Source organism: Aythya ferina (assembly GCF_964211825.1).
Source record: "Aythya ferina genome assembly, chromosome: 16".
In the NCBI taxonomy this organism is placed as follows: Eukaryota; Metazoa; Chordata; class Aves; order Anseriformes; family Anatidae; genus Aythya; species Aythya ferina.
This window is the reverse complement of record NC_140315.1, coordinates 7,740,445-8,795,245: the sequence shown is the minus strand read 5'-3', so window position 1 is coordinate 8,795,245 and position 1,054,801 is coordinate 7,740,445. Positions and strand designations below refer to the sequence as shown.

At 43.5% G+C, this 1,054,801-nt stretch overlaps 17 protein-coding genes and 9 long non-coding RNA genes across 105 annotated transcripts; 12 read left to right on the top strand and 14 right to left on the bottom strand.

Annotated features, from left to right (window-relative positions):
* Positions 1 to 39,338: 39,338 nt before the first annotated feature.
* On the bottom strand, positions 39,339 to 45,585 carry AAR2 (AAR2 splicing factor). The gene is made up of 3 exons (XM_084537901.1): positions 44,743 to 45,585; positions 43,114 to 43,343; positions 39,339 to 40,598 (listed from the first exon to the last, which is right to left on the bottom strand). The coding sequence occupies exons 1-3, from the start codon at positions 45,497 to 45,499 to the stop codon at positions 40,431 to 40,433; spliced, it is 1,155 nt and encodes a 384-aa protein (XP_084394027.1). The 5' UTR covers positions 45,500 to 45,585; the 3' UTR covers positions 39,339 to 40,430.
* A 720-nt stretch (positions 45,586 to 46,305) lies between these two features.
* On the bottom strand, positions 46,306 to 119,595 carry EPB41L1 (erythrocyte membrane protein band 4.1 like 1). Of its 13 annotated transcripts, none has more exons than XM_084537887.1 (26): positions 119,471 to 119,588; positions 110,429 to 110,478; positions 81,731 to 81,923; positions 80,828 to 80,992; positions 76,610 to 76,714; positions 76,485 to 76,527; positions 75,322 to 75,397; positions 74,763 to 74,981; positions 74,569 to 74,656; positions 73,751 to 73,903; positions 72,897 to 72,994; positions 72,219 to 72,394; positions 71,602 to 71,750; positions 70,784 to 70,819; positions 68,519 to 68,710; positions 67,077 to 67,175; positions 59,385 to 62,075; positions 58,694 to 58,801; positions 57,100 to 57,498; positions 55,608 to 55,715; positions 55,080 to 55,160; positions 54,785 to 54,847; positions 53,782 to 53,877; positions 52,043 to 52,123; positions 50,936 to 51,052; positions 46,306 to 49,551 (listed from the first exon to the last, which is right to left on the bottom strand). In XM_084537887.1, exons 3-26 carry the CDS (start codon positions 81,896 to 81,898, stop codon positions 49,543 to 49,545), a joined length of 5,520 nt encoding a protein of 1,839 aa, XP_084394013.1. In that variant the 5' UTR covers positions 81,899 to 81,923; positions 110,429 to 110,478; positions 119,471 to 119,588; the 3' UTR covers positions 46,306 to 49,542. The 13 variants fall into 13 exon arrangements, with proteins under 13 accessions (XP_084394013.1, XP_084394019.1, XP_084394018.1 ...); XM_084537893.1 differs by having other exon boundaries at positions 59,388 to 62,075; XM_084537892.1 differs by lacking the exon at positions 110,429 to 110,478 and having other exon boundaries at positions 119,471 to 119,595.
* Positions 119,596 to 165,360: 45,765 nt separating this feature from the next.
* PEDS1 (plasmanylethanolamine desaturase 1) lies at positions 165,361 to 185,928 on the bottom strand. 2 transcript variants are annotated; one of them, XM_084537611.1, is made up of 6 exons: positions 185,682 to 185,928; positions 182,678 to 182,797; positions 171,756 to 171,847; positions 170,479 to 170,623; positions 169,602 to 169,814; positions 165,361 to 166,536 (listed from the first exon to the last, which is right to left on the bottom strand). In XM_084537611.1, exons 1-6 carry the CDS (start codon positions 185,911 to 185,913, stop codon positions 166,415 to 166,417), a joined length of 924 nt encoding a protein of 307 aa, XP_084393737.1. In that variant the 5' UTR covers positions 185,914 to 185,928; the 3' UTR covers positions 165,361 to 166,414. The 2 variants fall into 2 exon arrangements, with proteins under 2 accessions (XP_084393737.1, XP_084393738.1); XM_084537612.1 differs by lacking the exon at positions 182,678 to 182,797.
* A 2,467-nt stretch (positions 185,929 to 188,395) lies between these two features.
* LOC311445662 (uncharacterized protein) lies at positions 188,396 to 358,273 on the bottom strand. The gene is made up of 9 exons (XM_084538011.1): positions 358,046 to 358,273; positions 357,664 to 357,801; positions 349,981 to 350,039; positions 246,762 to 246,895; positions 214,815 to 215,028; positions 210,204 to 210,377; positions 209,584 to 209,794; positions 207,619 to 207,699; positions 188,396 to 188,776 (listed from the first exon to the last, which is right to left on the bottom strand). The coding sequence occupies exons 2-5, from the start codon at positions 357,764 to 357,766 to the stop codon at positions 214,884 to 214,886; spliced, it is 441 nt and encodes a 146-aa protein (XP_084394137.1). The 5' UTR covers positions 357,767 to 357,801; positions 358,046 to 358,273; the 3' UTR covers positions 188,396 to 188,776; positions 207,619 to 207,699; positions 209,584 to 209,794; positions 210,204 to 210,377; positions 214,815 to 214,883.
* Positions 195,129 to 201,433, top strand: CEBPB (CCAAT enhancer binding protein beta). Of its 3 annotated transcripts, XM_084538006.1 has the most exons (3): positions 195,129 to 197,327; positions 197,419 to 197,506; positions 201,214 to 201,433. In XM_084538006.1, exon 1 carries the CDS (start codon positions 195,394 to 195,396, stop codon positions 196,375 to 196,377), a length of 984 nt encoding a protein of 327 aa, XP_084394132.1. In that variant the 5' UTR covers positions 195,129 to 195,393; the 3' UTR covers positions 196,378 to 197,327; positions 197,419 to 197,506; positions 201,214 to 201,433. The 3 variants fall into 3 exon arrangements, with proteins under 3 accessions (XP_084394132.1, XP_084394131.1, XP_084394130.1); XM_084538005.1 differs by having other exon boundaries at positions 197,419 to 201,433; XM_084538004.1 differs by having other exon boundaries at positions 195,129 to 197,506.
* On the top strand, positions 330,560 to 341,003 carry LOC311445663 (uncharacterized protein). 7 transcript variants are annotated; one of them, XR_014698569.1, is made up of 6 exons: positions 330,567 to 330,640; positions 330,927 to 330,992; positions 331,693 to 331,763; positions 332,034 to 332,177; positions 334,886 to 334,996; positions 335,690 to 336,425. XR_014698569.1 is itself a non-coding variant. In XM_084538015.1 (5 exons), the coding sequence occupies exons 1-4, from the start codon at positions 330,591 to 330,593 to the stop codon at positions 334,976 to 334,978; spliced, it is 267 nt and encodes an 88-aa protein (XP_084394141.1). In that variant the 5' UTR covers positions 330,560 to 330,590; the 3' UTR covers positions 334,979 to 334,996; positions 335,690 to 336,425. The 7 variants fall into 7 exon arrangements, 6 of the variants coding, with proteins under 6 accessions (XP_084394141.1, XP_084394143.1, XP_084394140.1 ...); XM_084538015.1 differs by lacking the exon at positions 332,034 to 332,177 and having other exon boundaries at positions 330,560 to 330,640; positions 334,899 to 334,996; XM_084538017.1 differs by lacking the exons at positions 332,034 to 332,177; positions 335,690 to 336,425 and adding an exon at positions 340,792 to 341,003 and having other exon boundaries at positions 334,899 to 334,996.
* A 55-nt stretch (positions 358,274 to 358,328) lies between the features above and the next one.
* PTPN1 (protein tyrosine phosphatase non-receptor type 1) lies at positions 358,329 to 403,167 on the top strand. 4 transcript variants are annotated; one of them, XM_084538002.1, is made up of 9 exons: positions 358,329 to 358,522; positions 386,589 to 386,679; positions 388,444 to 388,544; positions 390,534 to 390,632; positions 393,332 to 393,469; positions 394,810 to 395,019; positions 395,771 to 395,932; positions 396,554 to 396,789; positions 399,593 to 403,167. In XM_084538002.1, the coding sequence occupies exons 1-9, from the start codon at positions 358,460 to 358,462 to the stop codon at positions 399,798 to 399,800; spliced, it is 1,308 nt and encodes a 435-aa protein (XP_084394128.1). In that variant the 5' UTR covers positions 358,329 to 358,459; the 3' UTR covers positions 399,801 to 403,167. The 4 variants fall into 4 exon arrangements, with proteins under 4 accessions (XP_084394128.1, XP_084394127.1, XP_084394126.1 ...); XM_084538001.1 differs by lacking the exon at positions 358,329 to 358,522 and adding an exon at positions 359,922 to 359,940; XM_084538000.1 differs by lacking the exon at positions 358,329 to 358,522 and adding an exon at positions 363,040 to 363,281.
* A 642-nt stretch (positions 403,168 to 403,809) lies between these two features.
* Positions 403,810 to 458,874, bottom strand: RIPOR3 (RIPOR family member 3). 29 transcript variants are annotated; one of them, XM_084537994.1, is made up of 24 exons: positions 458,832 to 458,874; positions 456,758 to 456,828; positions 434,195 to 434,323; positions 432,288 to 432,361; positions 429,749 to 429,895; positions 426,238 to 426,316; positions 425,472 to 425,495; positions 425,280 to 425,333; positions 424,354 to 424,503; positions 423,326 to 423,389; positions 422,878 to 422,921; positions 422,071 to 422,196; positions 419,747 to 419,892; positions 412,848 to 412,977; positions 411,605 to 412,186; positions 410,772 to 410,911; positions 410,439 to 410,571; positions 409,623 to 409,731; positions 408,869 to 409,030; positions 408,566 to 408,724; positions 407,240 to 407,442; positions 406,890 to 406,973; positions 405,865 to 405,955; positions 403,810 to 404,868 (listed from the first exon to the last, which is right to left on the bottom strand). In XM_084537994.1, exons 1-24 carry the CDS (start codon positions 458,857 to 458,859, stop codon positions 404,768 to 404,770), a joined length of 3,030 nt encoding a protein of 1,009 aa, XP_084394120.1. In that variant the 5' UTR covers positions 458,860 to 458,874; the 3' UTR covers positions 403,810 to 404,767. The 29 variants fall into 29 exon arrangements, with proteins under 29 accessions (XP_084394120.1, XP_084394112.1, XP_084394097.1 ...); XM_084537986.1 differs by lacking the exons at positions 432,288 to 432,361; positions 456,758 to 456,828; positions 458,832 to 458,874 and adding exons at positions 432,640 to 432,739; positions 433,629 to 433,845; positions 447,619 to 447,711; XM_084537971.1 differs by lacking the exons at positions 432,288 to 432,361; positions 458,832 to 458,874 and adding an exon at positions 455,932 to 456,011 and having other exon boundaries at positions 456,758 to 456,884.
* LOC311445665 lies at positions 453,110 to 458,675 on the top strand. The gene is made up of 2 exons (XR_014698570.1): positions 453,110 to 453,225; positions 456,250 to 458,675. It is a non-coding gene; the product is annotated as an uncharacterized lncRNA (long non-coding RNA).
* Positions 458,875 to 463,396: 4,522 nt separating the features above from the next.
* PARD6B (par-6 family cell polarity regulator beta) lies at positions 463,397 to 480,555 on the top strand. The gene is made up of 3 exons (XM_084538003.1): positions 463,397 to 463,641; positions 467,675 to 467,897; positions 475,916 to 480,555. The coding sequence occupies exons 1-3, from the start codon at positions 463,576 to 463,578 to the stop codon at positions 476,740 to 476,742; spliced, it is 1,116 nt and encodes a 371-aa protein (XP_084394129.1). The 5' UTR covers positions 463,397 to 463,575; the 3' UTR covers positions 476,743 to 480,555.
* A 4,119-nt stretch (positions 480,556 to 484,674) lies between these two features.
* BCAS4 (breast carcinoma amplified sequence 4) lies at positions 484,675 to 548,652 on the top strand. Of its 5 annotated transcripts, XR_014698568.1 has the most exons (8): positions 487,244 to 487,349; positions 487,761 to 487,821; positions 494,443 to 494,514; positions 499,898 to 499,999; positions 502,227 to 502,361; positions 526,703 to 526,780; positions 538,622 to 538,720; positions 547,968 to 548,652. XR_014698568.1 is itself a non-coding variant. In XM_084538008.1 (7 exons), the coding sequence occupies exons 2-7, from the start codon at positions 487,765 to 487,767 to the stop codon at positions 548,007 to 548,009; spliced, it is 441 nt and encodes a 146-aa protein (XP_084394134.1). In that variant the 5' UTR covers positions 487,236 to 487,349; positions 487,761 to 487,764; the 3' UTR covers positions 548,010 to 548,652. The 5 variants fall into 5 exon arrangements, 4 of the variants coding, with proteins under 4 accessions (XP_084394135.1, XP_084394134.1, XP_084394136.1 ...); XM_084538008.1 differs by lacking the exon at positions 538,622 to 538,720 and having other exon boundaries at positions 487,236 to 487,349; positions 499,898 to 499,954; XM_084538007.1 differs by lacking the exon at positions 538,622 to 538,720 and having other exon boundaries at positions 487,243 to 487,349.
* ADNP (activity dependent neuroprotector homeobox) lies at positions 531,205 to 562,201 on the bottom strand. Of its 5 annotated transcripts, none has more exons than XM_084537964.1 (8): positions 562,049 to 562,201; positions 557,096 to 557,217; positions 551,999 to 552,157; positions 550,629 to 550,674; positions 549,139 to 549,445; positions 538,894 to 539,006; positions 537,310 to 537,402; positions 531,205 to 535,411 (listed from the first exon to the last, which is right to left on the bottom strand). In XM_084537964.1, exons 4-8 carry the CDS (start codon positions 550,665 to 550,667, stop codon positions 532,277 to 532,279), a joined length of 3,687 nt encoding a protein of 1,228 aa, XP_084394090.1. In that variant the 5' UTR covers positions 550,668 to 550,674; positions 551,999 to 552,157; positions 557,096 to 557,217; positions 562,049 to 562,201; the 3' UTR covers positions 531,205 to 532,276. The 5 variants fall into 5 exon arrangements, with proteins under 5 accessions (XP_084394090.1, XP_084394092.1, XP_084394089.1 ...); XM_084537966.1 differs by having other exon boundaries at positions 551,999 to 552,154; XM_084537963.1 differs by lacking the exon at positions 557,096 to 557,217.
* An 855-nt stretch (positions 562,202 to 563,056) lies between these two features.
* LOC311445653 lies at positions 563,057 to 602,858 on the top strand. Its single transcript, XR_014698566.1, has 3 exons — positions 563,057 to 563,195; positions 568,992 to 569,112; positions 602,732 to 602,858. It is a non-coding gene; the product is annotated as an uncharacterized lncRNA (long non-coding RNA).
* On the bottom strand, positions 574,249 to 584,574 carry DPM1 (dolichyl-phosphate mannosyltransferase subunit 1, catalytic). Its single transcript, XM_084537962.1, has 9 exons — positions 584,416 to 584,574; positions 584,151 to 584,250; positions 582,589 to 582,622; positions 580,385 to 580,461; positions 580,258 to 580,283; positions 579,187 to 579,282; positions 577,586 to 577,654; positions 577,182 to 577,296; positions 574,249 to 575,169 (listed from the first exon to the last, which is right to left on the bottom strand). The coding sequence occupies exons 1-9, from the start codon at positions 584,520 to 584,522 to the stop codon at positions 575,065 to 575,067; spliced, it is 729 nt and encodes a 242-aa protein (XP_084394088.1). The 5' UTR covers positions 584,523 to 584,574; the 3' UTR covers positions 574,249 to 575,064.
* Positions 584,604 to 586,282, top strand: MOCS3 (molybdenum cofactor synthesis 3). Its single transcript, XM_084537961.1, has one exon. The coding sequence runs from the start codon at positions 584,619 to 584,621 to the stop codon at positions 586,026 to 586,028; it is 1,410 nt and encodes a 469-aa protein (XP_084394087.1). The 5' UTR covers positions 584,604 to 584,618; the 3' UTR covers positions 586,029 to 586,282.
* Positions 600,334 to 610,952, bottom strand: KCNG1 (potassium voltage-gated channel modifier subfamily G member 1). 3 transcript variants are annotated; one of them, XM_084537959.1, is made up of 3 exons: positions 610,825 to 610,952; positions 603,862 to 604,663; positions 600,334 to 603,364 (listed from the first exon to the last, which is right to left on the bottom strand). In XM_084537959.1, the coding sequence occupies exons 2-3, from the start codon at positions 604,615 to 604,617 to the stop codon at positions 602,594 to 602,596; spliced, it is 1,527 nt and encodes a 508-aa protein (XP_084394085.1). In that variant the 5' UTR covers positions 604,618 to 604,663; positions 610,825 to 610,952; the 3' UTR covers positions 600,334 to 602,593. The 3 variants fall into 3 exon arrangements, with proteins under 3 accessions (XP_084394085.1, XP_084394086.1, XP_084394084.1); XM_084537960.1 differs by lacking the exon at positions 610,825 to 610,952 and adding an exon at positions 609,453 to 609,585; XM_084537958.1 differs by lacking the exon at positions 610,825 to 610,952 and adding an exon at positions 606,010 to 609,390.
* Positions 606,014 to 748,899, top strand: LOC311445652. 4 transcript variants are annotated; one of them, XR_014698563.1, is made up of 4 exons: positions 738,977 to 739,117; positions 746,254 to 746,651; positions 747,516 to 747,654; positions 748,715 to 748,899. It is a non-coding gene; the product is annotated as an uncharacterized lncRNA (long non-coding RNA). The 4 variants fall into 4 exon arrangements; XR_014698564.1 differs by having other exon boundaries at positions 747,925 to 748,899; XR_014698562.1 differs by lacking the exon at positions 738,977 to 739,117 and adding an exon at positions 606,014 to 606,129 and having other exon boundaries at positions 747,516 to 748,899.
* LOC311445685 lies at positions 697,654 to 701,649 on the top strand. The gene is made up of 2 exons (XR_014698579.1): positions 697,654 to 697,878; positions 700,642 to 701,649. It is a non-coding gene; the product is annotated as an uncharacterized lncRNA (long non-coding RNA).
* A 6,388-nt stretch (positions 748,900 to 755,287) lies between the features above and the next one.
* NFATC2 (nuclear factor of activated T cells 2) lies at positions 755,288 to 845,740 on the bottom strand. 7 transcript variants are annotated; one of them, XM_084537954.1, is made up of 11 exons: positions 845,391 to 845,736; positions 836,037 to 837,063; positions 834,485 to 834,653; positions 818,177 to 818,379; positions 816,641 to 816,813; positions 806,529 to 806,669; positions 792,256 to 792,311; positions 791,078 to 791,204; positions 788,843 to 789,538; positions 765,489 to 765,576; positions 755,288 to 761,023 (listed from the first exon to the last, which is right to left on the bottom strand). In XM_084537954.1, the coding sequence occupies exons 1-10, from the start codon at positions 845,533 to 845,535 to the stop codon at positions 765,533 to 765,535; spliced, it is 2,781 nt and encodes a 926-aa protein (XP_084394080.1). In that variant the 5' UTR covers positions 845,536 to 845,736; the 3' UTR covers positions 755,288 to 761,023; positions 765,489 to 765,532. The 7 variants fall into 7 exon arrangements, with proteins under 7 accessions (XP_084394080.1, XP_084394079.1, XP_084394081.1 ...); XM_084537953.1 differs by lacking the exon at positions 765,489 to 765,576; XM_084537955.1 differs by lacking the exons at positions 755,288 to 761,023; positions 765,489 to 765,576 and adding an exon at positions 782,555 to 782,889 and having other exon boundaries at positions 845,391 to 845,738.
* Positions 845,741 to 859,803: 14,063 nt separating this feature from the next.
* LOC311445654 lies at positions 859,804 to 862,257 on the top strand. Its single transcript, XR_014698567.1, has 2 exons — positions 859,804 to 860,189; positions 862,022 to 862,257. It is a non-coding gene; the product is annotated as an uncharacterized lncRNA (long non-coding RNA).
* Positions 862,258 to 866,505: 4,248 nt separating this feature from the next.
* Positions 866,506 to 927,712, bottom strand: ATP9A (ATPase phospholipid transporting 9A (putative)). The gene is made up of 28 exons (XM_084537948.1): positions 927,573 to 927,712; positions 918,669 to 918,813; positions 917,776 to 917,889; positions 914,271 to 914,379; positions 908,063 to 908,121; positions 907,156 to 907,207; positions 906,484 to 906,578; positions 905,125 to 905,205; positions 903,707 to 903,782; positions 900,680 to 900,756; positions 899,916 to 900,076; positions 899,022 to 899,164; positions 898,126 to 898,238; positions 895,020 to 895,232; positions 889,780 to 889,941; positions 884,573 to 884,665; positions 883,645 to 883,728; positions 882,622 to 882,792; positions 880,566 to 880,664; positions 880,219 to 880,308; positions 879,954 to 880,098; positions 879,064 to 879,128; positions 878,142 to 878,297; positions 876,730 to 876,794; positions 875,776 to 875,884; positions 874,438 to 874,495; positions 872,301 to 872,504; positions 866,506 to 871,162 (listed from the first exon to the last, which is right to left on the bottom strand). Exons 1-28 carry the CDS (start codon positions 927,638 to 927,640, stop codon positions 871,026 to 871,028), a joined length of 3,144 nt encoding a protein of 1,047 aa, XP_084394074.1. The 5' UTR covers positions 927,641 to 927,712; the 3' UTR covers positions 866,506 to 871,025.
* An 11,421-nt stretch (positions 927,713 to 939,133) lies between these two features.
* On the bottom strand, positions 939,134 to 953,783 carry SALL4 (spalt like transcription factor 4). Of its 4 annotated transcripts, none has more exons than XM_084537536.1 (4): positions 953,620 to 953,783; positions 943,187 to 945,718; positions 942,253 to 942,560; positions 939,134 to 941,284 (listed from the first exon to the last, which is right to left on the bottom strand). In XM_084537536.1, the coding sequence occupies exons 1-4, from the start codon at positions 953,687 to 953,689 to the stop codon at positions 940,862 to 940,864; spliced, it is 3,333 nt and encodes a 1,110-aa protein (XP_084393662.1). In that variant the 5' UTR covers positions 953,690 to 953,783; the 3' UTR covers positions 939,134 to 940,861. The 4 variants fall into 4 exon arrangements, with proteins under 4 accessions (XP_084393662.1, XP_084393664.1, XP_084393665.1 ...); XM_084537538.1 differs by lacking the exon at positions 953,620 to 953,783 and adding an exon at positions 953,134 to 953,181; XM_084537539.1 differs by lacking the exon at positions 953,620 to 953,783 and adding an exon at positions 950,908 to 950,986.
* A 195-nt stretch (positions 953,784 to 953,978) lies between these two features.
* Positions 953,979 to 968,925, top strand: LOC311445984. Of its 2 annotated transcripts, none has more exons than XR_014698700.1 (4): positions 953,979 to 954,727; positions 957,018 to 957,139; positions 959,444 to 959,532; positions 968,252 to 968,925. It is a non-coding gene; the product is annotated as an uncharacterized lncRNA (long non-coding RNA). The 2 variants fall into 2 exon arrangements; XR_014698701.1 differs by lacking the exon at positions 968,252 to 968,925 and adding an exon at positions 960,799 to 961,509.
* Positions 957,033 to 967,098, bottom strand: LOC311445985. 2 transcript variants are annotated; one of them, XR_014698703.1, is made up of 3 exons: positions 966,902 to 967,088; positions 965,962 to 966,063; positions 957,033 to 957,617 (listed from the first exon to the last, which is right to left on the bottom strand). It is a non-coding gene; the product is annotated as an uncharacterized lncRNA (long non-coding RNA). The 2 variants fall into 2 exon arrangements; XR_014698702.1 differs by lacking the exon at positions 957,033 to 957,617 and adding an exon at positions 964,193 to 965,446 and having other exon boundaries at positions 966,902 to 967,098.
* Positions 968,926 to 972,728: 3,803 nt separating the features above from the next.
* Positions 972,729 to 1,054,553, bottom strand: LOC311445561. Of its 4 annotated transcripts, XR_014698509.1 has the most exons (7): positions 1,054,455 to 1,054,539; positions 1,004,207 to 1,004,271; positions 1,003,090 to 1,003,218; positions 1,002,019 to 1,002,141; positions 976,680 to 976,852; positions 974,265 to 974,399; positions 972,729 to 973,675 (listed from the first exon to the last, which is right to left on the bottom strand). It is a non-coding gene; the product is annotated as an uncharacterized lncRNA (long non-coding RNA). The 4 variants fall into 4 exon arrangements; XR_014698508.1 differs by lacking the exon at positions 1,004,207 to 1,004,271 and having other exon boundaries at positions 1,054,455 to 1,054,553; XR_014698510.1 differs by lacking the exons at positions 1,002,019 to 1,002,141; positions 1,003,090 to 1,003,218; positions 1,004,207 to 1,004,271; positions 1,054,455 to 1,054,539 and adding an exon at positions 983,057 to 983,193.
* On the bottom strand, positions 985,546 to 991,798 carry LOC311445563. The gene is made up of 4 exons (XR_014698512.1): positions 991,604 to 991,798; positions 990,831 to 990,885; positions 989,289 to 989,346; positions 985,546 to 987,272 (listed from the first exon to the last, which is right to left on the bottom strand). It is a non-coding gene; the product is annotated as an uncharacterized lncRNA (long non-coding RNA).
* Positions 1,054,554 to 1,054,801: the final 248 nt, after the last annotated feature.

Here is a 1,054,801-nt window from a genome sequence, read left to right as displayed (position 1 = left end):
GGCAGCTGGGGAGAGAGTGCAAAGAGATTTATCTGGAAAACAGCCCCAGATCTCACTTCTCAGGTGTACAGGAATCAAGAAGGGACACGGACACTAATAGGAAAGCTGCAGCTGGCTGTAGAGGCTTTTCCATGTAAAGACATATGGATCACATTCCTGGTGGTAAAGGAAAGTATCAAGGGGGCATAGGAAGATATGTTATAGAGTCAAGGCAAAGGTGAAAAGATCTATACAGGAACCAGTGTAGTTCATTAAAAAGGCTGCTGTTGTCCGGCCAGACGGAAGAATTTGGTGGTAATCAAACTGCAGTGTGCTCAAGCCCAGACAAGAATTCTAGCAGGATGAATTAATATGAAAGGCTTTATCTGGAAGCACGTTATGGAGAGAACCTGTGGGACTCAGGCATAGCTGGGGCCACAGGTGCGTGAGGGAGCAAAACTGAAGGTGGTGCCGGGCAGGGCAGCACCAAGGTCTTGTCTGCTCAGCAGAGACAAGGAAAGGCTGCCGTGAGGGATGGTGAACTTTGCTTTCACTGGGCTGAATTGGGCTGATGGGCTAGACCACAAGGAAACATCAGCCAGGCTGGCTGATTTTTATTTTTTTTTTTTTTTGAAAGAAAGAGACAAGTCTGGCACAGCACGGTAGATCTGAGAGTCACCATAGAGATAGCAGTTGGAGTTGGTGGGTGGTGGAGATTACCCAGAGATAATGTGTGAAAGGAGAACAGAAAGGGCTGAAGGACAGGATGCTGTGGGCATCCAGCAGGAGAGGCGGGCGTAAGGAAGAGGCAGAGAAGTGGAGATGAGAAAGGCAGGCAGAAAACCAGGGAAGGACATCGGCGAACCCCAGAAGGATCAGACTTCTAAGCAGCATGGCTGAATGTGCAGAGACTAGGAGAAAGATCAAAGATGAAGAATGAGCATAGCTTTGAAACCACCACGGGAAACCTGGACTCTGTGCTGAGCAGGTGGGACAGAACAGAGATGGTGTGGCTATAGAGGTGAGGAGGAGAAGGCCTGAGGGAGAAGAACAACAGGCTGAGGGGATTTCTCAAGGCACAGAAATGTTTGCACTGTAAGCATAAGGGCTTGTAGCACAGCAGGATGTTAGGGAGTGAGCAGAACAGAGGAGAGGAAGGGTGTGAGGGTGCTGTCCCTCTGGGACAGAGGGGACAGGGTGGCCAGGGGAAGCAGGGGGGTCTATAAGAATCCCACTGAGTTGCCAGGGGGGATTTGTTCCACAGAGGAGCAGAAGAAGACAGCACTGGCCAAGTCAGAATCTCTTACACCCCTTAAGAAGGTAGTAGCAGGAGGCTGTGTGGGAGGTCAATTTGATGAGAGAAACAGAGTCATTTAGGGAGGAACCAAAGCCAAAGAAAACTGATTTAGTTCTCACTGAGATCTCAATGAGACTTGCACTATAGCACTGTATGAGGCAGTGTAGAGTCATAGACGTAGTGGTGATCGTGCACAAAGCAGTGCTGGAGCTGTTGAGTCTATAGGACTCTGAGAATAACAACAGTAACTGCTGTGGAGCTGGAGTGGGCAAGGGAGAGGCACATAGTGCGCCCGAAGAGGGGCACTGCAGTTCAGGCTCAGGCCCAGGTGCCCGTGCTCTCAGACACAGGAGGACAGAAAAGGGGAGATGCACTGAACACGAGACAAATTGGCATTTCCTATGAAGAGTGATGTGGCTCTTCCTCTGAGAACCTACAGTCCCCTGCATGTTCAGGATGTTGCAGACACCTCAGGAGACTACTGAGGGGTGAAAGGACTGGGTTGTAATTGTTCAGAGCCATGTGCACAGCTCAGAAAGGCTCAGTGCAGGCCTCCTAGGTGTCCCAGCTAGGCAGAGCACAGGCCTGGTTTGCTTTGATTCTTGAAATACTTAGAAATAAACTTTTCTCCTTTCTGATCCTTGCTGAAAGCAAACACTGTTGAGTAACAGCCTGGCTGCAATACCCCTAAAAGAAAAAAAGAAAAAATATCGCTAAAGGTGAAAGCCAGAATCAGACCAGATGTCACAAAAACTAGCACTGACCCATAAAGGTCCCCCTTACTGCTCAGCTTCAGTGCAGTCTCACTTTGAGGAGTCTCCAGGCAAAACCAAAGGCTTGTCTTTTAGGAGACAGAAAACAAAACTCAGAGTATGAAACTAGTGCCTACCAGTGCTGCCTGCCTGATGAGGGAAAGTCCAACACAGCTGATCTTTTGGCTTAACCACCAAGAAATCAAGACAACACTATTCAGAGCATGCACACATGCCCAAACCTTGGTCCCAGACTCCCTGTGCTCTCTGTATCCTTCTCACAGAAGATAACTCCCTGTCCCCCTGCACTCGTTTTTGGTGGCAGCTGTTATTAAAGTCTGTTCCCTCCAAAGAGGAATGGTCCATCACACCAGCCTCTTCTACCCCTTGTCATAAAATTTCTCCTAACCAGGTAGGTAATGTCTCATTCCTCCAGACAATGTGGCTTCACTGGAGGCTTGAAGCTCACCTTCTTTCTGAGGCTTGAAGCTCACCTTCTTTAGTTGTCCCTTGGGCAACTAAAACCAGATTATGGATCTCTTACCCTACCTGAATGAGACAGACCACTGGCACACCTGAAGAGAAGCAGGTTCCACGCAAACTACAGTCATCACATGTAGCTGATGGTAAACAGCACTACTTCAGAGAGTGTGCAGGAGAGAGCACACCAAGAACTAAGGACTTGGGAAGGTGAAATAATTAACTGGACAAAACCCAGCCACACTCTAGTATTTGTAAGGCACCAAAGTCAATTCAATGCATAAGATGAGCAACGAGTGCAGGAGAGCTAAGAGTGTAAGGCCATATCTTGTTACATGCAGGGATGTCTGGAAGGAAGGCTGAGGAGTAATGGGATAAAACTGAATCAAAGAGCTCAGGCACTTCAGAAAAAAAGCTTAGGCACTTAGAGAGAAGAGGAGCATCTGCAGCCACACTAGGTCAGATAGGGAAGTGAATGAGGGACAGCTGACCTCCTGCTACAGAACAGAAGCTGCCGGCAAGCTGGATCAGGGGAATCTCCCCAACAAGAGGGACTGCAGAGTTAAGCACATTATCCACACTTCATGACTTCCTTGGGAGCATTTGCCACGAGCCACTGTTGGACATAAAGTGCCACACCAGACAGGCCATCAGTCTGCTCCAGTGAGACTGCACATTCTAGTGCAAGAAATCATGTCCTGGGGACTAGGAAACAGTTCACAATACTGCCCAGCTCTTCCTTGAGAGATACTTAATCCCTGCAAAGCTCTGGGTAATTGTGTAACAGCCATCAGGGCCAGGGCCACGCGGGGCAGCACACTGCCCTCACCCACACTTCCCCACCAGCCAGCAGGTGCCCAGGTGCCAGTGTCTGCACTTTGCTTTGCAGCGCTCAGCTCCTGGAGGCTGTCCCTCGCTGCTCTCCTCTGCTGCCAGCCCAGCTGCAGAGCTCCAGGGGAGGTGCTGTGAGCCAGGGAGGACAAAACAGTTTGCGAAGAGTGCAGTGAGTCAGTCGGCTAATGTGAGGCAAGAATCCCTTCCAGAAAGGAAGGAAGGATGAGGAAGAAGCTGCTTGTTCTGTAGGGACGAGGCTGGGGAGGCTAGATGGCAGTGCCAGCACTGCTGTGCAAGTGTCTCTCTGTGCTCCCTGCCTCCTGCTCCATTTTGTCTGTATGGGCTCTGGGCTGCGGCTGCATTCTCACGGTCACCCTCCAAATACAGGGATGAATTCCCAGGCTGCTATGTGGAAAGCCCTGGGCTTGACCCACAGAGCATCCAGGGCCCGTTCAGCCAGGGCTTAGACTCCATGTTTAGAGCATCCTGCTGCCTCTGGTACCAAATTTAATTCCCACCTCATTTCATGTTCATGCTCTGCTACTCCAGCAGTGCTGGGGGGGGGGTGATGGCATCCCAAGTCAGCCACTGTGCTGTGGTTCTTTTCCAGTTTAATTGCCAACAACCACTGACGAATGCCTGTGCAAAGAATGGTGAGGTGGCCCTGTCTGAGGCTTTAAATGCAGCAATGAATACTGGATGGACTCTGGGTACCTACATATCACAACTGAGATAATTTTCTAGATGCTTGTTGCTTGGCAGCCAAAGGCTTAGAAATGTCAATTTCTAATTAAAACCATGCACCCAAAATCTACGCACCCTCCCCAAAACTCAGTATTTTTATACACTGCTCTCAGCTGCAGTGGGCACAGTAATAGCTCTCAGCATGCAAACGACCAGGAGCAAGCTGTGTTTCTGCCAGGGAGGATGCAGGTGAAATATGTGCACAGAAAAGCCAGTGTTCTAACCACAAAAAGATGGCAGTGTAATGGTGTAATGTCACTTGGCCACACGAGATGTCCATGACAGGGGCTGGACCTGGGAACAGGCTGCACAGAGAAGCTGACAGCCTGGCTTTCCCAGTGCAGCATCCCTCTGGGTACCCGTGTCTTCCCCTGGCACTAGGATCCTACACTGGCAACTGGTCAGTGATTGATGAGAATTGGGTTCCTTATAGAAACTGGTGTGTAGAATGCCAGGAAGCTGAGTCTAAAGGCAAGCCATAATACCCAAGGCAGCCCAGCTCTCACACAGCCCAGTTCCTGGTTTTGCTCAGTCAGCAGACACAATAAACCCAGGCTGCTGTGGCACCAGTTCTCTGGTAGGAGCAAGGGGTAACTCCATGGTGAAGTCCAAGCATGAAAAAAACAGCCTCGCTGAAAAGTACAATAGGATAAATTGCTGTTTCTTAAATCCATGTGATCGGACTACAGATTTGGAGAGGATAAAAATAATAATTTTTGGTAGCTGTATTTGCTTTCTGGTATATAAACCTTTACACTTTGTACTTTTCCAATTCCTCTACATGAGCGTGCCCCCAGCATGGAGAGTATCTGGGACACCTGCCTGCATGTGAGCCAGCACTGTCGCAGGTTGCACTTTCAATGAAGTTCCTGGTGAAACCTGGAGCTGATGGGTGTGCTCACCCCGCTGTCAGAGGTGTATGATAATGGGTGCAGTGATGCTGGAAAGATCCCAGAGCAGATGCACAGACCAGACTCTTCTAGGGGCAGCCGGGCTGAGGGAACACGGGAGCTAGTGGAGCACTTTGCCTTGGTAGAAAATTTTATTTTTGGACAGAAGTTTTGAAGAACCTCTTTTTAGCATTTTTCTCACAGAATAATTCTGGGTTTCTGCTTCTAAATGACATTTGATTTCAACATCTGAGCTAGTGATAAAATGAATATTTTTACAACCTCACTGAATTCAAACCAAAACGCTTAGAAATGATGAAACTGTCATCTACAGAGCAAAGCAGAGGTGGGCAGACATCCACCACCACGTTGATGGCTGCAGGATTGTACTTGCTTGGCTCAGGCTGGGGAAACCTTTCCAAACCTGTTTGCCAGTACCTCTGACCCAAACCACACTAGGGTTTGCCCAGGGAGGACTTGGTTTGGAAACCAGGTATGCACAGACCTGCTGGGCAGTAGCTCTTGCTATTTTGGGGATGTTTTACCATGATGAATAGGCCTCGGTACCAGACTAATCTTTTTCATCATCTTCCCTGCCTTTCTTCATGCTATATTCAGCTGATCTCATAAGACGTTTGATTGGCAGGTCATACCTAACACATTTTCTTTTAGCTTTTCCAGTTACCTTGTAAAAGGCTTTCTCAAAAGGACTTTGATACCTTACTTTATTTGCTTCGGATATAGTAAGCAATTCTGAAATTGTGCCCAGTGTGAGATATTTCTTCTCAAAGATATGTCTCAAATAACACTTCTGTTTTCCTGAGGGGGCTAAGGGTCTGACATCATGTATGCCATAAAATCATCCTTTCTAGTTAGTGAGGCAAAAATGTGCAATGGTGAACAGAGGGACTCCTTTTTTTTTTTTTTCTTTTTTCTTTTCTTTTTTTTCTCTCATACTTAATGATCAAGCCCATCAAGTTACCACAAAAGGAATCAAATCTCCTTTTCTTGGTTCACATCCACTACTGCTTTATAAAAAACGCAGCAGTTGCATATCAGCAAAAATCTCCTTCACTTGCTCCATCTCATTAGCAAGTGGTGGCCGCAGAGGTGAGGGTATGGCAGGTGGTGGTGACCAGGAGCTTCCATCTCCAGGTACCATCTCCAAATACCATTCCTGGCCAAAACAAAAACCCAACTGTCAGGTGTCACTTCCCATTTTGCAGGGTGCTTCTTTAGAAAAACTCAGCTGAGGAAAGGACCAGCTTTTATTTGGAGACAAGAGAAATGCAGCTTACAGATAAAGATCAGGTCTGAGTTACCTCATAAAAGGCAAGATTTCCAAGGGCTGAGGATTGGCAAACTCAATGAGTGGCATCGCTGAGCTATCACAGAGCAATTAGCTTAACACCTGCATGGAGGAAAGTCAAGAAACACAAGGAGGTATTTTGTTCAATGGATTGAGAGGCATCCACAGACTAGGGGTTCTTGGTGCAGGGTGGCAGAGTATGGCAGGTTTGAAGGTGCAGCATCAGCATCCCATAGGATAGGGCCAACAGTTAATTATCTAAAAAAGCCAACTATAAGCTTCATGAAAGCCTATAAAAGCTTTACAAAAGCCTAATAGAAATAGAAATAGCTGTGCTTTGTTTTTAAAATCACTTACAACACAGATCATTATTAGTCTTAATTACCTCCCTGCAGTGTGGAGATAGCACATTCATTTTTTTTTTTCTTCTATTTTTCAGACACAGAAAGCACACAAGGCACATTTTAGAGATGAAATAAAAAGGCCATTGTAAAGTGCAGGGAATGCTGTGGTGCCTCAGGAGTGGAAGGGCTCCCTGATCCTTCAGAGGACGTATGGCCTGGGCACGTGGGGCAAGGGGGCTGCATGGGACCCCAGGAGCTGCCCAGCACCATGATGCTGTCTGGCCCTGCAGCGGTCAGGCTGAGAAGGAAGGAGATGGCAAGCAGAAAACCACGATTTTGCCCTCTCCTGAACACCAGCTGCAGTTCTGCTCTCCCAAGCACGCAAAGAAATTGGAACTAGAGAAAGTTCACAGCATATTACTTCATCAGTTTCACTAAACCGATGGCAGCAAGGCTTGAGCCAAATGGGAGTGTTGGGATGCAGCAGGGGTAGGCCTGTGGTATTCCTTGCCATGGGATGTTGCAGGTGCCAAGAGAGTATGGGAATAGAAGGAGACCAGGTAAATGCTTGAAAGAGAAATGCATGAGGGTTCACCTATAGCAAGCAAGAAAATAAATTAATAAATGGAAATAAGTGAAATCCACAGGGAGGTTATTAAATATCCACAAACCAGATCTGGCTTGTGTAGTCCCTGAGCTGAAAATATTGGGTAATACTAGGAGAAAAGTTGATGTGAACTTGTCCTCTTCCTCCTCCTTCCTTGACATCTGCTCCTGCTGGCATGGGTGGAGCCCAGAGCCAGGGCCAGCTGGCCCCACAGCTGGGCATACATTAATTATTGTCACCGGGTTTTGAGATTTTTTTTTTTCCCCTGGACCACCACAGCAGTGATTCCAGTCTGAGAGGGGAGCTACACCCCTTATTGGGGAGGACAGATTAATTTGGGAAGAATTTTAATAGTCCTTGTAAATAGCACATCTGGTTTGGTACATCTGGCACTGCTGTGAGCAGATCAGAAGCACAGATCTCCTTGAGGCCTGTTTTTAATGGACATCTCTAAAACCCATGAACAGCCTTGACAATATTGTCGGTAGAGGAAGGGTCCTTTGGTAAGAGCAAGCAGAGCTGCAGGAGAAGGCTAGGGCTGAACTCAACACACCCAGCCAAGCAGTGCACACTTGCTTTCCACTCAGGTCTCACTTAAGGAGATGGAGCAGATGCAGCCTTAGAGGCCTTCATGAAGGCACCACCTAGAACAACTTGTCAGCCATTGTATGGCTAAGATGTACACTGGGTCTCCCAGGCTTTGGGCAGCAGAAGGCATGGAGAGAACCACCAAAAGCCAGGCAGAGCAGGGAAGCAGCTATTTCCAGGTTGCGTGGATTTGTGCCAGGCAGGAAGGGAAGCCTTGGCTGTGAGTAGGGCTCTCCAGGGTTACACAGAGCCTGTCCCTGTGTTTGGGAGATGAGGAGATCCTCCTGCCCTTCACGAAGTAGGATCGGATCACATCTGTGCTGGGGATGGAGGTTCACCGCGGGACTTGACTCAGATGGCTGACTCCCTGGACCAGTTTTGGAAGGAAAAATTACCAAGTCCCCACCATGTCTGTCCCCAAGACAGGTGGGAGCCCACCTGGTCAGCAGCAATCACCTGCATGGGAGCGGCTCCCAGCTGTGCCTGGGCCACAACCAGGGTGGTTCAGGCACATCACCTGCTTCAAAATGCAGAGGAAGAACCCTGCCTGTGGCCAGGGACAACTGGGACAGACCAACAGCATGGACAGACCACACCAGGCATGCACCATGAGAGCAGCCCTCCCCTTTATACCAAATCCATGATTTTGAACCTTTGAAACAAGCAGCAGCCCTTACATCCACATTTGTTCAAGGCATTGACACCACTGAGAGACTGAAGCTGCAGGGAAGAAAAGCAGACTTTTCTGAATTATCCTGTCATTCTTAGTGACATACACATATATATTTTTTTTCATGGAGAGCCATTTTTGTCTCCTTTACTGACAATCTGTACATTTCCCGATGGCTGCTACTACCTGTGTGGGACTGGGGCATTAAAAGTAGCAGCTCTGGCACAGCCCAGCATCCCAGCTCCTCCCCGGAGCCTCTCATGGAGCAGCAGCACCTGGTCCAAGGCCACGCAAGTTTTCAGAGATGCCACTGGGGTGTGGGGTCTGGGGGGGGGGCAAGGGGGGGGAGCTGATGAGCCCTGGACACATGCGTTCAGGCTTGCTTTTTCTTGTGGCAGCTGGAGGTGGCTGCGAGGAGCCTCTCTGCTCCACCTCATCCCTCCGGGCCCCAGGGTGCCCAGTGCCACAGCAGTGGGCAGCAGAGGCTGGGTGCTCCGGTCAGACGCCCCCACAGGGTGGTCGTCTGCATGCCTGCGGGACCTGCATGAGGGAGGGTTGTTGTCCATCTGTTTGTCTGCCCCACTGAAGCTGTGAGAGGTGAATGGGACTGGCTGTGCACATGCCTGAGAGCTGCACTACCTGTGTGCCTAACAAGGAATTTGGGCAGTGCCCCTGACAGATTTGTAGCATCTCGGCACTTCCCCAGCTGCTGGTACTGCCAGTGAGTTCTGGCACTACCCTGCAAAGCATGAGAAAGAAATGTATGGATCTCAAGCCAAGGTAAGATGAATGGGTTATGTCTTCCAGCCAGGATTACCTGCTTAGCATATATATGAAACACCCAGCTGAAGGGAAGACATGAGGCTTGCCGCCTGACCAGGGAGGCTGAGCAATGGGATGTCCTGGCTGCCGCGTGCAGCTCTTGGGGCAGGCTGGCACACGCGCTGTGGAAATTTGAATGGGGGCCAGAGAACTGCTCAGAGTGAGAAAAGAAACAGGGTCATGGCTTGGGGACAGGAGGAAAATGCTGCATGGTGCTGCAGGGACACTGCTGTGTGGCTCCTTGGACCTGCTTGAGCCACGAGTGCAACCAGGAGTGGGTGAACAACGTGCAGCTCACCCCAGGCTGCCCCCTCACAGTACGTGGGATGGGGAACAGGTCCTCTGTCTGACACAGTGACAGTGCTAGCAGTGACAGACCACACAGGTCGGATATGCTCCTGGGAAGCTCAGGATGTACTCAAAGTGACACCATAGCCCCACGAGGGAGCTGGGCCTCACCTGTGCAAACAAGGAACAGAATTGGAGCCCAGAGGGAAATCTGGAGGCTGACAGTGACTCCCTTAGATGCTGTCTTCTCCAACGATGCTGTAGGTCCATGGTGGATCCCAGCACTCCCAGCAGAGTAGTTGTCCCTCAGCACTGCCCTGCTCTGTGCCGGCGGGAGCCTGGCGAGGAACCAGCAGTGTCGGCTCCATCCTTGTGTGCCTGAAACCTTTGCAAAGAGTGTCAGCATCACAGGAGAGTAGGGAGACCCACTTCTGGCCCTGCTGCAGCAGTCTGGGCCATGGTCATTGCAGTCACTGGGCTCCGTGACTGCAACACGGGCGCTGCAGCCCACAGGGAGCCTGGCACTCGCTGCCACTTGGCGCAGGCAGGCGGTGCTTGGCCTGCACCATCCATGGGCAGGCAAGAGATATCCAAAGGAGGGACAATGAGCTGCTGTTACCACTCACCAAAACCTGGAAACTGCTTTTAATATGAAATTGGCACATTTGAGGACCTGCTTTAATTTCATCTCAGGAGAAAATTGTCCTATAAAATAAGCAATTCTGGAACAAATATAGTTTGGAAAACAAAAGAACAAATTGTGTTTCAAAATAAAATGTTCATTTCATACAATTTTATTTTATTTTATTTTATTTTATTTTATTTTATTTTATTTTATTTTATTTTATTTTATTTTTTTCTTTCCCTCATGGATACAAATTGCATTTCTTTACATTTCTGTCATTCAAGATGTGTCAACAGCAGTAATGTGTAACATGCATCAGACTCACACTGGGGTAGAGGATTCTTGCTCTTCCATTATTTTACTCAAATTACTGTATTTGTTTTATATCATTCTGAATATACTTAGCATAGACCGAAACATCTTATTTTCTAGATCAAAGTGTTTCGTTGTGTTTTAATGAAATATTTTGACACAATAGCTCTGTGTTAGTTTAAAATCATTATTTAATATATTGAAAACTTCTGGTCCTCTAATTAGTATGCAGTGTGCTTGTCTTACTATCTTGTGTGAATTGTCAAAACATTTCACTACAAAACAATTGTATTAGGATATATCAGTAATGATTGTACACACCGTGATGTGTCTTTTGATGAGGTGATATGTACACTGGACCACCATATAAAAATAATAAGTGATACAAAACAGAGAACTAGAGTAATGATCTTGAAAACAAAATTAGTTTTGCGAGTAAATATTGTTTCCCAAGTGAAATTTGAAAAAAATTAAAAAATGTTAGGACTTGACGGGATTTGAAGGTAGGTGGATCTGAAAGCTGTCTGTCTCCTGTCCATCTCTAAACTTAGATGAAGAGTAGTCTAGGTAAAGTGTTTGCACAGCTGCAGTGCCCTGGGACAGGGGGCTGAGCTTTCCTGGTGCTCTGCAGCACCCTGCAGACAAATGATCTGGTGCTTGTGAGGCTTTTACATGCAGTCCTGCAAAGTATCCAGCCCAGTAGTCCAGGGCTGGTGTTTCAGCATTGGGTCAGCTGCTGCTGCATTCGGTGATCTTTGTTGAGCACAATCTACTGGGTGAGCGCTATGGCCAGCTCTGCTGGGCAGCTGATTCCCTGTGCAGGGCAGAAGGTTCTCCTCACTCTCTGTGGAGTAACTCCTGCAATATGCAGTCTGTTGCTTCTCATAGAGTGCTCACTTTCCCATTCCCGCTTGTATTCTTTTATCCAGGTTTAATATCTATTTACCTACATGTTGCCCAAATTCCATCCTATTCCTCCCATTTTCTGTCCCTCATCTGAATGGACATTCACAAAATGCTCTTTTCCTACGGATTTCTTTCTCTTACTGCCTGTGCATCTGTATATCTCTCTTTTTTGTTTGTTTGTTTTTCCACTCATCAAGTGATTAATACATGTAATGAAATAGAGAAATGCTCTCTGCCAGTCTCCTCATCCTTCATTACAAATGCAAGTCATCCTCTCTTCACAACAGATTTCAAAAATATTGCAAATTTTTACATTAAAATGACCTATTCTTTATTTACTCAGTAAAGTATAAATAAATAAATAAATAAACAAGTGTGATTTGGGTTGTTCTCAGCATATCCATTTTGTGAGTTTCAGGGAAAAGTCTCAATTTTTAAGAAAGAAAATCTCAGAAATTGAAAAACTTTGTACCCGAAACCTAAAATTTTGTCTCTGCAGAGTTGAGATTTTCCTTTCTTTTGCACATCTCAGATCACAGTTCAGTATGACCAGATTTGGAAGATTAGGAGCCAAAAGTCATTGGCTTTATTAACCAGGGACCACATCTGCTCTCAGTGTAGACCATGCCAAATGTACATCACTCGTGCTCCTGCGGACTGCAGAGAGATGTACTGGCTGTTCTAGATGAATCTTATTTACTGCACTGTAGATGAACCATGAAAGGATCTTTAATGCTTTTCCACCTACTGATCAGCTACTGTACCTATTCCCTTCTCTGTCTACCTAGGTTTGTGCTCATATGGCAGTTGTCTGCCTGAATCTGTCTAGATAGTGATTCACCTTCTTGTCAACACACCCAGAGATCTGGTAGCATTGCAGCCTCTTGCCTATCAAGTAATTTGAGATTGCTGTACTGTGTATGTGAACATGTGCCTGAAAGACACAATTAATGTATAAAACCACTGAATTTTATTATTTGTCATTGTTTTGGCTACTGCTGTATTCCTGGACAAGAAGACTGCAGCAGGAAGACATCTGTAAATGGCTCTGACAATCTAGAAATTAACTGCAGGGGAGGGACAGAGCCATTTCATGCCCAGTCCAGGCTCCTTGTCTCACATACAGCTTGCTTAATTTCTGCTAATTCAGATGGGTTTTGTCTAGCCAGTTGCTATACAATCCAGGGCTGGACTTCCTGCTGAAGCAGGATCAGATCAGAAGAGAAGCAGTTGGCTGGCATGGGCAGGTAGGCAGGGAAACACAGGTTGCCTCCTGTTGTTGGCTCTACCAAGGCCCCAGGGACCCAGGCAGAAAAAGCCATGGAAATCCAGTTTGCTGCTTGCCTGTTGTGAGCATTAGCCAGACTATAAACTTGTCCTGCACCTTATTTCAGAATTTCAGGAAGACAAAAGACTTTGTTCTGAGAAAAATAAATAAACAAACAAATAAGTAAGTAAATAAATAAATAATAAAAATGAAGGGAAGCATTCCATCAGAAATGTCAAACATTGCCCAGTGGCTGGGTACCGCTCCTGCAGGGTCTGCAGGATATAGGTGATGAGACAAGGAGGATGGGAACACAAGTCAGAGAGAGTTATTCACTCTTTCTCACTATACAGGAGCTGAGCCAGCAAGGAAGCTGTTAGGCTTAAAACTTGGAAATGGAAGGGTCTGTCCATACAAATGTACGAGGAAATTGTGGACCTCCACAGGGCATCAGATTGGCAAAGAGAATAAAGGGACTCAAGATGGAATAGGTCTAGAACAATGATCTGAGATGATGATCTGCACAGAACCTCAGAAGCTTCTGAACACCATGACACCATGATGAGATGGCCAGGAAGGGCAGCTGGGGCCTGTTCTGCTTCTTAAGCTTTTCCTCGCAAACATCCTCTACTGGCCACAGCCTGTTCTGGCAGCAGAGCTTTGAGCTCCTCTCCTCAAAATCCTCCCCTGTATGGTAACTGCTCTTCTCGTGTGCAAATGTACAGCAAGTGTATGGCTTCTAGTGCCTAGCCTGTGGTCTGGGAAGGAGCTGGGTATCGGGCAGCAGAGGCAATTTGTCCTCCTGGTCCCTGATCCTTGATAATGCTCTGCAAGAGACAGTATGCTGCTCTCTGTGGCTCCCCTGGCTGCATGAAACATCCAGAAGCACTGCAGGAATTCCTAGCCAGATGCATAAACCATGTTTATTCACATGGCATATTATATAAAGCAAGATTTCTGCTCGTTCTGTATTCCTTCACCACAGTTTAAAGGATACTAACCCTTTCAGCCTTGCTCTGGTGGCAGTAATGGGGGCTGGACACAAGCAGCAACCACCCAGCAAGGCCAGAGCAGTGCTGAATGCCGGGGCTGATGCCACCAAGTTGACCCATGGGCTCAGCAGAGCCAGGGCCCAGCCGGTTGCAGGCTGGGCTGTGGCAAGGGCTGGCCACCACGGAGCCTCCTGGAGCTACCCTTGGCCATGCTGTGCCTGGCCTGGAGCCCTGCCGGCCTTGCCCTCATGGGTGGATGCATCCAGGAGCTCTGCAGCGTCCCACCGGTGCAGATGCTGGGATGGCAAAATGTGGCTTGCACGCCTAACAGGGAAGGTGACAATGGCACTTTCAGATGCTTCTGGGTGTGACAGGTACCCAGAAAGCAATGTCACTTTGTGTAGGATGCAGACAACTGCTGTTGGCAGGCTTGGTGTGGTGAGGCGAAGCTGTCCACCCCCATGTGCCAGCACATGTACACAAATCAAGAAATACTCCTCCAAGGAGCCAGTTGTCCTTGTGTGAGAGACCAAGAAACATCATGCTGGTCAGCATGACAGTGTTGCACAGGCAATCCCCAGCAGCTGGTGTGTAACAAGCCTCTGGCAGGGAACCGGCTGAAGGCAGGGGGAACTCCCCCTTTCTCACTCCATCCTGCCAGTTCGAGGCTCTTCTGGACTCTCATATGGCAGAGATAGGACCCTGCAGCCCACCCAGGCTTAGCAGCCAGCAGCAGCCTAAGGACAAGACCACACAGGGTCGTTTAACTCCTACAGAAGATAAATATTACCTGGTAGCCTACAAAAGAGAAGGCTCTGAGGAGACCTTAAAGCAGCCTTCCAATACTTCCTACAAGTCCTACAAGAAAGATAGAGAGGAACTCTTTACCAGGGTGTATAGTGATAGGACAAGGGGTAATGGTTTTAAGCTGAAAGAGGGGAGATTTAGATTTGATGTAAGAAAGAAATTCGTTACTGTGAGAGTGGTGAGGCACCGGAACAGGCTGCCCAGAGAAGCTGTGGATGCCCTAACCCTGGAAGTGTTTAAGGCCAGGTTGGATGGAGCCTTGAGCAGTCTGGTCTGGTGGGAGTTGTCCCTGTCCACGGCAGGGGTGGTGGAACTGGGAGGTCTTTGGGGTCGCTTCCAACCCAGGAGAGGTGTTCCAGCCCCTTGATCCTTTTCAAGGTCCTTCTCTGGACTCATTCTAATACTTCCATATCATTCTTGTGCTGGAGGTCCCAGAGCTGAACACAGGACTCCAGGTGGAGTCTCATGAGAGCAGAGTACAGAGGGAGAATCACCTCCCTCAACCTGCTGGCCATGCTTCTTTTGATGCAGCCCAGGATACGGATGACTTTCTGGGCTGCAAGTGCACATTGCCTGCTCATGTTGAACTTCTCGTCCACCAACACCCCCAGGTCCTTCTCATCAGAGCTGCTCTCAATCCATTCATCCTGCACCCAGCCTGTATTTGTGCTTGGGATTGCCCTGACCTAGGTGTGCGACCTTGCACTTAGCCTTGTTGACCCTCATGAGGTTCGTACAGGCCCACCTCTCAGGCCTGTCCAGGTCCCTGTGGATGGCATCCCTTCCCTCCAGCTTGTTGACTGCACCACACAGCCTGGCGTCATTCACAAACTTGCTGAGGTTGCACTCCATCCCATTGTCCACGTCACCAACAAAGGTGTTAAACAGCACCAGTCCCAATACTGACCCCTTAAGGACACCACTTGTTACTGATCTCCACCTGGACATTGAGCCATTGACCGTAACTTTTTGAGTGTGACCATCCAGACAATTCCTCACCCACTGAGATGTCCATCCATCAAATCCATGTCTCTCCAATTTAGAGACAAGGATATCGTATGGGACAGTATCAAGTGCTTTGCACAAGTCCACGTAATAATGTCAGTTTCTCTTCCCCTATCCTCCAGTGCTTTAACCCCATTGTAGAAGGCCACCAGATTTGACCGGAAACATCTGCCCTGAGTGATGCCATGTTGGTTGTCACCAATTATCTCCTTATTTTCCATGTGCCTTTGCACAGTTTCCAGGAGGATCTGCTCCATGATCTTGCCAGGCACAGGGGTGAGACTGACTGGCCTGTAGTGTCCCAGCTCTTCCTTTCTTCCCTTTTTAAAAATGGGGGTTATGTTTCTCTTCTTCCAGTCAGTGGGAACTTCACCAGACTGCCACAACTTCCCAAATATGATGGACAGTGGCTTTGCAACTTTATCCACCAGTTCCCTCAGGACCCGGGGATACATCTCCTCAGGCCCCATGGACTTGTGCACCTTCGGGTTCCTTATCTGGTCTTGAACCTGATCTTCCCCTACAGTGAGGGAAGGAAGGTGGAGGATGCTGCCAGTGCAGGGGAAGCAATAGGGATGGGGGTTCCTCAGCATTAAGGCCTGGCTGCAGCCATGCAGATGGGGAAGGTGGGCACTGCAAAGATCCTTCATCCTCCAGTTGAGCTACCAAAATGTGCTGCTGCCTATGTCACCCCAAGCCTCGCCATTCCCCCTCTCTTGCCCAGTTTGTTTCTGATGTCGTTACATTTCCCATTCTCCCCTTTCTGATAACAGCAGCTTCTGGCACAGCACACTGTCACCCTCCTGCCAGACAGCCTCGGAAGCTGACAGATCTTTTGTGTGAAGCTGTCTCAGCAAACTGACAGCCCTTTGTAACCACAGGGACTAATCTCAGCTCCAGTACTGGGACAGGAAAATCCCCAAATGGGTGTTTGTAAGAAACCTCGTGGCACAGACCAGCACCTCAGGCAATGGATGTCACGTGCGGACAACGTCCACATCCAAGGGGCAGTGGCCCCAGCTCCTTCATGGCCTCTCTGAGTCCTTCCTTCAGTGACAGCAGCACAGAGCACAGCCCCTGCAGCTCAGTGAGACTTGGGGATCCTGGGTGTCCGGATGACATTAGGCAACTTCCCACAGCTGCTAATTGGGCCAGATGTCCCTCCTGCTGCTATAATTGGCGTTTTCCAGTGATCTCCCAGAGCCAAGTCTGGCACCTCATGTTGTTCATCACTGTCCCAGACGTTATTTACTGAGGATATCCTTTTCATGAATTTAGTTCATTAGACCTGACTCTTCACAAAACTTCTCACAGGTCTGGTCATGTTCTTTGATCGTTTCTCTTAGATCAAAAAAACATCAGTGGCAAACCTGGGCCTGCCATACTTTCCAAAATGGACCGTTTTCTGGGAAGTACTTCAATGCTGAAGACAACGGACAAAGATGAAAACACCTCTTGTTGTAGATGCTGAATCCTCAAAAAAATGTGCTCGCTTTCTCTAAGGGCATCACCCTTAGATTAATCACTGTGGATTCACCTGAGGCAGGAATTTATTTGTGGGGGGAGCTGGTTGAGACAGCAGAACATGCAGAACATGCAGAACATGCTTACTTGCATAGAGATGCATTGTATTCCTTCAGCTCTCCTTCTACTCATCAAGGACCAGGGAAGGGATATGGGCTTTTTTTCATCCCTCTGTTTGCACCATGCTGCACAGGACACTGAACCAAAAATGGTTCTCATGTTCCCCTGTTGCTACCTGCTGTGTATCATTCCTCCAGAGCACCCCTCCAGCATGAATGAACCAGCTGCTTCTTTCCCCATCCTGAGCAACACCTTGCAGAGGGAGGGCGGCTGTCCCCCTTCACCACTGTTCCCCACGGATCACTTTACTCGAGTGCCCGTGTGCTGCAGCTTGTAAACTTTGAGCCAGGGTGTTCCCTCTGCAATGACCTCTAACAGGTCAACAGCAACAGGACTACTCGTGCTCCAGGAGCCAGCTTGGATATCTTCCTTTGGTGAGCAAATCCTACCTGGTTTGAGGTTAATTCTGTGTCTTTCTGTTGACTTTCTGTGTTTTTTCCCCCTATATTTGAATTGCTAAGAGATCTTACCTCTTATCAGGGATCCAGTAGCCCTGGTGATTTTGCCTTTCTAGATTTGTAAGAGCCACAAACTCTTCTGTGCTCTGTGTTGATTTCTGCACTTTATTCAAAGCCACCTCTCAGCTGCTCAGGTTTTGTGCAGAGTGCGGAACTCCTCAATTTTCTGTAATACCCTGTGATAGTTAGCTTCCTCTGCCTGCCTTAATTGAAAGTATTAAAAACGTCATGTGCTTCAGAGCAGGTGTAAGAAATGAAGCTGTCTTCTGATAGTCTTCCTTCTCCAGCTCATCCACTGCTTGAAGAGAAACAAGAAAGCACAGTTTAATTTTTCCCTCCCACCCTGCCACTTTTGCAAGAAGTCGTGCCTTGTGCAGGGCTTTTCGTAGGTCTGTGCTTGCCCCTGGGGTGCTGATCACCTTGCTCTTGTGGTTGATGAAGTCTGTCCTAAAGCCATCACATCCTGCACCAGCCTAGGGCTAGGAGACTCAGAGAGGCCAGTTATGCGTCTGAAGGAGATGATTTGAGACCTCTGAAAAGTTGGGTGACCATCTTACATCCTCACATGGTGCTCTGGTGAGAGGAGCCAAAGTGGGCTGAAGCCAGGGTGGGCAGGGCCCACAGCAGTGGTTGTGCTCAGACAACAATTGTAGACTGGTGAAGAAACATTTAGAGCCACCATCACTGGAACCATTATGGATCTACAGCATTGCCTGGCACTGGCTTTCCCAGTCCTGCCTGCAGCGAGGACAACACAGCACGAGAGCTGACACCAGCTCCAAACCACCATGGGTGAGGCTGAACACGGCAAACCTCCTCTGCCCTTGGTTTGCTCACAGAGGGATTAAATCCTCCCAGTTTGCACCAAGAGGCCTTTGCTGCCTGTTGTTCATACAAGGTGATAATGGCTGGCATCAGGGCTCTATCCCAAGAGTCACGAGAAGTGGTGAAGTGAGATTGGTTGTCCCATGACATACCGGATGCTCAGGTGTCACTGCCAACATACCACAAGCTCCTCTCCACTCCTCTTTGCTCCCAGGGACAAAACACAACCAGGAGTGTTTGTCTGCCTCGTTTTCCTCATCTTCCTGTCAGCACTGCTGAGGGAGGAGGGTGAGGTCTTGCCAAGGCACAGCACTTACCTTGTTCTGCCATCAAAAATCAAGTCAGCCCAGTGACTAGCTGTTATTAGTGCTGAAAGCTGGCATGCTGGGACATTGCGAAAGAGAACTTACAGCACAGGGCACTGCGTGTGCATCCGCACAAAGGAGGTAAGACATGAGGGAAAGCACAGCAACCTGGAAGAGGTGTAAAGGTCCCAGGTGGCCTGGGGTTTTGGAGGTGTGTGTCTTTTCCCTACCTTGTTTGCTGTAGAAGAGAATCGTGGTTTCCAGTTCTGTCAGCCTCATTTTCAGGCTTCACTGGAGAGAGATGGGAGCACCATAAGTAGAAGGATCACTGCCATTGCTCAGGCAGAGTAGAGGGGAGAGGTGGTCTCAGAGGGGCGGCGGGTCTAGATCTGAATGGCCATCTCAAAGCATAAAACATCACACCAGCCTCTCTCTCAATGTGTTTTAGTGCCAAAAAGCCAATCTAACGTTCATCTCTGCTGCATCCCTGTTTGCAAATGATGCTTAGTAGCAGCTGAGCATAAGGTGCTACACTTGCAGCTGGGACTGGATGGGAGCTGTGTCGGGTGTACATCTGGGAGGAGAAGAGCTCTCTGGACATGTCCAGAAATTATTCCCTTTCTGTCCTTTACCTTCACAATATGAATAAGCTGAACTAAATTGGAGCCTTGAGGAGATGAGTGACCTTTAACCTGTCTCTGAAAGCTTTGGTGGTTATATTTTTCTTTAAAGAAACAAACAAACAAACACAGAAACAAACAAAGAAACCCAAGACAGTGGCTATCCTGGTAGAACACATATCCAATCTCAATTGATTCCAACTGGCAATTTGCTCTTGCCTAGCAAGCAGCTTGGCAAATTAAAAAGCCAGCACCAGCCATAAACAAGAAATGATAGCAACAAGCCCAGTAATCAGAAAGGCCAGGGAGCCATAAAGATGGTTGCAAAAGGCCAAGCACATCTCTGGTGTAATGTGGCTCCAGCAGGAATTGCACATCTTGCAGTGCTGTTGGTTGGAGACAGCCTGTCCTTGGCAAGCAGCAGGGAGAAAATTAAGTCTGCTCATTTCTGCTAAGGCCACCTCTTGCTCTCTGATGAAAGGATGATGGGGTTAAGGTGGGCTTCAGGGGCTAAAATGCCTTTCATCCCCATTTTTCTTGGGGAGCAGAATGCTTTGGGCTGTACTTTTTTGTTTGTTTGTTTGTTTGTTTCCTTTTTTTTTTTTTTTTTTTTTTTTTTTTTTTTTTTTCCTTATTTCTTTCTATAAGTAGGGGCTTTTAGTCCAGGATATTTTGTCTCAGTCTTGGCTTTGGGACAGTGTTGCTCCTGCCCTGTGCCTGGAGTTGTGGAAGCAGGGATGCTCTGTTTTCACAGGGCTCTGCAGATGTGACCTGATGGCTTGGGGGACATCACACCACCCTGAGCTTAGATGATGCCCCTGGAGGGCATCAAATGGATGCCTAAATGGAGCCTTTGACCACCTGCTCTTCACCTCGGCTTTCTTGACCTGGGAGAAGAAGGCAAGCAATGCTATGTCCTGGCAGGGCTGTATGATTTTGCTCCAGGGCTGTAAGGTGCTGTCTCCGGTGCAAGAAGGCAGAGAATTGCACATAGGCTGTGAGCATTGTGCTGTATCGCTGGCCCAGTAGCCTGAAGGGTTCAAGAGGCAGGAGCAGTCCTGCCAAAGTCAAAGGAAGGACAGGAACTTCCAATAGCCTTGACCCTGCTTATCCCTTCATCTTCCCCTGTCCCTCCTACTGTGCCAGAGCCTTTGCCAGCACAGTAATAAACAGGAAAGCTGCCCCAGCAGGACTCCCAGCTGCTGCCTTCAAAGTCTTCTCAGTGTGGACAGGGCTGCTGATAAGGGAATGAATGAATCGGTGCAGGGATGGAACCTGCTGCTTCCCTTGCTGCAACAGCCAAAGGGAGCTGGGAGGTGACCTGGGTCTGCACAGGACACAGAGGAGATGGGGTAGGGGGCATTTACTGTGCCCAATAGCTCAGGAGTAGGCACAGCTGTGGATGGCATTAGGCAGCTGGAGCCAGCCAGCTCCGGGACTATGCTGAGCCACCAAGGCAGCCTGACAGTACAAATTTCCTGAATGATTCAGGGACAGACTTGTACACCATGCGAAAAAAACAGACAGATCTAATTCACAGATTGGGTTAGTGGAGAAGAGATAAGAATCAATCCACTTAGTGTTTTTGTTGAGCTGTATTTGGCTAAACCAGATCAGGGGCAGATGCTCAGCTAGTGTAAAGTGGCACGGTGCTTTGGGAGCCCATGACAAAGCACCAGTGTGCTTCCTTCTCAGCAATCTCTAGTCTCTAGGGGCAGCGCAACACTAGTGCAAGAGCTGTAAAGTGACATTAATACCCAGAGATGGATTAAATGGGAGACTTGGAGGCAGCAATATGCATGAATTTCTGAATTCACTGGGCATCTCATGCTAGCCCTTCTGCAGAGAAAGATGATGCACAAATGGCTCATTCCCTTTTACAAATGTTGCCTCACGCTTTGCTAACTCCCTTTGGTCATGGTGTTTGCCTGGGGCTGTTCAGATCCCCCAAACCACACACCTGTATGCCATTTTAGTGCTGCAGGTGTGTGGGGTTCTTGCTCTGCACACCAAGGGGAGAAGGGGAAAGGGTGGAACCCTGATATTTTGTAGATTCCTGAGACCTTACAAACATATATATATCCTCTCGCTCCTTCTCTACACCTACCCCATGTCTTTACAGCAAATTCAGCCTTTTTTTAAAAAAAAAAAAAAAAAAAAAAAACTGGTCCATGCAGTTCCAACCCCTCTGCCTCAGGCAGGGACACCTCCTACCAGACCAGCCTGCCCAAAGCCTCATCCAGGGATGGAGCATCCACAGCTTCTCTGGGCAACCTGTGCCAGTGCCTCACCACCCTCTGAATAAAAAATTTCTTCCTTACATCAAATCTAAACTCACCCACTTTTAGTTTAAAACCATTATCCTTGTCCTATCACTACATACCCTTGCACATAGTTTCTCCCCAGCTTTCCCGTAGCCCCCTTTAGATCCTGGAAGTCTGCTGTAAGGACTTTCTGGAACCTTTTCTCTTCTCTTCTCTTCTCTTCTCTTCTCTTCTCTTCTCTTCTCTTCTCTTCTCTTCTCTTCTCTTCTCTTCTCTTCTCTTCTCTTCTCTTCTCTTCTCTTCTCTTCTCTTCTCTTCTCTTCTCTTCTCTTCTCTTCTCTTCTCTTCTCTTCTCTTCTCTTCTCTTCTCTTCTCTTCTCTTCTCTAGTTTGAACATCCTCAACTCCATCAACCTGTTTTTATAGGAAAGGTAGTCTAGTCTCCTCATCATCTTTGTGGCCTTCCCACATGGACTCCCTCCAACAGGTCCATGTCCTTCTTATGTTGGGAGCCGCAGATCTGGATGCAGCATTGCAGGTGGGGTCTCATGAGAGTGGAGCAGAGGGGAAGAATCACCTCCCTGTGCATTCACACACTGCCAAGAGGATAAAACCCTCTGGATAAACACGGGGCCAACTGGATCACGAGGAGGGGCTTGGGAGATCCTGTCTGTGCACAAATCCCAAACAGGCATGGAGGGAAGTAGAATTGTCCTCAACCACCTCCAAGCCCTACTGGTGGCCCTGACAAAGATATACACCCCATCCACCTCTTAATCTCCTGTGATTCTCCCTCTGGGCACGGCAGCTTCCTTTCCCCTTGCTTCAGACAGATCCAAAATCAATGGTACCAGCAGCCCTGTGATCATGGCCCTGCACCACGCTGTGCTGCACTGCAGCATGCCACCAAGGAGCCTGTGCCGAGGCCGGCTGTTCCCGGTGAGTCAGCCAGCGTGGTGCAAGGCTCCCGGTGTGCCAGCACCGCCAGCCAGCGAGCACACAGCTCGCCTTCACACTAGCACCAGCGGCAGGCTGCAGGGGACGTGTCTGCAGCAGATAATGGGAAGAGGAAAGGCCGCGCCCTGAGCAAATGTCCCACTTGCCAGCATACCACGGAGGCTGCTGCGGACACAGCCGCCTGCTTTGAGCAGGGTTTGCTTCAGTGAATGAATGAGGCAGCTGATGAATATTCAAAATTGGCAAAGCAGATCACTTTCAGCTAAATTTGATCACAATATGGGATAAATTAAGCCACTGGATGAATGCATTTGAAATGAAGTTTAAAAGAACACACTGTACAAAGTCAGGAAAGTAGGTTTAGCCAAAATCTGACAATGTACACAAACAGACGAAAATAAAGTTCCTTTCACTGAGCAAATAATGAGGTCGGGATATCAGCCTCTCACCAAGTTCCTATGGAAACATTTTTTTTTCTTTTTAATTTAAAAATAAAGGAGGGTGGGGGAGGGGAGGAAGGGAATAATGGATGAGAAACGTAAGATGCTCAGAAGGTCCAAGAACAGATGGAGGTGTCCAACACGGGCATTATCTGGTGAGAAAAACAGTCTTATGTCCAGTGAGGCCCAAGGAGAAAAGGCAGGCTTGTGCAGTGGGCTGCATTTGGGCTTGATGCAGGGCAGTGGGCAGCACAGACCCCTGCAAGGATGGAAGAGCTTGCAGGAGACACAGAGGTGACAAATGGAGGTTCATGCTCACCCTTCTGAAAGAAAGAGATTAGTGAGGGCCCCTAAAGCAAAGTGAGGGACAGTATGAGAACTGCCTTGGCTTGAGGATCCGTGGAACTGAAAGCAGAGGGAACAGTGCAAGCAGGCAGGCAGAGAGCTTGGGGATGGTTTCATCCACTTGGAGATGGTTTCAGCCCTTCTGGCAGGCCTGGGGACAGGAGCAGGAAAGGTCCTGCGGGTAGCAGTGTGCAGGAGAGCTGAAGGACCTTGCTGAGCTCTGTGCCTGGCCCTCCCTGCCCGTGCCAAGGCACTGTTCCACTGTCAGGTGGCCCCAGATAGCCGGCCCTGGGCCAGCCCTGGGCCCCCCTGCCTGCAGGGACTGGCACTGAGCGGTGTGGCAGTGGCTGAGGGCCAGTCAACATGGGCCATGTCCTACCTTTCCCCGCTGCAGACCCAGAAGACTGTGAGACAGGCTGCAAACACACCAAATGTTGGTGAAGACCAGCGTCCTGCCATCCCCAGCTACACACCAGGAACAAATGGGGCATGACAACATGGAGCAAGGGCCTTGTCCCAAACCAGATGTCAGCTCCCACCTTTCAGGGACCCAAGTGGTTGGGAACCTGCTGGCCTATGAGGCTTCTTATGGCAGATGGCCTCCTTCTCCTGGAGCCACGCAGTTTGCAGGAGGAGAAAATTAAAGGGCTGTCTATCACGCTGACATGAACAAGTCTATTAGCAGCCCCTGGCAGGTGAGAGGAAAGCATTAGCATATGGAAAACGGGGGAGGAAAGGCAGCGTGTCTGGGACTGTTATGACTGAGCAGACAGGTGAAACCAGAGAGCTTATAAATAAATCCCCTGCACACACCCCCAGACGTTCTTTGCGAAGTCTCTGGCGGGCTCAGCAGCACAGGGCTGGGCCCAGTGCAGGCAGGGCTGGCTGGCAGGCTGTGCGCTGCGCACAAGGAGCTGCTGGCACCGGCCGCACAGCAGCAGCAGAGCAGGCAGCAGCTCCAGCTGAGGAGGGGAGCAGGAGCCCAGGCTGCCAGGGTTGGGCTCAGACTGGGACCAGCTGTGGCAGAAAGATGTGGGGGAATGGCTTTCCTCAGCCATTCTTTCTGTCCAAGGAGCTTGATGACTGGGTCAATGTAATGCCCTCTCTGCCATGCACCCAGGAGGGTGTTTATTGCAACATCACTGCCCTGGATAAGCACTCTCAGTGAATGAGAGGAGAAAGCCATCAGCATTGGAGCTGGCATTGGAGCTGCATCAGGAGTGACCCCAGGCCAGCACTTAGGAGTAGGGCAGAGACAGGCAAAGGCCCATACCTTCAGGCTGTGATTTTGATAAAATGATATACAAAAGGAGATGGACACTTGCATGCCAAGGAGTGTACAGGCTCTGCAGCACAGCCCCTCAGGAAGGCGTGTGGACAGTTATATGCCCCTCTAACAGTGGCAGAAGAGGCTTCTCAGGTTTTCCTGTAAATCTGACCCTGCAGCAAGGGGTGATATGACAGAGCAGTGGGATCTGTGCAGCCCCCTTGCCCCTCCTCAAAGTCTCAGTTAGGCAAATGGCAGTTTATAGAAATGTCTAGTTTTAGGCCTTGAAGAAACAGTGATCTGAAGCCTGGGACTGCAGCCAGCTCAGGCAAGTAAAACTGCCCTAGGGTTCAGTCCCTGAGTGTAAGATACAGCAGCAGGGTCTGGTAGGTGTGCAGAGCTGTGGGACACTCACTGCACTATTATCCCCATGCAAACCCATGAGCTGCAGCAAGTATGGGTTAATTTTATACAAAATAATAGCCAAGGTCACCAACAAATACAAGCCCTGTTCCCCTCCCCAGCTACAAGAGAGTTGACCAGCTTTCTAAATGCACAGAGATGCACAGCTCTGCACACATGAGTTGCTGATGCCTTTAAGCATGCCTGGGTTTGCATGCATCATTTGGGTGGCAAGGCTGGCAGCCTGGGCTGGTTAGAAGTGAAACCTGCATACAGACATCCTTAGAAGACTCCAGGATGGCTTCTTGCCCTCCACACATCCCTATCTCTCCCCATGGCAAGTCCTAGAGAGTCATGTTGCTGCCTTTGCTGAAAAACACTGCTGTACCAGGGATGTTAATTTTTTTATTTATGGCTCAGGTTTGGAAAACAAAATCCTGGTGAATACGCCTTTTTGGGAGCTTCCTATAAGCAAGAAGAGAAAGGTCAGAAACAATGAAAGGAAGAACCAGCTGCAGGAAACCCTCCTGCCCACCCTGTGACCCTGTCTCTTACCTGTTTCTCCAACTTCCAGGCTCCTATCTCAGGTCCTGGTGATCATACTGTGCTCAGTAGGTCTCACCCCCTTGCTTCACATGCCCTTAAGGAGAACTTGTCTTTGCACGTAAAGTGCCAAATATATGTCAGAGGCAACCCATAAGAGTGCATTTGTTTCACAGCCCAGGATTTCAGCCCAGTGTCCTGAGTGGGAGAGCAGCTCAGTGTGGTGGGAGACTTAAAATAATGTCAGGGCCAGTGACAGGCTATGGGTAAGGGACGGTGCAAGTTCATAGGGTCCAGAGGTCAGTTGTGCTTTAAGAGATTGCCACCAGGCTGTCTTCCACAAGTGAAGCCAGCCTACAGCATGGAAGTACCTTCCTGTGGCATCCCAAGAGCTGGATCAGAGAGAAGCCTGGTCATGCCAAGTGCTGCTGTCCTTCCATTGCAATGGGGGTGTGACCTGTAGGAGAGAGCCTTTATATAACCACTGGCTGTTACAGGGGAACATGACCTGATGTGTCCTTGGGAGCAGGGTTGGAAGACAGGTGTCCTGCTCCCTCTCCTCACCCCTGGAAATGAGGAGGATCTGGAAATGATGTGGAAATTATCATCTGCAAGGCTGTAGTGCCATGCATGTGCTGAGTTATCTGCTGTTACAATTCATGGCAGCCATTATAATAAGTGCTACAGTAATTATTTCTGTGTTGCAGCTCAACTTCCATGTCTGTAATTTGGCTAATCTCAGACTTCAGCTGAGTCCCACTTCTGGGAACTTCCCAAAGCCCTTGTGTTCAGCTGGGAACATGCTGGCAGCAAGGACACCAACCCCTGCTTGGGGTATGGCCATAAGAGTGCAAAGCAGTCCCTGGAGGAGGACCAAAAGCAAACCCCTGGCCTGGGGTGATGTCTGCTGCCACTTGGGTCATTTAGCACAGCCAACTGCACACCCAGACAGCTTCTTTTCTCCAGGTGCTTCTGCCCTGCCCCATCTATAACACCGAAGTTCTGACAAGTTCTGAAATACAGCCCAGCACATCACAGCTCTGATAGGAAACAAGACCAAAAAGTACAAATGGGGGTGGGTTGACCCCACAGATATCCCATGGGGCTCAGGACCAGCATTACCGTAGCAAACACCAACACAGCACACTGCAGTGATCTGGGAGGCCTTAGAGGCAGGCACTGCTGGTGAGATGGTGGCAGGAGTGCAAGTCTCCTTTAAACTCTTACCATTCATTCCCCACCCTCACAGGTAGAGGAATAAAAGGGTCAGAGTTTCTAAAATCTTCTGCAACAAGCAACTACTTCCCAAATCCCTGCCCCCAAATCATGTAGATGCTTAACAGCAAAACAAACAAACAAAAACAAAACAAAACAAACAAACAAAAAAGCACCATTAAACACATTGTTTTGGTAGAGTAATAGGATATCCCCCACAGGTCACCACCAGCCTGAAATCATTCTGGTCTAGTTTCAATGTACTTCTTGACTGCCTGGCCTGGCCCAGATTTCTTCCTTCATCCTTCTCAAGATCTAGTTTTTTTTACATGCTCTGCCCAGTGTTACTAAAATACAATAAGCCACATGAAATTTTCATGTTGCCAGTCTGTTAGGACAAGTTTAATGATGTTTAATGGTCCCTGAACTTCACTGCAGAGCTCTTTTGCAGAGTCCCTGGTGGAGGCAGTGTGGAATAGCTCATCCCTTCTGTGTCTACTTGACCTGACTTGTAAGGACCAAGAAGAAGCTCTGGTGAGCCATGTGGCATTTATGCTTATGAGAGAGCAGAGTAAACATCACACAGTTGTGAATGTTTTGTGTAAATGAGTCAGCATGGTCAAAATACACTTCGTAGGTACTAAACCTACATGGGCTGCCCAGGGAAGTGGTTGAGTCACCATCCCTGGAGGTGTTTAAAAGATGTTTAAATGTGGAGCTTAGTGATATGGTTTAGTAGAGGATTTGTTAGTGTTAGGTCATAGGTTGGACTAGGTAATCTTGGAGGTCTCTTCCAACCTAGATGATTCTGTGATTCTGTAAACCTGAATACTATTGGGTTTTATTGGAACAAATATAGGGTTAGAGACTTGATCCAGTGAAATGCTCTTGTGATCACTCAAAGAAGACAGGCTCTGCTCAGAGGGCCTTTCTCCCAGTCTCAGCAAGAGACAGGCACAGGAGGTTCCTGCTGAAGAAAGACCAACCCTTTGGATGCTTCACCTGGTGCCACTCAGAGGGCTAGGTCCACGAATGGGACAGACACACTGGATGTGCAGAGCCAGTATTTTTGTTACAGCAAATCTGATTTGCACGTGCAGGAAGGAACCTGACCGCACAAGAGATGGGTGCTGTCATCGGCATGTACAACCTCCAGCACCAGAAGAGCTAGATCCCACCTCCTCCTTTGCCCTGAGCTCTGGGATGTGCAGACATGGCACCAGGGTCTGCTGCACTAGCAACTCCATCTCTCAGGAATCAGGCTAGGAACAATATTAGCAACAAAACCATAGTTTGACAACAAAACCATAGTCTGTCATGCTATTGTGACAAAAAGAGCTTTTTGAGCTTGGCCAGAAGGCCAAGTACACCCCTGTAGCAGCTCTATCCTGCCTCCAGCACTGCACCCATGAGGTGACCGTGGATCTACTCAGCTCTTGTGGTGCTTTGGATCCACCAAGCCAGTCCTGCCCTGGGTGAGGAGCTGGCATAAAATGTCTGAGCCTTGCACGAACAGTCAGAGAGTCGAAAGGAGGCCTTCAGACACAACTCAGTTCAAGAACACTGGGAGCTATAGGTCCACCTTGTCCTACATTCAGAGGCACAACACCATCTGGTTATTTTGGGTTGACAACCGGCCACCTCTCTCCAGCAATAGCATCTCTTTGCCAAGAGATTGCTATGGAAAATCTGCAGGTAGAAGGCACCCAGCCAACAGCTCAGTGTAAAAGTGTGCTCACAGCACCCATGCCAGTGCCCTTGACCTCCCGTTCTTCCACCTCTGGATCACTCCCCCCTGCACACTGCAGCACCGTGGGGAACAGGAGGGTCCCAGGCCCAGGGTAGCAGCTTGCCTTCTTCTGGGGGCCTCAGGCACTCCAATCAGAGAGCTAGATCCTGGCAGAATGCAGCTGCACAAGGAAACAGAACAGCCATCAGTAGCTTGCACAGCCCTGGGCACTGCGCAGACACAGTGCCGGCCAGGACATTGGGTTTTTCATTCTCCATTAATTAAAAGCACTATGGGAGTACTGGCATCCACCTGGAAAGTCATCAAGGACAGGCATGAGGAAACTTCACATCAAGACAGGCTGCCACTGCTCTGCATTTGCTTCTGGGAGTCCTTGAGTCCTATTTCCCCTTGAGATAACAAGCCTGTTTATATTCAACCTCTTTATGCTTGGAGGGAGGGCAAATGACTTCCAGGCTTGGACTGCTCCCAAGGAAGTTCATTTGCACGTGGTTGCACATGCACATGCACATTCAGCTTGGGTCAAGCAGGCTGGAGTACTGACTGTCCAGACCACAGAGGGCTTAGGGACTCAGAGGACAATGTCTGGTAGCAGTGAGCAGAAAGGTGCAATGAAGTGGGCTCAAGACAGCCGGACACTGATGAGCCCTCCCAGACAGCACCCATGGGTCCCATTCTGACACTGTTCATGACTGGTCACAACATGCCCACCTGACTCTGGTAACATCTCTGTGTCTGCAAGGCATCAGCTCTGTAAACACTCATTGGACTGCTGGCGTGCTGTTTCCTCCACCAAGATGCACCTTGAGCAAATAGAGCTGTCAGTAGCACTGGCAGTGCCAGGAGGAGCAAGCAAGCAACATTTCCTGCTCATGAGGCAACAAACTTCCACCTGCAGTAGCTCACACTGGCCCAGGAGCAATCATGAATCCATCCCAGAGTCCCAGTGCTGTGCAGACACCCGGGCAGGACTGGGCATCTTCACTGTGAGGTGGCCAGCAGGGCTTTAGCATGGCATGAAGCTGATGGCACGTGCTGAAGCACGGCTGGTGGCGGGGGTGTAGGGGATGTGCAATGCAAAGAAGCCTGCTCTGAAACAGCGGCGGCATGGCTGGATGCCAGCCCCAGCCCTCTGGCCAGCAGCACAATGCTGCCCTGGATGGGCTTAGTGGTGGGATGGGAGCAGGGCACCCCAGCAGCACTGGCTCTTGCCCTTGCTGATGGCTGCGTGTCACCACTGGCTCTGCGTCCCCACAGGCACTTGGCACCTGCAGGCAGTGCCTCTGCAAAACTGCTGTTACTGAGCACCACAGCACAGCTGCACAGAACTGCTATTGCTGTGTGAGAAGGGAAGGGTGACCTTGTCCTATATTTTAAAGGCCGCTTTTCATCTAGAAAAAGCAGCCAAATGACAGCAGCAGCAGGGAGGAGAAGAGATGAGCAAAGCAATGTGGCCACTGGGCAGAGAGGCAATGCCTTCCAGCTCAGCATTGCTCTTCCCTCATCGGCACAGGGGTAGTGAGAAAGGGGGTGCCCCGCTGGCCCCATCTCTGCTCCCCTCCTCTCCTGCCCTGCTCCACAGCAGTGAGGGCATTTGTGGGGAGCTGGAGCTGTGGGTTAGGGAACAGGGCAGCACACCCCAAAGGCAGGAAGGAGCAGGAGTATTTGAGCCTCCCACTCGGATCCAGTGCTGGTCTGCCATCCTTGTGCAGTGTCTCCAGCACCTAGTGAGTTTAATCACCACCAGACACCAGGTGTGGGAACTGGGACCCTGCACATCCCAGTGATGTCCCGTTGTGTGAGGCATATAGTAGTCCTCATTTTTTCAATGAAAGGTAAAACATCTCGGCAAGATCACCAGGTTGGACCATCCCAGTCCAAATGTGCCCGCTACCGTGTCTCAGAACTTCAGGAGGCAAATGGAGATACCCGATCCCTGGAGGTCTTTAAAAGACGTTTAGATGTAGAGCTTAGGGATATGGTTTAGTGGGGACTGCTAGCGTTAGGTCAGAAGTTGGACTCGATGATCTTGAGGTCTCTTCCAACCTAGAAATTCTGTGATTCTGTGATTCTGTGATTGCACGGTCAGTTTTGCCAGGGAAACACAAGCCAGACTGAACCACACAGCCACCTGCCCACAGCTCCAGGGACACCACCTGCCCCTGTGAGCAGAGCAGGCCCCCAGCCTGATCCCCAGGCTGGCCAGGCCCGGAGAGAGGCGCACAGGCTCTCGACCCACATGCAGAGAACAGAAGAGCTCCTCCAAGCACCTGGTGGGATTCAGCCTTGTGCTGTAGCTGTGAGATTTCCCTCCAGGCTCTGGAAGGCACTTCAAAAATATGCCTAAGCATTTTCCTGCTTCAGAGCTTTAATGACAGTGCATCACTTGGTTGGCAGGAGCTGAGAGCCTGTGCTTCCCCCCTCACTAGTGACTGAGCATTAGCAGGAGAAGGAAAGCTGCATTACGGGTTGATGCTCTCCATTCAGTCTCCCATTTTCTAGGAAGAAAGATTGCTTAAGTGCAGCCATTAAAGAAGAAGGCATTTCCTGCACCCCAGCCCCACAAACCGGAAGGCCTGCTCGACATTGTACCATTCAAGAATTTCAAAAAAAAATGAAAAAAAAAGGCCATGCTATCTGCAGAAAGGAAAAGACAGGGAAGGTCAGAGCAGGAGTGCTGAGAGGCCATGGGTTCTTCACCTTTAGGCCTTCTGACAGAGGAACAACGTTGTCATGAGCACAGGGAGACGCCAACACCCTGCTTTTGTACAGCAGAGCTCTCTGCAGGCCCTTCTAGCAGTTTGTGTACAGACACACAAATATGCTGCAAGGGGCGTGTGAGTCACAGCCTGGGCTGGCTGCCTGCCTCCTTTGGGGTATGAAGGCAGGCTGAAAAGCAGATGGCGTGTTATCCTTTCCTCAGCCTCCTCCCCTCCAACCATATCCTTCCACACTGTCAACCTCCCCTAAACTTTGATAGTGCCACAACTTGAGAAATCGTCTCCATGTCTGAAAGGAAAGGTTGGGCAAGGAATCCTTGGGACTGTGCTCCTCTTCAGAGATAGAGGACAAGCTCCTTGATGGCCCTGGAGAGCAGCGTGGAGCTTTTAAAAGTTGTCTTTTTCCTTTTCCTGCTCCAAGGGAAAAAAAAAGGGGCAAAACGGAGCAGAGGAGGAAAAGCCCCACTGCTGCCTTTGGAAGAACAAGACATCTACACAGCTGCAGAGGCAGTTTTGTTGCTAATTGTTTTTACAAGGGGTTAGGCTATGTTGATCATTAATATTAAAGTCCCAGTAAATTATGCATATTATGCATTTGCATGAGGCATCCCCCAGTGAAGCTTCATGCAGTTCCCTGCATTGTTAGCCAGCTTCCCCTGAGCATGCCAGTCTCCTCAGCAGCCTGCTCACAGAATTTGTGGCTGCATGTCAAAATGCTTCATCCAATTAAGAAAACAAAACCCGAAGCAAAAATGAAAACATGCTCCCAGGCATGGGGAGCTGATCCCCTCCTGCCAACGGAGCACAGACTCCAGACAAGAGGGGCAAACAAACACCATCATTGCCACCCCCCAGCAAAGGTGACAGCGTAACCAAACTCAGGATCCCTCTACCAGGTGGAGGGGAAAGGAAAAGGCCATTTTTTGCCCACCCATCCTCCCCCAGGAATGGACAGATCCATAGCCCTAAGCTAGAAACAACTATCCTGTCGCAGGATGGATCTACTCTTCCCTATCTCCTTCCCACAGCTCTCTCCCAGTTGTGGTGCTTGGCTCCTTGAATTCTGCTCCTGTCTCTTGTTGCTGCTCACACGAACCAAAATGGTATCATATCGTATCATTATCAGTGATATAACATATCATTATCAGTGATATAACCCCAGTGCCCTCTGCTGCTCCTAGAGCAGCTGAGGATCCACATCTCAGGACATCCAGGGCCTTGGGTCACTTTCACTGTACTCATGGAGTGTTTCACACCTGTTTTGCACAGGTGCTCACCAGTGTGTTCAGTGTGTGTTCAGAGAACAGAGGGCTGGCTGTGGATGCTGAGCTCTTGCAGACCCACAGGTCTCATCCCAGGTATGCCTCTCCATAGCACCTCCATCCTTCACTGCAAGAGCTGAAACAACGCAAGTTTGAGCCCACCCACCATGCAACAAGAGGGAGACAGAAGGTTTTGAGAGGCATCTGCAGTAGCCAGAGCAAGGTTCAGAGGTAACTTGGGCTGGCAGCTGTGCTCTGCAAGCATCTGCACCTCCAGAACTGTGTGCTGCACATGCTGCTCAGTCAGCTCCTGGGGAACCTGTGCAGTGAGCTCAGATGGACATGGGAAAAAAAAAAAAAAAAAAAAAAGGTTATAGCCTGTTGAAGACAAAAACTGCAGTTTCCTTTCAGTACTGCAGCACAGCGGAGGCAGAAGGCGTCAGTCATGCTAGAAGTGGACTGGGACCCCTGACATGGCAAGAGAAGTTGGCTGGTGTTTTGAAGCACAGATGAGTGCTTTGTCACTGAAGAAGCAAAGGAAGAGGTGAAAAAAAATGTAAATTAAAGATAACATTTTCTTTGTGAGTGTAAAAGAATCTTTGCATGGAATGGTGGATAAAAAGGAAGGCAGAACATCTTGCTAACGTGGAGAACTCTTGACCTGTCTGCTTCTGCTGAGGAATAAAGGGAATGAGAGCCCCCAAAACAAACATTAGATCACTCTGGTTATTGGTCTCATTAAGAAAGTAAGCCCGTTAAACGAATACACTTAGGCAGTGTGAACTTCTGGCAATGCTACACATGCACAGCCCTCCCTGGTGATCCCCTGCTAATGAAATGAAGCCACAAGAGGCCCCAAGGGGTCACACACCACCGCTGGATGATGTGCTTAACAGGTCCCTGCTGGATTGCAAACAGAAGGTCTCTCACCAGTTTGTAAGGCTCACAGTAATGATCAGCAGAATCTCAAGTGATGTTTTTTTTAAATTCTAAAGTGGCTGTTTTTTTAAAAACACCAACAACAACAAAAAAAAAAAAACAACAAACAGGACATCAAACAAGAGACCACACTTAGTGAAAACAGGACGTGTTTTGCAGGGCACCCAGCCCTGCATCGCCTCCCCTCCCCAGTGATACGATGACCACCAGGCCGTCCCTGCTGCTCGCAGGCCCGTGGGCATCAAAGGGCAGTGGGACCAGGGCCCTCCTTGCCCCCTTGGTGTGCCCCTGGGCTCAGGTCCCTTGCCAGCTGAGTCCCCCCGATGTCAGCAAGGTCTTGGGACTCCCCTCCGATCAGCTGAACCCCAAAGTGTGGGGTGTCCCAGAACAGCCTGGTGCAAAGTCTTTTTTGTTGCTCCTGCGAGCAGGCTCCAAGAGCAGCCAGTCCCTTCCCAGATGAGCATGTGAATGCAAGGCTCAGCACCAGCACGAGTGTTGCCTTTGTGGCAGGAAGCCCAGCACAAACACAGAATACGTCACCAGCACCCAGTGATAGGGAGCACCCCGTGGAAGAACTGCCAGTACAACCAATGCCTTGGACTGGCTGGAGTAGGATGGTCTCTAGCTCGCCACATGAGCACCCAGAGCTGCTGAGTACCTAAACCACAAGAACGGACTGGCTAAATAAAATTGTTCATACAGCATGCATGCAGGAATTGCAGTATCCAGTGCCAAACCTGTGAAGATGGAGACATTCAAAGGTCCTTCACCTTCACTGAAAATTGTTTTTCTGTAAGCTTGGGATGCCCAACACAGACTCCCAAAAACGATTAACAGAACTCCATCTAAACAAAGATAGCATCTTTAAAAACAACCACCACCACCAACCAACCAATGAAAAGCCTGCTGCCCCCCAAAAATAGCAAAATCAAAAGAGGATTAAACTGGTCGGATTCTCAAGGAAATCCATTCTCCTTGGAGATCCTTTCTGAACAAACACGGTCATCTCTGCTTGCTCAAGTGCACTTGTTCCGTGTTTCTTGAAGAATAGTAAATTCTGCTTTCAGTCAGAAGCAGCAGCTCTTTTATCACAGGATTTCATACAACATGCAATACCTCCAAAACAAGGACAAAACAGTGCCTGCACTTCAATGCTGAGAGGGAATATCTTCTCCAAACTTAGCTTTTTTGATAGCAACATCCTCTATGTCCCTCATTTCCAGACCTCAGCAGCCTCCTGTGAAACTGCAGCTCCTCCCGGATTCCCAGATGAAGCCTTTCTGTATTTCACCTGCTCTTCCTCACCCATAAAGCTGCTCCTCAGGTAGCCAGAAACCAGGGAGTCTTGAATCTAAAAACAAAAGACCAGTTCTTTTTCTTTTCTTTTTTTTTTTTTTTTTAATAATGAATACCTTTAAATATGAAGTTTGTCATCTGTATTAGGGTTTAAACTTGCTTTATAAAAATCATGGTAATTACTTTTATGCTGTCTGCTCATCCTAATGAATTCAGCCATAGTGACAAGGGCTGGGAAGGAAAAGCAACTTTTGCTTTTAAAATAAACCTCAGCTTCCTAAATAAATTCAACGTTGCTAGATTGAGTTTTGAGAGTAAGTGATGAAAACTGCAGCCCAGGATAACACCACCCCCCATTCTAGCAAGTCCCGCACATGCCCCAGGTAAAGGCTATCCTTCGCCTCCGACCCAGCACAGAGGCTTTCAGTATCTCCAGCTGCAGCCAAGAGCTCCTCTCCCTCTGCTCCCAAGGAGGCCTGGGGCACCCCACCTCACCCCCCCCCCACTCACTGCTGACTGCCCCCATTTTTCACCACCCATCCTTTGCAAGTCCTGCTAGATATATGGAATTACTTTTAATGGCTATGGTGGAAAGAGACGGGACTTTTACAAGATGAGGAACCCTGGCAAGAGGTGAATGAACAAAGGGACACTGATGGTGTAGGGCAGAGTGCCCCTGCTAACTAGCACCTCTCTCTAGGCAGGGTACTGTTCCAGGGCACCCACACCATTGTGACTGAGCTGCAGGCTCACAAGCAGATGGGGAAAAAATTCAAGCGTTAAGGCTCTGGAGATGTGAAATTTGGGAAGTTTCTCTGCACTTCAGATCCACATCCCATTTGCTGGAGGAGGTGCAGGACATGGGAATGGCCAGCTGGGCCACCAGCACAGCTGTCACATCCCTACAAATGGGCTTGAGACAAACAATTAACCCTTGTGTGATTCTTTCTCCACCTCACTTCTTGCCTGCCCAAAGTTGAGGCATGGCAGGGGCTTACCAACGTGCCATGAGTCTAGCACAGCCTTCTCGCTTAAATTCTTGGGGCCCTCCAAACTGCAGCTGACCAGCACTGCTGGGAGCGTAAGCCAAGCTCTGCTGGAGGCTCACAAGGTCCAGACCTTGCCCCACTGCTACAGCTGCATGACCCATTTCTGCACCAACTGCTGCGCCCTGACAGCAGCATGCTCCTTCTGAAAGTGCAAAGCCCTCAGAGCCGGCTGAAGCACACCCAATGAATCCAAAACAGTGGCTCTGAAAGTCTGTGTATATGGATTTTTCCTCCTATTGATTAACCCATTTAGACTTAGTTTATTTATTTGTAGTAAGGCTGCCTGGCAGCTCATTTATGCTCTCTTAAAGTGGCCCCTGCAGAGTCAATGACTCCTCTGTATTAATTACAGGCTCCAGCTCGGCCATGCTGGTTGGAGCATCCTCCCAGCTGTACTTCAGCTCCACTCTGTGGCCTGTACAACACTTACCTCAGTGGGACAGGCTCCCAGTCTGCTCAGCAGCCTGCACGCAGTGAAGATGGGAGGTGTACATTCTCTGAGGGGGAGCAGAAATAGCTGTGAAGTAGCTGACCACATCACGAAGGAATGGCCATTCACAGCACATCCCTTTTATAGTAACAGGGCTGCAGAATAAACCACTGCCATAGCTTTGCTGGACAAAGCACAGCAGTATCAGGGGAAGGTTATTTCCTTTTTCAGAGGAAGGGATCAAGACATTCTGTTTCGTTTCTGTCCATATTCCAGAAGCTCAGTGCCAACAGCTCCATCAACAACAGCTGACATTTTCTTTGTCCAGCTGTCAAAGGTGCACCTGAGCAGTAGCGGAAATAAACATTGCTCCAAACAAAGGTGATGTATGTCAAGATACTTAAAAATCTCTCTCTCCTGCTAATTGCTAGAGGCACAAATGACAAATAGGTCTCTATCGTTTCTTATTTTTGGATTAGAAAAATAAGGGTACAACACTAACAAACAATAAAATAGCCTAATAAAAACATAGAAGATTTTAACTGAAATAAGACATACACAGAAAAGCTTGAGTTAGCATTAGAGACCATTCAGCAAATAACTACAAATTCAACTCACCATTAAGCAGCGTAAAAAGGACTGAGGAAGAGTTGCTGTTTCAAATAATAAACAACCCTAAGCTCACTTCAGATTGTTAAAAACACAGTACTAACAAGCTATGCAGTGTCAGTGATTGTTTTCTACAGCTTCAGCATCTGCTCGGTTTCATCTTCAGTTTGCACTGCAGACAAAAATACCTCTACCTGTCTGCACAGCGTTAACACTGCATGGCCTTGGTGCTGTGCGAGGTTTGCAAGCATTGCTGTCACAGGAGCTAAAACACTGGTGAGATAGTTCCCACGTGAAAACAAACTGCAAAACTACACTGTAGATGTTCATTGGTGACACAATGAAGCCATCAGCAGCAGTCCACCTGAAAACCAATGGAAATGGTCCATCTGTCTTTCTGACAGTGGGAAAGATGGAGGTCGAATGGCAAAGGAAGCAGCATTAACTGGCAGGCCATTTCTTTTCCCAACAAAATAAGGGTGTGCCACAGCACTGGGACGGGAGGGCAGCTTTCTCCAACCCCAGCTAGATGGTTTCACATCTTTGAACTTGCAGGGTCAATGAAACAGGAGCAACTCTCTTCAGTCTGGTGCAGGAGAACAGAAGCCATCACAAACAGAATAAATATCACTGAGTCTCAAAACTCTGGTTTGGCTAATGTTACTGAGCCTAGGAGTAAAGGGAAAAAAATGGAATGGTGGCTCTCAGGGTTGAATATAACCACAATGAGCTTTGCATCGTAGACGTGGTTTCCAGTGCATCTTCAGGGTATCCAGTGGTCAGCTCATGCCATTGTAGATCTCTAAGTGATTAGCCTCACCCAGTACTGAGCAGAGTCCAAGCTTCAAGACAATTTGCAGTGCAAGCACAAGTCACAGGACAGAAACAATACCAGTTTGCCTCATTTGCACAACTCTGGCAGCTGGACAACTCTCTACATAATCAGAAAGCCAACATACCTCACACATCAGTGCTACTTCACAATGCACCAGAAGCTGCTCAGCCTGACCCTAATTCATTGCTGACATCACCTCTTACACTTCATTAACTTGCAGTAATGTATATTTACACACACACACAAATCTCTCTTTTGCTTCCAGATTATTATACCTGTCTTAGCTGGAAAGAAGGGGTAGTGTTATTATAGCAACAGATCACCTTAGGCTATATAAAGGCAAGAAAATATTTCTTCCATTACACGTTACAACTTTCCTTTTATATCCTCCTTCCTGCAGACTTCAGCAAGAATAACAGCCTTCCTCTTTCCCCTCCCAGATTTACGACCCCCCTCCCCTTGCCAACAACCAACATATGTTGCTTTGTATGTGCCAGCTTCCCTCTTCCCCTCAAGTATGCAATTGATTCACGTAACAGAGGTGAATTCTGAGCACCTGACCTCAACCTGTATTTAGCCACTTCTAGAACAGAAGTTCACCACTTCTGTTCCACATCTAACAACAGTTTCCCCAAAGGCCTATTTCTTCCCCACCTGTTTTGTGGGTCTAATTAAAGATATTACCTCTTGCTATTACAACCTTGCAAAAAGGAAAAAAAAAAGCACAATGGAAGGACAATTACATTTTCTGTTCTTGGTTGCTAACAGTGTAGTTCATTATAGGAATCTGGCTCTTACACGCTTTGTTAAATCTCAAAAACAAAAACCAATAATTAATTTCCAAAGACACATTCAAACTAACCTATCCATCAAACAAGTGCGAGCACTGCCAGGACAGTCTGCTGAGAGTCACAGAGGCTGCTGGGACAGGCTGGTTTTGAGCCAGGAAAAGCAGAGCACTAATCCTCCTCTTTCCCTTCCACACAGGAAGGCCCCCAGGCTCCATGCTACCTTTGCTGCTTACTTACTGTAACCCTTTTTCTGCTCCAAAGCAACAGAACCAGTCACCAGGTTGGTGCAAAGAGCCAACAAACCGAAAGGCATCTTTCATCAAACCTGGAAACACTCCGTACAAATTATTTGTCCAAATAGCAACTGCAAAAACAGTACCCCCTGTGGATATAAGCAAACAAAGAGCAAGGCAGGAGAAGAGCACAGTCAAACAGTATACAAGATCTCAAGGACAAAAAAGCATGTAAAGAAAGATTTAAGAACAAAACACTCACCGAGTTGGAGTAACCTCCCCTAGGAGCACTTGGCCAATACTGAGTATTTAAAATGGACAAATCAAGACAACAGAGTAATGGAGTTTGAATCCCGTAGGGAAAGTGAGGAAATGGTAATGAAGCAGCACACAAGGGCTTGTGACAGCTGATTCCTGTGGTAAGTTCCTGATTATATCACCACATCACCACATACCTTCTTCCTAGAACATCTCTGCATCATGCCATGTACCATTGTACTATGAGTTGTCCTTTGATACCACAGATACCATTGTGACACTGGACATCCCAAAGTGAGGGACACAGCAGTGTCATAATACCAAAAGCTTAGGCTAAATAATTCATAAAAAATTTGTACAGACATTTTCTGTAGGCAAGGCCAGGAGAGTAAGATTTATTTTAAACTTTACAGACTAACAAGCATGTAATTTTGTTACACATGCATACAAACAAATACCTGAAGGAGTCTAACAGCTAAGAAAGTAACAAGCAAGTTACAGGACTAAATCCTTGTGCAGCTCTGAATGAGCCCCACAGAATTTTCTTACAGCCTGCCTTGGGGGGATGAGGAGAAAGAAAAGACCATCACCTGTGAAAGCACTTGAGATTTCTGTTTACAACAAAGTGGAACTGTCCAGTTCATGTGAAAGTCTGACCTTTTATCTTAAACTGGCTCTCCTCTGTTAAAACCTGTGTGACTACTGTCCAGTCACTATATTTCTCATTATCAAACTTTTAACATTTGTTTACATCATGCTAAACAGAGCATCTGCAGTAAATACAAAAGCTTCAACAGAATTAGAAGAAAAGCTATCTCAGTATTTGCGATATAAAATCTCAGTATTAGCGGTATAAAAGTGGTATAAAATAGGCCTGAATTCTGCTGTGGCTTTGAGTCCTCCATCACAACATGGGAATAAATCACAGTAAGCAGCATAAGTCTCCAACAGTTTTGAAACAGTTCTGGTTATATTCCTGTAATTCAAGCCTAGAAAAGCAGAGGTTCCCCATTCACAGTTTGGGCTCAGGTTGCAAAAAGCTGTGATGACCTACTGTGGGCTTACACTCCTCACTCCTGAGACAGCAAACACGATCAGTAAAGGCTCCAAGCGTTAAATGCAGTTTCTGTCTGAACTGGGTGCAACCTCCAGTCCAGGAGGACAGAAGAGACCAAGGGTCTAGTAGTTGGTTCAGTATAGAATGAGAAGTTGCTGCAGAAGAGCTAGAAAACAGAAACGAAGTGTCCAAAGCATCCATACAACTGTATTCAAACAGCTCCAGTAACTCTGATCTTCTCATGAGGTGACGAATCCTTCCTCCTTCCATGTTTTCTACATTTGTTCCTACAGCACAAAGAGGAATTAGGTGCAGAAACAGACTTTAGGAAGCTGGAAAAGTTAAAGAGGGTGTAGAGACAAAGTTCTTTAAAAAGGTGTTTTTAAGTGGGTGATTTGCTTAGTCCACCTGCACACCCTCAGGAAGTTCTACCACTACAGGAGCACAGTCATCAGGCTCTGCCTCAAAGTCCCACTTGAATTTCTTCGTTAGATGAGCCTTGAATTTTTCAGCCTTGTTCCTTAGGGTCCTTTCAACGGCAGCATTGCATGTGTAGGAAAAAAACACCTAAAAGAACAGAGCAAATGTCAGTAAGAACTCAGCTGTGGCACAAACTGTGTATCACCAACAGCGTGTACCACATAAAGTTTAAAGTTAGGATTAGATATCCTGGAAAACAGCTTTGGGGCAACCTAAGTGCAAAGCCTGCATTTTGTTTCTCATCCCATAGCCAAGACAGACAGACATTCTGCTTGTATTCCACTGAGTTAGCCTTAGAAATATTTGCACTAAGGTAATAACTGTTTCAAGCAGAAGTAAATATGTTATTAAATAAGCATATTTCAGAATTCTGCAATACATAAGTGTGAGCAAGAAAAACCCTCTAGCAGAGCAGGAGGGAAAAAAAAGAGACTGTGAATTTTTATCTGCCACATATCCAATTTTACAGCATGAATCAACAAGGCCAACAGGTAATTATACCATTTTTTTTCCACGGTTGGATGGACCATGAGATCTCCCAGAGTGTTTTTGTAATATCGTATAATCAACACCTTAGGAAACACAGAGGAAATGCAATAAAATGTCTTGAAGGTAAGAAAGGAATGGGAGCTCTCTTGAAAAAGTCCAGTTATTCCGAGCACAGCTATTCATTTCAGCACAGGGCACTGAAATCTGGAATAACCATTGAGGCTGGCTCCTCCCCACCATTCAAACGCACAAATCTGTAAACTTTTCATAAATTCACAGCCTTCTGTTGGCATTTTAAGAGTTAAAGTACCTGTGTATGATTAAACAGGTCATTTATCCTGAAATCCCATCTTTTATCAGCCCACTTCTGATCCTATACCAAACTTGTGGTCCAGAATTCATTTCCATAGGAAGAAATTTATAATTCAGAAGTCAAAGAAAAATTTCATTGCACAATGGAATTGAAGGAAAAACTGCTTGGGGTAAAAAACTAATTCTTACTTGGAAGAGACCCACTGACAGCTGCATAAAACACTGACAATGAACAGCAAAGTTTGTTGCTTTGCTTATGATCATTTGCCCATTCCTTGATCGTTGTAGTGTAAAACTAACTCTTGGTAACACAGCTCCCTTACACAGAAAGACCGCTATGACAAAAAAGATTAAAAGATTATACCTCCCACTTCTCCTCAATGAATTGCACATTAAATTTCATAACTTATTTCATCAATCTTTCTTTCTTTAAACATTGTCAAGGTTGCATACTCAATGGAGGTTATGCCTCACTGTTCCTGCTTTAGATCAAACTCCAAAGATAAAATTGCTGCGCTCAAAGCTGAACACACAGATAACACCCCCCAGCCTCTCCCATTTGGCACTTCCATCCACCTGTCCACATCCAAGTAAGACTGTTAACTCTGCTGACTGTGCACATGAAGAGACTGGGTAACACAACTCCCTAGCACTGCTTCAGCCCCCCCTCCCCTCTCCAAAATGTACAGCAGGATCTTGGAGTTACAACTAGAGAAAAGAAACCATTCCCTAAGAAAGGAGAATGCAATACCAATTTGCCACAAGCATCTCTAACATAACTTACTACTGGTTCCTGCTGTGATTAAATTTCTATTGCTGAGTTTTACCAGTGTATTTGGTTATGGCTTTTTTTTTAATCTAAGTTTTCCTTAGATATGAAATTTCTGTCTATTTGCTGATCTGTTCGCATGGTTAAAGTGAGTGGAAGTAAGTGGCTTTACTGCTGCTGGTTTATAGATTTGCTCAGGCCCACCTCAGTATAAGCAGAGCATTTCTACATTTTGGACTAACCATAGATTTCCTGTGAGTGAGAATTTAATTCTAGGAAACCTTTACCTTTGTATAAAACGAGCAGGAATGGCAATAAAATTTAAATACTATCAATGCCCTAAAATTTAAATACTATTTAAACAAAAATAAATACTATTTAAATACTAAAATTTAAATACTATCAATGCCCTAAACTAAATAATTTTATCTTCAACTTTTCTGCATGCTAATCATACCATTCAAGCTGACCAAAAATTATCATCATCAGTATTTTATGCTACACTTTTTTTCCCTTTATTTTTTTTTTTTTTTTTTTTAATGAATGGTATTTGAGGGAAGAAAATCTAAAAAATAAATACTTTAAAAAATATCAACAGACATCATCTTGCACTTGCTCAGCCTCTCTCACAGCTGTTCAGCTTAATGCAGCTAAAAGCATGAATCATTTTTAGAAAAAGTATGCTGGTACAATCCAGTCACATTAGATGAGCTGCTCCAGAACTCTAAAACTGTGCTAATGTTACCAGACTACTTCCAGCATTATTTGCAAGGAAAACAACAAAACAGACACAGTCCCCATTCTGTGTTGTAGCTATCTTCATTTGTCTTTTATCTCACTGCCTCACTTTGCTGGCCTCTGTGCATGTGGACTAACTCAAATTGATAATACGTCAAACTCTTCTAGGCAGAAGATCAATAAAACTCATCATTAAACACATCATCAGATCAAGCTTGGGGATGACAAGCAAGTGGCATTTCTGTAAGTCCTCTCCTCCCACTCCCATTTTTCAAGGGATAGTCACAGACGTACCTGTAAGGTGCTGGTTAAAAAGTTATCCTGGGAGACAATGTCCACAAAAAAATCAGATGGGATTTCATTGAGCTGGTGATACAGCACAAAGATGAGATTGGTGTAAAGGTCTTGATACTTTCCAACAGCAACTTCAGAACGGCACAGAATATTTAAGAGTCTTTTCCAGTGTTCAAATGCATCATATACATTCCCAATCAGGAAGCAGATAAAAGCAAACTGCAACTCAGCTGCACATATTGAACAAAACAAAATAAAAGCTACATAAGTTAAACAATATCCAAAGTACACGTCCTCTTAAAATCTCTGTAAATGACTGCATAGCTGCTTTGTTTAACTTTTGCATATAAACAAAATTCTGCCTTCCAAGTGATTCTGCTAACAGCAGTTGATACTCCAAATACTATTTCCTAATGCTCTGTTCTTCAGCTTTAGCATAACTGGGCAGAGCTCGCTGTAACTCTAATGATCATCTTTGGAGAGTGACTGTGCTGGAAATCAAAGTACAGAGCTACCTTAGGACAGTGTCGTCCATCTTCTTAAAAACACTCAGGATACACCATTATAAAAACAGACACAGCTGGTACTCTGCAAGCATTTGTTCCTCCTGTACCTGGGTTTCTGAAGCCATACAGGAGTGCAAATGCCTTTGAGCAGAAGGGTGCTGGAACACTGGAAGAGGTGAGCATTGGATTAATGGATGTTTTTCCATCATTGAATTAAGAGCCAGGACATGTCCTCACTGGATGCTTAGCATCAGCCAGAAAAATGGTGTCACCATTTCCCAGGGCTCTGGGAAACTTAACATATGACGATGTAATCAGCTCTTTGTGTATTCTAGAATTGTCTACAACAATTTTGATAAAGAATGAACTATATAACATTAATATAGAAAAGATGGATGAAGGGAAAAACAAAGGCTTACTCCAAAGCTCAGCAATCCTGACGCTCTGGCTCATGTCCTTTGTCCATGCTGTCACTGAACACACCCCCCAGGACTGCCACAGATTTGATATTTATTTGTATCACAAGCTGTCAGAGAAGGCTAGCAAGTAATTACAGCACTGTGACCAGGAGGCGCAGCTCCAGTACAGGATCTCCATGTGCCTCCCTGCTGGTGCCTGCTGGTGAACTGATACCAGCACACCACCAGGAAGGGGAGAAGAATCTGAGAACTGCAATGTTCACCCCTGTTCAATGCTCCCAGGACTCTACTGGCTCTGTCCTCAAATCATTTCATAGCCAAATTGCCAGGCTGGCACCTGCACACCAGCAGCAGCATGCTGTGCCTGCTGGCCAGGGGGGGATCTGCAGTGCCCCCCAACCACAGCCAGCTGCAGTGGATGCTTTTGACTTAATGTGAGGCAATCCAGGCTCTAAATGTATTAGTGCAGCACCCAGGAGCAAGAGAAGCAACAGACACTACGAACGTTAGCACTCGCACCCTGGTACCACTAATAATACAGGCCCTGCAGACTGCAGCCCCAAAAACTTCCTCCGTCCCGTGCAGTCACGTAGTTAAAAGGCCACACGTGGACAAGGTCCAAAGGCTTCGCGCTGGGGCTCTCATTTTTACGGTGAAACGACTTCATTTTTCCTAAGCACCCAAGTGGGACACTCCGTACTCACCAAGCAAATCCTGAGGCTGGCTGGCGTATCGCTGGTTGATCACTTTTTCTAGCGCGTAGCTCAGGTCCATGCTGTGCCTGGTTATCTCCTCCGGAGTAGCCCCGTCGGGGTACATCTGCTTTGGCAGCTCTGTGAATCGGATCTCAGTGCCAGCCCTCGGCTTCATCTCGGGGAGCCGTGCCATGCCCTCGGCGTAGCTCCTGCACCCTGCATCGTACGGGGGCAGCTTCTGCCCTGCACGGTCCTCGCTGTGCTTCCCTGACGCAACTGGGAGCACCTCGGAGAAGGCGCTGATCTGCCCACTCTCCGGCTGCAGCTTCCTCACCACCGGCTCGCTGATGAAGCTGCTGAGGGAAATCCACTTCTTCAAGCTCTCGTACGGGTAGGGCCCGAGGAACTTGTCCATCTCCTGCAGGTTCTCCCTGAAGGCCTCAGCCTCCCCTGGAGCCGGGGCCGCCAGGTCTACCGCCTCGCTGCCGGCGTCCCAGCGCAGCACCCGCACCTCGCGGCGCTGCAGGCTGAGGAAGAAGCCCGCCCGCGGCCCCGTCTCCCGGCTGCCGGCTCCCCTGGCAGCGCTGTAGTGAAGGAAATGGACGCCGGGGGGAATCATCTTGACGCCGCGGAAGCGGGGCCCCACGGCCCAGCTGTTGTAGTCGATGCCGAACTCGGTGCCCTCGGGCACGCCCAGCACCACCACGGTGGCGCCCTCGAAGAAGAGGCGCTTGGCCAGCTCGGGGTCCAGCTGCGGCCCCGACATGGCTCAGCTCGGCTGAGCTCGGCTCGGCTCGCTGCGACCGCCAGCGCCGGGCGGCCCCGCAGAGAGAGGCGGCCCTGCCCCGCTCCGCCCCGCCCGCTCCTTCCCCGAAAGCGCCCGGGCAGCCCCACGCCTCAGCGCCGCCGTTCCGGGCCCGCTCGGGCCACAAAGGCTCTCCGGGGCTCCCCGCAGCTCGCAAGGTGCCTCCAGGGATCCTCTCCCTGCCCACAGTCCCACGCTGCCGCAGGTCTCCCCGCCTGGCAGCCGGAGCCCTTCTCCTGTGCCCCCCCCCTCCTTGCTCCTAGAGAGCTGCCTCCCGCTCCAAGGCCAGCAGTTGCCTCGTTTCAACCCAAAATCGCGTCCCTCCTCCCCCCAAGGAAGGACTGTCGCTTATCCAGCCCCCGAAGCTGGCAGTCAGCCCCTAGCTGCACACCCAGAGCCCCGTGGTGGGACAGACAGACTGAGAGCCCGGGACAGACACCCGGACAGCAGCATCACCTCCCAGGGCAGGGGAAGCTCCTCAAAGACAAGCGCAGCCCCCTCCTCCCTGTGTTTTGAACATCTTCATGACTATAGCCTTCCTAACTGCATCATACAAACACGCCACACAGCACAGCTGAGGGATAAGCCATAAAGAACACCTGACTTTCTTTCACCTCCCCGTTAGACAGCAATACCCAAACTGGCGTCTTTGCTATATGCAAGGGAGAGGCCAGTGTTTTAATGTGCAGAAAACCTGGTTGGACATGCCCCCCACCCCCCAGTTTGTCCATCCTCTTGGTGGGAAAGAGTCCAATGAGGCCACAAGCTGGTTTAGCATCAAACACATTTATTTCACTTTTATTGAATACAAGAACAGTGAGCACACACGCATACACCACCGAGCACTGAAAAGGAGTATGACCGAAGGGGGGAGAAGGAGAACAAGGGAAGAGAAAACGGGAGTTAGTGAAGGAACAACAGAGCACTGCAGCTGATTGGTAAGGTGCTTTTCAAATAAAAATAAATATTTATTGTTATTGTTACTGTTAATATTACTCATGCAATTGCAGGCCAGGTTTGGAATGGATTTATGGGATCAGGTAAAAACAGGCACTCATGTCTCTCATTCCTTTCAACAGAAAGGCCCCTGGAAGAAAACAAATGGTAATCAGCTATCCAAAACGGCAGCAACACAAGGGGCAGGCTGCAAGAGCCAAGCCTGCAGGGGCATCAGTTGTTGCTGAGCAGCAGAAACCCACACCTCACCAGGTGAACAAGCAGTGAACTTTTTTCCTTTTTTTTTTTTTTTTTTTTTTTTTCTTTCCTTTTTTCTTCTTGTTCTTTTCTTTTTTTTTTTTTTTTTTCTTTTCTTTTTTTTTTTTTTTTTTTTTTTTGAACATCGTCACCCCCATTAAACAAGTTACGGAAGCCAGGGAACTGGATCCATTCACTCCACACATAACTAGTCTGAGTCCAAACTCACATCAATTCTAACTGTGTAAGGCCCCTAATTTAAAGAGTAACCTTCATTTTTATAATGGTACACATGATGAAAAATGCAGGTATCTATCTTCAGAGTAGCCTGTGGTTGGTTGTAAGGGTAGCAAAGCCACATGGTCTCCTCTGAGTACGAACTACAGTGTGCTGAAGAACAACCAGCACGGTGTGCAGGTCATTGCTAATAGGCAAGAAGGGCTAGATGCCCTGTGCAGGCACTGAGAACTGGTCCTCTGTCACCCGGTGTGTCCCTCTGAAAGTGTGACTGCTATTGACAGCTGGCTTGGATGTATATAAAAAGGAAAGAGAGAAAATTAGCCTCTCTGCAACTGGCTTAATTCTTTCTGTTTTGGGGCCCGGTCTCTAAAAGCAGCAGGTCACAAGCAGATGAACACACTCAGACAGAAGCTGAGGGAGACCCCACAACCAACTTCTTCAGGAACATGACTGCACTGGCATCAGCCATCAGCTCTGTCCACTGTCCAAGTAGCCTGTGCTCAAGTCTTCAATGCTTGCGGGGGAAACCTATACACCAGAAGGAGAACAGACTTCATGAGGACATAATAGCAAGCAGCTGATGATCCAAGGCTGCCAGAGACCAGGACAGAAGATTTGGTAAGGCAGGTCTGCCCACAACATCCTAATGGTTCAGGCTCTCCCTGCTCACTGTCATCCTCAGATCCATTGCAGAAACTGGTTAAATGCACCTATTTCTGGGCAGTCTATGTGAAGGATGGGATACTAAAGGCAAAATGGTGCAGAATTGTGGGCCCTTCTGTTTACGCAGGAGATAGAGATAATCCCAAAACGGAAATGTGTTAATTTCCTTTCCTTTCTGATTTTTGTTCCAAGTCTACTTTAACTGCCTGGTTCACAGTGTACAAGACCCTGGGCTTGGCCCATAATCCCCTTCCAAAGGCAGCCATAGAGAAGGTCTGTCTCTAAAGGCAGAGTCATCGTGAGTTGTGGGGCAGGCAGCTTCACTGGTATCTCCTTGACACATGCCTCCTTACATAGAAGAACCAGGCTCTGTCATCCAGCCTCGTACATTTGGGACACTGAAGTGATGAAGACAACGTGGTCTCTCTACTGCCTGCCCTTGGGCAGCACCTGGAGGCAAGGACAGGGAAGGACTGCCATTGCTCTGCCATCACCATCACTAACCATCGCAGCCGGGGCGGAAGGAAAGCAGGGCAGAAACAACTATTCTGCCTCCAACCCTTCCTACTACAAATCTTAAGTAATTGCATTACTGGGGTCCAGAAACAATGCAAATCAATCCAAAACAACCCAAAAGTCTTCACAGCTCAATGAGCTGAAGAGAAGTGATGAACATGGTCCTGCAGCTGCAACCTTGATCCCAGCTGATGCTGATGCCTTTGGGTGGGAGCCAGGGAGAGGATCTAGGGCTGCAGGAGCAGCCTGAACCTCCTTCCTTGCCCTGCCAACTCACCACTGAGCAACCTTTTCCAAACACCACATACTGCAACAGGAAACCCAGCCCTCCTCTGTCATGTGGATCAGTCAGCAGGACTTCTCCCACCTCTCTCTCTCCCCTTCCTCCCTCCAAACAGCAGCGGCTGACACCTTCCCTGTTCTCTTCTTGCAGGACTAAAAGTCCCAATGTGATCTAAGAGTCTTAAAATACACCAACCACAGTCAATCAAATAAGTAATAATTTAAAAATGTCATCATGTTTACCAGTGCTGTTGAATTATTTCAGTATTGTTCCCCCCCTCCCCCCTTGTTATATATAATAATATACATAACTTAAATGCACATCCATATGAAACCCCTACAGGCTGCATTTTTATAAATGAGAAACCATATACATATAATTTGTTTTGTTTGAAATGAAATCAATTCTTAAATACCTTCAGAGAACAAGAGGTTGGACAAGTGCACAGAGAAGGGGAAGAGTTAACAGAACCCCAAAAGATGCAAAAGAACCAGCATGGAATGAGGAGAAGGGCGAAATCAAACTTCCAAATCGGAAAATAACTCTAAAGTAATAAACTCAATGTTTTTCTCTCTTCTTTCCAGAGGTGGGGAATGGTTTTGCTTCTGCTTGTGTTTGTTTTATTTCAGTTTGCTTATTTCTTGCTTTGTTGCAAAGCAGTTTTCCTTTCCATTTAATGTGCAACAAATGAACTCATGATTGTGTATCCTTTAATGTAACATGCAGGATGGTGGCTTATTGTATTATTGTTATAATTATGTTTTTATAATCTTACTTTATCACCAATCCAGTAAATTCTTCAATTTATCTGCAAAGAGGGTGGTTTTGTTTGTTGTTGGTGTTGTTTGCTATTCATTTCCAGCATATAGCAGCAGTGCAAGGATGCATTTTGTTTCCTGTTTTTATATATATATATATATGTGTGTGTGTGTGTGTATGTATATATATATATATAATATATTTGCTATTCCTTTTTTAAAAATTTTGTCTCTCGCCATAAACATTGCAGCCAGGATGTCTATGTCTTGCTGACAAATCCAGCATGAAGGCTCCTTCTTCACTGTTCTCCAGGTTTGAATACAGATGTTGACTTCCAAGAACATGTTGGTCAAGATTCCTGTACAAGGCAGATGAAAATGACTGGTCACGGGGTGTTCCTTTTCTGACTTATTCGACTATAACAGGTTTCCTGTTTGTATGAGGGCAATGGACAGTAAATTTGCAAACATTTAGGGACACTGTTTTCACTTCTTTACCAGGATGTCGGTCATTAGAAGGACCTTTTAGTTCTCACTCAGCTGGTGTTGGTGTATGGGGGAGATATCAGTGGATCACTGATTACTTTAGGCCATTAAATTATAACTGAGTGGATCCCTAAGAGATGCAAAAATGTCTAGGCTTATTTGTGCTGTGTTAAAGGAAGTAAAAGTAGACAGATGCAACAGCCTTTTCTGACCTTCCAAACTGAAAATCTTCATATAATAAAGAAACATGAAATCCCATTTCCAAGAGGCCTCTTGAAACGTACTGTCTAGCTCGCAACTGAGCTCCTCAAACATTTTTCAGTAGTGAAGCTGCCTTCAAAAGTTCCCCTTCCCTTTTTCAACATGCTCCTCTGCCCCTTAGCTGCTCTAGTACAGATGTTTGTTGAGAGGTGCCATGGCCTTGCTGTACAGATGGCTACAAAATAGCTGTAGCAATCTGATCGGGGAGCAAAGGGGTCAGAATAAGGGGGTAAGAGTAGAGCAGGACTCCTCAAGCCAGTTTTGCCCTGGAGAAAAATGTGTGCGGAGCTGTATCTGCTTTGAGGTACCTGCAGGGAGATGCAAACCTTGTGTGCTGCTGCCTGCACCTGCATGGTTCTAAAAGGACAACCTGGGGAACAGGGATTATAAAAACCTCTTTTGCCAATACTGGTCTGATACTTGGGAATGACTACAAAACCTGTTGCCAAGTTTCTCAGGCTATCCATATGGGTATCACCTCTCCCACTCCCTGCCCCAGGGAGATGAGCAGGTCCTTCCTCTTTACATGCAAATGGTTCTGAACCCTCTGCTGAGCGGGAGAGCAAGGTGACATATACAACATTGCTTCTGGTGATGTGGCACTGGCTTTATAACCACAGCCATGTGGCCATGCCTGCAATCACCATCATACTGGAACTGCTGGCCGAGAGCTGCCACTCCTGTGTCACAAAGCAGCAGCAATTGCTACCAGCACCTGCAGCTGGTGGGGTCAGTCCCAAATACCGACCATGACTAGCTGTGGAAATGTGCCCGGGCTGTTTGAGCAGAAGGTGAGCAAAGCCCATGCACTGTGGAAATGCATGCTCTGCCTATGCAATCGCATGGAGACCTAAGCAAGCATCAGTGAAGAATCAAAGCAAAGGACTTCACTGCGTTATTCCACATGATATGGTGTAAGGGATATGCAGACACGCTTTATTACATACATCTCTTACACAGGAGGTATAAGCTGTACCTGATAACTTCTCCACCTACCTGAGGTTTCTTGTCTCTTTCCTCTGGAGAAGGTTCTGTTTCTCTGTATACCACAGCTTTGGTTACCAGCATGTCAGGATGCTGTAGTTTTGCCTCTTTGATTGCTAAAGCCAGTGCCTAAAATCAGAATGATGAAAGTATTCATTAACATTTCCATCAAGTCTGGTACTAGCATTGCTCTCAACCAGCAGACAAAAAGCAGCTGGAGCTGAATGGGATTCCAGGCAGACACAGATGCAGAAATTCCTACACATAATGGCCTGGCAGAAAAGGCTGGAACCTATCACCGACCAGGTGTTTGTACAGCACTGGGGGGCCTTGTGCACTGCCCTTCATTTGCTGTCTTTTCTGTAGAGATGCACAATGTCCCAGGCTCCCTTCAGAAACCCAAGCAAAGGAAGAGCAGCAATTCTCTGCAGAAATACCCTAGAAAAAAACTAAAATAGTGTTTTTACTAAATTTATTATAATTCTAAAAAATCTAAAATTAATTTTAGAGCCTGCTGAAGATCACTTTAAAGTACTTTAAAACTTCAATTTCATTTTTTAAGCAACAAATCCCAAAGGATTAGCGCACAGGGAAATTACCCAGCAGCCTGAGGGATTTATGTCAGTAAGAAGTTTTTCACTTTTCGTTCCTATGTCATGGAGGCAGATGCAAAACAAAGTCACCTGGAGGGAGTCAGCCCATAGTAAGACTGAAAGAAAGGGAGAACTTGTCTCACTGCAGGGTATTGCAACAGAGAAAAGGCAACTGGAAACATAATCTGTACTGCTGCTTCACTTCTGCAACAGGTGCTGATGGGAGCTGGGCTGGGAACTCTTGCTCAGTATAAACCAAATGATCCTGTCCTTTTGCAGGCCAAGTGGGTGATGACTGATGTTACTCCTTCCGAGATGGAGCTGGGGTTTCCCGTGAGTACCACTGTACCTCCTGGAGGTACACAACTGCCCCCTTCTATGGTCTGTGCAGTGTTGGTAGGTTTGGGGCCTCAGGGCTCTGTTTTCAGAGTGAAGGACCAAACATGTACAAGCCAGAACCAGAAGCACTGAGTGACATAGCCAGGGGCAGCCACAGCTGGGCAAAGCCAGGGTATTGTGCTCCTACCTGGTCCTGGTCCACATCTTCATCTCCTGTGATAATGATGCGTTTCTCTATCCTGGTCTCTGAAAATCCTCCTTTCACAGTCTGCACAAGAAGAAGACACAGCACTCACTTGCAGCCCTCCAGGACCGGTGCCCTGCCTCAGCCCCACACCTTGCAGCCCACAGGCTTTTGGGGAAAAAAGACTAACACAAGGCCTTGCCTGCAGCCACTTGGTCACAGGACAGATAGTAAGATTCAGAAGCCAAGAGTCATCATGCTGCCTCTGTCTGCGTGTGAAGGAGAGGAGTTGGAGAGCACCCAACAAACCAGTTCCTGGCAGGTGTAACTGCCCACCAGAGGAGGGACAAGGCCAGCATCATCTTAGGAACTCCCTGGTTGTTTCATGCATCTCCCCCTAAGCTTGACTCAGTGCATGGTTGGAGCTAGCACGACACAGCTAATCACAGGGAGGGTAGGAGTAACAGCAAAGGAAAAGGGCCAGTGGCAGGCAGGTAGTGGAGCACCACTCTTGCCGGGTTTCTACTTTCATTTATGTGTACTTACTTTGGGAATGAAGTGGCTATGGGTGAGGTCCTCTGATGCAGCTACACCTCCTTAATTTTCTAACATCTCTCCCCCTTGCCTGAGCCAATCTCTAATAAATCCAATATACTAACACGAACATGGCTCCCATAGATGAGATGAGGTGAGGTGCTCTGGCACTGGTGTGAGGTGCCTGGCAGCTGTGCTATGGATTTTCTGGACAAGGGATCTGACTTGAGGTATGCCTGGATTAACACACACCAGTTACAAGGACAGGGAGTTGCACACACGCTGGTGGCAGCCTAATGCATTCTCTTCCATCCCCGCTGCTGCATTGAGGACCAATATTTCAGCAATGCCAAGCTCTGCTTTTCCTTCTTGATCCAGTGACTCCCTTCCCTCCCAATATACCAAGGCACAGAGGTGGGCATGGCACTTGGGCACAGTCCATGGGGGTGATTAACACCCAAAGTCAGTCTAACACAGTTTATCCTTGTCTGAAATCCCCTGGAGTCATGCCTAGCTGCACTGAATGGGTAGCACAGCAGGGCTGAACTGGGCCAGGGGCTCTTGGAGTGCAGCAAAGGGCCAGATGATGATCTCCCACAGGCAAGCAGCCACTTTTTTAGGTTGTAAGGAGGGGAAAGGCATCTTCTTAGAGACAGGTCATTGTCATTGGAGACTCCCTTCTGAAGGGAACAGAAGGCCCAATATGCAGACCAGACCCACTTCACATGGAGGTCTTCTGCCTCCCTGGGGCCTGGATTAGGGATGTGAAGAGAAAACCTCCTGCCTTGTTTCAGCCTTCAGACTATTACCTGTTACTATTTTTTCAAGTAGGCAGTGATGAAGTTTCAAGACAAAGTCCGAAGGCAATCAGAAGAGACTTTATGGCCTTGGGGAAACAAGTTAAGGAGTCAGGAGCACAGGTTTGTTCTCTATCCCTCCAGTTGTAGGGACTGATGAGGTGAGGAGAGGAAGAGCCACCAAATCAGTGTCTGGCTCCGAGCCTGGTGTCACCTGCAGAACTTTGGGTTCTTTGATCACGAGTCTTTTTACAAGACACCAGCAATGTATGGGGTTCACCTGCCTCTAAGGGGAAAAAGGATCTTTGCTCAGGAGTTAGCAGTGCTCACTGATAGGACTTTAAATTACTAGAGCCACGTGGTACCAAAGGCACAAGGGACATTGACTGCCCCTTTTGGAGATGCTCTTACCTTGGTAACGTGGGTAGTGGTGGAAGTGGAGAGGGTTTCTGCAGTGGCACTGAATATGCTGGTGAGCACTTCCTTCCCAGCGGAGCTGCCGGTGATCTGCAGGACAGAGCAGCAGTGTCAGCAGGGGCTGCCACGGGGGAGCCTTTATTTAGGACTGGCTCCCTTGGCGCTTCCAAAGGTCTGGGACCTTCCCACTGGGACAATGTTGCTGAGGTGAGCGTGTCTGCCCTGCTGAGGGGAGAGCACGGCAAGGGAAAAGATGACATGCTGTGCTTCTGACTGGATGGGTGTTTTCATGCGGTGCAGAACAGCTACCCCAAGCCTAGACCAACAAAAAAGTCTCTGCAGCAAGGACATGATTTGATCACAGCATCTCACTCTTGCCCATCAGTGCCTTAGAGCCACTGTAAAGGCAGGGCTCTCAGGCTTCCTCTGTCCCTAAACGCAGCACTTTGCTTTTCATGGAAGCATCTGGAAAGCCTGAGCCAAGCACTGCCTCCCTGGGCTCCAGGCTCACCGGGTGACCAGCATAGGGTGGCACATGGCATTTGGCCACGCTTGATTCCATTTCAAAGGAATAATCAAAGCAGGAAGATGCTTTATACAGGAAGGGCTGCTGCTGGGCAGGGTTGTTGACGGCTGTCACCTCCAGGGAGTTAGGAGTCATTAAGCATGACCCCGGGTAGTCTGGCAGCACCCTCAGAGCTAAAGATATCTCAGCCCACTTGAGACTTCACCAGGAACTCGGCTACTTTATTTTGGGGAATTATCCTCCTTCAGCTGATGCTCAGGGCGTACATGCACCACAGGAGAAACACCACAGGCATGGTTCCCCAGCCTTCTTGCCCCCCAGTACCCACGCACCCTTCTGCTCTCGCCCAGTACCACGGGATCAGCCACGGTCACTGCGCTGCAAAGGCAGGAGGCCAGCGGGATGGCCAGCACAGCCCCAAGGGACTGCCTACCCCTCTCCTTCCCTCCCTCCCTCCCGTACCCCACTCACCGGTGACACAGAGCGAAGTTCTGTCACGGGGCCAGCCCCTTTCCCAGGCTTGGTGGTGTTATCCTGAAAGAAGAGCACACGGGCAGGTGAGCTCGGGCACAACGCGCAGGCCAGCGCGGCGAGCTCCAGAGGGCAGCTTTGGAGCAGGGCAGCTTGCCCCAGAGCCTTCGCTGGCGAGGCGAGGTCTTCCTCTCCCCACCCCAGCAGCATGGCCTGTTCCAGCCTCCCTCCCCAAAACAGGGGGATGGCACGGGACGTCCGCAACCCCAGCACCATGAGGGCCAGCCCCGCTTACTGAGGTTGTTGGCACAGTCTCTGCGGTGACTGCCTGAGCAGCAGCTGTCGTGTCTTTGTGGCCAAGGGCGCTTCCTTCCACCTGCCAAAGGCAAAGGCAGCCTCGTGAGCCTGGAGGTGCCTGTGAAGGGGCTACGTCTACAGAGATGGAGCTTTACTTCCCTGCTGCCAGGGAAGCAATGCCTGTGGGCCCAGCAGCACAGTGCGGAGCACACGGTGACCGTCCCCCTCTGCAGACATCGCCACATCCAGCACTGCAGCAGCACGGCAGGCTGGGCAAGGGAAGCACGTGTAGGGGAAGGGTTCAAGGGTGCCTGCATGGAAAAGTAAATGCAGAGTAACTTTGGACAGGCTTTGAATTGATGTTCTGGGGAGTACAGCAAGACAAGAGAAAGCAGAGAACCCCAACGGTCTTAGCTTAGCTACTGGCCCTCACAGCACTGGTGTCTGGGGCCAGTTTTTGCTGGATTGAGGCTCTGCAGAGCCACCTGAGAGCAGGTCCACAAGAGGACAGACCCAGCCATGTCACCTGGGCTGCTTCTGGGGTGCTGATCTGGTGAGGAGCAGAGGCGTCTTCAGGATTCTTTGTGCCCAACCCCAGGCCAAAAGTCACAGCATCCATTTTCAGGGCTTGTGACTGCAGAAGAAACATGGCAAGTCAGCCACTGCTCCCACAGAACCTGCTTCCCTGGGCACACCAAGGCAGCCCTGCCTGGAGGACACTTAAGTGCTCCTCCTGCACCAGTGTGCCTGATCAGAGCCCCACTGTAATCTTCTGCAAGTGCCACTGTGTGTGACAACCTGCACGTGTCATGCTGGCCCTCACCAGACCAAGAGCAGAGCCCAGCTGCTACACTGGGCTAATAGCTACCATGCAAAGAGCCCTACAGGACTGACATACCTCAAATCAGACCCGATGCTCCATCCCAAGGTTGCCAGGGATTTTTTTTGACAGATTTACAGATACCGCAGGGCTGGGCAAATTGGTCTTCACCCACCAATTCTATTTCTCTTGTGACCTTTGGCATTTCTATGATCTGCTTCAGTTCCTGACAGCTGCAGTGACACTTGGCTGCCAGATAGAGGCTAACTTGGGGAAACTTGGGTTTCCAGCATATGCCCAGCATTTCTGAGACAACTGCCCCTGCTGAGAGCTGGAGTTGACAATCCAAGCCCACAGCCCAGCAGCACATGATGCTCCAAACAAGGGCTGTCTCAGAGGAAACTTGCTTTCTTCTGTAGCTTCTTCCTGGCTCCAGGTCTGGACTCATGCTGCAAGCAGCTCCAGAGAGCAATTGGGGAATTCACTTGGCTGGGGCTAGGGAGCTGTGGCCAGCGCTGACTGGCCCAAGCAGAAGATGCTCTGGTCCCGTGCAGAGATCATGCTATATTTCATCCAAGGTGGGGCTGGCTCTACTGTCCTCTCAGCAGCATACACTCAGCTTCCCCTCAGACACACATGTGCCACATGCAGCTTTCTTAGCCCTGCTATAAGCACTCCCAGCGTATAGCTGGTCCCCCACAACCTTCAGAGCTGCTCTCACAGGCTACTCTGCAAACCTCTCCTGCCCAGGCATGAGCAGACAGGATAGTTGGCAGCACATTTCTCTTCGCTGTACAAACTGGGCACTGACTTCATGCAAAATACAGAGACAGAGCCATCAGTTAGCAAAACATGCCCTTCCAGCTGCTGACATGCTGTAGTGGTGTGAGGGACAGGGTAGGCAGCCAGACACAGTGTATTAAGAGACAGTGATGACTTCTTCTGGTTAGCAGATGCACAAAGCATGCGACAGAGCCATGCCCCTGCCCAAACAGAAAGAACCATGCAAGACAGACAAGAGCATGCATCAGGGTAAAATATTTACACCAGACAGGAACCCAGGCAGTCTGAAAGCTAGCATGCTCTTCCAAATTGATGTGGGACTGCACACCATGAAGGCAATACCAAGCACCAGGACAGAGAACATGGAGAGATGACAGCACCGAAGCAATCTTGGTGGAACGGCTTCCCTGTGTACCTCTAGCTGGGAGACATCTGTGCTGGGCTGGGAGACTTTCTCCCTGTCTTTGACATCCTCTTCCAGTCCAGGAACTACTTTGTCAGTGTGCTGGAAGGAAACCAGGGCTTCATCTTCCATCTCGCTCTTGTCCTTGTCCAGCTCGGGCAGGCTCCGGGAGATGTCCTCAAAGGCTGTTCCGTGGAAGTCACCAATCACTGTGAAGTCCACCTCTGCTTCCAGGCTGGAGGTTGAACTGACCGTGATGCTGGAGCACTTGCGCTCGATGGCCAGGTGGCTGTCCTTCAGAAACACCGCGTCCTTCTCCTGGTCCTGCTCCTCATCACCAGTGTCACTCTCGGGAGCCCTGTGTCGAGGTGGCTTAGCTTTCTCCTCGGTGCCCTCCCTCAAGCCCGCTCTCTGAATGAGACACAATGATGGAGAGAGATGCAGACAGTGAGCACGGCATGGCATGGCAACGCGGGCTGCGCTGACGGAGGAGGGGGGGAGGAAGAGGAGGAGAAAAGGCTGCAGCGAACATCACAGAGTAGAGTTCAACACAACTCAAGCATGGAAACTGAAACCTTTCTGACAGCAGCAACTTTGCAGGGGTGGCGGGAGAAGGGTTATTTAATCTGACTTTGCCAAAAGCCTACTGGTAATTAATCGCTGGAAAAAAGGGTCAGTCACACAGAAAAGCTTGGCCAGCTTAGAGGCACATCAGTGCACCTGGTGAAAGCAGATGTATGCAAAACAACAGCTCTGTCAAGAGACATTCAGAAACAGCTCAAACACCAATGCTATCATACACCGGTAAAACTGGGAATTAAAAAAAAAAAAAAAAAAAAAAGACATAGGGAAAAAAGAAGAGTTTTAAAGAAAAGGGCCCCATCAGCAAGGTACGGTGAAGGAGAAGCAGAGGAGCGTGCCAACTGCACTGAGCTCAGCCCAAGTGGAGCACCCATGTGGGACTGGGGGACATTGCCCCAGAGGGAGGAGGGCTAGACACACCAGAGCTGCCCACCAGCCCACCTCCAAAGGCCTCGCGCAACCAGGGGTGACTCTTAAGGCATCAGATCATGTGTTGGGTCAGTGTAATTGACAGCACGATCAGAGCCCAGGGACCACCTCCCTCCACTAGCTGCTCCCCAAACACAGACATACCTCTCAACTCTGCCATCAGAGGGTACATCTCTTCTTGCCATATTTTGTCATGAAGTGATGGGAAATCTAGACCCATGCGTTTGCTTTATTTTGCATCTTGCTCTAGGCATTTCTCCCTTAGAAATCATCCCACTAATGCCACAGCAAGCCCACCTCCTGGACTCTGGTCCAAGCATTTGTTGCCAGAGCCATCCCCTGCAATGTGCCAGGCTCTGCTGGCAAAGGCACTTTTTGTTTGCACTGCTGGGAGGTTGAGAGGTATGAGAAACAGGGTGTCAAACAAATGCAAGAGGAACACAGCCGCATATGTGTTTGTGTGTGTGTGTGTGTGTATAAATACATTCACAACAGCTCTACCAGGGGGAGAGGAGCTGGAAGCATACAGTCCTCAGCTGCTTAAGGTGAGCTATCATACTATGGCAAAAAGCAGTTAGTAAAACAGCAGTGAGACCTGTAAGACCACTGGAACAGCAGTCTTTAAATTCTCTTCTTTCATGCTGGATTTTACAGACGGGTCAGATAAATCCTTTTCTTCCCCACTTGGTTCCTGAGATTTGCTCTGGATTAGAGAAAATGGTTAGTTTTAAGGAAATTAACTCTATAGGAGCTGATCTAATGCTTACAAGAGTGAAGAAAGCTATTTCATCATCCAGCCACCAGCTTGCCGAAGACAGGGGAGGATGGGTGAGGCTGGTGCGCTAAGCAAGAAGGGTTATCAACGTAAGAAATGCAGGGGTGAAGCTGGAAGCGTGGATATGTTGCTGATCGGTGTATGTACACCTGTGGCAGAGCCACACCTCCTGAATCCAACCCCCCATCTCCCTTTCTTGCTCCTGGACATGAGGCTTGGGTGCCCATTTTCAGGTTTAGCAAGTGGTGTTCTCCAGGTTGCCAAAAAGTCAGGCGGGGGGGGGGGGCGGGGGGGGGGACGTATCACAAAACAAAAAGCCAATGAACCAACTGGCCAGCAGGTCTGCATTCAGCAAATAAGCCTGACCGCACACACATACATAAAAGGACAGGGGATGCAAAGCGACTGTTCTCAGTCAATGGATGTGTGAGGTGCCACTGAACATGGTAAATAAAGAGCCACACAACATGCGCATGAACTTTCCATCCGGACAGTTCATTGGAAGAGTTACCACGGCTTCTGCCAGTGTGAGTTCACAGCCGGAGTCAGGGGAAGCCAGGTCAGCACTGTCTTCTCCATGCTCCAGATCAACAGACACATCTTCCTTCAGAGACAGGGGCTGAGAGGAGTTTCCTGAACTAGCCCCTTGCCCCTTGAGGGCAAATGAGCCCACACTGGATGCCAGTTCCACCGGAGTACCTGTCAGCGACAGAGGTGAGATGAGGCCTGTGCTCAAAAGCACATCCTGTGTCAGATTCATCTTCCCCTTTGCTTTTGGTGGCGTCTCAGTTTCAGGCAAATGCTCTTGTTCCTCCTGGGCTGCCCTTCGCTCAGCTTCACTTTGCTCAAACATCTTAATCTTAGAGGCCACTGAGGTCTTCTTGTAGCTCTCACTGTCCTGCCAGCTGCCCAGGAGTGGGACCTTGGTGACACCTCTGTGCTCCTGGGACACAGTTTCTGTCCTACCATCAGTACACATCGATGGCCCAGACTCTCTTTTCTGTATCCCACTGCTCACTTGCAGCTCTTCACTGAAGGTTGAAGGCTGGAACATTGTGCTTTCTTGACGTATTCCCGTTACAGTGGAGTGGGAGTGCAGGACATCAGCTTCTTCTTCGGGAGGCTGCACTGGCTGCCCCAGAGCAAGGTCACCGTCCCTAGCAAGTTCTCCTACCACAGAGCTCCTGCCTTGCAGAGCTTGTCCCACATTGAACTCCAAGTCCCAGGGCGGTTCTTGTGCTTTGGTATGTGCAGTGTGGAGTGGCCCTCCAGACTCGGGACCCTTTTGGGGCAGGTGTCCTATAATGGTCTCAGTCTTTTGTTCTGGTTCTTCTGCCTTGGGAGGCTGCTGTTTCATGTAAAGGCTTTTGTCATGGGATAATTCTTGCACTCCACAGCCTTCATCTCCCATCAGCTTTCCTGATCTGGGCCCTGTGTTCTGGGAGAGCTCTTTTATCACAAGCTTTTCTTCCTGGAGTGGCTTTTCTGTGATTCTCTGGACTCCTTTTGTAGTGACAAGATTTGAGTCTTGGACATCCTCCCCTGTGGCCAGATCTCTGACCAGGACTGGCTCTGCTGCACTGTCTATGTTTTGGTGTAGTCCTCCTGCAACAGGACTTGCATCTTGGTGTATTTTCCTTGTAGCAAAGCCCACATCTTGTGGTCTTTCTTCAGGTTCAGGACTCACATCCCTGGGTGTTTCATACTCTGTCACAGGGCTCATGTCCTTGAGAGTCCCTTTACCTACTGCAGAACTTGCCTCCCTGCATGTCACCTCTTTTGAGGGGTTCACATCCTCCAGTGTGCCCACACCTCTCACAAGGCTGGTGCCCCGGGACAGGTCTTGGCCTTCGGATTCTGCGTCCTGGGCTGGCTCTGCAGGGACAGGGCCTGGTTGCTGGGGAAAGGGCCCAGGGGTGGGAGTGCTGGGTTCATCTTCCTCCAGCCCTGCAGAGGTATGAGGGCAGCCCTGCTGAGGCACAGCTGAAGAGGATGATTTAGTCTCTATCTCTTCCATCTGCAGAACCATTCTGGAGCTTTCCTCCTCATTCCCATCAGGTATGGTTCTTTCTGAGAGCCTCCACTCTGTCACAGAGATGTCTGTGCCCCACTGCTCTCCTGCAGCTGGGCTCTGTTTAGGGTCCTCAGCCCTACTGCCTTCCCCTTCCAGGGCGCTCAGCTTCAATCCTCCTTCTGGGCTTTGCAGATCCTTTTCATCTGAGCCCACCTCCTGGGAACACAATGTGGTTTCATCTTTCTCCTGTGTTTCATAGCCCCTAAGACTCGCTGTTACTTCTTGCTTCATTGACAAACAGTGCTCCTGCTCCAAGGGAGGATGTCCTGCAGGGCTTGTCTCATCACAGCCTGTCTCAGGCTGCTCTGGCACTATGGCAGGTTTTTCTGATACTGCTCTCTGCTGCTCATACATTGAGGAAGTGGACTGGGACCTTTCTTCTATGGGTGCTGTGGGCTCTGATCCCTCTCCTAGCTCATTCACTGTAGTTTCTGGCCTCTCCACCAAGTCAAGCTGTCCTCCCGCCTCTGAAAGCAGATGTGTTTTGTTGTCCTTCTCATTTCCCTCTAGGTCTCCTAAGTAGATGATCCTCTGTGTAGCAGAAGTCTCTGTGTTGTCATCACTAGACTTCACTTTAATTTTAATGAACTCTGTGGTTGCAGTTAGCACTCTGGAATCCTGTTTCCTGGAGGCTGCAGAAACATACTCCTCAAAGATCATCTTGCTTTCTCCCTGGGGCAGATCTGGCCCTGAAGTCTTGGTCCTTTGCTTCTCTTCAGGCTTCTGGCTTGGCCTGGACAGACCTGGTTCACTTGCAGTTACCCCCTCGCCTCTCTCTTTGGGCTCCTCCTCTGCTCTCTCAGGTGGCAAGCACTTTGCCTCCATGCTGGGCTCCTCCCTGGTTTCTTTCTCATAGATCTCATCCTCCCAGACAGACTCAAAATCTTCGGGACTAGCAATCATTTTTGCTCTCTTCCAGGTCTCCAGATCTGCATCTGTTGTCTCTTCCTGGCCTGCCATTTCCTTGGCTTTCCCTACTGCCATCTCCACTTTCGACATGCTCACACTCATTTCCACCTCTGAAGTACCTGCACGTGCTTCTTCTTTCTTGACTCCCAGAGCTTTCTTTAGAGCTACCTCTTCCAGCCTAGAAGTTTCTCTCTCTATAAATACCCAATGCTCCGAGCCCTGCATTGCAATTGGAGCAAGAAGAGTTAGCATCAAACATACTTTACCTAACAGCTGATGACTGCTTTCATGAATAACAGAAAGCTGATGTGCCTTAGATGGGGTTGACTAAATTAATATTATTGTTCATGCAAGAGTTGAGGCAGGGTATATATGAAGAGCCTGACAATTGATGGCATTGATGGAGAGAAGGTACTTAAAATAAGGGGGCTGATGCTGTGAAAGTGGCTGAGCCCCTCTATACTCTCCAGGGCCTTGGACCACCTTCTGTTATGGGCAACGGCCTACCAACATACCTGCAAAATCCGTCACTTTTTTGGAAATAAAGAAGTGGGAGCAATGCTCTCAGCAGGCACATTAACAGAGCTCCCCATGAGGCTGGGGAATACAGCAGATTAAACCAAACTGGGACTCTCCATTTCACTCCGGTTTTTAGCTGGCCCTAACAGTTTCTATGAGAGCTAAGCGTGAGATTTTGTTGTAAGCAGTGGTTGTTTTGTCTAGCTTTACTCTCAGTTTCATCCACATGCCCTAAAACCAAGTTGGACTGAGCAAGAAGTAGCATGAGCAAGAAGAGAAGCCACCTTAGGCATCAGCAAGGCCCTTTCCCCTTCCTACCAGACGCTGCCACTTGGATTCACTCCAAGGTCCATCCTTCCTTTCCAGATCTCCTGGGAAATATCATCAAAACCAATTATTTAGCAGAGGTTTCTAGCAATGCTGAAACCATGCAGTTCAGAAAAGTAACCTGTAAACAGTTAACTGTAAAATTAAAAAACAGGCTCAGCAGCAGAGATATCTGCAGGGACTGCAGCAAGGACCAAGTGAAGGCTGCAGCATCCTGCAGCAAAGACACAGTGAGTATTTGATATAGCACACAGTGAAGCTATATGCTGCTGTGCAGGGGTGGATGCTAGATTACTTTTAGTACATACACTTGGTACATTCATGTGTTTGTCCCACAAGACCCCTGAAGACCTCACAAGCTCCAAGGACAAAACACGGATAAAATTTTTCCACTTCTGGAACTGAAGGCTGAAAATAACCCATGAGAACGCAGCAAGCAGGAAAACAGCAATGGGCATTTGTACTGATGAGGAAGCCCAGCAGCCTCCTCAGCCAGGTATATACTGCACACACACAAAGGGCAGGGCTGCAGGTCCTGTAGAGCTCACCACGGGGCTCCAATGGCCACTCTGGGCTATCTCTGCCCACACCATGGGATGTCCAGGACACTGGCCAGTAGGACAGAGCCAGCGTTGCTTTTGCACAGTGAGAGAAACTGACCTGCTGCAGCACCTTCCTGCATGGCAGCCGCAGGGAGCTGGGGCTGGCTGCACTCTCCCTACTCAGACGAGGAAAACAAAGTAATGCAAAGTAGAGGTGGACTGTCAGTACCCTACACAGAGGGGCCAGGGTGAATGTTGGGAGTGGTTACACCCAGAACAGAAACCTAATTGAGACCGAATAAAGAGAAACAGAGGACAGAAGGAAGCACAGAGAGAGAAGGGAAAATGAGATCAGAGGAGAGAGAGAAAGGAGGAAAAACAATTGATAATGGAAAGGCCTCCACAAGGAGGGGAATCAGAAATCACAGAATTACAGAATGGTTTGGGTTGAAAGGGACCTTTAAGAACGCCCAATTCCAAACCCCTGCCATGGGCAGGGATACCTCCCACCAGCCCAGGCTGCCCCCAGCCCCATCCAGCCTGGCCTTGAACACCTCCAGGGATGGGGCATCCACAGCTCCTCTGGGCAACCTGTTCCAGTGCCTCACCACCCTCAGAGTAAAAGAAGTCTTCCTTTATCTAATCTAAATCTACCCTCTTTCAGTTCAAAACGTTAGTTTAAAAATTGGTGAGAGCCCTCAACAAAAAAGATGCCACCCCCTAGTTCCTGCCTTCTTTACCAGGTGCCAAAGAAAGGTCTATGGCTGCTGGCACTCAGCATCCCAGGCTGTGGTGCTAGCACCACCTGGGCAGTCACCATACCTAGTGCTGGCTCCTTTCCCTGCCACGCTCTGGTGAGAGCAAGTGGCTGTTGCACTGCAGCAGGAGGCTACGGAGCAAGCCTGCACCATGAAAACTGGCTGTGAGCACCGAGGAGCCTAGACCTTCAGTAGAGCCGTCCTCTGCCAGCTTCCCACAGCACCCCTTGCACAAGCCTCCTGGTATCAATTCTCAGTGTACCTGCGTTCCCCAAAAATGTCTGTTCTGCAGGCCACTTTCTCCACATCTTCCTCCCCCAGTGGTCTCCCCACGTGGTTTTGTTTCTTGTTTGTCCACAGAAGCCACAGCAGAGGTACTCAGTGACTCCCAGGCACATCTGTGTCTTTCGTGGGTGAGTTTGACCCAGGAAGCACCACTACCATGAGCTAAATGGGTACTACCAGGACGCCCAGGTCAGTTTCCAGCCTTTTCTGAACACTAGGAATGCTCACGGTTGATTCAAACAGAGGACTACTTACTTCCCTGAGGGTACAGCTCTTCTGGTCCTGCAACACAGCCTCACTGATTGACCCTTTCTGCAGCAAATGCACTGATAGACAGGGCACGAGCACAGGTACAGATCTCTTCAGCTTTTTCTTCCCTTTTCTCTGTCTGTAAGACAGAGTCCTTTGGAGGAGATCTTCCCCAGCCAAAGATGATGAGCCTGGTCAGGATCCTGCTCTGAAGTAAGGCTCTAGACAAATGTTGTTGTACATTAAAGAGCGTTAGGTTAAGTCTTCTGAAGCCTGGAACAATGTGTTGATCCACAGCAGTACCTCACAACCAGTAAGGAAAAAACGAAATCTCCAGATTTATCTCTAAAACAGCTACTCCTCAAACTTTGTTGGGATGAGCATAGCCCATGCCAGGGAAACAGCCACCTACCCTGTGGAATGTTCTGAACTCTCTGCTGCAGATGGCTCAAGGCTAGCTCTGGCCACAGCTCTGGTTCCACAGCTCTTGGCAGCCCCCCAGAGCCTGAGGACTCCTGGGAATGTTCAGTGACAACAGCTGGATACCTCCAGGAAAGCAGAGAACTTCTGGAGCTTTGGAGGTTGGTTTGTTTTGTTTTTTCCCTAACATGCCTTCTCCAGAGAACAGGAGCAGCTGGGAAGGACATTCTCACCACAGCCTTCATGTCACAAGAAAGGACAAACACGGAGATGGGAAAGAAGTGCAATGACAATGTGGAACAGAGACAGCCTTCTGCACCTGATGGCTGCAGGCAAAGCTCACAACCACAGAGGAGCCCAGAGCAGTCAGGAGGTTTTCCTTTTGGCACTGTTCAAGGTACCTGCCATTTTTCTTTGCTTCCATGCAAAGAAAAGACCCAGCTCACCTGAAAGGAATGCACAAGCCTCACAATAAGGAGGGAAGAATTAATGAATCCAAGATCAAGACGACACTGTTGTCACCTGAAGCTGAGGAGACTCCATCCAACCCCCAGTCCGGCACTCTTCCCCCAGCAAGAGTGAGAACCAAGGAGGGGAAGGTGGAGAAGTGACCTCACATAGGCAGGGGTGGCAGATAACCCAACCTCAGCAACCCCATGGGCACCAAGGGACTTTCCACCTGAGCATGATGCAAGCTCTGCAGATGCGCCGGTCTTCGTGCAATCATCCTCATGGGATCCTGACTTCCTCACGGAGAGCACCAGCCACATACGGGCAAGACTGCATGCATCGGATGCTGAATCTCAGCTGCCGATGTGTGGAGAGAAACCTCAGGTGAGACCAGCTGGCTGTCAGCACCTCAGCACAGCCCTGGCACCCCGGGGGCCTCTGGAAGGCAGAAGAGAGGAAGGCGTGCATTAAGTGCTGCATGCACACCTCGTTGCTGCTGTTTCTGTGCAAAGGCTGCCGCATTCTGCTCTGGCAGAGATTGCATCTCACTTCTGCAGACTAGTGCAGTACTGACACCTAGAAGTATTTCACAGCAACCCCCAAGTACTGGCACATAGAGGGCCGCAGAACAAAACAGGAGTTGCTGCCACAGAGCCCAAGCCTCACTGAAGGTGCATATATCCTTGCTGAAGCCCGAGGCTGTGCTCAAACCCTCACTCATATCCAGCCCCCCTCTCGGGGACACGAGCTTCAGCCCAGGTTCACACTCCAGCTGTCCTGGTGGAGCAGAGCCTGCCCCTGCCAGCGCTGGGATCTCTACACCTGGGGACATCAGGGAGCATCAGGGTGGAACCAGCCTCACCCTTGTCCCCTCCACCTCTACCCTTTCCACCTGCCCCAGGCTGCTGCTGCTCCCCTGCTGCCTTTTCTGGGGCCACTCAGGGAGGACACGCACCCCAGCACCGCTGTGCACTACATTTCAGCACGATTGGACCCAAACACATCAGAACCAAGTCTCGAAGACCACTTTTCTTCTTCTCAGTTGTAACTTTTTCACCTGTCCCAGGAAACCATCGCTATCACACGACAAAGATCCCTGAATGCAAGGAGTGCTGTGCCCATGTCCCTTGCAGGCAGGGAGCACACAAGGCCTCGGAAGGCAGGGTGATCCTGCTTTGTACAGGTGCCAAAACAACATTTTTAATGCATCCAGAGAAGCCCTACTTCTGGGTGCCAGGGCCTCAGCAACTCTAACTGCAGCTGAAGGGAGGGGAAAGCACAAGGGATTGCTGAAAACAGCCTGTAGCTGGGCGCCTGTCTGCTCCTGGAGGAGACACCTGCAGAGAACCTGTGCTGTGGGGCTCAGCACTTGCCTCCTGGGACCTCTGGCACCAGCTGCAGCACAGACCCTCACCCAGAGCACAGCCAGCCCTGGGGGATGCCCTGCCACCACTGGCCGGTGGGGCTTCACTGGAAGGTCTCTCAGGACTGTCTCACAGATTCAAAGCAATAGGAACAGGAGCAGCCCTGCCCCAGAGACCCATCCAGGGGTGCCAGCAAACAGCTTGGGCTCTGCTTAGAGGGCAGGAATGCCTCACACTGCCTGAGGGGCACCATGAGAGGGCAAAATGTGAAGCCGAGGGTGGAAAGAGAAAGGGGATGATGATAACCTCAGGAGAGGAGACAAGGCTTTTCTGCGTGAAAGACTCCATGCACAGGGCAGCTCCGTGCTCAGATGCAAAATCGTCTAAGGTGTCCTCTTCCATCCTCTGTGTCAGCACAGAAACCCCAGCACCCATGGAGAAAGAGAGAGAGAGAGAGAAAGAGAGAGAGGGAGGGAAAGAGACAGACAGACAGACACAGAAAGAGAGAGAGCACATGAGAAGGAATGAAGGAACAAGTGGGTGGATGATGGATGGATGGATGAACAGAGATCACCAGCTATGCCAGGTCTAGATGTTATGTTTAGGTCTTTCTTTGTACACTATACATATGCTTCTAGAACAGATGTGAGGTTAAAAACCTTCCTCCTCTTTCCAGCTTGACACTTTTGAGGTTGTTACCTCCTGTAACTCACCTCTGCCTGGGTTGCTCTGCAGCCAGCCGAGCCAGCCCCGTATCTCCAGGGGACCAGCAAGCACATGTGCACACCACAAATTCCCCATGGAGAGGCCTCAGACAAGCCTCTCCCCAAAGCCCCTCCTCGTACCGCAGTGCCATGACCTCACTTGCTCAGTGAAACAGTTCCAGGACAGAGCTGGGGCAGGGAGTGCCCCACATGCAGAGTGTACGAGGCCTGAAGCTCACGGCTGCTGGCTCCACAGCTCTTGCAGGGGAGAGGACGCTGAGGTGGGGAGAGCAAGCATGGAGGGTCCAGTGCTCTCAGCCCACATGGGAGGGAGGGTGTCCGAGCTGCGGAATACCCTCACCACTGAGACCTGGGCCACTGCCTGGGCTGAGCCAAGCATGAGCCCAACCCCATGCAGCCCAGCTGCACCGCATCCACTCCCCTTGGGCAGTGAGGGTGTGTGCTCTGCACAGCCCAGATGTCCTGCTCCAGCAACCCAAGCATCTTTCTTTCTCTCCTAGGGCAGATGTCCCACTGCAAAGCCAGCAGATAAAATGCCAGGAGGAGAGGACACGAATGCAGAATGCACAGCACCACTCAACCCAGCACCCCTCCTCCCGCTCCCACCAGCCAGGTCGTGGCAGGTCAGCATGCCACCGAACACCTCTGTGCAGGAGCCCAGCCCCGCGCTCCTGGGGACACCCACTGGACGAGACTTGCACAGGGTGCTGACATCCAGGAGCCCCGATAGGATAAAGGGTGAAGAAGGCCCCATCTCACAGCCAACAAACACATCCCTCTGAAGAGGACAAGTTTGACCCCATGCAGCGCCTGGGCATAAAGGGAGATCACTACCAGCAGAGAGGAAACACTTAGCTCGTTACAAAACTTAGAGACAACAGCCTGGCCAGAGGCTCCCTTGCTTTACCCGCTGTGCCCAACACATAGTTCCCACCGTGCTCTCAACATGACTGTGCTAGAGGCAGAGACCAGGCAACTAATGAACAGCTTGATCTCATCCGTAAGACAAGCAGCAGAACAAACCTCGCTGGCCTTTTCTGGGGTTCCCTTTGGTGTTTCATCCTCATGCTTGGGCGAGGAAGAGGCTGGTGAGGAAGGCAGCCTCCTGTCCCGGTCCCTGTGAACCAGCTTGCTGTTGGGCTCCTTCAGGGTCCGTTTCAGCTCATTGATGCTGGCCTGGTGCTTTAGCAGAACATCTTCTGGCTTGTCTAAAAACTTGGGGAAGGAGAGAGGAAGGTAACCATGGTTAAAGCACTAGCCAAGGCAAAAGAGACAATCAGGGACACTGGGGAGAGGTTGCTTTACACTGGGATTGAATTCAGGGTCTCGAGAGCCAAATGAATCGCATATAAGAGCACCATAGGCTGCAGTTCTCACTACGACTGTTGCAGGGAACTGCAAGTGGTGGAACACCCACAGTGGCCCTCCTCCTGTGCAGGGCAAAATATGCCCCTTTGGCATCTCCAGCATGGGCTGCTGAGGATGAGCTGAGCCATCTACGGAAGAGAGAGGGCTCTCCTTAGGGATCAGGCAAGGGATAGGGGCCCACTGGAAATATCAGCAACCTCATCTCTGCTGCTCTCACATGCAAGGCACAAAGGGACCAAGAGCCTCTGTCCCAGCAGGGCAGGAAACTGGCCAGTCCTCCGAGCAAGAGCTTCAGGGAGTCGCCCATTGGCATTTCCAAAGGAGTGGCTTCAAAGGGGGATTTCTGCTGAAGGGCAAGAGGTCAAGGGCTGGTCAAAGATGACCAACACAGATCCAAACCTGCATCAACATGGACCAGCTTGGGCCCAACGGCAGTCTGGGGTGGGGTTGGGTCTTGCCTACTGTAGAAAGAGGACAGCTCAGAGAGCTCAAGCGCGAGGTTACGTTTAGGTGTTAAAGAATCCTTTGGTGATGTTACAGGCACCAGGGTGGCTCCCCTTGTTCTGCCGCAGAGGTGGGCAAACTAGCTCCGAACAAGAACCCGGCTTCTGCTTCAAACTCAAACCTGGTTTGAGGTTCGAAATGAGTCGACTGAAGTATCTCCCCTCCCCCATATCTCTGCTCAGTGAAATCCCAGAGATCCAAAGGAGTCCCATGAAAAGCCCAGACAAATTATACAGATCCTGAAGGCTCAGCAGAATTAATGAAGAAACTCTCCTGTCCACTTGCATGTGCTTCATGGTTTGCCCACCTCTAGGCTCAGGGTGGTGCCAGGGGCACAGGGCTGCGGGAGCAGCACATGCACATGCAGCAGGGGTAAGCAATGAAGCAGACAGTGGAGGGACCGTGACCAGCACTGGGCTGGGGGGCGAGATGTCAGCCTGCAGGAGCCATGGTGCCCACTGCACCAGCAGGGTTTGCCCTGCTGTGCTGAGCAGGATGCCAAGGGCTGCGTAGTGGAAGTACAGCAAGCCCCATCTCAAGGCCACTTGGCTAGCACTGCTAGGGCTGCACTGGCCTCTGTTGACTGGTTCAGCGATGATCTGAACCCCACTGTGAGTAGAAGAGAAACCTGGAGAGCAACCGTGAATTTTAGGCTGGGATGAATCAGCAGACCCAGGCCGGAGGGATCTCTGCTGCCCATTTCTGCTGGAGGTAGCACTGCAGACAGGTAATTTGTGTGAGGGGAGAGCACAGCCTCCCTCCTGCCTGTGATAGCTCACCCTGGCCAGGCTAGCCACAGTTGGTTGGGAAGCCCCTCCGCTGCATGGGGGTGGACGTCAGTGTCTGCCTCTGACGGATCAGTGCCAAAGGATGCTCAGGGACTCGTTTGCTCCCGGCAGGGTAGAAAGGCAGCAAGGGGCTTCATGAAAAGCGAGCCTCTGTGCAGGGCATGTGATGCAGAGCCCAAGTCAGGAAAGCCAAAAGCAAAGCATAGGCCAGGAGGTGGGAATGATGGGGCCAGCCTGTGCCAGTGCTGTCTCTTCAGTGGGAGAGATAGGGCCACAGGGTTGGACAGAAAGGAGACATGAGGAGAGGACATGGAGGAGTCAGTAACATGAGCAGAAGCCAAGTCTTCCCAGTGGGCCAAGGACTCGGCATGGTGGCCTGGCCATTGAGCCTTGGGAGGGCTCTTGCTCACACATACAGTTAGGACTACCTTACTTAGTGGGATAGAAGATGCTCTGTGTGCTCTGGGGCAGATCCCCAGCTGTCTGCTCATCGGGTGTCTCTAGCAGGCCAACCCCCGCCTCGGTGCATCTTGTATTCCAGTAAATAGGGTGACACACAGTGGTGCTTTGAAAAGGATGGACAATATGATGCACCGATGAGAACTAAGATACTCCAGAGAGAGAATACCTCCTGCTTGTGCCTGGGGGTTGTTTCGTGCTCCGGCTGGCAGCAAAGAGAGGGTTAAAAGTAACCAGCAGGGTCAGTCGAGGAAACTTCTCAAGAGCATCACAATTAAGTTGAATTCAGGTGCCTGCACAGGGCCTGGCTGTGCCCCCCTGCCCCCAGTCAGAACTGGCTACCAGCACAGAAGGACCGAACCCCCGCTCAGTACAGGGCCGAGATGGGCTGGGCTGTGCCCTGAGCCGACCCAGTGCCAGAGCAGAGGGCCATAGCTGCACACGAATGGGGCTGTGGGCATGGCCATGGGGTGCCCAAGCAGGGCTGTGTAGAGCTACAGGGTGCCAAGGGAGCAGGGGCCCAGCATGCTTCCCATGGCTAGGGAACTCCTTGCTTGCACAGTGGTGACCGCTGGCACGCCTGGCCCTTCCCCATCCTGAACACCAGCACGGGACTGCCCCGTGATCAGCCCTGCTTGGGGACCAGTCCTGCCTAGAGCCTGGGCTCTGCTGGGGGACCAGCCCTGAGGAAAGCTGGAGGGTGCTGGGGAAATTGGAGCTGCTGGTAGGGTATGACAGCTCTGTGTCCAGCAGTGAGGCCAAGAGCCATGCCCCCAAGCAGGATGGGTCACACCAAGCACTGGGCTTGCCTGGTAGAGAAAGGGCTCCAGATGACTCTTCCCTGATGTGATCCTTCCCACCTGCAGAATGGCCCTGAGACAGGGAGACGGAGCCCTGATGCCCACGTCCCAGCCTGCTGCATGTCTGCTGTGGGCGTGGGCCAGCCCACCCATCTAACTCACAGTCCTCTGCCCACGGGGTCTGTACCTTCAGCTCCTTGATCTTTGTTGGGGTAGTCACCTCCTCATCCTCCGTCTCGGACCGTCTCCCACTGCCAAACTCACCATCCTCATCCTGCTTCTCACCCTCTGCTCCAGCATCGTGGTTCTCACTGACAGAGGCTGGGCGTGAGAACTCTGTGTGTGCAGGGAGAGCCCAGGTCACAGGCAGCAAGCATTTTTTCCCAGCCCTACCTGCCCCAGCCTTTCACCCCAGTCTGGCTAGGAGATGGTGGCTGTGGAGCCCCAAGAGCATCTGTAGCAGAAAATATGTGTCCTAGGGCTTCTTGGTTGTGTTGATGACCCAAAGTTCAGCCCATTTCTCCCTCCCTCCACCACCCTGGCCTCCACGCCTGCTTTGTGTACAAGAAGTTGGGGACAGCCCCAACCCCAGGCTGCCCAGACCCCTGCCCTGGCTCAGCGGAGCCAGCTGTGCTGTTGCTCACAGGGTTTGAACCACCACTTGGTGTGGGGACAGGCCAGGGGCACCTAGTCGGGGACAGCCTCCAGAAGCGACCCTGGATGCACCCCTCTGAACCTTCCTCCTTGCCTCCTTGCTCCCGCCAGCGGACCAATCTCCCTCCCCCTCCCCAATTTGGGGCATACCTCCGTCAAGGCTGCGAGACATGGTGTACCGTTTGCTGGAGGAGCGCTCGAAGAAGGGAGCTGGGCGGTCAATGAGGGCGCTGGCCTGCCGGGTCTGCGCCTGCGTCCGCCCGCTGTAGCGAAACTTGGAGCCCATCACCAGAAAGCCCTTCGGGGGTGGCTCTGGGGACACCAGCCTGGGGATGGGAGAGGTGGGGTCGCATCGGTGAGTCCCAGCCCTGCTCCCCAACACCAGTGTGCAAAGCAGAGCTGAGACCGTGGTGAAGGAGAGGGGCCAGCCACAGCACAGGGCTAAAGGAAAGATGGGGGGAATTTAAGGCCGTAAGACGAGGACTGAACCAGCAAGTGGTCCTGGGCAGTGGTGGCACAGGGCAGCAAACAGAGCAGAGATGGCTCCACACATGAGGAGGACAAACCAGAGCCTCGGCACCCGGGGCATAGCAGGTCTGTGGCTGACAGAGGGGCAGAGCTGCTCCCTCCCAGCACACGAAAGGCAGAGTGGCCAGACCCAGGGGGTTAAAAGGCAGGGGACAGCCCACCCACACCAAGTGGGAGGATGGCCAGCTCCTGCCTGGAAAGGGCACAGGCAGCTGGGGGCAAGGCAGGAGCTACCCTTCCCCACACAAATATGCTGGAATGGGCCAGAGGCAGGAGCATGCCTGGAGAAGGGCTCCTCACCTGAAGAAGGTGTGATGCTCTATGCAGACCTTCCAGAGACGCTTGGCAGAGCGGTGGTTGGGCAGCTTGAAGCCAATGGTGCTCTCAAACTGCTCGTACTTGGGGGAGATAGAGACATGCTGTTACAGGCAGATCCTGCCCTAGAGGATACAGTGGGATGGGACCTGCCTTGCCAAGGCCCTCAGTTTGCCTTGGCAGGAGCCATGACACAGAAAACATCTTCAAAACAATGCTGGAAAGTTCCATGCCCAGCCCCACTGGGTGGTAGGATCATACCTCCTAAATTTTTGGCCTAAGCACTTTCCTCAACTGTAAATGGATTTTCAGTGTGAGAGAAACTCCCTCAAGAAACATAAAACTTTTACGGCTTGTTTTGGCTAGAGTCTCTCTCTCCATCTCAGATGCACTGTCCTCTGGGAAATGTGTGGGTGGAAATGCATTTTCCCATCAATGCAAGTAAAAGAGAGTGAAAGTAAAGTCAGAAAACAATGACAGAAAATGAAAGAAAAGCCTCTTTAAAAAAAAGTATGGAAGACAAATATCAAAAACGGTCCTGAAATTCCCTTCCTGGGACACCTTCTTTTACCAGCAGGGTCACAGTATCTGGCTTATGGGGAAAGGAGTGTAGGGTGTCCTGAACCTTCTGAATTGCTGTGGCCAAAGACATTATGTCAGTGAGAAAATGAGAGTGCAAACAAGAAAGCACTTGCTGAAAGCCTCCATTCACCACAGGAGCTTTCCTCTCTTGGCCAGCTGAAGCCATTAGCTTGGGACTCCTGGGGCAGAAGACGAGGCTAGGAAAGGACCACCCCGCACAGCTCCACTTCAGGCTGCACTGGACCCATTGCACTCACCTCACCAGGGCGGATTTTGATGTAGAAGTTGCTCCTCTTGTAGGAAATTTTAAGGATCTTGGGCCAGGCAAAACGGTTGATCCTCAGCCGGTCCCTGTAGATGAGGAGGCCGTTGGCACAGACGCCCAGCATGATGTCGATACCCTCTGAGTCCTGGAGGAGGCAAGAGGGACAGAAGGAGACGGTTCAGCAGCCCAGTAAGGACCAGTCCATTCCAGAGTGCCATGCTCCCTCCTGCCTAGCACTCTGCTAAGTGGGACCAGCTGGCAGAGGTCACAGAATCACGGGATGGTTGAGGTTGGAAGGGACCATGTGTTTCAATCTCCCTGATCAGAGAAGGCCACCCAGGGCTCCAGGTGTGACCTCACTAGTGCTGAGCAGCGGGGAAGAACCTCCTCCCTTTACTTGCTGGTAACGGTCTGCCTAATGCAGCCTACTATTGACATACTCTGCTGGAAGAGCACAGTGTTGATCGATGTTTAATTTGCTGTCCCCCAGGACCCTCAGAGTCTTCCCTGCCCAGATGCTTTCCAGCCAGCTGCCCCAGCATGTCCTGGAGCCTGGGCTTGTTCCTCCCCCTGAGGCACAACTTGGCACTTTCCCTTGCTAAAATAACAGTTCCAGCCCTGTTCAGCTCTTGTGCTCAACAGGCACCCAAAGCAGCTTGCACATTTAAACTCTCTCTCTTGTCACTGCACCAACTGTAGGAAACAGGAGCTGGAGCTACTGTAAGCCCCGATGTGCCAGGGGTGTGCTGGCACCAGGATATAATGGGGCTTGGCGTTGGCCATCGCTCCCACAGCTCCACAGCCTAGTACCTTGGCATGGTGCAGGTCCACCCCGTACATGGAAAGCTTCTTTGCGTTCTCCAGGAAGTGGATTTCTGCTTCCCCAGGAGTCATGCCCCTGCAGAGAGACAGAGACGGGGACACATGGCCAGACACCCCACGGGGCACAGGCCAGCTCCCCAGTGCCTTCCCTCACCAATAGCCTGTTCCCTGCCGCAGCTCACCGGTAGGTCTTGTGCAGTTCCATGATGCGCTCTTCCAGCTCCCGTGTCTGGTTGGGGGCGAAGCGAAGCTCGCTGACATAGTTGCCCACATGCTCCTCGGCATCGTAGTCGCCCATTTCAGCCTGCACGGCATATGAGCCCAGCAGGGCGTGCGTGACGAAGGAGCAGGGGAGGCGCCCTGTGATGATGTCCGCACGCAGCTGCAGGCACAAGTAGTATCTGCAGAAGGGGACAGAGGGTTAAGAGCAAGGCAGAGGCGCGTGCCCTGGAAGCAGGCTGGGGCTCCCTGTGGAGGTTCTGCATGTAAAGAACACCCACTCTGCACCATTCACCGTGCGACTGCCACCTCCGATAGATGCCTTCCCAGCCCCATTCTGTGTGATTTAGAGATGCCACGCACAGAGGAAAGACAACGAACCTCTGACAACTCCCCTGGCTACCCCTGCTGCTGTCCTGAGTGCTGCCCCTCCTCATGCTTCCCACCTGGCCCTCTGGAAGCTGTTCCAGCAGCTGTGCCCGAGGGCACACCACACTGTAGGTTCCTAAGGGCAGTCCTCACCTTGTGATGTCCTCCGTGAGCTGGGCAGGGTCAGGAGGGTAAAACTTCACAGTGAAGGCGAAGTTCCAGAGTCCACCTAGCAAAGGTAGGGAGCAGTAAGGGCAGGGGCTACACTGGCTGCCTGCAGAAATCTCCCTCACTCCTGCACAGGGTGTGCACACAGCATCCAGGCATTTATTAAAGGGTCCCAGGACTCCACCCAAGCCTGGCACAGGGTCAGAAAGCTCCAAAGGCTGCCATGAGGCAGATGAACCCCTGTTGTGCAGCTCCCAGCTGCTCTAGCCACTCAGCTGTCAGGACAACAGTGCAATTTGGGTAAACGTCCCCAAACAGCTGGGGAGAGAAAAGCATCACATCTTGGGACCCATCGGCTCAGCTCACTCCATGCAGAGACTAACACTGTCACAGCAAAAGCCTCACATGTCCCAGTGAGGTGACATCACAGGCAACAGCCCTTCTGGCTCCCCAGTGCATGGTGCAGCAAGGCAACATCTTGGACAATAGCACTCCTGCATCCCAGTACCCATCCCAGTAAGCTCACCCCGCCTCCACCCAATCTCCATCCTCCCTGCTCTGGGCAAGAAGAGATGGTACCCAGGGTGGGGACCAGGTCTCAGATGCTCTCCAGAAGCACAGACAAGGTCTGTGATGCCCACACCTGTCACGAACAGGATGGGAGGTGGGCAGGGCTAACAGGCACCTGAATAAGCTGGGCTGTTCCTGGCCCTGACCATGCCTCAGTGCTTGAGTTTGTTGGAGTGCCCCATCACTTGATTTGACTTACTAACCTGACAGAAAAGGACGATCATTTCTGCCACACTACTAAAATGAGCTGATGGAGGGCACAGCAAGGACTGAGCAGCCAGGGACAGTGTGCTAGGGAGGGGGCAATGAGCAGGGAGGCTCCCTGCCACAGCGGCTGAACCTGCATGGGGCCTGGTTTCCAGCTACTACCTCCCAGGTTTCTCATGTGTGACCCCGTGGCACACCAGACTCCCGGCCACATCCCTGCCCTGTCCTGTGATCAGCCGGGGACCTGAAACCCACCAAGGGCACAGAGTTACAAGTTGAGGTGAGGGCTCAGCCCAACCACAAGCAGTGGCTGGGGCCAAACTGTCTGGGAGCCCAGCGCTGGGGAGGAATGGCCCTCCCCAACCACTTACTGCGGATCTGCTTCTTGATCTCCTTGGAGGGGTCCAGCCAGTTCTGAAAGGAGAAGACAACATGTCAGGGGGCTGGGGACCCCGCTCAGCAGTGGGGTGGCCGTAGAGGGGTCCCACATGCTCACCTTCTGGCTGTCGGAGTCGCAGAAGGTGAGGCCAAAGTAATCCTTCTCCAGGAGGTTAAGGTGCTCACACACCATGTCAAAGAGGACCTGGCCTCGGGCATGCTTCTGCAGGAGATACAGAGAGGCTCACAGTAAACCAGCTCCCTCGTGTTTCCAGAGAGCCAGCAGGAGAAGGCAGCGCCTGCTGGACACAGGACACCTTCGTCCCCACCTGCATCGGTGTTGGCTGGGAGCAGCCCCAGGATCAGGGCAGCCCTGGCCCCCTCAGGCCACCACACAAAACTGCTGGGGGCTGCCTTTAAGAGCAGCCCCCTCGTCTGGCAGTGCTTGGCCTGGGCCCACAGACCCCATATCAGGGCACCATGTGCTCCCCAGGCCACACAGCCCACGGTGCAGCCCGTGGCAGGTCCCACAGACTGGTGGAGACCCAGCGGCCACCTGGCTCATCCCCCATCACACCAGGGGACAGCGGTGCCAAATCAGAGCAGGGTGCAGCCAGACCAGGCACCTCTGCTCCAGAGCAAAGGGTTGGGACAAACGTGTCCCAGACCTCATGGTGGATGCTGCTGCCTGTAGGCCAAGCTCCTTCCCAACGCCCTCCTCACAGCACAGCAGGATGGAAGAGAAGCACGAAGAGCCTAAGACACATGCTACGATGGAGGGTGCCCTCATTACTGGTCCTCTGAACACACTCGTATATTTTCTCTTCACTACCGGTGGCAGTGAGGCCCACGATTGCTCACGCAGAGGCTCATGTGTTTCTCACGCATTTACAGACTTCTCCGACCAGGAGCTCCTGATTTACCCTCTCTGAGGGGTACCCATTTCTTTGAGTACCTCTACCAAGCACTGCAGCACTGGAGCCACTCTCACAGAAACCAGCACAACTTACAATGTCTCACTGCTGCCAGACCCCAGCCCTGAGCTCCTCCTGACATCCAGATTTCCTCCAGACCCCAGCATTTCCTGCCATACCCTTTCTGTATCCTCCCCTTCCAGCTAACCCAGATTTCCACGGCAGGGGTTCAGCACACAGCACACAGAGGGGTGTAACACCAGGGGTGTAACACCAAATGGTTTGGTTTCCCTTTTTGATTTTTACAGAATTAAGCATTAACATCCTCTGTGTGCAGACAAGGCAAAACTATTTCCAGGGGGCCCAACAGAGAGAAAGAAGAAATTCAGCACAAGCCTTTCTGTGCTAAATAATTCCTCCTCCTCTCCCCTACACCCCAAATTACACTTTTAGAGAGCAGAAGCTCCGTGTTTGCTGAGTCAACTCTGTCCTCTGCACTGCAACAACAGAGAACTTGACCTCACTGTGAATAAAGCCCTGCATGCCCCAGCTCACTGCCAACATCAAGCACCGGGAACAAAATGAGAAACAAAGCCTAGGGGGGCTGGGACTGTAATGCTCTGCTTTTCCTAAGCTTGTTGAGAATCATTGTTCTGCTAACAAAGCAGCCAGCCATTGTACATCCCAGACTTGTGTTTGCATGCAGGTTTTGCTTGGCAAATGTGAATGGGGATCTGGGGAAGGATGACACCACCACATGCTGCTTCAGGGCTGACCGAAGTCACTCCTTTGCCCCATGAGCCCACTGGAGTCACAGGACCACTCAGCTCTGGTTATATTGTTGGGAGAGACTTTCATCTTCATGACAATCCATCTTTCCACAGCCACTAAAGCTCTCTGTGACAGACTTTACCACTAAAGTGACAGTAAGGGCTGCTGGAGCACAGAGATCAAAGGCACCACTGCTGGCGCTGGAACCCAGAGGCCAGACCTCCCCCGCCAGCTGCCTTGGGGCATTCACTATTCCTGTGCAGCCACAGAGAGCAGGAGCGTTCCTTATGTTCATTAATCCTGTGCAGCTGAGACCTCGTGGAGCCAGGACCTGCATACAGATGCAGGTCTGCTGTGCACAGCCTGAGCTGTTGCCACCCTGCTGAGAACAAAACCCCCTCCACCCACTCACCAGCAGCAAGTGCAAAGGTCTCCCTGACAAAGGCTCCAGGATCTCTGCTTCTGAACAGTTTCAACTTCTGCATTTTTAAGTAAAGTTTCTCAGAAATGTCCCTCTGACCAGGAAGATGCTGCAGGTCAGAGATGTGCTGCCTTCTTGAATGCAGGCAGGAGACAGAAGCAAGTGCAGAAATGGGCACGCCCGGCTCACAACCCTTCTCAGAGCTGCCTCTTCCCCAGAGTGGGTTCATAGAGCCCCTATCCCAGCCCAAACTCTGGGCTTGATGGTGCCTCCTAACACCGTGCTTCCAGCAGTTCAAGCAGGCCTGCAATATATCCCAGTGTAAAGGTGGCCACTGGCGGGCGCCAGTCCCTTCTGTCCCTTCCTGCAGCAACAGCCACTACCAGGGAAGCACACACTCGCCCACACTCGCGTTGCACGCTTGCGACACTGCACAAATAGCAAGCAGCCCACACACCCGCAGCAGGGTGCCCAGGCCTGCTGCTCTGCCAACGCACATGAGGGTGCATTGACAAATACATGCATGTGTATCACCTCTATTTACTCACACACGCACTCCTGCCAGGCTTCAGCACACATCCCAGACGGTCCCTGGCCTGCCAGTTTTATGGGGAAGGACACAACGGATGAAAACAGGGAAACTGGGGTGAGGTGCGGTTTGTAATGCTGCCAAAACCCATGTGGGTCTGTGTGCACACATGCAAACCCATCTCAGGGAGCCATGTGTATCTGCACATGTTAGCCGGGCCCAAAGAGTCGTGGTGAATGGAGCCAAGTCCAGTTGGAGGCCAGTCACTAGTGGCATCCCCCAGGGCTCGGTGCTGGGGCCGGTCCTCTTTAATATCTTCATCGATGATCTGGACGAGGGCATCGAGTGCACCCTCAGTAAGTTCGCAGATGACACCAAGTTAGGTGCGTGTGTCGATCTGCTTGAGGGTAGGAAAGCTCTGCAGGAGGATCTGGATAGGCTGGACCGATGGGCTGAGGTCAACTGCATGAAGTTTAACAAGGCCAAGTGCCGGGTCCTGCACCTGGGGCGCAATAACCCCAAGCAGAGCTACAGGCTGGGAGAGGAATGGTTGGAAAGCTGCCAGGCAGAGAAGGACCTGGGAGTGATGGTGGACAGTCGGCTGAATATGAGCCAGCAGTGTGCTCAGGTGGCCAAGAAGGCCAACGGCATCCTGGCTTGTATTAGGAACAGCGTGACCAGCAGGGCTAGGGAGGTGATCGTCCCCCTGTACTCAGCTCTGGTGAGGCCGCACCTCGAGTACTGTGTTCAGTTTTGGGCCCCTCGCTACAAGAAGGACATCGAGGTGCTTGAGCGGGTGCAGAGAAGGGCGACGAAGCTGGTGAGGGGCCTGGAGAACAAGTCCTACGAGGAGCGGCTGAGGGAGCTGGGCTTGTTCAGCCTGGAGAAGAGGAGGCTCAGGGGTGACCTTATTGCTCTTTACAGATACCTTAAAGGAGGCTGTAGAGAGGTGGGGGTTGGCCTGTTCTCCCACGTGCCTGGTGACAGGACGAGGGGGAATGGGCTTAAGTTGAGCCAGGGGAGTTTTAGGTTAGATGTTAGGAAGAACTTCTTTACAGAAAGGGTTGTGAGGCATTGGAACAGGCTGCCCAGGGAAGTGGTGGAGTCACCATCCCTGGAAGTCTTCAAAAGACGCTTAGATGTACAGCTTAGGGATATGGTTTAGTGGAGGGCTGTTAGCGTTAGGTTGGAGGTTGGACTCGATGACCTTGAGGTCTCTTCCAACCTAGAAAATTCTGTGATTCTGTGATTCTGTGATATGTTGGCCTCTTTGCACAAACACATGCACACACATCCTGTGCCTTAGCAAGTGGGACAGCAAACATGCTGTGCTCTTGAGGTGTCAACAGAAACACTGGCATACATATGTGTCATGCACATATTTTCATGCAGAGCTTTATCTCCATCTATTAAGCTTCTGCTTTCTACACACTGTTTTCCATAATGAGTAGCTAACAAATTTGGACTCTCTAAGCTGAAATTTCCTGCTAAGGTCTATCTTTCCAGATTTTTTGTTTGTTTTGAAATTCTGACTTAAACAGTCATTTCTGTGGATCATTTTGTCTGTATGACAAGTACTCCAAAGCTGTCCTTGGAACAGCCCTGACATCAAGGACTTGCTGGAGGCCAGCTGTGGGCTGGGCAGGGTTCCTAGGCTGAGACATGTCCCCTGCTCAGCGCCAGTGCACTCCTCTGACTCACCTCCACTTCACATTCATACTCAGAGGCATCAAGCAGGGTCACTCTGCAGAGGGCACTCTTGATTTTCTTGTTAATTTTCTGGGGCGACTTCTGGGTCTTGCTAGGTGTTGTTTTATCAGAGAGCCCATCGGTCTCGCTGTAGTCCTTTTCCTCCATGTCTGTGCCCTGGAAGGTGAGAGACGCACAGAGTTACTTGGCACTGGCCAGCAGAGGAGGCCAGCACTTCCTCTGCCCCTTAGCAATGCAGGATCCCACAGCCAGGAGCTCACCCCTGACCCCCACTCCCCGCTGTTGCCACAGTCACGGTTGGAAGAGTGACCCTGCAAAAAGAATGTCTGTGAGCCTGGTGTTGGTTCAGCAGCTGAGACCTCCCTATCTGGCTGCCTCCTGCAGCAGGCAGGGCTGAGGCAGCTCCGTGGCTGCTGGAAGCACTGGCAGCAGCACGGAGCTGGGGCTCCCCTGCTTAGTGGCAGCTCTTAGGGTACCACAGTTGCTCCCAGCCCTGCCAGGGGCAGCTCAGCTGCTGGGATGCTTGGCCACCCGCTTCCTTCTCCTGCCCAGATCTGCATGAAGCAGCAGTGCCATTCCTAGCCACTATTAGCACTTTGGACCTTTTTTTTTTTTTTTTTTTTTTTTTGGCAAAGCCACAGTGCAGCAAACGGCCCTGCAGAAAGCAGTGCTTACATACGTAGGGTCTGTCACAGAGCAGCTGGGGCCACCTCCTCTCTGTGGCTGCAGGCTTGGGGGCTGGACAAACTGAGTGCCAGGCTCTGCCCTGCTCCGAAGTATGGGTCTGATGCCAGGAGCTGCTGGCAATAGCTGAAGGCCTGATGCTCATCCAGACCCGCAGTCTTTCCCTTGTTGTCCCACCTGGGCCACAGCTCCTGTCCCTTGCCTACTCACCGGCTCCATGTTTCGGGCGTCGGGCTGCGCCCCAGGCTTCTCGTTGGCTTCAGCTTCCCGGCTGGCGGGCACGGCAGTGGGGCCGTGGGTGGCTGCCTCCAGCTGCTGCTGTGGGGCCTCCTCCTGTGCGTTCTTCACCTCCGAATCAGGACCTGTCTCTGTTGTCATGGCTGCTCGTCACCCTGCCCTGGCACTGAGACAGAGACAGAAAGCGTCACACCAGCAGCCCCGCTCCCATGTGGACCCAAAGTCCCTAGCATCGAGCTGCCCTGACGCAGACTGCTGTGTGCATTCTGCCCTGCCAACCACGGACGAGAGAGTGCTCAGCCTCCAACCCTGTGGCAGCCTGAGGCTGAGGCATGGAGAGCGATGGCAGCACCTCAACCCCACGGCAACTGCAGCCTGCCGGGGAGCTGGGGGCAGCAGGGCAGGCAGGGTGCGTGGGGGCAGGCAGGAAGCCAGGCTCCCTCCCCAGCACTGTACTCAGGGATCTGGGGCTGTATCCCAGCTCTAGAGCTTTTGGTAACTGCAGCAGAACGTATGTATATATATAAATCTCCTACATAAATATGTATAAATATTTATACACAAAATATACATATATAAAACCAATGAAATATTTTATTCAGGGAAGAAAAAAATCAGGCTTTGAGTCAGGTTACAATGCTGCATTAACACAGGAATTTGCAAACACGGACAACTCTCCATACTGCATCCGGAATGGCTGTTGTCTCCCCTCTGTATTCCCACTAGCACAGCACGCTGGGTTCCCACAGCCAGCAAGGCTGAACCCTGCATGGTAGGCGGGACAAAACCTGCCTCCAGCTCCAGCTGTCCATCCTGTGTAAGATGCAAAAACAAAACTAGGGCCAGGAACACAGGGGGAAGGCAACTTCAGTGCTTACTGTCCCTTACTGGGGTGCTGAGTAACATATTTTTGAAATGGTGCCCTTGACATTGTCCTTTCTGCACATTATGCTTGCAGCACACTATCTCCTTCCCCCAGAAAAGCTGTACTAAAGGCAGGAAAGTGCAAACTAAGAGAGTAGATCTGCTGGCATGGGCACCTCTAGCCAGACCTTGCTGTTCAGAGTATGAAGTGGAGAAACCGAGGCACAGAGCCCCGCTTTTGGTTTCTGCCAGTGCCCCCGACAAGCCCTCACCAGGGCAGCACAAGGCACAGCAGCAATAGACGAGGCAGCCCTTATGCTCACCTCCTGCATGGGCAGTCTGAGCACGTGGCTCGAGGCTGCAGGGCAGGTGTGGGCAGCCACGGGGCTGGTGGGGGCTCCTGGGGACAGCCCCCGCTTCCACAGGGCATGGAGCACCCTTTGTACCCATCACCCTTCTGCCACCTGGGCTGCTCATCCCCTAGCAGTGCTTGCCTGTGCTAACGCAGGGATGAGCTCGCAGCACGGCTCCAAGCCTGCCCAGGAGAGGAGCAGGAGAAGGAGAAGGGGGGGCTCTGGGGCTCTCCTTGTGAAAGCGTCTGTCCTCCTGAGCCACCGCCACACGTGCTGAGGCCCTGCTGCCCGAGGCGTGGCTGCGTAGCACTTGCTGAGGGGAATTGGAGGATAATTGTTTTCTCTATTTGCTTCTGTGTGGCCTTTACTGTTTTTTATCCTTTTCCTTTTAACTGTGCCTATCTCAATCCTTGAGCCCCTTTTTTTTTTCTGCATCATATTTTCTCCCCCCCCCCCCCCGTTCTTTTGAGGAGGGGGAACAAGAGCACAGCATGGTGGAGTTCAGCTAGCCATCAGCAAGGAACCCCCGCAGCATCTCACATTGCATCTTTCAGGTGTCCTCAGCAGAGAGGGGAGTTGTGAAACTTCATCCAGAAGTACTGCTACACCTGGCTTCCCCAGGTGGTAGGGGAGAGGCAGAAAAGGAGCAGCATGCCTGCCCAGCCAACCGCTGTGGCAGCCCAGTCCTGAGGTCACCACAGAGAGACTCAGCTGACACCAAAAGAGCTGGAATTTCTCCCTTGCCCTTGTCCCAAGAGGAACAGAGTGGCCAGCCCCACGTGGACATGGCCAGGGACAGGCAGGACGACCTGCCTCTGCCTCCTGAGAAACACCCGCTCGCCTGACAACCCCAAGCACTCAGCTAAGGGCATGAGAATAGTCTGAAGGTCACCACTGGTTTATTTTTTCCATGGAGGAAATGGGATGGAGGGCTGCTGCTTTTCAACTTCAGATAAATGTTACAAGCTCCCACTTCAAATGGGTGCGTGAAACACTTCAAAACACTTCTTGATGTGTGATTTTTTAAGTTAATGTGGAGTCTCTAAATAGCAATAGTCACTTTGGGCCAAAACCACCCTGAATTTTTCACTTAAAGTTTCTAAACTTTCTTACAAATGAAGTATGTGTGTCCCCACCCCAAAATGTTGATCCCCACGGAAACACCTCAGCTATGACTGGATCAGTTTCACCCAAAGCTGGCAGGCTGGGGCTTCATCACTACTCTCATCACCTGCACGAGTGCATGCGGTGCCCACCTGGAGCATGAGCTCCAGGGGCCCTGTGTGTCAGCCTATAAGGCACGGGGACCTGCTGCAGCAGGCGAGAGCACAACGCAAAAGCTTCAGGGCGGCTGAGCCAATGTGTAATGTTGCCAGAAGAAGCACCAAGCCATAAGGAAGGGGCCTGATGTGGCCCCAAAGACATTTCATCTCCTCACTCACATCCTACCCCACCTTTTCCTGCCTTCTGCCACCCCCCTTGGCCCCCTCTCACCAGTCCCAGCATGGCTCACCCCCCCCGGCCATTCCCCCTTCTGGATTCAGGTGCCACCCGGCTCCTTGGAGCACCAGCAGCTGCATCCCTGGGCCACAGCAGGAAGCTAAGGCTTAGCATGGATGCAGAGCAATCCAAGCACCAACACCCAGCAGGGGCACGGCAAGGGCCCATCAAGCCCATCCCCATGAGCGTCCAGGAGGCCACGCGGGGCCCCTCAGTGCTCTCAGGTCAGGGCTCAGAACCAGCTCAGGGAGTAAAAGGCTGAGCTGCTATTTGGAAGGGCATCACGGCTGGCAAGTTCATAACTCATAGTTCATAATTAACAAGCTTTCTGGAGCTTTTCTTGGGCAGGACCAGCAGCAGCCACGGCCCAAGTTGAGACCCCATCTCTGCAGCCCAGGCTGTGCCCTGTTTCACCAGCCCAGCTGAACACATCCCCAGGGGCACCCCAAGGCAAAAGGGGCACGGGGAAGGCAGAAACAGGGGCCAGGGATGCTCAAGGCTGGCTGGGCACTGGGGGTCAGCCTCAGCCTGGCTTCTTCCTGTCCCCATGTAGGATGCTGCCACCCTCTAGCACTGCCAGAGCTCCATCAAACAGCGTGGCCCATGGCTGCTGGAGGCCCAGCCACAGGAGAAGGCTTCTGAGGAAGGCAGGAACACCAGTGCACAGACCATCCCCACAGTGCTCGGGGACACAGCCTGGCTTCCCACCACTGCACCATGTCTCCCAGCCATCCTCCATACAGACAAACATGGCCCACACTCCCAGCTCGTTGTTAACAAGCAATTCCAGCCCCTTCTCCCCCCCCCAGGGAGCCTGGGCAGCTTATTTCCCCCAAGGATTTTGCTGCATCACTCAAGAGCTCTGAAACCAGAGGATGTTTATTACCAGAGCATCTATATGACTTGAGCAGGAATTATCTGAGCTTCAAAGATGGAAAGCACACTTCCAGGCAGCAAGAAGCTGGTTATGCAGTGCTTGCCATCTCACACTGCTTTTCGGATGCAAAACTCAGCTCCTGCCACCTCCCCTTGCAGACAAAAGTTCAGCACCTCTGCACAGGAAACCCCTGATGTGGAGAGCCATGGGTGCAATAGGAAAAGGAAATAAACCATCCTTTTGGCAGCTTGCTACAACCTAACATACATTTGGCACCACAAACTGACAGGAGAGGTTTAGATCAGAAGTGCAGCTAAACTGTTTGAGACTAGTGGAAATGCTGTCCCAAACAGTTCATTTTTTTTTTTTCCTAAACATTGCCTAAAGCAGGAGCAGGACAGGACCCAAACCTCCAGGGTAAGCAGCCTGCCCATGCTGTCCCATCGCTGTCCTTGGCTCCTGGTGTCACTCCTCGTGCATCCCCCTGGAGCAAAGCCGTGCCCAGCACAGCCCCTCTGGTGTGTGGGCTGAGCTGCCTGTGCCAGAGGCTGCCACCCTGCACCTCCTCAGCACTCCTGTCCCACCACCTGGCAGCCTCACGATTTCCATTTCAAAGCCAATCTGCACAGGCAAGATTAACTCCACTATTCCTTTCCAGTTCTGCTGACAAAACCACAGCACCCCTGGAGCCAGCAGCAAGCAGGTTCTGACTTCATGGGGCCGCTGCTGCACCACTGAGACTTGAGGCCAGGGCATTACCAGGGCCGGTGGCATGCCATGGTGCAGGCTGGCACTCAGTGGTGGCTTTGCCAGTGGCTTCCAGCTCTGCTGGAGCTGCAGATCCCACTCCAGCGCAGGGACGCGTTGCCCCAGAGCCCTCATCCTACACCCCCAACCTGCCACCTCACCCCTGCCCTTCTCACACAGCCCAGCTGCCTTTTACTCCCAGAGCCCCCCTTCTGCCCTGTCGCAGCCCATTGCAGGCTCTGCCCACCCACGCCTTGCTCCAGACACTGCTGCTGCTCCCCTGCTCCCCAGCTCTTGTGACGAGGCCAGCAGCAGTCAAGGCAGGATGGGCAGGAGGGGGTGGGCACCACCCTCCCAACCCCGTGTCTGGCAGCAGGGATGGGGCACTTGGAGGACTCCTCCGCACCTGCAGGCCACAGGACTGCATGCCACGCACAGCTGGGTTCCCCAAACCCAGTTTGTGGCAACAGCTGGCTCACTCATGCTGAAACTTGATGCAAAATCAGCTGGAGGATATTCACAGCATGGCGAACTTGAGGTCACACAGCTGGAGCTGGTCAGAGCTCCACGCTGCAGAGACAGGCACACCAGAATAGCAAAAAAAAAAACCAAAAAAACTTAATGGGATCACAGGTGGACCTGCCTGCAATGCCTATGATCTCCCATAATCTCCTCCCTCTTCTCTTTTCCTTGGTGTTTTCCTCCTCACCCCCCTTCAAGCTGGCATGTGGATTCATGGATTACCCAGAAGCTCTGCCCCCACACTTCCCCAGCACATCACAGCTTGAGCCTCCGCAGTGCTTCCCTTCCCAGAGCTTCCCCTTCCCTGCTGCCTCCAAACAAACCGGGTTTTGCCTGAGCCTTCCCATTCACTCTGTGCTGCTGGGTTAGCTTTAAAGGCTGAGCATCACGCTTTGCTCCCGGACTTAGCCATCCTCTCCTTTCTCTTCCCTGAGGATACTGCCTATGCAGAAGCTGGGGATGGAGGTTTCTGTTTCTGCAGCATGTATTCCTACAGCACACGTGTATTCCTGCAAAGCCACCTGTGCAGGACAAAATGCCTGCACGCACATCCCAAACCTCAGAGTAACCAGGGTGCTCGGAGCTGGACAACAACCAGGCGGTGCCCTTCTCCCTCACCACTGCGTACAGCAGCTGCCAAGGGCCCCACAGGGCTGCTCCAGGCAGCAAAACCCGCTGCCACACCACAGGACAGACCACGGCCCCTGGGACTGCTGGAGATGGGGTGCTCCCAGCAAAACAGCAGCAGTGTGGGGAGCGCCACGAGGGAGGTGGCAGCCTCGCGACTCCACACGTGGGGGCCCAGCTACATCACCGATCGCTCAGACGCAGGCAGCAGCTTTCCAGAGCTGATTCTAGCCCTCGGAGGGGCTGAGGAGCTTGCCAGGCCCCCAGCAGCCATGCAGGTATACTGGCAGGCCTCAGGTGTGGTAAGGAGCGCAGGCAGCACCTTTCAGTCATCCTGGAAAAAACAGAGAGGAGCCCAAGGGAACGTGTGCCCAGCCATCCCAGCAAGGATCACAAACCCCAGACCATGGCTAGCCCCCTGCACTGCGGGAGCAGCCCAGAGCACCGTGTGAGAGGGCTCTCTGCCTGCAAACACACAGCTCTGCCACAGGCCTCACAACAGGGCCAAAAAATCCTACCAGCTGCCCTGGTGACAGCAGGGTGAGGAGGTCAGGAACATGGGGTGCTCCCGGCTCCTGGAGCACCAACACCACTCCTCCTCCTGCAGGGCTGGAAGGGATGGAGACCTGCAGGGCCGCACCCTGCTCCCCAGCTGGAAAACTGTCCACCCCCTCTCCCCTTGCATGGTCTCTAGGACCCACAGACCACCCAGACTGCTGCTCTGCTGGGCAGGTGCTGCTGCTGAAAGCCCAGATGCTGCAGCTGCCTGCAGGGAAGCAGCCAGGTCCGGATGGCCCTGGGCAGCATGCAGTGCCACAGAGCATCCTGCACGGTTGCCTTCTGCATAGCAGGGCAGTTCCTACCTTGGCGCGATCTCCCAGTCCCCATGCTGCCAGCACAGCTCCTCTCTGCTGGGCTGATGCCGTGCACAAGGCAGCGCTTTCTGCAGAGCAGGCGCTTCCTCAACTCCAACACCCCCGTGCATTGATTGATGCGTACTGCAGCCGCAGCGGCGCTGGGAACTGGGCTGCCTTCCTGCCCCGCCAGCCGGGGATCTCCCTGCTCTCCCCCCCGCAGCACTCAGGCTCCCACCTCACCAGGAGCTCTGCACCCACACTGCAGTCCTCGGGCACAGCGCAGACCCCGCAGGGAAGATTATGCCAGCCCTGTCCACCTCCCTCCCACTGCTCAGCCTCTCTCACCTGCAAATATCTGACTCATCCCAGGCCAAGTACCGGAGGACAGGCTGCAATCATTCTGATGCCATGACGAGGTCTCTTTAATGGGTTGTAGGGCAGAAAATACCATGCTAGCTCTGAAATAGGATATCCAGGTACCCCACTTGCACTAGTTCAGCAGTCAGATCGAAGATGTACTGACAGCAAAAGCTGAACAGCAGCTCTTTCATCAGCCCTGTCCACACCAAAGAGCTGAGTGTGACATCCAGCATCTCTCTGCTTATGGGACGTGTGGCTCCTTGTCCCACTCTGCCCCCCAGGGAGGAAAAACACCACAGAGCACACACTGGGGCCAGTTACTGCATCACATGTGTATTGCACTCCCATGGTACCCAACAGCACAGAGTGCTTGAGTATCCATTAAAGCACAGCGCTCACATCACTGCAGCAGAGGATCCTGCTTTCAGTTAGTGGCAGGAAACCCCAAAACACAAGCGGGTGCACCGTCAGAGCTGCTGTGGGACAGCCCAGGTAGCACCCAGCACCCCTGACCTGAGCAGCCCATGGGGAGCAGGCAGCATGGGGGCTGCACCCCCTGCCCTTGTGCCACATTCACTCTTGCAGGGAAGCAGAGGCTGCAGGGCCACGCTGCAGCAGGCTGGGGGCTTGTGGAGAGCACCCAGTTTGCACAGTTCAGAGAGGGGCAGCTTTCAGTGTTAGGCCTCTGGCTGCTCTCACGTAGCAAAGAGTGGGATGACGAGCAGAGTTGCTCAGCAGGAGGACCAGGGAGGACACGACTGCAGAATCGCACGCAGCCCATGTACCCAGCACCCCTAAAACAATGCAGCACTCTGCTCCTGCCCTGCCACGAAGCATGGCCACACAGCAGCACCCCATAGACAGGTCCCACCCTAGTGGTGATCACCTCTCAGCCATGACTTCTTGAAGCTTGGCCTTCTTGCTCCTGTGTCTGGCAGCCAGGGCTGTCCATGGCTGTCCAGGCAGCTGGGGCAGGCAGGCAGCCTGACAGCAGGGGAGCATCCACCTTAGGGGGAAACAAGAGGCTGCAGCCCTGAGGGTAAGCCAGTTGGGTGTTGGCAGCATATCAGAGAAACAGGCTTTAAGGTGAAGATTTCCCCACCATCACCAGCATGGATCCTGCAAAATATGCTGGAACTTCAGTGCCCTGGAGGTGGCAAGAGCATGGTTACAGCCGGGGACATGCTGGAGAAAGGCTCAGGCTGCTCCCCAACCAGCAAGAGGTAGCAGGACAGAGCAAGGTCAAAGGCTTCATCCCACACTTCTCTGAACAGCCCCTCATGCTCAGTACATTTTGACCCTAATTTGGATGATTTGGACCCTTAATTAACTCCCTGACCCCAGGAGAGCAGACATGGACAAGCCAAGCCCACAGCTCCCAGTGGGACACACCAGATGAGCTTCTTCCTTGCGCCCTTTGGAAATGTGGGCACATGTCAGACCCAAAACCCTGTGGACAGCCCTCTGCACAATCCAGCACGGCTCCTGAGGGCTGACCTGGCCTTTCCCCAGCAGCATTGGAACCCTGCCCCTGCTAGGAGCCCTCCCTGCCTCCCAGCACAGCAGCTGGCCTGGCAGGCACCTCTCCCACCCCAGCTCGATCTGGTGTCACTCATCTCTAAGCGCCCGCAGCTGTGAAACCACCAGAACCACTGCAGCACCTGGCCACAGCTCACAGGGCCAGGTGGTGAGATGTGGTGCTGCTCCATGGAGATCCCCGTCCACTGCCATGGGGCTACAGCCACCTTGCAGTGTCCAAACAAGGGGAAAACCTGGAGGGCACAGAGACACAGAGCCAAAATCCTCTTCCACGGCATGCCGCAGCCACAGAGCCCCAGCAGCTGAGAAGCAACCACAAACAGGGAAGCGATGAGCAGAAAGCAGAGGGATGGGGTCAGGCCAGGGCTGAGAGGAGACTGAGAGGAGGAGGAGATAGAAAGGGAGCGATGGAGCAGTCAGAGAGAGACCTTGAGCCCATAACCATGGCTCCAATTGGACTTGACACATGATGGGAAGGACCTAATTTATCATGTCATGCACACCCCAGCACAACAACAGCTCAGCCAAACGCCCCAGCCCCTAGCAGCGTGGCCCACAGCAGGAGGGAGGCAGCAGCAGCACTGCCACCTAACACCTTGCCGCTCACCCCAGGGCAGCTAGTGGGCCTTCAGCAGGCCTGGCAATAACCACAGGACACCCCCACCATCCGATCAGCCCTTAAGCACATGAAACGCCCCTGCACCAGCTCTTCAGGGAAGTGTGTGGAAAACAGGAGAAGAAATGGTGATACGGCAGCCCCTGGCAAGAAGCAGTGCACCCAGCCAGAGGCAGGAAGGCGCTCAAGCCCCTGGGTGCCAGGCTGAGAGGGACCTGCAGCACCCACACCTCCAGCCCAGGAACATCAATGGGGATGGGGACACAGGCAAGGAGGCAGCTGCCCCTCATTGCCCCCATGGCAGGTATCTGCATCGGGCTGGACACGTTGGCCAGCATTAAGGCACACCAAACATCACAGAGGAGATGCACAGATCTCAAACGCCTTCACCGGTGGGGAGCACCCAGGGAAGGGCCAGCTGGCTGCAGCCTGAGGCTCTGCAGAATGTGAAGCCCCTGGCAACCTGCCTTCGGGGGAAGGCTTTTCTCTCACTCCAAAACCCACAGGCAGCTCAGCCCATGGGAATCGCAAGGCACCTGAGACCTTACCAGCAGCGGAGCCCTGCTGGGCAACCCACGGCATGAGCCTGCGCTGACTCCCAGCTGGGGGGTTCAGGCTGCATCACTCCTGGCTGCCAGCACCCAGAAGCACCCAGCCCTTCACAGGGTGCCCTGCCACCCCCAGACCCCATGACAAGGAGACACAGCCCTGGTGGCAAGGCATGGGCAGCTCCAGGAGTAGGAAGAGAGCAAAATAAAAGGTGGGGGCGGCAGCATCCGTCCTACTGCACGAGCAGCTGGGCCAGCAGACAGATGGACTGAGGTTTAACACCTTTCAGCCTCAAACAGCTAAACATCTGTGTAAAATCCCAGGTCAGGGAAGGCGGTGAAGATCTGGAGTAGAAACGAGACACCAAAATAGCAATTGAGCACAGGCAGAGAGGGCTGGAGGCCATGCTGGGCCGTCGGGGCAGGACAGGGCTCAACTGCAAGACCCAGCATACGTGGGCCACAGTGGGACAACGTGGAGCCCCTTCCTAAGGCGGCTGCATGCTGCCAGAACAGCAAGAGTGACTTTTACAAAAACCTGGTAGAAAAGAAAACTGCCATGCTCTCTGTGGCAACACATTACGGCACATCAGCACCACAGAGCCAGTCCTGACAGTCACGGCACACCCGCTGCCGGGACAATTAGCTCAGTTTTGTCTTGGGCTGTCTTTGTTTTTGGAAAGCCATCTGTTTAACCACCCCAAAAAAAATGAGTCAGGAGCAATGCAGCCATCATCACTGCATTCAGAGGTGAGGGACACTTGTTGCAGGACCAGCACAGAGACCGTCCTCAGTGGTTAAAGAGCTGAATGTAGCCCTGACGCCTTATTCAACTTCTTGCAAGCAACTGCAACAATCCCAAATACAGACAGAGGGATATTCCCTGGAGGACAATCCCCACCAAGCCCCACTTGTCCCTGCAAGGACACTGGGCAGCCCCAGACTTCCAGGAATGCTTGGAGGCCCTCACTGCATGCCCAGTGGCACTTCAGCTCAGGCACTGCAGGAGGAGAGGGGTGCTTGGAAGCCACAGGAAGGCACCCCAGGAGGGGAGGAAGCCACAGTGGTGGCAGAGCACAGCATGCACTGCCTGGAGAACAGCTGCCCCCATGGACAAGCTCCCCTGGTTTTAGCTTTTAACTCTAGGGAGAGGCAAATGAGCCCCACAGGGAAGCACAGGTCCAGGCAGCATGCCACTGTTTTCTGGCAGGGTCTCGGAGACCTCCGTGCATTTTAGTGCAGAGTTAGGGCCAGAAGAAAGAAGACATCAGCAGTGGTGCCATCCCTAACTCTGCTATGGTGTGACTGGGCTTAGTGAAAAGCCAGCTAAAGCCTGGGCTGTCCCAGGTCACTCACCTTCACCCCAAAATCCACTGCAGGCCTCCCAGGGGAGAAGCAGTCTAGAGACCAGCCCCAGGGCTGCGATGCTTCCCCCAGAGCAAGCACTGACCTACGCATGCCAGCTGCAAGGTCCTGCAAACACAGTGGCTTGCTGACTCGTCTGCCCTTGCTTTTCACCACCTCTGCTCACCCTGCTGAACTGCAGCACCATTCTCTCTCATCCTTGCAATCACAGCTGACATAGGAGGCAAACGTTTGTATTCCCTGCAGCAATTCAAAATGCTGCTCAGTGACTCAGATGCTGAAGGACTGCCAGCTCCCTCTGACCAGTGTGGGATGCGTCTCAATTCTTAGAAGGGGTCACAGCTAAATTGGGGTTAGGTTTTAGTTCAACAACACAGTAAGCCCTTAGATCCCAGCAGAGGCAAGAGAAGCCTGGTTTGCAGCAGCACTCTGCTGGGGCAGAGAGGTACTGCTCTCAGTTCCCCCTACGCCAGCCTGGTGAAACTGTCTGTCAACCATTATTTTGGAGACATTCACAAACCAGGAGGAAGAGATACTCTCTCCTGTACGGCGCAGTTTTATCTACAAGCCTGATTCAAGGTTTCCTTCAACCCCAAATAAGCCTCTGATTTTGAGTGCTCTCCTGCTCACAAAAGCTGCTTAAGGGGACAAGGCTCTTCAAGGCCGGACGCGACCTAAGGACGGTTCAAAAGTCAGGAGTAGCTAGCGGGGGCTGGCAGGGACAAAGAGACAGGGATCTTTTCACTCTCGTCCTCTTCTACACCGGTCCCCAAGCTGCCAGTCCTGCAGAGCAGATGTTTAAAGATAAAGAGAAGAGGAATCTAGAATCAAAATCCCATCCCAACAGCAAGGAAACATAAAGGCCCTTCCCTTTGCCTCTCTGACACCCGGCTGTGGACCAGCTCAGGCCACCACAAGGGTACCCACATACCTGGGGCATGCCCAGGGACACCCATACCCACACACCTGCTGCCCCACAGCAGCACCGGAGGTCTGGGGAACAGAGGTCTCTGAGAAACAGCCATGGACAGATTGAGAGCCTGGGGGTAAAAGTTAAGGAGCAGACCAATAAGGGACAGTTCGTGGTTGGGGTCTGCTACAGGCCACCTAATTAAGGAGAGCCGGCTGATGAGACCTTCAACTACAAGAAGCATTGTATTCACAGGCCTTCATCCCGATGAATCCTGTCATCCTGATGATCCTTTCAACCACCTGGATGTCTGCTGGAAAAGCCACACAGCAGGCTGTAAACAAGGAGACTCCTGGAGTGTGCTGAGAATAAATTCCTGGTCCAGGTATTAGACACCAATCAGAGGAGAAGTATTACTGGGCCTGGTGCCTACCAAAGTAGATCAACTCATTAAAGAAGTTACAGCTGGGGGCAGTCGCTGTCCATCCGTGGCCTGAGCAGAAGGGCTGCAGGAGCATTGCACAGGCTGCAGGAGCATAATGCCTGGTCCCTGCCCAAAATGGTCTTTCCCTGAAATACCAGACTTGAACTACCTGTCCCTGTTTAAGATCTCCTGTTTAACATCTCACATTACAAGCACCAAAGGCACCATGAACCACATTCCCACTACTGAGAACAGATCAAAGCAAGGCTGGGACTCTAGGAAATTCCAGAGCAAATAATTCCAAATAAGCCTAAATGATGAGAGAGGAACTTGCAAAGCAAGGGCCCCCTGCATATCGCAGCACTTGGCAAGCCACTGGCGAGTCCAGCACAGGGCACTGACCTCCCAACACGGTCAGAGCAGCCGCTGCAGCACCAGCAGCAAGGCGAAGGGCTGGGCAGGTAGGGCAGGATCAAGCTAGCAAGCAGCACAGCCACTGGTGAAGACCCACAGCTCAAATGCAGAGTGGACATGCAAAAAGGAGGATCTCTGGCCGAACGGAGAAATATCCCTGTCTTCCCAGGCTGCTGCAGAGAAGGGGCCTCACACTCCCTGAATATGCCCAGGAACGGAAGAAATGACCTTTTTAGCCAGAGAGTTGGCCTCTTTCCAAAGCAAAGACGTCTCTTAGGCCTTGGAGACGTTCAAGCCTCACAGGCAATTATCAAAGATAAGAGGCAAATGTTATAAAGCACAGAACAGACGGAAGAAAGGATAACAGAGTGCAGGGAGAAGAAAGGGAAAGTCATCCTGGAGCTGCTGCAGGGTGGGGAGCAGAGCAGCATGCGTCAGCTCAGCAGCTGACCTGCACAGGGGATGCAAGGGAACCCTGCAGGGACTCAGGACATACGAGCAGATCTGGGGCTGCTGAGAAAAACAACTGCTGCTGACAAGAAGGTATCTCCTGCCCTGGGACCACAGCTGCCCCGCTGCGCTGTGGGCGGCCCCTCAACCCACAGCACCCTCTGCAAGCACTGTCACCAAGCTCTGCCTGCCTCCACTCAAAGCACTGGGACAGTCCAGCACACGGGCCCCAGTACAGCGATCCTTAGTGCCTGGTCTGTGCACTAAGCCTCTCCCAGGCAGCCTCCAGCCTCGCAGCTCTGCTCCTTGGCAAAGCCCATGGTCCCCGTTGGCCTGGGAAACCTCCCAGTGCCTCCCGCATCTGCCGGGCGCACTCACTTCCACTTTGTCTCAGATGGTGTCTCAGTACCTGGGGTTCCCACAGACCATGCCTCGCACCAGACCCAAAACAAAGCTCTCCGGGAGATTTGTTGGCTGAATCCAAGGTGCTTGCCAAGGGGAAGCATCCATGGAGCCAACTGCTGCTTGCCCACTTTACTAGATCAAAGCTCAGCTAGGCTGAGACACTGGAGAGCCTGGGCACTGGGTGAGCCCCAGGGCAGGGTCCAAGCACAGGAGCAGGATGCGAGCAGCAGTTACCCCTGCCCGCAGCCAGGAGGCCACTCTGCTCTCCCATCTGCTCCCCTCCCAGGCATTTCCCCAGGGGCCAAGGTATTGCCTCTGGGGGGTGGAGGGTGGTGAGCCCAGCCCTGCCCTGGGCTGGCTCTGCCACACAAAGCATTCATACACAAAACAACTGACTTTCTGGAACAGATTTACCCTCGTCCTCTCCCACTTTACACTTTTTATACATCCCATTTGTCTATCGGCAGCAATTAGCTCTGCCTGTGCTGCTTTCTGTCCTTGCTTTATATTCAGGACAGAAAACAAAACCACATTAACGCAGTGCTGTATCCTCACAGTGACACACCGACCACCAGGAATTCAGGTCCAGTTCCCAAAGCCACCCCAACGCTGGCCTCCAACACGCCCACGGTGCCCAGCGCTGCAGTGCTCACTCATACACTGGAGTCCCAAAATATACCTGCAGCAGAGATGAATTATGTCTGCTGTGTGAACATCTGTGACTTGGAAATTTTCATGCTCTAAACCATTTAACAGATACGTCAAAGTAGGACCAATGAGGTGTCGAAGCAACTCGAAGTCAAAGGGCTGAGCAGGAGCCAGAAACGGTGACCAGGAGCCCAGGCAATGCATGTGGAAAGGGATGTGGTGTATATGGCCAGCCAGACAGACACCTCCCCATCGAGCTGAGCAGCAGAGAGACAAAATTCAGCTAGTTGCCTCAGAGAGGGAAGACAAGAGTCTCATGGATTTACACAACCTTCCTTATGTTGCTGCAGGTCTCCACGCTAGCAACACGCTTCACTGGTCTCCCAAAGAGAGAGGGGGAATCTGCCACAGAGCTGGGGAAAATCTGCCCTTTGGCTTTTCGGAGTGGCCAGACACCACAAAAAACAAAAAGCACAAATGGAAAATCCTACGATGACTTGCAAAATAAAAGCAAAAAACGTACTGCTGTCAGGCTTCAGCTTGCTGCAGGGCTTCTGCACCTCGTCTGCAAAAATCCTTCAAGTGTCAATAAAGAAATCACAAGCTTGGTAATGACTGAGCTGGACACACATGCACTGAGGACCCATTACTTGAGCCTCTGACCTCGCCACACTCCGAGCTGAGCTACAGCATTGAGGATGGGGCCAGGCCTTCTGAGAAGAACACGTCTGTGGTAGTTATGACAATTTAAACCTCATGTTGAGGTTAACTGAGCCCAGAAAGAATTCAGAAAAACCCTGACTAATTTTCCTGAAGCATAAAAACGGTACTTGTTACTCAGCCTCGAGCTGGTTCAGAACAGCTCAAGGGATTTTCAGGGGTGTCCACGTGTGCTCCAAGGTCACCAGCGTACTGCAGACAAATATGGGAGACTCCTACTAGGAGAGGCTGCTTCTTGAAGTGTCTGCCTGAAAGCAGAGGTGTGGTGCCTCCTTTTTCACCCCACTTGAGCACATGGCACACGATAGGATCATCTCCACTCCTGCATCTCAGTCTTCACTTTTAATTTGAATCCTAAAAACACATGCACTGAACAAGGAGCCTGGCACTGGGTTTGGAGATCAGAGGTGTCTCCTGGCACATGCACCCACAGAGGAGGGAGATTATCCCCTTCTCTGCCCTGGAGATTCAGAATGGTAGGGGATGCATATGACTGAAACAATGTCCTAAAAGGCACAGCCAAGCAGGGGGCTGTGCTCTGCAGCCTCAGGACGGTGACAACCAGACATCAGCCGCCTGCTCACCAAAGTGCCACGGCAACAGGAGGCAGGGCAGGGGGCTGAAAGGTGAAGCATGCTTTGCAGGCTGAGCACATCTCAGTGCTGGCATAACTCACAGCCCTGCTTGGTAAACACTGAAAAGCTGAGGGAAAACAGCTTGTCTCCCTCCTCTCGAGCTGCCCTCCTTCCAGACAATTAATTTCAGCCCTGCATCAGCCCGTGGCTGTCTTGCAGTATGGCTGTGAATCATCAGTGCCCAAAACGCTGACTCACAGAGGTGAGGCTCCAGATGCTGCTGAAGTGGAAGCCTTCGTCCCCACAGCCGCCTGCGCTCACATCCCGCAGGCCTCCAGTGCCTGCGCTGCCTCCCCTGCAAACCCCCAGGAGGTCACCGCATCCTTTCATCAGCAAGGCAAGCACTGCAGCAGAGATGCTTGGAGAGTTCATTTAATCCCCTTCAGCCCAACACACAGAGCTGGTCCACCAGCCTGACAAGCCTTTAATAGTTTCTGCAGCAGAAACTCCTCTCCCTCCACAGCCTGCTTCTCCTCTCATCAGAGACGTTCCCCGGTGTCTCATCCAAATCTCAGCCCTGCAGTCCTGGGCTGTGGCTGTCCCTGTCCCCTGGGCACCAGGGGAGAGCTGCTCCCACCTTTCCACAATATCAGATCTGCATCTCCTCACCTTTCCCAGGCCACGGAGCACTGCTGTGTCCAAACCAGGCAGCACTGGTTCCTTCTCCTCCTGCCATTGGGGTCTCAGCCATGCAGCGAGGGTCTGTTCCTGGTAACCCTGCTGCCCACAGCTGGACAGACACCATGGTTCAGCCCTCCTCTCTGCCTGGCTCCTGCAGATCTCTGCTAGCCAGGATAACAAAGCTTTGCTATTGCAGCACCAAGATTTACCTGCTGGTATGTAACCACAGATGCAGCACAGCAATGCTAGATTTCTAAGACCCTTCACCCCCACGTTTGCCTCAAGTTCTCTACATCCCCTCCTCATGTCCCACTTTTTCTTCAAATCACTCACAGAGAAGGATGTTCTAGCATCCAAGTCTCTCCAGGCAATCACAAGCTCTTTTGATGTTCTCCCTTTATGGTAAAGCATTTCCCTCTTTGTTTAGCACCCAAGGCATCTTCCAGTTCTCAGTGACCCAACTCCTCTGCCCAGCAAGAACTTCAATGTGCACGCAACAGGCAGGATGAACACATGCCTCTGCAGCCCACAGCCACCACGCGCAGCAGTTACCACAGCAATGGCACGGCGCTGGAGAGCCTGAAGGCTCACCCACCCACCCATCCCCTGCCACTACTATCCAGGCCTCCGTGGAACCACGAGGTTCTTGCAGACACCTTTCCTCCACCCACCCACAAGCCTTGAGGTCCATCCACACTACTGAATAAACATATCTGACAGCCACAGTCCCTGTAATCCACTCTTTCTCCATCACCTTCAAACCCGCTCCCTCCCATCCCTTTGCCAGAAGGATTTTGGAAATGAGATGTCAGACCAACATAGCATGATGTCCTGCTCAACGTGTTGTCTGAGCAGGTCATGCTAGAAACGTACTGAATAGTGAGTGTATTCCCTCTTCACTTCAGACACTTTTTCCACCAGCCTGTGGGCAGACCTTGCCCTGCCCAGACAGAGCTCTGCTGCCTCGTTCTGCTCATCAGAGCAAGCCTGGCCCACCACACAACAGCACAGTGTCAGCAGGACCTGGCCCTACACAGCTCCTATCTTCAGGCAGCTGAGAACAATAAAGCACGATCCTGGCACTAGAGAAGATCACCACTAACTAACCGCAAGGGAATGCTCCCAGTGAAACCACAGAGACACATCAGCCCCTGTCCCTCCAGCAGATGCCAGCTCTATCCCAAAGCCCAGCTGGTAACGGAGGGCAGGAAGGTCTCATCGAGGCAGGCTGGAACAGTCTCCTCCAGTCTCAAATCAATATATGCCTTTACCAGCCGTATCTTATAATATTAAATCAAACCAAACCAAACAGAGACATGTTTGGCAGGATAGGCGATTGCTTTCCAGCCCTGAGCAGGGCCTGGCAAGCTTGGGCTGTTTAGCTGGTGTGCTCTGCAATTACTGACCAGATCCTGAGTTCCTGGGAGCAACCAGGGCGCTGGGCTGGGGAAAAGGAGTCAAACCCAGGGCTGAAGAAGCTGCTGAGCACTATGGTGAGAAGCAGATGGTGGATCATCATCCACAGGGCACATAAAGGCCAGGGCTGGAGCTGCTGAGCTACGAGTTGGGCCAAGTAGGAAAAAATTCAAGGGTAAAATGGGAGGAGGAAATCACCCTGAAGTAAAATGTTTACACAAGGACAGGGATCATATGCAACACTTCCACAAGCTTTGGGGTCCACCTCACAAAGATCCCCACAGTACTATCCATGCAGCCCAGACACGGTGAGGACAGCCTGCTCGCAGCCCCTCTGAGAGACTGGCAAAGCTGCTCTCATGCAGTGAGATCAGACTTCATTGACACATGTTGAATCTGTGTTTGGGCAATTATGTCTTTGTATTATGTCAGCAGTTGCCAAGAGCCTGGACATCTGCTTACTCATCATGTGTTAGCCCAGCAGCACGGAGACATCTGACCCTGGAGCATGAAGCCGTACTTTTCCAACATGCCTGACAGCCAGAAAAGTGCCTCCCCTGCAACAAACCACACCACTCCTCCAGTGGCATTGCCCTCTGGAGATGGGCAGCAATCTCCTGTAACAATAGCCCCCAGCTTGGTGTCAATAAGACGGTCCATACAGATCTCACCAAGCTCTCCTCAGAAAGCCTGGCCAGCCCCTCTGTGGCTCCAAAGTCAACAGCATCGTGCCACACAGGACTCCAGTAAAAACATGAACCATGAGAAAGTTCACAGATCCTGGCAGACTCTGCCTTGCTTTAGAAAACACACACACAGCCCTTCTGGCACGAGAAAAGCAGGAAAGAGGACTTTGACCTCTGTCCCATTCCCCACACTCCAGAAGGGCCCTGCCCAGTGGCACCAAGGTGCATCCATGCTGGTGGGATTGGGCTGCTCCATGCCCAAGCCTGTCCAGATGCAAAAGCAACACTTCGTGCTCCCCGCTGTCCAGCTCCCATCACACACATCAGCAAACAGCTGTTTGTCAAGACCAGGGACATTTTAACAGGGTTTCAGCCACCAAGCTCCTACCATTTCAAGTGACACCTCCCAGCTGAAATTCAGGAATAAATGGCTCTGACCCTTCCCAGGGGACAGCTCAGGAAGCCAAGAAATATCTTTCACCCTACTTCATTAGCATTCAAATGAAGATCTCTCAACTGGTGGGTCAGATGAGAGCATGATTCAGCCCTGCAAAAACACCATACATTTCTCCAGATTCAAGTGCTGCCGAGACGTTAGTAGTGAGACAAAAAAGCAGGCACAGATAGCAACTTGCGATGCCTCATCCACATCTCACATCGCAGTTTGCTTTCCTCCCTGCTCTTGTAGGGCCATGTAAGGCCAGGACAGGGCCGTCCTCCACACCAGCACCCAGCCCTGCGATGTGGGACAGGGCAAGCACCCAGCTGATGCCCTGCCCATTGCTGGACACGTGCCCCTGCAGCTGCTGGGTAGCTCCTTACTTCCACGCTCTTCCTGCAGCGCAGGAGGCTTTTGCCTCCAGAAAAGTAGAGGCTAAAACACTGAAGGCACCTGCCCTCTCCTGTCCTGAGTACAAGCTGGGCTGGTGGTGACAAGCAGCAGTGTCCCCACAGCTGGCCCTGTGGTGACTGCTGGCACAGGACACTTGGCACTGCCAGCACAGGAGCAGCTGCTGGGCTCGGGCACCCAGGAGCACAGGGCAGGGCACGGCACAGACAGAGCTTGGCAGGGCAGAGCCCTGCACACAGCAGAGCCTGCAGCAGCCCCGGCAGCCACACACCACAAGCCGTGCCACTGTCAGCAAACCTTGCAAATTGTCCCCCTGCACTGGCTGCCTGAAATCTGCCCTCCGCTCCAGGAACGAGCGTAGGGGGCACAAAGTTCATTAAGGCTTCTTGCAAAACGCAGCATTGCACAGCTTGCCTCCTCCACCAAGTCAAGCAGCTCTGTGAAGCCAGGAATGTGCCTCTACCAGGCAAACACATACCTTTAAAAAGGGATATCTGCACTGTCAGCAGAGTATAGGGGAGAAGCTAGAAGCAGGGAGACAGGAGCTTTATGATACCGTGATATGATAAGACCCCGGGCATTCAAAAAGTTTCAGCAAAGGTCCTGGACATGGACAGGGACCTCCCAAGTATTAAGGAAAAGGGCAAGGGAGAAAGCAGTTCACTTAACATTCAACATAAAAATCCTCTGATACGTGTCACACAGGCAGCACCCCTGTGTGATGCACCCTCTGGATGCTCTGCGCTATAGGGTTTAAGCCACCACCCACAGCAACCTCCCTTTCCTCCAGCCTACAGAAGCTACAAACAGATCTTTCTCACACCAGAGGATCTCATTTGATCCAAAGCATTTTACTGTTTCTAAGAAAGGATTCTCCAAGTGCCTTACAAACACCTGGGACTGGGAATGGTCTGTTAAGAAAACAGACCCAAGGCAATAACTTCCCCAGACAGGCTTGCAATTGCTCTGAGGGACAGCCTGGAGTTCTGACACCTGAGCAGCACAGCCACTGATGCCTTCACAGGTCATCCAAACCCTTTTGAAGCACCTGGATATTCTTCTGCCCAACCCTGTCTCGACACAGCCACCACATAATGAAGACTAAAGGCCCCCATGCTTCACCTACATAACCTGTCACTGTCTGGAGGGAAGACGTGCTCACCCACCTTGCCCAGTATCTCCCAGCCCCCTGCCCTGACCGAGGGACTGCATCTGGTGCTGGGGCCTTGCAGGAGCCTTGTGGCTCCTGGCTCTTCTCCCTGTTTTGGTGCAAGCCAGCAGAACCAGGCAGAACCAACCTCCCACTGCATGGCCCCCAGCTTCGCTTTGTACCCAAGGCCTAGAGAAATGCTTTTAGACAAGGCAGACCTTCCACTCCGAGTCCAGTTGCTGCTTCTGGAAGCTGACAAATGATGGATACAAAGAGGAAAAGAACAAATCTAAACCACTCCACTCCATCTCAGGCGGCCAGCCCAGCCTGCTTGGGAAGCAGCACTTCCATAACACCACACAACCTGCTTTCCCAAGGACAGCAATGCTTTTGTGCTCCTCCTGTGCTCTCACCGGCATAACCCTTTCCAGCTTGGCTCTCCTCCCCCAAGGCCCTGAGCTCCAAGTGCTGAGGACACAGCCAGGCTCAGCAAAGCCTTACAAACCCAGAAGCACCTGCCCAAACAACCTGCTCCCTGCATGCTGTGAGCTGGCAATCAGCCACGCCAGCAGAGCAGGATTCCCAACCTGCCACACTGCCTCCATCCTCCACCACACCATGCTCACATTTGCTGCTCGACAGATCACTGGTTGTAACCAGCGACGAGCCCAGGACAGCACTTTTCCACCTCCGTAACATGCCAACCCACAGGACATCGCCTTTGGGGGCATAAGAAGGGAGTGCTCTGCACCAAGGGCAAATCACAACCCTCAACATTGCTGCTGCTTCCCAACTGATACAGACCAACATGCTGGAGAAATTCTTCCAAACATCGCAAAATTTTTTTTGTAAGGAAGAAAGTGATGCAAGTCCACAGGAAGAAAAGAATCATATCAGTAAGTGAAACCAATCAGGAGCTGCAGCTCAGTGAAGGAACTGTTCCTGCAAACATCTTTTTGGACAGTGCCTGCAAGGTATGCTGTTGTTCAGCTCGTTTCTGAGTGAGGACAGATTAGCAGCTGGCTAGCACAAAGAGCTCCTCTGCTGATGCCCACACCACGCTCCCTCGTGCACCTTGAAGCTGCTACGCACAGCAGACTGCTCCTGCTAGAGGCTGAGCTGCTGACACCTCCCCAGGCGCTGGTTTAAACTTGTCCCAAGACTGCAAACAATGCCACCAATTCATCTCGTTTGCTTTGTATTATTTGCAAATATAAAGATCAAAATTCATTTTTTTCTCTCTCTTCAGCAGAAAGTCAAAGTCCCCATGCCCAGGCAGGTTTCAAACACAGCAGTCACTGCCTGCAGCCTGGGGCCATGCAGCCAGCCAGTGGGTGCCCCTCTGCTGCCCAGGGCAGTGCGCGCCTTGCCCAGTACCCCTGCAGAGCCCAGGAAAGAACCCAGCCCAGGTATGGCGCCAAGTCTGCTGCTTAATTTTAACCCTTTTCATTCTTGGCACCTCTCTTCCACTTTCCACACACAATCAGATTTCCAAGAACCCTGTTAAGCAAATGTTCCCCCATTGCAGGGGAGCTGCAGAGGGAAAGCTTGCACAGGAACAGATGAGCACCCGCTTTTTCCAGAGGAAGGAGCAGAGACTCCCTGAGTAGATGGGGATATCACAGTCAGTTATACAGATGATGCACAAATACAGTTCTGACAAACAGATGCACAAACCCATGCCAATACCAAAATGGGAGAGACACACTGAGAGCCCCAGTTCCCACTGTAAACCAGCTCCAGCCTTACTGTCCCCCCTCAACATCCAGCCAGGTCTTCCCTGGGGAACCCAACATCCCAGCAGGCCTCCCAGGGATGAGGGGGGCAACTGCTGGTGAGCAAATATTGCTAGTTTTCTGTTGCTCTCCCCCAGCCCTTCCATTTACCTCTTGGACAATCCTCAGCAGGTGTTGTTTTCCAAATTCTCCCCCCACCCCCAGCAGGTGACAGGCACTCAGGGAACTTGGACAATTAAATGACATGAAAAGAAAAGGCTGGAGAGGTTAAAAACAAACAAATGAAGCAAGAAAAAAAAAAAAAAACCTACAACTGAATTAAGCCTCTCCTTTCCACCACACCCAAGGGCAGAGCCCTCAGCGAGAACCAGTGAAAGGCCTACCAGAGCTTCCTGCTGTCACACAGGGCTGGTAGGAAAGTTCCACTAAATAACACAGGCATGTAGGGGCACAAAGCCCTGCCCAGGAGGTTGCTGCAGACAGACCTAAACTGGGAGATCAGGATCCAGCTGGCTGTGCCTGGGGTCGCAGCTAAGCTCACCCTGCAGTGGGGAAGCACCATTCAGCAGTCACAGCACAAAGAAAGAAATTAATGTTTTACCACTGAAGCAATCAGCAAAGAGATTAGAGTTTACATGATGCGCGAAGTTCCTGATCATAACTTTTTCCCCTGATCTGGCAGGTAGAGAAACATTTTCAAAATATCATCATGGCTTAGCCGACACCTGCCAGGTCTGGATGTGAGCTCTGCAGAACTAGAGGAGAGCTCTCAGCCCCACCATGGTGCTGCAGGACAGCCCCACCACACAACGCACTTTTGACCATCTGGGCACAGCCTCGCTGCCAGAAGCAGCAGCACCTCCCCAGCACCGTGGCGGGCACCGTGAGGGTGTTTGTGCCAAGCAGAGCTGGGCACAGGATGGCATGGTTCCTGTCCTTGCAGCAAAACTGGGGACCACACCACAGCCAGGACAAAGGGAACAGAGGCAGCGACAGCTCCTACGTTGATCTGCACTGCCCTGGGCTACAGACAAGGAGTCTCAGCCGTGTCCATCCCAGCCCACTCCTTCTATCCCACGTGTCCCAGTCTGTCTGGCAGGAGGCCACTGTGGCCACGAGGCACAGATAGGCCCTGGCAGAGGGGTGACAGGTCGCACCCACCTCTGGGCCTACAGGAGAAGACCCACAGAAGGCACAGCTCCAAAGGCCATGGGCTGGCTGGTCCGTGGTCGCTCCTCAGCTGAAGGTGGCCCATGACAGGTGCCTTCCAGCAGAGGGTACAAGTCTGTACTCCCCAGGAGGGGGGGGTCTGCATGCCTCATTTACAGGATGGAGGAGCTGAGCAGCAGAGGGAAGACCTCCCTTCCAACCCATCACCTGCGACAAACCAGGCAGCACCCACCAGCACCAGACCCTCTGGCAAGAGTGGAGCCCTTGAGGCCAGCACAAGGGAACTGTGTGGAGGTGGCTCAAACACCTGCAGCGCTTGCATTTGTCTCACCTCCGCAAGCCTCTCCCTCGTCTGCCCCAGCTTCAGGGGACCCCCTCAGGGAGCCCTGGGTCCAGACCACCAGGGAAACACCCTCATGGACCTACTGTCACCAGCACCTCGGGAACTGCTGCAGGAAGATGCAGGCATGGATGCCATCTGATGTGTCCTCTGCAACAAAGCCTGGGGACAGCCACCAGGCTGCCGCCGGTGGCAGCAGAGGGGTGGCCTCTGGCTCAGAGCCACAACGCTGGCTCCAGCCCCGTCTCCATCTCCCCAGCCACCACGAGCCTCCGTTTCCTTGGCAACACAGATACCGGCACCTCGGTGCTCGCAGCCGTGCTGCCTTGTGAAGAAGGCATCACACAGAATCCTAACAGAATTACAGCAAGCCTTTTCTTTCCCCCGTCCTCCTGCCCTTTTCATCCAAAACACAGCACTGAATTATCGCCTCGGGGTCAGGAAGGAGCATGGTCACAGCTGTGCCCCCGGGAGCAGCAGCCCCCTGCCAGCCTGCCCATGTGGCCTGGGCCAGTTCGGCTCGAGGCAGGTGGGGCCTGTGCTGCAGTCGCCTGACGGATGCGACTCCAGGGCAGGAAAACAGTGCAGGCTCCACCCGAACAGCCTTTGGGCTGCTATGTGCACGTGGCAGCAGGACATCTTCCCCCACGTGACACCACAGGGCTCCAACTCTCCAACCCACACGTTCAGCTGCCTCTCAGGCTCCGAAAGTTGCTCACCACAGCACAAAGCTCCCTCCAGAGCCCCATCCACCACCCCATCGCTATACCAGGCATCCTGCAGCCTTTGTAGGGGTGTGAAGGACATTAGCTGAGACCTGAACACCTGCGCAGCACATGGCCTGATGGAGAACTGGCCATTTCCAGGCAACCTCATGCAATCCCACAATATAAAAGATAACAGCCACGACAAAGACCCTCCCAGCAGCCCAAGAAGCTATACACAGAGGCACAAAAAGCACCCTGCCACTGTGGCAGACACAGCCCCTGGACTGGCACCAGACGGGCAGTGGGAGGCAGGTGAGCCATGGCATCCCTGAGCTGCACCCAGGAGAGAGCTGAGCCCTGTAAGCTCAGATGAACAAGCACAGCAGCCCCACACAACACCTTCAGAGACGTACAACCACGAGAGCAGCAAAGCTCTATCTTCAAAGGAAAGCCACAGCTCCTGCCAGCCAACCAGCCGGCACTGAATGCACACCTACAGGTGGGGCAAGATTACAGCCCCAGCATGGATCTTGGCAGAGAAACCTTCAACAGCTGGGCAGGGAGACAGGGGTGTGTCAGCAGTGGGCCCACATCCCAGCGGTAGGGCAAGCTGGGGGAAAGCAGGCTCCTAACTAAGGCGATACAGAAGAGGTTAAAAGTAGCAGCCAAAGCAAGCAGGATGTTTGGCCAGAAGCCAGCCTTTCCCAATACGAGTTTGAGGGAGCTGGCAGCATTCTCACCAGCCTTCAAGGCACACATTGCCACATACCACAAACCAATTTGCTTAGACAACGCCAAAGCAGCTGATATGGCGCAGAGCAAGCTTCATTGACCAAGACACATACCCAGTGAGGACAGGCCCTGGATGAAGAGCAAAGTGCCCCTGAGCCAGGGCAGTGGAGCAGGCACGGTTCCGCAGCACCCACCCTGGGCAGTACCGCCACTGAGCAGACACCTGCCCACACTGTGGGTGCCAGCTCCCGCGGGCTGTGCCCAGGCCATCCTGGGGGGACAGGGATGGCAGCACCACCCCGGTCAAAGTCTTATCAGCATGCAAGGTAAAGTCCAAAGAAGAAAGAGCACCTTCATCTTCCCAGCTACTCTGTGAAATGGACCAAAAGCAATTCTCAGGCAAAATGTGATTAGTGCAACTTCTTGAGCCAATTCTTGCAATAAGGAGCTAATCCTGCCTGGGGCACTGGGGTGGGACCTCAGCAGCTGCTCTGTGCTCATCTGTGCTTTGCTGCTCTTAGAAACTGCCTGCAAGCAGAGTTATAGGGCTAAATCATCTCAGTGCTATGTGCACGTCCTGACAGCACAGGGGTCTCTGCACTGGCGACAGAACTGCCATGTGAAGAGCTGGCCATGTCCAGCAGGCCTCCACACTCTGCTGCACTTTTTTGGGGAGTGGCAGGGAAGGGGCTGCTCGGGAGATGCCATGGCCACACACTCCAGAGCCGTCAGCCTGGCTCGGACCACGACAAGCTCAGCCCTGGAGCACCGCAGCCATTCCTCCCCTCCTGCTCTCACAGCCATGCAGGGAAGGTACTGCAGTAGACACTGGGGCTGTTTTGTGGCAGCATATTTAGCAGAGGAAGGGAAGCTGACGAAAGGCTGGTAACTGTGACCAGCTTCAAAAAGCAAAATTAGTGCATTAAGAAGGAGAAGCAAGAAGTTCTAATTCACCCATGTGCAGATATGCCCTGTGGACACATCATTCAGACATTCAGACCTATGTCAGAAGCGGGCAGGGGTGTTAGGACATCTGGACCATGCATCACCAAGGAACACTCCTCCTCCACCAGTGACTGCAGAAAGCAGCTCCTATCCATACTCCAAGTCACCTGCTGCCTCTGTGGCAATCTGCTCACAGGCAAAACCAAGAAGAAGAAGGCACTATCTATGGGGTTTGTTGTCTTGCACTGGCACATAGCAGCCAGGGAGATCAGCTGCAAGAAGGACACAGAAGCAGACAGCCGGGAAACCACAAGCCCAGCCTCCAAGCAGAGCACTGGGAAAGAAGAGTGTGAGCAGCTGCAGGTGAAGAGTACCCAGAGCAAGAGGAGCCAATACAGGGAACCCAGCTTAGTCAAACACTCAGCCCTGCCTTCTCCCAACCTCTTTCCCCTGCTAAAGGCAAGCACGAGCTCTCAGGCAAGCTGACCAGGAAATACTGTACAGTCTTAGTCCTCCTTTTTACTGTAGAGGGGAGGAAAGCGCTGGCACAGGTTGCCCAGAGGTTGTGGAGTCTCCCTCCTCCTCAAGAGTTCTTCAAAATCCATCTGAATATGATCCTGGGCAGCCTGCTCTGGGTGTTCCTGACTGAGCAGAGGGATTGGACCAGGTGTTCTCCTTCCAACCCTAACCACTCTGTGATCTTCAGCCCCAAAAGAGCCCTGTTCAGGGCTGAAAGCAGTGGATTCAAAGTGCCATTTCCTCCAGTCACGTCTTGTGCATCACTTTCCAGGAGGAAGGCCACCTCTTTAGAGCAAGATCCCAAGGAGAGTTCTTCCTCTTCACCTCTGCCTGCCAAAATTCAGCAGCAAGCCCTTCATGGTATTGATGAGGTACAGTCAGCTGTGGGGAAGATGCAGAAATGTAGAATGAAAGGCTGACAGTTGTGCCAAGACTGGGAGCATCACAAGCCCCCACCAAAGGGCAGGGACACGCTCCTCAGCACAGCACAGCACAGCAGCGGGTCAGGCCACACATGCTGCCCCAGCGATGCTCTGCTTGCCAGGACCTGCCAGGCAACTGGGCCCACAGGCTCCGTGCTGTCACCCCAGCGCATGGCTCAGCAAACTTCCCCGAACTGCACAGGAACAAATCAGTTCTGCTTCAATGTGCAAGTGTTTTCTCCAAGTTGCTGGTGCATCTGTGCCTCGCACAGCTAACAAGGACACCTGTTAAACAAAGTACAAGCAAGCAAGAGACACGAAAAACCCAACACACCCAGAGCTGCGCCACTGACATCCTGCTGCACCCAGGGCACCAAGGCTGCCAGCAAAGCCAAGGGCATGGCGGGGTGCCAGGAGTTGCAGCAGGGCTCACTCAAAGCTTCTGGTGTGGCACCCAGCACAGGGGAGACTCCATCCCCATCGCCACACACCTCACCCTGTCCACCTGCCCCAGCCCCCTCAAGCACAGCCAAGCTCACGTTCAGTGAGAAGGGAGCAAGGAGCCTTGGGGGCTCCCCAGCGTTTCTCAGGGATAGTCTTAAACGCCAGACCAGAGGGAGCCGTGCAGGGCAGGCAGGAGCTGCCCCGGATGGGAAGGGACACTCCTCTCCCCAGAGAGGGAAGAAAAAGGAGCTTGTAGCAAGAAGGGAACAGCTCTGCAGGGGAACCTCAACAGCCCTGTTTGTAAAGACAGGGACTCACCCCTCCAGCACAGGGGCAAAGCTTCCCGGCAGGCATCACACAGCAGCCAAACACTGCCATGCCAGGCAGCCTTCCTCACTCAGAACCCCAGAGCAGCAGCACTCAGACCCCATGCTAGAGGGAAACTGAGGCACGTGGTGACGCAGGGTCATGTGCAAACCAACACTCAAGTTAGAACTGCACTTCTACCTCTCTAATTCCAAAACTGGTATTCCAACACCCAAATGTCTATGCAGAGAGAAGGGACAGGAAACTGTGCCCCTTGTTTTCCCTCTGAACATGGGCAGAACTGGACCTGCAAAGAAGCCCTCTGGAGGGCCAGTCTCCTAGCTCTCTGCTGGTGAGGAACTGCCCCTAAGAACTAACGAGCTGTTATGTTCAGATCCAAGGACACCTCCAGCCCCAAGGAGCACATCTGCAGCTCTCAGCGAGGATGTGGAGTCCCTGCCCATAACCTGAGCACTGCCTGCCTCAGACAGGAAGGAGCCATACCCTCAAGTGCATGGTGTTGTAACCAGCAACAGCCAGGACAGCAGGGTGCTGGAGGAGGTACAGAGGTGACAGTGTAATGCACCAAGGCAGTGGAGCAGAGCAGACCAGCCACCTGGAGGGACCCAAGGTGTTAACAGCCCTCTCCAAAAAGGGCTGGGCCACAAGGCCTTCACTCTTTCCGGTTCCCCAAAAATTTAAATCTGCAGCTCAGACCTCTGTCCTCGCTTGTCTTCCACTCCAAGTTGCAAACCTGGGACACACTTCATGCCAGCCGTGCCCAATGACATCTGAAATCCTGGGACCTCCTCACAAAACACAGTGGCACATTTTGCTGGTTTGCAAATGCACTGCCTTCCCTAAAAGGCTGCACATGGAAACTTAATGTAAGTGTGACCCAAACCAGCTTTGTCAATAAGCAAAGATTCAGACAGCCGGTAGGAGCCTTCCTGTTGGCAAATGGGCTATTGCCTAACTCCTAAAATAGGAAAAATCCCAAAGCATTAGAAAAGCCATAAGAATCCCAGTTCCAAGAGTTCTGCACTTCAGCAGTAGCAGGCCAGGTTTCCTGTAATCCTATGTAGGTTTCTAGCAAAGAACCAGCCACCACACAAAACTCTGTCATACTGCAGCACCATCTCCAATCTCCTGCCACCAGCCAGCACAAGCCCTTCTACCCTACAAAACCCAGTTGGTCTGACATGAGATCTAGAAAGGAGAATAAAGGCTTTCAAGATAAACTCACACTGCTTCCAGGGGCTTATCTCAGCACTCTGCTCAGGCACAATTCAGAACCTGCAAAGAAGAAATCGGATTTGGTTAAAAGGAAAAAAAAAATATCATCCCAGGGATGATGACAGGCACATGGACAGGCAGTAGCCAGGGGTTTCATCACAAGATGGTGCCCAAACCGCTCAAGCACCACAGTTAGACACCATACAAATTCGCTTGCTGAAGAATTTCCGCTACAGATTTCTTTAAATGCAGCTTTACTCTCAAAGAGAGTTACGTGAAAACAGCACCTTCTAAAGCAGCATATCTGCTCGCTGCATCTGTTCAGAGCCAGCCCTGCTAATCTGACTGGTAAAAGCAAGTATTTACTACAGGCAGCACTGCAGAACCAAGACACCTCTGAGAAGTGAAACAGATACATTCTTGGCTTGCACAGCCAATTGCTACCCAAGTTCTCATTTCAGGGCCATCTGTGCCATGTCATTGTCTTCTGTCCCTCTGTCTCACCTGCACAGCCCCTCTGACAATGATAGCCCAGGCAAGGGGCAGTGAGGGCAACATCTGGTCTGCAGGACTCTCCTCCTGGGCAATGACGCACGATACATGGGGAAACAGTCTGGCTCACCCATCCACAGAGAGACAGGCAGGTTTGGCATACCAGTAGTAAAATGAGCAGCTTTAAAAGGAAACGCTCCAAGAACCGGATCCTGCAACAGCGTTTTCAGAGCCATGTGTTGGATGACAGCTATGTCTAATGGAACAAGGAAAAAATAAAGGAGACCCTTGCAGGCACAGAGAAGAGCTGCAGTCCAGTGGTCTCTACAGTTACATAAAGGAATTAGCAACGTCCAACAGCACAGCAAGGACACCTCCTCCTTTTTTACAAAGGTTAATTTTCAAATATAAGTTCAACATGCACAGGCAATCCTCTCATAAGCACAAATGCAAAGGCAGAATAACTTGGTTATGCAAAATTCAATCACCTCAGAAACATCATAAGCAAACAAACAAAAACAAACCAAAAGCCCTTTGAGCACTCAGCATCAAGGACTCAGAGCTCACTTGTTCCACATTTCACACAGATGCAGTAAAACCCTTTCACTCCCTGTCAACAAAAGTCAGCCACATGCAGCCCTACGCAGCTTGCACTGTATGAAAGTGCCAAGAGCAGGCTTTGGCTCCACAGGAGCAACACAGATCCACAGCAACTTTCTCAAAAGCTTGCTCAGGGCACAAAAGCTGTTCCACTTCCATTTGGACAGAGTCCCCAAGCAGCACAAGGTGACACGCAGCATCCAAGCACTTACACTGTCAGCCTTCAGCAGCTAGCTCAGATATTACAGCTGGCTCCAGTCCACATCATTGCGAACAAGGACAGGACGTTACATTGTCCATCAGACCTGATGCACCTCCAGGGAAACAAAATCACCTTTGAGCAGGGAGAATTTACTGCCCAGGCCATCCCAAGGGACACGGCTGCCAGCACTGCCCTGGCCAGCGTCCCTTCACTGCACGGGGTAAAGTCCAGGAAGAAAGAGCAGCGTCACCTTCCTGACTCTTCACACCCCTCGATCCCACAGCAGACTTCTTTCCTGCTTCTGCCTCCTTCTCTCAGGCAGGTGCTGCCCCGGCTGAGGACGCAGGTGGAGAAGCCCCACCAGCAGCCCAGCTCTTGCAGCTCCACTGCCAGCAGCTGACACACAGGTGCCCAGTAGGCCAGGCTGACCAGGCTCAAAGACCTGCCCTGAGACAGCTGCACAACACCCCCAGGGATCTGCAGGGATCACTCCCAGCCACTCTCCTCATTGGTGTGACAACAAACCCCCACAGCCCTGCTCCTACTCTACCAAGCCCAGGGATTCCTGGGGGGTCCCCATGCTGGTCCCAAACTCATGCACTCGGCGTCCTCTGTCCCAGCTCGAGGGCAAGTCGAGATGTGGAGGGGAGCAAGCAGGCACGCAGCAGCCTATCGGTCCACCCAGGAGCAGGAGCCCAGCTCCCATCTGTCAGCAGCCCGGCACCCCGGGGCTGCAACTCGTTCCCCCAGAGCAGGAAGACAGAGGGGGCAGACACCAAGGGCAGGGCAGAGGCACCCAGCATCCCCCATCTGCATGTGCTCTAGCACCAGCACCTGTGTGCTGCCAAACAAAGCCCTGTGCTCCCAATCAGCCACGGAGCATCCGTCCCTCCTGTTTGCTGCTGCTGCTGAAGCGGGTTTCACCGGGGCTGTCTGCATTTCAGCAGGGAGACACTCTGGGATCTGAGCTACTGCATCAATTAATATCATATTAATGAAGTGCTCTGAGAAGGCAGGCATCTGAGAGCCAACCCTCCCCCATCCCTGCTAGCTTCTGACTCCCTGTAACACTCCCGCTAGCAAAAATGCCTGCTAGATTGTATCGCGATCTCTGCCATGCAGCTCTCCCAGCACAAGGCTGCCGTACGCCATTTCAGCCACAGACAAGTGCCTCCGGCTTGGAAACATCCCGTGATGACCCACATTGTCACAAACTCACAGCAATTATCCAGCCTGACCCTGACAGGGCAAGCGTGAGTGCTGGCTGTCAAAGCAGGCACTGGGACATTGACCACAGGCAGGAGGCTGAATCAGCCCGACAAATGCTGCAGTCCTTTCAAGGGGCAGAGCCCAGCCAGCAATGCTGGCAGGCTTAGCTCCTTGCGGGGGTTAGGAGGAAGCCGTATGGCATGCCCAGCTTGCTCAAATCTAGGCCAGAGCATTGCAAAAATGTTCATCAGTCCTTCCTCAAGAGAGGGAACGGAGGAGCAGGCACTGATCTCCTCTCTGGTGACCAGCGATAGGACCAGAGGGAACGGCTTGAAGCTGCGACAGGGGTGGTCACGGCACCAAGCCTGCTGAGTTCAAGAAACGTTTGGATAACACTCTCAGACAGATGGTCTGATTTTTTGGGTGGTCCTCTAGGGACCTAGGACTTGGACTAGATGATCTTTTGGTCCCTTCCAACTTGGGATATTCTGTGAACAGAGGGCAAGGGAGGGGATTCATACTGTCCCCTCCACTTGTTCACCAGAATGAGACCACGAATAGGGCAGAGCAGCACGGCAGCCCCAGGGCAGCTTAGTGGAACGTGAAGCACATGAAGCGCTCCTGGGTAGAGATCCAGCTGTGCACAGCTCCACCCCACACTGCAATCACATCAGCTCCAGTGACCTAAGCACACACAGCCCAGCCAGCACTCAGCAGATGACCGTGGACAACACCACCATGGGTAATGCTGGCCTTGCAGGTTGTCCTGCCCACATGTGGTGGGACTGAGCTTCAAAGCAACAGCATGGAAATGGCCAGGCAGGCTTATAGCTACAGTGAAAATTGCCACCAAAACACAGCAGGAGCAGCTGTGTTTTCTCTACCTGTACCCCCTTTATTACTTTCAACAGTCATCCTAAAGTCATCTGTATTTCTTACAGATGTATTACACACTAGACCAAGGTAACCAGCAAGGATGTACTCATGCCATACTATCAGAAAGCATTTTTTTGGTTCCCCAAGGAAGAGCCCCAATGAATTTGCACAGGTAATGGTCCTTGCTTCATGTAGGCATGCATGTACTCTGGCCCAGACCAGACCTCAAAGGGTATTTTTGTTTCTGCAGAGTAGTGGTAGAACAACATCACCTATCAGGAGTTGTAATAAATCTCTCCTAAAAGGCAATGCTACTGAGAATTCAGGCTGGAAGTTTCCTGACCCAAAGGTGAGCATCACTGTTGGGTTTGTGTTTTTGGCAAAAATTCCACCTTCCCTTGGAAAGCAGTAGACCTCACTGTCTGGCAAGGGGTGCCTCGCACCTTTGCACAGCATCACTCCCCCGCTTTGTGACTTTTGCCACCTCCCTCTGGTCACTGGCAAAGATGAGACTCAACATTTTGTCAGGTGCCATGCCATACTGTGCTCAGCAGGAGCAGACACTGCCAGATCAATAGTGCATCTAACGAGAACATTTAATTGCTTCTCTCGTATGCAGGGGTACTGTTCCCCAACGGGATAATTAGACAGGAAAACCTGCAGGACTGCTCCCAGTGCTGCAGCCCTTCATGTTGGGCCACCTGGATGATGGCTCCGAAGGGCCAGGGAAGGGTGTGAAGGAGCTGCCCGTCCCCCCTGCAGCCCATCACCCCTGCAGCAGGCTGCCAGGGTGCACACCTAGCTGCCTCCGGATGAGCCAGGACAGCTTTCTGCTGGCAGTCACCACAGCAAGCACAATTTGCTGATTACAAAGGGGATATGTCATTTAAAATGAACATTCAGATTCCCGTCTCTTCTACCCGTAACAAAATGCCTCGTGAAATGGCTTATTCTGCTCTGCCATAGAAATCTGTTTCCATTCAAAAGCCTGATACGGGCAGAAAGAGGGAGCGGGGGAGCAAAGCTAAAAATACCTTCTGAAGGATACCACGGCAGCAACAGATTCACAGGAAAATGAAGTGGGAAGGGGGCTGTGAATGTGTTAAGATCCTGTTTAACCTCTCCCCAGCCACCTAAAAATCCACCCAAGTCAGAAACGATACTTCAGCATTTCCTTTGTGCAAAAGATGACTCCACCCTGTGTTTTCCTCTTCATCTGATACTCCATGAAGTATACCAGCACACATCTCTGCTCCGCCACCAGTCAGTAAGTAGGGCCAAGGCAGTGGGTTAGTAGGAACAGAAGAGGAAAGAGTCAGGTGGGTGGAACCTGGCAGAAAAATTCTACTGTAAATCCTCATTCAGCATCAGCTCAAACGCGGGATGCATTTTACACTAGCACAGCACCTGGAGCCAGATTTGACCACGTCTCCAATACCCTGGAAAGGAGCATCAGTCTTTTGGACTGGGAAACAGAAGAGATAAGGCAAAACAAAGCCCAACAAGACTACCATGGGGTCTGATTACAGCTGATGGGGAGAGAGCTGGCTTCTGAAAGGGAAATGGATCAGATATTAAAGTGATACCACATTTCATCTCTACAAAAAGGCCAAGTACACAAATAAAACTGCTGATCTGCTGGGAACAGCAGATCTGCAGCTTCAACCTCATTTGTCTCGTGGTTTGAGCACAATGGGGCCAGCCCAGTCTCCTCTCCGCTCTGTGATCACACCAGACCCAGCCAGGATGCTCCTCGCCCAGACCCAGCTGCTCCCACACAGGGCAGACTCGTCCTGAGACACCATCAAGCCCACAGGACAGCTAGCATTGGAGGAGGTTTTTTGTTTTGTTTTGTTTGCCCCCTATGGAGGGGACCATCAGCATAAGATGGAAGGAAATTCCCTCCCCTTCCAGACCATTATTTTCTGTGTTTCAGGCTCTGTCCATTACTCCCTCCCTCCCAGACAGTAAACCTGTGATGTGTGCATGACTATGCACATGTACATGCATGCACTATAAGCAGGGCACTACATAATTCTCAGCTTCAATTCAAAGCACCCTCAGCTGTGTACTGAGACAAACAGACATGAAGCATTTGTACCAAATCACCAAACAGAGTTCTAAGATGGCCCTCCCTTTCCATATAGTCCTACATTCCCCTGTCCAGCACAAGGAAAACAAACCTCGGCTTCTGCCCCAGCTGTAGAAAAGCTCAACCAAAACACCTCCTGTTTCGGATGCCCCTATACACCCCCAAACAGTTCACCTCCTTGGAGAAAGGAAGGGTGGATGGAGCAACTATCATCCCAGATGAGGGACATCCACGGGCCTGGGCTGAACATCCTGCTTTGCACCAAAGACACACCATGGGGACAGAAGAGCTGCTGCAGAAAGCAGCTGCTGCTTCCACGGCAGCAGACACAGACACCCAAATCTCTTCCCTTTCACACTCACTGAGGCCTTGGACAAACCACAAGCTTCCACTCAAGGGCTGAGAGGAAAGATGGGTCTGGAACCACAAGGAAGTACTGTGCCACGTCCCCACCAAGGACAGTCTCTTCCCACCACTGTTCCCATCTCCTGTAATCCAGACAAGGCGATGAGCAGGAGAAAACCCGCTCGCTCGCAGGCTGCCACCCTGAGTAACAGGGAGAACCAAGGCAGGCAAATCCATCCAGCCAGGAAGGAGGTACCAAGGCAGACAGCTCTCAGACTCCCACCACCACCACAACTTCTTCCATGCTCAGAGGAGAGCAAAAGCCAACAGTGAGCCCCAATCCAGGCTCAAACCCCCACCCGCCCAGGTGGAGGAAGAGCCCACACTGTTCATAGCTGCCGAACCTCCCAGGTCTTCTGGCACAATCGCCACGGTTGTGACAAACCCAAACCTGCTGACTCACAGCCACCTGACTGCTCTAATGAGAACAATAAGCCACGCAGCCGTCACTGTCACAGCCTCAGCACAAGCACGTTTTTAGATGCTGTGTGAGAGTAACTTATCTGTAACCGTACAAGTCTTCCTGCGCAGGAGCTTCCAGCCACCAGGCCTGGGAATCTCCACCATTCTGTGTTGTTTTTTTTATCTATGCTCAAAACAGAGCTTCAGATTTCAGAATAGGCTCAGACCTTCAAGTGACAGGCACCACATGAAAGTCTACGATATAGCTAAACACAGGCCTTCCAGACACCCACACAGATCTGCCACCAAGCCTGAGCCCATGCTCAACCCATCTCCTCACACACGCTTCCCCATCAGCATCCCAGCTGTCGCTCAGGCAGCATATCACTGTGCCCAAGGCAGCAGGGAATTGTCATCATTTCATAGCTGAATAAAATTAAGGCAAAGGACACTCAAGCAAAGCCTGTGAGACCAGGCAGGAAACCCAGAGCGAGCCTGGGAACAGCCAAGCCCACCTCCTGTTCTTTAACCAACAGGCCATTCTCCACAACTTCCTAATTTAGAAATCCTAATTATCTTCAGGAAATATTTTTCTAGGAACAAAATTAGCCAGGCACCTGACCTGTCTTTCTGTCCATGCAACCCCCTTTTAGTTATGCAAAACTCTTCGGCAGTGCTAGAGCAAGGAGTGTAGGCAACACAGAGACACTTCAGTTATATACAGGACAAGGGCTTGGTGCTGCAAGCAGAAAGCAGGAGAGGTTATTCTGTAAATCAAGGAGAGATTCACCTCCTCACCAGGACCAAGGTCATCAACCAGAGCTTAAAAGGGAACTCAGCTGCCTTGGGGAAGAAAATTGATTTTGAAAAATTTCCACCAAGGTTGCCTTCTTCAGCCAACCTGGCCACCTCTCCTGGCTTCCCATGAACAGCATGCCAGAAGACACTTGCCCTGCAAGGCTGTCATATGTCGTGGTGACGATGGCAGCGGCCCAGCAAACAGGACTCACTAAGCTCTTTGCCTGCACTAGACAGGAAAGGTACCAAAACCTTGTGCACCAGGAGTGCAGGCTCTTTTCTACAGTCATGCTTTTTGCACAGAAATATAACCCCAGACATTTATTTTTTTTTAGAAGCTTTGTACAAAACAAAACATCTCTCCTGAGAGTTTTGGAAAAGGCTGATGTCTCAAAAATCAGTAAAAATAAAAATGCTGGATAGTTCTAGCTACAACATCAACGCTTAACCAAAACGGTGGGAAAAAACCTTCATGCAGAGCCAGCCTACCATCAGTGCAAACATGCAGGCTCTGCAGCTAACCCAGAGCAGCATCACACCCTCCCAAGACACCCTGAACCCCTGCGGTCACAACCAGGGCTCTGCTATTTACAGCAGTGTCTGGTTGAATGACTCCATCACCATCTGAAGCTGCTGTTAAAGCAATAAACATGGCACAATGATTGTGAAGAGATGTGAATGCTCTGCTCACAGCAGTGGCTGCAAGCAGGGGAGGCAGCTCACGCCCCCAGGGGATGGCTACAAGCTGATGATTCACCAAATCTGGGGATTGCCCTTGCATAAGAAGGGAATGATTTGGACGAAAGAGGGTAATTGTATACCTGCCATATGCTACAATAACAAGGGTCTGACACAGCTCAAAGAACACACCCTGCCTCTCCTGCCAGGCTGGGGGTCCTCAGGGAGAGCATGGCTCTGAGCACCCTGGGGAGACCTGCACAGGCTCCATGCCTGCCAAACCAAATGCCAAAAACAAACAATTAAAGAGCAATTGACTTGTCAGGATCACTACCCAAATCCAGCCTTCCCTCAGCTCCAAATGTGCTTGAAGACAACATGGGCACACTGCTGAAGGCCACAAGGACAGTTCCACAGCCTGCGTAGCTGTGGCAGCTCAAGTCAAAAGGACAAGAGGCAGGGACAGAGGGCTGCAAAGGAGCCAGAGGGCTGCCAGGCAGCAGAGGTCTGCCAGAAGCAGACCTCGGTAACAAAAGGCTTCCCGCACCTCAAGCCGTTTGGATGCAAAAGCCACTTTCAACAAGCCCGGTGTGAGAATATGAGGGAAAATGACAGCTAAGTGCAGGCAGAGGCTGATGCCTCCCTAGGTAGCTGGAAAAGCCACACCTCTCAGGGCATTTCAGCGGGGGGTGGCAGATCAGGAGTCACCTCACACCACCGACAGCTACATCAAACGCGGCTTTTCCATCGCCTGCTCCTGCAGCATTGCTGCAAATATCCAGCTGCACATACCCAGACCTTTGTTTGTCCACAGAAGGGTCCCTACCACAACACGCTGCGAGAGAAGGGCTGGGCGTGCAGGAGGGAAACAATACCACTGCAGAAGCAGCAATGGAAACGGCATTTTCAACAGAAAGCACTGACAGAGAAGAGGGCCACACGGATCCCCTAAGACGATCTCCCGGGTAACCAGCCTATGGAGAAAATGCTGAGCTCAAGGATACCTCCAGAGCCCACCTCCTGCCATATGACGATACTCCAAAAATAACCGCAGAAATATGCGCGGACCCATTCCAAGTTGTTCCTGGCTCTCCGCGCATTCTCCCTCAAACCGTAAATCGCCTCCCCGAAACCAAAGCCCCGCGGCTCTTACAGCAACCCGCAGCTCCGGGCGGCTCCCTGCTGCAGGGCCGGGACCCGACCCGCGCCGCCGCCGCCGCCTCCTCCCCGCACCCCGGGCGGGCAGCGCGGCCCCAGCCCCTACCCCGATCCCCAGCTCCTCGCTCCCGGGCGCTCACCTGGGCCCGCTCCGCCGCCTCCTCCTCCTCCTCCTCCTCCTCCGGGGCGCGGCCCCACGCCGCAGCGGCCGCCGCCTGCCGCCTGCCCGCCGTGCGGCGGGAGCGCAGCGCGGGGCGGCGCTGCGGGAAGGGACCGGCCCCGAGCCCGAGCCCGAGCCCGAGCCGCGCCGCCTGCCCGCCCACAGACACAGCCCCGCCTGCCGGGAGCCGCCCCTGCCTCGGCCCGGCTCGGCTCGGCTCGGCCCCGCACGGAGCAGCCGCTGGCACGGGTGAGGGTGGGGGGGCTGCTGCTGCTGCTGCTGCTGCTGCTGCTGCTGCTGCTGCTGCTGCTGCTGTTCCTAGGCTCGTCCCCGGTGAGCCCCGCCTGGCTCAGCCTCACCAGCCCCGCCGCCCCAGCCGGCTGTCGCTGAGCTCGGTGTGGTTGTCTGGCTTCGATATTTTCTGGCTGCCCCTCTCCGGGGGGTGCGGTTGCTCTCCACCCACGCGTGCACCCCCCCAGCACCAGGCTCCGCTGTAGCCATCCACGAAACCTTTGTGGAGGACAAAGCTGAAGCGGCCCTCTCTGCCCGGCAGATGCTGAGGGTGGAGGAGAGAAGTGGTGTGTCAGGCACAGGTTAACGTGTGGCTGGGCTTCCCCCTTCCTGGCTATTCTTGTCCTGATGCCCAGGGCCAGTAAGCATGTGCTGTGCTGGGCTCCAGCTGGGGCACGCAGGGCTCCAAGCACTGTGTGGTGTCCCTGGATTTCCCTGTTCTGCCAGCAACCCCAGGAAATGTAGGTCTGACTGGTCTGACCCAGCCCTCAGCATCCTCACCGGGACAAGGAACTGGAACGAGTCTGGCTTCTTCTACTGCTTTATGAAGTGTCCCTTTATTAGCCACATCGAGGCTTTTTCCTGACAAGCCACACAGCAGCAGAGAGCACCAGTCACAAAACGAGGCTGCATGGTCCAGTGGTTAGAGCCAAGGCAGCACTGCCAGCAGGATTGTGGGCTCTAATCCCCCGCTGAGCTGTTGACTCACTGTGCAAACCCAGGCAGGTCCTGCCTCTTTGTGCCGCAGCGAAGCCCAGCTGGAAAGTTGGGTAAATAGCAGGAACCTCTTGGAGGAAAAAAAAAAAAAAAAAGCACTGTGTCAGGGCCAAGCTTGCCAAGCTTGAGGGAGGGCTTTCATTTACAAATAAATGTCATTTCATCTGACTGCTCAGATTCCCCTTGCAGACATAGTTTTCGCCTTCAAGCCTCTACCACAGTGCTGTGCTACCAGGTGCTGCTGAATGGGTGCCACCCCTTGCTGCTGCAGCAGCTGCACTGCAGTCACAAGGGGCATCACTTGCCTGTCGTGCTGTGCTGGTTTTGTAGGGAACTTTTACAGGATAAAGGTTGAACAATAGTGTTGCTAAAATAGGCACTGTTGTAGATCTGTGCACAGTCTTGAAGACTATTACTGCCTGTTTTCATCTTTCGGTTCATCCAATTGGAAAAATAACAGTTTCTGTCTGATGGGTCAGATTCTGTCATCCTCTGAAAAGAAATTTAAATGTTAAAAGTGAATTGGGGTCAAAAACGAACAGTGGTTGACCACATCCATAAGGTATTCTTGATAGTTTTCTAATACCTAGCATGGCAGTATTCCCTCTGTGAAGCCAAGGAGCCAGAACAGGAACATGCAAAACAAATTCCTCCAGTGAGGAATCCCTTCTAGCATTGGTACAAATGGCCTAGCCTGAGCTGTCTTCCACTTACTAGGAAGTTAAAACTCCTCAGTTTAAGCTAAAATAACAGTTTCAGCTAAAACCGAATGCCCTCAGCAGTGCCGAAGACATGGAAAATGTAATTTATGTGCATTCTTGGCCATACAGCCCTCTGCCCACTGAAATGAGGAAGAGCTTAATTTGCTAAATATTGATCACCCCATCTTATGATGGATCCTCTTCTGGTTATTCAATAACAGACAAATAAGCTTTTGTACATCCTCATCATATTCCTGCTCAGTGATGGGAACAATAGAGATACCTGCTCAGGCCACACATTACAAATGGGGTGGTGGGAAGGGAACAGGTTTTTTTTGTTGTTGTTGTTTGTTTGCTTGTTTGTTTCCCAGAAAGCACTGAGGAAGTGAGAACTTTACAAGGTTTTTGGGAGCTTAACTGAAACAACAATAATCCCACAGAAATTCAAAGCAGCCCATACTTACTCAGTTGTTTCTTCAGAAAAATCAAATAAATTTCTCAGTAAGTTAGCTTTTCATTAGAAAAGTTGTTTCAAATATCCAATTATTTTAAATATCAATTTTAAAATATATTATTTAATATATATATATTTTTAAATATCCATTTAAATATCCATGACCCACTAGCAGCCCTAGGGAACTGTCTGTCCACCTGCACCATGTTGGACATGGAGACCTTTGTTGCTCAGCTGTGCACAAGGGAAATCCCTGAGCCTCCTGTAGTGGCGAGGTGATGGAGGAGCCTGCAAGCACTGCTCACTGCTTGGACCACCTGGGACCCACGCTTTCGCAGCTGAAGTGAGATCTCCTGGCCACACTCCCATTGTCTGGCAGAATCAGCCTGAAAAAACAACATAAGAAAATACTAATACCAGTACAAATAAATGAGGACTGGCATAAAAGGAAAGGTCTTGCAGATGTTTGATGTTTCAATGGTAAGACAGATTTGGTCACTGGGCTCTTACTAGATCTCCTCAAGAACTTGTATTTTTATAGTTTTTTAAATTTTTCCGGCAAGTTTTCCCATTACAGCTAATATCTGCAGTGAGTCTGCCCTGGATTTATGGATGGAAACCAAAAAAGGTCAGGACATACTTCAGTAGTGACCCTTGACTGCATTTCTACATTCCTTGCTGTTACATGGTTTCTATTAACTCCTGTCTCATCATGACCGCTTTCCCTGTTGGAAGCAGTGTTAGCACTCCTTCCAGGCACAGAGCAAACTATTAATTAGTCCTTGCAATAACAGTGTCAAGGAAGCACACCTCTGGTTATTAATAATCATTGCAAAGTGTTCGTCATCAGATCTGCAAATACAAGGATGTAGCAAAAGTCAGTGTGATCATGTTCCTGCCCACTTGCAACAGGAGGTGAACACATCCCCATGTGCATACACGTGCACACGCACAAGCACACACAAGCACGATCTGGTTCCCTGCCAGATCTGCCTTGCAGTTGTCAAGCCCTGCCTGTGACCAGCTTTTGGGCTGTGGGGGACAGTGGAGGAACTGAGCACACCGAAAGCTTTTAATCCATAAAACCCAGCAGCATGGAAAGAAGAGCATGTGGTTTTGGGAAGAGATTATTCTGAGAATCCTTGCCTGAGCTGCTGCTAGAAGTAATGCTCTGCGGTGACAACCTTTCTTGCCTCTCTTGTTTATGCAGGCCATGAAAAGGCCCTTTGTGGCTCTCAGGGAGCCAGCTGCCAGCTGGGAGCAGTGAGATACTCCATGTGCTCCTCATCTCCTTCCCACTTGGCAAAGTTGTGCCTGCTGTGAGGTACAGCGTGCCTGAGGGCTGAGGGGGGCTTGCAGAAGCAGTCAGCCCTGCTGGAGAGGGAGCATGACTCCTGGCACTGCACTCCTGGGCACTTTCTGCCCTGCATGCCTTTTGGATGTGGGGAACCCACTGGTGAGCTTCCAGGAGCTTCAGGCCAATGTTTCCATCCAAAGAAAACACATGCAGCTCTTGGTACTCATGCAGGGCCATCTGTGCCATCTTCCTCCAGGTTGTTTGAGTGGGACCCAAAGCCTGAAGAAGTCTCTGAGACTTCTTCACCAGATAACTTAGATCAAACGTAGTATCCTTATGTGTCTGGAGCCCTGGAGTCTTTGGGGATACGCAGCCCTCCCACTGCCTTCATCCTGCTTCCCAAGTAACAAGATCTAGCGGCAAAATGTAGTCAAGGCCTGCCGATCTTCAGATAGTTGAGCACAACTTTGGGTAGTTACGCATGTCCTTGACAACTAAGAACACAAGGGACAGGAAATTTTTAAAATTTAATCAAAAGAGATTCATAACCTGCCTAATAGTTGTAACACATTCCAGCTTGGAGGGGTAACAGGATTTCAGTGGGAAGAACTGCAGCATCTCTGGGGCGCAGGGAGGAAGGCATATTTGCCCACTTTCTAGGCAGGGAACCTGAGGACCAGGGCAGGATGTGGGTTGCCTCTTGCCACGAGTTATAAACTGCAAAGTAACCAGGAAAGCACTTTCACTGTGTCCATCTCAGCAGACCCACGGCACAGATGGGGTCCAAAGTAAGTCAGTGATAGGCTTAGGAGACACCAGTGAAAAGAGTGACAACATTGACAACCGATTACTTCTTTTCCATGGGCTGTAAGGGGAAGGAGGAAGGGCTGGACAGGTTCTGTTCCCAGTTGCAGCCTTTGCCTTCTTTGCATGTGCTTCCCCATGCTGGCAAGAGCCTTGTGGAAGACTCTCATTCCTTTGATGGGCTTTCAGCAAAGACCAGCCAGATGCAGTCCTGGGTCATGAGTCCCCGGAGAGCATCAGTTCCATCCTGATAAGAGACCAGTGAGGCTGAGGATTTACCCTGAACGTCATAAGATCAGCAGAACGATGGGATATCCTGTGTCTTTCCATTCTGATGCTGCCAGGAAATTATCAGTTCTCCTGAGGGGAGACCCTGGCATGTGTCTGACATATTCTGATTAAATGGATGGTTCTGACAGCTTAATTAACTGCCAGCTTGAGAATGGCAGGGGTTGACCAAAATGAGTCTGACACTAGACTACCCACTGAGAGCCAAGCCGAGACCCACCCAGCAGAAACCCTAGGCATCAAGGAGAGAAAAAGCAGAAAAAGATGAAGAACAAAGCAGAAACTGTGGAGCACAAACATGCTAGTGTTTACTCCCTTAACACAAACACCATTCTGCCAACATCAGTGCTCTGAGGCAGGAAAGATTCAGTTGATGTGGCAGCACCCGCTTACAAAGCATCTTCTTCTCTCACATTAGTGACAAAGTGATACGCTTGGTGGATGAGGGAAAGGCTGTGGATGTGGTCTACCTTGACTTCAGTAAGGCTTTTGACACCGTTTCCCACAGCATTCTCCTCAAGAAACTGGCTGCTCATGGCTTGGACCGGTGTATGCTTTGTTGGGCTAAAAACTGGCTGGATAGCCAGGCCCAAAGCGTCGTGGTGAATGGAGTCAAATCCATGATTAAAGAGCTGTCTCACGCACAGCCTTCCCCCCTCCTTCCCCTCCCCCTCCCCCCCATGATGCCTAACAGCCCCCACTTGCATTTCTGAGCATTCTTCTGAAGAAACTCAACACAAGTTCTTCAGACTCCCACTGCCAGGCAGGTTCTTATGACCCAAGTGGGCTTACAGCCCTTTTTTGAACCTCTTTCAACATTAAACATAATGTCAGTGAACGCTTGTGATTTTAAGGTGCATTTGGGACTCAACTTCATACACGAAGTCTTCAGGATGGGTGAAGAAAGAAAAACACTTTATCAGGGGTTCCCAGGTGTCTGCTCCATGCTTGGGCTGAAGTTGGCTGGGAGGTGGGCACAACCCCCTTGCCTGCTGATGCAGGGGAGTTCTTGCAGGGACGTGGGTCACAAGGAGCAGAAGGTTCCTCCAGTGCCTTCAAGGCAATTAGCACACCCATGGTTACTTACAGTATCTTCCAGGAAAGTCTTCTAAATGAAAGGAGCCCTTGAAAACTTTTCCCCAAAATGTAATGATATAAAACCGCCAGGGCTGAGTGACATTGCTGTGGGAGCTATGCTGCAAGGACTTGCCAGGAAGAGTAAAAAAGGACCCTAGACCTGGGATCAGCACGTGGGGAGTGATGAACAGCTTGCAAAACCTCTGCTGAAGCCGCATTTTTTCCTAAACAGTCTGGATGGAGGTCTGGATGTTGGCGAGGTGTTCATGGGTTTGAATGCATGATTCATGTTTCCCATCTCCTGCCAAATATGCCAACATACATGCCAGAAATTCACCCAGAGGCAGTTCACTGGATGGAAACAGATCCCAGGTGCTCCAAATGTAGCTGGAGAGTGCTCCAACCCTCCCTGAATGAGACAGGTCTCACACATCTTCCCAAAAGACACAATCACACTACAGAGCACCCATGAGGAGATACCAACCATTTTGGGGGAGAAGGAAGGGGATTTATTTCTAATTAATCTACCCTTGATCTGGCTGCTTCAGCAATATCTCAGCTAAGGACCACCTCAGCCTCTTCATCCTGAATCTGGCATACAGGGGGGGCAGGGTGTATGCTGCCAGGTCCTGCCCACAGCCAGTGGGAAGCTGTGTAGGAGGCACGCGTGGGCAGCCAAGAAGATGACAACTAAAAAGGTACTTTCCCTTTGAACAATACCAGGCTCTCCATGCTGACTTCAAGGAGCCCTGGAAGATCTGCCTGTCACTGTGTTTTGCCTTCTCCCGCCAGACAGGCAGCAAGCAGCTGTGCCCTGCACACTGCTGTCCTGCAGGTGGGTGCCTGCAAATGTGCATGCATCCTCCTGAGGAGGTGAGGCTCAAAGCCCACGTTCATGGCTCACACTCAGTGAAGGACCAAAGATGAGGGGGCTGCAGAAGGACCACGCATCAGAGCTGTTTGTCAGCCCCTGCCATGTCCCACTACTGCACATGTCCCACAGCCAGCACACCAGGGCCTCAGCAAGGACAGACCCTGTTGGACCACTCATGTGGACCATCTCTAAGAGGGCAAGGGCATGGAGAACACATATCTTAGGGAAAGCACAAACTATCTGGCAGTCTGGCAGTGCCATGGTGTCAGAAGCCATGGCCCTCTCCAGCCTCCCGCAACTAGGAAGGCCCTGCTTGTTGCTCTCTCCAAGTGCCTCTTTCTCATACTGCTCCTGTTCTGGAGCACATGGCTACTCCCAAATGGTCTAAGCCCCTGGGGGAACTTCTTTAATTGAGCCCCAGCACTGACCAACCGATCCAAAACCTACCTGGAGCTGTGCGGTTCACCCCACACCCCTGCTCTGAACCCCCATGAAGGCACAGACGGACAGTCCTCACTGCTGGATACAGTAGTCAGGTGCTTTTCTGGTAAAAGCACCTTGCAGACATCCTCAAAAATACCACTGAAAATGTCAGACCTCAAGCCCAAACCCACGCTGGCATTGGAGTAAGGCCAGGTCCTGCCTCCTTGGTCTTACAAGGCCAAAAGTCAGATGTTTTAGGGGACTGGCAAGACACCCATGTGTCAGGCAGATATGGGGACAGCCTGTCCATGGGGTAGCAGGACAATTTCTAAAAGTTAGGTGCTGGTTTAACATAAGCTGGTTCACATTATCCATGTAAATATCTCTTTCAGCTGCAGAATGTGGCTGTCCTCTAACCATGTGAGCTCTTCGCAGCTGTAATTGCTGGGGTAAATATGAGTCGATCATTTCTATTATGGAAAGATTTTAGGACCAGAATTAGTATTATGATCTCTTATCAAATGCTGATAACAATGTTTCCCAGGTCAGCTTTATTCCACAACAAGACTCTGAGCAGCAATTGAGCGGCTCCCTGTTGTCGCATTTGCAGCCCTGGCCCTGTAGCTAAGGAGCAATGCAGAGGAACTGAAATTAGCTGGAAAATGACTTTCAATCAGCCTTGCTAAGTTGCCATGAAAATTTAACAATTCAAGTGCAAAGTCTCTATGTCTGTTTGCTTTTTCCATCGTGGCAGAGAGAACGTAAATCCAGTGATATTTTAAGACACCTGTCAAAAAATGCTATTCCCCACCTTGGGTGAAGTGACAAGGCGTTATGCCATGCTGCTGTCTGCCAGGGAGCAACCTCAATTACTCACCTCTGTGGCATGAGGGTCACCATGTGCTGAAGGTTTGTGAGTGGCCATCAGTAAGACAAAAACAAGGTTGTGAAATATTCTACCCCTTTGAACTGTTAATAGCAGACCCTCTTTTTCTTTGAAATACACAAACTGCTGGGGAACAGCACAACTAGTAGATAGAATAAGCAGTAACCCGTGCATTCTTTTTTTTTTCTTTTCCTGCCATTAGAAGAGAGCTGAAGGTCACAGTTGTTGGGGAGCTCCCAGCACCTGATGCCTTAGCACCAACTTCTGTGAATGTATTGTGCATTTACTGCTGGGTGCTCACCTTCCTGAGGCACCTATGTGACAGAGGGCTATGGAGTCCCAGCCCCTCTTGCCCATAGTCCTGCCTGGTGCAGGCTCTTTTTCTGGTGGGAAAAAGCCAGGTAGCTTCTGTGCCCACCTCCCCCAGATCCTCAGCTGCACCTGTAGCCTGCCATCAGACCAGTCTTCTACATCCTCTAAGTGAAATCAAACCTTCCCCAGACCCTCACCTGTATCCTGCTGCTGGCACCTGTAGGTGGCTGCCTGCAGCTCATGCTGACCTGGCAGTGTTGTCATTGCCTGCTTCCTGCTGCAGCAGCGTGGAGGCATCTTCAACAGCAGTTCCACCCTGCATGGAGAGAAGTTCACCACATACCAACTGGCTCTTGGGTTTTCTTTAACCAAGGGGTTAAAAAAAATGTTGAAAAGCTCCCGCTTGACAGGAGAAAAACTTCTGAAAGTTAACTATTAACCAGCACCTAATAGGGAAGGAAATAAATGTCCCATGAGGCTGGAAACTATTTGCCCATGTGTCCACCTGGTGCTGGGAGGATAATCAATCTTAATTAGCCTGGGTGAACTGCAAGGTCACAAAGGAGAGAGGTAGAGCTCTGAGAAGTGGAACAACCAAATGAGTCTTAGAAAAGAGAAGGAGGTGGTGAGGGTGTGCAGCCATGTGCCCACAGGCTCCCACACAAAATCTGCCTTCCAGCCCAAGGGACCTCAAGGGGCATGGGCTTGGGAACAGAACTCTGTCCTGGTCTTGGGCTTTTCACAACAGGGCCTCTCATATCTGAGGAGAAGTAACCTACAGGATGGCATTTCCTGGATCTCCATCGTCCAGGAGAAGGGGAAGCCCCTTCAGGAGAAACTGCCAGGGGAGGCAGAAGAGCCTCCATGGCGAGTTCCAGGCCCAGTTCAATGGACTCTGCATGAGTTGGTGCCTGACTTGGCTGGGGGGTTCTCAGGCTAGCCAACAAGGACTGACAGACAGAGGCAGTACAGGTATGTGTGTCTTGTACCTTCAGAAAAGCACCCTGTAAACCCAGCAGATCCCCTCCAAGTGGCTGCAGGGCTGCCCTCTTATTTTTGCTGGGATGAGAATGGGGAGCAGTCAACCTGTCGCCAGGCAAGGTTCGCCATGGCTCTCTCCACACAGTGACTCAAGCACCATGCATTCTGTAATCCATGCTTGGCTGATGCTAACCAGGCAGAAAGGAGGGCATGGGGAGCATGCTGCCATGAATACAGAGCGGGCTTGTTGGTGACAGACAGCACTGTCCACGTGACACTAATGAATATGAGGCTAGGACAGGATGCAGCACCCTGGCTCAGCTCCTGTCCTGGATAGAGTCAGGAAAGCAATTCAAATGGAAATGTCTTGCTACTGAATTAAATAGCTGCTGTGAGAAGGAATAAGAATAAATAGGAAGAACTAGAAAGAAGAAGCGCAGCTGCAGGGATGGGAAAGGTGGAGAGCAGTAGGGGTACAGCAGCAGAAAGATGATGGAGAAGATGCAAAACAGAGGCAGACTTAGGGGAGGGGAGAGGGCAGTGGGGCAGAGGAGCAGATCAGAATGGGAAGAACTGAAGATGTAGTTATGGAGCTGGCTTTCACATTCACTGGTGCAGCTCACCAAAACTGCTTCTACCCCTTAACCCTGGGTAATGGTCCCCTACAGGACCTTTGCAGGAGGATGAGCAGCTTCTTAGCAAGAGCCCCACCTGCCCCACCTGGTCCCACTTCACTGGGGAAGCCTGCTGGAGGACATGTGCCGGCACCACTGTGGGTGCCAGAGAGCCCCAGAGGGCAAAGGAGGCCACAAGAAGCTGCTCCTCTCTGCATGCTGTTCTGGAGCAGCTAGATCCCAGCCAGCCTTTGACACTTCATGACATGGGCCAAGGAAAACCTTCCTGCAATCTTAATACCTTCCCTAAATCTCTCTGTAGGCAAGTCAAGCCAATTACTACACAAAATATCATTGGTAGACCTGAGAAAAGTGATCTCCTTCAATTGATTTTTAGCATTTCAGAAGGCTGTTGTCATACCCCTGCTCAGGTGCTCATTGTTCTCAGGTTTCAGAGCTAGACAGAGTCAGTTTGTTCCTCTTGCATCTCATGTTTTCCAAACTTCTGACTAATCTTGTAGCATCTTCTGTGTACTTTCTCATGTATATTAACTCCTCCTTTTAATGACCAGCACAAAATCCAGCATGATGCTCGTCTGGCTGAGCTTGCCCCAAGGGAGAGCAGAACAGTGTTGTGTCCTTGCCTTAGGAGAGACACCCAGCTTACACCACCATTCATGTACTCACAGCAGCAGCAGGCTGCTCAGCCTGATCTACAGGGATTCACAAAAACTCCCCAGCAGCAAGATTGCTCTCCAGTCAGTGAGTATCTGCTTGGTATTTGTGCATTCCAGTTTTCCTGCTTTGCACTTGTTCTCACTGAATTGCATTTTATAAATTGCAAGCAATTACTGAGTGATCAAGATTTAAATAAAAAAAAATAAAATCTGATCATGTCCCTCTAAACTGTTGCAGCCCTTTGCTATTTTCTATTATTTCAGCATTTTATAAGCATAATCACTATTCCATCAACCTCTTGGCTAAATGAAAATAGCAAACAGGACGTATCCACAAAGTGACCTCACTTAACATGTCTTCCCACTCTGAGAGCATCTAAGCAGTCCCTGCTTGCAGCAGTTTTTAACCAGTTGTACATCCAGCTCAGAGATGTTTCAAATGCACTCCATCACTTCAGTTTTCTGCAGAGCACATCCCATGGGACAGCACCAAAACACGATGAAAGTCAAGACATATATTTTCTGTTGCCTGTTATCAGCAGTGCCACCTCCCCTGTCAATAATGGAAATTAGATTGGTTTAACATGTTGTATTATTAGCAAATGCTCGTTGGCTGTTCCTTGTCACATATTATCCTTGAGATGCTTGACAAGCGATTGTGTAATAATTTCATTCTGTATCTTTTCAGACACCAAAGTAACTAATGTATAATTTCCTTTTCTCCCTTTTCAATGCAGTGTACTAAGTTTTGCCCTCCTGCTGTCCTCAGGGACCTCATACATGCTCCATCTGTTTCCTGAGATAATTGCTAATGGTCAGAGATTACTATGGCTAGTTCCTTATGTACTCCAGGGTAAATTTTATCATACCTTGTCAATTTCAAATTGTCCATGCTACATCTTCCAAACTTGTTGTTCTGTTTTTGTTCCTAGTCTCCTGTTGCTAGAAGTACTCTGGTCATAGTTAACCCTTCTGTAAATATTTAAAGCTTAAAAGGTGTTGAACTATTTAGCCTTCTCACATATCATCTAGAATTTGCTTAATTATCTCACTTAGAAGTGGACATGGACTTTCGTGCACAGATTTTCTTCTTCTAGTCTTATTACATCTAGGCAGAACTAATTTTCTGTCTTAGTCTGTTTGATTTAATCTCTCCACGCTTGTACTTACCTTTATATTCATCTTTATATATACATCTCTGATGTATAACAGTGTTGCCCTACTCCCTTGTCCCATCCTGAATGGGTTCTGCCTTCTATACTGATGTACCCAGCCTGTGTTGTCCCACCGAGTCCCTGTTATGTTCAGTGGCTAGGTGATGTTCCCAGCAATTCCATTTTGTCCCCTTTCTCCTGGCATTTATGTTTGTCCCACTCAGATCTCAGGAGTCTGCACTGTGATCTCTCCTTCAGTCCTGTTCAGCCTCCACAGCACCTTCTCACCCATCCTGGGGATCCAGGCTTTTGTCCAGCTTTCTTGTGTCCACCCCTTGTTTCTTGTCACTCATCTTTTCAGACAGGGAATAAATCTCTGCTCACAGGACAGGTCCATCGCGGCCCTTGGATATTCATTCATCCTTCAGCAGGTAGGGTGTCCAGCTCTGGCCAGCCATATTATTAAGGGAGCCAAGCCCTTTCTGCACCACATGCACAAGCTGATGACTTTTACCCTGCTGGGGACGTCCTATGAGCTCAGAGGACTGCCAGGACCACTCAGCCTCACCAGAGCCCTACGGTCACAGCTGGCCTGCGCAGGCACACCATGGAGGGATCAGTCCCTGCACAGGAGACACAGCCTGGTGTGGCATCAGCTGAGGAGGAGCATGGTGGTCCTACCACAGCCCAGAACAGAGCTCTTCTTTGCTGTGTGAAGCTGTGGTGAAGCCGTGTTGGTTGTCCCAAATCACCCCCCTGTGTTCCATGTGCCTTAACATAGCTTCAAGGAGGATCTGTTCCATGATTTTTTCAGGCATGTAGAACCAGGGAGCTAGTGCAGTGCTCTTGGTGGGGCAGTGGAGGAGATCCTGAGCTGCTCTGTCACTTGAGAAGGGTTCAGCTAGATCCAGGGCTTGGAGACTTGGTTGTACAGAGCGCAGTGACCTGAGAAATGAGCCCTCTGCCTGTCGCTAGTAGGGCTGACATTGTGTGTGGGAGCTCCAAGGCTGTCAGTGATAGCCCCTGCTCTTTTTGCAGGTGGTGATGCTTTTTTTTTTTTTTTTTTTTTTTTTAAGATTTCTCTAGCATAACAACACTGACGAGGGTTTTTTGACAGTGCTTCCTGCTTGTGCTTAAGGCTCTACACCCCCTCACTGCAGATGGGTTTAGGCTTCAAAGGAATAAGCATGATGCTCAGGAGGAATTCCTGACAGTGCTGCAGTCTGCCTGTCAGTTTCAGCCCTAAATGCCCTGAGGCATTGCCCAGGTGGTCTCCAGCAACTGGAGACAAAGAAGGTTGAGAGGCACCAGGGCAGATTTGCTGTTTATTAGGTGGGCAACCAAAGGCTGCTTTGCCCATGGCACTGGCAATATAGCACTGAGGGTTGATCTCCTATGGACAATGGATCTCCTATGGATCTTCTGGCACCTGGACATGATGGGGAGGCTGCTCCGATGGAGCTGGACATATTTCCTGCTCCCCAGGAAATGAATGGGGGAAATATGGGGCAGCAGCAAACCCTACTGCATCACCCATTAATTGGGCTCCTGCAGGCTGCAAAATGGGGACCCCATTCCTTGCTGCCCTCAGAAGGACAAAGCTTTGCTGCTTACCATGTGTGTCTGCTAGCTGGTGAGACAGCCGGGAAGCCACTGACAGAAGGAGTGGGGAGATCTCCCCTGGGAACTGGGAAAGGGCGCTGTCCCCAGCAGGTCCTCTAGGAGGTTATGCCAGAAAACTACTCGTGGGTCCTGCCTGGCCCAGACATCCTAAGGTCTTAGCCTTGAAGTTCTGGGGTACTCGAGGCTGGATGTGCACCTGAGCTGCATGGCCACAGCCTGCTTCCCAGCCGTGCGAGTTAGGAGGGGAAGCAATTAGCTCCGTGGCTGGATGTCCAATGAGTCCTTTCCTCCACAGGCACCTCCTGACCCACTGCAGGCAGCTGTAATGTTCAGGGCACAGAGAGCAGGGACCAGCTTTGGGGTAGCTGAGCCATCTGGAGGGAGGTGGCATTGCAAATACGTCTGGAACAACAGATGTTAGGAGGTGCGTCAGGCCTCCCAAAACTCACCCACTTGCTGCCACCCCTCATCCTTCACTTCCCCACTTTGCTGCCAGCTCTTGGGATGTAGAGGCCATGTTCCTGTGCTGACACTGCAAATCTCACCTGGGTGGATGTGGCTACCTGGTCAGGCTGGTGATGCATTGTCTGCTACCCATCATGTCTGGCTCAATAGGATCTGGAACAGGATATATGTCACCACAGATCTTTGTTATGGGGTTGCGCTATCAACTGGGCTGAGAAGTTGAGAAGTGGTAAAGATGGCAGAATCTGGACAAAAGATTGCCTGCTGAAAAGCTCAGATGCTCAGGTGGAGACATCTTGGTTTGAACTTTTTAAAGAGTCATGTCCAATAGATCAGTGCCTGTAAGAGTGACCAGATTTTCCAGAATGCACCACTTGTACCAGGATGAGCCTCTGCAAAGCCAACGGCAGCCTATAGCCCCACAAAACCCATCCCAGCAGCCAGTTCCTGTACCTGTCATAGAGGTTTCTCTAACCTTCAGGATGATGACTGCCTGGATATCTTTCAAGCAGTGATGATTCCCCACCTGGCAAAATGAGTCCATGGTACAAAAACAGATTTCATATGTTCCCAAAGGCATAAGGAAATGCAAAGGGAGCTTGCTGTGTAGTAAAATGCTAAATGCTTCGGATTCCGCTCAGAAGGCATTAAATCACAAAAACAAACTGATATTTTAAGGCTAGAAAAAAACAGAAAGCTATTCCTAGACTGAAACAAAAAGTGTAAATGTGGTGCAAAATCAGATTTCAGGTTATGTGAGTGCTGGCAAGTCAGTGTTTCTCTGGTGACATGGGATTCCGCCTATATAAATCTGAATCTGATTTTCTTATGAGTTTTGTACCTACACAACACTCAGCTTCTTATCTTCCTTCTTCCTAGGTTCTTCTTGATTTCTGCTGATTCCTCTCCCACTACTATCTCCAATCAGCTCTGAAACTCTTGGAGTTGATATAGAAATAATAAAATGTAGTATTTGCTTGTGATTTTCATGGATTTAAGCATTTGTTCTCATGTAATGTCTCTTAGTTTGGGTTGTATCTAACAGTCTTGGTGATAAGTTAAAAATTCTTGATGTGGGAATTTTCTAGGTTTGGAGAAACTTAAAACACTACAATCCATGAAAGGCTGGCTGAGAGGACTGCTGAGTAATATGACTGGTGGCCTCCATGTTCAGTTCTTATTCTGCTTTCATTCTTTACTATTCTTCATTGCATCTCTCCTCATGTCCCACTCTCTTGCTCCTGCCTCAGTGTTCTACTCACTCCTTTCTTCCTTGGTTTCCTGGTTTCCCTATCACCAATTTTGGCCTGAGCTGATAGCTGAAGACTGAGAAAAAAAGGTAAATATTAGCCTTGTTCTTGAATCAAAGCACATTTTCCCAAAACTCTGAGAGCAAAGAAAGGCAGTTTCCTTAGAAGTCTGGATCCTTTCTCTTCACTGCAGTTAGTCCCAGGAAGTGCTCTCTCCAGCATCCTTCCAGAGCTACAGCCACCAAGGTCCCCTGCCCACTGCTGACTCCACTGTTGTAAGCATCAAGCCTCCCAGGCCCTGTGAATTTCAGTCTGTGAGGCAGAGCTCAGCACCCAATGTGCTGCTGAGGCTGGGGACCTGTAAAGGGGCAGCCACATCCTCCCCCTGGACCACACTGGCTGGGAACTGTGGATATTCAGAAATATTTGCATTTCAAGAGCACTCTGCTTCTCACACTGCATATCACATTCTTGTCCCCAAGTCATGTCCCAAGCCTAGAAGATTCTCTCTCGTCGTTTCTTCCTGTTTTCCTCCACCTCCTCCTTCCCACTGTCACCTTCCCTTCTAACCCTGTTCCCTTCTGTCAGCACTAAGTCAGCCTGCTTTTAGGAAATTAAAGCTTTCATGAGTCATACAGTTCATGATGTGACGGTAGAAATGTGCAAAAGCCCTTTTGAAGTCCATCAAAAGCTAGTCTAAAAAGAGCAAGACAAGTTCTGCAGAGTGTGACTGTTCTGGAGTGCTTAAGAAATTGTTTGAGATACATCGAGCAGTAAGAAGGTGCAAGAAATTTGTTGGGATAGCTGATACCCAAGAAAACACCCCAAATCAGCTTGTCTGACATCACTATGAGATTGCATGGGAAATTAAGTTCTTTCTCCTTTTGAGTTGGTCTGATTCTGCGGTGTCTGGGATGGACCCTCTACCTCAATGGCAGGCTGAGACAGGAGGAAGACAGTAGATAGTACAGTGGTGCCAAGGAAAATCGTGGTTCGTCTAGGAACTCCAGAGCTCTATCACCATGCTGCACTGTCACCAGGCCCATCAACGCTGACAACACGCAGGGAATGGAGCACTGGGAAGGAAACACCCAAAGCTCTGGATGGTGTCTCCCAGCCCTGTGGTGGTTTTACTCAGCTGGATATCTGAGCTCCACCACAGCCGTTCTCTCAGTCTCCCTCCTCAAAGGGAGAGGGGGAGAAAATGCAATGAAAAGTATTCAAGGGTTGAGATAAGGACAGGGAGATCACTTACCAACTATCATCATGGGCAAAACAGACTCTGATGTTTATGGAGATCAACGAATTTTGTTACCTATTACTAACAAGCTAGAACAATGAGAACCTAAAAAACAACTAAACAAACAAACAAAAACACCAAACCAACCAACCAACCATAAACTAAAAACACCTTTCCCCCATCCACACTCTTTTATGTCCTACCCCTGAGTGGCACAGAGGAATCAGGAATGGGGGCTGTGGTCAGATATCAATCAACACTTCATCATCTGCTGCTCCTTCACAATCATTCCCTTCCCCTACTCCATGTGATGTCAGGGAGAAATGAGAAGGTGCTAGCAGTCATGCAGAGAGCCATGGGGATGCAGGAGCCAAGGCTCAAGGGCTGCCCAGCCTGAGGAGCAGATGACACATCACTGTAAGGGTCTCACCTGTGGTCCCAGGTGTGTTGTAGCAGCACTGGGTAGGTGAATCATCTTGAATATGGCTTGACCCTGGAGGCTACTAATTAATTTGGACCAGGTACCTGCAGCCTCTCAGTTTGAGGACTGTGACATTTGCCATGAGGGACAGCCCAGAGTGCAGCTCCTGGGAGCCTCAGCTAGCCTCAGCATGGCTCTCTCTTTCCCTGCCTGGGGTTTCAGTGTCCTTCTTCATACTCCAGAGCTGGGTGCTGACATGGGAGAAGGAGGTTCTGCTTTTACCTTCAGAGCTGATTTTCTCACCCTACCCTGCCAGCAAAATGTAAGAGACTTTCTATGGCCTGGGGCATCCCCTGCCCCTGGCTAAAGGCAAGCCCCACTGACCACCCTGCTCTTGCCATCAGGCCCTCACACCAGCAGCAGAATGCAAACCTCTAATAAACTGCAGGAAACAGCAGCCTGTAATTGTTATTTGTCATGTGTGGCCTCAGTTCACCTCACACGTCAGCAGAACAGCCAGCATCTAGACTGTGTGGCTGTACCTCATATAATCCATAAGCAAGCTGCTTTGCAGAGCATTTCATAGACAAGTTCAGGAAGTGCAGCCTAGATGAGTGAACAGTGAGGTGGACTGAGAACTGGCTGGATGGCAGAGCTCAGAGGGTTGTGCTTGGAGTCTAGTTGGAGGTCTGTAAACGATACAAAGAGCTCAAGGTTTGAGATCAGGATGATTTAATTAAAGGGAAAGTAAGAGGGGGGAAAAAAAAGAAAAGAAAAAAAAAAAGGCCGCTTGGAAGCACAGAGAAAGGGAGAAAAAAAAAGGTTATTCTCTACTTCCCATCTACAAGTGATGTTTGGCCACATCCTAGGAAGCAGGGCCCCAAAATGCGTAATGGTTGTTTGGGCGGACAGCCCCCTCTCCCACAAGAGCCCCCTCCCCTTTTTGTTGCTGACTGTGACATCAGGTGTTATGGAATATCCCTTTGGTTGGTTTAGGTCAGCTGCCCTGGTGATGTCCCCTCCCCAACACTTCCCCACTCCCAGCCTGCTGGCTCTTGTGGTCTTGGAGGGAATCCTGATGTGGTGCCAGCACCATGCAGCAATAGACACAACACTGGAGTGACACCAGTGCTGTTCTAGCTACGAGTGCAGAGCACAGCACTGTGTGGGCTGCTGCAGGGAAAGTTAACTCCATCCCAGACAGACCCAGCACAGTGGATATTGCTTGTCTTGACTTTAGCAAGGCTTTCAACACTGTGTCCCATATCATCCTCATAGACAAACTAATGAACTATTGAACTGATCTACTAGTGGACAGTGGCATGGACTGAAAACTAGCTGAACTGCTGGGCTCAAAGCGTTGTGATCGGTGGCACAAACTCCAGGTGGAGGCCAGTGGTGTCCTCCAGGGCTCAGTACCAGGGCAAAGACTGTTTAACATTTTCATTAATGACCCAGTCAGGGTCCTGGTGGACAAGTTGAACATGAGAAGGCAATGTGCCCTTGCAAAAATCTCCAACAACGTTCCGGGCAGCATTACAAAGAGTATTGCCAGCAGGGTAAGGGAGGAAATCCTTCTGGGTAAGACTGCACCTGGAGCACTGTATCCAGTTCTTGGTTCCCCCCTGTGAGAAGAGATGTGGGCATATTGGAGAGAGAAAGAGCCCAGCAAAGTGTCACAAGGATAATTATGTGCTCAGAGTATGCATTATACAAGCAAAGGATGAGAGAGCTGGAACTATATAGTCTGGAGAAGGCTGAGGACAATCTTATCAATGTGGCTAATGAGCCCAGCTCAGCTATGCCATACAAGCAACTTGCATTAAATTAAAACAGCGGAAGTGCTCAACTGAATTAAGAGTGCAGCTGCTCCAGCACCACAGGAAAATGTTTTGCTTTCAGAAAGGCAAGTTAGCTGAGAAAAAGTGGCGAGTGCTGGCAGAAAGGGGAGGTGGCTCAGATGCTTCCATATGCATGCACTGAGGTACAGGGTCTGTCAGAATAAAGCATAGGTGAGCCCTGAGGAGCTGCTCTGCTCTCCAGGGAGAGGTTCAGGAAGCAGCACTAACCCTTGCCAGGGAGGTGGGCTGACTGATGCTCTGGCTGACGCAGCAAAGCCATTGTGGATAGAAACGGGAAAAAAAAAAAAAAAAAAATGACAGAGACAAGCCTGCTCAGACGTGCCAGACCTCCAGTCTGGGAGAACAGGAAATGTATTGGTAATTAAGGCCTGTAAAAGAACATCCAACATGCCAGATCTGTCTTAAGTGAGGGCAAAGAAGGTTAACTGCAGTCATTAACGGGAATACTGATGAGAAAAACAGACAACTTTGCTGTTTTGATCTCCCTTCTGCTGATACAGTTTTATTCATTATGTGTAAATGAGATCTGCTTACCCTCCATCCCTGAGCACAACAACAGTGTATACCAACAACAGGGCACTGATATGGCAATCTGTTTTACACACTGGGAAACTGAGGCACAGCAAGAGGTTGTGCACACTTTGCAATGGTAGCATTACAAACATGGGTGGCTCTGTACCTCCTACCAACAAGCTTGTCTGCAAGGTTATCAAGCTCCATAGTTCAGAAGAAGCACCTGTGTTATGCGGGATGTCTTCCTCCCTCATTGAGGTACTTGGCCAGATATTAAACGTGGTGACTGGAGCTGTCTAGACACTGCATGATGACATCAGAGATGGAGGGCAGAGAGTGCCTATCCCCTCCCAGTCCCCTGGGATGTTTCAGGATGATTCTTGTCTGCAGAGCCCCGCATGCTGGCACAGCAAGATGGTGGTTAATGGCCTTCATGAGCGGGTAGTGCAGGCAGGCTTTGTGCTGAAGATGAGACAGTGCTAATGTGTTCAGTGAGCCCAGGTCACCAGAGACAAAATGTCAAATGTCTGAAAGCCCTAACATGCTAAAATTGAGGCTGTTGTAGATGAGACCTGAACCAGGCAGAAGTCTCAACACAGAAATGCCAGTGATTTTCCCTTTGCATAAGCCTAGGGAAGCAGTAGTGAATTCATCCTGCCCCCTTGGCTGTGGTGGATTGCTCACAGAATCATAGAATCACAGACTAACCCAAGTCAAAAGGGACCCCAAAGACCATCTAGTTCCAGCCCCCCTGCCATGGGCAGGCATAATGTCCACCAGATCAGGTTGTCCAGGGCCTTGCCTAACCTGGCTTTGAACACCTACAGGGATGGGGCATCCACAATCTCTGTGGGCAACCTGTTCCAGTGCCTCAGCACCTTCTGATCAAAGAATTTTATCCTAACCTCTAATCTAAATTTACCCTCTTTTAGTTTAAAACTATTCCCCCTTGTCTTGTCATCGTCTGCCTGAAAAAAAAAAAAAAAAAAAAAAGTCACTCTCCATCTTTTTTATAAGCTCCCCACCCCCCTTAAGTAATGAAAAGCTATATTGAGGTCTTCCTGGAGACTTCTCTACTTCAGGCTGAACAGCCCCAGCTTTCTCAGCCCTTCTGCATAAGAGATGTGCTCCAGCACCAGGTCCTCTAGCCAACTTCTTGGACCTCCTCTGGACTCGCTTTAACAGTCTCACCTCATTAGTGTGCTGAGAGCCCCAGACCTAGATGCAGGACTCCAGATGAGGCCTTACAAGGGCAGAGCAGAGGGGCGCAGTCACCTCCTTCCACCTGCTGCCCACTCCATCCTAGTAGGCCACCAGATCGGTCAGGCATAATTTGCCCTTGGTGAAGCCATGCTGGCTGTCTCAAATCACCTCCTGGTCTTGCATGTGCCTTGACATTGGTTCCTGGAGGAGGACCTTTACCATGATCTTCACAGGCACAGAGGTGAAGCTCACCAGTCTGTAGTTCCCCACATCCTGTTTTTGACCCTTTTCTGAAATGGTTGTGATGTTTCCCTTTTTCCAGTCACCAGGGACTTCACCTGACTGTCAGAACTTTTCAAATATGATGGAGGGAAGCTTGGCAACTCCATCAGCCAGTTCCCCCAGGACCCTGGGATGCATGGCATTGGGCCCCATAGACTTGTACTCGTTCGGTTTTATCGGGTGGTCTTGAACCTGTTCTTCGCTTACAGTGGTCAGGACTTTTCTCCCCCAGCCTTCGTCTACAGGGAAAGTCCTCTAGCAATTGATTTCTATGATGTTCATAACTCAAGACGAGACCTGAGGCTGGATCCATATTTCCACCATAGCTAATTTAGGGTGTCCACATTTTCTCTAGAGCACCTAATGATGGCCATCAAGCTTCTGGGCTCTCCAGACCCAGTTTCTTGGGAAACTGAATTTGTACTTGGATATCAAGGAACTCCCTCCTTACAGCAAAACCCATGCCTGCCCAAAACCCACTGTCCTGCCCTTGTGGTGCTAAGAGCCTGAGGAGCAGTGCACAGCGCTGCTGCCTGCGGGTGGCTTTCCTCCTCCTTGCCCCTGACACCATGCCAGCACTCACTCACGTTCCTCGGGAGAAGGGGACTTGTCTGTGTATTCAGCTGAGATTGATGGATGTTGGCAGGGAGAAGTGTATTTCTCATTTGAAGGGCCTTCTGCAAAAGGCAGGGGGTTAAAACAATGCTCCATTTTCATGTCCCCAGGCTGCTCTTCAGTACATTTCTGTACCCCCTGCCTGGGTGTCTGGCAGGCAATTTTCACCACAGATGCCATAATAGGCAGATACTTACTCACACTGCACAGACTTGCTGGCATTTTGCATTGAAAAAGCACCTTGGGAAAAACAAGGTGGGGCGATGGCATCTATCAGCCTTCCCTCATTCCCACAAGGGCAGTGATGAGTGCAAGGCTGTGGGCAGGATGCCAGGGTTGTCCCGTGCTCTGGGCTCACCCTTCATCATCTCTGAGGCCCCCAGGCCAGTGCCTGACTGGCGACTCCATGACCTGCTGGGTCCTGAGCGTGGCACCTGGGGAGCACTGGCAGCCACACACAGCAGCACTTTCAGACTTCTTTGTCCCCATCCACCCCATCCTACACCAGCTCTGCCACACTCGGTGGTGGCTCCTTGCTTTCTGCTCCCACAGCAGGAGGGGGAAATGGGGAGGAGGGATCCTCTCTGCTCCCAAGCCACCACCTGTGGATGGACGTGTCAGGATGAGGGCACTGGGCAGACCACCAAAGCCAGAGGAGAATGCATCTGACCAGCTGCTGAAAAAAAGCTGGTGTGAACTCCATGCCATTCACAAAGCTGCAGAGGCCACAGCTGTGTTTCTACAGCCACTGATGAGCTAAAATCAGAAGCCAGAATTATTCTGACACCAAAGGCTGCAGTCACAGCAGACTAGGTCTGGGATGAGCAGATGAGACAGTGCTTCACAGGGCCTTCAGACAAGCTGGAGGTTACACACATTTCCTGGGCAGAGAGGTGACTGAAGGCAGACAGGAAACTGAGGCAGATGTTCAGGTGAGACAGGAGGTAGGAGATGCCTTGAGCCTCACATTGGGTTTTCCCAAATTGATTGTTTCTTCCTTTCTGACACAGCTCTCTGCCACAGCATGTCCGGCTGGCCATCAGCCACACTTTGCAGCAAAGCAGGCAGCACAGGCAAGTGTGGCTCTGTCTGCTCGGGCACTGTGCTAGCACTGTCTGTCCTGATGAGTGATGGGGAAAAAAATCAGTGGGAAACCCAGGCAAATGATAAGCAAATCCCAGACATTAGGATATGAGGTTTGCTTCATTTTCTCTCTCTCAATCTGGAGGGACTGGCACCAGCCACGTAAGAGAACTGCCAAGGCACTTCCAGCATCCTTGCTAAGCCTGGCCTTGAGCTGACCTCCAGCCAAGATGTTTTCTGAAAGCCTGGACAGCTCTCTGCAGCAGCCTCTGAAAAGAAGAGCCGAAGGAGGGTCAGAAAGGAAGCTGCACTGGGACCCTTTTTTTGCATGAAGAATGGCTTCCCATCAGCAATGCCTCTGGGCCCTGACACCCATTTCCATGTCTTACCCGGGAGTGCTGCCAGCGTGTTGACATTTATACAGTTCTTCAAAGTACACCAGGCTTTCACAGAGCAAAGAGAATGGCCCAGCGTGGGTCCTGCCCAGGCACCATGCTCGCAGCATGACACGGCCAGGCTCCTGCAGGGCAGGCAGTGCCAGGGGCACGGGGCTCAGCAGGCACTGCCGGTCCTCTGGCCTAGGATGTGCACAAGGCAGCCAGGCTGTCCTGGAGGTGCAGATATGAAGATGGAAGATATGCAACCCTGAACACAGAACATGCTGTTTGGGCTCTGAAAACATTAATAGTTTGTTCTGCTAGCTAAGGAGGCTCTTTTCCCAGTGACACTGCGCTTGGCTTGCTGGGCTCTCATCAGATTTCTAGCCTGCTTATGCCATGGTGAAGGGGAGGAACATTTTGCTTCTGGGTGAAAGTTGAACTTTTAACATGTGTGACATTTTATGTGACCATTTTTCTTCTAACTTGCTTTCCCAAAGCCAAGGACAGTGGCAGGGTACATAGGCTGCCCACGCAGAGGACATGGCTGCTTTGAGCACGTCCAAAGCACGAGATGTCCCATCTCTGCAAGGCACCAGTTGCAGGACACAGTCACCACCCAGAAACCCAGACAGCAGCAAAGTAAGCAGGGCACTTGAAAGGAAAACAATGGCACATCCATGACCCACCATGGAGTAAGAAAGTATGTCAAGCTGGGTGCGGAGTTCCCAATGGGGAGCATGAAGGATAAACAAAACCAGGGGAAACAGGGATGTTCCACGGGGAAAAAAAAAAACATATGTAGTTTTTCTCTGCTGTTCAGTCTGCTCTACCTCTGTTCCCTTTCTGCTAGCTGTTGTATCACTTTCTGTGCCTCAGTTTTCCCATTTAGAGAATGGAAATATTAATCCCTGCTTCCCCGAGGAGCCAGGGGCTAACTCCTTTTCTGTTGCTGCTTTTACTTGTTTTATGTCCTGACCACAGGGAACACAGCAGGGAATCCTACAAGACAAAAACAACATGCCCTGCATGTCCCTGTGCCACAGGTGACCTGCTCCCACCCAGACATCAGTCACTGAAGCTGGACCACCTGGCCTCATTGTGTGTGGATGGCATGAAGGCAGCAGCAGCCTGGTGGCAATCTCCTTTTACACCTCTTATTTGATGTCAGAAAAAACTGACACATGCAGAACAGCAGGGAGATGGAATTGTACCTGAACAAAGCAAAGCAGGGGCTGCTGCCAGGTGAGGCAAATGTTCAGAGCCCATCCCCAGCAGCTGCTGGCCTCGCTAAATGCTGAGGGCTGAGAAGACAGTGCAGGCAGGATGGAAATCAATAGACTGTAATATTAAAAGCAAGTGTCAATGGGAGAAGCAGCCTGAAAAAAGCAGTTGTAGATGGCTTGCATAATCTGCAGTGGAGTTTGATTTTGCTGTGGGCTACTATGCCTTTGTGGCAGTGCCAGCTTGCACGGATGTGGCTGGGAATGCATGCTTACGATCAGCTTGCCTGAAAACAAGAAAGTGTGTCAATTCTTTTTGCATGCAGAAAGGAGGTTATGTTGGATGTGATAGTTATTCACAGCTGATTGGCCTGCCAAGGACACCGAATGCCCAGCAGCAATGGCTTTGAGGATGGAGGCTTTGTCTCTGCCCAGGAAGGAAAAGATTAATTTCACCTGTAAAGCAGGGTGAATAACTCTGATTTAAGAACCTGAATAAATCTTTATATTGCATGTGTGCTGGGTAAAGGTGTAATAAAAAATATTGTGCAAAGTGAACCTGTCACATCTGCTTGTCAAAGGGATGGTTATTTTATTTTGTTGTTATGTTTTTGTTTTGTTTTTCCATGCTTGCTATAGATGAGATGATCCTAGAGTTTTAAATGCCTGATGGTGGTCTGTCTCCAAAGAGCAGCGCAGATCCTCTTCCTCTTCTTTCTTTGTCCTGGGCTCTTGTCCAGGTGAGCAGGGATTGTAATACCAAAACACTGTTCCTCATATCAAAGTTCATATGTGTAACTGAAGGAGATGACATCCTGGAGGACAGAAACTAGCTAATCAAAATAAAGTAGCTAATAAATTCTCATGTCTAGCAAGAGAGGAAGAGAAGTAATTACCCACGTCTCTCATGCAAAGCCCCTGGCAACACCATGAGTGTCAGGGGAGCTTGAGCTCCCTTTGATGTGGTAATGTCGCTACATATGAGAGACAGAAACACAAACTCAAAGGGCCCCAGGAGCACCAGACAGGCACATGAATGACTAGCAGACCAGGATCACACTTTCTCAGCAGGAGGGAGGCAGCAATGTCTGTGGGACAGAGCCCCAGCTTCTGCCAGGCTGCTTGGCTGCTTCTTCCCAGGAGCAGCAGACTGACCCTGGGTTCCAGGGTGTGCAACTTCAGCTCTCACCAGCTCTGCCCTCTTTTTGCCACCTTTGGAAATGACCAATGTTGGAGAGAGCACTTCATTTATGCATATCTGCTTACCAGGACTGCAAGCTGCGGAGAGCAATTGTGAAGAAACTTGTTGACTGTTGTTGAAATACCCAAAGGAAAAGATTTGTCAACAGCAGCAACAATCTTATGTCATCTCCAACTGAACACTCTGACACACAACCTGTGCACAGGGAGCCCATAATCAGCCTTTGAAGCCTGGCAGCTGCTTTCAACACCTGGAGAACATACACCACGCTCTGCACAAAGCAGCTCAGAATTTTCCCACTCAAAGTCAGAGGAGAGAGGGCAGCAGGATCACTATTATTCACAAAATTCTGACATTTTGAAATTCCTTCTGAAGCAGTTATGTAAAAATTGTCATGTTCGTATGTTCATGCCAAAAGTCATTTTGGAAGTGTTATATTTCAACAAAGTTTATACATTTCATTATGATAATTTAAAGAGTTTTATATTATAAATTTACAATAAAAATATACTTTCAGAATGTGCTTTAAAGGAAGGGTTTTTAAGAACTTTTTAAAGAAACATAAGTCACTAAGCATTGACAGTTCATACAGAAAGTCTGATTGCAGTAAAATGGCTTCCAGAAAAATACCCTGGAGTAAATTATTCATCCAGCTCTTGTGTGAGCTGGGTTATCTCAGGCTATTAGCTTGTCTCCTGGCCCCTGAGGGAGAGGTTAGGTGGGAGGGGGTCTGTACCTTGCTTTTTGCAGATGTGGCATGTGAATGTGAGTAAGCAAAGGATGGTACAGCTGCAGGGAGGGTAGTGCTGGCTCAGAGCCTCACCCATGCTCACTGGGATAAGTGTAGGACAATCTGCAGTGAAAGGCACCTGTCAGTGCTCTGTCCTTTGGCTGAGGTGGTATACCCAGCAATCAGCACCTGAAGACTTCACATGACTTCTCTGACTATTTGTTAATTTTTTCTACTACTCATATTCTTCCAGAAACAAACATTTCTCTCTCTGCACAGCATCTAGCATACGAAGGGCTTTTCAGTCTTATTGAAATAAAATGAACAATAATCGCCAGGGGAAAAGGTCTCCTTTTAAAAGGGGGTGTACTCAGAAGGGGTGGGGAGATGGATGGAATCAGAGTCATGGCAAAGTCTGGGCTGCCTGGCCAGCAGCATGACAGCACAGCCGCAGGAGGCAATGTGTGAGGCACAGCAGCAGAGGATGAATGATGGAGCACATATTTGGAGGCTATCAGTATGCTCATATAATAAAAGCCAATTAGACGCATATGACAGACTGTAAACCTCTTGTGTGTTGTTTAAAAAAAAACATGTTTTCAGCTTGTCTGCCTTTAAAGAGCTTCTCAATAACACAGCTTTACTCTGGCTGAAAAATTACAGGCATCCCACCCACACCACACAAAGCCTGACATTTCCAATTACATTATCTTCTCTTTCATTTTTAACAGAAAAAAAAAAATACATAAAACACTTCAGCATGACATATCATTTGCAAATGGAGCCAGATGTGATTTCATCCACAACTGCTGGAGCTGATCAAATGCATTGCTAGTACAGCCAGAGATAAGCAGACTCAGAGGCTGCCATATATGAGATTCAATGGTAAGTCTGGCAGACCAGCTACTAAAAAGGACACTGAGATTATGATTTTTGCTTCATCTTCATACAAATAAACAGGTGTTATATTTCCTGAAGTCCAAAAAGACACTGATTGAGGCAGAAATTTCTTTTTTATTTTTTTTCCTTTGACATCTGGACACAGAACCACAGGGACCCCCCGGCTGCATGCAGCCGGAGGTCAGCATCCGAGGCTGCTGGCAGCCCGTGCCCAGGCGGCTGCCTGCCAGTGACGAGCAGCAGGTGGAGCCCCGGAGGATTTCCTCTCTCCCTGTGCCTGCACTGGACTGCTTACAAGCCTTCAGCAGATCTGCTCTTGGATGTGTGATAGATGTTGCTGCACATGATCATATGGACATGCACCAATGTGGGAACAGCTTCCACCATACAGGAGACCCGTCGTTGCACAGCTGCTCTACCTCCCACTCACAAATAAGTGTGACAAAATGGTGCTTGTGCTTTTTCCATTTTTATAAAAAGGCAGGGATTCAACACTTTGAGTCACCTGCCAGCCCTGTTTTTCCTGGATCAGGTTCAGAAATCCATTGTATACTATATGCTAACAAACAGCTACACTTTGGCTGAGAGCAGTGTCCTACAGCATGACCTGTGTAACTGCTATGCCTGGGAACAAAAGTGCTCAGCATTTTGTCAAAGTGTGTGTGATGCCAGATGAGGCAGCAGTGTGGAACCTCTCTTCCTTTCACTCCCTCTGTTGTGCTAGAAACCAGGAAAAGACACCAGTCCAAAGTGTTCTGGCTCTGATGAGATTCGCACTGATTTTGGTAAAGGTTGTATTAGGTCGCAAAGCAGAGTGATATTTAAGAAGACAATTGGCCTAAGAAAGGTTATTGACCTACGTTATTTACAGTACTGGCCTAAGAAAGGTTAAGATGGAAATTGTGTGCTGAGCAAAGAGAAACTTTCTTCTGTGTATTTGCAAGAACACAGAATCACAGAATGAGGTTGGAAGGGACCTCTGAAGATCATCCAGTCCAACCCCCCTGCCAGGCAGGATCACCTAGAGCATGTTGCACAGGATGACATCCAGGTGGGGTTTGAGTATCTCCAGAGAAGGAGACTCCACAACCTCTCTGGACAACCTGTCCCAGTGCTCTGTCACCCTCCCAGTCAAGAATTGCCCCCTCATATTGAGCTGGAACCTCCTGTCCTTCAGTTTGTGCCCGCTGCCTCTTGTCCTGTCACTGGGCACAACTGAAAAGAGACCGGATCCATCCTCTCAACACCCTCCCCTCAGACATTTATACACATTGATGAGGTCTCCCCTCAGTCTTCTCTTTTCCAGACTAAACAGTCCCAACTCTCTCAACCTCTCCTCATACAACAGGTGCTGCCATCCCCTGATCATCTTCACAGCCTGAACTCCTCTGAACTTGCTCCAGGAGCTCCATGTCCCTCCTGTACTGGGGAGCCCAGATCTGGACACAGTGCTCCAGGTGTGGCCTCACCAGGGCTGAGCAGAGGGACAGGATCACCTCCCTTGCCCTCCCTGCAGCACTCTTCCAAATGCACCCCAGGAGACCGCTGGGGCAGGAACGAGGAGGCAGTCCAAGGCAGCTTCCACACTGGCCAGTTTGCACAAGTGCTTTGCAAGGTGGGAACAACACAGAGAAGCAAGCAGACAGAGATGATGAATGTGAGGAGCCAGATCTACTGCAGGAGAGGAGAGCAGATGAAGTGGCCCTGGTTATGGGCAGGGGTTTCAGGAGGAAGCTGGGAAAGGCAGCACCTCTCTACGACATCTGTATCCCCACCTCAAACCCAGCGGTGCCCACTGCCCTGGCACCCAGCAAGCTTTTGGACAAGAGGCTGCTTCCCAGAGTAGGCAAAAGCCTGCAGAAGGTCTCCAGAAAGAATGGATGACTGGGCACCACGCGATGGTCATTGCTCAGGGCTACAGCTGCTTTTCACAGCTATGCTTACAGAGAGAGCTTCCAAGGCAGTAGTTACAGGGGCCTAGATAGCAAGGGCCAGTGAGGCCAGCCCACGGGCACAGTTCCTTGTCCAGGGCACTACTGTAGTGGGTCTATTGGCTAAGCTTGGAGAGAAGTCCACATCCACAGCCCCTGTGCCCTGCTGCAAACAGACAAGCTGGTAAGAGAAACTCCTGCCCTGTACAAATGCAGGTGCTTCTTTGGCCAATGCAAGTGTCGGTGGAAGAGAAGGAATGGAGAGGGTTTTTTCTCTTCATTTTACATTCAGCTGTTAGTTATAATATTAAGGGCTCCTGTCTCTTAGAGATGCTACACTTGGTCATTGGCAAAAAATACCTTAGGAAATGGAGAATGAAAGGGTTCACATACGAGCCCCTGGCCTGACAGTGTGGAAACATGAGTGCTTTGCTGGTGAGAGATGACTGTAGAGACCAAAGCAGGTAAGCACTGGCCTTAAAAATAAATAAATAAATACATAAATAAATAAATAAGAAACAGGAAATTTCTATAGTTCCTTGCAAGTCCCCAAGTCCCACACCCCGAAAAACCATGGTACCAGCGTCTTAAAGGCTTAGTTAGAAACAGGAGAAAGAAGAAAAACATCTTGGCACTCTGATCCTTTTTTAAATTTTATGGTATTTGAGCCAATTACATTTTTACTCTATTTCTTGACGTCTGACTCAGACTTTTAGAAAATTTACTGCTGTCATTACTGGAGGAGAAATGCAACGTGAAGATAATTTTAGTTTCCAAAAAGCTTGCTTCAAATGGCTATGATTTTTCTTTCAGCTAGTGCAAAAAGCTGGACTGACACCTTTTGTTGAATAATGTATCTGGGATAACATCCTCCTCTGCAAGGAGAGGTCTGGCACACAGCCCTCACCCTGCTTATGCACCATTCAAGTGCTATTTAGTGGCTTCCAGGGGATTACAAATGGGGAGTGGGCTTTGTCCTGGCTCTCTGCACAGCAGAAGATGTCGTTGTGCTCCAGGAGAGCTGTTCTATGGATGAATTTTTGTGTTATTATATGCAAATAATCTCCATCCAAAAGTACCTGCCATTCATAACATTGAAACCAATGTTCAGCTAACAATTGCAGCCATTATCTGACAAGCATTAAAAAAGAAAAAAAAAAAAAAAAAAGGAAATCCAGAGGGCCAGGGAACGGTGTGTCATCAAAGCATCTGTGCCTTGCCCTGCTGTGGTGCCCTAGCATGGTTCTGCAGGCAGCACCGCAAGGCTGAGACCCTGCCCAGGTGTCAGCTCAGACCCCTGGACCTCCTCTGCAAGTGCACTTGCTGGTGCCATCCTCGTGCTGTGTCACAGCTTGTCAGCGCCTGGTACCGGCACTCAGGGGGACGGGCGCTGTCTGGCCTGCTTCCCTACCCACCGTGACAGCTGCCTGGTGCCAAGCTCCCTTGAAAGGATTTTAAACATGTAATTATCTTGCATCTTCCAACAGAATCAGCCTCAAAAGTGCCTGACTTTGCATTCAATATATGCATGACATCTCATATTTTTGGCCTACGTAACAGCACTGAAAGCGCTCCTTAAAGGAAAATATCCATTTAATCCCAGCACTCACACGGGAAGGGTTAGCTTAGCAGGAGGGTCATGGTGATGCTGCTGGGTGTGACAGCGCCTGTCACCCATCTACCTTGTGAAAATCCAGAACTGGCCCTCACCATCAGACACACTGCTGATGGTCTGGGGGCAGGGAGTGGTGTGCATCTGTGTGCAGATTTGGGTGCCACAAGAGAATAAGGACACAAAACTATGAGAGAGTATCCAAAGGAGGGCTACAAGTATGGTGAAGGGTCTGGAGAGCAAGAAGTATGAGGAGTGGCTGAGGTTCCTCAGTTTGTTCATCCCAGAGAGGAGGAGGCTGAGGGGAGGCCGCATGGCGACTCCGAGGGGAGCGGAGGGGCAGGCGCTGAGCTCTGCTCCCTGGGGACAGTGACAGGACCCGAGGGAATGGCATGGAGCTGGGACAGGGGAGGGTCAGGCTGGGTGGTAGGAAAAGGTTCTTCACTGAGAGGGCAGTTGGGCACTGGCTCCCCAGGGAAATGATCACAGCACCAAGCCTGCCAGAGTTTGAGAAGCATTTGGACAACGCTCTCAGACACAGAGAGTGAGTTGAGAGGGGGGATACTGATTTCCTTTGCATATATGAAGAATGAACCAAACTTGCACTCTACAAATATGATTTTTGCCAGCAAGAAGCAAAGCCCAGCTGTCATGTCAGCTGAGACCAGTTTCAGGAGCAGTCAGCAGAGCACGGCAAGCACTGGAACGCAAGTAACAAGCTGACAGGACACAGATGCTTTGGGCCTGGAAAACTCCCAGGCTCTCCTGAGAAACATTTCTGCTCGGCAACCTTCAGGTGAGAGCTGACTAGGAGTTCTGTGCAGGTGAGGACAGGAGGTGTAGAGAAGCAGCACATGGGACACCCGCTCCTCTTTCAGCCCAGGGCGCAGCCACCAAACAGTCCCATGAGGATTCCTCCTCTTGCAAACTGAACTGTCTCAAGACTACCTCCTTCTGGGGACACATGGCTGCTTGTAGCCCTGACACAGCCATGCCTCACCACCTTCCTGCACTGAGATGATGGGGACCATGTGTATGGCAGCAAACCAGAACAGCCTACCACGTGAGTACACATGCAGGATGGAGCTGTTGCACTGCCTTGATCCCAGCCAACACACTGCCATCAACCACCTGCACCTACGACTTGCAGGCACATGCCGTGCCAGTACTTCCATCACACTCCAGCCCCACCAGTGCCTTCCTAGCCACTTGCTCAGGAGTTCAGCTCCAGGTTTGTCCCCTTGTGTGTGGATCAAATATGTGGATCAGAGTCCACATATGCTGAACAAAAAGGTAAATGCAAGCAAAATCATGGACTTAAAAATACCTACAACATGCCTTCCAGAGAGGTGCCTCTCAGAACAACCAACTTGTCCCACTCCTCTGCATCAACCCCTCCTGGAAAGTGAACAGAGAGGAGCCTGACTGGCATGGAGCACTGCTCTGCCATGGTGTCTGAGCCTGCTTTTTGAAGCTCGTGATTTCCTCTCCAGTTTACCAGCCCACCTGCATTATCCCAGCCCTCATTGGGGATCCTTTTACTATTCCTCATTTGAAACATATCCTTCATATGAAGATGTTCCTTTACAGGATACAGAGAACTTTCCAGCCTGAAATGCAAAGGGCAGGGCAACTCCACATATTTTGGTCTGAGGAATTTAAGTGTTCATTTCCTACTCAGCCCCATGTGTGTATTGCTATTGCTTACACAGTAACCAGCAGCTCTGGAAGCAAATTGATTTCAGAGCATATCTTCAGTCCTCAGAAACTGATTAATATCAGTGAACACCCCTACACAGGTCTCCATCCTCAGCCATGCTGGTGTCACGTACACATCACTCTAGGACAGGTGCTTGATAACCGGGGTATGCTGATGACAGCTATGAGGAAGGGACAGGGCTTGTCTAGTGATGGTGTAGGTGCCTCATTCTGGTAGAAAAGTGCCAAGGAATACTTACAGACCTGAACAAGGAAAAGTGGGCAAAACCCCACTTATATAGAGCCTTTTCCAGTTACCTTAATGCTGAGGGCAGATGAAATGCCCCTGATTACAATGGGCAGAGGATGTGAATATGGTGGGGAACATCTGTGCAAACAGGAACATCTGTGGCCACCTCTGTGGATTCTGCCAGGCCAGGCAGCGCCCCTCTCAGCCCTGGGCAGTACAGCTGCATCCAATATATGCTCTAGCCCTTACTTTCTTCCAAGGACAAAAGACATCAACGAAGTCCTAATTAAAAAACAACCATGAAGCAAAAAGCATAGTTAATTACTTTTTAACTACGAGAACAAAGGTCATTCCTCTTCCTAATTGCTCTGTGAAAATGAGAAGAATTTAAACAAGAATTGTAAGTAATCGCACAAGCAAAGAAATGGGATTGAATGCCTATAGAAACCTGAATACGTGCCTGAGCAAAAAGACACAGGCAACAGCTATAAGAGGGAGATGACAAGGAAGTATTCAAGACTCATTATATTGAGCTAATCAGTTGCTCCTCAAGTGCTACTCAGGCACTCGTTGTGCATGCTGGTGAATTGAAGTTCTGCAATACTCTAGAGAAGCCCTAGGGATCAAAATCATGTTTGTTTGTTTGTTTTTCTCAGGCAGACTGGGGGAAATGCCTTGATAAGCAGTAGAACCATTCACCCACTGAGCTCAGCAACCCTAGAGTGTAGCCCCAACTCAGGAAAAATGTCACTTCCTCTGCCTCTTCTTTGTCTTTGAACCACAGCCTACATACTCAGCAGGACTAGAGCCCATACAAAGTCTCCTGAGAGCAGACCTTCCTGGCAGATAAGTGCTACAGGAGCTCTGGAAGATGGCCCAAGATCAGGTTCTTTTGTAGGTAAACGGGTATGAAGGGATGGAGAAAACAAATGCAAACCCAAGCCCTGCAGCTTGTCTCATCCAAACACTAAGACTATTTGGTGGCCCATGCAAGGTGATCCTGTCTGTAAAATAGGTAGTCAGCCTGGAGCACAGATGGGGAAAAAGAAAAATGTTCCTAGCAGGGGATAAAAGATGTGGAGAAACAGGACGAAGACAACAGGTTACATGGAAAATGTCATGGTTTGTGTGGAAAGAGTGAATCCTGTGATCCTAGAGACAAACGTCAGAAAAGATGGAAAAAGTCAAATTAACATTTCTGCACCTGTAGACAATTAACCTGCAGAGCTTCCTGTGCTAGGAGGTCCTTGCGTCAAGTACAAGGTGTCAGGCCATGGGGAAAGGGGCATGGCGCATGCAAAGTCTGGATTGTCACTGAGGCATTGTGCAACACCTGACCTGACACCGCTGAAGAGAACAAGAAGACTCACTATTGTCCAAAGGCCCTGAGTTCTCTTTGGACAGCCATCTATCAGGAGAGCAATGAGACAGTGGAGATTCTTGTGAAAGAGGTGGTATTTTGTAGTGCTTAAAGCACAGCCCTGTGCCACTGCGTTTCACCACAGCCTTTGCACGTGCCACTTTGGCACTGCACCCATGGATGTGGTTCCCACAGTCCTGGAGCAGCAGGCAGAGCCCACGGGGGGAGCTGAATGCAGGAAGGCTTCACACTGCTAGGTAGCTATGAGCTGTACTGCTGGGAACCTACCCTGTGCCCAAGTCCAAACTAGTCCTAGATATAGCCATAAAGTTTAAATGGGATTATTCCCACTTTAGTAAAGGGTTGGAGAGACCTCTCCTGAAACGCTGAGTTCTGGATGTAAATCAATTGTACATTTATTTCTCTTATCAGATGGGACAGAGGAAGGAGAGACAATCAATATGAGGAAATTAAGGAAAATGGAAGTGATGTGGCAATAAGCTGATGTCTTAGTGAGCACTAGGTTATCAGCTTGAGGTTGCTCACATTTAGACTTAAGCTTGCTTCATGAAGAGTGCTAAGTGACTGCCAGCTCACTATCAAATCCAGAGGCACTGAGAGATATTAAAACCAAAAGCCTTTTTTCACCAGGTTTTGAAAACACAGATTTGTGCTCCAGTTGACCAAGAGAGGAGGAGCTCTGGTTTGGCCCCACACCAAAGGCACAACCTGAGGCTGCCCAGGTGGCAGGAAGAAGACTCTGCCCAGGGGCCGTGGCACAGCCCCGGTCCCCTGCATCCATGGCAGAGGAATGACATGACTTGTGCCCAGTGCCACATGTGGCTCCTGGGCATGGCCTGTGGTGATGGGGTACCAGGTCATGCTTCAGGGCAAATCCAGCAGGCCCCTGGGAAGACGGCTGCTTTGAGAGGACCAAACTCAGGCAACAACCTGTTACAGGGCTGGGAAGTGAACTGCCTAGACACTGGCCTCCTGGCAACACGGTGCTGCTGATGGTGGCTTACAGGGAGACGTGTCCTTGTGCAAGAAAGTACATACCATGATCACACCATGCCATACCATACCCTGCCCATTCCATAGCTCCAGCACCAAAGCCCCACATAGAGCCCAGACATGTGGCTGCAGTACTACCAAAATGCACCTTGGTCCAAGGCAGTCCTTTCCTCTGCAGCAATGAGCTCACCTTTCATAAAGCCCCCACAATTTTGTAAAATAAAGTAATTGCCTGAAAATGTCCTACTCCCTAGAAACAGTGAGGGGAAATTTGATAGGAGGTGATTAAAGATTTTCTATAGTAAAAGCAGCAGCACAAGATCTGGGATGATGGCATCACTCAACCTTGAAGTCTTCAATATGGTGGCAAGCAAAGCCTTTAACCAGAGGTACAAAGTTACCAAAGACTTCACCTCTCTTATGAAGCAGCTTGGAAAGTTAGGATTTAACTTTGGCTGGAGTTAACACTGGTTCATCTGCCTTGCGATGATGACATTGCCCTGTTGCTGCCACCTGATGGTCAGAACTGGAGACCAAGGACTGAGGCTCTACCTACAGCCCCTGCCAGCAATGGCAGGCTCATGGAGATGTGCGCTGGTGTGCCCTGGCTACAGCACCACTGACCCCCAGTGCCGGTCTCCAGCACCCCCAGAAGCGGCTGCCAGACCAGCACCTGTCTGGCAGCAGAATCCCACCTCGCTGCATTGGCTTCAGTCACCCACACAAGCAAATTTATCCAGGGCACTGGAGCTCATTCAGAAGCAGAGGTGCAGTGCTGCTTTCATCCCATCAACTCCATTTCAGAGCAGTAATAACCTGCAGAGGGGACAGGGGAGCATACAGGACACTGACACCTCCAGCTGAGGGACCTTGGGTCAGAGTCTGGGAGCAACCACTCGGCTCAGGTTTTCTGAGGGGAGGCATTTCACATCCTGCTGAGTCTCACAGGTGTCATCTCATAGCAGATCACTGAAATGTCCGTGTACCTGGCATCAGTGGCTGCTTCTGAAAATCCTGGCCTATCTGCTCTGTGCCCAGATACCTCCGAGGTGGCCAAAGGTGAAAAAAACTCTGAGGACAATCATGCCTGAACCATTTGTCTTCCCCAAAATCATGCGCTGTGCTGTTTGCCCTCGGTGGGAGGCAGATGTTCTGCATGATGGCCTAGAGAGGGAAGACAAAGCTAGGCTCATGAGCTCTCCCTGCAGCCAGCCAGGCTGCAGTCATTACTCTCGGAGTCCCTCTAACACTCCAGACACAGCTCAGCACTTTGCCTGGTGGTTTACTGTCGGTTGCAGTACTCCGGCTGGAAGATGGCTGAAGGAAAGGTGCTGTCTCTCTTGCTACTTTGCCCTGGTATCTCTGCCAAGATGCTCTTCAACGATAACCATCAGCTGGGGAGCACTGCAGGCCTCTGGCTTCCGTGAGACCGTGCACCAAGCTCACCTCTAGAGCTGGACACAACCAGGGTGACATCTCAGCCACTTCGGTGCCATCTGCTCTCACACAAACCCCAGTGTGGCCAGCAGATGTGGGTCGAGGAACATTGGCCTGATCCTTCCATGTGCAACCACAGTCCTCCCCCTGGGCAGAAGGAGCCGGAACTCAGCAGGTACAGAACCATGAAGGCAGCAAGGGGAAAATTGGAAGGACTGTAGACAAAGGGCTGAGAATAGCAGAGCCAGATGGTGGCAGAGGAGCCACCAGAGGTGCCAGAACTTGCAGAGCCATTTCCCAAGCAGAAAAATAGCATTGACAGCCACAGGCAAGCTTCTTCTATCCTCTCTGGATTCACTTTGGCATAAAAAGCCACAGACAACAGCACTGGATCTTTAGCTGCTTGTTAACACTATGGGAGATCCCCAGCAGTCTCAGCCAGCAAGGAGTTCCCAGAGCCCCCAGCCCACTGCATTGCCCTCCAGTCTCCATCTCAGAGATGGTGGGTCTCCTGCCTCCGCATCAGCCCCATGCTGGAGGGTGCTGTGAGGGGCACCAAATGCCTGGAGATGGGACAAATGCAGCTGGAGGCCAGGTGGGGGTGTCTGCATGGTGTCTGAAGCCCACAGACACAAACAACCAGCCAAATCCTCCTACCTGCCTCAAGGAGGGAAGTACCTCTTGGGGACCATCTTGTGTTCAGAGGTGAGTCACAGCCTCTGCTGAGCTATTTACAGGGCCCCTCCTCACAACGAATGATGCTCTGGTGGGGTGATGGTCCCTTTGGGACCATGTGGAGCCTGTCATTGGCTTTACATGAAAGCTGCTGTAGTGCTTTGTGGATTGAAAAGGGCAGAACTCTGGTTTGTGTTGGAAAATAGCATCTTAATTTGTCCCTCTTTCATCTTCCTGACCTAAAAGCTGAGATTTGGGTTTACCTCAGGAAGGAGCAATGCTGTTTCTTGTATTTCTTGCAAATGTTCTTCTGTCTCAGCAAACCATCACTTACTTATGTAAAAGACCTCAGGGGATATTTGCAATAGGCAAAAGCATTTGAGCATGCAGGAAGTGTGCATGTGTGTGGTTTTCGTTTTGTTTTTTTTTTTTTTTAAATAGCATATGCCTAGGTGTGCTGGAAATGCAGAAAGGGAACTGCTGGAAGGAAGGAAGGAAGGAAGGAAGGAAGGAAGGAAGGAAGGAAGGAAGGAAGGAAGGAAGGAAGGAAGGAAGGAACAGAGAGAAAGGGAAAGGGAAAAACTGCAGACCCTGAGTCGTGATGGCACTTTTAGGCCTTTTTTCCTGGAGAATGAAGAACAGGGGTGACATCCTCCTTGCTAGCTTGTACTTACAGTCTGCTTCTGAAAAGAGAAAGACTGCAAGAGAGATTTCAGAAGGCTGTCACAGCCTTTGAAGTCTCAGGGTCTGTTGCCTTGCAGGACCTTTTGTCCACAGCTCACAGTGCTCAGGGTCCAGAGCCAGAAGGGAACTGTCAGTCTTAACTGTCCTCCTTTGCTCGTTTAGATTTAGCACAGTGCCTCCTTCCTTATCTCTTCCCTAAGCAACCCCTGCCATCAAACTGCCCACACACTTCAGACAGCACATTGGCCACAGGGTTTGAGACACTCCAAAACACACAGTGGTTTTCCTAACCAAAAGTGCATGGCTGTAGGTCTTCAGGGAAACAATTATCTGACTTGTCTGGTTTACTAACCAACCAGTATAAAATCTTTCCTGTGCTCTTCTTGACTCTGGTACAGAAAGCCTGGAAGAACCTGTGGCTTCAGCAGATGGTGGGGCAGGAGTATTTGATGGGCATAGAACTAGTTATATTGGTTATAGGATACTTGTAGTTCTCCAGCACTTAGGTCATTTGAGATGAGTCTTGGTTTCATGTGTGCAGGCCTCATCTGACCCTAGTCCAGCCAAACCAGCAGGGATTCCCATGCATGTTGACATCCGGCGGAACCAGGATTCTTACAAGGGAAGAGCAGAGTGATGCTGGGAGATTTGGAAAACCAGCCTGCAATCCTTCTATGCCTTGTTCTGCATTTGTACCAAGGGGTGGCAAACATGCCTGCCCAGTTCTCATTTTGTTTGTCTCCTTCCATGGTGACAGTCTAGTGCTGGGACTAAGTCTGGCACAGCACTCTAGGCTCCTGCTGAGCTGAGACTTTAGGCTTGTGCATTTCAGGCAAAAGCTGACAACTAAGACCTTTTGTTGGACTGCTGCATGAGTAAATCTTCTTCCCTGACTAGCAGGTTACTCTTCTAACCACAAAGACAGAAATGTAGTGCAGAAAACAAGGACTTCTCCTTGGGCAGTGGCAGTATAACAGGCTGTTACTGGAATGTGGACTCCTTAGAAGTCAGTGTCCCGCCCATGCACTGAGAAAGGATGACAATATCCAGGCCTGCCTTCATGGCTGCTCATTCAACCTGTTCTTTAGACTCTTGCATTTAATAACCTCCAAAAGGCTCTTTGGCAGGCTGAGATATAAAAGCTATTTTCAACCTGCAGTAATGCCCAAGGGTGATAAGCTGGGGTCTGTAGGTTAGAGCCAGGATGCTCATGGACACATTCTTCTGCAGCCCCTGTAATTCAGCAAACAACTCAGAGGGTGATGCTGCCAGGTTGAGGCAGTTTTCTCTTGCTTATGGGATCACTGCATTTCAGGGCTACAGAAACAGGATTTACAGCCAGAATAAGGCACACAGCTGGTGAATCACTTATCCAGATAAAGTCAGGTGTGGCCCAACAGCAGAGGTGAAGGTAAGATTTAATTCCTTTGTGTCTTCTATATGCATTGCTGATTTTATATGCACTGACCTAGCTTTAAGATTGCCATGCTTTTAGGGGGAGCTGTGGCAGTTTCTCACCAAGAAATTCTGCAGTAACAAGCACCTGAACACATTGGAAGATATTATGGCCCTTGCTCCAAGTCACACAGCCTGCTATCCTGCCAGTCCTTTGCCCTCGCCAATTTCTTCCCTATACCCCTCTGCTTGTGGCAACCCCATTATGCCATCTTGTATAGTGTCAGAGGAAGCACATACTGAAACCTTCCCAGTGCATTGCACTGTGGTTTATTATGTTTGTATATGCCTCTTAGTGTTAGAGCTTTGGGCTTTGTCTTTGTTATTTGTGTCTCCAGTTCTTCCCTTCCTAAGTACATTAGTTGCTATGGAAACCATTATTTCATTGGTATGAATAATCTTCATGACAGCCACAAAAGCAGTAAAAAGTCAGTTCACACATTGCACCTACTATTTAATTCAGTTACTTACTAACTAGGTCTTCCCTTGAAAGTGATCAAAAACTCTGCCACCAATAATCCATAGGGGAAAATAAAGAGTTTTGACTGTCTGCTTTGATCATTTTTGCTAACGTCTCATGAATCAAAGAAAACCAATAGGTAAATGCTGGAGCACTAACTACCATCCAGTCCCTCAGTGTATGAAGACCAGAGGACGTTGGCTGGATGTAGGAAGCATCCAGCAGCTTGTAGCATCAGCACCTGAACTGCTGAGCAAAGCAGAATGGCCCAGCAGAGTCCCAACATTACGGAAATCACCAAAACAGCACTGGGGTCAGAGCTTCCTCTTTCTTCTCCACCCTCATCCACAAGATCTACTGTAACCCAGGATTGGGAAGGTGCTGCATCCTGGCACAGTGATACAGGGACTCCCTGTGGAACCGTGCTTAGGACCCACCAGACCTAGTCCATGTCCCACTCCACACTGAGCAACCCTCACCTAGCAAGTCTGAAAACCCTCCTCTTTTTTGCTAGGCAGGAAGCAAAAACATCACTTCCTTCTGTGTTCCAAGATAATGGATGCTCATGTGATGAGAGAAAAAGAAGATAGTAACAGGGGGCCTCCGTGAACACCTGTCTGCTGGGCACCACAACTGGCATTTACCATCTGCAGCAATGATAACTCTGGGTCCTCTGGGCCAGATTCCATTTTGTCCCATGTCAGACATGCTCTATGCCTCAGCAAGCTCTGAGCAGTAGGTCTTCAAAAAACTAACAGTAATTTGTAATATAATGGAGTTTATCTGAGGCTTTACATAAAGAGACGAATGAACTTCTGAATCAGGCTCTCACAAGAAGACTGGTGGAATGCTTTCAGCTGGCCCCACAGCTCCAGGACACCAGCAGAGCCACCCAAAATACAGTGAGTACCACTTGGCTGCTCCCAGCTTCACTTACACCTCACCTGAGACTCAGGTCTGATGCGCAGAACAGTTGAGCTGCCCTTGGCTAGAGAGAGGTTGGTGGAAACAGTACCTTGAATGAAGTCCTACACAGATTTGAAGTAGGTTTAGATGGATCCAGGAATGAGAAGCAAAGATGACTCTGAGCAGGCCCTCTTGTCTCAGCCCAATGAGAAATGGCTCAACAAAAAATAAAATACAATTAAATTAAATAAAATTAAATAATTAAATGGCATACTAGTGGCCAGAAGCGCTGCAAACAGGAGAAGCGTGGTGTGGCAGTGTGTATTGGAGGGTGCTCAAAGAGGGCACATCTTCAGAGAAGGCCATCCCACTGACTGAGTGGGCGACTCCAAGAACACATAGCCAAGCATCCAGCACCATTCTGTGACCATCTGCACTGGTCAAGGACATTACTCCTGCCTGACCCTTAATAGGGAATAGAAAGCACCTGCTTAAGAGCAAAGGCTGCAGCTCTGGCTGGGGGTCTGTACCATCTACCCCAGCTGTGGCTGATACCCACACCCAGACAGAGCTGCTGAAGGTGGGGGCTGAAGTGAAGGCTTCAGACTGCTGGACATGCCTAGACCTTTCCCCTTGGGCAGGGACGGGCAGCAGATCTGCCTGCTGTAGTGGCTTTATGTGGCAAGGTTTTTGTAGTGCTGCCCAGCGCCAAGCCAATAAGCGATGTTGTTTGTGCTTCTGTGAGAGCAGATTTATGAAATGTGGAGAGAGAAAAAAAAAAAAAAAAAAAAAACCTGCTGGAGAACAGCAGCTGGGAGAAAGAGGAGTGAGAAACAAACAGCCCTGCAGACCCCTTGGTCAGTGCAGCAGGAGGTGCTCCAGGCACGCAGCAGCAGTTCCTCTACGGCCTGTGGAGAGGCCCCTGGTGGAGCAGGCTGTCCCCCTGCACCCATGGGTCCCACATGGAGCAGATCTCCACGCTGCAGCCCGTGGAGGAGCCCCCGGTGGAGCAGGTGGATGTGGCCTGGAGGAGGCTGTGGCCCATGGAGAGCCCCCGCAGGAGCAGGGGTCTGGGAGGAGCTGCCGTCCATGGGGGACCCTTGCTGGAGCAGTTTGCTCCTGGGGGATGGACCCCGTGGGACGGAGCCGTGTGGGAGCAGTTCCTGAAGAGCTGCTGCCTGTGGGCAGCCCCCGCAGGCTCAGTTGGGGAAGGACGGCATCCCGTGGGAGGGACTCCATGAGGAGCAGGGGCAGGGAGGGACCGACAAGCAGCGGCAGAGTCAAAGCGCTATGGACTGACCGCAGCCCTCATTCCCCATTCCCCTACACCACTCAGGGGGAGGAAGTGGAAGAGGGTGGATGAGGGAAGGTGTTTTTAGTTTGTTTTCTTTGTTTCTCACTTCTCTAGCTTGTTAGTAATAGGTAATAAATTTATTTAATCTTCCTACTCTGAGCCTGTTTTGCCCATGACAATAATTGCTGAGCGATCTCCCCATCATTATTTCAGCCCTTGAGCCCTTGTCGTCGTATTTCCTCCCCCTTTCCCTTTGAGGAGGAGGAGTGAGACAGCGGCTGTGGTGGAGCTTGGCTGCCCACTTCAGTAAAACCACCGCAGCTGCAAAAGGTCTGCCCAGGAGAGGATCTCTTGCAGCAGGTGGCTGAGCTGCAGGCGGCAGTGGGAAAGCTGTGCAGGATCAGAAAGGCTGAGAACAAGTTAGCTGGTTCCAAGTGCAGCCCGCAGTGGCCCTACAGCCCACGGCCAAACAGCCAAAAACTCCCCCACGAGTACACACAGAAGGGAGGGGAGCCAATAATGCAGAATGATGGAAGCTTGTAATAACAGGCACCAGCAGGAAGAGGAGACTTTCCCTACAGCATGAAGTGCCCTTACAGAACCCCTTCACTGCTCTGCAGAGTGAAAAGGAAAGGCCTGTCAAATTAGGAGAGACGCTGGAGCTGAGTAAGGCAGCCAATCTGCTCCCCATGTAATAGCCAGCACAACTAAGAAAGGCTGGCAGGTGATAGTATTAGATGGCTCTCTTCAGAGGTACAGAGGCATCCATTTGCTGAATTGATGCACTCTCTAAAGAGAGGTGTTGCTTACTGGAGGCTTGTATCGGGGGATGACACCGAGACTACCAAGTCTAGTACAGTCCACTGACTGTCCTGCTGCTGATGTCCACCGACATCTGCTGCTGTTGTTTCACGTGGGCACCAATGATGCAGCCAGAAATAGCCTGAGGAGTATCAAGAAGGATTACAGAGCCCTGGGAGCAGCAGTTAGGGACTGTGGAGTGCAGATATCTTTTCATCAGTCCTCACAGTCAAAGGAAAGGGGATTGAAAGGACCAGTTGAATCTGGTGAAACAGATGGTCACAGGACTGGTGGCACAGGCAGGGTTTCGGCTACCATGCCACTTACTTTGAGAAACCTGGTCTGCTGGGAGCTGAGGGAGTCCATCTGTCAGAAGAGAGGAAGAGCATCTTTGGTCACAGGCTTGCCAAACTGGTGAGAGAGGGCTAAAGTTGCTGGGCAAGAGGAACCTCAATCCATCCCACTCCTCCCAGTTTGATGCCAGTGGCAGCAGTAGATGCCCAGAGCCTGGAAAAGGACCACAGGTACAGAGAAGAGCACCTGAAAAACAGCACAAAGGAATTCCAGCCAGAAAGCCTCATTGAAGGCCCAACTTAAATGACTCTATGCAAATGCACGCAGCATGAGAAATAAACAAGAGGAATTAGAGGCGTACACACACCTGCAGGGCTACAACCTCATTGGCATTATGGAGATGTGGTGGGATGGCTCTTATGACTGAAGTGTTGGAATAGGAGTATACAAGCTCTTTAGAAAGGACAGACAGGGGTGATGATTGATGGGGTGTTGTCCTCTATGCTGATGAGCAGATGGAGTGCATGGAGCTCCACCTGGGGATGGATGAGGAGCTTATTGAGAGCTTATAGGTCAGGAATAAAGGCAGGGCAGGGACAGGGGACACTATAGTGGGAGTCTACCACAGATCAAGCAGATGGGGCCCTCTATAGATAGAAGCAGCCTCATGTTCACAACCCCTGGTCCTTATGGAGGACCACCCCAATATCTGTTGGAAGGACAGCACAGCAGGGCATAGCAATCCAGGAGGTTCCTGCAATGCATTGATAACTTCCTTCTCCAAGTGGCAGAGGAGCCAACAAGGAGAGGTGCTGGGTGGGCTTTAAAGGCCCTTCCAACCCAAACCGTTCTATGAGTCTATGATTTTATGACCTGAGGATGCTCTGACATGATAGTCTCCAGTCCACAGCCACTTCTCCTGATGCCCATGACTTACCAAAGATGATGGAGAGTGGCCTAGCAATGACTTCTGCCAGCTTCCTCAGCACCTGCGGGTGCATTCCACCAGGACCCATCGATTTATGGATGTCCAGTTTGCTTAATTGGTCCTTAACCCAATCCTCATCAACCAACTCCTCCTTTATCCTGATATATCTTATCAGGGATATTTTATCCAAATATATCTTTCCCAGATATACCTCAACCCTTATATATCTTATCAGGGATATCTTATCCCAGAGAGGGCATGGGATATGCAAGGTCTGGGCCAGTTTCTGACTCGCCTTCACAGCGCTCCCTGTCCAAGTGTTTGAGTGCAGGGCTGAAATACAACCATTTCACTCCAGTTCCTACACTGCCTAATCAGCATCTCTCTCCCACAGTACCTGCAAATGGCTTAACAGGTTTTCAGCTCTAATACCAGAACTTCTCACCATAACCTGTGCAGTCTCCTTTTCCACTTACAGCCCTGTACCTGCCTATGTAGCTGTTACATATAGAGACTATAAGCTAGGGCTGTGTAAAGGCATGACTAAGGCAAATTTAAATGCATCCTGGGAGGTTGGATTTGCTGCAAGAACTTAAACACTCCTAAAGATTTGTCTGACCAAATTGCACCTAAATCTCTTATGAGCTGGCTCATGGATTCATTTCCAAGGACAACGAGCAAAGACCAGAAGTTTTCAGAAGTGGGTGGTGGTTCAGGAAATAACTAAAAATACCTACCTTTCCAAAATGTTGAGCATCTGACCCCGGTGTTCAGGCCTTTCCTGGGGCTCTCACTTTGACAATCATCGCAATACCCTGACTGAGATGACTGTGGGACATCTTTCTCTAGGGCTCATCCCACCTTATGACAGCTCTGTGTTGGAGCAGGACCAGATGCCGGAGACAGTGCAGAATTCTCTGCACATCACTACAGATATGGTGGCACGACCACCATGGTGACAACAACAGCCTTTCAAGATCCTCTGTGCCATCTCATGAAAGATCTCAGGCCCACACCTGATTTCAGCTGAAACCCACAGATCTGCTGCTAATGACCTTGAGGAGGTTGGTTAAGCTCTCTGTGGCTGTAGGCAGGTACCAGGAGAGCAGCCAACTCCAACGTCTTCATACCATGTGGCAAATGCTTACAGGCATGGTTGATAATTCATATTTTACTTTTCTGGAACAATGGATGCATTCCAGTTTTTACTGGAAAATAAACAAACCAAACAATAAAAAAACAGCAAACCACACACCCAAATCCAACCAAACAAGAAAAACTCTATTAAAAGATTTACTGTATTAAATGACTCCCAAGTAATATTTTACCTAGGTTTGTACTCAGAGAAAACTAAACCTTTCTTATAAAAAAGTTTGTTAGCAGGTCCAAAACCTAAGGTAAAATTAAGTCCAAAATGAAGATTGCTTCCTTTTTTTTATACAAAAATTTTGAATGTTTTCAAAACAGAAGTAAACAAAGAAACCATCTACTCAGTAACATCTGTGGCAAGGCAAATTAACAAACTACTGTTACAAAGATTTTTTTTTCTTAAAAAAAAAAATTAAAAAAAAATTATCATCAGCCCAGGTCCCATGTATGGGGATGCCTCCATTGGCCCACTAGCCCTGTACTAGAAGGGTGGCATAACCTCATTCACCACCACTTCATTTTTTGTCTGCTCCTCCCCAAAATCTCTGTTTTGCTCACTAGATGGGCTCCTCCATACTTCTTCAATGCCTCTGAGAGCAGAGCACCACTCTCCTGCTTGGCCTCATAATGGTACAGGTGTACAGCTAAATGCTTACTAAAGTAGAAGCATTCTTTACTGTCCAATGTAGGTGGATGCACAATATTGACTATGGTAACTGGAGACATTTTCATGGAATGGTAAAAAGTTCTCCCTAAGGGTCTGAATCATTAAACATATTAAACACTTGGTAACCACGGTGCCAACTGCAATTTTAATTTGTAGAAGCCAGCTCAGGCCCATCAGTATTGAGCAGACTCAACTGAAGGAGAGGTGCCAAGTCCCAACCCTTTAAAACGTGATCCATCATTGGAAACAGATATTTAAAAACTGAGAACAAGGTTATTCTGAACCTAGAACTTAAACCCTTCTATACCAGGCACTTCAAGGAAGTACAGTTTGAATGTAATAGTTTACAACTAGTCTTAGGCTTGACCTTCATTACGCTTTCATTTAGAAAGGAAACAAGATGCAAATTACATCCACTTAAGTGTCTATTGGATGTTTGGATGTAAACGCTTCAGAATTTCCTAAGGGAACATTTCCCCCCCCCAATGCAGCAGAGCTCTTCCTTGTCATCCAATGCTGTTGCAGTTAGTTGCACTTCTGGAAAGGTGCTGAAGTCTGGAGAAGCATAGGGTCAAGGTCCTACTGAACTGAAGAAATAACCACGTCAACCTAAACAAGACCTAGCAGGCTGAAAAATATTCAGCTGCCTGGAATAGCAACAAGATTTTGTATTAAACATCGAGAATATATGAATGAAGAGCAACAAGACAGACATGATTAGTATTATCCAACTGCTTTGTTATAAATATATTATATACATTCAAACATCACATTAAAATATTATTCCATTACACCAGAAGAGATTAAGGCTTTATATTATTTACAGAAACAAGCAAGCACCTTAAAAAAAAAAAAAAAAAAAAGAACAAAACACCAGTCATTGACATTTCCCTTCTAACATTACAAGTTTGATACCTTGAGCTCTTGAATACAGCTATTTGCAATGTGCCCAATGCTATAACTATTTTAAACATTTATTGTCAGGGTAGGAAACACTTAATAGAAAGCTCATCAGTGAGCACTCCACACAAACAAATGCGAGCAAGTGTTGTACTGGGTGCCCTCCCCCTCTGCAGAGGCTTCTTAAGGTACAGTTGAAGGCTTATGCAGAAACGGTTTGCTCAATTCCACGTAGAGAGTAGAATAATTTTACATTAAGGGAAACTGAAGACACTTGAGGATTCGTGGCCCACTGGTGGAATGGGATTCTCAAAGTCTGTTCCACATTACATCAGTTAGTTTTACTTACTAGTGAAGATGAAACTATAAGGTTGCCAAACACTAAGTGCATTGAACAGTGATGGTTTTATAGGCTTCCAGTACTGACACACTGTTTTCATGCAGTGTATTTGGACTCAAACGTGAAGTGACAAACTGTTGTCACCATTCTCCCATAGGTCTTAGGCAACAAGCTATTTCTGAAGTGTTAAATAATGTTGATACAACACGTTTACAATGCCACCACGTACCAATGGAGTGACTGTCTTGCCTTCTGGCTTGCCTGACAGCTTTATGAAATACAGTGATGAAGTATTTTCTAAGATGTAAGCGACATGGCTAAACAAAGGTGCTCAGTAAGAGTAATCATCTTCATTTCAAGTATTGTTTTAAGAATTAGTTCTTTTAATTACAGTCTGTTAGCACTTTTTAGTTTGTGCTTTAGAGTCTTATTTCTTTGCAGGTCTTGAGTTTGGCTGATGGCTTTTTAAAAAAAAACAAAAAACAAAAAACATTGGCAACAAAGATAAGGACTGCAGAAGGCTGGCAAAAGTTATTTAATTTTCTGAGCCCATTTCATGTCATCTGCTCTTGGCTTCTCCCCCGTAAGTCCTTGGATAATGTTCTCCAAACATCTCCAGAATCCTATCTTCTCTAACGGATAGTTCAGCCAACCTAAATGATATCAAAGGGAAAAAAAGATTAGTTCATCATAGCATCCAAAGTTCAATGTATTGCAATATTTAATATTCTTTATTTTAAACACAACAGAAATGTGACTAGTTAAGGGGACTACTCTACAGCCATTGAACAGCTGTCAGAGAAGAAACCAAGTTGAAGGGATGTGTTACAAACAAGACAGTTATATCAGTAGCACCTTAGATTTAGTGTTGAAATTCAAACAAAAGAACAACTCAACAATTTTAGCTATTCCTCCCCCCAATCACCAAAGTCAGCTTGGCTTTTCCCCATGTTTCTCATTAACTAGTACAGCAGGAAAAAAAGTGCACAACATAGTACTGAAGTACATTATCAATGCTACACTTCCTAGAAAAACTGAGGTTGCAGTTTGCAACCTAAACAATAAGGCTCAGTGAAGTAAACCAACTTCTTCCTTAAATAAAACCTCAAGTTTTGACAGTTCCAATATCAGTTTTCTATTTTAAAATTTTCATACTTTAGTTTTACCAAGAGAGGGCACAGTACTTTTTAAGTCTGCGTAAGTGATTGCTAATGAAGCCTGTGATGGGGAGGTCTTGCTGTAGTACCATGCTGCACTTAATGACACTGAAGGTGGTTGTTTCCTGGATTAAGAGGGCAGCCCTGCTAGCAGCACACACCTGAAAGCGTGCAGCTCAGCTACCACTTCTGCTTCCCTGTAACAGCCTCTGTTAACAGTTGATACGGGACCAGTTTCTACCATTTTATGTAAAAATAACAGTAAACATCATCCTCCATTCCATGCAGCAAGAGTTTAAATGTACCTCTCCTAGCCTACAAATTTAGCATATTTTGAATGCTCTGTAGAAGTGTTTTGTTATACAGACTGGAAGCCTGGAAGTCATACAGGCTTAATAGGCCTCATGCTGAATTCAGAAGGGCTTTACATCTCACTTTTGGGATATTAATTAGTACATTAGCTAACTCACTTTTCTGATACTGTGTTTTGAAGCCAACCTAACCACAAATAATTGGCTGCAGAGTGCACAAAGAAGCAACTTCACAGGGTTTTATTACAATGTATTATTATAGTAACTTTAGGCCTCTTATTAAATATTGCAATGGCTACAAAAAAAAAATCAGCACTGGGAAGTATTATTCTCCTGTAGACATTTCTCTACAGCCAGGAAGAAATGGATATGCATTGGGTTCTGTTATCCCACCCTTACAGAGCTGCTCTGTAAATACACACATTATACTTTATTTCATATACGGTCCTGGAAAAAAGAAAAAAGCAAAGGCAAGGCAGGAATGAAGGAGCTTTTGTTACCACAATGGAAACAGTAAGCTAGCAGTGGCAGTTCACGCTAGAGGATAGATAGCTCAAGTGCAGGGTACTATGAGCCAGTTTGGGACACAGAAAAGCTGCTGCAGAACCAGCTCTGCCAGACCCAAGCAGCACTCGTGCAGCAGGGACAAGGGCAGCAGAAGGAATGCGCGTCTTGCTGAAGCCTTGGGCTACGCACTTATCTGATAAACACTAAAATGAAAGAACATTCAGGATATCCACTGCTGAAAAGCAACCTATTTCTATACAGCTATCCTTCCCAACCAGACATAATTATAGCCTTAACGATCCATCGGAACGGGTGCTGTTTTCAGCCACCTCCTGTAGCTGGATATGACTTTTCCTTGTGCACGTGTTACTGCAGCCCCGCTCAACTCACTCTATGCTGATGCCTTTTAGGAAGTCGTTTCATGTAATTCTCATTAGCACAGGCACAGACCCTCAAGGTGCAGGCTCCTTCTTCCCAGTGTCTAAAAATGGGAGGCAGTCCAAAGGCTTTAGCAGTCGGATCACCAAAGAGTTCTGTTACCTGACCCCTTCCCTGGCAGTGGCGCAGTGGCAGACCTTTACATGCACAGGTCAGCTCTGACACTCGTTGGGCTTGGCAGTCTTTTCTTATATGTGCTCTGCACTTAGCCACTAACAGGTGCATTACAGTTAATGGCCATGTTTTATGAAGCAAAGACACGATTTTAAATAGCACATGCTTGCATATTTGTCCTCTCCCTCGCTTCTGCCCTAGAAGAACTAGGGCTGCAGACACACTGCTCCACTGGAAGACTGCAAGCATACAACCTGTCGTGCCATCTTATGGCAGATCAGCATGGTATGAACACTTGCAGAAAGCACTGACTGAACAGAAGAACTTTTTGTAGGTAAGAACACAAAAGCAACTAAAGAATAACACTAAATGGTCAAGCATCAACTTGCAGTGTTCTACCTGGACCACTTCAAAACAGGAGAACTGAATAAAAGCTCTTACAGTGACAAGATTTTTGCCATGATCTGTCAAGTCAGACTTAATTGTACAATGCTTTTACATGACATTCTGGCCGTAAGAACTAGATTGGTTTCTTGGTAGAGATTTCAGAACTGACAAACTCTTTGCCAAAGCCAATGATAGAATCTAGAACCAGAGCAGCTTATATCGAGTCATTCAATTAACTTGATAACTTATTCAGGATTGTGCAACACTGGTGACTGAGTACCCCAGCCTGTACAGTGGGTGTAAAATGGAGTATAGACATAAGAAGAACCTAAAGCCGGTTTCCTCCAAGTCTGTCTTATCCTCTTCAAGTCTATCTTCTCCTCTGCCCCAAATCACAATGAATGAATGCTAGAAGTCCAGAAGCTTTGCCTCAGAAGCAAGCATTCAAGGTAAGCCACACTTGCAGGTGCTACGATGCTCCTTGTGTAAGAAGGCCCACCACCTGCTTTAACACTTTTATGAGCAAAATGCATCGCTAGCATAAGATTCCCAAGATAGTAAGCAATTAGACCTCAGTACCACTGCCTACCCCACTGAAAGTTACCCTGTGCCTAATTATGAATTTTCCTCACACGTTTTTAATGCAAAAACTACAGCTTTATATAACTTTAGCAAAACTTAAGAGTACAGTTAACTTCACAATGTCTCAATGTCTTTCTGTATTTAATAGACTGTCACTAAATTACATCTTGCCAGGTGAATGGTACTAGACTATAAGAGCAGCTATGAACCTGATGACAGTACCAGTTGTAATGCAGAAGTACGTCTCATGAGGCGACACATGGTGGATCCTGTGGTGTTTCCGTGGCAGGATAATATGCCAGTCCTGTAGAAATATGACCCAGCGTGGAAGACCAAAGTATGTGTGAGACCACTTGTGAATCTGGTTCGTCATGGTGATGAAGATGATGAGGGCAAAGACATAACACTCCCAAGGACATGTTTCATATAATGCTTCTGCAAAACAAGGTTTATATCTTTAAGTACTTCTTACAAAAATGTGAATTTCTACTAAAAAAAAACAAAAACAAAAAAAAAAACAACAACAACAACAAAAAAAATACATTTTGCCAAGACCTGGCTGCTGCTACAGGAACTAACAAGGGCCTCAACGAAGTTGCTTTAGCACTAGTGTCACAAGAGCAGTGCACCATAAGCAACTTCAGAATGTCACAAGACAGACCAGGATGCGCCAACATCTGCCAACTCACCATAAACAGGAACCTAAAGTCTGAATTTCCTATCCATACATTTAAATTCACCCTTTAATTCTTGCCCTTCTAGTGTGCAAATAAAGTTATTTATGCACAGATGAAGCATTTTTATAATGTTTAGAACAATGAATTTCCTTGTGTGCAGTTTGATTCCTTTTGTAGAAAGTACATTTACTTCTAATGCTTCCTTAAAAGATTCCTCAGCCAGACTCACTGCTGGGCTGGAAGAAACAGTTTGCTCCCCTTTCAAGAAAAAATTTCCCTTCCCTCCACCAGGGAGCATCACGCTTCCAAGAGCTAGTACTAGTCATTTCCCATACATTGGCTTCTTTTATCCTCATATTAAGAACTGCTCATTTATATATCAAAAAATCCTAAATTCACAGAAGTTATGAGTAACAGCTTACCTGGGGAAAAAGAAACAAATTTGTATGCCATGTTTGCCAATGGGACTAGCGTCATAAAGCAGTTGTCTCCGTTAGTCTCTATGAAATCATGCCTGGTAATTGCTGTAGGGTCAATATGATGTTCTCTGAAGGGTCTAATGAAAGCCTGAGAAAACAAATTGATAAACATGACACTGTAACTCAGGAGTTATCATTGGAAAGAAAAATAGAAAAACTAGAAATAGCACCGGAATTATACAATCTCAGAGAGGAAAGAGCAAATCTGTTAAGTAGGCAAGGGACAGTGAAGTATGCGTAGTTATTTGCCTTCAACACATGCATCATGTACAGTCTACGCAAAGGTATCCTGAGCGGGCTGAACTCTGTTGTTTATTTAGTGCATAGCTTCCTGTAGTGCCTTTTTTTTTCCCCCTTGAACTATGGTCCACAGATACAGACATTCAAGGACTACCAAATCTACTGAAGGTAAATAAAAATAAACCTAAACCCAACAGGCTTAATTTTGCTGAGCTGGTTCATTCATTTCTGGATAATTACAAGAAATATCCCACATATTTTTTGAAAACAGAGATCCTTCTAATATTGCACTGTGAGGAGTAATTAATAGTAGCTATAAAGAAATTTATTAAAAAAAAAAACAAACAGATTGCAGCTTATTATAGAAGTCAGTGCAATCTCATCTAAGCATCCAGCATTTGTAGCCACAGATGTATAATACACCTCAAATCTCAATATTCAGTCATCACCATTCTAACACTATTACATTCACAACAAGGTGCAGGTGCACACAGAACTAGAAAGTTTCTTGCTAAAGCTTCTTTGTATTTTCAGAGGTTTTAGAGAATTTAGCTCCAGGAATAGACTCCCGATGAAGCAGGCCAGGTAAATTCCACACTTCTTGGCATTTATTAGCCTTTCGGAAGCTCTACACAAGTCTTGTCTCTAGTGAGGTTTCTACGCTGGTGTGTAACTGGCTGTGCCCACCGTCTGTCGGGAAGGCCTGTGAACACTGGTATTGCAAAACTGTGTGCAAACCCTAATCGGGGCGATAAACAGAACAGTGTCACCTTGCACATGTCACCTAGGTCAAGTGTAAACACAGCCCTGGGAGCACTGTACCAAGTGCCACTTAAGAGGAGGAGGGTACTGGGTGGAAGAGCTGGTTACACTGGCAAGACTACAAGAAAAGTACCTGTCTAACAGCTGAGTACACTAGAAGAGTTTCAGAAAAGCATGTCATTAATTTTTTTTCAAGCTTAAGGATAAGAATCTCAAACCTTTCCGACTATTGGTAGCTCCACAGATCCCCAGGTATCTGCTCCCCAGTGAAATAATCCTGATAGGAAGTCAGCAGTAATAACTCCTGCAACTTGAATGAAGAAACACATACAGTTAGATACACAAAAGCATTTTTCACTAGCATTCACATTTTCTATTCATTTTAGAAGTTTATTTGCTTACCTACCTCTAACTTTGGGCAGATCTCATGTGGCTGTAAACTTTTATCTGACTAGGATCAGCCAGCTAGCAGTAATGGTTAACGAGACACTATTTGGACACTATCTTCACTATAGCTACACCAAGACTTTGTATTTGACCACTCCTCTACGGAACAGCTCGGAAATCTTTGCAATTGCTGGTACACAAAATACTAAAAATTAAATTGAGTCACTTAGATCTTATTTTAGACGCACCTTCTCCCTGGACATGCCCATCTTCTTTCATGGTGTTTAACGGATTACTTGGCCACAGAACATCTGTTAAAGCTACCCCAAGAGATATTTCTATCTGCAGACCCTTCCTCTCCCTGGGTCCCTTACGTCTGTAAGCAAGGAACACTGAACTCCAGTAATTCTACATAAGCACCAATTAAGAAACCACTCCTTGGTACAGCAAGACTGTTGACTAAATAAGACTGCAATGTCATACAACACTGTGATCGTATCACTCGCAATGCTACAGGCAGAGACCCTGGAATCCAAACTGACGATTCTGTGCAAGGGCAGCCTACACTTGTGATGTGTCCATACGAACTCAGATACACCATCCAACAGAGGTTGCTGCAACAAGGTTTTTCTAGATGCCAACCACGAGAACTTTAGAACTGTGGTCAAGTAAAGGAGATTTTCAGTTCTGGCAAACAAAGTCACATTTTTGCCTTCCTGTTCTGGATAATCTCTCACCCAAGTGTCTGAGTAACACTGACCTTTAGGAGTAAGGATAGTAGATGCTATTTGATCAGAACAGCAGTACATTTCCTGGTCAGTCACCGATCTGCTGGATGGTGTTTAACAGGCACCCTATCATTCTTCATCTGTAGAAGAAACCCTACCATCAGGTTCCCAAGACCTGGAGCTACAAAGCCTCCAGCACAGTTTGAGATGCCCTCCTGCATCAGCCCTCCTGCCAGGCTCACTGCACTTTTGAGGAAGAATATTCAGAGAAGATGCCCTTACTTTTAATGGGGAGGCTGGGGGAACAAGGCAACACAGCACAGAGAGTGACACTGCCCTGGGACCTCCATGCCTGGGGGACTGAAGATGATCAGATGCTGCCCTCTAAAGAACACAGGCATCCAGAGGCAGCACCGTGAGCCTGCACGTCTTGCTCCGAGAAGGTTTGGATAGAGATTAACTGCCTGAATGGGGCCCACATTTGCAGAACAACCAGATTACGAATCAGGATCCTTTTTCACTGCAGTGCTGTCCTTTCAGGTTAGCACATGAACAGCAAGAGCTGGCTGTTCACTGCCCACCTGGTGATTCCCTGTGGGGTCAGCACTAACACTCTCAGAGGGCGAGGCAGCACACACCTCTTACCTGCAGCTCTGGTTACAAAAAGCAAACAGCAGAAACACTACCCAGATTTCAGCACAGCTACTGGTTAGAAGTCAAATCCTTTATATACACACCTGGGAATTGATACTGTCTGACCCCAGTGCAAATTCCCCAGATATCAAACAAACCTCATGCCAATTCAAGTGCTACACACAGAACTTGCAGTCATTTGTTAAATGAGTCACAGCAACAGAACCACAACGATGGTGTGTTCAAAGCAGCTTAGCTAGCAATGCCCTACTGCCTTTGACTCAGAGCACAAGGCACATTCATTTACAGTTGGCACGCCTCGCAGTTCACTTCCCAGAAGCCTGATAACTGCCCACAGCCATCCACATAAACCAAGGTAGTCACAGGGCCACCTCAGAAGGGCTGGAATGCCGTTCTGCAGTTCCCCCCAGTGATGTTTACAAGAGCCAGGGTGTTTCGGGAGGTCACCCATTGTAGCAGCCTTTGCAGCAGCAGCAGCAGGGAGCTGCAAGGCCAGGTGCCATGCAGGAGGCTTGTTTTGCTCCCACTGCATTACCAACTCTTCTTCAGAGGGCTGTGAAGCTAGCAGAGCTCCTGGCTTTCTCCTCCACCGGCCAGCATTTGGTTCTCTGCAGACTTTTCCCAGCACAGCTTCTCAATTACAGGACTGAGGCTTTCTGCAATGGGCAGGTACACCTCTGCCTGCTATGCAGGTGGCAGAGCACTTCCAACTCACTTGTAATCCAAATCAGGAGTTGGCATACCGGCTCACCTTGCTCTGACTGCAGGGCATCCTGTTACTCCCCCCCCTCTCACCAACTCAAAACAATCTGAGAAAAACCCACTGATGTGCATCTTTCCCTGAAGCCCCACAGCTTATTTACATTGGCCACAGTCTGGGCTTCACCTGACCCTCCTGCTCCATCAGGGCACTGAGGTCAGCTGCCTCCAGAGCCCAGCTTGGTGAGGTTCTTTAACATCAGCAGGATTGCTAAAGAGCAGGCATTTTTTCAGAGCACAGATGAGGACCAGGCTGTTCTGTTACTATTGATCAAGTGCTCTTAAGCTTCAGGACACAGCAGTTTCCTACAGTGCATGCAGTACAGATGTACCCCTCCTCGTGGTTACCTTTTGCTTAGCTAATTCCTCGCTTCTACATGCCTTTTGCCACCCCTGTCATTTTTTTAAAAATGAAGAAAAACATCAGGATCAACTGTTGTGGCACCTGCTACACCCAAACGATTTCCTTCCATGTTGAAATTAGATCCTCACTGCTGAATCCATCCGGATTCAATCCCATTGGCCCAAACTCTTCAATACAGTAGGAGACACTTTCTGTATACAGAAGGTATTTTTCTGTCTCACCTTACTGTGGTGCACACAGCTTAGTTTTCTGAACCAGCACATTCTGTATGCTTGGTTTATTTCAGACCACACAGGTAGGCTACAGCGAGACAGGGTGGAGCACAATAGCTTTTGGATCTGCATCTAGCAGCTGAAAGAGCAAATAGCCTTGATTCAGGGGGAAGATATCTAAGCAGCACTCTGCTTTACAACAACTCAAATACCATTCTTGCTGAGCTAATCACCCGGTTAACCCACAGCGCCTCCAGCACACGTTATCCTCAGAGTCTGCAATAACAGCAGGAGGAACAACAAGAGTGGAGACAAAATACTGACAGTTCAATAGACATTTCATCTTACTTTGTTGTGAACTGCTAAAAGCTCAGAGGAAAGAATGAAGGGTGCCTGCAGCAGTGCATTACACTATGGCAGCCTGGAAAAGCTAACCACCACAAGCCGTATTGCAGCCGTACCGTGGAGGGGCTTGCTGCTTCTTCAGCAGTCATGTGTGAAGAGATGTAAAAAGGGAGCAGAGACTATACCACAGGTTATACATGGCAAGCACTGTAACACTGCATCCTGTCTGCAAGGAATTAGTCTCAATATTCTCATCACCCAGCACTGTCCCCAAGTTAAAAATGAGGGGAAAAAAATCAAGGTTCAGGTGTCCAGTTACTTCTCTAGTGTGGTACAGATCTTGATGCTCTGCCATCAGGTTCGGGAGGGTGAGGTACAATAGCCTGACAACCCTGAACATGAGTTATAAATTAATCATAAGGTCAGGAAGAGAGGCTATTGACAGTGTACGTATATGAACTGCAGCCAGTGGATTCACACGCTCCTAGAAGCAGGATCTGTGACAGAACTGCTCTGTGCACACCGCTTCCTTTACTCCCACCTGCTGGGCAGGGGCGCGGAGGAGCAGCCCAGCTCTGGTTTCTTGCTGAAGCAGCAGCTATGCTGAAAACACAGAAGGCACTGCACTTAAGTGGGCTGCAGGACACGCTGAGAACACCAGGATTTCTTGGCTGTGCAAGCAGACTGCTGAATCAGTAGAACAGAGAGAGGCCTACACTGAGAGAGAGCAAAGGCATACAAGTAAGCTTGTGTCAGCTGCAGACATTTTGGGAGTGATGCACGCAGGTACTAGGATGGCCGCTCTCCTCCAGCCATGCTGTACCTGTGACCCTTGGCACAGGCACAGCAGCACCCTCGGGGCTCTGCTGAGGATCCCAGCCCCACACCTGACCCCCACGGGGACCTGCCAGAAGCTGCAGAAGCACTCAGACAGCAGCCCCAGCACCTGCTGGCACAGCGTGGCAGGGCTGAAGTGCAGCTGACCCAGGTGTGGAATTGAGAGCAGGAGTTTTCGCTGCTGCTTGCGGTTGGTTCAGAAACCACACAACGTGCAGGAGCTCACGTCACAGAAGAGCTCCTGCTCCTCCTCTTCCTGGAGCACCAACCTAACGGCTGAGAGCTTCCACCTCAACAGGGGCATCTCTTCTGAGCAGCCCACGTCCTGCAGCCTGGCTGCTCGCAGGGTAGAAGGAAGCCCAGTGAGAGCTGCATGTTTCAGGCACCAGGTGTCAGCAGATCAGCCATTCTGCACGTTTGCAACAAAGAGTTATACAGTAGTGTCACATAAAACATCAGTAAGCACAGTCATTTGGAATCAGTGACTAGGAAGTAGTTGAACAGTACAGCGCTTGAGCCAGGGCAGAGCGGCCAACTCCACAGAGAAATCTTGGGATTTCTGGACACCAAGATGCTGCAGTATCAGCCACTTGTTACATGTATGCTTATAAAAATAAAACTGCTATCATGTGCACCCACTGTCAGTGCTTTACTGCAGTGCAGTCACTGCTATCACAGAGCAGGCAGGGGTTTGATCCCATGGCAAGTTAGGGCACTAAGAAAATCCCTGACATGTGGGCAAGCACAGAGCACGGCAGCCCAGAGGAGAAGAGGTAATTGCTTTGGTTAAGTCATAGGAGAACCATTCCGTTAGACGCACAGCTATCGGTGTGAGGGAGCAGAGAACAGCTCAACTATGAAATAAAGGAAGGGTCTAAAGACCCACCTACAGATAACAGTTGTGTTACATTTTAGCTGGATTTTCAAATAACGCTGTCTGTGATATGCACACTGCAGGGACTAGGAAAAGCCCAGCCTGTCACACAACCTTACTGTGCAAGGATGTTAACACAAAAAACATTTCTCCCAGGTACTGCCTGCTCAGTGAGCTCACTGCCCCCAGCATCACTGCTGGGAGCACAGGCACATCCCTCACCTCACCTCCAGCCGACAGGGACCCAAACGTGAGCCTCAGGGGCAGGACCCGCACAGCCTGTGGTGCTGCCAGAAGCTACCTGCAAAAGGAGAGCCCCAAGGAACCCGGGTACTGCCCGTCCTGAAGGCAAGCATCAGCAGATCCTGGAGCAAATGCTCATCCACCAGAGGCACGACTTGGCTACAGTCACTATCCGATAAACTCAATAGCAGGAACGGCCCGGTTTTATTTTTGTCTTTACCCTCAGCCTGTTAGTGCTCAGCAAGCTATTCCTACTGTTTCTCCAGCTGACAAAGAGTTTGCAGAACAGCTGGCACATTTAAACAAAATCCTGCCAACTTTACCTGAGTGCTAGGTTTTTAAACAAGTACCTCCATTGTGGGTGACACATGCTCAGAAAAAAAAAAAGAAAAAAGCAATTACGCCATTCCAGAAGAAAATGAAGAGAACAGAATAAATGGCTACTAAATGAAAATCAAGAGCAAAATTTCCTCTCGCTAAAAAAAACCCAAACAATACTTTCATTAGTATGAATGACCAAGCCAATTCTCTGCTTTCCCCCACTTAACAGTCCCCCAGGAACCACCTGGGTGCGCTCAGCTCTCAGGAGCACCAGGCAGCTCTGTGTACAGGAGCCCGCACCCCCGGGAGACCCAACACCTACACGTTGGCCTGGCTGGGGACGTGAGCAGTGATAACGCCGCTTGTGTTCGAGGTCTGCACTCACCGAGCTGGCCACTCCTGGCAGCATTCCCTACAGCCCACTCCTTCATGAGGGCAGCCCTCCGGCACTGCCAGCGTTTTGAGCTGAAAGAGGCACTATCTGGAGCAAACCAGGGCCGCTGAGACCTGTTGTTAAATCCTCCAGCCGAAGTCCCTGCAACTTTAAGAGAGCCCCTGACAACACAGCGAGCAAACACAGCTTCCTTTGTCTCTCAGCCCCCGTGGCTGACAGAAAGAGCAGTAACACGTCCTGTGCACACAAGCAGGGAAGCACAGATGGGGCCACGTCCCCAGCACCCAGCAGGGGAACAGCTCACCTCCCCCCCGAGGTTACCTCCTCCATCCGTCCTGCTGAGAACGGCTGCTAGCACGCTGGGGGAGTCCATCCCTCACCAAACTACACGGAGAATAGGTAGCTGGTGCCAAATCATCGGCCAAGTATGCCCCGTAACCCCACTTCTGAGACCGACAGCCCCCAGGATCCTTCGGAGCAGGAAGGCCCTGGAGCTCCTCAGTTCCTCCATTGCATTGTGTGTTAACAGGAGATGGTACGGTACAAACAGGCGGTGTCAGTGCAGGGGAAACGCAACAAGTGGTTGAATCGAAGATTTACCTCTTCAGTGACAACTTGTGGGGTCTGTCTTCACACGGTGATACAGTTTAGAACATACAAGTACAGTTACTGAGATGGGACAAGACAGCAGGTGCCTAGGGGACTTCTCTTGCTCAGGCCAGCACCTAACAGAGAATTTTCCTTCATTAGCTGTGGTTTCCCTGCTGTAATTTCAAAGACCTTTTAAATCAAAATTTCAAATGGAAACTCATCTTAACATCAGATTGTACCAGAAGGTTCTGCCTCCTGCTGTAGGGCAGCAGGAATCAAAGCAGCTGATACTTATGCAAAGCAGCTCACTTCATGAAGTGCCTGTGCCTAGGAGTGCTTTTCCTCCACCCTGTGCCAGAGCTTTCACACATTACATGGTCATCACTCGGCTCTGCAATGCAGCTGAGCAAGGTACAGCTTTGCAGCAGAGCTGCTCAAGCTTGAGACAAAGGTTTCTGTTTTGAAAACGAAACAAGTGATTTCTTTCTGCAAGTGCCCTCTGGCCAGCCCACAACTTCTGCAATAATGAAACGCGATAAAAGCCTTACAGGAATTAGTTTACTGTCCCTCAAGTCAGCAATGACTCATTTTACCTTGTGCTGTGTCACAGGATGTCCCTAAATGTATCAGCATATGTGGGGGACTTTTATGCATATGAACAGGTAACACAAGCCTAGTAACTAATTTTCATAGGGCTGCAATTAAACAAGATCCATTAAGAACATAAGATGTCTGGAGATAAAATGCAAGTCAACCAATGTGGCAAAAAAAAAAAAAAAAAAAAAACAAAAAGGCTTTAAAACCCTACAGGAAGTCATGAGGATGAGAAAGAAGGGAAGGGAATCCATGCGGCAACTTCCCACCTTTCTCTAGCTGCTATCAGCACAGCACGTATCGCGTGCCTTGTGTGTGCTGAGTAATATGCTCGACACCACAAACATGCCTGGAGGTGTAAGAGCTTTCAAGTGTAATCTCATTTGTTTTGGTGCTTACACACAAAGACCACCTACACCAGCCTTCCTGGCACTGCTGAGCTTCTATCGAAGCGGCTGAGGCTGCTGCAGTTCGGCCGTAGCGCTGGGATGCAGTCCTGCTGCAGGGACAGTCGGGTTACAGCTGAAAACGGGGGGCTCTAGCATCCACCACAGCCAGCCGACCCAGCCAGGCCCACCCTGGTGTTAACCACACACATCTGCACAGCCAGAGCACCAGGCTCCAGTCTGCACAGCCGCCAGATTGCACACAGAGGGGAATTTTCACTGCTCGGCAGCTGGAGGCATTCAGAATAGGGCGGGACTGGATTGAACACGGAGGAGAAAAGTCATCCATCCTCTGCCTACACTTCTGTGACCACGCGAAGGGAAAGGAACTGCCTCCCGCCTGCTGAAGCGGCAGGAGATGAGAGAACCACGTGGGTTCCTCTTCCTCTCCCCCACGAGAGCTTTTATCAGCACAGACAGCCGCTCCCAGAGCTGGGCAGCAGCACCCCAGCGCTGGCGCCTGCCTGCTGCACCGGGCACCTGCAGCTGGATCAGCACGGGAGTCCCAGCACGTCGCCTGAGCTTCTGAGCAAGCCACGCTCATCACACAAGGAAGTGGGTGCCTGTAGGCAGGCAGCAGGAGGAGGAGCAGACCACCTTTGTCCCAGCAATCTCCAGATTAAGTTAGTTACAGCGTAACCACGTTACAGCTGTGTGCTTGTAAAGGCATTGGGACCAAGGATACCAGCCTCTAGTTAGGGACACGGGACGTCCACACTGCTCCCTGCTTCTGAATGGGAAGGAGGCATTTACACAGGAGCACACGGGCCTCCGAAAGTCCATCCAAACAGCCAGGGTAGCAGATCAGAGCCAGCCTCGGATCAGGGATCACCCAGGATTTCTCACATCACTGTAATCTCCAGAGACAGAGACCTGATGTGAACTCAAGACAGAGCTGGTTCAAGCTCCTTTATTAGCAGGAGGTTTAGTCTGTGATCCCAACTCAAAGGTCAATATCCTAACGTAAGCATCAGGAAAGCTTTCAGCAGAAAGCCACCTGACAGCGTCCGTGGCAATATTCCTTTATATTACCCGTGGCACAGAGAAGTCTCACAAAACTTCATAAAAGCTAATCATCGCTGTGAGTGAGACATCAGCCGTGCTTCGCCTGACGAAGTAATACATTGACAGCAAAACCAACAGTGTGCACGGTCCTTATTTTATTGCACTCATTTTTGTACATATTATCAGTTATTTCCACACTGCTTTATTTGCACAGAATCCAGATTCTGCTGCTTTAATCATTCACTACTGCTTAAATAACATTATCAGTGAATTGGCTGCTTTATCAGTTACACCGGTAAACAGGATATCAGAGAACTTGAGCTTTTATCAATATTAATTTTGAGATGAAAGCCAGTTGCAAACAGATTGCACGCACTCCAGGCTGGCAATCGTTACTGATTCTCCCACATCTGCCCCCATCAGCACGGAGCAGTTCTCATGCCATGCTCACCTCTGTTCCTCTCAGCACCTCCACCTGATCAGTCAGAGCAGGCAAGACTAAGCTATGCAAGAGGGCTGGTGTAATCCATAGTGGGAGGACACTGCTGCTCCTTACAACCGAGTAAAAGCCAGCAACCTTGAGCAGACAGCAGGTGTTAGCAGTTCTCAGCTTTGACAAAAACTCACAGCACCTTTCAATATTTGAATCTGCTGTGTTTTTTAATCATTAGTAATACACAACAGTGATAGTGAACAACTATCACTTCTGAAACATGCAACGCCTCACACAGTCCATAGAAAAATTGCTTTCATTGTAAAGCTCAGAAGCTGAACACCTGTAGGCAGTTTATATGGTGCCCTAATGGATTTATTCTCCTTCCAGTTAAGGACACATTTCATATAAAAACATGTAAGCAGCATACATCCAAAGGTAGACGTTAATATAGCCATCAGTATGCACCACAGGTATACGGGAAGTCCAGTGAAGTGCTAAGTTACTGTTCTCTTCTTCCCCTCACACCAAACCAGACAATAACAAAGGGTATGTGCTGCAGAGCTGACTCCCAACTTAATTCTTTTCTGATGTTCCCTCCCATACATACGTAGCCAACAGACGCAGTTTGTAGAGCTTCTCTCACAGTTTATCTCCCTGTATCTTTTCCAAGGAAATCCCTAAAGCCTTCCAGTACTTAGAAAAAAATACACATGGCACAGACAGCAGATGAGTAGGGTTACATTACAGACGGCGACAGTTCTGCCCCCAGAGCACTGTCACCTAGAGGAGGCTGACCCAGCTACCCGGAGCTGGCCGGACATCCCCAACAGACCAAGTCAGCCACAGATAACCACAGCTGCAGCTCAGCCCCTTCCCCTGCCCTCTCTTCTGCTCACTCTCCAGGAAGTTTCTGTGCAAAAGCATTTAATTACTATGCTAATTACAGGAAGCTCATAGAAACACCAGTACTTTTTGCTTCAAGTGTTAGAGAGCATTCAAGTTCTGCGCATGTTTAGACTTTGGTTGATGTAATGAACTTTGTAGAGACCCATTTAATAGCCACCTAATTCTAAGCTAAGCATTTCCTTTAGTAAGGCAGAAAAGCCAATACTGCTTTCCTAATAACTTCTGAAAGTCCGTGGTTGGATGCAGAAACAAGTTCTTCCTTCCCCTTCCCCACCCCAACCAACACCCAGAAAGAGGGAAGTTGATTTAAATCAAAGTATCAGTCCTGGTAAGAACAACTTGGTTACCAAACTCCAAATTCAAAGAAAAGCAATCACAGATCCACGAGCAGAGAGCCAAAGAACAGTGATGTTTCTGTCATCCCACATGAAGATATAACCTCTGTCGCTGCAAGGAAGCAGCAGAACATTTGCAACTTACACTATACTTGAAGGGTCATTCAAGAAGAACCAGCACTGTGCTGCCAAGATTCAGGCAATTTAAACAGCTCCACACATCTGAGGCAAAGATATGAGACTGAGCTTGCTTGGCTCCACTTCCAATCAAAGTAACGAGACCCCCAGAGTCACATTTAATACACGAGAGCTGCACCTGGAATTTCCAGCTACCTTGCTGGAAAGACGTCAGCATTCAGGATAAAGGCCAAAATTCACATCCTGATGTGAAAACATAATGCTACAAATACCTATTTCTCTATTTCTAAATCAAGCCTGTTTGATGCCTGAGACACCTTTTGTAAGATTTCTCTTGAACTTTTGCTTTCCAAGAAGTTCTTCTAATTTTGTGGATTAGATTGTTGTTTCCAACAGCCTTGACAGCTATTTTCCCTCTGAAGAGCCCTTACACTTGCAGGAACTATTGCGTGTGCATATCTGTCTCCCTCCTGTTCCAGTAGGAAGTGAAGCATAAGAGATGAGATGTTTGTTTCCAGCATTACAAGAGAGAATATTGCCTTGTTGACAAAAGCGAGCACTTTTTACTTACATATCCCAACAATAATGGAGGGCGTGTGTTCCAGTCGCAAGTAGAAGAGAAGATTGTAAAAATTGAAACAGATCAGAGAGAAGCATAAAATGACAGAGATCCATTCTTGTAGCCTCTTCCCTGTTGGAAAAGAAGGAAAAGAGCATGTTTTACTTTTATCTGTGAGGACATTTTGAAGTTTGAAATAATACAGACAGCTGTTCTACTGCCTGGATGACCTGCTCCATTGGTCTGACAGGGAAGTGAAACAGAGGCTTATTATTCATCAGAGGTGTGAGTAGTTTGTCAAGTGACATTCCTCTTCCCTGAGCCACTGCTAACCCCTTCCCCTCTGCCCTTGCCCAAAATAACAGTGACAAACCAGACATCAACTCATATTGTCCTAGTTTGCTTTCCCTGCGGTTGCTGGCATAAAGCTCCTCTGCATCACATCTTTCAAATTCGCGTGGTGCTCAATATCAGCGCTGCTGGTACAGCTGAATCTGGGAACAAGGGCTTCTGGCCTCAGAAGCCCTGCAGTTAAATCACCTTATGGGACATGATGTTCAAAACCTCAGACCTTGTTGTACTAACAGCAAAAAGCATCACCCTGTATCTTGGTGGCCGTAGAATTGCTTTCCTAACACTGCAAGCACACTTCTGGAGCTTACTTAATTTAACCCTCAACTCCTGCGGTCTTGCCTTTGCCTTCCTGCTCTCAGACAGCAAACTACAACCTCTCAGCTGTCCTGTCATGACAAGACACTGAACACATAGAGAGAAATAACTGGCACGAATCCTCCATACTACTTAGCACCTCTACAATAACCTAATTTAATGCCGATTAAAAAAAGAACAGACACCAGGATGTGGTAGCGTTTTGAATATTCAGACGGAGAGGCAGCTTTCTGCTGCTAATCACCACTAGATCCTCACAAGGCACTGATGTTAAGATTAAGAGACCAGTCAACGTGAGACCCACGTGGATTAAGGCACCAGAAACAGAAGGTGAACAGCTAAATCCCAGGGTGAGATCTGTGCTGCCACCTCGGCCCAGCCAGGTCAGGCTCTGCCTTCTGCCGGGGCCAGCCAGTGCAGCCGCCTCTCGCCCGTGGCTGCCCCGAGCAGCTGCTCCTGCAGCCTCCTGCTGCTGCTGCCCCTGCAGCACCGCACGCACTGCGCCACTTGGGCGTGAGGCGAGCCGCCGGCACGGGCTGAGAGCACACCCTGAGAGCACGCCCTGGCACGGCCGCACCTCGTGTTCAGGAGCTGAGCTCCCAACCCATTGCTCTGCTACGCTGACCTACTGCCTGCTCGCAGTTCTCCTTCCAAACGCCACACCACAGAACAAAAGGGAGGCTGGGAATATCCAAGAGGACCGGTATCATCCCCGCTGCGCCTACAGCAGCGGCTTTTAAAGAAGCCTGAACAAAGACTCCTACTGTTCAGAGATCTGCTCTAGAAAGGGCACGAATACCGAACCTCATGTCCTCTGGAGCGGCAGAGGAGAGAATCCTAACAGTAAGACACAAGAACAAGTGTATTTCAGTACAGCATCAGGTCACAATGCGTGAGATTCTATAAAGAGATCCCTGGGGTAATGAAAGGAAGAATTAATTAACACTCACTTCCAGCCTAAGAAAACCACACCCTGATTAGAGGAGTTAAATGGGTAGGTCCTCACGGAACAATTAGCTAACTGCAAGGAAGCGCTGGGCTCCTTACCAGCAAGTCCCACGAGTTCAGTCTGTTCAAACACCGCCCGTATTCTGAACGTGGGGATCCCAAGACCACCCATCCGAGGACATCCGAGTCCAGAAAAACAGCTCAGGCTCTGGACAGACCGGGAGATGAAGCAGTCAAAGGCCTGAAGGCCAGAAGACCAGTAATTCATGTTTAAAAAGTACTCAAACTTAAATGTTTGGCCCACAGGAAGGGATAAGGTGCCAAACTCAGGAAGTACACACACAGAGAGGCTGTGGAAGTACTCCAGAGCCACATTCGCTCTGCGTGGTTGTATGTAATCTGTGTTATCAAGAATTCAGTAGTTCACCATCACATGCTTCCGCCATAACGTGTCCTGACACTGTTTACATAAGTTATTTATGTAATGACAGGAGAAATACACACATCTAAAAGCTTACCACAAGTCACTTCTGCTAGACACCCCTACACTCACTGCTCCACAGATTTCCCAGGAACTTCGGTCTGCGGGTAAACGTGAGGGCAGCAGGTTGCTTGGGGAGGGAAGTCTTTTCCTTATGAGCAGGAGCACAGTGAGCAGGTTACATTGGTGACTGATTCCTGGGCTTTACAGAGAAGCGATCACTACCAACGGCTGGAAAAGGTCACCCTGCTCCTTCTCTCAAGGCACGGATGATGTAACCAACACAAGCCGGAATGGGCACAGACTTGCCCTGAAGAGCCTAGAGAACTGACGAATTAACGAACGCGTGTTTGCTTATCGTTACTTGGCTCTGTGCAAGCCAGAGCTCCTGCTGCCCCATTGACCACTCTGAACACATGAGCTGGGCCGACCTGCCGGGAACCGCAGGCACACGGCACCGAGCAATGCGACATCTCCCTGTGCCTGAGCCTGCACACGTGAAGCAGCTCACGGCCAACCTCACACCCTGCTCCTCACAAACGGGCTGAGAGAATTACCTGCTGGGCTGGGCTCTGTCAGACCACGACCAAAACCCCAACGCCCCTCCTGCGGGCACCCCAAGGCCCCTAGGGAATATCCTGAAGGGAAGGCTCCGGTTGTTCCCTTGCTTTGCGACCGACCCCCTTCACCTGGCTTTGTAGCAGCAATAACGCCGATAATACAGCGATAATAATGAGGACGTGACAGGCAGACCCCAGCTGGAGCCCCCTCCCCGGCCTCCCGTGAGGCAGCTCCCGGCAGGGCAGCACCCCGGGCACCCACCCCGGCACCCCCCAAACCCCGACAACCCCAAAATCCCCTCACAGCCCCCCAAACCCCCTCACAGCCCCCCCCCAAGCCCCCTCAGCGCCCCCTCACCCGGCGAGTAGAGCTCGGCCAGCTCCCGGGCCCCGGCGTGCTGCGCTCCCCACCGCCGGCTGCCGCCCTCGGGCTCGGCCTCCTGCTCGCGCTCCCCGTGCTGGAGGCTCTGCGGGGCGGTGCCGGTGCTGGTGCCGGTGCCGGCCACCATGTCCCGGCCGCGGGGCCGCTCCCCGGGGGCGGCGGGCGGCGCGGGGCGGCCAGGCCCCGCCGAGGCGCCCGGCGGCAGCATCGGGAAATGGGGCCGGGAGGGGGAAGGAGAAGTGGGGGGGGGGGAAGGAGGAGGGGTTGGCCCCGCCCCAGCCACTGCCTCCCGCCTATCGGCGGCGCCGCCGCGCGAGCCGAGAGCCAATGGGGAGCGCGGCTCGCAGAGGGGCAGCCAATGGGGTGGCGGCAGGGGAGGGGCTGCCCTGAGGGAGCGGCTGGAGGAGGGAGGGCGGCGGGAGGGCGGCAGGGCGGGGCGCTGCTCGCTGCCCCCCTGTCCCCCTGTCTGTCTGTCCGTCCCTCAGCCCCTTGTCCCTCTGTCCCCCTGTCCCCCTGTCCCTCTGTCCCGTCCCCACAGGCCCGCCCGCCCCCTGGCGGCGCCGCTGCCCGCCGAGGTGCCGCCACCCAGCGCCAGGCGGGGCGGGGAGGCGTGCGGTCATCGGCGGGTGCAGCCCTGAGCGCCTCCCTGGGCGCCCTTCTGCTCCTTGGGGCGCCCAGGCTGCGGTCCTGCCAATCATGTTGTTTGTTTGTTTGTTTGTTTGTTTTTTTCCGTGCCAGTACCATTAATTTCGGTCCCTTTATTTGGTAATCAGGCCTGTGTTCCTTAACAGACACTCACTGAGGTACGCTGGGCCCCAACAAACACATTCCAGCACAGAACACGAAGACAGATAAACAAGCCCCAAGTGATGTTTAAGCACTGCGTCATGCCTGTTAATTTTTTTAAACATATTTATTTGATGATCAAATAAAACGGCTTCAAAAAATAGAAGTCTTTCAAATAATTAAGCAGGCTCCGTTTAAATAATTAAGAACAGATTCATTTAGAGAGGGCAAAATGCTGAGCCAGATGTCTGTCTAACTCGAAGGTTGTGTGTCCACAGGTGATGCACCATGAGGGATGAGACACATCACGCTTGGACAGCGAGGCACACGTGGTGGGAAAGCACAACCTGGGCTGGTGCTGGCTGGGCCTGGGGCTCACCTCCCACCCTGACAGCTGCACTCCAGCAAATCACACCCACCAGGGGAAATGTGGTTCCTGTTCCCTCAGGGGGGACATGTGGGCTCCCCTCCAGACAGCAGGAGAGAAACACTGCTTGTGACCAGGCTGTTCTGTCCTGGAACTTCACAGAACCCAGCAAACCTAACCATCAAGGAACTGCTCCACATTGTCACTTAGCAGTGTGCCAAAATTACCATGTCTCTGGAGCAGGTTAAGAGCCTCACTCTGCCATGCTGTTTGAAAGATCACAAGCTGATTATTAGGTGGAAACATATGCTCAAATTATCAGTTCTTAATGAAAAGCTGGTTCAGGAATTCAATGAGTCCATTTACTGTATCAAAAGTTCTGTAAACTATAAGTGATGATTTGCTGCTGACAAAAGAAGGTATTTGTCTGAGGGAGGATTTCTCTGTGTTTTCTATTAATTGGGTAATAAACCAATTAAAAGGCATTAGCTTGGGGTGCCTCAATTTGTTGGACTGGGCTCTGTTTAGACTGAGTGATGGGAACAGTCTGGCATCAAGGGATACTGATGTTTTCATTAGACATTTACAAGGTTACGCTGCTCTGATGCTAAGGAGTTTTCTACGATACTGCTACGGTCACAGTGACCTCGACAGTGTTAGTGTGGAAGTGGTATAAATGTGAAGGAATTAATGTTGTTTCAGTAGGATATGGCACCTTTAAATGTGTTTTGAGATATGTGAGCATATGCCTCCATTACAAACATGTAAGCTAGATGTAATATATAAACAGTTTTATATGAGGTACGGTTCTTGGAGGGTTTGCCAAGATACCTTCAACATCTGTTAATCTTCTTGTTTTGTCAAGGCAATAGGGCTGTCAGCATGAAAAAAGCAGCAAATTGCTAGCAAGCTTTGGCTTTGAATGCATAATAATGTTCTCCTGGAAAACGGTTTTTAGTTTTGTCTTGGTATCTGCCAGAGTAAAGCTGCATAATAATGTCAGTGTAACTGCTTAGAGTGAAACCTAGCCTAAGAAAAAAGGTGCTGTTGCAGCCCATTTTAATCTCAGTTCATTGTGACAAGGCAGAAGACCGTTGGGGAAAGGGTTTGGTCCTTTCCTAGTGACAGACCAATGCTCAGGACACATTTGAAGAACATTCTTTCCTCTAACATTAATTGAGGAGGTAGGAGAAATTGCAGGTTAGTTCATAGACTCAGGTGAACCTCCTAGACTTGGTACAGTTATTATGACTGTGTCCCACGACAGGGGGGTAAGCCATGAGGATTCAGCATTGCATGAGTCCAACGCCTTTTTGAAATATAGAAAAATAAAATAAAGCGAATTAAAGTGATGCATCAGACAACATACTGGTGACATAGTACAGTGTCAGTATAGTTAGGACAACATTGTTGAGATTCTGAACAGAAATCCGTATTAAAAAGGTAATTATGCAGTAAAATCTTGATGCTATTTGGAGAAGATGAAGACTGTATTGGCAGCACATCATAGACCATATTACCATAAAGAGGCCTATAACAGAGCTAAATCCCTGGCTGCTTTATTTAAGGGTAGCCTATAGCCAAGCCCCCGCAGTGCTGGTTGTATTCAGCTCCCTGCTCTGTACTGTGAAAGGCCCTGCTGTGTGCAGGTACCCTGGGCAAGGGCAACCTGCCAGCTCCTGGTGGTGCTGGGGACGCACAGGGAACAGGCAGCAGGGACAAGTTCTCTCCAGCTTTGTAAAGTCTGTCAAGACACAGCTCCAGACGACAAAGAGCAGTGTGTGCCCAGCCACGGCAGGGCTCGAAACCCAGGGGGTTCAACTCACCGCACTGACAAACCACGTGCAGGGAGTCTGGCGAAGAAGTTCTGAGAGCAAATAGAGTCCAGCTCCACTCTTCTCTTGCCTTGTGGCTGTATCTGAAAGAACAAAGAGACTTAGAGGGTTGTTCTGAAAGAATAGAGACTTAAAGGGTTGTTTTGTGTTGTTTATTTTTGAAAGGAGACCAGCAACACAGACACGAGCCACGTCGTGACGGGTCGCCTCTCAGAGCACCAAGCCGTGAGAAGGCTTTGCAGGGACTTTATGTCCGCTGCCCTGAGGGGCCAGACACTCTGCCGGCTTCTCTCCCCGCCTCGCCCCGGCCCAGGACACGGCCACGGCCGGGCTGAGGGCGCTGTGGCCCCGCTAGGTGGCGGTACGAGCCCGGCCCTTGGGGCTGGGCCTTGCGCCGTGCCCGGGCTCGTACCGCCACCTCGCGGCCGGGCCGGGCCGCTGGCTTCACGGGTACAGGTGAGGCCTGGGCCGTCGGCCCTCGGTTCCAGGCTTCCCCTGTTTGGAAAAGCAACGGAACTTGTAAATAAATAAAGAATAAAACCCACAAAGCACAGCCCTACCCCGGTGACGGGTCCTCCTCAGAGCCAAAGGGGAGCGTGGGGCAGATGTCCCCTTCCAGCTTCTGTGCCTGTCTGCCAATTCGGCTATATACAGGCGTCACCTAAACAAGGTTTCACGTGTTCTTCATGAAAGTAATTATCTGGTCTTTCATCTGCCTCCTGTTATCACCAGTTGCAGGCTCAACAGCGTGCTGGAGAGGAGCAGAGTGCAGCCCTCACAACCAAGGCTGAGTGGTGGCAATGATTTCGATTTATAGGGCACCAGAGGTCCTGGCGGCTGTGTCACCCTGCGAATTCACAGCAGCCACCTCGCCTCATTTCTGTATTTCCCCTTACCCACCTGTGCCCAAGAGCCGCCCGCCACAAAGATCTGGGAGCCGTGTTTGAACACAGACCCCCTGCTCACACAGCACTGAACGGGGCTGGCTGCAGTGCACAGCAGCCAGAGTTCAGACTAATTTCTCTTGCCTCTTACCCTCACTTATGCAATTCTTCCTAATCCGTGAGGCACGAAGGGAGCAGAAACTGGCTGCAGCTCCCTTGCTGGACTCTCTGGCATGGGAAAGTGTCAGTGGGTGGGAGAGCTGGAATAGCCACTCCTACGGCTCCCTTCCAAAGCCATAAATGCAAAGATAGGGAGATGACTGGCACCCAGAAACGAAGCGCGTGGAGGACGAACACGGCAGCTATCCTCACCTGGTGCCCAGGCCATCGAGGCCAGCCGCCAGCTGACACAGACCAGCCCGGGGGCTGCTCTTCTACGCCAGCGTTCACCACCACCAAGTCCTAACTGATCCCCTGGCAGCCCCACTTATCCCATGGTGCTCAACACGAGAGCAGCTGAATAAAAAGTATTTGTAAAGGCTGTGGAGTGGAGCTTTAATGCTTTTAATCAAAAATCTGATAATTCTTCACTGAGGCTCACTCTCCTGTCAACCTAAGACTTCCTTCGGTTTACCTTACCCCCACCAATACACACCCTGAGGTTCCAGTTACCTGGCCCCAGCTTCAGGTCCTCTGAATCGTTCCCCTCTTTTAAAAATTTCCTTAATGTATTACCGATATCTATTCCTGGGAACTCCTGACACTTGTCAGGGTGCCCTAAAAGGGTTAGATTCCTGTTCCCTTGACGGATTTTTTGAAAGTCTGAGTACTCTAGAAGAAGAAAAAAAAAAGGATTAACACATGCTCTGCAACAAATTCATCAAACTCAGAGATTATGATTACCTAGGAAATGTGAGACAACCATGGAGAACCTCTGGAAAGTTAGTGGACAGCAACTTCTCTACTTTTTTAATTTATTTGGGGTGGAGCGGAGGGTGGTGAGGGTGCAAGGAGACAGGCTACTCATAAAACACAGAGTCACCTCTTACTGTCCCTGCTCAGAAAGAAAACCCACATCTTGCCAGCCAAATGACTTCAGTACAGACTTTGCAACACAGCACTGGCGCCTAGGGCTTCTGCTTTGTCACTGCTCCCTTCCATGGGCATTTGTGTGCATTCAGACACCCCCTATTTTTCTTTCCTCCACAGAGCTGCAGAGTGGGTGCTCTGACCTCCAATTTGCTCTGGAAATTTTTCAGAGTCTGGTAGGGGAAGGTATTTTGCTCATGTTGTCCCACTGGCTGGAGGCAGTGGTGCCAATCTCCAGGTGTCGTCTCTGCAGCACTCGGTAGGGCAAAGAGCAACATGTAGATAAAGAGGGGATTGAGCAACCCAGCACTGCAAAGGCCAAGCATGCTAGGTCAGAGGTGAGCAGAAAATCAGCAGAAGACCAACAAACACCCGAGCATCCCCAAGTCACATGGGAACGAGGGGTGAGGGAGCCCTCGGGGAGGGGGAGGACTCTGGTCTGTAACAAAAGAACCGAAGGAGGCCAGGAGACACAGCCTGCAACCCGCCTGGGGAGCTCCCTGCCACTGGAGACTGCAAGGCAGAGTACCACAGCTGCGGTTTAAGAAGAGAGGAAGGCATGTGGCAATAGTTTTTTATGTTAAAATGAGGCAAAGTCTCCAGCCTGGTCTAAGAGCTGGGGGAGATGGAAGGAGAGCCAACCTCCCTCAGTTGAGACATTGTCTCTGCCAACCTCTCTCTGAGTTGAGACATTGTCCCTGCCTGACATTTCATAAATGCTGGCTTTTTTGTTGTTTGTTTGTTTGTTTTTTAACAGTGGAGAAGAGCAAGTTGAAAGCAATAGATTGAAATCTGGCGTCTGCCAGGTACAACTTATGAGTCGTTGCTGGCAGAAGGTGTGCGGCTGTATAAAGAGGGACCTGGGGCTAGGAAGAAGTTAAAAACAGAGCACACAACATGCTCAGAAATAAATTTCAATTTTACTTCTCTATTTTGCAGCTTTTATTGCAACATTGCTCAAGCCGGGCTTTCAGGCAAGGTCACATCCTACCCCCTGAGACCTTCCCACACCACTCCTGTGCTCTCCCCCAGTGTGCTCACACATGGGGACACCACTCTGCTCTGAAACCCTTCACGTTCTCCTCTGTGCTCACCTTGAGCATACCACCTACAGCACCTTGTTCACTGCTGTCAGCTTCTAGCACTACCCTCTTGCCTCTTTGCTCCTCTTCTGCTCCTCCACATCGCATTTCACATTTCAGACTGCAGGTCTGTGGGTGAGCAGCTGTGCTCACACTGGGTTTTTAGCATGATGGAGCCTTGATCTTATCGATCTGCTATGAGCTGCTGCAAGGCAAATAATACATGAGACGGGTCTATAGCAAGAAGCATAAGAAATTATAGACAGCCTCTATCTAGAGTACGAACCCCAGCCCACAGACCTTCTTAGAAATGCTTCAGTGTTTGATCTGTGACCATTAAACTAATAACACCTCCCCAAAGTGAGTGTCCTTCTAGGGACAGCTGCTATAGACCTGGAGTGTGGGAACTGGAAAATTTGCAAGAAATCCTAGAAAAGGAGACAATTTCCAGGAAAAAAAAAAAAAAAAAAAAAAAAAAAAAAGAGTCTCTGCAATGCTTTATTGTAGGTCTGAGCCTGCAGCTGGAAATGTGTGGCTTCTACAGCACAAAAGGGAAACTGGAGAGCAGAATTTAATTCATGACAGCACTGAGCAGTGACAATGAAATTCTTTCCTCCACTTTGCCTCTTTTCATATCCTTGTCTTACCCTTCCAGTATCTATATTGTTTCACACGCAAATAAAGAGGAATCTGGATTTTATTGCATCAGAAAAACATCTTTTGCTGCTCAAAAATGTTGATGTTCTCACTAAGTAATTTGTGACTAATGCCATCTCCTTCCCCAACTGACTAGTTCTGAAAAACTAAGTCATTAAATCAGTAAAAAGAGGGTGCTTTTCATAGAAATGCTGCCTTTCTGCTGCGATCTGCTCTGTCGGGAGACCTGTTACGGAGAGTGAGGCCAGTGCCCAGATCCCTTCACCAGGAAGGTCTGCATCTCTCTTCCTATCCAGGCACCTCTGTGCGGAGAAGGCTTTCCAGGACCATTAGCAGCCTCCTCACACCTGGCCAGGCCAAGCCGTGGCACTTGCAGGGACGGAGCTCGGTGTGCCAAGACCTCCACCCAACCCTCTGTGGTGCGAGCTTCGCCCTACACCTGTTCCCATTTCAAAAACCCCATTTCTGGCCATGCATTTGTTATGACAAGTGCAGAAACAATTTAAAAGAGACCGGAGTTAGCTCAAAACCTGCTTGCCGAACGTTAGGGTTTTGGATGAGTGGTTAGTCCCGCCAACAAGGTTCCCATGAGAAGCTGAGAATGGACGTTGGCTCCGTGAGAGTGGATGTTGGGATTTGAGGTGAGCTGGAGGAAGTTTAAAGAGATCTCGGTGCAGCAGGGAGGTGAGGGGGGAGAAGGGAAGGAGGGGACAAGCTGGGCATCCAACCTCAATTACCACTCCGGCTGACGTGTGATCTCAGTGACTACGGGATTACTCAGCACTGGCCTGGAAAAGGAGGTGTGGGCCACACCATCCCTGATATAATCTATTTCACATGACAGTTGCACAGACGTTTTATTTTGTTAGGGAAGATCAGCCTGGGCGGGAGTACGGCTTTCTGCCGCTGAGCTGCAGGGAACAGGGCAGAAATTTGGAGAGGGCAAACTCAGATCTCCACGAGTGTCTTGAAAAAATGCCCACCAAACTTATCGATCGGTTTTAGCATTCAATTTTAGCCAGTGGCCGTGGCAACCCGTCGGGGTAATGCCAGGAAAAACCAAACAGGCGTTTCAGCAGGAGATCTTCTGCTTGTGGGTTCCCGAGCTGTTTTGGAGGTAGGAAGCGCATGAGACTGATTTTCAAGAGTTCAGTTGCAAGGGCCAGTTAGGGCAGCCGCTGGATGTAACTGCCAGATCAGAAGGCAGGATAAAGACACAGAACGAGAGGGTAAACAGCCAGGAGAACAAGCCCCGGCTCCCTGCGACTTGCCAGTATTTGCACCCAATACAGATGTTTGTATTTAGGAAGGTATGGGCTCCAGCTACAACCTCCAGACCCAGATCTCTGGCCAGGCCCAGCTCCAATTTAATCTCTGGTGCATTCACCAAAGATTAACTTGGTAGATAAAGATGGAACTAGAAATATTTGAAGCCTGAAAACCAGTTAGGGTACTTTTGTTATGGAAAGAAAAATCCCTTTAGAACGCGAGAAGAAAAGGCAAAGAAAACTAAAAAAAATGCAAGAAAGACAAAGTGTGATGGTCCACTGACTGTTTTCTGAATTCTTCCTCTTTTCAAAGTTCTGAGGTTTGAACATTATGAACAGTTGACTGTTTGAATCGTATAATGCAATACCTGTTCCTCTGGCTTAACGTTACAATATTTCCCACACCGCAGGATTGCTTCACATTATTCTAAGAGGCAGTGTCATTTTCCCTGCAGTGCTAGGTCTTCTTTACTGAGGCGAAGGACACTCCTACTTCCTTTAATTATATGTTTTGTTTTAAATTAATGTCCTTTATTCTGGCGATGAATCACCGGCTTGTAGACAGGTAAATGTGGGAGTAAGAGAGTGAAAATATAAGTTTGATTCCCAAGGTGGGTGTCTTTAATTAAAACGGACATCAAGATTCAGTCTTCCTTCCCAAACTTACCCTGCCATTCTGCAGGCTCTGGGCTCCCATGTAGCCGCGCACGTACCGGCCTGCTTCAGAACCGCCTGGGTCCCCTTTGGGTCCAGGGCACAGATCCCCTATCGCTTGTGTACCCTGACAGTTGCACCACATCGTGCAAAGTAAATACGCCGAGACAAACTTTAAGGCCACCATCCCGGCACGAAGGGCTGGGGAGGGGAGCTGTGGCTTTGCTGTGACTGCTCCAGCGGCGAGCAGGGAGCCCGGAGCCGCTTCTCCCCGCTCCCTGCCGGCCCCTGGACAACGCCGCTGCGCTCCCCTGCCCGCGGAGCTGCCGCCGGCTGTTCCTCCCCCGAGCACCGCACGGCGAGCACCGCGCTCTGCCCTCCGTTCGCAGCGCTCCCCCGCCTTGCCAAAAGCGCTTGGAAAAAGCCAAACCAGCCAGCTGAATAACCCCTCGCTGCCTGCATTTCCCCGGGGGCAAACCGGGCCCGGCGGGGCGGGGAGCGCTGCACCCCTGCGTCCCCAAACGCGCGCACCTCGCAGGGTGCGGGGCTGCTCCGCACCCCCCCGGGGCTCATCGCTGCCCCCTCCCCGGGGCCGGGCAGGGAGCGGGGGGCACCTGCGGTCCCAGCCCCGTCCCGGGCGGTCCCGGCGGCGGTGCCGGCCCCCGCAGCCGCTCCGCACCCGCTCCGCACCCGCGGGCCGGGGCCGGCGGCAGCTCGGCGTGGCAGGCGGCCAGGCGGTGACGCGCCTGTTGCTATGGGATCGGCCGCCCCTATAAATAACCGAGCGGAGGAACTTTCCTAAGGCAGAGGCTTTTAGGACGCGGGCCCCGCAACCAGATGGTCCGCAGGAGAAGCGCCAGCTCCAGCCGCAGCACCCGGAGCGGCAGAGCCCCGCCGAGCCGCAGGGACTGAGCCGGCGCCGGGGGGGGCAGCGCAGCAGCCGCGGTGCCCAGCGCCGGAGCCCGAGGCAGGGTCCGGAGCCCCCCACCCCGACGGCGGCAGCTCGATCCTCTGCCGGGGGGGCCCCCTGCGCCGTCTTCTCCTCCCCGCATCCCCCTTTGCTTTCATGCAACGCCTGGTGGCCTGGGACGCAGCATGCCTCCCCATCCAGCCGCCCGCCTTTAAATCCATGGAAGTGGCGAATTTCTATTACGAGGCGGACTGTCTGGCTGCTCTCAACAAGCTGCACCCGCGGGCGGCCGGGGGCCGCTCCATGACCGAGCTGACCGTAGGGGACCACGAGCGAGCCATCGACTTCAGCCCCTACCTGGACCCCTTAGCATCCCAGCAGCCGGCGCAGCCGCCTCCTCCCGCAGCAGCAGCAGGGGGCAACTTTGAGCCTCCGTGCAGCAGCGGCGGCGGCCAAGATTTCCTTTCCGATCTCTTCGCCGAGGACTATAAAGGCAGCGGCGGCAAGAAGCCCGACTACACCTACATCAGCCTCGGCCGGCACGGCCACCCGTGCGGCAGCCAGAGCCACAAGCCGGGGGGGCTGCCGGGCTGCTTCCCGCCCCAGATCGTGGAGACCAAAGCCGAGCCGGTCTTCGAGACCCTGGACTCTTGCAAAGGGCCCCGTAAGGAAGAAGGGGGGGCCGGGCCGGGACCGGGGGGCATGTCCTCGCCCTACGGCAGCACCGTGCGCTCCTACCTGGGCTACCAGTCGGTGCCGAGCGGCAGCAGCGGGAACCTGTCCACCTCGTCCTCCTCCAGCCCCCCCGGCACCCCCAACCCCTCCGAGTCCTCCAAGTCGGCCGCGGCCGGCGGGGGCTACTCGGCCCCCCCCGCGGGCAAGAACAAGCCCAAGAAGTGCGTGGACAAGCACAGCGACGAGTACAAGCTGCGCCGGGAGAGGAACAACATCGCGGTGCGCAAGAGCCGCGACAAAGCCAAAATGCGCAACCTGGAGACGCAGCACAAAGTCTTGGAACTGACGGCCGAGAACGAGCGGCTGCAGAAGAAGGTGGAGCAGCTCTCCCGGGAGCTCAGCACCCTCAGGAACTTGTTCAAACAGCTGCCCGAGCCCCTGCTCGCCTCCTCGCCGCGCTGCTGACCCCCTTTCCCCGGGGCCGGCCGGAGGGGAGCGCCGGTGGCCGGCTCCCCGCTGCGCCCCCCCCCCCCCCATATGCCGGGGGAGCCCAGAGCTGGGGGCCCGCAGCGTGCCCCCGGGGCTCCCCCCGGGCTCGGCGGGGTTTTCTGCTCGGTTTGCTCTTTATTTACGCGTCGGCGGAGGGGCCCGGCGAGGCCGCCTGGGCGCGGGGTTCGCGCCGGGGGTCGGGGGTCGGGGGCCGGCGGCCGCGGGGCTCTGCGGGCTGCTGGGCGCTGGGGGTATTTAACACAGCGAGAGGAGAGCAGGGCGAAGTGATGCAATCCTTGAAGCATGGCTGGGAATGCTGCGTACATGATGCAATCTCGTGTAACTGTCAGTCATGGATTGAGTAATCTGTTAAAGATGTTCCTACGTTTGTTTTTTTTTTTTTATTATAAAGAATAATCTATTTCTATAAGAAAATACATATGTATATTTTGGGATCTATGCATTCTTGCTACGTTTGAAGCATTAATGAACAATTTTAATAAACTTTATGACTAGGTTAAAAAAAGTAGCTTGTTTTATTTGGAAGGCACGTTTGAAGCTAGCTTAAAGGCAGCGCTGAAACTCTAGCTGCATCTGGCTCGGTGCTGTGATCAGGGAGCAGGATTTCTGTTGGTCTTTTCACTTTCTCTGTGACTCAGAGAAAAACAAAAACAAAAACCCCAAGAGAAAGCCAGCAAAGAGCAGGGCTGGAAGCTTCAGCCAGTTCTCGTTGCCTCATTTTATTTCCTCTAATCACTTGCTTTAGCTGCCGCTTGGGTATTGTGTGGGGAGGAGGTGGTTGTTTGGCGTTTTCGGGTTTTGCACTTCTTGCTGTTCCCAACGTGTAGAGCGAGGTGTGCTGTCCAAACCGGGGCCGGTCCTTGGCAAAGTAACTCCGACTCTGAAGTGGGAGGGAGGAAGAAAAAGTAAGGGAGGAAGCTTTAATTAATTTATTTATTTTTTCCTTAAGGAGTTTCTGTTCTCTAAGCTATGATTCAGCCTTTCTTATGTTTGTAGTTTACAGGAACAAACATCAGAAAGTAGCATGTCTGTTGGATGCTGGTAACTCGGTCACTGCTCAGGAAGCTCTCCTGCAGCCGGCCAGGTGAGAGGCACACGAACAGCTCCCTTATCCTTTCTCTTGAGGCATTTTCCGAAAAACTTGTAGATGGAGTTTCTCTGTTGAGAGGTGTTTGTTTCTGTGCTTCTGTGCTTGGGGAACAGTGGCAGATAAGCTGGGGGGCAGAGAAGGAGGATGCTGGTGCTGGGCTACACCTCTGTTCCCAGGGGAGCTGGGGCTCTGCCTCTGATGGAAGGAGCCAGGCTCAGCACGGCTCCTGAGCCCCCACTGCTCGCTGCCTCACGCAGCTCTGCGAGCAGCTAACAGTCCCGAGCTGGTTACGCGCAGGGAGTTGAGAAAATGATCAGCTCTTACTCAGCATTTTCCATTTTCCTGTCAGGCCAAATTTAAGCACTAAGTTTTTAAGTCGAGTGCCTCCGAACAGAAACTTCTTAACTGTCTGTGCTGTTGGACAGCTGAATACAGAAGGGCTTTTCTGGATCGAGCCAATGCATTGGAATTGGCTGCTATACATTCCAATGCAAAAAGCAGCAGATTTCAGGACAAATATTGAGTTTGTTGTTTATTTCTAATGTTTCTCAAAGCAAAGCATGTTTTCTACTGAAAGAACTGTTGTGCATTTTTGACACTTAAGATCATATCTTCCTCTGGCGGGGCAAACTCCCGGCGCTCTTCCTGAAATTTGTTGTGCGTCCCCTGCTCCCGCAGTGCCTCTGCAGCTCCTGCTAGGAGTTGGGCACTGTAAGCACAAAGTGTTAGACCTGTTACAGATTTCTGCTGTTTTAATTTGTACAGCACAGTTCAGCTGGTTTTATGAGACCCTAAGAATAGATTTTCTCGGGTGAGCTAGCTCCTGCACCGGCTTGACTCAAGTTCTTGCAGGCAGGATAGACGTTAGATCTTGTCTTGACTGTCCCTCGTGACGCTGATTTCTCCAGCCTCCTGTGGCTGTTTATTCTACTATTCTTCTAGTTACGAAACTTATCCACATCGTTAGATCCTATTTTCTTGTTGTGCTGTAGGCCATGTAATGTTACCCAAACTCACAAGCTGCGTTCCCAGTCGGAGCTGAGTGCTGCTGAGGGCAGAATTGCTGCAGGACTGAAGATGTCCTCAGATACATTTCTTTCTTTCTTTATAAATGACAAAGCTTCCAACAAAAGTTCAGTTTATGAGGGCTGGGAGGCAGGGTAGATTGAAAGATAAGATGTACTAAAGGTATTTATATTTGTTTAAATAATAGTCCAGTTTTGGAGATAGAGCTCTGTCAGGCACGAATGAGCTAATCCCCGTCCTTAAACTCTGCCTGCTCCAGGAGAGTCAGGGCAGCGCTGCTGCAATTTAAAGAATGTTTAAATTCCTGCTGTATTGCCATGTATCTCTTCATTTGTATTAAAGATCTCTCATTCAGGAGGAAACTTGTGCAGCGATGAGTTTTTGTCAAAAGGACGCAGTTACAGAGAGGAAAACTGAGAGCACAAATGCATTGATTTTACACTAGTCTCAGAAGGAACCTGGAAGAGTCAGAGAATTCCTGACTCCTTCTTAATCTTCTGTCAGCTACAGAACTTACATTTTAGGAGCTTTCTAGCATGATTAAATGCATAGAGGTCATGAAATACCCTACTTTATAAACAAGCATATGAAAAAGCCCCTGGAATTAAAACATTTCCTAGGGAAAAAAAAAAAAAGTTTGGAAACAGTTTGGGAAAAAGTAGCTTGGAAATGAATCTGAGCACTAATTCTAGTACTAAAGCAGACAAAAGAGTCCAAATATTTTTTCTAATTACAGGGGTGGGGGTGGGGACATTGGAAAATCCCTGTCTGAACAGGGGCTCGGCTCCAAATATTGATATAGCTTCCCATTACAAGCAAGATTTGGTTGACTGAAAGCAGTACGTGGTGCATCTCAGTTGTCTTCTCACAAGGTTTCTTTAGCTTCTCTTCCTAAAGTGACTCAGGGCAATTTGCGGTAGGACTTTGCAGGCTACCTGCAGGTAAACCACGCCGAGGAGTTATGGCCTTTACGCCATGAGTCTGTTTTGAATTTTATGGAAGTTTATAAACATCATTTGGTTCGGGGTTGTTTTTCCCCTTTCAAATTGAATGCTACACCGGCTGATTCGTACAGATCTTTCTTGTTACTACCAAAATAACAGAGTTTCTTCCTATTTAGAAATAAGTCTGTAAGACCACATCCCTAGCACTGGTGTCCAAAGCACCTAGCACCATTTCATCATTTGCTAACGTTCAAATTCAGTTGTGCTTAGTTCTGCAAAAGGAATCATATGTACAATTTTAAGCCAAAATATTTAAAAAACATAAGTATTATTTTGTTAGCGGGTTTTCCGTCTATTAATAGCAATTGCTAGCCTCTGCTTATCTGTCCAAAGCATGTATAGCCCCATACAGCTCTGGCATTGTGTGGTGTTGCTCTGACACTTTGCCCGCTGCCTTCCCTTATTGACTCTTGGAAGATGCAGGAAAATTTACACTTGTTTCTATACTAATTGTTTATCTTCTATCCAATACAATCACCCAAATTGCACCAACGGGTTACTGGGCTGGGAGACTCGATCACATTTTGTTTTTTTCCTCATTCTTGCCATAGCCTTCTTCTATCAAAATTACAACCTGAAAAAAATCTTTGTGGATTTGTGTTTACCTTTACAATTTCCTCACTAGACCAACTGTTATTAATGTGGATGTGTATGAAAATATGAAGTTACTCTCGTACTAGGTAGTTTTCAAGCAATGTTTCCTTAGCTGTGACAAGAATAAAAGTCAATGCAACTTAGTATCTGCTTTAATAAAGACAAAAATGTATATGAGGCCAAATTACACATCTTCTTTTGTCATTTATAATGGTATAACTTAAGATACAATAAGTATTGTCTTGCATTTTCCTGTTATTCTGAGCAACACAAACTAAACCACCACCGAACTAGACCAGCAGGGTTTTGCATTCGGTTTGTTCTGGTTAGAGATGATCATGTGGTGGATGGGGTAATGATGAATCCACTTCTCTTTTTCCTACTAAGAACTAAGGAAAAAAAAAAAAAAAAAAAAAAAAAAAAGCTCTCCTCCAGGTTAGCTTTTTTTTTTTTTTTTGGCATGTTTATCTCTGTGCACATGCTTAGTAGTCAGAATTTTAGGGCAAAACTCATATGTTAATGTGAAGTGTTAAGAAAAATGTAAACCTATGCATGTATGTTGCAAGGATCGTAGTACAATCAAGAAATCTAAACGAAACTAGGCATATAATGAACTACTCCCACGGAAACAATTCTGTTCTGTTTTTAACTACTCAGTAAAGTAAAAGTAGAACCAAGTGGTACTATCTATACATTAAATACATGAGGGAATTGGCTCTTCTTTTGGGCAATGCACCCTGAACAGACTAGTGAAATGATTAAAAGAATGGAGTTCTACTTAACTATTTGCTGGGACCCAAAACATATTCTGAAAGTTCAATCCTTTCAGCAGAAAGCTAAACTTTGTACAAGCTGTAAACTTGGGTAATATCCCGTGATTTTCGGAGGTTTCTGATTCTATCATGTGAATTGAGGCCTGCTTTGACCCAGCCTGGGCAGCTGAGCAGCCCAAACCATGTGGAATATGTAAGCACCTGGAAATAGCCGCGCACTGACATCAGGACCATGTGAGATGAATGATGCAGTGTAAGCCTGATGCAAAACTACGTGAAATCCCAAGACAGTTTCTCTTTGCAGTGATACCAGACCCTGCAGCTCAGCAGCCGGGAGCACAACCGCTGTGGGATTTGAGTCCTGAGCCTCAGTAAAGAAGAGCTTTCAAGTTCAGCACAGCTCCGATTCTGATTTGGGTAGTTCTATCTACTGGGAACTAAAATCCCTTTGTGATTGTTTTCGTACCTGCTAAATTGTTTGACTGTTCTGTTTTGAATAAAGGGCTTTCTACCCCTCCTACAAATGTTGGTGGTTAGATCTGGATGGGTGTGAAAAACAATAGGGCTGGAATTCCCAACTCGGATAAATGGGTTAATAGTTGCTGAAACTAACTGATTTGTGTTTACCAGAGGGACACATTTGGTTCCAAACCTTCTGACTGGTTGTCACAGTTTCCACAGAGCAGAGCCAAATTTAACCCTCATTTGTTTTGAAGCCACCACAAATTTGGGGTATTTAATTCCAATAATATTTTCTAGCTAATTACAGTCTAAGGAAGGCTTTGATCTACATCATTTTTTTGCCTTTCCCTGTCCCATCTGCTCCTGCCTCTGTATCACACATTACGTAGCTATCAAAGCACTTTCTCAGAGTCCAGGGTACTTAAATCACAGGCTTTAGTTAGGGCTCACAATTTCATAAAATTTGCAGAATAATAAATCATCTCAGAACTCACGCATTCCCTCCCTACAGCACACAACAGAAGCACTGGCTTTGTCAGCAGACCTCGTTTTGATGGGCTTGAACAGCATGCCAGGCAGAGTAAGGAGCTGAGTTTTTGATAGAGGCTACGAAAGCTTATGGTCCCTATCCCCACATAAAAGAAGTGCAACAGCTGGTTTGTTTTCTATAAATACCTTGCCTTTGCTAGTCCATTGCAACAGCACTTCATTAAGCCTGTGGTAGGTAGCTCATTGATGTTGTCTAGAAATTACAGTAACAGGAATCAGTCTCCTTCAAACAATGCAAAAATCCCTCTAATGCCTCATCCACTGACTGCGTTCCCCTCCTACATTAGCTCACCTGTGATCCAGGTCCACAAAAGTTTTGTGAGCTTGATTTATATTTTGTGTAAGTGAGCAGAGAGGCTTTGCTTTTAGAAATGAATGTCACGGTGACACGATGGGAAAATATTTCTGTGCAACATGATGAAACAATTACTTGGCTGAAGTAATTCAGGAAGGGAATCACAAGAACAAGAGAAAGTGCCTGGAGCCGGTTTGAGAAGCAGAAGGAGAGAGCACTGGTGGCTAGCTAGCAGAAACATTGTTTTGCTAATTTCCCCAGCCTCTGTCATCTAGACAATAACTCGGGGGTGGATGTTTCTGACTGTGATTCGCCACATTTCTCCGAGTCTAGGTGTCTTCCAGGGAACAGGGAGGACATGGATTCTGCCTCTATTGTTTTCTGAAATACAAAAGGACAGAAAGGGAACCTAGAATGTAATTCATCGAGATACTTAAGTGTGTCTAATGTTTAAACGTACAAGAAGCAGAACAAAATCTGTGGGATAACTTGACACAATGAGATGAGTAGAATTACACACACAAAAAAAAAAAAAAAAAAAAAAAAGGAGTAATCATCAAGGAGTTTGATTGCTTACAGGAATGTAAGCTGGACCATAGCCACTTATGCCTAACTTCTGCATGCAAGCTGGCTTTTACACCAGCTCAATGAAGACAGATAACTTCCAAGCAGCACTGTGGTTTCGCTGATGTGTTCCTGATGCCCACTCATGGTGGCAGAAAACATTGTTCTGCTCCAAGTTAAGAACAGCTCCGACTGCTGTGTTGAGTCCCCAGATCTGAAGGATGAGGAGGGGAGGCAGAAGGCCTTCATGCAGGACTTTAGCTATGGGGTTCGCGGTGTCCTTAAACACTTTCAAAGCAAATTATATAGCTGCAGAGTTAATGAGTGCAGAACTCTGACAGAAATGAAGCAGCAAGGCATAAATACCGAGCTTTAGCGAAAGTATGAGAATGGAAGGACACAGTTTCTGGTCCTGGTCCTCTCACCAGTTTATCATATATCTTTAGATAGTTAGCCCCTAAATGTACTAGGAACTGTGTGCACATATGTGCATCTCTAACGTGCAGTTGCCATAGCTGCAGGTATATTTGCCTATTATATATTTAGATCCTGATCTTACATATGTGCTTCATTTTATACATGTAGCTGCAGTGATTTCAGTGGAACTGTTATTACTCCCATGAGTAATGATAAATGCACAGATCGGTATTTACATGGATGCATTTACATGGATCTGTATATACATGGATCTGAGATCACTGTGTCTCTGGGAAGATTTTTGTGCCATCCTCTGTTTTGCACTACATGCCCTAGGAAATTTTCTACAGAGCTACCCAGGCACATGGTCTGATCTGGCTGTCCCCTCCCATACAAAAGGTGATGATGGTGGCTTCAGCATTTTTGTACTCCTCAGGACAGAAGGAAAATCTGACTAGTGTGACACTGCCTGTGCTCTAACAGCTACCAGTGGGTCCAGTGTAACAAAGCACTTGAGCAGAAGCAAAACAAAGCTGAACACCAGCTTGCAAGTTCTGGATGTGCTAAGTGCTCTGCTGAAACACACCATTCCAGTCCGAGGCACGGATAGCTACCTGGCCTCTGGATCACTGCTGTGATGCAGCTGTGCCGCTGGCACAGAAAATATGGCAGAAACTCTGGGTGTTCAAAAGATGCTGCATGAGATGCACCCAGATGGGCCAAAATGAATCCTGGTTTCCTCCTCCTGTGCTGAAGGAGCCCATTCAGTGTGTCTGCTGGCCGGGGCTGGCAAGCCACTGCTCCAACGCATGGTGTTAGTACCTGGCTGGTGATCAAAGCACTCTTAGGCAACAACCCACTCCACATCAGCAGGAGCCGCTGCCAAGAACCAGGGACTTCTACGGGCTGGAAGGCAACTGATAAAGCAGACGCTGAGAAAAGCAATGATTCCTGCATTGGGCAATCTGAGTGCCACTAATGGCTACTGGAAAATGTTATTTTTATTTTAGTTCTGCAATTGCATAAGACGGGTCTGCTGAAGGCTCAGAGCGACACGGTGGTTGCACTGGGCTTTGCTGTTTGTTTTTTCTTTTCATAGCATTTTATTTAGATGAACAGATACTCCCACGTTACAGGGGAAAACCACTACTCCTTGGTACTTCTCTTCCTCTTTCTGTACCAAATATGGGTCAGCTGTGCCTTTCTCCAGAATTAGCTCCTGTGGATTTTGGCTTGCGGAGGATGAGGCACCTGGAATGGGTGAGCATGATGCAAACAAACCTGTTGCAATACAATCCTGTGCCTGGTTGCAGGGGATACAGTTCACAAGTGAGGCTGGCAGATTAGAAAGGGTTTGGCAAAAAGGACTAAAAGGCAGATCTCCATGGGGCAAAGAGGCTTTAAAAGAAGGAAGTGAGACCAACCAGCGCCTGGTTCTGGGAAGGCTATTGCAGGCTGTGGCAGTGATGGGAACTGTTTCCAACAGACACACTAGGGGCACTGAACTATTTTCTCACTGACCTCACGGTAACATGAAGTGAAAATTCTCCTCTGCTGGGTTTTGCCAAGTTTTTGAAGGCAAAGACTTATCCAATGGCTCCTGCTTTTGCATTAATTCACTAGCAGGTGCTCTTCTGCACGAGCCCTGCCAGAGCTTTATTACCAGAGGTACACTAACTATTAAACAGCCATAAGCTTACCCTGGTATTTACTGTAGGACTGTGCCTTTTTATTGCGCGCAGGGAGGGAACTCCCTTCTCAGCCCTCCAGGTGGTCCCTTCAGGGCAGGGTTGAGGCACTTTGGTGAGAAGGGGTGGGGTTGGGTGGGAGAGGCTTTCTTTGCTGCCCTACCTGTTCTGGGCATAAATTGAAATGATCAGTCTCTAAATCCTGCCAATTAGGCGTGCTTTACTGGCATTAGAGCCAGTTTACTGTGACAGGTAAAACTACAAGGTTTCTCTTAAAAAAAAAAAGAGAGAGAAAAAAAAAAGGCAAAATCCTGCTTTAACCAGGGGTAGCAGAGGGCAGCAGCAAGTTGGTACCCAGCCATCCCAAGACAGGCAGGAGCAGGGCAGCATTCTCCAGCACAGGGCAGCTCAGGGACAAACGCCCCGTAACGTGTCTGTGTCCCCTCCTCCAGCAGCGACTGCATCTCAGGGAGCCCACGGAGCAGGGGGACGCAGCTGGCAGCCCTCGGCAGCACCCCTCCTCTGCAATAGCTCCTCTTAGGCATTCAGTGCAGGATTAGAGGTGGGAAAAAAAATACTGGCAATCCTTTCCTATGCTCCACCTGCCAACAAAGCTCCACCTACATGGGAGAGCAAAACGAGGTGCCTTTTACGAGACTGTGAAACTGCTAATCAAGGTAGTAGCTGCGCTCTCAGGGTAGTGCCTTCCTAATCTCCTGATCAACAGATTCCTATAAGGAAGATGGCAATATAGACCTCTTGGGCTTATTAATTCCTGGTTTCTGCACACCGAGGCAAACACTGTTCTGTTCTTTGCAGGCTGCTCCCATTTGGAGGGTTATTTTGCTTACTCCAATGTCCAGAAATTACAGGGTTGGTTTTCTTCCTCAAGGAAAAGATATCTTTGCAGGAAGTGCTTCTGCCTGTGGATCTGTGGCAGAAGCTGGCTTCATCCTCATGTGCAGTCAGAGAAGAGGAGGGTGAGGACCACCTCCCAGCAGCCCCATATTCCTTCCTTATTCTCACCATTTAGCACTTAGGCTCTGCTGGTGTAAAACAAGGATTTCAGACACCAGCGTTTCAGGCGTTTCAGGCCGTTGCATCCCTTGCTTCAAAACAGGCTTTATGCTGAGAAGGGTTTCTCATTGGTACTTGGGTAGGAAGTGGAAAAATGGCAAAATTAATTATCCACGTCAAATACATTTAATACTGCATAAAACTCGCCTGGGAGGAATGCTGCCTTTTACTCTCATGTCCTGGTAACTCTGACTGACTCTGCCTCCTGCATCCACAGCTCGTCAACATCCACAGTTGTTTGTAACCAAATCACTTGTGCACAAATTTAGGACAGAAAAGCCCATTGCTACCAGCATTATAAATGCAGTGTGAGGTTCTTCCCTCTGAGAGTTGCCACAATGTCTTGAGGGGAGGAAAGGGGTAAAAGTGAGCTCCAAATAAGCACTTCACAGAACTTACACTCTGAGCTAATTTGAGTCCTCGTCCAGCCTCCCCGCAGGGACTGAGCATTAGCTTGGGATCTCCGGAGGGTTTTGGTCTCACTACACAGCCAAGCAAGCTGGGGGACCCTGGTGTGGTACAGGGGCACGCTGCACTGCTCCTGTGCTTCATGTTATACCCAGGTAGCTGCTTTTCAGCCTCCGCTGCTCTGCCCCATATAACTAGGCAGGAATGATGGCCTACTGAGTCTGGAAAAAAGAAAGTATAGTCCTGTCTCTGGCATTGTTTCAAACTTGCTTTTTTGGACAAGCTACCTCACCCTTCAACACTTCACTTCTTTATTCCGCAGAAAGAAAGACACTTCCTGGATGTGAGAGAACAGAGGTGGATGTTTCAGGTGTTATTTGTTTAAAGAAGTGTGAAATACGAGATAAGAGACATCAATAACGCCACGTATCAATTACTTAGTCTGTATTAAATGCTAAAAATGAAAATGAGTTCACCAGGGAAAGCCTTCAGTTATTTTTATAGTGTACACTCTTTAGGACAGTCTTCTGGTGAAAATGACTGGAAGCACAATTGTCCCTGACTCCAAACACTCTCCAGGCAGCAGCATGACCACACCGAATTTGGCTCATTATGTATGTAAAATAGGCAGATGCTATTAGAAAGTAATTTTTCTGACTCGTAGAGTACAGAAGCCTATCCCTCATGATGAAATCCTCTGCAGGGGCCATATTTTCATCATGCCTCATGCTTTTTAAGGTATTTGAAATGATCCTAAAGTTGGGTACTATCTTCCTTTTCCTCTCCTGGAACCCGAGCTCTGTGTTCACAGAATTTCTCTGACTCCTCAGCATTTTCCTTTCAAACTCCCTTCCCCTTGACAGTATGTAATTCCTGATATTGGTGGGTATGTCTGCAGTTTTACTAAGTATGTAATAACATGCTACTCAGGGACAACATGTCATGATAATAAATTGTTGATGTAATTAGGTCTGACTCATCAATCAACATGGAAAAGGACAGAATGGACTTCATAAAAGCACCTTTAAGAGACTGATGGAAATGTTTAAAGAATGAAGAAATTACCAGTGTTTTGTATTGTTAAGTATTTTGCAGAGCAGAAAATTAATCAGCACTGAGGAGAACACACTCCTCTGGAATGCCCATGTGTGGCCCATTCCATCCCGTTTTGCCCTCTGAGTCATCCCTTCAGAGCTTCCTTTCCGTGCAAACAGGAGCAGTCACAGTGGGATCAAGTTTAGTGACTTACCCGTGTGAGCAAGCAGCTGTGCAGGGAAGACAGGCCCATCTTGAGCCGGGTCCAACAGCAAAAGCTGACGAAATAACTTTTCTGTGCAAAAAAAAATCACCTTGTTGCATATTATTATTTTTACATTATTTACTTTTCGCTTTAGGAATGTTCTTATTTTAGATGAAATGCTAAAAATGTGTCTCCAGCAAGCTTTATAAATCCAAATTCCATGTATATCCCAGACTGATGACCTGAGAAATCTGGCATTTATACCTGGGGCCTTCCTGCGTGAAGTGAACATGCATTTCCAAGATGTATGTGAAACAGAAATAACAAAATAGTGCTTGGCATGCTCAAAGCCTAAAACTGCACAAGCAAGTTACCAAGGCTAAACCCAGCTCTGTCCAAGTCTAGGCGAAAGGTCACCCACGAATTAGGAAGCAAACTATTGAGTTAACAGCGTTGCAGCAACAGAATAAACTCTCACCGATTGACTAAGACAGTGGGATATCACCCCTAGCTATTGGCAACCGTCTTCTCATAATTAACCTTTATTAAGGTGGTCATCTCCAAACTAAACAAATGCAAAGTTTGGTTACTAATATAAAAGACATCAATTAGATTTATATAAGGGTATTGCAAAATATTAAATAATAAAAGCTGCTACCAAACAACAGCAGGAAAATTCATAACCCCACAGCACGTTTGCTTCTCAAATAGACTGGGCCTGACTATTTTCAGGAAATTACCTTTTGAGTGGTGACAATACTTGCCCTGTGCACTTGATGTGGGAGATAGGGGGTACTGCTGGCACACTGTCTACCTAAACCTGACAGCAAGACTAAGGTTGGCACTTAAATGCATGAATCACCAACTACTGAAATTTAAAAGCTTGCATATGCAAATCACTAATTAAACACATTAACATAGTCAGTTACCCAAACTGTAATCTTAAATCGTATCTCTGAGTTAGGCATGCAATCACACACCCATTCTGCAGATTTGCATTCGTGAGCATGGTTTCCTGAGAGCTAGGTCCAGAAACCAGTCTAATAACCAATTTTTACCTCCTGTAGTTCCAGGAAGGAAAAAGAAGAGTAAAAGCATGCTGAGTGGCTTCTTCTCCTAAAAAGTAATGGGGAATTGTACATAATCAGGAACTGATGTGGACAGACTACGAGGGCTAGATGGCGAGTTGTGTGTGCGCGTATTTAATCTAATGCCCATCTTTGTGACTCCTTCAACCCGGGCAGCGTGGCATTTCCCTCTATTAGCAAATACTCAGACACAGGAAAAGCCTATCTGCCAGATTTTGACTTTATTTACATTGAATTACCTGAGATTAGAATCTGAAACTAGAAACTTTCTTTATACAGTTACAAATAGCTATATTATGCAGTTTTAAGGGGTTAAGAAAAGGAGGAAATCATAACCACAGAAGTCATAAAGGCAACTTATCCCAAGCCAAATAGTTTTGTTTCTAACGCAGGGCTTTAATTATAACATGTCATATAATGATGACATAGTGCTATAATAGGCAAATATAATGCATTAATCTGATATTATATTTTGGCTTTAACAATAGGTGCAGCGAACCAGCCTTAGTGGATAACTCATTCAGAACCTATCTGCACACTCCACCTAGATACTTATCTGCCTCTTTAATTAAGTGGAGGGAAACTTCTTGAGGCCATACCCATAAAGCCAGTCTCTGATGATAGCAGAGTTACTGGAAGCCTTTGGTAATCGCTTACACCCACGTATTGTGGTTAGCTTCCAACTTTGGCTCTTTCCTTCTTGCTTTGGAACCACCTATTTATCCCCTAGTGTAAATCCCCATGTTTTTGTACCAAAAGCGGTACAAAGGACCCCCAGAGGGTTTTTTTTGAGTGTATCAGCATACTGCTATTGGCCTCCTCAGGACTGAACCGGCTTCCTAGTTGCAGCAGTGAAATAAAGAGCTTTGGCCATTTTTTCACTTACCAGTGTATTTCTTGAAACGGTAGCAACAAACTGCATCAGTGAACACACACAGTAGAGCCAGTGTCACCCTTCCAAAATGCAAGTGCCCCAGACTGTCCTCAGTGTGCGCCCATGGCAATCAGAGAGCCTACAGCAGGTGACTTCAGTGAAAGCAAGACTGGGTCTTATGGGACAAAATTATCTCTCCTGAGTCCATGGGTCCTGTGTAACTCTGTGGACATTAAAAAACACCTTTTTTCCTTCTCCAAGTTCAAGCTGTATGTAGGATCCACATGCTAAGCTAAAAATAAAACCTTAGCTAATATATTAGTTTGGAGAAGGTGGTTCTCTGAGATGCAGTGCTTGCTCTCTACTAGGAATTTTTGAGAGCCGTATCCTGCTCTGAGGCAGTAATATACGGAAATCATGAAGACCAAGCAGGTAAACAGCATCTGAAGAAAGCACAGGGACAGCAATCTGGAGGCCGTGTGAGATAATTTTCTGATGTAACAGCAGTGTAACAACAAGTACTATAGTCCTCATATCAAAATAAAGACAGCTGACATGAGGTTCTTACATTTCAGTACTAGCTAAGCAAGCCACACAGGATGAGCACAACTAAAATGGCTCCAACTGCTTACCGCCTCTTTTCCTTTTTCTCTCCTTCTGCTGCGCACTTCCTTGCTCTCCTCCGATCCTTGCCAGTATGAAAGGCTCTGCTAATGACCTCTGAGCAGATCATGTTGAGAATGTCACTACAGAGCTTCTTAATCTTATGGTGGCGCCTAGATAATATGGTGATGGGTACTGAAATGCTGAAAAACAGACAGACAGATAGCTAGATAAGATTAGATATATAAGTAATTTAGTCAGTCATCATACAGAGCAGCTGACATAAGTTCATTTGTAAAGCCAACTGCTAAAATTGCTTTAGAAGTCCGTACATTTTAATTCTGTTGAAAGACAGACCTTTGATCTGAATTGTTTTGGTGGCATGTACATTATTTGAATGGAACCTCACCTGACCAGGTAATACCAGACCGGTCATTCCTGGCATACTATTGTCATAGGACAACAGTGTACATGCAAATCCATACCTACCGATAGCTCAGGGGCAGACAGATAACCGAGCATCATGGAACAGATACAGACTGAAAGCATGATCACCACCTTGTGCTGATATGCAGAATGAATCATGGCTAATAAAAGGCTCAAACAGCCATATATATGACTAAAGGTAACCCCAACACACTTTTAAATTAAGCATGTCCAGAAAATAAAAGGAGAGAAATTAATAGATAAGTCTTATTGCTTCTCTTTCTCATCAATATTTATTAATTTGTACTGGGGGAGATGGAGAAGAGAGAGAAATAAAACAGAGCTGCCAGACAGATTCACTGTTGTTTACAGGCAGTTTTATATCCCAGCTCTCAGGTACTACCAAAACACTCGGAAGTTTGTGCTGCATTCTTTGCAGGAAGAGTTATTTGCATTCACGTGTTTTTATTTTTATATTTAATTCAACATTAAAAAGCTCAAAGATACTTCCTAGGGCAGTTTATTTTTGAAGTGGATTATTTGTTTTAGCTCCACATCTGAAGCCACACTAGTATTCCCGAGTACGGAAGGGGTAAGACGGTTAATAAAAAAGTGCAGAGTTCATTAGTCCATGTGTTCCTCTGAGTGGCATTTAGCCCAGCGCAGACACTTTGCACTGCTAAGTCCCACTAAAGCACAAACTGCTAAGTGCACGGATGAACCACAGATAAATGGTTGCATGTCTTAATTAGTGATGGATGAAGCTCTCAGAAGATTCTGTGGTTTAATTAGAATAAGCATTCAAAAAGTTCAAATGCTAATCCGAGCCTCTTTAGTTTATAATGATGGAAGTCACTCTCTAGAGCAGCTTACTCATTCCATTTTTAATATATCCTGACTGCAGTTGGGTTTGAACCGCTGCACAAACAGCAGCTGTCACGAAAAGTAGATCCCCTCCAACAATCCCACTTGAAATCAGTAATTGCAGATGTGCAGAAAAATCAAACGACTGAATAGCAGTCTCCAGACAGCGCTTGCCACAGTCTTATGTCCTTCTGTGACACTTCACTTTTGCATGTTCTTGGCTCTAAGGCTTGGATTAATCGTGCTTAACTGTTAGAATCCCTGTTTCCTTAATGTCTCAGAAACTCAATCTCTTTTTAAAGCTATATGGCTCTTGACAGTGACTGCAGTGAAGGAGCTAGACTCCTAATTTGAGCATCTCATTTATTTGCCTGAACTTTGGAAGGATCAAGGTCCAGCTCTGTTGTGAAATGCCTGATGTTACAGTATCTCCTGACCGGTACCCTGCCCCATGGCTAGTCCATTATGGGTCATTTCAAGTCAGCTCTGCTGCACGCTGGTGCTTTATAGTGGACTGAAATGCAGGAGACTTGATTTTCTAGAAGGTTGATTTTCTAAATAGAAGTGTTCTCATACAATATCCTAGAGCCCGATTCCCCACCGCCTTACAGCTGTGTCCAAACCCATGGGACTCAGAACAAGTCCACAGGGTGTGTAAAACCCTGTCTAGCACATCTGGAAGTGCCAGGCTCCCAGTCTGCATAATTTAAAAGCAATGGAAGATTGGGCCAGCAGTTACAATTGTACTTATATAATGTCTGCATAAGCAAATATTGGACTTGTTACGCATATGCAAAGAGTTGCCCAGCCAGCACATAAGTGGAGAAGGTATGTATTTCCTTTGCACACTACATGCCAAATGTGTGCAAATCAAACACAAAAGTATCCCACCCATTGAGGCAAATACTTAAAAATAGGTATCTAAAAGTATTACACAGTAAAGCACTAAAGAACATAGTTTAATTTTCAAAATTGCTGAGCAACAAGCAATTCTTGTTTTTTGAGAATCAGACCCCTTACACACTTCCGTTTGGTTTTAGAACGTGATTTTATATACCTATTTTTTGAGAAATACTGGCCAAATTGCTAGCTGTCAGCTGGAGTCTTTATCGGGAAATCTGTAACTGAACATTCCAGGCCAAGATGCATAGAAAACAAAAAACTGTGTAGAAACTTACACAGTATGCTGTTGGTTATACTGGAAACAGTAAAAAGAATTAAAAAAAAAAAAAGTGCTATTAGAAAGCTCAGTTCAGGAAAAGGGAAAGAAATGTACTTTTGTGTTTGTACTGATAACAGTAGTCCTTCTTACAACATTCTGCACTTTTAAAACTTTGAATGAATAACTGTAGCTAATGAATAATTGTACCTTTAAATAAAATCTTAATTGCAAAACAAAAGAATAATAAAGAAAAGTGAATACTTTTTTTTTTTTCTTTTCAAAGCTTAGAAAAGTTTAGGTCGGAGTTTTGGGTGAAGGTTTGGTTGCTGCTTTTTCCCCTTTTATCTGAAACAGCTTACTCAGACCTAATCTTCATCATCTAAACCACATGATTAACACACAAAATAACTTTGGAGCAAGCCAGGTCCAAGCAGGAAGCTGCAAGTACTATCATGTCTTCGTGATATTAGCCAGCAAAATAACTGTGGTTTCTTCAGGTTTTTTTTTGTTATTATTATTATTTTTAATTCTCTACATTTATGTTTTCCTTGAAAGGGGCATGTGTGTGTGTGTGTGTGTGTGTGTGTTTTCCTTTCTTCTTTGTGGTGGAAACTTTCAGATTTCCAATCTCATTCCCAAAGGGAATGTTTATTCTCCTAGACAATGCCCACAAGACCGGGGCAGGCCTGGACCCTTACACAAAATAGCTAAGAACGTCTCTGACTTTGCTTGTGTTTGTCAGTCAAAAGCACTGTTCAGCCAGATATCACCACTCCCCTCTGGTCAAATTTAAAAGAAAGTAGTTATGACTGTACCATACAAGGGGACTGGTCCTGCTGGTGTGTATGAGGCTTGTTCAGAACATTCCATTTGATTTGGCTGGCCTGAGAAAATGGAGGCTCCTTTACTTCTTTCAGGATCCCAACAGGTTTTAGGTGGGAACTATGTACTAAGCTGCTCAGATCACAGCAGTTCTGGGCATGTCTAGACATAAAATTGCTGGTACTGGAAGAAATGTTATCCTGAGCAGGGAGGAACCTACCGAGTTGTAGGTGCTTAAGTCTTCTTTTGCATCTGGCCCTAACTTGCAAGAGAGGAAGAGCCAAATGCTCAAAGGCAGCTTCCATTTTACAGCTTTAAATTATGCAAAAAAATACAGTCTTGATAATTTTGCACCTGCATTTGTATTGGAGGTGAGGGAGAGCCTGACCAGGCAGGGACAGGCTCTAATTCTCTGCCCTTTCTCTGCGCTGTGAATTCAGACAGGCCTTATCCCAGCAGAAATCACAGTCCCCATGTGTGTCGTGTCATACACTCCTATGCTAAGCTCCGCGGTTGGTACGCTGGATGCTTGTTGGGCAACGGCATGGAGAAGGCTGGTTTCCTTGGAACATTTTCTGTTCATTGTAATGTCCCTTCCCAGCATTTCACAAACCACCACAAAGACAACGACAAAATAGGGGAGGAAAACCTTCTTAAAATGAATTGTGTGTCTCTTCCCTCGCTATCCCAACAGCCTTGGCAGGCTCATAGGAGCCAGGCAGAGCTGGTCTCTACTGGATGTTGCTCTTTGCACAATTTTATGATAATCTGGGGGAGTTTGTGTGATCAAATGGTGAAAGCACACGGAGGGAAGTGAGGACTCTGAGACTGCTTTCCCGGTTCCGCCACCAAGATCCCGTTTCTCTTGGGATGGCATACATAAACTCTCCTGGTTGTTCCATTGGCATGAACCTGGCTTTATGTATGTGCTATTTCTGCTATTTCTAGGACTATCTGAGGTTCAAATCAAAACAATGGCAAAATGTTCCAATTTATCTGCAAAACGAATTACAAACCTAACTATGACCTCTCTGTTCTGATTCAGAGCCTATTAAAGACAGTGCAAAGACATCTACTGACTCCAGTGTACTTTGGATTACTATGTAGGCTCTTGATCAGATGGAAAAGAGACAGAAGGACACCAGAACTCAAGGAAGGGATGGGAGAACTATGATATATATTACTGGGAAGTAAAAATACCCTCAAGGGATGCTGGAAGCAAGACTTCTGCCAAGGCTTGGCTAGAATACACAAGTTTAGAGACCCAGCTATTGCAGCTTCTTGGCTCATCCTAGAAAGAAAGCAGCTTCCTGTCTTAACCTCTTAATGTGAGCTCAATATTTGTAATTTACAGTGCATTTCATACCTGAAAGAACAACTCCGTTCTGTTCTCATGGCAAAATTCCTAATGATTCCACTGTGAGCATAGCATAGCTCACATCTTCTTATTTGCTGCTGTTGGATCTTTTTCATGTCCTTCCACCCTGCGATGGCTGCAGGTATTCTCTGCTCTTACACTCACTTTTAGTCTCTGTTTCTTTGACACAGGTAACAGTTGTAAACTCCAAAGATCACTGTTTCTGTAGCAACAAAGAGAGAAAAAGAGGAAATTAATTCAGTCTTCTGCATTCATTCAAAACATCTGCTTATAATGACGAGGTGTTTTCTCCTTGCTTTTCATCATATGCCCCACAAGTTCAGCTGTTCTCAGACGGGACTACTGGAGGAGAACAGAGCAGCTGGACAGTCCCAGCAGCCACACTTGCAGAAGTATCCTGTAGAAGTAGCATGTGATCATCCCAAAATACAAATTAAAAAAGGAAGAAAAAAAAGAACTAAAAATATATTACTGTTTTTGAAAATGAAATCTCATGATTTCACCATTACTATTTCAGTACTACAGTTTCAAAGTAGCATTAGCTTTGTCATCCTTCTTTAAGAATCTGTTTATCTGAGACTGGTGCTCCAAACTGCTCTCTATGCCTTTGAAAATCCTCTTTCAAATTTACAAAGTTGTTCCAAAGAAGTGGCATGCTATACATAACACCAGGAAAGTTTCTCTAAGAACAGATTTTTCCTAGATTATTTCAAAGTCTTTTATTGAAATGAAAAGTGTAAAGATGAATAACTATGATCCACAAATGACCAGGTGAACCCAAGTCCATCTGCTCTCATGGTGCAAAATAAGGGAGGTGAACAAAATGAGCACTGATTATATAAGGAGATGCTTTGGGTTGTGATCAGAGACGGCTCTTTCTTCTAAAAACATATTAAATTTGATTCACTCGCAGCACTGACAAAAAAGATGTTTTGGTTCATACGGAAATGGTTTGATTCAAATATTTAATTTTGCTTTAAGGGTTTCCAAAAATATAATTAAGCACTAAACTAAAATGGAAACTTTGAATCCCAAAGCTAAAATGTTTTACTTTTTAGAAAATGCTAAAATTATATAATTTGATTTGTTTGGAATCTGAGGGTGATATAACTAAAACAATCAGTTGAAACTGGCTTTAGTTCGCAAAGCATTTCAATTTTCCTGTATTTTAACATTTTGGCTAAGATTATCAGATGACAATTTATAGGAGGATGTTATTGTGAAGAAATAACATGCTGTCAGGATCAGCAGTTTAGTATTACCTAATACAGATCTACAATGGCGGTTTACTGGATAATTTTATTAATGATATTTACAGACCTCTCAGCTGAAAGGCAGAGTGGTTACAGTAAGGAGTAAGTCATGGTTAGCTTTTAGGATATTATTAGCTATGGCAATACTACACCTCAACAAATCTGTGAGTGCCACTTGACACACCATGCACATTTGTAATGGCACAGAAAATAAGTACAATAATTAAAACAATGGTTCTTTTCCCTCAACGTTTTCTTTTGACCCGTGTCTTCCTCAAAATGAATCCAAGGCAGGTTAACTGACTGCTTATCCACATAACATTTAAGCAACATATTTAATACAGTTGCAGTTCATACTTTAAATTCAAACATAACATCGATCCAACAATTTTTGGCAAATAAAAGGTAGCAATGGAGTGTCAAGAATCCAAGGACACTCCAATCTAATTTAAATGGTGTTGCTCTCCAAAGCTGGCAGCAAGGAGTGCATCTTTTTAAAATGTTTCTAGTAGAAGCTGATGTTTATGATTGCTCTCAGCTTGGCAAGAAAAACACTCTTCTAAACATTTACATTTCGCATTCTTTGGGACTGTTGAAAAATGTTGGCTTGCAGTTCTCCACACTGCAGAGAGCTTGTGAGGAATGTTATAGTAGAACATTAATAGCCATGTACTTTTCTTTTTCTTTGATTTACTGTGTGGCAGCTTTTATTCTAGTTGTGTTCTTAATGTTGTCTCTCCCAGTTTTAGTTTCACTCCAACAATATGAGCCTAGGTTTATTTATTTAGCTAATAAAAACAAAGTCAATTCATTTATTAATAATACTTCGTACTAATGTCCCAGTCACCATTTGGAGACTTTCCCATTTGGACATATTCACTCCATACTGTTGCAAAACCCCACAGCCGAGTCAGAAAGCCTTTTCCAGGAGAAGCAGCCCGTGAAGAAGGGGCCGGCATTGTTCCGTCCGTCTGCCCAGACAATCAGGCCACGCTGTGGTTTGCCCACCACCGTGGCTGCAGTGTACAGACACCAACAAGAAAAGAAATAACATAACGCAGAACCCCTGCTCAGTTACTTTGGCTTCAAGGTATCTCCTCGAGGAACTGTTTTCTTTGTGTGGGACATTGGTGCCCAGGCCCCAGCGCAGGGCCCTGCTGAGCTCTCGCCAACAAGGCCTCGAAGCCAGCCGGCCTGGCGGCCTCTGCCTGCCTGCACACGTGTTTCCCAATCTGACCCAACCTAATAGCATGAGGAAAAAAACATTAGCATTGGCTTTATTTTTCACAGAGAGCGCAGTTTTCAAAGCAGTGTTTTGAAAGTACAATTAAATCACTGATTAGAGGCGCGTAAAGGCACTCAACGTGTTCCCCATTCCGTAAATCGCATACAGATCTGCATGAGTCTTACTGGAGCAGTTCAGTGAGTCGCTGAATTAGGACAGATGCACGGGATACGATGCAGCCCTAAATGCCGCCAACTCCCAGAAAGGTCACTGGAAGTTGATGGTACCTAGGAACTACAGGACTGATAAATACAAGAACATATCCACACGCACAAATTCATGTATGCAAATAATCTCACTGCAGTGTTGCAATCAGTGGGAGTCCTTGGGTTGGACTGCTCCTGTGGGCAAGCTCACTCATGGTCTGACCATCTGCAGAATCAGCCTCGGTGGTATGTGCTGCATGCCTGTGTACTACCAGTTTAATTCAGTTTCCTAAGATGTTGTGGAGTCTGTCAAGGTACATGTGAGCCACAATCACAGCAGCATCAAGCCAGCTGCTTCAGGTCTGGGCCATTTTGCTGTCAGCTGAAGATGTGAGGCTTGATGACGTGGCTTGGTCTATGGAACTTGGATAAATAATAAAATGTGCAGTATGCCTTACTACTACTACTACTACTACACTACTAGTAGTAATAGAGAAGTCAAGGCAAGGGAATTTTGCAAAATGTGAATAATTACAAACTACGTGTGTGAAAGTCTTAGTTGCTGTTCATAATTAGGCAATGAAACCGACTGAACACATAAAATGTCCTTCATCAGAGGAATTTGGGAAACTTAGTTTTACTAAAGTCTCATCAAAACGTGATGCCATGCCAGTACTATATGGAGCCCCCCTGCTGCAGCCATAATTTCCCTTGTCCACGTCGCTGTGGTAGCCTGGCTGTAGCAGCACTGAGCTCGCACGAGCTACACTGTTCTGCCTGGGCAGAAGGACACTGCTGCACAGCCAGCTGCCATTGCCTGGGAGAGCCAACCTAGCAGTGCTCCAGATGTCTACATTACACTCGCAGCAAGATGCAACAGTGACCTCAGTGTGTGTCTGCTTTGAACTTTTTGCAGTAGCCTGGAGCATCAAAGGCCAGATTCATAATATATCTATCTGCTTAGGCTGCTGGGAATGCAAACAGAAATTTTGGAAAATGGTGCCAAGTACCTGAATATCTATTTTCTGCTCCATTTTTTTCAGGGTACCTTAAATTTACAAGACGTAAATAATTTAAGAAGCAAAGTCCAACTTTCATAAGCGACCAAGAGTTTGTTTACATGGGGAGGAGCTCCTGGTGCACTGAGACAGGAATTATTTTGCCACATACATTGTATAATCTTCTAGCTGCTGTTACAGCAGTGCTGTTCCTGGTTGCTTTGGGCACACAGCAATGCACGCCTGCTCAGGCAGAGGCTGTCTCAGCACCGTGTCAGTGCCATGGCAAAAGGCTTGGGCCTTATGGCTGCTGGCAGCGTGAGATCAGCAGCACCCTCCCTCCGGCAGCCACCGGAGCTCAAAGTTAGCTGAGGGTCTATGTTGTTCAGGAAGGTCTTTTATTTGGGAGGATAAAAGCTGGGTCTTGCTGGCTTACATCACATTTGCTTGGGAATATTTGCAAACTCATGGAAACAAAAGACAATGTCTCTTGACAATTTTTTTAGTGTAATTCTGTGCAAGAATACGCTCATTGCAGAGTAAAAATGACCACACAAAGACTGACTCAAAACTAATTCCCTGTCAGCCTTTAGAAATTGGAAGTCCCATTTTAATGTTGAAGGCTCTTCAAAAAAAAAAAAAAAAAAAAAAAAAAATGTTTTTGTTTAGCTTGTTTCTAGTGTGTACAGGCACCCAAAAGCCAAAGTCAGGGAAAGTTGGAGGTGCCCAATGCCAGTGGCCTCATTTCAAGACCAGCACCTCAAATCCAAATGAAGTTAACAGAAGCTTGAGGTGCTCAGTGACTCACCTGAAGGTAGATATTAAAAATTAAGCATGTTATTGTTGGAGGGTTTTGAAAATTATAGCCTAAGTGACAGTGTCAGAGCATAAAGCTGAGAAGTTCCTGTTCTCATAGATGAGTCCCCCCTGAGCAACTTGTTATCAATAACTAACCTATATGCACAATGTAGCACGTATAGGTCTCTATAGGAAACCACTAACACAGATCATAAGCTTAATAGAATCTGTGTATAACCAATGTTTGAATAACACTAATAACTCTGTACAAGGAAACCAAGGGAGCAGCTCAGAGTGGGTGGGAAGCAGTAGCCAGCAGGCTGGATAGGAGGAAAGGAGAAATAATAAGGCACCTCGCTCCCAGGAAAGGCCAGCAGGTGTATTTATAGAGGTCACACACCTTCTGGTCAATTAGGTCTAAACCCAGAGGAACCACTGGTAAAATATCCATTGCTGCTGGCTTTGGTAAAAGCCAATTAGAGATGCATTTATATTATAAAACTTAATTTCTAGGGAACAAAAGTGTGGAGAACTTCAAAGAGTTGCTCCAAGAAGGATGGAGCATGATGTATATTCAGGACTGGGGCTAATGGATCCCAGTGCCTGAGCATGTGGACATTCTTTGAGATTCTGGGGAGGAGAGCCTAAAACACTAGCCTCTGGTTGCAAAATTTCAGCTAGAATTGGAATAATTTTCATTTTACTTGATTACTTCCTCCCAGTTTAATATCTAAATGTCTAATTTTAATTGTTACTAAATAAACTCCTGTTTTACTAAGAGGCTTAGCTGATGTTGGGGATAAGGTAAATGAGCAAAGCTCCGGCGTTACAATTCCATGGATATCACAGACTGTGGGTACCCCGAGAACATGAACCTCAGCATGGTACAGGTGGGAGTACTTTCTGCCAGGCGGCAAAGAAGCAGTGAAGGAGCTGGTACTGCCGAGTGCAAGGCTAGGGAAAGCGGTCACTTCAGTAGGCACACACAGGATCCTTTCCGCGAGGCACAGAGACTCCCCATAGCTTCCCTAAGCCGTGGCGCTTTACAATGAGTAGACCAAAGTCATACCACGGTTTAGTGACAAAGCTGAAAAGAATCCAGATTGCCAGCTCCCTGTCCTAAATACCAAATGCAGGCCTGCCTTCTTCTCTAGGATAAAAGCATAAGGAAAAATATTCTAAAAGCTTTCAAGAAGCAGTGCGGATTGTGCTGTTAAAAGGAGGAAACATTATCAAAGGGTCAGAGAATTCCACAAAGTAGCACAACAGTTACTATTGCAAAACTCTGGGGGATCTCTTCTGTGGTATAGAGTTATTCAGCAACTCAGACTCACGGCAGTATTTCTTCGTCCTCCACAGTCATAAATTCTTTTGCCTGTTATGGCTAAGTTCAGTAAGCTCATCTGATTTGGCTTCAGAGAGAGCCAGACCTTGCCTAAAATTTAATATTTTTATTGTCCTTGCCGTAGAACATTTATGCTGTGTTTATCAGGTTCATTTCTTTCTTCATTAGAAGTTAATCACAGTGCCATTAGCACTGCTTTAATGTCATGAGAATCACACTCTGTAGGGTGCATCCTATGACTGCCTCAAAAATCTCTCCCTGTGGATATTTTGTCTCTGAAATAGTCTGGTTCCAACTATTCATCTTTGCCAAGAAGAACAATGTTACCAATTATTCCTACAGTGGAAAATAAATCAGAACAATCATTTGTTTTCTTGCAGTTGGTTGTACATATCCTTCACCAGGAGAAATTCAGCTGCGAGTTAGAAAAATGTCCTTTCAGCTTCCCAGCCTCTTCAGTCTGTGCAGGATTCACAGTATGCCTATGCATCCGGTGAGTTATTTTACCTGGGAGGTAGGAATTGTTCCAAGTTCATACCTGCTCAAGATGTAATTCAGTTTTATGCAGGAGACTGGCATAAAGCCTATCTGCAAAAAATCTCCAGCACAGAAGAGCTAACAGTGACCCAGTAAAAGAAATCAAGAATTTGAAGGTGGTTTTGCAGAGAGAAAAGATCTGTCATTAGTGAAAAGAAATGAGGTGAAATTACTGAAAGAGCATTTCTGATCATGCAATCAAGGAACCGTGGAACAAAACTCCAGGGCACGGTGGGATCTGGGAGTGCTACCTTAGGGAGAAGGCACCACAGATACTTCCTCAGATAAGGGCATATCAAAACTCAGTGCCTGATCTCAGAAACCCAAACATTCATATTAAAAATACAATCAGTTCATATTCATGGATTGGGACATGAGTAGCTTTAGGACTTGGCTCTCATTTATTGCTTAAGCATGCAATTCATAAGAATAATTCAGATGTGCCATCCACAAAGTATCAGAGATCTCAGCAGATGCGTGCTGAGGTTATACAAACAGTTACCTTTCTGTGCGCACAGTTGCGAAAATCTGGTCCTAAACATTTATTATTATTTTTTGCATTTATTTTTGCTTTGCAGACTAATTGCAGAGGTGTTGTCCGAGGTGCTGAGTCCTCCTCGGGTCATTGTGGAGCCACAGCTGGAGGTGCTCCATGGCACTGAAAATAACATCCCTGGCTTAATCATCAACAAAGGCTTAGCACCAAGATTTTGCAGCTGGCATCCAATGAGCTCTGAGATAGCACTTGGAGTCCTAAGCAACCAGTAATACCTGTTTTTCTACAAAATTAATAAATGCAAGTGTTAACTGTTCTAAATTCACTTAAGAAACAATTCACCCGGAAAGATTTGTGGTTTTCATTAAAACAGAGAACATAAATAGAAGAGGAAATGGAAGGCCTGATGCTTGGCGTCCATTAAACCCCACAATTTGGCCAAGCTTTTGCAGGGCTCTCTGAGTATGCAATAAGGCAGTCAGCACACTGTCCTTGTAGCCTTTCAATCATTATAAAACACATTTAGGTACTTTCTTAGTGTGCAGCACGTTAGTGGTTAATGAAGCAACTGCAGCCCACCAGCTGGATCCCACACTGAACAAGGCAGAGCAGAGCAGATAAGCAGCGCTGGGCTGCAAGGTGGGCATGAAGAGCAAAGGAAGCAACTCTGTTCTCAGCTAAGGCATTGACTTCAGTGTAACAAACCATGTTTTGCACTGAGTCTTGGTATTATTGCTGTTGTCTTATCCCAAATACAATAGCTGTCTGTCCTGTACTAGGTAGATCAGACCCTAAGCAGGACTGTTGTCTGACTGCTCGCTGCTGAACAATCCATTGCTCCTTCTGAAGTCCTGGCTGTAGGAGACAAAGGTGGATTCCCCTGGAAATTTGCCCAGATCTAAATGTGAGTATGGAAAAGTGTGTCACTGCCTGTACTCGGGTTTGTGTTTAAACCCTCCCTCGTGTGCAGCTGCAAGATTTTTCACATTGAAACTGATGTGAGATTATTACATTAAAAGGATCTATTAAATGCCTTGGCATCATCTGGATACTGAATTATGGACTGACAAGTCTCAGAGACTGAAAAGCCTGGAAAATCATGCACTTGCCTCCAAAAAAAATAAAGGAAATCCAGAAAGGACCAATAAGGGGAATGCAACTATTATGGTGTATAATATCTAGCAAAAATAACTCAGGGGGTAGATTGCATTCTGAACCTGGACCATGAGTAAGATTTCTCCAGACCTCTCTGGTGGCCGAGACGTGTCACCCTCTCCATCCCTCACCAGTCTGTTGGGAAGCAGTTCCCGCTGGGAGGACACCACCTGCTGCCCACCGAGGCTGGCAGAGTCGAAGCGATGACACCGCTTTGTGCTGCTGTGGGACTGCAGGAAGCATCACCCAGCTGACCTCCATAAAAACTAATCGAGCGGCCCTGCTCAAAGCAGCGTGCGTCTTCCTGGAGCTGTGCATTGGGAAGGACTCCCTGAGTCACCCTCCTCCTTTGCATATCCCTTTGCATCTGAGCATTAACAGTCAGAAGCCATTGGAGCCAGCTAGAAAAGCCTCATGTTTGTGCTCTCCCATGCAAATATCTCTTCTCCCTATATATTAGTTACTGTGTGTGGGTTTTCTCTCTCACTCTCTCTTGCCATGTGTGTGGGAGTTGATGGCATCAGCTTTATGAAATCTCAACACATGCCAAGAACAGCTGGAGAAGTTGAAACAAGTTCTGGGTGAGGTGAGTTTCATGGGCTGGGCAGGGACTGAAATTAGCAAAGGTGCTGTGGCTGCTTGCCATCCGGGGAGCATCACATGGAGCATGTGGGCTCTGCCTGCTCCACGAGCAGATTCCCCGTGGAAAAAAGGATTTGATTTGATTTAGATAATGAAGATGGCAGAGATAGTTGAATTAGAAGAATTTGTTCACCAGGACAGACCATCTCTGCAGCTCTTCCGTGCCTGGTTCATTATGTAAATATAACAATTTCATCATGAGTCTGAGGTAATTAATATCTTTAGCCAGCATGTAGCACTCTTCATCTTCAGAATGCTTTACTAACATTAATAATTAATCACCACAGCACTCTGGGAAGGTTATCACCTCAATCAATGGGTAAACTGAGGCACGGGGTATCACAGCCTGCCAGTGGCAGTACTCTTTACTTCTTGTGTCCCAGCCTGGTGCTCTGTGTGTTACAGAACGTGGCCAGGCTGCCTGATAAGCTTTATGATAAGAAGGAACGAGCCAAAAGGGCACTCCAGAATGGATGAAAGAAAGCTCCCTGCACAGAGCAGAGCTTGTTCATTGCTGGCTGCTCCCATGAGGTCTCTGTGTCCCCAAAGCCAAGACGTCTGTCCTCCCCTCAATAGCTACAAGATATTTCTGTTCATCTCTTTTCATGTTCCCTTCAGCAGCCCAACATTATTCCTGGCATAATAGATAAGGTCTGCTTAGCTATGACTCAGGTATTTACATCTTCTTTTCTAGATAATTTTAGAATATAAAGACCCAATGAAATGTCTGATGAATTTCAGTGTTATAAATCAGTCCACTGAATAACCAGCATTTGCTTTTGAAGCACTTTATATATCCATCTCAGAAGAATTTGCAGGTTTTGCCTCAATCTCTTATAGAGGGACATTTGAATCTGCTTCAATGTTTGGTCTTAAGCTGTTGATTTTCTTTAATCAAGTCTTGCTTAAGCTAGTAAACACAGCTTTTACCTTATCAGTTTCTGCCATTAGTTCCATCTGGACATCTGCACCAGGTCAGACGTTATTGCTTAGGTATGTTATTCCCTGACAAACCTGGGGAGAATTGTGAAAGAAGTGACCTTCCCACCCAATTCAGAAAATGGAACTTCAGTGCATCTTACTAAGGACAGAAACACGCACAGCAACCCTGAAAGAAGAGTCTGCCTGTCTTGAAGCTTCGCAAGAAGGATCTGTCAAATGTGGCAGGCTGTCATTAAAAACAATTAAACTAATCAAAAATCCCTTTTCTCTTATTTCTGCCTAGTCAGGTGAATATTAAATACTAGATTTTCCAGGGGCACTGGGAAGAAGAGGAAATCGCATCTGTGTTTCCATTCAAACATGTATATGAAGGAGCAAGTACAGATTTGCCTTTGTCTACCTAAAGTATGCATGTAATTAGTATGACTGCACAGGTAGTCATGGGACTTCGTACATGTCATCCACCTGCATGTCAGCGGGGTGCTTGTCTTAACAGTGACAGTGCTCGTGCATGCAACCCTGGCATTTCAGCACACAAACATGCATTTTCCTGGTACACTGGGCTCAGGGGAGCTGCCGCCCTGCTCAGACCATTTCTGGGACCTGTCAGGACAACGCTGCTCGTTGAACACACAGATTTTGTACCTGTGAGTGAACTGGTTGCTTGTGATGTCTCCTAGCATCACTACCATGGGCACGATCCTCTCCTCATCACTCCCAAAGCTCCTTTGTGCTTTGCAGAAGTGGAGGAGGCAAAGAAAAACCTGAGCTCCTTTGAGGTGGGAGCTTACCCCAAGGGGGAGGAGAGGGAAGCTGACCTGCAGTGCATTTACTGATCGTATTTATTTTTAAAGGCACTTAGCCATCAGTCTCAGCCTAGTGCTCTGCTTCCTGCAGGCACGCCCTGCTTGTGGCTGTGAAGGTACTCACTAAGCACTAGTAACACCCAGCATTTATATAGGGCTTTTCATCTTCAAAGCACTTCCCGAACATCGTTTAATTAATGAATCCTCACAGCCCTCTGTGAGGTATGCACAGTTATTACCCCCACATTTTACAAGTGAGGAAAACTGAGGCAGCGATTAGCTGAGGCAACACTGTGGGAATTGGGATTAGAGCTGAGGAGAGCTCGGCGGGGCCGGGACCCCCATCCCACGCTCCCATTGCTGGGCGGCCTCGCTGGGAAAGGAGAGCGGTGCCTCAGTTCTGCAGTGACCTGAACGCCATCAGTGCAGCCCCTCTGGTGCACCAGCAACCTCGTCTCCTTCCAGGTCCATTAAGTGTGGAGAGCTAGGAAAAAATCTGTTTTCTTCTTTCAGTATCAGCTCCAGATCCTGCTGCCGCCCAGACAGAATAGCCAATGAAAGACACCAGGATGGAGGTTTCACAGGAGGCTTCCATCATCTATAACACTTCCTACCAAAGACTCACTTTTAGTGCCTTCACAGTGTTTTTAAAATTGCATGAAAGGGGGACTTTCACCCAGAGATCTCGGAGGGCAAAGGCCAGTGTTGCAATGCCAAACCAGCGCGGCGCTGCGCAGACTGTCAGACCCACTCGGGCTTGGCCTGGGCTGAAGATCTGATGATTCACGACCCTCAGCCCACATCCACGAAAGTTCAGTGAGTTTCACTCACATCCTCCCCAGTGACTGCGGGATCCTCCCTCGAGAAGCCCCAGGGTATCCTGGTTCCCGGCTGACACGCAGAGGGCAGAGGCAGACTTCCTGCTCCCGATGGTAGCCGGTAGGGTGAGAGAGGGCACCGGTGCTGGGGGTTAAACCTGGATGGTTCGAGCTCGTCAGACTTGAACATCTGAGAGAACCTGCAGGGCTTGGTTCCTTTCCAGCCCTTTAGGGCTCTCACAGCCCTAATTATTATTGTTGTTGTTGTTATTATAACAAAACAGTCATATACTGCCATAAAATACAAACTAGATAATACACGTTCCTCGCCCGGAGAGCTCAGCCTTTCAGCAGGCTGGACATGTGAACTGGATCCCTCAGGAGAGACAGAGGAGGCGCAGTGCTTTCAGAGCAATTTCCCTTCTCAATTCCTTCTATGTGCAGCTGGACGCTGTGTAAGGACTCGGGACACGGCACCAAACAGCTGAGCAGGCAGCATCAGCCACACAGCGTGCTCCTGAAGCAGTGGGACAACCCGTGCTCTGCTAGGCCCCGGCTGAAGGAGTTTGGGCTGCTAGCCACACATGCAAGCTGGTAGCCACATGTGCAAGCTGGTAGCCACACGTGCAAGCAGAGGATTTGGGGGTACAGGGAGGCATTGCTGGTGCCCTTCTGAAATGAGCTATGGTTTGAAGGTGGTACCTGCTGCTTGGAAAGCAGCGCCCAGCCAGTGTCCTGGTGGGGTGGCAGCTCCCGGGGGGCCAGCAGGGAGCTGCTGGCACGCAGCCCATCAGCAACGCTGCCTGCCGGGCCCAGGCGGTGCGTGAGCACCCGCAGAAATGCAGCCGGGGCTGCTCCATCCTGCTCCTGCACGGCACAGCCATTCCCACAGGCGCTGCTTCAAACACCCCACTCAGCTAAACCGGGGTGGTGGAACTGTAAAATCGAGAGAAAATGGGAGCATGGAAATTCATCCAGTGGTGATGCCTTTGTACAGCCGACTGCTGGGGGATCTGTGGCTCGTAAATGTTCTTCTGACTGAGACCGAAGCCTTTTCATGCTTCTGAGGTCCCTTCTGTTCCCTTGTGACAGCGTTTCCCAGTCTAATCTGAAATGCTTTGAGATATTGAGCCAAGGGAGAAGTGGAAAATGTTGCAATTCCTAAGCTGTACTTTGAAATGAAATAGTAATAGTTGTAATTAATAATAATCTCTAATGAAAACAAAAAATCCCTGCTTATTCCAATATAGACACTTTAGGTAGTACTAGGGCGTCAGGCAGGCTTATTCAGCCTCTGGACAGACTCACCCACAAGGCCCAGCACCAACACGCCCTGTGTACACCTAGCATCATTTTCAACAACAACTGCACCAAAACAAAACAGACGAGGAGCATTTTATGTCCTTTTTGTGTCTAGGCACAAGGGAAGGATCCGTGGCCAGTTTTTACCAACTGAAGACTCTAATCCAGAAATTGTCCCTGCGACTATATTCATAACTCATAAAAACAAACAAACAAAACCAGACAAAAAATAACAACAAAAAACAATGAACAAAACAAAACCAAAATCCATTTACAATGAAGGAAGCATTACTCAGAAGAGCAGCTATTTACGTTCCCTCCAGTGCTCCGTGCCCCAATATTCCTCTGTTCTCTCACCATTGGGTCACAAAGACACTGAGCAGACACTGCTACAGTTTTGAATGCTTGATCTGACCGATCCTAGACCTGGCTTAAACCCAAGAAAACAGCATGAATTGAGGCACACCTCGGGTATTATTCAGGGATGCGATGTTCACGTTCTGATTGCCGTTATTGAACCGGAGCGATTCCCATCGCAGCACCCAGCAGGCAATGGGGACACCTCACTGAACAGCCAGTGTAAGGGCTCACGGCCCGCTCTGCCCACCCCTCAGCCCCGGCAGCCTCTCGCTGCCAGCCGTGAGAACCCCTCTGCGAGGCAGACGCTGCTCTCAGTCCCGCTGCACACCCCGCTAGGAGCCAGCAGGCCGGTGAAGCGCTTGGCTTCTCCCACCTGCAGTGCACAGGGAAGGTGCTCCAGACAAAATGGCTCATTTATAGGCTGGCTCCTCCTGGGTCACGCTTCCTGCCGCAGCGAGAGCTGTCAGTCAGGCACAGCTTCGTCTTAACTCAGGCATTGACTTGAACACAATTAATTCTTGGCAGCAGAGGTAACGTGCTAGGAGCCCCATCTCTCCGGATGGTGATAAGGCTGGCTGTCGGGACAGGCTTCCCATTCACTCCTTGACTTTAGCAAGAGTTAGATCAAGCCCATGCAGACTAATAAAACAAACGACACCGCTGGCATGAGCAAGTGCAGCTCCTAGCATCAATGGAGCTGTGTCTCACTACGCCAACCAGGACGGTGCCCCTCTTCAGAGAGGTGGCCGGGATTTTACTATTAGTTTCCTTTACTTCAGGATATTAACTCAACCTACAGCTGTGTGAGAATAAAGGGGACAAATCTGAGGCACATGGCCTAGCCCTCAGTAGGCTGCAGTGTCAGGAAGAGCCGTGTGGCCAGGCACATGCCAGGCACACAAGCCCTGCTGCCGTTCGGGTCAGCGTGCCTGGCCCAGCCTTCCCCTGCCTTCCCCTTCTTTCTGTCACCTCCCTGCCCTGCCACGTGGCGATGGCAGCCCTGTTTTATCTCACTGCACTCACGGAGCCGACTCCTGCGGCTCCAACAAAACCCTGTTAAACCTCACAGGGGTTCACAATGATTCAGGTGATGTGCTGAGACGGCCTGGGACAGACTGTCGCAGTTCAAGTCCAACCCAGGCTATCTTCATCTTGATGGCCAGCTGGGCCATCAGTCTTGCACCACTCACGAGCCTGACGCTCACTCCCCCACTTCCCTTCCCTCGTTTTTCTGGCTATCTATTTTTCTGTTGTTACCCTTATCAAGAGAACAACGTAACCACCCTGGCATACCAGCCCGACATACCTAGCAGATTGCAGCGTGACTCAGTACAGAACTCGTCCCCTGTTTTCACGCACAAACACACTCTGTGGACGAGACGACAGTGAAAAGAGCACAGGATGCACCATGGAGGTTGCAAAACCCCGAGGAAGACTGGCAGGTCCCCCACAGAACAGGCTCCAGTCCCCACTATTCCTTTTTTTATTTGAACAAGTGTTTAGTTTGCAAAACATCCAAGACTATCTGGGCTATGCACAGAAATGTCCCGACTTACTAGAGCTCCTGCAGAGCTGTATTCTGTTAGCTAGACTTGGGCAGCCACCCTGAAGTTTCTTAGGAATTCCCCATTCACAAGGCGATGCATTTGGTGACTGGTGTTAATTACCCCACTAATGAAGCTGGGGCAAATATTTTGAAAGTGATCCATAGGCAGAAACATATTCACATTCATCTTTCGTTGAGGAGTATTATACACAGACACAGCTCACCCAGCTGCTAAAACTATCATATTTAAGATTGATTGCTGTATTTCACCAGAATTAGAGCTTTTAGCAGACTGCTTGGTCACAAGGACATCTCTTTCCACAGAAAAACAGGAAGAATTCTGTGGTATCATACAATGAACAAAATCTTTACCTAAAATTTTGTCCTGCAAATGCGCCTCAAACATTTGCATCATTTAATGGTGCCTTTTGGATATCCTGGGAGCTACAGTGGTCAGTGCATTGCACGCTGCATTGTGTAAGATGTTGCCTACTTACAGTTTGCAGACTATTACAAATATGCTTCCCAACTGACCGGAAAAAAAAAAATCATTGTTAGAGTCTTCCTGGTAAAAATGCTTGAGAATGCACATCGAGAAAAATGTCTTACGATTTTACTGAAAATAGTCTTGAATACGTTTATTTTTAAAATCTCTGTCTTGCTAAGATTCGCACAGCCAACTCACATTCACTTTCTGAACTAATTTTGACAAGGTCAAATGCAATATGTGCTTGCAATGAAACCGTCAAGTGCTTGGCTCACAGGAAGTACCATTCTGCATGGGGCAGCCTGGCTATTTCAGCCAGTTACTTCACTTCTGCTGACATAACTGACATGAACATTCACTTACCAAAAAGGTGTTTGGATCAGTTTTTTTTCCCCTTTGGCAAAGCTGTGAAGGATTGGCTTAAAAATTTTGCTTGTTTGTGAAATTTCAAATATGTGCAAATAAGTCATTTATCTTATTGAAGAATTCACTTATGAACTCTTACATGACCATAAAGATTCTGGGGAGACAGTTAATCCTTGAAAGAAGTCTTTATACCTAACACATACATTATTTCAGTACACGAGCTAGGTGTATGCAATGCATCCTATTAAATAGCTCCTGTGAATAAAGAAACACCAAAGGATCTGAGGAGATCCCAGACTCATTTCTCTAAGAGCTACTTCCACAGCTCCTCCATGCTGAAATAGTATCACAAAACTGTTTTGATATTCAAACACAGGTTTATGCATTTGCTTGAACAAATCAGACCTGCCCTCCTTTGTCTGCAATGCTGTTCAGCGGAATACCAGCCCTGCTCCCTCTTCTGTGAGCCCTCGACCCGAGGTCAGGCATGCAGAGGGCTGCCCGGGGTTTAAAGCTGAAGAATTCAGCTAGGGGTGGTGGCATCCCAGGTCTCAGTGGAATGGGCTGAGCCCTGTCCCCACACCACAAGATGATGGGGGCAAGCTCCGCATTGTGCTGTGTGACAGGCACAGGCCTCAGGCACCGCTCTGCAGCCAGGAGGATCCCATGCTTCTCGCCCTGCACAGTGCCACGGGCTCCCTCCAGCCCCCGTATCTGGAGTGGGACCAAAGGACTGGAGAGACCCTGAAGTGCTGGGTTTTGTGGTCCAGTCCAAGGCTGTGGAAAAAACTCCCCGGGAACTAAAAATCCTCACAGTTCTCACCATGTTCCATTCTCCTCCACTTTGATGTCGCTGCCTCGTACACCAATGTTATTATGTATTGCATGTGTATTAAAAACAAACCCGAAAACAAGACCCTGCTGCACACAGCTTTCCCTATTAGAAGGGAGTGAGAACAAATCCCTACAAGGCACACTAGTCACACTGCTTAGGCAATTAACTCTCCGATAGCTAGGGTACATCCATTAGTTCAGCTAGAAATGAGCAGGAGAGATAAGCATGTTGTATTTTCTGTTCTGCAGCATTATCTCCAGCAAAGTCACTGCCAGGAACACAGACATGGCCTAACAGACTAAAGTCTTCACACGTCTATTACCCTTCCACAGACAAAGCAATGTTTAAATGCAGTTTTCCAGTATTATAGAATATATATGTCCAAGAACGTATTCTAAACTAGCATCTATAAAGTGTTTTGTCAAGGGCTTGGTACAGCCAGCAGTAATTGTCCCCCTGAGCTGAGCTCAAGGTGCTGGGACAGCCGTACTCGAGCTTCCCTCTGCTGAGGGACGTCCCCCTGTACCACTCTATCTGCATTGCTGAGCTTTTATCATCTCCTTAAGAAGTGAGTTGTGGAGTAGCACAAGGAACTGGCGTGCTGAGATCTCATGTACCATGCCTGCCCCTGGAAATTACCAGGTGCATGTTCATAAAGAGCTGGTGCAGCAGAGCAGCCCAGCGTGGTCTTGCTTTTGCTACTGAATTGCTCCGAGATCTTGTTCATCTTTCAGTATCTCCTTTGGTCCTTCTCTCTGGGGAATAACACTTATCTGCTCCACTGAAGCACTGAGGTCTGTAACAATAACTATGAACTGTTTGATAATAGATGCTACTGAAAGACAAAGGTGTATTATTGCAAAATTTTGTGGGTTGGCAACTTAGCTAGTGGCACTGTATTGCATCCAGGGCCCATTTGGCTCCTCGCAATGATATGAGAGTGGGGGGAGAGGAAATCAGGTCAGAGTTTTTGGCAGACCTGTTCAAGGTAAGCATAATCCAGCTGATTCATTATGTGCTGCAATCCTTGCTGGCAAAGGCTCCGAAGCGAAGTAGCCTCCAGCCCTCTTGCAACTCATCCTCCGTGTGTGGGTGTTGATGCTGCACATTAGGGAAGGGTGTCGCTGGTGGATAAACTTAAGGGGGTGAAGCTGGATAAAGGGTGCGAGGGACCTCACACAAGTGTGCAATATCAGCCCAGTGCTCCCTGCTGAGCCGTCCACTCGAAGAACATTCCCACCTCCCACAGGACGAGGAGGAAAGCTTTGAGAGGACCCTTGCGATGATTAACGCAATCTCTGTTCCATGAATCACTGGCATTGGGATGTCCTTGTGGCATAATCAGAGCGCGGGTTATTATACTCATTGATGATAAAACAAGTAAATCTTAATGAGTTGTGGGAAAGGAGACAATAGGGCCCTCTGCCAGGTCTCATTTACCTTGACAACACGCCTACAGCCCAAGTACAAAGATCGCTATTGTTTATCCTTGGTATTTGTGAAGGGGCCAGACAGTTCTTCTCATTTCACCCGATCTGATGGTACTCCCTTTATCTCTGCCTTAGCATTTCTAAGGTGCCTATCACTGCGGTATCTAAGCATCTCAGCTTTAGTCCAAGGTTAGATTTATGGTAAATAAACCACTTGGACAGCCTTTGAAGGAGAGAACCTGATATATAGTCAAATATTGTTAAATCATTCCATTTACATAGTACCTCTTCTTTGGCTAAAAGGACAAGCAAAGCCACCTCGTTGTTTATATGGTAAACAAATGCACCGTGTATGATTCAGGCACTCAGTAACTGGGTCTGTTACTTCACTAGTACAGCTAAGTCAATCTACCATGCCAGCAACATGCCCAGCATGAACTCAGCTTCTGTCCCAGCTGGACTGTATTTGTACTGGGGCCTCCTGGCAGCACAGATGTCTTTGTCACAGTTACAACTCCTCACACTCTTTAGCAAATAAACCTACAGCATTGGAATTATCGAGTATGAACACAGAGGTGAGAAAAATGGACCTGTTCCTCCCAGCAATCTGTCCCCTGTGGGTACTAGTCAGAGCTACTGACCTTGTTGTAGCTCCTGCTACTGGCTCTTCGTGCAAAGCCAAAAACCTGCTGAGAAGGACCCAGGAAAGCTTTCACCTGGTGCTTGCTTTAACTACAGCTTTGTCATCTGCAGCTGCTTGGGAATTTTCAATGAAAAGTAGTTTTGAACAGAAGAGAGATCTCTATCAGGCTACAGTTTTGTACATATTTGTTAGGAAAGTGTTTGTTAAGAAAGCCTTGACAGATCCCAACTGGATTAGGAAGAGCAGCGTGTGAATAGCCTGCATTCCTGCAGTCAGGCACTTGCTAGGGCTAGGGGAGAGCTGGGACCAGCACCTGGCACCTCCTTATCCCAAATGGCTGCCAGAACCATCGGGCTGCCACTTACACTGGCACCAGCGTCGACTCTGGGTTCTGTGCAGAAAGCATAAAAAGATGTTTGTTCAAACTAAGTTTGAACACAGCAGCTCTCTGGAAAGCCTGAGAAGTTTGTTAGGATGACAAAAGACTTCCCATTCAGACCTGGGAATACGTGCAGATTTCACGCAAGAAACAAAATACAGACCTTGACATTTGGGTCTCAGAGGGAATTCCTCAGGACAGCAACAGGAGAAAAACATCCTTCTGCCTGTGCTACCACTAAATCAAACCGGTGTCCGATTTATAATGCTGAGCAGGGAGAGCATTTAAGAAGTGTCTTTTTTTTTTCCCTACAAATTCCTGGCCAGAGGCCGTGCAGCTAAGGTAAGGATTGCCCACTGTGTGCCTCTTTTAAACAACTTGTTCTGTTCTCATGTTCTCACCCTGTTGGCTTCCTCTGCTCCCTGACTCATCACGCAGAGCAGCAAATGACAAACCTTCCCCCTGGGACAGGGACGGTGTCACCTCCACGGCACACTGTGTCTGCTGGGTTTGGGCCCTGAGTCTCGCACTGGCCCCCTACAGCGACCTGAGGCGATCTGATGTGAGGGTTCTGCATTTCTGGGGTACAGAGACAAGGGGCTAACGCAGAAGAATGACGAAGGATGGTGTTAGCAATATGGCCCTGGCCATAATCACATAGAAAAGGTCTCAGCAGGGTATATATAATCGTGCTCTGGTAGGGAGGGTTGCATAATCAACCAGATGCTCTTCCACCACATGGGAACTGAGGTCTAACGAGGGAGGGGGGCTACGGCCTTGTAATTTCCTTCCTCTTTCCCTTAAGAAGTCCATCACTAGGCCTGGCTGCCTAAGATCATTTCACAGATGGGAAGACTTGCTTCCCACCATATCCCTGTGCGAAGAATCATTTCAATCATGTTCTTTTCACAAATCAAAGATAATTACTTACTGAGAGAAGATGCCCAAGAAGTAACACCTTAACAATAAAAGATCTTAGTGAAAGGAAGAAGGCCAACATGGAGACAAATGCATACTGCTCCTGTTTGCCCAATTCTATAGAAGTGATATCTTGATTTCTCTTTTCACTTGCACTGAAGTAAATCAAGCAGCTCAGCTAAGGTTACTTGTCTACAAAGCTTCGCTACATGACAGGAGAATCAGATCCTTTGCATAAGCCAGAAAAATAATTTCAGTGATCTCCCACGGAGCAAAGTAACTTTCTGGCTCCCCTCTAGCTCCTTCCAGCCACAGCAGAAAATGAAGACACGCAATTTAACCCATAGCAAACTTTCAGCCCTCTGCAAGCTTCCTTACTCACTCATTACTTACACAGCTGGCTTCCCTTTGAGATCAGTCACCAGCAGTCAGTGAGTTCACCTCAGCAAGAGATGGGGAGTCAGTAACCATGAATCCTCCTCGCCTCATCTCCTTCAATATGCTGCAGGGATAAAAGCAGTTTCCACAGGAATTCCCTCCAGGTTACTGATTTGCTACAGATCTTTGGTTTGACCCACAGGGTGCGGGAAATCTGCAGCTTCATTCATAACCCGGTCTGCTCCCTGCTCACTTGTGCCAGGGAGATTTAATAAATAGTTTTGTGGACACTCATGTTGATCTACTGTATTGCCTGCTGGACTCAAAGATCTGTATAATTTTGATTCAAGACGCAGATTCAGCTTGAAATTGAGATAAGATAGCAGTGGCTCCCATTCTTGATTATAGAATTGTGTTGGGTTACAGGAGCAGTCTCAGCTGCATCTGGCTTTATCTGTGCCTATCAGGATTAGTACAAATAGCAGTACCAGTAACACAAACATATAGACAAGGAAAACAGAACTAGGAAAATAAACTTTCTTTTGTGCCAAACTGAAACTGCAGGTAGAATTTTAAGTAGGCAGAAAGTTTACCTGAGCTGTCATTTCATCACCGAGTCTAAAATCTCTGGAAAATCCATGTTAGAGGAACGTTTGGTGATTACAGGAGTGTGGGACCTGGATTTAATTCCTAGCAGCCACCAGACTAAGGTTTACCTGGGGTCAAGGAAGCAGAGAAGTGACCACTAAAAGCCACCAAAAATCTTGATGAATCCATGAGAAAGAGAAAAGAGTGTCTGAAAATCCGTCTTGTCTTCAGTGTTACTGAGACATAGGCACACACTGGTATATTGCAAAACATTTCATTCATGAAAAATAAAAGGAAAAATCTCCAGGGATGATAATGAGCTATGTAAACCTGTGGACAGACAGTATAAACAATGCAAGAGGCATTTTCCTGAGGTGAAAGCCTGAAAGAACTAATGGAATCTGTCTAGACAGGAGATACTCCACAGTCTGCGGATCCTGCGTAGTGCAGGAATATACACTAAGTAATTATTGCCACTGCCTCGCTGTGCTTGGTAAGAAAACAGTGTCTTTACCTTCTGGAATACAAGTAGCGTGCATTCAAATATTTTGAGGAACTCAAAAGTGATGACCTTTCCAGGAAGTTGCCACATCCTTTGAAAAATGCAGCATCTCAGAGAGACCTGCGAGGCACCGGCCATTCTGACGCTCAGTTACAACTACAGGCGTTTTGGGATGAGATGTGGGCTGCTTTGAAAATATGGTCTTGATTTGCAAGTGCTGAACACTGGAAACATGGATCCGACCTGTTTTGATGTGTGGAGTATGGGTACTTACCTACACCTGTCAGCTGGGCAAGAGCTACGGATTGTTGACGAGGAGGCTTTTGGGGCAAGGGAAGAATGTCCTGACTAAGCCAAAGGAAAAGACAAGCAAAGAAAAGAAGGGCCCTGGATGAAAACAAACAAACAAAAACAAGCAAACAAACACCCCCTGAGCTACTGAACCATGCAAACATCTTAAATAACACTCCCAGGCCATATACCAAAGATCAGAACAGATACAGGTCGTTTCTGCTGGTGCAGGGCACAGCCTTCAGCAGAGAACTCAAATCCTGTCACAGGTAATCAGATCACTTAGACTGAGGTGCTGCTTGCTCCACTGGGACAGATGGACGTATCACAAAGTTCAGAAATCTTCAGTGCTTTCCAGGGAAAAGGTTAATGTCTGACCAGGCAATGGATATTGAATTCAGCTCCCACTTCTGGAGGAAGCTAGGATGGAGGCATACCCTACAGAAAGGTCTGCTTGTTGCATTCACAGACTGACACCATTTTTGAAGTCTTCTCGTGCCAAATAAATTGACAAGGCTACGTCAAAATCCCGAGCTGAATAGCACTTGCCAATTTGTGCATGCGACTGTAGAAACATCATGTGTAATTGCATTTGCCACCAGGGTAATTGTGCGTGCAAATTGTGCAGTAAGCTACATATACATTTTGTACACATGGTCATGCTTTCAAATTACCAAATTACCTTTTTTTTTTTTTTTTTTCCTAGAATCAGGTGCTGTTTGAGCAAATGCTCAGGTAAAATAGCTAAAATTATCAAGCGTTATTTTGACTTGCTTTACGAACCAAGTCACATGTGAACCACAATACTATGCACTTCAATAGCACAAAGGAGAGACACACCACATCACTGCCATGCCATTAGGATCTGTTTGCAGTTTTTAATTTGCCTGCAGAAAGATGAATTCCTTAGACTGAAGCTAATTTGTTACACATTTGCTGGAATCTAAAGCCAATTAAACACTGATCATAGTTACTACACAGTCCTTGGCAATGAACTTGCTATTTTTGAAGATTCATTTAATCTTATAGTTGGGGAAAACAATGAAAAAAATAAAGCCTTCTGACAGAGAAATCACAGCTATTTCATGGGAAGCCCAAAACTATAAAGGACTGACACTCAGATACAAAGTGGCACTGGATGCTCATGGACAGGCTAGCACAAACTCAGCAGACCAAAAAGAGGTTCAATGCTGAATTTCTCAAATAGAAAAATTCCCAGCTCCCATAAGAAACTGGAAGACTACACAGGCTATCATTACATGGCAAACCTGGGCTCACAACATATAATATTCCATAAACCGATGCCACAAGCGTAACTACAAAGCAGCCGGGCTAAACATTGCAAACTGTGTGGACTGCTACCTGCACTGGCTCTGGATGGTACCACCACTGAAAGCAAACATCGCCAGGAAACAATACACCATGGCACCGCATCTGTGAACAGAAGATACCACTGAGTGCCCACAACAAGGCAATGTCATCCTACAAGAGCAACCAACCCCACAAAAGGCAGCTCTGCTGAGTACAGCACCTATTAGATGTGGCCAGGACATAATAACCAGCTACTGCGATTCACAGCACGGTGCAGATAGTATCAGAGTATTATTTCACAAATAAATACAGAGTATTGTCTGAAGGGAAAAACAGCTTTGGTAGGCACAGAGAAGTGTTTTTCTTTAAAAAAATAATATGTTGTAACATAAGATTATTAGAGATGTTAAAACAACAGGATACAGGGAAATGTTGTCTACAACAAGAGGTGGAAATAAATCAAAGCATCTCAGGCAAACAGTTCTGTCCTTAAGATGGGTTAGGTGAATTATTGGCCTGTTTAAAATCAGGCCAGTCCCTACCCATCTGATGTCCCTACCCACCTTCTTCAGAGCTCAATCATGTCGTGTAACTGCCTATGGAGTCTGGGAACTTTCCATATACATGTCCCATGTGTCACCAACTAAGTTAAGAGGCACTCCAACCAAACATTCTCTTGCCCAGTTTCAGTGAGCTCCCAGTTGCTTTCAGCTGTTACTGGACCTCTATGTTTAAGCCAACATGAAATAATAAACTGATCATACTGATGCAGACAGAAAAGATACAGCCTTATCTTAACTTCTGAGGTACAACCGTATCCAAAGGACATGATGTTCATAGAGCAGATTAAAGAATCCTAATGTGGGTGGAATCCAAACTGACACCTTCCACTTCTGCAAAGAGTTTGATGTAAATACAGGTAAGGCTTCTACAAAGGGAGCAAGGCAAAACCGCACTGCTGCATTAGATGCCCAGTAGTTATCCTGCTCCGATCAGCCGCTCAGATTTGCCTGTGCTTTTGGAAAGCTGGAAAAGCCCCATCCCCAGATGGCTAAGCACACAGGAAGCACAGACACAAAACCAGCTTCGCATGTATCATGCACAGCTTCCACCGAACACTAACCTACAAAGTCAGACAGAAATGCAGAGATATATCCATGTTTACTCAGAGTGCAGCACACAAACACATGCATCACACGTGTTAATGCACGCGCCCGCACAGACACAGCTGCATGCAAGTGCAGACACGCAACGTGCTCAGAAACGCACATGGGGACGCACATGCGTGTGCTCACACGGATACAAGCACACACCCATGACTTGCTCAAGGCAGCACCATGAGCCTATGGCAGAGCCAAAAGAAATAAATTTACAAGGCCAGGAGCTGTCCCCAGGGCTGCAGTGGCAGGGCCTGCCCTCCCGTCCTTCCCTTCTGAAGGGTGGGTATCAGCGTGCGGGCAGTCACACTCAGTTAAACACTCGTACAATGCGCACTGCCATGCACACAGACTCCCTTACCCCACCGTGCACCTTTCAGCAGCAATATGTGCCTGCCCTGCCGCCACTCCTCCCTCCTCTTAATCCTTTATTTGCACACCGCTCTTCATATCAATGTTTCATTTTCCAAAGAATACACGTTCACTTTTTACAGCCAGGACAGTCTGACTGAGCCTCCCTAGCCATCCCGGCAAAGCCAGTCCCGTCTTGTTTGTTTGTTTTTGCAGTGACTGAGTGTGTACGGAGGATGGAGGGTGTAGGCGGCTCTACATGTCCCTTCACCTCTTGTGGGTTTTTAGAGCATTCTTTTCATAAATACTCTCTTTCAAATGCAGGGGGCAGGATGCTTTGTTTATATAACCATTGCTTTTTGCTGAGGTTCAAACCACCCCAACACATCTCTCTCCAGGAGGCTCTTTTGAGGAGGTCCGTGCTTCTAATTTGCCTATGACATGGACTGGGTAACAGCAGAGCTTGTAGAGTTTCTGGAAAAGGACCCAACCTCAGGCTGAGCTAACTTCAGAAAGATCTACTTAAAGCTGGTATGTGACGGTTTAGCACCTAATTTTCTCTCCACTTTCTCTTCACCTCAGCTGGCCCTGAGCCCCAGTGGCTGCGTTAGGAAATGGAAGCTTCCCAGGACCAGCTCTGCCTCTGTTGATGCTTGCGACCAGCAGACAGTTTCTGTGAAACTGGGCTGTACTGACTGAAGAGAGCATGTCCAAGCTGTAAGGAGCAAGAAGATGTGTTACCCACAGCCTACTGCATTCGTCAGAAAGGCTTTATTTACAAAGAAGTTGAAATGCTTCAGCTAACCCCAGCAGTAATTACCCTTTTCCTCCTCTTCTCTTCCTCCTCCAAGGTACATACATCATCCTACCCCTCATTCCAAAACGCTGCTCCTGACACCATCAGTTAGGAGTTATTTCAGCACAGCCATTTATTTCACTGTGCACTTTCACACCTGTACAGCTATCTCCATGTGAAGACCCGTACCCAAACCCATAAACCCTGCTGAATGAGAGCAGGTGCTCTGCAAGGACCAGGCCTAATGAACTTGTGAGCTGCACTGGTAAAGGCACCTTGCACAAACATGGTGAGCGTTATTCTTGCTTTAGCCGTGTAACTTTAAGATGATATAAACAAGGTTTTGAATTCCCTTTCTCTGTCTTCAAGTCTTCAAGGTGTTGCTTTAGCTCAAGTAGTGGCTGAACAAGGAAAAACAAGAGCAGTAAATGCACCAGAACATGGTGCCAGAGCTGACTGCCACCCGTGTCACCTACAGCAGGCAGCTGTTACCCACCCCTGTTACAGACCTTTCCTGCTATAGGAAGCACAGATCAGCAGTGCAGCCACGATCACAGCACAGGATTTGCTCACATTCTGTAATTTATCATCAATGTTTTGCAATATCGAGTAGGAAGAAAAAAACAAGAAATAGTTCTAGGGATTTTTCTAGTACCACACTGCTAGGAAGATCTGTTTCCCATAGCCAAATTATAGACACAAAACAACCACTAACCTAACCACTTGAAGGGAAGTGAGTACACAGCTCATCAGACCAAGGAGATGACACCACTAACACAGGTTGAATGTTGCCTGTCAGAACAGCAATAGGCAAAGAAGACAATTTTCTTAGGTTTCAGTGACTGCAAAACCTAAATCCACCTAGCATAGACTCCAGCCATTTCTGCAACCAGGCTGTGGACGTTTTGATTTTAAAAGAGAAAAAAAGAGAAATGGGAAAAAAATTATTCAATTTAAGAAATGGTAAGACCAAAAGGCCAGAATTCTAGAAAGACACATGTATTTCAAGCAAAAAGTTAGCCTTTTTATTCAATAAGCATTGCTCTAATATCCATTCTGGGATTATATACATCACACACACACATACCACATGTCTATACTCTTTTAACTGCAGAGGTTAGAGAACTTCTCAAAGATTCATCATCTACATTTGCAGTCAGAAACAAGGACACAAAAAAAAAAAAAAAAAAAAAATCTGAATTCTTTGTTCAAGTTCAAACAGCAGTGATCAAGCAGCAGGAATGCCTCTTGAAATCCCTCAAGTGTCAGCTCCATTCACTGCATGTGAAAAAGCAGCACATTTCCTTGCTGCATCTTGTAAGATACAACACATTTCATTTTCATTCCCCAGCTCAGTAACAAGCTGGAATTCCACTCACGCTCTAATACAGCCAAGTATCCAACCACAGTTCCCTGGCTGGTGCCTACTATACCCAAGAGTCCCAGATGGTCTCCTATCCAAATAATGTACGGACCGCCTAAGGTCCATCATCAGATGAGTTCAGCTCAAAGACTTGAACTAAGAATAAAAGGCACCAATACTCTGAGTACAGATCTTCATTGAGAACAGTAGACAAACTAAACAAGAAGCAATTTCCACTGTGTATTCATACTGTGACTGTGATATTGGCAGAGTTGAAAGCAGCAGCACCACAGTGATGGAGAGTGCAGCATCTTCTGATCTCTGCACCAGACCAATCCTTAAGGTTTAACATCTCTCCTTTGTCTAAAACAGGTGTCAGTGGCATATTTTGCTCCTTACAAACAGCATACTAAGAAGTGCCTCAATCAGATTAGATTTATTTTTTTTTAATTTTCCATGCAGAAGAAAGAAAGGAGGGTTAAAGTTCTTCAGCGTGTGATTGCTGCTTTCACAATTACAGATTTTCATAGTGAGGTCTGCTAAACTCCTAGACCAATTAAGGACATTTTTCCAATTATTACTATTCCTGAACAAACCTTTCCAGTAGTTTATGCACTTAAAACCTACTCCCATTTTTGTTACTCATACTGTAAATGTGGCAGGATTCTGCACATGGCCAAACTGAGTCACATAGGGCTTTAGCCTCTTCTGCTAAGAGGATATCCCTACCAATTCCAAGAAAAGGGTCCCGGAACCAGGAATGAGTTAAGTCCATAATCTATAAGAGAAAGTGCTACGAATGTGTTGATTCTAAACTCTCATTCTCGATCTTTCCACTTTGCCTGCTACTCACTCTCCTCCTAAGCAGATTGTTGACATGCACCCATGTCCACTTTCATTAAAGCATCTAATTTGCAGCCTCACGCATATTCCAGCTAACCATACCTGTAGAGTCCTTAAAATAATACGCTTAGCGCAATAATACAATCAGATTAAAACCAGTAATCGGATCGCGGAGGGTTTAGGCAACACGGGGGTCATGGGAAGGGATGACAAGATTGTTAGGCCATCTGTTTCAGCTGGTCAGGAGGCGTGTGGTATTCTTTTGCTCTTATTGCACCTCTTTCTGGAGGGCAGGAGAGGGAGATGATCTGCTCTATGAGTTTTCCCTGTTGCCAGGGCTGCATATGATGTAAGGGCCACGTTTCAGCTGTTTCAGCTGGTGTTCAGTCTCTGGTGAGCACAATCCCACCTAAAAAGAAGCACCAGAGGTAGTCTGAATCTTTTCTAATCAAAACAGCTTCATAGCATTTTGCAGGTGCTGACAGCAGTCTAACTGTAATTACAAACATTAGCAATTCAGCACTGTAAACCTCTGTATAATTTTCATTCTCTTTTAGAGCTTTTAGCTAGGTCTTGTATCACCATACAACTGTAACAACTAAACCCCTCAGGAACACTGACTTTAGCATTCTGAAAAAGTCTACTCTCCACATGAAATCACTTTTTTTCTGAATGTGCAAACTACAGGTACACAGTTTAAGACAAAACCCTATGTCCATCCTTCTGTGCATCTTTCTTTCCTCTCTTGTCACATCTTTGATGCAGTGGCAAACATTCCAACCAGTAAGAAAGCAAGGAGCTATAACCACAAGAAACTGATTTGCTGATTTGCACAGTGAGATATTTTGATTACTAAGCAGCTTTAAAAATCTGCTTTAACTTTGGATTCTTTTAGTCCCAACTGGTTATTTGTACTGTTGTCCCCGGCCTGTATTCTTTGACCTTCTGACATACAGTTACTGCAGTCTGTTGGATGTGTCCCCAAGCAGAAAGCAGATTGGATAGAGATTAGATAACATCATGGTGTAGGGGTTGGGTACTTCTTTTTTTTCTTACCAGTTTCCTGTTGATAGAATCACACTGATAAGGAGTTTAGTTGGTAGTTGAAGTATGAAACTGCAAAAAGCTGCCTTTTAAAAGACATGTTCCAACTGGGATATGAAAGCGGCCAAAAGATTGTCTGATGCAGAGCGGTGCTCTGGTGCTTAGGCCCATCCATCTAAATATTCCACAGGAGCAACAAGGAGCTAAGGAGGACCACGGTGGATGCACAGCACAAGGTTAAGCATTTTCAAAGCTGTTTATGAACACAGTTAGAGAAACACTGCAGAAACAGAGGAAGCTATCTGAGATATTACTTCACTCTGGCTGCATCTTACCACGCTGTTTCTGAAAGCTATTGCTCCACAGTGCTTGAAGGGAAGATGAGTTAACAGAACAGTGTGCTTATGTCTCCTCTGCCTCGGTACAAAGTCACCCAGGTTGCCTCCAACTATCACAAACACCTAAAAGTAAGAGACCCTAGTGAGAGCTGGGTTGGAATGAACCTTGAAACAAACCAGCTGGTCACCTACGCTTCAGTTTGGAGGCTTTTTTATTTTAAATATCTGGATGTACTGGTTTGAAGAGCTACTGGCTCTGCAGAACCTGAAGGCACAGCTTTATCTTCCACTACCTGCAAGGAAAATGAAGAACTAGCCAATGCCTGTGCCGTTAGTGGTTTGTCAGCATCGCAGCATTTTTCAGTTGTAACCATAGAGGCTGTGGTTTCACACTCAGTGGCACAGACAACCCCCACTCTCCACACTCACCACTCTGCTGGCACAGCTGTTTTTGCAGCTGTGCAGTGGACCAGAACAGCTGAAAAATTCCTTTCAGCTGACAGTTCAGTTTACCCCACAACCATGGAAAAAGGTGTGCTGATTCAAAACAGGAGCGGTGCAAGAACGGGGACAATCAGCTGAGGGGAGAGAAGTGGTCACTGAAAAAGCTGACATGAATTCCCAACCTGAGAAACAGAGGCTGCCCTGGAAGGTCTCGGCAGCAAAGCTCAGCAGAGAAAGGGTCAGGCTACACATGCAGCAGCTCCCTCTAAGGCAGAAGGGAGTCACAGATAGGAACTGGGGGCTGTGCAAGCAGCAGTACAATGTAAAGCAGATTTTCTTTGATTAGCCGTGGCCTCTAATCTCTCCTGTGCCCCCCTGCAGCGAATTCCAGAGTTCAACAGCCCCCACTGGACTTTCCTGTTAAGGCTCAAATCATTAAAAGTATTTGTTTAGTAAAGGCTAAAGCACTCAGGTTCCAGTCCCTGAGAGCTCTGTGACGCTAAATGTTGTCAACCTTTTGACTACAAGCCATATTCCATAGGCTCTCGGTGATTCACCAGGAGGGTTCTATGGAAATTTTATCTCCAGACTTCACCTTTCACCCCAGCCCATTTCAGTAGCTAATGAAAACTGTTCGGACAAAGTGAGCTAGCGTGGTCCCAGACACAATCCTGAGCATGTGGCAAAGCCTCTGCCAAACCTTGCATGGTCGGTGGAGATGTCATAAGCTGGCCTTCTCTGACATCCAAAGAGGGAGCTTCAGCATGAGGAAAGTTGACGAGCCTGATGACAAGGTACTGTGGAATTCTGTTGGCCAAAAAAAGACGTATCAAAGACAGGAAGAAACCCTGACCTACTGGGCTCTCCATCAGATAACTTTCCCAAATTTAAAATTTTACATGTCTGAAATCAAGGATTTATACTGCCCTAGGACCAGGTTTCTCTATCAGAGCATTTTTTCCTGATGATGCTGTATTGCACATGAACCAGCAAACATGGTCTGAATAATGTGAGCCTGACCCACATCAGGCTTGACTCAATGCTGTTGCTTAGGGCAGAAGGTGTTCAAAGATGGGAAGGGTCTGTTCCCAGGGTGATCCAGGATTCACTTCTTCTACAACTTCCAAAAGGATTAATATTTCTCACAAAACACTCCTCGTTATACCCTAGAGAATATTCCTCAATTGGCATAATTTCAATACAAGCTACTTCCATGAAATCACCGTGAATTACTGGACAAATTCACATTCCTCAAAAAATTACATTACTTGGAATGAAAGCTGAACTGGATGGATTGGCTTTCTTGTCAGGAAAGAAATTCTGGATTTTAGCTTGCTATTTTCACTCTGTAGTGGAATAAAACCAAACCAAACCATACCAAAAAGGCTGAATACTTTTTGATGGAGCAGCTGGAGAGTCTGCATACCTGCCCTCTAGGGGAACGGCCGCCTGACCCTCAGAGGAGACAACCAGTGGAAACCAGCAATCCTGAGCTCCCAGCCCTCGGGGAGAGGTAGAATTGCCGAGGGGCTGGGGCACCCATGGGTTAATATTGCTAAAGAGACCAAGCTGCCCAGGAGCCAGATATCCTGAAGACCCCAGCAGGCTGTGGGAGATCCATTAGTCTGGATGACCTGGCTTGAAATAGTCCAGTGATGGGCTGCACAGAGGTACGGCAGTCACCCCACCAGACCTCCAGTAGAGGGCTGGTGGCAGCCCAGAGGTTGGAAGAGCTGCAGAGATGGGGTTCTGGCTCTCAGCTTTCCGTCCATCTGTCAGCAGGCTCCTGAGGAGCTGGGCGGGTGAGTTGGAAGGAAATCAAGCAAGTTTTCAAACCTGCCTGGCAGGCAGTGAAAATCCTACCTGTTTTCTGTCAATTTTGTAGAAAATGTCATACTCCCCCAAGGATCCAAGCTGAGATCAGCAAGAATTGCTTCTCCTTTCCTGTGAATATTTTTGAGATTTCCAAAACTTCCCTGGTACCTACTTGAAAAAAATGTTGACTTCCACAAACTGAACATTGAGAAGAAAAAAAAGGGATGGGTCAATTAGAAGTTTTCTTTAAAAACCATTTTTTAAATTATCTTTTTCCAAGACAAGATGTTCACTGAAACCAATTCTGCACCTCTGAATATGTCTACTTAAATTTTACTCTGTTTTGGATGTCTGTTTGCATCATTTAGCCATCACTGAGCATGCAGAAATCTGGGGTCTTTGTTCTTAAGCCTATTTGTATTGTTATTTATCTATACAATGTCTATAATATTTGCAAGTACACACCCTTGAAAGCACAGGCCTCATGGAAGTATCAGGCTCTGCACAACACTTCACTGGCACCTAGATTTAGTTGCCTGTACCAAGCAATCCCTCAGTAAGAATTTCTCCCTGGCTGTCACCATACAGATCAGTTACGAGTAACCTAGTGAAAGTCTCCCTCACCCCAGTGAAGCAGGAAGGATTTGTTATTCATGACCAGTTTCTTCTTCTGTCATTTTGTCGGATACCTGAAGAGAGGTTGCTTGAATCAGAATGTGCACTGCAACTCTGGTTAACCTCCCAGTGTCCTGCATGCCAAATCCTCCTGCCTGCCTCTCTCACATCCCGGATAAGGCTGGGGGCAGTTATTGGGAAGTGCTTACTACAAAACACCCCTCTCTGAAGTCCACAGCAATTCAGTACTCCTGAAAAATCAGGTCAGAAACAGTAATTTTGATTAAACACAACTACAGGTGGTTGCATTTACACAGGCAGAACTGGAAAACATGGGATTAATGGGAGGCCTCACAGGGAGAAACAATCAACTTCCACTTTGAGTATGTATTTGATGAGGAAATGACCAAAAGACCTTGAAGGCTCCTTCCAACCCAAGCCGTTCTATGACTCTATGTGACGGACATCCCGTCTGACCTTCTGCACAGCACAAGGCTATGGAATTTCACCCAGTTTTCACCGCAATAAGCTCATTTTCACACAGCAGCAACACGATGGCTGCTGCATAAGGTTAAACAAAACATGTTTATGAACGCAGAGCTAAGGTCCCACTTGCCTGAGAAGGAATGGGGCTGTACCGAAGCAAGCAATGCCCACGGGTGGTATTTACGATGATCAAGGACGACCCAGCTTAGAGCCAGCACAGAGTCCTGTCCAACGCCCACTGCACTCCTCGGAAGTAGACCCTGGAATGGGATCAGAATAACCTTAACATTGGTGGTCTTGGAGAAGCATGAAAAGATCCTCTCAAGTCAACGGGAACACGCATACAGCACTGGCAGAGGCGCCCCGATCCCACTATCCAGACCATGATAACTGTACAAACAGAAAACAAGGAAGCCTTCCAGAACAAGCAGAGCCCCAGGCGTACAGGAACACCTGGTGGTTTGGCATACCACTAGAGAGCTTAGATAAACAGTTCTAAAAGTATTCTGGGACCATGGAGAGGATTCCCAGAATCTCATTTGGCATTTAAAACGGGATCTTGTGCCATACATTTGTATGGTAAAAGTCCTGCTTTCCGAGGGAGAGACGGGTACACTCTTCATGGCAAGAGTGGCGCGTGGTCATCCCAGCAGCTGGTCGGCTTCGCCTACAGGGGGAAGAGGTCTTGGCTGGAAGTCAGCTAAAAGGGAGAGGTATTACATATAGAAAGGTGAAGAACCATTTTAATTTAGAAAACAAACAAACAAACAAACAAACACCAAAACGTCCAAAAAATAAAATCAGAGTGTCCAAACCAAGGTAATCTGTAGTTTATTCGATGGTGCAGTTATGATTGCACTGATTATTTGACAGTTGTAGTGCACCCGCAGTGACGAACACGTCTAAAAAGGCACCGTGCAAGCTATGCACTGTGCAAACACGGTGACACAGCCAGGATGTCTCTGCAGTCATATTTACTGGTACGCACTCCTGGATTGCAAGAGATGGTAAAAAAACAGACCAGGTCAAAATTACATCTGGAAACATTCCTTCAAGATGCGTGTTAATGTCAGTGGTCTTTCCAGGACCTGTGGTGCAATCAGGTAACAGAGAGTAGCTGGATTTTGGATCAGTCAGCTTTTCAAAGAGGACAAAGTGCTCACCCATCAGCAAACAAAATAAATAAGCAAAAGCTAAGGCCAACCTTAGACCATCCATGCCATCTGCCAGCTCGCAGGGCTGAGCTGATTTCAGGGTGGTGGAACTTTGCCAGGCTGAAACAAAGAAACCACAGAGTGTAGGGCTGACACAGCAAGGAGGCGGGGGCTGTTCAGGAGGTGCTGAGCTTACTCCCCCTTCCCGGGATCGCAGGCTGCCTGCTCCCACAAGGCCCCGAGTGTGAGCCACGTACTGCAAACGAAAGTGCAGGGAGACGAGTTACAAGAAATCAGAGCACTGTGAATAAAGGTAACAAGAACCAAGAAGGCTGGGGCAGCTGATAGATGCCTCTAGTGCATGGCGTTGGTTCATGCAAGACTAAATCTAGGGATTTTGGAGAAGAAGAAAGGTGGAAAAGGAAGACAGAGTTAGGTTCCATTAATATTCTTGCTGCACTTAAGCTAGACTTTATAAACTGGAGAGGGATGAAAAGAAGGAGCTAGAAGGAACTTCCTTGCCCAACTTAAAAAAAAACAAAAACAAAAACAAAAACAAAAAACAAAAACAAACCAAAACAAAACAAACAAACAAACAAACAAAAAAAAAAAACACTTTTGCCTCTTCCTAAGATCTCGAAATTCAATAATATTCCAGAAGGGAATACATTTCGTTTTGATCCATGTTATCTAGCAATTCTCACATGAGATTGAACTCTGGTTCCTATTCCCAGAAGCCAATGACACTGGACAAATAATCCAGCAGAACTGTGCCTTAGTTTCTCCTTCCATGAAACCAGCTTTTATTTTTTTACCTCTGTTTGGACGAAGTATAAACCCAGAATGTAAGTTTGAAACACAGTTGCTCATATTACTCAATACATTTATTACACTGGCCTGTATGTTGCTATTTTCTCCCCACCCCAGGTCATAGAGGAACATTCAGAAAAACTCATTCTGAACAGCAAATAATCAAGTTACTCGTGAAGTCTGTATTTCACAAAAGATCACTCAGCCTACAGCTGGTTGGAGAGGGAAATCAGAGTCTGTCAGGGAAGAAGATGTTGAAAAATAAGTTTTTCCTCCCCTGTACAAAATTCAGGGCTCCCTGAATTCTGTAGCTGGGAAGTGGCTGGTCACAGACAGTGTCCCTTTGGGGCTGCAAGCAAGACACCCACCCAAACCTAGATGCTGATGGCAGAAGAGTAAGAGCCTTCTCCAGAAGGACCCTCGCATCGTCTTAGCACGTGGAAGGAATTTAGAAACCACAAAGCATGAAGAACATGAATAGAAAAGCCACTGTATTTTGCATTGTCCCTTCTCCTTCCCTGCAGGTACCTGGACAAATGCATGTTTTAAACAGTTGGTCTGCACTGGAGAAACTCTGGCAAAAGCGTAACCATGCATCTGGTTCTGAAAGCCAACATACTGGGATCACAGTGTAGCCAGAAAGATTAGGCAGGGTTTTCTTACAGAAGCTGGTATCTGACCTCTTCTGCTTACAAGAGGGAAAAATGTACCCTCAGAGGGAAAGCAGGCACAGCCATTTACGCGGGGTGCCTCACAGGTACCACGGATCCTCAAACAGTAACGATGGTGAAACACCCTCCCATCTGCAGAAGCTGGCTCCATGTTTCTGAGCAGAGCTGAGAAATTCTCCTAACACAAATCTTGTCCTAAAGGGACCGTGTCACAGAGCCACGGGTCGGTGTTGTGGCAGTGGGGGGACATCACCTTCATGCCCTCTGTGTTGCCAGATCAGCCTAGCAAGGTCTGCTGCCCTTTTCTATGTGCAGCTGTGATGGGGATGGGGATGCCCTGATGCTGTTGCCTTCTCATTCTGATCCCGTACACTTGTAGTAGCCAGCCGTGCACGCTGGGATAAAAGCCCAGCCTTCACCAGTGCTGCTCAGTATGTACCACAGTGCTCATCTCTGAGCAGTATTCATTTCGTGACCAAGACTCCCGACTTCTTTACACGCTAAAAAAGATTAGAGTGAAACAGTAGGTGAGTTCTGTCCCCTCTGCACTGCATGTAAACCAGCAGTGCCCACAGCTACGTGCCCAGGGTGGGCTGTTATCAATGGCATGCCCTCGATAAGGCTTTGGGGGGCTGCTTCAGTAAGGAAAAATGAGCTCTAATTCTGCTGCTGTGGTCCACCTCCCCTGGTCTGCTGGATGTGAACCAGAAAACAGCCTCACCAAAAATGACCTTGGAAAAAGCATTCTTCCTTTAGCTGGAGAAAAGCTTTTCAAGAGAAAAGCTAGAAAACCAATAAAATTTTTGGAATGAACGATCACTAGGACACTCTCCAGAGGCCAAATGTGCACAGATGTTACACATCTGCACAAGCCAGTCAGCCAGCCCCTCCAGCAATATGTTTGTTGATAAAGGACTACAATTACAAAAGCAGCTTAAATGATGGAGTTTATTCTCTTTGATCACAAGCAAGTTCCAGGGTCTCACTGCTTTGCTTTATCTCGTTGTTCAGAAGTCTTCCACATACGTGGACATTTCTGTGGGATTATTTTTCACTTCCCTGAAAGGCTTCATTTTCCAAGTGAAGGGACACCTTCTTTTCTTTCTTCTGCGCATTATTCCCAAAGCGAGCACTTGTGAACAAACAAGCAATATCATTTTTTCTGGGAGGAAACCAAAGAACTACTGGGTAGACACTTCAAGGTTTCTACAAGCAGAACTGAAACTAGCATTATCACTGAGCATAAGATCACAACAGCAGTGATTCATGCCTCCATGCTCTCACCTACGCCTGCCTCCCTGTCTCGAATGAACCAAGGAATTGCCATTCTGCCCTTCATTTCATGAAGGGATGTGCTCCACCAGCTCTAGCTCCAACAAGCATTCAAGATGCCACAGAACTGTGGATATGAGGCTGAAGATGGGGGCTGGCAAGGACAAGCTTGCTAATTTCCTGGAGCAGGGCTTCGTTTCATTCTTTGCAGAAAGGCACACGCTGATCACGGTGTGTTGCACAGCACTCTAAGGGCTGACGTGATTCCTTTTATCACGGGCAGATAGGATCTTCCACATGGAACAGTTTTCCAACTTCCTACAGGTTGATTTCAAACTGGAAAACACACGATTTTATATCCTTTGCAAAAGCCATCTGTTGGCATTAATAGATAACCCTGGCCCAACTTAGGACACGAGTGCCCTAAGGGAGACCCAAGCTTACATGCTCATGGGGAAAGCACAATGGTTTTGTGCCCAAACTCTGGAAGCGAGGTTTGGTACACAGGTAGGAGTTCCTAAGGGAATTCACTAGGATAGGATACTTTAGGTAGCTTGTAAAGTCCCGTTCTGTTTTACTCTAGCCCACAAAAATCAGGCACATCAATTTGTTAATCTCTGAGCCTGGGGTTGAGACCCGATGAACTATTTGAATGACAGCCTGAAAAATATCAGTGTTCAAAGGGTAGGAACTACCTGAAAAACAAGTTAAAAAGGCAGTATCCAGAGTTTCCATGTTTGAGCTGAGTTATGCGTTGGCAAATGGCCCGTATGGGTTTTAGGCTGGGTTTCTGATAAGGCAGCAAGGAGGAGAAGGGGGAGACTTGCACTGGTGCCCCAGAAGCAGAACAACTGGCTGGGAAGACGAAGCTGCACAGATAAATTGGGCCAGCAACTCCCCACTCTGCTGAGGTCCCTGAAGCCAAGACTGCCTGAAAGGGGGGGAAACCACGGCCCCGCTTCAGAACAAACAAAGAAGTGAAAAAGGCCCCAGGCTGGGTCATGCCTCGTGAAAATGACAACAACATATTTTGAAGTTAAACAAGAAAAAAAAAAAGAAAAAAAAAAAAAAAAGGAAAGAAAAAGGAACAAGGAAAAGTCAGCCCCCCTGCTCAGCCATCCTTTCACAGAAAACACTAATAGCATGGCAGATGAGGGCAAAATGTATTTAGTTTTTGTGCTGCTGCTTGCTGTTTTGCTGTTTTCCCACAAATATGAAGTCACTGAGGTAAGAGACGGGTTACATTCTTTCAGCAAAGTCCCCATCCATGAGAAACGTGCTTCCTTCTGGGTCCGGATATGAGCTCAGGTTTCAGAGATTTGGAGAGTCTGAGTGAAATTCTCGAAAGGACCGGAGAGGGCCCATCAGAAGTACCCAGCTAAACAGAGGTGAGCAGAACTGCAGTCCTGGATTTACTGGGACCTTCAACACAAAAGGGGTGCTGGAGAGCCAAGGGAAGAATGAAGGGATTCAATTCAGATGGACAGTGAAACCCTCCTAGGACAGGGACAGAGACGGAAAAATCTCCCGTCAGGTATCGTTCAGTGTTGACGTTAGGTGGTTTGGAGAAGGACTCACTGCAGAGCAGTGATGAGACAGTCTTCAGTTCCAAGAACACCAAGTGTGCTTGGAGGAAGGAGCAGGTTCCTCAGACGAGTGTCACAGAGGTTTTGCCTGAATTCCTGAAGGGCAATAATGCCGTAGGAGATGCCAAGAAAACAAGCCGAACTGTAACAGGTCCTCGACCTTAGAATTAGCAGCAGGTTACACTCAAATCAGAGTGCTGCCACGTCTCTGCTTTTAGATATATGAGTGAAGAGGAAAGAGGAAAAAAGAGGGAGGCCATAGCTGTCCTAAAAATTAGTGCTGTGCCCAGAGGATTGGATATGAGTATGAGGAAAAGATTATTCAGCAGCCCCTTACCAACGGCAGAGTGTGGACAAACAGCAGGCTGCCTTCCTCACTCTGAACTTTCCCCACCCACTGTAACGTGATTTCAGCCAAGAAGCCCCCATCATGTGTGGCAGCATTCACCAAGTCACAGGCTGTGTACAGCTCGTCCTTCTCCTTTTCATTTGCTGGAGGCGCCTGCCTTTGCTGACAAGCCTTTTCCTTCCCTGATTTTTTTGAGTTGCTGACCTAACGGTTTCCTTTTATTTTTCTCTAGTGAAAATATAGAGGAGAGGAGTAGCCCAAGCCTGCATACGGGGTAAAGGGGTGGCTACATTATCATATCCCTCTGTGCAGCTCAGCCACTTCCCCATGACCATGATTCTCCCATCTGGTTGTTTTGGAAGGCATACAGAGAATGCCAAGCAACAATGAGGGGGGATTACTGATGAAAAAATCTTTGTGACTTCGGTGTCCATACTGGTTTGAATCTCAAACCCAAGGAAAGGGATAGGAAAGGGGAGAGGAGATGTACTGCAGCCTGCTGCCATCTGTCAAGGGAAAGGGTTCTGCTCAGAGCAGGAGCCAGACGAGTTCTCCTAAGGACGAAGAGAACAGCTTACCTGGAGGAGATTCTAAACCCACTTAATAGAAGCAGGCATGCTACTGCCTCTAGTTGCTTCAGATATATAAAAAGGATGGGGGAAACAGCAAGGTGTGTTTGTCAAAGCTGCTAGTGCTATGCCCAGCAGAATGGATTGGAGCTCAAAGAACACTGGACTGGAAAGTATTCCTGTGTCACCGAGTTGGGCTCCTGCTATTAGCAGCAGGCACAGCATGAGCTAGCTAGCTTCTGACTAGTCCTGTATGTCCAACATGCTTCTGTCCTATATATATATATATATATTCTTCCTACATACTCATAAGAAGTCAGTCAGTGCTCAATGACACCACTGGCTTTCTTTTGAGCCCCCAACATGAGTAAGAAGCAGCTAACTTGTGGGGGAAGGAGGAGGGACAAGGAGGAAATGCCAGCCATGAAAGTTGGTTTAAAAAAAAAGCTGGAAATCACATTCAGCCTTGTTTCTAATTTTAGCCACTTTTCCGAGGCCATCAAACACTAAATATTATTCTGCTGACCAAACCACAGATTTAGGAAGTGGCTGAATCCTGAGGACACAGTGATACTGTTTGGTTTGTGCATACAGCAGCCCTGCACACCAGGGACATCAGCTGGGCAGTGGCTGCTGTGGAGGAGCGACACCAGCTTAGGCTACCTGCCTCGGTCTCATCTCTTCTCCTCACTGCTGCTGAAGCTTCGGAGTAGACCATGAGCTGCAGATCACTCCTCTACGTGCTTACCTACCACTTTGTCATCCTGCAAACAGTGGGAGGGAGGCCACAAACCCTGTCACCCTTGCCAATAAATGGCTATAGAGTGCTAATGACTTTGGGGGCCAGCTGATCTAGATTAGACTGGAATGAGCCAACTGGAGCAAGAGGGAAAGCTTGTATGGCATCATCCATCATCTTTGGCTTGGGTTTGTCCTGGGCCAGAGTTATGCAAACAGCTCATGATCTGAGGGCAGTGACAGACCATTACTCACAGACTGGCCTCCCTCGGCACTGAAGTTCAAGCTCTTCATTCGTCACCTGCCTTGGCAGCTCTTTCTGGTGAACTGGAGGAACACTTTGCCATAGGATACTACCATAGCCAGAATTTGACATAGCTTGCACATTGGGTGTATGTGCGAGCACTAGAAACATCCTCACACAATTAAAGAGAAATAAAAATATTACTCTTCTACTGAGGTGCTCACTGCGATGTCTCAGGTTGGAGAGAGACTTCCTCTTTCATGCGGGGGTAGCTTCATGTTCACCACAGGGTAAAAGTAAGCACACAGGGCAAACCGCAGCACAGATGATATGCAGCAAGTTCACACCTTCCCTTGCCCCACAGTAACATATTCAATTTGCTGTATCCTTAGAAATAATTATATTTAATACCCCCTTAGGAATTGTTAATAATACATTATGCTGTCTAGAAGTTTAGAATACAGTGACCCACTTTTCTGGTTTCATCTGCAGAAGGCACTCGGTGTGTTGGGGCTTTCTGGGAGCAGTGGCAGCTGGGTGAGGGCACTTTTCAAACACCTCAGCCCCAGCCTGCTGCATTTGCAACGCCCAAAGCACTGCAGTGCTCGACATTTTTTTTTTTTTTTTTTTTTTTTTGGAGAGGCAAAAGCTCCTCCTAATTAATTTCCTGTGCGGATGCTAATTTGGAATCCACTTTGAGAGCTCAATTAATTTGCATTACACCGCTCGCATCCTGGAACAGCATCCACGCCGCCGCGGAACGGCGATCCGCTTAAAAACTCAAGAGGTTTCATGCAAGTGAAAGACTCTGTACGGGCACGGCGCTTTTATTCAGCCACGGGGAAGGAAAACACCCGCTTAGCGAAGCACTTTCACGGGGAGCCTCGACCCGGAGGGGCCAGACGACGACCTCCGAGGCGCTTGGCGGCGGCCCGCCTCAGCCGTCCCCTCAGCGCTTCCCTCAGCGCTCCCCTCAGCCACCTCAGGAGCCATCCCCTCAGCCCTGCCCTCAGCCGTCCCCTCAGCGCTCCCCTCAGCCCTGCCCCGAGCCGTCCCCTGGGCCGTCCCCTCAGCCCCAGCCGCCCTCCCCGCTCCGCCCGGCCCCGGGGCGGCCGCCGGGGATTTCCCCGGCCCGAGCCCGCTCTCGGCTTCTTGGAAGCCGGGACGCGTGACGGGGGTGGGAGGGGGGGGGGCGGCCGTGTGCCACCGCCATCCGGGCTGCTGGGGGTCGGGTGCGGGAGGGATGGAGCGAGGGGCCCCGGGCAGCCCCCGTTGTCGCCCCCCAGGGACGCGAGGGTGACACGGGCGGCGCGGGGCTCTCAGCGCTTGCAGGCTGACACCCGTCCCCCTGCGGACGCTGCTGGTACTTGTGCTTTCGCTTTTGCATTCAGCTGACCTACATTGCGAGCAGGCACTTGGAATTGCGTGGCTTTCCCAGCTGATTCTGAGTCCAGACTTTCACAAACAAAGCCGTGTCTTAACACTCGTGCTGTCCCGGCCGGTGCCGCCTGCGTGCCGTTACTCACTCGGTCCCTTTTACAGAAACGCTGCTCCCATTACACCGGCCCCTGACAGCAGTTCTGGCTGGCAGCCCGATCACAACACAAAAAAAGTAAAAATACTGTGATTGTGCTTGCAAGCATCCACGTTACCACAAGCAAAGCAGGATGAGGAAAGCCAAAATCTGCTCAGACGCAACATGACTGGGTTATCTGCACACTTCTCATCTTCTGAGCTGCCAGGCTCAGGTGTGCACAGAACGGGCACTCAGCTGTTCATATAGTTGGTTTACCTCGAGTCTGCGCAATGTTTAAATTAAAATGAATAGTAAACAAGTCAGAAATAAATTGAACAAGCAGCATGCCTGGTGACAGCCTGTAACTGCCATTGCTCGGAGCGCTGCGGCATTCCAGCGAAACTCCAGCACAATCTGGGAAGGAGAAAAAGGAAACGCATCTGCTCAGCTGTGCATTGTTCAGATCTGGCAGGGCTAACAGGAAATGGGAAGAGGCTTCATTTTCACATAGTGTTTCCCAAACCATTTGAAAATCCACTGTCTCTTGGAGTGTAGGCATATTTACATAGCAATTCTGCAGCGGTAGGGCTTCAAAGGCAGCCTCCCTATGTGAGTAAGCCTCATATTTGCATGTGCAAACAGCACTAGCACGTACAAAACACAGGCCCGGGTTCTCAGAACTGTAGGTGTGCTTTTATGCAGCCAGTATGCACATAAAACTACTGTAATTGTACTTCCATATTAAAAGGATGTGCCAACCCTTTTAATTTGTATAGAGATCACTGTTTAATTACCTGCACTATGCTATAATCTAACTTCAAGAAAAGTTGTGCTATAACAGTATATAGGTGTCTAAATACTTATGTATATACTCTTCGTAAATATGAATATTAGCTAATGTATTCAGTGTATGCAAAATCAGTAAGGAATTCTAAGGTCTGCATAATGTTGTGTACAGAAATTAAATTAGCACCCAACATTTTTTTTGTGTACGTGGTAAAATTAGAGCTGAAGTAGAGAACACCATTTTTCTTCGCTGGGAAAACCTCTCTCAAGTTCTGCATGACAATTCCTGTCTCCAATCATACTCACACTCACTAAGAAGAGAATTAGTGGGGTTTGTACGGAAAACAAAGGGCATTCCTGTACTTTCTGTGAGTCCATAACAGCTTCACAATTATATAAAAGCCCAGTACCTCTTGATGTTATGCTTGGTAAGGCTGAAATTAGAAAATCACTTACTTCAAGGGATGACACTGATCCACATAAACCACACTGAGGAAACACTCCCTTATGTTAAGCCCTGCAGTTGCTACTTGCGCATCCAAATATTAAACAATCACTTTCTTTATGATAATCTTTTGTCCTTCTCATCTGAAGTGCTCACAAACATTAAAGGTGTTTCATAACCACGAAGTCATCATGCACAATGTTGTTAGCCCATGCTCAGCACAGAGGTGGAAACAGGCTCCCACCAATACTCCACTTCCCAGGTCCCAGCTTGTCTCTTAGTGCCCTTTGTAGGCTGCTCAGGAATTGAAGGGCAAGGCTGCCATCCCAGAACCAGGTATATAGCTCCTACTTCTGAAATGTAAGAAAAATGTCTTTTCGATACTGGTCAGCCATAAACCACAAGTGCGATCCCCTGCCTCCTGCTGTAACCCACACCCCGCGGTTCAGACATCCCCTCACTCAAGCACCTCTGCTATTGTGCAATGGCTAGATGAGGAAAATAATTCTTTCTTAACTCTAGCAGCTGAACTCTTTGCACTCTGCAGCATGAGACTGGATCATGCTGTTCATTATCTTATCTCCCCCAACTACATGTTACTAATGGTCTAAAAATTAGCCAGGCCTTCTGTAAAAATCCACCCACTCCGCTGGTACCTTTGACTCAGTTGAATGGCAGTGTTGGGGTTGACACATTCAAGAAACCCCATTTATCTCTCCAGCGCAAAAACAAAGCACACGCTTCCCGAACCAACACGCTTACACCACAACAGACTGCTGTTGAACAGCTGGGACTCTTAAACACCATTATAATACACACAAATAGTTTAAACGCATGCCTAGGTGTATTGGGGGGTATCTTCCAGTCTCAGCGTACAATCATATATGATAATTTAATTTTGTAAGATGCTGAATGCTGAAGCTTAGCCCTATGGACTTTACTGGGAGATAAGGACAGCTTGTGTTCCAGCATCACGCAATAATAATAATTAATAATAATAATAATATATATTTTTTGAAACTCTAAGTTGCAAATGAGTTCATTTCAAACCACAGCTCTTCAACAGACTCCCTCACACAGAGCAGGGAGCTTGAGCAAAACATAATACTCCATTCTCTGTAAAAAACTGTATTCAATGGAATTAAATAAAGAAAGCATCTAAGAACCCAATGCAAATACAAGAAGCTTTGACATCATTTGTCTTGACAGTGGTTCTCCAGGTCTGCTCCCAGCTCCATTTGAAACTTCCTGGTGATACATACAACAGAAAAAAAAAAATTGTTTAGTTTGGATCTGATATTCATGGCACTTAGAAAGCTCAAACGCTTGGCCAAAATAAGAGTGTATAAAGATAATGTGATTTCAGGCAAAAATGCAGTATCTGATTAGTCATTCAAAAAAAAAAAAAAAAAAAAAAAAAAAAAACTGGCCACAGCATTTACCACAAAACAAGCATATACAGCTTGAGGAAAGGTTTTTCTTGCTCGGGGTCTCATGAGGAGGTGATTAATCTGCAAGAAGATCCTCAGGTCCAAAAGCAGGGTGCAAGGCAATCAGCTGACGTGTTTTCTCGTGCGTAAGAGTTTCCTCCTGGTCGGGGAGAAGGCGCTCACTGACAGTGGGCAGCTGGCTATCAGACGTGCTCTGTGGCTGCCAGCTCCCCTAGGTAAGCAGGACTTTTCTACTACACTTGGCCAACGTCTGTGTGCAGAAGGGAGTCTGCCCCTTCCTATCTTTTTGTCTGAAGTGAAGCTACTGCCTTATTAGACTCTCACATAACAAAAATAACAGTCTGAATAAGCTGAAAAACTGGTCTCTGGAATTGCCCTCAGGCCTCTGGTAAGTCACACAAGAGGAATGGGTCTTGGGATTGCTTCACTTGGGACAAAGATACCCGTCATTAGCTGATGCTGAACAACACCCCGGACTGCTCTCTGACTGATGAAGACATGGGATATGGGAGGTGAGGGGAAAGGGCAGGGCCTGCGCTGCACGGACAGGGCGGTGGTTGGTCCGCGCTGATTTCCTGTAACCAAAAGGCAAACTTCTGCTTTCCTTCTCACGGCTGTTGTCTAACAGGAAGGTTGCTTTTGCGCCTTGTTTGGACACTGCTGAGCACAGGCCAGTTGCATAAGCTCTAAGGGTACCTCTGGTACCTTAATCTGCCCCCTTCCCCATTGTCTGTTTGCTTACTGCCTCCTTTCCTTCCTCTTCTTCATTTCCTCGCTGTTGCAGAAGAACGAACAGTGAGTGAATGAGGAAAGTGTCCAGAAAGGAACTTCAGACAGGGAAGCATCCAGGGGTCCCTCCACTACGGGTAACATTTACGGAACCTGCAGTTAATCAGAGATGAAGTTTCTTGGTGCAGCGTCATACATAGCCTGTTGCTGCTTATTACTTAATCATTGCTTCCTCAAATGGCACCCAGAATTGGGTAACAGCTTTCCTGAAGGTGACAGAAGCAAGGAAAAGATAGCACTTCGATGATAAAAATGAAAGCTTCAGTTATCAGAGGGGCTTTGATCTGTCCACTGATGAGAGAAGTGGTCGACTACGTTCTAGTGAACGTGACCTGGACTCAGAAGAACTAGCCTGAGTTTTTCCGGGGTTCAGCTTTGTCATAGGATGTATCCCCCCTCTTATCTGCCTGCCTTCCTGAGCTCACTAGAAATTAACAAGCAAACAATTAAATGATGCCATTTTTTGCCAAAAGTGACTAGCCATTTGTGTTCATTTCCATTTTTGGACATTCAGCTGAGGACACAGAGTATCAGACAACTGTGAGATAGGTGATTTTATCCACAAACACCCTACTGAGCATAGGCTCGGTAGTCTGTTTCTTATCACTGATGTGCTATTAGGTTATTAAGGAACAGTAAACAGCTGACATTCTTTGTGGTCCTGAAGGGAGATTAAAACTTTCCAAAAGTGCTTCGACTTGCAGTATGTTGTTAGTCCATAAAAGTGCTATGTACAGATACAGATCTTCCTCATCTAGTGGTACTAGACTAGGAAGTTTCAGGACTTTCCTACGTGACAAAAACACTGGAGGTCAAAGTGGATGTTGCCTATGATCTATGTGACATTCAAAATGCCACACATATTTCCCAGATGAAGGATTAATTTGTGAACCTGTATTCCACTCCTCGTCCCACCAAAATCGTACTTCTAATTTGTCAAATGAATTTCATCAAGAGAGGGGGGAATTATGAAGACAAACATTTACACTTTAGAAAGCAGCAGCATGAACTTTCCTGGGAAGGTTTGGAAGAGGAAACCAAATCTCTAAGTCCTGACTGGAATCTCTTGGAACTCTCTGCTGTTCTTTTTAGATTTTCTGTGTCTCATTTGACCTTTTAAAATTTCCTTACCTTTTTAATATCAAGAAAGCAAGCTCTCAGAAACAGCACTGAGAAGCTAGACAGAAGTATGTTTAGAGAGGGGATGGAAGGAACAGATTCCACGAAGTTCTGCTGTGGCTGTCTGTGTCATTTGCTTCACTTTTCCAGCTTTAAGGGCTCAGCTGTCCCCACATCCAGAATGCCATTTTTCGCTCAGTGTAAAAGAGTCCCACAGAGAAGGTGCAGAGTATGCTCTCTTGTGGTGACTTTATTTTAACTTTGTGTCTTAGTGAAAGAAAAAGAAAAACCCATTCTGACAACGTATGTTTCCACATTACATTTAGAGGAAAACTATTTTTACATGTTTTTCCAGTGCAACATTTCACAGAAATGCACTGGCACTCACAGGAAGATTAGGTGCATGAGGCACACGCCCACTGAGAACACAAGCATTTAATTCTTCCTCTGGAGACACATGAACCAAGTGCCCCACTGACTGGCATAATGATTTGAAAGACGAGCTAGATCCTCTGAGACTGCAACAGTAAACAAGAAATCGAAGAGCCCATTTCCGTGTATACACACACGGAGGGAAACAAGTGCTATCAGCCCTGGCATCAAGTGGCTAACCCTCTCCTGCAAAGACCTTGACAGCAGATAATCCATACCGATTTACATGCACTCCCCACATGAGATCTTCCCAAATTTAAATGCTTTTTTTTTTTTTTTTTTTTTTTTTTCTTTAAGGAAGCTACTTCTGGCAAGAAAACAACTTTTAAAACAAACAAACAAAAAAGAAGGGGTGAATTCCAAACAGATGTGACAGCACACTGGAACGGGGCTCATTCTGCAGGCCAGCATCGTCAGTGGGCTCTGAGGAAGCGGGGCAAGTACATCTCTACTCCCAGGAGGACTACAGAAGGGGAAACACTGAAGGCACCTCTTTGCAAGGCAGAGAGTAGTAATCGCAGCTATATAATAGCCCCTTGGCTGCCAGCAGCTCTAGTTAGAAAAGGGAAGCATTAAAAAGCACGCAGCTTTTGGTTCCTCGCGCTTATTCATCATGAACATCTTCCCAAACTTAAGAATTTAGAGACTTATAATGGTTTTCATTAGCAATCTTGGGAATAGTGCATTGTATAGAAGCCAAAGCCCCAGCAGAATAAAATTAGTCTTACCAACAGGAGTGAATATGAAGTACCCCTACGAGCCAGACACATCTCAGAGCAGCTGCTTGTTATTTTTCTTTGGCATGTTTTTTTCTGGATATGAGACACCTTCATCTTCCTAACCCCAAACAGACAGAAGAACAGAACACACTGTGCCTATTGTGGGCCAAATCCTTGGCTGACAGAAATCAGATTCACTCCACTAAAATCAATATAGATGTCATATTTGATACGGACTGGGATTCTGACCTCTTGCACTGGCCTCTCCCACATCTGAGACATGGGTTACCCTAACAGCTATCACTTTGCTTCACCAAATAACGCAGCTCTGAACACCGAGAGCTTATGGTCTACAAAGAGGCAGGATCAGTTGGCTAATGAGGATACTACACAGGGGTCTGCGGATTTTGCGGGTTTTTGAATTATTGTTTTAGATTTAGAACAGATTTTCCCAGTATTCAAGACTCTGAAGAGACAGCAGTTGGCAATATAACTTGGAATCTGATAAAACTAATCCTTCAAGTTTGTATGCCTCACTGACAGATTCAGTTTGAATTTGTATAGCCTTTACTTTACAATCAGAGAACAACAAAACAAGCGAGACCCTAATGTATAAACCCCTTATCTCCAAAAAAGGTAGCTATTTTACTTCATCTTCAGTGTAAAGGCTTCTTAAATTTAGAGTGCAGAGATATATTTGTTAAATTCCTGTTGGTCAAAGGAGAAGCTGTCAGATTTTTTTTATTTAATTACTGCTTTTGAAAACACTGAGATCTTGCTAAAACAGAAGCTAGGTCTCACTTTCAGCAATTGAGACCAATGCTGTCAAGAATATGATAAGCAAGATGCAGGCTTGAGGACAGATACAAGACCTAACATCTTTTTGCCTGGAAAACAGACCGGCAGAAATAGCGCGAAGTCATCTTGTTCTGCCCAGCAGCTCCGGTTGCTTATGTGAACGTCTCTTGATGGGTTGAGCTAGGTCTGTTGGTGTGCTGCAATCACTCTGGCAGGATCCTGGCAGGATTTCCAAGGCTATTAATTAGCAGATTACTCATCAGTGGGAGCTAGGGCATCCTGTAAACTGATGCCCCATTGACCCTGCTGAATTAATTTTCCATAAATAAAGTGCAAACCTCTCAAATTTCATTGGTCTCCATGGGACAGATTTTTTTCCTTCATTTGTAAAGCTAAAGCAACTATTCAAAATGATATAAAAACACCTGCTCAGCACTTAGATGGTAAAATAGCCCCAAAGTGGGTCTTTATACATGACATACTACATGAATGTCACTGAAACAAGGTACATGAAAAATTCAGGTGAGCATGTCAACACATCTGCAGGCTCCACTGCAGTCTGCTCATAGCCTTGAACATTAGAATTGAGTGTGTTTAGAGGTGAAATGTTGACAAGAACACTGGGATTTCCTCCTTGTTTATTTAAAAATTAAAAGAGGACTTTTAACTTCTACCTGATGGGCAGATGGATCGATCTTGCGTTAGAGCATCTGCAGGACAACACACACAGCTGGGCAGCACATTCTTCTTACGTATTGTGAATGCAGCACAGGATACAAAGCTGAGCAGAATTTCACTTATACAACTGGTGGTTAACTCTGTGCCAGCAGTAATTAGCTTCTGTAAAGAGTTTATAACAAGAAACCACAGAACAGTTTTATTCTGATGAAACTGATGGGAAAAACCCATTTGCGTCTGTCCATGGGGTGTGAGCTCCAAGGCTTGGCAGGAGAATTGAGACGCAGGCTTTCAGGCCAACGGCAAAAAAAATCTTCACTGAACTACAGAGCAGCTTCCTTCCTAATAATTATTTGTATTACAGCAGCATCTCTAGTCCTAGTCAAACATGAGGGTTCCTGGTATCATGAATGAAGCAGCTAAATACAGGCAGGACCTTGCTCCCAAGCATGGTCTGGTGCCCTGATCTGGCAAACACTGGCACTTAAGCTAAATCTTTAACACATTTATGCCAAGGAGATTGCAGTGAAAATTAGGTCAAATTTTGAATAATCAAGGTCTATATTATTTGGTAGAAAAATGTACTGATACATATTATTGATCCTGAAAGAGCAGTGCGTGTATGCTTAATCCTGAAGGCGGGACTAATTAATTTCAGTGTAATTACATCCATTGATAAAAGAAGTCATCCCCAGTTTGTAGCAGAAAAGCTTGTATTGACATCTGCATCCATATTGGTATCTGGCTCTTGCCAGACTTTGAGAGGAGAGCTGAAAATTGCAGTGGGTAAGGGAGAGTCAACGTTAACAAGACTGGAATTTCCCAGTAGAGGAAGCCAGTGCAGGAAGGGAGCATGACTGAGCTGACTTGGGGAGGAAATTCTCTGCCCTTGCGGCTGCACTACCCGGGGTTGCACAAGCGTGTGCTCCTGCTCTGGCTGTGCTGGAGGCAGTGCCATCCACAGCCACCTCTGGCAGGGCACTGCCCCAGCGCCTGGTCTGGGCTGTAACAATGGAACTTCTCTGCTGCTGCCTTCAGGAAATCACATTCTTAGAATTTGTTCCTCCTAGCACGACGGTTTGGCAATCTGCATTGTCTTATGTATAAGGTACTACATGGATCAATCAACTGCTCACCAGGTAAACCCCAGCCCTCCCTTCCGCTCTCTCAGCTCACCTCTCTTCAGGGAGATGAGATCTGTATGAATGCTGCAAAGACCACGATACGTGTGCCAGGCTGGTTGGTAGCAAGGCATTAAATACCAAATCAATAACATCAAAAAAAAGTTCAGTATATTCAGTTCTATCAGACAGGGTAACAATCTGCCATACAAAAGTACGCTGGTTCTCTGAACAGAGCATTCTTTAAAGCCTTAAGTGCAGGTGTAGCTGGGTTCTGTAAAGTATTGTGCCTTTAAACGTGCCCTGCATCCCAAACGGGGAAAGGACTAACTGCAGCGTATGCTCATTTACCTGTGCTAGTCCAACACAGCTAGGTAACACCAGGAGCAAAAACGTTGCAACCTGGGTTTAACAGCCAGAGTATGCAGAGTCCTTCAAAGTGTGTACTCTGGTTATTAGCACGTTAAACACCACTCAGCAGAGTGCACCTTTGTGGTTGTTAGTATTTATGCTGATTAGATTAAGCTAGCACTGATATTTTTGCACGTGCTACAAGTGCACCTTCATTTTCTTGGGTGGAGTGTGCATACACAGGGCAAGGTGTGAACAGGTACCCAGGGTTTGTCCCCAGGTGCAGGTGGGACTAGCTGCCTGATCCCCAAGGTGCAGAAGGAAGGAGCTGAGCAGCTCTGTGGCGGGGCACCATACAGCAGCTCACCTCCTAATGCTGTGGAATGAACCTCGGCATTGGGCAAAAGACAAATTGTACCCAAAATTTGTAATTTGCCACACCTTTGGATACATGCGCTTTTCTTAATACAAAAAAAAGGAAGTGGGCATGGTAAAGTAAGTGTATGATTAACTAGAGAGGAGATGTGGGCTCACTACTTGGTTTTTCCTGACCAAGCTCTATCACCAGCTCTGACATCCTATTGAAATTATTTCCCCTCCTTCTGGTTTTGTTTCTCTTCTCAGTTTTTCTGTTCCATTCATTTATGCTGTAGTTTCTCTTGACATGTTTTGCACAGTACATAGCAACAGAGTCCAGGCTTACTCTGGGATTTTGGGCACGATTACAGTAGAAGTTAGCAGTAATTCAAATGTGATACTCTTGTTCCTTGGCATACACACACTTCCTGCCAATTGAAAAATGCAAGTAAAAAGAGCTTTATTCTTTTTTTTTTTTTTTTTTTTTCCTGAAGACCTGTGCACCTAAAGAGAGGAGCAGGCGATGAGGTGCCTGTGTTCTGTACCAGCTCTGGAGTTCAGAACTCCTGCTGACAACCTGTACCATTGCTCATGGCAAAGCCAACTCACTCCTGTGCTTCTGTCTGCCAGCACAAACAGCAGATCCGAGTCTTCCAAAATTTGTCAACGTTGCAAAGGTGCTCAGACTTAAATACTTTTTGTCCAGCACCCACAAGAGCCCTATAAGCTAAGCTCAGAAGTGACTTTATGTGACAGCAGTGAAAGAGAGAAAGGCTAGTCCCAGACTATTAGTCACTGGCTTGCTGCTATCAGATTTCACTAACAAGAGGTGGCACTGGCACCTTGTTGTTCTGAAGCTACTGGAAAGTCATTAGCTTCGGTTCCAAAGCCAAAACCTCCTGCGTTCCCTTTTAACAGCAGCCAAGAGACCGTGATTAAAAAAGATGTATAATTTAAAAAGATTTAACAGGAAACTGAAGACAACCTCTAATCAATCTAATCCTGAGCTTTATGCCACGGAGAAAATAAACCAGAAAGGCTTTATCCTTGGTATGCTCTGAACAGTGGGCCATTAAATCTGGTCCCAGTAAGTGTCACAAAAAAGCAGGTGAGGAAAAGAGTAAAAAAAAAAAAGCAAATGGCTGAGTTCGTGAAGGTAGGGAACAGTTTTCTCGATGTATCTTCAGCTTCCAGGAGAGAGGGAGTGTCCTGGGCTTTATCCTGCTGGAGGCACTCTGCCTGGGGAGGGAACGTGTCATGAAAGGCTCAGCTCCTGGGAGGGCCCGTTTGCCTGTCAGGGAGGCATCAGGGTTAGCTCTGGGGAACAGGATCAGCCTGCATCATCCTAGGGAGGCTCCTCATCCGGCCCTCAGAGAGAGGGAGGGATTGGCCTTCTGCCCCGGTACCTCCCCAGCCCCTGGACGCTCTGCGTGCAGCCACCCAGCCGTCAGGACGCAAGGACGGGCCAGGCTTCAAGGAGAAGGAACAGACACAGGCAGAACGGACAGACATAAGGACAGATTTTAGTTACAAATCAGTAGTTATTCCCCTGACCTAAACGCTTTAAAGAAACCACGTGGAGCTGCTAGACTCAGATGCTGTGAGTTAAGTTTGTGGCACTGGGACCACGGAGCATGCATGGGCCTGTCCATGACATCAGGCCAGCACTCGGGGTATATCCCTGTTTCTTGATGCTGTTACTTGCTAAAAACAACAACAACAGCAATCGGTCTTGGCTCTCTCAATATGTTTAAAGATTCTTTTCTAGATCCATCTGAAAGTGATCAGTATTTTCAGCAGTGAGTACATGAGGATCACTCTTCAGGCTGCAGAGGAGTTGCAGCAGGGCTTGGTTCCCACCATGTGCACACACCAGCATTACTGGTCTCAACTCTGAACGAGGCCTGCAGGCACTACTGGAGTACAAATAATGAATGCCAAGAATGATGGAGTAGTCTTGAGGGAGCACATCATTACAAGAGCTAGATATTAGCATGGACTGAACCCATGCCCCCGGAGGATATGGCAATTTATCTTAAATGAGACATAAATAGTCATGCAGTTGCAGTCAGGGTCATCTGTCTTACCAGTTTTCAAAGCCTACGATGGCTCAGCGAGCAATGGGGCAGCCATGGCCCTTCCAAGATTCCTCAAAAGAATTTTGGAAGAAGCAAAGAAGGGACTGATGCTGAGCAGCCCAGCAGCACATCCACTCCCTTTCACGACCCACAAAGCTCCATAAGAAGAAGGCAGCCACCGTCACTGTGGCTTACAGCTCAGACAAGTCACCCTGGCTCCAGCAGAGCAGGTTCCTCACTGAAGCAAACATTATATGGCAGGTAGTAGGTACCCACATGAGGCTGCGCTGCTTTGGCGTGTTGGTGGCATTGCAGCCTGCTGGCTGGCAGAACTTTAGGAACTCGGTTAGGGTTACCAGCCAGTCAGCCTTCTGTTAACCTTCAGTGTGCAACACGTGCCCAGGACATTACTGCTGGATTTGCCTTGTCCTCTTGCTGAGATGTATCACTGCGCAGGGAGCGGCTTCTGGGATAGACAGGGACTGACGCTGAAAATAATTTGAAAGGAAGAGAGGGCGAAAATATACTGTTGTGATGTTTCTGAGTAAATAAATATAGCAGTGATGGAAGCTCCTCTGGCAGAGACATTGGCAGAGCCTCCGCAAATTAGTTTAGCACTAGAGAATTGACATGGAATGGAAACAAGGCATACAAAGCGAGGACATGCTTTGACTAAGCACAAAGCTGACGTTATTCAAGAAGAAGTGTAGTTGGCTCCAGAGTAGCTAATTCATGTCTCCTTATCTTCCTTTGGCAGGGGCTAGCTGCTTCAAGACCACTTGATGTGTGCCTGCAGCTTTCTCCCCGTCCCCTCACCATGTGCCTTGCAGGAAACAAAACCTGGTTCTGTTGGAAGGGACCCCAGCTCCCCATGGGCTGCAGCCTGCCGGGCATCTGTGTGGCACCCCAGCATTCAGACAGGGATGGCAATATTTGCACTGGCTCCACAATCAACTGTGCTAAAGCATTTGCTGGAATACAAATGCCAGTTATAAGTTTTGGTTTTGTCACATTCCTGTGTTAGCACAAGGCCCAGCAAACACAGATACACTGCCATAAAAACACTTTGCAAGTAGAACGTCATTTGCTTAGCAAAACTCAACTGATGACAAATTTCACTGCCTGTAACATTTTTTGTTGGCATAAGCCTGTTAAAATTTCAGGGGAGATAATCAAAACAACAGGTTTGATACCTGCAAAGTGTAACATACTTTCTTACTCTCTGGTAGTTAATTTAATTTTCTCTGCCACTCATGTAGCAGAGCTAGTATTACATGGACAGAGATACTAGAACATTGTGCTGGACCATTCTGTCATAAAGCAAGTCCTGCTTATACTGATATTTTAAAAAAAAGGTGGCCCTCTTTACTGCGCCTTGTAGCTTGTCTCACATTCACAGTGAGTTTCCTATTTGCAGAATGCCACCTGAGCAGGAATTGCTCTTGGGACAACCACTTTTAACTTCCTTGACTGTCTCTATTTACGGACATAGAGAAAGCAAGTGCAACACGGAAGGACCAGAATCACAGGGCTGCCGCATTCTGACCTATCACCCATGTTCCTAAATAAGTTACAAAGCACACCAGGGTTAAGGACAGGCTTAGGCCAAGCTGGGAATGAGGCTGGGTTAACCTTGCATGTAGAACCTCAGCGGATATTCCAGGTCTGGGCTGTATCACCATCAAAAGCTGACCTTTGAGCTCTGCAGTGTGAATGCTGGTGACCGACACAAGGGCGGTGATAACTTTAAGCTCAGTCCTAATTAATTGTCTCTATAGACCAAAGCTGCTACTGCTACCCTGTTCCTTCATCGGTCTGAGGACACTGTCTGCCCATTCACCAGGGCTACTGTCCTCTCCTATTTTCCTAAATCTAAGCACTCCTTCAGGCTTCTGATTTCAGCCATGCTGTCACATCATGGGTGACCTTTGCATGTCTTCCTGCGGCTCTGTTCCCGACGCAGGGGCCGACCCTGCCCGAAGTGGTGCAGCTGGGTTTTCCCAGGGCCGCAGAAAGCAGAGGAGGACTCCTGCCAGGACACCTCCTCTCTGCTTCCTGTTTACATGGCCCGGCAGCACGCCAAGTCTGCGTGGTGCTTTTTGTCTACACGTCCAGCGAAGGTTTAGGAGCAGGTGGAAGGGAGATTGACTCAGTTCTGTTAGTTTATGCCGAGCGGACTACATGTCGATGTGAACTCACCCTGTGTGCTGGCCTCAGCTTTACAGTTTGGTGGTTTCCAGTGAATTTCCAAAAAACTCTCAGAAAACACTTCTGCGTTATTCCCAGCTCTAAGCTCCTCACTCTCCCCCCTCTATTATCACCTTCTATTTTGTAATATCTCCAAAGAGGGAGCTTCTTCTACTATCCTTGTCAAGTAACAAACCAAGTACATCTCCAGGGTTGAATAGCACTGTGTATGTATAATCACCTGGGACATGATCCTCAGCATTTCAAGTAGAGTGAAGTGGCGTTCCCTTTGAGTCATGACTTAGAGAACTGACGGATTCTGCTACAAAGGCAGCATCCATGAATGACTCCTCAGTGGAAAAACCGGGCTGCCAACTTATTGCTAGCATCTGTTACAGCAATGGCAGTGACATTTTAAAATACTAAACCAAGTTGGTAAGTTACTATTTTAGAACAGATGTATAAATTCAGCACACTTTCATCAAAACCAGAGCATGCATCCAGCAAATTGGAACTTGATGTCGGCAGTAAACATTTGTACAGTGAACACAAACATGCAACATGAGAGAGTTGTGTGTCATGCCTTCGGTAACCAGCACCGGGGAGGCTTGGGGCAAGAAAATGTTTCATACTGGCTTTCTTGACCAAAGAGACAAGTTCTTCCCTTAAAAAAAACAACAACAACAACAAAAAAACACGTGCAGTTCAGAGACAGGGGCCTTGCCATATATGATATCAGTTAGGAAGAATCATTCATGGTAGTGAAAGAACCAAACTGCTTATGAGGGATGTGTTTGCTCAGCCTTACAAGCTTTGAAATGTACGGGCTGGTGAATGGAAGCGAGCATGAAACCTCTTCAGCCCTATGTTAACCTCACGGCTGCAGCTCTTAGTGCCAGGAGCGCTAAGAAGAACATTCCTGCTCAGCTGCAGCACGCCAAGGGACAGAAGCAGCTTGGGCAAAGGACAGCAACAAATGTAGAAGCCTTGGTGTAAAACAGTTAAAAGTACTTGATTCATGTCTTTTCAGGAATTGAAGGACTAGCTGTGAAAAGCTGTGTTGACTTCCAGGGAACCGGGCTGTAAACACCACAGCAGAGCTGAGGACAGTGTAATGCATCTGACGGGTACAAATCTTCACATGGCCAGCATCAGGAGAGGTGCTTGTCAGAAAGGCATCTGCAGCTGTTCCCTTTGCAGGCTGTTTACTCTGCAGGAGGATTTGCCATCTGTGCAGAAAAACAATGCACACCCCAGAAATCAGTGCCTGTCAGATGAAGCCCAGTCTCGTGGCTGAAGCACAGGACGAGCAGTCAGGAGATTTGGATTCTATTTATTGCTCTCCGAGTGACTCCCAGAGCAAATAAGGGGAAATTACTTTGCTGTGTCTTGTTTTCTTTCCTCCAACGTACTACTTTACCTAATTAGTGGTACGAACACCAATTGTTTGTGTGTATAAAGTGCTTTTTGTTCTTTGGATTGCAATGCTAAAGCAGAACTGAACAGGATGTATTTCCACAGAATGTTTAAGGCTTCAGGAATAGCAGGTCAACCTTTCCACAGCAGCAGAGCAAAGGGTCTGTAGAGCATATCATAAAAGACTCAAAACCAGTCCAGGAGTCACTGTGCTCACCTCTCTTTCATACTTAGAATTGTAAATAAGTGATCTATTAGAGATCATGGCAAAGAGAACATTAGAAATATTTGACAAAAGAGAGAGAAAGAGCATTTATTCAGAAGAATGACCACAAACACGGGAGATTTTTTTTTTCCATTTTGTTCCTGTCATTGGCAATTAATGGTGAAGAAAAGTCAAGGCATTCCTTTATAGAATACATTTTCATCTGTAGAATAAATTTTTTAGAGCTTTTCTGAATCAGAGCTCTAGGGCTGTGCAGGGCTCAGCCAGACCTCCTGCACTGCACAGCACATTTCGGCGAGAAGCACCAAGGTGGGAACGTGCCGTGCACAGTCGCACCATGCCTTGGGAGCACAGGGACTTCACAAACTGTCCCAGCAGAGTCACATGAAATCGAGCTCTGGTTTGCTGAAATGTTTTGTGAGCTTCTTGGACTGCCCTTGCTCTGGGATTAGCCCTGGGCCTCTATCAAAATTGTGAGGCAGATGACATATAGGTCTTCACTGAGAATTCTTCTTTAAAGCCTAACAACATGAAATAGTTATGAATCAGGTTCCAAATAAATGTATGGTAATAATAATCCATAGCTTGAATGCATTTATGGAGAAAGACTGAGTAAGTAAGACAAATGCTGTCGTCAGTTCCACTCCTCTCTCTTGGTTGGATGTATGCTGTTTTGTTCCTCTATGGCACTTAAGGAAAAAAATACTTTGTTCCACTAAAATTAATGTTGTTGCCACAGTACTGTATTATTGTAATTCATATTTGCTGCCTCCCACTGAATAACTGGATGATCAGTCCTCCTCTTTTACTACCTCAGAGTGGATCACAGTATATATAAGGAAAACAATCTAGCCATTTTTGTGTTTCCTTTTAATTCCTCTTTTGTTATTGAGTCCTAAATGATCTTGTTTTTGTTTTTACTGCTCTGTAATGAGTCACTAGCTTATTTAACTTAATTTTATTGTAATTGTTATCTTTTCATTCTTGTTTTTTTCCACTCAGTTACTCATAAGACCACAAGATATAAACAGGACACTGTTGCTTGGACAACTTCTGAGGGTAATTTTTTCACTGTTGCCCAAATTTAAAGCAAGTTACTGAATGGTCCTCACTTCCTAGGAACTTTCACTTCAGCCCATATATATTTTCCCATGTCATGTTTCTGTTGATCCTTACATCTTCCAACTAAAAGATCTGCCTGTCTTGTTTGGATGTTTTCTGGAAGCTTTCTTCAGCTTTCCTTTCATGGTTGATGTAAATTTTTCCATGGAAATTTTAGTGATAGAAAATCAAGTTTAATTATATATATATATATATATATTTAGCAGCAAATAAATTTTGCAAAAACACAGTATTTCAACAGAATATTTGGGAGAAATAGTTATCCAGAGAAATGTTACGTCTTCTTTTGCCATCTCTCCCATTTCCTGCATTGACTTTTTCTTGCTAGACTTCTTCTCTTCAACCTGGTTTCCTAAGGGAAGTGGATTTTTGTGGTTGTGCCACGCTTGCATAGATTACATACACGTGTCTCTGTTTATCCGTCAGTCTTTTATAACTTTGAAACAAATGGCAATTTACCACTAAATCTGATATAAAGACAGAGGTCTAAATTATGTTAAGATTTTATGTTTCATTGTAGTAGTCAGATAAAGATTTTATTAAAGCATCTATGAAGGGAAAAGCTGCAGCTGAAGTGCCTTTGCATTCACGGAAAGCAGATGAGTGGGAACAGCAAACACCCACCTACGGGAAAATCTTCCCATGGGGTTCAAACCCGGAAGAACACACACAGCCGGACAGAAGGGCACAGAAAACCAAGATTCATTACGTTTTCTGCTTTTTGTATTTTATTTCCTATGAGGCTAGAAATCCTAGCAAACTGTAAGACAGACTGACTGTAAGCGTGCAACAAGTTTGATTAGAAATGGTTTATATTTTGGAGCAAGTAAGTTTTTAATGGCTTTGTTTCAGGTGACTTGCAGCTTTAAAACTCTTATGTGTATGCAGGGGACTAGGAGACTTAAAAGACTTTCAAAAAATACATCTCGTTTGCATATCTATCTGCAGCTTTTATATGAAATGAAGTTTATGGAGTATTCTGTAGCAGTGTGAACCACAGAATTTCAACAGCCTCTGCAAATAATCTCCATTAGACCATAAATTCTTGATAGAGATGCCACAGAAAAGCCACAGCTATTAGCCACTGCCCTGCAGCACTGAACAGATATGTTCAAGGCCTGGGTATGCCAGGCCTTGGGAAGGGGAACCTTGGAGTGGCCATGGCAAGTGGTGGTGAATTTTAGGCTCAGGCTTTGATAAACTCCAGGTGCTGTGGAAGAGCCTTTAGAGATTAAAAATACAGTGATCTGCTCTGAGTCAGCAACAGGCCGGCCTACCTCCTCGCAGAAGGAGGTACCAGGACCTCTGAAATGCCACCCACAGGACAAGAGGTCAAATTGAACTTCTGACCAGTGTGATCATTGAAAAATCTGTGGCTGCTTTTGCAAGAGTTAACACCAGCTAACTGAAGTCAGATTCCAGCTTGGGTAATTCCATTCTGCCTCTCTAAAATTCCCCTTTTATTTCAAACAGATGCAATATTTTTTCACTTCCTCCATTCAGGACTGCCAAGTAGCTTTGTACGTTTTGTTGAGTACTTGCTGTGTTTTACCCCAAATGCAGCTACAATGCCCAGTGAATGACCCAGCGAGAACTTTGGTACCCTCAGTGATATTTGTGGAGAAAATTTTATTCTCTTTATTTGAATGCAGAACTGCTATCGTATCATACAGTGCTATGGTCTGTAGCAAGCAGCCAACAAATTCTAGCAGTAAGAAGATTTTGTCCCATGGACAGATCAATTATGAAGCAGAAGGCCTAACCTTTAGTTTCATCTCTACTAGTTATCTTCCCAAGCAACTTCAGCATGTTCATTCACCTTCTAGAAAGGTCAAAACCAGCTCAATTTTACTTTGGAATAAGTTGGCTTGGACCCTTAATCTCCGTGCCTCGATACCCACTAGGAAGAGTGGAGCAGCAATGCTCATCCAGCAGAGCATTAATATTCACTATAATTAATGCTTTTTGGTCATCTTCAAAGGGAAATGTATTTCCCATTTCTTTTAACACATAGAAATTGATGGATGAACAAATCAATCAATTTATACCATGCTCAGTGCTAGACAGCTCTTAGTGCTTGGTGGCAATAAAGGACAACGTAAAAGTAAAGCCAGCAATCCTAATTAAAAGCATGCTCAGTGAGACACAACTGTGGCTTGGTCCTAACGAGTGTGCAATAGAGATAATGTAAAAGCAATTACTTTAGCAGAGGCAATTTACTGAAAAATTGTTTTTACTGAGCACTAACTTATTCAGTCCATGGGCTTGCTGCCAAGCAAGAGCCAATTAGTGCCACTGGCTATGGGGACACGGAGATGTGGCCACCTGCCTGCTGAGACGCACCCCGCATCATTTCACAGACACCTCGTGGTTCCTTGGGGTCTGTGTGAATGCCACTTCTAACTCACACAGACTCAGCAATATGCTCAGCAATATGCACTGGTACAGCATCTTTCATCCTGGGTGACAGCCCAGCACAGTACTAACTTAGTAAACTAATCTACAGTCTGCATTTCTTTTTTCAACCGTGATGTGTGACATGCCTACGCTAGACTTTAGGGTGAGATGTACTGGTGTAAATCTCGCATTGCTGCATTAATTTCTGAATTTCCATCAGTACAACTGAGACATGTGTCTGGCTTTCCAATCAGAATGCACTTCTTCCAGGACTGAAGTTCAGTTGACCCCCCAGTTTGCCAGTGACCTGGAGAGGCAACTGACAAAACGCAAATGAAAGGAGCATTCAGGTTCCTTTACCAAGGACTGTGATGAACTAGCAGTGACATAAAAATCAAAAGATAACCTCTGGGCTTTTTCTGCCATTCATAGGATTTCTGAAGTCAAGTAACACTCACTAAATTTTCATTTAATAAAAAAAAAAAAAAAGTAAATGTGTAGCCTTTTGGTTGCAATTCAAGTTCTAATAAAACTGTTTATTGAACTCCTTGACCCCTTCCTGGAATCTGCCTGAGCTTCCCAGAACTTGGTGTCATGTGGCTCTCGGTCATTAATAACCAAGTATGACACAGCACTTTAGACGCACAGCAGCCTTTTCTGCCTTCCAGCAGGCGCCAGGACAGCGCGGAGAGCACAAACAGCTCAGCCCCGGCTGCGGGAGCCAGCCCCAGTGCAGCGTGGCCGTGATGCAGCGGCGAGCAGAAAGGGCAGGGGCAGGAAGTGATTCATCCGAGTACTGTACAACGTGCGGGACATGATCAAAAAGATCCCAGCGTCCGGGCAGTACGGCGCTGGGCAAACGGCTCCGGGCTCCATCCCGGATTGATCTCCCCCTGTGTTTACAGGGACGGGCTCCTCCAGCGGCCAGCTGCGCATTAAAGGCAGCGGCTGGTGCTAAAGAGGGTCAGTGAATCCAAAGACCTCTGAATACATGGCTGATCTGTTCTGTCCACCCACTCATTTACGTTTATAGAGCCCTTCTGGCTTCTGCCTGGAAATCTTTGGCTTTCAAACTGGAGATCTCTCCAGCGGTTCTCCAGCTTTTGGCCTGCATTAGTGTTCGCAGAATTTGTTCAGCTGTTTCTTTGCCAGTTCCCAACCCCTCGCAGCCCCCCCGGCCCTCCCCAGCCCCATGGCTACTTAATCATCTCTTCTTGTGACAGCCGGGCTGTGGTTAAGAAATTTTGAGTGTCAGTTTCCAAAGGGCAGAGCTGTTGTGTCTGCTGTGGCAAGATACATTCCAGGTATGATCTGCCTCCCCACTCACATGCCGAAAAGAAGAAAAGGCAGGAATATTGCTGTACGCAGGAGCTGATCACGTTCCAGTGTGAGATGCTGCACTGGAGCTACAGGGAATGAATAAGGCTCATTGTGAATTGATTCAGAAGTCGAATCTGTGCCAAATTTGGATTTAGTTACACACATGCACCTCCTATAAACCAAAAAGTTGTATGGACCTATGGGGAAAATGAGGTTACTTTCTATCAAGTTCCTTGTGTTGTCATTCACTGTGATTTTACTGGAGCAGCTCAGAAGTTGCTGCAGGAACTTCAGTGGGGAAGGAATAGGGAGGAGGGAAAATTGGAATCTCAAACTAGGTGGAAAATAATACATTAAATCAAATTATGGTTTTACTTTCCTTCCTGTTTGTGCCCTAGGCTTCCTGTACTTATTTCTCCCTGTCTCTCTCCATTGTATCTGCAACACATGTTTGCAAACACCACTGCTCAGCATGCTCAGTTCAGTTAAAGTTCATTTGTTAAGAAAAGAGAGATGGCCCTGAGCCCCTGGAATAAAATCTCCAGCACCTCAGTCCGCCGCTCCAAGCGTCAGGCAAGCCTTGACCCACCTTCTCGAATACAAACACAGCACAGATAAGTCATTTTAAACAAAAACAAGCATATGGAAAGAAAAAAGAAAAAAAAACACATTTGCCTCCAACCCCAGTCCTCCCTCTGGGCAGAGAATGAGAGAACGAAATGCTTGCAGCAGTGTTGCTTTTGCGAGACTGGGAGGTGTTCAGAAAGTATGGTGAAGGGACTGCTGTTGACACTGCTCTAGAAAAAATCCAGCATTCAGAGAAAGAAAATGCTCTAGACCACGAGATTTGCAGTATACCCAACAAGTTAAAGGCTCACTGCCTAGTCATCTACTCTAGGCTGTTAACTGGTCATTTACTCTGCACAGCTAACGGGTGTTAGCTAACACATTCCACATTCTGGTCTAGACCAAGCCTAGAAGCAAGGAAAGCAAACAAATTACACATGGAGTAAAGACTGTACCAGAGAGAAAAAATGAAGAGAGACACTGTGAGAAAAGAGGCACAGACAAAGAGGAAGACAATGAAATGGAAAAAAAAAAAAAAAAAAAAAACTATCTTCATAATGAGCAGGACCAGCTGAGCTTTCGAGGGGTGCTCTTCTTCCTAATCCATAACACATGCTCCTTAACTCCAGTTATGTGTTTGTTTATTTGTTGTGTGTTTTTGTAAAATGAATCACCCTCAGAAAAAAAAGCATGGATTTAAATTACAGAGGGCAAAAATCTCATTGTACGTCAGCTACTTTGGCAAACTCCATAGGTAGTTCAAGAGGAAAAGCTACTTGGGAATTTTCCGATGAAGTGTTTCTCTGATTTTCTTTAAAGGAAAATGATTCTATGTTGAACCTGCAACTTCATGGGAACAAGCACTGTAGACATCCTATTTTGTATAAATATTAAATATGTATTGAACTTAGTCTCCAACATCCCACAGAAGCGCTCTGACCGTTGGGACTCAAAATGATCTCTTTATTTAGGTCCAGTGCTTTGCTCAATTTTTAATCAAAACAGAACAGCACAACAGGAGCGCCCTAAAGCAAGCACTGGGCTGGTGATTAATACCTTCACATTAGACTTGGGGCATGAGTTCCATTTCTGGGTTTGACTTATGAAATCTCTCACAACCCAACTAATTGTCCTAGCTACTGGGCTTGTAATTACTTTTGGGTAATGCTTGCATGTTCCTCATTACAATTTGGGGAAGGTGAACGTTTTAACCCACTGTAGAGAAGAAAATACTTGAAGAGCTTGAAAATTTTAACTGGTCTGAAAGACTGCTTCATACTTAGTGACTTGTTTTGCATGTTTATGTTTTTCAGGTTTGAAGACGGGTATATGCTACATGTTTGTAGACTCAGTATGTGGATTACATGGCCAGGTATTTGGGGACAGTGTGGTTTGACATGTGTACTTCTTGCAGTGTGGGTTATGTGCTTCGTGTTCCTTTGTACATGGATGGTTTAAGTGCATCTTGCACATGTGATATCATCTTGACATAAAGTCATATTTAGTTAACCATAATTTAGATTGAATAGATGGGCTGGGCTTCTTCCTTTGGCTCCTTATTTTTCTTGGGCTCTTATGACTTTGACACACAGAACTTGGCAGTAAGAATTGAAGACATATGATCAATTGGCAGGACTGACAGCTTTGTTAGATAGTCACTTTTGGCATCTCCTAATAAACAGAAATTAGTCAATACGAAGTGCCTTTATGTAAGGGCACCAAAACATCCTTTGTATTTCTGGATATCTACCAAAAACATATCTGGAGAAAATCTTCACATTTCCTTTTGCCTCTTAAATGTCACATGCAGAAGTAAGTACATACACATCCTTCCATCCAGTTTCCCTGTCCTGATGGTGTGAAATAAGCAATAGCACAGCAAGGATGAGGTAGAACTACTATTTCCCTGTTCTGAAACCTTACTGAACAGAAGAGTCTGTATGCCACCTCTGCTGACCAGAAAGGATTCCTGTCCACATCCTCCAGGCCCTCTCCATCCAGAAGCAACAAGCTCCCATAGTTTACTTGGAGTCACACAAATGTTTGTAGGAATTGAAACTAAAACTCTACGTCAAACTAATACTAACTGGCTAGATAACAATATTAAGACTGAATTTAAAATAAGTAAAGACACTCGCCTCCACATTCTGGGGGGAAGATGCTAGGTATGAATTCAGTTTGGATATGAAAGAGATGGATTAGATTAGCGATGCCCAGTCTCTTGGTGCCAGTGGTTCCTAACGAAAGCACTTGAGGACAGTCAGCTTTGGTCCTTCAGGCCCAGGAGGCTGGACATGTTTTCAGTCAACTGAAAGGGAGCTGCCTTCTTGTTATGTCAGCATGTGGATGCTGTCATCATATGGGATATATTGTGGGCACGACCTACCCAGAGCATTACTGTTACATTACCAGACAGGAGGGACATCTGGATTTTGATCATTGACAGAGACATCGCCCACCATTAGACAGAGAAAAGGAAGCAGAGATGGGGCTGAAGACCACCAGGGTCAGGCTCACGGTCACCTCCCTGCCCGTTTGTGTCCCCAGGAGAGGAGGCAGCAGGAAGTGCTTGGGAAAGTTCACTCAACAGTTAAATCCCCTACGTGAATGAAGCCTTGAGCCTGTTTTGCTTCAAACAATGTTCCATTCAAAGTATGACTCAACTCTTGGGGCCTGATCCAAAGCCCACTAAAGACAATGAGAGTTTTTCCATTGACTTTAGCAGCCTTTGGATGAGGGCCTTGATCGTGATCCTGAAAGCCTGATTTCACATGAGAAAGCCTACACGCAAAAAGAGCAAATCCAGAAATCCTTGCTGAGATTTTACCCGATCCTTTCACAGGTAAGTATTCCAAATATGCCAATGAAGCTAATTTAGGCCAATTGCTCACTATTCTGAACTTCAAATAATATTTGATGATCACAGAAATTGATAAGGATAAATCCTTTGGTCCTACACTCCTGCTGAACTTCTTCTGTTTGCAGAGATGCTAAACCGTTCTTCCTCCATCTTTATTTTACCTGGTGTTGTCAGAATACAATTCAGGAACCATGTAGTACAGACTCCAGTACATGCTATACATACACAGTTCAGGTTACGGCCTCAGGTCCAGTTATACCTAAACGTGTTGTCTTCATTACAGAAAGTTAAGGTGTTTGAACTGTAGTGTAGGTAAAATAACTAGGACCAATGCTTTCACATGCTGTTTTTGTGGGCCAGGATGTTTTTAGTCCTATGTATATTACCTTTCTTGGCCATTTTGGAAGATATAACTAATTATGTTTGAAGGAGATTTCTTTAAACTCCGGCATTGACCCATAAAAGAAGCAAAGCAACATCTGGGCTTTGTGGCTTCTCCACATAGGCTGTATGTATTTTCACAGCAAATACCATCTGAAAACAAAAAATTTCTAGACATCACTCTCTATATAAACATACTGTCCAACCATAACTCTTTGATTGGGCAGCTATCTATTGAGACACCTTGCTTATCTGCATACAGCTGGAGAGCGTGGTGCATGTTAAAATCCCTTGGATGCTACTAATCACAGACTCGACTCAACAGTTTGTGTTTTTTTTTATGCCTGAGAAAGTTTTTTGTATGAATATTGTTAGCCCTTTTCTTCAGTGTATATTAAATGGTACATAAATAATAATTGATTGTCCTGGTGGAGTCACAGCACACAAAAAAGAATGCTTCTGCTCATATGGTTTGTATTAACTTCATAAGGGAAACACAGTATATGGGGATTTTTTAATTTTTTTTGCTTGTATGTCTACACCCTGGCTGCTGCCCACAGAATTATTTTGGTCAACACAGAGAATGATACAGCCTCGATATGAATGGGGTCCAACATGACTCAGAGCACAAGTAATACAGTAAGGAGTGCTAATGAGGGGAATGGAGACAGAGCAGCTCCTTTACCTCCACACTGAATCCAGCAGTAAATCTACTCTGGCGATTTCTGCCATAACTTTACCTTGCATGCTGCCTCATTGTAAGCACAGCTAAAACCTCAGATTGCCTCACAGGACTGAATGCTCAGGATCCATCTACAAATGTAATTTCCCAGGATAATCCTTGACTTTTGTTAGGGTCTGTTATTTCCCACTCAATACCCACAGGTTTTTAATTGGTTATTATTATTTCGTATTACATTTGAAAATTTTAAGAGTCTCTTAAGAAGCAGAAAAGGAGAAATAATTAAAGAAAAATGTAGAGAATAATCCAAATCCCGTGTGACTTTGCAGATGTGACATACATTGATTCTTGCCCTTGAGGAAGCGGACAGGAAGCTGTGGTGGGCCAGAGCTCTCAGCCATCATTTGACTGCAAAATATTCCCTTAGGACTAACTTTGTAATATACGATCACACAAAACCCATCAGCAGCTCCTGCATGCCAGCTCTGTGACATATCCTGTACTGTTGCTACTGTGCTTACGCTGGGATGATATTTTACATTATTTTGATGCCGGTGTAATACAATGGATACTTTTAAATGGATTTAAGAACAACCACTGACCTGCCACATGACTTTGGGCAAGTGACTTGTGTGTGTTGTTTTTTATCCTTTGATAATCTTTCAGACCTTTAGTTCCCCTTTTAATCATAAATAGAAGTATGAACAGTAATGACAAGAAAAGGAAAAGATGCAACAGGAGCACCGTACATGGAGAGTGAAGGTAATACAACACAAATGATTTTCAAATGGCATCTGCACCCAGCCTTGGTACAAAATTAGACCAATTTTGTATGTATGCCTTCTTTTGCACCCAGTTTTGAATGATTAGTTTGTTTGATTTGCTAGGTAAGTTCACACACTGTCATTCCACATAGAAAAGTGCAAGAGCAAACTTCAGCTTTAAGGTGGACAATCATTAAAAATAAGCAGAGATTAAGACAGCACTCCTACCATTGACACTGGTGCGTGCTGAGTTCACATGATGGTGGCAGTACTACATCCTCATTGGTACAAGATTTCATGTGCTGTACTAAAGACTTAACTACTGCTTACCATCATTTGACTTAGGGTCATGCACAGACAGTTCCTTGGATGCCCAGTCTCCTACTCAATGGTCTACACACGGTGAGAGCTAGACATGTTGTTTAGTATCTGTAAGGTATCCAGATCATACTATTGATTTAAATTCAAGCTATCTTTCAAAATGCAGCTTTGAGACGGAAAAGCTACTTATCATGAAGACAGGACCTGTAATAACAGAAATGGGAAGACAGGAAGGAGAGACTGGAAAGCACAAAGGCTCCACCAGTGACTACTAGTGCTTGACTGACTCGCCTGCGCAATCCAAGATGGGTGATTTGATTAGAAAAAGTGTGGTAAACAGGAAAAGAACGTGGAAGGAAAAAATAAACATATAGGGCTGAAAGAAGACTGATACAGAAATTCCATGCACTGCTTGCTGTTAATAGTTAGTGTCTGTGTGACACATTCACACCATAGCAGGGTGGGTGGGGCTGGGTTTTGATCCTTGCCTGATTGACGTTAATGACATTCTTCCAATGGCTGTGGCTTTCCTCATACCACACCCAGGAGGGGTCAGAGGCAAATTCCTCCTGAGTATTAATGTGAAAAAAAAACATTTTTTAGTCAATTTTTTAAATGATGCCAGGTGTTTGCTCTGGTTGCATTAATGAGCCTAGCATCGTCAGAGCTCAGCCTGCACTACCCAGCAATGAACCTACATCTCAGCTCTTAAGACTGCATCCGCTATCCGTTTTTAATCCACTTCCAGCTACTAAAATGATTGTACTCATCTCTATGATATTGCCTCTTAAGCAGTGGAAGACAACAACATCTGTGAGTGTGGATCCATGCCCAACATAGTATTGTCAGTTGTGGTGTTTATTTGTGTTGCCTAGAAGCCCCATTAACAGATTGGGATTGTCTGTGACAGCCGTGAAACAAAAGCATTGCACTTTCCATGGAAGGGTTATTTACCCCTGTTGCTTTTGTTCTGTCTGCCATGAAAAGCCTTACTTTCTGCCAATGAAAATAAGAAGCAAAAATCGAAAGCAGTGCAGGTCTGCTGCCGTTAATACAGCAGGACTGTCGGATCTGAAGCAGTCACTGAGCAAAGCTGTCAAAGCATTCTGCAAAGCTGAAACCCTCTAATAAGCTAAACCGTGAGCTTCTGAGCCCAGTTCCTGAGACTGCAGAAAAAAAAAAAAAAAAGAAAAAAAAAAAAAAGAATCATGGCCTCTTAAGAGAGTCTTTCTTAAGAACAACGCCATACAAATGCACTGCTTGCTTTGAAAGTGAAAGGCAACATTTTCCGATGTTGTGTACCTAAACAAGAGGTCACACTGCTGTGCTGAACACTCAACAGAGCCCAGAAAAGCTAACGGCAAGCGTTAAACATCAGATTTTGTGAATATTGGAAGCTTTTTTGTGTTAAACCCTTAATTTTAGGAGTTCTAATTTATGGATAGATTCATGCCGCATCTAAATTCTGTACTGCCAATGGATCTAGCAAAATCAATGTGCTGAAGACTTCAAGAGGTGGTTTCATAACAGCTCGGTAGGAAGTCTGTGAAACCTGTATGCCATGGTACTCACGCTAGCCTCATTGTTGTACCCCTGGCACAGCTGGTGCTTGCATGTTCTGTCCTGTTCTCTTTCCCAGCCTTGCAATCTCTCAGCAGGATCAGTAAGAGCCCTGTGGAAGCAAAACGCAGACTGGCCTGGATTGTTCCAATGTCTGCAAACACGTGGTGCAGCTCCTTGGGGAGGAGAAGGGATGCCTTCATCTTACCTACCTTGCACACACCGAGGCGATGGCTTAGCCCATGCCTGATCAGGAGGTAGGTGGGCTGCTGAACAGGCAGCATGCACCGCCTCAACTGGTGCTCCTCACCCCTCACAAGGAAGTTATGGGCACTTTTAATCAGGGATGTGGTAATTACCAAGTTCCACTAACACCGAGCCCTGCGCAGACCACGGACCCCCAGCACGTAGACCTCAAGTGTGAAATCATCACATACTGACAGTACAGCGTTACGTATATGCACAACTCGGAATCTTTCAGGTATAGAAATTCCTTCAGGGTCTGAAAACCTGGCTAAGGGTGGGTGCAGATCTATTTATAACAAAACAAATATTTGCTGATGCATGTGTAAACACACACACACACAAAAAGGAAGGTAAATCCTTCAGTGAATTAGAATACATTCTGAACAACTGAGATTAAATAGTGAAATACTTTCATAAGAACGTTCTGGATTAAATTCTTAGAACTTCGCTTCTAGAACAGAAACCCAAATTAGTCTTTTAACTGTCTGCCTATCCCAAATTTTGCAAGAACATTTTTTTCTTTCTTTTTTCCCTTTCCCTGGTGACCCAGTCACACATATGTGTTTTTTCAGGATTACAACAATGACTCCTTCTCAAAGATGTTGCTATTCCGCACTTCACATCAAGGCTGCGAGTTGAGGCTCAGAATGCTAATCATGCAAACAAGAGTAACAGATCAATCAGCTGCTGCACATCAGCAGCTGAGGACAAACACCAGACACCAACAGGCTTCAAAAGACCAGAGTCCTAAAATGCTTAAACACAATATATTTCTCCTTTCTGAAATGAAACATCTTCCCCACAGAGTGCGCTCTATATCTAGGTCAGGCCTTTCCAGAGGGAAGTGGGGACGGGCACAGGTTTTCACTAGGCACTGGGGTTTTCACTGCCACCAGCCAACCTCAGCAGTGCCACATGCCTGACAGTGCACCTTCTGGGCAAATCACTCCAATACGCAGCTGCCTGAATTTTCACATGTATTATGTTAGTTACTGGTCAGCAAATTACACTGAAAAGTAACACTAGAATTTTTTGGCCATGAAGATATTAAAGAGGAAAAAGTATTTATTACTGTTATTCCTATGCCAGCAAGATCTGCAGAAAGACCGGGGACCACAAAATGACAATCCATGCACACAGGCAGTAATAAGGAAATCCAGGTGGCTTTGCTCACCATGTAAAAGGACATGCTAGGAGAAAAAGGCAGGAGAGCTCAGGGATTGTTATCCTCGGATTATAGCTAAGGAAAATGAAGCACAAAGAGTTAAGTATGCAGGATGTGTCTTTGAACAGCCTAGGAGTTTTCAGTTGAGCTCAGAGGGACTGAGGTTTCAGAAGAGCTATTTACAGAGAGGAACCAGAGCCTGGACTTGTAGTGTCTTCAAACTGGTTTTCTCATATGGGAAGGAAGGACACAGCACACCAAGGAAGTGGGTTTCCAGCTGTTCTGATAAACTCTGAAGTATCTGTGCCATGAGACAGTATTGATCTTTGGGGCCCAGTCAGACACACTGCTCGCTGTTACTGCAATGTGCTACGTAAGCCTGGAAACAGAAAAATATCACACCCAACCCCATACTTCCTTAGTGCAGCTTTTCCTGCATCTTATCATCTATCTTTGATGGAGTCACTTATAAGCAGCATTGACTTTGGGAGTCTGTGAGCTGCCTCTTCCCATTGCTTTGCAAATCTGAGTCAGGCACACAAACAAGAGAGACGGGAAAAAATAGAAAGGGAGAAGTGGTTAAGGCATTCCTCTGTGACGCAAAAGGCAGTGATGTCAGAATTCAGAGACCACAGACACCTCTGCCAAAATGAATGGGATTCCAGCAGGCTCCAGCTGGTCTTATGGTTTGTGCATTCTGCGTTGTTTCCTGGATACCAGCAATTCCCAGCTGTAAACTGAACAACCATTAACCCCTTCCCTCTTGTGGGTTTCCAGACAGTCACTCACCAGGGAGGTTTTTCCCTTGCTGGTAGAAGATTCCAACATTTCATAATCGAGCATCTTGTATGAATCAATGGTTAGTTTAAAAATAACCCCTTGACCCGAACTGTCTGGGAGAGCCATCGAGAACAATGAAAACGAGACACTTTTATACAAAGTGATGTTTCTTATCTGATCCCTCAACTGCATGCTGGTGGCCTTGAGTTCAATTCCCCGTTTACCCATGTGACTTGTTACTTTTTCCATTTTTCCAGGATCTTATTTTTCCATTCTTTTTTTTTTTTTTTACTTTTTTTTTTTTTTTTTCTTCCCCCTTCAAGCCCATTTTTTCTTCATATCTATGCAATAGAAGATAAGACGTGACTCCAACTCTGAAGTTACAGTGGGAATACATCTGAAACCCTGGACCTGACACACAACTCCCAGAAATTTTTGTGAGGGAAAGCATCCAAATTCTTAATCTAGTGCCTGATTCCCTTCTGGCACAAACTGAAAACCTAATTTTGGATCTCAAAACCCTGAACTTCCCGAAAGTAAAAATCTAGGCATGGATTTTTTTTGGCTGAGGTAGCCCTCCCACTGCTGGGAGTGAACAAGAATCTGAACAAAAGCCAGACCAAAATAACCAAACATCTTAATTATTAATCACTATTAATCAAATTGAATTTAAGCTGCAAGGGCAGGTCCCACTGCTCTTCTCTCTGGGTACTGACTGAAAGAACAGGGAGCCAATGAAAAATGTAACTTGGGCGGCGACATCCCAGTCCTTGTCAGCTGGCAAGCACAACGTACATGGTACTTTGAAATGTTATTTTGCTGTGCATCAAAGTAGTGAAAAGACAAATACATATAACATCAGGGCAAGTTAAAAATATCACCGTTACATTTTTCAACAGGAAGTGGATATGCTTGTCCAAAGCCTAAAAATGTAAGTAACTCTGTAAGAGCTCAATTCCGTTTCTAGCCTGATAAGTGCAAGCTGCTGCTGCTGTCACACTAGGCCCTGATACGTTCTGGGTAATTATCTGACAAGGAATGTGGGTCAGTGATTCCCAATCAATAAGCACCACTCTCCTCCTTGAGACAGTCTCTCTGTGCCCAGCGTGAGGCACCGAAGGACAGGTCGTCCCACCAGCACCGCAGGGCACCGGGCAGCCAGGCCCACTGTGCCTTTCCCTTTGGGTAACCAGCAGGGAGTACAACCAGGGAAAGTGCTGAGTCCTTTCACTGCCTCTCTAGTTTGGAGTTTTTATGGCTTATGCGTTGAGTATTTTCTCTACTAAGGTGAAAATTGCTAGTTCTTCATGTGGCTGGGAGAGTTCAACCTTAAAAAAAAAAAAAAAAAAAACAAACAATAACACGAAATGTGCAGAAGTTGATCCTGCGACCTCATCTTCCTCGGCGTGTGGTTAGGCCACAGCACCCGTGGCCAGATCCCCATTGGCGCAATGGGCCTCATGGCCAGCAGCAGTGTATCACAGGACAACATCTGCGGACACCGAGCACAAAGGCTGCCATTCTGGAGCCCTGCAGAGTGCCTCTTCACCCACTCCCCGTCCTTCAGCAGGCTGCAATACACTAAAGGCACACTCCATGTGTTCCTGTTCCAGTCATAAAATGCTCCACAGTTGCCCATTTGTAAGAACGGAGTCATTAGGCCTTAGTCTGCAGAACATTTGATTTCTCCCCGCATTACTGCTTGGATTATTATTTACCACAAGCTCAAGAGTGGGGAAGTGTACTTCCAGTCCTCAGGTCCCCTTCAGAAATAAGAAAGGTGAATTGTCCCTCAGCGAGAAGAGAACAATACAAAAAAGACAGTCAGTGAGCTTAGCAAAATGAAGAGTGAAAAAGTATAAGATTTCTATAAATACATCAAGGGGAAAATAAGAAATGAAGGAGTGAGCAGTTTAAGCTAAACATTATTGCTGGTACAGGAGCAAACAGGCATTAACTGACTACCAGTAAACGAAGGCTGAAAATTAGAAGGCTGACAGCCTCTTGTACCGTCTGATCCTATGGCTGTCGAACATGGGAGCAGCAGACAAAAACCCCAACTATAGAATAAAACTGTTAAGGCAACATGAACAATGTTATAACATGGTACTTCAAAAGAAAGCGCTTGAGTCAACATCCCAAGCTGTCCCCGGTAGGCCTGTATGTCTGAAGGCTTCTCCTTAGCTGCGCTAGCACCGCAGGCAAGTGTTTCGCTTTCATTCCACTTGTCCACTTGTAGTTATGTTTTCATTTCTGAGACCAAAGAGGAAGAGGAGAGGTTGTGTTGCAGTTCAGGGGCCAAGACATGAAATGGTCAGCCAGTTTGGCTTCTGTTCCCAGCTCCTCAGTCTCTAGCTTCTGGCTTGATCCTTGATCATCCTGCTTTCCCCCATTTTGACTCAGTTTATACCAGGTAGGAGCTAAAAATGTACACTCATCTTTATTATTTGTACTGTAGTAGTGCTGTAGAGCCCAACACTACATTTCATATGGAATACAATGCCCATCCTCCAGAATGTTTATTACTAGGTATATTTAACAAGCAAATATTGGAAGTAAACACAAGTCAAAAGAATTTGATCCTGATCAGTGTGATGAAGCTGCCTTCTTAGTTTTGAAAAGATCTGTGGGACCTTTGAATCCCAGAAAAGTGACACCATTAATACAGGTTAAATGATCTCTATAGGGCTTAAAGATGCGTACATATGGCACTAATAGTAAACAATTAATATTAATTTTACAAAATACAATGCAAATAGCATATAAATATGAATTATAGAATTATACAATAATTTAGGTCGGAAGAGACCTCAGGAGGTCATCTGCTCCAACTCCTCATTTGCAGCAGGCCAGCTTGAATCAAACTCAATTGAACAGATCTTGAACAAGGAAATTGTGCCAGAATCGGTCTTTTCAAATTCTACCATTGCCAAAAAAAGTAGAGTCCTGCGTGGCCTCAGCAAATCCAGAGCCAAAGTTTTTGTGATAAGCCTGGCGATATTCTCCCAGACCTCTGGGTTTCCCAGCTAGGTGGAAATGAATTTAATTTGAGTCTTGCTCTTAAAATCATTGGTTGTCCTACAGTAATTATCAACATGGCACCCCATAGGAAGATGCTCAAAGGGCCAGTCAGATTAGTTATATCAAGCTGCATTAAAGAGCAGCCAGCCCTGCACACCATTATTAGTCACAGAAGAGATTAAACAAACCTGCTTGGCCTCTTTCCCCTTTGCTTTGTACTGATGTTCACAGATAAACCCATGCGGGAGACGCTGGAAAGAACTGAATGTCCTGTGGGAGCTCTTATCAAGACCAGGGAGTGAACAGTGAATAACCACTCAGCAAGTCACCTTCTAAGTTTAAAAAGCAGCCTGTTGTTTTAAAGTATGTTAGTCATCAACAAATGGGCTGGAATGTTCTCCATTCCCTCCGTCCCCCCTCTGCAGTCTCCCTCTGCTGGGATTAGCTAGCCGGTTTTCCTCCTGCTTTTTCAGAGAACAAAATCTTTTGCCTGTTTTTAGAATCTCACTTGTGTCATCTTGTTTGGAAAGCTAGCATATATTTGTTCTAACATGTGTTTGTTCCTTTTCCTTTGAAATGTAAGCTCTTGAGACAGGGGCTTTTTCTCAACCAGTATTTGCCCAGCGCTGGCATGACCATCTTCATCAGAGCCTGCCTCCCTTCCTGGACTGTGAACAGCAATTCCCAGTCACGCAGTGTTTGCTCCTGTGCTTCTTCACAACTGGAAATAGACTCAGCTCCTGGCAGCAAGAACCCGATCAGAAAAGACCACAATCCACTCCAACCCCGGCCGGGTGTCTCAGGAGCTTTGTGGCAGATGGAGCTCCCCTGCCTGTGCCCTTCTCTCTCCGTTCTCACTGGTGGGCAAGGATACACTTCCCAATGCAGCACACAGTCACATTCTTTCGTGTTTCAGTTATTTACAAACAATAGTGCACATGACCTCCTCACAAGTGATTGATTAAAGCCTCTCTTAAAATGTGGGTTCAAAACTATAAAGAACGTCAATTTCTGGAATTCAACCAAAGTGTCCCCAGAGAGCAAAACAGACACCACAGCGCAGTGCCCTAACTCTAGAAGAGGGATTCCACTGAACATCAGCTCTTCTAGCCCCGTTTCATTCTGCCTTCAGCTCCCCAGCGGTAACACTTCCTGGTCTTCCTTTTCTTTGCAATTTTCTTCCCTTCTGACCTTTCTTCCAGTTCAAGGAATGCAAAGCTAAAGACTCATTTTTTCTGTGCACTACTAAGATGTCAAGATATTTCATACTGTTAGTAATTACTATTATTAATGATCTATAATTTTAGAAGTACAAGTGATTTGCTTAGCAAGTACCAAACATGGAATCGTTTGGGACAGTGGGAGGTGAACACTAGAAAACATGACTACTCACAGGTCTTATAACATCATGGATAATTCTTCAGAATAGCTTCTCATCAACACTGCAAGCACTGATTTGCCAGTTTGGGTATAGCATTTGACTCCAACTTGATCTCAGGATCTCCTCCTGTTAGGGAAAATGCCACCACTGCCCTCTCCTGTTCTTTCCTTGTCTTCTGTTTTCATTCCTTCTTTTCCCTTCTTTTCATTAACTCAAGACCTACAGTTTTCTTATATATGTAACACAGAAGAGCACCTAGGATTTTTTTGTGCCCTCTTCTTTGCTTTATTTAGAAGCCCTCATGGCACAGATTGTCTCTTTTCTGCATTTGTTTGTTCAGCATCCTGCACAAGAGATCTTGCCAGGGGCACTGACTACCAATATAACATCCACTCCTGTGACTATAGCACAGTCTCCTTGGCTTTCCAGCTCTCACTTCTCACTAATGTTAAAATAAGTTAGATGATATAAATTAGGCAACATTAGGTTGTTGTTTTTCTTTTATTTCAGACCAGTATCTACTTCTGAAAATCTCTTTAATAGACCATGGAAGAAATATGGGCAAGGCTATGTACTTTCGGGAGCAAGAAGAGCATTATAAGGGTGAAGACGAGTTTGGGGTAGCGCCCCCTTTCCCACTGATCCTTGAAGATCTGTGTTTCTGCTGGTTAGTTTTGCTGAGAAATTTATTGTTATGAAATTTGCAGCAAGAGAGACTGATAGCACAAAGTCTGAAAAAACATAGGCTGAATGTGCTACAAAATCAGAGCTCAACGAACATGCAGGAATATAGGCAGTGCCACAGACACAAGTAAGCACACAAACAGCTAATTCTGGCTCCAAGCGTGGACAAAGTATCTCAGCTAAACAAAATCAGGGAACCCCAAGTAAAACTATGCACAGGACAGCACACACGTAACACAGAGCATATCCTATGCCTGCCCAACGGCAGTTCTACGAGTACACAAGTCTCAGACCCATAACTTCGTTGCAGTTGTTATTACACAGAGAAAGGCTAATGGGAATAATTAGGAAAATATTAATCAAGCATAATATAACCAGAGCCTCATTTTGTACTTCATAAAAGGAGACACTTAGTGTTTTAGTCTAGCCTCCTCCAAAATGGTTGAGAAATAGCAGATTTCCCACATTCCACTGCTATGACATTGACCGATAAAACAAAAGATATGGATGTGAAGAATGTATGTAAAGATATGTTCCTTCTGCCTGCGAAAGGCTGGACATCATCATGCAAATGTTACTTCACGCTAGGCCAACTGGAGGTCAAGACATATTCTGAACATCCCATACTGTAAGAAGTTATCTCACCTGAAAAGTACAAATGCAGTTAAGCAACAATAAGCTATTTATGTTGATTCCCAATTTCATAAGCAGGAGTTTATACAGAAAAAATATTGAGACCATTTCTCAGAACATTAACACGAGAGCTCATTACACAGACTGACAGGAGAAGAAGGCTACTTTCCTATCCATGTTTCTGGGAATGAGAAGGATTCAGGACACTGCAGATGGCATCTGGACATAAAGTCCAGACATCTGGGTGCAGAATACATCACCGCCATACTGGGTCAAACTATTCTCTCTTTTATGGACTCAGAACGGATTTTAAGTCAGAGAATCATGAACGGAAAACTTTCCCGTTTCCTTAGGGGAACCTTGTCATCCAGGTTTGGTTGAATCACAACTGTGTGAAAACCCATCTCCAAGGCAGTGTGGTATTTTGTGCCATTTCAAAGGAAAACTATAATTTGAAGTGGGGCCGCTATGTGAATATTCTCAGACGAATACAGAATCATAAGATACAATCCCAAAGAGCTGCCTGTCTCTGGAGATTAACAAATTGTTTTTACATCACTAGGTGATACATGAGAAGTGAAGGGAACAGAACAGTGATTTGAGATATAATTCTTTGTGACTTTGTGACTTATCTCACTTTTACCTGGTATCTGTAACACCTCCATCTCATCTCACATCTTATACTCTGTGTGTGGCTATTTAGCTGTTTGCATACTGAGGTAAAAACCTATGGCTATGGAAAAAGATAGCATTTTAAATAAAGAATCTAAGCTGATTTTCCCCCTGTTTAATTCTTGCAGTGAGAGACAATGAAGTCACTGGCTTGCTATAAACACCACTACGATATCAGAAGGTAGACAAATTCCTCAGCTTCCCATGTGGTCTATCCTATCAAGTGTCCACGTTACAATATGAAATTCTCCTTCAGGTACAGGATCATCAGAGGTGATCATTCACAGGATATGCTGAAACTCCCAGCCTTCCAGCATGTCAGCCTCCAGCCCAACAGAAGTTTCTCTGAAGTAGACTTATAGGTACAGAGGTTGTAAGAGTCAGAAGGGGATATTACGATCCTCTAATTTGACCTCAATAATTCTGTAATTTTTCTTAAACCTAAACCAAAGCACATATTCTTGAAAGATATCTGATCTCATATTAAACATTCAAAAACTGGTGAAGACACTGCTGTCCCTGATAAACAATTACACCATTTAATTACTTTCACTGCTAGCAAGTTCTATATTACTAATTTGAGAGATACTTTAAAAAAAAAAAAAAAAAACTTTTGTTTCTAGCACAGAATCTCCTTATGTTTTTGTCTGCATGACTGAAATGTCCTAAGTGTTGCATGTCTTTCATCTGCAGGTATCTACACAGAGTGGTCAAGTAATTTCTAAAATCATTTCTTTGAAATGAATTTAACCAAAATTTGTTTACCAATTACTGGACTGTTTTTGTTTTTTCAATTTCCCTTCAGGACTTTTGCATCCTGTTTTGAGTAAGACCACCAAAACTGTAATACTCTTAGTAACAGTATTATTAACACAGAATAATTTTGATTTTTCTGGGGTGGGCTAAGAGCTTTGTAAGTCCATACACAACTGTGCTACTTAAAGTGACAGCTTGGCTCTTTGGCCACTCATTTCCTGATCCTGTGTGTTTAAATTATGTTGTTTGGGGGAGTTTCTTTCTTTTTTTATTCCTCTAACTTGTTTTTTTGTGTGTTATGAAAAGAGGCTCTTCATGAAAAGTTAGAACAAGAACAATCTCCCTTGGCTTCTCTCCAGTTCCTGGAGGTAAAAGCATGACAAGTAGTGTTATTCCATAAAACTGACAAATAATCTTTGCCAAATTTTTCCCAATTAGAGTCTATCAATCTTTACAATGAAGCCCTTTATTCATCCATAAACAAAGTCCAATTATATCGCACTAGGAAAAAGGAGGGGCAGGTGCTTCTACATTCAGAATATGTGCACTAGTAAGATGGAAAGGCTTTTTTTTATTTTTTAACTGACTTACTCTTTGTATGCCACAGCTGTCTTGTGATAACGATAACTCTGTATAACTGACCAGAGAGTCAGTGACAAATTTTGATGATGCCCAACACCCAATCATTTCTAGTGTGGTCTTCTCCAGAGGAGTTTCTGGCACCTTATATCTGTACAAAGAACTGAAAATGTAAATGGGACGGTTAGAAATTTCTGCTGCTTCCCAAGCTCTTCATCGCATAGTTGACTCATCGCTGTCTTCAGGACAGATGACAATGCCTGTCTCACTCTACATCCTGCCTGCCTCATTAAGACTTAGAAAATTAAAAGGAACAATCTTTAGAATCAGAGCACCAGCTTTCACACTGCAATCAGAGTACAAGGTAGACTACCTATTTATCTGAGCAGCCATGAAGAAACTGAGCACTGTCAAAGTATTTCAGGATTTCTAAGGCAAGGCTTAAGTTAAGCTCAAGTCTGTGGACAGTGATGAACTTGCATCGCCAGGATTATTTTCATGTAAATAGCATAGACTTGGTGCAAAGACTTATGGCTACAAAAGGCAATTTTTGGTATTCACCTTTGCAAGATTTGAGTTCTTTGCTCCAAACAGTGACAGCTCAATTGCCATGCTGATAAGTGGTCTTGATCTATGGCTCTCTAATATGCAGGTCTCCCACTGGATGGGTATTCTGAATACAAACTGCCTTCTGAATCTGGTCCATGAAACACAATTGTTTGCACTGGGACACTGTTGACCATTGTCTTCATCTCTTACAAGATTCCTACAGTTCATTTTCATTCCAAGACACAAACAAAAACCCAGACAAAATATTCTTTCAAAAAGATAGTTCAGTAGCTTTTCAAAACTATCAGCTCCAGGAGAGAGAGGGAACCAGACCAATTAAAAATCAAGCTCTCCTAAGGAGATGGGCAATTTTGCTGTAGAAATAGATGAGCCTGTGGATAATTCTCTGCATGCAGCAGTATTCAGTTGACATTTATGCTATCCTGACTATCCTGTTGTTACCCAGACTACCCAATAATTTCTTTACATATCATTGTAATTTAGAGTTCATTTAGACTATCCAAAAAGACAACATCCAGATGCTGAATGAAGGCATAGTTCATTTTTCCTCTTACACACACACAACTCTTAGTGTACATAATGAAAGCCAATAGAGTTTTGATCAATGTCAGCAATGAAATACATCATGTCTGTATGTGTATATATGAACATTTATTTGGCATCTTTTGCCCAAGGGTCTTTATAAAGATCTTCCCATCCAAGAAATGAGATATAAAAGGGTTGCTTACTTCACCCAAAATCAACAATAAAGAATAAACTTGCAGATTCTGATAACTTTGCTGCTGGCAAATTCACTAAGGAGTGCTGTATGTCAGTTTTCAAAGCAGAATAGTGGCCTTACTTCAAATAATGTAAAGATAGTTTCAATGTAAAGTTAGTTTCACCTGTTCAAAAGATTCAGATGAAATACATTATCACAGGATATGTTACTTATTGGACAGAGAACATCCTAAGCAATACGACTACTAAGGCAGAATCCTGATCCCAGGTCAAATGTTGAAGTTCTCACACATATCATTTGCGCCAAGAACTTACCCCCTTTCCACCTCTGTTGTTTAACTTTGGACTAACATTTAATCCATGTATATGTCAAACTGTCCATCTGCTTATGAGTTAAATGAACTTGTTTATCCTTTGACGATAGTCTAAAAAAGTTGAAATCCTTCAAGTTTAGAGAAGACTGAGGGGGGATATGATAACCCTTGATTACAAATTACTGATTACAAAATCAGTTACGTGGTGGAAAAGCTCAATATTTAGCTATTTTTCATTAACTACCAAAATAAAAAAGCTGAGAGATGCTTGAAAATAAAAGCAGATCAGTTAAAAAACTACTTCTTTGTACAGCAGGTAGTGAATTTCTGGAACTCAATGCCAAAAGAAATTGCAGAACTAGAAAGTATCAGCAGGCATGAGAAAGGGTTAGATAAATTCAGGGACAACAGGACCGTTAACAGACACTAAGCAGAGATGTTCTCTCTACCCTCGCTAAAACAGCAGTTCTAGATGCCCTGGAAAAATCAGGGAAATGAACTTCAGAATGAAGAAATGGGAAATGGAATCAGAAAGTGGCCAGGCTCATGGCTTCCTCTAAAAATCATCTCCTTCTCCTAACTATTGCACTGGCCCAGAAGGGTGTTTATTATGCTCAAATGTCATTGTTCTGAGCTTATTTATTAAGCACAATATATCCCAAGAATTTTGTATTTAGTTGTCATATTTTATGTGTAATATTTATTTCTGTGAAGATAGTTCTATTTTGAAATTATTATTATGTAGTTATGAATCTTTCTGTGACTACCTTCTTTTCTGTCATTGAATGCGATCCACCACTCTACTAGTACAGACCATGATTCATTTGGTCTGTGCTTCTTATGAGTCTTATTTTAGTAGCTTGGTTGTTACTTGGCTCTGATCCACTGGGATTAGATTTGATTACAGAACTAATACACTGGATAACTATAACCTGTCACATAAAACAACCATTCACTCTGGCATTGGTGTTGGTGTATTTTTTACCAGCTTAGTGAAAAATTACAGTGCATTTATTCTCGATTTGTTTTTTATGTATCATGTCGTAAAAGGAACCATTACATCTCATATGCTATTAAAATGAAATTCTCCTTTTTCTAAATTTCTCCTTTATATTCAGAAAGTTAATTCACCACAAATGGAAAATGTTCAGTATTTCTAACATGCAAGGTCACAGGTTGATATTACATATATCAAAATCAAAATTTCCCGAGTTACTATGGGACTAAAGCTGAGATTTGCGTGCTAGCCCTCTACATCTGGAACCACACATCTGGGAGACAAAATTAAAAACACAAGTTAAGCAAGTTGTAGCTTCCCAGCTATGTAGCTAGAATTTCCAAAGCGACAGGATGTTGTGGTATCTCCCTGAAAGCTGTCCTCACCTTGATGATGAATTACAGTTCCTCTAATTTTTGGCCACATGGCATCATGTGATCCCATGATGTCCATAGCTTCACCAGGATAATCACAGTAGGATAATGCAGTTTTGCTTTTGGTGACTACAAAAAAAAACCTTACAAACTAATCACTGGTTTAGAATATGCATTTCGGCATCTACTACATATGGCATTTGTGTAACTGTGTTTCTCTTTCTAAGAAACTAAATATAGATCTAAATGCAGTGGGTACTTTACTGAGAAAAAATAAAAGTTCCCTGGATCAAAAATGGCAATGGAATTGCAAGCTGTTCCCACTGATACCATTGCTTCTGCTCCTACTGGGTGAGTAAAAGCAATAGGAAAAGGGAAGTGATGAGATGCAGGCAGCTCATACGTTGCTCATGGCATCATGGCAAGAGTTTACACACAATAGCAGGATTACAGACAACAGGACTAGGCATTCTTTTTCTTTTCTTTCTTTTTTTTTTTTTTTTTTTTTTTTCCTGAGAAAAAACTAGAAGAGGAAATGAAAAGGATTGCATATTAATTGTGTTTAAAAAGTGATTAGTTGTGTATTTACTTACGTTAGCAAAAGTCTACTAGCCTGAGTTACCTAATACAGAATCTGACCACTCAAGACAGCTTGTTGTAAAAAATGGAGTTACTTAGGAGCTACCACCCTAACCAACACATTGCTATAACCAAGGAAGGTGTTGCACTTCATTACCCCTCATCAGGGCTCTGGGTTATGTAAAACAACTGGATCAGCCTAGATTGCCTTTGTCTAGGAAGTCACAGGAGGGGATGTCTGTCCTGAAATAGAAGTTAATACTTCAGTAGTTTCAGTTTTGACAATTTACTTGAGAGCTTGAGCACTTTTACAGCAGGACTTGGAAATGTGGGCCACAGACAAACGTAGAAGGTTAGAGTTAACCACAGTATCCTAGCTCTGAGCATTTCAAGCTTCTTAGGTTTCATATTTTTACTATAAACAATACTGGTTTAGGAAAAAGTGATGCATTGTAGCAGATCGCATACCAGTGTGGAAGTTGGAAGAAATGTAGGTTTATGCTTTGCTTGTACCACTGAGCACAAGTGGATGAGTCTCTTCACCTCTCCAGCCCTGTTTCCTCTCCCAGTACATTGGATATAAAACAAATTGTCTCCTACTCAGTTCTGAACAACGATGAACCTGCTGAGGACAGATCCTCCTTGAATCAACTAGGGACTCACCGGCAGCAGAGCAAAACTTGGTAATTTTAATGCTAAAAAGATTTTGCTTTTCTGTAATTCTGGTAGCCCAGCAGAAGAACTGCTGCTCTCCCTATAGCAACAGGCATTGGACAGAGTTTATCCCAAACAGCATTTTGCAATCCTACACGCATAAGCTTCCCTTTCTCTTGCCCAACAAAGCAAGCTCAAACTTCCCGAGGTTTGCCACTCTCACCAAAGCAAGGTGTTTGTACTGTGAATGTTTTTGTTTTGTATAGAATAACGGCAAGGCAATTAGGAAAGTATTAAAGTGCTATATTTTCCTTCATGAAGTGTTATATTCTCCTTTACGACATGCCATGTGCACTGTGGAGTGTTACAGACAACCCCATGAATAATTCCTACAGAGTTCCCATATGAAAACAGAATGTAAAAAGAATCTTCTCACCCCCCAGCACTTTGGGCAAGAGTAAGGCATTATTCAAAGAGGAAGCATACACATAAAAAAGTCAAGGGATATGGGGTTTAATCCTGTTTATGCCATAAACACTCAGTGTGACTTTGGAGAAATCATTTAAATGCCATTTTGTTGTAGTTTGTTACGGACCGCTCTGACAGCCAGTATCTGCTTGATTTGTTCCCGTTCGTGTGTTCTCTTCCTTTAACAAGCAAGGCTCGGGTCTGAAGAAATCCTGCGGAGGGAGTGAGAAATTGCTTCTTTCCTTGAAGAGCAATCTGCCCTGGGAAAGAAGCTTCCAGACCAGAAGAAAGACCACGAGAGACAAATGGGAGCGAGACAGCCCCAGCGAGGAGCGAGGAGCCCGCGGCTTGACGTGACAGCGGCGCAGGGCGAGGCGATTGAGCAAGGCCCAGGAAGAGCCCGGAGGGGCCGTGCCCAGCCACTGGTCGGCGGGACTTGTTTACAAGCTCTTTTTCTTTCTGTTCTGTCTCAAGTAATTATTTGGAGTTCTCTTGGTTTAAAAGGTTAAGGATGTTAATTCCCATTCTAACACAACGTGGCCTTTGGGGATTTCTTTTGTTCTAGCTAGCTCTGGGCCGCTTGGCAGCCAGCTCAAAGCGCGGCCGCAGTGCCAGGGTGACTTGGCGGGGCCTCATGGGGCCTGCGGTGGTTGGGGGCTGCAGGTGGAAGAGCGTGGCTCCTCTGCCCCCTGGCAGGGCACAACCTCTCCGTTCTGTTCACTACCAACACCAGGACTTCGCATCATGATCAGAGTCCTCTGTTTAGATGTCTTTTCTTTGCAGTTGCTGATTATTGCTGCTGGTTTCAATGACTGAGACGATGCAAAAACTGCAGCAGGTTTCTGACAGAATCGAGTAGCAGACAGGCCAAGGGGCTGTAAGGGCTTCTTACAGCTTTCTGTCATGCTTTTCCTTTTTCTTTGCTCTTGAAGCTCACTGGTAGACTTCCACTGAATCACAGAATTTCTAGGTTGGAAGAGACCTCTAGATCATCGAGTCCAACCTCTGACCTAACACCAACAAGTTCTCCACTAAACCATATCCCTAAGCTCTACATCTAAACATCTTTTATAGACCTCCAGGGATGGTGACTCAACCACTTCCCTGGGCAGCCCGTTCCAATGCCTAACAACCCTTTCGGTAAAGAAGTTCTTCCTAAAAGAACTTGCCTGAAATGTCTCTGAGCATCCAGGTATGGCTTATTTTTCCTTCTCTGTGACAGAGGGCACACCGTAAAAGACCTACCGTAATTTTGTACTGTACCAGTGCAAATAAAAAATAAATTATTGAAAATGAGATCTACAGCTGATGCTAAAAAGCACTTCTTGAATTTCAAATAAACCTGCATATTTAAGCTAGCTTTGATTCCACGCATGAATTCACGTTTAAGTGCCCACATGAAGTAAAGTCTAAACTTAGACATTTTAGGTGAAAGAACATAGGCTAGAAGGAAAACTTTTCCGAATGCATGAAATCAGACATGCTCACTAAAAAAAACTGAAGCATATAATGATGGACCACAAAACAGTCACAGCAGTTTACATATAACAATATAACCTGAAGCATAAGATGGTTTGTAATAACAAACAGACAATCTGACAAGTTGTCATTACCAATGCCAATGCCAAAAAAGTAATTGCTATATGAAATATTTAAAACAAAACAAAACAAACAAAAACTCTGTATCCTGCCTATCCAAAGACAGTACATTATATGGCAGGACCTCAGTTAGGACTGATAGTCAACCTCTTTTATTAGGTGCTTAATTTCACATAATTACTTCTTTTTCTTTCCCCAGCTATAATATTCTAGCTACTACAGCTTTCTTATCCCAGAACTCTAACACAAAACAAACATGATTTTACTAAAAAATAAAAATCTTGTTGTGATAAAAGGAATTCCTGACATTCACTTGCCCCAAAGGAACCTATTTTGTTTGCCTAAGAGTTTATGAAAAGAAAACTGAAATGGATTCAACATGGACAAAGATAATTTCTAATTTGGGGTTAACTCAAAGGTTTAAGACAGCATGTAAGTATTTACTATGTGCTTAAATCTCACTGAAGTGAATTATATATAACTGCATTCTTAAAATTAAGCACATGATGCACTGCTGTCCCGAGCAGCTAAGTACACACTTCATTACTTTCCTGAATCAGGGCCACAGTCTGTGGGATTTTCTCTTTCATTACCTGATTCCTAACAAGGCACGTACCCATAACTGAACCTTCCCCACTGACATATCTGTCAGCAGTTATGAAAACCAATGTGTAACACTTAGAACACCTGGGCAAATAATCTCTCATAGTAAAACACTTCAACTATTTTCACTTTATGCACCACGTATGATTGTTTATTTGTTTTGGCGCTGCCCTGATGAAGGTGGAATCTTGCCATATACTACAAGAATCAGACTTTACCAGGTTAATTTTGCACTGAGAACTTTTGTTGATCCAGAATTGAACTAGCTTCATTGTTTGGTTCTTTTGGAACACTGAATGTTTTGTTTGGTGTCCTTTTAAATCCCCATGGGAAGCTGTGTGCCATGGATACTTCGTGTCGCAGGAATTAGCAAAGCTTAAAGATAAGGAGAAGATTTGGACATACACAACACTACCGTCACCATGACACACTGCTGTATTAGGGCTTTGTCAGGATCCTGACATACACCAAGTGGCAGATAGACTTAGAGATTGGCTCCCTCAAATTATCTAATAAAAGACAGAAATAGGACTGAAGCTAAAAGCACATTGTCTCTCAGAGGTTTTGTTAATTACAGAAAGACATGATGAAGCTTGGTGGAAGGAAAGCAGACTGCAACTCCTTAGGCTGCATCTGTCTGTCTCCACATCCTGTACCAGCCCAGCCCCAGCCTGTACAAGTGTGTGCCTCTGCCCCAGAGCCACGGCACACATCCAGGTCGGGGATGTGCTACCGAGTGCTCCTGAGCAGCTCCCAGAAGGGGACCATCCACGTGCACTTGCTTGGAGGGAGTAGAGGGCACCTGGCGGGGTGGAGAATGTGAGAGCAGTAGCTTAACACTCTCTCACCTGAAAATCACCAGAAGAAGGGAAGATGAGAGTGGCAGAAAGACACCTGGGGTCTCGTGAATTGTTGGAGAGACAGAGACACTTCTCCTTTTGGACAGAGAGGCGAGAAGTTGGGCTGTGCTTCTAGCACGTCTCCCCCCCAGGCTCTCCCACCATCCCACCTCCGTCCTGAGAGCGGCAGACACAGACAGGCAGGCAGCAGTGCGGGCTGCAGGTATCAGAAGTGTCCATGCAGGGGGATGTGATGATTTGCCTCTTGTTTGGCAACTGCTGTGTTAGATCACAGTTAATCTCCTGATGTCTCTACGGATTATTCCTCATGTAATTCCCAGAACGCTTTTTCTTAACTAGTTCTATGTTACTGTGTAGAGAGATCTGCCACAACTTTCTTACAGTAGTTAATCCTCAGTTTATAATCTGTCCTTATTAAGATCTTTATCCTTGTTCATATTCATCTTTTAGTAACTCTATGGTTAAGGTCATTAATGTTATGCTAAGTATCATACAAAATTAAGTTAGTGTTTTTCCTCCACTCCTGTAACTGGTATTGCTTTTATTCTATTTAATCCAATTTACGAGAATTTACTGCTTCAATACTAGGATTGGAAGATACCCAAATAGTTTACTTGCACAGACTTCATCTGGAACTACCAAACCCTTAACTATCCCCACTTCCTCCTTTATGTTTAATTTACTCACATGTGACTGCCTCCCACTTCTTCTGAAGTTACAAGCCCAATTTTAATGGGAGTGGGATCTGTAGTTTAAGTAACCACACAAGTCATCCTTTATGGAGTGCCACAGACATCACAGAGATCACACTGGAACTTCCATTTTTACTGCCACGTTTTCCTTTAACACAGAAACATCTGTATCTATTTCCTTTTCCATTTTAGATTCCCCTGGATCTTGTTCTGTCCTCATGAGCCTAATGGAGACAAGTATCTTAGTAATATTCTTGATCTTGAGTCAGTCCTTATTCAGTGCAGTTACCACTTATTATTTACAATAGAATTACATTTACAATAAGACCAGGCCACGTTTGCCCCAGTAACAGGTATAGATTTTGGACTGGTGTATCCATGCAGATAATGGCCTTTTTCCTGTTTGTCTGAGCAATTACATGCAGGAGCTCGAGATGTGGATGGCAATGCTACATCAGCTATTATGCATCACTGAGAGAACGCTCGCCAAAAACTAAGGGTAGCTGAGCAGACACTTGACATCTTCCAGTCTGGGCGATGTACCAGGTCAGTTACTAAATCATGCATGTTGAACCATCATTAGGTTGTTTTCAGGAAAAAATGATGTAAGGCCCAAAAATGCCACATGGCAATAAAGATTATGTTAATCCCTTAGTGTTTGGCGGGGGGGGGAGTGCTATAAATGACGTATTAATACACAATGTTGGAAAATCCTGGTTTTCGGCAGGAAAGGATTGCAAAATCCTAAATCTGGTACTGACTCAGATTTTCAGCCAATTATACCAGGCAAGTCAGTATCCTTCACTGATTAACGGATGCTGTGCTTCGTGGCTGACTGGACTGCTGTATTTTCTGTATTTTTCTTAAACAGTTATTTAGGCTGCCTTCTTCACACAGCTCTCAGTTGTAGCCTGAGGATGAACTGCTTACTGCTGTCATTCTGTGTGCACAATAAAACTTAAATTTACTCAACTTTACAAGGGACTTTTTTTACAAAGAGCATGAATGTTTGGTTATCTGACTCTTTCTACATGTGATAATTATACACTGAACTAGAAGTGAAAGAAATTCTTAACTGTGGTAGATGGACAGTTAAGCTACGTAATATTTCTAAATAAATAAATTGCAAAGGACCTCTGGGGGTTATGTAGTCCAATCTCCTGCTAAAAGTGGTACTATCATCAACACAAGATCAGGGTGGCTGGGGTTTGTTTAATTGAGTCTTGACAACCTCCAAGGATGGAGATGCCACAGCCTCTCTGGCTAATCTGCTCCTGAGGATGGCTTCAGTGAAGAGGCTTTTCCATCTCCAACGTGAACCTCCCAAGCTACACTCTGTGATCACTTTGTCTTGCTATATTGTCTCCCTGTACAGGAAAATTTGCCCCTACCATTTTTGTAATCCCCTTTCAAACAGTTTCAAGCAGCTTTGAGATTCCTTTCCCTACTCTCCTCGTCACCAGACCCACAAGCTCAGTAGCCTTCTGACAGACCATGGCCAGTTTCTGCACACCCCTTTAGAGCTGGCAGAAAGAGGGGGACACAAAACAGGAGCTGCATTGGAGGTGCAGCCTCACCAGCACTGTGCTGTGCTGTGGAGGGAGATGTGGCAACTTCCCTCCATCTGCTGGCCGCTCTCTTTTGAGTAGAGCCAAGTATGTGGTTTGTCCTGCTCGTTTGCTCTGCTAGTTCACATTCAGTTTGACATGGCCATAATCCCCAGCTCCTTTTCAGCCAGGCAGCTACTGATCCAGCTGATTTTCAGCATGAAGTCACCCTATCCCTGCAGCCGAACTTAGCTCTTCTCAGTACTGAACTTCTAATTCTCAAATAATACTGTCCCCAGTATCAGCCCCTGGGGTCCTCCACTCCTTGCTGCCCACCAGCTGTGTTGAGCCACGAAGTGTTGTTATCCTTGGAGCCCTGCGGTGCAGCCCTTCAGCCCATTTACAGTCCAAACCTTCTCCATCTCCAGACAAGAATGCTGAGAGAGATAACTTCAAAAGCGTTCCTAAAGGCAAATGTACACTGCAGCCAATATTACGATAAAAGTACCTTTTCCTTGGGTTAAAACATGGAATTGCAGCAAATCCTGCCAAGTATCAGGAGGCTGTCCTTAAGTCTTCTTTCCTGTTTATTCTAACATGTGGCTCATCAACGCTTCCTTTTTTGACCTCTGAAGTGATATTAGTCCTATCTTTCCTATAGGGGTCCTGTATTTTCTATTTTAAAATAATTGATCTAGAATATAATGTGCACTATACTGTGTTTATTAGGTTTATAAAGCATGGATGTATTCCTAAACAGCCATTAACTCATTTTTCCCACACAGCTGAATCACTGTGCATTAAATACAGCCAAAGCAAATGGTAATGGCTTGACTATGTTTGTACTCAGGTAAGATACACCTAGCATTACTGAATGTGGATGTGTTTTTTCTTCTTACCTCTTCAAAATATTTGTGGTCTTTCATCGCTTGGGTCACGCTTCAGCAAAAGCAGGAGGTAGGTCACTTCCTACACTACCAAGAATAATTGCTCTGTTTTCTAGAAGTCAGATTACTCCTGAGGGGCAATTAAAGCATTGTATCTGAAAAAAAAAGCAACATACCTTTTGCATTTCTTTACAACAGATTCACAGAGCCTTCAATCAAATGGATTCTTTATGCAATATTTTGCCTGCAATATACAGGTTGCAATTGCTATTATTCTCAGTGGAATCTGCCACATATTAATTTTCATTTTCTATTACAAATTGATAGACTTAGAGTATTGATTAAGCTTAGCTAAAAGACCGCACCTGAAGAGATGGAAAGCTGGCAGGGGTTAAAGGCAGATTTTTACAGTAGCATTTTTACAAAACAATCATGCATTAATTAACGTCAGCACAGGCAACATGAATAGTGCTGGTGGTGAGCTAAGGGATGCTGTCTTACTGTCTTTTCTGCCCTTTATACAAACAACTAGTATACTTCAAAATACAAACACAGTGATGAAACAAAACATGTGTCTTGTGGGATTAACATGTGATGGGCATGACATATTGCCCCTAGGTACACATGCGGTCTGTGTTGTAAAGGATGACCAGCAGTTATGATCTGATCAGGGCTAACTCAGTTACAGACGGACAATTTCATTTGTTAAAATTATTTGTGGGAAAGCACAGCTTTGATAACACAGCATTTTCTTATCATATCCAGTTTCCGACCCAGGGAGACGGCGTATCCTTTCCACATCATACATTCAGCCCATCGTCTGGCACTCAAGCAGAGCCAAAAACAGTAGGGTGAGTCTGAGACTGTCGGTGGCTTGTGTGTTACAGGCATCTCCGTTCCAACATGTTCTACCCCTAACAGCTTGAAATACAACGTCCTGACTGACCATAATTTACCAAGCTAGGAAACCCTGAGCAGAAGACAGAAGACAGACCCACTAGGATCTCAAAGTCAAGCAGAAGTACTCCCCAGCAAACACAGAAGACCCTCAGTCAGATACGATGATCCTGCAAAGGGGTGTAAATAACAACTAGCTCTCACTGTGCCAATGAAAGCTAGTGCATGAAACCACAATAGGGGCTGTTAGTTCTTTCTGACAGCCAGTCTAAACTATTTGGTAAACTGAACTGAGAGATTAGGAAAGCCATGAAAGCGTTTCTTTCTGGCAACTACACTTACTGAAAAGCATCCCTGCATTCTTAACAAAAAGTGTGACAGCAGTCTTACAGGCAGGCTACTATAAATACCCTCACACCTTTACTTCCTGCTCTCTCCTTTTATACATCAAAGTTGCACACTGACTGCTGACAAAGAGCCACCAAAGACCACAGAAAGGAAAAGATAAGTCTTAACATCCGCAGCCCGTTCACAAAAGAGCATCCCTTTTAACTGCACAGGGTGGCCGTGTGCGATGGTATCAGACACCGGCAGTCTATTTTATTCATTCTCATTAACAGTGAAACTAACTCAAAGTTCACATTATGCTTAAAAGAAAGGCTGTTATGGTATTAGCTCATCTGATGCTCTAGATTAACTGCAAAATAAACATCAGATAAAACTAAACCGACTACCATTTATTCTGTTCTCTTCTCTCCAGCACCTTCTCGATCCCCTCTCTGGCAGGGGCAGGAGCAGACTGTCTGACAGGTACTTTACACTGCTGCTCCTCGCCGCCTGCCTGCTTCGCCTGAGCGAGCCACCTACACACATCCTCTCTGCCAGCAGGTGCATTAAAAAGGTGTGTCTGAGTCCCAGACGCTGCTGTACGTCGGTACGGGCTTTACAGATGAAAATACCATCAGAGCACTGAAACAGCAAATGCTGTCAGCACAGTAATTAAGCTGTCAGGATCCTGATGGCTCCAGCTTTCTTCATAATCATTAACTCTTTGGCTTCTTCCTTGCATAGAAGCTAAATTTTGCTGTTAACTATGAAGCACTCTAGGAAGCTTCACAAGTGCAGATAAAATAATTTTAATTGCAAGTAACATTACTTTCCTCTGAACGCCGCCTATTGTTAGCTGCTTCACGCTCCTAACGCAGTATTTGGGTTTCTCTGCAGTTTAACAGACATTCTCTAGGCTCCTCTGCACCAAACTCTTCAGTCGTACTGCTTTCAATTTTAGAGTAGGGAAATGCCAAAACAGGGGAAAACAAACACAAGATCTACAAGTATGGTAACAGGTAAGGGAACATTCTGATTACACTGAGGACAGTGACAGCAAAGGTGTAACCATCAGTTCTACAGTGGCTGAGACTTTGGGAAAAGACACTTCCTTTTTGCTTTACATAAGAAAGCCCCTGAATCTCAGGGGGGTTATTTTTTGCAAAGTATTTTTTTTTCCAAAATATTTGGTTCAAAGTGTCCATTCAGAGATGAAATCTCATTTCTTCAATTGTAAGGGATGCATATACAGCCAAAATGTGGGAGAAGGGGGCCATGTAAGGGTTATAAAAGAACAGTGAGGATGCACAAGAGCATCCTACACAATCACATAATTATGATGGCATCAGGGAGGGGAACGAGCCAGCACTTCAGTTTTCTGTGCTTGGTAAAACACTTTGCTCAGAGTCAAGTAAAGCAGCAGGTACTCGCAGCTGTATTTTACACATCCCAACTGGGAAACGTAATGAATGGATTGTACAGTACAAGGGAAGATAAACACGCAAAAGCAAACACTCCCCTCTTGCCTCACTCTCCATCAACTAAATCTTCCATGAAATGCTTCAGTCAGCATGTCATTAACTACACATTTTAAGAGTCTGATCCAACAAGACTTATACTCGTAAGTATTCCTGATTGCATTTTTGTAACAGATCGGGAGCATACCTTTCATTTTGGAAATATTTTACATCAAAAGGAGAAATCACTAAAGCAGATCCTCAGCTAGAACAAGAAAACATTGCTTTGGTAAAGTTCATAGTGCTATTTCAGTTTACTGATGAAAAATCTGGCCACAGCAAAGCTACAATACAATCATAAGAAGCTTTTTTTTTTTTTTCCTATGAAAGCTATGAGAAGACTGTGACCATTACCTTTTTTAATAGATATCAGCACACCAATATTTAAGAATCTATTTGCAAAATCAAACACGCAGGCTGTGGAGGTGGAACAGACTTTATGATCTCTGACCTTCACTTTCATTGCCTTCATTTCATGAAGTGCTGCTGCTACCTTAAATTTATACATTTATGTATAACTTTTTATATGCACAAGTCAGTCAAATGCTAAGGAAAACTATAAAGGTTTAGTTTTAGTGCATGAAAGCAACATACTATCAAAAGAACTAGGTGAAGAACACTGCCTTGCTGTTACTGCAATTCTACTCTGTAAATTTTGCTGAAATACTCCAAGAACATCTTTTTTTTTGCTTCCATAATGCCAGAAACTAAAGATTTGAAAGAAAATCGTGCATCTTAGGCACATTCATGTGAAGTGGGCTGTGCAGAAAAATGAACTCTGATAATGCTGGGGTTCTAGCCAGATCCATCCATCTTGGAGAGTGGCCTTGCTCTGATTGTTTCACAGGAAAACTGCTCCAAAATATTTTTGAAACAAAAGACTCTCTTTTTGCCTTTATCCACGTCCAAGTAATACGTTAAATGAGTGTAAACTTTTAGCTTGTGATGAGAAATATTCTACATATTTCATAAATTTAAGTGATAAAGCACAGCACTGATTACAATATCAGGCTCTAAATGTTACAGAAATCAGTGCTGTTACTATCCAGCCTACCCCTTTGAGGTATTTGTTTAAAGGTTGTTTTCCAAGTACTTTTTGGACCATTATAATAACGGGTGAGAAATTCATTAGAGTAAATTCTTATACACTGTTCTTGAGGTTGGGGTTTAGCTGTAACTGTAATCACCTGGACAAGATAAGAACAGAATATAATGCAAAACAGAGCCCGGCCATGAGACAACAGGACCGAACAAACATAAAAACAGCATGAAACTGAAAACCTTCTACCAGCCAAAATGGTTAAAAAAACGGTTAAAAAGCAAAGGAAATGTTGATAAGACTCACCTGGGGGTGGGGGAAAACCGATCAGAATTTTGCTGCTGGTTTGACTCCACAGCGGTACTCGCAACCCTCCGGGGCCACTGAAAGCATTCTTAGAAAGCACCAAATGCAACAGCTAAAAAGCAGAGGACCAGCAATACACTTGGGATCAAAGATGTGCTTTCACCTGAACTACTTATCCCCAAGTGAAATTCTGAAGAAAGCCACTACTCTCTGTACTGTATTCTGTGTAACTACATGACTCCTTGCTTGCAAACTTCACTGGTTCATGACATGGAGAGAAAAGCCCCCAGAAGTTCTGCCCTCATCCCGTGGCAGCTCTGCAAGTGCCAACTGGTTGAGCTCCTGGGCTCTAATGCAAAGTCTCCCCTACAACACATGCTCTGCACTCCAAACTTGTATCAGTTGCTACATCCTTCTTTATAAGAAATTACATTATTCAGATTTTTGTTTAAGCACCAACTCGTCAAAAAAGCACAGATTAGAAGTATACTGTCTCCCATAAAATCTTTCCTATGGTAAGATGGGGTTGTGTCTTAGAAGGATGATGCTCTTCACATCAGCCTCTTCCTCCTGTTTCTGTTCCTGTTTCTGTTATTTACTCAGCGTGCGGTATTACTGTTATTACTACCTCTATCCTGTTATGTATGGTCCTGCTGGTCCTCTCCTGCTAGTTGTTTGTGTGATCTTAACAAAAAGGTGTGGTGTTTGTAGAAAACGTTCCCAAGTTCTCTCTGATCATACCTATGTGGGCTTTGTGCCTGCTACCACTTAGCAGACTGCCCTGCACAAGCAACATCTGGCTCTCCAGCAACCAGAACTTCTGTCCCAACGGCTCCTTCCACTCCCAGTGCTCCCGTATTGTGATAAAAGGATTCCTTCATGTCTGCTCTACTTTCATCAGTAATCTCTTGGATATATTTACTGTTGACTCAGTGTATTATATTTCTCTTATGGAACATTGAGATCTGTTTCTAAATTCAGGCTCTCCCTCTAGCTGTTTTCCTCCATTAAAAACTCTTTTCCTCTTCTCAAATGCTGGCAAGAGCTCCCAATAACTGTTCGCTCTAATTTCATGCTGGGACTTTTCTAATGTTGCATTGCAACCAAATTTATTGTTTGCTCAGTCAAAGGCAACAGACATGTATGTCAACAACTATAAACTACAGGTGATAATATCTATTTATTTTCACAGGTTTCTTATCAACATAATGTACTTGTCTATTGACCTCAAACTAGCTATATTGTACACCCCAGCAGCTGGTCGCATTTCTTCAGCCTGGAGATGTTTATTGTGCTGCTGGGATTGCATTGCAGCTGGCTCTACAGCTTAGCTAGCATCACACTGCTCATTGATGAAAGAGCATAGCCACAAATGTAGGAGTACCACCAGCAGCAACCTCCTTTTGTATTGTGTTCACTGGCAAGACCTTGGATTTGGTAAAACCATGTTGCAGGCAGTGGCTTCTTCATGGGAAGTTCCTGGATCTAGGTCATTGCTCCTTCTGCTGCCTTATTGCAGGTGAGGCTGCTGTGGCACTGGGATATAATATGACATAATATGACAGTTTCCTACATATTCTGCATTGCTGATGATGAAACAGACATTCATGTTTCCACCTTCTAAGCTATTTTCTATGGCTATTCACCATAGTGGATGCATTTTCAGTCAACATCCTTGATCCTATATGGATGAGAAGTGCTGCAGTGTCTTGATGTGGTCCAGAACTTCATCCCCTATGGTCCAGGCACAAGATTTTGTCAACCGTTACTCGCTCATTTAAGTTTACTGCTTATCTGTCTCACAAAATCTGTTGTAGTAGTAATTTCCCTGTGTCTACTCTTTCTAGAACTCTTGTATCATCCCTGCACTGCCCACATAGCTCTGCCTGCTGATCAGTCTAGTCTGATCCTATTCCAGCAGACTTGCACTCCTAAACCCCTCTTGACCCAAAGGAACTATAACTCTTTTTCTTCCTTAGGCTTCCAAGAAAAAGCCCACCTACCTACCCATTCACTGAGATGGGACCCCATGAGCCAACAGCACCAGGGTCAGTGCTAACCACCTGGAAGATAAAGCACATCATCACCCACAACATTCAGCATGCCAACAGAAGTGACATTTAGCATGTTTTGTATAATCCTCTGCAAAGAACTGTGAGCAATATACTTGTAGTACTGAAGGTGAGAAATATGCAAACCAAGAGAAACCTGTAGGCACTTCCTTCCACCAGCTCCTTAGGATTCAGGGCAGAATTCTTTCCAGTTGTGAACAAGAGTTTCAGCCTACTAATGTACCTACTCTTTGAGCCAGGGCTAGCTCACTGAACCACACGTTTTCTATCATTATTCCAAAGCTCCTTTCTCTGCCCCAACTTAGTCAACTGTTACTGCACTCAAACCACATGCCCTGTGAGTGAGTCTCTCCTGACCCACCTCACTTCTTAGTTGCTAAAATGACACCACCAGCAGCAGTTCAGTTCATTTGTTCTGGCTGGGGATTTCCACTCTGGACTGTGTCAAAGAGGCTCCTTACCGAGAACTACTTGCAGATGTGTTACCAGCTATGTGCAGTGTTACTAACCCAGCTGCTTCAGTCGCAAGCACTGCTGGAGCTGCAGATAGCAGCCCAGTCATCCCCATGCACACTGAGGTCACCGCTCCCCTGCAATGCCTTCCTCCTGGCTTCCATTGGAAATTCCAGGTGACCCATAAGGAAGCCAGCATGTCTCTGGGCCTCTGACAGGCTATCTCTGCATAACACAACCCTCCTTATTAAACATTGACAAATAAGCCTCATGAAGTGTTGAAACTTACAGGGCATGAGAGCTTGAAGCCATAGGATGAACCTTTTCAAAGGTCCAGAGCTTCAAAAAGAGTGTGTAAATATAAAGAATAATATATAAAGTATATAAATATAAAAGAATAATATATGAATAATATAATAAATAGAAAGAATAATATATAAAGTATATAAATAAAGAGTATAAAATACAAGTATGGTTACAGGAGGAGGCCAAATGCAGACTGCAGTAAGATTCATTCAGACCAAATCTTACACATGAAGTTAAGAGATCTGTATCTAAATTTCTAAGGATTTGACTGCAATCATACAAGAAGACAGAAGAACAGAGCAGGAGTCTGAAGCAGAACATTTTGAACCTGGGGAGGCTGAGAAGCTCAAATTTGGGCATGTAAATAAACTGAATTTGACTGCTGGGGAACAGCCACGGAATGCTGGCAATTGGCCTGGGACTGAAAAATCCTCAATTATAGCGTAAGCCATCTTTCCTCAGCTGAATCACAGCAACAGAAGTGTGAATACTTACTCTGTGAAGCCATAACAGCAGGAGTTGGGGAGCACAGGTATTTTTCCTCTAGCTTACATTTTGCCTTAGTCTGACTCCTCCTTCGGTACCAGTGCCCTCACCCAGCCCCGACTCGATGCCGTGCCATTTGCTCAGCATTGCTCCAGCCTGTCTTTCCCTAATAAGAAGGGACCCAACCCTAATCATCAGAATTAAATAAGCTATGATTGCAAGTAAAATTAAATGAGATGTCTTGTACCACAATCACAAGCACCAATTTATCCTTGTCTAGGTAAACAATTAGAGCGTTTCCCAGGGAGGGGAGGGGAGAAAGGTGAGGAGCAGGAGGGGAAACAAGGCAAAAGTGAACAGGCTTTTTCCAAGAGCAATTTATAGGCACAAATTGTAATTCATGAGAGCAATAGAAAGCATCAAGGAAAGGCTATGGCAAACCCAACAGGTCACAACAGAATGAGAAAAAAATTCATAGAATGCAGTGCGTCTGGTCTGTCTTTTGATTACACGTGCTGTTCTTGTTGTTTGCATCAGCTTATTTTTAATTGCTAGTTGCTGTGTTGCTGCGGCTTCAGTGTGATTTCCCACAAACCAGGATTTCACCTAAAAGGCTTTCAGACAGGCTAACCAGAAGGTATTCCATTATGGAATACAGAAAAGGAACTATACAGCTGCAAGGAAATGACCTGTCAGTAATTAAAAATAAATTAAATCTAATTTGCGTGTATGTAAAGTACATGTTAAATTAAATAAATCTAAACGTTATGAACCCACGTGTATAATAAGGAAGCCATAGCAGAGATCAGGGTTTTAGAGTGCTGGGTACTGTGTGCGTATAGATACCTGCATATATCTGCAGAAATCTCTACGTATATCTGCATATATATACCATATATATTTGAACACGTCTGACAACATTTCAGAAACCTAAGCCATATTTTATCCTTCTATATTGCCGTAAGTTCTGCTCCTAGTTACAACAGCACAAAGAGCAAGTCATACTGAAATACAGGTAGCTGAGAACAGGATTCATCTGTTCTCAGATGCTCAATCTCTGTTGCTTGGGATGGCTTTTGCTACCATCCCACAGTCAGTAAAGCAAAAATTCACACATTTCATCAGAATGCTCTAAATATATTCTCTCTGTTATTATGAGGGAATTTTCAGGAGTGACAGAAATTATTGCAGCAATTGTCAAATGGGTAAAAAAGAGCCTCAGATTGCAGGCAATTATAAGAATGATGTAAAAGCCAGGAAATAATTTCATTCAGCTTGTAGCTTTGATCTATCTACTTCTGATTTTTAAATTCTGCCCCCTTACCCTTCCAAGTTGCATCATATTTCATGTTGTCAGCCCCACGAGAAGTACACAACATTATTCTGCAGGTGCTTATTCACACTTCTGTCTACTTGTGCATGCCCAAATCAATCCTATCCCCTCATTTTTCCAGAACACCAGTTCTGCTGTATCCCATTCCATGCAGCCTATTCCCGCAACATTTTGTCTTGTTTGGTTCCATGACTCCTCTCCCCAGCAGATGTTGCAATGCTCAACTTAACCCCAAATAGGTCTAATACCTAGGCGGCACAAGCTTCTAACATGGCAAGCTCCGACTCTGTCCAGCCAAATCCTGCCACTCACTCTGTAAATCACAAGCAGTTACAGCAGTGCTGTCACTCCCTGTACGAGAAGCCTTTCGATCATAAATCGCATTGACCTAGAATCTCAAAGTATCATTTCTAGTCCAGACACCGAACACACAAAGCAACTTCAAAGATTTCAGTATCACTATTTCTACCCGTGTAAATATGTAACACTTACAAGAACAAAAAATAAATAATTCATGCTAAAAATAATATGCAACACATTCTGTGCTGACAAAAAACACACTTAATTTACCATGGAATTCGACCAGATGAAGAATGAAGACACAGTACACATATTACTTGAAGCTGATGGAAACAAATTAGTCAAATGAATACTTGCCAGTAGTATTCACCCAGCTCTCGTAAGATGCCTTGGTGAGCTAACTCATAATTTTGTCCTCAGTTTGGCAATATTTTAGTGTTTTTCTAAACATGATGCACCAGAAATTTCCAGCCCTGTCTTGGCCATAAGCTACGTTTACAAATCAGATTCAAACATGGATGCAGTCCTGCACGAGATCTGTTCAATATGTGATATACCCAGCAGGAACACATTTGCTTCTGCCAAGATGATGTATATTTTTGCCTTCCTTCAGCTGTTCTCACAAACCCTATTAAACTTCTTTGTGAGCCATACAGCTAGTGAGCTACAGCTTGGCCTCTTCTGTTGTATGAATGTAGAAGCTATCAACAGAACCCCTTTCACTTAAAAAATCTAGTCTTCATGAATGAAGTGTCACGCTTTAAGTCAATCTTAAGACTCCCATTACTGAAGGTAAGATTCAATATTGCTATCATTAAAATATCTGAAGATTTTGATTCCAAACAAAACACCACGAGCCAGGCCTTTCCAAAGGGAGAAGGGGCTGGTTCTCTCTATTTAATCCCTATACTTGGCTACACTGCTCGTGGTGCGGGAACAAGTCTTGACACACATCTCAGCTCCGCCGGCTGTTTTGCTCTCCCTGCTACCAGCAGGTCCAGGCATGGATTGTTTTTTTGTGTACAAAGGGTGGTATTGATGGAAACAAACAGTTGAGGCTTGTGGGACAAGTTCTTCAGGTGGCTTATGGGAAGGTGCTTGGGATTTTCCCTGTTCCTCTTCCTCCTAGCTATAGCTGCCTCCCTCTATCCTCAGCAGAACTTAGGTTAGATTCAATCCATACCAGAAATGCTAATGCCATGCCTATGGGAATTTGGAGGTGGCTTGTGAGATGTATCATTAGATCTGTATCAGATGTTGGTTGACACAGCAACTTAAAGTCAGATGTTCACTAAATAGGTTTTTCTCTTTCGCCTTGTTAGGATTTCCCTCACTGTAACTCTCTTTGCTATAATTTCCTCAGATATGATTCATCCTCTCCTTAACAAAACTTTTTGTGTTATGCATCATTTGCACCTTTTAGTAGTTTTGCTATAAATTCCAACCTGAAGTTTTATTAGTTTACATTCACAAGACTTACAGACAGAAAGGGCTAGCCTGATTTAATCTGACTGCTTATGTATCATGGGTCATTGGATATTACCCCAGTGACCATTTTAATGAGACCAGTAATGGTGCTTGACTCCAGCAAGTCCTTCAGAAGGGAATCCAGTATTCCTTGGAAGACAAGTCACGGAGTGACAGTGTTGCACTGGGAGTTCCAATGGTTCTGTAGTCACTGACAAAAATAGATGTCCTTTCTACAGCTCAATGTCTGATTTCATCTTCTTCTCAGTTCTTGTTATGCTTTAATCCGTCTTAAAAATTCTCGTACTTACTCAAGTCTGTCCCCCCCCCCCCCAATTATATATAGTAAACTGGCAATCCATTCTTTTCTTGGCCTTTTTGAATCCAAAGTTAATTTCTGTAGCAGTTGCCTAAACTGGGCTTAGAATATGAACATTTCAAATGTGGATACCAGAAGTAAATGTGGTGTTCCATTCCCAGAGGCATTTCTGTTGTACCGTGTTTGCAATCCATGGGAACAACACTTCCAAAGCAACAGAGGTAGGCACACACCTGTGCCAGCCAGCTTTTGGGTATCAGCCCTGGTGCTGAATATCACAAGCATCGTGGAGGAGCAGGGCAGCCCCCATGTCATCGGGTCCGTTCCATCTGGTTGTACACCGTATGCCCTATGCTTGAATGCTCACCACAACTGTAGTTACAGCTCCTGTATGAAATGCTGCCCCTGCATAAATACAGATAAGCCAGAAAGCAGTGGAAACAGAAACTTCACTGGTGTGACTAAGGAAATATCCGTGTAAATGTTTAAGGTTTGTGGAAAAATAGCAGAGGGACACACAAAGATCGGTTATTAAGATGACATCTGATGTGCCAACAGAATCACAGAATCACAGAATTGAAGGGGTTGGAAAGGACCTCGAAAGATCATCGGGTCCAACCCCCCTGCCAAAGCAGGTTCCTTAGAAGCACTTTTTAAAAATATAGCCCTTAGAGAATAAACAGTCTTAAATGCATCACAGTTGTAACTGCTACACGATCCTCTGAGGTTTTCTACATCACCTGAATCACAATAATTTTCAGTTACGAAACAATTCTTAATCATACAACTACAGTTCTTTGGTGATGTTTATCCACTGGGCATTACTCTGCAGTTTTACACTGACATCATATATTCCTGTCCTCAGAGACAACAGACCAGGACTTTTTTCTTTTCTTTTTATAATATGGATAGGAGATGTCCAAGGTCAGGTTCTCCAAAGAGAGTTTGTCCTTTAATGTTTTTTGTTTCAGACTCTGATTCTAATTACAGTTGCAGTTCCACCCAACTTGAGCATTTTTTCTTTTTTTTTTTTTTTAAAAAAAAGGGCTAAATTAATTTCTGGTTTGAATCAGTGGACATGTAGCAGGAATAAATTTGGTCCAGAGAAATAATGATGGCAAAGAAACTGAGCTACATGATTTACTATGCTAAATACAAAGGCTGGATCTAACTATTTCTCTCAATCCTTTTTTGTAGAAATGTGAAAGTAAGGGAGCAAACAACAGGACCTGCCTAGCAGAAGAAATTAACATTATCAAACGCCAAATGCTGTATGCTAGGTGATTTTCACATTCTTCATTTTCTTTATATCTACTTTTTCCCCTTTAAAATACATGCAGAATATTGATGCTTCTACCCTTATCCACAGATTATGTTAAATTATCCATATTTCTAATTAGTAACATAAATAATTAAGCAACAGTACATGACAAGAAAATTACAATTTGAGCCACTGATGACATGCCTTTGGTAGTGTTGGCAGAAGCACATTATTGTGAAATGGAATTTGAAAAAGAAAAAAAAAAAAAAAGAAGGGTGAGAAGAACTGGAGAGAGTACAGCACGTTCAATGCCAGGTAACGCCGCCACAAGTGGGAATTTCCTGACAGCCAGTCACAAAATCTCTGTTCACACCAAGTAGGAGCAAGATGCTTCGTGATACCATAGGATCTGCTGAGCACACAGCTGTAGTGCACACAAGCTGTATTCACATTTTAGGAGTGAGCAGTCAGCTCCTTCTGCAGGAAGCAGGACGCTACCGTGCAGGTGACTATCACTGGTCTACTGGAGGCAGGGTGCATAATAAAACCCCACAGGTGGCTGGGAATAATTTGTGGTGACTTTGCAGGTGCAAAGTTTGAGGGAAGGAAGGTGCATGCAAAATTTAGGAATTGTTGTACCTCACTGGCAGTGTGTATAGGCAGGTAAGGGCCACAGAATGCCACTACAGCCTTAAGAAGGTGGCAGGGTTTGCATTATGACGGCCGTAAGGACCAGAAAGGTTTCCATGCCTCTTAGGCCAGCTCCCTGCCACTGGAGGCAAGCAAGCCGTCTAACCCTGTTCGTGTATTTACCAAACTCCATCTGATAATTGCTGCAGCCCTTTGCTTTCCCTGCTTTCACAAAGAGTAGTTTTTATTTTGGCAGATAGTTACACGCTTGCTTCAATGTCTAATCTAAATTTATGTCTAGCCAAACTATATTAATTGTTCTTAAGCCAGTTTTTCTTTCTCCTTTTCTAATCTTGTTCCCTGAGGCATTTACAGAAGACAATGATCATCTGCCCCCAACCTCAATTTTGCTGAACAAAGGACTTTTCCAGACACTCCTTTGTAATTTAGGTGCTCTGATCCCCTGCTCATCCTTTCTTTGCACTTCATCTGCCTCAGCGCATGGGAAACCAGAAGCATAGCAGGCATTCAATACACCATTTTATTAATCCATTTCACAATAGTTTTAATTTATACTTATGTCCGCTGAAAATACTTTTCCCAGCACATCACAGAACCATGCTGTTTTCGTAGTCACAGATGTGAATTTGTCAAATAGATGTATATCTCCCCCCGGCACTGACGTACTGAACAAGGAAGCTAGTTGTTGACCTGTTTTTATCCTGTATATGTGAAGCAATTCACTACTGCTCAGTACAAAATAACTTGCTACAATTCTTTAATACAGATTAAGTCTAAAATATAATCCCTGTTGATTCAACTACTATTTGGGAGAAGTGAATGTGTTCTTAATTCTGAGAACAACCGGGTTGTAGTGATGTTTGCAGGAATTCCTCTTCAGTCTACACAAGAGAAACTCATGGCTCAGCTTACAGTACAATACACAAATCCAAAATGGAAAATTCACTTTCCCCACTGTGTTTATCTGACCCTTTCCCTTGTACACCATGCTTTTCAGCTCTGGTTTTCCAAAGAGCAGTTTGGATCTACAGAGCCATGCTCGATTTTCTCCATGTTTCTCTTGTGGCTGTTGCGCAGTGTTACTTCACTTTACCCAGGTTCTGCTCCTGTGGTGACTGTGTGCTATTCTGGGGTAACAGGCAAAATGACACTATAGAGGCTGCAAGCACTGTGTATAATATGTGTATATCATTCCTTTGTTGCCTTCTCAGACACAGAGGATTGATTCCTCTTTAGAGTGGGATCACAGATTAAGCTGAATGAAGAGCAGTATATATGGCGCAGGTGACTCCAGAGGGAGAATTTTTCTTTTAAGGCAATACTCCATCAGTTTCTCATCATAATACAGCAGCTACCCTATATCCAGTATGTACTATAACTACATATACTGGCTGCACTGTGGGTCATTATAGGGCCTGTAGCTGGGCATTACCACCCAGACATAACGCCCCAGAGAGTTCAAAATCTAGACTAGTGCATTAAGTGTGGGAGACGAGTGCAGAGCAAGTGATCATTTCAGAAAGTTCTGTTGTGTTTTAAGCCACAAGGCCACATTGTAAATAACCAGCGAGGACAAGCCAAGGCCGTCATTATATGAGTAAAAGGGTACAGAACTGAGTATTTCTACCCATGACCTTATATTAAAAAAAAAAAAAAAAAAAAAAAAAAAAAAAAAAAAGCCTTTTGACAACAGAGCAAGCACTGCAGCTACTAGTCAGCAGAGCAGTGGACAATTATCCATTGTATGGTAGTTCTGATTTTAATCAGCAGAAGTCTTATGAATGCTGGCTACCAACGTTATTCCATTCCCCAAACTGTCATGTGTGTTGACCCTCCAACTGCGGCAAGCAAGCGATACAACATTTCCCTGCCTGGTAGGACCATGAGGGATGATTCAGCAAAAGAGGGTGTCCGCAAGATGTACTCTGTGCTTCCCTCTCCTACGAAAATGTTGCTTTGAGGCTTTCAGAAGAGCTGTAAAACCATAATTAATATCTGCATTGGTCTGAAGAGCAGGCCACAGAGATCAGGGAAGGGCCTGCCTCCGACGCGCTGTGCCAGGGCTCCCTGAAGCCCAGGGAAAGCAGCATCGGGGTCATCTGAAGACAGCTCTGCCCCTAAGCCATGGTACCCAGCAGCAACACAACTATCCAGTGATTTTTGTTATTCAGCATTGTAATATTTCATTGCATTGCACTTACATTATCACATTGTGCTATAGGGCTGTTTCAGTAGTTTGCAGTGAAAACGAAAAGGTTACTGTTTCCTGCACGCCTGCCTCAAGCTGAGTATTTCATAAGCAAGCACCTCTGACACAAACACCACTTTCAGGCATCCAGTACTTTCCAACTTTGTACCTTTGGCTGTTCCAAATCATCTCTTCCACTGAATGTGCAAAACTGTACTCATCCCACAGGGACACAAACAAAGCAGCAAACACTCCAGGAGAACAGATTGGTTCCTTTTCCTTAATTATCAGTTGAGAAGAGTTGGATGGCAGAGAAGACAGAGCAGGAATGAGATTAGCATGGAAGCAAGGAGTTCATACAAACAGTCGTAAACCCCTGGCCGTGCTGGAGCATTCTGGTTGCTTTCTAGCGAGGAAGCACTCGGAAAGTGCAGTGTCTGTAGTTTGGGAAAATCACAGCCAGGCACTGCTGTCACGCAGACTAGGTGGAAAAGCTCTGCCATGCACAGCAAGGTCTAGGTTAATCAGAAACGCTGGAAGCCAAGATTAGAAGAAGGTTCAAAAAATCCTCTAGTCCCCTGCTAAAATGGGGCTGCTTTCCTGTTTACTGTCATATTGAGAAAGGCTGAAAAAAACCCCAAGCTCTTTCCAGCTGCTGAGGTGCCTGATCATTTACCATTCCTACACCACAGTATTCTCTGGCAGATGTTTCTCTTTGCTTCGCACACACCCCCTCTCCCTCCCGTTTTCCTCCTTTTGACAGAGAACAATATCACAGGTTTTCAAGCGTTAATGATTTACACTAAATACACATGACCATGTCACTGAAAATCTTATCTAAAGATCTAAAAAATGCCATGCAAATGTCAGATCTTTGCAGAATGTGGAGAATTAGAGAGATCTGCTTCAATGTTTTTTAGCTTTTGCCATCAGCTGCCCCATCGGTGACAGCCCCCAGGGACAAGCTGTAAGTCTTGGCCCTGTTCTCTGGCGTGCTGCTAACCTTTGAAGCCCTTCAGCAGTGGCCTAGGAAGTGCACTTCATTCTACTGTGGTCAATCCAATTACTAAATCTCATTTGCCAAACTAAATAAAAATTAATGTTTCGCTTTCAAATCATTATGGAAAGTGTCATGGTTTTTAAACAAATTTCACTTAGCTCTTACTCTGATTATCCTGATTAAACTGATGTTAAGGACCTTTGCACCTGGCCTGAAGCCAAACGTAAGGGGAATCTGAATCTAAGCCTCAGATCAAGATAGTCACAAGTTCCAGCGATGTTTTACTTAAACTCAGACCTATATAAGGTTTAAATCCTCTTTCTTCACTAAGCTTTTAATTAAGGACATTTAACTTGAAACTAATAAGGTAAAACTATGTCATTATTTTTGGTGGAAGCTGACTCCTAGTCAAGCCTCCACTGCCCCTCTCCAGCACAGTGCTGCCATGTTGATATTGGTCATTTCAGATTTTATCTCACATAAACATATGGCTTCTGAATAGATGTAGCTTCAAGATTTACAACAGAAACAACACAAATTCAAAGGGTTTCCCTATTAGTTTTAAATGATATTTTTGTACCATCTTGTTTTACTCCTCAGGTTTCCATAACGAATCCTTAACCCCAGTATCTGAAACCCCAGCCAGATAAACAGCTGGAAGACAGTATTAGCTCTCACAAATTAAGTAAACAGAAATATTTGTAAACACATATAAGCAGTCTTGAAAAGCCAGCCCAATTTATCTGTATATCTCATATTTCAATCTGTCTTGCCTAATGAAATAAACACTTTCCAAAGTCAGTTAGCCAACTTACCAACAGGAACAAAGCAAACAAACAAAAAACCCATCCATGAAGGGCAAAAGATAGCTAAAAGCTTTTCGTTTGACCGGAATAGCATGCATTTATGTTGCTTGCCTTTCCATGGAGAGTCAGTTTTATCTTGTTTTCCCTTGCTTTGACATTTTTGGTTCCATCCCCAAATTATTTGTAGACTATTTTAATTTGTTAAAATTAATTTGTTAATTTGGAAATTTGTTTCATATGTCAGACATACTCATCTTAAACGATACTAAGAGATTCTGGCTAATTGTGAAGTATTCGCAAATATGCTTTTGCTATTGAATCTCCAAAGCTAAGAATACTCATTTCTTAACCTTTTTGAATTGATTTGACTTGATCAGGTATCATGGCTTGCTTTGCCAGTTTTTTGTATGTCTTGTTCTTTGATTACTGGATCTAACACAAGCAGAATTCCCTACCTCTGGTCAACTTCAAAAGCAGAAAAACACATCCACTGAGATCTTTTTGATGGTTATCATTTTTATCACTAACAGGATGAAGACTAACCATGAAAACAGACTAATTATTGGGAAGACTGATTTCCCAGGATTATTTATCACAGAGCCTGTACATGTGGTGTACACTATAGATATAGTATTCTTGGCCTCTTAAGACTGAAACAGCTGAGTCTCACTCAAATCTGGAAGGTCACACACATTACAGGATGAAAGGTTCCTTCAGGATCCAGAAATAAACCATCAATTCAGTGTAGCTGCCAAACGAATCAAGTGACTAAAGCCTGCTTCATTGTGCATTGATATGGATTAATACACACAAACAGAAAACGAGAGTTTGGTTTCCTCGTCAAGCTTCTCTTTGTGCTTTGTTCTAACTTCGCATTTATTTTTCAGTCTTGCTGTAGGACTTGAAAAAGGTGCTAGGAAGATTGGAGCCCTCTACTCATTCTTGGCACAGGATAAGACAAAGTGCATTACATCAGTCCACACCACTAGACTGCAGTTAAAGGAACCTCTTCTACATGTGTCTGAGCATAGGAGCAGGTCAAAAGGGCATGCTGCAGTCATTTAACTTCATCTCCTACATAAAATAAGTTATTTGATTCCTTTGAATTAATTCCTTTCTCAATAACTCTAATTGAGGTTGAGTACACGTATTTTAGAAAAATATTTCTAGAACCGTGTAGGTGAAAAATCTAATAAAATGCTCAGTAATTTTTTGAACCATTTAAAATGTTTCTTATTGCTCATCTGAATTTGTATGACTTCAGGTCCAGATATTGATTCATATTATTTATTATGCCTTATAGTGACCTTGTTTGGGGTATGTGAAATAAATAAAGCCCTTTGGGATTTCTCCTTAAAAAATACGTTTTCTGACACTCTAGTCTTAGCTGTCTCTGAATTCTCTCTCTTTTTTCTTTTATTTCCAATCTACACTTAGAATAAGAATGTTGCTTTTATAATAAGGATCCCCTTAACCTCCAGGAACAGAATTGAGACCCACTGTTTCAGTTCTGTAGGCTACAAAATAGCTCTTCAATAAAGACAACTATTTAGGTAATGACTACCTGTTGGATGAGGACTTACAAACTACATACAAAAAAAGCTGCCCAGTCCCTTGCCAGGATTACTGAGCCAGCTCCTCTCCAGGAACCATTTTACATTTATTCTGTGAAGATTTTTTTCTTCCTAAAATTCGCTTCAGAAAATTCTTACTTACAAACTGAAACAACTGAAATTGGAAGAGACATGTCTGCAAGCAGACCATAACATTGCCTTTAATTAAAAAAAGAAAATGGTTGAACTTCAAATCCAGGACACACTCTTTGCATCAGAGACAGACAGGAGAGACAACTGTAAAGCCACATGCCTCTTATGACAGATAAGCATTTCACTAGAAAGAGCAATCTGGTGTTTCCTTCCGTTGTTCTAATTTCAAACCAGAGCAACACTAAAAAAACCCACCTGATATGTAGCTCCTCCACTGAGGTCATTATGAGAGCTTGTACCTAGTTTCTGACTTGAAAGGACGTCAGCCATGTACCCCCTCCTGAACAGGAAACACTATGTGAATGCTTCTTGCGGTTTTGAGTTTCGCATTCAAAGACATGTTGCCTTTACACTATTTGTTTTTTCCAATCAATGCCCTATTTTCTATAACAAGGCAACTACACAGCTTCATAGAATTTCTACACACTGCATTAGAAAATACAATTACAACATGCGTTAGCAATAGCAATGGGAACGTAGAGGCATGAAATTCAATACAACTGGTTATTTGCATACATCTACCAAGTTCCCAATGGGTTTAGACAATCTGTTGTAAAGTTTGTGCTGCCACTCCATCATTGTTATTGTTTAAAAGCAGCTTAGCCATGCCTGTACATGTTGCATCCATACCTGTGATTTAGTGCAGACATACCCTTAGGGCTTGTTTGAAATAGGATCTCAGTCATCATTATAGCTGAGTAAAGTCCACACACCTAGTGTAGACGTGACCTAAAATCGTAGCTTTAATTGCTGCAGTTATCCTGAAACAACTCTACCTACTTATAAAGTTTGGGTCCAGGAACAGAGCATATTGGACTTAGTGACAGCTAAAGCAAATTGTGACGTGGCCTGAGCACAGACTAGGGTAGGCAGGCTTGAACCAGGCAGGTTCAAACCACTGCTAGAGATGAACAGCTACAGTGGGACTTCACTTTGCATAAGAACCACTGTCTCAATGCGGACAAACTGACTTTTTTTTTTTTCCTAGAAATAACTGCAGGCAGCATATTTGGCACCAGATTACTATGCATTTTCTCATTTTCAAAATAAAATTTCAAAAGTACATCACCACCACATCCTTCCCTTTTTGCTCATAACTCAGTGGAAGAACACTCACTAGTCCTGCCATGTACAGCTCATTAACTCTGTTGCTTATGATGCCTTCACGAGCCATGGCACACGTTCAGCTTTCCTGCAACATGCTAAGCAGTTCTCCCTCTACAGTGGCAGCCTCCAGTAGAGAAGAAAATGCAGAGTATGAGGGTTTGGCTATGCTCCACATTAAGACTGCACACCAATCAATGAAAAATGGGCGCTCTTCAAACTTGATCTGGAGACAGCAAACTTCAAACACATACCCTGCTTGAAGAAGGGCAGGAATTTTTGGCAAATAACTAAGGAAAAAAGCCAAACCAGTTTAAAGGAAGAAAGAAAATACATGAAAAGCACCAGTTAAGCACAGAGGCACTAACTTCCTAACTTCTTGTGCCACATTCTATAATTTTCACGGGGCCAAAAACTTCACCTTTCTCTATCCTTAGAGTTTCTCATTTCTCTATGCTAAGACCCTGCTTCTTGTGCATCTGTGATGGTGACAGTGTTGATCTACACTGGGCAGGGACGAGGGGAAGAGTTGGGCTGAAGGCAAATAACCAAAACTTCTAGCTAAGACTTCATCTCATGAAACCACATCCTTACCATATTCACAGTCAGAAAATGTAGGATAAGTTCAGGTTTTGCACCAGCTACCCTGGTCTAGGTCACGGTCAGACCTTTGGCAGCAATACTGCTCAAGCATCTGCCACCCCTTGCTGCTCGCTCCCAGCTGCTGGTTTCCACCTTTGTGCTGCCCCAGCTCTGAGGGAAGCAGAGACTGAACAGGCAGAAACATCACCCAGCAGGAAGCAGCTACTGAGCAGGTGGCACCACTCCCGAAGTGGCTCTAGCAGTGGCTGGGGCCATCAGAGGGCTGGGAACAAGTGACTGGGGCAGGGGACAGGGGTAGAGGACCTAAAGCTAATGGAGCTGCCGAAATGTTGCTCATGTTCACTGTTTCTCCAAACCACCAATAGGAGAGCCAAAACCCACTGGAGATGAGCTCCAGGAGCAGCTGAAGATCATAACCATTGCAGAAGGAACTCTGTACAACAAGCAGCACTGTTGACTTTGCAGCACAAAGTTCTTGATTATCCCCAAAGGTGCCTGAGCACCACCAGCAGGGCCAGAGGAAGCCGAAGCATGGAGCCGTTCCCTGCAGCAAACGCTGTTCAACACAGTCACTGCAGAGCTCTCCTGCTTCCCAAGTTCCCTCCAGGACTGGTCTGGACTCTACCAGTTTCAGGGAATTGAAATGGAGCTCAATCCTCCCCTACCTGCCAGTTGCAAACTCAGCAGAAGTGCGGATACAGCCCCTTGACCTCCCTCTGGTTTGGTCCCAGAACGCCGCCGCTGCCAGCCAATGACCCTGAGCTCTGTATTTAGAAGAAGAGCTGGAGCACACTGAAGAACATTCCTATGAATCACATAACCCGAAAAGAATGTGGTTTTACAATCTTTTTTACCAGTGGGGGAAGAACTTACTGGCACCAGAACTTGAATCCAGATGTTTTCATCAGGCAAGATTTTGTTTTTCTTCACATCCAGTCCTGACACTGAATACTGCCTACAGTTGCATTAAATTAATGCAGTTGCAAACAGGCAACATTCCTTACACGTTTTCATCTCATACTTTGCAATATGCATTTACTTAGTTCCAGCAACACAACAGCTCACTCTGGCACCGTTTCAGCTTAATAGTTTAAAAAAGACTGAAATTTAGCTAATGGTATATTTACAGCAAAGTGATTTTTCCTGCTTTTCCCTAGTATGCAAGCCCTGCTGGTGACCATATACAGAGGCATATAGATGTGCCTACGTATACAAAGATTTATAAACTACATAGCCATTTAAAACTCAATAAAAAATGAATTCCTCTTCCAAAATCCAGCAGCTGGCCAGACTTAAGCGTATATGACATGCCATAAACAATGACTGTCAGTGGGATTACCCCTACAAAGTTAAACACATGTAGTGTGGCCTGCAAGTTTAACCCTGAGAGAATAAACTTCATATTCAATTTACAAATGGATCTGGACTGGTAATATGCTGTCGAAAAGTGTCAGGAACCCCCACCAAATAGGCATAAAATGACCAACTGAAAAGACATAAAATGACCAAAGCAAACTAATTCCTAAGTGCTGAGAAAAATGTATGCAAGTATTTTATTGCTTTGCTACAGCAAATAAAAGGTCAAGAAAAATTATTGGAATCTAAATAAGATTTTTGTTTTGTTTCGTTTTCCTGATAGAACAGCAGAAAACTGCGTTTCACTTCAAGTGCTTTTAATGAAAGTAAACACAATGAAGACATCCAACTGTACAAAACTGCCTAAACTCCTGGAGAAAGCAGGCTTTACCCTCTCAAAACTGTAACTTAACCACAAGATCATATACACTGGCACTGCACTGGGTCCTTACATTGCAGTTTTCCTCTGCTGTGTGACATACTGAACAGGCACTCAGATAGAGAGCTACTGAAAAATTGCTTTTTATTGGAATGGCTCGATCATTTTCTCACTCACCTGTGTAGACTCTCCCCTGCATGGCCCAGTGCCAATCGTTAGTGCCAGGTTACACAAGTGGGACGGGAACTCACCAACACTCAGAGCACCACTGGCTCACTGCTGCATTAAAGACAGTTTAACTATGCAAAAACCAATTTATTTATTGACTTATTCTGTTAGCTAGATACTTAAAGGAGAAAGTATGAAAAGCTTAAAGATTCAAAAAAGTCAAGATTAATGGGAGTTGGACAGGTCACTCATCTGTCTCTTGCTATGTCTACACTGGCAAGACATGGCCTAAAAGAAGCCAGGCAAACCAAAACCAGCTGGTATGGAGGACCCAGCAGTCACGCTGCATTTGTGCAGGAGTTTACTCAGCACTAACTCTAGCATGTCTCATGAACAGAATTCCTATTTGATGTCAGGAGTTGCCCGCTGTGCTCCTGAGGCAGATCTTCAGCTCCAGGCCATCTGAAAGAAACCCTGTTTGTGTACTGTAAAACCACAGCACAACACCAGCCTGATGGCTAATGGCATCAGGTGGGAGATGGGCTTTAAACGCAGATGCCTCATTTTGCCCCCAAGACCAATGCAAATGCATCCTTTTAATTTTCCAGCACAAAGGATATTTATACAGTGTGAAGAACACAGCTATCTAAGACCTGGAAGTAAGGCAACTGATCACGTACCACATGTGGGGACAAGGAAACTTTGGAATAAAGTCACACACATCTGCACAACAGAATTAGTTAAAATAAAAATTAATATGAATTGTGGCTGCTGTTTTTCATATATTCTTGGCACTACTTATTTTCTATGAGATGGTGGTTCTTACCAGTGCATACCTATCCATGATTAACTGCACCTTCTTGGGCACTGTACATAAATTGTCAGGTACCAAGGTACAGCTGAAGGATGAGCAGTGTTAAGTGGAACACGGTAATGTGAGCCAACAAAGCGACAAGGTGGAGGGTAAAATAAAAACAACTTGCATTTTAGAAAGCTGATAATTTGTCCATCTTTCATCTGAATTACTCACCTGGACTTTGAGAATGGTACGATTCCAGTTTCAGATAAATTCTGAAGAAGTTACAGAGCAGGTTACTGCTGTACCAATATTTTTTTGGCATTCTCTAGGAGATGCAATAGGTTTCTAAATGCAGCACTGTTTGTACAGTAAAGCTACCTTCTTTTGCTTAAAGATCCTGGGAATGTATAAATTGTTCTGATGGCTTCCTCAAACAAGTTGCAACTAGTCTTTCATGAGACAGAAAAAAAAGGCCTTAATAAATCTAGTGTTTATGCAGAAAATAGTTTCCCAATTATTCAAGCTGTACTCTGGCTGATTTCAGAACTGGTCTGTGCTTGTGCTAAATGCACTGAGTACTAATAAAAACCGTCTTGGATTAGAAATAGGAGTCTTTATTCAGCATTCCAAATGGAAACATTCAGATGACTGAACAGTTCATTAAGCACTTTGATTTTATTCAGAAACATTATTTCCACTGCATGCATTTATGAACTGAAAAAAAACATTCTCCCAGAATTGAAAAATAATGTTTTCAATGCTATTTTATCTGCGCCAGCAAAAATTATGTCACATATGCAAATATCCACAGTATAGAATACAAATGGGAATTTCATCATTCGGTGTGTGCTCAGTTGCATGATGGCCTACTTACCGCCACACTAGGACACCTAATGCATTTGCTGTAGCAACTAAGGAGGATAAAGTCAATTTAGCTTGAATTTAGTCGAAAAGTAAAATTGAATTCATGGCTTTTCAGCACTATTTTTTTTTTCATTTTTTGATGTTTATTGCAGCATCAGTTCTGCTTTTAGACGCCCAATGTTTCCGTAAACAATGTTTCATGAAACGGCCCATTTCTCCTCTCATTTATATTAGCTTCAAAGTAGTGACTGAAGCTATACATGTAGATATCCAGTATTATTGAATGGACAATAGGCATTTGCATTTTTTAACTGCTTGTAAACTAAGGAATTTTTAATACCCACAGTTTAGAGCTGAGACCTTTGTCTCAAGTAACAGAAGCACTGATACGCTTCCACCATGACTAAAAGCAACATGGAAATGGTGCTTTTTTTACAAGGAATTTTATCAGTCAGGATGGCTTTGCTGTTCATGTAGCTTAAAACTGTACTCTGGTGAGTCTGGAATCAGAAACCACCCCAGTTTGCAATTTAATTGCACTCAGAAAGACAGCAAAATGTATACCAGAAGACACACCGCACTGTACACTAGGCATCCAACAGAAGTTGATCTTCTTACACAGTGAAGTAGAAGAGGTTTTGCAGAGCCCAGTATAAGCCATCTTCTTTTTCAAATGACTATAAAGTTGAAGAGGCTCCCTACTTTGTGTGTCCAGGACAGATGCCTTCTGCAGTACAGACTACTGATCCAGTAAGGACTGCCAATGTGACGAAAAGTAAGGCAGAAGAAAATGGAGACTAAATATCAGATTCTGCTCTGGCCTGAATTAAGATGATTGAAGCAGGCAGGGCACAGACAGCCCGGGGGAAATTAGGAAATTAGCAGGACATGAGAAAAGGTGACAGAATGCTGCACTTTTCCAAGAGGCATCACTCTGCTTATCTCCCTTGTACAGCCAAACTTCCTCTCTTCCCTGAAATATTTTGCTCTTAATCTGGCACCAATCTGCTATGAACTGCTCTTCATCTGAGTTACATTTTGCTAAAAACCCCCAGACCTCAGCCACGGCACCGCCTGGACGCAGGGACACAGCCCCACAACTCAGACGCAGCGCTACCTCCACAAGCAGGGCCCAAGAATTTATTACCCAAGATTTTGTAAGTCACTAATTCTCAGTATTCCTTCCAAGCTACAGTTCAGGCCTGTAAGGTTCATCAAAGCACATAAGCCATTAATAAATGAATCGCATTTGCATATGCACTGGTAGCTAACTATCACTGGCTTTCAGGCTGTGGGAGGACACATATTTCTGAGGAGCTGGGCTTTGAAGCTGGCTTTCCCTTTAAAATAAATCTCAGCTTGGTTCACAACAAGAAATATTGGTTGACAGGAAGGAGATAATTTATTAGCCCTGAGATATCTTTACAGAATATTTGAGCATCTACTCTAAAAAATGCAGGCCAGATAAGCCTTAGCCCTTAACACAAAATCAACTGAAGGAAAATTGTAGAGGAAATCACAAAGAGATCTGCTGAGCACTGTCAGTGAAGTCCTAACATGACAGAAGGCACACTAATAAATTTTCCTCATCCTTCGCTAATTTACAGAGACTACAGCTGTCCCTGATACCTTGAAAACGAGGGTACTGACTGGCAAAGAACCTTGGTATAGGTAATGTTAGTTTCAGGCCCCAGGAAATTTAATCTTTTTTCATCAAGTGACTAACGGGCACAAGGAACTGAAATAAATAAACTTATCCCTTACCTAAGCCATCCTATGTCCTGACAGCACAGTGGATATACACAGTTAGTCATTACTCCTATGTGCCATTATTTTTAGTTAAATAAACACAGCGTAGCAGTAACACACAAACATTAGGAAACCAGAGTTAACATCTCAATACAATTCTACAATCTTATAAAAATAATCTGTTATGAAAAAAGCTGTTATCCACACTGTTACACAAATTACCACTAAAATGCAAAATATTGGGACTGTTCACTTCAACCCAGCATTGTTTTCAAAAGAAAGCCATGAATCATGTCTTTACAAAGCCACTTCACTTGCTTTTAGGGTTAGAAACATATGTTCAACATACAGTATTAGAACACACCAGCTCTTCTTCTGTTTTCTTTGATGGAGAGATGTATTTTTAACACATAGGGTGGTGAAAGTACATCAGTATGTTCAGTATTCCTCAAGCTACACTTTGGCTTTGCAATTGTCCACTGGTGCAAGATAAAGTAGGCCGCCAAAGTACTCTGACATATTCTGAGTAAAGCAGATTTAGCCGAAGTGCCTTGGGGAATGAGTGCCTTGCCACTCCTTCTGGAGGCTGCTGAAAGCAGCAAACTACATTCCCCATAATCTCTCACTAGATGCTGGCAGGCTGCCCGCCCAACCCAGCCGGCCACCCCACTTTGCAGTGAAGCCCGTGTGCCTGCTGTTTGACACAACAGCAAAAGACAAAAATACTCCTCGCAGAGCTTTCCCAGGTGTGGGGTGAGCCCCACAATTGCAGCAGGATTACCAAATGCTATGGGTGTTGGAGTTCAGGCTTTTCTTACTGAAATCTTGGCACTCCAAAGCAGCTGTAAGTACCTCCCAGCTTAGGCAGGAGTCTTCTGATTAGCTCAAGCTATGAAGGCTCACTTTATCGTATGTATCTATCACTACTACCACTGCTTTCACCAATCCCACTCAAACAGCTCAGCATTTGCAGCAGTACTCTGACATCCTAAAGCTCTGACTTACACAGTGCACTGAACTCACTGGCCCTGCTTCAAGCAAGAGGTCGAAGAAGCATATCAATAAAGGTCCTGTCCAGCCAGCACCTCCATTATTCTCTTAAATAAAGACAAGACTGACATCCTGAAGTCAACAGAAAATCAGATATTCATATGTCAATAAAACCAAATGTTCACGTGTCAATATGGCAAAATAAAATGGGGTGGGAAATAGGCATGCAGCCTGCCTTCAGTAAAGCCTGAATGCAATTTAAAACCACATAGTATATAATATTGCCAGCTCCCATCTGCTTTGAGATGGATCTGCATTTTTTACTATTTCAAGGCTAGCTGGGTTGCAAGTCCTGTAAATATTACACAGATTACCATCATTACAGATGTTGGTATTTGACCACTGTCCGTGGGATAAGCTTACACTTGCACCAAACCTCAAAGTGCCTATTTGTTTTTCCCTGCATCGAAGACCTTTTATAAGCTTTAAGACCTTTTATATGCTTTATAAAATCCCCCTGTACTCGGGCTCGACCAAATTTTCCCAACATAGCACTCTGCACCTTATCACCCTACTTCTTAAACATTCCCTCCCTCTCAGCCCCCACCCTTTTTTATCTTCCCAGAAGGTACACACCTGTACAACTCTCAAGATAGAACAGCAAAGTAAACAACCCCACAGCATCGTGACCGAATGCTCAGGGTACAGTATGTGCAGCGCTTGCCAGATTTGACAGTTGACAGCACTTCTTCTGGCCACGTGCTGATAAGGACGAATGAGTTTGTACATTTCCTCAAAAACTCCATGTTCCATTAACAAGCACCTGAGAGGAATGACTGGTCTAGCAGTAATCCCGACACCCCACTCAGCTTTCTGCAGCGCGTATGTACTTTGCTTGGATGTCTTTGGCACATTTCTGGCATAACACAGAGTAAAGCTTTTCATCCTAAAGAAAGATGAACCTGTCATCTGAAGGGGTCGGGAGGCTGTACCGCAATTCAGGCTTATGGTTTAAAGTTCTGTTAAAAGTTCTCATTTATATATGCTGTGATCTCACATTTTTAACCACTTCAGGGGCAGACATTTTGTGTTTCTCTGGCAAAACTGATATTAAAAGGTAGTGGGTTTAATTGCAATCCCTTCTTTTCTGTCCTCTCTTTTGTCTTAGGCCTTTGCAGTGCTACATCAAAGAAACTTTGACCTCAAAGGAATTGGAAACTTCCAAAAGCAAGATGTAAGCTGTTTGAATATGGTATTCAGCACCACAGATATCATAATCTAGATTAAAAATAAATAAGTCCATGTGGCATTTTTCTGTTACAAGTCCTATCTTTGGACAATGTAATTCCATTGATGTGAACTTGGTGTCACTGGAGACAAGTCTGTATTTAAAGAAATAAAATAATAATGGAACAGGTCCTAAGAAATGCAGAGAGCAGTGAGTAATAATAAAGTAGGCCATTGGGTGGCAGAGTCAAACAGACACGAAGTCTACAAGATGCCATTTTTCTCTTTGATATTCCCATTCATTCAATACAGACTGTAGAAGCAATTAATATGAATGTTGAAAAGATATGCCAAAGGCTGTTAAAAGAAATGTAAGGCAGAAATAGTTCATTCAAAATCACTCATGAATTCAAAGGTAGTTGGGAATAAAATTGAAAATTTTCACATCACACATTGGTGACACAAATACATCTACTCAAGATAGAAATCTAAATATTAAACTGAATTCTGAAGTTTCTGTCTTTTGAGATTTTAAAATTTATTATCATAATGTTATTGCTTGAATCCTTCTGTGTACTGTAGCTAAAGAAAGAACAGTAGTTATATAGCGATAGTAGTTATGTAGTGATATAAACCTAAGCTGTCATTGAAGGATCAGATTACCATGCAAATTTGGGTACTCTGTTTACATCCTCTTTTATTCAAAGCATGATACCAAGACAGGAGAGATCTGCTGTACTAGATAAAGACTTGAAGAATTTCAAGGACCTTTCTGCTGGTAAGTTTCTACAATCTTTTCCATTAAATGTAATGGATCAAATTCTGTTCCATTTTTACAATGGGAAATTTATGAGTAAGGACTCTAAAATGACTCAACAAGAAAGCCCAAATATGATCCATAAAATCTATACTGTTACCCATGTAACATTTCCACTGTATGTACAAGCTCCGTGACAATTTTGGAAACTCTTTTGGAAAAGATTTTGAGGAAACCTCCATCACTAGATTGTTGCTTGAATGGACTGGGTAAGATTCAGGATTTCCACAGATGCTGGCAACCAACAGTGCTCTTCAGAATGTGTTTGGCTCATCTTCCTGCTGTCCTCAGTACAGCACACTACACACCACGTCCCATGCCCAACTACTGGAGATGACAGACCTTCACAATACAGGAGAAACTGGAATTGAAAAGGTAGCAATGCCACTATGTATTCCAGGGAAAACAGTTTGCCTGAGCTACCAAGTCTCATCCTTTTGCAGGTGATACCTCTGCAATTTTACTCAACCTGAAATCATAGACATTGAGAGCACTTCTGTTCCCTTATAAAGAGATGGAAAGACATTACAGCTCCAATGCCTCTGTTTCCTGGGACAGGGTAGCAGACCTCTTTGTAGTATCACCGATTGGATATTTCATATACAGAGAAGTGGGAAAGCAAGTACAAAAAGTCTGGAAAGAAGCCAAGCAAAACACTATCATCCAAACATAATTTTACACTACACAGACAAGGACAAACCCAAAAGATCACTAAGAGTGCTTTCAAAAAGAAGCATAACATTCATCACCTTTTGCTCTGCTTATGAGGAGGTTAGTTCCACAGTTAAAATACCAAGCTGTGACATAAAATAATAGATCATCAGATACAACAAGGCAAGGGGAGAAGAGAAAAATATAATTCTCTCTGACACCACAATGCACTCTTCTTTTTCTTTTTTTTCTTTTTTTTTTTTTTTTTTTTTTTCTGGGGCCATGGGAAATCTTGAGCAAGCTCCCTTCCTAGCTGAGGCTTAGATCTTCCTCCAGTGGAGCCCTCAATGTTCCTGTTCACACAAGTCACTTTTCAGCCAAGCACATTTGCAACTCTAAAATCATTATAAAAGTGACTTTACATCAGAAATATATTTCCCATATTAGGCACTTTGGGGTTTTTGCTAAACTAAAAACTATTTCTAAGAGCTCACAAGAGTAAAACCCAGCATCATCTGAGATCAGTGCCTGCTCTTATACAAAAGGATTTATGTTTCAACACCTGCAACAGCCTCATGTATCTGCTGATGTTGTAAGGGTTAGTTTATTAGAAGCTTTATAGATGAAAAAAATAAAATTCTAGTCAACAGCAAGCTTGACATTGGGTAGGTTAAAATTCTGTTGAAGTAATCTGTTTAAACATTTTGCTGAATCGGAATCCAAATAGCATATTGTAGATCTGAATATTATTTGCATTGAAGGTAAGTGCATGCTACGTATTCCATTAAAGGTTAGCAGAAATAGTAAAATTCAATAATTTTTACTTTTTAGTAACTATCATTTACTTTAAGTGTTATTTTTACTAGAAAGAATAAGTCATTTAGGCTTTTAAGCAATGCATGAACGCAGATTTTGGTTTCTTTGTGTGTTGAAAGCTCCAGATTTGAGGAATTCAGCTCAAACTTCCTTGAGTGTGTATTTTTAAAGTGCATGCTTAATACTTTCTTGTACTCAAGTCTTTCCTCTACTGACTCTTCACCTGAATGAAGTATAGACATTTGCACCAGACATAGAGAGGGACCTGAAAGGCTGGAGAAATGGGTAGACAGGAACCTCGGGAAGTTCACAAGAGGCAAATACAAGATCCTGGAGCTGGGGAGGAATACCCCTACGAAACAGCTCAGGCTGGGAACCTACCACTGGAAAACAGCTTTGCAAAAAAGGGCCTGGGGGCCCTGGTGAGCAACTTACACTTGAGCCAGCAATGCACCCTTGCAGGACAGAAGGCCAACAGCATCCTAGCTAGCAGGTCAGGGAAGGGGGTATTTTCCCTCTGCTCAGCATTGGTGAGACCACCTATGAAGTGCTCTGTCCAATCCTTGGCTCTACAGCACACAAAAGGGCCACTAAGACAAGTAAAGGCTTCGAGCATCTGACACACAAGGAGGTGCTGAGAGGGCTGGGACTGTTTAGCCTCAAATACAGACGGCTCAGGGTGACCTTACCCATGTGCATAAATACCTGATGGAAGAAAAGATACCACAGTCAGTAGCTCTCAGTGACAGGACAGGAGGAAATGGGCACATAATGAAACCCAGGAAACAGAAAGGCATAAACATAAGAAAAAGGTTTTTTTACTGTGAGGGTGATCAAACACTGGAACAGCTTGCCCTGAGAGGAGCCTGTGGAGCCTCTGTTGTAGGAGCTATTCAAAACCAAACTGGCCGTGATCCTGAGTAACTTGCTCTGTGTTTGTTGGTCCTGCTGTACGCTGGGGAGTTGGACTAGACTACCTCCAGAGGTCCCTCCCAGACACAAACATTTTATGATTCTACAATTTCTTCACAAGAAATCCCCAACTCCTGTCTAAGCAAATTATGCTGATTTTACAGCAATATTTTTATGTAGTATTTACTAAAAATGTGCAGATGATTGAGAAATCCCAAATATTAAACAAATGCATATGCTTTTTCATTATGAGTATATACATGATGTCCTGAAAACAAAAGATTTGTGTTTATGTGGATTGTGGATTTTCTGGTAGCTATCCCTTCAACCAAACCTGTTCTTTCCAGAGACAGCATTCATGGGCAGGTTTTTGCTATAAGGTAACTGGGCATTGTCCTCGTCCACTCGAGTCTTGCTGATTCTCACTGTTCCTTCAAAGGTACTTAATCTTTACCCACAAAGGGGATTTTTCTGGCATAATTTTTTTAAACTAATACATGCTTAATTGCATCCAAAAGCTACTTACAAACACACATCTGTTTACAAAACAAAAAAATATAGGGGATAACTTATGAACTCACTTGACTTTCTGAACATTCCTCATAATTTACCTACATACACAGAGTTGCAAAATCAGAAGACTGTTTTTTTCCTCCTTACTTAAAAGAATCAGGGCAGTTCTTGATGAAGCCAATTCATCTCAGATTTCTTTTTCAGTGTTCAGCTTTCTAAGGGCAAGTCTTACAATGCAGAGTTTACCTCTGACTTCTGCTCAATGTCAGCAGCAGCAGGTGTAAGACACACTGGTCTCGAAGGTAGGAATTGTTCCTTAACTCATTTATTGTTTCATTATCCATCTAATTTACATTTTTCAGTAGAGATGGTTAAAGCAGGACATAGATAATAACATGTTTCAGCTTTTCATAGGACCTGCCTCGTTAATTTTTGTATGGTTTGTTTTAGCACTTAAGTATGTGGGGTTCACCCGGTGATAAGACATGCACAGTATGCTGAATGAACAAGGAAGGAAAGAATTCCAGTACGTTTGGGTGGGAGAAGGTGAAACAAGGACACAGTTGGCAGAATTCAGGGCGGAGAAACTAAATTGCTTCTGATGCTGCACTCCTTGGACTCTAGCTGGGTTCTAGCAAAAGGAGGAGTCACTGGGATCCAGCTCATTTGACTGTGCTTTAAAATTCCAGTGACCCTGGGAGACCCTACAAAATAATATCTAGCCTTTTCTTGAAGGTGCCTAATGAGGCGGTTCTGAAAAAAGGCACATACAGAATAACATCAAACCTAACAAAACAAGAGTTTTGTTCCCACTATACTAAGGCCCCCCTACATATTTTCATTACTGTAGAAATTTACCTTGGACTAATATAAACTAATGGCTTCTCTTTAAGCTGCATTGACACATAAAAGGAAATCTTCCTGGACAGTCGTTACAGGTAATTCAGTCGTCTTTGAAATCAGTGGCAAGTGAAGTTTTATCTTGTTCCCTCCAGGTGTTTTCTCTAATACTGGTTAGCTTACCTGTTGCTTTACTTAAGATTCAGTTTGGTGATACACTTCGACACAGGATACCACCAATGAAGACTAATGTAAGACTCTCAATCTTTTGAAAATGTCAGCTTTAACTGCCATGGGGATTTTGCTACTTTTTCACCACAAAAATTTGAAAAACAGAAATAATGATACTTATTCACATGTGTAAAGACAAACTGAAAGTGATCAGAACAAGGATAATTACCATTATTATCTTTTACAAATATAAATTATGAGACAATGTAGAGTTAACAAAGAAATCTCCATTAGCTATCTCTCTTTTTCTCTCTTAACACATGTTGCAAACACTTGCATTTGTTCTCTTCCCAGCTCCTTATTCTCTAAAGGACATTATAATTTATTGTCTCAAACCATATTTGGTATTTAGTGCCTGCAGAAGCTTGTGAAAAAAAGATGTTTGTTACATGAAAATGAAAACATATTGTGGTTTCACCTCAATTCCTTTCCTTCTCCCCCACTTCTAAAGAGAAGAGACAATTTTAAGAAGCAGGAAAGTAAACAAATAAGATATACAAAAATATACAAACACAAATACAAACAAAAACAACTCGTAAGTTAGGAAAAAACTGGAACTTCTGCCTGGGGTAAAGTATGTGAAAAGTGGTGATTTGTTCAAGGACAGAATTTTGGCATTTTTCTTTAGCTTCAAGTAAATAAATAAAACAAAGAAAAGTCTTTTCATTTGATTGTTTTACAGTGCCTGGGGCTATGTACATTGGACACTATTTGCAACTGTTTTCATTTAGGGATGAGTGAAGTGGTTCAATTAAAACATGAGCCGCTCTGAACCTTTGCTGTGAATACAACAGAATATTTCTGGGGAGGTTCAAGGAAGTCCAGTTAATTTCTTGTCATTATTTACCTCTTTGTACTTATGTGTGGTGACATTGTCTGGATTCAGAAGTGCCACCATATAAGCCAGTCCTATTATACTGTGCTTAATTCTGCTGATCAAAACAGCTTGAATTGGTTGGGCGAGCAGCATGGAAATTTTGGGGAATTAACCCAAATAAAATGCGAAGTTTTGAGGTCCACCCATCGCTAAGTTACCACACCCACTGCTGTGCCCTTTACTTCTGTGGGAAAAAAGGAGCTGTTGCAATTTCTAAGAAAAAGAGCGCTGGAGCCTTAAAGCCTCAGGCTGGGTCTACACTACAGACCCCTGGGGGCACATATCACGTAGGGGAGAGGTGCATAAGATGTGCTAGGAGAAACCAGTAAGGTAGAAACAGAGAAATCAGGAAAATGGCACTTGCTGGTGTGAGCTGTTTTTCTCTGGAAGGCCAGCTACATTATACAGCTTTCCCCTGCACCACGTTAGCACGAAGTGCCCGTGCTGCTACAGACATGCTAGAGGCACCTTTGGCTCTACCACTCACAACTATTTCATCCCAGCGAAGGCCTCTCACTGGAGGCTAAGTTTCATCTTACTGCTTCTAAGCCAGCTATCTCGGCAAATACAGCCCCTGGAACATTCCCTGCTCTGCAGTCCATCCATGCTGGCTGTTTCCGACACGATACCAGCTCACTGCATCCCCGTCCTCTCACAATCAGCTGTAAAAAGAGCCTCAGGCTGCAATGTCAAACCTCTCCGAAAATGAAAGAGGTCCTAACAGACAGAAGTGCCGCAAGCTCCCCTATGGGTCCCGACCTCAGCAGCTCAGAGCTTGTAGCTGGAGCTGTCCGGAGACACGTGGCTGCTGATCGGCTGACATCCCAAGCACTGTTCAGGGCACACAGTATCCACACATCACAGCTGTGTTTGTCACAGGTCATATAAATCGGCGGTTTTTCACTGCAGCATCAAAGAGGATATACTAAATAGTTTTGCTGTGTTTGTTGCTGCTTCCTTCAGAGAAGGCCGGAAACCACTGCTACTGCTCATGTGCCTCTTCCACATGCTGACATACGCAATGTCCCCAACTACTTGCCGGACAAAATTTTATCAGCACTTTGGAATTTCTGAATTTCCTGGGGTAAATTCCAATTTGAATTATAATTGTGATCCCTCGAATTTGCAAATGTGCAGATCAAAGCAGTGTATGGCCATGCAGAGTTAGTGATGTATTAATTCTGATAGGAACACATACTGTGTGAGCCCACAGAGATTTTTAAAATTTGGAATTTGTCCTCCCTTTCATTTTCTGAACACCAGATAGTAACTATTGCAGGCACAAGGCTCCTTTCCTTACTATATTTAGCAGGCACCATGCATTGAATCACATCTTTCTCCCATTTTGGTTATAGTGATCGTCACCAGTTCTGAATTCTCTCTGAAGTTCCTTCTACTTCTAGTAAGGAACACTGATAAATTTACATTAGCCAGTTGACTGAATATTACATGAAGATTCCTGGCTCGGAACGAGGCAACTACAATGTGAATTGAAAATCCATTCATTCATTCACTGCTTCCCAGCAGCATTCCCTGGCCTGGAGCCAGATACCATTTGACGTCACGCTCTAACCAGGAACATGATGTACTGGCGCTGGGACAAAAGTTTTACTATGGAAAAAAAAAAAAAAAAAAAGGCAGCAACAAGCAGGAACTTATCACAGTAGAACCAGTTAAGAGGAGGAGATGGAGAACAAGCAGCAGAAAACTATATGTGCAGGCCTAATATTTTGCTTGTTTTTCTTCACAGCACCCAACAGGTCATGCTAACAGGAACAGCACACACGGATAAAGATGTCCTTAAATACTTACTAATTTCCCTTCTAGTTGCTGTAGCACTTGCTGAAGCATTACAAAAGCTCTATTATTTCATGTTTCTTACTTCAAATTATTTGAAACGAAATAATCCAAAGATTTTTGGCCTGCAATAGGTAGTTTTGTATGAAAAACCCTCAGTTGTGTTTATTTGAGTTAAATATTAAACAGGTCAAGTAGAGACTGAAAAGTTTGCAGTGTTAATACTCAAAATCCAAAAAGCAGTTTAAGGACAGAAAAACAATCTTTCCACTCTCTTCATAGCCACAACTAAGGCTCTGGGGAAAAAAATAAGGCCAACAAGTTTCTGAAATACTGCTAAGCATGCAAAAATAAGAAGATAATAAAATCTAGAAAAGATTAAGAAATATTTGGATAGCGAGAACTCAAATTCTTGTTGCTGATGTGGGTTCAGAATGCCAGGCTGACAGCCCCCAGACACACACAGCGGGCAGCAGCACGGGGTCCCCAGCATGGCACTTGAGGAGGTCAGCCCTAGGCTGGCTCTGGGGGTGTTCAGACAGACTGATGTGCCCTTCCGACGCTCCTTTGGCAGGCTCTCATCCCACGGGCAGTGCACTGGAGTGAGATGCGCACCACTTACACCCCATTTCTGAATTGTCATTGACAGGCACTCAGATATTGGGGAAGTCCCTTCATCCCTCTGCGATTCAGATTTTGTCTAAGAAACGGGATTAAGGTTACTGACTTCCCTTACAAAGCACTTCAAAGACTGCTGCTAAAAATTCTGCACAAGAACTACAATTATTGTTGGTGCTTGTTGTAGCACTAGATTGTTTTCGTTTGAAATGTAATACTGTAGTTATCCCTCAGACAAAACCCGCTGCTAAACTTGTCCATCACTCTCTTGTTTGTTGGTGTTCTCAAGCTCTTCACAGAAATGCTGAATTTCAATTAAAGGCGGGGGAATTTGAGGTTGCTCAGCAAACACCAGCAGGCAGCTCTCTGTATTTCAGTGGCTCTTTAAGGACCATTTTCTTGTTCAATCCAAAACAGGATGGACATCCTGGGAATGAGCGATGTACATCCTTCAGCGGTTTGAAGCTAAACTAGAATCATGCACATTGCACTGCACATACATTCCAGAAGCCAATTTCACCATTTTCTTTTGGTCTGGGTCATGACCATCAAACTCACAGCATTTAGTAAGTGGAGAATTCAAATCCGTGTTCGGCTGAATATACCCAGTCATTAGAGACATATGTAGAGGAAAAAGTTCACAAACATTGTGTTTTATTGAAATCTGGAACTAGTTAGGCTGAAATTGGACAAATATGGACAATAGCATACCCACTCTGCATGGAAAAAATGCCCTGCCCAAAGACCAGTTATCTGTTCCATGGAGAGTTTCAACCAGGGTGCCAGTGGCTAATAAATCTCTCATATATCTTAGTTTTCTCATTATCACTGGAGCCTGCTAATTAGCAGTAGCAATATAGGCATATTTCACTGTGCCAATTCTCAGCGATAAAATTCAGAACTGTTACAATACCATCCTGCCTGGTCACAGCACAGTCCCTGATGGGAGCTAGATGTGCGCCTTTCCTGACCATAGGCAAAGATACCCAGGGGCTCATCCAGCAGCTCTTCCACTTGCTCAACTGCAGCACTCAGCATCACGGTGCTTTGCACCATTCCTGTTCTCTCCCTACTTACCACAGCTTGCATTGCTTCACGTAGAAAAAAAAAATGTTTTCTATCAATTTTACATTATCTCAGAAAGACAGAGTTATACCTGTGAAACACAACCTTCCTAATCTCCCAACATAAACCATAATCGTAACATTCTTTTCCATTTCCTTTGTAAATTATTCTGACTGACTGCTCTCAGTTTGAGCATTAGACTATTTTCAAAGTAGCCACAGCTTTATTTCTTAATTTGTACCAGATATCCTGCTAGCTTCACTTCACAAACCATAGATTTATGTGCATTGGTAGACTATCGGAACTGCTTTCACAGGGGTAAAAGACTGAGTTTGCTACCTTGAAGGCATAGGCTGAAGAGAAAGTCCCTTTTTGAAAGTGTGCCCTGTGGGGAATAATACTCCAAAACAAGTTACCTATTCCCAGCTGTGGAGGAGTTTGTACAAGGATCATTTTCCATGCAACACCACCTTGTTGCCACAGCACGGCGGTTTGCCCAGCAAATGAATGTTGAGTCAGGTGATATTATTTTTGAAAATCATGGGATATGCCTTGTGAAAGGGAAAAGAGGATAGTTCAGAGCCAACAGGGAGATGCTATTGACTGGGTAACACAAATCCCTGTCTGGGAATTTGAGACCACTGAACATGCCTTGCCTTGTATTTACAGAGACATGAGGTAACTGGACATTCATCCACTTCTGTTTCACAGGTTTTTACTATTGAGCATCTACCATTGTTTGGGCAATAGTACTGTCTTACATGTATGTACTTCTTCCACGCCTGGCTTTACAGGAGTAAAAAATAATCATTCACAAAACTTATTCAGTTCAACATTTTTCTACAACCCCTTGGACTGTGAAGTTCCAATGCAAAATTCTGATCTCACCTCAACTGGATTTTGCTTGAGAACAGTCTGGATTTTCTCCAATCCCTAAGGAACTGCTGTACTGCATGTGAAATCACTTATTTGACAAGTTCTATGGTATTTTTAATAACTTATTTAATGGATCTTCTCTCTTTCATTATTTACTTGGGATCAATATCTTATGTGCACAATGTGCAAACCTAAACACAGACAAACAAGCCCCAAACATCTCATTGTCCAAAGACACATTTTTTGTTTTGGGTGTACACTGCCCCACCTATTGTAACCAATGACACGGTGCCAGAGTTTCAAGCCATTAGGTGGGTCACGCATCCCATGGCATTGTTCATCTGGGTAACAGATGTAAGACAAACACGATACGTACATGGCCCAAAGAAGGCAGAGTGAAACAAAGATGCACAGTAAGATAATACAAAGGCTAAAAGCTGTTGGGTTTAAGCTACTATTTATACCACTTACGGCTGGACAGGGAAAAATATCTGAGAAAAGTACCAAAGTTTCAGCAGTTAGCTGCATTCTGGACTGGAACAGACAGAAGACCTTCCAGTTGTTTTCTTTTCCAAGAGCAGAACATGAGCACATAACCCATGTACAGGAAGCCAAATTTCAAAGAGCCATTCGTTTAAGGCACTTCTCTGAGACAGAGGAGACAAAAGTTAGTTCCTGTTATGAGTGCTTCTTCATTTTCCAAAATGGGAGTCTTTCCCATATTCTCTTCTTTTGACTAGAAATTCCATTCTGGAGCTTAGAAGCTTTCTGTAAAATTACATCCACAAGACTTGTTTTCTCTTCTAACCAAACAGCATTTTTAGACACTATTTTGCTAAAACATTCTCGACCAGTACGCATTGCTTTTACAAGCTTCTCTGAAATAGAAATATACAGGTAGGGAATACAAAACCTTGAGCCACAGATTTTTGTGATTCAGTGAAATATTGCATGCTTGGAATGTATTTCATAGATCTACATGCTTTTTCACTCAAAACTAATCCTTTTTTTTTTTTTTTTTGTGAAGACACTGCCTTTTCCAGCACTTAAAAGTACGCTCTGGCAAGCGAGAGTCTTCACCTCATAAAATATGATGTTCTAATACTAGAGAATGCTTTGCTGTAACAAAAGTAAGTCCCTTGTTCCATTTTAAAAGTCCCTTATAAAAAAAGAAAAAGAAAAAGAAAAAAGCTGAAATGGCCCTGAAACCAACTGTAAAATCATGCCTCATTTTATTTAAAAAAGAAGTATTTGATCTGATTTTGCTGACTCTGAAAGCTATGCACTGACACACAAAGACCTTCCAAAAAGGAATTTTGTTTGTTTGCTTCCCTCCTGGACTTCTGGCCACTTTTATTTAATTAAATTAATTACTGTTGTATGGAAATAACCGTTAAAGTCTCCTGACCTGCAATAAGAGCTCAGTTTCATATTCATCAAAATGAGCAGCAAACTGCCAGAAATGTCATTATGGGGAAAAAGAATCAGTAATTTCAAATTTATTATTAAGAGAGATGGAATTCATACTACTGACTTGTGCACAATAAACTAGATACCGAAATGGGAAGTCCGTTGTCCTCTCTTAATCCCCTGTCAATACAGAGCAGCAGTATCCTTGAACCGCAATTCAATGCACCTGGCTCTAAATCACCACCTCTATCTACACTGTACAGGTAATTAAAAGCTGAGTATATAGCTAAGATGTGCCTACAATTAGGGAATATGAATGCTACTCAACTCCATCATGTAAAAGCACAGACTGTTAAAAAAAAATAGAGGAACTTGCCTTCATTATTAAGTACTAAAATATTGCTATAAAAATAAGATTTGTAAACAATCGTGTAAACAAAGTCCCTCACAGAGAGTCAATACTGAATACTTGTATTTTAGAAACAATTTCTCATTGTACTGAGAAATTATTACGGCCTCTACTTTATGAGGCATTCTTAGTATTCGTGATTTTTTTTATACAAGAAAAAATAAATACATTTGCAAATATATGTAAAATATAAATTACATATTGTATGTGTGCATATTGGTACACAGAGAGCTCATACAGATATATAACACTGATGGCCAAATCTTCACCAGATTTAAACTTGCACCAATGAATTTCTACAAATTGGTCAAAACAATTCATATAATAAAATTTCTTCACTACATCACCTGATTTTCAACCTGTCAATGAACCATTCCTCACACAATTTGAGATGGGTGCTATGTCAATCAAATGCTAAGGTGACAAAGGAGGTTTTCGTTCTTTATTCTCGTCAACAAGCGGCCAGATAGCACAACCCAACAGTACCATTTGGTGCTTCCCATGGGCAGATTGTTTCCTTAACGCAATCCACATGAGCCCACATTTCTGTAGCAAAGCACACATTCAGTGGACCTAATTAAGCATTGTTTCCCTCTTCACCCTTTTATTTTCTTCCTTTGGGAAAACAGATTTTTTCTTTTCTCACTTTTACTCTTTAATAGCCCAATGTTTATGACATACTTAAATCAGGAGTAACACTACTGGATGCTTGGTATCTGCTACACAGGTGGGAGTCTGCATCTCCATCCCCATCACCAAGCGGAACAGCGTCACTTCTCCCAGCTCCCTCCCTTCCTGTGCATAAGGCTTTGGAGAAAGAATTGAAACTGGCCCAACAAAGATCTTGTAAAACATGCTCTACTCTACTCAAACCCCACAGAATGTAAACCAGACACTTGTAGCTCTGCAACAATATCTGAGATTTCCAGATGGCAGGTAGCAAAAATGATGTCTGTACACACATACCAAAAGCTTCATGACTTTAAACTGTCATAGTTTGGGTTAATCCTGGATTGTCTAATGTGCATTTCAAATTTGAAAAGAGCAGACAATAACCTGTGTTCCCGAGGAGTTGATGTCTCAGTTGTCAGGTCTGCAAATAACGTGACTAAAATAAACCTTTTAGCCGCATGCTAATGACCATTCCCACTCGCTTCCTTCACTTAAATAATCTAAGTAGTTTAGAAGTGCATGTGGACTGCCACTTTGCATTGCTTTTTTGTAAGGTCCTTAAGGGGTCCTGCCATTTAACTTCCTGTTAAAATCTCCTCCAATCTACAAGAATGCAATCACGATAACTAAAACGGACTAGACACAACCTCCAAAATGTAATGCTAGGCCCTACCTTTAACCTTCACAATGATTTAATTTAACGCATTTTACTACAGAATTGGCACAGCTTAAAAATGACTTCATGGTCAGTGACTACAGCTCAGCAGACAGTGATTTATGAGGCCTGATGATTCTTGACTTCTCTGGGTGATGTGGCCACATCTTAACCGTGACACTATGCTGCGTGCCCTCACTGCACCTGAACTAAAAAGAGCTGTTACAAAGAGCTGTAAGAAAGGTTCATTATCAAGCGTTTAGGAATTTGGGGTTTGTTGGATGAGAAATGTTTACAAGAACTGCTTGCAATGATTCAGATTTATATTTGTGCCAGATTTTTGTCCCACATACTTCAGGGTTTCACTGAGCTAGTGTTCATCACCAAGAGATCAGACACAGAGGAATCTGATTAGAGTTTTAACTGCTTCGTTCTTTGGGCAGAAGAGAACACATTCATCTTTCCATCTTGTTTCTTATCTATTAAATATTATATCTAGATGTGATGTTTATCAGTACAGCGCAGTATCTTAATAAGTAATAAAAGAACATGACATATGAGGGAAAAATTGGATATGTATTCTGTCTTACCTTTTAAATAGACAATTTAATTTTCAGAACTTTGACTAATTCAGCAGACCTGTTAGGCACATTCATAAGTATGAATACAGTATGAATACACTGTACAGTAAAATGTTTTGCTGAATCTGGCCTCACATATGAAATTGGTAGTAAATTAAAAGCCTTTAGTGGAAAACAACTTAAAAAACAGAAAATCCAGGTCTTTGCAATGTATTTCATATTTGACCAATGAACTTGCCAAAAATTAGGAGCTAAATTTAAAACCTAAGTATTTATATTCTGACTGTGCTGTTTCATTTAAGATTTTAAAATTAAAGCTACTTTCAGTCCATCAACCTTCACCTGGCTCCGTATTAAATTATAGGGGTGCTAAAAATAAATCACAGTGTACACTAAATCTGGCCAGTATTACTGGACTATGCATCTAGGTAAGAAGAATTATTTTCATGACATCAAGACCAGACACTATTTTTAAGGTGTTTAAAAAAGTTTTACCATTTATTTCTCAGCTGAATTCAGACTCTGTACACCATACAGAACACCGTATGTGATTTTCAAAAGGAGTTATAGTACTTAGGTACCTGAATCCTTAATTTTCAAACAGATTGCTGGTATTTTCACATCCCATACACTTCCAAATCTATGCACAATGACAGAGCACTAGCACCCAAATGAGAAACAGGTTTGCTAAATCATGAGAGGTGAGGCAATCAGGAGTGAGGCAGAAGGGAGTTTTGCTACACCTCAGTTTTATTACTTAGAGTTGCTAAGCAATGTATCTGCAGCAGTGTGCACCATGTTCCTGGCTCAGTCTAGCATCTTGACCATTCGTACCACAGAAATCTCTTTTAAGCTTCTTTGGTAATAGCTTTTGCAAATGCTGTCCCAAGCAACAGATGTATGCTGCATACGGTGGTGGTAATTAAAATGTTTAAATATAAGATAGACATCTGACAAAGAAGCGAAGTGAAACACCAAGCAGTGCAGAATACCTACTTAAAGATTAAACATGCCTGTATGTACTGATGAAATTCCTGCTATAATGAAAAGTTAAAAGAGGCCATCTTGAAACAAGATCATTCAGACCTCTCTGATGTAAATCAGCTCTTAGGGAGCAGACACTCCGGTGGCCTGTGTGTGTGTTTTTTGGAGACCTGTAGATACATATTAGTTTTGGTTGTCACGCAGACCTGCTCTCTGAGAGGTTGCTGTGACCCATCAGTATCGATCTGCATGCAGATAGGAGCGAAATGTTGACGTTTTGTAAGTGCTTTTCTGTTTTCACAGACAAGATTTTTCATAGAAAACAGAATAAATTGGTTCGGTTAAATTTCCTCCTAATTTATCAGCTACAAAATAGGCATTTGTCCCTGCTGGAAAGGCTTCCTTCATGATAAATAAGCAGAGGTTATGATTTAGTCCTTTAGCCAGAGTACTCAAAAATGATTCACATGGTATTCTTGTTGGCTGATGGCACAAAGTAACTGGTTTTTAAAGATGCTAAACATGCAAATATAAGTTCAAAATGCTTATAAACTGGTTTCTCGTTATTCTGACTACACGTGCAGTTGGCAGAACTGTGCTCACATCCCACATCTCCTACAGGTGCTTACCAGTGTGATCAGCCACATGCACATTCAGCTTCCTTATTGGTTTGCAAACCATTCTCATGGACATTTACATATGCATTTGGATGCCCTAAATATCTGCTCCAAACAGTTTAATATGTAAAATTAGCACATGAAAATTCTACTGGAATATCACTTATCATTACTGATATGTAAATTATACACTTCTTCAAGACATACAGGCTAATCCTTCCCCTCTTTTAGCACTGGAAAAAAATAAAAAAAATAAAAAAGAAGGAAATGTCTAATAATGATGATAGTGAAGCATTGGAATAGAATGTCTGATGGTATTACAGAATCTTCACCCATTTACTGTCTATTCAAGTCCATCTGAACGCTTATCCTCCCTGCTCCAATACGTTTTGTGCTCTTAGTATTCCTCTCCTCAGGTGATTCCTCAGTGTTTCTCATACTAATCATAAGAAAGGGATACCTACATAGATATTTTCATGGAAGATCAATGCTGCAAGCTGCTGAGCTAACAGAAGATGTGCCTGGGAGAAGGCAATAGGCAAAAGCATGGAAATGCTTTGCTTAGCCATATCTTTACCTCCAACTCCTTGATATACCTTGCACTCTGATCACAGCAGCTCTGGCAATATACTCTACTCCCTTCCACTCCCAATATATTCTGTAGCTCTCTGCTTGAGAATCACACAGACACTTGGAAGAAATATCCCTCTAGCTGATCCCTAATATTACCTCTTGAGATTTCTCCCAACCAAACATTAATATAATTCCTTTCTTTCATTAAATATAAAGACCTTTTTTTTTTTTTTTTTTTTTCCTAGCTGGTGTGTATAGTACAAATCGGAAAATTCACAAGCTGCAAGTTTTGCCCCAACCCTAGTTTTCACACAATCCTCGAAGAATGAGAACACAGGCAACATTAAACAATATCAGATTAGAATTCCTTCTTGAATTCCCACTCAATCTAATGAAATCCTGTTCATGGAAATGAATTTCTCTACATCACCCTATTTAATTCACACAACAGAGAAGAAGTAGTAAACAAGGGACTTGCAACTTGCCCTTTTCCTTAATATCAGAGCAGATTGCACATAACAAAAGGGCCAAGGCTGCATAATAAAAGATAATGCCAAACCATTTATACTTTGCATCGATATTACAGAATTGGAAGGAATTACATCTCTTGAGGCACAGTCATTCTTGGAGCTTCCTTTGGATCAGTGCAACTCTGAAAAACAGTGCTGATTGGCCACCAAACAGCAAGCTATTCCAAGAGCATTAGCCCCTGTAGTTTTTATAAGCCATTACATTCAATAAATAAGGTGCTAGTAAACTGAAGGAGAATTTTACAGATGAAATATTACCACATCAATTTAAATACAGGGCTAAGCTGACTTGACAGCTGGTCTGAAAACACTCTTTCAGTTAAGGGTGGGAAGAGAGAATAGTTAATCTCTCAATCACCAGACAGATCCAGACAGAAGTAACACTAAGGTGCCTCTTTTCAGCTGGCAAGGCAGGTAAATTCACAAAGTGTTCCTGAAATTCTAAGGATTTTGTTGTGTCTGGACAGTGCGCACTGTGAGAGTCCACAAGATTTCAGGCACTCTGGAGTACTGCAGGATCAGCAAATATTTTATTATTTTAGTGCTTTAAAATATTAACACACTAAGCCCTGAAAACCCCGTTTCTGTTTTATGCATTTCAGAAGGCATTTTTCAGGCACTGTAGAGTCAGATAACTGGCATACAGTAATGACAAAGCTGTTCTTTAATTTATACCATTGTCTCACCTACCTGTTAAGGTCAGACAGAACACTGGCCCCTGGACACAAGCCAGCAGCTCTCCACTACCCCAATTATGCATTGTGCAATGTCATTGTCATTTCAAAAAACAGTGTATACTTCCAAGAGGACTTCAGAAGAGTCAATGCAGGTTAAAACATTCCCTCCCCAATCCCACCACCCCATCCATTCTCCACCCCAACACCTCCTCCTGCACACGCACTTCTCCCTTCTGTTTATTTTTTGTTTTAAACACACTAAGCAAAAATTGACTTTGGCTGCTCTTCCTGAACTCTGAAGTGTTTGTGTAGATAAGAGTCTGATAATACGTTAGAAGAAAGTTTCATAGGTCCCTTTTCTCCTGGCAGGTAGTGACCAAGGCCAGCCACGCACTGAGGTTTCTTTCCCTCACAGCAGTATTTTTCTGGCTTGCCTGCTTATCGAACTAGGCCATTTTTGGAATTTTTATTACATCTGACTTGGAAAAAATATTTCAGCTGAAAGATACTTGTTTATCTACAGTGCTGGGGGAATACAATGTGTAAATCCAGCTACTGCCATCCCAAATGTGGTGTTGGTTTTTAAAGCAGCTATATTGAGCCTTTCTTGGACTAAGTAAAAGAGGAGCCGATCTGAGCTCCTTTTCCTTTATGGGAAATATATTAAGAATGCTAGAAATCACACACTATAAAAGAAGTAAGATATGCCTCCAGAAACAATTGGTCTTTAGAGGACAGGACAGGACAAAAATAGCCACCCTTGCTTCACAATACTTCTTAAAATGGACATACTCCTATTTTCATATCACTACTTTCCTCCACTAGAGGTTGACAGGAAACTGGAAGGCACTCATTCTATTCCTGGATAAAAAGAATTATGAACACTCCTTCCACACAAGGCATTTTCTGCTGCTACAGTGATCTTTTCATGTTGTTGGTTTGTTTTTGTTTTTGTTTGTTTGTTTGTTTTGTAATAAATATTAAGCTCCACATTGAGCTGTGCTGTGCTCCTAATTGTTTATCTATGCTTGTCAGGACCTATGCTATATCCATGGCCATCAGGAGATGGTATATGGAAGTAGGTCCAGACAGAATCATTTAAAGTATGACCTTAACTTAAATCACAATTTTCAGTGAATCGCTGAAATTGTAGATTTAGTTGTGGTGTCTCAAGATGAAGTATTTAGTGGCAATAGTGGCTTGAGGTGTTAATATTTGTCTTCTGTAATCTTCCTGCCCCAGCGTTACTGCACTCCTTTTTACTAGAAAACATGTTTTGTCTAGCCACATGGTTCCCTATACTGAAGGCCTGCTCTGACTTAAAATTTAGCCAGAAGAAAACCTAGGATATTTTTTCAAGTAGATGAGTTCCCAGATTCATTTCCAAGTGCAGCTGCATAAATAATTGGGCTGGCACAACTGAGGGGGTGGTATGCCACAGAAACCAGCAGCAGGTGGCACAGGAGGTGAGGTTGGGTCAATATTGCTGCCAAACACTTGGCTTTTGAGTATACAGCTTCAAGTCTAGTCAGCAGTTCATGTATATAATTCTCATAGCTTCGGACTGTGTGTACTGGCAGGAATGAAATTGGAACACACTGCAAAATGCCACAGCAAACTTAGGTAAATTTGCAGCTGGCCTGCTTGCACTGAATGCCATGCTATGGTTGTAGTGATAACAGTGACATAAACGTCTCAGTATTAAACCAACGGTGCACCAATAAACCAAATTTAAGTTAATGCTTCCTTGCATATGTATAAAGAGCAGCCACAACTTTGAATGACTACAGACACTTCCTTAAACACTTGTCTTCAACTTGAAAGATATTTATGCTTGCAAGATCTCCACAATAATTCCAGACTTAAACACTCACCCATTCTGTAGCCCTAGGATATTCAGGTGAAGGTGATTCCAAATTCAGATATGCCATCCCTGTTGTAAAGAAAAAGAAAAAGGATTATTTAAAGAAAGCTTGCTGAAAACATGATTCTTTCATTAATATAAAACAATGCCTAAAGCATAAAAAAAGCCTTGGGATAAAATATCCTACAATCAAAAACCATAACAATAACATCTCCCATTCCAGTAAAGAGCACACAGTCCCTGAATACCATGCAACAGCATCAATTGCATTTTGAAATTTTGATTTAGAAAACTAAGCAACCTGGCATGATTTGAACACAGATTTCCTTGTATCTAATGCTGTGAAATTAAAGCCAGCTCTGCAAGTGCAATTTTATTTTATTAACATCACATTATCCATGAAAAGTCTTTCCAGTAACTACTTCCCTATTAGCTGTAGCTTGACCTAAAAAAAAAAAAAAAAAAAAAATTCAGGGCTGTGATTACTGTGAGCACTAAGGACTACAGTGCCATCCAGTGGTAAAATGCTCTTTAGAATCTTTCTTACAAATTTCTACTTCTACTCACTGCTGCCATATAGAATATTAGCCCTAAACACATTCTGCAAAACCCACGAAGGCTGAAAAATATCAGAAGCAGCAAAATGTGCACGGCTGGAACTTCAATATATAGATAGCACGTAAATATTCCTTCTTTCCTCTACACACATTTCTTAAAGCTAGTTTAGTGCAAACCGACGTGCTTTGAAAAGGTTGTTCTCACTCTCTTTTCTGAGGCAGTGAGCACAGTTTTTATTATCCTGGTCCTGCTGGCAGCATTCAGGTTATCCAGTCATACAGGACTTCTCTTTCCAAGTAGTACAGAATAAGCCTGATAGCTAACCTAGCAGCTAGTCATGCAGAATCACCTATACTGCCACGCTCCACATAACACATTTTGCATATTTGCTACTTAACTCATCAAATTTCTTTGAACCATGGAGAACAAAGGAAGGATGTATGTTTGAGGACAAGCACCTTCGTTTTTTTTTGCAGCAGCAGAGGAAGTAGCGAGATCCAACCCTTTTCTTTTTCTTTTCCACTGTCAGGTTCTAATGGACAGTTTACCAGCTAAAAGCTGAAGCAGAATATATTGGGGTGAAAATGCAATGTGTCCCAGGCTATACATGTTGGAATTATTTGGGGATTTGGAGAAGTATTATTTGGGAATAGGCCTTTGTCTCTAAAGTGCAAAAAGAGCTCTGTCCTGAGATCACAGAACATTTTCAGTTACTTAATCCTCCGTTATTACAAGGATCTAGTAATGTTTTTTTTATCTCCCCTGCCATTTTCCTGCAATGCTTTGCAGATTTTGCAACTTCTAGTATTTTGCAAGGTGGATCTTAAATTTCATATATGCTGTTAGGAAATATTTTGCTGCTGTGGATGTATGTGGAGAGTGTAATTTGAGGACTAAACATCTATTAAATGATTGCACACATTTGTAGGGGTCAGAGCCCAGATCCAAGTGGCCCTTTTCAGCCCATATTCTTGACTGGAATATATTTAAGACCTTTGGTTCTACTGAGACAGGCATCCCAAAGCATGGAGCCTGTAGAGTCAAATTCAGCATTAGTTAATACACATTGTACCCTTTGGCTTCAACTGAAAATATAAATCCATAAACCAGAGATTAATTTATCCTCATTACACTGCAAGCTAAAACTGGAAATGTCATGAAAACAGACCTTCTCAATAGATCTCCCAACCAGTCATTCCTATTACCTATTCTATTCTATCCCAATTATCATTAAATAGTGCCATATTTTCTAAAAATAATAAAAAAAAATGTTACTGCTTCCTCCTGAGAAGGAAATAGTTCAGAATTCACTGATAAAAATCTTACAGAATGAACCAAGTTATGCAAGGGATGATTTTCCACGTAGGTGCATTTTAGACTAAAATATTTGCCACTAGAAAAAGTGCATATTCACAATGGAGAATGGAAGGGAACAATGTAGAAAGTTAAGTCACACAATTCTTAATAATCTGCCGTCAACTCTTAAAGCAGTTTTCAAAAAATACACTAACAGCCTTAAGACCCTAAAACAAAGGGAAAAAAACAAAAACAGAACTTTACTTACTACTTGATAAAACGGCTCAATGGTGGTCTTTTCATCCTGCTTTCATGCAGAGCCTAATTTAAAAGGGGACAGCTGATGCATGAGACCCTGCAGCACTGGCGCAACAATAATTTTGAACTACGTTTCATATTTTTCATAAAGTGAAAAAACATGGCCATAGTTACCATACAAAAGACTACAAAAATTGTTCCAGTACTTGTTTTGGAGCAGAAAAATGACCAGTTACGACATGCTGATGTGCTGCAGTCTCAGCATCTTGTTCTTTCCCTCCCACCCTACCCATATTCCCTTCCTGTTTGCCCACAGTTTATAAGCTACAACTATTCAGATTCTCCAAGGACAAGGCTGAAATTTAGAATCAGAGGCATTGTAATGAGAACATAGGGTATTGATATAATTATCATTACAGAAAGCAGTTCATTTCAAAAAGGAAAACATTTGTTTCCTTACACGACCAGCTCTGCTCCTACCCAGCTGTCCACAGCAATGTTTCCAAAAAGGACACACCAACTAAGCAAACAATTAGCTATTTCCTTAGCTCTGTAGAGTATGAACCATGGAAAAGAGTGACATCAAGCGGTTTCTTTGACTAGTGCATGTGTTTCTTAATGCTACAAGTATTTTTCTCTCTCATAATCCTCTTTAACAGAAGTAATTTCAGGGCCAGGTTGAATCACTAAGGTTTGAGAACTGGTAAGAGCCATGCAACGAGTTAGGTTAAGGCAGGAGGGCACCAAGCTCTGTGTCAGTGCGTGAATCACGTCACGACATGCTGAAGTCATCCCTCTGAAACTCAAATCAGCTCAGCTGATCCCTGGTTCCACACGTACAGACACCCTGGTGACAAATCTACCACCACCATATGAGAGATGAGATCAAAACACGGTGACTTTCCCCAGCTCTGAAACCAGAGGTCTGTGCTGGAGCACATAAAGCATTTTAGCCAGTGGATGGCACCTTCCAAAATATTAACATGGCTGTGCTGTCACCCAGTGAGCTGTATGAGAACGTGAACCACATGTCAGAAAACCCGTGTTGCTTTAAATCGTTTTCATTTTTAATTTGCCATCAGAATTTAATTTTTTGCATGTATATCTCCTTTTCATCGCTGTTATCCATGCTTGTTTTCCAGTCTGCAACTTCCTTTGCTCCCGATCCAGCCCAGCTCCTAGGTCCATTTGGCCCAAGCTGCTGTGTAAAGGCACCCACGTTCCAGTCATGCTCCATCCGAAGCCATGTCCATGCACAAACCTATGTGGAGCCAACCCCAACAGCCACAACTGCTCTCTACCTGATTAGGGAGCCACAGGTCTAGCAATGCACGCCACTTCCACGCTGACCCCTTCCCCTGTCGTTCCTGGAGGAGCTGATTCTCTCTGTAGGACAGGGTACCTGGAGGTTGTAGAACCCACGTGCCCCTCTGCTCCATAGCTCTCCTTCTACCAAGATCTTCAGTACACAACACCACCTCTGTTGCCTAAAGATGCCTCGCTGCAATGGGAACACAGTGGTTCTGTTGCATTTAGGGCTTAACGCCATCTCCCATGATCACAGTCCTCAAGTGCACTGGGGCAAAGATTTTTGGCATTAGTGTATCAAATGAATTTTTCTGCTGCATGCTGATGAACTGTGATTTGCTTGCTCACACTCTTGTACTCCCACTATCTTCTGTTTATCTCCTCTTCAGCACAAACTCCAGCCTCTAGGGTATTATCTGTTCTCATTAGGAGGCAAGGTCAAGTGGACCACTTCACATGGATTAGAACTCACAGGAGGGCTTTCTCTGCAGTGAAGCAATGCCACTGCTTCTAACGGGTTTCAGGAAGAAGCTGTCCTCATCAAAAAGATGCCCAGCAGATTCTCTACTAGATTATAAGGTCTCTTAAGTAATCAGCCTAAAACCTGGAGTATAAAATTCTCTACCTGACCTCTTTGCATGCACAAAATTACCCAACTTTTGACAGAATTACAGCATTTCTCTTTAGTCTAAGCCTTCAACTCACAAATAGGTTCTCTTCACTTACATTCCTGACAACATACTCAAAGCATCAGCGATGCATATTCAGAACACACAGACAGGAGCTGTGGATGGGAATCGCCTTTCAACAAATCCCTCAGCCGTTAGATCTCCTGCAATACTGGGATGTGGCAGACCTGCATTCAGCTCTTGCCTCTGCCTGGGGAAACACAGCTTTCACAGCAGTGTCCTAACCATGAGGTTCTGTAGTCTGGTGAGGAGAGCCATTAGCCTTCCTTATCTTAAACTGTTTTGCACAGATTAAAGACCCACAAGCAGCAGGACTAAAAGCTGAGCCTCCTTTCTGTCCTAACACCTGGATTGCAGTAATTTTCTCCTCAACCCATGTCGATCCTAACTTCTCTCTTTCTACAAGAAAAAGTGATCTGGCTTTTGCACCTCACTACAGAATATTTCATAGTTTCTACTGCTTCCAAGTGTAGCCTTTCATCCTGAGTCTCCACTAACCATACTATTTTTATCGAGTTTAATTCTTAACCAGTTACCTCTTCAGGGAACTTTAAAGGTAGCTGAGCCTGAACATTAATTTCTGTACATAAGCTTAGTATTAAAAAAAATGCAAGCTTTACCATAGAAGACACACAGAAGATACCAGGCTTGATCCTGATCTTGCATACAGTTACGTAAATCAAGAATGATTTTATCACTGTAAAGCTGATGCTAACATCAGAACAAAATCAGTAGCAAAACAGTCTACACCACGTGACAACATCCAGTTGCACTGGATTTTGTTTGTGAACCTGCAGGTTCTTCAGAGTACCGAAGGGATATTATGTGAATCATTAGAGCCTTGTGTGATGTTGTAATATTAGCAAGAGCAAAATCAATGCAGAAACGAACTTTCCACAATAACATTCCCAAATGCTTAACTGAAACAAAAGAGAAAACAAAAGGAATGCCCAAGATGTAATACCAAAAGGACGCATTAGAGGATGAAAGTCTGAGCTCTGTTTAACATGAGGTTATGTTTCTGCTAAATAAAAGGAGATGTTAACATAGAATAATGGAACAAGGATGTACAGGCAACTGCATAAAGCGTGTTGAATGTGAATAAATACTCCCCAGTTGTACGCTGGAGATACAGCCTGCTAGAACTGGCTTAATACAACTATAAAGCTGTATTCAAAAATCAAACAGTGAAGAAACAAAATGTATCATATTTGCCGACAGTTTAATTGGGATTTATGACATTGGGCACTTTAAACTAGGCCATCTCAAAATGCTGAATATTGTTAACAGAAATGCAAATTAAAGACTTTAACGTGATTAAGCTGAGTATGTCATTTTATGGGCTTCAAATGAAATAAAAATAATAGAGTTAGTTTCATTGTTCTGTTAATGTTCATTTTAAGCCCAGGCTGCTTCACATTATTTTGTGGGTAGCTAGTGCCTAGTGTATATTAGGGACCATATAAAAATTACTATTAATCCCTACAAATGTTTAAAAAAAAAAAAAAAAAAAAAAGGGAGGGCGGTCTCCCCAACTCAACAGGAGGAATTCTAGAACCTTCCAGAATCTTCTACAGACGGAATGCACTTGATGTTTTCATGAGGTGGCCTTATGTGCCCTTTACATTGCTGTAGCAGTACAAAATGTCAAAGATTTGAAGCTTATTGTTTAATATAAACTAGTATCCAACTGTACATGGTGAGCATCCCAGTTTGGGGGGGAAGGGGCTTGCTATGGATGTCATTGCATGCAATTGTACGTAAAAATAAAGCCAAAAGGATTCAGTAGCATGCGAGCCAGTTATCTGTGCTTTTCTGAAATATGACTTAATGTATATCACTGCTGCAAATTGTTCTTTACCTCTTTTGTACAAGCATATATAGGCAAAAGCAACTGTTGACAACGTGGTCTATCCCCTCCAAAATTTCCAGTTGTGTAGCAAGAACGTTCATTGAACCCGACTGACACATTGTAAAGTGTTATTGGTCACACTTATTGCAACTGTGATAGACTGAGCATTTATGTAAAAAACTACCAACTTCTATAATCTCTTATTTTCTGGGTTACTCTGCAAAATCTACAGTAAAATATGAACTTGTTCAGGGCAATATATGAGCTTTTGTCATTCAAGACAATTACTGCTGTGACAAGAGTACACATTTAGCAGAACATACTGCTGACTGACTGAAGAACCTGCACTGCTTATATTTATTACACCCATTCAGGTGACATAAGCATAAAAGACTCTGTGCTATCTTCCTTTATAAAATGTTTACACATTGCAGTAATTCAGTTGCACGTAGCTATAGCATCACAAGCTCCGACCTGTTCTGGGCACGATCAGGTTTACACCTGCATGAACAATGGCCATCCACAGGCATTGCTCTCTGGGGACATTATAAAGACTTATCTTTCTGTATGGACTCACTGAAACACAGCAAGACTCCCCAGATATGTTCATAATTCTTAACCTTGAAATCACAGGAAAAAGGGAAAGCAGCAAAGTTGCTAAATTTGTCTTTATCTTCCCAGGTCCAGCAGGTTAAAAATTCACCACCTGTTCTCAAGATAAGGCTACTGCCTCACAGCAGCCAGATTAGGAGAGAAGATGCAGTCCCCTATCCAGTGCTTTTAGTGCCCTGAAAATCAATCTCTCAACAAGCGGAAACACTTTCATTCACAGGGCTAACATTGCATCTGCCTATTTCCAAAAATCAGGTCAAGAGAAAGCAGTAAGAAAAGCAAAAAAAACCTTTTTAATACCACCTGCTAATGCCTCCATGCTATTGTAGCACGTGATTAGAGAATAATGTTTCATTGTTTATCTAGCTTATACCATTTATCCAATTAAGCTGCTTTCTGTAGCTTGCCTTTACTGTTGGCATTCCCATTAACCCCTTCCCCAAATTCTGGGCCGTGCAGCTCATGTCTCTGACTAGTCCTCTCTTCCCAGAGAGCATCCGTTTGCCCTTTAGTAGCCCATTAAGCGAGGCTCAAGTAGGGTGGCACTTTGGGGCTGAACACTGAAACACAGAGTCTTCCAAAGACTCTGGTCAAATGATTAGGAAAAGCAATGGAAAAGCTTCTGCTAGCAGGAACAGCCAAGTGGTGCAAGGGCTGCAGCTAAGAGACGAAATACCTCTGTCTTCAGTGACATTGATATATCCTGCCTGTTGAGAACCTTACCACTCTGTCTTAAATCCATATTGTGCCTAGGGGATTTGTGAGCACATTCAATTGAAAAGCATCTACCACACGAACCCCCTATCTCATTTTGGCTCAGCACTGATGCTGCAGGGACACCAGGTACACCAAGCCTACACCAACCCTCAATAGCAACACGGGCACAAAGCCTGAGAAACAGTAATCTAATAAACAGAAGTTGGCTGACATGGGAAGTAAAATTCCTCACGTTGGAAACGAAGCGGGCTCTAGCATTACGCGTGGGATAACTGTGTCCATATGTTTGGAACGCCTTGTCTTGACCTCAGGAAGAGCACGTTGGCTCCCCAGTACCAGACGTGTAGGCTGAAGGTTTACTCAGTGTTGTGTTTTAGGGTGGGGTAGGATGGCAAACGTTTACCTGCTGGGACAGGACGTGGATAGTAAAGGCCATTTCTGAGTAGGAACACGAGAACAGAGGACAGGTGACTCAAATCCATTCTGATTTTTCTCATGGCACTCATTCCTTCAACTGACAGCACCCACCTCAGCGTGCAGCCTGTGTAAGAGCAAATAACAACCCCTCCATCTCCTGAACACACACAGAGCTGCCTCCAGCCCTCCAGGTCAGGGCACACCGGGGCTCAGCACCCCCCGCACGGCCACCTGCCCGGAGGGACTGCTCCCCTCACAGCCCCTTCCCCGGGGGGGCGACAACTTTTGGCGGGCTCCCTGCCCGTCCCCCCTCACACGACCCCGGGGCGCTGCCCGCTCCCCTCACAGCCCTGCGGGGAGCGCCCTACCTGGCGGGGCGGCGCCGAGGCACCCGAAATCACCACTTTTTGCCTCAAAGAGGCTCCTCGTCGCCTCGGGGGGGAGAAAGGGGGAGGCGGGGAGAGTGGCCCTGAGGCGAGGAGGAGGAGGAGAAGGAGGAGGAGGCGGCCCGCCCCGACCCACCCTGGGGCGCTCTGGTCTACCCTCGCCCCCTCTCTCCCCCCCAGCCCCCCGGCTGCGGTTGTGGCCGCCCCGGACATCGCGTCGCCGGGGAGGGCGGCGTAGTTCCGGCGGTGGAGCGGGGAGGAGCGGCGTGCCGAGCCAGGCGGCGGCGGCCTCGGCAGCAGCCCGGAGCCCGGGGAGGCAGCGGGGTGCTGCTGCTGGGGGGCACGAGGGGGTGGTGGTGGCGGCGGCCGGGCCGGGCAGTGCTCGGCGTCCCCGCCATGGAGATGGAGAAGGAGTTCCACCGGCTGGACCAGGCCGCCAGCTGGGCCGCCATGTACCAGGTGAGGGGCAGCCGAGCCGGCTCTGCCCCGCGGTGCTGGGGGGGGGGGGAGCGCTGGTCCCTCTGCCTGTACCCGCTGCTGAGGGCCGGGGGGGCTCTGCGCTGCGCCTCCCCTCGCGGCTCGCCTGCCCTCCTTCCCCTTTCGCTGAGGGAGGAGGAGGAGGAGGAGAGGCTCCTGGGGGCTCCCCTCTGCCTTACCGAGCCCCTGGGGTCCCCGGGCAGCCCTCGGGGCGCTCCTGCCCCGCTGCTGGGGGCTCCTCGGTGGGCCGAGCGCGGCGCCGAGTGCTCAGCAGCCTTCCAGGGCTGCTTCCTGACCTCGGGGAGCGAAGCCCAGCGCCTGCTGCTTTCTTTAAACAGAAACGATGGCGAGCGGCGTTGCGCGCACCTAGGTTTTGGTCGCTGTAATAGCAGAGCGGATCCCCCCCCAAAATGGCTTGTTAGGGATACTCGTGCAGGGATCTGGTGCTGCTTTTTATTACTTGGTTGATTTAGCCTGGTTGTGACGTTCCTAAAAAGCCGTGTGGCAAACGGTTTTGCGATGGTAAGGTTACGTGCGAACCACGCACAGCTTCGGAGGTACGGGGACCCGAAGTTAGGCCCTTTGTCTTCAGCAAGTTCTGTGTGCGCTTATCCAAAATGAGGGCTGAGAGAAGACGAAGCATGCTAATGGCTGGGTGGATGTGCTCAGTCAGATCGGGCAGCATTACTGTAAAATCCATTTGAATGCTTAAGCTTCCACATTGCATATTCCAATGAGTTTTAAGATCATATTTGTAATGTAAAACTTGGGCTTTGCATCCCTCTCACTGTATTTCTCTGGCAATAGACATTAACAAAAAAAACTGGATTTACGAAAATGTAATAAATGAGCTTCAGTTTCAGAATTACTATAGGCAAGTTGTAAAAGCAGTAGCTTGCAGGATGAATATCTCCAGCAGTTTGGCAATTGGAGAATAAGCATGCAATTTTGAGTATGTTTTTCAGAAAAGCCCATTTTTTGTTAGAGGACTGCATTTCCTGCAGGGTTCCAGCACTTGCTAACTCTATCAGTTGAAAGTCATGTGCATATGTGACGTTATGTTTTTGCTAAACTGTTCTTGACGATTTGGTGTGTTGCAGGCTCAGTGCTCAGGAAATGATTTTGAGTAATATAGCTCTGTAATGGAGGTGGTGTACTGCTACGGGTGCAACTGAGTTACAGAAGTGAAATGTATAAGGAGCTGTAAGATTAATACAGAATGAGGGCCTGTGGCATATTTTCAATGTAGCATTCAGTGATATTTTTGTCCTGCTTTCTTTGAATGATGTGACTCAGTAATCTGCTCAGACTGGGGCACAGAATGAGGTTTGATTGAGAACTAACTTAAAAAAAAAAAAAGACTCCAGTGATTTGCATCCAACTGTTGACAAGCCTGAGAGGTGGTTTTTTTTGTGTTTTATTTTTTTCTTGCTGTTTGTATTTTAAGGTTGGTTAGTAAGTATGTGCATCTACATCATGTAATTCAGTTTCTAACTACATCCTGCTTTTAAATATCAGCTGTTTAAAATGACTTCTTGGCAGATCATGTACATCCAGAAGAACAGTGTACTTCACTGTAATCCACGTTTTTGATGTCTTGGCTGACATTAACAATGCTGTTTTCCTATAAATCCAATCTTTGCCTGAAGAATGGAGTAAGTGGAAAAATGTTTGTCATTGGTGCAGTCTTCTATTTCTAAAAAGTCTTCCAAGTTAATTGCACCACAGTTAATTGTACCACATGCTTCTAGTGCCTAGGTGTTATGATTGTAACTGCTAAAATCCAAAGAAGTTCGGCAGTGTTCTGAATGAAGCATAACACAGTTTACTAACAGAGTCACTTCCTCTTCTTTCTTGGCTAAATTTATTATTGAGAGGGACCCTTGTCTGTTAGGACAGAATTAGGGAGGAATTACGAATACACAGGGAGGTGAAGCTAATTGGAAGGATGGCTGCAAGGAGACAAGTCTGGGTGCCACGTGACTTTGAAGAGTTAAAATTTTCCAAGCTTCTTTTTTTGGACAAGGGGAAGCTATGTTCAGCTATGATAATGGTACAGTTCTGAAAGAATAAAATTTAAGATTTTTTTTTTTTAGAGTATAAATTATAACAAGATGGGGACAAAAACATTTCAAAATGAAGAACTACTGTAGGTATTTGTGACGATTCTGCCTTGAGCACTGTATGGTTAGTGGAACTGTTCTCTAGGAAACAGGGTAAATGCAAATGAAGTTCTCAATGTTTTGATTTTTTTTTTAAAAACACCTAGTATCATCCCTTACTTTCATTTAGATTTACTCACTACAAGAACTGTGAGCCATGAGATCTTGTAAAGGTTGTTCAGAGGCCCAATACTTTAAAAGGGTCTGGGTACTGGCCTGCTCTTTTTTTGTAGAAAAGCATACTCAGGTCTCATTTAAATTATCTTATGATCTAAGCATAAGAAATGGTGAGAATGCAAATCTTACATTTGAGCTGCTGACCATTTTCCTTTAACTTACTGTTTTATGGACGAGGACTTTCATTTGAATGGATAGCAACTTGATATTGTGGTAAAGGTGTGCAGTCTAGAAAACAAATACCTAATGGCAGTTGAATGATATGCAGAGTGCATAAATAGCTTTAGGAGTATCAATAGGAATGAAAAGCATTCATTCTGGAGATGTCACAACAAAAAACAGTAGCCCAAAGCTAAGAAAAGCACAGTTTAGGCTTGCTGTTTGAGGAGGAGAGACAAGATACAGGAAGAAATTTTTGACCAGAACATCAAAGGAATATTGAATCCTCACTTACTACCAGTGAATTCAATATCAGATTTTAATGGTAATTCTGTATTCAGAAGACTTTAAAAATTCTAGGGGGTGTTTTGGTTTCTAACTCCTCACACACATGATGGTATAATTAGATACTATCTTAAAAACACAACCCTCAAATACAGGTAGAGTTGCTTCTTGTGTTTGTATAAACTAGGTATGTTGATGTTAGTATGTTGGTTAATGATTTTAAGTTTGATGTGTTAATAACATTGAAGAGACCTGTGAATTACTTAGTGATCTAGCATTCAACTAGGGATCCTGTACAGAGGGGATGGAGGCAGACTCGACACTGTTGGCTTTCACTGAAACTTCTATGGGGACAGCTCATACTGTTTTCCGTGTAAAGGTAGCAAAATTATACAAAATCCTGTGGTGTTTTCTGAGTTACTGTAGTAAAATAAGAAAGACCTGGGTATAATCCAGATTTTCAAATATGTTCAGAAATGAGAATATTGAAAATAGTACTAACTGTACTGCTGTGTGCGCTTTGGAAAGTTGAGGTATAGATAGTTACAGTTTGATTTGAGGCCTGGAAGAGGAATATTATAACTGTTCTCAATTTCTTTATTAATTTTTAAAGTATTTTAAAACTAATATTAACGTGACTGTTGCTATTTTTCCCAAACCTCTAAGCTAAGCTAAAGCACTATAAGATATGAAAGTTAATAAGCTTTACCCAGATTATGGGAGAGATGCAGAAAACTGCTGTTGTGTATATTTTGGATATTTCTCTCAAAAAATAAAAGATGTGGAAAGCTTTTTTTTTTTGTGTGTGTGTACTCATTGTCTCTGGAAAAACATTAATGGAATATGTAGATAGATTTTAAAGTTGAGGGTAACAAACTGTAAAATGGTTGGCCTTGTAGACTTATAATATTGTGGTTGCGTTGTATTTTTAAAGTAAATGAACAGGAAGTTCTACCAGTGTTTTCGGTTTATAAGCTGCAGTGAGAGTTCAGACTGTATGCTACTGCACGCTACAAGCATTTGTGTTTCTCTTTTACGCTGGTGCTCACAGACTTTAAACTTCTTTGCAACAGATAAACTGTGGCGTGAACACAACTTATTACAAATGCATCTTTGTGCTCGATTCTGCCAGTTCTTGCTACTTGAAAATGCAGGTCTCTGCATGCATGCTTTGCCACTTCTTAACTTGTGCTATGTTGATTCATTCGAGGCTTAATTTAATTGGCTCTGGTTATGGAAAGCTAGTTTAGAACTGATAGTTGCAGGGAGTCACTATTTTCCTACAGCACAGCTAAGGATATCCATGTCTTCCAGTGCTGTACAGCCACTGAATCTTGATAGAAGCATGGGAGAGACTAACGATGACAGAGTAAGTAGCTGAGTCTCTGCGGCTTGCAAAGTCAATATCCTCTCCGTGAAAGCCAGAGCTTACTTTCAATTACCAGTGCTGGTATCCTTTGTACCATTGAGCGTGTTCCAGGGCACTCGGCTGCGCTGGTTAGTTGTGCCGGTAACTTTTCCAGGTCAAGTCTCTTTCGTCGGCTGATAGCAAACATGCGATTGTGCAAGTCCCATTAAATTGAGCTACTAAGCAGCTTAGTTTTGCTTGTTTTTCAGACTCCAGGGTTTAAAATCTAAGTACTTGAATCCAAATCTTCGCTGATAGCATCGCTGTAAGTAGAGTATTTAAAAATGGAGCCCAGTGTTTCCCTATTACGGATTACTGTTAAAGGGATGGCATTTGCCAAAATTCTAGAAATTGTACGTGTGGACAGTACTTCACCTGCTTCTGAATACCTGTAAGAGTTTCATGTTTTTCCTGTGTTCTTCCACATTACTTATTCCTCTTTTTTTCTGTTTGCTGTAAGGGTATATACATAGAAGGAAACTGACAGTTATGGAGAATGCAGCATTTGCCACATGCCAAGTGATGTTAAATTCAAACAGAAATAGTCCCTGTAAGTAGAGAATAAAATGTGTTTTGTGAGTGGTACACTAAGTATTTTTGAAACTAAAATAACTCTTAAAATAAGCTGGGTAGGTTTCAATTAACAGTTCATCTTATAGGCAACTAAACATTAAAATGAAATCTTTTCTTGTAAGACTTGCTTTGCAAATGGATGTTCTCTGAGGGCTCTCTTTATCTGGGACGTTCTAGGCTGTGGTTTACACTGAAATATCGCTGCTACTTTCTTGTTAACAGATCACTGTCACCAGCATGACATAATAATCTATTTGGATTGCTAATTTAGCCTCATCAAATGTGAGAGAAACTTACTGATTCCTTAGAATTCAGAATTCATGTATGAATCAAAGTGGACATATTTTAATTAGAAGAAAGTGGAGTAGAAAAGAGAGTCTGAGCAGAAGAAAAAAGTCTGTAATAGCAGCATTAGTTTGAAGTCTTGCTGTCGTTTGTAGTCCAATGAATGTGAGAATTGGGCAGGTTTTATCAGTCACCAGATTTGCCACTGAATTGTTTTTACCATGGTCAAATAAACTAGTTTTTACTTTAGACTCCACATATGCAAAATGAGAACTGTATTCAGTAAAATGTTAGAGAGCTTTTTTTTAATAAAAAATTATTTTCATTACACAGAAAGGAAACCAAAAGTGTGCATACAGTATCAGTATTTTGTTATTGTTAATATATGAAGTAACTTTCTAGTATTTTTTTCTTCTTTTTTTTCAATACCTGCAAATTAGGTTAGCGCTGTGTGACAACAACTTCAGCTCCAGTAATGCTTCAGCAATTCAGAATCATATGTGGATTTTCTCCTGTGACTGTAGCCTTCCTTTGCAATTGTGTTCTCTTCAAAAGCAGGGGCCTATTGTCCAGTGTGGAGAAGGATCTGATCTGTGCAGAGTAGTTTTCAAAATGTGAGTTTAGTCAGAGGCTTAGTAGCGACCAGATGGATAAATATTTGAAAATTGAGTATTACTGCACAAGGCTAACAAGTTAAAAAACAAACAAACACCACCTCACACCTATCCAGAGTGGATAATCAGAACTCTCCTGAGTGTAGATTTTTATATATTAAACCCTGCTTAATTCTGTTAGTTTCTGCAATACTGATTTTGAAAAAGGTTAATATAAATTCAGATCTAAGAGTAACATTAGAGGATCATGCCTATGGTTTTATATCATATTCACAGTGTTGATTTGAAGTGTCAGCGTTCAGACGTTTTACTGAATTATGTAAATACAAAACTTTTTTTTTTTTTTATTAAGTATTAGACTATGTTTGTGTCTGCAGCTAAACGTGTGTGGTGCATCACTACCTGTCAGGGGAGGGCTTCCTCAATGCACTAAATGTGTGCATTTTTTCCTAAAAGAAACCAGTTTATGAAAACGAAATGTAGTAACAGATTCTCTGCGATGTTCAGAAGTAATAATATGAACTTGATCTAATCTGTAAGCTTTGATGTTTACAGCATTTAACCATTGAGATGGTTTTTTTTAGTCATTGGTCAACTTGTCTCATGTTGATTTGCACAAGAAACATTTTTTTGTTTATCTTTCTGGTGCCAGTAGACATGCCCTTGCTGGTTTGGCTGGGAGAGGCACTATGATACAGCATCAAAATGCCTTTGTGTGTTCACTTTGTAGATCATGTAGTACAAACGCCAATTCATTTTCTACCAAGGCTTGTGAATTTAGATGTACTTTTTCTCTCACCCACGCAAAACACAGCTAAGATACAACAGCTTGCCTGTCATATTGTACCAAGAAAAAGTGATAAAAGTGATTCTTGGAAATTCATGTGATTCTGTTAATAGTGATAGCTGATCTACTTTCAAACTGGGTTTGTGCTTTCTACATTTAAGAGGAAAGTTCACGGGACAGCAATGAAAAATCTGATGTCCGTGGTCGGAAGGAAATTGAGCTAGCATAGTATAAGACTTTTGAGAAAAAAAAAAATCTTTTCTGATTTCTAGTTCTGCAAGTTCTATTTCCATCTGCTTTCACCTTGCCCAACACTTTGTCCAAGAAAATGAACTGTTGAACACATTATTTCCATAAGTAATTGTCTTTTGCATTCATAAGTAGTGTTAAAAGTAATGAGCTGGTTATCTAGGGCATCTGCCTGTGACAGCAGCATAAATACAGCCAGCTTACTTGAGAGGTCTGAATTTTTAACCATTGTAGCTAAAGCCTGTCTGTGTCTTTCAACTCAAAATACTAACATCAATACTAGGACAACTGTTATTTCTCTCAAATTGTGTGGTGTTTAGTGTTTTTCTTTTTTTTTTTTTTTCTTCTTTTTTTTTTTCTGGTGACTTTTGTTTTTAACTTCCACTCTCTTGTCTCCTGCCTGTCCTTGCTGGCATGATAAGCTACACTGTACTCACTGTACTTTTAAGCAGGAGAATTTCTTGGTATCACTGATACTGAATACGTACCTTAGTTTCTGTTTTGTTAACCTCTGGTGTGAAAAAATATTGGGGCCGTGATGCTTCCTAGTTGGGCAAGTCTTTTGTGAAAGAAAGTGAGAGAAAAAAAAACTTCTTGTTGAACCCAGCATTAATCTCATGGAGGTACGTTTTGGATTTAATTAGGTAGTATTTTGATACCTGCATTAAAAACTTGTTTTGGAGGCCTGTTTATCATTTCTAGGGACCGAAACTGGATTTCTTCTTTGCATGTCGGACATTTTACTTCCTTCTGTGTTGGGATTCAGGCCTTGAAGTAGTAGTTAGTTTTTTCTTTTCACTGCAGCGTACTCCAATGGAAAGAACAGCAAGAAGCCTGCTGCATTCCTTTACTGTATGTGCCTTTTCCCACCATCTGAAATTATAATCGTCTCAGCCGTTGGTTGTTATAGATGCTGTGGTAACATGGTTAGAGGGATATAAAGACATCTTCAGCACTGACAGCAGACATCAATGACAAGAAAGATTGATTTCTCTCACCGGCTGTTAAGATATTGTTTAATCAGATTTGAATTGTGTGGTGCAGCCTTCTTCCTGTACTTAGAAGAAGGTTAAAACAGTTTCTACATACGTAGAAGTAGGAAATAAAGCAACAACAAAGCAAATTTTGTATTCTGCCTGTGTATGTAATTACATGAGAAATTCCTTGCTATTCCAGTGGACAGTGTGGAGCTGTGCGGGTCTGGCTGGAGGCAGAGTGGTAACTAAGCCCTCTGCTCAGCAAGCTTACAATACTTCTTGTGCTGAAGTAATGGCTTGTTGAAAAAGCTACCAGATAGTAGTATTTTGAACTTAAAGTAGCTGTTCTATTTGTGATCTTTCAGGTGCTTTTTCTTGTATCTCAAGTTCCCAGAATTTTATGTTTCTTCTGTGAAGTGCTTGATTCATCAAGTACTTGATGCTGTGAGCCGGTCTACAAAAGACACTCTGTTTCTCAGATTCTTTATATTTATTTGGAACAAGAACAAGTGGTCTACACATGAAGAGGAATGTTCTCATAACCTTCTTCCCTTGTGCACATTTGAATGCGAATTGCTTGTTTATATCATTGCTAATCCCACAGTAACAGGTTACAGTAGCATAAACAGTGTGACCTTTCAGTGTGATTGCAGGAAGTAAAATGTGAAATCTATTTAAAAAATGCATCTTTGACTAAGGAAGAGTATACTTCCTTCTTCTGACAGGAAAAATAAGCCATACTGGTTCAGATCTTGATTCCATTATACTACGTTGGGCCTGTTTTTTCCAATGTCTTCTTTACAGTCACTGCAGCTGCCTGAAGTAGGACTGAACCTCTGCTCTCCTTGTGTAAAATTGTGCATCCCTGTTCTGGTTTGCGCAGGTCTGAATGGTTGTGGGATGTGGGCTGCTGTGAAAAACAGAACTGACATGAGCAGGAGGATTTAGTAAGAGGAACTTCTTTTGGAAAGAGGGAGAGGGTGGGTCATTGGAGCAAGAACTGGAAAAATACTACATAGCTTATTAAACAGCCAAAATACATATGCACACGTTCTAGAAATTTTTTGAATATTTCCAGAAATGAAAGAAAAATTGAGGGTTTTAACCAGCAAGAGAGGATGGAGTGGACAGCTACCCAACTTTAGAAAATATTTTTGTGGATTATCTGTAACAGTTTAATTAAATTGGAAAGCAACAATTGTTACTTGTGTTCTTAAACATCAGGCTAAGCAGTCCTTTCACACTAAATTGCACTTGCCTGCCCGGAACTGTGCAATGCCCAGCAGTATCTGTGGTATGATGAGTGAGAATCTTGTTTCAACTTGTACAGTGTTTTCATTCCCAGTATTGATATCTTCTCAGAACTGGCCCAAAGTTTGCCGTGACCTGAGCAGTTCAGCCCTTGTACTGTTTCAGAACTGGTAAATATCTGAAGGACGATACATGTTGTGAACCAACAAACCCATCCTTTTATCCTTGTGCACTACATTAGCTGTGATTAAATCGGTAGTGTACTGAGAAATACAATATTGAGCTGGGGGGGGGAGGGAATTTGCCAGTGAGCGATATGACATGGATGGCTCATCAATAATTTCCCTTTAGAGGGCAATTGCCTCAGTCGTTTGAAGTAAGGCTGGGAGCAGGCCGAGGCTCCAAGGCCTGAGGCGATCGCTTGTCCTTGCTGAAGACGGGCTGAGCAATAGGATGGTGTGTGGGGCGCACCACTGGGTTCCAGAGCTTGTTCTCTCTTCCCTCAAACTCGTCTTGTTTTCTGCAGAGATGAAAGATTGGAACAGGAGGTTGAAAATATGTAAAATCTTTACAGCTGCTAAGTTACTGGATTTATTAGCCGGCACGAGAACATTGGTGGAGAGGTCTAATCTTACAACAGGCTTTTTAAAGCTTGTCAAGAGCAGGCAGAGGAGAAAGATTTTATGGAGATTAACTTATAAACAAGAAATTAAGGACAAGTAAGACATAGTTTGCGTAAAGCTTAGCATTCAGAACCTCAGCTAGGAACCGAATCCATCATGGTAAGCTTTACTTAATGGCATTATTGTACAGGCTACTTCTCTATGACTGACTGACAGCAGGAAATTCCTTATTATTTGTCTGCTAAGCTCTCTACCACATGAAGTGGAGCTGTAGGGTGGTAAAACTGTTACGTACTTATTTTTTAGGAGTAGCTAAATTAGTTAATAGTGCTACCTGGTTAGGAGCAAGCACTCAGACATTATTATGCAGAAATAATAAACGTATACATGAGATCTCGAATAGCAAGAAAGAAAACCAGCAAAAGACCTTTAGGGTTTCCTTATACTAAACTGTTCTCTAACAATGTCTTCCAGATAAAAGTATGGCTTCCTACAAAAGTCTGTCTTTGACTGGTTAGAGAAAAATAATCCAAGAGTCTTGTGAAAATGCTGTGCCCCCAGCACTGTTTATGTAATAGGAGGCACTTGTGTGTGACTCTAATCGTTAATAACCTTTATTTGTGGATCACTGCTCAGAAGCCTCTAGTGCAACAGTGTTTTGGTGGGAACTTGGGTAGAAAGGGATGTGAGGAGGTGAAGTTGTTGGTATTTTTTTAAGATTTTTGGAAGTTGCTTTTTTTTTTTTTTTTTTTCCATCTTCTCTCCTGTAAGTGTTCCAGGTGTGTGCTAAGACTGCAAAATGAGGTTGGAGGTAGCCACCAGCGGGTGAAGCACGTCTAGTCACTGGCTGGGGCCTGCAGGAAGCGCAGCCTGGTGGAGCCAGAGGTGTGGGGAGCGTGGGGGGACCACAGGAGGAGAGGAGAGCTGTGCCTCCCGAGGGGGTGCTGATCACCGGGATGCTGCTTGGCCTTGCCAAATGAGCTGGTGTTCTCCCAGTGAATTATGTTAAACTCGCAGCATTAGCAGATGCATGGAGTGGCAAAATGTTGTTTATCTTGTCTGATCCATGCAAGTTACTTTCACTGACAAATCTGTTTCATTAGCATTGGGGAGGATGAAATAGGCCTTTGAAGGCCTAGCCCGGCTAGTTCTGCAGAGCCTTTCATGTACTGGAGTGCGGGGTGCTAATCCTCCATGCATTAGGATGCCTGTGCAAGTTCTTCTTGATTGTGTGAGGTGCCTGTTTAACACTGAGGCTTGTTTTTTGAGCTCTCAGTTGCTTTCACATGGGGAGAAGACGACCTGCACAGCTGAAGGGGAAAGCTCCCTCACACCTGCAGTGACGGTTAAAACAATCCTTAGTAACACCATTGGTTCTGTCAGTGTCTTAAAGGATTGCTTTGGAACTTGGAGAAATAATGAAGTATAGAATGAATTTTTGCATTAAAAGTGTGGCTTGCTTTGGATTAGTGGAGGAGTTGTAACTTTTCACAGGAATTTCTCAAGCTTTTTGTCCATAGATTTTCTTATAAGCTGTCTATTCTAGAGACACAGGTTTATTCACCTTTCCCATGTGCAAATTATTCTAAGTAAAAACCAGCATTGATACGCACTGTGACTGAAGTCTTAGTGTGTGTTTTGATTTGCATTTGAAGGGCAGCTGGTAAAGAAGAGTGCTCCAAAACCTAATTCAGACCTGAGTATCCTCTCCAAATGTGACTTCACTAAATCTAACATCTCTGCTGTCAGCATTTAAGGGTTAAGTTTCTCTTCCAAAAAAAGTATTGATTTTTCTTTTTTCTTAGAACAGTTTACTACTCTGAAAATAGTTGTGTAAACATTGAGCTTTAAGTGCAACTTCTTTTAAACCTTGGTGTAGAACAGAGGTGCCCAGCCATTCTGTCCTGGAGCCATGTGAAGGCTGCACAGCCAGGTTTGTCCCTGTCATCGACCAACGTGCTTATGCATTTGGCACGTGACACATTCAGCCCTTACATGACCCAGCAGCCCTATAGTCAGGTAAATGAATGTGTAAACTTGTGTTGGTGGGGCAGGGGAGATGGCACCAGCATTTGATTTCTTCCAAAAACTGTATTCGATCTGTAGGTAGTGAGGAGCTAGTTGTCTCAGGTTTAGAAAGCTGTAAGCTTTTTTTTTTTTTTCCTAAGTAAAACTAGTGTAGCTGTTTTTGGGTTACCTAAACACGTATTAGACAGCTTGTGAGACAACAGGAGTATCCCAATTCTGCTTTATCTAACATCTGTTTTCAGCAGTACTGTTTGTTCTCAGCAGGTTTTTGTGTGCATTGCAGTAGCTTGGCAACCTGTAGGTTGCACCATTCAGTGATTTCAGTAGGCTTTTAATCATCACTGAAATTTTCCTTTCCAAATTTGAATATTATAAGGATAGTGAAGTGGGTATCTGTGATTATAATAGCAGCAGAAATGTTAAGCAGATCTCAAATGAAATAAGCTGCTCATCTAGATTTGTCATCCAGTATATTTCTTCAAATTTCAGTTCAAAAGCCTTTCTTGAAATTGATTTAAGAAAGGGATACTTGTAACTTTTTTTTTTTTTTTTTTTTTTTTTTTTTTTTTTTTTTTTTTTTTGCAAATGATTGTTACCAGTTACAGTTACTTAAAGTACCCAAAAAGAGATTTGGGAATTGTATGCTGAAAGAGGTTAGGTACTAGAAGGCATGACTACTTGCTGGTTCTCATGTAGGAGCAAAGCTTGAGTTTGGCCTCTCTCTGCACGCAGAGGCATGAACATGCTTTGCGCAATCCTGTTAATTGTACGTTCTCTTTAAACTTGAATCTCAGTATGTTAGAAATGGTACAAAGCTTTTGCTAATAGTATAAAGAGTACAGTTCCATTGCCTGTGTTCTCACTGATGTCCCTTAGAGTGAAGTGTTCATATGCCATGTGTTAGAACCTGCTGGGATTGTACCCTTATTTGTAGGGAAGAAACAATACAAGAGGGAAACCCACTTATATTATGGAATTGGTACTTTTCATAGCATATGGTTCACCATTTTTAATGAACAACATTTCTTGTTACTAAATAAAAGTATGAGGGCAATTACTGGATTTAAGTTAAAAATTGCATCTCAAGAAAGCCAGTAAAATAACGTCTGATAAAAACATCTTCAAGGAAATGAAGTTTACCACTAAATAAGATGTAGATATCTTTAATAGGTAATGTGGAGTTCACAACTTCCTATTTAACAATTCCTGCCACTTCCTTTCTTGTTTGCTTTAGTACTTCCTCTACATACGAGCTCAAAACTTTGAGAATCTTGATGGAACTTCTAGAAAGTTGGAAATAAGGCTATTGCCTGTCCCATAGGATCCTAAACACAAAAATAATACTGTTATGCTCTAAATGTTTGCCACATCATAGTCATGGTGAGACTATTCCCTTAACTTTTGTAAATATACTAGTAAGTGTTACTTAGCTTTTAGATTTTTGGTGGGGTTTTTTGCTTTTTTTTTTTTTTAATCATTTATGCAACGTGACACCTCATGGCCATGAGAGGAAACAAATTGGTTTAAACTCTGACTGCAGCTAAGTAGTGTTTCAAAGCAGTGCACAGGGTTTACTTGAATTAGAAATAACTCCTTTCTTTTTCATATCAAACATTTATTGGTATTGCTTTGTTTGTCCTTTTAAAACTTAAACAAATTTTTTATAGTTGTTATTCATAACTCTCTCTAGAAAGAGTAGGTTTCAAAATATGCCTTCACCAATATAAATTATTTTATTATTCTTTTACCTTTCTTGTTTATAAAAGTACTAATAAAATAACTGAGTTAATATCTATAAATCAAAAACATGATGGCTTAAAAATTGCTTATTTTGTGATGCTAATTTTAAACTCACTGTGATAATGCATGCTGTTCATCATCTCTCATTCTTCATCAGTGGTCTACCTATTCCTGCAGAGTAAGAATCTTGTACATGTAGAGCCATCTATATTTAATTTTAAAATCTTTAACAATCTGGCGATTAATATAACCATCTAAACAATCTGAAACATGCTCAACATTGGTCTGCCACTACTTCTACCAAGTAAATTCAGTGATATTTTGACTTTGGTGGGACTCAGCATTTTGAAGATCTCACCTTTGTGATGCGATGTATTCAGAAGATTATCTAGCAGTAACTGGGGCTGGATCACTTAAGATACAATAATGCGTGTACACTTTGGCTAAAAAATAACTTTGATTTCTAAACCATTTCTTCCATCACCTGAACAAAAAAGGCTCCAAGATACAAGCATACTGGTTGCTATCTCTAAAACACAGAGGGCTCCCAGAAGAACTTTGTGACAGTTCTGGTGTACTTTCTTTGAGAGCTGTGTTTAAGTCTGTTTCATGTTATTGCTGCTAAATAGATAGAGAAGCTACACTTTTGTGCTGATTACTGAAACTAGAGTTCAGAGCTCTTTAAACAAGGAGTACACGTTCATAAGTGAACAGCTATGAATTGGTGTTTTTCCTTTCAAGACAGGCTCTTCTGAGTGTTCTAGATAGAGAGGAGATTGCCTTTACCTTATCAGACAAGAATATATGCCTATATAAATGAAACGTAACAGAAAAAGTAGTGGTAAGTCTCTGAAGTCTGAACAATCTGTTGCTGTTGCATTTGATATGGTAACAGTATTGTGCTGTGAAGGCTAATTTGGTAGGTTTCTGAAAGGGAAATAACCTTTGGAACTCTTATAATATGCAAACTAATTAGAGGGTACAGTGAACACAGCTGTTTCTGCCAAGCTGACTAAGCTTGGAATTCAAATTACTATTTTTAGCCAGTTTATAATGTCTCTAGTTCTCAATGGTACCCTAGTTATTACCTTTAAAAATCATATTAATATGCGTTTATCCCACCGATAAATGATGTACAATCAACATTTATAGAGCAACCAGCCTGTTGCTTTTTAGCTCTGAACAAACAGTGTGAATATACAGACAAAAGAAAACACTTCAGGTGGCATCTGGGCTGTGGTACACTGAAATCTTGTCTGTGACTTGCATGAGTTTGAACTGAAAGCTTCCTCAGAGGAAAAGGCATGATCCCTGGAGTGAAGTAATTGTTGTTTTCTGTAAGTTGTTTACATAAAATCTCTCTAGCATACATATCCCCCCTCCTCCTCTTGCCCTCTGAGAAAGTTGCCTTTTTCCATTATACAAGAATTTCTTGCATGCTATTGTTTGCATTAAAAAATGTTTTTCTCTTGATCCTTAAGATACGATCGATGTACAGGTCCTATAAAAAAAAAGTTATAAATTCTGTTCAGAGATCTAAAAATCACTGCAGCTAACTGTACTTCTTCAGGCTATGAAACTTCAGTAAACCAAGAGTTTGGAAAACAATACTGGTATAGGTTACTTTGTGTAAAGTGCTTACCAGTCAGTGAGATGGTGTCAAGACTAACTTCAAAATTAAACTGCACCTAGTAGTTTGCTAATAAGCTTTATTTGGTACTTTCTGCAAAGATTATTAGATAAGCAAAAGCATTCATCAGGATACACATACAGTGAATAGTCATACTTCGTGCATGAATTTGTTGCATCCTTCTATTTAGTCAGTCTAATTTTAATATAACATATGGCATGCTGGTGTCTAAAACTGCTTTAACTGACTGTACTTTGTGAAGGCATATATAACTAGTTTAACTTCAGATAAGAATTCAGTTTTTTTTCAAGTTACTTCTTTTTTGCTTCTATTAACGTCAATAGCTTTCCTACTGTATCTCTTCAAAATTATAGCAGATAACATCTGAGTTTAGTTGGTGTTGGATACAGAAAATGATGGTTGCAACTTAATCCTGTTTTCCTAAGCTTTATGTTTTTCATTTCTGTTTTTCATGATGGTGGGAGACTTCCAGACCAGCTTAAATCAAGAAACGAAAAACTAGGCAACTCCAGAAAATAGTTCTGATTCCTAAATAAAAATCCTTTTGTTTCTGGTTTTGTCATCATGGAAAATAGGCCATTGACAATCAACCTAGATCTACTTCTGTGTTTCGAAAGACTTTCTCACCAAAAACGTGAAGGAAATGCATGATTTCCAGGCCCAGCTCCCATGGCACCGAATGATGTCCGCTTCCAATGACAATTTGTTGCTGCAGTGCTAACGATGGGGGAGGGAAGCTAATCTAAAACTTTCTTCCCTTGCCTCTCGGGACCAGGGAAGACAAAAGCATTCCTCCAAGAGCCAAAAAAACTGCTCAGAGAAATATCCTCCCTTCTGAAAGGCGAAGTATATAGTTGTTCCAACACAGCTGTCAACCGACCAGCGTTACAGTGTAGTAGCTGGATTCCTAAAATGGTAGTGAGAAACATTGACTCCTAAGTTAGAAACCAAATGAGTTAGAGCATTGCAGATGAAAACTAATCTGCTTGGAGAACACAAGCAGCATCCATAATAGCAACCAAGAAGTATCTCCTGGCTGCCTTCAATGGGTGATTCCTTAACTGGTTTATTTGCACTGCTCCTGAGGGGAGGTGTGGCTGCAATAATGGCTATTTGGAAGAGATAAGGTGGATCAAAATCAGTACTCTAGCTGAAAGGTTTTTCTGTGTCTCACTGAAACCCTTTAATGTTTTGCAGTCCAAGTTGACATAAATGTTTCTTTTGGAATGCAATGCAAGCAACAAAAACAAACAACATGAGGGCATCCAAAGAACAATAGCAGTGATGTGAAAAAATGTGTGATATTTTCCTTTGTAAAAATAAAAGAAGGACTCTAAAAGGATATTTTTGTTGATTTAAGTCTTTAATGAACTTGCAAAGGATTGTGCATGTGCGTATTCTTACACGCAGCCTACTTTGCCTTTGCATGCAAATTACGATGCTGTGCTAGCAGCATACCACATGAATGGGTGATGAGTCTTGGAGTACATGAGGTCTCCTGCTGTCCCTATTACTTGTGGCATTAGCTGTGGTTTCTAGGAGTTATTGCCCCAAGTTAAGTTGTTGAATTTGTAAAGAAGTTGATAAGTAAATGTGAAAAGAACTCTGGAGCTTTTTTTAAAACTCATTTTTTTTCTGTTTTCAGGCACCTCTAGTGCTGTAAAAGCTCTTTAGGATTAGTGTTTCTTCTCTCTGACAACAGTGCATTTTTGCTTTCGATCATAGTACTGTTATGTAGCCATCTCTGTTTCCACCTATCTTTTAATACTCATTTTGGCACCCACCAAAACTTCTGAAGTCATCTTATTTCCAAGTAGTATTTGTAAACTGTCTTTGGTCTTCATTGCTAGTATCTGGACCACCACTTTAATGTAGATATGGCACCAGTGAAGAGATAGAAAGGTATATTATTTTTCTTAGACCCTCTTCATCCATTTGCAAGAGAAGGTAGTGCTGCAGAACAAGCTGAAAACTCAGAAAGCCATGTTTCTAGTTACTGAATCTGTGTTTAAAAATCCTAGTGATCTTATTCAGGGAGTCATATCCCATCCAGGGGATTGTTCTGATGCTGAATGTATGGATGTGAAGTCAAACTCTCTGAAAAGCAAAAGTTCTGTATTTCTTCTCTTTCCCACTAGGAGACTATTTAAGAAAACACGTTTTCTTTCTCTGGGCTGTTGGGTTTGCCTTCAGGGTTAGAACTATAAAATATAAAATTGAGAGGTAGTGACTTTGTAGTAGATGGCAATCCTACCCACATCCCAAGTGTTGCTAGGCTCTTGTCTGTTTTGTAGACAGTTGTATGTCTCCTGATTTTTGTAGATCTGTCCCTTAAGTCAGTTTGATCACCTTGCTGTAAGCTAAAATCCCTCATGCTTCATGCATGCTACCTGATCAGTCTCAATTAAGGAGAAAAGGTAAAGCTAGTGAGTTAGCAAGGCAGTGTTCAGTTTATTTGTTGTTGGTATTTTGGGACTTGTTTAAATCCTTGACTTTTCACAGACTCTTTCACTGGTGGAAAACCAGTGCTCCATGCTGGCAATTCCTGCACTCCAGTTTCAGAGCAAAGCTGCCTTTCCCTGGGGTAGGAAGCACGAGACATGTGTCATGCCAGTCAAAATGTCTGGGGAATCCCACTGCTTTGGAAGGCCTGATTTGCATTATGATTTCATGGATAATTCCATAAATGCATCAGGAAATCAGCTGTATGGGCCATGCTACTGAAGTGCACCACGGTGAAACTGCATCTTGTCCTTTCAAACTTGGAGCGATGGCTTGCTGAAAAGCTCTGCTTGTGCTGACTTTGTTTTTCTCTGGCAATTTCTGTGACCTGTTCTAGATGATTAGATTTGTATCTCGCGTATGATAGCTTAATTTGAAAGTGACTTTGACAAACTTAAGATGACTTGGGAATTATATAGCCTGTCCTCTCCATGACAGCTGTTGTTTTAAAAGGTCGTGTTAGTTCCTGAGGAATGTACGTGGCTGCAGCACAGGGAGCACAGGGCAGTCCCTGCCCATGGCAGGGGCGTTGGACTGGGTGATCCTTGAAGGTCCTTCCAACCCAGACAGTCCATCATGTCGTGACTTGACTAATCTCCTGGTAATGTGACCGATACTTCTAAAGCACAGCTTGGTAAGCTAGATATGTTTAACTTGTCATCTACCTAAAGGATAAAAAATAGTGCTGCAGTTCTGCAACTGTGTACGTTCAAACTGCTGATAAGGTGAATACACAAATGTTGGCACATGTTGGTTGTTTGTTTGTTTAATCTAGCAGTTGGGATTTCGTTTTGTTTCTTTAAAATATTTGTCCTGAGCAAAATGACTGCAGTGTTTGTCTATTAAGCAGCTAAAGTGCTGTGCTGTTTGTTTGGCTTTTAGTCAACATACTTTCCAGGAAAAGGTGAAAGGACACAAATACCACAGACAAGTTTCGTTTGTAGTTCAGTGAATGTGAAGAATATGTTTTAATATAAAACAAAGTCTCTTTTTAATGACAACAAAACCAAAAAACGAACAAAACAAAAACAACAACTTAAACACGGCTTAGTAGGAAGGCTCAAACTTGAGCTCCTCAGATGTGCAGGGCTGCTTGCTTTCCAACCTGCTAAGTGTGCTATTACTCATCAAGACCACAGAGTACAATCTGTGTGTGGGTGCACTGGGTACTTTAATAATTGTAGTACTTTGGTTATAGTTCACAAGATGATCTTGTTAATAGATGTAAATTGATTTAGGGAGTTTTAAACAGCGACAGTAGTTCAAATATTAGTTTAAACAACTGCCTGGAGTCTCTCCTTAGGCAGAAGTAATGTCCTTCTGTGTTGGTACAATACCTAGTATTGTACTAGGAGACTTTCAAATTCCTTGTTAACAGTAGTAATAAAAATGCCAGATATTCTAAAGACTTACTTAGTTGGCAGTGTGCCCACATGCCCAATTCTGATGTGTTCAGAATGAAAAGTCTTGGAGCAGACATATATTGGGATCAAAAAGGGGAGATATGGAACAAGAATCGGAAAGACCTGTGCAGCTTTCACCTGAGAAGGCATCAAATCTGTTGCCACTTGGGTGGTGGTGGTGCTCCGGGGGGGGGCTGCCTGCAGTGCACTAGCTGGAGCCAAAATATTTCTCTGGAGTCATTCAGATGCCAGGCCAAGCTTAAATTCTGAAATGACAATTCAATTAAGGATCTGGGTATCGTTTTCCTAAATGTGTGAATAAATCTTACGGTAAGTCTGAAATATGAGAGGAAGGCAGCAACTGTAGGTTCCTTAGGAAAGACATGCTTTAAAAGCAGTTAGAAAAAACCCATCCCAGCAGCATGCAAGCCCACAGGTAACCTGCTGATGTCTCTATCAAAATTAAGGAAGCAGTTTGTCAGAACAGAGAGGGAAAAGACATCTTCAGACCTAGTAATGATTTTCATTGCTCGCTAAGGTTGCTGTACAGCTGACAGGAATTGGGAGTAAATTTTTGGCAAGTTTTTGTCCCTGCAGCAGAGCACACGATATATACCTATAAAGATCAGATCACACGCACTTTGTGTGTAGAGGGCGAGGACGGTAAGTTAGAAAATGGAACTATGTGCTTGTGTTCATTTACAGGAACCTTCTTGTGCTTCAAATTTTTAAACGTACTTGTTTCAGTGTACTGAAATCAATTTACAGGAAGTGTGGCAGAACTGATTCACTTTCTGCATATTGATTTCTGCCTAAAGTAAAACTTCTGATATTAACAAAGCATGAGCGATATTTTAGATATCACTTGAAATGACTTAAAATAATAAAGCTTTTTTTTTTTTTCCTCTTAAAGTTTTTCTAAAGGTGAGATTTTAAATCTGAATAAGAATGATTCAGGGTAATTCCTGTAATGGTGATGAAGTTTACAACCGGTTTGTGCTTATAGAGAAGAAGAATTCTCGCTGCCTTCCTGTCTTTATTTCAGTAATTTTTCTAGTTCTTCTGAAGATAAATTAGCCGCTACCTGGTAGAGTAACCTGTTTCCAGGGCTCCAAGAATAAGCTATCCATATGTCTGCACAGTCATGGCACATAAAGAACCACCTGATGATAGTTCCTGAAACAGTTAAAAACTGAAAGGGTAATACTTAAGTTTATTCCTTCCATCTTTTTTGAATCTCTTCTGTTAAAATTTAGATATGAACAAGACGAGCTTTTTCTCCTGTCTCAGTTCTTTCTGTTTGCAATGGAAAATGCATTTTTTTTACTTAGTTTTGATTATGCAGTTATTAAATTTTTATCCTTTTAACAAAGGGCTTTTTTAGGATAAAACTAACAGAGTAAACCACGTCAGCATGGTGTTGCCTTCCACTATCTTGTAGTAGGTTGTAGTAGGCAACTCTGGTTGCTGAGAGATGTAATGTCAGTTGGCTGCTGTTGGATAGCAATTAGGAAGCTTTAATCTTATTGTAGAATTTCACAAATTAAATTACAAATTACAAATTTTACAAATTAAATTATTTCTATGTGGCAGATAGTAAATTTTGGAAATCCATATATGCATGCTGGCTGTTCCTGTTGGTATTGGCTGTGCAAAGCAGACCTAACTGGCTTTCATCCGGTCTTCTATCTTTGTTCAAGCACAATCCTTGAAATTCTTTAAACAAAAGGTTATCCTATCGCAAACCTTTGAAGAGACAACATTTTCTGTACAGAACACTGAGCTTTATAAATTAATTGGGCTTTCTGGATTTGTACGTGAAGCTTTTCTAATTGGTGTATTGATCTGAGCTGCTTTCTGAGAACCATGTATATGAATTTAAGTATTTCAAAGTCTAGCAAGTGTTTGAAAATAGTTGCATGATTTTGGGGGAGAGCTAGAGCAAAAATAAGGTTTCTTGATTTAAAAAAAAAAAAAAAAAAAAGAGTGACTAATCAGTGACTAATGACCATAAAAGTGAACAATGTGCTAGTGAACAATCAGTGAGCAAGGAGTGATACTGACGTAGGTATCTTGAAAGTCACCATCTCTTTGTATACTTTGCAGAAAAGGGGACACTCAAAAACAAGAGAGCCTTAAAGTTGTTTATCCATAATTTTTTTTCCTATCAAATAAGCTCATTTGTTCGAAGATTAACTGGTGCTAATACATGATGCAAGAATTTGGGGTCACAGTAAAGTCATGCATTTTTTCATGCTTTTAGCCCAGCTAGTACTGAGGCTGTTAACACTATGTAGTGTCTGAAAGATTGTAGAAGATTCTGAGTGAGTATAAATAAAAAGTCATTCCACAGTTCCTAGTTCATGAAGTTAGAGATCCCTTTGAGAAACTTTAAACTACCTGCAGTGATTCTAAGGGCATCTCTCCTCCATTTGTTTCCAGTTTGCAACGTGTCATTTGCAGCTGGTCTAATATGCGGCATGTTGAAAGTGTGAGAAAGAAAGTGTGAGAAGAAGCTTTTCTTGTCCCTTCCTCACCTCTAATACTTTCAGTTTTTATGTTTTCTCTCCTTCCTCTCCACCCACCCTGAAGCCTACGAAGTCCACACACTTAGTCTTTACCTTGTTTTTTGTGGTAGGTGTTCTGTAAAAGCAATAATGCCATTAGGTGGCTTGTGAGATGTTGGGATGAAGTATTAGGTAACTAGGAAAGGAGGACTCTGTTTATAACCACAGCTGTCAGTTTTCGAAGCCTGTAATTACATGTTTTAAACTCATACAGAATCCATACCGCAAACAAACTAAGGTCTGGATTTGCTACACAGCCTAAATTCCTTGGGGAGTTCTGTAGGTGTCCAGGCTGTTGGATGCACCGGTTTATTTGAGATGAGGTTAAACCAAAATTTGTTATCTGAAGACCTCTGTGTTTGGGTAAGTCAAGATTTGGATCTTGTCTCTTATTTTTCTTATAGGAGATGAGTAACTGACTTAGAACCTTCTGACACTCTAATAGGACTGTGGTTTATTTCCTGGCACTGACTTTGTTTGATGATAAAGATAGTAAAGCTTTGCTTCTTCAAAACAGCTGTCAAGAAAAGCCATTTCATCTTCTCAAAAGTCTCTGTCCTTCCAGTAATGTCTAAGATGCACTTCTGTAGCAGATTGAATGTCTGGGAGGAAAAATAGAGATGGACATGGAGAAGAAGGAAACTTCAGTTATTTTTTTATACTGACCCTCCGTTCAGTTGTTTCCTGTTTTGGCAGTGAGTACATGGCTACAAAACAGCAGAAGTAGAGTGTTCCTGCCAGCTACTCTGAACTTCTTCTGTTATGGGTCATAAATTTCAAGGACAAACTGTATTTTGAACTTACTGAAATTCGAGAAGCCTCATGTAATTCTTTAACCAAATATTAGAGTTTAGTACAATGCTTGGCACAAGCAACCCAATCTCTGCTGTAACCTTCAGAAAAAAATCAGAATTGAAAAATCAGCTTTTGCTCATTGCAGATAACGGCCCTGAAGCAGTATGAGAAGCTCAACAACTGAGTTCTTCAGAATTGCAGCCATTTGTTCTACAGCAATGCTTTCCTTCTGACAACACACAAAATAAATACAGTACTGTTAAAATCGGAAAACGGTACAAGTTAGTACTTTCTCGCTTCTAGAAGTATGTATGCAAGTTTCATTGTTCTTTCAACTGTTTGGGTTCAGGCATTCAATTGACCATTTAGTGTTTGGTTACCTACCACGAGGAGGTGGGTGCAGTGAAGTGCTGCAGGATTTACTTTCCTGATCCTTAAATTTCTACAGTTAGGTGCGTTGAAACTAGTTGGTGGTGAGAAGGAATCTGTGGTGAACATGGGCACAGAAGAAATTAGTACACTTTCCCAAGTGTTGATATGATTTAATAGCATGATCATGCCCAGTTTACATTCTTGGGGGGGGGGGGTTATTTCCGTGCCTACAAGTAGCTGACTGCCGTGTCAGGAGCCCTGCTTACGCTGCATTGCTACAACCTGTTCCAGATTGCCCACATAGTGCTGAATTAGCAAGGGGCTTTCTAGGAAAACCATGTTGCAAGTGTGTGATTATATATATATAATTTTTTAACTCACGTAATAGTGTTGTTGAACTTTAAACAAGCCTGTCTCTTTCTCACTCTCTCTCCATGCTACTTGGCTTCAGGAAGAAGCTTGGCATACCAGCCCACTGGCTTTTTTTTTGAGGCAGATTAATAGGCAAATCAATAGTGCTATTCTTTTTCTTGAAAGCAAAACTGAGAGACTAGATACATTTTTTTTTTTTTTTTTTTAAAGGAAATTAAATTCTACATTTATTTCACTAAACTGGCTGAAATTCTGCAGCTTGTTGTTATGTGATTGTCTGGTCTTCATGTGGTCTTTAGATGCACATTGATGACCTTTGTGTTACCTAGAAATTATATCCCTGTTCTTGTCCCCATCCAAATGTCCTGATACAAAGGGATAAGCAGCTCAGTTTTACTTGTCAAACTGGCTTACATGCAGTGTTGATCTACATACACTTCATGTCTTCGCAAGGAAGGACTCAGTTCCCTGCTTCTCAGTGAGTAAATTTGCTCCCTCACACACTAAAGATGTTTTCCCATTTGTGTAAAGTAGCTGTTCATTGTGGATCCTCCAGTAGTACCTGTTGTTCCTGCGGACTTCTGTACAGGTCTTTGCCACATCATACAATTGTAGTAGGGTTTTCTATTCTGAAATCAGCCCTTAATGACATCCTAGAAAACAGCAGCTTTCACTTTATTTTTTTTAAAACCTTCTTACCTTTTATAGCAGTCATTTTTTTTCAACGCTAGCTTTAAGAGGAAACTTCTTTTTCTTAAGCTCTTAAGCTAAAATTGCTTTTTTATTTAAGTGTTTATATACTTGTTGTGAATTGCTTTCCTTAGTGTGACTGGCTCAGCAGATATATTACCGGGTGCCTTTGTAGCTCGTGATAAGATCTTGGCAATTGCTGTTTCCCGTAGGAACAGAACTGTTAAAATGGCAGTATATCATTATCGCCTAGTCTGAGCTACTGCAGAATTTATGGGGCAATAAAATAGTGCCATCGGGCTGAGGCCTGCTGCAGAGTTTCCAGGGAGCCTTGCGCTGAATCCGAAGACCCTTCAGGCCTGCGCATCGCAGCTGCTCCTCTGGAAATACCGATGTGAAAATCGCTGAAAATTGCAGTGCTTGAATGACTGATGTCATGAATGCCTCTTGGTGTGGTCTTACCTAATGCTTTCTGGAAGATTTTGAGGTGGATCTGCTCTTTTTATAACCTCCTGTTGGTGTCTGAAGAAGAGGAGGAAAGCATGGTCAAGCAGTGGGGTTGTGCTCCAGTTCACATGTGGCAAATCCAGCAAGGGGCTGAGTAGTGGCAGTAAGGACAAGCAGAAAGATGGCAGAAAATGCTTATGGGGTGGAGGGAATTGGCAGACCTGGGACTCTGGCTATTTTGGGGTTAACAGGCTGAAATGAGGGGAAGTTTTTGAAGTTTGGGAGGAACAGAAAGAAAGGGCTGCAGAGGGAATTCCTAAGAGGAGGTTTCAGAAGGGAGGCTGGGGCAGGCCTTCTGGCCACCATGAGCACCCCATTCTGCTGAAGGTGTCTGGGACACGAGGACACCATCACCACACTGAGACCTTGTGTCTGAGCAGCTCGGTCACCCGTCCTTGTGTTGTGCCTGGGCTTTGTGTCAGGCAGTGGGACGCTGTCAGGCCTCGTGGGGCCCATCGTGCAGCTGCGAGCAACCGTCTCCTGAAGAGCACTGGAGAACTTCTTGCCCCAGTCACTGCTACAAACAACCAGCAATGAGAACTTTCCGTTTGAAAACCAGCGCCTCGGCAAGCTTCCTCTTTCCACTCCGCGATGTTTAGGGGTATTTGCACTGGGTCCAGGACTTACAACCAGGAGCTGAGTGGCAGAGGATGACTCATGCTCAAAACCAGAGGCATTTGACTTTGGAAAACTGTCTTCAGTTCTAGCCCTTCCTCTTTTTCAAGTGTTGTGTTGCACGACCTTTTAACTGAAATGTCGAGCTTCCTTTTTAAATGGCAGGATCTCTGCAGTGTGACTGTGATTCAAGAAGGCGATAAGTAACCTTATCAATCCCTGTGTTCATCCCCGACTAACTTCAGTTCTTGCAGCGTCACTGGCTTCAGGCTGCCCGTGGCACAGTGCTCCCATGCTTTGAATGAGCCTGCTCTCTCCAGCAGGAGATCCTGTGGTGCTGTTACTGCTGTGTTCTGGAACACTGCGTAATTACCTAATTTGATAGCTGACTCCCGCAATCACAGATGCTTCTGAGAAGCATCCAAGGGAGCCTGTAACGTGGCCATTTTACAGAACTGGTCGCTAGAATGTTTCTTCCAGTAATCTCTGTTGAAGGCCATCTGATTTCCACTGAAGTCATCTTAATGTCCTGGAAGCAGTCTATGTTTCTTGCCAGAAGATGTTCTACCAACTGCTGTAGCTTTAAACAAAATAAAAAAAGAGAGAGAAAAAAAATCACTGTTATTCCATGTTGCTGAGAAGAGTATGCCCAGTCTTTTCAGACATGGATTTAACCACAGAGATCCAGGCATGCATGCCATCTAGGATTTTCGTTTTTATTGGTATCATGTTCAGAAATGAATTTCTGTATGCTAGTTGGATTTTCATAAAACAGTGGCTTGCCTGGTGCCATATCTAGGTCCCTCATTTTCTCCCCCTCGCTCCCACCCTTTAATTTTCTCCTCTATATGTTGCAACATGCTTCAGAAAAAATATTTTTTTTAAAAAATTGCCTGTGTTTCTGGAAGGCATATGGGTAATTTCTTTCTTTTTGTTTCTTATAGGCATACGGGAGTCTAGAATTCATTTATTCTTTTTGTACTTTTGGCATCTTAAAAAAAAAATAGTATTTGGCAGTGAGTTAATAGCCAAATCTCTACTCCTTGGACAATAAAAAGTCAGATCCTTAAATGAGTGATGTTGGTATCTGAATCTGGGGAGCTCTGAGGCTGGGAGCATGTTCTGGAGGTAGTGTTTAAGTGCATATACACGAGTATAATAATTTTATATTAGAATTCCTTTGCATCATTTCATTTCTGTAATGAAGCATTTGATCTGTTTCCTTTTCTGAAGAGGGGACAGTTCTTTTCCAATTTGTTAATGCTGTGAAATGAAACAGTGTAGATGGGTGCTGCTGCTAATTTAACCCAGTATTTACAGCAAGTTTTTTTTGTTTGCATTTTGCTATATTTAACGTGGATCCTAAGTGTTGTTTTTTGTACTTTGTGGGACTGTTTTACACTTAGAAAGAAAGAAAGAAAGAAATATGTAGACTCTGTGGGAAATGTGGTTAGAGATCTAGAAGACCATTTTTCCTTAGTTCCCTGTTTTTGTCTGTTATTAATCCTGTTCAGTCAGTACATAGGAAAAATAAACCCCTGCAAAATACAAAGCCACCAACCTAACATCGGAGACGAATTTCTGAAAACAGCCATTTTAGCTGCTTCATGTTTGAGATATTAGACTGTGGCAGTCAAGATCATATTCTCCAGACTGCATTCTTCATAAGCAGAAATACTGGCAGCCATGTGTTAAGTTATAAAAAGATAGCAGCTGATGTCATGGCTTATTTCAGTGAGGAGCCATTTCAGAATACTGAACTAATTTTGAGCAGGTATATATAAAATAGAGCTCTTTACTTTACATGTGAAATTCAGTATCAATTAGTACATACCTGAATAATGGGGTAGAAAAATGAACAAGTAATAAGCTGCAGCAGATAGCCTACCTCCAAAAATATAATAAAAATCACTATAAATAATTATTTATGCAAAACAGAGACGATCAGAAAAAGAGTCGTGTTTGGCCTGTGTTTTAGGAATTAGCTTTTGAGCTGGTGTAAAATCCTTCTGCTCTGATGTTGGAAGGCTACCACAATTTAAACCAGAGCCTGAGCTAAGGCGAAACTGGTAATGGAGGAGTGCCCAGCCTTCCTATGCAAGTGGTCTGTACATTACCAGCAGCCCTACAGGAGCGCTAGATTTATGTGCGCAGAAACCTCTTTTCTGTCAGTGGTTGTAGATGTGTGGATCAACACTGTGCTCAAGTACATATGTGTCTGCACAAATAACTTAATTAACATAAAACTTGGCTTGATTTGGTTAAGTTTATTTTACAAAGTAAATTTCATCCTGCAAAAGGAGATGAATTTAGCTCAGTAGTTTGTTACTAATGGTGATTTTTCAATGGTATCTGGGCCAGGTTATTTTTTTCTTACCATGTATGTGCACAATGTATCTGTCTTAAGATTTCTTAAACCTAATGATGCTATCAAAATATCAGTTCTACAGTATATCCATTTCTTCAGTTTTCATTAATCTCAATTACATCTGACAATGTCACTATAAAGCCCCTTGTACTACAATTTTTAAGAATTTCGTACTTCCCCAGTATCTATTCACACTGTGAAGTTGTGCTTGTGTTAAAACTGAGGCTAATATCCAGGGACAGCAGAATTCTTTTTATTCTATCTTTTGAAATTGTATCAGATAGTTGAGCTATTGGGGGGGGGAGAAGGAGAAGAAACCCTAAATATATACTTTATACGGTACATATGTTTTAGTTGAGCATGTGAATTGAATAGTATTTGCCATTTGCAGCTTTATGGCATCTTGCTGATAAGATCAAGTTGTAAATGATCCTAGAAAGGCATGACTGTAGCATGTTGTTGACAAGTCACCACTCCATGTGTGTTGATGTGTTTTTTCTATCATAATGAATATTTTCTAATTCCTGATGAGACAGAAAAAATACGTGATAGTTCCACTGATAATGGAAACAATAGCATAGAGCAGTTTATATGAAAGTGCTTTGGGTCAGAGAGCCTGTTCCATCGGGAGTGCAAAGGCATAATGTCTGGTAAATGTTTTACTACTTTATTGGGGAAGTTAATAATATTATTATCACACAAATAGTGTTGTATCCTGATAAATTTAAACACAGTTTTTAACTTGAATCCTAGAGTGCATACTGTCTAAAGCTCTCTCACGTTAAAATTTGTGGTCAAGTGCCTGTTTGTCTGAAAACAGCTTAAAATGGCATGATGATATTAGATGGGTTCATATCTAAGACTTATTTTTTTGTTGTTTTGTTTCAGGACATCAGGCATGAAGCCAGTGATTTTCCATGTAAAGTGGCCAAACATCCCAGAAACAAAAACAGAAATAGGTACAGAGATGTCAGCCCCTGTAAGTACACTTTCTTTTCCATTGTTTGCAACAGACAGTTGACCTCTAATGACTTGTAATAGCACCATGTAAGAACAAGATTTCTGTTAGATGCGTATGCATTCAAGTCAATTCATTTCGTTAATATTTTTGGTTACAATATGGATGTCACAGGATGCCATTATATCCATAGGATTGTACTGTAGCAGCTGACTAATTCTGCGTTCTTGAGCAGAAAACTGAAAAAAGGAACTTGCTTTACCATTGAATTCTTATGCTAGGGAAGAATGGTGGCTGAAATTGCATTAATAAAAGTGGAAGTATCCTTTCTATAGCAGTATATTTACTACAGCACCCTTCTAGTCCATATAGCATAAATGCTGCTATAGGAAGATGGGGAAGTCTTGCATAAAGCATATGACCTCTGGAAATAAATCCTAAGCTATCTGGAACAGAGAAAACAGGAAGTTTGCAAGGATGGTGATACTAGTGTGAGACGTGTTTCTGAAATAATTATCACTGCACATTGCACGTTCTGGTGAATTCTGGTGGGCCGTGCATCTTTGAGCATGTGTCCTCTGTACCCAGCACACTGGTGACAGCTCAGTTCAGAGTTGCAGCCTGTCTTTCCTTCCATGTTCCTGAGTAGAAAGACACTAACATTCAGACTTGCCTGTGCCTGGCATGCTGACTTCTGAGGTGCAAGAGAGACTGCAGGAATGAAATCACAGAGTGCAGAGGGGTACAGGACTGTAGCCAAATGATCAGTGAATAATATTTGATATTTTGGACACTAGAGAAAGTTCACAGCTGGTTTGCTAAACTACCTTTTCTGCACTAAATGACAACACCCAGGACTCATTCCCTCTTCTTCAAGGGTGCAGCACTGCTACCTGTTTTAAACACAACCTATAGAATTTCTGTGTATTTGGGCAAATGCCTATATTCTGCTCAAAGGCACTAGTTTCATTGTGTACCAGCAAAATTTTATACTTAGTGCTTTGAAGTTACTTAAGTCTTCAGGTTAACTGTAGAAACAATAAGGTTGCACGTAGGTTGCCTTACTAAGCAGTTCTAATATTTGGGGTTGTGAGTAACAAATGGTTCTTTTTTTTTTTGCCTTTAGATAATACTACTTCCAATCTGCCTTTCTTGCAAAATGTAGAAACTCTTGGGTTTGTGGTTTTTTTATTCTACGCAGAGCAAACTGAAACTAACAAAAGAGCAGTGAAATTACATTTACTGTAATTTTTTTTTTTTTTAATCGTTCTTTCTATTTTAAACTGTGGTTGGGTTGGGAAAAGTCGCTAAATCTCTACAGAAAGAGTAAGAAGTCTCTGTTCTGTTTGTTCAATATATGTTTAGGCAAACCTTTCTCAGCCTTGAACAAGCTTATTTTGAATGTTTAAGCTTCTAAAGATAAGCAATTGTGTAACTAGATTTATTTAAAAACAGTAACTGGATAACCGTACAAATAGGTCAGTGTGATCTGCTTTGCTCATTACCACTGTGAGCACTTCAGATGCAAATACTTCTATTCCTCCAGCATATTCTGAGAAGATGGACTGTGAGTTGCCATCAGTGCTCTGGTGCAGTGCTGTTCTTGTAGGTGCTATATTGCATTTCTAGAGTTACAAGTACCAGAGAACGTTTTGGTGCTGTGATTAAGCTCTTTTGATTATTTGGGAAAACTCAGCTTTTTTGATCATAACATTTTGATGATCTGTGCGTGGACTGTGCTCTGTGCCTTATACATTAACCAGTGTTTTTCTAATTGTGCTGCAGTTGATCACAGTCGAATTAAGCTAAACCAAGGTGACAATGACTATATCAATGCTAGTTTGATAAAAATGGAAGAGGCCCAAAGGAGCTACATCCTCACCCAGGTAATTGCAGGTTGTGGATCATAAAAATCATATGGTGATTGGGATTGTTTCTTGTAGGATTTCTTTAACCTCATGCCTGTTTACTTTATTTTGAAATTAGATAAGTCTATGCAAACATCTCTGTGTCTATATAAACATACTGTGTACATGGAACAATTTTACAGAAATGCTACACATTTTTCCTCCTTTGCATCATCACTGACAGACTTTTTGTAGCGTGTTTTGGCCCCTTTGTATATCTGACTTTAGGCCTACCTAGGTTTTGTTATAGAACAGAAGCCAACATGCTTCTAGAAATCTGCCTATGATGTGTTGGCTTATGATAAACAACATTTAGATGAGGTTGAAATATATCACATTTCTCCTACATGGAAGGCCAGCACAAAGACTTCAGACCATTATAATCTTAAATTGTCTGATAAATTTTCTGACCAGAAGTGAGCTTTGCTTAGTGGAAGGGTTTTGCATTTACAGAAGAACTCTAAGTATGGACTTAAAGATGTTCAAACATACTTAAATATAACACATTATATAACTTCTGCCCCACTCAGCCTAACAGATAAAAGTATGCTAGGGATTTCCTAATGCCTAACTGCATTTAGTTTAAAAGAGGTAGTGCGCTCTACGGCCTGTCGTTAAATGTCCTTGTGAATATGTTAGTGTGGCATTCACAAATAGTGTACCTGCTAATGACATGGTCCCTGAAATGTCTAAACTGGGCAGTGCTGATGCTTTTATCTACAACATGAAAGAGGAAAAGAGGAAAGCCATGAATGCAGACTTCAGTGATGGGGATTTGGCCGAGGGAAAGTTGCTGTCTTTCACTGAATCTGTGACTTCCCCACCTAATTATGTAGCACATTCAAAAACACCCAGGTACTGTCGTCTTATTCTGAGAGCTGGCAAATGTGCTGGAATTCTTGTTTGTCCTAAATGTTCAGTTCCCTGGAAATAGTCCTGGCTTTTAATCTTGACTCTTCTTTTCCTTCCTCCCACATTTTAGATAAAGGTAGACTGGGATTAATATTTTCAAGTAAAGTTCAGAAGCTCTTCCTTCCTGTTTCTAGAGAATAAAGATAAATCTGTAATGAAGAAGCAGACAGTGGAGCATTCAATATGAAAATTTTTCTGTGCAGCTTTTATTTTCCTTACTCAGGAGAGGGAAGGCTGATCATTGGGTTGAAAGGAAGAACTGCTGCTACTTAGCAGCATATCTGACTTTTCCACATACAGCTACCTTTCCTGATCCAATATTTAATGGTTTTGACTGGCTTTTTGAGGGCGCTGTCCTGCAGTGCTCTTTGGTGGACAGCAAATGTGAGAGGTTTGTTTGTGTTGCCCAAAATTCAGAACAATAGTTTTGAAGTAGAGAAGAGCAAAGGAACGAAGCAAAACCATAAAGTTAGAAGGAAATTCTAAGTAGACAGTAGTTCTTTAAAAGGAATTATCATTTTGTTCAGTCCAAAAGCACATCCATGAAGATTCTGCAAAACCATATAACTTGTTAGTGATCTGGCATTTTTTCTGTCTTTCGGATGTTTCTCTGTTCAGTGGACTGTCAAGTATTATGAATAACAATGATGTATTGCAGAAGAGGTAAATGTATACGTTAATTCTGCTCTTAGTCAATGGGAAGTTATTTCCCCATTACTTTTGCTTACTTGCCTAAGAAAATTCTCTCAGCAATTTTCGCTCCCAGTTCTCTTCTTGCAAATGAGACTACTTCTGTCTTCTTGTTATGTGTGTGTGTAGGGAAGATTAATCATGCTTTCATGGGGTGAATTCATAGTGGGAAATTGGAAATTAAAGCTATATCACTACTTTTTTTCTTTTTTTTCTTTTTTTTTTTTTTTTCCAGTTTGAAATTAGAAGTTGCTTGTTACTACTTCTTGCCTAAATTTATTGCCTAGGGCAGTAACTTTTACTGGAGAACATTACTCTGACTTTAACAGAGAATAACGCTTATTTCTGGGGATTCTGTCTCTGCAGGGACCTTTGCCAAATACTTGTGGTCACTTTTGGGAGATGGTTTGGGAACAGAAAAGCCGTGGTGTTGTCATGTTGAACAGAGTGATGGAAAAGGGATCCGTAAGTATTTATCTGGTTTGAGCTGTATGTTCATTGCATGTTTTGGTTTAAATTAAATTTTTTTAAAAAAAAAGGTGAAGAACAGTAATAGAAGGGGGGAAAAAAGGTGACTGTAAGTAATTTTATCTAACAAATTGTGTTTAGGGTTGGGTACTTGGTGAAATAATAAATCCAGAAAACTATTGTTTGTAATTACAGGTCCTAATTTCTTCTGCATTTGGCTGAAGTAAGACACAAACACAACATAATTCTCCACAAAAAATAAATATTTGCTCTCTACTGCTAACCTAGGTATCTGAATGTAGTTCTCACTCTTCCTTGCACGCACAGTCAGCCTGTCAAAGGTTATTCACACCAAGCACTCATTCAGAAGCAGTATGAAACAGCTTTAGAGTAATTACAGGGCCTCTGACTCCAGGCTTCCTTCATGCAGTAAGAGCTCTGATTTCTAAACTTACCTGCTACGTATGTTGTTTCTCCTCCAGGGTCATTGTTTTACAATCAAAAGTATTTGTACTGGTGTCTGTCTGAAGCAGTGATGTCAGAGATAGGGAACCTGCTGTTCAGCCAAGGCTTTGCTCGCTAGGACAAGTGCAGAGGGCTTGGGTCTGTCCGGACCTTTTAGGAAGTTTACATTAGGCAGGACAGACAAATGATGAAGGGGAACAATAGGTGAACAAACAATCAGGGTTATTTTAAGTAATTAACCTTCTGATAGATAAAAAGGGATGGTTCCTCTGGCACACAGAGTAGCTGCTGTCTTGAGAGGAAATGCCTCAGCCCTTCTGGTGGTGGTGAAGACAGGAACCATCAAGCATGGAATTAATTTTTCATCCGTGGGTTCGGAGCTTTGCTCATATGCTAACTCCACAGCTGCCATCCCGTGGTCCTGAAGTAGACTTGGTAAATCTGTGCAAATCTGGGACAAAAGCGGTTTTAAAAACTGACAGAAACGCACAATTTGAAGTTAAACATCACAATGCAGTCAGTATAAAGACACTTCAGAGTAGGGGTGCTGGGTATGCTGGGTATCTACCAGTGATAACTGGGTGGTACACGGTTTTGCATAGTCAGGAAAGAATTCTTGTGCAATCAGTTGTGTTTTAATGAAATGCAGTCTTGATATCAAGTGTTTTGCTTTTCCTTTTTAGTGTAAGTGAAACTTCAAGAGATGCAGTAACCATAGTTTTCAATAGTTTTCTCCTTTCCAGCCATTCCCACTCATTCTCTGCAATGTCCATAGTTCTGAACAAAACGAATTACTGTGATCCCTTGGGACAGGCTGCTAACACTTCTCAGCAAAAAGCAGTGGGGGACCTACAGTGGAGCACAACACAATATTGTTTGCAGACACACTTGGTGGAGAAATTAGACACAAAGCGAGTTGCTGTTTCATAAACTTTAATATCCATAAAAGTGCAGAGAATTTTAATCGAGTTCTATACACTGATAAGCCAGAGGATACATTTTCAATAAAAATTAGAATTTGTCTCGGCAAAACTAGAATTCATGTACCACTGAACAAAATACTGAAGGATTTTCTTATTCATTAAAATGCTGTCAGAAATTATCCTGGGGTGAGAATGCTGTTCTTCTCTTATCGGTGTTTTTACATTTCAGCATTAAATCTATATTATTTGCACTCTAACCATGTCCAACAATCCATTCCCATTGAAAGCTTAGCTATGGACAAGTGGTGGTCATAATCTCTTTTCAGAGAAGCAGTGCTTAATGGCAGAAATAGCAGGCCAGTTCTCACCAGCATCATATCCATAGTTTTAATGGTCATAAACTCGGTTGCAGACTTCCCTATTCTTGTTACTGATGAGTTTCTTTAGGTTCTGTTTTTTCCTACACCGCTACAAAATGTGCTACTTGTCTGTTTGACTGACTCGTTTAAGGTTCTAGCATGTAGCAGCCTTTGCAAAACTAAGCTCTCTGGAAAACTTTACCGTGAAACTGAAATTCAGTGAGAAATAGGAATGTTTGCTGAATGCAGGTTGTTTTTTTTTTTTGTTTGGCCCTTTATTCTTAAATCGTGCCATGTAAAATTAAAATGATCTCAGTGCTGTTTTTATTTTTGTGGTAAATGAATGAAGTAACCAAAAATCTCATCTGATGTTATACTTGCAAATTAGTAATGTTGCAATTCTCTGTACGTAGCTTCTTTGTGGAATTCATAATATTTTTTTATGGTACATTCTGCTCTTGTTAACATCTCTTCTTTTGAAATGGAAATGTTTCAATGAGGTCAATGCATAAAATGCAGAGTAGACAAAAATTCAGATCTTGGCAGAGTGTTACAACAGCTTTTATATTTAGAAAATTATTAAATTTTTTGGTTTTTATGATTGGTCTGGCACAGGCCAAAATAAATAATGACTTTGATTTTGATTAGATTCCACAGTGGTGCAGCTCTGTAGCAGCCTTTCAGCTTCAGTAGGAGAAAGAGAGCTCTACCTACACAATCCCTAGGTATCTTTGTGACTTCAATCAGGGTCAAAATAACTTGATTCATAAAAAAAAACGTACTGAACACATGGTTCTGCAGCATAAAGGAAGACTGGTATTCTTCACATTGGAATTAGTCCTTCTTATAATAGAAGCAATGAAGAAATAATTTCATTTGAAAATGTGTATTTAAGAATAGTTAGTTATTGCATTTTACACAAATATAAATGGCACCTGCTTGTTTTTAGGTAAAGTGTGCGCAGTACTGGCCACGGAAGGAAGAAAAAGAAATGTTTTTTGAAGATACAAACTTAAAACTAACCTTGATATCTGAAGATATAAAATCGTATTACACAGTACGACAGCTAGAATTGGAAAACCTTACAGTAAGTACCTAAACTACTACCAATCACATTTTTTAACCTCTGAGATGAGACTCGCCTCATCAACAAGCTCTTGAAAAAGCTGGTCATGAAATACAGCAGGTTTTGTCCTGCAATTGATGATTCTGCATGAGACTGTTTTCAACATTGCAGTGTATTAGAGCATTACTCTAACAGAGCAGAGAAAAACAGAAGCATGCAGAGCAGTGAGAGCTGATCTGAAGCTCCTGGGTGAGACTGCCTCAGGTGGAATGCCATTAACTTCCACTGAATGCAGGTAACTGAAGATAATTTCTGAGGTTCCTGATGGTGCTGAGCTAGGTGTGTATGTTGGGACATTCTCACCTGAATTCTGACCTGTCCTCATACTGCTCACTGCTGGAAGGTACGGACATTCCTTTGCTCAGCTGTTAGCATCTTGCATGCTTCCTTCTGCCAGGAAAAGTGAGAAAACAGATGCTAATTTGACTAATGAAATTGTACTCGAATAAGGATTTGTTTGTTGTAGTTTGCAGTGTGCATTAAAAATGACACCTGCCATAGACGTGTTTTTGATTGTTGTACCTCAGTGTTGTAAGAGAGCGTGAACAGAGGTGATACAGCAGGCCTGGAAGAAAGTTTTCAGGTGGGGAATGAAGCTGTAAAGGAACACCTGTGATTGTGCGAGGGTTTTGACTGCAGAAAGTGGAAAGGGCTTCTGTAGTTTCTTGTACTTCCATTTGAGAACTCTTCCAAGGGTATTCTGGCATCCGAAACTGGGCAGCGGCAGTGCCAGCTGCCTGTGGTGATGCAAGCATTTGAACTGTACTGAGAAAACTAAGATGGGTTATGTATAAGGAAATTGACTTATACATCATACTTATACATTTTGACTTATACATCATTTTACTTTGCTCAAAACAGAGATTATTATTTGTAATTAGTTAATTAGCTTTGGAGCTATAAAACTCCCTCAGAATATGGAACTTTGTTATTTGAATTTGTCAGCTGTTGTGTCAGTGCACCGTACAAGAAGTAGCAGTGTAGTCTGAATCTCACACAAAGTCGAGGTGGCACATTCCTCCATGCTGCATAAACCAGAGTTACTTCCAAAGGAAGAAGCTAACATTTTTCCAAAGGCACAAATCTGAAATTGACTTACAGCTAAAAATGTCTAACGTTTGAAGCTATAAAAAAATCAAAATTCTGAAGCTGTATTTCTAAATGTATGAGAGGTTATTTGCTAGGAAAATAAACGTGAGGAATTGTTTGCCCACTAGAACGTTGTTGTAGGCAGCTGTGCTTTGAATGGCTTTGACTTGTGTGTCCCAGCTAAAGGACTTCAGAAGTACTGTCTCTTACAGACGCAGGAAACTAGAGAGATTCTGCACTTTCATTATACCACGTGGCCTGACTTTGGAGTCCCGGAGTCACCTGCTTCATTCCTCAATTTCCTGTTCAAAGTGAGAGAATCTGGCTCACTGAACCCCGAGTACGGACCCGTTGTGGTGCACTGCAGTGCAGGAATCGGAAGATCGGGAACTTTCTGTTTGGTTGATACATGTCTTCTGCTGGTAAGAGCTACTGCTTCGAGACAATGTGCTATTTAGTAGAGTCACGGTCAGGAATGGCTTGTTTTAAGCCTACAAAGAGCTGTGGTGTTTTCTCTGGAGTATTCTTGCATGTTATTTCTCGTTATCTTACTCTTATTCTGTGTTGGACTGTATTCCACTTTAAAATTAAGGCAGAGCTCATTCTTAGCTGGCCATTTGGGGCCTGGGGAAGAAAAGTCTCTAGTTCTTAGAGCAATTTACAAGGCTAGACTGCCCTTATGGTTAAGAAAAAAAAAACACTAGGTGTTCACTAAATAATACTGTAAACTATCTGGAAACAATATAAAATACATCTAAATGTGTTTCCTTTAAGGGAGTCAACTTACCCTGTGTAGGTAGGGAAAGATTTTGGCTTTACTATTAACTTTTAATTTTAACTTAATAAATTTATTATTATTAACTGTGCAAGAACAACTAATACACAGAAGTTAGGCCTAGGTCAGAATACCCATTTTTAAAATTATTTTATTTACTGTATTTTCAAAAACAAGAAAGACAAAAGAAAAAAAAAAAGGAAAACATACAAGAAGATTTTGGGGAACCAGTATCCCATCTCTCTCTTTTCAGAAGCCAAATAAGTAGCTGATACCAGGTTTTTTAATTAGTTTATTAGTTCTGTAATATGGAGGATGGTCTGAAGGACATAGTATAGGAGTCACTGTATTGAATCTCATCAGAGCATTAAGGCATGTTTCCCATTTTGTACCTTCAGATGGACAAACGGAAAGATCCTTCTTCTGTGGATGTCAAACAAGTTCTTCTAGAAATGAGGAAGTACAGAATGGGACTTATACAGACAGCGGATCAGCTTCGTTTCTCCTACTTAGCTGTTATTGAAGGAGCAAAATTCATTATGGGAGATGCTTCAGTGCAAGTGAGTACTGACTGCAGAGCCAGATGTGGTGAGCTGCAGCTCTTTAACTGTAGCAGATAAGTGGGGTGAACAGAATAGAAAGGAGCTTTAACTTTGGCTTCAGTGGATTTTTATGTTCTGGGGTTCTTTAATAGAACACTTCACTATCTGACTTGTTTAAAAAAAAAAAAAAAAAAAAAACTACCTGTAGTCCTGTTGTGTGATAGCACTGTGCATGCTTTTCAGCACTGTTATTGGGGTGTAGACTGGGTACGTCAGCTGTCTTTCATTTAAGGGAACACTTTTCTAGTATGCCAGAAAATGTATAAAAGTATTATGATTAAATCTTATATATTTCTTTTATGGTAAGCAAAACCATCAACTAGGCTCTATTTTGTGCTATTTAAAGTTTCCAGACATAGATTAAAATTTCTTGCATTCATAGCTGATGTCTTCAATGTACTAGATATAGCTTAGGTTTGGAGTTTTTTGTCTTTTTTTTTTTTTTTTTTCCTTTTTATTGATGCAAATGAACAGCCACTCTAAAAATACATGAAATAGACTGTAGAGTGCCTGCCTTGTTAGAGTAGTTTATGTAAAAGAAATAATGGGAAACTTCACATGATATTTTTTTTCCTGAAGGAACAGTGGAAAGAGCTCTCCAATGAAGACCTGGACCCACCACCAGAACACACCCCACCACCTCCCAGACCACCAAAGCGAACCTCAGAAATGCACAATGGAAGGATGCACGAACACGCAGAATTCTTCCCTAAGCATGAAGTGGCAGAGGAAGAGATCAGTTGCTCAGTCAGCACTGTGGAAGAGATGGTTCCAGATGGCAGAGCTTGTTCGTCTGTGCCAGTGATCACGGACAGGTAATTCCTTAAGTTTCCCACTCTAACTGCCCCCAAAAGACTGCCCGGTTGCCTTGTGGCTTTAAGAAGTTACAAGAAGCTTGCTCGTAAATGGCATTTCATACGACAGGTTCTGCCCAGAACACCCATGATTGAGTTAGTGTAATAGCAGTTCTGAAACAAAATCTGTGGTGGATCCTTTTCAGTGAAGGCCTTATGCTTTTTTTCTTGTTAACTTCACCCATAAACTAGGGCTATTTATGGGATCCTGCTTATAGTTAAAGAACAAGTGACGGCATAATGGGGTGGTTTAGTCTAAATTTACTTGCGGTGTGTTAAGTTACAGAGGAGCACATTCACTAGTTAGTGGCAGTATTAGTCATGTAGCTCAAAGCTAGGCTGACTAGCTTTAGTTGCACTTAGAAACGTGAAAGTAATTACAGGCAAAGCTACTTTTGATGAAAGGAGGAGAGGGGCTCGTGAGCACAGAACTTTCCTACCTGTCACTGACCTACAACAAAGAAGCCAAGGTTCCTACACGCTTAACCACTAGATGTCACTCCTGCCTTATTAGTGTAGCGTGCAGCTGGTTAAAGTCAGAATGCCTTGGTGTTGCTGGCATCCTGCATGGTAACTAGTTTTATTCAGAACAACCAACTAAACGCCCCAGAGAACAAAGAATAAACATTTTAAAATATATAGAAAATAATAATTAAAAAACAAAAACAGCTAGGCAAATCCCACCAGGGATAATCAAGGGGAAGTTTAATTTTCCCCCACTAGATGGTCTCCTAAGAAGACATATTCAGCTTCTCACAGGAATATTGGAATAACAGTATCAAACTTTTTTATTCTCTGCAGAACTCTAAGGCCTTTTAACAGATGCAGCTGGCAGACTTGATATATTTTATTTGGCTAGGCCAGTGGGGGAGTGTGTGACTCTGGAAACGGGAGATTAGTGAGACGTGTTTCCAGTAGTCTTCCTTCAAAATAAACCTCCTCTTAATTCTGCAGAGCAGAGAGGCTGAACCTGTTATCTCCCTCCAAATTGTGCTGGAGGCAAAGAGATAAATTGGAAGTGTCTCCTTTCCCCACTTAACATGATGCAATGTTTAGATCAGGAATTTTTTTTATTATTTTTTTGATTCAGCAGGGGAGATTGTGAAAATGAAATACTCAAATTACAAATACCTTTACTAAAAAGAAAGGAAAACTTGGGAATAGAATAGGGCACGAATAGAGGCTTAGCTACAAAAGACAAAAACATTAGAACAGAAGCACCTCCCTCTTTTTTCCTTCAGTGACAACACAGTGCTGTTACCAGAATATTTGCTAGGATGTGAGACGTCAGCTAATGCTTTTTGAGCCCAATGGGGAGTATGGATCTAAAGCTGTTATCTTGTCATTTGCTATATAAATCTGGATTTTTCAGCGAATAAATGATTTCCTGGAAAGACTCTGTGCAGCTTAGTCTAAATGAACATAAGAGATGTCCAGTTCTGAAGAGCGGAGGCTTAGATTAATTTTATTACAGACACTTGCCTGAGGCTGGAGTTGAGTCATCCTCTGGAACTGCTCATCTTCCTCGTTAATCGCAGAGGCTGGTTTGGGCTGGGCATCTGCCTGTTACCCTGCTAAGTTACACCCTATTGTACACAATATTTTTGTGTTAGAAAAGCTCAGGGTTTGAATCCTGAGCTCTTTCATCCCGCACTAGTGCTGCAGCTGCAAGATGAGGCCTCCTTTCGATGACTGCTGTTGTCCTTGTGCCTGGGACAGTGAGCTCAGAAATGAGGGAAGTGAAATGTGCCAGGCAGGAGGGGGAAGGAGCAGAGAGTAATGGGCAGATTGGTGTGAAAGGATGAGACAGTGAGAGGCTGGAAGACATGGAGACGTGCTGGCAGAAGCGAGCAAAAAAGAGGCAGCAGTTTTAAGTGTGCTTTTTTTTCCTGCCCAGGTACGGGTACATGGTGCCTGGGACGGCAGATTGCTGCCTTCTGGACTTGAGCTGTCAGAGATGTGTAGGAAGTCCCCATGCAAAGCATCTCCCTGCTGGTCACCTCCCTGCTGGTTGTCACGGCACGGCGGTGCTCTGCTTTCTAAATTCAGATAGGAGTTGCAGTGTAGATCTGAAAGCTCCTGCTCAGTTTAGAAGCTTCCTTGGGTGTCAGGATACTGTCACCGTGATGGAGGCCTAGTATCCAGAGATAACGTTAAAAGGTGGAGAAATCATCAGTTCCATCACTAAAAGCTATCACAATGTGTGTAGCCACCCTTCCGAAGTTACAGTTGCAGCAGCAACTCACAATTCCACCCCTTTCTCACTTTCTGAGTGGGTGCCTGGGCTTAGAACTGTATAGAAATGTTCCCCTAAGCTGGATGTGGCTTTGTACAAGTTCGTTTCTTGTCTCTGGCTGTGCAGGTGGCAGATCTGTGATGAGCAATGGAAGTAGGTGGTGATTAAAGCTAAGTCACCTGGCTCTGTAAAGGGCACAGAATACTCCCCAAGCATGGTTACCTAGCAAGAGCTTCCCTGGGGATTGAATGCATAAGTAATCTGAGCATCTGGTGCAGACTGGATGTTTACTATCCTTTCTTTCTGGGTGGCTTTTGATGACAAGCGCTGTTCTAAACCTGTAATTTAACAGCCTGAACCGTAATCATTAGGGACAGTCTTTGGTGTGTCATCAGCTGCAGCTCGTGATAGCAAGAGATTTCCACCTTTGTGATGTTCAGTGGGTGAGGCCATGCTCTCATCAAGTCTGCCTGGCTTCTCTCCGAAATGCAAAATCTGGTACTGAATATTCATTTCTTTGTCCTTTAGCAATAGTCAAGACACTGAAATTCGGAGGAGAACTGTTGGTGAAAATCAGCACCTCTCGCCCCACAAAGAAGAGTCAATGAAGTCGGACAACTTAGAAGAGGATGATGAGAACATGATGACAACTTGGAAGCCATTTCTAGTGAATATATGCATGTTCACCTTCCTCACAGCAGGGGCTTATCTTTTTTACAGGGTGTGTTTTCATTGATGGACATGCCAGCACGAGTGACCCTGCAGAAAACACCAACGATTTGATCGGTTTGTAATAAGCTTCTGTGAAAGAAAGCTAATTGAGGCATGGGAGCCTTGTCTCAGTGGAGATAGATCTTAGGTTGCAAGGCCGGAACTTTGGTTAGGGCTTAAGAGAGAATTGATGCACTAGGGTTTTATCTAGCCCTGTGGTCCCAAGAACATAATATTCTAATCTCAGGGCCTTAAAATATTCAGGAGTAAGCAAAGAAAATGCCAAATAGTCTGTTTTTCTTTTTTTTTCTTTTTTTTTTTTTTAACTAAATAATAGAATTACAACACATTGTTGTTTTTAGCCTTTTTTAAAAAGCCAGTTCTTTTTCTTTCGTGTTTCAGAAAAACTAGGCACAAGTGAAACTTGCTTGTACTCTCCAAGTGTTGTAACCAAATACATGAGTTATATTGATGAGTTCCCAAAAAAAGAAAAATAAACCCACATACCTGAAGAATGTAAACTTTTTGAAGGGGGAAGAGGGGGGGCAGTTGTGGTTGGGTGTTTTTTTTGTTTTGTTTTGTAACTTGCTTCATCTGTTAAAGACTGAGTTGTGGGCAGTGCCTGTGGTATTGATATATTTAATCTTGGCATAACTGTTCTTAAAGAGCTTACTGTTTTACATGTGTTTATAGAAACAGGCTTCTGCATTTGCTCAGGGTATCCCAACATGTCAAGCTCTTTTTTTCTTTCTTTTTTTTTTTTTTTTTTGGAAATAAGTGTATCTTCTCATTGACTTTTGTTGCACTCTACTTGCACATATGTCTATTTACATTGCACCATCCTTTGTAAAGCTGTTTTTACTTTTATATTCTGGGTTAGGAGAAGGTGAGGGGAGGGAGAGAAACGGGAAACGAAATTCAACCAAAACATGTCCACCAGCATTTTGCAGCTGTTCGGTTGGCATTGAGAAGGACCAGTTCTTAAACCTCATCATTTGGAATGTAAAATGCAGTTTCACTCTACATCTGTACATCTGCTTCATAAGGCATAGCATGCTTCCTCCAGCAGCTGGCGAGGTAACGTGCTCAGAGGCAGTGCGAGTAATGAACAGGAAAGCGTTTCAAGAAATCCAGAGCAATTAATGCTGTGGCAGCTTCCTTACAAAGTAAAAAGCTCAACAGAAGACATGTTGGTCTGAGAATGTATCAGCTGGCTTATGATGCAAGCATTTGCGTGTTCTGCTTTTCTAAAGCAAAGATTTAAAGTACTGGCTTAGTTTGGCTTGAAGATGCACTGTTCAGTGATGGTGGGACGTGGTGGTGTTGGTGGGTAAGTCTTGCACCTCTGCAGACAGGGTTGTCGCTGTCCCAACGTGAGCTGGGTGGGTTTGTCCTGTGCCGTGCTGCAGCTGAGTTGTTCCACTCGGTGAAAATGTAAAGAGCTTGTAAATGAGGGTTGGGGCACACTGGTGGAACCATGACTGGAAGCCTGCACTGCACCGAACCGTCTTTGCCAATGCTGTTCCTCGCGTTAGTACCAAATTATTATTGTTTAAACAACAGCAGCAAAGACTTCTTTGCTGATGTCATGGGGCAGAAGACGAGAGTCAATTCACTACTGAAAGACGTAGTGAATGAAACTAATCCATGACAACTGGTTTGCAACAGTGTTAATAATCAGTTCTTTTTATCTTTAAATGCTTTCTAGATTTATAGCACTTAACCACCACTCTCAGTGCAGACATCACTATGGAGTATCTTACGTAAGTCTCTTTCCACTCCATATTTATTTTTGCAAAACTGTCTGTAGTGTAGCTCTTTTCCTTCAGTGAATAAGGTGGTAAACTGGGGGGTGGGAGTTGTTTCTATTTTGCGTTCTGTCAAGCTTGCATCAAGGGCTTTTCACAAGTACAATAATAAATCCTCAGGTAGTACTGGGAGTCAATACTTTACCTGTGAGACTGTTGGTCAGACCAGTACTGGAAAGGAGGAATGTTGTAATCAGTCAATATTTAGTTATATTATTGGAATCATGAAAAATGAGTATAGAAAAATGGTAATATATAACGGCTCATCTGTGTATTTAAGATACAGTATGTGATTGCTTTGTCCCCACTATTCTCTCCATCATCTGGTAGAATATTGTTCTAAAGCAACATTTGTACATCATTTGTATTAAAATGCATGTAAAGTCTTCTAGTGTCCTGATTAAATACCATGTGCTTGAAAGGTGAAAGAACATATTTCTGCTTACTGATGTGCCCAAAGTATATTTGCATGAACTGATCATTAAGTGGCTGTGGTTCAAAGGGTGTTGCTGAAAGTCTCTTCGTTCAGCGATAGATTGATTTGGTGTTTATCAGATAACATGTACTTGCCCAATACTTGGCATGACTTCCTATTGAATTTCTGCGTACTCAGTGTAACCCGGTTGTTTAGCATGGTTCATTTCAGCTGAGTAAGTATAGTACAGACATTCCAGAGTGTTTAGTAAGCCGTATCCACACCTCACCTCTGGTCACTTGAAGCGAGTGATAGCTCAGTGATTCCTGGGTATGACTTGCTGTGCTGCCTGCAGAGCTGCAGTGGAGGATGAGGGAGAAAACCTTTATTGGAAGATCTCAATAGCTGCTTTGAGCTGCAAAAATGCAAAAATAGAGGTTCTTGAAATAGTGCCCCCCCCCACCCCCCAGCTATGCTCTTTCCAAGAAGGAAAGCTTTAAATTTTAGGCTTGACAGTAAAATAAAGCATCTTCTTTTGAATCCAGAATAATTCACTTGCACTGTTTCTGCAAATTATTCTAGTAGGAGAAACTTCCTGCAGAGGAAGTTTTGAACCCCCCCCCCACCCCTGCCTTCCACCAATGTACTTTGCTATTTCTTTCATCTGCTCCAAATCCAGGAGAATTGGCGCTGTCCTGGGGTAGACAGTGAAGTAGCCCACAAGACCAGTGAGGTGTGTATAAGGCTTATAATACTGAACTGTAAACATTTTTGTTTTGATGTCTTGTATATGTATGTAGTAGTTCGGGTGTGTATATACAGTAGCACTTCAAAGTGGGTGTATTGGTTAACCTATTCTTGGAAAATGGACAAATATCCATGTTAAACTTGTTAGAAAGTTAGTGAGCTGCTCTGCTATATGCCTTAAGCAAATATTTACTCATCAGGTCTTTCTTTTTTACAGATTGCCATAGAATAAACTTTTTTAAAAAAATAAAAAACAAAAAAGCTAAATGTTTTGGTATAATACATTTTCAGGTATCTTGTCTTTTGTGTAAGCCACTGCAAAGACCTCAGAGGTTAGAGTAAAATTGTACAGTTTTTCAATTTCCCATCCAAGTTTTCAGTTCTCATTTTAGTTGTTACAATAAAATTCTTTTTTTAAAGAAGGTACGTGTCTCATCGCTTCCTGTCTTCTCAGTGCTAGAGCTAGGGCCTCATATCTTGAACCACTTGCAGCTCAGGATTAACCCAATGTTTGTTATTTTTCTTACTGGAAAATGTTTTAAATATTACTGTAAGAATTTACTTGTCTTTTACTGTACTTTAACTTTTTTGTACATATACAAAACATTCTCTTTTTTCTTTGTAGTGAAGGGGCAGATTAGGTGAATGAGGCTAGGGGGAAGCATAAAACTTACTAAAGTAGGAAAATGTTGTTCCCCTGCTTTTAAATAAATCTGTAAATTGAAAGCAGAGTTAAACCATAGATAAGCAGCCCCTTCTAAGTTTGGTTAAACTTTGCCATGGAATAGCATGACCTGACACCACGGTCCTGCTATACAGAGCTCGTGAGTATAGAGCTGAAGTGTCTCAGGAAGCTGCATGTTCCCAAGTGAAATACTGCAGACAGCCCAGCCTGTTTCACCCATGCAAGCCTGAAAGTCCCATAGCTAGAAGAAATACACACCGTGCTTCCTTGATACACATCCTAGCTCAATACACAGTATCTTACCTGCCATGAGGGGTTGATTGCCTTATCCCTGTTCCCATTACTCTGGACATACACCAGCGTGAGGGACTTACAGAAATTTGTCTCAAAAGTTTTATTAGAATTGTAGGGAAAAAGGTATGAAATCCAACAAATAAATACTGAATAGAAAAAGTACTATATATATAAAATATATACACACAAGCCAAACCCTTTCAAGTATTTTACCTGAAGCCAGACTTCTCTTTGTGACTACCCTCCACTACATTAAATAAGTGTTGAGTAAGGAGCCTGACAATGGGTATGTGACTATGCAAAACCTTGGTCTATGACTAAAGGAATAAAATGCTTTTTGTGTTTTTTTGTTGTTTTTCTTTTTAAACTTACTTACATAGATCTGTCCATAGGGCAGTCTGATCTGTACATGGATAATAACTGATAAATAACTTCCCTGTGTAAACTGCTGAGGATTTACACTCAGTACTTACTTACCCTTCTCAAGCCTTGCTTGAGCCTGGCCTAAGTTGCAGTGATTACCCCAAAAATGGCTTTTAAAGTAACAATTTTTTCTTCTGCAACTAAATTGTGTATAAAAAAAAGAATGGTAGCCACTTAATAAGGCTGCTAGATTTTTCTGATTTATGTGGCAGTTGATAAAAGCAAGCTGTTTTCTGCTAGTTTCTAGATGGACTGCAGGAGAGTGATCATTTATTTCTCCTCTTAGAGAAATGCCAAATTAATAAAATATTTTAAGTGAAAATAGATCATATTTGACTTCTAGTTCATGCAGGGGCAGCCAGTTCCAATGAGATGGAGATTTAACTCAAGTGGCAACCCGGATTTGAGATTTCATCATGTGCTGAGAGTAAGAAAATACAGATTCCAGTCTATTTGGTTTAGATTGCAAACTGTGCCCACTTTGGAAACAAAGCTGTACTCTGTCAGTACGCAGCATGTACATAGCAGGGTGTCAGTAAACCAGACCCTGAACAAACTAAATCCTCAGTACTCAGCTGTGGCTGTGAGGAAGGTAGGATTTAGCTCCTCATATTCCACTACTAAAATACTGTGATTTCAATTTCAGCCTCTTGCTGCACAGTGTCTCTTAATTCACAGCAAATTCTGTCCATTTTCTCAAAGGCTTGTCGTCCTTTTTCACCTATGGAGAAAGAGAAAATACATCCCATGCTGAGGAAAAGAAAGCCGTTAGAAACACCCTGAGAAAAGTGCTACACTGAAATACTTCTGTTGTGACTTTGTCGATCCTGAGAGTTCTTATTAAGCTCTGAACAAACACAAACGCATCTCTAAAGGAATATATATATATATATATATAATTTTTATTTTTTTTAAATGCTAGAAGACACCATGGGGGAAAAAAAAAAAAAAAAAAAAAAACAATCAAGCTTTCTGTAAACACATTAATTTGGAGCATCACAACTGGAAAACCTGTTTTGTAATACACGTGAATCTTAGTATTTCTATGAGGTAAGCCTGGAGAGCCCCAGAACTAAGCATGATCTTAAGTGTTTTTTAGCAAGAACAGAGAAATTAACCATCTCCTTGATAAGTGGACATCCTCCCAGCAGCTAAGCATTTAATAAACTTATCTTAGACAATGGTCCTTTGCCTTTAGCAGAAGTACACATATTACACAGCAGTAAATTAAGAACATTGACATTTCATTACCAGGTCAACCCCACTTGTGTATCTACAAAATTCAGGTGAAGTAACAGGTACAAAACAATATTGTATGTACTCATGATCACTCCAATATTCAGAATGCAGCAGTGTGGAGAACAGGAAAATTAGCACTAACTAGTTGGTTTGTAGGTGGCTACGTCAGACTACCAGGCTGAACTATTCTGTTGTTGTTCTGCTTTATAAAAGATCATCTTAGCTAATCTCCCAGAGCTAGAAGCAGCATTACTGTACTCTGCCAGGTTCAAATGTCATTTTTACAAAAGCTAGGAGGGGAAGATTACGAATGGTAGTAATTTAACAGTATATGAAAGAGCTATTCACGAAACATTTCCATTGTCCCAGATGTGTTCATGCTGTACAACACATAGTGCAAAACCAGACAGGCCTGAAGCTTTACCTATTTCATGCTGCTTTTCAGAATCTATATTTGAAAGCTGAACACAAGACTTACCAAAGGACAATGTTGTCTCCCGGGCAGCGTTCCTAACTTCCTCTATTTCAGATTGGCACAGATGGGCGACCTGCTCTATACTCTCTACAGCCTGTTAGAAAAAAAGTAGAATTCCAGTGGTAGCTTCAGCAAGCATTTTGAGGAACACTTTTTTTGCAAGATAAACACATTCCAAACTGACTCCCATCCCTTCTTGCATCTGACTTCAACTGTGATCTTTCTTTTCTCCCCTAACATATAAGCTTGTACTTGATTTTTACAAACACAATCTCACTTCTGCTGCTTTCTCTTTTCAGGGCACGAGAAAGTGTTAAAACTCTAGCATGCAGTTCACTGCTGCAGTATTGTTAAATTACCATAAAGCAATCAGGACCTTCACTGACAGGTTGTGCAATGGCAACAGCTGCTTTGCAAATCTGACTATTTGAGAGTAAGACCGGTTTGTGGGGCCTATCTTGTGACTTCATGTTTGTAGAAACTGTACTCACAATAATCCCGTGTGCAAACAATTTATTACAGACTTGTAGCTGTTAGATAGCTTTAAAGCTATTCTGACAGTTTCTTATAATAGCAATACAAATATTACTTTTATTTTCTGACTATAATTGCTTATTATTAAAATAAAATGAACTGATTTAACTTCTGATTTCTACAGTTAAAATGTAAGAACCGACTCCATATATAAAATGACTCCAGTGCTCATTTTCATACACACTAGGTGTCTCCCCATCAGATACTGTCTGCTGTGACAGTACTGTAGAAGTTAGGAAGCATCCTTTCTACCATTTTGCTGTGCTGGTCAAATCAAATCGAGACACTCCAAGCTAACTGCAGCTCCCTCTACCTGCTGCCTTTTAAATAACAGCAATAGTACTTTAGACCTGTGGCAGCCAAAGTATTCATCAATCTCAAAAAAAAGGAAGCTGTAAAAGTAACCCTACAAGCTTAAAAAAATAGATAACACTTCATCACCCAGCAGTTTTTGCCAGATGCAGCAAAACACAAGTAGAGCTATAAATACTTACTCTGAGGTTTTTAAGGGCCAAACACGCAGCTTGCTGAAGTCTTGCATCACAATCAGCTAAAACATCAGTGTAAAAAAGCAGAGCCTAAAGGGAAAAAAAAAAAAAAAAAAAACAGATAAGAAGAAAGGTTTTATAACCTAAGCGTAACTGAGCACTCAAATTCAGACTGACATTAGCACTATTTTACCTACGTGAAATTGAATAAAGGATACAGAGAAATCAGTTGAGCACTTCATGGTTTAGGCTCAAGAATAGATTGATGAAGTGCAACGGTACTATTCTAGGATAAAACAAGTTGCATGTACTCCAGCACCTACTTAGAGAAGCTGATAAGCACTGTAAGTTTTAACCTTTTCCCTAAAGTTCTTGTTTGCTGCTGCACGGGAGAGGCAGGATGTGGCTGCTTTGCTGACGCGGTGGTTGTCATCCAGCTGTAAAATCCCAAGCAGCCGTAAAGTCTGCGGTAGAGGTTGGAGCTTGTTCAATCGCTTTCCTTTCAATTTTTTAAGAGTCTTCAGCCGTCCAGGGCACTGCAGCTCCTCAATTAGCATCACTGCAAGTGAAACGACTTAACTTCAATAAATGACAAATGAAGACATTTTCAAGACAAGACAAACTCCTCTCTAACTCTGTCTCCTTCAGCCTATGAAGTTATTCACATGGCTAATAAGCAAGCTAGGCACGGCAGGAAGCACATCAGGATGACTGCCCCTTTGACCGTCCTGTCTTCTTTCCCTTTCATTGTTTCATTTCCTCCTATGCCAGACTGTCAGACAAACGGAGCAGTGACTAGTATCACAATTTTAGTTCATGGGATGCAACAAGGTCCTTATAAGACCTGGGTGCCTCAAGTACAACATATGATGCAAGAGAACTCCTGCACCTTTGGACATTAGGACAACCAGAACAGTCCTAAAACAAGGAGAAAAAATGATCAAGCCAAATAATTCTTTAAGGAGCTTTGAAAAATCTTGCTGTATTGGTCAAAAAGAAAACCTCGTATGTTTAAAAAAAAAAAAAAAAAAAAAAAAGGAATCAGATGCTGGATTGACGATTTTAATTTGAAGAGTATTCCATTTTTTTTTTCACTAATAATGCACAAATCCTGTCCCCTACCTGATAAATCATCTGCATCAAAAATAAGACTAAAGATGCATCCAGTATCAGGACCATTTTAAAAATAATTCATTTCTGATACAGGCTAAATTTTAAAGTGCTGTTGGACTAAGCTTTGGCAAGACTCTGGCTACCTCTTAGAAAGCATGTGCTAGTAACCTCTGAAATTGTACTGCTATTAACTATGTCATTGCTGCTGATATAGCCACACAAAGCTACAGACATCTACTCAGTTCTTGAGTCTAGCTGTAGGTTGCTGCCAAATTCTTTTCTGCTCTAACTTCAGTACATCACAGAACCCTTTTTTTAAAACACTTAGGATGAACGTTTCCTTCACACCTCTGCTTGTTTCTTCCTGGTCAGACATGAGAGTCAAGCATGCCTGTCCTGTTCTAACTAAACTTGCATGGTTGTAAGGGGAAATAAAATCAAAGCAAATTGGCAATGCAATGGTAGGGCTGTTTTCTGCTCTGGAAGTTTATCTTTACCAGTAACCCGAAAAGCACGAAGCAGCTCCTGGGCTTGACAATTTAAGTGAAGAAGCCAAGTGCTGCCATTACCTTCTTTAGCAAGTTTTCCCAAGTGTTTGTCCAGGCTGGTAATATGATGTTTCTCCAGGTAGCTATAAAATTGGAATAAAGTAACTGGTTCTGTTTGGTGGTATGGAGAGGGGAGCAATCCATCGCAGGTGACAATCTGCTCTAGAAATCTCCGCAATACTGAAGGGATAACACAGAAAAGAACAAATGAGAAAAGGGTAAGCTGCTTAAAACAAATATGTTCTTTAAAGGCACAAGGACAATTTTAATCCTTGCAACAAAATGAAATCAAAGCAGCCTTGTGTTCAAGGAATGCACTGGTACCTGCTTCTAATTGACCAGGGTATTTTTCCTTCATTTTGAGCGCCGATGTGTATTTCAGTGCATGATGGAATCTTTCTGCTGAAGCAAACAAGATACTGCCAGGCTCTGCAAGATCACTCCAGATTTTCAGATAGTGCTTCTTCTTCTTAGTCTTCTGAATAACTGAAAAGTCACATTTTAGGAAAACAGTGAACTCTGGCACATTTTGGATTTTTCATAAGAAATTATGCACTGCATGGCGTATCTAGGGATGTGTCAGCATAAATTGTGTTTGCGTTATATAGAAGGCTTAGTTCAAAGCTGGAGATTTGCTGCCAGTATTTTAAACATCTGCAAGCACTGATTTCAGCAATCTTTGGTTGTGGTACCAAACAGCCATTAGGAGACCTGAATGATGCCTAGCAGAGCTCTACTGCCCCTCAGTTCATTAGTAACTTTTCCTATTACCTGATTTGAGTTTCAAAAGAACTTTCTGTGAGTTTAACCATTTCCACTTCTTAGAAGTGGCATGCCTCTTGCTGGTAGCGTTTCAGAGATCCTTTCTTATGTATCTTCACAAATGGAAAACTCCAAACCTCTGAACATGAGCCATGTTTTTTCTAAGAATTTAGAATTTATCTGTTAGAACTTTTTTACTTACATGAATGCTTGTAAGGAATCTAGAATGAAACCCTGATGTATCTGGGAAAGCTCAAACAGCATAACCTGTAACTCTCACACCTCTGGAATGCCTTGACAATATGCAGTTACTCACTTTCTTCAACAGACGTATCCAAGACATCCCCCAGGACTTGTGTCTGCTCTGACACTTCTTCCAAAACGCTCTCCTGGACAATCTGGGCTATGTTTGGTGATCTGAGTTTCTGAAATGCAACATGCTCATCTCAGTAGCTGAAACAAAGGCAGTACCAAACTCAAGATGAACGAGTATTTGTTTCATAGAATCAAGCTTCTAAAATCTGAGAAAGCACCAGCTTCTCTCAAAAGGCCTCTTTTCCCATCACTTCTGAGTACAAAGCTGCTCAGCAGAACAGGACAAATAAATCACATTCTCCTGGAAAAGACTGTCCAGCATTTGAAATTCTTCTCTGCCCCATCCATTGACAACTGTGTAGCAGATCAATAGTAACAGATAAACTGTCCTCTGCAGGCCATCCAAATCAGAGGTGATACTTTGAGGACAATAATGTGCTTGAGCACTAACAGAAATCAACACGAGAATGCGGTCTCAAGGAGAGAGAAGAATTCTTTCTTCCCAATATGCTACCAGTTCTTTCTAGAGGCAGCAGTAATTCCATTCATTAAATTATAATAATAACAACAACAACAACAACAACAACCTCTTATTGACACACAGTGCAACCAAAATTTATCCTACTTCTTTGACAGCCTGCTTTGGGCACAGAAGTATTTGTTAGAACTTCATAAAAACCAAGAGGCTGAAAAAAGGCAGAGGTTTTGTATGACCTTTGTATGATGTGATCTGCCCACATACATGTACACGGCGCATTGCTGGGACACGACTGTCATCCTGCACCACCGCCCTGGAAACCCACAGGCTACCTCTTACCTGTAAAAGAGCTTTGCACAGCTTCAGATGAGTTATCAAAAGTACATCTAAGTTGTCATCACCAGTAGTTACACCTCTTGCTTCTGTTTTCATGTCACAGCTCAGGGACTGAAACGTGCTGTCATTGTATGTGCTGTTGAATGAATGAAATGAAGCTCAGAGCATTCAAAAATAATTAAAAAAATTGTTTCTATCCTGGATATTCATACCATTAGCAGCTCTGTGCAATTCATACCTAGCCAAGCAGAGTCTATCAGTAAGTAAGTATCCCTGGGATTAGCCTTGCTTTCCCCTTTTCCTTGTCCCCTGTAATAAAGTGCTGCAGGTACCTACCTGATACTGGCTGTTCTTATACTTCCAAATAACGAAAGCTCATCAGCACTGCAGTCAGCATTTAAAAAGTCAAAACTTTCCAGCACTGTTTCCACCATTAAACTTTCCATAGAGGAACGTCTGTGATGAAGCGTCTTTAGCTGTTGATAGAATGGAGGGACAAATACTGTTATTTGCAGGCATCAAACCATTTTGCATGATTTCTTTGTTGATTTTCATATCATTCTGAACAGCAAACCAGTTTGCTTTTCTTCCTTTATTCTTAACACATCAGGAAAGCTAGCTCTTGGTACATCACTGATTCCAAAATAATGCTGCTAATTAATTTTGCAGCATGCTTCAAGGTTTTAGTCTGTTTGTATTCCTCTTTGGATTTCCACACCTGTGAAGGTGGGTACGAGGTATGACTTTCTCTACATCTCCTTCTATTAGTGTCATATTCCCTGTTTCATATCTAGAAGTAGCAATCTGAGCAGGCTGCTGCATGTCAGTGTAGCATCCAAGAACTTTTCTGATTCTGTTTAACCCAGACTAGTTTCCAGTTTGACTGCATGCAGTTTCTCAATTTATTTTTTTCCAGATTATTGACCTCTGAATGGCATTTGAAGGCTGTCCCTGAGAGATGCAACACAGCCCTTCTGTGTAGTCAGCTCTCAAGGCTGCCTTTTCTGAGTACTGACTGACCTCTGGCGGCCAAACTTATTTTTGGGGAACATGCCACTGACACATCCTGATATCAAACCCACTACAGGGTCACGAAATTTTTACAGCTCCAGGAGTAACAGTGGAAACTACCTGCAGTGGAAGCTACCAAAAGTAAAACACCACCGTACCTTTAATTTATCCCTCATAGATAAAACTTGGTATTCCAATTTCTCCAGTTGGGCTTGCCTGACATCATGTAATTTCAGCAAATTTAACAGTTCTTGGAGAGTTTTATCAATTGACTTTGTACATCCATCTAGTTTTACATCATTTGCAGCATTCAAGCTTTTCTGGCTAATGTTTTCTTGTTCTGTCAGATGGCGATTTCTGGTCTGGTTGAAAGAAGCTCTGCTGCCTTTGCCACGACTCAGAAAACTAGGTGGGTTACTTGGAAATCCATCCGCACACGGAGTCTTCTTCAGAATGTCCAGAGTTGCATGATTTGGAAGTGGATGTTGCTCTTCTGCACAAGTCTCTTGAATAATCACCAATGGCAATGTCCTGTGGTCTGCAGCTGGAGTTGCATTTCTAGACTCTGTCCCTTTCAGATCTTCAGAGCTGAATGAGTCTGCTTCACTCGTCTCCACGGGATCGTGAGCCTTACTCCTCTCATGCACACCAAAATCACAGGCAGCCAAATAGCTCAGTATGCTGGGAGGCTGAGCTTCTTCACTTACATCCCCTTGGTTCTGTCTTTGTTGCAAAACAGACTGCAGCAAACAAATGTATAGGTGAGCACATATATAACTGAAAAGCATAAGACACCACCTAAGATAGAGAGCTGTGGTTTCCTGGCATGGTGAGGCAACACCAAATCTGACTTAGACTCGATATTAGGGAAATGTATATATAACCTTACCAGTATTTGAGACACATTGCAGAAACAGAGAGATCGTATAAAACAACCACTAGATTAAAACCCTCTTGAATGCATGGAGAGGTTTTTCTATTCGCTTAGGCTACCCTTGGCAAAAAGCTGAGCTGAGGAAGAAGAAGGCTTTTTTTACATAGCAGTTCTAAGGTACTGCTCTGCGCCGTGACTACTGAGGCTGGATCCTAGTTGGATTCCCACTACAGAGTATTAGAAACGCGCCCAGATCCCCATCGTCCTGACTGCCATATTTGAGAGAGGCATATTTGGCAGGGATTTCTTTTCTTCTACAAAATCTAAAATGAAACTCAAATTAATAGAGGTTAAAATAAAATAAAAATAATAAAACTAAAATACAAAGAAGCCCCCAGATAATCTGCAATGGTTCTAGAATGTTACACATTTCCACATTTCTGAGTATGCTCTTCAATAGCCTTATCTAATCCACAAATCGCATCCTAGGTTTGTGCTTCGCATCTTGTTTTCCTCAGCATACTCACCAGATAGTATTTCTCTCTGAAGCTGGGGGTATTTGGTGGGGTCCAGTTGTATAAAGAGTTCTTCCTGCTACCCACAGAAAACTTGGCAGTGGTTCCAGGTGACAAAAACAGGTTCTCTGTGTCAAAGGGTCTGTAGCAAAAGAAACAAAAACCCATGCGTCAGTACAACCAGCAAGTACAGCTACGTCTAGCAACAGGATTAGTTAGGATTTGAATTGTGACATTTAATAAACACCAGGGTGAATAATAGGAAAGAGGGACTGCCTCTCTGACCAGTGTCTTTGGTTGCACCAGCAGAGAAAGAAGGAAGTAGGTGAAAATAGTGTATATTTTACACAGAATTCACAACACCCTTTAGAAAGCGCCAAAGCCTTTGGAAGAAGAGCCCAACACACCAACAGTCTGACAAGTTCCCTGTCCCACTGTAGTTTTCTATGTGACCAACAGTGCTGGCAAGTATGGTACGGGTTGCTTGCTGATAGCCACTGGACAGCTAGTGAGAAACACACCATATCAGACAGAAAGGAAATGTAAAACATATAATAAAGGAAAACTGTAATTAATTTCCCTCCTCTTAACTTCTCACGTTGCACATGGACAGCATCCCGCAGTGCAACTCACCACTGTCATCCTCAGCATGGAGGTAACGCTATGGGAGCTCGCCTAATACAGGTTAATTGGCGAAATTAACCAGTGTCACCCAGCTGGGGTTCATCAAACAGGCCAGTTCCATGCAGTCACACTAACAACCATCTGTATTGTTTCACTGTGTAGAAAATAAATCAGATTTCTGACAGCAAGAACCTCGTAGCCAAAGCCTGCTGTTTACTGATGGAAGCAAATTGCTTCCATCCATGGTGCTTCTTAAGAGACACAGGGATCCATTCCTCAGGTTTTTCATTTGTAGCTTGTAATATAGCAATACAGTAATGCCAAATGACTCTTGGTAGGAAAGGCACAGGAATAACAAGGTAAATCATCTTGCCCCTTTGACAATTACTGGTACCCTCTAGCAAAACACGACGACAGAGCTGCCCTCCACAATTGCAGGCAGTCGCTGTTACTGCAGAATAGCAGGAAGAGAGAGTGAAAAGAAGGGTGAAGACACACTGAAAAGAATCAAGTCTGCTCAAAACCATCTATTATCTCTTGCTTTTAAGCTCTTTGGGTACAATCTGTCATCCTGCTCCGCATTGTACAGCAAACAAAGCATCACGTTGGGACAGATCTAAGAGCCCATCTCACCCAACAGCTTGACGTTGACAGAAGCCAGTAAGGAAACGCACAGGAGACAGGTCGGCTGTAGCAGGCCTTCCCCAGACATATACTCAAATTTCAGGCAATCCATAGCTTAGATGTGTCACGCGCCAGACCTCATAAGCAGAATATTGCCATCAATCGTCACTAGCAGACAAACTCGCCCTTAGCTTGTCTAGCCACTTCTTGTAATCACTGACACAAGATCTGTGTAGGTCAGAAGGATGCAGAAGTTTGATTATTTAACTTTGAAACACAGAACAAGTACTTTGACTGGGGGTGTCCTCTGTGGCTAGTTGCCTCCTTTTCACACTGTGCACCGCAAACACCTACGCCTACACAGCAACACTTTTTCAAGCGTGAAAAATTCTAAACTATTTAGTTTCTCCTTGTGATGAAAGTGACCCCAGCTCTGACCATTTTTGTTGTCCTCTTTCTATTTCTACATTGCCAAATGCACGTTGACCTTTGCTTATGACTCATTAACCAAAATGCACGACATTACAACGCCTTTGTCAAGGCCAATGCTAATACTGTGTATGACACTCCTTTAGCTTGCCTTAGCACCTCTGCAGGACTTCAGCATTCATGTCCAAAACACGTCCCCAGCCTGACCTTGAAGAGGTTTACAACTCATCAGAGCTTGTGTTTCCTAGACTGAACCTCCCATGACATCAGCAGCTTTGCACTTTGACACACTCAGGTGCCTCAGCCTTGCCAGCACCATGCACAGATACCAGTGAGATGTTTCATCAAACCCCCACCCTGCGGAGGGGTGAAATACTTGAGATTTCTATCATTTCCTCACCCTTCTTTATTTTGCTGTTGGGTGTGTAAGGAGGACACTTCCTGGATTACTTATGTTCCTCTGAGGACGTAATGGGGCAGAGCACAGAAGAGCTGAACTCAATTCTGTCTTCAGCTCCAAAGGCTCTGATCTCCTCTCTCCCAGTGGCAGGACAGCACCTAAACCAGCCTCCTTCTGTCCAGTCCCACCACGTATTAAATAGCCATAAGGCTCATAGTGGATAGACATATCTGAACGTCCCCATTAAGCCTGCAGATCCAGGCTTGCATTGATCCCAACAAAAACTCTGGTTAGCTGGAGCAGGCTCACTTATTAACATGTCATGAGATTTTTTTTTTCCTTTTCTAATGACTATACATGCAAACATGTACTATGCAAACATAGATGCAATTTTAGCAGGGTGATCAGAGTTTGGTGTTGTGGCATAATGAGCACCTATGTCAAGATTAGCACAGCTTGTTATTGGACTAAGCTATGAAACATCATTTGGATCCAAAGCACAGCAGTATATTGATGGACTAATACCTAAACATACCTGTGTGAGTATTTATTCATATAAGTTTTTGGCTATAGCAGGACAGTGAGTAGGGATGTATCCCCCTTGTGCTCCCTCCCCCTCTCCCCCCCCCCCAAAGAAAAACAGACTTTTTTTCTTTTTTATTCTCCCTTCAGGTCTTCTCTCCTTCTCCAGGAACCCTTGTGAGCCAGGCCAGCATATGCTCAAAGCAGGCAGAAATTACAAGAGCAGTTGTGGCTGGCTGGTACCCTTAGATCCCAGAACAGGGTGCTAACTGAAGTTTTGAGAAGAGAATACAGGCTTTCTTTTTGTCCTCCATGAGAGAGAATTCAGACTGCTGTTTAGGTTGGCAAAAGAAACCAAGGCTCCTGCCAAACTGGCCAGCAAAGCAATTCTGCAACAGGCCCAAGCTCATTCATGCTCCTCATGGCATAATCTATAAAGGAGCTGAAGGAACTTTTATTAGAGGCCAGAAGACTAGTGGCCTAGTTAAAGAAAATATACATTTAGAAGTGGAAGAGTGATCTACACTTGGATTCCTCACAAAGTGGGTCCGTAGTGAAAGCTTGCCTTTCAGGGACGTTTGGGCACAGCTGATAGGTTTGTTTAGTCATTCTTGAATCAAAGAAAAAGCAGCTGTTTTAGAGTGCTTTATCTTTGAAAATAGAAACAGCCTGAATTATCACCACGCAACTTCTCATTCCTGTAAACAAACAGGCTGTCAAAGAAGAAGAGTCTGCCAGCCTGCCTTCTGTGCGGAAGTGCTCTGGAGATTCCACTTGGTAGGATCCCAACACCTTCCACAGAACTGAAACACAGCAGAGATGCACAGCTGAAGTCTTCTCATACACAGGGAAATTCAAGTGGGGATTAACTACCAAAAAAGTGCATCACTGCTAGTCCTTCTCCCAGCTTGTTTGTTGCCAGCCCTAAAAGCTGGGTGATGTTTGTCCCAAATGCCATGGGAGGGCCCGTCTTTGCCAGTCAAAAACTGCTGCAACAAGCAGGTATCAACATAATTTAAGTTACACATTTCTAGAAAATTCAGTCACAAATACCACTTGCTTTGGAGACATAGGCTATCATCTGAGAAACCATACAGTATCCCAGAATAGGAAGGGCTTTTCTTCATACAGCTCTTTTGGAAGAAAAAAAATTGTAACATACATACGTATTTATGTCAGTTATTGACAGTGACAAAAGCCAAGCAAGTAAACTCAGCAAGAGCAAGTATGAAGTAAACCTGTTAGAGGGCCATTGGTGTGGGTTAGCACAAAAGAGAAGTGATCTCAAACCTCCATCACAAGCATGCCATCGCTCAGCATGCACTTTCCATAAGGGCAAAAACAAATTTTATACCTAGAGTTCATTAAAGCATGTCTCTTTTACTCCACAGAGATTTCTAGGGATGTTAGGCTTGAAATCATAGAGAGAAAAGACTTCCCTTATAAGAAAGACACTTCTGCGAACAGTATCCTGCCTGTAGTCCCTTCTGCCTTAAAGCTGTGTAGAGGGTTTTTGATGATTTTTACATCCAGATTAAAGCCAATGGGAGTTTTGGAGGTGTATGTGTGCACTGTGGGGTGAGTGGGAAGAAGTGACAAATATTTATTTAGCATCTGACTTTGCTAGGGGTGTCTAAGAGCCCATATAAGCCCCATACCCCCTTTCTCTACTTCCTTTCCCAATTTTAACACATGCAAATGTCAAAACCCAAAAGTTCAACTGGCCTTTAAAAGGTCTTTCATTTTAAAATCTGTTTCTACATTAAAAAAAAAGAAATAGGTATCATGCAGCTTGCAGCATCCTCACTCCACACACTTGTCAATAATTGTAACATGAACGTCTGCTTTCAGATTCAAATGAGAATATGTATGTGCTTTGCCACAAGTAAGAAGCTTTACAGAACATACAATGCATGATCACAGCAAGCTTCCCGAATAAGGCTTTGTTACCCAACTAATTAGTGGCTCAGCTTCTCAAATAAGTTAGAGGCTTCAGAAGCCTCAGAGCAGCTGCAGCAACTCACCAAAACATCTACTGATACCCAATGTTAGATCTCAGGAGGAAAAAAGTTGCCATAAACAGGTGCACACAGAACTCTGCTGTGTGAGTTTGTTTCTCATCGACTTGGAGCAATGTGTGTGTTTGAAAATAAGTTTCAGATGTTGGTGCTAAGCCTTATGTTTCAGCCCAATTGTATTTACAGTTCAACAGAATGGGTTTTCAAGAACCACAGTATACACAAAAGGCAGGCAGAAAATAGCATGCTGATCAATAAAGCTCTTCTTTCCTCTCTCCCAGAAAGTCAACCTGAAAACTGTTTCTCAGCACTCAAAGGTTTTCTGTTGCAATTCCTATTCATGTGGCAGTTCTCCCGTTTGTGGCTTAAAAGCCTAAGTCAAATTATGTCAAGGTTTAATTATGTCAACAATTAAGTGAAGGTTCAAGTCTAATTACGCTTCCAAAGGTAATTAAAAGTAGAAATAGGGTATTAAGACTTGATTTTCAAGCCTGACTATAAAATACATTTGGTTATTTTACCCAAAGGGCAGGGAAACGTTTCTCTTTTGGTAAGATCTATTTGGCAGACCACACATTAAACACATACAAACTTTTTATTTTTAATTTTTGGTGATTTTTAAGAAAACAAGAAGCCACTTAGGTCAGAGAAGCACTGTTTAAGGCTGTGTCATGAGTGAGTCTGACCTGCAAGCCATTACATGGTGCCCTTCCTAATCTAAACATTGCTCGTTTTCTGCTTTTCCCTAAGAGAGCCTAGATCCATAAGGACCTTCTGGAAAGGCCAATCTTTGATGTCATGTTCAAAAGCTCCTTTGACATGGTGGGCTGAGAAGAACTGAGCACCACAATAAGCCACATACAGAAGTACAAGTGAGGATGTCCCACTTTTTAATTAGGCATTTCACTAAAACAACTAAAATTAATCCCTGCACAGTAGTAATTGAAAAAAAGCTAAGAAGTTTTGATTTGTTACAGACAAGATGCTCAGTGTGCACTGACATTCCCAAGCTTTAAGCTGCTGCCTTTGCTTCCCAAGAAACTGAGAAGCTTTCCCCAGTACCAATCTGATCTGTTGTGAAGTTTACTGAATTATATAACTGCTTTCCACGTTAGGAAGGTAGGAAAAAAAACACCAGCATCCTACAGGCAAGGTTATATCAGGGTATTCACACAGCCCAAACCCTCACAAACCCAAGAAAAAGCAGTAGTTAATGAGCTGCAAAATCATTTTCCTCACTTCTTCAGAGATTCTCAGGAAAGCAGGTCACTCATTTTCTTACTAATAAAAAAAATCTTAATAAGTTCAGAGAGTTATCATATGATCTGTAGACAGAGCTACAAATTAATACATATCAGATACTGCTGTTGGGAAAGGACTAATTTAGGCTCATCATACACCTACTCAGACTTAACAAACTAGAGTTGAAGAACTCTAGAAGAACAACTAGAAGATAAAGCCTGGCAAGACTGCAGTGGTACACCCAAATAAGAAAACAAAGCAGAAGTAACAGTACAACCTGAAAAATCTATAGTGGTATGTCTAGAGAAGAAGTTTGAGTGCAGCATCCACAAAAGTGAGAATTTGTTTTTAATAACATCAGTAATCAACTACAAAAACTAGTACAAACAAGTATAAAACAATTTAACAAGTCACAGGCACCATGAAAATAATGAGCTGTTTTAAATGTGCATCTGTATACCAGGCTTCCCTGCTGTGCACAAACAGGCCTTATATCAACAACTGTGGTCAAAGTGCAAATACGAAGGTGCTAAGTCTTCAGAGAAGCTTAATTTTTTAATGACTTGTGGCCTGGTAATAGCAGTTGCCCTAGATTCTAAGTAAGTATATTTTTCCATTGTGCCCAGAAGCTGCTACTTGCAGTTTCATTTCATAATCTTTAAGATTGTTTATGTACATACATTGATTGGAGCTAGAGTTGAATGCTCATTCAGAACAGTCTTAAAGTAAGCAAAAGCTTACAATCAGCTCTTGTGGCTAGCTGTGGCTGTGGTAACAACTGTAGAAAAAACTGAACGGTCACAGAAATAGGTTCTGCCCCTTCCACCCTGTGCTCCCATTCCAGAGGGCTGGTTCCACAGATCCAGAGATCAGGCCCAGCAGCTGGAGTTGCTGTAAGGAAGTGTGAGGCTTCTATCTATCCTGCACCTGCTCTGCAAATAGAAAGAGGACTACGATGCTGAATGCTGCTAAGTGACATACATGTACTTAAGAATCTTTATTTCACTTTTTCTGGCTCTTTTTTTTTTTTTTTCATTTTAAGCTGTACTTACTTCCAGAGGACCTCCAGTTGCAGCTTGATAGTGCCCAGCTCAGTTATATCCACAATGATTGCCTGAGGCTTGGTTGTAAAGAAGTTTATGCTGTCACATGTCACAACTCCAACTAGAATAGTGGCCAGTCCTCGCAGTTCCGTCACCTGTGGAGACAAATATCCATTTTTATCTTAGCAGACAATCCTAAGAGTCATGTGTATGGAAAGGCAGATTTCCCAGGCTCAGATCTGCTCAGAGGCCCACAACAAACTTAAAACCTCGATGCTCATACATCCTAAACTGCTGTGAGCCAATAATCCCACAAGGAATATGCCATGGATTGCTAACACAGAAGAGGAGATGCCTGGGCCATGAAAAGAAACAGAGCTGTACAGCACTTCTAATAACACAGTTTGGAGAACTGTGATTATTTGGAGAACTGTGATTAAGAACAAACTTAGTCTGAAATTTGGAAATTCTAGCTCAAGTAGTCATTGATAGTACAGAGTCTAGCCTGCATCTTATTACAAGAACACTGTCATAAATTTATATATAAATAACACAAGCAAGTATATTAGCCTACCTACACTAGAATATTTCAAGTCTAACCTGCCTGAAGAATCTCGAAGTGCAGCTGTCTCCATCTACTGTGACCCTTCTAACTGTTCTGAGCTAACCTGTGGAGCAAAATCTGAACATAAGCACCTGTTCTTCCTTCTAGCTCTGCAGGCAGCTCCGAGTTCATTAGCAATCCAGGTGCAGGCCTGCAGTTTTTTCAGCTACTTAAATAAAACAAACTAAATCAAACTTTTGCTATACATCTTTGCTATTGAAAACGTATCTATTCTGCATCAAGTTGTTCCAAAACAAGTGCATAAAGCATCAGACAGTACAGAATTTTGGCACAAGTACCGAAAGTCCACTTCAGGAATTAGTTCCATGCCTGCATCTCCTTTAAACATAAGCAAAAGCTGTGCTCCTAGGCTCCTCTCAGAAAGTTCTTTGGCACTTTTCAAGTTCATATTTTTTCAAACCTACTATGAATTTGTTCTGGGTAAAGATTAAGAACAAATTAGAAAGAGAAGAATGGTGTGGAGAACATTAGTCAGACTTCCATAAGCTGACAGAAAAAGTAAAGCTTTGCATTAGCTCTTATGAAACAAAGCCTTTCATTGTCATAGAAATACACATTTTTACAACTATTACAGGAAAAAAAAAGAAAAGCCTCTCAATTAGCCTCTCACCTGATCTTCATTGTACAGCGGCACCCAAAAACATGTTATAAGCACTTTTCTAAAGGCTGTGCTGGCAAGATGCCAAGAAGTCCCACATATGTAACCCACTTCTTGATGCCAGATAGGAGGGGAACATTGCAATAGCTGCTTTAACATCACTGCCAGAGCTTGAAACCCTACACTGGCACAGTTTCCTAATAGACTAGGGTCCAGCACAGATTTCGATCTCAGCTCCTTTTAGGTTGACAGGAGTCACAGTGCAGATTCCAGCCCATGAAAGGTGCCAGACTACACTGGAATTGCTGTTTAAGGATTAACTCCACCTGCTAGGTATGTACCAGAACCAGTGCCAGCTGCATAAGGGTCCACAAGTACTACAAGTTTCCTCCAAGAAATACCCACAAAACATCACCTTTACATCAAGGACCACTACTACTGGTCCCTTACTGTTAAAGATAAGGCCTCTTTTGAGGTACTTTATCTTTCTTCAGCAACCTGATACTACTACTTAAAGTACACCTTGTACTGACATATAAATGCCATTAGCTTATTGGAAACATGGAGCATCACTTAATGCAAACATGATAAAATAATCTGTAGCACACCCACATAGGGGGATGTTTGAACTACACATTCAGAATGCACATGTGCAGTGATATGTTTTCCATATACCCATTTTTCTTTTTCAGTAGAAAACAGAACTCTAGGTACTTAATATCCCACATGGGTAATACAAGTAATACACATCTTTGTGTCTCCACATCTAAAATTTACCCTACAGTAACCTAGATATTGATTTAAGATGTCTTTTCTTTTTTTTTTTTTAAAAAAAAAAAAAAAAAAAAAAAAAAACACACACAGACCAGACTCCAGAACACGGGAAAGCAAATGCACCAGTACAGTACACAGTGCTCCTAGCACTGGTAAGGAAGAACAGAAGTAGAATTCTGTTCAATACACGACACGTTGATTAACTGCTATTTTTACAAGACTAAGAAAATAAAGCTATACAGGAGTTTTGACAAATGCATGGTACACTAACAGGTAAGCAGTAAGACAGAAGACCTGTTAACACACTGATTCCAATCCAACCATTATACACCACACCTTGATTTCAAACTGCTCGTGGAGATTAGGTATGAAAATCTTTTCTTCTTCGTCCCATGTTTGGCTGTCGTCAGTCTCAATCTTGCCTTTCAACCGCCATTTTTGGCGTCCCAGTCGCACAAAAACCTGGAAACCACAAAGAGAAGCCACAAACAGAAGGATGGTAGGTCAACATAACCCAGAACACTCTGGCCCACAAGCCTCACTCTGTTCCAGTACTGCAGAGGCAAAGCTGTTCTTTTGATCACTGTGCGTTTAGGAACTCGGATAAAGTAGAAGGCTGGAGGCAAGGTTCAGGCTGTCAGATTTAACACTTTAAATCAATGTCTAACGACACATCCCATCCATTCCAAAAGACTTGTAAAACTATGTCTACCTGGTGCAGAAGTACTGAAATACAAGGCTCATTGGAATTGATTTGGAATCACTACAAGTAGGAGAGCAACTCTGTAATATACTGAGATGCATTCAAATCGTGCCAAGGGCAGTCTTCCAAGAAACAGGCAGCAACTGTTACTTGATTCTAGGGCAACTTTGAAGATAAAGACCTGCTAGGTTGGTTTTCATAGACAATCACTGCCATCTGTTAAAACCTCTCCTAACACTTAAGTCTTTTTCTCTTAAGTCTCAAAGGCCAGAGCAACCAATGAGTGTGCCAGAGCACTGCCCTCACCAGAGCAGTGCTTGGTTTAATCATAGCCTGTTTACCCGCTCGCCTTCTACGTGTCGCACCCTTGCACTCTGGTTCCTCTACTGTAAATTCATAGCAGTAAAATAAAGGGTAAAATGAATCACTGTATACGGCACCTCATATTGGTCCCCTGGGCAGAGACGTGCGAAGCCCACCAAGCCTGAAAAGAAAAGAAAAGCTCATCATATTTGAAGAGTTTTACGAGTTTTACAATGTTTCACAAAGCTTCAGCTTACAATAAACAAAGAGACAATCTGGTAAACACCCCTTTGTGCTCAGCTCCACGCAGAAGCTATTCCTATAGCCCAAACCTCTTCAGAAAAACTTAAATTGAGACAAAGAAAGAAAGTTTGTCAGTTTTTGTACTAGAGTATAAGATACCATTGCAGATCTATTTCATAGCACTGAAGCAAACAAGTTTGCCAGAATTCTCTTCAGGGTCTGATCCAGAAAAACAGTGGAAGCAGCCAACACTAATTTTGGGTTTCCTATGTAGAAATCTGATTTGTTGAGAACCTATTTATTCATCTGATAAATCTCAAAGAAAACACGCGAAGAACATACCTTTCATCTTCAAGTGAAACTCTCCTAAATGGACCTCCAACGCCCCTTCTATAAAGCACATGTCCTAGAAGGAAGACTGAACAGTCACTAGGAGTGAAAAGCAGTGAGGAGTAGCTACCCTTCCCATACATACCATTTTCTTATCTTTAAAGAACTTTGGCTGTTTGTTTTTTTTTGTTTGTTTGTTTGTTTTTAATATATATTTTAACTCATAGACAACAACATTTGCACTAGTGGAGGCCAATGGAGAGATCATTTATACCACTTTTCACAGAAACACAGAATTTCTAGGTTGGAAGAGACCTCAAGATCATCGAGTCCAACCTCTGACCTACCACTAACCAGTCCTCCACTAAACCATATCCCTAAGCTCTACATCTAAACGTCTTTTAAAGACCTCCAGGGATGGTGACTCCACCACTTCCCTGGGCAGCCCGTTCCAATGTCTAACAACCCTTTCAGTAAGGAAGTTCTTCCTAATATCCAACCTAAAACTCCCCTGGTGCAACTTCAGCCCATTCCCCCTCGTCCTGTCACCAGGCACGTGGGAGAACAGACCAACCCCCACCTCACTACAGCCTCCTTTAAGCTAGAAAATTGTGATGCCTCTCCACAGGAGAATGGAATTGCTTAAGCAATTCACCTTCAGTTACCTTCCACTGTTTGTTCTACAAAAATAGCATGGCTTACTTGTGATGTATTTAATTCTCATCACATTACTTCCAGTGGAAGTCATAATTCACTCTAGTATTAAAGCAGAAATTAAATGAATTTTTCAGTTGTCCTCACAAATGCATGAAGCCAAGTTAAGTAGGGGACAAAAAAAAAAAAACCGAAGGAATGACACACAGAACTCAAGAGCTTTGCCTGTGAGGTATTTATCTCACAAGCTTCAATTTGCATTATATACCTGTATTTCAGTTTTGTTTTTAAACCCCCACCAATAATAAAAAGCCAACAGCAAGTTCTGGTACGTTTTTTGCTAAGAAACAGTCAGGTCATCACTACATATGAGCAGTATTCCCTACCTCTGTGCATCCCTGAAAGTTCTTGTAGAGCTCCACTAGACTCTCCCTGGAGGCTTTGGTGGAAGGAGACAAGGCAAAGGCATGTTTCATGTTAGTGGCCCCATCACGCAGTCTGCACTGGATACAGTAAGCTTCATAGAGTTCTTCCACCTACAAGATTTTTAGGTGAGGAAAAGAATTTACAAGAATTACCATGACATAATTTTAATATGTTTTGGGAAGCAACATTGTCAGTCTTTAACAGAGGGGGAGAAAAAAAAAAAAACACACTCAAACCACCCATAACCAAAACCATTTATCTTGGTATTGCACCACAATGCAACACCTGCATTTTACAGACTGATCAGAGTGCAACAGTTTGTAGATATTCCAGCAAAAGAAGGAGGGGATATTGAGCAATAACTCACTCTGTGATTATTAGATTGGAAGACAGGGAGTAGAGTAACACTTTGTTCAGGGAAAAATTACTCAGGGAGAAGAAAGTTAATTCCCTGAATATACATTAACACACCTACACCTTTACCCATGTCAGAAGAGAGATTTAATTCCTTTGGAAGCAGATCATAGACATACACAATAAAGAACAGCCCATCTAGGCCCCTTGTGGGAAAGGGGGCAGAGGGATAATGTGTGAAACTTCCGAAAGCAGAGTTATTTATTTATTTTCCGAACAAACTGGCAGAGTACGCAAATTGGTTTCACAGGCAAGCTCAGGTTGGACTGTGCCAAACATTCAGCCTGAATAGAACCATTCAAGAAAATAAATAAATAAAAATCGCCTCCTTCAGTAACAGACTGGCTACAGCTTTCAGAAAGTACCCAGAAATTCCCCTTCAGACAAATTATAGTTAAAGTATTTTCTATTCAGAGAGTTTGCTTACATAGCAATGTAAGCCTTACACATGCAACATATAAAACCCCCTTACCTTGCTTATGTGGAACTCCAATTTTCTAATGTATCTCTCCACAGAGCGAATTTGCTTTTGAAGAGGGGGGAGAGAAGGGGGACTTGGTTAGTTATTTCAGTATTTCCTAAACATGCCTTTAAGTAACACAGTAAGCAACACTTTTTTTTTTCCTTCACCTACAATATTTCATCTCATCTTCACAAATCTTACCTTATCCAGGTCATAGTAGAAGGCCTGAAAGAAAAAAAACACAGGCTGAACAGGAGAGCATGCATAGTAACAATATTTTGACTTTTATTGCAAAACTCACTATGCATTTAGTGACACTGAATTAAGATGTACTGTTTACGACAAGCAGACAGACAAAAACGTTTAGAATCAGTCTCATTTTCTGCATGTGGCTGGTTTGGCACTTCAAACACCCCAACGGATGCTTGAAATGAGACATTCTTTCACCATCAGCTATAAAAAGGACTTGGATGTTCATTGGTCATGGTGCACGGGACTTTTTTTGTCTAGATATTACTTTCCAAATGGAAGGCAAAGTTGGATCTGAGAGTTGTCTTTTCATTAGCACTGTTGCTGACAGTTCTAGGGAATTGTGAACACAGCAGAATCTAAGTTGTTAGGACACATTCACCAACTACTGAAAACAAAGCCTGGTCTTTCTGCTTCTCTCCATACAGACTCAGGTATGAACACTGATCACTGAACAGATGCACGGAGATACCACCTAAGTAAGAAAAGGAATACGATCTAAACATCACAGTTGGCTGTTGAAACGGGGAAATTCTAACTTCATTTCTCACATCTAGACCTAACTTACTTCATAAATTCTAGAGTGTGCTGCTTTGCTGGATCTTACCTCAGTGTTTTAACTGTAAAACCCCTGGGAGTCCCAGAAGTGAGAGATACCATCTAGTTTTGTGCCAGCCTTTTAGAAGTCATTTAGGCATTAACATTAAGAGCAACATACCAATCTGGAGTTCCTTTTCGTATCTTTGTGCCGACCAGAGAGATAATCCAACTCAGCCTGATGTGCTTCCAAGTATTCACTGGAGAAAAAGAAAACCTCAAGTATTATATCCTTCTGGTACATTCATTATAACACCTTCTCAAAGATTTTTTTCAGTAGCATGTTAAAAAGTAACTTTTTAACATCTCTAGAGAAGACTTCTCTTGCTTTACGCTCTAGATATTTGAATGGCCATATAGAGGAACGTGGGTCAATGGATGAGAAGGGATGGTTTCCATAAGTAAATATTTGTCCTATATGTAGGACACTCATAGAGGATCAGGAGACAGATGTACAAGAGCATCTGTAAGAAGAGGAACTTAAGTATATGTCGTGGTTTAACCCGGCTGGCAGCTAAACACCACGCAGCCATTCACTCACCCTCCCCCCTCCCTCTCTGGGACGGGGGAGAGAAATGGAAAGTGAAGCCCGTGAGTTGAGATAAGAACAGTTTAATAAGACAGGAAAATAATAATAATAATAATAATAATAATACAATGATGATAATAATACTACTAATAATAATATGTACAAACAAGTGATGCATAATGCAATTGCTCACCACCCGCTGACCGATGCCCAGCTTAACCCCGAGCAGTCCGGCCCCCCTCCCCCGGCTAGCCACCCCTATATATTGTTTAGCATGACATCAGATGGTATGGAATACCCCTTTGGCTAGTTCGGGTCACCTGTCCTGGGTCTGTCCCCTCCCAGCTCTTACTGCACCCCCAGCCTGCCTGTTGGCAGGACAGAGCGAAAGGCTGAGATGTCCTTGGCTTGGTATAAGCACTGCTCTGCAACAATTAAAACATCGGGGTGTTATCAGCACTCTTCTCATCCTAAGCCAAAACACAGCATTCCACCAGCTACTAGGAAGAAAATTAATTCTGTTCTAACTGAAACCAGGACAGTATAAAGTGAGTGCCCACAGATGTTCAATATTGCTACCCAACATTCAAAGATGATGTACATTAAGAATCTCCCTAATCCTTGTCACTCCTCCAGGAGGAGAATGCTACACTGCAATTCAAGAAAGCGAACACTGGTGCATAATGTATATACATGTGCACATGCACACTGAATTCAGACTTTTGTTGTTTCCCTTCATTTAAAGTAAAGTGAAAGATAAGCTTTATTCTAGAAATGTGAGGTAAAAAAGCAGCAGAGCTGGAAGAACTACTGAAGGCATGAAGAAAGGAGGGATGTAGGAAGAGAACAGCAAGTTTTAAAACAGCCCAACACACAAAGCCCCTTTTATTTTACTTTCTATTTTTTGTTTGGCCTTCTGGAACATTTTCTGTTAGGTAGAAAAACAGTTTATTTGTTCAGCAAGTCTTATCTTACAGACACTGAGGAGTAAGTCTTCAACCAATTCCACCTTACAAAGTCAAAGAACTGCAACATGAAGCACTTGGGCTGCAGAACAAAGCTCATAGAAATACTCTTAAGATAGGGCAGATGTCATTCGGTGTATTAGCAAACAGAAGTGAATACCACCTTCTAGCATACTAGAAACTTTCTTAACGTAACCGTTACTTTTTCCAGAACAGGAACTATTTTGCAAGGTGTGAAGCACTTGATGCCAGTTGGCTCCCACAGAGTTGCTTACATCCATGGGTTATCCCTTTGGAGTTCTCACAATGCCTTGAACTATTACTGCTGACATCTCCTTCCAATTTTGCTTTTAATACAGATCATGCTTAGGTAACTTTTTCCTCTAATGTTGAAATAGGAAAGAAAAAGTCACCTTGTAAATACAACATAAGACACAGTCGCTGAGCAGTCAAAATAACTTCATGTCAGACAGCTGTACTTTTCACATTTGCTTTGATGCATTTCATTTTTCTTACTGTTGACGAGAACAGATCCTTCAAGACACTCAATGGCTGCAGCATTCAGCAGCTTACTCTTTACCTTTGCCTGTTAACTGCTCAGTGCAGGAGTAGCCAGGGCTGGTAGCAAGAAAGATTTTGCTTTCCTTTTAGGAGAGCTTTATCACTTTTAGATTTAGGCATGTTAGAGTTGCTAGCTTGATGGAATGGTATCCAGATGGTTAACAGAAGAGTTATTTGCTATAGCTATAAAGAAGGAGGCACATAAAACATATTCTGTTCTAAAAACTCAAGTCGCTCCTGCACCAAATGGACTTAATCTGTATCTACTTAAAGTTTGGACTTCCTATTGCTATTCGATACAGTTGTTTTCTGTAGGTTACTTTAGTCAATTAGTTAGCTACTCAGTTTTGGCATGATTCAGATCATATGGCATTCCCTGTAGAACTGGGAACACTAATCCACTTTATGGTTTCTCTCTCTAAGCACTGATAAATTCTAAACTCTGCAAAAACATTTAATTTCATTATTTGTTTTAAATCTAAATCATAAAAAGACATGGACTGTGTTTTTTTTTTTCCTCTGTTCTTTTTTAGGGCTAGAACTTAGTAGTCCTTTATCAGAATAAAAACATGAGTGTGCGATAAATTATTACCGTGCTTTTTATGTTCTTTCCTTAAGAAAAAAACCAACCATAATCATAATTAATACAGTAGCAAAATTCTGAGGGAAGCAGAAACATACAGAAATGAACTTCATTAGTGGGATGCCAGCAAAAACATACATGAATCAACTGTTAGTGGGATGGCAGCAGTAACAGGAAAGTAACAGGTTTTACAAATCCAAGGGACAACATTTTATCTTCCAACAGCTGCCTCAGGGTGTAAATGAAGTTCCTGCAATATTAGACCAGATCTATCAACATGAACTCTAATGATTCATATTTTATATAGTAAGGTTTCAGGACTTAGTTAAAGCTTCATCAGTTTCCTCTCACTAATGGAGTCAAAGATGTGAAGTGCAAACAGCATTTACCACCACTTCTCAACTTCTGGTCTGTAACACCAAGAAAGCAAGCTCATCTGTTTTATTTGCCATTTCAGTAGTGAACAAAAGTGTTTCGGTGATGTAACTGACAGCTCCCTCAAAGCCAGAACACCCCAAATTCGGGTTGCCAGCCCAGTCTTTGATCTGTTATGTCTGCTACATACACCTCACATCTGCCAGATGGAGAAAATGGACAAATTGGGCCTTTAGCCTTTTTAGTCAAGTCTTTACTAACATAACAATGTCTACAACCATAGACAACAGCAGTCAACTATAATAAAGACTCTGAAACAGTGCTACTTTTAAAGCAATAAAACTGAAATAACACATTTAGTAATCTTATTTACACTGCCATAAGAAGATAGAGTTGTACTACAGATCTGTTTCATCACTTCAAGTCAATTAAGTCTTTCAGGGGGATCTGCTTAGCTCTTCTCTTACAACAAGCCACCCAGCGATGAAAGAAGATTTTTAAACTCCAGAGTAGCATGCTATTTAAAGAATGGCAAACAGAGACAGAGAACAATGTCATACACAGAGTTAAGCAGCATGACTAGGTACAGTAAATTACAATATTTAAAAAGAGTCCTTACTTAAGTCCTTTCTTCAAAGCTTCAAAAATTTTCTTCACCTGCAGTGGTTTTGGATCCCAGATGACTGCCCCTTTCTGCAGTGAAGAATATGCCTTGGGTGACTTCAGTGACATTCTTGATCTCACTGAACTTCTGTTGAGAGACTTTCTGTAGAAAAAGAAGAGAAATATGGGAAAGATGCAAAACACATCACCTCGGAGAAGAGATGCCTAACCCAGAGAGTTTCCAGTTTCCAAATCCCATATATTTTTACCAAAAGGATTAAAGCTCTTGGACACACTGAAAACACTTCAATGGATAACATTAGAACATTCAGGCCCAGCCCCACATACCCAATGAAGAAAAGCTACAATTTTTTTTTTTTTTACTCCAACAAAAATAAGAAGTGGTTCCTTCTCCAAGACTGAAGCAGACTCAAGGAAGCCTAATGGTTCTCTTTTGCCCCTTTTTAAAGGCAGAATTGTGCAGGTCTCCATTTCTTCAGGAAGTGGGGGATATTAAGCAAAGAAAAGAAAAGCTCATTTCTGGAAAAGGTAAAGGATCATACTGTTAGTACTTGTCCTAACAGACTTGTTGGGCCACTAGCTGAGGCCCTAATACTATGTACACATTTACACTAGCTGCTGAGTCAACTATAGATCTAGTCATGCTGCAAGACACAGACATTGCCGTTCTGACTCTCACCTGCAATTCAGGAAAACAAGGCAATGACTTTTTGATCTGCTCAAGGCCTAACAACTGTGAGCTGGAAGTAGAATTCAAGAGACTTTTGCTCTCCAGCTACCAGTAATCTCCAGAGATAAGCTAAACCATTTACACTTCTAAGCACTAACTTGGACACAAGAAGCACAGATTATGACAAACACACACAATTAGCTTTAAAACACTACCAAGAGACTGGATAAGCTGTTATCTTTCCAATTGACAGAGCTAACATAAAAAACCTTTAATAACAGCTATCTTTTTGCCCGTACTCACTAAAGGGAGCACTTAAAGCCCTACCATGTTTTAGGAAAGCCTACTACCAAGCCCAGATTACATACAAGATATAATTATTACAGTGTTTTTTCAGCAACTAACACTTCACTTACTTTTAAGAGCAACTGCAAAACCAAATACTGTTTCTAACAGAAATCCCACATGCAGGACTGCTTGTGCTAACCTGATGAATTACAACATCCCTAACCATTAGTTATATATCTACCATATTTAAAGCAGAAAATGAACTCTCTGCAAATGGTTCTTTCAGATTGTCAGGTTCCTGCTTGGCTTCTAGCTAATATAGTCTTTTATGTCTTAATTATTTTTATCTAGTTTTGTTAATACTCCCTGTAAGTCGAGGCTCTAAAATAACATTAGCTAAAGAAGTTTCCTGTTCCATGAGACTGAGCCAACTGGTTGCACTCAAAGGAGCTTTCCACCTTCTCTATAATCCTCGTCCTAAATTCAGCTCACCTGGGGAAATGATGAACTCCAACAGGCTTAATAATTATCCATTGGCTGCCTTAAGGTCTAGGCATGTGACTCAATGCCTAAAGAGATTATCGAGCTTGGTGATTAAATAGGCCCAGCAAACCTGAGAGCTGTTCCCAGTCCTACTCTAGAAACCTTTAAGTAAATACTTTAGTTATCCTGGTGCTAAATTTCCACTTAACTTCATTTTTTAACACCTTATCTGTTGCCAAACAGTACTAGATATTTAGTTTCTTCACCACAATGATTATCTTATTTTTTATGATGGCTTAATGTAAAGTGTTAATCAACCAAACCATTTGGAACTCAGGTTACCTATAACGAGGAACACAAATGTTAAATTAGAAATGTGCAACATTTCCCTAAGATAATGAATCTTTGAGTATTCCATGCAAAATGAGAGGGTTTCAACAGGAATAACACTGGAAGTAACAGTCCAGCCAATAACAACAGTTGAAAAAGTCTCTTATAAGGATCATGACTTAAAATTCTTTCATGCAAAGAAATGATTAGTATCCATTTCCATGTTTTAGATGAGTACTCCAAAGGGCAAGATACCATACAGAACATATAAGGCAATTCTATCTTTTTGAAATTAAAAAGCCCAAATTACTCCTGGTTTTTGTTTGTTTACTTTGGGGGGAATTAAACAGTTTTGATATTTACCTTCAGAGTTTTAGACTGCAAATCCTAAATTCAGAAAATCATTTCCCTTCACTTTCATGTACAGCAGCTAAGCACTACAGCTAAGCAGCCAAAAGTCACCCTTTTCCTCAGTATCTGCTAGTGAGTGATGCAGCCCATAGGCACTCAGTGCACTGATGTTTAGAAACCCACGCATTGCATAGAAAAGTTGAAGGGCTAGCTTGGGACCTCAGGGACAGTACCTAATGTTAGATGCTATGTCATTTTCCCTTGTGAACCTAGTAATTTTGGTATCACTACTAATATTTACTTCCATTGTGAGGAAAAATGAAATAGTGTGTCTGACTGAGAGCCTCAAAAGGAAGTTGCTAAACAAATGCAAAAATATATTTAGCATCTGCTTAAGAATCTCCATGTGGACCTGATTTGTGTGTCATCCTTTGGATAGACCTTGCATAGGGCCCCGCAATCTCCTGCTGTGTTTTGCAACAGTGCCTGAGAGAGAGAGAAGTTAGGAGAGGGTGATTAGAATATTTCTTTGCTATGCTGGAGAAGGCTCTTGGGTGTTTACCAGGCTGTTACTGAGTAGTACAAAAATTTTTCTTAATGTCATAATTCCTGGACAAAACTGTCTGTCTAAACATTTAAATAACAAAAAGCAACATCATAAAAAAATGCATAAAGAGAGGCATCTGGCTAGAAAACCTTTGCAGCTAAAAGTAAGAGAATAATCTTAAGGGATATAGAAACGTTTCTGTTTTGAGCATTCTTACCCCACTGGACTGTTTCTTTGTTGGAGAAACAGCTGTTCAGCCCCTTTCCTGGTAGATCTTTTCCCTGCTTGAACTCCTACTATGTCACTTGAGCTCAAGTCTGCTTAAACAATTTATTGTCAGTGTTTTCTTCAAGATCTTAGATGCCCAGTCTTTGCTAGGTGGTGTTATTTTCCATCTTCCACAACAAATTAATTTATTCAAATGTAAAGACTTTTTGTTCATATCACAGTCATGCTGTAATTTCATTTTTGCTCATACTTTACCACACTACATTTACCTAAAAGGGTAATACAATCATTTGCTTCTTTGAAAATATATTTTATTAAATGACTCCAGTATTTTAGTGATACACAATAGGATTTTTTGGGATACAATACTTTTAGAGGCATACTTTCCAATACCTCTATATGATACTTCTAAATGATTTGTTATTATTCTAACACGCACTGGTTGTCAGGGATTATATTACTTTCTATTTATGTATCATATCTTCAGAAAGCACTCCACAGGCTATACAAGGATCACTAAATTAAGAAAAAGAACAAGAACACTTATAGTGGAAAAGCTGCACAGTTATCTGCATAAAGCAAGGCTACACAGCAATTTGTAAATAACCAAAAAGGGAAAAACAGTGCAGGATGGTTTAGCAATTACCATGTTGGACTGAAAACTGAAGGACTGGATTGCAACCTTGGCTATACTATTGACCTGTTACTGACAGTAGTGAATTTGCAGTAGCTTTCTTGGACTCTTTGTCTTCCTCCCTTCCTCTAGTTTGTGTCATTGCCAGAAAGCAGTCCTTCCTCTCATGTAATGCTACTCCACTTAAATAACTGGAGGAGAATTTTAGTTGGAATCAATGGCATTTTTTGCCAGGATTCACCATTAATATCACCATCTTTTTAAAAGTCTATGAGATTTTCAATTACCATAACTATTCAGAAGGCCTTCCACTTATCTGAAAGCTGCTATTAGTCAGAACACACCTTTTACTACCAGGGTCACTAGAACAGATGTCAGGGAAAAATGCCTCCTACTGGAACATTAATACTGATTCCTGAGCATGCTGAGATCCCAAACATTACTTTATGGAAAGTGGAAAACTGTTTTTTTGATATTATTTATCCATATCTTCTTGATTTTATTATATCTGACCAACTTCAGCAAGTGAGATCATCTCTGTGATCACATTTGCTTTTCACCCTGCAGAAACACAGCAGAGAAGTGGAGGTCAGTGATTGTAAAAAATATTAGGTAACACCTTTCATATCAACATTTTTCTAAAAGAAATGGACACTATGAAGAATATGATACATAATCTCTCTCACAAACCAGAAGTTCAGCTGCCTCTGAAGCACAGTGTATATAGCAGTAAGATAGTATAGTGTAAAGTGTAAGTGCTTACCAGCGAACCATGACAACACTCATTTAAGTTTTAAGATCAAGATTAAGAAAAAACTTCTATATATACATGATTTTGTTAAAAAATACATTCACGGTACCTAACATTCATTGTCCAGATGATCAGGTGCTTTTTTTTTGTGTTACTTACGCTAATTTTCTGCTTTGCACAGTGCTGAATCCAGTGAAGGAACAACTCCTGCTGATACCACCGCCATCCCCAGGAGAGACGAATGTCAGTTTGACCGACATGACTGCCAATCAGCAAGTCTACTGGCTTCTAAAATAAAAGGAAAAACAGATGAGTCAAAACCTACTTGGCAGTTCTGGCTTAGACCTGTGCTGTTGCAAGTGCTGAGCTGCAAGAAAGGGGAAAGTCAGAAAAACAGGCAGTAGATTAAATAGAAAAAAAAAGACTTCTCTGCTATACAGGTTTCTTCTGTTGCCATCCACAATACAATTAATAAAGTACTAAACAGTGCAATGAAATCTCTTATGCCCTCTGCAATTGCTGATTGATTTTACAAATTCACTATGTAAAAGCCAGAATAACCTCTATTCACAGTCTGTCTGCATTTCTGATTTTTAAAAAGCCCTGTAATTGTCCCACTGCTTAAGGAGTTCACGCCAACCCATGTATTTCCAAATCAGTTTGAATGCCAGAAAAATACTTAAGCTCCAGACTTAGTCAGGTCCAAAAAAATAGTTCTTTGCGTCTGTGCAGAGCCACACTGAAATCAATGGTAGAATTGGCTGAGTGTGGTACTTAAGCCCAAGGCAGAAATCTGGTTTCAACAGTAAATTTCAGGTTCATGCTCCTCCTCTGGCAGGATTTCCTTTGGATTGCTGTCTTCTGTTTTCCATCAGTCAAACTTTTTTGCTTTCTGGAGAGTTGTGTTCTGTGCCATATGTCTATAGAATCCAAGTTACAATATAAGTAACAGACATATCTCTCAAAGCAGCTGTAGAAAATCACCCGGACAATTAATATACAGCATTCCCTTCCTTTTCCCCAAAGCTGGTTTAATATAAACACCGCAACTTGCAGCTTTGCTTTAATTGTTTTAATGAGGCCAAAATGAGGGCCAAATCCTAATTTCCTCTCTTAGTTCTTACTTCTGACTCACACAAAACTCCATTTGAAGTTGTTGAGAATTTTTAACTGATTAAAAGAAAAAGCTGGGGTATCTATTTGTATAGAGAAGTACAAACGACAACAAAGACCTCCACATGGAGATGCTCCATGCAGAAATTTTTCCTACATTATAGAACACACTTTGAAGATTAGTGAGATTACCTAATCTATCTGTGTAGGTACTGGAAAGAAACATCTGCACTAAACCCCTATTCCCCCCACATTATTCCAGCAGCATGGGTGCAATTACTCAGGGTAGAAGCCATGAAGTGTCAGGGTAAGACTTTTCCTGGCTCTGCCACTAACTTGGAGAGCAACCTAACTCAATGCTCTTCCAGACTGCATACAAAGATCTAAAAGGTTGAACTATCCTTCCCAAGAGGGATGAGATTGGAGCGTTTTGCTGATTCTGGGCTAGTCTACAAGTACAGGGCATTACTGTAAGTGACTATGCTTTAGGTATCATTGTCTACCAAGGCAGTCACTAAACTGTTATGGATTTCCACAAGCAGAGATCCGTTTGGCAAGCGAGAACTGAGAACTGATCGTTTCTTTAGAAGCCATTCAGTTAGTGCCCTGAGCTGAGCTAAAAGACTCCTGTTTCTACAAGATCTGCCAAGCTCATGAACACATCTGTGAAAAAATAAAATCAGGCAAAGCATTTTAGAAGAAGATGTGAAAATGATACATTTGAGGCAAAAAGCTACCTTGCTTTGCAAGCTACCTAGTTTGTTAAATAGAGAAAAAATCTTGGGTATGGCTAGTGGTTTTGTATCTAGTGCACTGAAGCCCACAGGACTCCATAGCTCCAGTAACATCAACAGAAATCTGTTACATGGACAAATTTAGGTGCACCTTAATCACCTTTAAATCATACTCTACAGCACTTATGCTCTGTTGCTTTGAAACGATGCCTCCTTAACACCCCTAATCAGAGAGCATACTTGAACCACATCACAGCTGAAGTTTCAAAATATTTTCCATTCTTTCCTCTGGTTTTCAGATGCTTATGTCTGTGAACAGTCACCCCATCAAAAGGATCAGTAGACTAAAAAAAAAAAAACATGCAACTTGCTGAAAAATGTCATTGCATAACAAGCTGTTAAAGGAAGAAATAAAAGGAATAGCCTCACGGTTATTGACCACATCCCTCCTGAAGGCTGAGCCAGATTCCCAGGATCCATTCCTCAGCTCCCTAACCTGGGAAGCTTATTTCTTGAGACAGGACAAGGAAAGAAGTGCAGGAAAAGCTTTTCTGACTTCATAGGATTCCTAAGACCTGTATAGCAAGAGAACAGAAGCTTTTCAAGCACAAAAATAGGAAGCAAACAAAAACAAAACAAAAACAAAAACAGAGAGACCCTTGACAGGGAAAGTGACGTGGAAAATGCTGAGATGACTTCTGAAATACAAGTCTGTGGTACAGAACTCTCAGCATGAAGAGTTACATTTGAAATGTACAGACCCTCAAACCTCAGCTGGTGAAAGAAATAAATTGCTTAATCTGCTTAGACTTGATTCTGTTGCCACATATGTATTTATAAATGAAATATAATTTCAGACTTTAAGAAAATATTGCAAATTAGTAGAAATGAGAGATGAATTGGACCTCACTTATGCACAGCCATAACTGTTCAAAAATACTTATGGGTTGTTTGGTTTTGACAGCACAAAGCTCAGCCCTCAAGGCCACTGACTGTGTCATGTGCAGCTCCAACATATAGCTACGTTCACATGCAATTCACAAGCACATTTTCACAGTTCCTTCCGATGAGAGAATCTGAATAATACTAGGAAAACAATGTTAAAGAAGTTATCTTTCTTATTTTAAAATAATGTTGATAAAGTCAAATATCTCATGGTACACTCTGGCACATGTATTTTGGTAGTAACCTAGAAATCTAGCAGCTCATTTCACACATCGGACTAGAAGGCCATAAGAAGAATGTCTTGACAACATTTTAATAGTAAGAAAGATTTATACATGCAGTTGTTTAAACACAGGGTTTCGCTAGCCAGAGTGTCTGTACAAAAGTGCTGAGCTATGTTACAACTGCCCTGAGAAAGAGCATCTGGACGTGTCTTCAATTTCAACTGTCCCTTTAGGCTAAAAATAAATCAGATAAGGACCCCCCCACAGCCCAACAAAGCTGAGCTCCAATCTATCTTCCAACCTGTAATCTCTGCTGGGTAGGTCAACGTCTTCAGATCTCTTAAATGCCAGGATTATACCCTGGGGAGCAGAGGTACTTCCTCACTTTTAATCTTCCCAAAAAGCACAGAATGTGGATACAGTAGCTAGCATGGGGCTGGCATGTGTCGAGTACAGGAACATCAGGCCAAACTGATGGAGTCTACTGCCAGGGGTGACAGAAACACTGAGCTACTGGGGAAAAAACAAAAGCTTGAATCAAACATAATGTTTCTGAGTTGTAAACAGACCTCTGAACTGCTGGATGCTTATATACTCAAACACATTAATACCTGCAGTGTTGTAAGATTGAGATTTCAGGTCTTAGAAAATATATTTTTAATATAAATCAAAAGAGTTGTTTGTTTTTTTTTCCAAATTAAAGGAGTGTGTTTGTCCCTATTTCAATGAGTTGCCATATACCAGTAAAGTATTAGCATTTAGCCTTCAGAATTACCAATTATCCAGACATACAGGACCAAACATTTGATTTTCTTTGCAGCAGTAAGTACACTCAAACTGCGTGTTCTACTTAATCTGTTAGTATCAGGGTATTCCTCGAGCCAAAGGACCTTGATCTTCTACAAACAAGAAGTTGGTGTCTGTTTGTGTTTATGGCTAAACTTTTCCTACCCTAGTCACATACTTAATTGTTTCTGGACACAATGGTTTCAACAATTTTATGAGGAAAATATGACTCACTGACTTCTTGCAAAATATTTCTGCTTGTGTTTTGTACTTTAAGTTAGTAGCCACGATTTTCGTCTAATATCTTCGAGAGGTTCACTTGAATTTGATGAACTATTGCTAGAGTAAGATATTCATGCTTTCTTAAAATATTATAATGTGCCATTTGAGAATGACCTGTTGGTTAAGAGGCAAACACTTGCTCCTAGTTGTGTATCTGCAAAAAGTGTGCCAGACTTCTGGCTCCTTCAGCTGATTGTGGATACACGCATCAAGGCGATAGCCTGGGCAACAAGTACGCCAGAAACTGCTGTTCCCTGGCTTCAGCAAGCAGCAGCTGCGTATTGCTCACAGAATAAAAGCCAGGTAGAAATCAAGTAAATTATTAGTCACCGTAGAAAATAAACACAGTGAAAAATACAAAAACTATTAAATGCCAATGGCAGTAAAGTGGCTTTAGGATCACGTTTGTGATTCTGGACAAATCATGCATCGTGACATTTTGCCTTATACCACTTGATGCTTTCTCCTTGATTATTCTTGTAATTTTTATACATAATTTTATTTGGAAATGTTACATTAGCTTTACTTGGGATTGTGGTAGAGCCATTCTATCTTCTAGTTGTGTAAACCAAAGAGTTGACTTCATTTTGTACTATCACAACATAATCCTCTTCCAGAGACATTCTCTGGACTTTAAGAATGATCTGTGATTCCAACAAATCATCTGATATTTCAAAAAAAAAAAAATCTTTGTTCTAAGTTACTAATTTCACTTCCCCAAATTTATTACAAACTCCAGTACAATATCTTTTTTGCTGTTGTAACTGCATTGGCAGTAGGGTTTTAGCTGATAGAAATACTGCAAGCACTTAATAGGTGAAAAGACAATCCTGGCATAATAACATCAGAAAACTTTTAAAGTCCAAGTTAAGATCTAAATTTTTCTAGCATCATATTGATGTAATCATAATTATTTTTCTTCCTATCATTTATTTCAAAACTCAGAAACAGTGTAGTTAGCTAACATTTCTGGCTGCTTCTGACGGGTGGTATCCACTTCAAAACACTTGCAGCAGACAATGACATTTGAGTCTCTCATGATACCGATTAAAAAAAAAATCAGATTGCCACAGCGTATTACAATAATGTCAGACTTTCTGAACAGTCTTAGGGCTGGTTGGCCTGAACCACTGAAGTTTCCTGTGATTTCAGTGTACCCTGGAACAAGCTGGAAATTTCTAGATCTTGGCACTTACTTTGCAGCATTGGGAATCTAAAGAATCCACACCATTAAATTTAATGAAACTCCTGAGATGTGATAACGTCATGACTCAGCCCTAATTACTCTAAAGGTATATGTAATGAAGGCTGACAGAACAACGAATGAAGTGACCATCTTGTGTACAGCACAGTGTTGAATCCACTGGGAAAATACACACTATATTTAATCTTTGCTCTCGAGCATTCTTTAGCAAAAACATTGACCTCAGTAGCAATGGCTACTTTGCTAGATAAACATTCCAAATTTATGATGAAGGCCCCTTAACTTTTTAGCATTTTTGTTCAATTATTAAACGAACATTCTATTTATACTGTTATTGGCAGAACTAAGAAAAAAAAAATGCGGTTATTTTTCTAAAGATTAATGACACTTGAATTAGGAAGACAGAAAATGCCCTTGATGCTGCATCTCTTGCCATTTTAACACAGCATTACACATAAACAGGGATCCTTTCTTCAGATGCATCCTTTCGTGGAAATTCACAGCACAATCTGAATAGGTTATACGTAATTCAGTGTAACACAGGAATTCTGTTTGCAGGATACCATTTATCCAAAACTGATGTCTCATGCCAATACACATAACCTCTAACTAGGTCCACCACACAGACAGGGGAAAAGCCACTGCAATTGCAAATAATGGAAAATGTATGTTTGGTATTCTGTTTATCAGATTCATATGGTAAAACAGATAATGGTAATAAAGAAAAATATGTCTGTGATGAGCTTTTGAATATATTCCCCTTCGTACTGTTATCAACCATGTCTGAACCACTAAGAGGTACATTTTGCTTCTCCTTTGCAATTTGCCTGCTCTCCCACCTCACACCTACTCATCTCTTCCTCCCCCCAGTTCCTATGATGAGAATAAAACAATGTGGACAGATGGATTTCTTCAGTCTTCTTTGCTGAAAAAGGCAATCCATGCAGGAAACCATCTTCTACCAAAGTGGTATGTTTAGCTACACTGCTGTGAAGCCCAGTAGCTACAGCTGTATAGATCCATGAGCAGTCATTTTTCCACTCATATTCACCACACATTTCTGCACATTTAAAACTGAGCAACGTGAGCAATTACATAGCAATTTTGCTGCAAGTGGAAGATTTTGTTTCTCTACATCCCTGCATCTACATGCATTCCACAACTTCCTGGCCTAAACCTGCCTAAATCAGATTGTTAGGTTGTCCCTTTTATTTGCACCAAATTTATGTCTGTCACAATATTACATGATGTAGGAATATAATCCCATTCTCAGAAGTAATTTAGGCTCTTAGGATCTAGTTCCGTTGATTTTTAATAAGCATTACATCAATAACTCACACTATATGGAAAGATAGGGCTTCAGTGTGTTACTCATTTAGGTACTCTTGAAATTTTTATTTCTTTCTGGGCTGATTCAATTCTTAAATATGTATTTAAATGCTACATATCTGACATACTTTCCTCCTGGTCATATTTAAGCCATAAGGAGAAAGTCAGATAAACAGCTTTGATCCAGGTTACTGCTTTAGTCATTAGTCCCTTCTACAGCTTTATGCCAGCTTCTGGAAATGAAGTTCTGAGTCTCCAGGTTGGCCATACAGCAATAAATTTAAATAGCAAAATCACTCCCCTCAGACAGCTTCTCCTGTGCTGGAGGTAGCGACTCACACGTAACCGTTTCTAGAGTAGTTCTTTGAACACAGGACTCGACTTTCAGGTCCTTGATGACCTGTTTTTCAAGCCTGCAACTCAATATGTTGCTGTATTTCTAATTAGTTTTCTAAGTATACAGATCCAAGTTCTATTCTCAGTGAGAATCACTCAGTGATTCTCTGGTGCACAACCAGAGGAAATTAATCAGTCATTTATTCCAGATTTTCAGTAGAATCCCGGCAGCAAAGTTGGCCCATATTTAGTTAACGACCTGGAAACTATTTTTCAAGGCATAATTTTGTGGTCAGTTTTGTACCTCCCTCTAGTGGCAGCAGATATCAAACAAATAAGGCACAACAGAGACCTTGTCACAGATCGCACGCTGATGTACAGGGCCTGTTTCTTTCATGGAAATTTGTTACCCAGAATCAAAGTTGGCTGTAAATCCCGCTGTAACTGTTTTGTAATGTTGTAATAGGAGAAGGATCAGGGATTGCATATAGCCCAAATCCCTGTTTACTTCCTTTGCCAGTACGCAGCATATTCACATAGCCACATGTAGTTTCTCCATGTTCACCAACATCATAGCTCTTCGGTTGCTGCGTGTACTTTTGCACTGAGCTTTGCTTTCCTCTTCAGGGAAAGGCACAGAACAATTCACCCATTATCAGCTGATTTATGAGCACAGGGCTTGCTGTAAGCTCCTCTGGTTTCAATTTCAAACTTGATGAGAAACTTGCAAGTCTGAATCAGAGATTCAGGAATGTGGCAGGCTCCACACGCTAGCCTGACTTGCAGCTTTTTCAGCTTTGGCAGAATTTGAGTCTGCAGTGAGCTACATTATAATGAATACTTAAAAACAAATTCCTACCAAGAGAAGAAGCAGATGGCTTTGAGAGAGAGCAATTTACAAGTGATGAACAGGCTCTTCCATTTCTGACAAAGGAAAATTTGCCTAGCAGCAAGACACTGGATCCTACATTCTGTCCTTGAGAGGTCCCTCCTTAATTAAAAACCCCAAGGAACATTCTTCTGTAATACATTTCTCATTCTCCCGCTTTCCGCAATCTATGCTTTAGTATATGTTACATGCAGAGTTACTGGGGGTGATCACATCTTCATCCACTGGCTAATTCAGGAGCCTCCTAAAAGCCAACTGCCAGGTCAGTTATGAAATAAGAAATGCTCCTTATCTCAGCCTTAGAGTTGTGCAAAGTCCCAGTTCTAAGATTCTATTGAAATGAAACATATCTATCCTATGATGGATAGATATGTTTTGATTATTTCACTGAGAAGGGTGTATTAACCAAAACAGATGACAATCTTCCAGTAATAGTGCAATTTGTTCAATAGTATATGGGATGTCTTTTGATATCTTCAAAAACTGAAGTCTGTCAATCACAATCTACTGGTACATGTCCTGGGGCACGCCTGGGAAGAAGTGGGAGAAGCCATCGGTCATGTAGCTGTCTGATCATGAAAACTGTCCCTTTATTAAGAATTAAGCCATTAAGTCAACTTTCTATGGCAACAATGTTTTATTTCCATAAATGTTATCAAGACAATCTCATACCAAAAAATAATGAAGTTGCTCAGTTAGGACCAGTAACCCAAAGAACACTGGAAAAAGTACACAAAATGTCATGTAGCAGGGAAATAGACATCTGGAGAGAGAGTAAAGCTTTATATTTTAAAGCAAAGCACTTTCTTTAATGCTGAGTAGGCACAGACTTACTTACTTTTTGCAAAATCAGTATTCCCACTACTGATTAGTGACTCTTGGTGCGTATATGAAGATAACTGAAAAGTGTGTATTTTTTAGAAGGGGATATCAAAACCATGACAATGAGAACGGCTCTCATTGACCAGCTAACAGAACAATCTTCAAAAATCATTTGGCATATTTGAACATTTTATCTAGGCTGAATTTGCTCAGTATCTTCTAACACAGGCTTGTACTCTTATTTTCCAATGAATTAGGGTAGCTGTCATAGCCACACCAACACTGTACTCTGTACTAATCTTCCCATTCTGTAGACACTCCATAGCCACAAACTTTCCTTGGTGAAGAAAAAAAAAAAAAATCCTCTGAATTTATGTTTATATATCTGTACTTTCCCCTTCATTTCCTACCAATTCCTAATACATATGGTCTGACATTCATGGCCCACATTTTTTACGCTGTTATTCTCTGCTTTTATTTGGTTTGGGTTTGTTTTTAATGAGGTGAACTTTGCACAGCCCAACTCTAGCTCCCATAAAATCTTAAATGGCCAGATTTAGAGATTTTGTACGGAGAAAAAAAGCCTACATACTAACCACAGCTGTACTTGGAAACAGATGTTTTACCCCCTTTAAACTGAACTAATGAGGACAGGAGCATGGAACAGATAGGACAGGAAAACTTCTGTCAGATTTTGAATTTGAAATTATGGAAACAGTGGAGAAAAGACTGGTACCTCCACACAAGGGGAGGGGAGAAGGGCAGTAAATCCACAATGAAAAATTGCACTGCTGCACTAACTTCAGGGCTCTTTCACTTTGCAGCCTTGTGGATCCCAGTATCTCCACTCAACTCACAAGAGTATCCCATAAAGAGCAGGCCAGATCCTCAGCTGATATGAACGGCTGTAACTCTATTGAATGCAATAGAGTTATAGGTTGGAAATGAGGAGACATTTCTCCTCGGAAGAGCAGTCAGGCATTGGAACAGGTTGCCCAGGGAGGTGGTGGAGTCACCGTCCCTGGGGGTGTGTAAGGAAAGGTTGGACGTGGTGCTTAGGGACATGGTTCAGTAGGTGACATTGGTAGTAGGGTGATGGTTGGACCAGATGGTTTTAAATGTCTTTTCCAACCTTAGTAATTTTATGATTTACAAAAGTTCAGGATTTGACCCTGTGTCTCTTTTGCATATAGCAAGGGTAAGATGACTCTAAACCACATTTTTCAAGAATTCCATGAAACAGGAAGCAGACCAGATCAAATGCTGTGAAAACGTCAACTTCTGATGGAAATTTAAAAATTGTTTTGGTTTCATCAAACTACCCTTGCCTATCAGAATGGTCTTAACATATAGTGTCTTATGCTGCTAGTTCAGAAGTGTTTTTTAGCCCCACTGCTTCTCTGCCCAGTCTTGCTCTCATCAAAGACACTGATAGAATTGCTATAACTTCAGAGAGAGGATGAACAAACCTTTGCAATCGTGATTTGGCTCCCATACTGGAAAAATGCATTAGTGATGGCTTTGTATAGAAGAGATGCATCAAGTTTTCCCTCTGGTTCCTAGTTTAAACTTCTTAAAAATGTATTTTTGATTTGTCTTCATATGCTCTTCATCAATCTGCTGCCTTGAAGCACAGAGTGGATCCCTAAGCCACAGCAGAAAGAAAGAATCTTCTGCTGTATAAGGCTATGTGAGACACTGTCATTACACACAGAGGAAACTGGGTTTAGTGGGGCCCTACTTCCCCTAGGGACTACCATAATATAAATTATTAATAATAAAAATAAACATTGGCTAGCTTGAACTTCTCTTCATTCTCCTAGAGCTTATTTTTGTGATGGAATTAGCTAAATAAAGCCCACTTGAAAGAATGCTTAATTGCAAACTATCCAAACAAAACAGAATGGATATAATTGGTTCTTAAATATTAACACTCTAAAGAAGATGGCTTTGGAAACAGCTGAAAGAGTAATGTATATTAGGATACATATGGTAAAATGAGCAGTCGAGCAAAATGCAGTCTAAAACGGATTGAATTTACTTTTAAACTAGATATACAAGTTTTGTCAGTCTGATTTTGCCTAGAAGATACCTTTAGATTATTTCAAGCCTAAACTGAATTACAAAAATATTATTTTCAAAATTATAAAATCAAGAGTCAAACTCATGGACTGACTTCTGGACATAGTTTGCCCACGAAAGACCATGACAATCTGCAATGATCATTACTCTGTGGAACCTCCCTTAATCCTATTTCAGTCTAAAAATGTTAGCTTAGCAAAGACTACTGTTTCAAGTGTTTATTCTAAAACAGCTATTTTCTTGGAAGTTGGATAGGGAGAGCTCACGTAAACAGTTCTGACAAGAGATCTCTAAAGGAGAATGGTGATGCCTTCTACCAAAACAACTGATTGCAGAGTTCACATCTGCCCTGGCCTCTATAAACTTCCTTTCTTCAGCCCTGTGTTTTTGTTACTGCTATTTAATACAAATATCTCACAGTCAGCAAATAGAGAATGTCTGTTTGGGTATGAGAAGGCTCCCTTTTGATATTCATTAGAGGTTAATACAGTTGGTCACACACTTCTTAAGTTGAAAGCATTTCCAGCAAGACTAGAAATTATCTTTAATGCAAGTGAAATTTGTAAACAAAAATACTTTTACATTAGAAAGGAGCAAAAAGTAGATAACTGTCTACCAAAGCCATACAGTAAAAAATAATTTAAGAAATTAATAAAGGGTAGTACTTTTTTTTTTTTTTTTTTTTGCAAGACCACCGTGTGCTGTGAAAAACAGAAATGAAAACAGCCTAGTGGTAAGCCACTGAAAGTGCAGTGCCTAATCAGCCAGATGTTTACTTTCTCACTTATCAATAACTGACATAAGCAAGACTTCTGCTAGAGATAATAAATTCCTGGAAGTGTCAGGCTCTTCTCAGTCACCTAGCAGAAGCACAAGAAAGCTACTCCCTAGAAAAAGAAAAAAAGAAAAAAAAAAAAAAAGCAGACATAACTTGAAGTGCTAAGCAATAGCTGATCAGCAGCAGGATTGGTTGAGATCAAACCACACTTAGGCCAAAAGCTAACCTAATTTTAATGTCCCTTGAAATGTTATGAATATCATCAACAAAGACAGTGAGTCACTCATGAAAATGAGTTTGGTTTGTGCACAAAAAAAGAATCTATCGGATCTCTGTCTCAAACTTCTTCTTAGACTGTGAACCCAAGTCTTTGTTCCCTTAGGACTCAAAGCTTTCACAGACGCAGTTGCATCTGTTTAGTGTTTCATATTTTTCAGCATCACGAGGAGTTTTTCTTAGACCTTGGACTGGTTTACTCTGCATTGATGTATAACAACAAAATTCCCACAGAAGAGATAACCGAGTTCTTCTGCCAGCTTGTGTCTACCTCTGTCCCCAAAAGACACAGGCAATCCTGGCAAAAGGAGTATTTTGAGTGAGCATTTTGCTAGCATAGCTAAATCCTCACGGATTTTATTTTTTAGCATTCCTCTTAGCACTCACAGCTATGCCAGAAACTTTGTAACACAAATCTTTTATAGAGCTACACACAAAAAAAAAAAAAAAAAAAAAAAAAAACTTGGTTTGTAATACAAACCAGGGTGTATAATACATCTAGTAAGGTTTTGCAAGGTATTAGTAGTAGATAATGTAAATTTAAAAAATCCTCCAATGTGGCCGTTTTCTGTCATAATTTATGCTATCAGCACCTCACTGCTATCAAGAATATAGGTGTTATTTACTACTAAAGTGCTCCTGGAATGAACAAAGCAATCTAGCAAGGCTGTGCTTTCTAGCACCATAGTTAAAACCATCCTTCAGAATTAAAACAAGTAGAACTACATGTTTACTGTTCACTATAACTGCTTCTATGCTTGTGTCTTTTGATAATTCAGCCATAAGAAAAATGTTATCTTTGACCAACAATCCTTACCCAATCTAGCTATGAGGGCAGGAATATGCAGCATAGACAGGGACTTAACAGATAGAGGGAAGGGCTTATTACTTGCGCCACTTAAGATACTGCAAGGACATTGTTAGTGCAGACATACAGCTATAAAACATCTGCAAAAAAGAACAAATTGCATTGACATACAACGCTGCCATATCAAGGTAGCTGCAAATGCTTTTAATGTCATATGGTGGCTATACCATTAAAAAAACTCATCTGAGACAAAGATATAGCAATATTACATTTAAGTGCAGAACAGAGATTACTATGGCCACAAGACAAGCATAGAACAACTAAAATCTTCAGTTTATTAAAAAAAATCTGTGGGTAAATCCTTCATGCCTCATAAAACAGTAACTATTTTTGTGATGCAAATTAACTTCATCTATGTTATCCAGTCTTTAATACTTACCTACAAGCCAATTACATTTCAGGCCACCCTTGCAGAATAGGATTGCACCACTTCAAAAAACAGATCCCCCTGTAAGCAAGTTCTCTTAGTTCCCTTTCAAGATGGATGGAGTGAATTATAGTGCTAACGCACACATTGACTCAAGAGCATGAAGAGCTGTCACCCAAGACCAATGAGCAAAGGATGCAAGGTGTCAGCCAGGTCACTGTACATACTGATCCTTAGTTCGTCAGCTTCCAATGTCCAAACAGAACAAGGTCAAACAACAGTCACCTTCAAAACATGGTATGTAGGAAAATGACAGTCAGGTTTGTGTTCAGTTACAGTTGTCGGAGTGGCAAAGAGATTTAACACGAAGATAGATGGCCAAATGCATAGTTCATGTTCATGTAGCTATTGCTAGACTGACAATTTAAGGAGTTCTGGTGATAGATGAGATCACCAAGCTTTAAATTTCAGGACAGCACACAGGCAAAACACTTAAATACAACGGTATTGTTATGATTCCAGCAATATTAAACAATGTGTGTAATGACCTGATTTTCTGGCATCAGACAGGCATGATTTGTGAAAGACAGATACCACACATCTTGCCAGATGAGCCTGATACGATGGCAGCAGCGTTCAGAATGCTGAACAGCACTGTAAGCTTCACAGAGATAAGCCTTCCCATTAACGAAGAACCATGCCTGGCTGAAGAGGCGGTCGATAGAACTGTATGTCCCTGTGATGTTTTATATCCCCTGGCAGTTTTCCCACCCTTGCACTATGACCCTCCAAACATCAGCACATGGATCATTAACCTTGCGAACTCACATTTGTGATCCTCTACTGAATCATCATTGAGAATGCACAGCCCAGAGACCGTACTGGCAGAAAATCACTTGGGTACTCTTCAAAATTCAGAAATGGCCACTCAGATACAATATAGATGTGTTGACAAGCAATCCCAGCAATACACAAATCCAGATCCAGAATTAAATCCAGACACGCTTCCCGCAGCAGTGACACACAGTCCATTCAACGTTGTAACAGACAAAACGGCGTTTTGCTCCATACGACTTGGTTTACTTGAGAGAGGTCTATGACTAGAGGTCATAGTATACTTGCTCATTGCTTTAAATTAAGCTAGAATGCAAGTAAATCCACACACACACAGTGGGAAAAGATTCACCATGTATTACTGCAGCTCTGGAGGCAAAAGTTAGGCTGTGTAGATACAGAAACTATGTCTGGATCTTACCAGAAGATGCAGTACACGATCTTTTCCAAACCTTCTCTTTCAGAGCACATATGCCTTAGACTTATGTTGTTCTTGAAGAACAATTTTAAGGTACTTTGCACTGCTACTTATTTGTGTTGTACTTCTGATGTTTGTTTACAGGCTGCTGGGATGCCTGCACTGATTTTTTAAGGTTATTTAAATTCTTTATTTGTTAACAAATTATGTTGGTTGCACAACACATTGGCATGTGAACACTTCAGAAAAAGGGAGGGGCACAGCTCGGCCTCAGTGGAATTAGGAATAAGATCCAATGACTTCAACAGAGTTACACAAGGGATAGGTCCATTGTTTCAGTGGGAGTTGTGGTTAATTAAAGTAGTATTTCCTGTCAGCTTTCTACATACAGGACTCCCTTGAAAGGTGACAGTACCTTGAAGATCACTCTGTGGGCTTCCATTTCAGACAATGAATAACAAAAGCATAGGGACGGCTTTTCAAGAAGTCTATGCAAATACTAATGTACTAAAAGCATGAAAAAAGGCACACTCTAATGCTCAGTTAACAAACAGTGATGTTGAAACTGTTATGTTACTGACGGAACTAAACTAACTTAACTAAGATTTTTGAACATGATCCATCCATTGTAACTGCATTTATGTTTTTTTCTTCCATTATAAAAACAAACAAACAAAACACAGCAGACACACAGGTACCAGCTAAATAGCTACGAATCTTTCCAACTTGAGAAAAGCCTATGAATTTTCTATATAGATCAAGTATTAGCCACTTTTTCACAAATGAGAAGATAATTGTAATAATTGCTCCATCAGCTACATATGCATTTGGAATGTGCATCAAATCTTTGGGAAAACCATGGCCTATCACTTTGACTTTACAAATCTCATCAAATAAAATCCTTCCTCACATTCTAGAGAAACTGAAAACTCTTCTTACAAAATTTCAGTTACAGAAAGTAAACACTGCGGAAATTCAGTGCACAGGAAAACTGGATGTTATTTATACTGTGTTTCGTCTGCACTACTAGAAATGTAAACCTATTCATGCTAACGCTAAAGCAGTAAACATTATGACTTTAAAGTACACTGAGGTCTTTCAATTGCCTCCCTATTTGGTTATCTGTTGAGTCCTGGTACTGGAGAATGATTTTTTCCTCTTCACGTCTGTGGCAATTTAAATAATAAGACAGAGGTTATGTGAGTGCAAAGAATTATGGAAAAAATGTAAGTGGAAAGTACATATTTTTAAAATGCACTTGAATAACTCAAATGCAGCTGAACTGACATTATTCAGACTTTCCAGTCTTATTCAACACTGGATTGAAACCAAGCACAAGAAATTTCAGGCCCAAAGGACATTTTAAAGAAAATTGTAAGTACCTATATTTCAAGTTTACAATATCTGTCTGGGAAATCTCTACCACCTAAAGACAGACTAACCTGTCTCCTCGTGGAATCAAACAAAAGGGATGTTAACTAATTATGGGGATGTCTGGATCAGCTTGCAAACAAGAACTGATTCCGCCCCAAAGAACACTCAAGCCAGAAACCTGGATTTAAATAACTGTGGTCTTCTAGCAAAATATAGATGCATTTTCAGATCCAAATTTTACACTGAAAGTTCACTCCTAACCTGTGCAGCCACAAGCGCTAGGCCCAGCTCTGCATTCCTTCCACACCCAAAATTGGAGCTCTGCCCGAATAAGGAATGCAAGAGAGAAATGCATTTCTTATCTTTATGGCACATCTTGTTTGGTGATGTACATGCCTGTGAACCTGCCAAAACTCAAATGTGTGACATGCTATGCACTCTAATTCCAAAACTGATAGGTTTCAAAAGATTACTCCTGTAGGACACTTATAAAGAGGTGGAACATTTTTTCATAAGCTTACGTAACTGTTCATAACTCCTGTATACATTGACATATTCCAATACTTCTGTTATAAGTAATTTTCAACAACGGAAAAGTAAAAATGCTAGATTTGTATAAAGGATAGGGAACAAAGGGCATAAATTACATATTTCCAGGCTGAGACACATTTAAAAGTATGGCTATACAAAAAGCAATGTTACACTGTAAAATAAGATTTAAAAAAAAATACCTACTTCACAGAAAGCAAGTAATAAATAAATGAATAAATAAATAATAATAAAGGCTCCTCAGCATAACAGTCTATGCTTATTATCCTCCCAAAACTCCAGGTAGCATTATGCACAAAGATGCACATAATCACGTTTTTCCATCGCTTCAAAACAACATGAGTTTCACTCTGGATTTTGGTAAGAAAAATGCAGTTATGTTTTCTTCAGCTACCCAGACAGCTGTATTTCAAAATTTGCAAGGAGAAATAACTTTCAACAGCATATATGACAAGTAACTGTGGAAACAAGTCTCTATGTGTGGATCATGGCCTTTTTAAAATTTTCCCTGATTTTTCAGGCAAAGTCATATAAGAATTTTTTCCGTCTTTTCATACAAGAAATGCCCACCAATGTTAGTTACAGATGCTGCATTTTATGACAAGTCTTTGAGTAAAATGAAATCCTAGTACAGATACAATTGTCAGCATTTTTCTTAAATTAAATTGATATAAAATCAGCCTAAATTCAAGAAAAATCTCCTTTTGTAAACACAAAATGTATCCATATCTGCAGAGTTTCCAATACAATTATAGGCGCCAACCTGTTCTGCTGTAGTTCTGGCCTTCATGGATGTTTTTCTTGTTATTCTACCCCCAAATAGCGTACAAAACGGTAGGAAAAAAAGATGCCCTTCTGTGGTCAAAGTGAAAAGGAGATATTAAGGCAATTTATGTTGCATTTTGTCCAGATGAATATTTTCATAACAGTTGAGAAAACAGTATGTTGAATAGAGCACCCTATGGCAACCAGTCAGAGTAAAAGAAATGCTAGCTAAAATCCAGGGCTTTGGTTGCTTTAAGCCTTCCTAGGCAAGATTAAATCAAAATATTTCCTATATACATTCCTTCTTTTCATCAGCATGTCAACTACAGTAAGTAAGAATGTGCTATTAATTCTCAGCATCAAAATCTGGGATAATTTTATATAGTTGAATATGTTTCCTTACTTTAACAGAAACAACTGTTACTGGAAATATTTTCCAAAGCATGCCGCAAGTGGAGCTAAGTAAATCTGCAAGCACACTGCACACTTTTCAGGGAAAATGTTTCTAAAAATGAATCAGGATTTAATAAAAAATGTCTCTGAGGTATGTAACATGCCCATAATACAGTATTTTTCAATTTTCAACCCTGTATAGAGCTTTTAAAACAATAACAGATGGACAAAACAAAAAAGTACAATTCTTCCTTATTGTCTCATGCACAAACATATAACACACGTAGAAAACCAATGACATGCTCTAAAACATTAATACTACTTTTATATTTTCCATTAGAAAGACAACTCGCTTGCGATTCCTTCTCCCTTTAAATTGTTTCTGTGGCAACACATCTGGTGCTATAATTCTGGGCCAGAACATTAACTATCCTGAAAGAAGAAAGTTATGTTGTTGTTCTGGTCTGCAAGAATGTGAAGCAAAAAGATCTGCAAATACATGTAACCATATAACCCTTTCTGCCTTCATAGGCGCACATAATGTTGACTATCAATACTTACGCATAGCTTAAAAGTACAAGTTTTAAAATGTTCCTACAATAGTTAGAGAAAACTGTTGTGGTGAGCACACATTCTGAGAGCTTTTTTTTTTTTTTTTAGAACAAAACGATGAATGCTTTGTTACTGCTATTCCTACCATATGAAAAATGTGAGGAAAGCATGCAGCTAAGAGGAACAAGGTTCATTCTTAGTCATAAACGTAACTTGCCCTACATCATTGAGAACACTTGATATTGATTTCTTATCATCCCTCCAATGCTATGTAAACATTACTGTACTATCACTGTTTTACAGATGAGATATGTCAGGAGCACGTAAGGCCAGAATGTCTGAAGTGTCTGTTAGATGTGAATGCCTCTACTGCTTGTTGCCATGCTGATGCATGCAGTCCTTGGCCCTCTAAGCTGTTGAGGACCAAGAGATCTTTCTTACTTGAGATTATAGGAACCTATTAACAGTTTATGTTTTAGAGATCCCAGCTTCAGCCTTCTAGCATTCTTAGAATCTCTAGTCTGAACAATTTAGTTGTAGAGAAAGGAAAGAAAAAACAGAATAAAAACTTAGCAAACTGAACTTGGGGCTGTACATTATTAGAGATTAAAAAAAATGTTCTTTTGCTAATCTGTAAGAATAATCTAAAGCAAGTTATTAGGAGCATTATACAGTTCAATTGAGATTGACACGGTAAAATGTCAACACTACAGTGGATCTCAGTCCATGATGTAAGGACCAGAGCAGTTTGCAAGGATTATTGCACTCTCAGCCTGGAATAGCAGGAGTTAAAAAAAAAAATACTGAAAATAGATTTTTACTACTCTATCAAGTAAATCAGGGATGAATTAATGGAAAGAACATATCTGATGGGTAAGAAAATATCACTGACACAGTTACTTTTGCAATAATTGCATTTTAAGTTCCCTGTGAAACAGATTTTATTATTTAACTAGAAATAGCCAAGTTCAAACCTAGATCAATTACATACAAAATGGTTTGTTAACTACACTTACAGCATTTTCTGTATTAGTGACAAAGAAAGCGAGATTGTCTGGTATTCTGATCCTCTAAATTAGTAATGATTAAATGCACTGACTGGCTGAAAACCAAGTTGTTGTTTTTTTTTTTTTTCTTCCCAAAACATTGGATAGAAATCATGGTTTCAGGCACTATGTCTTTGAAGACATATTGGTTTAAAGCAATCTGCACTGAGGGAGAATAAACTGGCAACAGAAATGGAAAAGTTGGAAAAAGTGGATAAAAACTGGTAAGTCAGAAACAGACCTTTAAGTCCCTCTTGGACTAGTGGAGGCGTCATCTTAAGATCAGAATTAAACCCAGGACCCTGAGCACCTGTAGTCATTAAAGGCCTGCTGATGGTCTTTGCAAGACTTGCTGTCTGTATAATTTTGGATTGTCACCAGCCAGTCACCTTCCAAAATCCAGTTCTGGTCAATAACAATCTGGATAATTCAACTCTGTCTGTTCCCTTTTTCTCAGTCTTTTGGCTAAGAGCAAGTGTGTATATTAAACTAATGTTAAACCCACTATTTTACATGAAATATCTACTTCTCTTCCAATGTAGCCTTACTATTTATTTCATCCAAAGGGCACGATTAACAACCCCTTTGAGACATGCCTCATTCCCTTGCTTTGTTTTGCAAAACTTTCTATACCCAGAGCCTCTCTTTTGTCCTGGTACACTACAATTCCACATTATCATTCTTCAAGCCCTCAAGAGAGGCACATTACAATTGTAACTTTCCCCTCCCAGTAGACTGACTTCCTTTCTAGCTATAATAGCCCCACGCCACTTCTCAGGTTCTTTATAAGCATATCGCAAAGGAGTATTTGCGGAGGAATTAGCTGTGGAAGGGAATAAAGTGATATTGGTCGATCTGCTATTATGGGGGCTCAGGTCCCTGCCTGGATTGATCCTAAGGAACCCAGGGCTGGAGCGGACATTGCAGAGCAACTCTGCTGCTGCTCTTCATCTGGACATAAGGAAATCATCTCGTCTTTATACTGCCCTTTAGGGAATAGCATTACATAACTCACTGTTTGGCCTATATTTCACCATTCTTGGCTTCATGCTGTTAACAGAAATGCCACTCCTTCACTTCAGTTACTGACTCTAGAATTGAGCACAGGATAGGACACAGAACCTGTTGTTTCACGGACGCCCTTTCATTCCTCTAAACAATATTCAGAATCTAATGGGCGGAAAAAATTTAACAAGCTAGCTGCTCACTACCATATCGCACGTGTCGCATCCCTGATAAGCTTCTCTCTAGACGTGGGGCACACAGTGGGCTTGGTCTGCTACTCAGTAACACCTCCTTCCCATATGGGAAGCACTAGTGCTTATGTCATCCACTCTGCAGAATTCAGGGCAGCAGCATGTAACTGAGCAACTGCATGAGAAATGAACATTACGGAGAAGTTTCTAACGTTCACGTTCCACTAGACACCACATCTTTCTCAGACACCTCTCTCCATTCAACATAAAACGCTCCCTCAGATGTACGTTGTGTTGTTTACTACCCTTACACGATCTAAAATGACCATTACTATGCTTTTTCTTTTTCAGTAAAGTCTTTCCAAAAAGATTATGTAATGCCCCTCATTAAAAGGTGTAGCTCCCATTTTACAGCTGTGAAAACACTGGTAGAGACAGATCAAGTCTTGTTACCAATGAAGTGAATGACTGAATCGGGAGTTCTGAGTACTGCTGCTCTGACTCCGGTTCGATACTCGCACGCTCAAGAATTACGTAACATCATTTTCCAAACTCGTTCAACTTTCTTGGGTTGATGAACAAGTCAATTTCCATATGGCCCAGTGTATTTAAAGCTTATTGAAAGGGGAAAGTAAACTGTCTGAAGCAAAATGTAACCGGGCCATGATCCAAAACCTCAATCCGTATTTATGAGCAAATAAAATACAACCTCTACACAGTCAAAAAGAGCTTACAAAAATATAACCAGCCCATACAGCGACACCTCCAAAACACAACCCCCGCAGGATGGCATAAACATTGCCCTGCTCCTCTGACTTTTCCACCTGCTCCAGCCAGGCATTCACCTCCTGAGGGGTTCCCGGGCGTCTCCTGGCACGAACGCGCTTACCCCTGGCTAAACCACCACCGCACCGCCCTGCTCCTGCAGGAGGGCTCGATGCTTGCCTGCTCACGGCTCTCCGGCTCACGGCTCTCCGGAGGTGCCCCCGCTGGAGGAGCCGGGCAGCTCTTGTGCGTTTCCCGCAGCTCTCCCCGCCGCGGTGCCGGAGCCTCCCGGTTGCCCCGCGGCGCTCGGTCCTCCACCGGCACCGGCACCCTGCTCCTCTCTCCCCCCCGCCAGCCGCAGCCCCGCGGCTCGGTCGTGCTGCCAGGTGCTGCCTTACCTGCGGGCTCGCCGGGGCCGTGCCGCCGGGAGGGCTCCGCCAGCCCCGCTTATCGCCGCCGGCTGCTGCCCGGCCGGGCTCCGCTTCCAGGAAGCCGCGGCTCCGGAGCGCTGCTGGCTCGCAGCTGGCTGCCGATCGCCCCGTCCCGCTCGCTGCCTCCCTCCCTCCCTCCCTCCGACCCCCCTCATCCTGGCAGGGGGGCTGGGAAAGTGCAGCGAGGCTCCGGCACATGCCGAGCTTGCGGTCACGGCCCGGACCCTCTGCTATTAATCAGGGAGCATCCCAAGCGCCCCCTCGCTTGCTCCAGCTGCTTTAGCAGGGCCGGGGCAAAGGGGCTCCGCTCGCAGGGCCACCCACCCCTGTCCCCCCGGCATCCCCCCTGTCCCCGCTCTCCTCACCATCCTCCTCCAGCCCTCACCAGCCTTTCCCTAAGCAGCATCTTTCCTTCTCCTATCGCCCCTTCCCCTTCTCCATCCCGTCCTCCCAGAGGTTTTCTATTACCGCCCATGTGTCGTTTGCTCCGTTTCATTCTCTGCTAACCCAAGCCCTTTCTGCTGCACCCACTACTGACCTCGTTGCTTCCTCAGGCAGGCACTGCTCCTCCAGAATGAGCTCCCTTCTGCTTGTTTTCTGGACTCCTTCCACATAAGCCTGGCAAAAAGATGTGAATTTGTGATGTAGAAAGCAGGACGAGATCCTCCCAGGTTCCCTGCCTCACCGTATGAACCCACACAATCACATCTCTTTTCTTTTGAACAATGCCTTGCCAGGCCTTTTGTAAACACCAACGCACATCTGCGTTCCTGCCCTGGGCACAGCACCTTGTATTAATTACGGTGTGTCTCATCCCTCTTTCACTTTCACGTGTTTTTTCACCATTTCCCCACAGAGTCAGCAAGTTGATTGACTGACAGCACAGGAAGCTCAACGCTCCCCGCGAAGCAAATGAGCTGACTGTACGGAAGTCGGATGTGCTTGTAAGATAACTTTATTACTAAACGTGTTTGCTCCCCTTCTAACCACGTACAGCGAGACCTAGGACACGCACCAGGCCCTCCTATGATCCTGTCTCAGGAGGATAAAACACAAGCTAAAGCTCCCAAAACACCAGCTGACCACAGATCTCCCCCAAGAACCTGTCAGGGCAGAGCTATTGCTCTTTTACAGTACTTTATGACATTGCTTAAATGAAAGCCTTGAAAAGGGTTTTTCTCTCACATCACTGAAAAAAGCATGGTTTTAAGAAGATGCAGGAGGGAATGGACACACATGAAGGTGAGAGCAATAGGAAAGAAGTTGGGCTGATGGAGTCAGCTGAGCAAATAACTCAAGCACTTTGGGTTTAATATGCTTTAGAATGAACAGTGCTGAAATGCAAGTAAAAATGGTTTTCATACCTGATCTTGAAGCTGATAGGTGCTTGGAGGGCTGAAAAAAGGCACCAGTGATACCCCACGGAGAAGACAAACTGCAAGGAGATATAAACACATGGACTCGTGCATGTAACAACATTACATATTCTAAGAACTGTAACTCTACTTATTGTTCTCTTGCCTTTCCCAGTATTTGAGGGTTTTAAGACCAATCACACTGCTTGAAGCAGCATCCCCCTGGCAAATACAACTATAGCAGCCTAAGATGGAGCAAGCCACATGGCCGGCCTCTGCTTGGGGTTACCAGTCTTACAGGGGGCCAGCAGAGCTGGCTGCGTGCTCCTGCCTCAGGCCGAGCAGCGTGAGCTGTGTCAGATCAGCTCACACAGCACAGGGCTATGCTAAAACCTGGGCTGTGAACTGCAGCCGTAACAGCGCGGACTCGTGTCTCAGTGTGCCAGCCACGCAGCAGGGTGGAGCACGCAGGGGCTATTTTAAAGCAACTTAACTGGATTTGCAGGAGGACGGTTGTCAGAACACCAAATCTCTGCAGGAGCCCTACACAACTGCTGTTGACCAAAAAACCTTTACTGTTACTGTCATTTCCTCCTGACTTATAATAAATTGCACAGACCAAACCCTCAGCTAACGCAAATGACCAAGGTTCCATCACTCCCTCTGCAGATGGCCATATTTAGTTCAGCTGAGGATTGGTCGTGTTTTTATTCCAGTTTATTTTTTTATGACCTTCATTTGCTGTGTCTTCATCTGGTGTGTTTATGCGGCTGGTGCTTGGTTTTCATTATTTTTAACTGCATTTCAGATTATTTGCTCAACGGTTTTGTTCACATTCTCTCCTTTTCCATGAAATTGTAATAAAACACTTGGCTACAGATTTTCCAAATTGAATACTGATGTTTAGTGCAGCTAATTATGTAGCAGGGTTCAAAGTGAGTTCTATAATGTAACAATTTACATATTCTTGAAAACAATGGACACAAACCTAAAAACTATTGTTACAAGCTAGTTTCACAGTCTTCTGGAATTTCCTTTAAAAATACATATGTTTGGTATTCTCACGCATATAAAAAGCAGTAAATACTCAATTGCTGCCACCATTATAATATTTATGAATAAAAAAACAAAATACACTGATGTCTCTCAGACCTAAAGGGCCATTAAAAATGCGAGTGTTTTCTCCAGTAATCTCAAAGCACCTCACAAATATTAATTCAGCCACCTGACATCCATCAAGTTGTGTGCCAATGATACACACAGATCATTCTGCAATGAAATATTCAGGACAGTTGCAAAAAATATTATACATTGACTGTTCCAGCCACACCAATGTTCTGGAAAAATCGGATTCACTTTAAGCAATTTTAATAATTATCAGATTGACTTTAAACAATGTTATTGTTTAAGTATGGACTTAAGTCATTCTTTTTTGGTCTCTAAACCAACTGAACTATAGACAGAAAACTGTGTAGACTAGGCTACTAGGGAAGATCCAGACTAAACTGACTTTTAACAAAGGCTCCTGTGAGCCATACCTCTGTTTACACTAGCAGTAGCTAATAACTTAGCTAATAACCTAGTTAGCAGTCTTAATATGGTCCTTTACCCCAGGCTAACCTGGAGAAAACAATCATTCTTCTTGCAGCTCTTGGTGCAAGCAATATGCATGCTAACAGTTGCTTGTCTCTCTACACCACCCTTTTTTATTTTGCATTCTTTTCATTTTAAAATGTTACTTCAATGTTAATTAATATGAAGTAATCTGCATAGAAGCAGATTATCAATACATTGGCACTTTTGTTATTGTAACACAACAAACTTCAGAAGTTCAAGCACACCATCCCTATATAAAGAATATTTACCGAGATTTTCTGAGTGTGCTATAATAAGAATAAACTGTAGTTACACAGGTCCAGAATTCTAAGCATTTGAGTTTTTGCTTCTTTGTACATTCATCTGCCTGCACTGGAATTTTTAGTTCACAGTGTTATAGCTCAGGAGGGAAAACAGAAGAGAGGCCAACAGAAGTAGAGAATACGCTCTTAAAGCCGAGCAGGACTGTGACAGTGGCTGAACTCACATGGACTCAGTATTTCCAAATGTGACATACATGGAAAAACTGAATGGCTTCGCTGCTCTTCCCAGCTTGCCCTTTTCTATTTTTACTTATTACAGCGGATCAGTGCCGCTCGGTTAATAAGCAGCGACAGCCCTATTATGTCAGCGTCTACACGTCTGCCTGCTTCAGCTCCGTAGCTTCACACCGGGTTCGCCTCGCTGATGTGTGCTCACAACACCCTGGGCACAAAAACCCCGCGGCCAGTTCAATGCCTGGGCACGGCGACTGCTCACAGCTCCCCCGAACGGGGCCAGCGCCCCGCGGCCCCGCACCGCCCCCTGCCGGCACCTCCCGCCACGCCGTAAGGGGGCGGGGCCTGGTGTGAGGTGGGCGGGGCCTGGCACAAGCCCCGCCCCCGTGGCAGGTCCCGCCCCGCGCTGCCCGCAGCACCGAGCCCCGGGGCGGTAAGTGAGGGAGTGCGGGACATCCGCGAAGGGAGCTGCAAACACTGCCGAGTGCTCAGAGCCCGCACCCCGGAGGAAGAGAGGGCACAGCACCACCCTGCAGCGGCACAGGAGCGCGATGTGCAGATGAAACTGTCAGCATCCACAGCAGCCCGGCAGCTTTACAGCTCAGATGTTACCTGCTTGTTTGATAGGTAATTAATTACCTTTAACAACTGGCAAGGCATGCTGATTTGCTCTATTAAGCGTACCATGGGTGGTCACAAGTAATTTTAAGATCTATCAAACATCATTCTGTCTAAAAACATTCCTTTGTAGCCAAAGGTGTAAGTTGCCATTATTCAGCAGAAAGCACTTAAAGCAGCATTTATTCCAGGCTGCAGCTGCCAGCAGGGGGCATTTTTATGCACCAATAGCAGGAACATGCTATCGAGACAAGCAAAATCTTTACTCCAAAAAGTTTATTAAGTGGAGCTTTTTATCTAATTCTCTCTTTAAGCCAAAACTAAAATCCCAAACTCTACCAACGTGAAGCTTAAATGAAAATTCTGAGCAATTATTCCTTTGGTCCATCATAATTTTTCCAAATTCTAGATTAAAAATAGCGGGTACTGGAGAGATAACTAACTAACGTTCATATACTACCTTAGGGAAGGAAACACCAACGTGTTATCTATTGACCTACGCAGATCTAGCAGCAGCACGGTTTCTAACTATATACTTGCATCTATACAACCACGGCACTACCAATCTACTCTTGATAGGAGTGTGTTGTATTGCTGATTTGCATACAGGAAAAGCAACATACTATTATATCACTACTTCCGTGCTGAAAGTTATTTTATAGATATGCAGTTAAAAAAGAAATACATCCGTTACTAAAAAGCAAAGCAAAACAAGAATTCTTCCCCCTCCCTTAAAATGTACATGGCACCAAGTGTCACAAGTCCAGGAAAAGAACTCCATTCTTATTATATGTGCCCTATTTAAATATTACTGTTCTTAATAAGTTAACTAAACTGCTATATAATGGGGTTTATTTGACGAGCTTTGTGCTTGTGTTTGTGTAGTGCTGTTGGTATGCATTGTATTTCATGGAGATAAAACATAACAAGCTACCCTTCCTTCTTTTTATATAATGCCACATTTGTAAATTCAGGGATCCTACTCCAGGATCACAAGAGATAATAGAATATTATGAAAATAACAGAACGTAATGTTCCATGGCTTCATGAGTACCTATAAATAGTGCTTTACAACATTATTTGCATATGTGAACATCAGATACTTCTACAACAAGAACGGCTTGCCCGTACTTATAAAGGGAAAAGGAAAAACAACTTGAGCTCACATATATCCCTAGCATTTTGAAAACAAAGCTATCCAAGCATACACACTGTTCTTGAGAACTCCACTCTTTGCAGGGAAATGTAACTGCTATACAAGATGAACATATCAAAAACTGCAAAAGGTATCAAAATGAAAGCCTACACATACAAATTCTATTTGAAAGGAGTAGAATCTGTGATATGACCTTATTATCATTTTTTAATAAAACTTCTCTTCCTATTGAAAAAAACCTCTCGTCAACTCCAGTATTTAATCAGATTGCCCCCTGCTTGATCTAATGAGCAAGCGCTGTCTTGTACAAATAAAAAATATCTTAAGTTAAATGTAAAAATAGCATAAGCTCTGAGTTACACAATAAAAGATTTGGTAGGTCATCAGTAACAGTCAATATATGCTGGTAGACATTTTTTTATTCTTAGAAGTATTCTTTCAACCCCCAGGAGGGTTGTATATATATTATATATATATTGCCACTCCAATTAAAAAGTGGGAAATGTTGAGATGGGAAAGAAGCATCTCATTATACTCCATGGTGGACTTAGTGAACTAATTTCCCTATGAGAACAAACAGGAGAAAAAAAAAGTCCTCCCACAAACTTCCCCAGCTATCCAGAGATTAGGAAACCCAACCTGTCTTTCAACTTCACAGGAGCTGAAACTAAAGGTGCCATGAATAGTCGTGATCAAGTCATTGGTTTTCCAGAAATTGTGACTAAAATAGCTCTATAAACTTGTGCTACTCCTGGCACAAAAAGCCTCTCTCCCTTTCTTTATCTGAAATCAAATTGTTTATTGCATTCCTTCCTCATACGTCAGCTCCTCGTGATGAAAGCAAGCCAGTGATTAATACATTTTATTAGGTTGGTTTCAGTGACTTGAAATGAATTTGCCCTGACTCGTTAAGCATGCTGCCACACCCACTGAATGGAACTCCAACCATTTGAGGAATTCAAGATAGAAAAAAAATATCTTAGACGATACCTCATAAATCTATAGCAATAAAATTAACTGCACAATGGCTTTAAGCACAAATCATCTTCAGAAGGTTCTTCCCCCCTTTTCCTCCAAAGAAAAATGGCAAACCAATTGCTTAAAAAAAGAAAAGATGTAAAAGGTGTTCCTGGTGCTCTCCTACGACTCTCTAAGACAAGCACGCCATAGAAGACAGAAATGGAAAGTAGTCCAAACTCTTTCCAATTTTCTAATTACAGAGTGACAAAATGGGAGGTTTTATCCAAGTCCTGCTCACGTAGCTGTAATCTGTTGCCTTCTGTTTACAACACACAGATTTTATCTAAATTTGCAGGCTGGATTCTCATCTTTTTGCAGGGTAGAAACAAAACATACTAGACGAAGGATGGGAAGACCAGAATTAGCCTAGACACTGTCTGACAGCAAACTATACTTAAGAATTAACAATATCCTCTGTAGTAATTACAGCTTGTCTTGGCTTGAGTGATAGCTGCAATTTCTTTGCCTTTGGCATGACAAGATCAACTGTACAAAACATTACCGACTTAAAAGTGATTCAGTACTGGATTTTTTTTTAATATTACTGATTACCAGCTGAGACTTAAGAACTGACTAGACACTCACACCTTGCCTCAACCGCAAGGAGCTGTTTGAACTCCTGACAGCCGTCTGCACACAGTGTACAAGAGGATGCCTCACACTGAATTCCCTTCTACCAGTTTTATGCGCTGGGGAAAAAAAAAAAACAAAACATAATTTCAAAGGTTTGTTGACATAACTAGATCAATCTACACGCTTTCTTTCTGCCTGTATATGCAAAATTATGTAAACGGAAAATCTTTTTTCTTCAGATTGTAAAACGTAAATGGTCTCCCCATTATGTAGGTTTGTCAGTCCCCTAACAAGGAAACTAAGTAGGCCTTTATATGAAAAAATAGATTTCCTGTCAGCATAAAGCCAATAAACCAGGCCACAAAGCCAACTGTTCTGACACGTTACCAGATCCCACAGTATTAGCTGTGGTTAAAATGAAAACAAACTCCAACAACTCCGCAGCCAGGATGGGCTTCAACACATCCTGAAAGCATGAACTCAAACTTTTACCCCACTCCTCCAGATATGCTCTGTGTAACTGTAAATACCTTCCACGTAACCTGTGCACACATCCTCGGACACGGGCGCACCTGCTCCGAGCTGAGGGGCACCTGAGGCATCGCCCACTGCCCTCAGAGCGGCCAGGCCCGAGGAGCTCCTCACGGAGGACCAGAGGAATTGCTGAGCAGTTTTGGCTAGAAGGGACCTTAAAGATCATTTAATTCTATTAATTATTAATACCCCAGCAGGGGCAGAGGCACCTCCCGCTGCAGAGGGCGCTCCACAGCCTGAGGCCAGGCACGGGGGCTGAGGAGGAGGAGGAGGAGGAAGGGGGGGCGAAGCGCTGCTCTCCAGCCGCCACAGCCCCGTATTTACACACGAGCCCCAGCTCCTCCAGCCCAAAGGTTACCAAGGCGCATCCCACGCCCGCTCCCTGAGTTTTTTTCCTAAAAAAAACCCTCCCGTGCTTCCCTATCGCGTCCCACCCGCTCCCCCCCCTCAGCGGGGTGCCGCCCGCCATCTTGGAACCCCGCCGAGCTCCGCCGCAGGTGCGCGCCCCCGCGCCCCCCCCCTTCCCTCAGTGCGCATGCCCGCGAGCGGCAGGTGCGCGGCCCCGCCCGGCTGCGCAGGCGCGGTGACGGCTCGGCGGCGCGGCCCCGCCTCCCCCGCGGCTGGCAGGTGCGGGCGGCCGCCAGGCCCCGCCCCGGCCCCGCTGTGAGGGCGGCGGGAGGCGGCGGGCGGAGGGCGCCGGGGGCGGGCGGCTTCGGGCCTCGCTCCCCGCCTCGATCCCTCCCTTGGCGCCTCGCTCCTTTCCCCAGAGCTCTTCGGAGGGCCCCCGGAGCCGAGTAAGGGGACGAGGCTGAGGTGCGGCCCCTCCCGGCGGCATGAACCGGCCTCACCGCGGGGCCGCGGGCAGCCGGGGCCTGGGCACGATGGAGGTGAAGAGCAAGGTGGGTGCCGCGGGGCGGAGGTGGGCTCACCTGGAGCGCCCCCGGGGCGCTGTGGGGGTGTCTGTGGTCCCCGGGGGGGGGGGTAAAAGGGGTCTGAGGGTTTGGGGGGGGTGTTGGGCTCCCAGCCCTGCCCAGGAGGGGAAGGAGGTGGAGGGGGAGAAGGTGCGGGTGTCTGAGGGGAAAGAGGGGTTTTAGGTGGAAAGCCCAAACCTCTTCTTCGTCCAAACCTGGAAAGAAATATATATGTATTTATTTAACTTAATGGCTCTACATTTCTATACTCTATTGTTGTTTTTTTGTTTATTTGTTTTTAAAGTAGAGCATATTCTTACAGCTCGCCCTGTTTGGTAGAGTAGCTACCTGGCTGCCTTCCCTTAACACAGCACTTGCCTTTAAAAACTCCTCAAGGACTTTACACTGGGAGTTACTTTATCGAGCCCGTATCTCTCTTGTGGCTTATACCAACAGTTCCTTGCTGTCAAAGCTTCGCACGGTTCTCTGAATCATCTTGCACCATTATCTCTGCATCCGTTCTTCCAACTGTTAATTTCTGTGTGCTGCTGAGCCATGGTCTTGTTGGCAAATCTTTAGGGTTCTGAAACATTTTATTCTTTGTTTTGGTTTGGATGGATAATATTTCCTCGACTTATCATTTTGCAGTTACTTGCAAACTAAAATTTACAACAGTAAAGATGTGGGATCTGAGACATCTTAATTGGTGTCAAGCTATTAAAAAATACATATAACTTGAGATTAAAAACCCGTTTCCATTGTCTGTGCTCACCTCTACAGGAATGTGTTTTCTTCTATCTGTGAATGCATCTCGTGTGTCTCTGTTTTTTCTAAACTAGTCTCCAGTCTGTTTGCTTGTGTTGTGTCCTGTCGTTTCCTGCAAATCGGTTATCGCGACTGCACTGTGGGTGAAGCAGCTAGGACATGGGTGTCTTTTTTTTCTCTTTTTCCTTTTTTTTTTTTTTTAAGATTAATATGGCAAAATGCTGAAACTTCTACTACAAAACATGTGGTTGGCTTCTCTAGCTTGCGTTGGTGGTAATGATTTTTTTAAAGTGTTGTTAACTTAACCTTCATGTGGCCAAAGTCAAAATACACAGGAATACCTGGCAGCCACGCTTCCAAATACTAATTAAACATAGCTGTTGCTGTGCCTTGCCTTAGCCCAGATCGCTAGGTTTGATGTTCCCCCATCATGTGCTTTGCTTGATTTAAAATGTATCTGGAGATCAGCTGAGCGATGCACCCTTTGGTATTCATAGAGAAGTGCTGAAGTTCTAATGAATAGGGACTGTCTCTTAAGTGCATATTATAAAGCAGGTTTCAAGGCATTCCTCGAACTACTTGTCGCTAATGCATTATTTAAACTCACCTTGATTTAATGTAGCATGGTAGTCATCTTCCTTCTATGAAAATACGGAATTCTGAAAAGAAAGGTTCTGTGGGAGGTGGAGGGGAGCATTACCGCCTGGCTTTGAAGGCTGTGATGCACAGCTCCTTATTTAGGTACTCCAAATCAATAATCGTGCCCTTACTGACAAAGATGTCAGCACAGTCCAACTCATTATATGAGGAAAACTATTTTTGTAGCCTAGCTTGCTCAATTTGGGTAACTGGTCTGAGCTAGCCCTGGGAAGCCCCATACTGTATTTGTTCTGGCTAACCCTTTCTCTAATCACAGACAAGTTTTATACACCCTCTTAGAGTTTCTGGTGATGGTATGAAAGCTCCCAGATAAACTTCTGGATCCTGAGATAGAAAGTTCAGGTCCCTGTCCTGCCCTCCCCTTATGACTTGGGACAGTATTTTTTTTCAGAATGAAATCTAATACTGATAAGACAAAGATGGATACGGTAGCTCTAAGTTTTGTTCTGTCACTGTTGCTGGAGACCACTAATAGTATAGCAGCAGTAGGCTGTGTTACAGAGGACTTAAAGATTCCTCTCAAAGGCCAGTCTTACTTGTGTCCTTTAGTAACTTCTTAGTAAGTTGACATAGCTTGTGTTTTCCCAGATGAGTTACCACGTAACAGCAAGTATTTGTAACCAGCTCCAGCAGCAGGAAGCTTTCCTTTCTTAAATTAGTCTCTCTGAATCTTTTGTCTCCTTTAAACTTCTTACAAGTTGTTAATTTTTGCCAGTGCATCTTTTTTTCTTTAATGGCTTGGAGTGCAATATTTGATATAAACCGAAAACAATTCAGAAGGATAAAATAAACTGCCCATGAAATTGCATGGTTTTACTTTTGTGTTTATCTGCTTCCTAATAGCATCGAGCATCTGGCAAGCCCCGTTAGGAAGTAATAGCCAGATGATTTGTTTCTTGGTGTTTGCACCAACTTCATATAAAATCATGTGGAAAACTGAAATCCCAAGTTTGAAAAGCTGGTCCTTTGTCTGCCTCCTACAGTAGGACTTAACGCTTCCTTCAAGTTGAGAGTAGGTTTGTTGGCTTTTTTAACGTAATAGTATTTAAACTACATAGTTTTTCAAAGCCAAGCAAATGGAATTTGGTGCAATGCCTGGAGAGTTTCTGTAGCGTTCATACTTCAAATAGCTGAAGCAAGATTAAATAGGAACACGAGACAAATTCTTTCACCGACGTCATAACTGAGCATGCTGCCTCTGACGTGGAGGGAGGGCCTCCTGCAGGCGGCTGTTTGCTTTTTGGTAAGCACACATGAATCATTCTCCTGACTTAATGTTCCTATTATTGGAGTGTTTCTAGGAGAGGAATGCTTATAGCCTTTAACTGCACCTTTTGGAGGAAGGAGAGGTGTTGGGGCAGGGCAGGGTGTTTTGCTGTGTAGTGTTGGAGTTAGCACATTAACACCCTACTAACATCAGGGTCTTTATCTCCTTGTTTTCATTTCTTTGTATGTGTGAACTCTGAAGCTTTTATTCTCCAAAAGGCTGTAATCAAATGTGAGGTAGGGTTGGTCTGGAGGCCTGGTATTGTGCATCCTCACATCTGCTGCGGGTAGCACATACAGGACACTGAAGCTCAGACTTCAGCCAGTATTTTGTTCTATGTGCCCTCGTGCTCTGCTTACAATTAAGCTTGAAGCATTGTTAGCATTAGTTTATTAAAAAAAAAAAAAAAAAAAAAAAGTATCTTTCTTAGGGGAGTAAAGTTTTAGTGGAATAGGGAGCTGGGTTATTTTGGGTGTTTCTTTATTGTTGTTGTGTTTTTTTTTTGTTGTTGGATGATCATAATGACTAAATGCACATGCAACCCCTGAAAGCACAGTGCCACTGATGAAGTGTGTGGCATTGTGTATTGTCTGCACCTCATCTGTTTTAAACTTTGGATGCAGCTACATTTTAAATGGCTGTGCAATCAAGATTTGAGTCTTGTTGGCAGAGGCAAATCTTCTGAATGCTCTTAAGGGGGGTAGTGGTTGGATTCCCCCTTGATTGCTTTCCAAGCAACAGCAGAATTGCCTTAAGACCATCTCACTAAAGCTTTAGGGCACGTACATAGTTTGTACTGAAAGTCGAGAGCCGTTCTTTATATTCGTCAGGTCAAAGTGGCTTTTTATTTATGGTCTGAACAGCTAGGAATACGAACACTACTAAGCCTTGTATGCATTAACCAGAGCCACGTATCAAGCTATGCATGCCATTCTATTGTGCTCAGAAACTTCCTTGAAAACCTTCAGGTAGTCACATACCACAGAAAGTCAATCACGCTTGTTTTTGAGACACCAACAAACATCAGTGCTGGGTATCAGTTCCCTCCCTTACCCAGAGCGTGGCTGTTTCAGAAGCACGTGAGAATCTGCTGTTATTCTTGCACTGGTTTGTCACCTTAATGCTAGCTTCCCGTGTTAGCAAATGCTTCGACACAAACAGCAGTGAAAGCAGCTTATGAGAACTTTGGAAAAAACAATGTTAATGGACCTTTGTACTCCCCTTCAAAATTATTGGTTATAGTTTTGTTTACTCTTTTTAATTACAAAACATACTTTTGCTTGAGTATATGTTAGATTTCCATGCAAATAAAGGTATATTTTGTTGTAGTTTGGAGCAGAGTTTCGACGGTTTTCTCTGGAGAGGTCCAAACCTGGGAAGTTTGAGGAGTTCTATGGATTACTGCAGCACGTGCACAAGATACCCAATGTTGATGTTCTAGTGGGATATACAGACATTCACGGAGACCTGCTGCCTATCAATAATGACGACAACTATCATAAAGCAGTTTCCACAGCCAATCCTCTACTTAGGATTTTCATTCAGAGGAAAGGTAAGCACACTTGAAGCGGGTGAATCATTTGTTTGCAGTACCGTGCTGCAGTAACAGGATGACGTGTGGAGGAAATGCCCTCTTCTACAACGCTGAATTCCATAATTATAGATCATGAAATATATTTACAATTCTTCTCTCTTGCTTCTTCCTCAGGCAACCTATTTATGCTTTGTGCATTTTTCTTGTATTTAGTTTGGTTGGATAAAATCAAGTTAAATCTCTAGCAAATGCTTCATTCTGGTTTCATTTAATTAAATGAAAATAAACTTTCAACTCAGTATTTCTAGGGTTTTATGCTCCATATGTTGGATGTGTTTCATTTAAAATTCCAGCCTTGATCAGACATGGGGAAAGACCATTACAGCATGGAAAAGAATCTAGAAGGTCTTACTACATAAAGTATTAAGTATCAGCATAAAGACTAACTTTTAATATGCTATTCTTATCACACTTTTCTAATAAAACAATCAGAAGCTTTCAAAATGACAAATTGATTGTGCAAACTTCGCAAATGTAAATGCTGCTTAGTTTGTCAACTTGCTTTTTAAAGATAGCATGTTTTCTAGGTACAAGTTCAGTTTGTCTTTTTCAGTGTCTGCTTTCATTTTGATCTGGAGGCAGAAATCAATTTTGAAGTTGCATTTGTTCTTGTCTAGCAGAATATATCCAGTATAAGGAACTGGAGAAGGGGGTGGAATGTAGTAATGGGACTTGAAATTGTTTTACTCCAGAGAAGCCAAGAAAAATTAATCTCTGCATTTGTTGGTTTTCTACCTATTTGCATACAGGAGTGTGTGTGGATGCATGTATGTGCGTAAGTATGTATGTGAACGTGTGCACGTGCAATTCCTGTCATAACACAGTCAATGGACTTGTTCCTTAGCTATTCTGTACAGATGTGCGCTGTTTCTGGCTGTTGCTTGTTGGCAGACATATTTTCCTTAGAAAACACTAGGGCATCAGAAGCTCTTATTGACTTTCCCACTCCACAAAATGAACAAGCTCCACAACAAGCAGCCTGACAGAAAAACAATATTCAAAACCAGTGTGGCTGCTTGCCAGCTGCTGTGTTTCTGACAATGTATTTGTCTTGTTGAGTGTAGTATAGCAAGGACTATATGCTTTCATCCCTGAATTGCCAAGGGGACAAACCATTTGCTTTAATAGAATGGTGATGTAGAAGAGGTCTATGATTCCATTTAATCTCTTACTGTAGCCATATGACGAAAACAGATAAGCTACTTTGTCAGACTGGGATTATTGAGGTTACATTTTAACACCATATGTTTTTAAATTGTTACTAGCGTTAAACTCTTAATGCCAATTCATACTAGTGTAGCATCTTTAACACTTCATTCTTTGTATCTTTATTTAGAGAATGATGGATTATTTCTTACAATTCTGCAAGAAACTGAGAATAGAATTGATATAATGTACAGAATGTGAAATAAGATTAACCCACATAAGTTTATCATGACAGGAATTGATTGGCAAGAAAAGCTTTATAGAAAGTAGTAGCTGTCATCACCTTCCCTTTGACACAAGTCTTCTGGCTGTAGAGCTTTAGGAAATAAGGAGCCCGGTGAGTCCAGCACTTCCAGTGCTGTACTTTGTTCTGAGTTATTTGTGACCACTTTGATCACTTTTGTTGATTACATTGAGGTTTAACATCATTGTCTTGCAGAACAGGTGTCTATATGATGGAAAATGTGGAAATAATTGGTTCTGTGTTTTATTTCTGATAAGTTATGTAACTAATACTGAGCTGCCGGAGTTTGAGGTACATGTGCAGCAGTCTTACTGTTAAGGTGTGATTAATTCATCTGCATGGCTGTGGCAGTTTATTGACTATACCTCTAAATCTGAGAATCAAATACTTGAACATTTCCTATTAGTGGGGCTGCTCTGATCTATGCTGTTCTGAAACTACAGTGATAAACAATTCAACTTTTTCTTCTTGTAAGGCTTGTTGTGGTTTTTCCTATACTATATAAAATCAGCTGAAAGGTTCCCTATGGGTTTTCTGTTGAAAAAGTGTCCTCTTTTTGTATACACAGTGAGGATAGTTGGGAATTTAAGGTCTTTGGCAAAAAGCCACTGGGGAATGTGACAGCAGTGTGGGGGAGAAAGTTTGTATTGTCTTAAGATATGAAATTTTATTACGGTATTTTACTGGTCTAGAAGAATGCATTATTTTTTGAAAGCTAGTGTAAGATATGTGCAGACTACAATAAAATCCAGGTTAAATAGTATTAGTCTGCATCCAAAGAACACTTCAACGGGTTGAAGTGAGAGCAACGGGGTGTTTTTGCAATTGTGCTATGTGACAGTTGTGGTAACACAAGTCTAACCTAGAAACTTTGTCACGTCAGAGTAAGCATACTTTTGTCTAATAATCACTTCTGACTCCTAATTTAGCAAAACTGGAAAGCTGTCTGTCCTAAGTATGTGTATGCTAGTTAATGTGGTAAGAAACCTGGAGATCTTCTAATGAAAGTATTAATCCTCTCAAATTTTTCTAACCATTAGTACCTTTCTGTAAAATATTTATTTTTCAGTGTTAGGTCTAAATTAGAACTTGATATTGCACAAATTCAGAATGGCTATCTGTTTGCAGAAGGTAGTTGCCTATTGGAGTTTTATTCAGCAGTTTAAGAGATTAACAGGTACTGTTGACATCTGGAATTTAAATGTTAGACTGATGTATCATGATTAAATCCAGATGCATGGGAGTCGCTCTGTCTGTGAGAAAAATCTTACTGGAGATAAAATCATGGAGGGGAAACAGTCCCCACAGGCACTAAAGGGCAATTTGACATGGGGGATTTTGCATTATAAATAGATAAATAATACAGACAATAACTCAGACTATGTATTTCACTAATGTCCGTGAAGCTCACTTGTAAGAATAGTAAATTACAATATCAGTTCTGCACTGTACATGGGTTTATAGAGTAAAAAGTAGATTCTTGAATTAATTAATTTCTACTTATTAAAGTAGACTTCTGCTATGAGAAAGCTTTATTTTGGTGAAAAGACAAATTGGCTTTTTAGAATAGTGGGGAAGATCCCAGCTGCATCGTGTCCTTTTTCTGAGAATACTGTTTTGTTATAATGTGTCACTAGATAAGACATGATTTGTTAGATCTTATTTTACAATGGTAAACTGCATTCGTACTCCACTGTAGTAAGGATTTGGGGTTTATGCAAATGTAATTCTTGAGGGGTAACTTTACATTGCCTAGCAAGCAGATCAGAAAAACACTGTAAATATGTCTTGAACTATGTTAAATTGAAACCAGATTTGGCACTTGCTGGTTGTTTTAAATTTCATGTAGTAAGCATATACAGATTGGTGCCACCTTGAGTTTGAAGTTAACAAATAATCAATTCTATGCTATGTGGACGTTCTTCTTAACATTATCTGTAGTTAACACCTTGTCCTTTGGCTTTATGCCAAAATAGTTTGCACTGCAGCTTTAAACTGATTAGCTAGGTGCCAGAACAAAGATGCCTTTGTACTTGAGAATATTGCTTTAGAAAAGTTGTTTAGCAGTGAAGTTAAACAGTCATGCTGTTTGGATGAGATATGGAGAGATGAGTTTTCTTCATCAACCTTTCGCTATCTCCCCCCCTCCAAATTATACGATTTTAACTGTGTATCCTAAGGTTTGTACTAGTTTTGAATTCTTACACTGTTAAGACTAGTTGCGATGCAAGAACCCAAGATTCCTCTGCTTTAGTTTCTTAAATGTTTTGATGTACATAGCTCGCAATTTTGGGATGCTATTTCACTTCAGCAAAGCGTCATTTAACTTGAAGTATGTCTCAAAGCAAAAGTACCAGCTCAGTGTTAAGATTTCTGATAGTGTTTGTCCTGTAACAGCCTTTAGAAGTTCATATCTCTTCCAATACATTTCTGTTCTTAGTTTCAGAAGCACTTGAGTCTCTGATATAAGTTCTTACAGATGTACTTACATAAGATTTCTTTCAAAGCCACTCCTTTTGCTGCTACACTTCATGATTTACAAACGTGAGAGACTTGATTTGGTCAAAAATGTAGGGCCTAATCTGCTGATAGTCATGGAAAGCCACACAGGCTGATGACTTTTTTGTCTGCTCCAAAATTGTACTGGTCAGGGAAGGAAGCTGTGAAAAGCCATGTGCATGGTTCTAGAGCTAACCGTTGGGTAGAGCACAGAAACAGAGTGATCATTTGCAAGAGCCAGTAAATCTTCTGGGATGCACGCAGTGTCTGTATGTTTGTGTAGCTAGCACATTCCAAACCTACCGTGTGGGCCTGGCAGCGGCAGGAGGGGGATCACGGTATGTGGCCTGCCAGGAAGCTGGAGGAGCTTTACCAGCCCTCTGCAGGAAGCTGGGAACTTCGCTACGGTACACGTTCTGTCGTAGCTGATGTATGAAACCGCCATGTACTTTGAATCTTTGACGAGAGTCTGAATGTGTGCACTTTGAATTGAAGGAGGAAAACCAGAAAGTGAACACCTTTTAGTGTTGCAATACTTGATATGGAAGAGGAGTTGTAAGAAAAGCAATACCTACAATGTTTTGATACTGTTTCCAAAGCAATGCCTATACTAAAGCTAGTAGAAACCTAGTGTTTCGCTGGTACCAGTATTAATTGGTACCTACATACTAGCGTTGCTTTTGTCAGTATTTCATGCTCTAACCCAAAATGTTCTGCATGTACATTTTTTCTTTTATTTTTTTTTTTGATGAGCTTACTCTAATAAAAAATATGGCCTAAGGTCTGAACAATATGGAACTAATCAGTCAGAGCGCATCCAACTTAGTCAATGGCTTTATGGAGAACTTCCAAAAGAAATAGTTATTTGGGAGTAATGCAGCACTAGATGTCTAGAAATGTGTCGATGCAAACCAAAAAGAAGCAAAGCTTTTGAAATGAGGCAAAACGATGTGTCTTGTCCATGCAGTGTCTCTCTGGTACTTGAAATATTTTTTCACTAGTCTTGCTGAATTTGCCGCTGTTTGTGCAGCATAAAAACCAGAGCTTTAGAGCATCAGAAATCTTAGTGCTTAATCATGGACTGCACAGAAGTTTTTACATAGTTTTTGAAATCACTACAATGCATACCAGCTGCTGGTGGGGGAAGGAGAAATCATGACCTAAAAATTAACCTTTGCACTCATTAACGTTGTTACTGAATTCTGACATTCAGGTCACCATTATCTATTGTTTGTCTGATAATCTTTACCTGTATTATCACTTCCTTGCTGTACTTGTGCATTACTCTGTATTTAACACCGAAAGATCTTTAAAGCAAAACCCTTCTGTCTAATGTTATTTCACAATTGCCCTTGTTTTGTAAGCAGCTGTAGTTCCAAATAAAGTAAGGCTATTGCAACTCATTGAATTGCAAAGATCCTCACAATGTAATGACCAGATGTCTAACTTGAAACTGGTTTGATGGGTTGTCAGTAGATAAGGGCAAAGCTACTACTCATACTTCTTTCTTTGATCATAAACTTAAAGCAAAGATTAAAAGAATTGCTCCACATTGTCTGAAGAAAATCAACATATTAGTTTTCAGCTATGGAGTGCAGGATTTTTAATGGCTGATCTTCAGTCGGATATTCCAAAATGCATTTTATACAGGAAATGGGAAGTGTGCATTTGGAGAAGTGTTTTACACTTCAGACATAGTCCACCTGTTAAGTTCTTTGGTTTGGGAGTTTGTTTTTGCGTGTGGTTGTTTTAACAGAGCCTCTCTTCCAACACAAAACTGACTTAACACTCAAGCATCTGAAGAATGAGTTTTAAGCTATTTCTAAAGTTCTCTTGCTTGGTGTTAGATCTGTTATTATTTTAATTTAGTCTTAAACTATACCTTTTTCTACTGAAAAATTCTGCTGAACAACAGCATTAATTCCATGCTTACCTGAGAGAGCCTCTTGGGTTCCCAACTAAACTAAAATTTATTTCTTGTATTCAGTCACCTAATTTAACGTGCTCAAGTGTAGCTGGTGCAGGTAGATTCTTCTGTTTGCTTTTCCTTTCTTACTTTTCCTTGTGAGACTCTTGATTATCTTTGTTATTACATGTGCAGATCCTAAGGCAGGGAAACAGATTTCACAGAAGCTGAGTGTGTGAAGTGGGAGAGAAGCCAACATATACTTGTATGTGTGAAGTAAGAGCATCGTGGGCTGTCTGTAGTAAATTAACGCGTGGAACAGTCTGTTAGTATTGCCTTTCTTCATTTAGCAGTTTTTACAGAAGCAGTGGTCTGGATGACAAGATGGCCAAATGTGAGGAAGAACGGAAGTAAAAATTACTATGTGAGGCATCCATGTCATCTGAAAGTAGCTGAGATATACTCAGGAGTCACTTCTAAGACTAATGTAGCAGAAACTTATTCAGAAGTTGCTCCCCTCTGTGTTAAGCAACTTCTCTTGTAAGGAAACTTACAATCTTTAAACTTTAGTTTGATACAGATGTTCAGTCTTTAGTAGATGGCTTTGCCTGTTCAGATGTGATCTGTTTCTTCAACTAAAAACTTCCATATATATATTTATATATATAAATATATAATTTAAGCCCTCTTCAGGACATTCTTTAAACAGTTGATGAACTATTACTTTTCTGTACACACAACGAGTTTATAATCACTTTATTGGTAGGCTAACTTTAAATTGTGTTATTTTGAATTCTATGTTGTAGAATTCTAAGTCCACAGTTGTCTTAGATGAACTGCATATTTTAAAAAAGCAACTCATTTTCAGTAGCCTTGATGTCAGGGAAGGAAAGAGTATTGCAAGTTGGAATAGATTATTGCTTTGGAATTACTTTCTCTGTTCTTTTTTGGTTAAGCCATCTGAAGTGAAAAGTCCAAGTACAGCTGGCACATGCACTCACTCATATCTTCATCTTAGTATGGGGGGGGGGGGGGGAAGTCTTCTGGTTTACAGACTCATGCTGTACTTCATCAACAATTGAACAGTTCTCCTGAAATTTCACACTAGGATAGCATTCCCATAGTTATTTCAATCCACAGATTAAAATGTAAAGCTATTCTTTTATTTCTGTGGCCATACCAATGGCATCATAATGTGATGTTACAAAGAAATCCTCCATTCTGAGTCCCAGGGTTAGTGCAAACTACTTCTGCTTGATTTTAATCCACTGCAGAAAAGTCTATGCAACATCACAGCAATACCAGTGTAGATCCAAAGGAATTTGGATCTGAATGCATTTCAGTTCATCGTTTTTGGAGTATACTTAATGAAAGCTTCCTTTGGCACATAGGCATTTTGGACATCAGATTATTTCTGCAAAACCTGTTTTTTCCTGTTAAAGATATTTGACTTGCATGTGTTTTTTTTTTAAGACAGTCTAAGCCATTTGTACACTTCTGTACCAAATCGTGGCAGTATTGTTTGTTTGAAAAATCTTGCTTGAAAAGTGTTTGTGTATAAGGTCTCTTTGTTCCTGCTCCGCAGCCATTTTACCTACGTTGCACAGGGGGGCAGGGAAAGGAGCGCAGAATGGAATAAGCTTTCTGGAGTTTGAATCCAGGTCACTTGGCCAGCTTCCAGGAGCTAGGCAATAATAGGCACACTGGCTGCTTTCCCTTTTTCATTCTTTCTTTTCCAATGATCTGAAACTTGAGGAGAGAAAACTAGCAAGTGGAATTACTCTGAATAAAATTAAAGCGTTTCTAGGAATGTACTCGTTCTTTCCATTCTAACCTTTCTCGAGCAGCTAGAATATAATTCTTTGTCTCTACTACTGCTGACTTCCTTTACATTTTTTGGGTACTGTTTTTCCTTTGGTAGTAGGAAACAGAAACCATTACAAATGTTGATGAATCCCATAACATTAAAGCTCTTGTTTCAAGTATAGAGAGATGTTTCTACTATAGCAAGCCTTAAACCTTCTAGGCTGGGCATTTCATTCTGTTAACCTAAAACATGATAGCAATGCTATATGGACCATATATAAAGTGTTCTAATCATCCATGTGCTATGTCTTACAGAAGATGCAGACTACAGTGCCTTTGGTACCGATACTATGACAAGGAAGAAAAATGTCTTATCAAATGTGTTACGTCCAGATAACCACAAGAAGAAACCACACATTGTCATTAGCATGCCGCAAGACTTCAGACCGGTATCTTCTATTATAGACGTAGATATCCTTCCAGAAACCCATCGCAGGGTACGGCTTTACAAGTATGGAACTGACAAACCCCTGGGATTCTATATACGAGATGGCTCTAGTGTCAGAGTAACACCCCATGGATTAGAGAAAGTTCCGGGGATTTTCATATCCAGGCTTGTCCCTGGAGGTCTGGCTCAAAGCACAGGCTTGCTGGCTGTCAATGATGAAGTACTGGAGGTGAATGGAATAGAAGTTTCAGGAAAAAGCCTTGATCAGGTTACAGACATGATGATTGCAAACAGCCGTAACTTGATCATTACAGTAAGACCAGCAAACCAGAGAAATAACGTTGTGAGGAACAGTCGGACTTCTGGCAGCTCTGGTCAGTCTACTGAATCTAGCCTTCCAAGTAGCACACCAAATATTTTAGCAAATTTCTTGCAAGGAGAAGAAGAGAGCGATGAAGAGGACATTGTTATTGAAGACAGTGGCGAGCCACAGCAGATTCCAAAAGCTGCACCTACCAGCGAAAGCATAGAATCATTGACGCAAATTGAACTCCATGAGTCAACACAAAACGGCTTCCTTCCTTCCAGCGAGATGAACTTGAATCATTCAGCAGGCAGCATTAGCATGGAATATGAAGTACAAGATCCAGATCATAAATCATTAGAAGAAGATGGAACTATAATAACGCTATGAAATTACATTGGTGTACTTTGTACTTAGCAAGGATGCCATACATGTTTTGATTTGGTTTAATATGTAATATGTTTTATACCTCTCCATCTACTGAGCACTGCAGTTAGATTAAAAGGAGAAAAAAGTAAATATGAGACATTCAAAATGATATAAGTTGACTAACTTCAGTTAATTCTGCACTTCCATGTAAATACTTCACAAAGATAACAGTTAGTTCATAACTGACTGAAATTGGATGAGGAAAATTTAAACTGAAAATGAAGGATAGTTAAGAGATGGCTGTGAGCTTTCTTTTAAAGGTACTTGATTTTTTTTTATGTGAAATACTACTGGTTCTATAGAAGCAAACTTCCATTATTGTGTGAGGTCGATTATCTAATGTGCTGTGGTTTCATGTTCAACTGAAGTGCTGCTTACGTATGGTGGTGCTGCTTTAGCCACTTCATTCCTGTTCTGGTCTGCTGTTTTGCTGGTAGAGCTGTTTGTGTGGCTCTGCGTACGAGGAAACAAAAATAAGCAGGAGGTGGGGTGGGAAGAGATTCTTGATTGGTCAAACTCCCTGATTTGTTGAGCAACAGTGGTAGGTGACAGGGGTCAGCACCCTGACAACAGTCAGGGCTTGGAGGTGGGGGCTTCTGAAGTTGTGTCCCTTTGTAAATGAATGTGCAACCACAGGCTCATTAGTCAGGCACCTTTACTGTTCTTAATTTGCCTTTTATGGCCGTGTTAACTTACTTTTAATGACACTACGATTTTTGAACTCAAATGTGAAAGTCTTAATACTTCTGTATCTCAAAGACCTGTTCTCATTTTAGTTTGCTATATTTAAGGATATCATTGGATTTAATTGCTAATCCCAGTAAATTTTAAAGAATTCAGATGTAAACATAATGCTATGGAAATAACATACTATGTAATCTATGTTAAAATCAGACCTAGTAGAAGCTGTAAAGATTTCTACTAGCAAAAGTTTGTTGTAGTGAATCAAATGTGAAAAGTCACTTTTTTCAAACCTAAATGATTCAGAGCAGTTTAAATTGACTCAAGTTCCTGGATTAAAAAGAAAAAAAGCTTGAAGTCAGGATGAGGCTTTAATAGAACTTGAGCTGTTATTAAAACTATTTGTTCTAATGAACTTAACCATAAATACTGATCTTCCTGTGCACCGCTGATTGGGTGTTTTGAATCTTACGAAGTTGCTGTATTTAAAGCAAAATACTGATGACAAGTCCTGATACTGCAAATGTACAAGCAAGCATGCACATAATCAGCTGCAAATTTACTAGGACAATTGTAAGGAAAGGTTTCTACAATACTCTCCGCATTTGAGATCTCCCCTTTCACCACTTGGCACTGTTCCCTACCTGATCCTACGGTGGGAACATAAGTTGTTGCAGGAAAATGAGATAGGAACAAATAGGGTTGAGGAGAAGGATGCATGGAGCTTCTCAGCAGGGATCTAGCAGTCTAGGCTAGCCTCTGAGAGAGGTAGGATGCGGCCAGTTCTTGTACTGTGCTTACCAGAGCCAGTACTTCGGGTTTTTGCACGCATGTTCTGCCCTGTGGGGAGATGTAATAAGCAGGAAAGGAGGCTAATCCTGTTCTTTTTCCCCAGTCTATCTTGGGGAAACATCTACCTCTGGTAATTCTACTAACATGAGAGTAATGTTTAGGCACCTGTAAAAGGCTTCAGAGCACATCAGAGGGTAAAACTCCATTTGTTTAAGCTCTTTGTAATTATACAAACAAAATTGCTACAGGTATTAGTGATGTTTAATTTTGAATTAATAATCTCAAGTATTTAACATTGGAGTTTGAGTCTCATAGATGTCAAGGAAGGCTTTGTTAATGCTCCTTTTGATTTACGGAGAGTTGGCATAACAGGCAATGGCATGCATTGCAAGTGCAGGTTAGGGTGGTTTTGTTGGATTGATTTATGGCTTCCTTAGTATGCATTTGGAGAGGCCCTGGAATGTTTTCCCACAAGACCAAGAATTTAAGTGTTTTACTTATATTGCTAATTATTAAAATGAAGTTACTACATCCACTTAGTGTGAAATGAGAAAAATAAATGGTTCTGCAATGTGTACATCTTAAATATGCATATTTTCTGTCAGTGCTGCTCTACGCTTCCTTTATTGAAGGAAGATTGTTTACTTTAAGATATCTTTTTTTTTTCCTTTATCAGAAGACTTTCTTGTATGAAATCATCAGCCAATGGTGACTTTCATTTATTACGCTAGTTTGCACTTCTGTGCCTTTTGTTTACTTGAATGTATTGTGAATTATCGAAGGAATAAAGGCACGTGGATGAGAAGAGAATGAGGTCCACAGATACAGAAGATGAACTGGTAGTGCACTTACTTCAGATGTAATGGTTTCATTTGGTGGAAATACATTCTGGGTCTGCTGTGGTACTTCAGTATTTTGCAGCTTAGGTGCAAGGTGAGCTTACACAGGAGGGTTGAGTCTGAGACTGCTAATGTTACAAGGCAATTCATTGCTCAAGTACAAACACCCAAAGTGTGCTACCAAACTCTTGTGTTACCTAATTTGTGCTTTTAACAGATGCATGAATATTTTGGATATATATGCCAGTATTAAGGACTTGTAGAAACTTAACTAGGGTCCCACTATAAATTGCATGAGGATTCACCTCTTAGGACCTTTCCTGCAAACTGATTGATCTCTAAATACATGCAATGATATTTTTTAACAAATAATGTTCTGTTTTACAGAAATTCGATAACATATATAGTAAAACTAAGCATTTGGGACTTGATTAAAAAATAAAAATTAAACCTTAAAAATGTTTTTCTAGTGTATTTAGTTACAATGACAGACTGCACAGCATATAATCACTTAATGCTGCAGTGACCATGAAACTTCTAAAGTTCTTTCATATCTTACTAATGCATATACTATGATGAAATACTTTTAAATTGTTACTTCAGGATGATCAATGGTTGATTATGAATGGCTAAATTTTATATATAAATGGTACTGGGGCTCAGTATAGGGTTTTGAAAATATGCTGATATCGTTAGCCTTTCATTCACTACCTCCTATATTTTTAACATCTTTACAATTTTCTCCTTGGAAGAAAATGCTTAAAGGCTTGACGGTTTTTATACAAATTTTTATCTTTAGCTATAAAAAAAAAAAAAATCCAGAAGTGATAGTGCGGTTGCTATGCATGATTGACAATATTAAGCTGCTATTAATGTTAATCTTTGTGTATTACGTATCATATATATGTAAATTGTATTTTCAATCCAGATTTTATAAATTAATTTATAAATATCCAAATTATTTCAAAAATGGAGTGGAAAACTAAAATTCCTCTGAGTAGTGTTATATGTCGTGTACATGCATGGGGGAAGTTGTTCCTTTCTTGCGACTGGGAGGTTTAAGTGCACCTTAATAGGAAAGAGTAAATTCTTCATAGAATTAAGATGCATTTACTTTGAAGTTCTGCTAAGGTACTGGATAAGTCAAGCCTAACTGTGAATCATATGTTTTTCCACAGCTGAATTAAATTTAGGACAATGTTCTCACAAGCTGTCTTTAACATGTGTATTTTTGTGAATATTATGTATTTTCTAATTAAATTTTCCTTGCAATGTGATTTTTACATGAATGAACTTGTTTAAAATGTCAAATATCAGTATTTTTCTTACAACTTCGATGTATAATGTACATTGGTATCTTACTGAATGAAGATTGATTTTACAAAATCAAGCTAGCTGTAGTAGTTGTATATTAGTCTTATATTTTTACAGACTGGAATAATAAACAGATATAGAAATGAAATATTTTTTTCTCAATTACTCTTAGGTAAAAATGAGGAAGAATGCATCCCTTGCTTATTCTGAAGTGTGAATCTAGTTGGGCTTAAGTTTTCTCTTGGGCAGCTAAGTGGGTTCTGTTTTCATAGTAGTCTTAAATGTTTGCTTCCTCTGCTCCTTCCTCCCTTCCTCTGAAACAAATCTTTACACGTGGAAAGGATGCAAGAGTTCAAGAAACTTGTCCCTCAGTCCTGTTGTCTGACCTGTGATGTGCTCATTCCTACAGTAGCTGCAAATAATTGATCTTGCATTGTATCACTTGTCTGACGACTGCTTGCGGTAAAGTTTAGGACATGAAACTAGAAGAAGGTTCTTCATCCTCCTTCACCATTTGCTGCTGGCAATTTGGAGACTTTCACTGTTACTGTAAGTATGTTATAACTCTTGCAGTTTTTTAATTTGTACTCGATCCACTTACAAATATTTTGTCCCATATCTAATGCATTGGCAGCCCTTGTAAACATCTACCTAGCAACAAAACACTTCAGTTTCTTTAGCTCTTTTGTGTAAAGCTTTTGTGCCTGCTGGTCTCAGGCCCAACCATATGACTTCTATCCTGTACCTTCCTTTATACATGCATGACTGTAGCTTCAGTTGTATGAAGAGTACTGTACAAACTTGCCTATGAGGTAGCCATGGGAGGTGACAAAGTCTGCAAACAGTACTACTGTATCTTAATAGTGATATGCAGCTGAAAGAATCCAGTTACTTTATCATGCATTTGATTTTGAATGCCTTTTGTCTGGATTTCCTTGTGCAGAACCTGACAGCTCACCCCTTTCTTAAAGGAATGCTGAAGTTAGCAGGATGTTCTTGAAACAGTGTCAGATTTAAAAATTCATCCTGTGTGAAAATTCTGGTGTGGTAGCAATTATCTGCATTTTAGGATTTTCTTTCTGTGTGACAGAAGTGGGTAGTAGGGGACTGGTCAGCCTGAAAAATATATAATTCAAAAGGCAGTAAACCTGTCTGTAAATAGTTTTGTATGAGGAAATAAAATACCATCAGGTAGATTGAAAAAGTGCAATGAAATACAATTTCCACATCTTAGTAACTTTGAGTTACTTGATTAATAGTGAATTTTTTCTCCCTAGAGGTCAAAAATATATTGAGACTATATGAAACGATTTCATATAAGGTATGGTTTCACAGAATATGTCTGGTGTTGACTTAAGCTCTCTGCAAATGTACTTGCTACGATGCTCTTTGGCCTGCTTGAAACTGATGCTAAATGCAGGTACTACTTTTACAGAGGTAGGAAGTGCTCTTTCCAGCAAGGGTACGGATTCTATGGCTAGGCCATTAATACCCATTAATGCTTCTGTGCCATCCAGCAAGCTTCCATGTCTGAGAGAATTTGTCTTCAGTAAAATCCACCAAGAATCAATGGCATGAGGTTATTGCAGCAGCAGAGACTAAGGGATGTGTCTGCAGGAATGCATAGGAGGTATGTATCCATGAGGATATAAAGTCTGATAAGATCTCTTCAAGTTGGACAAGAGAAGGCTGGACTAATGTTAATATTAACCTGGACTGAATCTGTAGGGGGAGGCACAGTATGGAAGCTATTTAGGGACACTTAAAATGAACGAGAACGAAATGTATACTTGTACAATGTATACTTGTACAAATAAACATTTTCTACAAGTCACTGTAATCCCTACAGGTTGTTTTCCTAAACTAATTGTGAAAGGAAGACTACCTTCTCCTGCTGCTGCCTCCTTGAGGAAGAACTGTAACTGTAAAATATACAATAAAATGTGAGAACAATATTTGAGGAAAAACTACTTTGCAAGATCACAAGTTTGCTTTCTGTGACAGCAGCCAGTCTATCTAGCCATTAGCTGCCCAAAAAAGTCTTCACTCAGTGCACAATCAGATAGGTAAATGCATTCTGCCCTAAATATGAGAAAACAAAACTGGAGACAGGTCTCCTCACACTCACCCATAAAATTTAACCAAGAAGTGTCAGCATTTCTCACAAAGTGGGTCTTAAACTGGGACCTCATCTCTACACTTGTACCCAGGTTGTATGTAAGCAAAAAGTAAAAGAAACAAGTTACAGCCACTATGTCAGTCAAACATTTACTCTATTTTGTGAGTTTATTGGTGCAAATATTTTTCCTGTGAGTGGCGTTTATCTTTTCACCTTATACAGAGGGTGAGGTTCTTATCTTAACTCTCAAGCCAAAGGAGAAATACTTTGTTCTAAACTCTCAAGATTGTTTCTTACCCAGTCTGTCTTTTAAATACGAACAGCATTTAACTTTTCTCAAGGTGATAAGCTCTTAATGAGGTGTTACAACTTCAGTTATTTTATGAAATTCAAAATTAATGTATGGTTGCAGATAAACTTGCTTGAATTTTCAAAAGGAATAAATTAATACACACATGGTATCAATACAGGAGAAAGATTGAGATTAGTGCTAAATAATAACCCCTTTGAAGTTTTCTTGTTATTTTGAGATTAGTTGTGGCTAAAACTCAAGTTTTAGACTTGACAGAATTACTTCTGATGGATATGGTTGTTGTATGCAACAACAAGAATCATGCTTATGCTTTGAGGTAGCTTCATAAACAGCTTCCAATACTAACATGCTGAAAAATATGCGTTGGATGGTAACAGTATTGTTCTTGGATGCTGTAGAAGTATGCAAGAAATGTTACAGCTGGTTCTTGGAGAGGTGAGATCATAGCCGAGACTTAAGAATTCAGACTCCTTGTGCAGCTATGATAGATCAGTTGTGTACTTTCCTTGTCAAATGGGAGATAAACGTCTCTCCGAGGACTTAGTGTAGTATGCTTGATTTTTAAAAGTGCTTTGGAAATATGAAGTGTAAAGTGACTTGAGGAAGTATTTTCTATTTTACCAGTATTTCTTGTTACAGCCATTTAGAAGTGTTGCTAATAAGATATAATTTCCTGTTCTTCCAATTAACATTCCTTTCCACTTGAACTACTACTTTATTACCTGAAAGTATAAGGAAATACCTTGCATTTCATCAGTGTGAGAGATTTATGCTGGGCTCTGTGTTACATTTAAGAAAGTATTTAAGTGCATATTTATTACCACCCACGTTTCCGTTCTAGAGGAGAACATGGTTCTTCCTCTGTAGTGCAATGAGTTTTTTTCAGAATGCTTTCTTTGAGCACCTGGTGTAATACCCAGTTACTGATAAGACTATTTTCCTTTTTTTTGTATAGTCACAGATGCATTGGCAGTGCTCAGAAACATGGAATAGAGTTCAAGGGACAGATGAGAATAGATGATGTGACGAGAGCTAGTGAAGGTGGGGATTTCATCCAGTCCGGGGGTTTGTACTTGAATAAAAACATCCTATTGGTGTGGCTAAAACAGACGAATTTGTCTCATAATCTGGCATGCCTAAAGAAGATCTTAAAATAAGCAGCCTAGTTTTTCACAGCTGCAAGACAAAATGGAGAGAAGATGAAACAGCAGAAAGCAAATAAGAGATGCTAATACATGTAAAGGATGCCCCAACATACTGCAGAGAGGAATACCGAACTTGCAATAGCTAATTTTTTTCTATTATTAGACTGACAGCTTAATATAAGAGATACTATCTCTATTTGCAAGCCTTGCCTCTTGTTTTAGACTCATGGCTGTAACATTGTTACCTCTATGGACAAGAAGGGTATTCCTGTTATGAGACACTGGATTTTTCAGTGGTTTCCATTTTTTTCCATTTTTTAATTTTATTTCTTTGTTATTATTCTAGATAGTGCAAACCCAGTTAAAAAAATAAAAATTGTTCTTATCTTTCTGTTGGAAGATGCAAAGGATTTGGAAGCTTTATGCTGAGGAGAAAGCACTGAATATATAAACAGATTACTGTGACTTTCTGAATGCTACATGAGGTTACATAAAAGGTTTGAACTTTAAATTTCAGAAATTGTAAATCATAGTAGCTTAAATCTAACAACATCCTTCATACTTTTTCTGTAAAAAGTAGGTATCTTTGCAAACTTAAAGTAAATGGGATAAAATTAAATGCAAAAACTACTTGCAAAAGACAATCTGGGCATTTTATTAAATATTGAAATGCTATTTACTGTCTTTCAAAAATATTTCAGATGGTTACTAATTGGATCTGTATAATGTAGAAAAAATAAGATTCTTTGAGTCATCATGCAAAGTTGGTAGCTTGAAAAAAATGTCAGTAATTCAACATGTGACCTTCCCTGTATTTTGACTATATTTAAACTGATACTTTACTTGTTAGGATAGTGAATATAAAATATTTATCCCAATCTTACAGGTAAGACAAAGGTCATGAAGCCATTTGGTCAAAGCAGCAGAAATGCATTGTCTATCTTGTTCTTTTTAGTACTGTTTTCTTGAGAGATTTAGCAGTGTCGTAGTGACACTGCTCATGTGGATGATACAGTTCATATAGAATAATCAGGAGGAATCTAATTTAGTGGTATTCTTTTCCGGGCATCTAAAATAAGTGTTGACTAGCTGTGTGTTTAAACTTAAATCCAGAACTGCTAAGTGCAGTAAAGGAAGCAACTGATGTAAGAACTATAACAGTTATAGCAGAACTTTACCTGTAAAGGCTTCCTATTGTAAATGCGTGTTCAGTATTATTACATAACTGCAGCAGTGGGCTTTTTCTAATATGGGAATATTTCTAGTCTAGCAGATCTTGTTAAGTCTTTTCTTGACACTCCCATGACTCTGGTTCTAAACATACCACTTCACATGCTTTCTCCTATTTGAGATAACTTAGTTTCGTAACAGTTAATCTGTGATGTACAACAGAAGCCAGAACTATTTCATTCTGGTCTTAAAGCTTCCCAAGTATGCTTTCCAGATCACACTGGAGTTTAATCTAGTGCACCTTTCAAACATACACAGTACAGACCCCTGGGGACTACAGCATAAATGGTAAAGGAGTGGCTGAGCAGAGAACAGGACTGTGTTGTTAAGGAGTGCAAATACATAGCAAGAAGTCTGCCCAGACCTGGGGAGTTCACAATTGAAACAAAGGAAACAAAGAGTGTTTGGAGATTTACACCCAGAGATGCAATGTGTTTTCTCTCTATGCAGTGCTGGTCAGTGGAAGATCAGGTTCTGCAATACCTTACGATTTTTCAGATAAGTGCTTTTTAAGTCGCAAGTGAAGCATAGAAGGGTCTGTCTGGTGCTATTGTCAGGAATGACATAGGGTAGATTCAAATCAATGGGGCTGTTCCTACTCAAAAAATGATGTTGTGGAGAAACCCTGCAAACTGGTAGCTCTTTTTTTCTGTTTCTTCAAGTACCTCTTCAAGCCTGATTTCTTTGATCTTCACAGCAAACCACAGGCTATAAATCTGGCATTTCTTTATGAATGCTGAAGTGAATTTAAATTTCTTCCATTATTCAGCAATAATATGGTGTTGCCCAAAGCCAAGAAAAGCTTTGGATGACAGTGCAGGCCTGTTGTAGTCTTTGGCTCTGCAAGCACTGAAAAGTAGTTTTATATAGTATTCTTACAGTATTTAGTATTTATATAATATTTTTAATAGTAATTCACAATGAGACTAATGCTCTGGTGTCTGGTTAGTGCTCTAGTTTCTTCAGGGAAGTGGATGACATTTTATCTGGCTTTGCTCAGGTTTGCTCTCCACAGCGTCTAACAGATTTTCCTCTCCCTGGGCTGTGGCTGTCTGCAGATGGACTCCAGTTAGACATCGCAAGCCAGTCAGTGTGAACTCCTGCATGCTGCTTTGTCCCTGCTGCCACAGAGTCCCTTTGACCCTAGTATAAATGCCCCATACAGGCTGTGTGGCCCAGGCACCTTTCGAGGGCGGGCTGCTGCTGACCCCTTGCAGCTGAGAGGATTTCTCAGTGAGCACTCTCCCTGCTCCAGGCAGCGCTCCTTGAGGCACATTACTCAGCAGGTAGGGCAGGAAGAACAGCTACCATGAACAGATGGCCCTTTCTGTCTCTGTTCGATCTGCCATCTTGATCATCTGTCTTTGTCTAAAATGCTGCTTTGGTTTCAGATTGGACTGTAAAGGAGACTAACACAGAACAATCCGGAAGGTTGCAGAAGCTTCCACAGCGTGCCTCCTGCAGCTCTGTCTGTGGGGAGGGTGCCAGGAGCTTTCGGCAGCTTGGGTGTGGGGTCAGGGTCTGGGCTCTTCTCTGCCTCACAGAAACCGGCCTGCAGGCTGTTTAAATTCTCATTTGCACGCAGGGAAGCGCATGGCACAGAGCAATTACGAGCACTTAAAAGCTGCGCTGCCAGCTGCAGCCGCCTTTAATATCCAAGTGAGTCAAAAGGCGGCACTGAGTCCAGCACCTGATCTCTGAGTATCTAACCTCCCCTCTAGCCTGCAGTGCGGGCTTGTGGAAGCACATCACTAGAAAAAGAAATTTGTTTTTTAAGTGTGGCAGGGGGAAGCTGTGCCTGACGAAGCGCTGCTCCGTGACCGAAGCGGCACGGCAGTAACCAAGCCCTTTAAACCAGCCCTGAGGCCCCTCTCCTCAGAGAGCCCCCCGGGGGCGGGCGCTGGGCGGGTGTCCCCCCCCTCCTACCCGCTGCGCGCTCCCGCCCGCCGCCGCTGGGTGGCGCGCGCGGCCCGCTGAGGGGAGGCGAGGAGCGGGCAGGCCCCGCCGGGGGCCGTGAGGCGGAGCGGCGGCCGGGGGCGGAGCGGGGGCCGCCGGCTGCTCGGCCGGGGCCCGGCGAGGTGATGCTGCGGCCGGGGACACCGCCGGAGCCCCGGGCGGGGGCTGAGGACAGCGAGGTAGGAAGGGGGAGGTGGGGGCTGGCGGTGGTGGTGGTGGTCGGGGGGCTCCGGGTGCCGGGATGAGGTGAGGCGGGAGCGCTCGCCCGGCCCCGGTTGCCCTCTGAGGGAGCTCCCGCGGCGCCTCCGGGCTGCGGGGGTCGGCACCGAGCCCCCCTCTGAGGGGCTGCCGGCTCCCTGCTGCTGCTCCGGCGCCTTTGTGCCCTTCGTGCTTTTGGTTGGGGGCTTTGGAGGGTTTTGGTGTGGTTTCGTGGTGTTTGGAGACAGGGAGTGTTTGCTGAAGGAGGGCCTGGTTGTCAGGGGTCTCCTGTGTCGGGGATGCGGTGCTGGGGCAAGTTGAGCAGCAGCTGGGCTCCTGAAGAGCAGAATAAGCGATTTTCATGCTTTTTATTTGTTTGTTTTTGAACGCAGATGGATGTGGCTGCTACTCTGTCATTTGTTTTTGTGGAAACCGAGTCCTCTGGCGGCTAAGGTCGGGATCAGAGCGCTGCTGTGATGGAGTGGAAGGATGCTTAGCTTGAGGAGCTTAGGTGCGGGTGGTCCCCTCTGGGACACGGTGTAGCTGCGTAGCTCCGTCGGGGTGGTGACAGTGGTGATCGCTCACAGTACCCTCACCGTGCTGGTAAGGGCAGGGAGCATTTCAGATCCCAAAGAGAGGAAGGTTCTGAAATTGCACTTGGTAGGTCATGTTCCCCTAGAAAAGAGAGGAAATCTATGAAAACAGAAAATAGAGAGCATTTGCAAGTATCTCCCTTTCTGACCTGCAGGTAGCTCCTATCTCACGTGAGTCTGGAGATGCTGTGAGGTGACATTCTCTTCGGGCACATTAGTTTACAATTTTCTCTTGTAAGGAGAAAAAACACTAAAATTACTGTCTTCAAAACAGCTTTTTTTCTCCCTTTCCTTCCCTTTGGGTTTTATATTTGTCTCCAGGGAAAAAAAAAAAAGGGAAATTTTTTCCTCAGTTTCACTGTCCTGAGTATTTTCCACATTTCTCTGCCTTTACATCGTTACTCCATCAATTTCATTTTTCCAAATGTGGCTATATGCGCTTTGCAATAAATCAGACCAGTTACATACAAATTTTGGAATCACTGTTCTGTTTTTTATGTTCAGTATTTTCAGGGAGGTGATATAATGCTTAGTCTATGATATCCACATAATTTTCATGTGGTTAAACCACTGACAGCTTTTGTCTTACATCTGGATTCAGATCCACTCCAGTAGTCGTCCAGGCATCTATAGTAGGCTGTAAAGAAGTACTGCTAACGTTATTAACAATTACAAAAGTGAATTTCCCTGCTTGGTTAAGATGACATTGCAGAGTGAACTGCTGAGTAGGGAAGAAGTTTCACTGAAGTATTAGTTCATGTCAGCTGTTTGGATTTTGTTTTTGTTTTTTTCAAGTACCACTCAAGCTGGTGTTAAATAAAGAGGACCTGCCAATTAATAAAAACAAGCTTCGTGTATAGAGTTGTATGGCAGATAGTGTGTTTTTGTAACTGAGTGCCAAGTTGTTAGTTCGTTCAGGGAACACAAAAACTACCTGTGCTCTTTGCTACTTGCAAGTCATTCTGTTTCCTTCAGGCATCTTCTGCTGCTATTAAGCACTTGTTTTAATGCTGATCTTTCTTGATCCTTGCACATATTGGTAGTTTGTTCAGAGCAGTGATATAATTAAGGTATTTTCCTACGCAGGGATTAATCATAGCTTTCGTGGCATGTTCTTAAGTGTTTCTTCCTGTGGGCCTTGTCGTGCTAGCTCAGCTTTATTGTGTATCACAAACAGTATTGCTGAAATCACAATGAAGGCTGTCGGTTCCTTTTCATAGAGAGTTGCCGTAGTTTAGCTTTTTATTATTTTTATTTTGTAATTAGAAATTACCTCTAGTATATAATTCCTAGTTTTCATTATGATTTTTAAATTTTGTGTAACAGTTGTAGCAAATAAAACTATGATAATGATGGAATTCAAAATAAGGTATTTGTGGACTCCAGTGGAAGATTTGAGTAAATGAAGGCTTTCAAGACTGCTGCATGGCATATTATCCTACCTGATATGAAGATACCCTGCAAATTGTTGTGAAAGACTTATAGTTTCAGTCCTGAAATGCACTTGCCATTCTGCTATTCTTGTTTTCCTTTTATGCATTGATTGTTTTTTCAGTGTTCTGAAGTTGGCATAGGAGGATATCGTACTGAAGAACCTGGTAACTTTCAGCAATATTGAAACGTACCTTCCTGGTTGAGTTTGTGATGCTATAAAGAGCAGTGTGATTCTCTGCCTTGGCTATTTTTAGTTTTCTGTGCCTACCTTTTCATCTTAATGACATGCTAGGAGAGCACTTCAAGTTCTGACAAAGGCAGCTTAACATTGTGATTGAAAGTGGAAGACTTTTTTGGAAAACTTTGTAGAAGATATTTAATGCTGATTCTTTTTAAATGTTCTATAATGAATAAGTTACAATGTTATATTCACATATCACAGGAATGAAGGATTGATGGTATACAATACCTGACCCAAATGTTTGTATAAAGGAACAATCTAGAAATGAAAAAATAAATACATGTATCCTGGGGCAAAGCAAATAAATAGTTTCAAGGGTGCATGGGAGCATAATACTCAGGTTGAGGTGAAGTGAAAGTAGCAGTGGGGGGAGTTACATAAGCGTCTCTATTCCAAGCCCTAGATAAGATAGGGAAAGAGATTACATGCCTTTGTTCCTCAACAGCAAAGGGAAGTGGTGAGGAGCAGATTTTACTATGGGTACAGTATATAATACATAAAAGAAAGTCTGAAAAGAAAGCTAACCTCAAAGCTAGACTGCATGTTTTTCCCCTCTTAAGTTACAAAAAAAAGTCATGGTTTTAATTATTTTTTTTTGTTTTGTTTTCTTTCCATGAATAAACAGGAGAATCAACAGTGGATAGAAGGCAACATTAAAATGCCATCTGGAAGTGGTGCTGTTGTGCCTTTGGCTAAGGTTTTGGGATACGTTCAAATGTCACTGCTCCCCTCACTACCTATTTTCTTTGTCAGTACTAGCCTTGGTGTGGCTCTGTTATGAATTGAGTTGAACTGATCTGAGTTAACGTGATTTGGCAAAGAAATTAATGGTTAATTTTCAACCCAGAATAGCTTTCTGATTCATTCTGCTGAGAATGTTTCTCCTCTCGCATGGAAAGTGTTGACTTTAGGGGCATAAGTGAGTGATGGAAGAGGATAGACTATTTTTATCATCGATGTCAGCTTATATAATTTTTAAAGTGATTGTGAAATTACTGTCTTAACTAAGGAGGACTTGGCACCCCATGTTTTCATCATAACTTTGAAATTTATTTAATGGGCTTTATTTCAGATCTTAGTGATAAATATACAATAATTCCTAGAATCACCTGCAAGGAACTCCTATGGTCCGCTTAGTAAGCACCTAATTAAAGATAATTGCAAATCAGTGTAAACAACACATTTACAGCAGGTCCCTTTTAACCATTTCTGAAGGTGTCATAAATGTTCTGAGCCCCTAATAATGTTGCTTTCCTCTCTTGCAATTGATAAGTAACTGCTAATTATTTGGGGCCAAGTTTTTTTTTTTGTTTGTTTGTTTTTGTTTTTTGACATATTGTGGCTTTTTTTTTCTTGCCTACTGTGGTCTTGTAGTAGCATGCCTTGAAGAAATAGTGTTAAGGTTTGTTTGCATCTATTTTCTATTGTTTTGTATTATTGTTGTCTTCTGTTATGTTTCAGGCTGTGTAACACTTAGAGTGAAGATTAAGGACTGTGAATCTGTTTGGAATTGGCTCAATCTTATTCTTGGTGGTGTCAATAAACTTTGCTTCTGCCCTTAAACACATGCTATTCCGCTGTTTGAATCTTTATGCACATTACAAACGCAAGGTGCTCATGGTGGATATTTAGCTAGTAACAGCAAGCTACCTACCTGACCTGAAGTGGGTCTGCACGTTCAGGCAGAGCAGGACAGTAGCCTGTACAGCCAGTGCAACTTCTTTACGTGGATGTTTCTTTAATGCATCCCCTACTAAATCAGTGGAATTTCCACTTGCTTTGCAGTTATGCAGTTCATGATAGCTACCATTGGACAGCCTTTTCAAAGCTGTAAGTCTGGTATCGGCTCTGGCCTATCTCTTTAAGCCAACTGTGCTAGCCCTGAACATGTGGCGGTGTGAGTGGCTTCAGGCCTGTGAAGCTGACTGCAAAGACTTGCCAAGAAATGTGTGAGTTTGATAGAGTTGTTCTGTAGGCCATCTGATGCACGCACCACCCACTGCGATTGCTCTGCTGTAAAATACACTTAACAAAAACGCTACCAATTTGTTTCTCTGCCTTATGAAGACTTCAAGAAATCAGACTTTCAGATGCAAAGCTTCCAGTTTTTTTCCACGAACTGAATGTGTCTTTCAACAACATACAGTCAGTGAGAACTCTTTCTTATGTGAAAAGAATGCATATTCCTGCTGTTTAGCAGTGATCTTTCCAGAGCTAGTCTGTGTGTAGTGGGGTGGTGCGCTTTCTTTTTGAGGAGAAATTAGATGTGGAAATTCTGGTCCTTTATTTAAGCATGCAAAGGAGCAGCAGAAGGAAAACAGCTTTTCCACACAGAAATCTTTACTTCAGACAGACACAGAACAGATTGTTAGGGGATGTAACCTCATGTTAGCACTACTGAAATGTATGTATTGATTTACAGCATCCATGGATCTCTTCTGATAAACCTGTGGAGCGTAATGTGTCTTGAGGTTTCTTCTGTCCAGATGTGTACACAAAACTTGGGAAACTTTTCTGCATAGGCTTTAAATCTTGTATAAGTGACATTACATCATGAATGTAGTTTGATAGCTTATACCACCATGGCGATTTCACATAGAGTTCACACGAGACACAGGCAGCTCAGGAAAAAACCTCAGCAGGCCACCAGGTGTGGTCACTAAGCTGACACAAAACAGCTTCTAAGAGTTTCTCTGAGACAATACACGCAAGCTTAGCTTAATGCTGGTCTAGGATGGTTGCACAGCTTTTGGGCCAAGTTGGGTCACGTTCCTGCTACTTGGACCATGGCCAGAGCTCCTGTCTGCATTCTGCTCAATAGGTACATATCCTCAGCCTGTCCTTTATATACACATCTGTGTTTGCCCTCACAAAAACAGGCAGCGTTTTTTCCATGTGCTTAAGGCTTTTCTGTCACCTTTTTCTTCCTCTTTGTGACATCATAACTTGTCCTCTTAGTTTTTGAATCACTGTCTTGAATGCGACTCCAGTGTTCATAGATCTGACTGCCCCTGCATTAAAACCAAGCTATCTTCTCTTCTGCTAACCAAGGAAGCTACCCTAGAGCTGTACATCGCAGCCTCTAGCCTATCCCACTGTCACTGTATACGAACATGATCCGGGTATTCTCAAGCTGATAATGAGTAAATACCTTTCTGTAGAAAAAACTGAGAATGATGGCAGAAACATTTGATATATATTGAAGATGGGTGTTTTACATTTGCACATCTTTTGCATGAATTACTTCAAAATTTTCAGCACACTTCAATTCTGTTTCAGTTCTGCAAGTTCTCTGTGCACCTGCATGTTTATCTTCTGTTAGGCTGAAATCTGGACTGGCATTCCACAGATAAGCAGGAATTTATTACATTAAATTGGCTATTGCTGAACCCATTTGAGCACAGTATCAGGGCTCTCATTTGTTTACTGAGGCTGTGAACGTTGCCTGGCTCTCCCTCCCTGAAGGCACAAGGATTTTAGGAGCTGAGCCCTGCCCCAGCTCCTGTGATTTGCAGACTCTTTACCCTTCCTTATCACCATCTTAGTGTCAGTGCAGAAGCTACCTCCTGGGATACCTTCACACCTGAAACTGTTCCCTCAAACCTTTTCTGCTGCAAAAGTTGGCTGCAAATAGGTCTCCGGACATGTAAGAACACCACCTTCATGCTGGAAAGATGATGTAGGCTCTGTAGGGCTCTGTAGAGAACGATTCCTCTATTGATGTGGAATGGGTTTTATGAGTTAAGAGAGAAGTTGCACGCCAGTGACTGCCTTCAGTCTACACGAAGCACAGCCTTTCGGGTAACCTCACATATGCATCAGTGTTACCATTTGCTTCCACCTGAATCAAGTTTGAGTTGCTGTAACGCCAAAATACATTTGGAGCCAGGTGTTTTCCATTCTACCCACTGCTGACAAAGTGCGTTTGTCTTATTCTTTTTCCTACACCCTTCTCCTATCTGATGCCTGTACACAACAGCAACTCCCTTTCTCCTGTTGTTTCATGCAGGGGAGACCTCACCTATTTTCGAAGGTCCCTGGGCATTTCTAGGAGCGGCAATAAAAAATCTTGGGAGTTCACTTGACTGTTAGATTGATAGCTGCACTTTGAATCTGAGAGGCCACTCATGTTTCCTAATTTATTACCAGATGAAGGGATAATAAACTTTATTTAGGAACTAGATAATTCATTACAACCCAGAAGAGAAATGATAAAGAGGTCTGCTGAGGCAACCCTTGCTGTTCTACTTTTACAACAACCACATGAGCAAAACAGCTCCAACAAACGGGATAGTTTCCCTGTGCTCTTGTTGTTTTGAATCAAGTTTTCTTCAGGTTATTTTTATTTTGTAGAATATGAGATGTTACTAGGACAAGAGAATAGATTCAATATTTTAAAATTATTTAAATTACAGTGGAAGTCCAGGATTTGGAGTGGTCTTCATTTTCCAGATTTCCATCTCGTTTTGCATGCACTTTGAAAGTTTAATGTTTTCTGAAGTATGCTCAGAACAGAAGGCGTGTTCCCCATTTAGCGGAGGGAAAGCAAATCTGTTGGCTTCTGTCCCCCACAGCTGGGGGTGTGCTCAGGCCCTTGGCTTTTGGCAGAACCTGTGCGGTTCGGTTCTGTGCCCTCCTCCCTGCCAGCGTTCACACTGACTTTATAAATCACTTTTTGAAACTCACGCCCAATGCGAGCTGTAGAATAAATGCAGAATAAATGCAGAATAAACCCTGCCCCCTCCCAACGGGCACGGGACCCCCCTGCTGACACGAGCGGGGCCGTCTGTGTTCTTCTCCCCGCAGGTGGCAGCGCTGGAGGAGGCCGTGGAGGAGCTGCTGGGCCAGCTGGAGGCCTTCTGCGGGCTGACGGAGGCGGTAGGTGTCGTGTCGTGTCGTGTCGTGTCGTGTCGCGCACCGGAGGCCATGTCGGCGCGGGCCCCGCAGGGCCGCCATCTTGACAGCGCCGCCGCCATCTTGTCGCCCACCAGGTGGCGCTGCGGTAAGCGCGGCCGCCAGGCCACGCCCCTCGCACAGCAGGCCACGCCCATCAGTCATGCAAGGCCACGCCCCTTCGCTAAGCCCCGCCCCTCCCCGCCGCATTACCGCTGGGGCTGGGGCTGGGGCTGGGGCTGGTGGGCGGGGCTCCATCCGCAGCTCACCGATTGTGCTGGCCATCGGCACTGCCTGATCGCCTGTGATGAGCTCTCTAGAGTAAGAGGTGTGCGTTGCTCCTTAGCTTCCGTCAGGCTGTCAGGCTTTCTGCATAAGGCCATGGTGTCTGAAGGCAGCTTGGGTTTTGGGGTTGATATGCAAAGAATGGATGTTGGTTTTGCAGCTGACTTTTCTTTCTCTTCCTTAAGCTAAAAAATATAAAATTAGGTGAAATGGCACTGCATTTTAATACTTCCTGAGTGCTTCATAGAATGCTGGTTTAGCTAGCATGCACCAAGTTTACCTAGAGGGGCTCTCTCCTAAATTCATTGATATGCAAGCCGTATGCAGGTGCGTTATCACTCACCACAATGTTTTTCTTCTCTGTCTTCGAGCATCTTGTGTATGTATGTCATCAACTGCAGCAACTACTAATTGCAATAAAGTATTGAATGCACCTCAAACAGTAAGAAGTGACCAGCCAACATCTCTATTGCGTGTGGGGCATTTTTTGCTTAGGGAAGGGAGGCGTCATTACTTCCAGAAGGAAGTGACATAGTGTGGAAAGAAACAAAAGCTTAGCTCATCAGTCTCACATGATTAGTAGGGGACTTAAAAGGAGAAATAGCTGCCTTGAAATAATAGTTCAGTATTAGTGGCTGTTTAAAGCGCTTCTTTTTCCATTCAGCTTTTACAAAAATAGCTGTAAAGGAGCATGTGAACCTCAGAGCATGCAGTCTATTTTTTGATACATCTTGGCTTATATTTGTTAGCTTTAGATTCTCTAGTGTGGCACGTTTAGTTTCTGCAAAACATAGAATAGAAGGAATTGGCCCCAAATCTTTTGACTTCATTCCTGCAAGGTGATGACTGCTTCAGTGATGTAACATCAGCTGTTCAAACCAGGAGGTTTGAATCAATAGCTCTTCACTGATGATCGTATTCTGCCTGATTTACTATTAAGTTCATTCATTCATTTTTTCTATGTGGGACCTTAGACTTATATATACCTTATGCTTTTTCTCATGAATCAGGCATGTACCTTACATTGTTGGCTCCAATATATGGGAGAAGGTTAGCTTGTTCACATGGATCCAGTGAGCTTGTAAACCTCCTATGAGACTTCTTCTCTTGCCAACCTTTTCTACAGAAAACACTAACCTAGTTTCAGTACACTATCTTTGCTTTGCCCATTAAAATATTTTTTTCCACGACCTACAGGCTGTGAATAATTATCTAGTATGCAGATTATTGACCTTATCTGGGAACATCAAAGCACCAGAGCTAGCGTGCTGATTTTGTTCCTTTCAATCCAGTACCTCTAATGTCAGGTTCCTTTCAGCAGCACATCAAGTGGTATCTGGGAGTCTGATAAATATAATGTAGTGCTTGAATTGATTCCAACTGCTGTGCGTAGCAATAATTTGGTCTTTTGTCTATGCCAACAAAAGACAAGGGGAATCTTGCTTATTTCACTTGGGCATTCAGTAAAGTATTCACGTTCGGGGGTTTGGCTTTTCTCCCTTGAGTGTGCTGCTGCTTTTCACTTAAAAGTACTCTTGATGCATAGGTTTGAATATTAGAACGGGGAAAAACTGGGTCTTCAGTGCTAGGAGGACAACGTGCTAGTTCCAGAGTCACGCTGTTATAACTGGCTAGGCACAGCACTTAAAATAGACACCTGTACAGTAGGTAAGTTACAGTGACACTAAATGCAGCCCACTATACCTCACACTTGTCATGGAAGGAGCATCTTGCAATGAAAAGATTGTGCCAGAAGCATGTTAGTGTCAGGTACTTAACATTTTGCCTTCCTTAGGGCATGGACTTCAACAAAGTTTAATCAATGTCTTTTAAGTGGCTTCACAGCTCCTTAAATGTAATTATCAACTTGTGATTTTAACTGAGCTACAGTTTGAACCAGTGACACAAAGGCAAAAAACTTCACTGTAATAACCAGACTCTTACATATGCTGTTCTCACATTGTTTTCAGAGTCATTTTTGTATCTTTTGGATATAATTCTGTGTGCTTCTTGTGTATCTTAAAACCTGATTGAAAATGATAGCTATTCAGAGATGCACACCTGATTTAGGTACAAATTCACTACTTCCATTTCTTTGGCTTCAGATCCTTGAAGAGGATGTAGGGGATGTATATAAAATCTCTATATTTGATACTCTGCTTTTTTTAAAATACATATGTTGATTCTCCAGTGTACCCACCAGTTTATAAAACCACAGGTTAGTGGTTCTCAAACCACTGAACCTTCTTGCAGAACTCAACCCGGGGAAATTATGTGTATGTAAATCTTGATTTGCAGTGGTTCCACAGACCAGCTGCTAACTGCTTATCGTTGTCTCACGGACTTACAGTTTGGGAACCTCCTCCCTGAGACCCTAGGTGTGAATCCTGGTTTCGTCACTGGGGAAAGGAGGGGAAGAGGTTATGTTTGGTTTGCTGTGGCTGGGGTTTGCTAACTTCTTAGGAACATGCCAACCTCAGGTTTCCCTTTTCTCACCACTGAGCCGTTCAGTTTACCACTGCTACTTTTGCTGGTGGTTCTTTGATGTTACTTTGTGTTAACGTATAAAGAAAACAGAGAGCCTTTCAAATAAACCCCTGAGACAACAAGAATTTGCACACTATATTTTACTTCTACTTGTGGCTCCAGCTTTTTTTCTTCTTTTTTCTTTTTCTTTTTTTTTTTTTTTGACAAAATACCAAGGATGCATGCTTGTTTAACTGGTGCAGCTTGAACTGCAGTGTATGCAGGAATTAGGTCTCACTGCCCTACATGCAATGTGCTGTTCCTGGTGTGTGTCCTAATTCATCATTCATACTCTGGTTGTGCTGTCTGCTAAGTGACTTTTGCTGCCTCCTTGGGCTTTGTCTTGCTGACTTGAACTATTAGAAGACAAAGTCCAGTCAAACCTCCCTTCCCTTCACTCACTCCTCAAATTAGCATAGTAAAACCCAGTAAGAGAAGAGTTTAGTTTTGTTCTTATTTTCCCCCAAGGACTGCTGTGTTCTGGTGCTTGTGCTGAGCACTCAGATAAGTCTTCAGTAAATGAAGTAAAATAATTGCACAACGGAAAATAAATCTTGTTTTATAACATGGGGTTTCATACCAGTCCTGTTTTCCCTGGCTTGTGAGAGGTTGCTGTACCAAGAGAATCATTTCCCTTTGTCGTGTGCTGGCTCCTCTTGAACTCCTCTGTCGCTGTGGTTCTGCAGACTGCTGCAGAATGACTCTTCTTGAATCATATTTGCATGTCATTCCCTTCCATCACAGGCTGCTTGCTGGAAAAGCAACTCTCCTCTATCTTGTATTGCTTGTTTGCTTTTACCCTCAAATAAATATGGTTTAGATTTGTTCCGTGTCTGCTATGACCTTGTTATGTTGATAGTTTTTGTACTGGGTCTGTACAACATCTCTCTTTTTCTGGCTATATCCCAAACTGTGGTTATATTTACAGAAGCTATCTAGCATTTAGCTGTAAGAGTGGCTTTGCTGTAGTTCTTTCTGAGAGGAATATTAGTGAACAAGTTTCTTAGTCTGTTACCTTATCTTTGGGAATTACAGGCTCAAATTATACTCTGATGTAATTTACCTGAGTGTGAACCTCACCTCAGATCACCAATTTGTTTTTCACTTCTCCTTTATTATAAAGGTTTGGGCTTGGCATGCCCCCACCTACTATCGACCCCCCCAAAAATTCAATAGGACAACTCTGGAATTCATCTGCTTTAGCTCCTTCATTTTCTGTTCTTTTCGCATTTTTATTATAAGTCTGACTCCATTTACAGGGATGTGGCCCATCTGTCTGTGCTTGTTTTCTGTTGGATATAAAGCACATAGTGGAAAGATAACAGCGTGTGGCTGTGTCTGCAGTTGCTTCACCGCCGGGTGGATGTAGTGCTACGACCAGTAACACAGGAGACACTGTTGGTTTGTTTACAGTAGAAAGCTAGTACTATTTTGATATGTCTGTTTGATCTCATATCTCAGAATGTTTATAGCACTATTAAGCACTTGATCTGCATTTACTCATGCTGGTAATAAAAATGCTATAAAATCTTACTAGGAGTCATTTTATACGTATCTAGCTTCGTCCATTCTAAGCCTTTAAAAACACTACTTCTTTTAAAAAGAAAAAAAAAAGAGAGTCGTATCATCAATAAAATTTCTAAGTACTTAGTAAAATTTATAAAGCATAGCCCAGCTCTTGGCCTATCCATCTTTTTTTTTTTTTTTGTACGTTGTTAGCTGTAGCCCTCTGACTGGAGGTGCGTCTTACTGCCACCTAACAAAACACTCAGAGTTGTTTATGTAGGGAATCAGGTAATTCTTGCTAACACAAACATTAACAGAATTTCAAATAAAATTCAGGCTGTCATATCGAGGTCACAAGCAACCTTAGTTCTACTAGCAACCAAACAAAATTCCTGCATTAGGGCACTTAGAGTTGTGGAAGCTGACAGGTGCTGGGAGCAGAAACTTTCTCTGAGGTGCTTACACTAGAACTTTGCATGAAGATTCCCGCTGTCCTGAGCCCCCGTTGGAGACTAGATGCTACAAGTGGTGTAATCAAAGATCTGACCAAGCTTTTTCTCTGTTTTGGTGTTAGTATCAGACTGCATTGCAAATTGAATTGTACTATTTAGGTGTAAATGGTCTTTTAGCACCAGTTGATAGCCAAGAGTGACCTCCTGCTACCCCTGAATGAGGATAATTTGCCACAGGCTAACTCAAATCCTTTTCAAAAACTATTGATTTTCATTTTAAATCCTTCATTACCCCTCATGTCTGCGGCATTTCATAATGGAAAGTGAGAAGTGTCTTGGGAGGAGTAGCGTGGAAATCTGGGGAGAAGAGGAAGGCTGGTTTTGAGGTCAGAGCCCTGTCAGCTGCTATGGGTTGTTTTGTTGTCTCTGATTACTTGAGAAAATGTGTTTTTCCCAATCTCTGCTTAACAGCATACTTACCAAAGGGCCCTTATGATATCGTTTCAGAGTAGAAGTACTTTGAAATATTAACATGAAAAAAATAGTAAAGAATTTATCATCAAAGCTCATTCTCATGTGATATTCTTTCTTCAATGCAGATTAGAAGCGATACATCAGAGATCCTGGAAGAAACCATTCCACTCATTAAGGACAAGGTGCTGGAAATGAACCACGTCTATGCCAAAATTGATAAATTGGAGGTTTGTTAATTGTATTGGAAAGTTTACATCCTTCTTTTTGTGTGTTTTATAGGTTAACTGTCTAGGTATTTGCATGAAGCACTTGTGTTTGTTTTTCAGTCAATGTGATTCTTACCTGTGGTCCAGCCCATGCAATTGTTTATGGTTTTGGAAGATCACAGAGTAATTTATTGCTGCGGATTCTACAGTTCCTAATGCTGGATTAAAAGCACTAGTTATGTTTTTGATGTTAATAATAATGCTAGTAATGTTAATTTGTTTTGTGACTCAAAGGAGTGTCTGTGAAACCACTTATAAATTTAAAAAAAAATTAAAGTCTTGCATCCAGTGCTGAACATACTCAAGCTGTTCCTGATAGCTTTATGTAGTTGCGGGGAGATCTCTGAGCCCCCATCTTCTGCCGTGTATTTTGGTGTTTATTGTATCCTGACTGAGGGAAGCCAGTATGACTCAGTAAGATGCCCTCACCATATTTAGTAAGCAGTATGTTAAAATTTGTGTCAACCAAGGGCAAGTTTGCCTCTAGGAAGAATATAATTAAAACATGATGAGATAAATTGTGTAATGCTTAAAATCACTTTTAACTGACTTAGAAGTGAAATAAACGGAGTGTTTGTGGCATTAATTCCAGATAGGCAGTTCTTAAGCTTCAAGCTCTACCCCTGTACAAAGTGGTAATATTCTCTGATGAGGTATACAGCTGTGGGAGAGACAGGGCAATTGACTTTGCTTTCAGCAAGTTTTGTTAAATGCAATTTTTTTTTTTTTTTTTTTTTTTGTAGTTTGCCTTTTTACACTTATATTTGATAACAGATTTATCAAAACACTTTGTATTTTATGGACAGCACCAGGAGAAAGATTGCCACAGGAAACTGAGGCAAGGCATTTTAGAACAAAAGTGGGAGTCAACTGAAACCTGTCTGATTTTCAGAACTGAGTTACCCTCGTCTAAGAAATAGCACACTTGACAATTTGGCTATACCTGAATGTATACTTAAGCTGGGTCTTTGAACAGAAGAAGAAAATAAAAACTAAGCAATTAATTATCCCAAAAGTATGGCAAGCAACAGAGCTCCTTTTCCCCCCCCCCTCTAATACAAAGAGGGGAAAAACACCCTTTCTGCCCCCTTACCCAGTTCCCTTAATACAGCTGTAGGAAGATGATAATTTGGACTATGAAGACAGCCCGTCTTTATGATAGGCTACAGGTTGCCCTTGAAAAATGCAGCAAACTTTTGTTGATAGACGTTCTGTGTTATCAGACTAGGCTAATACCTACATTGATTAGAAATCAGTTTTTCTCCCTGACTTTACCAGCTGTAATGGCAGTAATCTGAGAACACAAGATTAAATTGGCAATTTGAGCAGTAGTTAATGTCTTAATTAGAACTTTTAAATTTAAAGCTTATCATCCATAGGGATTTTCAAGGGAGAAAATGACTTGTACCCCCAAGAGTAGAAAAGGGAGGGACTGTTGTGTAATGGGTAAATGGAATGAAATTCTGCTGGGTTTTAACTTTGATGTTGTCACTGGTATGTTTGGAACAACTAATTTACTTGCTCAACCTTACCTTATCCCTAAAATGGGCAGTGATCAACCTCTCTCTCAAAAAAAAAAAAAAAAAACAAGGCATAATCATTAATAGTGGGTATCAAAATTGTTTATAGTTTTGTGTTTTAGCAAATAATTAGCTAGTTAGTTAGTTAGTTGGCTTTCCCTTATGGCTCAAATTTAAGCTGAAACTGAACTGATGTATGCTTTAGGTCAGTCATTCCTGATCTTTTTTTAGCTAAAGGCACCTGCTATTATCTTTTCCTCTGCTTTCTCCTCCCTCCTACCACTGTGGCCACTTTCTCACTCCCACCAGAAGTTGTAGTGCCTGTGTGGGCTCAGAGGAGTTTTCACCTCACTGCTGAAATGTTGTCGGCCCTTTAGACACTATGGAAGGACTTAATTTGTGTGCTGAAGAGGGAGCAAAGCTGTGCCCTTAGAAAGAGGGGAAAAAAAAACAACTAGCCTTAGGTCATGAACAGTGGTTCTTCTGATGGCTATAAATATCTGTAGCCTACTTCTGAATATGTGCCCCTTTGATATTTATATTAGCAATAGTGCATCCTGATATCTTGTTAATGCTTTTTCTTTGACTTCAGATCTCTATCTAGGGTAATGCTGAAATCGAGATCAGGTGCTTTTAATTTTCATCAGGTGTTTCTCCTATCTCCATAGGCATTTGTTAAAATGGTTGCACACCATGTTTCCTTCCTAGAAGAGCAAGTACTTGAAGCAGAGAAGAGCCATGGCACTTTTCTTAATGCTGTTTGCAAACTGTTTCAATGTGCAACTATCCCATCTTTTAAAAACGTGAGTATTTTTAAAGCTGCTTTCAGAGGATGGGGAAGATGTTAAATACCTTTTATAGATCAAATGTGGCCTTCCAGGAGATTTGATTTTTAATTTTAAGTTGTGTAAAAGAGATACCCGTGGTTTGCTTCTGTGAAGGGATTTTTTTTTTTTTAAACAGATTCTTTCAATGAAATTATTTAGCAGTGCATATATCCCCCCTCACTCCCCAGCCCCCTTTTTTTTTTTCTCCTCACAGAGACGGTGCAGTATTATGCTGATATGCATAAAACCAGATAGGCAATAATATGCAGGTATCAGTGAATAGGGACAGCTGAACCAATTCAGGTTTTTGTTTGGTGTCAGAGCAACCTCTGTAAACTTCCATTGCAGAAGTGAAGTTCAATTTCTACAGGTTCAGGACAAACCTTAACTGCTCACAGAGTGTAATGATTATGCAGAGGTGTGGAAAGAAGATGGTGCATGCTGATTTGGTCTTTGGATAATTTAGCTGTCAAACTCTAGTGAATCTTAGAAAACCCTAGTAAAAAGTGTAACTTGTCCAAATTTGGTAATATTTTCATAGCAATGGGAAAAAATGTCCCTGATATGAGGACAGTTTTCTGCCAATTTAAAATTTCTGCTGTAGATTATGAAGGCAACGGAGCTTTTCAAAAGGGCTAAACGACACATACTTTTCCTTAATTTTGTTATCTAAATTGGCTTATTTTTGTTCTTTAAAACTTTCCAAACATGTTAAGCCTGCAGCAGATACCCAGTCTGGGAAAAGTATCAATGCTGGATTTTTTTGCAAGGTTGGTCTGCCTATACAAATAATGTTGTATAACCAGGATGCCAAGAAGAACGGAGAAGGCCAGACTAGTTACTCAGATGCTGGCTAGAGTTGGGCTCAAAGATAATACAATGTTTTTAATATATATTTTTTTGTCCTTATAAAGAAAAATCTCAAATATTGTGTAGTTGTGTATTCACACTTGCAAGCATCTTGGAATGATAGTATTAGTGAACAAAAGAGAAAAATAAATAGGGAATGGTGTAACTTTCTACTGTATCGATCTTTTTCCCTTCCTCTCATCTTTTTCCCCAAATATAGTACAACTAGAAAGCATGGTGAGAGAGCTAGCTAGCATGAACACAGATAAGAAAAGTGATTCCCATTGTTTTGCCATTATATTGCAAGGTGCAGTCTTTTTTTTATTTTTTATTTTTTTCCTTATCTTTGACTGTGTTTGGGTATTCAAGTTGTTTCCTATAGAATTCCAATGCACAGTAACACTGGGAGAGGTGTCAAACCTGTGGGAGAAAATTGAATAATCAGAATTCACGCTTTGTGTTAGGAATATCCAGAGGTGGTTTGAAAAGAAACGACCTTATACTAAATATAAATTACAAATATGACTGTGTAAGTCTGACAGGTTATAAGAATATAACACCTCCTGGGGGAATGGAACAGAGGAAATAACTTTCTCCTGTGAAGTTTGCAGCTCTGTAGCAGAAAATCTTTTCTCCTGTAAAGATTGAACTCTGTATGGGAGAAACTGTGAATTCAAATCTTTTGTCCAAAGATTTTATCTGTGCCCTGGCTGAATGGGGTTCAGCAATCTTAGAGAAAGGACAGGAAATCTATTTTAGAAAACTTTAGTGTGGGGAGTTTTTTTTTTTTTTTTTTTTTTTTTTAAATCACTAGTATCTTTTCCAATGGATCAAAACTGAACATCAGTAACTCTTCAATTTTTTCACGCATTTTGTGATAACTGCCATTTCTTAAAACCAGAAAATGTCTTTCAGTGTCATTAGATAATACTTTTGACAGAGATTTATTTTTAGAATAATTTTTAACCCTTGTATAGTTGCAGGGAAAGGCTTGTAAAATTATAACCTCCAAAAATCTCATACTAGTGCTATGAAGAAAAAATACACATTAGATTTTTCAGGGACTTTTTATTGTCAAACCAACAGCATAGTTCATGAATGGCATTGATTGGCAATGCTGCAAATGTTCTCCTCCAAGTGATTCCATTAGTTACTGGGCTGCCAACGCAGTGTTGCATGAATTCTAGAACATGGTACAAGAGAGGGTTATTTAACAAGATGTTTACCTTTTCCTCTTCGAGCCAAAACTGGGGTTGATATATGGTGGATCAGACACAGTTCTGAGAAAATATGCAAGTAGAAAAGATCCTTGGTGTTCACAATTAGCTATCATGTACTCAGAAAAAGTCATAACTTATGAAGGACAAACATCAAATTAGGGAGCTTTAATTCTGTAAAACTGTTCTTTACATAATCTAAACCAGCAAAAATTGGTTCATAACTGCCCTCAAAGGTGATTGTGATCCAAACTGGGAAACTTTAGGAATAAGAAAACCAAGATATTTTTGTTTCATATTCTTTTCAAACATAATGAGAATGGCTTGACAGATACTCAAAACCCAGTCTGAGAAGCATACAGAAAAGAGAGGGATGGTAGGTGTACTTGAAAAATTGTTCTGGAATTTTGTCGCATAGTGTAAAGAAGCAGATAGTTAGAAATTCACTGTAAGGAGATCTTTTTACATCATTATTCATAAACCCTTAATACTGTAGTGGTAGTGGGTTTTGTACCTGCAATTGCCTGGCATATTGAAAGCAGATAAAATGTCTTTTAAGCTTATAAAAAGTAGTGTTTCCATTTTAATTTTCTTACTTTCCATTGTACTCACAAAGTGTCCTTAGTGTTTTGGTTTGTGCTGCCAAGCAATGAGTGTGTATTTTTATTTGGAGCATAACTTAATGTGCTTTGTATTTCTTTCCAATAACAGTTTTTAAGTTTAATATTAAAAGCATGTTAATTTTAATTGTTATGAGATTGTTGTCAATTATTGATGATACTCTTAGGAATTTTCAGAATTTCTTACTGAGCTTGGGAAGAGATTGTTTGTTTGTTTTTAATCCCCATTTTCTACTAATGTGATCTCTAGAACAGCAGCTGGTCATCTGAGGAGGGTTTTGCTGTTTTGTCTGGACTAAGGTGCTCACTAATGGTTTTGTTTGGTTTGGTTGATTTTTATTTTTTTATTTTTTTTTCCCCTGACACCTAGATTTGAGTAAATTGAACTGGGAACTCAGTAATGGGATATGAAGTATTGTCAGTTTATTTTACCTGCAGCTATGCTTGAGGTTGATCCTGTCCCATTCTGATTTGGACTGATCTGCTAGCTGCTTTGGGAGCCGCAGAGAGGTGGCAATGGTTGTATGTCAAGAAAGGCAACGCTTCAAAATAGGAAGATACAAGCAAAGGGGTGTAGAAGGCCCAGAGGTCAAGATTTCAGCTACCTGAAGCTTTAGCCCTCATTCGCCAGCTTCCCTGAGGGAGCTTGCACAGTTGTTGAAGTGGAGTCTGAGCTTCTTTACAGAAGTCTGGCGTCTGCTAAGGACAACTTGAGAGAAGCTGCAACACTGTGCATGGACCGCAAACGAGCAGTGCCACTGGTGCGAAGGAACAGGAGGTGAGGGTGCTTGGGGCTTGCACACAGGAGTAGAAGTACAGACGTTCACATCAGGGCACTGAGAACATCAGAGGAGGCTGGGGAGGAGAAGTGGGGAGCGTGGGCTGTAGCATCCAGTAGGCACATGCACAACAGTAGGTAGTTTCCAAGCAGGTGCGAATGGAAGTCAAAATACAAACTGCTGCCCATTCCCTACTGAGTGATTTTGCCTGAATGCACTTGCAGCAAGTGTGAAAAGTCTTTGCACTAGAAATGTCATTGCTAGAGTGTCCAAAGCAAGAGAATACAGTGGTGTGTAAATAAGGACTTGGGTAGCACATGTTATGAGTTATATACACAGCCATAGGGAGAAGTTGTAGTGTGATTGCGCCTTTACAGAGAATGACTGGTGTAAAGGGGCTCTTGTACTAAACAGGTGTCGCATGGAGGAAATCAGCTTTTAATTGAGCCATCACGCTGAAACGTTAGCAAAAAAAAAATAAATGAATCTAGTTAACATTCAACAGTGAAATTAAAATAACAATCTAGATTCTTTTTTAATCAGTGCTAAGAATGGCTTCTGACTTCCTGTTCTCCAGTGGGAAGGGATTAGGCCCTTCATGTTTTGAAAGAGACTGAGCCAATTCCTGTTGCAAAATTCCAGTAGAGATCAAATGAATGAAAAAAACAGGAAAAACTTGATTTGTCAGAAAGCCACCTACATTAGTGCTCTCATCTCATTTCTGTCATCAAAATTGCTTTTAAACTATAATTGCATCTCACTGACAAAAGCTTCTGGCTACATATGTAAAGATTTGTAAAATATTGCCTTTCTATAAGCTGGGTTGATCTGTGCCAGAAAATAGAAACCCAACCTCTGCATGTAAAGAGCTCCTCCTCCAGAGGTCAGTTTCAGTGCCTCTATTGGTCTGTGTTGATGAGCTTTAAATATATTCTGCAGTACGTGGTTTACTAGGCTTTGATGCTTGCTCATGAAAAGCAGGAAAAAATCTTGCTTCAGAAACATTTTACATAACAGTGCCATGTGCAGAGTTAAAATGAATTAGTTACAGAAAAGATATTAGCTGGTGCCAGAGCAATAAGCAGTAAACATCTCTCCACCCTGCCCTTTTTTCACATTCCTTTTGGCGGCGGCTGTAAGGAATGCAGCAAGCAGTGGCTCCTGCTCACACTATTGATTTAAGCATTTGCATGTTATACATTGCAGCTCTGCACCAGCCTGTTTTCTTGGGGCAATATAGGATGTCTTGGGTTGTATCAGATTCTCTGTTTGTACTGTCATTTCTGTCTTCCATGTGAGGCTCTGTGCCATCATATCCATTGTTAAAGAGGACTGTGTGCAGTCATTGTTACAAAACAATGCATGTAAAATAGCTCACGATTCCGGTGGTTCGGGGTTTCTTTTCATAAACGTGTGCTGTGCTGCTATAGATTCTTTAAAAAACAAAAGCAATAAAACAAGAAAAGCTTAAACTTGGCCGCTGTGTCTCTAGCATGAATGCCCTCAGGCCATCCGAGCAGCATGTTGTGAAAGGTGTGGTTGAGTCAATATCTTAGCAGAATTACTTCTCTGCATTTTTCGCACATCTCAGTTTCTTTGGTACAGGTGTGCCATTTATATCTCTGGTGTTAAGAGATATTAACCATGTTTTGCAATATATTAAAAATATTCTCTTCTATTAAACACAGGATGACTATTTTCCCTGTTCCTGTGTTTCTTGGGTTATGCTGTTTTCCTCGGTTTATGCTCTACCAGCTACGGTTTAAACTCTAGCTGAGATGCAGAAACATACTGCAGATTACATGATGTTAGGGTTAAACATCTCAAATGTATTGTAATCCACTGAGAAATTATGTTCTTGCCAGCCATAGTTGTGGTGAGCTTGTTGGGAACTTTGTTTTACCATATTTTTGTGGATTATTGTCTCCACGGCATGGTATGCTCCTCCATTTATTTCTGTAACCATGTAATATATACTTCTGTAATAGTGTCTCATCGGAGGAATGTCTGTAGAAATTGTGGTCTGTGTGACAAAAACAGAAATTCGTCTTTATTTTGTTCCTATTCTTAATTATTCTGTACACACACACACACACACACACACACACAAAAGTTCAATTCATAACTTATGGTAGGGGCTGTATGGCTTAACTGAGCTCGGGATGTGCATCTTGAAGCACTCAATTGACGGTAGTTCCAGGCGCAAACCCGTTGCTGCGTAAACACACCAGACAAATGGTGGCCAAAAGGATAGATGTGTACCATCATCCTGATGGGAATTAGAGGCGTACAGAAATAAAAATGGCTTTATTATAGTTGTACCATAAATCTGCAGTACAGCCTGGCACTACATTGAAATGTCCACAGAACATTAAGTAGGAGGCTGTCTCCGTGAAACTTGTTTGCTGAACTATGATAACACTTCAGCTTTCCACTTCAAGTCCTTTTTTTTTAAAGGATTAAGGTAAATACATGATTTTTCAGAAGTGAATGAACAATCAATTTTATAACCGGATAAACTGGTACAAGACCCAAGAAGATACTGTGAGGCAGTAAAGGGTTTATGCAGAAAAATCCTCACTCCAGATATTCCACACAGAGTAATTTCTCTGTTAAAATCTGGATGCAGTTGGCACAAGAAAATATTGGAAAGGAATTCTTATTCTGATGTGTCTTTTATAATGCAGAACACGTAGCTTGTGGATTTTCACAGTATCCTGATGTGATACTCAGCTGTGACCTTCACTGTAAATCAAGTTATTTTTATGACTGTTTTTTTTTTTTCTGGAAGTGCATTTATAGATTAAGGTGAATGAAATATGAAGGTGGTCTGAGAAATGAAAATCTTGATCCTGCATAAATACTTTCAAATCAAATTAATCCTAAGTATGTGTAGATATCTACTCACATGCAAAATGATCCACAAAATACTGTTGTTTGTGAAATCAGCCCGAACTTTAGCATTCCCCAAAATACCTGATATGATTTGTGTATGAAGTGAGGAGTGAAGTTAGTGAGGCTCTGGCATTTTTTTTTTTCCCTCTTTGTTTTAACAAATCTAGTGTAAGGCCACAGTCTGTTATGAAGTTGCTTGCTCTCCAAAATGTCTTGGGTAAGCAAGGTCAGTTTGAAGGAATTATAATTTTTAACAGGCATAGTCTGACAAATGTGGGTCCTACTTTCGTGCTCTGAGCAGTGTGAGTCTTACTCTCGCCCCATGTCGTGGTCTGCTTACGGAGTTTATTCTTGCCTTCCTGTCTGCCCTCCCTCACTTTCACACAGATGTCCAATTAACTCTCCCCCTGCTTTTGCTGCCACTCTGATGGTTCTAACTGGGACGCCCACCACCTTCTGAAAATATTTTATCAACTCGTTTTCAGTGCCTCTCTTTTTTCTGTATGAGACAGTCACATATGGAAGCCTCCTTCAGCATTCTGCTGGCTGCCTCTGTGACTCATTTTCTTGAATGACTGCTGTTCTCTCGGTGGTTGTGTGTCTTTCACATCAGTTTTGGTTGGGACCTTTATTTTTTTAGAGTTGCATTTCATCTAGGAGCATGGGTAGACATTAAATGCATCTGGAATAAATACCTGTATTACATGGCAGTAGTGAGACAGGAATAACTTGAACTCAAATAAGTGAAGTGGCTGTCAGGCTTTTCTGATGAACATGACAACTTGGCTGGATCTTTTGTTGGTATGCAGAAGTAAAGTGAAACCAGCGTTTGTTTTTCTTTCATATGCTGGGCTATTAACTGGGGCAGTTTAGCAGCTGCTTATGCAGTGCGGAGGGGCACTAGAGAAGAGACAGAAATCAACTGGGGTTGAAAATCACTACAGCTGTCCTAGTGCAAGCTCTTCTCTCTTTGTGCTTTCAGTTTAATATATGCAGTCTTGAAGTAGCAGTAAAAGGGGTAATCTTGGTCCAACATACTTTCAAAACCAGGAACTTGTATGTTGCTACACGGGAGATGTGCATCTTGTTTTCAAGCATCAAAACTGTCCTAGGTAAATACACATTTTTGCAGCAGTCTTAAAAATTATGCAAGCTGTTAATAAAATCTGTGCAACGGTTTTGTTTTTTTTTTTAGTACAGAGAAAGCTACTCAATTAATTCAAGTTTCAGGAAAAGTGCAGTAAGTAAGGAACTAAAGATGGTAATACTTACACATATGGGTTTCATTAATGTGAGAATGAGTGAAATGCTAAGTGAATTTAAGGAACACCTGGTCTCCTTTGTGGAGAGGAAAGATTGATCTGGTGTGGAAGAAAAGAGGCTTGAGCTTTAAATACAAAGGATTTGGGGCCAGATAGTTTTTTTTTGTTTGTTTGTTTGTTTTTTTTGCACAATTAAGAATGTCTGGTGTTCACATATTTGTGACATGGTTACATCCTGCTAGTGTCCTTTTTCAGTCGTGTGCAATGTAGGCCAGTAGTTGCTTGCTTTGGTTATGACCAAAGTTATGTTGGTTTTTTTGTTTGTTTGTTTTTGATCATTTGCAGTCATCATAAATAGAAGCCCAACAGCCAAATAAAATTCTGCTAATATCAAATCATGGCAGGTAAAGTTAGGAATACACCCAAAGAAAAGAGACATCCAAAGAGCCTGTGGTTTTGTGAAGGTAAAACAGTTCTAGGCACTGGTAATAGGAAAAGGATGACATGGGTTTTGATCCAGAAGTTACAGTTTCAAGTTTCATGCACTGACTGACTTTATCATCGCAACTAGGAGCGTATATGGGAGCCAGTGTTCATGCATGGTTACTGCACAGTGAATTTTGTGAAAAGGTTTTGTCTCTTTTTCCAGTTGGTAAGTTTCTACCTCGATCGCCATCACCACACATGGTTCTGTAGGGAAACTTGCTTTGGGATTTGCCCATCTAGATCAGGACAACAGCCACTGCCCTGCTGCTGCTGCTCCTCAGCGGATCTGGCATACTAATGGCAGGTGCCATGCCCCAAAGTAGCCATCGGCTGCTTTCATGATAAGCACCAGTTCAAAGCATGAGTTTTAAAAAGGCACAAATGCAGATCTGTTTTTTTTTGTTTGTTTTGTTTGTTTGTTTTTCTTGGCAATAGCTAATCAGAACTTCATGGCTTCAGAAATATTTATTCCTTGGTGACCTTGTGCCATAGCAAATTCCTTTTCACTCGCATTACTGAAAGGTTTGAGTGCTCTTTAGGAATATTACTAGAAACACACTGAGTATCAAATGAAATACCATCAAACGAAAATGAAGCTTACCATCATGTCTTAGCATCCCCTACGTCATAGGCCTGACTTTTAGGGTAAAATGTTGAACACCTTTAGTTTTCAAGGGGGTAAGAAGTTAGGAGGGTGTGTTTGTTTGTTTTTAAGTTGATTTCTAATCCTCGCTGAAAAATCGTATGTTTCACAAAGTGGGGAACCTTCGATCTGCAGGGTTCCATCCCTTCTGGCTGGGCCATTTTCTGTGGCTGGCGGGCACTTCTGTCCGCGTAATGGATGCGTTGCAGGAAAGGTGCTTTGCTGTGCTGGAGCCTCTAGGAGCCGTAGTGACTAGCATTTTTTTCCAGGGCCTTCAACACAAATGTGCACGCACGCACACTCACACGGTGGTTCCCTTCTGCATGCTGTCTCCCAGCATATTTCCCTTCCCCCAGCTCTTTTACAAACTGTTTCTCCCCGAGGCAAATTTCTTGCTGTCTGGAGTACCAAACATGCACAGGCACTTTCTTTTTTTCTTTATCTTTAAAATTTCCTAGTGTAGCTATTATAAGCAGCAGTAACTTAAAGGACTATTTTACTTTTTTTTTTTTTTCTGTTCTTAGTGCATGTGTGCATAAAAAATAAAAAATGAACCCATAGTTTATGGCTAAGTGAGGCCAGGTTTCTCCTGTTTCTTTCTTTCTTTTTTTTTTTTTTTTTTTGAAGTGTCTTTACTCAGCAGTCACATTTTTTTCTTGTGGTAAAAAATGCAACATGAGCAGATGGCAAGTATTAACACATGAAATGCGGTGCCTGCTTGAAGTTGATTTAACAGTGCTCTAGGTTTCTGTCACTGGCGTTCAGTTAGTTAAGTAGTGTTTACAAGTTAATGAATTTGTTCCACTTGAAATATTTGATGGTATGTGCTGAGGTTCAGCAGTAAAGGGATCCTTTAGGAGTAATCGAGGAAAGCATGAGGTTTCTAGACACTGAGCTTGTGGGTTTTAGCATTTTTGCCATTAATAGTAAAATGAAAAGAGGCAAAAGGAGCCATAGTAGACAACAGCATACAGCATTTTCTCTTGCATTGGTGATGGTGCTCTGAGCAGGGCAGTGATACAATACCTTAGAGCAGCTCCATATCTGAATCGTATGTCTTGCTATTTTATTTCTATTGAATAGTCCCACATCTCAGGCAAGAATATGAAAAACAAAGTTTTATATTGCAAATCAGACAACACTTCCATATTTCTGTATGATCTGCTTGCATTCTTGCATTCAAAGTATGAATGCAAACTATTACATATATATATAGGCTATATATAGCCCATGTTGGCAGCAAAACTGCCTAGAATGGGATGATCAAATTCAGCGTATTTTCAGTTCATGCCTAAGACTCCTTCCTACAATATGACATGCTATCTACCTAATAACACTTGAAACTAGGCCAGGTCCAAAAATTGCATTCACAGTAAGAAACAAAACAAATAGTGCTTGCTGGTAATTGAGAATCATGCGCACATGGGATTTTATCCAGCTAATCCCTCTCTGCATGGATTGCTTAGTTTGTCAAAACTATGTCAACCTGTGAATGAGCATTCCTTGTCTGGCAAGCTGTAAGCATGAGTGCATGGGAAGAGTTAACAAATTGTGAGCAACCAGTTCCAAAATAGTATGTTTTAAAGGCTTAGTTGATATTCCTGCCATAAGTTTTTAAGTCTAATTTTGTTAAGGGTTTTGTAAAAATATGGTCCTCCCTCTACTAATAGTAGTTTATTCAAATAGGATGGAAGGCCAAGTTCCTGTTTGAAAAGGGGACCATAGCTGCTTCAGCTCTGACGTGAAATGGAAGATCCTAACTACCAGATAAGACCAAAGTAATTGCTCTGAATATGCACGAGTGCATCTTTAAAACCTTAAAGCTGACAGTGATTTACGGTGTCCCTTAGGAAGGCTTTTCTCTCGAGTAAACAATGCTTAGTTAAGCGCTGCTGAGACCGGTGCAGGAGCACACTTCTGGCAGGCAGCGTGCAGCTCGCTCGACCCCGAGGCCTGAGGTCGGGGTATTTGTGCTACCTGCGAGATGGTCCCGTTAATCCCTGCCTGGCCGCCAGCCGCTCTGCTGCTGCATGGGGTTTATGCAGAGCGAGGAGACTTGTTAACCCCTGCCTTTTATTGGGCTTTGTGCACGTCTGACATCACTGGCAGCCAATCACGAGGTGCTTCAGGGCTGAGTTTAAAAGCTATTTCATAATATATTTATATTCAGTGCAGATATTTTGGGCCTCCAGTAGCATTCATTTTGTCGCAGAGTCCATGTGTCAATATGGCTTAAAAAAAAAAAAAAGGTACGAAAATAACATGCTCGCTCTTCGTTGTTTGTTGTTTTTTTTTTTTTTTTTGTAATGCAGCTGGGTGGTGAAATGCTGTAGAAAGTGTAGCTGGGGTGCTGGAAAGCAGTTATTGTGGAAACGATTTTCTGCCTCCAGCAGCAGTAATGCTGTAAGCCCATCTTGGGCAATTGTCGTGTGCTCCTCGTGAGGCTGCTCCTGCTTAAGCAGCCAGACCTGCAAATACTTCGCAAGCTGCTCTGGCTTGCCAAGAACAAAAATGCAAGACAATCTGCAGAAATCGAGCACGTGCAGAGCCACCCTGGCAGCTGGGCTCAGCTCCGCAGCGCTGCCGTCACCCTCACGGCTCAGCCCAGACCCCCCCCACACCCAGCCCTGGTGGGCCTTTTGCCTTTGCCTGGTCCCACACAGAGTTTTACTCGTACAAAACTCGTTCACAACTTGACCGTATTGATGGAGGGCTCTTTCCTGATGGTGTTTCTTCCAGAAAAGTCTGGTTAGTCCATCCCAGCCGCCACACCATTCCTGCTTAACTCTTGCATTTCCAGAACACCTCCTGCATTGGGACCGTATGTGATTGTAAAACCAAAATACTATGATCATTCTTACAGTCTTGAAATTATTTTTGGTAACAGGTGTAGCTTCTACAAAACCCTATTTCTGTTATATAAAAAAGAAATGGGACCTCAGTGGTGGGACTATGCTTTTTTTCCTTTAATTTTTAGTTTGGGCTGATTCATTTCCCGGTTAGGCACAATGGCTGTGCTCACGTCAAGCTGCTAAAATCTCTATTCACATATGTTCCACGACAGGCCTGCAAAGCGTACATGTGTGGGGCTGACTCCTTCATCCTGTTGGGATCCCAAAGAGTTTATCTGCTCCTGATCAAAAAGACTTTGAAGAAGCTTTTCAGATGCTAGCTGTATCTCTAGCATGCTGTTCACAAATGATTCAGAAAATGAGGCATACAATGAGATGAGAAAGCTTGTTGACACAGTTATTTTGAGATCACAGAAGTGAATGCCAACTGCAGAGAGTGTAGACAGACTGCAACATTGAAAGACTGGGTGGAAAAACTTGTAGCCAAAATGAAATGTCAATAAATACAAGGTGATGCAAATAGGGTTAATGTGAGTGAGCCCTGCATGGTGTTGGTCTCTGAACAAGCATCACAGCCTCATGAAAGCCTTCAGCTCACAGGTCAGTAGCAGGCAGGAAAGAAAATTGCATGTTAGGAATTATTAAGGGAAGTGCAGAGAAAGAAAATAAAAACCTTGCACCACTGTAAATCCATGGCTTCATCTTTAGTACTGACTGAAGTTCTGGGCCTGTTGCAGCAAAACTAGCAAAAGCACCTGGAACTGCAGTTTAGAACCACCTGTCTTTGAGAAGCAGCTAAGCAGACTAGGATTTTAGTCTTCTCTTTTCCACACTAAAGAAGGATTCATTAGAGTTTTTTGAAATCTAAAATTGCATGAGGCAGTAAGTAGAAATTATTATCAAGAAAACTAATTTTTTTTTCACGTAATATATCACTGAAGTTTGGAACTCAGTGTTGTTGTGAGAGATTTACATATGTTGAAGCTGATCAGACAAAGTCATTTAGCAGAGTTACCTTTATAATTCTGAGATTCTTTATGCTGCAAATTCCTATCGGTTAGGAGAGCATTCAGAGCAGCAATGCAGCATACTTGCCCTGTTTTTATACCCTATGCATCAGACATTGGTCTCAGCTGGAGATGAGTTACTGAGCTTTGATTTGACAGCGTATGCGTGGTGGCTCTCCCTGTGTTTGTGGACAGATTTCTTCTACTGCTGTAGAACAGCACCATAGCTGCTGACTAGAGGTTGACGTACAAGCCAAACCTCATTGATCTTTGTTTCCTGCTGTATTACTCTTGGAAACTGAGTGTAATTTTCCATCTGCTACAACTTGTGGGTGGATCAGTTTCACTGTCTGAATGCCTTCTCATTGAGCATTAGAATATTGTATATTTTGTCAGGCTAAATTTAATGCTGCTGTATGCTTGCCATGTTTTTGGTATCTGCTGGATTGTCCAAGGTGCTGTGTGCTTTCATTTCCCATTGCCTTACATGGAAACACAGGAAATGTAGGACCAAGACCTATCTGTTTTAATACTTTATGAATGTTTTTTGCTGGCATGATTTCCCTTTTAGGAACGTTAGATTCATTCTAACTGTGAGGTCATTGGGAATGCCATGACTGTGATGTCACTGTGGATAAGCGGAGTGCAGTGGATGTTGCGTACCTTGTCTGTATCGCAATGCTTCCTAAGGACACCTACAGCATCCTTGTATCCAACCTGGCATGTTAGAATCTAGATGGGTAGACTAAATGGGTAAAGAAACAGAGCATCAGATTCAAAGAGTAGTTAACAGATTGTACTCTACCTGGATCTCAGTTACAGGTGTAGTTTGTCAGACATCTGCCTAACATCTTTATCAGTGACACGGAGGAGGAGACAGAATGCACCCTCATCAAGTTTATGGATTACAGCACACTGAGAGCTGTGCTCCAGAACAGGGCTGCCTTGCTGAGGACATCAGGAGGCCAGAGGAATGTGCTCACTTGAATCTCTTGAGATTCAAAAAGGATAAGCGCTATGTCCTGTACTTGGGACGGACTGACACCCTGCTGTGGTACAAGATGGGGACTGACCGGGTGTAGAGCAGCTTTGCTGAAAAAGACCCAGGGATCTTTTCAGACAGTAGGCTAAGCATGAGTTAGCAGTTTACCACCAACCAGCCTTACTGGGCAATATCAACATGAACATGACCAGTAGATTGATGGAAGTGATTATTCTCTTTATTGGGCATTTCTTACAATGCACCTTGAATACAAAGTTTAGTTTAGGGAGCCTCAGTATAAGAAAGATGTTGATAAACTTGACTGAGCTCTAGAGAGGGCCACAAAGATACTGGGGCTGGAGCCCCCAGTCGGTGAAAAGAGCCTGAGACAGCTGATTTTATTCAGCCTGAAGAAGAGAAACCTTACAGGGACCTAATAGCAGCCTCCCAGTGCATAAGAAGTTACCAAGAAGATGAAGCTAAGTTCTTTGGTGAGGTGCATAGCAGGTGAAGAGGAGACATTGGTCATAAATTGCACCGGGGTGTTCTGACAACTTGGTCGGGGCTGCTGGGACCACTGTAGTAAAATGGGTGAGTTTACATACAAAGTTTCATACCGATTAGTTGCCCCCATTTTATAGATAATACATGTAGTACTGGAGTACAATAACTGTAAAGATTCTTATTTAGTCATGTAGACTACATCCAAATGCCTTTAAAGTATAAGCTTGAGTTCAGTCATGTTGCACATTCATACTGTCTGATTGCTTTTTTACTTTTTTATCGTCTTAGACAAGGAGTCGAAAGGTTATTTTGTATTATGGCAATATTGAAACAAGAGAGCCAGCTTGCGAAGCAGGCTCTTTCCTTGACTTGGCTACTGCGACAGACACGGAGTGAATCATTCACCAAGGAAAGGAGGGTGAACTCCTTGTGTTTTGTTGTCTCCCTTTGGTCAATCTATTTTTTTATTAGTTTTATCTGATTCTCATTATAATTACAGACTGCCTTCTGGATATAATGCTACCTCATGGTTCAGATAGATGGTATTGTTTTTGTTTGCTTTTGTCTATGATATTACTCCAGAAAGTGAAAGCAGTTTGAGTTTTTCCTTGGGGACTTCAGCTGCTGTTTCATGCACAAGAGGCTCCAAATGTTTAAATATCTTAGACGAGAAAATGTGTTGGTTTGAATTGGTTTGTAAAGGGACCTATAATTTGAGGTTATTACTATTCTGGCATTGTATGTGCTCGACTCAGACACCGTATTAATAAAGAAAAAAGTGCTCATATAAGTCTCAAACTGACAGCTTTGGAGTCTGCTGTTTATGCCTTAACCCATTGCTGCAGAAAGACTGAGAGATGGGATTGGAGGTTTATTGGAGAATCCCTGGCCCTCCACTTTAGCACCTTTGGGGAAAAAGCTATCTAACATCTGTGGATGTAACTTTCAGTCCCCCAGGAACTGGACTGAAACAGTTGGCAAGTGATACATTAGTGAGTAATGAATACATTAATTTTGAGTGTTGGACATGAGTAGCAGACATAGATAGTACTGTTGGACTTTGCACATTTTTGTTTGAAGTGCCACTGGATAGTATGAATACAGTTTTTTTTTTTTTCTTTTAATTTATAATTTAACTTGTGCAAGAAGGCAGAAAATGTACTTAACCAAAACCTACATAACCCTAATACCACGTGGGGTTTCCTCAGCAGTTAGGGAATGGAATAAATAGCCTGGAAATGCTGAGTTTAAAGCCCAAGGTTAACATGATTAAGACCACAGACAGAGTTCAAGTAATTTATTGCTTCTGTGCCTCTGTTACAATTACTGAATAATAGAAGTTAGAAACAACTTTCAGAGGTCATCAGGTCTGGTTCCCTACTGAAAGCAAGGTCATCTCTGCAGTTAGATCAGGCTTGCCAGGGTCTTGTCTGGTCGAGTTTTGAGCATCTCTGAGGATGGAGATTTTACGACCTCTCTGGGCACCTGTTCCAGTCTTTGAGTACACCATCAACTGTAATCTTTTGCATATGTCTGACTGGTATTTCTCTCTCTGCAACTCGTATGAATTGTGTGTAGCTTTTTTGCTGTGTTCTTCTGAGTTGAGTCCAGCTCTGTTTTCTCTTTAAGTAGCTCTGTCTTCATCTATTAGATAGTTGAAGACATCAACTGTATTGCGCTTCTCTTCCTCAGGCTGAGGAAACTGGCTGTCTTAACCTCTCGTCACAATATATATGCGCCAGCCCCCAAGCATCTTGATTGTCTTCTGCTGGACTTGATCCAAGTATGTCAGTGCAGTAAATCCTTTATGAATTGGGGAGTCCAAAACCAGACACAGTACTGTGGATTCAGTCTCATGGGTACGAGATAGTTTGGAGTGATTGCTTCCCTAAGTCTGTTGGTTGTGCTTTTACTCACACTGGTGTGCCATTAGTTCTCATCACTGCCGAGACACCCCGTTGATTCTGGTTCAGCTTGTTGCCTGTGAGGGCTCCTGTACTTTTTTCTCCAAAGCTGTTTTCTAGCCAGCTGTTAACTGGGTTAGGTATCAATTATTTGACCTAATTAGATCTATGCTGTCTCTTTTCAATCACTTTCTTTTGTTTGAAGTGTTGGGTGTGGAGTCCCAAAGGATTTGCTCCATATTTTCTTGGGGAATGAGGTACGGCTAAGCATCCTGTAGTTCCCCATCTCTTCCTCCTTGACCTTCTTGAAGATGAGGATGACATTTGGCTTTTTTCCAGTCATCAAGAACCTCCTCTGATTGCCCTGACCTTTAAGATGACAAACAGCATCCTTACAGTGATGTGAACCAGCAACTTAAACATTCGCAAATGCATCTGTTTGGTCCAGTACACCACTAGGTTTTTTCGCTTGCTTGTTGTTTTTACCAGTTTGCTGTAAGAGTCTCTATTCAGATCTGCCCCGTCTTGCACACCTCCTTAGACTCTACCTCTAAAGAGGGACTTGGGAATTCTGGGGGCAGAGCTGGCAGTAAATCCCATGACAAAGGATGTATTGAGTTGTCTCATTAGTAAAATGAGCTTGTCCTTCTAACTTGTGTTAGAAGGATATTGTGATTTCAGATGTCCAGTTTCTGCCTTTCATGCTCCTGCAGATAGAAATGCTTGGTATTATTGTTGCTATTTATCTTAGTTTGCCTCATTCTTTCTTTCAGTCCTGCTGCCTTTTGGCTTTCCTGAAGATTAATACATGAGGAGCGGCCCCAAATGTATCCCCGCTTCTTGTTGAGAAATAATTTGGGAGAGTGAGAGTGCTGAAACCAGAGCAAGCTGCCTTTAGGAAGCCTCATAGATGCAGACTGTCAGACCAATCACAAATCGCAACAGCAAAACGAATCCAGACTTTCTTTCTTTTTTTTTTTTTTTTTTTTTTTTTTTAAAGGACGTGCTCCTTCTGGCAACAGCATATAGGGGAAATGATTATATTAGTGAGAGACTAGATTCATCACTGAAAGGAAGAAAGGCTGGTGGATAGCATGCATAAAGCACAAGATCTCAGTCTGTACAGTTGGAACACATCTTGCTGTGAGGTTCTTCAGAACTGTTGCATCTCTTCGCTGTCTTGCGCTCTCTTAGCAAAAGCCTCTGTGGCTTCTGTTTTTTTAGACAGCTAATAAACTGCTTTAAAGCCTTCACAGTAATCCCCTGGACTTAAAGGAAAAAGGAGAAAGTAACATTGCTTTCAGACAGAATCCTGTAGCATGAATTTACTGAGGTTGGTACTGGAAGGCTTTGTGGGTGCTGTGGTGAGGTCAGATGTCCGGCTCTGCTGGCTTCAGCTCGCGACAGGCACAGGTCCCAGAGTCAGAATAGACTTTTGTATTTTCTCAGGAAGAATATTCTGCAATCTGTATTCCTAACCAAGGTGTATTCTGGGCTTAAAGAATCAGAGATAAATTTCTTAACCTTGCCGACATAGTAAAAGATGCAGTGCAAGTCAAGTTGAGAATGAAGTCCAATTCTTGCAAGTCATACAGGGTAAAGAATGTAAGTATAAATTGGGGAGATGAGCATAAATCGGGCTCTGAGGCTTGTGTTCTGAAAATTGGAGTGATCTGACTTTACTGTCGGCCTCCCTTTCAGAAGCTGCTCTCTTGAAGAGAAGAAGAGAATTTACACCCATAATCTAGCTTTTGCAATTAATAGTTTTGGCACCTTAGCACAAACCCAGCTATCTTCTGTGACTCCAGGTAGTGTGCCAGACTGGACTGGGATGGCTGCAGTGTGGTGACATGCTTCCTTCTGCTGAGCCTGAGAGAAAAATAACCTCTGGGAGAGGAATGGGGAGGACAGCTGTAGGCAGTGAAGTTTTAAACCAGTGCTGCAGGATCTGCCAGAATTCCTCTGTCAGCCTGGATTTAAATCTGGGCTCTGCCGTGACTTGCTGTCTGTCTGTCATCCAACCTTCCTGTCTTGGTTTCCCAAGGTGTAACAGTGTTTGACTAGTTTGTAAGGCTATTGTTAGGATTAATCTTCGATCTATTTTGAAGTTGCTAATTAAAAGGTGATTCCTTGACACTGGTTAAGCAACTTTGAGAAGCTTTAAGAAGCTTCTGAGAAGCTTTGTTAGTTAGTTAAGGATAACCCTTAGCACTGTTTTTACACCGCTTGTTTCTTCACATTCGTGTAGATGACGTGTTACGCCGTATTTTCACTGGAGCGTTTTACTCAGCACGCGCTATAGAAGAGCCGAGCTCGTTTGTCTTGGCACAGTGGGTTTGCTAGCCCCACAAACGGGAGATAAGGATTACCATGGAAGCCATCCAAAGCAAAAGAGGTCTCTGATGTGGCAGCAGTGCACGTCAGACCCCCTTTCCTCCGTTAAAAATGTCCTTATTAAATTATTTTCTTAGCACATAGTGAGTGTTTAACGGATGATAGTATGCCTGAGAACAGAACTGCGGATTATCTCATGTTTAAATATGTATGGATTTAAGGTTCAAAAGAAGTCCAAAGATGTTATGCAATTTTAATGGTGGCTTGACTTATTTTTGTGTTAAGAGGAGCTGCAGGAGAGAAAACTTCTTTCAGGCAGTATGAGGTATCTGGACAATATGATAGTAAACTATAAGCAATTAATGCAGTGGAAATGTTGGGCAGTGAAACGACTTTCTACTTTAGAAAAATTCGGATGTATAGAAGGTCAGATTTCAGTGCATTTACACAACTGGCTGGTAACAGCACTTTCTGGTGGGTGCAGACGGTTCGGCTGGGTGATGCCTTTTTGGACTCTGACCCGCTTTCACAGACTGTTCTATCCTCAGCCCCTGATTCAGAGTGGTTCCTTCTGAGAAGAATGTGCAGGTGAGGATTGGTTGTGCTCAGCATCAGAGCTGACGTGAAAAATATTGTGACTATTTCATAGTTTTCCCAAAACTGTCTCACAAGAGGCCACTAGCACTGTACTAGATGGACTGGCAATAATCAGAACAAGACTGGTTAGAAGAGTCAAAATTGCTAGTTTTTTATTCTTAAGTATTTTTTGATGTTGAACTTTAAATCTATTTTAGTTGAAGTTAAAAATATTTTACCATTGTTTTATAAAATGGTATATAAAAAAAAATAAGATTGATAGGGACCAAAATCAACATTTTTGAAATTTTGTGGGAAAATTTTGGCCTTTTAGTTAAAATGAAGATGTTTGCCTGATTTTGGAGCTGCCCAAAAAACAGCTTTCAATTTTTGCCTGGCTTTGATCATTCCTACAGTCTACATATCGATCTTAATACCCCTGAGAATGACCAAATCTGGAAAATAATTTCTGCCAGACAGGCAAGAATCAACTCGTATCTTTGATAGCAGAGTTTAAATTGTTGTTGCAGGTTTCTGCAGAGAAATGCTCCTTGAGCTGCGCTCCAGGAAGCTTTGGAGGTCCTCCACTGGAAGCTAACAGCAGCAAATATGTTTATTGGTGTCAAGGGAAAGGTGTTAGTGCTGCTTCAGGTGGTGGGCAGCAGATGTACGATAAATGGCTTCAGGAGCCGTGGAGACATGAATAGCACTTGAGGCAAAGTCAGCATCACGGCCCAGCAGTGTGGACATAATATTTTATTTTCATAGCTTTGAAGAGGCAGAACTGACCAGGAGCTCAGCTCAGGTGGATGAGGAATAGCTGCTCCCGTACAGCTATTGTTAATAAATCTGGCTGAGTTGAACTACCAAGGCTTTAAATGGGGTAGCCTTAAGTGAGGGTTTTTGTTTGCTTGCTTGCTTGTTTTTTGTCTTAAAAAAGGTGGTGGTGGGGGGTAGGGTGGTGTGTGCAATCTGGCACGATTGCTGTATTTTCTTCAAAGTAAGAATGGAAGTTCAAGTTGCTGACTAAGTTTCCAGAAATGCAGCATGTGAAAGGTTAACTTATTTTTTTCTGTAGGAAATAATATCCCTCCTCGTTTTCTCAGGTAATCTGCTATTTTCTGTCTGTGAAAATAGCTCAACGTTTTAGCTGGTAATGATCAGGCACACTGCAATAGCCCAGATAAACACACTGTTCGGAATAGGGTCAGAAATCCTCACAGTGATGCCACAGCTTTCTGCTGGTGCCCTTGCTGGCTGTGCCAGTGCCCCTGCACCCCAAGAAGCCCCCGCGGCCTGTGCTTGCCCACCTGCTTCTGCCATGGGCTCCCAGGCGATGGGATGGGCTCCATCCCTGTCCCTGCTCTGCCTGGGGGTGCAGAGGGAAAGAGCCAGGGAGAGCTGGGTGAATTGTCTGGCTGGGCTGGGCTCACGGCCCCTCAGGGGTGGATGCCCTACATCTGCCTCAGCAAAGCACTACCAAAGTGGATCACTGGAACATCTTTTAGATACTTAAATAGCAAGGCAACAATGTCCTGTGTCCACCCCAAGAATTCTTGCAGCACTTGCCTTCAGTGTAAGGTTGCCGTGCCGGAGCTGAGGCAAGCTGACTGAAGGCTGCCTATGAAAATTAAGCCAGCCGACACGTTCAGCACAGCATTTGTATTTTTCTTCAACAGAATGTGGAATCTGCCTGTGAATTAAGCTGTTTCCTGGAGGTGATATAATCTGTAAGCGATCACCTTTTGACCCAACTTCGCCATTCTGATGCTAGGGTGCAGTTGTCAGAGTAACCACAAAGCTCTTAAATGGGTCATCTTCGTACTCCTCTCATGTCTTTTGCTCTCCCAGCTGGGGGCTTGCGTTTTAGGGGCTTCAAACTGATTTTCTCAAGGGGTGCTTTTAGTGCCTTGGATAGTAAGTCACACAACTTGTCTCCCTGGATGACTGGGCTGCCTGTCGAAGTGTAACGCGCTGAAGTCTCTGGAGCTGCCACCAGAAGTTTTAATCTTTCAGGCGTGATTGTACATGCCACTTCCTTTAGTTGCCTGCAAGTGCAGAATTACTGCGTGCACTTTATTTTTCAAAAGCACTCTCGAGTGCTTTAAGCTTTTCATTTCTGCTACTTCATCTAGCTTCATCTAAACCTGCTATTCTTCCTTCCAAATGCTAAATTCCTCTATCATTTCTTTATTCCTTATTTCCTCAGTTTATTCACTTGTTGTTGGATCTTTAAGTTAATGGCTTCCACGTTTGGGAGAAAAGCTGCAGTATGAGGCATCCCAACAGAGCTCTGTTTCCCACTCGCGTTTCACTGACTTCCCTACTTGTTAGCTTCCTTCTCCTGGTTAGAAACTCCAGGGCAGTTGCAGATTGGGCTGCAACTGTGCCTAGATTTAGACAGATATGCGTGCTTTGTTTTTCGTGTTGTTATAGGCTGTTCTCGAAGGGGACTTCAGTGGGGTTCGGTAGTGCTGGATACCATTCTGTTGTGCTAAAACGTGTTTTGGCTTGAAATACCCAATGTCGTAAATGTTCAGTTTTGAAATGCTGAGCAAGCTTCCTGCTAGTGCCAGGTGTAAGGATTACAGCCCTGTCAGTGCTGCTGCTGGAATTCAGGTGCAGGGCAAAGCTGCTGGACTGCGCTCAGCTGTCTGAGACCTGACCTGAGACAAGTTAGAGGAGAAATAAGGATTTGTGTGTCAGCACGCAGTAGGTGCCTTAGGCGCTCACAGAGGCCAGCGAGATGACAGCTCCTTGTCCTGAGGCCTTTATAGCTGGGATTAGACACAAGCACGGCTTATGGCCACCTGGCCTTCAACAAACTGCTGTTGTAGGCACTGCCAGCAGCGGTTTTAATTTATGGTATGGATGCCATCCTAATGAGAGCACCAACTTTCTAAGAACCGTAATCCAGCTTGTATTATATTGTGACAGACATAAATCAAATGATCTGGAGGTGAAAAGCCATTTGTTGCCACTTAAGTCTTTATTTTTTTATGACTTTAATAGGCTTTGGAATTTCAAGCCACCCCCTCTCCTCCCGTTTTCCTTTCCCCCTTCTTAGCTAGCAACTGTATTGCTTTTTCTTTAAGCTTCAAAGCAGCCTGACCACAAAGGAATTATTTCATCTTCAGTATGTGTGATGTGTGCAGCACAGATTCCCTGTGCCCTTGTCTTTTAACCCTGCATGGCATTTGTACATTGTGAAGGAGAGCTTTTCTCAGACCCGTTCCTTGTAAAATGCTGTCAGGTTGTAGGGATCAGTATCTTTGCCTCTCATTTACTATTGAGAGTCCAAAGCATCTTAGTACTGCACTGTGAACGCAGGCGATTGTTACAGCTTGTTTTTTCCTCTCCTTTCTGTTTTGCAGACATGAGCCTAGTTGCTAGTAGTACTGCATGATCGATTCCGATTCTTTGTCTTCTCTTACTCAGTGGTTTTGACTGGCTGTTGATTTTCAATCTCAGGTGGAAAAAAATTGATTGCCTTCTACATTAAAGAGTCTAGAATTCTGCCCGTTAAAAGGAGCTTATCTCCTGCTTGGATCTGCACATAAAACCTGCAAAGCTACATATGTCTGTTGATGATTTGCACTAAGTGTTTCTCTCCCATAGCAAGGTTTATATTTTCTAATATCTGGTAAGTGTCCTCCGAGAACGTGGTCTTGTTCTCCTAGATGGCCAATGGAGAGTTTGTCAGCAGAACCCCAGTCATCCTGTCTGCTTTGACAATGATAGCAGAGCAATGCAGCTTAGGTACCTGGTTCCTAGATCATTATATAAATTAATATTTCTGTCTTAAATCGTGCCTAGATGTATGTGGAGAGACAGCATCTATTCCAATGTATTACCAGTGGAATATCAAGAAATTTATGTAAACAGAATTGAAACACAACTGAAAATTAAATACAGATCAATGTGAAGATTACATCTACCTAGTAAACTGTTTTGTGGAAATATACATTACGTTTAGAGCCTGAAGACCTTTAGCTTTATGGAGGGTTAGGTTCTTAATTTGCCGTTGAGACTGTGATTTTAGCTAGAGGTTTGAATAGTTGCACTGTAGAAATATTATTTGATCCTCCTCAGTACAGGATTAATCAATTATTTGAATTCTTCAAAACCCCACAAGCAAAACTAAATCCCTCTCTATATTTCTTTAGTCAGTCTTTTCCAGTGTTACTAATTTGCATTTTCTGTGCTTTAAAACTGATTTCCCCTGTGTTCTACTCTATTTTTAGCTGTTCAATATTAATCCAGCTAAGGTGATTGCTAAGCTAAGACTATAGAATCAGGTGTGAAAGCCTGATTCTACATTTTCAGAATTGTTTACAGAGCCAGTTATCTTGTATTGGAAAATAACTTTAATTATGAGATGCTGCAGGGTTTTTCCCCCCCCATCTCTCTTGTACAAGAGATCAAGAACACATGTGCAAAATATAGGTGATCAAGAATCCACATCACCTGTATTTAGGAGTAAGACTCATTTTCACCATTGTTCATATGGAATGCACCTGGTTTGAAGTTACTAGCTAGAGGTCCCTCATCTTTTCACAGCATTATGGATTCCCAAGATATGTATTGCAAAAGCAGGAGATTAAATGAAAAACATTTGTAACTTTACCATTCCAGTTCCTGGTGCTCTTACCTGTTTTAGAGTAGCATGTTTTGAAAGAAAGCTGCTTCCCCCACCTCCAAAAAAAAAAAAAAAGTATTTGGCATAAAGGCACAAACGCAATAAAGCTACCTTACGGAGGAGTGTAACTTCCCCTGGTGCTAAAATTTGAACATACTATTTAACTACGTAAGTACTGTAGTTACAACAGGCTGTGGTTAAATATGCATTCTAGGATGCAAGGTGCAAAATCGAAGTAATCATCAGCATATCCTTGAACCAGAGCAAGTAGAGAACTCATTTTAAAAGCAGACAAAACCACAACTTTCTAATGGTGGGAAGTATAGTGTCCTTCATGAAGTAAAGCAGAATATAGAGTGGAAGGCTTTTTTGTTTTTGAGTTGCAGCTTTAAACAATTAACTTTAACATTAAAGGAAAAGGAAGTTGAGAGATACGGTTTGCAAGCATAGTACATCATGAAGTCATTTTCCATTTGGAGCCTACCATGTCTTTTGCCAGAGCACACTAAGTAGTACGTTTGAATTCAAGCAATTTCTAAATGTGTACCTACCTTTACAGTGAGATAATGGTTAGCAGCAGGATACCTGCTCTCCATTCTTTTGATTGACATTCATGCAAGCTACTAAAGGTTTAATCAAGCCACTTCATCATCCACATCTTCTTCCTCAGTTGGAATGCAGCTCCAGTGCATATTCTGAAGAATCCCTCAAGGTATTATTTCCTGTTGTTTAACAATAAGATTAATTTCTGTGCTGTTTCTGTTTCAGAGTCATCCTCCATCAGTAGCACACTCCTATGATCTGCCAAAACTCTACAGAACTGAAGACTATTTTCCTATGAACTACGTAGGTACCAAATACCCAAACCACTAATTTGTGTCTCCCAACAGCTTTTTAGAAAAGGCTGGGTTTGTTCTTATGGCTCATGCTTCTTTCTAATGACAAAGTAACCATTACATGCCAGATCTTTGGTTTGTATTTCGATGAGCAGCTAAAGCTTTCCAATTGTACTGTGGCCATACAGAGTCTGGAACATTTATTCTAAGATTTGGTCACAGTAGCTTTCACTATAAGCTTACTAAATCAGCAAAGAAAATACACAAAAACTTACTTTGTTTACCCTCACATTATTATAATTAAAATGATCAGGTTTAAGAGCATGCTAGTATAGCATGCTAACAGTATCAATACAACTTGTTAATAAGCCAGCTTCACAAATGTTCGGGTTTTACAAGGCAGAATAAAATAAGTATCAAAATTTAAGAATTCAATAAACCACATGTGGCTGGAGCTTCCAGCATTCCTCTTCAAATGAGGGGTAGGGTTTTAAAAGCTGTTGTGTAACGTAAGTTGAATGGTGTGAATAAACTTTCTGCAAAGTTATTATGGACCTTTGGATGTGCCATTTTGTAATGAAGATTCTATTTAACCAGCACTGAAGGAGCATAGTTCAACATCCCACCCGTAGCTTTTTTTGTTTTTTTTTTTTTGGACTGCAAAGTATGTCTAGGGCAATCAAAAATACCCCGCTCCCTTGTCTGAACAGAAAACATTAGAAAGAGATGGTTATATACTTAGAAGATACTCGTCTCCCTTATACACAGAAAATCTCACTATGGCAACAATGAGGGGGGTATTGGCTGAGATGGTAGATTGCTTCTGAAAAATAAACAATTTTAGATGATTGGCTTTGCATATAGCACAATTTGGAGAAACAGAAATAAATGCTCTTTAATGGAGGATCCAATGTAAATACTGGAAAAGGAGAGGAAAAAAAAGGAAAAAAATCTTACGGTGAAAGTAAAGCTACATGGCTTTGAGTAACCATGGAGACCAATGCTTTTCTGATGCAGAAATAAATGAACTCAACCTTTTCATATTTATTAGTGGAACTGATGATGGGAGATAAAGTTGAATTAAAATATAAAGCAATAGAGAGACCTAGTCAATGTCTCTGCCCCTGCAATGCAGGTTATTGAAATGGATTATTACAAATGAACTGGTATTATAGAGAGGAAAATTAATTATGAAGGTAACAAAATACTCTAATTATACCAACCCATTTATCCAAATAGCAGCAGCTTTATTATCAGAAATGAAGAGACAGTACAGACACCATGCTCCTGACATTTTTTTTTGGTTCTGATGAAAAATTGAAATAAACTTTTTTTACCTTAGTAGTGTTTGTAATATACATACTACAAAATGGATTACTGTATTAGCAGGTATTTAAAATTACTAATTTTTTGGTGATAATGATAGAAAGTTAGCATGAAAATACTGGGTAAATATTCAGGTTTCTGTCTTGCTGAAGGGTCAAGCATTAATTGGCAAGTTGTTGCAGAAACGTTTCAGCTGGACAGAGGATGGCAGTGTTAAATGTCACTTGTTCAGTAAGATTAAGAGCTTGTGAAGTACAACTTCAATGCAGATATTTCTGGAACATCATGTAAAAGATTTTGACCTGAGTACAAATGCTAGTGTATATGAAGTGCTAATTCACAGTACCTGAAGGAAAATGCTGAGATCAAGTGTGACATTAGTGTATGGTGCTGCTGATAGAAAACTAGCTTAGCAAAAGCTGTCTCTCTGTTCCTGCTGGAAAATAACTGTTTAGGTTGGATGAAAGCTCGTGTTCTGTAACCATGCTTCAAGGAGGGAAGGGGAAGGGATGGAAGCAGAGTATAGTAAAGAAATGGGAAAAGTGTCCTTGTTGAAGCAGTATGTGTCAGCTGCAGGTCAGTGCAGTAAATGATGGTCCAAAATTACTGCTATTACAAACCCATAGAAATAGATTGTGTCATATAAAAATGCAGCTACCCCTAACCATCTCAGGCTGTCCTCACCTGTCTCAGGCATTTGTCAAAAGTCAAATTACCAGGCCACACTTTTTTTGTTGTGCAAAGCTGTCTTGTGTCTAGAAACAAAGTGTATGGTGATGTCCTCCTGCCTCCTCACACAGTTAAACCTTCAGATTTCAGGTAACATGTTTAGGATGAAGCCAAAGTTAACTTTGCTTCAATTCAGGTAAACTGTCTGATGCAAATTACGTAGCATATTCTTAAGTTAATGATCTTCCTGCTATATTGTGCTGGCCAAAGCCAGCAGACTTAATGGGTCAGCTTGAGCTGGCTACTCTGCATGCACAGCTGGCATGTTTCTGGAGTTCTGCTAAAGAACTTTAGTAAGGTATGTAAACACTGGGTAACTTCCACCTCACACAACTATAATAGTGTGATAACCTAAGATTACGCAAACTGGATTTAAGGTTTCTCTAGTTTTATTGGCCTGTTCCTCTTCTGCTTTTTGACTTCCTCAAAAACAAAATGTGTGGTTTGCCTCAAATCTAGAAAGGAATTCTTGCCTAGACTAATACTCAGATTTTAAAAGTAACTTGTTTGAAATACTCAAGGCTTATGCTAAAAGTGAAACAACCCTATCCTTAATATTTCTGGTAAGTAACATTTTTATGCAAGACCTTTAATCACTACATAAAATTGTATTTCTTATTAATGGCATTTTCTGGCAAATAAAACACTTCTAATGACTTCATATTTCAGTCTCACTATTCACTGACTACAACCAGGAGCTCAGACTTTAGAAATTTGGCCTGAACTGTAAACTTCACCAATGTGAAGTAACCTTGATGGATACTGAGACAAATATGATGCAAAGTCATAAAGTGATTTTTACTTAACAGATAAAAAAGCTCTTAAATGGTAGTGCAGCAACCTTTAAGTTGTGTGGTTTTTGGTTTTTGTTTTTTTGTTTTCTAAATTAACCTCTTAAAGCCTAGGTGAAACGACACTCTACAAATTCTGAAATGTCATGTATTCAGACAGTCCCTTGTGCAACAGGAACACAACCAAGTATTCTTGTCAGGGAACAGCCTTTTCTGGGACTCCAAATAGTTGGTGTTGCTGGAAAAGAAACACCACCTGGTATCTATAAGGAGTAGTTAAGTCTCATTTGACCTTACTGTAAAGGTATTTTCCATGCAAGAGATTATAAAGCCTGATAACAAAATGAGAGTTGAGGCTCTTGTTTTGAGGCTCTAGTTTTCCTTTTAAGACAGAGAGGCCCTAAGAGCTCATCTACTGATGTAAACATCAAAAACATTTTTCCTGTATTGTTCCTAAAAGTTACCTTAACACGAGCGTATCGGTAGGACCCAGTCCAACATCTCTACCTCTCAGTTAAAAAAGCAGTATGGAAGCCTTCTGTGAAAGGGTAAAAAAGATCCATAAGCAAAGCTAAATCAACTTCAGCTAAAGGTAACTGTTTTCAGACACAAACAACAAAAAAGGAATACTCTTTCCAAAGAATGTCAGCAGCACAAGTTAGTTGCAGAACAGGAGAAGATAAAAATATTTTTGGATTTGGCTTATATAGTAGCTTGTTTGTTATAGTAGTGGAAAGTACAATTTATACTTACCCAAAATTGCTATAGAAATGTATACATTTCTAAAGATCTCTGTGAAACAGTTTTGCTACTTAAAATGCTGAACAAAACTACTTCCTCCTTTAGCACATTCATGACAATTTCACAAGTAAATTTAAATCTTGTTAAGAAAGTATTTTGTTATTTTATTAGACATATGCCTAAATCAGGCTCATTGCTGTACTTAACAATAGCTTTGTTCTCAACACAATTAAATCCCTTCTGTAACTGATTATCTCAGTGAAGTTTTGGGTATGTAGCTGTCTTGTATTGCACACTTGCCAGAATGCCAAAACGACCAAACCAATAATAAATCTTAAACATAAAAATCAGTTTAAGTATTCAAATTACTTTTTCTTTATAAAAAAAAAAAAAAAAAAAAAGCTGTAGCTTGCAAGGCATGCTCCTTTGTGTTTAAATGGTAAGTATTCAAATACCTTCCCTATCCCCTACCCTGAATGCACAGTGCTTCAGAGGGAGACAAAGTTCTAGGTAACTTTTTAATATGTGAAAGGATCTTCATTAGTATATAAAGGGATGAAAAATGCAAGTAGTTCATAGACTGTTTCTCAAGGATGCAGAACTACAACCACTATAACTTTATTTATAAAGTAGTGTTCTAGAATGCTAAAGACAAATTCAGACAAAGTTAGTTTTGTAGGATTTTTCAATGTCCTTGAAGACATCAGTCTATCCAGTAAGAAAATACTATACATACATGCTCCTGCAGAGCTGTGGAGCACTTTTTGGACAAGGGGAAAAAAAAAAAAAGTAGCACTGCGGGATTTACCAAACAGGCATATGGCACTTGCATGTAATAAAGCAAATATTTACATTAAGCACAATACAGCAATTTATTTAGATGCTTAAATGAAGAATACAAAGGGAAATAAAGATCACAAAATTATACATACTACAACAGTGTGTCATATATTAGATGGTATAAATGAATACAACACCTTGTTGGTGTTAACTAAAGATAAAACTAAATATCCAAAACACAGCACTTTTGTTTCAGTGTGCTGCTTCAACACAATACACTTTTATACAGATCTAAAAGGTGTCAAAATTAGTAGCTGCAAACTTGTTTCTTGCATGTGATTTTTCTTTTTTAGCTTAAAAGATTTCAGAAAATGGCTCTGAAATACGTTTATCATCAGTTGTAATGTCAAGGATATTCAGAACAAGAAAATTCTATAATACAATAGAGTCCAGATATATTTTATGTTGCTGGGCTCTGTTTTTGAGATTGTACAAGGTTATGTGCAAAAACTAAGTTTGTCAAAAGTCATACTATAGCAGTTTCAAGCTTTTGCTAGGTAAACTAGATACAGCATTTATTACACAGCAGGGCAACACTAAAAAAGAGAAACAAATCTATGATGGGTACACAAGAACAATTTCATAAGCTTCACTTGAATAGGTCTAAAAGACTGTACAAATATACATTTCAACTATTCAGAATGATACATGAAAAAAATCAATTTCCCCATAGTCTACTATACACGTTGAACTGGTAGTTTGTACGTTGGCCCTACACTACCATGTGAAAAAGGGTAATGTTTAAAAAGACATACAACTGAACATGTACAAGAGTGAAATAAATGTTGAAAATGCAGATAAAACAAACCTCTGCTTTTCTCTGTGTGCATTCTGGAGCCACCGGCTTATCTGTTTTCACATTAAGTTACTGTGCTCGTCCCAGCAGGTATTCTCAAGCGAGATTAGCCAACAGCATCCTTACAGAACCACTGGAGTAACAGCGGCCTCGAACACCACTCACCATGACCTAGCACTTGAAAGGCAGTACCAGTTAGAATTTAAGCTTAGCAGTCATACTGAAATGAAAGTGTTTAGACAGTTGTAGAGCGGGTATTACTGACACTTCTGCATCAAGCAGCTTATGCTTGCTGGCTACTCAGCTCCACACCGGTTAAGCTGCTGTGAATTGGTTCTGCTACCCCGTCAGTCACACTGTCAAACTGATCTCCGTCCTCACTGTCAATTGTGCTATTCTGCCATTCCATCTGCTGATTTGACAAGCTCTCCTCAATCTCTGATGCATTTTTCCATTGCGACTGGTCCTTAGACCAAAACTCTTCTACTTTTCCATAGGAACGATTCTTCCACTTTGACTGTTCTTCATCACTTTCAGATCCACCCTCTTTTGTCTCAACAGTCGGTTTACTGCTACCAGCATCTTCACTTTGGGAGGATTCATCTGTCCACACTTCTGGTTTTACTTCTGATGTATTATCTTCAAAATCTGAAACCTGCTGAGAACCAGGCCCACTTTCAGACTGCGAAGCTCCATCTTTCCATTCAACAGCATCATCTTGCTCATCCTGATCACCTTCACTATCTGAAACATCACCCACCAGTTTTGTTGGCTCGTCAGCAGAAATCTCTTCATATTTAGAGCTTTCCTCTTGTTTTTGATCAGATTTCTCTGGAGACTGTAAAGTATTTTCTTCAATGATTTCCTTGGATATGCTGTCATCTGGGTTCTCCACTGTGCTATCAGAAGAGGCTTTCCCACCAATGTCAGAAATATGTGGACCAAATGGACTACCGCTTTCATTGTATTCCTCTTCTATATTCTCATAGCTGTCTGAGGAACTTTCATTGTCTTTTTCTATGTTTATTTTTTTGTCAACAGTCTTACTAACATTGACTCTGGAATTCTTTTCATCGTGGTTTTCAAACAGCCATTCAGCATCAAAATCCATTTCGTGCTTAACTTTGTTTAGTTCTTTCATGTTGAAACCAAGCAACACACCAGGTTTATATTTTTCACAATCTCTAACACATTTCTTCCTTTTGTTGCTAAAGTGAGACGCGATATCAGACTTCCAGAGCCACAAACTGGCAGCCAGCTTTTCAATCTCTCTCCTAGTGGGATATGGTTGCTTATTAAAATACTTTGTGAGAAATGTTTTCCTGGCTTCGTAGGAATCATCTTCATGACCCTTGGGGTCCAATGCTAGAACTACAGGTTCTTCAGGCTTCTCCTCAAAGGCAGAGGGGGAGTCATCATCATCCATTTTCCTTCTTTTCATCAGGGAGAACTCCATGTGTTCGTAAGTACGTTTTACAGGTGCTACAGCTGGAGACTGGCCTAGCCGAGATGACGAAGTACCTTTGTCCTGGCCGTTCTGAGTCTTCCCAACACCTCTGCAGTGAACAAGGTGCAGCGTTATAGTTGAGGCAGTCATGTTACTGGTATATACCCCAAGGCAATGAATGCATTTGTAGGTTAGCTTTTTCTCAACTGGATGAACTGTCTGAATAACTTGATGCCTCTCTCGTAAATGATGTGCAAGTGCATCAGAGATGGGTCCTTTTAGGATTGAAAAGCACAGAGGACACAGAGTTTTCCCTACGTCTTTTTTGTAGGGAACTGCCGCTTGTGGGGAACTTTTTACAGGTACATCAGACTTCTCCTGCATTTTTGGCTGTGGTTTGGGAGGAACGGGGGGAGTATTCTGAGCATGGTAAGCTACAGATTCAGCAGGAGCATCTCTCAAGTTGTAGGTGGTTACAAGTAGATGGATGTTCGTGTGACTGCCCTGCTGCAGCGTCAAATCAAATGTTAGAGTGGAATCAGTCTTAGGTCCCATTTCTTCATCAACATGAACCATTCGCATATGAGCAGCCATCTTTTCAACATCATTGAAGGTTGACCGGCAATACGGACAAGACAGACCGTGTATTAGCATATGGTTAAGCAATGTATCAGTGGGTAAATAGCGATTACAGTATAGACATTTGCTAGTGAAATTGTGTATTTTCATTATATAGTTAGCTACTGCAGGCACCTTTTCAGCCTTGTGCTCCTTTTCAAAGTGGACACTATACACATTTTCAGGAAACAGCTCATTACAGATTGTACAGATTTTCCACTTTTGTGTGGATGATGTATTGACAGCAGAAGGACCTGTAGCAGCTACGGGAGATTTTGAGCCAGACTGACCTAATACTCTTGAAGCTGCCTGTGACTGAGATAATGATGTTTGTTTCAACTGGGCTGATGAAAGAGAGGACGAATTGGCAGACTGAAGAGAGTATCTTGCTGAGGCCTGTGACCTCTGTTCCCCTCCAAGCGTGTAAGGCCTTCCATTGCCACTTGAAAACTGTTTCATTGTTTGAGACTGCTGTGAAAGAGAAACTGGTGCATTACCACTTAAGTTTAACCTCCCCCCTGGCTGACCAACATAGCTTGGCGGTACTGATTTGACTCCGTAGTTGTTTTGCTGTAGGTGAACGTTTGACATCATATTCACTCCTGCGGAATTTAACGTAGGCTTTGGTATAGTGAGTCTGTTCATCATCTGTTGGGATGAAAGAGATCGAACACTTCCAGGGGAAAGGGGACCCATCCTCTGAGGGAGTCCCATAGGCTTTTTATCCTGTGGTTTTGGAGCTATTAGCATCAAAGGTTTCGATCTTGGAACCACTACGTTAGTGTGACCTATCATTGCAGTTACCTGATATCCTATACGTTCGTGGTCTTCGATAACATGCTGTACTAAAGCTTCGTATGATTTCGGCATAAAAAGGCATCGTTTGCAGTGAATACTACCCTCCTCCCGGGTACTGGAACTTAATGGAACTGCACCATTGAGCGACTTCTCACCTCCCTTTGCTACGTAAGGAGCAGCTACATGCTGAAAATGTTCCCTGTAAATGTGCTTTCTAACTATTTCATACAGAGGATCTCGGTAAGTGCACTTCTTACAGTAATAAACAGCTTGTTCTACACTGTCAGCCTGCTTAGGTTTAAGGCTATCATGTTTGTTTTTATCTTTAAAAGTGCTGATGCCTCCACTTGGTGTATTGGCATTTGGAGCATGAAATATTTTAATGTGCGTTTCCAAAGTCTTTTTGTCCGCATTGAAAGTACAGTAAGGACAATTAAGGAGAATCCGATTTTCAAAGTCTTCACTATGAACATTCCGGAAGTGGCTTTTGTAGGCTGAAAAGAACTTCGAGGAAAATGGACATGCACTGCAGCAAAAGGGCTTTGTCCGATAGTCCTTAAAACAAACAACAAAGCAGAAACTGAATATGGAAAAGCAGTTTTTAAAAACGGAAATTCTGTGAATTTCTCTAAACAACTATAGTCTCACAACCTACTGCAACCACCTCAAACATTTAGATTTATTCCCTGCAATTTTGGGCCTACAGATTAGGCCAAGTTCATCATCTGAACATACATGAGGTGCTAAGCGCCAGTATAAAAGGTCTTCAAGAGTTTAACCGTAAACCCAGCATGTAAGGCTAGATCATAAACATCTTTCTCCTCCAGCCAACAGAAGCTGCATTCCCTGCAGCTGAGCACGGACAAGTTCACCATAATCTCATTTTTTGGGGGGCAAAAGAAAGCATGGTTGTTGGAGTCCAATGAGACAGTATCAAGACCTGAGTTACTTCCCATCAAAATTTGCTAAACATTCATAGGTGTAAGACAAATACAAAATATTAGCTAGTTCAGTCTCCTAATCTATTACAAACTGTAAGATGAAACACACTCTTCAAAACTTATTTTTGGTGTGCAAACAGAGTTAAGCTAAGTTACATTCTAAGGCCACACAAGCCCTTAAAGCAACCATACCTTTTCCTTCTGATCAAAGCACAATCCTGAACTCTAAAACAATCTTGGATGGGGGGAAGGAAAAAAAAGGGATATTTGAAAGTTCCATACTTGCCTACTTTCCCTGCTCCCTCAATCTGTTATATTTAACACGTTGCTGATGCAGTTCTTGTCATCTGTTGTAACAGGAACTAAAACTGCACTGGCCTCAGAGATAGCCACAAGCAATCTGACATTTCAGATGAGTTAAGATATGAAATTCACATAGTTACAAACATTCGTCATGTGTGTCAAACATGTTACACACAGATGATTTAAAGTAGCTAGAGCTGTAGACTTCCTTTGTATAAGTAGGAATATATGCTTCTGTCCACCTTCTGAAGCCTCACATCTGGTAGGCTGGAGACGCGATACAAAAACTAAAACACTGTCTCCTTTTATATTAAGGTTCTTATTCTGGAATTAAGTAGAAAAAAGCACAACATCAGTGTATTTTATGGAACACAGTAATAAAGGGCTATTTTTAGACCAACACCACCACTAGAAATCCATCATAATATGGTTTCCCATTTCCTGTAACAAACAATACCCAGTCTTTCAGATGCTGAAGAAAGGGCTTATTTTATAGAGAGATTTCTCACCTTCTCACCGTTCTGTAAATGCTGACATTACTCTATATTGCACCATTCGTAGAGCCTATTGCAATCTATACCTTAATACACTATGTGTTAAACCAGGAAAATCAAATAAGTAACTGTAATAGTATCATTCCCTCCTACTTCCAGGTCAATTCAGATCTCCTTTATTACTGACTCAAGTATCTAAAAAGGAAGACTTCTAGTGTCATTTAATTCACTGTGTAGAACTGCATATGTCTAAACCAAACCTCAGTCAGATTATGAGAATCCTCAGATGTGGCAAACAGCTACAACAATAGTGGAGAGAGAGGCTGTTAGGTTCATTTAAAGTTTTTCTGAAATGATTAAAACATATTTAAGAAAAGGTAACAAAATTAAACACAAAATACAAAATAGTTGATCTTCTGACTGGAAGGAAGGTGAATTTGTACTAAGCTTGAAAACAGATGGCCTATTAGCATGCAGTTGTCAAAGGATAAGATTTTGTCACCAATGCTTTCTTCAATATTCGGTTATCAATACGTACTAAAAGACTGAGATCATTGCTTCTAAAAAAATGAAAAGAAAAAAAGGGGTTTTGCTATCTGTTAAAGTGAAGGCAACTGAGCAATGGGTAAAACTGCAGGGAAAGCTCTTGGCATAATTGCAGAATACCCTTTAACCATCTTTAGAACTGGATTTGTCAAGATAAACCATTACCAACCTGATTTTTTGTAAGCGATGGGTCCCACAATCCTACATCTTCCCATGTAGTGTTTTTCAAATAGAAGTCATTAGGTTCAAACTGCTTAAAATCCTAGAGAAGGGGAAGATGGGAAGAGAGCACAGATAATCAAAACCCAAGACCAACTGCTCCCTTAAGCAACTCTTGCAAGCATCCATGCGATCCTCTCTCAAGTGCTGCTGGCAAATAGTAGAGAACATTAATTCAAGGAAATCTGTATATTTAAATGCATTATTTGGAGGTAAATAGCTGTAAATAGTCTCAATAATATAAAACACATGAACTATTTTTTTTTTCTTTACACATTCTCCTAATTAGCCCAAGGCTGTCATTACATACCCACCCTATTTTCAAAAGCAGTCACTGAAATAGTAATAGCTGGTTAATGCTACACGTTTAAGATCTTATAGGTCCTGTAACACAAACTTCGTGATTTTTTTTGTTGGTTTTGTTATTTAAATTTATTTTACACAGGAATTCAGATAAAAGTTTGACTACATGTATGATGTTTTAGTAGCCCAATTCCTGTTTGAAAAAAAAATCTAATTAAATACGTTTCATCTTTGGCATATAAATGTCAGCAGCACATAAGGATCTTAAAATATTATTTCCACTGAAATTAATGCTTAAAAGTAACATTGTCCCAATTATCAATATTTCATTCAATATATTCATTATATTCATTATATATTCAATATATCACAATTATACCCTTAAAAACCGTATTTGCTCCACCAGAATTTCCCAAAGAGGAAGGTCAGGTATTTCTTTCTCTTAAAGGATCTCACTTGAATGCTCTTTAAAGAGATACTAATAGAAAAGACAAGCAAACAAGTCACAGTTCCTTGGGTACTCTAAACAACTGTATGAATTGTCCATACTCTGAAGGTCATGCTCAGGAGAGAGCTGCCTTTTTGAAAGAACAGTTACAAAGTTTGTCCAGCAGAGCAGTACAAATACCTTTCCCTTCTAGAAACTAAGATATGTACATACGTGATTCTTTAAATTGATTACCTATGGTTCAGCACCAACAAGCATTCCATGAAAATCTCAGAACCATCTTCTGTCCAACAACATCATCCTCTACCACATCTAGTTCTTGCTTTATTCCTAAGTGTTCAGTTAGTAAATATTATTTTTAGGAATCCAAGGAAAACGAAGGACAACCTATCTACAGGATATACCAGGTCAATCATATATAGCCTGAATTGTATCTTGTCTCTGCTAAACTTTCTAAGTGTTTACAAGTACATTTTAGCTCAAGTTATTAATTAAATCCCATTTTGTACAGGTTTTAAAAAGGTAGTGCAGAGGTAGCAATGCCTCACCAACATGGCTCAAAAGGAATCCTAGAACCATTCTCAGAAGCTGATGAAAACACAGGACTAAGGTATGGGATTCTGATACAGGGGATTCTAGGAACACCCTTCAAAATTTACAGTAAAAAATCAGTATTTCATGAAACAGGCCCAAAACCAAAAAAGTCACACAAAGACCTCACAGTCCCACTGATGTTTGAACATTCTAACTCTAAAGCACTTGGGAGGGAGGTATCATACTTACTTCTATATGTTCCTTACAGTATTCCAAACCAATGTCACTAAGTATTTTTTTCACAGTTTTCCGGGCCTTTCTTAAACTGCCAAGGTTGTTGACAGGAAGTTGGAACATAGTTTCTATTGAAAAAGAAAGTAAGAGAAAAGGTTTAAGTCAAATGTGTTTTGTTTGATGAAGAGTTGCACTTTTAATTATTTTCTCTCATTTTACCCATAATTCAGTATCAGAGCTGTACCATTAACTGAGGAAACTACCACAGTTTGTCTGGTTTGTTCTTAAATGAGGCTGGCCATAAAGCTAGATACTGACAAACTTAAAAAGCATGTAAAACAAAACAAACAAACAAACAAAAAAAAACAGATGTAACAACTATTATAGGAGTAATCAACTGCATCTGGAAATAACTTTCTGTAAAGTGTTTGCATTTAGATGAAATCTACCTCCTATGCTGAGGTACTTAAACCACAATTTATGTTTTAGGCGTATATATTCTAACTGATTTGAAATCTGCTAAGTTGAGCTTTAAGATTTGTGTCAGTCTTGTAATGAATGTAGGAGTACCTCTTCAGTGAGCAAGATGCTTCTTGCATTCAACTGCAGTCACACATGAATTCTTAGTACTCTACATTGGCCTATGAAATAAGTCAGAGCTTTCATAGCTTTTTATTTTAGGAACCCATGAATACCACAACAAAATATTCTGTGAGCAACCTTAGATGGGAAAACCTTTAGACTGCTAAAGCAGGACTGTTAGTTAAGAATGCCTTGAATTGAGGAAAACTGAGGTAGGCAAAAATATAACAGTTTCCTCCATTTCCTGTATTTATAGCTTTAAATGTCTGAATGGCCGGTTGACAAGCTGCTCACTGTACACTGCTCTTAACAGAACGGGACCTGAAAGCTTGGTTAGAGCTCTTCAGAGATAAAGTCACTGGGAAAAAAAAAAAAAAAAAAAAAAAAAAAAAAAAAAAAAAGAGATGGCTTAGCACCTTGCAGAATGTAACCAGGTATTTTCAGCCTACGAGATAACTCTCCCTTTTAGTTCTCCTTATACAGATAGCTAATTCCAATTAAACTGCTGTTACTGTCTGTTATTGCCTGAGGCTGTCCAACTAAAAGAAAGTCTAAATTTTTAAGATACGCGGACTCCCAGCTCCAACCATTAGCGTTAAGATCTCTTCCCAGTGCTAACAACTAGCCCTATTTTGCACCTATGGGAGTTCTCAGTCTGCACATTGCTACCCTTACAGTGGCACTGTACGCTTACAGTTCTTCTGGAAGGTGGGTGAGGTGTGGAGCCAGCAATAAAGAAGGAGGCAGGGCTTTCCTCAAAGAAAAAGGGAGGAAGCTTCTTAAACAGCAAGGAAGTGTCAGGGTTACCTCGTTCACTGGGCTTTAGTGCTCCAATGCCTGCTGCAAAAATAACATCACCCCAGAGGACAAAGCTGCATTTTTATCATTAATATTTCTGTGAGACAGTTCAGATGTTGGTTGATGGAACAATAAATTGATTCTTATCAAATCCATAATCCACTATATGGGCCAAAGACTACGTACATGAACTAAAAATGAGCTTTCAAAAAAGCTTGAATGTTTTTTTTTCTTTTTTTTCTTTTTTCTTTTTTTTTTTTTTTTTTTTTTTTTTTACCACTTTCAAGCAGAAACCTAGAATTCAGGATCAGTAGAAATTTATAATCATTGAACATTTTAGGTAGAAAAAAATCTCCTATATTGCCATGAGGTGACGGGCAATCTCTAAGTTACAAGGAACTTCCTAAGAAATTTTCTCAGAGTACAATGGCTATGGGTTGTGACTACAATAACCAAATGTCTGATCAGACAGAACTCTTCAACACGCACTGTCACACAAAGTCCTCCAAGTGCGTAATTAAAAAAAAAAAAAAAGGAACAAACAAAAACACCATGGGCCAGGAAACAAATATTTCGATGTTCTGTATTAACTTCCTCCAAGTGAGATTTGTTAAAAGAATTCAGTACAACCACAGCTTGTTTTGTTGACCTCAACAACTCTAAATGCAAGCACACTAATTTCTGTGATTGCAAAGGTGTTTCAGCTTGCACTCCTCTCTAGTCTCAATTAAAAAGACTAGAATTAGAAAAAAATAGATTAAAGTTCACATGAAAAGTAGCTGCTTTCTGTATGCTATCTACCACTTTCCATTTGAGGGAAACTCAAACCACTTTACAAATATGAAGAATTATCATGTACGTGAAACACTTCATAGGCAGAGTCTGATAATCCATTTACCAACCCTAACCAAGCTACGGAGAGCACTACTACAGGTACCCTTGGCATCTCAAAAAAGTAAGGATTAAATGGGTCATGGCAGTAAACTAGAAACTACGCACTGCTCCCAGCCCAGTTACTGCCTCTAAAGACACAGTATGGAAAATCATGAACTGGTGTTTTCTACGCCGTATCCATTCTCAGCTGTACTCCTTTATAATCAAGTATTTCATATGCAATTATAAAAATATCGAGGCCTCAGACATTCTGCTACAAGGGTGAATAATGGGATCATTTAAATAATTAGACTGATTCCTGTCATCCTTTCAGAATGCTACTCACTCCTGGCTAGGGAGTTTTTCAGTCCTCACAAGGGACTAGGAAATGAGGTTTGAATCTGAGTTTCCAACTGCTTGTTATTTTGAAAGCTGACTCAGGCAAACCAGTTGTTTTATCCAAATCTGCATTCAAGCTCATGGCTCTGTTACCAGATTTTCTGAGCAAATTCTGAATGTCTCTTTCTTCTTTGTTCTCTCTCATTAAGAGCCATTTTTACAGGCACAAACTGAAGCTTTTTTTTTTTTTTTTTTTAAAAGAAAATTGCTTAGCATACATAAAATTTTCTACCTCTGTACTGAGTATTAGGCTTTGACAAATAATTACAGAACATGTAAAGTCCTGTTCTGCTTTTCTACCCATCCTTGCCCATGCTGTGGTATCAGTTTTACTGCATAAGCACCTCTGGTCAGAGGCTCTATCCTCTTACTGGTACTACACTTAGCTTGCTTTTGGATGATGTAAAATGAAAATAATACCATTTATGACAAAGAATAAATGCATAAATGGCGAAAAAGCATTTGAGAATAGCAATGGATATTCACCTTGCAAACACGAATTTGTAATACTTGCAACTCCAACCTGCAGTTTCTTTTCCTAGGCCAGTCACATTGTAAATACCTTCCAGTACTAAGCCCACTGTCACTTCTTTCATGTCTGAAGAAGAAATCTGACTTTTGTGATGCCAGAGCTACATTAATAGCAAGCCAGGAATAACACGTATTAACAAGGTATGGCTAGGCATGCCATTATGACACCACCATATCTGAAAGGACAGTGCACAGACTGGATGTATTATCCTTAAACATAGATCCCTTCTTTGATGGAAAGAAAACGGTATTTAATACTCTATTCACTTTCCTCCCAAAACAGAGTTGGGAAACATGGCTCTGAACATTAAATTACAATAAAGTTAGCACAGGTTCACTTCCAAAGCACAGCATAACCATTTATTATTTTTTAAACTCAGTAACATCCATTTATTAAAAGCTCTTCTTGCTGCAGTTCACAGAGCAAGAGTAGAAAACTATGAATGTAGCCAAGAAATTAATCACGGCTCCATTAATTTTTCTCTAAAGGCAACCCAATGTGCATTGCTCTGACTGTTCTGTTTCAGTATGCCTTCAGTACCTTCTTTGTAAATACCTGAATGCTGAACTTTTTCGTCAAAAAATATAGGAAACAGCATAGTCAGGTACGTTCAGGACTTGAATGAACATTTCCAAAATACCAAATCCAAGGAAATAATGTCCTAGTAATTTTATTCCAGGATATCTCCAGTTCTTAATGCCTACTGTAGAAAGATTAATGCAAACATTAAGAAATCTGCTCATTTTTCTCATAGATATATTTTTTTTAAAACTTGAGACTAAGCAAGAGTCAGTAGAGTTTGTCTTTAGGCAATAACTTTTAAATTTGAAAGTCAGCTACATTTCTCAAAATAATGTTTATTAAGCAGCAGCCTCTTATGTCAATAAAGAGTGCCACTAACAACTTTTCCACAAAACAAACAACTGTTTTCTCTTAATGACTGTGCCCAATACATCTGCACGTGTCAAACATACCATGATATATATAAACCCAGGTGATAAAGAAAGCAAATTATTTAGGACTGCCTAGAAACAATCTCAATTATATCTGCACTATCTTCTTGCCTCTGCCTTCCGCCTGCCTCACAGCCAAGTCTTAAAGACAAGAAATTATCAAAATCTTTCTATCACATTATACAGGATATAATTAGATCTTTCCATCTGAAAACTGAAGAACAACCTTACTTTGCAAATTCTGCCTGATATCTGAGTACAGCTTACCTAATCTTAAAGAAGCAACCTCATCCTTAAGTTAATATAGTTCATTTAATTTAAGAAGTTTCTTGACCATTTAATCATAATTAGTGGAGAGACAGATACAGCCTGATATCGTTATGGTTTGTGACTACAAAAAGAGCTTTCAGAACCTCCATTCATTTCTTTTCAAACCAGTACCTCAAGTTGTAGCTGCAGTATACACAACACGCTACTGGCATATCCCTGAATGTAGACTTTAGAACAGTTGGGATTAAGTCTCCCAAATCACTGTTTAGGCACAAATGCTATTCTTGAAAAAAGGTATCTTTCACCTGACCAAAAGTTGATGTTTAAGACAGGACACTTGGAACACATCTACTTCACTGTCAAAACTTCTTACTGCTCCAAAGCTCAGATCCGAAGAATTACTTAACCCCAAGCAGCAGTGGGTGCTTTAACTGGTACTTGAGCTATTGCACTGCATCTGTCATGCTCAACAGGGAAGGATGCCCATAATTATGATTCACAAGTCCTCACAACTGATCCTTCTGTAAAATAACTGACTTCAACGCCGTTTCTGTTTTTCTACTGGAATGCCAAAAGAGAACAGTCTCCAATACCCTGCACTTCAGGGAAGACAAATAAAAGGCACAAGTCTTTCCAAGGGACACAAGCAGATCCAGTTTTACACATCTACCAGTTCCTGATGGTTAAAGAAGCACTGCTTACCTCATACTACAGATTCAATCTTCAGAGATCTCAAAGAGCTCAAGGGAAGCTCAGCAGCATTTTTTTTTTAAATGAAGGAGGAATTAATTTATCCTGAGCTGATATTGCTCATCCAACAGTAATTTCAGCACAGCATTCCAGTTAGCTGGGTACCCTATATTTCCATGTATTCTGTTTCGTGGTTACTAAGGCGTAACTAATTTTTGTTATATTCCTGCCTGGTTCTACTCCATCCTATTCATTCGTGCACAGAAAGTCCTAGATACATATTTACTACATTACAGAATTTGTCTTTGTAAGGGAATGCACATCTGTACACACCTTCACAGGAAAATAAGCCAAGATGATCCCATGTATGTTCAGCAAATATGATTCTACAGAGTAACCTGAGTATTTATCATCATGCAGTAACAGGAATAATGGGATTTGCCTCTAAGTCAAGCAGTTATTTCCAAGTTCATGATCCAACAGACGTAAGAATTCAGTTTGTGTCTGCCCTTTTGCGTCCTATTTCTAGACTTGGGTCCCACAAATACAAATACATTGGGAAGCCCTTGTTCGTAAGCTGAATTACACAAGACCAACAACCTCCCTACTGAGATCATCCAGGTAGTATCCTCAGGTACCTAATAAAATGGATTACTAACCTAGTTATAAGAAATTATAAAAAATGACTGATTTAATAAGGTATCACTCATCTTTAGTGCATTTATTCCCCCAAAGGTCTGAGTATTCCAGACACAAAATAACTGTAAAATAAGCAAAAGAACTGAATAGGAAGTGTCTGGAACTCTCTTTTGCTCTGTATTTATGCAGTACCTAGCATAAAGGTCTAGTCCATAGGCAGGTATTATTCCCAGAGTAATTCAGTGGCCAAATATAAGAAAAGGTGAGCTATAAAAGAGCAAAATATCATTACTAAATTAGAAACTGTACTTCAGCTTCCATTTCACAGTCACATTTTGGAGATGCAAAGGCAGAGAGTTTAGAACAACTTCATGCAGTGCTATCCACTGCTCTGGATACCAGCCACTGCTCAAAGCACGAACAAAAACTAAGACAAGTTTCCTAACTAGTGCATACACGTTGAGAAAGGTCTGAATGAAGTACTCTCAAATCTTCATCCAAAAATCTGAAGGGGTGGGGAAAGCTCTGAGAAAAAAACAAGGAATATTTGCAAGGTAAGCAGAGGAACAGCAGGTAAGTGACTTCACAGAACTTGAGAAGTGTACACGATATTGTGCTTTTAAGAACTGAAGCACTGTTTTACTTTTAATAGCCTCCGGAGCCCCAGGAAGGAAGAACTTAATCTCAAGTGCACTTCTGATATGTGCACCTTACAACCTCAAAATTAGGGCATAAAACAACTACAAAGACTTCTGAAGTTTGCGAAATCTATAGGAACCAGCAGGTCAGTCTACTCAGTCGAATCATATCCTGAAATGGGAAGGAGCCAAAACATAATACAGACTGATGGATTTAAATAATAATCATAAGCACATTTTAGGAAGCAACCAGAACTGCAGGCCTGAAGAGGCAACAACATTTTATATTGTTCATTTAAAATCAAGTGCTTCAAAGAACACAGGTTCATAGCTATAAAAGAAAACGGACCTCACTTGTAAGTTTGCATTGCTTCAAGCAAAGGGATTTTTCTCTACTTGGTTTTCTGAGCTTGTTAGCCATAGGTGGTGAAAGAAAATAATACTAGGGGAAAAAATTGCTTATCATCTTGAAATGCTCTCAGGAGCACCAGTGGGAGCTATGTTCAGGAAAAAACATAATTCAAGTGAACAAGAGAGACAGACCCATTACTAGAGAAAATTTCTGCTGAGCTGAGGAACTTACCATTGCAAATATTCAAGATACAGGAGAACAGGACTTGTTATGACATGACAGAAAAAGACAGAATGAAAACAAGGTCTAGCACAAATTAACTACAGCATAGTCAAAGAAGTTTTAACCAATGCTAAACTCTTCAGTGTATCTCTTTTTTAACAGATTTTAGTATTTAGACAGACTCAAAGTATCTTTCAACTGCAAATTATGTCTTTACCACTTGCTACCCTTCCTAGCTCTTCAAATTCCAGATGGAAACAATTGTAGCCACTCTTCTACAAACATCCAGAATGTGAAGTCTGACACATCCTCCCCTTACATTACGGAGTGACTTTTAAACTACCTTTTGTTTAATAAACTATTCTCACTGCATCAGCTTCAAGCACTTCAAGTTAACATAGCCATGCAGTTCAGCCCTTTAACACATCAGTTACCAAGGGACTGGAACCACCTGAAGACTGAGTCAAAAGAGGAGTTAAAAAATAGAAAAAAAAAATGGATTACTGTGCCATTATGTGGAAAATTGATATAAAAAGCAATACTGAATGCCTGATTTAGAATTCTGTGCTTCGAGAACTAGTTCTTCGACCTGTCTTTGGACCCAAAAAGCTCTTTCTCTTTTGGTGCAACTAAAAGCTTAAGACTCCAGTGGGTCTTTTGCATTTTGGACCTCAACAGAAGGGCTACCCTGCATCCTACCACCTGTGATACTATCAAGTAACATAGTAAGACTGTTTCAGTTCTGCCAGCTTTATCTAGAACAGTATGTAGGATCTTCTGGTATACAACTTCAGGAGAACCTCAAGGTAACACCGCCATTCTGATTCTGGAAAACGTGCATCAGTTTCAGATCAAGACAGACCTTTTCTCGGAACTACAGTCTTCAACAAATAGTCCATATCTGCCTTTTTTTTTTCCCCTTCCTTTTTAGACATTATTCAAAGTGCTTAATGTACTTGTTTGATGATTGAGGTTTGCTACAGATGTAACAAACAAGTATAAGTGACTGATGTCACAGTCCTATTAGTAAAATTGTGGTTTTCATACAGAAATAGGTTAAAAACCTCAAGAAGTAATCTGGAGGAAAATCTTATACTGTAGAGGAACCAAGACAGCATCAGTGGACTATTCTAGCATTTCTTCTTTTAATGCATCACTGCAAACACCGTTTCTTTACCACGACCCTGTCTGGTTGTACCATCATGGAAACCCTTCCATGACCAGCAAGCACAGACTGTAGGTGACCCTAAACATTTAACTGAAAAAAGTATTTTCATTCAACAAGGTTTGTAAAGAACATCGCCGTGAAGTGGTGAATAAAAAAACAACAACAACAACAACAAAAAAAACAGTTACGGAATCTCTAAACAGTTTAAACAAAAACTGATCTCTTGCATTTTATTCTCATTTAGGCATCTGTATGCTAGGTATCCTAATGCTCTTTGCAATGTCCACTGATTCTTCTGAAACAACTGTCCTCTGGGGGAACCAAGGCAGTGAAAGACATTTTTTAATACAAGTCAAGTACATGATGTCAACATTGCTAGTGATACTAGAAGAACTGGAAAGTTACTATCTGGCTCTTCTGTTGATTTCCTTTGGGAATTCTGGGAACATAGTTCTACGTTTATCTAAGCTCACAGATCTCAGAACAGTTAGAACAAGTAGTCAGTCAAGAAAAAAGACTACAAAAATCAAAGCTTCTAGTGACTATCGAGTGAAAATTAGAAACAAATAGAGAAAGAAGCTACAGAACAAAACAATACTACTTGAAGCAAGTTATTTTTTCTTGACCTAGATTTATCAGTTTGTAACGATACTCAGTTTTTCCAGGCCTACAATGAAAAACCACCTGCAGGAACATAGGGGTAGAAAGCTGGTAACTCACTTTGTGAACATTTTTCCTCACAATGAAGTTACTCATTGTAAGAGACATCTATCCCTTGCCCTTCCCCTTACAAAGGCTTATTTTGTGGCTTGAAAGGATCGGCACTGGAAAAGAACAAAACCCAAACTTATGCATATTCAGTATGTTGACCATTTTGGCTTTGTTGAATAATGAAATTAGAAGTACACAGTCATGGAGCAATTAGTAGTCTTACTAATGACACAACTGTTCACTTCATTATTGTGGCTTCCAGGTTGCTCATCAGATGTTAAATCCAGAAGATGCAGCCAACTGAATCAGTGCCTGATTTTCAGGTAGCTGAATCTTTACTACTGCTTACAAGAGGCACTATTGCACCAAAGACTGTGACAGCCCCAGTGTTTACTGTGAACAGCTGCAGGCAAAGACGTCTTCGAAGAAGGGCTGCAACATCTCCAGCTGTAAAATGGCAGCAAGCTACCATCATATTTGCAGAGGTACCATATTTTTTTACTCCAAGGGCTCTAATTTCTAAATTGGTTTGCATTTCTAGCAGATGAGTCTGAGCACTCCAAAGAGCTAAATTACCATGCAGCATAAATGCATTGCCAGTTCATAAACCAAAAATAAATGTTCAGAGGCTACTACAAAAAACCTTTTGTAACTCCAGATAAAGTCCTACATAAAAATTAATACAGGTGCAATTTTTAAAAAGGGACCTGCCTACTGTAAACACCTACTGTTTGTCAGTTTTACAGATTTGATGCCAAGGTCTTGATACAGGCACCTTAGAACTCGTAACAGAAACACACATCTTGAACTGACTGCTTCTTAAAAGTGAAATTTACACTTCCATACAACTTTTCTAATAATTTACCTCATTTGTCATTGCACACCTTTTTTTTTTTTTTCTTTCCATCTCTTGGGCACATTATTAAAATAAATAAAATAAAACATCAGTTTTACCTTCTCCTACGTGCACGTTTGGTTGACCCTTCCCTTCCTAACACTGTTACTTATTCATATTATGAATACTGAGAAAACCTGAACTTTTTGGTGATCTGAAACACAGTATTAACAACTGCACTGTTGAAGAATGTATTAGGTGTGAGCATGCGTGCAAAACAGACATTTTCAAAAGCAATGCATAAAGTCTTTTCTATCCCACTAACTTTTGAATTTGCATACATCTATACTGATCAATTTGATAAAATAATTGGCTCTGTGAGAACTGTAATTCATTAAGGCAGATAAAATTGAAACCAAATGATACTAATAGTCTGTTATTTCTGCACATACTTATAAAATGGAACTGTTCTTACTCTTTCCTCTTCCCTCTCCCCCTCATTATCCCTCTGCTGCTTCAAAAGGTCCGTCCTTTTGTCGCTCTTTTCCCCTCTCCTCCTCCTTTTTTTTTGCTTGTTCTTGGACTTCTTGGTCCTTACCTCGCTCATTTTCCCTCTTCTCATCTTCCCTGCGCCAATTCATAGCGTCCACATTCTTTCGTCGTTCTCTCTCATCCTGTCTCCACCGCTTCTTGATATCTTTGTCCTTAACTTGCTCATTTTCTCTCCTCTTCTCTTCATCCCTGTGCCATTTTATTGTTTCTGCATTTTTCTGCGGCTCCACGCTTCTTTTGAGATAGTCTTGTCGCCTCCTCCTCTTTTTTAACATATCTCTTTCCCTGGCACGAGCCTGCTTTTCTTTCTGGGAAAGAAAAGCTTTACGGGGCATCATGAGCTGCTGCTGTACCTGTAATAATATTGTATTCCATGGAATAATATACTATACATGCACTCAGTCAGGCACCAACAACTCTCATTTGGAGCTGAATACTTCAAATAATAAGCCAAGATTATTTACTGCTTCTTCTCCCTCCATCATAACCCTCTGCTAGCTCCATATTAGATAACGCCTGGCAGGTTGCTACATTCAGCTCCAGGCACAACACCTAACTGGCACCTTAGCAGTCGACGTGCATCCAATATTGAAAAGTCAAACCCTTAAAATCCTGGGCCTAAGCGGGAGGATTTGTTTCCCCTCCCCCTTCCAACTCCTCCCACAGGTTTTAGCAGCCACTTGGGCATTGCAGCATCCAATTGAAAGAACAGGCCAACAGGAGAGAGTTGTGAAGGAAACACTAGTTAACGTTCAAACCTCAGTTTCTTTTCTTACTGGAGATCTACGTTTAACAAAGCTTAAAAGGTTCTCACTTATCTTTTCAGACCTCCACCTCACTCAGATTTGTTTGGAAGTTCCCAACGTTATTCCTGGCTGAGAGGAATGACAGGCCAGTAGGAGACAAGCCACAATCTGAAAAATTATATAAGCTTTGTTTCCTCGGGAAACCTGGCCAAAACATTTAACTGCAGTTAATGAAGTAACTAATAGTGACTAGTAATGAGTCAGTAAATCCTGACTCATCTACTCAACCTTTCTCCAAGTATGCTATCTCTTGCTATTCACAAGAATAGAGGAAAAAAGAATTTAACTATGTAATTGCAGTTTCTGCCAAAAGCATGCCTGGTGAGTTTGTTTTGTTTTAAGAGGTCACTTAAGACTGCCTTTTAACTAATTGTTTTACTTTTGGTTGTTTCTCTTTAGTCATCCAACGCATTCACATCTTTAAATTTACTGATGTTAAGATCTGCAATTTTGATATCATAGAATACAAAACAGACCACAGAAAGAATTTATACTGGTGCTAATATTCTTTAAAGACTCTTCCGTACACATTGAGCAACATTCTGAAGTATGCCGAACTGCAGTTGTGGCCCAGGTTTGTTTGGTTTGGTTTCTGAATTTGTTTAGAAGATAGTTTTGCAGAGGTATCTAATCAAAATGAAAACTGCAGAAAGGACAAAGTTACTAGATTAGAATACTTAAGCAAAGCCTAAAACAAAATGAAACAAATGTACTTTTAAAGTTTAGCTACCTTATGGAAAGCACTTGTTCCCAGCATGCAATACTCCATCTTTTTCCTACAGAAAAAGCAACGTTTCAAACCCTTATTCTAAAAACCTCCTCCTTTTCCCTGTATAATATATCCCCCCACCCCACTCTTCTAGTCCATTGACTTTGTTAGGTATGTAACGTGATCCCGTGATTTTCATTCTAGTAATTCAAACCCCAATTTCTTAGTATCTACAATACTAAAAGGGAAGGGCTGCAGCAGAGTGAAACACAGCATAATCAGAAAAATGCATGCAGTTTGGTAACAAGTTAGTGCATAAAATTCAGATTATGCTAAACATTACTTCATTAAAAACTACAGGATACCCCTCTACTAAATAGCCTCTTTTTAAATATTGAGTATTTCTCAATGACAGTTACCATTAAAACCAGAAAGCAATGAGAATCCAGGATCAACACCATCAGTGCAACCCAGACACTGTCAATCTTTGAAATAGGTTTAAATTTCTGTCAGCTGTGTGCCAGTACCACATCACTGTTGTTTGCTATGGCAAGCTTTTTTTTTTTCCATGTTATCTTCACGACTTTATCAGTAACCTGATTTTGTTCCAATCATAATAACATCAGTAAATTTTAAATTAAGTCAGTTTCATGCAAATAATTTCCTCCCACCGCCCCCCAGACAAGTACTGACATTTAAAATCTGTCATTAAAAAAAAACTTTTGGGACATCATTGTTGTATTTTCTCTCATTTGTTTTTTGTTTGTTTGTTTGTTTTCTAATTTATTTGTTCCCCCCCCCCTTTTGGGCTTCATTTTTTCATTTGTTGTTTTTAACTACAGCATACCTCCCTCCCCTCCAGTTGGGCATATTCCAGCCCAGTTTGACAGACCAATTTATAGACAAATGATAGAAAATATATCAATAATAAAATACTTAAGGTTCTAAAATTTAACATTTAAATGGTGATTCAAATAAGAAATGTCAGATTCCAATACATAACTTAAAGGGACATCCAACTTAAATTATATTCTTGTCTTTTAACTTTTGTATCACAAAACAGTTTTTTCCACTCTTCTGGCAGTTCCCTTGTAGTCAAAATTAGCTTTTACTTTTGCCCCTGTTGGTCTTAATAAACCAAAAGAGGGAGAAACTTTTAAACCACCAACTAACTAGCAGTGTCCAGCAAAGCTGCCAGAATGGTTAAGCTCAAAGCCCTCCAAGCCCACAGTTTTTCTGGAGTTCAAGTTGGTGTTCCTTTAAGTTCAAAACGTCCAAATGTCAGTAGCAAACAGTCAGAACTATCCTTTCTACTATTTTTTGCACGTACTTCACCAAATTAAAATCTTAACTCCTCCCAATCTATTCAGTACATATTATGAGGCATTTACCTCCAAAATTAATGGTGCTTGGGCGTCTCAGATTCATTGGACAAGTTTCATGCAAAAGCCTCCAAAAATAATTCTCCTTGCAGAACGCCCACCTCAGCGATTATATTACACCTACTGTGTGAGGCCAAAGCCCGGACATAGAAGAAGCATCATATCCTGCTGTACAAAACAGAGTGTTAAAGACAAGAGATGAGAAATGTAGTAAGGGCAATCTCACATTTATAACATACATTTCATTGCGAAGGATTCTAAAACCACATACACAGTACCGTTACTGACATGGAGCTACTGTGGGGTGCAATCCAGCAAGGTTAAGAGTGCTGCAGGAAGTTTTAGCAGATCTGTAGCTTTAAACAAATTTCTCTAGGTGATGTTACCCGAAGGATATTCCGGTGCTAACAATTCAATTAAGTTACCCAAGTCAGAAATCCAGCAGGATACCATGATGAATACTCCTATTACACTTCATGTAACCTTTTGACTTAAGTGTCTAGGGCCTCCGTTCATACCGCACGTGAGCTATTCATACCAGCAGCACAGCTGCACCCTGTAGACCAAGCACACTTACAGAAGCACCAACACTCCCTCATACTGGTAAAAAAAAAAAAATAATAAAATAAAAAATCCTATACAACTACAGTCACACCTTAAATTACAAGACAGGGGGAGATCAAACAGGTGACATGGCTGCCAGCCACAACCCTAGGGAAACATGCTTGTTTGGGAAGTATTCAGATTAAAGTTTCCAGTTATATGGCTGTTAGTAGGAGGATGTGAAGTACACCGTTCCAGGTAATGGCACGTAAATGATTGCATTGCTCTAGGAAGACTTGGTATCTCTTCAACACATCACCCATGGACAGAAATTCAGTTTTGAAAATATTGGGAACACCAGACACAGCAATAGTATCATTAGAACTGCAACAAGCAAATGCAATGTTTACAAAAGCAACATTTGCGGAGTCACTTAGTTTACCACAGCAGTTTTCATTGTTTAAAACAGTTATTTTTTTCTCTGTTGATCATTCAGACAGAACATCCACAGCTTAAACTAAAGATCATTTTTCTTCAGCTAGTATGGCTTCAACAGAAGATACTAAAATGTTTTCACAAAATTAAAAAAGACAAAATTCTTAAGATATGTCACAGTGAGGCAGAACAGTACGCCGCATATGCTTTAACAAGACCACCAGCCATACCTTCAAATAGGTGAGAGTGGTGGGTTCTTTTCTTTCATACTGGATTACTTCCCAGCTAGAAAGGAGAATTTACGTCCCTGTATCTCTGTCAAGTCCGAATTACCTCTCTCCCACTGCATCCTCAGTGCAGAAAGAACACTTCTGGATGAGGACTGACCGGGACTGAGAGCAGATCAGTGTCAATGAGTGTGTCAGTCTGAAGATACAAGCACTGTGCACACAGAAGTACTCATCCCATACTGGGCCCAAAGACTCAATATCATTTCCCTGTGTTGTGTTGCTGACCAGAATCACCACGCTTCTGGCATTTTGTCTTTCTTTGTGTAATCCCAAATACTTTTATTTTAGCCCTTATTTTGATAGTATTTTAACTTGGAGAAGTTCTTAGTTTGCATGCTACAGTGCAACACAGTGGCCTGTATCAGAGCTGACAACAGCTGCGTGTTCCTGGGTGTAATGAAACAAGACTGTTAGTTTATTGGTATTTTCTTTTTATCTCCCTAGAATCATAGAACCTATTCCAACTGCGTTTAAAATAAGATTTTTAATGATTTGTCTGTTTAATTGCTGTTAGTAGCATGCCGTAAACAGCCAGCCATAAAACAGACTCACAAGGAAGGCTGTTAGTGCAACACTGGGCAAGATTTTGAAAAAAATGCAAGAAAAATATGCAAGGAAATTAACCTATGGTTCCTGCAGCAACAAAAATGCAGCCTCCTCGTGTATGCAGCTTCAATGATGCTATGCAGTAGTGTGGTGCATAATGTTCTGTAGTCACATTAGGAGAACGACAGCCTGTATCTTTGGCAAGAAGGCTGGGGCTCCAGAATCTGAAAGTCCCAGGACAGCTGAGCAAGGAGAAGTGATAGTCAGGAAGCAGAAAGGTATCACGGGGAAGAGTGAGCAAACCAAAAATACCAGGAGCAGAAACACCAATGAAAAGAGAGAAGTTGGGAGAACTAAAAACTAACAAAAACTTCCATGAGAAGGTACGAGATACAGCTAAATAACTCTCCTCTGTGCACTGACTGCATAGAGTGTACTCCTGACACAGCTATCTCTGGCTTACAATAAGCATTTCCACTTTCTTCTAGTTGCACTCTTCTCCTTATTTAAGCATTTCTAGCCTAATTTTCAGAGGGGCTGTGCACCCACATCTCCTGTGAAGGTAATGAGATTTACAGTTTAACAGCACATCTTAAATGCCAGACAACTAAGAGCTCATTTTTCAAGTCTGCTATAATCCCAGGACAGAGGCTGTTTTGTAACAGCATGCGCTCTACTCTTCTGGCAACATTTTAAACACAGAGCACCTCCACAGCATTATCAGCTCCACGATCTGCAACACCAGCTACTGCCCATGTAACAGGATGGCTGCCAGCTAACTTCTAACACCTCAACTCCAACTAGACAGTTGTGTGCGCAGTGCCATGTTAGACCCTTCAGCTAGCACAAGCTCCCAAGCCCTTTAGCTTGTGTCTGTACCTAAAACAGGGCTAGGCATATTAGAAAGATGTAAAGTAAACAGAAAACCCAATCAAATCTTCTGTAAAAATCTGGCATGGTGTTTTAAAACTACAGTAATTGGAACTGAAGGGAATTAGCAAATGTATTTTGGTACCTGGTCAGTGTATTGTAAAACGTCTGCAGACCTCTGTGCATTAAACCCCCTGGCTGTCCTTCACAGCCAAACAGTCTATTTCTTAAAAGTTCCTTTGTCAATTAAAGACTTTAAAAAAAGATTTTGAAACCATTTCAGAGATTAAATCAGTGTGTCAAAGAAAAAGAACTGTTCATACCACTTCTCTGGACATCAGTAGGTTTTCTCAAATGTAGTACTAAAACAAACAAACAACAAAAAATAGAAAAAGCAGCCACACTCACATTCCTTTGGAGGAAATTCTTTGGCTAATGACCTTAACGTGCTGTTTCTGTGATTCTATGTGAACTTCAGCAAGGGTTTATGAAACTGTTTCTCGCTTTTTTTTTTTGAGCTTATTGTCTATCTTCAACTTGGTGACTCTGATGCTAACAACTCCAACTTCCCACCACAGAGGAAGAACTTCTATGGAAGACAGTTCTAGTGAGAAGGCTCGGGAAGGCTGATCTTTCTTTCTTTCCATTCATTTTTTTTAAAGGTTAAAAAAATATCTTCTGCAGCCCAGCAGACAGGGATCTTCTAAGTCATTCACACACTTCTCATTCTTGCTTGATTTCTGGAATTTTCCACTGGTGCCAGAAGCTCCATCTGGTGGGTGTGTACACTAACTGCATAGCTAAAAGGAAATTAACTATTTCCTTATCAACCTTTGCTTAGTAGTATAAATTTTGTACACTGTGTGATTTCTGTGCCCCAGTGTAAAATACAAGATGGCCAAATTCCCACTGCTCTAGGAACAGTAACTCCTTATTTCTTCATCAGTAATCTGCTACCTTGCACTCTGCCAGGAATTTGTTGGGTTTTCTTATTTTGATGACATAGGCTGACGTTAAAAATTAAAAAGCACGTTGTTAGCTAAATTTAAATATTTTCTAAAAATCTTTTGAACACATAAAAACACCAACAATTCTGTCAGTTTCTACTGCATTCTGAAAATCAGTTTTAAATTGTATCCATTATACTTCAGTGCATAGGAAATATTAAATCAGAGGCACTAGCACCAAGAAGTAAGCTTCCCCCTACTGCTATCTTGAGTATCTTTTGTGATTGCTCTTGATCTCCAAAGATAACCATTTATGTTTATTCCACATATGTGCAGTGAAATCAATGTGTAATGTACATGCTCAATACAACAGTCTTGCTTCTTTAGGGTTATTTCATAAATATTCCTATTTGAACTGTACTAAAGCCTGCCCATCTTACAGAAATTTGAAAGCAAGACTAGAGGTCACTGAAGCACAAAGGATATTATTTGCTTACACCATGATATCCACACTTCGGTGATCAGGAAAAACCAAGGCTGCATGAATATGCTTTACAATTTCCAAACGTGATCCTCATCTGGATTGTAACTAAACATGAACAATCCCTGAACGAAAATGATTTGGGGAATTTGCAGTTACAAATTAAATAAAACCAAGCATAATCTTTCAATCCAAAACTCAAAAAAACCCCACATTTGAATAGAAATCTCTAAACTGTGCAGGAATGAAGCATGTAATCAATATAGATATAATTTATGATCAGATTACACCGATTGTGAAACTGCAAACAGAAATTAAGACTGCAAGTGCAAATGGCAGTCTTATCTTCTATCCTGTTTTCCTTACACCACCACTAGTAGTCTTATCTTCTCACTATCATGTTTTCTTGACACCACCACTGTGTCAGCAACAGGACTTGTGCAGCAGCCAGAGCAGAGAACTGATTCAACTGAAAAGCAGTCTTTTGCAGCCAGAGCAGTTCCTCCACACTCCCAAGCAGAAGTGCTAGGACTGGTACGAGCGAGGTGGCAGGAAGCGGGGCTTGTACCACTCCTGGTAGAGGCAGCGTAGACATAGATATATTTATACCACGAGTAAAACTGCACCCCTTAGTGTGTCCTAACTAGTAAAATGCATTGCTTGCATGCTGGTGTAAGTGGCAAAACAAACCAACAAAACAAAAGAGAGCATACAAACACTTTTACAAGCTCATCTAAAATCCTGCCAATACATGTTTTCTCAGATAGAGGATGTATCAGATACTGACGGACCTCGCCAACTGGCTAGCATCTAAGTATTTAAAATGTAAAAATAGTCTGTGAAGTAGGCTGATGCTAATTGTTTTTCCTTTGCCTTACCACTTCACACATGCTATGCACAAATGCTGGGTAAAGCATTTACCAAAAAAATGATTGGGTAAAGACTGTAAATAAGAGCTTAAAAAAAAACGGTCTTACCACTCCACATTTCTTACCTCTTTCCCTTTCTGTCTAAGCACGGCTCCCAACGGTCCAATCCCTGACTACATTCCAGCATTAATCCACCTCAGCTACTGCTGTCTTCAGTCTGACTCAGGAACCTTCGATACTCAAAAGGCTTCATAGCAGCAGCAGGAGGAATGGGGAAACAAAACAAAACAAGAGATCACAAACTTGAGTTTGATTTCTTAGAAGGAAAAAATAAAAAGCATTTTAAGACCAGTATTTTGTCTACTTAGATTTCAAGAGATGTTTTGCCCCCTTACTGTTGCTGCTATGAATCTGCATCACTAAGAACCGCTTTGGCCCAGATGCAGCACAAGCAAAGAACGATCAGGTCCAGAGTCACATCGGGAATAAATACAGAGTCACATCAGAAATCAATATACAGAAGAGGTAAAAGGGGTAAAGGAAAGAACGCCTGGAGGCTGAGGTCTGAAAGGGAGCAAAGAAGATGGAGATAGGGAAGAAAGAGCAGCCAGAGAAGCCAGGCTTGAGAGCATGCCCGTGCCCTTTCCTACATGGAAATGACTGGAGGAATGTATCTCAGTGGACAAGGTGTTCATAGTTAAACTTCTATTTCTTGTGAATCGTTCCAAAAAGCTGTTTCTTAAGTAGCTTCTAAAGGAACCATTCTGTCACATGATCTGGATAGGCAAGAACTTGCAGGTGTGACGTGTTCAGAGACAATTACACAGGTAATTGGGACCCAACAGGCAGCAGGGACCCAAACAATCTTTTATGCATGCCACCTTTAAAAAAATAACCACCTAAGGATATATAAAGGGTGGTAAGTGAAAAGTGACTCACTGCAGGAAAGAACAGTATTTATTCTGCTCTTATTCAAAACCATCGCCTCATCAACTGCCGTACACATTCAAAAGCACTGATGTGAAGTAAGAAGGGGATGCTGAATTTGAGCCTCATGTCTGCCTTTCACCATCAGCTGCAGTGAAGTTCTGAAGAACTGTCTTTCCTTGAGGCATATTAGCCCTCAGACAGGTAAGCCAGAGTTACACCCTCTCTGAAAATCTTTCTTCAAGTCTAGAACTGAGTTTGGTCCTTACACCAGTTCTAAGTAGTTCTTGAAAGCTCAAAATGAACAAGCCAATTTGGCCAACCTGACTAGGAAAGCAAGAGTATTTTCCCAAAATATGTGAGGTCAGTCAAAACAAACCTTCCACATACAAAGAAGGTATTGGATATATACATATATTTTAACTAAATTAATGTAATTAGGAATTATTTACCTTCCAATGCCTATACAGGTATTTGTGTTACACTATCCTTACACCAGTACCATTTATTCTCATCTCCATAGCTCATACTATTACTAGGAAACGTGAACTTCCACCAACGTACTTATTTACAGGAGCAGGACTACTACCTCATTAACTATTACACTTTTAAAATCGTATTAATAAAAATTGTACCCAACATCAAAATAATTTTAAGCATCGAGCAGATCTGAACAATCACAAATAACAATGCTTATTTAGATGCAGGCCAACATAGTCAGTTGTTGTTCTTTTAAATAAGTATGTTAAATGTATCAAAAAGAAAAAAAAAAAACAAAACAGAAAATGTAGCATTATTAAAACACAGACTCAGCTGAACTAACAAATGAACTAATAAATGAAGCGCATCTTTGCCCATCCAAAGCAGACCAAATCACACCAGTGGACCACACGAACTAACTGATCAAGTCAAACTCAGTGCACCTCTTCTGACACCTATGTCCTAGTGACTCTAGACTGTCTCACCGTATCTGATGCTATTTCGTCCATCTCCAATGCACAAATTCTGTTTCTCAAACTTACTTCAAATGCTGGAGCAAAGATAACCTCCCAATTCTGGAATAAAAAGATCAATACATTTCTTATCTTGCTGCTGAGTCTTATTTGCAGCTACCCAAAACTAAATACACTAACCCATGAGCACTGCCTTTTCTCCCATAAAACGATTTCTGCCCTTTTTTTAAGCATCAATCAGATCTTAATATAAAGGTGTAGAATACACATTTGGGCTATATGACTTCTGATTACCAGTGTGCTTCTGATTGAGTTACGCATTGCAAGAGTGCTACTTGAAATTTTAATATTTACTTTCAGTATTTACTATTATTATGGAGTAGTAAAGCTGGGTTGGGAATAATCATCTATTATTCACTCCGCAGTGTGACAGAAGCACAACTTACCTTCCACAGAAAATTTGTACTGGCATTCATCTAGGAATCTCTCTGGCACCCCCTTCTATTTTACTAGTGAATGCGGTAACTGCAGAGCTCAGTTTGGGAAGTACCTAACAAATGATACTTTACACTGCCGTCGAATTATTTCCGCGCTCAATTAAAATGCTGTTGTAATACACCACTGTGAGTGACACATACCAATTCTGAAAATGCTAATGGGCATCTTCTGACAACTGGTAACTTCTATCCTACATATACAGAGAAAAAAATCAGTTATTCATCTCATCCTGGAGAGCAAGCACAGTCTTCCTAGATGGTTTGTTTGTGAAGCTAATGCTTAACGCTGATGGGCACGCGCTTTCCAAAACTGCCAAGAAGTTCCTCTGCTGTGAAGAGCTTTCATTCCTGGGCACTCTGAGAGCAGACAACACTCACCACTTGCCTCTTACCTACAGGCAGACACAGCCACCTTTCACCTTCAACATCCCTCGCATATCCAGCCACCTCTCCCCTAAAAGCCTAACACAAGTGATCTCACAAGCCCACAATGACTTTCCAGCTCTAGCAGATCCACGTAATACTCTTTCAAGCACAAGCAGTAGTAACCTAAATGAGATACAGGTTTATAGAATCTGTAAGCAAAAAAAAAGTTCACCTTTTTATTACTTTTGGAAGAGAATAAGTTTTTGGTTTGTGGCTGAAGTTTACGTAAGCATTTACTGTAAGCATCTTCGGCAAAGGTAACAGTCACCTTATGACCCATCAGCCTCAAGTGCAATTTTTGTTAACAACTGTCCATTTCTCTTCTGTTACCTCTTCTCAATGTTTTAAGGTTTCAACACATATTGTGTTAGATGTTGATCTGCTCGTACCAAATTACCACCCAACATCTGTAAAAATTATGTCTAAAGCAGAACCAAACACCGGAATTGTTAATAAATGCAAAAATAAGAAGCTTTTTTTTTTTTTTTTTTTTTTTAAATCAGGATGATCCATCCTGCTCACCTGGATGGATGGCAACTATGGCAAGGTGCTGTAAGCCCTGTAATTGTTGGTTATCAGCCACCCCAAGGGAAAGTTTTCCTAAGTAGCAGAGATCCCGCAGCGGGGAACAATGCTGGTGGCCTGCAGGAGATGCACACCGTGCTGCGCAGCAGCCACGCCAACCTGAGACCACGCTACGTTGGCAGGTAGGAATGGTGTCTCCATTATCTCAGGCACATGGTTCACGTCCAAATGGCAAATAGTAGTAAAAACGAACAAAAACATAGCTAGTGAAAACAACCTGGAGAAGATAAACCTGCAGTTCTTCCAACAGGAATCAAAACCCCTTCCCCACCTACCGAACGGTTCCAACACGTCTAACAAAGTCTCAGGCCGTCGAGGTCTCCCCTCATCCCGCCTCGCCCACCGCCCCTAACAAAGCAGCCAACCCTTCCGTGCCGCCCCACACCCAAAGTTTCTCCCCCTGCAGCCGCGCGCTTGGAAGGCGTGAGAAGAGCCAAGCGAGATCCCAAGGCAAATGGCACCAGGAGCCACAACCGCGTCCCACCACGACACCCAACGCCCTCCAGCTCCCAGCCTCACCGAGCCACGCAGCCCCTCCAGGCGCCTCTCAGCCCCCCGGGGCGACTCCCCAGCCACCCCCAGCCCCCCGGCCGGGTGTGCAGGGGCTCTCAGGGGCTCTGGGGGGCTTCGAGGCCGGCCGGGGCCCCTCGGCTCCGGTGCCAGGAGGCGGCCGGGGCCTGCCCCGCTGGCTCGGCCGGGAGCGGGGGGGCCGCAGGCGGCGCTGCGCGGCCCTTCCCCGCCGCAGCCGTGCCCGGCGCGGGGAACGCGCCCCCTGCCGCCGCCCGCCCTCATCTCCGGCGGGGCTGCGCTGCATTTTGGGTGGGGGCTGGTATTTTTTATTTATTTATTTAATATTTTTTTTCCCCCTCCTCTCTCCGGCCACGGTCATCAAACCGGGAACCCGCGGTCCCGGATTGAACGGAGTGTGTGGGGGGGGGAGCTGGATGGGAAGAAAAAGAATGATTAAAAAAAAAAAAAAAAACAACAGAAAAGGGGGCAGGCTGAGGCTCAGCATCACCCACACCGCGGTACTTGTTTGGGAAACCTTCCCCTCCCTCCCTCCCCCGCCCCTGGGCTGCGATCGCCGAGCGCGGGGAAGGGGGGAGCGGCCCCGGGGTGCGGAGCGGGGCGCTCGGGCCCTGCCTGGGTCCCCCCCGCCTTTGTCTGGCAGCCGGGGGTCGGCGGCCGGGGCCGGGCAGGGCCGAGCCAGGCGACGCCACCGCTGGGCTGCATCCCCGGCTCCTCCCGGCCGGCTGGGGGCCGCTGCCCGCCTGGCTCCGGCCCCAACTCCGCCAGCGGGGCCCTGGGGCAGCGGCGGGATGCTGGGGACGGGACGGGGCGGGACGGGACGGGACGGGACGGGACCCCTCAGCGGCCGGAGGGAAGGGAAGGGAAGGAGAGGGAGGGAAGGGGAGGAGGAGGAGGGAGGGAAGGCGGCGGCATAGCGGTCCCCGCCGCCCGCTGGGGCGGCCTCAGCGCTTCAACGGGTGTGCGGCCAGGGGAAGGGAAGGGAAGGGAAGGGAAGGGAAGGGAAGGGAAGGGGCCCGCCTGCCCCCCCCGCAGCCCCCCAGCCGACCACCCCGGGGCCGGGTCCCGCCTGAGGGGGGTTTGGGGGGCTCCAGGCCGTGTCCTGAGGCGGGCGGGGGCCGGCCGCAGCCGGGCCGTGCCGCGGAGCCGCGCACACACCTACCTGCCCGGGGCTCTCTGTCCTCGGCTGCGAGGGCGGGCGCTCCCCCGGCACCTCAGCCTCGGGGGTGTGAGCGGTGTCTGTGTGTGTGTGTGTGTGTGTGTGTGCGGGGCGGGCGCAGCGCAGCCGGCGGCGGCGCGGGGGAGACAAAGGGGGCGGGGGGGGGGCTGCGTGAGGGGGGGATGGAGGAGGAGGAGGAAAAGGAGGAGGAGGAGGAGGGAGGGGGGGCGGCTGTGGGGAGCGAGCCCCGAGGGGGGGGGGGGGGCGGCGGCTTCACAGGGCTCGGTCCCCGGGGCGCGGGGGGGTGCGGGAGGCGCGGGGGGGGGTGCGGGGGGGGCTGCGTCTCCCCGGGCGCCCTGCGGACAATACAGCCGGGTCCCTCCTGCCCAGAACCTGCCCTGGCCAAGATGGCGGCCGAGAAAGAGCGGAAGTGACGCCAGGCGCTCATTAGCATACGGGACTCATTGTCCGGCGGGAGGGGAGGGAGGGGGCCGCGCCCCGGGGGGGGGGTGAGGGAGGGGAGCGGAGCGGAGCTGGGTTCCCGCCGGCACTGCCCCCGCCGGGAGGCTCCCGGTAACGGGGGGGGGGGCTGCGAGGACCGGGAGGGGTGAGGCTGAGGCGAGGGGGGGCTCTCGCGAGAGGCCCCGAGCCCCCCCCCCCGGCGGCTGAGGAGACGGCGGCGGGATCTACCCCGGCCCCGCTAGGAGGCGCCGCGCCCTGCGGCTGGGGCCGACCGCCGCGCGGGTATCCCTCCGCCGCCCCCGGCCGGGACTACATCCCGGCCCGAGGGGGCCTCCCGCCGCCGCCGCCGGGGGCGCGCCCACGTGACCGCGCCGCCCGCGCACGTGACCGCGCGGCCTCGTGCCGCCCGCCGAGCGGCCCCGCCCCGCCCCGCTCGGCCCCGCCCCCTCCCGCCTCAGCGCGGCCCCGCCCGGCCCCGCCGCTCCCTCACACCATGGACAGCGCCGCGGCACGGCCCGGGGCGGGGGCGCCGGGTACCGGGACACCGTGAGGCACCCAGGGGCACCCAGGGGCCGGGGGCGCAGGGTGAGGCCCGGCACGGGGCACGGAGGCGTCGAGCGGGGCGAAGGCGGCGCCCGGCGGCCCCTCAGGGAGAAGCCTCGCGCGCAGCTGGCGGAGCGGCGCTGAGGTGAGGGCGGGAACAGGCGGGCACCGCCCGTCCCTGCGGCCTGCACGGCTCGGGCTGGGCTCCTGCAGCCGAGCCGTTATTTCTGTTATTTCTCTTATTTCTGTTATTTCTGTCAGCTCCGTGGTGTCTGGTGAGCACCAGGCTGAGGGGGCAGGCGGCTGAGGCACGGCAGGGCCCGGCGCTGCGAGGAGCGAGGCCCAGTGTGAGAGAGAGCTTGGGGGTAGTTGAGAGCTCGGTGCGAGTGTGAGAGCTCGGTACAGAGGTGCTGGACGTGAAGTGGAGCCGTGGTGGCTGCTGCTTCTAAAACACACAGACTTGAAAGGTGAAGTGAAGCTCAATCCCTGCCGTACTTGGCACTGAGCCTTGCTGCCTCAGTGACACACACAACAGTTGCTAGAAAGAAAAGTCTGTCTGTTTTCTGAAGTTTAAAAGCATAGAAAAGTTGCCATAACTTACTTGGACTTCATAAAACATCAAATTCCTATGTTTTTATGACTCACATTCCGCAAATGTTTACACCACAACTCACATAAATATATTTCATGAAGAATTTAGTGATGTTTTACTGCATTTGTTACCTTTTTTCAACACTTCCTAGTTCAACTGCATTTAAAAGTACACCGTTTGCAAATCACACCTTTATTTCACCATGTATTTCACACTGTCTTCACATTAGTGGTCATAAGAATCAGAAAGTCGAGGAGAGAGTCTTTTAGAACAGAATGGAAGTACATGAAATAGCTGCAAAAACAAAACTTGTGATTTATCAATAATAATAAAAGTTTCTAGAACTTGAAGTTCCTGTTTGGGGAAAAAAAAAAAGTTTAGAGATCACTTTTACATAATGTCTCTTACTGCTCAGGTTTATGTTTTCTTCTCCAAATTAAAATTCTAGAAGAGGAGAAATGTTTGCAGCACATTTAATACAACACCATTACACAAACTTTTCTTCTTTATGAAAGAAGGAAAAAAAAAGCATGACGATAAACAGTTCTTGAAGTTTTGGAGTGAAGAGCGGTAACTACTGCAGATGTCTTGCTTGTTGTGAGGTTTAAGGCCATCTGATGCTTTTGGTTGTATGGAAGAATGCTCAAATGAGAAAATGACCAATGGCAGCAGAAGAGTTAAATGGAGGTTACCAAGCCATGATTTGGATTTGAGGCTGCAAGACCTTCTGGGGCATTTGGTTGTGCCGAGAAGATGGGCAAGGCTGGAGAGGATAGATTTAACTGACTGTATGTGTCACTACTGTAATTTAGGATCCTAGAATGGATTTATTACATGTAGAAAATAAATTTCTAAGAAAATCCACCTGCAAGAGAAAAAATGTCTAGTAAGACAAAAATAGCAGAAAAACGAATCCCTGACCCACAGACCTTCAAATCTAAAAGCTGAATTTGAGAAAACATTGAAGTGCCTGAACATTGGAGGAACTGGGTTCTATGGAACACAACAGTGCCCTAGGAAATAGAAATTAGATGTGGTAGATGCTTAAGGGGATGAGCACAACAGAAGAGTATGCGTAAGTGGTACAATAGCGCAAGCAGAAATATTTTGATTTCAGGCAGGAGAAAGGAACAGGCTTTCAGACATCATTTCATGTCCTGAATTCTGTTTGCAAATGAAAGTATTAATTTTGTATCTTGCGGTAGTTTATTGATACTCATCAGACACAGCCTCCAGGCTAGGCTGGCAGCCAGAACAGCCAAAGATAGAAAGTTCTCTAACCACTTCCTCAATATCCGACAATATCAAGGAATTTTCAGCTGGAAATGACATTCCAGCCATGTTGTGATGATGGTTCCCAGTCTAAATAGGGACAAAAAGAACACGGAAAACAAGTTGGAAAGACTTTGGAAACTGGAATTTGGTGTGAGGAAATTAAATTAGGTATGGGTGGAAAGAAGAGCACCAGAAGGCAGAAATATCCACCCCGTGCACAAGGTGGGTGATTCAGGGAGCCATTGCCTGGTTTGGCATAAAGTCTGCAGTGACAGGGCTCAAATGATTTGGGGGTGCGGATACACAGTAGAGACAGTAGATGTTGAAAGCAATCCTCAAATGATGGACAAGATCTTCCTCTTGTGATATATGGCATAATAATTCGTGTCGAGAAGATGGTTGATATTAATAAAGAAGGGGGAGATGTGGGAGTGTGGCTATGGGGGTCGGCAAGCCCTGTGGTTGATGGTAACATCAGGCTCTTAACGATGAAGCCGTCAGGAATGTAAAAGAGTTTAGAGGGAGCAAAGAAGGGTGATTCAGGAGATGCCATGCAGTCTTGGGTTGCTTGTTCTCCAGCCATTAAGGCATGGAAGTTTCTGGTTGTTTGCTGTTGCTGTTAGATGCAAAGTTGTTTGACCAATTAAAAGTTTTTGAAAAGGACTGCTGTGGGGAGAAGGGTATAAGACAGGAACCTGTCCTCGAAAAAAAAGGCAACACGATGAAGTTGTTCTAAATGAAGTCTCAACTCAATCTGAATCTTGTGATATTTATAAAAGGAATATTTATAAAAGGTATAAAAGGCAAGTAAAACCCCCATGGCCACACTCCCAAATCTCCCCCTTCTTTATTAATATCAACCATTTTCTCGACACGAATTACCACTCCATATGTAACAATCCCTCCTCTTCTTTTGAGTATCATTAATTCATGTCTTGGCTTCGAATTTGACCAAGGCCAATTGAACCACAAGAAAATGCCTTCGCAATATTCTCTGCAAGATTTATAAACAATTTTTTAGCAATGGTTGGAATAATATTTCACCCAATTCATTGTTCCACAGGGTGTACAATAATCGTCACTAGCAGCATCACACACATCAAATTTGAGTGATCAAAGTAGATAACCAATCCTCTAGGTATATTTCCCACCTATTATTTCAATCACTACAATTAGCATCCAAAGGGTAGCTGTGCCCCAATGTACTTTAAGTTCTTTTAAGCCTAACTTTCAAATCGCCAGGAGTAGACTCAATCTTCCAAGTTCCTGTTATGGGTCTCTTTTCACCTGACCCATCCTGGAACCTTCAAACAAGTTCCGAATCCATGGAACACTCCAAGAGGTTCTGAATCCCTGGAACCCTCCAAGAGGTTCCAAATCCCTGGAACCCTCAAACAGGTTCTGAATCCCTGGCTGTGCCTGTGTCTGGAGGTGTCTTGCAAGTGGTTAACCCACTCACGAATTCCTGGAGCAATCACTTCGGTCCTTCACCGGCCAAGTCCCTCACAGGAGATCGGAACCGTGGTTAGAAGACCTCTGCACTCGCTTTGGAACAAAGTTCCTTCTCAGTCACACCCCTACACACAGTCACACAACCAAATCCACCCAACCGAATGGTGTCTTTGGGTCTTTGCGTGCAGAATTACGGGTCACAAAGGGAGAGCTTTTGGTTCTTTACTTGCCTTTTACATTCGAAATCTAGTTGGACTCTGGCAGTGCTATCGGCAAGGGCCACTATGTGGGGCGCCTCCCTTTACTATTCACAGATCCAAAGTCCAAGAAGATCACGTCGGGGTCACCAATTTGTTATAAATGAAGTCTTAACTCAATCTGAATTTAGTAATATTTATAAAAGGAATATTTATAAAAGGTATAAAAGGCAAGTAAAACCCCCATGGCCACACTCCCAAATCTCCCCCTTCTTTATTAATATCAACCATTTTCTCGACACGAATTACCACTCCATATATAATACAGTTATGTCATCAATAAAGGAGTAGAAAGAAGGAATGAAAAGGAATGGGGACCAGCACGGGAACAGGCACACTGATCGCCTCATGAAGATAAGTTCAGCCAGACTCAGCAAACTGCTCAGAGAAGCTCGTACAGAAAGTCACTGGAAATGGGCGCACTGGAGCTGGGAAGAACAAAGACTGTCCTGGTAACCTTACAGCTCATTCTCCTTATTAACAATCAGACAGTTTATGGTCCTGAAACATGGAACCAAATTGATGTCAAGGTGTGGGACTGCAACTAAAAACGACAAGGTTGCAGTGGGATTGCTCGGCACCTGGTGAGCAGTCCCTGAGGCCTTAAAGAGCCCTGTGGGACCACAGTCAGAAACGTGTGGTTTGCCAGACAGTGAGGGAGCTGCGGGCTCCTTTACTGATCCGACTGCTACGCCATCGGCCCCTCTGCTGCTACAGCCATCTCAGGCCTTTGCTGTTTCGCCCCCTGCTGACCTGGACGTGCCTTTTGACCCAGGCCCTATTGGCCTGGAAAAGGAGATGGCTATGCTTTTCTTTGATCCGGGAAGATTAGGATACATAAGGCCCAAAGACCAAGTTGCCTGACAACTTAAAGCAAGACATATTGTTCCCATGACTAGCCCTGGAATTCTCCGGTGTTTGTAATCAAGAAAAGGAATGGAAAATGGAGACTGTTAAGTCATGGAACTTAAAGGATTATTTGTTGCCTTTTCTGATTGTACGTATGTATAGGCATACTCAGGTTTAGTATGTAAAAGCAATGTTCTGTATATCTAGAAGGTTTGATGTTCGTGTGTGCATGTTGGTAGAGCATAGACTCCCCGCGCACCCATCACTGTTTACTTGCCTTTTATAAACTAAATTCAGATTGAGTTGAGACTTCATTTATAACACCCTCATTTAGTTCACCAAGAGTTTTCTGGATGATTTGCACAGTATGGCTGTTGTCAGCAGTTAGCAAGTTAGAAAAGAGAGATGAGAACAATACAAAACTTGTATGAGAAGATTGATTTGAGAGGTAAAATTCAAGCAGTGGGGAAGAAGGAGAAACAAAGCCGTGAGCCCATTTTTCTGCTGTGTGCACAATGCAAGACAAAACTTCATGCTAATATTCTTAATATACTTTTTGTATTATGGAAGTGGGTATTGTTTCTCACAACAGGCTATGACAACCAGAGAAATCCATAGACTCCTGGCATTGTAAGAGGCTAAACACTTAGCACCAGAGGGGACACAATTAGCATTCCCACACTGAACAGGTATAATTGAAGGTGTGTTGTGCTATTGATTCAGGTCGGGCTTGTGCCCGTGTTTACAACTGCACTAGTTTAGCAGCCATCCTGTGTTTGTTCGAATACAGAATAACAAAGCCAACTATCAGTGGTTGTAAGTCCCTAACATAATTAATTATATAATAAATACAATTAAGGTTAATCCTCAGCAGCACTAAGATCCCTAGTCTCACAGGGCTCCATTAAGCCATCCAGCTCCTTTGTCATTCAGACACTTCATCATCTGTCAGCATTCTCTAACCTTCTTCCATGAAAATGACTTTGGCAAAAGTCACCAGGCAGGAGCCAAATTCAGTCTGTATCAAGATGAAAGTAGGGAAGAACTATCCCTTCACAAAGAGTTCTAATTTTTCCCTTGTTTTTAAGAAAAAAAATACTTATATTGAGCAGGTCAGTGATAATAGCTGCATAAGATAGATTTGCTTAGCTGGTTAGGATATGTTGGAAGGAAAGGTTGATCCCTTAGAACAGTAAGAAATTGATTTGTCATATGGAGTATTTAAATTTCACTTTGGAAAGTGAAGTATAATGTCCTTTGGAGGCGATGCTGTTCTGCCATGACAAACCACGTTTTTTTGTGGATATAAGATTGACAGCTTCCAGGTTTTGTCAACAATTTCAAAAACAATGAATTCTGAGTGTGGATTTAGTTAATAAAAATGTCAATTAAAAAAAATAAATTACAAAATCACCTACCTTGAAAATTTCAATAATTTAGCATGTTCAAGCAGCTTGTCTCTTTTACCTCCCCTGCACTGAAGCTGTAATACCAAGTAATGTAATTATTTTGACAGGATCAGCCCATCAAAAGTACTGCCGCATGCTTTCTTTGCAAGAGCGAGCAGAATGGCAGACTGGACTAGAAATGAGAGCTCTCCAAGCACATTTGAGTCACGACATGAACTTCACCACATAGTAAGTCAATCTGGTTATTTTCTTTGTGGGTATCCCCCCTGTGGTTGCACAGTGGTGGGCTGGAAGGGACCTGAGCACTCTCAAGCTGTGACCGTAGGAGCTCTGTTTAGATCTTTCCTGTTCTGGAGCAAAGGTGGAAGTATCCTTTAGTGCTCAGATCTTCCTGAGAGCACAGCATTTTAGGAGCTTAGATAACTACCCTCAGCTTCCCGGAAAGCAACTAGTTTTCCATTGTGGTTTTCGATGGGTTCACCTGATGCTATGGGTGTGACATGTTTGAAAAAGTCAAAATGCAATAAGAATTTGTGAGCCAAACGCGTGTCTTTGTGATGCGCCATCAGTATCAATTCCCGTTGAACCATCACCACAGCTAACCTTGCAGGAAAAAGCTTACATTTTATGTGTGCCCACTGCTGCTTTGTTGAGAAATCCCTGTCTCTAGGGATGAGTTTTCAGATCTAATTTTGGATTAAAATTTGTAGTTCAGTTTACTTCTCTCTGGTCCCAATACACTTTCCCTGAACAGTAACAAGCACAATGTATAAGTTGTTATGAATGTCATGCCTGAAGAAAGAAGGTAGGTAAAACGTGGCGGGGTCAGAGGGGAGGAAATGATCCTCCAAAAATGTTTATGCTTTACAAACGTTCTGTGATTACTTTCTTTGGTCATGACTTTTACAGCATGACACCATGGAGGTAATATGTCATAAAACGGTGATAAAGTTTGATAAGCAATCCCTCTCGTCTGCATACACTCTGTATTTACTGATCCTAATTTGCCTACCGCTCTGGAATGCTAACTGTTAAAAAGCTGTTGCTCAAGTCCAATGCATTGAACTGAGTAGGCAATCTGTCATTTCATTCAGTGGTGCCAAGATTTCAATCCGTGCTTATACTGGGAATCTTGATAGACCCTTAGATAAATATTATTGATTAGTCATTGCTATTTTTTACTGTTGATATGCAGAAGGTTGTGCAGCCTTGCAGTTGGCTTCTACACAGTCCACTGGAAAATATGTTTTATTGTGCTGCCCAGATTGGCAACTAGGCACATCTTTACTGCAGCCTCAGATTAAAGCTTTGTATTTTAGAAGCAAACCACAACTGCAGCCAACTCCTTCCAACCTCAGATCAGTCGACTCTTCACCCTCGAGCCCCAAACCTGCTAAACTAGGGATACTGTTTTGATGCTGATTCCTGATTCAGTTGATATGCTAACCAGGCCTTGGCTGTGTGAAGTGGTTGTCCCAGCTGTGGGATCATAATGATGTAGTCAGTCGAATTGCATATGAAAATTTTCGTATGACTGAGTGATAAATTCCATGGCTCGGGGTATGGGGCTGTATTGCGTAGCCCTGGGGCAGGGCTTTGGAAGGTGGTAAGGGCATAGAGATTACACTGCTGCTGGTAGTTCTGCTGCCACATGGTATAGCTGGTGGGGTGATAAGTCCTCTGACAAAAGGTGCTATCAACTTCAGGAGCCCCCAGCAGTGTTTCATCTCACAACTGAGGCTTCGCTTTGTCCAATAAAAAGGTTCACGTCAGCACAGGCCTTAGGTCACAGCTCTGACTGGGGACTCACAAACCGCACAGAGCACAAGGACCTCACATAGGTCAGGGATAACCTTATGCCCTGCTGTGTAAAACTCCATGCATAGCTTCGCAACCTGTTCTTCTGTAACCTCAAATCTGTTGGGTCGGTACTCTTGAAGTTTAGCACGTTTTGGTTGTCTTCATGGGTTTGCGTGTGAGAGTTTTCACACACCACCTTGAATTTCTGGTCTACAATGACAGAACAAGAGGTCTCCTTCCCATAGCTTTGCCCATCTGCCAAAGGAAGTACTTGCTGTTCAGGGGAAAGGGTGCATTACCGGTATAAAATGTGTCACCTGCTCCTCCCTCTACATTAAACATGTCCAAACAAACATATCCATGATTTGCACAGATTTAAGCCAGGAAGGAATTAAAGCTCCTGTTCTTGCCAAATGATTGAGTTGCTTGCAGACACAGATTCTTAAGGAAGTATAATGGAGAAAGTAAAGTACATTAGCAGAGTATTTGTGCTTTCATAGGAAATGAATATGGATGTAATTAAGAAAAGCTGATTTATGTGGAACTGTAAAACCAAGGACATAGAATGAAAAATTCCCTGTAAATATCAATTCAGTGTTTTGTGGTGGCCCAAACAAGGCAAGCCAAGTATTGCAACGGGATTAAGGAAGGAACTGAAACCTAAAATGCGACTGTGTAAATCCCTAGGACATGAATATTTGAGGCATTGTATGGAGTTCTGGGCACCTGGTCCCTAAGGATAGAACCATAACGTGCTACTGACATTTTGAGAATAGCAAGGTGCAGGGTGCCTTCTGTCTGAGGAACTTTAAAAAAAAAAACAACAGGGCTGAGTACGACAAGGGGATAAGCAGGGTCTATAAAATAATACACAGGAAAAGGGAAATGGGAAACAATAGGGAACATCCGATGAATTTATTAGGTGATAGGTTTGAAATGAGAGGACTTCACAAAATACATGTGTAAATTGCTGAACTCCCTGCCACAGGGTGCTGTAGAAGCTAAGACTATGAATTGATTCAAAAAGCAATTAAATCCTTAGACGGCCCCAGAAGCCATTAAAAGGTCCAGGCCCTCTTGATCTCTGGCTTCAGAAGACCCCGTACGGCTGACTGCTGGTGTGGTTGGGCAAAGATCACAGTAGCTGTTTCTTACGTGCTTTCATTCTGCAGCCGGTGTTGAGCACTAAGAGACAGCACAGCCCTTCTTGTACAACTTCCTTCTTACATTATAGGCCATTCTTTCCCTACAATACATATTCTTTCTTTCCTTTTTAACTAAGAATTTATATAGGTGGTTTATAAGTTGCTTAAAAGAAGCTGAGAACAAATTCAAGTAACTCAAAGGATTTATATTAACAGAAACTCAAAACCATCAGAAGTAGCACTAAATGAAGGCTATTTCACCCCGCCTTGTTTAAAAGATACAAGCTTTATTAAAGAAGGCTTTGTGTTAGAACTCCGGCCACTGGCTACGGTTTTACAATATTTATTCTCCGTGAACTTTCACAGCAGCGCATACAGGAGAAAAGGTCAGAGTTAAAGCGCAGCTTTGGAGCTTGTTTCTGTAAAGTTTTCCTACGTACAGAACACTTCGAGTACTGGTGAGGCTCTGACATGCTCAAGCACAGGGAATACTTTAGAATCAGATGGTTTTAGTCACCTCAGGGAAGAAACTATTTGGAAAGACAGTACTGGTCTGAGATGGGAGAAAAGATGAAGGGAAAGGCTAGTTAGAGCAAGTCTGGGCAAAGATTCTGTGTGTTTGTTTTACTCAGCATCAGCACAATACTAATTTACGAATCTCTCCTCTGCAAGTGCATGGAGGGACAAACACACAAACAGCAGCTACTTCTGAAGTTGAGGCTTTTAAAACTTGCAGTAAGGGAACTTTTGAAAGTGCATTCAGTATTTAGTGAGTTACCTGTAGGCCACTCCCCTTTCTGAAGAAATATACAGTCTTTGGCTAGGGGAAAAAAGTTATTTTTCATGATATATACAGTAAAATACGCATACGTATCCATTGCCTGCTAACTCAAGGAAAGCTTGCAGAGCTACTCTGCAGCCAGCAGTGGCATTAATTCTGCTTCTGTCCACTGGATCCACGTTTTATTAGGTCCTTTTAATAGCATTTTCTATGAGTAGCTTGGTGCAGGCGATTAAATCAGTTTCACTCCTGTGACCTTTTCTTGTCTCAGGAAGTACTGCAGAATGCATCTTTCTGCTTGTGTACTGCTGACATGAAACACTTGCTTTAGTTTCTTTAAAGCATTTTTCTTTATGATAACCTAAATTCCGTTGTGTTTAAGCATAATAAGGAACATTATCTATTTATCTAGAAACTGAATATAGCCCAGTCATGCTTCAAACTTGCATGTACTGGAGCACACAAAATACACTGCATATAATGATCCTAATTTATATTTAAAAGCAACTTACTTCAAATGCTATCTCATAAGTAGATGACTTTGCAATGAAGGGAATTTACCAGGTAGTTTTCGTTAAAAAAAAAAAAAAAAAGGCATATATATTCTAATTCCCAGCAGCTAGATCACAAGTAACTAATACTACTTCAGTTACACAGAAGTCTGAGAAATATACGATCTTGCTGAGGCTCAATATGTATTCTAGGAAACGGTTTCCACTTGTATGAAAATGCAAAGCAACTTCTAAAAGCTATATGGTAATTAAAAATTTTGTACCTATTTCAAACTTAAAATGTTTATTTTAGCCATGGATGCTCCAAATGAAACATAAATAGATGAAACCTATTCACATGAGAGTTCCATGGTCCTTCAGGCCCAGAGATTTCTGTATATATTATTAGATCAGATTAGCCTGCACCAAATTAAATTATAGAGAGATGAACATAATTTGCTGGGAAAGTACAGGCAAATGTCACAAAATGTACAGTTAAGTCACTGTAATTCAGTTACAGGTAGATTCAAAACCTACAGCTACCTTTTTATTATTTTAAAGCATTTATTATTTCAAAACATCTGCTGTGAGTACTCAGAAAAGGGGAAAAATAGCAGAATCTGAATAACTTCACTAAAAAACAAAAGGAGTATCTTTAATTAAAACAATCCACTAGAAAATTAAGTTTGGATTTTGAAGTTTTTACGTCGTTGAGTGGGCTAATTTTTTAAAAATGACTATCTGAAATGTGAATTTATTATTTAATGTACAGACTTTTAACATTTTTTTTTAATATTAACAACTGCATTTAGTGTATTAGAGGAATTCAAACAAAATACAAGCAAAATAAGTACAATCATTAAAGTATTTGTTGTTTCTCCTCTCCCACCATTTTCTGAGATGCATATTTTAACAGAACCACCCTTCCCTCCTCCCATCCCCCCAAAAATGCAAGGATATATTTTTCTTGTATACAAAGCCATTATCAGAACAATTTAATCTTCCTGTTTGCTCCTTTTAAAAAAAAAAAAAAAAAAAAAAACTCCCTTAAAATGCATATTTGATTGCAAGTTCTTCAGCATTTCTGAGTTCTGACTAGGTCAAATAGTGAGACAGAAAAAAACAAAACAAACAAACCAACCAACAGTCAGGAGTATTATACCGTTTGTATTTTTTTCCAATCAGGATCTGGAGCAAGTATAGATATTACATTGCAAAATGTTACTTGATGTAAGAAAAATCTCTCATATGTCTTCAGTGAGGTTTTCTATTCAATTGTGTTCTCTATCACTCTAAAGTTGTGTGAGATGTTATCCTCCTGTTTTAGATTCTAAAAATGTTTACTTTTTAAAGAAAGTAGGAAAAAAGAATCATCTATTTCTGGACATGCATACACAATACAAAACTATCCCAGTGATTCTCTTTCTTATCCCAAGAATATTCTCTGTTTCTAGCCTAGCGGCAAATTTAAAAAGAACAAAGCTGAAAGAACAAACACTGTACTCATCTGTACTTCCTCTTAAACTACATAAGTTATTATCAGTTCTGTAGAAACACCGTTGTTTTATATCTGCTGTAACACAGACGTACATCTGCATCGAAGAAATAAAGGGAACTAACTAGTATATATTTAAAATACTATCTGCAAAACACAGAACAAAGAAAAAAATAATATTTTTAAGGTACTTGCTCATCTTTATTTCAAAATCATCTTCTGCTGAATAATGATTCATTTCTAAATGCATAATACAATTTAGCTTTGTGTTCTTTATTAGACTTCATTTTTTTTTTTTTTAAAAGGCATAGGGTATTAGTCTTTACTTTGACTTGTTTAACATGCAGTTCATTTATCATAGAGGGTCTTCTGGTCACCAGGCAAATTATCAAGCTTCTGCTATTACATGCTAAAAGCCACACAGAGGTCAGAAAATGTTTTTATCCTAAATTTATTTTTTAGAAAGTCTCATGTTGTAGCAAACAAGGTCAAGAGTCCCTTTAAGAAGGAGACTATTTCATTGCCTCCCAGTTTAGATTCTCCATAGACACGGTCCACAAATGAAATAGGAACCTGTTGAAACAAGGAAAACTATTTTTAAGGTTCAAAACCTAAATAACCAGAAATTATGTTAAAAAAAAAAAAAAGAGAGACAGAGAAAGGCAAAACACGGACATCAAACTATAGCACTTTTCTATGGTGGAGTTCAGAAAGCCTTAGGTTGGCTTCCATCATCTCAGTTCTTCTTACTAATTTCTTTAGTGATGGCCCATAGCTGGATAGCATGAAAATACTTGGTTTATCACTTTTAAAGATGATCCACAGACGTTACTGAGCGGCTGGATGACACAGCTGTTAGAACAACCTTAAAAGCCTAAGTACGCTAACAGTCCAGGGGCTTAACGTGAACCGTCATCACTTTCCCTGTTAGCTAAATAAAGTAACTTTAAGAAAATGCCTCTGGAAAGCAACCATCTCCTGCCACTGTGAAACAGCATTCTGCTCAACCTCATCACTGGCTAGAAGATGACATCTGAGTATGGCAGTTAGTGAATATTTTTACAAGCAATACCTACCTTTGTCAGTCTTTGACCATTTTACAGGTTATTTAGAGGATAGAAAGTCATTTAAAAGTTATTTTGTTTCCCTTACTTAGGTGATCATACCCTCCAGATTAACTCACCACTCACTAAGTGTGAGGAACACACTCCTTTTCAGTAATTTGACCACGTACAATGACATATGACAGGTCATTTTGCCAATACTGTAACAGAATATTCAAAAATTTCCATATATATTTGTCTGTGAAATCAAGATACTTCAGCTAAAATAAAGAATTGCATTTGCAAAAGTCATTAAAAAATTGGCTTAGTTTTTGCTGGCAGTTTCAACCAGAAATGATCTGGCAAGTGGAACACAAAAATTACCACACCCTTGCAGCTGTGCCAGGACTGAGGATTTCTCAAAATTCTAAGCACATCAGTCCATGGTAGAAGGGAAACCAGGGAAAGAAGACCTAACAAGGCACGCAGATAGACTTAATGATTTTAGCTTTCTTAGTAAGGTCCCTTTTGGTAATCCCAGTAAGCATCATGGCACCTGGGGACAGCTGATCAATGGGGCAGGACCAGAAATCACTGAAGACATAGTCAGCTCTGGATGTCAGATGTGCTATTTTGTGACCAGTGATGGAAGAACCATTTATATCTAATCTACCAAGAAGTATCCAGTCTTCCCTTTCAGGATAGGGATTAACCACCTGTGTTGTTCCTGGACTTGGCCGTTCTTGCACGGAAAGCTCTGTTGTTAGTCTTAAAGGAGGCATTTCCAGAAGGGCATGTTCCGTGGGCCGTGGTACATTTCACTTATGGCACAGAAACACAGCAAAATGAAACGGGTGCGTGGAGCTTGTGTCAGTTATCTTACCATGACCCCTTTGTTTCGTTTAGACTGGAAGGTCGCAGAAATCTTCATTTTTAACTTTGCATAAGAATTGTTTAACCCTCATAATTCTGCAGATTTTACAACTACATGAAAAAATTTTGTAACCTGTGGCTACAAAAGCAGCATCTGCAAGCCAGGAATTAGACATGTAAATGTCAACTCTTCTGAAATGTCAGTATCATTATTTGGATAATCATAAACCATCTAGGAATCGTAACTATTGGTCAGGAAATATTGTATCAATGGACTTAATGGAAAATTATCCTGCACCAGGAAGTTACAATATAGATATGATAAACAGAACAGTTTTTTAAAAACCCCAAAGCAATAAAATAATCTTATATATAGGTCTATGTTAGCAATCTGAACACTGTCAAGTTTGTTGCAGATATTGCAAAGGATATCTTTAAAGATATCTTTAAAGCAGTGCTGAAGCAGAAAAATGAAGCAGCTCTTCAGATGTTAGAAATCTTCCCACATGGGAGAAACCAAAGGAGGAAGATTGGGAATGTTACATATGAATTGTGGAGGACAGCATAACTGACCAGTGACAGAGCCCATGTCACAAACCTGACTGGTACAGCAATCTGCACCTACATTTAAATGAAAGCATAATACACTTATCAGGACTTTTACTGTACCTCTCCAATAGTATATCCTAGCTGTCTGGCCCGAACAATCATTTCCATCTGGAAGACGTATCCTTTAGAAACACATTTTTCCATTAGTTTCTGTAAGACTTCTTTTCTGTATAACCTGTAAATGATTACAGAGAAAATGAAACCCGAAACAGTTTTGAACTTCAGAAATCAACGTACCACCTGTAGGAATCTTAACTGTGATCACTCATTCATATCATCACTGTTTTAAAAAATCATTAACAAAGTGATACGAGCAACAGGTCTTGCAATCTGGTCTGCTGTTTCTTACACCCTTCTCAAACAGACGTCACAGTCCTCTGTAAAGGTCTGTTCTTACTCCAGTTCCTTGTTTAGCAGTTTCTTAATTTCAAATAGACTTTATGACTTGCGTACCAGACCCGTACCTGAAACTTCCTGTTAAGTCTGATGCACCCGGCCTCAGCAAAACCTGAGTTATAAAATTGGCTCCACGACTGCAAAGAAAACACAAATGTCAAAATTACCCAGTACATAATTCAGAAAGATCAAGCAGAGTTTCTAGAAAATAAGTAAATATCAAAAAAGAAACTTTTAATTGCTTAGGAGGAAACAATTGTATTCCTAATATATTTTCACTGTTAGATTTGATTCCTAAATGTTTGTCTTAAGTCACATCCCATCATTTTGTTTTTCAAATGCAAATTATTAACAGATTGTTGAACTTTATGACAGAAAAAAAAATTCAGAAATTAGTTTTACAGTCTGTTTATAGTAGAATTGTCAGTACAACTGCACACTGTGATACAGTACAAAAGAAATAAATTTGACAACAGACAAAATAATGTTTTTCCTGTAACATTTACTAACAGAGAAGAATAAAATTGCTTCCTGGATGAATGTTAGACTTGGATTTAGAAAAGCAAGATTCAGTTTTGGTTTACTCTGCTTACTTAGTATAATAAGGAAAAGCTCCACAGATGAAAAATGTTGCAAGACTGAAAAGTCATTAATGACTACGTTGCTCAGGGCTTTATTACATACAAATGAGATGTCCAACTCCTTCACATTGTAGTGTTTGATACAAAAGGATTTCTCTGTAACACCCATTACTCTTCTTTTTTCTTTCTTTGTTCTTTTCTTTTCTTTTTTTTTTTCCTTCCCTTCAGGGATGGGTGTAAATACACTGTACAAATTCCTCCCATTCACAAAAAAATAAGCACTTATTCTAGCCGTTAAAAAAAGGGAGAAGTCCAAATAACATCCCTGTGATACCATCTCCTAATCAGAGTGTTAACACTTCATCTCCAAATTCTTTACAGTAAAAAAAACCAACAAAAACAACAGCAGTAAGTTATGCCTATTCTCTTAAAACACTTAGAAGAGAAAAGATGTTATTTAGAAGAAACTTGTTGATTAGCTGCTCAAAATCTGTGAGCCCCTATAAGCGTGAGATGCTCCATGTGCTTATATGACCTTGATACAGTCTTCCTCTGCTTTGGGGGTGAAACTTTTCCTTGGTGCTCACTGTAACCCTTTTCCAATTAGGTCTAAGTAATAATTTATTGACATTGATCATGCCAGATAATCCTTAACTTCTAGCAAAGTGTGTCAGAAGAGTGTCAACAGAGGGGTTTAGCAAGTCATTTACTGTTGAGGGAAAGGACCTTTGCAGCTCTTAAAGCTAACTAAACACATCATTCAAACTTGAGACAAGTGTCAGTCTCAGCTCATTCTTTGGATGATAAACTGAAAAAGCCTCCCAAACTGACGCTGTGCAGATTTTTACATTTTTACATTGTACCAACCAATTTCTCAAACCTAGTTGTATCATTAAGTTCTTTGTTATTTTTAATTGAAGAATCTACAGACTGTGCATACTTCTATTACTTAACATAATTTTGCAGTACCCAGTACAATTAACTAAAGACTCAATTCAGTTCACATTGATTTATTGGAGTTCTGTGCTTGGAATTTTTATTAATTTCTAAACAACAAGTTTATGTGTAAGTATCTAAAAACTACTAACCTGATTAACTTTCTTTTCAAATCCCAGCCATGTACTCCTCCGTTTCCTTTATATCTTGTCCCAGACACAATATCAAAATTGCCTTCTTTCTGCTTTCTATAAGCAATTGATTTCATCAGAACAAACCAGGAACAGTATTTGCATAAAGTCAGTATATATATCAAAATGAGAATCATCACTCTTAATACAAATTCTGTATTTTACAAACCTTTAAACAAGTAAGTACAGAAGATAGGAAAATGATAGTAAGGGTGGCTATGGTGCATTATACATTTAAAAAATGCTTAATTGCTCTCTTATAAAGAACAATCTCAGAGTATCTTATTTTCAAAGCAAGTCTCTCTAGTATAAAAGTAAAGGTAAGACCAAATGCTGATTTAAACATTTAAATCACTCAGACACATAATAAGGGAAAAAAAAAAAAAAAAAAAGAGGTCTGGGACTATCCATACCATGCCTAAACTGATGCAGGATCATATCTAAAAGTTGTAAGCCTCTGGTACTACTTAGGAAGAAAGTTGAAAATTATTGAACTACCCTTAGCCTCCATTGTAACGCCTGTTTACTGCTTCTCACAAATTGAAATATTACAGAGAGGGGAAGATAAGAGGTAGGCAGACAGGAGAGAAGTACTTCACAATTAAGTGAGGAATGGGTCCTCCAATCAGCATCCCTACAAACATGTGAGATCGTTAGAAAAATAAAAAAGATTATCTTCTAATCCTAATGATCTTCTGCATGTGTGTGTATGTATGTATGTATATATATATACACATACATACACACACACACATATATATACACACAGCTTTTCAAAAGAATGAGAAGTACTTAGCCACACATGTTCTCTGTCAGTTTAAACTTGGGGATCTTTGCTCCAGTTTGAAGCTAATTATTTTTTCTGTTCTATTTTGGAACAAATTAACTAGGTCCAATCACTTTTATTTGAATTCTTGCCTTTACAGTTTTCTCGCTAGTTAGATTGCTATAAAATAACCTAAAGCTTTCCAGTTTTACTACAAAACAATAAATGTTTAGAAGTCATTCACTTATACAAGAACTATTACCTACCTGATAAACTCTGGAATAAATTTTGGCTGAAATAGAAATAAAACAGATGAGATGAGATAAAAGAAAGGTAGGAACAATGAATATGTAATTACAATAGATTAAAAACAGTACATAAAATACAACTTACATGGTGAGAGAGGTCAGCATCCATAATAACAATAAATTCCCCAGTGGCATACTTCATTCCATGAATGTAAGCAGTGCCTGATGAAAACAATACAGAAGTAATTTCCGTCAGTATTTTAACATATGCAATCTTCTAGCCAGTCTTCACTTATTTTTCTAAACTCTTTAATTTCTACCAGAAAAGGATTAATTAAATACTCCTAAATTTTTTTTTAAATGATGTATCAGAGGTCAAACACTAAAACCGTTTCCCCTTTCCCCATACTTTCAGTACTAGATTTTAGAAATACAAGTCTTGTCAAACCCTACTGCACTACAAATGCATAGAGAAACGACTTGATAAGTGGGTCACTATTTGAAATAACATTCAGAAGCACCACTGGCACTTAAGTGCTATAAAAAAATGGAAATGGGATACGAAATAATCACAGGGTTTAAGAAAAAAAACTGTTCTATACTCAGGATTTCCTATTAATAGAATATACATTTTGATTTATTCTCGTGACACCATGAATTATATTCCTGAAAATATTTTTTTTCCCCTTCCTTACAGATTTTGTGGTTTATTCACCCTGTATGAACTGATGCAGCTCTCTGATACGAGCAAGTCTTGCTATTAGAACTTTCCTCAATAATGCCAATTTCTGATCTGAGTCAGATCACTCAAAGATAGCACTGCTTCCAAGAACAGTGCGGCAGCCTAACAGAGATTAAAACCTGTTCATTAATCCAAATTATTCTTTTAACTTCATAAGGAATAGCTAAAACTGAAACCAAAACACTCTTAAATGATGTCCTTAGCAGGCAGTGTCACAGGTCCTGGTTAATGAACAACCTGTCTTTCTTTTCTTTCCCGTGTCATTTCCAAAGTTACACAGTAGAAGTGTTGCAGGTTTGTGTATTGTGTAGGATTGGTTAACATGGTACATGAAGATGTAAATCAATCAGCTTATGCTATAATACCAGTCAAATTAGGACAAAAGCTCTAAAAGCAGAAAACAGAAAAATTAAGATGTGTACGCTTCTTAGAGTTTCTTAAATAAATGAGAGATGTAGAAAAAAGCATAAAGGTGAATTTAGACAATTCAGTGTTTAGAAAAGGAGAACTTTGGTTTTGTCAGTGGAATGGAGAAAGTTGTTAGCTGCAGTACTTGGTACATAAGACACCTGAAATATTTTACCAAATGGTTGCCAAGATGTGGAGAAAGACAGATACTGATATCCAATAAACCAGAAACATACATACTGCATTTTATCATTTTTTCCATTCCTATTGTAAAAGAGGAGAGGGAAAGGGATCTGAGACATGAATCTTTACACAATGAATCATCTCAACTTTGTTTTAGGATGGCTTCGATACTGCCAGTTTTAATGACATTTACGACCTCCTAAGGGTGCTTTTTCTGAAGCAAAGGAAGACAGGCTTGACTTAGACTTTCTGTGAAATACAAAATCAGATCTACAAAATTGCAGTCTTGTGTCATTCCATGAAAACTTTAATGATTTAGCTCAATGGCACAAGACTGGCTACCAAATCAGTGAGGGCTTCTGGAACACGAGTAACTTCTGTAATGCACTTCAAGGGCTTCAGTTCATGTGTTAGTTAATAGGTGAGACAATACTTAGTAGTTTGAGTGCTAGACATGTCAGATACGCATTTTTTTATTTATAGTCATAATTAAAGCTAATTGAACAGTTACGCTGACATGAGCTGACAGCGAAGAGTTCTGTGCAAAGATGTGACCGAGGAGTGTCCCAGGCTTGGAGCCTGCACAAGCCATGGCCCGCTTTTTGAAGCATCCTGTACACAGGTAGATGCCACTGTCCGCTCTGAATCAGTAGGCTCCATACAGAAAGGGCAGCTGCTCTTTGAACAGGTACTGCTTGTCTCAATCCCCGTCCCTTCTTCTGTAATCAGCAAATGCTGTGTGGGAGGAGAAGAGGCGCACGCTAACAGGAAAGCACAGCTGTACAGCACAGCAGTCACCGCAGGCTTCAGGTTTGAGGTTGTGGTTAACTTGCTGTAATACACTGTGATTTTTACGTGCATGCTTTTAAACTTTGTTCACTTATACAAGCTTGGTGAAAACATATTTGCAGATTTGGGCTTTACTTTGATTCTTCTGGAACTTTATACACCAGAATCAAACAAAGAATATGACTTTTTTTTTTTTAAACAACAAACCAGACTTGATAAGGACTTACCAAGGCCCAACTTCTTTTCTCTGGGTCTTAAAAGCTGCAGGATATATTAAAATACATATAAATTAATTGAGGAACAGTTCTAAATTACTTTTAGTGACATCTTTAAATTCCGTACTTTCAATGTAAAAACTGAAAATTCCTTTTCACTATACACACACAAAAAAATTAATCTGACAAAATGTAAGAGAAACAAACCATTATTTTAAGCAGGCATTTGATCAGGTCACATTTAAAAACAAACTCCTTATAAGCTTTACTTGTATTTTTGCAGTAAAAAAATAAATATTACAAGTTCCATCTCTGTAATTAAAGTATTTCCTCAAATTCCACTATCAAATACATGCATATGAATTCAAACAAAGGTCTCCCCGGTATCATTAATTTAGGGAATGGAAAACACTTACTCAATATTTTAGCAAGTTCCCCAGAATGATTTAATATACTTTTAGTACTGAATATAAATTTCAAGATTTTCATGTGCATACAAGGTGTAACCCATGGATACTGACTTTTAGAACTTGGCTAATTTTGTTACCTTATCTGAGAGGTTGTAACTAACGTGAGTTGGAGAACAACAAGGGTATTGAGAACAATCATTAGTCCTTCTAATAATTCATTATTTTGATTTTTGCTTCCCCTATGATTGTTTTTCTTTAATAGTCAAAGCTGAATAATAGTTCTTTAATAGTCAAAGTTTACAAAAAAAAAAATCACTTCAACGCCTCATCTACTCCCTAAAACGTGCTGTCCTCTCGAGTTATCTACATACCACATTCAGTAAGCAAGGAGCCCCATGAAATTATTTGGATGAAACACCCTGAGGACAAATCAGAACACTGACTTTGCTTGGGGAAAAAACAAACAAACAAAAAACCCAACAACAAATACTTTTAAAAACTTTACAATTACACAGTAATAGATTGGAAAAGAGCCTGACACTGCTTACAGCACAAAACTGTCAAACTCAACTTGGAGTTTTTCCACTCTTCTGTGATAAAGCTTTTATCCTCCCCAAAAACTGGCTTTAATAACTCACAAGGAATAAGTAAATGGCAGTATCTTGTTATATACAACTGCTGGTTCTACATTAATACAATAGAAAAAAAATTACTCTTGTTATTGAGAAATGCAACCAGACATTACAAATAAATCCCACAACCAACTAGCTGCCCATTTTTTTTAATTTTCCAATTCCTGCAGCCACAGAAAATGAAACGCAGCTGGATCCAAACCTCACCTTTCCCTCAGGCGTGCACAAAGTACCAACCAAACACATTATTCAGTAGCACACAGCAACGCACAAAGTGCTGAGAACCTCTGTAAGCATTAATTTATGATTCTGTGTAAGAGTTCATAATGCTGGTAAGCAACTGTTGCAATTTTATGTTTGCTTAAGGGGTGTGCAAAACTTAAGTAACTTGTTTTTAAAACAAGTAACTTTATATCATTGTTTAAGGGGGTAAGGAAAGTCAGTGCAGGATCCAGGGAGTCTATTCGAGTTCTTTAAAAATTTCAAGTGCTTTCCAATACAAAACGAACCCCAAACAAAGCGTGCAACTCACAATTTTATCTGACCCATAGATCTTCTCCAGTTGTTCCGCAACTTCCTGCGTCCCGTCCGGGCTGCCATCGTCGATGATGATAATTTCAAAGTCGATTCCACTGAAACGAGACCTATTTTAAGGCAGTGCTCGGTTTCGCTGCCCGCCCCGCACGGCCCCAGCGCGGAGCCGGGGGCGATTTCCCCACAGGGGCTCCCACTGGGGCGCTCAGCGCTGCCCCTCAAGCAGAGACGCCTCTCTCCACAACACCCCCAGCACCCCGTACCTGTCCTGGAAGGTGCGCACGAGCAGCCAGACGACGAGCGGCAGGTTGTGGCGCTCCTCGTATGTGGGCAGCAGCACCGACACCTTCCCGGCCCCCCCCGCCGCCATGGCGCGGCGCTGCCCGCAGCCGGCCCCTCAGCGCCGCCCGCCCGGAAGCGCCGGGCCGGAAGCGGAAGCGGGCTCCCCGCCGCCATTTTGTCCAGCATGGCGGGCGGAGCGGAGGCGCTGCGGCTGGGCGCCGAGATCGAGCGGCGGGAGCGGGAGCTGCGCGGCCTGAGGGAGCGGCTGGCTGAAGTGCTGGCGGGGGAGAGCGGTGCGGATACCGAGGAGGGGTCAGCTGGAGTTAGCGCCGCCGCTTTTCCCGCCGAGCTCCCTCCCCTGCCCGCGCAGGCCTCGCTGAGCGCCGCCGCCATCCTGCGGTACAGCCGGCAGCTGGTGCTGCCCGAGCTGGGCGTGCGGGGGCAGCTGCGCCTCGCCCGCTGCTCCGTGCTCGTGGTGGGCTGCGGAGGGCTGGGCTGCCCCCTCGCGCAGTACCTGGCCGCGGCCGGCATCGGCCGCCTGGGGCTGGTGGATCACGACGTGGTGGAGACCAGCAACCTGCACCGGCAGGTGCTGCACGGGGAGGCCCGCCGGGGGCTCCCCAAAGCCGTGTCTGCCGCGGCGACCCTGAGGCTGCTGAATTCCACGGTACATTACGTGCCCTACTGCGGCGCCCTGAACCCGAGCACCGCCCTGGAGCTGGTGCGGCAGTACGACGTGGTGGCCGACTGCTCTGACAACGTCCCCACCAGGTACCTGGTGAACGACGCCTGCGTCCTGGCTGGGAAGCCCCTGGTGTCCGGCAGTGCCCTCCGGCTGGAGGGGCAGCTAGTGGTGTACAACTACCAAGGGGGACCCTGCTACCGGTGTCTCTTCCCCAAGCCCCCTCCTCCAGAGACGGTGACAAACTGTGCGGATGGGGGTGTGCTGGGTGTTGTGCCGGGCATCATGGGCTGCATTCAGGCCTTGGAAGTGTTGAAGATAGCCTCAGGAATGGGTTCCTCCTTCAATCAGTTCATGCTGATGTTCGATGCTCGGGAAGGGAAGTTTCGCAACATCAAGTTAAGACCAAAGAAAGCAGACTGTGCTGTTTGTGGGGACAATCCGTCTGTCACTCACCTTCAGGATTATGAGGCGTTTTGTGGGTCTTCTGCAACAGACAAATGTAGGACTTTACGTCTGCTGTCCAGTAAAGACAGGATATCTGTAGAGGAATACAAAAAACTGTTGGATGATCAAGTTCCTCATGTATTGTTAGATGTTCGTCCCCAGGTTGAGGTGGATATCTGTCGCCTGGCACACGCTGTCCACATTCCCTTGAGTAAATTAGAGGAAAAAAGTGAAGAATATTTGGAATACTTAGAAAAACGAATCTGTGAAGAAAAGCAGAGAACTAATGGCCAAACATCTTTTCCTGTATATGTTGTTTGCAAGTTAGGAAATGACTCCCAGAAGGCTGTCAGAATTATTCAGGAGTTACCTGTTAAAGAATATGGGCCTGTATTAGCTAAGGACATTAAAGGGGGGCTCATGGCTTGGGCCAGTAAAATTGACCCAACATTTCCTCAGTACTAGAAATATAAATGGAAAAAAAAAAAAAGAATATTCACAGGAAATGCATGGGGTTTCAATGTCTCTCTGCAGTGTCTATATCATGTGGAGATATAACGTGGTATTTCTATCTTCCACGTCTATTATTTTTTTAATTTCATATTTGTTGGTGTCTGTTTTTATATAAAAATATGAAATTATGTGGAAATAAACAATTTTCACTATTAAAAAAACAACTGAGAAATTTTGGAATGACTGCTTAATTGTGCAAGTGATAATTGAGAATTACTTTAATTATTGCAGCCTTGAGAATGACCTAGCACAAGAGTGTAGTGTTGAAAGTTTTTACTCATTCTCCTAATGGGCCAACATAAATTGAAATAATACATGTAGTGGTTTAAACAAAACAACAACACTACAGTAACTGTGAATCTCTAGCTGCTCATTAGCACTACAAAGCCCTTCATAGGGAATTGCCAAGAAAAATTCCACGCTGAGGAGACTTTCAGTCACCATCCTGCAGCTTGTAGCAGCAGCACTGTGTGTTTAGGGAAGGAGTGCTCACTGCAATAACAGTCAGGGTAGAGGTACTACCAGAGTGACAGAGAAACCCAGACTAACGTCTGTAGTCAGATTTTTAGAGCCAAAGGCAGCCCTAGGATTCTGCAGTACTTCTACAGGGTGCTGTTAAGCTTTGGTGACTCCTGGCTATTTGAGGTAGGACAGCCAAAGCCGAAGGGTCTTTGAAGATATGCTTGAAGGTGACCACCAAGTGTGGTTTATGTGTAGTTCCTGTATAATCAACCACTTAATTCCTTTCATGACCTGAGTTTTACAAGCCTAGTTTTTCTGGATTTGGGTAATTTTGATGACAGTGCCCACAGTCTGAAGAAATTGAGTAAGTGATGTATTTGAGTAAAACCGTTTTATGTGTAATTTAAATATTAAATACCATGAAGGTTAGTCTGTGACTAGGGAGTTTCAGGTGTATTGAAGGTATTTTGTTGTCTTACATACCTGTTAAGAACTTCAGAAGCCAGCCATGCTCATCTGTGGGCTGGCAACAAGTGTTTTCTTCAGCTTATACAGCAAAAGTGAAGTTACACCATAGTAATTATCTTATTAATAAAGTGGGTTTCCTTAAATTTTGAAGGAGGAAAACAGCGCTTGCCATGACTTTGTATTATACAAGAGCGAAAAAAAATACTACTGATTTAATAAAATAAGGTGGAAAACACCCACACTACCTACTTTACTGTGGTATGCCATGGCTTTTAGCACTAAGAATCTCTCCTGAAGGAAAATGATGAATTTATAAATACAGAGTCATATCTCTGCAACTTAGAGGACAAGGAAAGTGTTTAAGGCCATGAGTGAAAGTATGCATAGTGCTTTGTGGTGTGTGAGAATTGTAAGACTTCTCAAGGTAGGGTGTGGAGGCTTGGTTCAGTTACAAAATCTGCATTCTGATAAGAGGCTTGAAATGCATGACCTGTTTTCTTTTTTCTGTACTTAGTGTGATGGCAAGTGAGGCTCTAATATCCAATCTTACCCAAACTTACCTGACTTGCTTCATTTCTTGAACTCTGTCAAACATGTAGCGGCTTCTCTTTCCACCAGGAGGTATCATAGCAAAACTCTGTTTAGAAATTCTAAGGGCAGCAATAAAACTATCATTTTGTATTGCTGCCAGAGTACTGCCTAAATACTGATGCATGCGGACGTTGTGAATAAGACAAGCGGCTTTATTCAGGGAGCTTACAGTGTAGCTGGTCGTAGATGCCTTACCAGGAGGGGTAAGGTTAGGCTGCAGAGTTTTTTTTCTCTGGCCCTCAGTCTTGATGTTTTGAGGCTGCTTTTAGCTTGCTTGTTCACACCCTCTTTTATTTCAAAGTGGCTTACTACAGTTTGGCACAGGAATTGAACAGGAAACAGCTTCCTGTTGGATATTTAGGATAACAAAGTGGTTGTAGCGTTTGTTCTGAATTGCTGCATTTGAATCCCCATGTGGGTCTGTGGGAGAGCTTTATGGTTCAGGCACAGACTTAAGTACCTAAACTTGTTTTGTCCTGGGACATGGTTGTTATTTTAAAGCAGAGTAAATCAAGCTGGTGTAGCTTTCAGGGAAGTCTAAGAAGAATTTCATACGAGGCATTGATGTGTCTTGATAAGCTAAAAGCCTTATTTTGGTGGCAGGAGCTTCTCATCTCAAAACTCCAACAAATTCAGTGCTGATCCAAAACTGAATTGTATAAATAAAAATAAAACTAATAATATTATTAGACAAATCTCTAAGGGACTATGTCTGAACCAAGTTCTCTGAGTTCATGTACTGGAATTTTAGGTGTGTGAACACCTGGCATGCTCTTATGCTATTTGCAAGCATAATTTTGAGCTGGAATTTAACTGTTCAAAACAAAACTATGCACTCGGTGCTTGAAATACTGCAAGCATGAGTTTATCTTTCTCTCTTTTTTAATATGAAAGCCCTAAGCTGTCATTTGTAAAAAATTATATCACAAAAAAATTTTTAAGGGTGTTTGCTAGGTGGCACTGCAAGTTAATAAACCAAGTCATTCCCTGGTCTGTAAAGATGCAATTCAACTGTAGCAAGAGCTGAGGTGCATTTGTAGCAATACAAAGTTATACATTTCTTTTGAAAAAAGACCAATGAATTTCTTTGGAAAACAAGAACTGAACTTGCAGACCCAATGCATCAGAACAAGACCACCTGATGTGTCTGTGCCTGGAGCTCAGAAACACTCCTGTGGTAATAAAACTGGGTTGTGAGCCTCAGTGTCCTGCATACTGCTGTGGGAATATATATTTGTTATGTCTTCAGTGTTTAGAAGCTAAAATAAAAAGAAAAAAGCCTACAGGTGTGTTCAGTACAAACGTACGTGAACGTACTGACAGCAAACCCACATCCTCTGCAGAAACTTCAGATTGCAAATCAACAGCTGGCTCTGCCCCTTGTAGCTCTAAAAATGCTGTAACAAAAGTGATGGAACAAGGGGATCAAAACAAACACATCTGTTTAAAGCTTCTATAACAATAAACATCTTGTAACTCAGGATTTATTTTAATACTTTGAAAAGTTTTTCGCTTTATAATCTTCAACTTCACATGTGGGATATCTTTCAAGCTTACAATCCTTTAAATCTGATTAAACATCTGCATGATGCTAGCAGTGTGGAACCTGCCAGACCGCCTGGTCCCTCGATACAAATCAGAAGATATCTTGTGAGGTTGTGGCATGTGCATCAGTTCAAATAATTGTAATTTTCATTGAAATCAAGATGCTGGTTTGAAAACAGAAATGAAAAATGATGCATTTGGTATTTCCTACAGTAGACCATCACACTATTACAGATGACATTACTTAAATCATGTCCTGGTTAATTAGGTGAGTTGTTCATGAAACTGAGTCATTCTAGCACTAGAGATTAAAGGCTTGCTTATCACTGTATTTTAGAAGGAGTTGAGTCATGACAGTGTCAGCGTGAACTTTATTCGTGTTGCTTAGTTTATGCATACATCTGACTTAACAGCATGAAGCAGAATTAAAAAGAAAAAAAAAAAAAAGAGAGGAGAACAGTGGGTACTGGGGTGTTTTGTTAAAATTGCCAGCTGGGTTCAGCCAATGTGTGTGTAGTCCAGGGCAGTGTTCTCAGCTGGTGGTCTGTAAAAGAGTAGTGGCTTGTAAGACATCAGAAGATGATCTTTAAAGTGACTGGGGAAAAAAGTGCACATGTTCCAGTATATTTGAACAAAATGCAGCAAGACCACTTTAGGGGAAAAAGAATCCACTGTTAAGACCCCCCCCCCCACACACACACCAGCAACAACTAATTTCTCCAAAGGATAATTAGGCTTTTAGTAGGCATTATTATCTGTGACTTTTTAGCAACTCTTGAAAATATTTTTGTTCATGTAGACTAAAGTTTATAAAGAGTTAGACGTCAGATTTTTAAACACAAAGCTAACAATTTAAAGCTACTCACATTTTTGATGTCAGACATAATTTTAAAATACAGCAAGATAACTAATAGCTGTCACTAATTTACACCTTTGTAATCACTAATCATTCCTACATTTACTCCTGGTTCACTGTTAATGTTTATGCTAACCAGATTCATGTATAGAAAGTGTAGTCCTAATGACATTGTTCCAAAGTCTGCATTGCAAGACTGCTGAAGTTCCTGGGTGCTGGATTACTGTTTTTGCAAGATTTTCAGCTGAAGCTCCCCCATTAGTGCCTGCTCATGTCAGTGGAAAAATTATCTTGGAAGAGCTGTGGATCAGAATATAACAAGGATTTGCTTTTTCTTCTGGAGTAAGAGTGCGTTCAGCCCCTGCATTCCTTTTTCTATGACACTGAAAGCTTCTGCCTTTTATTCCCGTGTGATCACCTAATACTAATAAAAGGTGGCAGCTGTTTCATGTGGGAGAAGGCAAATGGATTGACCTACACAGGTCACGTTTATCTGAGATCATCTGTGGAGTGCTCCTATCTGAGGGAGGAAACTAAAGAGGAATAATGTAATGTCATCTTTTCATTTACAAACCCTTTTTTGTATGGTTCAGAAAGAACAATTACTTTGTAAAACGCCTTACAGCTTGCAGCTGTCATGTAGAGACAAAGATCTTAAATAGTGTTGCTGGTTAGTAAAACAAATATGCTGAAACAAAGCTTAAAAAGGAAATTCCTCAACTTCACTTGGTTTTGCTGTAGGCAGTGGTTTCTTGAAAGCGCTGATAATGAGAAGAGCTCATCTTTTGATTACTGGTCCAAAGTAATCTGCAATTTGCCTGCGGTTTTCTGAAGTCTTTTGGTGAAAAACAGGAGAGGCTTAAACAGGAACAGCGTATTACATAGTTGAGATTCACTGCTGGGGCAAACAGGCTAAATCTGGGGAGTTTGTTTGCAGTTACTTGTTCAGCAATATGAAGTTTTGCTGCCTATTAGCAGGTGATTTCTCCACGGTGAATGTGCTGGATGTTACCTGTCTCACAGGCATCAGAAGCGTGGATCCATTTCAGTGACTGCAAACTAAAGTGCACCAGCTGCATGCTCTGCGTTGTGGCAAGCCCTCAGAGCAGTGGAGCTGTGTGCGACTTCACTGCTGAAACCAAAACATAACCAACAGATCCACGTTTGCAGAGGTTGCTTATAAAGATAATTGTTGTGTGAGAAGTCTCACAAATGCTGCCAAAGTGTTAGATGGAAATAGAGGAAGATCATCTTGCTAATGCTGCTATGAGTTCTCTTTCTCCTGCAGCACCCTGCCTTGCTGGGAGGAAGGATTGGTCACTGCTCGCACTGAGGTTACTCCAAAACTCGGACCCACACTGAACAAAAAAGGGGGAGCCTGTAGTGATACAAGAAGCCTGATAAAAACAAACTGGGTTGCTTGGTTTGATTATAAGACATCTGCCAGAAATAGTTGAGTAGTTTTCAAATGACAGGTTTGAATAAAAAGAAGCTACTTTGTTAAGGAGAGTAGCTGGGAAATGAAGAAAGAGAGGCAAAAATGAAAAGTAGCAATAACCGTGGCTGGAGACTAACTGGTGCTCCTCAGAGGAAGTACTGGTTCTTTGAATTTCTAGTGGGCATGATAGCGTCATACATGTCATCCTACAGACTAACAGAAGAGTAAAATATTAACGTGTGAGGGTAGCAAAGTTTAGAGCAGTTAGCAAACATCAACGTAAACCACAGGAAAACACACACACAGACTGGTTTGTGGTTAATACCTGCTGTGGTTGCTGTTACCCCTGCTTAAACGTACCAGCTCCTCTGCTTACCGTATACCACAGCTTCAGGACCTTTGTGGGGAAAATAAATACAGCACAGGGAAAGAAACAGTGTGGGGTTACAACCCATGGTTGGGAAGGAGATGCAAAAATTTCCCAGAGCTTTCTCCTTGAATAGCTGAGTTGTCCAAAGGAGCGATGAGTTTGTGAGTAATGTAAAAGACCAAGAAGAAATCCAAAGTTTCTGTGAAGTTTTGGCTGTACACCTGAGCAAATCGCTCTGCCCCAGCTCCCTGTTGTGTCTGTGTGATGTGTTTAAATCTTCCTCTAGTGATCAGATCCCAAGGGAGCATTTTGTTCTGGAACAGTTCTGAGATCTAAAATCCATAGGTTTTGTGACTTGGACAAGCAATGGGATACTGCATCTCCTCAGCTGGACACAATGCCACGTGTTTGCCCACTTGCAGTGTAAATATGGTCTAACCTTTGTTATGCAGCCAGAAGCTTGAGCAATACAGCAGCAGCACAGCAACTGTTATGTTCTGGTCTATTTAGGAAAGGAAAGTGGCTTCTGTTTGCCTATTTTCTAGTCTTTTATCATTGGATCGATTCATTTAATCTTGTCTTCAGAATATATTTCATCTGGTTGATTCAGCGGACTGTAAAAGCCCACTGAAATATATTTGTGACGGTGCTGCTCTGACCTAATTTGCTTCTTTTTGTTGTGAAGTCGTTGCAATTCTTCCATTTCATGCTGGCGGTAAAAATTGTAGTGAAGAACAAAAAATAGCTTCCATCCAAAATGACACCTGCCGCGAAGCTATCAGAAAAGGAAATTGCTATAAATTTAGCCTGGTCTATTGCAACACAAGTTTCCCAGCCAGAAATATTCCTGTTCTGTATCAGGCCTTCTGAAGATGACAGCATCCAAGGGGAAGCTGCAGTCAGGCTACAGCTGCAGCCAGATGAGGGTGGAAAGGCCTGCTGGGGCGGGGGCATCCCGGCCACAAAGGGATGCCCGGGGATTCAGCTGCAGTCCTGGCAGGTGGGACGAGGGCTGCCTTCCTCGGGGACAGCGCGATTTGAACCCCACGGAATAGGCCTCAGACAGCCAGAGCTCCGGTGCTCCAATTCAAGAAATAAGAACAACTTGGGCTTGATCCCTCAAAGAGTGCAACATGCCTGCTCTTTATCCTTCAGGTAAGTGCTTCTCACTGGCCCTTGTAGCTAGAGGAGAAAAAAGGAGATGGGTGTGGATGGGGTGCTCAGACAGTGGGGCAGCGGGCCTTTGGTGGGCCCGGACACGTACGTCAGCTCTGAGTTTTGCTGACGGGAGCCTTCATCATCAGCCCCTGCAGGAAGAAACCTGCCGCCAATGGTCTTGCGGCTGCCCAGTGGAGGCCCTCCCATGCACGTAAGCTGCAGACTCGCTCGCAAGGTGTTCGTGCTGTTGCTAGGAGACTGAATCCCGGCTCGCAAGGAAAGGTTCTGTCCAAACTGAAAATGGCTCTGCTCGTGTGTTCGGCTGGGAAATGAAGTTTCTGGTACAGACGGGCGTTCACCTGCTCGTGAATAGCGAAAGGAAGTTCTACCATCGTGAAACAGATTTCTGACCTTACAAGGGTCTGAAATTTCACAAGACAGACCTGTATGTACATGTATGTACACAAAGGGGTGTGCACACATGGAGCACAGGTGTGTTCCAGATACTGTGTGACAGGACTGTAAGTTTTGGGTGGAATGTATAGAAATCCTTTCCAGGATATGCCTGTTATCCATTTCAAACACACTTGTGAAACTCTGCTCTCAGTTTCTATTTTATTGCTGTACCTGTGGGTAGTAACAGGTGCAACAATAGTTAAAACTTGATAAAGCCCTTGTAGGTGTAAAGCCCTTTTGATAAAATAGGATTTGTTTGTTAGGTGTCTGTATTTTGTTGCCCCTCGAATGAGAGCACCAGCAGCTTCCTCAGCACTCAGAACCGCAGTGCTTGCCTTTGAATCACTCCCTCCACTGATCCAGAGAATACCTGAATATTGATGCTTTGCTTTTTAAACAATAATTTATTTTTTCTCCTTTGCCTTCTGCACAAAGCTCTGAGTTATGGCCTTTTCATCTCCTGCCTTGATTAGCGTTAAGCTCCTTCTCTATTAAAGTATCTTGAATGCCATATTTCAGTCCATTCGAAGCACCATTATGAGATGATTTCTTATAATTATTTCTTGGATACAGTTACCTTGATCAGTTCTTCAGTTTTCACAGTGATAAGCTCACATTTCATGTTCTTATCCTGTCAGTCTTTTAAATCACTGATCATTTTGTAGATTTTTATCATGTTTCCTTTTTTTATTTCCTTTTCCTCTGTACTGTGGTTAAAAATAGTGACAGCATTGATGTACAATACTTATAAGGAAAAAAAAAAGCCATTCTAGTACAATGTGAAAATTACTAAGAATTGAAGACTTTATATTTTTGCAGGGACTCAGAGTACAGACATTGGGGGAGACTCCTTTCTAACTGCCTGCTGCTGCTGAGTGCTGTGTATGGCAGAGACAGATGAACTTGAACAAAAGGGAGAAGTTTTGTGACTTTTCCTGGCATGTTGCAAGATTGCAGAGTCTCTGAAACAGCTTCCTTTTAGCCTTCCCATTATTAATTTCAGGTAATACTCACAGCTGTGATTAATATCACTGACCTCATGGCTGGGCAGGCCTCTGCTTTAGAGCAGGGTTGTGTCTGTGCCTGATACTCTTCCAAGTGAAGACTGAAGCTTTTGGATCATGGAAATTCTCTACCTGAGAGGCTACACCTCACACTGCTGGAGGAACTGGTGCTTTCTGGCTGGAGATGGTGCTCTAGACTTGCCTGTGTGACATGACTGCTTTCAGTTTTCCTTTACCTACCAACAAATCAATGTTGGGAAGAGGCTGACAGCCTTTCTCCCAGCACACCTGTGCTGCTATTGCAGTGGGTCTTGTTCAGGTGTTGCCCTCAACACCAACAGACTTCCACGCCCCTGGGCACCTTGTCCTCTCTTATGGCTCTCAGTGTGATTCGCTGCTGCTGTGATGCCTGCAGGGTGCTTCCAGAGGGAAGGTGAGGCAAAGGTGAGCTGTGCTGTAAGCAATTACGATACAGGAGAATTGTTATTTGTGGAGGTTGCATGTTACTTTTCTTTGAGTCCTCCTTTTTATCTTTACCTGTGCTTTCTCTCTACAGCGAACTCAGGGGGTACAGAAGTAAAGGGGGTGACAAAGCTACTTAAACGATAAGTAGTTCTACTCATACAAGTTCAGAGCCAAAATCATGTGCAGAAGCTCTGTGCAGAGGTGTAGATTAGTCTACTTGCAACTGATGAACAGTGCACAGAACCTGCATGCCTCCATACTGCTAAAAACCCGTCTGTCACAGCGGGGTAACGTGGGACCGCTGTATCTGACATACGAGAACCTCCGGCACTGTCCCTGCCTGCCTTAAGCCTTCTGGTGTGCTTTTGGAAATCCGTTTTTTTTTTTTTTAAACCCTATACAGTAGGGAAGCGAATAGTCCTGGCTTGGCTCCCGTTTGGTTTAGAACCTGAACCCTACAAATAACATTATTCAAATTTAAAGCGTTTTAGAGTTAAGATTAGACTCAAGTTCTTGCTGTCAGGGAGAGAAATGAATCTCTCCGTTGCAGTGAGAGATCCTGCCTTGCTACAGGTGCCCCTGTTTGCTTGCAGATCTAACAGCTCTCTGATCTAACACGACTCTCGGGCGAATGAGAGTCCATGTGTTCAGAAAGCAAACTAAGGAAGGAACTGAATATTTGACTCTATGTTTTAAAAGCAATTTCTTATTTTTTTTATACATCTTTTTAACGATGACCGGTAGGAACTGGTGCTTTTAGGACAGGGTTCCTGGGAATTAGAAGTGAACTGCCAGGAGCAGCCCGTAGATGGCAATGTAAGATCCTTGAATTGGGCACATTCTGCGGTCTGCAGTGATGAAAACCCCTTGTCTTAACCAAGCACTGACGCACAGGTAGGATTCACACTGTTTATCATTAACTTGACTCTTCTTCAGAATTGACCAATGTGGTCTAGCAGAATTGACCGTTCCTTCCTTTGTGGATGCATTTTGATACTAAAACTTTTATAGTTAGAAATACAGTTTTATTCAAAGACAGTAATGATAAATTTTGGGTTACAGGGAAAACTTTGACTTTGCATATCAGTCATATGCAAAAAATTAAATATGCATCATGGTCTTGTGCAAGCTCTTGAAGTACTTTAGCTGTGGGCCAGAGTTGCTGCTGTCAGGAGGAAGAGCAAGGAGTCAGTGGGAAATAATCCACAGATCTATGCATGTCACACCGAGAAGAATACTTTATTAATGAATTTTAGGGCATACAGAAGCCTGTGTGTTGGGATGCCAACTGTTGTTGCTGGTGCTGCTTTTCTGATCCCGTCAAATCATGTTTGTTTTCATCCTGTGATACCCGTATTGAATTTGTGCTCTCTGCTTTCACCTAACTAAAAGATAACTTCACCCAATTATTGTGCCACATGATACTCTGCAGTCTTAATTTTCCCCACTCAGGTTGTCCCCTGAAGCATTCCTCTCAATAATTAAAGACACCTGCAATTCCACAGTGTTGGATCTGATCTGCTTGATTTCCCAAGATGTGCTTCTATTTCTGAGTGATACTGAGTCGTCTTTTCCTTGCTTGGCCTGAGAACTGCTACTGACAGAAAAGCTCTCAATGCTATTACTCAGTTTGTTCATGACATGAAGTGTTTCACTAATGAAAATGAGCAGCATCACTTCAATGTATTGTTCAGTAATTGTGTGTCAAAACTTTACCCCTCTATATAATTACGTACAGGAGCTCATGCTAGCCCACACAACTTTGTTCTTGTGATAGGCACCCGTTTAAATTACAGTGTTATGCTGAGCAGAAAAATAAACATTACTATACTCACTGACCACTTAACTTGAATGATTGAGAGCTGTAAAATTGTCTGTCTAGCTTTGGGAACAAGCAGCCTTGGGTTTCTAATCTCCAGCTGAGGGCTGGGAACTGCTTGTATTCCGGGTCAGTCATTTGAGCAAGCTAATTATTGTCGTTTAAAGCCCTGTTTTTCTGGACCCACAATGAATGTAGGGAAAAAAATATGAATATAATTAAGTATGGCTACAAAACTGCAGTCATTAAATAGGATACCTGATAAAGGAGAAGCTGAAACCTCATCTTGACAGCATTACATGTGTTTATGTGCCCTAGCTGACTCCAGTGTTGCACAAGGCTGTTCAGCTCGTCACAAGGGCTACAGGGATAATGAATGAATATTTATAAAGTGTAGCAAATACGCTCTAATTACCCTAATTGGCCTACTGTGTTTCCAGCTATGGCAGAACTTTATTTCTGTTCAAGTGACATTTGCTTCTGGATTAGTTCCCACAGGCAAAGAGAAAGTAAAACTCTGTTGGACAGGGCAGAAACGTCCCCTGATGCTACGGTCGTGCAGCTTCTTCAACCTGCTTTTGGCAGGGCTAATAGCACTCCTGGTATCTTTAGTGAATTCTAAGGAGTGTTTCAGAAGACACGAGATGCTGGAAAATGACAAAGAAAAACAACAAGCAAAAAGGGAGGAAGTTCTGATTTTATTGTTAATAATTAATAGGCCAAACTCGGAACGTTTTCAGTTTGGCAATGCAGTGCAGGCAATATTCTTCTTGACTTTATTTGTGGTATACCAATTTATCTTAATTTGTGGTGTGTGACTTTACATAGTCCTATACAGTGACTGGCTGATGCCAAACAAGGAATACTGTCCGAAGGACTTACACTCTAATGTTACAAGACGAGACAGAACATGCACAAAGCTGAAGTCTGCGGTGAGGTGGAAGTTTTGGATCTAAACCAGTCTTCTGTGCTTCCCTGTCCTTTTTATGTGGTCATTACTATGTTAGGAACACTGAGATTATTACCAGTGCTGAAATGGGATTATGAAATGCCACACAGGTAGTGATAAATTAATGGGTAAATCTAGTGTTAAGCATTTTCTGTGTTAGCAATAGAACTTCTGAAGGCATTTTTGTGGCTGGGGGTGACATTCATCCAGTCGTGACCTCTAGCTCAGGACTTCAGTTCTGCCTAGTTCCTGTAGGTTGCACTCCCTGTGTTCTCGAGATGGCCAATGGGATACCACAGATCCACCATTTCAGAAGACATTGTACTTCAGGCATTTTTTTTTTCTGTATTTTTGGTACCCATATCGTCTTCTGGATAAATAGATAGTAAATTCCTGTTAAATCTCACACAAGGGAGCCAACAGAACTATTAACCTGGAAAGAACTAGGCCGTGAACCATTGTAGCACTGACTGATGCATGAGCAGAGATTGATGGCCCAGTCTTCAAAGTCACATTTGTCACTTTTACTTCAAATTTCTGCTTAAACAGAGTCAATTAAATCTTTAGGTTTGGAAGCATCCACTCCAGTTTTCAGCCTGTCACAAACCTGAGAGAGGGATGTGAACTTTTACGGCTTTGTTAAAGTACGTTCTTTTCCTCTTGTTTTAATTTACTAGTCTTGTTTCTTAACTAAGCTAAAAGAAAACTCAAATCAGTAATTGAGGGGAACAGAACTATTTCAGTCAGGCACGAGCTGCCAAGAACCGTGTTTGCCACTGCCATTGTTTCACACTGATCCTGGTCAAGGCCAAGCTGACCTCTCTGGCCCAGGATTCTGGGTGCTGCTTCCTATTTCTTGGTCCCCACAGGTAGTGAATGAGACATGGAAAGGACAAATAACATGGAGTTAGTGCTGGAAGATATGGGTGGGTCTGTGCAATTCAGGATTAAGGCTCCAATTCATCTGACCTAACACTGGGTTTTTAATGAGACACCTGAACTAGGGATCTGGTTCATTCTAGGCACCCTTTATTTAAAAGATAAAGAATGGGGAAGACTACACACTGCCAGGGGTGAGTCAGATCTCCGGCAACTAGGCTGCCCCTTCAGGTGCTTTGATAAGTGCCTAGCGTGAATTTTGACTCTTGAGCCTCAGTGTGTAGCCTGAAGGGGGAAGACTGAGCAGAAAGCTTTTGTTCAGAGCCACTCCTATGAAACCTTGGTTTAATAAGACCACAGAGCTATAGCAGTAGAAATGAGAACCTTCTACAGCAAAACTTCTTTGCTTTTGCATCAGCCTGAATACCCAGTTAAATTCTACCCACACAAGTCATGAATGTAGGGAGCATGCCAGCTTTCCTTCCCAGACGTGGAGCTGATGATGTGCAAATTCATGATTCAGTTCTGCATAATTGTTGGTATTGCTTAATTGGACTTGCTAAAGCCTCTGACTGTTCGGTAACACTACGAAAACCTCTGACTATGAAAATCTGAAGTACTGACTTAATGGGAAAAACAAAGGAGCAATGATTTTATCCCATTTGTTACTGTTTTTTGAGGACATGCAGATGAAGAAGGGAAAGATGATGGAGAAAGTAATTTAATACAACACCTTTACGTGGAAGTTCTGGTTTTATTAGGGATTTTTCTCATCCTCAATCTCCACACATCCTTCCAGTTCTTTTCTGGAACCTGTTAGTTTCTTTGATTAAATGGTTAAAATTGTTTTTGAGTTATGTCCCAATTAACAGGTCAGTAACTGATTGTGACTCTTGGGACAACATGCAAGAAAATTTTCCCTATTCAAACTGCTGAACTGGTACCTAGGTTATTCTATACTGAGAGAATTTTATTTCCTAATAAGTGCTTTTTTTTTTTTTTTTTACAACCAGCATGCTTCAGCTAGTGATACTTACAGCCCAAACTCTCCCTCAGCTGCTGCTCACTCCTCATGACCCCAGGTTGTCGTGCCTGCCTGTAGCATGCCTGAGTCTCTCTATACCTTAAGAAGCACGTGGAAGTGAAAGGAGAACCTAACACTTTATTAACCAAAATGAATACAGCTGCTGCTGTTTGAATTCACACTGTAGTATTTCTGCAGTATAGCCAGGTTAATATAAATAGCAATGCGAGCCTATCTCCAGTGGAGACAAGCACCACTCTTTATCAGTGGCAATTCAAACAATTCTTTTGACTTCAGGAAAGCACAAAGTGTTTTTATTGGGACTTTCTTGTTGACTTCATATGCTGTTAAAATGCAAAAAAGGAGTGATAGGTGACTTGGTAGCTGTCAGCTGTGTCACTGGAAACAGCCAGCTTTTGAATCAATGCATGATTTTCATGAATTTGACTAAAATTCCAGATAATGTACTGTAAAGAGGCATAATCGTGTTAAACGTTCAGCCTTCACAGCAGAAGCTGGAACGCAGCATGTGGGTTTTGTATTAACGTTGTGCTCTGAAGACGTATAGCTGGCTTTATTTAGCATAAGGACTACAGTATGCGTTACCTTGTGTAAAACATAAGCAAGTTTGTTAGAGTGATTCACAGTGAAACATGTTGGTATGCTTACAAGAGATGTGTTGCCAAGCTCAGAATTACACAGGGGTGCATCCTGGAACGCTTCTTTGTTCCTGGCTCAGGCAGAACTCCCAACAGGCAAGATGCTTTCACAGGTTTGCTCAACCAACACCCAAATTCAGGGTGATTTATTTATTTTTATTTTTTTCTGGACAAGGACTTCAGAATCAAGCTATAATTCTGGCATAAAGTGATACATGAAATTAATGAGGATTAACTCAAAGTAAAGGCACTGAGAAAATGGACAGATCTTCAGCATTTATTAGCTAGGGAAAAAAAAAAAAAGGAAATAAGCTTAGGTTTTATTTGGTAAGTCTTGATTTCTCCTTACATTCGCTTACAGCTTCTTATTTCTGGCTCAGCCTGTCAAAAACATCCTTAGATAAGCAACTGTTGCTCACAGGACTAATCTAATTACCGGCTCTTTTTATGACTGCTGACACGAAGGTAGAAGGATGTATAGCACTTGTGTTGAAGCCAATTCTACAGATGATCAAACATTTTTGAAATTAAGAGTATTTTGGATGGAAAATGTGTTCCTTTTTTCGTCATAATGTTCCTGTTTTTTGTCCAACTCTAATTAGAGCCGAAGAACAAGAGTGAAAAGCTGGTTTTAGTCCTAGCTCTGGCACGTAATTAATTGCCAAGAGTTTAGTCTGGGTCTTTTAGTGCTGCAGTAAAGCTCCGTAGGCACGTTTACCTATGACAGGCTGAAGAGTCTTAGATCCCTAATTATTTGTAGAGTGCATTTTTGCAAATTTTGTAACTATTCCTTAAAAATAAGCATACCAAAACACCTTCAAATTGTTTTTTAAAGACATTTGAAAAGAAAACCAGTGTAACATGGACTTGACCAAATAGCACAGGCTGAGGAACTTCCAAATCTCTCCCTAGCTCTTAACAGTTAGTGAGGAAAAAAAAAAGTGGAATTCATACATTTATCTCTTCTTTACCTCTGAGCACACATGAAGTCAAGCAATTGGATTTCACTCATTTTTTTTAAAGGCCTGGAGTTTGTCTCCTGAGTTATGTGAACCAGTCTCGTTCCCTCTAAAATAAAAGGGAGGTCTGTCGGTAATCTCCAGAGAAAGAGGTGCCAAAGCCCAGCACCTTGCTGACCCGTGTACTCCCACTGGCTTCAGCAGGGGAACTTGGACCAAGACATATGTGGATGAATAATACACCTGTGCTTTAGGACCTAATTGCCTTTTCATAGCCTATTTAAAATTTTCTCTGGTACTGTGATGTCTGTAATAACGGTAAAGTTATAGTTAATTAAGTCTTAGGTCCCTCGTGATTGAGGACAGTAAAGTATAAAGCTGTCAGTACCCCCACTCCATGACTCAAATGATATTTTCTTTTTTTCATCATTGGCAACTTCCCACGACCATATATTTTCTGCTCCTTTTAAAGAACCAAATGCAGAATGTGAATGGGTAGCTGCAATATTGATCTGCCAAGTAATGGTAGGGTGTCCCCTGGAAACAGGCCTCTTTTAATTCTGTTTCATATCTGAGGTAAAGTAAAAACATGGAAACAGATGGTAGGGAACGACTGGCATCTTATCATGCATATTTCATTTGATTTGCAGCTATTCGCCTCTTGATAATGTTAAATGCTACAAAACTCAAAAGACTTTGTTCCTTGGAATCCTACATTCGGTGACATAGGATCAATGCTGTAACTTCATTTAAATTTTGAAGCTGGTGAGCTCTAAGTATTTACATCTTTAGCAAGGTTATGATACAAACACTTTGATTCTCTTTTTTTTTTTTTTTTCTTTTTTTTTTCCTGTTACGTTTATGGCTGACTTGCACAGAAATATACAGTTGGTGTTGTGAACAACAACTCTTAGTGTTTTTTTAACAGCACAATGGGACAAACAGCTGTGGTTATTTCCATCACGCTCTGAGGCATTTTACTGGGAGAGAATTTAGCCATTAATTTTCTTGTATTTACATTATTTATATACAAGAAGACCAAGAAAAATGGCAGCCTGCTTAATGATTATATACATTGTGATTTGTTTGAAAAAATGTGTATTTCAAATGACAAAACAGCCTGTCAAGTACAGAATTATATGTTGTTCCTATTTTTGTCAGAGAACTTTCAATCCCTAAAATCCCACCGTATGATTTCAGTGAAAGATCTGTCCCAAACGTTATACTGGGAAGGTCAGGGGGAAGAAACGACATAATAATAGCCTTCTTAAACCACATCAGTTCCTGGTTAATAGCCCCTTTTCTTCCTTCTAATATGAGGGTTACCTTTGTAAAAAGCTTCCAAAGCAAATTAAAAGATGAAATCTGTTACAACAAAATATTACTTGACATGAGAAAAAATAGCAACTTAAATTTCATTCATTGTCCCTAGTCTCAGAAGAGAGACTGGGAAATAAAATATCACTCCCTTGTGATGCATTGCTTATCTGAGACTTTGTTTTTAATAAGAACTGTGCTCTCCTGTACATTATTCTTTCCTGTTCTTGCTTTAGCTCAAGGTAGGACCGTGAAAACGTGTGGAAGATGGAAGTGACTGGAAATGCCATGAGGAGGATGCCGCTCAGGATGCTGCTCAGCGCCACCACTTGGCCGGGAATGCTCCTGGGAACCATATCTCCGTAGCCTACCGTGGTCATGGTGATGACAGCCCACCAGTAGCACGCGGGGATGCTGGTAAACTCCTGCGAGTCCGCCATCTCGTTCTCGATGACATACAGGAGCGGTGCAAACAGTGCAATGGCCACGCAGAGGAAGAGCAGCAGGAGACCAAACTCCCGGGTGCACCTGCGAGCGGTCAGCCCCAGCGTCTGCAGCCCCAGGGAGTGCCTGGCCAGCCGCATGACATAAAGAATCCTCAAGGCACGGAGTATACGGAGGACCAGACCTACTTTGTCCAGGTAGATGCTCCCAGAGCTGGGCTTTTTGTAGCCCACTGAAGTGGTATCTACTAGCAAAGTGATGTAATATGGCAGAATGGCTATGATGTCTATCAGGGTTAGAGGTCTTCTCAAAAATGCAAACTTGCTCTTTGCCTGGATGAATCTTAGCAGGAACTCCAGTGAAAACCACGCCACACAGACAGACTCCACAATGAAAATATTGTAGCACATCTGGGAACACTCACCCTGGAAGAAAGAGGAGGAGTTTGTAATCGGCACTTGGATAATAACTATTTTAGTTGGTACGGTGACAGAAAGAGAGTTTTGTGGGCTTTTTAAAACCCAAAATATTAAAGGAATTGAAGCTGTTGCTATGGGGAAACACATTGACAAATTGGAACAAGTTAAATGCAAAACTTAGACAAGAACTACTTATTGCACAGAAGATGTTGCTTGGTTATTTCAGGCATTCTAAATACCAAATGCAAGCCTAACAAGGTGTTATACAATACAAGTGTACTGAAGAATGCCCACTAACAACATTTTCTTTGGACGTAGAACTTGATATGGTTGATTCTTACAAGTAATTGAACACAGTCACGTAAGATTTCCAATCTTCTTTGTGCTATTTTTTCGCTCTAAAGGCAGCCGCAAAATCCCCATTCAAATCAATACCATCAGACCTCATATTTGTTCTGCTCTTCTCAGCATATACCGTTTTCCATCCTGAAAAGTTAACTTACCTTTTCCTCCTCCTCCCTTAGGTCAGGCATGGTGCTGATGGATAAATTCACTGCTGTAATAGTTACAAATAAAACAGACAAACAAGCAAACACTTTCCCAGGGAGGCCAGACTGGGGTCTTTCCACCATGTCTTGTAACTTTCTCATGCACAAGCCAATTTTTGTCTCCTCTAATGTTTCACCTGTTTCATTTTCTATGAGGTCATCCTCCCGTTCATTTATTTCAGTAAGCTCCTCCATTTTTTGCAGATACCTCCTTTTACAACACCAGTCCAAGTTGTCTTCCTCAATTCCCCAGTAGAGCAGCTCCTCTTGGAAAGACAACGCACACATCTCCCGCAGGAGCCGAAGTTTTCCAACCCTCAAAAAGGTCAGGATTGTCCTGAATGCTCCTGGGTTGCGGTCGAAAAAGAATTCATTACATGTCACATCGTAATCATCACAGATGTTTAGTATGTCATCAAAATTGTTGCAGAATTTTAGCTGTCCCAAACGTGTCAATGGGAATTCATCAAGCGTGGTCCATGGGAGCAAATACTTAATGCCCCCTACGTTTATAATAATATGATGCTTCCGATCATCAGGGTGAAACCCTTTCAGGAGATCCTCCTCAGGATGAATTAGCTTGGCTCTTTGGTAAAAGACTCCCTTAAGGGTTTCTGTTTCTGGAAAGAATGTGTGGTTGAAGGAAGTATCTGAAGCACAGCTCAGGGCACTATAGTCATAATCAGAATTTTCTCCAGGTAGAAGAGTCATCTTGGAAGGTAATTTCACATCACTTCGCTACTTCTGCAAGTGTCTTCTGGAATGAAAAACAGATATATGGGTTTAGTGAGTGAGTGGTTGTTTTCGAGTTTGGAACAAATGCAGTGACTGAGGCTCAGAAACATTTATGGTTGATAAAATAATTGGAAAGAAATCAGCAGTGGCTGAGTATGGTCAGAAAAGCTTTCTGGCGAGGCTCTTTTTGTCCAGTCAGGTAGAACTGACTCCATTTACTGACACTGGGGAACTTTTGTCTCAAATGCTGAGGTCTCAGTTCCCAGTGGGTACAGAGGGAAACCAGGAATAATTCCTGCATGTGACAGGATATTCCAGCTTCAGAAAGGAAGTGTCAAAATTATGATAGTATCACGTAAGAACATAGAATTCAAGTGTATTTTTTAGAAAAGGAAATTATGTCTTTTTTATTTAACATTACATGTTAAAATCTTAATTATTTTAGTTCCCATTAAGTATATAGAAAAAAAAAACAGAAGTCAATTATGCTGTAATTAACTAAATACTTTGAAAAACGGTTACTATAAGACTAATTTCTAAAAAGCCATATGGAAACAATTTTGGAAAAAACACTTCTATTGATGATCACATAAAATCTTTGTATAGAGTTTACTCATTTAATGACATGGCAACTCCCCTTTCACTGACTCATTTACGAAAGATTGTTAATAAATACATGAGAAATACATGGTTTCTACACAAAAATTGGAATATTATTTCAATTACAATTGGCACCCTAAACACAACAATAGGTCTTTGTTCTAACATTGAGTAGTAGCTGAGAACCAAGGTGACTACCTCCAGCTGTGATTCTAAGAAACCAAAAAATTCTTAAGATGACTTTGAAAATCAGATTCAAATTCTGCTCACACAAAACTAGTATGAAGTCTGTGGAATGCATGGACCACAAAGCTCAAATTGGTATAAAAAACAGGTACTGGAAATGTTAAAAGGTTTTGCCTCCCTGATTCACTGCAATTTAAAAGTCAGTCTGAAAGTCTGCTCTTGCTCAGGAGAATCGTACAGCCCTGCTTCTAGGTCTTCCATTCCCACAGTCAGCTACAGCTTTATGCACAGTGTTTAATCCTTAAGCACAGAACTGTTGTTTTCAGAAGCTGGGGTTTGTAAACCACATCACTACAGCTGCACTTCAGTTTAAGAGCAACAGGCTTTCTTTGCTGCATGGGGGCTTAAAATAATATTTTCAATAAAATACTGTCTCAGTCCTGCTCCCAAACTTCCCAGAATTACTCTAAATGAAGCAGTTCCTTACATACTCTTACAGCTGAGCTTTGGATGGAGTTATGTGTTTTGATTTTTTTAATGTGTATACTCTTTAGTACAAAAAGAAATCATTAATTTACTTACCTTTAGGGCCTGTGGTAGGACTGTGGAAAAAGAAAGCCTACGGGAATATACAAGAATGGACAAGGTGTGATTCAGACCTTTCAAGAGCTGTGGTTCCATTTTCTGGCTGTTTTGGCAGAGGTAAGCTTTGTCATCTTGCTGCTATCCCAAAGTGGGATCTCTGTTGCTATTGCTAGTGATTTGAGATTGGCTGTTTAGAGGGTTAACCCACTCTCTGCTAAAATCTTAACTATGTTCAGCTTTCAGTACCTTATCACTACGTACTTGTTTGTATCACTGAGGGGCCCTGTCTTTGCTCCAGGATTATAACTCTTGGGAATCCCCATGGCAGGCAATGGGCAATTCTAAAACTTCCAAAGGAGTTTTAGAAAAGGAGGGTATAATAAACTCAAGTAAACTTCTTGATTATTTAAGTTTGTGTGTTGTCTCAAGAAAGACTTAAGTGAAGGCGTACTGATCTGCAAGTCCTGTTTTCTGAACGAACATTACACAAAATGCAGTCGTACTAAAAAGTCACTGTCTAGAGAACTCCAGCCAACGCTGGGATTATCAGCGGAGCATCACGACAAACAGTGGCACTCTGCCACTGCCCACTGCTAAAGCTGCAGGGCTCAGATAAATGAATGGATCTGAGGAGAATGACAGCTGGTTCACATAGTGCTAGCTAGAGCATGTTGAACAGTGCAAGCAAGGAGCAGTTGAGCTTGTAATTACCCTGACTTACAGTCCTATCACACGAAGCACTCCTAGTGACCTAAGAGCTGGTCTACTAAAGCATGCCCGTCTGCAGAAATGCTGCACTGTGAGCTCAAGCTGTAGGTGGGAAAATGGAGCTACCTGATGTATGGTTACGTAGGATCCTTCTCCTTAAGAGTAACTGTTGTTTTCTTTAGAAACAAGTTTTTTCCCCTCTGCCTCAACTATGTCTAAGGCTGGGCTTGCCTAAAGAGAATAAAGATCATGATTTATGGAAGAGTGTGGATAAATGGGAGCTAAGTTAACCGGTTTCCCTTCTGTAATACCAGATGATGTTGGTTAGCAACAATTTATCCTCTGAATCTCAGCCAGGAAAAATGAGGAGGCAGCTCATCTCTGTGACTGGTTTGATCTCCCACCACATCCATTGTTGACACAATGGAAAGAAATGGGGAGAGGGAAATGTAAATGTTCGCGTGTGTCAGACACACGCTGTAACCCTGAGGCATCAACTGTGAAACAACAGAGCAAAGAAAAAATAATTTCGTTCTTCATTTCCAGCTTCTCGACCTGTGCGAGACAATAAATTGGACAAATTAATCCCCTGTGTAACACACAGTGACTGCAGTTATGAAAGGTGGTTCCTTCTATTTCCATAACCAGAACTGGCAAGCCCACAGACTCCACGTAGGCAGCTTTGGTATTTCATACTGTACATGTGTTATTTACGTGATTTTTTACCTCCGATACACAAAGCTTCATATCTAAGAGGGAAGAATAGGAGAAAATAAGGGACAATAGGAAGGATGGTCTGAATTGAAGGAGAAGAGGAAGGTGAAAAATAAAGCCATGTGCTTCTTTGCATGTTTCTTCATTGGAAGGCACCTCTCAGAATGATGATCAGCACTACTTTAAGAAGGGAGCTATCTGATGATTAGAAAGGGGTTTTTTTTGTTAGTCAGCTTGCAAAAAGAGCAACCTGCTTTACTCGTGGATTGCAGACTGATGACATTGGGGATAGGTGTAAGAAATGCATTCAGAAGTACGTTATTAGAATATAAAAACACATTAGCCTACAGCAACCATTTTCACAACAATTAAACAAGATGAACTTTAAGGATGTGCTATAACAGTAAAATCCTCCTTCAGATAAAACTGCTCTGGTTATATAGGGCCCAGTGATAAAATCCATCCTCATCTGAGATAGCATTCTGCCCTTTGAATGCTTGGGAGTTTGTGGAGTCCGGTTCTTTCCAGCTCCCTCGCTCATCTTGTGTGCTTGTTTTTGATAACTCACTTCTCCCTGAGCTTCTTTACTTTTGTTTGTAAGCTTACCAGGGCAAGAATTGACTCCTACCACATTATACAGTCCTGATTGAAGTTCTGGCTTCTAGAAACCACAGTAATACAGAATAACTGTCCCATGGCAAGAGCTCTTGGTGACTCTAAATGGTGTGTCGTGCATGTGAATCAAGATATAACATCTTTTTAAAAATCTCTCTTGCACAAGATGATATTCTGATCCATTATGTCTGGTGAAGAAATTGAATTAGAAATCTGTACTGCCCTTACTTTCAGCACAAATTCAGGAAGGGTGCCAGACTCCTAGACAGTGGGGGAAAGAATTATTAAAGGTGCCCTTCTGAGGTAAAGAAATAAAAACCCGAAGTAACATGCTAAAATTCCACTTCAAGTTCTGTTCTCCCCCCTCCAGCATCCTCTGCAGTATTTTGAATTCTGCAGTGCATCTCTGATGTAATCAGAGCTCCTGCAAGGAGTCCTGATACTGCTCTGTGATGCAGACAATTCAAAGTTGTGCTTGGGTGATAACAAGCACGCAAGGAAGATGCGTAACTCCCCCCTAGACTCTTCTATCAATTCCAGTGCCTGGAACTGATCTCTGCTGCCTTTTACCATTTCGAAATTTAGCAGAAAAAAGTTTCAGTGCAGGGTGAATGTGAATACAGTGACTTGTCAGAAAGGATCCTGTAAGAAACGGCTTTGCAGTTTCCATGTTCTATAGTTTTCTTAGTTAAAATAGTCAGTGTTAAATGCAGCTCTCTTCTGACACCTGATTTCCATCCTGTATCACCACTGGCAGGGTCCCCCATGCAATACCAAGCTGTACTCACACAGCTCTCTAGGTAGCAACAACAAATCTCAAACTTTAGCTCTGCTTGCAAAGTGAACCTCCAGCCAAATTGAAGTAAAACTTACAGGGGTCAATGTATAGCATAAACCAAAGTCATCCTGAAAAAACACACAAACACAAAAAGCCAAACATATCTGCATGCTGCTCTCCTTGATCTGGTCAGTGTTACGCTTTAGGGCATCTTGTGACATCCTACAAACTGAATGATGACAAACGTTACCCGGTGGTTTGTTTTATATGGCTGAGCCCTATTCTGCCGGTAACATTCAGAAGTGAAATAACTTTGCTAGATAACTTATATCCCCAGGAGAAGGTTCGGACATACATTACAGGCAATAACTACGGTAGTTCACTCACACTGAAATATATTTGTTAAGCAATTTTAGCAAGTCATATTGAAAACAGTCTTTTAAACATCTTGTCATAAAGTAAAGGATTTGGCATTTATTTGCATATAGCCGTATTTTGCCATTGAAATGAAGGTAGTCATGGAGCAGATATTTTACGAATGTTGTCTCTGCCCCCCCAAATCTTTTCAAACAAAAAAAAAACACCTGCCAGAAATACAATGTTTATCAAGACCAGTTAACTTTACCTATTAGCTGCCGCGACCGCGAGTCCCTAAGTAGCTCGGTAGCAAAGCCATCTCGAGTATTTCAAAGAGAACTCTGCAAGACACCTTCAGGTTAGCCCAGGACGAGGAAATCTCAGCCGGCAGCCTCCGCACCGCGCCGTGCCGCCACCGGGCTCGGCGGGAGCGAGCGGGAGCCGCGGCGGGGCTGGCGGAGCATCCCCAGCGCAGCCCGCAGGACGAGGCGGCTCCCGCAGCCGGCAGAAGGCGGGGAGCAGCCGGGAAGGGCCCCGCCGGGAGCCGAGCGCCTCCCGCTGCGGGGAGCGGAGGCAGCCCGCTCCTTCTGCCAGCCCTGCCGCAGGAGCCGACCTGTTGCTGCAACCCCTGCGGGGACCCGCACGACCCCCGGAGGGGAACCCCGGAGCCGGGGGGGAGCCCACCGTGCCGGGCTGTGCCTCCCGGTGCCCGCAACCCCGGCGGAAAAGTTCCCCGCAAACTTGCCTGGTGCCGGACGGCGGGGGGCGACCCCGCGGCATGGGGGCGGCCGCAGCCCCGGGTGCCGCTGCCCAGCTCCCCGATCCCCGGGCCGCAGCCGGAGCCGGAGCCGCAGCCGGCGAGGGTCCCGGTGCCGAGCGCTCCGCATGGCGCACCCGGAGGCTCCCCCCGCGCAAAAGCCGCGCAAAAGGCGCGCAGAGCCCGCCCCGCGGGGGCGCGCCCGAGCTGGCGGCGGGGCCGGGGCAGGAGGGGCTCGCCCGCACCTCCCGCTCTACGGAGCCGCTTCTCCGCGGGGCCAGGGGCTCGCCGGGGAAAGGGGGGCAGCCCGCTGGGGTCGTGCCTGGCACCGGGGGGGCGCAGCGGCAGGGTGGAGGGCGGACAGACGGATGGACGGACGGATGGACGGACGGATGGACGGGTGCTGCCCCGCTGTCACCCCCGGTGGGGTGCTGGAAGCAGGGTGCTGCCCACCGGTGGCACCCCTTAATGAACTTGTGGTGCTCTTCCCACTCACTGCTGTGCGTGTCCCCGAGAAGTGTGCAAGGCTCGCACACACACACACACACACACACACACACACGGCCCCCCCCCAGAGGGATGGCTCCAGGGAAGCCGAAATCCCGTGCAGGGGTCACCACATCGCACCCCTCGCACAGCTCAGGGGAGCGCTCCCCGTGCCCGCTCTGCACGGGAACCTGCGGGACAGCCGGGGGGAGCTCCTCGGAGCGGGGATCGGCTCCGATTTTAAGCGGGGAATTAAATCTGGGTGGCGGGGTTAAGGAGCCGGCAGCATCCTCAGCTCTGCCACGGACTCGTTCGTGGGCAAACCACTCCCACCCCACGTGTGCTGGCTCCCGGGGGGCGCAGAGCTGCTGCGCTCCTGCTCCTCCGCTGGCCTTACCTGCCTGGGCAGGGGTCCTGGAGGCAGGGAAACTCCTGCGGGTGGGCTCCGGCACCTCGGGCCGGGCTGGGGAAGGCACCTCGAGCCGCGTGGGACAGGGGCTGTCTCCTGTTCTGAGCATTATGCACTGGCACCAAGAGCAGAGGGGGGGTCTCATTTCAAGTGAGGTCCTTTGTTGCTATGGTAATACAAATTGAAAACCTATACTATAGTAATTTTAGCAAAATCTCTCTCTCTCTCTCTTTTTTTTTTTTTTTTTTCTAAATTAAATTGGACTGTGCTTCAGAATTGTGTGGGCTTACTGAAATAGTCATGCTTGTATTCTTCAACCAGAGTTGTTAAACAGCACTTCTGGAGGGCTGTCATCAGCTGTGGCTGAGAGCAACTTGCTGCTTTTTTCCCGATATCCGATTTTTATTTGATTTTGGGAAGTTTTCTTAGGATGGCTCTCAGCCTTTAACTCTAGAACAGAGGTAGCTGGTTTTACTGACCACAGTGAGATGTATGGAGAGTTTTGCCCTTTGTGTATTCTATAACAGTCCTGCTAATGAAAACCTGTATTTCAAAAGCCTTTATGGATGATTAGTGTCAAAAAGGAAGGACACACAAATAGGATCTCCCAGGGAATTTTCCAGGATCATTTTTCGCTGGTATTTTCTGTGATAACTTGGGCGATGGAGTGGATTGTACTTTTATAACACTTGCAGTGATTCCAGTCACGGCGTACAAGACTGGGTTTTAAAATGACCCTGAGATATTGAAGACCCAGTCTAAATTCAGCATGATAAAATTCTAGCAGAAGAAGTATGAAGTACGCCACTTAGGAAGGAATATCACATGTCAAACGAGGACTGTCTTGTTAGGAGAAAATACTGCAGGAGAGAGCCTTGGGATTGTAGTGGGTCATGGACTGTGCAGTGCTGCAAAATAGTTGTGCTGTTCTGAGCTCCAGTAGCAGGAGGATTGTATGTAAGGCATTGGAGGGTGTTATTTCTGTTCTGTTTAGCAACAGGCAGGCTTGGCTGAAGCACGCTATCCAGTTTCAAGCGTTACACACACTTTTAAAGAAAGATGTGGGCAAACAAGACAGGAGAATAGCAACCAGAGCTGCAAGGGGCTTAGGAAATGTAAGCTATGAGGAGTGATGGAATTTGATTGTTTGATCTCGAAAAGAAAACACAATGTAAAGACATGGAACAGTCTTCAGATGTGTAAACACATTTGTAAACATGGCAGTAATCAGTTGTTCTGTGACCACCAATGGCAGGATAAAAAGCAACTTCCTGAAGTGCAATTAGGGAGATTACTTAAGATATCAGGCGGAAGGAAAAAAAAAGAGAGAAAAAAACCCACCTGCTACTGTGTGAGCAGCTAGAATCTCAGGAGGTTTAGAAAGAAGATTTAAAGGAGATTTTTTTTTTTTTTTTTTAAAAAAAAAGGTTGGATAAACATCTATCAGGGCTGGCTGTAGCATGAACGGCCATTCCTCAGAGCAGAGAAGATCTTGTTTCAGTGATCTCCCGAGATGTTTACCAGCCCATGTTTCTAGGATTTCTGATTGTCAAACAAGCTACACCTATCTATTCAGGAGAGGCTTAATAGCATGGCATAGAAGAAGAACTCATTACACATCCTGCATATGATTAATGCAGCACTTTTAAGTAAGTCACCCCAGACTATGCATCAGTATCTCTTTAAGATCTGGAGACTGCAGCAGGTAGTGAGTGGAGCTATCCATTCCAAGTAAGCGGTTTTCAAATCCACTTTTGAACAATAATGATTCAAAATTGTTACTGCTTGATCGCCAGTGCAAATTTAAGCATCTTGGAACTCGCTTGGTACTTACTGTCAAAATCACCAGTTCATTTTTGGATGCTGGCGGAGTCAGGTGAGGTCAAGAACTTCATTGAGAGCCTGACTTTTTGAAATGAGAAATGAAAGGCAGATGTGAGAGTACTAACTGCAGGCTATACTAAATCTGTTCTGGCAAATGGAGATCTGTACTCTTCAGGCATGCCTTTCCTCCATCTTTCATGAACATGGAGTTTATGTGAAAAACAAAAGTTGTACATGCCCTTGAAGATAACAAGAAGTGCGCTAGCAGTTCATCTGCAGTGATAAGCTGACTGCAGCACAAACCGGCTGAGGATTCCCCGAGTAAATCTACTACTTTCTGCTCCTTGAGGAATTAGCATTGCCACAGAGTAAAAAATTAATCCCACTTTCATTACTTTTTGCAGCTTACGGCTGCTTTTCCTCTGTTCCTTTGATTGTTGACATTGAAATCCCTTTCTGTCATTTCTCTGGCTTTTGCAGATAATTCCAGCATCATTCTGCAGTCAGGAGCAGTGCTGCCAGCAAAACAAAGTATTTCAACTTTACAGCACCTTTCACCTCTAACTTTCCAAACAAAGCACGAGAGTAAATGAATTTCTTATAAAACAGAATGTAAATTCCTATGCAGCTGAAAGATGAGAATTTGCAAAATGAAGCTACAGAGCAAGGATTGTTCACAGAACTTACTCATTAGAAAATTTCAGCTAATGGATACATTAAAAAAATGCCATCTGTTTGAGGAAGACTCTCTAAGCAGAGATAGAAGCAAAAGTCGTTGAATAAACTATGGATGAAAAATTATTCACCTGCTTTTAGAAAACTTAATATTTTTGTCTTTTGAGGATTCTATGTAATATATATGCAAAATGTTAAGCTGAAGGTGGATAGCACAGACTGCTCTTGTACAGAGATTCAAAAAGGTCTGAAAAAAGAATGTATCAAAACCCACGGTACATTTTGCTGTGTATCAGTGGTGTTCTCACACAGAACATGGGAATTCCTTCAAGACCAAGGAAATCTATTCCTGCATTTCTGTTTATACCCAGATGCATTTGTATCTTGATTTCTGCTATTGCATAAAGAAAGCAGTTATGTGACACCCGTGATTTTGGCAATGGGGAAAGACTGTGAAGGGCAGTGACAGAGTGTAGCTACTCAGTCTTAGCACCATGCACAGCAACGGAAGCAGCAAGTGTTTGCCAGTTCAGCTCTGTCAACCCTTCCAATACGACAATCCTACTGGGAAAGAAGGGCTTTAAAGTGACTGCAGATTAGGTAATGATCGTGGCCTTCCCTAAAATTCTCAAGCTGTGGGCACCCGTGGGACCACTTGGCCCAGGCTGCGCAGCAGATGAGCTGGTTTCAGGTGGTAGCCATTGCTTGGTGGAAAAGGCCCTCAAAATGAGCTGGGCATGGCAGTTTTCAGCAGTTCTCCTGGAATGGACATGGAGGTCCATGTGCTGAATGCTAGCCAGCTATGTGCCTTGGTAACCAAGAACACTAGCAGCATCCTGGGATGTATTAACAGGAGCTTAGCCACAGATCAAGAGCAGTGGTTACTCCCTGCTAGATGACTTCTAGAATACTGCACCCAGTCTTGGGCCCACAGGACAGGATAAACATCCATACACTGAACTGAGCTCAGCAGAGGGCCACCAAGATGGTCAGTGGATGGAGCACATGTTCTGTTGAGAGACTGAGAGAACTGAGCACTTGGAGAATAGCAGGTTTCAGGGATTCCTAATAGCTTCCAATATCAACAAGATTTTCAGAAAGCTGGAGGTGGGCTCTTCACTGTGGTGCATGGCAGGAGGACAACTGCCCTGGGGTTTCCAAGGCCAGCTTGGTTAAGACTTGAGCAACCAAGTCTGCTCTCATAGCTACCCTTGCGTTGAGCAGAAGGCTGAGCAAGAAGGCTGCCTGACATCTCTTTCAGCCTGAGTGTTTCCGTGTTTGGATGGTAATTGCTGTTGGAAACGCTACTGCCATCGTCAGCTTCCCCTGTGAGTCCAAGGTGACCTTTGACATAAGCAGATCGCACACTGCTTGCAGATGGACCCAGTTCTCATGTCACTGCATGGCGAGACATTTCTTTGCTGATTTATGGCCTATGCAGGCATTTCTGTTGCTTGCTCTTCTCATGTCTTTTCTCATGAATAGCCCCATTACTCTTAATGCAGTGCTTCTGTAGCACACCTTCCTGTGGGTAAAGCTTCGGAACAGGTCCCTGACTTTTATTACAAGTAACCCAGTCAAAACAGCAATTTGTCTTTTGCTGGAATTCACAGAGATGCTTAGGTTACAGAGTTGCAATAGCAGGGAACGAGACTCAACAATCCAGGTTCCTGTGTTTCTGTGCTCCTCACATCTTGCAGTTCTTCCTGTCACTACAAGAAGCCTTCAGAAATCCACGTACTTTCTCCATGCCCTGGTTTAGGACATGTCCCCCCCAGCCACACAGACGTGCATTTGCATTGCAGTAGTGTTTATCTTTACTGTGCTTCCCCAGAGAGGTAAAGTGCTCTGCCAGCCAGAAGCAATTGGCTAAAAGTCTCAGCTTCACCATTCCAAGCATGTCTCCAAGCTCTCAGAGCAGTCCTCCTTGAGCACATACTGCAGGTAAGCCCTGTCTCCATTGTAGCAGCGTGTTTGTCTGGTTTTGGGGTCCTTCTCCAAGGAATGCTAATGATCTCCTTGCCTGCCTTGCTTGAGGTAAATGTGTCAATTTAATTACCTTTGCTGCTAAGTGAGATGCATTTGACCAAATGTGGTTATCCGCTTTAAAGTAGAGCACAAATAAACTAACGTCTGACTCAATGGGTGACTCAAGACTCAACTCACTGCGAAAGGAATCTCAGGTAATCTGGCATCTGATGCCCACATTTGGACAGCAGAGTCTCACCTGGAATTACCTCCCTAAGGCCACAAAAGTTCTGTAGCAGAGACAGGATTCAATTTAGACATCTTACTCTGGTCTTTAGTCATTGAACCAGAGCCTCAGACATTCATGTTTAGAGAAAAGCTTTCCTTTAGCTTTATTCCTTGTGCAGCTTTTTTGTGAGTTTTGTGCTTGCGTTTGTGATTGCACATGGTCAGAGTCAGGCTTTTGTACTGTTCTCCTTCTGTTTGCTCTTGCTGAAAATGATTAGGGAGAACTCCTGCACGAGCTTCTGCACGGCTGTATCGCGTTATCGTGGCATTGAGGGAGAGAGGAGTAACACATACCTCCTCCATCTGCAGCTCCGTGGCTGTTATGTTTATGTTTGCAAGGTGGCCAATGTGACTAAAATTAATTTACAAACACTTGAAGTCTTACTCCGGTACCTCATGCTGCCAGCCTCCCCCATATCCCCACTGCAGATACGCTGAGGCTTGTTCTGAACACTCCTTTGGTGTACGTGTGTGTGACTGCTACCTGTGGTCTACTCTGCTGGAAAATGGGAGTTTTAGAAGTAGGGAACATCGGTGGACACAAAAACAGAATCAGCACAGACTCTGACTCTACAAAGCAAATAGGAAATGGACAGGTCCTGAAAGTGGAAAACAGCAGGAGGTCAGGAGCACAGTTGTGCAGAAAACTCCTTTTAATTTAAACAGGGAATAAGATATGGATGTACTTGAAGTCTCACAAGATTTTAGTTTGGCCTGTGCAGCATACATTCCTAAGCTTAGTGTGTCTCAGGGGCTTGGCTGTGCAGCACGCTACTCCACGTAGGTTGTGCCCACCCTTGGAAAATCCTATAACTTCATGAGCGAGCAGAGGAATCTCTGCATACATATATTTTGCATATTTTGCATAATCTCTGCCTAATCTGAATGTGCAGTTAATGTACTAGCAAAGGGTAAACAGGAGCATCACTGCATGCAGGTTGCTCTTGGCACTTTGAATCTGTTTTCAGGTTAGGCACACAACAGTAACCATGTGGCATGCCACTGCAGAGCCACATTAAAAAAATACCAAAACATTTGATAAAATGCATTATTTCAACACATCTAAATTATTATTTTATATCCTGTACTAACAAAACCAGCAAAAGTGTTTACAGGAGAGGAAGGTTCTTTGGCTGCAGTGCGTTTCAGGGGGCTGCTGTATAGAAACTATCAGGGCAGCGTATTATTTATCACGGCTCTGGCAGGCTTCCAAAAACATGTCACTTTTTTTTTTTCAGATTGCTGAACCGAAAGAGCCTTGAAAGGATCTGAGAAATGCCTTTCCAAGCGTGTGTTTAGGCATCAGTATTGTTCAGCTTTATGAGAAAGAGTAGATAACACTCCTGAACACCTTGTTACTGCATCTGCCTCAGATTAGTCACAGAAATCTTCTTTCGTGGCCTCTGTTCAGGCAACGAGAAGATGTGGGTGTATTCATATAGTATACATGTGGGTCTAGGGATGTGTCTTTGGACCTGACTGATGTAAATATGAATTCTAGTATGCAATTCCCTGTGAAAATTGCCAGAGCTTTGTAGACCTGGCAGTCTTAGATGCCAGCTTAGTAAGTCTGGGTCCCAGCTGGCCTTGTTCTTGCTTTGCATCCTCTGGGGAGGAGCGCAGAGCTCCCTGCTGGGGCTCTCCTCTTCCCCTTTGCTGGAACAGACTCAGTGCATCCAGCTCCCCTAGGCTCCCGCAGTAGCACACAACCCCTATTTTCCATCATCCCACCCATCTGATGGCAGTTCACCCCTCATGGACAAGGCACAGCAGGAGCACAAGCACTGCCTTGGCAACAAGTGGAGCAATCCACAGGCAAGAAGGAGCACAGCAGTGTGTGCTCCCTGCCTTCATCACTTCTTCACCCATGAAGGTTTGGTCTGAGAGTAGGCTCTGAAGAGGGCACAGGAATGGCCAGGACAACACATGGCATCTTCTCCAGAAAATAGCGTCTCTTCGTGCTGCCAGCTCCCCTCTCCACTGAATGAACTCACAGCTCAATATCCATATTCTTATCCTTTATTTCTCTAGGACTAGTTTCTTGGGTTTAGTTCATGGTAAAATTCCAGGGTGTTGGAGTCCAAGCTCTCTGCAGGGAGACTGGAGAAATCTGGAGTCAGCCATTCCCTCCTTCCAGTGCATTTCCATTTGAATGGGAGCCTTTCAAATTAATGACTTCTTACTGTCAGCCCTTTTGAGATTCATTCTGTCATGGACAAGAAAAGAAAAATAGAGAGGCCAAATGGCCCCGCTTTCAAAACAGAATCTGTGGTATGAAACACTTAACAGGGAGAGAGTCCCTAATGCCAAACTAAATTTACAAGTTGTTCCCTGATGATAGATTCCACAAACTGTCAAAATGTCACTGGAAGTTGCCAGGCACACAATTTTTGGACATTCACTTCTGTTCAAAGATATATTTAAGAAGACAAGATGGGTTTCCATTACATTTGCTTTTCTAGCTCAATCAGTTTTTCATGCTCATGACACATTAAGCAAAATTGAAATAATTATCTTAGTCATAATACTTTGGTTTGTACAATAACAAATTTGGTGATGCAGTTTTCAAAAACGATTTTGACAATATAAAAGAAAATTTTTATTAGGCAAAAACATCCTGCATGACTGCTGCAATTGCTGTTACAAAACCATGGGGGTATGCCGTACAATGGCATTTCTGCAGGTAAACACAACACTTTAAAAAGTCCCAATCCCTGCCTTCTCCATCCAGACAAACCTCATTCTTCGAGGTTTGACCGAGTAAAGAGTAAATGAGAACCTGAGGAGTTTGTGTGGTTTGAGTCCCCAGGTAAGTGCTGCCCTTGTTCTGCACAGTGCTGCGCTGAGTTGGTGCTTCCTCTGTTCACTCAGCACCGTGGTTGCACGTGGATCTGTGCACCAAGGCAGTGGCCAGGACACCAGGAGACAAGGCACAGTGCTTCTGTTCCTGTCTTAGCTCTGGGGCACTGGAGGAATTGTGTTACGGCTGGTGCTTATTTTCCCTCAGGAGATTTGTCTCTTGTGTCTGCGAGGGCAGAATATTTTCAATAGCAAAAAAATGCACATGTTCACCACTGGAAATCTTCGCTTTAGGAAGGGAACCATCTGGAGAATACGCTGTAAAATAGGCCCTGAATGAGCTCCCAGACTCAGCGGGACTTGGAGATAATTCTGTAGGTAGCAGAGCTGTTAATGTAGTTATAGTCCCAAGTAATAGTGAGACCAGCTGACTGGCCATTTGCACAGGAATTTTCCATCTCTGCATGCACAATGGGCAACTTTGTGCTCAGCTGAAACACTCAGTACACAAACATTTAATGTGTTTATTTGTTGCATGCTGTGGTGAAAACAAGATCCTTGCCATTCATTTGGTTGGCTGTGAGCAGCATCTTTCTTGCTGTTTCTCTGCATCTGTACTCTGCTTGGAAAATACAGCAGCGTGCGAATGAATGTTTCATTCCATGTCTGAAGTTGTGTCGTGCACTTTTAATTAAAAAACTTTATGAGTGGTTGAAGCCCTGTAGAAAAGCAGTAAATTGCCAAACATTTGACAGTGGTAAACAATGGTTCTGGGTGGGTAATTGCGGGCTGCTCCTATAAATGGTGCTTTTGACCATCCACCAGGATTCTGCTTCCTGGCTCGGCGCAGTTCCCCATCTCTAATGAAAATTTAAAGCAGTCCTTTAAGCTCAGAGCCAGACTCTGATATTCTTGTCCTCTGTGAGCAGAGCCTTATTTCCCAAGGAGCTTGGAAGGAAGGAACGACCTCCAGCGTGGTGGGAACAGGGGGATTTCTGCCTTCCTGCCCCACAGCTGCTGCAAACAGCAGTGTATGTGGGCAGAGTGCCCCGTGCTGTCCAGAGGATGTGTCCTCCTGCCCCTTGCAGGCTGTCTGTGAGTGACACAGCTGGTCAGCACCAGGGAACCCTCAAATGACAGCATGTGTATACAAAAATATTTGTAAAACATCTGGTAGCTTACCTGACATTTAACCTTAGAGCTAGACCCCCCACTACAAGTAATGAATAGCCCCTTGGTAGTCCCTTTTTCTGGTACTAATTGCATTTTACTAATTAAATTTTACCTGTAAGTAGCCCTAAAATAAATACTTGTGATCCTGCTTCCAAAACTTTTCCCGTGGGTTACCGTATTACTTGGAAAAGGTACAGCCCCGTAGTCCTGTTGCCCTTTTAAATTAATAAACAAGTCTCCCATATACTTTCATGGCTATGTGACAAACCATAACATCTCTCTTACTAAATTCCGATTATGACTTTATCTCATTATGATTCAACAGCTGCTGAAATTATTAACACTTAAAAAATGAAAATAGTGGAGAGTCCAGAGAGCCCAGGCCAGGTACCTCCAGGAGAGGTTTGGTTTTCCTGGTTTTCCTAGCATGTGAAAGTATCAATGGCAGCGGATAGATAATTCAAAGTTAAACCAATATGTAATCCTTATAATTCAAAAATGGACCCTCATATACAAGAAGCAAGACATGCATAATGTAGTTATTGTACCTAATTATTGTTCAGCTGTACGTCTTGCTTGGAGCAAAATTGCCGCAAAATGTAGACCAGCTTTCTGGTTAATAAGATTCTTTCCCTTCTTATTAAGTTTATGAAATGTTGCTCTAAAAATAATTCTGTAGAAATCAGAAGAATAAAATCAGGTTCTTCATTGGTGGCTTACTATGCATTAGTCATTCACTTTTACTGAACTTCTGAATCTCATGTATTTATCTAAAAATAAATATTATTTCTTGACATTTCCTGTTTGGATGTAATTGTGCCTGGCGTTAGCTTGCTACTAGGAACCTTTCTAGGCAACAACAGACTTCAATTGCATGCTTTAGGAGTTCGATCATGGCACATTTTGGCTTGTTTTTCCTCTTGAAATTCAAGTCAAAATTCCTTCGGTTTCAATGAAACTGGCGCGGGGTCGCAGGTGTAGCTGGAGCAAGACCTTGCACAGACTCTGAGGCTTTTTTGTACCTCTTGCTCTTTAAATATCGTAGCTGTCGTAGGTTTTGCTGCTGTCTTTTAGCACAGTGTGGCAGAATGGACGCTCAGATTATCATACTTCTTTCTTATTTGATGTGTATTTTGGCTTATGTTTTAAGCATCTTGTGGTTTAATTAACACTCGTAATTCTGTTTGTCCTCATACAGCGAGGATTGGATCCACTGCTGAGGCTCCTAGAGGCTGCCACAATACAAATAATAAAGAGTATTTTTCCAGCATGAGCCAAAAAATCTGTCCTTTTTGCCATTTCTGTGCTTAATCTGGCAAGGAAAAGGACTTGGGGTGTGTGTGCACTGATCAGCTAAGTTCTCTGGGCTGCTGGGAATTGAAGAACAATGTCAGCATTTGTTATTTCTCTCATAAAATAGTGAAAACAGCACTGTCGTGACAAATCTGTTGAAATAACTCACAAATGGATAGTTCCTCTGTAGGAAGAAATATTTTAAGGCCACTCTACTCCCCTGTATCTGCAGGCATTCTAGGACTACACAACAAAATGATTTATTTTATTATTTTTTTTACAATTACACGATAAATCTCCCCACTTTTCAGTCTCTATATAATCCACACCACGCTGCCAAAATAACAATGCCTGATTGTGTTGCTAATCAAATCTTAGTTTAGCAGCTAGTACCTCGATAAGATGTTAATGAGTTCTTGGCAGTTCCTCTTCTTCTGTCAGACAACTAGGTAAATCTACAACGTACTAATTTAATTGGAAAATGGGCACTCAAGCATCAGCACAGTGCGTGCTGGAGAGATACCATCTACTCTGTTTCAGTAAGTGACTTAACTGTCCGCTCGTGGAAAGCGTTTAGTGCCCAGGAGGTGTCAACCAGTGATAATTGCAGTGTGGGGTTTGCAGAAATGCTGTGCTGGAGATCTTCTGGAGCAACTTCTAGTGCAGGGTATATAAAGTTCCTGAAAGAACTAGCTCCGTCAGATATTTTTATGGATATATTAAAGTGTGTTTTGTACGGAATTCTTTTTACATTTATTTTGCAATCTCATTTTTCTTCGTTTATGGCTTTACAGCCGTACGTACCTTAGAAATTTGGGCTAGTTGTGTTAGCATTGTCTGATCTCTTGTTACACCAGTACAGCCGTATCTAGGAGAGAAAAGAAAGAAATTAGATCAGTATAAACATTTCCTCAGCAGCTGTGTCCCCACTAAAGGTTGTGCTGGTATTTCTGTAATGATTTCATGAACTAACTTAGTTATAGCAGTATGAGCAGCATGTGCAGAGCATTATTGTTCCTAGAGCAGCCGCCTTTTGAAGTACAGTGGGGGTGAGACCTTGAAGCTGATTGTCTCCAGTAAAGGAGATGTTTAGGTTCATTTTCTCTCTTCTTTGTCGTTCTGTTAGACTCATCTGCCAAAACAAGCACAAGAAGAGAGTTATAGACTGCTCGTGGCTCTCTGAACACCAAAAGCTGATGGACTGGCTGGGTCTAATGCTCTTCAAGGGTCTGGTATAAATCCCATTAGCCATGTTTATATGAAGACTAGCACTTTTAAGGCAGTATTAGGGTTATAATGTGTGTGCTATAACCCTTTATGGAGTGGAGCTGTACTAAGAGGCCAAAAGGAGCAAGTCATGTTTGCAGCTATGGGGCTTGATACGCTTCAGAATGGCTAGGTGGAGACTGCGTCTGGCCAGTGAGCGATTGATTTAATTAATAAATCATCAGTTTTCAAGCGCTGTCTGCTGTGGGATGCCACGACATCCCGAGACTTCCCATTTGCTTAACAAATAGAAATCCCCATCTCCTGCAAAATGTGCTGCTGCCCTGGGAACACAGAACGGGGTTTTGTCTGCTTGGCTGCCAGCTCGCTGAAGCCTTCACTGACAACTTGTTGAGCGGTTCGGCGGATAACACAGCCTCTCCTGGGAGCCCTGCGGAACACGATTGTTCTGCTTCCAGGGAGCAGCTAGGCTTATCTGAATGGAGATGCTGATATGCTGCCCAAGAGCTGGGTTTATAGATCTAATTGAAGTGCTGTAATTGTACAGCTGACACATGCTTCTTGTTGTGGGTTTCTGGTTTGGTAGAAGGAGGTTAGCAATATACTGATTTTACTTTTAATTACAGAAATAGCAGTTGGACTTTTCCTCTCTAGCTGAGAGTAACACTACTTAGTCAGTGACCTGGAGACACATCCAATTATCTCTTCTCTGAAAGCCATCATACAATGATTTGTCAAAAACTTCCTTTGCAAACTTCCTTATATGATGCTGTGCTGTGGGCAGGAGTCATTTGCTGCAGGCAGAGTATGGGGCCATTCTGAATATACAGATAGCTTTTCTAGTTCCTGGAAAACTCCTGTGTCTCCTGCTGTGAGCAGGAATTATTCCTTACGTGCTGATGTGATGCTTTAACTGTACATAGAGTTGCAGCCCTAATGTGTTATGGAGGGCTGGGGCCTGTTCAATTCACTCTGTAACAGGAGAATTCCTTCCTTGTTCATCCCATATCCACCCATATCCACCCGCTCTGTTGCCCCCAACCTTGTGGTGCATCCTCCTGTGCTGCAAGGTTTTAGCATCACTTGTACTATGGATGCTAATTCTTGCTACTTTGGAAAAATCTTTTGAGAGGTGTTCCATGCTGCCCAGATAGTTCCAGCTCCTCGATGATACTCTAGAGCGAGGTCTGTTGTATTCCTTGAGAGTCCTCATATGGTAAATTTCTCACTGCTCTTCTACAGCCTAACTTACTAGTGTGCTGCTATGTGCGTAGATCACTGCATGTTTAATCCTTTCCTAAAACCACTTAAATCCTCTCCAGTACGTAATGCCCATTTTGAGAGAGACTGATTACATCAGCCCCAGTTATCTGCACCACTCCTGAATATAGATTTTTTTTTCTAATTTTTCACATAATAAATTACAGAAATCAAGGCTAATTCTTGAGCCATAGTGCACTTTAAGGTTCCAGCAGGAGTACTTTGTTTGTACCATTTTCAGCCCTTTTTTACTGTACTGTGTGCCTAAAATTTGGCAGGTATAAATTAAACCTCTAGAATAACTACAGTTACTCCTTGCCATGACTCAGAACAGTCTGTCCAAAGTTTTCCATCAAACTGAAATTATAATCCATTATGACAAAGGTGGCAGGATGCCAGAGGGATAATATATTGAGTAAGAGGGAGAAATGAAGCACCGCACAGTGTTTGGAGCAGTGCTTTGCAAATTGGTGCCTAAGCGTCTTGTGGCGTCTCTCCCGCCCTGCTGTCTGAGGAGAGGAGTGAGCAATGCACAGTCTCCACGGTCCTTAGCACTATGTGATTCCAAATCTCAAGAACTTTTAAAGAAAAGATGTGTTTGTCCCGAGCCAAACTTCCCTGAATCTTGCATCCTCTCTTGAACTTCTGCGTCTCTGGGTCTGGCACAGAATGAACAGAAAGGTCATGCCCGTCCTGGTCATAGGCTGTAATCACAAGAGCTGCTCTGGAAGGATGTGATTTGTGGCAGAAAGCAACAACTGTGCTGTACGACCTCTTGAGGACCAAATTCTGCAAAATGTAGTCTGTGCACTCAAGTCTAAATGAAGTGAGCTAGAAAGCACACTTGAAGGAATGAATGTTGGACCCGATTCTCCCAAAATTCAGTATGGCTGGGGTTAGTCTGGACTAACTGGCCCATTATTTTTATTTTTTCTTATCCCTGTAACACTTTCTGATTAAGTAGAAAAATAATAACAACATTATTTTCATTTCAATTGTTCTTAATCCAATACTTTCCTGACTAAATATTTTGTAGCATGAAGGATTCACTCAGGAATGAATTTGGCTCACATATGACAGTTTGTGTCTGGTACGATAGTAGCTATCTAAAGAGAAAAATGTAAATTTACCTACTGAAGGAAAAGAAAGAAGGGAAATATTTATTGACAGCAGTGCTACTATAGAGACCAGGAACATTTTCAAATAGCAATAATAAAAATATCCGTGTGCTAAATTATCTCTGCTTGGTTCTGTCATTGTTAGTCTTGTTACCATCACTACCTGCTGCACTGGTTTGGAACAACAGCACCACCAGAATTTCTTTAGACATCTGTACTTACAAAAAAACTCTAGATTTGTGGAACTGGATGTTTTCATTTTACTTTGACAATGATGTTTCAGCCTGTAGAAAATAGCTTTTCCGTCTCTTCTCCAGACTCAAATTAAAAGAATAATTTATCACAGAAAAGTATAAAAATGAGCTAAAGCAAAATGAAAGTAACATTTATTTTTCTCTACATAAAAATATCTCAGGAGTTTAAAGCAAAACATGCAAATGAAGAAGGCTGATTTAGCTGCTACTACAGATTACACACATTCTGTGCAATCTTTGTTTATTTAGCGGTGCACAAGGTAAACTAAAATAAAACAAATATGGTTCAGATTTTTAAATAGGTTTCCAGATTTTTTTCTGTGAACTGTTTTATTTTATTTATCAAATGTGTTAACACTGCTAAGTCTAAAGCAAGGAAACTGCAATGTCCTGCACTGGATCTCTGTATTTATGCAGAAGGCAAATCAGAGATACCCACCGCAGTGAATGGAGCATTTACATTTGTGCCCAATGACTGAAAATATCTCATTCAGTATCTCGGATCAGAGAGATTTGAGAAAAATCCCAGAAACATCAGTATCCATCTCCAAGGCATGCTGTTCGTGCCATGCTCATTCCTCTGGGACTTCCCTGACCTCCCGCAGCCTCTGCGCACAGGAGCAGACAGCCACCAGAAGCGACAGGGCTGGGGCTGTTTTTTCTGTTGGTTGGGAACCATTCCCCCTCCTTTCTGCCATAACAAGGTAGTTGTGAGCCAGGATTTCAGCCCATCGTAAAACCTTTCCCCCCCTGAAAATAGGATTGCAAAAATGCAAACGCATTGGCACTGCCAAATCTCGTGCCTCGATACCTGTGCGTGCACCCACTGAGATGTGCGTAGGTGCAACGAGTGGCCACTGAACCGGCGGGGTGACTCAGGGGGTTCACTAAGACACACGCTGGAGTCAGTGGAAGATCAAAGCCCTTGATTGTAGGCACGTGGTGCAACTGTAAATGTACTTTCAGCAGGCACGTGCAAATTGCCTTTTAGATGAAGGGTTTGTCACGGGTATATGTATCTTGCTCAGTCACCTGCACCATGAGGAAGAGTGATGGCAAATAGAAGAACATTTGTGTCTATTCTGCTATACATGCATAGGTTAAAAAAAAAGGCTCTTTAGGTGTTATTGCCCATGTATAACTACCCGTACAAGCTCAGGCTCATGTTCTTGAACATTTTGCATGTAGATTTAGTTTTGTGAGACTGTTGAAGATTTGGTTGTAGGGCAATAAACATTGTTCTTTATCATCCTTGTATGACATAGCAAAAATTATTTAGGCTCATATTTAGTCATCACACACTGGTTTTGCTCAGTAAAACACACCATTTAACAAATCCTATTTGACCATGTGGCTAAGTAACAGTGACAGAAGGATTTTTATGTGCTATATTCACATCTCACCTGAGATGAAAATACAGAGTGAGTATTTCTGGTGCCCCTGGTGTAGGTACAACTTCAAAGGGTGCAGATGAATGCCACGGAGAGCTCCCAGTTCCCAATATTTGTGCTGAACTGGTATCAAATGTCAGAAGCAAATTTCTTCATCCTCTTTCTTTCCTTTTTACTTGAGAAGGCGTGTAAAAAAATGAAAGACCTCGTGTAACTGTGCCACTAAAGGTCCTTTATTTATTGGAGAAGGATGTGTCAGAAACGCTGCTGTGTTAAGCTGCTTGCGCTCCCAGTAGTTTCTACGGCTATATGCAATCAGGGAGCTGTTAGCTTTTGAAATGATCTGGAAAGGATTAATAATGAATCTATAACTGGAATAATGAAAGCCTTCAAGTGTTCCCCAGGGAAGAGAGTGTGCTTAACATTTTAATTCTATACCATGTGGTCCTGGAGGCAGTGGGGCATTTCCACATCGGGAATTGGGTGCAGGTGCTACCCACTGGAGTGGTTTGCATGTCTGATGTACTGATAAAAATAATCCTAAAAATCTTTATGGGCACTTGTGAATTATTAAACAGCCTAAGACTATAATTTTAGATAAATTATTGAGTTATTCTGAGTTCAAAAGCTGTGTTTAGCGATTGCATATTCTCACAAGTGATACTTGCTGCTCAGAGGGACACCGAAAATTGAGGATGGTCTATCTGGTTATCCATGTACCTCTGCAAACGCTGTAAAATCAGTTAGCTGCAAGTCAAAACACCAGCCAGAACTTTACAGCAGTCAAAACACCAGTGAGGAGCCCGCAGCCTCCTCCAGCACGCCAAGCACTGCCTTGCGTGGCTGCGCCGCGCACAGGAGGCAGGAGAGGCAGGGCAGGATGCTGCGAGGCTGAGCGCAAGCGCTCCACAGGAGCCCTTCCTCAAAGCAGTGGAGCCAGCAGCCTGTTCTTCAGCTCCCTAGGGTGCCCGCCTGCTACGATTTGGCCCTCTTTTGAGTACTGGAATTTCTGACATTTCAGTGCTCCCAGATGCTGTTCAGAGATTTCGCCTAGAAAGTGTGCTGCACACTGAGTCATCCACAGCCACACTCGCCCTCCCTGGGTTTCTCTTGGAGCTTGCTCCGCCCTGTGCAGCTCTCACCGAGCCTCTCTCTCTATCACTGATGAGGCCTGATGACTTTTATCAGATCATCGTGGTCTTTTTTGCATGTCACACTTGTTTTTCCAACTTCTCCTGAAATGTTTGCGTGCTATTTTACTTGCTTTGATCAATACGTCAATATTAAATCAAGTGGGATGACATGCTGTATTTTGGACAGCATAACAACTAAGATTAGTTTGTCAAAGCTTTTGAAAGAGGCATTCGGAGAATAGAACAACAGTACAACAACAAGTCACTTTTCCCCTTACCATTAGGGTAGTTACTTGTGTATAATTTTGTATGGAATGTAATTGGTAAATATCTCAGAAAACTACAGCACTTGCATATCTGCATCTTTCAGTGCCTAAATACCCTGAAAATACCTTCTGTATGGCACAAATTCACTTTTGAAATGGAATTTACACTTCTGCACATTCTGTTTAGGAACTTCACCTCTCAGGTGGCTGGCAGGCTGGAATTGAAAGTGTTGGTTGCTTTGGTATTCCTCCTACTAATGAAAATGCACAGGAGATGCTACAATGTTCAGATCTTTTACTTCATCAGTGTATGAGGTTATATTAATGCTGGAAAACCCAGACACACACAAAAAATAAACCTAGGATTGGGAATATGCCACTATGTTTGATCTGTACCAAAATAAGTAATTTGCAGGTTTTCCCAGTTCTTTGCAACCTTATTCTTTTTGTAGCTTTTAATCTATAGGAAAAGCTCAGCAAAGAAAGGATAAACCAATTATTCAAGTTTATTAAATAAAATCAGTTAATTATATTTTCTTATTATCCTCTTATATTTGTAAATTGAAGTCGTTCAGTCTGGTAGTCTTAGCAAGCAAACTCGATGTTCCTCTGCTTTTGGGGAATACCGTTGTGTCTGTCATGGATGAAAATATTTTATTTATGCTTTGCTGTACTATTTGGCTGGTTTATGGACCTGCAAACCTCGCAGGAGAGTAAAAGCTCCTTGAGATCTTCCTGAGAACTGCCATGCGGCTTCAGTGTTGGCATTAGCTGGGGGAGGTGTAAAACGCACGTGATGCCAGTCTGCTCCCCGCTGACTGTTTCTGCAGAAGCAGCCTGAGCTATTTGTTATTTCAGGGAGAACCAGCAATAAATTAACTGAAGAAACTTCTTTATTACAACTACAATAGGGCACCAATAATAGCACCTACTCCCCCTGCCCCCTGTTTTTTGGAAGGCACTTGCAGGATTTGCTCAGCTTTGCTCTGCACACTGAGATAATCTGCTAGTCCAAAGCACACAAGGCGAGGAAATATCTTCCCCTGTGCCTGTTGTTCTGGTGATATTGCTTATCCGCTGCCCACACCTGGGCTTGGGCAGATGAATCAAGATGGATTTTGTCTCCTTCTCGGGGCGGATGCTGGGATTAATAGCAGGGCCCAGCTCTGGGACAGAAGCTCACCAGAGCAATTCCTGCAGGAGGCACGTGGGCTAGCACGTACTGTGAGCTCAGACTGCTTGCTGGAGCCTCAGATCCCAGAACTTGGTTTTACAGCTATTAAATCACCAGAAGCAAACAGATCCTTTTTAAAAGCACAGAAGTTTCTACTCCAGATCAGGCCAAAGTCTCAAGCCCTGTCCTGCCTCCAGCAGGTGGACGTGCGGGGTTCCCAGTTGTCATCACTCGAGCACCCCTTTGGAGTCCCGGTGTTTGGCTGACTGTATCCAGCCCTGTCTGACCTGGATTTCCCCTGCCCGGAGGGCAGAACGATGGAAATGCACATTAGGTGTTATTTATCACTGCAGGAAGACGAGGACACACAGATAAAGCTGTGCCAGAACATGGTAGATGCTCATGTGCTGTGAAACACAGCACAGTGCGTTTTGCTTTCCAGGCTGTCTGGTCTGTGTCCCCAAAATGCACTGCTCTTCGTTACCTCCAGCTTCCCTCAGCACAGAGGGGATGTTCCTTTGTTTTTTTCCAGGGAAAGTTAATGCCAGGTACACCCTTCTGCTTCCTGAGGTTTCTTCCAAGTGTTTGCCTATTGCCTCCAGCACACAGGAAGATAAGCACCAAGATAGCACAGAAAGCACATTTCTCCTGCTGCCTCTCACTGGGCCACATGCAGGGATCTGCTGTTGCGGCAGGGATAAGTTCAGGAACGATAAATTCAGCTCCAAGCACTGACATTCAGTCCCTGGACAAGCTCCTACATGAGTCTGATATATTTAAGAAAAAGTAAAGCTGAAAGGAAAGGAAAAAAAAACAGATGCATAAAATGTGAAATGAATCAGGAAGCTGATGAAGCAAGCATGTCAGGACGACATTAAGCCATAACTGATGGAGCAAATTAGTGCGGTTTTGGAAAGCATGCTTAAATAGCCTGGAAGGAATAACCAAGCAGGATACAATTAATACGAGTAGAATTATTTTCTCAATTGTCCTTAAACTTCTGGCTATATGGACCAGAACCCCACAGCTCATTGCCTGTTCCTATTGCATTTTGGGAGCAATTGCTTTCTCCCCTGAGGTTTCCCTTTGGTGTGTTTGCTAGTGTGCATGTATCTGACTGTGTAACTTCTAGCATGAGTTAAAAATTTACTTCAACGAGATTATTGCACAGTGCAATCTAAAGTAATGTACATATAAATTAAATTAGTTCCTTTGAACCCAGTGAAAGGTCCCTGTTATGCAGTTGTTCTGCCCTGTGATAATGAGTGGAATCAAAATATTTGAACATAACCATCGTTTCCTTTCAGTCTTTGTTTCTGTAACAAACCAGCTCCACTCCTGGGCTCGCAGGGGTTACTGCAGCGTGGCTCTCGCTCGGTGCCAAAGGAGGCATCTGGCTGCAGGTCCCAGGCTGCTCATCAGCCCCGCTAAACCCCTGTCGATAGCGCTCCATGCACATCGGGTTCAACGCTCAGCTCTGCTTTCTATAAATGTTCCCTGTCTTTTGACCTGTGACAGAGGGAGCAAAGTTAAGTATAGGATAATTCCTTCCCTCCATAAATAGGCATACATGGAAAAATTTGGATGCTTTATTGTCTCATTATAGCTTGTGCTTTCTCTGGTTTACACTTGTTTCTTGGCATGTTTTATAGCAGTGTCTGGAAAATCAATTTTTCTTCTGCAAGCTACAAAGCAGTACATGTGTTCTTAAACAAAATCCTGTCATTCTGACCAACATCTTTAGTTTTGCTTTCCTGGTGTTGTCATGAAACCTACTTCAGCCCCATCCATTTGCTCTTTCAGTTCAGCGTTGCTTTTAGAGATCACACTTAGTTTAAGAATGCTGTCAAATAACAGATTATACGAAAGCTTTGCTTGTATATTTAGTGTTTTTCAAAAAGGGACTGTTATATTTTAATTACACTTTCTAAGTTTTAAAACTTTGCTGGTTTCTTTCTTCTAACCTCCTTGTTTATTATATGTCTTCTTCTAGAAAGATACGTAGGTTGGTGCTGAGGCTCACTGTTTAAATGCTTCTCAAATGTGCGTTTGTGGCAGGAGAAATGCTGAAGATGCTATGTGCCTGCTTTCATGGGTTGCCAGCCCCGTTGCAGTCCCGTGTTCCCACAGCAGCTGGGTATCGCAGTCCATCTTTGAGATGATCCAGGGAAGTCCAGCAGTTTCAGCAGTTGTCTCCATTAGTGGTGGATGTCAATGTGGATTGCCTGAGGGAATAGGGGATTAGTTCTACATTGGTTATTATAGTCTCCTAATTGGCATGATCCTGCATTGCTTTGAAGTCCAAACTCCCACAGGTCTCATCAGAGCTGTGGAGTCAGAAAGAGAAGAAAAGCTGCGGGTCAGTGAGCCTGGCTGCATTTCACTCTAAGGTTACGTCTGTCTGCTTCACACAAATTGATGGCTCTTGCTAGGCACCAAGGCAGCAGTGACTAATGCCACTTATATGAAGCTGCTGAAATACTCTTTCTGAAGCTTGCCTTCATCAATCTAGATAAAGAGACTTGCAAAGGCAGAGCCTGTGGTCTGATGTCCAGCGAGAAATGGAGCCCTGCTGTGCTCCCCATGCAAAACCGATACACAGCTCAGCACCATGCCAATAAAGGGCAAGCAGCTTTGTGTGAATACCAGGGTGTGGACGATGGCACCAAGCTTCATCCAGTGCTCATCATCACACTTTCTGCCTCAAGGAAGTCCACTTAACCTCATCCTGGAAGGAAAAAAATTCAGGAGAGGCTGTTGACAAACAGAAGAGGAAACCTGCATCACGTTGTGGAAGGCTCGGGGAGCTTTGCAAGGCAGAAGAGAGCCGGTTCTCCTTTTCTGCAGCAGGAGAGCCCTTTTCTGGGCTCTGTGATGTAGGACAGTTTGGTCCCCACTGCTGGGTGGATGCTGTCATTTTAGGGTCAATTAATCAGGCCTTGTGTAGGCAGAGCATATGCTTGACTATATCTGGTGGAACAGAATTTAATTACTGCACCAAGAGTTTTTTTTTTTTTTTTTTTTTTAACATTGAAATTAACATTGCCATTCTCATTTGAAATCAACTGATCTGTTGAATTAATTTCTTGTTTATGGTATTTGTCTTGTAAATGAAGCCTTGATCTTTTATGCTAATGAATTGACATACCACAAAGCTTCGAAGAAGTGGGATAATGAAAGCTGCTGTCAGATGATGATGTTAATGGTTAGGGTTAAGGGGAGCTTCTGCCAGTACCCGCTAAGGTGCAGAGGCTCTCCCTGCATTTCTGGTAATGCCAAAAATGCAACTGGGCATTTGAAAGGGCTGCCCTGCACTGAGAGCATGGGGTGACACCAGAAGAGCTTGAGCTGAAAGCTCCCAATGCTCAGGGTGGCACAAGAAGCATACAGACCGTGCTGTGCTTACTTGGTCATGGAGCTCAGGGAAGGAAACTGCACGGTAGCAGCAGCACAGTCATCACCTCTCAGCACCTGCACACACAGAGATCTGCCCCGGACTTGAACCTGCCATCAGGGTGTGGGTGGATGAACAGTGGAGATGTAGAATTAAGAGAAAAGAACTCCTCTTGTACCTCGTGACAGCGTTGTAACTCTTCAGCGGTGTTGGGAGATGGTATTGGGAAAACAAAGGGAAATTACTTGAAATGTTTTACACTTTGTGTGCACATTGTTAAAGTGCAACCCAAAGGGAAACAGGCCCTGAATATCTTGATTTGAAGAGGGAACAACGATTTGGGATGCAGCAGTGTTAGGAGATGCTGAAAAGAAAAAAAGAAAAAAAAAAAAAAAGAAGAAAAAAAAGACTTTCTTCAAGTCCTTACAGGAGAACGCTGGAAAAATTTGGTGTACAAAATGGTCCTTATCAGGAAGAAAAGGGGTGAGATAACACCCAAATCCAAAATTCATTCAACTGATTTACAAAGCAGGGATTTGAAAATATATTTTTGCAATAGAAGTCTCTTCGATTTTTCTTTGAAACTTTCGGGCTTCCTCAAAAGAGGAATCCAAGAAGTCAAGAAGCTGCTAGATGAACTCCCAGCAGTAGCAGTGTGCTACTTATTGCCTCAACAGTCCTCAGATTATTTCAGGGAGTACTTAAATATGTTCTTGTTAAAAAGCACTTAAAGCTGTTTTGCTCTTCAGAAGAATATGTTGATTTCTCTTTATATCAGTGGCTTACTTCTGAATCTGCTGGTAACACCTGTAGTGGTGACAGAGGTATTATTACTGGGCAGCTGAAAGCAGCACGTTATGTATGGTGCAGGTGTTCTTTCTTTTTTTTTTTTTTTATTTCTTCTTCCTTCGTATCTTTCTGCTGTTTTTCTTCCTCCATAGCTTGCAATTGCATTTTCTTCCCTACCATGTGCTGTTATCACTTTTTTTTTACTCTACTCTTTTGATCAGTTTCACCAGCACTTAGAATTCAGGTCAAACCCTCAAGCTTAGGGATGCCTGGGATGGAGCACACTGAGCCATCAACCTTCAGTGCCTGAATAAACCAGACTAAAATGTAAACCATTTGTTGACACAGAGGTGAGGCTGTGAGATTAAATTAGAAGGACACAAGCGATGCAGGTAAGGACTTTTAAAATTAAACTCTGAATTGCTTCTTCTTCTTGTGCTGTGAAAACATCTAGTTTTGAATAACCTTGGTCCCAGAGGTACAAAGCTATACAAAGACTCTGTAGACTTGTAGCTGATACAAAAGGCTGACTTAACTCCCTTCCTGCTGGCAGAGATAAAATGCGTGCTATCAAACAGACGGAGCTGAGTACGGGTGATGTGGCTGCATGCAAACGCTAGCCTCTGCTCAAGAAAAGGCGTGCTTTGTGAGGTCATAAATATTCCTCCAAGCCTCTCCTGCTTTGCTGACGTGTGCACGTGCAGTGCAGGTGAACCAGCATCCCTCCCCATCCTGGAGGGTCCTGCATCCTGGCTCTGGTGGACTTCGTGTTACTGTTGTCTTCAGCGGAATCAGCATCTCCTTCGGTCCCTCCAGTCCAGAAGCCAGACGTGGGGAAGATGGGGCCTGGACAAACTTCACTGCAGACAGCCGCTTCTGAAGATAAGAGAGCTTTTAACTCCCCTTGTCTGCACAGACCTTAGTTTTACAGATAAGTGTTGTCAATAGGGGTGGGTATTAGTACATAATACGATTTATCTCAGCTTGTCTCTTCTGTTTTTGCAAGAGCTCTTCATCTTGTTGCCCAGGCATTCAATGCTATTAGAGCAAAGCACACAAACCTGGAGTAGCTGATATTTTCCATTGGAGCTTGTTTGAAATTATACTGATGCAAGGCTTTAGGTGATCTGAGGAGATTTATTTATAGCTCTTGCAATAGCAACAGACTTTGGAACCCCACAGAGCCTTGGTCTTGACTTTCAGAAACACCTGTAATTCAGCTGTGGGGACTGCAGAGGTGAAATTGGGTGAGCCTGTCCTGATGAACTGGTAGCAGAACTCCTGTTGCAGACTCAGCTCTTTGTATAGTAAAATGTTGGGTGGCCTGCTGGACTCTGTGCAAATGTATCTTCTCATTTCTCTCTGCAAGAATCGTAGAGTGATTTTTTTTCATTATTTCCTTTCCTCTTTCTAGTTGCTTTAGAAGTGCATGTACTGTGTTGCCTTGTGCAGTGGTGTAAGATAATGTCTTAAATACTACAGACGTAGACCTTAAGGCCAGAAGCTTTTAAAGCAAACAAGTAACAACAACAAAAACTAATAAGTCTGATCTTAAACATGGTACATCTGTCCGCTGCACTGATGTATCTTACCACAAGAATAAGGTACAGAAGCTTGGTATCCTGTCTGGATTAAGGACAAAAATGGCAAATGCTGTTTGATTACATCCCGAATGTAAAACCCCACAGCTTTTTCAGAGGTCATGCCTTTGCTAGGACAAAATTACAATAGCAAAAAAGAGTAGCAGAGCTTGGAATAATCCATCTGCCTTGAACAATACCTGCTCAGGGCATATACATGCTCCTGTACCTGCGGGTTTGGAGAGTGAATTGACCCAGATGAGTGGCCTCTCATCTCAGTGCTTATCCTGGTGCACAGGAGCACTGCTATGATAATTGATGAAATTTTAATAAATAGTCCAGGGCAATCTGAGATGCCCAGCTTTGTATCAACCTTTTGTATTTGGGTTCTGGGTAGTACAGGGGATTCAGTCCACTTTCAGTAATTAAGCTGATGCTGTGAGGTTCCACGCAGGCAGCAGGGATCTTTCAAGGTGGGCTTCCTGTGCCAGTTTCATGGGATCAGACTGAACAATCCTTAGACCTATCCTTCAAGAGATTCATGTCTAGCCAAATATTTAAGGGGTAATCAGGGCTTAACAAGCAGTCAGTCTATCCACCATCTTAACAAAGCACTTTCTTTTGGCTAGTTTGCTGTTCAGAGCTGTAAAAATAGCCAGTGGAAATTGTCAGTAGGAAATGTCACCTGGTTTGTAATTAATCAGTGTGCTTTGACTTCAGGGTAGAAGTTTGCTTCCTTATTAAGACTGTAACTATTTTTCCAGCCTGTGTATTTAGAAATTTCCTTAATAAAAAAAAAAAATGCTTACAGGATGTTTTGTTGGTGTATGAGCCTGGGAATATGTCACAGTTTGCCACCTTCTGTTTTTGCCATTTGGAAAAGCTAATTTTGTTACTGGGTTTGCTTCTAGCAACTTGCAAGCAGCAGCTGCAGTGAGGTACAGTGAAGGGGCTCCTTCTGAAGGACTTCTGTGTGTTTTGAGAAGGTGGATTTATTTTCTATATTCAGTACTGCTTCCTTGCTTGGGGAAATTGTCCTATCCATTCCCAAACTCCACTCCTTTCTTTTTAATTTTTTTCCTGAGGGCATCTTCTGTGCTTTTAAATGAGTTTCTAAAAGCCCCTGATTGTTGCCTAGTTAAGGACTGAGAGCTATAATCACTCAAACTGATTTCACTGATTTAATGAGCAGTGCAAATCACTGACAGCTTCAGATGCTGCCAGGTTCTGAAATACAACTAAACACTAAATCCTTCATCAGCTTGGAGCAACTCTGAAACACCAAAATTATTAGTGTGACCTGATGTGTAGGAGGTGACTGAGCAGATGATAAGATTGGGCTGAGGCTGGACCCGGGGATTGTATATGAGCAGTAAATGGAGGGTTAGGGAAGTGAGTGGATGTTAGGGTTAAATGTGTCTACTGTGCAAGGTATGAGAGTCTGATAGTTTTGCAGTGGGAGATAAAGGTATTTGTTTGCAGGACAGGCATTTTCATTCTAACCAAAACCAGATCATGGGGATGGCAGGACAACTTGTATTATTAATGGCAGCCCCACTAAGAGAGACAAGGTGTGGATGCAGCCCATTTGGGGTGAGGGTTATGAAGAATCTTAAGACGTTTGGAACTTTAGTTGTGACTTTCATGAATAAAAATCCCAAATAGGATCAGGCTGTCCTCAGAATGAACAGAGAGATAGAATTTGTCTACTGCTTTCATCCATGACAACCAGAAGTTAGAATAGCTGAAATCTGTGAATGAAATGTTGATCTCTTCTTCTGTTGGGTCTCAGTGGACTGAAGGCAGATTTGAAATGCCGTAACTGGGAATTGGATTTAGCCTTGTAAATCTAAAGAAATACAGGTAGCAAGGCAGCTCTCAATCACCTTTGTTTGACAGTTAAGCTCTGGTCACTAGTAATTAAGCTTAAACAGCCTCTGTCTCTCTGCTGGGAGATGTATTCAAGCACTTCTAAATATTTGGAGCTTTCAGACTTGCACCCAAATGTTGTGGTTCATTTCTATTGATGTTATTCATTAATGTGACCTTGGATGCCAAAATAACAATCCCTGGAAAAGCTAATGCTTCTGCATAATTAAATAAATTAAAATAAAAATGTGCATTTCATAATCACTATAATTTTTTTCCTCTCAGCTATATTTTGTGAGTGGATTTCTGTCCTATACTGGCATGTTGAGACACTGTCTCTCTTAGGATGGGGCAAAAAGGAGAAGAGGAATAGGTCTTAGTTGTAATTCTGATATATATATATATATTTTAATTTTACATTCAGTTGGTAAATGAATAAAATAATTCTAAACTTTCTAAAAAACATTGCATGAGAAACTATGGCATCTGGACATCCTGTTACCGAGGATAACTTCTGGGAATTCACACCTTTGTGATCTTATACTCCATTTCTTCGTGGCTGTTTGAACCAAACGTGTCTGCTGTGGTTGCACAGAAGGTTTATGAGTGAAGTGATCCCTTCATAATTCTTGGTTTATGGATCGTTCCTCAACTCATGGAGTAATAGCAAATAGCCTTTATCAAGAGGCTGTGCACGGAAACAAAACCTACTTCTATCACTGTTCATTTAAAAAATACAAATCTGTTTCAAAAGGAGGTAGTTGGAAGTATGGGGAAATAGGATGACAGAAGAGCTAACTAACTGTAGTGAGACTGATTTTCTATGTTAGTGAGGCTATTAATTGGTGTATAAGTGTTGTAGGTTTAGACTGGTTTTTGGATTGGGCTCGCCTTTCTGGCTTTTCAATGCTGGTCCTTAGTTTTTGTCTTTGCAAGTCTTTGTGAGCTTACAAAGAACTACGCTTGCATTAGGGTGACACAATACGGTGAGGCAGCAGGAGCTGATGAGCTAAATAACTTTAAATATCTAGATAGAGAGGCAAAACTACTGCTTAAACATACTGCTTAAGCTGCAGTAGTGCTTGGAGACTTGTATCTGGGACAGATTTTCCTCCTGCACTAGGTGCTGTTTAGGCACAAATGAAGGCATGGACCTTGACCTAAAAAGTTCATAAAAATGATTTGTCTGCATATTATTCAGTCTATATTTAGCATTTCCTGGGCATGCACAAACAACAACTCTGAGCTTGAGCTGTTTCCAGCCTAAGGCTTTGCAAGCAAACAGGCCTGGCTGAGTAAGACCTGTATATGTGAATTAGCAAAACTCCCTGTAACTCGCAGAGTCTGTCAGCAAAGGGATTTTAAGGTCATTTTCAAATTGCTGCCCATATAACAGCCCATATAAATCTGATTTGGAATTCCAGTGGGATTCTGCAGAACTCAGATTTTTATTTCCTTCCTGTCATGCCTGATGTGGGGGTGGTCCCTCTAAAACCCTAGTGGTGGGCTGCCTAATTTAACTTCTTTTATGACAATTATTTCAGGCTGTATTGTTGGGTTATTATATCTTTAGTGGAAACAGGGACTCTATCATTCTTCCTAAATGTTTTTTTCAAAGGCAGTAGGATTTGGACTATTTTGTTGTAACACTCCAGTACGATATACCAAGAGCTGTATCCCTGCTACTTCTCTTATTAAGAGAGGTAGGTGGGGGCAGACTGAAGTATGAAGGATATCACATTCAGTGTTATGTCATTGCATAGTTACAGAAAGATTAAATAATTGAAAACACTCTGAAGGGTGCTTCTGCAGCTTGGAAATAGAGCTGAATAAAAACAGATCTTACCAGCTAACCCAAATCCAATGTTTTTTTGTAGATCACTTATACATACCACTAAGAATGGAGTGGGAATGACTCTTCTGCTGGTGACAGTGAGTCCCTCTGCACGAGACCTTTCTAACAATATGGTTCTCTTTTCTTCATGTGCTCAGTGCAGTTGATGCATGCCAGCACCATGCCCTGCATTGCAACTTACTGAGTGCAGGGAGTATGCAAACCAGCACTGGAAGTACTTGTGGAAGCAGGAATTGTGTAGTGCTTGAGCAGTTGCCCTCTATGAGCCTGGCCATTTTCCTAGTTAAAAAGCAGAGCCACAGCTGGAATGGAGTTAACAGAGAAATTGCGTTTTTTGTTTTTTTAGGTCCCCACATTGTGTGGTTTTGACTTGGAAAGTTATGCATAATGTCACTTGAATAATCATTCCATTTTCTTCCATGTTTTGAGCTGCTGTATCTGAAAAGATGATCCTGGGAGAGGATAGTCTGTAAAAGACACCATAGATGTGATGAATTTGGAGCCAGTCAGTCTCAGGTGTAGGTAAAGTGGTTGGACAGTTACAGCTTCTCTCCTTTGCTGTGGCACCTCTGGCTGGGTGGTTTAGCTCTGAAGCGTTTGATCCAACAACTAAATGCCAAAACAGTGTTTGCCAAAAGTTGCTTGAAGGAACAAAGGTTCCTTTCGAAGAGGAGGCCAGGCAGACAGCAGCAGTGAAGGCTCACACGGGAGGTAATGGGTGTGCTGAATCTGGGCTGCTGCTTTGCTGGTTGTGTGATCACCTGTGTGGTGGAGAACTGAGTGTGGAACAGAGCAGTGCTGGCCTCCTGAATCCATAGAGCCTGGGAAGGCGATGACTGAGAGAAACGATCTTCAGCCCACCTTAATCCCCCGGGGATGGCTGCTCTCCATGCTGGAAAGGCACGCACAGGCTGTGCTGCTAGGGCAGGTTTCTTGGCACAGCTTGCCACCAGGTGCTTGTTAGCCTCTTGTTGAAGCAGCAGGTGCCACAGCTCCCTGCCTTCCTCTGACAGGAGAGTTGCCTTAGCAAGGGCCCTTGTGGCCAGATCCGGAGAATCTGTTGTAGCTCTTACTTAAGCAGAAGGAAAGAGTAAAGACTGAAGGGGCTGCTTTTGTAAAGGAAAGCTAGAAGCTACTTCTGGGGAGGGCTGAGGTGAAAATCAAAGGGTGGAGGGGGCTGGAGAAGAAACATCTCGGGGAAGTGTAGTGAGAAATGAAAGAGTGGGGAAGAAGGCAAAGCAAAGGTCAGGAACAGTGCTAGTCCTGAAGGTGTACATTTGGCTGTTACTGAATGAACAGGAAGGTACTGAACAAATAGTAATTAAAATCCCAGCTGCTATGTAAATGCCAGATTATAGCTGTGATCTTTTTGAAGACTTTCCTTTGATGTGAGTGGGAGTCTGTACACTACCCTTGGGAATGCTTAAGCCTAAATATATGCTCAAAGCATAAGAGTTCCTGTCCTCCTCTTGGCATGACTTGATGTCCCTTTGACATGTACCAGCAGCACCCTGAGGCTTCTAAGAGGATGAGCATAGCTGGAATCAGTGTTCCCAGCACAGTAACTTTCCTTTTTTCCTATACATCAGGGTGTTCCAATACCCTCCTGCTCAGGAGCTCCGATTTGTCTGGATTCATAACCTGATCCGGAATCGAGCATCTTGCTTACTCCTGAGAATGTGAGCATGAAATCACATGGGGGAAATCATACTCTCGAGTGGGCAGCAAATATTTCACACTCCTATTGGAGACTATCTGAGGTATCCTCAGGTAGACACGGTGGGTAGGGTGCTGTGTTCACCTTCAGGTAGGCAGGGTGGGTAGGGTGTGGTGGGCAAGGGAAAAAAGCTATTGGCAACTTATTTGCTGAGCGCATCCCTATGGTTCTGTTCCTATAGCAACCCTAATGTGGAATGTGCTGCTAGAAAAACATTAGTTACTATAGAAACAACTTTCCTGTAAGTGAAAGTTTACTTTGTAACACATGATACCTAATATTAGTTTTTTTAAGTTAAACCACCCACGTGTGTGTTGAAATCAATAAACAGATCATTGTACTCAAGGCTGCAGAGCTGGAGATGTACAGAACTTACACGGCTTCCCGAAGCCCATCTGCTCGGCTCTGACCAAGAGCAGATCGGCTTCTGAGTAGCAATTAAGACAACAGAAATGTTAGATTATGCATGGCACAAGGGACTCCTGCAATAGCAGTATGGAAAGCGGACTGTCTTGTGGTTTTGCAGATTTGAATTTTTATGTTATTAAGGAAAAAATGCAAATATGAACTTGAGTTCCTAGGCTGTATCACTTAGACTTATCCTAATGACCATCGGGACTTTAAAACAGGGGGAAGGATTTGGGCTCTTCTTGAGGTCACTTTCAAGAATCCCCTTTCTAAAAGTAAGGCCTACGTCTGCTCCTTGGTGTTCTGCTCTACTGCATCCAGCACCAATGCTGCTTCTGACCCTAAAGCAGTGGGGGTAACAAGAAACGGCCGATGTGTGACTTGAAAAGAGTGAGAAGTACTTCAGCAGTACGGCTGGGCTCTCTGCCTCTGCTTTGAGATCTCTCCCCCATGCTTCTGCTGCTAAAGCCTGGTCTGTGCTTTCTGCTTTGTCAGTCCATGAGCTCAGCAGTGTGGCTCTGGCAGAGAAAATCTCGGCAGAGATGTGGCAGCCCAATCCTTCAGGTAGCTCCCAAGGGACCAGCAGTCCCGCAGTAGCTCCTGCTGGGGAAGCTGAGCTTCTCGAGGGTCTGCTGGCCAGCGATGGCCCCAGCCCCGGCGAGGTGGGGAGAAGGCCACCGTTGTCATGGGAGCACGTTTTGAGTGATGAGCTGACTTCCCTTGCTCGGCAGTTTATTGTGTTATAAAGTGCCGACAGCAAAGCTCAGTGCTGGAGTTTTAAATGTCACCAAGGTAACGATCATCAGTCACCTCATTACAATTTCACGTACAGATCGCTCCTCTTGCAAATATCAGACTTTCTGGTCCAAAAATGATGCAGGATTCAAGGCTGCTGGAGAATCAGAAGATTCTTCTGTTATTCTTCAGGCTTTGCTGTGTACATGGGGCTAATGCTGCTCTGAGTTACTGGCACGAGTCTGCTGCTGGGGATTTAATGTAAAGGATTTCCTGCCTTTTGTGCTCTTAATTGCTAGCTGCTTTTGAGAGCTGCATTACATTTGCAGATAATGAAACTATATTAACGGGTTAGCAATAATAAAAGAACAATTTCCTATCATCTCTACACTTAGAGCCCTGCTAGTGAATCACTGCCTTACAAACCAGCCCCACACCTCCTCCTGTGAAATGAGTACTGCTAAATATTGTTGTCACTTCTATGGTTGAGTACACCAAGCTTGAGAAGAGATGAGGTGCCTGCCTGTACAGCAGCTGCAGGTATAGGAAGCTGTTATAAGTGCTATGTATGGCTTATTTAGAGAGTCAGAGGCCTTTGAGAAGGGCTTGACACCTATTAAATGTGTAGGATTTAAGTAGGGTGTGGGAAAACCCATCTCATTTTATTTCTGTAAACTAGCCGAAATATGGAAAAGCTTTTCAATTCTGTTTAATGGTACTTTTGGTCCCTGATGAAGTCCTTTAAAAAACAATCTGGCTTCAGAAATTTCTCAAAACTTCTGTTTCAGGTTTGTCACCTTCTTTCTAGCTGCGAAGCTTTCCATTTGGGAAGGTGTTTAAGGACCATATGTTGCTTGTCCCTGGTATAGGGACAGATCTGTTTACAAGCAGAGCACAGAGCTGGGGAGGGAAGGGTGCAAAGGCTTCTTCAGGGGGCAGAGGAGACCAGAGCTGGAAGGCATGGAGAAAAGAATAAAGAGACTGAGGAGATATTGAAGGAACAGCCTGTTTCTGGAATAAGTGCTCCTCCTGAAGGTTCATACCTTTCCAGCACCCGCTGCTAGCTTCCTGTGCACAAAGCTTTGAATTATCTCATTCCTGAATGAATGAAAGAAATGACATCTCATGTGGGGTTTCAGGATGGGTGTTTTCAGGTTTCTTTCCATCAGGTGACTTATCCATGTGTGCTTTAGGCCATTTTAGATTTTTGCCTTTAGAAACCAGTAAAGATTGCAGTTTATGTAATTCCACCACCCTGGTATTTTTAACTTAAATGCTGCAATTGCGAAACTCAGTGCTGCTTTGGGGTTTTTAGCTATTCTATGGCATGTGCCAGCTCTGCTTAATCGCTCTCTTATGCTGTCTGATACCTGCAAAGTCCTTGACGTTCAGAGCCCAGGACACAGGGTGGACCTGGCATGAGACTGGCCTTAGGGGAGCAAGGTGTGCGTCTCCTTGTCAGCCTGACAGCAGATTGGGCAGCCTTCCTTGAAGGGATTCAAAGTCAAAAGGATTAGATTGGCCTCCTGTTTTCTGAAGGAATCTGAAACTTGGAATAGAAATGCGAACACACAAGCTGTTGTTTCTGGACTCCTATAATAGCCTCGTTCTTAGTGCTGCAGGAGTTTTCCTTCAAGCACATTTGTGTGGTGCAACTGTGGCATCAAGTGATTGGCGGGATCCATCTGCCCGTCCTCTGTGCGGGGCCCGGGGGACCGGATAAAAACAAGATCTGTTAATTTGGTGTAAGGAAAATATCATCTTCCTACTGGTTCTGGTGTATTCCCAGCCCAAGAGTTTCGCTTAACTCTTCCTTCCCTGCTCTGGGAGGGAATGCAGAGGAGAAGAGGGACTTGCTCTGCTTGCTTTACAGGAGCAGAGCCCGTTGGACTTCTCCCACCTCTTCAGTGCTACCCTGGGAGGAGATCTAGGGAGATGCAGCTGTAATAGGGGAAGCTGCGAAGGTGCAAGGGGCAGCATTGCTGTTTGTGGTCTTGTTCCTGCTCTGGCGGCATGGTGCCGTGCTATGAGATTAAGGTGAACCAAGCTGGACCACTTGGCAACCTGCCGCTTGGCTCGGCCAGTTTCTGTAGCACCTCACGTTCCTTCTGTGGCTTCACATTGGGGTCACGGGGGCTCAAACCATCTGCGTAGGCTGTGCTGTTTGCTCTTTGGTCAGACCCACAAACTGCTGCCTCCTCCTGTGCGTCTTTCAAAGATGTGTAGGAAACCTAGGATTGGTCTTTGGATTTTTATTGCCATCCTTGATGGCACAATCCTGAAGGAAAGAGGGATTGTGTCTAACAGGCATATAAAAAAGAGATGGTAACTAGTACTTCACTGACATGTGGCCACCAGGATGAGCAGAGCTGTCAGCACAGACTTCCTACTCTGCTGCTTTTAACTCACAGATTTCTGGTTTGGCTTTCCAGATGGCCTTGCTAGATGGTGGATTTTCTTCATCCAGAACTTGTAATATGTTTGGGTTAGAAAATCTCTCTGTAAGTTACTCCTTTGTGAAACCTCCTGGAGGCAAGGGCTCACATAGGTAAAACCAAATCATCCTGGAGCTCACTTGATCTAATGGGTGGGTGGAAGGCATTTCTGGAGCCAGTATTTCAAACCTTGTGTTCTGGTTCATGAAAGTTTGACCAGTTCTAGGAACTTGATTGAAGATCTGGGGGTAAATTCCAGTATTGCCCCATTAATATCCTTGAAAAAGGGAAAGGAGTAAGAAGCCATGTTTTTCTGCAATGGTAACTTAAGGACAGACCGTTCTAATTTGGGTACCATAAATTATACCCATGAATAAGCATGTCCTGATTCTTCAGAGGTGCTGAACACTCACAATTGTATTGACTTCAGTGGAAACTGGAAAGAGCCCAGTGCATGCTTTGGATGAATCACGTTACATAACAGAAAAATGATGGTAATTTATGTTCAGCGCCGTGATGAAAGGTTCTTGAACTCTTTTTCTGCAGTTTGAAAGATGGAAAAGTCTGGAGACTTGTGCTGAGACTTTTAATTATAAACCCTTGCACCTGCACAGCACTTCTCACGTGCTGCCCCAGGACACCTGCCCGTGTTAGCTGTCACCTAGCCCAGTGCTGGGCCACTTTCAGAGCACGATGCTACCTTGTGTGGTATAATGCCAGCCAAGTGTTGCATGCCTCTGGCTCTCAGGAAGCTGGGGATGTTTGGCAGCTTGCTGCACCAGAGCCTGGAAACCTTCTTGGCACGAGAGGTGTCTGTGGCATCTGAACACACCTGGTGCTGCTGGAAAGGTGTGTGCAGGTGGCTAACAGCCCGACGTACTGCTTGCACCTGCAAAGCACAGATGTGAGCATGTGAACACGAACAGAGGCTGGGAACGTGATGTCTTCAGCCCTTTATTGTGTAAATCAGTAAATCAGGGATGCTCTCTCCAGGCTGCTCTGGTGCAGTGGCTCCTGCCTCGTGTCCTGTGCCTGTCATTAGGAAGAGTGGGCAACGTGTACAATAACCATGCATTCCCTTAGTCCCCCCCGAGCTGTTTGCTTTTAGCAAGGGTGCAGGGAACATTGAGTGCAAACTAAAAATAGAAATAAAATGAAGGGAGGGAAAGCAATCAGAACACCTAAAATCCGGCACTATCTTTAATCATAAGTGGGAAAAAAAATGTATCGAGTGTTGTTTGATCACAATCTAAACACAGCCTAAACAACCCTTTGAATTTGTAAATGACACACGATAGAGATATTTTTAGCTCATGTTGCTCAGATCCTGAGGAGGATTTTTTGTATGTTTTAGCTTATCACATTTCTTGCATAATAAGCTCTAGTTTTCCACAGCAGTTTAATTTTCTGCGAGCCTATTCTGTATGCAAATGACTTATCCTTTGTGTTCTCCAGTGGCAGGATTTTCTGTACTCAGGGGTGGCTTTAAGGTTAAAAAAACAAAAATTTTTACTAGAGGGCAAGAATGTAATCTCTTCATTTACCCCGTTTGTCTTTCACCAGCATGTGTTTTTATCAGTTTTGCTTATGGCTTTCTCTTCTCTCAGGTTGAAGTCCAAATGAAAATGTGGCAAAGACATTTCTAGGGAGTGCCAAAAAGCCCAGCCAGAGGTCACTGCACTTCAGTGCAAGGCACCTGACTTTCACCATACTGGGAGCATAGCTGCATTCAGAGGAGGGTGCGTTTTCCTGATTTTGCCAAAGAAGGGCTTATTAGCACATGAACAAGGCACTGTTGCTATATTAGCATTGGTTTGACTTGGGCTTTGTCACTTGGCCCTGAGTCCTAAATTTATTTCCATGGTTCTTGGACAGCCTTAGAGGATGTGTACAGTTCTCACATGAAGGGATGGCTGGAGGGAGGCCACAGCAAATTTTTGAGGGATTTACCAAACAAACTGGTTCTCAGTTTTTGATTTACAACAAAAGAAATAATTACCTTCTTTAGGGACCAACAGTCCAGATGCTTCTGTGTCCCAGCCCCAGATGGTCTGTGGCAGAAGCACTTGAGGCCCATGTGCTGGGGAGGAGAGTTGCTCTTTCAGGCGATTGGGAAGGAACAGAAGAACCTGGGCAAGGCTGGAGAGGCCAAGCAAACTTGAAGAGAAAGGCAAAGGAAGAACTGAAGAAGAGATGGAGCTGTAGGCAATCTTGAGGGCATAAGGTATGGGTTGCTTTCCTCAGCCATCCTCTGCTTCAGCCCAGGTCTTCTCCCAGCTGTGCAGAGCTACATGTGTTTGCTGTAACACTGACGTGTGCACGACTGCCACGCATGGCATGCCCTCACCCCTCTCCTCCTTGTGAGCTGTTTCTTGCCTGCTTCCTGGCAAAGGAGCTGGGGACCACTCAGGCTGTGAGCAGGCTGCAGCTTGCAGGCACAGCTGTGGCAGGCTGTGACTTCTACTTCTCATTTAGACCAAGAGCATACAGCTGTGGGCCAGTGACAAGGGGAGAAATCCATCTCTGGGTAACTGAGGAACACTAAATCTGTAAATACAAAGGGTGAATGTGCTCTCCGGGCTGTTCTGTACTGACATCTTAAAGTAATGGGCACGCTGCAATAAGCAAAATGGGAATCCTGCATTTTGACGCTTAATTAAATTCTCCACTCGTTTTAAATATTTTAAGTACAACAAACTATTCGCAAGAATTGATTCTTCCTCATTCTTAATGATTAGTCCCAGCAGAGGTCTGCTGAAATTGGCCAGATTGATTGCATAATAAATTTCAGAGTCCTCAGCACTTTCAGTGCAAATGGGAGCACCTAGAGAATCACGGGCTGGTTAATTACAGACGTGGCTAGAAGCAGGCTCTGTGCGGCAGTTCAGCACAGCACTGACTTCAGCCTGGGTTTTCTTTACCTGCGTGGTACTGTCCATTTGACATTTTGGGATCTTTGCCATCTCCTCAATTTATATAGTTGTCATAGGAACTATTTCCTAAGCTGTGTTCTGACTTGTTCCATGAGGCACTTTATTGTGTTATAAAGTGTTGACAGCAAAGCACAGCAATAGATTTTTAAATGTCACCAAGGTAACTACTGGCATTCAATTACAGTTTCAGATAAAGATGAATCCTTTCTGCAAATGTGACTGTGACAGTCGAAAAATGTGCTGGAGATGAAGGTGTCTTGTGATACAGGAAGATTTCTCTTGCTACTTTGTGGGGTTAACTGTGCCTGTTCTGATTTTTGGAAACAGAAATGTAGCACGGCTTGTTGCTCCATTCTTGAAGAACAGAGACACTGTCTCTATTGTCGATTGTCTATCGAGACATTGGATCACTTGGTATCCTATTATTTTAAATTCTCTTCCATAAATGAGCCTGTAAATGTATCGATAACATGCCCAGGGCTCCTCAGACACTGTAACACCCGAAGTAACTGCTGTAAATGGCGTTTCTCTGGCTCACATGAACATCCCACAGATCAGGGCAGGCATTGGACTTGTCTACAAATCTCTTGAACTCTTGGACTGATCTTTGCCTCGTTCTTCCTAAGCATGCTGTGTGCTAAGGCTTGTGGGGATGAGAGAGAGCAAAGCTGGCTGTGGACAGTTTGATTGAAAGTCCGCATCTTAGCAGATGGCTTGTAGAGAACTGGAGTGGGTGAAAGTACTTCTGGGGGGGAGGTGGTGAGTGTGGGATCTGAGGGGTCGGGGGAGAGAAAACATGCTGATAGGAGTCTAGCAGGACAGAAAGAGGTGGGCATGTAGATGGGTGTAATCTGGTACTGGAGATTGTGCTCTTAAAGCTGGGCTTGGCAGTGTGCAAGAGCTGCTCTGAGGCCGTGGGCAGGCCATAGGCCCTGAAGGCTTCCTGCAGGCAGCTGCATGCTGAAGACACAACCCTTAAATCAGCTGAATGAAGCTCTTGTGTGGCTTTGAGGTGCTGTAGCCACAATGAAGGCATCTTCCAAGATGGGCTGCCTCAAAAATACCGAGTGGCAGGCAGCACTGCCCTGATAATTGCGTCTGACTGATTTGCTTCCCCCTGTTATTTAACATCCATTAGGACTCAACATCTTTCCACAAAGAGCAGTGATAATCACTTGGTATCATTAAGCTAAAACTTAAGCACACATTCATCTTTCCTCTCTGACTAAGAACCATCTTTACCTTCACAATAAGCCACCTTATCTAGTTCCTTTATTTGAAATTTCACATTAAAGGTGAAAAGTACAGAGCATGACAATGTCATCTGAGGAAAGCAATTATATTTTAAGGTGAAGTGGTTTATGAACAGCGTCCTGATTGCTTGGCAGAGCTAAAAATAGCTGACTGGTTAAATAGCTTATCAGCATGTGGAGACCTGGGAGCAGTGCGCTCTTACTGTTGCCTAAGAATTGCAACCAAACGCTGCCCTGGCATCGGAATTATAGTGCAGGGGGAGCAGGTGGCTCCTGCGAGAGAAAGTGCCCATAATAAAGTGTGTGAAGCAATATATTCCCGTCCAAAGCAGTGTAAACCCCTTTACAACTTAATTTACTAGGGTAAGTTAGTGGGGGGGGGGGGGTCAAACTTCAGACCCGTTTGTGTGCACGAAGCAAACCTAGTCCTCTGACGTGGGCATAACCATGAGCCTGGACAACCCAACAGCTGAGTGACGCTGCCACTGTCACCCACAGATAGCGATGTACCTGCACGTGTGCTGCTGCACTGTGCACGTTCCTCCTGGCAGCTGGTTTTCAGGAGGGTGAAAGGTTCCCTGAGCAGCTTTGGCCTGGGCTCGGCCCTGTCCTGCCCTCAGGGCTGGGGGACTCCAAGGACATCCTCACACGGTCTCAGGCTTGTCGCAATGTCAGAGGCACAACTCAGAGGGGGCAGAGCCTGCTGGTTAAGAGAAATTTTGGTTCTCTGAATAAATTATGAGGATTTGCTAGCATAATCTACCATAAAAAGATGTTGTTATAAACTGTTTCTTGTTTTAGGCAGCTGAACAATGATTTTTGGACCTGTTCCATTGCAAGACACACGTCTACCTGCTGCTCTGTAGGGAACAGTTTCATCTCCAAGGCTTTTCGTGTCGAATGCAAGAAAGGCTGGTTGTTGGTGTCAGGCATACTGCCTTCTTGGCTAAGTCATTGGGACAAGCTATGCAGCCCCCCTCCAAAAGTAAAAACAAAAGAAATACGAAATTCCCTAACATAAAAGGGTAAGATGGGCAAACCACAAAGACGTACAGAGCAGTTGTTCTCACTTGCCACATAATGTGAAATCCAAACAAAAGACTTGGATTTCTGAGGGCTTTGCCATGTAAGGGGCCCACTGCAGATGCCGTGCTTCCTGCCAGGACAGTTTTGTTTATTTTCCTTTCTTGTAACATGAATTTTTCTCCTTGTTTTCAAGGTGGCTTTTTGAAATCATCATAATTCCCCCTCCCTTTCATCATCAGTCTGTATACAAAGAGAATATTTCTCCCTTTTAATGCATCTGTTTGTATCTTCCCTCTTTTATTTTCCCTCCCAGGCACACTCTTGTTTGGATTTCAGCCCTTCAGAGAATACCGTGCTGGGGGGGACTGCCCCCCTCAGAGGTCTCTGCATCACTGGATTCTTTCCCTGGAAAAAACAATTACTAAATAATTTTTGCTGCTTTTTTTTTTAGGACATAATAGGGGACATGTGTCAGTGGAATAATCCTTTCTGAAAGAGTACTGTCACTGTACATCAAATACGTCTGTGTGATTGCGCTTCTTGGCTGGTACAAGATCCAGCAACTATGCAAAGAGCTTATACAGCAATACATGTAGCAGTTAGCGCCCTCCTTTTGCCACGTTAGGGGAAACGAACTCTTAATAACTCTGTTATTGAGTTTAATGGCAGGAACCCCTTGTTTCTAAGCGTACTGCTTTGTGGCAAACACCTGGTTTGCTCAGATGGACGCAGTGTCTTAGGAGCTCCATCTTAGGAGGGTCAGTTGAGTTTTTTTTTTTTTTTTTTTTTTTTTTTCCTACTGAGAAGTGACTAGGTGACTAAGCTACTGGTACTTTCGGTAACAGTATGAGGTCATTGCTTGATTACAGTAAATTGATGATTGTGAGTTTTAATTTGGTCCATAGAAGGGACTGATTGCACTATATATGAGCCTAAGTTCTCAGAGGCAACCCCATTATACTTAGATTGTCTTGTTCCTCACAGTGTTTGCCTTAAGGGAGACAATATTATAGAAATGGCATTAAAGGAGGACTGAGATGAATTAAGGACTGAAACTATGTATCCGTGTGAAGCCAGAGTTTTTGTATTGTTTAAATGCATTTCTTTTAGTTTTAATATATTCACATCTAGGTATTTTTCTAATATTGTGAAATATTTCTAGTGAGAAAGGATGGAAATGGCTTTATTTCCGATCTCTCTCACTTCTGCCTCTAGGTAAATTCTCATGAGGTTGTATCTGACAATTTCTGAAACTTAGTTCAACAGCTCTGTGGGGTATTTGCTGTTCTGAACTTGTTCAGAAGCTGTTAGTTTTGAAGCAATCCAAGCAGGGACACAGCAGAGAAGAAAGCAGATGGGAGGATCTTCTGAGTGTGTTTTTTCTTCTTTTTAAGAAATGCAGTGATATAGTAGAAATGGTTTGCATTTTGCTTTTGGAGATAAACATCTAAACTAGTGATTCACTGATTTATTCTGTAACTTTACACCTCATGAAACAGAAGTCTTGAACACTGAAGCACTCCAGTCTCTGAGAATTTATTCTCAAAATATGTAATTCTTAAATTCCTGCAGACAAAGCTCTGCAGGCTGCTGGTGAACTGAGGCCTGTGGTTTCAGAGGCACCAGGTCATGCAAAATTCTTGTCCTTTTGGGTCTAGTGTCTATGCAGTCATGGTGAATCTTTACTTGACTCTTAGGCTGTGCATACACTTCAGAATGATTATCATCTTTCTACACTGCTGAGCACAGATGAATTTCTTCTATTAAAGCATCCTCTGGGTTATGCATGTTTACTATATAATTATTTACAATGCTGAGATTAGATGATCTCAGTTGGATTGAAAGAAGCCAGTTTGGCCAAACAGCCGTCTATGCTGATAGTTGCTCAAACAACAACGTAAACTGAAAAGGAACTGTCATGTACTTAACCTGTATTAAGATAGGCTGTCTTTTTTAGGGTCACACACTGCCAGAATGCTAGTGTTCCTGGTGAGTAGAAACTGTCATTCAGCTTTAGAGGAAGCCTTTAAGGTGGCTGTGTGATAACTAACCGGGAAAAGCTGGTTAGGATATAAGTATCTGCCTTTTTTTTTTTTTTTTTTTTTTTTGTAGCCTTTTTTTTTTGTAGCTGAATATTGAGAAACTCTGTATACAAGGAGGTAAGAATAGGTATTTTAACTACTACTCTTTCTGGCTTCTTGGTTAATCTCTGAATTGACACAAGCCAGATGCTGTTCACCAGTTAGAGAAGCTCTAGAGAAGGTCCTGATGTGACTCTTGCAGTGCTATTGTCATCGGTTTTCCTCTTTTCTTCTGGTCATCATGCATGGTGGTGCCTCTGTCCCCAGCTGGGAGATTCAGAAGGAGCAGCAGAAATGGCTACAAAAGACCTGATGGCTGGATCCTGTGGCTGGGAGGACACTTGCGAACTTTGATGCTTGTGGAGGAAAGCTTGATTTTCTCATAGCAAATGACCATTGTGCACAAATGGGGTCTGAACCAGGACCTCTCATCTGAGAGGTGAACTTTGGCCAATGCCTGCAAGCAAACAGAACTTCCTAGAAATAACTCCTACACAGATGGGACTCCGTGTGCATGCTTGTCCTTGTCTTTGTCTCCCATTCACATCCTAATTTGGAAATCAGATTGGGCTGGAAGCTAAAACACTGAGTTTATCACCACAAACATGAACGGAATGGCTCTATTTTTCTTTTTGTATAGTCTTTGCTTGGTTTTTGTTCTGAATAAGAAAAACGACAGTAGGTAAAAATATGAATCAAGTCTTAAACAAGCAAATGTAATCATTAAAATGAATGTTGAAGGTCTTAATTAGTAGCATATTAGCATGCTCTGAGCACCAGGAGTTCTGCAGAGTTGTTTGTCTGGCTGATTTACCTGTATTTACTACTAATTAATGAAACATTACAATCGTTAATGCTCTTTGCAATGTCTTTACAGGGAAGTTAATTCTGAAAGGACCATTACTGCTGAGCTAAACTGTGGTGCTTGAATAAGAGCTCTTGCATGGGGGGCTTTGGAATTGATGATAGTGATGATAGGAACTGAGCTTTCTGTCCTGTTGGTAGGATGGGGTGGCTGTGTACTAACCTTGTTTTCTTGTAATTTTTTCATAAATGTCTTTATTGTTTGGAAAGCATCTGCCATACAGAACACCTGTATTAAACAGAGCAGAGTTTGTCAGAAGGAAAGCAGAAGCTTGTGTCTAACAGGAGATGAAATCATATCCATTTTGATCTGTCTAGACAAGAGCTTGGTTGTGTTTAAAAATGGGTTCGACAGTTAAAACTTTCATCCTCAAAATCTTTAAAACCAAGAAGACATTCTTGAGAGCTCTTTTTTGTACCAAATTTATTATCTTAAGCTCTAATGAACCGGGTGAGTTATAGTATAAATTAAGTTTGTATGGGTTCTCATTCTTCTGGGGTTTGGAGTATTTTTATAGTGGCATGAGTGTCCATTAAAGTCTGATACTGGAGATTATTTGGTCTGGTTTAGTCTTATTTGGTCTCTGGAGAAGATTGTGTAGTTTTAGTTCCTTGATCCTTTCTTCCAGGCAAAGCCAGTCTCTAAAGGGTGTGTGAAGCTTCAAAAATGAAACTGTTGGTTGGAGTGAAGTTTGGTGTGAAAAAAAGATGTGTTAACAGTATTTGGAATAACTATGTAATACTGAAGAACTGGGCTACTGCTGGTAAAAGTTGGCATTTTCCCTGTCTTCTCCATCAGAATTAGAGGTGGAAAAAAAAAATCTTGCTGTCTTAATTTTCCATTAAGTTCATAAAGTTTCTCTTCCGAGTCTTAAATGATCTGGACAGTATCAGTCTGCAACTCAGTCTCATGTGTGCATTAAGATGTCACAATAACACGGAAGAGATCATCTTATTATCACTGGAACTGTTTTACTTCTGAAAACTGCATCCCTGCTGCTGCAATACAGCCTTTGTGTTACCTCCAGGTGCCCAAAGCACAGCATCCAACTCCGTGGCTGAGGGAACAGCACCTCCCTCTGTCCTGAACTCTGCACTCGTAGTCAGTGGCTCAGCAGGTGTCTTATTTAAAGAAATAAATGGGATATGAAAAAAATCCCATCTATTACTTTATCACATCTCCCACATATCGCACTGAGGATGTGCTGCTCATCTTAGTCTAGTTGGCTTTGAATGGCAGGTAATAAAAGTTTGATTTCATCTGGAGGAAGTGATTAAAAACAATACTTCTAGTGGAGTTTGCAGAAAGGGACAGGTTGTCCACTGTGCTGCTTTCAAAACATTTGTGAATCATCATTGATGAGTAAATGGATGGGAATGAACCCCCTGAGCTCTTATTGTTGGTTGCCACCTGCTCTAGTTGTGCAATGGCAGTGTGATAAAGTGGGCAGAGTCGAGGGGAGGACACCACTGGTGCGCCCATCCTCCCCAAAGGTCACCTCTGCAGGGACGGGGAGGGTCTGGCTTCCAACACAGTCTGCACCTGGTACCAGCCCTGCATTGCTCGTCTCATCGAGTCTGTTATAGCGAGTCCCTTGGCTGTTCACCTGGGCCATGACTTGCGATTATTGTCCCAGGTGATCCGTGCTCCTTCATGGTGCGTGTGCTGTGCCGCTGGAAGCACGTGGGGCCGTCCTGTTCATGTCTGTGCTGAGCTGGAGCGTGTTGTGAGCCTGTAAGTGTTGTGAGCCCTTTTAGATTTCCTCGTTGTGCAGATCTGTATGTGCACGGTGCACAGCAAACGCTTCGGTCTGAAAGCTTGGCTGCCTTGTAAATGACTTCAAATTCTAAGAAACTGCAGGCGGCCCCAAGTGAGTGCCCAACAGGGCTGATGCTGACGTGAAGGGTGCACTTGTAATAGCCGGGCCCTGCAATTTGCCCCAGGCTACCTGCAGGGCTAATGATGGGCATTAACAAGGAGTCTGTGCTCCGGGTACAGCTCCGGCCAAGAAAAGAGGGGCAATCAGCAACAATTACATGTCAGAGTCCATGTGCTCTTTGCTCTGCATGTCTAGCAATGTTTTTCTCCTGTGTTTGCCACCACCCCGCTGAGCACGGTGCATGCTGGAGGCCTGCGTGGGGCTGGGGACCCACGGGTGCTGCAGGACCCCTGCTACCACGGGGCCTGGGCCACGGGGTGTGCTGTGAAAAAGCAGCTGCTTTAAAGGAGATGGGGAGGGAGAAGAATGTGTTTTCTAAAGGTCAGCGAAACCTACGGAGCACTTAGAAGCTGAGGAAATTATAGCTTTGGTCTCTCAGTAGTGGGCCTTGCAAGGGGAGGGAAAGAACAAAGGCGTGTTACAATGTGCTCCAAGGAGGAGGCTTTTAAACATTGCTATTAGAAGCTATTAGGAGGATTTCTTTGGGGATAAATGAGAGGCAGCACTTTGGCGTGGAATGTTCCTTACTTTTAACATGTTAAATGGTCTCCTTGATTATATGGGCTCGCTTGGCAGTTACTGGAACTGCACATTAACTCCTCCAGTAACCGGTGCTGCCTGCAGCTTAGATAACACAAGGCTGCATCTGTGAGCCTGCCTGGGACTTGCATTTCTCATTTTCATCCACCTGCAAAAAACTGATGCGATTGCATGTTAGGTGCTGGATACAGAGTTAACATCGGTGGTTAGAATTATGATGTAAAGATATTGTCCTCCTCTTAGGATTTACACAACTGTAAGAGTTTTTCCCCTAAGAATTGAGTGCAATGGGTTCCCGATTCTTACTTCAATAGTAAAAACGAAAATTATTCAGAATTATGTTAAAAGTAAATATCCTATCTGTGAGTTGCACAATATTATTAGACTTGATTCTGGAAACATAATAGCACCAAAGAGATCAAACTTTTACTACAGGGAACTCCAGCTAAAACATTTGTAAACCTCAAAACCAATAATGTGAATAAAAGCTTGTTTTCTTCAGCAGCAAGTATATTTGCAAGCGGAGAATAATGCTCCATTTCAGGGCAGAAGCTCTTCACAGCAGCATTTCTGCTTTCACTCTAATCCATTTTCCTAAGGCTCTGTCACTGGTTTCACAATTTCCCATTACTTTAGGGTCCTCAGGTTCTTCCTGCCATTTGTACAGGCTTAACCTTGACAGCACTGAGACATGAAATCTTTAAGATACACAATAAACACGGAAGCATAAAATACAGTGCAGGTTCCTCCTTCCTTGCAGGGAATGGTTTCTACAGCATCTTCTGCATAGGATCTCAGGGGTGCAGTTCTGTGCTAAAACCCCCTGCAATGCTGCTGCTCTGCATCGATTCTTCGGATGTTCCAGTCCATGGCTCCCGGCTGTAAATATAATTCACAATGAAAGTAATGACCATAAGGTGGAATATAACTTAGTACTTGTTATTAGTTTTCAAGGTGAAAGTAAAGGCATTAAAAGGAACTCTTAACTTCCAATTTTTTCTCCTCTTATATAAGGAGTTTCTACTGAATTGGCAATGTTACTGTATTTGAAAGTGGGGTGTTATGGTCTAAAATCCACGGAGTTTCATCAGTGGCGTTGCAAATGACTGGTTACAAGATTCCACTACTTGAGTTTTTCTCTCTTTTTAAGTAAAAAGAGACAAAAATACAGATTAAGGATTTCTCAGAGATGGTTTGGAGAGTTACGTTTTCTGGATCTAGTCTTTAACAGCTGGGTAATGGTCATATTCCTGACCTATATTCTTTAGGTATATTCTATAAACCTAATGGAAGTGACGCACTGTCAGATTTGTATCCTCAGGTATATTAGGAGAGCATCATCTTTGGGAAGGTTATGTGTGTACCTCATAGCTTGGCTGAGAAAGTCATACAAGATAAGTGCTTTGGCTCTAGGTTCCTGCTTTACTTAAAAGCTGTTTTTCAAGAGTGAGTACTGTCATGTGAGTGACAGTTCTGAATGGTCTTTGGCCAGCTTAATCCCTAATCTGTGGACTATTAGCATTGGGCATGAATGTTTCCCATAGGCACAGGAGAAACCGAACACCTCAAACATGGCCCCTGCCATTAGGCTGAGCGGAACTTGCCCGTCTGTTGAAAGGTAGTGTAAATGTCCTGAAATAGTTGAATCCATTTCCATTCCTCTTCAGTTTGTTTGTGGCTGGCAACACTGCTCACCACTTGGTCACCCTATATTTTGTGTGTGAGCCTGAATATAATTTGTGCCAAAAGTCAGATTACAAGTTAAATTATTTCCTTAAAAAGCAACTTAAAGACTAGGTCCTGCTCTCACCCAAGACACAAGGGTATTAGTGGGCTTTCCCCAGAGAATGGATAATTTAATGGGAAACTGATTCATGAGTTCAAATTATAGTCTGTGGTTGTAGTACAGACTGGGGTGGTTGTGTTTAACTGCCATATGGTTGATGGGAATATATTGTTGAATATATTGTTGAATAATGGATGTTCTAGAGCTTCAGGTACAGAAGCTGCAGAATCCATATGCATGTTCTGGAAGGTGCCTTCTTTATTTTTTATGTGCTTTTTGATTATGTGGTAGAAACAATATCATTCAACTTGTACAGCTGATTGCATGCTGTGAAGTTTTTACAAAATAAATAGAGAGAACAGCTGGATGCCGAGGACAAATGTAGAATGCAATAAGCCTTATTAATCTATGGTAATTTGAAGGATGGGACCTGTTCTGCAAGCTGAGTTCACAGTGCAGCAGACACTCTGACAGCAGTTTTTAGGACACAAACTGTTAATTATACATTAATCATGCTTTCCTGAGATGAGTGTTTTAGAACAGATTGTCTTTAGTCCACTGAGGACAGCAAGACAGCACAGACTAGCTGAAAATATTATGATTATCTAATAATCCTTATTAAGATAGATTTTAAACAATGTGGTAACTATGCAGGCTTTTCATTAGAGAAAATGATTATGGGTGGAGATCACAAAGTTTAACAAATTATATTGTACTGGAAGGGCAACATTAAAAGTTTGATGTGCAGACAGGGAGATCGATCACTCATCTGTTGTAATGACTGGCTGCTGTAGCACATAGTGAAAAGCACCATCACACCACTGCCTTTCAGTGAGAGCTAATATTTTTAGGGACCAAAACACTCAGATACGGCTATTGCATGCCTGGAGAGCATGGGAATTCCTCCAGGTAGGAAAAGAGTAGGGAAGGAACTCCAGTTCTCATGTGGGAATCTTTTGTTTAGTGACCACCAAAGTGAAGTTATGTATGTCTCAACTCAGGTTCAGTGTAACAAAACAAATTGTGCAACTTCAGTGGAGAAAAACAAAGTAAAGAGCAACTTAATGTGTGTCCTCTATAAATGGGAAAATAACATTTATCTTCGTTCTGAAGGAATAATCTTGTAAAGCTGACAGCCGTTTATGACAAAATGACAAACTCAGTAGATGAGAGGAGAGTAGCAATGTAATTTCTTTTGACTTAAGCAAAGCTTTTTTCAGCCATTACTGCCTCATAGACAAGCTGATGAAGAGCTGGTTGCATACATGTAAATAAGCATTGTGGATTGAAAACTGAGTTTTTGGGGCATAAAGGGTTGTGTTCACTGGCACAAAGACCAACTGGAGTCCAGAGATGCAGCCAGGGGTCACTACTAGGGCCAATACAGTTTGATGTCTTCATAAATGACCTGGATGATGAGACAACGCATCATCAGCAAGTTTACAGCTGATGCAAAATTGGAAGGAATGGCTGATACACCAGATGGTTGTACTGCATCGGGAGGAGCGACAGCAGGGTGGGTGAGGTTAACTTGTCCCTCTACTCAGCACCGGTGAGAGTGTTGGGTTTGGTTCTAGGCTTCCCAGTACAAGAGATACAAGGACATACTTAAGAGACTCCAGCCAAAGGCCATGAAAGTTACAAAAGGGGTCGGAGCACCTGTTGTTCATGAGGTTGAGAAGAGGAACTCTCCATCCTCAAAAGAAGGATCAGGGAGACCTTAATGTGTACCAATATCTGATGGGAGTGGGGTTGAGAGAGTAAAGGAGATGGACCCAAACACTTCTCAGTAATATCAAGTGAAATAACGAGGCACAGGGCACAAGCTGAAATACAGGAACCATTAAACATCGAAGGCTTTTACTGTGCAGCTAGTCGTACCCTGGAGCAGGCTGTCCATGGGAGTCTCCATCCTGGAAGGTTTTAACCCAACTGGGCGAGGTCCTGAGCAACTCTCCTCCCTAGCTGAGGTGTTGGACTGGACAATCCCCTGTCAACAACAACTGTTTTGTTATTCTTTGAAATACTCAGATGTGGCTTTGAGCAAATAGTGCTCTGAACATGCTGCTATTTCCATTTTCCAAGTGAATTATAAAGGGAGGGGAAGCAACTGAAAACATTTGTTTTAGAGACTGGAAAAAAGAAACTCTGATGCATTTTTAGCAGAGGAAAGCATTAATTACTAGACTTACTACTTAGCACCTTAGTTTCCTGACTAAGGGACTACTGTTTTGCCCCTGCCTGTTCTGGCTTTGTTCACTTTAGTCACAATGTCACTTAGAACCCTTTGAAATGCCAGGATCTGAGACATCTGGAGACTCAGCGCATGGCAGCAATGGCAGATAAAGCTTTACGGTGTTCACTCATTTGTGCATCCAAAGCCACTGTTATGCCCAGCTAGGAAATGCATCTTCTCCATATGTTGTTTGGAGTGCTCTTATACATGGAAGCAATAGGGTCTCCAAGTGTGCGAAGGAAAACCATATGTTCTTTAGGTTGGCAGGCTTTTCTTATACAGACAAGTCTTTGAGGAGAAGTTGGGCTATCTTGAAACCAGGAATATGATCTGTCAGTCTTGTGCTTTGCACCTCAGAGGGACTTGTGCAGTTGAGCAAGATGTGAGCAGCGAGACTAACTCTTTTCTGGGTAAGGACTGGAGAAATAGGCTGCTTAACCTGAACAACAATTTCAACACAAGATCAAAACCAAATCAGGTTAATGGGTATAAGTCTAGCTAGGCTTCTAGGAACCCAAGCTAACTCATAAAGGCATCATCAATGCCTGCTTCCAGCTGAATACCCAGGACATCGTACAACATTGAAATACTGATCTTAAAGACCACAGTGCCAGCCTTCCTGCAAAAGATCAGTGAGAACCTTTTCCCTGAAGTTCATTGAGGCAAGTTCAACTTGGAGGCCTGTACCTATTCAAAGTATCATTTGAAGTATTTAGCGTGTGAGGAGCACTCTGTGTTCCTTGGAGCATCCAACTTTTTGTTTATCAGAATTGTCAATTTTTGTCTTGCTCGGGAATAATAAAGGCATGCGTTCAGTAACAACTTGTCTGGGCCAAGCGCCAGCAAAGAAGTTCTAGGAACTGTGACAGCAAAGTGTTGGGGCTCCTCAAGGGAAAAATATCTCCTGAAAATGAACAAGCTGCATCAAATTTTAAATGGTGGAGAAATCCAGTTGAATGCTAAGTAGTATCCATTATTGATGAGAAGTGTACCTCAGCAGACAGAATGGAGCATTTCTTGTTGCAACACCTGCTTTAGCTTCTCCAAGGCAGCATGTCAGGCTTGTGTTTCCATTTGAAAGACTTTCAGATCTGACTCTTGTGCTTGACACATTTTGCCCTCTGGCATTCCCTTTCACTTTTCTCCAAACATGTTTCTGGACCCAATGTTACATAGAAATGGGCGACTTTTGTTAGGTGAATAATGGCTGGCTTTATTAAGGAATCTACAGGTAGATTCAAGGTTTTGGAGCTAAAAATTAAAAAGAAAAAGAAATGATTCTACATGCAAAGTGAGCAGGGAGAAGGCTTAATGCTAAAGGCTTATGGTGTCATACTGTGAATTGAGTGAGAGTGTTTTCCAGAACTGAACTTCATATCTGGGGTCCCTCAAGCCCCGACGAAACTTGGTGCTAATGGTAGCAAGTCAAACAAAGTGGAAGGTCTGTGTAGTTTCCTGCTAGAATAAATTGGTGTGTGTAAGAAATAGAACTGTAAGAACTATTGTAAATAATATAGAACATAAGTGAACACAGTCTTGGATACTATGAACAGCTGAAACCTAAAGCCATTCAACAAGTTGCTGTTAATATATCAGATAAAAGGTGCCAGCAGACTACTTCTAAGTAGTGGTTTAGCACACACATGCACAACTGTCTCCCTTTGATCTTAGTCACCGAGGGCTTCTCAGATAGCTATCTGCATTTGATGTGAGTCGTCTGCCTTGCCTGGACCCTTTCTCCTCTGGGAAGAGTGCCAGTGGTTTGGGCTGATCCGAACACTGCAGCAAACCAGCTGGAGACCTCTGTAGCTAGCAGTGCTCCAGCAGCTGGATTAGGAACAGAGGGATGTGGAGATGTCATTAACGCAGGAATCTGCAATATTCGCACAGTGGTTTGGAGGTGCTGACTACATCTTTTTGCTTCTGAGCTTGTTTAGGATATGAGCTGCGATCTGTGGTAACTCTTTCCTTCTTATGAACCTCTTGTGCATGAGGGGAAGCAACAAAGAAAAATCCTACTCGTTTTAATATGGAAATGTATAGCTTGTCCTTGACTGAATGTGAAGATAAATCAAGGCCAGGTGTATGCTTAAAATAGGCACTGTTCTGATATAATATTTTTCTGGTAAACTTCTTGTGGCTAATGTTTTGTGTCTAGGTACATTGTACAATATTTGAAGAGGTGATAAATTGCAGTGCAAATCCAGTGCTGCTGAAAGCCGAAGTAAATATTAAGATTCCACTTTCATGAGCATCTCCTGGCAAGGTTATTATTTCTGATTTAAGAAACCACCCCTTCCTTCTCCTACTTAAACACTTCTTATATTTGGAACAAGGCTCTTTTACTACATACTGCACAAACATTTAAGATAGTTTCTTCCCTGAGCATACAGTTATCTTCTAATAAATAGTGTTACTAGCTTTATAAAAAAATATAATACATTAAATATAACTTCTAGTTGATCCACAGATCACTACTGTAGACAGCACCAATAATACCTTCTGTTTTAATAACCCAGAAAATTCTTGTCAAATACAGAAGACAAGAAAAAAATCTGAATCCTCTTGAAGCTTAAGGGTGAGAGCAGTGATTCAAGTCACTGGAGGAAATCATTACAGGTTGTAATTCCCATAAAGGTTCTGTCCATAGTCACTATTTTCCCCGTCTGTGATTAGTAGGTCACCGACATTTCCTTTTGATTCATGAGAATAGACTTTCTGTTAGCTGGTAAACAAAGTCTGCTCGTGGGTTATTATAAAATGCAGAAGTACAGCAAAGGTAATTGTTTTTTCCCCTAACACCTTTATTGACTATATTGATCTAAAAGAGAAAATTAGGTTTTCTAAAGTTCAAATGTAGTTTAATGTCACTGGAGTGATATGGAACTTCTCCCAAAATCTGAAGAGCTCAGTGACTGTTATGTGCAGATCTACCCTGCAGCAAGAACAATCTGTCTGGTTCAGGCAGAGGTAAAGTGACCACCAAGCATGAGCTGCTGGATGCTATTTATATTGCTGTCCGACGGATGTTCAAAGCAAAGATTCTGGCAGGGAAAAAGAGTTGTAATGAACTTAGGTAGATGATTGAAAACTAATAATGCAAGACAAGCTAGCAGTGTCCAGATGTTTAGATTTGTATATTTACTGCATTCACTTCTCTGAAGTGTTTGCATTTCTGTCCTAGTGCAGAGCATCTGAGGAGCGTTCTTCTCTCCAGCTGGCAACCCGAGGTAGGTGGCAGGCATAGTTCATACAAAATACAGTTGAGCTGTAATTTAAAACTTAAATTCACTTCTAAATTCCCACTTAAAACCCACATTTGTCACAACAATGATTAAAGTCAAATAAAGTTCCAAGGTTAATAAATCCACTGTTCAGCCCCATTTCCTTCTGCTATAGATATGCATGGAGAGATCATCACATATCACATCTTTCATCTCCAGTCTGGAGTTCCCAAGCACTTTGTAAACATCAATAATGCATCATTCACAACACTCCTGGAAAAACAGGAATTAACATTTAATGAAGCAGGAGTTCGTTCATGCAGGCTGGGTGCCATGCCAACAGTTCAAGATAAAGTAGTGGAATGAGGATATGGCAAAGCCTGGCCTGACTGCAGAACTGGGGTAGGCTTGGGGCAGTTACTGCAGCCTCACATGAAAGAATACCTCATGTCTGTACAGGGAGTGCTAAAGGAGAAGAGCTGGACCTATCACCCAGGCTTAAATACCCACTTTTTTTTATTTGCAGGCTTGAGAACAACCCATAATGGCATGTTTATCCAGGAATATGAGATGATCTCAGTCTTGTACAGAATAAGTCATCAGTGGATACAACGGTATGGAAAGAGCAGGAGTAGCATTATGGTTCGGTCATCTCATCTAGTTCAGCTTCTCTGTAATAATCTTTCACATATCCTCTTCTTATGCTAGCAGATCAAAGAATGCAATAAAGCTATGATCAGAAATCTTACAGGCAGAGAATGACATACCATCTCTTCATAAAAGGCTCTTTTACTAGATATTACTTCTTGTTTTCACCCAGTGTGAAGTATTTTCACCTCTGTGGTGCTTTAACTGCGCAGTTTTGTTCATTTTTCAATTTTGAGTGAGAGATACTTCTGGCAAATTTACTTCTCTTGTTCTGTTGCAAAATAGAAAAGCAAAGCAGGATCTAGAGGGACTTGTTTTTGATTAGGATTCCAAAATTTTCATTTGAAAAAGTTGCAAAAATCTGGAAACTTCTCCTGGTTCCTCTAGCAGCAAATGAAGCAAAGCATCTTCAGAGTTTCCAGCCCTCTTTGCTGTGCTGCTCTGACAGGCTGCTGAGAGCATTTCTTGCATTTGTTTCTGTGCCAGCCCTGGAACTGCATGTCACGTGTCGCATGGAAAAACACTTAACTGGAAGTGTTTTGAATCCTTGGCAGGATTTGGGGTTGGACTCAGTTAAAGGGACAAGTTAAACCTCTTCTTACTTCACCCACATGGGTTCACCAGTCTCCAGCCTTAGTTCCAGCTGGAGCAGATGTGCGCACACACAAGCTAGCTTGGGAGGCACTCACACTTGGCCTTTGCCTGTTTTGGACTTTTCTAACACAAAGGTTGTTGCAGCTTTCTGCAGTGCAGCCCAGTCCCTGGCAGCTGCCGTCCTGCTGTGGGGCTGCTCCTGGGTGCCCAGAGCCCCCGGGGGACCCAGGGTCCCCTCCTGGGCTCACCGCTTTGGGAGCAGCCCGGGAAGTTTTCCAGAGCTGTGGCGGTGCAGCTGGTCTGCAGCAGGTGTTGCTGCCTGGGTTTCTTCTTGGAACAGAGTTTTGCTCTTCCCGAAATGTGTCCTTTAGTGTGTTTTGGTGGAAAGTTTCTAAAACTTCAGGTTTTATTCACAACCAGAGTTAAAACTTTCCAAAATGTCCCAGTTTCCTATGAACTATAGGTTGCTTCAGCTCAATCAGCTCTCCAGACTCGGACCACACCACTCTTAACTGGCATACGACAGGATATGGGACAGTCGCTGCTCACCTTTAAGCAGGAGTGGGCTCAGTACAGAGCATCTCCTGACCACAAAAGCTCTGCTCTTTTTCTGCCCTCTGTTCCTGGGAGGTTGGGCACATCTTTAAGGGATAGTCTTGTTCCACTGGATATGGAGAAATAGGAATATATTATTCCTTTCTGAAGACTGTTCTTCAGTGTTCATTTGTATAATTATAAATTTGCCATTCCCTTGAAATACCGTGCTCTGCAGCTTCTTCCTATTGCCTTCCTGTTGAAGGGGGAAGGAAATGTGCATCAAGTGTCACAAAGCATGACACATCATTTTGCAAATTCTGTTTTTGTTCCTTCTAATATATTGAATCTATCTGCACACTGTACCTCCAGAGTGCAACTTTTTAGTTAACTAATTTTCATCCTATTCCATGTTCTGGGGCTTTTCCCCCTTGAGAAGAATGTACCTGAAGTTTCCAAGAAAATTGTGACTTAGATGAATCACATTTAATTAAAGCGGTGAAGAGATCTATGCTTATATGGTTAACTGCCCATTTTATTGGGCACTTAATTTAAGTCCCTGGAGGATGGTAAGAGACTTGATTTAGTTTTTTCCTCCAAAGCTTTGTAATGATTGTGACTTGGGACTTCTTGTTCTTGTTTTTCTTTCTTTTAATTAAGGGCTGAAAATATATACTGCCATGAAACATCTGGCATAGCCTGCCTCTGTTGCAAAGTAATATGGTCTGGTATTTTGCACTTTTTGCCGGCCATAAATAACTTCTGTCTCTCTAATATTCAGAGCTCTGTGGGTTTATTTGCCAAATATCACCAACTATTTTAACAGAAACTTGAATAAAACTTTTGCATTGCTCTCCAGAACACTTCTTGCCTTTATTCACTGCAGGTTTCAAACCTCAGTGCACAGCAACTTCAGCCTGATTTTTTCTGAATGCTCTATTCATTACAGTATTTCCTATCCTATGAGTAAATTACTTATTTAATTCATTTTTATTTATTTATTTATTTTTACTATCTGCTGTTCTCTACAATAGGTGTGAAATCTGAATGTCTTACATACTAATTCCTGATACCTTTTTCCTTTGTTTCATGCAAAAGGTCTCACAGTATCCTGTGCTTAAAAGCAGAAACATTACTGCTAAATGCTAACGCAATTTGGGCTTGATACTATAGAAGCAAGACTCAGGAGGTATGTTTTCTGTGTTGGAGCCACAATCTACAGACAGGCAGGAGTAATTTCAAGATAGTTAAAGGATCCTCCTGAACCTCAGGCAAGGCTCAGATTAGTTCCAGCTGGGACTGGCTAGGACTGCAGCCATTTGCTAGACTGGTGAGTTACTCATGAAAAAATGCTTGTACCTTCCAGCAATATTTTTTCCTCTAAACATTAATAAAGACGTGGGAAGGGATAGAGTTTAAATTCTAGTTTCTTTCATTTTCCAGCTGGATTTGGATTCAAGTACAGTATGTTAGCAAACAGCAATGTAAACACGAGTGGTTTAATTCAGGAGGGAGCAGGACAACAGTTACTTGGTTTTATTTGAGGTGAGGGAGGATTTAGATGATATTTGAGAAAATACCAGCCATCGGCCAGGGCAGTGAAGCATTGCAGTGAGCTGGGAAGACTCTTTGGAGATCTGCAATGAGCTCCTGGACAGATATTTGGTTGTTACTGTCTAGACATAACTGATCTTGACTCAACAGAGAGGGCACGGAACAGGGACTTCGTAAGAGGATGCTGTTTCAAGCCTCAGACTGGAATCAGTCACAGAGCTTTCACAGAACTTTGATGTTCTCTTACCCTTTGGTTACAACCTCATGAAGCTTCAGCCTGTGAGGGGAAGGAATTGGTGCTCAGGGGTGTTTTGTACTGCCTTAGCATGAAATGGCTTGTCAGAATGACCTGGATGAAAAAAGATGGGAATGGGGAAGTAGAGAATTGAATTCAAATCATGTGATAACTTAAATTTGTATCTGGATTTCCACGTTTGTCTTAAGTAGCTCCATTGCAATGATCATGGTATAATGACTGATCCCAAACTTGGAATAGGCGAGTGTAAGTCATTGTCCAGGAAAAGTCTCTGTAAGGAAGGGAATTTGGACCAAGGAAAAATGCATTTTCATCATGCAAGAAATAATTCTGCATTTTGTTCCAAAAAGAGTTTTGTCAAAACATTAAGAACATCAGGTAATCAATCCTCTTTATTAAACCTTTTTAAACCTGGAAATACAGTTTAGTTTTGTCGTTTTTTAGGTTAATGAATTAAAATGTTAATTGCAAGTGATAATGAATACTCATTTCTTTGCTTCAGATATTAATGTTTGCCTCTGTAGGCATCTTCTGTTAACATTTATGACATATGACTATTATCTACCAATTCCTAGAGGGCATAAAAGTCTGTAAGTACTCGAAGAGCCTTTTGGTTTTGTGGTATTTTCATATATTGTCATAATATGCTTCCATTCTTCTCTCAGAAATCCCTTCTGAAAGCAGACAAGTTCAACTATTTTCATTTTACTGGTAGAATTTAAATAGGTTTGGTGAAGAGCATTAGAGGAGCTGGGATGATACTGTCCCTAGAGCTGTGAGACAAATACACAACCCATGATACTGAAGATACAAAAATATTAATGGTGAGGTTTTTGGATCTGAACTGCAGAGAATGAATACTTGTAATGATAGAGGGGGAAGTTATGAGACTATTATAAATTATACAGCACACTGTATAATGTCATATTGTAAAGGAAGCATTGCAAACTCTACAGTGAGAAGTTTTCAGGCATAATCTTCCCAAGGGATCAGCCTCGACTCAGTTGCATCCCCCATGAAGTTGCAGAAACTTCTGCCTTTATCATCACAGACAGCAGAGCAAACTCTTAAACCTGTTCTGTTAAGGTCTGTGGACAGAATATAATTGTACTTAAAGTATAATATAATTGTACTTAAAATAAATCATCTTTTTATTAGATGACTATATTAAATTAATTGAGATAGCAAAGCACCCCCAAACTAACAGGCATATGAAGTTGTTTGCCTTTCTGAATGTGTGTTCAGACAGAAATGCTAATGTGAATGTGGCTACTTGTTTTTGTTTTTGGTTGTTTTTATACTATTAAGTAGTGGGTATTTTTAGTAAGAACACTATTCTCCCGCAATGCGAGTCACAATATCTGGAGATGGCTGAATTTATATCCCTCATTACTCTTGCCATCAGTGTCTGTCTGCTTTCCTCTCTCTGTCTGAAGAGCTTCTCTTCTGAAACAATAGTAGTAATCTTAGGTATTCGAAGTGGCCAGGCACAAAGCGCTGGAACAAATAACATTTGTAAATAAGGCAGGAGAGAAACCAGGATAAGCACTACCTTATAGTCAATTTACAGAAAATGGAACAATTGGCAGAAAGGCTCACAAATGAACAACAGATTCATCAGACAAAGGTATCTGCAAACTATTCCGTCATGTCCTGCTTTTAGCCTGTTTCTATGCAGTCCCCTGCATGTGTCCCTCTGTCCCCCAACTCCCCAGCCCACCAGTGTGCTTCCATTCACTTCTGTAAGCAGAGCAAGAGAGAAACTATATTAAAGGAGAGGCAATAAGAGAGGGTGTGGGAATACTTAATGTTCCCACAGCTTTAAAAAAAAACAAACAACCTTAATGTAAATGCTCGTGTGTGCGTAGTAATTTCTTTAGTGGAATGGACTCTGCTGAAAGCTAAGAAGATACAAAATTAGGCTTTGAAAAGTTGCTGGTCATTATATAACACTTTGGGTTAAAGAAAACACACCTATCTTATACTGCATGTAATGTTGGGTATAATGATGCAAGTTTGAGATTACAAAATAATGCCAGAACGGCTGCTTAACAGCAGCTAAGCGGTTTCCAGGCAGTGTGTTTTATTTTTTTGCGGTCATTCTTGTCAGCAGAAGGCTATGTGCTCGTGAAGGTAGGATGGAACTGCACCTAACTAATGGTTACCTGCAGAAATGGAAATCTGCTCAGTTTTCAAACATATTGGAAATGGGAATTAAATTCCAGCACTTGACATATTATTCTGGTGTCAGGAAAAACTTGTCTCTAAAAGTTATTTATTTCTGTGATTAGTGGGCTGCTTTGTAAGAACATGTCTGCTTCTCAGCAGAGGGGCCATACCTAAATTGAAATTGATTTTAAGTGTAATGCTTTTGCTTGTTTTAATTTCTCCGTTTTTCTCATTCTCTATAAATTGGTCATTTGCCAAATAGACAAGAAGACAACTTTGAACTGGAAACAAGCAATGTGCCTATCTGTCCGCACTAGCGTTTGTAGTGCAGCAGATTATCAGAATCCCCACAACAAAGGGAGTAAGTGTGGGTAATGTTGCAGAAACTTTTGCTCTCCAAGAGTTATCCTATGTACTCTGAGACATCTTACCATTGAACTGAAGTCCAGTTAATACACGTGGCAAATGTATTTGAACTGTCCTTTTAAGTTTTGATCATCAGTTACAGGTTCTTTGTGAAGGGTACAAGAGACAACTTTAAAAACATACAAGGGAAGCCTTGTTTCTTCAAATGGTTGCAATGCCTTTTTAGTCGAAGCAAGATGGCTTTTGTGAAATTCAGAGAGAATTAAGTCTCCTGCATTTCCGAAGTTACAGCACGTCAGGGTGCAGGGGCAGCGTGCTGAGCTCTCCAGGAGCAGAAGCCACTTCTCTGGAGGTTAACGTGCTGTAAATTGATGTCTGTGCACAGAATACATCTTCTGCTGCTCTCATTCATGTTTTGATGTATTCCATTTCACGTTCAAAGCAGCTTTTAGTGTTGGTTCCCCCTTCTGATGACATCTTACTTTTTAGTATGGAAATACCTGCATTTCTTCAGACCTTGAAGGGATTCATCCAGTGTTTGCTGTTCAAGTCTTTGCTTTTGTGTAGGTAGAGAAATAGGAAAGGCTGATTTGAAAATTTTTAAAGGGAAAAAAAATAAATCCTACATCACAAGTCTTCCTTTCTCTCATTTAACAGGCAACTAAGAATATATATTTTGCATAATATGAAATCTAAAAACAAAACAAAAACCCCATGCAAACAGCAACTACTTCAGCACTGTCAGAACACCAGTGGATGTCACCATGGTGAATTATAGGTTTCATCACTTTCTGTGGTTCCATGTACATCCATGGAAAGGGAGAAGAGTGCTCAGTAGCTGAACAGGATCACTTTATATAAATAGGATTAACGCTAACTTTACAGCAGTGCATTTAAAATACAGGCTAGGCAAATGTCACAGCAGCTAAGCAGTCTCAGATATATGTTCCTGTCACTTTGTCTGTACAAACAGCCTCGCTCTATGCTCAGGGCTTGTTGCTGCTGTTTTGTTTATTGGCATCTTTGGCAAGCAGCTTGCATGCTGCAGCCAGAGGAGCTTGCGTGGAAGAACGACTGAACTGCACGGGGAAATATCAAACTCAGCGAACAGCACAAAGCTCAGTAGCTACAGTTGAGTTAAACCAACAGAAGTGATTACAGCAGGATGTATGATCTCAAACACTTTTAGTCTAAGGGGGTATGCAGGATGGACAAAGGACTGGATTCGTTTTGTGTGAATTGGTAACTCTAAGCTAGCACGCTTTCAAGTTCACTTTGGCAATTCAAAACAGCACCCGTGCCAAAAGGCCTGATTTTTCCCTTTCTAATTGAACATGAGCCCATCTTTACTGGTACGGTGTTAGGGGTTATCCAAATGGGCTCATCTCTTTGAACTTGGAGGGAGATCAAGGCTGATCTCGATAATGAGGTGTGTGGTGCGAGGAAGGTCAGAGTTAGGGCTGCCGCTAACAGGCACTGGCATTTTCTGTGCCTCAGGATTATGACCGCTATTAAGGCTCAGTGGTGGATTTGATCGTGTTCACAGCTGCAATCCTCTCTGCGATTCCTGTGATGATGTCACATGAATATGGGAGGGTAAGCAAGCTCAATAAATTAAAAAATAATAATAATCCAAAGCAAACACCAGCTACAAACCTGCATAAATGAAAAATAGAACAAAGGCAACCAAAGAAGTGTAACAGCTGCTCAAATGACTTGAAGGGGAGACCATAAAAATGGCCTGACTATAAAAATGACCACCAGAGTTGTTTCAATTAAAAAGGAGTAAATCCAGGACATTGTGCTCAGTGACAGGCCTGGTGTGCTCTGGGTGCAGGGCTTCAGAGGCAGAGCGGGCTGTAGTTCTTCTGGTAACTTTATTATGTGGAGCTGCTTCGTGTTGTGTCCTGTTATGAGAATGTGAGTGAAAAGGGGCAGTGACAGCAGCGCTTGTTGATCAAAGAAATGTCATGCCAGCGCTGCAGTGGAAATGTGCTAGTTCCTGAAAAAGTCAAGCCACTGGTACTGGCAACCAGCTGGCTCACACAAGAGGAGTATTTTCCTGTACATTTCTGTGCTGTTTACTCTGTGCACGAAGTCAGAACCGTGGGAAGTGATGGCTTTGACATTGCCCTTCAGTCAGGAGTTGTGCCTAGCTGTGGGATCCGGTTTCTACGTCCTGGAAGGCACTGAAGCAATGCTCGGACTTCGCAACAGGGCTGTGTCCCAGCCAAGACCCAGCTGCTGTAATCGGAGTCCTTCACATCTTAAAATTCCTTTCAGACTTTGAGTGGCAGCAAACTGCCTTTTCCCCTCCTGACGAGCTGACACACACGGTTACGCAGCTCCTGACCTCTCCCACTGGTGTCTGCAAGCAGTGGGTGGGCGCAGCGCCCACGGCAGCACACCTGGGGGCTCAGTGCCGCTTGCTGCCCTTCCTCCCTTTGTGCCCTAAGCTCAGTGGCACTGCCGGCCTGGGCCAGGAGACAGACAGCTGAACAATAATTCTGTAGGTCTGCCAGGTTGCTCCTCGGATGCACTTACTCCTTAGGCAGCTGTACGAACGCCTGCGTTGGCACGGAGCTGTGGTGGGAGTGGGCGGCTGGGGAGGGCTGGGACTGTTGCTTTCAGTGGCAGCGTTTAGGCTGGCTTAATGTTCGTAAGTGTGGCCTTTTTCTGAATGATGTTCTGCCTCGTCTGCATACAGAGCTGGCAGAATCATAAATGAGTGTCTGTGGTAGCAACAATCAAGGTACAGCAGAAGCTAGAGAGAGTTTTTCTTCCTCAAGTGATTAAAAATTGCTACGAGAAATCTGTCCATGTGAGCACAGTTCTTTAGAAAATGCAGGAACAGAAAATGAAGATAAAAATAGCAAATCTTCTTCCTCAAATATTATTTTCTGCTTATCTTATGAAGAAACTGATTTTATGTTTCCGTAAGTACTTGTGCAAGGAGAGTGGAGACCCTAAAACAGAAGGGCAAGGTAGAGGGGAAATAAGGATCAGGGAGCCCTGAGCATGACCCACGTTACTGCTGGGCAGTGGGGATTTGGGGTAGTGAATGGGAGCTGCCCTGGCCTCCTGAACAGGTTGAAAGCCCCACCAGCCAGCAAGCAGTATCCTGTAAATGCGTAGGGATTACCCATTCCCCTTATTTCATCTGGGAAATGTGTGAAGAATAATTAAGTAGACTTCTCGGATGCTGCTAAACTGGAGTGACAGTGTTTAGAAAGGCGTGTTCAGCCTGCCGGGTCTGGGACTCTCTTCACTGTTAGTGCAGATTTCAGACCTCTGGAAGTCTCCTGGTTAGAAATTCTGCTGTCTTGAAAAGAGCTGTTAAAAACCAAAGCTTCTGGGCGGGGAGCTTTTTTGTCAGTTCACTGGAATATTTTGGTGCAGGGAGCTATAATTTATTCATAAGGCTTGAAGGATGTAAGCTGCAGGACTCTAAACAGCTTTGTCCAGGAATTGCAAAGTTACACGACACCGGTTATATTTGGCTGATCAGAATAATTTCACAAAACAGGAAAGATGCTCAGCTAGAAATACAGTCAGATTGAAGGAGAGCTGCAGAGTCTCATGGGAATTGCAGCTCAGTGGTAGAGTAACTGCTGCTTAGCCGGCGAAATAATTGAAAATTGGGGGTGGAGGGGAGCTCTGCAGATGGCTGCGTGCTCTGAGAATCCTGGAAGAAGATGCTAAAAGCAGGAGCATTTGGCATTGAGGAGTAGGCAAATGATGCAGGCTTTGTGCCAGGCAACTTTTTAATACAGGCCTCTATATATCTGGAATTGCAGAAACAAGCAAAATCAAGAAGCCTGAATTATGAGCTCAAAAGCAAAATGAGTCCCCTGGTGTTAACTGAATTTATTTTCCTGATAAATGCCTCCTGCCCAGGGATAAGGCTGTCCTCTGGCACCAGCGGGAAGCGTTTGTGCGTCTGTTCGCTGCGAGAGCCGCGAGGGCAGGGGACAAACAAGTGAGCACAGGCAGCAAACACGGCGTGTGACGTACCTGCAGGATTGTTTGGGTCAGCTGGCGATTTGCACTTCTTTATTTGGCTTTCCGGTCCTAACCAGATGAGATGTGATCAGAACTGGCTGTCTCTTTGCAGGAAAACTGTCTTGTTGTGAATCTCTTGTTCCAGAGGGCAATCTGACCTACAGCAAGCTTTCGGGGCGGGGAGGAGAACTTTTCCAACTTCTCCTTGGCATATGGGAAATTTCTGCTCTGGTTACATAATGATGTCTTACACTAGAATCCTAGACTACATGGACATAAAAGCTGGCTAAATACCTATTTTGTTTTGTTTTGTTTTTTTTTTTAAAAGGCTGTCCATGCCTTATGGGCATGTTACTTTTACAGCACTCAAACCCTCAGGGGTCAGTGCCAGGTGCAGTTTGTGTGTCCCTGCTGCCCTTTGCAGGTGTGTGCCCACAAGCAAAGGGCATTGAAAAAGAGACTAAATCAACAAAAGATACTTTTTTTTTTTTTAGTGAAAGGTATGCTGAAGGAAGCATGAATATGACAGCGAATGCCTGCAGTAAAGGGCTGGTCCCTGGGCTGTCTGGAATATTTTGGATAACAGAGAACTAAAACTTGCATATTCTTTTGCATGGGGTATCCAGTTCCTCCAGCCGTGTCTAGGAGGAGCCTCCTTTGTTAGACTTAGGGTGCTTGATCCAATAGCCATGAATCCATCCTGCAGGGATGATTAAATGAGTCCTCAGGGAAGGGGAAGGAAAAAGGTAGGGATGAATCACTGCAGGTGGCAAAAGGTGAAAAGAAATTTGAGAATGTGCTAGTTTTAACATTGTGAATAGGTTGCTACAACTAAAGAACAAGATGATGCTTATATTTTTCAAAATCTGGTTGGAGTCATGCAGGACTGCAGATGGGATAAAGTACAAGGACTGTTAAAATTGAATACTAATTGTTTTTTGAGAAATGTTAGACTTCCTAGATATTTTTTCCCACGTAAGTTTCCCCCAGATCATGTTGATTTTTTGATAGGAAATGAAAAATATTTTGGCTCTGAGTTGAACCAGTTTATTTTGTATATGCTGCTGCATTTGCCCATTTGATGCTTCCGTTGACTTCCTTACATATTGCTCCCTATGGAAAGGACGTTCTTCTGGGAGCGTACTGATGGGCCTCTGAAGTGTTGCTGTCCAGCATCCACCCTCTAAGAGGAAGATCCATAGTGGAATAAATGATCGCTCAGGAAATTCAATGTGGCAAAGTAAACGGGAGCACAGAATTTCCAAATCAAGGCATATATTTCGTAGCCCAAATGTTGAAGTATTTTTGAAAGTATTTTCTTTTCTTGAAAATTAAATCTTCCTATGAGAAGCGATAAATTCTTTAAATTTAGATAAGGATGTATAAGTTCTTATATCTGGATGTGGATGCAATCCTGTGCTGCTTCCCCCTAACGAGGTGATTTCCTGCTACGTGGCAGAAGAACCCCGTGCAGCAGAGGTAGCATTATGCAGTTGCAGAGCCTGATGCAAGATGCAAAAATGTGAGGTATCAGAGCCAGTGTCAGTCATTAAATGAAAATGACTTTCTCCTGATGTAGTACCTGCTCCCATTGCAAGGCCTTCCCGTCCTGTTGGAAATTTATGGTGACAAAAACAAGACAAGCTCCTTCTACGAGGCGTGTTTGGGGAACCGCTAGGCACACACACCTTAATGGCTGCTCACCTGAGTTATGCTTCCTCTCCGGGGAGCAGTGCTGAAGGCGGCCAGCCATCTCCCAGTGGTGCTGCTTTTGATAGGCCTTTGAAGTGTAGTCTTGTTCCTCATCATAATCCAGCAGCAAAAGGTCACAGCAAGTACGAGGTCCTTGTGATATTTTAGAGAGCTGCTGTCAGGTTTCTCAAAACAGCCACCGCCGTCCTGTTTTCGAGCTGTTGTACGTGCTAAATTAAGCAGCTGTCTTAAAGGGAAAAGCATTTCTGGAGTAAGGATGCAGGAATTAATGATACTTTGACACAAACCCTGTTCTTGGGGATCCGTGCTTTATGATAGCTGGCTGACTAACCAGGAGTTCCTCCTGCAGAGATGGGGATGGCAAAGGAGAAAGAAAAGGGGGGATTAATCACTGCTCTACAAGTGGCAGAGAATGAAGAGATCTCATCTTTCTTTACTTTGCCCTATTGAGGTTCTTGCTAAAGGAGCTCTGTAGGGACTGTGCATGCAAACTTTTGATAAAGAAATTGGTTTTCTATTCAACCAATACATCATCCCTGTTCCAGGTAGGAAATTAATGCCATTTTCAGCTATCCATAGGAAAGCTACCCTGATTTTTTTCCTGTGGTCATGCCATTTCATTACACTATTTTGCTGCTTCTCTTTCTTGGCTTACCAGAAGATGGAGGATTATTCACTAAATAAGTGAGCCAGAGCTGGTAGCTCTATTTTATAATTCCTTTGCGTAATCACAGCAGTCAAGCAGAAGGATAACACTTGAAAGACTGCTCCCCATGAGAGGAAATATGCTGAGTTGTGGGTTGCCAGTGATGGGGAACCAGTATGTAAAGGTCGAGGCACCTGAGCATGGCTCCCACGGCGATGCTGCCTCCAGAATTTGTGATTCCAGGCTTGTGCCTGAGCCCTGAGCACGTCCACAGCACTTGTTGCTGCTTCCCCTGAGAGCAGCCTGGTCGGGAGCTGCAGTCCGATGACGACCTTCACTACGTTCTTCTCGAGGACAGAGGCCTTCTGGGGATAAGGTGTTGCTGCTGGTGAGGCTTTCTCTGCTTTTCACTGCAGTGTCTGTAATGCAGCACTGGATTGTGTGCAAGAGGGAACTTTGAGAAGGAAAATTACTGCAATTCCAAGTGCAAACTGTGCTTCTGTGCTGCCTGCTCCAGCATGTTCTGCTCTTTGCTGAAGGCCGGCTCCATCGTCAGTGCAGCAGTCAGCCAGTGGGTGCCCTGGAGGTACTGATCTATGCCACGCTTCCAAGGGAAATTTGGTGCTGGAACACTTACAGGACCTCTGTAGTTGATTAGATTGGTCCTTTTTTCTCTTGTATATAACTTTGTTTTTGTTTGCACTCCGAGGGACAGAATGCCTCACAATGGGCTAACCTAGGCAACTTGATAAATTCACTTGGACAGCAACAAAATTCCCACCCCTCTAAGATTTGTTGGCAAAATATTCACGTGATGACAAATCTGGGTATGACAGATACAGCTTTTCACTTTTGATTAGCATGGCACAAACAGTTGCAAAATGTAAGGAAATGAGCACTCCGGTAAAATGTTGAAGTTTCTGAAAAAAGAGAAGGCTCCTACTCTGCGTGGGTGAGTTAATATTTCCGATCCAGTCCATGTTTAATCCAGTACTACCTAGGGGCTGTGTGTGACTGGGGCCAGAACAACAAACTGGGAAGGACAAATGGTCTTCTGTTCTTTTTTTCTTTAGTCAATGGCTTTTCTAAAAGTGGTCTCTAATGCTCTTTCTGTAATATTTTAAGACCTACTCAGGTGAATAACTGCTATGTAGAAGAGACTTAATTACTGAAAGATGATTCAGTAATGACTAAATGATCTCCTCCATGTGAGGGCAAAGTTCAACATGGTAAAGGTGTTCGATTTTTATGAATACAAAGTACCTGGGGTTTGTGTTTCATGAAAATGAAAACTTGCAAACAAATTCATGCCAGAGGGGACTATTTTATTTTTTTCAAGTGCTAAGCAAGCCATATGTTTATTAAAAGAGCAATTACAAAAAGCTCAGAGCTAAGAAAGCACCGAGCAGGAAGCACACACAAAGCCCTAACCCATTTATTTGTGAGGTGCAAGCAGCTCTTCTCAATGAAATCCCAGCCCGTCTCAGACTGGGCACTTCTTTTTGGAGGCGTATTGTCAGACATTGCGTCCTTTCTTTTGCAGAACTTTCTGTCCCCAGGTGCTTGGATGATTCATGTCCTTGGATTATGATCCATTTTTCTCAGTTTTTGACAAACACTTTTACCAGTATTATTAAAAGTAATAGTAAATCTCACAGGACTCTTGTTAGTTGTAAGAAGTTGTGAAACCTGATAGTGCTAAATACCACTACTAACCTGGGACAAACCCCATCAGGCAGTAAATCCTGCCTCCTGCCCATCCACACGATTCTTGAAGACACCGGCCCCTCCTCCATAGGAGGCTGTGGTGGGGATGTCTAGAGATAAAGCCGGCCCTTCTCAAACACATCTGCTTGCTCACAGGTGTGAAATCTCTATTTAGGACCTTCTCAGCTTCCCCTTTATGAGGTACTGGTCAGCAGAAATTACTGTTTCAGACCCCTGTCCTTTGTGTGCTTTCCTCTTCATTCATTCATAATTGCGTCTTTTTCTCACTTTCAGCTGTGTGTTATTCACCACTTTGAATACATTTAGCACCCTCCATGTTCACTCTTCAGAGTGAACCTTTTCAGAATAATTACTCCCACTCATCTCCAGAGCAATCAATACAGTGAATAAACCTAGAGACAGCCACTGTTTTAATTCACTCCCATTTTCTAGAAAACATTTTAAAAGTGAAATGAATGGACATAAATGCAGGACTCGATATGCTGAAGAGTTGGTGAAGTGCTGGTGTGGCAAGGCAACAGAGGCTTTCCTTTTGAAGCTGTACATGGCTCAAAAAACATGGACCAAAAAAAAAAAAAAAAAAAAAGAGGGATGTTTTGCATGCAAGTTATGTCCAAGTTTTGTTTGGCTTTAAGACTGAATGGAAAAAGAGCCTGGTCTTGGATGCAATGTAAAGGTACAGCTGGCAGACAAAGGTCTTTGTTATTCTTGCCATGCCAGGGATAACTTCTCAAAACGACCGTCAAGGAGCACAGAATGATCTGTCTTTCACCAGAAATAGATTGGATTGGAGGTTTGTTGTTGACATGGAAATCTTTTCTTACCAGTGTCTCTGCTTTTCCCACTCCAGTGCTATGTGGAGACTTTTTTTTTTTTTTTTTTTTTTTCCTCCAAGACTGCCTGTGAAGGCTTTTCATCACCAATAAGTGCATGGGAAAGAAAGACATAAGAAAAAAACTCAGTGAGAGAGGAGAGCTTGTTCCGAAATGTCCCCTCTCTTTCCATGCAGGAGAATTTGGTGCAGTTTGGTTGCTGAAATATGCCAGCTAAACTAAATCAGATGAATTATTAATGCTTTGCAGGCTGCTTCTCTCAATTGGCTGCAGCGAGGCAGCTTCGATGGGGCGTATGTAACTTCAGTTCTCCACGTTAAAAATAGACGTCAGCCCTCAGAGGAATGGGAAGCTTAACAGACTATTTTTCTCAGCCCAGTTTTAGTTCTATTATGTGTTATTTTGTCAGAGTGGATAGGGTGGATTGTTATTTTGGACATAGTGGGTGATCTGACTGAAAAAATCACTTCTGTTTCCTTTCTATATGTCACAAGCTGCTTCGGATTCAAAGCCCTATATTTCCCTTGCTGCATCCTCAGTCAGAATAAAATAAACAGGACCAATGTGGCAGTTACGCAGGTGCAACTGCAGACTGTCGGGCTTCCGCCAAGCAGGCACATTTCTTGCTAAGGGCATTTGTGCTTCACTAACAACTCAAGGCCAAAAAGGTGGAAAATCAGTCTTACTCTCTCTTTTATTAAGTTTTTAGTGTTGATGTTTAATTTGATTAATCTGATTACAACAACTTTTACCCTAACATTTTGAAGTCACTCTGCTGCATCCCCAGACAAAGGCTCTGCTGTTAACAAACATCCTGCTGCATCACAGCCCGGGCACCCTATTTTGGCATCACAGCCCAGGCACCCAGTTTTGGTTGCAATGCTTCCCAGAGCTCCTGGGTTGCTGCAAACCAACCCTGTGTCCAACGGAGTGGTGCTCTTCTCTGCAGAACACATGTTCAAAGGTCTTTAATACAGTTTTTCACTCAAGCTCCTTCCTGCATAGGTTAAATGCCTGTTTTCATGCTTTGCTGCCTTACTTTTGACTAAATTAGCTGTGGTCACTGCACCTTCTGGGGCTCGCATCTCCCGGCTAATGAGAGCAGAGGAAGCATGACCTGGCGTTGACCATGTCACTTGTACTACCCAAGTGCTGGTAATTAAAGGGCCATTTATGCACTGTGTGGGGGCAGTGTTTAAGGCTTTAGCCCTGATTATTGTGAATTTAAATCCCAACCCTTTTGCCTGTAGGTTTCAGAATTTGGTAATCCTGTAGCATAACTATATTTTATCTACCTTGGGTTTGGGTCTTGTGCATTAGAGAAAACATTCACTTAATCAGATCTAAGAGTTTGGTGCTGCTGGAGTAAGCAATTCCAGTTCCTTCCTCCTGGCTTTGTTCCTCGGTTGACTCTCTTGAATCGCCTTCAGTGCCACTGTGACCAGCCCGAGCTATAAAGGAACCCCAGGATTTTGCATCCTGCTGCGCTGAGCGGGGTGTGCCGCAGCCCTTGGCTCTGGCCCAGCTCAGCCCTGTGAACATGCTCACAGGTAATGCAGTGAAGGTGCAGGACAGCTCATTTCCTCCTAAACTAGGGAGCTCATAATGATCCGTGTCTTCTGGTTTGCTTAGAATAGTTTATCCTGTAAGGCTGGGTTTCAGATTAGTAGCAGAGATAGGTATCCTTGTCTGGCTTACCACAGTGCAAAACGCATTAAGCCTCTATATAGTTTTCAGATAGATAAAACAAATTACTCTGTTCATCTTTTATTAATTTCCAAGCACTTCGTACAACAACAACATTCTGCAGTGGGATTAGGTGACAGCAGAGACCAATGATTAATGGGCTGTGCAATACAGCAGTATAAATGCTGACCTTTCACATCTGCCATACCATATACAGAGTTTTGGCACAGGCACCAGATAGCTCTATAGTCCAGTATTTAATTTTTAAAATAGAAAAGTAGTAAATAAAAGCAATCAAGTGTAGGAAGCGTTATCAGAGGTTATAAATTGCTACTTCCTTGAGCAAATTCATTCTTTCTTTTTTTTTTTCATATTGTTGCAGTTCTTGGAGATTGCTGTAGTCACACAGCAGCAGTAGCAGCTTGTATTAACAAAAGTGAAGTTATTTATTGCTCCGAATGAATTTTTCTTTGGATTGCAGAATGTTAGTAATCACTTTTTCTTTCTGCTTCATACCTATTGACATCTTTTTCTCAGTAGATATTCTTGATTTACGGTGCTATTTTGGTTGGGGAAATGCACATTCTTTTTACAGTGTGTGAAACAGAACTATTATGGTATATGGTGAGATTTAACCTTTGCTTCAGTTTAAGATTTCAAATGCTTTTTGTGGAACTAATATTAAGAATCAGGCTTTAAGTTCTTTACTGAGTATCATTTCTTAAGGCTAGCTTGCTATTAGCATCAGAACGTGATGGAAATTGGTTTGTACATATTTTGTGTGATTCCCTAAGTATCCAATAATGGGTCTGGCAAGGCCAACAGAAAGATTCCTTTCTAATTAGACTAAATTGTGGCTTTCACGTAGGGATTCAAACGCTGCATGAAGGCTACAGTGAGCTTGCAGATAACCATCTTTCTCTCTATATACATGAATAAAAATAAATGCTTAGGAATTTGTGTTGCTAGCAGTTTAAGTAACTGGCTGTGTCTCTGAAAATTTGTGAGTGATGGTAAGCATTTGACCTTGTCTGTGCTTATGGCAGATCAGATTGGCCCTATATATCTTTAAATGCTCTTTGTGGTGTACAGGTGGCCCGTATTTTCTCTGGTGCTCAGGATGCTGCTTTTGAACACATTACTTCCACTTTGAGGTAGATGACTGCAGAGAAAATCTGTTTGTTTTGTCTTAAGTGTGTTTTATTCCGCTCGTTCCAAGACTCTGAGATTTATGGAGGTTTATAGGAAAATTTTCCTGCCGCGCTCTGCATTTGGGTGCTATTGCCAGAGCCTTGCCCTTCTCTCGCTTCAGTGCATCATCGCTTGCAGGCTTCGTGACATCTGGTGGCTGGCATATTTTGAGATAGATCTAAATTCCACATGAATCATTTTATTTCCTTCCTTATTGTTTTGAATTTACCATCTTGTCAGATATGCTAACATTTAAGCTGTCTTTCCATTTACACTATTAAACCATAAAGCAAACAATCAGATGCAGCAGCAGTAAGTGGACTGTCTTTGGCTTCTGTGCTTTACTGATATATTACTTCCCATGCTATTCCAGTCAAGACAAAACCATTTTCTTTCTCTGTGTTGATTAGATGCAACAAATAAAAGTTCGTGACCCAGTAAAAGGCAATCCTGCTAACAATATATGTGTGGTTTTGTTTTGTTTTGTTTTGTTTTGTTTTAATGAGTAAGCAACTTTGCTGTAAACGGAGGGATGCTGAGAGCAGGAATTATGTTCAGCAGCTGAGCAAGCTATGGCCCAACTTTAGGCACTTACCTGCTTATAGCAGTAGCGTGTCTTGCCCCAAGCAAGGAGAATTGTGATTAAAAATTAGAAAACTTTTTTGTTTCCAGTTCCTGTATCTGTCTTTTCATGTCTACTTCCCACCTTCGTTCTCTCTGAATTTCAAGGCTTCACATCTCGTTTTGTGTTAATTGGTTCTAAAAATCTCTCTCTAGTGAAGGAATCACAAATCTTCTAATCTTCAATAGCTGCTAATTAAATTACAGCTGACTTTTGCTGTTATAGATTTGTGTTACAGAAGTAAGTGTTTCCTTCTTGATTTGATTCTTTCTCTTAGACAAAGTATGGATCAGCTCAGAATGCTATTTTACATCAGAAATGATTTTTTTTTTTTTTTTAGGGTAAAAATGTCTTCAAAGGAAATCATTAGAGATGAAATCATTAGAGATGATTTAGAAAGGGATATAAAATCTGAGTCACAGCAGGCCATGAACAAAGAGCCACTTACCGCATAGTACATGTCTTGCATGCAGGTTTGTGATAGCTGTACTGGGGATGGCTGTGAGGGTTGGAGCCTGGTTAGCCTTGCATAGTCTCTGTGTAAGTGCATTGCTCCCACCTCCATATATATATACACCCATTTCACCATGTGTCTATATTCAAAATTTCAGTCAAATGTTAGCCTGGGCAAGTGGCACTTCCACTGGGTATTTTGTATGTACAGAACATGCACGGGATGCGGTAGCATTCACCCACGCTGATGCTTGGCCCTGCTGAGATGCCAGGGCAATTCCTTATCAAAGTGGGCCGGGAAGGCTGATGGGAAGACCACGGGCAAATGCCATGGGGGTGGCTTTAAAGTCTAGGGTCAGAGCAGGAGGCAGCTAAGGCCACGTGCCCTGAAATTAACTGATACAACAAGACTTTGAATTGTTGTGTTAATTTAGGTCTCAAAGAGCAATTGTTGTGTTTGTGGTTTTGTTTTCATTTTGGTAAGAGTTAATTTTTTTTTCATTACAGAGTTTTCTTTATTTCCATGGCTTCATGTGTTCACCTCTCTGCTGGTGGAGTTTTGTTCCAAGTCAGATATTTAGAGACAAATCAATGTTAGAATATTTATTTGAACTTTGGTCTTAGATGAAAAGAATTTTTGGTCTGATTTACTAATAGTTTTGCAAAATCAAAACCTGACATGGCTTTTACTTGCTACTAATATTGATCTGTGGAAGCTTTTGATTTGTTCCAAGCTGTGCCTTGTAGTTTGCGAGCTGTCTGTGCTCCAATAGTGGTTACCTGCACTGTTTTCTATTTGTTGTTACTCAGGGAAAATTTATCCCACTATTATAGCAAATTTTGACAATGATATTTATTTCTCTAAAAGGATTTTTGTTAATAAAGATTTTCTTTAACACACTTATTTGATATATATAATACAAACTCCTTAAGTGGCTGTTTTGCAGTTTTCCTTTCATCTCCACTCATGGATATGAAATGAGAGCTAAGCTTCCCAAGTGAGCCCAAAGGTGTGTGAAGGAGTAATCCCTGGTAAAGGATCGATAGCTGGAGTATAACAAGAATTAATTTCCCACATGGGACAGGCACTGCTGAGGTCAGTTACAAAGGAATTTGTTGCAGCACATTCACTGCAGAGGGCAAGTTTGTCCCATACAAAGGAGGCCTCTTAAGGCTGCTTATTTTTCGCTAGGGGGATCAGCAGAAGATTTGTTTAGTTTAAAACGGTCACCAGCAAGTAGCCTGTAATTTTGCTACTTGTGCCCCTGAAATGTCATGGAATCACTTCAGCCCTCAAATAACAAATTCTTTTTGCAAGAATCAGAATTTCCATCAAAAAAAAAAAAAAAAAAAGTTCTTGTATGAAATGAGATGGTGCTTCTTTCTGCTCTTTTACTAGTCTTTCCCCCAGGACTCAGTGGCCACCTCAGTTTTGCCCTTTGCCTACCCCCTGATGAAGAGAAGCTGTTGATTAGGAGTAAAAAAGGGCAGGATTCTGCAGCCCCACCACACAGAGAAGCATAGGTTGCACACAAGTCAACACTGAACCACGCCACAAGGAGCTGGTTTGGTTCTGGCTGAAAGCTGAGGTTCTAAACACACAGGGTCTCATGGCAATGCACGTGTCTTTTGGCAGAACTGTGATATTAATCCATGTCTGAGCAATACATTTGATTGCAATGCTAACATACAGCATGTTCTGCCCATACATTCCAAGTGTCTTTTATAAAAGTTTATCAGGTTTCACCTCCGAGATGGTCTCATTTCGGAGATGAATTGAATTATTTCACATTATGTATCTTGGAAAAGCTCTTCTGCAACCTTTGGGACGAAAATCTCTGAGTATATAGAAAGAAGATTTTGCTGTTGTTTGCATCCTTTCAGCTCCATTGACTTCAGTTGGCTTTACAGGTGAGGCAGAGGTTTATAAGAAACCTCTGTGCAACTTGCAATTGCTTGAACGATGAGGGTTTCGATTTTTCATGTACATTAGTCTTCCTTACATACATGAATTCTGACTTCTCACGCAATTTGTCAGTAAAGCGTTGCTTAATTGACAGGCAGCGTTAATGGGAGTGCATGCACAAATGGTGTGGCTGTGGATAAAAAAAATAAGTCATTTGTATGCATCCAGGGGAACTGGACACAGTACCTCATCACACGCCAATATTGTACCCTCATTTGGATGCCTTACAGGTTCAAAACCAGATGCACAATGTCTGGGAATCAGCTCTTTTGCAGGTTGAACTTGATATCTGCTGCCCTGTAGTCACAGGTGTTTGTCATGATACACGGTTATTGAGACTCAGGATAAAGTAAACAAGATGACAATGTGCTGAAAACATAATTTGAAAAATATTTAAATGGGAATTGAGATATTAAAAACCTGTTTGTGTCAACTTCTCAGACAACTGGAATATGAAATGGTGTAACAGCTACATTTATTAGCTGAGATTAAGAGCACAGTTTGAAATGAAATCAATATAGATAAAAAGATTACGATGAATGAAAAAACAAAGATGCCGAGTAAACAAAATGCTTTGAAAAAATGGAGCAAAAATTCACATCGCTATGGACTTTCTGCTAGGGATTTTATCTTTGACTAGCTGGCTCTCTTAATTACATTTAATGGTGGTGGAAAAAGCACCATGGTGTTTATTTTGAAGTTTAGTCCAAAATCAGTGGGATTAAAACAGCTGCAGGAATGAATAACAGGGATGTGATCAGATACTTGGGAAGCTTTATCTTTATCTTCCTTTATCTCAGTGTGTTGTCCAGTGCAGATGAGACCTGGGGACTCTGAAGGGAAAGTTATTAATCTTAGCTGGGATTATGATGATCTCTACTAGGATTTGGGTTTTGCTGGTAAACAATATGATCTTGTGTGTAAAACATAGTGTTGCAGTCAATAGGCTTGGGAATTATTCATGGTTTTGTCACTGGGTGACTTTAGTTCAGATATCCATGTCCCAGTGCCTCAGTTTCCCCATCCATTTTATGGAGAAGGTTCCCTCCATAATAAACCGCAAATGTACGACGTGCCTCATGCGAATTATCCTGTCTGCATTCCCTGTCTCTAAAACTGAACACACAAATTTCCTACACTACTCAGAAGGACGTGGAGGTCTCTGCAGTGATGTTCTTGCTGGGGAACTCCAGCGGAGTTGGGCAGAGGGCAGGCAGTGGGGTCTGCTGCACACGAAGGGCCTGAGGACGGTGTGGGTCATTGCACTGCCCCTGCAGCATGCACGGCACAAGGGAAGGGGCTGCGGGGAGCGCTGCTGGGCGTTATGCACGGTGCAATGCAGAGGTGTTATTATCACTGGCAATGTCTAGTATTTGAAAACAGCGACTGACATTTATGTTGGAAGAGGCTTGAAGCACTGCATTCACTTCCTTTCAGGGTGCCCTGACGGCGATGGCTGGATGCAGCTGTTAGGATTGCTGGGGGAGTGCAGTTCAGATGTGCCTTGCTGCTGTGACAACTGAAGTGTAAAAGTTTACTTTTTTAACGTGACTGCTGTAATAAATGCCTCTTTGTCTAAAACCCCCAGTTGGCAGAGAAGGTTTAAGGTGCTGATATTCACTGAAAGGGTGTGGTAAGGGTTCCTTGCATCATCCAGAAATCTGAGCAAGAACCATCGTGTCTGTGCCAGGGAGCTGCCCGTACCACGTAGTCCCCCGCTGCTTTCTTGCTCGGGGAACTTTCTCACCTGAATGATCTGAATTATTTGGTGTTCTTTCCAAAGAAGCAGGACAGCCCTTCCTCTCTATCCGTTCTGATGCTCAAAAGAGGGCTAGCAAGAATTCTTGGTGCATTTTCTCTAGACAGAGTAGAGAAGATTTTTGCAGGGCTCCAAGGCCACATCACCACGAGAAATGTCTTCCCTGGGACAGAGGAGGGGCGAAGGACCTGAGCTCTTCCCTTGCTTGCCACAGAGCTCTGAGCGGCCACCCTCACAGCATGGCTGAAGCCACGCACTTGTATGTGCCGCTGACTGTGATCCTTGTATGGCTGCATAGGTATCACCTACACATACTCTGTTCATCAGACGGATACGTATTCGTTTATACGCATGCATGTGTTATATATAGACGTATACATGTATGCGTGTCTATATATTTAAGGAGCAGGCGCACTGTAAGAAGCTGGGACGAAATCTCTGCCGATATGATCTCCTGCTGGCAGAAGATGTTCTATTTCTGGCCCTTTCTTATGGTTGTTATAGCAACAACCGCAGCGAGTGGTCCCTTCTGTGGGGCCGTGCAGGGAGGGTGCTGCACGCCCCGAGCCGGCCTCCTGCTGCCGGTGGCCCTCGTGGCCAAGGGGACGTCAGGGTCCTGCCCTTGAACGTGGCATTGAGAGCAGCTCTGCACATCAGGGCAGGGCTCCTGCTGAATAGCTGGCATGGGCTGTGTTTGAGTGGGATTAGTTTATATTTACATCTGAGAAATAGGAATTTTCACTTTGGGTGCTCTTCTGAGATCCTTCTTGAGCTTGTTTTCATGGACTCTCCTTCCATCGCCAGTTCCAGCATCTGAAACACTGCTTTGCTCCTTCACCTTGTCACTGGCCTTCTTGACATGGTGCTTGCTCCACTCAGATATTTCCTTCCTTACAGTCCTTTCTTAATTTTCTCTTCCTTTATAGTTTTATAGCTTTTTACCACCCATCCTTCTGGAGGGCACTGTCCCAAAATGCTGCTGCAAGTGTGCCTCGGCTGAGCTGCCAACCCTTCGTGTGTTCCCCTGGGCAGAAAGGGAACCAGAGACACCCTCCACGCTGCCTGTTGTGCAATAGAGCATCCCTGAGGGCACTCCAGCCCCTTGGAAGAATTGGTCTCCATAGAAAGCGAATGCTGAACAGAGACATGCTTTGGCACTCAGACAAGAAAAACATTGCAGATCCGTAAAGGGTTGTGGAAGGGGTCTTGCTGGCATCCACACAGGCACAAGGAGGGGACTGAGTGGCAGGTGTGAAAGAAGAGAGCCAAATGACAAACCTTTGTGCTGTGTTCCTACTGCTGTCTTTAATGCTAGAAAGCTCCAGAAGGAAATAAAACTCCAGAAGGAAATCACTGTGCCTGCTGCAGGGCGTGTGAGGAGCAGACAGTTTCGTGGCTGCCTTCCCTTTGGGATGGATTCTCCTTTCAATACTTCATTTTTGGTCATGTGCTTATTATGGATATTTTCTGGTTCATTTCTCTTGCTAATAGCTCCCAGATTACACCCAGTCAGCCAGCCAGCTCACAGCAGTCCCAGCTTTAATGCTGACTGACTGCAAAGCTGGGCACTGCCATTTTCTTATACAAATGCCTCCGAGGGCGGGAAGATTTACTCTTGTAATGTGCTCAGAGGGAGTGAGGAAAGAGCAAATCATCACATAAGGACTGCAGTGTCCCTCCCCTATTAAACAAGTAGACTGGGGTACTTTTATGGTCAATTTTTCCCCTTTAGATCTTTTGCTATGCCCACCACAAGGATTTCTGATCATCCTCTTCATGGGCAGTGGCTGTGCATGCTACATACGTGTATATATAAAATGTAGTCATTCACTGTTTGCACATTCATGCCACATGAATGCCCTACCCATTCTTTCTGCTTCACTGTTATCCCAAGACTCGTGCAACAGTTGAATTTAATGGGGAAGAAAAGATTAAAAATGGGATACTCGTTCTGTTTGGATGTGCCGACATCTGAGCTTCCTTTTGCTATTCTTTCCAAAAGCAAAGAAACTGCCAGCTCCTCCCTTTCCTCCTCCTCCTCCTTTCCTTGACTTGGCTGCCTTCCCTTTCCCTATTTTGGAACGACGATCAGCCTGAGTCAGAGTAAAGTTTGTCAGATTTGGAGGAAAACAACTCAATTGCCTGGGTCTGCTGTTGATCACTGCTGGCTAAATTGGGTTAGGGAATAGCTGGGACAGTGCAGGGAGTAGATAGATTGTAGGAGAGCTGTCAGCATTCAGATATACATCAGCTTTTGCTTCACGTCCGAGGTTGAATCAGAGTTCAAATTCAATAGCATTAACATCTCATAAATCATCTTGCACAATTTCAGTATAAGCTGGCCTGAAATCTTTTAGTGCCACCTGTCTTAATAAGATTCCTTTGGCTGTACAGATTCTGAAGATAAATCCCATCCGTGTTTTGGATTGAAGGTGGCATTAGATCACAGCGTGCTTGTTTGTATCCAAGGCTGCAAGTAGAAATTTCCTGAGATATTCAACAGGTTTTGAAGGTTTCAGCCTTGGTCCTTACCCAGAACTGAAAACAGACTTTTAGGTTTCTCTCCAGCATGAGAGTGCTGTCAGAGGAGATCTAGAGGCTGTTGTGGACTAACCCCACACCTGGCAAATAGGCATGGCTGGCACGGAACTGCAAGTACTCTGCGTGGAGTCAGCAAAAATTCATTCAATGCTAACAGACAATTCTTATCTGTCCTCTGGAGAAGCAGCTGAACCTCTTTTGTTCAACACTTCAGTTGAAGTGCACTGTGACCTTCAACTTTCTACAGATGACCTGAAGATCTGTAACAATTCTTAGTCCGAAAAATTCTAGATGATATAAACCAATGGCATTGGCAGAGGTGGCTGCAAGAAATATAATTTGATTTTTAATCTGCAGCCGTATAGCGTTTCTGGTCTTTCATTTGAGCCAAACATATAGCTCGTTGTCATGACAATCATTAAATGCTGCTAGTCCTTCAGCTTTGCACTGGTTTTCATTTTTGTGCATGCTAACTGTACAAGAGAGTTCGTTATCATTCTTTATCAGTAACTGTAATCCAAAATGTCAGTTTGTTACAGCCCTTTATTTACCAAGGCCTCCCAAGTTGTATGTATTTGTTCAAAGACCTATAACAAAGTCCTGTAAAACAAGCAGTGACATGAAAGCAATGAAGATCTACAGTCTAGAACTCACTGAATGTGATGGCGCAACCCAGGATGTCTGATAAAATCCAGCATGAAGGACACAGTCTTCCTTATGTCCTACAGGAAGCTTTAAAAACCCTGAAGTGCCTGAATTCCCCAGGCTGTTTCTGTCACTGCTGTGAGTGGACACCTTCTCATTACAGTGTTTTGAAAGCAGGTGGTGAAACACAGGGAAAAACCTGGTAGCAAAGCCTCATGTAATTAGAGGTCTGACACTATGCCTACGTTTGGCACCGCCAGCATGGGCTGCTGCAGGGAGATCTGCCTCGGGCTTGCTGCAGGGGTCTCTTGGCCACTCAAGGTGACATTTGCCCAACTTTCTGCGGTGCTAAGCTGATGTGAGCCTCCGTAACTGCTCAGTTGTTCATGGACTTAAACTCCTTGCAGTTACCTGCAAACTCTCTGCCTACCTTAGTACTCAGCCATTGGAGAAGTGGCCTTCATCTCAGCCTAGGTGGATGCTACCAGTGCTGGTTGGTGTGCTAGTACCCTGCTGAGCAGCAATGGCAGACCTTATGAGAGAGAGACACCTTTTATGTAGATCTAATTCCATATCTGCTATATAATTTTTCTTGAAAGATTGTGATGTTTTCAAGTAATAGCATGAACTCCAACAAACTGAGATGCATTTCTATTCAGTGTATCCCCAGTATGGAATTTCAAAGAACAGCTCTGCTTATAACTACTGAACCTCTAGGTATTCATTAAAAACATATATATATCACTTCATCAATAGCAGATTGAGCTGCAACCTTCAGTACACTTTGTATGTGATTGTGATCTAGAAATAAATTGATAGAAATCAGGTAATCACCACTGGTGGTATTCATGAGAATTTCAAAGCAGATAAATAATGAATAGGAATGCCATTTACTCATTCAGCTTCAAAACTAAGGAACAGTCTCCTCATTATTCTGTTGACTCAGTAAGAGGGAAGAAAAGGGAAAGCTAAAGATAATCAAACCATTTTGGAAGCATCATAGGCTCCGCAGTCAAACCAATTTAGGGATGGAGAGCCTGGAAGAGGAAGAGTAATGCTTAAGAGGTGATTTAGCAATGTTATCACAGTACATGGATTTATCTGGTTTAAGACCAGATAAAAGCAGCCATGTCTGCTGCTGTGCTTTCACTTAGCCCTTAAGACATCCCTGGGCCTTCTGGACAAGGAGGGGATCTCAAGCAGGCACAGCCCCGCCGGGATTGTCCCCTGAGATTGTCCCCTTTGTGTTGTTATGCTACATAGAAAAGGAACAGTCACTTAATATATGAGGATCTGGATAGGCTGGACCGATGGGCTGAGGTCAACTGCATGAAGTTTAACAAGGCCAAGTGCCGGGTCCTGCACCTGGGGCGCAATAACCCCAAGCAGAGCTACAGGCTGGGAGAGGAATGGTTGGAAAGCTGCCAGGCAGAGAAGGACCTGGGAGTGATGGTGGACAGTCGGCTGAATATGAGCCAGCAGTGTGCTCAGGTGGCCAAGAAGGCCAACGGCATCCTGGCTTGTATTAGGAACAGCGTGACCAGCAGGGCTAGGGAGGTGATCGTCCCCCTGTACTCAGCTCTGGTGAGGCCGCACCTCGAGTACTGTGTTCAGTTTTGGGCCCCTCGCTACAAGAAGGACATCGAGGTGCTTGAGCGGGTGCAGAGAAGGGCGACGAAGCTGGTGAGGGGCCTGGAGAACAAGTCCTACGAGGAGCGGCTGAGGGAGCTGGGCTTGTTCAGCCTGGAGAAGAGGAGGCTCAGGGGTGACCTTATTGCTCTTTACAGATACCTTAAAGGAGGCTGTAGAGAGGTGGGGGTTGGCCTGTTCTCCCACGTGCCTGGTGACAGGACGAGGGGGAATGGGCTTAAGTTGAGCCAGGGGAGTTTTAGGTTAGATGTTAGGAAGAACTTCTTTACAGAAAGGGTTGTGAGGCATTGGAACAGGCTGCCCAGGGAAGTGGTGGAGTCACCATCCCTGGAAGTCTTCAAAAGACGCTTAGATGTACAGCTTAGGGATATGGTTTAGTGGAGGGCTGTTAGCGTTAGGTTGGAGGTTGGACTCGATGACCTTGAGGTCTCTTCCAACCTAGAAAATTCTGTGATTCTGTAATAACCATAAGCACTGTCTGTTCCTGGAGATAAGACTAAAACGTGCATGTACTTTTTGTATCTTGAAGCGCAACACAAGGGTTTATGTGAATTTTGAATGTGAACTGGGTGGAGGGTGACTCCAAGACGCAGTGTGCTCAGTTCAGTCGTTTCTCTGTGGCTGTGTGCCCAGAGCCGTGCTTGCTCCCTGGTAGCTCAATGGTTTTCATGGGCATGCTCTTCACTGTTGGTGTTTGGCTTTGACCTGTTTCCCTTCCTGTTTTGCCCAATTTTGAAGTTCCATTAGTCAAACAGTGATAAAAATGCTGAGCTATCTCCCATCAGATAATGGCTTTTCACTATCTCCCTTCCCACTGTTCATTCTGTCTCTCATTTGTTCAACTATTTTCTGTACGTTCTAGCATCAGTAGGAGAACTTCGGGGACAAAACCAGGACACTAAGTGCATTGCCATTACTCGTCTAAAATCCATTTTAAAACAGTAAAAAAAAACAAAACAAAACAAAAACAACAACAACAAAAAAAACACTAGGTATTTTACTGTGAAGTATGTTTGTACATTGAAAAGAACATTTCTGAAGGTATGTGTACTCCCTGGTAGTCTGTGCCTGAGTCAGCGAGGAGGAACAGTGCTGAGCGCTGTTACTCATCTTGCTTGTGCTCAGCAACCAGCAAGCTGGAGTTAAAGACTCAGCTTAAAACTTTGCTGAAGTCTTGTTGCAGCTGCATGTGTTCATTTTCAGTCAAATGACATTAATAATTTTCTTCTATTTATGTAAGTAGCTTGCCTTTCTGAAGAAAGAATATTTCCTTTTGGGGAAAAAACAAAACAAAACAAACAAAAAAAACAACTCTTGTTTTGGTGGTCAGTGACTTTTCTCTTTCAGTCAATGCTGACATGTGTCATTGCTGTCAGGGGCTGGGTGAGATTTAATACTGGGGTTCAGTTTGGTTATGTTATTTTCTGAAAACAAGCAAAGAGAAAATGAGCCCTGTCACTCTGTGGACGGGTTTACAGCAAGTGACAAAACTACTGGAAATTCAGTGTGTGAAAGGGTTTTATTTTGTTTGGTCTTTCATTGTAAATTAAATGTGAGCATACTTGTACAATTATTTCAGTGTAGCCAGATTCTCAAAAAGCTGCTGGACTTATTTATGAATAAAGGTTGAATAAAAGTTTCCATCATATTGAAAATGTAACATTCAAAGTGTGCCATTTCAAAAATAAATACATCCATTATCTCCGTGTAGGAAATCCAGCGTGGCCCTTCCGCATGAAGTATCTGCGTGGGGATGGTTGGTTTGTTGCTTTTGTGCAGGGCATCAGCTTTACAGTCTTAATGTGGTAAAATTCCAGTGTGAACCAATTCTGTCTGATTAATATTCTTTGTTTTCTTGCAGAAAAAAATGTTATTCGCACTGTTCTAGCATTTCCACTCTATCAGCAATGCTATTTTAGCACCTGGGATTTGAGTAGGGGATTTGAGTAGTATTCTTTTCAATACTTCATAAAAAATTTGCCACGCTTGCCTGTCTTCTAGTGTAGAAACTACCAGATCCAGGAGAGCAGAAGCATATATAAGCAACTGTGTTTGGAGAGGATCCCTTTATTTAAAAAAAAAAAAAAAAAAAAAAAAAGGCTTAGGCAGGACTAGTTGTACAAAATTAAAACTACAACATCTATTATTTTGGCTTAGAGATTTTTGCTGTTTTTTACCCCCTGAAGGAACTGGTGTTCTACAAGAAATGAAGAGCAAATAGGATGGACCATCCCTTTGGTCAGTACCTAACCTGTATCTGGCTTCCTTGTAACAAAAAGTCCCAGGCTCAGACTGGGCCCAGTAGCTCTGCCCAAGCAACATTGCTGCTTTCTTGTCTTTTTTGCATTTTCACTAAGCTTTCTTGTATTTCTCCTCACATCCCAGAATAATGGTCCATAACGCTCCCCAACACAGATTGCTTGAAGCTCAGGGAAGCCTCGTATCTGCTGGGGATATTGAGAGGAGAAATTTAATTGTCTTAATAGCTCTCTGCCAGTTGAGATGCACAGGTATTTTACTTTGCCAGCACCAGTGAATGCTGGAACAGAAAGCCTGGTTGTCAGGAACCATGGTATGTTCATAGTGCTTCCTCCTTTTGTTTAACGTGTTTTACATGAAGCAAACACAACACCTGTGAGCATCCCATCAGGCATGACCGCTCCCTTACAGATAAACTTGCCCCAGCTCAGTGAAGTTTCCCAAATATTCTGAGATCTTCTGGCTGGAAAGCACTTCATGAGAACAAGCACCAGGCTAGGATTCAGGATTAGCAACCCATTATCACAGAACAGAGGACAGCACCCAACACTGCTGCCTGTCTCCTAGCAGGTCCTTGGATGCAGTTTCCAGCAAGTGAGCTTTTTTAAAATAATTCGTTTTGCTGTGCAGCATGAATTTAGACACTTTTGATTCTTTAAGGTATGAAGCATATTACTTTTCCCCTTGACTGAAATGATTCATCACTCAGATCATGCTTGGATTCAGGCACGGACATAGCAGAAATATTTGCCCCTGATGTTCTCAACTCTTCCATTGCTCTGAACTGAAAGGAACTTAAATTGTGTTTTCCAACTTGTTTTTAGGAAAGACGCTCCTAGGCACTCTGGAGAGATCAATTATTTCAAACACACTCATTATTTGCAGTAAATTTATTTCACAGATATGAAGCTGCCCTTTTTCTTTCCAAATAGCTGCTGTCTCTCTGTTCCAGAACTTTTTGATGGCTTGAGCCGAGAAATAATTAAAAAACAAACAAACCTGACATTTGCTTATCAATTAAACTCCATGAACAAATAGGCAGCCTGTGTGGGAGCATTGTGGGCTGCAGTTACAAACTATGCTCTCAGACACGTTTATGAGGACAACATCCTTCCCTCTGGGGTCTCGTGGTGGTAGGGAGAATGCCAGCAAAGACCACAGATGAGACCAATGGGGTGATAAAACTCTCCCAGCTTCTCCCGTCTTGGGGCAAAGACACCAAACCTGGGCTCACGTTACCCAGGTGTCACTTTTACAGTTATGTTTGGTATTTTCTGTGGATTTGATATTTCTGTTAGAAAATTGGCAGTGCAGGATGAAGTGCATTAACTGGGGAGAAAACAGAGTTGGAAATTGATCCCATTTCCTCCTAGGTTATTTCCTAGCTCGTTTTTGATATGCAGGCTGCGTAAATGGCAACATACACTAAGGATGTGCCCAGCAGTGCCTGCAAAAGTGACCTTTTGCAAAGGTAGCTTAAAATGTACCTTTTCCACATTTCTTGGAATGGTATATTTGAGCCCTAGAAAGGATTTTCCATGTTTTCGAGGTGATGTGCTGATTTGCAAATGTGGAGTATAACTTGACCGATTCATTGGAGTGTTTGAAGGCACAAGTTTTGGAGAACTGGCCTTAGAAATGTATGCTGCAGGTGGCTGTAACTGTAACCCCTTAAGCTTCACCCCTTTCATTTAGCAGGAGCCATTTTGATTTGGCCTTTTCTGCTTGTCTGGGTACAGTATTAAAGTAAATATCACTGCACAGCCGTGATTACACAGTGTTACATGCATTCCCCTTGTGCAGTGGGCAGAGGCTTTCAATTCAGATGTCATTCACAACTTGTGGCAGCAATTCGATGGCAGTGAGATGATATCCCTGCAGTGAGAAAAAGATGAAAGGGAAAGATTTATTTTGTTCTTCTTTTGGAAGCAAGGGACACAGGATGCACACATCCTCTTTCTTCTTAGAGAAACAGCTGTTCTGACAGCCAAGAAATTTCTCCATCTCATCCAATCGAACAGGATATATATATATGTTTACCATCTTGAAACTTCCATTTAAGAGCAGCCAGCACAATTCTACTTCCACTTATAACTGTCTAGCTGAGCTGGTAGCAAATGCACAGATCCTTAATGCACACTGGGAGGATATAAAATAAGATACGTGTAATGGGTTCTTTATATCTATTAACCCAAAGGATACCTCGTTGATAAATACTGACTTTGTGTAAGTTAGAGGAGAGAAGTGTGTTGCTTGTCAGTGGAAGTGGCAGAAAATCAAAACTGCTTGCTGCAGAAGTTCAGAGCATACATCTTAAATAGGATCTCATATTGCAATTTTTACTCACACATGTGATCATCTTTATTCCCATGGAGCATGTGATGGCAGTAAGAGCTGCTGTAATTGGATCCTCTTACCCTTCCTGTTACTGGTCATGAATTTAATTGAAATTCTGGTCTTTTTAATAATTATTGAGAAATTATTCTTTCTTTCCCTATTGCTGCTCCTAATGTGAACACGATGTTCTTAATTTAAAAATTAAATTAGAGGAAAGTCTTTCTGGAGCATGTCTGAGTTAATCAATTAAAACTACCCCCTTTGAGCTGAGCAGAAGAAAATACACTGCTGTCAAAAGGTAAAACAAGGTCCAGCACTGAAGGCTTAAGTAACTTACAGATTCTCAGCTGAGTGGCAGGCAAAATGAAAAGAAGCTATATGACCTCAAAAACAGTGGCTGTCTAATGGTGGTTAGCTGTATGGAACTTTATAAAAATTAATATTAAAAATTTAAAAAATAAAATTAATTTGTTTTACTGTGCATTGCCTTCAAACTGAATAGTCGTAGGCATGACTGTTTCTGCCAGATGATGCTATGAATGGCAACTAGGGTTATGGAAGACATCACGGAAATTAGTCTAAAGCAGATCTTAGCTATGGGAAATAGCTTGTGTATTTAGTGGGTATTTGTTATTTTTTAATGAAGTCTGTGCAAAATACAGAAAAAAATTCAGTGTCTGATATCCAGATGCCTGGCTGTGGAGTCTGACAAGTAAGCAGAAAAAGAAAACATTCAGAGATGTGCTTACATACTTTATGGGCAAGGCCAGCTTGTAGATATATGGCTGGGAATGTCAAAGGGCCCCAAGGATCATGGCTGCTTGGTACTCCCATTTGACAATCTGTGGAGGTTTGGTTGTCTAAGGATAAATCTGCACACGGTGTGACTCAGTGCAGAGACAACTAAGCTGTAAAGTTGAAAGTAATGTAGCACATACCAGAATTTATGTAAAGGCAGTGGCATAAAGTTAATTTACCTTGGGAAGGAGAAGGCATCTCTCCCCATAGAGCTCAGTGCTGAGGTGGCTCACCTGTCTCCTGTACCTCCTTTGAGAGCAGGCGAATATTTATTTATTATTATTCAGCCAGAACCTGAGCTTCTTTCTGTTCAGTGTGACTTTCAGTGCAGAAACTGCATAACTCACAGAACGGCACTCCACTAAGAATCTGAATTTTGAAAGCAAACCACAAAGTATTAATTATTTTCTTTCAACCAAAAAAATAAGTGAAGGACTCAATTGCATGGTCATATCTTTGAGGGTCCCTGTATTTATATGCATATGTTTAAAAAAAATAATCAGTTAAACACCCCTCTTTGGACTGGGTTTATTATGTTCTTGTGTTATATTTCTGTGGTTAGGAACTTTCCACTCTCTTGTTGAACTGCTGCAGCAAACCCCAGGAGATGCCATCCAGCTGGGGAGTCTGGTTCAGCAATGGGTGTGAATGGGAGCTGGAGGTACACTGCAGGCTTTCTAGGGCTTGGCAAGCTGACAGTTTCTGTGAAAATACCGTGAAACCCAAACTAATACAATCTCATCTTTTGTGTTTTGGGGGGAAGGGCAGCTTTTGAGAGCAGCCTGAAGGATGAGTGGTGGTGCCATGCTGATTGAGTGATGACATACAGGAGAAAGCGGAGGTTAAGTTAGGCTTGGCCTAGGAAAATGTATTGGCTCCAGCTGACCACAAAGCTGGAGAAGTGCACATGGCAGCAATGTGTCCATGGGCTGCTCAGTCCCGAGGGATTGCAGGGTGCAGGGAGAGGGAAGAATCAGATTTCCTACTAAACCTGCCAGAGACTCTGCAAATGTCAGTACATGCACTCATGGCTGGTATGGACAAAACGTAACGATGCTGGGTGCGTGTGGTCCAGTCTCCTTGGCTTTCTGACTTTATTCTTTAAGCTGCAAAACGGGCATGTGGATGCTTCTCTCACCGTTACTCTTTGGGCTAGAGCTGCAAGAAAGCGTAAGGAAGAGCTCATTACTTTGGTGGGCTTATGAACAGAAGCCTTGAAAACCTGTTAAGAGAGACTCACTAGCATTCAGTGTTTTTTATTCCTATTTCATGTGTACTATTTTGCTGCAAATGCTCTTGAAAGGAAGACAGAATGTGTATGTTTAGAGGGGAAATGTGGGGAAAAAAGGATAAGGGAAAAAGAAACAATTTTATTTTTAGATACCCTAAGATTTTAGCTGTGTAATGTGCTGCTGGAAAGAGGCATGGCACAGGGTAACCAAAGTAATCTGTCACTGGCCTGACATGAAGGGCTGTGCTGCACCTGAATTACAGCATCGTGATCAATGAAAAGCAATCCCCCCATCTCTGCAATTGAACAGGGAATTACACGGTCCCCTGGTGCTGGAACAAAGTGTGTAATCAAGTTAGGCCCAATGCAAATGCAAATCAAGAGCATTAATTAACAGGAGCTGCACGGCAGTTAAGCGCTGCAAGAACACACACGCGATTCCTAGGCCCCTGCAGCTCTCTTTCGATAATTAGGTTTCTTAGAGAAGAGGAGGAATTCAGGGAGGCAGTGGGGGCTGTGGGGAGGGCACAGCCTTGGCCTTGCCGTCCCTTGTCCCTTGCTGCAGGACGCTGATGTGGCCACCACAGGGAGCCAGGCCCTGGGGCCTTCCCTTCAGCGGCCCTCGTCCCTGCCGAGATGTGGCCTGGCAGGAGCAGAGCCTCTGAAGCAGCACCTAATTTCAGAGCAGCACGGAGGCTGAGGTGTTATTAAACTATACGTGTGAATTTTTTTTTAAGGCTTTTTATGTTGCCTGCAGCTGTGTAATTGCCAGCTTTCATGTAGGCTGGAGAGGGCTGTACCTCTGCCATGTAGCATTTACAATTCTTATTCAACAACAAGCTTCAAAAGGCCCAGAAACACAACTGCGAGGCCCTACCAAATGCCACAGCAAATTGTCCTTCAAAGTGGCTAGTTTCTTGTAATTGTTATAGCTGTCCTCTTGTCTTTGTTTTAAAAACCATTTAGGAATCTCATCCATGGGTGCCATGTGACAGAACAATGCTGCAAGATCAGCTCTTGAGCTTTTAATGCAATGATATATAATTGGAGCCCAAATGTCACCGTACTGATGCTCTGGGCTGCCCCTGCTGCTGAGTTAGACGGGATGACTGATGAGGTACTGCTGGAATTCACTCCGTGCAGCACAGCCATCATCTGCAGTCAAGCAGCAGTGGTGATATTTGCTTTTAAGAAGGCCAGGGATTAGGACACGTGGAAGCCAGCTGCTTCCTAACTGAGAAATAAGAGCCACAATCAAGGTGTGAGACTTCCCCCCCCCCCATGTATTCGTTGTTTCACAGCCTCTTGTTCCCCTTTTTCCTTGCTTTCCTGCTTCTTCTAAATTGATTAAATGATGGGATTAAACAGGCCACATTTTTAAAGCCTGTTTTATTCTGAGGATTCTCTGGTGTTATGGTATTTGGGACTTCTGTGCAGAAAAAAATTATTTATTTATATATATATATATACACAGACATACTGGCTTGTTAGGAAAAGGAATTACAGTATTAATAACAAAAGAGAATTGAACACTGTTACTTTTATTCCTGTGGAGCTCCTTGTATGTTACCCTCTGTGACGTGCTTTGAAAGTATGGGCAGTATTCCTCAACACAAGCCTCATTTTACTGAGATGAAGCGATTTAGCCAAGTCACTCAGTCACTCAAAGGACCACTGCAATCTTTTTTTCTCAGCTTGTATCTTTAACCCCTCTCTTCATGTGGTCTGCCTGCCTTGCTATTCTCAACAGCATAATTAAACATCTCTGCCTCTAAAATGCAGCTTATTGTGGCTTTTTGTAGCTATATTTTAAATAATACTTTTTTCTTCTGAGTTAGAGGGCTAGAGTAGAACTCAGACTCAGGAATTTCTAGCTGTCCTTTTTCATGGTTGACTACTTGTGGATTCATGAGGCTGTTGGGAAACAGAGGCAGTATTACTCTGTTAACCCTCTCTCATCCTCCTGTGTGATCTGTGATCTTTTCTGCCAAAAACGAAGGCTCCCATCTCCTTGGCTCACACCTGTGTGTATTTGTATGCAGTTGGGTCAGTCAGCTGCAGTAATCAGAGCTGAGTGCTCTAGAAAGTACTGACACCTAGTGCTTTAGATAAAACAAGTTAATTCTTTCTCACCTTAGGCTTTGGAAAATCTGTTGTCTGAAGTGGTGTTTTGAGTAGCTCACTCAGTGAAACGTCCCTGGTCTCGGGGATGGTTGTATGGAGGTGAGCAAGGAAGAGCAGCAGGAGTGAGTTGAGAAGGACCACGTGAACTCTGGGTCTGGAAAAAGCAAATGATCCAAAATGAAATGCTGCCCTACTCCACATATCACTGCTGTGGTGATCCTATTAGTATGTAAGTCAGGTGGCTGTTATTGTAGGATTGCTTTCTACAATTCTGTTTCATTTTTTGTTCTTATCTGGGACATACCTGGGCCTTAGATTGAAATTCTAATTAGCCCTGTCTCTTTGTATCATTGGTATAGTTTTTTCTTTCCTCATTCAATTTGAAGATGAAACCCAAAACTTGCTTTTAAGGGCCATCATTGTGAGAACTTGTGAAGCAGCAAAAAGCTGGAGTTTTATGGTGTTGGAAACTTGCCTTCCTTTCATACATTCATTCTAGTCAAAGAATACTTCACTGTTTCTCTTAAAAGGCATCCTTTTACTTCTTGCACTTTTCCCCACTTCCTGATGATCTAAAAGAGGAGCTTGGAGTCCCTTCTAATGGTGCTTATCCTATTTTTGCAATTGCGTCCATCGAGCCTGTTCTTCAGCATGCATCCCAGCTGAATTCAGCCAGTGAACACAAGTAAGCCATGGCAGTGCTTCTAGAGCTGCCCTGGTTAGCTCAAGGTAAAGATCCTCTTACCTCTAGCTTGCAAGATCATGAGATCAGTCTTTGCTGTGAGCGGGATAAAAAAAAGTAAAAAATCACATCTGAGTAAGTGCAGTGCCTGAATGCTGGGTAGAATCAACTCCAGTGAATTTAACCTGTGCTGCAGACATGTGGGCTGAAGCTGCTTCTCTAGTTTCTTGAAGGCCCAGTTCTTGATACATTGGACCCAAGCTGTAATTGGCCTTGCAGCAGTCTGTACTGGGGGATGAGAACAAACCAGGAAAGTGAAATTCTCAATCAGTATTTAATGCTAATTCCTAACTAGGTTATGGCCTTTATTCACTTTTTGCTTTTTAAGCAGCTCTGCAGATAAGCTAATTCCTTCATTGCCTCTAATGTCATGTGGCACTGGTAGAGAAACTGAGGCAAAGACTGCTCAAGTGACACGTCAAAAGTCAAAGAACGAGGCAGCATGACAAATGTTAGTGATCAGAGCTTCCCATTAGGAATCAGTAAGAGTTCACATTGCTTGTTGCTGAATTTATCCTAAGATAGGAAGAATTTTTTGTAGGATCGTATGATGGAAAGTGTTACTAGTAAATTGCATTGCTCACAAAATGCTCATGCATAACATTAAAGGTCAGATAATGAAGTTCTTAGTCAGGAAAAGCTTCCAGTGGCATTTACTGGGATTTTGCCTGAAGAAAAGACTAAGAGGACCACAGGGTAGGGTTTTGCAGCATGTGTAGTCTTTGTTGGAGAAATGAATGTGGCACAGTGGGAACTGAACTGGATCCTTCTGCAGCATGCAAATGTCATTAATCAAAGTAACAAAAAGCCATAGCATTGACTAATTTGAAATATCCTGCCCACTGGCCCCATGTTACACCATGTAATGGTCTAGTGCGATTGGATAATGACTGTGATCAACATAGTATTTAATATTTTATTTGCTGTGCTTTTTAAATTTGTAATGAATTCACTCCCTGCCCCAGGAGTTAACAATCTATATGATTATATAGACAAAGCATCATCAAATCTATACTGATTTGTCCAGTTCTATTGGGCAGAAGCAATGGCTTAGTTCTAGGAGAGCTGAACTGTTCTTGAAACAGATCACTTTGAATTAATAAGACATGTATTATCACCCTTTATTTTTTAGGTTTATGGACAATCTTTGAATATCTGTCAGTAGTAGAAATTGTTTGTAATTCTGGAGATGCTGAAATCAGCATGCTGAATTTCTTCCTACATCCTCCCTACATTGGAGTCTTGACATATGACTCATTCAGCAGCACTCAATATGCAATCTCTCTCTCTCTCTCTTTTAAAAAATCTTCTAATTGCAATTCCAGCTTCCTACTCTGAAATATGTGGTTGCTTGTTCTTCTTTATCTTATTCAAGTGTAAAATGCTGTTTGTGAATCTGGGCTACCAAGTGAGTGATCTCACCTGGAGGCTGGTTCAGACATCTGTCACTTGTAAACTTCATTATATTGACAGCAAACTGGATGTGCTGTTTTATTCCTGTAATGCCACTTATTGACGCTGCCTGCTTTTAGATTACAAGAAACATTTACATTTTAAAACTAAGAAAAGTGGTTGTGGGCAGCTGATTTTAAAAATAATAAATCCAATCTTTTAAATAAACAAGAAAACTCTTCATGAGACCCAAAGCCTCAGGGGCTTCACATACATTTCCTGGGTGCTCTGTGTGTCTTCCTTTGCTTCAGTCTCTTTTTTAAAGTATTCTTTTGGGATTGTAGGTGCAGAACTATTTATCTGGTTATTACAGGCATGCTGATGTATTTCATCCCATTCAGTTGCCAACAGGAATGACTAGTTAGTTCCTTGACTAGCAGGTAGCACAACATGTAATCCTCTCTTTTGACTCTTGCCAGAGGGAGGTTGATTTTCAAAAGCATTTTTAGACTGTGCGTCAGGCACCATATCGTCAAGAAAGTTATAATTATTTCTGGAAATATGCATGTACATTCATGTGATTGTATTTTGGGGGAATACAGGCTTCAGTGAGTGTACAGCTTGATTTGTGCACAGCAAGCAGAGCTGTGTGTGTGCAAACCAGCACAAACCATGGCAGAAACAAGTGGCTGCTTACTCTGCTCCTCCCAGCCACCAGCCAGGCACAAGACCCCTCAGCTAAACTAGGCTCTGGGTTCCCTCAATAGGCAACAACAAGATGTGAAGTCTTCCCAAGGTGTTGAATTACCCATACAATGCACTTCTTTTTCTTTTTTTTTTTTTTTTTTTCAAATGTAGAGGGAGCTTAGGCTCACTGCCAGTGCTGGATGAGATGTCAAGCTTTGAGATGGCTGAAGATAAGGACGATGCAGCCAGGCCTTGATTCTTTGAAGATGAAGCCCTTGTAAAAAAGTGCACCAAATGCTTTTCTCTCAACTCTGCTGGAGGAAGAGAGTGGGGAAAAAAAATATTTGTGGGTCAAATAAGGCTTGTGCTTCACTGTGGAGGTCTAATGGTCTGAAGATGAAAAGCCTGTCAGAGGCTGGCAGTGAAATGAGTGTTGATGGGTATGAAGCTCATAAATTCTATGAAGTGGTCTGGGCAAGCTGACGAAAAAGTTTCTAATGATGAATTAAAATGTTTCCCATTTTGGAAATTGTTTTTCACTGCTAAATCTGATGATATGCTGTGTGCTGGCACATACAGGGTAGAGTTCAGAGGAGATTTTTGAGGCCTGTAGATCTGAATGAAAAAGCAACCTCAGTCTTCCTGCTTTTGAGACACTTCTCATAGATGAGAATTTATTTATCTTGGTGTAATCCCTTCTCCATCTTATTTCCTGTGGAGTTTTTATTTCAGGTGGGGTTGTGTGTATTTGACTAGAAGGGAATGCCAGTGAAGTGGTGACCAGACTATCCAAGTTCTCAGCAGAGCGTGTCCCCTTGCTTCCAGGTACGTGCTGTGTGCCTGGCAGAGGCAGAAGCCCAGCAGCAGTCCCCACTGATTACTCATTCTCCTGTCACAGCTGCCTGAGGGAAGGTTGGAAAGAACAAGCCTAATGTGTGCTGGTGCTATAGTAATAAACCAAGACACAATAATAAATAACCAAACTCACAACATATCGAGGCACTGGCAGACCTGAGTTTAGCATTTGTTTGTTTAGGGCTGTCTTGTGGAAGATAACAAAGTGTGTAATGGATGGCAGGGCTCAGACCCTTCCTTTTTAACCAAACATAGATACAAATCAAGCATCTATTCTATGCAAAGCATTATTAAAAACAATACTAGAACACAATGAAATAGGATTATTAAGTCATAATGTGAAAGACAATGAAAGCCTCTGATGACCTCAGAGAGGTACAAGGTACAGCCCACCATCAGGGATATTTCTGTTGAGGGCAATTGTTTAACATCACAGTCACATTCTTAAAGAATAAAATATATGCTGTATGAAAGGTAATGAAAGCTTAGACAGAATGGAGCATGAAGGTATAAGTGAAGTGATTTGTTATCAAGTACGACAATTAAGTCCAAATTATTCATGAAGCTTTAGCTTTATTGGGTTCCCATTCCTGTTAAAACAACTAATTGAAAGGCATGGGAGTTGTTTGAGGAAACAGAAATCTGATCATTAACAACTGAATCCTCTTTTTTATTACTCATGTACATGCACAAAAATGAGATGTAGGCAAATAAGAAAAAATATATCAGCCCTGTGTCTCATATATTGCATTTATTGAAACCCCATCTCAGTGGATATAGCAAACAGCTCCATCTTTCAAATGAAATATGCTCCTGTGGCTGTGTAGCTGATCAGTATTCATCACATAGTGAGGGAATCTAGTCCATATACAGAAAAGTGCACCCAGGTTCTTTAGATCATCTCAGACAACTACTGGGCCAAGCTAACTCTTTAAATCCACATTTGCTTTGGAGTTTCTGTTTTATGGGTGCCACCGGACACCCAGGACAGAATCACAGTCTCACCATTTCATTTGTCTTGAGTTGAAGCTGTGGTCACATATACTATGTGACCAAGAGGTCTCTGTGACCTTTGTGCTCTTGCTGTATGATTGTACTGCAAAGTGACATGATGCGTTTCAGGAATTTAGGAAAATGTCATTCCGTCTTCTCCAGCTAAAGCTGTAATATCTGTCTTTTTGCAGGGGGCTGAGTTGGGAGGAGGATTTTGGCTCTATGCTGAAATGGGCTCTTTCTTGCTTTCTTTTTTGTTGATACCAAATTGCACTACATTAAAAAAATAAATTGAAGGAGAATATGAAAGGAAAAGCGCTGAGACTGTGCAGAGAATTCTGTGAAGAGCAGTGCTCATTCTCATTCAGAATTACAATGAGGAAATGTCTTCGATACAAATAATGATGTACAGCAAAGAAAAATCCCATGTCTCCTCCTACCAGAACCTTTAAATACAGACAAGCCCCTTCTAATTTACAAGTACTTTTGTCAGAAAATCATGTGCTTTCGGAAAGGTCATTGTCTGAACTTCAGAAGTCGTGGTTAATCCTTGGTTGTATGTGACATCCAACAGTTTTCTCTGCACCCTAAGGCATTAACATTGCAAAGGGAAGGGGAAACAGATGAGCAGCTCTTCTCTTTCCTTCACACCTTTGTGGATGTGCTTCCTGTAAGCTGCTGGAGCCAATAACCCTGAAGCCTCAGTTCTTGTGATAAGCTGTACACAGTCCTTCACATCCTCGAAAGTGTTCAGAGCCTTTCAGGGTCAAGTCCTTTGGCCCCAAGTTAATAGAGATGAAGCCCCGAGGTTCCAGCAGCCCAGGGACAATGCGGCCATTCTGTTTGGAGGCTGCACTGTGCTGTAACATGGGCACTGCTTTTTGGCTCCTGCAATTTAGGCTACTTCTCTGCTATGAAGGATCAGAAAAATGGCAGCCAATAAACAAACCTGGTTAATTGCCAGAGTGTAACTTGGTGTAACCTAACACTCTCCAGGGGCCTGGTTTGAATAAAATAAGAACTGATGACTCATGCCTTCATTTCAAACTCTGAATGAACCTAAGCATGAAATTTAAAGGTGAGTAGTTTTTTCCCCTAGTTTAATTATTTGCACATTTATCTGTAAATCCAGATTCCTACCCAGCCTGGAAGTAAAGATTCTCTTAACACAGAAAAACCAGTGCTCCCAATCAAGCTGGATCCATGTTCATAAGATAAGGTGATAAGAACAGTGGTTATACGTGGTGTGACAGTGGAAATGGGGATGGAGGGAATTGAAGCAGTGCAGTACATGGACAGCATGGCTAATCGTGCGTGTCTCAGAACAAAGAACTATGATCACAGCTCTACGGAATAACTTCAGCGTGTAGTGAGTCTAACCAAAGTCTGTGTCCTGCCTGAAAAAGCTGTCTATTTGAAATCTCAGATTTTCAGACATGAGATTTCAAACCCATTGAGATTTCTGTCTTCATGGTACAACGAGTCTGTCTCTAGGTTGAGTTTAATGAAATTAAGCAAACAAACAAAAACCTATTCCATCTCACTGCAAATTGTTGTTGCTTTGATAAATATAGTTAGTCAATACTCAGAAAGACTAGACGAAAACTCCAGGCATTGAGAAACTTTTTGGAAGTGTTTCTTATGATATATGATAGGACTACACTGTATTTTGCACAGAAATAGATCTGTCTAATAAAAGAGTGAGATCTTTCACAGTAGGTTACCAGAAATGTAATTGACATTGTGAATTTGATTTATGAAAGCAATAAAATGTTGCATTAGGGGTATTTTATCATTGCAAATCATGAGAACAATGCATCAGTGCCAACATAGAATGGATTTATCATAATATTTCTTGCAGTGTTTTGTTGGAAAGTAGGTCCTGACATATCCAAAAAAGATTTAGACAGCAGGAAGCTGCAGTGGATTTTGTAAATCCACTGTCAAATCTTCAGTAAGTAGACAAAATTTTAAAACTTTGACTACAACATGTTTGGTCTAGGTGCTATTCTATTTACTTGGAAGTCTAGTGAAGGTCTTGTTGATTATCCTTGTCACTTTGGGTCAAATTAAGCATCTAGCATTTCAAATCATATGCTCTACTTTGCAGTTGTTTTTGTCTTATAAACCATGGATGAGAGCTAGTAAAAAAAATGTTTTCCTACTGTTTTCTCGTGATACTTGGAAAACTTAAATTCAATGGTTTCTGTTCCAATGGGGTTTCCAAACCTGCTAAAGATTGACAGCTTACTGTTGTCAATGATTTTGGAGTTAAACTGGATAAAGACAGCTACTAAAAACATGCAGATTACTATACTTGATGTTATTAGAAAATGATCAGTACTTGCCCATCACTTTTAATAATGTAGTACTGCAAAAATCTTCAATCTTGTCTCAAGAGTTACTCAAGTAATATTTCTCCTGATTTCATTGACAGTGTTTTCTTGATGAGTTTTGATTAAGGAACTTGGGGATTAACTGCAGTGATTGCAAATGTGGAAGTAATGCAAAAGTGCTATCTGCTTTTCTGGCCTCCCTCTTATACCTTGATACAGTACGCATGTGTTAGTAGAGCAGCTGAAATCTATCTTTGATAATTATTTGGAATGAAATGAAGTTTGCCGGGAGTGGAAGCTATCCATGCTGTTACTGAGTATAGTACAAGCTCCTTCAGAGAGTGATTAGACTAAAAGCAAAGTTTTATTGCCTGCCCATTTCTTTTTTGACTTCATTTCTTTTGCCAGCACTTCTCATAGTCTTAATGCCTTACTGTCTTAAATTCCTCTCTTGTCTTGTCCTGGGTAGAGATTTAGTTGTGTCTAGAGTTTACTGCTGCCTAACGGAGAACTCATGCCTTTCTCCACACACTTCATGTTATCCCTGCCATTCTAGGCATGCTGTAGACATGCAGCCATGTCCTTCCCTAGGCTCTCCTGTCATCCCAGAATTACCCTGGCTGTGGTGATTTTCCATATAGCTTGTGATTTTTGCCTGCGCTCCTTCTCTACTGTAAGACTTATACAAGAGCCTTCTCCTCTGCTGTCTCTAATAGGCAGGGTCGTTCCTTTCCATTGAGATATGTTCTTGGCACTGCTTTTGATTCCAGATCTCATTTTAAAATCTCTTTTATTACCTGTTTCATTTCCTTTTTTTTTTTTTTTTTCCTTCCTTTCTTTCACCCTCTTTTGCTACTATTATGCTGACTTTGTTCGGTCTGTTATTTAAACATGAAGTGCATTTTAGGAAGAATTTGATGAAAGTCATTCCTTGACATGTCTATAAAAATGCAACTTCCAAACAAGATTTGTAATCTTTGTTATGCTATATCATAAACAGTGTATCTAGATTTAAATTAGGACTATGAACATCAAAATGAGCAGGAGCCAGAAAGTACTGGAGGAAAAGAATAGAAGCTCAGAAATGAGCGGTAAATGTGGAAGTTCAGATAATAAGACCAAAACTTCTTTCCTGTGAGTGTTTGTTATTCCTCCTCCAACTTTGCCCAGCTTAATAAAATCTTGGAGAACTTTCAACCCTGCACTACTGATTTTTAATTAAAACTGATGAAAGTGATTAGGTAACTATGTGCTTGTAATCTCTTTTATAGATTGAATATTTTTCTACACGTAAAAACTGCTTCTGCATTAAAATGCCCATGAAAGGCGATTTTTAAAGAAATCGATAATGTTCACTCTTGTTTTATTGGATGTAAAGTTGCTATATCTAATACTCTCTGGATGTTCTTGGATTTATGGAAAGCAGCTTGTCAAGGCATCTCCATTTTCTGGCTGCCATGGACTTGCTGGTGCAGGTTATTGCCATGCCCCTGCTACAAGAGCAGCACGACCTCTCCGTGCCATTCAGTTTGTGCCTGTAACACCAAGTCCCTGCTCAGCTACCCCACAGCACACGGCAGCCAGGGTTGCTGAGGTCTGTGAAGTTTTTAGAGCTCCCCAGACCCCTCACTGATGAGGCTGGGGAGCACCAGTGCCGCCTCCCCTTGCTGCAGCAGCCACGGCTGTCCCTGTGCAGCGAGTCCTTGTGCATGGACACACATCACAGCTACCTGCAGTGAAGCTTTGGCTCAGCTGTTGTACAGGAAATCTCTACACACGTGCTGAGAAGCACCAGAAAGGCTGCTTCTGCGGCAGCTTGGGGTTCAAAGTGGGTCCTACGCAGTTTTTCCAGCCTCCCCATTTCCAGTTCTGTTACTTCCGACAGCTCCAACGTACGAAAGGCAGCTGCAACGTGAAGGTGGCTGTTTCTTGACAGTTTCCAAATATGTATTCTGTCTTTTGTGAAATCCCACTGTGGTTGTAGGCTTAAAAATATATGTTGAGTCAACTGATCGCAGCGTAGGCTGAGCTCCTGTGATGTCTTCAAGAGGCACCACTCCATATGGGCATTCCAACCTGGCTATTTGGGGAGGACTTTCTCAGCACCTGAAGGCTACTGCACAAAAGCAAGGTTTTGTCTGGAAATGTGACCTCCCAGATGAACCATCTTCAGTAACACATCTCTACTCGCTGCTGCTGTCCATGCCTGAAGTACCCAGAAGCTTGGAGGTAAATTCCTGTCTCTGTTGGAACCTATGGGGGTGCTGTCAATGAGCCCATCACCTTTTGTGGAGAAGGACACTTAGCTGTTGTAGTTACCACAACACACACATCACAGACCCCATTTCACCTCCTTCAATAAGCCAGAGGATGTTTGCAGCCCCATCAGCACGATGGCTCCTGGAACAAGATATAATTCAGTGAGGATGGCAGGCTGAAACCTTACATCACTTCACACTGTTTGATATCGGTGCTCGTGGCTGGCCATCAAGTATAATTGAAAGCACTTGGCACACTCCTAAATAAAATATTAAAGCTTAAGGCTGAGAGGCAGAAGCACATAAGTGATGTATGAAAATGTTGATTGCCAATTTCCATGTTCCAGGTGTGATTCATGGGGATGCTGCCTGGGAAGCATTTATATGAACCGTAACAAACATAAACAGAATGACAGAGTTTATTAAGCGAGAGGCAAATGTAAATGATGAAAGGCTGCTGTGTAAAACCACATTAAACATGTCCCATTACATGATGTAAACCACATTTTGTAGCTGCTTAAACATAATGCTCCTTTCATTCCTCTAATTCCTCGGTGATTTAAATTTCTATATTTTATGAGGTAGGAAAATAATAAAATAAGAATTGCAGTTGTGCATGCTAATGCTCTGTTATCAGCATAAAACTAACAGATAAACTAATGTCACTGGGAAGAGAGTCTCAAAATATCTGTCTGCAGAAAGGGAGAATCATTTTGCACCCACAGCTGAATGAGGGAAACCAATCCCACCTACGCTGGTAGGTGACAGTCACACAGACCTCAGGATGCATGTACATGGACGCAGAGGGTAAAACTGCAACAGCAGAGGATTGGGATGCTGAAGGGTTGAAAACACACCTCTGAGACTATATCCTTGCTAGCACATTGCAGGTTTTTGTATTCTGAGGTAGTTCCATTGCTTTCAGTTAGAGGAGAGGAAAGGAGGCTGTTACGATTGACAGTTCAGCCAGCAAGAATGATTGTGCAGTTGTTTTCCAAGGAGTGCACAAGAGATGTCTTTGAACCTCAACAGATACATGTAGTTTCGATACGATAAAGCAAGGATCACCTACAATGGCCACAGCTATTAGCTTCCTGGGGTGGCCTGGGCAGTTCGGCAGAGTTCACCGTCTCAGTTCAATGCTTAAGGGCTTCTTTCTAAGAGCTCTTGCTGTTGAAGGTCCCTGGACCTGTTTTGGTATGCTCCAGCTGACTACTTGGTGCACACAGAGCGTTATCTTGCGGTGCTCTGTGGGCTGCTGCGGCAGCCCTACCTGGCAGCTTAACGCCATAAACATAAAAATTTGAGAAAAGCTCGGAGCGCCTTAGATTTTAGCAGAGTAATTTCACTCTTCTGCCATTTCAGGGTTATTGAAAATCTTTTGCAGAGAGGATTCATCTTTCCTGATGTGATGGAATTTAAATGCATTTAACAATTCACTGAGCTTTCACTGATGTTGTGTGAAGGGCATGCGTTAGCTTCGTTATGCAAGCCTCGCTACCTTAAAGAAATGTTTTTTTCCAGTTCATGAAGACCTGATAATGTGGGGTCAGACTTTTTCAAAATTTAGTGCACCATTCTGAATGCAGAAGTTGCCCTTGCAGTGTGCATGTGCCACGGCCTTGCACCTGCCCTATGTGCCAGTGGGCCAGGTTTGGGTGAGGCTGAAAGCCTTTGGGGTTCATCCACGCAAAAAAAAGTGAAGGGTGGTCCAACTTTCTCTTCTGCCTTTCTCCCTTCTTGTAGGCAGCTGGCTGTACTGTTGTAGGAAGGAGAACACTCCTGTGCCATTAACTTCCTATTTGTCACTTTTCATACACCTCTGAATTGCTGTTATTACAAAGTGCAGAGGAAGAGAAACCTCTGAAAAGCATGAAGGAAGGAGATAGCTTTGTTCTGACTTGCTGTTTAAAAACGGAGTTGAGAAGGGAACTGATTTCTCATCCTCAAAAGATATTGTCATTGTGAAAAAAAAAAAAACACCACCAAATACTTGAGCTTTTGGGTGAAAACCTCAAAACTTTGAAGGATACATACCTGCTTGGCAAAAGGTAGCTAACCAACCCATTTAAGTTGATTTAGAGAGAGAAGGAATTTAAACCATGATTTCAGGCACCCTTTGCCAGCAGAGCAAACATTTCCCTCTCTTCTTTGAAAAATTGGCATTTTCTGATTTATTTTTTTTTCCAGATAGGTTGAAGACAATCAAATTCTGTTGTCAAGCTAAGGAGGAGAGAGACTCAGGAAAAATACATTATTTCTGCAGTGAAAAGTTTTCCCATTTATTCAACAGTATTTATTGTGCTCTCATATCCCAGTTCTTGTTAGTGTGCATTCGGTGGAAACCATGAGCCAGCCTCAGTCATAAACCCCTGATTTCAAAACGTGTAGTGCACAGTGCAAGCAGCATAAACCAAACGTAATTCTAGTACCAATTAAAAATATTTACGGTGCTATATTTCTTGTACAAATTCTAAACATTGCCTTTTCATCTTTTTAGGATTCTGTTTTGCATGAATTGGATTATAATAATTTGCAGTTCACAAACACAAAGAACAGAAATGTTATCTAGGATGTGATAGAGGGGATTTGGGGTATTGCAGGTTACTGCTCACTGGCCCAAATCTGTTCTTACCACGAGCTTTTATTTTGCTGGCATCTGGGCTCTTTTTGTAAGTGCGTGCTGGTAGAGGTGGTGGAAAGGACCCGTGACACCGAGCCGTGTGTGTGCTGAATCCGAGGGCCCTGTCTGCTGTTCCTTCACGAGGAGGAACACGACTGGAATCGCAAACAGGGCAGTGAAGAGAATGGGGAGCACCCATCTCGGCTTCCTGTAGGAAGCCCCACAGGGCCTCCTGGAAAAGTGTTAGAGAATCATCTGGGGATGGAGGAGAAACAGAAATTTCCTAGGATTTTTAGCAACAGCCAAACAAACTTAACAGAATGCTGTTACAGTATTTTTGGCTGCATCTAGACTGGATTTGGAAAATAAAATTCCTTCTGCTTTAATCCCCTGAAGTTTTATGGTTGCAAATCCTTCTTAGGTCCTTTAAAGGATAAGGGATCTCCCTCTCAGAAAAGCAACCGCTCTTTAGCACAGTGTAAAACACGGGCTCACACTGGGCCTTTCCGCAGGCAGTCCCTCTCACTTTGGTATTTCATTCACAGTTGTGCAGTGCTGCTCCTGGCAGCTGCCTCGCTTGGCTGTGCAGGACCAGGGAGCATCCAGAAAGAGAGGCAGTGATGCCAGCTGTAGGATTATTTTGCTGCCTCTGTGACTTCTTTGCTATCTTTGCCCACTAGATGTAACAAGGGGGCTGGAAGATGTTACACACACACATTTTCAGAAGCTCATTTTGCTTGACTTCTTTTTCAGGCAGTATTTTTATGCATCTCCCATCACAGTCATTAGGCCTGTGTGGTTGTTCAACCCCTATGTGCTCCATGCTTGTGTTTTCCTCCCACCTTTTTAAAAACCAGACGTTTCGGCATTCTGCAGCATCACATCGGTTGCTGTGGAGACGACTGTGATGTTGCCAATAGAGATATGACTTCACTAACAGCCTCTGAAGAAGGACAGAAACACGAAGACGCAGTGTGGCTTTTATTTTTCTCCTGCTGCCCACTTCCTAATAACCCTGTTCTGCCATTTCCCGTGCTTCCCTGTGCTGCACCCTGACCTTCAGCCGATGCACAGATCTCTTCTTTCTTAAACTGGGCTGCATGGCCATGTACCAAGAGCCTTTGGGCTGTATTTCTGCAGGAAGGATCGACCAAAAGTACGTGCACAGAGAAATTTGTTTCTAATATTCAAGGAAAATGAAAGTAATTTCCTATCCTTCCAATCCCAAAGAAAAGTGACATGTTGAAGGGAGGAGAGGAGAAACTACCGGGCAGGGTGGCGAGCCGTTATTGCTCATGCTGCTTATGTTGAGTGTCTGGCCAAAGAGTAAACCTTGCTCCCTACCCTGCTGGTAACCATGATGTTGTGAAAGAAAATTGGTAGGCCTGTCAGAATGGGTTTTACTTGAAAGAGCAGGATTTGGACCAGCAGGACACAGGTTGGCCGTGGGGAGTGGGTTCTGCTGCTGCGGGAGGCCACGGACAAACTGCGGGGGAAGGATTATGGTTCGGTGATGCTGTAATACAGGGCCATGGCTGGAGTCAAAGCTTGGAAAGGAAAAATCCAGCTCCATTAAGGGGTCCAGACACTGTATAATTGTCAGTGTCTGTTTTGTGAAGATTTGTAGAAAATTCCCAAACCGTGTAAAAACAAATAAGTTGTATTTGCCACTGGGGGAAAGTAGTGCTTTAGAAATACGGCAGTGTTTCTTCCTGGTGGTCTGAGAGTCTGTACCAGAAGTTGTTTGTGCTGTGATGGTAATTGGGTTTCAGCTGATTGCAGCAAAACTATGAATCAACTGCAGTCCATTTTTAATAACGAAGAACTGAAACATAATCAGAAATATATTCACAGTGCTACAGCCTTCAATGATTACGTGCAGCAACTGGTGCCCACAGCCTCTCTTTGGACTCAGATTCTCTCTTTCGCCTTTTTTTTCTTTTTTTTTTTTTTTTTTTCAGTTTAAGCATTAGAAAAAAAAATCAATATTTAGAGCAGTTGATTTGGCATGAGATGGAACAGAATGCAGGAATTAATATTGCTCTTTTCTGTGCTCCAGTGCAGGCTTCTTTCTGAAGCCCTGCTGGAGGAGAGCTTCTTTTCCCTGCTCCTGCCCCAGGCCAAAGTAATCAGCAGGCATCACCGGCAGTGCAGAATTTGGCAGGCTGTGATGTGCTCTTGAGATCACTTGTGAAAATGGTGCAGTAACCTTGAGGGCTGATAATGGAAAACTGTATTTTATCTCTCTTGAATAAAGGAAGAGATCGTGTAGTATTAACAGATGGATAAGTTACTATGGTGATGGAGGCTATATAAATAGATAGAAATAAATATATGTATAGTACCTGTTAGATATGATCTGACAAGAAGATTGTGACCCGTTTCCATGGGACTTCATGCAGCAATGGAGTGTGTTCATATTAATACTTCATGGAAGTTTGAAGTGACACGAGAGACCTTATTTTGTATCAGCAAAGCACTGCAGGAAGTTTGTGAGCTAGATCAACACCTCCTGAATCCCAAATTCCTCCCATATTTGCTGTAGTCCTTGCACCCTCTCACCTCCAGTTCTGAGGGCTGTGGCTATGGTATTAAAACTCCCTCATCCTTGTTTTTGTCTTTTGCCTCTGGATACTGGGCTTCGCTCAGGTCAGTTCAGCTTAATAGGGTTCTCCGCTCTGCGACCTTCTTCCTTAGTTATTGCAAACAAAGCTCCAAAAGTGATAAATCTCTGGCCTTTGCCCACCTTGGTTCCTCTAATTTCTTTTGTTTTGACTCTGCTGGGCAATGTTCCTCCACTCAGGATGCAAAGTTGTCCAGACCACAGGCAGGATGCTCCGAGAGGCTGTCGCCAAGGGGTGGACAGGCAGTGGGTGTTTGGGATACAGCAGCTCCTGCAGAAGAGAGAGGCCGTGCCAAAGCCCTGCACGTAACCACATCCCAGCTGGGGCTGGGGCTGTTACCACGGATTTGCAGGGGTTCTGGACATAGCTTGCTTGAACAAACCAAATAAATATGATGAAAATAGAAGGGGGTGGGAGAAAGCATTTTTTAATGCAAAAAGATGCAACCCTGATTTTTTCTGTTTAGAATTTTTCCTTTTCTGGATGCTTAGGTTTCAAACCAGGCAAACATTCTAGGGGGAAAAAACACAGAATTTAGTGGCTTCCCCATCTTTCTCTACCTCTCCCTTCCCCCAGGTTACTAGTTCATTTTCAGCTAGCCCTCAGTATTATTCTGCTTTTCTCCTCCCGTATCTCCACCTGCAGGCTAAGGTAGCTGGCCAGCTGGACTCTGTAATGTCCCTTATCTTTATTTGTAAAATGTCAGAGTGAGTTGTAGGAAGGATTTAGGCAGCACTGATGGTAATGTGATGATTACTGAGATTAATTTTAAAGCCTTCTTGGCTTTCAGAATTTTGCTCATGACTCACGTCTTCACAAGATATGATTAGAGAAGTTTTTGAAGCAATGGCATGTGTGCGGCTTTGGAAGGCCCTTGTATTGATTTAAAGGAGTGTCTCAAATGAGAAGGTAAAAAATGAAGCCCCAGATGAGACTTCAGGACTCGATTTTTCTACCAGCTGGTATTTGTTTGTCTGCATCTGCCATTCCTCTGAAAAAGCTACTGGCAGCAAGAGCTGTACTGTGTCTTCATGATGCATGCAGGGGAGTCTGCTCCCTGTGTTGGTTCTGCAGTGCCGAGAAGGTAGAAAGCTTGATTTTGTCAATAAAATAAAAAGTTATGACTTAAGGAGCAAAACAGGAGCCAAGTAAAGCTGTTCTGCTCTACTGGTCTCAGAACAAGATTTAATGTGGGCTGTGAATCACAGAATCACAGAATTTCTAGGTTGGAAGAGACCTCAAGATCATCGAGTCCAACCTCTGACCTAACGCTAGCAGTCCCCACTAAACCATATCCCTAAGGGCAGAGAGGTGAAAGGGCAGAGAGTGCCGTGCATGCGCAGCACCCTGTGCACCCCACTTCTCTGCAACACACCGTGCTTGCCCTCTTGGTTTTCCACTGCTCCCCATCAGAAAAACAACCACGGGTCAATTTTCCAAAGAATGAGTGGCTGAAGGGGGACACATCAGCTCCCAAACCGACTGAGCTCCAGCCCTGTTGATCCAGGTCCAACACGCCATCTAAGGGCACGTATTTATCTTTGGATGTAATCCACATTTTATTTCTCCATTCAGACTTTTTTTGTTGTTCTCTCAGAACAGTTCCTGGTGTGCTGTGCAACCAGCTTTTTATTTGTGTGCTTCAGCCTCAGCATCACTGAAGAGACCTTCTGCCTTAGCTGCGTAACTGGTGCCATCAGCTATCTTTGCAGCTACTCACACCCAGCTATTCTGGGACTGTGAGCAGAGCCTGATTTTCACATCTCGCTTCCTGACGGTGTCTGACTCGTGGTAGACGCACTATTTGCACCCAGATCCACGCAAGAATCCTGAATGCCAGATGGGCTCTCACCAGCCCCATGCTGAACCTTGGCAAACTGTTCAGTGAACCCAAGGTAAGATTTTATTTAACGGAAGACAGAAGATGGCCCCAGGCATTCAGCTTTCTTTTGCAGTGGTACAGAGCCCAATTTCCTGAAAGGTGTTTATTCAGTTTTCTGTGCAGCTGTTGTGATTACGTACCTGGACCGGTCAGCAGTCAGTGTTTTGGCTACCTTATAGCTGCTTTGGCCTTAGCCAATTAACTGATTTATTCCTGCACTGGCAGTCGTTGGGCATATGAATCAGATACAAATTTGCATATCCTAAATTTAGTGTGTGCATCTATGTATCCAGTCTGTGTGCACGATTTGGGCATGTTTTCATTTGCATTTTATCACATTTAACTGAGGCAGGTTTAGGAAAGCATGTTTAGATCATTCTGAGTTGAGCAGGACCTCTAGTGGACCACTGTGTCAAAACACCAGTATTTCTATACCCTTCAACCATCCTTGAGGGCTTGCCTGGAAAGGAAAATTTTTCCAGTTACACAAATAAAGTTATGTAAGTTGACAAAATACCTCTATTACATGGAGGTTTATACATCATATACCCCATGGAAAGCTACTTTGGTGTAACAATATCAGCTTGAATTCACAAACCAACTTAAACAGTGTATTTTCCCCTTTTAGTAGCCTTTAAAAATCTCTAGTATTTTCTTTCCAAAATATCTACTAGTAGGTTTGTTCCCAGATATTCCATTAATTGTATTTACTCACTATTAAATTACATATTATATATCCATCACGTGTCCTCCCACAGGATATCCGTCCCCAGTGTATGTTGAGAGGCCTGGACCTTGGGACAGTGCTGTACCTGTCCCAGCCAACCCTGCCACATGCCCATGGCTTTTTATTGCTGTGCAGCTTTGGTGTTGCCATCCCTGCGCAGGTCCCCAGGGCCCTAACCCCACAGTTCGTCGCTGTGCTCCCACGTTGTGGAGGAATTTGACCTCCTTACTGTAACTGCAAGGGGCACCCAGGGGAAAAGCAGGGTGGGAGCGGTCAAATCCTGGAGCTCTTATTTCATATTTCCATGTTTACAAACTTTTTTCTCACTTTTTTTCCATTTGCACTCCTGAAAGTAGAAGAAAGCTCATAGGGGTCTGTGTTGGTTTTGAGGAAATCAATACTTGAGTTCATCCACCTTTACTTTTCTGAAGGCTCTTTGAGCAAAGGCGGAGTACATCGCAACGTTAAGAGTTCATCAAGAATTTACTCCACTAAAATGAAAACTAACCTTTGGGGTTTCGTTCCAAATTGGAGCAAAGCAATGTATGTTATCAATATTGGCTTTTGATCTTCATTGTGTTCCTCTGTTATCTTCCTTGAGCTAAGGAGCTGAGAAGTGGGCAGGGTGTTTGGCACATGTCTGGGAGTTAGGGAAGCATCACTCCATCCAAGTACTGAGGCACTAGACCTTAAAGGAAATGCTAATGAAGCTTGAAATCACATTTGCATTGCAAATGACACAATTTGTTCTGCCTTTATACAGAATTAATTTGGACTGTTTGTTGTTTTGTTCCAATTGTGCAGCTGAATAATGCTGCCTCTTGAGGTGGCTCAGCACCGTAAAGATCTTATTCATAACCAAGGCAGGGTAAATGAAAAATATGCTATGTTGGACAGATCATCTATTCGATTTTCTGACATTCATTTGTCAGCCATCTTCAAATTACAACGTAACAGGGGGAGTCCTGCTCTCCCGAGTGTGAAGCATTGCTGTGGATTTGGTCAGTTACAGGCAGATTTTTATCTACAGTTGCCTTAGGTGACTGCCTAAAGGGTTAAGCTACCTCCTGAAGTGGTTTCATTCGCTCTTTTGAGTAAACAGAAAGTAGGAAAGTGTGGGTTTTATTTAGTAACTGATTAAACAAGAAGTAAAGTGGCAGGCCTTAGAGGAAACAAGTGCGTTGTCCATAGCAAGTCCCTTTCAAGCCTGCCTGATTGCTTTGTACATCCCTGCAAGAGCTTTTGAAGACCTTTGTGTAGCAACAGCAGGCAGGCAGGACTGCACCGAGGCAGTCTGGAGGGAACAACAGAGTCCACCCTCACCCCGTGACCTTGTTACACACTCCGTCTGTGGATCGCACGGCATCCCCGACACCTTGCTGAGCCTATGAATCTGAGAGCAAAGCTTGTGGGTGCTGGCGAGCCACGGGGTGTTTGTGTGGTGTGTGGGGAGCTGGGAGGTGACAGCATCTCTCCAGGACTGGGGTAGGCTGTGGCTGACTGGGTCAGAAGGAGTGTGGATGAACAGGTGGGTTTACCCCAGCAGCTGTGTGCACTGTGAATGTGTTTCCTTGCATGGCTCAGGACTGGTGAGCAGTCCCTGTGTCAGCATCACCTGGCTGCTGAGGCCACTCTGATTTCACCCTGGAGCACCCTATGAGGGCCGCCATGTCTCAGAAGCCCAGGCCGCATGTCACACTTGTGCTACCTTACTGCCCCATCCTGCCATAGTCTGTTTCGTCTGAAGGAAGGGCTGCTGTAATTAGAATGGAATTTCTTTAAACAGGAGCCCACAAGGAGGGAAAGCCCTGCAAATTGGCCTCTTGGTCTCTAACCACTACATGCCGGTGTCTGAGAGGAGGCGAGTGTTGCAAGGCAGAGGCGTTAGGGCAGGTTTTTTCTTGTGCAGTGCATAAACAAAGCAGCTCCCGTCTGGTTCTTCTCAAAGATCATAACTTGGTGACAAATATTCTAGACGCGTAGAAAAGCTAAGGATGTTTTTTGTGTCATTTCAATAAGCATTGCTGAAAAGATACCAAGTCTTGAAAACAAGACTGCTCTTCTGCACTGTAAGATCTTACGTGTGTGTGGATGACAAGGCAGGTTAGAAACCCAGGATCTGATCCAGATCCCGTTACTTTTCTTTTGGAACATATTTGAAATTCAAAGGTACAATTTTCTAGGCCTGCAGTGTTTATACGTCTGTTTGGATGTGTTTGTGTGGCAGTGATGAAATGTGTGGCTGACGTCCCTTATGGGTAGCTGCAGCAGCAATCTTTGCTGATCACTGCCTATAAAGCAGTAAGTGTTGGGTCAGAAGAATAAAAAAAAAGAGAACAAAGAGACTTGAAGAGAACAAAAGAGAGAGCAAAACAGACACCTGATGCATTATGGGTGCTTGAAGATCTTCTGAATCAAGGAGAGATGAATCCTCCCATTGGTAGACCTGGGAGGCACGTTTAAATCAGGATTAGTTGCCTGTAACTTTGTCTTTTGCAGACTAGACATCTCTTAAACAATAGTCTTGTTTGATCAAAGTCAGATGAGCTCCAGGAGGATGAGGCATACACAGCTTATTACCAGGTTGGGTGTAACATCCACAACCCCAGGTTTAGTCTGAGTACATGTTCCTTGGCCAGAGCAGCCTTGCTCTGGAACAGTCAGAAATACTGGAGCTGATTCTTATCAGCTGGGGAAACACTTAAGGCTCGTTAGTGTAGATACTTGTAGGTCACCTGTACCAAAAGGCCTTAGTCTCAGAGCCACATTTTAAAAGCTTACTCATGGTGATTTAGGATCCAGTTCCCATTTTTACAGGCAATGAATGCAACTATGTGAGGAATATTCCATGAACTTTCTTAAAAAGGCACGTAAGTTTAGATTTGTTTAAGTTTTAAAGTTAACTGTTTAAATTCCAAAGTTTTCAGAAGTGTGGAAAGAAAATAACTGTTACGTTTACTTCTGCAGTCCACAGATTGTAGAATCGTAGACTGGTTTGGGTTGGAAGGGATCTTAAAGAGCACCTCCTTCCAACCCCACTGCCATAGGCAGGGACACCTCCCACTAGAGGCAGGGATGTAGAAAATTTGACTTTTTTTCACATAAATTAAATTTTGCACTTACTCTAAGGGAGCTATTTCAATTTCCCAGTGATGGATTGCAGCCCTCAGTGCCCCCTAACCCTCAGTGAAAACCACTAAATAACAAAACTCAAAACTATACGACTGCATTACTCTGAAATGTTCCTTTGATTCATTTTCAAAGGAAGATCATTGGGCTATTGTTTTTGACAAGGAATTGTCTGTTTTTTGTTGTACATTTTCCACCTTTTAAATGCTAATTTATACTCTCATAATTTTGCATATCTTCATTCATTCATACGTGCAACAATAGCATATCGTTAGGCAGTGACCTTCCTAAACATGTTGCGTGTCTGTCTTGATTGGCAGTTCCCGTACTTTCTGAAGACATTTTTGGATAAGTGTTTAGTAGTTCAGCGTCATCTGCGTACAGAGACATAGCTTTTTTTTTGGCTCTCTGCAAACAGAGGTTTCAGAACAGTCACATCTACAAATTATTTAACTTTCAAATGCTCATTAAATCTTTGGCTCCTTCTGCAGGCTGTGCAAGTGCCACGTACAAAATTCTGGAAGCACGGCAGGAGGAGAAACAGGATAAAAATTGCTTCCCCTTAACACCAGTATGCCCTGGGATGCATTACTGTCTGGTCATGCACTGTCACTCGTGTGAAATACCCTGTGCAACACCAACACCCAGGGAGCCTTGTAGCATGTAGTGGCATCAGATAATTAATTAAGTTCATAACAAAGCTTGACTGGCAGAAAAGCTGGGCAGTGCTACCGAGGAATTCACATTTGACTTCATAAGTTTTGTTTGCAGCAGAGCAGTCTGAAAGTAGACTGATACCTGAATGTGTTTGTGTGCCTCACATGGCAAAAGCAATGAGCAATAGGTGGTGTCTGACTTAAACTACAATTTTCACCATCTAAATCTCTTTTTTTTTTTAATTTTATTTTTTTTTTTTTTTATTCCCGCTGCATAGTTTTAGCAAGAAAAACGAGTGAAAAATTGCAGCCATAAAAGACTCATCTGCTTTCCATTATGCTGACATTTAAGGATTGCACACACTGAAATGCTCCTATGTGCTACAGAGAGTGACAGAAAAAACAGAAGGTTGAAATTCACAACAAACGGGAGATTTTGTAATTCGGCCACCCTGGGGGTGGGTGAGGAACCAGCCACTGGGAAACTATAAAGCTTTCCCTGCACCTCAGCCTTTTCATCTCCCTACAGCTGCATGCCAAGGAATTAAATTGCCAATGTGTAGGAAAATTGTTTTTGAAAACACCCTTTGCCCTCTGTCTCCTCCAGATATGGGGGGAAAAAAAGAGAGAGAGAGAGAGAGAAGAAAAAGAAAAAGAAAAAAAAAAAAAAAGGAAGTATCAATATTTTTGGCCAAAAGTCAGAGTGCTGTGCTCCCTGTAGGCATAACTCTAAAGTCAGTGACTTAATGTGATCTGCTTGGTCAGTGGCTTTTGGTCTTTACTGGAATGCAATTGTTAAGAAGCTTTTTCTTTGAAGCAGGAAAGTCAATTCCTCTTTTCCTTCTGGGCAGCTTCCAGCCAACTGGTATCTTTCCTCACAAGCTGAGGAGCAGCATTTTTTATAAGTGAGATTTCTAAAAATACTGATTGTTTTACAAGCGAGTGGCAGACAAACAGTTCTGTGTTCCTCTGCATGGGGGAGCTGGAGCTTGTCTCTTTGGATGCGGGAATGAGTGTGGAGGAAAACAAGGTCTTACAAACCTTTGCTTTCCAGGCATCTTCAGAAGACCCCATGAAACCACAAGGAAAGATTGAAAATCATGTTTCTATAACAGTATCTCATACCTATATTTGCATTTGAACCAAGTAGCACAGGTCTAGGCCTGGGGTTTTTGACTTCTATTGAGTGGTTTTCCTTCAGACCTTTTTTTTCTTCAAAGTTTTAGATGTTCATAAAATATCTAAAATCTATTTTTTAAACAGGTTACTATTTTCAACACTTTTAAGTTGTAAAAGCACAAGCATGAAGCTTCTGCCTCTTATTCTCCAGCTACCACTTCTGTATCAAATATATTCAGTTTACAAGTCAAAAACAGTTGCTTTTTTTCTATCCCCGTGGCTTTCTGCTCAGCCTGTTTCTTGTAATTCAGGCTGTGTTTGCTCTGTTTCATACAGCACTCCTGCCAGCAATGGACCTGGACTGGGACTGTGCCTGGCTTGGCGCTGCTGCTGCCTTGAGAGCAAAGTGCTCGCTCTCCTACTATTACATCACTCAACTTTCCAAACAGTAACTTAGCTTTGATACTAAACTGTATGCTTTATCTTAAGAGGGAAGCTGTAAAAAGAGATGCCAACAGGTTTTATCGGATTCAGCTTGCATTGTTTTTCATGATCCTTAGAAATCTTTAGCATTTTTTCTAGCTTTCAGTCAAAACCTGGACGTTGTGTTTGGCAGCTACCTATCCTCAGGCTGCAAAAGGAATGTGTTTATTGCTGTGTAGAAAATAATAAAATAACTAAATACCTGCATTTGAATGAAAACATTCAGCTTCTCTTAGAAATAGAGCTGTGTAATTTGGATTTCCAGCATTCATCTCCTTTTCAGAGCTGGAGGTCCCTGGGTTGAGGCACATTGCAGTAAAGTGAATTGTCTTACACTCTCTGAAGACAGTCACTGAGCCATAAAATCCTCAGGTCTGAAAGCTGAGGGGAGCTATTCACCCTCAAGTAACTTCAAGTAATGTGCAGTATAAAGTGGAAGCTAGACGCAGTGCTCTGCAGCAGGATCACATAGCGAATCCCAGCCGACATTTCTGTGGGTGATCTTTTGCATCTGCAAATGATGATGCTCCAATTTATCAACCCATATAAACGATGGGTTCAAACACATACCGCTGCATTTATGGCCCTGAAAGCCCAAGCAGTGGGTAGCAGGAGGAAGCAGAGGAGGGGAAGGGAAGGTGCTCACAGGGAATAAAAGCGAAGGAGAGGGAACACTTTCACTGAACCACGAATTGTTGGCCCTTTGTGTCTTGTTGATGCATTAACGATCAATAACTGCTTCCTTCTCCTAGCACGTATTGTTGTATGCTGTCGCCTACTGCTCTGCTTGCCCTGTTTTCTGAGACTGCACAAGAACTCCTGACAGGGACACGGGGAACCAAAATGCAGCTGCAGGATGAGTTATGGCAATATAGAAGAGGGTGAATGGCAAGCTGTAGCTTACTTTTTTAATTGTAAAACAAGCAACAACAACAAAACATACAACTGGAACTTTAAAGATTTAAACATTTTAATTATTGCAGCTGTATGGACTTTGGAAAAAAAATGCTTCTCTCTTGGTGCAGCATTTTTACTGATAAAGTGGGGAAAAAAATCAAAACTCCTTACAGAATCTTCAGAACCCTTGAACATCTTGTGATCTATCTCAGGGTGTGCAGTTCAAAGAAATGCTTTGGGAACTCCAGTGTGACAATAGCAGGAGCTTAGCAGAAGTCAAAATAAAGTTAAAATACCAGCCTGGGATGCTGCAAAAAGCTAAGCTCACGTCCTGGTTCTGCTACAAACCTACAGCTAGCACATCAGTCAAATCATTTAGGTTGTATTGCAGCAGTGCTTTCATTGTGCCTCTCATTACACATGTAGACAAATTAGTTGGCTTTGGTGAATCCCTGTGCTTAGTATTTTAAGCACATGCCTAGCTTGGACTTACCTAGGCCTTAAGAGACAAACAGAGAAAATATCTTGGAGGATCTTTGTTCTCACTAATCTTTATAAACTACAGAACAAGGCCTCATACTTGCTGGGATAGATGAAGAAAATTAGATAGGAAAAAAGCACATTGCAAAGTATGCTGCCAAACAAAAAAAGATTGTTTTTCTGGTTTGGGGCGAGAGCAGGTAAAATGTGGTATGTAGGTTAGTGTTTAAACTGCACAAGAGATCAAGATGCCTAATTCTAAGTTCGGAAGCAACATCAATGAATTAATGCAGTGTAAACCTGATGTGGGATGAGAGGTATAGATTTAGATTATTTCATGCTTGAAGAGGTATTCAGTGAAGGAAGTGCTACATTAACCATTTGACAGAGACTGTCCTAGCAGGTTCTTGCAGGTTTAATGTGTTGCTTTTTTTTTTTTCAATGAGAATATTCTCAAAAAAATTTTTTTTAATTATTTTTTTCCCCTGTATCCTGACTGTGGCTTTCTGGAATCCTTTTCCTCCAGGGACTCTCACAGGGAAATTAGGAGCTGTCCTGGCATTCATTAACAAAAGGCCGTGACACTTCTGCGAGCAGGGTCACTTGCACGTTTACAGGTTGCATTTGTTGCCCAGAACATCAGCTCTGGAGCTCTGAACGGGTTTGCTTCCCAGCAAAGCAGGATGGTTTGTAAATTATCTTCTTCAGATTATTCTCTTTCCCTACCACCAGTGTTTGCTGCATCATTTCAGTGGATATTGCTATGTGGGAAAATAACTTTTATAGAGGCAGGATAGACTCTTTTCTGGTCTTTTTTTGCTATAACAAGGTCATTGTGTCCTACCACCACAGGGCTCAGCATTGGCAACCTCAAGCACCTGACTGCTGTTTGAAGTAGTTTAAACCGCAGACGAAACCCCTTGTATATGAGCAGTGAGGGGGTACTATTTTTTATGATTAATTCCGTGCCAGAGTGATAATTTGCCATCAGTTATTACTAACAGCAGCTTGGACCAAAAGCCCCTTTCCATGTGACTCGCTGCCCCACGAGGTTCTGCTCTAATGAAGGGAATCTCGGAGACTTGCTGCATGTTCTTGCCCAACTCCAGCTCATGGGCAGGAGACACCAATGGGGAGAAAACCTCAAAGATTGGGTTCTGCAATAATGTCCTGCAGCTCCCCAGCATCGTGCATCCAAAGGCTTCTCAGAATTTGAGCATTTGGCCTGGAAACCCCCCTGGATTCGATGGAAAGCCTCTCAATTCCCTCAGCGTGTAATGCTAAGCACGTTGGAGGGCAGGGAGCTGCCAGAGGACTGTGCAAGCCGGCTGGCGGCAGCAGCCTCTTCATTAGCAGAGGCATGCGGAACCTCCCAGAGTGCCTAACTCTAATTAACTGATTAGCTTGAGGTAAAATCCTCGCAAACACAGGGCTGGTGGAAGATTCAAAGCCAAAGACTGCCAGCTGACCTGTGGCTGGAATACTGAGTGGTTTGGGGTTATTTCGATGTGGTTTGGGGCTGGCTGAGGAGCGGTGCTGGCACTCGGTGTGCTCCAGAGCATGGCCAAGGAGGTCGCTGCTCTAGGGGTGACAGCAGATCTGTGGGACTGTCATCTTGCTGGTGACTTGTGTGCCTGTATGGGTGCATAACTCAGTGCAGCAAAAAGGGCCTTCTCTCACATTTTTAAGAAAAAGCTGGAAAAATAAAATAGACCTAGTTGGACTTTGTATCTGGTATGCCCTCTCATTTGACTCCAGAGGGAAATGCTGTAATTTCAGGGTATAAGGTGCTAGATTAAAGCTGCAAAGATCTTAATTTTGATCTTTTCTTTCTTTCCTTCTACCTTTATTCTCTCCTGAGATTGTGACTTCATGACATTGTCATCCGTCTCAGCTATTGCACAGTGCAGAATGCCTCTGCAAATATTTACTCGCTTGTATATTATTAGAAAAAAAAACTGTTGTTCATTTTGATGCACAGTGGGAAATACTGTGTGATTACTTACACCAAAGCATTAACATGATAGGACTAAACACTTTGAAGATAAATATCACATTTGCTAGCTTCAAAAGCATGGCTTGTGAGCCCTTGGAGGTCCGCAGCATGGATTTTACTGTACTGTAAGCACAGGAACCCTTTTACAGTATTCATTTTACCCAAGTATATAACTGATCGATCAAGCCTAGGTGTTTCTGACAGTTTTTTTAATCACCTGTTTTGTTTCCCTATTCTATTTTATTCCCCTCCCCCCCCCCCCCATTTTTCATGCCAGGCTGCACCGCATCATTAGTACAGAAAAAACGTGTGATGCTGTGGCTGCCCGGTGTCGCTGCCGTGCATTATGTATGCAGGCTGGGAGCACCTGCTGCGAACATCCTTGCTGCATTGCTGCTATCTTAGCCAGCTCCAGGTCAGAGCTAAAAAGGAAGCCTTCTCTCTCATCAGAGGAAACCTTGAGATTGTGTGAACTCTTGAAAAGGCAGCAAGAAAAGGCACCAGCCAATTTCTCCGGATGGTGGTTTTCCAATTATTCGGGGAGTGTCAGATGGCAGGCTGTGCACCTTGGTCCTGTGGGTGAAGAAGAAGATGACAAGGTTTTATTCCTGCAGCGGTTTTGTTGTCGGGGGAAGTGTGGGGACAGGAGGGAGGTCAGGAGTTGGGTGCTTCTGGAGCCCTCACTCAGCTGTCCCCTCCTCACACCCATGCTCCCGTGGGCTGACATGCACCAGGCAGTCCCCACCAATCCTGTGCTATGGCTTGAAACCCTAACTACCTCTCTGCAGCTCTCTTTGAGGCTGGTATTATTTTTTTAAGGAAGACTGAATGAATTCAGAAATATAAACAGAATGAAAATAGCTACAAATATGCCAATTTATGCATTTAGCACTACTCCCAGCAATTTTGTGTTTATTCTTCTTTTCCCTATCCCCTCCAGAAACTCAGGGTTGTAAAGTTTTATTAATAGTTAAAATGCTTGGTTAATTCTTCCAGCATAATGACCTTGCAAAGTCTAATTTGCTCTTCCTAGGCACAATTGTTTTGTAAGTGTAGTATATGGGTTTATCCTCATTTACCCACCTCTTTCACAATTTCCAATCTCTGAAAGTAGAGATTTTGATATCAAATATTATTACAAACCTTTCTTTTTAATGAGCAGTAGAAAGCCCCCAAATATTTGTTGCATTAATGTTTGTTGCATTAAGATCAACAGCTTCCTAATTGCCTACCACAACGTGCATGCTTGCAGATGGTAATTAGATGCACAATTTTATGAGCGATATGAATTCAAATGAATGTGCTTACACCAAGCCCTGAATCACAGAACAGCTAAGGGATGCTGATAGCAGTGATTAATCACAGCTGGGCTACAGGCCAGCAGCAACTTGAGGCTGGAGTTGCCTGTGCAGTTTCCAACCCCGCAGAGCCCCAGGGATTTCGGTCCGGGGTTGTTATCCCTGGGCATGATGCAAAGCAGTCCACTGGATACATGCTGGGCTGGGGCCCTTTGTATCCTTATCCTTATGTACCCAAATACTGTACGGGTAGTACTTAAACAGTTTTTAACCAGAAAAGAGATCTGCTGTTTTTTCTTCTTCTTTTTTTTTTTTTTTTTTTTTTTTTTTTTTTTTTTTTTTTTTTCTGGTCTGCCTCACAAATGAGAGGTTCCTGAGATCCATCGTCCTTGAGGACGATTAGCTCACTTTTGGCATCTAAGAACGTTGCTTGACCCACTTTTGTTGAACTGATTCTTTCATAAAACTTTGGTTCTAGAATATTGCATCCTAGTAAGTTGTTTTATGCAGGTGCATTTTAAACTTTAGCATTAACCAATTTGGTAAAGTATTATAAAGTAGCAGAAGCGTAGATGACAATAGTCATACATGTAAAAGTAATAAAAATAGATTAATGAGTAAAGCCAAAGAAACAGATCGCCAGCCTCCCTGCAGACGTGAACATTAACGAGGTTTCTTTAGTTTCTGCCCAAGTGTGGGTCTTATCTCCTACCCCACTGATCTCTGAAAGAATTTCCTTTCTTTGTGCCTGGTTCCAGTTAGGGCCACAGACGGAAACTGGCAAATAACAATAAAATGTTGTCAGAAAGAGGAATTTCTGACCTGACAGTACATGCAGCCAACCAGTAATCTTAATGGGACTTTTTTCTTGAAGTCATTAAAGAGGAGGGAGAGGCAGCTGGGTGTTTATGCAGACTGAAGTTCTGCGATTGCTTTGCACAGGTAGGAAAGACAAGCATACATTTTTCCAATGTCTGTCCAACTTATCAGGGAAATTTAAATATATGGAAATGTATTTAGGGGAGGAAGCGATTTAGGGAGATTCTGCGTCACCAGCTGCTGGCCTACTTGTCTGCTTAAATAAATAGGACCAACAAGTGTCTTGAGGGCAAATGAGAATCTGTTAGCAAAGGATGTAAATGGTACCGGGTATTCGGCCCTCTGGTGTTTCCTAAAGGCCCACTGTTCCCTGGCTGCACCTTTCCCTCACTTGATTTCAGCAGGCAAAATAGAAACAAGGCTCAGCCTCTTACAGCAATGGTTGGTCTGCCCTTTTTCCAATGAAAAAGGGTGGTGATGGACTGAAAATTAAAAAGGCAACACCCTGTAGCACGGGACACATTCCAGTGTCCACATCTGCGTTCTGCTTAGGGAAGCAGAGAAGGTTGAGTTGCCAATTTCTTCAGTTAATGACTTGTGATCCTGCAGCAAACCCAATTTGTATCCATAATGAAACCTTATAATATTAGTGGCAGTATTAATATCGGTGTAATTAATAATACTATTTATACCATCAAGAGACAGCCACTAATTATGCAGAAGGATTGATATCTCACTAGGCAATGGCTTGAACTTGTTTTCACCCAAGTAACTCATTAAGGGATGTGTTCAGAAGCATTGCCACGAGGGGTGGGAGAGCTGCTGCTGGAAAGCACCTGAAATCTGCTCACCATCAGCATGCTCGTACTGCAAGGCAGCCAAGGTCTTGGGGCCAGGGCTTCTGTAACTGAAACTAAATGCAATTTACTTCTAATTAAGGCTCTATCGCCCCTCTGAAAAGGCACCTAATTTTCAGAAGTAAATTGGTGTGTGGTCACTGATGATACAGGGTGATGAAGTGAGAAATATTGTGCAAATAAAGCCTTGTTCCATGGTGAGGAGAACTTTTTTCAGGCTATCTGAAGCTCTTCAGTTTTTGTTAATGCTGCTCTAACACAGACTTCTGAGAAACTCTGAGGCCTAAAGATGTCTTTGTTAAAATTCATTACTTCTTTCCCTTTATTTAAAAAGGGAGAAGAGTCTGAATCAGAGATTGCTGATGAGTTATATGGGAAGGTCAGAATTGATAGCAGTTGTAAAGAAGAACAAAACCACTTTAAACCTCATCCCTTTCTGATGATAAATAAAGAACGCGATCTCAATTATATTTCTCTTCTGTGGACCTGTTTTAAGTGAAGGGTTTTTTTGTTATGCTTAGTTTCTTTGAAAAAAAATAATCGCACTGGTAATAAAAAGTAATTCTACTTTGGGGTAAGCTTTGTTCCATAAATTCTGACAATCCAGCAGTCACGGCTGTGCTTCCTCATTCATAGCCTTATGATTTACACTGCACAAAGGGTTGTACATGTGCAGCGCACAGCAAGAATGATGTCCCACGCCCGTTTACTATGTAAAAATTATGTTGTGGTGAGAAGACAACGAGGTTCCCAGCGAGAAGTTGGAAAGCCATCAGAACGGCTGCTGAGTAGGCTTGCGCTCAGAGCTGGCTTTATAAAGACTCTTTAAACTACTTCAGATAATTTATGCTCTTGAAATTTCAGTCAGTGAAAACCAGAGGTCTCACATATTTCTCCACTGACAGACGGCCGTTGCATGCCTTGGTCTGTCCAGCAACCCACTGTGTATATTAAAAGGTAATGGGCTCTGGATTAAATAGTCGTGGCAGAGGCTGTGTCACCTGAAACTTTTATGTCATAGCTTGATTCAGACTATTGTGAAGATGTCTATTAGTGCTAGATCATTGCTTGGTGCTCTGTAGATAATAGCCTTGTACAAAGGCAGAGTGATGGATGAAAATCCCATTGTATTCCTCCAGGTACTAAATGTTCTCTGATATTTTTACCGAGCTTATCAAATGTTATGGTAACATAACTGCTCTCTGACTCCACAGCTTCAGGAGGGAGGGGGGAAGTGGGAGGAGCGAGAAAAGCTGTCCTTAAGCTCAGGAGATCGAACTGTAAGTAGAATAAAGGGGATACAATATCCAGATACTCACACTATGGCTCTTAAGCAGTCAGCAACTTATCCTGCTGCAGGGACACGCAAGGACATAGCTCTGGTGAAAACACTGCAGGGCAAATCCAGCCCTGCTACGGGGCTGCAGCAAACCAGTGCCTGAAGCCCAGACCCGCCTCAGTTCTTATGTGACTAGTACCCAGACCATTATCAGACTCGTGCTGCTCTGTCTGGGGGTACAAGCACAATTTCAGGGAATCTGAACATCTAGCTGGGCCACCTTCTATCCAGAAAACAAAGACATATTTGAGTTTCAGTCTATTTGAAAAATGACATAGCTCACACCTTCCTTCCTTCTCTAATGCTTAATATTTCCTGCTCATACCTTGGAGCATCCTTCACCTCTGTACTCTGAGTCCTTGGTTTCTCCTTCATCTGAGCATCCGGTGCTCCCTGGGTAATCCTCCTTCACCTTTGCCTCAGTGAGGGCATTTGCCTGTAGCTGGGAATGGAATTAGGCAGGAATTACCTAAGGCTTCCTACAAAGGATTTTTTTTATAAAAAAAAAAAAAAAGGTGAATTTGTGGATGTATAGTAACACTCATGTTCCTGGTTCCCAGCCTGGCAAGGCTCCCTGTGAGCTGAGCCACATGTTTGGGGTTTGAGCTGTGACAGAGGCTCCCAGCATGTTTGTGGGGCACAAAATTAGTGCCTACAGTGCATTAATTGTTCTTATCGTGGTGAGACCCTCTTAGTCCTCAAGGCCTGTTATTGCAACATACAGAATGAACTGCTTAGACAGGTTTAATAGCGGGCATGACATTAGAGCCTACAATTAATGAGTTCCCAGCCTACTGCAAGCCTGTCCTCTGTTGCTGAACATGCAACTTCAAAACGAAGTATTTGGCTTTTTAGCAGAAGTCCATGGATTCCCCAATGACCACAATGCTCTGAATAACAACGTGGGGTTTGCAGACACTCTCACATGATGGTGAAAAATAGTTGCAGGCTTCTATATAAATTAATTTTTCATGTAAAGTCCCTGGAACAATGAGTCTTTAACATGCATATATAAATAATTAGTGTGGTTATAAGTTGGTTGGTTTCTTTTTAATTGACTCTCTGTGTGTATTTATTGACTTTGGAAATGATGCCAAACTCTTCTGCTAGATCAAAGGAGCTGACTTTCCCTCTTAAAGTCAATGGTTTCCAGGTGGTGATTTGTCTAGCAGGAGTTTCTCTGAGTTACAGAAGGAAAAGGCTCCCCTCTTGTGGCTCTGGAGGAGAATGACGTTTTTCTGCACAGTATTCTGCACTTTTCTACCTAGAGGAATGTAAATAAATTATAAAATTCCAGTTATCTTCCGTGTAAGCTATGGCACAGAGCTTTGCCCTCTGTTGTGCTGCAGCCGTATACCAACGAGCTCTTTAATAGCTGCTGTGTTTGCTTTGGGGTGAAGGGAAGTATTTGGAGTGAACTGATTTAAGTTATTTAAATTGTAAATAAAAGTCATGATCTAAATCAATCGGTCAGAAACATTAGCTGTAAACAACCAATTTAAAGCTGTTTTGATTTTGTGCTTCAAAAATCCTTTCTAAATTTGTATGTGCTGGATGCATTTTGCTTGTTCTGCGTGCTCCCTGAGGAAAGGCTTTATCAGTAAATGTTTAAGGTAACACTTTAAAATTATTAGTTAAAAGCTGCCTTCAAATACTTTGGACTCCTCAGAAAGAAAAGAAGTAAGTTTACCTAGCTGTGTTTCACAATTAAATGAATGCATTTATTAAAGGAGGGAATTCTACTTGGAGTCAGTAAATTGAACCAATTGTTTCTTGTCAATGTGTCTGCCAACATTTTTGAGCTAACAGAGCTCAGGCTCTCACACCTCATTTGTATGCATAAATCGGAAGAAGAAAACAAACTTTTTTGCCTTTTCAACTCCTAGCTAGTTTCTCAGTGTCAAATAACCTACTCATTGAACACAAATATACTGAAATTCAAATACACTGAATTTTCTTTCCTCTGTGTTCCTACAAAAGAAACAAATGCTATTTGAAGTAGAGTTCAATTACTTATTTAAATGGCAAGCTTTTTGGAGAATAACTGCTTGACTCCCTTCACACTATCAGCAGCAACGATATATTATTTCAAAAGTAAATAAATATGTATAAAAATGTAAGTAGCTATTAAATTTATATCTCAGTATATTGAGTTTTTATCTCAAAGTTTTTATCTCAGACTTCGTTTTCAAATTTGTTTATTTAAAAAAATATATTAAATTATCTGATTTTTACTTAATTCTGTTTTATCTATTGTAGAGAGACTTAAATTACAGGAAATAATTTGATACTGGGATTTCAACTGGACCCACATGAAAACAGTAGAAGTTTTGAATTCAAGGCTATGATCTTGGCCAGTTGTCAAAAGGAAACATAGTAAAGGGTAGCTCAGGAAAAAGGCAGCCTGAAATTAGAACTGTTGTTAACACAAATAGAACAGATTTATATTTTAATTTTAACACTGGTGCTATTTTTATACTCTAAAGAAGCTAGAACGAGAAGTCTTTCCTGTAATGAAAATCCAAATACAAGCAAATCCTAAAGCAGGTTTCTCTATTGAGGAAGACTTACATTTTTATAATTTGCAGCATCTCTCATGATTCAATGAATAATAATGAATGATCTTTAAAATGAGGTACAGTCAGCCTAATTGCTTGAAATATGTAGTAGAACTGTTTTCTTTTAATTATTAGTCTGTGGCAGCAAGGCCTATCATTTTTGCTATGCAGAGCAGAGTTGAATTTCCCTAATCAAAGAGACTTTGAAGTGGGATGGAAATGGAATTATCTCTGCATTAAGGCAAGAACAGGAAAATTCATGGCATCTGTATCAGGTCTCAGATGAAAATATGGATTGAGAATACGCTCTATTTGTGTGTCCTGCCTTTGACAACGTTCTGCTTCGGGTGCTGCTAAAGAAGACAATACACTGAAAGATAAAGACAGCTTTGCAGAACAAATTTTCTGCACTGTTACCTGGGGCAGGAGAGGCAGAGCCTGCCCCTCCTCTCTTGTGCCCAACTAAGAATCTCGCAGCTGACAAAGCTGTAGGTGTTACTGGTGGCAAATTGCTCAGCAGCTGTACCCAAATTATCATTCTGACTTTCATTGGTGTCTTTCTGGAGTGGAGGTACCTTAGCAGGGCACGGCCACCAGGGAGCTGAGCACGCCTCTTTGCAAAGTAGATCAAAATCAGAAACCTTGGGAGCTGGAAATATCCCCAAATCTGTATTATGTGTGTTTAGTCCACATGCATTATGCATGCCCTTAGCTGCACAGAGGGCTTCTCGGGAGTTGCAGCTATAACCGCAGCACAGCCAAGTATTTGTTCTTCCCTCTGATAGGCAAATATGCCCCACAGAGAGCAATTTCACCCTGCCGCATGTGGACACTCAGCCTGCTCTGAGCAACCACTCCAGGAGGAGTGAAGGACACTCGAGGGCTCTGTCTGTGCAATTTGCAACTCACCACAGATTGCTGTGAAGTTCCCTTGGAAATCCTCAGCCACCTAGATTAAGAGGTTTGGGGAGCCTTTGCAGATTTTTATATATATATATTTTTTAAAGAAGCAATGCATATAGTTCTCTAACAATGAAAATAGAAAACTAGATCTTCAGTGCTGCAAGAGGTTAAAATGGGGGCCATTGTACTTTTTTAAAAAAACTTTTTTTTTTTTTTTTTTTTTTTTTTTTACATTTCCCTTTACATTTTACCATGAAATGTGTGTTTCACTCAAGTTCTCTGTAGGTATACAGCTGAACAGGAGAAACTTGGGCTGTAAAATGCAGATGCCGTTCCACCTCAAATCCACCTCGGAGGAAGTGTCTTGTGAGGAGAAGAGAGCAAGGATCATCACCAGGAGCCCTCCAGCTCCTCCTGGGCACACTCAGCAAGGGTTTGACCAGGTGGTGGCACATCTCTAAACCTAAAACTCATATCCAGACTCTTTCCCATTTTTCTTTGTGTTGAAGCCCATCTCAGTCAATACGTTTTCTTGGGATGAGTGTATATGGCACAAGAGAGAAGATGATAATTCTGACAAAAATCAGTATTAAAGATAAAATCCTGCTTGTCCTCGTGTGAGTAGGCCCAATGAAACTGATAGCTTTGACTACTTGAATAAAGAAATTTGGAAACTGTCATTTGTGACTACAGCCACCAGCTTGTAGATGAGCTCACTGCTGAAATGGGACACTTGAGCAAATGCCAGCAAGGGACTTTGCACTTTTGACTACTGAATTTCCATTCAGGGCATAACTCTGGACTAACACACCAAAAAATTCTGTCCTCTGCTCTGTGCTGGAATAGACTATTTTTTCCAAAGGCATGATCTGGCTAACAAGTTCAGCTTGATCCTATGAATCTTATATGCTTAGTTTTGTCTTTTTTGCTTAAGAATTTGCCATGGTCCGTTTGGATTTCTCAGATTTACAGGATGACTTACTCTGTAAATTAAAATTTATGAGCTCATTAAAAAAGAAAATGAACACATCAAAAAAGGGCTTAATGCCATTTTACAGACTAGTCTAACGTGAATTCACTAATTCAGCATTCATGAATTCAGGGAGTTTTTAACTCACAAGTTTTCCAATTCACAACTTGTAACTCGCATGCCCATGAGCAAAATAGTTCCCTGGCCCACTGGGAGAGCACTCATCCTTCCTCCTCATGGCACAGGAGTCCCCTGTATCACAGCAGGTAGCATGAAAGCCAGCTTGGCCTCTATTGGATCCACTTCAAAAGTTTTTTGGCGGTAAGATGACTTATTTGTATCTTTCAGCTTGAAAGTATGGTCTATACCATTTCCATAAGTTACTGGATTCTGGAGAAGCTTCCAGATAAATAATAAGCAAGGGTGCAGAAGGTGATGGTGGCTGCCTGATAACTTTATCCCACCCTATCCATTGTGTCTTGCCTATGCTGTTGCTCTTGCTTTGACCTCGTGGTGCTGCTCCCAGCATACATCAGGCCTTAGTACCAGGAATGTGTTAACCAAAACCTGAGCAGGATCAGAGCAAACAGTCCCAGAGGTGCCTGCAACGTCAACGAAGCTGCTGCAGGGGGTGGCCTGAGGATGGCATGGTTTGTGGAGTTCCTCTCTTCAGCTTTGTGTTTGCCTTTTAGTACTTTACAAAGAAGTAAGCTTACGCATGCTTGTTATCTCATTAATGTGCATGAGATAACCAGGGCTCCTCCAGGTGAAATGAGCTTCAGAAATGCTTGCTGCTTTTCTGCTCTACGTTGAAGCAATAATCATTTATGAATCTAATTAGGCTTTGGTTTGCAAGAATGATGAATATTTACATTCTAAATAGCTGAGAAATATTAAAAATGTATGACAGCTTTATTTGTTCCAGCTCTGAGAATTACGGGTGAACATTTCTCTGAATGTGCTGAGCTTTCTGAGTGTCATTCAGGTGTTGAGCTTGGAAAAGGGCAACCAGCCTGATGCATGGCTGCGTGCAGTGCCCCACACATGCAGTTGATGTACCCATTCCAAAAATAGCAGCTACAAAATTCCTTCACTCAGGGTTTCAGAACCCCTGTGACAACTTGTTTCATTGCCTTAGTTACTATCTAAGTCATTTTATGGTAAATGTATTTTTAGGAACTAGACTTGTTGAAAGTGAAGCTAAAGAAAATGTTTTTGTAGTAACCTCCAGCCAATTCTCATCAGTAATTTTGTGTATGTGTTTTGGAACTTGTGTATTTGAGCTGGAAGGATTTAATAACTCCCTTTGCATTTCACCTTTAATTTTATACCTTTTGCTCTGGATTCATCTGCAATTATCAAAGCAGATGATCAGCAGTGCTGCTGCCCTTAATGAGGTGTTTAATTTACATATTCAAAGTTGCCTATGTTGTAAGGAAAGTATGGTTTTTTTTTGATCTCCTTCTAATTACTTTCTCTATTTTGTTTTGCTGGCACAAGGATACAGCATTTGATTTGCTTGTGTTCCAGTGATCTTTACATACTTCCAAAAACTAATTTTACCATCTAAATGAGCAATCAGGCTTAAATTAATACCTGAACACTGGCCTGTAAGAGAGCCCATCATATGAGAATTTCATTTGAAATGTATCTGTGTTGTGTTTTTTTTTGTTTTTGTTTTTCCTCAAGGAACTGAGCAGAGATAGAAGAATCCTCTCTGGTGTATTGCTCTATAGAGACATTTTTTTTCTTCTTTTTCCTGTTGGTATTAATTTTGCAGCACAGCTCGCAACCAGGTCATGCTACCCATCATGCTAAAACAGCAAGCAGTGTGTCTGTGGTCAGACAGAAACCAACAGTCTCCATGTTCATGATGCAGTCAAGTTCCTTTGAATCGGATTTGGTTTCCAGGAGTTGCTTGTGTACATATAAAGAGAAAACAAACATTTCTGCCTGGCAGCTCATCAGCTGGGCAGTACAGAATCAGCATCCTGGGAGCTCTGAGCATACTTTTTATGAATGAAAACTAGAGCAGGCAACCTAGAAGTCAGCTTTTAATAAATTTTAAATAACTTGGACTAAAAAAAAAAAGAATTAAATGCAAATTTTAAATGACCATAAGCATGTCTGATGGGTGCAGTAGCAATCCAGGTCATTGTCCTGTCCTGTTGGCACAAGGAGGCAAGGTGCAGGGGGCAGCTCTTTTAAGGACAAAGGTTTGGCAGCTCGGTTTGCGTATTTGCCAGTTGGTGACACAAAGTGGGCTGCTACATTCCCTTTCACTTATGAAAGGGAGAAGAGCTCCCACAGAGTGTTCTGTCACTTGGTAAGTGGGAGGGGAAGCAGAGGGGCCAGGACCACTAACATATATTGCAGTATAGAAATAGAAGCCTGGCACTGCAGCAGGGAGCCCCTGCAGCAGGGAGCCCCTGGGATGTTGTGTGGCTGGCGGCTCATCTTCTGCTCAGTTTACCCAGACCCCAACCTCCCCATAGACCCATCCTCCTTGGGAGCACCACTGGCTGCCACAGAGAATCCCATAAAGCATCCAGCAGGTTCAGGCCAGGGACCTGCAGATGCCCCTTTATAAAGTCTGTCCTCTGCTAGAGATTTGGGTATTCACTGGTTGAAGGCAGTTCTCAGAGAGGAAACAAATAATGCAAAAAACAGGCTTAGAGCAATATTTCGGGGAGTGAAAGAGCCCTTACAATTGGGCAATGCCGAAAGATCCAGTTCTAGAGGCATTGAACCTATTCAAATCCTTGTTCCTATTTGTTAACAAAGCTTTTTCAAAAGCAAGACTCTGATACAGCTGCAGGGCTGTGGTGTCTGCCCCTCCTTATGCAGAGAGGCCTAAGGTTATGTCTGGGAAGAGCTGTGTGGATTGACAGTCATGGGAACTACCTACCTGCAACTTGAGGACAGAAAACCACCACCCTTCCCTTCACCATGTTGATCACTCTACTTATTGTAGACTGGGCTGAGGTTCTGCGTAAATGTAAGAAATTTTTACATTTTACTGGCTTTGTCAGTCTTTGACCACTTTCTCTCACAAACAGTAATTTCCTCACACTATGGCAGCTTGACTGCACCATGCTGGTAGAGCTGCAGCATTGTTTCCTTGAGAACTTCTGCCCTTCCAGTGAGACACAAGTGAGGGAGCAAGCCCTTCACGTGACAAAGCTTGGTTTATATGGTTTCAAAATGGAGCAAGATGCCTCCTCCAAAACCGTTGAGCAATCTCTGAAAAACATGTGATATCAGACAAGTTACGTTGACAGAGTCCGAGCTGACCAGGTGCCACTTAGCCAGTTAGTGCCTATGAAAAGACAGGCCTGAGCTGATGAATTTTTCACCTAACTGGATCAGGCAGAAAAATGAGAGCATGAGGAAGGGTTATTATCCCTCTTTCATGGGCTGGGGAATGAAAGGCGGTTACTCACTGAAGTCACACAATAGACTCTGTGGGTGCCAGATGCCGTCTGTGCCAGGGATGGGATTTCAACCCAGATGTCCGGAGTGCCAGCCCAGTGCACAACATTCATCATTATCCATTCTTTCAAAAAAAATATCAAATAAGGCTTTCTGATTGATTCAGTAGTTTGAAAGTTTCGGCTGCCATAAAATGACACTTCAGAGAACCCAACAGTTTTACTAATGGAAAAGACTATTATTATTACCCAGTTCACCTCCTTTAGGAATGAATGACTGTGGTCTTTTACAATGTAATAATAATCTGAGTGTCTGTTGAGAAGTGGATGCTAAAGAACGTCTGAATTGAGTTGCCAATAACATCCAAGAAGTCTGTGTTATAAGGAATAATTCTGATTCCACTCTGTACTGTAATCAGTTTGGGGTATCCTTTTTTAAAATTTCCTTCTTTAGTTTTCCCCCATTCTTTGACTCATTTTTTAACTTTGCAGATAATTAAAATTATATTGGCTTCAGATTGATAAAAATACATTCCTATATGCCAGGATAAATGGAGCATCTCTGCTGGATATGATTGACTTCATCTCTGGTGGATACAATTGACTTGATTTACTATCAAAACAAACAACAAAGGAGTTCAATATAACGAGGAAGCCACTACCTTTAAAAAATAATTAAAAAAAAAACTTTAATTCTTAAGACTGCAAGTTTTGGAGCACAAATGACAATGGAAGTTTATGGAGCCTTTTGGATTAAACCAAAAACCAGCTCCATTAAACCAAACGGAGCATTCCTAATCTGACATGTTGACAGGGACACCTCTGCCTATTCCAAAAGGGAGTTTCAAATGAATCCAGATTTATCGTATGTTCCCAACAGGGGCTGGGCTGACTCCAAAGGAAGTTATGCAGTCCAAAAATAAACAAGATACACATGAAGCAATTTGTGCCACCAGGAAATCTTCCAGGGAATATGCAGAGAGGAGAAGGAAAGCCAGCAGAATTGTGGCTTAAGATGTCTTTCCTCTCTCCTCATTATCTCCTATCTCTGTGTCTTCAGAGAATGTAAATCAGAGTTTCTTTCCCATGAGATCTCTTGCCCTTATATTCACTTTCTTCACCCTTGCTTCCCCAAGAAAACAACTCTGTGTGCTGCTGCTTTCCAACACTCAACAACTCCCTTTGCTGCAGCTGCAAGGAAGCAGCTACAGAGATGCTTAGCGTTGAAGTGCTGCTGATCCTGCATCTGCTAGTGCTCATACTTGGTTACAGACTTCTGCAAGAATAAACTGGAGCCGAACAGCCATGCTTTTCCCAGGAGTGTGTATGAGTGATTTGAATTATGTAATTCTAAAAAGCAAATTTAGCCTTTTCCAGCTGCATTTACTGCGAGCAGACAGAGTAATTGCAAATATCAGGACAAGCACCTTTTGCATTTACATTTGGGTAAAGTGGAGCCAACCTTTTAACAGCTCAGCAGAGCTGTGCTGGTGGTACACATTGTTCACTTCGTCGGGACTGACCAGAGTCTGACTTGGACTTTATAATTTGCTGGAGCAGAGTCACTAAATTACACACTGCTATGAGATATATAATCCCACATGAGACACAGAGCAGCTCCTTACTATGGCAGCCTTCAAACAGGCATGAGCTCAAATACCACTGCAGAGAACAAAGCTTCCCAGTGTTAGATACAGCATTAGAAGTTCTACCTCATGAAACATTATGGACTATATTGTCAAAGGAAATCCAAGTCTGTGCCCATAATAATAGTGTGTTTGGAACTTCCTGCCAAAGAAAAAGTCTGTATAGCTACGTATAGACAAGCATCAGTATACACAAAAAAAGAAAGTTGTAGAGTGTCTACTTTGCAAATGCAGCCCTAGGGTTTCAGAAGTGCAAGATATACACACGCAGAATGGAGACAGTTATAAGCTGTTTGGCAGTGCAGACCAGAGTATAAAATATGAGTCTCAGAAGGTTGCTTTATAGCCTGAACTTAAGATTTTGCAGCAGCCTTACTATTCTGTTAGCTGTATTTTGGATATCAGAAATCTGAATTTCCAGAGATGTGTGTTGCCTTCCAGCTAGTATTAACATTTACATTTTGTGTGAATCTCTCATCATCAAAATGACAGCAGTCCTGCTTGTCCATGTATTGTTTATGTAGTATCTCAAGTGATAACTGGATTGTTATGGCCAAATTCTTTCTCAGAGATTTTGATACTTGCTAACACAATTAAATGTGAAAAATTTGTCAGATTACTGGTGTCACTTGCAGCAAAGCTTTTGCAAAAAGATGGCATAGTACGTTGCCACAATATGGAAAACTGTTGATACAATGCACATAAAATAGGTGATGATGATGATGAATGATTGTACATGCATATTCACCAAAGTCACACTGACTTTAATACTTGTTGTATGTACACAGTCAAGGAATAGTTTTTATCATGTATCTATAAATAGATATATCACTATCTATATATGAATAGATGCATGTGCATGTATACGAAACACAGAAAACCACAGCTGGTTGGTCCTGTCCTTTTGCCATAATGCCTGATAGAGTTTTTTTCTGATAATGTTATATTTATTAGATGTACCGATTGTCTTTTTTATTATTATTAATAATAATTTATTACAGGTACCAGGAAGGTAATAGGTAGCTCATTTGGGAGGTTGGAACAAATGCAAAAAATCTGAAGCCAGTCAGATCAAGATTTCAGCCTGAGAAGTGCAAAGTACATAGCCAAAGCACTCCAGCAGATCTAGCGCAATGATTTAGCTTGTCTGTTTGTAAGATGTCTTTTGACTTGATTTTGATCTTGGCAAGAAGCTCCTGTTTGAGGTTTTGGCTCTCCATCCAAGGAGGAATATTTAGGCCAATATGGACACTTGAATCCCAGTCCTCATAGGAACTGATAAAATTATGGACAAGTTCCATTAAACAATACTGGAGCGTTTTGTGTTTAGTTACTTAGAACTCTGTCGTGCACGAGGGAGTCTGGCTGTTTATCTCCAAGCGAAGCAAGAAATCTGTGTGCGTGGGTGAGCTACCTGCTGGAGCAGGGTGTGGAGGAGCTGAGCTCCGTGCTGGAGATGGGGTGTCACCACCCACGGCGCTGTCCAAGCCCAGGGTTTACAAACTGTTACTAGCTTTGGCCAGCCAACAACCTGGCCTCTCCCTGGGGAGGGAGCGTGACTCAGAGGGGTGTCTGAATCATCTGGGCTTCCCCTGGGCGAGGCTGGGACTCATGCATACGGCCTGTCCACATGTCTAGGCTCCAGGGACAGGGAAAGAAGCTGGTGAGAAGCTGCTTCCAGCTCTGCAGACCTGCGGGCCCAGGGACAGCCTCCTGCAGAAGGGACCTTGCACTTACAGAGTGGCCATGGGTGAAAAACAGGATCAAGGTGAGACATGGCATTTGTAAATGTTGCCACTATGATTTTCTGTGTGTGTTTGCTATCAGGCTCTGCTTTTACATCACCAGTGCTACGAACCATGGCTGCTTCCCTGCAAAGTTTGCAATAATGTGAAAACAGAAATAAGCAGGGAGTGATTGTTGCAAACTACTCTGGCCTCCTGGCATTTTCGGCTGTTTTCCACCCACCCTTGAAAATCATCTCTGGCCCAAAATGGAACTGTGAGCTGTACCACATGCTCTAAATGAAGTGCTAATTAAATACTTCTACTTAATGTAGACAACATTTCTTTGAAAAGATGGTAATGTATTACAGATGCCATGCGTTCCCCTAGAGAACGACAAAGTGAGCAGCGCACATACTGCGTCCCACTCGAGGAGGTAGGGATGTAACCTGAGTGGCTTAGACTGATACGGCCTCATGCTGAAACAGCACTCATCTGGTCCAAATCCCCACACGTGGTCGTTCTCTTGTGAACGTGGTAGCACAAATACTGCACGTACTTCTGTCTGGATGCATGTTTTGACACGTGGGAGATAAATGGCAGAGCCATGCAGTTTGATAGAAACTCAGTGCCTCAAAGCAAGCAGGTAACAACTGGCAGATGGGGCTGAAAAGGAGCTGAGTCCTGCTGGGGGGAGGCCCCACCCATGCTTCATGAGCTTGCAAGCAGTTTTGGGCTTGGGCTGTCCTAGTGCAGGACAGAGCTGCACAGCAAAGGAGCTGAAAGGATTTGGGTTTAGTGCAAGCACTGGTGTCCATTCTGGCAACAGGAGAAAAGCTGACAAACCAGCTCCAGAATTGCTGGAAGGCTTTGCTAAAATTATTGCTATTGAAATAATGATTGATCTTTAGGTTTTAGGGTCAACAGGCATCACACTCAGAGGAGCCAGATCACCCAGCTTTTGGGGTAGGCTTATGCTGTTAATGGACCATATGTTCAAGTCCATGTCCAAGTCCAGACTTGTCCACGAGCAGCTTGCTTTCATGCAGGCTTTGGCGCAGGCTTGCATCCAGCTCTCACTGTCTTGAAGCATGAGTTTGAGCAAAATGGGTGTCTTTGTAGAGACCCAGGCTCTCATCAGCACAGTCTGAATGGATTAGACAAAAGCAGGGCTGTGCATATATGAGTTCAGCTTTCCAGCATGAATCCTGAGCTTGGATTGAAACACTGTGTGTGTATACTGGACCCAAATTATCATCAGGCCAGCAGCCTGCCAAGTGAAAAGAAACTTGTACGTCATGGAGATCGTCCCCTGTGTCTGTGCTCACTGCACACAGCCTGTCTGCAGACAGGCTCTGAGACCAAGCGCTCTTGGGTTAACCTTTGGGGAAGATGGATTTTTCCCATAATCTAGAGGACTAGACATCCACGCTGTCCTTTCTGTGACAGTTTAAACCCTTGGGTATCTGAGGGGCTACCTGTGAAATACCAGCACCTTGTCTGAACTGTGGCATCAGGGGATGGGTTGGGAGAGGCCTTTGCTGCCTGCAGTGAGGCAGGAAAGGCCGCTGTCAGGGTACGGCAGCTGCAGCGGCCTGAATGCCCCCCCTGCACAAAGCAAGCAGGATGGAAAAAATAAACTAGGAAATACAGTTTTCATGGAGTAATGGTTACTTACAGGGCTGGAAAAGATCTCTGATATGCCATTATCATGATGGGAGGAAAAGAACCTGATTAGGCAGAGATTCCAGTTGGGAGGGAAAGACCATAAGCCAGGACTCCTGGCTTTAATTCGTTTATGCTAATGAGCATTGTTAGTGGCTTGCCTTGTGATGCATCGCTTTGCTCTTTAAAATAGATGGTACCATCCCATCTGACTGAGCTCAAATGATTGAAGTGTGTTAGTGAAGGTTAAATAATACTTTTGTAGAGCCCTCCGGTGACCTATGTTTTGGGGTTTCAGCGGTGATGAATTAGATCTTGCCTTAACACTGAATATGCGAATGTTTGTAAGTGTAAATTGGAGAAGCAGAAAAGCACTGAAGAGTTAATAGCTGGTGAAAAAACAAGTCCTGTTCCTTCTGTTTTCATTATGACATGTTTTGCTTTGAATTGCAGCCAGTGTGAGCCTCTTCTGGCTGCCCACAATAACTCCCCCGCACCCACCGTGCTCTCTCCCTAGCTGGGTGTCCTGCCAGTCTCCCCAGCAGAAATAGGTATTCACAGATCTCTAACTCCATATTGAATTCCCTCCCTTTCTCTTTTGAGGATTGCAGGCTTGTAAAGATCTGAAGCTGGTTTAGCAACTGTTCTCTGCAGCAAGATCGTGCTTATTGTGTAATGTTAAAACAGTTATTTTTATTAAAAGATAGAAGCCAACATGCTTCCTTGCTGGTGTCCCTGATGTGAATCATTGTACACTAAGTTTCTGCCTGCAGTGCCCAAAGTCTGCAGGCAAAACGGTGCATAGAAGGACGTCTGATTACCTCTGCAGTGCTTCTCCCATCACCATGTCCCTGGGCTGTTCCTGCCTCAGCAGGGGCAGATATAGCTCAGCTGTCTCCATCCCCGCTTCTACCTTCTCCTTCCCAGGTACTGTGCAGGGAAAGGTGTTCCTCGTGACAGTGACAGCAGCCTGTAGAAGTCATGGCACCCTAGCACTGAGCCCAAATTAACCTCTGGCAGCCCCAGATGTTGGGCACAGAAAGCATGTTAGTCCTTCACAGGAGATCTGGAGCTGCTCAAACTGAGAGTTTCCAAGCAAATCACATGCAAGGTGCTTGGTGGCCCTCAGGGAAGAACTAGGAGTGCAACCGCAGTACACAATTATTTGGAATAGCATCATTAATGTATCGTTCACCTCTTGTGTGCTGGGAAGGAAGCTTCAAAGTGGGATTGTTATATTGTGTGAAAAAGATATCCCAGGAGATACCAGAGCCAGAAGTAGAGAAAATCTTTGTTTTCAAAGTGATGTGGCAATTAAGTAGTGCTAACTTTGTTCTTCTTTTGCTGAGGCTGATGACAGCAATGGCTGAACAATATGGAGACAGCTTCAAAGAATTTATTCTTAAGAAATATGCAGTATCTTATTGTGTAAAGTGTACAAAAGCTGTTCCTGTAAAAATTGTAGAATATTTCCACATTTCTTTCAAGATGGTTCTGCAATGTTGTGAGTGCTTTTTGGGGTTGGATGCTCTCTTGGGAGAAAAAAAGAGGTAGGAGTCCAAGATGAAGAACCAAGAAAAAGGAAAGATGGGAGAGAGAGCAGATGGCTAGGTGGAGAACTGTCTTTAATAAAATATTTCACATTAAGGACGTGAATTCAGTTGCCTGTTGCTATTCGTCATGACTACATAAAAGTCAAAGTACTTTGGTATTTAAAAATAGTTATAGATTCAGAGATGAGTCATGAACCAGACCTTGTATTTTATCCATGGCCATGTTAGTGAATGGTTTTCGAATGCAAGGGTCTTTTTTTCCAGTTTTCTGTTTTAATGGTATTTCCGTTCTCAGATTATTTTGTTGTAGGTATATGGGACAAAGTGAAGGAAGAAAACCAATGCATCTGGGGCTGTTTGTATTTGTAGACAGTAATTTTCTTTTTAAAAACTGCTAGTTAGTGTTGCAGAGATGTTCCAAATTCCCACTCTCTAGAGAGAATTAATTAAGAGAGACCTTCTGGCTCTGCTTCTGTAGGAAACTTTGAGAAGACTTCGTGCAGTTGCTGGTGAACAGGTCTCTGAGTCAAGCCTCACTTTGTGCAACTTTTTGCCAAAAGACAACGTGTCATTTGTATGATAGCCACTGCAAGCATCGTGTGCAAGGGAGTGGGTGTTTGGGAATGCCAGGTAGCTTATGGCAAGAACTAAAAAAAAAAAAAAAAAAAAGGAATCCAGCAAAGTTAGACTCTGCATGTGGAAATGGATATGGTTTTCAACATTTCATGTTTAATTCTCTTAGTATTTCTGGGTATGGCAAATTAGAATAGTCCGAGATTAGCACAATAAATAGTATCATTCACATGAAATTTATTTTGATACAAAATGTTCTCTCTTGCCCTACAGACAACCAGCTACTTAAGCAGCTTGTCTGTCCTGAAAGGAATTTGTAATGGTGATAGAAACAGCAAAAAAAAAGATACTTTTCCCCCAATAGAATAGTAAAGTTTGAGAGAAGACAGATCGTTGTCCCAAGGAAAGTATGGCTGATATTACAGTAAGAGATCTCAAACAGAGGCTGCTTTTGGACGATGCATGTTGAGGATTGTTAATGATGGAGAGGGTACTGACTCATCACATCATCAATTCTGCTCCTCTGCCAGTACAGCACAAAACATCTTTTATCATCACACTCTCTCTTTCTTCACCATTTCTTTTTTAAATTAAAGGAGTTTAAAACTCTTTAGAGCTCATCTTCTCCCTTCCCAGTCAGCTGCTGTTCTCTGGCCGGTGGTTACAATTTGGGGTGATAGAGTCCCCATTTGCCACGTGCAGGAGGACTCTTCCCATCTAGACAATGTCAGGGACAAGCCAGAGGATGAATTTCTTGGCTTATGCTTTCACTCTTAGCACTGAGTTGCACAAAGACCCTTCAGCTGTAAGAAAACTAAGCTTTCCCATCTGAGTCCTTTTTTCTTGTCTTAATCCCTCCTTTCTCTTTGTTGCAGAAAAGCACTGTTTATCTTAATAGGGACAGCAGGAACACTCTGGCTGCGTAATTGCCACGAAGGCTACAGAGTGGTCCAGACGGTACCAGTTTGCACTGATATTTTTCTGGAGCATGCCAACAACAAGCGGCTGCTGTGAGAGCTGAAATTGCTGCTTTTTTTCTGTTCACATCTGTATTTGATTTTCAATCAAGACTTGGTTGGTGAAAAGCCAACTAATCTACAGTACTTAGGTTTTTATTTTTGTTTTTTAAGAGGCTGGTTTGAGCCAAGTTTAGTACCACAGAACTAGTTTTTAATAGATTTTTTTCGCCCCCTGAATTATAAGTACTTTTGGATGCAAACTATTTCAAATAGATCTGGTGGGAAAATTATTATTCACCATTATTTCTTTGTACCAGTGTGTCATGTATGACTATTACAAAGGACCAAGACCTCATTGTGCCAGGTGCATTACAGCACAAGTAAATGGCAAGTCACGTAGCCAGGCCCTTGTGGTGTCAGGGATGCTGCTGGGTTCCTCCTGCTTCATGCTCTGGAACCAGGGAATCAGGAAAGTGGCTTTTCTAAGAACTGGAGAAATGATTTCCACAGGTTTTGCATGAAATTTCTGGCATTTCACTTGGGCTGGTGCCACATCCTCTTTCCTTTGGTGTTTTGGTGGCAGATGAAGAATTGGTTTTGTACTGAAGATAAAGGAAAAGTCATTGTTTCATCATAGACTTTAAAGGAACTGAAAAAGGATGTGTGTGTTTCAACCACCTTAAGCTTTGGGGGACAAATACGGTACCAAAAAGACAAAAAAGTCTTGGCTTACAGAGTTTTAATTTTCTTAAGGCAATTTTCCTGTGAATTACAGTAACAGAAAGCACCAACCTGTGACTTGCATGGTCTACTGAGAGAATTCTACTATTGCTTCTCATCCTTCATTTACTTAAGGCTCCAATTTAGACATAACAGACTTTTAATAGAATTATTAAGCTGAACGTACAGTTACTGTTGCTGAAGGATGCTGAAAACCCTCTGAAACTGCAGTTTCCTTTTAACATGGTGAACTTTGCTCGGGGCATTTCTGCGTGAGAAAGAGAATGAATTATACTATTAACCAAGTCAAGGTACAAGCAACTAAACTACCACAACAGGAGAACCAGCGGCCTTCAGCACAGCTCGATGCTTTGTACCTGTATGAAAACATGGGTTCATGCAAAATCCATTTGAAATCCCTGGGTTGGCCTTGTGTATGTGACGGCCACAGCAGCCATGTCCAGGAGGCACTACAAAGCCAGAGCCATCTTGCCCCTCCCAGCCACCATCTTGCCTTCTGCAGCTGCCAGTTTATTCCCCCCAGTCACCATTTTGCTGCCCCAGCCGCCATTTTGTCCCCTCCAGCCACCATCTTCCCCCCCCCCGCAACCACCATTTTGTCCCCCTCAGCTGCCATCCTGCCCCCCGCAGCCGCCATTTTGTCTCCCCCCAGCGGCCATCTTGCCACCTAGCCCCACCACAGTGGCATCCCTGTGCCCTGTTCCCTCTCACGGTGCCTTGCCTGTGGCAGGACGCTGACCTTTCAGCTTGCCCAAATTCTTCTCCTTTTCCCTGTAGGGCATTGGTTTGTGCAGATTTTCTACAATTGGTGGTTTTCATCCAGGACACTAGGCTCCAATGACGTAATTCCACCAGTCCCATTTCGGCCCTGCCTTCCTCTGTGAGCACGTGTGGCGTACTTGCTGCAGCTTGTTAGAGAGCGTGTTTTAATAGTTGAAAATATTAAATGACTGTGTGGTTGTAGGGCAAAGCACAAACCTCAATAGCAAATAGCTATTAATAGCTAAAATCTTATCACTCTTTTCTGGTTAGTTGTTTGGACAGCAACAATATTAACTACAGTTTCTGTATGGAAACTCTACTAATTTATTAACTATCTTCAATTTTTAGAGTCCCAATCCTAACGGACTGGATGTTTAAAAGCATGTAATAGTTGGCTGCAGCTGCGGTGTTTTTGTGTTCAGCCCCGCCAAAAGCCGCCAGCCATGTTCGTATGGGGCACTGAGCAGCTGAGGGGACTGAAGCACCAGTGGTGATACCAGCACCAGCCGCTGTGTGGGCTTGGGGCTGCCACCCCCTATGGAGTGATGGGCTCTCGTCCACCCTACACAGAAAGTGGAACCCACAGAGTTTTAAATCTCTGCCTGTTTAGTCCTTTGGGGACATTTTTAGAGAGCTTGGGTAGCTTGATATGCCTTCTGGGTAGATGTGGTGGCATCTGTTCCTGCCTTCACTGTGATGTCTAAAAACCTTCCTCCTGATGCTGTTCGTGCTTATGTCCAGTATATTCGCCTGTCTGACCTAGGCACCAATGTAGGATGAGCAATTTTAGTTTTTGAATTTAAATTTCTTTCCTTCCTCCATGCTTGGCCTTCGGAAAATGGGTTTCTTTTTTTTTTTTTTTCTTTTTTTCTGGAAGGAAGGAAGGAAAAGCACTGAACTTCTGTTTACCTCATTTTGTTTGAACAGAGCCCTGTGTGTTAACCCTCCTCCACACAATGAAACTCTTTACAGTGAATTGGCTAAGTGGGTCCTTATTCAGGATCATTCATCACCATGGCACGGCCTCATGCATACATGGCAGATTTACATCAGTGAAACTGAGGAATAAAAACAAAAGGCCCACGATCTGAAGGAAGGGCTGTCATTATTTATGAAGCGCCAGTAATGTGCTGAGGGTGAGATGAAGATCTGATCAGCCTGGCCTCTTGGCTCGCCCTGCAAGGGTGCTGGTGGCAGAGTGACACAGAGCTGGTGGCTACAACAAGGACAACATGCTCAGCAACTCGGGGCTCCTTAAAGGCATTTTCCACAATAGACACTCCACTTCAAAATATGGGGCACGTGTATGGGAAGTAAGTCTAATGGTGAGTACAGACAATAAAATGAGTTAAAGGAAATAGTGTTGCTGTTGCACTTGCTTGTTTGAAACCTCAAGACCTTAATGAGGCCAGGGAGCCCCAGTGATAGTTCCAAATCCCCATGTTTCTTCACCTGCTTTTGATCTCACTGTAGCAATGTTCGTTTTGTCCAAGTAAAATAAATGTCCTTGCAAATGTCTGAGAGGAAGTGAAGAATGGAAAAATGCTTGTTGGAGTCAGCAATTTGCCCCATTTGGGGGCTCATATATACATATATATATATATATAAAGAGAGAGAGAGAGAGAGAGAGAGAGAGAGAGAGACGCCTTTTCTTCTGTCTCTCTGCTGTGTGTTATGGAGGGACCAGCAGCAGCTCTTGCCCATACCTGCAAGTCAGGCTCAGGCCGACTTCATGAGGAGCATCCTTAGGATGCCGCTGAGCTGGGTGCATGGCACTCACTGTCAGCTAGCACATGCCGCTCATTCACAAATTCTCAGCTTTTTCATAGCAATGGCAATGCTTGCTCAACAACCCACTGCCAGGCCGTGAGGAAGCCTGATTCCTGTCCCTGGATCCTCATGGTTTTTGTTAAAGGAGAAATTGCATCTCTTGGCACTGGTCGAGAAGAGAGTTCTTCTGTTTTCCGAGGCATTGCTTTTCAGTGAGTGTCTCCAGCTGCAGCACACCCCTTTCAGTCAGGGCACTGACTCATGCTTTTTGCCATCACAATAAATCTGTTTTCATAAACAAAATTAAGTGCACTGTGTTTATTAGTTAGGGAGATTTAAAGTTAGATGTCTCTCAGCAACCACGAAAAATGTTTCATGGGATGAAATTCTCCTCCTTCCCCTCTTTTCTCTTTTTACAGCAAACGAAAATAGATCTGGGACACTAGCCCGATGCTATCAGTGGGCTGATTCTGTGCATGCTGATGTGCAACACGATGACTGAAGAGATAGTGCTGACAATTCAGCTGCATTACGTCTCAGAGTTGCTGCTCTAGACAGGTATACTTAAAATTACACAAAGATGAACAATAAAAAAATGTGACAGGTCAATAAAATAGGCTTTAAACATTGCTCCACATAAGCACAGTGCAGATGAGGGGTCCCGGCTTGCCAGTCAGGGAGAGAAGCTTGTCTGGCACATGGTGCCAGCCCTCCAAAAACCTCTGTGCCAGTGGCTCTCTTATGGATGGTTTGGGGTAGGACTGATCCTACTGCTGTTCTCCCCACTGTGCCCATACCACCCCCAGCCTTCTCTTCTCCTTCCCACAGTGGGAATGCAGCTGGACCCAGCCCTGTATGCTAAATTTGACAAAATGCAGTTTGCCTCCAGTGTTGGTAAGTCCTGGGCTGGGTTTACAGTACGTGGGTGAGAAGTACGTAGGGCCAAGACTCCCCACTTCATGGCTCACACTCCTCGCTGCTGAGGCTCCTACACTTGCTGCCACCTGTGATTACTGATTCACTGGTGACATCAATGTTTTCCTCATTAAGGACTGGACTAATGTCCCCAATATGATTTGAAAGAAAAGTCTTCAATGAAATAAATTAAATTAATATGAAATTAATTATTTTCACATATTATTTAATAATTGAACATATATAAATTATTTAGTAATTGAAATTAATTAATATGAAATAAAATTTAATCACATGGAAAGTGTATGAGAGATTTCATGTAATAAGACAGATAAACTGTTGGGACTAAAACAATCCCTGTGCTCTCATATAGAATAAGTATAAAGGAAAGTAGGAACCAAGAGATGGTATGAGGCATGTGAGAAGTCAGAATCCAATTAAAGTAATAAATTAGCCTCTGTAATTTGTGCAAGTTTTAACTCAAGCTTCCAGACCAACAGATTCTGCATCTTGGTTGGCTGTAGCACTGCAGAGGGAAAAATGCCTTTTTATTAAGCATTATTAACACGTATAAATTCTAATGCAAGCTCAAGAAAATGAACTGGTTCAGAATGAGCAAATCCGTACAGGGACATACCTTGTTCATTTCAGCCTAATGCAGATTTACTCCCTAACATATGTTGCGTGTTACCATATTTTCCAGTGTCCTGCTGTGATGGGGTACCCCCTTCTCCCTTGGAAATTTGGTTTGTGAACCCAAATCAGAGACTTGCAAAGCATCTCCTGTCCTGAGCTCATGCTTCCTTTCAGATTGCTTTAATCCCACAGGAGAGAAGAAAAAAATAATCCCCAAACCAGTGGTGAGCAGCAAGGGAAGCAGCGCAGTCAGGCAGGTATAATGTCAATATACATGGAGCGTAATCCCAGCATCTGAAAGCAAGATCTGGGACTGAACGCTGATTAACAAAACCACATTATTACAGGGTGGAAGATATATCTTGAATTTCTACTCATAACAACTCCCCAGTACCTTCTTTATTAGCATGCAAATTTTGTACCCATTGAAGAGGAAATAAACTTGGAATTTGCTGTCTTTGCAGCAAATGTAGGAGGTATTTTGGCCATTCTCGCAATCCCACTTTCTACCACATGCCATAAGTAAAGTGAATACCTTTCACTTGTACTTTAGAGGGAGCCATAAATCAGAAACAAAGGCCAGCAGAATAACAGGGTGTTGTTTCTCCTTCTCCTGTACCAGGTACCTGGTGCCAACAGCAACAATGTCACTATGAACTGTGGTTTCTGTGCCAGACTATTATATGGGACTCTGGTGTGGCGCTTGCTTACCTTTCAGCGCTGAGCGCCAGCCCATGCTTGCCAGCCCCATGTCTTTTTTGGGCTATTCCTCAGTACAAGATGCTTGCAGCCTTCTCTTACTTCATAAATCGGGGGCAGAAAGAGCATGGCTCTTGATCTGGGCTCAGACTATGGTCAACTGGGGTTTGTCCCTGGTTATTTCAGTTGCTGGAGCTGGCACTTTGGTGAGTCCCTTCCCCATGCCTCAGGTTTGCCATCTGTGCAACCAAGTTTATAACATTTCCTTGAGAAATTTATACTGTGTGAATGAAGAGCACTGGATAAAACCAAGGAATTTTGTAATTTTAAAATTTTACAATGTTTTCATTTCTCTGTGATTGACAGCTAATGCAGGGAGTCTTCTGGCTTAGGTTCCCATGTGGAAAATTGGGTATATTGATTCATACAGGAGCTTATTGGCTAGAAGAGCATCTTGTCTCCAAAAGCATAACCAGATGGACTGTCCTACTAAATACTTACAAGCATGTGAATGTGCATAATTCTCTAAGGAAGCCATTTTATCCTGCAGCCATTCTTAAATTGGTGTGTGTCCAAACTGCATTTAGGTCTCTTCTATTGCTGTTTCGCTTGGATTCTTCCGTCACTGAAAACTGTGCTGGGTAAAGTGGTGGCCAGGTTAATTTTCAGCTGCCACCAGGTCAGCCCCTGACTGCAGTTGCTTATGAACCATCTGCCAGCTGACCCTCGCTCAGAAGTGACCCATCCTCACCTGCAGTCGGTTCCACGCCTGGAGCCGTACCAGCACCTGGGGGACACGAGGCGAGAGCCACCGCCAGCTGCAAACAGGTGAGTGGCTCCTGAAGGACATTGACACCTTTTCTGAATCAGCCTGTCCTGCTTCAAACCTGCTTATTTCCGAAACTAAAGAAACACAATGCAGAGGAGATCTCATCAGGCACATGATGGGCTCCTAGTCCCCTGACAGGGCTGCTTCTCTGTCAGGGGCAGGTCCCAAGGTTTCAGCCAGCAGGGTTGAACGTGGTGCCCTGCAGTGCCAGCCAGGGAAAGTTCACACTCCAGCCTGCTGTCACATATTTGAAACAAAGTTTGTCACTCATGTTTGGAGGAGGGAGAAGATTCCTGGTTATTTCCCATACGGAATTATTTTTTTCTCAACTGGGAATAAAAATCAGTATGACACACAGCAGGTATTGTCTCAAAAAAATAAATAAAAAAAATAAAAGGAACCATTGCCCTCAGATTTTCTTCTCGTTCAGCAAATCCCTTTTATTTCCTAAGTTCTCCTGATGGAGCTCTCGCCATGTCCCTGGGTAAGAAAAACAAAGCAGCTAAGCCTTCCTCATTAGGCATATTGCAGAGGGCCTGAGGCTGGCCAGCAAGATCTGGCTTTATCTGATGCAGCTTTAGGAAAGCAGATTTGTCCTGGACCATAATGAATACAAAATAGATCTTGTTTAGATGTAGCTCTTTAGTTATAAAAAACACATGTTTCGTTTAACCTGTTTCTAAAGAAGGGAGGGATAATTAAAGAAAAGGTTAATTGCTGCCAAGCCTGCTCCATGTTTTGTGACCCAGAGAAATGGTGGGGGCTGAATTCACAGCCTGCCATTCCTGCGGCCTTCCCGTCTGTGAAATGGGGCTACTGGCTCCTGGCGGCTGCCTGAGTGTGCGGTACGGGGGAAAGGAGAGGAGAAAAAGGCCAGGAAGTCACACAGCCAGTGCAGCAGCTGTGTAAACAGCGGTTTAATAAAGGGCTGCTGCGATTCATAGGAAAGGCAGCACCCACTCTCATCGCCCGCTGCCCGCTGCATGAGGCGTGGTGGCAGAGCTCAGCCCGCTGAAACACGCCGCTTTCTTACAAGGGAACTGAGCGGCACGAGGCAGATCAGGCTGCATGGAGGGCTGGAAAAACAAGGTTTTCCAGACAAAATAGTTTTCACAATCATGAAATACTTACTGGGCTTGGCATGGCCTTGCGAGAGCTGGGGAAGGATGGCTGGGAAGCCCCGCAGGGGCGGGTGGGGGGCTTGTCTGCTTGCTTGTATCTCAGCGTTGGAAATGCTGTGTGTGCATGCCCCGTGCCTGGAAAAGTGGGTGTCTGGGTGTCTGCTGGGGGAGCAATCCCTGAGCTTCGCCTGGCAGTGCTGCTTGCTGCCTTTTGCGGGGGAGGAAGCAAACTCCTTCACCAGCAAACGCAGCTGGGGCACGGGCTGAGGGTGAGATGTGTGAGGGTGCTGCATGTGAGGGTGCTGCATGTGAGGGTGCTGCATGCCCGCCTGCAGAGGCGCTCCGTGCACCACGCAGGGTGCACCAGGCGTGCTGCCAGCAGGCCCCGTGTCCCCTCCTGTCCCCGCACACCCGGTTGCAGCTCGGCCATGCGGCAGCCGTGAGCCTCCTGCAGGTGGCAGTGCTCTGCTGTGCTGCGCCCGGCCGCCGGGACGCTGCTTCGGAGTTTTTGCTTGGTAAAGGGGGGCAAAAAAAAAAAAAAAAAAAAAAAAAAGGACAGCCTAAAGAGCAAATTTTATACAGCCTTTGCTTTGGCCCCAGCCTCAGCCCGGGGGAGCAGTGCTGTTGTAAGGCACGGAATTACATATCCCAGTCCCGTACGAAAGCCTAGGAAATGTAAGGTATGTGGGCATGGTTCAATTACAGTTCTTCCTTCCACTTATTTCTTGTATTATGTGGCCTTTTGAAAAGTAACTGAAGCCAGAACGATTTCTTGCAAAAGCCCTGCATACATAGCCAGCAAGGATCCCGATTTATGGAGCTATTTGAGTTTAGAATGGGGAAAGAGAAAAATAATAGGGAAAGAAGGGCACTTCAGTGCCAATGGTAGATTATGCTGTTGGGTGGAGATTTCAACTCAGAAAGGAGAGGTCTCTGCTTCTCTGAAGCCTGACATGAAAAAGCTCAGAAATTAAACATCTGTTAGGCTCAGGTTTCAGTGGCTTGCCCGTGCTGATATAATCAGCCATCTGAGAAGGTTTTCCTGACAATACTCTACTTTCAATAAGGTTATATAAAGTGTCCATGAAAAATTTACTTAGGCCGACATAAACCTTCCGAGCTGTTCCACCAGCCGTAAGGTTCTACCAAGTATTTGCTAAATGACGAGTGTCCGCAGGGAGCAGGTCACACTGGAGCCCTTCGTATCACTCAGAGGCAGGATCCTGGCAGTCAGCGCAGCCTCACGTCTACTGGGCTGTAGCTGGTGGCATAGGAATTGAATAAATTCTCCTCGCTGTCAGGGTCCTGTACTCATACCCAGCACTGCGCTGGGCTGGCATGGCCCATTCGCCACGGCCATATCCCCATACAACACCCGAGCAGGCTCCTGTGCTGCTGGCTGTCGGCACCCGCAGCACCTGCGCTGTAGGCCGGGAGGAATCCACTTTATAAATTAGCCTGGGAAGCTTTGTGAACGAGCAGGAGTAGCCCAGGGCTCCCACTGCACAGAAATGACACGAATGAAGCCCCGTTTCCCATGGGTGTTCTTCATATGCTGGAAACCCTTTAATTTTAGTTTGGGATAGGCAAAGTCGGATGGTAGTTGCAGCAAGCCTGCCAAGCCCATTTGGCCTTCCTGCACAGGCAATGAGACGTGAGGATGCCTGGTGGCAGCTGGAAAGGGCTGCAAGCTTCTGATTTTTTTTGATGGGCATGAATGCATCACGTTCACTTGGTGTGAAAAGTTGTCACATGGATTTGTGACAACTTCTGCCATTACAAAAATGCAAACTCAAAAAAATAATGTAGCTGACAAAAAAGTCACTGATATCACCTGTCAGGACTAATACGGATCAAACCCACCTCCCATTGCGGTTACCCCAGGCTGTCATTACAGCGCTGCCACAAGCTCACAGCTCCTGCGGCACAGCTCAGCGCTGCCAGATTTCCCCCAGCAGGGACGGGGAGGGCTCTGCACCGAGTGTCCTGGTCCGCTGCCAGGTTGGTCCTCCCATCACAGGGCATAAATGCCGCAGCTGGGGGAGCAAGTTCTGTTGCACTTTTCGTTTGGTTTCTCAAGAAACTAAGGCTGCTCGTGCCCCATGCCCTAGCTGTGGCCTGTAGGTTTGGGCCTGAAAGTCCATTTTATCCAAAATCCCTAAGCAAAGGTGAGCTCTCAGAACTAGTTAGCACAAATAAATCCATCCTTTTACTATTTATATGCCTGTGGCAGATGTTGTTTCTGTTTCATTTGCCTGCCTTTCTTGCTGTGCTCTGGCTCCGTACTCTCCCACTTGATTTCGGCTGCAATTTCAGTCCTACCCACAGGTGAATAAAGAGGTGCCTTTGTACTGCAGTCACCTCCAGTGGATATATTTGGCCAATTTGTGTGCAGCACTGCTCCTGCCAGCCTCTCCTGCCTCCCCCTTCCCCCAGGCCTTTAGGTTAAGTGGTTCCTCACAGCCTCAGCAATTTCACTGTGTCAGCAGTCTTGCCCTTTGGTTTTGCAGGAGCTCAAATCCTCTGCATGGGCTCCGCTGCCCTAAGTCTCTGCTTCAATAAAAATAATTCCAGCCTCTGTCCAACACGACTTAACGGAGATGACAGCTGCCTGCAGACAGGGTCCAGGCAAGAAGGGGGTCAGCAGGGACAGAGATGACAAGGACAGGTTCATGGGGAGCTCATCTTTTCTGAGCCACACACTGTTAGCAGTGGTTGAGTGTGGCCACCTGGGCAAGCCAGTGATGATGTATTTAGAAAAGAATCTGGTATTAAGCTGAAAGGCAGCTTCTTAAATCGAGTAAATTACATTTGTATTAAAAACAACCAAAAAAAAAGAACTTGTAAATCACGTATTTACACAATTGCGCACGCGAGCAAGCAAGGTCTCATACGAAACCCAGATGTTCATTAGGAACATGAATTGTTCTTCCTTGCTGCTACCATGAAAAGTAAACTGGGAAAAAAGTCAGCTGTGTCGAAGGGGTATAAAGGAGTGAGTTAAGTCTACAAAATCCAGGAAATTTCCCGTTAAGACTAAAAATCTGGGGTACTGTGGTAGTTTTGTAATTTGGACCCAAGATATAAATTAAAGCCAGAGTATCAGGTCAGGTGCTCAAGTTCTCAGCCCTTAGCTGTGGAATTTCCAGGTTAAGTTACTTAAATTTTCCTGTTGCTGAATAAAGCTAAAATCCTGTGTGCCATATATTTGCTCATCATAAAATGTTCTCTCCTAGCCAGTAACAGCTTCTTTGTTGGCGAAGCCTGTCTGGTTTATGAGCTTCCCAGCCTTTGTACAGCGTACTGGGAGTTAAGAACTTCCACATGGCTCTTGCTCTGAGGCTTTTGTGAATAAGCAAAGCAAAGCGCTTGCTCTATGTCCAACAAATGCATCGAATATGGTTTGAATTCTCTGTTTTTAAATGCAAAGGATAATATTGATTCTGTTAAGGTAAATGTCTTTAATTGTATGCTATATAAACTTGACTCTTACTGAGACATAATGGGCTCTGGGCATCCTTCCAGCACAGCAGTATGAAAACGTGTCTTTTGGTGTCTGCAATACAGAACTGCAGAATTAAGATTTAGTTGAACAAAAATTTAACGGAGCACATCCCCAGTCTCTAAAACACTTAGAGCATGGAAGGACATTTACTCAGACAAATTAATGCTATAGCAGGGCAAAACCCCTGTGGAGTACCTGCTAATGTGGATTGTCTCGTGCTTTTTACTGGGGTGGGGAACTAGCAAATGAAGAAGTTCATTAAGTTAATGCTGTGTGAATCAGTCTCATCTACAGAAGCTGAATGGGATCTTAGTTCATAGGGACACTGGGCATCACGTTTCCAAAGAAGCACTCCATACTCTGAAATCTTTAGGCACACCATTGTGTTTAGGAGGGTGGTGAAGACAAGACGACTGGGTGACTTGGCATTAGTTTATACAGGAAGATAAAGGTATTTAAGAATAAACCAAACAATCATGCAGCAGATGATATCCTCTCATTTATTGCTAAACTACCATAGTACAGGCAATATATAAAAAATATTTTACAGATGATAGCAAAAAAATTATTACATTGGAGGTTAACAATGTTGTCGTAGGAATGTGAATTATATAAACCCTTTTTCAGTTCTTAAAATTAGTCTTTTGAACAAACAGTTTAATTAAAAAGACATCTGTTAGAATGATTTGAGAGATGCGTATCTGTTAACATCGTTTTTTTCCCTTGACATATGGGCAAGGCTTCAACAAGGACACTTGGACTTCTTGAGGTGAGGGGAACAATTCATAATTACACACACACACACACACAAACACGGGTCCCATTAGGCCACCACTGTTAAGCCTCTGCAGTACCTTGACTATATTCCCAGGTCTCACCGCACGCCTGTAGTAAGGCACTGAACCAGCAGCGGTAAAATGATGGCAGTTTAATCCTTAGAGCTCTGCAAGAATAACTGGTTATTCTACCAGCACGTATCTGGGTATGTCTGACATACTACAAACACATGGATCATTATCCATTTTTATGACTCAGTCATTCCAGAACTTTCTATCCAATTTCGCTATCTTAAGAGAGTTATTGAAAAGAAACTTAAAATATTATCTTCTCCCCAGATAACCACTCACTCACAGCCTTTATGAAGTATTAGACTATATGATGTACCAGCATCTTCATTTCAAATTTTTATTGTAGCATGGGTCAGGTCCCCATTTTTTAAATTATTTTTTTTATCTACACGAGGAACAATGAAAATGGCTAAACAAATCTTAAACAGACCATAATGGATTAGACAATGATTGATAGTTAAAGAAATTACTACTGGCTATCACCTGCTGCAGTTACAAAGTAGCAGACACTAAAGACCGGTGCCAACATTCAAAACGTGGGTTATTCATTCTGAACTGAGATGAATAAAGAACTATAATTTTCCATGTTTGGTGGCAGATAGCTGCTTTACATTTATATGTACGAAATCACTGCAATGTAAATGACAAGGAAAACAAACAGTTGATTTCCAGAGAATTTGGTTCACCCGTTCTACACCTGACGTAGGCACCTCTTCCTATTGCATAGGAGTACATAATATAAATAACAAACACGGCATTGCAGGTAAACTGGAACTTCAGGTGATTTTATGTGGTGCAAGATTTATGAAGATGTAAATCGACTTAAGATTTGAAATTAAGATACTCATTTTCTTGAATCCCAGATGGCAGATAATTGTTCTCTATTAAGAAGCAATTTGGAAAGAAACACAGGGAAAAAATGTCAGATTGAAATATTTAGAGACATCTGAAGTGTTTAAAGCTGTCTTTGAAGTCTTTGGAAAATGTATCAAATATAATTTTTTGAGGACAATAACAATTCAATGACAATTGCATAGAAAATTAATACACTCAGAAAAATGAAAATTGATCCTTTATAAATACTATCCTTAATCCAAAAGGTGTTGCATATTTGGTCAGACAAAAAGCATAGAAATTTTTTGTAAAGATATGGATTACAAAATACACTTTAAAAAACATGCTAGCTAATTTGAGAACTGTTTTAGATACGTTATCAAGCAGCAGCATTTTATACAATAGAGAATAACATAGTGCTGGTTTTGGAAATATTCTACATTCAGAAAATGCTGTATTCCTACCAGAAGAATGGAGTGATACATATTTACATGGATACAAATAAAGCAAGTGCAAAAACCATGGCTCTTCTACATTCTTTCTACCAATAAAAACACATACATTAGACACTTTCATTCCATTGCTGTTCAGATCTTACATTTTGCTCATTCTCATGGAGAAAAACAAAAACAGGACTTCATATTTCATTGCAAGTATCTTCACAAGCAATTACTCTTCTGGCAAACCGTACTTCCAACACCCATAACTGACAAAAAAAAAATCTTCCTGATATCTGTCCACTCCCATTCCACTCTTAGACTGTTTACATATCATGAATGATGATTTTATTCTACGTATTCATATATTTGATGCAGACGTTTATAGAAGCTCATCCTGTATTTGCAGCCAAAGCTTTGATGGAAAAATGGAAGTAAAAAAAATGCACACACACGCACAAAAAAAAAAAGAAAAAAAAAAGAGATGAACTTTGAGTTCCAATGAGCCCCATGTACTTCACATGGTATAACTTTGATGGAAAATGCATTAGAGTTGTTCACCCTGTAGACAATATATTTGGAGGCCTTTGGTACAATGGCAGGAAGGCACTGTGGTGAAACATTCAGATAACTGAGGAAAGACAGGGTTTCCTCATGTGCAAATATGGCTATCTTCCAGATAAAGTGAGAACAAATTACTCATAAAATGGTATTAACTCTTCCAAGGTTAAGCTAATGCTTCTACAGAAAGAGAGCGAGGTGTATTATGCGACAAAATATTAATACTGGAAAACACTGCTCAGCAAGAACAGGAAATAATTTAGTACTGTATATTTTGAACTTCTTCAGCCTAGCTATATAATTTTAACATAGCAGTTTTCTTTTTAAAAAAAAGAGACAACAATGCATAACACTATGTCTGAGGATACTCCTTTTCTCCAGAAATAAATATAAAGCTGGTTAAAGCTGTATTATTTAACTAATGGTGGCACGTAAGAGCAGATAGAGTAGCACAGCCTGACCTCATGTAGCTGTAAATAAAACCACTAAAATGTAGTCTATATTATATACATCTTATGAACACTCGATCCACTAGCTGGCTCCGTGTGCCTGCAGAGGTCTGCCTGACTGGAGCCAATTATAGGATTGTGATCCAAGTTCGTAATGCTGTGTGTGTTCATGCAGAAGCATATATGTGTGCATATATATGTTATAACCATATATACTTACATGGTTATATTATATAATTATGCATGTATATGCACCTACACAAACACACATCCAGATTAGTATCCATGCCTTAAAAATGAGGAAGAAATACTGCTAGTGCAAGCACGAGTAAAGCACTTGTAGCATATATATTTTAAAAAAATTAAATTCCTCTCCCTCTGTCTGCAGCAAACTGCCTGAAAGAACACACAAGAGCAGTGTATATCTTATCGTTCCGGTGTAGATCTCATGTTTAATGGTGCATCCTGCACAGTAGCTTCAGTGGAGCACTGCAGGGGCTCAGGGCATCTGCCTGCTGGAGTCCCTTTTAAAGCTTAAAAGCTTTTACTATGGATCCAGACTTTTCTTGTCTGCTTTATACATTTATGCTTCATAGAAAAAAGGGGAGAAGGATGCTTAAATGATCACTAGGAGACAGAGGCAAAAATTTAAAATAAAAGTCAGTCCAGGTCCTGAAGACACATAATGCAATTGCATGTTGTGGGAGAAAAGTTGCTAGTGGATTTGGTGTGCAGCTATCTGACTTAAAGATTGGATGTTCATGTGTATAAAGAGGATTATTGACAGTCGGTTACTACTGGCAATCACCAGATAAGCAGCAATATGTTCAGACCACATCTATGTGTCTAGAGATTTGCTGTTCACGTTCTTTAATATTGTATTTGAAATCCAGCAAGAGAAATGTTTCTGTCAGTTATTTGGGGATTTTTATTTTTATTTTTATTTTGTGAATGGGTTTGTTTTGTTTTGTTTTTAAATTTCTCCTATACCTTAATTCTGCAGGTTGGATTGGGGAAAACTAGATGGTTGTTGGCAGTGTGAACCCTGTGAAGCTGTTCTTTTGCTCAGCCACAGTAAAGAATTTCTGACAGGCAACTTTTGTCCTTAGGAATTTTTCAAAATTGTCCAAAATGTCAAACTGCATTAAAAATCCATAATATATGTCAGATTCTGGCAATATGGCAGTTTAAAAACAATTCAAAATAGCTTATTTGAGGCATGTGAGCCAGCTGAAATGCTATACAGTGTAAGTGCTGCTTAACAATCACCAACTCCCCCATACAGAGGCCGTTTCAGCTAGTCCAAGCCTCAGTTTTGTTCCTGCAAAAGTCAGTAGAAAAAAGGCCATTGACTTGTGGAATTCAGCTTTCAGGTTAAGATTGTAGCTGGGGCTAGGGTCGGATATTCTGGAAAATCTCATGCTTCTATCCCTCACTTCCATCTCTCTCTTTGCAGAGTTTGATTGTCACCTTTAAGTGGCAGATTTTTTTTCTTCTCAATACTCCTGACAAGATTTCTGTTGAACTGAGTCTGTAGGGTTTGTGCGAGTAGGCAGCTGCTGTGCTGGTACTCACATAACCTAATTCCTACTGTGAGCATGTGGGCACAATGGTAATCAGAAAAGTTTGCTGTGAAACAACTGAGAGCAGGGTAGTTTCACTGTGTTTTCTAGAACAGAGCTCAGGCTCTACACTCATAACAAATGCCAGCTTTCCTCTTTTACAAAACCCCTAAGGATTACTAGGTATTGCCTACAATATTATGGTGACTTTTTACTGCATGTTTTTTATTGACTCTGGATGCCTTTTTATCACAGTGGGGTACCAAAGACACACCGAAATGTTATAAACTTGCTAGCTGTACAACTGCAGGTGGCAGAAGGTCTCTCTTACTGTGATAAGCATGTGTCAGTACATTATATTCAGACACATGAAGCAAAACACAACAAACATACTAACTTGTGTGGAAATTCAACTTTTCCAGAAGTTGCTGGTAGCTTTGCAAAGCTAAAGAAACAACGTGTATGTAAGGAAGTGTATGCTTTTTCTGGAACATATGGCTTCTGTAAAATGCAAATATTTTTGCAGCTTTGAATGGTTAAACACAGCTGCTGAGACAAGGTACCAGCCAACAGCAGGTTCTGTGTGAAAAGAAACAGCAACAATTTATTAGGGAGAAAATATCTAAGATGTGTTGATACACAGCCTAAATATTAATGAGAGTAAATCATAAAAATCTTTGGGTTTACTGTAACTCCTATATATCAATTTCTGTTTTATGTGAGTGTATGCTACCTTGGGACAGGTGTTACAACTGCTGAATTGCTCTTTTCACTGGTTCTCTGCAAGCATCCTTCTCCGTCAAATTCCTATCCAGTCAGACAAGAAAAAAATGGAGAAGACTCCTGGATTCATCTGCTATCTACTCTTTGAAATACTGATCACAGTGCTCAGGGTCAGAAAACACAGCTTTTGCTCCCAGGTTGGATAAGGGCCGAGTAAGCTTGGGCTGCCTCAGTTTCCTACAACAAAAAAAAAATTCAGAAGGGCTTTGTGACCTGGAGGGCAAATCATTGTTAGTGAACTGCAAAATGTTGCTGTTCTGTTATGGAATATGTTACTCTTTCTTCCCTCATTTCCCACCCCACCCAAATAAGCACTAATATATAATCTCCCTTGCTTTGTGTGGCGTTCAGGAGTGACATCTTACTTCTCCCTTATTACTCAGATAGATTGATCGATACACAGCTAGGTATTTTGCAGCAGGCTTGAAGAGTTTCCTCAGACAGATGCTTCGTTACATGAGAACAATACGATCTTTGGACGAAAGGAAGGGTGTCCTTTTCGGTGTTTACAGAGAGAGGTGGCGAGTTGCTTAGTCAAGGCTGTCAGCTTGATGCCAATACATTGTTCCTTGCATTGAATTGGTGCCTTGAGATGAACAGTTAAGGAAGCAGGAGGTTGCAGGGGCACTGGAAGGATCTAAGAGGTCAGTTATGGAAGGATTCGCTAGAAGTTGTCTCACAAATCTCTTCTTCTATGTCTGATTTCTGGCAGGGAGTCCAGAAAATTCCTTCCTGATAATTTCATTAACTGTGAAATAAAAGAAAGAGGAAGAAATGTCAGAGCACTTTCAAAGTCATGAGAAGTAAAAGCAATCCTTGGGCACTTTGCTGTTAAGCTGAAAACATCCCCTCTGTGTTGATAACATAATTATTTTGATTTAAATATTAACATTTTAGCCTAATAAGGCAGGCTACATATTTTTGGTAAGCAAGAGGGAAGGAGAGGAGAGAGAGGGTTTACACAGTGTTTGGCATGCTCCAAGTACCATGAAAACACAACTGACAACTTGCACCATGTGTCCAGTACATGCTACGTCCCCTGTGTAACACAACTCCTTCACAGACTTTTCCTTTACCCACATTTTAAAAAATAAAAAATAAAAATAAAAAATCTCTAAGTGTCCGAGCATTTTAACATTTTTCACTAGGATAAAATGAGAGTATTCTGAAAAGAGAAGGGCCAGATTTGGACGAAATATAGTGGATAGTGCTGAAAACACCGAGACTGCAATTGAGGTGCAAAAGCATTGGCTTTTTCGTGTTCATTTTCTTTTCAAAAATCTCACTGTTCGATCTATGTCCTCATTCTGGTTTGTTTGTAGATTGTAGCATAAGCAAACTTCCATACAATGCTGTAAGACTCTGGGGACAGGCTTGGCAATAAAGCTCAAGAGAAGACACCGAATCACTTCATTCTCTGTTTAAAAAGAACTGAACAGTATTACATTTTGTACACAACATCCGTCCTCTCCTGTACACCTTTCACATGCTTGCCTAAAGCACCCCTTGGTACCTCCTGGCACAACTTTTCTTTCTAGGCAGCGATTTTGTTAAGAGAGAGCCCTAACACACGAGTGTGTTGGTGCAGAACTCCAGAACTGCCTGTCTGGGGACTCCGTTTCCGTGCAGCTCCTTGGCACTGTATTCACGGGGGTAGGGGGGATTGCCAACTTTGGAAACTGCTTATTTACTCTAAGAAATTTGCCTTAAAAACAAAGACCAAATTTTCTAAGGTTTCAGACCCAAAATCTGAATGATTTCACCCCATTGATACTTCAGAGCTAAGACAAGGACTAAGTCAAAGCTGAGCAGATCCTCACCCAAGCCTGATTAATTGTCAGGGATAAAGCTGTAAGACTCCACAACACTTAAGCCTGTTTCTAACAAATGATCATGAAAAATAACAATGAACGTAGTATTTCACAAACAAGTAAAATGCGATGCCCAATCTCGTATCATCTCTGGGAGATCGCACGCGTTAATTTATAATAGTATGACTAATACTGGGACTAGCAGCGAGATAAAAGAAGCGGGCACCCACTCTCACGGGGTCATTTCCTTTCTAACAACAATGGAATTTATCTCAGAAAAAAAAAGTATCTATGGTTTATGTGAAGCTCAGAGCTGTTGCTATACAGCTGTCTGGTGTGGCTGGGTACTTCTCAAGGACCAAACATCTGCACAGAGCAGTGTAGGTGCAGGGTGGGAGGCGCAGGGCAGCAGTCCTCTGAGTTTCCATGTGCCCCATGGCCTGTGCTGATGGAGGATGAGGAGGGGGCTGAAGGCTCTGCAGGGTCTCACTGGAGAAGCCCACCCATGGGCTGGGGAGCCCAGCAGTGCAGTGAGCCGCCCTGGTCTCTGCCGTGGGCTCTGACACGAGGCACATCCCATCCCTCCATGCTCAGAAATCCCCTTGTGAGCAGCCTGGGTTTCAGCTCTTCTTTCTCATTCCAGCCAGGAAACGCCTGGTTTCAATCAGATTGGTGCCTGCTGAGGAGCACATGGGCCAAAAATAGGTGTCTGACAGCCTGGCCTCTCCTGCTGCCCAGCCTTCTACAGCCACTGTCACCTGGTGGCCTCTGTCCTCAGCCTTTTGGGTGAATCCATGCCCGTGAAGCACATCGCAGGGGGGGGATTTGGTTATTGCTGCTCTGCAGTGCAAGCAAGCAACCAGAGGGAGGTGAGGTTGGTCTACTTTCAGGCAAAGCCCTCCTGCGGCTCAGTCAGAAGGGCTTCCTGTTTGCTCTACCCAGGAAATGAGAGGAGCAGGTCTTCAATGGAAATTTTTCACAGTCTCAGCTAAAAATAGCAGTGAGGTAAAAGAAGTGGGCACCCACTCTCACAGGGTCATTTCCTTTCTAAAAACAAGTGGGCTGAGGCTGCAGGCCGATTTATTTATTGACAGGCTTGTTTGAGCTGCCAGCACACCAAAAATGCTGTGTACGAGTTTCCTTTCATACGATGCAGCCACTGCTCATGGAAACATCAAGCCAAGTCATCTTGGTCTAAGAGGGGTTAAATATTAGGTGAACGAGCAGGTAATTAATGGCGTTTGCTAACCCTTAGCCTTCGGAGGGGTCCCTTTTTGGTGCTGTTTCTCAGGCTGAGCTTCAGGCGAAGCGAAAGCTATCAAGCAGCAATAGCAAACCGCGAGCCCCGAGCCCAGCCAGCGCGGTCCCGCTCGCGGCTCCAGGCAGGTGGGACGATGCGGTGACGGCTTACTCAGCCTGCAGCCTTCACTTTCCCTCCTGCATGCTGCCTTGGAGGTCAGCGGTGGGTTTTGTGGGCTGAGGTTACAGACGGACAGCAATCTGAACGAGCTAGAGTTGCAGGGGGACGTGGAACAGCAGCCCTGTGGAGGGGCTGCAGGACCACGCTGGAGGGCACAGCCGGGCTCCCTGTGTGTGAGCTCTCACAGGCTGCAAATTGGGGTTTTGTTGTATCTGAATGACAAGGTCGCTCCCTGTCATCGGGTGGCCTGAATGTCCTGTACTCACCCTGAATTCCAGCTAAATCCACGTGGAGGGTAGTGAGGGGCAATTTAGGCTCAGCTACACTGGAGCTCCAAGGGAAGGATGCGCCAGTCAACGACTGCCCAAGCACAAAAAGCCCAAATCTACACCCAGAGCCCCTAAACTAACAGACATGGAGTGGATCCCAAGGCAGGTATGGCTCTCCTGGCTTGGAGTCACTTCCACACAGCCTGGTGACATCGCCCACCTCCAGTGCATCTGCTCCAGAGATCTGGGGAGCACTAGGATGCAGCCTGAGGTGTAATCTCAGCGGCTTGGGTTTCAATAGCAGGGTGAACAAAACCGGCAAACTGAGACATATCTAAACTTCAGAGGAAGCTGAGCTCATGCACGGAACTTGCTATTCTGAAGTCCCACCTATCTTTTTTTGGTAACATGGTTAAAATGCCTCTCAAGTATCGGTTCTCATTATCTGCTCATTTCTAGCTGCGAGGAAATAGAGATAACGTGATTAATAAATAAAATGTTATTTAAGGTGCCTGGCATGTGACAGCTCTGGAGCACACTGCTGTTGATCCATTTAATGAGCGATTAAATGGGGACATGAGGACATATGCAAAGATTATGAAAGATGAAATCATAAAAAAATGTATTGAAATGAGAGCTGACGTCAGCCATCCAGACCAAGGAAATGCCTAGGGAGGCCTGAATCTCTTCAGCATATCCTGTTAGATACTGCTGCTGGATGGGTATTGCCACAGCTCTGGTGCTTGGAGATCCCCACGCTAGCTCGGAGACTGGCTAAAATCACAGGGGGCTGGCTGCGTTGTGCTAATCACCGAGCTTTGATGGGTTACAGTCAGGCTCTCAGGCTCCACTTCTCAAAGACGTTTAAGACTCTAATTCGCATCCTCTCAGATAGAAATCTGGAGTGTATTCGCTTGTGGGATGATAGTGGGTTGTATTAAATACTGAGCTTCGCCTAGTAGTCCAGAGACAGAAAACAGTCTCCAGTTTTAGCTGGCAAAGAGTCAGGCTCCTTGGAATTGATTACATACATGCACACACTCGTATGCAAGCGTGCGCGCACACACATCCACACACGCACTGCAGTAACAGCTCTCCTAGCGTTATTCCGTCTATGTGTCTGGAATAACACCAATGGAGTCAATGCTGTCACAGCACTGTATCCGCTGCAGTGGCTGGGCTTTTGGGATCCTCTTAGAGCGAAGGTCCCATCGCAGGAGGCAAAGCCAACCTCCCACGGGTCGCTCCCTGCACCACGCTGCTGGGCACGGATCCCACATGTTCCCTTTGCTCTGCCAGCATGGCCGAGAGGCATCTTACGTGTGCAGCCAACACAAGGCTCACGGGGAGGGACTGATGGCATTTCAGGAACCAGGGAGGGAAGTTGAACCCTGAGCTTTTAGCGTGCCACGAAGACGTGACCAGGCAAACCGTGGTCCTAGCGTGGTCCTGGCTGCTGCCAGCAGGATGCTTCGGCCCAGCATGCACAGCCCCGTCTCTCCTTTCCTGCCCACCAAGCCCCAGCTAATGCAGGACAGCTCCGTGGTACACACGTAGGGAAGAAAAAGGATGAAAAAAATTAAAGTAAATTAAATAAGAGTTTAAACCCTCTAAGCCAAATAAAAAGGGGCATGACTTTTTCATTGAAAAAATAAATAAATAAAGGTTAAGAGAAACACACAGCTGGAGAAAAGGCAGAAAAATACCAATTACCTTTCTTTTTGATTGCTTGGATCAAAGATCACAGTCATTCTTTTTCATATAATGTTTTGTATCCAGCTAAGGTGTGTATCTATCAGCTCTGAAAAAGATTTGCAAAACCATTTTTGAGAAAAAAAAGTAACCTTTGGCCTATGTTGCAAGGCCAAATGTTACAGTTTTCAGCTACTCTTTCATTTTGTGCTTTAATTTATTAAAAGGACATTTCAGCATATACAATACATAAGGCAGAACGTAACCGCTGACCTTTCTGTTTGCTCAGATCCAGCACTAGATTTTACTTTTTTCCCCTCTTTTCTCAACTGATATTATCTAAAAATAAGTATGCAAAAAATTACACTCCTAAATTGATCACAAAACAGACAAGAAATGCTGGTAATTTGATCTGAGACTTCAGAGGCACAGGAGGTCCATGTGTCTGGGAGTCAGGTCAAAGACTAGTCACTGCCTTTTGCAAAACTCAGGTGTGTTATCATCTTCGTGGCCCAAATAAAACATGACACATTTATGCCAGATCAAAAGTCAGTCCCTCCTTTCAAATCAAGAGATCTAAGCACGGTGGGTGTAAATTACACTCTGCTTGAGTTGTAAGGAAGAGGAAAGATACGTGCAAAGAAGTTATGCAAGTTACAGTCTTTCCTTCAAATACAAATGAAGTTTTTTTTTCTCATAAAATGGCAATGTTTAAGATTCTGATTCTTTTTTTTTTTTCTTTTTTTTTTTCTCTTTTTTTTTTTCTCTATCTAATCTTTTTAGATTTCTTTTGAATGCATCATGAAAGCAGTTGGCACTTCCCACAAAACCATGTGGAAATTAAAAAATTATTCCAATATTAAGGAGGAAAAAGTGCTTCTTAAAAACTAAGCTAGTTTTGAGTACAGGATTCAGAAGTGCCTTTGCTGCTGGATTTCAGGTGACTATATATAGAAGAGAAATATTTTCGTTGGCTCCCTCAGATCGTGCAGCCACGTATCATACGCTGGAACCTACCACTCAGTACACAGCCTATTTTATATTCTGCATCCTGGAAAATCAGCCTCTGCACATGCAAGCAGAGCAACTAATTGACTGGTAAATACAAACTTAGGTGTATCAGGCACAAGGAGCCCAAATCCAACAAACTGTCTTGGGGAAAAATACCAGGGTGGGGGGATGTTTTTATAAATCAACAGCAATGAAAGGCTTTTTCTGGAAAATTGGGACAGATAACTGCCAAGAAGTGCTCAGCTGTAAAGCTCTGCTTTAATTGCATCTCCACCTCTCCAAAGGGTTTTTCTCCTTATTGAAATAATGCCAGGAAAAGCACCCTTGAACTTTTTTTGTATTGTAATTTATCTGTGTAAACTATAAGCCTCTTTAATGCCATCCAGCTCGACAGCAATCGTGTCATCTCTGTTACTCATGCAAACTCTTGGAAGAAGTTGCTGATCTCAAACTACGAGAGCCCCAAACTCAGTCAAGTCCCGTGATGCATTTTTGCTACAATAGTTTCAATAGACTCAAAACCCATCGGCATCTTTCCATGAATTTAACATCATGATATAGATATCTGATGGAAAACAGAATCTAAATAAAACACATATTTTTGGCTAAAGCCTGTCCCAACTCAAATCAATAGCTAAACTCCTTGCGATTCGCGGGATCTCTATTTCGCTCATGCCGTTTAACTCAGCTCCCCTTCTATGTCAGTAAGCTCCCAGAGTGAGGTGCAAAAAAAAAAAACATCGCTATCTGTGGTACCATCCTACCCAAAATCTTTAACAGGAAGCTGCGTGGTTCTGCAGCAAAAGAGCAGAAAATAAAGATAGCATTGCTGTTAAAAAAAAAAAAAAGTGTCCTAAATTCACTGTACATCAAAAGTATCAAGAAGGAAATACTCAAAGCACAAATCTGTCCATGACAACACCCCAGAACTTTTAAGGACTTTCTAAGCACTTCCACTATTGTCAGCCTGCTTCCAGAAAAGACCAAAAGCCTATTGCTATGAAACATCTGTGTTAAAACTGTGAGGAAAAAGCGTGACCTAGTGGTTAAGGCACAACTGGACAGTGGGGCTCGCAGCCTGGAGCTCTGCTATGCCGTCATCTTGCCGTGTCGCCCTGGCCAAGTCCAAAGTGTTCCCAAAGGACCAGCTCTATCAAAGGTTTGCTTGAGTCTGAAAAATGCAGACAGACTGTGAAGGTCACACACAGGGAACTTAAATACTTCACAGAAGTATTTAAAGGAAATTTAACAGAAAAAAAAGAGCCTGAGATGACGATGACTTGGAAGGAAAGGAGCCCGTGTGATGATGACACAGAATGAGCCTGTACGGAGCGTGTGGAGATAGTGGAGAGCACTTCATTTTCAAAATAATCCCACAGGGATGTTATAAAGTCCTTAGGTAGCTTGAATCCCAAACTACCAAAGGCATGAGGTGCTGAGCTCAGGCACTGTAAGCATCCTTGTAGCCACCAAGGTAAGATAGCAAGATAACACCTTTAAACCCATAACCATCAGTCAGGGTTGGAGCACTCAATATCTCTAAAAATTAGGTCCTAAGTATTTCTATTAGGATGATCAACATTGAGCCAACATAGGTTAACGAGCACTCTGAAAACAGTGTTCTGTCTTTGTTTTATGGCATCCAAAGCCAGGAGACTACGGAGCATCCCCCACCCTGGGGATGCCGTGTCCTGGGAGCCCCTGGGTACCACTGCACGAAGCTGGCTGCTCTCTCCACATTATCCATGCACAATCCTCAGTCAGAAGTCGTTACACTGCCAACTGTGCCCTCCAGGCCCTTTATTCCCAGTGATACAAAGCAGTGAGCAGCTCCAGGGGAAGGAACGCAGAGCACTTTGCACGGGTGGAGATAACGCGGACCCCGCACTGCTTTCCCCGTACTACACACCATGGGGTCTGTCCCAGTTTGCCATGCTTCACTTCAGCCGGTTACACAAACAGTTACAATCTTGTAAATCAGTAATAAGTTGCACCTGAACCTGTAAGTGATTAGTAAAAAATCATTACGCTTCCGTGGCCAGAGGACTTTCACACAGTTAATCAGTTAAGAAGAGAACCGGGTGTTAACGGGTTGTTTAATTCCCTGGTAGACCAGTTTATTGAGACCCCCATAACAAGAGGACCGAAATCAGAAGTGCAAACAATGTATGGGAGAATTATATTGCCTACAAATGGTGTTCTGGCCCGGAGAACAGGCACCAACTGGTGCACTAAGGTGAGCTGAAGGAAGGAATTCTAGAACTGAGTGGGTGCCACCTGTGGTGGTTTCTCCTATTGAACCCAGTTGAAAATTTCAATCTATTATAAATTGATGAGTTGAGTTTTCTAGGCACTTTCTCCATGAACCAGGGGTTACATGGTATCTGCAGGATACACACGCACTAGCTTTCTCATCCTGGGTTGTTGCCTGGAATGGCAAGAGAAAGAGCAAATTCTGCTCCCGAGTGTGATTTCCTGTTAGCTTGATGAATTTCACTATTTAAACATAATTTTTTAATCTAGAGATTCTAAGATAGGTGCAAACTCTGTTTACACATTGACTGGAGGAAGAATCCGTGCCAGCTGGCAATGAGAGAAGTGCACCTTCAGGCAAAACGTTGTGCACTTTCCCTCCTGCCACAGCAGGAAGCCTTTGGAGCTCATCTGGAGGGTCAGTTTCCACACTGGTGTAAAAACCCTCAATGTAGAGCACCCCATCTTGGTCACTGCATGGCTACAATGAGGAGAGGCACCCCATCGAACTGGGGTGTTTCTGTAAATGCCAGTCTCAGCACCCTTTTTCTGCCTGCTCCTCAGCACTGCGCATGCTGAAACCAAATCCGAGTGATGGCAACGGGGTGGTCCCAGCTCCAGGCCTGGGTTACCTGGCATGGGACTGCCTCTGAATGTTAATGGTGACGCTGCCAGGAACCATATGAATAAAAAGCAAAAACTCTTGTATTATTAAATTTGCTGAGAGGACGATAAATAGTCTGTTTGTTTACCAGATAAACCCTTTAAGTCTGCTCGGTCACTTTGTGTAAGGCATTACATAGTGTCTGACAGCTTGGTGAAGTTCTTCTAGGAGTCTAAGTAGCCACTTTGGGAAGCATACCTTGAAAGTGGAAAACTAGATCAGCCTGGGTGTGAGGAGGAACTCCAGGCCACCGTGGATTTGGTTTGTAGTAGCTTTCCATAACAAAGTCTTTTTTTAACTGACTTTCTTTCTGCTCACATATATTTAGATATGACTTTCATTCTGCAGTCCTCTGGTGCCAGATAGTTTTGGCTGAAATTGTAAGGGGTGGACACATGTTTGAGTCATGCAGTTGGCTCTCTCTAGTTGATAGTTAGTAAGTTACTGAGAAAAAATGAAGTTTGTATTTAGTTTTAGTTAACATGCAATGAGACGAAGTGAACTATTCCAAGCAGAAGATGCACATCATAAATACATATACAAAAACTTATACCAGAACAGGATGGAGTTCATTTTCTTAAACCACATTAGTTGGCTAAACAAATACAGAAATTCTACACTGATGGACTGAAGCTTGAAAAATACGAGGCAGGAGGCTCCACTTTCTCACTCCTAACTCTTGATCTAACTCTGTGGCTGCTGCTGCAGAGCACGGGGGTGAACTGTGCTCGCATCTATTTCTGTGAGCAGCATATGGACCTTGTGAATTTGCTACAAAACTGCTGAGATAAGCAGCACCATTTGGTATTAATATCTATTTCTTTTCGATTAAAAACAGCAAAACCAAAGGCTTTTGCTGATGATTTTTTCCTACAGTAGCTTGCACCTCGCGGTCTGAGCACTAATGCAATTTGTCGCAGATACCGCAGTGCCTCTAAAATAGTACCTGCCAGCAGGAAAAGCACCCAAGCGACAGCACTGTTTATTCACATGGCACTTTGCAGTTTCATCATTCTCCTAGACTTAACCTATTTACTGAGAGGTGATATGAGTCATTCAGCGAAGTGTTTGAAAAACAGAGAGAGAAAAAAGAATGGATGGGAGAAAGCTGTGTTTTACAGGAAATAATTGGGGGGTAGGAACCGACGAATAGTTACAGCATGTTCAGGACTAGCTGAAAGTAACGAGAATAGGCAATGCTGCTGCTTTTTGTGTTTCTGTCACAAAGGAACTACCAGAACAAATATTTAATTGAGGGGAAACAAACCATTTAACAAATATTTAATTGAGGGGAAGCAAACCATATTACTCTTCCCTTAAGGCAGTTTTGCAGGGGATGAACAGTCAATAATGTAATCTATTTTCCTCCCTTGAGCACTTGTGTCTATTAATCCAGACAACTATTTACTGGCTCTAATTCTCTGGCATCTTATCTTCTGCAGCGTCTTAACTTTGCAAGCGTCCCTGCCGAAGGGCTTGTGGATTCTTGCAGGATCTGGTCCTCCCCAGCAAACCAGGTTTCCTTCAAACGTGTCTGAACTGAGTTTTGAAGCTGGTTCTCAGGAGAAAACAGCCAGCAGAAAACCACTGTCCAAGGGAACAGGAGAGATGCGCAAATGGCCTATGAACAACTGCGAGATAGACCAAGCCTTCCTATGCAACAGGCATGCAAATGACCTTCTGCTTGCAATTACTCTGCTTTCACAAACAACTTTGGAACAGCGAGCACGAAGAAGGCATATGTTTCTTATGTGCCTTATTTTAAAGAGGATTTGGGGCAGTAGGCATAGTGTTCCTAGTGCAAAACCCCGAGCATGGGAACATATGAAATCACTTTTGCATACAGATTATTTTTCTATCACAATTCCACATCCTTCAGCAAATGCATGCTTGGGAGCAGGTTCTTCCCCTCTGCATTAGGCACTGAGTGCTGAGCGCTGTTTTCAGAGCACTGCTCTCAGGAACTGCCTCTGCAGGTGATGGAAAGGGACCGGGTAGGGAGGTCTGCAGGTCTTGGTAATGGGAGCCCATGACAACAGGGCAAGTAACTTTGGGGCTCCAGTTACATGCCCCAAGTTCACTGGAAAGAAGCCAGACCATTAAGTATTTAAGTGGTTATTGACAGAGTGTTACAATTCACATAAAACAATGTCAAGGAGGTGCCACATACAAGATGCTGCGTGTCAGCCCACGGCCATCTGTTAGCTTTTATTTTGCTCTTTGACTGTAAGCCCTTTGAGGCAGCAACTGTTTGTTGTTGGGTTGGTTTTTTATCTTGGGAGTCAATACAGCATCTGTCACAATGGAGAGCTCAGCCATGAGGGGTTTTCTACTGTACCAAAATACGATGATAAAAATAATCCTATGGGGCGTACGGACAGATTAGAGGCTGTGATGAGGTGAGAGGGAGAGCTCATTGTAAGAGACACCTGTAACTACAAAAGGAGTGCAAAGTTTCTGGGGAGCAGATAGTGTAATTGCCTTTGCATCTCACCTCAAGAAGGACGGGAAGCTCTGACAGTAAATGGCCTGACAACATAACAAAAATGTATGTGCATCATCTGTGGATTTAAAACTTTCAGTTTGAGTCAAGGACACGAACAATAAAACTTGTGTTCTCAATATGAAGAGAAAAGAGAAGGGGGGATATAAATTACCAGAAACAGAGCAGAGCTCCTCCATGCCCAATAGCTGCTGAGGTGACTGGCTTTAGCTGAAGTGCAGCCAGAGCTATGGAGGCTGGGCAATTTCCAACCTCACCACAACAGCAATAACCTACATTTGTTCAGACATTAGCCCTCAATTATTTGCAGACCTCCCATCCCAAGTCTAGATCAAGCCATAGGAACAACCACCCAAAGAGACTGCCCCGGGGAATCCTTCCCCGGACGTGATGAGCCATCCCGAATTTTCCAGCTGTGAGGTCTCCGAGCTGCCTGCATCCCCGTGCGACCCAGGCAGGATGCGAGGCGCTCTGCTCAGCGCCGCGGCTCAGGGGCACGCGGCAAGCACCTAGCAAAACCGCCCTAATCCCTCCCAAGTTCCCATGGGCTGCATGACAACGTTCTCCTTCGCACAGCCAGCTCACGAGCCCCGCGTCTGGAGCTCATCTTGAACCCATTAGTTTGCATTTAACCATCCACTGCTACATTTCCTGGGTGAATTCCAACCACACGGCGAAGGCTTTGGAAGCGCGTTGTGATAAAACACCCTCTTGCCTAAAATAAAGATAAAACTTTCTTACGTGTGGTATGAGCTCATCTGACTACAGAACACTTTCAAAAGCAATTGGCAGGTCGCTCCTTCAGCGAGGAAGGGGGACTGAACGGGAACACTGCTCGTCCTGCAGTTGGGGAACCAGCCCCAGACAGCTGGAAGACTCAGCAGTAGCAAATTCAAAGGCCAAGCTCACAATAACTCCTTCTCAGTGGTCTCAGAAGGAGAGCAACTGCCAACACGGATGAAATGCCCTGGTTAACGCACACAGTATAACAGAATATGAAGCCGCTGGTACCTTCCTCAAGGCCAGATTTTTAAAGCTATTTTGGTAGCTAACTGTCAGCTAAATCTCTGTGGATGAGACATTTACCCACTCTAAAAGCCAATCAGTTATACAAAGACACGAGCACGCATCACCTCTCAGAATCTGGCCCAACCTGTGCCACCATGGTAGAGAAGATGGAACAAACGTTGGTGAACAAGAGGAATCCTACAAGAGGAGCTGGGGGTTAGTTTTTAGGATGTCGAGGAGAGATGGGAAAATTTTTGTAACAGGACTGAATCAACGCTGCCTCCTTGCACACTCCTTGCAGCATCACCAGGAGAAAGGCTCACAGTGTGGCACCACCACGGACCGACACTGAGCAGTGCTGCCATAACCCGAGGCCAGCAGCAGGAAAACAGGCAGGTGCCCAGTAAAGGGAAGGGAAGACTTCAGGTGTGAATAAACACCCCCTCAAGAGACCTAAAAATGAAAGTAATTACTGGTGGGAAAAGATAAACTGTCCAAGAAGCTGGGTCTTTCCCTTTTGCTGCCAAGAAGATAAAGCACACTCCAGGTTTTAGTGGGTGGCGAAGTCAGAGCGGGCTCATGCTGCACGTGGGTGCTGGGAGAGGGCAAGAGGAGCCTCGCAGAGCTGAAATCTCCCCACGCTGTGCTGAGGGTGCCCGCTCACCTGCAGGTGCCCCGCTGAGCAGCAAGCATTACGTCCACAGCCAAGGCAGCAGCCAGCATCCCTGAGGGGCTTCAGCATGCAGGGTGATGCCCTGCAGGTCAGGAAGGGGCTTTCCTCCTGGGGCTGCTCCAGGCATGGCTGAAAGCAACGCTGAGAATAATGGCACCATTTATATTGGGGCTGTAAATCACAGCTGCAAGTAGAGACTGCCAGCTGAGTCTCCAGAGAGGGTTTGGTCACTGCTGACCCCACCTGAGATCTGAAGGGTGACCTAGATACAGAGGGCTGCAGCCTTTCACCTGCAAAGACAGGCAATTTTTATGGTTCCAGAGGCTGGCAGTCTCCAGTGGGGACTCCCCCCTTTCCTCCCACGTGGGGTGTCCCAGAAATGTCCCCTGGCTGCAGCTCTTGTTCGCCTGCCTGGACAAGGCACTCAACTGCATGGGGGCAGCATCAGAAGGGGGAAAGAGCAACACGAGAGTGGTTTGTTTGGTTTGTTCTTTTTTTTTTTTTTTTTCATTCTGAAATGTCATCTGCATCCAGCTGTTAGTATTTTGGAAATCTGCTCGGTTTTGTTTTCCTCGTGTGGTTCAGCATGGCTGATGCTCCAGCTGCAAAACCTCAGCTGCCAGTGAGCCTGCTTAAAGCAGCTCTGCAGGAAAGTCCATGTCCCGGCCAGCACCTTCCTCTCCTGGGGTCCTGGGGGCAGCCTCTTCAGCACCCCAAAGGGAACGGTGCTCGGTTCCACCATAACCACACCAGAGGAGAGTGAGGTGGTCAGGACCTACACAGTAAGTGTCTACAGCAAATGACGTGGCAGAGAAAGTATTTTGGTTGCAGCCAACTGCATCTTGACCCCAACAGCTTCTGCTTTTTGTGAAAGTATCCCAATGCCTACACCACGAAATGCAGCATAACAAATGCACTGCAGATTGATAAACCTTCAAACACTGTGGCATTGCTTGCAGGTTTTCTGCTTCCTTTTTTTTTTTTCTTCTTAAATTCCATACTGTTATGAGTATAATCTATGTTATCTGTAAAAATGCCATGAATCAGCAGCAGGACAGGTTATACATGAATGTGGGTGATGAATTCACCCAGCACACGTCCCTTCCAGTACTTCTCCCATGCCCAGTACAATTTCCTGCTCTCTCCTGAGCCCACAATAATGTCCTCATTTTCCCCTGACCCCAGAGCAGACACCTCCTGCTACAGCCAGAGAGCAAATGGATCCAGAGTGCCTTGAAAGCGCAGGAGAGTGTGCAGAGTCTCCCAAGGAATGAACTTAGAATGGGGTGTGGGTTAAACATGTGAAAATGCAGGGATTAAGTAAAGTTAAGGGATGGGGCTTTATTACTGAAATAACTCTTCCCTTTGATAGCTGAACCCCGAGTACTCAGTTTTTAGCCACACAACTCTATTCCATACTAAGTCACTCAGTGACATGGACAAAATCATCCAGCACTGATCAGGTAAACACAACCCCTGCTAAACGTAGCCTGATCGCATCATCGGCCCTTCCACGACTTTCCCCTCCCTCCCAAGCCACGATGCAAACAATGCTGGGTGATTAATAACCCCGATGATGAGAGTTACCAAGTAAGCTCTGACAGAAAGCATAAGCTGTACAAGTGCCTTTGTTGCAGGAGAGGCATTCAGAGGTGTGCTAGGCGGGCACTCAGCACTATCCCACAAACCAACATGAGAAATGCTGGGAGAACAGCAAACTCTGTTTTCCACGTGGCTGGAGAAGCAGTACCTGTGTGTCCCTGGCAGGGGTAGGGCAGGCCGGCAGGCAGTGCCGTGCCCCCGCAGCCCAGCCTCTGCGTGCCCTAAGTCCCGGGGGAAAAGGAGCAGACACAACCCTCTTCAGAGAATCCCTGCCTCCTGCAGATAAGCACATCATAGCAGAAGATAAACAAAGCTGAACAGTAAATGCGTAAATATATAGTGTGGGCTGCTTGGAAGGTCGCTAAGCCAGAGGAGAAGGGATTACTTTAATTTCCCTTTTACCTGGAAACAAAAATAAACTGAGAAAACCAAATAACCTCAGCATCACTTTAAAGGGCTGGAAAAAAAAACCTCTCTGAGAAGGGGGACAGCCGAGAGCGCCTCGCTGGCCGTGTGCTCTTTGCCTTCCCCCATAAGCAGGACTTTGTGTGTCTCGCACCGAGGCTGGCCTGGATGCATGCAGAGCGCGGGAGAGGCGGGCCGAGGAGCGAGGGGACGTGAAGTTTGCTGTGCTGTCCAGAAGATGAAAACACTAGTGCTGTTTATAGAGGGAAACCCAATTCGTCAGCCCAAATGAATTCCTCTGCTAATCCATGCAGGCTTCATGTTTTCCACCAGCCCCAGCCACTGTAAAGACTATCTTTAGGAGGCACAGTGTGTTTGGAAAGGAGCAGCTGGAAAGAGGGGACGTTTATGCCAGCTTGGAAGGCTTTCTGGTATGGAAAAAGAGGAATGCTCTCTTGGGTCTCCCCACAAAATTAAAGCATCTTCATCCAGAGCAAAACGATGCCAAGCACAACAAACAAAAGCGGCTTTCCCCAACTCTCCTGGGCAGCCTCACTCCAGGGTTCACAATGGTTTCCATAGAACTTGTTTTGCTATCAAAACAAATTCGATCTATCCAGGCACGATGGCGCGCGCTGTTTGCTGAAGAAAAGAAAATTCATTTTCTCACTTCTCGGCCTGCCAGAGCATTTTTGTCCAGGTGCCACGGACAGGGACTCCCCGGATAACTGGTGCATCTGCAGGCAGTGCGCATCTCAAAAAGAAAAGAAAAAAAAACTTGAAGAGGTTTTGGTCCATGCACACGGCGTGACGGAGCTCCCGTCGCTGCAGAGGCAGGGGCAGAGCCGGGCCCTGGCTGACTGCTCTCGCTCCTCGGCCTGGCTCAGCCCGAGCCGAGCGTGGCTGTGTGGCAACGCGTGCTTCCTGTAATAAAGCAGCCATCAACTGCGTGCATCTCTCATTGCATCCACGGGAGGAAATGAATGTCTTGTTCTATTGACCACAGTCTGTTGAAATGCTTGTAACTATTACAGTCTAGCTGTGATGAAGGGTTAGATTGCTCGCATGGCCAGGGTACGCGGCCCCTCGAGAGCTGCGCTGGGATGTCACATGCAGGGAAGGCTCCCTCCAGCCCTCCCGCACGGACACTCACGCTCAGCAGTGGTTTCTGAAAAGCAGAGATGATTTTCTGCACGACAGAATAGGCTGGAGGAGCGCTAAAAGCTACATCTACCCCCAAGACCATTAGCAGAACCGCCTGAATTTTGGGTAAGTCTTAATTTTGATCTGAAGCTTGCACTAGTCTGGAAGCTGGGAAGAGCTATGAAATGTCATCAAGCGTAAAACAAAGCCCCATAGATAGTAATTTTGAAAACTGACATAACAATCATTTTGTGGGCTTTTTATTTTATTAGTAACCTATTAAAATATCTGGAAGAAAAAAAGTGTATTAAAATCCACAGTGTTTTTTAAAAGAAAATGTCTGTAGAAGCTCTTTGAAGACGTGAGGCTGCAGGAAGACCTTAGGAGAGCTCCAAGGCAGCCCACCTAGCCAAAAATCTCCCCCCAGGGTTTGTCCGCTGGTAATCAGTCCCCTGACCCTGGTGTGCTTTCCAAGGAAGAAGACGGCACCCCATTCAGAGCAAACTCATGTGTGCATTTCCTTGTGCACAAGGCAAACTGGAATTATTTTAAAGAGAAGAGATGCACAAACCCGAATGTAATTAAATAACTACAAATCTTTAAAGTTCTGCTCTGATTTGCCTCGGTCCTCTGATTTCACCAAGCCAGTTTGCTCCCCAGAACTGCCCTGAGAGGTCAGTGCTCACGTTCACACTGTTTCCAGCCTTCTGCAAGCATCATTTTGTACTATTTACAATTACTTCATATCCAAGGATGTTCAAGTCCTTGGGACGGGAGACTCCTCAAAGCCATACAGACAACTTCCTAGGTTGGCAACTGCTTACCTACAGAAATGCTGGGCCTTATTTGGGGGTTTTTGGCAGACCTGTGAATTGGGTGACTAAAGCTGTGCCCCATGCGCCCCTTTCCCTGCAAGCAGAGGCTGAAGGCGCTGCCCATGGGCAGGCTGGATGCAGAGAGCTGCACAGAGCCTCTGATTTCAGGAGCCCTCCAACACCGGGACCTTCACAGACACCTCCGGAGGAGCACCCAGCAGCCTCCCGGTAGGAGCTGGAATCCCAGAGGGAGCTGGTGAGTACCTGGCCCGAGCACCGGGAGGTGTCTGACCCTAAAGGCAGTACCTGGCACATCACCCAGCTTCCTCCGGCCCTGTGGCTCCCGAGGCTCCCGGAGCTGAGCTCTTACAAAACAACTGACGCCGCGTTGCTCATCGTGCCAGCCAGTTCACCAGGGAGGTTTAACTGTCACAATACTTTCACCACCGAGTCCCATACTTCTGAAGTGGCTCCCCCTTCGTTTAGTCATTCTCACTCTTTCCAAAGAAACTTAGAAACCACCTAAATAAACCAGCACCAATTGAGACACTGCAAATGTCATAAGAGTCATTCATGTGTCTCACTATTTGTCCTACATTTGACTCGATTCATTCACGAATGATGAAGTCATTCATCATTAAGAAACCAAACCAAACCACACCACAATTTGGGAATCTTTGACTAGGCTCCCCTGGCAGAGAAGATCAGAGGGGATGATTGCAAACTCACCCTCCTCTAATTTACAGCTTCTTTCGCCCTGGTCCAAATTATTCTTTGCGCATTAAAAGCGACGGTTCAGAGTCCCCGCACAAAGGAAGAGCAAGCATGAGCACTGAAAAAGGGCTAAACGATGCTGTCACTTTGCTGTGGTATCACCTGGTTACTGCTGCATGGCCTCAAGGTTTTCTGGTCAAGCAGTGCACCCTGGTGCACAAACAGGGCTGGCGTATGTCCGTGCTGCCAGTGCCCCCCCACCAGCCAGGAGTCAAGGCATGGCCAACACAGGCAGCTGGATGGCAGCTCAGGACGGCCCACTCTGACCTTTACTTTGACACCTGACAATTATCCACGTGGAAAAATTCTCCCTCAGATACAAACGTATCCCTCCAGCATCCACGGGCAAAAGTCAATAAGAGTTTTCTCACCACATCTAGTTCAATTACGATTTCACTCTAAAGCAATCGTGTTTGTTCAGCTGAGGGCAGAGTTTAGTCTGTGTTTTGGAATGCAAACAGATTCCAAATTAAAAACCCACAAAAGGACATGGCGTGATTAAAAAGGGAACTGCGTGGATTAGGAGAACCTGCAAGAGGATGAAAAGCATTAGGCCAGCTTCTCACTTAGCGAGTGAGTGTTGCTCTGCTGAGTCACATGGGCATCACCCTTGAAGTCCTTTGATCCTCAGTGCTTTTACTCCAGGTTAGAGTAGCTGCAGATTTAACTCTTCTGTATCTCACAAAATCCACCGGCTAAATCCAACCAAGGTTCAAAGTCAATGTTATCAGGCCATTAGGCACGTGAATAGACAGCTCAGAGATCTAATTGCTGAACAGATTGGAGCCTTTGTAGTAGACGTGCACCTAACTGGAGAACAGGAAAGCTTCCAAAGTCGGGAGTACTTGGATTGAGGGTTTTTGCACAGACCCCTTTCAGAGAGAGGATCCAGCTGTGAAATTCACAGCTGGACGTACGCCCAGATTTCTGTGCTTGCAAAATTGAAGCATGGGGACTTGGAGTGATGACTCAGACACAACTGCATTGTTTATGCATTTTAGGTTGGCTTTTACCTTCCTCTGTTTTCTTCTTGGTAAACACAGAGAAAGAGTGTGAAAGTTAGCAGCTGGATGGAAATTCAAATTAGAAACTAATATGCTGGGAAGGGAGTTTCATGGTCTCCATGAATTTGCTTTGCTCCCCCTATCTCTGCCTCTCCTGCTGGCAGGACTGCAGATGTGCTGCTTGTTTTTCAAATCACAGAAGTAGGAATGACCTATTAGGTCATTTAGTACCTCTCATAGCCAATGCAGAATTGTCTTCTTGTGCATTTGTCCAGTCTGCTTTTAAAATTCCTCTAAAAACACACTGCATCCAAATTAGAGCAGAGAAGTCTCTTGGAACTGGTGAGTAAGCAGCACTATAAAATGATCTGGGAGTGTAAGGCCACAGCAGCTTCTGCTGGGCAGAAAAGCTCTCACTAATTGGAGCTAAATTAGCTCTCGTTATTTAGAGCTCTTGTATGAATACTGTGTTTCATGGGAAGGTCAGATGATTTGTCCTCATTTTTTAAATGCTCAGGGATTTACAAATATTCAGGATTGTATTTTTTAAGAAATAATGTATGAAAACCAGGTGGGAAAAAAAAAGAATTTTAAATCAACAACCTATAAGGCTTCATTCTTGTATGAAAAAAAAAATCTGTATGGACCAGAAGCCCCACACCAGCTCTCCACACTGCCTGGCAGTACTCAGCTGGAGGGGTTCTGTTTGTGTGAGTAACGCTGCAAATCCAGCTATTCTTCTGTAGCTTTAGACTTTACAACCGGCTTTCAGTTTGCACCATAAATAGCCTGTATATCTTTAAGATGGCTAATTTTGCCAGGCATCCTATTTCACAATACTTAAACGTGCAGATGTTGTCCAAACTTTTCAAAGCAGCAGGGCTCTTTGCAGCTGCTTGCAAGATTTCAGAAGCGCAGTCTGAAGACGCCTTGAGCTGCCTGTTCGCTCGCCCTCTCAGCAGGAGCAAATCCCCCCATTACACTGTGCTGGAAGGGGAGAAAACTTCCTTCTCCTACCTTTGCACATTCTTAACACGAACTCGCTTTGTAACAAATGAAACTGCAAAGAGCAGCAACGCCAAATGCAGGCGCTCAGGGCTCATGAGTCGGGCACCTAATAATCATGAGATTGGTTTTAAAAGTAGGCAATCACCCCCCCACTTCCAAAATGGCATCATTTTTTTGCCTGCCTGGATTTTGAAAGATCAAAACACCGAGGCTCCTAATTCTAATGTTTTGTATTTTCTTGGCTTGGACTTTAAAAGATCACTAAGAGAAAAAACCTCTCTTATTTTGCTGCAGTCACCTGCACAGGGACTTGAAATCACTACGAAAATTCCAGGGCTCACCATGAAATTGCAAAGAATGAGCAAAATCTTTGTGCTGCCATGTGGACACATGCCTGTGCACTGGTTACATGCATATTCAATTACACAGTACTAATTTTAAAGGGGAGATAACAAGATAAGCCGCGAGGACAAGTACACACCTATCTGCTAGAGCACCTCTCAGGGAGGGCACAGCTCCCCCCAGCAGTGCATCTATTTAATAAATGAATCCAGCACATTGCATCATCTTTGCTGGGAGTTACCGACATCAGGATTCATTTAGAGGTGGTGAAGGCACAGAGCTGAGCTGCTGCAATTACTGCCCGTGTTGCGTGTGTCAATCCATCGGGCTACGCAGGCTGCAGCTATCCCTGCAAGCTCGGCCAGCTGAGCAGCACTGGTGCTGTGTGAAGTCCTCCCCATGTGGACACACAAAAGGCTTTCAGGGGAGCAGCTGGTGGTGGTTCCCTGCCTTGGCACCGGCCGTGCTGATCCCAGCGCTTTTACACCGACGGAGCTGTGTCTCTACAAGGGCTCATACCATAATAGCTGTGTTAGCAAAAGAAAAAAACTCAACCACCTTAACCAGCATAGCTCTGTGGTGAGCTGCCTAAGTGTAAATCAAGCCTCGTTAAAGGCTTCCAGAAAGCGCTCCTCTGGTTCGAGGCAAAACGGTGAATTCGGCTCCAGAAGGAGTTCACCCCTTTCCCTGCTTTTGCACACTTTTCTTATAAATGAGCTACCTGCACATTTCTTGCGTCTCATTTCCAAAGACCCATTTAAAAATAATATTGTCAAAACAGTCATGACTTTGCCTGAACTAAAAGACTTTCTGTGTAGAGCCCTCAGTGGCACCCCCAGCTGACAGGAAGACCACTGATTCATTTTTCTTACACCCTGTATTTGCTCGTGTGACAGCTTTGCTCTTTCTCCAAGATTTCCCCAAGAAACGAGGGTGTTTCTAACAGCCACACCTGTTCTCAGTGACAGGTAACATATTGCTTGCCAGCAGGCACTCATTCACTTCTAGAAAGCGGATAGCACACTTTGATATACACGCTATGAAAAGAGTGAGTCTGATGGAAAGACAGAAAAAGGAGCAAGTAGCTCTGCCATGCCTCCCGTCGTTCTGCATCACCTTGGGCAACTCAGCAGCTCCGTGCCCTGCTTCGGCCATCTGTAAGAGCCAGGGAAAAGCTTTGCCTGCTTCCTTCTGCTCTGGAATTGTTTTAGTTCGTTACTGTTCCTCCGCACTGAATGAGCAGTGTCACCGGACTAACAAATGTTATTGTTGTTATCCCTTTAAACTGAAAGTGGATTGAAGGAATAAAAGTAGATGCATGGTCTGTTTTGGCAGATGGCTTCCAACAGATGGGTGTCTATGGTCGTCTTTATAAGAGCTGTCTGCTGTCTGTGATTCAGACCGTCTAAGGAATGCCATGAGCGTGGAGTAAATGGACAGCAAGTCTGGGAAAGGACTTTATTGTGGTTTAGAAGCTTTCAATTCCCAACTGCATGAACAAGTTCTTTTTTTCAAGTAGTTCTGCCAGTATTTCAAAACTATCGTTGCAAATTGCTCGATGCCTTCTGAAAACGAAGCGCTTTCTGCTGATAACAGCCCGCTGCTTACATCTTCAAATGGTGGCATGCCTTCCACCAGCAAATCGCCAGGACTGGGCTTTCTTGTCTTGCTGCAAGGGCTGCTGGTGGGACCCTGCCCACTGAGGCACGGAGCAAGCTTTCACGTACCCATCCTGCACTGTCAGTTCTTGGCGGCGGTGCCTGTGGTCTCCTAATGGAGTCTGCATGTTCTTTTGAACAGGAAACGCTTTGTAACACAACTTGCCTGTGGGCACTTACTGCACCAATTAAAGATTCCTGAGCTCGAGAACAAAGAGGTGCCAGTGGAACTATGGTTTTAATCACTTGATTCATTTTCTTCCTTCCTCCACTGCTGATTTTAGATGTATGTGTGTGTTTTTTTTTTTTCTCACTTTGCTTTGTTTTGCATGTTTTTAGGTGGCAGGACAGCCATTCAGAAGAACTACTGGGAAAAGAGCGTTTTTGAAAAAGGGCTGAATTTTCAAATAGTGAATAATTTCTAGAGGTGAAGAGCAACATCAGATGCCAGTCTGCCATAACAACACAGATACGTAGCTCTTATTCAAGTATGCAGCCATTTTTTTTCTTCCTGACAGTCCATGTGAGTTTTAGTAACATGAAATAATTAAATGCTTAACTGTACTAGGAGAAAGGATAACACGATTCATTTTATTAATGGTAAACTGAGGTACAGAGGAGTAAAATACGTTGCTGAAAGACCATGCTCAGACACAATCCAGACCTGCCTCTTGATAGAATGATCCTTCTAATTCCTACCAGCAGACCATGGGCTCTGGGGACAGAGCCACCTTTTTGTTCTTTTTTTCAGATCACACCTAGCAAAAGCAAGACTCTGGAGCATGAATGGGGGACTTAGATCCTAACACAAGCACACAATAACAGTGATCCAGAAATAAAGCATGTAGTGTACCCAAGGAGTGGCATCGAGTCACAGTCGAGAACAGAAAATCTGGAATAAAGTGAGTCAGAGCATCAGGAATGAGTCTGATGAAAACCCTGATTTGCTAGAGTGCTTGAGCAAAACACAGTGGAGAACGTACATGCTTCACTCTTAGTCAAACCCTGTCTGAGCAGAAATGACCACACCTTCTATGAAAAGTAGTTCTAATTAAGAACAGAGCGTGGCTTTTTTTGGTGCAAACTGTTGCCCTTACTGAACGACAGCCCATTTGCAACATGCAAATGCCCTCCTGTCTAAAGCACCAGGAAACAGGAACGTTTCCCCCTGCCCTGGATCGCTCTTCTCCTCCGTGCATTTGATGAGTGTAGATGCATGATGAAGACAAATATAAATCAAACTGAATCGTGTTCCCACAGCCACCATCTTCTGTGCTTCCTGGCCAGGAGATCAATACAGTGCTAAAATAGAAAGGCAGCTTCTCTGCAGCTGGCCGGATCCCTGCTCTCTCTTAGTTCTGCTCCGCTGCTCTAGAATGCACGGAGGGTGTAAATTGCCTTCACCTTGCAGCTGAGGTTCCCCCAGCACAGGGAAATCCCCAGCTGGCACCAAGCTGAGGGGGCCGGTGGCTCTGTGCCACCCTTACCGTGCAGGGACTGCGGAGGGTGAGGATGCTGGTGCCATGCTGCCACCTGAGCTGAAACCCCAAAAGACTTCTGGCTTTGAGTTGGGGACAGTGCCCTGCAGACAGCGGCAGAGCATCCTCCTTCCCCCAGGCTGTGCTCACCCTCTCCTCTCACCCACACACGTGTCGGTGGATGCACGCTCCCGAGGCACCTGTGGGACCGGCACAGATACAGAGTGGGCAGCGAGAGACCAGCGCTGGCAGAAAGGAGGTCAGAGCCCAGCTGCTGATGATGCAGGGCTGACACAGGAGCTTTGCTTCCCCAGGGGAGCTGGGGTTTCCTGGAGGTGCTGAGCCCTGGGCCTGACAGCTACGTGGTTACACAGAAAAAGCGGCTCAGAAAAGATTTTTCCTGTCCATGGAGGAAAGAAGAGATTTGCATTTGATTTCATGCCGCCGCGGGTTCAGACTGCGCATTTTCTTGCAGTTGAATGAAAGAAAGAACACAAAAAGAAAGAGGAGAGACCTGGCACATTCCGAGTAAGGGCAATGGTTCCTGTGGTGGCGAGCAGAACTCCCAAACTAACAGGCTGCTCATAGTGAAGGTGGTTGAAAGTGCCGGGTGATTTACAGGCACCACACTGCACACCCTACAAATTCATTTTCTGAAGAACTATCTGCCACATCTGAAATTTTCTGTGAAATACATGAATTCACTCTAAAGCATCTCTGCTGATCGGCAGTCTGATTAACCACTACACACCATCTGCCTTGCTTCTCTCCTCCCCATTAAAGTTACTGGCGCACCAAAAATAATTTAGAGATCCTGTATCAAACAGACAGTTCTGGGTGTCAGATGTGGTTAGATAGCTATCATTTGAATAATGACAATCATTTTTCTTTGTAAAGTAAAAAGTGCACAACATGACAGCTGAACCTAAAGGAAGGACTGAACCCGAGGCAGGCAAGTTGGTAACATGCAAGACAACAGCTACACGTCTGTTTGGTTGTATAGGGGAAGATCTAACCCTGTGCTTTACACCAAACCTCTACGAGGCACTTGCAGATCGTGTCGCACCAGAGAGCTTTGTCTGTGATGCATTTCCCCTCCTGTTGCTCTTGTCACACGATCTCTGTCTCTCTGTGTCCCAGATGGGGACTGCAGCACCCGGCGGCTGAGCGGCTGCCCCGGGCTGTGCAGCAACCCCCAGGCTCTGCAGCAGGGGCACAGGGAACGGCCACAGCCCCCAGCCCCCCTCACCCTCGCTCTCCACCCTGCCCCTACAGAAGTCAGCACCAATGGATTTGGGATGGTGTTGGAAATAATTATTATTTTTTTTTAACAGGACTTTTGCTTTAAATAGCTAAGCCAATTGTTCTGAACGTCCCGGAAGAAGGCAGCTCTACTCGGTAAGGTTTTGTGCTTGGTGGTGTAGCTTTTACCACTGTGGCTGGCTCTGGTTATGAACAATATGAAAATGAGGCCTCATCTGAAACATGCTGAGCACTCTCTTTTCCTGCAGTATTCACTTCATTTGAACTAACTAATCACTTCTTGCCAGCATTATCTGTTGTGTCCTGAAGGTTTTCCTGACCATGGCTCATCCTCTCTCCCAAAATATTCCCAACAGCAATGGGTCTCTGAGGCAGAAGTGAGTAACAATGGCTTCTCTGCCAATCTTTCATGAGTAGTCCTTTCCTCTGGGGATTTCTCTCTACCTTTTTTCATATCAGAAAGTTACAGATCTATTTATATTGTTTGTTTGTTTTTTTTGGACAGAGAGATAGTGTCCAGAGGAATATGTATATGGAGATACACATATGGGAGGCAACATCCAACCTACATCTGTCTCCCTGCTGGCTGCTTTTCCCAACACAGCCTCTAGGACTTGAGGCTCCAGCCTTCCTTCCAGCAGCCCCACACTTTGCCACTTGGCCTTGCAGGGGTAAAGTGAGAAATTGCAAGGGGGCTGCACAGGCTGGGCAGGGCACCTGCTGCCCTAAGGTAGCACAGGTAAGAGGAGAAAAGGACGAAGGTTTCCTTCAAACAAAGCACGTGACAGATCTCCACATCTGCAGTACGGCCAGAAACGTGTCACAGACATGCTGAAGTTGTCACTAAGGTACCCAGTACGGCTGGCACCAGGTGTGCAGCCGCTATGCACAGAGCTCCTTGCACACAGCACAGGCAAGCTGAGCAGACAGGCAAATGTTTGCCATCACCTGCCTTAAGGTCCTCACTGTTTTGGCTGTGCTGCTGATGCTACTACAGTCACATGTTTGACAGTAATCCTCCTGTGGAGGTGGGACTGGCTGTTATCTTTACATGGCAGGATGCACAGAGAGATTAGGCGTGCTAAGCCCCGATCTTATGTGCCCCGTGGAGCAGTGAAGACTGAGGAAAGAACAAACCATGGGCTCAGAAAGAAGGCCAAATATCTTTTTTTTTTTTTTTTTTTTTTTTTTTCCAGCAGTAGCAGAGAAGAAAATAGTGAAGGGTCCTGCCAGCAATGGCAGTTTGAAGAAGTAAATAGAAACAGTAATTGTGTTATCTATGAGGTGTTATTCTTGGTCACTTCCAGGAGAGCTCAAACAATGGGACACTGTACCCTCTATGAGAGGGAACAGCTCCAGGAATGAGGAACTGAGGGAGCAGGGCTCGTCCCAGGTCACACAAGAAGTTCATGGCAGAGCTGAGAATAGAAGCAAAGCCCAGAACTGCAGGGCTGTGCGTTAACCACGAAGGCAGAGGACGAGAGCTGAGAAGAGGAGGTCAGAACTACAGAGAGGGTCGAAAGCTGGACTGTCAGCAGAAATATGGAGAAAGAAGAACAACGAGGAGGGAGGAGGAAGATGGGGGAAGGGAAGAGGAAAGAAGGGAAGCGAGACACACCAAAACAGCCATTGCCTCGGAGTCTGTACAGCAGTGGCACTGCAGCGCACTCATGCCAAGCCTAGCTGGGGAACCATCAGCTCAGCATCTATCCACGAAAAATCACAGCAAGGCCTTACAGCTCACTTTATCTCGGAATAGCTTTCTGGATAAAAGGGATTTGAGGGTAAAGCCTCCATAATCCTTTGGGTTTGGTTTCTTTTAATACTATAAAGCACAAAAATAAACTTTCTAGTTAGGAAAAATATGGCTTTTGTTATGTTCTGAGTCATTTTCCCCCAGCAGCAAACAGAGTGGCTTTTCAATTCAAGCCTTGAACATTTCAGAATCAAATGTTTTGCAAAGTCCTAAAGTAAATCACAGTTTTCCAAGTCAGACTTCTAACTAATGTATACTCACTGAGGTCAGTAAGGAGGCTGCATGCAACCAAACTCACCTTGCTCGACTTGAGTGGCAGAATTGATAAATTAATCTCTAGTCTGAGATCAGTTTGGAATGACCCAGTCAGCCAAGCAGAAGCCTGGAATTTCATTTCTAACTTGCTGCTATTCTGCCTAATGGCTCACAGGTCAAGCACATCCCCTGTGAGCCATGCTCTATTTACATGTTTCTGGCCTGATTCAAAACCCATTGAAATTAATTTTGCAGTCCATTTTGGGAGTTCATTTAAGTGGACTTTGGCTCTAGTCTGAAGTCTGCTAGCTTTAACTTCAAGTTTCATTCTTTTTATTTATTTTACAAGGTTTGTACTGAGTATTTGTAGAGATGTGGAAGAAGCTCTCAGTTTCTCATAGTAAAGGTACCTCAGAACAGAGTGTTCAGTTTTATCACCAGAAAGATTATCTTGCTTTCTTATCATGCCCCATTCCCTGAACAGGAAGTGGATTTTTCTTAGCTGTTTTCTTGCAGATCTAGCAAATCTCCTCCTAAATCAAATTTGCAGTTAAAGCCCAATTCAACACTCCTCTTCAGACAAGGATACTAGTAAAAACTCTCCAGATTTTACAGCCATGGCACTCAAAATGTGTCACCTGCATTTCAAACAGAGAGAAACGGCCTCAACTGCTCAACTAACAGGCTCTACTCTGCCCACAAAAGCAGCAATGAAGACTGGGAAGACTGTAGATGACACAACCACAGAGCACTCAGTACCTGAATCTAAGAAAACAAAACTTCCATGGGCACAATTTCACAACTCTAGGTAGGTAACTGCAGGAAAAATCCCAGGCCACTGGGTGCTTGCAAACCACATAACTGTGCACATTCATGGGATCAAATCATGCATGCAGTTACCTAGACTGTAAGGACAGGAGCAGTGAATATATGTGAGAATCAGGTCTGTACACTATGAATAAGAGCACCATATATTTGCAGCAATACATCCAGCAACTGCACTCTGCTCCACTAAAATCAATGTAGGTTTTGCTGCTCGCCTTTATGATTGCAGCGGCCAGCTGCAAATACTAACTTTGCATTGATTTCCTCTTGCAAGGAACAGTGACACTACTTTAATGAAAGAACCAATCAACCAGTTTGCCAATAGCTGCCTACCTAAGAATAAGCAGAATATGTTCAAAGAAAGCTTTACTCTATCTTATATTCATTCCTACAGGCTAAATCTGCTGGGCTCACCACAAAGAAACAGCATTGTTTTACTTATCAATGTCCTACTGTTCATCTAGAACATCTGCAATAGTTTTGCCTGCAGCACTACCCCATTCATTACAGGCCTTGATAGACTCTTCAATGGGCTTTTTTTGGTACAAAATGTACAAAAGCGTTTTACAGAGTGGACTTTGCCCTGATATGAATAATAAAAAATAATTTAAAAGTGCATTTTGTTTCAGTTTCTCCATTTTTCAAACTAATGCTTGGCAAAGGGAAACAAAATGGCAACAGCTTGAAACCTGACAGCTCACTCCATGTCACAAAGCAAGACTGAAGGTTTCTGCAGAACACTCTGTTTTTTTGCTCATTTGCCAGAGTCCATTGCCATCTACCCAAAATGCAACTGATGAAAGACCAAAACTTACTTTTATGAGCAAACAGCAAATACACGTCGAAAGAAGGCCACATTGTTTTTGTGACAAGGAACAGGTGGGAACTTTCCCCCTCCCTCCAATGAACCCATACAAGTGATGAGCAATGCTTACCGTCATCCAGGTACGCTTGGTCCAGGTTCTGTTCCTGTTTAATAGTGACTCCAGCTGGTAATACTTCTTTCTGGTCACTGACTGGTGGTCCATTTTTCGCTGCTCGTTGGCCTGAAGCTGTCTGCTGCTGGATCACGGTAGGATATGAACTCGGACTTAACCTTTGTGCTTGACTAACTTGGGGCTGGCTGGGTCTTGCAACATTGGACGTGAAATTTTCACAGCACATGATGTGCTGAAATTCCTGGTGACTTCCACACCTCAGCTGCTGGTTGGTTGGAGAATAGTGAATCACTGGAGAGGACTGCTGGTTGCCTGGAGAGTGGTGGAGCACTGCTGAAGTTTGGCCTGGGGAACCAGTGTGCACCAGCACCGACCTATGGGCATCTGAAATAGCAACCGGTGTAGCCATCAGACTGGATTGCTGGTAGCCCAGTTGGCTTGGGCTAAGGCTCTTGCTTCTTTGGTATATTACAGCAGCCGGATTCTGCTGATGGTATCGCGAATCAGGAGAAGAAAGGCCTGAGCGCAACTGCTGGCAGGGAGCCATAGTGGCCACAAGACAGGAAGGGGATTCGGTGACCATTGTGTGCTGTGAATAGTAGGGCTGTGTAACTGTTCCCAGACCACTGTGTACTGTATTGCAGATTAAGGCTGGATCATAGTCATCAATGGGCTCTGTTTTGATTGATGGTACTAGAACAAAGCATGCAAAGGACGTTATTTGTAACAGGCTGATGAGGAACAGAGAGGTTTTCCTTGGAGTAATAAGAAACTTAGGCCATTTACAAGATTTGCATGTGCGAGCTCATATCTCACAGGCATTGAGCTTAATAAATACGCAAACAAGGGAGGCTTTCTCTTGAAAGAGCTTTGTGCTAAGATATTCCTGAAAATCTTTAATCAACTATTTAACCACAAATTTCTGAAATTTGGAAAGTGCAATATTTTAGCTCATATATTAACTCATTGAAGGGCCATTCTGAAAAATACGCAAAAAAACAAGCCCATAAGTGTTTCTTGTAGTACTTGCATCTCAAAGCAAGACTGAGTAAATAGAAATCCTATGATGTAAAGAACTACTAATTTTTCTGTCAAACATTTAGCTAGTGACCAAACGCAGTATCTAATTATTTTAGGGCTTTCTTTTAGTTCCTTTGTTACATGTAACTTCCCCAGCAGAGAGCTGACGACCTCTTGGACACCATCGTTTAAAAGACCATGATTTAGTAGAAGTTGTATGAATCTCGGTGTGGAAAAATGATGGTCCTCTAAAGACAAATTCTGACATTTCTAATGCTTATTCTGTCAAATCTTCACTAAAATCTGATACAGAAATACCACGCAATGGAAACCATATAATGGTCATGCAACAGGGTTATTTTGGGGAAGTATAAGGTTTTCTACTCTGAAGTGGTCTCTTTCAGAGATTGTATTGAAATAGTATTGTACTCCTCAATACTGTTCTCCTATTCCACAGGAGAACAATTTAGCAACTATATGAAACCTTTGTATCAGTGATGTTCTAATACAGTTCTTAAATTTGGGGAGAGAACCAAAAATTTTTATAGGCTGGAGAAGACTGAAATAAGAACCAGAATGAATGTTTGCCTGTCCTTAGAAACCAGCCAAATTAAGACATCATTTTAAAGCTTGCAAAAAATCTGGTACTATTATTTTATGCTTTCTGGTTTCCACAAGCACAATACTCCAATTTTCTCACAATATTTTTATCCCAGCCAAAGCTGAGAAATTCTGGGAATCTCATTAGTAATCCTGTTGCGTTTATTGTGAGATTGCTCACCAGTTCCCAAGAGGAAGAACATCAGAAAAGCATTCATATTTTTCTCAACCAGCCTCATTCTGAAGAATATATATTGCTCTTCTTCCTCCTTACCAAGCCCTTGTTACATTTTCCCAGATCTGATGTTATCTTAGTGTCGTACACGTCAACTGTGTACTGCTCCCACTGAAGTTGCTGGCAAACTCCCATCAAGTGAATAAGGCAGAACCAGCTCATTGCCAAGATAACTGTCCCCTTAAATTTATGGGAAATTCCTGATCCTAAATCACATGCACCCTTTAAACCAAACAGTAGCTGAAGCTTAGTTGCACTCAACTGAATTAAAACAGTAAAATTTAGATTCTCAGGTAATGGCAACAAAACAACATAGCAGAAAATAAAATCTCGCTCTTGAGGACAAGGCAACCACTTGCTCTGTCCTTGGCAATTACCTGGGTGATAGGTAAAATGCTGGGGCTGGCTTCTTTTTCTTTTACCATTGATGACATAAAAATTCACCTTCACAGGTGTGCGAATGTGCTTGTTCCGGTACTCTGGTATTTCTACAAAAAGCATGCTCTGAAACAATGAAAGGTGACAGTGCAGAGTTAGTAACTGAGGCTGACAGCAGATTGTTGGGTGTGTCTCTTGCATTACGTGGTCAGAGATACAGGAAGAGAAACCTCCCTGTTCATCCCTTCAAAGAAGGGTATGTGAGGAAGAAAGGAAAAAAGGGCAGATGGTGAAAAACTGCCAAGATTTTTGGTATTATGGTTTCTAAGTACTGCATCCTCTGTGGTGCTTGATGTTGTCCTGAACTTGGAGAGAGAAGTCTCAGCTACAAATAAAACACACAGAATGGTGGTAAATACAGCAGTGCTGTTAGCCATTCTGTGCTTGATAAACAAGTATTGTTGGCAAACTCCCATGAAGTGAATGAAGTGGGATCAGCCCACTGCCAAGATAACTGTCCCCTTAAATTTACGGGAAATGCAACAAAATATTTCCTTATGGCAAATGCAACAAATATTGCAGATTTCCCTCCATGTGTTAGAATAAATTAAATTATTCTATAGGCTTCTTACTTATAGACAGCCGGATCCTGCTTCCAGAGAAATTAACAGCAAGTGTCTCATTCTCTTCCGCAAGGACAGGCATGGCCCATGGCAATGCAAGTGCTAGCTCCTAAACGCACTGAACAACTACAGTACGGTCCCATTAAGCAAAGGGAACAATGAGGCCTATTCCCTTGAAAGATCAATGTTAATTTTAAATACTATAGTGCAAATCCTGTCCTCCCCAGCACAGAGCACCCAAGACTTCCATACAGGCAAAAGGAAGTCAGTATAGCCAGCATCCTGCAGAGGACTCTTTCAAAACTGGGCTGATACAATAGAGTCTTCTCCATGAACACAAAATCTAGCAGTTATTCAATTTGCTGTGGGTTACTGCTAAATGAATAGTTTCTTTTTGCAACACATCTACTGCTGAAGCATTTGACATTTGGTCATCACAGCAGTCAGATAGCTGCTCTTTCTGCTTTTGAGACGCTCTTTGAAAACTATCCCTTGAATACAAGTTGCTGTCTGAGGAGCTCAACGAGAGGACATCCAATGTTTTGCATACTTACAGGCTGGCTCTTATCTTTATCCACTGTTGCCTCCATTTCCCAGATCTGCTGTCCATCTGGAAGAACATCACAGTATTAACGTAACTTGTTTTTTTTAATCATAAAGCTTCACTTAAAAAGTAAAAAAATAAAAAAAAAAAATAAAAAATCAAGGACAAATTAAAGACATGAGGTCAGCAAAACTCTCAAAATTTACTTAATTTCAAGAACCTTCCCAGTTATAACCAAAAGGAACAGCATTTAATTTAAACACATCATTGAACACTTCTCTCGCCAGGAAAAGACTTACGTACATATTAAAATTAAATGTTTATGTAGAAATTAAGCAAACCGAGGAATGAAACGTTCTGCACAGGTGCACCATCTGCTTTTTGCCAGACTTGATTTCAGCCAAATTTACTTGACGGAGGGCACCAGAAGGTCAAATAACTCATTAATGGTCATAGTGGGTCAGGGGCTCAGCAAATGTTTTGCTGTTTCAGGCTAACGCAGCTCCCCACCGGTGTGGTAGGAGACAGGCTGGGTGGGGAGGCGAGGAAAGGACTAGATGGAAATCCAGCTCTGGCACTGGTTGCATGGAGACTGAAGCAAGCAGACTGAGCCACTTCGGGGCTGACTCGTAGAGCCGGTGCACAGTGAAACTGGCAGATGCTCTGAATTCTCACCGGCGCTTAGGTTTTTCTAGAAGTAGTTCAACAGGGACAGATTCTTGCCGTAATTGGGAAACCAGATACGTAGGATGCTTGATTTCTGTTTGCATGCCTTCTCACTGTTGATACTCATTTCTCAGACGTGCAATATGAAACCTCAGCACACGATACCAAACAACACAACTCCTCTGATCAAGGAACAAGCCCAGCACCTCCACCAGTGGATCTGCACCTCTGTGCTGCCACCGCTGTTACAGAAAAGCCACCAGCAGCCCTGCCTGAAGTCCCTGCACAGGACCAAATATTCACCTGGCTTGGAGTAAAAGCACCTCACGATACGCACAACAGCCTCCAGCCCACAGGAAGTCTTCCTGCTCTTAATTACACTGTAGCTCGTACCCATTCTGAGTTACACAAAATGGTATTTATAAAGTAAAATAAAATATAATCTCCTTGTATGCAATGCCAAAGTAACCCAGTGCTGTAAGTACGTGAGCAGTCACAGGACATTTGTACCCAGACAGGGTGCTTCATCTGGCTACAAGGGTTTCTTAAATCTACTGTCGCTCACACTTCCCAGAACTATTTCTTAGCAATGCTTTCCTTATTGGTTTTTTAGATTTTAATCTCTACCCCTTTGATTTTAAATTCTGCTGAGTCTTTTAGCCAATCCATTTTCAGAAGAAAAATACCAATGGGGAAAAAAAAAAAACATCGCCTCGTACCTTTCTGAAAGTTTGATTTTAAAACAAACAGGGGACACGTAGCCAGGCTAAGTGACGGGCTCTGAAGTACCGCAGCCGCTGGGCTGGTGTTTGCGTTAAAGGGGGGGGAATCGCGGGGGTTCCTCTCCTGCTTCCCAGGTCTGGCAGCACAGGGTAAAGGCTCATAAAAACGCTTCTCAGAGGACTTTTTATTTTTCCCGATTCTTGGAAATTCTGCAAGAGCTGCTTTTGTCCTCTGTTATTTAAGCACTTCTGCTTCTGGCGAAAAGGGAAATGAAAGAGTATTTTTAAATGCATTTTGCATTTTTTCTGTTGCTTTCTCTTTGTTCTCTGCTCCGCAGACAATGAGCTGACAGATGTGCTTGGCTCTCGGGACAGCATCTCCCAGAGAAGGACTCAAGCTGCTGCTCTGCACCACAGACACTCCATCCCTTCGTCCCCGGGTCCCAGCGTGCCCAGTGAACCTGGCAGGACCGTGCCTCCCCTGGTGCCCCATCCCCAAGAAACCACTGCTACATTCTGGCCCCCAAACACTCAGAAGGAGGAGGAGGTTTTCCCTGGATCAGTTGCCCACAGTGTGCCCCCTCCTCCCTCCCTCCAGTCCTCCCCAGTCCCTTCTTGCTTGCACGCACATACAAAACAGCACTGCTGCAGCATGACGTCCAAACACCTTGCTCCGGTGCCGCCACAGCATTTTGGTGCACAGAGAAAACGCAAAATAACTCTGACTTTTCTCTCTTTTCAGTGTCTCAAGTCCCTCCCCTGTGAGTCAGTCGCCTTCTCCACGCTAGCATGTGGATCGGTGACGGCAGGCGGGGAGGCACGGCCAGAGCGAGCGGTGTAATTAGAGCCAGCAAGCCTCTCGCCTGGTTTGCTGTTTAGCCCTAACATCCCAGAGGACCGCTGTGCAAATGAATGGAAAGTATTCCATTATTTAATAATAAGCATTTGCTTCGGCCACTGCTCTGGACTGTTCCAGGTTAAATCCATGCCCCTCTTAATGCAGCTAATGCTTCACCCGTGGCTGGATTGGTAAACACTTCGGGAGAGTGGGCGGCTGTGGGTTTGATCCTGCAGATACTAAATGCACCGCCTGATGACAGGACGGTTAATATTTAATGGGGGATTCCCCTTCGAGATGATTTTTGTGAAAAGAAACCATCACAATAGGTGTTAAGGAACCTCCTTACATTCCCCAAAACAACCCCAAAAGAGAAATTTTTATAGTCCTTTGAGGAAGAGGTGGGAAAAGAAAACCAGAAAACATGACAAAATAAGAGCTCTAATAGAGACGTGCATCAGGAGCAGTCTAAGCAATGCAATATGAAGATGTCCTGACAGCAAGGCCAGCCACGTGGGAATACTTGACAGTGTTTTTCCTCCAGGCAGAATGTTTTCATCTTTGTTCCTGTACTGCTAAATTCAAACAGGCTGTGCAGATGCAGCAGCACTAACTTCACATAGAAGGTAGAAATCAAAAGGATTTCCAAAATGCAAAAAATAAAGGAGAAATAGGCCTCAAAGTCATCTGCCGTACTCATGAGGCCTGTGAAGCATATGCAACCACAATCACAGTTGATTTGGTTTAGTAACCGAGCCACTGAAATTGCACTAAAAGCTAATGAAGCCAACCATAAAAATCAAATGATGTTTAGGCTGAGTCCAAAGTCTAGGGGGATTAAGAATGAGAATAAGCCCAACCGAACAAGAAATAAATGCATTTGGGGTTATCATCCTAATGATGATGGATGCTGCTGTCTGGATATATTCATGCTTGCAGCGGGCTAAACAGGTTCCTAACAAATCTGTCAGCAGCATCGGCCCTGTTCTTTAAGCTCCGAAGCCCTGTTGCATATAAGCACTCCGCAGCTTACTTGCTGACCTTTATGCTTAACCATCATGATGTGGCTCCACCTGTCTCACTGCTTCACTTTTATAGTTATGAATGTACAAACTTCAGTTCGAGGTAATCAGTATTTGCTTTTCCTTTAATCCCTCTGGGCAGGCATGTTACAGTGAGCTTTTGGCAGAAGGATACGGGAAGCTGTGAATAAAATGAAAAATACAGGCACGTGCAGAAATACCTCTCTGCTTTAACCTATCCTTCCATAATCAAGAGTAAATCTTTAGATTACTCCCACTCAGACAGTTAACAGACAGCAAGAAGAGTAAATTAAGAAGAATCCTAAAGTCCACCTGTAGGACAATTAAAGGAAATTTTGAACAGAGAAAACTTGCACCAAACTGTCAGCACATTTATAATTTTTTAAACGTGCATAAATAAGAGTCTTTTTGAGGGAGTGGAAAAGTAAAGTGAATGTTTCAAGGAAGTCATCAGCAAAAATGTGATTTTTACTGTAAGGATGTGCTAAAAACCACACTGCTGATACGATGGTGGAGCACGGACCTGGTACAAAAACAGCGTCACGACGTGCATGCTCAGGAGCAGGCCCTTTCCTCCAGCACCAGGGTTGTGACCCAGGTGGTGCCTAAATGCCGCATGTGCATTTTGTTCTGAGCAGGAGGCTGGGCTCAACGACCTCCGGAGGTCCATTCTGGCTTTAATTATCCCATAATTCTGTCATGCCACATACGGGATAAATGACTGGTCCTCTCCCTGCTTGCAGACAGAGAAGATTAATCCCCAGCTTTACTGGTAACTTAATATAAAGTCTACAAGTACAGATAATTGCTTATTGTGTATAATTAAACCTGCACTAACAGTGGAGAAGTAAGGAAACTACAAAAGCGCAACAGCATCATTTTTGCTGAAGTATTTTAAAGATGCAGAGAGCGTGTGCTGGGCTGTCCTGGGAGGGATACGCGCCAGCCAGAGCACTGCAAGGATGCCCTGGTATGTGCAGGGATCACGTGGGAGCTCTGTGCCAGGTCCACGTGTGTGGTGTGCCTCAAATTCCACCTCCCCAACGGGGAATTCAATCCATGTCTCTGAAAAGAGCGGTAGTTCCACTCAAGATGATAAAATATTTTTGGACGTGGACCCTGAGGTCTTACCAGCCACGGCTGCCTCACGCAATATTTTTACTGTTGTGGTTCCCTGCTCGTTTAATGGTTTGTCTTAGTTGGCAAGTCTTTAACACCACAGGTCAGTTAAATGTTCAGGAAATAGAGATTTTTGTGCTGCTTCAGGGCTATGAGACTTAGCATTAAACCCCGATGAGAGATCTGATTGTGTCAGCACTCTTTGGAGGAATGAATGAGTTGTTGGAAGAAAGTAATTCTACCCTCTCTAGCTCAAACCATGATCATACCAAAAGTCTTGCTTCAAACTTTGGGGAAAATCAAAACGTCAGTCTGCATTAGGAACATTTTGGGTGATTCTCTGCAGCCCCATATAGGGCTTTTTTTAATTAGCCAATTAAAGGTTTTCTGAACCAGTTACAGCCTTTACACATTATTCATGATCCCTTACTCATGACTCTGGGGTCAGTAACTAGCAGAGAAACAAACTTACTGCTTTATTTGAACAAGCATGACTGATGGGCTGAGAAGTTCAGGAAATTTTCTTTGCAGCTCTCTCCAACTGAAGACTAAGTGCACTATTGTGCCGGTTCTGTATGTGATTCTGTGCCTGCATGTGATTTTATGCTTGAAAATGTACATTGCTTTTTCAGTCAAGCATTACACAAATTACTTAATGAACAACCTGTTACCTTTTTCCCAGGCAGCAAACCATGCGAGCTCCCCAAAGAAATGGAGCCTGGTAGCCAGTGGGGCAGCTGCCCTCACATCACATTTCTGCAGAGTTCCCTTTGGGCTTGCAATGAATTGTCCCTATTCACTGTGATTTTTGGAAAGTCCTCCAAAAACACACAGCAATTATCTCCATGAGGTTTTATCGGTACATGACAGGCATCTCTGGAAAACAGGCAAGTCTTTTTAAGCCACTGCAAGAACAAAGCTAATAACAACGAATGCCTTCCAGAAAAACAGACACTACCTCTGGGATGTGGAAGCGTTATAGGCAGGGGAAAATGCACACAAAATCTCTTGCTCTTTTGGGGGATGAATTCTGGTTTCAGCTGGGAAGTTATTCTGCTTCACATCAGTGCCACGTTGCTCAGCATTACACCTGAGCTGAGCAGTTGCTGCCTTTGAAGCTTTTACTTCAGACTAGTTTTCAAACTTTAGAGCAAACACAGCAAGAATGAATTTACAACTCGCAAAAGAAGAGCTATTGACTTTTTCACTGACTGATTTCTGTGGATTTCTTTTTCTTGCTGAAGCAAGACTGCCCACTGCAGTTAGCGAAGCTCTGTTTATGGTGAGCTGAGGCCAGTGCCTTCATTTTACTGAGGACGTGAGTTTGAGTCACCAAGGCCAAAGATACAAGTCAAGGTCTGGGAGGTAAAAGGCCAATGGATTAGTCATCCGCCATCCAGCCCAGCCCCAAATCTGACATTTTGCACAGTGAGAACAAGTCTAGAGAAGAGTTCTCCCCAGCTATTGTTGAGGAATTCAATCCACACTAAAATAAAACATAAATACAGTAGTTGAGCAGTGAAGCAGCAGAGGCAGTCTGTCATCCCAGAGCTCTTCCAAATAATTCCTTATGCCAATTCATCAAAATAGATTTGTTGTTTTTTTAAGATTATACGTGTGTGTTTGTGTGTGTCTGTGTATAAATTATTAAACAAAAGCTCGTCTCAAAATAAAACCACTGGGAACCTCCATGTAATAAAATGAGTCACACCAGGATGTGATGACTAAGTGGGAGAATAGGGAATTCCACTCCCCGTGCCAGCTTTTTACATGATCAATTTTCTGTCAACAGGTGATGGGAGCTTGTCTCTCTGCCTTTTGTTTATTCCCAGAATTATTATTATTATTTAATATTCTCTTTAAACAATTAAGATTCAAAGCTGAATAATCAGGACCAGGCACACTTCCACCAGGCGCCCCCATAGTAAACAGTGAGCCAGGGAATCCAGGCCAGTAGTGGCTGCCTGTGTTAATAAGGATTTACCAGCTGTAAAATTCCAAAATCTTGTGTCATACGGGGAAACCTTCCAAAACACTGGATTCCACCCTGTCTCGCTGAGTCTCTAACAGCTATGGCAACTCCGTTTCTGCAGCCACACACTTTTGCATTTTTGTGTGCGTGATCCTTAGATTTTTTCCTGTTTTGCAGTGTTTTTCTGAGATCCCCAGCTTAATGCCTAACAATTGTCCTGAGGGATTACAGGAACACCTGGGGCAGGCAGCACATTCCAGCCACGGGGTAAACCTGTGGGCAGAAAGATCTGCAGGGCTTTCATCAGCAACATCAAGAAAAAGCAGAAGGTGTCACATTTACCCTGAAACCCTTTCATCTACATAGCAAAAACGGGAAAACTCAGATCTGCCTGATTTTATACACTTGTCACTCTTCAGAATGATGGGATTTTCTGTATGCCTTCCTCTTTTGCTTAGAAAGAGCAAACAGAGCAGAAACCCAAAGAAAACAAAACCCTCCTGACCCTCCCCAGTTCTGACATCTTTTTGCATCAACAACTACCAAGCAGGTCCTCTGCTCTGCCTTGCAGCCACTTCAATGTGCTGCACTGCAAGGCATAATAAGGATGGGAGATTAACCTGTAAGGTGATCACCTTTAGCTAATGTAAAAATCAGATGTGCCTCTCAACACAGAGATCAATAATGTCTTCTACTGGTTTGTCCCATCCATTGCTCTGTCAGTTTGGAGTGGATCCAGCACCCACCTTTAACTGCTAGACTCCAGCCACAAACTGAGCAGAGCAGAGAAAGCGGTGGTGTGTGTGTGCTGTCCGAACTACCAAGGAAAGAGCAAGATAGCAAATATAGTTTGTATGCTGTCTACAGAACTTCACGTTGCAGACGAATGGAATCATTTCAGATTGCAGTGCCACTCTCACTTTTGCTAACTCTGTAGCTACTCCCAGAGACTTGCGCTTTCTTCCTCAGGCTTTTCCATAAAAAACAAACAAACAAGAAAACCACAGTAGTTTGTTTCTTTGCTTTTTCCCCGGATGCTGGGCTTTTGTCTCAGGTTAAGATACCTTAAAAACCTACACTGTAAGGGATGTTCATCAGTCTGTGTGACTGAGTTAGGATCCAGGTTCTCAGATGTGTCCTGTTCCCCTCAATTCTCCACAACTTAAATCTTCTGTTTCAGTTCATTAGTTTAGAAATTCTGTGAGAGAACTGGAGCTTGGAGCTTACATGAAAGATTTATGGTTATTTGCTGGATTCAGACAGAAAACATCTCTGTTGGATGGGTATGAGGAAAAAATGAAAGTTTTAAAATGTTTTAGGTTTCTCTTTTATCTTTAATTTGTCTGAGTAAATTGCATCATTAATTTTGCATCATTAAGTTCAAAGAGATAATTGTTGAAAATAGTTTGCTATTTTTTGCATTCCCCAGGACATTTTTTTGATCATTCACAAAATTGTCAGACTACTAACTGGCATCTAGTTCCCTGTTTGGGCATGGTGAGAAATTTCAGACTTGACATAACAGAATAGGGGAACATTACTTTTGCCAGTCTTACAGTTTCCTTTCACATCTCCCACAAAAGATTCTAATCTTCAACCCTGGTTCCTCACTATTACCAAAACCAACACACAAGCCACCTTCTTTTCACACTATATGTGTCATAATGCCTTCCCATCACAGTTTTCTACAGCGAACTGTCTTGTCCAGAAGACTGCCTCATACTCCAAGTCATTTGACTAACTTCAAGCAGATACATATCAACTTACACAATTACTAGTATGGGCTGTAAAAGGCATCTACTGCATAGATAAGAACATGCAGTAGGGGCTTCACTCATAATAAAATGTCAGCCAGTATGTGCCTTGGGACTCCTGGGTCTGGAGCAGCACTGACTGTGGACTCAGATCGATAGCATAATTGGGTCCAACTTCTTGTGCTTTATAAACAAGAATTTTTCTAGAGAGTGTAAATCTCAAATTCTGCTAGCTTGCAATGCAAAAGGAATACTGAAAAGTGCAAGTCTGAGAGCAAAATCCCTACAAAACAATCCCTGCTTGTTTGCTTTTAAAATTGAAAGGAATATATTTCAAATAAATGATTTGCCCAGAGATAAAATAAAGCACATCTGCAATGAGAGATGTACAGAAGTGCTGGAAATCAGAGAGACAATGTAAAGTACAGATATCATTAGCACGGTTATTGTCATTATTGTTATTTCAGGGATAGGCAAGCCATGGCAAAAACATAGGTGCTTCTGCGCACACGACCCACTGCAGTTAGTATAGGTGGATGTGCAATGAGAGCCCACCTCCATTTTGCACACTGTGCAGACGAAAGTTTCAGCTTGCCATGGACACCAATTTCCAGTGCAGTTGGGCGTGCACACTGAACACAGCAGTCCTGATCCTGCCCTGCAGTGAGGTCTCCTGAAACTGGCAGATGTTCAAGTATGCTCACCTGCTCTACCTATTAGCATCCTAAGAAACCACCGTCATAAAAACATCCCTGAGGTGACAGACAGACACATAAAGGAACGCAAGGAACAAAGAAACTAGAACTCCATTGCTTGAATCTAGAGGCTGGAAGGATTTATTTTAGTTAAATGGACTTTGAGTGGCCATGCTTCAGCGCCCTTGACAGCTGCATCAGTTCAAAGGGTGCAGAGAGCACCACCTCCTCTCTTTACGCTGTGTAGCTGAATTGAAAGATTTATGGTGGATCTACTCCAAAGATGTACGCTTTCTGTTTGGGTTGTTCCTCCACCACCCACATTGTCCTAGCGATGATTCATGATGTCCATGTGGCCACCATAAGAGTTTGGCAGGGGAAAGCACAGTCCATTTGCACTTTTCTCCTGGACCAACGCGAAACTTCTCTATCACTCACAGCTCAGCAGCAGTAACCAGTACACAAATGGGAATAAACAGAATGCAACCAACTGCATCTGATTTACAAATTATTACGTGATAATTAAAACAAATAAGAAGGGGGATTCCAAACCTTTTTTTTTTTTTCCTTTTTACTGCATTGTAAGATACAGGCCCTAACTAACACCCTCGACCTTTAGCATATTCAAAACCCTTAACAGCCACAGGACTGCTTTCCAAGCTCTCTCTTCCAGATCTAAACTGAAGGAATACATGCACGTCCAAACCTCTCCCTGTACAATCCCATCCAGTTGCTTCCCCTGACCTATTTTTATTCAGATGCGCTCAGTTAGGTTTCTCTGAGTTTAGATCTAACTCCTTGGACCCAACTCTGCTTTTGTGTCCTGACTCTAATTCGTGAGCTCCCCTGCCCTACAGCAGCTGAAGATTACAACTGATCGTCAAAAATAAGTAACCTTAAAAAGAACTTAAAACTATAATGCTTGCATGTTGGTAAACCTTATCATTAAGAAAATTAATGTCATTTAGTCATCAGCAGTTCAAACACAAGCGCTTTATCCCCTTGCTCACAGACAAAGCACTGAGCTCCAGCCCCTTCAGTTCGCTTCCTGCTGCCATTTCCTGTCGCAAGCCTAAAATGAGCCTTTTACAGACTTCTTGGTGGCGAGTTAATTGCACTAGTTTTAGTATAACACAAAAAGGCAGCTATTTGCGTAATGACAGCCCAGCGTAATTTGGGGAATATTCTTTATTTTCCAGGTATTTCTAGTGGAAAATATACATATGTTATAGAGAAGTAAAAAGTATTCGTTATTGTTCTTAGGAGCAAGTTGTATTTTGGTCACAAGTATGAACAGTTCTACATTTCTCTCTGTCACTAATACTAAGTGAAGAATTGCCTACAAAATCCACGGGAAAATGAAGTATGTTTTGAGCATTCATCTGAAGGGTGAAACCTAATTTCTACAACTGTGAGCCCCAAGAGCAGTTTACTCAGTTGTGTAAGTCACAGAGACTTCAACCTCAGCACCCGGCTCATTGCAGACACTAATCCAGACCCCAGGTTCAAGGTACACCCAGATGGTAGAGTGTCTGTGAAACAGCGAACAGAACATCTCACTGCACTGAGGGTTTTTTTAGGGGAGGAAATAATAAATAAATAAATAAATGTCTTGCTCCTCTCATCTTAAACACAAGGCAAACAAGCCTAGCCAAGGCCCCCTGCAGAGCACAACATGCTGAAAGCTATCAGATGCTTTTCCACACTGCTGCTCTCTCCCTTGCCATTACTGGTAGAGCTAAAAGTGGTGTCAAAAGTGGGAAATCAAGCACCACTTTCTAGCACAGACAAGGCTTGTGAGCTGTTAAAATGAAACTCAGAGAAAACTGTGCTCCCCCGAGAGGTGGTGCATCTTCCTGCCTGCACAGAGGTACAATTCTTTCTGAGGCTCCCCGGGGCAGCGCTGCGAGCTAGGAGAGGACGCGACAATGGCAGGGTCACGCGTGCTATCCACCCACCAGAATGTTTATTGTGGCTTAGTTTGCTGCTGAGCAGCTTATCAGAGCTTTCTGCACACTGCTGTGCAGATGGGCGCTGCAGCAAGCAAGCGCTCCAAGGTGAGTGCAATATCCACCTCCTCCTTCCACCCAGTGACGTTTCTAATTGAGAAGTGGGCTGCACAACCAGCCCTTTTTGTTCTGTGTTCCTGCAGTCTAATGCAACAATGACTAAGTAAGGCCACGGTAATAATTAAAATAGTCTACAGTTTATAAAGGGAGAAGCTGAAGGTCCCAGGTGTGTAAGATCCTAACTTTCAGGCTCTCTGGGACACTTGATAACCTCTACAAGCCATGCACAAAGGCTTAATTCTCCATCTACTGCAGTCAGTTGAAGTCACATCAGCCCCTGCGTGACTTACATATCCAGATAAGCTTTAACCTTTCTTGCCTTAAATGTACACCTATTAAAGAAAGCAATCTTCACATTAAAAGCACTTCACAGTGTATCTGCAAGAGGTATTGCTACATTATAAAATGGTGCATGGACACACAGAGAGCTATCAGGCCTGCAGCATGGCACAGAGTCCCCTAGCCACCCTATATACCAGCATGCACACACTTCTCATCCAGACCAAAGCCCTGAATCAGGTCTCCCATCCTCTAAATTCCCCCTATGCCAACCGCTTATCCAAAGCCCAGCAGCCAGAGACCGACCACAGAGGTGGCCAGGGAGCAGTGCAGGATATGGAACACCAGCATGCAAATCTCTGCTCCAGACTGGGCACTGCTGCTGGGATAAGCCATGGCTCTCCACTACCAGGAGGTAAAAAAAGAAACAAAAAAATGCAGTTTCCCCAGCAGTGAAGAAAAGCTTTAGATTTAGTGTGGAAAATGTTGTTGTTCGTTTTACTTTCTAACATCTGTTCCAGCCAAAGCCTTCTCTGCTCTCATATGGAAATAGGGGCTGGGCATTTCAGATGTTTCCTCGAAATGGCATTAAGAGCTACCTCTTTTTTAGTGTATCATCTCCTTTAGTTACTGCAAAACATTCTTGGGACAGGTACCACTGCGGGCTGCCAAGCATGTTCCCATGCACCTTCACGATTCGCTGACATCGACGGAACAGTGGCAGCACAGTGGGAAGGAATTAATACATGGTCTTAAAAGGAAAGAAAGGGTGCCAAGAAAATTGCTCTGACTGCACAGGCTCATCAGAACCTTCACAGTTCAGAGGCCTAGTGGCCTAGCAGCTCTCCTTCTTTCTGGGAAATAGCGTGGCTTGCTGGAGCTGTGGGAAGAAAGGGGGACCTCCAGCACGCTTTTTGTTCCCCCACTTCACCAGCTGATGCCCACATACATGACTGTTTGGCTTGCTTTTTGCCAAAAGCATTACCCCATAAATCACACACATGCTATTCACTTGGGTGATGCTATATCTTAAATCCCTTCTTGCAAGTCACTGGATATATTGCTTAGGCTTTCTCTGCCTTAGTTTACTGACAGAAAACTTAGGAACAGTCTGTTTTCTTAGCAATGCGAAGGGACTGTGAAGTTTGAATAAAATTGCTCTTTTACTTTTTTTTTTTATTATTATTATTTTTACTCTTGCTGCTCTTTTGTACTGCAGAGTCCTTTGTCTCACTAAAACAAACCAGACTAAAGGATGGCAGAGTCTGGCCTTTCATATTGCAAGATGCTTTTCTGATCCCTGGATGCTGTTGTTATCCTTGCAGAGCACATTATTCCAAATAAAAAAATCAAGCCTAATGAAGGGTAAGTTAAACAAGCCCAGACCATTTACAAAGAAACAAATGTCATTTTGCAAAAGCCCTAAGAAATCCAATAAAATACACATACTGCCTAGTGAGGTGAGAGGAAATGCCTGTGTGCATATGATATTAGAAAAGAAACAATTCTGCTCTAAGTAAACAGGTAACTAACTACAGCAGAATGCATTTGTTTGTGTTTCCACCTGTAAACAAGAAAATCTGGATTTCTTCCGCCCACCTGAACCATTAGACCATGTTAAGCATATTTTCTACGGTAAGGTATTCTTTGGGTCAGAAATCAAGTGGTATTTATTACGGCATGCCATTGTGAAAACACAATAAATAGAGTTCAGCAAAGGCAGTAGAGGTGATGCTAGGCAACTAAATAACTCCCAGTAACCACTCATTATTCCTATTACTTATATTCATCCAACACCAACCAGGGCTTGAGACCATCTTGTACTGGCTCTGTGCAAGTTAAGCAAATAAACAGCCAAGATGAAAAGAGAACAGAGATAATCTGTAATCTGCTAGTCATTCCCTCTTCGTTATTGCTCAAGAGCTAGCAATAATACCCCCAAAATTTGGCAAAAAGTATTTTAAAACATGCAGCTCTACTGGAAAAAAAAATAGTATTGTGCTATAACAGGGAACTTTTCCCTCTGAATTGAATTTGATTTGTTTTGCTACAGTCTGAGCCTTCCTTCTGTGAGTTCTTCATGTACCTGGTGTACATGGTTGTACCTGCACAGACAGTAGGACAGATGCATGGGTGTGCATAGGCTTAGATAGCTGCATGATTTAACCTGATGCCTCAGTTTGCAATGGCAACGCTGAGGTGATGCAAACCTGTACACGTGGAAGCAGTGCAAATTTTGACTATGTGTTTCAGGGGTACGTGGTAAAGTTAGAGACAGATCCTTCAGAGAGCTGTGCAGCTGCCTGTCTGGGGATAATTGAAAGAGAAAGAAGCTTTACAGAAGCAGGCCCTTAGTCAATAAAATATATTTTTATATGTGTTTTGTGACATTTTGGGTTATTTTCCATTTAATCTCAGCATGTTTCACAGCCTTGAATTTCATTTGCCTGTGGAGGCACTGTTTCCCTTCACACTGTGGGGAAATATATATTTCTGTTTATGCCTAAAAGGGTTCTTTATAAGAAGTGATGTGAAAACTATCAATGTGGAAACTATCAATGCTGAAAATATCTGAAAAAATACGGAAGATGCAGTGATGTGTTCTCATGTCTCAATATGTGTATAAAAATAATTTTACTTTGATATCAAAATACATATTACACACGTTTTTCTCTCACAGACTTCTAAGGGCAGAAGCCCCAACCTCTGCCTGTAGTTCACTTCAACAAAAACGGTCATTTCAATTATTATTTCTACAGTAAAGTTCACAAAACATGAGATTAAATAAGCAAAAGGGTACATGTAACGGTCATTTAATTTCTTTGATAATGTACCCTTTTTCTGCTGTTTCCCAATGTCTATATTCTTGTGAATCTTCCCCATGACATTTGATTTACTTTCCAACAGTGTCTGCAAGGTTGACAATGCAGATGTGAGCACCCAGGACTAATTTTACTCACAAGGTTACCTCAAGAAATTTGGTTTTACTTGGCAGAACTTGAATGGGATTACTCACTGGAGTAGAGTTACTCACAAGCAAAAATCTTAGAACAGTATCATGAGACACAACAGTACTGCAGGTTTGCCTTATCACATTAGGAAAAGTGAGAAAAAAAAATGCCCTACCTGAAGTTTTCTCTGTAAACACCACCTTGGACTCTGCTGTGAAATTTTGTCCAGTCAGAATCATCTGTTGTCCTCCATACACAAGGCAGCTGTCAATATCTTGTCTTTCAACCATTGGAAGTTCATGAGCAGACCTTTGGGCTGTGGACAAAATACAGACATGAATGAAATCAACTCTGTTTTACCAGCACTTTCCAAATCTTCCCAGAACTATCCACAGATCGATCTTGTCATCGTTACCATCCACTGACTGCCAAAGCAGCTCCTCCAGGGTGCTAAATTTAGGTTTGAGAGGGAAAAATAAACTTACTCAAGGCATTTTATTTGGAAACATTCAGGAGCTGGCTGCAGCGATTCAGCTGTGCTGGCCTTACTCCTTGTCCTTGAAAAAGGACAGCTTGGATGAATGAGCTGGAACTTGCCCATGTCTGTTTCCAAATAAATAGCCAAATTTTCAAGTGCAGGCACACTACAGTCCTGGAGCCCAAAAATTCCACCTGCAGAGAGGATTCCACTGAATAACACTGAATTCCTTCAGAAAAAAAAATAAAAATAAACCCTTTCTACAAAAGCCCAATGCTTCTCACAGAGACCAGGCCCAGTGTTGGGCCTGGCACAGTCAGGTTGCCAACACGTCTCCATGTGCACACAGCAGGCCTCACACACAACCAGAGGGGCAATCACAAAGCCGGGTGTGTACAAGCAGCCCCCAGCTTTATTATTCTTTCTCTCCTCAGCCAGAAAACCAGGACAGCACCATCTCTCCCACTATGGTCCTCTCATCCCATTAAAACGGTCATTTACATGGACAGGAAAGCTTTGGAGAGTCCTGGTCACCATCCCTACGATCCTGTTTCAACTCTTTGCTAACGAGCAGCAGGAGGCGAAGAAAGTGAAGATGCGAGAATTGTTCCCTGCAACACAAACAGCTGGAAAATATCAGGAGCTTCCCTGTGAGCAGACCAGGTGGGCAGCAATTTGGGTCTGGTGAACTGCGAGTTCATGACCTGCACTCAAACTCCTCCAGATTCATCCACCCCAACTGGAAAGGCCTCCAGAGGATGCCGCTCATCTATTTAACAGCTGCCTTGGCTGGGTTTTAACTTTCTCTGACAAAGAGGCTGCTCCCAAGAGACCTCGAGCGTTTGTGTCTTCCCTTCACTGAACACCATTCACCGCTGAGCCAAAACCAAAGAAACGTTAACCTATATGTCCAGTGCTGGGCCTCCCCTCGCACACAGGCAGGGCTGCGGTCCAGGCACCCTTTTACTGCTCTGCAGCCTTCAGAGAGCCGAAAATCCAACGGCTCTTGGCTGCAGCAAGAGCTGCACAAACTCTGTCACTGCATCAGAAACAAAGCTGGGGTATTTGGTGGGAAAACATAAGTGTTAAACCCTGTAGACAGGTGTCTGTGGGAGAGGGGAACAATTTATTTTTTTGTCTTGCTAGAAATACAGATAAATCAATATTCGTAACTTTCTTCTGCCGTTTGAGAGGCATTTTTTAAAATCTATTTAAAACAACCTTATGACTCATTGTTCCCTTCAAATATATTACAACAGCTGGGCTAAGATACTGCCAATTAAGAATATATATTCAGATTATTTTCACAGAAGCTGCTAATTTCTTTCACATGGCTCCATGATTAATTTCTATCCCTAAATACTCACGCTTTTGATGAGTTCATAATTGGATTTATCACAAAGGTTTGTAACCTCAAAGGCTTACAAGTAAATAGCAATAACCAAAACCATGTCTACAACACTCAAGAGAAAATGTATTTAAACTTTGCCCTGAATGCTCTTTATTCCTACACAACCCACAAGTTTCACTTCAAAAGCGTCCCAAATTGTCAAAATTGCAGATTAAACTACGTCTCCTGCAGACTGAGTGTCTCAATAGAGAGCTTTGTACCTGACATCCCACTGACCAGTGGTTCTCAAGGCTTTTTCAGGATGAGGAAGGACAAATTTTAGCCTGGAAATAACCATCTGACTCATCTGAAATACATCTGGAACTAGGCAAGTTGGAAATCACTGCTGAAAACCAAGTCTCTATCCAACTTCCATAGAGCGCAGTGTTTGTGTATGCTGCAACCTACCAGGGAGCTGGGGAGGACAGCAGGCTCACTGGGGAGCCTGTGCATCCCGGCTCCTTGGAAACCCCAAACCCTGCTGCTCTCCCCAGCTGAGCTGGGCAGCCAAGCAGCGCTGCCTGGAAGCCTGCAGTGGGCAGAGGAGCGCTGGGGCTTCCCTGATACAGCCCCACGCTGGCCAGCGGTAGCCAGGCTGCTGCAAAGCTACACTGAGGCACAGCTACAGCACAAGGAGGCTACTGGCATCTCCACAAGTGCTTTCACCCAGGCCCAGAATTAGCCACACCTATAAGTGTAAAAACCCACATCTGCTTCAGATGTGCAGCAGAACAATGTCACTTAGAAATCTTCCAGCTGAGTTTCACAGTGCAGACACCATGCGAATGGCAAAGGTGGAGGAATTCGGGTACCTACTGAGCATTAGGCTTCCTACTGCATGTTTTGTCTGCACTCTTCTCCCACTGGGTGGTTTGCAAACCAGTTTGTAAAAAAAAATAAAAATTAAAAAAATTCATTTTCCAAGATCCTATTTTTCTCCCAGGTCTGCAAGGAGACCCCCTATTTCCCATTTTCTCTAGAAAGGAGGCTTAAGGTTCAGCATGAAGCTGCCTCAATAGGATCACTTTATTTTTCTCTGCAAGAAATATTAATTGCCAATAAATCCCCTTCCTCTAAGGCTCACGATGGGTGGACTGCATGCAATAATTTCACACTATTCCTTCTCTTCCCCCAGGGGTTGGCACTTCATAAAGTGACCTACAGCTACTGGAGTTTATGAGCTTTGAATAAACAAAACGCTGTTGATTTAACCAGTTGGGGTGTTTACTTTCAATAGCAACAGTTACTGACATAAGGCAGCAAAGCAAATGCTATAGAAATACTCACACTTGGCCTGAAGCAGTGTGTCAACCTATTAACAGGGGACATTATTTTTCTATTTTATTTGACTGTCTGCAAATCAAGATGTCATGGATGCACAGTGCCAAGAAACACAATGTGCACAGTGACACGAGAGAGAGAAAGGCAGCTGCTGTCCCAGCCACTGCACCACCTCCAGGCACCCCCAGCCAGGAGGGATGTGGCCCCTGCACCTCCTCCCCTGCCCACAGCACCCAGGGGCCTGCACATCGCTGCCAGGCTGCAAGACTTGTCCCCTTGGTCCCCATCCCTGTGCCAGCTGGTGGAGGAAGCGTAAAGACGGCCTAAACATCTGGGATGGTGGGCTGAATTATGCACATGGGATGCACAAGCCTGCAGGCTGACCACAAGAAATGTGCCAAGGCTGGGTGAGGGTGTTTCTTGCTTTCCCACCTGCTCACAGCACCTACAATCATTCCTTTTTTGGCAGAAGTTACTGGGCTTCGAGGAAGAAAAAGGGATATTTTGAGACAACTGACTACTTGGATACATCTATTGTGGCTGCAAATTCTCCCCAGGGATGTGTTACCTGAGCGTGCCCCTCAGGGAACTGCAATTCTGCCCGAGAGCCCCTCTTGCTCCCCATCAGTGCTCCTCCACACGTCCCCTTGATGAGCAGCTCCAGCCCTGCCTGAGCATCGTGTTTCCTTCCACCGGCTTGGAGGGCTTCCAAGCACTGCCTTGTCTTGCCCAAAGGCTGACTCGTTTTATGAGGAGTCTTAACTGAAGCTAAATGTATCTTAACAGCCTCTGGAGAGGAACCGTCTAGGCAATCTTTCTCCCTGCACATGCAATAAGAGCAAGGGCCAGATCAGGGAATTTACATGATCTGCCTCTCGGGAGGAACAGGCCTGTGAACTCTGCGCAGAGCAGCGGGTCTGACGGTCGCTTGCAGAGCAGACACTCCATAGCCCCCAGGTATTAGCACAGCTTCTCAATGTCTTAGTCTGTGGACTGACTGAAGGCCTCCATGCAAACTTCTGTGTAAGTAAAGGCCAAAGAATAGCTGCTGCATGCCACCTGACACCTGCAACGCCAGATCCAGAGCTTAAATCGATGTGTTGTCCCTCTAACTGACTCCATAGCTGAGCGCAGTTCAGGAGAGATCATATTCTGGGTGGTCACAAGGAGCAGGACTGAGGACCACCTGCAGCGCAGCAAGGACAAAGCTAGCATTACCTCTAATTACCTCTAACTGCCCTCACAAGCCAAGTAAACTAAAACTTGGATATTCAAAAGAGGGGGGGGGGGGGGGGGTGTCAGGACTTGCATCCCAGCACAGCGGTCCCCCCAGGCCAAATGTCCAGGTCTCACTTTGGACACCCTGTCCTGGGTTCACCCAGCTTTCTGGAAGCCTCTGAGCCGTGACTCACTGCCCCTAACATGTCTTTCCAAACCCCCAGAGGCTCTTGGCTCAAGCGACTGATTCCTGTTGGATTGGAGAAGGGCAAGCAGAGCTGCCTGTCTGACACTCAAAAAGAAATCCCAAACCCTAGAAGCAATAGCAGAGCCTTAACAGCAGCATAATTTGTTGTGGGATTAATTCTTCCACCTCAGTGCAAACCTTAATGAGCCAAAGTAAATATCTCTTTCCTCCTGTCACACTGTGTTTACTTACCATGAACTGCTCGCCTGCGGCAGGACTGATAGGAGCAGTGCTCCTGTGCCCAGTGCCTGTCCAACACATTAACGTCCTGGGAGCCTCTGATCCCATTCATCACTTGCTGAAGCACCCGGAGCTCTCAGGGTGGGCACAGCAGCACAGGCTGAGGACCTGCAGCGTGGGAGCTGGGGGCAGACCAAGGACAGGAGGCATCTCTAGCAGGCAGGCAGGCACCAGCAGTGCACCCCCTCGAGGAACAACCTCCTAATTGGAGGGGTGGGAGGATTACCTCCTGGTAGGAGTACTGGGGAGTGGAAGGCTTAAGTGAGAATCAAGGAAATAAAGCTAATTTCCAGCCCTTGTGATGTGAAACCTTGAAAATGTGATTCAAATGCTACCAAAAGAAGAACCCCCATATGGAATGACAACAGTTTCCAATTTGTCGCCAGCAAGACTTAATCAGCAGTTTGTACAGAGCCATCCAAGAAAAAGGCACCAAAAATAGAGGGCTTTTCTCCACCTCCTTCCCTGCACATAATTTATTTTATGATGCCCTTGCGAAGGAGGAGTGACAAGCATTGATGGCAGCAGTGTCAGATAAGTATGATGCTTTCTATGAACTGCAGCCAGCTCACCAAAGCAGCATGTGATTAATGACAGGAAAACCATGGCCTCGGTTCACTTCTCTGTCGATCATCTCTGCGGGTACACACAGCATTTCCCTTTAATCCCTTGTGGAGGAGATCTGCTGAGCTTAAATTATGCTCAGAAATCCATGGTCTGCGTAATAAGCTGGGTCGCTTGCTTTTACCAGCAGCACTACTGCAAAAAGGGTGAGCATTTTCCTTCTGACAGACTTTCCAGGTTAAAATCTTTTAGTAGCACATTAAAAGTGGCAAAAGTTGTCAGAATTAGCTTTAAATTAGGAGAGAGAAATTTTACTTTAGGAAAGGCACCAGGTTTTGTGTCAGCTGTATTTACGGCAAAGTGCATGGCTGTCTTGAAGTTGAAATGAAAGGGGAGGGGGAATTCCTTTAATTCATCTGGAAACCATGCTACTCTCATAATAATCTTGCTTCTGGTTAAAATTGCAGCGGGCACCTCTCAGGTGCAAACAGACCATTTGCTTCTGCTTTTTTATCTCAGTAAACCAGACCTGCTTGTTGCCTGCCGTTGTATTCCAACCAGCACAACTCATGGCCGAGGAAAAGCACTCCTCGCTTTGCCAAGACAACATTCTTTTAAATGACTAGCTCTTTCCTCTGTAGTTATTAATGTGTCAAGTATCATAGGCTCAGATTGTCTAATACGATGGGAAAATCTACTAGAAGGAGAGAAAAATAAAGGAAACTTCCAGGGAAATTGATTAAAGGGAAATAAGATATTTGACCCAATTTAGTGGAACAAAATACTGTCAATAACAGAAACTATTTTAAATTCCTCGGGTGGACACACTGTTCTTTAGTAATAAGGTTTGTTTGTTTTGCTTTTACCACCGTGGAATATCTATTATAAGAACAAGATTTTAGAACCTTTCTCTCTCTCATGCCAAGTGCCATCATTTGCATTTTAAGCCATTCACGAGCAGTTTAGTTTCAGCAAACATGGATTATATGAAACACGAACTGTGAGACACTTTGGGAAGCTTTAAGCACACAATCTATTAGAATAAAACCTGTGACACAGTATGAGTGGTACTCCTCATCCTACACTCACATCTTAAAGATATTTGCATAGAGTGATTTTGGTTGCCAGCAGCATGGAATAAACCAGGCAGCCTCACAGGTGCTGATGTGGCTACTCTGAAATCCCTTCAGTGCTGCTTCTTTCCTGCTCCATGGATATTTCAGCTGAGGAGTAGAGACCTGACTCCACCGATACTCACCAAGAAATGAGCCTCGTCTCACACTGAACAGCAAATGCAAGGAAACAAACAGAACTAATATTGCAGATGTTGTCTGAATGGTTTGAGAACAATGATCAAGTCTGCAAATACCAAAAACCCTCTGCGGCAATTCACTGAGTGGCTTTTTATTAGGGCTGCACGTGAAGGGACAGGTTAACTCTGTAACCCTTCAATCCCTTGTGTCACAGCATCTGCGTGTTAGCAGTTGTGTGGTAGCCACTCAGATTTCAGACACACTGCTGTGCTGGTGACAATGTTGTATTTTGGCACCAAAGAACTGTGATTGAAAACTGTTTAGTTCTCATTATATTTTCAAGACATTGAGAGATTAGAACTTACATTAAGACTCAGACTTCAGGTCATTTCTAGCAAGTTTTCAGATCCAAGATGCTTATGCTTGAGCAGCACCTGCTTTTTACGGGCAGGCTGCAGGATACTTGCGTGCAAGCACTTGCTGATAATTGCAGCAACAGGCTATCACTCAGGTAGGAATAAAAAAGCCGCTGTCTTTGAGGCATCAGGTCATTTCTACACAGCAAGCACTGTGCTGCTGGAGCATTTCTTGCCCTGCCTCTGCACCAGGCTCAGAGTGAGCCCTGCCTGTCTCAGCGAAAGCTCACCCTCATGAGTTAACCATATGCCTAAAACACATCTTCACAGTCAGGGATGTGCATGTGGACACGTACAGCTGCAGCAGGAATAACCCTGCAGACATGCATAGGCAGGGAGCAGCACCACGCTGCATGATGCTGCATGGCCCCAGTGGCTGAGATTATGGGGACAACTCACCTAGCTCCTGTGGGCTTGCTGCCATTTCAGGGTGTCAGTGTGGAACAATGACCAGGCGAAGAGATTTTTCTCACCTTTCCAGCACCACGCCTCAAAGACAGTGGCTTTTTTATCCCGACCTGAGTGATAGCCTGTTGCTACAATTATCAGAGGACTTTGAAATGCCTTTGTGTCCTCAGCGGCTTCAGAGTGAATCAACAGGCAAAAGGAGAGAAAAGCTGCAAGCTGCTGAGTGTGCAGGCATGTCTGGATATGAGGTCCATTTTGAGGCATAACTGATCATTTAACAACATAGCACCTCCATGGTCCTCCCACACAGCTGCCTGGGGAGGAACTTGCTCCGGATGATTCTTAGAACCTGTGAAATCCCCTCCTAAAACCTGTCAAGTGCTGAATGTGACACAGATGAGGTGGAACCAAATTGCCCCCTAGAAAAGCAGATACTTTGCAGTTCTTGCTTCATTGCAGCTAATGATCTGCTGACACCAGTGGGAGTTTTTAGCTGGGATCTGCTTCTGCTGAGGAGAGCACTCAGATGTTCTGTTGGTAGCAACAGTGCTCTCGAGGGAACCCCACTGGTGAGGCCAGTTATCTTAGAGCTGCTACTTACTGAGGCTTTCCCAGTGGGATGTTATTAACAGCTACCAGACAGGAGAGATCTCAGGAGAGAGGCTCCAGGGGCATGGGGTCCCAAGCAGCCATGTCAAAAAAGTGAAAAGCAAACAGTGATGAAACAGAGAATCCCAGCAGCACAGAAAGGGGGCAGATGGGATGCAAGGACAAAATATCTCAAAGTCCCAGCATGCCCCTTCTGCTACACCAGGGCTCATCAGCAGGTCTCCTGAGCTTATCTGAGCACCACCTGTGAGCAACTTAGATTATCATCTCTAGTGTGATTTAGCCTGCATTACTAGCGCTGGCTGAACCAACTAATGTTTTTAGCCATCTTCCTAGAACCAGGCTGTGATCAGGAAGTGCAAGTGAAGTGCAAAAACACTGTAAATATGTAACATACATTCTAAATGGAAGAGGCTTACTTCTCCAGGTCACCTTATACTCTATTTCCGTGAGTTCAGAAAAGCACAGTTCTCATATGTCCTTTGTTGTCTGCTAAGCAGCCCAACATTTTCTTAATTTCAATTTGATTATAATAAACTTATAAATAAGCCACAAACTAATGACTCTTGTTTTGTTTTGTGTGTTTGTTTTTTTTTTTTATGCCTCTAGGACTCATCAAAGCAAACACATCTCAGAATAAGCGCCTAGACATCTTAAACAAGCCGTTGCAAATAGCAGTCATTGCACAGGCAAATTAGGTGTGCACATACCCTTCGGAAAATGTGATCTTATTCTGTAAACCGTGACCGGATTTCTGCTTGAATGCTCTTTGATGATGGGCACGAATACAGTGTGCTGTCGTGGGTACTAGAAACGCCTAGCTCACTCTTTCTGAAAGCAGCATTTGCTTTTACTGTAGGAGACTGGAATAATGGGTGTGATTGGTGGGCTCACACATAAACCAGGGCCCGTCCACCTGCTCTGGATCCATGCTGGTTATCTGTACAGTGGATGTAAAAGTCACACCCAGAGCTTCCCCACCCAAGTAGGTCCCCATTGCAGGCAGGAATGGGCTGCTTTCACTTGGAAAAGAAATTGAGGGAGAAGCCAGGTGCTCCTTCACTGCAATTCCCTTCTTATAAACAATATTGGCAGTTTACTGAATGTTTCCTTTAGCAAATAGGCCTTTGTTTCAGCAGAGACATGTTGGGGGTGGAGGCTGCTATTGTTTCAGGCATCAGGTCCCATAGAGGATCCTGTTTCCTACGGAGACAGGTGGTGGCTACTCCCACTGCTCTCCTCTCCCATCACGGTGCCCAGAGACTTCACACAGCTGGTAAAATGCTCTGAGAGTTGTCATCCTCTCATAAAAATTGCCAAGAGATCATACACATATCCATCATCCTCTCCTTAGTCTTGCCTTGTTTATTCACTTCTACTGCTTTTTTTTCAATAATTCACTAGTCACAAATTGTCTTGATTTTATATCCAAAATAGGCTCCTCTCTTACAATAAGTAATTATTTAAGTAAGGCCCGCATCTCTATAAATACACACAAGAAACTTTTCAATGATTTTCTTCACATAACTTATGGCAAGATAGGTTCTGCTAAAGGGGTGAGTCATTCAGCAAAGGGAGAGGAAAACTGTTCATTTTGTATTTGTGAAATCCCCAAACCACTGAAAAGGCACCATTTATCAACAAAAAGCATCACAGGATGCACATAAACCAGCGCAGTGGGTGGAGCCCTTCCAGAAATGACTTCGACCCTGGGGGCACCTTGCTGGAGGCCTCTCTTTCTCAGGATCCAGTACGTTAAAACGAGTGGGAGGTGCAGGTTTCTCAGTTTACACACTTATAGAATTTGCTCCCCAGAAATCAAAACTGCAAGCTTTCTTCTGTCCCTCAGGGGAATACCAGAATAACCTGGGCTTTCCCTGCTTCAGCTGCAGCCTCCTGAGCTGCACACCCCTCAGCACCGTCATCTAGAAAAAACAACAACCAGTATGTGCTCAAGCCCTGAAATCCAATCTCTTCTCCATTTCATTTGCCACCCCATGTCTGTATTCAAAGCCTCCAACCACCAGCTTGGAGATAACAAGTTCTGGTTGTGCTGCCACTACAAATATGACCGTTCCCAGGATGGCAGGCAGTGTGCACACTCCTGCACAAACAGGCAGGATGTATATAAGCCCCATACACACACCCACACTGGCTCCCTGCAGATCTCAGGAGGTACTTACAGCATTCAATGGGGTTTGATGCTGCTTGCAGAGAGATGATCCTGCCGTTGGACTCAGGGATGTGCACGCGGAAGACGAGCCGGACGCGGGTGTTCTTCCTGCCAATGTCTGTCTCGCCCTTACGCAGCTCAATGTCCGCGTTCCTCAGCTTCAAAATCCCCGCACAGTCGATGCTGCCAAACACACAAGCTATTCAGGGCAGGCACAGCCTGGTAGCAAAGAAGATTCTTCTCTGCTCCCATTCACCGCAGCCCTTCACAAAGGGAGAATGTCAGGAGAAGGACAGGGCTGAATGGCAAGAGAGGATGAGGGCTGCTGAAACCAGCATTGCTACTTAACAATACCCAGTACATACACACTGGTTAACTTCTCAGGAGCCCTGCGTAGCCTAGCAAACTTGTCTACAGCAGAGCCCAGGCAAGAAGAAGTGCCAATGTTACAGGATCTGAGTTCAGCAACAGCCCTCAGAGGGTGCAGTGAGTATTAACAGGCACTGCCAAACTGGTTTGATATCAATTTGAAAGACACCATACATTTCATATGAATTAAAATCACATTTGGTGAGGATACACCCCGAGCTGTTTCCTACACCCACACTGTTCCTCACCACTGTATATGTGCAGGGCTTTATTATTCCAGGGTTACTTGTTAGGAACAGACGATCACGTTCCATTTAGCACTTGGCTGCTTAAATTTGAGATGTGGGCTTTTATTTATTTCCTTGGGTGCAGAGGGAAGGATAAGCCTGAAGGAAAGGGAGAAATGAGGTATATATTCTGGGGAGAAAAAAAAAAAAAAAGATATACAAAGAAAGAATGTGGATTTTTCAATGAAGTAGGGGGGCTTAAAAACACAGTTGCTCTGCCAAGTTTGTCAGTATCCTCTGAAGGATGGAGATACAGCTCTTCCCTCTGCAGAGCAATCACTCTCGTGCTGCCTGGCACACATTCAAGCCCAAAGTTTCAGACTGGTGCCCACTTCATCCCTTTGCCTCCATAAAACTGGAAGAAATAATACATTAAAGATGTGCCTGTACTTGCTTTTCTGGTAAACTATTACAACAGGAGAGTGCGATTTCATGGCCAGAGCACTTGGCTGAGTTCAGAAGAGATGTTTTCTATTCTGTTAACTGTTGTAAAATGTAATGTACACTTTTCATGCACTGTCTACTTACTACTCCTTGTTTCTCATTGTGTCCCTGCAGCATATGGACTTTATGGACTTGAGATTTGTGTCTCATTTTCCCTAGTGCCATACCAAGCCACTCTAACTTTGAATATGACTGGCAATTACAATGTAGTTCTTGAAGCAATTGGGGCAAATAGCAAAAATGCATACATGGTAATTCTTTGAGCAGCTTTAACCCAGGTGCTTGTAACTGTCTGTTCATACCTTTGTAAAAAGGGTCTTAAATTCATGTTTTGGAAAGGGGAGTCCTTCCAGATCAGACATCTTTATTCATTTAAGTGACTGCTTTCCATAGGAGCAGGAATTTCAACATGCCACAACTTTGCTAATAAAAATAAAAATGCTTACGTTGCTTTCATGTTGTTTTTGGGTTCCAGTGGGATCTCTAAAACTTTGGTGTTGCCAATGATTTTTTCATAGCTCGTGGTGGTGACAGTTTTTCCTGTAATGCGATGGACTTGATAGAAAGCATGGGGTTTAAGTATCCGTTCGTCTGCTGTCCCAATGAAGATCTGAAGACCCAAGGGTTTGTTCTCCATGTAACCATGAAGCTGGCAAGACATTAAAAATCTATTATCACACATGGGGGTTGCAATGCTCTCATTTCAGGAAACTAAACAGATCTACAGACATCTACACAGATATGGAGATATAGATAGATAGAACCACACATGGAGTACAGACTCTTCCCTACTCTCAGGGACAGACAACCTCTTAAGAGTACTTTCTTGTACATTGTACAAGGAAAAGCAGTTAATGGAAAATATGTAACTAATGGTTATAACACTAGATATGTCAAGAAGGAAAAAATTCCAGACAAGCTCTCCATTACCAGCAATTTGTTGGTTGTCTCCAAAATGTTTTGATAAATACCCTCAAAAGGTACATTTTTTAGTACATTTGTTTAATTTGCAGTGACTGAATCCTAAATGAGGTTCAAAAGATTTTTCCCTGTGGGGTGGATAAAGCCACAAAAGCAGAGGTGGTCCTGTGCACCTGCAGCCCTGGGCAGGGCTTCTGCTTCCCATCAGCAGGAAGCACGGCAAGAACAGAGTCCCCTGCTTACGTTCCTGCAGGTATAAATTGTACCTTCTACAGACCTTATTAAAGCTAATGGAGTAAGGGGTCTTTGAATTTGGGCCCCGTGTGACATTCAACTTGTAAACCCTGGTGTCTGTCCAGCCTAGTGTACAGTAAAATGACTTTGCCTCTGCAGAGCTTATGAATCCTTCTTCAACTGCTGTAAAAAATACTTTTAAAAACCCTAAACAGGAGGTATCTAGCAATTGTGTCCGTGATTTTGAGAACTGAAATGTTAAACTATGTATAAACATTTCAGAAATTACCAATCCCTGTCACATCTCTTTCTCCAGCCTTGGCATGTATGTGCAAGACCCAAATTCCACAGCTCTCCCATTTCCCTGTTTACCTCACAACTAATACAAGATGTCTGCCTTCACCTTCACAGCTCTGCCCTTCTCTTTGTCCTCTCATTTTCTACGCTGTTATGAACGTATTTTCCCAAACTTCCCAAATCCAGTCCTAAACACCAGCATCAGCTTCTCAAATGCTCACAGCACTGTATTTTCTGCCCATTGGCCTCTTCCCTCAGGGAAGATGTTCCCTTTCAACATCCACATCTCTACCCTACAAAGCTGTCTGCAAAATTCTTAAATAGCATTAATAGTAGATACGTTCTTTTTCTCATGAAATCACTTATGTGAGCTTGAGTCACTGCTCTTTGCAACTCATTCTTCCCTCAGGATGGTTCACCTTCAGCCACTTTTCTTGCCTTACACTAAAATACTATCTGTACAGGTAGAGATGGCCTTTTTGTTCTGTGACACAAGGAGGGCTTGGCTGACCTTAGAGGTGAGGCCCTCTATGGTTCAAAGACATTAGCAGACTCTTCTGTACCAAAAGACATGTTCCTAAACAGTATTTGCTGCAAGAGAACCAATAAAGCCAGAATTTCTCCATAGACCAAGAGACAAGGAAATATCTTCTTCTCTATTAACATTCAAAATCACAAATCAAACCATTCTGATTTTTTCACATAACCAAAAATGAAAAACAGACATTTATCTACCACACAGCCAGTGATCTAGCTGAAAGGGAACTTTATGGTTTGAGACTCACTGAATTTGTTTTCAATTATTCTGTCCACATACAAACCTTGATGAAGCCATACAAAGCAAATAGTACTGGAAGATCACAGAAAAGGAAGATTAAGCTAATGGTATTCATGGCCAAATCTTTTTTTTTTTTTTTTTTTCTTTTTTCTCTTTTTTTTTTTTTTTTAAAAGTTTTTACCAGTCAGCAGGAGGTATCTCTGCACAGAAGGATTAATTCCCCCCCTGGAAGGGGACCACATGCAGCATCAATGCAATCCTGGCAGCTTTCCTTCAGTATGGCAAATGTAAAGCAACACTCACTCTTCTGAGCTATCATTATCATCTAGCACATATTTGCAAGGCACACGAAGACAGAGTCTATGCCCCAGAGATCTTGCAACCCAAGGGCCCAAACATGCAGCCTCCACTCACATGAATAACTCCATTGAAGCCAACAGGCCTTGAGAACAGGTCGTGCATGGAAGAATTACAGAACCCGTCCCTGCCCCAGACCATACACCTACAATCACACAAGTACTTCAGTAGGCTGTTAGGAGGGAAAAAAAGGATCTGAGTCTGCACCAATGTGCCAATGGGCTCTTAGGGTGAGGCTGTGGAGGAGCGGAGCTGGACTCCAAGGGCAAGGCTTGGTGTTGAAGGAGCAGCATTGCCAAGAATGATGGCCATGAGGAGATTCAGAAACGTGCTGAATAAGGTGAAAAGTTAGAGGATTAAAGCTGTCAGAGGTCACAAAGACAGATCTATCAGGAACAGACCTGAATGTACAAAATTATCCCCTGCTTACTCATGAGGAGGCCTGCTAAGCCCAGGTCCTCTGGGAGCCATACTGAAACCCAGCCTAAGCACGGTACTTTCAAAATCCAAGATTTCCAGGCCTTCAGTGAAAAGCCATTGTATCAGAAAAGGCCGTGTTGTCTTTACAAGGGGACAGGGAGAATAGAGAAGGAGCTTTTAAGTACTAAGCACGGTTATTGTCATGCCTGACGGAATAATTGTCAATCCAGCTGGGATGACGAGAGGACCCTTTGGACTGGAATAGTGGCTACAGCGACAGCAACACAGCACTCGTTCTGTCTACAAACTGGCAGAGCAAAACCCCAGAGTTATTGATGGGAGACTGGAATGGAAGAAAACAGGTAATAAATTACAAAAGAAAATTTGCCCCAAGTGAGCACAGTCAGTAGCAGCTGTAACAGAACTGGCTACGTACACAGGTTTTAAAACTGGCCAACTTTAATTGTAAGTGGTGTTTTTCCTCATGTATAGAGTGAGTTCCCAATGTAAAAACTATTCCTGGTCTTCTAATAATAAAAATGTCCGTGGTTGTGTGGCTGTGTAAATGTATACATAGTTAAAAAAGGATAGGAGCTGACTGTCTGTTCATATGGCAATGTCTGTGTCACCTGTGGGACACGGGTACAAAACACAAAGTAAAAGAACTTCTGGTCCTTCACAGAGCAAGACTTTAGATAAATTGCTTGATCAGTGGAAGAAAGTAAGGTAGTTACTTGGTAATTTATGACATGACAATGCTTTGGGATGACATCACCATAAAATCAAAATAGCATTATAAAAAGCAAATAAATGAGGAAAACACAAGGAAGCATCAAGCACCCCAATTTAAAAGTGCTCGTCTTTATCTTAATTGATTATATTTTACATTTTAAAGGGTAATAAGTAAAATTTAACTTTTAGCATACGCATTTCCATCTATCATCTATATGCTAAGAATACATCGGGATGACTTAAGAACAAAGACTGAAGATGGACAGCTCACAGAACGGCTCCAGGCACATTAAAGTCAGAGTTTTACACCCAGTTTTGCCAATAGTTCACTATATAGCTTTGGTCATGCCATATAACCTCTCTGTTTATCTGTAACAGGGCAATAGTGATGCTAACCCTTTTTCATGAGGACGGGAAGGAGTTAATATTTTGTGCTACATTTTTATACAGAGAAATTCATTGTGAGCTAGAATGGAAGAACACATTAGGGCTTTGTTTCTGATACACCTTTCCTCAAAACTGAACCAGGTGAGACTGCTACTCTCCACAAACACTCACCTCTGCTATGCTAGGCAGCTACTTTACAACTGAACCAGAAAGCCGATCTTTCCTTTGGTGGCACAAAGAAGGAGAAAAAGCAACCCTGAAAGAACCCTACAGAGAAGCAAAGACTTAAGACGTTTTTAAATAATAACTCTAACATTCATCTGTTCCTTCCTCAGTAACAACCAAGCCCCTGTAACATCTCCGTTTCCCACTCCACACTTTTGCTCATCTCTCAGAAAGGGAGAGCCCGGCTCGCACTGCAGCGAGCTGCAACTGCCCAAGGGGAGCACCCAACACTTGGCTGCTCACTCAGGCGAAGTGGGAGATTCACCAGAGACAAGAGCAGAGGACCAGCACTGTGCCAATGTGCTTTCTTACCATCTTTCTCACTTGTTTCAATGAAGAAAAAAATATCATCTGGATTTCAGTTTTGAGAGAGTGAGAATCAAGAAAGATTTATGAATAGAGAACTCTGGAAGGAAATAATTTTGTGTATTATAAGGTGAGCTATTCACAATAAAACTCCCCCAAACTGTATACAGATCGAGCTGGAAAAAAACCAACACCTTTGAGTCACATTTGCCACAAGGGGAAAGAGAAGCCAGACATGATGTGTACCTTTCCATACTCTATTTTGGGATTTTAAGATCCTATTTCTTTCAGTTGAAAGATTTTTCTTAAACTTTACTTTTGCATAACTCTTATAATATTAACATAGCCAGACATGGGCTGGTCTGTGACCTGAGGAAATGCAAAGCACTTTGGCAGATAAACAAATAACATCATTCAGAAAACAAGGAGACTTTTCTTGTTCGGTTTGCTGCTATGATTGGGTTTCTAAACAAAATGGAAATTTGTGGCATGATCAGAATCATCAGCTCACCTCTGCATAAACAAAATTCATTCATTCTACACTTCATCCATGGATCAATAACAGTCAAATTTGGGAGAGGGGGTAGTCAACTGCCGTTTTCAGAATGGCACATATGCAATTCTGCATGCAAAACATGAGCAGATATGCCATTAGCTGCTGTGTGGGCAGTCCAGTTATCCACCCAAACACAATTCCTGTGATGGTACATGGAACCACAGCCATTAAGACCACGTGCATTAGAATGCCTTTTTTTTTTTTCTGAACTATTTCTAAACTCATGTCTTCTTACAAACGAAGAGCCCGGCCCCACATACATAACCACTTACTGAGCAAGTTTGAAAATCAAGTCTAAATCAATCCCTGTTCCAGTGTTCAGATGAAACAAACCCTGCAGCTACAGTTTGCACAATCTCTGGCTGTGGGGATTTAAAAACACTGGTTCACCTTTGCAATACTGTGTAAATAGCAAATCTCTTTGCAGAAGCAAAGTCTGCAACACTGCTTAGCTATTTTTTCTGGTAATCGAGTGATAAATTGACAGCAGAGTCAAAAAGAAGGGTGAATTCCTTAAGATTCTGTAGGTGGTCACCAACAGATACAACATACGCACATAAAGAGGGAACTTAGTAAAACCTTTGGAATTTAGATCTTTGAATCTTGGACATATGCACTTGAATTTAAATATTACTGTAGTCTATAGAGAATTGCATTATTAGCAAGAGATAGGAAGAGCAGACGAGGAGAAGTATTCTTAAATGGGGAAGCCAAGGCACAGAGATGCAGTGATTTGCCAGGCCCCACAGGGGATTAGCACAGTGAGAAATCAGAGGTCCTGTCCCTGCCGTGCTCTGCTTCACTGCAGGGGTTACCAAGCCCTTTCTACCGCGAGCACTGATTGTGCTAACACACTTCACCAGCTGTACAACCTTGTTTTCTGCTATTATTGCTAGTTTCTGCATTTCCCTTTTTAATTGACAGGTTTCAGAGCCAAATTTTCTTGAGAATTTCTAGCTCAGTGTTGCACACGTGCAAGCTAGGTATCTGGTCTGCATGCAAACAGGAATGAACTTTGTGAGACAACAGCAGGAGCATCTGCAAGTCTTAAATGCACCTTTGGAGAGCCCCAGTGAGAACCTGCGTGATGCAGTCTGTGTGCTACAGACTCTGATCGCCTTCGAGAGCAGAATGGAATAATTTGTTTCCCATCCAACCCAGCAGAGCTTTGCTTGTCAGGAATTGAGGTCTTTTTCCCCTGTGGGGTATAAAGCTGCATCTTTAAAGCTGATTGTGCACATCTTCCTGTCTAGACAACACAAGCTACTGCCAAAAGGAGAGTATAAAATTGGGGAATGAATTCACTAGCCTTGGTGTTTTTATTTGCTTGAAACTAATCAGCCCTCCTGCTTGTTTCGCCTCACCGTAACAAGATGCTTGGTCTATTAACTGCTGCATATTACTTGCTATCTCCCCATGGAAGTCATTTCAGCTTCCCTCTGAATGGGGTGTGCATGTGTGTGGTCAGCTTTGAAAATAACGCCGTGGTGATTCAGAGAGATGGTCATCAGCCGTTGGTGAAAAGTGGGAAAACAGAGCTCGACTGGCAACGTTTAATTAGAAGCAAATACAAAGCCGCGTGAGAAATCGCTTCCTCCTACTGCTTCCCTTTTCCTGCTGTATAGGAGGAGATAAGAAAGCACTTACAGGCTCGCCCCTTGGCGCACAAGGAGCAGCATGAGGTCTCGGCGCCGGCTGCTGGAGGAAGGAGCCCCCACTCCCAACTCCCACCTTCCTCCTGAAGCAGCCAGACTGCAGAGCTAAGCCTGCGCCTCAAGGGATTTGACACCACAAATTATTCCCCTGCCCAGACTCTTCATCAGCCCCAATGCTGTTTTCCATGCCAGCAAGCGTTGTAGGACAATCCGCAGCAGAGCGGAGGAAGATGTGCTTGTCTCAGTAGCCCCTGCTTGCCACAGCATTTCTGCGGTGCCTCTTCAGTCGGTTTCCTGGTGGAAGGAACTCTGTGTTTTGGATTTGATCATTAATTCCTATCATTAGTACTTTTTGGCTGCAACAAGTTCAAGGATTTTTTGGGGGGTCTTTATTCAACAGCACTCCGAGATGGAAAATTATATTGTCTCGGGGAGAGTGGCATATCAATAGCTGTCAGTAATTAACACAAAGACCTCATCCAGACACTGCAGCATGTAGTGGCTTGCCTGCCTGCTTTCGTTCGAGCTGACATTGAGCAATAAAGTTGAAACTTGTCACATGTTTTTGTTCAATTTGATGTACTTGGGACATAGCAAGAGAACGCAAACCAGAAGGAAATCCCTGCCTCGGTTCTTTTTACTCCTCACTGAAGCAGTCTAAAAAGGCCTCAGAAGATAATCCTTTGAACATCTGATTCTGCTAAATGATGAGTTTTTATTATATTTGATTTTAAATGTTCCTTATTTTGGTGACAATTTTGTCAGAATTCCAAGGACTGAATCTCATTTACGCTGCTGTTCCTTACAGTAAATGACAACCAGGCTCCCAGCGCCTAACTGGGCGTTCTGCTTCCACCAGGGGTTAAAACAGCAGCCTGGGGCAGAGAAGGCAGGTCTCAGGAAAAAGCAATTAAGGCTCAAAGCAGACTTTGGTTCCCAATCGTCTTGACACTGACCACACTTTGCAACATGGGCAAGCTTTTGCCTCTTTATACCTCAATTTCCCTATGTCTACAAAGAGCTGCTTGTTTTCAAGGTGCTTTGACTTTCATGGCTTAAAGTTTAAAAAAAAAAAAAAAATAGGCACTATCCATCTGACTGCATCTCACTGATATGCAGACTGGGAAGGTAGGATTTTTATATCTGAGTGAAAATGATTTTTTTTTCATACTAAGAAAACCACCTGCGTAGTTAGTCAGCTTCCACGCACACTCAAGACAAAAGATTTCAACTTCCCCGAGCAAGAAAGAACTCTGCCACAAGCAAAGCAGAGGGTGCAAATTTGCTGATTTCACCAGAATTGCATTGCCACCTCCCAGCACAGAGCTCTGCCACCAGCTAGCCACGGCATTCCCTGCCAGCTGCAGTAGGCTTGGTGGGGACCAGCCTCAACCAGGTTGGAGCAGAATGAAGGTGGCAAGCAGAGATGTTTTTCTGTCACCTAACCCTGCAGCTTCCCCTCCCACAGTTATTTCGCCCTTCCTGGCACAGTACACAGTCCCAGGTAGAGCAGGCTGTGAAACCAAGAGGTGGCGCAAAGCTTGAGAGCAACCAAGATAAGGGGAGAAATGGGACAGAGGCAGCAGCAAGAGCATCCTGGAATCTGCTGGAAGCCTCAAGGTTTCAACAGTTGTTTCAGAAAGAAATAGAGAGACCCTAGAAAATTGTCACCAAGAAGCTCCAGGAGGAGCCCAGCCCCTTCCCCCCATAAGCCCAGTGACATGACTCTCCCTTGAGACACAGACACCCACATGCAGGTCCTCGCTCGGACCAAGGCACTTTCTATTAAATAAGAATGGGTCTTGAGAGAAGGAAAGGGGAACTGGAGGCTTTGCTGCATGGTGCAGCCCTTGCACAGAGTGCCCAGATGTGAGTTTAGAGGATGCTGGCTGCTCTGCGTGAACAACTTCTGCAGATACTTGAGCGCGCCCTGAACAGGATGAGTTCTGTAGGCGTTACTGCTGTACGTGTCCACATTCCTGGCAAACAGTCACAAATTCAGCCTCTGGTTTGTTGCACACTGACTCCTGCATGTGCAGTCTGTCAGTTAAAGCACACATGAAAGAGTAGCCTAAATCTTGGATCTGCCTAATCCAGACAAGGAATAACTGAGGCTGCCTGCATCTCACAGGCATCCTCAGACTTGGCTGGTATACTTGCCTTCCCCTCACCTCTGCCAAAATTACTTTCCATCAAAGCAATGCATTTTGACTTGGGCTCCATTTTTGTTTTGAGACAAAAAGTTACAATGAGAACCATTCAGTCATCTCTAACACAAGACACATGGTAAGATCCAGCTGCTCCCTTGAGGTACGTGGTTCTCTGGTCACCTGCATCTCTGCACCCCAATTGCAGTCGCTCAGCACATAACCTCTTTGTGAGGGACAGCATCCCTCTCACAGGGGCACGCAGACCCAGCTTAGCAACTTCAAGCAACAGAGGATGCAGCTTAAGTCCAGGTAAATTCTCCCAGCAGCTAATTATCCTTACTGTTGTCCAGCAGTTCTCCTCTTGCATTAATGATAGAGAAGGCATATGAGCCAGCTCTTCCTCTTATCTCTGTTTATTAGGTATCACATTTAATATTCCCTATTATTCAGTCCAGTCCCACATCTTAACAAAAGCCACTTTCAGGCTCAATCATGTTTTCCTACACTACTTCCGATCTACGTAGTAATTTAATTTCCTCAGCGGTTCCAGCGAAGCCTCAGATAGACAGATCCGAAGGTACAGCTACGTTACCAGGACAGTGTGTGGGGTACCGACTCATCTCCCCGTGCATTTGACAGGATATTAGTTTTAAAGACAATTTCTCAGGTATTCCTAAAACCAAGGTCTACGCTTTCAGACTGCACATCGATCCCTGCAATAGCACATGTAAACACAGTAAATGTACCCACGAACCAACAGCTCAGAGCTCTAAAGGCACATGCAATCAATCACCACAGTTGTGCAAACAAGCCCGGTAATCCTGCAGGTTAATTAGGCATGATACATGCAGACAATTTGTCACATGCTGTTCTCGAGTTGGGGGCAGAATCCCTGCAAGGTCCAAAAGCAGCGAGGAGCCAGCACGAGGCTCCCACTCGCTACAAAAAGGAAGTAAAGGCAACGGGATCAGTGCAGAGACATGGCACAGCACAAGCCAGCTTAGCTGCACATGTCCAGGGCAGCTTGCAGAGGCCAAACACTACGGAAGTGCAAACACCCCCCTTCATCCTCGACCTCTGACTTCCCCTTCACTGAACAGGAGGATGGGCAGAGAAAGAGAAACCCAATCACCCCTGTGTCCCCAGCAGTAAATCATCTGGGCAGGCGAGTTCTCATTTCAGCAGGAACACATATCTAATCCAGCCCCGCTTGTGAGAGTGTGAATTACGATATCAAGCTGTGATTTGGTTTTGAGTTTCCATCAAAGGTTCTGGTTTCACTAATAAGCAAAAGAATTAGTTGAATGTTGGAAGTCACACACACTTACAACTCAGGCCCCCATGGGAAGCCTAGCCTAGAAAACAAAGTCGTCTTTGACTTGGAAACCACAAGAAAACACATACGGCAAAATTCAAATATAAAAGGAAAGTGAACATACATTTGCTATTGCAAAGCAGCTCCCGTGTGTTCCAATAACAACTCCACAATTACAGCTTCTTTTTCATAATAAACAATAATAATAAAGAGAGAGCGAGGCAGTGAAAGGCACCACAGTTTTAAAAGTTAAAACCCAGGGGGAGGAGGGGTGGGCTGTGCTGACCGGGACCCTCCCCCTCCGTACCCTCCCTGCTGCCTCCCTGCCTGAAGGACCAGAAGCAAGCAGGAGCCCAGCACGCATGGCACAGCACCGGCTGTGACGGGTCCCTGCGCTGCCTCTGTCCCAGCTTTGTTGCTTTGTAGACCTGGGCTATATTTGGATGCTGTACCAAGTTCAACATTTGGGTAACACATTTTATTTTTACCATTACAATCAAGCCCATAAAGGAGGTGTAATTATGGCAGTGGGATGATAGCTCATACCAGGATTACCTCCCCACACTTGGCCTCTGAAACGAGGCCCACAGGGGACATCCATTTCCCCACAGCTGCGGGCTGTCCTGTGCCCAGCGTGCCCACTGCTGCACTGCTGGAGGTCACTGCTCCCAAACCTCCGTCAGAGGAACTCTCAGCCTCCGACATCGTGTGCCAGGAACAGAGGAGACCGAGGACCTCGCTGGTGTCCTAGACATCTGTGCTGGCAGGGCTCTTGTTAAATAAATACAGCTCCCGGGTGATTTGAGGATATTGGCAGGGGCTGAAGCCTCAGAGCGCTTGAGATTTCTCCCCGCCCCGCTCTGAGGAGGAAGTGGGGGAAGGAGGTGCCCCCGAAGCTCTGACCTGGAGGACAGATCTCCTCCCGTCTCTCGGCCTCGTTGCTCAGCTTAACCCGTCACGTTTGACTCAACACCGACCCCAGGACTTCACAGCAGTGGAAGCGCTCGCAGGGAGCTTGCTGCCTTGCCCAGAGGGGCCGAGGGCTCCAGAGGAGGCAGGAGAAAGCTGCATGGGGTGTGTGTATGAAGCCGCCGAGCCCTGCGGCGGAGCTGGGCCCAAGCGCGGGGCTGCCACTTCCTGGGGAAGCGCCCAAACCGCTGCGATGCGACTTCAAGGCGGGAGCACGGCCCCAGCACCACTCGGCCACGGCTGCTGACTGCAAAGGGCCCAGCTCTGCTCTCCCCAAACACCGAGCAGGCCCCAGTCCCAGCCCGCTGGCTGCTCCGGGCTGTGTGCCTCTGGAAATGGGGGCCCGAGAGGCAAGCGTTTTTGCAAATCGGCTGCTTTGCAAATTGGTTGTGCTGAATCGATTCAGTTATCTGACACAAGCAGCGGAAAACGACAGGTTTGTAGATGAAAAAGTGAGTTAATAATGCATTGAGAGTGCGAGAGTAAGTGAGAGATGCAAATAAGTTACCGGTTACCTCTGTGCTTGTTTTCATTCAGAAGGCTTTGAGCCTTTTGTAAAGATAAATTAGAGAAGCAATACATCAGGGAAGGCTTCACTAAGATGGCAATAAAAAACAAAATACCAGAGTTAGGCATGCTTCTTTGAGAAAATTACTACAAATTGCTGTGCAAAACACCAGCTTCCCCAGGGACTGTTTACAGCAAGACAAGTCCAAAACACACAGGCACTTGGGGGAAAAAATTAGAAACAAAGGGTTAATTAAAAAAATCTTATTTACCTCTCTGACCCCCAAGACTTAGCTGAGTTCTCAGATTATCAACAAAATACTTTGACATCTCTATAGGCCATGGCAGATACACAACTGAAATTGCTGCCCTGTGCCACTGCTCTCAATTATACGCAGCAGTAAATCACACATTTATCAGCACTGATCAACTGCAAGGACCCTGAGTACTTCAGAATGTGGGAAAATAATTATGTGAAATGGGACTGTGCCTTTTATACACATGGACTGCAACACATGTAAATGCAACCATTTCTAACAAAGCAAGTACAGATCCAGAGGATGTGCACAATTATTTGCATAAATCAACTGCTCATCTTCCTTTAAAACTTGTCCTTCCTTCAAGGCAAGTGAAAGGGAAAGGAAAAGGGCTCCACTTACAACTCCCTGAAATATCTATTTCACTATGGTGTGAAACCTAATTTCTATCTTGAAAAAAGTCTGCTTCCATGCAAAGCAACAGGATAAAAACAGAACCACCAAGCTTTCCAAATATATTCAAAACAATACTTTTATGGCTTTTAAGGGACCAGAGGCTCTGCTCAATGGGGTGAAGTTCATTCATATCCAGCCTTTGCTACTGAAAAGGTCTTTCCTTTTCAACACCATCTTAAACAGTTCAAATACAGGAGAACCTTTGCTGAAGAACCTAACATCTGTCTCCCTGAAACAGAGAGGTTTTTACTGTGACATTTTCCTGCATGCAGTAGAAACACACCTATGCCAGCATCCAGGGTTACTCAAGTGTTACCACATGCCCTGCTTCCTCTTGAAAACAGGATAGCAAGAAATGCCAACGTCATCAAACTTTTGATTTCTTCAAAGAGGTGGGAGTACCTATAATGCTGGGAGAAACCTCATGAAATTATCTAGTTTATGTCTCCTGTCCCAAGCAGAATTCAAATATATCCATGTACTTCCTACTAGATTTTTGCTTAAAAGCATGCAAAGAAGGAGACTGTACTCCTCTGAGCAGGCAGCACTACTGTGGGGTGAACTGGGACCGAGCTAGGTTTGTTTTTGCTTTGCCACCTCAATCCCTATCACATCCATAAATTCTTTACGCAGAAGCAGCCTCTACCTAGTGAACAGCCTCTTTCAGAGTCTTGATGTGAGCAGCTGATCCTCAACTTCAATGAAAAGGAGTTGAGAAGGAAGAAAACAATCATGTCTACCCCCCTCTACTATTTCAGCAACTGGATGGCCCTGCAAGAAGGTAACTGCGTGCAAACTTCAGAAAGGAAATCCCGAGTAGCAAGGACAAAGCTGTTTTCAGTGATGTGCCAGTGTGTGTCCACCAGATGTCTAAATGTTCGCATTCAACTAACATCTCTAAAATACAAGCTTAAGTTTCTCTGTAGTTAATAGCAAACTGTAGTTTCCCCCAAAGAGCAATTCAGAACACCTAAACTGGAAGCCTACACTTCTCCTTGTCTCTAGAAGGTCTCTGAAGTTAGACGGTGTGAACATTGCATGGGATGAATGGCTTCTTTCTTCCTTCCCCAGGTAAACAAAGTAAATGGCCTCTTCCGTATGGCCCAGCTAACCAGACATTTTGATTAATCAGACACTTCTCCTGCCAAACTTGGAGTGCACAACTTGGTGCAGAGCACAAACTCTCGGGGCTAGACACGTGAAAAAGAGGAAGCAGCATCAGAAAGATAAACCACAAGATAAGGCCTAGAGGATATGAGATCTGCTGGTCTGTAGCTTCAGCACACCCAAAAGAAGAAACTTGCATGCAAAATGCAGTTTTCAAAAAATAAATATTGCAGACTAACATCGTACTGGAAAAACTAGCCAACATTTCTTCCTCCGGAAGGCTCAGCTGGATAGTCACATTAAGGGTTAATTTAATGGGAAATCAGAAAAGTCATGAAAAAAATTAAGTCATTATGTTTTAGAAAAGGTAATCAAATCAAGTGGTCTATTGAAAGTGGTTCTAAAACACTGTAACATGAATGAGATGTTCAGCCTCAGTATAAATCCCACCACTTTGGTGGGGTTCTCACACTTGGGCCAAGTTTGGCTTCTCAGTGTTTAAGTCCAAATGCTTAAGAGGCAGCACTGGATTCAAGAAAGTTGGCATGGAGGGGTATCTAGTGCTCAAAAGAAAACTAAACAAACAAAAAACACAAACCAAACCGAAAAAAAAGGTGGTTGGTGTGCTCATGTCTGACATTTTGAGAGTGCAGCAAGTCCCCAGTGTAAGGTCTGCCGCCTGCAGAACTGCAGCCCCGTCATCCCTGTGTAAACATTGCCATTCCTGCTCTGGGGCTGAAAACAGATACAACTTGTTGAAAAGTAATGTAATTCAGTTTCCTTGCAACCAGTTGCCTCTAACTCAAGCACGCTTTCCTCAGCTTTAAAAATCTCTCCTGTTTCATTTTGTCTGTTGCTGTACTGTTGGAATCTGACAGGAACACAAAAGTTAAAATGCGCTGAGGGGAAAGAAGAAGAGAAGCTTGAAGCCAAATAACTTATGACATGAAAGCTTTGGATTTTACTAGCCTTCATGAGTTTCAGATGTCATAAACCATACAGGTGCAACTATCTCATTGCTCATAGTACCCACATGATCTCTGTTACGTTAAAGTGAACACAAATCCAACAAATACTTCCAGGTTTATAATAAACCTTCATAAAGAAACTGTCCATATTCCCCCCACATGCAGGCACAGCTGTGCAGAGGCACATCTGCTTGGGAGACTTTAACAAGGATCTTTGTATTTACGGTTTAAGATCTTTAAGCTGGATGGCAAATTGTGATAAAACTAGGAATATCAGCTCCTACCTCCAACAGAAAACATAAATCCCTTTTTGATGGACATTGATTACAGGAAGGAAACAAAACACTTATTTCCCCATGTGACAAGATACTCATTCACTGTAATAAACATCTGTTTGATAGGAACACATTGGGAAGGTAAATTATGTTATATGTGAGCAAACTGAGAAATGAGCAAGTGCTGATTGGACATACAGTTCATGTTCCCAACACACTGTGGTGGGTTTGTCAGATTTATGGACTAAAAAAACTGCATATATTAAGTTACGGCAAATGTGATTACTATTTATTATCCTGCACCCTTTACTCAAGTATCCAGTCCATATATGCAAGTCCAGCTCAACAGAAATAAACAAATTCATTGATTTAACAATTAATGGCTTGATTTTAAAAGGGGATGAGCCTGCAGTGTAATATTTAACCTTTGAAGTTAAACACAAATCAAACCAGTGAAATTACTGGTATTGACCACACGCTTAAAACTGAGCATAAACTTCAGCATTTTCCTTTCTCAGGCTTCCCATAGAAAGTCATGAGTGTGATAGGAACATCTGTAGGATGCACCCTGACTTTGCTTATTGAAAGCTGTAGCTGATCCAGACAGTTGCTATACATCATTACCAGCAATATTACCAGCAATATCACATTAACACCTTGCAACCCTGGCCAAAAGCTTGGCTTTCCTTCCGGAATGGCACTGTCTGAAATTAGGAGGAAATGAGTAAAAAACCTGATGTGGCCCCAAAGGGCTACCGTTAGGCTACTCAGCCATTGTTGTACCTAGGACTTTGCATGGTGAAGGAAAAGCCCCTTTACCCTCTTCAGCAGAATAATGAATCAGCTCAGAGGGCCAAATTTTGTCACTTCCAGCCTGTCAGCTTGCATTCTGTTCACTGATTTCAGTAGCGAGAGTTCCCTTCTCACAAGCATAGCTAGGACCAGAACTGAACTTCTAGTAGCAGTATAGGTGATACCTCAGAAAGATAAAATTTTGTTTCTATACTGACATCAGCCCAATTCAGGAGGGAGTTCCTGCTTAAACTCACTCACCCTTTCTCTGTAGAGTTACAGTCAGTAAACACATCCTCTCTGCAGTCACAGCCTTATAGAGGCCAAACTTTTTCTTGAACTCATCCCCACTGCTACATCATTTGTTGCCCTCCTACCTCCTTATCGCATGACAGCTACAGATAGTGCAATTTCCTATTGGTGACACACATCCAGGACAAAAAGAAGGCAGCGTTACCACAGAGGATGAGCAGAACAGCATGCAAGGTGGGACACAACATCAGCAAGTGACATAAAAACAGGAAAGGATTGAAATGGATGTGCCGAGTGCTTGGATCCCACACAGGTCAAGTTCTCTGACCTACATTTAAATGGGAAGGCCCTACAGCCAGAGGGCAGCTTTGCCTTCCTTTAAACTTCAAGGGAACTTGTATGAGTCTCATACAATTTGATTGTATGGACTGGAGAGGAGCTGAAGTTCGATACAGCCAGGAATACCAATAGCACCTCCCTGCTGCAGGGAGGGAAGAGTCTGTTCTCAAGATAAAAAGGGTTCAGGTGGAATACAGGGACACTGGAATACTGGACACCTTATGACAGAGCTGGGTCACAGGACTTTTAACATCTATCCCAGAAAAGATAGCAAATACTTTTGCTCAGTTTCTGAGCTTTCACAAGCCAATCCAAACCAACTTTCCAAACTTCTAGAAATTTATCACCATTCCACTTCAGACATTTTATGCACGCCTACTACTACAAACACATGCAGTACCGCAAGCTCCCTGTTTCAGGGGAAAAGCCCCTAGCAAGACATTCAAAAATAAAGCCAGCCCCATTTTTTTCTCCATGCAGGTAATCTCCAGACCCTTACCTGGACGACAGGATGGCCTCCGGTTGGTGCCTTGACTGCCCCTCGGCTCCCCTCTGTCTCGTAGTGCGCACGGTGGTGAGGCTTGGGCTGGACTTCGATCCGCAGCTCGTAGGAGCCAGACTGGCTGGAGAGAGGCCACTCGAGGGGTGGGAGCGACTGGACGGGCAAACTGGGCAGAGAGAGACCAGACAAGCTGAAGCCTTTCAGCACTTTATTTCCCAAAGCCCTGAGCTGTTTGTCCTCCAAGAACCCCACTGGGCTGCTCCTGCTGACACACTCGGGAGTTTGTTATTAATTTCAGTGACCGCATGCTGTCCTGCTCATGCTTGATTACAAACCTAGATGGAATTCAGGACAAACACAGTAATTTCTGTGGGCCCATCTCCTGGCAGAAGCATGACACCTCCATGATCTTAAATAGAGATATCTGTAGCAGTTGCATTATTTCAAAGATCCCCCTCTTTTACCTAACTTTGATGAGTGCCTTGAGTTTTGAACATGGGTAGTGTACATTGAAAAATTATCTCCATTTGCCATTACTTGCCAGTTGTGTAAGTTAGTAACACTGTATGATTTTCACAATTAATAAGATGCAGAAGAATAAAGTGCAAAATAGTCTTTCCTGATAATAGTTCTCCTGTTATCAAAATGCACAAGAGCTTACCACATGAGATCAATACAATCAAACATACAATTTGAGCTTGCACTGCATTTTAACCAACTCCAACTTTGTGAGTATAAACTGCTGCCAGGACTGATCTAACAAGTCACAGAAAGACACAATCTATGTGACTTCTTCTTCCTCTTGCAATTTGTGTTTCCCACGTTCGGAGCAGTACGGGGTAAACCCAGCATGGGGACAACCATGCTGACACGAGGGATGGCACAGCTGACAGGATCCCAGATGCGACTCAAAGTGGAGTAACAAATTTGGAAATTGCCATTCTGGCCGACACACAACAAACAGGGTCCAAACTGATGTCCTGCTGGGTGCTGCCAGTGCCAGATAACAGAGGGAATTGATGAGAGACATGCAAGTGACTGAGATTTTGGTTAGACGACAAATTAATTAACAAACACCAAGTCACTTGGAGTGGAATGAGTGTTCGGTCTGACTTGGAGCAGCATGCTCCATTCTGACTTGGGAAATATTTGAAGTATTTTTTATCCTTGATGGAAATTTGTAAGCAAGACATTTGCGGAATTTAGAAAAGCAACCGAACCATTCTCTTTAAAAGTAGCTGGATGGAATTAGAACATTTAACCTTTGTCAAAGGCTGTTTGGAATCTGCTCTTTATACAAAGTTTGGCAAACTGATATGAATTTTTTGCGTGACGTGGTACCAATGAAACACTTCGGCGATGTTTCTTCCAAACCCAGACCACTCACCTCACAGAGGGATTGGGCTCACATGAACCAGGGCTGTCCCCACGCACTTAGCTTTGCCCTGCAGCAGGATCTGGCCCAGGGGAACGCTCCTTAGGGATCCTCATGCACAAGATAGGGCATCATACCATGAGAAAATACCCAACCACAAGAAGCATTACATACCTGCAGATAGGAATTGCTGGCATCAGTTGTTTTGTCCAGGATGGAGGAACCAACAAAATCGATTCTGGGGCTGAGTTTCTCCTGTCCTCCTGCTCGCAAGGCCCGTGGAAGTCAACAGTCTGAAAGACGTGACATGGAATGCTGTTTTTGTGGGAAGGCATGGACGAAGGGTCAGGGCTGGTTTTCCAAATTTTCGTGGGAACACCACAGGAAGGATCTGTAGGGAGGCTGTTCATAGCATCCATGGAAATAGAAGCGGTGGGCAACTGCGTGTAAGTAACTGAAGAGCTGTCTTCCCTCAGTGGGATGCGAGGAGATGATTGTGGAGAGGGGGTCCTTGACTGTCGTGGAGAAGTAGAAGGCAGCTGAGTATTGTAGAGCTCAGTGCAAGAGTACCTCCGTTTTGCACCTGGTGACGAAGACCTTGAGTTGGGACGGGGTGATGGTGAATGTTGTCCCAAGCAGGTTTCCTCCGTGATGCTTGTTCGTGGTGACATTATTGGAGAGGTTCTAGGAGAATAATGAGTATGGATGTTTTGAAACTGCGGACAAAGGTCATCACTAGGACCATTATTTGGTGAAACACATGGTGATGTGCAAGGAGATAAATTTGTCTCTGAAATGAAACTTGCAGAGGAGCCGCTACTAGCTGGGCTCAAACACAGTGGTTCTCTGTAGCCCTCAAAGCCAGGGACAGGCAGGGTAACCCTCGGGCTAGCCGTAGCTGAGTTTGGCTGATGTTCTACCAAAAGAACATCTGTGTCTCTGCTGCGGTAGGGACCCCCTGAATGAATCAGTTCAGGATATGGAGTAATTTCAATCCTAGGGCTCGGAGCAGAGGCCCCTGCAGCGTTGGCAGGGTTTGTAGGTGTTGTCCCTATGCTATCTGGCTGTCCATATCTGCCCATGGGATCTGCAGAAAGGCTAGAAAAAGGCAGGGGGCATGGCTTGAGGCCACAGTCCAAGACATCATGAGCGTATGCAACTCCAGAGGGTGGGCTGTTGGTTTTATGTGGAGTCGGTTCTTCTGGAAAAAGAAGGGTCTCTTTAAGGCTATAAATATTATTACAGAAGCTGAGCAATCATGGATTAAAATATGCATATTTATAAACTGATTGTGATCTGATATTAGGTAAATATTTGTTTAATTATTTTAACTGCAATTAATGCTTGTGAAAAGTACTGGATTAACAGCCAGGGAAGCTCAAGTGCTCAGAGCAGATGCAGCATGGACAGAAGCACTGCAAACTCCTCCACACTGCCCTGTTGGGCTCCCACTACCTGAGCTAGAGGGGTCACCTGGAAGGGTAGGCAGCACATCAGCCTCTCTGCCCATTTAGACACGGGCCTTCCTATTCATTTTGCCAACTCCATCCATTAGCATCAACTGAAATGTTGTGATGCCAGTCAATTTTTGTCAGCTACAAGCTGGAGTGAGACCATCACATCATGAAACCACTTCCAAATAGATCTATATAAAACCAAAAGGTTAAGGAACAGCTTTTGGTGAAAAGTAAAGCCCAGCCAAAAAAGGTTTCATGAAACCAATGCTGAGTTCAAGCTCAGCATTATAAAGTCAATTCTGTGTGAAGATTTGTTTGGCTCCATACCACATCAACAAGTCTTAGTAACAGGTTTCACATAAAAAAGCACCAGATGATCAGAAAACACATTCACAAAGGTTTGTTAAAAAAGAAAGATATAGAAAGAATCCAATCCCATTTTTACAGGCAATCACTTTCTAATTCAGCTCAGAGGAGGATTATAAAGTACAGAAAAACACGTAAGTGTTCAGTGGAACCCTCACTGCTGGTACAGAAATTCTCAATTCTTAGAGATTCTCCATTTCGCAAACTGTCCCCAGACTGCAGAGCATAGGGATGCTTCTAGGCCAGAGCAGGATTCCCACCAGCATTGCTGAGCCCAGCTCAGATCTCATCCCAGCACCCCATCGGGTGCTTAATACCAGGGGCATCTGAGAGCAAGTCATGCCAGGTATCCCTGGGACAGACTCCTCGATGAACATCAGCTCCAGTAGTTTCCCTAGCCTGGGAGCTGAATAATACTTGTCATTACACAAGAACATGCAGGATATCACCAGGAATTTTATGGTTTTAAAGACTTTAATGTATCCAGCAGGAAATATTTGAAACAGCACGATTTGAGATTAATTTGCTTTATCTGTTCACCCTTGGGCACAGATCAGTATGTGTCACAGTCAAAGAGCTTTTTGGTTCCAACATTTTCTCTAAGTCCTACATGAGACAGCATTTCCTCTGAGCAATACCATTGTACATAAAGCCAGGTAGGAGCCAACCGTACTTTTTGCAAGAGCAGCAAAAGGCCGTAGCGAAATTTCTACACAGAGACTATCATTCAATTTCAGGGGTTTTCTGGTATCTTTCAGTTTTAAATCCCTCAGTGTGAAAGCAAAATCCACCACAGATTGGTCTGTAGTGAGAAGTTCAAAGCCATCTTTACTTTTTGATTATGAACCTGTTTTTCTCCTCCAAAGTGGCAGCATTTCCCTAGTCATTAGCTCCATTAGGGATTTTTTCTTAAAATTAACTCAGCTTTAAGATTGTGTAAATGAAGACAGAGTCTCAGCATGGACTGCTACTACTACTTTTTGTGCTGAAAGTTTTGCAAAACCTGGAGAAAACTCCACTTAAAGAAAAATTTAGCAGGAAATGCTGAACTTTAGTGTTTATTGGACAACACCAGCCTGCCAACCAAACAAACCAACACACAGAATTTCTATGTGACAGGATCAGAGACAACTGGAAGAGTCCAGCTTGCAGAGTCCTTAAGGTTCCCTCTGGCTTTTAATCCCAGCACGTAGCTGCTTGGGGAATAGGGAAAACAGCAATGAGTAACTGAATTTTGAGCTGAACATTTTTTAGCACCATTATCTCAGATATCAGAGCTTTGGCATTCACAGGAATTCACGTGCCACTCACATCACTCATATTCTGTCACATCATGCCTAGATATTGGTGCTATGATTCACTGTGAATTAAACTCATCCCTCCTTAGGGCTCAACAGAGCAACACGCCTTCTCGCAGTCGCACAAAACATCGCTCCCACTGCTTTCAGAAGAATCATTCAGATTCAAATTGATGCAAGCGAGCAAAATCAGCACCAAACAGAGCAAAGATTGACATCAAGAGTCGAGACAGGATTCACACAGTGATCAGTAATCGCATAAAAGCTCTCCAGGCTGAACAGCTTCACATCAAGGAACAGGCGGCCGTTTCAGTTCCCCATTCAACAGACTGCTGTAATAGCTGCCCCCACCGCACACGTTAAATCTTACTATCTGTGCCATTAGCTGCCAGGTACACATACAAGAGGGAAAGAATAACAGGTCCTCACAACGTATGTCACGCAATGAAGCCAGCATGTTCAGATTTGTGTCGAGGGGATAGGGGGACAGCAACAAGATATTTATATGTGCATGTGTAATTTTTAAGGTTTTATGAATAACAAACACATACACCCCCCATTTTGCTCATTAAAAACAGGCTTTCGATTATTTATATTATTTTTCTTTCCTTTTCCCTGAAACACTGTGTTATTAAGCACTTTCAATACAAGCACTTTCATCCTGGCTATCCACCCTCCAAGAGGATCCGTGCTCCAGATATTAATGACAATATTTCGGCACAACAGCAAGCTGCAACACGACCGTGCCTTCATGCAGCATTCTTCCCAGAGCACTCCAAAGCGCTTCACAGGCCACGCAAGCTGGGATTGCTCACCCCTCGCTAGCCGGGAGCGAGCCAGGCAGGCACCCTTTGCCAAGCAGACAACACCCACAGCCTTCCTCAGAACAAAAATATTTAGCTTCCCCCCCACTAAACACACACACACACACGTTGAATTATTGATAAAGCGGGTGGCAGCGCTGGGACGTGGGGAGTGCTACAGACGAGTGCGGCTTGGCCCGCATCAGGTCAGGGAGCCCCTGGGCTCGGGGCGGGGGCGGCTCCGTGCGGCCTGGAGACGCTGCCGGGCCCTGACGCATCGGCCTGGCTTCAGCAGGACCCAGGGCTTGAGGGTTTTTTTGGGAGATCTCCCGGGCCTGCGTAGCTTCAGAGCTACAATGAAATCACTGTCCCAGGCGCTGTTGCCCACGCCTGTGGCGTCACAGTCTGTTGCTGCAGAAACGCCTGTGATGCTACAGGGCAACACTCTGACTTCACGGGGGAGGGAGAAGGGGCGCTTGGGTGAAGCAGCGAGTGCTGCGTTCCTGAAATAAATGGCTCTTCCACTGACAGCAGCAGCAGTTTTGGCTCGTGATTCAGCAGGAGCAGGACTGGCTGCTCAGCTCACTGCCGATGTGCCCAGGATCCACTCAGGGAAGGGGAGGACGCAAGCCAACATCCCACTTCCCCATGCAAGCGCCACGGGAGTTTGTTTTTCCAAACAACATCAGGAGACAGGAGGGTCAGGGAAAGGTTGTTCCCCTCCTGCTTTCCCTCTGCATTCACAGGCACCAGCCTGAATGTGGAGCAGCCCCAGTCATGGCAGCGTATCCCATGGGTGCTTCTCCTCAGCGCAGGGAGGAAAAGCTGCCCCCATGAGCTTGGTTAGGGTGGCAGGAGCAGAGGAGAGCCCCCCGCAGGGCACCCTGAGGAGGCGAGGGGCCATTGCATCCCCATACAATAGGACCATTATGATCAATAGACCTAGCACACATGTTCTGCAAGAACTGAAGTATCTTTGCAACCTGTGTGGAACTCCAGGCAGCACGGCTTTGCTCCCAGTGTTGTGCCACCTTCAAGGATTCATCTATTCCTGCACCCCAGCACACAGACAGAGCTCTTTCTGTGAAGGACGGCCCTCTCCACTGCTTTTTCTGACCGCAGCTGGACAGACATCTCAGGGAGCGACCCAGAGCAGCACAGCTCCCCTGACACCCCTCTTTCTGCCCCTGTCACCACAGGGCTTCCCCACCTCCCTTCACTTGGGCACTGCTCAGTCTCTTAGCCTTAGCTTTCACTGCTGACTCATCCTCTGATTCACTAACAAAATATCCTTCTTGCTTGAAAGGGAGTTAAAAGAAAGAGAACTTCACATCCAAACAGCACCGGTGCCTCCCCACATCCTCAGTCAGCGTCAGCGCAGACTGTCAGCAGACCTACTCCACCACTCCCCCCTGGTACCCAAGCCTCACGGCTAGCGACGGCCTACCTCCAAGCCCTGCGGGAGGGATCGCATCCAAGCTGACAGCTCTTTATTACCCGCTTTGTTCCTCAGTCTTTATTCAGTTAAAAGTTCACAAGATGATCTTTCCTCTTCTCACAATAGGAAATGGAAGCAGAACTCTGTACACTACCACGTTATAAATAAACAGCACACCAGCTCCTATAGACACACGAATGCTGCAGGCGGCTCAACTAACCATCTGGTGGCTGGGCCACCTCCCCAGGTGCTCACATTGCAAGCAATTACCACGAAGAGCTAAAACACAGGTGAAAAAGATCAATGGATTTAAGTTTCAAAGGATTTAACTTTTCACACACCTCTGAAAGAGGAAAACGTGTACTGAGGCCTGCTGGGCCCAGGAGATTTCCCCAGTCTGGCCCGACGCACACCAGTGCGTGCACACATGTGTTTGCAGCGGCCCACCCTGTGCTGTTTGTTAAACAAGGCAGCAACTTCAAAGCCATTCAGTCAGCCAAATGTGACCTTGCCAATTAGCATGAAATTAGGGAATAACAGATCACCAGAGCAACTGCATTCCACAATGGGTTCATACAAATCATCATCTAAGAAAAGCTAAAGATAGCCGTGTGCGGGACAAGGCAGCCAAGGGAACGCAGGGAAGAAGCTTGGATTTGACCTCACACCCATTTGCTGTAATTTAAATTGAGTTACTTATTTGCATAAGTAAGACAGTCCTAAAAATTTTTAATTACTTATTATCATTTCATGACGAGTCCGGAGCTTTTTTGCATTTTTCAAAAGCTGGGTATTCTGATATTTACTCTAGCTGCCTGGAAGCTCAAAGTGAAAGTTGGTTTCCTGAGTGAAATCTGGTATTCTCTGTTACATGTGCATATTTGTTTCCTTACTGTACGGCTGCTGCTGAACACTGCGTCCTGTGTTACCGAGGCAGTTACCAGCACTGAGCTGCAAGCATTTTTCCCCTTTTAATAGCTTTGTAGTGGGGAGAAAAAGGAGGAATGAGGCAAATTATACAGCGTTTAACAACTACAAGAGGTAGCAATGTCCCTATGAGTCTATCTACCTATAAGTCAGCACTTAAAAGAATATTAATATTTACAGGTACTCCCTGTTTCCCCTCTCTATAATATATATACATAGCCATTTGCTTTAAGATTCTTATTGCAAGATGCAATGTAAAGGCTGCTGAGCTACAGCAAAGGCTTGAGTCTATGAGCAAATCCTCCTTCTGACTGCCAGGCTCACCTGTTGTCGTAGGGCAGGATTTGTCTGGAATCTTATTAAAAGATGGGTTTTGTTTGAATTTTAAGTTTCAGAACTCCACTCAGAGGATCGCTTCTCAGAAAGGTTAACCTCAAGTATCAAAAAAAAGATGTGCTAGTGCTATCTATCGGTGGAACAATCATCCCATGGTAAACACAGAACAAAAATACAAGAACTGACCTGCAAAAGCAGAGCAGAGATCTGGCTTTCCATTTTTTTGTCTCTCATAGTGGAGAGAGATTATGGAATTAGTAAGGAATAACATTCAAAACATTTGTCAGAACATGTTCATCAGGGAATCCTATTTGCAGGAGCTAGTTCAAATTCTCATTTAGAGTCTGCCATTCCTCTCGCAGAGGAGTTGTAACCTTGCTGGGAGGTTCAACAGGTGCAACTACTTTCTGTCAGTCTCCTCTGAGAAACAAAGATATTCAGCACCTTTCAAATTTGAAATTAGATAAAACTTGGGGTACCACTAGCAATGCCTCCACGTGTCTCTTTGAAGGGCATGAATCTAACACATAGTTTAAAAGGGCAGTAAGCATCTTCCACACCCAAGCGAAACCATGACTTCAGCCTAGCAGCCAGGACACCCACTTTGCACAATTCCCAAAGCCATTCACCTGGGCACTTCTTGGAGTTCAGCCTGCTAAAGGCAGACATGTCTGGTTTGAAAATACCAAGGAGAAGATAGCTAATTAAAGTCTGGCCAGTAAGGGTGAAAGTAAAAGGCACATGGAAAATGGCACTGTGTACAACACTCCTGCTTATGGAAATGGTTGGCTTAAAGAGGAATATCTAATATTAATAATATTGACCGTAGGGTTTTTATTTACCCTTTTTTCCTCTGTTGCTTTTATAGCAGTCCATGTTCCTGTTGTCTCAGGCACACATAAGCACTCCTGAATGCCAACTGCTTTCAGTAAGAATATTTCTGGCATTTCCATGGCAACAAGTTGTGATATAGATCCTACTTTTAAAACACAAGCTTAGGTAGATACTGTCAAATCACCACCTTTTAAAAAATTGTTTATCATGAATAAACTTTCATACCAATCCATTTCTAGAGCCCTGGATTTCTATTTGTTTCATTAACTATTTTTTTAATTACTTTTAGCATGTTTGCAGAGATTTGTTATTATAGGACTTGTCATGAGCAGTGGGTGGAGCTGCCCAGACTGAGGAAACCAGAGCCTCTTTCAAACAGGCTTTGAACATAGGAACCAGACTCAAATACGGGGATCCTCGCTCAGACACTCCTATGGTTTTGGTTCCATTTTGAATCCTCCACTGAAAGGGACTTGTTTTCCTAACTGCAGTTCATCTGAGGCCAGAATCTCACATGAACAACAAGCATCATTTACCACCAGCATGTGGATAAAGCCCTTCCTCAACATTTGAACATTTTCTGTTCTCGTGTAAACACGCTTTAATCTTTTGTACATTAAAGGTCACGGATGTATACTGGATTGCTTACAGACTCAAGCTGGTGCCTTTTCAAAGCAAGAGAGAATGTTCTCCAGATTACAATGCCAGTATATATGGCTGTGATTTTTTTTATGCTAATGATTTCCATCTTTGGAACAAACAAAATTACTACTAATTATGGTTTCCAGTCATTCAAATGTGGAGAAAGCAGGCTCAAGAAGGAAGTTACTTCTACTACAAGCGTACACTGCTCTGCATTTATGCGGTTGAGAAGATTAAACTTTCTACCCCCCACCTACGCACTGCTATATTCTGTGGAACTTCCCACCTAAGGCCTCACAGCAGTACTCGCTATTGCAAAGACGTGAAAAGAATAGTATCTGAAACTTTCTCTGAAAGTGAATGTATTTTCATTAAAATCACTGACCTCTTCCCATCATGGGTTTATTACAGCATGGTTTGATCTACATTAATCCTTGAAAGAAACTTCAGCTTTGGACATTGGATGGCATTAGCCACCCTAACTCAGCTGCCATGCTGGCGCACGTTTCTATATGTGCGCATGTAAACAAAGACTAAAACTCAGCAACTGCTCTCCATTTTGCTAATGATGCCACAGTTCAGGCCTATTGGGTCTCCTTCACCTGCACCATCCCCTAAGAACACAGCATCTTCTTCAAATGCCCTAACGAAATGCCACCTCTACTGTGCAGAATCAAAAACGAGCATGTCTTAGAAATGACATCCCAGCACTGCTTTCCTCGGGGTCCTGCCCCTTTCATCTGGTTTACACAGATCTGTATTTTAAGAAGCTGCAAGTATCACTTTTTAGTACCACTAACAGGCAGAATCATCATTTGGAAAGTCAGGGAGCACTTGTCACGACACTTTTAGTACCACAGACTTGCATGAAGTCGGAAAAGTAGGAGAACAACCTGTCACTTTTTTTAAAAAGACCTTTTCTTTTTTCAGTTTAACCAAAGTCTATGACATCTGAACCCAAACTGAAAACCAGCTCGGCAGAGCTCCCTGCCACGCCAGCTCCCTAACTCTCCTCCTGGGCAGGGAGCTCCCAGCGCACCCTCTGCCGCCGTGAGGACGGCCACAAGGCAACCAACCGAGCCGGGCGCTTCTCCATCTCCTTCCCGCAGCCCCAGGACTTTGTGTCACTACCAGGCGAGTCCCAGCATCGCTCCGGCCACCACCGAGGCACCTCCGCCTGCTGCAGCCCGGACGGGCGCGGCCAGAGCAGCCCCGCATCCCTCAGCGGGTGGCAGCAGGAGGCAGCAGGAGGCAGCGGGGCACCGCACCCAGCCGCCAGCCCGGCCGGGGGCTCGGCGAGGCGGGCAGGGGCCGGCAGCAGCCCCGGCCCCTTCCTTTTCCCCCCCGGGCCGGTCCCCGGGGACCGCTGGGTCCGACAGCGGCGGCCCCCGTCGGGGCGAGGCGGCGGCGCCCGGCTCCTCACCAACCTTCGATCGGCTTCAGGTAGTCGTAGTCGAAGAGGATGGAGAAGTCAAACTCCTCCTGGGGGCTGCCATCCCGGGCCGGCCCGGGGCCTTGCCCGGAGCCCCCTTCCTGCGGCTCGGGCTGCGGAGCCCGGGCAGCGGCGCTCATCGCGGCCAGAGCCCGGCGGGCGGCGGCGGCGGGGAGCCCCGGAGGTGGCCTTCAACAGCGAGCGGAGAGAATTACAGGGGATGAGAGGGGGAAGAAATAAAAGAGAAAAAAAAATAAAAAATAAAAGAGGGGGAGGAAAAAAAAAAAAAAAGTAAAGGGAAAAAAAATAAACTCTCGCAGGGGTCGCGCAGAGGCCGGCGCGGCTGCCCCCGACGGCGGGGTGCGGGCGAGGAAGCCCTGCGGCGGCCCACGAGGGGATGGCGAGATGAGCAGCGGCTGCTTCCTGCTCCCGAGCAGCCACCTGCCGCCCGGGGCCGCCCCCGCGGAGGAGGAGCCCGGCCCGGCTGCACCGCACCGGCCCCGGGGAAGGGTGGCCCCGGCCGGGGTGCCGGTGGCCGAGCGGGGCCCCGCTGGGGGAGGAGGAGGGAGAGGGAAAAGGGAAGAGCTGGGAGAGGGAAGAGCAGGGAAACGGCCTCGCACGGTGCTGGGGAGCCCCCAGTGCCCGAGCTGCTCCCTGTCCTGTTACCCCAAGGGTCCCTGCTGAGGTTGGCAGGGGCTGCGGGCGGTGCTGCCCTTGCCTCCTGCAGGCTTCACACATCCCAAGCCACGTGCTCCTTCCCCTCGCCACAGGCAGGTTTCTGGGAGCATCTCCTGCAGGAGACTGACCTCCCTTCACTAGAACACCTTTAAAAACGCAAAGCCCGTCATGCACAAGGCCTCTGTTCTTCCCTGCCTTGCTCACAAACAGCGTTTCACCCAGTGGGCCTCACCGCCTTCCCTGCTGACCACAGCACCAGTGCTGCCAGCTTCCCCAGGTACCCCTCGCCCACCCAAGCCACATTGGCTGCATTCATCGGTCTGCCCGGGGCACTTCCAGGGGCTGGTCGCCTCCTGCCAACAGCCCTCTGCCCCTCTGACGGCTGCTGCTACCAGCAGGCTTCACTTGTGGGTACCTGGAGATCCTAAATTTGTGTGTTTAGAGCATCTGTGGTCAGAAGACTCTGTTCCTTCGCTTACCTGTTTGTATGGTTCCCTTTATTACTGAACAGATTGCTGTCACTGGGTCTGTGGCTTTGAAAAGCGCTCTTAGTCTGTAGACAGGGTAGGGAGGCAAAGGCAGAGAGACCAAGATCATTAAAAAGGTATTTTAGTGTTTACTTCAACTTGTTTTTATTTGCTAAGCCTAAAAAGCCTACAAATCTGACCCTAAACTACTCGCCTAAGTCTGTTTCATAGCTCACATCAACTGGGATCTCTATGTTGAGGCTTATAACCTGCCACTGTCATCGTTAATATGGCCAGCCACATCATCACCTTCTCATCGCATTTTTTTACCATCCTTTGCCAGTTTGGAGTGCAAGAACAACTATGCTGAGCTGCTGCAGAAGCCCGCAGCAAGCCCTGTACCAGCCAGTCGCCCAGCGGCAGCTACTGGGACGTGTTTAGAGGCACCTATTGGTGACTGGGAACACTGCATCAGGCTTTCTGGTGTGAAGGGAGAGTGAGGGTAACTGCAAGGGCTCTGCTTTTGGGGCTGCATAAAGGCAGCTGGGGAGCAATCAGGCAGGATTCAGGCCTTTATGGCATTAATTCTTTACCTGAAAGTGGCAAGGGTTAGGGATAGCAGACTTCCAGAAAGGGCAGGCGATCCGGCAGACCTGATGGGCTGGGGTTTTTACTAAGGTATTTACAGGAGATGGTTAGCTGGAAATACCGGGATCCCTGCTGGTATGTTCTGTCTATACATGTACTGCTGGGGAGCAATTTCAACAGGGAAAGGAAAGCCACCAGTCCACATTCACAGCCACCAGCTTAACGAGCCATTTCACTGCAGTCAGTGCCAGGTTTTAACTCAGCAGAGACTAAAAGGACAGTATTTCTTTCTCGGGAACGCACAATATACGTAGTAATACAATAGCTTCCTAGGACCAAGCTATTTGAACTTTCTCCTGAGCTCCCTGCCAAAACAGCCAGGAACAGCAATTAGCTGGGTTTCCGCACGGTCAGCAGGCAGCTTTGTGTGTGCACACGCATGTGGACAAGCAGCGTGAAGAGCCCACAGGCTGTGTACATCTCCCCTTATGCCACACGATGCTGCTTCCTGGCCCGCTGTGGTTGCTTGCCTGGTGCGGGGACTGCTGAAGCCTGTTTTGGAAAGGATCCAGTGCTCTCTCTGTGGTCGAGCTGGAGACCACAGTTAAGTCTACCTCATCTGCTGCAGCGCTTCTTAATACTACACGAGGCGCTCGCACTCTGTAGTTTCTTACTGGTTCGGCCAGGGACAGGGCTCTGCTGCCGCCGGGCACAGACCGGGAAGCCTGCGCAGCCGGTGATTAGCGGTCTTGGCTACTGGGATTCAGAAATGAGGCCACCCCAGGAAGCTGCAGATGGGGCTGAGCTCCTACCCTCAGGAACGTGCATGGGGAACGGCAGGGTACCGGCTCCTTAGGGAACATGTGCTGCTGTGTCTGAGGGCTTGATTCCTTCTGAACTGTTTAAATTTGAAGAAAAGAATATATTGAATTGGTGTATTTATATATCTGTTCTAAAATGATGCTTACCATTTGCTGGAGCACTAGCCTTTTATCATTAGCCCTTCTATTTAAAATTCATTAGAAAAACTAAATATACTTGCTGATCTTGGCTTAGCACTAAAGAGAGCTGTCATTCTTCCAGCTAACAACACATGGAGCACGATTGGATAGCATCATTTATATTAGCCACAAAAAGAAAATATGTAAATGATAATATTGGCCTTTTTAAATAAGATATGGGTGATTGGCAGGAGAGCATGGGGAAATGACCCCAACTTCTGCTAAATCTTTATCCGATCCTTCATCCTATATTTCCTAGCTTGCCTGCAATCCGTTAAGAATGTCAAGTTTTAAAGTTATCCTTAGCTACTCCTAGAATTAGTAATATTCCACAAATGGAAAATGTACCTTCTGCTTTCCAAGAGGACCATGTCATTCGAAATAGCTTCACTGCTAATTCATCGAATCATAAATTCTGACACTGGCGAGGAATTAGGGTGACAAGACAGCAATGAGAGAAGTGTTAGAGAAACGTAGGAATTAGCTCAGCTTGTAGGATTCAACTTTTTTCTTTTTTTTCTCCCAGCAGACAACCTGACAGATGTCAAGGAGCAATAGCCACCAGGCACACAACTGACTGCGTTCCTCTGCTCCCTTCTGCAGCTCATGGGGCACATGAGGACATTGGTCCCATATGCCCACTGAGCTGTATCATACAGGAATTGCAGTTTCCACAGACTTTGAGTACGCAGAGGTGTGAGTTATAATGTTATACCCTGTGGGCTGCCTTGGAACATACCAATGTGTTATTTTGAACAGAAGTGGTCCAAATCCACAAAATAAAGACCTGGATAAATAGAAATGCATGAAAACCATTACTAGGTGCAAGCAGCTGCAGAATTCAGATCAAGTGACAGCTGTAGTTCTTGGAGACCCCCAAGGACTGAGCAAAGTTTTGCTGAGACTCAAAACATGCTCTTGAGCCAACAATGAGAATAGAACATTATAAATTGTTTAAGTTGTAGCTGTTATAGCTACATAACTTACAAATACTGCCCTCAGTCTGTCATTAATAATTAGCAACGGAGAAAATACAGGAAAACTACTAGGCTTAAGTAGTGCATGGACTCTTCTGCTCAATACATGCACTCAGAAAAGGCACCCAGCCACTCCAAATCAAAGGAAAAACCCAAACAATGTGACAAACACTTCCTAATGCTTGTTTTCCATTAAGGCTGGAGAGAAAGGCTAGAATACAGCGTCCAAGGACCGGAAATACTAGCTGCTTTCCCTAATTCTCAGTCTTTTCCATATCAGGAACACTTCCTTTCTGCAAGGCTGCTCCATGTTTTCTCCTTTCACTGCTCAGAAGGCAACACAGCCGCAAGTCTCCAGCCTCGCTCACAGCTCCGCTTGGGCCCGTAGCACCCACATGAGGGCTCTGGGACTCAGCATCAACTCCTATCTTTCTGCAAAGCCGTTTTCATCAGCCAGAAAGGTGTTTCAAGAAGTTAAGCAAAATCTGTCCTTGGCAGCATTAACAAAAATTGCAGCCACGTATACTTGCAGCAGCCTCTACACAGAGCAGAACTGGAAATACATTGTGCTGCCATTTCAGGGAACTGGAGAATGGAAGGAGTCCTTTTCCACATAGTTGGATCGGTGCTTGCCCTTGGCAGGGCTTTGCTTTAATAAACTTTAAAAGTATGTGAATACTGGACTACCTAGATACTTGGGGACGAGAAGTCCAAAAACAAAGCTAAGAGAGTATTTTCTAGTGTAATACAAACTATGATTTAAAAAGTGCTTCATGCATTTCTCAGTGTTTAAATTCACTGCAGATCTAATTTTTCATTTCCAATTTTCAGTTTCTACTTATACTGTTCCATTGTATTTCCTACACCAATAACTTCACTTATGCAAGCGAGTGGACGATGTTCCAAGCTGAAGGAAGCTTTAGACAATCTTCTCAGAAATATGGTGACTCTGCTAATTATTATGTGGACCACATGAAATGTAACTGGATCAGTAAAACTGTATTTTAAAGCCTCGTATTAAACATTTTAAAAGAAAAAGAAGTTGAGAGAAACTTATTAAAAATGCTGCACCGCTATTTAGCAGCTAAAACCCAGAGAAAATACAAGTCAATATTGTTTTAAAAAATCTGAGAGTTCTACTGGTGTATGTGGCAAGCATTAGAAATTTAACAGGCAGCTAAAACTTGTAGATGGACTTAATCCAAGGTCTTTAAAATGAGCTCAGACTCTGAGTGACTGGTTGCTCAGTCTGGAGTGTGGGGAGGGCTATTAAAGAAAAAAAAAAAAAAAAAAAAAGAGAGAGAGAGAGCAGGGAGAAATATTCTGGTACTTCCTTTAAAAGACACACATGCACACGCTACTATTCAATTTTGGGGTCAGGTTGAGTCAGAGATATTACCCCCCAATTTTAGGCTTAAAGTGGTTTGGCAAGAAAGGACAATGGAAAATTTGCTCATATCTCCGTGTTCCCATTAAGTTCTGAAGTCTGCTGTGCAAACCAAAGGAATGCACATATCATAGTTTAAAAAAATAGATTAAGCCAGTAGTGGAAAAGAAGCTCTAGGATATTATTATCCTAGGCTATTTCCAAAAAATGAATGATGAAACATTTCAGTTAGAATATCTATTGGAATGTTATAAAAGAGTGCTCCAATTATGTCAGTGTCCCATCTGTGAATGTGATTTCTGCCCTGTAAGAGACTCTGAAATGATTCACTGACTGCTAGCTGGTGTAACTGTCTCGCTGTGCATGCTTACCCACAGAAAGGGGCTACCTGGAGCGACAGAGCAGTGAGCAATGTGGAAAGACAGGATGACACAGGGACTTGGTTGCCTGATGAAAATCTCTGCTGTGTCTACTCTATCCTGCTGACAGTTGCAGAAGCACAGCACAGGGGAGCAAAGCTGCTGAAGCATCCTTTTGCTAACAGCGTTAGGCTGTGCAAAGTCTTCATCCCCCATTCCGAACCTGCTCTAATCATGAAACAGGGCTAGAGCCCGCAATTATTAACCTATATTTTACACACCCTACATTAATGAGACTCCTGCACTGTGCTGTGGGTGCAGAAATCCTCCCAAACACAGAGCCTGATAGCACCACGTGCTATTCACTCCTAGCAGTTTCATGCAGCTATTTCTCTGCGGACAGACTGGGAGCAGGACATGAAGGCGAGTCGCTGTCAGACTGCATTCCCATCACTGCTGTGCCACGGACAGAAGCAAGCATTTTGCCTAAGGGAAAAACACACGCCTGGGCCCAGGAGCATATTCTTTCTGGAGCGTCTCCAGGCTGTGTTGTGTAGCTGACTGCACTGCTTGTCTGGCTACTGTGGTCTCAAATATTTGATCTGGAAAAAAAATCAGTGCTTTTCTTTTTGGTCAGTGACTGCAGGGCTCTGGGGAACATCCGCGCCTGGGGAAAGCGGGGATGCATAATAACGGAAGAAATCCTGGTAGGTGCCATCAGAGCACTGCCCTGTGCTTTGGTACACCACCACCCTACAGGAGGTGAGAGTGTGACCTTGACAACACCCAGAAGAGCAAGAAGTCCCCTGTCTTCCCCCTTCCTGCTTTCTCTGCAGCAAAATAACTTCTCTGTGGTGTTGTGAGAGTGACTAAGAGCAGCTGAGGTGCTCAGGAGAGAGGGAGTTGTGGCTGGAGGAAGCCGAGGAGCAGGCAAGGCAATGGCCTGATCCTAAGGCGGTGCAAAGCCGGTCGGAGTCTTTCCATTGGCGCTAGCGAGTGCTCGGATGAGCCCTTTTGGGCGTACGCGTTAACGAGTGTGTTTTGGCAGGTGCCTGGGGAAGCTCGCTAAGGCAGGAGAAAATAAACCAGCCGCTGCTAAGAGCCCTTCAAACGCCTCCTACCCGGTAGCCCGAGCATCCCCTCCGCCGGCCCCGGCAGCGCCCGAGCCTGCGGCTCTGACTCAGCGGCCGGCGGCAGGGCCAGCGCTGGCGGCCAGGGGCGGGAGCGGGCCGGGAGGGACCTAAAATGGAGCGAGGCCGTGGAAAAACGGCCCCGTCCCCCCACACACACACACCTCCCACCCCCCTCTCTCTCGGCACAGCTCCGCGGGCCGGCAGCCCGCCGCTGTTTGAAAATCGCCACTCACCTGCGCTGCCCCCCCCTGCGGCTCGGTGGCTGCGGGAGCAGGGGGAGCAGCGTGGGGCCCCCCCAATCTTCATCCCCCCACCCCCCGGCCTCCCCAGCGGTGCTTTCCCCCGGGGAGGGCTTTCCCAGCGCGGAGCATCCTCCGCTTGGAGCCGCTCCCCGAGAGCCCCCCCTCCCCGCAGCCCTGTCCCATTACCCCATAACCCCATACCCCATAACCCCATTACCCCTTGCACCCTTCCGCGGGGCCGCGCCCTGCCCCAACCGCGGGGATGGGATGGGGGGGACCCCGCGGAGGATGCCGCAGCCCCTCCTAGGCGGCGCCAGGCTCTAGGAAAGGGGCAGGGGACGAGGGACAGCGGCCAGGGGCCACCTCCGCGGGCTGCCGGCTCGGCCCCGGGGCGCAGCGCAAAGTTGCGCCCCGCGCAGGGGGCGCGCACCGAGCGCTGGCGGCGGGGGCGGCTCCGCCTCTCGCCGCGCTTAACTCCTGCATCCACCGGCACCGCCACCCGCAGGGGGGCCGGGAGGAGCGGGGGCACCGAGCCCCCCACCCCCCGGCCCCGCTGCTCCCCCCCTGGGGGGCTCCGAGGCCGGGGGCAGCCGCGGGCACCCCCCGCGCAAGCCCCGCGCAAGCCCCGGCCCGAGCCCGGCGGTGCCGGGAAAGCCGCCGGCGGTGCCCGGAGCTGCGGCCGGGGGCAGGGGCGGAAGGGTTAAGCGGCCCGGGGGGATGTCAGCGAGCTCCTCGGGTGCTGGCTCGCAAGAGGAGTCCCTCTGGCTGAGGTTTAAAGGAGGGTTCTCCAGGCAGCTTTGCAGCGCCTTCACGGAGCACGCTTCGAATCAAACCCAAACCCAAACCCAAACCCAAACCCAAACCCAAACCCAAACCCAGTCCCGTCCCTGCCCCGAGGGACCTTGTCGCCCCAAGAGCCCTCCTGCCCACCCGGCCGAGTGAGCCGAAAACCCGCAGGAGGCACCTGGTCCACGGGGAGACCCCCACACGGCCCTGGGAAAGGGAAAGGCACGGGAGGGCACGCACACAGCACACAGACACGCAGCACCCGAGTAAGACCCTACCTTGATCCATAGACCTCATGATGTGGTGGTAATGTACCAGCCTGCAGGCAGTTTCTCTCTGCATCAGGAATTTAAAAATAAAAATTAAAAATAAAAAAAAATCAATAGCAGGGAAAAAAAAAAAAAAAAGAAAAAAGAAAAAAAAGTCTTCTTTAAACCATGTTCAACCAATGCCGCCCAGACAGAGGGAACCCCTCTTGCTCGCCTCCTCCGTAAGTGTTTGGAGGTGCAAAGAGGGATCCGAACTGGGCTGAGCTTGTTCCTGAAGTGAAGTCAGTTCTCTGCTCTGAGATGAGGGTTACTAGAGAGGGAAAGGCCACTTCCTTCCCTGCTCCGAGTGTTTATAGTCTTTGAATGCTGTAAAATAACGGGATTCCCTCACTGTTTCCTCCTGTTTATCCCAGTGCCATGGAAACTCCTGGATGGCCGCCATCTCCCAAACTGAGGGCTTTCCTGCAAGCTTCACACTCAGGAATCCATGACGTCTCCAGCTCCGGGCCAAGGCAGCTCTGCGGCTTTCTCAGTCTGCAGCACAAGCACTTAATTGTTGAGCAGAAAGTTAGAGAGCGAGAAAGAAAGAAATATGGATGATGTTAAAAATCCCAGTGTGTGCTTTTTAAACAAAACTTGCAGGCACTGCAAAGCCTTTCAAAGCAACAGGGCTTCTGTGCAGAAGTTTTCCTTCTTCCCAGCAGAGACAAGCTCAGGCTGCTGCTGCTTTTACCTTTGAATAAATCATTCAGAAAACTCAGGTCCCAAGCTTATATTTATGTCTTTTAAATTTGCCAGCACCCTATTAATACCCATCTTGTTACTGGCACAGGCTTTGGCTTCTAATTACCACTAGTTTGATTCTTCACGGAGAAGATGAAAAGAAAAAAAAAATCAGTTAATTTGTTTAGTGGCATTTCACAGACCTCTCTCTGTTTCTATTTTTAGATACATTTAGAAGAGAGAGGAGCAACCCCATGGATTTCCATTGATACACGTGGAGCTTAGCAAGAATGAAATAGCCAAGGAAGCCTCTGAAACCAAGACAACCCGTGTGTGTTTACACATACTATGTATAAACAGGAAAATAAAGCAAAAGAAAACAGGAAAATAAAGTCAGAGATGTGAAGCGTGTGCTGTCTCCCAACGTATAGTTTTCACTGGCGTGTTAACAAGCATCTGCCTCTTGATTCTGTACGGGTTCAGTGCCTGCATGCAACTGGACTCGCATATATTTTTTTCCAGAAGCGATCACGAGCTCACATATGTAAACTGCTGCCTCAGGGAGCGGGAGAGCTCTGCAGCTCCCCGGCATTCGTGTCTAACCCCACCGAACGCTGCGACATACCCTGCGAGCCGGGGTGGCTGCCGGGGTCAGCTGGAGCCCTGGGCAGCAGCGGGGAGTGAGTCACTGCACAGGGACTTGGCCCGGCGCTGCACGGAGGGCTGGCTGGCACCCGCACGGCGTTTCCATTTTTCACTCTCTGAGTCCCAAAATCGACTCGAAGGAGGTATCACAATCAAACTTTCTGCTTCTCTAGTTTGTTGTCTTGCAGGCTAGCAACTGCAGGCCGGCCAGGGAAACTCAGCGCACCTCACTTTCCTAGCCTTTGTCATTTTTGGACATGCAGAGGCGGAAATACCTTCCCCAGCTCCTCGCCCTGTTAATGCAATGTGCTTCCACTGAACCCTGAAGGTGCCGGGGAGCCCCCTCCCATGGCACGGCACCATCCCCCCGTGGGGCTGAGCGGGGCTCGCAGCGAGCACCAGCCCCCCCGGGCAGGGAGCATCCCTCTCACACACCCACCTGCTGCAGGGGGCTTTTAGGGAAACCTTTCCTCCTCCTCCTGCAGAGACCAAGCCCCATGACCCCACTGCTCTCTGAGCAGCAAAGCTGGTTGCAGACCTCACTTTTTGGCTGCTGTCTAGCAGAGGTTTTCCTTCACATTGCACCCGCACAGCGATGCCACCGCAGAGCCCCGGACATGCAGCGCGGTGCTGGGGGATGGAGCAGCACACAGGGAAGCACCAAAAAGCTGTGCCTCACACCTAGCCTCACCCTGGAGGATTTGTCCTTTACCAGCCCTCCCCAGGGGCTGCAGCACAGTCCTGATGTTTAGGAGCAAGATCCTGCAACCCCCCTGCACTGGCCCCAAGAGGTGGGTGCGTGCACCCCCAGATCCCCAGCTCCCCTGTGGGATGCGGCCGGTGCTCCTGCACCCAGCAGCTCTGCTCCTTTTCAGAGAGCAGAGGTTTCACACCTATAGCCAGTTTGGCACATGCTCCGAGCCAGTTCAAGCCCAGATCCACCATTTGCATCACTTGAAGCAAAGTCAGAGCCACGTGGTTTCTATTTCCAAACAGTAAGGGGGCGAAGAGATTACTGCCTTGCCTGGAGAGAAGTGCAGGATCACTATTTTTGCACAACTTGCACCCCCATGCCCCCAAACTCCTTACCACAGCACTACCCGCTGCCCCCAGCACCGACCACTATGCTTGCACTGGGAAATGCAGAGAGGGACTGGGGAGGGGGCTTCAGGTGAGGGGGAGCACTGCAGCAGGGCTGGGGTACAGGACCACGGCCGGGGCGAGCAGAGGGAGCAGCCAGGTACAGGATGGGGGGGGACAGCCTGGGGGGGGCCAAGGGCACCAGGCCCTGCCAAGGGTATCCCAGAGCGAGCGGAGAATGGGCGACCCCGATGGAAAGCTTCGCCTCATCCCACGCTGAGCTATAATCGGGGGAGCAGTCACGGCTCAGCGGTTATGGCACACAGGTTGGCTTCCCTAGTCTGGACCGTTTAAAAATACAATGTCTTTCTTTTAATAGCTCAGTTTGATCGGCTCCCGCTAGTTCACATGACAGGGTTTTCCTAAAATATCTTCTTCCACCAAGTTTTTTCCAACTTAAAAATGCTGAATCCTGCTACCCAAATTAAACTCAGTGCAAGGCGAAAAAAAAAATAAAGAAAGAAAGAAGTGAAAGAGGGCTGGCGGCTGCCTCCGGACTGCTAGCATTCCCCAAACCAGCATATGACACAACTGTAAGATTTCCAAGGCTTTTGGAGAGTTCAGCGAGAGAATCGTGTCCTCCACTGGCTGCAGCTTCCCCGCTGAGTTAAACTTTCCTGACGGAACCTTTCTCCATCTGGCTCGGGCTCGCAGCGCGTTGTGAGCGGCCGCGGAGGAGAAGGGGGATATAGTTCAAGTCTTATATAACTGTGCAGGCTGGATGCGGGGGCAGAGACTTTCCCTAGAAACGAGAGATTTTTATATATATATAGTTATTTTTAGCTTCCTTTTCAAAGGAAGGCCAAATACCTCCGACTTTCCTTTGCTTTCTTATTTTGGTATCACTAAGGGATTTTATTTTTGGAGGTAAGGAGCTATTAATAGCTAATATTTATAACTATTTATTCCCTCTTTAGGAGAATACTTCCTCTTCCTTTCAGGGGCATATTTTGGACCGCATCCCTACCCCCCAACAACAGACCCACCTCCCCACCTTGTGCATGGCAGCCCCCAGGATTTACCAAGAGGATGCCCGGCTTTGTGGGTCGGAGCAGAGGGGAGGGAGCACATCTCCCAGCCCTGGCCTGCAGGCAGGTTTGGAAGCCGCTGCTGTCCCCGGGAGCAACCCAGCCTCAGCGCCGGGCACCCAGCCGAGGAGGCTGAGCAAGGAGCTCCCTGCCCACGAGAGGAGAGCTGCGGGTGGCTGGGGGGAGCCAGGAGCTGGCCCAAGGAGCGGGGAGCTGGGTCCTGGGGGTCCCCGCTGCACCTCCTGCCAGGGAATGCTGCTGCCCTGCCAGCTCTGCGCTGTTGATTGGCAATAAAAATGAAATAGCTTTAAAAAATAACACGAATTCTCATGCTCTCCAGGAGATAAGACATCAAGGCTTCCTGAGGATGTGCTCTCTGGCCATTGGGGCAGCTGCCCGGAGAGTTTATCATAATAGACTTCATGGAGACATCTCTGTTTTCCACTTGCAAAGGTATTTCAGGCTCACAGCAACAATAAGTATTTTTGACAAAAGCTGATCACCCTTCCAAAGTAAATACAGCTCTCCCCAAATCTGCCACGACACACAATGCACACCAAGCTTGACGTGTTGCAGGCCATAGGCAGAGCGGTGCCCGAACACCAGATTTAGGCACCTGGGTGTTGTCACTACACCTAGCCCACGCTCCCAAACCAAGCCCAACAGGGACCCAACAATTCCCCAGCTGCAGCTCAGCCTGCTAAAGCAGTGCTAACTGGCATCTCCCTCCGTATTCATAACAGTCCTAGAGCATCGTGACTACAGAAAGCATGGTACCAGCTTACTTCTGACAATGCACTTGTCTGAATAACATATTCACTCACTTGATTAAGTTACAAACGGAGTGTCTGATCTTGTAACGAGCTCCACGTGGCCCGGGGAATCCACCCACATACAGCTCCGAGAGATTGGAACTAGAGCTGCTCGAATTTTTCCCATCAGAACATTTTTTCCAAATGAAAAATAGCTTTTCATCTAAAATGAAAATTGGTCAAAATTTTGTGTTGTTTTTTCTATAAAACTCAATAAACCAAAAGGCTATTTTTTGAGTTATAGTGTGTTAGGTTTTTTTCCTAAGAACTGGCTTTTAGTGAAAGGATTCTGTTTGTGAAAATTAAAAATAATTTTTATAAGTGAAGAATGATTTTTATTTTTTCCCCCTCAACAAAGGCAGTTTCAGAAAACAAAACCACAAATAAAAATGATATTGAAGAAAGTGTAGAGAGCATTCTTTCTCTTCCCCCTCCCCTCAAAAGTTTCCTGTAAAGGAAAAAATAAATGTCTTTCGACTCACTCGCAGAACAATAGGGCCCCACTCTCACTGTCTTTAGTCAGGCAGCTCTTGAATTAGTGTCCTCTTATGGGACCAGGAGGATGTAATTATTTCAGCTGGCCCAATACAATTCCATCCCAGGCTTCAGTGTTCCGCTTTACCTATTACGCTGTCTGCCTCCTAGAAGTATTTAGGATTCCAGACAGACAGCAAAGCGCATTTGCAAAGCAGTCGCACGACTTCAGAACCACTTATGGTGGTTATTATGGAAATGTCTAACACCCTCACGTCAGGCTGCTTGTGAAAGGAGTAACGGACCTGCACCTGCAGGAAAACCTGCTCTGAGCTTCAGCCTCCGAAAAAAACAATCTTGCCATTCTCCCCCCCAGGTAAAAGCCAAACCACACAGCCCAGCGGCAGCACAGGTGCTCCCGGTGCAGCCGGCCGGGACTTGTCCCCCACAGGCTGGCCTCAGGCCCCACTGGTACCCCAAAACATGCCCACCCCAACCCGGCATCACAGCCCAACTCTTACCAAAATCAGTGCTCAGATCCTGTCCCTTTCAATATGCAGAGAGCTTGTGCTGAATCTCAAACAGGGAATTTTAAAGGCAGGGAAATTCATTTGCATGAGAGAGGATACAAGGTGGAGTGACCCTAGGTAGGCCAGAAGGGAACAATTTTCTCCCCAGGAGGCTCTTTTTGACCTCGAGGAGTTTGCAGCTCTGCACCAAGCACTGAAACAGCCGGGGCTGGGGGCGCCAAGCCTGCCCCCACCACCCCCTGCACATGCCAGGGCAGGGGCAAACCCGATCATGCAGCCAAAAACCTGCGGGTTTACAAGGGTTTTCCATGTAGGGAAGATTTAGCTTGTGGCTTGTCAGCCAGGAAGAGCAAGGAACAGGGAAGGTACAGGTGGATCGTGAACTTTGCATGCAGCACCCAAACACAACAGCTTGGAAATAAAAGCAACAGATAGATTTACTGCCTTGTAAGTGGCACTAGGTCTTCTCCAAAGCTGAAATTCTCCTGGCGCCCTGATTTAGCAAACTTGTGCAGAGACGGATGTTTATGCGCCATGATTTATGCTTTTATCCAAACACCAAACATTGTTTGCAGGGAACACTTAAGCCTTCCAGATTGGCACTGCCTTACAAACCACTATCAATGATGAGGTTAGCAGCTCTGAGGCTCTTTGCAAACAAGCAGGTAGGATAAAATTGAACTATAACTTTTTTTTTTTTAGTTAAGCAAATAAGAACCTTAGACAACACCATCAAGATATTGGTTTCTTGCCAAAGGTATTTTCTCTTTAAGAAAAGAAAACCATAGGGCGTTCTTTGTTTTTGTTTTCCAAGGTTTGAAGCTGAGGTTCAGAAGAAAGAGAGGGCTGAAAGGAGCAATTACTCACTGCAATAATTAGGAAGAACATTAGTCACGTTTGGGAGTTGGAGAGGTGCTTCTCTGTGCAGGGATGGCAAGTAAACAGCACGTAACCATTTACCTCTTTCTTTTAGAGCCAGAGCCCCTGTCACAGCAGTCATCAGGCCATTTTAAGCTCTCCAGCAAACAGCCACACAGGTGAATGCCTGTTTTTGAACTCTGTAATGTTGGATTTTTAGCCCCATCAAGTTGCTACCTGGGAAACTCCCATTATTGATCATATCAGGATTAGAACTGCCTCGTGAACCTCCTGCCCTCTGCACAGCAGAGGACACACCCTCTGCACCACCGCCCTTTGCACACCTGGGGCTGAGAGCAGAGGGGCTGGTAGACCCTGGGCACCCTCCCCTGCCTGCTGTGTGGCCAAGATCCTGCAAGGACCTGCCTGCAAGAGCCACGCTGCAGCAGCAGCAGCTCTCCTATGGGGCTGGCATGAGGGCCTGCAGAGCTTTCAGAAAAGGAAAGCATTCACGGCTTAAAGCTAGCCCAGGAAGGACTCCACTCAGCAAACCTAGACAACAAAACCCACCATGCTCACAGAATCCCTGGGCTCCAACACCCGCACCTCTCAGCCACAGCATACAGCTGTGCTGGTGGATAACTCAAACCAACATCATGCTGCTGTCTCACTACAGAGAGTGATTCTTTCACGCAAGGTAAGAGTGAACTGTAGATTAAAGTGATATTCTTGTATCTAAATACAAACTACCTCTTGCTATCAGGGCACTGGCAAAAATACAGGTATGAATAGATGGCATTAGTTTTAGTTACATTAAGTCTGAAGTTGGCTTATTAATAACAACAACAATGAACTAATCCAATTAGACACCTGCACAGTAAGTTTAGGATGGAAACACTGATGCAATCAGCTACTATATCATATGATGGCTAAACTAAATTATGATAATAAAGAAAGGTTATGACTGTTTTTGAAAAGGTGGTTCTATGCCTTTAATATTGCCGCCAGGGCAAGGGAATCTGATATTACATCCTAAACACAATTTACGATTCATTACTGGGGCTCTGGCCACACCCGGCAGCTAATCTAGAATTTCACACATTTAATGAACTTCATACTTGAAATATGTGGTCTGTAAAATCTGATTTACACTGTTGTTAAAATGGTTGGTGTTTGAAAGAAAATATATTTTAAAGTATGTATTTGTGCACAAAGTTTTTTTTTTTCCTAAAAAAATCCAAATCCAGTCATTAATTTACCCCAAAGCATATAAAATGTTCCCTACAGAGTAATTTCTAGTGCAGTATTTCTTTCAGCACCTCAGATTTACTCCCTATGTTTCTTCGGGAGCAACTGCATTCAGTTATAGAAAGAAGTAGAGAGCCTTCACAATATAATTGTAGGTGCTTTGGACAGTAAGTTAACTTGACAAGTCAGCTCATGATGGAGTCCAGGGTCTATAATTAGTGCTTACCTGCCACCATCATAAAAATGCTGCATTTGGTCAGTTCTTACTTGAGCCATACAAGCCTTGCAATCCTAGTTCATTCAAGCGTGTTAGCTTTTTATTGGATGTTAACACCTGATATTTCCTTCAGGCTCTGGTTTTACTGAAGGCTTTGTCGCATTATGTTCTTCGAAGCCAGAATGGCAACAGGAGCTGAAAGAAAGAAGAGCAGGAACATTCATAAATCACTGCCCTGTATGCATCCTTATGGTGAAAGATCACAAAAGACACGAGGGCTGCTGAAGGAAATAGCTGTCACTCAGATGTGAAATACAAGATGTTTCTTTCTGTTGAAGACTATTTATGGTGAGTGCTGCACCTGTAAAAATTAGTTCCACACTTCAGTAACAAGGACTCAAAAGAATTAAACTTAAACAAAACCAGCCAGATTCCCTGGAGGTGCCAAGGAGCACGACCCCCTCAGTGCACACCAGCCAGGGATCTTCCACCAAAATACCAACATGATGCATCTGTTGATGCATCTGATTTTGGAAGGATTTTCTCCCTAAGGGATTAGTGTTGCAAACAGCAATTTTACTTTGCAAATTTGTTTTCTGGATCATTTCTCCTTGTATATAGAAAAGATCAGATGTCAAAAATGTGATCAGCAAGAGCCTGAGGCTGCCTAGAAGCAAAACTGGGAAGCTTTGAATCAAACTTTAGCCCATAGACATTTGCCTGAGAAATTCTGGCACTGGTTTCAACCTAAAATGTAAACTGTCACTAGGGTTAATTTATCTGGATCCAGCTAAAAGGCAGTGATACGTTCAGATAAACAAAAAGGAGGATGCTAAAGACTGGAAAGGGGTGTATCTGGGGAAAGAAAAATATATGAGGGTTGAGAACATCTAAACTTTGTCTTTTAGAAACTTCATTTTACAGCCTAGCCATCAGGGTGGAGAAGGCCCAAGTTTCTATGCCACTCTGTGCGTCACTGATAAATGCTTCTTTGGAGTAGCTCTCAGCAGAAAATAATGGCATGGAACCTATTTAAAACTTGTCTTCTCTTTCTCCTTCTCCAGGGATTTTACTTACCTTGGACACGGACAAATAGAGATGAAGGGAAGAATTGGTTATTAGTTTCCAGCTCACACTTCAGGCGGAAAGATTGCTTGCCCTTGTTTTATTTTATTCACCTTCAAACATTGAAATCACTCTTCTGTTTGTCATTGGGCTCGAAGTAATTGCTGCATGCTAGAAAGAAGCCAAGATGGCCTATTAAATATTTAAAGCTACATTAATAAACAACAGGATGCGACTGCTCCAGTTACTCTCAAAAATTAAATTAAGGATCCCGAGTGCAGACCGAGTGACTTGTAAATATGTCTCGGTGCCCAGGCAGGAGCCCTGTGAGCACTGATGCCCACACCACAGCCCAGGGCAGCCGTGGAGCTGAGCCCTGGCTGGGCAGGGTGGGTGCTGGTGTTTCCTGGGGCTTGCTAACCACAAGAGCAGCTCCAGCAGCACGCACTCTCCTCGCTCATGTTGCAGGCTCATGCCAAGGAAGCCTTGGCAAGAGAGTGGTTAAAACACTGGCTGCTCTTCACTGGGCCTCCGAAACTTTACAGCTCAGGGTGTGCTGGTTGTCAAACATAAGGAGAACAGGATGGAGCCTAATAGAGGTGCAGCTGGAGAGAGCAATAAACATTTCCAGCAACATCTCCAGGGCGAAGAAAGATCCTACCTCCTAAGGGCCTGGAGGCCTGCTGGCAGCACCGCCGGCCCTCGGTGAACAACGACGAGCTGCCTCACTGCCCACCGCAGCCCAGGCCTCTCCTCAAGGGTCCGATCTTGTCAACTCTTGGAACGAGACCGAAGGGAATAAAACACAGTCAGAGCAACCCACTCGAGCTCCCAGATGCAAGTCAGCACCCTGAGATGCCCAGGGGAGCAGACTGAGACGCGGAGCTCGCTGTGTGACAGGCTCTGTGGCGCTCGCCTCAGGTGCAGCAGCGGCTGCAGGGTGTGGTGAGGCGCTGGGTACCGCCGTGTGAGGAGAGAGATGCCGTCTGACAGAGTCAATGCTGATCCATATAAAAGTGCCTTTAGTCATATTGAACTTAGAAATGGTACAGAGGAATTCCACCTCTGCAGACAGCGTCCCTTGGCCTTTTCGATAGGCTCAGCACCAGACGGCGTTTCTTCTCATGGCCGTTGGAACGGGTTAACATGCTCCATCGAGACCATTCTGTGGCATTTCATGTAATAGTCACACCAAGTCTCATTTTAAATAGGAAATCTGATCAATAGCGATTTGTATCACTTTTTGACAAGTGACACAATGGTGAAGTCTGCCACTGTGCAAAATAAATCAGAAGTGACATGTCTTAAAAGTGTAAGAGCCAGCACAAGACAGATCCATGTCTAAAGGCAGAGAAATACAATGCCTACAGCAGAGCTGCAACACAACTTTTTTGGAGCAGATGCGCAACACATGACTAAATATACTGTCTGATGAAATCACGAGCACGGGAGATGCCCCCGTCCCACGTGCCCACCAAGGTGCGTGCCCCAGGAGTGCTTTTGAGCTGACTAAGCAGAATCACGCAGCACCATCAATCCACCTCTATTCAATACTCTTAATTTATATTGTGGGTAATTCTACTTTTACCCTGGTAAACAAGTCTCTGGACATGGTTAAACTACTCAGAGTGTACATTTAAAATAAAATCTGTTTCACATAAAAGGACAAATGAGAATGACTATTACCCCCATCTTTAATGCGCTAAATTCTTTCGCACAGATTGTTCTTGTTACTACTTCTTTCTGTGAGAGAATCTGAACAGCACACAATATTCCTCCTTACGTGCACAATTACAGCAAGCCAAGAAAAGGAGACTTTAAAGTGGGAATGCTATGATTTTAAAGCCTTTTTTTGTAACCCGCTCAGTCAATAACAGTTAGGTCCTAGGCCACAAAGGGATCAAAAGCAGAAGAGGGAAGGACATTCTACTGAAGGCCAAATCCTGCAAGTTGCTGATCATCTATAACTTTAATTACATGAAGCAGAAACTCAAGAGATTTACTGCATAACCTAGAGAGCCCTATACTACCCAGAGTTTTAGGGCAAGGAGATGCTCGCTTGTGGCCCCAGGAAGCCACAGCAGCCAAGCAGGCATTAGGCTGATGGTAGTTTTGTTATCGAATTTACGTAAATGCAGGACTTAGTGCTGCTAATCGCTGCTGCCATGTGCAGCAAACTTCTTCCTTGCACTACCTTTTTGCAGTTACAGCAAAGCCATTTCTGTGATCAACTGCTGCTCGCATTCTCAAACTCACCACTTTACCATGGAGTTGCACAACACTAGCCCTGATCCGCAGTCCCAATTTCAAGACAGGGCAAGCCAGCAAAATTGTTAAATTGAGGTTCATCAAAACTCCAAATAATAGCAGTAGTTTTGTGTGTGCCTTTTTTTTTTTTTTTTTTTAAGCTTCCAATCACATTCCTAATTTAAAAACAAACATTTGGATACACCACGGAGCAAGTATCTTTCCTATATGATTGACTCTAAGGTGGGGAGAAAGTCCAATAATCAAACAGGAAAATAATTTTGTACACCACGCTTTGCCGTGGGTTTGGGGTTCAGACCAGAGACCCCAGGTTCTCTGTCCCCATTTCCTATGTGTGAAACAGGAACAGCAGCAGCTACCTTCCTCTAGTAAACAATTATGACAATGATATTTAACGCCATGCTAATGCAACGGAGAAGCAGCAGAATACAGAAGTACAGCTGTCATTAACTGGAGCCATTGGAAGGAAAAGACAGAGGGCACATCAACAGGATTTTCTTCTTTATGAATGGCTTAAGGTGAGGTTCTGTATGTCTTCATGCCACACGTAAGGCTCAGGGCCATAGTATGAAACCCAATTACCAGCCAGCACCTTTTTTTTTTTCCCCTCCTCCCCTCCCTTTAAAGAAAAAAGACACTAGTATATAATACAACCACAATTTGAAAAATAAGGCCACTGGCATTCTTTGGTAAAGCTTAAGCTGAAAACTTATCCCAGGATGCGTGATCTTCCAAAAATCTGCCAACCCCTGCAGTGTTCAAACTTCTTGTATGACCACAGCCACATGAAGAATGAAATTAAACCCATGGAAATCTTTGACATTTCTACTATTATGCAATGTTTGGGTGAAAAAAAAAAAATTGCAGAAATTCTCCTTCCCTTTCCAGAGTGAGTTTAGAAAAACTATTTCTAGCTTTTTTTAATTACACATTTCACCATTAAAAAGAAACCATCCATAAATTAAAAGAACCACTAACTAGGGCTTATGTAACCCATTTAGAGTGGGAAATTGGTAACACTTGGGAGTGAAGTCTGTTACTGTAATTTCTGGAGTCCACAGCGTTCATTTGATGTGTGCAAACATCACAAAAAAAAATGCGTATTTAACATTTGCATTAACTATTTTACACAAAAGAATGTTAATCATGAGAGAGGTTAATATGCTGGCATCTGTCTCCTATAGAACCTAAAAGAAAAGCTTTTTAATATATATTTAGGAGTCTGAGGGAATAGTTTTTAATGACTGCTTGAGTTAAATAATCTCCCAAGTTATGGATTTACTTTATCTAATTCTATTTTTCTTTCTTTTTATTTGAGGGTGTTTATAGCTCTATTACATTTTAGTAGAAAAACACAGCATTGTGTCCTTAAAGTTACTGCAGTTTCCTCTGCAGAGAATATTCGGCATTAAATTCCTTCCTCTCCCTCCATTTCTGACACAAACACGGCAGCCAGCTCTATCTGTGTGACTGCTGTGTGCAGAGCGAGTTCTTAATCAAACGTTCGAGTGAGGAGAACATGCCAAAAATAGCTGCTCCTACTGCTGTTGCGTCACTGCTTTTCCAAGAGCAGCACATCCATGTTTCGAATGAAAGGCCTGTGCCTCCTAATTCACACCAGTGGGAATCACCAGTACCAACCATCTTCTCCCTCACTGGGGTTACACCGGCTTAAAAAAACCCCAAGGCTAACTCAGCCAGAATCTTCCTGAACGAGCTGGGTCTCCTGAAACTGGCTTTTCAAACAGGCAGGCACCTGGGCCAGCCGGGAGCGCGGTGGCACCTGAATCTCCACCTTGTGGCAACACAGATGCCACCTGCAGCTGCTCCTATGCTGCTCCCCAGGGCTGATGAATACCTTTACATTACGATACAAAGCTCAGATGGCTTGGAGAACGCAATCCTGCATGAAGCTGCAGTCTTGCAAGAAGCCACCGATAAAGCGAAGGACGGCAGAAGTTGCCATCTCCTATACACTTTAAGCTTCCCGCGAAGACAGCTAGCAAACTGCTTATAGCAAAGTCTAACGAAGCAGGTCCACACTGATCAGCAGGGAGCACTGATCATTTCTCACACGTGCATTTCCCATTTAGCCACATTAAAGGGCCACAATGCAGCTTGACCTCTACACTTAATTCTGTCAGAACACATCTTGGACTGATCAAGGCAGGACTAACTCAGGTGCATCACACCTGGCATATATGGATGAAATAGAGAAGTTGCATAAAATTTATTTTTCCACCTTGTTTTACAACATTCCCTTTTAAGTTCTTACACATCTGCAACATATAACTCCACAGAACAATAAATAATTGGCATTCATATTTCTCTTGAATCAAGAGTATTTACATGTTGTTTAAGTAGATGACAAGTACAAAACATCAGCATCACAGTAAATATCCTTTTGACAACAGAATCCATTTCCCCAATTAAAAATTAAATTAAATTAACATTAATTTTTAACAAATTTAAACAATTAAAAATGTTCTCAAAGGCATATAAGTACACAAGTTGTAGTAGGCAGTAGTAATGGACCATATTGGCAAAGCTGTAGAACCCAGGATTTCGTGCAAATCAGAGTTTATTAACTTTGAAATAACTAATAATAAATAAAAATGAAAAGAGCCCATCCAGCTCACACTGACGATTCTAGAGGGCACTCAGCTGGCCCTAGCTATGCAGCTGTGGAGACAAGTCAATCCCCATCTGAACAGCTGTACACAAAGGATGTGTGACGGTGAGCTGCATGCAATATAGATCACATACCTGGTTCAGAGCACTGCTTGTGCAAACTAAGGATTTATTATCTGAAGATGCAGCAGCTCTCTTTAAAAGATAAAGCCAGAACACAAGCTTTAGGGATTCACACATCTAATTCACCAGGGCTCCCTGACAAACAGCCCATCTACAGCAAAATTTCCATCAAGAGTTGCAGTGAGCAAGATAGTTTGTCACAGTATTTAATTGTGATAGTTCAGCAGACTGCAGAAAAATGCCTCTGATACTGCTCAGTTTGGTCCAACCACAGCTGTAGCCCTCAGCATGTAGCTCTCAACTCTGAGGGGACACCAGGGATGTCACTCATCACTCCCCAGCCCAGTTCTGATAAGACCCTGCCCAGATTTGAGCTGCTGAAAACAGGATGTTGCATTTCAATTGCAGTATGAGCTGAACAAGTGTTTGCAAAGAGAAATGGGGCAAACCCTACAGAGGAAACATATCCAAGAGTTAAAGAAAAGAAAAGAAAAAAAAAAAAAAGAGGTTGTTAAGCACCTGGAATTACTGCAGTGATGCAAGAAGAGAACAGTGCATATCACAAAATCTGCACGTAACTAACCACCAAAGCAGCACATCACAGAGCACAGGCTTCCCTACAGCAGCCAGAAGAAACAAGAACACACCAAGACACACACTGCTATCCTACAGCATCACTTGTAGCGCAGTCCCAAAGCTCACAAGTTATACGAACTGCTGCAGTACGTAAACCAGAACAACAACAAAAAAAAAGGAACAAAAAGAACACTAAATCTAAGATACTACATACAAGAAAACAATGCTTTCACTCTCAATAAGCACAAATGATGAGCATACTAGATGAAAAAGATTAATTTAAATTTCCAGCAGAGAATACATTTATTCAGATGTACAGTAAGTATGAACATATGTATTAAACTTTGCTTTTAAAAACATTTTTAAATAACTTAAGAGAAATATATTTCAGACAAAGTGCTAAACTTGAAAAATACAACAATCATTCCTCTCTCCGGCTGTTTGTTAGATGGCAGTTTTAATTTTCTGATTGATTTAAAAAATGCAGAGAGAAATTACTTCCTGGATTTACAACCTTGTGCAAAAAAACTAGCTGTAAAGGAACATAATCCCCACCCCAGGACACAGCTACAGATTAGTCTCAATGCCACTAAATATGCATTCATTATTAAAGTTATGATTCAATAAATATTACTGAAATCACAATTCACTCCCTTTCTTGGTGTAGGCTAATATTTTGCAAATATGGTCCACTCAGTGTAAACTGTATTGACTTCAGGAAACAGTGAATTCTACCATACATACGTCACAAATATTTACATACAGTAGCATGGCACTGTTATTTTTGCAGGACATTGAACTACTAATACACGCTAGATAGGGACAGGGATTTTACAAAGATGTGTATCATGATGTATTTTCCAAAGAACAAGAGGTACTTGACTTCTCAGTCACAAGAAGCTGACAAAAAAAAAAAAAATGATTCTTGTCTTTAAATCTATTTAAATCAAATGCTGACTGGGGACTCCAGAACAGCTGCATGTCTGACAGTATCCAGGAACTGTAGCAAGTCACAATAAAGACAACATGAGGTACCTTTTGGCAATAATTCACAGACAGCTGCTAGCCCAATTGTTCCGATATAGAGCTGTTCGGGCACTGTTTTTCTTCTTTGAGACAAATCAATGAGAAGTATAGGACTTTGAAGCCCCTACCCAATGCATGTCAAAATAGTAGGAATATATATTATTATTCTTTTTAGGAAAAAAATTAGAAGAGAATGAAAGGCAAATTTACAAATTATTAAAAGGTGGCTGCTAAGAATTAGCTACATTTCCTTGGTCAGCAGGTTGTTTCTAAAGGTGGTTGCCATGTATTAGGATTTCAGACAAGTGCCTAATCAGAAGACTGGCACAAAAGAAAAAACCTTGTCTTAGATTAAAGGGTGTTGGCTGTTCTTATTCCTGAAGGATTTTGAAACATAACTTCCTAAATTACAAGGGTTTCCCCCACATGAACTAATGACAAGGCCATATGGACTTGCACCTTCCTCTCACCCCAAGCTACACGCATTATGAATTTCTCTATATAGCTTTTGGAACTTGCTTCCTCTCTTTCATATTTCCTCTCAGTAACTGAGAACAAGGAAGGCAGGTCAGGTTGTCCAAAGCATTCCTCAGAGAAATTACCAAAAATCAACCACGTAAGTCATGGCAATCTTAGATCTAAAAATTCAAGACGTGCTGCTATAGATCAACGCAGATCAACGCTCTCCCTTTAAAACAACACTCGGATTTTCCACTGATTTTCACACCAGAGCTTTTCATGCAGCACTGTGCTGCTTGCGACAGCGTCTGTAGCAATGGCAACAGAAGTTGGCAGTCCATTAAAGGGGTTCAGCATGGCACAGAGGCAACCAGGGAGCTTCTGCTCCTCACACCAGTGCTGTTGCCTGGACCTGGAGGGGCTGCCTCAAGAGACAAGCGGGAGTTCAGGCTCTGGGCTCTGCCGTTCCCTGTCCCTCCGTGCAGCCGACCAGCGACGGCGCCAGGCTGTGCCCGCCACGACAGTGGTTTTTGTGATGTGGGAACAAGACAGCAAGCAACTAATTTATCACAGACTAAACAGCCATTAGATGAGGATGGCTGCCACTATAAAAGCTCAGCCATGCTTGATGCACAGATCCAATGGTGAATGGTTCCTGCAACCCTGTCACTCTCCTGAACAGCCTGTGCACGTGTTGCCCTCCTCACTGTGTTATAAGGGGAACAATGCTTATTATGAAAACAAAACTAATTGAGTTTTTGAAAATTAAAAACAAGTATACTGCTCTGCACATGAGCCTAATACCTTTGTACAGACCCTGCTCCTGCCTCCCATTCAAGTTTTGGTTTTAGACCAACACAAGCGCAAGGTTCTCAAAAACTCCCTTTGCAGGGAGGGCGTCAAGAATGACATCCACCTAGGAGTGCCTCAGCTTATTTGCAGCTCATCTTCACTGTTTCACCCTAACAGGAAACAGATTTTGTGTAGTTGTGAGGAGTAGCAGCTCTGTGACCTTTCCTTTCAGTCTCCGAGGATTCAAGACATGTCTGCCACATTGTCTGCGGAACACTACAAGTCTCTTCTCACGTTGTCAACACATTTCAAGTCTGATCAAGTGCAAATTTCTTTTCCAAAGAGGATTTGCTTTAGTTTAGATAATTTTGTCCTATACAAATAAATACAGAGTAAAGTTATTATGTCACCAGCTCCTTTTAACAGGAAGCACAAGAACTAAACAAAACTGAATTTCTTCATTTTAGATTACATTTCTCTGTATTTATCGATGGCTGGATACCACCAAAATCACCAGGGTGACCACATTTCAACTGAAGGAAAATCTCAGACATGCTCAGATTCTCCAGCGTGTGTAGATTCAACGTGCTGGAGCCCCATTATGGGAACAGCATGCCATAAATCAGGAATCGGCTGTCAACAGTATAGTGCATCACCTACGTTAAGGGATTTCCAAGATGTAAAAAGAATGTACCTACTTGAATCAAAAAAATAAATAATAAAACTACGTTACACAATGCAAGGAACACCACAGATATTTTTAAAATGTAACTTAAAAATTGTCGAACATATACTCCAAGGTCAGTTAGCAGCTTTTGGTACTTTTAACCACGCATGAGGAATCAATCATCATTGCAGTTGCATGCATTCGACCCCAGTTAAGTTGAACAAAAGTGACAAAAAGTGGATGAACTAACAAGTGCCTCCACCCTCAAAAAATCCTTCCCTTGTATCGTTAGGTTTCCGTTTGTAGTAGTTGTGAAGTCTTTTTCAATAAAGCAGCATGTAATAGAGATTACTACATGATCCTTATGCAAATATCAGACGTATTCATTATAGTAACAACTACATGATTTTTGTCTCTCAGCCATGTGCAATATTCATCTCTGGTGTGCAAGAAAAGCAGCCCTAAGATGTGAGCTTTGAATAGCTTGGGGGAGAAAACCTTCGCCTCAGGTACTTCAGGACGTAGAGGGGAAGGCAGCTCACCAGAGTGATGACGGTGACTTTCCACAAGAATGACAAAGTTGCAATGAAGTAAACATCTGTAAAAAGAGAAAAGCAGAGTCAAGAAAGAAGGGAAGCACATTCTGGGAAGAGGTACAGAAAAGCCATACAATCTAACAATGCAGCTTAAACAGCCTCACCTTCTCCACACACACAGAATTTCAAAGCTCATGCAGTCCCTGGTCCTCACTTTTCTGCCTTTCTCTTTCACAGAAGATTCAGCTTTCTGCATAACTCATTCCCTGTAGGATTCCAGCAGGGCACATAACCCATCACAGACAAGCACACAGATATTCCTCATCTGAAACTGGGATATCCATCTGCTGGCAATACTGAGCTTCCTTTAAATGGACTACTTGTACTCTGGGACTTGTCCTCTGCTACGTGGCTGGTAGTCCAGCAAATACATCTCTTAACTCAGTCATGGTATCTCAGAAGTGTTACAAAAATAGCCGAAGTATTGTTCAAAATAGGGCTGGTATACCCGTATTCGTGAGATCTAGCCCACTGGGAAGTTATCTTCATTGTCTTCAGAGGATACAAAGAGTTTATGGAAGTAGTAGTGACATCTTGTGGCTTCCTGAACAAACCCTGGATCAAACTGTATGGACCTGATACTTGCAAACAGACAACTACCAGAGTAAATCTGGAAATTTAGAATTCCTCGCCTTTTTCCCTTTAGCCAGGGAAACTAAAATGATTAGCTGTCTTCCAGGTAAATTAAAAAAAAAAAAAGCAAATGAACAAAACAACAACAAAAAACACAAGAGAAGAGTCCCCATTGAAGCAGATAGAATTGGGTAACTTTACTTCATCCAGTTAGAAGATGGCATCTTTCAAATCAACAACAGAGGATAACATTTTTAGTTTCAAGTTCAGTTCCCACATGGAAATAAAAGACCACTATTCCACACGACAGGTGATATGCAGTGGAGCTCTGAAAGCAAGGATGAGATTCACTGATCAGCACAAAGCTTACTGACTACCTTACCTTTATCTCCTCTAGTGTTTGCTACGAGAAGGAACCATAAAATATCCTTCAGAATTAAAGAGTTTGCTCTGGTCAGAACCACTGTCATTATAATCATGTTAACTTCCTCAACAGCCTTTGAGTTCATGTCCTTACAGTCCAGGTCATGAAGCAACTGGTTGGTGAAAAAAGGCATTTAACCTTACCGATAAACTCATGTAAGAAGACCAGGGAAGCTATGTAGCAGGAGAGACTAAGCAGCTCAGCCACTATCATGAGCCAGTGCCATGTCTGGATTGTCAATGCTACCATCAGCAACTCGGTGAGAATCAAAGATGTGAAGGAAATGGCGACAATGTGGACAAATTCAGATTCAAAGAGGAGGAGTGCTCCATACATAATGATGCTACCTGCAAAAGAGTAGACCAATTTGGATATTTTTTTAAAAAACAGCTGAAGCTCTAAAACCCACTGCTAAGTCTTGGAAAGGCTGAAACATAGTCATGAAGCCTGTTAAATGTAATGACAATGACCTAGTTACTATTTAGGAGACAACTGATAAGACAAGGAAAAGTTACTGCAGAGGTACCCAGACTTTTATGATAATCTATTATGTTCATAGACACATGGAAATAGGAAATTAACACACACTATTTTGGCAGCTGGTGACTTCTAGCATCATGAAACTCTATCCTTCCAGAAAAGCAGCTGGTCACTACTCAGAAGCTTAAAGATATCAAATACTTCTAAATCCCACTGCACTGCCTCAGTGCCCAGATAGAAGTAAGGTGTTATGAAGCTCAGTTGATACAAGTTAGTTTCTTTTTTGTACTACTTTGGCCAAGTTCTCTCCCCTTGACACTTTCCCCTAAAAGAAGGGCACACTAAAGCACACCATTAATGATGTATTGTTGTGCGCTTCTATTCTAGCTATAAGCCAGGGAATGCTCAAAACACCCTGCACAGCCACCTGCATAAATAACTCATGTTAGCAGCATGAGTAATCTGCACCAACATCCATCACACTAGGCTAGTTTCAGAAGGGAAAACCTGCAAGTGACTAGAGCTTGAGCCACAGAGTTCAAATCCAGCTGTGAACTTTCCAAAATTTAGGGCTGCTCAAGTTTTTGGTTAGGCTCATCTCTGCTAGCAACTAGTCCAATTGTTTGGCCTGATGTTTTTTAGTTATTTAGCACATCAGAAGTGAAGTCACTTTAACCAAATATTGTAACGAGATAGTGGTCTCAGCTCAAGGATAAATCTTTCCCTCAATGCATCACCCTCTGGCTGTAGCTTTCCACCACTTGTGAGTTTTCTATAAATGCCTTGGCTTTGCCATCATATTTATACAGCAACAGAAGACCGTTAGCCCTGTCGAAGGGTTCTACTGTATTAGATTTCAGAAGATAATGCTAAGAGAGCTTTTGTACTCTTGGCTTCACTCCCTACGGAGGATGGTAACATCATTTAAATCAGTAAGAACTAGCTGCTTATTTTGGCACATTTATGTTGACTGTTGTTGATAAAGGAGTTTTGGAAAACAAGAAATTTTGTCACAGGATCATGTTACCATTTTTAGCTTTATAGCTCAGCGTTATGTATACTTTTTCCATGATACCCTGATTAACCGTTAAAGTATTAGAGTTTGAGGTTACTTAATTAAAAAAAAAAAAAAAGACAAAATGAAATAAAAAGACTTTGTAGAGTCATATATCCCTATCCCCACATCCACTTTTGTAAAATGGATGCATTGTAATTAAGGTATTTGCTCAACTATCCTAGCAGGCTACATAGAGTACATGTATATGTGATATGATCAAGACCTTGAGCTCTACTCTAATCCTTAATTACAAATGGCTATGAAGTAACCAGAGCTATTGCCACTGCTAATAAACAGGGTTTAGATAAAATACACTAATCCACAGATTCTGTTTTGCATACTGACTAACCAGCATAACCCATACATTTGGAAACCTTTTTCAAAACAAAGGAAGAGTCTCCAGCTCTACTATACAGATGGAACAATTACAGCACCAAAAGGAACTTGCACAAAATCACAAAGAGTTGTCCCGATGGAAAAAGGCAAAATGTTTTGAACTTTGACATCACACCACTGTGACACTGTTGACCAGTTGCTGCCAATATTTAGCTTTAAATTGTTTCTTGCTTTGGGAATGCTACCAAAATTTTCTGAGACAAAAAACAAACAAACAAAAAAAGAAATATTGATTCAATAACCTAAGGATCCATTGCTAAATTCACTTCCTTAGCTTCTCACAGTATAAATAGATATTCTGTACTCATCAAAACATGTAAAGGCATAAGCAGAAGCTGATTTCTTACCCTGATAGATGCTTATTAAGACCCATATCAAAAATGTTTTGTATGACAATGGTCGTCCCTAAAAGAGGGAATAAAAAAAAAACAGCTCTGTTAGGGTTTTCTTTTATGAACATTCACTTACAGGTCAACCCACCAATTAATAAAAGGGAATTTGAAGGTGATTTGGAAAGAAACCAAACCAAACCAACCAACCCTGAAGTACTGTCTCTTTATTCTCATTTTTCATGATGTGCAGAGGACGCCTGGGACTGTGGAAGCTCACTGCTTGCACAGTACCTCTTCCTTACTGCACACACAATTAATTCAATGCAACGATGTCTCATGAGTTTAGTCACTGTACTGTGAAATATAAGATGTGTGTATACACAAATATATGTATATATTAATATTATATTTCTATACACACACAAATCACATCATATTGAAGGCAGATAGGTTTTAAAAAAAAGCTTCTTCAGCCAACACAGCTATACCAGTACAAAAAAACCTATGTTTAGACCAGGCCTAAGGATGGTTGGAGAATTAGTGGTTTATGACATCAGAGACAACATACAAGTGAAACCAGATGGAGACTTATTCAGACTGTTGGAAAAACAGGCTTTGCTTCTGAGAGTATCTGTTTAACAGAAATCCTTGAGGGAAAGGATCTGTTGAAGACTCAGTCCATCCTTTCCTTCAATTAAGAAAGATGTTCCCAGTCCACATACCCAGTTATTCAAAAAATTTTCCAGAAAAGAAAAAAAGAGAACCAAAGACAAGATTTACCTTCCCGATATTTCTATGGTAAGTATCAAATAAAGTTTCCTTTGTCTAAGGAGAAGGAACTCTGTCTTTCATGCTTAGGCAACAACAAAAGGCACAGCAACCAAACTTTTAGACGATCCCCTTAGATGATCCTTAAGGCAAATTTCCATTCAAGAAATTATGTGATAACCTCCTTCCCTCATGAAATTAATAGATCCCTTACCCCTATGACCCCCACCCCCCTTTTCTGGCTTCAGGAGAGTGCAAATTCCCTGACAATTTCTCTTCTCCCTTTATTTTGGAACAAATCAGTAATATTAAATACTTTGAATTTCCTGCAGAATACAACTATTATTTCCCAGCCATTTTTAATAAGTTGTATTTTATGCAGCATTCAATAGCAAACTGCACTAAAATCTGGTTATATCCGTTAATTCAAATTTGCCTTTAAAATAATTTTGCTTGAAAATATATGATATGGCCAACAATGAGTTCTGTATCTACTGAAAATACATTTGATTTAAAACATTTAGAGAGTTTCTAATCAAAACAAGGATTTTGCCTGAAACCAAAACATACAAGAGTCTCCCACACCTTAAGAAGATCTTTGTAGAGTTCTGGGTACAACATTGCAACTTCAGATTTAACATCCTTGTCCAGGACTAGGGAAAACACTGGAAACATTGTGTAAATTGTGGAGTACCTGCGAAGAAGGTTAAAGACCAAAAATTAGCTAAGATCTAGATGAGCAAACAAAAACGCTAATCTTCAGAAAGAAAATACAGTACAGTAAACTCAAAGTACTAAATAACGTCCGTATTATAAAAACTTCCAAAGGGAACACACTAGAGTTTTGCATGTAGGAAAAACCTGCAGGATTTGCTTTCTGAATAGCTTTTGATTAGAAACATTCACAGCTACATGACTGTTTCAAGTACTGCAACTGGTGTTATAGGTTTATTAATGGAGCCAAGGACAGACCTGTCCCCACCCTAAATTCCACTCCACAGTTTGGGCTGAGTCCTGTTCGCACCAGAAGGGAGTGGGGATGAATTTGCTGTTTGTTTTTTAATCACATAATGGATAGCTTATAGAGTAATGGGATTGCAAGTGCAATACCAGTATATTTTACTGCTATCTCTCAGTTTACTGTATCAGCTGATTCCTCCCATTGAAGATTTTGTGTTGTCCCCTTAAAATGACACTGTCAGGAGCTGGGCACTGGCTCTCATTGCTGCACAGCCACCAGAGCACCAGGACTGTCTTTCTACTTTTGCCAGGATTGAAGGAGCTCTTTCTGGAAGATGCACTGCTGTAACCTTCCAATATTCTGAATTTGAGACATTCTCCTTCTGGAAAGGATTCTAGACGTGACTGCACTGCCTCGGTGGCTTTGTTCAACACAGAGGGACACAGATCACACCTGCCTTCTGAAGCAGTGCTGTGAAATATGCAGAGCAGAGATGTGCATGCCTTGCATGTTAATTAGCCCAAATCTATCATTACACATATGTTTTCCACACTATTAATAAAAAAGTGAGCTCTTACCCAATGATGAGAAAGCCTTGGTAGAGGGGAACTGAAGCAAAGTAAAATACGGATGAGAAAACAGCCTAGAAAAGAAAATAGAAACTTTTCAGGCATTAAATAATGCAGTTAATGTAACAGCTTAAAAATATGGCCTGTTCAAGCTGGAAAGTACTTTCAGTGGGTTCTCCAAATTCCCGAAACTAAGAAGAATGTAATATCAACCCTTTTATTCCTACGCAAACCTTGGATGAAAACTATGTTTAAGAGCAAACACTGAAGAACTGGACTTGGAAAATTTTTTGTAATATAATTCCACAGAAAAGAGCATAAAGAGTTTCCTTCGAAGCCCATTCTTTTGATCCAAATGTTGTGAAGGACAGGTGCATACTTATTTATGTCTCATTCCCTAGATTATGCCTGCACTATGTAAAAATAATTTTTGTCAGTTACAGAAATCATGGGTTTGTTTTCTGATCTTGTTTTTAGCTTGGGATGTCTCTTAGGTTGCCTCTGCTGAAGGGGAAGCTAGATCATCCTCTCGAGTTTGAGCCTTTTGTCTCTAGTTATCCCTCTTTAACACATTTATTCTAAAAAGGTAGAAAGGAAGAATGAACCTTCTGAAAAATATCAAGTGCTTTACTAAAAAGCTTTAGTATTTTTTATGCATGCAATTATACTCTACAGTGTGGAAATAAAAGTCCCAAAGAGCAACCTTCATCCTTAACGGCAACTTTCACTCCAGTCACCACAGCTAAGAACAGAATATGGATTACAAACTCTTAAAATCTCTTTCAGCTCTCCCTGTCAACTGGCAATTGCATTTTTGTTATACTGGGGCTCTGCACACACGAGCAACATAAATTTCAAGACTACTAAATCTGTTTCTAAGGTTCTCTTTGGAACGAAGAGGAACAGACTGCCTCCACGTTGCTGTTAGCAAGCTGCTGAGCACTTGGGGAGGTTAAAATGTGCTTCAACAGCCTCCTGGGAACACTCTGCACCACATCAGACCAAGCTTTCGGGAACCTCATCAGGTTCTGAGCCAGGTCTTCAGCCAGATGCTTAACTACAGTCCCACTATTTGAAGTCCTTACCTAAAACACACCTGAAATTAAGTGCACTTAGCAGAATATTGTTCTCCTTCAGATTTTCAGTACTTTTTGGCATTACTAAAATCAGCAATGCCATACTGTATCACAGCAATGTTTCCTAGGGCAGAATATTGTTTGTCCAGTTTTGGAGAACTTGCTGATCTTCATCCAATACCAAGAGCTTGTGTGTTTTCATAACAAAGTAACAGTCTGAAGTTCCCAACCCAAGAAAATTTTCAGAAGAAAAAATAACTGCATGCAAACTGAAAAGCAGAACCTTTGCTTTTTGCTTTTTTTTCTACCTCTTCAATGGAAAAGCCCACACGACAGCCCACTGACCTGCATTGTACTGATGCACAAGCTCCTGTGGATTACAAACTGACTGAGAGCTGCTGACCGCTTGTAGCTGTTCCGTCCATGCACCATCAGCAAACGACCCAGATGTTTAAACTGAGTGATAGAGAAATCTGCTGCAAGTGATGCTTGTTTGCCTTCCTGTGTACAATAGCAAGCAAAATTATAGGGAAATCATTTTATTATTGGGGAAAACTATATATATATATATATTATTTACTAGTTATCACAACAGAATTTCCAAGAAAAATTGCAATTCATTAGGTGGAGGAGAGTATTACCTCAGCATTTCTGCCTTCCACCACAGCCTTTACTTAAAGAGCAAAAATATGAAAAGAATTCCCATTTGAACCCTGGCCTCTGATTCTAATCAACCCTCTGGACTATGATTCACAACATGGATGTTAACATGACACTCATTTTATACCAGGTCAGTTTTGAACACAAATGTTCAGTCTCAACAGTTCACTCAATTTTAATGTTTTGGCATACTGCAAGCAGAGTCTTTCACCCCCATTAAATTCAGTCCTTTTGCTCAAAACAACTCCACATGCATGAACTAGAACTCTACCCTAGAGTTTGCTTTCTAAAATAATACACACTCTACAGATAAAATATAACCCATTTTTAATTCTAAGAGCAATCATAACCCCAGCATTTGGAGCACCAACACACGATTAAAAACCCCAAATTAACCATGGTGGTTCAAGTTCAAGGAATCTCCCAAGAATCAAATTAGAAACTTCAACTCTACTAAAACTATTTGTCACTTCATTTTTGGTTGGATGATTATTCTTGTGGAAGCTTCTCACTTTCCTGCACAAATTTCTGAGGATTTACTTAAGAGATACTTGCTAACTAGTTTCTGAATTGCCATTAGAAGTCTTATTAAGCATGAGAATCTCACCTTTCCTTCAACTCCGACACCACAGTCAGCCTCTTGAATCATGCTAACATCATTCCCTCCATCACCTGCAGGTCACAGCACAGATGAATGACATTGGTAGTTAAGCAACAGATCCAACTTGCAACCTAACCAAAGGCATCTGGGCCAGGCTGTAACATTAGAAGAAACACTGAACCTTATTAACAAAAGCAGGAATTTAAACAGAACTTGAGAATTTGAATTCTTAAAGAAGTGGTTTGATTTTTTTGTGTGTTTTTGTTTTGTTTTTAATAGACCTGTATGAATTCAAGGCCACTGATCAGTTAAACTGACTAGTAGGTGTACTATTTTACATACAATGATGAAATAAAGCTCCTGTTAACAATAACACTGTATCTGACAAAGTTCAAATTCTGTTCTGCAAAGGTATCACCCCAAATATTTATGAGTTTCCATATGCAAAACTTGATTTTACCAATCATCCTTCCCCCAGAAAAAAACAAAGAACCTGTTCCTTAGCTCAGCATTTCCAGGTGTTATGGGATGACACGGGACTGTTCACATTAAAAAATAAAAATAAAAAGACTCCATCCTACACGGCCACTCAACTCTAACTAGAGCGGTGCTGTTTCTGAAACACTTATAACAGATTTCTTATTGCACAGCTGCATAGCCAAAACACGCTTTTCTGACTTCAACCTCTGGCTGCTTGCAGCCTGAAGCTGACATAAGTCAGGCTTTTAAAGAAAAACAACAGTTCACATGCTTAAAACACTTTTCAGTCTTTTCATACCAGCCACAGATGTCCCCACAGACACAAAATCTTAGACTCTGCCTAATGTATGAACAAGAGGTTGAGCAGACTAAAAAGGAGGCAAAACTGTTTTTCAAGTTTCTCTCAAGTCCATTACCTACGGCACAGGTGAGCTTGCCAGTCCTTTCCTGCAGCAAACGCACGATCTGGGCTTTCTGTGTTGGAGCACATCTACAGCAGACGACGGCAGGGCACTGGCACGCCAGCTCCATGAACTCATACTCGTAGTATTTCAGACACACCTAATTTACAGAGATCACAAGCATCAATCACTACGTTTGTGCTATGTTTCTTTACAAATCAGAAATCAGCGACAGGGTGTTGGGGCTGCTCCTGAACAGTCTGGGGAGCTCTCAGCCTACCTCCAGTGAGTCGCCAGAAATAACAAGTGCGCAGTCATGTTTCCGGCGGAAGGCATTCAGCTCGAGATGGGCTTCTCCACGGTTAGTCACCTGGAGAAAAACATGGCAGGGAGGAAGAGTTTGTTTGTTTTCACCCCAACAAAGCAAACAAGTCTCAAGGAGAGCAAAAGCAATATGGACAGGCAGCACACTGATAAACAAAACCTCAAGGGGATAAAAAGCTGGGTCAAAAAAACATAAATAGTCTGGGTCTGCTGCTGGAACAGAGCTCTGATCTCAGCACCCCTCCTGTCCTGGCATTTGGTGACCTGAACAGGTCTTGAGAGCAGTACACGGGTATTACTCACTAGTCTGAATATATGGATGTCCTGTGTCCTTGTCACCAAATGAGCGTTCTTCGCTGTACACGTGGCTGTCTCTAGCTTATCCCCAGTCAGCATCCACACCTAAAATCCAAGTATTTAATATATTAAACACAAAACTTAACAGCCACGTCTGCAAGACATCTAAAATTACCACCTACCAGTTCAGGCATGGAAGAGAACTATTAGGAAATATACATACAAATTATTTCTCTAAAAAAGGCCTATTTTAATATGTACAGAAAATTCTCATGGATGAAAAAAAAAAAGCAAAGCTTTTAAAGAAGCTGAATTGCAAAAGAGGTTACAAGCTGAATAGCATTTTTCCACCTGCAATATTTCAAGATTCTGCTGATAAAACCCACTAAATGCAAGCTAAAGAATGTGTATGCGTGTGTTAATGTGTCCCACCCCAGCTATTTCTTGTACGCTGAAATAAGCAGGCCTTGCTGCAGAAATATCCCTCATGGCCCTGCCTCAAATGTGGATGATGCAACTGGGGTTAGCTCACTGCTGATGTGTGCGTCTGGAACAGACTGAGTTGGTTTTGTGTTAGTCTTTTTTTTTTTTTTTTTTTTTTTTTTTTTTAAATATATATACACACACACTGCTCTTTTTATTTTCTGCTGGTGGGGGGCATTTGAAAGCAATGTCAGCCGCAATATTCAGCAGCAATAATATATTATAATCTGGCAGGGAATTCCCTCAATACTGTAAATATATGTTTTCTATTCTTTTCTTTTCTTTTTTTTTTTTCTCTATTTCCCCCCCCCCCCGGTTTTTCAGTGTTTTTATTCTTTCAAGACAACGCCCAAGAATATTCAACTATTTAACTAAACTTTTTTAAAAATGCACAGGGACTCATTTATTTAATAATCTGAGGTTGGAAAATGATTTGATCTTAACAAGATGGTCCCTGTAATGAATTACAAGACTGCCTTCAGTTCTGATTTGCTTTTTGCATGCTATACCCTAATCAACACACCACCATAACAAGCACAGCCCCACACAACCCACGCTGCACCACAATGCCCACTGCAGCCAAGGTGAGAAAACAATATTAAACTGCTCCAGAGTTACTGGCCAGATCTATATCAGATAAAGCCACAGCACTGCTGAGTAACTGTTTTATCCTGCTCATCTCACTTTGTAGCTCGAGATCATGTTGCTTAAAGGGATTGCTCCAAACAGAAAACACTTCTGGAAGACTGTCTTAAGCCTGGAATTCCAATTCCTATCTAAATTCCAACACACAGCCCTCCCTGCTTTTGTATTTACAGCACAGCTCAATATCTTGCTCGCTTTTATATTTCAAGCAGAAAAGCCACAAGCAGAACATTTTATCTACTTTTACTGCCTGAATCTGAATGTTTAGTCTTTTATTTTTTCCCTTTTTCAAAACCAGAATCTGAATGACAAGTTCTCAGAGAGGAAAACTGAGCAAGAATCCTTCTCTGCCAAGCACAGCTGGGGCCATAAGTGCCTGCGTCTCAGATGCAGGAGCCCAAAAAAATGGGTTTCCAGCCTCTCATTCTCTTGGCTCAGGCACCCTCTAGTGGCTGCTGCAAAGCATTGACCTCCACAGCCGAGCGCTTCACCCCAGCTCCACCGTGTGCCAGAGTCATTGAATCATAAAGGTTGGAAAAGACCTTCAAGATCATCTGGTCCAACCATCACCCTACTTCCAATATCACCCACTAAACCCCACAACAGCCCTGTTGTTTCATGTAACCCCAAAGTCTCCTGCAGCTCCCCTCCTGCACATGCACCCGGTTTCTCAGCGGAAGGAGCCAGAACAGGCCGAGGGAAGAAAAGCACAGAAGATGACGCACTCTCACGTGTTAACTTTTAACATTTCCCACATGTTCTGTACCCAAAGTCGTGCTCAAATGCATCTGCCAGCCTCACTGTTCCTGCTCCCAAAGGGCACTTGCTAGAACATTTCATCAACAGGGCCCCAAACTGTCAGCTTCTGTCTGCAGGACAGTAAACTCCTGAGAGCCTAGGTATTTCTGCCGGGGTAATATTAAATTAGGCAAACCTTAATGCCAGCATTTCTCAGGGTCTCCAGAGTGGGCCTGACATCCGCCTGCAGCTGATCCTCCACGCCGGTGAGACACAGCAGCTCCATCTCCATCTCCAGGCTCTCGATGACCGTGGCCACCTTCAGGGAGCGGTCATGCACACTCAGCTTCGCCTGCACGTAGCGTGCCTGAGGACAGACCAGAGGTAGCCACAGCCACATGAACGGTCAGCTTGCATTTTTGTGCAACACAGGGGTTAGCCAGCATGAAGCCCCAAAACTATCTGCTGACTGTCATTCAGAGGTGTCACCTGTAATGGCCCATGAGCACAAGGTGCTGTTACAGAATGGGCCAGAAAATGTTTCAGGAAGTTTTTGTCACTCTGCCCCTATCCCATGCCAGCCAAGTGGCACGGCACACAGCGTGGCACACACACACACAAACCTGGGAACAATGCCATCACACCACAGGTCCAACCACTGCTTTTCTGACTAACACTTCTCCAAACGAGGACAGCAGAGAATCCTGAAGCTTCCCACCATCTCACTTCTGCATTTAACCAGTTTTACTTCACATTTTGCCTGCTTGGGGTACAGAAGTTAGCACCGTGTGCAGAGACCCATCTAACATACCCCACGCATGAAGCTTGTGTTTCCATGAAGCATGGCTGTGTTATATGTGGGATGTTTGTAGTTTCCCTGGATGCCAGAATGCAACAATGAAAATTAAAAGCCAACACATTGCCTCAAACAAACACAACTTGTCTAATGAATGATGGATATTTGCAGAATTTATAACCGTAGAAGATTAGAAGGCAGGATTCAGGAACTGTTTTGGAGAGTCCTGGACGGGATCCAGTTTCCTACATATCACTTTAAAAGGCACTTTGATTAAAAGAACAGAAAGACACTGAAAAATGGCAATTCTAACAGAAGGAGTACGGAGATGAGAGGCGGCATTATCATTAGAGGTCTGTGAGAATCACTTCAGTGATTATTTGTTTAAAAACAAAGAGAAAAAAAAACAAACAAAGAACTTACTTCAAAGTCTTGATATTGCTCTTCTGTCAGAGACTTCTTGGCTACAACGAGAACCCTCAGGCCTTCCCTAGCCATGTTACCACACTGGAAAGAAGTATCACATTGTAAACCATAAACTGCATCTCAAGTAAGATGATTTATGCACAGCATTTCAGAGATTGCAATGCAAGATAGCAGGTTAAGAAAATAACCGTCCCATTTGAGCAACCCCAGCAGGTCTATAACATCTGATAAAGTGCATGATAAACTCGAGAGGAAAAAAGGAGATCTGCAATGGTTTGTAATCTATCCCAGTGATCAGAAACAAAACTGTCCCCTCTGCCATATCAACATGGCAAAAACAGCCCCATTGATTTCATTTTCTCCATTTCTAAGTAAAAGGACACAAACCTTTGATTTAAAGACTTGGAATCTTTGGCCACAAACTCTTTAAAATAAGACCAATCCATTATTTCTATGAACTCTGGGGTGTGGGGCTGAGGAATACCAGTAAATGATGCTACTGCTATGAACTCTGTGTCAACATTACTGCTAACCTGACAAACACATCCAAGTACAAATCTGCCAAATGGAGTTTTGAAATCAGACCTTTCAGTCTAAAATAAATCCAGACACAGGATCAAGCCCATGACAAATTAGGTGATCTTGAATAGCAACCCGTCTGGAGCAAAATCCATTTTATTTTTAGAAATTATTCTGCACTAAATATGCTGAACTTGCCACCTGACTTCCTTGTTACTGCTGAAGAAGTAACAAGGCTGAAGATTAACAGTGGATTGCCATAATGCATGATCTTTTGGCCTGCAGGTGTTTTAGCACTTGTGCCCATTTTGGCACACTGACAGCAGAAGCTTTGTCAGGTGTTGCCCTGGAAGGGGAAAAGCACTCTCGGGAGGAACCCTCAGGACCAAGAGAGACCTCCCCATACCTCTTCTTCCAGCCAGTCGTTGTACTGCACAATGCCAGCCATCACCACATCAGCGCCCTTCATATAGAAGGTGATCTCTCCTGTTGATTCATCCTGAAGTTGAGAAGCAGAAGAGTCAAAGTTGGGCCATTATTAGCACATTTGGAGTGGTCTCAGCAAGCTAAGTGATGAGGTTTTTTACACAACAGTCACAAAAATGTCTGTGCAGGGTCAGGCTGAAGGTCCATCTGGCCCAGCATCTTGTCTCAGGGCCAGAACGAGATGCCTATTCAATTACAGTTCAGTTACTTGCAGCAGGAATTTAGACAAGTATGATCAGCTTCTTAATCAGCAACATGTGATCCCCGTGCAGCCACTTCTCAATCCCAACAGCGTGTGCCTTTGGAGTAACCTCTAGCCCTCACCCTGAAAACCTGCTTCATACTTACCAGGAACAATAAAACAGATGCACAAAAATTAACAGAGTAAAAGTCACTTTAATTTACCCTGTTACATTATACAACATAAGCATAATTAAAGTTTATGCTTGCCGTGGAAAGGTTAGATTGCTGCTTGCCTTATCTGATAGAAGTAATTTGTAGGCTGCAAGCAAAGCATATTTACATTACCACAAATTAAAAAATCCCTTCTAACCAGGCAGATACCTAAGGAGGTCACAGCTATTAGTATTACAAGCTAATGGAAACCCTGGCAATTTCCTCAAAGGAGACAAAACAATGAGTAAGGAACAAACTGCTCTGTAAACGAAGATAGCCACCAGGGATAGGAAGAAAATAAACTTAACACGCAAGAGCAGAAAGTCTAGAAAGGTCTGGAAATAGACAGCCATGAACAAAGGGGAAGAAATACTTTAGGTAAAATGAGAAATTAAAGAAAAGCACAATGAACACTGCTTTGTTTTTACACTGTTTAATATAGGCGTCAATCTGTTCTGCCATTACAGAAACTCGTGGTGATGGCTCTCACACACGAGGAGTACAAGTCGATAGATTAAAAGCCTGACGTCTTGTGGCAAAACAGTTCACTTGCACAGCAAGGCAAAGCAGCACCTGATGCAGATACTAAAAACCCAAGGAAGAGAAATAAGTGACTTGGCTAGGGCAATTAAGAAGTGGCCAAGGATAATTAAGATACTCTACCAAAGACTTCTGCCAAGCTCAAAGAGCTTTGCAGGTAAGATTCTTATGATTAAGCCTAAGAATGTTTTTCAAAGCCCTGAAAGGTTTAGCCTTCACATACCGATACCCATACATCCCACCTCCCCCAAAGCAGAATACGTGCAACTACCAAAACAAACAAAATCTGCTTAAATAAAACATAACACTTTTGGCGCTGGCAAAAGGTAAGGGTTTATCTATTAAATTATTTGATTAAAAAGTGTCTAACAACATCTCTGTAGGAAACTGCATGAGGACTCTACTTCCCGTGCTGCAGAACCGGCTTAAGATAGTTTAGAGTTTTTGTCCAATATAAATACTGTATCAGCTATCTCCTTGCATTAGTCATTTCCTCTCACCGAGTTCAGTAGGAGGTTAGTGCGTTCTCATATTATGGTAAGATCACACTATAAATCTACACAAAGATTTGCCAGTTATATTGTTTTGGAGAAGCATCTTTTTCCACCGTGGTCTGATTCTGGCCACAGTTCAAAGGCTTCTTTCAATTCCAGATATGACAATAGCACTATCTTCACTTCGCAACAAAGACCATTCCACATGGGTAAGGGGAAAAAAGCAGAGAGAAAGAAGAATGGAAAATGTTGTGGTCAAACAAACAGGCCTCTTTTCAAGAAGATAAGTAAGTAAACAGTACTGTAAAGAGTGGCTGCTTTGTTAAAACGGGACTTCTTAGAACTGAAATAATCAGCTACAGAGATGACAGTTTGATCACATATAGAAGATACTGCAAAAATATCCCAAATGAGGCACATCTGCTACTTGTTTTCAATATTAACTACTATTTTATTTACTAAATGTTGTGTGTTGAAGGAGATCTTTTTATGAGAGCCAGAGAGGACTGGACCAGCAGGGGAGACGGGCGTCCCTGCCAAAGAGTTTGGTAACGGCATTGCTGAGCTTGATGCATGAATCACTTGCTGAAATTCTATACCCAGATTATGCTGGCAAGACAATCGCAGTGGCTCCTGCTAGCTGGAAAAATGGCATTTTCTAAGAATGGGCAATATCTGTATGGCTTAGCAGAAAATATTACCATCTTAATTCTACTCGCTGCATTCCTGAGTGTGGTTTCATTCTACAGCTGCTCTCTTCTCCCCTCCTGCACAATGCTTCTGGTGTCTTCTGGACTCTTTATGCTACTTTCTTCTGATCCTTAGACAAGTAGCACAGATTTAGAAGATCTGCTGAAGAGGTAACTAACCACCTTTGCAAGTTGTGTATCAAAACCAACATGACTGCCTATACCTGCATACATGCACATTCAATAAAAACATTTTATTTGACAGTTAGTGATTTTTAAACTGTTTTTAACGCAAATGTAAACCCTGATAGTATTTTGGAGTATACAGGAACATGCTAAGGTAACACTCAAGCAGCCAGCAGCTGCTACTCCAAACCTGGCTCCACACAGGGTGCATAGGAGGCTGTACAGTGACTTAGCAGCAGCTCACAGCTGCAAAATGAAGACACTTCGCTACCAAGCATGATGGAGGAGGCAGTGCGTACTTCTATTAGCAATACAAACCTGTCTTACAGGCTTGGGATCTGGGCCTGACATTGCTCCCACTGACCACAAGTGGGAGTTTTGCCATTTTCTTCAGCAGTACTACATTAAATACAGAAATGCACAATAGGAAACGTTTTCTTCCTAAATGGGAGGAATGTATCTCATGGTTGTTTTAAAAGGCACAAGCTTCAGATCACTGACTTGCATCTTGTCATTTTATCATACATAAAGGGGGGAAAAAAGATCTCCTTTCTACTTAGATACTTTTCTACTTTTTGTTAGATGAGAAAGCATTTCAGAGCATCCGTTTCTCTGCTGAGCACGCAATCACAATTTAAAAGAAGTGTTTTCTTGTTCTGATGGTTAGCCCACTTCTTAAACTTTTGATAAAACAGTTCCTCAAAAAAAAAAAAAAAAGTACTTATCATAAGTAATGGTAGGGAAAGGTTTTTTATTCCTCCATCTTTTATTGCTCATCTTTTTCTTTTAGGACTCAAAAAGGTTGCCTGAAGGCACCACATCACTTTTACCATTAAAAAAAATAGTCCAGCTGAAGAAATTATGCTTGCTGTATTTAGAGGTACATATGCTATCCTTGCTGCAGCTATCATCCCATGCAGCAGGACACATTTGTGGGACTCTGTGTTCAAACACATTCAGTCAGGTCTCTAGACTCACAGATTTAACACACTGATTACTTTGTACAAGCTCAGCCTATCAGCCCATTTCAACCAGCATTCCTGCCCTCAGGCATGTTTTAATATTCCAAAGCCTGGAACAACTTGAAATACGTATTTGTGCCGCTGTACTGAGGCCTGCAATCCAGCACTTAAAAGCAGTTCCTTGAGTAACGGGAGACCCAGGTCCAAAATACTCAGGTGGAATAATGCAAATACAGCCATTTGCGTGAGCTTTAATGAATTTCAATCTGTATGAAACACAGATTGTCATGCATGGGTTTGCAAAAGCTATTGTGTGCACGTTACAGTTCTATCTTTATAACCAATATTGCTGTTACTGAGAGATTTCAAGTTCTCCGTGACATTATTCCTCCATGATGTTGTTTCTGACAGAGGCTGTGTTCTGCCAGACAGCCAGAGAAGTTCATATTTGTGAAGCCTCCAAACGTTAGCCAATGAAGCAGACCAAATAAATCTGCTGTGGAAGCGGCTCACATACACTACCCTGGTCCCAGCTGCTTCTAATGACAACAAGGACTATTCCACCCACTGTTTTATAACTTAAAATACGAGACAGAAGATAATCTTACACTCTCTTTCCAGATACCCCCAAATAACTATGCAGCAACCTAGTTTTAGCACAAAGCAAAAGGAGGCAAGGATCAACCTTACCCATTCTCCCCACCCTAAATAACAAGGCTGCAGATCCTATGCAATGATACAGCAAATCATATCTTGCCCTGGATTATAGGTTTCCTATTCGTGTTTTAAATTCCTGGCACCAATTATATGTCTGTACTTTCAGTAAAAAAAAATAACAGCAATGTTTTAATTATCTCCAAAAGAAATATTCAAACTGCTTCACCTTGTTTGCTTTGCAGGAAAATGGAAGTGCCTTGCTTCAGCTGGATTGATTTATTTTTCTAACATTGATTTCCTAGCAGTATCTGGAAAACTAATGATGATAATGGTGATAACTCGTTTCTACTGTTTTTAAAACATCCATGCTTTCTTATTCTTTCTTTTTCAAGGTAATTAACTTCTGGAAGTGTGATCTTCTATTGCATTTGCAGACAGAATCACAAAGGTACATGCACAATTTCAGCTGGGCACATATTTAGCCTGTGCAGTGCCTGCCCCTGCTGATAAAATTATCTGCATGTACAGATGTACCCTTTTACCTTAACTCAGCTATTTTTGAACTCTGCTCATGATACAACACTCTCAGCATGGCTTTGAGATGTTAAACAGCTCAGAAAGACCTCCACCATTCTCTGCAGCTACAGCAAGTGCCATCTCCAGCAGTCTTGTACTTCCACAATGTCTGACAGAGTTTCAGCACCTGGCAGAGATCAGGGCAGTACCACACTACCACTACCAATCTGCTGAAGTTGTTTGCTGTGGCATCAGTCCACAATCCCCTCACTCCTTCTCAGTTGTTGCTGTCTCTATCTCCCCCTGTTGTACCACCACAACTGCTGTGGAGACTGAGCACAAGCTGGACCCACGGCTGAAATCCAGGACAGAAATTAAAAACATGAGCAGGAAGGAGAAGCCAGAGGCAGACGGAGCCGTGGAGGACACACGCACACAGTGCCTGAAGCTTCAGCTCACTCCTCCCTTTTCCTGTCAGCTTGAATGAGGGACTAAAGTTCAAAAATTGAAGATGAAGGAAAGGATACATCACGAAACTAACCCAGCAGCGAGATGCTATTAGCTCAAAACACAGAACCAGTTTATAGCCTGAGGAAGTACACCACTCCTGAGAGCAAATGTTTTGTACCTTCCACATTATATTCGCAGGAGAATCACAGACAGAAGCGTGTAACTGAAGCCACTCACCCGGACGATTATCCCCATGCGCTTGCTCTCATAAGTGAAGGGGAAGATCTGGAGGATGGTGAAGTTCAGGATGTGGCCGCCTGGTGTCCTCAGCTGCATGGAGGACTGGTCTCTGCCCACCAGCGTTAAGCCCACGCTCTCGGTCCACTGTACCAGGGCCACCTGAGAGGAAAGGCACAGCAGGTTGTAATCTGCTCTGAAACTTATGCTGTATCATGAATTAAAACTGTTCACGGAGGCACAAAGGGAAATGCCAGCCCAGGCCTAGCACCCTAACCATGGTTGTGGGTCTGGCATTTAAGTGGAGCCCAAGCTTTCCAGAAAAACTGGTGGGCTGTGGATCATCAGGCTGCTGAAATCTCCACCTAATGTTAATGATACATTTTTTACACAGGTGCTCTGGTACAGCTGGATATAACGGGCTTTTCCTGACACTGAGCATTCACTAAGAGTAATTCTGTGGTTTGGGCAGGCCAGCTCCTGAATCAGCTGCAAAGCTTTCCTAGGCCCTTAGCAGGAGGTGGCCGCTGGCTCCCTGCCTCTGGCTGCAGTGTCCAGAAGGAAAACATACAGCAAATGGAGGCACCGGTACCCTCTGCCCAGCTCCAGGGCGCCCAAACCTCTGTAGGGGCCCATTAGTAAAATCTATTTACAAACACCTAACTTGTTGAATGTGCTGTTTCAAAACTTGCTGTTTATGAAATCAAGAATTCAAAGTGATGCTTTCACCCTGGATTTACAGTATCAAAGCCTGAAATGCTAACGCAGAGATCATTAAAAATTCACATGGAAAAACAAAGGAAAACAAGCTCCCTGTTGTACTCGGTTTGGTAGTTACAGTTCATCAGCAATTTGCAATCTCTGTACTGAGCAGCAAAACAGCTGAAGGCTGGCTCGCAGGCACTTTTTAGCAGAGCTCCTCTGCCCCACACATTAAAACAAACAAATTAATAATAATAATTAAAAAAAACCTGATTTTTCAACACACAGAAGTACTCAGTTGAGCTTATACAACTATCATTTTGACTGCCGCTTTCCGTATTTGAGGACCTGCAACATTGCTTTCCTTATAAGCATTCACTAAATTACAACCAAGTCACAACAGAAGACCAAAGACTTCATTTTGCTCCCCCAGCGCTGCCCCCGTCTCCCCACCTCAGCTGACATAGCCACCTAGGAATGATCCTGCTGAGATACAGGCATTTCACTCTACAAGCTGTCCTGGCAGTAACGGATGGGAGCAGCAGCTGACATAAGCCCATATATCACGTGCCTCCAGGAAGGATCAAGGGATACTTTCCCCAAACAAATACAAAATACTAGAAGTATTTTACAGTGACGTTCTCAAGAATGTGAGAATGTGCGGCACATGGTTGCTGCTGACTTGAAGATTAATTACTTCTTGGGCATTTCAGGTTCTGCTTTTACTGCCTATTCCCACAAATACCTTACATAAAAGTGAGATTTATTTTGGGAAATCACATACACTAGAATACAGATAGAAATGAAATCTATAAATACTTGCGTCGACTCAAGGTTTTACTAGGAAAGTTGATACAATTGGTCTAATCAGACAATCTTTTATATCTCGGCTCCCTTTCATCCACAATTAGGTTTAAAAAACAACCTAAAATAAATCCTTTTCTTTCTTAAGGTAGTCTTAAATCATCAGATGAAAAAAAAAAAAAAATTAGCTGAGTTGGCTTTGTCTTTAAAGGCCTTTAAATCAATATTTGTTTTAATACTAGCAAGTTTTTGCAGGCTTATTCACAAAGGTTACAACAAATCAAAGGACCTTTCAAGATTCTTTTTCAAAAGTTTCTTCAAGACATCCTTAGTGCATTAAAGGATGCAGTTGGATAATCCTCCTAACTACCTCCCAGAGCAGAGATTGAGCTCAGGTTTCTAATACTCTGGTTAATAATGATTGAGAATTTTTCACAGTGAGATGTTAACACAAGGACCTGCTTGGTGTACATAGCACTAGATGCTCATCTGCCCGTGTTGGTGAGCTGCAAATGTCTGAAGACATAAAGCTCTGCTCCCACCTCAGGCTGTTAAAGCATCTCCATTGCTACTTTCTTCCACAGATTCCTCCTTCCCTGCCAGCATCTCACTTCAATTCTATGTCAGGAAGCATTCAAACCTCCTGGAAGAAAAGCCCAGCGCACAGTAGCAACTGAAGAGCAGCAGAGGATACCTGCTATGCTGCACACATCATACTGCAAACTAACTGCATTTCATTGTGTGCCACCACTCATTTCGGATGGCCCTGAGACCACAAAAAGGCATGTCGGCAGAAGGGGAAGAGTAATGAAGGAAATCCCCCCCCTCCCTTGCTGCTGAGCCCAGGAGCACTACTTCTTTCAGCCCTCAATGGCCCTCCAGGTGAAGCCCATTCAGCACGGGGAAGTGGGGCTGACCCCTTTTAACTTGCCACCTCCCAGCCTCTGCAGTGCTTCGCGAATTACCAGAGAGGAAAAGTGATATCATTTTGAAGTGTTCCCATCAGAGCCACTGCAAGCACTGAAATTACCGTCCCCGTTCACCACAAAGCACAACGTGCTCAGCCCTGAACACTGCAGGATGACACCAAGGACAACAGGCCACCAGTTCTCCTGCAGGGCCGGGGCATCTGGCCAGGCAACGTGCTTCCAGAGTGGCATGGGCCAGAAAAACTTTACTCCGCACCCCATAAATCGCTAACTGGAAGGCTCCTGGTCACAGCAAAAAGATGCGAAACATGGAAGATGCAAAGATACGTTGACAGCTTTAACCAGCATGGAAACCACTCATACATCTTTTCATGAGCCCATGCTGACTGATGAGGAGAAGTCAGCAAGGTTCCTGAGAGCTCTCTGGGAGTTCGTAGCTCTGTCCTGGCCAAGTCAGACAAAGATCCGCGCATTACAGAGCAGAGCAGCTACGGGAGCCCGCCGTACCATCCCCTCAACTTTGCTCTTTCTGACAATTAAATTACCCAAGCCACCACCGAAGTGGATATCGACTAATAAATTTCATTCCAAAGGGACAAATTGATCCTTCTGTGCTATGAGTTGCTCTACAAACGTCCCATTTAGGGTTGCCTAGGCACACAGACAACAGGCAGAAACCCATTGATTGGAGCACCCTTTCATGTCCTGGCAGCTGTGGTGGGCTGTCAGGGTTAAAGACTGTTTGCCCAGGAATCCCAGGCACTCTTATCTCTGATCAGATTATATCTATTTCATTTCCCCTGTTAGTTACTGTATGGCTACAACTGACACGCTTGCAGAGCCCCAAGGCTGTAACTGATACCTGAATAAAGATACTTCAAGTCTTCTAAATAGCAGTGTGCACAGGAAACAAATTTAGGAAATCCTGCTTTCTGTTACAGGAAATGAATCCTATGCCAACTGGTAGAAATTACCCTTGCTGTTAAAGTAAAGAGAATACAAGTTTTTGTACTCATTTCATAAACTGACCTTCCCTGCCATGGTAATATTTTATTGATATAGAATTTCAAAGGCTGGCTTTAACAGGAGTCCAAAGCCATTCCCCTACAGGGAATGTTATTTAACAGCATCACTCTCTTCTCAAGGACTTGACTTGTGCTGATCCTGCATATTGTAGCATCTAGTATGACATACACAGAGCACGTCTAAACAATATTTGTATATTTAAGACTTACAGACGAGATTTCCTCAATGCAGCAAAGCATATCTGATTTCTGAACCCACTGTAATTCTCTACTTAAAACACCACAAGAAAGAAAAAAGAACTTAAACAATAATGTTGGTAGGATTAGTTATCATGCTACAGTAAAATAAACAAACAAACAATAATCCCTTAGGTATTTGAGACAAATTGCTCCATAAATATTTTAAAGACAGAATAATATAAAGCAAAAAAAGGAAAAGAAAAATCACTGACTTCACTATATACCACAGCACACATGTAAATAAACAGAGGATTGCACAAAAATAGCCAGTAAATGCTTTAGGGGAAAAAAGGAAAGAAAAAACTTAAATACAGATCACAAAAATTACCATCTGGAAATCATTCAGATCTCATTTCAATCCAAAGGCAGTTGCTTTCTGTAAAGCTGCCTTCATGGGGGAAAGCAACACATTAGAGGAGAAAAGCAGGTAAGCAAAACACAAGACTTGGGTCATGGTGTGGGATCTGCTCACCAGCTCAAAGCAGGGAGGGGTAAGCATTTGTTGTCACTGTAGGCATACCAACGGAGTGGGGGGAAAAAAAAGCAAAGATAGTGGTTTTGCGTAATACAGAGAAGACCACATTCTATGAAATTAATGAATTGCATGCTTGGGTAGAAGAACACCACAAAGAATATTCTGAATGGCACAAAATGTGGAGCCTAACTCTGTATGCCAGTCTTTCAGTAATACATGCACTACAATCTCAGAAACCTGTCCATTTGAAGATTTTTACCTATACATTGATTTTTATGCAAACAATTTCTCATCTTTAACTATAAGGAAAGCTACTTTCTCTTCTGATGTCAAGGGTGAGAAGTTTATTTCCAGAGGGAATTTTGTTTTATTTGAGGCAATACATGGAAGAATCCTCCAAATGTAGTCCAATGGCCAATAGGACCTCAGTAGGATATTATGAAAAGTTTAAAACTTCTGTCTTTCAATGGCATAAACCAAATGTACAAGTTAATAGATAAATTGTTTTAGCATAGTTGCACTCAAGAAGATGCATCACAATAATCATACTATTTTTTCAAATATTGCAGAGTATGGCAGAGAGCACTGTATCATCCATTATGTACTCAGTCTGCTCTGTAGAGTGCCCAGTAAGAGTCTCCATCAATCCTCTGCAAATTTCCCCTCTGCTGTACCACTACACATAGCCCAGGCTGGACTAGGTGCTGATGGAGAAATGGCACAGCACAGATTTGCTCCAAGACCAACTCTGCTTCACTTTGGTTATCCTGCAGAGCTAACTCAGGCTCCAGGTCTGTCCCATCTGCACGGCAAGGGATGCCTCCCGGGTAAGACATGAGACCCAGCAAGACTTCCAACTTTGAACTCTGTCTGGAAGTTTGAACACACTGCCAATGAGGGACAAGCTGGCTGATGAGAGTGGTCCAACCACCTTCCACAAGTTCCCAAGACACCATTGCCAATAATTTGCTAAGCGTTGTCAGAGGAACTTAAAATACTGACCTACAAAATACATCCTGGACAAATCACGAGTGCAGAAACATGAACCAAACTCCGCAAACTGACCTCATCAGGACTAGAGGCCTGGTACACCCTGCAGGAGTCCTCGTAGTGTCTTTCGGCTTCAGCCTGGTCTGTCACCCCATTGGACTCATACACCGGCGTCACGTTGTGGCACAGCGCAATTGCCTTCACGGCCTCGTGCACTCGGCTGCTCATGGTTTTACGCACCTTGGTGGCTAAGGTAAGGCCTTTCACAGCAGGTGGGTCCTGAGATTGCTTTAAAAAAAAAAAAAAAAAAAAAAAAGAATAAAGAATAAAGTCTTATTGGAGAGAAAAAGATTCAAACTGAAACTTTACTTCAGTGAAGAGTATATATGTACTATAGTAGTTTTGCAGACTCTTCTGTCCCTTGGAATGAGATGTGCTCACTGTACTCTAACTCTGACCAGGAATACACTAATTCAATTTATGTATCACAATTAGTGGTGGAGGAAGGTGCCCACAAAAAATTCACCTAAATTTTTAGAATGGTATGTGGAGTAAATGGGCCATAGTTGCAGATGTATCAAACACCAATGGATGCAAGATCAAAGTCAGAAGACTTGATGAAACCACTCTTTGCTCCACAAAAGACCAATGGCTCTGAAAGTTTTGCCTCAGCTAGGTTTCATGCGCGAGAGCATATAATTGCTGAAAACAGAAAACAGATGACTTGTATGGACCTAGAAAATCTTAATTACATTCATTTAATTTTTAATACTATTTTTAGTATCAGAATGGGACTCTTCAGATAATTGCACAATTACTAAATTATCCTGGTTGAAGAGGGGACACACAGTGATCTAGTTTCCTGGTCTGTTAACCTTTAGTGTCAAGAGGACAAAAGTTTCGCTTCCAGGTCAAAGGGCACAACGTGGTAAAAATAAGAGCACAGAATAAGAACTACAGTTCAAAATGAATCATTGCCTGCAAATGCTTCTCATTATAAGAAATCTGACTTTGTAATGATAAACGTTTTATGAGACACGTCCTTTACCAGTGTAATTCCACATGCTACTTTCCACATTCTAGTGATTAGGACACACAAGATTTTCAAATTTACTGTTGCAGCTCATCAGCACTGTTGCAACAGGCTTTAAACAAACCAAACAATAGCAAACCCTCAGCTCAAGTACATTTAGATTGATGTACAACTATTCACATACTGGACTACTCACAGTCATCACAACATTCTTAACAAATATTGAATAGTTTGGCAAATAATTAACCAGTAGTCAAGTTTTCTCTGGAGATTGAATACAAAATGATGGCAAATAAATCTGAAGTCTGTTTTTGTTTTTTTATTACGTTTTTGTTGTTGTTGTTGTTGTTTGTTTTGTATTTAGCAAAAAATGTACAGTTCAGTCATTTAAGGGTCTCAACAACAAGAGAAGAAGCAGATGCTATTAAGGGCTGTGAAAGCAGAGGAGGGAAAGAGAGAGATGGCTACAGGAGTTAAAAGCTACCTGAGACACATGTCAGTGAAAAAGATAATTGCTCAAAATACCAAGTATTTAGCAATCATAATATGCATGGTTAAAAGGATACAGTAGCCTGACAGTCTGCCCAGAAAAAAAGTTAGGCCACCAGACAGATTACTGAGGTCAAGGAAAAATGCTGTATATCTTTACCACCTTGAACAAAATCAAAAAATAAAAATCCTATTTATGGTAGTGCCCTTTTCCAGGCAAGAATGTTGGCTTCATGTTTCAGTTTGTTGGGTTACAGAAAATGCACTTGAGTCTAAAATCTCTAGAACGAAACAAGAACAATGTGACATGAAAAATCCAGTTCACAGGTACCTTGAAAACCACTTCTGTGGTTTCTGTAGGAACGAAGCAATACCACAACTATTGAGAAATGAAAATGCTTGAGACACAATGCAGGACTAGCAACCCATCACTAACCTCCACAGATTGCATCTGTTGAATCACATTTTACAAAAGAAAATTCAATTGTCATTAAGTCACAAAAAAGTTAGAAATAACTGCAGTTGCAAAACCAGCTATTAGCAGAAAATGAAAAATAATGCTTCCATGATTACATTATTAACGACAATTCTTAAATCTTAAATAAGTACTGCTCAGAGGGGTGGCTGGAACACCAGCTGTTGACAGCTGATCCCTCCCCAGCCAACGGTATTACAATCTTTTTAAGTAAAAGTTCATCTATAAGAAAGAACAGCATGCATCTATATGAAATTTCAGCTGATAAGTGTCCACTGTAACATGCTAAGGAAATACAGCTTGCTGATCCAGACAGATCTCATGGCACTATCTGGTTATCAGGTAAAACTGAAATAAATTCTAATAAGTTATTCTTAAAATAATTCTGAAATAAATTCTAAGAATAAATTTAATTATTTCAGAATAAATTCTTTATTCTGAAATTAATTCTAAGAATTTATTCTTAGAATTTCATCCAAAGATGAAGACTTCTTGGATGCTCACTCATCCAGTTACACTGAAAGAGGAATGCACGGGAAAGATTTCCAAACCAGGATTTTCCTGTTCTATGCTTTATATCTTGACTTTCCTGTCTTCTTTAGCTATAGCTATTTCTCAAAGCACACATCAGTTATGTGCCATATGAGACTTCTAGAAGCCACTGGTGCACTGTTGAAAGAATCCCACTTTCACCATTTTCTTTTTTAACCACCTGGCCTAGAGCAGCAGCAATGGCCCACTGTTCTCTGTTACTGCTTATTGAATACTGATGGCTCCTCTTCCTTTACACAGCCTTTCAAACAGCAACTTAATCCACTATCCATCACCCTATCAATTTTCCCGTGAAGCAAATGGTGTGGCTGCTGTAAGTGGTAAATGTCTAAATAAAAGTATGCTATCTTATGATCAGACCTCAGTAACAAGACACAGGCACCTATGTGTGCTTACACTTACAGGCCCATGCAAGTGCTGTGGCAATTGGACTTAGAAAACTGGTGGATGTGAAATAACCAAAAAATGTAGCATGCAATCAGGCTAATATGTTTGGATTAAGCACCCAATGGTCTTCAGACTTCTCCAAAAAAATAACATTTAATAGGCAGGTCCCTGACATGTTAATTCACCGTTAGCCCAGCAATCTGGAAAACTTTAACAAAGAGTTAAAAAATCCAATTTAATTTTACCTGGGTGTATATACTGAATATGTGGCTCTGCACTTCATCCATGGAGTCCAGGCCATAAGCCACCGTGCCCAGATGAAGTCTCTTGAAGACCATCTCATTCTGCGTAAGCGTTCCTGTAACAGAAGCAGCACCAACATGGAACATGAACCAACGTGTCTATCCCCAGGGCACGTTCTTGTCCTTGCTGTATCCCAACTCCAAGAGGAAATGGTCCAGAAGCTGAGTCAGTCACTTCACAAGGCTCTCAGCACAGACTGAGACCAAAGGTGAAGGTATTAAAAATCTCAGGGCACAATCTCCTGGGAAGTTGTGGTGCACATCACTGTCCCAGTAAGAAATAATGAGATCATTCACCCAAAACTTGATGCCAGAAAGAGTGGCAGCTGTAGCTCTGGTCCTGCTGGAACCAAAGAAAATTTCTGGGAACACCTTCAACAGAACCAGGAGTTTATGTCAGACAAAGCTTTTTTTTTTTTTTTTTTTTACAGATTAGTCCTTTGTAATCAACTTAACTGTAAAAAGTGAGGATAGCAGCAGGCAGACTGATCGTATGTTTCTGCCCAAATGTGTAACTTATCTTCATCCAGCTTTAAAAATTAACTCTAAAAGTTGATTTTGATTTTAAGTCTAACCTCTACTTTTGGTTTAATATCACACTTGAACCATTTTTTCAAGTAGCATAGTACTCGTGTCCTCTCTTATTTATGACATGTTCAGAACAACAACAAAAATTCAAAAAATATTTTAAACTGATGAAATCATATTGTCAAAGTGGCAGAAAGTGCGTATTTCTCCCAACCCAAAGAAATCCTACATTATGATCGGTGGCTAGTCAAAAACATAACAAAAAAGAACAACTCAACCACAACTCAAAACTGTATTTTCTACATAGATACCTGTTTTGTCTGTGAGCAAATAGGATATCCTCCCCAGCTGCTCAGGTATAGTGCTGGATCGAACCACAGTCCCAGGGATTTTGGAATCTCTGCGGATCACCCAGCTATAGACAATTTTCCCCATGTCCAGATTCACACGCAAACTATGCAGGAGGAATGGGAAAAAGAAAAAGGAAGTGTATCTGCATTAAAACTTTGGAAAAAATCACTGTGAATTGTGACAATGCAATAGAAGGCCAGGCCTTCCATACTGAGCTTGAGCAGCCAAAGAGGGAATTTAGGGAGAAGTATATTCAAAATGAGTGGTTGGGTGGCAGATGGGGAGAACTGCGCACTGCTGCAGTGGTACTGTGATTCAAAAGGATATATGACAAAATTACATTGAGGACAGACAATTTGAGAGGATGATGGACTCAGACGCATAAGGACAGTGTGATTGATAAGCAGACAGCAGGTTAAAAATGGAAGTGAAACAAATCCCTGACCTACACTGGAAATAACAATCTGCTTATTAATATAGCACAATTAAATATTAAAATTTCAGCCCCTTTTTAAAGGCAGTTGGATCCTATTATGCTACATGCTATATAAATCTCTCTCCTCTATTTTTGCTCTTATCAGAGTAACCAGGCAGCCTGAACACAGAAACAGGTGCCTTAAATGACTAATCTGCCGCCTAAATTAGAGAGCACAGACAGCAAACAGGCTAAAACACTAAACAAATTCAGCAGAAACAACAAAACAACTTTTAACAGTAATTCGATTTCTATTTCTAAATTTATTTAGTTGTCAAATGAGGAACACACATGACTTTACATGACTGTTCACATCAGAAGTGTGGAGGAGGATGCAGAGGAAGCTGTATCTTGCTGGAAGAACTAGCAATTGACTCACCTAATAGGAATAATGTTTGAGAACAGGAGGAGAAATCTTATGATCTGAAGATACCAACGGCCAGCAAAATGCTGAAGGGCCACCATGACAAGCGAGACCACGACAAGAGCCCCAAACAGGATCTTCGTAAGACAGTTCACTTCCAAATCAAAGAGACCGATCTAAAGAATGAAATTGAGACATTTCAATCACACTAGCGAAGGTGTTAGTTCAATTTAGTATTCACAAAGAGAATGAGCTGCTATATCCAACGAGCTGTCTCTCAACAGTCATTAACTTTTTTCACATAAAACACTACAAACATATTTAAATTTATAAACGATACTGTTCCAGCTTACTAAATAAGAGCTCCATCCTTTGGAAGCTGAGGAGTGCATGAAGAGGTGTGAAAGACTCATGCTGTCAAAAGCTGCAGACTATATAAATATCCCCACACCTTGTCTTAACTTTGCTATAATGTAAAAAATGCAGCAAAATCAGCCTTCCCATTCTGTCTGGGTCTATTTTATTATAACCATAGAAAATAGAAGTGTTACCATTGTCAAAAAGTGAGCAGATACTTGTAGTTAGGATCAAAAAAATAAAATATGTCTCTGATAATGGTAACTATCTAAATCATAGGTTGGAAGATATAAATCATTTGTAGGATGTTGTTCCTACAGTCTGTACACATAGCCTTTGGATTTATATATATATTTTTTTTAATTATAAATTTCTGCCCCCTTTTATTGTAAGATAATAATTAGTTATTATCCTTACCCTACCTTACTTCTTGGGTTTGAAGTATTCATCACACTTCGCAATTCCCTTCCAGTGTAGAGGACAACTCCCACAACAGTACCTGAACAAAACATGCATTAGCCTAAGAAAAACAATCTCCACTTGTTTTATCTGCAAAATGCTTGTTAAATACAGAGGCTTGGCAGTTGAAATGGACTTTTAGCAGGTTAATTTCTAACGCAATAACAATCAGACTAGAAAGGCCAGTACTTGAAATATAAAATCCATGAAAACAGATGCTGAACTGAAGACATCCTACTAGAAGTCAGCAAGTCTTCAACCACACTGCCCTTATGGTTGGGCTTGTTCCAGCTGGGTTGGACAGACTGCAGCAACTAAAGAGCATGGAAAGAGAAATCAAGAGTTTTGCTTTCTTGGCTCCTCAGTAACCCCTTCTGATGTAAGCTGTTGTTCCTCAATATCAATAAAAGCTGCTGAGGAAGGAGGATTTCTTGTGTTTTCTCCCACTATTTTGAACCTCACTCAGGTGCTAAGTTTGCCTTACTTCAGATAGTGGTCCTCCATTGTAAGCGCATCTAAATTAGTGCTCTGGACTGTAGTTGTTCTTTATTGGTGCAGTCTTCCACAATCTTTTGGTAATTTTATCTTTAAGGTAATTCTATCTGTAAAAGCTTTTAAAAATCTACGTTTTAGTTTAAATTAAGTATTTGTTTAATAGCAGAAAGGCAAATCATACCAACTCCCACCTTACTGCAACAGATGGAGCTGCTGGGAGCCCATCTATGTATTTTAATGCTATGTCCCACAGTTTCTAAAGAGCTCTCTTTTCTTCCTGCAGAAATACAATACAGTTTAGTACCATAAACCACTGTTTTTCTACAGGTTTCTCTTAAAGCCTTTGCAAAAAGCCATCGAGAAAAAGCTAGCTACAGTCAAGAGTTTAAAAGCTGCTATTGTGCTATTGCCAAAGTCAAAGTTTCTAGCAGAAAATTTTAGGAGTCTATAAAAATGGATAAAAACAACAGTGGGGAAACAAAAAAAAAGAAGCACTGTTGTTCTGTTGTTAATACATTGCCATTTTATACTCCACTATTCCCCTGCTCCCATTAGCAACAGAAGTTTTAGCAAGCTGCAAGTGAATTATTATCAAATAAGAATAATTCAAAAGAGGTGGTTTCTAAAAATGCTGGGAAACATTCCTTTGGAAAAAAAAAACAACAACAACAACAACAAAAAAAAAAAACCAGCACAACAAGAAGTCACTGGAACCAGATGGCAGGAGGTGGTAAGATCATCACAATTCAAATCAGCAGATGGCACAGCTACTCCAAATCAACTGCAAACAGTCAGAGTCAGACCCGCTCCTACTACAGCAGCAGATGGAGAAAGTCACATAGCTCTGCTTTATCTTACAAGCAAAGGCTGCCCCAGTGAGATGGCATCACTATGACTTGACAGCTTTTGCTTACAGAAGAAGAAAAATGATATCCACACTTTCTCCAAACCAATAGGTTTTCCTTACAGAAATGACCTCCACCACGCTATTTATTATTGCCACAGGAAAAACACAACTGAATTTAAATTGATCAAGTCAGCTGAAATAAGGGGAGAAACCTACCAGGGCTAGAAAACAGCTTGAAGACATGCTGGTATGTGTATAAATAGTGTTTCTAATCATTTTATGGCTATCCAAAACAGACTTCATTGTACAAACCAGCTGAAATTACAAGAACATCTGCAAACATTATTCTTACTAGCTGAACTCCAAAAGATATCTATCTACAAATAACTTTGTTCATACTCAGAAAGGAGGGTTAGATTTCACCCTCAGCAGGCTGGCTGGGAGCTTGGCTCAGGGCAGGACAGCATCTCCCTCCCATCAGCCGCACTGCTCGTGGCAGCACACACATGCGCTATGCTCAGCTGTGGCATCAGCACAAAAGCTTCCAAGGAAGAGGTAAGAAAGTCCATGTGGGAAAGGGGGCTGCAGGAAAAATTGCCATTCAAGTCAGAATTACAAGGAAAGTGTCTTTCCTTTCAAATGTATTTGTTCCAAAGCAGGATGGACTGAGGCTCATGAGTTAAGCAGCCTGTTCGGTATGTGAAACTTCCAGTCCCAATGCATCTGAGTGGTTTTACACTCAGAAGGGAGGAAGGCAGGTTACCTACTGCATAACAATTACTCATCCCTAAATATAATTTACTTGACTAAATAACACTTGGCCAACTAGATTTTTATGACCCTTTGGTCACATCCTGTGACAATACTGAGATGTGTTTCAACTAGGAGTCTAGGTAGGGGTAGATAGAAACATACAGGTATAAAATCTATTTATTATATTCTGGTTTTAAAAAAGAGCAAATCAAAATCTTTTCGATGCTTCATGAAGCCTTTTGAAGTTCCTTCTCATTGTTATTAATTCCATATACACCTTGGTACAGCACTCTTAAGTCCCTCCATTCAACAGCTTCAAATCCAGCACTGCATTACAGAATTCCACTCTTCTCCAGCTACTGTCCTGTAAATCTTGCAGGCATGCTAGGCAGGAGAAGAGCAAGTCTTTTACTTTGACAGGCCTCTGCAAGAGAGCATTGATTAATCTCAGGCCTTGTGAGCGTATTGTATACATATACAAAAATGTGTCAAAGATTTTATTTTTTTCTTTTTAAAAATACGTAAGACAAACTCAATGGAAGCAGTTACCTGGAAATCTTTCATCTTAGCTTCTGTTACCAGAATCTATTTGACACCATTTCTGTTACAGATTAGGATGTCAATGCAGAGAGCAATTAAGTGCTATTCTGGTCCTAGATGCTAAAGAAGTGCCCAAAGGCCACTCCAATTCTTTCTCATCTAGGAATGTCCAAGAGGCAATTAGACGTCAGTCTTGCTCCCCAGAGGTGTTAGGACAAGTGGGAAACCTCACTCTGACTGCTAATTTCTCCAACTGACAGAGATTATTCCATTACAAAAAGACCTTTAAAAATTGTTAACATATTCCCTTAAAAAAAAAAAAAAAAAAAAAAAAAGACACATGCCTCCATCTTACCTGATGCAATCACTGTGCTGGCCCATAGAGTGTTTTCTATGCTTAAACTTTCATTCACGGAAGGGTCACTGTCCTCCTACAACAAAAATAAAAAAATGTCAGTAATTGAAAAGACTATTGGATGACAGAGTTACACAGGGGTGTTTGGAGAGGGATGCTGGGGGAATTGATAGAGAGCTCCTAGATAAGATGGAGGATTTTCAAAAACAGTTAAACCTATGTCTAGGTTAAAAACCAACTTGATTTTAGTGGAGAAAGGAAGGGGTGGAAAAAAAAATCTATTAAGAAACATGTTCCTGCTGAAGGACCCTGGGAATCAGAAATGAGAAAGGGATTTGTCAGGAGCTCACCAGGGACTACAGGGAAATGTATTCCTCACTTGGTCCATGCAGATTAATAGCATTTTGCCTTCTGCTGTGAGATCTCACTGAGATCCAATTTGGACTGCTCAGTGATGCCTGGAAACTTGTCTGATGCATGCCAGAGAACAGTTTCAAGAAAATCTGATTCCTCTTAGGCACCAAAAGACTAATTCTATGGGACTGTACTTTTGCATAAGAAAGTAAATTAATATATGCCCAGGGTTTATACAACATATATACAACCTCACTAAGCCACTCAAACTTCTAATCCATACTACCGCCATTAATCAGATTAAACCATGCCTCAAAGTTAAAAAACTTACAATTTTGAACTGAAATACTAGCAAACAACTTCTAAAAGCTGTAACTGTCTCCCATTTGTTACAAAAACATTTGTCCTCTGAAAATTCCCCAAGGGTACTAGATGTATTTCTTAATGTTTTCATAATCCCAGTGAGAGGGGAGGGGAGGAGAGAGGGAAAAAAACAAAAACACCACAACCTTTTGCCTCAAATAGGCACCACATCTTCAAGTCAAAAGATAGATATTCTCTGATATTTCACAGAGAGTTTGAGCCACTGCCCTCTGAGGGCAGATATAACTAAGTTCACACAGGTTGCATGCAACAACTGAAGGCAAAAGAAAAAAACAATTGACTCACAATTAAGACTGATCTATCTAAGAACCTCTGCTTTTTCACCAGTAAACAATTTTAACCCTGCAGTGATTGTGGTGGTCCAGATTTCATTCTGAACACCATGCATGTGTAACTACCAATCTTAGTCCAAATGTTCAGACCTAATACTTTAAGAGTAAGAACCCTAATCTTAAACAGTCTATTATGTTGTTTCCAAGTCAAAGCTTCAATAAGCATATTTTTATGTCAGATTTATTACATGTATTTTATGGAGGGTGCAAAAACAAAAACACAGAAAGGGTACAAGGAATGACAAGACTTCACCACTTCTCCAAAAAAAGTCTGGCATCCTGTGATTCAGCAGGTTTGCACAGAAAACACTACATACATTATTTCAAGCATATCTAAGTAGGACTTACCCTTGTGAAGGTCCCCACAAAATTATGTATATCAATATTGGGCTCTTCTGCATATACATAGGATCGGATTTGCAGTAGGTCCTAAAAACAGACATGTTTTAGCAGGCAGTTAGATAACCACATTTTAATAATGTACCAATGTTTCTAAAAAAATACTTTGAGCAAGAGTTACTTAATCAAGTTAAGATAATAATTAAATTATACTCCTTACTTGAGTTCAACTGAGAGAAAATACAACTGTTATACCAGCTTTACTGAAAAGTACTTATCCGAGAGTATTTATTGCAATGATAACAAAGGCTCCTGGGAACTACTTAGTTGTTGGTGCCCCATACAAGCAATTTCAGCCTGAATAATGAAGCTAGCCTAAAACACTTACTACTATTTATCAAAAAAAGATTTGGATTACTTTTCCAAGGCAACCAAGGAACATCCTACCACTAGGTATTTAGTTTGAGATGCTAGTGTCACTGGGAACAGTTCTATGGTGACAAGGAGATATGCCAGTTCTGAAAAGAACATTCACTGCTGACTCCTACACTCATGAACTATTCACTCCATGGAGAGAATGTTTCTCTTCAAAGCCTTAGTATAAAATAAACTTCTTGTACTTTTTACAGACAGAACATCAATAAAACAGGTACACAGATCCCCCCCCCCCCCTTTTTTTTTTCAACACAAACTTCTTTAACTACAGAGTAGTCAGAGTAAACCACTTTAGCTAGAGAGTAGTTTAGTTAGGGAACAGAATGTTTAATGGAGGTTGTACACTCATTTCAAATCATGCAGTGGAGCATCCATAGTGACAATTCCGCCTTTTTTGATGGAGAGTAATTAAAGCTTTATTTCTGAATCCATTTCATTAAATCGGATGACTTGTGTCTCAGTATACTGCACTCCAGTGAATGAAAGGGGGACTTTAAGAAGAACAAGGATACGTATGCCGCAGTAAGACCTACCCTGTAGTAAGTTACTGCAATGGTGTCTGGAAAGGAAAAAGAAAACAGGAGCACCCTGCCATGAGTCACCTGCTGCTGCAAAGCCACTCCCTAGCTGCCAGCCCCAGCGCCCTTCTGTCCATGCAGCTTTGCAGTGACAGCTGCGTGGCACCCAGACACCCTGCTTCACCTTACCTGACATCTTGCCTGCAGCTCAGGAAGAGCTGGTTTACCCTTAGTTTCAGTACCAGACACTCTTTACTGCCAGAGCTAACCTGGAACATGCACTGAGCCCTGTGCAAAGGAATGCTAAATTAACCCGCTTCTCGAAGCAGCCCATTAACTGAAGCACCTGAACACTTTGCAGGAAAATCAGACATGCATATTTAACAACTAGAGTATTTTTAATAAAGCAGCTTACAGAAGCAGTTGGCAATCTCTGAGTACAGGTAACTGGCAGCCGCAGTTTCCAGTCTGTCTCACCATCCAGTTGGTCAGTGCGGAGGAAGCAAGACCCTGGGGAATTTCAACAACAGTTGGTGCTCTTTCTAGAGCTTTCTTATGTACACCTATAGCTCATGAAATGGTTTTGTTTCTAGCACACTTATTTCTTTGGTATCTGATTTAAAGTAGTACTTATTAATAAGGTAAGAATCAAGGAATTATATTCTTGCATCTCACATCCGTTTCCTTCCACTAGTCCAAAATGCAGTGAGATTCTGCACTGTATCTTTAAGACATTTTAAATATTCTTATTAGTCATTATGTTTTGTAAACCTTCCAATCAAGCATTTCCTTATCCCACACTTGACAAAACAAACCTGAACAGCAAGTAAAATGATTTACATCTATAATGCACAGCATTTTGCAATCCCATTCATTTACTCTGGGTTCAAATAACTACATTCTTGGATTAGCAAACAAGACCAGAGTGTAACATCCTGAAAACTGGCGGTCCATCAAAGCCTTTGAATTCCCGGTCGCTCCAAAATTTTACTATTATCTATTTCTTTCACATTTCCAAAAGATAATTTTCTCTAAACAACCAGTGAAAGGTTAATGGCTATTTTGACAATTGGTTCCAGATGTTTACCATTCTTCTCCGACGTCCTCAGGAAGATCATGTCAGCAGGGACCCGCTGGTTCTGTTACAAGAAGAAAGGCCATTATTGTGCATAGACCCTGCACGCATGTGCAGCCTTCTTCCACAGCCCCAGTGACAAGCAAAGGGGCTACGGAGGAGAAAGTATTTCTTTGTCAGACTGAAGGTTGGTATTCATTTTGCTTTGAATCCTAAATTTGCTTCCCTGCAGAATAATAACTGGTGCCAGCTCCCACTGACCAGACTGGCCAATGTCTAGGTTTACAAAAGAGCTAGTGAGTAATTCTAGAAGAAGAAATTTTAAACTAATGCCGGCTTCCTTCCGAGAAGCCCTATGCCAGAAGAAAGCAAGTATCTGAAATCTACAGGTACCAGCTCTTTTTTTTTTTTTGGACTGAATATGTTCATCCTTCATCAGTTTTAGAGAACACGGATATTTGCACGGAGCGTGCGTGTAAAGAAAATAAATTGAGGAAAAAAACACAAACTTGTACAAAAGGGAGAATATACTTGTACACTCCAGTGCCTGCAAATGGATCCCTCTCCCCGTACTTGTGTTGGTTACACCAAACAACATCTTGATGTTGCATTTGTATCAGGCATTTAACCCCTGTCCAACAGTCAAAGGTAAGGGCCAGAGAGTCTTCATCTTGCTATAGTGCAATTGGAAAACACAGCTTATGCACAGATTTGCTCTCATTTTTAAGGACAACGATGCTGTTTCCAGGGCCAGGGGGAAAAAGGGAGAGACCTTGAAAAGTGATTAAATATCATAACGAACGTTCAACACTCAATATTCTGAGCCTACCATAAAACAAATATGACTTCAATATATCTCATTTTCAAAGGTCTTGCAAGAAACATACTTTACAAAAAAGATAGACACGTAGAGGCTAACCTTTTCAACAATGATGAGATCGCCTACTTGTATATTAGAGCTCTTCACCTTCACAGTCCCTGCAGAGGAAAGACACCAGTACATCACAGCCACGCCTCGCAGCAGCAGGACAGGACTCGGGGTGCTGCCTGTCACCCTCTAGTGACAACTCTGACACAAGCCATCAAACCCAGGAATTTGAAAACACTTCCAGCATGCGCCAGGCAGACAATAGTGCAAACCCAGGAAAGCTACAATAGGGAACCATGAGCTCATGACCTCTCTTCCCCAAGTGGATGAAAATTTAAAGCTTAACTCTCTGAAGCAAGACCTGGAAGCCACAATTAAAAGGGGCACATCTTAAAAACCAGGCTCATTTCCTCCTGAGCCACTGCTCTCATGTCTGGCTCAGCTCGACCTCCTCTCCTTGGCCTCTGTGCAGACACAGCCTGAACAAACCCGCAGAGCACGAGTCCCCCAGAAAACACCTACATATTTATTTCCTTGCAGCTCTCAAGCATTTCCCAGTTGCTTTAAAACAGGGGATTAATTTCACAATTGGCTAGTAATTTCAAATCATTAGCCAGCTCTAGATTTGACTTCTCAGACTAACTAGTGATTTATAATCAGTTAATTTGAACCCTGCCTCTAAGTGTCTGTCTGTTATATTTCAACAAAAGCCTCTTTAATCTGCTGTGATTTGAGTGGAAGTGGGGGAGGCACGTGGGAGCTCACCCCGGCACGGACAACACTCCTACTGTACCTCCAAATTCAGGGGCTAACTGGCCAGATAGCAGCTCAGGGGGAAAGGAGAAGGGGAAAGGGAGGGGAGCAGAAATTAGCACAAAGCACAAAGGTCACTAGGATTTTACTACTGGCAGTCCCTTCATTAGCATCCTTCTCAGGATATGCTTCAGTGTTTCTGCTCCAAATTAACAATGAAAGCCTTTCTGGGCTCCCGGCAGCCTGCTGCTTTGGTGACACACTGCGGGCTTAACAACATGCTTCATCACTGCTGCTAATAAATGCAGACTTCCTTACATGCTGTAATTATTCCTACAAATTATAAGCAGTCATGGCCCATTTCACAAATATCTCATAGGTCTTTTGCAGATTCTGGGTTTTGCCTTCTGAGAGTTTTAGCTGAAAAAAAGTAAACAAAACGAATGCCGGGCTAAAGACATCTCTGCTAGGGCAGGAAGCATACGGGGGATTAAGAGTCCATTACGCAGGGGCTTGAAAAGAAAAGCCGCACTCCGAGAGGATCCCAAAAAGCATCCCTGGCAGTCCTCTGTATGGGCTATACAAAGTTAGGTACTCTGACACTGAAAGGGTCTGACAGATAACATCTCTTCCTCCCCTTTTAATACGGTTATTCATGAAACAACAAAAAGTGCTTTTGAATATTCTTCTGGGCAAAGGAGGGCACGAACCGAGCCCTCTGCACACAGGCACAGCAACTCCTGCGCCACTGCACTAAAAAAAGTTCTTGGCAGTACAGGTGGACTTGTTCAGCCATATTTTATGTATTTCTCTTAAAAATCACAAGGATTGAGCTGGTGACTGCCAGTATAGGCAGCACTACCTGCAGAGCTCAGGAATGGAAAATTTTGTGTCACTTAATGAAATAAATTCATGCCAGAAAATAAAATTGGGCAAAGTTACAATGCCATTATTTCCTATTGTTATGCACGTAAAGGGCTTTGTGAATCACTATTCTGAAAACAATGTTAGCTGCTCCAAACTTTTTTCCATTAAAAAAAAAAAAAAAAAAAAGCAACCGGAGGAGATCTGCCTTGTATCGATAACCCTCAATTATCCTCCCAACCTCAGCTAGTTTTAGGTAGAGGAAAGAGAGGACCATTTGAACCAATATGCATTTTTATAACTCTTGTACACACGAGATGCCCTTTTCAGGCAGCAAATCTAGTTCTACTTTTCCAGCCCTACTCCTGGACTCTCGTGGATGACATCTCTGCAGCATGTACCATATGTCCCACTAAGAAGGCTCAGGACCAGATGTTTCCTTTGACTCAGGACTCTCATAAAGCAACTTACTTGAATTAGTTTTATTTTGATCTTGGGAATTCTGTAATTCCTTTTTCTTTCTGTGGGGAAACTAGCTCCTAAACATTAGATGTTTTCTCACACATGTTTAAGAAACTAGCTAATAACACAACTGCTTCATTTCCCAATATTGCTCTACTATTAAAATATTTTTGTAATAATAAATTACTGCTTTTATAAATGCATCTAGAAGTGCTTTCTTCCACACACACCTAGGTGTATTTAGCATTTACATTGTTTCCAGTTTGTATTTTCAGAAGCTAATCAGAATAAAGTCAGTGGTTAACAATTATTTTTTTTTTAAATAAAAGTTTTTATCTCTTATGTTAAATAAAATCAGTTCGTAAAATTTGCTTGGCACTTGTTTCATTCTTTGCTATGTTCTGAAGATTTATTTTGTTTTATTTGGGTAATGGACAGAAAGGGAGACAATATAGTGTAAGTACTTTGTTCCAACTTCATCTATGGCCTTTGGAATTACCACAAAATTTGCAGTGTGAGGGATATAATAAAGCAGATTATTTAAAGTATTAAATGTATTAGCCAGGAGAGAAACCTTCTTCTACCGTGTGAGTACTAAAGTCAAGCTCTCACAATAAATATGCGCAGCTTCTAAGGCATGGTTCAAAATACTTCATTTGGAATTAAAGATTAAGCCACCAGCTTATTAAAACAAGTCAAATACATATGAAAAAACAAAAGGGTGTTCTGGATGTGCTGCAACAAACTTTTGGCTTTTGCAGCTTTATGCTGTATAAACTGTGGAGCAGGACTCAGAGGGTTTGGGAAAATATTGTTTTTATATGGCCGGTAAATGCCAATGATCTGTATCTTAAGTAGCACCCCTCAGTAGGAGGTCTCTTCCCATTGCTTTCTGTAGAGTTTCTCTCTATTATGCAGTGTTACCCGGGGAGGGGGAGTGAGAGAGAAGAAAAACAAACCAAGAATTTGCAAGCACAGTTCTAGCTTTCTATCAAGCAGAAAGTCAGCACACAGACTTTTGAACACAAGGAGGCTTGTAGGTTTATGAATAGGGGATTGAAATTTGATTATTTTTTATTACAATCCAAACAGCTGTCTTTTAAATAAAGAGCTTTCTATTAAAAAAACCTTCTGGTTTCAACATTTTGGAACATAAATGGATCATAATGGTAGAAAGAGAAGAAAGGTTCAGGGTGCTTTTTTTTTTTTTTTTTTATTTCTCCTTATGATGTTATGTAAAATAAATGAACACAGAAAATACCTGCTGGCTCTACATCACACTGGACTCCAAAAACACTAGAGTCACTGGAATTTCGCAACTATATTCAAAATAAAATGTTATCCAAAGAGGATTCTTCCTTCTCTACAAAGAAAGCAGCTGAGTGAAGCTTACAAAGCTGAGCAGGAATTGTGCATCACAAAGCCCCATGCACAGGAGCGATGCTGTGCACCAGAGGCAGCTCCAAGCAGTGGGGTGCAGGTTGGCAGCAGGGCTGGAGGGCCCTGCCCCAGGGCTCGGCATGGGCAAGCACACCCAGGGGAAACTGAGGATCCCGATCCAGGAAGGCACTCATATCTGTGTTTACCTCCGGCCTTATTCAAAACAGCCTATAAGCTTGTGCTTAAGTCCCCCTGCCTTCATTTAGAGCAGAGAATGTATTTACAGCCCTGAGGTTGCGGTGGGAGGCTGAGGTTGAGGACTGGAAAACTATTCTCCAGTCACCTTAATAGCAGCTTAGTGCAATTACTCAGGGGAAATAAAAATAGCTTGGAGAAAGCTACAGCGATCCATTAGATCCATTATAGCCAATCTCCAAGAACAGCAGTGCTCAGCATCAAGCCTCACCTAATCTCTCCCCTCCTAAGCACTGGCTTTAGAGGTGAAACTATTGTGAGGCTTAGCCCAGCCAGCAACATTTCAGAGAGCTTTTGTGCACCCTTCTGCACTGCCCCTTTTCAGTACAGGGCTGTGCCAACCTCCTGAAGCATGAACTGTGCCATGCAAAAAAAAAGGGGACTGAGTCCTACCTGGAGTTTTGTCAGCTGCACTGAAAATTAATGGTTACATTCAGCTGCTCTCAACTTACCCTAACTTTGGTACTAACTGCTTTTACTTCTGACCCAATGAAGCTCTTGCTCCAAAGCTTGCCTATATTTTCATCTGTTCTAATAGGCACAAGCACACAAAAATTAACCACCTATCCACCGCTCAACCATGCTACTCCCTTGTTCATAGATGATTCTCAGAGGTGCTAAGGTTTTAATCAGTGAAAAAGTGGAGGCTCAGATCTGAAAAGCTTGACTACTGGCAGACACTGGATTCTGTGAGAGACAGAAAGTGGCTTTGCTCCCCAAGCCACTAAGCAATCAGAAATAATTTTATGTATTTTTCCTACTCTAGGCTATACTGCTAGCGTCTCATTACTGTTTCTACACCGAATGTGTGTTAAAAACAAAGTGGCTTAAGATTTTCAGCCAGTGCCCAGCTGCCAATCCTCCTTGGTTTCTTTCACAAAATTAGAGAAGTTAAAGGACTGGGGGGAGGGAAATCATTCATGGGAAACGTAATAGCAATATGAAAAGAACTAAAGGAGAGGTCAGGCCCCTTATAGATCACTGAATAGAATCCAGAAGGCAACTCTTTTATATTTTCAAATAGACATAGTACACCCCTCTTGGATGGGGCTTTTGTTGGTTGCCAAGCATTTTAAGTGTTGTAGTAAGAACATGTTATTAAAGGGGGATTTAATATTCAGAAACTCAAATTCCCTAGTTTGGAGTTGTCTCATAATTCCTGGCATGTGAAATATATACAGCCTTAAGCAATTATGCTTAAAAAGTAGACTTATTCTTAAACACGCAAGTGTTGAAAGCAGCATAGTTTTAATACACCTAGTTCACTGCATCTTAATTCAGGGTTATAAACTTCTATAACAAAGAAACCAGAAATGAAAAAAAAAAAAAAGTTGCTTAAATTCAGTTCATTCCCTTTTTAAAAACAAAACCCTGGCCTCACTGACATTGTCATGGTATTAGCAGCAACTCCATAGTGAGGCAGCATTCAATTTTTCAAATGAGAATTTAAATGTCTTTGTTAGGTGCTACCAAGTTGTAAACAATGGCCAGAGCCAGTGAGCAGATACAGCTGATCTGCAGTCTGGGGACTCTGAATTCCTCACTGCTGGAGGAAGTGGCTAAAGAAGATGCATACAAAAATACCTGAGAAGATATTACCAATACTAAGGAGCTACCTCAGTTGCTGCTAACAGAAACACACAGAAGATGTAGTAACAGTACACATGCACAAACTCTTTTAGCATTATGCAAGTCCCTCTTTAGGTACAGCCCAGAAAGAACTATGAAACTCAACTGGTATTGCATGTTCAGTAAGGGACATAACATGTCAGCATGTCAAGTAAGTCGCCCTAAATATAACACATGCACTTACAAGCTCCATTCCAAGCATCCTCAGTATGGAGTACTTGTACTTAACTATGGTTTGCAGTACCTGTGCTGAAAGGGCTTCCCACATAAGACACTGGGACACAGCTCACTTTCACCCCTCATTAGCTGAATCTTCTTTTGCATAAGCATCTTCTGACAATTTCACAGTTCAATTTTTTAGTAAAGTACTTTTGCAAGTAATCTGACGATGTAGATCCTTCTCTCATTTTTAGGCATAAATTTGTTGTTTCCCTTAAGGAATATGAAGTGCTACTTTATAGGAATCCTCTGTATATCTGTTTCTCTTCCCCACATGGTGACCAAGCAAAAACACGAGAGGAAAGACATTGATACCAAAACAGAAAGGAAAACAGAAAAAAAAAAGTCCAAACAACATATCTATTATAGCCCCACTTGTTTTCTTCCTACTGTGGTGTTTGCCTCTCCTGCCTTCACCCCTGCACCCTTATGGAGTGCTTCCCTCATGTCACAGCTCTACAGAAGGGAAAACATCAGCTGCTTGGCAATCCTCCCTGCCCAGGGCTGGCTGCGGTGAGCCCCCCACATTGCAAGATGATGCTGGGCAGTTACCTGAAACAAGTAAGCAGTGCAGCAGCCCTGTGCCTCCCCAGGAAAGCCCCCAAAGCCCAGCGCCCGCTGCCACCCAGCCCCGGCCAGCCCCAGCAGCATGCGACCAAGCAGCAAGCCCCGGCCGTGCTGGAGCCACAGAGCCGACCTCTCGCTGTGAGCTTGCTGTAGATCTGCGAGTTCACTTCCTTGTCGCGCATGTAACATCTGATCTCCTCTGCGGCCTCTCGGATGACGGTAACAGCAAGCACAAATCCCTGAAAAGCGCACGGGGGGGAAGAGAATGGATGAAAGGGCCAGGAAAACACACATCTGCCTCTAATAAGAGCAATGCATGATATTTATCAGCACCAATGTCAACAATCTGCATTTCCTTATCCTATTTTCTCTTGCTAAATCATTACAGTGATAGGTGGTGCTGTCTAGGACTCCTAACAGCAAATGCACGCTAGACCTGCCACTTAAGAAAAACGCAGCTGTGCTTTTCACCTTTACCGTGATGACCTGCCAGCATTTCCCAAGCCAATCTTTGTGCTTCTTTTTAAGCGTGAAAATATTTCATTTCACTTCACAGGTGAGTAACCACAACTGAAGGAGGTTACACAAGTCCAGTATAAGACTGAATCCCTCAAATCTCAGTTCTCTTTCCAAAATAGAACAATTATAGTTAATTTACCTAATTTGGCAAGTTTTTCATATGCTTATATAATCTACATAAATATTTAACATATCCCAGATTTTTACATATATATAAACATATATACACACATGCACATATATAATGTGTCTGTACATTCCTGTGTATGTATTCATACTGGTAAACTGCGTGCGTGTATAAGCACCTTAAACACACCGAGATGAAACACTCATTGTATAATTACCTATTTAGCTGATTAGGGATTTAGTCCTAGTTTTCTGTGGATGACTTCTGCGGAAGTCATTTCCTCATGTCACAAGGAAAATGCACACATCACTCCCTTCACTATAAAAAAATCAACTTAATGCAAAATAATTCTTTATGAGACTAGTAGCATTAAGTTATTTTTATTAGATACTGTTCAGCTTGGACTCACTAAAAAGTGAAAACACATCTGTACAGAAGAAATATAAACTTTTTACAGCCTGTATTATACAAAATTGCAACCATGAACTCATTATCTGTCAATAGCATGTGTGTTGCTCTTTTAATAATATTTGAGAAAATGTTTGTAAACATCAAACTATGCAAACAGAATATTTGGCCAATGGGTTGGAATTTCCAACTTTAACTTCATTTTTAGAAAGAACAGCTGTGCACACACCTCCAAAAAAAGTTGTGTATAGGTTTTTAAGTCAGGCACAAAGAACTTGTGACCCTGAACACCACAACCATTTCAGGAAAGCCTCGCTGCATATCGTTGCTAACAACACTACCCAAAACAGTAAGAATTCAAATTCTCACTTTTTTTTATTTTTAAATAAAAGAGAACAATGAAGAATGACCTGAAAGCTACTGAGAGTTCAAGAGAGCAGTTTCTGTAATTAATAAAGGGGCTGAGACACACTTCACCTGCTCGTACAGTCCTATAATAAAACTAAACTTCATTAGTTTTAGTATATTCATAGTGTCAAAATCCTTTTTTTTTTTTTCTGACCAAGATCAGAGAAAAATACAGTTAATTGTGAAACGTGATGCTGTATTTTTTGGCACTTTTTAAAAATGCAGAAACAAATAAGGAAGATCTAAGCATGCAAATGACCCTTCAAAAAGGCTTTATATTTGTCTTAACTATATCTCTTTCCCTAATGGTCTTAAAATGAAATTTAAATATTATTCCCCTAGCCTTTCAGCTTCATCCATAGCCTTTGAAGAGCATGTATGCGTTTGGGAACAGACAATATTTATCAACTGGGAGGGAAAGTTCCTACAACAAATATAAGACAACATTTCTGCCATACAAAGAACAATAAGGATCACATGTGTAATAAGTCAGATTTTTCTGCAAACCTGCCTGGTTTCCTTAACAAGAACTGCATGTGGAGAGTCACAAGGAAGGCATTTAATTATTTTTTTTTAATGCAGGTATTCAGTGCTGCTTTCACAAACACTGAAACTCAGAAGCCAAGAATTCAGTCTTTTCAAAGAAGCATTTCACCCTACAGTTCAGTAGCACCAGCATGTCAGTTGCACCACCATAGTAGTTCTCTCATTATGGTAAGCAACAAATTGAGAAAATGAGCATTTCTCTTCCACGTGTAAACTGCATTTGTGTGCTTACCTAGAAATTCCTATTTTTTTAATTATTTTTTTATTTAAAAAAAAAAAAAAAGCATTGGCTATTTTCAGCTTATGTTTTAGCTACTTAAAGAGTCTTCGAATAATAACCTCAAAATATTCCCACATGTTCAGTCTCACTATGCCATCACATATGTCATCCTATCCCCAGAACTCATACTAGCAGCCAGTAATGAACAAAGACCTTTCTTATGCTGCTTTCTGGCAACTCATATGCCAAACCCTAATTGCTCACCTGGCACAGACAATTTGCAGCTGCCTATACAAAACCCAGAAAGGGAGCTCCTGTGTACTTTATTTATAGGACAGGATCTTGGGAAAGTCGTGTTGAATTCATACTGCAAATAAAATTCTAAGCACATGCTTGAGAGAGAATTCAGTGAGCTCCAGGCCTTGATACAAACAGTTCTAGAAGCAATGTCCTGAAGTTGCCCTTTTACTTCTTTCTGACTTGTGCCAGGGATTTCAATCTATTGGAAGTCTGAAAGGCAAGAAAATTTTTCTTTGCCCCTCCTCACCCTGACTCAGTTGAGCCATGGATTTTTACCACCACCATTTCACAAAAGAGCAAACAAGTAGTGCCTTAAAACACTCTGCTTTTATAATCAACTTCCAGTTGATTTTATATCATTTCTTTAAAGTAAAAAAGATGCCTATCCTTGGAGGTTTTCAAAACTCAGCTAGATGAGTTAAGCCAACTTAAGTTTAAAGATAGCCCTGCTTTGAGCAGGCAGTTGGACTAGACGTCTCTGAATCAAAATTGTTCTATAACACTATAAGGCTGAAGTGCAGCAAAAAGATATTTACATAAAGAAACAAATAGTAGTTTAACTAGAATAAAAGCTGAAGAAAAAAAAACACAGCTACCTATACTTAAGCATTTACACAGTTTTCATTGGCTCATACAGTACATTTTAGAAATCTAACAAGCCCACAGAACTATTCCTCATTACATCCTTTGACAGCACTGGAGTTTGTGCTTTAAAGCTGATTATTACTGATTTCCTCTGAACGCAAGTGAAACATATAGCTATCAAAAGAAAAGGGTAAATGGTTGCAGGAAGGAAAGAGTATCTGCACCTTGAGGAAGTATGAGGCTGTACAAGTATGTTTATATATATATTTTTATATGGCTTTTATATGAAAGAGACAACAAACAAGGTGAAGGCATAGTCCTCTCTCAACCTGGTCCTACCTTTACAAAATGAAGTTTAAAGCCAAAACAGGCATCTATCCTACAATATGTACAAGAAAATCCTGGAAGAGTAAGCTCACAACATGATTTGAAGTGTAGACTTACACCCTAGAAAAAATGCAGCAAAAGAAATTGAGTCAAACACTGAAACTTTCTGGAATAAATAAACCTTAAATTACCTACCAGAGGAACCCAGTATGTGTAAAGCGCACCAAGCCTCATTTCAACGACAAATTGAGAGCAGGCCAACAGCAAGAAGTAAAGGTTGAAGAAGTATTTGAACTGGTTAAATAACACCTTAAAAAAAAAAAAAAAAGGAGGAAATAAGACATTAATGGAGTTCAGAAGTTACCCAAATTGAACCAACAATCTGAAACATTTTTGCTTGCTCCTCTAGTGTCTAAATGCTCACTTACAGTAGTCTGAAAATTCATTGCTAAAGGTCAACTTACTCTGCCTGTTGGATAACAGTTCCACATAACTGGGCCTAAACCTTTAACACAAATAAATCATTTTGCTTTGAATTTAAACTTTTAACAATCCCCACTCTGCAAAGGGATGCTCACAATAAACAGGAACATAACCAGCTACAGGATTTTGTTTGCAAAATCACACTGTAGACATTAGAGGAACCCAGATAACTCAGAAGACTTGACAGTGGTTCATTTTCTTACCCAACCAGTCAGTGACTGACTTCTGATTATAAAATCAGAGGGCACCTGACTTGTTTCTCCTGCTGCCCCCAGAAGAATGCATAGGATGGATAATTCAGCCGCTCCTCCCAGGAAGAGTGGACACCAAGGAGCTGCTGCCCATCCCATGAACCCAGGCCCCTCTCTCAGCAGCAGCAGGGCCTTGTTGCAGGGATAGAAGTGAAGTCCTCCTCACCACTTCATCCCACCAGGCGTGGGTCTGTCCTGCTGCAGCTGCCTGCAGCCTTTGCAGGAGGCCCACCAAATGCAACGTGAACATTGTTCATTTCCTCCAGCTCCAGGTTCTGCACTTCCCTTCTGCAGAAGCGCTGAAATCGGGCACTGCATTGGGGTGGGATGAGAAGCAACTTTCTTCACACTTACCCCAGGGAGAAACGTAAAAAAGTTGTATTTCTGATTGTTGATAACATTGCGAGGGTATCGCTGGTCTCTCTTCTCTGGATGGCCAAGCCAAACCGTACGAGGCCTTGGGTCTCTTCTCCCGCAGCATCTTAGGCATTCGCAACACCTATGGGAGGAACGTCTAACTTTAAATCAAGAAGTAAATCTTTAATCCTGACTTGCACACACACACCCCAGACCCCCTCCACCAGCTGGGAAGAACATCTGAGGATTGCTCCTTGATCCACCACCAGCCACCTCTCATCTGCCAGGTATCCACCATGTTACGAGCATCTTCAAACCAAGAGCTTGACTCCTTGCCAGCCGGAGGCCTTGCAGACCTGCCTCACAGCTCACTGGGCCACGAGCCAACACCTCAGGCAGGGCTGGTGCCGGTACAGAAACAAAACACGGCCACAGAGCCACACAGGTCCCAGCGCCATGCTCACTGTTCAAAATGGCAGCACTACAACCTCCCAAACCCCGAAAGAGTCATTGTTCTGTTGTCACTGTTTCACACTGAAAGCCAATCTCTTCCTGATCCCTCTTGTTTTTTTTTTCCTGTCTATTTAAAAGTAGTCCTGTTGGATTTCATAGACATTTGGAAAGGCTACTACCAGCCAAACTGCGAACTAATTGCTTCAGAGCTCTTGCAAAAAGTCTTTCCAGAAAACACTGCTAAGATCTGTCTTGGTTCACGGCACTCTAATACAGAATTTTAGCTAAATACACATCTAACTAAATGAAAAAGTAAAGAACTATTTAAGCAAGAACACAAAGTATTCAGCTCTTGAAGTTATTGTCTTGCCAGATAGATGCACGCAGCATGAGGAACAGTTTACAATTTACCACACAGAATGTGGTTTTCTACGAGAATAGCTTTTTGTTTGTTTGTCCATAACTGCTGGATACAAATAGAGAAAGAAATGTTATCAGTTAAATAATTTCCTTCAGTCTATAGGGTAATAAAAGTCAACTTTGCTTCCAGATGTAAAGAACATGTTCCCTCATGTGTTTCATACACGGGTATTAACCTCACAAGGCTGACTTGCAGGAGAATTTCCTCGCAAGCTTTTAAAACCATACAAAAGATGTATTTTTTTCCATAATCAAAGTCCATTAACATTTTTCCGTTTCAGGAAGAGTAGCAGACGAGCCCTGAAGAGGTGGGCTCTCTAGCCTGGCCAACCTAGGCCATCTGCATAGAGCTGCCAGCAGACATAGGAAGGACACTTTTCTCACTCAAGCAGCTCTCAGACACATGCAGATAGGACTGCAGAGCACTACATAGCATGCATACTGGTGCTGGGAAATCACAAATTTTGGATGGTGCTGAATAGTTGCTTACCAGCTCCAGGTAAGCGAAACCCTCAATACCTGAGGACTTCACAAACTGTTCATTTGTTGAAGAGAAAATGCAGGAAAATCTGACAAAAATAAACAAACAGCTCAAAAAACTAATAGTAACGATCACCTAGATCAAATTACTGGAATAAAATAATTGGAGATGCTTTGATGTTTGAGTATCTAGAAGAGGCATCTGACTTCCTATGGACTTGCAGCACCATTGCTGCCATCTCTGCTTACCTTTAGCAGGGACATTGCCTAGAATTTGTAATATTTCTCTGTGGACTTCCACCCCTGACAATCTGTAGTACCATAACAGGTAGTACCATAAAAAAGTAAGAAACACCAGTAGCCTAAATATAGCCCACTTCTGAAAGTTACACTTGCTCCTGAAGCTATTGATTTTTGTCAAATCCACAAACTTTTTCCTTGTTAAGAAAACTAAAGAGAAAATCCTTCTTCCCCACATGACTGTGTATAATACCCACACCAGAAAAGCTGTCACCAACACAGGACAAACAGTAAAGCTGATGTTAAACACTCCAATTCACAAACTCTACGCCAGCAATATATTTTAGTAGCTTGGTAACTTTTAATTGCAGTTCCCTTTTGTGTTTGCAAATAAAGAGCTAAAACAAACAGTCGCTTTAAGAGTAACTTGTATTCCAATTTTAAATGAAAATAGTGAAAATGGTTGTGTTTGGATTGCAATAGAAAATTGATATGCTCTATAGAAAAAACTTATTTTGCCTTTTTTCATGATGGAGAAAACCACAGAAGATTAGCCTTGATTTCATGTTTTAACTACTGTGAATTTAGAATGACCCCTATGATAAAGCTCCAAACAAGGGGCTTTGCCCAAGGGAGCAAACCTGGTGTTCACACACCCGGTTTCATCAGACGTGCTTCCCAGCTACAGAGGGAGTTGCTCAGCCCTTCCAGTCAGACATCTGAAACCAGTTACCTTTGTTTATTTTTTAGGTTGGGCCTCTTGTCAGGATCCTACTGAACAGCAGAAAGAGCTAGGTACCTATATTGTAATATTCACTATAGGATAAGGCTTTGGCAGGGTACTTCTATAGTTTAACAGATAATTTACTTGTGCTGTTAATTTCTACAATGTAACATTCATCTGTAAACTCAAAAAAAAAAATCTAAATATTAGGGCAGATTTTCAAGCCAGTATCTAAGACTCCAAAGCAGACTTCCAGACATTTTAAAAAGTTCTATGACTTATCAGCCTATTTCATCATGAATGTAAAATAAAACGGCAAATGAACCCACAAACTAAACAGAACGTTTTACCTTTAAAAGAATGTGCTCCACACAGCTGTTTACATACAATTCCAATGCTCCTAATCTTTTCCAAATAACTATGGATTCAATACTTTGAGAACTAACACCTAGCACTGCAAAACTGCTTACAGTTGTGCTTTCCCAAATGAGATGGCAGCCAAGACTGACAGCACCTGTGAAGGTATGGAAGTACAAAGCAATTTCACAGAAGTGAAATAACCCAAAATTTAGCACATGTTCTGCAATCAAAGCCATGACCTCTCACAGCATTCCCACCACAGAAAAACCTGTTGCTGGAGGAATTTTAATTTCCAAATGATGTGTTACTATAAGGTTTGAGAATCAGTCTAAAAATAACGCAGTTCTAAGTGTAAACAAGAAAGGGCATGGGAGAATCTGCTGTGTAAAGTAACAGTTTTGTGAAATTACTCTCTGGCTAGAGTCACAGTTTTCACAACCTCCTGAATTACAGGGAAAGCAAACCGAAAACATAATTAGACAAACAAAAGAAAAACTTCCTGCCTAACAAGTTTCTGAAGGCGATTATCAGTAGTATCAATGCTCCAGCAAAGAATATCCAGCATTTCTACCACAAAATCTTCTTTGTAGCCTTTTAACACATGGTTTCTTTGCAACATAAAGTAATTTGTCAAAAAAAAAAAAAAAATCCAGCCAATGGAACACAATACTACAACCAGCAATAACAAAGTCGCATGTTGCAACAACTGCAGGGAGGTTTATCAGCAAGCCCAGGAATCCCGCTACGTCACTGCCTCACAGCCTCTTCCAGGGCACGCAGTGCTGAGCTGGGAACTCGCGCACCCGCAGCTGAAAACCCTGGCAGTACAAATGCTGATCTTTATCTCATATATTAAAGAAGATCCCCAAAGATAAATATGTTTTCATTTTTTTTAAATGAAAGCATGTTGTCAACCCCAGTGCTGGCATTTAACTTTTGCCTATTCCCTGACCTTGTTTTCCCCTCTTGTCCCACCAACCGCCTGCATTTTGCCCGTGTTTTGCTGAGCGGGCAGAGCAGAAAGTCACAGCCCGAAGCTGGGGCTGGCAGGACCGCTGGTGGTGCCAGCTATCTGCACACTAATTGTGCAAGTGCCAGCCTACAGCCTGTTGCAATGTTAGAAATGGAGCTCTTGGCGAGGATACAGGCGTCTCAAGAACAGAACAAGGTGCTCATTCTTACAGACCGATGCTTATCTCCCCAGCCTAAAAGATATTCAAGGGTCATCATTTTATTTATTTTTAACTCTTCGATGATGTCTTAAACTTCATTAATGAAGAATACATATTTAAGCTCATTAGTTCTGACTGAAAACCCTCCATACACCATCTGTGTTCCTTACAAACTGCATTATGCAAACAGGAGTGGCTGCACTGGCAGTTTGTGTTTTAACAGACTAATGGCAGGTTTCATCAACGCACCTAATGTCACATGCAGGCAGGACAATTTCACCCCCCAAACCCTTTTTGTAACATCAGCACGTGTAAAACAAAGTGAATAAACACCAGTTTTCATGGGCACTTTTATTACTGCACTGGGCTGTGTTGGCAGAGCACGTGGGGTGACAGCATAGTGCTCACCCCTGCTGCACCGCTGCTGCGCGTGCACAGCCACCCAAGCAAAAACCCCAAAGCTGCTGAGGGCTTGCACCAGGGAAAAGATGGCCATGCTACGGGTGCACAGTCCTCAATATGAAACTTGGGATACCCACGTGCTTGGATGACAGAACAGGGTTCCTATCCACGAAGCAACTCATACCAAGTGAAAAATGGAAAAAAGATGCAGAAGACTGATGGTGAACTTCCTAACAAACATTTCAGGCAGTCTACTCATACCCCTAAGGAGAAGAAGGGGAAGAGTAAACTTAACCTCAAAAAACAAACAAACAAACAAAAAAGAACACATTGTTTCTGGTGTCCAACTGAATGGATTTGTTAATCAAGTACTCTGGGCACACACAAACAAATACACAAAGGTACTTTCAGATTATCTTGGTACCCCTTTAAATTGGGGCTGTCAGCTTTTCTACCTGGCTTACGTGTTCTTCCTTTTAATAATTTTATTGTCCATGCATAGCTCTGTGATCTGCCATTTCTCTGGACACCATCCCTATTTTGGGGTATCAAGCTTAAGGCCCTATCCTATGAGGGAAGGGGCTGCTCAGGCCATCACGTTACTCCCCAGTTTGTGTTCAGGGCAACATCAGTGTCACCGCAGGAAGCTGGCTGTTTCTCGTAGGAGACAATTATCTGCATTATTAGGAATAATAAAATATTTTTCCAGCAGGAAGTCAAGGGACTATATCCTTGAAAAGAGAGAAAGATTTTATTAAAGAACAGCTTACATCATTCCCTCACTGCTGCTCAGAGATGCTGATAAAATTAACATGCACTTTCCAGGAATAGGAATCACAAAGTTACAGAAATGTGAGCAATTTCCTATAACAGTTTAGGAATATGCATTTCTAAACATTTCTCCTACTCTGGTTTGCAACTGAGGTATGGGAGAACAGTATTGTAAGAGCTCCCAAAGTGTGGCAAATTAACAAACCACTGCATACCATGAACTTTATAAATGGGTATCTTACAGAAATAACATGAAAAAGTGTATGAAGGCAGCTTATATGGGGAAGTTTATACAGCATCGTGCCATTCACATTCTAAATCACAACTTGAGAAACAGCAAAACACTCTAAAGTCACCAAAATCATTCAAAAGCATCTATTTTTTGATGTGAGCTGCATCCTGAACTTTGAGTCCTATAGGTGATACGGCTTTTAATCTGCACAGGGATCTGAATGAACGTGAGCTGGTAAAGATCAGAAAGGTTTACTGTGTGTTGTACATGGCAGTATATTTGGTTACAAGAATGTATTCTTAGCAATGATGTAAGAAACAGTAATATGACAGATTGACTGTCAGCTGCCCGACTAAAAGCAACTACCAAGAGGCAGTTTGTATTTATAAATGTAGCACGTCTGATAAAGAAATATATTAGGGAAAACATGAAAAATGCTTATGAAAGAAAAAAATAATGAAAAAAAGTGCCACATTTTCTTAATACAGTGATTGTTTTGATCAAATTACTGCTGAAGTTTCTCCATGCATTCAGTCATTCCTACAACAACATTCACATTTCTCAGATGATGCTTCTACGTTTCCCACAGGCAGTGCTGTTAATCCCCTGGCACCTTTAATCCACAAACCCATCTCCTACATTTCATTATTGTAAAAGCATATGAAGAATTATCCATTAATTTAAAAGACAAAAAAAATCAGAGCAGTGCATGAGCACCTTGGCTCTTTACACACCTCCACATTACCCAAGGGGCGGGTGCCCTGTCTCGGGGCATCTCTGCAGCTCCCCCCGACTGCAGGCAGCCAGCCTGGCCCTGCCCTGGCACACCCACACGCAGGCAGGTGGCTGCCAGGAGCTCCCGTCTCTCTCTGTTGACTTTGAAATGGAATTTGCCATTTTAAACAGACCAGGAGAGCCCACAGGCACGTACTGGAAAGCTCCTCCTTCCCCGTCCTTCCCCCCGTGTTTCTGGATCGAGGCCTTTTTCCATTGCAGAGGCAGCGTGAGCACAGCAGTTTGCTGGTTTCAAAAAAAAGCCTCGCAGGATTGTGGACTGAGACCATAAGCTATTTAGGGAAAAACTTGTGTCATGCACTGAACGGAGCATCTGGGGTGCTTCAGGAACTTGCAGCTCACTTCCCGTCAGAGTGCAGCCCCTGAGAAGCTCGGGCTCCCATGCCACAGCACCAGCAGTCCCATTAGTTAATGCTATCCTTCCTTCCTAATTGGCACACACTTCAGAGTGGTTTTCAGAGTGCTGCAAAGCATTTGGATGAATACAGCTGAATTCAAGGAGAACACAGAGCACACAGGCTTTGATTGCGGCCAGGAAGACCCACATTAAAGTTATGCTCAGGAACAGATAACCACTACTCCCTCTGGTTTATAAAGCACATGCTTTCTCTCTTTGACACAGATCTCAGCTGTCTGGACCATTATTCATCTCTGCAAGGCTACTGTGGGAGTTCCTCTCTGGCTTCTCTTCAAAGTACGCTAGAGACTGAGGCTGTAATCAAAGCTGTGCTTGGATGACACCTGCCCCTGGCTGCCTATGGGAGAATTAGGCATTTATTTCTGTTTTGCTAACATACACAAGGATTTCTATGAAGCCATTCAGTACAGGAAGAGAAATCTGTTTCCCACTCCAGAAGACCAAGCTGACAAAATCTGCCCAAGAACTTGTCCCCATTGGGGGAAAAATAGACACTCTACAAACTGCAGTTGGGGCTATGTAAAGGTGAAGCCTTTCTAGGCTTGGTTACCACTGGGTTTTCATACGTATAAACGAAGGTGACTTTCAAGTGTCTTTGTGTTTTCCTCAGAGGAAACGGAAGTAAGAAGGTCTTGATTATGGCTTACGGCTCCCAGAACTCCATCCTGGATCTGACCCCAGGACCTTTTCCAGCTTGCTGGCTGATTCCTCCTTCAGTTGCTAACAGTATTTTGGATTTGCCTCACCTCAATGCAATCCACTCTATCATCCAGTGGAATTACGGACCTATCACAGCCTACTGATCAGTAAAACAAGACAGCAGTTCTCAGGATGCAATCACATCCCCAAACAGTTACAGCACCAAATAGAAAACCAAATCCCAGTTACTCAGACTGCTAGTAAGAAAAATCCCACGTTCATCTTCCTTCACAACTTCATGCTGCCAAGATTTCTCACTAGCACAGGAAGCATCACCTCTGTGACTGCTCACCAGGTAAGGTCCATAACCAGTGAACTGCAGCTTAGATCAGATGAGGGTTATTTCGGTCAGACACTGCTAACAGGGGCTTGCTGGAGCTTGGAGCACTTTCTGAAACCAATGATTCAAGAACCTTTGAGAAATTTCTCTGGCGGCTGCCTCCTCTCGCTGATCCCTTTCAATCACATCGCCAAATTGAATGCCACGGTGGCTGCACCTTGTGGAACCTGTCCAGCCGTGCATGCTACACAGCAGCTGGGGAATTATTTGCTGCATCACACATACCTCCCAGCTCAGCCTAGGCTGATGTGGCAACATCCGTGCCAGCTAATAGAAACAACGTTGATAACAAGGAATAATTCAAATAATTCAAATAAACTACAGAGAACAACTTCAATTAAAGGAACCCCAATAAAAACCACCAACCAACAAAAAATAAACAATGGAAAAAGTAACAATTTCCTCTTGTTCTGACAGGCGTGATTTCCCTGGAGATTTTGCTTTATTTTCCCATCACTCACATTTAGAAGCACACACGTCCGAGGCCTGCACAGCAATTCCTGACAGCCAGGTAACTCGGCACCCCGCACGCCCTGCTGCGTACAAACCAACCTGTCTGGCAGAGGGGCCATTTCCTACGCAAACAGTGTTCGAGGCTCATTCCTCCTATTTAGCTTCCTGGCTGGAAATATCAGTACCAACACCCTAGGAAGGTGCTGGGAAGGAAATATCAGTACCAACACCCAGAGGCATCTCCAGGAACACATCCCACATGCAGAACGCTGCAACACCGCCGAGCAGGCACATTGTATTGCTGTCACGGATACAGTTAAAGCCCGTTTAGCCCCAGACCTTTGTCACAGATCTGCAAACACTGTTGCTGGGCCAACATTATCCCCAGGCAGAGGCCGCGGGCTGGGGCAGCAGCACCATTCCCTCCCCAGCCTCAATTCCCCACCCGGCGGGGATGCAGCGGGGGGACACGGGGACCCCCGGGGGCTCTCGCTGCCGCCCAGCACCGCTTTGTGTCCGGGCTCTGGTTGCTGCAGCAGCTCGGGGATGGGGATGGGGATAGGGATGGGGATGGGATGGGGCTGGGGGCAGGCCGGGCTGCTGCCTCCCCACCCAGGGACCGGCCGCGCTCCCCCGGCCCCAGCAGGAGCCTTCCCTCCGCCGGGCGTGCCGCGGCAATGGCGTCAGGAGCAACCTGTCAGCGCCTCCTCCTCATCCTCCTCATCTTCCTCATCCTCACCTCCTCCTCCGGGCTCGGACCGGGGCGCGGCGCCCCCCAACCCACACCCCGAGCACAGGCTGCGGGCAGAGGGGGGGGGAGGATGAAGGCAGCGGGCAGGAGGAGGATGAGGGCGGGGAGGATGAAGGCAGCGGGCAGGGAGGGATGAAGGCGGGGGGGGGGGGATGAAGGCAGCCCAGCAGCCGCCCCCGGGGTGCGCTCACCCGCCGCGGTGCTTGCTGTCCATCCGCTTCTTCTGCCGGACGGGCTGCAGCGGGATGTTGTCGGTCATGGCCGCGGCCGGCGGGGCGGAGCGGGGCGGGATGCGCTTCCCAGCAGCGCCTCGCTCGGCTCGGCACGGCTCGGCCGGGCTCGGCTCGGCTCGCCGAGGGGCCGGGCTCGCAGCACGCAGGTGCCGCGCCCGCTCCGCCCGCCCCGGTTCGCCCCGCCTCGCCCCCGGCGTCCCCCAGGCCCGGTTCGGCCCGCTCCGGGCCCGGCCTATGCCCGCTGCTTTACGCCGCCCCCCGCCTCGCCCCCTCGGGGTCCCGACCCCCGGCACCGCCGTGCCCGCAGCCGAGGCCCCCCCAGCGGGCAGGGGTGTGGGGGTGTGGGGGCGCCCCGAGCCTGCGCCCACCTCGCACCCCACTCGTGCAGGGCCCGGGGACTGTCACCCACGCGTAGCAGCGCTCGCTTCTGGGTCCTGACACGGATTTTCTCCGCAAATCCAGGCAGAAATTGTTCCAACGTGTCCGCGCTGTTTGTGACATTTTTTTTTTTTTTTTCTGTAAAATCACCTAAATAAACTCTCCATCATAACTGGGTGTACAAACCAGATTCCAATAAAGCGCTGGACAGCAGCAGCTGAGACTGAAGAGATTTGTGTCTGCTTGGCCTGTGTGGGTTTTGTCAGACAGGGACACAGCCACAGGCCTTCCCACAGCTGCTTCGTGTCCCTGCCCCAGCCCAATGGGTCATCTGCCAGCTGCTCCGTCCTCTCCATCTATCTCACTTCACTCCACCTCTCCCATTTCCACTGCATTTTCTGCCTGCCGTCTCCATATCTTCACCTTCTTCTTTGCCATAAACAAGGAAGCAAAGGAACCCTTCAAGACCCACACACCTTTCTTGCTGCTGACCTTGTTCTTCATTCAAACGTGAAAAACAAAATTCCCAGTGGCAAAGATGTACTTCATAACGAAGACTGTGAAGTGGTACTGTCGTGGTCCCAGTTAAATGATGTATGCATTGCTAGTGATGTTGTTGCAAAAAAAAATGGGCAAGACAAATGCTCCTATACAACATCCTTTTTAAATGTTAAAAATATCTAGAAAGCCGCAAATAGGGAAGTCTAACAGGGCTAATGGTATCTGGTCAGCCACCAGAAATAGCCATGATAGCCTGGTGGAAGCTTGGTGAAAGTCAGCGGAGAAAACCAACAAGTGATTGAGAAAAATCTCAGTAATCAAAACAAAGGGAAAAAAAAACCTCCAAATTCTGTAACCAGCGAGGCAATGGCTCTGTGTCCCAGTGTGACATCTGGTTGGTGCGGATCCAGCCTGTAGCCCTTACACATCACTTCCTCCTGCTTCCTTGTGCCCCTGCACCACGTACCTCGCTGTGTGGCTGCACTCTAAATCAGCTTGGCAAAGTGACTGCTTTTACAAAAAACATCTGTCTGGGAGAGTGCCGTTATGTCTTTATTTCACATCCCATGGGAAGTTGGATGAGAGCACAGCCTGTGGGCAGCCGGGCAGCTCAGGGAGCATGCCGCTGCACCAGGACCTCACCTCCTGGGGAATCACAGCCTGGGTGTTGAATGCTGGCTATAACCAAAACCTTGCCTGCACTGAGCACTGGTTGTGCCCTAGGTGCTGACTGCAGCCAGCTGACGACAAGGTTATTGCCGGGTAATAGCGCTCCAGCTGCCCTGGCCATTGCCCGAAGTTTGCTCCTGCCGCCTGCACAGCAAATGTGCTGGAGGCTGTTGTTTGTGTCAGTGTAGCTCCTTCCTGTTTGAAACCACAAAGATTTACACCGGTGCACCTCTACAGATGGAGGAAATGCCCAGCGCAGATAAGGATCGTATAAAACAGAGCTACGTATCCATCACAGCCTCTCACACTGCAGTCCTGGTCACCACAAAATGTGAACCTCTTTCTAGAGCAAGGGCGGCTTTTCCTCTTCCATTGGCAGGCTGGTGGCAAAATCTTTCCCTTAACGAGTAACCTTCCTGGAAATGCTCACAGGGCAAAAACTCAGTGCCTACGCATGCAGCTGTGCCATGAACGCATGTGGTGCCACTCTGCTGCCCAGGCTGCCGGCACGCATCTGCCTGCACGGCCACTCCAAGCTGCTCGCTGTGCTGCCCAGCTAAAATGCCACAAGGACAGTGACCAAGAGCAGAGTGTGAGTAACCCACATGTCAGTTCAAAGTGTACGTTAGTTACAGAGTGTACTTTGCTACCATGTTTCATCTCGGGATCCTGGGCAAGAAAAATACATGTACATGATAAAAAATGATGAGTCTCATAATTAAGCAGCACTATGCAAGCATGTTGTGTACAGTAATATAAAAATTATGGCATTTAAATGACAGTCTTTAAAATACCTGTTAGAGACAAAATGTATGTATTCTGAAGGATGCAGCGCCTGTCCCCAAAGCTAACAACATGCATCCTAATCCTTCAGCACCACGTTCACTTCCTACAGTGTGGTAAGTCCTCTTTTCAATGTGAAATATTTGAGAAAATCATGTGATCTGCCAGTTTTGTTGTTCAAAAATATTTAATGACTTCTTTATAATACTAATATTTATTTTTTTTTTAATAATTTACTAGTCTTTAATGAATACTTATTTGAAAAAAATATGAGCGATTCTTCTCCTATAGAAGGAACAGAATTGCTTTGCAAGAACGCAGAGGAAAAACATGAGTAGAAGACATGCGTAGTGGTATCACAAGTGCTAACTCTTAGATCTTGTGCTTTTTTTTTTTTTTTTTGGTGGAAAGTGCCTAACATCAGAATGATGTAGACTAATAACACTTAAATGAAAACTCTGATTAGCATCTCACTAATGGTGTAATTTCATCTACCAAAAAAAATTCGTTAGCATAGCCAAATAGATGGATTTATTTTATTTTATTTTTTATTTTTTTTTACAATGAGAAGTTCTCATGCAAGAGAAAAAGAAAAAGGAAAATAAAAAGAGAAGAAAAAGAAAAAAATGTTTTTTTTTTTTTTAAAAAAAGGAAAAGAAGAACAAAGAATAGTGAACCCCATCAGCGTTTCTGGGTAGCTCTGTTTGATTTCCTGTCCTTGCTGAGCTCTAGCTCAGGTCATACTACGGATTACAACAGCACAAAAACTGCAGTTGTCATTTAATTTTTTTTCTGTACAGTTGCAGCAGTCATCCGGACATTTTGTAATGAGGACATTTCAGCAACGTAATTAATAGTTACACCAGTTTCAGGCACCACCACTGAGACTGTTTAGGTAGATATTTTCAGTGCTATTTGAGCTAGTGCAGTCTTATGCCAAGAAGACTATACTGTATTTCAATATAGTAATATCATGTTTTAATTTCTTCTCGATCTATCATTTCTATCCCCTCATGGGGGCAATAGAAATAGAAGTAGAAATCCCTTCTCCTCCTACAAACATTTCAGCTCATAAAACCCATTTATTCCATTTTTCTCATATTCAACTTCAGGAATAAAAAGCAAAAACAATATACATTATATATATTTAATGAGAGAAAATATACAATAATAGAATTCACTTCAAATGATAATGTAATAAAAGGAGCAACAGCAGCACCTAAACAGGATGTTTTATGTAACCAAAACTGTCACGAGTGTTATCACCATTGCCACAAAACCACTGGCCCTATGCTGTGACTGGCTGAAATGATAACCATAGCCTCAAGGCCTTTAGTCTCAGTCTGTATAATAAATAGAACTTCTCAAATATCAGTGTTACTTCTTTTGAGGTGAAAGTGGCACTGAATTTTAACGTTGCCAGCATTCTTTTTAGCACCACATTTTGGCCCTTGACGTCTGTGTGATTCAGGACAGAAATGAATGCCATCACTCCTTTATATGGAGTAGATAAAGGGATGCATAGCCAGGTTTACACATACCTGCATAATCAGCTAGTATGAATGTGGCAAACAGTGCCAGAAATCAAGCAATTGTGATTGTGCAGTCTACAGACTTGCTTCCACAGCATCTCAGGATTCAAACAAGCTTTCAGAGCCTTCCTTGAGGGGACTCTCATTTTCTGCCCTGTGTTGTAATGTGTTTGATTTTAGCTAGAAAATCACAGTGAACAATCTAGACTAGCCTGTAGCACAGCAGACTAAACCCACTTCTTGATATATTTCTTCTGTAGCATTAGCCTTGCTGTAAAGCTTTTGCATCAGATCTCACCATTCATGGCAGGTACGTGCTCCCCTGATTCCCAAACCTTTCATTTGCCTGTTGAGAAGGAATGCCCAAAGGAAAGCCTCCAGTCTAACTTCTCAAGGCTTGTTAAATCAAGTGAAATAAAGCCTGTTTTGGTTTCTCTGACGCCACTGGCTTGTTCTGTTGATGCTCTATTTTTGCAAGCAGAGAATTTGACAATTGCTAACTAAAATAAGCTAATTTGTTTTTCATATTTTAAATCATTATTATTTATTTTCCTTTTTACCCAGATAATTAAATGAAGACCATAGCAAACTGTTTTTTTTTTGTTTGTTTGTTTTCCCTGCATTCTTTTCATAGAGCAAATCTGGAGCACTTGATCTCCTCTGGGTCTGTCCTGTAGGCAGAATTTATCTAATGGTGCCAGCGTTTTTGTCACTGCACATTACATACCCTGTTTCAAAATCAGAAATCGGAAAGTCCAAGGTTGAGCCCCCATTTGTAATGCAAAGGGCTGTACAGATCTGCCAGGTGGTTGATTAGAATGATTTAGCATCTTTTCCCAGAGCAGGCAGTGCAAGCACACTTGTTTTGCAAGTGGGATTATATTTTATGCCCTGAATAGTCATGAGTCTCTTGTGGTCTGCCATTCAAGTTTGTGAAGACAAGTGAAAGTTCAGTCTTGCAAAGAACAGCCTGTGTACGTGACTGACTGCCCAGGGATGCCTGGACCATAAAAGGAATAAAGTTAAAATAATCTGATAATTTCAGTCCCCTTTCCTAACCACAAATGCAAACCAGCACTGAAAAATCAACATAATTTGTATTAAAAATTATTTTATACAAATAATTTAGATGCCAAATGCTTTGAATCACCTGTACATCAAGAAAAAATCAAGAACCATACTTACTGTAGTGGTTCTCCGTTCTTGGAAGAGAGCCTTCACACCCCATCCCTTTGCCCTTCTCCCCCACCCCATTATGCAGCACTGCCACCTCCTCTTCCTCGCAGCTCTGCATCCAGCTGCTCACCTGCAAGTGATACCTTCCCTGAGTGTTTCATCAGTCCTCATATAGAACCAGGTCTCTACCCTCCACCAACTAAAGAACATGTGAATAATAAGCTATTACAGGGCGGTGCCTAAATTCCTCCAAAGAGCAAGCCCTAGTGCCAGTTCCCCACTCAAACTGTGGATGTTAGCTTTGACGGTACGTTTGCAAATTGTACTCACTACCTATTTAGATGCTGTGATGCCATAGATTTATTCAGTTTTGGTTGCATTACTAAATAAATGATGGAGTCTTTTATGTATAGGACTCCTGTGTTTTCACCTGATGAACCCTGTAGAAGGTCACGATAGTAATATTCTACTTGACCTTTTATACGCTGGAAGAGCATTAGAGATTTGGGACTACATTAGCTTTTGCTTGTTTTGTTTATTGCTTCCCTGCCCACACCCCCACCCAACTATCCAATTAAAGGTAATTCTGACATCTAAAGAGACGGCTCACGTGTAACTGGTTGCACAAAATGCCAATGATTCCACAGGCAACTCAAATTGTGACACTAAGCTTTGTACCTATTATTACCTGATTTCACAACTGTGTGTTTTACAAATACCAGGATGCACCTTCTGAGTCTGAAAACATAACCGAGTGCAGATGGTATTTTCAGCTTCATTACGGAGCTGTGCATGCAGTGGCAGCATATGCAAGGCAGGCAGGTGTGCAGGAGCAGGGACTGGGTTGCCAGGGACTTGCAAACTCGCCGGCGTGCAGAAGCTGTGCAGCAGGCAGGCGGACGCTGCGTGCTTTCCCCATGCTACTGACTCATAGATGAGAAGGAAACAGGCAGCTCTGGTGAGGTGAAACGTCACCCTTGCGAGGCAGCACTGGGACAGACACGGGCTATTGCCTTCACTCAAAATAAGAGCAAACATGCAGAAGCTGCCTGCTCCTGGGGGGCACCGGCTGCACACGCACACCGTCATTGCCAGGAAGGAGCGTTTCTGTAAGAGAAATGCAAACATGAACAGGGATGCCAAAGCAGGAATCATTAGCAATATGGTATGCGTGTACATGTGCCCTAAGCCTACATGAGATGCATTCATCTTTTAAATTTATCTGTCAAGTGTCTGAACTCAGACAAGACTACTGCAATTAATTGGCAAGTTAAACACTACCAGATTATAATGCACTGTTAACACCTGCATCTCTGATCTGCACGGATGGCTTTGATATTATTTTTTCTTTTGACAAGTGGGCGATAGCGGATATCCTTTAAGCCTATATTTAATGAAGGCCTCCATAAATCCATCAACACTTGCTAAGGGAAACTACAATAAAGCTCATACTGCCATAGGCTCTGTTATCGAGGGAACATTTGGCATTCTCATAATGAAGCTGCAGAGCAGATACTTTTCATGTTGAGCTGAGGAAGTGCAGTATTTGTATAGGATCTTTTTCTTCCCTGCACAATTTTATGTTGCAGATCAAGAGGAAAACCCCTCAGTACCTAATTTTCAAAACGAGAATATTGTCAAACTGCCATTCACACAGGATGGCTGCTGAATATAAGAAACAAAGAGAGAAAAAGGTGCTGATTTTTAGAAAAATAAACACACATTTCATTTTGTTAGCTCTTGAAAAGATCTTAGTATTAACTTAATCTGTCGTATAAGCTGTCATCACACTGATTTTTATTTGTTACACATCCTGTGGGTGTGATTAAAAAAAAAAAAAAAAAAAAAGTAAAGCTTTAAACTGAGAATAACTCAGTATTTGTTTTACATTTTATGTTTGGAAATTTTACAAAAATATCTACCAAAAGTGATTATTATGACAGTTTGAAAGAACTGATAGGAGGAACAGAAGAATTGGTCATGAGGAAATCGGATTTTTTTCCAAATCTGGACATTGTGAGCTCAGAATATGTACCAAGATTTAGGTGCCCCAACCCTGCAAATTATTTGAATGTCTGCTTAACTTTAAGAACCTAAGAAATCAAACTGGCTTCCCTGAAACAACTAGTGTGGCCAAAAAAAAAATATGCATTTGGTATTCTGAACATACAGACCATGTAGGGACATTTTTTTCTGAAACAAATTTGCAAAATGGATCTCCAGGAGTGTAAGAGACTGTTAACCCAATTCAGTTAACTTGATTAAAAAGCATCCTCTGTCATCACGTCCATGGGATTGCAAAGCCATTGAAGATCTGGGAAGGTAATATCCATGAAAGGATTCCAGATAGATAGATTCTGCCTTACTGCACTAAGAATGCGAGTTATTTATCAGGCAGTTATCAGCCCCATGCATTCCTCCTGCACCTCCTTTCTGTTCAGCACGCACCACGTTTTGTGCAGCTGGCCCTCAGCTTCCCATAGTTTCATAAACCAGGTGCTTTGACTTTTGGTCAGCTCACAGCATTAATTTCATTTTGAAAGCTCAAATGAGCTTACTGAGGTACAGACAAATGTCTGAGACCAGTTGTAATAAAAACAGTATCTTATTTATGCTCTGCATAATATTTGCCCTTAAATCTATCTAAGCAAAAGCATAGAATCACCTTTACACAACAGTTACCAGTTTTCCAAAAAGGCTTTTTTTGTGCTGTTCAGTGTGTCTAGCTCAGCCAGACTGGGAGGGAATACAGAAGCATCCTGACCCACCACCAGTGCTCCCTGCGGTATCTACCTACCGAAGCCAGCCCCTGGCATCTGTGAGCAGCCGAGGAACATCTCCCTGAAGGCAGGCAGGCAGGCTTCAGCTTGCTCACTTTCCCTCCTCCAGCAGTCCCTGAGCGAGCATCAGTTTGACAGCAAACTTTCAGCAAAGATGGTTTTCACGCTTCCAAGTGCACAGAAGCAGCGACTGTGCTCCCTGCTCAGAGACACAAACACTGCCAGGGTGCGTTTGTATTCCTCGCCCTGCTTGAGGCTGTGGTCTTCAGATTTCACCCCATTTGTCCCTTTTGCTTTTGTAGTTCTAGGCATTGCATTGACATCACAGACAGTACCCCTGATTTTCCCTCACAAGTTTATATTCTACATTAGGGGAAGAAAAAAAAAAAAAGGTGTTTTCTAAGCAGAGGTACTTTTCAAGTTCCTCTGGCTATTTGAATGAGGATGGACTGCAACAACCCCTTAAAGACAAAAAAATGCATGAGGTGGCAGGAAGTTTCATTACATATAAGGATCCTTGCTTAACACAAATAGCTCAATATATGTAATAGGCAATGTACGTAACACTCATGGTAGTGCTCCTCACACAGTGGTTTCAAATGGGTACTTTTAATTATATAAACTACTGCTAGGTGCTCTGAGTTTTACTTGGTTTGTTTTTCAGTTTTCTTTAAAGAGACACTTTTATACAAGCTTTTAATAATGTCTGGATTTTGCCTCAACAAAGTATTGGAAAATAAGGCACACAGTGAAATCCACCTGTTCTCGTCCTGAATTGAGACATTTTCTGCACAAAGTAATTTAATCAAAGAAGTTAAGCTTTGGGCTGCAAGATGTGACAGACAGAGAGGCTAATAAAGAACTGTGAAAGCAGAGGGATGCTGCATTGGATTGGCTGCGATAGCCAGCACATAGTCCAGTTACAATAGGCTTCAAAAAGTATGGTTGCCAATAGAGCAGCATCTGTCAGACACCTTCTCAAGTAGCAGTGGCATTAACAAAGTCAGAATGCTACCAAAAAATACTACCCTTGATAGTAATTAACTAAAAGTTCATAAAATAAAAAACACGATAACAAAATGGATTATATTATAACACACAGGAGTGTGGAATTGACAGTTCCATTTTCTGCTTCTGAGTTATGTTTCCTGTCCTGCTGGGTGTGCAGAGAGAGACACTTTTCTAGGTCAGTGATGAATGTGAGATGGAGCCAAACGTGTGTCCAGCGCTCACCCACGCAGTGCCAAAGCAGAGCACTCGCGGCGAGGCTGCAGGCAGCATGCACAGGAGCCCTCGGAGCCCAACACAAGAGACTAAGAAAGCCTCAGCACTAGAGCAGGAATTGGATCACAAACGGTAATAAAGCCTCCTACCTAAATTGTTATTTTGCTAACACAGGACATTGTTTTTCCTAACTCCAAATGTACTACCAACTCTGCAATAAGCACAACAGCTTTCAACAGGAAAACATTACAAATGAATGCAATACTCGTCCCCTTTCCTTCATTTCAGCTTCTCTGCCCTCCCAGTGGCTCAAACACCTCAGCCAGGTCCTCTCCCTCTGTGGATGGATCAAAGCTCCTTGGCCATTTGTGCCTTGCTCCAGGTTGTACTTATCAGCCCTGAGGAGGCTCCCGCCTCCCCACTGCCAGCTGTTGGATCAGCTGTTGCTGAGTTCAGCCTGAAGAGACACTTATTTACGTGGTTTTAAGACAGTCTTGCACCTTGAAGCATACACTGACTTTTTGGAAACTTTTGGACAAAAGGGATAGGTTAAGGGAAACATTCCTCTTGAGGAACAGAGTCCATATATTACAAACCTAGCGCACTCTACTTCTTTTAAATCTATGCAACCTGCAAGTTCAAATTTAACCTTTTAAATAAGCCAATTTTACCTTATCTCAAATGAATAAGTATGCTGCTTTCAACAGCTCTGCCAAATCCTCTATGCAATGAGCTAAGTAAGCACTAACAAATAAGAACAGGAGAATCCTTCAGGCAAGAAGAGAGGCTGATTAGCAGAGACAGCACACATACCATGCTTGGTCTGCTCTCACACCAGTGCGGCTTTATTAGCTTCAGTAAACTTGTCCCTCATTTACAACAACATAGTGAAGAAAAGAATCAGCTATTTTAATTGTGAAGATGAAGTGTTGCTGTAAAGCATGCCCACTGGCCAGTGGGTGAGCTCCAGCATGCTGAGTGGTTAGCGTTGGTTCAGCTCTTGTGGGTAGGACAGCAGTTAACTCCCAGCCCTGTGTGCTCCAGAAACGCAGCCTCTGGTGCCACTACATGCAGCAGAAATACCCCAAGTACCCTGTGGCACGAACTGCTTTCTTCATGGTGACAGTCATTGGATGGGTCCCAGCCTTTCTTCAGGTCCTGTGCTAAGAGCCAGTGCAAGTGCTCCAGCCCCAAGCACCTTTGTCACCCAGCTGTGAGATCCAGCCGCAGGCACAGCAAGAGCTCGACACCATGGCCTGGAGGGTAAGCCCCCACAGCAGCACTTGCCAGGCCTCCTTGTTCATTCTCACAGCCATCCGCCTGGCTGCAGCACGTCCCAGCCACATCCACCCTAAACCCTGAGCAACCACAGGCTAGGAAGAACTATTTGACAAAAATCTCACCTTGGTTTCTCAAAGTACCCTGTTAGTTCATCTAGAGCAGAGCTTATACTTTAACTCCTACTTTATTCACTTCTCACCTCCACTTCCCACCTGTTCACCAACATAATTGTAAACAGCACACACCCAAATACACACTTATAGAGGGTAACAAAAAGGCAGTCAGAGCCCGCCTTGAGGTTAAACTTCAATGACAGCTTGCTGGCATGGGATGTGCTCAGAATCTACATTGAAAAAACCCCACACCTCAGGATCTGCAAGAATGAGGAGAGCAGAAGCTACTAACAGTGCAAACCCCCAGATGGCAGGTCTTCCTGCTAGCACAACTGTTTGTTTTCTCCTGCTACTGTCACATTTCCATTACATCATGACACCATTTAGTATTAAGTCTTTATTAGAGGCCGGCCTTGTTAGTACAGCCTGTCCTGAAATGAGGCCCCCTCTTCACCCTACCCCTGGTTGGCCCCTGCTAGCAATCAGATTTCCTGGTTAGGTTACAGTCAGAGACCTGCCCTACCAGTCCCAAAAACCCACTGCCTCCTCTTTCACACCACATTGTTCCCTGTGTGGCTGAAATCAGCCCCAAATGTGGTGCCCAGCCCAAGGTGCTTGAGGAATCAGGCACAACTGGAACATCAGCTCTGGCCACAAGCACATAAAGGGAGCCTGAGCACCACTGCTCTGTGCTTGGCAACAGTACCCATGCTAGTATGAATGCATGCGGACTACAGTTTGGTTTTACTTATCACCGCTTAAAGATCTCTTGCTATACTCCTCAACAGCAGTGGTTCAGGCTGTAATCACCTAGTTTCCCTTGAGCAGAAAGATTGTCTTCTCTTGCCCCCACCTATTTTGTCTTCTGGAGCTGTAGATCATTTGTATGTTTTATGTTTTCTACCTTCCAGCACACCTACCCTTTATTATCACCTTTAAATTGAACCCCAGTATTCCCAAATAATTGATCTAGGGCTTTAAGTAACAAAACAACAACAACAACAAAATCACAACCCAGGACTGCAACAGGGTACTGCATACTAACGTTGCTCTTCAGGAGACAAATGCATTACCAGAAGGAGTGTGAAAAAGCCATCCCAAAATTTATTCTCAAAATGTCAACAGAAACGCATCAGTAGATACTCAAAAACTACAGAGTTCTTAAAAGTCATACATTCACAATGCAGAAAACTTGACAATTGGGATGCCTTTTGCATGTTCTATGTAACAATATCCATATTACAGTGTAAACAGGTACTGGTATGTTCTTACTTACAAGTCCAGCAGGAAAGGCACAACTCGGCATACAGAGATCATAAGCAAGAATCAGGTGCAACAACATTACACAAACTTTTGGTAATCTGCATTTTTGGGGCCTTCCACAACAGAGACTGGACTTGATTTCCTGCAGTCAAAAGACTTCTTTCCATTGTTCAGTCCTTCCATACCAAATGCTCAGTTTCCAGTCTGGTTTAGATCCCATTACACATAGTTCCAGCAGACATTAGAGGAATAGTGAAAGGTCAGTCCAGTAAAGTCTTCAGGTGCTTCCACTAATACATCAGGTTTTGGTTTCAGATAGTGCATGGAAGCATCTGTTTGAATCTCAGTTCATTACAGTGGTCATTAATAGAAAAATAGACACTACATCTACAAAAGGAAAAAAATGAGGTAGATAACTTAGAATCCAGATGACCATCCCAGCAACCTTCATACAATACACATGGATCATTAATTACCATTTTGGCAGAATGCAAGTTCACAGACCACCAAGAAACTTAATGACCAGAGTAGGAATGCCATCCAAAAAACCCACAAAACATTTAACCTAAGCATGAATACTTCATATTTAAATACAGGTTTACACAGACTGATCTTCTAAATTACCCAAATTAAAAAAAAATTAAAAAAAAAAAATCTCTTGCTAAGGAAACCAGTTCCCATGCCTAATTGCAACAGTCACCTGAGATTCCTTGCAGAGCTTTTAGACCTGACTTCCCAAGGCAAGTCTTCCCTTTCAAGAGAGGAAAAAAAAAAAGTATATACATACCCACCCATGTTTGTTTGGGGCTCTTGGTATTGAAATAAAACATCTAGGAAAAACTGCACATCTTTGGAAGTAGGAGTTTTGGCACTACACTTGGAGAACTGTCCTAGTAGTAGTATTAAATAAGCAGCAGTCAACAATACAGAGAATCAATTCCTTAGAAGCAGTGATTAAAGAAAAACAGCAACTTCCTTTCATAGAACTTCTGAGGCAAAAAAAGGAATTAAAAAAAAGACTTTGTAGTTCTTATAGCTATTATAGTAAAAAGTACATTCAGAAACCACACAGAGCCAAAAATCCAAACAGAAAAACTACTTCTAAGAGGGTGGCAGACATTCTAGGATATTTACCCGCATTAATAGTTTTCATTTCTCATCAGTAAATATAAGCTTTTCCATCAACAGTAGGTTGTTTCCACTCTATTCAAAACCCCCAAGTATTCCACTCTAAACAAAGAGGTAAATATTCTAACCTTTGGAATTTCAAGTTGTAGAAACTTCTGTAAGGCTGTACACATTAAAGTCACACATAAGAACTACTTTGCAAGACCCGCATCTTTCCAAATAGAAGGAAATCCTATTCTTTATTATTTACTATTTGCAAAGCAATATCATGATTGTACTCTGGGCAACTCTTACAAAGACAACCATAAAATCATTTGCACATCAATAGGAAAATAGGAGGCTGAAGTGGAATCTCTTAAAAATATATGTTTGTGTATATATATCTTTGTTCTTTCTGTACGTCAACTTCACTAGAGTTTCTAGCTAACAGCAATTTTGTTCTCCTCCATGAAATGAGGGAACTGATGTTTTGGCACGTTGTCTGCAGCAGCACCACTGGCCTTCTCCGTATCAGAACCAGTCCCAGACTGGGTCCCATCTATTTTGGAAACCGTAGCAGTATTTATTGCCGAACCACCCCCAATGGTGACTGGAAGGGTAGGTAAGCCACCGCTCTGGATCACCGAGATCTCGTTAGTCTTCATTGCTATGCCATTGCTGAGTACCGCTGCATACTGATTCCATACTGTGGGGTCAATGCTCACTGAAGGAGGCATTATATCCTTTGGAAACATTTCAGATACCTTCTTGGGATCATTCCCCAGCAGAGCCATGGGGTTATCAATTGAAAGCCTTCTTCCCCGCCTGGCAGAGTTATTCCACATGTGAGTTCCTACATGGACCTTTCAGAGGGAGGAAATAAGTAAAGAGAATCATTAACATAGCAGTTCTTTTATGAAAAACCCGAGTTCTACTTTGCTTGCAGCTAAGCTGCTCAGAAGATACACATACTCAGTGCACAAAGGTAAGTATTTAGGCTGGTTAGTTCTTGTATTTGTCCTCAGCCTTCCATGTGTAAGAGAGCCTCATCAGCTTTATATCACCATGGCTCTTTAGAGTTTGCTACTGAAATATTTGGAGGACTGGTTTCTTACGCTTACTTTAAGTGACATTGGCATTCTAGCCACCCAAGAAGAGCCACACTTGCTGTGAACAGACTGCACTGAAAAAATACTAGTTGATGAAAAAAACACCAAGGAATATGGAAGAAGCATTACACCTAGACTAAAAGCTTCGGTGCCACAACACAAACCGCTACTGCTTCCTGCAAGCAATTGCTCACAAACTGTAAAGCTGGATGTCCTCCATCCCCATCAGCTTTTATGCAAGAAAACCGAAGAGCTTTAAAAGGTTTCTCACAGGAACAGAAAAGCCACTGTATGACAGGGAGTTGCAACTTGGAGTAAATAGATTTGCAGTACTTCTCTAACTTGTCCTGCATGATGTTCCAAACCATGCAGTGAAACACATGTATTCTGTAAACATCATTTTGTATCATTTAAACTACAAAAAGACTGTCTTGACAACTCCAAATCCAAACAGAAATCAAGTTATTGGCTTAGTAAAGGCTAAACCTCTCCTTCCATCATAGGAAGAAATCAAAGGCTGCAGCAGACTTATGGACAGTTTAGCAAGCCAGCTGTGTGAACAAACTCAGGAAGGGAGCAGAAGTTAAAGATGACCATTTGAAGAACTACAAGAAAAAAATCTAAGATGTCCCCAAAGGCAGGACAAATGTTATCAACAGTCTTTTCCACTCCTGTAAGACTTTCCCCAACAAAAGGGAATCCCAACCCAGGAGATGGCTTACTTTCAGGTTTCCTTTCGTTGTGAAGGCTCTCCCACAGATGGTGCAGGCAAATGGCTTCTCACCGGTATGGGTCCGTTCGTGAATCTGCAGGGCACTGGCAGAGGAGAAGTTCTTCCCACACGTAGTGCAGATATGCTGTTTGGCTGGACGGCAGAATTTCGGTCGTGGCACGAGGAGAGGGGCAACACCAGGGGAGAGAGCTGGTGGGCCAATGAAATGGCTAGTGCTAATGGGACGCTCGCTCGGCATTTCCATTTTTATGAGGGCTGGTGGGGCCCTAACAAAAGCAGCTGGAATACTAGTTCGGCCTGGAGAGAAAGAACAGATAGATAACACTTATCCTATCTCCTATGGCCAAGCTTAAATCTGGCTGAGATACCGAAGTCCTTGCCTTTGGAGCTGCACATACCCGAGCAGCACACTTGCTGAGCCCTGTAAAGCGATGCAGTAGGGCTGCTACTAGGCTCAGGAAGAAGTTGACTTATCCCTGGTTTTGTTAGTGAGCTTAAGAGTTCGGAAGCCTCACTTTCTGATCAAATTTAGGTCAACATCAGCTTCAATGCTAAAGAGCTCAAAACCCCCTCAAAATATTCCAGCAACATGCCACTTTTTTGTTAAATGCTTTTCAAGAAACACCAACATGTATCTTTAGAGAGCTACAGGGAGCTACCAGGCAAGTCCATGAAAGGCAGTAAGCGCATAGCCTGTCTACTTTTAGGACCTCTGTACTTCCCCTTGCAGGAGAGGACAGCACTTAAGTCTTTTAATTTTGAGTCTGAGTCACAAAAATTCCCCAGGGCATGCACTCCTTTGCTAACAGAGAAGGAAGAGGAAAACCAAGGTGGTTTTGACTCCTGTTGATCCTTTTAGAGAAGGACTTCCTCCAGTACTATTCCCCCACCCCAAGTTATTGCCAGCATCTCGAATTACTCACCATATTCTCCATTTGCAAAGTGTAAGCCAGGTTCTTCTTTAATGACCTTCCGACCAATATTGCCGTAAGTTAAATCCAGAGCAACAACTCCTTCCATTTCTCCTGAAGCATTCTCATGACCCTCTGATTTATTTCCTGTGCCTGCGTCTTCCTGACTGTTGAAACTAGGTGACTTCGACCTCACACTCTCAGCTTGGCTGTTGGCTGGGGACAAAGCCTGGATGGATGCAGACTCAGAGGCAGCAGGACTCCTGCCATTCTGGTAATCTGGATCTCCTGCCACAGAAGATGAATCATTTGTCATGCCATCACTTTCTGCAGAACCATTGTCGCTGGACTTCACACTGCTTTGCCGTTGCAAGTTCAAAGCAGAGCTGACAATCTTCATTTGATTCTCCAGTGCTGCAATACCAGAGAAGCCAGATGCCGTGGCTGGAGATTCTGATTGTGCATCATATGGAGTAGGAGGTTTTGAGGAACTCCTAGGGCCATCCTGAGACTCCAGGTCTTCTTCCATCTCTATGTTCTCCACGTTCTCATCTGGGCGGCTGATGTCTCCGTTCTTCTCAGCTGCAGCAGGATCCACATCAGTGTTGTCAGAGGTGTTTTCGGGTATGGGTGTATTAGGTATCTGTCCCCCCATATGCATGCGGATGTGCTGCTGCAGCACAACTGCATTTGTAAACTTCTTCTGGCAAATAGGACACGAATGCTGCATCTTCAGAGGAGTATTGGCTCGGTGGACACCATAGTGAGTTTTAAGGTTCCCTTTAGTGGAGAAGGCACGACCACAGATCTTACACTTGAACGGCCTCTCTCCAGTGTGAGTACGATAATGCATTTTGAGGGAGCTCTGACAGCTCAGCACTCTGTGACAGATCAGACACTCATTGGGGTCAGCAGTGGATTTGTCTATGTTTTCAACCAGCTGCTGAAGCTTTGACGTTTCAGAGCCTTGCTCGTTGGACCCACCAGCGTTGAAGATGCTCGCGCTGCAGGCAGCTTGTGGTGAACTCAAGCTCTGCTCTGTTCCTGATTCGTGACTGACTGCCCCTGATGAGGAAGAGCCACCTTCACTTTCTGGAGAAGGCCTTGACTGCAGGTCACCGGAGAATGTACTGGGCAGGGACTCCTTGATGCCTGCTAGGTTGGACACATTCTGAGGTGTGCTGGTGGCCGCAGAGGTAGGCAGGGTTGTTAGGAGAGGTTTGCTATCCACGATTAGGTTGGACTCATCCAGTGGCACAGACATCCCGTAAGGGATTCCGCTGCTAGTGGGAACATTGTCCAGGTGCTCAGGAACCGGGTACGGATTCATCTTTATATGGGGATATTTGTCTTTGTGACGCTGAAAATGCACTTTAAGGTTTCCTTTGGTTGTAAAGCGGTTGCCACAAATGTTACACTTGTAGGGTCTCTCACCGGTGTGGGAACGGAGGTGAATCTGCAGGGCACTGTCATTGCCAAAGACCTTGCCGCAGAATTTACACTTGTGTTTGAAGAACGGCTCTTCTGCATTCGATTTGCTTTCGGAAACGCAAATATTGGGAGGTTTCCCCTTCACCCTCTTTGAGGAGTCTATTACAGAAGAAACAGCCGAAAGTGGATTTTGGAAGATGACGGAGTGGGAGGACTGAGGTAGCAAAGGATTCGGGAACCGAGAAATAGAGCCAGGGAAGCTTCTGCTTGCCTCCGGCTTCAAGGGGAAGGAGGAGGAAAGCCCGGCAGCTAGCGAACCAGCAGCCGCAACGCCAGTGTTAGAATGAGGTAGTTTTCCTTGCTTCAAGGATTCCAGTGATAGGCTCTGGCTTCCAGCTTTTTGTCCGATTAAAGCAACAGCAGCCGACAGCTGCTGAGACATGTGAGCACCCAGAGCTTTCAGTGGATCAGCAGCAGCGGCTATAGAAGGATGCAGGGCATGGGGAGCCATCATGGCAATCTGAATGCGAATTTGCTCCGTCAGCTGGATTTGCTGGAGCTGCTGCTGCTGCAAACACACAAGCTGCTCCAGGATCATCGGAATAGCATTAAAACTGGCTGCTGAAGAAGAGATGGCATCGGAGGTACGCTGGTTCACAGCCACTTTAGTGCCACGTATCGTCTGCAAAGTCACATTAGTGTTTGGTACTTTGGATTTTGGTAGATAGCTTAGCCCAGGAGTCGCAGGCGCAGCAGGGGGTTCTATTTTAAGGTACATTCCTCCTACCGATTCAGCATCCATTTTTCCTTCTCTCTTTTCCGTAGAGCCAGTGCAGCCCTTTGCCTGAGTGTCTTTGCGTGTCCTGCTATCCATTCGGTCACTTGGGAAGCTCCCTACAGAAGCTTCAGAGAAGCTTTCAGGAGGTACTGCTCCCTCACTGTCATTCATGATTAGGACAGGTGGATTTTTAGTGCAATTTTTCTTATGCTCAAGGAATTCAGAGAGATCAAAGAATTCTGCACAGCATTTCTCACAGATTTTAGTTTCCTCTGTTCGGCACCTTTTGGAACTCATTTCACCATCTCCGTCACCTGGGACGTCTTGTGGACTCCCTTAAAATAAAAAGAAAGTCACATCGTTAATAGCTCAGTTTAGACTGACTTTATCAGAATTTCAAGTTAAGATACACGACACTTTTCAAGTGTCAAAAATCAAGTTTGCAGATTGACCAGAAGTCCTATGCTGTTTTGCTACTATTTCATTGGCAGCCCCCAAGGAAATCTACACCGCAGTTCTGTTTCCCATAAAAACAATAAAAAAGTCTCAAGGCTTGAGGGAAATAAGTTTGTTGAAAATCCTTTTTATGTCCTTTAAATCCCTTTTTCTACCTTTACAGGTAGAAATGGAACAGTGGAACAAGTCAGCTAGTCCCTACAATACAGCTAAATGGAATATGACCTAATCAAGACAGAAGGCATCATTACACAGGAAAAAAATGATTCTCATAAGCTTAGTTCATGTGTTTGGTTTTCTTTTTTTTTTTTTTTTGAACATCACCTCAGAATTCATAGTTAACGGTCTCAGAAGCTCATATGGTTGTTAAAAAAAAAGAACTTCAGAGCAGTTCTTAATGATACACTGATACATTGAATGACATTCACTCCTCCGTTACGGAGGTAATTGCTACCAAAGAGGGCTGACAGAAACAAAATTTGAGCCCAATATTAGCTTTTAAACACTTCAAAAGCCAACTCACGTGGAAAAAAAATCCTCTATGAAGTCACAGAAGTAAAGAAAAGATGATTAACTTACAAGAACCCCACATGCAAGAATAAGCTTATGTTGATACTGACAATTACTAGCAAACTAGTAGGCCTGCTTGCAACACTCACGAAGCAGTTCCAGACACAGTAAGGATGCTGGATTTAGTTGTGTTTTTAACTTGCCCCCCCCGCTTTTAGGGAGGGGGAAGGAGAGCAAAGCCAGCCTGCAAGTCCACTCCTGCCCTCCCTCCGCCAGTGCCCCACCGACTGAGCACAACTTGCACGCAGACATGCAGAAAACATGATTCAGGGAAATATAAGAATGGGAAGAAAGGTTAAGAGAAATTCTAAACCAAAACAGGATGTTTTTGCTCAATCTAGCCATCTTTCAAACAAACACACAGAGCTCGAGGCGGGTGGGTGTTTGGGAGCATGCAGGAGGTAAAGCCTGAGGCTTGTAGAGCTGAGGGGGGAGCACGGAAGACCTCAGATAATTCACAGCCCACACCAGGTGAAACGTCCTGTAACTCACAGTAATTGGTCCCATTTTAATGGGTGTCAAGGGTGTAGTAACCAAGTGCCTCACTGCCCCTGCTCGCCTCCCACACGCACACACAGTCAGGGGCACTCTGCAGGCCTCAGTCAACAGAAAATTCGTACTACAGGGCCTCGCATTTGGGGCCTGCACCTCCAGTAGTTCACCCCAGGGCTTAGCTCTGATTCCACGCTGCTAGCCCACACTGTCTCAAAAATGGAACCAAAGACTCTGCAAGCAGAGGAGCTATTTGCGGCTTTCATTTTAAAGGTGTAACTGAACCGCACATCTGATACATGTGTATATCCTGTACATGGCAGGGTGGAGGACGAGCATGTCCAAGCAACAACCTGAGCACGTTCACTTACTGTTTCAGGGAAGTGTAAAAGCTCTGTGGAGGAGGATATTGTAAACTTTGACATTTGTAAGGGTAACGAGAATATTACATACTTTATAAAGATGGATAGATATAGCCAACTAATCAAAACTTCAACTGCTTGATGTGTTGACTGGTGGAAAGTACGTGTTAGTTTTCTTTTAAAAAATAAATCAACTACAAAACACAAATAGAGGCCCCCTTATGCTACAGTCTGCAGAGCAATACATCCAAATCTGTACGTATGTAACCTTGAAATTTGTGGTTAACAGAGTTACAAGTCAAAACTGCCTTCGAGTGAGGAGAAGAAATGTTCTTGGTACGTCCATGATCATAACCATTCAGATCACTCATATCCAAACAGTCCTACAGGGAGACCGAAACACTTTTTTCCCCTCCCTCCTTCAGCCAAAACAACCCTCATAAATGAAGGTAATGAGAAGAAAAGCGTGTTTTTTGCATACATTTCCCACTCCAAATATTAAATTGATGCCTCTGAAGTTAATTTAACTATGGACAAAATCTACTCTGCTATTTAAGTACAAGAAGTACATGATGCAGAACTTAGTCAATAAATAGGGTCGACTGAGGTCAAGACTGAATGTGTTTAAATTCCCATCTTCGCAAAAGTGTGAGCAGATAAAATGGGAAAAAAAGTACTAAACAGTGAAAAAAAAGACAGTAAGTTTTCATAAGTATGCTGCACACCGACTCCAGGTCTTCACTTGACTATTTTCATAACTATTCCCATACAATAGGTACTTTACAGACCACAGCCTAAAACACCAAAACATCTTTTCCAAATCCTTTATCATTTAAGGTTTTAACTTTCTCTGTGTTGCACAGTAACGTTAGGTTTTACTTTAGAAAACACAAAGCTTTCTTCCAGTCTCTCTCATCTGCAAACACACGCATTTCACACTGCAGTTTGCACCTCCGTGGTAGCAATGCAAAACGCTTCAAGTGGAACAGAAACGGCTGCATGAAAGACTGTAGCCCACCCCAAGGAGATATTCCAGGATAACTATGTCTAGACAAGTCCTCAAACTTTAACTGCTTCAAAACACATGATCGTTATTTATCCCCTTCCATTGGGAGTACCTTATTTTTCCACTGATAAGACCATACTAAATTCAAAGCCCTTTCCTCCCTCTCCACACAACAGTCCACCTTCCCCATTTTTCTTACACTGAGGAGCTCCAAAAGTGACTTTTTTGGTTTTATAAGCAAGCTGCCACCTCAGAGGGCATCTGCAGTAAGCTGCAGGTACGCATGTTGGGAAAGCAGCCTGCCTGCAGCCACCAGCGCTGTCACTGCCACATTTTAGTTTCCAGTTCCCCTGTTTGACAGTGAGGCACTAAGGGAGGACTCCAAACAAATTCAATTCCCAGCTTGTAGTGACTTGCTGCATGACAAGCAGGGAAGCATTATGCCTTATTTTCCCTTCCACCTCAGCAAAATTGAGCATAATGCTTCCCCTACCTTAAACATTTTGTTTTTAAAAGACGTAGTAGAAACAAGGTGCTTGCTTATTGTGCCGTAGCTGTAATAACAAAGCAGCAATCAACTGTTTAAAGAAACAAAACCTATCTCTATAAACTCTTCATCTCAATTTATCATAGAATATCCAAGTTGGAAGGGACCCACAAGGATCATCAAGTCCTTTGGGGACCACTTTCCCCCCAAACAAAAAAAAATGAGGTTATGTGTCTGAGAGCGTTGTCCCAGTGCTTCCTGAACTCCAGCAGGCTCAGTGCTGTGACCACTGCCCTGGGGAGCCTGTTCCAGTCCACCCAGCCCTGCAGGAGTGCTAGGCAGCCAGCAGTGCACCCCACTCACCCCAGCTATCACACACGGGTGTAGTGGGCTTAATCCCAGGCTCCCTCCCTGCCCAGAAGCCTCCCCGTGCATCTGCTGCCAGCTCAGCCCAAATACTGTAAGAGCACCGGTGGAGGAGCGAGAGCCCTGCCAGAACAATTGCTCGTGCACTCAAGTTAACCCTCTCCAAAGGCTTCCCAGGGATAGGACTTCTTTTTTTTTTTTTTTTTTTTTTATCTCCCCACCCCCGAATTTCAGGAATGTTATCTCTCAGCATCTAGTTATCCAATAAGTTAGAAGAATGCAGTAAACCCAGCAGGGGGGTTAGATTGAATCACTGGCAAATGGATGGAAAAAATCCACTATTGTGTAGGACAAGGCGGTCATCGACAAGGAGGGCTGATAAAATCCACACAGCTCAAATTAATTTATTTTTTTTGAGGGAATGAGTAAAAGAGTGAAGTAAGCCTTATCTGGTTTGATTTGATTTCAAAAGGGTGCTGCTGGTCTACCACTCATCTGAGCAATTAGTGACCTAATTTTTTTCTACTGTGAGAAGATTATTTCACCTGAATGAGGTGGAAAACCCGTTGTTTTTTCCCCCCCCCTTTCTTTTCCCCCTTTTTTTTAAAGTTTAATACCTCTGGTGAGTTTACTTTTTCCCCCCTACAGGCTAGGGGGGATCAATTTCTAATGCTTTACAGTAACCACGTACTTCCACGTATTATTTCGCGAAGGATCAGTAAGCATCCACTGCAGCCCCAGTTCTGCCATCAGCTCCCCTCAGGCATGGTGCTTCCCGTACTTCCCCCCTGCCCTGTTCCCAGCTGAAAAGCTGGGGCATTTCAAGAACATTAAACTGTCCCAAATTTCCTTTCTTCCCCTACTCCACTTCAAGTTTTAACCAATAAACGTTTGTTTGAGTTAGCAAATACGTGGCTAATGACTTACAGAATTATTTCAAAGGCCTCGATGTTTTCTATCCTGAATTTATCAGCAGCACTTTTGCACCCAAGAACAAGCAGAGCTGCCCCTAACCATTAGGGCTTCCCGTGTTTTCAGGTTTTGGCCAGGCATTTCATTACCTACCTCCCGAGTCACCCATCTGAGCTCTGCTCACCCACCTACCCAAGAGGAACACCCGGCAGAGGACAGAATAATGGTGCACAGCCCCATGTGAGCGAGCGGCCCTAAAACCCCGAGGAAAGCTCCAGGCGAGCAGCACTGCCCCCAGCCCCGGGCACAGCCTCCAGTGCAAGCCCCCAGCCCCACTCCACCTTCCAAGGCCGCTTTTAAAAGCTTTAAACCCCCAAATTCCTGGACAAACCCCTTGGAAAACGTCCACGGGTTACCTGCCGGGGCACAACCGCGGCCCCAGCGGCGGGGCCGGCCGGCGGGGGGCACTCCCGTCCCGTCCCGTCCCGCAGCCTCCCCCCGGGACCCCCGCCTCAGCCTCCCCGGAGCTCAGCCTCCGCCGCCGCGCACCCACCTGCGCTTCGCATCCCCGAGCATCACCCCCCTTCTTGGGGCTTTTAAGGAAAAGGTGGGGGGGCTCCTCCAGAGGCTGCGGGCAGCCCAGCAGCCTCCCCCCCGGAGGCAGCGGTAGAGGCCGCCCTCGGCCCTACCTGCTCGGCGGCGGAGCCTCCGCGGCTCTCGGTCCTCCCAGCGGCGCGGCCGCAGCTGGAAGCAGGGCGGCCCCGGAGCACACTTAACACTAGTACAGTGTTTAAGACCCGGCTAAACGGCGCAAACCCCGCTGCCAAGGTCAATTGCATGAGAGTCCTAATTGTGAGCCTGACATCAACTTACCACCCACGGCAAGCGGGAGGAGGCAAAGGTTAGAGCAGCAGCTCTGTCAAAACGTCACATGCCGCCGAGCCCAGCCGGGCTCCGGCACTACAACCACTCTAATGTTTCACTTACGTAAAAGGAAAAACAAGCGGGCATCGCCCACCCCCGGGCACCCTCACCCTTCACACCGCTCCCGGGTCCCCCCTGTCCCGGCCCGACTCAACCTTATCCCGCTCCCAGCCCGGCCAACGGGCGAGTTCCGAGAAATAATAATAATAATAATTAATAAAAATCAGAGCAGCACTACCGAGCAACTTCGCTCTCCTCCTCGCTCAACACCTCCCTCGCGGCATCAACACGGCTCGACCTGAGATTGGAATTAAGGGAGAATCTCCAATTTTTTTTGTCCGGAAAAAAAGTTGCCGGTTCATACTGTATTTTTAAGAACGAACCCGATTATTTTTTTTTTTTAATGGCAGCAATCCAACACAATGGGCATTTTCAAGCCCTTTGTGAAAATGCTAATTTTCGCTGTGTAGTATTATTCTCCGGTGACCACCTGCTGATTTTTTTGACCTGTTAATTGATCCTCAGGTTAGCAGAACCGTTTCTCAACGTGCCGCATTGTTCGCAGAGGTGGGTCCCAAATCGCTTTGCACAAAAAAAAGGAGCACTTGCGAAGGAGATAAGGGCTTGATTTTATTATTACGATTGTGTATATACCCGATAATGTCCCAGACAAATCCCTGGGCTATTTCGACTTTGTTATGCAGCTTCATCACTTGGTATTTACGGACACACCTGGAGCGGGGAGGACGGGGCCGGGCAGGGAGATTTGCGGGCGATAAGAGCCGCGGGTGTCGCAGCCGCGAGGTGGCTCTCCGAGAGCGGCCACCGACACCGGGGGTGGCACCGGGGGGCCCCCGGTAGCGCCGCTCCCCTTGCGGCGAGCGCCGCGACCCCAAAAAGGAGCCCCTACCTCCACCCCCCGGGGCCCATGCAATCGCTGCTCCGGCTCCTGGAGAACGGGGGGGTAGTTTTCATCCAGAGTTTTGTTGTTAAAAAGAGAAAAAATAAATAAAAAAGCCCCCCCACCAAGCGCACAGCAGCTGCCCGCTGCCCAGAGGAGCGGTGCGGAGCGACCCTCCCTCCCCTCCCCGCACGCCCCCCCGCCCCAAGCGGGCCGCATCAGGAGTTATTAACCCTTTTGTTTCAGCGCAGCCCCGGAGGTGCCTTTCCAGCAGTGGGCAGAGATTTACATGTGGAAACATCACCTCCATCCCCCAACCTAACCATATGCACAAAGGAAAACAGTCATGCATTAAACATGGGATTTATTGCCTTCTGGCCAGCTTGCCGATTCTTAAGTCACCATTAACCGGACCCAACAATCGCACATTTCGAATCAAAGAAGAGAGGGGGGAGGAGGAAAAAAAAAATTTAAGAGCCCGAACCTCCTGCGGTTTGGGAATCAGCAGCTCCTGTAACGTGCGCTGGTATCGATCAACTCCAGGCACGGAAAAACCCCACACGAAACCAGCCCTTTAAAAAGGCAGAAACCCCCCAAAAGTTCGGGGGGGGCACCTACAGAAGTACTCGGTCTGCTAAGACCCAGCCTCAGCCTCCCCTTCCCCACCCGCGACGCGCCCCCACGCGCCCCCCGGGGGTCGCAGCGCCTGTGGGGGCCGAGCAACCTCCCCCCGCGGGGAAGTGCCCCTGAAACTTGCCCCCCACCCCCGGCCACAAGGGTGTTAACAGAAGGGTGAGAGCCCCTGCCCGAGCCCAGGGTGCCGGGACGATGCTGCGGGGCACGACCGCCCCGACCCTTCCCCGCTCCCATGGGGAACAGGGGCAAACAACTGCTCCCCCTCCACCCCTTCCCCTGCACGCCCACCCAGCGCTCCGGGATAATTTTGAGTACAAATCGAGACTTTTCCTCTTCCCTTCGCAAGAGAGTGCTGCGAGCTCCCCGAAAAGGAGGCACCGTGATTTGCGGGAGCACAAATTCCCCCCCGCCACCCAAATACAAAGCGCTCACGCACACCCCACATTAGCTCACCGGAGTTATTTTAGGAAGTCGGAAATCAAAGATGGCTGGAGGTCAAGCTACAAAAGGTCCAGGGCGATTGTGATCTCCAACAAAAATAGTCCGAACGCTTTTTTTTTTTTCTCGAAAAACCCCACAAAAAAAATCTTCATAGAACTACCGAGAAAGTCTTAAATAGAGAAATCGGGGAAACCTACCTCGAGTCATTTCCTACCCCTGAGAAGACGGTTCGCAATTCCTTCTCCTCTTCCCCCCCTTACTCTCCCCCCCCCCCCAAAAAAAAAAATCCTTTCCGCCCCAGGCAATTTGGGGTTCGCCTCCCGTGGGGCTGCGCCCCGAGCGCGCACCCCACGCGGGGACCCGCGCGAGTTCCGCGGGACCAGGGTGCCCCCGTGAGGGGGGTTGGAGAGGGGGGGGGGACATTGGGGGACCCCCTCGGGCAGCGCTGCAGGGCAGTCCCAAGCCGACACCCCCCCCCCCCCCCAGGGAAACACCGAGCCCCCCCAGCCCCGCGGAACAACTCCACAGAGATGTAAGCGCCCCAAAAAGCCAGCGAGGAGCCTGTGGGACCCAGGGTGGGGGTGAAACACGAGGGTTGAAAAATTCCCCCCCCCCCAGCAAGAGCCCCTCTGCCTCCTCCGCGCATCAGCAGGGCTGGGGGGCGCCGGGGCTGCGCGCCTTACCACTTGCAGCATCTGGGGGCTGCTCCTCGGAGTTGATGTGCTGGGGCTTCGCCTGCTTCCGTCGCGACATGGTGCACCAGCATCGGGAGCAAAATAGTAGCAATTATTTTTCCTCTTCACAACAAATTCCTAGAGTTGGGAAATTACCCCCATTGGGCGGAATGCGCATGTCAGAGTAATTATGATTATCAATAATGCATTGCGATTTATCATGGGTCCCTGACAGCTGATTGGCCTGAGTCCAAGGGCTCACAGATTATTCAAATAAGGTCCATTGATCAGGGCGCAGCGGGGCACGCTGGGCGATGTAGTCCCGGCACGGCTCGGCTCGGCTCGGCCCGGCCCGGCTGACAAAGGCGTGCGCCCTGCCGGGGGCCGGGGCAGCCCCCCCCGAGCTGCGGGGAAGGGGCAGGATCCGGCCCCCCGAGTAAACAAGCGAGCCGGCGGGCTGCCGAGGGACAATACCTTTGTTATCTCACCTGCACTTTTTATAGTGTGCTTTGGGAGATTTGGGGTTTCTCCCTAAAGCGAGCAGAAACCCGGGACAATGCTAATCCCAAAGCGGGAGATAAGGTGGGAAAGGAAAGAGCCCCGATTGTCCCGGGGGGGGGCGAAGCCGGGCTCCCGACGTGGCAAGTTAGGGGCTTTACAGACGGCTGCAGCCGGCGTTTGTGCAAAACCTGCTCTTAAGTCTCACTTTCTGGGAAGCCGACAAAAGTGAGCCGATAGTATTTTGAAAAGCAAATAAAAAACGTTAGTCATGGAAAAGATTCACGCGAAAAAAAACTTGATGCAAGTGAGAAAATTGTGCTTTGAAAGTGACGACGGGAGCCAAATTGGTTGGGTCAGCACACGGTGGGTCATTTCCAACTTGTCTGATTCCACGTAAAAATGCCCGATTAAATGCTCCCCACGAGAGCCATCTGGGTGGCCCCTGGCGTTTGGTGGCACGCTGGGGGCACAGTCCCTGTGGTTCCGTCGGCTTGCTGCACCCCACTTTGCTGAGCCTCAGATTTACTTTGCTGCAAAGCCCCAGAGAGTTACAGAGCAGTCACCTCCACCCCTCCGATTCCCACTGAAGCCAGCTGGACATTGCACAAGCAAAAGTGTGAGGCTCCTTAAGCATTTGGAGATGGGGATTGCAAAACCGGGAGGGGGGGAGACTTGATTTCTTTTGTTTTCCTATTGAATCCTCTACAGGGATTTTTTGGTGAGATTGGTTTGGCTGAGAGGTGATTTTGTGGTGAATTCAGATTTAGGTTCAAAGTCGGACTCGACCTGCACTTGCCGGTGTGCTCACATTTTGCTAGGGTCTGTGCCTCAGTTTCCCTCTTGTAAAATGAGGATGGTATTTCTGCAGCTGTAGAGCTGTTATGAGGGCAAACATCCACGCATGGATCTATAGATTATTTTGTGTGTGTGTCAGGAGGGTGATTTAGGGTGGAAAACCTGAATCTGGGTAGACAGCACAAAGGTTGGGAGGAAACAATAGTACATAACAAGGCCATGCAGTTGCCACAGACACGATTGCACAATACTACAGTCTCATTTTACTGGTTAATTCATCAGCATTTTTAACTTTAAAAAACCTGCATTTTGTACATTTATTATATCATGAAGTTTGTGCCTGTGAACGCAGTCATGCCAAGTGCCTGTGGTATAGTTCAGGTTTGACTTTTTTTGGTGATGCTTCAGGAGGGGGGAGCTGTAGTTTGTACATGACAGCCATGAAAAGATCTTAGCGTTGTAGAGCAAGGTAAACAGTGCATCATGATCTCATTAGTTATATATCCTCTTGGGGTTTTGTTTTTATAGTGTGTCTTAAGGGGTTCTATTTAGCCAAGGATAATACAAATCTTAGAAAAATTCTTGCAGAGCAGAAGATATTGCCCTCCTCCTTGGACAATTACTGAACATGGAGGTCAGGGAACAAATTTTGGTTTTTAGGCTGCTTTTCTTGCCATTTCCTCTGCAAGCAGATCATTGACTCAGAAACCCCTACTCTTGATGGGGTACTCTGAATGGACATGTTCCATCAGAAACTTTGTGTTTACTAATATAAAATAGAAGAGATTAACAGGTATTTAAAATTACTCCGACCATTTTTATCTGATGATTACTCCACCCTCATGTTTCCCAAAGAGCTTCTATATATTTGTTTGTTTAACCAGCAGTTTGAAATGCTCTTTGTTTCCAAAGTGTGTCCTGAGGAAATAGACTGTTAAACAAGATTGATAGCAATTGATCCACAGATAGGTATTTACATTGATGAATTTTCTCCTTTTACACTTGATATGCTCAGTATAACCAACAGATTTTCATTTATTACACATAATGCTGCCAGCCCACACCAGCGAATTTATTAAACATGCTGTTTTATGTATCAAGCTGAGACAGACAGCCCTGTACAGTAGATCCATATTTAAAATAAGCATCTCATGTGGAGAATTTGTACTGAATTTAAAAGAATATATTATATGAAATCAATGGAAGTTTTGGTATTGATTTCAGAGTACTGGGATTTCAGTTGGTATGGCTCTATCACACTGAGAGCAGAAGGCGTGTTGGAAAGCATTAACATGAAAAATAAAGAAGCAATGCACATTGCTGTATTTAAGTAGGAGAAAGCATAACTGACTGGAAAATACAGGAAGAGGGGAAATGTGACCAAAAAACTTTTCTCAGAAGGTACCTCCAGCTAGCAGTGATTATAAATAGGCTGTTCTGCATGATTACATCATATGCAAAAGGCATGTAACTTGGCTTTAGTACGATCATATGGATTAGCATGATTACAGCTTCTGGATTTGAAAAATAGCAGGCTTCCTTTTCTGGCTTGACATTTATTTATTTTTTTAAGAAAAGTCCAGAGGAACAATCTTCTACCACCAACAGAGCTGAGGCATCATCTGTGATAGGCATACTTCCAACAGCAGCCCAGCCCCACCCTCGAGGCTGATAAAAGGAATCTTTTTTAATGCTGTGCATTATGAGCACGTGGAATTCATTGCCACAAGAAACTGCTTCCAGCGGCAGCAACCACGGCTCTGCCCAGCCCTGGAAATTCCTCTCTTCAGGAATGTCACTGCCAAATGATTAGGACTGTGGCAGATCTGACAAGTGGTGATACATACATTTATGTATACATGTTGGCATATATACGTGTGTATATATCTCCATACACACACACTAACTCCCACCAAGGTAAAAAGTATTTTCTTAAATCCTGTGCTGATCCTATTCTGATCAGTTCAATTTATTTCTGGGAAGGATGTACACATTTACAATGTAATCTTTCTTTCTAAATTTAGAATTTAAATACAAATATGTCCTTTTCTAAAAAGCTGTGCTGCTACAGGTTACTTACTTTTTTTTTTTTTTTTTTTTTTTTTTAATAGCTTTGAGAGGTAGGGAAAACAAGCCTTGACATACTCTGAGGCACACCAGTTCACTTTCCTCCTGTATTCTTCCCACCACACCTTACTGCAGGCTTTCAGGGCTTATCTCTACTACATGGAAGGTGAGTTGAATGTTACCTGTTAGACGTGTTTAGGAAGCCTCAAGTTTGCTGATATGAAGTTGACCATAGCTCTGTAACTAATGTAGATCAGGGTAATTAATGTTCATTGTTGTGCCAGTTAATCAGGATTGAATGTTGAGTCCCAGGCATTCGAATTCAGAACTGGTTAATAAGTATGTTAAATTCCATGTTGGTAACTATTTTTGACTCCCAAACTAGACTTCACTTGAATCCAAAGTCAGGAGACACACTCCTGAGACAGTTTTTATACCGCAATAACTCTGATAATTAAAGGACTTTTTTTTTTTTTTTTCTTCTCCTGCTTTATAACAAAATAAGCATTAAGTCTTTCCACGGTCAGTCTATCCATCCATCTTTCAAATGAGTCTTGAGCCTGCTGCCTGTTTCTGTCCAACCTGACAGCAGGATAGCAGTTTCAAAAAACACGAGTTCTTGGAAACCATGTGACGATCAGCATCTAAACAGGGAGGAAAGATGCACATTATGTCTTCACTGAAAGAGAGGGCTGTGGTTCAACCCTTACCTGCATGGCAGCCAGCAACGAGGCAGCATGTTAGCACTGCTGACCCACCACCCAATTTGTAGCTCCAAGTCTGCACACATGTGCTGGCACCAGCCACCCAAACACATCACAGACTGAGCAGGTGAAACACCAAGGAACAGGAGAATGATGGAGGAGAAAGCTTTAGAAAGAGGCTTCCTTAGCCTGCTGCACAGGGACAGCTTACGTATTGACCTATCAGGCCAATTAGCATGGCTCTTATTAATACAGGCACTGTACACAGCTTAAGTACTTTCTGCACAGGAATTAATACAACTACCCTCACTAGAGCAATACCTTATATGTATTTGCAGGGCAGAATAATTAAAGGGTACACCTGTTAATGAAGAAACTTTAAGCTAAATTTAGGAACTCCTGAATTTGCTTCCAGTTTCTCAAGCACAGGGCTAAAATCTGTGAGGCCAAATCTTTTGAATATCCTAAAAGGATCCAGGCACTGACGTTACTGACATTTAAGAGCTAAAACACTAAGTAAAAGTCATGAAAGCTGCTACCAGGGTATTAAGAGAGATTCATATTTTCTGTACACTAAATGTAGCCTCCAGGTAACAGCATCAGAGAACACTTATTCACTAATAACAAGTTGTTAAATGTGAGCCAATGTTCACACTATTTTAATGCTCATGTTAAAGATGGGAACAAACCCTGTTGTTTTAGTTGTTGTGATTCTGCGTAACCATCTGATTGCCCCCATTCCCAGTGTCTACTCCAGCTCCATTAGCTGGGATTTCCCTGAAGATATTACATTATTTTGCATTATGTTTTAGGAACAATATTTAGACACGGATGATGGGGCTGAAGAGGGGATGAGGAGTTTGGAGGTGGTGAAATCTTCACACCTCCATTAGAGCGTGGGAAGGTAAAGGAGAAAGAAGCACAATGGTGTGTGTGTAAGATGTATTCATAGTTACCCTCCCTCCTTACTTGTAAACAGTTTCTCCTACTCAGGCTTACCATGCTGACAATTCTAAAACATTTTATAAACACAACAGAAGTACCACCTTCATAATAGTCCTCCTAATGCAGCTAATGGACTGCTGATTCCCATGGGTTCTGTGCTGTTACATCTAAAACGAGTTTTATGAAAGATGTGTCTCACTGAAGATGCAGGAAGCAGCTTGATTGGAAGTTATGTGTCCCAAGTAAGCTGAGGAATGACGTAGGAATTGTAACTTCTTGAAAGAGTCACCAACTGGCTCCCCAGCCCGGAGGAATGAAAGGCATGTGGGATAGGCAGGTAAACAAACAAATCTGTGGATGTTTGTTAAAATGCCCAAGCGTTTCATCTAGGCAAGAGTAAACACTATCAGCTCTATTTCTCACAGCATGAGAAGCATCCTAGTGTAATATCTTGTATTAGACGGCAGATGCAATCTGGAGAGTGAGGGATACACCTCTGCCCAAGAATACAAACCAAATATTTTAAGGAATGGATTAGCTGTGTGTTAAGTGAATAGCAGTCCCCCACTCTGCAATATTTATTAATTTGCAAACACCTAGTTGTTTCTGAATAAACACTAAGATCAGAGGTAAGCGTAACTTGTCATTGTGGTGCTGCCTTCATTGAATTTCATGACCCAATGATACATCCCAGATAGTAACAGGAATCCTGTGAGATCATTTCCTTCCAGACAAGGTACACAAACTTTTTTTTTTTTTTTTTTTTAACACTAAGCTGTAATGGAGCCATCAGAAATGTCTAATTATTGTCCCTTTTACAGGCGAGAATGCAGGCAGCACTGTAAGGGGGCCCCAGATTAACCGCGTGTCCAGGCCATCACAGCTGCCTCAGGGCTGGCATTTTTTAGTGGTAAGTCTCCTTCAGAATTACAAATTGAGCCCCATAGGGTTTGATCATGAGGTATATTTTTTTGAATGAACAGCAAACCATGTCCAAATGTGATTGTAAAATATTTAATCTGTCAGCAATGCTAAATACTATTCAGTAAGTAACTAATAAGGATGACTTCCCCTGTACACTTACATGTACCATCTTGAATAACTGTGTGAGATTTGCATGTGGTATCGCTTCATAATTTGTCAATACATTGTGCCATGCCATTATGTTAATGGTTGGACTTGATCTTAAAGGTCTTTTCCAACCTAAATGATTCTATGATTCCCAAAAAGTAGCTCCCTGCACTCTATGAAAGGCTCATGAAACACATTGTCTGTCTTGGCAAAGGGTTGACCTTGTTTCAAGAGATCCCTTAGCGGGTTGCCAAGAAAGTCTGCTGGGCATCTGAGAGTTTATGCAGGGTAGGGTTGAAACAACAGCTCAGAGAATTATGCATTTCCTGTTCGTGTCAGTGAAGCACCAAGATCGAAATTGAATTATTTTCAGATGTCAAAATACCACTTAGCAGGGATCTTCTACATCTTCTACTTAGTAAAATTACCTCTCACTTTCTGCTTTTATGACTATGATTAGTAATGTATGTATTTGATGTTGTAGACCTAATTCCATTTCTACAGCAGTTTTTTTTCCATTACTTTCATCAGTTATATCCTAGTCCTAAATTTGGCTGGTTTCCATGTGGGTGACTTTGGTTCATGCCATTCCTAATGAAGGGCTGACAACCAATTGTTAGTGGAGATTCAGAGCATTAGCAGGTTCCGAAGGTACTATCTGGTCTTTGATAACTCAGCTTTTATTAAAAAAAAAAAAGTGACAAAAAAAACAAGCACCCTGGTTTTGGTTGTTATGGTTGGAAGACAAGGTGAAGAAAAAAAAAAACAACAGCTAAACATTAACACTTAAAACAATGAATAGAATGAAGTCAACACCAAGCTATCTGAATGACAGCCTAAAAGAAAATGGGACAGAAATCTATGAATTGCACCTCTTGTGAAGTGTTAGCTTATATGTAGAATGATGAATTAAATATCTAACACAATTAGGCTTAGTACTCTACTTCTTACACTATGAATATAAGGTGGAAAATGGAGGGGATATAACAGTGTGATCACTCTTGAACATCTGAATAATTTACTGTTTTCACAATTTATGGATTGTGTGCTGAGCGTAAACTTTGGAAGAATGTCACCCTTTTGCCTCATTCTAACTTTCTTATAGATTGATTCTTGGGCAAGTCTTGAAGATGGCAGTGAGTTCTGCCTGCTGCAAGTAACACTCTTTCAAGCAACTCTTTGGTTTTGATCTGGCTATTATGCAGATGTTGAAGTGCACGGCAGTGAACCATGAGCCCACTGAAGATAAGACTCAACATTTGATATTATTCAGTATCTCTGCTTAGATAGGACAAATAAAAATTGCATTGGAATTTCCTTACACAAGAAAATAAATCAGCAAGATTTAAAGCCCAGAGTGAATATTCCGTTTAGATGCTGTGTAGCCATGTGTCTATATTACTGTATTTTAGAATTACAGCATATGTATTTTCTTAAGTCAGATCAGAAAACTCAGGCCAAAGTATTATAAACTGCCACTTTCTGCAAAGCATTTCTTCTGTCAAACACTACTTTAAGAAAAAAACAAAAACAAAACAACAACCACCACCACCACCAGTATAGCTATTCAGTTCTCTCTTCAAACAAAGGAAATTACTTTTTAGTGTTAGGTCATACATGGTTCATGCATCATCTCCCAAAATGGCTGAAACAGACTTTATTCATCATCAAGGCAGTTTAAGTACAACCCTTAGAAATGAAAGAAGGGAACTGGAATTGGTAGATAAATACACTGAAAGTGAGCAACTGAGATTTGGGACAGAACTAATTAAGTTTAATAGCTGTCCCCAAGTATGATTAAACACAATAGGATATCTTTGCTCTTTTGCTGGCCAAGGTCACTTCAGCCAGCCAATTCTGGTATAAATTACAAATAAACAAACTCTAATATTTTTCTGCCTAGGAAGCTCGGTTGTTTCATTGTAACCTCGTTCACACTGGCTGATCAGACTGGTTTAGGACCTGCTGTTTTCAACACTGGTTAATTAACTAGGGATGTATTTTCTGAAGTTATACCAATATAGCAGGACTAGCCAGCAGAGCCACGTTCCTGTGTGAAGCTCCCCTTTCAGCTCTTGTACAGTGTCTCTTCCTGTATCTACAAGCCCCTTAGTGCTGACTTTTCCCTCTCCTAGTGTAAATGCTGCACCATCACCATGTGTGTCCATATATGTCAGGTCAGCTGCTGTCCCTCAGGTTGTACTGCACAGAGGATTTTCGGGTCAGGCTTTTCAATGGAGGTGTGCAGAGGAGGGTGGATTTATTTGAGACCTGGGTGTCTGCCCAATTGTTCCAGGCATGCTGTGGCCTCACAGTAAGCAGGTAAGATACCAAGCAACTGATAAGCCACTTGCTCCAGAGAGTTGCAAGGTGATGCACTTGTGAAAGTGGTGCTGCATTACCTCCTTGGCCCACTATTGGGGAGCTAGGATGCAGCTTTGTGGAGGAAGAAAACTAGGCAAAGCTAAAATATTTGTTGTATCTGTCTCCATCCAAAAGTGCTTCTCACAGTCCTTCATAATTAGCAGCTAGCTCTCAGCCAAGCTTCAAGTTAAATTGATGCAATGTTTGGACATTAAATTATAATAGCCCTTCTTCCTTGCAAGCCTCCCACTTTTCAGCTAGTTCCAGCTGTAACTTGGTTATCCCTGATTACAAGTGTTCAACAGCTTGAATTTTAATTTTGTTATGCTAGCTAAGGTGTAGTCTACTCTACAGACTTTAACTAGATTAAAAGACAGATCAGCTATAATTGGAGTCTCTGATTGAATTAGATTGGGATTACAAATATAATTGGATACTACCCTATTTGAGACACTTCAAAGGAAATATATCTTCAGAGCATGGAAGCTGAAAAATCAACAGACTTATGGAAAACCTTGATCCTGTTTCCTGTGTAGATGTAGCTAGTCCTGTACCATTGCAGAGCCTTCAGCAGTAAGATATTATTTAAAAGACAATTGTGTTGGTGGAAACTATAAACCAGACTTTTGACATACATTCGCAAGTCAAAGGCAACATAACCTTGCAGTTTCGTAATCTTGCCCGTGCTAGTGATCCAGCCAGATTAGGCTAAAACTGTGCCTGAAAGGAGCTTTAAAACCTAGTAACAAGTTCTAAGTATGGACTAATACGCCACAGGTTTTATTGTAGGATATAAGCTAGGAGGCACAGTTTAAGCAACGAATTCCTTTTGCTGACATGGCTTTTGCAGACATTTCCATTTGAAAAGAGCAGTTGGTTGAACAATGGTTTCTGCACTGGTTCAGTGCTTGACACCTTGCAGCATGTAAAGGACAAAGGCTTGAAAACTTTTTTTTTCATATGATATCTTTTCCTGTTTGGGGCCTTTAGTCTTTGCGCTACTGTGAACCTTGAGCCACCAGAGCTCTGGTTAAGTAGGTCACACCATAAACAGGCTTATCAGAATAACAGCAGGCTCACAATTCAAATAGGAAAAACGTAGAGAATTTATTTTGCAAGAGAAACAAAACAAATCTGCAGCCTCTTAACTGACTGGCCATTTCTCAAAACTGAAATTAAAATTCGACCCTCAAAGTATCTAGTCCTATTTCTATACAAGTCTCCATAAAGATATTAACATTATTCAGAGGGTGGCTATGGTGCTCCATTGTTGTCCAGACTTAAGGTCTCTCGAGCCTTCTACATCTTAGCCTCAATCTCCTTATCCAGGCTCCTCAAAAGCCTCGAAATATTCAAGCTCATACAGAAATAAATTGTTATGCAAGAGGTATTCTTGGGTGAAAACACCCAGCTTGGGTTGCTTTCTTGTTGGTTTTTGGATGCTTCCTTTTATACTTTCTCCTTTAGGTTTCATCAAAAAGTTGCCACACATGTAAAGACTGCTGACCCAGTGTCATATGCTGCTCACCCTAGGAGTTTCAAAGTGCCTTTCCACACATGAAATATTGTTTAGAAGATAAAGTAGCCTCAGCAAATCTATAATCCCTTCAACCATTCCCTGTAACACTCAATCCTGGCTCCCTCCACAAATATGCAAAAGCAGCAGAGCACCTTTGCAGGATGCTCAAAGAAGCTGGAATTACATTTAATAAATTATAGCACACATGCCTGTATTTCCCCATACTTTTGCTGATTAACTGTTAGCAGCAACCGTGTTTAGAGGTACTCCAAGACAAATTGGTTGCTGATTTACTTATTTTTTGACACTCCACAATTAGGTATTTTCAGGGAAGATGACAAATGCATTAAAGCAATTCCATATCCAAAAATAAGACCTATAACCATGAAAAAAAGAGCTATGGTACTCTTGGCTCTTTTGTGACAGATCATGAATAGCTAGGAGAGGTTTTATTTATGTCACATGTATACACAAGATTTATGCTTGCAATTAAGTTTCAGTGTAAATTAGACTAGCCTGTGTGTCTGTTTAATTGCAGGTGCAAATCAACTCGTTAAAACATCTTTTTCTCCCCCGCTTGGGTTTGTAAGCAGTTCACATCTGAGCTCCAAAAACTCTGCATATATTTTGCAGGTGACAGTTTTGCCTAGAAAAAGCAACATAGACCCCAGCTTGCAAATGTTCAGCTAGTAAGTGCTTCCTTCTACATTTTAATTAATATGTTTTTTCACTGAAAAGTCCTTTTTGTTAGGTTTCACTACATAAATTCCCTCAATTTTGCACATCAAGAGAGTAAACCAAATCCAAATATTGATATATGCTGAAACTACAGATACAGCTGAAAAGGTATCTTTCTTTTACTTAAGATTTTCCAATTTCTAAGCCTGGTGTTATGTGACAACTTTAGCATGAACAATCTTTATCTCTGTGCTAGTTAATTGAGAGAGGTCAGATTACTTCAAGGAGCCAATCACTTCGGTGGGGGTTGCTGTAATTTAGGACATCAGGAATTTTGACTCCAAGAACAATTCTTTTCAAACTTTTCTTTTCATCTCCAAGATTAACTTTTAAATTTGCAGGGAGGAACAAACCCGAAACACAGAAGAGATTGACAGTCACCTTGAATGTACTAAAGGCTGACCAAAGAGAGGGAAAAAATTGCAATTTCCTTTATTTACTAAGCTTGCTCCATTCCTGATTGTGTATGACTTGGCAACGATATATTGATTTTTCAGGAGTTTCTTTTTACAATTACAAAAGAAAACAAAATTACTGATTGGGAAGGAAAACTTCTTTGTTCTGTTTTGTAAAGGAAACAGTTTTTTGTGTTTGGGAGAAATAGAAATGCATTAAGAGAATAAAAAGAAAAAGATGATGCTACAGGAATCAATACAGAATTAGGTGAAAGAACATTTTGTATGTTTTTAAGAAAATCATTTTTCATATACTAAATACATTTGCAGACTTGTTTCCTTACAGTCCTTCTCAAGTTGCAATTTTGAGTCTGAAGCAATAGACCTCCTGGTAGGTTTTAAGATGGAGATAATCCTTTATGTAGTATTATTTTGAGAAAAGCAAAAGATTAGAAAACTTGGACTTTCAGAGACCTGAAATAATCTTAAGAAATGCATGTATATTTATCATCCTTACAGCTGTCAAAGAAAGTATAAAGTTGTAACTGCCCAAGGGTTGAAAGACTTGATCAGGCACCATCAACTTGCAGGGCTTTCTCTCAAAATGAGGCAATGAAGGGAACTGCATGTGGCATGGCACATCAGGTCTCAGAAATGGCACAGCTATCTACAATAAGCAGCGAGCAGTCTATCACCTGCATTTCCTCTGCTATGTTGTGCAGTCAGTATGCTCAGGACTGTATAAACACAGAAGAGGACAAAGATGCAGTCAGGAGACCTGGTGTTTTCTCTCAGGGTGAAGCTACAGAGTAAAGATGGGAGAAGACTAAAGCCTTCTCCCTTGGGTGGCAACAAGATTTTAGATGGGTTTTCTTGTTCACCGAGCCAAAACCTCCCAGTTTAGCTTGGTAACATTTAGTATCAGCCCTAAATAGCAGCATAGCTAAGTGCTCCCACCTCTTTTGTTCTTTTTATGCTGCATTGGCTGAAAAATAGCCAGTAAGGAGTTCATAACTCAGCTGGATTATTTCCTCAGACCACAACCACCAAAACAAACAAAAAAAAATCTCATGGGTCCAGCAGCTGAGGAGGAGAAGCATGTGGGGCTAGAGTAGGCTAGGTATGAGCTGCAGCATCCTGCCACATCTCTGGGACAGATCTGGTGTAGCAAGGCAGGAAGCATCAACAAGCACAGAAAGGACCCAGCCACAAAAACTCCCATCAGATTCTCTCGCTTTTAGCAGGTTCTCACCAGCATGGCTGCAGTCAGGACAGGATTGGGTCTCGTATCCAGGAGTACTTCTGAGGAAGCCGTGCAGGATTTTATTTTATTGCTACTAATGTAATTTCACCTCTAGGAAAGGGAAATTAGTCAGCAATTATAAGCCATTCTGAAGCTCAATTAATGCATTCTGTAACCCTCTGAGAAAGGAGAGAGGTCTGTTGGATGCCCAGGGTGTATATAAGTGCTGAGAATTTCTCTCTATTTTCAATTCCATTGATAAGGCTGTGTCTGACTGCAGTCAGATCAGTTGGGATGCAAATCTGCAGCTCCCCCGAGCAGGATCAGCTGTGCGTTAGCCCTGGTGCACATTATTTCAGGCCCTGCCTGTATGAATGGAGTTGCTTCAGCACAAGGAATTTTGCTGCAATAGCCTGGGGCAGCCATACACAAACAACCAGCCTCTCAGGAAGAAATACTCTGAGTGAGTAACCCAGGATACAGTTTCCTGGGCTAGGGTGGATTTACCTCAAGTCATGGAATTGTATAGTATGGGCGCTACCCCCTCCCCCCCACGCATTTTTTTTTTAATAGCCTGCTCTATCTTTTCGCAGTGAAGTACTGAGGGTGTTCCTGGGGTTAAACAGCTTTTTGAATATTTAGATATCTACAGAGATTTATCTGCAGTGACATCAAAATAAGGTGTTATGTAAAAACTCACAAGGAATTTGAAAATTAGTGAAACAAAGAAAGGATCGACAGCATCTGAAGCCCACGTACATGCCATAGTGCAGCCCCCAGGTTTGCTTTTCCCAGGGGTGTTATAGCCCCCCCCCGAGTCTCTGCACAGCTCTGGGCTGAATTTGCACCACTGAAAACCAGAAGCATACTTTGTTTCTTGCTAGTTCACCTAGCAAAAGCACATTACTAATACAAGAGGGGAAAACAAAAAAAACACCCATAAAATCACCTGTGTAGTCTTCACAAATCCCTAAGGAAGGTGATCTCCAGACCTTTTGGGACACATCTGCAGCGACAGAAAAGCACCTTCACCCACCCTTCAGCATAGTCCCTAGTAAGGAACCCTCTAGGGCCTGAGTGTGGGTATAAATGGGCTCCAAAATAAGTGGCATGATGCATAACAGCTGAGCTCTGGCCCTAGCACCAACAGACATCAGCTGCTCTCTCACCTTGCTCCTTACTTTCAACATTCATTCAAGAAACACTGATTTTATTAAATCAAGCCTTATGTGGAATTCTATGTTATCTATAAAATGTTGTGGAAACTCCATCCATGCATTCACAAGAAAAGAGGGAAAAAGTTTGAATATACTTGAGGGTATATTTCTGAACATTTCTGTAATTTGGGGACTTGACTTTTACATGGCACTTCAGCTGATGGCACTTCTGAAAATGAATGACTGCTATTCAGAGCACTCAATGTTGTATCAAGCAGTTTCTTGATAGGAGCTGTTCGGTTTCAGGTTACTAACTCCCACGATATTTGATGTTTCATTTAGAACTGGAGTTCCTAGAGAAACAAATGGTTGTATGAGAAGCCTTTATTCTGTGGATCTGTAAAGTAATCTTAAAACACATGATAACAAAGAAAATCTTGAAAATGTGGGGTCTCTGTGGGGTCACCCTTAGGTCACAACCCCCAGAAAGTAAAAAGAACATTTCATATATTTTTATAAATCTCAGAGGGCTTATTGTGGAGTTTTTTGGGAAATTGAAGCTAATACCTGCACATTTTTTTCTTCAAATACCTATGAAGCAGAATGCTATGTTTATCTCACCATTATGTGAGATGTATTCATTCAAATCCAGTGCATATTCAGTTTTCCAGATACTATCAATGATATATGAATAAAAAAGGCACAGGAAATCAGATTTCGGGCTGATGGCAATAGGAGCTTCAGCCTCTTTCTGCTTTTAGTCTGATGATCACAGTGGGCAAATAGATGGTGGCAATACAATTTGGAACAGGTATTAAAAATAAGGAAAAGAAAGCTCCGGGGAGCCAGATGGCAGGAAGTGAAGTAATGGGTAAATAAAAAGAAACAAGTGCCCTGACACGGGGGAAGAACAGCACGTCATCATGATCGATTGGCTCAAAGTGACAGACTCGTCGGACATAGAAAGATGCCTCAGCAAGACGGAGTTTAACTAAGTGGGCAGATCCAAGGTCCCTAGCTATAAAGCAGATTTGCCAAATTGCCTTTGATTTATAATATTTATGAGCTTAAAAAGGATGTAAAATATTTGTTTGTTTGTTTTTTCTTTTTCTTTTTTTTTTTTTTCTTCTTCCCCCAAACAGAATAACCATAAATAATGCAGGAAAAGCTGAGTTCACCAGTGTGGGAAGCGGCACCCACCTGAACGTGAGATGATGAATGTGAGATTTGGGCATGTGGCATCGGGTCTGTGTGGAGTGAGACTTTAAGGACAAATCACAGCATGCAGGGCAGAAAACTTTTATCTAAGTAGCCCGATATTGCTGTGCTCATCATCTCTTGTCTCCTACAGACAGAATCCTTCTGCAGGGCATTTGCACAGTACCTTCCCTGCTGTGTCTGAACACCAACACTTGATTTGAGACCAGCAGAAATTGCTGTGTGGGACTAAAAGGGGGGAGGTCCCTATCTAGTTCAATAACCACTCTTGATACTGGACAGCAGTGGATGCTCAGAGCAGACAGTGTAAAAGACCTTGCATTAAGTTGATGCAAGATAATCAGCCACCACATTAGGTTTCATCTTGACCTGAAAATCAGAGTATAGATTAGGCTGTGAAGCCTGAGGTTAAACAACCCTTGCAGAAATGCTATTAGCAATTACAGTTAAACAAAGATAGTTCTGTCATCCAGTCTGCACATGAAACTTTTAAAATCCTTGTCTCTGTGGCCATGAGTCCCACAGTACTATAAATCACTTCACAGAAAAAAGCATTTCCTATGAATTTGCTGTCTAACATAATAAAATATCTCTTGAATGTCATGTCCCCTTTTTATGTGTCTCTCTTGAAATTTTAAATTATTTTCCTTCCTGCTGGAGTCAGGCTATTGTTTCATCTTTAAAAGCTTCTTGCCTGATTTTCAGAAGTGCTGAGCACCCACAAATGGAGTCAATCGGTTTTGTAAACGTTCACAATCTTTTTCAGACCAAGGCATATTCTTTATGTTTAGCCAGTTCAATGATGCTGTTGATTTGAGGATCACACCTAGGGAATACATGCTTCACGAAAGGATATGGGATCTGCTCTGAAGAAGCCTTTAAAGAATTAAAACCAAAAATGGATCCAAAATCTAGTTGCTGGTTCTCCAGCTAACAACTTACCTTCTGCAGCCCTAAGCAGTATTTAATCTTCTGAAGAATAATTACTGCTTGTAAACGTGTTAGCGAGAACAAAACAAGATTGGCCGAGAATCCATATGTTACAATTATTGGGTCTTGCTGTGGTAATGTGGGTGGGCTGAAGGCTGAATTTTCAAAGAAAAGATGCACGGGGAGAGAGAGAGCAGGAGTGCAGTTGAACCAGGCGCAGCACTGAGGCTGTTCTGTATCTGAACTTACTCAATGGAAGTAAAATATTTTGCTTATAAAGAATTTTCATAAACATGTCTTAGGATGTGTATTAGAGGTACGTCTTAGGATGTGCATTAGGAGTAAGCTAAACAAGATGGTATAAACACAGGAATGGCCTGTAATAGGAGAATGAATGGCCTGCCTCTGCTTCCTCCAGCAGCCAGCGCCCAGGCTGCTGCACGACCACCTCCACCTCCTCCTTGCCAAGGGCACCAACCTGCACAGATCTGGCCCCTTGGCCAGTGTTTAAACCCAGGAGATGCCTAAATACAGGAGTACGTGGCCAATTTGAGGGTCCCATTTTTAAAAATGTCTTAAACTTGCTATAGCATGAAGTTCTCTTCAGCTAAAATGAAAAAGGGCAGAGCTACCTCAAGGGATGTCTCGATGCCAAAAATGTCTAAAAGTTTCTCAGCCATGGAAAGACGAAATCAAATGAGCAAGGAGATTTTTAATGGGTTTACTGTTATGTGGGTATCCAAAGCATCCTGCCAAGATTTTAAAGGCATTTGAGCATTGGCAGGTACAGATAAGCAGGTAACGTGGCATTCGCAATAGTCCAGGCAGGGCAGGTGCCTAATTCCCATCAAAATTCAGAAACACCTCAAAATTTGTTTCCCTTTAATTTTATCTTCCAGTCTCAATACCCATTAAACCCCGACTTTGGCAAACCTCAGCTAGGAAAATCAGATGGTCAGCATTTAAAATCTGATAGATGCCTAAATATAGACTCTAATGCCTAATTTGAGACTTCCACTAAACTTGTTTTAAAACTACTACCACATCTAACCTATATAAAGGCACAAATGCATGCAGAATAATAATAATTGAATTCAAATGCTTTCATCCAGATAAAGTGCAGCAATTGAATTAAAATCTGCAAGGATTTTTGGAGCCAGGGTGGACAGTGTAAGTTATAATCAAGTTTACTGTATAAAGCACTAATTATACATCCATGGTATTCATCAGGCTAAAATGTTTCCTGTATGATGCAAAATAGTATGGTAAAGATTAAATTAATCACGCATTTTATAGATGAAACTATGTTTCTAATATTTTGTAACTAACAATAACTTTAAAGAGTGACTGTAAATATATAGTGTTTTGGAACCTTAAGAGATTAAAATAAATAACATATGGACCCAAATCATCTGTGAGGCCTGTATTACGGTTTTGCTAACATCGCTTTTAGAAGTACGATACTTTACTGACAAGTAAGGCTAGCAAAAAAGCCAGTTCAATATAAGCTCAGTAATATTGGCTAGAAAAGGACTTTTTACTAGTGAAACTGGGAATGGATTTAAGCAAAATTGACAACAAGCCAATACAGCCTGTGCTAGCAAGGCTCGATGGTACTGAAGCAGTACGGTGTCTAGCGTTGCTGCTATTAGCAAAAGTGCAAGGAATAAATAGCTGTGCACCCTCAGCTGTCAGCATTATCCATCGAAACGATACAAAATAGGTGAGAAAAAAACTTGTTTTATCTAACTCCCACTTTCGTACTTGCACCTCCATCCCTGTGCTTTCAAGCAGGTTGCATGGCTGGGAAACTCAGCAGCCTGCCTGGCGCAGGCAGATGGGCTCCCTTCACAGGGTGGGCTCCCGTGGCAGGGTGGGCTCCTGCAGCCAAGGCAGGTCCCCTTGCCCCATAGAAAGGCAAGTCGTGAACTTCAGCACAGTCCTAGCGAGGACAGACACGGTGCTCACTTTCCCTGCCTCATCCTCAGCTGTGTGCTAATGTCATTTCCTCATCATGGGCAGCTTCTGGGCAACATGTGACAAACACATTAGAAGAGGGGGCTAGTAAATGAAACAACACAAAGGTTGTTTTCTCGACAGAGTAATTAATTTCGACTATTATTTTTTGAAAGGGTGGCTCCACTCTGTTCTATGCCTGTGGAGAAAGCTGATGAAGGGTAACAGCAGCTGTGGAAAGCATTCACACTCCAATAGCATGGCTGTGGCATCCCCAGTGAAAGCACCACCATGTAATGAGCAGGGAATTTCCATGTGATAGTAAACAAATAATATCTATGTGAAGATACTCTATGTGAAGTCATTCTTGTACTATTTTTCTTTTTCTTTTTTTTACCCGTTCCCCTGTTTATTTTGTGGCCTCAGACTCATTAAGCTCCCCTTTTTGTCTTTCGGCTTGTTCTCATAGGCTGAATCACTAACAACTTGGTGCTATTTAGTTTTATTTGCTCTTAAAATGAACAAGGCATTCTTAGGATGTGTTATGTGATACTACTGTTTTGTTACTTCCCCTGGATAATAAACAGTCTGGAAATTAATGATTTATAAAGGGTTAGTGTTTGTGTGACAGAAACTAGGACAAGTGGCTTGACTCTGATCCCGTTTGTGCCTGTAACTCCAAATATTTTAATGAGTCACTTCTAATTTACATTTATTCAGAATCCTGTCCAATGCACTTCTTTTAACCCAAACAAGTCACACAAACATTTAGCATTAATGCAATGGCCACTGATGAAGAAACCCAGTGGAAGTCATCACTATATTTTCTTTGCTATGAAATATACACACAGCTGAACTGTGTTACAGAGGCACAATTCTGCACGGTAAACTCCAGTCAAGCCTTGTTTGTTGTACAAATAAGCTTCAGCCCTCCAAGATTTAGGAGGATGCGGTATCAGCCCCTTGCACAATGCTGCTGGGAGGCTCTTCTCCCATGGGCTCAGCCGTCAGCTGCACGTCACGGGCTATGACCAACCTTATCTGCAGTTTCATGTTACAGAGACTTTTGAGGCTGTTGTGGTTTCCAATAATCCAGGAATCCCTCTGACTTTTTTTTTTTTTTTTTTTTTTTTTTTTTTTTTTTAACTTCTCTTCTCTGTACCACAGTCCTTTTTGTGTTGGTCCATCTTCTTGGGTGACCAGTCTGTGATCCAGTTCAGGGATGTGATCCAACTTAAACAGTAAAAAAAAAAAAAAAAAAAAAAAAGAAGGTGGAGAGCCAGCTTGGGAAGGGTACTGGGGAAAACTGGGGAAGGTGTAACTGGGCAAGAAGAGTTTAGGCCAGTCATGTCACCAACCCCTTTCTGTCACGAAAGCTTGAATCATAGAACCATTAAGGTTGTAAAAGACCTCGAAGATCATCTAGGCCAACCATCCCCTAACCTCCCACTCACGGATGCCACAGATATCCCTCTGAGCAGTTATCAAGCTGTGTCAAACACAGCCAGGAATATACTACATAACACAGAAGGTTTGATCTTGCAATAAAACTTAATCACCTATTACTGTAAAACAGCATTACACTGAAAAGATAAGCTTATTCACATCTGCTTGTGTCCTTGAGTACAATTGCCTGGTCTTGATTTAGCTTTTGTCGAACTGGACAAGCCCTCCCCTGGCTGTATATAGAATATTCTCTATTTAATGGGAAGGTAGTCAAGCACACCCTTAATAAATAAAAATGAGTAATTCTAAGTGATGCAGCAAAAATTTTGGAGGTCACCACTAAAAATCAAGCTTTGCTAAGAATGCCTGTTGCTCCAGCTGAATTGTGGAACAACTCCATGGACTAAGAAAAGATTCCTTTTATAAGCTGTGCACCTGCACAAATGTCATTAAAAATCCAAACAGAAATACTAGAAAGCAGTTCTCATGCGAGCTCACCAACACTTTCATGACACACGTATAAGTCCCAGGCTAAGCACATGGGATATATAACACCCTCACACAATGGGCTTTTGTTAATGAGCTCAGGAGAGGCTCCAATGTAATTTACCATACAATGGCGTAGTGTGAGAGATGTGCAAATCTGTAAACACCCCCCCAGTGTTTTCTGGGTTTAAAACAGCACAGTAAGATCACATAACCTAAACTGCAGATGTAGGAGCAGAATGGGCATTTCAGCCACCCCCAGCTCCATTACTGAGACTCTGGGTCAATGTCTTTAAAATACTTCCAGCGTCATGGATCAGTGGCTACGTGAAAAGGAATAACATGAGTATTACGTGTGGGGTTTTGCTCGCATGCACCTATAAAGCATGCTGTAAGGCTCATGTCTCTCATGGACTTCCTGAGAATAGCACATGAATGAGGGTCCCTCTCTCATTGCCCTTTTCTGCGGGAAACTCACCGTAGGGAGACCTGAACAAACGTAGGAGTTCTGGAAGCAAAATGCCTGGAAACTGAAAGAAAGAAAGGTGTTATGAAAATTGTAAATCATTACTGTATTTTTCTAGAAGATTAATGTCAGATCCTCAAGAAAAAGGCATGTCTACAGGCTGCTAATTTATTACCAGTAAAGCTTGATTTAATAAACTTGTGGTAAATATTTTCTGCTTTTAAGATCCTTTAAGGCTTCAAAGCCTCCCATTTGCTTTAGGTCCCTAGGGATGTTGGTGCCAATGAGACATGTTTCATTAATTATGTTGCACAAATAAGCCAAATATTGCACAAATGTGTGTAGCAACATCGTGAGGAATGCAGCAAGGACTCTGCCCAGCTTCACACAGAGCAGAGCCGCCCAGCTGGGTGCTCTTTTGAAGAGCCACGGCCTGAAGCACATGCCTGGGACCTGTCCACACCCCAACGTTTTATTTTACTATTTGGGCCAGCACAGAACTGCCAATAGATTTCTCTCTGGAATCCCCAACACGCCTTTCCCTGTGCATGGCCCTATTAAAATAGGAATAGAAAGAAAAAAGCATGCTGCAGAGACATCACAGATCCCTCAAGTCTCATTCAGTTGGGAATTACACAAACATTGTGAGGTACCAGAGGATGTTGAAGCCTAAGGTTACATCCTCATAGCTGTCTTTTCCTGGCGCAGACTGGAGCAGGGCTTCTTGCTGCGAGGAGCCTGGAGGGGAGATGTGCTTGGGTCAGGTTCACAGCCACAGCTCTTCAGTGCTGGGAAATGAAAATAACAGTGATGTGAGTGAGTCTGCTGCAAGAAAACTGAATATACCAGGGAAAGGGAAGAACCAGAGATGTTTCACAGCTATTAGTAAAAGGTGACTGAAGCCACATGGCAACTGCACCTTTCAGAATGAGGACTGTCACAAGAGCTACCAGTAAGATGATTTTCCCAGAAGGGTACACTGGATAGAAATTCTTATTTTGATTCTCACCTTACCTTTTTCCTTGCATAACTCACACACAGACCAGCAAGGAGACATGTCTTGTCTGGGCAGGTGAAAGCCCCCTGTTAAACAGGCAGTCAATAAACTTTAAAGCTGAAGATAAACTTTGACCAGTCTCTCTCTAAACCACCTATCCTCACAGCCTGTGTTTTCTTGGTAGCTGAGAGGGAAAATTAGCAAAAACTCTACAGTAATTGGAAAATGGGAAGATGCTGTTTGACTGGCTGGACACGAGCAATTACAAGAGCACACTGAAGTACTTACAGCTGAGGGAGGCCTTAAGAGCACACGTTGACAGTGTGCCATATGTCAGGGCGCGTGCTGCTTTATATTACTTGGTGCAGCTTTGTGAAGGAACTGTACTTGGCTTGTATATGAATTTTAAATGAATTGTTAACACATTTTATGAATCTGGTAAAGGGGTGCTGAGGTGGGAGAGCGCACATGTCTATTCTGCAAGATGGAGTAAATAAATCATGACTTTCACAAGATAAAACTTTATTGAGCAGCAATAAACAACAGAAATACTTCTAGCAGCATTTAAAGCCACGTAAAAGAGAGCACAAAGGGCTGACTGCCTCGAGTACATATGCTTGTAACAGCTTACATAGCACTGATGAGAGAGAAGGTGCTTTGCTGGAGGAGGGGGGCACAGACCTGTCTGGGGGGATTGCACACTGGCTGCTGTGTTGTAACTTCCCGAGCCTTTGGTCCCCAACACCTTTCAGCCTCTGCATTTGTTGCTTGCAGCACCTACAACATTTTGGTACCTTTCCCTAGACATAACCCTTCTCTCACTTTGCCTTTCCCCACAATAAATTCCCCTGCTCCTTGTCCCAAGTATGGGGACAAGGACACTTTGTGCCCACTGTGCTGCCGTCCTGCCTGGATACACACTGAGCATGTGGAGAATGCATCCTCCAGAGTAACACACTCAAAGCCAGTAAGCTGACATTTGACCAAAAAATGAGGAAAATTCCTAACTTTTTATCTTAAAGTTCTTCATACAAGTACCTCTATGCTTGTTACTGTATTTGGCCATTCATAGTAGAGGGGGGTAAGAACCATCTTCTGGGTCCTCTGCACTAAGGGATGGGCCCAGGAACATCTTGGGCAACATGTATAGAAATGGCATCCCAAATTTTTCTTAACGTGCAGGTGACTGACGTGTTGCTGCACATGAAGCATTAGAGAACCAGAGGAGAAAACTGCCTGAATTGGTATCAACACATTCTGGCAGCTACCTCACTTGTGTGGTGTGGACCAATGTCCTACCATAAAGAAGAAAGACACATTTTTAGAAGTATTTGCTCTGCTTTAAAAAATATCAGTAGGGAAGTCAGACTCTGAAAAGAGCTTCTTCTGCTATTCCCACAAGGTAATTTATGCCAAATCCTCTCAGACAGCAACAGCTTCCTTCTTTCTGCAGAAAGTGACCAAATAATTTACCTGGACTCTCCAAACTGGAAAACAGTAGTTCTGCATTATTGGCATCAGTGCTGTAGATTTACTTTACCATTTTATTCACGAAAACCTCCAAGTCTAAATGATCACTTACCAGATTGCTTGCAAGACTACTGAATGCTGTTTGTATCTCAGGCACTCTTTCAGCCTCTCTCTGTTCACAGTGCATTGGTTTATGCTGCTGGAAGCCCCCTGGGCTTGGCCTGCCCTGTCACGGTGGCTTTTAGTATTTGCTTTTGTCTACAACTATCACTACCTATTTGTTAAATAAAACAGCTACGTAAAAAGGCACCTTCTTCTCTGCTTGTATGTTCCTCTGTCATTTAGAGAAGAAAGGAAGGGGGCTGTGGAGTGGTATTTTGGGAAATGTGTAACATGGTACCTGCCTGAACATCTTCCCCTTCTTCACCCAGCCCTGTGTCAGAGTTGCTCTGGGTTTCTCTTGGAAGTGCACTGATTGAGCGCCCAGCTTCTACAGGCTCCTCACCTGAGTGTGCTGCTGAGACTCGTGCCCTGCAGACACACAAAGCTTGTAGGATCAGCCACAAAACCCATGCTGTCTGGGTTGTCCCCAGAGCCCTACCTTTCCTCAGGTCAGCTCCTCCGCTGCACTCTGGCCTGTGCACTTCTCCATCTGTCCCCTGTAAATTCGGCTCTTCGCATGCTTCGGACGTTCAGCAGGTTTGTTCTGCCCTAGGTGGAAGATTGAGATCCAAATGCAGCTTGAACTGGGGCCACTGTGGTCTTCCTGCATGGCTGCGAGAGGAATTACAAGGCAGACAGGCAATGCAATGCTTGGAAGTTTTAAAGAGCTAGGGCTGATCTCCACTCATTGTGAGTATGGGCAGCTGGGGTCAAAATTTATACCAGAGCATTTTCTGTCATTTCTCTGGAATGCAGCTTGTACTAGGAGATAATGAAGAGCCTGTACAGTACACTTGGTGGGTGGAGCAGGCTTTGTACAGGCCTTGTGTGATCGTCAGAAGTAATTTCATTTGACCACCAGGAACATCAACTTTTACTGGGGGGAATTAAGCCAAGTATGAGTATATGCAAAAACACCTCCACTTCAGACATATTGTACCAGTCAAGCCTGGCTGCCCTGCCTTCTTAAAGAGCTTAACTCCAAATACAACTACAGTGAGGGTATTCAAGTTAAGATATTACAATGAGAGAGAACAGATCTCCTTAATCAGGGGATTACTGCACAGAAGGATCCCCCCTCCCCCCAATATTAAGGCAAAGTACAAAAGATACTTATCTAAACTTACCCAAACAGCTTTCAGTTCAAAATCTTACGTAAACAGGTCTTTATAAAGTGACAAATATCATCGTGCTTCCCCCAGCACTCTCAGATTTATCAATAAGTAGTTCACTAAATTTGTATGTCCAACTGTGACCCAATGGAATCAATGGCAACATTTCCACCAAACTTGATGGGACCAGGATTTCAGTATGCAATTTATGAAATTAAGAACATCAAGCTGTAGGGCTCTGTTTTGGTTTTGCTCCAGAACTACATTCTGTTCCAATATTTTTCTTTTCATAGATACAAGGATGATTATAGCTGATCAAAACTGGCAAATGAAACAAAACAAAACATATTTCTCTTATACAAAGACAATACTTTGTGTTCCCAGGAAAATTTAATGTTTAATGCTATTACTCCCCTATCCCAGCTCAGGCACTCGGTAAAGACAAGAGTAACTTTCTTCATCCCAAAAGATTCTGGGTTCCCAGAGGAATTCCCTTAAACCTCAGTCTTCCAGAGATAACCACAGAAGAGGAGCAATGAATCACTCCTCTCAGGAAAAAAGTTTTTCAGAGTAATAAAGTTTTTTTTTTTTTTTTTTTTTTTTAAAAAGGGAAAAAAAAGTCACTTGCCTGATTGATCCCTTTTGGTTCAAGTGGAACAAAACCTCTTACAATGGGACAGCCTTACTTTTCCTCTAGTGTGCTCACTGCAGCCCAATAAATCTGTTCTTTGGTGTGCCCATAATACCACCAGCTGATCAAGGCTCAGCTGAGTGTTGTATGCTCAGTGACAATGTAACAGGGATCCATGCTAAGTAATATCCTATATACATGACAGTAATCCTCCCTCCATACTGGCATTTTTAAACCATCTTGATATAGAATTAAAAGAGAGATGCAAAAAGAGGTGAAATTATTCAGGATATACAATGGAGGAATTTTATTACCAAACTGACTGCATTATAAATCAAGTGCTCTGTAAATGCAATAAAACAATTGTTTAGTCTGCATGATTCATACCACAAACCTCAGTATTCTGTGTTTTGATCTTATTGCAGCAATAAACTGTCTAGACAGCAATTAACAAACTGTTTTTTCTTCAGATGTTTGGAGTGCCTTTGCAGCCTGATCGGCACTCAGAAATACAGGGCTTTTTCTTCTATTCCTATTAATTATCAGGTTGATCAAGAAGCACGGTTAGCCATTCTCTGTAATTGTACAACATTTCTCTTTAAGTGAATTGCTATAGGAAAAATACCGATAATATTGTTTTTCATTAGTACTAAGTAGCTAAGATAAAGATTTATTTTGCCATGGTGGTCTAGAATGAGCTTTAAACTATAATTTATACTGAGAAATAGCATGCCATTTTAGGCCCTGATTCAACAAACTACTTACTCATGTGCCCAACTTGAAGCATGTGAGTAATCCCAGCAAAACATGTGTGTTCAAATTTTGGTGCGTGACTCAGTATGTTCCTAACTTACAGCCAAATAATTGATCCAACCTATATAGTTACCCCTTATCTTTCACAGGACAAGTGGAACAGTCACATTGCTTTTTGGTCTTCAGCTTAATGGTTTACCAGTTGGAGGTGAAATATGAAGGGTCCTAAAACCTAGTTGGGAGAAAAGATACTCAAGAAAACCCTACAGAAAAGGATTAAAGATAGCTCCTTCAGATATTCCTTTAACATATGTGATACAATGAAGCCTTTGAAAAATGATAATGAAATTACAGAGGGTTTTACAGAAGGCTAAACAGAACTGTATTTTCCACAGTGGCCATGCAGGTGAACGTTTCCCTTTCAGGAATGATTTAGGGTGTGAGAAGAGGCTAAATGAGGATGAGCAGGGGCTGCAGGACGTTTGTTCAGCACAAACACCGACGCTGTAAACACGCAATGCCTGTGCATTTATGCTCGCAGAGACAGCTCACACCCCACATCGTCTCCCTCGCTTTGCAAAGCTGATGCAACTCTATAAAATTTAAGGCAGATGATCAGAGACAGTCCCTGACGTTTGCCTGGTATAAAGCAGCCAAGCAGTGTGCTGGTGGCTTCCAGGAGCAGCTGAAAGCTCGACAGCCACCCGGGCCTTGCTGGACAGCTCCTGCCTGGCGCCCGGGAAGCTGGGCTGTGCCGTGCCGTACCAGCCCATCACGCGTTCCACTGGCAGCTGCAAGAGAATCCAGATAGAGGGAAAGGTAGCGAGGGTGCTCTGCTTCTGTGAATTTACTGAAAGAATTCCATAGGATTGGCAGTACTTGGAATGCAAAGAATAAATGTGAGGTCTCAAAAGCAAAATGAAGAAATTTGCTTCGAAGCTTATTTTCAGAAGTTACTTGAATAGTAGTACTTCTTTCAAGAAAAAAGTGCAGGTCTTTTAAAAGTGTTTTCTTTTACTCCCTATCTTCACTGCAGAAGGGGGAAATGAGAAAAAAAAAAAAAAAAAAGAAAAGAAAGGAAAGAGAAGAAAGGAAAAACTAGAGTCTGATCTAATTTGATCATCCTTTTCATGGAAAAATAACGAATTTCCACTTGAAAGGGAACTTTTAAATGAAATTCACAGAGGTTCACAGTTTTCATTTGCAGTGTTTCTAACACTTCTGGAGTACTGTTTTGTACCTGCAGAAGCAGAATATTTTATCTCCATGTAAGAGAAAATACTGCGGGTCTGCTCCTGGTAAACAGTGCATAAAAGATGCTTGCTGAGCTGACAAGCGGGAGCAATGCGAGTGGTATTTTTTTTTTTTTTTTAAGAGAAACAGGGTGTGTACCTGAGAAATGAGATGAAACTTGGGAAACAATTCTTAGAGCATTGTAAGAAGTACTACAAGGCATTGAATTTGTTAATAATATCTATACTCCGCAGAGTTTAAAAAGGAGTAACAAACCTGTCATCCATATTACAAGGAGACAGTTCTAGTGCAGATGCTAAGGGCTCAAAATGCCTCAGCGGGTGCCTCAGTTATGTACCTACCTGTTGTTGGCCCTTATTTTATTCAACAAAACAACAACAACAAAACATACCACCAGCACCACCACAAACTAGATACTGGAAATGGCTGGAAAAGCTGTGAGAAAGCGTTATAGAAAAATGGCTTTTACTGGTTTTAGAAAAAATCAGAACTCACAGACGTAAGATTACATCTTTAATTGAACTCCATGGATGTAATTTGGTTACTTTCCATTCTGAAATGATGCCCTAGGAATAGATGTGTTTACCTTGGAGATGATGTTATTTGTAGCTGATTCTATGGTAGATCACAGTTCAAGAGCAGATCACCCTATATTTAGGAAGTTTCCATGGCTTGCCCTGTCATTTCAAGTAGGCCATTTCTGCAATCAATTGGCTGGCACAACTGTGCCACTAGTAAAATATTTAGATGGTGTATTCTTCCAGGGAAAAAAAAAAGCTAAAAGTGACACATAATGAAGTTTGAGTACACACTGAGGGTGAGGCCAACAAGGAACCCCAGAGCTTCACCATCTTGTTTCATCAAGCAACGTCACAGTAGCTGGGGAAAATAAGTTTCTGCAACTACATATAGGAGGACACACATCTTACAAGTTATTGATTGAATAATTGATAAGTCCTGCAAGCAGCAGTTGCAGTGGAGAAATATGGATGTCAGGATTTGTCTGCTATATCTGGAAGGGCTGAAGCAGATGGGAGACTGAGTGTGACCCTGGGAAGTGTGGGAACTGCTATAGGAGTCAATAAGTGCCCCATAATCCACTGACAAATACTTGCTATGTTTGTTTGGTTTTTAAATTTCAAAGAGTTTTGCTTAAAGAGTTGTACACCATTTATAAAATCCAACTCTTGGTTCAGCTCCTTTTTTTCTTGAAAATAAAATCACTCCTTTGGAAGGCTTGAAAAGGAAGCTTGCTTTCATTCTAATTTGGTTTCTGTCTATTATATATGAACACTGGGCAGATTTACCAGGGTTGCCCATGAAGACAGACAGACCTGCAGCTTTGATATATTTTCCCTGGAGAAATATCTTTGTCTTGAGAGGGAAGAAAAAAAAAAAAAAAAGGCACATATAAAGATCTGTGCAGACTTTTCAAAGTTATTAGGAAACATGCCCAGTTGGTCAAATCAAATTCTGAGGATGCTAACCTTGGCAGTGTCCCTTTAAATTAATTTTGCAGTCTGGAAACACAAAAAAAAGATGTTTTAACAGATTTGTTATCTGAACAAGAAATAGTGGCAAGGCTGGAGTTTGCTGCTCTGCATGGCCCGTGTTGTGCTAGGGAAGGAAGTCCCTGAGGGCTCTGTACAGGGCCTGCCAACTGTGCCCTCTGCCACCCGCCCATGTCACCCGGCCTGGGCAAGGAGGACAAAAGCAGAGCGGCTGGGAGGCTGGTGGTGAAAACTCCTTTGCTTTATGACATTTGCTGGCAGCAGTGGCACATGAAACACAAACAAGAGGTTCATTTCACCATGCTGGTGGGGTCCCCTCCAGTAGGGCAGACTGGGAGGGTGCTGAGGCTCTGCCACCAGTCCCCTCTCACAGGATGCCCCTCGGCCTCCATCCAACAGCCCAAGAGTTGATGCTGATGCCATGCTGAGCAGCCTTTGCACTGGAAAGGATCAGAAACTCAAGACCCTTCAGTTCTGGGGTGGTGATTTGCAGTTGGGGGCTGCCTGAGAGGGGCTCTCAGTGGGGAGATGGACAACAGAGAGGCAAGGGCAGGCTGCAGAGGCCCAGCCAGGTGGCCACTCATCCTCTTCCTTGAGGGCATGAATCTGCCCATGGATTCTATCCACACCAATGTGCTCCTAAAAGGTGAATCTCTGTCAGGCTTCAGGACATTAGCTCATCTAACTGTGCAACCCAACGAGGCACTACATAATATTCATGAGGATATGCTAGCACTTTCAGAATATATTTTTAAAGACAAATCAATATTTTAAATCTGATTTTCAGGTTCTCAGAAAAAAAATCTCAGCAACACATTCCCCCCCCCTCTCTTTTTTTTTTTTTTTTTTTTTTTTTTAAATCTTGGGCATGAAAACACATTTTCTCTGTCCTCTTGTAAATTTTGCTTTGGCTTTAAAAAATGTACAGAGAGTAAAGGCTGATGAGTCTTAGGAAGGTGGGCGGAAGGCAGGGGAAGAAAAAAAAAAAAGTGATTTGTCTTTTGTGCTACAGCACTGAAACTGCTGCCTGTAATACTGCAGCCAGGCATGCTTTGTATGGCCAAACAGCAAAATAGTGGCATTGTTAAGCTGGATTGCTGAATTTCATTAGTGTTTTCCTCCCCCCCCCCCCCTTTTTTTTTTTTACTCAGTGGTAAAATCATGTTTTTACAGGAAGATGAAAAAATAGCCTTGTTTAACTATTTTTCAAGATTTTTTGTTTGTTTGTTTTGTAGAAGCACAGAACAGCTTCTGCAAGAGGGAGATGCTGATTCCTCTTTGCTTGCTGTAACTCTTCGACAAACTACATGCAGCTGTTGCATGTTTATTTTTTTCTCTTTTAAATTATTTATTGTTAACTAATACTGGGTCTTTGAAATAAATAGCACTTCTGGCACTAGTTGTGCAACCCAGGAAATATTTAGGAAAATAGGAAAAAGATGACCAAAAAAAAATAATGAAAAACAAAAGCACTCCACAGTCATTTCTTCACGGAAAAAATACCAGGACCACAGAAGTTGTTTAAAACAGAAATGTGACATTCCACAAGACTCACCTGCTTTACTGTTTTACTCCAGACTCTGAATTCAGATCAATTTCTTCCAAATGTTCCAACTATTTTCCAAAGCGAGCCTGAACTCACTGAAAAGCAAAACTTGAGACCAGAAAGTCCCCTCTAACTCATGGCATTGCTCACACTTTTGCAGGCAAATCAAGGAAAAAAATAGTTTCACCTGGTTTTGATTGTGAAATCAGGTGATCATCATCTATTTTGGATAACTATAACTTTGAGGATTAGCTTTCCTTTAGACTTCGGGGATTTAAGTGGTTAAAAGTCCACGTTAATCAGCCCCTGGCAGAAGGCTGTAATGAATGCCAATCTCCCCAAATCAAGTTTTACATAGCTCTCAATATAGCCTTCGAGAAAGAAAGGCAAAACAAAAGCTTAAAATTTAAATATTCCAAATACGTTTTGTTACATTTTCTTCAAGCTAATGCTGCCAAACAGTGAATCTAATTAACTGGACACAGGAGGGCCTTTATGAATGGAATGTAACATAACCATACAAAGTAATCTCGTTACATTGCAACAAGAGGTTAAATACCACTTCCTGCTATGTAGTAGCTGTTAAGTATAGTATTGATGAAAAATATGCTAATAACGCCTCCTGAAAAGAATAGCTTAGTTCTTGTTAGCTAATCTCTGCAAGCTGTTTGGTAAGCTTCTTTTGTGCTATGGTTATATCACATGCACATCAAGCACAACTATTCTGTTATGTCTATCACCCTGTTTTAAACTGCGTGATTGTTTTTTTTTTTTTTTTTTTTTTTTTTTTTTTTTCCCTCTCTCTCTCTCTCTTTTTTTTTTTTTTCCTCCATAGGGAAGGTTTATATCTGTATACATATAAATATAGATGCACACAAATAGCCAGCGTACTGACCTGCTCCACAACACCCTTCCTACCCCCTTCTCTGCCTTCCTCTGCAGGAGCTCAGTATGCAAGGAGCTGCCAGATGCACTGGTACCAGCTGTAGCACAGAGGAAAGATAGTTTGAAACAATGGCTTGTGTTCGGAACATATTTTTTGCTGAAAATCCCCCAAATTTCACTTAGGGCTATGCTGGGATTTATTTATTTATTTATTTATTTTATTTTTCAGATTTATACAGAATCTGTCCTTTCACCTGCAAGGCAACAGAAATCTGCTTATAAATTATTGCTGTTTGCATCTGGGGGATAATTATTAGTCAAAGCTCACAGTTAAACCCGAAATTTTAACTTAGGAATAATGTCAGAAATGCTAACTGTTTTAACTCAGAGCAGCTGGATTGGATTTTCACAGTCACTGAACTGATTTGCAGCTGTATTAGTCTATCAGAATCTTTCATTAGGTGTCTCTCACACAGGCAGGGACATCACGCTAAGCCCCTGTGTTCCTTCTGTGCATGGGCCCATCTTTATCTGGAGAGTAATGTTCTGTTTTCTTTTCTCCCTCTTCATTTCCATAAACAATATGCACAATTCTCTGAGCCATTCAGTCTGCAAATAAAGGCAGAGGGCTAAGTAAATTTGCTTCACACCAATTATTTTTGTGAGGTCACTGAGTTAAGCATTAAAGAATACTGCTGTGGATGAGCACTCGGGAACAGTATGATTTGTGCTATGAACTGGACAAAAGCACTCAGTGCACAGCAGAATACGACATTTATTGGGAAGCTTTGTTCCACGAGCTAACAGAAGAATAATCCTTCTCTTTTTAACAACTCCGAATTACTCATTTTACCACATAACCCAGCTGCACTGTAAGTCACTTTTGTAAGTCACAGCATAGAAAAGAAAGTGAAAGATGTGTGAATTCAGAAAAAAAATAAAAATTGATTGCTCGGTTCAGTCGTAAGCTGTTTTGCTTCTATGCACAGCGTGAGGGTGAGTAGTCGTCAAATTATTGTGTTGTGTTTTTATGCAAATAAAATTACAGAAGGAAAGAACATTTTTAAATAATCAGAAGCCAAGTGAGGAGCCAAGAATCCAGCTGTTGCAAATTTGCATAGCTTTATTGTCACACTTCTTACAGCCGCTTGCACCAGCAAGAGTCTGGCCCTGGGTCTGACTGTTTACTATGTACGGCTGGCTTGTGAGCAGTAAGTAACTGTGACAAAATGCTCTGCACATGGGTAATTGCTGATGATTACATTTCAGACAAAGGACTCCAGCGTTAACAAAACAGCAAGGCAGTATTTCCCTGATGGAAGAAAAATTATACTGCAGTTATATCGCTATTAATGGAAGAAGTGAGTCAAAGTCACTCTACTGATTTTAAGACGTGAGGCCAGAATCAGACCTTGACATTTCAGAGGATTTCAAAAATCAAAGAGAAAAATATGATTGTGTCTGAAAAAAAAAAAAAATAGATATTGGGCACAGGCAAGAATCAATTGAAATTTGATCTGGAGTCACTGCAGGACCTCATACTTTATCAGCCCCCCTAGCAGACAGGAGTAAAAAGTAGTACCCATGCTGGCACCTTTAGTAAGAGTAAGTTACTTTATTTTTGGAAACTTTGTTCTCTTACAGTAGAACATAAGTGACTATTATGTGTACCAATAAAAGGAAGGCAATCAAATTACACACGTTTGATTATTTAGTCAAAAATAGCTTGTAAATTATACATCCAAATCCAAATCAAGCATGTGGCATGCCCTTTGAAACCAGATGAAAAGCTGAATGTAACAATGGCCTGAAATCTCATTGCCCGGCCCTCGTTGTGCCTTAATTCCTGCCCAGATGGTACCCAAAGCCATGGTCTGCAGAGAGGAGATGGCACTGCCTGGAAGGAGTAGAGGGAAGGCATGGATCTGATCCATCTCACATTGCTCCTGCTTCCTGGGGCTCTTCCTATCATGCTGCATTGTAAGTGTCCCAGAGGGTGCAGAGCCACATGCTAAAATCAGGCCGTGAGCCACCTCCTTTTGGGCTGGGGGGCTTGGAGCTGGCTACAAATCCCCCTTATAGCAGCTTTGGGTTCATTCTGCTCTCTCTTTCTCTTTTTTACTGTTGCCAACTCAGCATCTGGGGGTGGCATGCAGATATCCTCACCTGGCTGATTAGAGTAGAGAATTTCTTGTCAGAGGCAGAACAGTGTTTGGAGCCTTTTCTCTTTTTTCCTTTCTTTCCTGGTAATTTGTTTATTCACCTATTGGCCAGTCACTGTATCAAGCTCACCTGAGTGCTTTAGTTAACCATCTAAATGACTTTTCCCTCTCCTTAAATATCATGCTTAAACTCTGTGTTCATTGTACACCTGAGGTGTGCTGAGATCGTATGGTAAGGCATGCAATGGAAATACCACAGTGGAGGATACTGTTCATTTTTTTCTTTTAAAATATTGTATTGAAAGAGAATATATTGCAAATAAAAGCTGTCTTAAAGACAGTTTTTAATCTTGCACTAGTTTAATGCTTTCCTTGTTTTTATTAGCAAGGAAAGTGATTATTGCTCTTTCAAAACAGGAAAAATTGCACTACCTTAAGGCCTTATTGGGTCATCCTTTTGTTCAGACAGTGAGAGTATCACTTAATTAAAGCCAAACAGACAAACCTATCCCCTCACCCATTTACAGTATTTAAGTTAGTAAGGGCTGAAGCAGATCAATACACATGAGTCTGGTAAAAGATGTCATTTTGCCATTTACAGGAAGAGACAGTACAATGAATGCAATATTTGCTCTTTTCTTGAGATGTCTGGGTGTCAACGATAACATCCAAGGTCTTTGCCTTTGTCACAAATATTTGATTGTCTTTTCAGCACCCTCAGTCAATAACAAACACCTCTGACACTCACTGGCTGCTGTCCATTTTCAAAGAGAAAACAATGCCAACAACCACACATCCATCTGCTGCAGAAACTTGTGAAACTCTTTGTTTCATTTTTTCCCACTGTGCTGAATAACCCTCTTGTCCCATATGTCAGTGAATTTTAGTTCCTTTACACTTTCCAGATCTGTGTGGACCAGGCTAATACAACTAGCGCTGACAAATGGACCACTGCCTCCAGATATTAAGCATGAACAGTGTCTGGAAAAAAAATAATATTAAGAATTCTGTAAGTTGATTAGTGCCTGTTTGGAATTTTGTGCTATTTATTCAGTCCTGGGAATGAATGGTGAATTTTACTTGCGTCATCTTCCTAATCTCCAGTGCTGCAGATCTGAATGACCATGCAGTGCACGCATGACGTTGCTGCTTTTAGGGAACACAGAGTGTAAACAGGTCTGAAATTAAAATAGCAAATTCCACAGTTATGACTCCAGTAAAAGTTATTCAGGCATTTAAATAATGGGACTTCCTACTCCCCAGATATCTTCCTTTCTGAAGAATTGTCTCAGGAAGGGATAGCATCAGGGATCATAAATTGTCTTTTGGCTTTTCAACACTTTACAGGCTCCCATGCATCGCCAACAATAGGACTGGGGAATGACTCTTAACAGCTCATTAAGGCTGTTTTTGCCAAATGCAAATAATAAAAAGGCCTCTTAAGAGGCTGTCTCATTTTTATTCAGAAAAGCCTACTACAGAATATAAAAAGATGCCATAAAATGGAAATGCAATAGAAGACCCAGTGTAGTTATCTTTGGTGTCCTTTGAAAGATTTCCAGGCTAACTTCAAATCTCATGGGCATTTCTGGATGGATAGCTGAATGATTTTGCTATGTGAATAAGACGGTTAATTCAGTAGGGTACTTTAAAAATAAAAATAAAAAGAATAAGGTACTGTGCTGGGAACACATGGGTTTCTGAAGAGTAAGGGAGAGTGAACTAAACAGGAATGAGAATTTAGTGGACTTGCACCACATTTGCCACATTTTTTTATTTTTTTATTTTTTTAATATTAGTTCCCAATTCACTTCCCCTACTTTGGTCTTACTGTAGGTCTGACTCTTGAGTGCTTTTGACCTTCCCACAGACAAAGGAAACATATCTTTCTTGGCTACGCCTGAAATGCAATTTGGTTTCCTCAGACAAGAAATTTTCTTCCCATTTATAAGTGCTGGACTAGATTAATGCAAGCAATGGTGAGAGCAGAACTTCAGAGTACTGCTGGAGTGTCAAGGCCATTGCCCCCTCCAGTCACACCACCTCAGTGCCCCCGCTGTATTGATATTTATTGATATTGCTGGGGAGGCTCATTCTCAGGTATCTCCCATAGCCTTCAGCATCACTGCGTCAGATATGACCCCCACAATCCTGTCCCAGGGGTTTACTGATTCCCAAGTTGGCAGTGGAAAGAGAAACATGTGCTGAGACCTGACAATTTCAGCTCTGCTGTTTCTTCCTTTTCCTTCCCAGGCAGAAGCAGAATTCTGGCTTGATTAATCTATCATGATAGCACCCAATTTCACAGGTTTTAAACACCTAAAGGATTCCTCAATTTTGCTGGGAGTCTGGGGGGGCTTGAAAGCTCGATAATTTTTAAAAGTCAGATCTGCAGGTAGTCTATGGTAGGAATCACAATGATATCTGAAGATTGCACTGGAGACTGCTTTACTGTCTAGTTTGTATGGACAGAAGTTTGGGATTCTTATAGATAAATCCCAGTCCACATAGGCACCAAAGTCACAGATTTAATATGTCCACTGACTTCGACTGACTGAGAAAATTACTCCAGCACAGCTCTAGAATAACTCAATGAAAAACTAACAGAATTATGACAATTTATATCAGCTGATGTTGAGTCCAATTGACTTACATGAGTGTCCAATATTGATGTATTCATAAAAGATTTGGGTTTACTCCTTTCCCTCCAAAAATATTTTTCTTATAAAGTGGGTTGGAAAAAAATGTTTCTCATAAGCTGAGCATTTGCTTAAATCTGCTTTATTTGAATACCACTAGGTATTCCTTATTTTATTATCATCATTGTTATTTATTATGTAACAACACTAGAAATTCCTCCAGTGAGAATCGAGCTGTCCATGTGGGAAACAAGTCTGTTATGAGAAGTCCCCCAGAAACATACTGGAGATTGCCATGTGGAGCCTGAAGTCTGCGGAATTAAGACTCTTAATAAATTTGTGGTACTCTCTTAAATCAAGGTTATGAATAACATGAAGATCACACTCAGTAACTTCCCTTGAGGAAGGATTGGAAAAAAAAAAAATAAAATAAAATCCAAGAAACAAAATAAATAAAATCCCCTGGGTCTGCAAAGCTGTGTGATCCATCTCTGGGCATCACTTCAGCCAGTGCTGACCCATATTATTTCCTACATCAGTTTCCTCAGTGCTTACCTTCATACAGCCTGAGCTAGTAGGATCAAATCTCCTGGTCTGAGGTTCCTGATAAGTACTGGGAAGAAAAAATAAAAAATAAAAGAATAAGAAAGAGAAAGAATATCATTGGCTTTGGTCTTTTTTCCTCTGCTGTAAAACTAGAGGGGTCATTTCTGGCTCTGATGCAGTTGCTGATGTTATGCCACACGCAAGCTTACATTATGATTTATTGCAGTTTTCACTACCTTGGCCTTTCAGAGTAGAAGGAACGGGCAGACTTGAGTTTTTTTAAAATGCAAATGAACCAGAACCTTGAGGGGCCTTGGACTATTTTCCTAGCTTCCTGATAGCCCATAAAAATGTGCCTCTAATATTTTGTTATGATGTGAGACCCCCAAGAAGCAGCATAATGAAAAATGGTGCTGAGTTCCTAAACACAGGAATCAAAAACATCTTCATGGTCTCAGGAAGCCCGCTTCCCGATAAGTTAACTTTTCCTGAGACTGCAGTCTGCTCCCCAGGTCCCCCGCCCTCCCACATTTAAAGATCGCATTGATTTGATAGTGGTTCATTGGCACTATGCCCTATAAGAAAAAAGACAGTAGGGTTAAATTCTGAATAGCCCTTAGTTTTGAAAAACTGCTGAGCTCCACCATATGGACTGCTATATGGCAAGGAATATGCTTTATTGGCATTGCTTGGAGGTTTACAAGCAATCTTCTTGAAGTTTTAATGGTTGCTTGGGTGATTTATCCTGTCTTGAGAGTCAGTGTTGTTAGGAGGCACCCAATTCTTGAGCTCTTGCTTTCCTTTATTATGAAAACCTTTAATCTTTCCTACATGTACCATAAATAACCTCATTATGGCCACACAGAGAAAATGTAACAGTTCCCATGTAAGTTTTGACTTTTTACTTAACACTTTTATGAGCTACTTTAACTTCACAAGGGGGATACTTAATATACAGCAGCAGAAATTTGAGGGGTGAAGAGGAAGACCAAGAATGAAAGTGTCACGTACAATTTTAACTCCAGCATCATTTTTCTCAGACAGGATTATTGGCATGAAGACAGGTGGTCTTTGCTTCCTTGAAGTTCTCAAGGACATCTCATACTGCTTCTTCCAGTTAGTGATTCACAGCATTTGGCAACCCAATACCAGGTATCCCAACCTAATTTTCTCCACCAACACACTACTTAAATCTATTCTGCTCCAAGGTGTTCTCATGGAAAGAAATATTGGATATCTTTGGAGAGTGGGATGGGTAGCACTGATGGAGTTAAACTGGACAGAAATTTTGAGGTTCACACTATGAATAACAATTACTTCAAGTTATCAGATGCATGTATTTAAGACCAAAAAAAAAAAAAATCACAAAAAATGATGAGCATACAGGAGAAAGGAAAATCATGATAACCATGGTAGCTCTCCCCAGCTATATCACTCTTATCATAAGTATAATCATTTAAAGTGTCCTCAAACCCAATGAATATCCCAAACCTTTATGACTCTGTATCAGATTTGTTTTGGTCCAAATGTACTCTTCCCCTCTTTGTGTACCTGTAAAATGCAAATGGAAATGTTTACTTCTTCTCTTTGTGAAGTTTTGTGAGATCTATAGAGAGAAAAGGACTGTATTAATGGTCAGCACTAATACTTCTATTTCTTTTTTAGCTTTAGCAGTTCTGCCTAAAGGGATTTTCTTTAACAAAACCTAGTTTTGGGTGAAGGAGTTAGCCTTTGCATCTATGGGGGATGTAGATCACCACACCCATGGGTGGAAAGCACGAGACAAATCTCAGATAAGGAGGGAACAATCAGAGAATTCAGACTGGTGTTTCATGCAAAATGACATTCAAATTAGCATAAAACAGCCAAGCATATAACTTGAGATGGAAGCATCTGTAATTGAAGCAAAGCTCTAAGTGCTTCTCTTAAGCTAATTGTCATCTCAAAGATTGTTTTAAAAGAGAGAGGGAGAGAGAGAGAAAAGGACTGGAGGGCAAATTACAACTTTGGAGTAGGGATGGACTAAAGTTAGAGGATGCATGTGAGAGTTATGCAGGGAATTTGCAAAGGGTTGGGCAGTGTTTTATGGAACATTTGCCCTTAAGTTTTAAATATGTCCTTGGTTGTGTAAGGGGGATGGGGAGTGCAGAGTAGGAAATACCTCTCTTTTTTTTTGGATAAAGGACATTCAATTTGAATTTAAATAGAATGTAAAAAGTAGAATAATAAGAGACCATCGTTTACTTACACTCACAGTAATCCTTATGCCACAGGTGAGGACTAAAGCCAACTCCCCAGTTCCACATTCAACATTACACATTTACCTGGGAGATATTCACTATTGTCCAGAGTTCAGCTGTTGCTCTCAGCCAGAAGCAGGAGCCCATACCTGACAGACCAGTGGCAAACTGGTACAAATTACATTACTGTAAAAACACTTCAGATAATCAGAACTAGATTAATTAGCAGCAACTCATATGTTCTGGAAACATTTTAGTACAGAATGTAAATACTTTATCACCAATAAAATGTCCAGTTAAAACCTAATAATAAGTGTATATATATTGCTAAAGCTTCCAGAGGTTCAAACTATTAGCCCAATCCATCAGTTTTTAGTCCTACTGTGTTATCCTATGCAAGGATTGCAACTAATTGGAAAATGAAACACTTTTTTGCTATAATTATTTCCATCATCTAATACAATTTAAATGTGTGATGAGAATGCCCGTGTGCTGTTATAGTATAGAATAAACACTGGAATTAAACTGGGATTTTAGTTGCAATTTACAATATCAAGAAAAGTGTAAGTAACTGTTTTTCATCTCTGTAAGGTCTATGGATGTAAAAGGGACGTGATGTCAGTAGTAATTTTACTATTTTGTCTTCTTGTTCAGCAATTCCAGTAAATGAACTTCCATTAACAACATAAATGCACTGACAAGATAGCAAGACTATGTGCATTTAGCAAAGCTGGAAAGAGTTTCCCTTGGAAGAAGTACGAGTGTACACAATCCCTTCCAGTGAAGCTCAGAAGTGAAACACAACTAGAATTTATTCCCCACATTAATTTTGACTTCTTTGTGTATTCATAGAGAAGAAATAGTCCTCCAACACGGTGCAGAAAAACAAACTTAATTTGTACTTACAGAGAAATAATTTCTGTTGGGGGGGAAGAAAAAAAAAAAAAAAAAGAAGGCTTCCATAGATCTAGGACTGCCTGCTATATCTATAGAAAAAACTTTGCAGAGAAGCAACATTGGTCCTGCAGGGCACACTGAACCCTTACACTCTGGCAGGCTTCAGAAACAGCCACAGGGACTGAGGAGGCAGGGATGGCTCTGTGGGTACCATGGTGGCTGGTTTTAGGGGCCAACCCCCAGGTGCTCTGCATCTGCTGTAGTGGGAGGTGGGGACTTGGCCCTGGTTGTGCCGTTAGCAGTACCAGGGGAGCAGCTGGGTCTCTCCCTGCTTCCAGCTGCTTCTGGGTCATGCATGAGAAACACAATCTGATCTCCATTGTGGGACACCACTCAAAGACATCCAAACATGTCTTCTTCCCCCGTCCATGTGCTGCGCAGATGGGTGCACAGTGTCGATGAGGCAGTTTCAATTCTCCTGGCTAAAATTCTTCCTGAAAACAGCATGCATTCTCTGTCAGAACGTAGTCTGCAGAGCTCATTTGCTCAAATAAACACAGATTAAACAAATTAGGACTATATAATCAGATATTTTCAGATATTATCAACACAGTTATCAATTTTAACAAGCTGATCTGACAGACAAATTGGTGATATCTCTCCTACAGTCAGTTTTCTCTTTTTGGGTCTCATCATCAGGTCCACCCATGGGTACTGGTTGAGGCTGCACAATCCTGAAGAGCTGTTTCTTTTAGCTCAGCACAACATTCCCATAAGTCTCTGGCTATTTCCCAATTTTGAAGGTGGTGTGGGGAGGGGATTGGGAGCTGATGATAACGGGATGGAGGAGATTAGGCAGCTAAGCCATCCATTTTAGTTCCAGTGATCAAATTTCACAGCCTTTATCTGAAGCACTGACTAGCTAACTTTTCAAGTGAGGGTAAAATGAGGGAGTGCAGCTATAACCAATAACTTAATGCATGTTGATTGCCATCAAAGAATTGTCATCTATCCAAAGGTGCCTGTGTCTCTGTGCTGGTATATGTGCTTGAGCTTGAGAGTTTGATCTTGTAAATGCTTATTCGTGTTATCTGTAGAATTACTTATAGCAGAAGGTTCTGCTCCCAGTTGTGATTGCAATCTTGGTACTCACAACAAATATCACAGCACAAAGATGAGGTTTATAAAGATCAGCATAGATATCAGGGAGCAGATTCTGCTGCTAGGCAAAAAAAATGCTTAAGGATCGAATAGCAAATGCTAGATTGGACCATTAGGTAGAAATTTCTTATCAAGAGGGGAAAAAAAAATAATCAAGAGAATTAAAAGTCAGTGTTGCCCAGACATTTTACAAGGAATTGTAAATGCTTAATACCATGGGTGCCAAATGCTATGAAATACAATTAACTGTTATTAAGCTTTTTATGATAAAAGAGAACTTTCTCTCACAAATAGTTTTTAACTAGCAGTTTTACTTGTTTATCCTCAGAAAGAAAAACCTTCACATGTTTTATTTAAAACTAAAAATGCAGTGTTATACATATTAACATTCTGTGAAAGCTCCCAAGAGTTTTCCAGACCTCCCATAGGTACCCTGAGGGGAAAATCAGAACCACATATGGGGAAGTGTGGGGGTGAGAAGAGAAAGAAAAGTTAGTTCCACATGGATTTTAATGCATCAGATCTCAGGAGGCATGAAAGAAAACACAAAAATTGGGCATTTTACAGGGGGAACACTGTATTGATTTGCGATCTTTATATCAGAAGGAGCTCAATTAATCTGATTTTAGTTGACTGATAATACATCCCCACCTTTCAAAACCAGTAGCAACTACCATAGCAACAAAGTATAAATAAATGTACATAGCAAAATCCACCGTAACAAAAGATAATGATGTATATTGTTAAAAATGGAAAATACTGTAGTTTAGGCCCCAAAAGCTTCAGAAGTGCTCACAGCAGTATTTCTGTTACAGGAAAGACTTGAGGTCACTTTTAAATACAGATGGTGATTTAAGAGTTTTGATCTTTGTTGTTATTTTACTCTAATGATTACATGCTCTATAAACAGAACTAGACAAGTCATGTTTCTTGTGAACTGCTGAAGTAATAAATGTGTTATTTAAATTAACCCTGTAGGACTGGCTATATGAAGATGAAATGAAAAGACGGAGAGGAAAGGTGAGAATTTTGTAATAGACATATGAAAACTACAAGTCTCTCTGACTTTGCTACCATGGGATCAGAAACTCAGGTGTACAGACAGTATTGGAGCTGCTGATTCCTCGACTCCACAGAAGTAGCACTAATGGTTTTTCTCCAAGACTTTGAATGGTCACTGTCATGATGTTTGCCTAGCTGAGAATCCTCCAGTGTTGCCATTGGTATTTGTAACCTGGAAACCTCCTTTTGTTTGCACATACAGTAATATATGTGAGTGTTCTGGAATTCTTTTGGCTAGTTTGACACCAGAGGATAAATAATAGGGCACCATATTAGAGTTAAGAGTCAGCTGTCAGCCCATAACGAACAAAGACATTCAAAGGGTTATAGATGTATTGCATTGGGCTAAAACTTGGTGCAAAATTACCACAACTAGAGCAAATGTAATAAAAATAGTTTCATTAAAAAGCAGGTAAAATCAAGACCATTTATACATATTTAAATACAGAAAAAAATAGTTTTCAAGTGGGATTATGATAATTAATTTCCATTGTTTTGCTATTTCAGAAAAAAAAAAAAAAAAAAAAAAACACAACAAACCAAACCAACCAACCAAAACAAACAAACAAAACAAATAATTAAAAAAAAGAGAACAGTTCCTTAAAATTTCTGCAGTTTGTTGTAAAGAAATGATGCAACGGTTTGGGCTCCAAGGCCACCTCAGCCCTGCAGAAGGGCAGCAGAAGATGCCTCTCCAATAACTTCCCCTTCTCCAGCGTCAGCAGCGCACATGTACAGAGACTTTCACCCAGCAAAGTGTGGGACAGCACACAGCATGTGACCATTATGTTGCCGCAGCAAAGGCACCTGCTCACCAGAACATGACTGAGACCTTCCTTACTCTTTTATCAAAAAGGAATTTCAAGAGCAGGAATGTTTTCTTATCAACAGCAGCCACTTTCAGACAGGCAGCCTCATGACTGCTGGATCAGATAAAGTAGCTATGGAATTTATAGCGTCCCCATTACACAGTATCTGAGTATGATGTGTCACAACATCACACTGACATTGGGAAACAATATAATCTGTGCATTTCCCTGTATAAAGGGTGAAACTGGGGCAAGCAAGAAGAGAACAGGTAGTTTGCTCCATGTTGCCCAGGAAATTGTCAGTCCTCAGCCAACATCCCACTTGCTGCACAGCTCTTCCTCTCTAAACTGATGTCTATGAAATTTTCATTAATGATGGTGTCTAGTGAGCTGTGTAGAGTACATGGAGATGTTATATCTGATGGACGAATTGCTGCCAGAAGTCTACAGAAGGCTCCCATTGCCCCTTAAGCACACCATTCGTGTTCCATACAGAACCTGTGCTCAATGACTCCTCCCGTGCAGCGGTGAGCAAATCATGGATTTTAACAGCACATTTGGTATATTCCCATAAAGACTGAAAGGTAGACTATGCCTTCCTGCTCAGCTGCCAGTACTGGGCTGTTTGTGTTTTATACAGCTGGAAGAGTCAGTCACAGGCTGGACCTGCCCATCATCACTGATGAAAACATCGCACTGGGAGATGCAGTGTAGGATTTCAAAAATGTGTGGTGGATAAAGAGACAAAAGGCATGAGGTGGGGTAAAGGCAGCCGTACTGCTGTAACTGATAGAAAATACTGCTCTTATATGAATCTTATATGTCTCCTTTTAAAGAAGTAATCAATAAATCTTTCTTCAGGGATTGATGTAACTCATAGACACAAACTGGCATGCTGATGATGGAGAGGCCTCCTGACCTAACTGAACTTCCTTGCTTTTGCTAGCAAGAATTATAATGGTCCCCCTGTGCTCCTTTGTACACTGGTCCTACCTGCAGTGTTGTATCTGTGATTTGTTGCAGATAGGTTTCTACCAGTTCCTTTTTCAGGGTTCACAGAGCACTTTCTCTTTCTGGTTATTGCATGACCACAATAACGGCCTACAGTACGCTGACGAGCAGTTGAGCCTGAGAAGAGTGAGGAACTCTTTGAATTAACCCCAGCGCTTTGTGCTCAGAGAGAGATGTTATCTGTTGCTCAGCAAAAGTCATTTTTGTGCAAGACGAAGAGATAAGACATGAAAAACATTAGACATTTATTTCCATTTCTTGTTTTCATGTGTACATTGGTTTAAACAGCATTATAGTGCAATTTCTTAAGATGCATTATGAAAGACACTTTTATACATTTCCAGCTTAATCAAAGTCTAAGAAACAGTCATACTCAGGTACTAAATTAGAAATTAATAGGCTCTTCCAACTAAACTGAAATATTTTTTATTCTAGCAAAAAACATTCAGATAAGTATATGTGGGCATCCAAAGAAAATATAACTATTGAATCAATATACCTGTCATTTTTTAGTAGTCTAAGCCAAACCATAGAGAGAAGGAAACACATGTAATATGGAATATATGATAATTTGGCTTTTGTAATGCAGATATAAATTTGGACCCTGCCATTTGTAGCCTCCTGGTTTTTGTTCAAGTTCAGGAGCCTACCGTAACCAGCCAGTCAAAAACAAGTTTCATAAGCTTTCCTCAACAATAAAAAAATAAATAATCCCAATTTATTCTCTCTGTGAACAAGCAAACAAAAAAAGGGCTTTTAATTCAACAGGGTTGCTTCTGACATAAAGCTGTATTCAATGCAAGGGTATCAAAGCCCAACATTTGGTTATTTCAAGGCAAACACAGTGTTGGTGACTTTCAGCTAAGACTATTGAGAAACAGTGAAACCAAACCCAAACCTACCTGCTGGCAAATGATCCATGAGCACATTTCCCACTTCCTCATTCTGTCTGCATTTCCAATGTACTTAACAACTGCAAACCATGTACCAGGCCTGAAGTTCATGTACAAATTTTTAAGTTACAAGCTGTAATCTAAATGATACATAATATAGTATAAAAATTACATTAAAATAATTTTATGGCAGTCTGCTCTTGATACCACATGGGGAAACAGAGAAAAAGCACCACATGTTAAGCTGATGTAACTGTGCTAACTTCACAGAACACCCCTTCAAGTGAGCAGCAGACAGATGAAGTCCAAGGGAAGCTTCACTTCCAGTGCAACAGAAGCACTTTCTGATCATTGGTCAGGATGATGTGCTTGGGTTAGTACCAATTCACCAAGGTTCTTAAGCTAAGAAATTACTTACATGCTTTAAATGAAGGGCATTGAGCTGAAGCACAAATGCTATATTAGAATATATTGTCCTTTCAGTCAGGAGACGTCTTGGCACTGGATTAACACCAAGAGCACAGATTCAAAAAAAAATGTGAAGAATTTCACAGAATTCTAGATGGGGCAGAGATTTCACACAGGTTTTTAGCTGCACTAATACCTGAAATTTCTCTCGCTCTCTCTCTTTTTTTTTTTTTTTTTTAGATTAAAAATAGTATTTATTTAATATGGAAAATGTATTGCAGGAGGCATGTGTTGATACACACTTAAAATGCTGTGTTACTGTGACACTTTATGAGCTTTGAATATTGAGATTTTCAGGCCACATTAAATCTGAAGCTGACATGCTTTGCAACAATTTGTGTAACTTCACCACAGATCTTTTCTTCAGAAGGAGTCAGAAGCAAGCAGCCCCCCCAAATTATTATTATTATTTTTTCCATTTCATCTTTTTTTTTTTTTTTTTTTTAACCACGGATTATGTTTATTTGATTAAAAAAAATATATAACCCCCTATAAAACTTATGAATTCTCTCTTTGTTCCAGATGATTGTAACACTTCTGAATTAGGCAAACCATTTGGTGTGTGCGTGCGAGACCATAGAATGAATTTTATTACAGCTACAAAACAGATTTTCAGAAGTCGCTTAGTAACTGAGAGCAGATGAAAGGGGAACCAGCTGAGATCTGTGCACTGCAAATTGTTTCCCCATGATTAAACTATTTCATCCTCCGGGCTAACATCTCTGTACTTGTTTGGCAACAAGTGATAATGTTAGTGATAAAAGTCTCTCCTGGATGATCAGGGAAGGATGATAACAGTTATTATTACCTTTCTTGTGGTTAGTACATACTTCTTTTACAGAGATTTTGCCAAATGCAATGAAATACGAGGGGTTCAAATAAAATAATAATTAAAAAGAGTAACATTGTCATATTGCAGACTATTGTGATGTGTTGCTAGAGTTTTGCCTTGGGAAGAATGCAGAGAACACTCTATTAGCACATAAACAGCACAGTATGTGGCTGTGTTCCACTTCGGCCAAACTCTTTTTGGTTTAATAATTGCTTTTTTTATTCAGTTGTGAATAACGGATATGGATTATTGCTATGTATTACTAGTTATGATAAACTTAACTGTACTATTCACAGAAAAACATATAGATAGCCACTGAATTTATAACTGACTTCTTTTCAAAGAGAGAAAAAATATTATTTATCCTCCAAGCTTTTCTTTTTTTATTAAAAAAATTTGAGCAAATTATGTCCATTCCTTTGCTTATCTGTTGTTTTTTTTTTTTTTTTTTTTTTTTTGGACAAAATATTTCTAACTTGTGGACACCAGTTTCAAAGGTGAATCAAACACAAGTTATGCACTTATATTCTTTTCAGGTCAGTGGGAATGCTGAGCATTCAGTGTCTTTGAGAACCAAGTCACATTTTTAGGTATTGTAAGCCTGAGTTCTGAATAGTGCTTAAAAATAAACTTTGAGCTGATGTTTACAAGCATTCCTGAATAAAGGCTTAATTATCAATTCAGATGCTAGTTTCCAGACATCTGAATTTACAGTTTTGGCTTAATTTGTGTGTGTGTGTGTAAGAGAAAACTTCTGGAAACATTTGAAATCATGAGTTTAAAGAAATACAGATAAACCAAAAGAAATGTTTCTGAGCCATTTAAATCTGGATGGAGATTTAAAAGAAATATATCACAGGAAACTGATACCAACATACAATCATTACTACAGGAATCCGAGCACTTGGACTCTCAAATGCAGCGGCGCTGCTTCACATAAAGACACCCATTATTTCAGCATGCATCTGTAAATGCGTGCTAGTGTGTGCCGAGGCACCTAGGAAGCCGCTTCCTAGGTAGGGAAGATTTATATGCAGCCTATTCAATACCAGAACTTTTGCTACTAAATGGTTTTCAAATACAGTTCATTTTCATGCCATGATCTCTAATGAAAAGTGCCTGCTGAGTGCAGTACAAACCATTTGGTGCCCCAGTGTCAGGGGAGGAAAAGAACAACATTCAGTAAAACTGAAGGTTTTTATTATCACGTCGTAAATGAACAAATGGCATCTGTCAATACAAAGGGACTCATAGGGGGTATAGAAAGGAAGCTTAGTTATTACACTCAGGGTGTGCTGCTGAAGTGACAAACTGGAGTTTTATTAACATGCCAGTTATAGATCTCCTCTTCCTCCCCCACCACCCCGACCATTTTCTTTTACCTCCTTCAATTTGGTACATACCAGAACCGCTGTAAAATGAGCTTTGGTCAGACAGTGCTCGCCATTTAATGCTGGAAGTTGCAATCAACGCTACCAGTAATTAAAAAGTGGGGGCCTTTGTATTCACAATGAAAACCCGGTCCCAAAGTCGCCCCTCCTTTGGAGAACATCACCATACAGAATCAGGCGGCGAGCCTCTTTAAGCACTAATCCTATCACAGTTTTCATATTTAGGCAATAAACATCTTTCACTGCACTGATAAATGACAAAGGTGTTTATGAGCTTCAGGAAATGTTTATACCAAATGTATAAAAACCAGAGATGGGATTGTTCACGCTCACAGGGAATTAGGTTTGCACCAAGCCTGCAGGAGAGGCAGGGGTAAAAGGAAAAGGAGGCTCAGGGGGACGGAACCTCCAAAATGATTTTTACTGGAAGATATTAAGCTGCTTTTCTCATAAAACAGTTTAGTGGCCCTGAGCAGGTGTGGCTGCAAGCTGGCAACTGTCAGAGAGGCAGAGCCCCAAGGAGAGCTGGGGAAGCCCTGGGGACCCCTGCTCCCTGCCTGGTGGAGGAAATGGGGCTGGAAGTGCCCCCCCGTGCCCCGCTGGGGAGCACAGCCCTGCTGCAGGTTCACAGCGGGAGCATTTCTGTCACAGAAAGGGGAAAAGCTGGCGTTCCTCTTTGGGAAAATTGTACAATTAGACCTACAGTATGCTGAAAAGAGCTTAGCAGGCCAGATCTAAATCATGTTAGCAACCATGCAAATACAGGACATTGGGCATTTTTAATGGAAACAAGAAAATCCCAGAATTGCTTATGTGCTTTACCAACTTTTGCAACTGCAAAGATGAGTTTGTATTTTATTATTTGTGAACATCAGAGCTGCATTTAAAATGAAACATGAAAGGAAGTGCTTTTCGGTTATGACGATAAACAACAATTTCAGTTAAACTTCTTTTGCAAAACACCCAGAATACAAAGTGATTCTTTCTTGCTAACGCAGAAAAAGAAAACAGAAGTTTTATACTGTCCCAAACATGAAAGGATTTAACACAACGAAACATAAGGATCAAAACTATGAAACTAGGAAATTCAAAAGAAGCAGGTCTCGTTCAATTTGCAACTCAGACTGAGCTCGTAAATTCAAGGCTTGCTGGTGCTTGGCAATGCGTGGGAATGCTGGAGTAGTTACCCACAGTCTGTGCTCACCAGTTGAATTCCCTCCCTACACAAAGGAGCATGCTTTAGCTCCATTTTCAAAGGGTAGTAGGGTGGATGTGGTCCCCCAAGTTTTTGGGGAACATACAGTTAGGGAAGGGTACGCTGTCTTCTGCAGCTCCCACTGGGGATGACGCACAAGCAGACTCTGTCATACCACTGGCAATGAATTACAGTCACAAGTGTTAGAGCAAACTCATTGCAAGTGGAAATTGTGCAGACACCGACGCAGGCTGCTTGGGATAACACATACTCGTTATTTTTCACCTTCAACACCTGATTCAACCTTGTTCCAACATTATTAACATGTCACGAAAACAGAATCCTGTCTCTGAGATTTGCCCACCCTGGCCATGATATTGACAAAAACCTGTTTTGTCAAAGCTGTTTGGAGGCCAGGCTGTGCTTTGCTCAGCTCTCCAGCAGAGCTTGTACCCTCAGCTGACACCACTCCGCGTGGCTCCATTGGCCGCGCTCCCTTTTCACACCTGCACAGGACTTGCCCCCACCACAGATTTAGTGCTGCTTGTTGTAAAAAGATTTATCCCAACCTTTGTACAAAAGCTGGGCTTCCTTTCACCAATCTACAAATTAGAAAGACTCTTAAAGCAGGAATAATCTCAGGGGTGTCGCCTTTTGTACGGGATGGCTTTATGTGCCCATTTCCTTCTCATGCGGACTCCTGCTTTTACAGCTTAATGACGACAACCGCTTGGCTACAGCGTCTGTGCCACAAGTGGAAGGGAAAGCAAATCTGGGTACCTGGCTGAAGCAGTCGGTCTTCTCTTCTCTTTGTCTGGAAGAGTAAAATCGCTCAGACTTCCACCCACGCACAGAGGCGAATGCAGGCCGACATAAATGCTCTGCCGAGCTGACATAAATGCTCTGCCGAAAGACGGAAAACAAACCTGATAAGCCTAAAACACTAGAGCAGTACTTCAACCCTGAAAAAAACACTGAAAATTGTGGTGGGTTCCCATCATATTGAAACAGGAATCTTGCCTTGGCAGTCAGCTTCCTACAGCAGAGTTACAGTGAGTGACCAAGAAGAGGTTACCTGTGTGGAGTGGGACTTGTCTTTTGCAAAGTTTTAAGTTAAAGTCAATGTAAAATGCTAATAGATTAATTGAAGATTGCCAAGCTATTTCAGTAATTTTCTTCTTTTTGGTTTTCTGTGGTGGGAAATGAAAGAGCTCGTGTTTTCTGCAGATGGAGGGCTGGGAACAAACCTCAGTATTTGCTTCAAATTAAGAAAATACATGGCAATTTTATTTGTTTGTCCCCATGTTCTTGTGTGTAAGAGATTTGCTTGCTGGGAAAGCCTCACAGAAAGAGCAGCTGTTGATATAAAAGGGATTATTTAGAGAAGACAACTTTTAAACTAGTAACACAGAGTATTTACATTGGAGATGTGATTATGGCCTGCTTTGGGATAACACTTCATCTCTGGCATTGTGGGACTCTACTGCACATTCACGTGCCTCTGGACCTGTCCAGATTTCCAAGCTTGTCTGAACTGGGGCCTTTGTTGTTGCCAAGATAAGGGTGTCTTTTTATGATGAGAGCACAAGCATGCAATCGGGACTGAGAGTGAGACAACCTGTGAGCTCTTGGTCACGCTCTCGTTGTGGGGTGAGCAGCACAGGCAGGGGAGGAGACATCAGACATCCTTGCTCCATGGTTGTGCATGTGTTTGGGTGTACAACAGCCTGTGATGAAGTCTGGGTCTCGACAGTTACATGCAGATTTAAAGCCATGTTGAAAACTGGACTTGGTGTTTCCTCTAAAGACAGAGTGTCCATATCTAACACAGAGATAAGTAAATATCTGTACCTGAAGTTCTGTATGAGGAATTCCTTCAGGTCAGTCACAGGAGTCACAGGTACGCCTCCCACTGCAGCCTGGTGAGCTCAGGATGAAGATGGGCTCAAGCCAAACCTGCTCATGGCTGCATCAGAGGACCTGCAGGACAAGCTGCCATGAGCTGCAGCCTCATTAGTAGGCCCCAGACTGGGAGGGGACATGTATCCACAGCATTTCACTCAGCTTTTGCTTTGTGCACAGGCATTTAAAGCAATGAAGGTTTCCTGTATATCATGCAGTTGGATAGGTCCAATAAAAAGTGAACATGTTATAACCCTTTCTGCAATCCAAAAGTAGAGATGTCCTCTTATATCGAGCTGATTCATTAAATGTGCCATGATCTCTGAGACTTCTGTTTCTGTCTAACTTAGGTCAGACCAGAAAACAAATTCTGCAGTTAGTTGAGGAGAAATGTCTACAGAAAGCTTGTGTTATCACACACACCTCTCCTTTCCTGCATAAATCAGAACAAAAGGCTTTAAATTTACAAAGACTTACCTTATGATATGAAAACTAGAGACTGACAATACTAACACTGGCTATTCATGTAGGTACCACAGCATGACCACAAAGTTTTGTTTTCCCAGTTGTTTTGACCTTGATTGTATTGTGGTTTGAGATAGATAATAAGTTAATTTTTGTGAACAACATACCAGTCACGTAAAAGTTTCCTATTTTCTCAATTAATGGAGATTTACACATAACATGGCAAAGCTCCTTTTGTAGCTGGTGTGCGTGTGACTTAGTCACATGAGTAGTCTAAGCATAAAATCCCCCCCTCAATTGTCATGTACAAACAAAGGAAAAATCCATTTAGTTGAGAAGGGGGAAAAAAAAAAAAAAAAAAAAAAACAACCTTCAGCCCAGGTTGTTTTCTTTTGAATCATGTCAAGAAAGGGGTTGTTATGGAAGAAAGCCCAGGCAACAGTCATCCTTATCTAAGGACCCTAAAATAAATAAGGTGAGATCATCCGAATAAGTTATTAACACATAAACTATGCTGAGTACAAGCACTGTGACCCACGGTCATCTTTAGTGCAGTATAGTGACTACAAAAGGGATATAAAATGTATGGAACATTTTTCACCTTTTAGCTCATGCAGTGGTAAATTGTCTCGTACTGCTGATACATTGCTATTTGTCATGAGTGATCTAGAAATGAAAGGAACAAACACAAAACAAATCACTGAAACATTTCACACCTCATCATCAAACTCATGCTCAGAAACACTGTGGAGAACACTTTTGTTGTATGCTGCTGATAATCATGAGGAGGAAATCAGCCCATATATTTTCTATTTGAGGAACCAAAATCTGCTTTATGTGGATAAATCTATAGTATAGATAAGCTATAGATTTATGAAGTCACTTTTTTTTTTCTTTTTCTTTTTTTTTTTTTTTTCAGCAACAAAGCCAATACTGATATATTGGTACTAATATTTGACATCTTTTCTAGCAGCTTTCATCTAACAAACTTCACAAACTATTGCATGTGAGGAAAAAAAAAAGTGAAATGAATATGATTAAATCTACCTACATGAGAAAGCTGAAACATTGAGACAGTTTCTGTACATTTTCCAGGACAACAAGCAGTACATTGGAATTTTTTCCTCTGCTGTTTGCATCTGATAAATAGGTTATTTTACCATCTATTTAGCATGCTTTTCCTTTGTCATTCAGTGACAGCCTGGTTGGCGTCCAGGACAGACACATAGTATTTACACCAAGATCAGATAAGCACCAGGCTCACTTACTGCAATCCAGAAGCCAGACTGGTCGCATTTTGAATAAGAATTTCCCGTAGTGTTACTATTCAAATTCAGAAACAGAGAAATGAAGCTGTCTGAAAAGCCTGTTGGTATTGCATTAAAATTGGCAGTACTTGGAAATTTCCCATCGAAGATTCCCATCAGAGATGAAACCAGGCACCCTTTTCTACCCAAAATGATTAATTAGCAGCTCTGTTAAAATAGCATCTGAGGTCCGGTTGATGGTTGGAGAAGAGGTAGCAGCTTGGAGCAGCCCTTTGTAGCCCGACTGACATTGCCTATAAGGACATTGGTTAAGGATGCACACGTGTTTTTTGTTGAATTTTCAGGTGGATCTTTCCCAGAATCTTTTTTTTTTTTTTTTTTTTTTTTTTTTCTGTATCTCATGAGGATAGCTGTACTAGGACAATAAAACCAGCACAATTGTATGCACATGTATGTGCATATAACCAGCAAATATATGCATGCTGACCTAAGCCTCCAGGCAGAGCCTGCCTGGGCTGGACAGAAGCTTCTTGTTCCTAGGAGCAATGTAGCTGCTTCATTTTTGGAAGTGAGGAAACAGCCTCATTCTCACAGCAACAAAGAGGAAAAAATGAAACTTACTGTATTTGAAGAAATGTGTTTTGTATAAACGTATAAATGTTTTTACCCCCCTCTTCCCATCCACCTCCCCTACTTCTGGCATAAACTGTTGCATTCCTTTAAGATTTATGAAAGATTATTAGAGTGAGAAGTGAATGTCTCAGCAAATGACTAACTGACCTTCCACCTATGATCATGACCCTCAACCAGATGAGCCTTTTGAAGAAATATTTTGGATTCAGTTAGGAAATGGCAGTGTAATTGAAACAAACTTGGTGGGGCTGTTCAGTGTTCTGGAAGGACAATGCTATGGTTAGGAAACCTTTCCTACTGCTTTGTCTTCAGGAGCTAAGTTTTCCACATACAAGACAAGACACAAGGAACTTTTCAGACTTTAGTGGTAATAAAAAATGAATAATTTGCTTTTTAAAAATATTTCATGACAAGAAAATAGCTTTCACCAAATCTTTAAATCAGCCACAAATTAAAGTCCTTTTTAAAAATTGCCTTACATTGTGTATCTATCCATATTTCTGAACAGGGAACAATGGGGATCTAAGGATTTATTTTTTTTAGGCTCACAAGAGATATCCAACCATTCAGATAAACAAATGATGCCTGTATTATAGACCTTTATATAGTAAGAGAAAAAGAGGTAGGAACAGTAATGACAAGAGATGCTGCAGCACTAAGGAGAGAAACTGAACTTGTATACTAAATAAATTATGGCACTTCAAAATTCGTGTCTGAATCAAAGGGCCCAAATAATTTGTAAATATGAATGAAGTTTTCTAATACCTCTGTGAACCAAAGCAGGATTTGCTTGACACATAATCTTTGTTCACTCTTCTCAGTGATACTACAGATGTGGTCAGAAGTTATCTACACAGACATACATTTCAGCCAGATTGAAGCTACTATGCAGGGCTACATTTTGCTGCCACAATTGGGAAATATCTCTAGGGGAAAAGGCTTGAATGCTGAACAGCATCTAAGTAATATCTTTGTGTTTTGAGTTTAAAACAATGATGTTAACTAAGGGAAAAAAAGAAAAAAAATATCTCAAAGGCTGATTTCATAAATAGTTTGACTTAGGCAAGAAAATCTGAAGTGAAGAAAACTCTCAGTTTAAGACACAATGACCCTTCAGACTATCGCTAATTAAGCCAATATACAAACTGGAACTCAGCCCATTCCCCCAGGGCAGAGGCAGCAGCTTGCATCATCGAAGTTTTGAAGAAAGAAATTTTGAAAAATGCAGATGGGAATGATGTGCTGAGACCTCAATGGGATGGACATTCTTGACCTTCCCAGGCTTTTTTTTTTTTTTTTTTTATATTTTAATTCTCTAAGTACTTCATTTTTGATTTGCCTTCAATATTATTGCCTAAATTGGGCTAATTTAAAAATTCTAGATATGCTCTCTTTTTGCATGTTTTAAACTATGGGGGAAAAAAAACACACACTTTTTTTTTTTTTTTTTTTTTTTTTCACTAACAGCAATAAGATACAGCTATAGTGCAAGGTCTAGTTAGACATTTTGGTCATATGACCTTCATCTTTGCAAGAATCTATTGTTACATTCCATTTATTTTTGTCAATATTGACATCTGACCATGGACACAAAATGATCTTTTTTTTTTTCTTGCCTATACTCTCCTGTCCAACTTTGCATTAAGAAAGCAATTGAAAAGCCTAATGCATGGAAAGTGAATCTTTTGTATTCACCATAATGCCCAATTTTTCCTTTGGAGTTACCAAAGCTGTCCAAACAAGAGCTAGATTTTCCCTTTCAGGAGAGAATAATGGAAACTTTAAATGAAATCAGAAGGTTACTTGACCTGTTAGAAACTCTGAGGTAAAACTGATGTGAAATTATAATGTAAAGCCATGTGAAGATGTTATATAAACTGCAGCGCATTATGCAATCTCATATTTTCAACAGAGCTAAAAATGAAAAAAAAAAAAAAAAAAACAGCTTGGGAACTTGGAATGATTGTGCCAGGTGCTAAACTATCATATTTTCTGCTGTTGCCTGGATGGGAATCTGAATATGATTTTATTTCAATTTACTCACAATGAAAGATTGATTACAAACGATCAATCCGTTAAAAGGTCTTTCAAATAGCTATGAACAATATGTCTGCTTGCAACTGAGTTTCACCCAGCACTCTGCAAGATGATTCCTGAGTGTATTCTGCTCACCTCAACACATATCCCCCCAAAGCAAATCTTGGACTCCTGAACCCCAACAGCAATTTTACATGCATCAGGCCCTAAATGTGGCATGTCACTTTGGACATTCAGAGTCCAGCTATTGCACCGACAGAGAAAGACTATGAGAAAGCAGTGATTCCACCTAATATAATACAGCTCCTCCTTGCAGACATCTTCCCAACCATTTGGTTGAATGAAGTGAAACAGGGAGAGGAAAAAATAATAATTTTTCACCTACTTTAGCAAATTTCAACATGTAACACTGAACATGAAATGGAGGTGAATTCATTACTTTAGCTCCAGATTAAGTTGAGTGTGCTAAATAAAACACTATATCAGTGGCCAAATCCTGGGAGTGAAAAAGAAGGAGCAGCACTTCCTTAAATCTTCTCCTAGCCCCCTTATGCCTGTGATAGACAACCACAAAGAAAGGAGGAGGAGTTTTCTTGCACTGTCTGTGGCTTATTAGGAGGTGAGGAAGAAAAGGGGAAAAAAAGTGTGTTTGCAGCCAATTTATCAGTAAAACAATTTAACATCGCCTTCTCTGTGTGCTGCACTCATTCAGCAAGGCAGAGTCAGGGGCACCCAAGGCACTGCTTGTACTCAGCGGAGCTGGAGAAGGGATCACCCTGTTTAAGATCACTCCAAGTCCAGACCCAAACTCCAACCTATGCCTTGATTACAGAGCTGCACAGTTCCACATCCAATTAAGTCTTTGTTTCCTTTTGTTTTAAAGAGAAAACACAATCTGTTTTGAAGATGACTAATAATACCTGAATATGCTGCTGTACATTCATTGTAATCTCATACATTTCCCAGTATCAGACAAACAAGAACACAAGTCTCTTAATCTGCCTTTCACCTAAATGTATAAATATTCTTTATAGTTAAAGTGGGTGTAACACAAATCTTTTGATATTGGCATGAAAGACTTTAAACACTTTTGGAACATTCTGTTAAAACTAGTTTATATTAAAAAAGCATATTTCAACAAAGGTACTTCAACTCTTTTTTTTTATATATATTTTATCATTATTTTTTTTAATTGCACAACCATTAAGAGAATGGCTAATATTGTCACTGCTTAGAAGGGTGTTTGCCCTTTAAGCTGACTGCCTTTTCTTCTTTCTACATGCATTTCGCCACCATTTCTTTTTGATGAAAGTGTTTTCTCTCCCAGTTCTGTGCATTAGGTTGACAATGCACAGGATTGCCAGACAGTTTTGTCGCTTATGCCATAGACTTTACTATTCCTTTGAACCTTGCTTGGCGTAAAAGAAGTTTTTCTTAATAAGTAGTTGTTCATCCTTTGATATGCACATCTGGATGTGCCTCTTATCTGCAACATGGTAATGCTGCTTCCTGAAGATAATGATAAAAGAACAACTGCAAATAACAAAAAAAGAAAAGCCCAAAATGCCTTAAGATTTCTTTTTAAATAATTGATGGGGTGATGAGTGTGGAGAAAAGGGAAAACCTCTGTCCCCTCACTTCTTTGGCTTTTTATAAGGAAAACCAAAACAGCAAAAACAAACAAACAAAAACATATAACCAGAACTCACAAAGGAAACAGTGGAAAGGTTTACATATAGGAATCAATAGAATGAGAAATATGATAATAAAAAATGTATTTGAAAAGTTTTATGTAGCTCAAGAAAGACCTTGTTTGGCTCTCAATTTGCTACCTATAATACATTATAGCATCAATATGAATAATTAATTCAAAAGCTTATTTCCCAGCGCAGCTGATAACTGATGAAGGAAACAAATCCCAAAACCTTTATGTGGGACAGAGCTCTTCCAGTGTGTGCTGCTATGCTGTGTTTTGCAGTGTGGAATTTGCAGTATTTTCCTTAATTTTAGAGAAAAACTGCTTATCATTGCTTAACTGCACCTCCACCAATTCTCCAATCAGCCCCTAATCTCTGTGTTTCTTCATCTATTTTCATCACTGGGAGTTGAGGAAAATGGCTGGCAGGGGCAGGATCAATCTCATAGCACACAATACACTGCTGAAATGCATTATCTGAGGCCCCAGTACTTTCCTGCATAAGGTGTGATTTGCTTTTTTACTGACCACCTAAAATGAAGTGCTCAAATACCAGAAACTTAAAAGTTTCCAGCATCCCAAAGTTATGCCCAAATGAAAGAAATCTCGGCTTTCCCTCTGACATACATCTGAAGCCATTCCCTTATCTTTGAGATTACTTCACAGCTGTTTTTCCCCATGACAAATCAGGAAATAGTGAGTCAAACTTTTTGGTCAATGCAGTCATTCGGTCGGTCTGCTGCATATCCCGATCCTGCCACGAATAAAAGGTGAGGAGCAGAAACCCTGCACCGTGCAACACTGTGCTGCAGCCAAAGGGCTGAGGACAGGGGTGCTATGCCAAGCACTGAATGCACCCGAGATTGTGGTGCTGGACCCTTCTTAGCCTTACAGATAACATTCATGAATTGATCCCTCATTAGTATGCAGCAGGCATGGGAAAATGATAAACTCCTATTAACACTGTCATGGCAACTGAAAAAATGGCTGCTTTGGAAGAACAAGGTCCACAACAGAAGAAAAGCAAAGGCCTCTTTCCTTTCTTCTGTTTGACATCTGTTGTTTAACATACAAAATTGTATTATAGTGACACACACTAGCGCAGGCATAGTTAAAGGTTGGTCAGTGATTGTTATCATTATCAGCTCCTATTTTCAGGGTTTACATGGCTCATCTCCGAAATCTCGCTCTGGGCTGCAAACTGTCATACAGGATTTCAGCCCAGAAGCAAAATTTATTGTACAGATTTTGACTGGATTATGCCTGAGCAGAGAAAGAAAGAAAAGTTGCCATTACTTAATTCTCCTTTGTCACAAAACCTCAGAAAATATACTGTACATTTCTTTTATACCAAGTTAATTTAAGTACACATCCTAAGAAACTTAGAAGTCCAAGAGGCATTGAAAAAATCACTGATTTTTAGGGAAACATAGGTATCTAAATCAGCTGTGCCCATTATGTTTGCTCATTGTTTAAATGCTGTTACTGTGTAATTTACGTATTTGGTATGAATTAAGGACTCCCCCCCCCCCTCCCCCCCATAATCCACTGATTTTACTTCTAGAATAAATAGTTTGTTCCATTTCTTACTGAGCTTACAGTCCATTATGTGATTTTTTACCACATATATGTACAACCTTGTGTTGTACCTGACTTTGTCATTCTGGTGACCTTGGGGTTCAATTTTCTTGTTTTCAAACTGAGGGCAATTTCCTCCTGTTATAAAATATTTCATCTGTCGTTCCATGAAGCAAAATAAGTGCTAATCATCGTCACGGAGTACGAATTGATTGGTCAGAGATTCAAAAGGCTAATAATTAGTCTCTCTACCTCGTTAACGGAGTCAAAAGGAGGGAAATCCATACATGAAACAGCTCCCAGAGGCGCCTGGGCACCAGGGCGCTGTGCTCAGGGGTGGCCTTCACCAAGGAGGGTCCTGCTCCCAGGGACGCATCCTGCCCTGCTCGGCCCACTCCAGGAGCAAATTTAACTCCTTCAAGTTGGAAGGAAAACAAACAGACAAACAAAAAAACCTTTCCCCTAAAACCATCTTCCTCCATTTTAGTGTGTTAACTGGCTCCTCGAAGAGCCACTATGTATTAATTACATATTCATTTAATTATTAATTTTGTAATGATATCAAGCTAGCATCACTTGGCCCAATCTCTGATCTGATCTGCAGTCTGGACACCCCATAACCCCTGCTCCCAAGGCAGGGGAGCTGCTGGTCACCCCCTCATAGTTGAGAAGGTCCTACAGGGCCCCTCCTCGCAGATACACTGTGACCGCTTTCTGTGGCCTCTACTGTCATGTGAAACTGCGCTCAGGGCCTATTTACTAAAAAATACGTAATTAAAGACACGACTACCTCAATCTTTAATATTTTGATCTCTGGGCCAGGGGTTACTGCTCCCCATGTTATCTAGAAACCCGAATGAATAGCTACGCGCTCAGTCACTGTCGCACACTTCTTGGCCAGCTGCACTCATGAGGTGCCTGTGCTGGGATAACAGTCCTCTGGCTTTAGCCTATCAGCTGCACATTTATGGGATTAATTCTTCTGCCAGTGCTTTACACACACATATTGTGGGCTGAGAATGTGCAGAAAGACATAAAAGTATTAGATCTATCAGCATTGAGGATCTGGTTTAGATTTCATCCATGTCTCATCTTCATGGCCATAGACCTGAGGCAGGAAGTTCTCATTGACACGAAGACCCTTCCTCTTACGGACTCCTGTCTGTGTTTCAGAAGACTCCTATTCTTTTAAATGCAGGCTTCCCTCCTGCTAATCACACACATAAATGTTTCCCAGGTTGCCCTCACCACTCTTTGCTGCGCCAAGACCTCAGCATTTTTTAGGAATCAGGACACCTTTTTTATCCAACAGACTGCTGTGTGACACTGAATCAGACAAGACTATGATGTCTTTAGCAGGCTTCCACTCAAACTGCAAATGATTTATTCTTAAACAACTGCATCTGTTATCTTCTGAAGACAACTCTGGAAATAAACCAAAAAAAAGTTTTGCTAATTATAAAATTGTGTGAGATAAATCACCTTGTATCGGTGAAATCTGATGAAGTGATTAGCATGCCAAGGAGCAGCATATGCCCGAATATGATCTGCATCTTTCAGAGGTATATAAGAAATGCATTTTTTTCTGTGCACCTGCATCAATTAATTGCTTTCCTACCACTCCTTCTCCTTAAGACTGGAGCTGTGCTGGGTGCAGATAAATGTGCACAGAGGTGATCTAATTTAATGTCCTCTTTATTAACAGCCTTCCTCCATGGCAACATATCAACTGTGACAATAAGGACACCTGAGTATACATGTAGTCTGTGTAGTCTCTTTATAGGCAAAAGCAAGTCAAGCTAATAAAATGAAGCAAAAAAATAATTTTGAAACATCTTTCAAGCAGTTTGTTGTGAGCTACTTGATCAGAGCAATGTCTCAAGCAGAAGACATGAGCTTGTACATGGTTGTAGGCAAAACCTAAACACAAGGCTAGGATTTTGGCTTTTTAGAGCTGCAGAGGGATCTTCACCATCCCGGCAAAAATCTCAAACAAAGGGACAGACGTGCTGCCTCCTGTGTACATGGTCGAGGGTAGGAGGAGGCAGTGGTCTCCAGACCAAGGGCCAGGGACAGAGGTGTGAACCCAGCGCTGCCATCCTCCTATTACTCTCACCCTGTTGTTAACTACAGTGCTGGGCCATTTAAATGCTAATATTATTTAGCATGAAACAATCGTTCAGGTTGGAGTCCCGGATTTTCTGAGGCAGGAAGGAAAAAAGAAACTTTGAAAACATTGCTTTGCTGTTCCCCAGGACAGCTCCTTACTTAGATCTGGTTTGGAAAGGACAGGCTGACACATCAACCCCTGTTGATAGATGGGGTTTGGTTTTTAGTTCTCTAAAGTTCCAGCTAGATATTTGTTAAATATAGACAAATTTTGTTTTTACCTGTTTTTCTATCATTTTTCTGAGAGCAGTCTTGCAGGTTTTCTTTGTGTCAGATCCTATAACACTCCTACAGCCACTTCATTATTTTTTAGGGGAAATTTGGAAATTGAAAACTGTCACAGATGTTTAAAGTGCAAGCCCTAAGCTGAATTTCTTTGTGTTACCCAATTTGTGAAGGAGAGAGGAAGAAGGAAGGTCACAAAACTTGTTTTCATGTCTGACCATTTCCTAGATAGTAATTTCTTTACAGTTCTTGCGCTGAATGTTAAATATCACACCGCACACACAAAACATCGACAACAAAAATATCAAAACCACGAACTGTTATTGTTTAGACCCTGGTGGTTGTTTCAGGCAGAAAACAAACAACACTAAAAGAAATCATCAATGACATTAAAAACAGTATCTGCATAGAGACGTTGCACTCAGTTTGTACCACTGGAGCTAAAAAAGATAATGCACAGAAAGGACACCAAATCTCTTACTGTCCAGAGAAAAGAATAAAACCAGAAGCTGTAGAGGTGGCTGGACAGGAAAACCAAGTCAGATGAAGAGCTGAACAAAGCCCACAACTTCCTTCTCGCAACACTGACATCCGGGATTTAGAAATTCCTCTCCCAAAGACATTAAATTCTCTTCAGCCTCCAAAATAAGAAATCCTGAATACATATCTAGGCTGCCTTAGGCTTAAGAAGTCACTGAATGAAAGAGATGCTGCTCTGCTGGCTACCCTCCCAGCAGAAACAACTCTCCTGTTTTCTAGGAAGGGGGAAAGAGATTTAGAGAGATCTGCTCTGAGCTGGAGACCTTCATCCTGGCTCCCAGCTGGGTGGGGACGAACCAGGAGTCCCAGTTGCCCTGGTCCCAGTACAGCTGGCCTGTACAACTACAGACATTCAATGCCAAGACTCACAGAGTGGTCATCCAAAAATAATACAGACCTCAGCAGAGAAAGGGAAATAGAAATGAAGTGGAAATTTCTCTCTCCTATCCCCCTTATGGTTTTCTGTAGTTTGAATTAAAGCAACATCTTGCAACTGCCCTTCTCCATCCTCATTTACTGGTCTGGGAAATGTCTGTGCAATTTGGGAGTGAAACTGCCAGCCTGCCCTGGAGGTCTGAAAACTCAGAGAGCTGTCCCAAAGCCCTTTGAAGATGATCTGTCTTTGCTGTCATGCTTTCATAATTTCAGTGAGCTCTGGTTAAGCCCAGGTGTAAACCACTTTCATATTTACACGCGCTCTGAAACTTGATGAGAGAACGCTACTTGGTCTGGATCTAAAATGTGCTATTAAACTTAAATAAAACAACAAAACAACCATTTGTTTTCAAATGAGATTTTCTGGCCCAATTCTGCAGACTCAGGAGGTTGAGAGATTTGGGAAAAACACACTTATCTACAGTGGATACAAGCCCTCAGCTTGTGAAGACTCATATACCACTAGTTCCCATGCATTTTTGTTTTTGAATTACACAATATTTCCTTTAAAGAGTTAGTGAAGGTACCCCAATGATTTCTTGGAGCCAACAGAAGCAATAGAACTTGTGTGTTTTCAATGACGTGCTAATCTTCTGAAATACACTAATATGTACAGAAAAACTAACTCTATTCCTTCTGAAGATAATTTGTGACATCTAGCCTTTGTGAGACTGGGAACAGAGCTGTGTGCTGCTGATAATTTTCTTACAGAGAAATAAACTAAGTGTGTTTCAAAATTAAATTACTGTATTGGGAACTTATCGAGTACTGACATTACAAAAATTAACAGAATAACTTGCTTTACAGAGCTTGTACTCTGAGAAGCAGCCACACAAAGAAGCTTTTTTGTGCCATGAAGTTCTGGTTCCTGCACCCAGTTCAGACCTTAAAAGCTTTATTCTCATTTCAGTAGGTTTCCATGAATTGCAGTGCAATTATTCCTGCCAAATAGTGATTTGGGACAGAATCCATCTTTTGGAAAATATTTTAAGTCCTACCTGATTACTCCAGTGTCTAAGATACAGTTTTGCTCCTTTTAGCCTTGCAGGATATATGCAGGACAGCTTTTCTCATCTACAAAATTGTTTGTGAAGTTACAGGCAACTGGGCCACCTCTCTGTTTTGAAGGTTAGATGGAGAATAAAGCAGAACCTCAAATTTGGTGCACAGGAGCAGAGAATAAAATCTATTTGTCCTTTCTCTGTAGCAGGTAAGGCTTGATGGTTTATGTCAATGTCATAAACTGCTGTTTGCCAGGGGCAAACATGGGGGTTTGTTTGTAGTTACAGCCAGTTTGTGAGCTGAAGAGATGCAAGGCAGTTAAGCGGGCCCTGGGCACAGTTTTCATGACAGTATCATTGTGCTGGTATATTTAAGCCATCAGAGTCTGTCATGGAAAGCACCTCCTTGTCACGCCAGGTCTACAGGTAGCACCTAAAACATTTCAGACTTGCTTTCCCAGTGTAAGTTATTATCCAGTGTGCATCAGCAGACCTGTTTCAAAGCCTGTAACTCATCTGTTAATTACATATTACTCCAGAAGAGGTTGGGGTCAGATAATAACCACATCATGGACTGCAGACATTTGGGGAAAAAAAATGGCCAGAAACTGATGGTGACGGAAGATGCTAAACTGGCAGTTTAAAGATGGAACATGCATTATGTATCTAAAAACAACAACAGCCTCTCAGGTCAGTCTGACCTGTCCTGTCCCAGAGAGGTCCTCACCTCACTGAGAAGAAAGCTGTTTAAAACTCCATAAACTCCCTAATAAAATTGTCAATAACAGCAACAATAAAAATGTTACACAGCAGTTAGTGTGAGACTACCATTGTCTTAGAGTAGACCATTAAATAGTAAGAAAATGAGAATGGCTTTCAGGGATTGCTGTGTGTCCAGAGCAAATTCGAAGAAGAGACCTAATAATGTCAGCAAGTTCCCATCTAGAGTTATTCCTCTATGAATGTCTTGTTTTGATTATAGTGATTTCTTCATTTGACAAGACAGAAACGATGCTCAGAAAGGCACCTGGTCCCTAGAGGAAGGTGGCTTTTCTCAGAAAGATGTCAGAAGATGTCTTAAAGAAACCAAAATATTTTCTAGCCTCAGCCTAACCCTGTCACCAAGGAGGCTGCAGTGTACCACCTGAGGACACCTCTTCTTCTTATCCCCTCGCACCTCTTTAGCCAGACCACTGGAGATGGTATTGAAAGGAAAATAAAATTCTTAATCTAGTAGGTCTTCTCCCTCTCTACGTTTTCTAGTTTCACAAAATTTGACACAACAAGGTTCTGAATTTAAATAATAAGAAATTAAGAGAAATCAACCCAATATAACACTTCATATTCTGCTTTACAGCCATTAGAGTCCATTAAAAATTGCCAGAAACACGCAAGAATTTCATATGGTTCCTGATTATCTTGTGGAGTTTATCGTACATGTTTCCTTTGTATATTTCTTGTCACCTACTAGCTGAAAATCTTTTAAAAACCAAAGCCCACCATTGTGGGAAGAGGCTGTAAGGTCTTCCTTACAGCACAGACAAAACACCAGGTCCAGTCTTATAGAAACCAGAGTAGCCCTGCTGCAAAAATCAGGAGAAACATTTCTGTACATGAGTCACTGTAAAGCACATGAGGAATTTAAGGAGCCTTAGGTCAGCAGAATAATCTGAGAGGATACCACAAATTCATTTAACCCATGACAGAGTAATTCACATCACATCATAAAAACTAAAGAGGACCAAAATCACCCTGTTGAATTCACTGATTTCACCACTGAAGATTTTCCCTCCCTTCATATTAATAGAGACCTTGAAGTCTGTAATGGCTGTGATAAGATATGTGGTTACATTGATGTAAATGTACTTTTTCTTATCAATATGCAAACAGGACCCTAATCTATTTATCTCCTTCACATTTTATTTGGGAATGGGGGCAAGGAGGGCTGTCTTTGAAGGCTGCTTTCAAACTTTGGTATCTAATGAAACTAAGTTGACTTCTAAAGCAAATAATAATAATGTGCAAAGAGTATCGTTTTATTATTTCCTTCGTATTTTCCAGGCTTCATCAAACAAGTTTTGAAACAGGCTGGAGCTATACATAGGATTTACCTTTTGCAGAGGGTGTTTGAGTAGGTCAGCCATTACAAACACCCTTGCCAAATTAAGGCCCAGCAATGTTCAGACGTTCCTTGGGAGACCTAATGTATGAAACTAAGTAGGATAATAGTCTTTAATTTTCAAGAGGAAAAGTCACTCTGGAAGATGCTAGGAGGGCTAATGCCAGGGAGCCAATGACTTCCAGACAGTTGCTATCAATTCATTTCAAGAAAAGTTCAGGGGTTTTGATTGCAGGAGACAATGATCTGAGCAATAACAGCTCCTCACTGCCACACGCTGAGATGTGTGAATCTGAGTTGCGTCCCGTGTATGGCTGTAAATCCTCAGCATGGGGATGGCTTTACAAATATGCACTCCTGAGAAAAATAAAGACTGAGGAGGGCATGTCTTGCAGTTGGTATTAGTAGAATCAAATATAGATATTATGAAAATTGAATATTTGCAGTAAATTCATTTGCTCAGTTTCTAGGAACTGGCTACAAAGAATTTAAGAAACTATAATTAAATCCATGGGCATTCTGCAAGGCAAAGAAAGGTTAAAAAGCTGAGAGTTTTTCCACAGAAAAGTTACCTTTTCTTTGTTGCATATACAAAGCAAATCACACCTGCATTTTGGTCACTCACAAACACATAGGTTGATAATTCCTATATTTTGAAGATTTCATTGTGAATGAAATGAATACACACATGGAAATTCATCAGGTATATAACTCTTCTTCAGCTGAAGAATGGGCAGGGTTTGGTTAGCTGCTAGCAAAGGACAGAGAAAACATTTTCAGCAAGTCCTTCCTGACACCTGCCAATAAATGCATCTTGCACACACCTCCGATCTTGACAAAATGAATGTTTTCGCACCCTGACGTATTTTCAGAGGCAAACGCAGTTTTGCAATGTGCAGTACTGCTGAGATATTAAGCTGTGCAGGACACAAAGACCAATAAAAGTTTCCAAAATATTGTACACAGAAGGAAGATTTAATGGGTGAACAGCCTGACCACAGGGGGAGGACACCCCAGGCTCTGGTGTGCTCTCTGGATGGTTCTCAGCCTCGGCCTCCCAAACACATCCAGGGAATCCTTGTAGCTGCCACATACTCCACAATTCACAATTAAAAGTTTATTTTCTGTGCATTTATAAAAGGCTTGACAGGCTGCAAAGGATACATAGAGCCCACTGCTGTGGGACTCAGCCCTAGAGTCCGCATTTGTCTCCTGTGGACCCCAGGAGTGGCAGGATACTGGTGAATGCAGGGTGCTTCTTTTTCAACAAATGGTATCTCCGTCATGATAGCAGCTGTTCTACTCAAAAAATATTCACATATTTGCTTTGATTAATCATAAGAGAACATTACGTGTGTGATTAGTTGCCATTCACAGTGTTCAAATGGGACATTTGTTTTACACCGTGCAATCCCTAGGTCACTGGAGCACCAGATCTCTTTGGTATTACAGACCACTGGTCTTGCACAAATACAGATGTGAATGTTACTGCTTTCCACAGAGAAATTATTTTTGAGCATAATGCTTAAGAGTGTTTACAGTTAAAATACTAACAAAACATTTAGAGGTACACATTTCAATACAGTATATGGGAAACACCTGGCCTCAGAAACATTTGGGTAAAAATTGCTGTCAACCTTCTGTTTGTCAAAAGGGTATATTTATCCTCTGACTTTTTGTCATGACCTTTGCATTCTGAAATGAATTAAAGGTTTATGTGCAGGAATGCAGAGAGCAGGAAATCAGGAAATAGCATGGGAAATGGCTTTCCTGTCCCATTTCGCTGCTTTACGTACTGTAACGTCATCGAGTGCAGAGATTCTGTCAGTTTATGTTGGCATACTTGATTTGGGGTGTGCATGTCATATCTCTTTGTTCTCTGCTGCCGTATTAACAAGATGATCTATTAAAAGACACAGTGTTGATTTAATTTCAGTACAAGACAGCAAGAGACATATCCAGTTTTCAACAGTGATTCGTTTATGTGGTTAACTGAAAAACTAGACATGTTTGAGCTAGTTAGACACAATTAATGCTCACTTTGAACAATTTACCCTTGCATACATTTTTAGAAGTAAAAGCAGAAAGATTTAGTCTAGCCAGGAAGCAGATGATTCACCTGGCATTTTCATTTCACAAATTAATTTTTCTAAAGGAACATTCAATTTGGAAGTAGAGTTCATAAACTGAGAGTGCAAGAAAAGAATTTGTATTTTGTAAACAATTTTCCATGAGACTTCAATGCTTTTAAGCACTAGCACAAAGAACCAGGTGGGCAAAGTGCATGACCCATTTGGTGCTTAACAATCTTATTGAAATGCATTGAGATACTGAGATTGGTAGAATTGCTGGCTCTGGCTCCGGACGGGAGCAACTGTAAGTTGCCTGAACAATTTTAAAATTGCTGCATTGAACTACACGACATACAATAAAATAATTAAAAAAAAATCAATCAAGTTTTCCCAATACCTTACATAAAACTTATGTAAAAAGTAAAACCAGTATGTATTCGGTAACTGCTTTTATGGAGTTAGTAGAAGATGAGATCTCCAAATATCTTAAATATCAAATCCCTTTCACTGGAGTACTTAAATATGAGTGTCAAGATCCAACTTCAAATTAGCTGTACTTTAAAGCTTTGGCTTGGTGGCCTTTAGAATTAAGTGACATCTGTAGAAATCAATGGGAATGGAAAACACTCTGAAACAGCAGAACTCACTCAACACTATAAGATCAAGTTCTTAAAGACAGTCCTGAAACCTTTAATTCTTATTGCCTTTTCCATTGAGGTTGACAGGAATGGCCATATGTAGAACTGTAAGAGGTTTTACACTCAGACTTCTTAGCAATGCTTCACCTTAGGAAAAAGTGGCAAATACCTCCCTAGATGATTACAAAACATATGCTAATCTTGTGTTCAGCTGAGTTTTTCCCCTGTTAACACTACCATGAAGAAAATCTCGATCTGCCTAAATCATTCAGCTTTGTCTCCACCCTCCCCAAAATAGTTTTTGCTATCAATTATATATAGTCAATATCTGGATGGAAAATCAATTTACGACAATTTTTAATATTTTGGCTTATATGTAATTTTAAACAAATAAACCAAAAATAAAACAAAATAGATAAAACATGGAGGTTTTCATCCAGCTGTTTAAATAGGGTATTTGGAAGTAGCTTGCTGTTTACAGGAAGCTCCAAAATAGTAATGTATATTTTTATGCAGTAATTAGCAATTGTTTAATATACCAACTGGGAAGGCAAAGAACAGCATAAACACATAATTGTTACCAGGCAGGGAGAAGTAGAGCATTAGGAGATAGCATAAATAGTCAAACGTGACCTCAAAAGGTCAAAAGAGAACTAAACAATTTTGTCACAGCACTTGCTTATTTAAGTCAATGCAAGTCCAATTTCCTCTCTGCTCCTTTGCCTGGTATTTTATACTGTCCAGTATTATTCTTATTTGACAGAGACACACACAGAACTAGTTGTCCTAAGTACATTTACAAGTTGTTTGTGATTATAAAGCAAGAATAATCCAGAGCATTTTGCAAGTCAGAGAAGACTGTTTTAAACCCAATGTCACGTAAAATGCTGAACTAGAAATGTCCACGTTATATTAATTTCTAACAATGATTTACTGAGGTCAATGACAATAAAAATGCAAGTCAGCTATAGAGGCATTTTGTAACCCAGTTGATTTTTTTTAACCCCCTTTATGCTGTACAAGATTACCCTGGCACTGAGGAGCAACCAAATTAAAAATAAATTTTAAATGTAATCTTTGAAACAAAGAATTTTCACTAAATCCATTCATGTTTGACCCCCCAAAAAGAATCCTCCATTTCAATACAAGGCTAGGATTTCACTGTGGGGGAGTAACCCCTATGTATGAACCACATGGAAGACAGGATTATTTGGTTACACTTTAAATCACGTTCACTTTTAGAGACTGTTCTTCAGAACAAATAGGGTATTTTATCCTCATATTCTTTCTTTTATTATTATTATTATTTTTTTTAAGTTTCCTTGGAGTGATTATAAAAATCACTTAAATCCTGAAGGGGAACTATGCCTCAGTGACAAAACAAATTTGCCACAAATCATTTTACAAAAGAACAGCAGGACTTTAGACCAAACTCGGGAACTGTTCCTATTCATCATTCATTTGTTTTGGAAACTCCACCCTCCTCCTGCCATGTTCAATATCTAATTGGCATTCTGACACTTCAGATAACTAAACATCTGCTGCATGGATGCTTCTTAGAAGTCTTTTGTTCTGTAAGTTGGAGTTCAAGGGATACAACTCACCGATACACTGGATTCATGCCATTGTTAGAGCAACTACTCTCCTTGAATGGAGAGAAAACAGTCAAATAAAAGCATTTTGCACAAATACTTCCCCCTACCCTTCTGATAAGCTTCCTAAGGAGTTGGCGTATTAAAATTCAGATGTCAGAGTACTGCTGCTTCTCAGCTATTTCCGCAGTTTGGAAAGCCAGGGTCTTTGCAAACGTCCTGTTAACAGTTGTTGACAAAAGGTTAATTTCCGTTGCAGTGACAAGAGGGTTTCATCACTGAGTAGAACTGAATGCAGATTATTTATTTATTTATTTTTAATATAGTAGGTCAATTAATGTAAGTGAATGAGATGGTTATCTACCATTCAGGGCTGGTTCAAGACCTTAGCAATAAATGTTTTGAAAGTATTTTGGAACAGAATAGAAAAATAATTATAGATTTGTGAAACCGTATTATTATTAGATCAAGAAATAAATCCTATATAAAATTTTGGGAGTGAGATTTGCATCTATCTGATGCTAGAGCTTCTTTAGCCTAAAGGTTTCATTAGATATATGTGCTCGGCCAATACTACAAACATATTACCTGCATGACAACAGCTTCCAGAGTTTTCAGATCAGCTTCTGTGTGCTATTCAGCCCATGTGAATGAGCACGAGCCACCCATCTTGTGTCCTCACAGATGGACCAGTGAGGCAAAGGCTAGGAGAGGAGGAGGGCATGAGTAGGTACCTCAGCTACAAAGTGTTTTGGAAGACAGCCAAGGATAAAACCCACATCACCAGGGTCCTCATTCTGCTTCACCACTGGATTTTTCACAGCGTCGTTATTACTTAATCACAGCTGAATCTGGCTGTCATCCAGCAGTGATCTCCCTGTTCATAACCACAACAAGGATGTGCCCTTCCCAAGCACAGACTCTTTCTAAAAACAACTTTTTAAACAACTGAAGGACCTGGGGAAAATAAACCCCAAGACCCAGAAGAGGTGCAGACAGTAGCCACACAGCTCTGTCTCTGGATGTGGAGGGCCGGAGCACCATCCACTGCAGACAGCCTTGTCAGAAATCGATGGGACTCCTGCCCAGGTGCTACAGTGGTGCCCTACCTGGCCAGATTTCCAAGCCTTGCTTGGTGCATTTTTTTTCCTCGGGAAATCTAACACACTGACATCAAGTTGCTGTAAGCTGTGTGAGGCAGGTTACAGAGGAGGGCACAATGAATGCCCCGAAAAACCCATTGTGCCCACGCTGCTGCATGAAAAAGACTGCTGAATACACTGCATAGGAAACAACTCACGTCATTGTCCTTCTGCACACACAATCACTCAAATGATGCATGTAAATACGAGATTTTATAGGCACATTCACTTTGCAAATCCTTCCCATCTATTCCAAAAGAGCCACATTGTAAACATTAACAGGCTGATCGTAAGCCTGAATTTAGCAGAAAGGCTTCCAGTAACAGATGAGCAGGACTGAATTAGTCAGACTGACTTCTATATTCCAGATACCCCAGTGATTACAAGCCTGAGATCTTGGCCCTTGAAAGCATTCAAAATGTTTAAAATCTCTTCTGTAACATCTAAATACACCAGCCAACTAGCAGAGGAAGGAGGCAAAACTGTGCTAAGTATCTGTCTAGGCAGAGAAAGGGATGGAAGAAAACATCATAGATACTTATTTAAATGAATGACTCTGCAGGAGCTGGCACAAATGGAACAGGTCACAAAGTCACATTTAATATTTTCCAGTGGTATTTTTGATGAAGGCTTTCTAGTTATAGAGAGCTAGATGAGGTAGGTGAAAGTGGAAGAGCCATTTGTACCTCTTGATGACAACTATGGCTGAAAGCTATCTTGTTCCTTGTTAAATGTTGATTTATATTTAGTGTGGATGAGTCCTGACTGGCGAGGGTGGAGTCAGTGCATGGCTTTGGGAAATCAGGTTTTAATTCCCCACTTTTCTAAGCAAAATCTTCCTTGATCTTGGCCAAGCAACTTCAAAATTGGACCTTTGATAAATATAGTCTAGGCATGTTGAATGCAAAACATGTTTGCATCAAAGCACAAAATTGACAAATCCATTGCATTTCCCCTTATTTTCACAGGGGATAACCTAGTACATGGCTAGGATAATTAAATCCTCTGTGTAACTTTATTGAAGCCAGCTAGCTGGAAGAGCAACACAGCCCCAGGTCTGCTTGGCCAGTCAGGCAGCGACTGCTACCTCCATGGCTGAGACTAGTGGCAGCTCATTGCCAAGAGATTGCAAAATGAACTACATGAGAAATTACATTTGGGAATTTGGTGCAGTCTGGATCTGGACCAGTGTCCCTCATTTTAGTAAGCTCATAAAACATGTTGTACGAGATGAGCTTTATTTCTGCTTCCTGGAAAACTGTAAAATAGCAAATCCTTTTAATGCCATTTTTGTGTCTGCTTTTGAGATTTGAAACCCTATAGCACCATCAGATACATGTCTCTTCACCTGAAAATTCAAAACTCAAAGTAGGACCACTCTCATTTTTCCCATTTGAACACACAGAACTGGCTCCAAGAGGAGGCAGTGTTTCACTGAGTAACCTTCAGTGACATTTCTGCTTCTCCACAACCTTCTGCCTGGAAGTTTTCTGGCTGATAAGTTTTTCTCATAAAGCAAATGAGAGTCTGACATAGTAAGAAGAGGAGTGAGCTGGCCCTCTTTGCCTGCCATGTCTCCAGTTCTGTGCTGCCAGGCTAGTTGGCTCAGGTCTGTGTGGGGATGGCTCAGGTGAAGTACTTCCCAATCAGCTCCCACGTGCATTTATTTATTTATTTATTTATTTTTCTCCACTGCTTGGCTCAAAGGGCCCCTTGAAGCATGTTTTCCTTTCCTTCATGCCCTCCCCCCCCCCCCCATCATGCCTGCACTTATGGCCTCTCGCAGGCCTGGTTTCTGGACATGGTTGTTGGGGCCTTCTGTCAGTCTGTCCAACCCACTTTCTCTTTTTTCCCCCCTGCCTTTTTTTTTTCTTTTCTTGTAAAAAAGAGAGATGAACATCTATGTCAATGAATCCCTGACCTACATAGGCTGACCCTGAGAACTCAGAGATAATACACCAGAGTAAATGAGGTCAAAAATAGTGAAAAAGGCCCCCATGCGGCTAACGTCCTGGCAAGGTTTCGCTAGGCCACGACTTCCTGAGAGCTGCTTGGCTCGTGGATAAGTTTCAACCTCTCTGTGTCCTTTTAAAGGCCTCTCAGATTCTTTACATAAATTTTTGGCATGTTTTATTGCCAAAAAGGGTAACTTGAGCGAGAGGGCAACAAGGGAAGATTTCCTCATACTGTCGTTAGTTCATCCCTCTGCAATGCCGGCACGCTTGAGCGGATGTGCCAAACTTGCTTGTACTGAGGACAACGCGACGCTGTGGCCCTAGTGGCTCTGGCATGCCTTGCCTGCTCTGCCAGGAGGACATTCCCACTGTCCTGCACAAAACACCCAAATGTTCCCTTCAGAGCCACCTGAACAACCTGGAGGTGTGAACGTCCAGCAAGGGAATGCTCACTCCTTCTCATTTGGCGAGACATGGTTTAAAAAAATAAATACACACATATAGATAAGCATAAAACGTTGGCCTGTGCATTTAAGCTGCTCATACCTGGCAACAAGGGTCATATACAAAGCATCCTGAAGCATTTAATTTGAACTGGACAGCTTGTGGCTTTCTCGCATACAAAAAAGAAAAAAAATATCAGTTCACAAAAGAGGTCTGAGAAGCCTTACCTGTCGCTGAGAAAGCAACAGTGCCAGGATCATATATATTCATCCACAGCATGAAACAGGCTTCTTTACTGATGGCAACATAACATCCAGGTGTTAGGCCTCAACCCCACTTCAACTATTGTTTATTGCCATTGCATGGATTAATCCCTGCTGTCAGTCCGGCCTGCAAGATGCTCTCAGAAAGAAAGGTCTGCATAGCATCACGAATGTCAGATCCTGCTTTGATACACTTTATCTTCCCTTATCCCTTCAAACTCACCATGACTACTCTGCCTGACATGCTAAAAATGCTTTAGAATTGGTGCATATAGGCTAAAGTCTGGTTTGAGGAAGAAAAAACCTCCCACCCCCACTTTTTCTTCTTCTTCTTTTTTTTTTTTTTTTTTTTTTTTTTTTTTTTGACAGAAATCATTGTTGATCTGATAAGAAGTTTGTGGAGTATCCAGTTACAAACTGAGAATCCCCAGAGTCGGTGATTCATTAGTAGTTATCCTAGTGTTACAGGAAGTAAACAGCTTTTAGATGTGCATTTTGCATCTAATTATGTCACAGTCCACTGGCCTTCTCAAAGGTGTGTTGTTTTTCAGGGTAATACATTAAAGATAACAGATTTTACAACAACAGCTGGGAAAAAAACAAAAATAGATAAGTCATGGAAGCTTTGTGAAAGAAGTCGGAGATCTTTGCTATGCTGTGAAGACAACTGGGTGTCATTTGGGAGGATGTGAAACTTTATCCAGCAAAAGGTGGCTGTTAAAGCATGTCTATGTTTGTGGCTCATATTCTACTTTGTGGCTCATATTCTACTTCCAGAAGGATCCTCCTGAGTCTATTGGTTTTTGTGCTTCCCCACTAAACAATTAATTTTAGTTAATCACAGAATGTTTCATCTGTTTCAAACCAAGGTACAGTTAAGCTCCACAGAAATCACTGAACATAAATCAAGACAAACTTGGATCCACTTAGCATATTTTAATGAGAACTCCGGAGTAAATATACACTGATGCTGCTAACAGGATGTTGAATGACATTTTTCTGTCCTCAGATTCATTAAAACAAACCATTCTGAATTTGTATCACAGCACGACAAGGCAGAGCTGAGCCCAGTGGGATATCTCCGCTTAGAACTTCTAGTTTACTACTAGGGGTGAGAAGCTGAATTGCTGTGCATTTAAAACTTTTTTTAATTATTTATATTTATTTATTTATTTAAACATAAATTACCCGGTTTTTCAGCCAAGCCAAGTTTATCAGGACTCAGGAAGTGTTTTCTCTTTCAGAGTGGATGCCAATGCATTTTTCCTACCATTGTGCAGGGAGGCTTTACCTGTTGCCTATCTCCTAATCCAGGTACTTATGTCTGTCACCCCAGCAAGGCAGCTAGCATGGCCCCACTTGTGACAAGTACATTGGGACCAGTGCAGAGTGGGGGCAATGTCTGAAACTCTGACACTAGCAATGTGGGAAGAATTTGGGCCTACAGGGAAGAGTTTGGGCCTGCTGAACTCAGGTTATGAACCCCAAGGAGCTACAAGGATAAGCCAAGGACAGCAGAGCCTCCTGACAACAGAGGCCAGTATGGTAGGAGAGGTGTTCCTGCAGGAGTACCGGGATGGCACTGCCTGCTAAAACCTGGTGTGGTCTACGGATGCTATGATTTTCACTTTTTTTCAGAGATGCTGAAAAGAGGACATCAGTGCATTTTGGACACAAACAAGGACATTCCTGTGAATGCTGCCCAGGATGTATTTAAGTAGGAGATGACTGATCCCATTAGTCTGCTAAATCCCAGACTCAGGGGTGTAGAGAGCAGCATTCTTAAGAAACTGGCAATTTCATTCAGCTTTGCTTTAAAAATAAATGAAATTAATAGTCTAAGGTATGTTTAGGCAAATAATTTGATAATGAGTGAAAGTCAAGGGTTTTGCTGAAGTAGATTTCCTCCTGACATATCTTCCAGAATTGTTTCTTACCAATTTTCCAGGAAAAAAAAAAAATTTGTTTTATAACTTTAAAGTACTTCACATCCCTTTTTAATTTAAAAGGCTACTCTTCTGTTATTTTGTTCTCTGTCACAAAAGAAACCATGACGCTGCCATTTGTTGTTCCTGCCCAGCTGAAGGCCATGCCATCAGACTGCCTGTCCTTTCTTCTGCTCTTTTAACACTTCCAGCCACCTCCTACACAGCAGCAGCATGAAATATCTCCCTGCTTTCCCCATTTTTAATGATGGGTAGCAAAGCGAAGCTCCATCACTTACCAGTCCATACACCATCATTTCTGTTGACAGCTGGAAGAACATGTAATGCTGCGGTGCCCTTGACTTCCCAGCAGCACATACACATTCACAGCTGCTTTTTCCTTGATGATCTACCACGCTTCTCTGCCATCACCTCCTTCCATGTCATAACAATCCCCTTGTACTCACTATAAGCAAGGATAGATGTCTGGATAAATGTGCTTTTTCCCAGCTTCTCCTGGACCAGGAAGTAATGGCTGGGAATGGAATAACAGGGTTCAGCTGAGGGATGGGTTTGGTCAATAGTCACTTGGGCTTTTGCCTTTGATTCCTACCTCAAGCACCTACAATGCTATCATGCCACAAACTAAAAACAACACAAATGCACAGGGAACACAACTGCTTTTCCATTTTTTTTCCAATGTGTTTTTTTCTGTTTCTATCAAGGAAAACCCAGACAGATTACATTGCCTCCATCAGCACACTGCCCTAACAGGTCATCTCCTTCTCTCCACTCCACTCATAGAAACCTTAGGAAACTCATCTTCCTTTGGGACTTCTATTTGTCTCTCAAACTTGCTTGAAATTGGTCAAAGTCTTGCAGTGCAGAGGAGGATAAGGGAGATGGGCACACAAACATACACATGAGGAGTACAATCCCCAGGGAATGGCAGCCTCCTTCCTTCCTGCCAGCTTAAGCTATTCCCACCTCTTGCAGCACATGCCCCAGTTCCTCCCACCTACAAAAGGGAAGTTAAATTTTCCTTTCTCACGTGGGCAGGACATCGCTAAGATCTTCAAACTGATTAGCAATGCTCTACAAGGCCATATTACTCCTCCTCTGCAGCTGGACCCTATACCATGAACGCACGAGACATGAATTTAAACAATGTAGGTGTTTTCTTTTGCTTTGTTAAGTCAGCATTTCAGTAATGCAAAGTGAATTAATTTGTTTGAACTCACGGCTAGAATAGTGGTTATATTTCTAAGAAACTACAAAATGAAGGCATTTTAGAAGGCTTTTAAAGAGAAATGTAAAAGCCCTGCTGGCAATGACAAAACAAAGTTTGAGCTTAGAATGGAAAATGGATGGGTTGTAAATAACACTGATGTTAAAACCTCAATTGATTCAGTTCCACAGTTAATCTATTATATTCTTCCAATGGAATTTGTTTTGCTTGAAAGGGATTATATGAAATCATAACCTTCATTAACTTTGACTGATTCTTTTTTTTTTTTTTTAGTAACCAGATGTTTAGTTAGAGCTGATAAAGCATGAAAACCTGCATTCCTCACAGCTTGCTTTGCATGAGTGTGTTGGGTAACGATGACAAATATTAAGGTACAACATTGCTCTTCCTTGCTGACATAGCAGTGACTAATGTGCTTATCAGATTCAGCTGGGAACTGGACTGCCACAAGAAGAGGAAATATGAATAAGTACAAAATGAGCCTAATGGATCCAGAGAGTATTTATAGCTCAGAAGAGACTAAAAAATAAAATATGAACAAATTTGAAGAGAACACATACTGCCATTCTGTGGGGTGAAGGAGGCATCACATGGCTTCTGAGTAGATATGATTGTTATCCAGACTATATATGAAGATAAAAATAAAGCTACAGTTGCTCACAAATACTGAAGGAGCTCCATTCCTTATACATGACTACAAAACTCAGACAAGAGATGGGTTTCTCTGTAGAGGATGTGGTCCAGGAGATCCAGCTGTGCCTGTGAACATTTGAACGTAGTCAACAGGCTTACACAAATTAATGTCCAAGTAGGATTTTTACAAGTATGAGGGGAGAGAATGTTTTTTGTTAGCGGTTCACTGTGAAATTTTCAACCATACTTGGAACCCAAAAGCCTCTGCTGGTTATGGAGAAGTGTGTCATAGTGCTGGCACAAACTGGCTGCTCAGGATAAGTAACTCATACCCTAGCGTAAGAGAGCAGCAGTCCAGTCATCGTATGTGCTGAGCACTGGTATCAGCATTTCTTTGAATAGTGAATTCTACATCTTCTAACAAATGGAAAACGTAACTCAAGCTTTAAGAAATCAATGAAAATGTAGAAGGAAACATCAAGGGTTTTCTTAGCTGAACTTTTTATAAACAGATTAATCATTTCCAGAAATAGAAAATGTCAGTCAGATCATCTTGTTTGACACAAGGTCAGCTTTCTGAAAATAAGGCTAGTGGTATGTCAGATGAGAAGATAAAACAACAGCTTCACATTATGTGAGCCCAAGGTGCAGTTACCTGTGGAGGGATTTCATTTCATTCTTTTCAGTATTCTGCCCAACCCTCCTAGGGACTGAATTGAGAAATGGAGTTCTGTTACTGCTGTTTTTTTAAGGGGTGTTTAAAATACTTGCTACAAAATTCAGAGAAGGGAAAAAAAAGTCTTAATAGACTGGGCCCACGTCAGGATGCAGGCTAGCATTTTTTGAATGGATCTATCTGAAATAATTGGAGAAGTTACCACCCTGGTTTGTTTGCTCCCCCCTCTCAACTAGTTATCACCAACCAAGAGCAGCCCGCAGGAATGGCTTGGGCTGCAAGAGCCTGTCAGTCAGCGCTCTTTGTCCTGACTACTGCAGCTCTGGCATCCCAGCTGTGGCCTGCTCTTCTTCAGGTACTTTTTGTTTACACCTTAATTGTACAATGGTTTGGAAATATAGCTGTATTGTAACGAAGCACTGTTAACTCTCCTCATTTTAAGAGGTATTGGTGCAAAAGTGAATTAAAAATTGTAGTTTTTGTTAAGAAAAATAAAGTTTATCTTTCCATCTATGCCTGATGGAAAGAAAATGTAACATATATCATCTAAGGACTCAAAAATAATTAAACAAGGTAAAAAAAATATTATTTTTTTTTAATTTGTATTTTTTAAATCTCATGATTTAAAATGATGCCTGACAGGAGATATTAATACTTGGATCAGTTATACATGTTTCCTGTCTAGCATTTCCAGCAGTCAAGACCATTCTGTGCCCACTCTCCAAATTTTCAGATATTCCATATAGCCTTGCCTTCAGGCTGTGGGTACTACAGATAATGATAGGAGAGGACAGAAGGAGGAATGTATAATAAAGGTTATTGTCTTTCTAGTGCTCTTCATTAGACTTAGGTCATTTTTTGAGATGAAAATCTACAGCTGTAATATACTTATTAACAAAACTTCAAATGACTTGCAGTGCTTCTGCCGATGAAGATTAATGTCTTACTGTTAATTTTGCCCTCTGAACATGGAATTCAAAGCTCTGCTTTCTGAAATATTGGTTGTGAAGAACACAACCACTAGCATTTGGCCCAAACAATGACCACAGCTGTTTATTGCTCTCCTGGCACATTGCAAGAGCAATTGTTTCGCCAGGAGCTGAAAGAGTCATCCTGTGCAAATGAAGTATGCAATTGCCTGTGCAATCACATGCCTCTTTGAGTACAACTCTCCCTCTGCCACTCATATCTCTGTCTTGTCATTTACTGACACCTCTCATGGGATCAGAAAAGCATTTGGGGGAGAAGTATGTGGGCAGTAGCCTTTTTTTTTTTTTTTTTGTTTTAGGAACTGTCCAAAGGCTTGAATGCCGTTGTAAAGTACATTAATGCAATATGTACACTATGAATATTTACCCTCTCCTTCCCACCTCTCAAAAAAAAAAACAACCTCTCTCTCCATCCTGAAAGCAAGCTATTCCATCTATGTTTTCCTTGGAGGAAGGAGGACAAATGCACAATGACAATGAGGGACTTTACTATTGCACTGCTGGAAGATGTTCAGATGCTTCCTGCCAAGGTCAACTATGTGAGAACTTAAAAAGTATAGGTTCACACTGACGGTAGGTAGAGTCTGGACCATTAATAATTTAACGTATGGTAACTGTGATAAAACTTTGCAGAGGCTAAAAGGCAGCCTATACAAGGATGAGCTAATGAAGTGTCTTAATACAGTCTGTGATACTGATCTCATATGAAAGTGGTCATTTGAGTCATGGCAAGTATGTCTGATGGCTGCAAATCATGGTTTCGACACTTAATGACAGGTTGGCAGGTAGAGGGATTAGCCATGTACAGTTTTATATGTAGCCAGAGACATAGACATATAGTCCTGCAATTAACAGTTTTGCCCTCATTGAGACACCACGTGCATTTTGTAGAATGCAGGTACAGTACTGCCCTGCTGCAAAGCCTTTGAAGTCTGCAGAGATCACGAGGTATTTTAGCTTTTGCCAAAAGTGACAGTGTAATCAGCCATGCCTGAAAAATAATGGGAATTGTCAACAGTTAATAAAACTGTACTTTAAGGGGTTGGATTGATCTCTCTTCAAAGGCAATCTTGCACCTGTGAAAACTTGTCTATGGTAGTATGTATCATTGAATTGTACAATTGTTAGGGCAGTGTAATCATCTGTTTGCACCTACAAAGTTGCAATCCAGCTGACTTCAGGACAGGTGAGCCCAGACCTTCTGTTTCCTGCAGTTTCTTATGATTTTATAGCTTAGAATGGACCATTAAAAGATGAAGAAAGTTCCTGTGGTAACTTATCTGTGACTGCTTAATAAAAAATATGTAAATATTTGCTGAAACAAGACTCGTAAGACAGTGCCCTAGCCCCTAGTTAGGAAAACTAGGAGAACAATAATACATGCAACTCTTTTTTTTCCTTTTACTCCATGAGAAATGAAATAGGTGAAAAACCACAGCTGGATAGGATGGACAGGATCACCTCCAGACAGATTGAGGTACTGTCTCTAAAACAAGTGCTGGCAATAAAACAGGACATAACAAATGGACTTCAGGACTACCAAAGTAAGTGAAAACCAGAAAAGAGACCCTTATGTTCTCCATTTCTTCCTTCTTTGCAGGACAAGGACCTCATGGCTTTTGCACAAGAAGCAACACTTGGAAACAACAATTGCTGAAACTGCTTTAGATGGCACTGGCCTCTCCCATCCTTTCAAAATCTAAACAGAAGTAACATGATACTTAAAACTTCTCATCGCAGGAGACATTTAATGAACCCACAGACTAACTAAGAGACTTAATTTCTTTTTTCCTGCTTTCTTTTCTCCTCCTCTTGCCCAAGCTGGGATGCATTTCTTATGCAATGCTTGTATGAATGACAGCATGCACAAGGCATAGCAGAGGATTTCCACAACACCAGGGCTTGTATTGTGCTGCACCTTATTATCATTCTCTAACCCTGCACATATGGTCATCTTCCATTCTTCTAACTGGTTCCAGGGCCCTGGAATTCAGCATGACCCCTGAGGGCTATTCTAATGCAATCAGTAGGAATACTATATCCAGGGCCAGTCCAAAATCAAAGGCCTGGCCAAAGCCCAGGATAAATTACAGCTGTTATAAAGAAATCACCTTTTCACCTTGGCCCTCATATTCTTTCAGTTTACAGTCATAACTCAGCAAGGCCAGCAACATTTGTCATTAATAAACCTGGTTGGATAAACAAGACTGATGGATTAACAAGTCACATGTAAAGAAATCTGAGAAAGTGAAAAGCTTTAGACAAAAGGTAAGGATAAGCTGAATTTTTCTCTGAGGTAAGAGAAAAAAAATATTTTTGCACATTTTTCTCTACATTATTGTCACTTGTAATATGCTGGCATGACTGACAGCTCTAAGTACAGTAGGTCTGAATAACTACTGAAGAGAAGACACAGGAATGGCCTACGTGGTTCTGGAATGCATGGACAACTGTACAAGCTAGGAGTGTGATGTTAGCAGCCACCTTGGCTTCACTAAGCACACACTTCTTACCTATACTGATTTATTTTTTTTTTAATCATACTCTGACATCATTATTTACCTTTGAACAAAACCTTTTGTGATTTAAAGTGAGAGAAAGGACAGTAGACTTTAAAAATACAGAACTATTTAAGGCCCTAATTGCAAACTGAATTAAAGTGCCCTTCATGAGAATCATTTGATTAACAATATTATACTAAAGCTGTTCCCAAATTTGTACTACCTGCATTTATGTAACTTTGACAATATCTGACTTTCCAGTAATGTAACACAAATACAACATGGCAAGAAAAGCATGCCAGAACCTGAAGGGTTAAAAAAAGAGCTTTTGGAAACCTGTGAGAAAGAGGAAGAACAGATTATATTTCTAGTTCTCTTGGGAAACCCTATGAAGGTATGATTATTCTTTATTAATCCCTCCATGATTTATATTAGCATGATTTTAAAATTATTAAATCTCTGAAAAAAAAAAAAAAAAAGGAAGGTCACATGCTGTAAAATATGTCGTGTATTAATATTTTATATAAGAATATAATAATTTTTTTAAAATAGTTGATTTTCTTTTCTGTAAAGAAATAACGTGGACCAGATTAACAGTACAGTAATGACAAACCTCCATTAATGCTCTTAGATCAGAAATCAGAGGCAGAGGTTCTCTGAAAACACACTGAGAGCAAGGAACGCGACAGCACAGTTGGCTTTAAGAAAGCGATGCCCAGGTGTTCAGAGATGTTTGTATTGAAATTCAAACTGATTGAGAAGTCTGTAATCTCCTTATTTTTGTTTCTGACACAATTTGGTCTAATTAGTCCCAATTTGCCTCTCACTGGTAGAAGTCTCTACGCAGAAGAGAGGGTGGGCTGGCAGTAGCTGTGAATGAATATGCAAACACAACATTAGAGGCTCAAAACAATATCCGGAGGGGGGGAGGTGGAGGAGGGAAGAAATAATTTATTAGGGTTTCGATGGGTGTTTTTTAAACTATCTGGCCTTAAACTGTCTTCATCTGGACATCAGCTGTTTACTCTGCAAACATCCCCACCCAGCCGGCACAATGCGAGGTGCTGCTGCAGAGCAGGCAGCTGCAGAGCACCTTTTGTGTTTTCAATTTAAAGCCTTTGGGTTGATAGTTCACATTAACATGGAGAGAAATATACAACTTGCAAGTTTGAAAAGCAGTTTTTACTCATAAAAACCTTTGATAGTTTAGCCATCTGGTCAGAGTGAAAGAAGCTCATAAAAGAGGCCCAAATCAGGTCAAAGGTCTCTTGCTACGTGGGTCAAGGGGGCCGAGGAGGGTTTGCTGTAGTGGACTTTACTAAAAACTTGTCAGTGAGGATCTTTGACAAATTATGGCACATTCCATGGCTTTTTGGGAAAGTATTTGATTACAGTGTGCAGGAATGTTGTTGATATTTGCAACCTTTAAGGAAAAAGGCGTTTCAATCAGAAGCTTTAAAGATCCTTTACGAATTGTCTTTGGGAGGGAATCTGCACAGGGGAGATTTTTATTTTAGTCTGCCTTATTTTTTTTTCCAGTATAACAAGATTCAGGGGAAAACAAAACAAAAACCTCTCTACTGCAGAAAGCACAAAGGCTTTGACCTTTGATTCAGGTCATTTATTCTTTTAAATGGTCACAAATTATAAAACATCCAATTACTTTTTTTTTTTTTTTTTTTTTCTTCCAACTGTTGGTTAGTGACAAAGCAATAAACAAAACAGGGGGAAAAAATTCAAACTTCTACCTTATTTTTCTGTTTTGTGCACGTCAACCTAGCTAACTACACTGCTTTTATTTGTAGGAGGTTGTTATGAAAAGTAACAGGATTTAAGCAGACTGAGAGCAATTTTCCTGTAAAGGTCTAGAAGAAAGCAGAGGAAATAACATTATTTTTATGAGGTGTTTCATGGCACGGCATTATAACAAGTCATAGTACAGTAGTCATGTTTTGAGGGTCAGGGCTATATCACTAAAAACACAAAAATAATTATGTCAAAAGTTTCCGTTTGTCTTTTCTTCCTGGGGGAGGGGAGGAAGCAGCAGATAAATTGGTTGGTTAAGATACTTATAATATACAATGGTAATGTTACTTCATAGAAATCCACCTATTTCAACTTAAACTTCTAATTGTGCTCGTCATGGACCATGGCCCCCCAAAACTGGACGCATATTCATTTCCCTTCGAGCAAAATCTTCACATATTTTTCTGAAGACTAACATCAACAAGTCAAATAAATAAATTAGGACTTTTGCAACTTACTAAAAATTTGGCTGGTTAGGATGACAGCTTTAAAAACATTTTGCAAGTTCTTGATTTAAAGGTATTTTTGTTGTTTTTAAGGTTGACAGGACAGTTTATATCTACCGTGACTGCAGAGGAGTTTGGTGTTGCAAAATATCTGCTTTTCTTTGCATGCACACAAAGCTGCAGTGTGCTTTTTAGTACACTACCTTTCTTGTGACATCTGAAATTAGACTCTGACCTTAAAACAGTGAAACATCATATCTACTAGTGCAAAACAAAAACGCAGGATTACACCAAAGCAAATAAAGATATGCATCAGTTAGTTGTCACCTGACTGTTTTTTAACAAACATAAATCAGGTTTAATAAGTTGGATTAGTCGTTAAGTTTTCTTTTAAAGGAACTCTGATTTCTGTACATACTATTGACCCTGAAACGACTGTGTGTCACACAAACACACCAATATATCTGACTTCTGCATATACATGTATCTCATACCTCCTGGACGGAATTTATTTTATGTGGAGATTCTCAGGGGATGTAAATCAGCAAAGCCCCATTGATTTCAACAGACCCTTGCTGCTGGGGGCGCACTGATGTATCAGCTGAGGTTTTGCCCTATAGTGTTTATACTGGCTCTAAATAAATAAATAAGAAGCATTAAGAGGTGATTATGTTTAGAGTGCAGCTCTGCTCTTAAGCAGGTTACAGAGTGACAGTTAAATAGAAATCAGGGCTTGTTAACTACTCTTTAACAGACTTTATAATAAATAGGCTTGTCCATTAGTTATAATGAGCGTTGAGGAAGGGCGTTGGCCACACTGTCAGGCTTTCTGAAATTATGAAAGGAAAAAGAAAAGGTGGGAGGGCAAACCCCTGAACTGCTGGAGCTGTGAAATAGTCCTGACCTGAACCACAGGCACAAAATAATCCCTCAACAGAAGAGAGCAGTTGTGCACCCAGTACAGTATTTTGCCTGATTGACAAGCACATTGATACCTTTTCCTCCTCCAGGAAGAACTTTTGTCTTGGAGACCTGCCGGGAATCATGGGCTGGAGAAGACATTACCCATCCTTATGTAGTGATCATTTGCTGACCTTATTTATCGAATTGCAACAGGAAGAAATTACCTTTCTTAAACCTAGAGAAGGTAACTAGCAAATGCTCTTCTTATTCATGTGTCTAATCCCTAAATCCTACTAAACTATTTGCCTCAGTAATATCCACTGCAGTAAATTCCACAGGTTAATCATATACCAAGCACAAGATTATTTTCTTTTATGCATTTTTGTTGCCATATAAAAAGACATTTTAAATTCAACTGCCATTTATTTTTAATCATTAGATGGATAAATACATGTTATTAACCACACTATTTTACTGGTAACACACAGAGAAACATCTCTGACAGTCATGGGGAACCCTAGCAAGATGAATGGAGGTCCCCATGTCCTGTCAAAACCTCAGTGCCGTACCTGTAGGCACAGCTGTAGCATTGGATGAGACAACTGTCAGGATAAGCGCAGTGTCTGGCTGTGACAAAGCAGATGTGCTATAATTTCTCCTGGGAAGGAAAGTTGATTTCTATCACTGAAATTCCTTAGAGATCCATTTGGTTAATGTGGGACATCAGTTGCCCTTTGATGACAGAGCATATATATGCCAGCAGCTGCTCTTTAACTATACCATTACCACAGGAGCTACAGGGACAAGCGGTTGCAGTCTGGCTGCAGAGCGTATGTGGGTCAGTAGCTGATGAAGCTGAAATTTATCATCGGAATGATCCCCAAATGCTTTGCAAGGTGGGAGAATGATTAAGTATGAAGGTAGCACCAAGCAAGGTTTAAAGATTAAGGAAGAACAAGCTCAGATCAGAGGTATTTAAACTCAGATAATGATGTGAAAGCAATGGACAGTACTCTTGGAAAGATGTTAAAGGTTAGAAATACAAGGTTTTACAATACAGAGGCACCTCTTGGATCAGGAAAACCTTTATGCAGTCAGCAACAGACCAAATCAACCCTCAGTCACACTAGGTTAAATCACAAAGTTACTCTCCCTGTGAGAGGGAAGTTGAACTTAACATATTTCCCTTGTTCTCATGTTTGGTTCATTTTGTTTTATTGGCACAGGCAGATTTTACTATCTTGCAACACTCAAACAGAAATAAAACAAACAACGTGTAGGTGTATGTTTATAGTTTCTGCATCTGTAGTCATAAAATTAAAGAACATCACATTATACTGCTTCAACAAACATAGGTCAGGGAAGACTTATTCACAGCACATATCATGGCATTTTCTTACACCTTGGTAATTCACAGAGCTAATGTTGCTCCAAATCAGAGAGCTTTTATCCTCCTTTCCTTTCAAGCCAGGAATCCCACATCCTGGTTGAATACCAGCTTTCAACTGGGCCAAGAAACAAGTAAAAATTATACACACAATTCACATTGCTTTCATTAGTCATGACCCAGTCCTGAGCACACTTCACCTTTCTCTTTTTGAGACTAACCTTTTATATAAGAAAAAACAAAACACCTTGCATCAACAGACTGGGAAATGTTGGATTTACGGTTTTTCATTCAGTTATGGACAGCCTTATTTTTATATACATGTAAAATAGCTCAGACTGAGTGACTTTTCTGATATATACAACAGGAAACACGTAGGAGCTGTGAGAAGTGACTAAGGTTTGAGTCATCCACTTGAAATATTTCTTCCTTCCCAAGAATAGTTTGATACAATATTAATAAATATCTAAACTGCAGAGTAACTGTTGTTTTTAGATGACTATTTGACACAGTCCTATTATTTTATTATTATTATATAAAAAATTATAATCTAACTCATCTACCACTCTACCTTTGTACTTAATGTGGTGGTTAGCATGGGGCCCACCTGCTTAGAAACATCTGATATTCATAATTTTTGACATGACATATCTAACATGACAGACAATTGTTTAGCTGCTATTTTTACCTGATTTACTCTTCTTGTTTTGTTCTGTTGCCTTTTTGTCAGAGTTTTAGATTATCACCTTTCCAGCACAACAAACAAAATGTGGGTGTTGTGATGAACTTATCAATCTCCATTAATTATATCAGCAATGTGGTGAAATCATCTATTCTGTCATCTCTGGAATATTGCTTGGCTTCAGGTTTGGCTCTCCCAATCTGATTTGTAGATACTTATTCTTGCACTTGTGACCTCCTGATTGGATTATTGGAATTCTTTGCTGACAGCTCTTCCTGATAAGGTCTTGCACAGGATTCAATTAATCCAAATGCAGTAGTGAAGAAATTCTGTTAAACAACTGCTCTCTTCTTGTGATCTATGTAACTCTGTACTACCCTGATGGGGCTATGTTTCAAGCAGCTGTAGAGGCAGCCCGTACTGTATCAGGAGCCAGCAAACATCTCACTCTTTAGCACTCTTATCTCTTTCATCTGCTTTCTTCCTGGCTCCACAGTAAGATGTGCTGACCTTTTGAGTGCTCTTCATCTCTTTATCTACTGACCTCCCACTTACTATTTGTCCTAAGTATTAAAATCATTTCATCCCCAATATCACTGAAATGAAGACACAAAGTTTCCCCCTTCAGACTTTGCAATGTATTACTCAGCTTTTCAGTCTACCAGCTTGGGTTTTCATATTAAATATCATGTACTGCCCTATATGAAACTGAGATCACTGTGGTCTTCCCACTCCTAGTGTCCTTGTCCAGGAGGACAGACAGTCCTCAGTAAAAGCTTGCAGGCCCTTATGACAGATCTATAGTGGAATTGTAGTGCTGGATCCAAGTTCTTCAAGAGTTTCCCTAAGTCCTTTACTTATTGCAACAGAAATGGAGTTTTAACATGATCCTAAGTCTTTTAAGATGCTTGGAAAAGGTGAATACACTCAAAATTCAGAAATTTGAATACATTAAACGAAAACTTCAAAAACATTTTTCTAAGATTACATTGTATATTCTCAAAATTTAATTTGTAATACATGAAAAACTCTTGCTTGTACCTCAAGATAGGTAGAACCTGTGAAGCAGCCTGTAGTGCATGCAGGCACTGCAGTCAAACATCCTAGACAACCTTTCTGCTTGATCAAATTTTGAAGCATAAAGCTTGGAACCAGCTCCCAAGAAAAACAACTGACAGACTCGAGTGCGGTATTTATCTCGGCCTTTGTCAAGAAAAGAAAGAAAAAAGGCTGGATGACACCTGCTTTTACACAGAATTTGACTGCTTTCTCTGGGATGGTAAGTGATGCTGAATGCATGCACAGATCTCTCCCAAACTAAGAGCAGAATTTCTCTCTTATTTTCCGTATCACTTTATAAAAAATCTTTAATCATTTTTAATAACCTGTTGTAACAACAGGTATGACAGGTTATTAAACAGGTATTTTATATCACAGTTTCAGCCTACTAAATTATCTGACTTCACTGACATAAACAGAAGGTAAAACTATTTCTATTATTCTGCATGGAGCATAGATTAAGTTTATGAGTCAAAACATCAATTGGGACAAAGAAACACGGTTCTAAACTAACACAAAACCTTTTTTTCAGCTTCCCAATCTTATTTTCAGTATGCAGTGGATTGGAGAAGTTGGCAAGCCAAAATACTGCATCCGTTTGTATTAAACAAAGACAAGAAGCTGGAGGTTATCCATGCTGTGGGCAGCCACGTGTCCACACGCACTGCTTGCACACAACCTGTGCAAATATTTTGAGAATTCCAGAGCCTATAGTGTGTGTGGGAGGGACAAGGGGACCCTCATGAATCTTCCTAGTAAATCCTGAGGCTTATCAAATATTTATCAAAACTTAGCAGTTGTTTTGCCAAGGGTTTATGATAGATAGAATTTAGATAACTTCTAAAAATTAGGAGTGGATAATGAAGTTCACACAAGGAATTTGTTGTTGCTGTTCAAGAGTGTTGTCTGGCACAGAGTTCAAGGGTCCTGGCCTACTGATATTTAAAGAAACTAACATTACACTCCAAACTTCAGCAGAGTGTATTTTACACTAGAGGAAAGCAAGCTTGTGTCAACCAAGCGTAATGTAACCCAGAGCACACTACTGTCCAGTGTGGGGCTGCTCCAGGAAAGCTTGGGAACTTCACAAACATTGATGCTGGAGGACTTTGCTTATAAACAAAGCAGACAAGCCACTACATTCAGTATCTGCAGAACTAAACTAGCTACTTCTCACTAGTGCTAATTCAGTGGCGTATTTGTCTATTGTACCTTTTTGAGTTCTTCATCAGTCCAGCATCCCAGCTGGGCACACCAGGCCTGCCCTGCAAGGGTAACCAGACACTGACCAGAACACATGCCTCTGTGGCTGGTTTCCATAGAATGGAAACAGAGGTGGATGTGCTAGCATCCATAAAAGCAGAGTATACTGTGGCTTCTTTTTTCACAAGTAAGATGTTCCCAGCCAGCAGATTATAAACGCCATGCTTCGTTACGTTTTAAACAATAAAAATGAATGACCCATCTCCAGCAAGTGTCATATTTCTGGAAGGGAGGATAACCTGTGTGGTTAGGAACATGTCCTAAATCTATCTGCTCCATTAACCTTTGGAAGTTGGAGTAGTTCTAAGGGTTGAGAAGCAATTAATATCTTGTAGGCAACAACATTCTTGAATGGATGACCCAGGATTTCAGTTACACCTGAGCAGAAAGTAATACCTCACCAAGCTCTCACAAAGAAAAAACCTCATTTGAAAGTGCAGTGAGAGGTCATAAAAATTGTGGATTACTTTAGTTAGTCATTTGTAACAGGTAAATGCATGAGTATAACTTCCTGGAGTGGGGGGAAAGGTCTTTATGATTTTTCCAGGGTTATGAATACATAAATAACAATGGTCACTTAAGAAGGACAGAAGCTTTGGGATTAACCTTTCCACACATTTCTAAGTAACCTGTTGACCCAGTAAAAGATTTTTTCTTGTTTGCTCTCCACATCAATCATATCTATAGGAGATGTAAACATTTCACCATCTAGTTCAAAATGAAAACCAGAAAATAATCACTCAACCTTTACAAATAGTTGTTTACACTCAAGCTGCCTTTTGGTAAATGCATTACTACAGGAATTCTTGTGTAAGAAATTAATAGCTTTAGCCATGTCATGGATTACTCCCATTTCAGAAATAAATCCATTCTGCCCAGCAGGCTTACCAAGAGCTTCCTCAGTGCTTGGAGTACAAGAAATCTGTTCTCTGCCATGGAAGCTTCTTTCAAGCTGTTTGTTTCTCCAAGGTGGAGAGAAATTGCCCACCCCACCATGCCACATCCCAGAGTGGCTCCCCCCCCCCCCCCCCCCCATGTCCCTGTGAAGGCCCCAGTGTGCAGCTGGCCACTGGGAGCCCACGCAGTGTGGTTGTTAATAACAGGCCTGAACATCAATCAGTACAAAAATGGGCATTCAAGATTAAATACATTCTAGTAGCTATTGCTACTAGAAGACTTCGAGCCATGATGCACAAGATATTATCTCCCTTATTAAATTCTACAACACGTGAGTTTGCCTGAGGAGAAGAGCAACCCAGATGATTCAGGCTAGGTTACTATGTGCCAATGTCTGGAGTTTATGGATTACTTACAAGGCTTTCCCGCACAAGTTTTCTGACAAAAATAGAATTCCTCATCCAAAGTGGTCAAATCAGATTGCTAATCCAGCATTCCATGAAGACAAAGTCTATTTTCCACTGGCATTGGGATGGGCCTTTGTTGCCTACCAATTGTTGAGTAAGAACTAATTAAACTGTCTCTGCTTACCCAGGAGAGTTCTGCTCATTGTTGATTTGTAAACACAGCTATTATTTATAATTCATGAGTCAGACATAGAGACAAAAATCCTTTCTACTGGTGCTTTAGAGGAGCCTTCATCATCCAGTAAATAACCAGTGAGCAAAGTTCGTTGTTCTGAACCAAAAATCATCTCCAGACCAATGACCCTGTCTTAATCACAGAGAGTTTATCAGTCTCCTAATAATACATCAAACTTCACTTAAACTGGACAAATTCTGCCTCTTTGCACAAGCTTTTAGAGTGCAAGGTATTTCTTTCAGCTTTAGTTTGCTCTGGTTTTGCTTGCACATTTTCAAAGTAGGCCTTTAACTCAGGTGCTCGGCCACTTTCTCCAAAGGGTGCCCATCTCTTCCCGCTGACTTTGTAGGGCATCCTGATGAATGTCCACTTTAAACCGTGGTCCAATATCACAAACCATTCAGCAAGGATAAACAGTTTATGGTGGCACTGCCATCTCAACTGTCCCTCATGTTGGGCCCTGCCCTCCATCTTTCCATCCCTCCCACTGAGCTGCACTGTGAACTCTATCAAGAAAGTGGTTCAAACTGTAAAAAAAAAATATCTGCACTTTCTTAGGCCAATTTATGTTCCTCAAACTGCTTCTCAACACAGCCTAGCAACTGTATTGACCTACCAGAGGGGCCAGCACATAACAGTGAGATTGAAAATGACGGAGAAAGGAGCTGCTGATGAAGCTGCCATTTCCTTGCAGTTCAATTTCCATTTGCAGTTTCATTTTTCCATTTCAATGCATGAGCTGAGGTGCCCCACGAAGCCTCAGCACCAGTGAGGTGAAACCAGTGAAAGAAGGATCACTGACTTCTATGGGTTCTGAATAAGTAATTTTGAATCCAAGCTAATTAAAGCAATGGTATGGCTGAACTCATGCTACCTACAGCCAGCTGCATTTATGGTATCACAGAAATTGCAATATTTACATTACAATCAGCCAGGTTTATCAAAAATAGTAGGTACAGTGTTGGAGAAATAGCAACCACTAACCACCAGGTTGTACCTGTAACTTGTGCATCCCTTTTCCATGACTAGATATAGTCATGAATCAATTAAAACCTAAGTGTAATTGTTTAATTAACAGTGCCATTTGATGCTTGCAAATAAATGCACATCCTAATTCAAAGTAATCAGAATGGAGACTTCAAAAAATCGAAGTTTGCAAGCATAACAATTCCACAGAAAAAGATGTTTGCAATTGTAGCTATTTTTTTAACTTAAAATACTGAAATACCATATATACTTAGGATATCAGTTTGGCAAGCATGACATGCCACAGCTATTCCATATGCTACAAAAGAGTAATGTTTCTATTTGAAGATGACAAATAGACATAAACAGACATAAAAAAGATGATATATTTTTACTGTAAAGGATGGCTAAGCACTGGAGTCAGAGATACTATCAGTTCCCTTCAGCCCCAACAGCCTTCTTTAAAGCAGCCTCTGAGCTCTTTGCAATCGTTAGTGGCTTTTTAGCCCTATAGCAATCTAGAAAAACAAAAAGCCACATCTACACTATAGGGGAGAAGGCTGAAGTACACGGTGGGCTGTGTAAATTGCCCAAGGTGAAAAAAATAAATCTGTGACAAGGCTGATATGCTGCATGACTTGTGCCTTTTAAATAAAAATTACCAAATCTCAAGACAACTTAATTTCTGCCATATACCATCCCCACTAGTGCAAGTGAGCTGTGCTGAGAAAAACTACAGAGGTCTCCTTCCCCTCATATCTGCCGGCAAAGGAAACGGGGTTGTGATGCAGAGAAACTTAACATCACATTTTAGATTAGCTTGAGGATGGGTCAAATGTGCCCAGTGAATATCTTCCTGCTTCCTTCCATAAAGGAACCCTCACAATGGATATAAGGCAACATTATTTGTCATCTTGTTGTAATAAAGGACATTTCTTCACTACTTTAATGACAATGGGGGTTTCTCACCCTCCCAATTTAAATAGGTTATCTCAAATATTTTATTATGGAGGTCTGGCCAACATGCATTTGACTTACAGTGTTAACAGAAGCCAAAAACCTCCTGCTGCCGCTCCAGGGCTCAGAGCCCACCACCACGGCTGGTATGTTAACATAAATAGGAAAGGATAATTCACCTTCAAATGCTGAGCTGCAAACTGTGAAAGGAACAGATATGCTTCCTGTGCTGCCCTCCGCTCCGGGGGCGATACCCTTTGATTTCAAGATTTCAGTTCAGCGTACAATGAACCGTGTCTGGTGGTGTCTGAACTCAACACCAGGGAAGAGCGCAGCCCCTTGGTATTGCAACCCCTTCTTCCCTCTCCTTTCCCCTATGCAAGTTTCCCTTTGGCTTGCACTGTACTGTACAGGCAGTATTTCAGCTTCTCTTCAAAACAGTCACAATTAAAATCTTCCTTAAGAAACACCCCTTGCCCCCTTTCGATCCTTCCCCCGCTGCACACCTTTTCCTTGTGCTTGAGGGACATGGAAAAAGTGCAAGAGTTGGCAACACTGAAAATAAGCATTGCCTTTAGGTTAACATAACATAGGAATTCCCAGGCAGTTAGGATTTATATTTAGCTCTATCACATTGGAGAGTAATTTAAATCCGGTCCATTAAGTCACAAAATAATGGTTATCACAGGTATTTTTCAAGGAGGCCAATAAATGAAACAAATAGGCTAACAAGGAAGAAATTCAGCACAGTGGAGAAAACAACAACAAAAATTCCTTGCTTTGAAGGTGCAAAACTAGATTCTTGGTTAATAAAGCAGATGCTTTTATTAATGTCCAGAGAACAGCTGAAGTGGGGCAATAATTGGCAGGGACTGACCTTGGGCTAATTTGAACAAACTAAATTCAAAGGAAACTTGTGCTTCCATGAAGCACTTCTCTCTCTATTCACATCCTGCTATTCCAAGCACAAAATTATTTTTTTAAAAAAATCTATACTACGAAAGGGTTTGAGGTTTTGACATTGTTGAATCATTCCTCTAAAAACAAACTTTGGGGTTTTGCTTTTTTTCCCTCAGAACATAGACGTTGCCAAAAGTTCCCACAAGTTAAATGACAGAGCTGTCTTCAAATGGCAACAGTACCAAAGCTTACTGCTAATGAGTTGCAGATCTGCATCATAATTGAACATCCAGATTTCCATTTACAAAAGAAGGATGTGGTCAACAAGAACAAATACTGCCACAGAGCCAAAAAAATAATAATTAAGAAGAAATTTACAGAGTCGAGAGTACAGTAACTGACATAAATATCGGTCTAATTGCTGAAGACACGACGCATGAAAAGACTAATCAATATGGTCAACGTTTCATTGTTTGTCTGACTCCAGAAATGATATGTGGTAATATCAGCTTTAATTGTACAATCTCCGAGAAATGTTTGTGATGGTGTTTTCACGCTTCTTTTCCCCTTTAAATAGCAAAATACTTGGGAAGTTATTTTCCTTCTACAAGTAACAACGCATGCACACACACACAAAGAAGAGAGGGAAAAAATGACACAAATAAAAGAAATTAAGCTTGCCATAATGTCTGTGTTTCATGTTAACAGGCTCACTGTCCTGCTGGGTTGTCCATAATACTCTATCACAAGCACTGTCAGGGGCCCATGCTGGGTGGCTAATTAAAACAATTACAAAGACAAAGAAGGTATCAATAGCATTCCAAGCAGCAAACAAAGAGATAAAGTAGTGAAGATTTAAATCATCAATGGTTGATCTCTCCAGGACAGTTTTGATGTGGGGACCACGTCCCCAACACTCTCTCCTCTCAAACCCGAGGAGCTGGCTGCTTCACTTTGTGTTATTTCATTACAAAAGGTGTGCGAATGGTTAGATCTTTAAAAACACTTTCTAAAAAATCGCAGTGAAGTAAGTCTCTGTCTGCTTGGAAATTTCTGCCTTGCACACTTGGGATAGTGTTGTATTCAGTTTTACAAGATATTTGTTTTTAAAGCTCACTAAACAGATTATGGCTTTTACTCACAGAAAAACATCACATCTCTTTTCTACCAGCAATTACAGAGATAAAATAGAAATGCTTCGGTTTTAATTCTAGGTTTTCACAGGCAGGGAGGATAAACATATATCATGGAGGGAATCAATAGAAGGAGAATAGATGGCTGCATAAATTAGGCAAGTTCCTCAGATTCTGTTAAAGATTTTCTCAAAAGTTTTGATAAAGACAATTCCACAGAGTAGTCTAAATATAGAAAAATGGTAAGCAATCCTGAAGTGTTTGCAAGCCAAGCTGTAGTAATACTTTAGACAAACATGCTTACCTTGATTGAAGAGTGTAAACAGTAACAGTTGTTTTTCTCATACACTAAAATAAAGGCAGCTTCTTTAAAAGAGCTGTTCCATTTCATACAATCTATATGCCCCAACACAAAATGTTACTTTACGGAAAACCACTTTTCATCAAAAGCTTTTGTTACACTGATTTAATTATCTACAGGATAGTTTACACAACGCTCACTTAGAACTATATAGCAATGGTAGTTTTGTATAGGCAAAATGTTATGTGAGTTTACAGGAGTTTCATTTGCTAAATTAATCAGAGTAAACCAAACAGCAGAGCTGGGCGTGCCAGCTCTGACTTCCACTCAGCTGTTCTTTTAATCATCAGGATAAAGAGCCAAAAACTCCAATTAGCCAAGAAGAAACCTTGAGGGGCAATGACAGCTTTTTCTGATTGCTTCCTCTGATGGAAGAAAAGTGATTGGGAATGCAATAGTTAGAGAGAAAACAGCAACTGAAGCACACACACACATATTTATAGGCAAGGAAACCTACAAATATGAGCTATTTTTCTAAAGATATGTGCCTAAAAACATGCCTTTAATAAACCTGTAACAAAAACTTGTATTATACTGTCTTCATAGGTGTGCAGTTCCCTTCTAAACATCTACTACAATTGTTAAGAAGGCACAACCTCCCTACCCATGTCTGAAAATTTGAAGACTAAGTAAAGGATGGTAAAAAATAATTAAATTCTATTAAAAAAATACATTCTGACACCTCTGTAGACAAACCAAAAAAAAAAAAAAAAAAAAGGAAAGAAGATAATTTTTAAAAAGTCCACAGAGTCCGTTTGCATACATTTCTGTATGTGCAGTTCTGCAGTGATGCTGAAAGAGCCCCACAACAAGCAAGACAGAACAGAACGTAGTTTTGTAACTTAAACATTTTTTTACTTGTCATTGGTTATTGGTTTTATTGCCTAAGCATGCCAAAGTGTAATGGGGAAAAAAAAAAAAAAAAAGCTATGAATTAGGCTACCAGAGCAGCCCTAACAATTTATTTCAAGTGAATTGAACGACAGGTAAGATCTACTTGATTTTTTTTTTTTAGTACATCCAAATCTTAATATGTGATTCCGGTCAAATTTCAAGGAATGATCATTGTTATTATTCTTTCAAGCAAAAGCTCCATGAAACCCCAATTTCTATTGGGAGATTTGCTACTAATGTTAAACTAACTTTGCATGAGCATGGTATAAATAACCTGAGGATTTCTTAAATGAATGACTCTCAAACATCAGAAGGATTGAGCTGACACTAAACTGTTTGACTACATGCTTCTTTGCCAAATAGGAAAAACTAAAAAAAAAACACATATTACTCTTAATTCAGAAACATAAGTAAAGGATGAATTCATTTAAAACCTCAAAAGTCTTCTCATTGAACTGAATCTAATTTGTTACTTGGAATCCAAACCAACAAAACTGGCACCGTTTAGATTTTATGGTAATCATTTTGCACAGCTGTAAAACAACAGCCTTCCAGATGCACACAGAGATTATTGCACAAGGCTGCTCACTTCATAAGCTTGATAACAGAAGATGATTTCAGCAATTTCTGCCATTTTTGTATGCGTAAGGAGGGAGGACAGAAAATACGCTTCCTTGTTTTATTGGGGGTTCATAGGTACATTACAGTTCCCATGTTCCCAGCCCACTGGTATAAAAGCTGCCGACGTCCTCACCAGCGTGTTGTATATCTGCCTCCATTGACCACCTATAAATCCCGCCACTTTAAGCACTGCTCCCATGTCATCGCGCTGACTTCCCCCATTGATCTATTTATTCTGTAGTTGATATCTTGAACAAGAGAGGAAGATTAGGCTTAGGAGTAAATGTGAGGTCACTGAATCAAAGTGAAGTAGAAAAAATTGGGAGGTTTGCTGGCCACGTGTGTGTTGTGTATTAAAGCTGTCACTCCCAAAGCAAAATCTTCCTTTATACATTGCCTTGGGCGTTCCTCCCTATACCTGCTTTTTAGAGCCTCTGTTGGCCATTCTGTTTTTAACACGAGAAACACGTGAACTTGTTTTCTTAGTTACAAAGTTGCAGATATTAGCAAAATTACATCATACAGATTTCCAAAGAGGTTCCACACACTCCATTTTCTGAGAAAAACAAAACTCATCCCTGAATTTTATTAACCAGTGTAATTGCTTTTAACACATCGGGAAGAAAGGCAAGGACTTTAAGCCCTGTTTGTATAATAATGGAAACATTGTGGTTTCTATTGGGGCTAACTTAAAACATCACATCTTTTGTCTCTGGCCACCAGCAGCAGCTATATAATCCCTTAACCACAATGGTGATCTGCCTTAGCTACTGTCTAAATTCTTGCCAAGCTTTTCATCATATGCACAGAAGAGAGATTAAATTCATATAACAGTTAACTTCAGTTCATACAGCTGCTTGTAAAAACTGCTTAGTCAAGCACGTAGGTCAGTTTTGTGATAAATATCTGAATCCAGTGAAGACCATTAAATCTAACTCCTTGCCTAAACATGTGTTACAGTCAGAGGTGCAGTTTGCTGTGATTCAGTGCTTGTACAAGCTGCAATTGAAGATCTGGCCAGAAGACTTCCCTACAAGAACTGATTTGCTGCCAGTCATTGGTTATGAAGAACACTATATGCAAGTGTGAAAACAGCCTATATGTGCATATTTGAGAACCCTGACTGTTTCATTTCACAGACAAAGGGAACTGATATCAGAAGGGAATGAAAACATTTTTAATGCTTAGGGAAGTTCTTAAAGATTTTTTTGAGAGTTTAGGGAGTGTTTACAATTTCCTACTTTCATGACAAAGAAGCAAGGCAGGATCCCATAGTTATGCTTTTATTACTGTGATAAAGATGGCTTTATTTTTATGGAGGCATGCTTATGGAGTACACAATACCTATAAATTGCAATTCTCAGAAGTGTTACAGCTGCGTTGAGCTCCTGTAGCATGTTCCTGGGTATGAATGAAACTTTATATTAACACAATTGTTTTTTGAGCACACTGCTGGGTTGAGCAGAGGGTGAAAGAAGTGACCATGCACCACTTCCATGGTGGGCAGCCTGGCTCTTGGAGCTCCTATTTTCCCACAGCTGCAAAATACACAAGGAGCAGTATGCATCAAATTAAATTCATGCTATGTCTGCTTCATATTCTTCTGTGAGCTACACGCTAATCTTACAAGAACTAAAAACTCACTTTAGAGGTCTGATACTTTTCCTTCTCCCAGAAAAAATGGTGCAAGGACCAGCCACTTAACTAACATTTATGGTGGCAAAAGATATAAGTGACAACATGAAATGGGGAATGAAAAAGGAACAACTCAAAATAAGTAGCTGCTGCAGTTAATGCTTGGGAATCACCTGTAAGCTTCAGAGATGCCCTTGTTCCCTACTGTAGGGTTAGGAAACAACTTCTCTTTGAGAGGAGAAATTCCTCATATGATAAAGAAATCAGATGCTGAACTGCAATGTGGGCTGTGCCAAAATGTGCTGTACAACAGGCAAGCCCAAGGAACCACATGCTGCCAGAGCTTCATCTGCTGGGCTGCCACAGGTCTGCAGGTGCCACCTGAGGAGAGCAAGCCCTTGGGCTTGGGCCCCCGCTTCTAGGACTCTTTCTATATTTTGTCCAAAGACTGTTCAATATAAGTCACAGAAAGCCCTAGAAGCAGGGCCCTGAGACGTGTATCTGTGTGTTTCTTGCAAGAGAAGAGGCTGCTTAGCTCAGGGCACACAGTGCACTGATGGATGAAGCTGCATCCACATCCATTGCAACAGAAAGTAGAAGTCACAAGCTATTGGAAAGAGCCAACACTGAGAAAATAACACAAGAGTATATAACCGTATCTCTTGGCAGCATTCATCTAAAGGAGGAGGATGAAGCCTCTTCTAACAAGGAAAATTGTTATTATTTTTCTGGGTTTTCAGCTACGTGTGAACACAGGTACAACACTGCTGGCCTCCACAGAGTTTTTGGGATGTACTGAAGTTATCCTCAGCATTTCCTCTTGGCCCAGTTTAGTTAGTGCTTTATACTCGCACAACCTTTTTCATCCGTCTTGTCATGGGCTGCTGGATGCTCTCCCTGCAGCCAGCAAGAGGCCTTGCACCTCTAGCAGCATTTGAGCCCTCACGCCAGAGGCATTACACCAACATCACAGCCTCATGCCTCTGCAATGGGGATTGGATCTGGCCAAACACTCATTTTTTCCTGCAGCTCCAAGATCTCCAGATGTAGTGCTCATACAGTTGCACACTTTTGTGACCACACAACTGCTGTGATTTGCTCTTCCTCAGGGCAATAATGGTTTAGCAGTGTCTGTCAAGGCTTTGTCTTGGATCACTTCAACAGTCAGAGCATCCTCCTAGCAGAATTCCCATGTGGATTAAAATTAAAGTTGCTAAATAACAGAAGAACTGAAGCTGCTGTGTTTTAGACAGTTCTAATAGACATCAAATTAAGAATTCCCTGAGAAATCATTCCTTCTACTTTTAATAGCAGCTTCAGAGTTAGAGCCCTTTTATATTTAATCAACCTGCTTAAAATTCTTGCCTCCAGCAGGAAAGAATCTCAATCAGAGGGAGACAAACATTCATTAAGCCATGTACAATAAACCTGCTCTGCAGCTGAAGTGCTATTAATATCATTTTACAGAAAGAGGAAATAGAAGAATAGTGAGATGGGAGTAACTTGCTTGGGGTCACAAAAAGGTTCATGAAAGCATGGTAGAGCAGTAAACCTTGAATCAGAGACCTCTGCTATAAACCTGAGCTAGCATGCTCTTAGTATTCTTTTCCACACTGCCTGTGGTTTACTATTAATTAATATTTAAAAAAATAAAAATGCAACAAAGCTTATAAAGCGTGAATACATTGATTTCTTGAAGATCTAAACTTTTAACACATTTTAAATTTCACTTTACAAAACAAAAGCACTTATTTTTATTCTTGCTTATTTTCCTCCAGTGAAGATCGGAATCTGACTACAGCATTTTCTGTACCGGCAAAACAGTGCCAAGATAAGTGTGCTGCGAGTCAGTTTTGAGTGAAGGAGCCAGAACTTGAGCTGTATGTTGATAGCCTTGTTGACTTATGACTTGTCACATCACCTCAGCTTCTAGTATGCAACTCAGGGCTGTCCTGTTTGCTACTGGGAATATATTATACAGGAACAGCAGAGATCTCTTGCAAGAGGCACTAGGTGATGCCTACAACCACATGAAATAATTCTACTGGTAAAGAATTAGCATGCAGACCAGATGCCAACTAATTAAACACCCACAGAATTATGCAAAAATAGCGTAGGGCTAATGATTCTGTGAGACAGGGTAGTAGAATAGGAGAACAACTGGAGATCAACAGATTTGACAGGCTTTGTACCTCAGTAAAATATGCTTTAAGCTTGGAAAGTTATTGGTATATTTTACCTGTTATATGAACATACAGATATGGAATTGCTCATTCTATATTATTTTGGCTAGAGAGTAAGTAGTAATTTAGTGCAGGGTCAGCTGAAACTGTAGCATCTGATAAGACATTAAGAAAAATCATAGACTTTTTTTTTTTTTTTTTTTACAGAAGTATGATATATATATATATATATATATTTAATAGCTTCAGATATAGGTAAAAGAACAGATAGAGTATTTTTCCCCAGGTGGTTTGCCTGGTGCTCAGGAGAGATGCAGAGTCCTAATGCACTAGAGTAAAAACTGTGCTATTTTCATGCCTTCGCAGCACCCAACCTCTTGGTAATTGAAAAAACAGCTCCAGCACCCATCCCAGCTATATGGATGTCAGCATCATGGCTGCTGCTGCAGATCTAATTTAAAGATCACTGGAATTTGTTGGTGGTCTCTCTTATGTTGGTACCATCCTGAACTTTACCAACAAGATCTGAAACAATGAAGAACTAAAGAATCAGCGGTCCAAGGCCTGGTGCTGGTTATCACACATCATCTGGTTTAGGATGGGCTTAGATCACTGCAGATGTAAAATAGACCATCAACACTGTTTACAGGGGTTTGCACTTAGGGATTTTACCACAGCTGCCATCCTTACAGTCAGTTGCAGCAGCACAGGGGATAAGGAGTAAGGTTGTGCCAGCCTTCAGCTGACTCCTGGGGCACCCAGAAGACCCCCACAGAATCCTGTGGTACCAGGCAAGGAACCCTTGGAAGCAGGCTCCTACACAAGAGCCTTCTACCTGTCTCCATTTTATCCCTCCTTACACAGTCCCAGTACAAATATCTTAGTGCAGAAACTGAAAAGCCATCACAGCACTGCATCCAAAGGAACTGTATTGTAACCAGGTCTTAAAGCAAAACAGGGGAAACCAGCAAACTCTTGAAATGAGCAGAATTGAAGACTAAAACCACAGGGGTAACTTTGGCAACTTAGTACAAGGCATGAGGAGATCATGGCACAGTGGGAAATGGAAACAACAAAAGTTGGATGGTGCTGAAAGCAAGAGGAGTAAAAGAGCCACGGAAAGCTTACGCAGTACGGCAGCGCTCAGCTGCCCCCTTGCAATGTGCTGTTTCACGTAGCTCCCCCGAGCTCTCCCTTGCCTTCTGCGCTTCCCCTTTCTGCAGGTTAGTTGTCCCTGCAGAAGGAAATAAAAACTAAAAGGACTTTTAGTTGACTTAATTAATGCCTGTAACACTAGCCAATTGACATCAGCACCTTGTCTGTCACTCACTGTAGGAGGGGGAGATGTGTTAAAAATAACAGCCTATTTCCGCTTCTCCAGCCTGAGCTCTGCTGCAAACCAGCAGAAAAAGCCAAGGCCAAGTCAGTTAGTGACATCTTAAGGCTACTTACAGAACTGGCTATGTATTTTCTTTGCTGTATTTTGCACATAAGAACCAGAACACTGTTGTTCCTCAGGGTATTTACAGCCAGTAGCACCTGGGCATTGCTCGATCACCAGGTGGGGTACCCAGAGGCTGCTGCTGAGGCACACAGCTCAAAGAAGTCTCAGCTAACTTCAAAATCATCATTCAACAGCTTTTCTACTTAAAAATCTGACAAAGACTGCTTCTAAACTAAGCACAGATGGACAGAAAGGATTCTCCACCATCTCTTATCTTTACAAGGAATATTTGCAAAGCACAGCTTGAGCCACACAAGCTTAATTTCACTATGCATCAATGCAAAGAGGTGAGCTTTTCCAAGGTGTGAGTCAAAGCTAACACTGCACTGACTCAGCCCTGGAGAAAACTGCTTCCCTCCACTGACACGGAGCAGGCAGGGTGTGATTAGCCACATTAGGTGATACCCAGCCTTTATGACCATCCCCATCGGTCCAGATTGCAAAGTTATAAATGGCATTTTAAAACAAAAGTGCTTTGTAATGAGTATTTCTTTTACCTTCTATTTGTAAGTAAAAGAGTAGTAGGTACTCTACAAATAGAGCAAGGCCACTGCTGTCACCCTAAGGAAATAATCCTAAAAACTTCCTATCTGCATGGGAATCACTGTTTTCAGCCACTAACAGCGTATGACGGGATGTTCTCTCCTGAAGCCACCCCAAAGCTCAGGCAGGGAGCTGAAAAGCTCCCAAAAGGAGCTAAAACATCGCTGCTCAGCGCAATAGCTTTAACCACTGAAAATAACATTATTTTCTTTAAAAAAAGATGAATCTGAACAACAGCAAGGCAGCCAAGCATTGTGTACAACTAACTCCAGCCACTAGCAGAGTACCTGTGCCTCAGAAGGTAACAAAAGCTGTGCAGCATGGAAGATTTTCATCACTGTACACCACAAGGATGAGGTAGGACTGGAAGATATACCCAAATACATGACTTCAGCTGTGGCGGGAGCTGGTATATATAGGGAAGGAAGGTGCATGTTGCCCAGCTGTGGCCCATTGGTCACTCACTAAGCGTGAGAAGCAGCTGGCTGCCCCTGCAGGCATCACTCTGCTTGGCCTTCAGCTGAGGGTGGTATGCAAAGAAAATGAAGCAGCAAGTACCCAGCAATTCTCAGTATAAAGCCACTGATCTAATTCTTAGGAGAGAAGTTATGCCTGTGAAGAAGAGAGGGTCGTC

Excerpts from the sequence above, each read along its gene's own strand:
- NFATC2 (XM_084537951.1), bottom strand. The coding sequence starts at position 845,535 with ATGAGCGCCGCTGCCCGGGCTCCGCAGCCCGAGCCGCAGGAAGGGGGC. Across the intron at positions 837,064-845,390 it reads CTACCTGAAGCCGATCGAAG|AAGAACCGACTCCACATAAA; the intron begins GTTGGTGAGGAG and ends TTCTTTTTCCAG. Across the intron at positions 818,380-834,484 it reads GAGGCCATCCTGTCGTCCAG|CTTCATGGTTACATGGAGAA; the intron begins GTAAGGGTCTGG and ends ATGTCTTGCCAG.
- ADNP (XM_084537964.1), bottom strand. The coding sequence starts at position 550,667 with ATGGAGTATTGCATGCTGGGAACAAGTGCTTTCCATAAG. Across the intron at positions 549,446-550,628 it reads GAACAAGTGCTTTCCATAAG|GTACAGCAGCAGCTCATGAT; the intron begins GTAGCTAAACTT and ends ATATTATTACAG. Across the intron at positions 539,007-549,138 it reads GAAGAGGGAAAATGAGCGAG|AAACTATGTTCCAACTTCCT; the intron begins GTAAGGACCAAG and ends CTTTTTCAATAG.
- KCNG1 (XM_084537959.1), bottom strand. The coding sequence starts at position 604,617 with ATGACTCTTCTACCTGGAGAAAATTCTGATTATGACTATAGTGCCCTG. Across the intron at positions 603,365-603,861 it reads TAAGGGAGGAGGAGGAAAAG|GGTGAGTGTTCCCAGATGTG; the intron begins GTAAGTTAACTT and ends TCTTTCTTCCAG.
- RIPOR3 (XM_084537968.1), bottom strand. The coding sequence starts at position 455,591 with ATGTGCCGGAGCCTCGCTGCACTTTCCCAGCCCCCCTGCCAGGATGAG. Across the intron at positions 429,896-432,287 it reads AAGGATGACACACAAATCAG|AAAGTCTCTCAACAGAAGTT; the intron begins GTCCACATGGAG and ends CTTTTTCTACAG. Across the intron at positions 410,572-410,771 it reads ATAAGAACAGCCAGTATCAG|CACATACAATGACAGCACGT; the intron begins GTAGGTACCTGC and ends TTCATTCAACAG.
- LOC311445663 (XM_084538012.1), top strand. The coding sequence starts at position 330,591 with ATGACTGGTCTAGCAGTAATCCCGACACCCCACTCAGCTTTCTGCAGC. Across the intron at positions 331,764-334,885 it reads TTTCAAGGACCTTTCTGCTG|ATTTCTTTTTCAGTGTTCAG; the intron begins GTAAGTTTCTAC and ends AATTCATCTCAG. Across the intron at positions 334,997-335,587 it reads AAGACACACTGGTCTCGAAG|CTGCATTGACACATAAAAGG; the intron begins GTAGGAATTGTT and ends CTTCTCTTTAAG.
- PTPN1 (XM_084538002.1), top strand. The coding sequence starts at position 358,460 with ATGGAGATGGAGAAGGAGTTCCACCGGCTGGACCAGGCCGCCAGCTGG. Across the intron at positions 393,470-394,809 it reads TAGAATTGGAAAACCTTACA|ACGCAGGAAACTAGAGAGAT; the intron begins GTAAGTACCTAA and ends TGTCTCTTACAG. Across the intron at positions 396,790-399,592 it reads GTGCCAGTGATCACGGACAG|CAATAGTCAAGACACTGAAA; the intron begins GTAATTCCTTAA and ends TTTGTCCTTTAG.
- SALL4 (XM_084537536.1), bottom strand. The coding sequence starts at position 953,689 with ATGTCGCGACGGAAGCAGGCGAAGCCCCAGCACATCAACTCCGAGGAG. Across the intron at positions 945,719-953,619 it reads GCCCCCAGATGCTGCAAGTG|GGAGTCCACAAGACGTCCCA; the intron begins GTAAGGCGCGCA and ends TTTTATTTTAAG. Across the intron at positions 941,285-942,252 it reads CAACGAAAGGAAACCTGAAA|GTCCATGTAGGAACTCACAT; the intron begins GTAAGCCATCTC and ends TCCCTCTGAAAG.
- MOCS3 (XM_084537961.1), top strand. The coding sequence starts at position 584,619 with ATGGCGGGCGGAGCGGAGGCGCTGCGGCTGGGCGCCGAGATCGAGCGG.
- EPB41L1 (XM_084537892.1), bottom strand. The coding sequence starts at position 81,898 with ATGACAACAGAGACAGGTCCTGATTCGGAGGTGAAGAACGCACAGGAG. Across the intron at positions 75,398-76,484 it reads GATCAAGAAGCAGATCCGCA|GTGGACTCTGGAACTTCGCC; the intron begins GTAAGTGGTTGG and ends TACCTTTGCTAG. Across the intron at positions 70,820-71,601 it reads CAAAGATCAAGGAGCTGAAG|CCGGAGCACGAAACAACCCC; the intron begins GTACAGACCCCG and ends CTTTGCTGCCAG.
- PEDS1 (XM_084537611.1), bottom strand. The coding sequence starts at position 185,913 with ATGCTGCCGCCGGGCGCCTCGGCGGGGCCTGGCCGCCCCGCGCCGCCC. Across the intron at positions 170,624-171,755 it reads AGCTACCAATAGTCGGAAAG|GCTTTCATTAGACCCTTCAG; the intron begins GTTTGAGATTCT and ends TTGTTTTCTCAG. Across the intron at positions 169,815-170,478 it reads ATTTGTTTCTTTTTCCCCAG|AAGCATTATATGAAACATGT; the intron begins GTAAGCTGTTAC and ends CTTGTTTTGCAG.
- DPM1 (XM_084537962.1), bottom strand. The coding sequence starts at position 584,522 with ATGGCGGCGGGGGGGGCCGGGAAGGTGTCGGTGCTGCTGCCCACATAC. Across the intron at positions 580,462-582,588 it reads AGAAAAGAAGTTGGGCCTTG|GCACTGCTTACATTCATGGA; the intron begins GTAAGTCCTTAT and ends TGTTTTCATCAG. Across the intron at positions 577,655-579,186 it reads TTGAAAAGAAAGTTAATCAG|TCGTGGAGCCAATTTTATAA; the intron begins GTTAGTAGTTTT and ends TTTTCTTTGCAG.
- ATP9A (XM_084537948.1), bottom strand. The coding sequence starts at position 927,640 with ATGACCGACAACATCCCGCTGCAGCCCGTCCGGCAGAAGAAGCGGATG. Across the intron at positions 880,665-882,621 it reads TGAGAAATGCTGGCATTAAG|GTGTGGATGCTGACTGGGGA; the intron begins GTTTGCCTAATT and ends CTTGGATTTTAG. Across the intron at positions 874,496-875,775 it reads TCTACAAAGATCTTCTTAAG|GGACGACCATTGTCATACAA; the intron begins GTGTGGGAGACT and ends TCCCTCTTTTAG.
- AAR2 (XM_084537901.1), bottom strand. The coding sequence starts at position 45,499 with ATGTCGGGGCCGCAGCTGGACCCCGAGCTGGCCAAGCGCCTCTTCTTC. Across the intron at positions 43,344-44,742 it reads CCAGCCTCAGGATTTGCTTG|CTGAGTTGCAGTTTGCTTTT; the intron begins GTGAGTACGGAG and ends CAATATGTGCAG. Across the intron at positions 40,599-43,113 it reads TTTTAACCAGCACCTTACAG|GTGTTTTTTTCCTACACATG; the intron begins GTACGTCTGTGA and ends CTGTTCTTTTAG.
- CEBPB (XM_084538006.1), top strand. The coding sequence starts at position 195,394 with ATGCAACGCCTGGTGGCCTGGGACGCAGCATGCCTCCCCATCCAGCCG.
- LOC311445662 (XM_084538011.1), bottom strand. The coding sequence starts at position 357,766 with ATGAGTGCCATGAGAAAAATCAGAATGGATTTGAGTCACCTGTCCTCT. Across the intron at positions 350,040-357,663 it reads TCCACGTCCTGTCCCAGCAG|GGATGGCATATCTGAATTTG; the intron begins GTAAACGTTTGC and ends TCTTTACAACAG. Across the intron at positions 215,029-246,761 it reads CCCCATTCCTTCTCAGGCAA|AAACAGTGATCTTTGGAGTT; the intron begins GTGGGACCTTAG and ends TTGTTGCTACAG.
- BCAS4 (XM_084538007.1), top strand. The coding sequence starts at position 487,765 with ATGTGGCTGCTACTCTGTCATTTGTTTTTGTGGAAACCGAGTCCTCTG. Across the intron at positions 487,822-494,442 it reads CGAGTCCTCTGGCGGCTAAG|GTGGCAGCGCTGGAGGAGGC; the intron begins GTCGGGATCAGA and ends TTCTCCCCGCAG. Across the intron at positions 500,000-502,226 it reads CCAAAATTGATAAATTGGAG|GCATTTGTTAAAATGGTTGC; the intron begins GTTTGTTAATTG and ends CTATCTCCATAG.
- PARD6B (XM_084538003.1), top strand. The coding sequence starts at position 463,576 with ATGAACCGGCCTCACCGCGGGGCCGCGGGCAGCCGGGGCCTGGGCACG. Across the intron at positions 463,642-467,674 it reads CGATGGAGGTGAAGAGCAAG|TTTGGAGCAGAGTTTCGACG; the intron begins GTGGGTGCCGCG and ends ATTTTGTTGTAG. Across the intron at positions 467,898-475,915 it reads GATTTTCATTCAGAGGAAAG|AAGATGCAGACTACAGTGCC; the intron begins GTAAGCACACTT and ends TATGTCTTACAG.